The 1,093,932-nt window shown below is 38.3% G+C and overlaps 2 protein-coding genes, 4 long non-coding RNA genes, 1 other non-coding gene and 6 pseudogenes across 76 annotated transcripts, besides 60 other annotated features; 7 read left to right on the top strand and 6 right to left on the bottom strand.

Annotated features, from left to right (window-relative positions):
* Positions 1–18,505: 18,505 nt before the first annotated feature.
* LOC105376972 (uncharacterized) lies at positions 18,506–19,920 on the bottom strand. Of its 2 annotated transcripts, none has more exons than XR_002959616.2 (3): positions 19,423–19,920; positions 18,984–19,148; positions 18,506–18,842 (listed from the first exon to the last, which is right to left on the bottom strand). It is a non-coding gene; the product is annotated as an uncharacterized LOC105376972 (long non-coding RNA). The 2 variants fall into 2 exon arrangements; XR_002959615.2 differs by having other exon boundaries at positions 19,419–19,920.
* Positions 18,677–19,385: an enhancer, noted in NCBI's record as "H3K4me1 hESC enhancer chr3:16924592-16925300 (GRCh37/hg19 assembly coordinates)". NCBI's record gives its function as "activates a minimal SCP1, AML or CMV promoter by ChIP-STARR-seq in naive H9 embryonic stem cells {active_cell/tissue: H9 hESC(naive)}" and the evidence as "EXISTENCE:reporter gene assay evidence [ECO:0000049][PMID:30033119]".
* Positions 19,686–20,355: a silencer, noted in NCBI's record as "silent region_14120". NCBI's record gives its function as "represses an Ori minimal core promoter by ATAC-STARR-seq in GM12878 lymphoblastoid cells {active_cell/tissue: GM12878}" and the evidence as "EXISTENCE:reporter gene assay evidence [ECO:0000049][PMID:35858748]".
* Positions 20,388–20,883: an enhancer, noted in NCBI's record as "H3K4me1 hESC enhancer chr3:16926303-16926804 (GRCh37/hg19 assembly coordinates)". NCBI's record gives its function as "activates a minimal SCP1, AML or CMV promoter by ChIP-STARR-seq in primed H9 embryonic stem cells {active_cell/tissue: H9 hESC(primed)}" and the evidence as "EXISTENCE:reporter gene assay evidence [ECO:0000049][PMID:30033119]".
* Positions 20,388–20,895: a biological region, named in NCBI's record as "H3K4me1 hESC enhancer GRCh37_chr3:16926303-16926804".
* Positions 20,533–226,184, top strand: PLCL2 (phospholipase C like 2). 5 transcript variants are annotated; one of them, XM_047447799.1, is made up of 7 exons: positions 34,566–72,454; positions 73,133–73,236; positions 145,252–147,738; positions 150,286–150,489; positions 178,452–178,527; positions 203,534–203,643; positions 225,311–226,184. In XM_047447799.1, the coding sequence occupies exons 1-7, from the start codon at positions 72,442–72,444 to the stop codon at positions 225,488–225,490; spliced, it is 3,174 nt and encodes a 1,057-aa protein (XP_047303755.1). In that variant the 5' UTR covers positions 34,566–72,441; the 3' UTR covers positions 225,491–226,184. The 5 variants fall into 5 exon arrangements, with proteins under 5 accessions (NP_001137854.1, XP_047303755.1, XP_016861514.1 ...); XM_017006025.2 differs by having other exon boundaries at positions 34,566–35,262; NM_001144382.2 differs by lacking the exons at positions 34,566–72,454; positions 73,133–73,236 and adding an exon at positions 20,533–20,944 and having other exon boundaries at positions 225,311–226,182.
* Positions 20,566–20,895: a silencer, noted in NCBI's record as "silent region_14121". NCBI's record gives its function as "represses an Ori minimal core promoter by ATAC-STARR-seq in GM12878 lymphoblastoid cells {active_cell/tissue: GM12878}" and the evidence as "EXISTENCE:reporter gene assay evidence [ECO:0000049][PMID:35858748]".
* Positions 20,884–21,383: an enhancer, noted in NCBI's record as "H3K4me1 hESC enhancer chr3:16926805-16927304 (GRCh37/hg19 assembly coordinates)". NCBI's record gives its function as "activates a minimal SCP1, AML or CMV promoter by ChIP-STARR-seq in primed H9 embryonic stem cells {active_cell/tissue: H9 hESC(primed)}" and the evidence as "EXISTENCE:reporter gene assay evidence [ECO:0000049][PMID:30033119]".
* Positions 24,882–24,981: an enhancer, noted in NCBI's record as "active region_19556". NCBI's record gives its function as "activates an Ori minimal core promoter by ATAC-STARR-seq in GM12878 lymphoblastoid cells {active_cell/tissue: GM12878}" and the evidence as "EXISTENCE:reporter gene assay evidence [ECO:0000049][PMID:35858748]".
* Positions 48,202–48,431: an enhancer, noted in NCBI's record as "active region_19557". NCBI's record gives its function as "activates an Ori minimal core promoter by ATAC-STARR-seq in GM12878 lymphoblastoid cells {active_cell/tissue: GM12878}" and the evidence as "EXISTENCE:reporter gene assay evidence [ECO:0000049][PMID:35858748]".
* Positions 53,018–53,117: a silencer, noted in NCBI's record as "silent region_14122". NCBI's record gives its function as "represses an Ori minimal core promoter by ATAC-STARR-seq in GM12878 lymphoblastoid cells {active_cell/tissue: GM12878}" and the evidence as "EXISTENCE:reporter gene assay evidence [ECO:0000049][PMID:35858748]".
* Positions 63,758–64,007: an enhancer, noted in NCBI's record as "active region_19558". NCBI's record gives its function as "activates an Ori minimal core promoter by ATAC-STARR-seq in GM12878 lymphoblastoid cells {active_cell/tissue: GM12878}" and the evidence as "EXISTENCE:reporter gene assay evidence [ECO:0000049][PMID:35858748]".
* Positions 64,068–64,227: an enhancer, noted in NCBI's record as "active region_19559". NCBI's record gives its function as "activates an Ori minimal core promoter by ATAC-STARR-seq in GM12878 lymphoblastoid cells {active_cell/tissue: GM12878}" and the evidence as "EXISTENCE:reporter gene assay evidence [ECO:0000049][PMID:35858748]".
* Positions 68,774–68,838, top strand: MIR3714 (microRNA 3714). The gene has a single exon (NR_037465.1). It is a non-coding gene; the product is annotated as a microRNA 3714 (primary transcript).
* Positions 135,469–135,994: an enhancer, noted in NCBI's record as "OCT4-NANOG hESC enhancer chr3:17041383-17041908 (GRCh37/hg19 assembly coordinates)". NCBI's record gives its function as "activates a minimal SCP1, AML or CMV promoter by ChIP-STARR-seq in naive H9 embryonic stem cells {active_cell/tissue: H9 hESC(naive)}" and the evidence as "EXISTENCE:reporter gene assay evidence [ECO:0000049][PMID:30033119]".
* Positions 148,695–148,989: a silencer, noted in NCBI's record as "tiled region #1410; HepG2 Repressive non-DNase unmatched - State 24:Quies, and K562 Repressive non-DNase unmatched - State 21:Repr". NCBI's record gives its function as "represses a minimal TATA promoter and a strong SV40 promoter by Sharpr-MPRA in HepG2 and K562 cells {active_cell/tissue: HepG2 | K562}" and the evidence as "EXISTENCE:reporter gene assay evidence [ECO:0000049][PMID:27701403]".
* Positions 158,608–158,827: an enhancer, noted in NCBI's record as "active region_19560". NCBI's record gives its function as "activates an Ori minimal core promoter by ATAC-STARR-seq in GM12878 lymphoblastoid cells {active_cell/tissue: GM12878}" and the evidence as "EXISTENCE:reporter gene assay evidence [ECO:0000049][PMID:35858748]".
* Positions 158,898–158,977: an enhancer, noted in NCBI's record as "active region_19561". NCBI's record gives its function as "activates an Ori minimal core promoter by ATAC-STARR-seq in GM12878 lymphoblastoid cells {active_cell/tissue: GM12878}" and the evidence as "EXISTENCE:reporter gene assay evidence [ECO:0000049][PMID:35858748]".
* Positions 174,591–175,790: an enhancer, noted in NCBI's record as "P300/CBP strongly-dependent group 1 enhancer chr3:17080505-17081704 (GRCh37/hg19 assembly coordinates)". NCBI's record gives its function as "activates an origin of replication core promoter dependent on BRD2, BRD4, P300/CBP, MED14 and CDK7 cofactors, with strong dependence on P300/CBP, by STARR-seq in HCT116 cells {active_cell/tissue: HCT116}" and the evidence as "EXISTENCE:reporter gene assay evidence [ECO:0000049][PMID:35650434]".
* On the bottom strand, positions 178,330–190,162 carry PLCL2-AS1 (PLCL2 antisense RNA 1). The gene is made up of 3 exons (NR_046640.1): positions 190,104–190,162; positions 179,632–179,766; positions 178,330–178,491 (listed from the first exon to the last, which is right to left on the bottom strand). It is a non-coding gene; the product is annotated as a PLCL2 antisense RNA 1 (long non-coding RNA).
* Positions 189,998–190,187: an enhancer, noted in NCBI's record as "active region_19562". NCBI's record gives its function as "activates an Ori minimal core promoter by ATAC-STARR-seq in GM12878 lymphoblastoid cells {active_cell/tissue: GM12878}" and the evidence as "EXISTENCE:reporter gene assay evidence [ECO:0000049][PMID:35858748]".
* Positions 246,279–246,348: an enhancer, noted in NCBI's record as "active region_19563". NCBI's record gives its function as "activates an Ori minimal core promoter by ATAC-STARR-seq in GM12878 lymphoblastoid cells {active_cell/tissue: GM12878}" and the evidence as "EXISTENCE:reporter gene assay evidence [ECO:0000049][PMID:35858748]".
* Positions 279,735–280,029: a silencer, noted in NCBI's record as "tiled region #1226; HepG2 Repressive non-DNase unmatched - State 23:Low, and K562 Repressive non-DNase unmatched - State 22:ReprW". NCBI's record gives its function as "represses a minimal TATA promoter and a strong SV40 promoter by Sharpr-MPRA in HepG2 and K562 cells {active_cell/tissue: HepG2 | K562}" and the evidence as "EXISTENCE:reporter gene assay evidence [ECO:0000049][PMID:27701403]".
* Positions 284,493–284,662: an enhancer, noted in NCBI's record as "experimental_66731 CRE fragment used in MPRA reporter constructs". NCBI's record gives its function as "activates a minimal promoter by MPRAs in K562 erythroleukemia cells, with activity observed for the introgressed 3:17190492 or rs4685436 variant allele {active_cell/tissue: K562}" and the evidence as "EXISTENCE:reporter gene assay evidence [ECO:0000049][PMID:34662402]".
* Position 284,578: a transcriptional cis regulatory region, noted in NCBI's record as "Neanderthal adaptively introgressed variant 3:17190492 (GRCh37/hg19 assembly coordinates) or rs4685436 in the experimental_66731 CRE". NCBI's record gives its function as "modulates activity of the experimental_66731 enhancer by MPRAs in K562 erythroleukemia cells {active_cell/tissue: K562}" and the evidence as "EXISTENCE:reporter gene assay evidence [ECO:0000049][PMID:34662402]".
* Positions 287,003–287,082: an enhancer, noted in NCBI's record as "active region_19564". NCBI's record gives its function as "activates an Ori minimal core promoter by ATAC-STARR-seq in GM12878 lymphoblastoid cells {active_cell/tissue: GM12878}" and the evidence as "EXISTENCE:reporter gene assay evidence [ECO:0000049][PMID:35858748]".
* Positions 287,083–287,584: an enhancer, noted in NCBI's record as "H3K4me1 hESC enhancer chr3:17192997-17193498 (GRCh37/hg19 assembly coordinates)". NCBI's record gives its function as "activates a minimal SCP1, AML or CMV promoter by ChIP-STARR-seq in naive H9 embryonic stem cells {active_cell/tissue: H9 hESC(naive)}" and the evidence as "EXISTENCE:reporter gene assay evidence [ECO:0000049][PMID:30033119]".
* Positions 287,123–287,182: an enhancer, noted in NCBI's record as "active region_19565". NCBI's record gives its function as "activates an Ori minimal core promoter by ATAC-STARR-seq in GM12878 lymphoblastoid cells {active_cell/tissue: GM12878}" and the evidence as "EXISTENCE:reporter gene assay evidence [ECO:0000049][PMID:35858748]".
* Positions 287,383–287,552: an enhancer, noted in NCBI's record as "active region_19566". NCBI's record gives its function as "activates an Ori minimal core promoter by ATAC-STARR-seq in GM12878 lymphoblastoid cells {active_cell/tissue: GM12878}" and the evidence as "EXISTENCE:reporter gene assay evidence [ECO:0000049][PMID:35858748]".
* Positions 288,939–289,110: a silencer, noted in NCBI's record as "fragment chr3:17194853-17195024 (GRCh37/hg19 assembly coordinates)". NCBI's record gives its function as "represses an EF-1alpha promoter that drives an FKBP-Casp9 reporter gene in an ReSE screen in HepG2 liver carcinoma cells {active_cell/tissue: HepG2}" and the evidence as "EXISTENCE:reporter gene assay evidence [ECO:0000049][PMID:32094911]".
* TBC1D5 (TBC1 domain family member 5) lies at positions 292,740–878,209 on the bottom strand. Of its 65 annotated transcripts, none has more exons than XM_047449287.1 (26): positions 878,059–878,209; positions 759,427–759,491; positions 758,226–758,343; positions 721,931–722,044; positions 654,480–654,573; positions 644,052–644,183; positions 564,028–564,097; positions 541,996–542,104; positions 540,450–540,539; positions 540,272–540,346; positions 538,759–538,826; positions 519,491–519,593; positions 512,103–512,191; positions 510,207–510,257; positions 510,049–510,118; positions 507,653–507,825; positions 443,570–443,712; positions 427,473–427,579; positions 394,084–394,169; positions 373,741–373,997; positions 369,263–369,328; positions 349,785–349,948; positions 320,687–320,786; positions 303,327–303,406; positions 302,345–302,506; positions 292,740–296,834 (listed from the first exon to the last, which is right to left on the bottom strand). In XM_047449287.1, the coding sequence occupies exons 6-26, from the start codon at positions 644,146–644,148 to the stop codon at positions 296,541–296,543; spliced, it is 2,454 nt and encodes an 817-aa protein (XP_047305243.1). In that variant the 5' UTR covers positions 644,149–644,183; positions 654,480–654,573; positions 721,931–722,044; positions 758,226–758,343; positions 759,427–759,491; positions 878,059–878,209; the 3' UTR covers positions 292,740–296,540. The 65 variants fall into 65 exon arrangements, with proteins under 65 accessions (XP_047305243.1, XP_016863042.1, XP_047305272.1 ...); XM_017007553.3 differs by lacking the exon at positions 654,480–654,573 and adding an exon at positions 697,597–697,720 and having other exon boundaries at positions 721,931–722,135; XM_047449316.1 differs by lacking the exons at positions 369,263–369,328; positions 654,480–654,573 and adding exons at positions 697,597–697,720; positions 798,568–798,688 and having other exon boundaries at positions 721,931–722,135.
* Positions 293,996–294,496: an enhancer, noted in NCBI's record as "H3K27ac hESC enhancer chr3:17199910-17200410 (GRCh37/hg19 assembly coordinates)". NCBI's record gives its function as "activates a minimal SCP1, AML or CMV promoter by ChIP-STARR-seq in primed H9 embryonic stem cells {active_cell/tissue: H9 hESC(primed)}" and the evidence as "EXISTENCE:reporter gene assay evidence [ECO:0000049][PMID:30033119]".
* Positions 294,497–294,997: an enhancer, noted in NCBI's record as "H3K27ac hESC enhancer chr3:17200411-17200911 (GRCh37/hg19 assembly coordinates)". NCBI's record gives its function as "activates a minimal SCP1, AML or CMV promoter by ChIP-STARR-seq in primed H9 embryonic stem cells {active_cell/tissue: H9 hESC(primed)}" and the evidence as "EXISTENCE:reporter gene assay evidence [ECO:0000049][PMID:30033119]".
* Positions 305,202–305,702: an enhancer, noted in NCBI's record as "H3K4me1 hESC enhancer chr3:17211116-17211616 (GRCh37/hg19 assembly coordinates)". NCBI's record gives its function as "activates a minimal SCP1, AML or CMV promoter by ChIP-STARR-seq in naive H9 embryonic stem cells {active_cell/tissue: H9 hESC(naive)}" and the evidence as "EXISTENCE:reporter gene assay evidence [ECO:0000049][PMID:30033119]".
* Positions 311,649–312,150: an enhancer, noted in NCBI's record as "NANOG hESC enhancer chr3:17217563-17218064 (GRCh37/hg19 assembly coordinates)". NCBI's record gives its function as "activates a minimal SCP1, AML or CMV promoter by ChIP-STARR-seq in naive H9 embryonic stem cells {active_cell/tissue: H9 hESC(naive)}" and the evidence as "EXISTENCE:reporter gene assay evidence [ECO:0000049][PMID:30033119]".
* Positions 315,451–315,500: an enhancer, noted in NCBI's record as "active region_19567". NCBI's record gives its function as "activates an Ori minimal core promoter by ATAC-STARR-seq in GM12878 lymphoblastoid cells {active_cell/tissue: GM12878}" and the evidence as "EXISTENCE:reporter gene assay evidence [ECO:0000049][PMID:35858748]".
* Positions 317,943–318,042: a silencer, noted in NCBI's record as "silent region_14123". NCBI's record gives its function as "represses an Ori minimal core promoter by ATAC-STARR-seq in GM12878 lymphoblastoid cells {active_cell/tissue: GM12878}" and the evidence as "EXISTENCE:reporter gene assay evidence [ECO:0000049][PMID:35858748]".
* Positions 331,836–331,945: an enhancer, noted in NCBI's record as "active region_19568". NCBI's record gives its function as "activates an Ori minimal core promoter by ATAC-STARR-seq in GM12878 lymphoblastoid cells {active_cell/tissue: GM12878}" and the evidence as "EXISTENCE:reporter gene assay evidence [ECO:0000049][PMID:35858748]".
* Positions 332,126–332,175: a silencer, noted in NCBI's record as "silent region_14124". NCBI's record gives its function as "represses an Ori minimal core promoter by ATAC-STARR-seq in GM12878 lymphoblastoid cells {active_cell/tissue: GM12878}" and the evidence as "EXISTENCE:reporter gene assay evidence [ECO:0000049][PMID:35858748]".
* Positions 367,515–367,809: an enhancer, noted in NCBI's record as "tiled region #10783; HepG2 Activating DNase matched - State 8:EnhW". NCBI's record gives its function as "activates a minimal TATA promoter and a strong SV40 promoter by Sharpr-MPRA in HepG2 cells {active_cell/tissue: HepG2}" and the evidence as "EXISTENCE:reporter gene assay evidence [ECO:0000049][PMID:27701403]".
* Positions 368,184–368,253: an enhancer, noted in NCBI's record as "active region_19569". NCBI's record gives its function as "activates an Ori minimal core promoter by ATAC-STARR-seq in GM12878 lymphoblastoid cells {active_cell/tissue: GM12878}" and the evidence as "EXISTENCE:reporter gene assay evidence [ECO:0000049][PMID:35858748]".
* Positions 369,253–369,322: an enhancer, noted in NCBI's record as "active region_19570". NCBI's record gives its function as "activates an Ori minimal core promoter by ATAC-STARR-seq in GM12878 lymphoblastoid cells {active_cell/tissue: GM12878}" and the evidence as "EXISTENCE:reporter gene assay evidence [ECO:0000049][PMID:35858748]".
* On the top strand, positions 468,704–469,009 carry RBISP6 (RBIS pseudogene 6; annotated as a pseudogene).
* Positions 522,041–522,241: a silencer, noted in NCBI's record as "peak4551 fragment used in MPRA reporter construct". NCBI's record gives its function as "represses an SCP1 promoter by STARR-seq MPRAs in K562 erythroleukemia cells {active_cell/tissue: K562}" and the evidence as "EXISTENCE:reporter gene assay evidence [ECO:0000049][PMID:32103011]".
* Positions 585,335–585,629: a silencer, noted in NCBI's record as "tiled region #9690; K562 Repressive non-DNase unmatched - State 23:Low". NCBI's record gives its function as "represses a minimal TATA promoter and a strong SV40 promoter by Sharpr-MPRA in K562 cells {active_cell/tissue: K562}" and the evidence as "EXISTENCE:reporter gene assay evidence [ECO:0000049][PMID:27701403]".
* RPL31P19 (ribosomal protein L31 pseudogene 19) lies at positions 600,709–601,058 on the top strand (annotated as a pseudogene).
* Positions 629,806–630,382: an enhancer, noted in NCBI's record as "H3K27ac-H3K4me1 hESC enhancer chr3:17535720-17536296 (GRCh37/hg19 assembly coordinates)". NCBI's record gives its function as "activates a minimal SCP1, AML or CMV promoter by ChIP-STARR-seq in naive H9 embryonic stem cells {active_cell/tissue: H9 hESC(naive)}" and the evidence as "EXISTENCE:reporter gene assay evidence [ECO:0000049][PMID:30033119]".
* Positions 682,343–683,206: an enhancer, noted in NCBI's record as "OCT4-NANOG hESC enhancer chr3:17588257-17589120 (GRCh37/hg19 assembly coordinates)". NCBI's record gives its function as "activates a minimal SCP1, AML or CMV promoter by ChIP-STARR-seq in naive H9 embryonic stem cells {active_cell/tissue: H9 hESC(naive)}" and the evidence as "EXISTENCE:reporter gene assay evidence [ECO:0000049][PMID:30033119]".
* Positions 709,423–709,512: an enhancer, noted in NCBI's record as "active region_19571". NCBI's record gives its function as "activates an Ori minimal core promoter by ATAC-STARR-seq in GM12878 lymphoblastoid cells {active_cell/tissue: GM12878}" and the evidence as "EXISTENCE:reporter gene assay evidence [ECO:0000049][PMID:35858748]".
* Positions 734,381–734,581: a silencer, noted in NCBI's record as "peak4555 fragment used in MPRA reporter construct". NCBI's record gives its function as "represses an SCP1 promoter by STARR-seq MPRAs in K562 erythroleukemia cells {active_cell/tissue: K562}" and the evidence as "EXISTENCE:reporter gene assay evidence [ECO:0000049][PMID:32103011]".
* RNU7-10P (RNA, U7 small nuclear 10 pseudogene) lies at positions 800,545–800,602 on the top strand (annotated as a pseudogene).
* Positions 818,221–818,421: a silencer, noted in NCBI's record as "peak4556 fragment used in MPRA reporter construct". NCBI's record gives its function as "represses an SCP1 promoter by STARR-seq MPRAs in K562 erythroleukemia cells {active_cell/tissue: K562}" and the evidence as "EXISTENCE:reporter gene assay evidence [ECO:0000049][PMID:32103011]".
* Positions 828,599–829,100: an enhancer, noted in NCBI's record as "H3K4me1 hESC enhancer chr3:17734513-17735014 (GRCh37/hg19 assembly coordinates)". NCBI's record gives its function as "activates a minimal SCP1, AML or CMV promoter by ChIP-STARR-seq in primed H9 embryonic stem cells {active_cell/tissue: H9 hESC(primed)}" and the evidence as "EXISTENCE:reporter gene assay evidence [ECO:0000049][PMID:30033119]".
* Positions 829,101–829,600: an enhancer, noted in NCBI's record as "H3K4me1 hESC enhancer chr3:17735015-17735514 (GRCh37/hg19 assembly coordinates)". NCBI's record gives its function as "activates a minimal SCP1, AML or CMV promoter by ChIP-STARR-seq in primed H9 embryonic stem cells {active_cell/tissue: H9 hESC(primed)}" and the evidence as "EXISTENCE:reporter gene assay evidence [ECO:0000049][PMID:30033119]".
* TRC-GCA25-1 (tRNA-Cys (anticodon GCA) 25-1) lies at positions 835,478–835,550 on the bottom strand (annotated as a pseudogene).
* Positions 877,696–877,895: a silencer, noted in NCBI's record as "silent region_14125". NCBI's record gives its function as "represses an Ori minimal core promoter by ATAC-STARR-seq in GM12878 lymphoblastoid cells {active_cell/tissue: GM12878}" and the evidence as "EXISTENCE:reporter gene assay evidence [ECO:0000049][PMID:35858748]".
* Positions 877,895–878,598: an enhancer, noted in NCBI's record as "H3K27ac hESC enhancer chr3:17783809-17784512 (GRCh37/hg19 assembly coordinates)". NCBI's record gives its function as "activates a minimal SCP1, AML or CMV promoter by ChIP-STARR-seq in naive H9 embryonic stem cells {active_cell/tissue: H9 hESC(naive)}" and the evidence as "EXISTENCE:reporter gene assay evidence [ECO:0000049][PMID:30033119]".
* Positions 877,895–878,625: a biological region, named in NCBI's record as "H3K27ac hESC enhancer GRCh37_chr3:17783809-17784512".
* Positions 878,126–878,435: a silencer, noted in NCBI's record as "silent region_14126". NCBI's record gives its function as "represses an Ori minimal core promoter by ATAC-STARR-seq in GM12878 lymphoblastoid cells {active_cell/tissue: GM12878}" and the evidence as "EXISTENCE:reporter gene assay evidence [ECO:0000049][PMID:35858748]".
* LOC105376975 (uncharacterized) lies at positions 878,522–881,240 on the top strand. Its single transcript, NR_135536.1, has 2 exons — positions 878,522–878,696; positions 880,946–881,240. It is a non-coding gene; the product is annotated as an uncharacterized LOC105376975 (long non-coding RNA).
* Positions 878,556–878,625: an enhancer, noted in NCBI's record as "active region_19572". NCBI's record gives its function as "activates an Ori minimal core promoter by ATAC-STARR-seq in GM12878 lymphoblastoid cells {active_cell/tissue: GM12878}" and the evidence as "EXISTENCE:reporter gene assay evidence [ECO:0000049][PMID:35858748]".
* Positions 882,765–882,934: an enhancer, noted in NCBI's record as "active region_19573". NCBI's record gives its function as "activates an Ori minimal core promoter by ATAC-STARR-seq in GM12878 lymphoblastoid cells {active_cell/tissue: GM12878}" and the evidence as "EXISTENCE:reporter gene assay evidence [ECO:0000049][PMID:35858748]".
* Positions 883,305–883,424: a silencer, noted in NCBI's record as "silent region_14127". NCBI's record gives its function as "represses an Ori minimal core promoter by ATAC-STARR-seq in GM12878 lymphoblastoid cells {active_cell/tissue: GM12878}" and the evidence as "EXISTENCE:reporter gene assay evidence [ECO:0000049][PMID:35858748]".
* Positions 909,947–910,036: a silencer, noted in NCBI's record as "silent region_14128". NCBI's record gives its function as "represses an Ori minimal core promoter by ATAC-STARR-seq in GM12878 lymphoblastoid cells {active_cell/tissue: GM12878}" and the evidence as "EXISTENCE:reporter gene assay evidence [ECO:0000049][PMID:35858748]".
* Positions 910,123–917,633, top strand: LOC124909350 (uncharacterized). The gene is made up of 2 exons (XR_007095841.1): positions 910,123–910,559; positions 916,990–917,633. It is a non-coding gene; the product is annotated as an uncharacterized LOC124909350 (long non-coding RNA).
* Positions 995,884–996,614: an enhancer, noted in NCBI's record as "OCT4-NANOG-H3K27ac-H3K4me1 hESC enhancer chr3:17901798-17902528 (GRCh37/hg19 assembly coordinates)". NCBI's record gives its function as "activates a minimal SCP1, AML or CMV promoter by ChIP-STARR-seq in primed H9 embryonic stem cells {active_cell/tissue: H9 hESC(primed)}" and the evidence as "EXISTENCE:reporter gene assay evidence [ECO:0000049][PMID:30033119]".
* Positions 995,884–997,344: a biological region, named in NCBI's record as "OCT4-NANOG-H3K27ac-H3K4me1 hESC enhancers GRCh37_chr3:17901798-17902528 and GRCh37_chr3:17902529-17903258".
* Positions 996,495–996,789: an enhancer, noted in NCBI's record as "tiled region #9685; HepG2 Activating non-DNase unmatched - State 24:Quies, and K562 Activating DNase unmatched - State 18:Pol2". NCBI's record gives its function as "activates a minimal TATA promoter and a strong SV40 promoter by Sharpr-MPRA in HepG2 and K562 cells {active_cell/tissue: HepG2 | K562}" and the evidence as "EXISTENCE:reporter gene assay evidence [ECO:0000049][PMID:27701403]".
* Positions 996,615–997,344: an enhancer, noted in NCBI's record as "OCT4-NANOG-H3K27ac-H3K4me1 hESC enhancer chr3:17902529-17903258 (GRCh37/hg19 assembly coordinates)". NCBI's record gives its function as "activates a minimal SCP1, AML or CMV promoter by ChIP-STARR-seq in primed H9 embryonic stem cells {active_cell/tissue: H9 hESC(primed)}" and the evidence as "EXISTENCE:reporter gene assay evidence [ECO:0000049][PMID:30033119]".
* Positions 996,949–996,998: an enhancer, noted in NCBI's record as "active region_19574". NCBI's record gives its function as "activates an Ori minimal core promoter by ATAC-STARR-seq in GM12878 lymphoblastoid cells {active_cell/tissue: GM12878}" and the evidence as "EXISTENCE:reporter gene assay evidence [ECO:0000049][PMID:35858748]".
* Positions 1,006,995–1,008,279, bottom strand: PP1P (pyrophosphatase (inorganic) 1 pseudogene; annotated as a pseudogene).
* On the bottom strand, positions 1,012,844–1,013,774 carry PDCL3P3 (PDCL3 pseudogene 3; annotated as a pseudogene).
* Positions 1,012,955–1,013,249: a silencer, noted in NCBI's record as "tiled region #5433; HepG2 Repressive non-DNase unmatched - State 13:Ctcf, and K562 Repressive DNase matched - State 12:CtcfO". NCBI's record gives its function as "represses a minimal TATA promoter and a strong SV40 promoter by Sharpr-MPRA in HepG2 and K562 cells {active_cell/tissue: HepG2 | K562}" and the evidence as "EXISTENCE:reporter gene assay evidence [ECO:0000049][PMID:27701403]".

Consider the following 1,093,932-nt stretch of genomic DNA (forward strand, 5'->3'; position numbering starts at 1 on the left):
CCTTACGTATAACTGCCATTACATGCTCTCAAATCAAAGGGTATTACAATACATATTATATGAAATTTACGTTACTCTGATGACATTAACTATTTTCCTGGGGAAAGGTAATAGATCACTTTAAAACGTTTTCTTTGAATAGCTGTATAGAGACTTTTTAAATCATAGGAGCTGCCATAGCAGGTCTCTTTCTAATGTATATAGTAATGTTATGTGTGCAAATATATCATCTGGAATGCACAATATCGTAAGTGCGAAACTAAACATGGTTCATAACTCAATAAAACAAAAGTGAGGCTGTGCCAAAACAACTTTGCTCTTCACATTTCCCATTGCAGCAACATTTAAAGAAGGATTATTTCTGAAAATGTGCATGAGTCAGAAGTGGGGAATGAGTAATTCTGTGCTTTGGACTTTATTAATGTTTTACTGCTGAAGAGACATCATCCAGTTTTTTCAGTAAAGCGCTGAGTGACTGCTTCATCCTCAGATTCCTCTGGATTCTTTGAAAAAACCTGAAGATAATTTGAACAACTAAGTTACTGTTATCCTCTGAATTTAGCACTGAGTTTTCTTGATATGTTCTAATTAAGTGAACAATTATTTGATCTAATTTTTTTCTGGGCAGAGAAATGACTACTAGGGGCCGAGAGTTACAATAACCTTAGAATACAATAGGTCAACAATATTCTTTAGCAAGTAGGAAACAAGGTTAGGCTGACTCATTCAAAGTCAGAATATGCATAAAAATATATTAGTTTGTTGACATTTCAACTTTTTTGGTGGATTTTAAAAAATCCATCATCATGAAAAGGTCAAGGAAAACTATTCATGAGGCCCATGATAGGAACGAATTTTGTGTCTTATAATTTGTACATGCTAATGGGTTTTAAAAGTCTCTAAATCCATTCCTCTGTATATTATTTATCCTCATCCTCATATTTCCCCCATAAAATATAGCATTTTTGGCTCTTCTTATGAATGAGTCAAGGAATTTTTTCAAAGACCCACTTTGAGATTCCATATTTTAAGCCAGTAGGGCCATGCTATTTTAATTCCTAGTTAACCACTTATTACTGGGCATCAACTGTGGTTCCAGCATTGGAATTGGAAAAGAAAACAAATCATCTATTTTTTTCCCTTTTCACTCTTACAGCTTACAAATGGACTTCATTTTCCCATTTGACACAGCCAGGCTTTAGTACAGTGATCCTGGCTTGCAAACAGCAATGGCAAGAATGAACACAATCTTTTTAGGGAAACCTTACTTTTAAGGTGCTGAAACAGAACAAGGGTTTTCGTGTTAGAGTTAAGAGGCATATCCTAAATTGCATAGTGGGGACTAGATTTTAATCTATAACTTCATCATGCCATTTTGTTATTGGGAGGAGCTAAATAACACAAAGACCTATCCCTTTAGAGTTATGTTAAAAACAAAATGTTTTCCCTACAAATACATAGCCTGTGAAAGCTGAAGCGGGACAGGGCTGTCGTAGAACTGAAGGACCTATTCCTTCTGCTGTTGAGAGCACTATCAGCAGATGGCCCTCAGCCCTATTTAGAGTTGATCTTGGTTGGAAAGAGTCACCTCCCCCAGGTCAGGCTATCTTTCCAGGGCAAACCATATCTAATAATTGGCCAACGGAGGGGTATAAAACCTGGCACCATTGCCTGCTCCAACTTGGGACAACTCTGAAGGGCCATCCAGCTCCTGAACTCCCCAAGGAGAGCCCAACCTCTCCTTCTGCCCAATCCTGCTGGTTTTTCTTCCTTTTTACAGTTCTTTATCCAAGAACACTCCTAATAAACCTCCTACACATTAATCTCCATCTCAGAGTCAGTTTCCTGGGGAATCATTCTCAGAGAATGACTGTGTGAATGAGAATTCGTTCAATTTTTGACAGAATTTCGTAAAACACAAAATGAGGGATCTTTGGCTATCAACAGCTTTGATACATATTTCTTCATTCAACTTCTTCACAGTGGACATTTCCATTTTATTCGAGTTTGATGTGAATAAAACCCTTTTCATGATGTGGTACTGACAACCCCCCCACCTCCCCACCTCCAGTGTTCTTATGTTTTTCAAAATGCTGAATACTGTTTGATGTAAGATTCAAGGCTAAACTTTCAGAGTATGTGATGATTTGGGGCTTGATTTACTGCTCTTTGGCCTTGGTTTGTTTCCGTTTGATTTTGGAGGATCATTAATCTTCCAGGGAAAGCCTCCAGGGGTGGATGGTGCCCTGGCCGTTCATTGATGTAAGCAGAATTATTCAGATGCTCATGTGTCTTCCCCTCTTCTGACAATCTTTATCCTGTCTCCAAATGTGGCAATATTTAGAAGGAGAAAAATAACACTAGAGGGCAAAGGCATAATTGTTTGAGGTTTACCACAAGGATGTAACTGGGGCTACCGCTGGTTTGTTAGTGAGATGACAAAGGGCACTGAGCTCTGGCTCACTGGCAGCTGTTGATCCAAGGCTGGAGAGAGTCACTTCACAGTGCACTGGAATTGCTTATCATCCAGGGAATCCCTTACAGCCCATGGACCCACCAGTCTGCTGATATGCCGGCTCTAGAACCTTATAGGTGCCTCTGCCCTCTCCAGGTTTCTCCCCTGTGGATGCTCTTACACCTCGGCATGACCTCAGATCTGGAGTCACACTGGGAATCTGAACCAGATTAGTGGGACCCTATACACTAAGTTGTGGGGAACAGCATAGCACGATGGTGAAGTGGTCATGCACTAAAGCCTTGCTCCAGTCTTGGCTCTGCTCCTAATTGTGTGATCTTAGACAAGTTATGTAACCTCTCTGTGCCTCAATTTTCTCGTCTGCAAAATGAAGATGATAACAGTGTCTAATTTACAAGGTTGTTGTCAGGATTATGTAAGTTAATATATGTCTAGTACTTAGAAAAGCACGTAGTACATATTCAGCACTGAATGTGCTTTTTGAAATATAAGTAAAAATCTGTATAAGTGATAAAATAATGCAGCAAGAGGAACATTTGATGTGGAAATAGAATCATAGAACTAGCTCTATCAACAAGCCCAGAAGTCTCCACTGATAAATTCTGAACAGAAAATACAGACATAAAGTAGAATGTGGACCCCAGTAGTCTGAAGCTCCTCTAGTAATTGCATTTGTAACAAAATATAAATCAGAAAAATAATTCTAGAGGAATGGTGGATGCATGGAGTGTTCTAATGTTGGCAAAATGGCCAAATTTATGTAGTATTAAAGTTGGACTTTAAGAGCTAAGAAATATAATGACATCCAGAGAAAATACAGTTTTTCATAGCCACCAGAAACACAAATATAGAATGATTAATTTTGGTGTATCTCAAACTTGCTTAAATCAACATATCTTCTACTCTTGTTAATGGTGTGATTAAATGTCATGATGCAAACCACTTACCCATGAAGTAAACGAATCACAGCGGTAACAATGAGCTGGACAGTCATAAGAATTTGTTTAGTATACATACACCCATTATGTTTTCAGACAAAGGGAGGTAAATGAAGCACAAATTTTTCTTCTTAGCAAGGCATCATTTAAGCATAAACTAGAATATCCAAGATGTTCAGGCTTAGAAAACATAAGTATGGCGAGAAGTGTCAGATAATAATCATTTCCAAAAAACTAGTCTCAAGAAAAATGGACTTCTTGTTTTTATCTTCCCTTGCTTAGTGAAAGAGCTGCAGTTTAAATTATTTTAAAAATAGCAGGTGTGATGAATACTCCTCCCGAATGTGTTAATCTTTGAAGAGATGCAGGTGCTGGCTACTGGTAGAATTAAAAATATGCTCAGAATAGTTTTGACATCCGTATTTATAAAACAAATGGTGGAAGGGAGTTGGGTTTCTGATAAAAGCAGCTCTTTTGTGTTATAAGTTGCACATATATTAAATATTTGTTTACAGTCTTTGTTTTTCATGCATTCAAGTTTAAGTAAAACCAATACAAAAAAAAATAGATGAATGAACATATGAATTTAAGGTTAAAGTTAGTATTAAAATGTAAATAAAATGTGGACAGTGTTCTAAAAGGAATAACAACAAGCTTGGAGGCCCCTTATGGCCTTTGAAACCTTCAAATGCCCTAGACACTAATGGTGGGAACTCACCCATCATCATATTAACTATATTAACCACACTCCCAGTCAGTGATTATAACTTCACTTCTATTGAAAAGTAAGTGGGTTTCTAACAAATCTGCAATAAAAATTTTCATTGATTTTGTTTTTCCCTTTTTATATTTTTGAACCAATATTTTATTTATTTATTTATTTATTTATTTATTTATTTATTTGTTTAAGGTCTGAAACATTTTCTATAGTCTTTGCGGAACCCCCAGGGTTTGGACATTGCATCTGTGGTGTCTAAGGAATAAAACAGCCCAGTTATTAAGGTTTCTGGATCATAGTTTCCCCATCTGTGAAGGGAGTGTTTCTCAAACTGAAATATAAAGCAGCTGTTAGTGTGTAGACTCTCCATCGTGGGCTCTTGATGAGGGATTAGTGAAGGTGGGAATGAGTTGAGCTGGAATTATGGCTTCTGAGGAAGTGTAAGGTAGAGAATTTGACTTTGGTGAAGTCAGTGTCTCTAGGACTCCAGTTAGCCAATGTTTTCCTGAAAAAATTTCTAGGAGGTCAACTCACACCCCTTGATGAGTCTCCTTAGGTGCGACCCTAAAATTCTCTGTGGCTGCACTATCTGATATGCTAGCCACTAGCCACATGTGGCTAGTTAAATTTAATTAAAATTAAATAAAATAAATTCAGCTCCTCAGTTACAGTAGCTAGGCAGATTTCACAGGGTGATAAGCCACACCAACCAGTGTCTACAATATTAAAGAATGCAGATACAGATCATTTCCAACACTGCAGAAAGTTCTGTTGGACAACACTGTTCTACAGTCTTGGTGTCTGGTTTTCTTTCAGAGGAAACCACTTGCTCTTTTAATAGCTAAATAATTTTTTTTAAAAGCAACTTCATTGAGGTATAATTTATACAACCTAAAATTCACCCATTCTATGTGCATGAGTCAATTTTTAGCAAATTTACTAGGAATCTTCTTCTGAACCACAGAACACAGAAAATGATTGTGGTGACTGTTTTCTCAATTCTCCCAACATTGAGAAAAAAAAAATGTGATAGCTAACACAATCCTAGATCTCAAGGAAATAAGTTAATATTAATACATTACATACTAGGAATGGATGTCTTAGTGAATTCGGACTTAATTTCTCCTGGACTCCTAGGTGAGAAAGACAAAACACAATTTGGCAGCATTTAAAATTACATCAAATAGAGATGAGAGTAAGTACAGCTGAATTTTCCTAAGTGAAACCTGTGGTGCAATTGCACTGTATAACCAAAATTTGGTAACTGTTGTGGTCATGTTGCAATATAGCATAGCATTTCCTTTTCTTTCTTCATAAACAGAAGCATCTTTATAAAAAATGAGACTTTAAATCCATTCAAACATGGTTAATGTAAAACTACTTTGAAACATTTAATTTATGTAACAGTATTTGGCGTAATAGTACATTACTGTTAGTATGTACATACTGTAATAGTACAGGATACTATCACTTAATATATAGTATGTAACAGTATCCCACACTATACCATTATAGCAATATCAGTATTGCATTCTTTAAAATTCAGGTGTTTTCTTTGTCATCTTTTCTAATTTTAGGCTTTCCAAATGCCTGATTTCTGCTTATTTATTATATATTCCTTCATTTTTTCATCTGGGTTTTACATATTTTTTTTAGTCAATCTATTCTGAATTGATTTCGTTAACTTTTTTCATAGTTTTAATGAAAACTCTGTATTTTCTACTGGTATGTCATTAGTATAAAGAAATACCATTGAGGTTGGGTGTGGTGGCTCCCACTTGCAATCCAGCAATTTGGGAGGCCAAGGCAAGTGGATCACTTGAGACCAGGAGTTCAAGACTAGCCTGGGCAGCATAGCAAGACTCTATCTCTACAAAAATGTGTTTTTTTTTTTAAATTAGCCAGTCATGGTGGTATACACCTGTACTCCCAGCTACTTGGGAGGCTGAGGTGGGAGGATCGCTTGAGCCCAGGTGTTTGAAGCAGCAGTGAGCTATGATCACACCGCTGCACTCCAGCCTGGGCAACAGAGTGAGATCCTGTCACTAAAAATTAAAAAAAAAAATGGCATTGAATTTTGTGACTCTGTTAAACCGTCTGATTTTTTTCTGAATTCCTTAATACTTTTGTGGCTTGTTGTTTATTTCTAGTTTTTAGATATAGCTGCATTAACTTGCTAAAACATAATTTATAATAAAATTTTATTCATTGTATTTACATATCATTGTTTCCTTTTTAAGTACATTATGCTAGTATTTATAGTTGACTTTTACATTTAACGCATTTATGCTCTATTAAGGCAGTAATCCTTATTTATTTTGCTGTATTTATTTTGCTTATTTTTTGTGATTAATTTTATTAAATATTTTACTCTAATATACTTGGAGTAAATCCTGCTTTTTCCACACTGGACAATTTTTTAACCTATTACATTTCATTTGCTGAAATCTTGCTTAAGGTTTTGCACCTTTGTTTCATTAATGAGATTGCCTAGCCCTGACAAGCTTGAGGCTCAACAAATTTATTTTAGAAATATTGTTCCCTAAGGAAATATAACACCTTAAAAATGTTTTTGGAGAGCAATTTAAGCAGCATAAAACACTATTTATTCTTTAAAAGCTTAGAAAAATTCTCCAGTTACTGCATCAGGGTCATAATATCTAACCTTTCCTATCTATGTATCAGGAATTGATCATGTTTTTTAATTGCATATGTTTTCATTACATGTTTGTGAGAAATCATATGAACATGATTGCTCAACTAGCTATACACTTACAGCTAAGAACAATGCTCTTTAACACTTAATAAAATCTACGCTGTTTTAATTGTCTTTTCCCTGATTTCACGAACTTGTAATTTCTTTTTCATTGGGTCAATAGTTTATCAATTTTGTCCATTTTGTCAACATGCAAACTCTTGTTTTGTTGGCTTATTCCTACTGTTCCTCCTTTATATTTAAAATGTCTGTTGTATTTTTATATTCCTACTCTGTTTTGATTCATTACATTATTCCATTTTAGAATTATTTAATACAGAATTAATTAAAGATGTTTTTATTCTTTCTTATTAATGTATATCTAAGAGATAAATTTCCTTTTTAGTACATTTCTGCTAGCATCTCAGGCTATTTAAATTTGTTGTTACTATAGCTTTACATAAATTAATGTGAAATATTTAATTTTTATTTCCGTGTAGATTTGTTTCTGTGGAATTCCATTTTTCCTATTTAAGTATAATTATCCTGTTATGTTGTCATATGAGAATATGGTTTCATAGGTTTCATGCTATTGTTTTTTGCATTAGCTCTAGTGCATTTTTTCTCTCCCAGTATATGATTAATTTGTATAAGTAGAAAGAAGCTTTACAATCCCTTGCCCTATGATTCCATAGTTTCCATAAGTCTATTTTTCTACTTTATTCCTAATATTTGTCTGCTATAGTTTCTCTCTTATTTGAGCACAGATTCTGCCATTAAAGCTTTAGTACTGAGAGCTGTAATTATAATTCTATGAGTTTCTTTTTATACTTGGCCAGCTTCTCCTAGACATGCCTTGAACAAGGACTGGCTTCAAGGGTGACCCTTGTGGTCACACAGGGTCCTGCTCTCAGAACTCGGTTTAATGCTCTATTGTTACCTTCTTGAAATTCTTAATAATTTCTGAACAAGAGGCCCTGAATTTTCATTTTTCAAAGGGCTCCTGCAAACTACGTAGCTGGTATGTTCTGTGACTATGCTGAACTCATTTTTACCACAGGCTGATTGGGGAGGATTTGTTGGGTTTTCTAGATAAGTCATTGTATCATCTAAAACGCAATCCTCTTCTAGCCAGGCAGCTTTGAGAAAGTTCCCTGGTGAGCTCTTCACATTTCCTCATCCCCAGGGTGAAATCGCTGCTAAAAGTTCTCTTCTTGTGTCTCCTTCGCTTCATGTCAAGTGTTCCTTTGTTACAGTAGTCCCCCCTTATCTGAAGTTTTGCTTTCCTCAGTTTCAGTTATCCATGGTCAACTGCCATCCAAAAATATCAAACTGAAAATTTCAGAAAGAAACAATTCATAGGTTTTAAATTGCACAACATTCTGAATAGCTTGATTAAATCTCTCAACATCCCCCTCCATCCATCCCACCGGAGACATGAATCATCCCTTTGTCAAGCATATTCACACTGTATATGCTACCTTCCCATTAGTCACTTAGTAGCCTTCTCAGTTATAAGATAGAAAAAAAAATGTGTTATATATAGGTTTCAGTACTATCTGCAGCTAAGGCATCCACTGGGGACTTAGAACATATCCCCTGAAAATAAGGGAGTACTACTGTTCTTCCAGGGGAGCCTGAGGTCAGGTGTTAAGCCGATGAGACTCACCTCAGGCTCCACTAAGGCTTTTGCCTGGAGCAGCAGCAGGAACAAAAGTCAGCTCTGCCCCAACCTCTCTCCCACAGCCAAGAATCCTCATCCCCCTCAGCCTCGTAACACAGAGGACTGGGTTTGCTCCTGTGCACTGCATTTAAGGCTTACGACCTTTTCTCCCATACTCCTCTCTGCCTTAGCTTGTCTTCACTGTGGTTAGATCTTGGGCAAGTCACTTCACCTTTCTGTGCCTCCTTAGCCTGCCTATCTGTAAAATGGAGAAAATAAAATTAGCTGTTTATCAGAGTTTCTGTCAGGGCTAAGTGAGGTAAAGCATGAGAAGCTCTTGAAATCGTGCCTGGTGCATATTGAATGTTCACTGATTCTCCACTGTGGTACATGGTCAACCCTCAAGGCTTCCCCAAGATGGTGGTACTACTTGAACACTCTGATGTGTTTTTTTGTCTTTTTGTACAGTGACCTCAGGAAGGGAAGCAGAAAGCAAGGGATTCATGGAGTGGAATTCTCCAAGCCCAGGTGCCCCTAGCAAAGGAATAGCTAACCAGGACGACTGAACTGGGTCCCAATCTGCTGAAGATAATAGAGATGTAGAGGTGTTCACATAGCTACCATTCCTTTTGGGCTGCACTTTCCAGGAGGGTGTCCTGGCATTTTTTTCTCCTCAGTATTCCACAGTGGTAAAGTTAATGGACTTCGGAGCCATACTTGGCCCTGAGCAAGTGATATAACTTTAATTGTGCCTCAGTGCCTCATCTGTACAATGGGAATAAATATGTTCAACCTGCTCCTCTTTCTCTTCTCAGCACGGCATTCCTCCTTCCCTCTCGCTCACTGAGGGAGACAATCTGGCTCAGAAGAAGATGAGCGTTCTTTGTTATCACTGATAGACCCGATATCTGTTGCTTCACTTTTCTATCTTCAAACTGACCTTCTCTTTTTTAGTATAGCTGCTGCTGAAGGCTTAAATTATACTCACAGGAATCCCACCTCCAAATCCTGGAAAGAGAATCTTGATGAAATAAGTCTGTGAAACCTAAATCTCAAAGCAGGCCCACCCCAGAGTCCCTGTGTACTCCCTCTGAAGGGCCTGCGTTCAGGGATGTGAAGCTACATCTCTGATACTCTGCTTAGCTCATGATGCCCGCGTGTCCCATCCTGAGGGCTGGAATTACTGTAAATTGACTCACACAGGGAAACAAAATAAGTTTTTGTTATTTCGTCTCTGCTCCCTATTCCACACATGCCAGAAACAAGTAGGGCTCCCAAGCCAGCCACACAAGGAAAGCCCTAATTCTCCTGACACTTTCTTTAATTTTGATACTTATGAATAATCTTATTCCCAACCCATGAGACCTATTACTTGCCCACCTTTCTGGATTCAGAAATGGTTTTCCCCATTACAGTCTCTGGTTGCTGTGCTACCCTGGCTCTTTGTTGATGAGATTATGATTTAGGTTTTGTATTCTCGATGTTTTACGTTTCTTTCTCTTCAGAATTATCAGCTTGTATTTAAAAGTAAGACGTTTTTATAACATGCTGTGTGCTGAGGGGTGAGTGGGTATATAAACAATCCCCAAGTCAACATAATACATAGGAATCAGTTGCCAATAGCACTGCAAAGAGAATGTAGTTTGTATGTTCCAACAAATATCCATATTCTGTTATTGAACAGACATTTTATTATATTCAAAATGGAAATAAGGGGGTCACTGGCTGGGGTTCTGGAAAGTGGGTGCATGGACATTTTTATCATGAACTATTTATTGCACCCCAAACTCTTCTTTAATGGGACCAGGGAGAAGGGAATTACATTAAATATAGATGAGGCCGATACTTCCTCTGTATGCCAGAGATATCTTGTGGGTCTAATTGACCTTTGGGGAAATTATTTGTGAGCTCCAATTGCTCTCTTTCCAATCAGCATTCATATTGTCCGTTAAGGTTTGCAAATGTTGGTCTGCATCCACCCTGGCAGGCAGATCAGGAGGCAGGTCAGGAAACAGGTCACCATTTTTATCCCTGCGTGACCAAGAAGGAAAATGAAATGGCTAAGGTTTAAAGGATTTGTCTTATGCCAAGCAATGACCAACTGGCAAGGGTTCTGATCCATACTCTCAGCTAGAGTATCTTGGGTCTGGGGGCTAAGTTACACAGCCAGGCTGCTTCCTAATACCCAAAATTAGACAGAAGGTTTGAATTTCCCTACAAGTAAGAATGAGAACAGTAGACTGCTGGAATGAAATGTTTACTCACCACTGCAGAGAAGAGAGCTTATGAAAGACTTAAGATTTAAGCTGAGTGTTTAAAAGGAAAAGAGAGACAGAACAGAGATGGTTGAACTCATTTTTATGGCTGAAATGTCACTGTAGATTAACAAGGTCTTCTTAGAGGAACAGATGAATAAAATAACATAGAGATGGTTCAATGTACAAAGTATTTGTGGAAGCAATAATGCTGAGTTTGACACTGGAGAATATGACGATTAAAAAAAAAAAACCAAACACTATTTTGAATACAACATAGAGTTAAAACCCCAAGGAATCCATCATCAGAAATAGAGATTGAGGGAGATTTAAAATTTCTCCATGTACTCTAATAGCATTAATATTGTACTCTACCAGACACTTTAATTTCCCCTAACTGTTACAAACACAGCAAGTGTACAGCATCAAAGAAGTTACCATGTTAGGAAGAGGGTCATTTTATAATTCTTCAAGTGGAAAATCTACCCCAAGCAGAGAACATCCTGAGATCTTTGGCTCAATGATAAAAATAAACTAGTGAACCTAATTTAAAAGGCAGAAAAATGGACCAGCTAGATGAAACATGTGAACTCAAACTGCGGGAATATATGATTACAAAGGTATTCCATTTCAAAACAGTAAATAGGCAATTGAACCCCCCCGTGAGAAATACGTGTTTGGAAGAGGGCTGAAACATTTCATTACACCACACCAAATAGTAATTCCATGAAAATGAAGACAAAGAAAACTGAGAAAAAAATTCTAACATCTAATTTGACTTCAAAAAAGTTTTTAAAAATCTGTGATTAAATACCCAGAATCAGCAGGTCAAAGGGAGTCATTCATTATGACCTTTGCCTTCAGGCTGGAACTGCTCATACCATCCCTGTAGATAACTGTCTACCTTCTTAAGGTTCTTGTGAAAAGGAAATTCCAAGGCCTTGCTGGTAATGCATATCAGTGCCTAATGTCAGAGCAGGGACAATTTCCTTTCTGTGGCACCCAAAATCCCTGTGGCTACAGCTTATCCACTTCCTCTAGTTCTTGTCCTTGTCCCAGTTGAGTTCAAGATCCTCTATTTACATGGTCATATGATTTTAAAAGAACATTTAAGGCCTCTTCTTCATCGTGTCTTAACTAAAGTTTAATAGTGCAAGAAGCATTTGCATAGGGACTAGTGAGTAGAAGAGGAACTTGGATGTGTCTTCGCTTGGGCTGCCCATCTTCCCTGGAATGACCTTCTGACCCCTGTCCAGCAAGCCAGCTCCATCACTTCCTCCAAGGCCTAGGTTCTCTCAAGTCTCATTGCCCTCCCAACCCTTCTCTTAGGTGTTTCTCTGTCTCAGGGCAGACATCGAGCCAGATTATAAAACCACAATGTGGCTCACAACCTCTCCTCACTTGCCCAAGCCGCCCTCTAAGGTTTTTTGGAGTAGGGGATGGGAGGGAGCCCCCCCCGAAACTTGTCCTGCCACCTTCTGGGTAACAAGATTAATCTGTCTTTTCTCTCTCATGTGAATGCCATATGTCTCTGCCAAAAAGAACAGGGTGACATTTAGCTCATTTTTTGCTAATGAGCGTAAGTGGGAGCTGTCTAGGGAAGCTTCCTTTTTCCAGGTAATTTGTACATTTTAACAGCAACATTCTGGAGATTGTGTCCTCTCTTGTGTTGTGTATTGTTGATGGTTAGAATTTCCAACTAATTAAGAAAGGAGTCAGGCAGTGTGCCAAGCTGAAGGGGTGATGTTTTTGGTCTGGTAAGGTTTTGTTAATCTTACGTCTCAGAGATAGGTCACAATTTTTATTAACCATAGCAGGGCTGGGACTGCTCCCTTTATTATTTTTAACTACTTTAAAAATTGGAACTGTAATGCATACATAATGAAAAATAAGCCTCCATTTTCCTACCCCAAACTCCCAGTCACCTTCCCCCCACAGCATCAAATACAGTCCTTTTCACACAATACATATATAATTTATAAATGCTAGCAACATGATGAACTTATTTGTATTAGTTACTAAGGAAAAATAGGAAGAAAAGTTGGAAGGCACAGAATAAAACATATTCAGTCGAACCAAGGAAAGAGGCCTTATGAAATAATGAAATAAGAAAGGGTTTTATAAGCATATGAAGGGCAAAGATGGATTTTAAAACAGCCTTATTAATTAAAATCAACAAATGTATGGAAGATATATGATATGTCAGGTCCTGGGCTGGTGCAGACAGTTTGAGGATTAATCCTATGTAGTGTCAAACTCTGATGAGCTCATTTAGTATGGAGAAAAGATTTGTAAGTTATGCTCTGTTGATCTCAAGCTCATGTGGGGAAAAAGACTCATACATAAATAATTGCAATATATTATAATGAGGGCCATTGTCGAGGTATGTACTAAGTGCTTTAAGAGCCTAGAGGAGCAATTAATTTTCCGGAGTCAGAAACATCTTATCAAAGGAGGAAGCATTTGTGTTTTCTTGAAGAATGCCTCTAAGTTCTTCCAATGCAGAGAGGGAAACAGGAATTCTAAACCTAGCAAACACCATAAGCAAACACACTGAGGGTGAGACTGCATGGCCTTTTCAGGGAAGTAGATTGACATGACTAGCATTTATGGAACATATCTAGGTAGGAGACAATGCTAGAAAGGAAGATTGGGCCAGGTTATGATGGAACTTGTGCATCTCCCAAAGGGAATCAAATTTGTTTTAAAGTGAACTGTTGGAGACTTTGGGATTGAGTAGTGATCCTCCAGGACAATGCTTTGATGGTTTGAGAAATAGATTGAAGTTGGGAGGGAGTAGAGGCAGGCAGGGTTGGGAGGCTATTGCAGAAGTCCAATAGACAATAGTGCAATGAGACAGTAAAGCAGGCCATTCTGGTGGGAATGGGTTTGAAAGGTACTTCTCAGTTGATTTACAATGCCTCGACAGTTAACTGGAACAGGAGGCCTTGGGAGTGGAAGTTGATGCTGAGTTCTTCATTCAGTTAGTCTACAGCATGGATAGCAAAACAAAACAGATGTATAAAGGACAGATTCAAGGAATTAAAATGAAGGTATGTTGAGTTTAAGATTCCTGGGGCACAGTCAGGCCAAGAATCTCATCAGGGAAAGTGAGAGTTTCAACAATAAAAGGAGAGTTAGCAATACTAAATGTTCCACAAACGCCAAGACAGGTAAAGACTAAAAAGTAGCCATTGAGTTTGTTGATACAGGATTTTAACCATGATCTTTGGGAGGACAGTTTCCATAGAAGGGGATGGAAGCCAGTTACAATAGGCTGGTAACAAAAAGAACAATGAACATCAGAGAGAAAAGAATTTTTTTTTTTTTTTTTTTTTTTACACAGAAATTTCAGTGTGAGGAGCAAGGAGAGTGAGAAGGTGTAGCTTGAGAAGGAAAGAGAGTTGAGGAAAAATTTTTAGGAAGGGATGTCTAGAATGTATTTATATGTGGAAGAAAGCAAAATGCATAGAGAATGGACCAAGAGATGTGACAAAGCAAGGTAGAAGAACTGGAAGAACTGCCTCAGTGCTTCAAGGTTTACAAAGGAAAGAGAAGCTCCCTGAGGGGTTGGTCTACTCCGATTACCGCTTGCCTCTTTAACTCAGGGACTTACTTTCCCCTGGAATCTCACTCATGGCTGCCACAGCCATCACACTGGCTGTGGGGGTGAGAGAAGGAGTAGCTCTGTCTTTCAGAGGCCATCACTTTATCCATGATGGTACAGCTGAGAGGAGTTATTAATACTAACCCCTCTTTATTAACAACTTTGGGGAATTAGACCATAAAAAGCACATTTAAACACAAAGTCCCTATCCTCGGAGCCCACAGGCTCAGCCTCATGGGGTTTCTGATGAAGGCAACTTCTTCCCCTTCTGGCTCCTGGAGGCCCTAGTCTTCTCCTCACTCCCTTGGAGCACCCATGAAGACTCAAGGCACCAGACCCAAGAGAAAGTGGTCTAAGGCTGTCTTCCAAATCCCTGACTCCTTCCTGCCCTTGTATGATTGAAGTTGGGATTGGCCACTCACTCAGGGAAGACCCCATTCCAGCTTCTGCCAACTAGAGGGTAACAAAACACCTTGGTATCAAAAGATCAATCACATCACAGCAGAAGAGTCCAATAAGCATAGAAAATATACATAGATGGTTTCTGATTCAGGGTTACCCTTAGACAGCAGGGGTGGTAGGTGAAGTAACAATAAGTGGAATGGAAAAAAAGTTAAAGCAGTTTATTTTTTGGTGCATTTTGTGAAGTAGAATCCTAGGACAACTGCTGATATTGAGAACTAGTGGGTTAGTTGGGATTTGAAGAGTAACAGTTTGGAGAATAAAGATTTATGGCAATTAGCAAACGGTAAAATATTGCTCAATATACCAGAGGCTCTGCTGAAGACGGAAATCATACACATGTAACACAGCCTAGCTATATGATTTTTTTCCCACAGCAGAGTGGCACCTGGGGGCATGCACGGAGAAAGCCATAGTTAGATTTATGAAAAGCTGTATATTGTCAAGGTGGGCACAGCAGAAGGACAAGAATGTGAGGGATCTAGGATGCTAGTGAGAATGTGGTTTAATTGAAGGTCTTGGTCATGAGGCCCAGGCTAGGTCGGGGGAAAAAGGATAAAAAGGGTGCTGATAGACTAAGGGATTGGGAAGGGGTGGAGAAAGTACAGGTCTTGCTAAGACTGGCAGGTGGGTTTGGGGGAAGTAAGAGAATGGGACTGATGAAAGGGCAGAGTTTCTGGCTAGACAATGAGTCTCTGAGTTTCAGATTTCAGAGATGAAATATTCCTGGGGTTGGGATTTGGGAGTGGGTAGATGAAGGGAAATAGGTTGGTAGCAACCCATCACATATTGGGATGTGTAAAATGATGTGGTCATCAGATATTCTGACTTCTTAAAACTCATGAAAATAAACCTGTCAATAAAAAACAGATTGACAAGACCCAAAGAAATGCAGACTTTGGAAGGCATTTGCTAAACTTTGCTTATCATGCGGTTTGGAGGTGGGATAGGAAAAAAATAGGTCTCTCTGTAGACTTCATAAAAAACAATACGTGAAGACCTCAATTTGTGGATGTCCTTCCCTTAAGAGAATGAACTAACTAACTAAATAACAAGTTTTATGTTCCAGATTTTTGGCTTCTCTAGAAAAACAAGATGGTCTTGGCAGCACTGAGCCAAGATTCCCTCAAGGTAGCCAAAAGATTTCTCACCAGAGTACCTGAGTCTAACATTCTGTGTTGCCATACTACACCTGGCTGGGTGTCAGTTGCTATTTATCAGTATGCTCACACATCTTTTTTAGAGTTAAGAGGAAAGTGAAATATTTCTTGTATCAAGGCCCTATCAAAATTAGAAAGCCAGAAGTGAATCAGGAAGAGTATTACTCTGATATGCAAAGTATATCGTTGTTGGAAAAACAAGAATTATGATGCTATTATGAAACAAATCCCTCCAACTTCACTCATTACATTACCTACCTGGCCCCCAGACACATCTGAGTTTGCAATGACTCCTGTAATAAAATGGTGGTAGACATACAATCATATACATGAGACAGCATTTATAAAACCAGTGTAATAAGTAACAGTTATTACACTAATTGAGGGACTCATATTAGTCTATCATATTGTATCCTTTTGCTGATAGAATGATCTTATCAAATTCCCATTGATTAATAGATTCCCTCAAAGTGCTACCAATAGCCACTGAAAAAACTTAATGAACTCGCAAAGTAGCTCCTCAGTGGCTGAAAAGCATAGCTGTAATTCCCTGAGTGCCTAACTTCTTGGCAGCCATATACACTTGTGGAAGATGGATCCAAGGAAAATGGGTGAAGGATCTTTTGTGTCAGAAGAGAGGAAAATATGGAAATGAAAGCTTTTGGCAGGTCTAACTTGCCACATTACTGCTCAGGAAAAAAGGCAATCAATCGCTACATATTTCTTGTTGTTGAGGATCATGATAAAATAAATATAATTTAAGCTGTAGGAGCATAATAGATTAAAATCAACCCCTTGGATTGACTCAGGAAGCAAATGAGTTGCCAGTGTGGACTAGTACATTGATATAATCTACTATTTCCTTAAAGCATTTTGGTCATCTACTTTCTGCTCTAGTTAGCATTTATGTTAAGCATATGAACAGCAGTTGACTATGAAGGCTCAGAGGTTGAACTGCATCTTTGGAGAAATAGAGGAAATAACATGTGATTGAGGTTTGGGAAATGAAAATTGTCATAATACATTAAGGAAGAAAATAATCTGAAGGCCAAGTACTCACTGAATCAGAAAAAAAGTTGGAGAGTCCTAATATTGGAGCCTGTGAACTGGAAACTAGATATGAATTCATAACCTACGAGGGTATAAATGATGGCAAGAAGTCAGTAAACTGAGTCAGTGTTATTTTTGAGACTGAAGGAAGGTTCTTATGGAACAGGGAGTCTGAATAGTTCAAGTTCTGGGCATTAAATTGATGATGCAAATAGAAGACAGTTTGATGAAGAGTGACAATGATTAAAATCTGAGATGGATTGAAATACGAAGAAAATTTAAAAGAGATAAAGCCTTGTATTGCTGGCATGATAGAATGAGATTTTAAAGGTATCTACTTTAAATATGAGCAGGTTACTCACCAGAATCCAACCGTTTGCATACAGACAAAATAAATTGGCATAAGCATCATGGAGCTATTTAGAATGGGCATTTTATTAATGTCTTGCCTATCTTTTATTGCCCTGCTCTGAAATGTAATCTGAGGGAACCATTAGACAATATTCGCTGAGGAATGACTATGATATTTTGGCTCTTTTTCTAACTCCAACTACTACGAATTTCACAATGCCATGAAAACACTTCAGCAAGAATTTTGGCAAAATATTTACAATTTCTTCAATAATATTGCTTGTGGAATATGAGGAATGGACAGCAACCACTTAGTGACTGCAGAGAGACAAGCAGGAATGAGGAAAAACAATTACTTACTACGCTATTTGTGATGAAAAAATCTGAGTTTAGCTTATTATAAAAAGCCTGTTGGGAGCCAAGCATCGCACATGTCAGAGGAACATGCTGCTTCCCTTCACCATGTCTGAGATAGGGTACCTACAGTTGGGCTGTTTGTGGGATGAAGAAGTGCTTCTATAACATCAGCAGGCGTGTGACCAGTGGCTTGTGGGAGACAAGCACTTATGGGAATAAAAGGGAACCTGGCACAGGCCTTGGGCCTCTGGCATCATTAGTTACAGGTCTGCCAAGATGCTTTGGGAAACATTTTAATTTAAATGCCAAGTCTATTTCAACGAAGCTCCCTGGTATGACCTGTTGGGAGTCCAGAGTGAGATGGATAGGTGCTCACTTTGGAGGGCACTGGTGAATCAGCTGGTGCTTCTATAAAAAGCATACTGGGGGTTAAACATCACTAAGTCCCTACTCAGCCCAGGAAAATCACAGTGAGAGCCATGGGATCTATGGCTTTCATAGCATTTTACTAGTGACTCGTAAATGCAGGAAAGATTAGATACTAACACACAAAAGGCAGAGACACCTCTGGGTGTTTATTCAAAATATCAAACTTAGAGAACTTGAAGAATAAAGACCCCAGCATTCTTTTTTCCTCCCCCGAAGCATACTCACAGGCTACTATGACTATAAATTTAATAAAGCAGAGTTAAGAGCCTGATTTGAATTATTTCAATATTTTTCCTCCAAAACTATCACAAGACAGAAAAAATAAACATTTTGAAACACAACGAGAAAAAAGAAAGAAAAGAGCTGAGACTGAATAAAACACTAAGCATTGTCCTTCGATGTAAAAAACTATTTCTGTTAGTGTGTAGGCCCAGGTTGGAAAGAGATGTACAAAAACACGAATTCAGAGGATCGGAAGAATTAAAACGCCCCCAAGAATAACATGAAAGTATTTGATGTTGCTTCAGGGGCAAGGGCGAGTATGTATATGTACGTAAATCCATTTCCTCAGAGGCTCCTTGGCAGTCTGTTACAACACCACGCTAATGAAAGCCAGGTCTTTAAGTTCACCCCGCCTCTGGACTATTAGTTTCTCCTTTGCGCCCTGCGGGGACTGCATTCCTGGAAATGAAAGCACACGAGTTGGGGAAGGGCTGGGGTGCCAGAGAGGGTAGGAAGCTGGAGCCCACGGAGCCTGGGATGGAGAGGTGGGTGGGCCCAGGCCTGGGGCGTGGGGTGGCGGTGGAAGGTCTGGGGTCTCACCCTTCGGAGTTTTGAGTCTTGTCTGGCTCCAGGGAGGGAGATCCAGGGGAGATATTTACGAACGGAAGCCACACGATCAGCTTGGACTTTTAGGCCAGTCACTCCGCCTTAAGTGGGTGCGTGAGAACCAGAAGAGGGACTGGCTGTAGCGCTGCAAGTGAGATCCTGTCCCAAAAGATGAGCCTGACTTAGGCTGGGCCCCGCAGGCCGGCAGGGCCAGCCGGCATCCCTGGTAGGGGAATCGGGAAGGTCTCAATGATAAATCTGTGTGTGGAGACTCAGAGGGCACGAAATAGGCTCTGCTGATGTCCTCTGCCCCTCATAGCCTGCCAGCCACCCCAGCCTTCACCCCTGCCTCAGCATCCTTCCAACTAGTTGAATCAATCAGGAGCCCAAGGGAAAGGAATTGGTCCCAGTGTATGAAATGAGTCTGACCTACTGGGGAAGTCAGAGAGGAGTGTCCCGAACTGGGTGGGAAGGAAACGAGTTCCGTGCGCGGGGCTGGGGCAGGAGTGAGGCGCAGCGGCCGAGATCCTGAGCCCCGGGACCCTTGTTCCGGGCCCCGAGGCCTACTTGGTAGTTGCCCCTCGGGGTTCCGGGTGGGTGACTGACAGTTGCAGCAGCTCTGGGGAGGCGAAGGATAGGCAATGACTTGGGGCTCCCGTCCACTCGGCTTTGAGGTCCCCGCGGCCCGATGACCCGGCCTCGGTGACAGCAGCCGCGACGGCGGCAATCTCGACAGGGAGCTAGGCGGCTCATGGTGGGTCAGGGGGCGACCGAGGAGGGACCACGCGGCCTGTAGGGGGCAGCGCCGAGCTCGGGAGGAGACAGCAGCCGGCGGGTGGGGTGGGTCTGGGCTGCCCCCTCCGGGAGCTGCCCCGGGGCCGCACGGCGATTGTCATACCCGGCCGCCCCTGCCCGCCGTGGGCTTCCTCTCGGCGCCGCGGGCCTTAACGGGGCTCTGAGGGGACGTGACAGAGCTCGGCACGCGGCAGCCTCTGGGGAGTTAGGGTCCGGAGAGACCCACGCGTCGCCCCCCGCCCGCCCGGGGCCGGGAGATCCTCGGGAGCCGCCTCCGCGTGTCCAGAGAGTGTCGGGGCGGCCGCCACTTCCCCTCGCCCTTCGCCGGAGGTGGGCGCCTTTTCCTGCGTGGCGGGTGCTCCGACCCCAGTTGCTCTGAGCCCCGGGGAAGCGCGCCCCGAGCCCCTGACGTGGGCGCCCCGTTACCTCGGGGTGGGTGCCTGGGGCCCCTGAGGTGGGCGCGGGTTGCCCCGGGGTGGGCGCCCGGCCCGCGCGGGTTATTTTTGGCGCCCGCAGAGGCGCGTGTGTTGGGGCGTGTTTTCCTTCCCCAGGTGCCGAGAGCCGGGGCTCCGCCGGCGCCGGAGCTGACTCGTCTCTCTCTTCTTTCCCCTGCAGGAATCTTCCGATAATTCTGCCGCCGCGACTTTAACCGTGCGCAAGGCGAGAGCTCGAAACAAACATCACATCTAAATTAAAAAAAAAAAAAAGCGGAAGAAGCGGCCGAGGCGGCGGCGGGAGGAGAGGAGGAGGGGCCGCGCGCGGCGGCCCGAGGCGGCGGCGGGGACGCGGGGACGCGAGGACGCGGCTTTGTGCAGGCGGGTCGCGGGGCGCCCATGGCGGAGTGCGGCCGGGGGGGCGCCGCCGGCGGGGCCCTGCCCACCTCCCCGGGCCCGGCCCTCGGCGCCAAGGGCGCCCTGAAAGCCGGAGTGGGGGAAGGCGGTGGCGGGGGAGGTCGCCTCGGCCACGGGCGGGCGCGCTATGACAGCGGCGGGGTTTCCAACGGAGACTGCAGCCTCGGCGTGTCCGGGGACGAAGCCCGGGCTAGCCCTACCAGGGGACCCCGCGGCGTTGCGCTCGCCCCGACCCCCAGCGCGGTCGTCTGTACCCTCCCCCGGGAGAGCAAGCCGGGCGGCCTGCCCCGCCGGAGCAGCATCATCAAGGTAGGTGGGAGAAGGGCGCTCATCGCCCACCCTCAGCCGTCCTTGGATTCTATTTTCTCCCTGGGGGAGTGGTGGTGGAAGGAGGAAGCCCACTGCTAACAGGAACCACTGGAGCATGGGTGCTTGGGGTGGTTGAGCGGGGATTGGATGCAAATGGCATGTGGAAAGAATGGAGAGGTGATCCCTAATGTGCAGGGGGAGCTGTGCTCAGACATCCTCAGTTGAACTTGGGGCTGTCACCTCTTCCAGGATTGGTCTGGCATTAGGGCCTTGTACCTGCCGGGGTAGGGCATACTCTTATGTGTAGCCTAGTCTGGTTAACAGACTCCCTGTAAGATTTCTATTGTATCTTAAACACAGATAGGGATTATGTGAAATGTGAGAACATTTTCTTAAAAATCCCAGGCGGCGAACAGAGGGTGAACAGAGATTATTTAATAGGGTTCTTCTGATCCGTATACAGTTAGTTGGCTCTTACAAATGTTTACACTTCGAGGGTGCAAAATCTCCTAATATCCGGTCACTCAGTCACAAAGAAAAATAGAGTAGATTTCTGAACATAAATGCAGATTTCCGCTTTCTTAGGCTCAAAAGCTCAGAGATTACAGTTCCACACGATTTAATCTTTTTCCTTGCTGCAGTAGGCAGGCCTCGAGTACTGTGGAAGTTCTTTTGGGCAGTTTGCTTGGTTTTGCTTGCACAGTGTTAGCGGAAGAAAGCCAGCGATTGTTTTGAGCATTTTAAACTCAAGAAGTAATATTAGGAACTCCCGAGTTTGTGTTAGTTTCATTCTAATGTTACATTTTGGTTCGCAATGTAAAAATATTTTTCATGACATGAAGTGCAAAAAAAAATAGTTGATGAGCTAAGAAGAGCAGAGCCTTAGGCAAGACCAGCTCATTCGGCTCGCTCAAGTTTGGAGCAAATGAAAACATTGCTTTCTGAAAATCAAGGAGTTATCAGGACAGGGAGCAGCAAAGCAAATTGACAGGCTGCACCCACCCTTCCTGTGGCTGATAACTGGTGGGAGGGCAGAACGTGCCACAGTAAAGAGAGTTGGCAGTGGTGGTATCTGAAATTTTATTGGACCTACAGAAATCTTCCAAGTACTGTGAAAATGTCTGATGGTGTTATCAACTTATGCAGTAATCTAGTGAAATATACCATCTTGCTACTCTATGTAAGAGGCAATTGTGAAACTGCATTTCCCTTTGTCATCTGTTTGCGCAGTTTATGTCTGGGCAAGGACACAATTTGAAGGGTTTGGAGATGAAGTGTATTAACTACCTGCAGCACACACGTAGAGATAAACTAAGGAAAGTAAAGTGTCTTTTTGCTGCATACATAGCTTTTAGTGACTTACGTTTTCTTTTACTCTGTAGCTTATGTTTCCATGGAAGTTGCTTTCAACTGTGCATGATAATCAATCCTATTGACAGAGTTAGGTGACATTTCTGTTTTTATTTGTCATAAAATATTTGTGGTGATTTTGCATTGTGGTGTTAATAAAATTTGAGGTGAAAATTCCAAAGAAGATACCAGCCTACCTAATTTTAACCCCTTTCTTTTAATTGTTTTGAATACTTGTTTTTGCATTAAAAAATCAAACTTTATTAGTGTCCATAGTGAGATTCATAGTGTAACTTACTGAATTACAAAAACATTTGTTTTAATTTTACATTACTGGGCGATAAGCAAGAAGGATGATTTGTTAGTATTTCTGATATATGGAATTGGGAACTTGTCAATAGATACCATTTCTTAATTGAAGGCTCTAGAAGCACATGGGGGAAATGATTAATGTTCAAAAATCACTGATTTTAGAAATGATATTGATACTTATGTTGAATTCTGAAACTTTTAAGGATATTTTGTCATTTTTCTTCTTTGTAAAGAAAGCATTTGGCTTCTTGTTCACCAGTGTAACCCTAGATATAAAGTGCCAGGAATGTAGTAGCAGCTCAATAAATTGCTTATTGAATGAATGGAGAAAGTACATGTTTTCTCTGAGTTCTGTTAATTTATAAAACAATTGGTTTTGGATTTACCAGTCCCATATTTTGTTCATTGTATTGTACCTCCAAAGAAGGCTTGACATACTCCTTTTTCTTGCCTCTGTTTTCACTTTGCATTTTCTTAAAACTTTCGAAAATTATGGAAGTAGTGTTGAAAGTTGATCAATACTGGGTTATAGGAAAGAGAGGATGCTATATTTAAATAGGTAACTACTTGGTATATTTCCCTTTGAATTGGTGCCTTGAAGCATCAAGATTTTTGGAATGTATTGTGGTATTTTCTAAAGATAACTTCCAGCATCAGGACAATATCCTAATAGAAAACAAAGTCTTTAACATCAAATTTCATAAAGCAACAAATACTGCACAGATAGTTTTGTCATGTGAATGGCAGAAATTATGTTTCACTTTTGTTTAAAAAAAAAAAGAATAAAAAGCTAAAGCAGAAGCCCATGTGAAAAAGCAATAGTGACATCTTTCCTTGGTTTCCTTATTTTTTTTAATATAAGGGATGAATGCAGTCAGGTGGTCTCTGAGTAGAGGCAGGAGTAGATTAGTAAGCAAGGTGATAATTGGGGACTTGAGGGAATAGCAGGGAGTGAATGCTACCTGGGGAACTGAGGCCGGTATTTATGGGGTTGTATTAGTTGAAATGCTGGGCTTCTGAACTGTGCCTCTCTCCTAGCTTTCATCTTCATTACAGTCTTGACAGCCCTCTTTGTTGGAGATCCTTAAATCAGAGGGAGAATAATGGCCTAAATGTGCTATAAGGTGGGCAAAGAAAGGGGGACTATTGCTAAAGTGCAGGGCATATGCAGAAATACACTGTAGGCTGACCCGAATCTTATTCCTCATTTAAAATAATTTATTTGGTACTCCATCTGTTTTGTAAATGTGGTGTTGAGTAAGAAATTGTTGTAAAACAATATTTTCTGCCAAAATAGATGCACAGATCTATACTAAAAGAACTCTTTGGTTATGTTAACAGTGTTGATTAAAATTCAGAGTGAGCAGCTTTGTAGAACCTTTTACAAATACCTTGAGATGATAAATAAATCATGGAAATCATCACCAGACTTTTCTACTTTTCCTTAGCTTATTGAAAATAACGGTCGACTTTTGAGATTATTTACAAAGGCTCATTACTGGATTTTAGAGAAGAAGCCGTTATGTTTGTCATCTTAAGTAATCTAGTAAATGAAAACATCACTTTCATTTTCTCTTTCCATAATTCATTTCATCACTCTATTCAATATAATCTATGCTTTATTTTGAAACAGTTAATTTGGTTAATTGTTCAGATGGCATCCCTTATTTGCAAATAGCTCAATCTTTTAATTCAAGAGCCTGGTCTAAAAATATGAAGTAGCATTTTAGGCCTTAGATTTCTGTTTAAGTTTAGAAAGAAATGAAGTTAAAATGTCTATTGCTGTGGATGATTTAGTCAGAACTAGTTAAATACTTTGGTTGATACTTTAAAAAATGAGGTATGATTTACATACAGTAAAATTCACACTGGTTTGTGTCGAGTTCTGTGAACTTTGACCAATACATTCAGTCATTTAATCACCACCATCATGAAGATATAGGGCACTAACATCACCTCAAAAAACTCCCAGGTCTCTGTGATCTTTCGCTCCCCTCATCCCCAGACAATGGCAATCTTCGGTTCTTTTTTAATCAGTAGGAAATTCGGCCATTACCTTATCTTGGTATTTAGAAGTAATAACGGTAGCCAACACTTATTAAACACTCACTGCATGCAAAACACGTGAAAAGTGCTTACCGTAATTCTCTGACTTGGTCCTGTGCTAACCACAGAGACAGGAGGAAATCAGAGTTCAGAGAGGTTAACCCTGTGCCCCAGGTGCTGGAGCTACTTGTATCCCGCTTGGGTATATGGCTGCACTCCATTGCTTCCCCACATTACAGTGGCAGTTTGAATTTTTTGTGGTTAAGGCAGCATCAGTGGTTTCAGACATTGGATTTGATTGCCCTCTTTAAATGTAGGAGATATTGGAAGAAGGAAAAGAATCTCTGTTTCTGCTGGTGGAAGAAGTTGGCAGATAACATAGCCAGGAGGCTTTTAGTCACCCGTTGTGGCTGCTTGACCAGGGCTTGCAGCTTCACAGGGACCAATGATCTGACCTTGCCCAAGGTGGCAGCCCTTATTTTTCTTAGTATCATTATTGCCATTGTCATAGTGTCATGTGGTGTAGGAGAAACACTTTTACTGTCTTTATACTACTATGTTCACCTATGTCTTGACACTGAGCTCTCCAACATGGACAACAAGCAGCCTTTTCACATCTATTATACACATTTAAATGAAATAAAACTTTTATGTGTGTCTTGGCCCATGGTTTAAATAAACTAGGCTCCTTGCAGGCAGAAGTTGGACTGTATTTACCAGTTCTGCACAGGTAACAAACACTCAGTAACCATTTTTTAATTGGATCTTAAAAATAATATCTGCGTTTGACTTTAGACATTTTTTTTTGAATGGGGGAAACAAAGATACCGCATGCCCAGCAAACCTGTGGGCACATCATAAATAATTAAACAGACAGTAGCTGGATAACAAAGTGAATTTGTCTGGATAGATAGGAAACCTGGATCATTAAGGTCAGAAAAATCTAATGGCCAATCAGCAACTCCCCACTTTACTTTGTGCTAATACATTTTAGACCACACAAGTTAACTGTTGAAAGGCCAAAGCATGGTTGCTTGTTTTAGCCTGCTCAAAGAGCTTTTGTCACAATTCAGTTTAGGTTTTCAAAAGCAGAGTATATTAATTTTCATGCCCTAAAATCTACTTGCTCCCTTTTGCTTTCCTCCTCCTCCATTTTCCAGCCTCCCCCAAATGGTTGTATTTGATTTGCATTGTTTTTCATCAAATCCAAATAGGCAACTGACAGGAAATTGTTTATTTTATTAATTGCTGATATTGGCCACAAGTTATTTTCTTAGAATGTTCTATCCCAGAATCTGTTCACTTCCTTTTATAGTTCTTTGTGCTCTGCAAGGAGCCTAAACTAGAATGTTATTTACTTTATTTTTTTATGCTTAAGTTACCCAGGCTTCAATATTCAACAAAATAGGGCAACATTATTTACAGCCTAAATGCAGATATAAATGAAGTATGAACATTTATAGTTTTTCTTCAGACTTTATACTTATGTGTTCAAGAATAGATGCTTTCTTCCTTCTTAATACTAAGTTTTGGATGCCAGTTATTTACTTATCTACCAGACTTCTGGATTACTTTAACTTCTTTTCTGTTCTATATTGGTGGGATTCAAATACTTTTACCAGTGGACCACAGGATCTGCGACTGTTATGTTTGTAAGCTGCCTGCTGAGCTTTTTTCTACTGATAAGATTGGTAAATTGAGAGGGTTGTGCTTAGCATGAGTGTCGTTTGTGACTCAAACTGAAGTCAGAGCCGCTAGAGCCAGCCACTATTCTTTGTATCAGAGTAATTCCATAGCTTTAGGGTGCCCAAAGTATATAACTCATTGCATTGAGCTTCAGCAACAATTATGTGAATGGTCCAGCCTTCTGGCAGGACACTTGGCACCCACCCATTCCAGAATGGCAAACCAGGGCAGGTTGTTAGGCCCTCTTACCACTAGCACTTGGTCCCATGGCAGGGGTAATTAGGTGAACCATATTTTAGCTAGTAATCTCAGCTGGGCTGCATCCTGTGGTCGAGGGCTGCCCCCAGGCCACATGTTGCGTATCTGGATTATTCAGGAGGCAGAATTGTGGTGGGAACAATAGAAAGTCTGTAGTTAGGGGCTTGGATTAGATCCTGGCTTCCCTGGTTCCTTTCTTTATGGCCTTGGGCAAGATACTGAAGTCTGTATGTCCAGTTACTCCATCTCTAAAACAGGTAGAATAAAACCTCCTCTCATAGCATTGTTGTAAAGATTAAAGGAGATGATTGATGTGTGAGCAGTGTGTGGCACCTAATAAGCATTAGTGTGTTTTTCTGATTTTTAGTTGAGCAGACTCCTTTAGAGAGGTGAGCAGACTAACATGGCCATGCTCGTTTTGAAAGTTTTGTCTTTTGAAATATGCAGAATGTGCCTAGGGAAATTTCTCAGGCATGTTCCATAAATGCTTTCAATAATTGTTTTGGTGTCTTTCTAAATCTGATACCTCAGTACAACTGCACACACATGTAAATAGCCCCAACTATGGGATCAAAGGGTATTGAACATACAATTTCATTGTGCCAAGCACCCACATGTCTTGCTTTGCCCAGGACAATCCAGGTTTACATCTTTTGCTGTGACAAGATTATTAATAGTGCCTCCTTTAACTCTCAAAGGCATCTCAGCTTGGACGATAAATAATATGGTCATCTTACTTGTAATCTTCTTTTCACAAACTGCCTTACAACCTATGCTGGAGCCCCATGAGATTCCCCTCTGTGCCTAAACTTAGCCTTTATGGTGACACCTCTGTTTCCTCAGGTTTCCTTCTCTCTTAGTAATCTTTAAGGTTTTCCTCAGTTAACCACTTCCCAGTTAGAATGAATTATTTCTCTGTCTTCCAGCCACCACTCTCCCTGTATCTCCATACAGTCCTTCTGCCTCTTAGGCAACTACATCTTTTTCATCCTGAATTTATGAAAACACCTAGTTTAATGTCTTGTGAAAAGTATTTGTTTAAGTATGTATTTGTTGAATAAATGTGTGAATGGATAAATAAGGGGACAAGAATGAGTCTTAGGAGTTGGATGAAGATGTTATTTAGACTTAACTCCAACTGGTTTTGATTGGAATATAAAACTCAGTGGGATGTGTGCTTCAAAGAAGAAATTTATTCATGTACATAATTTTGAAAACAAAGGAAATACCTTCATTTAAAGATGGATCTAGGAATTTGGTTAATTCTATAACTGTTCTGGAAGATGTTAATATAAATGATTGCTCCCTTTTGTGCCCTGAAATAAGAATAGGCCTTTGAAATTTTCTTTTGATTTATATTCTGCTGTCAAAGTTTAAAAAGGATGGCAAGAGAACATTATTGTTTGCTAAGGGATTTAATCTGTTTTTTGGTATTTGGTTTCTTTAAGTGATATCTGTAGTTTTTGCTCAGTTGTTGTTTATTTTTGAGGAACTGAATTACTTAAACTCCTATTGTCATTAATATTTGCTAGTCACATGGTATTCATTGGAAGTGCTATAAAATTAATAATTAAAAATAAAATACATAAGGAATCTGGAGTACTGATAAGAGTTGTAGGAGTGCGATCTCTAATTCCTCAGCATGTTTTGTCATGTAATGGTAGAAATTCTGCCCTTTGTTGCAGTGCAAGGATTGGGTGAAGAAGAGATACTAGGAGATGCTTTGTATGCATCGTCTCATGCAAGTCTCACCAGAACCTGTAAGGAGACATTATCATTCCCCTTACAGACAAGGGAACCCATTCTACAAGGTTTGGGAATTTCCAAGCAAGGTTAGAGAGGCTGTAAGAGGCAAAGCCAGCATTCTGACCAGGTTTGACTGTCCATGTTTTGAACTGCTCCATCACCCTCTCCCACTCCATCCTCTGGATGACTTTGATTTTTTCTTTCTTCTCCTACTTGCCCAAGCCATTCTGACTTCTTGATCTTAGCAGTTTCTACCAGTACTAAAATAGACAACTAATTTTTAATGAGAAAAGTTTGGCTTTTTGTGGCTGAATCTTATGATGAAACCAATGTGTACCTAACCAACATGAAGCCATAACCATAGTCCTGCCCATCGTGCCTCAAGTTTCTGTCTGATCTGCAAACCAGGACCTTGTCCTTTTCCTCTCTGCTCTCCTTTGATGGATTAGAAATTCTTTTAGGGGGGTTAGTTTCCATTTTTATTTCTTTTTTAACAAAAAGTTGATTTATAGTTCTATGCATTTTTAGGGTCCTGGAAGGTAAAGCAGGTAACAACTAGTAATGGTTTGTTTTTTTAGGTGGGCTTCTTCTATTATTGTTTCGGAATTGTCAACTAATTATAGAATTTTAGAATACAATAATACAACACATTACTGTGTAGTCAATATTCAGTATATTTTTGGAGTGTGCTAAATGTACTGATTTGGATATTGCAGATATTAACATCCCAGAAACCAAGCAGCTGGGTTTAAAAGTGATTAATCATGGAGATTCATGAGATTTTCACAGCGGAAAGAGATCATGTAAAATTCTTTTGTAGTTAGAGATACACAAGGCCATACTGATTAGTACATTTAGCTCCTAGCTATGGTTGAATTCATTTATTTGCATATTAGCATAACAGAATTGGAAAAATTTGTTATGTAATACTGCAGTATGTGAGTATTAATAGAACAAGATGTGGTCTTCTAGATTAAAAAAATAGCTATTTTTTGTGAATTTGTTTTTTGCTATAGATAGCTGCATGTGTACACATGCTATACTTGTGTATGCATATACCCTGAAGACTGTTTATAAATCGTAAAGATTAAGAGCAAACCAAATAATGTAGTGCTAGGTTGACACAAATCCTGTGTCTCTCTCTCAGAGACTGATGGACTGATGGGTAGCAGGTGTATGCTCTTTAAATTGAAAATGCCCAGGAAGGGATAGGCTGTTCCCTATGAGCATTGCTGATGAAGCCTCTGTTGCTTTTGACCAATTAGTGTGGTCACAGAGGGTTAAGTGACCTCATTTGCAGCTACCATCAGAATTACAAGCCATATGACTCTCTCCATATGGTTTCCTGCTACCTTTTATTTTTTATTCTAAACTCTGATATTCTGTAGTCATAGTAAATGTATTTTTTCAAGTTATTTATATGATTTAATGTTTATTATTGAATAAAGGATATTGCTTAGATTTTTATTTCTATCAATCCATGCTAATATATTAAATGCCAATATAATTATTCAGATGTTTTCATATTGAAGCTAATAAAATTCCTATTGAAATACTGGTTTTGAGAATGTCTTCATCTGTGGAGTATTTGATGATTTGTTGAAAGAGATCTGTATGCTCTTCCAAAGCTTTCCCTGGTTTATGTATATTTCCAGAAATAATTTTCTATACATTAAAAATAATATTAGCAGTAGAATTACTATATCATAGGACAGACATGTGTACATTCAGCTTTAGTAGATACTATTAGGTGATTTTCCTAACTGGTCCAGCCAATTTACACACCTACCAGGTTATATGAATGCTAGGTGCTCTAAATGCACACATTTGGTATTATCAGTGTTTCTTTGTCTTTTTGCTTTTTGATTGTAACTATTGTGACGGTTATGTAATGGTACTTCACTGTGGCTTTTTGGCTGAATTTCTCTCATGGCTAATGATGTTGAACATCTTTTCATATGTTTCTTGGCCATTTGGATATTCTCTTTTGTGAAAATGCTTGTTCAAGTCTTTTGCCCATTTAAAAAGTCAGGTTGTTTTTATTTTWAAAAAAATGGTATGTAGGACTTAATTTACATTTTCTGAATATGTCTTTTGTGATATATATATATATTCAAGTTGTTTATATGGTTTAATGTTTATTATTGAAGAAAATAAAGGATATCGCTTAGATTTTTATTTCTATCAATCCGTGCTAATAGCTTATATTAAATGCCAATGTAATTATTCAGATGATATATATGTTTTGTGATATATCACAAAAGACATTTTCAACATATATAGATATGTTGAAACACGTATCTATATAGATATAGATATATGTTGAAACATGTATCTATATCGATATAGATATATGTTGAAACATGTATCTATATCGATATAGATATATGTTGAAAATGTCTTCTAGTATGTGACTTGCTTTTTCACTGTCTTAAAGGGTATATTTTAATGAAAATTCTTAATTTTAGAGAAGTTCAGTGTATCAGTATTTTTCTTTATGGTTATTATTTTTGAGTCCTGTTTCAGAAATGTTTACTTAGCCTAATTCTATGAAGATAGTCATTTATTTAACCACTGGAGTCTTATTGTTCTATTTTTCATGTTTAGATCTGGATTTCATTTTGTGTGTGTGGTGTGAGGTAGGGTTAAAGATTTTCTTTCCATATAAATATCCAATTAATTCAGCACCATTTATTTGAAAATAGAATCTCTTTCCCACTGCACTGCATTGGTCTTCGATCCTAGATCAAGTGGCCATTTATGTATGGGTCTGTTTTTGGAGTCTATTTTGTTACATACACATAAAGTCCTTATATACTTACCACACTGTCTTTCTGGCTAGGTATATACCTAACAGGAGTTACTCCATATGTATATTGAAAGACATTTCCAAGAGTCCTTAAAGCAGCATTAATTCTAACAGTCCCAAATTGAAAGCAACAACTCAAATGCCTATCTTATAAAATAGCGTATCATACAGTGGAATCCTATGAGGAAAAGGAAGAAAGAACAGAAACAGCAGATGACTGCCCTATGCACTGCTTGAGTCTCCCAAGCATAATGCTAAGGGAAATAAACCAGCCACAAAAGAATACATATTTTTGATTATAATTATATAAAGTTCAAAAGCAGCTAAACTAATTTGGAGTGGTAGAAGTTATAATAGTGGTTACACTTGGGGATAATAATTGAGGGAGGAAGCAAGGGTCCTACTGGGTGCCAGTGATGTTTGGTTTCTGCATCTGGTTGGTGATTCCAAATGTGGGTTTACTTTGTAAAAATCCATTAGGTTTTACACTTAGGATTTTTTTTCTGGAAGTCTATCATACTGCAACAAATTAAGTTTATTCAAACAATTAAATTGTGAACATTAATCAAACTCAGATACCAATTGGTTACTTCCTCCTGCACTATTTAGGGCCGTGCCTTTTACAGTTTTTTGCTGTCTGTGGATCAGCATGTGAAACATTTCTGCTGCTGTGGACACTTGTACGTGGTGAGACCTGCTAAAGCCCTGCACTAGTTGATGGCCTGGAGAGGGGGTGGGTGGAGAGAGGGGCAGCTTGCTGGAAGAGCCTGAGGACTGGATCTTCCTTGGAATATACTGAAAGCACAAAAGGAGCTGGGCCTGGGTGGAAAGTTGACACATTAGTGAAGAGTGTGTTGGTCACTGCAGTCATCTTACACTGCAGTCGTGATTGCTTGGAGTTTTTATGATTTGTTTAGTGTAGTTTTGAGCTTCAGGTGCACTCGAAAGTTTTAATATTTGAAAATGTGCTGCTCATAATAAAACTTTGAGAACCACTCGTTTGTGGAGCACCTGCTCTTCACATAACAGTTTTCTAGATAGAGCTTTTTGGTCTCAAAAGCAGTTAACAGAGCAAAACCAGTTATCCAGATATACGGACAAAATGGAGAGTTGTTTGATCACTGCTAAGTAATAGCATACCTAGGATCTCAGGTGGTCGGTCAACAGAGAGTTTTAGCTCTACTGAACACTTATTCTGCCTAATCTAAATATTCTTTTGGGTAGGAAAGGACGAAGGGGAAATAATCTTCAGATGGGTCATTTTAAGACACATTGGAATTACCTGGATTCTAAAACATACTAATGTGAAGACCCCACCTGGCTGCAATTGAATCAGAACCTCTGGGGGTTTCCTAAAGTGCCCTGGGAGATTTTAAAGTATAGCCAGGGTTAACAACAGCTGTGAAACCTTTCTTATATGTTGGGTTCTCGACTTCCCTGTGTAGCTCTGTTAGATATGAGAGAACAAACAGCTCCCGGAATCCTGCAGATGATAGTTGGTGAGCATGTGGCTGGTGGGGTGTAGGGGGCAGGATTAAACCTTAACTTGCCGCGGTGGAGTTTTTCTTTAAGGGAGTCGAGCTGCCCTTTTTTGGAGGGGATATAAAATGTCAATGAAGGGGAATAATTCCTTAGTAAAATTTGGAGAAATAGATTTTATATGTGAAAATGACAGTCTGCCCTATGTGTCTTTTTTTGATCTAGGTAAAGGTAAAAATTATGTCAATTAAAAAAAAAAAAGGCCCTGGGTTGGTTATTTGGAGCCTTAATCCCCCTTGATTAATCATTACTGTGCAGCTCCTAGTCCCTGTAGTTCCTGGCGAGTCCCTGGGCTCTTGTCCATCCCTCACAAGAGAAACTATATAGGTGTACCCATGGCATTCTGCAGCATGAAGGAGGAGCCTCCCTAGGAAAAATTGTCTTTAGAAAGAATTAGTTTGGCAGAGGCACTAGCACTATTTCTAGAGAGAGGTGATTGGATGTTTCACTTTGCTAAATGAGTGTAGTAAAAACGCTGTTTACTCACAGAAGATTATAAATCGGCACTTGCCAGACAGGTGTCTGTTTGTAAGGGTGATTTATGCGGGGAGGATGTGAACCATCTGGTGATGCTCCAGTGCTCCGCCCGAGGGTGGGCTGACATCTGGGTTGGCACGTCATGACCTTTGCGTGAATGTGTACTTTCTGAATGCTAGAGCATTTTCCTCTTGCCATGCTGACCTTCGCGGTAAAGAGGAATGAACATTGAACTCCTGAGGCATCTATAAAACATATTTTATTGGCTGCAAAGCAGTAACATGAAGATTTCAGTCGTTACTTGTTTGTAACCTTAGTTATGCAGTGTGTACTCATTTTCTCCTCAACTGGACTGCACAAATTATTAGAGGTTGTCATTCCCATTTATTTTTTTAGGTCATTTTTTTTTTCTCTTCCACATTGACAAGGATGAGTCTTCTAGCCAAGAAGCTTGTGCCCCTCACTTGTCTTGAGTAGGCACCAAGGAAGAGTAGTGACCTGAGGGGAAGGCCAAGTCCTTGGAGACCCCTGTTTAGAGGCCGGAGAGGCACCAACAGTTTGGCAGCAGCAAAGTTTTCTCAAGCTGTCCCTATCTTGATTGTGACACAATTGTTAACACATATACCTTTGACAGGCAGTTTTATTTACGTATTCTAAATGGGAGGTGTAGTAGAAATGAACTTTAATATTCTTTGGGGAGAGAAAATCTACAGCCTTTTTTTTTTGGAACATTCAGTACTCAGTAATATTTACCAAGTGAAGAATAAGAGAGGTTTCCTTTCCTACAGCATAATTAGCCAGATCTTACCCATCTTCATTGTTAGGAAAAAAAGTATTGTTGAAAAAGATTTTAAAATAGTTAAATAGCCCTTTTGTCCTAAGGAATAGCTGCCGGGTATGAATGCTACCCGGAGGGGTCTGGAAGCAAGAGAGTGAAATAGTGCGAGAGAAACAGGCACATAGCCACATAGCAAGCGTTCTACTGGGCTCCTTACTGGGAAGTTGGTGAGATGTGTGGCCTCTGTGGCAGTGGCCCTGACCTGTCCTCATCATTACTGGTTGCCAGACAGTAAAGTAAGACAAGGTGGAGGATGGCTTAGAAGATACCACCAAAATAACAGGGCTTGATAAAGCTGTCCCCAGATACAGTTTGGCAACTCTCAGGGCCGTCATTCCTGGGAACAACAGGGACCACGGGATCTATTAGTTATGTTCCAAAATGGCACTTAAAACCTTTCCACACCAGGTCACACATGGAAAATGATATAATTGTCTAGATAACATGAGGAGATTGCTTGGGGCCAGAGGCCCCAGCCAGCTGTGGCAGGGGTTGGAGGGTGGAGGGGGAGGGGGTTGCGGGGACCCACGCCTTGGCAGGCCATTTGGCAGTAATACTTGGCAGTAACCATTAGTGCTGTGCTGGGGCGTGTTTGTCAGGAGGTTGTGCTTCAAAAGGTGGTAGAGAGAAGAATGGAGGAACAAGGAAAGGTACAGTAAGCTGCAGAGTGCTGTGTATCTGTCACTATCGAGGGGATGCCCTTTGCACCATGATTCTCACTTTAGTGGTGAGTTGAATCTTGGCCTCAAGGCATGTCATGGAGCTGTGGCCACTGTGGAAACAACACCAGCAGACAGCTTAGCCTGTATATGGATGGAGCGTCTCAGCAGGGAGAGGAACAGTTGAGCATCTACCTTCACAAGAGGGCTGCTTTTCTACATAGAGAGGACTGTTAGTCCAGCCTTAGGCTTTTCTGCTGTATCTAAACAGAGCAGCCCATTGGGGTCATGTTTGAAAACAGCAACAACAGAGTATCAAGTAGGTACAGAGGCTGAATTCCCTGAATTTCTGTGCAGAAGTTCACACCAGAGACCTGGACACTAGTTGGGGAGCTGGCCTGTGGAGACCAAGAGCTGCAACTTGAGAGTCATGAGTTCTGATTCGGGTCTGCACCTCTGCTTGGTTGAAGTGTTAAATGTGTCCAGAAGACTGTGTTTTCTCCTCTTTTTTCTGTAAAAAGTGCGTGAAATCTTGTCTGCTTGATTTCTTGTATGTCTTTTCGGGACCAGGGCAAGTACTTTTCGCATGACTGACATGGTAAGTAAAACCTGTATGGATCTTGGGAAGAGCTCTTGGTCTGAATGATTCAGTTTTTGCTATTTTGCTGTTGATTTGATTATTTATGTGAGAAAGATCTGTGCTGTTCCTGAAAATTTGCTAATAAATCCATTAAAATATCCCCCCCGCCGCCCCCCGTCAAAACACCCTAACAAGAAACTATCCTATTTTAGAGGGCACGTTTACTTTTTCCCATCTCTTATTTGAAATGTTCTTTTCAACATTCCCTGCTTTGCTTTTTTGAATATCATGTTTTAGTTTTTTATTTTTATTTTGGTTCACTGTGGCTTTGGTTTAATTACCCTTTTAAATGGAAACATGTAACTGCAGGCCCAGTCCATCATTTGTATTAGTTTTCAGCACTCTGAACTTGGGTGGGTTGGGCACGATTGTTTTAGTTGCTACCTGGATAAGACTGTTGAGATCTTAATCTCAGAGTCTTGAAGAATTCTGTTACTGAGGTAGCAGTGACTGTTTACTAAAGAAAATAACCTTCATTTTTTCTTCTTGACAGAGGTAAAAATTCAGAGAAGAATTTAAGAAGTCAGGGCAATAAGATTAATTTAAACAGTTATTTCTGTGTGTTTAGTATTGTCACTAGACTTAAAAAGACAATAAAAATTTTAACTGATAAAATTACAAATCATCCTTGTTTTCCTCATAGAGCATATCAAATTCAGAAGAAAGAAGCTATAAACTTTATATCTAGCATGCATTTTGACTTTTAAGAAAATCAGTTAAACTCTGTATCTCACCGTATTCTCTCTACAGTATATTGAAATAAAGCTATATGTTGATTTGCTCATTTCATTAGGATTATTATCCTGATGTTTTAAAAGGTTTTTAAAGCTCCTGAAGCAAGATGTTATAAAAATGCAAAAAACTTCATAACCAAAAAAGTCTGGGAAAGTTAGTTTGTATGCTAATAACACCTCATATTTGCATAGCTCTTTCATCCCTGCAAGACCACCTTTAACATCAGCTTAGTGGGCTCTCACAATGCTCCCGTTCGGTGGACATCATCAGTGGCCTCCATTTTGCAGGTGAAAAAGTTGAGGCCCATGTAAAATACACGTGGTCACACTAGACTTTGGCAAGGTTGGGCTTTGGACTCAGATCTGCTGGTTACTCTCCATGCCACTTGGGTACCTTCTCACATTTTATACGTGTAAATTGGGAAGGTAGCAATTCATTTCTCTCTCACTTCAAAAATGGAAACTCAGTATCATCAAAAGATAATCTTGGAGTGGCACTGTTTGAGGTGGTGAATTGTTTGCTAGTTGAGAAACCAAAGAGTTGTTTTTCTTCTGTGAAAGGAACTGAAGTTTAACGCCTTGATTGTGTGTTGCTGGCCCACTGTTACTTAGAAAAATTAACTGCTCCACTGCTTATTTTGATAAGGCAGAGCAGCTGTTTGTCCTTGAAGTTTCAAAAAATTATATTTATGCACTAAATTTATTTGGCAAGTCAGACCTGTTTGTTCCAATAAAGCAACAGTATCTCCCCTGGCCATTCTGGAAGCCACCTGTTGCTTTCAAGAGTTACATGGAAGGGGCTGCTCCTGAGATATTAAAGACTCTTCAGAATGTGGGGGCCACATACTGGAGCCATGTGACCCAGTGGGGAGCTGGTGCTGATGAGGTCAAGGTCTCAGGCTGTCCTCCTTTGTGTAGGGAGCTTTGCAGAGAGCAGGACTCCACTCCATAGTCCAAGTCTGCATCCTCGACTTGGGCAGTGCCCACACAAATGGGCAACTGTTGGCAAGGGCATCTATGTATGTCCATCCTGTCACCACCCCCTCACCGTCCTTAGCATATAGTCTTACCACTTGTGTCTTAGAGAAACCCTTTAGCCTTTGTCTTGAGACCTGTACACTGGTCCTCCTCTGTTAATTAACAGGCAGGGAGCTGCCTCTCCTCCAGTTGTCCCTGTACTCTGGATCGCATCCTCTCCCTCCTGTGTCTTTAACTTCTCTGTCTGTGCCGTGTTTCCCCCATCAGCCTGTAAGCATTCTCACGTTCTAAAAAACAAGAAAGGTAGCAGTAGCCTCTCTCTAGCCTTCTCAGCTCTCTCTTCAGCTACCTCCTAAACTCTCTTCTCCCTGTTTTCAGCTGTATCTAAAGAGTGTCTGTGATCTCTTTCTGCATTTGCTTTCCTTCCATTCACCCCTCCACCCTGCCCCGCTTGTGAAGATCATCAGGGCTGTCTGTGCCACACAGTGAATAGGTCTCCTTCTCTCATTCCATGCCTCATTCTGGACAACTTGTTCCATAGCCATAGCTGCAGTTACCCATGGATTCACTGGTGACTCTCACATTGATGTTTCCAGCTCAGATTTGCCCTCTGAGCCCAGACACTGCTGTCTGCTCTGCATCCCCTCTAGCATGCCCCCAGCCATCTCACTACAATGTATTCACATCCAACCTTCCCTGTCTTATCCTGCCCCCTCCTCCTATCTGGTCCTTTTCTGAAGTTATTTAGTTTGGCAGATGACACCACTATCCATTCTCCTTTATGGCCATTGAATCGGACTGGATGAAAGAGAGAGTATTTTTTTTAAGGAGTTGGCAAGGTTAAGAAATTACAGCAAGGTCTTCTTTCATAAGAGAGTGCATTTACCTTTTTGAAGAGAAATGATCAGTTCTGATAGGGGCTGCTATTAAAATTAAACAATTGCGTGATTTCCATGCATTTACCTTTTTCTAAGAGAAATGATCAGTTCTGATACATGCTGCTATTAAAATTAAACAAGTGCATGATTTCTATAGCAAGAACATGGGCTGAACTGAATTAAAGTGATTTAACTCTTAAGTGTAACTTTCTCTCTAAAATGCTTTGGGGCCAGGCACGGTGGCTCATGCCTGTAATCCCAGCACTTTAGGATGCCAAGGCAGGTAGATCACTGAAGGTCAGGGGTTTGAGACCAGCCTGGCCAACATGGTGAAACCCTGTCTCTATTAGAAATACAAAAGTTAGCTGGGCATGGTGATGCGTGCCTGTAATCCCAGCTACTCAGGAGGCTGAGGCAGGAGAATCGCTTGAACCCAGGAGGCAGAGGTTATAGTGAGCTGAGATCATGCCACTGCACTCCAGCCTGGTAAACAGAGCTACACTCCATCTCAAAAAAAAAAAAAAAAAAATGCAGTGCGTGTGTGTGTGTGTGTGTGTGTGTGTGTGBGCGCATGTGCATGCTTTGGAAGGAATCATACAAGTATGTAGGTGTTAGTCTGCCTCTACCCTCAACCTTCATTAATCTTTGAGTCTCTTACCATCATTTGCCATGCACTGGTTCATTTGAAATACAAAGCAAATGTAATTGGGATCTGGCTCAGAAGCATTTGTTTTTCGTAGGAAAGGTCTTATAAGTTAGGAATTGGGCATATTTGCATGCCAGAGAGGGACGATTTTTAAGTATTTTGAAAAGGAGTATTCAGGTGAAGCAATTATTTTCTTTTAAGGTTTAATTTCAACTGTGATCATCTTTAGACTGGGATATCAGTTCTTATCCTGGTATCCATGATTAATAATTTTTTCCCATTGACTTTTCTTGTTATTTTGAAGTTTATTTGAAAAAAATTATTTTTTATGCCAAAGATGTTACTAAGGTATTTTGCTGCAGGCGAATATTGGGTAGGATGCATTGATACTATGCGTGGTCTGTAAGTTGCTATGGGGGTGACTTTCATGTTATGGAACTGATTTAGTTCCTGTTCGACAGGCACTGAAACAGGCCTGTCCTGCCATGTGGTCACAGATATCTGTCTCTTATATTGGAAAAATACTAAGAAAGCAAAGTACACTGGAGCTCCTGCCCTTAAATTTTACTTTCATTGCTCAATATGATAAGGCACAAAAGCCCCTGTGCTGGTTTTACAGCAAGGTTCTTGCCAGTGAAAGTGTGGAATCGGTAGGAGTTCTGATGTGCCCAGCAGTGGGTGCTCAGATGTATGACAGGACAGAGCCCCAACGGTTCAGCAAAGTCATGTGTTATATGGTCAAGTGGGAGAAGTCACACCTAACTGGAGAAACCCTGTGAAGCTTTATTTTTGGGAAATGATCAGGTTGGTTTTGTGGCTGAGTGTAGAAGGAAAGGTTTGAAGCAGTTTCTGGAACATGGTATCATACACACTCAAGGTTGCTGACATTTCTTCTAATATTCTTAAGCAGGTTTTGGCAGACAGGTCCCTTCAGCCTGCACCTGGGTGAGCCCACTGGCATTCTTCATTACAATCACATGTTAGTTTTCGTTGATTATGTGCATGTGGAGACTATCAAAAAAATTCAGCTTTTGTGATCTTTTTTCAGAAGTACAGTGGCAATGGATATCTTTGAACTCTAACATTGTGATGGTAAGAAAACTTTAGTCCTGTGAAGGAGGAGCACCTAGATGTTGGGTAGCTAATCTGGCTTTGCTGTTTTGGTGAAAAAAGTCCCATGTGTTGTGGGAACTTGGAGCTTTCTACATCCCTGCTTAGTTTTGTCAAGTCTGCTGGCCAGTAATCCTGAAAAACATTTGATGCGTTGACTGCCCGCACAGTTGTCAATTTGGCCAGAGTCAGAAACATGAATTTCACTCCTTAACCTTTTCAAGAGATCTTGACAAAAAAAAAAAGCAAACTTTGGAGTTCATTTTGTTAACACTTACGTTTACTGGTTTTCTAGAGAACCGGTTTGGGGTATGTGTGTGTGGCGGGGGTGTGGAGAGAATGCTTGTGTTTTAAAAAAGGGAAAACTGTTTTCACAGGGAGGAGTTTACTGGTGGGTTGGCTTATTTGGTGGCTCTCAGCCCTTTGAATGAGGCCTGTCTTTCAATTCAAGGCTTTGCCATCAACATGATGTGTATGCTGCTGAAAAAGTAGGAATGCTTTTACCCAGCTGCCATCCTGGAAGCACAGCCTGGAAGCAGACAACCAAGTGCATCTGCTGGCCAGTCAGGAATTGATATGGTTTGGCTGTGTCCCCACCCAAATTTCATCTTGAATTGTAGTTCCCGTAATCCCTACATGTCATGGGAGGGACCTGGTGGGAGGTAATTGAATCATGGGGGCGGTTACCTCCATGCTGTTCTCATGATAGTGAGTGAGTTCTCATGAGATCTGATGGTTTTATAAGGGGCTTTCCCTCACCTTAGCTCTGTACTTCTCCTTGCTGCTGCCATGTAAAGAAGAATGTGTTTGCTTCCCCTTCTGCCATGATTGTAAGTTTCCTGAGGCCTTCCCAGCCCTGCAGAACTGTGAGTCAATTAAACCTCTTTCTTTTATGAATTATCTAGTCTCAGGTATTTCTTCATAGCAGCGTGGGAAAAGACTAATACAGGAATGGTACAGCTCTGGCAGTCTTTTTGCAAGCAGAAGCCTGTATACTCCAGGAGAAACTAGAGAATGCTTTTGAGGATTATTTTTGTTGTGACAGTCCCATTAAAATGTGGACTGAATCCTCTCCTTCATGACACAGACAGCATCAGTGGTGCTGTCCTTGCCACAGAAGGCCCCAGGGTGTGTGGGCACAGCGAGTGATGCAAGTGATGTAACCAGAAGAGGTTTTGGGGGATTTTCACACTTCTTTACACATGCTATCCTAGCCTGGCAGAGTGGTCTGTGATTCCCCACTCAGTACTACCTCTCTGTCTTTTATCCTTAAAAGAAAAACTGGAAGTCAAAGCTGATTGGCTGTCAAACACCAGGCTCCAGTTTCAACCTCTGTATCAAACCAAAATAGCAGCCTTCTAATGGAAATTTTCTTTTAGTATAAAATGTACTTTCTTTTTTATCTGTGCAATTTACATTCATTTTAATTTTTTGGAAAGCAGCCAGTTGATTTTTGCATTTAAATGAGAGTGAGAAGTATAATTATTTACACAAATTTAAAATTTTCTATGTAAAGGAAATAAATTTCCAATGATGAAATTGTATACCAAAAAATTAATTGCAAAATTTTGTAGGCATGTGCATATGTTTCTGAGAGGTTTTCATCAAATTTTCAAAGGGATCTGAAATTAAACAAACAGCCAAACAACTGATTCAGAGCAAGCTTCTGCTGTTGCAGCAGCTCTAGCTCACTGTTTAGACCTCCTCAGAATAGCGACAGCATACAGGGAGCCTATTAGTTGTGTACCCCAATCTTTGGTGAGCCTGGAGGGAGGTAATTGAGAGGGAGGCAGGGGCCCTGAAAATGGAGTAGGTGTTGATGAGTGCCCATAACTCTCCAGGCCCAGCCAGGGCACCATTAACCATCTTCTGCTTTGGCAAGAATAATCCAGATCCACCTGGAGAGGCTTTTGGGCTAGGGAGGACTTTATATGCAGCAGGACTGCATTAATGACTTTCAGGCCCTTTTCCTTTGTAGGCTCCTTCCTCCATAAAAAAAAAAAATTGAAAATTATATTTTATGACTGTGTTGGTCAGATCTGTTAATATTATATATTAAAACGTTTTATCTGAGCTAAAGGTCCTTTTTTCCCTTCTGATTTTAAAAGAAATTAAAACATTTGTGTGAGCCCCTAAAAATATTGTGGGGCTGTAAGCATTGTGCCTGTTGTACCCAGTGAATAAGTTGGCCCTGAGGTGTGCAGATCATCTCTTGATTTTTTTTCTAAAATGTATAAGGAAGATGTGGAATATACAAGCGAATATGTTCTTTTTACTCTCAATCTATTATTTTTGAATAAAGTTGAGAGAAGGCATTAAGCATATTATTAATTTACATTTCAAAGAAACAATTTTGAATTCGTTAATGTGGAACTTATATTTTTGATATAGATTTCTTGTATTGTTAATTTTTGCAAAGATAATAATTTTCAAAATTTTAATCAAATTTCAGTTTTTAAAACTAAAATTTTACTGTATTAATATCAGTAATGAATATTCTACAGAGTTTGAAAAGATTTACTCTTCTGAGTGTATTTGCAATGAAAAATATTTTAAGCATTCTTTCCAGTTTATTTTGTGAATATATGTAATACTTTTTACATAATAAATTATTTTCTAAAATAAAGCTTCATAAATTAGTTTTATGTAATAACTTGTATGTCTTTTCCTGATTCTGAGAAGTTTTCTATGAATTCTTTGAGTAAAAATCTATTTTAAAAGATAACAGGCAATAATTTGTGACTAGGAAATTTCAGAGTGGCCAGGAAAAACATGCTAAAAATAGAAACTGTTTGTTTACTCTGTGCTCCACCCAGTCTAAAACACAGCCATGTGGTTGCAGACTTGGGGAAGGCCCTGTGGTAACTTGGAAGGTGTTTTTTCCCCGCTGAGTTGCAGAGTTTAAGAGATCATTCTTATAACTTCTGAATCCTGTTTCCTTTCTTTAGCAACTCAGATAAATTATTTTTGCAAGCTGTTATCTGAAAATGAGTTTGACCATGTTCGTTTAGTTTTTAGTGTCTTATCATCCTCCTTTCTACTTATATATTTAATTTAAGCCCTGTTTCATGAAAGGAAATTTTGAGATTGGAGGTTTTACTAATAACTTATACCTCAAAATTTGTCAGTTTATAGTTTAAACTTTCCGGTGTTTTTCATGATAGTCTAAAAAAATAGCCACTTATTTGTTCATTTTGTTACAAAAGGGGCTAGATTATGAATTTAGTTCTTGGGTAGGCTTATCACCTAGGAACAACACAACTTTATAGGACTGAATGTTAACCAGACAAGCCTGTGATTTGTGTGCACAGATAACAGAAACCATAACCACCAGAAAGGCAGCCCAGTGATACCAGTGTTGGGTCAGCCACACATTTTATTAGTCAGATGCTTGGAGCACCTACCACTATTCAGGACTCCTTGCCCAAATGCTGTTGCTTTGTTAACTCTGTGCTAAGGTGTTAGGGCATTATGATGCCCAGTTCCCCAGAGCACTCCATTAGGGGCTTAGGCTTTGGAGTAAGCTGGCTGGTGTGAGTCAGACTGGGGGGTCACCTATTGGCCTTAGTTTCCTTATCTCTAAAATGTATATAATGATGAGATTAGTTTCATTGGGTTTTTGAGAGAATTAATTGAAGTCATGCAAGTAAAGCACAGCTTTCAATAATTATTAGCAATTTTTTTTTTGGTATTAACGTACAGCATAACAAAAGTCTAGATTTACTTCAGGAGTTGTGCCCTTGAAGTAGAATTTGGTTGTTTGCTTTACCTGCCTTCATAATGACTGCACGAAAGAAATAAATATCAATTCATTTCATTGTATTCAATTTGTTTTATTTCAAAACAAGTTAAATGAATCTTTAATTTTTTTTTATTCCAATGATATGTATTCATGTCAATATTTTATTCCAGATGATGTTTAAGCAAATATAAGTGAAAATACTGTGTGGGCTGATTTGATACTGTTTGTCATTCCTATTGTATGTTTGACTCCCTACCTCCCTTTCGTGGGTTTTCTGTCTCTCTATTTAAACTTTTTATTATGGGAAATGGACACAAATAGAGAGAATAGTATGATAAACTCTTATATACCCATCTCCCACCTTCAGCAGTTATCAGCTCATGGCTAATATTGTTTCCTCTGCATTCCTATCCACTTATCCCCATCCTGTGTTATTTTAAAGCAAATTCCAGACACCGTATTATCCATAAACATATTTTTACCATCCACAATATTATTATATCTGTAAAATAATAATAATTCCTCAATATCATCAACTATCAACAGTGTTCCAATTATTTTTAAGAGGCATAGCTTTAAAAAAATTAGTTTGTTTAATTTAGGGTCCAGTTAAGATCCCATACGTTTCAATGGTTGACGTGTCTCTTTTTTCTTTTAATGTACCCTAGTCAGTTCCTCATTGTCTGTGGGCAGGAGGATATAACATCCCTGGATTAGCTGAGAGCTATTAGTAGCTAACACTAAGGGCAGTTGCAGGGATTTGGACAGGGCACCCACCACATCCACTGCTTGGGGGAGGTGGTGGATAATCTTCAGGCACAGGGAACAGCATAAGCCGGGACCCGTGAATGCACAGCACAGCATGTTTGGTGGAGTGACAAAGGTTGGCAGTCTGGGAGGTGGGCAGCTCAGGTTGGGGTGTTGGGGATTGAGGCTGTGTTCCAGGTGGTTTATTATACATTTTTGGTGCTGGGCTTAAAAATAGCTTGTTTATTCAGATGAAGATGAAATTAATAAAAGTGTGATATGAGTAGAGACTATTGGAAATATATAATGTATCAACATACATTTATTTTCTGAAGATGTGTAATTTGGAAAATTATGGTAGTATGTGAGAAGCATCGTGACATCTTAAGTTAACTAGATATCTGGAACAAAGTATGCTTCAGCCTTCTTTCTATTTTTTCCCGTATTATAAAAGTAGTGTTAGTATATGATGACATCCCAGAGGGCAGACCATGGTTATCAGTGTGTCTCAGGAGTAATATAGAAGAGCTTATGTTATCTGCCTGCTGCACATATGTAAAAGAAATATTTTGCTTATTCAAGAGAGCAGTGTTTTAATGTTTTTTCTAGTACATTTAAAATATTTGAAATTGTTATCCTTGTTTTGAGTTTCAGTTCTTGGTGTGGTAACTTAAAATGTACACTCTCAATATACAGGTTTTTGCTGTTACTTAATAGCAAGGACCTGTGTTCAAATTTTAGCTCTGCCACTTACTGTTTGTTGAGCAGATTGCATATCTTCTTGTAGCTTCCTCATCTAGGAAAAGGAAATAATAATAGTGTTCCTACAGAGGACTGCTGTGCTGATTAAATGAGAGTGAATCTATTACATTTAGCACAGGGTTTGGCACACCAAAGCACCCAATGGTTTTAGATATCGCTATTTTTACTATTAGTGTTTTCTTATTAAATATATTTCAGGATCATTGATTTAAGGTACACTAAGCAGATAATGACTAAGGTATCAAGAGGATTGGGAACAAGAATATTAACTTGTATGTGTCCTGGGATTGAAATTTGCACACTGCAACCCAGATATTCTTTTATTAATATATTCTGTAACTTCCTTTCTATTCTATAACTGATATAATATTTCTCTGGAGTCCTATTTCTGTTCAGCAAAAGCCAGAGAGATATCAAAAATAATTCTGTCTTTTTTGGTTTAAAACAACCTCCATTAGCTTAAACGCCATCTTTTTTGAATAATTCAGAAATTTAAAGATCGGGATGGTTTCTTCCTACGTTAAAGGCTCTTCCCTTCCCATTCCTAGGAAACAATATTGGTCTGACTGATTACCATTATTGTTATTTGGCTATGGCCCACTATGATCACATCACACACACAGATTCTGCCTTCTGTCACCTTACCAAGATGAACTCGCCTGGATCCTGCCCAAAGCTGATCTCTCCATCCACACAAAAGATCTCAATCCTTCTTCCCTCCTCAGCTAATTCATAAGCAGCTCTCCCCACCTCTCCTGTAGCACCAGTTTTCACTCTCTACTGGATTATTCCCATCAGCATCAAACATTCTGAGATTTCTTTCATATTTTCTTGTTGCAACTTCTCCTGCTGGCTACTGCACAATTTCTTTGCCCCCTTTGCAGCAAAAACAATTTGAAGAGTTGTCAGTGCTCACTGTCTTCAATTCCTTGCTCCTGTTTTTTTTTAAAGCTGCTCCCTTCAGGTCCTCACTGTCACTTTTCTCCAAAGCCACTCTTGTCAAGGTCACCAATACCCTCCAAGTTCCTAAATCCCTCAAGTCAGTTTGCAGTCCTCCCCTTACTTCACCCGTCAGTAGTGTTTGGCATGGCTGATCATTCCCCTTCTTGGCACACTTACTTCGCTTGGCTTCCAGGGCTCCCTACTCTCCCAGTTCTCCTCCTGTCTCACGCATCAGTCTTTTCAGTCCCCTTTTCTGTTTGCTTCTCTTCTGTTTGCTTGCAGCATTGGAGTGATCCCAGCCTTCTTTCTATCTGTTCACACTATCCTGATATTCTCATCCCGTCTTGTGGCTTTAAGTGTCATTTATATGCCAACCACTCCCAAATATACATCTCTACCCCGACTCTCTTCTATGATCCAAGCATATATGTCCTACTAGATTTTTCCACTATATCCTACTAGATCTTTCACTTTTCATATCTGAAACACAACCCCCCCTTTTCCCCACCCAGCCTGCTCCATCTGTAGCCTTCTTTCTTAGTTTGATAATATCCTTTCAGTTGCTCAGGCCTTGGAGTCATCCTTGACTCCTTTCTTATCTCATGTACTACATCAAGTCTATCAACAAACACTTTGGTTTTATCTTCGAGATATAACTAGTGATAGTGTGCTGTAAGTATTATTCCCAATGTAGAATTTGTAATGGGGCCAGGCACGGTGGCTCACCCTGTAATCCCAGCACTTTGGGAGGCGAAGGTGGGTGGATCACTTGAGGCCAGGAGTTCGAGACCAACCTGGCCAACATGGTGAAACCCCATCTCAACCCAAAATACAAAAATTAGCTGGGCGTGGTGGCATGTGCCTATAATCCCAGCTACTCCGGAGGCTGAGGCAGGAGAATCACTTGAACCCGGGGGGCGGAGGTTGTAGTGAGCCGAGATAGCGCCACTGTATTCCAGCCTGGGCCACAGAGCAAGACTCTGTCTCAAAAAAAAAAAAAAAAAAAAAGTAATGAGCACAGCTCTGATTTGAATACAGGTCTGTCAGGCTCCAAAGTTTTCTCCATAGTTTTGCATTAATATATTCTTAATTTTATATTTGCAAAGTTATTTTTATTTTAATATCATAGCTTAGTGGGAGAGTAGGGACACTATTTAAAACTAAGGAGCAGACAAAGAATACTCCAGAGTATCTTTAGAATTTACTTAGTTTGTCTCCCTAGTTCTAGGAAATCTGAATCTAACTCATATATTAGATTATATTTTCTTTGGAACAAACCCAGATCTTTAAGAAAGAGGAGTTCAGTGCCTCCTTTCCCAATTAGCTAATCATCTATAAGCTTCACTTTTGTCATACAAAGGTGCTGGACTCCCAGAGTTCATGCAGTCACAACTCAAATGGTGAAGAGGAAACCTGAACTGTCTCTAGTTATTTTTAGGTGTTCCTGATAATCAATTTTCATGCAAAATACAAATGATCATTTATTTGTCCCTTTGTTTTCATGAATACAGGCTGAGCATCTGTAATTCAAATATCCAAAATGTTCCAAAATCTGAAACTTTTTGGGTACCAACATGATACCACAAGTGGAAAATTCCATACCCTAACAGCACCTTTGCTTTCAGTGTACATAAACTTTGTTTCGTACACAAAATTATTAACAATATTGTATAAAATTACCTTCAGGCTATATGTATAAGATGTATATGAAACATAAATGAATTTCTTGTATAGACTTGGATTCTATCCCTAAGATGTCTCATTAGGTATATGCAAATATTCCAAAATCCCAAAAAAATCTGAAACGCTTCTGGTTCCAAGCATTCCAGAGAAGGGATACTTAATATGTAGTAGTATATGGATGCCTTGCCTCATAGTCACCCTCCCCAGTGGTTTAATGCAACCATTAAATTATTTTTGTTTTAAAATATTTGATCTGGGTTTGAATTTATGGAAATACTTCACGTCAGTTTTTTTTTTTAAATAGCCAAATAGTGTTTCAAAATTTTATCAAGATTGTGATTGGTCTTTAACCTTAGAAGCAAAACTGACATGGAAGGATGAAACAAGTAGGTAGAATGGTGAATTTTGGTATTCATGTGTTTGGACATCTGTGTCCTTATCAAAAGAAAGAATGTATATAGTTGGACAAAATTGAAGGTCCATGTGGTATATTTAGAAAATATTACTTGTTAGTGGTTTAACATGTGTATAGTGGTTTTACTTCAAGCACTTTCAAAGATTTGAGTTTGTTTCTGCCCTTGTAACACTTCAACAGTCATATTAGTTTGCTTTACCATTTTTCTTTGAAGGGAACTGAGACTGATTCAGTTGTGCAAGGTGATGAGCAACATTGCTCAAAAAGCCAGAAATAGATTTGTGGGCTTCTGACTGTGAGACCAGGTGCTCTCTCCACTGAATTATTCTGCTTTCTTTGACTGTTTTCTTTGCTTTAAAAAATATTAATGCACAATTCTGAATTGCTGTTGACTGTGAGATAAATTCATGTTAGATCTATAAATAATGCACTTTCCAACCAAACCAGCCAATGGAACAAAACGCTTTTTGAGACATTGGTGTTGGAAGATGGCCTCCTCCCACCAGCTGACTGTATTCTCATCATCCCCCACATCTGTCCCATTGTTTCTGATGCTGGTACCAGGCTCCTGTCTCCAACACATGCTTAGATAATTACAAGAATTAACCTCCCTTCCTTCTGTTCTTCTCCCTTTCCCCCAAATCCTTTTTCACAGTTTCCAGATTAGTTCTCCTACAGCACTACTTTGTGAAATTCTCTCAACATGTTCTATGATACCCTTTGCTCTGAGGCTGAAGCCCTAACCTTCCTCTTGGTTTCCAGGACCTCCCATGTATCATCAGTACTACTCTAGCATCTTCTTCTGCTTCTCACCAACCTCCGTCTTGGCCAGACTGGGCCTCGCAAACTGACATTACTTCACCTCTCTTGTAGTCTTGTAATCTGTACCCTATTCCAGAATTACTCTCCCTCTCCTTTTGGTTAGCAAGCCCAGCTTTCCTCTAGGGACTTTTCTTACCCATTCGCTGGAAATTTGGTTGTAGGTGTGCCCTGTATCTTTTATCTAGTAAGACTCTTCTGTGGGTTTACTAATTTTCATTTAGAAAGAGGATCACTACCTAATGATGTAAGGTGTGGTGTAAAATTTTTCTCAATTATATTTTCAGATTATTGCTGGGATTCTGTTATGATTAGTAAGCAAACGAATTAATATTTTAATGGTTGACTGCCTTCTGATATGTTTACCTCAAATTATATCATTTTAAATTATAGATTTAAATTTTAAGAAAAACAAATATTTACATTTAGTCAAAGATTTTGTGAAATGACCTTGTTTTGAGAAAGAGAAATGAAGTCCAATTACTGAATAGAATATGAATATATAAATATATTTATGTATGTGTATATATGTAAAAAATAGCTGTCATGTAGTCATTATTTTTGTGACAGTGTATTGCTAAAAAGATCTTCATAATAATTTTGAATAGAACACTGGGGGTGCTAGATTTAGAAATTAATGATTTTATGGAAGAAAGATCTGCCTGTAAATTTTGCTCCTATTATGAATAAAAGGGAGACCCTTATTTCAGATTATCGAAATACAGGGACTGTAGCATTAATGTAACACCCACTATAATGTGTTTCTTTTAAAAATGTTTTCTTCAACACCCTGTGATATATGACTTGCCAGATTCTCTGATCCTGGGGCCCTTTAGCAGCCATGCTATGTGTTGTCATAATGTTTTAAATTTGTGGCTCTAAAATGCAATTCAGTTGTGTTTAGCCAGTGTTGATCTTTTTCTTTCTTCTTAATTTGGGACTTTCAGTGTATGCCATTACTTATGAGAAGTGCTTTAGTTATGAGTTGTGGAGAGAGAAAGTAGTTGGAGAGAAAATTAAGGTAACTCTAACATAGATCTTAATATAGTCTATAAAGTTTTCATGAGGATAATACAGTGAGTTTTATATGTGGAGAAATATATAGAACAGTGAGTGGAGGAATTAGGGAGCAACATATTCAATTTAATTGTCTTAAACACTAATATGATCTAAGAGAAAGATCATAAGAAAGTTGTCAAGTTTTCTAAAAGAAAGAAAGTTTTCAAAAGATGTATTTCTCAAATTCATCTGTCATTAAAATTAGTATGTTGAATTGGATTCTCAGCTTATAAATTAAAATATAAGTGTTCTTACATGATAAACTGAATTTAAATTTCCAGGTTTTTTTTTTTCTCTTGGTGGTCCAATTTCATTGTATTAAAATATGTAGGTATCTATCTTTTTGCGTAGATTTGGTAAACTTTGGTTTTCATGAAGTTAAAATGAATGATTAAAAATTTGTATAGAATTTGTTAGCGTCTTCTTGTTACAGGATTTAGGGGGTATGTGTGATTTAAAGATTAATTCATAAAATATTTCTTTATTTATTTTATGTATTTTTTATTGTTTTTAGAGACAGGGTCTCACTCTGTCACCCAGGCTGGAGTGCAGTGGCATGAACATAGCAGCCTCAGCCTCCTAGACTCAAGTGACCCTCCCTCCTCAGCCTCCTGAGTTGCTGAGACATACAGTCAAATGCCACAATGTCCAGCTAATTTTTAAATTTTTCTGTAGACAAGAGATCTTGCAGTGTTGCCCAGGCTGGTCTTGAACACCTATCCTCAAGTGATCCTTCCACCTCAGCTACCCAAAGTGCTGGGATTATAGGCATGAGCCACTGCCTCTGGCCTAAAATATTTGTATAAATTGAAAGACAATACTTTTGAGTTTAAGGAAATGAAGATTTGATCTGCTTTAAAGCTGTCTTAGTAGACGGATGTTGGAACAAATCAATTAAAACATATCTTTTATAATGTGGTAAAACAAAATTAACATAAGCTGAGCAATGCATAACATTAGTGAACATTCTTCTCGCTATGAGGTTCATGCTTTTGATAAAGGTCTAGAAGTTGCTTCAGACGTCATTGAAATTTTTATATTTATTCTCACCTTGCCTATTTATTTATTTACCTTGCAGTCTTTTTTATTTTTAAGGTGAGAGATTCTGGGTACTAATATACACACATTCACTGTACACTGATATTTAGCCAAACCATGAAATAGAAAAAGCTGGCATATATTTACTGTTAGAATCTTTGAAATTTTTCAGTGTATATTTCCTGTTATAGTTATTCATGCTCCATAATTCATGGGTTTTCTTGGCACTGGCAACAGTTACTTCCCTGTGGTTTAGATATATTTTTTTGTAGTATAGGTAGGTTTCTTTGCTGCTCTCATATTTTTCCTTTTAATTTTATTATTTTTTTCCTCTTCTTATTCAGATAGTGTTTCATCTCTGTCATTAGGAAACTACTTCTCATTGATTTATTCTGTTTATGCAGTTTTTCCTTCCAAATTCATCAACTGAACTATGGGAAACTTTGTTTCTTAAAAGGTTATTTTGACATTATTTGGGTCAGGCCAGGTTTCACATAGGGAAAAGGACAATGCTTCTGCTTTGCCTTCCCATCCACCACTAACAGCTTTGTGAAAGGAGAGAGAAGTAGAAGGAAAGGATAGAGAGAGAAGGAGGGACGCCTCATTCAGCTTACATTTCAGAAGCAGGGAATGCAATAAATAACATGAAGAAAGTCCAGGCTCAACTCGCTCACACCTCAGGAGGTGATTCACGAGCATGTAACACAGCCTGCTAAGGTTTCCATTATTCATAATTAATTAAATCAAAGCATGCTTAGTAAGGGCCCATAATCTTAAAAAGCATTCTGTGTTTTCATCTGACTAAAAGTTTTTCCTTCGCTTGTTGCAGACGACAGCCGACTTTAATATTATAGCACCAGCACGGTACAGTTGACTCAGTAAACCTGCCACACTGTGGAACAGAGGTTTGGGGAAGAATGTGGAATGTGAAATATAAGACTATTCAGCCCCTTAAAACAATGACTATCCAAATATGTTGCTTTTGAGCTGGTAGTTTCTCACTTATTTTGTTTAAAAAAATATAACATCCTTTGTTGGGTTATAGGTTTCACTGAGGCAGATGGGTTTCTGTAGTGAATTAGTCCCTGCATCTACTGAGAGTATCCTCCCTCCAGCATTAAAGAAGGAAAATAAGAAAATGGCCCATAGCATAGAGGAATGGTCAGGTGGGAAGTAGCTTCTCCTTAAATTATTTCTGATGGAAAAAATATATTCTGGAGCTTGGCATTTGAGTTCAATATTGCCAAAACTCCAGGAATAACTTTCTGCCAAGAGCACCCAGTATGTCAAAGAAAATATTCTAAAAGAAGTAAATTAATACCATCCATGTAAAGAATCAGTGGCATTGTGGCATCAAATGAGTGTGCTTCATATAATGCTATGATCTTTTTAATTAAGAGGAAAAGTCCAAATAATTGATGATGAACATTTACAATTACTTTGATATCAATTACTTAAAGAGACCTAAACCATAAATATATTACAGAATTTTGAAAGATAAAAGATAAAGATAGTTAAAATCCTTGATTTTTCCTCTTTGGTATTCAAGGCTGTATGGTTACTTATATCTTTGGCTTCCTTCTCTCTTTTGTGATCGTACATTATCCATGTGTCATCCTGTACCTCAAAGGGTGGAGGAACAACTTATGTGTTCTTTATCTCCCCACCTCCCCTTGCCTGTGTTCTTTGTCGTACGAGCCCCTGGGAGACTCATAGTTTCCTCAGTAGGTTGCCTGGCAGTAACTGGAGAATGAGATAGCTATGCTATAAAAGGCTCTTCCTTCCCTGGCCCAGCCTTTTCCTGGTACTTAGCCCCTTTCTGTCCTTCACATCCGGATGTACATAGGACACGGTCCCATTTTGTTAAGGACACACATCCTCTGTGTAACAGTGTATTCCTCTTCCTTTCAATTAGAGTCATGTCTGAAGGATCTTTTTAGCTTTCTGGGCTATCTGGTTACCTAACCAATAAATTAGAATAATTAGTCCTATTACTAGGTTCAGCAGTAATGTAGAGTCTTAACAGCTTTTGTTTTAGGTCAAAACATGCTCATTTGGTTACCTACAAACTATATAACAAACCACCTCAAACTTAGTGGCATAGAACAGTGACCATTTTATTATGATCATGAATTCTGTGGGTTGACAGTTTGAACAGGACACATCAGAAATGTCTTGTCTCTGCTCTCTGATGTCTGGGGCTTCAACTAGCTGTGGGGATTCTGATGACTAGAAGCTGGAGGGTTCACTTCCAGGATGGCTTCCATACTCACATGTTGGGTACCTTTGCAGGGATAGCAGGACTGTTGGGCTCAGCTGAGAGTGTCAGCCAGAGTGTCTATGTGTAGCCTCTCCACTCATGATAGTTCCAGATAGTTGGATGTTCCCCAGAGTAAGCCTCCCAGGAGAACTAGATAAAAGCTGCATGGCCTCTTCTGACCTAAGCTTAGAAGTTACACTGAGTCACTTTGACTGCATTCTTTTAGTTACAAGTGATTCATAGACCAGCACTGATTCAGAGAGATGGAAATGAGACCCCACTCCTTGGTGGGGGAGTGGCAGGTGCACACTGAAGAGGATCATGTAGGATGCAATATTGTGGTGGTCATCTTGGGAACTTATGCAAAAGGGAAACTCAGTCATCTTGATGTTTTGATTCCATAATGCCAGACTTCTATTTTCTTATGTGAATCATTCAAATGTCTCATTATTTGAAAATTTGATATTATGTAGAAAAAATTTGGATGAGTACGTGAATATCCCCCTTTTTACCTATGTATATTACCATCTGACAGATAACTTTTGCATGACTGAATCAAAGGAGCACTGTTCAACACAGTCTTGGTTCATACCCTTAATCTGAGAAACTAAAGTAAGGCTGTAAGATTGTGCCAGGTTATTATAAGGAAGAACAGATTATCACTGTGAACTTTACAGTCAGCAAGGCATTTAAACCAGGAAGACAAAAGGAGAGAGATGTTAAAACAATAGATAGTTTTTGTGCTTTATATGAAAATCTCATTTTTTAAGTAGCTGGTTATTGAAAAATTATATATTTATGACAGAGAAGACTTTAACTATTAATCACAAAATTCAATTTGTGTCTCAGTGATAAAGCGATTTCCTCCTTTTCTCCTATTTATGATAGATTTTTATGTATGAAAATGCAATTAATTTCAAAGAATAATAGGTGAGTCTGGGAACCAAATAGGAAAATAGTCTCTTTATGCAATGTATGGAAAGTCCCCTAATGTTAATGGCTATACTGGCTCTAAATAGTATGCCACAGAGAGATGCATTTTGGGGTTTGAACAATAGCTTCATATTACCGTAATAGTTAAGGTGATGGGAAAGAATTATGTTCCACAGGATGTAGAATTACCATAACTTTATGTGTTGAAGGAAAAAGGCTAAGCCAGTATAATGACCTGGGCAAGGACTTGACTTTGCTGGGTCTCAGTTTCTTCATCTATAAAGGGCTGAAACCTCACCTAGTTATATAATTCTTTGATTTTGTTGCTCTTTGTGCTCACATAGCACTGGAATAAAGCAGTCAAAGTTAATGTTAAATATAGGAGTACAAAGGTCATTCAGCTAAGTTTCAGAAAGTTAATAAATCCTAATCACTTTACACTTGACAGCATGTATAAACTTGTATCCACTAATCCCAAAAGTTAAATAGAAGTACTTCAGGAAAACTCTGGATTAAATAAATTATTTAAAAATATATGGACATCATTCTTAAACTTAGAGCAGTTGTTAACCATAATACTTCGTTGTGAAATAGTTTAATTAAAATTTTTAGTTTTATTTGTTTGAACCAAAAAACTGAATTCACTCATTTGGAGCCAAAATTTAAATTACTAAATAATAATTTAATAGGAAATAGTACAGTTGAATTTCTGAAACTTGTTCTTCTGAGTTTAATAGTGCCTTTATATACTAGCTAGTTTGAAGTCTAGGCACTGCATTATTTTTGTACTATTTAGTTATAAGGTATTAGGAATTTGTCCATTTCGCCTACATTTTCAAATTTATTAGCATAATGTTCATCAAATTATCTCGCCTTTTTACAACCCACTGCATATGTAGTTTTGTTCCTCTTTTCCTTACTAGAATTGTTTGTCCTTTTTTACTGATCAGGTATGCCAGAGATTTATCAGTTTCATAATCTTTTTAAGCATTAATTTGTGGCTTTGTTGATTTTATGTATTGTTCTATTGTATCCCTTTTCGGTTTCATTAATTTCTGATGTTATCTTTATTATTTCCATTATCCTTATTTCTTTACTTTTTCTTTCTTTGGGTTTATTCTTTTTGCTATTTTTCTGACTTTTAAAGTTGTGTGCTTAGCTCTTTAATATTTAGCCTTCCACTAGCTTGTGAATTCTGCAGCCTATATAGTTGGCCTACAGAAAAAGTATACTCCTTATGACTGGCCTTTTTTGGAGTCTGGTTGAGGGGACACCTGTTTTCTTGGAGGTGCTTCCCTCAAAGTGAGGAAGAGTCACCTGAGGTATTGGCACATGCATAAGTGTTCTTCTTGGGAATCCTCATTGCAAAGATTCTGTGAACATGGACTTCTGAAATGGTATTTTCTGTAAGCTGTGGGGTCAGAATTAACAAAGCAATTGAAAATTCACTCAGGCAAATTATAGAATAATGAATATCCATATATATACCACATATATGGCATCTGTCTAAAACTTAATCACCAGAGTATAATCTTGTCAACCCCAATTTTATTTTCCTGACTGCCTCTGAGAGTAGAAATCAGTGAGGCAAATATCCTGTGTGTTTTTACACAAATTGAAATTATTTTTCCATAATATTTTGTTAATGGTACTGTTTGTGTTTGTAGTTGAGTTACTTTGACCTCTGAAGCATCTTCCACACTGTTGCATGTAAATGGAACAATAGGTACTTGAGTCACTTGATCATGGATTCCAGATTCTGGAACAGCCTCTTTAGAAGGCAACAGAGGATATTATTTACTGATTTGAGTGGCTTTAGAATATCATTTAACTTTTTAAAATTATATTTATTAGATATGATCTTAATCTTTATATATTTTTCTTTTATAGATGATATAATAAGGCATTATTAGTATTGTATAATTCTCAAGGGTATTCCACATAAATATTTAAAGTTAATTTATAAAAGTTAATTTTATTGCTTACTATGATTATATGATAAATTCTCACTTATTGAGAATCTGAACTGGAAAGGTCAACCAAAAATTTAAAAGCAGATATATAAATTAGGGCGAGAGATAACGAGAGCAAGTGCTTTGAGCCCTGTGAGTGGCTATTACACACTAGCATGGCTATTGATGAGGATGGAGAGGGCCTTTAGGGAGGGCATACTTAAAGAATGCAGGAGTGAAAATGCTTGTATGGTGTTTTAATTCATTTTAAAACTATATTTTCTTCTCATTTAACCATAGGCCACTCAGTTCCTCAAATACTGTGAATAAATAGGATTTTATTGGATTGATAACCACTGTATTACAACCACTACTACGTGAGAATACAAGAAAACAGTTTGAATACTAATTTCTCGCACCAAATCATAATCTATAAATGTGTTTTGGTAATTCCACATTTATAGCTTTCCTTTATTTTTGTCCTTTAAAGGAAGTTTGGTGTGGTAATGGCCATTAAAATTATTTCTCATTTCAATGAAAGTTTGAATTAGGAATTTTATGCAGATGAACAAAACAGATTAAGGCCATTTTTTGAAAAGGTGCTTAACATTTTGACTGAAAAGCATCTTTAAACATTACAAGTTTTATTTTATTTGTGGGCCTAGCTCATATGGTAAGTTTTCCTAAGGGCATGGAGCAAAGCTCTCAGCTTCTTAAGTGTGTTTATAGCAACAAATACATGCTACATGGTAGGGAGAGAGCTAGTCAGATATTTTAGTCATATATTTTTAAAATGGACTGTTCCAGAATAAGGTTGCCTTTGAAAAGAGTCTTTCAAATAATTAGTGTCAAGTAGATTATTTTAGTTTTAATTTAATCATCTGTTTCATCATATAAGAAAGCTTTCAATATCGTGACCAAGGGATTGGGGCGGTCTGATGTATTGGAAATGTGACTTACTTGCTCCAGACACTTTGAGAAAGTGTGAATTGGTGAATCTCACATCCATTCTTGGCAAGCTGATAGAGTATCTAGGAAAGGGTAAGATTATTGAACACATGAGCTGAGAATAATCTTTTGAGGAAAACAGTATCTGGATTTTCCTAAAAGGGGATCTTATTTCAACAGACCTTCAGCATTCTTCAAAAGCTAGGTGAGGATGTGAATGAGAAAAACAGGAGATGTACTGCTCCCTGTATATTGCAACAATGTGAAATAGAAGTATGGCAGACTTTGAGGGAACAAGATTCTAAATTCCCAGAATATCACTAATTTATTTTCATATACCAGTGCAGAATTTTTTTCTGAAGACAGGTGTAAATCATTTTAACATGATCTTTATAACCACCACCTTTCTATTAATCAGGCAATCATCAAGAAAGAATTTGATTGTGAAGGGTCCAGATTGAACTGTTCTTTAAGTAAGGACACAGGAAATATTAAGATAACTGTATGGAAAAATCTCATCCAAGAAACTGGAAGCTATGGGAAAAAGAAAATTAAAGATTCTTTGATTTTAGTAGGTTGGTTGAGTTATACATATTTTTAGCAGAGCAAAAAAAGAGAGAAAAAAGTTGCATGCAACTATTTAAAAAGAATGTGATACAACAAAAGCTATTTTTAATCTATGTCAGGGTAGGAGGAAAATTTATACTTTTTAATAGTTATGAACTTTTAAAATTCGTATGAAGCAGAATCTTTACTGCTAGAAGAATTTGGCTCTGCAGTTTTTGTTATGTTAAAACTTATTCAGGAAGAATTTCAGTATTCAGAATTCAGCACTCTGATTTAGAGTTTTAATAGGAATGCTAAGTCAAACCTATTTTAAGCATATTACCTCCCTCAAAGCTTTAAAACAATTCTGAAATTTTATAAAGGTCTAAAATTGGTAACTTTAAAGATTTAAAATCACTTCATGCTTTTCTAACTGGATGGAACTTTCTTTGATGCATTGTGTCTCAACTCTCATGAAAGATTACTTCCTTTCTCAAAAGAAATCATTCCTAAGATCTCGTAATTCCACCATATATAGCTATGGAGGAGGCCAAATTAGGGAAATATGTCTTCCTATGCATGTATGCATTTGTACTCTTCCTATGCATGTATGCATTTATACTCTTCCTATGCATGTATGCATTTTTAACAGAGGGCTTAGAAACAATATTAGGTGCTGTTGAAGATATCCTGTATGGGATATTTCTGTCAGTATTGTACCAAATATCATAATTGGGAATGAGCAAATGAAACTCTACCTGTGAATGGGCATAGAATACTTTCCTAGCCCATAGTAATAAAAATAAAAATATTATTAAGAAAAAATATATTAAGAAAAAAATAATGTTAGAGACAGCTAAATATACCACCTCAAAAGAGGGTAAAGTACAGGGTTTAATAAAAGACAACCCTTCCCTCACCCACCCTCCATCAAGGCATCCATTAATACCTTGGAGAAACAGAAAAGCTTCTGAAGGCAAAATAGTGCATATGAAACCTTGATTTCCCTATCAATACTTACTGTAAAGGTGAAAAAAAGGATTCATTTGAGAAAACAATAACCCCTCTATAATACATATTTAAAATATAGCAACCTCTTTCTAAGAATGAATTTAAAAGATCACTAAGTATAATAAAATATTTTTAAGTGTCAAAATAAGCTCGGCTCCCCCACAACCACCAACCAGCCATTAAAATGTGATTTGTGTTGGAATACCTGACCAGAGTGACTCAGACTCTACAACATCTAGGGTAGGGGTCTCAGTCTTTTGTCTCCTGTTGGAGGGATAAGGGAGAGCTCAGTCCATAACAGTGGCTGTTCACCACCCTGGTGATTTGAGAGTGGAGGTGGGGGCAGGCAGCTGGTTAGCTGGAGGGCAGGTATCACATCAGGTGATCTAGCAGTGAGGAGAGGGGAAGACGAGGGAGGTTGCAGCACAGCTGCAAAAGGAGCAAGAGAGCAATGACAGCAGAAGGCTGAAGACCAGTGAGAGTGGCCAGGGTTGCACAGGCAGAGGCTTGGATTTCTGCCTGCCATTTCCTCTTGCCCTCTTCAGGGTCTTTAGCACAGCGCCCACCTCTCAATGGACTTTTATTGATAAGGAATTCTATTCTTTCAGACTTTCACTCTTCTTGTGTCAGAAACACCTGGGGGCATGGGGCTTGGTTCATTTGACCTTCATACACTCACATAACCACTTCTGTTAGTACCACCCTTAATTAAACATTATTTTTCATTTGTCATCAGATTTGGGGAGTTTTCAGCCATTATTTCTTCAAATATTCTTTCTGTGCCTTCCTCTCCTTTCATTGTGGAACTCCTATTATGCATATATTGGCATAATTAATGGTGTCCTACCAGTTTCTTAGACTACTCATTTTCCTTCATTTCTTTTTCTTTCTGCTCCTCAGATTGGGTAATCTCAAGTGACCTATCTTCAAGTTTGCTGATTCCTTCTGCTGTTGAGCCCTTCTAGTGAAATTTTCTTTTAAGTTATTATACTTCTCAACTCCAGAATTTCTGTTTGGCTCCCTTTAAAAAGTCATTTTGATCTATTTGTTGATCTTCTCTGTTTGGTAAGACATCATTCTCATGATTTCCTTTAGTTCTTTGTGCACGATTCCCTTTAGCTCTTTGAGTGTATTTAACATGGTTGATTAAAAATCTTTGATTAGTACATCCAATGTGTGGGTTTCCTCAGGCAGTTTTTACTAGTTGCCTTTTTTCCTGTGTATGGGCAATACTTCATCCCTTTGCATACCATGTAGTTTTGTTGAAAACTGTAATTTTTAATATTATAATGTGGCAACTCTGGAAATGAGATTTCCCCCACTCCCCAGGGTTTGTTGCTGCTTATTGTAGTTGTTGTTTTTGATTTGGTTAGTGACATTTCTATACTAATTTTATAAAGTCTATATTCTTTATCATATATGTCCATTGAAGCTTCTGTTCCATTAGCTTAGCAGTCAGTTAGTGATTGACAGAAATTTCCTCAAACACCTGGGACAAAATACCAGAAACAACTCTAGTCTTTGTACTTGGCTTCTGTGTATATGTCGAAACATATTTTAATACTGAACCAGCAGTTTACAACTCTGTCTTAGCCTTCACTTCCTATTTGCACAGACCCTGGAGGTCAGCCAGAGGTGAGAGTTTAGGGGTATCTCAGGTCTTTCCTGAGCATGCACTCGGCCCTAGCAAGTTAACCTTTTCTATATCCTACAGTCACTCTCTGTTGGACTATACCAGTTAAAGGTCATTGGCAGAGAAAATGCAGAGTGATAGATTTCTCCTTTCACTCTATAAGGGCCACTGCCCTGTTTCCAGCAGCACCATGGAGGGTAGTTTACCAGCATTGTTCAGTATAAGTCAGTGATTGCAAATAACCACGATAGTCTTAAAGCAATGATTTTTACTAGGTATTAGAGTATACCTCTAGGTCAGGATTTTAGATTTTATTCAGCTTGATTCCATGTGTATGGAATTTAAATCTACAGAATACAAGTTTGTTTGTTTTTTTTTTGAGATGGAGTCTCGCTCTGTCACCCAGGCTGGAGTGCAGTGGCACAATCTCGGCTCACTGCAACCTCTGCCTCACGGGTTCACACCATTCTCCTGCCTCAGCCTCCCGTGTAGCTGGGACTACAGGTGCCTGCCATCATGCCCCGCTAATTTTTTGTATTTTTAGTAGAGACAGGGTTTCACCATGTTAGCCAGGATGGTCTCAATCTCCTGACCTCGTGATCCGCCCACCTCAGCCTCCCAAAGTGCTGGGATTACAGGCGTGAGCCACCGCGCCCGGCCAGGGTTTTTTTTTTTTTTAATGTAAAATGATTTAGGCCAGTATGGTTAACCAGCATGTACACTTAGAATTCCAAAATTCTGTTTGCACATATATTTATCTTAGCCAGTTCAAGTTATAAACATGAGCTCTATTGCTCATTTTCTTTATTGCTGCTATCTAATGTTTTTAATTTTTTGAGATGCAATTCTCATACCATACAATCTATTTTTTAAGGGCATACAATCCATTAGTTTTATTGTATTTATAGTTATGCAACCATTACCACTATCTAATTGCAGAACACTTTCATGTCTCTTTTCATACCTTGCCCAATCACAGTTACTCCCAGTCCCTGGCAACCACTAAATTACTGTCTCTCTGAATTTGCCTTCCCTAAACATTTTATATAAATGGAATCATACAATATATGGCCTTTTCCAACTGGCTTCTTTCACTTAGCATAATATTTTAAAGGTTCATCCATGTTGCAGCATGTATCAATACTTCATTCCTTTTTATGTCTGAAAAATATTCCATTGTATGGATATGCCACAGTTTATCCATTCATCAGTTAAAGAACATGTGAGTTATTTCTACCTTTTGGCTATTATGGACTATGCTGCTATGATCATTAGTATACAAGTTTTTGTGTGGATGTATATTTTAATTTCTCTTTGGGTATATATCTAGAAGTGGAATTGATGGGTTCTATGGTAACTCTATATTTAGTTTTTTGAAAAACTGTGAGATTGTTTTCTAAAGCAGCCCAATTTGCTTTTAGGTGACAAGTTCAAGTTCACAAAGAAAAGGAGTGGGCCATATTGACTTATACTTCTATAAATGAAATGTTTCAAATGCTGACAATTTGCAAGGAGAATGTCTGCATGAAAACAGTTAAAATTATTATTTTTTTTGATCAGCCTCACCAGAGCTTCTGAGTATTACTGCCATGCCCATCAGAATTAAGTCTTTTGCTGATTCTTCATGATAATTGACATTTCTATTTAATCAGCTTTAAGTTGCTCTCAAACAAACAAAAAAAGCCCATTATTCATAATCAAATGCTCCAGAATCAGACAGATGCAAGGGCTGGCTTTACTACTTCCTAGCAGTGTCACTTTGAGGAATAATGCCTTTTCTTGAAGAAAAACTTCATTTTCCTCCTCTGTAAAGTGGGATTAACAGTATCTACCTCTAGATGTTCCTGTATTAGAATGAGGTCATGTATGCAAAACAGTTGCCTGGCATTTCCTAAGTGCTAAATAAATGTTAACTATTGTTATTATTATTACTGTTATGTCATTATTTAAATGTAATTTTTTGAAAGATAAATAATGTCTTAAAATACTCTCTGAAACTACTTAGAGACAAAGCCTATTTTAATATAGTGATCAGATTTTTCATCTAGCAAACAAAATCATTTATAATCAAAACCTTTTTTTTTTTTGAGACAGAGTCTCCCTCTGTCTCCCACGCTGGAGTGCAGTGGTGCAATCTTGGCTCACTGCAGGCTCTGCCTCCTGGATTCACGCCATTCTCCTGCTTCAGCCTCCCGAGTAGCTGAGACTACAGGCACCCGCCACCATGGTTGGCTAATTTTTTGTATTTTTAGTAGAGACGGTTTCACTGTGTTAGCCAGGATGGTCTCGGTCTCCTGACCTTGTGATCCACCTGCCTTGGCCTCCCAAAGTGCTAGGATTACAGATGTAAGCCACCGCGCCCGGCCACATTTTTTTTTAAGGCTAAGGAAGAACGGGAAGTGGGTGGCTGAAAAAAATCAATTAAAAATATTTATTTGCTAGTTATTCATTTTGTCCTTGATATGTATTTAATTTAAAGCAATTTATTTTTCTTTTCTTTCTTCCCTGAAGCAAATGTAATTTGAACACAGACTAATTTTTTTTATAGCTAAAGTGAAATGTTAAACAAAATCGTCATCCCTTTTAGCACTACCTTTAAGTTATTCTTTACGGAAGAACTGGGTAAACCCTTCACAGAATGTTTGCAAAACACCTGATGCACAATATGGTGTAAACTGTCACATTTCTCTTTAATTTTTTAATAGTGACCAAAGTGAATATTTTTCCAGTGATTGCTCCATAATATTATGCTACAAATGTGTTGTAAATAAAAGATTGATAATAAAATACAAAAAAAAATGAAATAAACAATAGAAGACAAATATGACAATAGGCAAGAATGGTTAGCAAACATTCTGATCAAACCTTTTTTGTTAGTTTAAAAGGAATGCATCATTGCTTAGTCTTTGTTCTAAATGAGATGTCCCATTATCTGTATCTGGGGCATGAACAAGTTTTTATGGCTTGGTGGCATCAGAAGTTTAAGAGCTGGAAGGGACTTTGGTTGTAAAGGTTGGTCTAGCACAGGGTTTCTCAGCCTGGGCACCATTGACAATTTTGCATTGATAATTATTTGTTGTGGGGGCTGTTCTGTGCATTGTAGGATGTAGGCTCTACCCACTAGATGTCAGTAGTGCAGGGTTCCCCCTACCTGCCTGTTTCCCCCGCCCCCACCACACACAATGAGAACCACTGATCTGGGGTTTGCCAAAGTGTACACTCCATGGAGCACCACTCATGTTGGAGGGGCTGGGATACTCCAGGAAAATATTCTGTTGTCAAATAAGTTTGGGAAACCCTTATTTAGACAACAGCAAAAAATTGTCAGAGCTTTCAATGTGATATCTAAAGTGAATTGCCAAGAGGCGAACATGCAGCATGTTTCAGCTTATTTGACAGCAGCCCGTTTTTCAAAGGCAGCTTGCAGGATGGAACATACTCCCATTCCTGTGCTCCAACTCTCATTTTCCAGGTGAGGAAATTGAGGTCTAGGGAGGTTACATGACCAGCCAAAGGCTCTGCATTACCTAATTTCATAATTGCTGTGTGAGCATGTACTGCATGCTAGCTCCTATGTTAGGCACTGGGGAGGCAATGGTGATACACAGGATAGGCAGATGGACCCAGTAACTACAACACAATGTGGTTAGTGCTAGGAGGGAGGCCCTCCAAGAGGCTGAGAGAGCATCTCAGAATGGGCACTTCATTCACATTGAGTAGATGAGCTGAGTCCATGTTGTACATGTTTTAGCTGAGACATCTGTGGAGGTAGACCAGTTTGGGAGACCAGGCAGTAGAATGCCTACAGAGGCCGATTTTGCATTTCTGTGTATAATAATTGAGGCAAGGGACTGTATGAGAGTCCTCCAGGGATGAGAAGCTTAGGGTAGAACCTTGGGGAAATCCATGTTTAAGGGTGCACCGAGGAAGAGCAGCCCCAGATAGAGACCAAGAAGGACATAGGAGAAAGTACAGAGCCAGGCAAAGGGTGCAGTCTGATGCTGCAGAGAGGAAGCTGCAACCTGCAGGGTTGAGGGCCTGGGCTCTGGAGCTGAGCTAGAGTTTGAATCCTAACTGCCTAGCTTGCAGGTTGTGTGATATTTGTCACCTGTTGTATTACTTTGCAAAGGCTCAATTTATAAAAGCAGTATAATTGTAAAGCCTACTTCATCTACTTGTTGTGAAGCCTAGCTAAAGTATGAGAAGTATGGAGTACCATGCTTGGCATATAAGAAATGCTTAGTAAATATTCGGTGATGCTATCCTTATTATTATCAAATGACATGAGGACTCAGAAACATTCATGAATTTGCTTCTTGGAGGTTGTGGGTGACCTTGGCAAAAATCCATTTCAGCGGAGGGACAGATGGTTTGAGAGTGAGTGGGAAGTGAAACGTAGAGGCTGTGAGTTTAGAATTTTCTCAAGGTTAGTTGTGAATGGGATTGGGCAGGGGGGTGGTGGTGATTGCTGCACAAGAGACTTGGAATTTGAGTGCTGGCTTTGAACGTACACCACAGCCGCAGCATAGAGAAGAGTAATTCTGAGCGGTGAGGATACCTGCGCAGAAATGATGATGATGATACTAAGCACAGGAGTGAGAGACAACTAGGAAACCAAGGATCGTGGGAGAGAGGGGAGGAGGGAATGGGCTACAGGGAGGAGGAAAGAAACTGCTCTGCACTAGGACTTGTCTCAGAGCCTATAGAGGCTACCAGAGTTAAGATTTGTAGGTTCCTGAAAATGAGAGTTTAGTGGACCATTTTGACCTTCTCTCCATAATGACAACATATTTTTAAATCCTGAAAGGCAAGAAAAGAGGTTTCCCAAAAAGACTTCTGGGAAGGCGGGCAGGAATCAGAGCTTCCTGGTGAAGTTATCAGACACTCTGGGAGTTGGCTTGGAATGCATACTCAACTCACTTTGCAATCATTCTTAACTTTTAGAGAAAGCCTCCCAAATCTAACTTTATTGAACAGCAGCCATTGGCTCTCTTCCTGATTTCTCTGTGCACAGATAGAACTTCCAGCATCTCCTCCTTTTCTGCTGACCGTTGATGTGCTGTTTTTCTGACCAGGAATAGCAAACTTTCCTCTTTCCCAGTCTCCTGTACTGGGCAGGAGGATTTCTCACCATCTCCAAATCTTGGAGGCCTGGGGAAGTTGAGTCCTTCTGAAACTTGAAGAAAGGAGAATTCTCTCTGTATCCTGACATAGGAACTATTTGAGTATGAAGAAGGTGCTGCATGCATACATTCAAAGGAACTAGTGAATAGCTGGCATGCATTTTGATACTGTGCTAATTGGTAGCCCTGAGGTCTTTGGGCTTTGTTTATAGACTTCTCCCAAGACCCTCCAAGTAAGGCCTGCATGTTACTTCTCACAGGCTCTCAGAGAGTCTTGGGAAGACAGAGGCCTCTCTTTTAGACATGGAGAAGTATCGTGGGAGGTGAGTTGCCCAAGGACACACAAGACTCCTGTGACTTTCAAGTTAGAGTGGTATTGTGCAGCCAGAATTCGCCTGGCATGGCTTCTGTCTCAGAACCTAGAACAGTGCTCTTCTGCAGTAAAGATTCCTAGTTTATTCCCTTTTCTCTTAGTATAAAACATTTAATGTGGGTTAGAGTATGTTTTTTATTATTTCTCCATTTAACTTGAGAAAGCAACCTCATGGGTTCATATTTTTGTTTCCCTCATTTTAAAGACAGGCGAGATTTCACGAGTAGATGAAAGAACACCCAAATTTGAGGGAGCGTTCCAAGTTCATAAATACTTGTGGCTGAGAGAAAACAATGGCCCTCCCTCAAATACTGCAGGGAAGAACCAGTATTGGGAACAGCTGTGTTTGAAAGTCTCCTAATTGTTATTTATTCTATCTGTAGATCTATAGTCCAACCAATGTATGAATAGGACCTTTGCTGATTATATCTCTGTTTTGATCAGAACTGCTATAAATGAAAGAGTTGTAGTGTACTGTTTTCTTAAACTCCTAGGGTTTTACCACAAATCAGAGTTGTTTCTTGTGATACAGCCTTCTTCAGCCTCTGTTCGTCTCTAAGAAATTGAACCTAGAGTAGTAAACAAGTGATACTTCTGTAAACTCCCTAAGGGATGACTCCTCAGTTCTGTGAACCCCATCATCCCTCCTAATCTCAAGTCGCTTATTTTCTTATGCTTTGTGGAGCTCTCCTACAAGCACCTGAACTCCAGCATGTCCCAAATGTTATTCATGATTTTCTCCTTAAGTCTGCTGCTCCTGCATGAGTTCCTATGTCCATTAATGACATTCTTTATGACACAAGCAAGAAATCTTGGCACCATCTTTATCTCCCGTTTTGCTAACTCCCGTGTACATTTGACTACTCCATTTTCCAAGATGATATTCTAGGCATGTCAGTCTTCTATTTTTTCCTCTGTAAAGGCAGGTAGTAGGGTAGGATCCATATCTGTAACTCCAATGCCTTCTGCTTGGAAGATAATGCTTCCTGCTGGCCAGTTCCCATTCCTCAGCCCAAATACTACATCCTTGGCAAGCCATTCCTCTCTGAACCTCCTTCCCAGGAAGATGCATTCACTTCTTCCTCTGGATTGCCATTTATTTTTTTTTTTAACTCTAATGCTCATGAAACTTTGTGGTAAAATTTTATTTGAAGGTCTGGCTCTTCTGCTACATTCTGAGATCTTTGAGAGTAGGAACCCAGATTGTACTTAGATCCGTGTCTGGCACATATGTAAGCACAAAAGCTATTGACTATATTTAAGTGACTTGAATTAGAAAAAGATGTATGAAATAGAAGAGGAACAATTAAATGCTTATTTGTATTTGATCTCATTTTAGTCTTTTTCTCTTCCCATTTCATTCTCTCCTCTCCCTTAGAAAAAAAGCACGTAAATGTTCTGTTCCTATAAAAACAATTTAAATAGAGACTTTCTTTATCAGCAGACAGAATAACCTGGTTGCATTGTCAATGTTCTGTCTAAATGAAGTTTAACTAACAACTGTTGCCTTTAAGGGATAGAAAAGAAAACCTCACAAATATTATTTATAGAGAACATGCATTGGTCTTAGAGTCTGAGGGTCCAGGTTCCAGTTCGGTTGCTGCCATTTATTACGTGAATGACCCCAGGCAAGTCTCTTTTTTTAAGGTTCAGTTTTCTCCCTTGCAATGAGAATAACACCTCCCTGACAAGGTTATTTTAAGAACTTGATGAGATGTTGGATATGAAAGCATCTTGTATAGGTAAGACACTAAGTTCTGACATAGAATAAACTTATGATTGCATGTTTGTATCCCTGCAAAATTCATACATTGAGATACAATCCCCAGTGTGATGATTTGAGATAATTAGGTCATGAAGGAGGAGCCCTCATGAATGGGATTAGTGCCCTTATAAGAAGAGGCCAGAGAGCTAGCTCACTGTCTTTCTGCCATGTGAAGATATAAGGAAAAGGTGGCCATCTGCAGCCTGGAGAGGGCCCTCACCAGAACCCGACCACACTGGCACCCTGATCTCACACTTCCAGCCTTCAGAACTGTGAGAAACAAATTTATGTTGTTTTAAGCTACCAGTCTATGGTAATTCGTTATGGCTGCCAGAATTAGGATAGCTCTTAATTTTTAGTTGAATCTGAATTTATATGTATTTCTTAGGCCTGGATTTGAAAACCATTCTGCTATGTGGTTTAGGTAGTATCAGCTGTTAGCATACGCATTGTCTCAAGGACTAACTTTTCAATATCTATCTTTATTTCAGGTTAGTAACATCCTTTGTTTGGGAATAACATGCATATTATTTCATCTGATGTTTTCCTAAGACAATTAGATTGAATTTTTTTCTTCTCACTTAAGCATTTTGGAGTACCATTAGTCCTCTTCCATGTCTTAGATAATATTGAATTCAGGGTGTACTTTTAAAAATCTTGGTAGTTAAATTTAGCAGTTTTGTTTGGAGGTATTTATTTTCATCTTGGTAATAAGACAAGAAGTAAGATGTTTCATAATTACCATATTTTGTTTGGGATTTCTGCTGAATTTTCTCTCTCTCCATTGCAGTTCTCTTTTTGGAGAGGTCCTTCTCTCTACAGCCATATGCTGGTAGATAATGCACGGTAGCTGATCAGTGCTAGAAAATACAGGAGATCCAGAGCATATTACTCCCTTGAACGTATCTTTTAGCTGCAGGGAAAACAGATCTAAGGCATGAATTACAACTTATTAGTTGTAGATGGACTCTGTAGCCCAGTACTGATTAAGAAGAAACAGCCTCACTCTGTCTTGCCATGATGGCTGTTCCAAGTCAAAGGAAAAGGAGAAGTCTGTTGGAGAAGATTTTCTTTCTTTTTTCCTTCTTCTTCTTTTCTTTAGTTCATCCATTCATTTATTTTCTAATATTATGGGACACAAAAGCAGAATTTGTAGTTAGTACTCTTGGCTGTAGAAATTCGTAGTTTTGCTTTTCCTTTAAGGTTGATTCCAGCACCACTTTGTGAGAAGAAACTGTCATAGTTTCACATTGCCTCTAAGAAAATGAAACGTACCTAAGTATTATTGGACAGCCGGAGTATTTTACAGTGGTTGCTGCTCAGGAAATTTGAGTGAAGGACTGCAAAAGAGGAGCAAAGCAGACCCGAGAGAGAAGGCAGCAGTGCTCCCCTGTGACGTGCTCCATCACCGGGCAGGGAAGACACCGCTGCCACCTCTCCACAGCCTTGTTCAAGAGCACTGGAAATTGTAAGGTGTTTGTTTTGTTTCATTTTGGGAGTGGTGGAAGATTAGCCTTTGTGTTTCTCCTCTAAAGAGTTTTGTCTAAAACGCTTACGACTACTTAGTTAAACAAAAATCCAAAGTAAGCTATCATTGAAATATGAAATATACTAACAAAGCCAAACAGTAAAAGATTATACAGGGAAAGTCCTTTCTCCCCATTTTGACTTCACCCACTCAGTTTCCCTTCCCAGTGTCCTTCCAGAGAGATATTTGACTCATGAATCAGCACATATATTCATATGCCTGCTTTTTCATACACTGTAGCAGCATACTAGAATATTGTTCAGCATTTTTATTTCTTTTTTTTTTAACCTTACACTATTTCCTGATGTTTTCCAAGTAAATGTTTTATTTTTTTTCTTATGGTTGTGTAGTATACATCCATTGTGTAGATGGATGTGTAAAGTACACATCCATTGTATAGATGTGTAATTTATTTAGCCAGTTTCTTGAGGAATATTTAGGTGTGGTGGCTCATGTCTGTAATCCCAGCTCTCTTGGAGGCTGAGGGGGGCAGATCACCTGAGGTCAGGAGTTCGAGACCAGCTTGGCCAACATGGTGAAACCTGTCTCTACTAAAAATACAGAAATTAGCCGGGCATGATGGTGGGTGCCTGTAATCCCAGCTACTCAGGAGGCGGAGGCAGGAGAATCGCTTGAACCCAGGAGGCGGAGGTTGCAGTGAGCCCAGATTGCACCACTGCACTCCAGCCTGAACGACAGAGTGAGACTGTCTCAAAAACAAACGAACAAAAAAGTCTTGGTGTATGAATAAGGAAAGGAGCCCTAGATATTGGGCATGCAAAGGCTTTTGTGTTCTCTGAAAAGGTCATGCAATGATAGAAGTGACCCGAGACACCTGTAAACTGATGACCCACAGTTAAATCCACATAATGTGGCCAGTGCTGTGGTTTTGGGTAAGTGCAGGATGCTGTGGACAGTGGGTGCCTAAGAGCTACATTTCACTCAAGTGCTGGAGAAGCAGGAGAGATTGACCCTAAGGAAGTTCCTGCTAAGCTGAGCCCTGGAGAATGTGAGGAACATAGGTTAGGAAAGGGTAGAATAGTGTGAGGAACTGTGTTCTAGGAGAGGGAACACCAGCATGCCCAGAGATCATCATGGCCCGTTTGAGCTTCAGAAGTGTATCTGTTGGCAGTCTGGAGAGGAGACTGGCAAGGTAATCAGGCATTGGAATCACCGTAGCTCTCCATAAGTGTCAAGGAGGTTGGACATAAGGCTATGGGAGGCCAGTGAAGACCTTTATCAGGAGTGGGAGGTTATTTGATTTGTGTTTAAAAATCTCATCCTGCCTGCCAGGTGGAGAGTAAACCGGAAAGGGATGGGATGCTATGTAGGAAGCTGTTGCAGTAATCCAAGTGAAAGGTGATGGTGGCCTGAACTAGGAAATGGCAGTGCAACTAGGAAGAAGTAGACACAGAAGAGCTCTTCAGACAGTGGAATCAACAGGAGTTAGCAATTTTGAGACGTGGGCATGGAGGCAGAGACCCTCAGCCCTCTGGTTGTTCACTTTTAACAAAAAGATTATGTGCAATGCATTTAACATATTATTCTTGCATCTTTATGAAACCATCCTCATTATTTCTTTTGGACAAATCCTGGAAGTAGACTTGCTGAGTCAAAGGAAAGATCTTGAAATATTTCAATAATGTAGTCAAATTGCCTCCAGAAAGGCTAATACGCCAATTGTCCATTACCAATTAGGGCACTAGCTTCAGCCTCACTGAGTATTATCGCTTTGAATTGACACCAATCTGATAGGAAGAAAATACATACCTTTTCTTTATTTTAATTTGCATTTCTGTGAGTACTGGCAAAGTTGAAGTTTTTTTCATGCTTATCAACTAATTATATTTCCACAAATTACATATTCATATCTTTGCTTATTTTCCCCCTGAGGTGTTTATCTTTGTCTTTTTTATTTCTAAGAGCTCTATTACTCTTTAGTTGCTTAACCCTTTGTCTTTTCTATTTGTTGCAGGATTTCTCTCATTTATTTATGCTTTTGTTTATATTTTGTTGATCAGAAAGTTTTTTAATGTAATAAAATATTTTGTTCATGCTTTATGCCTGTAGTTCAGTGTGAAGAAAATTCTTCCTCAACCCCAGGTTGAGGTATAAATAGTGGGATTTTTATAAATATTCACATTTATTTTCATTTTTTACCTTCGGGTCTTTAATTCATCCGGAATTTTCGGATATGTGTTGTAGGAATCTATCTCTTTTTGATCGGAATAATAATTTTTTTTTCTGAACCAAAAATCGGGACAACCTAGTCTATGTAACAAATAATTTTTATGCATTTGTGTGGCAGAAGCAGTTTTAGAGAGTAATAATATTGGAATTTCTGGGACATTTGATGTTATATATGTTGATAGATTATAGAGAGATAAGATTTAAGGACTAATACTTATACCTGGGCAACATCAGGGAACCTGTGCCATTGCTAAAAAATAAAAAAAGAAAGAATGGCTCCCAACACCCATTCAGAATAGAATGTTTGAAATCCAGAGTGCATGAGAAAGTTCAGGATCCAGATTGTAAAATATTGCCAATGGTTTATGTAGTGCAACCTGCATTTCACTGATAGCTCATGTTATCCTTCCTATTTGAAACACTAGTTAACATCAAAATGACTTTTCAGGTCCGTGGTGGCTCTAATCTTTGTATGTTGGTAGGTTCCTTTCTAGGCAGAACATCCAAAGACAACCCATTCTCTTGAGGCCATCAGAACAAGATCAAAGGTTGTAGAGCCTTGACCACAGTATTAAAGCAAAGCCTCAAAATGACTTAAGGAATCTTAGGAAATAAAATGCCACAGTCCTGGACATTTATCATTTGGCAGCAAGCTAAACATTTCCTAAAACTTTTACAAGTAATTTAGGTACCTAATGGAAATTTTTTGTTTTTAAATTCTGGAGTTGCCTAAATTGTTTAGGAGAAATTTAGCTGGAATCTGGCGATAGGACTGTTTATATGTGCTTGGCTCAGGGTGGCTGTGTTGTCCACATTAGCATGACCATGGGCTCCTTATCGAAGCCCTGGTTCCCAGTAAGTGCTGTTTGCAAGAGTGAGGTGGAGTTTGGTGGCTTTCAGGCCACCCAGAGTGCCATGTGTATCTGTTTGATAAACTCTGTGGTTTGTCTGTTCTCTGTGTTTTTGCCAGATTGTTTAAAAAAAAAAGAAAGAAAGAAAAAGCAAACAAGCAGGCATCATATGTTAAAAGTTTATCTTTCTACATGAATTTTTGGAAAATCTAAGTGTAATTTTATTCCTGAAAGAACAAAAAGTTGTTTCCCTGGGGAGATAATTTTGGGGTGCATAGATATTTTTAAGGCTGTAGATATTAACTATGAAAATAATATATAACTTTGTCAATACTTTTTTTTCAGCAGGCTAAGCCATATTTTTTCAAAAAAACGAGGCTGGAATCAACTACTCTTGGCATATCAGAGATCAGGAAAAAATGGGTATTGGAAGCCATTCTTTTTTTTCTTCATGACAGCACAGGCTTTCTGATGTTGTCCAGGTGTACGTATTAACCCTTCAATCTTATCTTTATAGTCCAGGATTTTTCAGCCTCAGTACTATGAACATTTTGAACTGGATAATTTTTGGCGGGGTGAGCGGGGGCTCTCGTTTGTGTTATAGGATGTTTAGTAATATCCGTGGTTTCTACCCACTAGCTGATCTCTACCCACTAAATGCCAGTAACACCCCCATCAGCCATGACAATAAAAAAGTGTCCCCAGCATTGCCAAATGTCCCCTCAGGAGCAGATTATCCCTGGTTGAGAACCACTGGTATAGCCAATGCAGAGGAAGCAGGATTGGTCAGATCGGAGTTTGTATTTGACTTTTATATGGTCTATTTTCAAGTAATTTGTCTTCAGAGCAAGAATAGGCTACCGGGAGGAACCCTGTAACTAAACTTCATGAAAATATAATTAAATTTCATAGCATTCCAAGGCACTAACTAAATTTGTTATATTGAAATGAAATCAGTGAACTGAGACCTGAGGACAGGTTGAGAACCTGGGAGGTTATTTTCTAGAGAGACTGATCTCAGTTGAGTTCAGGCAAAGGGTAGGAATCATGGTATTTCTATGGTGAGTCAGTTATGGTTGTTAAATTTAGTTATTTGCTGTGCTAATAGCATAAATCAAAGAACAGGAAACTTCCTTCCTAAAATATCCGCCTGCCCTTCTAGGTTGTGCTGGCCGCATAAGATTTGCTGTTGCGGCTTTCTATGGATGGTTGACCAATTCAGATGAAGCACCCACCTGCTGTGGAAAATCTGGAAAATCAGCCAAAGTTTGTTTCAAAAACCTTACTTGACTACATATTTTAATGACTCCAAGTTATACACTTGACTAGAAATTAGTGGTGTGTGTTTTCCTCGCATATGGTTGAATTTCCCCCTCCCTGTTGCCGATTTTAAAAAGATGTTTCTTTTTTATGAACGCTGAGAGTATAAATCAAACAAAAGCCAAAGGAGCCACGTCATGTACTCAGTCTGTAGCAGCAAATGTTGTACTTGCATTAATTTTGGATAACAGGTTACAGTTTTAAATTGGATTTTTTTGTAATGCAACAGAAATTACCTTATGAAAAGTTGGTTTGAAAGGTGGCAATTCACGTGTAATTTGATGTTCCATATTAAAATATACATGTCTTACATAGTACTGCTTTCAAGCATGACTACCTGTATAATGCAATCGTGTTAAATCATTGTTACATGTATTTTTACTAATTACTGAACTGGAGTGAATTATAAATCTCTGCCAAAAACATTGACTTGCTTATACTGGGCAAGCAGTTAATCATGTTTGGTGGATCTGTTCTTTAAAATTTTTGATGATTTTATAAAGCTTTTGGATAATTAAATTAAGATGAACTACTTCCACAGTGTGTAAATACCTTGTAATGCAGTTTTAAAGGGCTATAAAATAATAATTAAAACTTAGAATTACCAGCTTCCAATGATCATTTCAATAATCATTGCTGACAGAGGAAGAAGTAGTATTATAGAAAACAAGAGTTCGGAAAGAAATACAAGAAGCCTCAGCCATCCTCATTTTCTTTCTGTCCATCCTTACCACGTTGTATCTGCGGTGGGAGTTGACTGGATGGTAGAAGGGGAAAGCCATAGGCTAAGGGAAGACAGTACACTTATGGAAGATTGTGTATTAACCATTTTCTTTCCCTAACAGATTTTGATTGTCCCTTATTTAAATACATTTCTATGTGAAACCAGGAAATAGTAATCTTTTTTGTTGCATGTATAGTGCAAAGGTAGCTTGAGAAGCAGTATGATAGGATGGACACCAGGATGTCATAGCTGGAAGCCTTCTTGGAAATGCAGGGAGCACAAAATGTCTTTTGAGCTTCTTTTCCCTGTACCTTTTCTCCTTTTGTTTATGCCCCACCCAGGCATGAGTTCTTTAAATCAAGGATTTCTATTCAGTTTACTGTTTTCATATTTGTACCTGAAACAGAGATAGCTAACACTGTTACTCCAAAACTAGAGCGAAAGAATTCAGAAATATGAAGAAAATTTATATAAGTGTTTGAGGGAGGATATTAGTTTCATTTCTGACTTTTATTCAACTTTAAAAACTTAACAGCTAGCTGTGTAGTTTCCTTGAATCATCTGATCTTGTCTCCATATAAATATAGAGATTCCTAGAAATATTACTGTGAATCCATGCTGTATGTTTTGGCTTCCTGAAAATCAACTAAGGCCCATCCATGCTGTGCAGATGTTGAAAGTACAATTCTCCCTGTAGATAGCAAAGGGTAAGCGGGTAATCACACACTCTTTCTTGTCATATTTTCTTTTAGGGTGAGAGTCTAGTAGCTGTTGGAATTTGGATTAGTAGTCCAAACTACTAGTGTTTAGTCTTCTAGAGTTTAATAGGTCTATTGATATAGAAACAAATATAAATCTTTAGTCTGTGCATTATTATCTTTAAATGCTTATTTTAGAAAAATCTGTTGGTTGAGTTTATTGGGACATGGAACTATGAAAGTCATGGGTATGAGCTCTGCTACTAGCACTTAGCTTTGCCAGATGGTATGATTATATAGACTGCCTTGAAAGAGGTGGTTTTCAAGGGAGCAGGTTTAAAGGGAGAATCTTTCATTCCACAGTTATTTGTGAATGTTGTGCTGGACAGACACCTGTAGACAAAGCAGACCACAAACACATAAATAAATGTGAAAACTATCAGATATGTGTGTGCAGTGTATTAAAATTGGGTGAAACAATAAAAAAGTAGTTATTTCTAGAATAAAATTTATAAAGATGGATTAAGCCTCAGTGGAACAAAAATGAGGATAGACTTATAGAGCCTCTGAATATACAAAAATCCAGGTCTCATTCTGTTTACACTGCACAAAATATTGGGGACAGCTTTTATTCGGGAGATCCTTTTCATGATTTCCACTCCGTGTTTTCCTACGAAGTAACATATTTAGAAAACCTCAGAAAAACGTTTGTTTCTAGGACAGCATAGAAGGGGAAGAAACAGTCTATTTTCCTTCCGGGCATTGGGGGAACAGAGGGAAGACCCAGGCACATGAGTGGTGGGTGGTACCTGAGGGCTTAGGGTCTAAAGAAGAAGAGTCATACTATTTTTAAAAATCCATATTTGAGACAGTGGCATTCAAAGCCCTAAATGAGTGGGGTTTGGAGGAGACCATGGAAAGTAAGAAAAGGACACATGAAATGACAGGAAGCCATGAGATGTCTGGATTACCATCTTGTGTGAAGTTCCTAGGCAGCACCCTCCCTCGTCCAGATGTCCCTCCCGGCGGGCCAGCACCTCCATTGAGTTCTGACTCGTGCCCTTTCCCATTGTCCTTCCTGCCTCTTCTTCAAAAAACTTTCACTAGAATGACTTTCCTTGCAGCCTCTGAACCTGTTCACTTCTCACATCCGAAACCAGCCCTTTCTTTCTCTTGTTTAGTTTCCCTCGTCCTTTTTAATCAAAAAAAGTTCAACTCTCTCTCTCCTTATGTCTCTTTTCCTGTGTTCCCACAACTGTGTAATCTTGCGTTTGCTTTTGCAAAGGCCACAACTAAGTTCCATGTTGTAAACTGAGCTATTTTAAAATAGACCTTGCAACAGTAGGTACTGGGGGCTAGAGGGTGGAAGAGGGGCGTGGGTTGAAAAACTACCTATCGGATACTGTGCTCACTACCTGGGTGACAGGCTCAATCGTGCACCAAACCTCAGCAACATGCAATTTACTCATGTCACAAAATATACTCCCTAAACCTAAAATAAGAGTTGGAAAAATTAAAATAAAATAAAATAAAATAAGTCTTGGCATCAGATAGGATAGAGGTTCAAATCTTGGCTCTGCTACAAACTGAGTGATATCAGGCAAGTTATTTAACCTGTCTAAACCTCATATTATAAGATATGATAATAGCTTCTTTTATTATAAAGATCAAATGTGATGAGTATGTGATATATCATAAATTGTCCAATGCATTTAGCGTGGTGCCAGCCCACAGGAAGTGCTTCATGAGGGATGGCTGCTGCTCCTACTTCTACTAAACAGTGCTGTTGCAGTTACTACTGCTGGACCTGCTGCTGCTTTTAATTTTGTAGGCCTGCAGTCCTCTTTATGCTACGAGCCCTTGGCTTCCACCTCTGTACTCTGTAGGCTTGCTTATTCTAACCCTGCCTGCAGCTTTCCTCTCCTTCTGACCTCTTTGGCCTTTTCCTACTACTAAGAGAAGGGGGCTCCCATGGATTCAGTCCTTTGTCCCCTGTTCTCACCACTTTGCCATCCATACTCACAGCTTTAACTCCCTGCTGTATGCTCATGACTGTCACATTTATCTCTATTGCCTGCTGACATCATTACTGGGATATCTCATGTCTCCTTCACTCATCACAAGTTAAAAACCCCCATCACCTCTCAATTCCACTGTTGCATTAGCCTCTTGACCATTCTTTTTTCTTCCATTTTTGGCTCTTTTTAAACTAAGTTGCCCCATAGCCAGAGTGATTTCTGGAAAAGGCCAATCAGATGATTCTCTTTTAAAAACCCTTCAGCCAAGCACCCAACTCCAGCCCCAGCCTCAGCAGCACCAGCTACAGAGTCTCTCCGTGACAGTCACGACGCCCCTGTCTACTTAGCACCCCATGCATCGCCTGTCACAGTATGTGCTGTGAAAATATCCATGCCAGTAAGACAAATGAGTATACTGCATGCTTTTTGCCTCGAAGCCTCATGATGTTGACTCTGCCTGGAATATCTTTCCTCCTCTCTGCTAAGCTCACTTTGATTCTTCTCAGCACAAACTTCATCTTCATAATCTTGGCTGGGCTGAGGGCCCCTCCTCTGTTCTTCCATAGCACCGCAACTATCTCTCACCCTGTAATTGTGACCCATTTTTTTTAAGTTAAATAAAACCGAACAGAATAGACTAGAAGAGAAAATGCTGTTTTGTATGTTTGTCTGTACTTGTATATAGGTGTGGTATAAGTTTTTTTCAAGGGCACAGTAAAAAAAAAAAGGCTTGGAAAACAGATTTGTGATGCTATACTGAGATTATCTGTTCATGTTACTCCATGAATTGTAAACTCCTTAAGAACCGGGACCATTCTTATCTTTTTAGCCCTAGTGTTAAGCAAAGCTTTAGTCAATAAAAACTTGTTAAATGGAATCTGCTAATTCTTGAAAAAGCAAAGGTGAGGAGAAACCGTGAAGTATGTGAATTCCTAGGATGAAATAAATGATTTGTGAAAAGTTACTTCTCTGAGTCTAAGTGAGTTAATAACTGTGGGCCCCCAGACTGAGCCTCCTTGTCCAGTGGACCAATAGAACCCTATGTAGGAAATCTGGAGTGAGAATCTGCTGAGGAGAGTGCCTTGTTCTCTTTTGTCAAATGTGTATGTGCAGATTCTGCAATTACATAGGCGAAAGTGAGCTCTTTTTTATTTGTTTAGGGAAACCGAGCTCCTACCACATTAGGCTAAGTGAATGGCTTTTCCTGCAACCAGGATGGTGGAGGAAGGAAAGAGTGGCAGGTGAAAGGTTTCCTATCAACTTCCCATTACCTTTTCCTGCTGGCAGGCTAGAAAACAAGCCCTGAAAGAGAAGGAGTGCGTCCTTCCCTCCCAGGTGCTCACTGATGGATTTTCAGCACCGAAGCACATGGCAGGAGATGCGGGATGCTCCTTTAAGGGGTCACCACATTTCTTCTGTCCTAGCAGGGAGCCAGACATGACTCTATCACGCTTGCCACTTTTCCATTCTTCTCATTGTCCTATTCTCTTTTTCAAATTTTTATTTGTTCTTAATACTTTTATTGCTTTCTCATGTTTTCACTGCTACTATGCCTTTTTCTTCCTCATTTCATCCCATTCCTCCCTTCCACCTCCTTAAAAGCAAAGAATAAAAGAAACAACTGTAAACAACACTTGTAAAAGAGAAATTAGTTATCAAATGACTTCCACTTAATTTGGGGACCTCCACTTAATACAGGAAACAAGTTTTAGTGTCATAGACCACGTATCTAAAAATGATAGTGTTCCTTAAGGGGGCATGCCTAACTTTTCTTTATCCCTGTAGGCATAGCATGGTGCTGTGCATAGAAAAATGAGCTCAATAATTGTTTGTTGTCCAGCTAGATTGAATTAATAAAGATTAAGTGTGATGCTACAACTACATTCTGTTTGACTTGCCCTGAAGCAGTTTCCTTGCTCTCTCTTTCATGTCCTTATCTGCCTCCTCCTTTTAAACATTATTATGAGTGCTTTATTTTATACTTCTGACACGTTGACATAAATGACAGTCTTGACAGATTTTATATTATTAAAAACACTACTGAATAATATCCTTGTGCTTCTTGAAGTCAGACACTTCATTTGTGAAAAGTTGATTCTCTGAGTCTAAATGAGTTATTAACTGTGAGAACAATTATCCTCTGTACTAGCTCTAAAACCCTTCCATTGACAAATGGCCTCCTGAGTGTTGCTTTAGGTATAGTCAAAGCCACCTAACAGGAATTACCCCAAGAAGACTTGAGTGCCAGCCTATCCTGAGAGCCCCAAGCTGGGAGGAGTTTGAGCAGCAAATTATGAAGGAAATAGTTTTCAAAGAACTTTCTCTATTGGCAATAACATTATTATTTTTCAGATTTTACAAACAATGCATATTTACTATAAAAATCAGACTGCAGAAAGGCTTATAAAAGAAAGTGAAAATTACCTACTTTCTTATGGTCTGTCCTTTTTAGTCTATAGTCATCTTTGTTTTTGCATGTATACATAACATATGTGTTTTTAAAAGATTGTTCTAAAATGTTATTATCTGCTTAAAAAATATAACAGATATCCATCCATGTAATCAGTGTAGCTCTGTATCATTGTTTTAAGGGTTGCATGGTGTTTTTTGTAAGGTTATTCCATAATCTTTAAGCTATGTTTAGGTTGTTTCTATTTTTTTAGCATTATAAAATAATTTTCTAATTAAGGTCTCTTCTAGGTAGCTTGATTTGTGCAAATAACTTAATCACCCTTTGGATCCTTGCTTACTTCTGTGAAAGGTGGAGTTGAGCTTGATGATCTCTTGGGTATTATGTTTAAGGTCACTTTTTATTACATATGGTTTCATGCCTTCAACTCATAGCTTTCCCTGGGAGAAGTGGAATAGGCAATGGTTAAGGGCATGACTGTTGTAATCACAGTGCAGGGATCCAAATTCTCTTTATTGCACTTACTAGCTGTGTGACCTTGGGAAAATTGTATAACCTTATTGAGCCTCAGCTGCCTGATCTGTATATGGAGATGATAATACTAACATTATAATGATGTTGTAAGGATTCAGTGAAGTGTAATGCACATAAAGTGCTTAGCATGATGCCTTACATACATACTAAACACTCAATACAGGTTAGTCAATCTTTTTATTATTAGGATTTCCACTTCTAACGTGCCAGAAGCCTACCCATTTTTCAATGGGGAGCCAGATGACTCTCCATCTTTCCAGGTGGTCAGGCCAAGAACATTGGAGTCATCGTTGACACCTGTTACTAGGCTGAACTGTGCCCCCTCAAAATTCATCTGTTGAAGTTTTAACCCTTAGTGCCTCAGACTGTAACTGTACTTAGAGATAGGGCCTTTAAAGAGGTAATTAACATTAAATGAGGTCATTGGGATGGGCTCTAATCTAATATGTGTCCTCATAAGGGAGATTAGCACAGGCACACAGAGATAAACAGACCATGTGAAGACACAGAGAGGAGATGGCCATTGGCAAGCCAAGGAGAGAGGCCTGGGAAGAAACCTGGAGCACCTTAATCTTGGACTTGCAGCACCAGAACTGTAAGAAAATAAAGTCATGTTTTTATTTTTTGAGGACTTTAGTTAATAAAAATGTATTGTACTCCGGGTTTTTTTTTTTTTTATTTGAGACAGAGTCTCCTTCTGTCGCCCAGGCTGGAGTGCAGTGGCGTGATCTTGGGTCACTGGAACCTCCACCTCCTGGGTTCAAGCAATTCTCCTACCTCAGCCTCCCGAGTAGCTGGGATTACAGTCGCCTGCCACCACACCCGGGTAATTTTTGTACTTTTAGTAGAGACGGGGTTTCACCATGTTGGCCAGGCTGGTCTCGAACTCCTGACCTCAGGTGATCCACCCACCTGGGCCTCCCAGAGTGCTGGGATTACAGGTGTGAGCCACTGTGCCCAGCCTATTCCAGATTTTTTTAAAGCACACATTGCTGTGTGCTTCCCAGTTCCCTCTGCCTGGAACACTCTTCCTGCAGATAGCTGTGGTGCTCAACCTCACGTATTTCAGATCTTTACTCAAAAATCATCTTCTCAGCAAGGCTTTACCCTATCACCTGTTTAAAATCACAGACACAAACACATACACACACACACACACACACACATACACACACATGCACACACAGCACTTGTCTTCTCTTTCTGGCTTTTCTCCGTAGTATTTATATTATATATCTTACATGCCATGTATTTTACTTGTATTTTGAAATATTGTGTTGGTTTTTTATTATAAGTGCCCTGAAGGGTGAAGTTTTTTTCTGCTTTGTTCCTTGTATATCCACAGCACCTAGAACATTGCCTGGTACATGTTCAGCACTCTATAAACATGTTTGGAATGAATGGATGTGTTTTTTGGCTTCCTTCCAGTCTCCTACTCTCAGTTTGTGCTCCTATAGCACCACCTCTCTTGTGACTTTTGATATATTCTGGATTTACTATAGTGTGTTGTCTGCCCCCACCCCAGACTGCAAAGTCCTTGATCAGAAACAATTCCTCATATTCCTTCTACTGTCCAGTGGCATACTCTATATAGGAAGTGCTCAATAAACAGTCTAATGAATATGTTAACATCAGCAGTCATCGGTCATATAGCCACTCTGTTTCCATTTCTTTCCCACACACAGCAAATTTGTAGACCCTGGGGTCATGGTTCCACTTTATGAATGAAGTAGAGACCTTTCTGACCCAAGCGCCATTTACCCATCGCTTCCTTTTATCTTCTGCAGGTTTATTCACATCCTCTCTACCTTTCCCTCTTTTCACTTTCTCTTAGAGTTATGTCATACGTTTCACTACTTTTCTCTTTTCCACCATCACATCGGATCCCTTTGTTAGCCAACAGATGCCTGTTACTAAAAAGAACAAGAACAGTGGCGGTCCATAAACATTAATCACCAGAGAAACAGTGTAAATTTGTGAGAGCAACAGGCTTTGAGTCTAAGTCAAGAATCTTCCAGACTGAGGTAGCCTTTGTGGAAATAGAAAGACTTAAATTGAATATTGGAAATGGGAAGGATTTGGATAGAAGAGAAGAAGGGGAAAGGTGGTTTAAATAGCGGGAAATGAGAAGCAAAAAGGAGGCAGCGGAGAGCGCACCTTGTTCACCAGCTTTCCCAGTGCTTCATTGGGCCTAGCGGACGCTTCGGAATTCCACAGAAGAGAGTTTCCAGTCTTCGTTCTCCTTCAGTTACTATTGTTTTTCTTCATATACTAGATGGAGTAGGAGGATCAAAATGAAAGCTTTAAAAAATATTTTTAATTGAATTTAAATTGTTTTCTGTTTGGTTTAACTACTAGTATTTCAACAGTAATTTTCCCTTATGTTTAAGTTGTCTGCCTACATTATTTCAGTTACATTGTGGATTAAATAGGCTTTTCTGGGTTGGTCTGAGATTATAAGGACTATTTATATTACAGTTTTTATGGGAGAATGAATTCAGGGTTGTAAACAACCGACCTATGTAGAAACTTTTGGAATGCAACTTAATGGTTGACTGTTTTCTTGTAACTGTTTTAAATTTTGTTTTGTTTTTTCATTTTGCTTTTCTAGTCTATAAATGGAATATGGTGTGTCTTCTTTCCTTTGATTCCATTGTTGCTCTGTGTAGCTAATTAGAAAGTTTATAGAAGTTATAAGTCCTGTCATAAGTCATTTTACTTCAAATTTCTTATAATATTTTAAAATTATTAATAGTTTCTTTCCACCTTTTAAAAAGATAATCAGGGAGAGCTTTTCTTTTATATTAGTTTTCCCATATAAGAGTAAATGAATGAATATAAAATTAAAGTTTCATTCTTTTTTTTTTTTTTTTTTTTGAGACAGAGTTTTGCTCTGTTGCCCAGGCTGGAGTGCAGTGGCACGGTCATGGCTCACTGCAGCCTCGACCCCCTGGGCTCAGGTGATCCTCCCACCTCAGCCTCCCAAGTAGCTTGGACCACAGGCACATGCCACCACAACTGGCTAATTTTATTTTTTTTTTTTTAGAGACAGGGTCTCACTCAGGCTGGCCTCAAACTCCTGGCTTCAAGCGATCCTCCTACCACAGCCTCCCAAAGTGCTGGGATTATAGGCGCGAGCCACCGCATCCAGCTAAAGTTTTATTCTTATGAGTCATCATTATTTTGTGTGGGAGTGCAACATAAACTGCTAAAAGAGCAGTAAATAAAGATTTTGTTAAACTCTTACAGTTGTGAGATTGGACAACAGGAGATTTGAACTCCTCAGGAGAAGCGATGGTGCAGTTGTTCCTAGAACCACACTCAGAAAATGGGGCTGGAGGAATAATGATTCCTACTGCGACTGTCAGAAAGAAAGGCCCATCTGCAAAGCCTTTGGGTTGACACTTCCTACCTGTTTGGTGTTTTGCACTTTTGGAGAGTATTTCATCACATCCATGGGGTGGAAGTGTTTTAGAAACGGAATATCCTCTGCCTGCTTTTCAACAGTTTTGTCTCCATTTATTTTAGTATTCCAAATAATTATAAAATTTACCCCAAGTCAGAAAAGAAACTACCTTTGCCACCAAAATGTTTATAATTACCTCAGTGACTGGCAATATTTTAATTCTCTACCCACACCACTTTCCAGAAAGCCCTTTCATTCTTTCTCTTGATAAATTCTAATAAAAAAATTAATTGCTGGTTGAGAGTATTTCTCCGGTTACAAAAACTCATTTCTTAAAATTTAGCATTTAAGAGAGGGTTAATTTGGAAGTTAATTATGGTTAATATTACATCAATAATTATTGTCTTTTCATTAGTTTTATAAAATAGCTCATTTGATTCATTAAGGATTATTTGGTAGGGATGAATAAAGAAAAACATGTTTTAATTGTCCTCCTTTCTAAATCATCCAGCAGATATTTACATTGAGTTGTTTTTCTTAAACAGCATTTGAATTATGCAGGAATGTTCATAGCAGCATAATTGTTAATATCTCAAAAGTAAAAGCAGCCCAAATATTCATCAACTTATTAATGGATAAATATAATGTGGTATATCCATACCATGGAATATTTGGCAATAAGAAGAAATGAAGTACTGATGCATGCTACACAGTGGTTAAACCTTGAAAACATTATGCTAAGTAAAAGAAGCCAGACACAAAAGGCCGTATATTTATAAATCCGTTTATATGAAATGTCTGCAATAGGGCAGATCTGTGTGGGGCAGAAGGTGGATTAGTGGTTGCCTAGGGCTGGGGTCGGGGGTTGGGGGGACAAGGGGAGTGACTGCTAATGGGTGTGGAGTTTATTTTTAGGGTGATAAAAATGTACTAAAATTGATTATGGTGATGATTGCAGAACTCTGTGAATATACTAAAAGTCATTGAATTGTACACTTTAAATAGATGTATTGTGTGGTGTGTGAATTATATCTCAATAAAACTATTGTTTTTAAAAAGCATTTCTTAGTATTCATTCACTACTTTCATTTAATGAAATGGAAGAGACTTTAGAGGTACAGAGCATGGTCAGTGACAGAGGTAAATACACAGTGAGTACTTGAATTTACTAATCTGAGGAAAGTTCTCAGCATCTCTTTGAAACTCTATTTAGATGGGAATGAATAGAGAACAGATTCCTTATTCCATTAATTTGAAAATATCATTGTACTTATCTACCAGAGAGAAAATCCCAGAGTTCAAATGTACTGAGAATTTTTATATAAAACCTGAATGAAATGTTTGAAAAAATCCAGTATGTTTAATGAAGGTACATAAACTATTTCTGCATTTGATTTAGAGATGACTTTGCTGTGCATTGTCTCGAGGTCAACTATAATATATCATAGTTTGCCATAAGCCATAAAAGGCAGTTCAGACAACGCAACTGTTGGGTGCATTTTGGACTGCTACATAGCATTTATTATATGCATGTATGACAAATAATATGTATATATCATAATTTTTTAACCATTCCCCTATTGATGGTCATTTAGATTTTTTCCTGATTTGGGCTATTATGAGTGGTTCAGCAGTAGAATCCTAGTACATGACTCCTTGTGAACATGTATGTGCAAAGCTCTTCTCTATAATAGAAAATGAAAGATAGAATTGCTGGGTAGAAGGTGTGTCCATTTCTACTTCGATACTGCCAGGTTATCCTCTCACAGGTGCCACTGCGCTCTCCCTCTGGCAGTTTCCCTACACACTTGCTAATGTTTGATATTGTCAAACTTTATCTGTGGTATAAAAAAATATTGTTTTGATTTGCAATTGCCTTTGCATGAGTATTCATGAGCTTGTTTAATGGCACTTTAATTTCCTCTTCTACAAATTATCCTTGATCCTATATCCATTTTTAAATATTTGTTTATCTTTTTCTTATTGATTAGTGGGCATTCTTCATGTATTTTGGATATTAGTCTTCTGTCTCATAGGAATTGTAAATGTTTCTTCCTCTGTGGCATGCCTTTTGACTTTGTTTATAGTATCTTTTATCAGGCAGAAGTTTTAAATTTAGATGTAGTCAAATTTATCTTTTCTTGTGCTCAGAATCCCCTCCATCCTCCTCCCACTTTGTTTAATTCTCTGCTGTTGCCGTCTTGAAAGTCGTGCATTTTCATTTCTCACTGGGGCACGCAAGTAATGTAGTCATTTCTGCTTATATGTTATTTTAGGCTTAGGTCTTTAATTATTCTGGAATATTTTGGGTGTGTGTGACTTGTGTGAAAAACAGGTATAATTATTTTGTATTTTTTGCAAATGGACAGCCAGTTATTTCAATACCATTTGTTTCATAGTTAATCCCTTTCCCATCATTTGGAATGCCACCTTTCTTATATTTTGAATTCCCTTGTATTCATTGGACTGTCTCTGGAATATGCATTTTGTTCTATTAATCTGGTCATCTATTCCTGTACCAGTATCATGATGTTTTAATTGCTGTATCTTCACAAGGTTTTTCGATATCTGGTAGGACAAGACCTTTGCTCTTCTTTTCTAAGATTACTTCAACTATCTTGTATTTGTTTGCTTTCCTTTTTTGGCATCAACCTCTCAATTCCTTGCAAATTCCATTTGGGATTTTGTTAGGGATTATATGAATTTTATAAATTAATTTTGGAGAAAATAACATCTTCATAGTATTGAGTCTTCCCATACAGGGACAAGATATGTCTCTTCTTTAATTACCTTATGTCCTTCACTAAAGTTTTATCTATTTTTTCTTAACAGGCTTGCATACCAAGCATTTTAAATTGTTATTTTGAATGGGATTTATTTCTAAGTTTTTTAAATTGGTGTATTTAAGAGCTAATAATTTCTGGTTTTGGTCTTGTATTTGATCTCCTTGCTGACATCCTTGTAGATCTACTGTTGATCTCTTAGCCTGTTGATTCTCTTAGCTCTTCATGTAGAGATTTTAAAATACTGACAGTGTTGTGTGTTTATTGCTAATATTTGTTTTATTTTGCTTTTTTTTTTTCGATGCTGCTTTAGCTAGAGTAAGTCTTATTCTTCTATTGGGAGGCTTCTACCATCTCATCATTAACTAAAAAGTTTACTATTGGCTTCTCGTAGATTCTCTTTTTCAGATTAAAGAAAACTTCTATTTCTAGCATGTTGGAGTCTTACCATGAATGTGTTTTGCATTTTATCAAATCCTTTTCTCTGCAATAATTAACACAATCATATGGTTTTTATCTTTTAATTTGTTAATGTAGTAATGACCTTCATAGATTTTTTTCTCTTCTAAAACCACCATTGTATTTCTGCTTGTTCTAGATATATTGATTAGCCAGGATTTTATTTAGGCCTTCTGAATCTTTGTTCATAAGTTTGGATGATCTATGGTTTTCTTTTTTTGTTTTGTCATTGTCTGGTTTGTGTATGAGGGCTATGATCAACCAGACAATACACATGACAGCCTCTCTTCCACCCCAAATAATGATTCTGTCTAAAATGTCAACAGTGCTGTTTGAGAAACCCTGTGCTAGACTCAAAATAAACTGAATGGCTTTCTGTTTTTTTTCCTGAGTAGTTTATGTAACATAGAATTTACCTATTCTTTCAGAATATGGTATAATTCACCTAAAATGACCTGAGCATTGTGCCGTTTTAAGAGGTAGATCTTTGAGCACCTTTTCTATTTTTGTTTGGATATCCATCTCAGTGGTTTTCTTTTTGAGTTAATTTTGGTAATTATATCTTCCTGGAAAATTGGTCATCTGTTTTATTTTTTAGTTCATTTATATTAAATTTTAACATACTATCTGAATTTTGAAAGTAATAATTCTATCCTTTTTCTTTTTGAAATTCATTTTGCCAAATATTTGACTGGCTTAGGTGTCTTTGAAATCACCAGGTTTTGGTTTTATTCATTAACTCTACTATTTTCTGTTTCTTGATTTCTCATTCATCTTTTTATTGCTATATTAATTTCTCTTTTCTATATGTTTATTTTCTTTCTCTTGTTTTTAACTTTTTGAATTGAAATTTTTGGCGACTTACTTTTTATTGTTCTCATTTTCTAAACCAGCATTTAAGGCTATAAATTTTCCTGAGTGCTACTTTTCCAGTAATACATAGGATTTAGTGTATAGTGCACACATATCATTCATTTTTAAACTGCTGGTGATTTTCATTTTCACTTTTTTACTTTGACCTAAAAGTTTCTGAAGTGTTTTTAAATTTCTGCATGTATAGAATTCTTTGAGTTGTTTAGATCTGTCAGGTAATTTGGCCTGTATGTTTTCTGTTTGGGAATGTTTTTGAGTGCTACTCTGTGGCCTAATACAAGATCTTTTTTTTGTGAATATACAAAAAATTAAAGCTTAGTAAATTATTATTCAGATTTTCTCATCATCTGATGAGACCCTGGTGCCTGCTATGGCCTGAGCGAGAAGCCATCTATGTAGATGGGGTTCTATGTAACAGATGATAGAAACCTGAGGACTTACAAATATATCATCCATTCATTTAAAGTAAAGAAACACTGCATGTTCTCACTCATAAGTGGGAGTTGAACAATGAGAACACATGGACACAGGGAGGGGAACATCACACACTGGGGCCTGTCGTGGGGTGGGAGACAAGGGGAGGGAGAGCATTAGGACAAATACCTAATGCATACATGGCTTAAAACCTAGATGACAGGTTGATAGGTGCAGCAAACCACCATGGCACATGGATACCTATGTAGCAAATGTATACCTATGTAGCAAACCTGCACGTTCTGCACATGTATCCCAGAACTTAAAGCAAAAAAAAAAAAAAAAAAAAAAAAAAAAAAAGAACCTGTTCTGTTCTAACTACTTTTAGGAACCTGTTTAACTCAAGGAAATAAAAATACAATCAAAGATGCTTTTATGCATTATTTGTAATAGTGAAAAATCAGAAGTAAATGTCTAGTGGTTAAATAAATGAATAAATATGTAGGCTTTAAAAAATCATATTTTAAAAAGAATATTTAAGATTATGGGGGAAATTATTCCTGGCATCTTTATTTAATAAAGCAGGATACAAATTTGTATATAGTATGATCACATGTTGAGAAAAACAATACATGTACATTAAGTATATGCATACAATAAAAGGTTATTTTTGAATTATTTCTTGAGTGATGATATAATTTAATTTTTTCTTTATATTTGTTTTTCTGAATGTTTACCATGATTATTTACCTTATAATAAAATATATGTAGTTGGAAGCATCTTTTGCGAAATAATTTCTTTTGTCTAGCTTGTATATAATGCAAAATTGCAACTTACCGAGGGCAGCTTAACAGGATGTGTTAAAATTTTGAGTATTTATATTCTTTGACCCAGAAAGTTCACTGCTATGAATTAATCAGAAGTTCCTATAAAAGTACAGAATGATTTTACTACCTTGTTTATAATACAGAAAAATTTAAAAAATGTAATTCTAATACTCAGTATAAACCTACTAAAATGAATTGCATTATATATAAAAAAGGAAACATTAAACAAGTCTTAAAAATAAATTGGAGCTTTATGGGTAATGACATGAAAAACTGACCAAGACATATTATGTGAATGAAGCAAGGTGCAAAACACTATGCATAGTATGATCCCATTTGTGTAAAAATGGGGTGGTTGTGCATACATCACATGTAATGCATTATAATTTTCTGGAGTAATACATAGGAAATAACAATACCTACCTGTGAGCAAAGGGCTGAATATGTGTGATTTCACTTCATGTATTTCTATCATTTTGAATTTGTACAGAAAACATGAATTACATTAAACAAATTTTAATAAAAATTAAATCTAAAAGGTAGAAGATTATATCACTGTAATACTGTTTATGTATTTCCTTTCTGTGTGTGGTAGTAGGCCCACCTGTGTAATAAGCATGTAAAATAGATAGGATCACTGCCCTTGAAGAGCTTGTTCTCTAAAAATCTCTTTTTCATGGATATAAGACATTAATGTTACTATTTTTGTGATGGTAAGATGATAATGTGCTAGAAGTCAAATGGTTGGAATTTAGTCATTTCTGACTTCAGTGAACTAATGCTGATTTCACTGAAATTCATTGTGTACAAGCTGGATAATCCCAAAGTGGGCGTTACCTGTCTGAGAAAGGAATTAGATGGGTTAAAATTAGTACCATTAGTCCAGACTTTAAAAACCTCCATAGTTTTTTTTTTAATCAAACATAATAGAACTTGTTTGCACCATTGTATCTTTTATAGTAGACATAGAAATACGTTTTAAGAGAATTTGTTATTTATGATGGGTCCCAAGTATCATATAAAGTTGAAAAGATCCAGTGTAAATATTTCAATTTTGAGTTGATTTGATGTAATGTAACTGATGAACTTTAAAATACCTGCTGTTTCACACAATATTAAGATATAATTTTTACTCAGTGACATATACATTTTTGTTTGTTTGTTTTTAATTTTATTATTATTATACTTTAAGTTTTAGGGTACATGTGCACAGTGTGCAGGTTTGTTACATGTGTATACATGTGCCATGTTGGTGTGCTGCACCCATTAACTCGCCATTTAACATTAGGTATATCTCCTAATGCTATCCCTCCCCGCTCCCCCCAGCCCACAACAGTCACTGGAGTGTGATGTTGCCCTTCCTGTGTCCATGTGTTCTCATTGTTCAATTCCCACCAATGAGTGAGCACATGCGGTGTTTGGTTTTTTGTCCTTGCGATAGTTTGCTGAGAATGATGGTTTCCAGTTTCATCCATGTCCCTGCAAAGGACATGCACTCATCATTTTTTATGGCTGCATAGTATTCCATGGTGTATATGTGCCACATTTTCTTAATCCAGTCTATCGTTGTTGGACATTTAGGTTGGTTCCAAGTCTTTGCTATTGTGAATAGTGCCGCAATAAACATACGTGTGCATGTGTCTTTATAGCAGCATGATTTATAATCCTTTGGGTATATACCCAGTAATGGGATGGCTGGGTCAAATGGTATTTCTAGTTCTAGATCCCTGAGGAATCCCCACACTGACTTCCACAATGGTTGAACTAGTTTACAGTCCCACCAACAGTGTAAAAGTGTTCCTATTTCTCCACATCCTCTCCAGCACCTGTTGTTTCCTGACTTTTTAATGATTGCCATTCTAACTGGTGTGAGATGGTATCTCATTGTGGTTTTAATTTGCATTTCTCTGATGGCCAGTGATGGTGAGCATTTTTTGGTGTGTTTTTTGGCTGCATAAATGTCTTCTTTTGAGAAGTGTCTGTTCAAGTCCTTTGCCCACTTTTTGATGGGGTTGTTTGTATTTTCTTGTAAATTTGTTTGAGTTCATTGTAGATTCTGGATATCAGCCCTTTGTCAGATGAGTAGGTTGTAAAAATGTTCTCCCATTCTGTAGGTTGCCTGTTCACTCTGATGGTAGTTTCTTTTGCTGTGCAGAAGCTCTTTAGTTTAATTAGATCCCATTTGTCAATTTTGGCTTTTGTTGCCATTGCTTTTGGTGTTTTAGACATGAAGTCCTTGCACATGACTACGTCCTGAATGGTAATGCCTAGGTTTTCTTCTAGGGTTTGTATGGTTTTAGGTCTAACATGTAAGTCTTTAATCCATCTTGAATTAATTTTTGTATAAGGTGTAAGGAAGGCATCCAGTTTCAGCTTTCTACATATGGCTAGCCAGTTTTCCCAGCACCATTTATTAAATAGGGAATCTTTCCTCCCATTTCTTGTTTTTCTCAGGTTTGTCAAAGATCAGATGGTTGTAGATGTGTGGTATTATTTCTGAGGGCTCTGTTCTGTTCCATTGATCTATATCTCTGTTTTGGTACCAGTACCATGCTGTTTTGGTTACTGTAGCCTTATAGTATAGTTTGAAGTCAGGTAGCGTGATGCCTCCAGCTTTGTTCTTTTGGCTTAGGATTGACTTGGCAATGCGGGCTCTTTTTTGGTTCCATATGAACTTTAAAGTAGTTTTTTCCAATTCTGTGAAGAAAGTCATTGGTAGCTTGATGGGGATGGCATTGAATCTATAAATTACCTTGGGCAGTATGGCCATTTTCACCATATTGGTTCTTCCTACCCATGAGCATGGAATGTTCTTCCATTTGTTTGTATCCTCTTTTATTTCGTTGAGCAGTGGTTTGTAGTTCTCCTTGAGGAGGTCCTTCCCATCCCTTGTAAGCTGGATTCCTAGGTATTTTATTCTCTTTGAAGCAATTGTGAATGGGAGTTCACTCATGATTTGGCTCTCTGTTTGTCTGTTATTGGTGTATAAGAATGCTTGTGATTTTTGCACATTGATTTTGTGTCCTGAGACTTTGCTGAAGTTGCTTATCAGCTTAAGGAGATTTTGGGCTGAGACAATGGGGTTTTCGAGATATACAATCATGTCATCTGCAAACAGGGACAATTTGACTTCCTCTTTTCCTAATTGAATACCCTTGATTTCCTTCTCCTGCCTAATTGCCCTGGCCAGAACTTCCAACACTATGTTGAATAGGAGTGGTGAGAGAGGGCATGCCTGTCTTGTGCCAGTTTTCAAAGGGAATGCTTCCAGTTTTTGCCCATTCAGTATGATATTGGCTGTGGGTTTGTCATAAATAGCTCTTATTATTTTGAGATACGTCCCATCAATACCTAATTTATTGAGAGTTTTTAGCATGAAGGGCTGTTGAATTTTGTCAAAGGCCTTTTCTGCATCTATTGAGATAATCATGTGGTTTTTGTTTTTGGTTCTGTTTATATGCTGGATTATGTTTATTGATTTGCATATGTTGAACCAGCCTTGCATCCCGGGGATGAAGCCCACTTGATCATGGTGGATAAGCTTTTTGATGTGCTGCTGGATTCGGTTTGCCAGTATTTTATTGAGGATTTTTGCATCAATGTTCATCAAGGATATTGGTCTAAAATTCTCTTTTTTTGTTGTGTCTCTGCCAGGCTTTGGTATCAGGATGATGCTGACCTCATAAAATGAGTTAGGCAGGATTCCCTCTTTTTCTATTGATTGGAATAGTTTCAGAAGGAATGGTACCAGCTCCTCCTTGTACCTCTGGTAGAATTCGGCTGTGAATCCATCTGGTCCTGGACTCTTTTTGGTTGGTAAGCTATTGATTATTGCCGCAATTTCAGAGCCTGTTATTGGTCTGTTCAGAGATTCAACTTCTTCCTGGTTTGGTCTTGGGAGGGTGTATGTGTCCAGGAATTTATCCATTTCTTCTAGATTTTCTAGTTTATTTGCGTAGAGGTGTTTGTAGTATTCTCTGATGGTAGTCTGTATTTCTGTGGGATCAGTGGTGATATCCCCTTTATCATTTTTTATTGCATCTATTTGATTCTTCTCTCTTTTCTTCTTTATTAGTCTTGCTAGCAGTCTATCAATTTTGTCCATCTTTTCAAAAAACCAGCTCCTGGATTCATTAATTTTTGAAGGGTTTTTTGTGTCTCTATTTCCTTCAGTTCTGCTCTGATTTTAGTTGTTTCTTGTCTTCTGCTAGCTTTTGCATGTGTTTGCTGTTGCTTTTCTAGTTCTTTTAATTGTGATGTTAGGGTGTCAATTTTGGATCTTTCCTGCTTTCTCTTGTGGGCATTTAGTGCTATAAATTTCCCTCTACACACTGCTTTGAATGTGTCCCAGAGATTCTGGTATGTTGTGTGTTTGTTCTCGTTGGTTTCAAAGAACATCTTTATTTCCGCCTTCATTTCGTTATGTACCCAGTAGTCACTCAGGAGCAGGTTGTTCAGTTTCCATGTAGTTGAGCGGTTTTGAGTGAGTTTCTTAATCCTAAGTTCTAGTTTGATTGCACTGTGGTCTGAGAGACAGTTTGTTATAATTTCTGTTCTTTTACATTTGCTGAGGAGTGCTTTACTTCCAAGTATGTGGTCAATTTTGGAATAGGTGTGGTGTGGTGCTGAAAAAAATGTATATTCTGTTGATTTGGGGTGGACAGTTCTGTAGATGTCTGTTAGGTCTGCTTGGTGCAGAGCTGAGTTCAATTCCTGGGTATCCTTGTTAACTTTCTGTCTCGTTGATCTGTCTAATGTTGACAGTGGGGTGTTAAAGTCTCCCATTATTATTGTGTGGGAGTCTCAGTCTGTTTGTAGGTCACTGAGGACTTGCTTTATGAATCTGGGTGCTCCTGTATTGGGGGCATATATATTTAGGATAGTTAGCTCTTCTTGTTGAATTGATCCCTTTACCATTATGTAATGGCCTTCTTTATCTCTTTTGATCTTTGTTGGTTTAAAGTCTGTTTTATCAGAGACTAGGATTGCAACCCCTGCCTTTTTTGTTTTCCATTTGCTTGGTAGGTCTTCCTCCATCCCTTTATTTTGAGCCTGTGTGTGTCTCTGCACGTGAGATGGGTTTCCTGAATACAGCACACTGATGGGTCTTGACTCTTTATCCAATTTGCCAGTCTGTGTCTTTTAATTGGAGCATGCAGTCCATTTACATTTAAAGTTAATATTGTTATATGTGGATTTGATCCTGTCATTATGATGTTAGCTGGTTATTGTGCTCGTTAGTTGATGCAGTTTCTTCCTAGCCTTGATGGTCTTTACATTTTGGCATCTTTTTGCAGAGGCTGGTACTGATAGTTCCTTTCCACATATACATTTTTTGAGCAGTACTGTTATCCTTTCTTTAATGTTTAGCTACGATAAAACTTTAAGTGAAAGCCAAGCTTAGAAAAGGATGAACAATGAACCATTAATTGTAGATAATTATGAAACTAGATTTTTAAAACAATGTTTGTAAAAATGTTGTATTGTTTCAGCTTATATACCCACCATTTGCATGTTTCCTCATTTTATTTCTGGTATCTGAAAATGCATTTGATGTACAGTAAATGTGGGTGGGTACAGCATTCAAAATAAGACTGTAATAAAAAAAGTGCAAGCAAAAAAATTCCATCTGCTATTTAACTTTGTAGATAGGTTAAAACCATTGTTTAGGATCATTGGCATGTAATTGAAATGAGTGACATTTTGGATGATGAAACAAATATTAGAAAGAAGAAAAAAACTAATGGACCAATTTAATGTGTCAAACTCTTATATATAAAAAATAAAGTCACTGTGGGTAACTGCAAACCTTCCACTTTTACTCCCTTTCAATTCATGCATTAGATTTTATCTGACTCTCTTTTCCACACCTGGAAGCTCTACATTGGTATTTGTTTTCTATAAGTATTTGTTTAATAAACTGTTGAGAATGCACATCTGTGTCAGGAGCAATGATGAAGGCTGGGTTTGCAGAACTGCCAGATCAGGCTGCTGGTTCCCTTTGGCTTTGCCCTCCATGGGGCTGGATCCTATGACTGTTGTAGACCTTTCCCCCTAACTCGAGTCCCTCTTTTGGGATTAGTTATCTTTGCACTCTGTTTTCCACTACCAAACCTCACCAACACCTCAGACCATCCTTGGATTTATATTATCCTTCCAGCTTCCCAACCAGTAGCAGAGCAAAGGATGCCCCAACTCTGCTCCAGTGCTAACCCCTTCACCTGTGTTTGACAGTGTCTCCCTTTTCCACTGCAGCTCCTGCTTCCACATTTATCCTCACCCTCAAAGATCTCTGGCTTGTTCCCTCTGAATTCTGCCATACACCCAGGCTTCCCTGTTGTAATATCATGTGCCTCTTGCCTCTTAGTCTCTTTTGCTCCCTTTTACTACAAAACATGTTGAACAGGTGGTCCACGCTCCTATCTCTGCGTCTCTCCAAACCAATTTTCATTTCCACCAATTTACTGAACAACTTTCTTTACTGTTACCCTTGATCTTTATTTTACGAAATTCAAAGGTCTCTTGTTCATTATTTCTTGCGTTGACCTTTCCACAGCAGTAATGTTGCTGACTCTGCCCTTTATGATAATTTTTATTCCTTGTGGCTTTTATCGCATTATCTGTCTCAATTCTCTTCCACCTTTCATAGTCTTCCTAGCCTTCCTTGCTGGTTGCTTTTCCTTCTCTCTGACTGCGTGCATCACCTTCCCTCAGGAAGAAAAGAGCATGGACCTTCCCTCCTGTCCATGCTCTTTTCTATCAATATGTTCCCCCTTGGAGAGTTCTCACAAGCAGCAGATATCACCTCTATGCTGATGGCTTCCTCATTGTGGTCCTATCCTTGAACACCTACTTGGTCGTCAATACCATATCCCATCTGTGTTTAGAACTTTTTCAACCAGATGTCCCACTACAGTGTCTCTTCCAGCTTGAGAACCTGTAATTCTTTAGGTGTAAGAAGGTCCACCGGGTGCTGTGGCTCATGCCTGTAATCCCAGCACTTTGGTAGGCCGAGGCAGGCGGATCACGAGGTCAGGGGATCAAGACCATCCTGGCTAACATAGTGAAACCCCGTCTCTGCTAAAAATACAAAAGATTAGCTGGGCGTGGTGGCAGGCACCTGTAGTCCCAGCTACTCAGGAGGCTGAGGCAGGAGAATGGCGTGAACCTGGGAGGCGGAGCTTGCAGTGAGCCGAGATTGCGCCACTGCACTCCAGCGTGGGCGACAGAGGAAGACTCCATCTCAAAAAAAAAAGTTCATCTTCTCCATAAAACTAGTTCATCAAAATTCCTTCCTTCAGCATATCACCACTATCATTCAGATCTCTGTAAAGAGGACAACCTTTATTAGTGATTTAGCTGAAAATCAAGAAGCCTCACATAAATCAGCCCACTCCATTGTCTTGTATGGAGTCACATGCTGATTTATGTCAGCTCCCCCAGCACAGTGCCGCCACACTGGTCCATCTTACCTCGCCTGGCCTTCTGCCTGTTAACTCCTTTCCCAGTCCCTCAGGGTCATCACTGCCTAGTGACAATTTCTAAACACTATAGGAAGCACTAATCATCTAGCTGTTCCTTATTTGCTTTGACATTTGCTTAGCTCCTGGACCTGACTCTCAGGGCCCTTGGGAGTTTGTCCCTCCCTCTGTCTCCCACCTACTCAGCACCACTTGACGTTTGGTAAGCTGCATTCTTTCTTTTGGTAATTTTAGTTACGTTAAGTCCTTCTTGTTTGTATTGCCTGCTTCACCCCATTCTTAGTCCTACCCACCTTTCAAGGACCACCAAAATATCTCTGAATCAACAACATCTGAAGTCAGTCCTGTAATTGAGTATTTTTCATTTATGTCTTGTATGTGGATAAATAAATGGTCCCATCACCTTCCCTCAGAAGCCTTTCCATATACTACCATTTCCTAAAAAATATTATAGGCTCCATTTTCCTAACTTACTTTAAGCTTAAGAGTGAGAATATATTTCATACCCTTCTCTGTCTCCTCTGGTGACCAATAATATACAAAGAATAATTTCAATAATGACTTCATGGTTATTAATTGTTATCAGTTTAAATACTTAGCAAGTTGAGAAAATATAAAGAAAATAAGATTTCAAACAATCCAATCATCTATATTCAGCAAAACACAAAAAGTTTCTGTTAGATATGACAGGGTCTAGTGTTTATGGAATTAAAGCAATGTTTTCTAAATGAAATATATGCTGTTGAGGTATATGTCCTCGTGTTTCAGTGGAGATGGAGACCCCACGCTTTCCTTAGGATAACCTTCTAACATTTAAAACATAAAACGATTTCATTGTATACTCGTGGTATTTAGTGTATACCACTAGCAAATGTTGAGACTGGGACTAGAAGTTGAAGTTCTTATATCAAATCCAAAGACCTTTCCACTGCACATTTCCATATATTCTATTCACTCATTTATTTATTTATTCAGCACATACTTAGTGAGCACCTACTGTGTGTCAGGCCATGCTAGGCAATGAGATAGAGCCTTCAAAGAGCTTAGTCTACCGATAGAGACTGACAAGTCAACATAAAGTTGAAATGCAGTGGGACATGAAGTGGAGGGAAACTTTATCTGAATGTTTTGTTTTCAGACAAGGGTTTAAGGAAGTTTAATCCTGAGGGAAAGTGCTAATGAGGGAGATGATAAAGATTCAGGTGAAGGGTAACTGGCAGAGTGGTGTCCCTTTGAAGACTGTGTGAAGGGAATGGGGTCCAGGGCACAGGTAGGGACATCAGCTTCCCACCAGACAGGAATAACATTTCCAACCAGAATGGGACGCAGAAAGCAGCACCAGAAGCAGAGGAAGCATTCTCATTTTGATGCCTTCTATTCTAGGTGAAGTAAGAGACAGGCTCATTGAATGAGAATGAGAGTTGTGGGATAGGGAGGAAGGTAGAGTATGTGAAACCCCCATGTAGGAATTAGAAGAATCTTGACCTTCCCAGGACCCAAGGGGGCAAAGGCGGTGAGGGGAAAGGGTCTGAGACAGCTCTAGTGGATACCCAACAGAGGAGCAACACCAGGTGGATAAGGGGTTTGTTTGGTAAGAGGTGAACCCTCTCATGTTCAGAGCACTGCAGGGTGCCCAGCATCTCAGCTCCTGCCGGGAGGAATCTGGGACTGATGAGCAAGCTGAATGGCAGTTGAAAGATCCAATATCCACAGGGATTATGGGGAAGCTCAGGGAGCATGGACGCCCAGGAGTAGGTCAGAATAGCACCAACTACAGGGATAAGTAGACATTTTCCTCTTATGGCAGTACATATGTAAGGAATAGACAGTTGAAAGAATAAAGAGAAAGGGATATTAGAGAACAGGTTATTTTAAAAAAGATTTATTTTGAAAGGGGATGATCAGTTGATTTAGTATGAAATGGAGAGCTGAGCTAGCAGAGATATACTGATAACTTCTGGTCAGTACAAGATGCCTCTCTCCTTGAGTGATGACCAACCTTTGCTGCTTAGCCTGCCCCACGACCCATCTGTTAGGTTCTCTGGATTCTCACTGCAATCAGGAGCCTCATCCAGGAGCTTTCTTTTTTTTTTTTCCCCAAGGACCTTTGATGTTTGATTCTTATGCTATTATAGTTCTCAATATTAATAATTCAGAGTCAATTGTTTTTAATAACCTAACTATAAATAATTAGTGAAGAGAATTAAAGGAATGGATATACTCATTGATATTTTCATAATCCTTATCCTGCCCTGTGGCATTGTCTGTTACTGATAAAACTTGATATTGTTAAAATTTTATATGATGAAATTCAAATCAGAGGGGAGCAAAAGGATTACAACTGCTTTGAAAAATAAAATGAAGAGCACAAAAAGGAATTACTAGGGCCTTTCTAAACCAAAAAGAAAAATTAACGAATAAAAGATTTGGAAAAAAATTCCTCAAAGTATTGAAATCTCCTTCTTATTCCTAAAGATAATTGGAGCTAGTAGTGAAAAGCAAAGAATACGTGTGTGTTTATACATACACATACATACATATGTACATACACACATATGAATACATAAACACACTTGCAAGTACTTGAACCAATATATCTTTTCAAACTTAAAAAAGGTAATGGGAAATTACAATCAAGATTAAATAAAAATAGCTTCTTTTGAATTAATAGTATATTGGGTAGATGTAGCTAAGATATTTTTTCAACCATGAAAAGCAGTAAGGAATAGTTTGGAAAATAATTGGTTGAGATTATTTTACATATTTATGTAAAGATTTTCATTATCACAAATTTTAAATACTATTAATTTGCAATATTAAAAAATTTTGATTATTTAGTGCTAATGAAAGGGTATAGTGACCTAATACATAGGTAATGCTAAAAGATTTCTACTTGTCTTCAGATTAATTACATGAATTTAAAATGGATCACACATCTACATATATATATACATACACACATATGTTAGTATTTTAAGCAATATATTTTAAACTTTGAAAAATGTAGCAAGCCATCATAATCATGAAGATGGAAAATTAGCTTGAGAAGCTATTGAAATATTTAATAGCTTATCATGAGAGAAAATGTATATTAGTAATTCATGAATTGTTAGCAATTCATGAATAGATATTATAAAATCAAATAATAAAATTGCATGTTCTGATCCTATGCCAGCAAATATACATACCTGAGCATAGCATTTATGACTTTAGATTAAAATTATGTTTATTAATCATTTTCTCATCCTTGTGACTGAATTCTTTGAAAGTAGAATAGAGAGCAATCTTATTTAACCCCCAGCATATACTCATAAAAGTACTCAAAAGGCCCTGTGATTATAATGCTTACACTTAGAATATCATCTCTCAGAATAACCTATGACCATACTTGAATTATTATCACCATTGTACAAATGAGTTAATTGAGGCTTGAGAAGGTTAAGCAATTTTTTTTTTTTTCTCAAGTCACCCTTCTCCTAAGTGGCTGGTCAGGAATTGGAACCTAAATGCTGGAACTCCAAAGCCCACACTGTTAACTACTGAGCACAGGCAGGAAATGTGTTGGTTTACTTTCTTATACCTGGCACTGTGCTCAGACATTGTAGTCAGTCAGTGAGAGTGTTTGAAATAAAGAATGTAAAAGTTATAATAATTAAAGTTACCCAGGATTAGCAAATTATTATTATTATTATTTTATTATACTTTAAGTTCTAGGGTACATGTGCACAACGTGCAGGTTTGTTACATATGTATGCATGTGCCATGTTGGTGTGCTGCACCCATTAACTCGTCATTTACATTAGGTATATCTCCTAATGCTATCCCTCTCCCCTCCCCCCTCCCCACGACAGGCCCCAGTGTCATGTTCCCCTTCCTGTGTCTAAGTGTTCTCATTGTTCAGTTGCCACCTGTGAGTGAGAACATGCGGTGTTTGGTTTTCTGTCCTTGCGATAGTTTCCTGAGAATGATGGTTTCCAGCTTCATCCATGTCCCTACAAAGTACATGAACTCATCCTTTTTAATGGCTGCATAGTATCCCATGGTGTATATGTGCCACATTTTCTTAATCCAGTCTATCATTGATGGGCATTTGGGTTGGTTCCAAGTCTTTGCTATTGTGAATAGTGCTGCAATAAAAATACGTGTGCATGTGTCTTTATAGCAGCATGATTATAATCCTTTGGGTATATACCCAGTAATGGGATGGCTGGGTCAAATGGTATTTCTAGTTCTAGATCCTTGAGGAATCCCCACACTGTCTTCCACAATGGTTGAACTAGTTTACAGTCCCACCAACAGTGTAAAAGTGTTCCTATTTCTCCACATCCTCTCCAGCACCTGTTGTTTCCTGACTTTTTAATGATTGCCATTCTAACTGGTGTGAGATGGTATCTCATTGTGGTTTTGATTTGCATTTCTCTGATGGCCAGTGATGATGAGCATTTTTTCATGTGTCTGTTGGCTGCATAAATGTCTTCTTTTGAGAAGTGTCTGTTCATGTCCTTTGCCCACTTTTTGATAGGGTTGTTTGTTTTTTTCTTGTAAATTTGTTTGAGTTCATTGTAGATGCTGGATATTAGCCCTTTGTCAGATAAGTAGATTGCAAAAATGTTCTCCCATTCTGTAGGTTGCCTGTTCACTCTGATGGTAGTTTCTTTTGCTGTGCAGAAGCTCTTTAGTTTAATTAGATCCCATTGGTCAATTTTGGCTTTTGTTGCCATTGCTTTTGGTGTTTTAGACATGAAGTCCTTGCCCATGCCTATGTCCTGAATGGTATTGCCCAGGTTTTCTTCTAGGATTTTTATGATTTTGGTCTAACATTTAAGTCTTTAATCCATCTTGAATTAATTTTTGTATAAGGTATAAGGAAGGGATCCAGTTTCAGCTTTCTCCATATGGCTAGCCAGTTTTCCCAGCACCGTTTATTAAATAGGGAATCCTTTCTCCCGTTTCTTGTTTTTGTCAGGTTTGTCAAAGATCAGATGGTTGTAGATGTGTGGTATTATTTCTGAGGGCTCTGTTCTGTTCCATTGGTCTATATGTCTGTTTTGGTACCAGTACCATGCTGTTTTGGTTACTGTAGCCTTGTAGTATAGTTTGAAGTCAGGTAGCGTGATGCCTCCAGCTTTGTTCTTTTGGCTTAGGATTCTCTTGGCAATGCGGGCTCTTTTTTGGTTCCATATGAACTTTAAAGTAGTTTTTTCCAATTCTGTGAAGAAAGTCATTGGTAGCTTGATGGGGATGGCATTGAATCTATAAATTACCTTGGGCAGTATGGCCATTTTCACGATATTGATTCTTCCTATCCATGAGCATGGAATGTTCTTCCATTTGTTTGTATCCTCTTTTATTTCGTTGAGCAGTGGTTTGTAGTTCTCCTTGAGGAGGTCCTTCCCATCCCTTGTAAGCTGGATTCCTAGGTATTTTATTCTCTTTGAAGCAATTGTGAATGGGAGTTCACTCATGATTTGGCTCTCTGTTTGTCTGTTATTGGTGTATAAGAATGCTTGTGATTTTTGCACATTGATTTTGTATCCTGAGACTTTGCTGAAGTTGCTTATCAGCTTAAGGAGATTTGGGGCTGAGACGATGGGATTTTCTAAATACACATGTCATCTGCAAACAGGGACAATTTGACTTCCTATTTTCCTAATTGAATACCCTTTATTTCTTTCTCCTGCCTAATTGCCCTGGCCAGAACTTCCAACACTATGTTGAATAGGAGTGGTGAGAGAGGGCATCCCTGTCTTGTGCCAGTTTTCAAAGGGAATGCTTCCAGTTTTTGCCCATTCAGTATGATATTGGCTGTGAGTTTGTCATAAATAGCTCTTATTATTTTGAGATACATCCCATCAATACTGAACTTATTGAGAGTTTTTAGCATGAAAGGCTGTTGAATTTTGTCAAAGGCCTTTTCTGCATCTATTGAGATAATCATGTGGTTTTTGTTTTTGGTTCTGTTTATATGCTGGATTATGTTTATTGATTTGCGTATGTTGAACCAGCCTTGCATCCCAGGGATGAAGCCCACTTGATCATGGTGGATAAGCTTTTTAATGTGTTGCTGGATTCGGTTTGCCAGTATTTTATTGAGGATTTTTGCATCAATGTTCATCAAGGATATTGGTCTAAAATTCTCTTTTTTTGTTGTGTCTCTGCCAGACTTTGGTATCAGGATGATGTTGGCCTCATAAAATGAGTTAGGGAGGATACCTTCTTTTTCTGTTGATTGTAGTCTCAGAAAGAATGGTACCAGCTCCTCCTTGTACCTCTGGTAGAATTCGGCCGTGAATCCTTCTGGTCCTGGACTTTTTTTTTGGTTAGTATGCTATTAATTATTGCCTCAATTTCAGAGCCTGTCATTGGTCTATTCAGAGATTTAACTTCTTCCTGGTTTAGTCTTGGGAGGGTGTATGTGTCCAGGAATTTATCCATTTCTTCTAGATTTTCTAGTTTGCAAATGATTTTTTTTACTTTTATTTTAAGTTCAGAGGTCACGGGAGTTTGATGTGCAAATTATTTCATTACTCAGGTAATAAGCATAGTACCTGTTAGGTAGTGTTTTGATCCTCACCCTCCTCCCACCCTCCACCCTGAATTAGGCCCTGGTGCCTGTTCTTCCCTTCTGTGTATCCCTCTGTACTCAATGTTTAGCTCCCACTTACAAGTGAGAACATGCAGTATTTGGTTTTCCTGCATTAGTTTGCTTAGGATAATGGCCTCTGGCTCCATTTATGTTGCTGCAAATGACATGATCTTGTTCTTTTTATGGCTGTGTAGTATTCCATGGTGTATATGTACCACATTTTCTTTACCCATTCTACTGTTGATGGGTATTTAGGTTTATTCTGCGTCTTTGCTATTGTGAGTAGTCCTGCAGTGAACAAACACATGCATGTGTCTCTATGGTAGAACAATTTGTATTCCTTTGGGTATGTATCCAATAATGGGATTGCTAGGGTGAATGTAATTCTGTTGAATTTCTTTGAGAAAACGCCAAACTGCTTTCCACAATGGTTGAACTAATTTACTTTTCCACTAGCAATGTATAAAGCATTCCCTTTTCTCTGTAACTTCAATAGCATCTGTTATTTTTTGGCTTTTTAATAGTCGCCATTCTGACTGGTATGAGATGGTATCTCATTGTGGTTTTGATTTGCATTTCTCTAATGATTATTGTTGAGCATTTCTTTCGTATGCTTGTTGGCCACCTATGTATGTCTTCTTTTGAAAAGTGTCTGTTGGTGTCCTTTGCCTACTTTTTAATGGGGTTTTTTTTGTTTGTTAATTTGCTTAAGTTCCTTATAGATTCTTGATACTAGACCTTTGTGGGATGCATAGTGTGCAAATATTTTCTCTCATTCTGTAAGTTGTGTGTTTATTCTTTTGATAGTTTCTTTTCCTGTGCAAAAGATCTTTAGTTTAATTAAGTCCCATTTGTCAATTTTATTTTTTGTTGCAATTGCTTTTGGTGTCTTCATCATGAAATTTTTGCCAAGACCTATGTCTCAAATAGCATTTCTTACGTTATCTTCCAGAATTTTTATAGTTTTAGGTTTTACATTTAAGTCTTTAGTCCATCTTGAGTTGATTTTTGCATATGGTATAAGGAAGGGATCCAGTTTCAATCTTCTGCATATGGCTAGCCAGTTATCCCAGAACCACTTATTGAATAGGGAGTCCTTTCCCTATTGCTTGTTTTTGTCTACTTTGTTGGAGATCAGATGGTTTTAGGTATGCAGCATTATTTCTGGGCTCCATCCCATTCCATTGATCCATGTGTCTCAAGACAGCCAGTACCATGCTGTTTTGGTTGCTGTAGCCTTCCAGTATAGTTTGAAGTTAGGTAATTTGGTGTCTCTAGCTTTATATTTTATTTGCTTAGGTTCAACAGTCACCTTGGCTATTCAGGATCTTTTTTGGTTCCATACCAATTTTAACATAGTTTTTTTCTAATTCTGAGAACATCATCATTGGTAGTTTGATAGGAATAGCATTGAATCTATAAATTCCTTTGGTCAGTAGGTCCATTTGAATGATATTGATTCTTCCTATCCATGAGCATGGAATGTTTTTCCATTTGTTTGTGTCATCTCTGATTTCTTTGAGCAGTGTTTTGGAATTCTCATTGTAGAGATCTTTCACCTCCCTGGTTAGCTGTATTTATAGATATTTTATTCTTTTTGTGGCTATTGTGAATAGGATTGTATTCTTGATTTGGCTCTTAGCTTGGTTGTTGTTGGTGTATATAAATGCTATTTATTTTTGTACGTTGATTTTGTATCCTGAAATTTTGCTCAAATTGTTTATCAGATCAAGGAGATTTGGGACAGAAACTATGGGGTGTTCCAGGTATAGAATCGTATGTCTGCAAACAGAGATAGTTTGACTTTCTCCCTTCCAGTTTGGATGCCTTTTATTTCTTTCTCTTGCCTGATTGCTCTGGCTAGGAGTGGTGGGAATGAGTGTCCTTGTCTTATTCCAGTTCTCAAGGAAGGAATGCTTCCAGCTTTTGCCCATTCAGTATGATGTTGGCCGTGGGTTTGTTATAGATGGCTGTTATTATTTTGAGGTATATTCTTTCAAAGCCTAGTTTATGGAGGGTTTTTAACACGAAGGATGTTGGATTTTATTGAAAGCCTTTTCTACATCTAATGAGATGTTCATGTGGTTTTTAAGTTCTGTTTATGTAATGAATTGCATTTACTGATTTGTGTATGTTGAACCAACCTTGCATCTCAGGGATAAAGCCTACTTGATCATGATGGATTAGCTTTTTGATGTGTTGCTGGATTAAGTTTGCTAGTATTTTGTTGAGAATTTTTGCATCTATGTTCATCAAGGATATTGGCCTGAAGTTTTCTTTTTTTGTTGTGTCTCTTCCAGGTTGTGGTATCAGGATGATGCTGGCCTCATAGAATGAGTTAGGAAGGAGTCACTCCTCCTCAGTTTTTTGTAATAGTTTCAGTAGAAATGATACCAGCTCTTCTTTTTGCATGTGGTAGAATTGAGCTGTGAATCTCTCTGGTCCTGGGCTTTTTCTAGTTCGTAGGCTTTTTATTACGAATTCAGTTTTGGAACTTCTTTGGTCTGTTCAGGGATTCAATTCCTTTCTGGTTCAATCTTGGGAGGTTGTATGTTTCCAGGAATTTATCCATTTCTTCTGAGTTTTCTAGTTTGTGTGCATAGAGGTTTTCATAGTAGTCTCTGAGGGGTTTTTTGTATTTCTGTGGGGTCAGTGATTATATCCCCTTTGTCATTTCTGATTGTATTTATTTGGGTCTTCTCTTTTTTCTTCTCTATTAGTCTAGCTAGCAGTCTATCCGTCTTATTTATTCCTACAAATAACCAACTCCTGGATTCATTGATCCTTTGTATGTTTTTCGTGTCTCATTTTCATCCAGTTCAGCTCTGATTTTGGTTCTTTTCTTCTGCTAGCTTTGGTATTGGTTTGCTCTTGTTTTTCTAGTTCCTCAAAGTGTGATGTTAGGTTGTTCATTTGAGATCCTTCTAACTTTTTAATGTGGGCGTTTATCTGTGTCCCAGAGATTCTGGTATGTTCTATCTTTGTTCTCATTACTTGCCAAGAATTTCTTGATTACTGCCTTAATTTCCTTGTTTACCCAAAAGCCATTCAGGAACAGTTGTTTAATTTCTATGTAATTGTATAGCTTTGAATGATTGTCTTGGCTTTGATTTATATATATATATATATATATTTTATTTTATTATTATTACACTTTAAGTTTTAGGGTACATGTGCACAATGTGCAGCTTAGTTACATATGTATACATGTGCCATGCTGGTATGCTGCACCCATTAACTCATCATTTAGCATTAGGTATATCGCCTAATGCTATCTCTCCCCCCTCCCCCCAGCCCACAACAGTCCCCAGAGTGTGATGTTCCCCTTCCTGTGTCCATGTGTTCTCATTGTTCAATTCCCACCAATAAGTGAGAACATGCGGTGTTTGGTTTTTTGTTCTTGTAATAGTTTACTGAGAATGATGATTTCCAATTTCATCCATGTCCCTACAAAGGACATGAACTCATCATTTTTTATGGCTGCATAGTATTCCATGGTGTATATGTGCCACATTTTCTTAATCCAGTCTATCATTGTTGGACATTTGGGTTGGTTCCAAGTCTTTGCTATTGTGAATAGTGCCGCAATAAACATACGTGTGCATGTGTCTTTATAGCAGCATGATTTATAGTCCTTTGGGTATATACCCAATAATGGGATGGCTGGGTCAAATGGTATTTCTAGTTCTAGATCCCTGAGGAATCGCCACACTGTCTTCCACAATGGTTGAACTAGTTTACAGTCCCACCAACAGTGTAAAAGTGTTCCTATTTCTCCACATCCTCTCCAGCACCTGTTGTTTCCTGACTTTTTAATGATTGCCATTCTAACTGGTGTGAGATGGTATCTCATTGTGGTTTTGATTTGCATTTCTCTGATGGCCAGTGATGGTGAGCATTTTTTCATGTGTCTTTTGGCTGCATAAATGTCTTCTTTTGAGAAGTGTCTGTTCATGTCCTTCGCCCACTTTTTGATGGGGTTGTTTGTTTTTTTCTTGTAAATTTGTTTGAGTTCATTGTAGATTCTGGATATTAGCCTTTTATCAGATAAGTAGGTTGCGAAAATTTTCTCCCATTCTGTAGGTTGCCTGTTCACTCTGATGGTAGTTTCTTTTGCTGTACAGAAGCTCTTTAGTTTAATTAGATCCCATTTGTCAATTTTGGCTTTTGTTGCCATTGCTTTTGGTGTTTTAGACATGAAGTCCTTGCCCATGCCTATGTCCTGAATGGTAATGCCTAGGTTTTCTTCTAGGGTTTTTATGGTTTTAGGTCTAATGTTTAAGTCTTTAATCCATCTTGAATTAATTTTTGTATAAGGTGTAAGGAAGGGATCCAGTTTCAGCTTTCTACATATGGCTAGCCAGTTTTCCCCGCACCATTTATTAAATAGGGAATCCTTTCCCCATTGCTTGTTTTTGTCAGGTTTGTCAAAGATCAGATATTTGTAGATATGCAGCGTTATTTCTGAGGGCTCTGTTCTGTTCCATTGATCTGTATCTCTGTTTTGGTACCAAGGTTACTGTAGCCTTGTAGTATAGTTTGAAGTCAGGTAGCGTGATGCCTCCAGCTTTGTTCTTTTGGCTTAGGATTGACTTGGCAATGCGGGCTCTTTTTTGGTTCCATATGAACTTTAAAGTAGTTTTTTCTAATTCTGTGAAGAAAGTCATTGGTAGCTTGAAGGGGATGGCACTGAATCTATAAATTACCTTGGGCGATATGGCCATTTTCACGATATTGATTCTTCCTACCCATGAGCATGGAATGTTCTTCCATTTGTTTGTATCCTCTTTTATTTCCTTGAGCAGTGGTTTGTAGTTCTCCTTGAAGAGGTCCTTCATGTCCCTTGTAAGCTGGATTCCTAGGTATTTTATTCTCTTTGAAGCAATTGTGAATGGGAGTTCACTCATGATTTGGCTCTCTGTTTGTCTGTTATTGGTGTATAAGAATGCTTGTGATTTTCGTACATTGATTCCAGCATATAAACAGAACCAAAGACAAAAACCACATGATTATCTCAATAGATGCAGAAAAGGCCTTTGACAAAATTCAACAGCCCTTCATGCTAAAAACTCTCAATAAATTAGGTATTGATGGGACGTATCTCAAAATAATAAGAGCTATCTATGACATACCCACAGCCAGTATCATACTGAATGGGCAAAAACTGGAAGCATTCCCTTTGAAAACTGGCACAAGACAGGGATGCCCCCTCTCACCACTCCTATTCAACATAGTGTTGGAAGTTCTGGCCAGGGCAATTAGGCAGGAGAAGGAAATAAAGGGTATTCAGTTAGGAAAAGAGGAAGTCAAATTGTCCCTGTTTGCAGATGACATGATTGTATATCTCGAAAACCCCATTGTCTCAGCCCAAAATCTCCTTAAGCTGATAAGCAACTTGATTTATATTTTTATTGTGCAGTGGTTTTGAGTGTGGTTGGTATGATTTTGGCTTTTCTGAATTTGCTGAAGTTTGTTTCATGGCTGATTTTTGTTGTGTGGTCAGTTTTAGAGTACGTGCCATGTGCAAATAAGAAGAATGTATATTCTGTTGTTTTGGGGTGGAGAGTTCTGTAGATGTCTGTTAAGTGTTAAGTTCAAGTTCCGAATATCTTTGTTAGTTCCCTGCCTTGATGATCTAACATTGTTGGTGGGGGTTGAAGTCTCAGTGTTGAAGTCTCCCACTATTATTGTGTGATTATCCAAGTCTTCATAGGTCTCTAAGAAATTGCTTTATGAATCTGGGCGCTCCTGTGTTGGGTGCATATATATTTAGGTCTCCTTGTTGAATTGTATCCTTTACCATTATGTATTGCCCTTCTTTGTCTTTTTTGATCATTATTGTTTTGAAATCTGTTTTGTCTGAAATTATAATAGTAACTCCTGTTTTTTTCTGTTTTCCATTTGCTTGGTAGATTTTTCTCCATCTGTTTACTTTGAGCCTATGGATGTCATTGCATATAAAATGGGTCTCTTAAAGACAGCATACAGTTGGTTCTTGCCTCTTTATCCTGCTTGCTACTCTGTGCCTTTTAATTGGGACACTTATCCCATTTACATCCAAGATTAATATTGATATGTGCAGATTTGATCCTGTCATCATGTTGTTAGCTGATTATTATGCAGACTCGGTTGCGTGATTGCTTTATAGTATCAATGGTCTATGTATTTAAGTGTGTTTTTGTGGTGACCAATAAGTCTTTCCTCTCCATCTTAAGCACTCCCTTAAGGACCTCTTGTAAGGCAGGTCAGGTGATAATAGATTTCCTTAACATTTGTCTGTCTGAAAATGATCTTATTTCTCCCTTGCTTATGAAGCTTAGTTTGGCTCTGCCACGAAATTATTGGTTGGAATTTCTTTTATTTAGGAATGCTGAATATAGGCCCACAATCTCTTCTGGCTTGTAGGGTTTCTGCTGACCTGCCTTTAACTTTTTTTTTTTTTTTTCATTTCTACCTTGGAGAATCTGATGACTGTGTCTTGGGGATGTCATCTTGTATAGTATTTCACAGGTATTCTCTGCATTTCCTGCATTTGAATTTTGGGCTCTCCAGTGAATGATCTCTTTAAACTACATAAATTGCTAGAAATCTCTGTATTCCTTAAATACTTTAAAATTATGCTTTAAGATAGTAAAGTGGAAAAAAATGAGTTTTAAAGAGTATTGCTCATGAAAACACTGAGAACCCTACAGTGTGATCAGGAAGAATCACCAGGGGAGTGAGAAGACTGCTAACTTAAATACCTCTGCTGCTGTTGTCAGTATTCTGTTGTGACCTTGGACCATTTACTTTCATATACTCATTCATTCAGCAAATTTTTATTTAGGTTTGTCAGTTTTCATTTAGGTCTATACTGGTAAATAGAAATAGTCATGATTTTGCTCTCAAGGAGCTTATAATCTAGTGGGAGGGACAGACATTCATTATATAATGAGAGAAATAGATATAAAATTACAATGATGGTAAGTATTACACAGAAGAGGTATATGGTATTGTGAGAACATATAGTAGGAGAGTTAGACCTTATTATGGAGATCCAGGTAGTGACAATTGTTCTGAAATCTGAAGACTGAGTAGGAGTTGAACTAAGCAAAGAGAAGAGAATAAGGAAAGGGCATTCTAGGCAACTAGAACAGAATAAGCAAAGGCTCAGTAGATGATGGGCCTTGGGAAGTATCAGGGAGAGTGGTGGGGAGAGTGAGGCAGGGCATGAGCCAGGACTTGGGAGGTAGGGGCCAGTCCTTGCAGGGACTTGTGGGCCATCTTAATGAGGGCTATCTCTATCATGAGAGGGGAGGGAAAACGTTAAAGAGTTTTAAGCAGGCAGGAATCAAAATCGGGTCTCACAGCTGCAGTGGAAAGTGGACTAGAGGGCAGGACTGGGTGACAGTAGCAAGCTAGGAGGCCATTGGATGACCTCAGAGACATAATGTGGTGGTGGAAAGGATAGAAGTGGATGGGTTTCAGCGGGGATTTAGGAGGTAGTGTCAATGGAAGGAACAGAAGGAAGAGTGGGTTGGTCAAAAATGTGCCTAGGCTTTAGAAAAATGGATAGTGGAACTCATGCTGAGATGGAGAACTCCACCAAAGACCAGCTATGTCTAGTTTGCTACATTCTGAAATTGAGGTGCCTTTGAGACTAACAAAAAGAAATGTCCAGGAGGCACCTTAACATACAAGTAAGATGCTCTTGAGAGCTCCAGACTTATGTTTCCCAAAGGGACATGATCTCTCCTGCCTGGGTCTTCACAGCACTTTGTATGTCTCTTGCTGCCACCATTAATGGTTTCTGTTTAGGATCATGATTATCTTTCTGTGCCATCTGTCATTTACCAAGTGAAGTCTAAGTCCAAAAGTGTTTTCTCAGTAGCACTAAGATTTAGTACCTTTGAAAATACAGTTATGTCTCACTTTACATAATAGATGAGTATTGGGTTGTCTTGAAATTGACCTTACAAAATTGAGTGTATGTAGAGGGGAAGGGCTTAAATCCATGGCCCAGACACTTGGAATTCCTCCGGAGTCTCCTGCTTCTGTTTAGTTTCGGTTCTGGTACTGGCCCTTTTTCCCAGTTACAGGCTTCTAAGGTGAGCTGGTCTGCTCAAGTAGAGGAAAGGGTGCTTACTTCAGGTCTGGCCTTTCTAGAAGAGGCAGTAAGGCATGGAGAATTCCAGTCTGGGCTCCAAGACTATTGCCTTCCTCTAAAATGTCTCAAAGAACCAAAAAAAGTTCTTCCCTTGAGCTTCAGATTACACTAAGGCAGAGATAGAAAGATGGACCCTTGACATACAGACTTGTCACGGGGTTTGTTTGGGGCCAGCTCCCCAGGGAAGTCTTGGTGACCTTTCCAAGTAATAAGGGAGAGTGAGTCTATGATTTGGTTCCTTATTCGCTTACTCATGGCATAGCTCAGTGAAGCCCAGAATCACTCAGATTTCAGGCCATTGCTCTTTTAGTTAGTAGGTTCAGCTGCTTTGAAATATCTAGTGTAGAGCATAATAGCAGCTTATTAGGCGCCTTTATTATAATAGTTTGGGACCCTTGTGAGGGATCAGAATTCCTAATTACAGAATCCAAAGGATGTAGCTTTCTTGACTGTTCAAACTGGCAGAAGGGTCTGAGAGGCCCAGATGGGATAAGACTTGTTGTTAGGGCTTCTAGGTCATGGTGATGCTCAGACACAGGCCCATACTGGAATTATACCATGGCGGTTCTTCCAAGTGGTTGGGACGTGGGGCGGCAGGAGTGTGTGTGTGAGGAGGTGTGCCCTTAGCTGAAAGGCTGGAAGACTAGTTGGACAGAAGTCCAGGATGATTGCATTGGGAAAAGGAAGTCGCTGGACTGAAATCCTCTGAGTGCATGGGGCATAATTCATCCTGAGTGCCATCATGACCTGCCTGAGACAACAGGACTCTTCTAGGCCCCATTTGCCAGCAGGGAGACTTCTGCCAATATCTGTGGAGGTGTAGCTCTCTTTGGCTCAGGTCTGGTGTGATGGGGCTGCTGGTGGTACTCTGTATTAGGTTGGCTGAAGCACAGTGCCTGCAGTGCCTTAATTCCCGTTTTAGAAAGAACTGGTAGGACAGGGAGGGAAGAGTTCAACCTTGCCCATCCAGGTGGTTGCTTCTGAGAAGAAGTGGGCAAGGAAACAAAATGGACATCTCAAACAGCTATTGAGAAAAGAGGGGATGGCTCTAAACGAAGCCACAGTGCAGATCACAATTGTATTAGTCAGAGTTCTACAGAAAAACAGAACCAATATGATATTTGTGCGTGTATATATGTGTGTGTGTCTGTGTATGTGTGTGTGGAGAGGGGTTGGGGAACATGGAAAAATTTTTAAGAAATTGGCTCATGCAGTTGTAGGGGCTGGCATCTCCAAAATCTGTAGGGAAAGTTGGCAACAGCCTAGAGATTCAGGTAAGAGTTGATGTTCAGTCTTAAATTCAAAGGCTGGAAACTCAGGAAGATTTTCTGTATTTCATCTGGAGGCAGAATTCTTTCTTCTTAGGAGAAACCTGTTTTTGCTCTTAAGGCCTTCAACTAATTTGATGAGGTCCCATCCACATTTATGGAGGCTAATCTGCTTTACTTAAAGTCAATTTATTTACTGTAAATATTAATCCCATCTAAAAGAATACCTTCACAGCAACACCTAGACTAATGTTTGACCAAAAAACTGCACAGCATAGCCTAGCCAAGGTGACACGTAAAATTAACCATCACAACAACGCCCATGGAACATTGTCATCTCTTAAAGGAAAAAGGGTCATTAGGTAATCATTTTACCCTTGAGAGAGTGGGGAGATGGAGGGAGGGACAGTGTTGTCCTTATTTGTGGGGCTTATTTATTTCAATCTTTAGCTACTTCTTGAACTTTGAGTCTTCCATTGGCCCACACTAGGGTGGCATTTGGGTGGCTGACCTGTCATAGATCACTCCCTTCTTAAAGGCTGCTATCATTTGTATTAGCCAGAGTCCCAAACTCCTGGTCCCTGGCTGGGGCCCATCTAAATACATGAAAACACCTTAAGGATAGAATCCACATCTGTTCATTTTGGTAGTCCATGTTGTCTAGTACCTTAGTACTGAGTCTTAAATATAATGGACATTATTCATTAAAAAAATCAAAGTCTTCCAAGTTCACACAAGGCATTGTGATAGGTGTTGGAGTAGCCATTGAATACGCACACACACACACACACAATACATATACGTATATATACACACATATATTTATTTATTGAGTGAATTATTTCACACCACTTTATGTTATGATTTGTATTTTCTTTTTCTCCTGAGTAGTGGGGAATGATTTCAAACTAGTATATCCTAGAACATAGTCCTGTAAGTACTTACTCCCTGGCTGGCATTCATAGTTCCTGTGATTTGCCTCAGGTTACTTTTCAGCCCTCATTGTTCCCCTCCCACAGCCTGAACTCAGACCACACCACACTAGCTTCCCTTCATAGTCACTCTGGAAGCATTTTCACTCTCATGACATTCCTTTTACTTGAAATGCCTTTTCTTGCCAGTTCCTTCCTCTTTTAATCCATTCAGATCTATTATTCCATGGAGGAGCTCAGGTCCCCCACTCTCTCTGAATTCTGAACATCACAGCCCTTTCAGAAACCTCTTTTACTTATGGTAGACCACTTAGGTATTTCTTATAGCCTCTATAAGGTTCTAGAAGACAAGGTGTGTGTCTCATTGCAGATTGTAGCCTTGCCCAGTATTTTGTACTGGTGTTAATGAAGTAATACTCATTGGAGCCTCCAGTAGTCCTTTTGTATTATGTTTGATACATGCTTAGTTTGCCCAGGCCACCATTACAAAATATCCTTGACTGGGTAGCTTATAAACAATGAAAATTTATTTCTCACAGTTCTCGAGGGTGGAAAGTCCAAGATCTAGGTGCCAATAGATTTAGCAGAGGTTAGGACTGCCCTCTGCTTCATAGATGGCACCTAATCTTGCTGCATCCTCACATGGTGGAAGGGACAAACAAAGTCCTTCATGCCTCTTTTATAAGGGCACTAATCCCATTTATTAGGGCTCTGCCCTCATGACCTAATCACCTCCTATAGGCCCCACCCCTTAATATTATCACATTGGGGATTAGGTTACAACATCTGAATTTTAGTGAGACATAGACATTCAGAACATAGCAATACGTAAGTTAGGAATCTGTTCAGCCAATACATATAATTTTGGGCTGATTACCCAGTTTCTGGACTGTCTTAAAGTTTGCTTTTCTTTGTGTATTTAAAATGTAGTAAAAGGACAGGAGAAGAAATAAATACCCTACCCTTTTTATTGTTGAGAGGTGGACAACTTACAAAAATTAATCGAAGATTTAAAACAAATGATGGCAAGACAGATTAAAAGATATTGTGACTTATGTATCTGTGGTCCTCAATTTCATCAACACTCACAAGCTGAGTAAGATGCTTTGCTCTGGAGGCTGGTAACAGCAATCCAAAACTTTATTTTTCTTATTACTCACAGTTCTGTTTCAGTTAGCTGCCACTTAGGAACTCCTTGTCTGGTGAGATGAGAGGAGAGAAAGAGAAAGGCATATAATGGGAAGTAGCAAAGGGGTGGACTGAAGCCTGCCTTCATTTCTTTTGCAGTTCAGTGGGTTTGGGTCAGACTAGATATCACCACTGAAAGGGAGATAACTGTTCTAACTGTGGAGAAGTTCTGTTGTCCACAGTGTTCTTGAGGATGTAACGATGTAAGGACATTCTTACAAGCTCATTAGTTTTCTTACCATAGAGGCACTGGCATGCTCAGTTGCCAGAGGACATCGTGTCAGTGCAACAAGCCCAGAATCCTGGCAACAATTTTATATGTTGGAACCTTATTGAAAATGACTTTTCACATTAGGAGGTTTCGTTGGCAGAGAATGAAGCAGACTTTGCCCTTTGCCAAAGCATAGGAAAACTTGTGCTTAATTTTCTTTTAGCCAGCCCTTGTTCTTCTTTTAGAATCTTTGGTGGATACGGAGATACTTGCCCAAAGAGAATAATTGTTAAGAAAAGGTAATTCTAAGGAATGATGCCTTCTTTTTGGAATATTTACTCATTCACAGCACCAGCAATTTGTTTTTATTACTGTTGTTGCCTTATTGACTTTTGGATGGTAAGCCGCTAGACCATTCTAAGCCCAAGTAGGGATCTCTAAATTTGATTAGTATTTCAAAATCACCTCATGATGTGACTTACGTATTATAGGCCACATGTATTTTGTGGTTAAAAGCCTCAATTAAATCTATGGCATGAACTGTCAGTTTCTTTTAATTCTCATGGCTATGTTCCCTTCATCCCCCAGGGTATTTTGCATATATGAACCCTATTTAAAATGTGGTTTAATTTGAACTACCACTTTGAAAAGTAAAGTTTATCAAATCACTTTCTTTTTTTTTTTTTTTAATCATTCTTGGGTGTTTCTCGCAGAGGGGGATTTGGCAGGGTCACAGGACAATAGTGGAGGGAAGGTCAGCAGATAAACAAGTGAACAAAGGTCTCTGGTTTTCCTAGGCAGAGGACCCTGTGGCCTTCCGCAGTGTTTGTGTCCCTGATTACTTGAGATTAGGGAGTGGTGATGACTCTTAACCAGCATGCTGCCTTCAAGCATCTGTCTAACAAAGCACATCTTGCACCGCCCTTAATCCATTCAACCCTGAGTGGATACAGCACATGTTTCAGAGAGCACAGGGTTGGGGGTAAGGTCACCGATCAACAGGATCCCAAGGCAGAAGAATTTTTCTTAGTACAGAACAAAATGAAAAGTCTCCCATGTCTACCTCTTTCTACACAGACACGGCAACCATCCGATTTCTCAATCTTTTCCCCACCTTTCCCCCCTTTCTATTCCACAAAACCGCCATTGTCATCATGGCCCGTTCTCAATGAGCTGTTGGGTACACCTCCCAGACGGGGTGGTGGCCGGGCAGAGGGGCTCCTCACTTCCCAGTAGGCACGGCCAGGCAGAGGCGACCCTCACCTCCCAGACAGGGCGGCTGGCCGGACGGGGGGCTGACCCCCCCAACCTCCCTCCTGGATGGGGCAGCTGGCCGGGCAGAGGGGCTCCTCACTTCCCAGTAGGGGCGGCCGGGCAGAGGTGCCCCTCACCTCCGGGACGGGGCGGCTGGCCAGGTAGGGGGCTGACCACCCCACCTCCCTCCCGGACGGGGCAGCTGGCCGGGTGGGGGGGCTGACCCCCTCACCTCCCTCCTGGACTGAGTGGCTGGCCGGGCAGAGGGGCTCCTCACTTCCCAGTAGGGGTGGCCGGGCAGAGGCACCCCTCACCTGCCGGATGGGGCGGCTGGCCGGGCGGGGGGCTGACCCCCCCCACCTCCCTCTTGGACGGGGCGGCTGGCCGGGCGGAGACGCTCCTCACTTCCCAGACGGGGTGGCTGCTGGGCGGAGGGGCTCCTCACTTCTCAGACAGGGCGGCTGCCGGCCGGAGGGGCTCCTCACTTCTCAGACGGGGCGGTTGCCAGGCAGAGGGTCTCCTCACTTCTCAGACGGGGCGGCCGGGCAGAGACGCTCCTCACATCCCGGACGGGGCGGCAGGGCAGAGGTGCTCCCCACATCTCAGACGATGGGCGGCCGGGCAGAGACGCTCCTCACTTCCCAGATGTGATGGCGGCCGGGAAGAGGCGCTCCTCACTTCCTAGATGGGATGGCAGCCGGGCAGAGACGCTCCTCACTTTCCAGACTGGGCAGCCAGGCAGAGGGGATCCTCACATCCCAGACGATGGGCGGCCAGGCGGAGACGCCCCTCGCTTCCCAGACGGGGTGGCGGCCGGGCAGAGGCTGCAATCTCGGCACTTTGGGAGGCCAAGGCAGGCTGCTGGGAGGTGGAGGTTGTAGCCAGCCAAGATCACGCCACTGCACTCCAGCCTGGGCACCATTGAGCACTGAGTGAACGAGACTCCGTCTGCAATCCCGGCACCTCGGGAGGCCGAGGCTGGCGGATCACTCACGGTTAGGAGCTGGAGACCAGCCCGGCCAACACAGCGAAACCTCGTCTCCACCAAAAAAATACGAAAACCAGTCAAGCGTGGTGGCGCGCGCCTGCAATCGCAGGCACTCGGCAAGCTGAGGCAAGAGAATCAGGCAGGGAGGTTGCAGTGAGCCGAGATGGCAGCAGTACCGTCCAGCTTCGGCTCGGCATCAGAGGGAGACCGTGGAAAGAGAGGGAGAGGGAGACTCGGGGGAGAGGGAGAGGGAGAGGCAAATCACTTTCAACCATGATTGTGATAATTTATATTTACTAGAAATATGCTCATTAATCAATAATATATTGATCAAGTAGCAAAAATGGAAGCAAGTACATTTTCCCCCAGGTTACTTTCCATTTTAATTTAAGTGAATTTTATATCAGTTAAGTTTTTTTGTTTCTCTTTTAAAATCACAACATACGTCAAAGGTTTATATTGATGGTCTAGAAAAAGAGTCAACAGTAATCTAATGACTAAAATTGCAAATCCATCTTCATTTTCACTGACTAGGAGAAATGTGTAATGTCAGTGTTAACGGGGCATCATATGGAGTTTAAAATAGTAATCAAGTTTTCTGTGAGTTTGGTTATTTGGTTCAATTGTAATTGTTCTATCTTTGTGTACATATCTATAGGGGTATCTTCTGAAAAATTCTTATTTCGTTTGCAGCATGGGCAAAAACTGTATTTGAAGATTAATTTAATTACTAACTTTCACATCTTAGGGTTCCCTTAGTACAAAAGTAGTTGTGGTCCACTTTATTTCACAGTGCTGTTTATACAAGAACCATGTGATGAATTGCATCTTGAATTTAGTTCCTGAAAGTCTGTGCAAGGACTGTTGCTTGTTTAATTTTGCTGGGTAGTAAAAGATGTGTAACCCTGTGTATTGCCATTTGTGACTTTTCTGTAACAAAAATTTAGTATCTGACTATTGCTGTTTATTCACCTCAGGAGTATGGTGATATCTTATCCCAAAGCTCCTTTTAGATGTTCTATTTCCTTCATCTTAAATTATCCTCTTTTATATTATGCTGTGACCATAGGCCTCTTCAGATTCTTTGTAAGTAGGCTGGGTACATATTTCTAAAAATACGTTTTCTGGTTAATAGTTTGATTTCTATGGAAGTGGTGCAAAGGAGGAATATCTGAAGCAGAGAATGCATTTGCTTTATATCCGAAAACCCAGAGTCCATTAGAAAAATGTATGGCACCTGGGAGACACTTTGTAAATATCTGTCCAGTTGAAGTGAATATACCACATAAATCTTTCTTCAAATTTTAAAATTAAGACCTGTCCTGTATTAGTGCCTCTTTGCTTCATATAGCCTCTGCCCTCTTTTTCATCGTATCAATTTTAAAGCAGGTTTTTAGGAACTGTTGTTTATGCCCCAGAGAATTCTGTGAGAGCTTCTGAGCCACAGTGTTCAAGTGACTTGCCATTTTTTTCTTTCCCTGTTTGGGGGGTGTATGTGTTTTCAGGTGGAGGAGATGGTATCTGTCATCATCAGTGCAGCACATTTATCAAATCCCGTTAATACAGCCCAAAGCCAAGACAGAAATGCACACTTCTGTGTAAAGTACTCTCCAAGATTTTTGAATTGAGAAGCAAGTGTCAGAAGTAAATAGAGCCTGGGATGGGGTGTTGCCTGGGCCTGCCTGATTTGATATAGTACGTAGTGTCTAGCGATTATGTCTCCTCTTTTTCCTCTTCCTTAAGAGCCCCTTAACACAGTGGGATATGACTTCCTTTTTAAACAGCATTGACCGCTCCTGCGTCATAGCCAAATTTTCTTCTCTTTCCTTTACTGAAAAGAGAAAAGCTGTTCTACAGCTACGTATTTTCTTATTTGAAAAATAAAGGAAAAAAAAAGCTATATTCTTAGTTGTTTCTAAAAATTAAATCCCTTCTTCCTTCTTTAATGGCAAAAATAAATTTACTTTAATTCATGAGTATATTTTTATTTCTGTATAACTGTGGCCTCACCCATATCTACATTTCTGTATTTTATGTAAATACTAATCTGTTATCTACCATTAGTGGGCTTTTGTTTTGAATTGTTTTTCCATGGCAATAGTATATTTTTGTCTTTAAGTTTTTATATTAATTTAAACATGATATAAAGTATATACTAAATAACATTTTGAAGAAAAAATCCCACTAGGTCTAATTTCTCCCACACTGCTAATTTCATTAGTGCGTATTACCTTGTACACATATTAAGCATAGTTGTTACTAAAGGATGTGTTTTGTTTTCTTTAGGGTTAGACTTGTCATGATTCAGCAGTCCCTAACTAATCCATTTTCCTTTGGATTTACAATGCCTAACCAAGTTTAAACGTCTATAATTTATGGCCATGGTTCAAAGCAGAGTAAGTGACTCTTGTGGGAATAAAGTCACCCATATGGGATATGAGCTTCAGTGTCTTTAGAACTCTGCTTGAACTTGGGCCGGGCATGGTGGCTCATGCTTGTAATCCCTACACTTTGGGAGGCCGAGGCGGGCGGATCACCTGAGGTCAGGAGTTCAAGGCCAGCCTGGCCAACATGGTGAAACCCCGTCTGTACCAAAAATACAAAAAATTAGTTGGGCGTGGTGGCCGGCACCTGTAATCCCAGCTACTCAGGAGGCTGAGGCAGGAGAATCACTTGAACCCGGGAAGCGGAGGTTGCAGTGAGTCGAGAAGAAAACTCTGTCTCAAAAAAACAAAAAAAGAACTCTGCTCTAACTCTAACCAAATGAGATGGTGAGAATTGTCCACTACTAAGTCAATTTATAATACTAATAATGACCAATTTAAAGTCAGAAGACTTTAATAGGGACAGAGAAATTCTCACTGTAAAGACCCTTTCTACTTTATCTAGAAAAGTATCCTGAAACATTTATAAGTTATCATTTGAGCACATTCTGATTGTTAATTAATGTGGAATATGCCTAATGCTTTCATTGCATTTTGCAGTCACATTTTCAAATGTAATGATTTTGTACGTCAAAGTGGGTCAGCAGCAAATTGTATTTTACTGTATATTATGAAGACAATCAAAATATGAAAGATATTTATTTTCAACCATTTAGGTAAATTGTTCTTTACACTCAAGACAGGAAATGGGATAATTCTATGGTTCTGCCAGAAGCTATGTTATTATGTCTTTTGGTTCATGAACGCGTGGAGGGTATTTCTTTACTAATATGCAAAGCTTAAATAACATAGCCCCAGTTGACAGGTGGTGTTACTTATTTTTAGTAGAAATGAGGAATAGCCTAAACAGAGCTAATTTGGTTTTTTAAATTCTGATATTTTTAGAGAAGAAATAAGGCTCTAACAATTCTAAGAATAAGAATAACTTGCCACTAGCTATTTTCACTGGTTCTTCCTTTCCACTTCATTTATTGATTCTGCTTAATAGACTTATAATTGGTTGTAAACTTCTGGAATTTCAGAGAAATAAGGTTTTATTAAGTAATAAATCATTTCTGTGTTTCTTTGATTAAAAGACTTTCAGTGTGGGCAGAATTGTTAGAGTTTGTTGTTTTTATATGGATCTTTTCAGGATTTATCTGTTTGTATTAATCTGCGTGGTTTCTAATCTCTGTAAATTAGAAAATGAGCTGATGATAAATCATAATTGACATGGAAAGTCAGAAAAAAGAGGATGTCACCAATAGCAAAAAAGGATTATGACTTAAGGGTTGTTATTTAAGAATCAGACCTGGCCAGGTGCGCTGGCTCACGCCTGTAATCCCAGCACTTTGGGAGGCCCAGGCAGGCAGATCACGAGGTCAGGAGATGGAGACCATCCTGGCTAACATGGTGAAACCCTGTCTCTACTAAAAATACAAAAAATTAGCCAGGTGTGGTGGCGGGCACCTGTAGTCCCAGCTACTCGGGACGCTGAGGCAGGATAATGATGTGAACCTGGAAGGCGGAGCTTGCAGTGAGCCAAGATCACACCACTGCACTCCAGCCTGGGCAACAGAGCGAGACTACGTCTTAAAAAAAAAAGTCCCTATTATCCCTAACACTAACAATTTCATGAATAAATAGATTACTTGAAAGAAGCTAAGATAACTGTTTTCATGAAGTATAAGCACAAGAAGTTTCATTCCCTGATTTCTGGGCATAGGATTGTTATCATTTTCAAAGAGAATTGTTTGTGGAATTCTTTACTTCTCTTCGTTCAAGTATGTAGTAGCTTGACCTGTATGTTTTAGTTATTTTAGGGCTCAAGAGGCCCTGGGAAGCATTCTCTGAATTTTAAGGCTGGGAATGGTAGCTCCACTCCGGGTGCCTATAGCTCCCTGGGCATACCTCTATATTAGCTTCTAATTACATTGTCTTGAAATTATTTATATCTTTCATCTCCACTACATGCTTTTCTAGTACTTCCATAGTACGTGGCCCACAACGCTTAATCATTTTTTATTGAATTGAAGTAAACTAAAGGCCAAAATAGAAAACATAAAATAGGCTGTCTTATCTCTGAAGTTAACAGTATACTTGATCAATGTGATATTCGATATTGCACACATAGAAACATCAAAGGGTAAAAGAGAGGGAAATTTTTAGCTTATTATTCTTATCTGGTATCATTTTTAGTTTATTTCCTTAGGGAGCTGAGAGGCCTGTATCTCTGTCTATGCTTAATTTGTGTACTCCCAATGCTTTTGTCTCCAAAAAGGGACTCTATGAGGAGGACATAGTGTTATTGCCTCTATATTACCTGTGCCCAGGCACTGCCAAGAGAAGTGAAAACTGTGCAGTTCCTAGGAGATCACCTTTCACTTTATATTAACTTATTCTTAGTAGAAGGCATAGGTGTACTATATTCACCTTTAGTAAGAGCACATGGGAATTAAGCATGGGATAGTGCACAGTTGTTTCCAGTGGCAGCTGCTGAGGGCTAGGCAAAAGAAACAGACTGGTCATCAACATTGAGGGAAATGGGACAGTTTTCAATATTCCCGGCAGCCCCTTGGAGATACCAGGAGGAAGAGAACAAAATAAAAAGCTAGTTAATGGAACCATGACATAAGAAGCCCATAAGTCTGAGCGGCTTTGGGCATGTTATTGGGAGTGGCTAGTGGAGCCAAGACATAGGGAACTCTAGTCTGGGTGGGAGACACCTTGTCCAACCAATATGAACAGGCACAAGGAGCTGTAGGGGGAAAGCAGCCAGCCATCAACCCAACTGAGGAAAAAAAATGACTAGAAATGATGTTGGACTACTTATAGCTTTGTCGTTGTGGACAACTTTCTTAGCCTCCCTGAGTATTGGGTTTCTTTGTAGAAGGTAGAAGATAGTATCAACATCTCAGAGGAGTTGGGTTCACACAAGGTAATGCATATGGTTCCCCTAGTGCTGGGCCTGGCACACCATAATTATTCACTATGTTAGTTCCTTCCGGACCCTACAGTTCTAGTGTGAACCACCCCAGAGATGAAAGGGCCGCATCCCTAGAGGTTCTTTTTTTCTTTCTTGAAAGACAAGATCTCACTCTGTCATCCAGGCTGGAATGCAGTGGCATGATATCGGCTCACTGCAACCCCCACCGCCTGAGTTCAAGCAATTCTCCTGCCTCAGCCTCCTGAGTAGCTGGGATTACAGATGCACACCACCACACCCAGCTAATTTTTTGTATTTTTAGTAGGGATGGGGTTTCACCGTGTTGGCCAGGCTGGTCTCTAACTCCTGACCTCAAGTGATCTGCCCACCTCAGCTTCCCAAAGTGCTGGGATTACAGGCATGAGCCATCTCACCTGGCCCCCTAGGGGTTCTTTAGCTCCTGCATTAGGGATGGTAGAACTGCTTTTAAAACTCTAATGGAGGAAAAGCAAATGAGAACCTAACAATTGACCAAAAAGAGAGACCTATTAGAGAAACGTAGGATGGGGATCAAGCTGACGATAGCCCGTCAAGTGTACCAGGAGTCCTTGTTACATACAGCTTCTAAATATTTGGTATACCTAATACATGTTTATGATTTACAGTTCATCTATCTCTTTGCTTTATAAATAGAGAAGCCATTTGATATAGAAAGCTATGTATTTTTAAGAGGAACTAGAGGAAGAAGTCTGACATTTATGGGGTCTGGGTGCCAGACCCCATAAATGTCAGACTTTTTTTTCCTGTACCTTCATTATTTTATTTGACTTTCACAGCAACCTTGTAGAATAAATTATTATCCTTGTGTAACGGAAGAGGAAATCGAGGCCAAGAGAGGACAACTGAGTAGCCTGAGGTCATCAGCTCCTAGCAGGCAGAGCCAGACGTGGACCCAGGTCTGTCAGGTGTTAATGACAGTGCTCTTTATTGGCCCACATTTGCTGAAATTCAGAAACGCTTCCTAGCAGGAGAGGTTTGAAGAGCAGGCACAGCAGCCCCTCTGCACTGTGAGTGCTTGGAAGGCCAGGGCTGAGTTCTGCTTGGTAACCCCAGAGCCCAGGAACATCTGGCATGTGGCAGTCTTTTCAGTAAATATTTACTGAATGAAAGTCACAAGTTAAGGTAGAAAACTATTTCAGACAGTGATAGATTGTCAGCAGTATGAAATTTATCATCTTTACAACATTGTTGAATTACTGAAAAATACGTGACATTTATTAATACAGGCTCTACTCAAGTGGCTCTCCAGCAGTTCAAAGATCTGTGTTTAGAATTGGACAATACATGAAAAACTGACACTAAATAAGATTCAAAATATGCCAGTAAGTTTTCTAATGACTAAAGAGACAAATGCTGCCTTTGGAGAAAAGTAAACTGATCACAAGCCTAAAAGTATATTTTAAAAAGTAATGTGATATAAATTTTGATTCACGTATTCTCTTCTTTTCTCTCAAAGTTTAAATGTTTGAAAGTTACCATTATGGAGATTATAAAAAGCACTATTTGTCTTTTACTAAATGTAAAGGACAGCACAAACAACTTTCAATAGATGGAAAATTAAAGTAAATGTAATAATTTAAAAAGTAAATATACTATGCCAGTTCTTGGCCAAATAAATGAAGCTATTAGCTGTGTGCTTTGTAAGGATTTTGATGGTAAAAATATAAATGAACGAGCAAGCTAAACATTGGTATTTCATTAGTAACCAGAGAACCATGGATTTGTCAAGCCTGGGATCCGATGGAAATTCTACTAGGCTAAAGAAACCAAGTTGTAGTCCAATGAAGATTTTTTGCTAAAAGTAAAAAGGTCGTGGAGTGTCTCCGCTCTGCACAACTGTATTGGAATTGGTTGAATAACTCAGTTCCTCCTTCCCCAGTAAACAGGGGCTTCAACACAAGAGCCAGATACATTTAAAAGCAAAAGACATCTTTTTCTTTTAATTTGGTCGGGGTATATTTAGAACCAACAGAAACCAGTTCTGTCATGGTGAAGGAAAGAGCGCTTTAAGCACCCTTTCATGTGAGTGCCTTTAGTGCTAGTTGACTTTTCCTTAGAAATTCATTTCACAGTCTTAGTGAAGATACACCAAGTATTTTGCAGTTTCATACAACTTTTGTTGAGATTGACCATTTCCTTTTCTTGAGGGAAATGGAATCCCTCTTGAGTTCTATGAAGCCATTGCTGACGGTGGCTGCGGTCTGGGTAGTCTTTTCAGTGGACAGTGGCATCGGTTGTCAAAAGGAACTTGACATTTATGATTACCACAGGTTGAAAGAAGCTACCATCTTTTTTTTGGCTGTGTCTGTACTGCAGTTCTATAAATGGTATAATGTTGTGGCCTTCAGGAACTACAAATTATTTTTAAGTGGTTATCCTGACTGAGCAAGCTGATTTGTATCAACTAGGTAGCTGAAAGTGAAATGTAATTTGCATCTATTAAGCCTTTAAACTTTCAAGCAAAATATGCTTTTCATAACATGGAGGAAAAAAAAGGTATTCATCATTTTCATAAATTAACCTGGTTGTAATATTAGTTTTTAATTCCATTTCAAGTTATATTTGTGTCCTAGCATACATTATAGCCTCTTAGATACTATCAGGCATATGAGGTCATTTAAATAGTATTTGATGATTTATTTGGTCAATTATTATAGAGATCTATAATAGATGTCTATAACAGAGCTGTTTTTGTTCTCTCTCTCTCACTTTTTTGAGAACAGTTGTAACATTGCTTTCTCTTTATGGCATTTGGGGTGATTTGAGGTGAGTGAACACTGGGATTTTTAGCAATTATGTTCATTTGTAATTTTTAAAGGTGTAAGACCTACAAAATGTTATTCTTCCAAAAAAATTTATATTGGCCTCATTTACATATATGAATGATAGTCCCTCTTTCCAGATACTCATTTCTGAGTTCAATGAATATTTGGTGAGTGCTTTCTTTGGGCAAAGCACCACATTAGAAAAGTCAGGGTGAATTTGGAATTAAAATATGACAAGTCCTTGCCCTTAAAAAGCTTATCATCTAGACCTGCACTGTCAGATACACTAGCTGCTAGCCCCGCTTTGATTATTGAGCACTAAAAAATGTGCGCAGTCCAAATTGAGATGTGCTGTAAATGTAAAATATGGTGGATTTCAAAGACTTGAAAAGAATCCAGGTATCTCCATAACTTTTATATTGACTACATGTGGAAATGATAGTATTTTGGATATTTTGAGTTAAATAAAATTATTGAAGTTTATTTTACCTGTTTCTTTTTAGATTTGTTAATGTGACTAGTAGAAAATTTTCAATTACATATGTGGCGCTCATACATTTTTGGACACCATTGATGTAGACATTGTCTCTGCTTCCTCCCAATACTGTCACTAAGGGAAAGTATTCATCTACCCAAAGATAATTAAGTGTCCACCCCATAAATACAAATGTTTATAACCACAAACAATAGCAATAGAAGCATAATGATTTCTTGTTAGCCCTTTAATTGGCCCATTATTATGTAAATATGTAGCTAGATAGCGTAGTTTTTTTTTCACTGTATGATAAAAAATAGTAGTAATGCTGAAACCAAGGTTTGTAGGTGCTCAGACAGGATAGGAATAATAAGAAAGGAAAGAGGGGAAAGGATGGCCATTCTCATCTAATAATGATTGCCTGAAGCATGTAAAGATGTCAAGGAAGCGTATCTGAGATTGTCACTCAACTGGGAATGATATAGGCAGAGGAGATAGCTCTGATCAAATCCTCACAAAATGCATTATATAGGAGAGAATGATGAGGATGACGATGACGATGATGGTGATGATGATAGCAGTAGTAATGTCAACCACATTAATTATACTTGACATTTATTGGGAGCATCAGAATCTTTAGTGGGCATTTCTACCTTATCTTGTTTAATAACAACAACCCTAGGATACAGTACTATTATTGTAGTCCCTGTTTTAGGGTTAGCTACACAGGAAGGGCTGGTGCAGAAGACAGACCAGAGCCTGACACCCAGTCTTTTTCACTTAGGTACTCTATAAAGGGCTGCCTGAGTTCATGCATTTTAACTCCCTTCTGCATTGGTGGTCAGAGGCCCTGCGGAAGCATTAGAGGCATCAGCCAACCAACTTTCCTTTTATGAGAGACCAAAGTGTTTGTAAGCTTGCAATGAGCTCTTAAAAGGCAGCTTTGTGTAGTTTTTACTATTTAGGTCCAAGAGATTAACTTGGAAGTTAATTTCAGTGAACTCCTTTTTGCCTTTCCAGTAATTCCAGTAAGTAAGACTCGAGGACTTGTAATGTAAAAATCTTAGTTAGGTCAGCCTCTACAGCGCTTTCATATTTATTATCTCCTTTGTGCCTTATCAAACCCTTTAAAGTAATTAAGAACAAGTAGTTATTTTCTTCATTTTATAAAATAGCAGCTGAGGTTTGGAGAGGTTTATTGACTTCCCAAGGCTGCACAGTTTGAGCATTGAGTCACTCGGGGTCCAACTGGAAAAAGAACATTTAAAATAGAGATAATTTAATATAAGGAATTATTACAGGTAGTGGAAGAACCAGGAGGCCAAATGAGATTGAGATTGGTGATGCCACCCAAAGGTTGTCAACAGCAGATAACTATCCCCACCCACAGGATAGAGAGACAGGGAGCAGGTGATGGGGCTTTGGGAACTCAGAGGGGATGCAGCGTTTGCTGGAGACACTCACCTTGCCCTGCAGAGAGAGGAGGAGGGAACCACCCATTCCCCGGCTTTGCCCTTCTTCTTACCCAGCCTTCAGTCTGCTGTCAGAGCCTCATGTGCATAACCCAGTGGGCATCCAGCTGAGTTGGGATCTGAAGAAGTCTTCCATGAGGGCTAGCCCTGTGGCTACCGAACAGAGCAGGGGAGGAGGAGGAGGAACTGACCTGCCTGGGTACTATTTAACCTCTGAAATGGGATGATAGGTCCTGCTTCACAGAGTTGAGGATTCATAATAGTAGCTCAGTAAAGGTTAGCTCACCTCCTTTCCATGGGCACAACTGCATTTAACGGCAGACAGTAGTTACCATGTGGCTTGAAAAGCTGAGGTATGTGGTGGTGAGAATTATTAGGATTCTGATCACCTCTCTGAGTGCTGTGAGCTACTGTGGATTTTTCTGGATCATGGGTTTTATTCTCCATACTTTATTCTCTTCATTCTTTTTGAAATGTTCTTTTTAATTCTTAAAGAAAAATTAATTGATAAAGAAAATCCATTATATCTTCTAACTCAAGGAACCTTCCAGTTTTGTCTGGAAGTATGGGGTAGTGGGTCACAAGATGAGACTGCCCCTGGAGAATGGATACAGGCCATGGAGAGGGTTGGTTTTCCCGTATTCCTGGTTGTATCTTATTTTTTATAGCCTGTGTTTTCAAGTTTTAGTCTTATTAAATTAATGCTTTCAAAGTAATGCTTTCAAAAGTACAACTAAATTACTTAAAAAATAAATTTATAATTGGAATAAAACATGGTTTAGCTAAAACTCCAGTTCTTTCCAGAGGACAAAATGTGATTTCTGTGTTGCCATTATAATTTTCAGTAAACCCAAGTGAATTTTACCATCATATTTAGATTGAGGGAGGAGGGGAGATGATTCAAATTACATTAAAAGATAATCTAATTTTTAGGTGCATTTCTTAAGTGCCATGAGCCACAGACTCAACTCAGCAGCCCTGCAAAGAATTTCTGAACTTGAAGAGTTGAATTTTCAGATGATGGAGGGATATTAGAGAGTCCAAGATTGTCAGTGGTGACATGTGATAGTAGTGATGTCATATGTGTGTAATATATTAGTGTTTTGACTTAAAATGAGAGATACAATACACATGCATATGAACAGGGCAGAGGGATTGGGTGGTGATCGGGGTGGAGTGGTGATGGCCCTGATTCAATCATCAGAAAAACTGACCAGTGATCTCTTAAGAAGGTCACCTGGAACAGCCCAGCCATCAGTGCCTTCACCCTTCCTGGCACCTCACCTCCTTTCTTCAGCTCTGAGAACTCACATTTAACTTCTAACATCCGCCTTCTACCACTGTGTTCCCTTTGTGAAGGGAACCACTAACTGCCCTCCACAGTGCTCACCACACCTCCGTTATCACATCCAGCAAATAACCCCCATTTGCATCTCTTCCCCATTTGTGGGCTATACAGGCATTGTGGTGAGATAGGTGAGAAGGCCAGAGTGTGGGAGAGGCAAGAGCTGAGATTGGAGAATCTGAATTACAGCATCCAAAGGTGTGTGGTGAGCACAGGCCAGTGCCTGCAGGGCTCCCCTTCCTGGTAGCCAAGCAAGAGCAGGATCCTGCATAGCGAAGCAGGTGGCCACATTGTCCTCCCCACAAGATCCATGCCCATCAGAAGGAAATTCCAGCCAAGGGCTGGGCAAGGACTCAGTTCTAGCCAGGCAGGCTAAGGATTGGATTAAGGATCCATGCCCATGAAGGGGCAGAGGGTAGGGAGAACTGTAGCCAGCCTCAGGAAATAAACAAAAAGCAGTCATAAGGATTCAGCCACCATGCCCAAAGATACACATGGCTGTTCATCTCCTGGGTTCAAGGCAGCAAGACTAAGCCAGACTTCACAAGCAGGTAGAAGTGGGTTCCTGGCCTGGGTAGCATGGACTCCCAGACTGGACAAGGTGAAGCCTACAGGTTGAAAGGTGAGGAGACCTTTGGTGAAGCCTACGAGTTGAAAGTGTCCAGACAGACTAGAACTGGCAACCTGCCTGACTGCCAGTCAGGATGAGAATACCCCTGTAGCTGAGATTATACTTTGATTGTACCTGCATTTCCAGTGCCTGGGACTTAGAACTTAACACATTATTAATAAGGTCACTTTCAGGTAGGATGATCATATGTTTCAGTTTGCCCAGGGCAGTCCCTGTTGATGTGGCATGTTTATTGATACCCACATTCACTCTTTTTAACTGTCCCACTTTAGATGTCATTCTACCTTGGGTAATATAGTTCACCAGTTGCTGGTGGTTCCAGCCATTCCTGTGGTTTGCAGGTGCTGGGGACCTCATGTGTTCCCTCCTGTCAGAACCTTCTGTTGGGACACCATTTCATTCCCAGTGCTCTCTCTCCAAAGGTCTCCTCTCTAAGTAGCTTGAACTTTAGTGAGTCAGTATAGAGTTGCGTAATGGACTGAAGGGTCAGCTTCAAAACTCTGGAATTAAAGCCTTGTTAGAATTGGTAATTGGTATGGCAGCCTGACTCTTGGAATAAGGATAGCATCCTGCTTTTTAATAAGGGGATTTGGTAATTAGCTTGCAGGTAGAATTTGTCCATGTTTTTATTTCTGGATAACTTTAATGAAATAAAATACAGTATAATTAGATGTGGCATTTTAAGCTTGCATTATAATACTTTTATGTAAAATCTAAGCATGACTTATAAATGCCTATATTTTATTCTCACATCAGCATCCATATTAATGCAAGGCCCTTCCAGTTCCAACTCTCAAAACTACTACGCAGTGTGTACTTTGTAGGATTGCCTGAGCTTCTTGGTTTTATAGTCTATATAAAATGGTATAGAGACCCTCTTAATCATATGTTCTGTGGCATATTATTTAAAACATGAGCTAGGTTCAGGAAGCTGTATTTAGAATGAATTTGGTGCCTGTGTGAAATTAATTGTACATTTACCCCTGGTAATTTTCTCTCAGTAGATGGGACTTAACAGCAGTGAGGCCTGGTAATGGTGACACAAGATTCATTGAAGCAGTTAAATTGCTTTAGTCACTGGCAGCATATGCCACTTAAAATACATTAATGATGAGATTTTGCTGGTTTTTAAAACTGCTTTTTATTTTAGTTTGATAAGCTAATTAATTTGGAAGGGACTTATGGTTTTAGAAAGGTATACAGTGATTCAGGAAAATGGCAGAACTGGACCTTCTGCAGTCCAAATTCACATTACTCTATTTTGCAAATGCTTTAGATTAATCACTTGAGTCTTCTGGATTCGGGCCATGCAGATATTGACGTTTTTATTGATTTCTTAACCCAAGCATGGCTTTTAATTAAAAAAAAATGGAGCTTACTATGGGTATGACATAAAGTGGATGTATATTGTTGCTCTCTGCCAAGTAGATACAAAGACTGTGAGCATGTCTGTGCCACTTCAGCAGATGTTTGTGTTAGGAAATCTTTCATTTGCATATAACACCTCTAAGTAGAAAAGCAGTGGATTTGAGATTTGCTGGAATTTTTAAATTACTCATTAATTTTGCAAAGTGGATTTACAGCAATGCATATTATAACATTTTGAGATAATTGTAATTATTTTAAAACTGTTTTTAAAATATATAGATTTCTACTTGGTGTTTGAAATGGTGATCCTACAAGTGGTGCTCTTTGAGTTCATTCATTCATTCATTCGGGGGCTCAAGAGACTTGATATTTAGCTTCTGACATCCCCCTTCTACCACCGTGTTCCCTTTGTGAAAGGAACCACTACCTGCTCTCCACAGTGCTCACCACAGCTCCGTTATTACATCCAGCAAATAATCCCCATTTGCATCTCTTCCCCATTTGTGGGCTATACAGGCATCGTGATGAGATAGGTGAGAAGGCCAGAGTATGGAAGAGGCAAGAGCTGAGATTGGAGAATCTGAATTAGAGTGTCCAAAGGTGTGTGGTGAGCACAGGCCAGTGCCTGCAGGGCTCCCCTTCTTGGAAGCCAAGCAACAGCAGGATCCTGCACAGCTAAGCAGGTGGTCACATTGTCCTCCCCACAAGATCCATGCCCATCAGAAGGAAATTCCAGCCAAGGGCTGGGCAAGGACTTAGTTCTTGGGAACTTGATCCCCTGCATGAATTTTTCCAGCCAGAGGCTATTTAAACATCATATGTCCTTTAGTGTAGTTTATTTAGGGTGTTAAGGCAGAAACAAAATAAATGCCTACATGTATAAGCTGGTGATTCTTAGTGTGGTAAAACAAAAGAGACTTCTTCCGTTTGTTGACCTTTTAAAACAGGTGGTGAGTTGTATTTGCACACAAAGGGGAAATGCAGATGATTATCAGTTTTGTACAAATTTGTATTTGTTCTGTCTGCAGCCCAGGAACGTGCACTCTCAGGCCGCAGGGCCTTCTCTAAGGAGGTGCTGGCTCCCCTCACAACAGAGGCAGGCTAGCTTTTTTCTGATCCTTCCCCCAGGCTTGTGAGCTTCTTCCAACATTGCAGTCTCTTTACTACCCCAAATCCATGTAATTGTTGTTCACTCTGATTGGCTTTCTCTTCTCCACATAATATATTAAAATCTAATATTTGAAGTTTTGTATTTTAAACCATTTTGATTTTAGCACTTTAGCTGTAGACTTTGGATTACATTACTAAAATTGGGCTTATTTTTTTTCCATTGACAAGTATAATCTGCTCTTTTTTGTGATGTATTAGACAACTCTATGTGTAATGTGGCCGTAGGCTCCGTGGAGGATTCAATAAGCCAAAAATAAATTTTTTCAGCCTGAATTCTGCTTCTTAAAAGTGTATACTCTGGTTGGGAAGGTTTACAGATTTTACAAACATGTGTTGTCTCTATGGTACTGACTTTAAGCACAAAAGGATTTAAGAGAAGAGAGGTTAGCCACACTCAAGTAAAGTAAACCCTTTCACCGAAGGCCTAGGGTTTCAGCCAGACCTCTAGGATGGGGCCACATTTGGAGATGAAAGGTTAGGACAGAGAATAATATGGGCAGGGAAATCAGCACTGGCCCCAGAAGTGGCTGAGGAACATAGATATCCTACTCTGGGAAGCTGCAATCTAACCTGGAACAATTAGGTGAGCACACCTACTGAGTTGTTTTGAGGAATAGAAAGAAGCAAAACACTGAGTCCCAGGCTTAGCACATGGAGAGCACTCAAGAACTGGCAGAAGTAGCCATTGTTGCAGGAATGGTTATAGTGAGAGGAGTGGGCTGCGACTCAGGGCATCAGGAGACTTAGGCCTTCCCGTAGGCGAGACTGACACCACATCCTGCCCTGGACTCAGGGCCTTCCTACCCAGGAAGGAAGAGAGTAGACCACCCTCTTCCCTTCCAGCCTCCAGCTGGACACCTGTAGGCAAGTTACCTTATCTCTCTGGAACTGAAGATCTTGATAATACTCGTGTTATAGGATTGTTGAATACATAGTAACTGTGTAATTAATAAATTTGAGCTATATATGATTCCAAATTCCTAGGCCAGAAGATTCAGACAGTGGGACCATAAGGGAAATGGGCCAGTGACATAAGGAAGCTGGTCAGGAAGCCAGGGTGAATTTGGTTTTACAGGAATTTGAGGAAAGAGCTGAAAAAGAGATATGGTAGAGACCCAATTTATAAGTCAGAACACAGAGGATGCTGTTATCAAAAAAAAAAAAGTTTTGTTAACAGATTTATCTCCATGTGGCCGTTTGGTAGGCAGTGAACATTTTGTTACAGAAATACTCATTTGAACATTGACTGGTATTGCTATAGAATTGTAATTATTTGATTTTTAAATAAATATTATAGATAAAACAGCCAAAGTTGAAAAATCTTAAAATTTAATTATTTACCTATCTGTCCTTGTACTATCAACTTTGTCTTCATACTATTTTACATCCAAAAGACCTCTTGTACTGAGATGTTTCGAAAAATTCTTTTGAAGATGCTTGATATAAAAGTTATATGATCTGTCACCCCTCAATTGAAGAAACAAAAAAATGACTTATGCTTCTTTTAAAAACACATATACCTTACATAAACAGTTATTTTGATAAGTTAAAGAATTAGCTTATTTTGTCTTTCTTTTAGTTCCAAGGCCATCATTGGCTTTATTAAGATGACCAGTTCATTGAAAAGATTTTCTATTCTGACTATCAAAATTGGTCCGGCCAGAGGCTATAGAAGATAAGGCCCATTCCCTTTAAAAGTTTACCTTCTACTTGAGGAGATAAGACTGACCCACATAAAACAATTAGATAACTGAATAAGACTGTAATTAATTATGCTAAATTACAGGGTAGACACTATAAATACCGTAAGAGTTTAGAGAAGAGAGAACACTGAGGGCTGAACTAGGGTGGCTCATGAATGGTTTGGAACTTATGAGTGTTTTGTAGAAAGCTGAGTTTCCCTTTTATGTAATTCATTATTTAGTTTCTTTTCTTATTTTTCCAATCTAATTGTCCCCCTCCACATACACATTAATTTCTTTTCTTTTTTTTTTTTTTTTGAGATGGAGTCTCACTCTGTTGTCCAGGCTGGAGTGCAGTGATGCAGTGGCGCAATCTCAGCTCACTGCAACCTCCACCTCCGGGGTTCAAGCAATTCCCCTGCCTCAGCCTCCCAAGTAGCTGGGATTACAGGCGCCTGCCACCAGACCTGGCTAATTTTTTGTATTTTTAGTAGAGATGGGGTTTCACAGTATTAGCCAGGATGGTCTTGATCTCCTGACCTCATGATCCACCTGCCTCGGCCTCCCAAAGTGCTGGGATTACAGGCATGAGCCACTGTGTCCAGCCACACACATTAATTTCATATGCAGATAAACCATTTGGTTAAAAAAGGCCCCAGGAAGAAGTTATTTTCCTACAAGACAAGATAGGAAATAATAAACAAAGTGATCACATAATAAATTGTCAGTGGGGCAATTCTCCTTAATTTTAAAATAATTATGGAATTATTAAAATTTCTGACTTGAAGAGTTACTATTCTTTGTTTGCTCTGGTGGATGTGATGTGTCCCAGGGCAATAGCTTTGCCCCTGCATGCTGATGGATCTCTAAGAAACTTTCCTTCTCACTCCTGCATCAACCCCTGGATTGCATTTTTTCCCTCAACCCCAAGCAGTGCCAGAGTTAAAGATTAAAAAATGAGGAAAATAATTTTTTTTTCAAAGTTATCCTGAAATAGTGAAGAACCAGCACAGTGTAGGGGAAAGAAAATTAATGATTGAGAAGTTACTCTTAGAATTGATCATATTTTTCGCATTATGTGATTCAACTTGCATACCTTTTAAAATTCAATGCAATTTACTAGACAGTTATTACCAATTAAAGTTATATAACTACATCTTTAAATAGCTCTGTAGTATAGGAAGTCAGCAGGCTCTGTAATGTGCTGAATATGAAACTACATATCCACAGTTGAGAAACACAGTTTTCACACCAAATTTTGCCAGCCACTTAAGTACCATTATAATAGATCATAAATTAAAATGTATTAACATCATTATTTTCACTAGAATCTAAAGGATCACTAGTGTAATTTATAGGAGCTCGGTGCTTACCGTTAAGTTTTTCACTACTGGAGAAAACTGTGAATTTTATTGCAGTTTGCACTGGACACAGATGTAGACTGTGGCTTTATATATTTACTTTCAGGAAACATTTTGGTAGTAGTGAAAATGCTTTGCCAAAAGAGTGTTGTTGTGAAAGCAGTATTGTATGTCATTATGGTCCTATGATTTCACAATTAGAGATACCCTTGTTTTAAAGGCAGATGTAACCCATTACATATTTGAATTATTTGGAACCTTTAACCTGACTTTGAAAGCTTCCTGTTACAGAAATTGGAAATTTGTTTTCTTCACATGTAGCTGTTTTGGGTGCTGTAGGTTTATCCACATTGCAAATAACAGGAGAGTGTGAAATGGAATCATCTGAATAATTCCAGTCACAAAGTGCTTTGAGTGAGGTCATTTGATCATTTTTTAGATAAAAATATTCTGGAGATTATGGGGATCATTGCTTCAAATTTGTACTCTTATGTGAATACTTATACAAGACTTAAATGATCATTTTAATTAAATTGATGGGCTTTAAAATTAACACAAGACTTTGAGAAATGGTTTTTTTTCCCTATGGGTGTGGGGATGCAGCCTTCTGAAGCTTTTTGAGAGGGCAGCTGGCTATCTTTGACAGTTTCCTAGTATATCTTGGGCATCACATACGTTTGGTTGTGCATCAGTTAAACAAGACTCAGAGAGGGTGACGTTCATTCTGTTTCTTCTGTGATAGGATTATCTTTCAACAAATCCTAAGTGTTTAGAGTATTGCAGTGACACATTTATGATGGTATTTGTCTTTGTTATTCTTCCATGAAGAAATAATTTCAGACTGAAATGTATTTATTGAACAGGATCTAATGTACAGTGTACCAAATTCCAGGCAGTGTTTAGAGCAGTTTTCAAATATGAACTCATCTTATCATTGTAACAACCCTGTGAGGTAGGTACCATAAATAACATTTGGGGAATAGGTATTATTTTGATGGCTATTTTACAGGTGAGGAAACCGAGGCACAGAGGACATGCAGTGCTAGCTCACATCTTGTGGCGCATAGTATTTCTGTGGGTGATTCCTAAACTAGAAAGTTGATAAACTATTGAATTATTTTGTTCTACTCTGGTATAAAGAAAACCATTTCACAGCTATCAATAAAAGTTTTTTGTGTGCTTGATTTTGCTGTTTTTATTAATAAAATTGTGTTACTTATATCTATAAATTATGTAGTTTTCATTTCTTCCCTGTTTCCCAGATTGTCATTTCTCTTTTGGATAGCCTTAAAATTTCCTTCACAACTCTGTAAAACATTTATTCTCTGCCTTTACTCTGGCATTTAAGGTTGACATTTTCTCTTAGGAAGTGATAATCTTCCTCTTTGTCTTCTAAAGTTTATGTTAATAAGGCCATGATTCTAAACTTCTTAGAGGAAGGGAGGTGAGTTTGCAGATCCCTTTGAGAATCTAATCACAGTCTTGTAGAGCCTCTGAAACTCCCCTGTGACCTTTCAAAGACTAACATCTAAGTTAGAGATGCCTTTGTCTTTGAAAGCACAGGTGAATTTAGGGACTACAGTCCTTTAAAAGAGAATAACTTTTCCCATAAAACTGTCCATTATATGTAGTACATTTGCAGGCTGGTGGCCAAGTAAACAACTTGTAGATATAAGTGGATCACCTGTAATCCATCTGAACTAGAATTATCTTGTATTTTTTTCAATTGATACATTATTATTATATATATTTGTGGGAGTACATGTGATATTTTGATACATGCATACAATGTAAAATGATCAAATCAGGGTAATTAGGACATCAGTCATGTCAAACATTTATAATTTCTTTGTGTTGAGAATATTCCAAATCTCCTCTTTTGAAATATACAATAAAGTATTAATGACTATAGTCAACCTACTGTGCTGTCAAACTCTAGAACTTATTTCTTCTGTCATTTTATACCCATTAACCATCTTCTCTTTATTCCCCCTCCTTCCTGCCCTTCCCAAGCCTCTGATAACCACCATTCTACTCTCTACCTCCATGAGTTTAAGTTTTTTAGCTCTCACCTATGAGTACATGTGACATTCGTCTTTCTGTGTCTGATTTATTTAATGATGTCCTCCAGTTCCATCCATGTTGCTGCAAATGACAGTATTTTGTTCTTTTTATGGGTGAATAATATTCCATTATGTATACTTACCATATTTTAAAAACCTATCCATCCATTAATGGACTCTTAGATTGAGTCCATATTTTGGCTATTGTGAATAGCACTGTGATAAACATGGATGTGCCGGTATTTCTTCAATGCACTGATTTCCTTTCTTTTGGATATATATCCAGCAGAGGGATTACTGGATTATATGGTAGTTCTATTTTTAGCTTTTTTGAGAAACTTTCATACTGTTTTCCAAAATGGCTATACTAATTTACATTTCCACTAACAGTATACCTTTCTTCACATCTACACCAGCTTTTTTTTTCTCTTTTTGATAATAGCCAATTTAACAGGGATGCGATGATATCCTCATTGTGGTTTTGATAAGCATTTCCCTGATGATTAGTGATGCTGAGCGTTTTTTCATATACTTGTTGGCCATTTGTATGTATTTTTTGAAAATGTCTATTTAGATAATTTGCCCATTTTTAATTGCTTTTTTTTGCTGCTGTTATTAATGCCTCATTGGACAGTTTGCACATATTTTCTCCCATTCTGTAGACTCTCTCTTTTCACTCTGTTGATTGTTTCTTTTGCTGTTTTTACAAATGTAATCCCATTTATTTATTTTTGTTTTTGTGACTTGTGCTTTTGAAATCTTATCCTAAAAAACATCTTGCCCAGCTGAATTGTTTCCCCAGTGTTTTCTTCTAGTAGTTTCATAGTTTCAGGTCTTACATTTAAGTCTTTAATCCATTTTGATTTGATTTTTGTATATGGTAAGAGATAGGGATCTAGTTTTATTCTTTGCATATGGATATCTGGTTTTCCTAGCACTGTTTATTGAAGAGACTGTCCTTTCCTTAATGTATGTTCTTGGTGCCTTTGTTGAAAATTAGTTGGCTGTAAATGCATTGATTTATTTCTGGGTTCTCTGTTCTGTTCCATTGGTCTATGTGTCTGTTTTGATGCCCGTACCATGCTGTTTTGGTTACTATAGCTTTGTAGTATATTTTGTAGTCAGGTAGTATGATGATGCCTCCAGCTTTGTTCTTTTTACTCAGTATTGCTTTGGCTATTTGGGGTCTTTTGGGGTTCCATATGAATGTTAGGATTTTTTTTTTTACTTCTGTGCAGAATGTCATTGATAAGTATTGCATTAAATTGATAGATCATTTTGGGTAGTATGGACATCTTAACAATATTAATTCTTGTAATGCATGAACACGGGATGGCTTTCCATTGTTTTGGTGTATCTTCTTCAGTTTCATTAGTGCTCTATCATTTTCATTGTAGAGATATTTCACTTCTTTGGTTACATTTATTCCTATTTATTTTTATAACTATCATAAATGTGATTGCTTTCTTGATTTCACTATTGGCATATAGTAATGATACTAATTTTGATTTCACTGTTGACATACAGTAATGATACTATTAGTAAAGATACTAATTTTTTATCTTGCAACTTTGCTGAATTTGTTTATCAGTTCTAAGAGTTTGTTGATGGAGTCTTTAGATTTTTTTAAATATAAGATCATGTCATCTACAAACAAGGACAGTTTGACTTATTTCTTTCCAATTTGGATCCCCTTTCTCTCTTTCTGTTGCCTAATTACTCTGGCTAGGACTACAAATACTATGTTGAATAAAAGTGGTAAAAAATGGACATCCTTGTCCTGTTCCAGATCTTAGAGGAAAGACTTTGAATTTTTCCCCATCATCTGAACTAGAATTCTTATTGATCTTTTTCTGTATGTGACTTTCTTTTTTCTTTGGCTGCCTCAAAGCTTTCTCTTTAATTGGTTTTCAGCAGTGTAACTATGACATATCCAGGTGTGTGTGTGTGTTTGATCCTGCTTGAGCTTCTTATTCTTGAGCTGCTTAACTTGGAAAATTCTAGGACATTATCTCTTCAAATATTTTGTTGCCCTATTATCTCTCCTGTTTTTCCTACAGGGACTTTGTTTTCACGTATGTTAGATAACAGCTCTTAGATGCTCTGTTTTGTTTTTCTAAAAAAAATATGTATATACTCTTCTGTTTCCTTGTATTTTCATTTGGATAATTTCTATTGACCTATCTGCAAGTTTACAGATTCTTTTCTTGACTGTATTTAGTCTGCTTATTACCCTATCAAGGAATTCATCATCTCTGATGTGGGTTTTTTTTTTAACAGTATTTCCTTTGGACCATATTTTATAATTCCCATCTTTCTGTGGAAATATACCATCTGATCATGCATATTGTCCACTTTTTCCACTAGATCTTTTAACATATTAATCATAGTTGTTTTAATCTTCCCATTTAATAGTTTCAGCATCTTCTGAGTCACTTCTAGAGTCTGGCTCTGTTGATTGCTTTATCTCTTGACAATGTTTTTTTGTTGTTTTTGTTTTGTTTTTCTTTTTACTTTTTTGGTATGACCTGCAATTTTTATTGGATACAAAAATCATGGTTAATAGAGACTGAAGTAAATGATGTGCTCAGAAATGGGCATATCTCTTCTTCCAGGTCATTAGTGTTGGGAAGATTGAGTCAGTAATTGAGCCAGGTTTGGGATTTGTGTTGCCATTGTTACCTTCAATGTACCACTGGCTTCAAATTTCTCCACTGGTGGGCTACTGTTACCTTGTGTTTTGTGTGAAGGAAGCAGGTAGCATACTAGAGGGTTTACTCAGAGTTCCTGCTCTGCCCTCAGCTCTCACCTGTGAATGCCTGTGTCAGAAAGGGGTCTCTTCCCATGTTCTTGTCCCTCCTGTAATGGTAGACTGCTTGCATTTTGGTGCTAGGCTTCTGGTAGGGTCAGGGAGAAGTTTTGGTCCTGCTGATCCAGTTTCAGTCTTAGGCAGCCCTATGCACCTGGGCCTCAGGAATGGGCCTTCTCACCTGTCCTAACCTGCCCTGCTCCCTGTGGCAGCCAAACTCTGCCTGTATCTGTTTAGAATTTGGGCAGGTGATAGTTTTCTGCCACTCTACTGGTCATAGCAGAGCTGTGCTTTTGTTGATGCAAGCTCCTGATTACAAGAGGTTCTGCTACCCCCTGGGGCAATGGATCTTTGCCTGGTTCCAGAGGTGGATGGGTTCTGCTTCTACCCTTTTCCCAGTGGCCCTGTTCTACCCCCAGTTTTTCTCAGGAGCACCCATGGAGAAGATTTACAAATGAGTGCAAACTCTTCCTGTGTCTGGCACTCCCGGTTACCCTAGATGGATACACTGGGTCACACTTGGCTTTTAAGAATTCCTTAAAATTTTATCTGATTTCCTCTTACCTGCTTCCATGGTGGCCACATCTTCTTCCCACGCTCTACCAAACCCAGAACAGTTTCTTGTGTCCTATTTCTCCTTGGAGGGGCGTGTCACTCTTTGAAATTCCGTTCCCTTGGTTTCTGTGTGACCGTGGCTCTCTGATGCATACAAGAACAGTTATGATTTTATAGATTATTGGGCTTTTTCTTGTTAGGGTAGAAGTGATATTCTGTTTTGGCTTTCTGTGTTGTAAACCGCCATCTAAACTTTACTTGCCCCCACTTCATGACTTTTTAAGTCACCCATAGGCTCCTAAGATCTGAGCCCTCATAGACTCTGCAAAGCTAGGGCAGGGGTGAGCTTTTGGAATACAGAATACTGTAGAGGACATGACAGAAGAGGAGCGCCCATGGAGGAGAGGCATCCACAGGCCAAGGAGTTTCTGTTACTTGCAATAAAGGGCCTTTCCACATGAGCAAGAAGCAGCATTTAACTGTACCTAGCTTTCCTTTATATTATTTTATTCTTTTTCATTTCATTTTATTTTATAAAATGACCTTCAGAGTGACTGTCTTGCTCCAAATTCCCCCTTTTCTTCTTTTTTCTCATCTTAAAGAGCACATCAAAGTTTTAAAGATGTGTGAAAAACTTTGCAGGGTAGCCCTTATGTGCCTGGCATGACTTATTCTTTCAATTCAGAGTTATTGTTATTGAGCTGAAGAAAGGTCAGGCCTTGCTGTGCTCATTTAATGGACTTCAAGTTCTTTCTTGGGTTTTTTTGTTTAGTTTTGTATTGTTGTGTAAAAGAGAAATTTTTCTAACCCCCAGTTTCTCAACTCTAATTCTAAATCCCCCTTGATAAACATGGTGATCCCCTACCTTTCTTTAATGTTATTTATATTTCAGATTAAATAACTTGATTCAAGCAAACCAGAGAGATAAATGGCTGCTTTGTTTTCATACTACACCCTCTCCCCATTCTGAGCCACCCCATGCCCACACCCTAGCCCCACACCAGAATGACTGCTTAGACTTGGTGACTGTTTTGCCAGGGTATTGAATCTGGATATTGAAACATCATTTTCTCATGATGTTTTTTGAGGAATAATCAAACAGAAAATGGGAACAAATGAGGCTTGAAAGACAGGAGTCTTTCAAGTGGAAGTCTTTCAAGTCTTTCAAATGGAATAGGAAACAGGAGGTAATTTTCTTCCAGCAGGGCATTAACTATCTGTGTGCCCTTAGACAAGACTGCAGCTCCACAACTTGGTTTCTTGTTCCTCTTCTCCAGAGCGAGCTAAATCGATTGAATCAGTGCCAGACACTTTGTTGCCAGCCGATGAAATGAGGTTCACCTATTCCTTATCCCGTTTCAGGATGAGAATTTATGAAATTACCCATGCCCATTTATGAAATTGCCACTACCTAAGTATCCCAGATGGTAATTTTAGTGGCCTCCTATTTTTAGTGACAGCCTTCTATTAAATAAAGTAGGCAGTTATGTTAGAAAGATGTATGTTTTTCCATAGGACTCAATATGGCTATTTATGTTTTTAATGCTAAATATGAGTCGTATAAACATTTCTATTTTTCCTGAATTTGCTGTGGTGCAGAATGTTTCCCTAGTCTCTTTCTAGTTCATTGCTTTATCTAAAATCATTCCCGGTATGAAATTGTTATTCTGTTGGCTAATGTACAAATGAACCTTTGTTTCTTTCTAGTTCTAAATTTTAAGATTGTCAAGAAATGCAAAATTTCAGGGTTGATATGGAGGTAGGTTCTTTGGAAGCCGGTTTTCTTGCAGTCCGGACATTGTTTGTGTATTCTTTCTCTTGAGGTTACTAAGTTCTAATAGAGTAGCAGAATTGCACCAAGTTTCCCTTCTGTTGTATTCACCACTCAGAAGCTTTGGGTGATGAGTACTCCTTCACAGTATAACAGCCAATTCTGAGAAATAGTTTATACTATTTTTTAAAAGTATTTTGAGGCACAAGTGTCTCAGCAGAAACCTGCATTTTTTCCTCTGGTTTTAGATGGTTAATGCATGTGAGTATTATGCATTTAATGTTCTTCCAGTTAAAAAGGTATATGTATAGCACATGTAGGTTGAATAATCTTCATTATTTAGTTTAAACTAACTTGCATTACAAGGCAGCATAAACAATAGATCCCAGCTCTCTGCTTCTGACCAGCTACTTAGCTTAGGCAAGTATTTGATCACTGCCAGGCTGAACAATGAAAGACAAGTTGAAATGAGTAAGAGTGGGATAAGGATTCCAGGAATTAGGCAATTTGGGGCTCAGTCTCCTGCCATTGAACACCAGTTCTCCTTCCCTCCCACACAAGTGCTTCTGTCCTCCCCTTCCTTTTCTGCTGACTGTGGAAGACCATTTCGCCAGCTTCTCCTGTATTCACATCCACTTGTTGCTCCCAGCCAGAGATTCTGGTCCACCCATTAAGGAGTGCAAGCTCACATCTGTTCTCTTCCTTATTGGTCTCTAAACAAGCATACTCCTCTATTGGTGTTTTCTGATCACTTTATCTGCTAGTGAGGAAGGAGAAGCAGATTCAGGCCTTGGTGTGCTATGGAGACAGTTCTAGGCAACAGCAGATGGAGGGAGAGGAAGAGACAGGAAGTCTCTGCTAAGGGGTGTCCTTGATGTCATTATATCTGCCCGTGGTTGGGTGGTCATCATGTTCATGTGTCTGCAATTGATAACCAGAAGTCTCCATTCAAAGCCTGGGCTGGTTTGTGAAAAGCATGGCAATGTTCTTAAAGCCACAGTGTGGTGTTTAAGCTGCTGCCTGTTCCACATACATGGGTATGTGAGCATGTGTGTATGTTATTAACTTACTTTGCTATTAGGCCTTTTCCCTCTTAATAAAAAAGAAACCTGTTTATCTGAAATGTATCATTTATAACAAATTAGAAAGTGTAACAGAATATTAATCAGCCTGTAAAAATGAAAGAATAAAAGATTACAATGTTGGGAAAATACTATATATTTCTTAATGGATCAGTGGATAAACCACATCCATATATTTTTGTAATTGTTCTACTAGTGTCATCTTTGAGACACGATATATAAAGATTATAAAATTCCCTAACTGAGTCAGTATGTTGTCTTTATCAAAGGTAAATGCGTCTTTTAAAAACTAAAGACATCGGTCAGGCGTGGTGGCTCACACCTGTAATCCTAGCACTTTGGGAGGCTGACGCAGACGGATCACGAGGTCAGGAGATCGAGACCATCCTGGCTAACATGGTGAAACCCCGTCTCTACTGGGAAAAAAAAACTAAAGACGTCATTCTGAAAAATAGAAAATTATACATTTGTTTCATGTCCTTATGCATGGCTGATTACAAAACTAATTTCATGCTAACTCACTCAAATTGATGTAATACAATCTATGCTTTAGGGATTTGAAATGGCTTTAATATAATGTATCTTACAGATACAATTACCACAGTTTTTATGTATTTTGCACTTTATTGTTCTGAGGATATAATTGTAAAGAAATATTCTACCTTGTGGCTTTTATGTTTTGTCTTGGCACCCAGATCACAAAAGCTTCTATGGTTCATTTTGAAACTTTGAGGAAAATGATACCCATATGATTTAAAGTTTAAGTTTAATTACCTTCTGCAAATTGCTTTTGGAAGTATAGGTAGTTAGAAAGTAAAAGTGGTTTTAAATTTCAGAGATAGAGTATAGCATAATAGCTTTTTAAAATACAGATATTTTCTATCCAGAGCAGGAAAATTAGAATTGCCTTTGGATAATATTCAACAATGTTCTTTTCTTTGTCATGAAAGTGATATAATTCCAACTCCCATCCCTATTTCTTATTTATAAATACAATGAATACTGAAAATTTGTCATAGATTTTATACACATACTGAAAGGCAGTATCATCTTTTAGGTTTAAAATTGTGAAAGATCTTTTGAGGTAATTTGAGCACTCTTTTCAAATAATAAAGGTCTCCATACAAGGAAGGACTTAAATACACACACAGATGTGGATGTCAGCCCCTTAAGATGAGAACATGTTACCTTAAGCAGGAAAGTTGAACAGTGCCTTACTGGTGATGCTAACTTCTTTAGAAATAAGTGCTGCCTGAAGTTTTAAACTTAGTCCTTTTAATAATCTATTAATATTAAGGTACAAGGTGACATTGTTCTGAGCATTGGGGCATAGTAATAGGTTTTAATAAATCCAACTCTACGATTTTAGGAGCTCCAACAGCTATAATCTAGCCCTTCATCTCAGACTTACATGTCTATCTGATGTATACTGATGACTGATCTAGTATGAGACTTTGGAGAGAGGAATTTCTGCTGGAATTCCCATTTAACAGTTACTTAATTGGTTTCTACTTAGCTGTTTCTCATCATTTGGTGCAAATAGTTTCCAGAAATAGTCTAGACGTCTTAGCCCAAGTAGTCAGGAAATGGTTTTTAAACTTTAGTGTACATCCTCCGTCACATGGAGTGCTACCTTGATGTAAATTCCTGGGCACCAGCCCCAGGGAGCTGGTTCCATGGGCCTAGCAATCTGCATTGTAACCAGGTAACCCAGATGATTCTGAGGCAGGTGGTCTGGTGACAAGCCTTTGAGAAGTATTGGTGTAGGAGGCGTACGTAGAAACAGGGCCTGTTTCATGGTGTATGACCTGTACAGTTGCACAGGCTTCACACTGACTCAGAAGAGCCCTGGGCTTCACTTAGCTCCTCTGTCACCTTGAAATTCTTAATAATTTTTAATCAGGGAATCCTGCATTTTCACTTTTCTCTGGGCTCTGAAAATTGTTTCTTTCTTTCTATTTTTTGAGACAGGATCTTGTTCTGTTGTCCACATTGGAGTGCTGTGGCAAGATCATAGCTCATTGCAGCCTCAATCTCCTGGGCTCAAGCAATCTTCCCATCTCAGCCCCCTGAATAGCTAGGACTACAGGCATGAGCCACCATATCTGGCTAATTAATTTTTTTTTTTTTTGAGACGGATTCTCACTCTGTTGCCCAGGCTGGAGTGCAGTGACACAATCTCAGCTCACTGCAACCTTTGCCTCACGGATTCAAACGATTCTCCTGCCTCAGCCTCCCGAGTAGGTGGGATTACAGGCACCCGCCACCATGCCCGGCTAATTTTTGTATTTTTAGTAGAGACAGGGTTTCAGCACGTTGGCCAGGCTGGTCTCAAACTTCTGACCTTGGGTGATCTGCCCCTTCTTGGCCTCCCAAAGTGCTGGGATTACAGGCATGAGCCACCATGCCCGGCCAAAAAAAATTTTTTTTTGTAGAGATGGGATCTCACTGTATTACCCAGGTTGGTCTCAAACTCCTCACCTCAAGCAATCCTCCTGCCTTAGCCTCCCAAAGTGCTGAGTTTATAGGTGTGAACCTCCGTCCCTGGCCTGAAATTGTTCTTCTTGATAAATATGAATTGCAATTATTCAATAATGATTTCATACCTGTTGGTATTAGGCTGTCAACTGCAAGGCCAATTCTGAGCTTTAGAGATGAATGAGTATCATTCATCACAGGAATCTAGAATAGGAAATCTTAATAGTATGATTTTTTTCTAGGAAATTAAATTTCTATTCATAATCTTGAACATAGAAACCTATATTTATGTTATTCTAATATACGGTCTTTTTTTCCTCTCAGGATGGTACAAAACAGAAGAGGGAACGGAAAAAGACAGTCTCATTCAGCAGCATGCCAACAGAGAAGAAGATCAGCAGTGCAAGTGATTGTATTAATTCAATGGTTGAGGGTTCAGAACTCAAAAAGGTTCGCTCCAACTCTAGAATTTATCATAGGTACTTTTTACTGGATGCTGACATGCAGAGCCTAAGGTGGGAGCCATCTAAGAAGGATTCTGAGAAAGCCAAGATTGACATTAAATCCATCAAGGAAGTGAGAACAGGAAAAAACACAGACATATTCCGCAGCAATGGCATTTCTGACCAGATATCTGAAGATTGTGCGTTTTCCGTCATATATGGAGAGAATTATGAGTCACTGGATTTGGTTGCCAACTCCGCAGATGTTGCAAACATCTGGGTTACAGGACTGCGGTACCTAATTTCTTATGGAAAACATACACTTGATATGTTAGAAAGTAGCCAAGATAACATGAGGACTTCTTGGGTTTCACAAATGTTTAGTGAAATTGATGTAGATAACCTTGGACATATAACTCTGTGTAATGCTGTGCAATGTATCAGAAACCTCAATCCTGGTTTAAAAACGAGCAAAATTGAGCTTAAGTTCAAAGAATTGCATAAATCAAAGGACAAAGCTGGTACCGAGGTCACAAAGGAAGAATTTATTGAGGTTTTTCATGAGCTTTGTACTAGACCTGAAATTTATTTCCTTTTAGTTCAGTTTTCAAGCAATAAAGAATTCCTTGATACCAAGGACCTTATGATGTTTCTTGAGGCAGAACAGGGTGTGGCACATATAAATGAGGAAATAAGCCTTGAAATTATTCACAAATATGAACCATCCAAAGAGGGTCAGGAAAAGGGCTGGCTCTCCATAGACGGGTTCACTAATTACCTTATGTCACCTGACTGTTATATATTCGATCCAGAACATAAGAAGGTCTGTCAGGATATGAAGCAACCTCTGTCTCATTACTTTATAAACTCATCTCATAATACATACTTAATAGAGGATCAGTTCCGAGGTCCCTCCGACATCACAGGATATATTCGAGCTCTTAAAATGGGTTGCCGGAGTGTTGAATTAGATGTATGGGATGGGCCGGACAATGAACCTGTAATTTACACAGGCCACACCATGACCTCTCAGATAGTTTTCCGCAGTGTCATTGATATTATTAACAAGTATGCATTCTTTGCTTCAGAGTATCCTCTTATCTTGTGTTTAGAAAACCACTGTTCCATTAAACAACAGAAGGTAATGGTTCAGCACATGAAGAAACTTTTAGGAGACAAGCTCTATACAACATCACCCAATGTTGAGGAATCTTATCTACCATCCCCAGATGTCCTGAAAGGGAAAATACTAATTAAAGCAAAGAAGCTGTCCTCAAATTGCTCTGGGGTAGAAGGAGATGTTACTGACGAAGATGAAGGAGCAGAAATGTCTCAGAGGATGGGAAAAGAGAACATGGAGCAACCCAATAATGTGCCTGTGAAGCGATTTCAGCTTTGTAAAGAACTGTCTGAACTGGTCAGCATCTGCAAATCAGTTCAGTTCAAAGAATTTCAGGTGTCGTTTCAGGTTCAGAAGTACTGGGAAGTCTGTTCCTTTAATGAAGTGCTTGCCAGCAAGTACGCCAATGAAAATCCAGGGGACTTTGTAAATTACAACAAACGTTTTCTTGCTAGGGTTTTTCCCAGTCCAATGAGAATTGATTCCAGTAACATGAATCCTCAAGATTTTTGGAAATGTGGTTGCCAAATTGTAGCCATGAACTTTCAGACACCAGGACTGATGATGGACCTGAATATTGGCTGGTTTAGGCAGAACGGAAACTGTGGCTATGTCCTCCGGCCAGCCATCATGAGGGAGGAGGTCTCCTTCTTCAGCGCCAATACAAAAGACTCTGTCCCAGGGGTCTCACCTCAACTTCTTCACATTAAAATCATCAGTGGGCAGAACTTTCCCAAGCCCAAAGGATCAGGTGCCAAAGGTGATGTGGTAGATCCTTATGTCTATGTTGAAATCCATGGAATCCCTGCTGATTGTGCAGAACAAAGGACAAAAACAGTGCACCAGAATGGAGACGCTCCCATTTTTGATGAAAGCTTTGAATTTCAAATCAACCTGCCTGAACTGGCCATGGTGCGCTTTGTAGTGCTGGATGATGACTACATTGGGGATGAATTCATCGGCCAGTACACAATTCCCTTTGAATGTTTACAGACGGGCTACCGCCATGTCCCCCTGCAGTCCTTAACTGGAGAGGTCCTTGCACATGCTTCTTTATTTGTCCACGTGGCTATTACTAACCGAAGAGGAGGAGGAAAGCCTCATAAAAGGGGCCTTTCTGTGAGAAAAGGGAAGAAATCCAGGGAATATGCATCTTTGAGAACACTGTGGATTAAAACCGTGGATGAGGTATTCAAGAATGCCCAGCCCCCTATACGGGATGCCACAGATCTGAGAGAAAACATGCAGGTGCGTGCTTGTGTTTAATCATTTACTCAATGGTTTTCCTACTTTGTACATGTCCATAGTTTATAAATATATTGGTTTTTTAATAATAGTATATTTAAGTAGTTTTTAAATTCTGATTAGTTCTTAGAATGTTTGCCACTAGTCTGTTTTTTATCATTTAACTTCCTAAAGGTACAGTTGATGTTGAAAATATTGATTACATATTGGGATAAGTGAGTCTCGTTGCTGTGTTACACACCTTCATCCCAGTCCCTGTTAATGACTGCTGAACAGTTCCTTGTTTTTTTCTAATAGTATACATGGGAATCTCTGGGATTTCTGAATATTCCTTACCTGGAACACAAATTGATGATCTATCAAAATAAAAAGGATATAGGTCAAAGTAAAATGGATGTGATCCAGTCCTTTCTTACGAAGCTGTAATGCTGAGGAGATGGGAAACCTTTAAATGAGCCATAAATATATGTGTATGCATAGTGAGCCTCCTTTTGATTTGAGAGGATAGCTAATTCTGTAAGTAAAAGAGATGTCTGTATTTATTAGAAGTTTAAGATAATAATTACCTCTGAAATATATAATGGCTAAAAGCAGTCAGTTAGGAATTACATATTTAATTAAGGATCGCCCACACATCTAGCCATACGCTAGGACCCCTGAGTGACACAGAGCTAGACAGCAAGGGCCTGCCTCATGCAGACAGCAGCCCTAACCTGTCATAGTGTGTGAGAAGTGGTGTGTGTGTGATAAGTGCTCCATGTCTGTTTATTTTGTATTTTAAAAATTATATTTTAAAATGACCAATGAGAATGATGCCAACAAATAAAATCTGACTGAGAAAATTCAACGTTTTTTCCCTATCAACTAATTCTATGTGTACTTCGTGAATAAAAGACCTTCCCACAATAAGGAAATTTGTTTTCTTTCTCTTAAAGTAAAAGCATAACAGACATATGAAGGGCTTTTCCCTGTTTTTGAGGGTGAAAGTGGTTTGGTAAACCCTCAGCTCTGAGCAAGCGCATTGTCCACTGCCCAGTGGCTGCTGTGGTGTGTGTGACACAGAATTCCTTTGAGGATTTGTCAGAGCTCAAGCATTGTCTTTTCCAAAGCCTCATCTGCACTGAACCTGACAAAGCAGTCGGTAGTGATACTGAATGAGCACCTGCCATGCACAAGCAATCTAGGCCATGAAGATGCAGTGGTGAACAAACAGATTGACTGCCTGCCTTTAAGGGGCTTGCATGCTAGTTGGGGGCAGGCAGTGGGAAGGGGAAACAGACAGGAGGCAGGCAGATAAACAAATAGAACAACTGCAGGTATGAGTAAGTGGTGTAATAAGAGTGACTGGGGAACTGCACTTTAAATATCACAGTCATGATTGATTTCTGTAACTGTCAATATCAAAGTGATTTGAGCCAATGATCTATAGTTTGATGTCCATATTTAAAGCAATATTAATAAAAATGAAATGTTTAAATTTAAAACTAAAGTGTTCATTCCCAAGAACCTGCATTATTTGAGAGCAGAAGGCACAGGCCTGCAGGGCCTAGGTCCACCCCCTCTGCCCGCATGCCCGGCCTAGACCAGGACCCAAGTGTGCCTGAAATAGCCCACCTGACTCTTATTATGATTATAATTGGCCTGTTATTACTCACGGTGACTCAAAGCATGGGCCTTAACATCAGCAGCTTTCAGGTAAAATCTTGACTCCTTCACTTACTAGCTGTGTGACGCTAGACAAACAGAGAAGGATTATAGCTAAGGCTCAGTCTTCTCATCCATAACATGGCTTGCTGTGTGGATTAAATGGAAGTAATGTGTAATAAATATGCCTAGTATGGCTTAGCACTTAGTAAGTGTTCATAGAAGGCCAGCTCATGGCATTTTATAGTGTTGAAGGTTTTTCTTTAATGGGTATTTAAATGGCATATCTCTGGTGATTAGAAAAAAGAGAGAGAGAGGCATTGGGATCAGCAGTGACACTAATAGGGGAAGGTCACAGGTAACCAAGGTCCCTGCTGGGCAGACTCAACAGAGAACAGTAGCATCCTCAAAGGTTCTTTAGATTTTGAGCCAGCAGGCATAAATAGATGAGAGATTCAGGTTTCTACCTTGCAAATATTTCTTTCCCTTTTGTATGGCTGGCATATTTGATACTTATTTTAAATCTGATTTGATTTTTTTTTCTCCTAAATCTTTACCCTCTTTGAATGCAGAAGCTATTCGCTCTGTTTGCTCATAGTTGCATATCCGCATCAGCACTACTATGAACTTTGGGCTGAAAAGAAGCCTTGCCCTTCAGAAGAATTTGACTTATTTGCATTTTCAGTACTTTTGATAAATTGGTGTTACAAATGTCCATAACAGCATTTACTTTGGATGACAGCCATTTTTCCCAGGATAAAACAATCATTAGCCAATTCTGTTATAACACTGTTAATAACTTTTGTACCAGGTGGTTCAAGCATAATCAGATATATCAAATATAATATCCATGAGAAAGTAAAACCCCCAGTTAATTACAAATGCTCCTTTCATTCCATTTAACAGAATGCGGTGGTGTCATTCAAGGAGCTGTGTGGCCTCTCCTCTGTGGCCAATCTCATGCAGTGCATGTTGGCGGTGTCTCCCCGCTTTCTGGGGCCCGATAACACACCCCTAGTGGTCCTAAATCTCAGCGAGCAGTACCCCACAATGGAGCTGCAGGGAATTGTGCCGGAGGTTCTGAAGAAGATCGTAACAACTTATGACATGGTGAGTTGTCCTTTGTCCGTTTACATAGCCTGGGTGAGAGAGATATCCTAAGACAACACAGCAGACATACTTTGGAGCTTTTGCTGAAGTGCACTTTCCTATTTCATGCTTCATTCACCTATGCTGGAGAAGTAATTCCCCTGACCTTGCTGTATTTGAAAGAGATTAGTGTTTTGTTGTTTTTGAAAGCAGAATTCAGAGACACTCACCTCAGTTGGATTAAACATTAGTTAGCTTCTCAGCTATATCTGAATTGATTTTTAAAGGATGCACTATTTTCCACACAGATGTAGGAACGAGTTTTTAAAAATCTTCTCCTGCAGCCAGTCATTGATTATTTGTTTTCATTTTATTTTCATTTTTTCAACTGGTAAAGGCAAGAAATTTAACTTAAAAATGTAATGCCATGAGGGACAGGTGCCTGTATCACATGACTCTGCACTAGGCTATGGTTTCCCTTCTTACAGGAGCTGCTCTGTGATACTTGTATTTGTAATGAGCTTAACACTAATGGGGTATCCTCAGGACACCTAGAATATTACATTTTTCTACTTAAGATTTACCTTGCATTTTCTTAATCACATCCTGCTCTTACTGTAATTTTTTTATTTATCATAACTCTAAGAGAGAATTTATTGGGTGAAGGACACCCATTTCAAGTGTATGATGTAGTTGAAGCTGTCATTGACTCTTCAACCTATCAGGGTTAAGGGTTGGTGTTGGACACTCCCCTCCCAGATGGGCCAGTCTGTCTTCAGTACTATTTAGAGTACTTGGGGGTGAGTACCTCATCTGCTACCTCCTCCACTCCAAAAGCACAAGCTAAGACCACGAAACTCTAGGTTTCTTCTGATGTAGCTTGCTGTGCTCAAGGACAAAACAGGATCGGCATCATAAACCTAAACAGAAATATTTTTGACTGTTTCATAAGTTGTCTGAAAGCTGTAATTTAGAGGGATTTATGCAATTCAAGGGAAAGAAAAAAGACGTTGGGCCAGCACTTCTCAATTGTGACTACTTCGTAGGTTTCTTAGGATGTTAGTAAATATCACATAGGGGAAGGGTTTCATAGGATGTTAGTAAATATCACATGGGGGGAAAGTTCCTTGACTAAATAATTTTGGGAAATACTAGTTTGAACAAAAGTAATCAGATATCTTTACTGCAGGATTTCTTAGAACCTTTTATTTGCTATCACCATGAGTTCCAAGATAGTGATAGAGTATTTCCAGTTTCACAAATTGACTTGACCATTGGAATACTATTTCTAAAAACAAAGATTCTAGAGAATATATTTTGGAAAATCCTTCTTCAGTCTTTGGATGAATAAGTCTAGAAGTACAAGTCAGAAGAATGCAGTGTTTTAAACAGCTTATGAGTTCATTACCTTAAAAAAAGTGATATTTGTGCATTTTGTAGATTCCTATGAAGTAGTCACACATTGTAGTGGGGGCTGTTTCCTTCTTAGCATTCATGGTAACCTTAAGAGACACCAGGAACTGAATATTGGACACTGCAAGCAAACTACATAGAGTGGCACCCTCCTGCAGAGAGGAGGGAGGCCAGGGTCAGGTGTCTGATGAGCCTCAGGTGCTGAGTGCCACTGTGCTGAGTGCCAAAGGGGTCCACAAAGACTCATATGAACAGCCCCATCCTCGGGGAGCCATCAAGTCCACCAGGAGAGAAAGTGAGGCTGGGGACCAACATCAACACAGGAAGCATGCTGAGATTCCTTTGGTGGGGAAATAGAAGAAGGGGTAAAAATGGAAAAGTCTGAAGATCTTTTACATGCTATGAACCAGACTGCCTAAATAGTTCTTGACTTAAGTTTTATGAGATGAAGCCAAAAAAGTATCTGATATTTATAAACGCTTTTTAAGCATAAGCCACAAATAAAATCACATACCTGTTTCATTGACCAAAATCTAATATGATTTACCCCCTAAGACATTTGCTTGATTTCTATGACAGTCATACAGTGACATTTCTTCATGGCGAGCTTTTTAACAGGGACTTCTTGAGGGTGGGGTGGTAGTACCCCGTGGAGGTGATAACAGCATAACAGGGCAGGCCAAGTTCAGGGGCTGATTTCTGCTCTATCAAGAGTGTGTGATCATAGCTGGTTTCTCATGGTCTATGTTAAAAATCCTCATGGCCACCAGCAACCTTTATGGCACTCATAGCAATATTCGGCTCAGGAATGGCTCATTGCTCCTTGGTTCCCTGCCTCTTCCTCTTGGATTGGTAGATGCTAGCTCTTAATATGTAACTCTTATTTGCGTCTAACTGTATCATTATGTTGTTATAGATTTGGCAAGACAGAATATGCTAGCTTGCTTAAAATTTTTAAATTATAAAATTACTCTTTTATAATGTATAATTGAAATAGCTGTGCAGCCTTATACTGCCTAATTTATCGATATGTTCTGTTAATTCCATCTGATAAAATAAGCTAATAAAATATTTAAAATTAAATTTAAATTATGGCTGCAGCAATATTATAACTCTTGTAATATTTTGCAGTTCTTTTTAGTGACTTAATGGTTTCTTACCTTGTGACAATTTATTAAAGCTAGCCAGAATAGATTAAATATTGATGGGAAATGTACTAAAGGTCTCGGACAGCCCGTAACTCTAAATATAGCTCTTTATTTTTGTAATGTTATGTTGAGCTTGCCCCAAAATTAACCTTAGAAATAAGATCTTATTTCATTCTGTTGACTTCCCATGTATAATGTATGGAGGCGAATGAGAAGTAAAGGCAAGTTGAGAAACTCCTCCAGAACTCCTGTGTCATGGCCAGTCTACATGCCTAAAGTGTGTCTTCCTGTGAGGACAGTGCCATGGTACCTCCTAAAATGTACAGATGTGTATTTATGCTATCAAGATTGTGATTACTTTTCAATATCTAGACTGTATTAATAAAATAGTATTTCAGAAGTGTGCTAGTTTCTTTGTGAAAACGGAGAATGCAGATCGTTGTCCTAATGGCTGCCGTGATTACTACCAACAAACAGGCCTTGAAAACTGCCAGAATTGTGCTTTTACAGGACTTGTGGTGCTCTCGTGGCTCCTGTGGTGGGGTGAGCCTGGGACCTAGCTCAAGAAGACAGGTATCAGAGCCATTCAGGAGTGGAGAAGAAGAGAAATTCACACACCTCCTTAGACTAGGCAGATTAAGGGAGTTTTAGTAGGAACTGGACTGGGATGGAAAGTGGGAATGACCCTATTAGCAGTGCTGGAGTCAGAGACATGAGTGTGGGATAGAAGGCACCTGCTGAACTTGTGCCTGGAGGCCTGGGGCACACAGATGACCCTTCTTCCTCCCAATGGTGAGCAAGGGCCCTAGAGTCCTCTCCTGCTAGAACCTAGAGCACAAAAGCTGCACATAGCAACCCTAGGTAGGGAAATTGTAGCAGGGCTGGAAGGGGGCCTCATGCAAATGGAGGCTTACAGGGCATTTAAATGAGGCGTCTTTGTCCCCTTAAGCTCAGTGTCCTTAAGTACTTCATCCCATGATTTTGGGGCTCAACCTGTGAGGGCTCATCTTCCTCCAGTCAGCTTGTCCTCTCTGCCTCTCTTAATGGAAGTGACCCTTGAGTCCCTTTTTTCATACCTATCTACTTTTTTTCAACAGATGGGGCCTGGGCTCCATTATTAAGCCATGTGGTTGGGCTTTTGCCCACAACCCCTTATTTATTGCATTGGACAGCATACATGATTATATCATACATCATGACCATAAAGTCAGAGGGTCAAACTTTTGAACCAAATAATTGATTTGCTTTAAAGATGTCACGTTTGGTTGTTTTGAAGTGGCATATAATAGAAATTTAATTGGTTTATTTCAATAAAACAGATACAAAATAAGTTACTGTATTTTTGGTGATGAATTCAACACCCATTTATAAGCTCTTAGCACGTGCACTGCTCACTCATCAACAGCAAGTATTTATTGAGTGCCTACTGTGTACCAGTGACTATTGTAGGCAACATGAGGTAATATAAAGATGAAAAAGACTTTTTTTTTCCTTTGAGGAGCTTATAATTTAGTTGAAGAGATGCTGCAGTATGTTTATAGATAACTGATAAGATGATAGACAATAGATAGTAAATAGATATTTTAAAATATATAAATGAATTATTTGAATCTTCAAAGGAGAGAATGGTTAGTTTCAGGTTCAGAGATTAGGAAGACTTCAGTGAAACATCGGCCTTGAACTAGACCTGTAAGAATGAGTTGGAATTCAACTGGTAAAGAGGAGGCTATTGCAAGATGAGTTCGTAGGGTGAAACATGCTCACAGGTGAAATATGCTCAAGCACATATTCTGGGAAATCCAGGCTTGGACTGTAACAAATAGTAGGGAGTCCTTGCACATTTTTGAGCAAAGGGCTATGCTCAGAATTAGGCATTATGGACTCTGGGAGGCTTGGAGTGAAATAGAACTCAGAGACCACCTATTGAGCACCTTTATTTTGCACGTGAGAAAATGGAAACCCTGTAGCACAACAAATTAATGGCAGAACCGGGGTTGGCACCCAAGTGGTATCTCTGTCCAATTTTTTTCTGCAATCCAGATCAGAAAAATTAACTGTATAGAATGTGTAGATGAATGATCAATGTAGCAATAAAGCCCAAGTAACTGTAATAATAATAATATACAGTTATTCATGTGGGGCTCTTGAAGTCACAGGCACCTTATTTTTTGTTCTTGTGCCCCATAAAGATAGAAAATTCTTCATTTTGCATTTTCACATATATTAAAAGGCAGATTTAATGCACTTAAAATAAAGAAAACTGTAATCAGTAGATCAAATCCCACTCAAAGAAATGCAATCATAAATGTCTGAACACATTGTTTATAATTTCAGAAAACAAAAGTTTATTTTACTTAAAATATATATAAATGAGCTTGAATACACCCACTATTGACAATCAAGATCAAGATTGAGCTTGTTCGCTCATGTAATTAAGGGCTGGTAAGAGAAAATAAGGAATATGTAACCTGAGTTTAAGAGATTCTAGGGAATATCTGGATACTCTTCATAGTACACAGTGTTTTTAAGAATGGATTTGCACTGGCATTTCGGTGCATCTCCTCTCCCCCATCAATGTAAGTGATCTAATTCATCATCTTTTTAAACTGAAGTGACTTTTACTATTCTTTTTATGTTGAGAGTGATAATTCCATTCTCTAGCTATCTTTATTAGATGCAGATTTACCACCTGTTTTAAACTTGAATGTTTAAAATTGTTATGAGACCTGTACTAACATATAGAGACCAAGGAGTCAACATTCTTCCTCTATAGAGAGAAAACATTGAAAATTTAAATATTTTGTGACGTATTACATAAAAAGTAAGTTCTTTTCTAAAGTTTTTTGTTAATTTTGCTGCAGTTTTTCTGTCATGGACTATGCTTTAGTCATTGTAATTAAATTGAAGTTGTAGAGAGGAAAAAGGAGAGAAGAGGAAAAAAATAAAGAAAATGAAGCCCATCTCTCTCTTACAGGCAGTACGGTGGTTCACATACACAGCAAATGGGCAGCCCCACCTGTTCAGAGATTATACGTGAATTCATTCTTGTCATTGCAGTTCCATTCTCTGTACTTTCCCTTTGAAATTAATTTTTTCAGTCATTTTTTTTTGCAACTTCACAAAAGTCTTGATTTTAATTGCCTTCAGGTTTAATTAAGAAAGCATACTCTGAGGAATCCATTTCCCCAGTAGAAAATAGTACTTTTTAAAGGGAAGAACAAGATGCTTTGTCTGGGAGGATATTATTTGCTCTCTCTGAGTGTTTTTATTTAAGTTGCTGAGTAGTCTCTTCTAACACATGACTTTAAATATTTCTTAAATAAAACAAGGTTATTTAAATAAAATATGTGAAATGAAGGTTTTTTTCCTTACACAGAAATGTTGGCAGTTGACATGCAGCATCATGAACATTCTGGGTTAAGTTGTTGGTATGGTGTCATATACTTTTTCTTGTTACTTCTTAATTCAGTGAAGAGATAAATCACACTTCATAATTAATGGAGTCTGCTGGTTTGGACCAAGCCAGAGATGATCTGTAATAAGGTTACTATTGATCCCCATCTCCTTTGTGGCTTCTTTTATCACTCTCCTGCCTCAGTCATTAAAAGCTTCTTTTAATTAGAGTTGTCGACACTACCAACTTTTATAACTGTAGAAAAAAGACCAGATGGAATATTGTGCTTTGGGATAAGAATAAGCTAAAAATGAATGAAAGAAGGAAGGGAGGGTGGAAGGGAGTTTTGGGAAAGGTAGATGCATCCTACAGAGTGATGATTTGAAACCCAAAGGCTGTTGTTTAATCTGATGACTGGAGAGGTCCAGCCAATGTTTCCAAAATCAGTTTCTCTGAAATCATCAAAACCATTGATGAGCCATTTTGTAATGGTTCAAGTTACCAAGCCAGTGGAAGTGAAAATAAATGTTTAAACGATACAGTGTGCTGGTAACATCACATGTATTATCAGATGAGAAGTACCAGGCCACCACACAGTGATCGGGAGCTGGGAGATTGAGAAACCTTTGGGAGATTGTGCTTCAAGCATGTAAGTGGTGGTAATTGTAAGATTTTCCTTCTGATCCAGTTTTCTAGCTTAACATGTCTCCACAGAAACCACTGAGGAACACATATTCTTAAAGTATTCTTACACACACACACACACACACACACACACACACACACCCCAGATACTAAGCAAGGAACAGTTGAGGAAAGAGTAGCACTTTAGGGGATGGCAGTCTGCTTGAAAGAGACTTAATCACATAGCATCACAGAGCAGCTTTTATCCATTAAGTTGGATATCCATCTCTAAACTCTCTGGGAGGATGACTTTAATAGATTTCAACATGTTGTCAGATGATGTCCTCAGACAAGAAATGATAAATGCTATTAAGCAAGCTACTATGTCATCTGACATACTAACAGTCTGATTTAAAATTGCAAAGTAAGCAAGGAAACAAGAGCTGGGGTGCCATCCAGCCCTATTGGTGAATGAGAAATGGGACCCGGCTGTTAGCATCACTTCAGTTCCTGGGTAGATTTCATTTGAGCCATCACCACCTAGAGAACTGTTAGGGGGCAGTGGTTTAGGGCCATGTATTTGATAGGGTCTCCATGGTTTTACTTTTCTGTTTAGAGCATTTTTATTGTTTTTTAAAGGGGCAAAGGCAGATTGCTAATTTTTCAAACACTTTAGTTCCCTGAATCTGGTAGAAAATATGAATATATCTGAAACCCAAAGCTCAAGAAAAGTTAGGGAACTTCTTTGTAAACCTATGCTTTACGCAAAAGAATACTACTACATTTTTTATAAAACTAAGATATTCGAAGTACTGTAGTCTTTTTTCTTCCTATGCAAAAGTAGAGGAGTTACTTCCTATGTTCCCATCAAATTCCACATCGAATATTGGATTTTGCTCCTGTATAATTTCTTCAAGGCTTATTTTTGATACTTTTTCGATAGTTTCTCTGTGTTTCTGCAGTGGCTGAAGGTGCCTCCTAAGTTCTTTGCTAAGTTCTTCTCTCTGTCAAGGACCCTTACAGGAAATTTAAAAAAAAGAAAGAAAGAAAGAAAAGGATTTTATGTATCTTTAAAATTCTGTTAGTGCTCTGGAGATAATATACACAGTTCTTTTGGTCAACTGGCAGTTTCCAAAGCTGCGAGGAAGCACTTAGCTTCCTTATCCCCATTTATTCAGTAAACTTTTTGTCATTACTAGACTTTGAATAAATAAACTTTAATTGAGTGGAGGAGGCAATGCTGGCTGACTTCTCATTTCTGTGGCCCTAATTCTAGTTGAGCCTTTAATCACCTTATGCTGTATGGCAGAGTTTGAGTTCAAGCTTCATACTCATCCCAGGTGAAAAAGAAAATGTAACTTTCTTACCTCTCTTATGAGGGAGGTAGATGTCCCTGGATTTTAATTCTGTTGGTAAACTTCATCTATTGCATTCATTACGTTATTCGTTTTGGACTGTAAATGCTAAGCTCTTTAGGTAAAATGCTCAGTCTCTCTGACTTTCTCTCTTTCCCCCTCTTCCTTCACAAAGTGGCCAGTGGTTGCTTGGAGAGGGTGTGGTTGCAAACCCTTCTTTTTGTGTTCTTGGCAAAGAATGTCTAAACATCTAAAGCCACCATCCTCTCCTCCACTTTCTATTCACCTCGAGGTGGGTACATAGTGGGGGGATTTCCCAGCTCCAACATGAGTCACTCAATACTGCAAGAGGCGTTATTTCCTCCTCTCTGTTCTCTCGTCAAGAAAGCTGCAAGAGCCAGCTCCTTTCCTCCTGCCTCAGAGCTGCAATTCCCTTGGCTCAACCTTTGTATTTGGAAGGAAGTCTCCTCCACCTTAGGGGATAACACTCTGTGATCTACGGGTTGTTTCCCCATGATATGGTTTGGCTGTGTCCCCACCCAAATCTCAACTTGAATTGTATCTCCCAGAATTCCCCCGTGTTGTGGGAGGGACCCAGGGGGAGGTAGTTGAATCATGGGGGCCAGTCTTTCCTGTGCTATTCTTGTGATAGTGAATAAGTCTCATGAAACCTGATGGGTTTATCAGGGATTTCCACTTTGCTTCTTTCTTATTCTCTCTTGCCACCACCATGTAAGAAATGCCTTTCACCTTCTGCCATGATTGTGAGACCTCCCCAGCCATGTGGAACTGTAAGTCATATTAATCCTCCTTTTATTCCCAGTCTCGGGTATGTCTTTATCAGCAGCATGAAAACAGACTAATACACTCGATATGTTGAAATAATTTAGAACATAGTTTGATAAATCCTGATTTTCAAGTCTATCATTTTGGTGGGAACCTGAGCAAAAATCTAATTTGACCTTTAAAACTGACAAATGTCTCTGTGTTCATAAGATAGTTGCTCCTCATCCAAGCTCTGAAACTTGTCCTTTGAATAGGTGGAAAGCTCCAGGGAAAACATGATTCATTAACTATGGCAGCATCTGTGAAAAGAAATAACTTATTGACACCATCCCCATCACACTTGTGAGACTGTTGAAGCCACCCAGCCTGCAGCCTTTCCCTCTCTGCTGCAGTTCATCCTCTGGTTTGCCTTAAAGACATTCTTCCTGAAATATCTCCCAGAGAAAGGCCTAGGTATTTCTGGGAGGGTCCAAGAGGTAGAGTTAGAAGTATGATGTGATAACTTTAAGAACTAAGCCAGCTGGAAGGATTATATTGTGATCATCAAGAACAGTGGAGCCAAATTGCTCTGTTACCTTGACTATTTTTGTTAGGTGAATAACATTTTTTCGTAGAGCATCCTGGAAAAGTGGCATCCCTTTGGTGTGTTGAGATTGATGAAGAATTTGAGTTAAGCCTAATAATTGCCAAGAGAGAGAAAAAGGAGGGTGAAGTGTGAGAGGAATATCTTTAAGAACATACACTTCATGTCTATTTTCTTCTAGCAATTGAATCTTTCCAGCATCAAGATTTTTTATTTACTGTTGAAACGTGCATCAAACACTACTGGCAATAGTATAAAGCCCTTTTTAAAAAAAGTTTTTATAGCATCTAGGATCTGTGCAGTATCTTAAATTGTGTAATTATTTTTGTAGTATGCACAGAATAGTATTGTCTCTACATTCAGTTTTGTGGATTGTGATTGTCCTCTTTGTGGAAATTCAAACAGAAAAGCAATGATCAAAGAAACAAAGAGCTTAATTGGCTTTCCATGTGTGGTAATTTGTATGTCTTTATGCAGTTTGTGAGTTCCAAATCTTTTCAGATTGACGAAAATGAAGACTAGCTGACCTAGAACATGTGACTCATAGCTCATTAATGCATTCAGCCTCCTTCTCCCTTTGAGCTGGGAGCCTCCTGCTCCCTATTACTTGGGACCCAGAGGAGACCCATGTTGCTCCTTGATCCTTCAATCTGTGCTGTGGGCACAGAGGCGGCTGTGCCAGCTTGTGCTGGCTACTTTGAAAGAAAAACAGATGTGTTCATCTTCATCCATATGTTTATGGAGACTAGTGATAGAAACCTGGGCGCTTCATGAGTGTGGGCCCCGTTTGAAACCCCAAGTACTCCTTGAGCCACACCCTATTGGAGGGCACGGGATATACACCTTTACTGTTGAATTTAATTAGTTGTCCTAATGGTGGCAACTTCTGACCAGGTAGGATGATGTGAAGCCTGTCGTGGTTGTTCACTGCACCTGTGAATGAAGATGGAACATATTCAGGTTAGAGTTTAGAAAGTGTGTAAAGTTGCAGTGATAATATAATTTTATTGTTTAGAATCCTTATGTTCTTGATATCCTTCCTTGGCTCTATAAATGCAAGATCCATTCTTCAGGAATTAATTCAATCTATTGCCACCCATTCTTATGTAGTTTAGAGAGGTATATACTTTTTTATGGAGAAATTTGTCAGTGTTACATGTCCAGTGGAGTTGAGTTGGGAAGACTGAAGTTATATCAGTCACTTCAATCAAATTGTTAGTGGTGAGACATGGGTTTGTTTGTAAGTGCCATGATGAGCTGCTCTATATTTGTGGACATGAGCTTTTGGGATGTACAATCACATTTTATAAGAAAAAATGGAATAATTTGGATGGAATATACTTTATAAAATGAAGCTATTGAAATAACCAGTTTATATGAGAAATCAGATATTTCAGAATTGTTTTGTAAATGTGATTGTTGACACCTACTTGGGCCACCTTCTGGCAGTAAGGTGTGCTAATTTCTGACCCTTTTTTCTGTCTGTTATGTCCCTGGTCATGAGCTGGAAAAAAATTCTAAGGTGTTTCTTCACAACCTTCTGAATAATGAGGTAATGATTTTTCTCCACAGCTGATGTATTTCTATAAATAAAGTTTGACATTTCATAAGCTTTGAAGCTCATATTTTGTTGTTACGTTACATTTGACCTCATGTTCATAAGAGATACAATTCAGCATTGCCTCTCATTTTCACATGAGTGGGAAGACTCACCGTCACCCTCACCAAACCTCTCAGAGCAGCGCACGTGTCTGGAGGGTGAGTCCCTTCTGCACAGTAACTGCTCTGTCAGTGGGGACTGTGGGAACTGTCACTCGTTAGTTTATTTAACAGCTCCTGTTTTTCATTCTCTTCACTTCTATTCCCCCAGATTGCTGTGAAATAATTAATGCCACTCACCCCACCAAAATAACCACTTTTAATACCAGTAAGCTGATTTTACTACCAGACGAATTTATCAGGAATAAAAATAGCATTTAATAATGGTTTTAAGCCTTTTCTAACTTAATTAGGGCATTTAAAATTCTGAGCCATAAGAAAATTACTCTCACACAGTGGGTAGACAACATGATGTGTTAAGAGTCAAGTTTAACTCTACAAGCTTAATTACCAATTAGCTGAAAACTAACATGTTAAGGAGTTTAAAACATTTGTTTCCCTACCACATTAGTATTAGTCAGATGTTTAGGGCTAAATGTTAGGGATTTTTATATGGAGATTTTATGTGAGATTATTCATCTACCTACAGAAATATTTAATTCAGATATTTTCTTTGAAATCAATGTTGATCATTCTAGTTTTCTTTGTAGTTATATTCTGACACTGGACAGACATCAGATGGGGCCATACCATCATTTATGTAATTCTGCGGCATGAAATAACTTTAGCTTTTAAATCACTTATCTGGGACAGATTACTCATGCTGTAATCCCAGCACTTTGGGAGGCCGAGGCAGACTTAATCTAGGAGTTTGAGACCAGCCTGGCCGACATGGTGAAACCCCATCTCTACTAAAATTCACAAATTAGCCAGGCATGATGGTGCATGCCTTTAGTCCCAGCTGCTCAGGAGGCTGAGGTGGGAGGATCACTTGAACCCAGGAGGCAGAGGTTGCAGTGAGCTGAGATCACACCACTACACTCCAGTCTGGGTGACAGACTGAGACCCTGTCTCAAAAAATAAATAAATAAATAGATCGTTTATCTTGTATTAGAAAAAAAAACAAAACAAAATAAATTCTATCTTTGTGAATAGAAACAGCTATTTCATTATTTAGCTAAATATAACTGGGATGGTACGAATTTTAAGCTGTTTTCCTAAAACTAAGCCCTGTCTTTATTGTTAAACGTTAGAATTCTCCATAGCCAAAATTTTTTGTCCAACATATATCGTAATATGTGTTTATTCTTTTAAAATACCAACTACACTTGATTTTTCATGTTCTTTCCTAAAAAGTGCATGTCGCATATCAAACTATATTATCTCAAGTACTTTGAGTCCAGTTTTACCAAGTGATGCATCATGTAACATTTTAGAGGAGGAGCTGAGAAACACATGTTTCTGTATAGTCTGAAAGCTGAGAATGGTTTTTACATTTTTAATTTATTGGAAAAATAAAAAATAATATCTTGTGATATGAAAGTCATATGAACTTCAAATTTTGCTCTCCATAAATGAAGTGTTTTTGGAGAACAACCACCTCCATTAAATACTATCAATGACTGCTTTCTCACTACAGTGGCAAAGTTGAGTAGGGTAGTTGCGACAGAAACTAAGCCTAAGCCTAGCAGCCTACAATGTTTACTGTCTGGCTCTGTACAGAACAAATTTGCCAACACTTCCAAAAGTGGATTGGGTAAAAGTCCTTAGGGTATTTTGATACAGTGATTTTCAAAGTCACCTTTGCCAACCTAAATTATGACTTTCTCTTTCTTTCTTTTCTCTTTTTCCTTTCTTTCTTTTCTTCCTTCCTTTCCTTTAAAATGTACTCACTGCATTTTGAGTTTTGATACATAAGAATGGGATTCTAATCGTTAACCTGGAGGAAGGAGGAGACTGTTATCGTTGCCTGAGCACTCCTCTGCTGGAAAAAGCAATGAGCCTGAATATGGTTCTACTAATTGTTACGGTCAGAAACCTAAAGAAACAAGAGGTGGAAACTAAAAGAGGAAAAAGCCAGTGGAAATTAACGTTTGCTCTGATTTTAATAGCGCCCGTGAGGCAAGCATGCTACGTCAGTGGGAAGTGGTGACAATCCACCTGAGCTGTGTGCTATAACTCAATAACATTTGTAACTAATTTAACCTCACATATATTTAGTGTTTATGTATAACCATGGTTGTGCTGCTTGGTAATGAGGCATTAAAAATGAGCCAGTCCAAGAATTGAGTTTAAATAGTACTCCTTCTCTCAGCCAAATCAAGCATTTCTTGCTGAGGGGCTGAAGGGCTGGGTGGAGAGAAGGGAATTGGGTAGAGTTAGTGAGCAGCTCTGCATCGTCTCTGAAAACCCCTCATTTCCTCTCACCCTTTCCTAAGGCGAGGAGGAGGACTTTCTCTCAAACTGTAAAATCCAGGCTGTGCTAACCACACTCAGTTTAAAGGAAGGGATTATAAAAGTGCTTGAGGTGGAGACTAATCCCATGAAACCCTCTCCCACCTGAGGAATGGGAAAGATGCTCTGAAGCCTCTGGATTCCCACACCTTACTGTTGTTTATGCTATTCACCTCCTTCTTATACTCGTCACAACTTATAATTATACATTCATTAGCTTGATCCTTTTTTTTTTCTTTTTTTTTTTGAGACAGGGTTTCACTCCTGTCACCCAGGCTGGATTGCAGTGACGAACTGTTGACTCACTGCAGCCTCTGCCTCCTGGGCTCAAACAATTCTCCTGCCTCAGCCTCCTGAGTAGTTGGGACTACAGGCACGCACCAGCATGCCCGGCTCATTTTGTTGTTTTGTTTTTTTGCAGAGGTGGGGTTTTGCCATGTTGCTCAGGCTGGTCTTGAACTTCTGAGCTCAAACAATCCACTCACCTCAGCCTCCCAAAGTGCTGGGAATTCCTTTTTTAAAAGTACCTCTCTTCCTCTCCCTGAAATCTGAGCTCCAGGATAACAGGGCCCATGTGTCCTATGCAACATTGCGTTCTCAGCACCGACAGCAGAACCTGGCACACAGCAGGTACTCAAAATCCATTTTTGGTGAATGAATGAAAATAACCTTGATCTCCAGGACACAGATATCAGGTGCCCTTCTTACCCTACATGTCTTTCCCATATGTCCCTGTATTCCCCGAACTTGATTTTTATTTCCATGCACACAAAATGCCTCGGGGAAGGGGGCGCAGAGGGTAGAGTGGCTGCTCTTCCAGTCTTAGGTCTGTATGGAAGCACTTATGTTCTAAGGCAGTGAGGGCTGGCTTTGCTGGTCCAAGAAGAGGAGGATGCCTGAGGTGCTTGGACAACTCCAGATGCTTGTAGGGAGAGAGGGACCAGAGGCAGGAGAGACTGGTCCTGAGAAGGAAGATCTCAGCATCCCAGCTCCTGGATCTTTCACCTCTTGTTCAGACCCTAGATGTCTCCCCAGCTTTTATCAGAGGATCCTTTATCCTATCTGCAATTCCCTCCTTAAAGATTCGTATGCCCTTAAAAAAAAGAAAGAAAGAAAGAAAAAAAAAAACAACTGTATAGAAGAGCTTAGTGCAGAAGAGAGGAGGAGGAAAATGTGAGGGCCCCTAGTTATTCACCTGGCTATGATAGGAGAGAAACCTGGTTCAGTTAAGCTGCCTGAGGTGGGAACATCCCTCATATGTGTACAGTGTTTTATGATTTTTTTCCCAAGCATGCTCATAAATCAATTGTTACATGAGCTAATAGTCAGAGGCTGTGGTGTACAATGATGTTAGCACATGGACTGGGGTCACACCAGAAAAGGGAAGCCTTGGGTAGGGATAGGGTCCGTTTGAGCTGAGCAGAGAAATTCTTGAAAGCCAGAGAGCCACTTTCCCCCAACTGCTACAGGCCCCCACTCTCCAACACCTACTGACCCTGGTGAGTGAGCCAAAACACATCTCCCAGGGAAGAAAGCCTTGGCTCCCCTTCCCCTCAACCACACACAGCATCCACCAGCTCTAGCTCCACCTTGGGAAATCCTTGTCTTCATCCTTATCTCACCTGCCACCATGAGCTGGCTCCCAGGGCAACAGAAGATATTCCCTGGCATGTTTTGCAAAGGACACATCTTAATAAGAACAGTGGTATATTCACAGACCACCCAGGTATGTATGCATGGAGTGTGAACACCTATGCACAAGACTGCACCCTAGGAAGCAGATGAGCCCCTGCTAATGAGCTAGCTCCTGCACTAGTGCTTGCTTGTGTGACTGGGGGCAAGGCTGTTTCTCTCATTTTTTTAAGAAATGGGGTCTCGCTATGTTACCCAGGCTGGTCTTGAACTCCTGGCCTTAAGCGATCCTCCAACCTCAACCTCCTAAAGTGCTGGGATTACAGGTGTGAGCCACTGTGCCCAGCCCAAACCTATTTTTTAAACTCTACAATGGGCATTAGATCACAACCTCAAAGGATTATAAGACTATGTACCTGTAAATAGCCTAGAACATAATAAATACTCAATAAATCATTGTCATTATGATTGTCATTATTAGTTTTCAAAGGCTGGTTGCATATAGCTCCTGAAGCTTGAAGACCTTTGTGTGAGTTTATTTTAACATCACTCCATATTCCAGAGCAGCATTTGTCATGCCCCACTTTGTTATTTATACAGAGCATGATTACTCCATTTCATAAAGTCAGGTTTAAAGTTCAAAATGAAAAGCAAAAGGTAAGTTCTCCCATCATCTTGCTAAGCAAGTTGTCTCTCTGCTCTGAAAGGGGAAGATACCAGAACATGTGAGTTATGTGGTCAACATCAGGAAGAACGCCACACCTGGGTTTATACAGTAAATACTCTAGTAGCTGCTCAGATGCATTCTTCCAGCTCTGTTATTCCTGGAGAACTGTGGACACTCTGCTGTGTTTAAAAAAAGTATTGCTTTTCATTACAGAGAAGTCTTCAATTGCTTTCCTCTTTCAACGAACGTCTATACTTAGTTATCACAGACTTGAGAGAAACTAATGATACTTTACAGTAAGACTATGATTAAATTACCTTCTGTTAATTAGGAGTTTCTAAATCACCTTCATCCCCTTGGAGAAAAGACTTGATGTAAATAGGCAGTAATAAAAGTGGTACTATGTTTAATTCAAATTGTATCCTTTTAAATTTAATTAATTTAGTAATAGTTTTAAATGAGCATGTCAGAACTAAAGGGTCCTTAGTGACTTGAAAGAGTTAACGTAGCATCCAGAAGTTCCTAATGTACTCTTCAGAAGTAGCTTGCTCACTGAATAATTGGGTTTAACCAGCTCAAGTTCCCCTGTCCTCCCACGGGAATGATTCAGAGCAGGTTTTGAACCATTCTCATCAGTTTTTTGGAGACACTACCCTCCATTCAGGATGTAGCGTCTGAACTCACTATCTTTAATGTTTCCAAGACCAAGGGAGAGACAGTGAGGCCATAGGCCCTCTTTCCAGGCACTTACTAGAGAGTAAGCCAGCAAAGTGGCTGTGGACTACATCCTCACTGGACTGCACCTGGCTGCTCACAGTACCTGTTGAAAGTTCCTTCTAAGTTGCTAAATCCCTTCACCTACCCACATCCCTTCCTCCTTTCATGTCTGCAGAGAATACTTGAGCACAAGGCACACATAAATTTCATGCTGTCTGGGATGGGATAAGGATGTCGTGTAAACATATCATTAATGTAGCTTAGAAAAGCTGAAAAGTGGCTGGGAGAGGATGGGGTTTGTGTATGTGTACATCCTTGAGGTGACCATGGTGCAAAGCAATTTATCATGTGCTGTAAAGTAGATTGTTTAATGTGAGACTATTGTATAAGGTTTCCCACAGTAATCATGTACAAAATGATGTATAGCATACCAAGTTCTCCCCTAACAAGACTTCTGGTCATGTAAGGTTGATAATAAACTAGAGAAGTAAAAGGATTATTATCATTTAAATGCATGTGCATGCTCTTCATATAGAAAAGCATAGCATAATAAATTACCACATAAACTGGCAGAAATTATTATATAGCTTTTCTGGATAGTTTTATAATTGCAGCAGAGTTCCTTTGCAGGGTAGTTTAGGTTCTGTTTTGTTGCTCAATTTTCACCTTTTTTTTTTTTTTTTTTTTGCTTTTCCTATGAATATCAAATTGTTCAGGACCAGAAACTACAAGATCAAATTCAAAACTCCTTCCATTTTTTGAAATTCTGTTTATTTCGTGAAATAAGATTAAATAACTTATATTTCTTAACTTAAAGTTTTGGTTAAAAACTAAAATTTGAGGTTTAGAAATTTTAAATATTTTCCAAAAATTTAGAGTAGGATAAGTATTTAACGTATATTCATTGACTTCATAACCAATCTTTTGGTACAACTGGAACCCCTCCAGCGACCTTTTCAAACTATTGCCTCTGGTCTATTTAAATGTATTGGGGACCACATGGAGACTTCTGGAAATGCTAAATCTCAATCTAGAAATAGTAGTGAATGCCTTTTAAATCTAAGTTTGGTTGTGACTTTATGGCTCACTCACTTGTCTGCATAAAAATAAAAATTTCTTACCTGGTTTAAAAGCACAGTTTTTGGTGACATAAACCACCCTAGTGCATTCATTGTTTTGATTCCCCTAAGCTCTGCCTCTGTGATTTTGTCGATTTTTTTTCTTTTAATCCTGTAGATGTGCTTTTTTATTTTTTGCCCACTATCCTCTTTGTGCTGTTTTTCCTTATCTTTGCTCCTTTTTCCTCTCCTCCCAGCCTAACAAATGTGTATTACTAAGGACTTCTAGTGGCTAATGTGGGAAGTGCCTCTCAGAAATACCCACAACTGTAAACAGTAGGTCCATGCAGTGCGCATTGGACACACAGCACCTGTGGAAAGTAGGAACCAAAGGCAATAAACTGGTTCTTTTGACTACATGATACTATTTATTTCATGAATGTTATGCTGTATCCAAATGGTTATTGAGTGAATGCAGGAGACACCCATATTACACTTGTATATGATAAGCATATGCCTGTATCTTATGTTTGTATGGTGATTACATTCAGAAACTGCACTTAAAGTTTAACCTGTGAAATATGGCCCGCTTCTAAGTGTGTGAATATGATTATATATTAATTTAGGCTGAGAAGTGATAGAGACATTGATTGTGTTAGAGGAGGCTTTTTATAATTTGAAAATTCAACTAGCTACCTACAGATAAGATGGGATGTTATTTTATAGGATTTTATCTGAAATGTAGTACATAAGAGGTTCAGACCGTATCAGGGTTTAGATAAAAGTTATGTAACAGGAAAGACACATTGATCCCTTAGGTACTACCCTAGCTCTGAAGTGAGCTTTATGAAAAGTTAGAGTATATTGGAAAAAGTTGAGAATAGCTAGCTTCCTACATGTGGACCCTGGGTCACTCTTAATTCATAATTCATTCCAGATTTATATAGCATTTGGCATCTGTTCTCTGGCAAGAAATGATCATTAAAATAGTTGAATACAGTGTTCAGGCAGACTTATATGACGCCAAAACCATGCTTTGAACGTGGCAGAAACTGAGAATTTAACTTAGACTTCAAATAAAATTCCATAGAAGAATTTTGTAAACAAATTTTTTGGAAATATTTTGAAGTATTCTCCCTTCTATAGTAAGTTCTACTACAAATACTTGTTTTGAAAATTCAAACTTGCTTGAATGCAGTTTATATGTTAGGTAACAATTTGAGCATACCAAAAATTTTGCATTTGCGTGTGCACAAGTTTGTGTGAACTGAAATTACACACACACCCCTCAAACATCCACCATATTCTTCAATTCACAAAATGTGTTATGAGCTACACCCTCTACATCTTGTGTTACAATTTTCCGTTAGATTTCAGATCACCCTCCTTCCACCACTTCACAGTGACTCACAAGCTGCAACTCCTCCAACACCCACTTCCACCAGCAACCTTCAGGTCTTTTTCAAGGTTAAGTGCCATGTTTATTGTAGTATTTTTTCATTCTTTAACCATTTAACATATGCAGAACTGTGATATTGTTTTTATTTGATGTCTTTTTTTATGTGTCACTGCAAAATTTTTTAGTGTTGTGCCCCTAACCCACTTTCCTTATAAGCCCTGTGGTTTTTATTGCACAATTTTGTATAGTGAGGTGAGTTTTAGGATTGCAGAACTGTCATACTGCAGTTACAGCCGATCCTTGAATAATGTCATTTTGTTCAGCATCATTTCATTATAACACTGAAGAGGAAAAAATAATTGATTCCCAGCTGGGGCCACTTGTATGGAGTTTGCAGGTTCTCCCCACATCTGTGTAGGTTTCCTCCAGGTACACCAGGTACACCAGTTTCCTCCCACATAGCAAAGATGTGAGCTTCAGATGAGTTGGACAATCTTCAGGGTTTCAGTGTGAGTGAGTGTGGATGTGTGTGTGAGTGTGCCCTGCGATGGGATGGCATCCTGTCCAGGGTGGGTTCCCCCTTTTACCCTGACCTGCTGGGATAGGCTCTGGCCACCTTTGATAAGTGGATTGGAATAAGTGGGTTGGAAAATGAATAAATAAATGAATGAATGAATATAAGTTATTGGGAAATAAAAAAAATTATCAGGTATTTGACATTCATCCAAATGCACGGCAATATTTGTTAACTGTTTTTGAGCTGTGTGGTAGTAGGAGGTTCCTCTGAAAATTTTCATTTTGCAAACATTTGTTGATTTAATACACCACCACTATGACTACTGTCACGAATTCACCACAAATTGAGTAAATAATGATCTTACTTGTTTTCATTAATCTTTCTTAAATGTATGTATAGTTCACATTTATTTCAGCATTTAAAATTAGAAGTGTTTTGATCTTTATTGAGAAGTTTGATGACGTTTTTGTGACCAGAAATACGCTGTGGAAACTTAACCCTTGTTTATATCAGTTAGCCTAGGGTAAAATTGGTTTCATTGTACCTTGTTCACTGAAAGTCGCAGTTTCCAAGAAGCTGTCCATGTTAAGAGAAGACTTACTGTATATTCTCCACAGTTACTCAAGATCACCAAATGACCAGATCCGCAGCTTCCAATACTGTGGACTCACTCTCCCAGCACCTCTCTCTGTACACGCCTGTAAATGTTTAGCATCCTTGTTCTTTTCCTGCCCTCGGACCACTCTTGCACCTGTCATACTAGTTATTATTCTCTCTGCTTATTCCAGTGATTCTGGAGCATCATGCAACATTCATTCATCTTTAAAATTTCTCCCTCAGAAATGTAGACATTCTTTCATCTCAGCCACTACCTCTGTGGAGAAAATTTTCAATTATCCAGTGCCAGAAGCAAGCTGTCACATAATTTCCGGTTGTACTCGAGGTTCTTAGACTTCCCTATTGTAACCACCAGTTCAATTCAACTAAGCTGGAAGTTCACATCCTAAATACGTTAACATACTTAAAGGAACCGTAAAGCACTCTATAACTGTGGGGTGTGTAACATGTTTACTTGTAAACTGTAAAGCACTCTGTAACTGTGGGGTGTGTAACATGTTTAGTTGTAAACCGTAAAGCACTCTATAATTGTAAGGTGTGTTACAATTTTTCTTATCCTGACCAGTTTTCTCTCTTATCTTGGCTCTTCCTTCTGTGCCCACAGCAAATCAGCCTTGGAGTCCTCCTCCATGTAATGTGTTCATGTCATCCTTTCTTTCCCAGCCCCTCTGCTGCCTCTCATGTCTCTCATATAGCAGTGGCCCCCACCTGCTTCCTGTTCCCACTTTTGTGCCATCTCCCATTTCTTCCTTCACACTGATGCTTGTTCATGGTTCTGAAATTTTACTTTGTTCATAACACCTCTGCTTAAAATTGTCAAGGGTTTGTGATTAAATTCAAACTCTGCAGTGTAGAAGTTTATATCTTATCCAATCTGGCCCTCACTCCTCTTCTATCCATGTTTCCTTACATTCTCTAATACGAGTTGAGGTGCCTAGAAAGCTTAACAATATTTTACATGATTTCAAGTCCTGGCCTTCCACATCATGCCTGCAGCGGGGTCCTGTGTGTGGCAGCACCCAAATATGCTCCTCTGTATGTTTGTTAACAGTTGAGTAGTGCTTTTTATCAAGCGCATGTCAAGTTCTTTCTACAACTTTCTTTTATATAGGGTTTTTTCCCCCCTATAATTTGCGTAGTGGAAGATGTGGTAGTGGAAATGAAGTTTCATAAGAAACCTAGGACAAGTTACTCTGGAAACGGTTTGTTATTTAGAAAGTGTTTTCATAGTGACCTTGCTGGAAGGGAGGACGACCACAGCTCTTAATGATATGGCAGACCTCGGCCCCTGGATAGGCACCAGCTCTCTGTCCTCCCCACAGTGGACTGCAGCCACAATGCTCTCCCCATGTGAGATGGAAAGGGGAGCTGGGTTTAATTGTAGCGCACAGCTGGCCAAAGACCTCTACAGCAATAATCTTTCAGTATTTCAGTGTAAATTTGTGACTTATATTATGTTCAAGTATTTAAAAGTACGTTGTATTTTCCAACAATAACTTTATAAATGGTGCCTCTTCCATTAGTTCAACTTTGTAACATTTTTCTGTACTTGGAAGCTTTAGTAAAGGAAAAACTTACCTCTGGATTTCAGTTGAGAAGTCTCAAATCCCGATGTTTTAGAATCAAACTAAAATTCTTCACCCGCACAGTAATAATTATTTTAAAGTGTTAAAAAGAGAGATTATATTGTTAACTCAGAGAGGTGTTTCTCTCAAGAGTGCAGAAAAAAGCACCAAAGCTTACAAATTCCCAAGGGCATCTTGATCTTACTTTCTGTCCCATTCATGGCATTAGTGAACTAACTGGCTTTGCAGGGCCAAACAGCACAAGGCTGACCACCCACCAGGGACGTTGAGCTTTAAGAGGCTGTTTTAGTCCATTTTGTGTTGTTGAAACAGAATATCACAGCCTGTGCAATTTATAAAAACTGAAATTTATTTTCTCACAGTTCTGGAGGCTGAGAAGTCCAAAATCAAGGCTCAGTATCTGGTGAAGGTCTTCTGAGTGGCTCCTCACGTGGTGGGAGACAGAAGGGCATGCTAGCTGAATGCTGTGTGAAACCTCTTTTATAAGGACCTTAATCCCATTGACTAGGAAGGAGCCATCATGGCTTCATCACCTTTTAAAGGCCCTGCCTGTTAATATGATCACATTGACAATACTTGAATTTTGAAGGGGACACATTTAAACCATAACAGAGGCTGCCATTCAGAAAATTCTGACTAGATGGGAAAAAATTACTTTGGATTGAATTAGTTCCTATTTTCTGAAAACCTTATCCATGATCACATTTACTGTTCTGTATTCATCCCTGGAGTCCAGAGAAGCAAGTCCTGCTTTGGTCCAGTCCTCCCAAGGTCATCCTGAGCCTGGTGGTGCCTGAAGCCACATCTTGCCACCTGGGCGTTTACTGGTCCACTGAGGCCTATCATGGATCTCCAAGGTGGTCATGGCAGTTTGGGGGGCATTCAGTGGTTAGGGCCAGGTGTATACTGCACCATTTTTGTAAGTCCATTGGCATGTTTGAGAATGATAATCTTTTCATTTTTTGAGTTTGGAAAGATACTTCCCTGTTATGTGTCAAGTAATCATAGAATCCATGTGAAAGAACAAAGTTTTTTTACTGTCTAGCCTTTTTCTTTTATAGCAACTTAAGGACTTCTCAGACTTTGTAACTTCATTAGAAACAGCTACAACAGAAGATGCAGTAGCCACATCTGTGTTGAGCAGGACAGGCAAAGAAAGCAGTTTAGAGGTTGGGATTTTCTATCTGAAACTGAGATTCAAAACAAGATAAAGGGGAAAAAAATCTAGAATTCAGATGTTATTACTAAAATTTCTTTCACCCAAGTATATAAAATTATTGACAAACTACTTTTATAATTATTAGCAAAATCTGTGTTCTTAAGATGAAGGGCAATTCAGTGAATTGTCTGAAATCAGACATAGGGTCCTTATATAAAACCACAGACTTGCTTATTCTGAAAATGGAATTTTCCTAGTTGATAAGCAAGTTTCAAAACAGAATATGAAGGAGCAGTCTATAGAAATCTAGTAATATATAATATATTTATGTAATAATAACCCTTCTCATAGCTGTATCTATAAACAGAGAAGTTTACTTTACACTAACATGGGAGTTACTTTCAAAACATAGCACTCCGATAAAAGGCATATCTGGTTTCTTTCCAGCTTAATAAAATATAAATTTTAATTTTTACTTTGCCTTTAGTTAAAATTTCCTGCTTTTCATCTGCTCAAATTCTACATTAAAATCTTATATTAGAGGTGATCAAATTTATGAAATAGATTTCTAGGCTATGTTACATCCATAGATTTTCCAAACACTTTAGTTCCAGAAATGTAGGAGGTACTGGTAACAGGCCAGTGATATAAAATCCATTAGCAACAACTATATAAAATCATCTTGCCCTAGAAAAAACAATATAAGCATCCATGTGGCGAGTTACTCAGGCTGGCAGCAGGGTGTCTGATTGCTGTGCCAAGACTTACACCTGTGTGTTTATAGGGGCTTGATGAAATTCATGCATTTGCATTAATGCAAATAATGCTTATATAATTAACCATTCTACTTGGCCTTGCATTCTAGTGACGTATCAGTGTAATATACACAGAGAAAACAAGATAAAGTAGTTTTTTCCTTTGGCTCATGCATCGATATTACTACCTGCACATCTGTTTTTGTCTAATCTGAGATGCTTATTCTAGTAGTTTCACATTAAATATAAATTATTTATTATTTATAATAATGAATTGTAAAATAGAGCCAAGTAATTTATTGCTGTCATTTTAAAATGTTTTCTCAAAGTGCTTTATAGAAACATTGTTCTAAAAAACAACTTTGGGTCAATGTTAGTAGCTGAGATGATATTACTATTGTAATTGTGTGTAGCACCTTTTAGGAGTTACAAAATTTCCTCTGCTTTTGTGCTTTCTTCGGATTGAAACGGCCTTTCCTCTTCACTTGTGCAGTTGCCACTCATGTGTCAAGACCTATAATGGTTTTGTGGGAAAAGCAGAGGCTTCAAGACCAAACAGAATACCAGTTTCATGACTTACTAATTACAGTTATTTTGCCTATAATACCAGATTACCTTGAAAGGTTGCTTATGTTTCAGGTAGGTCTTCAGTGTTCACATGTGTAAAACTAACCTCATAATTACTCACCTCACATGGATAATGTGATCAGTAAATAAAATAGAAAGCACCAAGTACATACTGATGCAGAGATGTTGAATCACTTTCATCTTGATGCATTCAACCAACACTTGTACTATTTATAATCACAGCTTGTTATAAAGTAGCAGATCCAGACAGAAAGTGGCCCCTGCTAGATCAGCTGGTGGCCCCATGTTGCCTCTGCTGCATCCTCAGTGCCATGTGCACTACATTCAATCATAATTGATGGCAGAATGAAAGGGAAACATCAGCCTGCTGAGTAGGGGCCTGAAGGCCCATCGCCTAACCTGTCCTCTAAGCCTGCTGGACTCTTCACCTGGTGTTGCTATAGGAGCCCACAGTCCTGAGAGCTTCCTTAAGAGTACCTAGAGGAGCTCTTAGACTCAAGGAGAATTTATGCAATAGTGCAAAAGTTGAAGATTAATATATGCCTGTTAAGAACAAGAACTATGAACTGTTAACCATACATTAATTTAATTATAAATATGTACCCCAAAATGATAAAAAGATACTTCCTTCTGAAGCAAGTAGTACAAATATTTTATAACAGGTGTGACAACATGAATCATCTCTGCTGAGGTCTGGATAAGTTTTCTGCCTGCCTTGTCTAAGCTTTGCTCATTGTTTACTATGGGCCTACCTTCTCCTAGGCTGGTTCCTTCTGGAATTCCCCTCTAATACAGTCTGCAAATGCCTCCTGCTGTTTACTTGCAAACCTAGGAGGAATGGCTTCTCACTATTGTGTTCTCCACCCTGAAGTATTAGTCATCTTCATATTTTATATACTACTCATGAATCGGGGGACGATATTCACTGTCATTATCAGCAGAGGAACTTCCTGTATTGAAATCTAAGCCACAAGTGGATCCTTCTGTGGCTGTCAACATGGATACCATTACACTACAAGTGCTTCACCATTAAATATCCTGCCAAAGGGCTGTAGCTTCAGAATATTGAATTTTATCACATCCAATAGCTCACAGGTTACAATAGCAATCCCACCTTTTTAGTTATTCTTTGTGCATCTGTTTTATTTCTGTACCATAGTCCCAGTGCAGCAATTGTTCTTTTTTTTATATATATACTTTAAGTTCTAGGGTACATGTGCTTCATTCTCAGCCCTTAGCTCAGGGTCTCACACATAGAGGGCCTCAGTAAACGATTGTCCCAAGAATAAACAAATGATCCTCCAAGTGTTACAGAGTTTAGGAGGCAGATGAGCTTCTATATCTGGACTCTTGAGATGGATGTGCATTTATTCAGCCTTAACGTATATTTTATAGCTGGAAGGTGCATAATTATTTATCCTTTGGTGATACTTAAACTGGAAGATGATTCTAAGAATAATAATGCAACTTGTTTCTCTGAGCTTCATCACACCCAGCTTTTCAAGTGGAACTAAAATTAGTAATGAGTATTGGAAACATTGCCAGTGAACATATGAAAGGAGGGCATTCAGCTAATTTGGGGCTACCAGAAAATGCTCTGCCAGGCCTCCTGGATAAATGGGGAGTCAGCCGTGACAGCTGCCGCTTGCAAGTGTCTTCATTGTGCCAGTCGCTCCTCACACATCCTTTCATTTAATCCTCACATTATGAGGTGTAATGTCTTTAATAAGCTTATTTTATGGGTAGGAAATTAGGGTTATGAGGTTAAATATCTTGTCCTAGATGACAAAGCTAATGAGTAATAGAACCAGGATTAGAACCCATGTAAATCTTTGCTGTTTCTGCCGCTACACCACTCCCAAGATGAGTTTCTCATCTGCATGTGTGAGCCTCTGCTTAATGCTGCTGTTTTGTTCTCCTCCACTCCTGCTTTTGCTCCTGTCCTCATTTGTTTAATGACTGGGTTCATTTCCTTGATCATATTTTTTTTTCCTTCTCCTATTTGAATGATGGGGGCACAGTTGGCCAGTTCTTTGATACTGAGCTGTAACAATCACCATCCTTGCTTGAAGAAGTCCTTGCTTCTTTGTATCTCTCATTTGGCTTGACATCAAAGCTGAAAAAGGTTACTGATGACGGTATGGACCTTTTCAATATGCAAATTATGTAATGGTACAAACGACTTTATATCAGTATAATAAAGTTCTTAACGATTCATTTTTATTGCTGCCTGTTCAATACGTCAAGCTGTAAAATAGAATATTTTAATTTATGGGAATGACTCAGATCTTGAAGAATGAATGTGAAAATACTGAATTCCAAAGTGCAAACTCTGCCATAGGCTGTGGACTTCTTGAGGACAGGGGTTGTATCCTGTAGGTCAGGTATCCCTGGTTTCCACACAGGGGCTGCCTGCAGTAGACCCCAGCGATGATTAAAGATACATTATGAAGGCGTAAATAAATGCCTGCCTTGGCCTTTAAACTTTTGATGTTTACCATTTTTTTAGAACTGTGCAAGTTGATAAATACTATCTGACTAAGCTTAAGAAGCTAGTACACTTTTTAAGAGACATGTTGGTTATATTTTAAATAAGTGTAACTTACCAAAAATATGGTGGTTTTTGAATTATGCAAATAATCCAACCTGCATATATTTAGTTACTATAAGATAATTACTATGGCAATTAGTGATAAATGCTATAAAGAAAAATAAGGCAGGCCAGGTGCGGTGGCTTATGCCTGTAATGCCAGCACTTGGGAGGCCGAGGTGGGAAGATCACTTGAGCCTAGGAGTGTAAGACCAGCCTGGGCAACATAGCAAGATCCCATCTCTACAGAAAATTTTAAAAATTAGCCAAGCATGGTGGCACACACCTGTAGTCCCAGCTACCTGGGAGATGGAGGCTGGAGGATTACTTGTGCCTAGGAGTTGGAGAGTGCACTGAGCTATGATTGCACCACTGCACTCCAGCCTGGCTGACAGAACAGACCGTGTCTCTTAAAAAAATAAAAAGAAAAAAAATGAGGCAGAAATGAAAGGAATGGTTGGGTGTTTATTACTTAAAATATGATGGTCATGTAAAATAGATGAGTAATATTATAATGCAAAATATTTGGATATTTAAATACAAATATGTAAAATTTATACTAAGGTAGATATCATAATTGTACCCATTTGAGCCATGAGACTTGTTTCTGGCTATCCCATTTCCTTTTCATAGTGATTTTAGAGCCAACAAGATTACTTCAGAGGGATCTTTTCCTAGCTTTTTGGTGAGTAAAATAATGGATCAGCTGTTCACTGATTCTTTCCCTTCTTCAAGCTTGGGCTCTTAAAACAAGCACATGCAATTTGGAACAAGAATTCAAATTTGAACATTTTAAAAACCATTAATAGGAACATAAAAATACTAGTTTTAGAGGTACTATTAGTGATGAATGGTATCAAATAAATAAATGCTATTTTTTAATTCTCATTGTATGTTTTAAACTGAATTTCAGATGAAGACATTTTGGCTGAAATGAGTGAAGTGTGTAGGTGTTGAAGTTTTCTATAAGATGAAGTTGAAAATTTTGTTAAAATGGATAACCAAATTTTAAAACTCAGATCAGATTTGCACGCATATTTGTAGCTTTTCACGCTGAAATGAACTCAGTTCAGTATATTAGCTCAGGGTTCAAGTGCAGTGTTGTACTAGCCTCACTGCACTTGGAAAGTAATACTATTCACATCTTGTTTTAACCATTATGTGGGGATGTGTGATGTTATCATTTTCACATGCACATTTGAAGTTGAGTAGTGGAAAGTCAGATAAAAAAGCGTTTAATATCATCACATCAGCCTGTTTTAGGAGAAGAGCCTTGTGCATGAATGCAGGAGGGGATCTAGTTGTCAGGTGTAATCTCATGTCTGGATGTTCCCTTTGCAGATGATTCAGTCCCTCAAGGCGTTGATTGAAAATGCAGATGCTGTATATGAAAAGATCGTACATTGTCAGAAGGCAGGTAAGTGAAAGTTTGTTTCCTCTCTTTAAATGAAATTAATAGCATCATATACTTTGCCCCAAAACTATTTCATTTTTTGGATGCTATATCAAGAAAATCAAATAAGAAAATTATTTTTCTATGGCTAAAGAAAATACCAATTCAGTGGTTCTCAGCCTTGGGTAACAAACTCACCTGAGGGGACCATTCAAAATACATTAACATTGGTCTGAGGTATGGGGCTGGGAATTAATAACTATTTTAAATTCCCAGGTGTTTCTAATGTACAGCCAAAATTGAGAAACTCTGCACTAATCTCTTCTTCAGTGTTAACTGTGTTGCCAAAGCTCCTGCTGGTCACCCGTGACTCTGGTACACAGTAGGATAGGTAAGGCTTGAGTAGAGGGAGAATGGCTTCTTGTAAAGGAGATGGATTCCAGTTACAACCTCCTGACACTTTTTAGTACACTGGCATTTTCGCGTGCTGATAAATTCATTAATTTAACATCCAAATGTTATACCAGACTATAAAATTCTTCTTATATAAACAATCATCCCATTAATTTTAGCTGTGGTAAAACCAAAAAATTCAGTATTCTGCATTGTAATAAAAATACACAAAATGGAGTTCTTTTAATTTTCTGATTTTTTGAGTGTTGATTTGGGAGATTCTATTATGGAGAATATTTTCAAGTCATAAAAAAAAAAAATTGTCCTGACTTTCTAAGGTTTTTTTCGTTGCTGTTCTTTAAAACCAAGAAACTATATTGCCTACCCTGAAAAAAAAAATCCCTTATCTCAGAAATGAACTTGTTTAAAATAGATTGAAGATAAGGATATGTGTGACATTTTTTTTCTAATATCTATTGAAAGAGTATTCATATTAGTGACTAATCAACAAACTCCACAATCCCCATCTTGTTTTACTCATCTTGTCAGCAAATATTGTTAGCAAAGTGGTCTTTCTACTTCTAGTCCTTTGCAGGCTAACTCTCCCTACAATCTACATTTAATTATTCAAACACAATTTTTATCTACAACACAATCTACAAATTATTAACACAATCTGCAAATTATTGAACAGGAGATATGGAAGTAAACACAGTAAATATATTGAATACTTACCGTGTGTTACTCAGGAGTCTCAAGTTGGTGTGTGAGGCACTGGGGAGACATTGGTGTTTGTGTAGAACAGGAGAGGGACTGAGCTTTCAGGTACTGACCATAATAGCTGTGTGCAGAGAATGTCCATGGGCAGACCTGATGGGAGGCAGTTGGCAATAGATAAGGAAGGTGCTTCTGGAGAGTGAGGGAGGAAGGGAAGGGATGGTGAGCCATCTACCCTCTGCTTTGGGCTGCCTGTCCCCATTCCCTGTGTTTCTACTTAATCAGATTTGCACACATCACTCATCTGCTGAGACTTCTTTCTCTGCCCTCTCTGCCAATCTGTACTTTCTTCTTTTTCAATTATCTCAACAGTCTTCTGGGAGACCTTTCAAGATTCCAGGATTTATGTTACCTAAAGCATTCTATTCAGCCCTTTAAACCTTTAATTTGCTTCAGTTGGTAGGGCTTCTTCAGTTATTGTGTATTTTATTAATGCATTCCATCTTGTAAACAGGATAATAACCTCCTAAAGCACTAAGATTATATATCAAGCTGCTCTCTGTATCTTACCCATGACATCTGTTCTAACATTCTGCACAGAGTAGTTGCCCAAATATTAACTAAATATGATTTTATTTTAATTATTTGATTCCATTCAATGCATGTATTGCTATGAAAATTGTGGACTTTGTGGAATTTGAAAAAAACTGTTTATCAGAAAAAAAACTATTCAACAATTTGAGTTATTGTCAATTCACTGGTTTATGAGATTTGATAATTTTCAGTATAATGTGGCTTTCTGTTTATGTTTGATTTCAGTAAGGGATACATGTGCTTGTACTTAAAAAGCTGAAGAATCTTATCTATTAGGGATTTTGATTAGGATGGGGGGAGAATAACCACTGTGTAATGGTTCAAGTTGCTCTGGGTTTAAAGATCTTTAGAAGCGTGTAAAGATTATCTTTTGGTTTCACAGTTACTGATGAACGCCTACACAGCCCTTCTGTTATCCCAAGTACTTATTTTAGAGTCCCTTGATCTTTTGTTTCTCATGTTTACAATTATGGTAAGGACATATAGTCATTAGTCATATGAAGAATTGCTAATTTGTTTTGGGCTCAAAGACAGTTGCATAAGATCTTACTTTTGATAAGTAATTGTTATTCTGCTTGCCAACAGATATAGGTCACCAAAGTGCTGCAAGAGAGGATTATTTTAGATGTATTTCGAATTTTAAAGCACAAACATATATTTTTATTAGTTAAAACCTTGTTTAAATAACTGAGTGGAAATAAAGAGTCAGACATCCACCCCCAAACACATGTTAAAAAATGTCCCCAGTTCAGAAGGGTTCAGGCTCTTGGCTGTGTAATCTATTTTTTACATAGGAACATGCTATGCTGATGTTAGTACTGGGAAGAGGAAGCGTGGCAGGAGAGGAATGCTGAGAAGTGAAGACCTCCAACCAAGGTAGGCTAGGAACCTATGCATCCCAGCAGTGGAGGACCCAAAGGGACCATGGAAAGAGCAGTGGAAACAACTCGGAGATGCGCAGTTGGAGGCAGCCTGCCTGCATAGTCCTCTCTGTTAAGAAGAGAATGCAGTGACACAGAGAGTTGGGGTAAAAGAGAAATTTTAATAATAAAACCATGTTGCTAGGAGTATATAAACGACCCAGTGAAGAGGAAGACATTAATAGATGAGACAGAGATTCAGGATGAAGGATGTGAGGTCAGGAATGAAGTACAGTCATGAAACACTTGACCTCAGAAAGGGAGAAAGGCTCCTCGTCTGAGATAATACAGAAAGCCGTGACATTTAGAAAAATTCTGAAAAAGAGAGGAGTGTTTTCCATTGACGAGGTAAACAGGGAAGTAGTGTCATAGGAGAACACCAACTTTGGGGGTGAGGAAGTGAAAGCGGGGATTCAAGACAGGGGCAAGAGTATGGGGACTTTGCTCAGAGTCAGAGATCAGCAGTGCCAGTCAAAGGGACTGATTAAATATCAGATCCTGCAGGGGTGATATGGGATGCGTGAGTCTGGGCCGCCATGGGAGTGAGAAGTGATGTGGCCATGCAAGAATGGGTCTCTATAATTCATAAGCCCAGGCGAACACATGCATACATGTTCTCAAGTAGGAGATTGGTAAGGAACACCAGCAGGAGAGCTGAACAGGAGTCTGCAGAGGGAGAAACATCATAAAAGTTCATTTGTTAGAAATGTATAAAAGTTGGGAAAAGATTTGTCAAATTCTTTCAGGGCCAAAGTCTTTTCCACTTTCTAATATCAGGGCCAAAGTCTTTTCCGCTTTCTAATATCTATGTTTTTGTCTCTTTAAATGCCAAAACTGCAGCCCATTTTTGGATTATAATTTCCTTTCTAGTCACTGAATTGGTATGCTTAATAAAGGATAGGAAGACGATCAAGAAGGAAACCCAAATGCTTTCCCTCAGTGAGCTAGGTGTTTCTATCAGGTAATTTTAAATGGAAAATAAATTGTTCTCTGGAGGAGGAAAAAAACAAATCAATGACATCCTGTTAAAGATGGTGAATTAACAAATGCTTTTAATCTCTACTCTAAAACCTCATTAAAATGACAGTAGAGGGTTTTTCTTTAAGCCACAAATCCATAAGGACAAAGAAATCGGGAGCAACAAAATTCTAGAAACTGAGTAACAGCTGAACAAGTGATAATTGGCTTAGCTGCCCACTCAGGAACCTCAATCTGAAGCTGGTCTTGGGGGGCCTGACACAGCCTGACTCACAGGCCAACCACCAGCTCAGATCTAACCTGGTGACCAGGTACCTCTGGGAACTGGGTTAAAGCTAGTTATAAAAGACAGGAACTGTGTAGAAGCTGGATTAATTAACGCTTAGATCTCTGTGTCCTGACAGTGGGGAGGTTAAAAATAGCAAAATTCTCATTCTCCATATGGGGAATTTAATAGGTGATGCTTGAAAAACAGTTCTAAGTAAACAATATAAGCATGTTACTTGGAAATATGAACATAAATACTAAGGAAGGGAAACAATCAGCTAAAGGCATTGAATGTGACTGCTTCTGGGGAGGGAGAATTGTGGACAATTATTTGGTTCTTTACGTACATGCATAATTCTAGCAAAAATAAAAACTAAATTCGAAGAAAAAAGAAGGAAGGAATCAAGGGGCAAAAGCTGCCACAGGAACTGAGGATGTTCCCAAAGATGTGATCCCACACCCACAAGGCCTGGGAGAGTGTTAGGTTGCAGAGGCGCAAAGAGCCCGCATAGGACACCTGCTGGCTTCCCTGCTTTCATGGGCATGCCTCAGGCAGAGGTGATGCCTGCATGCCTGGGAGGATGAGAGCAGGAGAATCTGTTCTGTGCACTTTCAGAATGACTGTTAGGAGGGAGGATCAAACTAAATGAAAGATGACCCAGCCCTCTCCACACCTCTTTAAATGGAAGGTTCTTTGCTAAAAGCTCCAGCGTATTTTCATGCATGGCCAGGGTTGCATCTTCACTGAGTAAAGTGGGATCAAAGAAAATAACTTTCCAAATAATAAAAGCTTTAATTACCCTTCATTTTAATCAATTTAATGGGAAATTTTCAGTGGATCTTATCCATCCCTGCTTTCTTAAATTTGATTTGCCAAAAATAATTTGAACATTTGTTTTAAAGACCCAGGGTCATCTTGAGATGCTGCAGTTTAATGCAGTGATTTCTTGGAGGCTTTAAGTTTGGAGGCCCCTTAACCTGCACACACAGCAGCCTGCCTGCTGTGACTGTTCAGATCTGGACATGGTGTTAATAGTTAAATTCCATCTCCTTTCATTAAACTCTCACTTCCTACTGCTTTGTACTGTATTTCCAACTGTCTGTTTGTATACTGCTCTTTTTTTCTCTTACATTTGCTGCTTCCAGTCTGCTGAGCAGTTGATGTCTCCCCTGTGACCAAGCGATTTATCTTACATAAAAGAGGATGAGGCCCCGACACACTCCTGCATGGGGAAAACCAGCAGAATGTCAGGCCAGACCTACATGACCTGGATTTAATTGCTCAGAGACTTTTTTTTTTTTTTCAAACTCCTCAGATCTCAGTGTGCTCCTAGGAGCTGAGGTTATCAGATAAGTAAGCCATCACCACCTGTCACTTGGTTCATGCACATCATCTTGCCCAACATAGTAAAGAAAATCATCTGCGAGATTCATTCTGAAAGCACTTAACAAGTGTTCTGTTTGAAAATACAGTTGACCCTTGGACAACACAAGTTTGAACAGCATGGGTCCACATATATGTGAGTTTTTTCAATAAATATACTGAAACATTTTTTGGAGGTTGGCAACAATTTGAAAAAAGACAGATGAACCATGTAGCATGGAAATATCAAAAAATTTAAGAAAAAGGCCACAAATGCATAAAATATATGTAGGTACTAGTCTATTTTATCATTTACTGCCATAAAATATGCACAAATCTGTTATAAAAGGTTAAAATTTATCAAAACTTATGCACACACTTAAAGCCCATACATGACGTCTTTCACAGTTAAGAAAAATGTAAACAATGTAAGATGCACTATTAACTCATAACTGCTAAAATTAACTCCAAAACATACTTTGCTACTGTAATAATTTCATAGCCACCTCCTGTTGCTGTTGTGCTGAGCTCAAGTGTTGGGAGTATCTGCTTAAAACGCTGTGTGATGCTAATCATCTCTGACTGAGCAGTTTATCATTCCAGTAAGTTGCATTCACAGTAAAAAGTGATCTCTCACAGTTACGGCATATTATTCATCATGTTTAGTGCAATACCATAAACCTTAAGTAACACCATGGGACCTATATGAAGTGCCACTGGTGATACTGTAAGTGCTCCCAAGAAGCAGAGAAGAGTCATGACATTACAAGAAAGAGTTGAATTGCTTAGTATATACCATAGATTGAGGTCTGCAGTTGACTGCTATTTCAGGATAAAGAAATCCAGCATAAGGACTGTTCTAAAAAAAAAGAAAAGAAAATTCATGAAGCTATTTTTGCAGCCATACCAGCAGGTACGAAAACCTTGCACTTCTTGTGCAAAGTTTTTTTTTATCTCACATTGAAAATACAGCTTTTAGGTGGGTACAGGATTGCTATACAAAAGGCACACCTATAGACTAATATGATTTAAAAAAAAGTGAAGTCATTATATGACAATTTAAAGTAAAGGATCCAAAGCTAGAGAATTTAATGCCAGCAAAGGATGGTTTGATAATTTTAGAAAGAGGTTTGGCTTAAAAAATGTCAAGGTAATAGGCGAAGCAGCTTCTGTCAACCAGCAGGCAGCAGACAAGTTCCCAGATGCCATTAAGAAAATCATTGAGTCAAATTATCCTTGTTTGCAGATAATATGATCTTATGTTTGGAAAAGCCTAAAGACTCCACCAAAAATCTGTTAGAACTGATAAACAAATGCAGTAAAGCTGTAGGATACAAAATCAGCATGCAAAAATCAGTAGCATTTCTATATGCCAACAGTGAACAATTTGAAAAGGAAATTTAAAAAGTAATCCCACTTAAAATAGCCCCAAATAAAATTAAATACCTAGGAATTAACTTAAAGAAGTGAAACATCTCTATTAATGAAAACTATAAAACACTAATGAAAGAAATTAAAGAGGGCACACATAAAAAAATGGAAAGATATTTCATGTTCATGGATTGGAAGAATCAATATTGTTAAAATGTCCATACTACCCAAAGCAATATACAGATTCAATACAATCGCTATCAAAATTCCAGTGACATTCTTCATGGAAATTGAAAAAAAAAATCCTAACATTTATATGGAACCCCTAAAGACCCAGAATATTCAAAGCTATCTGGAGCAAAAAGAACAATACTGGAGGAATCATATTACCTGCCTTCAAATAATACTGCAGAATTATAGTAATCAAAATCGCATGATAATGGTATAAAAGCAGACACATAGACCAATGGAACAGAATAGAGAACCCAGAAAGAAATCCACACACCTACAATGAACTCATTTTGACAAGGGTGTCAAGATTATACAGTGGGGAAAACACAGTGTCTTCAGTAAATCGTGCAGGGAAAACGGGATATCCATATGCAGAAGAATGAAACTGGACCCCTATCTCTCTCCTTATACAGAAATCAAATCAAAATTTAAATCTGTGACATCAAACTGTGAAACTACTGCAAGAAAACATTGGGGAAACTTTCCAGGCATTGGATTAGGCAACGATTTCTTGAGTAATACCCTACAAGCACAGGCAACCAAAGCAAAAATGAACAAATGGGATCACATCAAGTTAAAAGGCTTCCACACAGTAAAGGAAACAAACAACAAAATGGAGAAATAACACACTGAATGGGACAAGGAATTAATAACCCGAGTATATAAGGAGCTCAAACAACTCTGTAGGAAAAAAAGTCTAATAATCCAATTTTAAAATGGGCAAAATGTTTAATAGGAATTTCTCAAAAGAAGACATACAAATGAAAAACAGGCATATGAAAAGGTGCTCAATATCATTGATCCTCAGACAAATGCAAATCAAAACTAAATGAGATATCATCTCACTGCAGTTAAAATGGCTTTTATCCAAAAGTCAGTCAATAACAAATTCTGGCGAGGCTGTGGAGAAAAGGGAACCCTCATACATTGTTGGTGGGAATGTAAATTAGTACAACCATTATGGAGAGCAGTTTGAAGGTTCCTCAAAAAAACTAAAAATAGAGCTACCATATGATCGAGCAATCCCACTGCTGCATGTATACCCAAAAGAAAGGAAATCAGTATATCAAAGAGATACCTGCACTCCCATGTTTTTTGCAGCATTGTTCACACTAGCCAAGATGTGGAAGCAACCTAAGCATCTACCAACAGTTGAATGGATATTGTGTGTGATACTTATACACAATGGAGTGCTATTCAGCCATGGAAAAGAATGAGATCCTATCATTTGCAACATGGATGGAACTGGAAGTCATTATGTTAAGTGGAATAAGCCAAGCACAGAAAGACAAACATCACATGTTCCCAATTATTTTTGGAATCTAAAAATCAAAACAATTGAACTTAATGGAGATAGAGAATGGAAAGATGGTTACCCGAGGCTGGGAAAGGCAATGGGAGGTCAGGGCGGGGGAGGTGGGGATGGTTAATGCGTACCAAAAAATAAAAGTTAGGAAGAACGAGTAAGACCTAGTATTTGATAGCGCAACAGGGGTGCTGTAGTCATTAATAATTTTATTGTACATTTTAAAACAATGAAGAGTATTATAGGATTGTTTGTAACACAAATGATAAATGCTTATTAAGTGGATAGATATTCCATTTTCCATTATTATGCATTACATGCCTGTATCAAAACATGTCACGTACCCCATAAGTATATATACCTGCTATGCACCTATAAAAATTTAAAATAAAAATAAAATTTAAAAAAACCATTGAGGAGAAAGGATATCTGCCTGAACAGGTGTTTAATGAAGCTGAAAGTACCCTGTTCTGGGGGGAAAAAAAAGTCACAGTGGAGAATTGTTAGTAAGGAAGAGAAGCAAACAGCAGGATTTAGGGCAGGAAAGGATAGGCTAACTCTACTGTTTTGTGCAGATGCAGTCAGGTTTATGGTCAGGACTGCCCCCATCTATAAAGCTGCTAATGCCCAAGCCTTAAAGGGGAAAGATAAACACCAGCTGCCAGTCTTTTGGTTGTACAACATGGAGGCCTGAACAACAAGAGCTTCTTCTATATTAGTTTCATGATGCTTTGTTCCTGAAGTCAGGAAGTACCTTGCCAGTAAGGGAATGCCTTTTAATTTTCTTTTGATATTGGACAATGCCCTTGGTCACCCAGAACCCCATGAGTTCAACACTGAAAGCCATGAAATGGTCTCTTTTCCCCCAAGCACAATGTCTCCAAGTCAGCATGTAGATTAAAGGGTCATAAGTACCTTTAAGGCTCATTACAGAGGATGCTATATGGAAAGGATTATTAATGCTGTGGAAGAGAACCCCCAATAGAGAGGACATCATACATGTTTAGAAGGATTCAAAATCCTGTTGAAGATACCATTGTTGCTACAGAAAAATCCATGAAAGTCATCGAGTCCAAAACAATAAATTCCTGCTGGAGAAAACCGTCCAGATGTTCACACGATTTATAACAGAGCTGCTGAAAGAAATCATGAAATAGATTGTGAATATGGCAAAAAAAAAAAAAAAAATTGGGGGGGGGTGAAGGTCTCAGGTTATGGATTTTGGAGAAAATCAAGAGCTCATGGACACCACACCAGAGGAATTAACAGAAGATAACTTGACGGAGATGAGTGCTTCCAAACCAGTGCCAGACAATGAAGAATATGTAGAAGAAGCAGTGCCCCCAAACAAATTGATATCAGACAATCTGGAAGAAGGGTTCCTATTATTCAAGACTGCTTATGACTTCTTTTATGACAAAGATCCTCCTGATGATACTGGCACTGAAACTAAAGCAAAAAGTGGAAGAAGTACTGGTACTGTATGGAAGCATTTTTAGAGAAGTGAAAAAGCAAAAAAGACAGAAATTGCAATGCATTGCTGTAAAGTTACACTGAGTGTGCCTGCCTCCCCTGCCTTTCCTTCTGCCTCCTCCACCTCTTCTGCCTCTGCCACCTCTGAGACAGCAAGACCAACCCCTTCTCTCCTTCCTTCTCCTTAGCCTACTCTGCTAGAAGATGATGAGGATGAAGACCTTTGTGATGATCCACTTCCACGTGATAAATAGTAAATACATTTTCTCTTCCTCGTGATTTTCTTAATGTTTTCTTTTCTTTATCTTACCTTATTGTAAGAATATAGTACATAATACATATCATATACAAAATATGTGTTAATCAACTGTTTATGTTACCAGTAAAGCATCCATCAGGTCCAAAGTAGGCTATTATTAGTAAACTTTTTGGGGAGTCAAAAGTTACATGCAGATTTTTGACTGCATGCAGAGTCAATGCCCCTAACACCCCTGTTGTTGAAGGGTCAATTATATTTGCAAATGGAAACCTGAGAGCCTTATAACTTTTTGTTTTGTATTAGTCTGTTCTCGTACTGCTATAAAGAAATAACTGAGACTGGGTAATTTAGAAAGAAATGGGCTCATGCTTAATTGGCTCATGGTTCCACAGGCTGTACAGGAAGCATGATGCTGGCATCTTCTCAGCTTCTGTGTAGGTCTCAGGAAACTTACAATCATGGCAGAAGGTGAAGGAGAAGCAGGCCCATCTTACATGGCTGGAGCAGGAGGGTTGGAGGAGGTGATGCGCTCTTTTAAACAACCAGATCTCATGAGAACTCAAAAGGGGGGATGGTGTTGAACCATTCATGAGAACTCTGCCCCATGATTCAGTCACCTCCCACCAGGCCCCACCTCTAGCACTGGGGGTTATGTTTCAACATTAGATTTGGGTGGAGACACAGATTCAAACCATTTATTCTGCCCTGGCCCCTCCCAGATCTCATGTCCTTCTCACATTTCAAAATACAATCATCCCTTCCCAATAATCCCCCAAAGTCTTAACTCATTCCAGCATTAACTCAAAAGTCCAAAGTTTGATCTGAACAAGGCAAGTCCCTTCCACCTATAAGCCTGTAAAATCAGAACAAGTTACTTACTTCCAAGTTACAATGGGGATATAGGGATTGAGTAAATAATCCCGTTTCGAAAGGGAGAAATCAGCCAAAAGAAAGGGACTACAGGGAGCAGTGTCCAGGGGCTGTACAGAGCAGCTGGGCCCTGGACCTGGTCCATGAAACCATTCTTCCTGCCTAGGCCTCAGGTCTGTGATAGGAGGGGCTGTCAGGAAGGTCTCTGAAATACTTTTCAGGCCTTTTCCCCATTGTCCTGACTATTAGTATTTGCCTTTTAGTTATAAAATTTCTGCAGCCTGCTTGAATTCCTCCTCTGAAAATGGGCTTTTCTTTTCTACCACATGGCCAGGCTGCAAATTTTTCCAACTTTTATGCTCTGTTTCCCTGTTAAATATAAATTCCAGTTTCAGGTCATTTCTCTTCCTGTGCATATGAGCATAGGTTGTTAGAAGCAGCCAGGCTACATCTTGAACACTTTGCTGCTTAGGAATTTCTTCTGCCAGATATCCTAAATCATCACTCTCAAGTTCAAGGTTCCACAGATCCCTAGAGCAGGGATACAGTGCAGCCAGGCTCTTTGCTAAAGCATAGCAAAAGTGACCTCTACTCCAGTTCCCAATAAGTTCCTCATTTCCATCTGAGACCTCCTGAGCCTGGACTTCATTGTCCATGTCACTATCAGTATTTTGGTCACAACAATTTAACAAGTCTCTAGGAAGTTCCAAACTTTCCCTCATCTTCCTGTCTTTTTCTGAGCTCTCCAAACTGTTCCAACTTTTGCCCATTACCAGTTCCAAAGCTGCTTTCACATCTTCAAGCAATGCCCTGCTTCTCAGTATCAGTTTCTGTTTTATGAGGCTTCAGGAAACTTACAGTCATGGTGGAAGGCAAAGCAGGAGCAGTCATCTTCACATGGCCCAAGCAGGAGAAAGAGAGTGGGGAGGTGCCATACATTTTTAAACAACCAGATCTCTTGAGAACTTACTATATACTACCAAGGGGGGATGGTGCTAAACCATTTATGAGAATGCTACCCCCATGATCCAATTACCTCCCACCAGGACCCACCTCCAGCACTGGGGATTATATTTCAACATGAGATTTGGATGGAGACACAGATCCAAATCGTATCAGTTCTCATTTATGTCAGAATGTTTCTCAGCTCTGTTTTACAGAAGTGAAAGGTTCTTTCCTGGGAATTGAGAGACCCATGTTCTGGTGCCCTCTGTACCATGTCCCTGCTGTGTGACTTTAGTTTAGTCACTTGACCCTCTCTGCCTCATTTTCCTTCTTCTAAGTGGCAGTGGATTATGTGATTCCCTGATGGCCCTATGCCTTCTAAATTACAGTGAACTAAGATCAGTTACATAAACAGCAATTTGGGAATGGCTGGATTACAGTTACTGAAAAAGATTAAAAGATTAAACAAGTCATCCCATACAATGTTACAGGACACATAAATTGTAGCCCATCATCATTACTTTCAAGGAGGAAAGTTAACACTTTGAAGATGAGACACAGGAAACCTGCATCAGACTCCCAGGCCCCATTTGAAATCCACAGCATCTTTTCTCTTAAAGACTGGATATTGAACCACCACATCTTCTTTTAGGCATTTACTAATTAATTAACTAATAATTAGTGAAGTCAAGGGAAGAAGAGAAGTAGCAAGGTCCTCAGTGGCCTCTTTCTCATTTTAATTCCCTCACTAAGGACCTTCATCACTGATAAGGGATGGCAGAGGAAATGACCACAAAGACAACAACTAGGCCAACTCATTCAGAGCAAAAACTTCAAAATAAGCAACTGGTCTCTAGAAACCGCTGTCTCACCACACCTCAACCGTCCCTGTAACCTTCACCCTAATTCTGCTCTAAGATTCCCACATCATATATTCACAGAGTCATGCAAAGAAAAGAAGGATTCCCACATCAACTTTCACACGAATGTTATTTTTCATACGTGTGATCAGAATCCCCTGGGAATGCTTGTTGAAAATGCAGTCTCTTTACATCATTCCCAAAATATTGACCATCTGGGAGTGAGACTCAGGAATTTGCATTGTGGTGAGCACATTCAGGTTTTGAGAACTTCTCTTTTGAGGGTAGAGCAGAGCAGGCCCTCTTCTGAGTTCATGCTCTTTCCCTAAGCCTCTCTCCTCTGTCTCTCACAGGGAGAGTGTGAGTGACTGCTCAGACTCAGGCATGCACCAGCTGTGTGATTGAATGACAGCAAAATTATCTTTCTAGAGCAGCATAGAACATAGCTTTCACCAGTGACATTTCCCCAGTGCCACAAATGAAGGGGAGGGAAGTTTTGGGGACACTTGCCCTTCCCGGGGTACCTGTTCTGTGATTAAATCCCAACACTGTGCTCTCTTGTCACATCTTCCTCCCTCCTTCCTTCGTAAACCCATGGAGTCTCTGAAAGCATCCCCTTGTATTTAAATAGCAACTCTCAGGGTCATCTCAGCAGATGTTCTGCTGAAGAGGGGTCACGAGTAACTCTCAGGCTGTTTTTAACTCTGGCACTTGCATAAATAAACCATTTGGTTATGAGAATTCCCATTATAATTTCTTATTAAAGCTGAGAAGAACTACAATTCAAGTAAAGTCCACAGACAAAATGAATCACCTTTCTCATACAAATACCAGAAGGTTATATATATACACACATGTATGTGTGTATATTAGGTATCCTTAGGTTTAATATAAAGTGATTTGGCCCAGATTATCTCTAAGGCTTTTCCAGCTCTCAAATTCTATGGTCTACAAATCCTATAGTATATTATAAATATATAAGGGATTGTAAAAGGGAATATACAAATAATTGAATAAAAGTGAACAAATGCATTCTAAGAATGTTTTAACAGTATTTGGAGATAAACTTTCTTATAATAATAAGGAATATAAAGCAACTTCAATTAACCCATGTTCTTTTAGTATAGGTCACTGTATTCTCATTATAGGTCAGTGCTGTGTCAATAACATATTAACATATTAAAGAAAAAACACAGTCATGCATTTGTGGAATTTGTTTCATGACAAGTTATTATACTAATTACTTATTGGAGATGCAAAAAAAGGATAATAATGTCTATACCATCATGGAAAGTTACAGTAAAACACAACCAAGTGAGTGGTATAGATAACAGGTATAAATGAAATTTGAAGAAAGGAGCAGTCTCAGAGGCTTTTGTTGTTAGGAAAGGAGGTGGAGCTTGAACTAGGGGCTTGAGGGAATGCAGGATTTGTATAAGTTAAGCAGAAGGAACAGGGCATTTTAGATGGGCCAAAGCTTAGCAGACTTTATCATCAAGGTGTACTTTCAGTGCACATGAAATATATTGTCCTGGGTGAAGGGAAATATTTGCTTCAGGAAACAGTAAAAATTAGGTTGGAAATACAGGCTGGGCCCAATTATGGAAGCCTTTTAACTCAAGTCTAAAACATTTGGGATTGATTTTTTTTAAGCCAACATTTACTAAAGCCTAATTCATGCAACACTAGTCATGTTCCTCGGGCAAAGGACTTCATCATCAAATTTTTATAATGCAACTTATCCCCTTTGGAGATTCTCAGTACACATTAGCATGCTAAATATCCTTCATTTTTAACTCAGCATTTCTCAAACTTATTTGGTGATAAAGCCCTTGTCTCAAGTTCTATCTGTCAGTGTCTTAAAGACTTCGGGAAACTGTTACAAGCAGTGAGGTCACTAGATAGTTTAGGACTCACTCGGGGACTCAGTGATTGGTTCTGTCTCCTCTGCCCTCCGTGTTCATATATTACTCCCAGAAAAAGAATGTGAATGCCTGAAGTATTAGTTTAGGAAGAAGTTGGTTGTGAAGGTCTGTTTCAGGTTTGACACATATGAGATCACAGTAGGATGCTCAAATGGAAATAGCTAGTAAGTTGTCAAAACAATTATAGTGAAGCTTCAGATAGAGATGAGGCCTACAGATAGAATTGGCTGTCATCCAAATAGAAGGGCCGCTTGAGTGGATGAGTTCTCTGTAATAATTGTTTCCTTGTAACACCCCATATAATTTACTTATGCCCATCACTTGTTGTCTGTGTTTCTCCTACTAGAGTGGAAACTCCTTGAGGGCAAGGGACCTTTGTTTGTTCATAACGTTTCCCAAATGCCAAGAACAGTGTTTGGTACAAAGCCAGCACTCAATAAATATCTGTTGAGCTGAATTGAATACAGAATGCCGCATATTTATTTGTTCAACAAACGAGCTCTTACTCTCCGTCTGACCAGGAGCTGGAGATTCCACAGAAAAACGGGATATGGACCCTCCCCTAAGAGGGCTCCAGGTCAAGTATTGGAGACAGGCATCTAAGCCACTCATAAGTGTAAGTGCAGCCTAGGTTGTAAGTGCAGGAGTGAGTGCGCACTGCCGTAGAGCCCTGATCACACAGAGGAGGAGTGGGGAGGTCTGTCTGTGGGGATAGTTGAACCAGACTTTAGGGCAGGAGTTAAGTCAAGAAGGTGGTTTGTCTAAGAGCCAAGGCAAGTGGACACAGACAGAAGAGTGTATGCAGGGCAATACAGCCCCGGCCAGCAGCAGCAGTGAGCAACATGGAATATCACATGGGAAAAACAGGAACAGCAAATGAGGTGGAGATGCAGGCCAGGAACTAATATAATCCCAGAAGCTTTAACATAATATTAAGCAAACAAATTTGGTGTTAGACTGCATGTAAAAGAATTTCGTATGGCAAAAACAAACATTCTGAAGGTTGTGCTAACTACTTATTGATGGATTGAATGTGGCATAGGAGGAGAGAAAGAGATGGTTTTTGGCTTCATCTTGGAAGGATGGAGCTGCTATTTACCAAGATGCTGAAGACTGGGGCAGGCCTGGTCTTGAAAGGGAAGATCAGGGGTTTGTTTTTGGACAAGTTAAGTTTGATACGCCTAGTTCACCTCCAAGTCTAAAGTTTGGAGGAGAGATCAATACTGGAATTATTAAATTTGGGAGCTATCATTGCAAAGGTGATCTTTCAAGCTGGGAGACTGAGCTCATATAAGAGATGACCATAGACATAGAAGAGGGATCGCTGGCCCCTAATGTTTATATGTCAGCAAGATGCAGAAGAACAAACAGAAGGTTAAGGTATGGCAGCCAGAGAGGTGGGAGGAGAACACTGATCTTCTGGAAGTCTAGTGAATGAGGTATTTCAAGGAGATACCATTTTTCAGATGTTTGTATTAAAGACCCCAGAATTCCATCACATATAAATGACAATGGATTGGTAAGGATATCGGGGAAGCTGATAACTCAGATTTGGGGGAGGGAGGGCATGTAAATTGGGTCCATATATAGGGAAGCCCGTATGGCAGTAAATTTCAGAATTTCAAATTCTATATACTTCCAACCAATAATTCCATTGTTTCAGAGATTATTCTATAAATATGATCAAATACTTAGGGAAAGTCATATGTGCAAAGGTTTTTGTTGTAATATTGAGGACAACTTAAATGCTTACCAGGAGGGCCCTGGGACATACATTATGATACATCCTTATAATGGAACATTATGCCACTGTATAAAGAATAAAGAATTCAAAAATCAACTGTGACAGCACGTGCCTGTAGTCCAAGCTACTAGGGAGGCTGAGGCATGAGAATCACTCAAACCTGGGAGGCAGAGGTTGCAGTGAGCCGAGATTGCACCACTGCACTCCAGCCTAGGTGACAGAGCGAGAATCTGTCTCAAAAAAAAAAAAAAAAAGAATAAAGAGGTATGTATGTGTGTATGTGTGTGTGTATATATATATGTGTGTGTGTGTATATATATGTGTATATGTATTTCTGTATATATGAGTGTATATGTGTGTATATATACACACATATACATATATATACTTGCCTCCAGACATATATATACATATATAAGAAAGATCTTACATGCATATATAGATATATAGATATAGATAGTTGTAAAAGCAAGAGAAACCATGTGTGTTATTTGCTAACATTTGCTTTAAAGAGGCAGGGAGAATATGCCGTTTGTGCTGTGTGTGCATCTCTCTGGAAGGATACCTAAGAAGGAATAACAGTGGTTGCCTGAGAAGGGGAGGGAAACAAGGAGGCTGGGAGATGGGGAAAGGAAAGACAGTTCCCTGTATTTCAGTTTATACTTTTAAAATTGTGGAACCATATGACTACATTATCTGTTGAAAATTAAAATCGGAAGAGGTGTCAAAAAGAAGGAGAAACATGGACAGGCTGCAGTCTGCAGTCACGAGGGCCTTGTATGTTATGGTAATCATGCCAAACTGTGGGAGAGCAGGAAAGTATCGATGTGAAAGTGGCGATCCAAACAAAAATGTTCTGGGTCTAACAGAACTCCTCTGTGCATGACTGTGGTGAAGAAGACCTCTTTATTTCTCGGTGAAATGAAGTGAGGAGGGTCTTGCTAAGCGCATTATTCTTCGTATTATCCCACCCAGGTGAGTCACGTGGTTGTGTGTTTAGAATGGTGGCATGGTAATTAGATTCCACAAAGGGCTGAAAGTTATGCAACTTCATCTCACCTAGATCTACCCAGATGGAAAGTGCTGGCAGAAGAAGAAAACCTCCCTCATATAATTCATTCACAAATTGTACTGCTGTGGATTTGGCATTGCAAGGATCTTGTCATCCATCTGGGTTTCAGGCATATATTTAAGAAACCTGGTTTATCTTTTCCATCTCATGTGGAATGGGATTTAACAGTTCAAAATCCATCTTAAAATAATTTGGCTTTTGTTAATGCCCAGATTGTTTGGGATGAAGGCCAAGAAAAGGAGGCTACCAACTGGAACTATCTGAAAAGCAATTAGGCATTTCCACATCTCCACAAGGATTAGGATGTAAACACCCACAGGTAGGCCGCACACCCAAACTTCAGACCTCCGGAGTTTTGAGGCAGAGCATATAGTTTACAAAGGCTGTACATTTAAACAGGTACTATATATAAATTATACATATTCTTATAAAATTATCAGCTATCCATATTTTGTTCTCTAAGTAGTGTGATATCATACCATAAGTCATGTACAGACCATGTTATGTTAAGGTACTTTTAATACTGTTGATATAGCTACCTCTTGAATGAGGTCCCAAACGCACCTGTGTTATATGGTATTCCATCTTTCAGGAAATATATCACTACACCTAATTTGGGGAATTGGAAATAAATTAAAAATATAAATATATATTTTGTCACCATTTAAAAGATTTTAGCTTTTGCTTTTAATTTGTTTTTTAATCTATACACAAAAATTTTTATACTGGTTGTGTTTGTGAGAAAAGAGCTTTTTGGGACAGCAAAGTAAATTTTCAGTTGAAAAACTAATCTTTAAGTGTATCCATTTAAGATCAATATGTCTCCTTATGAAGAATTTTTAAAACTATATTTGCTTCTAAAATTTTAGCCATGTGCTACATGCTATATTTTATTTTCATATCATTTAGATTGGTAGAGAAAATCCCAACCAGAATGTTTGAAAGGTCGTCTGCTTTACGTTTGGCAAGAATAAATGGCATTCATTTCATCGAAAAAGGAGATGATGCCATGTTTCTGACTTGGCCCTCACTTCCTTTCAAAGCAAAAGCCTCTTTTTGATATCTTTTTATTGTATATATCCTATTTTTATTTTTAGGGCTGTTTGGTTTTCATCTAAGTTTGTTATCTCTGATGGGAAGCAGAAAACTTGATAGAAGTGGAAATTTCTCTTCACTATATCCCAGTATAGTTGTATGCAGTTGTACTAAATGTTCTGAGTTAATTTAATTATGCCATCTTGAAATTTTTGCACCCATTTATTAATTTTTATAAAACCTGACATTTTATCAACATTATAATTCATTTTTTGTCATTAAGCTTTTAAGCCCTTCAGGAAAAAACTATTTAAAATATTTAAATTATAAAGTATTTTGAAATAATAATTGGAAAATTATGTGTAATCAACACCTACACATATAAAAAATCCTAGCTGTTTAGATTTTAGAGATAACATGAAAGAAGCAATAAATTTCTAAAATATGTTTCTTTATATAAAAATTCAATAATGTAATTTTGTATGGCCATACCAATTTTTAAAATTTAACATTATAGCTATAAAGCAAAAGTTACATGATTTGGGCAGTCCTCACCATGAACTGATGGCTTCATTCTGTTCTTTGTTCACACAGCCTATATCTTCCATTCCCTTTCGACCAGAACTGAATTAAACTCTCATTGACATCACCTAAGGATTTTCCATGTGTCCTTTCTCTGCTGCTTGATGACCTACTATTTATACCCTTAGTTCTCAAGTTCATTATCACAAAGAAATTGCGGCAGGTTTCCTCATGGTTAACATTCCAGAAGAAAAATAACCCACTGCTTTTCCCTAGGAACAGAAACTTGGGGTCATGGAGTCAAAGGAACCTAATGGTTGGTTCTTTGGAACAGAGCAACTGAGGCTCAAAGACAATCATTTTGTTGAAAGAGCAGCCACACCAGGCCAGCCAGGTCTTTTGCTGATCTCTGAACATAATCTCTGATCAGGTCATTTGCTGATCTCTGAACATAATTTACCCCTAAGCATTAATTGGTATTCCTGCATGTTTTATTGGATTCATGTAATATGCTCACAGCCTTCAAACTTTGATGTCTTTAAACACACTGTATATTCTGACTGCGAAATATATAGCACATAGCAATTGTGTCACACTTCCAAAGGACTGTTTACCTACTTAGTTTTGGTTTTCAAATGAAGTTTTTTCCATTTCTTTGGCTAGAATTAACTGTTACCTCTTGTCTTACTTGGGTGGCAACATGGTTGTAGAATCAAGGAATCCTAGTTCCTCCCCCTCTGTCTTTAATAGCTGCCCCAAAGTGTTACGTTTCACCTTTAAAGAAAAGATGGATGAAGCCATACTTTATTTGAGACTTTTATAGTGCCATTTAGTTTAAATTAGACTGGTATATGGGACATTGGCTAATAGAAAAAATACAATTATTTTGTTAAACAATTAACTTCAAGATAATGTGAACAACTATACTTGGCTCTAAAATATACAAATTTAGGATACAAATGTGTTGGTATAGTGTTTGGAAGATATTGGAAACATGCAGGGAATGGAACTTGTTTTTGAAAGAAAAAAAATCCCAGTTCTTATTCCCTCATTATTATTGGCCTGGTTTCTATTTCTGAACCTGAAGATTGTTTTCACAGTGGGAATTCTTGTCACTATCCCTAAGCAGCGGCGGCAGCAGCAACCTTGACACCGTCCTGAATCTGCCTTCCTGTTTATTCTCCCCAGTGTCTGCCTGGTGGCTTTCCATAGGTCCAGCAGGCAATGCTCTGGCCACATAAGCTAAGAGCCACACTCTGTAAGAATATTAGGACTCTTTTGGCTTAAATCCACAATTTAAAAATTTCTAAATATGACCTTCTAAATATGCAGATGATCATCACAAGAGAAACTTTCTCAGGATCAATAAAATTCCAATTATTTTTATTAAATATGTAGGTTTTTCTTACCTATAATTCATCAACAAAAAACACTTGTGTCTCTTTCTCTTCCTTCCTCCCTCCCTCCCTCCCTGCCTTCCTCCCTTCCTCCCTTCCTCCCTTCCTCCCTTCATTCCTTTCTTCTTCTTCATTCCCTCCTTCCTTCTTTTTTTTTAGGATAGACAGTCTTACAGTTCTTAGATTTTCTGATATACCCCTCTAATAATGACCCTCTAATGCCTACTGAACATGGACTTCGCATCTCTCAGTCCCATCTCCCCATCTTCCTAATCGGATTTTCTTCAAAATGATCCCAAGTCCTCTTGCATGCAAATCTGAAAATGTCTGTGGCTGGGCCCACCACAGACCTCCTAAATCAGAACCTCCAGGGAGACACAGGAGCCTGCACTTTAAACACACACCTCCAGTGATTCTGTTACTCGTTGAGGTTTGAGATGCACTATCTAGTCTCCACGTGACTTCTCTGTGCTGCCTGTCCCCACCATTCTCTGACAAGTTCCCCCAGACCCTCCTCACATGCTCTTTAAATTATCTGGATTACTGTAACAGTCTCCACTTTTGCCTGTTCAACTGCAGTCACAGGTTCACACAGCTGCTTGCCCACCCACAGCTCTTCCCAACACTGGGTCATGCTCCTTTCGCATCCCCATAGTGGGAGTCTCACATCTCTTCTCTTCCTGTAATTAAAGTGCAAGGAGTTTTAAAACAAAACCAACTTGACTTCTTGAGGGAGTGGAGAGGGAGTGTGACTTAGTCTTAAGCTTTTTACTTCTTACCTGATTTTCGCCAGCTACTTTAAAATTCACTCTATCTAGTCTTTAGACAGAATAGTATGACTTACAGAAGGAGAAGAGATGCTACTCTTCAGCTTTTTAGTAAGAGAAGGACTTTTTCGTTGGGCTAATGTTTCTTTGCTGAAAATAATTTGAAAAATGAGGTGGTTACTTAACTTCTCACCCAGAAAAGTTCTTTATACACCACTGTTGTTGTAAAGAACTGTGAAGACCTCCTGTGACATGCTAGGAGTAGATTTCCTAGTAATTTAGTTCCAAGAGAACAATGCAATTTGCATCTTAGATATCTTAATGGATTTATTTTGTTTTATATAGACAGACTGATCCAGTTCAAATGTATAATCTCATTCTCTCTCTCTCTCTTGCTTCCCTTATAACTGGTACCTATGCAATAGCCCTTACAATGTTCTGCCCACAGAATAATTATTTTACACATATGATTATATCAGACAAACCAAGATTAAAATCCTTCTTCACCACTTCCTTAGGAAAGTGCTGTAGCCTCTGTCTGCATTTCTTATATAGCGTATGTGAAGTGCCTGGTAAGTTGCCTTGTGATTCCCTTGGTTGCGTATCTTTCGTCCTTGCCCTGGCGCTCGCATGTCACAGGGAGACAGTGAAAAGTCAAGGTGAGAACCCTTTTCTTAAAAAAATACAATCAATATATGCTTCAAATTAGTTGATTAGCAAAATCCACTGTGGTGGATTTTGTCATTTCTGTTGGATCAGTCATTTCTAAGTTAATAACACAGAAATGTTTAAATGACCAGCCTGACCAACATGGTGAAACCCCATCTGTACTAAAAATACAAAAATTAGCCACGTGTGGTGGCACGTGCCTGTAATCCCAGCTACTTGGGAGGCTGAGGCAGGAGAATTGCTTGAACCCAGGAGGCAGAGGTTGCAGTGAGCCGAGATCACACCACTGCACCCTCACCTGGGCAGCAGAGTGAGACTCTGTCTCAAAAAAAAAAAAAAAAAAAGACATGTTTAAAAGAAACAGATGTGTTATGCAGCAAATCAAATAATTAAATAAATGACAATGGGATTGATAGTCTCAGTCACTTTTTTGGATTCTGAGTTTTTTATTTTTAACTTAGTATTTCCAGTGTTCAATTTGTCACCTTTTTGCCTGTTTTTAAAAAGAGCTTCACTAATAAAACATTTTGCATGTCCCTGTGAACTTTTATTGGGCTAGAGGTATTTTAAGAGGAGTAAGATAAGGGGGAGTGGTCTTGTCTCATTTTTTTAATAGACTTGTAAAATATGAGCTTTTTAGATAGCAGCCATGTATGCAGCTACACTTGTTTCTTTAAATGTTTCCCCATTTCTTCCTTATCTATATCATTTTTTATCCTTTCAACTCTGTTGCATCTTCAAGTCCCCAATCCTTCTCAAGGCAGCCTGTTCTGTAACAGCCTCTGGCCCTAGACTCATACTTTCTGAAGTTTCTGAAAGCTGTTTTCTTAAGACCTAGAGTAGCTGTTTGTCTAAGCTCAGCATTCCCTTCTTCTGCTGTTCCATACTTACATTATGTGAGTTGGAATTAAGCCCAGTATACCAGTTCCTGTCATTGCCTCATTACCTTACAGGTGATCAAGTGTTCAGCAAGGCACCATAAACAGTCTGCCCCTAGCAGAATGAGGCTTCCATGCGGATACCTTGATGTTAGAAAAATCCCCCACTATTATTGTTCCACCTTGTGCCAGTTTTGAAATGCCATAAAAAATCATTGCGAAGAGCCCACATCCAGTCAAGCAGTTGTAATATGTGGTCCTGCGTTAGTTAACATCACTTGCATTTTTCCTCCCAGTTTCTTTTCCTGTTCATCTTGCAGTCCATGGAGTCATATTTCTTGTTTGTAGAGAGCTACCCCCTCCCTCCCACTCTTGTGTCTCTTCCCTTTCCTACAATTCCAGTCATGGATTCCATTCTGCAAGCCTCAGTGATACTTATGAGAATATGGTACCTCCTGACTGCCAGAAACATAATGAGTATTAATTATTCCTGTTTGGAAATCCAGAACTCTTGCTGAAGTCCAGTATTAAAACTTAGAAAAGCCAAGCACATCAGTCTTATCATTAGGAACCCAACGGGTGGATCTGAGTCATGCAGCACACTCCAGGGAGTCTCCCGGATGTGAAGAGTGGGGAAAGTGTGTGTGTGGCATTGGGGTGGAAGGGGCTTATTCGGTTAACCAAGTTGGGATGTTCTCAGGTACCATCATCAGTAAAAGAAAAGTTGGAGAAAAGGGGAGTGGTCCATGCGTTAGTTCCCTGGAGAGTGGAATGAATCTTACTAGTTACTGTTCTTTCCCAAAACCAGTGAGGTTCCCATACCTTATTAGCATAACAGGAAGTAGGACCATGGCTCCTGGTTAGGTAGGAAAAAGAAACACAGAAGTAAAAAGCCTAAATTGGCCATTTATTGTGTTTATCATATGTGTGTCAGCTTTTGCTTGATATTTAAAGACACTAAGGAATAAAGTTGTTGTCAATCACCATGTAAAGAGTTGCTTCGAAATGGTGTTGCATAGAAAGGGAATTAGAAGTTGGAATGCCCAACTGAAGAGTAAAAGTGTGCAAAAGAATGTACAAAATGTCTTGTAAAATTTACAACAGTTCTAAATTATATGTAATAGCAAAAGTTTTTAAACAATGCAACGTCCTTCAGTAGGGGACTGGTTAAATAAATGCTAGTTCATCTACACATTGGAGTCTCTGTAGCTGTCACAGAAAAGAGTGAGGAAGAGCTCTATACACTGACATGGAGTGAACTCCACTATGCAATTGTGTGAGAAAAAGAAAGAAAACAACCAACATGCAGGACACTGTACATAGTATGCTACTTTCATGTAAGAAAGGAAGATTATTAATAATATGTACACATTTGATTATATTTGCAAAGAGAAACAATACAATAAAAAACTAATAACATATAAGGGGAAGAAGGATCAAGGTAGAGAAGACCATAAAGGAGGCAAGACTTATCTGAATTCACCTTGATATGTAGTTTAATTTTGGAATTATGTAACGTTTTGATATAATCCATAAAACAAATTACATCCAAAAAAAGCACTTCCCTCCACCACATACATGTAAAATGAGAAAAAAGAAACACATGACCTAATTGTACATTGTGAGTAGCATAACCACAGAGAGAAAAGAATTATTCCAGCTGACCCTAGAACATCATATTTTTCACTGAACATTCTCAATTACATATACTCTTAAGGACAAAAAAATGCTAAGAATGTTTAAATTGGATTCAGCGGTCTTACTATTAGAGTTATATTGGTGTGATTAGGAATTAAGATTTTCCACCTAATGGAAAAAAAAGCATAAAATTTTTAAATTTATGTGAAAACCCTGTAAACTAAATTTGAATTAGAGGATCTACAGATCTTGCAGAAATTGTTTTGAACAGCAGTAGGGATTATTTATTTATTATATAAATTCTGGTGTAGAATAAATGCAGAGTTAGAGTTCAGGGTCTTTCTCCACTCCCATCCTTGTACTGTGGGCTTGGTCTCTGACCTCAGATTGACCCTTTCTGTGACAGAAAATACATTACTTTGCGTTCTTTCTATCCCTCGTCTCCACTGTGTCCTCAGTGGAGCTTAAATCTGCCTTCTGAGAGTCCAAGTCCAGATGCTGGTCCCAGCCCTTCTTTCTGCTCCCTTGGCAGCTTCCCATCTCTGAAGCTTGCTGAGCTTCCCTTCTCTAAAATAAGAATAACAATGATCATAGGTGCCCTGTTTCCCTTCAGAACAATGAGGAACAATTGCTGACTTCGAAGATGCCTTCTGCCTTGTTGCTGCCATAATTTTTCAGTGTTTTGTCCCCATTATTACATTCTTAAATGGACACATTTATGAAATTCCACTGGAGGTTGGAATCATTTTAGCTGTACCTAGAAAAAGAAATATTTCCAGTTCATTACCACAGATTGGATGGGAGTTAATATACTTTGTCTTTTTTATTTCTTTCAGCCATGGAATTCCATGAACACTTGCACAGCATAGGCACCAAGGAAGGTTTGAAGGAAAGAAAACTACAAAAAGCAGTGGAGAGCTTTACCTGGAATATTACCATCTTAAAGGTATCTATAGAGTTGTTTCTGATGCTGGTGATTTTGCAGCCTCTTTCAGCATGCTTCCCTCTCTTAGTATAACATTTCCTGCATTGTACATGGTCAGCCACTGAGATTGTAGAATGGATGCAGAAATCACATGAAGAACTCTGCCCTTCTAGAGTCTGTAGGCACAACAGTTTGACATTGTAGATCAGTTGAAGAACAGGGGAACTTCTATGATTGGCACATTGTAAGTCCTGATAGACAAAGGACTTTTGTCATTTTATCCTTGAGACATTTTAAAGTTCATAAATGCCAGTTGCTATATGTAAAATAGAAAATATTGATTACAGAGGAATGATTGGGAATTTAAAGATTCTAGTTACTCAAATTTCATTTAACACTTTAAAGTGTAATTATGGCTATAATGTTCATATGATCCCAGAAATAAATAGAAAAGAATTGTATGGAGCATAATCAAAGGAAATACATAAAAGAATTGCTATTGAAAGAAATATTTCTTGAAGGGAAATGCTATCTGCTATCTCTATGCATATCTATTTTGGCATAACAGTTGTTAAAAATTAACTTTTTATTTTTTATTATAAAAATAATATATTTTCATTGTCAAAAATGTCAAAAGAGCAATAATCAAAGGTAAACACAATCCCATCATCGAGAGACAATTACTGTTGGCCTTTTGCTGTGCATTCTCTCAGGCTGATTTTCTATTTTATATGTAATGTGACATAATTTTTAAAATAATGCTGTGTATGTACCTCGAAACTTTTTTGAGCTTTACCTCAATAGTTCTTCTCAGTGTTACTCACAGAGCATAAATAATAATAACACAGAGGTTATTTCATTCCAGGTCTTGGACAATTAATAAATGTAAAATTACTCTCTGGTGTTTGCCTTCCAAACTTTATGCTCAGCTGAATTTGTAGGGAAGAAAGGAAGGCTTCCCTTTCACCCGCTGAAGCTGCCTTGAAAACGACCTGACAATTGACAGATTAGCAGGCATAAAAAGGCCTACATATTATATTTATTTAAGGTGCAGAAGCATGGGGAATGGCAGGAGGATGATTACCTAACAACCCAGTGTGGTCTTGATGCATACAAACCCTTCTTCATAGTGGAGGGACATGGGGGAAATGTGGCCATTTTTGAGGGGTAGTAAATGAATTTTAGGGGAAATGAATGGGCCCAGTGCTCAGAAATGGGATAGTAAATGATTCTCTTTGGGAACTGAATGGTCTGAGAAGGAAAACTAGTTTGGGAGGAAGTTCTTCTGTGCTGTAGTTGTGGTGTTTAATTTTCAGTCTCTTCTTCTGTAAATTTTAGTCTTCTCTGGTTAATGAAATTTCAGAGAGGAGATCAGAGGCATTTGTGCTTCTCTTTGGTGGGTCCAGTTTCTAGTTAGATCAGGGTACTTGAACAGCCTCATCTTTGGGAGAGAGAGGACTGAGAGATATGTGGTGGGGGTGGTCAGAGAAACCGTGAGCCTGCTTCTTTAGTTCAGCATGTCAAAGTGTCATCTTTTGGGGTATTGTTTTCTGAGCCCCAACAGATTCAAGACCATAAAGACATTATCACAGCTGCCTTTTTAAATTTCCTCATTCCCCCTGAAGTTAAAAGCTCCATCCTTGGAGCTGACAATAATTTTCAGATTTGATGTAATAAAAGGTATCTTCCAAAGCTAGTCGCCATTTGCATTTTTCTCACGTTAAACGTCTACTTATTTTTATAATTAAGATCATTTTCTTGACTTCTTCAGACATTTCCCTTTTCACATATGTACTTTTCTTATATACCTATTTTGCTTATACTTTAACCCTGATTGTTTGCAGATCAGTAAACAGCAAACATAAGAATTTACAACGAAAAAGGATTTGGCTTTACAATTTGCTGACTCACTCCTGGTCAGAGGTGGGGGGTACACTATAAATTTCCTGTAAACTCAAGAAAATATATCACAGCAGATTAAGCCCTGTGGTAGGAACAAATGCTCACTTTGCTTTAATTTTATTAGAGGCAAATATAGACATAGGGACCAAACTTTGGCTTGTCAAGTACCCTTCCTACTCATGTGTGGTCCGGGAACCAGCAACCTGGGCCTCAGAGGGGAACTTGTTAGAAATTCAGAATCTCAAGTCCCACCCTAGTCCTGCTGATTCAGAACCTGCATTTTTACAAGATCCCCAGGTGATTCTTAGGCACATTAAAGTTTGAGAAGCACTGGGCTGAGAGCCACCAAAAATGGGAGCCTGATGCACATATTAATGAAAAACAGCTGACATAAAGCAGTGTGCCATATTTTAGAAGTAATTGGACCAAATAGATACACTGAAGAAACCTACTTTCTTTTGAATTGTGTCCAGGAGAGAGAATTAACACCTCAGACTTATGTTCATATGGAAGTAAATGTATAGGATGGGGTAATAGGTCTTTTTTTAATTTCCAGGATAATATTTGCTACAGATGGTGTTTAAGGATGGTAGAATGTAAGTGAGGCATGAGGAAGAATTGGAAAGATCTGTGTGTCATTTCTGTAGAATGGGGTTTTTTTTTCATTCCTGTATGTCACTGGTTTAAACTTTCTTTAGAATGAGTGCTGACAGGGAATCTTGAACGTGAATTTAGGTCTAAGTTGAGCTACCAGTATTTTCCTGGCGGGAGGGCATGGGATCTGTCGAGTTCCTCCCATTACTTTTTGTTTGCAGTGAGCTAGGAGAGGTGGCAGCGCTCCAGGCAGATGGCCAGCAGTAAACACACAGCAGGAGGCTCCCAGTAGCACAAATGCTTAGGGAGGGTTTCAGATGACCCCGGAAATGCAGAGAAGAGGAAATGAAGGAGGAAGCCAGGAAGACTGCTGAAGGAGCTCTGAAACAGTCCAAGGCTTGAGAATTACCTGGGATGCTTAAACATGCCCTCTCCTAAGCCTCATCCCAGACTTCCCAGACCAGAATCTCCAGGCTTGGAACCCAGGAATCTGCTTATTTAACAAGTTTCTTGGGGGATTCTGAGGCACACACAAAAAAACCTTATTATTGTTGTCCTAGAATCAAAAGCTTTCCTGATGCATCACCATAGTCATTTGAACCATAAGGAGGTAGGGTGGCCAGCCATCCTAGAAGCAAGACATTCAGTGCTAAAACCAGGACAATCTGGGCAAACTGGGACCATTGATCACCCTGAGAGGAGTTCCTGCCACTAAAAGTGTCGTTTCATTGAAGGATGTCTGTCCCAGTTTTTATGAATCTTTACTTGCCTAGTTTAGTTTTTTTTTATTTTGAAGGTTCTTTTAAAATTCAGAAATGAACAAAGAAGAAATAAAGTCATCTATAACTGCCACACCCAGAATTATCTACTATTAACATCTTGGCATACTTACTTCCAGTCATTTTTTTTCTTGAATAAAAAAGCATTCATTTGTTGTTATAAATCTATCTTTTTTAAAATAGAAAAATGTTTTTAAGTGACCCAAGATTCTCCCTCTGAGAAATAACCATTATTAGACGTAGGTGACTTTATTCCAGGAACCTTTCTATATGAATATGTCTGGATGGATCAGTATATATTTTAATGATTCTAAGTCATACTTTTTTTCACACTTTCGGTATGTTTGAAATTAGCATATATCTTATAGTCCATGGCATCTTTGCATTATATCCTGGTTAAATTGGCAATGATTTTTATTTCTTAGTGCTACATAAAATACTGGCACATCTCACAAGCACTAATGTCTCAGATATTATAAAATAAGTTATGTCAGCAGACATAATTCTTTTTTTTTTTTCTTTTTTGAGATGGAGTCTCACTCTGTCACCCAGGCTGGAGTCCAGTGGCACAATCTCGGCTCACTGCAACCTCTGCCTCCTGGGTTCAAGTGATTCTCCTGCCTCAGCCTCCCAAATAGCTGGGACTATATGCATGTGCCACCATGCCCAGCTAATTTTTGTATGTTTAGTAGAGACAGGGTTTCACTATCTTGGCCAGGCTAGTTTCGAACTCCTGACCTCAGGTAATCTGCCCACCTCAGCCTTCCAAAGTGCTGGGATTACAGGTGTGAGCCATCACGCCTGACTGATAGAATTCTAATATAATTGTTCTTTAAAAATTTTTAAGTACTAAATTTCATTTTATTTAACCATAAAGATGCTAAATGAATTGGTGAGCAATTTCTACCATAACAAAGATTTATTTCCATTTCCCAAAAGATCCCTTTGAGGTTAAGAAAAGGGATTATGAGAAATGTTAATAGAAGTCATTTTGCTGGGTATTTTTAAAGCTACATGTTTTAGTTATAAGTATTGTTGGTTGTCCTGCTATGAAAGATGACAATATGGGCCGGGCATGGTAGCTCACACCTGTAATCCCAGCACTTTGGGAGGCCGAGCTGCATGGATCACCTGAGGTCAGGAGTTCAAGACCAGCCTGGCCAACATGACGAAACCCCGTCTCTACTGAAAATACAAAAATTAGTTGGGCATGGTGGCGGGTGCTTGTAATCCCAGCTACTTGGGAGGCTGAGGCAGGAGAATCGCTTGAACCCAGGAGGCGGAGGTTGCAGTGAGCCAAGATCATGCCACTGCACTCCAGCCTGGGTGACAGAGCGAGACTGTCTCAAAGAAAAAAAAAAAAAAAAAGACAATATGAGCATTCTCTAATATTACTAGATAGATCATATTGTTATTTTTTTATTGTCCATGTTAAAAGTATTCATATTTGGTCTTGAAACTATAATTGCCATGTCACTTGAAGTTCAGTATTTAAATTGGTTCACTGTCACCATCAGTCTGGGAAGTCACCCATGCTTTCCTGCAACCTACAGGAATAGCAGGGAAAAGAGATAAAGCCAGCGGGTGTCTTTGCCAGGCTTCTTAAGATATTGGACCCAGCCTTCTCTTCTCAGAGTTTGTAAAATGTCCTGTTCTAGGGTTTCTGCTGCAAACTAGGGAGAGGGTGTAATCCATTCCCACAGGCCTCCCATTGCTTCTTTGATTTAGAAGCCAACTTTGAAACCTCCCTCCATTAGATAGTCAGCATCATTTTTTGTGTGTCAACTTTGAGACATAATGTTTGTAAAATAAAATTCACCAATTTTGAGCACAAAATCCTATGAGTTTTGACAAGTGTATGTACAGGCGTACCTTGGAGACTGCTTGATCAGTTCCAGACCATGGCAATAAAGCAAATATCACAATAAAGTGAGTCACATGATTTTTTTGGTTTCCCAGTATATATAAAAGTTATATTTACACTATAATGTAGTCTATTAAGTGTGCAGTAGCTTTTATGTCTAAAAATCAATGTACATAGCTTAATTTAAAAATGCTTTATTGCTAAAAAATGCTAATAATCATCTAAGCCCTCAGTTAGTTGTAATCCTTTTGCTGGTGGAGGGTCTCACCTCCATGTTAATGGGTGATGACTGATGAGGGTGGTGGTTGCTGAAGGCTGGGGTGGCTTGTGGCAATTTCTTAAAATAAGACAGTGGAGCTTGCTACACTGATGGACTCTTTGTTTCACCACAGATTTCTCTGTAGCGTGCAATGCTGTTCAGTAGCATTTTACCCACAGTAGAACTTCTTTGAAAATCAGTCTTCTCAAACCCCGCCATTCCTTTATCAATTAAGTGTATGTAATATTCTAACTCCTTTGCTGTAATTACAGCAATGTTCACAGCATCTTCACCAGGAGGAGATTCCATCTCAAGAAACCACTTTCTTTGCTCATTCATAAGAAGCAACTCCTCATGCATTACAGTTTTATGATGAGATTGCAGCAATTTAGTCACCTCTTCAGGCTCTATTTCTAATTCTAGTTCTCTAGTTATTTTCATTCCATCTGCATTTACTTTCCCCACTGTCGTCATGAACCCATCCAAGTCAACCATGAGGGCTGGGATCAACTTCCTCCAAAATCAGCTTCTTCCAGACTCCTGTTAATGTTGACATTCTGACCTCTCCCATGAATCATGAATGTTATTAATGGCGTCTTAGAATGGTGAATCCTTTCCAGAAGGTCTTCAATTTACTTTACCCCGATTCATCAGAGGAATCACTATCTATGGCAGCTATAGCCTTATGAAATGTATTTCTTAAATAATAAAACTTGAAAGTCAAAATTACTCTTTGATCCATGGGCTGCAGAATGGATATTGTATTAGCAGGCATGAAAGCAATATTAATCTCCTTGTGCATCCCTATCAGAGTGCTTGGATGACCAGGTACATTGTTGATATGCAGTAATATTGTGAAAGGAATCTTTTTTACTGAGCAGTAGGTCCCAGCTGTGGGCTTAAAATATTCAGGAAACCATGCTGTAAACACGTATGTTCTCATCTAGGCTTTATTGATCCATTTATAGAGCACGGGCAGAGTAAATTTAGCATAATACTTAAGGGCCCTAGGATTTTCAGAATGGCCAATTAGCATCGGCTGCTACTTACAGCCACCAGCTGCATTATTCCCTAACAAGAATATCAAACTGTCCTTTGAACCCTTGAAGCCAAGCATTGACTTCTCCTTTTGAGCCATGAAAGCCCTAGATGGCATCTTCTTTCAATAGAAGGCTGTTTCATCTACATTGAAAATCTGTTGTTTAGTATAGCCACCTTCATCAATGATCTTGGCTAAATCTTCTGGGTAACTCACTGCACCTTCTACATCAGCACTTGCTGCTTCGCATTGCACTTTGATGTGGTGGAGATGGCTTATTTCCTTAAACCTATGACCCAACCACTGCTAGCCTCCAGCTTGTCTTCTGCAACTTTCTTACCTCTCTTAGACTTCATAGAATTGAAGAGAGTTAGGGCCTTGCTCTGGATTAGGCTTTGGCTTAAGAGAACATTGTGGCTGGTTTGATCTCCTATTGAGACCACTCAAACTTTCTCCATATCAGCAATAAGGCAGTTTTGCTTTCTTATCATTCATGAGTTCAGTAGAATAGCACTTTAAATTTCCTTCACAAACTTTTCCTTTGCATTAACAACTTGGATAAATGTTTGGTGCAAGAGACCTAGCTTTTGGCTCATGTTGGCTTTTGACTTGAACTTGGCCTTCCTCAGTAAGCTTCATTATTTCTAGTTTTTTATTTCAAGTGCAACTCTTCTTTTCACTTGAACACTTGGAGGCCTTTGTAAGGTTATTTTTTGGCCTAATTTTCATATTGTTATGTCTCAGGAACTTTGCATGTCATTAGGGAGGCCTGAAGAGACAGAGATGGAGAGTGACCAGTGGAACAGTCAGAACACACACAACATTTACCAATTAAGTTTGCTGTCTTATAAGGAAGGGCACACTTTATGGTGCCCCAAAATAATTAGTAACATCAAAGACCACCAATCACAAATCACAATAACTAATATAATAATAGTGAAAAAGTTTGAAATATTGCAAGAATTACCAAAGAGTGACACAGAAACACAAAGTGAACACATGCTGTTGGAAAAATGACACTGTAGACTTGCTTGACGCAAGGTTGCCACAAACCTTCAATGTGTAAAAAAAAAAAAAAAAAAATGCAGTATCTGTGAAGTGTGATAAAATAAAGTATGTCTGGAGTCATGCAACCCCCAGCACAATGATGGTAGGGCATTGTTGTCACCCTGCTCCCCCAAATTGCATTGTGCCCCTTTGTAGTAAAATCCTTTATGTTGGCAACCACTTATCTCATTTCTATCTCTATAGTTTGACCTGTGCCAGAATGTCATATAAATGGAATTACATGGCATACAGTCTTTTCTGCCTGGCTTATTTCATGTAGCATTGTGCTTTTGAGTCATACAAGTTAATGTAGGTTTCAGTACTCCATTCCTTTTTATTGCTAAATAGTATTCTGTTTTATGGATATAACACATTTTGTTTATACCTGCACCAATTTATGGACATTTGTGTTGTTTCCAATTTTTAGCTATTACAAATAAACCTGCAATGAACATTCACATATCAGTCTTTGTATGGACATGCTTTTATTCTTCTTGGGTAAATATGAGTGGGATTGCTGGGTCACATGGCAAATGTGTGTGAGACTGATAAGAAACTGCCACAGTGCTTTAAAAACAACTGATGTTCCATTTTGCCTTTCCCCAGCAGTGTTGCAAGGGTTTTAGTTGCACCACATCCTTGTCAACACTTGGAATTATCAGTTTTGTCATTCCAGTAAGTGGATGGGGGTTGAGCATCTTTGTGTGTACGTGAGTTTTAAAAAATATCTGACTGACTCTAATGTGGTTTTCTTTATGTTTCTTCTGCTTGGGGTTGGTTGAGATTTTTAGATATGTGAATTTGTAGTTTTTAACAAATTTGGAAACTTTTTGGTGATTATTTCCTGAAATTTGTTTCTGTCTTACCCTTTCTACCATCTCCTTCTGTAACTCCAATTATATGTATAAATATACTGCTTGATATTATCCCACAATCACAGATGCTTATTCATTAGTTTTTAAGTACTTTCTGTGGTTTAAAAAAAAATTTTTTTGAGACAGGATCTCACTCTTGCCCAGGCTGGAGTGCAGTGGCGTGAACACTACTCATTGCAGCCTCAACCTTCTGGGCCGAAATGATCCTCTCATCTCAGCCTCCTGAGTAGCTGGGACCACAGGCACGTGCTACCATGCCTGGATAATTTGTACGTTTTTTGTAGAGACTAGGTTTTGCCATGTTCCCCAGGTTGGTTTCAAACTCCTGGCCTCAAACAATCCTCCCACTTCAGCCTCCCAAGGTGTAAGAATTACCGCACTCAGCCGTTTCCTTTTTGTTTTCTTTTTTAATTCTTGATATTTTTATTGCCATGTCCTTGAGCAATATTGCTATATTTTCAAGCAACACTTCTGTTTTCTGTAATATCTAATCTGCCATTAATCCTATTCAGTTTTTTAATTTCAAATTTGTCATGTTTCTGTTCATGCTAGTCATATCCTCTACCTTCTTGAAGACATGTCATATATTCACAATAGCCGTTTTCCAGCCTCTTCCTCTCCACTCTTGGCCCCTCATGTTCTAGCCACTGTCGGCTCCCTGAACTCCACACTCTGTCTTCTCACCCCAGTGGGACTGCTGGGCTCTGTTTGAGTTCCCCTTTCCTGCACTGCATCTGGAAACTGCAAGCAGTAAGCTGGACACGGTTGTTTGTATTTCTTCTCTCAGGATCACTGTGTTGTACTATCTGAAAATCATTGTTTTCTGCATTCTGTCTGGTTTTCTAATTGTATGCCAGCCACACTTCCAACTTTTCCTGTGTCATTTCTTTCTTCCCACCCTCTGCCCCATCTGCTACTCCATGAAACAGAATGCTCACTCCGTTTGCATCTCTCTGGTTTGGTTGTGTTTGAGATAGAACTTTCAGGACTTTTATGACTTGCCAACATGACTTCTGTGAGTTTTAGTTCATAGAATGATTATACCCTTTTTTTAGTTTTGCTGCTGTTTGTGGCTTTTTGCTTGGCTTTGTTTTTGCTCATTTCATCAGGAATGTAGAATGGAAATTCTGTAATGCATTTTCAATCCACCAGCTTAATCAAGACTTCCTCTACCTTTATTTTCCAGTTACCAAAATATTCACTGTACTGGTGGTAATTTTCACTGTGTCAATTGATTGCCATTCCTAAAATGGTAGAATCTCATACTAGAAGAGTCCTGTTTTCATTGGTCTGTTTTGGTTACCAAGAGTAGAAACTCACTCTGGCCAGCTCACAGAGGAGTCGCCACAGATGCTGGCTCACACAAGGGATCATGAGAGGGACAGGGACCTCAGGGAACTTGGAGACCGGAAACTGCAGTCCAGCCTCATGACAATAGCAAGCTGTTCGGAAACCTGGCAGCCCCCGAGGTAGCTGCTCCTCTCTGTGGAACAGGGGTCTTTCTGCTTATCTTTCTGCCTCTTCTCCATTCTGCTTCCTCTGCTGGCTGGCTCGTTCTGTTCACTCAGAGTTTCTACTGCTTTATAACTTGTTCTGGCCTTGGTCTGTTCTTTACCATATCCTCTAAGCATTTATTTCAAGTACTCAATCTATTTGTATTTCCTGCCTCAGCCTAGCCTTTTAGCTGCAGACCAGTGGTCCCGATAAACCTCCTCTTGTATTAAGTGTCCTTGGATCAGGTTCTCCCCCTGCTTTAATCCACTTTGTCCAGGAAGGTATTGTCAGCACAAAATATGGCTCCCTTTAGTGGCTGTTTCGGTTATCTATTGCTGTATAACAAACCACTGCAAAACTAGTGGCTTGAAACAATGACTTCTCATTTCTCGTGATTCTTGGGTTAGCTGGGCTCAGCCAGATGGTTTTGCTGCTCCATGTGATATTAGCTGGGATCACTTAAGAGATTTGTTCTGCTGGGAACTCAGCTTGGCCTGGAACATCGAAGAAGGTACTCACATGGCTGGATCTCATCTGGGGTGGCTGGGATGGCTGGGCTTTTTTTTTTTATAGCATCTATATCGTATCTTGGACTTGAATTAAGCTTGTTACAACCGAAGATGTTTTCCAGATGAATGGCTGCCAGGCTAGCTCTCCTGACCTGTGCCCCTCTACCATCAGAAACAAGGCTATCAATAAACCCTAAAAGTAATTAGAGATTCATTCTCTTTAGGAACCTAAAACTTCTGCCAAAACATAAATCAATAAACCAGATGGTTTTTGCACCTGGTAGACATTTGTCTTGATTTTCTTCATTTTTACCTGAGGTACAGTGCTTATCTTGAAGACTTAAAGACTGGCATTTGTTTCCTTTTTGAAATTACCATGATGGTTGATGTATGACTCCTTTTATTGAGGCTCATATCTTTTAGTTATTTTTATTTATTATAGGTAGTATAGTATGTTGTCTCTTTTCCTGAAAAGCTATAATTGACTGAAAGCCATTTCTCTATTTAGTGTGTGAAAATTTCTCAGAATGGCTCAGAAAATCAAACTATAGTAGCGTTTGTCATTAGGCAGGCTGTTCTTTCTGGTCCATTTGAAATACAGTAAAACCTCAAACATTGGGACCCCACTCATGTGGAGTTTGTGATTACTCAGCTAATGTTTGACTGTGTAAATGGTGTGCTTGAAAGATTAATAGCGCGAAGGAGGTGCTTACGTGCATGCTATTTTCCCTGGTGTTTCCAAGGGCTCTCACGCCCATGGCCCAGCCCCACTTGCCTCTCAGTGTCCCCTCGCTCTCTGCATCCTCTCTCTACACAGCTGGGCCACCCTCCCCTCCCCTCTGGCCCTGGTCCCTGCCTGGAACCCTCTCCTGACACCCCACCTTCTGTGCTTAGGTCATGGCTCACCTCCACTGTCTGGAGACTCCAAAGGCTGCTCCTGAATGCTAACCCTACCTCTGCCACCAGAGTGGCCAGCTCTGTGCCAGACGAGGCCACTGTCCTACTGCATGGTGGAATTTAGCCCTTCCCATGGCCAGGTCTGTAGCAGAGGGAGATGTAGTCAGTCAGAACCTAGAAAGCTTTGTAGCATAGAAATCATGCTGCTAAATGGTTGGGCTCCAGAGGTGCCATATGTTGGAGTCACGGTCACTCCTCTGTGGCAGGCAGCATCAGCCCCTGGGCCTGCCGCCGTCCTTTCCTGCCCTGAGTTTCCCCAATTCAGACACCGCCTCCTCCGTGGTGCTGCCGAGGAGCCCCCAACCCTCCGTCTTTGGTGAAGGAAAAGTAAAATTGTTTCTAAGGATGAAGGCATTCATTCTGAATTTAAAAAATTGAATCATATTTAAAATTATTAACTTTTGTACAAACCTCTGAGCACAACCATGGGAAAATTGGAGACTAACTGTGAATGTGATGACAGCCCAAATATAGGCAAAAAGTGTGGCAGGCAAAGGGAGCCACATGGAAAGTCAGATCCATGCAGCCCACTATCCCTTCATCATCAAGACACTGCCTCGAACCACAGAAACATCTCTTTGGATCCAGCAAAAACCAAGGGCAGGAGCTGTGCTTAGAGGGCTCTCCTTTCCGCTCCTGCACAGAACCCTTCATCCCCCTCTGGCAGCTTCTTTGCACCCTTTGGGGTGGAGGTCAGGGTGGAGGGAAGGCGGTCTTCCTGCTGTGGGGAGACAAGCTGATTTGCAGCTCATGTTCCATGCCCATCAAACGTGTGAGTGCACATACAGGAAGCCAAAAGGACAGAAAACATCACGCACTCTTAAAATGAGCCTAACGTCCTGTACAAAAGCCTGTGTCCTGTTGCTGTAGGTTTAGGTGACTGATGATTAGGGAGTCTTTTTTCAACCGTAAGGTTTACTGAGACTTCAGTGGGAAGTGGACCTGACCAAGCTAGGAGGCCTTCCTTAATTCTGATGAATGTGCCACGATCTCAGCCAGCCTCAAAAGAACTCTTGAAAGGGGAACTATCAATGTATAATAATGAGAGGCGATTTAGAATCCGTAGCCAAGACTCCTACAATCCATTCATTCTTCTTTTTTTTTCCAGACGGAGTCTTTCTCTGTCCCCCAGGCTGGAGTGCAGTGGTGTGATCTTGGCTCACTGCAACCTCCACCTCCCGGGTTCAAGTGATTCTCCTGCCTCAGCCTCCCGAGTAGCTGGGATTACAGTCGCCCGCCACCATGCCTGGCTAATTTTTGTATTTTTAGTAGAGACAGGATTTCACCATGTTGGCCAGGCTGGTCTTGAACTCCTGACCTCAGGTGATCCGCCCACCTCGGCCTCCCAAAGTGCTGGGATTACAGGTGTGAGCCACCACACCCGTTTCATTCTTTTGTTCACTCATTCCTCATTCAACAAACACACAGTGGAAATCCATATTTCTGTTTCTGCTTTTAATCACAGGAAGAGTGAATTGTCTACACAGTTGTTGATGTGCTGGATACATGAAAAATGTAGTGTGTGTTTCAACCTGCTTGCTTTAAAATATTGCATGCAGTCTGTGGGGTTCAACTCTCTATAGTTGTGGCCTCACAGTTTAGTTTATCCAACAGGAAAATAAAACAAACATACCAGAGAGAAAGGTGTGTGTGTTTCAGTGTGATTTGCTGTTCAGACTCTACCCGTAATCTCTCTAAACTCAGTGTCCTTTTTATGAAACGAGAATGGTAATAGCACTTCCCTTGCATCCCCTCTTTGTGGAGCAGGTGGTATCAGTGAAGGTATCTAAATTCTGCTGTGTTCCTCTCTGCATTCCCAAATAGATAAGAAAGACAGGAAGGAGGAGTATTTTTGTGCCTCAGACTCCCATAATGGTATGAGTACCCTCCTCCTTCTCCTCCCTCACACTGCATGTGATTTGGAAGAAAAGTGTCTGCTGGCCCCCAGGGAATGGAAGGTGCTAATCTTTGCTGTCTTCAACATCCAAGCATGTGGCCATTACACAGGTGGCAGAGGGCAGGGGAAGTCTTAGCTGCCGCACTGGATCCCTCACCTCAGAAGTAAGACAACTGTTTTTCTCTAATAGATAGTTGGACAAAAGGACTTTGAAAAAATTAGCCAGATGTAGAATCCCTGTTGTTTTGCCCCTACGTCTGAATAAAAGCAATGACTTGTGATTGTTAAATGGCTCCTAAAATGTAGCACTAACAGATGTGTCTTGAAATATTTTTAATATATTAAAAACTAGAACATCTTTTGTGGTCATACAGAAAGTATGGTGATTAGCCGAGGGTTGAGCACAGCTGGGGTGCGGTTCTGGCATTTGGAGCTGCCATCATTCTTTTCCTGGCTGCTCTGGCCTCTGATCCAATCCCAGGTAAGCCACAGGCTCAGCCAGAAAAAGCACAGTCACGCCAGACTCGCAGCAAGAGCTGCTGGGATCCAGCCACTGCCCTTAGTTACATCTTTTAAAGATTACTTTCTGGGCCTAAGTAAGAACCTTAAATATTTTGACCTAAGGTTGTTATAACTCTTTCAAGATGAAAACAAAATAGAATAAGTTAAAAAAATTCAAACCAGAATGTGCGAAATCAAATGACATTTGAGTTGTTCAACTGAAAACATTGCAAAGCCAGCTTTGTGGAAGGAGTCTTCAAAACCAGACACCCTGTGTCAGTGGGTGGCAGTGTTTTAAGTAACCTTTGCTCTTTTCAAGTCTTTTGAAGCAATGAAATATGAACACTGCTACAACAAACACCCCCACCTCTTTCAGAGTTTTTTTTTTTTTTTTTTTTTGAGACAGAGTTTTGTTCTTGTTGCCCCGGCTGGAGTGCAATGGTGTGGTCTCAGCTCACTGCAACCTTTGCCTCCTGGGTTCAAGCAATTCTTGTGCCTCAGCCTCCCAAGTAGCTGGGTTTACAGGCACCCGCCACCATGCCAGCTAATTTTTTTTTTTTGTATTTTTAGTAGAGACGAGGTTTCACCGTGTACTCCTGACCTGAGGTGATCCGCCCGCCTCGGCCTCCCAAAGTGCTGGGATTACAGGCATGAGCCACCGCGCCTGGCCAGAATTGTTCTTCACTCATGCTACATGCCTTACCTCCAAGACATCTTAAACATGTAGTCTTAGACACATAGAACAAAATGAAAGTGATGTGGACAAAGTTCAGCAGCTCCTCAAGCCCAGATTTATTGCCTTTGGGAGTCCTTTGTGTCTCGCCTTGGTAATGTCCAAAGGCCTATTCTGTTTAAGATACCATGATTACTTCTCTGAAGTTGAGAAACATAAGATTCAACCAGATGAAGAATTCTGTTATTACCACATTAATTATCATATGCCATCTGGGGATTTTTGTTTTTAAATACCCTGTCATCATGTGGTAGATCTATATATGCTGACACGGAAAGATCACTAAGACATAACTTTTCGTGAAGAAAAAAGGAAACCAAAGAACAATATAGATTGCTTGATTGTATTTACATTAAAAGTAAAATAAAATACCTATTTGTAATATATATATAATGCCAAGAAAAAGACAAAACTCATTGTTTAGGGGGCAGCTGTGAGATTAAAGGGGAGACTTTCACATTTTACTTTAATTACAATACTTTAATTGCATTCAACAGATGGTTATGGAGCCCTTACTCTGTACCTGGCACTGTTCTAGGCTCTGAGGATACAGCAGTGATCAGAAGACAAAAATTCCTGCCCTCGTGAAGTTTACATTTAGTGGAAGAGACAGACAATAAACCAAGCAGTAGAGTATGGCAATAGGTGTTATGGAAAAAGCAAGGCAGGGAAGCAGTAAGGAGAATTATGGACAGGAAGTGGGAGTTCTAATTAGACAAGATGGGGCTGTCAGGGAAGGCGCTGCTGTGAAGAGGGCATCAGAGTCAAGATGGCATCAAGGGGAGGGGAAGGAGCTAGCTACGTGCATTTCTGGGGCAAGGGCATTCCCTGCAGAGGGAACAATGAGTGCATAGACATTGAGGTTGGACTAGAGAGGACCTGATGGGTTTGAGGAACATTTAGGAGCGTAGCATATCAGAGGCTGAGTGAACAATACAGGGTGGGTAGGTGAGTGAAGGAAGTCAGATGAGGCTGTGGGCAAGGACTTTGACTCTCACTCTAAGTTATTTGGGGAGCTGCTGAAGGGTTTTGAACAGAGGGAAAGGGATGTCCTGTGTTTTAATTTGAGCTCTCTGGCTGTCACGTTGAACATGGAGAAAGAAGACCAGTCAGAATAAACTCCAAGAAAGATTATGGTGGCTTAAACCACAATGTTGGCAGTGAAGATGGTAAAAAGTGGTGAGAAACTTTATATATATGTTTTGAAGATTGTGACACTAGGACCTACTGACAGATGGGATGATAGATGGAAGAAAAAGGGAAGAATGAATAATGACACCAGGGTCCTTGGTCCAGGTCACTGCAAGAATGGAGTTGCTTTGACTGAAGAGTAGCTGGTAGTAGGAGTAGTAGCAGGATATCAGAAACTCAACTGGACATGTGATGTCCAAAAGAATGATGCCTAGATAGGCATTTTGGTAGGTACTAATTTTTATTAATAAAAATAAGAGCATACATCAATGACATTAAAAACAGAAAATACATAGAGAAAAATCAGTAAAACCAAAAGCTAGTCCTTTGAAAACCTTATTAAAATCAGTAAGTCTTTAGTCAAGCTAACTAAGAAAGAGATGATACAAATTACTAATGTCAGAAATGAAATAAAGGATATCACCACAGATTTTATGGACACTAAAAGGATAATGAAGGAATATTATGAACAATTCTATGCCCACAAACTTGAAAACCTAGATGAAATAGGCCAATTCCTTGAAAGGTACCATCTGCCAAAACTCATATGAGAAGAAATATACAATCTGAATAATTCTATATCTATTAAGGAAATCAAATCAATAATTAATAAGCCTCCAAAACAAAAAGCACCAGCACAGATAGGTTCACTGGTTTCTGCTAAACATTTAAGAAAGAAATGATACCAATTCTCTACAATATCTTCCAGAAAATAGAAGCAGAGTGAATACTTCCTAACTCATTCTACCAACCCAGTTTTACCTTAATACCAAACCAAAGACATTACAAGAAAAGAAAACAATAGACCAGTATCTCTCATCAACACAGATGCAAAAATCCTTAACAAAATATTAACAATTAAAATCCAAAAATGAATAAAAAGAATTATTCACCATGATCAAATGGGATTTATACTGGGTATACAAGGTTGATTTAACTTTTGAAAATCAACTAATGTCATTCATCATATCAACAGGCTAAAGAAGACAAAGCTCGTGGTTGTATCAGTAGATGCAAAAAAAGTTTGACAAAATTCAACTCCCATTCATGACAAAAATTCTCAGTGAACTAGGAATAGAGAGGACCTTACTCAACTTGATAAGGAACATCTACAAAAATCATACTGCTTACATCATATTTAAAGGTGAGAAACTGAAAGCATTCCCGATAAGATTAGGGACAAAGCAAAGATGTTCTCTGACACCACTGCTTTCAACATTGACCTGGAAGTCCAGTCCTAGCTAATGAAGAAAGACAAGAAAATAAAATAAAAGGTATATATCTTGAGAAGGAAGAAATAAAACTGTCTCTGTTCACAGATGATATAATCATCTATGTAGAAAATCCAAAAGAATTGACAAAAAAATCTCCTCGAACAATATAATGAGCAATTATGGCAGGGTTGCAGGAAACAAGGTTAGTATACAAAAATCAATTGATTTCTTTTTTTAAGAAAAAAAAAATTTTGAGACAGGGTCTCACTCTGTCACCCAGGCTGGAGTGTACTGGCATGATCATGGCTCACTGCAGCCTTGACTTCCCTGGGCTCAGGTGATCCTCCCACCTCAGCCTCACAAGTAGCTGGTACTTCAGGTGCACACCAACATACCCAGCTAATTTTTGTATTTTTATATAGAGATGGGGTTTCGCCAGGTTGCCCAGGCCAGTATTGAACTCCTGAGGCTCAAGCCTTAGCCTCCCAAAGTGCTGGGATTACAGGCATGAGCCACCACACCCAGCCAATTTATTTCTTTTTTTTTTTAAGGCGGAGTCTCACTTTGTGAGACAGAGTGTCGCTCTTGTTGCCCAGGCTGGAGTGCAGTGGTGTGATCTCGGCTCACTGCAAGCTCCACCTCCTGGGTTCACGCCATTCTCTGCCTCAGCCTCCCAAGTAGCTGGGACTACAGGCGCCCGCCACCACGCCCGGCTAATTTTTTGTATTTTTAGTAGAGACGGGGTTTCACCATGTTAGCCAGGATGGTCTCGATCTCCTGACCTCATGATCCGCCCGCCTCGGCCTCCCAAAGTGCTGGGATTACAGGCGTGAGCCACCATGCCCGGCCCAATTTATTTCTTATATACCAGCAAAGAACAAGTGGAATTCGAAATTAAAAACACATGACCATTTACATTAGAACCCCCAGAAATAAAATATTCAGGTATAAATCTAACAACATATATATGACTTATATGAGGAAAACTATAAAACTCTGGTGAAAGGTATCAAAGAATTAAGTAAATGGAGAGATATTCCATATTCATGGATGGGAAGACTTAATATTGTCAAGATATCAGTTCTTCCCAACTTGATATATAGATTCAACATAATCTCAAACTTCCAGCAAGCATAAAAATAGATAAATAAATAAATCCACCAAGTTATTTTGTGGAAATTGACAAACCGATTCCAAAGTTTAAAGAGAGAAACAAAAGACCCAGAATAGCCAACACAATATTAAAGGAGAAGAATAAAATCAGAGGACAGACTTTATCTGACTTTAAAACTTACTGCAAAGCTACAGGAAATAAAACAGTGTGAAAAGAATAGACAAATAGATCAGCAGAACAGGATAGAAGAGCCCAGAAATAGACCCACACAAAGCAGTTACTCAATCTTTGGCAAAGAGGCAAAGGCAATACAGTGGAATAGAGACTTCATCTTTTCAACAATTCATGCTGGAAAAACTGGACATCCACATGAAAAATTCAGTCTAGGCACAAATCTTACACCCTTCACAAGAATTAACTCAAAATAGATCATAGACCTAAAGATAAAACACAAAGCTATAGAATTCCTAGAAGATAACACAGGATAAAATCTAGGCGACCTTGGATATGGCAGTGCTTTTTCAGATACACCACCATAGACAATCCATTAAAGGAAGAATGGGTAAGTTGGACTTCCTTAAAATTTAAAACTTCTGCTCTATAAAGACAATGTCAAGAGAATGAGAAGAGAAGCCACAGTCTGGGAGAAAATACTTGCAAAGGACACACCTGATAAAGTACTGTTTTCCAAAATATGCAAAGAACTCTTAAAACTCAACAGTAAGGAAACAACCTGATTAAAAACTGGGCAAAAGTCTGAGCAGTCAAAGAGCTCTTAAAAAATGCAAAGAACCCTTAAAACTCAACAGTAAGGAAACAACCTGATTAAAAACTGGGCAAAAGTCTGAACAGTCACCTCGCCAAAGAAGATATACAAATGGAAAGTATATTAGCATCACATGTCACTAGGAAATTATATATTAAAACAACAATGAGATACCAATACACATCTATTACAGTAGCCAAAATACAAAACTAACATCACCAAATGCTGGCGAGGATGTGAAACAACAGGAACTTTCATTTATGCTGGTGGAAATGCAAAATGGTGCAGACAATTTGGAAGAAACTGTCAAACTATCTGTAGTTCTTACAGAACTAAACATACTCTTACCATATGATCCAGCGATCATACCCCTTGGAATGTACCTAAATGAATTGGAAACTTATGTCAACACAAAAATCTGCATACAGATGCTTATAGCAGAGTTATTTTTAATTGCCAAAATTTGGAAGCAACATAGATGTCCTGAAGTAAATGAATGGATAAATAAACTGCAGTGCATCCAGACAATGGAATATTATTCAGCACTAAAAAGATATGAGCTATCAAGCCATGAGACGACATGGAGGAAATTTAAATGCATATTACTAAGCGAAAGAAGCCAATCCAAAAAGGCTACACACTGTGTTTCCAACTAGACGACATTGTTGAAAAGGCAGAACTGTGGAGACAATAAAAAGATCAATGGTTGCCAGGGGTTGGGAGTGGGGAAGGATGACTAGCAAAGCACAGAGGAATTTTAGGGTGGTGGAACTATTCTGCATGATCGTGTAAGGGTAGATAGATGTTGTTATACATTTTTCAAAACCCATGGAATACACAAAACCAAGGGTGAGCCCTAATTTAGGCAATAGACTTGAGGGGATGTGGCAACATAGGTTCATTGATTGTAACAAGTATACCACTGTGGTGCGGGATGTGGCTACTAGAGAAGGTTTGCGTAGGGAGGGAGCGTAAGGGAACTCTCTGTGGTTTCTGCTCTGTTTTGCTGTGAACCTAAAACTGTCCTAAAAATTAAAGTTTATTAATTTTAAAAAATAATATTTGGAGTTTTAAAACACAAAGACTAGTTAGTCTATTAAAACTGTGAATGTGTGTAGCAATTCTGCTTGTGAAGGGAAATACACTATTTAACATGAAATTATACTCCTGACACAATATGCTATATATACAAAGACCTCATAACTAGTAAATTTTCAACATGTGAGTTCAGTGACTAGTAAGAATGAATAAAAATGAAGCTCCTTTAGTTAATCTACGCAAGGGAACATCTATTTATAGTTACTAATTAAAGGACTCTGTAAAGCAGGAAAACCATGCATGGTAAGTGGTAGGCAGCAAACTGTTCTGTGGATTTGGGCCTCATGACGGTTTAAAATTGCCTTGCAATTTGATCTCACCAGTGGCTGACATTTGACTATAGTCCATTTGCCAGCCAAGGTAAGTCCCTACCCATTGCTCTCTGCAGCTGGCCCCAAGCTCCTGCTGGACAGGAATGCCTTAAAGGGGACCCACACTGGGAGGCAGTTCAGAAAGAGGGAAAGGCGGAGGAGGTGTAAGTAGGACAAAGAAAAGTCAAACTACAGAGGAATCATAAAGAAAATAATAGAATAAATTGAGAACCCAAGGGGATGGGAAAAAATAGCAAGCAAGGAGAGTGAGAAAGAAGAAAAGGTAATAGTGTAAGTAGAAAAAACTGTTAGTGGAAGGCAGGTTAAATTTGGAAGGAAAAATAGAACAAAAAAGCAAAGTAGGAGTGTTGGAATTTACAGCAATAGAGCACCACATCATCTCTTCTGCTCGATAATTTTGGAATTGTTGGCTGATGCATTAGCCCAGTGGTTTTCAACTGGGGGTAGCTCACCCTCCCACTCAAGAGACAGTTAGCAATGTCTGCAAACATTAGGGTATGCTAGGGGTGCTGCTAAATATCTGAAAATACACAAGACAGCTCCCCACCTCCAAAGAATTCTCTGGTCCAAAATGTCAAGAGCAAAGAGGGTGACAAACTTCATTGGCCCATTGTCAGCACCGATTCCAGACTCCCAGTGACTGTGCTTCAATTCGCCCACTGTTTTCTGACCTATATCATGTTATACTGCATATAGATCAAGTTGATGGTCAGACCTCAGAAAAGAAATTAAAATTTGGCTGAGAAAGTATATCCAAAGTAGAAAATCCTTTGCTTCACTCTTTCTTTCAGCAAATGCTCAGTGAGGACCTGCTGCGTGCCCACGGCTGCCAGCACTTACCAAAGGCTGTGTGGGCTTCAGAGATGGAGAACAGATTAGTGGTTGCCAGGGTTTAGGGATGGTGGAGAGGAGGGGTGGGTGTGACTTCCTGGTGGTGCTGGTGCAGTGCTGTGCCTTGGTTGCCACGGTGGTTACGTGAACCCACACATGTGATGAAGTCACACAGAAGCATAGGCACACTTTGTACCCCCATCAGTGTCTTGGTTTTGATATTGTGCTATAGTTATGTGAGACATAACCATTGGGGGAAATTTGGGAAAGGGTATACAAGACCTCTCTGTACTATATTTGTATCCTTCTGTGAGTTTATACTTATTTCAAAATAAAAAGTTTTTTTTTTAATCAAACCTTAAAAGGGAAAAAACAAGATTGGCCAAACAACTAATGAAAGATGTAATTTTAACCAGGATAGACAGGAATAGTTCATGCACACAGAACCCCATGCAGATCTATAAATAGAAAGGGCCAGAAAGGCAGCATACTCTTGGAGTGTGGTGTTGAAACTGGGAAAACAAACTCACTTTTTATTAAAATTGACCTATTCAGATGCAGTGCCAATAAGAAATAATTATGCCTTCTTGTGGAATCAGAATACTTCTATTTCAGTGAAAGATAGATATTGTTGAAGTATAACACTAAGTTATGTCATATCTAATACTGTTTAATTGCATGTTTTGTTATAGGGACAAGCAGATCTTTTGAAATATGCTAAGAATGAGACATTGGAGAACCTGAAACAAATCCATTTTGCTGCTGTTTCATGTGGACTGAATAAACCAGGCACCGAAAATGCTGATGTCCAGAAGCCACGCCGGAGCTTGGAAGTCATACCCGAAAAAGCAAACGATGAAACTGGAGAATGAGGAAACTTACAATAAACCATTATGGAGTTTATAACTCTAGGACCAATTGTAGTCAGATGGGACATTTGCTTTGCACTCACTAATGAGAATAATATTCGGGATTTTAAAGCACAACTGGAATAGCTAATTACAGTCTATTAAAACTGTGAATGTATGTAGCAATCCTGCGTGTGAAGGCAAATAAACTCTTTAACAGGCAATTATATTGCTGGCCAAAATATGCTATATTTGTATACAAAGACATTCTAACTCAGTTCCAGTATGAAGAAAGATTATTCACTCTAGCTCCACTGAGAAACATTTTCCTAAGTGAAAACAATTTCTTAAGATGGAAATGGATTGGATTGTCAAATTATTATTTATTGGAGAAAAAAACCTGATCTACACATTTTTACTTATATGGGGTTGCCAGAGTCTCTGGGTTCTAGATGATTTTGGTGGCATGCTTGCTGAGCCATAATTACTAAAGAGAATGTAAGTGGACGGGTTCCCTGAATCCCCGGGGTCCTTGGAGAGCCATCGAGGAGAATGTGCAATTGGACTGAAGCTCCCTGGCTGAAGATACATGCCGAGTCAGCACATGGGTAGAGATGATGTAAAAGCAGCCAATCTGGAAACAATACATTGTAAATAGTTTTTCATTGTATGAAGTAGTGTTCACATTAAAAAGATGTTTTATGATATTTCTCCAATAGCAGTACATGTGTTTAATGAAGCCTTAACTTTTAAGATTTCTAGCTCAAAATATTCTACTCTTAAGTGTAGCCACTTACTTGAACAGCTTTGTCAAAAATAAGTTGCTTGTCGGGGCTGACCTTATTTTGCTTTTGGTAAGGTTTCAACAGCTTTAAGCAACAGCAGCTGACTGTAAAGTGAACCGAGATACCCACAGCTGCCCTCTTGATGCTTCTGAATTAGGTCTGTAGTAATGTGCACCTCAGAATCTGGCAAAGAGTAAGTCAAAAGTAGTTAGAGGGGCAGGAGAAGGTGTAGCTTTCCTCCAGTTCTACTGGCAACAAATTCCTTCAATTTATGTTTGTCTGAGAAAGTCTCTGTTTCTCCTTCACTTTTGAAAGATAATTTTCTGCCAGCTGAGTTTTTAATCCAAGCTTTTATTTTGCAAATCAGTGAGACTTCGTGCTTTCAAGATACTGAACACTGCAGCCTAATTACTGCTTCTCCCAAACCAAAACTGCTTTCAAATTTTGGAAGGGTAAATATTTACTCTAAATCTTCAACAATCCCTTCTTTTCTATTCATTGACTCAGGTATGTGAGCCAGATAAGTATATGTAATCTTCAGCTGAGTATCTTATTAGTGATTTCCTCACAGTTCAAGAGATGCTCAGGCGCTGTTGTTCATTTGTTTCTGTCCAGTCTCCTCAATATCCTCTTAAAAAAACAATTCTTTGCTCAGTTCTTGTCATTTGCATTCTAATAGTGTGCTTAAGTTAAGGTACGCCATCTCCACTGCCCTTCTCTGGATATAATTCGTTGGAAAATAAGCCTGTTCCTTGGATAATGTTGCTGTTCCCTGCACACCCAACTAACCACCAGCCAGTAGCTTAGGCCCTTAGCTCAGAAATGAACTCTACACGGGGTAAAAATGAATAGAAAATAGAGAACTAAAAGTAAACTTACAGAATGAGAAATGAAATAATGTATAACTTAGATTGTTAAAAATACTTAAACTTAGCTGGAAGTAAATAGCAATATTCAATTTAAAGTGAAAAATCCAGAAATCATGAAAAATTTCTATCTTTTAAAGTATAATGAAATTGAAAAAAATTCTACATTTCTAGTAATGACAGGCATTATCTAATATGTGATTTGAATAACTGATAGTAAGACACATGTAATTTATTGTAGTTTATACAGGCTTAGAGTCAACAATTTTATAATTGAAGGAGTCTGAGAGATCATTCAGTCCTACACTTTCTTTTTCAGATGCCAAAGTTGCAGATGAAAATAAAAAATGCATTGCCTGGTGTCAAAAAGTCTGTTAGAGGTAGTGTTGGTGCTGAACCCAGCCCGGGGTTTGCTCCACCTTTCCATGATAAAATGTCAACCTTCTTTTGACCCATCTCATCAGAGGAATAAGCCAAGTGATGGGAATAGCAGGCATGCCTGTCGGGAGTTGTTCCCAAAGCCTCAGCGTTTCTCCTGTTTATCTAGATCTTCCCCCAGTAAATGCACCATCCTCCCTCGAGGATGATGACTCGTATCAGCAGAGCACAAATTCACAGCCAATTGAGCTATTCTATTCTTTTTTTCCCATTCATATGGAAACAGAAAACATTCATTAAACTGGTAAGGGCCAAGGTTATGATTTATGGACCTTTATAAACAGCTTTTTCTTATAAAGGACTGACTGATCCACTCTGGATTGAATCTGTGGAGGCCTTATTATAACCCCCGCAGATCAAATAAAAGTGAGATCCCTGCTCCTGGGTTGCATAAGTTGTAGTGACAGCAGGGGTAACATGCTTGCTTCCTCCCATTATCTGCATTCCATAAATGGGTGGGGGGGCACCCATTTAAGTTACTCATTGTAAATACCAATAATTCCTTGTGAATTTGACTAATGCATACATAGGGCACACTATAGACACACACACAAACTGCATTATTCCCAATTAGGAGGAATATATACAATCAGAGGTAGCATGAAAACAACTGGTAAGTCTCTGCTGAGGACACAGGAAAATTCAGATTTGGACAAAAATGCACAGAAATCATGGAAAACACCTGGTCAATTCAGTAGGAAATGAAACGTCACACTGCAATCAAGCCCAGTGTCACATTTCCAGCAGTTATGTTGATGTCAGTCCCACAGAGTAAATCCTGAGGCCTCTAGGAACACACTAAGTACATTCTGCTTCCTCTTTCCACATACATATTCAGTGTATCCTCTCAGCTACTTAAAATCTTGCAGGCATTGGTCTATTTTCTGTCTTTAGCAGGCATGGCTTCTAAACAATGGGAAAGAAGCCATCTAAACACAAATGCTTACCATCTCCGGGCAGGTGTGACCCAGGGACCAGGGCATGGAGCAGAGTTCTTAGGGTGGTGGGCAGCCCCTAGGGAGGCTGCTCTTCCTCACCCACATGGAGTTGGGCTGTGAAGCACTGAATGGGGAAAGCCATCCAGCTTGCAAATGTTTCCACATGTGGTCTTTGCCATGCGGCCTCATTTAGTATGTTGAGGTACTTTGAATGTGTTGAATCTTCAATCAAGCGTTTTAAAAAGTTATAAATGCAAATTTAGTGCAGTTACAGCATAGTTCTGATTTACCCATCCAATGAGGAAGAATGCTGAAGCTGGATATATCTGTCTTCAGGTTCAGTGGTTGCTCATGTCTCGGCCAATATTTGCTGTGAACAGACCTAACATTTGCTGTCAGTTGTAAGAATTTTCTATTTCTAATATTTGACAGTGGGACTCTTTGTTGGGGCTGTGAGCCAAGGACTGTGTCCAAGACACTTTGCACATATCATTTCATCTTCTCAACCGGCAAAGTACTTGTCTGATGTTACAGATGAAGAAATGAAGACTTTAGACAGGTTAGTTAACGTAACTAAGGCCATGGAGTGCTCAAGTCAGGATTTAAACTCAGCTTTGCCTGCTCCAAAGCCTATATTCCCAACCATTCTTCTGAATTCCAGATATATATATATATATATATAACCTCTAAACTACAAGATGGGTACTATCTTGTAAAGTATAATGAGGCAGTTGGCATTTTCCTCTTCTTTTTTTTTTTGAAACAGAATCTCGCTCAGTTGCATAGGCTAGAGTGCAGTGGTGCAATCTCGGCTCACTGCAACTCTTGCCTCAGGTTCAAGTGATTCTCCTGCCTCAGCCTCCCGAGTAGCCAGAACTACAGGTGTGCGCCACCACTCCCTGCTGATTTTTGTATTTTTAGTAGAGACGGGGTTTCACCATGTTGGCCAGGCTGGTCTCGAACTCCTGAACTCAAGTGATCCCAATCCTTGGCCTCCCAAAGTGCTGGGATTACAGGCGTGAGCCACCGCGCCCAGCTTTATTCTTCTTAAATGCGATACATGAACTCTCTAGAAGCCACTGAGACTCTGATTTTATTTAGCACATTTGAGACACCAGGGATTCACTCTGGATGAAAACAGGCATGGTCCCAGCCCCCATGGAACTCACAGTGTAATTGGGAAGAGAGATACATTTATTCAAATAATTCCAAAGGTATAGGTGCAATTAAAACTATGGGAAGTGCTATGAAGAGGCCCCACTGAGAGGCTGCCTGGGTTCCATCCCATCACTTCCTAGCTGAGTGCTGAGGGAAGGTGTGCTTAACCTACCTTACCTCTGTAATTGTGGAAGTATTTTGTTTAGTGCTGTCTTATGAGTTGTTTGTAAAGCACTTAGACCAGCACCCAGCTCGCAGTGGACTTGTTGTAATGTTGCCATTCGTTATTGATAGGTGGGACCATGAGGGTGTTTAACGGGGCCTCACCACTCTTGAGAAGATGGAGAGAGTATTTACTGCTCTGTAACCCAACCCCTAAAACCTGAAACAGTCATTTGTTCTCATGTCTGGGGCTTTTGTGTGTTGACTGGGCTCACCTCAGTTTTCTTACTTAGGGTCTCTTGTGCAGGCGCTGGCAGATGTTAGCAGGGGCTTTAGTTATGTGACTGGGCTGAACTGCCGGCTGGCTCACTAGCTGGCACAGCCACTGCAGGGAGCTCAGCTGGGGCTGTGGACCAGAGCATCGGCATAGGTCTCTCCATGTGGCTTGGAGCCCTCACTGCAGGACACTGCATTCCGAGAGGGATTGTCCCAAGGGCAAGCATTCCAAAGACACACATGGAAGCAGCTTTTCTTCCTGAGGCTCCTGGAGGCCTATCCTCAGAAGCCTCGGCATGTCCCTGTTGCTACATCCTATTGTTTAGGCAAGTCGCTAGGTCCTGCCCAGGTCCAAGAGGGTGAACTCGACCAGAGGGTGGCAAGGTCACATTGTGGAAGATGATATGGGATAGGAGATGTTAAGACTATTTTTGGAAAATACAGTCTACTGTGGAAGCTTCCCTGAGAAAGCGGTATTTGAGTTGAGACCTGAAGGCAAAGATGCTCTCCCTACTTGCCCCACCCCAAAGAAAAGGGTCAGCAGCAGGGGATAGAGGAGTGGAAAGCAATTCAGGCAATTTAGACCAAGAGCCCAGCATTCTGCAAAGGCTGGTGGCAGGAGGGAGTGCAGCCTTGCTTGAGGACCTGAAAGGACAGTGAGACTGGGGTGCAGAGAAGGAAAAGGAGAGGGTGTCGAGGGAGTTGCAAGGGCACGGGGACCTCTCAGGGAGGGCTTGGCAGTCCTTGTTAGGGAGTTTGTTCTTGTTTTCCTAAAAGATTAGTGCCAACCATTTAGTTGTATTATATTTAACCCACTTTGCATTCGTTTTACTTAATTACAAAAGAAGTACATGCTCATTGTTACCAAAAAAAGTCAAATGCTGACAAATGTAAATTTAAAAAGTGCATGTGCCCCCTCACACTGCCCTTCTCCCACTCCCCATGGGAAACAGCATGGCCAATGCCTCCTTACATGGCAATGTTCAGATGCCACCAACAAATGCCCTCCTCCTCTCCCTGAGAAGTTCTGACTTTTACTGTCAAGGAAACGCTTAGCTCTTTTTAAGGATCAGAGAAATCAAAGCATTGAGTACATAAGTGAAGGCAATGAGCAATTCAGTTTTATCAACTAGAATATTTATGTATTTATTCAAAGCCACAGATGTTAGATGTTAGGTAGAAAGTAGGGATCAACAGTTTAACAACTTATGTTTAGATGTAACTATTCAAATGTATAAGAACAAGTGTCTCCCCTCTAAAAATATTTTTAAAATCTCACACAAGACTCTAAACCAAAAACCATTGTAAAAAATCCTTTGGAAATGGATCATTGTAGCCATTGAGATGACAGGTCAAGGTGAGCATTCTGAACATATAACAAAATATAAGATAGGTGATAAATATTCAAAGCATGAAGGAGGTATAATATGAAGAGTAAAGTCCTCCCCTCATCTCCCCAAGCCTCAGTGCTAAGAACTTATCATGTGTAATTTCTGGTTTTGATTCTTCTGACAATTATCTCACAAACTCTGGACCAGTGCTGTAAAATAGAACTTTCTATGATGATAGAAACATCTAAATCTGTGCTGTCTAATATGATAGGCATGAGCTACATGTTGCTATAAATTTAAATTTTAATTAATAAAAATGTAATACAATAAAATATGTAGTTTCACAGCTGCACTTGCCGTATTTCAGTAAGTCAGTAGCCCCATGTGGCTAGTGGCTACCATAATGGACAGTGCAGTGATTGACAATATGTTTATACCTCTGCTTTCTGCTTTATCAACTTTAAAAAGACATGCTGACATCACACGAAGGGAGATGAAAAATGTGGCTCATTTCACTACCTCTTCTCTTTGCTCTCCTTCCATTCCCAATCCCTATTAAGAACATTTTCATTTTAGTTCTACTGGATTACCTTAATAACTTTTAATAATATAATTAAAATTGCTTATTGATGCATCAATTGTTGACTTTCATACTTTGATCCACCACATGTTAAATCAGAAAATTCATGTTCTCTATTGTTTCCCTCCAAAACTTCTGCACTTTTATTTTTTTATTTTTATTTTTTAATTATACTTTAAGTTTTAGGGTACATGTGCACATTGTGCAGGTTAGTTACATATGTATACATGTGCCATGCTGGTGCACTGCACCCACTAACTCGTCATCTAGCATTAGGTATATCTCCCAATGCTATCCCTCCCCCCTCCCCCCACCCCACAACAGTCCCCAGCGTGATATTCCCCTTCCTGTGTCCATGTGTTCTCATTGTTCAATTCCCACCTATGAGTGAGAATATGTGGTGTTTGGTTTTTTGTTCTTGTGATAGTTTACTGAGAATGATGTTTTCCAATTTCATCCATGTCCCTACAACGGACATGAACTCATCATTTTTTATGGCTGCATCGTATTCCATGGTGTATATGTGCCACATTTTCTTAATCCAGTCTATCATTGTTGGACGTTTGGGTTGGTTCCAAGTCTTTGCTATTGTGAATAGTGCCGCAATAAACATACGTGTGCATGTGTCTTTATAGCAGCATGATTTATAGTCCTTTGGGTATATACCCAGTAATGGGATGGCTGGGTCAAATGGTATTTCCAGTTCTAGATCCCTGAGGAATCGCCACACTGACTTCCACAATGGTTGAACTAGTTTACAGTCCCACCAACAGTGTAAAAGTGTTCCTATTTCTCCACATCCTCTCCAGCACCTGTTGTTTCCTGACTTTTTAATGATTGCCATTCTAACTGGTGTGAGATGGTATCTCATTGTGGTTTTGATTTGCATTTCTCTGATGGCCAGTGATGATGAGCATTTTTTCATGTGTTTTTTGGCTGCATAAATGTCTTCTTTTGAGAAGTGTCTGTTCATGTCCTTTGCCCACTTTTTGATGGGGTTCTTTGTTTTTTTCTTGTAAATTTATTTGAGTTCATTGTAGATTCTGGATATTAGCCCTTTGTCAGATGAGTAGGTTGCAAAAATTTTCTCCCATTTTGTAGGTTGCCTGTTCACTCTGATGGTAGTTTCTTTTGCTGTGCAGAAGCTCTTTATTTTATTTAGATCTCATTTGTCAATTTTGGCTTTTGTTGCCATTGCTTTTGGTGTTTTAGACATGAAGTCCTTGCCCATGCCTATGTCCTGAATGGTAATGCCTAGGTTTCCTTCTAGGGTTTTTATGGTTTTAGGTCTAACGTTTAAGTCTTTAATCCATCTTGAATTGATTTTTGTATAAGGTGTAAGGAAGGGATCCAGTTTCAGCTTTCTACATATGGCTAGCCAGTTTTCCCAGCACCATTTATTAAATAGGGAATCCTTTCCCCATTGCTTGTTTTTGTCAGGTTTGTCAAAGATCAGATAGTTGTAGATATGCGGCGTTATTTCTGAGGGCTCCGTTCTGTTCCATTGATCTATATCTCTGTTTTGGTACCAGTACCATGCTGTTTTGGTTACTGTAGCCTTGTGGTATAGTTTGAAGTCAGGTAGTGTAATGCCTCCAGCTTTGTTCTTTTGGCTTAGGATTGACTTGGCGATGCGGGCTCTTTTTTGGTTCCATATGAACTTTAAAGTAGTTTTTTCCAATTCTGTGAAGAAAGTCATTGGTAGCTTGATGGGGATGGCATTGAATCTGTAAATTACCTTGGGCAGTATGGCCATTTTCACGATATTGATTCTTCCTACCCATGAGCATGGAATGTTCTTCCGTTTGTTTGTATCCTCTTTTATTTCCTTGAGCAGTGGTTTGTAGTTCTCCTTGAAGAGGTCCTTCACATCCCTTGTAAGTTAGATTCCTAGGTATTTTATTCTCTTTGAAGCAATTGTGAATGGGAGTTCACTCATGATTTGGCTCTCTGTTTGTCTGTTGTTGGTGTATAAGAATGCTTGTGATTTTTGTACATTGATTTTGTATCCTGAGACTTTGCTGAAGTTGCTTATCAGCTTAAGGAGATTTTGGGCTGAGACAATGGGGTTTTCTAGATATACAATCATGTCATCTGCAAACAGGGACAATTTGACTTCCTCTTTTCCTAATTGAATACACTTTATTTCCTTCTCCTGCCTAATTGCCCTGGCCAGAACTTCCAACACTATGTTGAATAAGAGTGGTGAGAGAGGGCATCCCTGTCTTGTGCCAGTTTTCAAAGGGAATGCTTCCAGTTTTTGCCCATTCAGTATGATATTGGCTGTGGGTTTGTCCTAGATAGCTCTTATAATTTTGAAATACGTCCCATCAATACCTAATTTATTGAGAGCTTTTAGCATGAAGAGTTGTTGAATTTTGTCAAAGGCTTTTTCTGCATCTATTGAGATAATCATGTGGTTTTTGTCTTTGGCTCTGTTTATATGCTGGATTACATTTATTGATTTGCGTATATTGAACCAGCCTTGCATCCCAGGGATGAAGCCCACTTGATCATGGTGGATAAGCTTTTTGATGTGCTGCTGGATTCGGTTTGCCAGTATTTTATTGAGGATTTTTGCATCAATGTTCATCGAGGATATTGGTCTAAAATTCTCTTTTTTTGTTGTGTCTCTGCCTGGCTTTGGTATCAGAATGATGCTGGCCTCATAAAATGAGTTAGGGAGGATTCCCTCTTTTTCTATTGATTGGAATAGTTTCAGAAGGAATGGTACCAGTTCCTCATTGTACCTCTGGTAGAATTCAGCTGTGAATCCATCTGGTCCTCGACTCTTTTTGGTTGGTAAGCTATTGATTATTGCCACAATTTCAGATCCTGTTATTGGTCTATTCAGAGATTCAACTTCTTCCTGGTTTAGTCTTGGGAGAGTGTATGTGTCGAGGAATTTATCCATTTCTTCTAGATTTTCTAGTTTATTTGTGTAGAGGTGTTTGTAGTATTCTCTGATGGTAGTTTGTATTTCTGTGGGATCGATGGTGATATCCCCTTTATCATTTTTTATTGCGTCTATTTGATTCTTCTCTCTTTTTTTCTTTATTAGTCTTGCTAGTGGTCTATCAATTTTGTTGATCCTTTCAAAAAACCAGCTCCTGGATTCATTAATTTTTTGAAGGGTTTTTTGTGTCTCTATTTCCTTTGGTTCTGCTCTGATCTTAGTTATTTCTTGCCTTCTGCTAGCTTTTGAATGTGTTTGCTCTTGCTTTTCTAGTTCTTTTAATTGTGATGTTAGGGTGTCAATTTTGGATCTTTCCTGCTTTCTCTTGTGGGCATTTAGTGCTATAAATTTGCCTCTACACACTGCTTTGAATGTGTCCCAGAGATTCTGGTATGTTGTGTCTTTGTTCTCATTGGTTTCAAAGAACATCTTTATTTCTGCCTTCATTTCGTTATGTACCCAGTAGTCATTCAGGAGCAGGTTGTTCAGTTTCCATGCAGTTGAGCGGTTTTGAGTGAGATTCTTCATCCTGAGTTCTAGTTTGATTGCACTGTGGTCTGAGAGATAGTTTGTTATAATTTCTGTTCTTTTACATTTGCTGAGGAGAGCTTTACTTCCAAGTATGTGGTCAATTTTGGAAAAGGTGTGGTGTGGCGCTGAAAAAAATGTATATTCTGTTGATTTGGGGTGGAGAGTTCTGTAGATGTCTATTAGGTCCGCTTGGTGCAGAGCTGAGTTCAATTCCTGGGTAACTTCTGCACTTTTAACTCCCAACCACCTGCTACTCTACTTGCCACATCAGCAGTCTCTAGATAGCATTAATATTCTCTTCTGTGACTATAAACTCTCCGTGCTTCTGTAAGATTGGTTCTAAAATTGGAAAGTAATAACCAGCCTTTATAATATTATAATTGCATAAGAATTAATTTATTACACAAATAGTGTGGCCAAACCTGCAAAAAAGGAGACATTTGTGATCCTATGCCACCAAACTTGTGCCATTCAAAAGTGAATATGTTAACTTCCACCTTCAGCCAAGGTAGAGAACAGATTTTCCACATAAAACAACCCAAAGCAGAAAATATATATATGAAACAATAGTTGTCATAACCCCGGACCCTTAGCATAGAAAGACAGTGATGACTTAGAAAAGGGAAACAAATGGGATGAGCTCTATGATTGCTCCAGCTTGTAACTTTGAGTTTCCAGGCCATGATGCAAGAAGGAGAAAGCCAGGCAGAGCCTAGAAGACCCCCTGAATTGAAGCAATGGAGGTGAGATACCTGGGAGACCAAGGTGGCTAGAGTTTTCAGGACAGAGCAACCAAGAGGAGAGAGCCACACAAAGAGCAGGCATCTGTAGAGTGCCCCTCTGGCATCCAGCAGAGTACTGGTCACCACACCTGTGAGAACACTACCTGAGGCAAAGCACAGAACCACTCAAAATAACTGGAGCAACAACCAACCTTTTAACAATTATCAACCCTCATGGAAGTCATTTTATACATTTTCATAATCATTCTCCCCCATGAAATTTTTATGCCACAGATATTAATGTATATGTGATACATTATGTATATGATATATATATGATACAAATATTATGTATAACTTTGCTTTATGCATACACAGTTAAATTTTTTCCCTAAAAACTAAATTTTGTCCCTTTGGGAGCAATATTGCCATCTTTGAAAATGTATGGATTAGAGAGAACAGTACACAGTACATAGGGCTAGGATAGTGTCAATCAGAGATCCTCATACTTCAGAAGGGTCTTGTCTCAAGTAGGTAATAATTGGCCCCAAAATATACACTGCTCTGGTCCCACCTAAAACATTTTAAAGCAAGACCTGAAAAGATCAAACTGTTTTCAAGTAACTGAACTGCTTGCCTGATCAGGACCCAAAATGGTAAAATTCACAAATGTTTCCAAAAGAGAATTACTAAGCATGCAAAGAAGCAGAAAAATATCACCTATAATGAGGAGAAAATTAAAACCAAGCCAAAACTGGCATAGATGTCAGAATTAGTAGACAGGAGTATTAAACCCTTACTATAGCTGTATTTCTTATGTTCAAAAAGTTAAGTAGTGACATGGATAATATTTCTTAAAAGGCCCAAATCAAACCTCTAGGGATAAAAATTTCAATATGTGAGATAAAAAATACAATGGATGGGATTAATGGTGGAGTAGATTTTGCAAAAGAAAAGATTAAACCTGAAGACATAGCAGTAATACAAAGTATCCAAAATAAAGCACAGACATAAAAGAAAACATAAAACAAAAAATGAACAACCATCACCAAAAGGAAGACAAGAAGGAAGGAAAGAAGGAAGAGAAGACCAGAAAACAAATAACACAATGGCAGGCATAAATTGCTACTTATCAATAATTACATTTAATGCAAAATGTACTAAACTTTCCAATCAAAAGACATAGAGTGGCTGAATGGATGAAAAAATAAGACACAATGATCTGTTGCCTACCAGAAACATGCTTCACCTATAAAAATACATACAGACTGAAAATAAAGAGATGGAAAATGATATTTCATGCCAATGAAAACCAAAAAAAAGAGCAGGAGAAGCTATACTTACATCAAAAAAGTAGATTTCACGACAAAAACTGTAAGACGAGGAAAAGAAGGTCATTATACAATGACAAAAGGGTCACTTCAACAAAAGGATATAGATAGTGTAAATATATACACACCCAACACTGGAGCAGCAAGCTGTATAAAGCAAATATTATTAGAGCTAAAGACAGAGATAGACCCCAATATGATAGCTGGAGACTTTAACACCCCATTGTCAGCATTGGCCAGATCTCCCAGACAAAAAATCAACAAAGAAACATCAGACTTACTCTATACGATAGAACAAATGGACCTAATAGATATTTACAGAACATTTCATCAAATAGCTGCAAAATTTTTCTCCCCAGACCATGGATCATTCTCAAGGATAGACCATATGTTGGGTCACAAAACAAATTTAAAATATTCAAAAACATTTAAAGAATATCAAGCATTCTTCTCTGACTACAAGGGACTAAAACTACAAATCAATAGCAAGAGGAATTTTGGAAACTACACAAACATATGGAAATTAAATAATAGGCTCCTGAATGACCAGTGGGTCAATTAAGAAATTAAGAAGGAAATTGAAAAATTTCTTAAAACAAATGATAATGGAAACACAACATACCAAAACCTATGGGATACAGTAAAAGTAATACTAAAAGGGAAAGTTATAGCTGTAAATGCCTACATCAAAAAGGAAGAAAAACTTCAAATAAATGACCTAATGATTCATCTTAAAGAACTAGAAAAGCAAGGGCAAACCAAATCCAGAATTAGAAGAAAAAAAGAGGTTTTAGTAAGAGCAGAAATAAATGAAATTGAAATAAAGAAAAAAACACAAAAGATCAATGAAACAAAAAGCTGGCTTTTGAAAAGATAACAAAATTGCCAACCTTTAGCCAGACTAAGAAAAAAGAAAGCAGGCCAAAATAAATAAAATCAAAGATGAAAAAGGAGACATTGCAACTGCTACTACAGAACCTCAAAGGGTCATTAGTGGCTACAATGAACAACTATATGCCCATAAATTGGAAAATCTAGAAGAAATGGATACATTCCTAGACACGTACAACCTACCAAGATTTAACCAAGAAGAAATCCAAAACCTGAACAGAACAATAACAAGTAACAAGGTTGAAGCTATAATAAAAAGTGTCCTACTAAAAAAAGTCTGGGACACGGTGACTTCACTTTTGAATTCTACCAAACATTTAAAGAAGAATTAATACCAACCCTACTCAAACTATTCCGAAAAATAGAAGAGGAGGGAATACTTCAAAACACATTCTATAAGGCCAGTATTAACCTGATACTAAAACCAGACAAAGAGAGTTCAAAAAAAGAAAACTACAGGCCAATATCTGTGATAAATATTGATGCAATAATTCTCAACAAAATACTAGCAAACCAAATTCAGCAACACATTAGAAAGATCATTCATCATAACCAAGTGGAATTTATCCATGTGTACAGGAATGGCTCAACATATGCAAATTAATCAATGTGATACAGCCTATCAACCGAATGAAGGACAAAAACCAAATGATCATTTCAGCTGATGCTGAAAAAGCATTTGATAAAGCTTAATATTCCATCATGATAAAAAAAAAATCCCTCAAAAAACTGGGTATAGAAGGAATATCCCTGAACATAATAAAAGCCATATATTACAGAGCCATGTATTACAGTATGGCACTATCTGTTAGTGCCAAAAAATGGAAAAGTATTCCTTATTCATGGATTGGAAGAATCAATATTGTTAAAATTTCCATATGGCCCAGAGCAATCTATAGATATGATGCAATCCCTATCAAAATACTACTGACATTCTTCACAGAAATTGAAAAAGAAAATTGTAACACTTATATGAAACCACAAAAGACCACCCAGAATAGCTAAAGCTATTCTGAGCAAAAAGAACAAAACTGGAGGAATCACATTACCTGACTTCAAATTATACTATGGAGTTATAGTAACCAAAGCAGCATGGTACTGGCATAAAAGCAGACACATAGACGAACAGAACAGAATACAGAACACAGAAACAAATCCACACACCTACAGTGAACTCATTTTCGACAAAGGTGGTAAAAAAAACATACACTGGGGAAAACACTGTCTCTTTAATAAATGGTGCTGGAAAAACTGGATATCCACATGCAGAAGAATAAAACTAGATCCTTATCTCTTGCCATATACAAAAATAAAATCAAAATGGATTAAAGACTTAAATCTAAGGCCTCAAACTATGAAACTACTACAAGAAAACATTAGGGAAACTCTTCAGGATATTGGTCTGGGCAAAAATTTCTTGAGTAATACCCACTAGCACAGGCAACCAAAGCAAAAATAGACAAATGGGATCACATCAAGTTAAAAAGCTTCTGCACAGCAAACAATCAACAAAATAAAGAGAAAACCCACAGAATGGGAGAAAATGTTTGCAAACTATCCACCTGACAAGGGACTAATAACCAGAATATATAAGCAGCTTAAACAGGTCTGTAGAAAAAAATCTAATAATCTAATTTTAAAATGGGCAAAAGATTTGAATAGACATTTCTCAAAAGAAGACATACAAATGGCAAACAGGTATATGATAAATTTCTCAGCATCATTGATCATCAGAGAAATGCAAATCAAAACTACAATTAGATACCATCTCACCCCAGTTAAAGGTGTGAGGATAAAGGACTTCATCCAATATCAGGCAATAACAAATGTTGACAAGGATGTGGAGAAAAAGGAACCCTCATACACTGTTGGTGGGAATGTAAATTAGTACAACCACTCTGGAGAACAGTTTGGAGGTCCCTCAAAGAACTAAAAGCTGAGCTACCATATGATCCAGCAATTCTACTGCTAAGTATATACCCAAAAGAAAGGAAATCAGTATAACAAAGAGATTTCTGCACTCCCATGTTTATTGCAGCACTGTTCACAAAAGCCAAGATTTGGAAGCAACCTAACTGTCCATCAACAGATGTATGGATAAAGAAAATGTGGTACTTATACACAACGGTATACTATTCAGCCACAAAAAAAATGAAACTCTGTCATCTGCAATAACATGGGTGGAACTGGAGGTCATTATGTTAAGTGAAACAAGCAAGGCACAGAAAGACAAACATCACATGTTCTCACTTATTTGTGGGATATAAAAAAATCAAAATAATTGAACTCTTGGACATAGAGTGTAGAAAGATGGTTACCAGAGGCTGGGAAGGGTAGTGAGTGGGTGTTGGGGAAGGTGGGGATGGTTAATAGTACCAAAACTAGACAAAAGGAATAACATCTAGTATTTGATAGCACAGCAGGGGACAATAATAATAATTTAAATGTACATTTCAAAGTAACTAAAAGAGTATAATTAGATTGTTTGTAACACAAAGGATAAATGCTTGAGGGGATGGATACCCTATTTTTCATGATATGATTATTATGCATTGCATACCTGTACTAAAATATCTCATGTACTCCATAAATTTCACCTACTAGGTGCCCACAAAAATTTAAAATAATTTTTTTTAATGAACAGAGTATCAGTGAGCTGTGGGACAACTTCAAGTGGCCTCATGTAAATATAATTGGAGTATCTGAAGGACAGGAGTGAGCAGGACAGAAAAAAAAAGTTGAAAAAATAATATCCAAACATTTTTCACATTTGGTGTGCATTGTAAACCCACAGATTCAGGAAGCTCAACAAACCCCAGGAATAAGATGCATGAAGAAAACTACACCATGGCACATACCATAGTTAAATTGTTTAAAACCCACAGTGATAAAGAAAAAAATTGTACAGAAAGCTAGAGAAAAAAAGACATTTTATATAGAAGAGCAAAAATAAGGATGGTAGCAGTTTGTCTTCAGAAACAATGTAAGTGAGAAGGTAGTGAAGCAATATCTTCAATGTACTGACTCTAAGAAAAAAATTCTTCCTAGATTTCTATACCAGCAAAAAATGTCTTTTAAGAGTAGAAAAAAATTATTTTGTATGTACAGAAGCTGAAGCAATTCATTACCAACAGACTCACATTAAAAGAACAGTTTTTTAAAGTTCTTAGGAAGTAGAAAATGAAACCAGATAGAAATATTGATCTGCTCACACAAAAAAGAAGAGTACTTGAAATGGTAACTACATATATATTAAATAAATGCATTTTAATTTTTTTCTTATTGTTTAAATCTCTTTAAAAGATAAGTGACAATGTGGGCTTTATATGCATACATAGTATGACAACAATTGTACGAAGTCCTAGAGGGGAGAAATGAAAGTATATTATTGCAGGGTTTTTATGCTATGTATGAAATGGTATAATTGCACTTAATGTAGGCTACTATATGTTAATGATGTAGACTATAAGCCCTGGGAAACTACTAAAATAACAAAATAAAGAGTTATAGCTAATAAGCCAACAAAGAAGTAAAATAGAATAAAAAAGTACTTAAAGCAGAAAAAGAGGGCAAAAAAGGAGCAAAGAGTACATGGGACAAATAGAAAAATAGAAAACAACTGGCATTATTAAATACAAAAACTTCATAAATTTGATTTTAAAATAAACTTCTGCCCTTCAAATGACACTATTAAGACAAAACTCAAGCCACAGACTGGGAGAAAGTATTTGCAACACTATATTTGATAAAGGACTTGTTTCCAGAATATTTAAAGAACTCCTACAACTCAACAGTCAGAAAGCAAACCGATATGATAAAAATCATAGATAAACAACAATTGACATAAAATATAACAATAGCCAAAAAGCACTTGAAAAGATACTCAACTGTGTAAGTCATTAGGGAAATGGAAATTAAAACCACAACATATGTCACTCCACACTCACTAATATGGATAAAATTTTAAAGACTGATGATATGGTTTGGCTGTGTCCCCACCCAAATCTCATCTTGAATTTCCACGTGTTGTGGGAGGGACCTGGCGGGAGGTAATTGAATCATGGGGGCAGGTCTTTCCCATGCTGTTCTCATGATAGCAAATAAGTCTCACAAGATCTGATGGTTTTATAAGGTGGAATTTTCCTGCACAAGCTCTCTGCCCGCTGCCATCCATGTAAGACGTGATTTGTTCCTCCTTGCCTTTGCCATGATTGCAAGGCCTCGTCAGCCACTTGGAACTGTGAGTCTGTTAAACTTCTTTCCTTTGTAAATTGCCCAGTCTCCAGTATGTCTTTATCAGCAGTGTGAAAATGGACTAATAAAACTGACAATACTAAATGTTGGTGAAAATATAATTCTTATACATCACTGTTGGAAAGAAAATGGTACAACCACTTGGAAAATAGTTGGACATTCTTAAATATTGTTAAACATACACCTGACCTATGAACTAACAATTATAATTCCAACTTATATCTACTGTAAGACTCACACAAGAATATTTATAGTAGCTTTATTCATATTCATACTATTCAAAAACCTTAAACTACCCAAATGACCATCAATATGAAAATGGAAAAACGAATTGCGCTATATTCAGGAAATAGATGTATGTTCAACTATAAGAATAAGGTGGTACCTGCAACAAACATGAGTGACTCTATAAAACCTCTTGCTGAGTGAATAACTCCGGACACTACAGACTACATACTGCATAGTTCCATTAGTTCTAGAATAGGCAAAACTAAGAGATAGTAATAGAAATCATGTGAGTGGTTTCCTAGAGTGGGGTGGGTTGTAGTGGGAGTTGACCCCAAAGGGAACTTTCCTGAGTGATTTACATGTAATATAGGTGTAATAAGTCAAAATCATGATTGGTGTAGTATACCTGGTTGCAACTAGTATACAACTAGTACAAATAGTACAACTAGTGTACCTAGTTATAGTTACAACGTACATGACATCTGTCAAAACTCATTAAATTGTACATTTGATATCTTTACATTTTATTGTATGTAAATTATACCTTAATAAAGCTGATTTTATATCTTAAAAAGAAAAATATACCAGAAAAATTAGGAGAAAAACAATTGGAAGTAGGAGTGGAGTGGGGAATATACTATATTATTATTACTATTATTTCATGCTTTTCCCTTATCAGTAAAATTTTCCTTGTTTCTTAATCATATAATGTGTTACAACTTATTATTATTATTATTTGAGACAGAGTGTCTCTCTGTCACCCAGGCTGGAGCGCAGTGGTGTGATCTCTGCTCACTGCAACCTCTGCCTCCCAGGTTCACGATTCTTGTGCCTCAGACTCTGGAACAGCTGAAATTACAGGCAGCCACCACCATGCCCAGCTAATTTTTGTACTTCTTGTAGAGACAAGGTTTTGCCATGTTGCCCAGGCTGGTCTCGAACACGTGAGCTCAAGAAATCCACCCACCTCGGTGTCCCAAAGTGCTGGGATTTCAGGCGTGAGCCACCACACCTAGCCTACAGCTTATTTTCTTTTGAAGATGTTTTCTTCTCGGAACCTTCTGATTTCTTGTTTTAATTTGGACAAATTACTTGTTAGGCATGCTGCACAGGTTTAATTCTGGGATTCACTTTTAGTTATTTCCATGCTGACTTAATTTGAGTATATATTGCTCTTTCTTGCATTCTATTTTCTTCTTTCTTTTTTTTTTCTGAGTATACTTGTGAGTCATTCTTTCATAAAGTGTCTATAGAAGGCAGATTTTCTGAGTCTTTCCACATTCAAAACTTATTTACTGTTCTCATATATGATTGAAAGTTTGGCTGGGTATCTAATTCTAGGCTCAAAACCATTTACTCTGGGAACCTTGAAGTATCACTACCTTTTTTTTTCTAGAACTAATATTGCTTATAAGAAAACAGGTAAGTTTCTGATCTTGTTCCTTTGTAAGCTGTTTCATTTTCCTGGGAACTTTTTAGATTTATTCTTGCTTTTTTGCTGTTCTAAAATGTTGTGATGATACATATAAGTTTATTCATTCATTCAACAAATAGTTATTATAGATATTGATTGCTAGGAACCCTAGAGGCTGGGAATGAAGCAATAAGATTCCTGTTCTTATGGAGGTTACATTCTAATGGGGGAAATAGACAATAAAATATGAACAAATAAGCAGATGAGAAACCTTCAGATATCGGTAAGTACCAAGAAAATACAACAGGAGAATGGAATAGGTCATAGTAAACTGGTGCAGGATGAGAGGGTGCTTTGGATGAGGTGATTAGGGGTGGGGACCCTCTCTAAAGTGACACTGAAGCAGAGCTCTGAATAACGAGAAGGAGCCATGTAGCAATCTGGGAAGGAGCACTAGTAGAAAGGGAACATGACCCCAAAGGACCAAGGCAGGAACGGACTGGATGTCTGGAAACAGAAAATCCCTGGGTGACTGGATAATTTGTCATCAATTCTTGAAAGGGGTAGGAGATGAGGTCTGAGAGCCAAAAAGGAGATAGACCCTGCAGAACCTGCAAGGAACTCGGATCTTATTCTGGATAAACTAGGGGGGAATATGATCTGATTTCCACTTTAAAGATCACTCTCACTGTTGTATGGAAAATGGGATTATAAAGGGTCTAGAGGAGGAACAGGAAGATCTGTTAGGAAGCTATTGCTGTCAACCAGGCAAGCAATGATGGTGGTTTGGAATAGAGTGTGGCCGTAGAGATGGGGAGATGTTATCAGATGTGGATCTTAATTGGATGCAGGAGGAAAGGAAATGAAATCAAGGATGGCTCCTTGGTTTTCACCTGAGCAACTAGGTGAACAGCATGCCATTCAATGAAAGCAGCAAGACCTGGGGGAAAGCAGGTTTGGAGAAAAACATTAAAAGTGTTAGGACCTATCTAAATTGATGTGCCAGATAGACTGATGGAGCCAGTGTATATGTCAAATGGTCTAGGCAGCGAGACGTCAGGGACACAGGTTTGAGAGTCTTCAGTGTGTCAGTGATATTTAATGTCCTGCTTGATCACTGATAGGCCCTTTTATTATGAAATCTTGTGTGTCAACTCTGGAAATATTTTTCTACTGTTTATTTAATTATAATCTCTCTATTCTGCCTATTCTTTCTCTCCAGAATTCCTATTACAGCCAGCCTTTTGTATCTATGGAATCCACATTTGTAGGTTCTACTAACAGCGGATAGAAAATATTTTTGTAAAAAAGATGTACCTCTAATTAATGGTGTCCAGCAAAAAAAAAATTTAAAAATAAAAATAAATAAAAAATAAATGAACAAAGGATGGTTGTGTCTGCACTGAAAGCATACAGACCTTTTTTTCTTGTCATTATTTCCTAAACAATAGAGTATAACAACTATTTACATAGCTTTTACATTGTATTAGGTATTATAAGTAATCTAGTGATTAAAGGATACTAGAAGATGTGCATAGATTGTATGCAAATATGACACCATTTTATATACAGAACTTGAGCATTCATGGATTTTTGATGTCTGCGGGGGTCCTGGAACCAATCCCCAACAGACACCAGGGGACGATTGTAGATGGATGTTAAACCTCCTAGATCAATCCACAGGGTCCCTTAACTGTCCTTCATTTTATTCATCTCTTGTGCTTTTGCTCCATGTCTTAGGAGACTTTCTTGATGCTTTCTTGTTCAGTTCTTAGATTGATTCATATGATGCTGGCTTTAATATTTCCTGTTTTTAAGACCTTTTTTCTGGTGATTACTTCTTTTTATGGGAACTATTCCTGTTTTGTGACTGTAATTAGGACCCATTTAGATCCTTCTAAATTTTTTTCTCTCCATTATTACCTCTGTGGACAGTTGTTCTGTGTGTTTGTCTTGGTCCTCCTCTCTTTTACGCTAATATTTTTCATAGTGTGTCAGGACGTCCATAGAACTCTGTTCCTTTTTATGAATGCAGAACTGCTTGCTCGATGCTCATGGCTGGGAAGGTTTTCGTGCAAGTGTGTTGTCCTCTGGGTCTTTCCCCTGAATTGGGGAACTGGTGTAGAGGATAGAATTTGTCTACTCTCAGGCCTCATCATAGGGGCACAAGCAGGAAATGGCAGTCAAGCTGACATCTCGAGTGCTTTTAAATTTAGTGGAGTATGAATTCTTCTGAGAAATCACATCATTATTATTTAAATAAGGAATAATGAGTAACAGTTACCCCTCCCTGAAAACTCATGCCCAGGTAAATATCACTAGCTGATAAAGTCCTTCACAAGGCATTGACCCATCAGTGATGTCTGCCATGGGTGTGGGAGGGAAGGCTCATAGCCAGAGGCTTTCACACATCCTTCCTTCTTCAGCCCACACACCTGTCCAAGTCACAGTTCACACCCAGCCTGGAGGAGGCGGATTGGGCTGGGGCCTATATGACAGTCATTTCAACCAGTGGTAACTCATAGCTAAATTTATGTAAACTTACCTTACGTCTGCTGCTGGAATGCTGACAAGAGGGCGGCCCTGAGAGAGAATTAGTTTGAGCATGAAGTAGCCACATGCATTATCCTTAAAATGCATGTGTATGGTTAACTGAGTGATTATATTCCAAGGTTGATGCAAGTTATTTGGGGAATATCTATACCTCTGTTACCTCCACAGGCATGGTTCGTCAGAGTTCACTGCATGTAACCCTATTTTAATCGCGGATAAGACAGACAAATATATTGGCCCTGCAAAGAAAACCAAACAGGATGTTATCGTTAGTAACTTGGAAGGACAGATTTAAATATTTTAAGACTTTAGTAAAAGGGGACATGTATCAACAGATTTTACATCCACAAGGATAAATTACAGCTATAAACACAGGAAGGACAAACAGTCCAAACACAAGATGGGCCAGGGCTGATTCACCCAGGGTTAGCAGAGCACCCACTGCAGAAGACGTCAGTGCATCACAATCGTCATGAGTCAGTGAGGCTAAATGTCAATCAGAACTATTCAAAGAGAAGTGTAATGGGGGATAAATGATGATTATCATCATTGGGAAAGGGAAATGGGCAAGAGTTGTACACAGAAATGCTTCCAGGAGCCAGGCTGGTGATGTAAATGTGTGAAACTGATGAGAGTACAATCAGGAGCGGTGAGGACTGTGGCCAACTGAAGAATAAATGTCACTCTGAAGACATTCTCATTAAGATTACACACACACACACACACACACACACACACACACACACACACACACTGGCCAGGCAGAAAGAAAGAAATATCTCAGAGCCCACAGTATCTTTGGCATTGTGAGCGATGAGCAGCCCCTAGCTCCATAACTGTTGCATTAATGATTGTGGCAGTTGTCCACTATTGGGGTACTTGTGAACCGTAATATCACTTAGAGTTACCACACCACTGTTGTGTTGCGGGGCTGTGTTTTTACTTTCTCACAAAGGAGAAAGGGGCAGTCCTTAAAATTTCTGTTCATGGAGAAACATACCCGATCATATAAATATATTGAATGTAAATATATTCTACCAAGTGATTGCAGAAGAAAACATTGAGAATGCTCTTCTGTGGATGTGAGTCTTCATCTCTGTTTACTGTGGAGATTCTTTCACCTAAAGCATAAGAGGAAACTGAGGAAGAGCCCACCCAAAGTAAGCAGACGGGAAGGAGCTTTGGACACAGCTCCTTGGGCTGTGTTAGCCAAGTGAAAATAACTAATAGGTTAGCAGCTGAGTAATGTCAGGCTTCATGTCAATGATGAAGCTGCTCTCTGTTCTCCTCAAAAACAGGGAACATGGTGGTTCAGAGCCAGAAACTTCCTGACCCCAGGAAAGCTGCATGACAATGGGTTATCAAGAGACAGTGGAAGCCTCATGTCCATGCAAGCTGAAATCAAGGTAGACAGTGACTTCCTGGGACAACCGTGAAAGCAGCCTGTTTTCAGGGAAGAGTATAATATAATAACCTTCCATCTCCTCTTAGAATTCATACATATATATATATATATATATATATATATATATATATAAAATCAAAAATCCATTTTCTGAATTTTAATTGTGTAGCCTATATTATATAGGTTATAATACATTATATATAGCATTATATACAATATAGGTTACATAATGGAAAATTCAGAAAATGGACTTTTGACAATTGTGGAAACTAGTTAAGATATGGAAAACGCTCCTAATAACTGGAGCTTAGTAGAAGTAGAATTTGGAGCGCCTTCTTTTCTTTTCCAGCAAGGGAAAGTCATATAGATTGATTCAGAGAAAGAGAAAGGGATAAAAATTTGCCTTCAATATAAAGAGCATGGGTCTCCATTTAATTGGCAGGGACATATAGGAGAAGGAAAAGAATTTCCCTGGTTGAAGTACAGGTCTTTTTCCTCTTTTCTTCCCACATCTGCTGTTGGATCATGCATTTTCTATATCTCAGAAATTTTGAAAATCAATATGGATGATAATTAAGTGAAAAAGACAAATCCAAGTCATATTCACAGATTTAGGTGGTCTTGATGAGGCTTGAGCCTTGGAATTTTGCAGTCTCTGTAGGAATATATCAGGAGTTAAAATGTGTCTCCTTTGGGTTTAGGTAAATGAAATGGTTGGCATAATAGCATTTCAGACCTAGCAATGTCCATTGGGTTGATCTAATTCAGTATTTGTTTTAAATATTTAAAATGCAGAAACTGAGGCAAGAGAGGTTAAGGTAAGAAAAAGTTGTGCTTAAGGCAGAGAACTAGCCAGGATTTAAGTGTAAAACCAGACTCCAGGACTTCTGATTCCAATTTCAGTACTCTTGCAACTCTCTTCTTACCATTTTATTTAATGTTAGAGATTATGCCTAATAGTAATTGTATGTCCTATGAAAATGATGCCATAGTATGTATAGGTTGGCAATCTGAAATGTACTGGTCAAAGGAATATCACATGTCAGGTGAAGGCTTACATATTTTTCATTCTGGTTGTTCTGAACCCAGCAGCTGAGCAGCAGGGGTAGAGATGGTGTATTGTGTGGTGTATTAGTCTGTTCTCATGCTACTATAAAGGACTGTCCAAGACTGGGTAATTTATAAAGGAAATAAGTTTAATTGACTCACAGTTCTGCATGGCTGGGGAGGCCTCAGGAAACTTACAATCATGGCAAAAGGGGAAGCAAACATGTCCTTCTTCACACGGTGGCAGCAAGGAGAAGTGCTGAGCAAAAGGGGGAAAGCCACATATAAAACCATCAGATCTCATGAGAACTAACTTGCTTTCACAAAAACAGCAGGGAGGTAACTGCCCCCATTATCTCCACCTGGTCCCTCCCACAAAATGTGAGAATTATGGGAATTGCAATTCAAGATGAGATTTGGGTGGAGACACAGCCAAACCATATCATTCTGCCCAGGCCCCTCCAAAATATCAAATGTAAATATGACACAGGGCTCAGATTCGGCATTTACAAGCTCCCAGAGCTGCCTGTTGCCTGCTTGAGATCCACACTTTGAATAACAAGAGTCTAGATAATATTCTGTTCTACTAAAAGAGTTACAAAAATGAATTCTACCAATAATCTATACAAAGCATTTAGATTTGTCTCATCATTTTCACAGGAAAAATGGAAAATTTCAGAAAAATTGAGTGGATTTGTAAGTGCAAGTATGTGACATTTATAATCATTTACTATTGATTTAAGATAATTTTTTGTGATATATCATACACACCATAATTTATAATAAATCAGGATTGGATGCTCATTTGTACCCTAGATCTTTCCTGGTCAGAAAAATCTTAGCATTGGCTCACAGGAGTAAGAGAAGACTCCTCTCATTGTACCCATACCTGCAGCCAGAGAAGGTTTCCCCTTTTTGAGAGGGGCCCTCAGGCAGATCAGACTGACCACACAGAAGGGTTGGCTGGAGCCACCAACCGCAGGACCCCTTGGGTCCCAGAGAGGTGACTTGGGTTACCATGGGTGTAAGGGCATAGCTCCAGGAACCCACCCTTCTTTCACTGTAATCCTCCTAACACATTAGGGTTCTGCGTCTAACAAAGTTTGTACTCCTAGGAATTCACCAAAGAAAAATGAAAACATATGCCTATACAAAGATTTGTACATGACAACCTTATTCATAGTAGCTCCAAACTGGAAACAACCCAAATCCAAAAGTCCACCAAGAGGTGAAAGGGTATACAAATTGCGATGTATTTAAACAGTGGGTGTTATGGACTGTATGTTTGTGTGTTGAGATCCTAAACCCCAAGATGATGGTATTAGGAGGTGGGGCCTTTGGTAGATGATTAGGTCAGGAGGGTGGCGCCTTCATGAATAGGATTAGTGCCCTTATGAAAGTCTCCCCAGAGGGCTCTCTTGCCTCTTTCCGCCATGTGAGGACACACTAGGAGTCAGCAGTTTGCAACCTGGAAGAGAGCTCTCCCCAGAACCTGACCATGCTGGCACCGTGATCTCAGGCTTCCAGCCTCCAAAACTGTGAGAGAGAAATATCTTGTTTATAAGTCACTGAGTCTATGGCACTGTTATAGCAGCCTGAGCTGACTGGAACAATGGGCTTCTACTCAGCAGTGAAAAAGAGCAAGCTACTGATGCACGCAGCACCGTGAGTCATCTCAACCAGTGTTGAGCAAAAGAGGACTGATTGGATGGGGACACAGAATGTGTGGGAATTATGGAAATGTGCCATACCTTGAGTAGGGTGGTCATTACATAGGTGTACACACTTATCAAAGCCTTGAACTGTCTACTTAAAATGAATTAAACCTCAGGAATTTTTTGGTTTTTGTTTTTTGAGACTCGCTCTGTCACCCAGGCTGCTCTGTCACCCAGGCTGGAGTGCAGTGGCACAATCACGGCTCACTGCAGCCTCAACCTCCTGGGCTCAACCAATTCTCCTGCCTCAGCTTCTTGAGTAACTGGGACTATGGATATGCACCACTATGTCCAGCTAATTTTATTTATTTATTATTTTATTTTATTTATTTATTTGTTTTGAGACAGAGTCTTACTATGTCACCCAGGCTGGAGTGTAGTGGCCCAATCTCGGTTCACTATAACCTCCGCCTCCAGGGTTCAAGCAATTTCCTGCCTCAGCCTCCCCAGTAGCTGGGATTACAGGCAAGTGCCACTACGCGGGCTATGATCCGCCCGCCTCGGCCTCCCAAAGTGCTGGGATTACAGGCATAAGCCAGCACTTCCGGCCTAATTTTTAAATTATTATTTATACAGACAAGGTCTCACTATGTTGCCCAGGCTAGAAAACCTGTTTTTAAAGCACATATAAAGGAAGTTTGGGAACCGTGGCTTTCAGATTAAGAAATTTAGGCCTAAAGAAGTCAAGTGACTTCCCCGGAGTGATAGATAAGGATTAAGCCCCATTCCTGCCAACACTCTGTGTAACTGTCCTCACAGCACCTCCTTCCTTAAAGCCAGCACCCCATGGTTTCTTTTCATCATTACCCTTTTCTTTCTGAAAAACAGATGCTCTCCTTGTGGTGGGTCCTGCCCCTCACCGCCAAGTGTGAATTTGGACCTCAGTCCAGAAGAAACGGGTTTTGTATCCTGGAAACAAGACCAGGGCTCTGCCAGGAAAGGTTCTTCGCTGCCACAGGCCCTAGGTAATTTAGCTTATCTGAATTGCGTAACTGAGCAGGGCTGAGCACTATAATCACACAACAGACCTTTGTAGATGGACCCAGTATATCCAGCCCAGCAAGGCCCTCATACACAGCCGCCTCCCTGAGGGTCTCTGGTCCAGAGTTTTTGTCTTTGTCAGCTAAGCAGTTCTTTAGAGCTCTATCACTTTTGATATTTTTTTGACCTAAATGTGATGCATCACATAGGAAATATATGTCAGCAAAAAAGTCCCATAAATAAATTATGCCTCACATATGTATGCTTTTGACAGGATTTTTGTTCTTTCTAATCAGCAAACAAATGAAGGCATTATACCATCTGCATTCATTCTACACTTAATTTATCAAGCACTTGTATGTGCCAGGCGCTGTTCTACATGCTGGGGAAAGAGAACTCCAGCTAACTCCATTAAGGTGTCACAGGCAACAAACAAACAGACCTGTAAATGAAATTACACAAGTTGTAATATGAGTTTTACAGAGACAAGTGGAGTTCCAGCAAAGAACAGCAGGAGGGATTCTACCTCAGATACTTATGTTAAGGCCACTCTGAAAACATGACACTGAAAAGGTGGGATTCACTTATATGAAGAGGGTGGAAATAGCATTCCAGGCAGAGAGAGGAGCATGTGCAGAGGCTCTAAGGCAGGAAGCAGCTCAGTTAGGTGGAGACTGGGAAGAGATAGGCAAAGGGAAGAGTGGCACTAGATGAACCTGGAGAAATGGGCAGGAATGGATAATTTGGAACCCTGTAAACCAGTCAGGGTGCTGACCCAATCATCCATGGCGAGGGGCTATGACAGTCTAAGCGACAAAGGTAGCAAGAGACATGGCGAGACAAGGGTGATCCAAGCTATGTTGGATGCACCATCAAGTAAGATGGTACATCTTAGTCCCACCCTTCAGGCCACCTGATCATCTTCTACTTGATGCAACATCCAGCTGTGGATTGGTGCACCTTCGTCTCTCAACAAGCTATCACTACGTTGGGGATAAAGACTTTCCAAGCAACCAGATGGGTAGGATGAGGAAAAGAACGAACCTGAGATAACATCTGAGATTCTGGCTTGAGAAATGAAGCAGGGAAGTTTAGGGAAACAGCACATTCCAGGGAGATCAAGAGTTCTTGTTTGGACACGCTGAGGTTGAGACCCTATTAACCATCTACATGGAGATGTCAAGTAGGCAGTTCGATATATGAGTTTGGAGCTTAGAGGAGCAGTCAAGACTGGCAAGACACATTTGGGGGGTCATTAGCACACAGGCATGGAATTTACAACCAAGGGAGCTGATGAGAATGTCTGGCTGGGGAGAGGGTGTTGATGAAGTAGGGACCCAGGACAGCAATTAGAGCTGACAAGCAGCTTGTTCTAAATTCTCACCGTTGGCTTCATTGTGTTCTTTCTTATGGTATTGTGTGACATTGCTGTGAGTAAGGTTTCACACATACCTTTAAACAGCGTGGGAGAGAGTCATATGAAGAACCATATGCAACATGTTGGCGGCTGGCAGGAGATGGGAAAGAACAGAGGGGCTCACATCAATGGATCATTGCTGACACCACTTGTATTTTCAGCCACTGTCCTCATCACTGTTGCTGTATGAGAGGAAATGAGGTGGAGCAAGATGTGTAGATCAATAAATCACCAGAAAATAGCGTGCAGTGTATGTCTCCTCCAGAATAAGGCCCAAACACCTCCGCAGGCAGCATCCCCACAAGTGCTCGCCCTACCCGGCCTCCCACCACACGCTCTCGCACCCCTCCCTCCACAGCACTGGCAGAGATACTGATCCACCTTCTGGCATGTCCCTCTCCCTGCCTGTCTCCCACCCTTCAGGCCACCTTGCTACCCTCTACTTGTCTTTTATGTTTCTGTGACAGATTCTCGCTCTGTCACCCAGGCTGGAGTGCAGTGGTGCAATCTCAGCTCACTGCAACCTCCATCTCCCAGGTTCAAGCAATTCTCCTGCCTCACCCTCCTGAGTAGCTGGGACTCCAGGTGTGCACCACCACGCCGGACTAATTTTTGTATTTTTAGTAGAGACAGGGTTTCACCATATTGGCCAGGCTGGTCTTGAACTCTTGACCTCAAGTGATCTGCCCACCTTGGCCTCCCAAAGTGCTGGGATTACGGGCATGAGCCACCGCACCCAGACTACTTACCCTTTCTTTATAACCCTCCTGTGTACCCACCTCAGAGTGAGGTTATGAGGATTAGAACTGTGCCTGGAATGTGGTAAGAGCTGAGGAACACTACCTCTAGTTAGCCTTATCATCATCTCTATTATGGTTATTATTACTTTTGTTCTCTGTAGCCTTGCTATCAAGGATCAAGCCTAGCCATCCAAGTAGCTCTCGCTCCAACTGTCTGAGGGAGGCAGATGTGGTATTCTCAGTGCCTAACAACTGGCACACTGCAGTGTGGACAATACAGTAACGTGGGTGGCCCCAGCCTCAGGGGGCTTCTGGGTGGCACGTGTCTGCCAGCCAGGGTGCGAGCACCAGGACAAGGTGCCTCTCCCTCCCGCCAGGTGGAGGCCTGCTTTGGCCAGAGGGGTAGGCTGGGGCATAGAAGCTGTGGTAGCCTGGCAGGGCTTAGTGGATACCCAGGGAAGTCCCAGGCAGGGCCTGGGGGGTAGGAAGAGGGGAGAGAGTACAGGGGGAGTTCCCATCAGTGGCTATTTTCCGAATCTTATGAAACCTCTTCAACATTCCAGGACAGGTGTGGTTGCCTCAGCACGTGTCTGCTGACCAAGAGTGGGGATGAATGAACAAAATCAAGAGTAGAAAGCCCCCCTCCCACCACCCCATCCCCACCTCCACTGTCCACCTGCCAGCCTCAGATCTGGGTTGTTGATGCTCTTTATCTGAAATAAACCAGAAGCTTGGAAGGGTGGAGGGCTGGGCCAGGGCTTGTCAGGGATTCACACTCGCAAGCCTGTTCCTCCCTGTCTATCAGGACGCACGGAAGCCACTGTGGGGCCCTAGATCCCCCAGAATCCCAGCACCAGATGCTGACTCAGGGCCTGCCTGGCTGTGGGACCAAGTCTGTGTCACAGCATCTGAATTCAGCCTTTGAGGCCTCCTAGGCACCCATGTACTCCTTGGGATGTAACTAACAGAAGAATGCAGAAACAAGTTGTGATGCAGCCACACAATGGCCTACCTTAGAACAATGATGATAAACCTAACACCACGACTCACAAAAGAGGTGTCTTGCAGGTATAATTTTAGAGAAAGAAGCCAAACCAAAAAGACTCCTTTTATTCAATACAAGGAATATGTCTCCTCCTCCCCCTCCTCCACCTTCTCCTCTTCTTCCTCCTTCTCCTCCTCTTTCTCCTTATCCCCTTTCTCCTTCTCCTCCTCCTCTTTTTTTCCTCCTCTTTCTCCTCCTCCTTCTTCTCCTCTTCTTCCTTTTCTCCTTCCTCCTCTTCTCCTCCTCCTTCTCCTCCTCCTCCTCCTTCTCTTTCTTCTTCTTTTTCTTCTTCCCATCGCCTTCTCCTTCTCTGTCTTTTCATTCTTCCTCTTGTTCTTCTGTTCCTCCTCTTGCTCCTCCTCCTCCTTCCTCTTCTTTTAATTCTCTTCCTGGCCAGCCCTGCATAGCATGAGGACACTCCTGAATTCTGTTCAGAACATCTGGGGGCCCTGCTTTAATTCAGCTTGTTATTGATGCAAAGCCCCAGATCAAAGTCATAAACATGGACCTAATAGGGACATATCCCTGCTTAAAGTGGCAATCCATTGTGCCTGGAATCAACTTGAAACTCTCTGCCATGACTTAAAACAAAAGCAACCTATGGGCCAAATCCTGCTTGTCGTCTGTTTTGTCAATAAAGTTTTGTTGGAACACAGCCATGCCCAATCTTTGCATGTTGTCTATGGCTGCTATCAGCTACAAGGGCAGAATTGAGTGGTTGTGACTGAGACCCATAAAGGGCCATAATGCCTACAACCTTTACAGAAAACATTTGCAATCCCCGATTAGAAGTCCCATGCAATCTGGCCCATGCCCACCTGTCTAGCCACATTCCACGCTGAGTCCCCGGAGGCCTGTGCACTTGGTCTTTCTCCTTCATCTCACAAGGTTGGCTCCTTCTCATCAGACCAGTCTCAGCCCTAAGGCCTGAGGTCTCCCTGGCCTCCTCACTCTCTAGCTCATGGACCTGCTCCATTTTTTCCAAAGATTATTTGTTTACTTGTGTACTGTCTCCCCTAGTGAGAATGTCAACACCATCATGGCTGGGACCCAGTTGATCTTGTTCACTGGTGCATACCCACAGCACCCGTGCCGTGACCCAGTTTAAGTGTTCAGTAAATACTGTTTGTTGAACAAATGAATGAAGTGATGAACATTTTCTAAAAGACAACACTTACATTGAGGACCTGGTGTGACATGTGACAGGGTACATCGTCTGTGATTTTTTTTTTGTTTTTTTGAGACAAAGTCTCACTTTGTCACCCAGGCTGGAGTGCAGGGCGTGATCTGGGCTCACTGCAGCCTCTGTCTCCCGGGTTCAAGCGATTCCTGTGCCTCAGCCTCCCCAGTAGCTGGGATTAAAGGCTTGTGCCACCATGCCTGGCTAATTTTTGTATTTTTAGTAGAGACGAGGTCTCACCATGTTGGCCAGGCTGGTCTTGAACTCCTGACCTCAGGTGATCTGCCCACCTAGGCCTCCCAAAGTGCTGGGATTATAGGCATGAGGCACCGTGCCCGGCCCTGTGATGTTCTTACCATCATCAGTGATCACCTACTCTGCAATTTGATTCCCTTCGGCAGCCTGTGCAGTGGGGAACATCATGCCCATTTTACAGATGAGAAAACTGAAGCCCAGAATGGCGAATCCGCAGTTAGTAAGTGACACCGAGATCAGACCTGTCTGAATTCAGTACCCAGACTTTCCCCAGGTGCCCTGCTCTCAAACTCAGCCAAGATGGCTTTGACTTTTGCTAATATTTGGAAGACACTGTCCTCCCAGAAACTTCTCTCTGTAGGATGAAAGAAGGATGCAGAACCCAGCTGGCAGATAACGTTTTAGAATTTGAGGCCAGACTGCACATATGTTATTGATCTGCTACCCTCATTCATTTTTTAAAAATCCAAATAAAAATGAAGCCCAGCAGTCAATCTGAATTAATTAGCTTTTCTGGCAGCTGCCATCTGAGAATTAGGAATTATCCTGAGCCAGTAAATTCTAACTGATTCTTTTTTTGTGGTGTCAGATTGGATTAAAGGAAATGTTGAGGGTAAAATTAAATACTACGCTTTTCTTATTGCTTCAGTTGCCCAAAGATAAACGCTTTTCATGATGATAAATATACTATAAATTCTCATAACAATAACCGAAATTCAAATAAATAGGCTGTATAACCCCATGCGACTGTAATTTTCCTTTTATAGTCAGCTTGTTTACTGTTTATTGAAGAGAATGTCTGGTCCTTGCCTTTGAGGGATTTTAAATGCAGCGTTAGTCCAGATTTTTTAAGGAAAGCCCCAAGCCAAGCACCTGTCTGTATCTTTGATTGTTTTCTCTTTATTAAGAGACTACAAGGCCACAAAGTCCTTGATCCATATGATTGGGATGGGCACAGGGGTGAAATGCAAGGGAACAAGAAACATGTCAGCTAGAAGTCAGGAACCCTGGGCTCTGGCCCTGCACTTTGACGTTAACCAAGTCAATTCATCTGTTCATCTGATTTTCATCTCTTAAATGAGGGGATTTGTAACTGCCCTACATACATCAGAAAGTGTTTGACCCATACCTGAGATATCAGGGGTGACTAATTTAAGAAGGACAGAACTTGCTTCTTAGGTTGACTCTTGGCATCACAATAGATGAGTAACTTTGCCCAGTGACTGAAGGCCACCGGTGACACCAGATTCACAAATTAAAGTGACAGTAATGAGAAGAAACACCAGGCATTGGCAGCCATAAGTTAAATTATTCATAAGTCACCTGCATTAAGTGAAAGATAAAGTTTAACCAGCAATCACATGTCTAGATATGTAACAGCGTGCTAAGTTGGAAGTTTAATATATATAATAACTGAATTTCCAAAATGAGAAAGTTCAAATTAGGTGACACAGAATGAATTAAACTTCTCAAAAATCACTGAAAAGATCTGAAGTGATTGAAAGAGTTAGAAGGGAGAGAGGGTTTATGAAGAAATATTTTTGGGGAGAGCCGCTGCAGAGTTGGGAGTCTCACCCCACTTTCTCCCAAGCAGGTGAGATTAAAAGCCTCAAGCCAAGGGAGCAAAGATGTATCAGTTAGCTACTGCTGCATAACAAATCACTCCAAAAACCAGGGGCTTTAAATAACAAGAGTTTATTTAGCTCACTGGCTGGGGGCTAGCTGATCTAGGATGATCTCACTTATGCATGTGGAGTTGACTGCTAGGCCAGCAAATCAGTTCTGCTGATCTTGTCTGGGCTCGCTCATGTGTCTGAGATGAATCCACTGACCCAGTTTTGCTCCACGTTGTCTCTCATCCCCCAGCAGGCTAGCCTGGGTTTGTTCATACACAGTGGCAGAGGTCCAAGGAAGTGAGCAGAAGCATACAAGGACTCTTCAGGTCTAAGCTGGAAAAGGTACATCATTATTTCCACTGCTCTCTATTGGCCAAAACAAGTCGTTAGATCAGCCCAGATTCAAGAAAGATTTTAACCCACCTCCAATGGGAGGATCATCAAAGACACATTGAAAAGGGGTGTGGCTACAGGAAGAATGGAGAATTGTGGCCAATTTTACAAGAGAGTCTTCAGGGAGTTTGAAATGGCGCAATTATGGGGGTCATTAGATTTAATTTCTTACATGTGACGAGGAAATTTAAGGTGAGAGACTACAGCTTCCAAACTGAGTCATGGGGCAGAGAAAGGGAGGGAATCGAAGGCTGAGTTTGAGAAACAGCAGCGTTGCCACCAGGCATATGTTTTTCATGAGCTAGAAGTGGGCCACCTAAGAGAGAGGACAGCTGGGGAGGGGCAAATGGACTCCACCTAGAGGTCTGTGCTGCAGGATCCACTCAAGATCCAGGAGTGGGGAAGGGAGTAGGGTCTGGAGAAGGATTTCCCTTCCCTTCTGGAGCCATAGTTAGGACCCAACAGAAGAGCTCTATAAATCCATGACTTTACTCATCAAAGAGTTAGCTCTAAAGGCTTGACAGACTCCCAGAGTATGAAAAACCATCTTATGACAGTATCAAACCAGTAAGAGCTCTTTTTCTTTCTTGAGACAGTGTCTTACTCTGTCACCCAGGCTGGAATGCAGGGGCATGATCACGGCTCACCGCAGCCTCAACCTTCTGGGCTCAAATGGTGTTCCCACCTCAGCCTCCTAAGTAGCTAGGACCACTGGCTTGAGCCAACATGCCCAGTTAGTTTTTGTATTTTTTTTAGAGATAGGGTTTCGCCATGTTGCCCAGGATGGTCTCCAACTCCCGGGCTCAAGCGATCCTCCCGCATAGGCATCCCGAAGTGCTGGCATTGCAGGCATGAGCCACTGTGCCCAGCCAAGAACTTTCTATATCCCTTGTCCTGTATCCCTGTCAGAAAAGGCCAGGGCCACTTCCTTAGCAAGTCAAGAGGAAAGATGAGGAAGAAGGAGTGGTGACCATGTCCCCTCCCAAGTTCACCTGGAGCTGTGCTACTCCACCTGGGGCTGAGAGAGGGAGGAGACTTAATTCTAAATCTAAATTCTAAAGTTTGGAGTTTGGCTGAATGTGGTGGCTCACAGCACTTTGGGAGGCTGAGGCGGATCACTTGAGGCCAGTCCAAAACCAATCTCAGCAACATAGTGAGACCTCACCTCTACAGCAAAATTTAAAAATTAGCTTGGCATGGTGGCATGCTCCTGTACTCCCAGCTACTGTGAAGGCTGAGGTGGGAGCATCACTTGAACCCAGGAGTTCAAGATTAGGTGAGCCGTGATTGTGCCCCAGCACACCAGCCTGGGTGACAGAGTGAGACCTTGTCTCAAAATAAATAAAGTTTAGAGTTTTGACTATTCCATGATTCTAGACAACCTAACTAGCAAATTAAGCCTATTTGTATAAATAAGACTGTCTAGTACCTAAGTATGAGCAGGAAAGTCACACCAGAGTTTTTATCCCAGGCAGGGTTAAAGCTTCTACCACAGTGAATACATTTTAAAGAGATGGGGAGAAAAAAGATAAAGTTGGACTTGTATCGTAGCCTATTACCAATGTGTTCACAGTATCAGTTACAGGTATTCATATATTATGCTTCTCTGCTGTGGCAGAAATTATTGTAGAGTGCTTGGTAGCACTGTATACAGTGGAATGTGCACTATACATATTTCCTGTTACTAATATTTCTGCTTGTTTAGTGTAAACTTCAGTCTCTCCAACTCTGCTCTTTCAGAATAGTGACTTCCAAATTTTCTATAGAATAATAAAATATCAGAAAAATATATTTAGCATCACTACTAATCAAGGAGCGGTAAGTAAAAACAAAATACCATTTTTCATCTATGAAATAGGCAAAGGTTAAAAAACAACAATGCTCAGAGTTAGAGCAAGTGCTATGGAAGGAAAGTGCCATATACTCCAGAAGGGAATGTGAGTTAACACTATATTTTGGAAAAGCAAGTTACAATATGCATCAGGAACCTTGAAAATGTTTCTGACTCTTTGATGTAGCCATCCCACATGTAAAATGCATTCCAGGAAATTATCAGAGAGATATGCAAAGGTGTATGTGTAGCAGAAACCTGGAAACAACTTCAATACCTATCAATAAGAGTGACTGATTAAATAATTACTTCATGTGCTAGAATAATTTACAGCTGTTAAAAATATGTCATAGCAAATTATCGCATTAGATGGAAAAATACAATGCTTTTAAAGCAAGAAGCTATAGTGCATTTACAAACATGAAAGAAAATCTATGAAAATGTTAACAATGTTTATCTCTGGGTAATAGAAATAATGGCAACTTTTTTTTCCTTTTCATTTAATTTTCTAAATTGTCCACAAAGAATATATACTGCATTTGTTAACAGGAAAAGGCATTGTGTCTGTGAGCCTCATCCACATTGTCGGGCAGATACCTGGAATTGGAATTGCTGGGTGTATGTACGTTAAGCTTCAGCAGATACTGCTAGTTTCCAAAAAAATATACAGTAAATATGGCGTATTTTTCTTAATTACTGTTTTTTTAGAAGTTTAACACAAAATTTACACTCCCACCAGCAGGGTATGTGGATGGCTATTGCTCCACACCCATGTCAGCACTTGGTATTATCGTGTTGTTCATTTCATTTTCATTTCATTTCCATTCTGGTGGGTACATGGAAGTGGAGGTGTCACATAGCAGCACCAAGCAAACCTGGGCAAGAAGGGCTCCCCTGCTCTGTGCCTCACACTCACTCCAGAGAGCCTCACATTTCTTCCTAACACTGCCAAGGCCTCAGGAAACCATTTCTCCATATTTCTGGCCCTCTGTCCTCAACAAAATGTAACTCTGGCCAATTATCATGAAGGTGTGTGGGTTGTGCCACAGCCAACATCAGAGGCTGGCACTGCTTTGAGAGCTGACAAGGACTAGAGTGGAGGAAGCACTTAGCAAGGGAAAACACAAATTAATTAACTTGTTAAATCCACTCTCTCCTGTGGCATGGATGCAATAGATTCTTGCATATTGGAGTTCCATTTCCCAATCATAGCAAGCACCATTTTCTTGCTTTTCTTCATGTTCTAATTCATGGTTCTGGAGGTAGTCACGAATCACAGCTGAAGAACACTTAGTCATGTTAGCCAACCAATGACCTTTTTCAATTTGCATCTATGCAAGTCCACACCAGGGCTTTGCAATCTTCACATTATTGACGTTTGGGGCCAGATAAATCTTGCATGTGTCTGTCCTGTGTATTGTAGAATGTTTAGCAGAATCCCTGGCTTCTATGCACTTAGATGTCAACAGGACCACCATCCTTAATGTGACAATCAAAAATGTCTCCAAATGTTGCCAAATGTTTCTTGTGGGACAAACTTGCCCCCAGTTGAGAATGACTGATCTAGACATTAAAAAACATGATCTGGGATACTGGTCCTTCCCAGAAACAACTAGGTGGACACTGAATGCTGAAACTGTAGACATTTAATTTATAAAAAATTTAATAAGATTTAATTATTTAAAAAAATTAAAATTTCTTGACTTTAATTAAATAATTCTTATTTAGAATTTTGATAGTCAATACTTACAATTTTTAGCTTGACTTTTAATTTTAATACTTTTAAAACTTTTGAGAGAAATAAATTTTTGAAAACATACCAAAAAGTTATTTTTTTATTTTTACATTTGTTTTCATTTAAATTTTTGATAAAAATAATAAAATTGCATATATCTTGAAGATATATTTTAATCCTTTCGATTATTATTAATTAAATTAAAATTATGTGAAAGTATTGATTACAACATAGCAATTTTGCTAAAATGAGGCAAGAAGAATAACTTATGGAATAAGTACATATCACTTATTATTATTTATTTACTATTCACCCAAATACCACAGGCCCATTAACAGAACACACGGATGTGCAAATATTAATTCAATTCAGTCTTCTTTGATAATTTAACGACTTTGTCATATAAAAACTGTAGCTTTATGTTTGCAATGTTGTCATTATTAAGGTATATTTGTTAAAGCAAGAGGATAAAACTTTTAAATCAGTTTTTCTAGGTTGATGGATAGCATTTAAATACTTAGCTGTAATATTTAGCATTAGATTTAATTAAAATCTAATTTTAAAATCTAATCTAAAAATCTAATACTAAACAGATTAATAAATTAGATTTCAGATTTTGCATTAGAATAGTGTGTGGCCTACAATTCTCACTCCCACCCCAAGCCACATGATGGCTGATGGCGGGGACAGGCTCTTCTTGTGGTCTTAATTTGCATCTTTCTGATTACAAGTGAATTTGAACGTCTTTTTTGTTTACTGGTCACTTGGATTTCCTCTCTTGTGGCATGGCGGATGAAGACATTCACATATTTTCCCATTATGTTTTCTGCCCTTTTAAAATGGATTTGTTGACTTTATGTATTCTGAATATGAGCCCTGATATGGTTTGGCTCTGAGTCCCCACCCAAATCTCAAATTGAACTGTACTCCCATAATTCCCACGTGTTGTGGGAGGACCCAGTGGGAGGTAATTGAATCATGGGGACGGTTTCCCCCATACTGTTCTCGTGGTAGTGAGTAAGTCTCATGAGATCTGATGGTTCTATCAGGGGTTTCCGCTTTTGCATCTTCCTCATTTTCTCTTGCTACCACCATGTAAGAAGTGCCTTTCCCCTGCTGCCATGATTCTGAGGCCTCCCCAGACATGTGGAACTGTAAGTCCAATTGAACCTCTTTTTCTTCCCCGTCTCAGGTATGTCTTTATCAGCAGTGTGAAAACAGACTAATACAGTTAATTGTACCAGTAGAGTGGGGCATTGCTGAAAAGATACCTGAAAATGTGGAAGCGACTTTGGAACTGGGTAACAGGCAGAGATTGGAACAGTTTGGAGGGCCCAGAAGAAGACAGAAAAATGTGGGAAATTGGGGAACTTCTAGAGACTTGTTGAATGGCTTTGCCCAAAATGCTGATAGTGATATGGACAATAAGGCCCAGGCTGAGGTGGTCTCAGATGGCGATGCGGAACTTGTTGGGAACTGGAGTAAAGATGACTCTTGTTTTGTTTTGGCAAAGAGACTGGTGGCATTTTGCCCCTGCCCTAGAGATTTGTGGAACTTTGAACTTGAGAGAGATGATTCAGGATATCTGGTGGAAGAAATTTCTAAGAAGCAAAGCATTCAAGATGTGACTTGGGTGTTGTTAAAGGCATTCAGTTTTATAAGGGAAGCAGAGAATAAAAGTGTGAAAAATGTGCAGCCTGACAATGTGATAGAAAAGAAAAACCTATTTTCTGAGGAGAAGTTCAAGCTGGGCTATAAAAATTTGTATATGTAATAAGGAGCCAAATGTTAATCCACAAGACAATGGGGGAAATGTCTCCAGGGCATGTCAGAGGTCTTCACCGCAGCCCCTCCAATCACAGGCATGGAGGCCTAGGAGAATATGGTTTCGTGGGCTGGGCCCAGTGTCGGCGTGCTGTGTGCAGTCTAGGGACTTGGTGTCCTGCATCCCAGCCACTCCAGCTATGACTAAAAGGGGCCAAGGTACACCTCAGGCTATTGCTTCAGAGGGTGGAAGCCTCAAGCCTTGGCAGCTTCCATGTGGTGTGGAGCCTGTGAGTGCACAGAAGTCAAGAATTGAGGTTTGGGAACTTCCACCTAGCTTTCAGAAGAGGTGTGGAAACGCCTGGATGCCCAGGCAAAAGTTTGCTGCAGGGTCGGGGCCCTCACGGAGAACCTCTGCTAGGGCAGTGCAGAAGGGAATTGTGTTGTTGGAGTTCCCACACAGAGTCCCTACTGGGACACTGCCTAGTGGAGCTGTGAGAAGAGGGCCACTGTCCTCCAGAGCCCAGAATGGTAGATCCACTGACAGCCTGCACCATGAGCCTGCAAAAGACATCAGGGCCAGTCCATGAAGGCATCCAGGAGTGGGGCTATACCCTGAAAAGCCACAGGGGCAGAGCTGCCCAAGACCATAGGAACCCACCTCTTGCATCAGCGTAACCTGAATGTGAGACCTGGAGTCAAAGGGGATCACTTTGCAACTTTAAAATTTGACTGCACCCTTGGATTTTGGACTTGCATGGGCCCTGTAAACCCTTTGTTTTGACCAATTTCTTGCATTTGGAATGACTGTATTTACCCAATACCTGTATCCCCATTGTATCTAGCAAGTAACTAGCTTGCTTTGGATTTTTCAGGCTCATAGGCAGAAGGGACTTGCCTTGTCTCAAATGAGACTTTGGACTGTGGACTTTTGGGTTAAGGCTGAAATGAGTTAAGACTTTGGGGGATAGTTGGGAAGGCATGATTGGTTTTGAAATGTGAGAACATGAGATTTGGAGGGGCCGGGGCAGAATGATATGGTTTGGTTCTGTGTCCCCACTCAAATCTCATCTTGAATTGTACTCCCATAATTCCCACCTGTTGTGGGATGGACCCAGTGGGAGATAATTGAATCATGGGGGCGATTCCCCCATACTGTTCTTGTGGTAGTGAGTAAGTCTCATGAGGTCTGATGGTTTTATCAGGCGTTTCTGCTTTTGCATCCCTCTCATTTTCTCTTGCCACTGCGGTGTAAGAAGTGCCTTTTGCTTCCTGCCATGATTCTGGCCTCCCCAAGCCACTTGGGTATGTCTTCATCAGCAGTATGAAAATGGACTAATACAAGCCCTTTCTTGATTTATGACTCACACACACACCCCACCCCACTCTGTGACCTGAATTTTCTTCTCTTTACAGTGTCTTTTGAAGAACCAATGCTCTCAATTTTAATGTAGTCCTGTGTATTAATCCTTCCCTTCATTTTTAGTGTTTTTTTTGGGGGTTCTGCCTAAGAAATATTTTCCTCACTTCAAGGTCAGAAAGATATTCTCCTGTGTTATCTTTTATAAGTTTCATTGCTTTCCTTTCTCTCATGATTCTGTGATCCACCTGGAATAGATTTTGGGGTACAGTGTGCAGTAAGGCATAGAGCTTCATTTTTTTACATAAAGCAACCCAAAATAATTTACAGATAAATTGTTAGAATCAATAGGGGAATACGGTGAAGTTGCCAAGAGCAATATACAAAGGAACATATTTGTATGTTCCAACATTAGAAAAAATTTTTTATAGATACCATTAATAATATCAAAAACATCAAATATCTAGGAGTAAATCTAATGAAAGTTAAGAAGGACTCTTACATAGAAAACTATGTAACATGACTGAGAGAAATGAAAGAAGCCTACATAGATGGGAGGGGGGGGGCTGTACCACAGTTATGGAGGCTGACTGAGGGTCTCCTTGCTTCTTCCTTCCAAACCGCCTCTCCACTGTGGTACAGATTTCATTTCCCAGAGACCTCAGCTGGGGCTGTTCCCCTTCCCTGGTCTTCCCTCTCTAAGATTCCCCTCCAATCTACCCTGTTTTCTTTTCTATTCCCTTCAGCCCTTCCCATTGTGAGATAGTAATGTTGGTCAAAAGGAGTGCTGGTCACCAAGGCTACTTTGGAAAAGGGTCATAAGTGCTTTTAGGAAGCAGGGGGTGTGCAGGACCAACGAAGCAGTCAGGGGTAAGACAACAGGAAATAAATAGCAGAGCTGATGGTAAACTCCTCAAGAGCATATGCCTACTCTAAATTTGAAAAAAAAAAATTTAAAAAGCCATTTTGATCAAACAAATATTTGTAGACTAGACTGAGCCCACAAGCTACTGGGTCTTAAAAATCTCTCCAGGTGAGTCTAATGAGCTAATGCTGAGAACCACACAAGACCAGTAGAAGGGCTGTGTATCAGTCAGGGTCCCCAAAGAAATAGAACCAATAAGGTGCATGTGTGTGCACACGTGTGTGTGTGCCTACACAGGCATGTATGTAAAATAAGGAACTGATTTTACATGATTATGGAGGCTGCCAAGCCCCAAGATCTGCAGAGCAAGTCAGCAAGCCAGAGTCCCAGGACAGCTGATGGTGTAGTTCCAGTCCAAATGCCAGCAGGTTCAAAAACACAGAAGAGCCAAGGTTTCTATTTGAGTCCAGTCAAGAAAAAACTGAAGTCCCGGTTTAAAGGCAGCCAGGCAAGGGGGATTGTCTCTTCCACGGGAGAAGGGTCAGCTTGTTTCTTCTGTGCAGGCCTTCAACTGATCAGATGAGGCTCACCCACATTAGTGAGGGCAGTCTGCTTGACTCAGTTTACTGATTTAAATGCTCATCTCATCCAAAAACACCCTCGCAAAAACATCCAAAATAATGTTTGACCAAATGTCTGGGCACCCTGTGGCCCAGCCAAGTTGACACATAAAATTAACTACCACAAGCTGTTCTTAACCAGCCTTACCCATCAGACTCTCCTTAAGAACATTCTCAAAATGGAGTTTCTGTTCCAACACTGGAGTATCTGACCGGTCAGGAATGGGGTGGGGCCTACAGAAGTGTGTTTTGCTTTCAAGTTAAAGGCTCAGCATAAACTGGGATGGGAAGCAGGAGTCAAATCTATATTTATAAATGGGCTGATGTCTGCACAGCACTTCCTAAAGCTGAGGAGCAGAAGCCAGGGGACTCTCCACTAACAGCTTACCCCTGGAATGAACTGGGAATGGGAAACCCAAAGACAGATGATCGTAGCCACAGTTTACAGAACTGAGGACAGAACAGAGTTGGGAAGTGGGCCACAGAGTGACTGCTTCTGGGAGGGCAGAACTGTGGGCCAAGAAGGTGGACCCTAACCAGACAGGACATGGCCATGCTTGGGATGGGGAAGGCCCAAGACAGAAAAACAGAAAAGGAAGGAGATGAGCTAATTCAAGACACAGGGACACTGATAGCAAAGTAGGAGGCTTCAAATGAGAGACTGCCAGGCCCTGAAGAGACTGACTTTTTAACTAGCCAATGGGGCTGGTTTATGAGGAGAGATAGGAGCCAGTTAAGGCTTATTTGGGCACCTCATTGTTTGGTTTGACTTTCGTTTGTTTAGACCAGAGGCAGCTCACATGTTGGTGAGCCCACTGGCTATTTCTCATTGCTGTGTCCTGACCTGGGACTCTTAGAAACCCCTTTGATGAAGCATTGCTCCTACAGGTGCCTGGGCACCCAGGGGCTCCTGCTGAGAAGATGCCCTCCGCTTCCTGCTGACACTGACGCTTCCAGAAGTGAGTTAGTTCTACCCCATTTTCCTCTGCAGAAAACTCTCACTGACTTCTCAGCCCCTCGGCAGCTTTTCCCAGATAGGTGTTGTCTTAGTCAACTCACCCTGCCAGGACAAATTACCACAGACTGCGGCTTAAACAACAGAGATTTACTTCTCACAGTTCTGCAGGCTGGGAATTCCAACAGCAAGGTGCTGGAAGGGTAAGTTTCATTTCCAGGCATCTTCTCTTGGCTTGCAGCTGGCCACCCTCTTGTGTGCAGTGGAGAGAGAGATCTCGATCTCCTCCTCTTCTTGTAAGACACTAATTCCACCATGAGAGCCCACCCTCATGACCTTACGTAACCTAATTACCCCACTGCTGTGGTCTGCTTGTGTCCCACAACGTTTGCATGTTGAAACTTGATCACATATGTGATAGTTCTAAGAGGCAGGGCCTTCAGGACGTGATGAAGTTACGAGAGTGAAGCCCTCACAGGGGATTAGGCCCCTGATAGAAACACTGGAGGCAGTGAGTTCATCCCATTCCATCTCTTCTGCCACATGAGGACACAGTGTTCATCCCTTCCTGAGGATGCAGCAACAAAGTGTCACCTTAGAAGCAGAGAGCAGCCCTTACCAGGTGTTGAACTGGCCGGCACTTTGATCTTGGGCTTCCCAGCCTCCAGACTGTGAGAAATACATTTCTATTCTGTATCAATTATCCAATCAGGGCCAGGCACGGTGGCTCATGCCTGTAATTCCAGCACTTTGGGAGGCCAGGCGGGTGGGTCACTTGAGGTCAGGAATACAAGACCAGCCTGGCCATCATGGTGAAACCCTGTCTCTACTGAAAATACAAAAATTAAAATTAGCCCAGCATGGTGGTGGGTGCCTGTAATCCCAGTACTCAGGAGGCTGAGACAGGAGAATCACTTGAACTCAGGAGGCTGAGGTTGAAGTGAGCGGAGATCATGCCACTGCACTCCAGCCTGGGCGACAAAGCAAGACTCTGTCTCAAAAAAAAAAAAAAAAAAAAAAAATTACCCAACCAGGTATTTCATCATAAGAATGCAAGTGGACTGAGATGCTCCTAAGGGACTCATCTCCAAATACCGTCACCTTGGAGATTAGGGCTTCAGCTATGAATTTTGAGTGGACACAACTCAGTCCATAGCTGGCATCCTACTGGCTTCAGGATTTTTGCCACCTTTCCTCTCTCCAAACCATTACTAATGTACTTTTAAATTTTAAGTGGGTCACCTTAGCTCACCTTTTAACTCAACTTTATTTTAAAGGAAGATTTAATCACTGTAATACAGAGAAAACCCCAGCTCATTTGTGTGTATAGTTGGGAAAGGCAAAATTTATTCTACCACCTTCTCTGAGAGGATTGGATCCCAAGAATCAGAGTAATTAATACTAGCTACAATAACAGTAAGTACAAAATCTGAGTGGCTTCAGGCTCTAAAGCAGGGGTCAGCAAACTGCAGCCCACACGCCAGATCCGGCCCGTTGCCTGGTTTTTGTGAAGGATCTTTCTCTGGGGCATAGCCACACCCACTCATTTATGTGCTGTTTCTGGCTGCTTTTGCGCTGACAGCAGAGTTCACTGGTTGGAAGACCAATGACCGCCAAGTGACTGCGGACCGCCAAGCCTCAAGTGTTAACTCTTGGGTCCTTTTCAGGAAAAGCTTGCTGAGCATGCTCAAAGGTTTACTTCTCACTCCTGTCACAGTCCTGTTGCGTTCAGTAGACAGCTTTTCACGACATGTGAAGAGACTTGTGCTGGGACTTGGATTGCATCTGCCCAGGAGCAGATCCTGAGTGACCCCAGGAAGCCCCATTAGGAGAGTGGGAAAGTGAAACAGGGAAAAGAAGCAGATGGAGGAAGTGTTCATGAGCTGTCATCGCTGTGGGCACTTGGAGCTCCTTCCTGCTGGGGACCTGGGCCGCTGTGTAGGACACATGTCAGAGTCATCCCACTCGAGGGCAGTGGGAGTGGGGGTATTTATTCACCACTGGCTGAGGGGCTTGCACTCCCCAGCACTCTGGCCCATGCCACAGGCAGCTGGAGCCCGACCCTGCTGCCGATGAAAGCTCCCAGGCTGGAGGTTACGTTTCTTGGAGTAAGAAGCGGTGAGTCCAGGAAAGGGATCCCAAAGGCACACCAGCGGGCACCCACAGGGCATGCTGCCTGGTGCCATGGACCCTCAGGGCCTCCGTGGAGTACTCCCCTTCCTCCTCTCCATTTGTCAGCTGAAAAGCCAAGAGCAAGAGAACAGCCTTCACGCCCAGGGCCAGAAGGGGCTCACTTTCCTCCACTCCCTTTCCATCCATGGCAACCGTCACCTGCAAGGGGGCCAGGGAATGCAGTCAGCTTGCCCAGGAAGAGGAAGTAGACTCATGAACTTCTAGCCAGTCTCTGCCTTCGTAACTTTCACTTAAAATTTAGTTTCAAGAAGCTATGTGGGTGATCCCCAAAGCCTGTATTTCTGGATTTGTCAAGTAACTTAGCGGTAGAAAAGCATTCCTTACTTGGCGGCCATATCACACCTTCCAAATGCCCCTGCACAGGCTTTGAGATATTTTCAACTCATGCTCTATACAAGTGCAGATGGTTTAAAGATGCCTGGTTATGGCTGAGGGAGGTAGAGAACTCACTTACAGGAATCTGGCTTCCCTGGCTCTGGCACACTCCTGGACGAGGTCCTTGGCACCTAACTCTCCAGGCATTTCAAACCCAGGAGGTCTTTAGGCCTGCCTTTGTGGTAATACCGAGACAAGAGGACATCAATGGGGTGTCTGCTTTGTGCCAGGCACATTGCTACATCATCTTGAGGTATCCATAACACTACAAACAGGCTCAGGGATGAAAAGTATCAACTAGTGGTTATCATGTGCGTATACATTAACTCATTTACTCCTCAGTCAAAATTCTTAGGCTCCTTGTCCTTCAGTTTTCTCATGTGTAAGATGGAGGTGAGAATACCTGTCACTAATATCCATTCTTCCTGTCCTCCTTTGTATTATAATAGCCCATCCACTACCATCACCAATTTTTAGCTGCATACATAATTGTCTGGGATAATGCAAACATTTCCCAGGCTTCCTTGAGATATGTGACTAAGTTCTAGACAATGAGATATAAATAGAAATGTCATACGCAACTTCTAAGGAGTGTTCCAAAGGAGCAAGCCTGAATTTCTTCAACTATTCCTTCTTCCTACTGGCTAAAATATGGATGTGATGGCTGGTTCTTGGGCAGCCATCTTGTACTATGAGGAAGACAATAGATATTGAGAAAGGATGAGGAAAAGGACACAATCAAACCACATACCAGCCTATGGCTCTCCCCTTTGGATATCATTCGCCTGTCAGGGAAATTGATCACTATCTAATTTAAGCCTCTGATGCTTGATCAGCCACATTGGTATGATCTGGGAATTTGTTAGAAATGCAGAATATTGACCCCCACCCCAGACCTGCTGAATCAGAATCTGCATTTTAACAAGATCTGCAAGTGACTTGTGTACAAAATAAAATCTGAGAGGCACTGGTTCCAGCAGCTACTGTTATCTGAGAGAGGCCTGTCACTTAACAGCTGAACTCAGTCCTAACTAATGTCCCACTGCACAACACTGCTGGGAGGATTAAATGAGTCATGAAGTCAAAGCACCTAGCACAAGGCTCTGCCCAGCATGGGGAGTGAGAGTTCATGGGTTAAATTGCCTTGGGGGTGGGTTCTGTGATGGAGCACAGATTTATGGCAACATTGCCATCTGCCCTGTGGGCTCAAAGACATCCCCTAACTGTGTGAAACTTTGGAGACAGAGCAGAAGGGGTGCAGTATTTGTTGAATACCAACTTGAGAGGTTTTGTAGAAGCCATTAATTAGGGACCAGGGGAGGGAGAGGTCCTGGGATGTGCCTTCCAGAGCCTGCTGCACAGCTTTGACCCCAAATGGTGTAGACCTAGGGAGCAGGAGGGGAGGGAGGTCTTAGATCATTGAGCACGGGTGGCATGTGAGGGACACAAAGCACCCTCTTCATAATGCCTGCGAGCATGAGAACAGCCACATACTGGTCTCTCATTCCCGCACCCAGGCTGTGGAGGGAGAAACCTTCTGGCTGAGGAATGGCTCTGCTGCTGTACTTATCCCAATTTTCCAGCTGGCCAGGCTTTATCTCTCCTGTGATGTGATTGATGGAGCTCTCCGCAGGGCCTCCCATTATGGTCTGAAGGACACGGTGGCCTAGTTTTCGTGCAGGGATGCAGGGAGGCCAGTCATGCGGGACTGTGGCCCACTGTGTGGGGTATTTTGGAGACAGATGGGACTTTTCTGACCAGGAGGTCATGGGGTGGTTCTGAGGCAAGGGCTCCTGTAAAAATGCCTGTGCTCAGCTGAAGCAGAAGGTTCCTAGAATGGAAGGAGCAAGAACTGACGTGGGCTCCACGTCCGTCGCATGCTGTGGCAGGCCTGCCCTGCTCCTGCCCTACTCTGTGCTGTCCACCAATTGTCTGGTGGCTGGAGCATGCCACACCCTGACAGCCCAGGAGGGCTTGGTGGGTATCCCTGCCAGGAGAGTCCACTTGAGTGGCTACAACAGTGCTGTGCTCTGTGTGTGTGTGAGGCTGTGTGTTTGTCTATTTCTCTGTGTCTCCACCATCTCTATTTTCCCCAATACCTGGAAGCAGAATCACAGCATGTTGAGAGGTCTCTGGGACTACATTGCCCCGGTTGTTGGAATCCTGGCTCTAGCTGTTGGACCATGGACAAATTACTTTGCTGTGTCACAGATTTTCTATTTGTGATGGAGATCATTGGATTGTTGTGAGAATTAAATGAGTTGACCCATATAGAGTCCTCACAGTAAGCCCTCAGTCAATGGTAGGTGATGCCTTCCCTCCCCAACCCAAGGTCCTACATACTACTGCCCAGCAGCCTGAGAGCGAAGGGCCTGCACCTGTCAGGAGTCTGGGAGGATATGCTGGGGAAGGTTGATGGGGCAGAGGTGAGGACAAGCCCAAAGGAGGTACTTCCTCACCTCTCTCCCCTTCCTCCTCGGTAACTCACTAGATGATCCTGCCCTCCTGCAAAGTGACATCTCAAGTCACAGCCACCTGGCAAAGCCTTCCCTTTAGCTGTCACAGCAAAACAGAAAAGGCCAGGGTTGAGTGAGAAGACCTGGCACCAACACTCACTGTACAATCTTAGGAAAATGACTCATCCCCCTTGAGCCTTAGTTTCCCCAGGTGTAAAGTGGAGATGACATCGTCTTTGCCCTCCACACGCCCCTAGGGCTGGCTAGAACTCGGAGACAACTCTGCCTCCTCCAGTCTGTGTTCTCCCTCCCATTCATGGGACTCTTCAGATGCCACCTGTGTGCTGAGGCATTTACGTTAGTCAGGTTAGGTCAGGCTTGCCACAGTAACAAATTATCCTTGAAATCAGAGCTGGCTTCTTTCTTGCTAACACAGACTCTAGTGAGGGTCTGGGGACTCCCAGGGCAGCCTCCTGCCCCATGGTGACTCAGCAATCCAGGTGCTTGAATCCAGGCTGCCTCCTTCTCAACCCAGGGCTTTAGTCACCACAGCTGGGAAGGAGAGAGCGGGAGGGCTGCACGCTGACCCATAGATGCTTTATCCAGGAGTCCCAGGCAGCACTTCTGCTCACAGCCCATTGGCTAGAACCTTCCCGTGGCTTTGCCTTTCTGCAGGGAGGCAGGGCAACGTGGAGAGCATACCGTTACCCAGTAAGCAGCAAACATCTTGCCAAAGAATCTCTTTCCATCTTAACCTCTGCCTTTGTGTTCTCAGTGTCATGGGCCACTGAAAAACCTGCAGAGGAGCTCCAGGCAAAAATGGCACCATCCTGGGGCCACGTCCAGCTCAGGGGAAGAGTTGGCTGTGTCAGTACAAGTCGGACCTCTTCAAGTGTGGGAGAATTTAATCACAAATCCAAAGGTCCCACCAGGCCAGTGACCAAGTTCAGAGCCCAGGCCCACAAGCCCTAGACTTTGAAACAGAGTAGGGAGGGGCCAGCCATCCAGAGGACAGACCTGCTGCCTGTAGTCGCCAGGTTTGGAGTAAGTCCCCAAGAGTCCCTCTTTTGTGAAATCCCCTTAATTCTATCCAGTTACAAACAAAAGGAGATTCTGTTTCTCCAGAGCTACCAATCCCTTAAGTGGCTTTCCCTGTTACTTGGGTTCTTATTAAGGTTACTTGGGACTGAGTCACCCGTCCTTGAGTGACAGTTCAACTTGAAGGCAATGTCTTGCAGAGCTGCTGCCCCAGGTGCCATCACCAAGTGCCCTGCTTGTAGTAATCTCTTTTTAAATGACTATTTTCTGCTTAAGCCCATCGTTGCCATGTAGGTGACTCTGACATTTTAGCTAAATGTCTTCTTGGGAGACGTCATCCTCTCTTTTAAAGCAGTAATTCTTTCAGAGGGATTTTACCCAGGGGCAGAGATGGTGAGGTGAGGGGGACTGCAGAGGCTTGGGCTGGAGCCTTTCCCAGGCAAGCAGTGCCAGCAGCCCAAGCCATTCCCTGGCCCTGAGGGGGCCCCTTGTGCCTGAGGAGGAGAAGACAGAGCAGGGGACCAAGATCCATTCTTTCCTCTCCTAAGAGTCCTAGACACTCAGGGGACTTGTCTTGTCGGGGTTCCCCGGAAGCAGACTCTGAGACAAGGACTCAAATACAAGTAGCTAATCTAGAAGGTGATGCCCAAAAACTCTACCAGGTGTGGGGAGACAGGGAAGGGCAGGGCACTGTTTTCAAGCCCATCCGGGCTGCCAGCACCTGGAGTTTCTTCCTCCTCCCTGGGGAGCTCCTGGAGGTGGAGTAAAACCCTCTCATCAGTTACCCCAGCCAAGAGATGTGGTGGTAAGGATTTATCCACACTTCTCTCCTGCTTCTCCTCTCCTGTCAACTGGCTCTGTGCATTTTGGGCAGGGAGAAGCACTCCTGGGCAGCGGGTCCCAGTGTTTGCGGCACAGTCTTCTGAGTGCAGAGGTGGATGTCCATGAGCTCTGAGCCAAATTTGATCCATCAACAGATTCCACGGCCCTGGCCACGTGGTGGGTTCCTGTGCAGCCAAGTGACCTGAAGAGGGTCACTGGGTAAGGCTGAAAATGCAGCTAGTTTGGGTGCGTAGGGGACAGCCCACTTGTGGACTGACTTGCTGAGCTGGAGGGGCTGCTTTTCAATGAAGTCACATTGTTATGCAGCGATTTTGTCTTTGAATATTTCTTCCTGGGCAGAGGGCACAACAACTGTGGTATATTTTTTCAGGGCTGCAGGTGCAGGTGTTTGCATGGTTGGGCAGCAAACCAAAAGGAAGTCTCCCCTGGCCAAGGAGTTGGAAACAGACATGCAACCACATCGTTACGGACTGTGTGGTGCTGCCATGACCTGCAACATGGGTGCCCGTCCACCCAGCCCACGGCAGCACAGCCCACCTTGGCCTGTGTCTGTGACACAGCAGAAAACACTTAATCCCAGGCTCGGGGCAGCACTTGGTGCTGCTGGTGGACCTGCTCTTGCACAGCGAACCAGCCTTTGTTCCAACCCTGAAATCATTCTGCTGTCTCCTGGTCTGGACCTTCTGTGGCTCCAGGTTTCTTTATGCCGATTGTATTTGGAAGCATCCCTTTTCCTGGCCTCTTCGGGGTGACAGCTGTGTTGAGACAGACAGACACACACCACACACACACACACACACACACACACACACACACACACACACACACACACAGCACAGCCATTCCCCGATCAGGCAATGATGCACCGCGCATCCCTTTCCCTGTTTGCACTGCCTTTGCTGTGGAGCCCGGGGTCCTCTGTTGGGCCCTGAGAGGTGGACAAGGGGTCTTGGCGTTTCCCTGGAGACTCACCACGTGGTGGTGGGCAGCATTTGGTTGGCTCCTCACAGGGCCTCTGCTGCGCTGCAGAAGGTGAGGATGCTGGGGGCCCTGGTGTGGCCTTATTCTGGGGCATGCTTCTGGGGTGCAGTAGGGTGGGTGGGGCTTGCATTCCTGGCCATGACTCTAAAGCCTTTAACTTAATTTCTCAAAGCCCCTTCGGAGAAAGCCTTCTGGGGTTGGGATGTGGGGCTGGGTGAAAAGGGTCTTAGACTCATGAAGAGCTGTGTGCGTTTGATCTTTCCAGCAGTTCAAGAAGTTTGCCAGACATGAAAGGCTGGACGAGCCTGGTGATTAGATCCCTGTTCAGCCGCCAATGAGAGACTTTTGTTTTGTTTTGTTTTTTGTTTCAGATTTTGTCTTCCCCCACCGCCACCCCACTTTTTAGCTCTGTTTCTTTCTCTCTCGTCTCTGTGCGTCCGCATGTCTCTCTTTGTATGTCTCTGTATCTCTGTGTGTCTCTACTTATCTCTTTGTCTCTGTCTTTAAATGTCTCTGTCTCAGTATCTCTAAGGCTTTGTCTCTATTTCTCTCCTCCTCTCTCTGATGCTATCTCTCTGTGTCTATCACTGTCTCTCTCTGTCTCTCCCTTTCTGTCTCCCTCTCTAGCGCTCTGTTTCCTCTGTCTCTGCCTCTTTCTGGCCCAGTCCAGAGCCCTTGGCATGAGGACACGGGTGAGTCAGGGCTGGCTGCAATTGGACACCTCAGGGATACCAGCCAGTCCTGGTCCCTCTAAAGGGGAGCGATATGTGTACTTTCGGGGTGGTAGGGGGTGCGGGTAGTAATCTGGCGGTACATTCTGTCCCGGCCCCTTATAGGGAATTTACTCTCAGTTGGACCCACCTCCACCCTTACCCCCACCAGAGGGCTGTTCCTGGCAAAGCAGAGCAGCTTCACCATCAGGCACAGGACATGCCAGTTTCGAGAGACGTTTAGGATTTATGTGCAACCAATGAATAAGGCAAGTATTACATGGGACATTTGACTAGTTTATCTTGATCACTAAATGTCTAGGTGGTCACAAGACAACCTGACAGACGTTACTGGGAGAACTTGATATTTGGAGGTCACTTATATTTGAGCAAGGGTAGCATTCATGTTCACCTGCGCATTTGAGGGGCATGGGGACTGGTGTGCCCAGAGCCTGGAGGGCCCCCACGTGGCAGCCAAGGGAGGCTGAGGAGCCAGGTCAGTTTCCACAGCACTGGCTCCTCCTGGTCAGGGCAGACCTCTGCTGTCATAGCCTGAGCACCAAGGTGTGGCCCAGGAGAGGATCCATGGCTCTCTTGCCATCTGGCCCTGCTCCTAGGTGCTCACAAAAGTAATGACAGCAGAGGGGATGGGGCACATCCTGGGCACAGCGTGGGGGCTGATCCTCCCAGCCCAAGGCTCAGCAACCACAAAGGGCTGGGTCAGAACAAGCATGCGGTGTGTCGTCGGGTGTGAGGTGGAGGAAATGGCCATCTGTGGCCTGTGGAACTCAGATGGGCAAAGAGAACCCATGAAAGGCACCTGAGTGGTGGGTGACATGAGCAAATAATGTCTCTGTAGAAAGGCAAACCCGGCAGCTCTGCACTGGGTGCATAGAATTAGAGGCATGACAGGCCCTGGAAAAGAGACTGATCTATGAAATGCAGCCTCCAAGCGCAGATCTGATCTGAGAGGATCCGCAACTCCATGACCCTGCAGCTTGGTAGTGTGTGCACCTGTGTGTGTGTGCATGTGCATGTGTGTGCATGCGTGTGTATGCATGTTTGTGTGTGTGCATGCATGTGTTTGTGTGTGTGCATGCATGTGCGCATGTGTGTTCTGACTTGTGTCTTCCACTAAACTTCCATCTTTGACCACTCCCCTTCCCTCCCTGCTCCTTCCTGCAAATCCACTCCTGGGAGACCCTGAAGAAAGGGTGGGCAAATAACATGGAGCTAAATCTTTCAAAGCTGGGGGAGGGAATGGGGTCAGAAGACTGGTGCCAATCAACCTTCTTTCCCCCACCCATGAAAGTGACCAATTAAGAGATTCAGCAAATCCCACAGGTGCTTGTTCATGCATCAGCCGTGTTCACAACAGCCCATAAACTCCTCAATTGTTCAGACCAGCTATGGTACATCCACACACCGGCATGCCACTAGTGATGAAAAGGAGCTGTTTTCATAGCAGTTGAGGACCCTGCGGGACTCTATTCCTGAGCAGTTCTGCAACCGGCTAAAGGCTCCTGGCAATAGAACACACATCAGTGGTTGCCTTGGGGGAGGCCAGGACTTGGGGGGACCTGAGAGAGTTTTCTGGGATGATGGAATATTCTGTATCTTGACGGTGTGGTGTTTACACAGGTGACAACATCTGTCAGAAATCAATGGGTTGAGCCTTTAATATCTACCTTATTGTATGTAAATTCTAATTCAAGAAAATAAAATAGGCTGCCAATTCAGAAAAAGAAAGAAAAAAGAGGGAGCAGGAGGCATAGGATGTGGCCTGACTTCTCGAGGGTCCCTTGGGGTAAATACAGACACCCACCAGACCCACATCAGGCCTAGCGAACGCGGAGCCGCTGCCTGAAGGGGTGGGCTCCTTACCTTGAGCCCCTGCGTGCCTCACTGGCTCACCCCGTCCAGCCCTGCTGTGGGCTCCACGGACAGAGCTTCCCAGGCGTTAAGAGAGGCATGCATCCCGATTTTCATGTGCAATCTCTGTTTTTTAATATTGGCTGCAAACACCTAAATTTCAAAACATGAAGTGGTCCTCAAAGACCACATCAGGCCCTCTTGCCACTTTACCCCCTTATCCTTAAAAGTTTTGTCCTCGAGAGTGTTTCAGATGGCCTCAGAGCTGCTGGAGGTTCCCTTGTGTTTTGAGCACACCACAAATTCCTGATGTTCTTTGATTCAACTGACCAAGTGAGCAGGCTGGGGCCAGGTCAGGAAGAGGCCATCTTGGGCCAAGCTGAGAGGAATGGGTGCAGTGGGGGTAGGAAGGGGTCCTGTGGGAGAGAATCCAAGAAGGAACGTCCTCCCTGAGATGAAATGTTTACTGGTGTGATTCTTGTGCCGCAGGTTGGGAGAAGGGACCAAGGCTCAGGTTCGACTGGATGCCAGTCTCCCAGTGGGTCACCCTGGGTTTGGATCTGTGTCCCCGCTCAAATCTCATGTCCAGTTGTAATCGCCAGTGTTGGAGGTGGGGCCTGGTGGGAGGTGATTGGATCATGGGGGTGGATCCTTCATGAACGGGTTTGCCCCATCCCCTGTGGTGCTGTTCTCCTGATAGAGTTCTCAGGAGACCTTGTTGAGTGTGTAGCACCTCCTCCTTCTCTCTGTCTGCTGATCCCACCATGGGAAGAAGTGCCTGCTTCCCCTTCGCCTTTCACCATGATTGTAAGTTTCCTGAGGCCTCCCCAGAAGTCGAGCAAATGCCAGCATCATGTTTCCTGTACAGCCTGTGGAACTGTGAGCCAATTAAACCTCTTTTCTTTATAAATTACCCATACTCAGGCCAGGCACAGTGGCTTGTGCTAGTAATCCCAGCACTTTGGGAGGCTGAGGTGGGTGGGTCACTTGAGCCCAGGAGTTTGAGACCGATCTGGCCAAGATGGTGAAACCCCATCTCTACTAAAAATACAAAAATTAGCTAGGCATGGTGGCATGTGCCTGTAATCCCAGCTACTGGGAAGGCTGAGGCATGAGAATTACTTGAACTGGGGAGGCAGACGTTGCAGTGAGCCAAGATCACACCACTGCATTCCAGCCTGAGTGACAGAGTGAGACTCTGTCTTGAAAACAATAAAAAATAAATTAAAAATTACCCATACTCAGGTGTTTCTTTACAGCAGTGTGAGAACAGACTAATCCATACCCCATGAGGAAAGCTGGGGTGTGTGAGGAAAGCTGGCCCCATTTTGGTGCTGTCTGCAGAGACGTGGCCTCCTGCCTTTCTCTCCGGGATACCCCAACGTCTTTCCACAGCCTCAGGGCCCAGGGTCCCCATCTACCTGAGCCAGGGCTACAGGTCTCCCTTCTTCCCTCCTCAGCCCCTGGGACTCCACTCCCAGCTGCATCAGGAGCTCACAGTGATGACTCCCTCCCACAGGCTTTTGTCTTTAAAATGAATATCACAGCAGCTGTAGGGACTAAAGGAGGCGATGTCTGCAAAAGCAGTGATGGTTGTCAGCAGTGGAGTCTTCTGGAATCTCTAAGCCATCTGGGGATGGAAATGTCACTGTGGGTGGGAGAGAGGAGGGGCTTTCCCCGTGGCCTGGGCGCTGCCAGAGTCTTTCACATTGCCATGGTCCCAGGGTCTCTGATGGGTAAGCACGGTGGCGAGAGTGCAGGTTCTGGAGAGGAGAGAGAGCCAGCCTGGGTTCAGATCCCATCTCTGGGAACTTACGCACTATGAGACCCTACGGAAATTATTTAATCCCTCTGAGCCTCAACTTTCTCTTCTCTAAAATGGGAAAACAACAGTACCTGCCTCATAGGGCTGTTGTGAGGATTAAATGAGTTAATACATGAAAAACACTCACAGCCCTAGCCAATAAATGCTTGCAAAATAGGCCTTTCCTGGCTGGGAAAACAACTTAAGGCAAATTATAGATGGATGTTGATGAAAGACTCTCTTTCCTGTAAGTAAAAAGGTTGAGACTCATTCTCAATTTGAGTCACCACAGGGTAATTATGTGGAGGTGAAACAGTGTGGGCCGTGTCCTCCAAGAGAATGCAGGTTGCAAATCCCAGCCTAACTATACACCATCCTTGGCCAATGAGGGTGCGTTTCTAGCTCTTCACTCCCTCCCTAGTCGTAGGATCGGAGTTTGCGGTTGCCGCTCTGTGGGCTGGTGTGCCTCCCGCTCCACCCCTGTCTCTGGGCTCAACCATAGGACTTGCTTTGGCCAACAGGAGTTAACAGATGTGATGCATGCAGAGGCCTGGGATGTGTGCACAGATGGGATCGATCTCTTGCACAGCTGCCCTCACCATGAGAAGAATGTGTCCCGCATTCCCTTGCTGCTGGCCCCGGTATGATGACCCTATACAGAGCCCTTACATCAACCATCTTTGTTATTTCCCACCACAGTCCTAGGAGAGGGTCTTGTCATCCTATTGCAGATGAAGAAACTGAGGCCCCACTGGGGTCACAGGACTTTTACCCTGATCACACCAGTGGTTGGTGGCGAGACCAGAAGCCTGTGTCCCTCTGACCTCACCACCTTTGGTCTGAGCCGAGCTTCTCCCACAGCAGGACTCTCTTACAAACCCATATCCCCTCCAGTAGGCAGGAGAGGTTCCTGGTCAGCATTAAGAAACAGCACATGGGGTGCCACATTTTCCTGCTCAGGTAGACTGAGGAACTGAGCCAGACTCACAAAGAAGACATTTGCCCCCTGAATCTAGTTAAGTGGTTTCTGTCTGGAGTGCAGTGAGCAGCTCCTGATTGCCAAGGGGAGGTTTAAAGTTGCCACCTGAAGGAAGATAATTTCATCAGAAAAGGCTGCAGCCTTTATAGATGATGCCCCGGGAGCCCTCGAATCTCTAGAGAGGACTGATGGTTGCTTGTTTGCTGGCGGATACGGAGAGAGGGAGGTGCGAATAGGAAAATGGAGCCGGGGTGGTCTCCAGAGGCCCGGAGTCAAATTCCTTACCAGCCAGCCAGCTTGTCCCAAGTGCCTAGGAGCCGACCAAGTCACAGCCTCTGGGATTGACAATGGCCGGGAATGGCGGATGTGATTCAGATAGGAGTAGGGACAGTGGGGAAGCTGAGGCAGAAGGTGGCTGAGAACTGGCCCCATACATACCGTCGTCGAGGAGGGTAGAAGGGTTGCAACGGCCTCGAGGGAAAAGTTCTCGCGTGAAAGTTGTTTTTCACATAAACATTCCCTAAGACCCGCATGTGCCACAAGCCTTCATCCTATTCCCCTCTCTTTATGACCCTAGCAGGAGGAACTGCAACTCCTATTTTACTGATGGAGAAACAGGGGCTCAGTGAGATGAAGGCCTTGAGCAAGGTCACCCCACTGAGAATCGTGTCTGGGCACGTGTGACTTCAGAGCCATGCTCTTTGGGTAAAAAGTTTGACCCCAAGCAGTGTGATATGGTTAGGCTTTGTGTCCCCACCCACATCTCATCTTGAATTGTAATCCCCATAATCCCCACGTGCCAAGGGAGAGACCAGGTGGAGGTAATTGAATCATGGGGGTGGTTTCCTCCAGGCTGTTCTCGTGACAGTGAGTTCTCACGAGATCTGATGGTTTCATAAGGGGCTCTTCCCCCTTCACTCAGCACTTCTTCCTGATGCCTTGTGAGGAAGGAGCCTTGCTTCCCATTCACCTTCTGCCATGATTGTAAGTTTCCTGAGGCCTCCCCAGTCTTGCTGAACTGTGGCTCAATTAAACCTCTTCCTTTATAAATTACTCAGTCTCAGGCAGTTCTTTATAGAAGTATGAAAACAGACTAATACACTGCGTCTACCCTGTGTATAGGCATGGAACATAGGTAGGCCTGGTATGCCTTTGGTTGGAATGTGTTCATTAAAAGGAATCATTAATACAATGATACCTAATTTACTTGGCCTCAGAGTATGTGGTATTCTTCAAGTCAATTTGCTAGAGCTTACTACTTGAAGCATTTTGATTTCTGTAACTCTCAATAGTTTGGGGTGAAATCACTCTTGACAATCAGTTGTTGCCTTGCTGAGAAGCATACTAATCATAATTCAGTCTTCTCTAGAGAACTCTGGTAACCACTATGAACAAAGGTGGCTCTGCTGCAGTAAAAGAGGTGCCCCTTGAGCCACTGAAGTGAATTGGATTATTCACCCTACACTGAATGGGCCCGAGTTTCTAGCATTATAGGGCTGTTTTTAAGTCTCACCTCCACTGTCATATTATCAGTTGTAACGTCAGCTGCTGTCTAAGGCCATCTCCACCCCATGTGAATGGCTGTGGACAAGGAGACGCTATGGCCAAACCTTTTAAGTGTGTGTTAAATATATGTAAATAACAGAGCAATGGCTGATGGGCCTCCTGCAGTGACTTGGTGACATTTACACACCTGTCATTGCTACTCAAGTTCTTCTCTGCTTTCTTCCCGACTCTCAGTGGTGTTATAGGCATTTGCGTTGCCCCACCTATTACATCCAGATAAGTAACGACTCACACATGAGGTTGGAGCAATATAAGGAAAATCTGTTTGCTGAGAGTGGGCATAAAAAATAGATTCCGGGCTGGGCGTGGTGGCTTATGCCTGTAATCCCAGCACTTTGGGAGCCTGAGGCGGGTGGATCATTTGAAGTCAGGAGTTCGAGACCAGCCTGGCCAACATGGGGAAACCCCATCTCTACTAAAAATACAAAAAAAATTAGCCGGGTGTGGTGTTGTGCCCTTGTAATCCCAACTACTCAGGAGGCGGAGGCAGGAGACTTGCTTGAACCCGGGAGGCGGAGGTTGTAGTGAGCTGAGATTATGCCACTACACTCCAGCCTGGGCGACAGAGCGAGAAACTGTCTCAAAAAAAAATAGTAATAGATTCCGTGCATCAAAGGCCATGTAAAAATCTGCACACAGATGTTCTTAGCAGCTTTATTGGTAACAGCTAAAAACTACAAACAACCCAAATGTTCTTCAGTGGGGTGAGCATCGACTGCGGTGCCTCCATATAGTAGAATGCTGTGAAGCCATGAAAGGGAAAGAATTTTGATACACACAACTTGGATGGATCTCAAGAGCATTAGATGAAGTGAAAAAAGCCAATCCTTAAAGTTTCCATGCTGCATAATTCCACTTGTATAACATTCTCAAAGCGACAAAATAACAGTGATGGAGAACCGTTCACTGGTTACCAGGGGCTAGGCATGCAGGGAGGCTGTGACTATAAGGAGGGAACATGAGGGAGTTTCTTTGTGGTGATGGAACTTTCTGTATCTTGATTGTGGTGGTGGCTATACAAATCTATACGTGGGATAAAATTTCATAGAACACCAGAAAAAAAACAAAGAGTGCATGTAAAAATCAGCACAATCTCAGTAAGGCCTTCAGTTTGGTTAACAGTAACTAGTAATGCAGCAATTTCCTGGTCTTGAAAATGGTACTATGGCTAAGTAAGATGTTATCATTGGCGGAGGCTGGGTGAAGGGTACAAGATAATTCTCTGTACACTATCTTTGCAACTTCTATGTGCATGTAAAATTATTTCAAATTAAAAAGTTGAATCATTTTTTAAAGCCTAAGACAGCCAATAGAAATAATTTTGGGATTATCTGGTGTTCTGAATTATATCTACCATGGTTCCCTTCCAATTGTGAGTCTTCCATTTATGCGTAATGTTACAATATAATTATATATCTTTGTGGCCTATAAAATAATTTTTCCCAGTTCTCTTTTCATTATTATAATGCTAATTAGTATTCATCATGGCTCTGTCTGAACTCTTTTATTTACCTGAACCAATGACCCAGATTCGAAGCAGCTGTGAGAGGAGAGGAGCTGGGTAGGGAGGTGACAGGCAGGAATGGCGACACTAGACTGTCAGCTCCATAAGGACGTATCTGGGTTTTCTTTCTTTCTTTCTTTCTTTCTCTCTCTATCTCTCTCTCTCTCTCTCCTTCCTTCCTTCCTTCCTTCCTTCCTTCCTTCCTTCCTTCCTTCTTTCTTTCTTTCTTTCTTTCTTTCTTTCTTTCTTTCTTTCTTTTCTTTCTTTCTTTCTTTCTTTCTTTCTTTCTTTCTTTTTCTTTCTTTCTTTCTTTCTTTTCTTTCTTTTTTTTAAACTGCTGCTTCTCCAGTGCCTAGAACAGGGTCTGAAATGCTCAATAAATATTTATTGAGTGCGTGTATGTGGACCCAGGGGTGTGTGTCCATATGACCAGTGTACACTAAGCCATAGGACGTACCCGTGCCGCCTCCTTGGCTATCACTAACTATAAATACTTGGAGACAGACTACAGTTTTATGGCCTTTCTGCATGGGGATGGGACACACCAGCGTCTATCGGGCACTCACCACTAGCCAGGCTGTACACTCATCCACTTCTCACTCGTGTCCAGAGAGGCACGAGTGATTGTCCTGAGAGGCACGAGATTGCCTAATGCATCCCCAATTGCAGGTAAGAGGACGGAGGTTCAGAGACGTTGTGCAAGTTGCTTAAGGGCACGTAGCTTGTGTAAGGCAGAGGTCCTTCTTGCACCCAGATCCACTGGCTGCCCAAGCCTGCATTCCTCCCATTGCACGTCTTTTCCATGCAGACTCCTTGCTCTGGGTTTGTAATAGGGACAGCTGTATAAATTGTGATGCATGGGCCAAAATTAGTTGGAGTTTATTTTTTGAGATGGGATCTCTGTCACCCAGGCTGGAGTGCAGTGGTGCAATCATGACTCACTGCAGCCTCAACCTCCCTGAGTTCAAGTGATCCTTCCACCTCAGCCTCCTGAGTAGCTGGGACTACACGCACTTGCCACCACACCTAGCTAATTTTTAAATTTTTTATAGAGATGGCATCTCACTATGTTGCCAGGCTGGTCTTGAACTCCTGGGCTCAAGCGATCCTCCTATCCCAAAGTGCTGGGATTATAGGCCTGAGCCACTGCACCTGGCCTAGTTGGATATTTGAAATTAGATTTATGCAGGAGTGTCTGGGTTATTATTGAGGTCTGATTCATCTCTTCAAAGAAAGGGGTCAGTGTCCCCAATGTCACTTTGGGCCATACATCATGAACGGAGTCACAAGTTATGGGGCTATTTCCCAGGTGTTTCTGAGAGAAGAGTACCAGGCCCAGAAGTGTTTTGCAGACCTGTCAGGGATCAGAGGACATCAGCAACAAGAATGCGGCCGAGTGGACCTTTCCGGGGGAGGCAAGGTGGGAGAGGAAGGGAGACCCGGGGACATAGAGGATCTTTCACAGCAGGTGCCAAGACTCTAGGTCCTCCTCCTACATTCTGGTGAATGATCATTGCCACCTGGCTGGAATTTGTGCAAAATTGGCTGCATTCTGGGAAAAGCACTTGTCAAATCCTCCCAGAAAAGAGCCTGGAGCCAACATGTCCCTCAGAAACTGTCCTTCTGCTGCCCCCCACCCCCCAACCCCAAATGCCTTCTGCCCCTGGACACCTGAGCAGTTCTTATGTCTTTGCATAGATTAGGAGGATATTCCAATTTATTCTGCATTAAAAGCCACTTTTCTTACATGCTTCTTCCTCTGAGTGACAGCTATGGCTTCAAGCAGTTCTCTTTTTAGCTAAAAAAGCTTATCAACTATGTGGCCACTGAACTCCATACACTCTTCAGAGTTGGTTAGTATTATGGACACTTCTTTAAGGAATCATCTGAATCTTTAAGCTGTAGGAATTGACCCATTAGTGGATCATGAGATTAATTTAGTGGGTCACATCCAGCACTTATGAAAGTAAAATAGAATCAAATAAAATAGGGGAGGAGGTATCAGAATGAGAAAGGTATTGCATGCGGTATGAGGATGTTTGTTTCACGAGCCTTCTGTTTCAGGGTGTGTATGGTGTGTGTATTCAGGGGTTAGGGTATGGGGGTAGAGGCAGCTGACTGGCTAGCAAAGCTGTACTCCTCTCCATAGTATCAGTGTGTCCCTAGGAAGGGGCTGCCCTTGTGTCTAGGTGGGCCGCTGGGTGACTTGCTTTCCCAGTGGAATGTGATTAAAAGTGACACTTTACTTCTTAGTCAAAGTGTCTCTGACATTGGTGGGAAAGTCCTAAAGGATGGAGCCTCAATGTGGCTGGGTCCCTGAATCACTGCATGGAGGAGAGTCACACACAAACCAGGAAGCCTCACTTTGATACTTATGTCTGTGAGAAATGGACTTCTCTTGTTTTAAGCAACTGACATTTTGGAACCTGTGTGTTATATAGCAGCAGACACAATCCTATTTAATATATCATGGAATATATTTTTAAGCCAGTCAAATTTCATCATAAAATGTATTTATTACTGTGGGGTCTGGTCAAAAAAGTTTGAAAAAAGTGCCTGCTCGGCTGGGCGTGGTGGCTCATGCCTATAATCCCAGCGCTTTGGGAGGCCAAGGTGGGTGGATCATGAGGTCAGGAGTTCAAGACCAGCCTGGCCAAGATGGTGAAACCCCATCTCTACTGAAAATACAGAAAAATTAGCCGGGTGTGGTGGTGGGCACCTGTAATCTCAGCTACTCGGGAAGCTGAGGTGGGAGAATTGCTTGAAACCCAGGAGGTGGAGGTTGCAGTGAGTTGAGATCGTGCCACTGCACTCCAGCCTGGGCAACAGAGCGAGAATCGTCTCAAAAAAAAAAAAAAAAAAAAAAAAGCCAGCTCTACCCCAGCCTCCTTATTTTTCAGATGGAGTGTCAGAGAGAGTGGGGCCTACCCACTGTCTCCTGGACGAGCTGGGACCAAACCCAGCCTACGCAGGAGGGGTCATAACATGAGGCCTGTATCTGCTTTGTTCCCATGGAATCCGGTAAAGTGGATCCCCAGTTCGACTCCAGCAGGCCCATCTCTCACCTGTCTGCCACGTCCACACTGCCACCAGGGACAGAGCTAACATCTGGCTCTGCTTCATGAGGCCTCCAGCCCCAGAGCAGCTCAGGGACAGGAAGGATGAACTCTGCCTGGCCTTGCTGAGCTAGTTCTCGGGGCTCCCACTGCAAGCTCTGTGGTTAACGCCTCTGCTGACAGCGGACAGGACAGACTTTCTCTGAAAGTCTGAGTTTCTCTGAATCTCTGAGGTGCAGGATTCTCAGAAACCCAGCGGCAGCCTTGCCACGCACCACCGCTGCGACACTGGGTGAGTCACACACATGCCCAGGAACATGCCTCCATATCTTGTGACAGGGTGAGTTTGGTCCCTGGTGCTGGTGCTGCACGGTAGATGGAAGCACAGCGGCTGCTGCGATCATGCAGAGCTTGTCACCTCCAGGAGTTAGAAGCCACCCAAATCCTGCCATTCAGGTGCTGGGGGAGGGAAAGTCCTGAGGGGCAGAGCTTCTGGGCTGTCTGCACACATGTGGCCACATCAGCCCAAGGCTTTGCCTTCCCCATCACCGGCCCCCATGGGGAGACTGGGAGGAGTTAATGCAGGTGACAGCCAGACCCAGGGCCTGGAGTTTGACAGGCTTAATACCCTTGCAACACCCCTGCGAGGTGGCCAAGCTAGGCATTTGCCCCAGCCCCACCCCCCAATATTAACGACGGGGAAATGGAGGCTCCTGGAGCTTGCTTGTCTTGCTCATAGTCCCCTCTTGATTGGCTGACAGCGGGATAGATGGACCCCTGGCACCTTGAGGGAGGAGTCAGGCAGGCAGGGCTCACGGCACTGGTGTCTGATGGACACTAACATCTCTGAATGAACTGGGGTTGGTTGACACTGGCTTCTATCTTTCCCCAACCTGTAAGCAGCCTGGGATTTGATCAGAGTTGATTATGACTCTTTCCCCAGGGGTGATGTTTGTGGGAGGGGCAACGTTTATGGGAATGAAAGCAAAGAATGACAAAGAGGTTTAGGAAAAACCTGGGACTGGCTGGTCCTCAAGATCTGGGGAGGAGGTGGTTTCTGCGCTCTCCCCCACCCCACCGTTCTGGGCTCCCAGAGTCATCTACTCATCTCCTCCTCCTCTACATATTCATATTCACCCCTCACACTCCAGTGGCCCAAGCTCAGTCCCTTCAAGGGAGGCTGGTCTAGTTGTGTCCCTCCCCAGGGGGAAAGGGAACTGGGGCTTCCTGAAGGGTCTCTGCCACATCCTTCCCATCTGAAATTATCTCATTCATTCACTGGGCATTGCCTTTCTCTCCCACTGGACTGCAAGCTCCCTGAGGACAGGCATCTTATCCATCTTGTTCACTGCATGTCTCCAGCCCCCAGCACAGTGTTTGGCACATGGTAGGCTCATAAATATGGGTAAATAAATAGCTAAGGCTCAGAGTCCCTCTTTTCAAGATAAGAAATGCAGAATCTGGACTTGGACATGAATATATTCAGCAGAATGCAGGGAGGTGTAGGACAAAGGCCTGGAGAACGTGTACAGTCCTAAGATGGGAGAGTTTACAAGAGATGGATCCTGCTAGTCAGAGTTATCAGGAAATAGCCACTGCTGCATAACGACCTTCCCCAAAACTCAGTAGCTTAAAACAATCATTTAGTTTGCTCACAATTTTGTACTTTGGGAAGGGTTTGGTGGGTATACCTTGTCTCTGCTCTGCACAGTGTCATTGAGGCCAAAGGATCCACTTCCGAGATGGTATTGTAAGCTGTTATTGACTGTTGGCTGCTCTCCACATTGCTGCTTGGGCTTCCTTGCAGCATGGTGGCCAGGTTCCAAGTGTGAATGTACCAAGAGACAAGAAGTAGTCCCATCTGATGCCGCATCATGTCCTCCATAGTCTACTGGTTGAGAAGTCACAGAGCCAAGATTCAAGGGCCTCTTCATGGGACCGGTGTCAAAGAGTTTTGGGGTGTGCTTAAAAAACATATCTAAGGTTTCCTGGGGGAGAGGAGTGAGCAGCTACACATACTGCAGGGTTTGGATGGGGCCTGTAAGCTCCCCAGAATGGCTGGAGTGCCTTAGTCTACCACCGGATGACTGAGGTCTCACTCCTGCTACCCTGCAGAAGCCTGCAATGAGCATGGCAGATTATAGTCTCCAAAAGTGGCCGCAGCACTTCCAGTCCCACATGTGCTTCTGGAACATTACCCTCCCCATCAATAAGTGCTATCGATTTTCACTCCCCTTGAATCTGCGTGGGCTTGTGACTACCTTGATGAATAGAATGTGGCAGAATTGATGCTGTGTGCCTTCTGAGGCCAGTCATAAAAGGTGAAATGGCTTCCACCTACCTGCCTTCCCCTCAGACACTCGTTCTTGGATCCCAGCCACCATGCTGCAAAAAAGCACAGGCTGCATGTAGGTGCTCTGGCTGACAGCCCAAGCTAAGGTCCCAGCATCAACCACTGGACATCACAAAGACCAGCCTTCGAGTCTTCCAAAGACCCAGATGTGACAGGGGTACCAGTGACAAATCATCCCCACTGTGCCCTACCTGAATCCCTGCCCCACACAACCCACAAACATAATAAATTGTTGCTGTGTGACACAAAGCGGAATATAACAACGGGACTTCAGGAGCAGTTCAATGTGCAGGATTCTGGTGGAGCCTCACCAAAGAGCAGGTTGGCCACTGAAGCTGGCATTCACCCCTGTAACCTGGAGGGCAGGGAGAGGTGTTGTGGGCAGAGGAAAGGGCAGGTGTGCAGCCTTGGGCAGGAGGGACGCCAGTGGGGCTGCGGTGGTCAAGGAACCACCTGTCATCCTGAGGGCTCGGAGGGACTCTTGGTGGTATCTGCTTCCAGGTGAGGGGGTGACGAGGTGAGCTGGAGTCGAAGGAACAAGGCCACTGGCCAGACCTGAAAGTGGGAATGAGGCCTTCTCTGTGGTGGGATAAGGCAGGGTCTGACCAAGCTGTGGGATGGTCCAAGGGCCAGGAAGCTGTGCATGGACCACTGGGCCCTGGCATTGACAGCTGGGTAGCTCAGGACCAGGGGCAGAGCTGAGGGCAGGAGGTAGGGATGTTGAGGGCCAAGCATGTTGTCAGAAAGGCAGTGAATGACGATCTCTTTACAACATGGCCTTTGTTGGTTGTCCTGCCCTTCACAGCACACTGTGGGGGACTGGGGGTGACATCTGCTGCAGCCCCATGACCCTTTCAGTTATACTTACACCTTGTTAAATATCCCTTAACTTTTCTGGGTCTGACACATGGGAGGGGCTCCTGCTGCCAGGCAGCTGCTGGAGCTACATCCCAGATGATGGGTCGGTGGCATGCCCTCGGGACCCTTCCGGGGCTCCCCAGCTGGCACAGCCTATGCAGTCTCTGTTAGCTATCACTGAATGGCTGGGCAGCATCAAGTCCTTCCTGAGGGGCCATCCCCATTACTGCAAGTGCCCGTGGGAAAATGCAACTGCCTGGCTGCTGTAAGTCCACCCCTCAGCTCGGTTTCTACCATTTGCTGAGCAGGAAGTGGGAGTGCTCCACCGCTCACCGCAGAGGGCTGGACGGCAGGCTCACGCTGGGCCCCGCTCACCCCACTCACCTCTGTGGTCTCCTGGCACCCCTCCCAGGCTGCATAGAGGATTTCTTCTGGGCTACCTTAGTATTTAATTTTGTCGTTGTTGTTGTTGTTTGTTCCTAATATAGAAACATGTCTCTTCCAGCCACTCCCGGCAATCTGAGGGGCATTTTGTGTGTCCCCAGCACCTGTACAGCCTCACACTTTGAAGGTGTCCAATCACATCTGCTGGAGGAACAAGTGGCCCAATGTTGCATGGATCCTCTGGGTCGGTGTCATCTCTCTGGGTCGGTGTCATCTGTCCCCTCTCACCAACAGGTACGCTGCTCAGAGCACAGAAGTTACTGGTGACATACACATGTCCTTAAAAGGCTAAGAATGCTGGCTGTGGCAGAGGCAAACTACTAAATGAAATGGCGCGTCAGTAGCTCCTCCAGCAGGGCCTGATTAGCCGTGGGTAATGTTCACTTGTGAGAGGGGGCAACTCGGCAGGCCTGGGAGCAAGAACTCACACAGAGGGCCTGCCCTGGCCCTCGAAGAACCATAGACGCCGGGGCAGCAGCCTCTCAGCACCACCCTCATCTGTGAGGACTCTGGGCCCACCTAACAACCTGCACTCTCTTCCCACTCACCCCTGGCCTTGGTAGGGGGTGAGCCAGGGACAACCCTTCTGCCTGGAGAAGGGGCTCAGGAAGAAGGGTGTCTAGGGTGTCTTAGCTTGAATTCCCCCAAGAAGCTGACCCTGAGAAAAGATTCAAGAGCAACTGGAGCTTAACCCTGCAGGGAAGCCACCAGCACTCACATCAGGGTGCCTCCACCCAGGAGCTAGGGGCCTGGGTTGTTATGCACTGACTCCTCAGCCTTTGACTGAGAGCTGCTCCCAGGAGATGTCATTCCCTCACACTTGCTAGCAACTTTCTAGGGCCAGGAGCTCAGCCTCAGGTGGAGAGGTGCAGGGAGGGCAGGAGGAGGTTTCAGAAGCACTGAAGCAGTCACGCCCAAGGGACATGGGTGAGACTCCTGGAGGCCAGAGGGGGATGCCAGTGCATGTGTGGCTGTCACTGGTCTGAGGAAGCTGGGGTCACCCTCACTAGCAAGATCCATTTGAGGAGTGTACCAGGCCCTCCAACCTTTTGATGGTAGAACCTGTGGGGAGGGGCTGTGCCCCACAAGAGGAAAAGCTACTTGCTAGCTGGGTTGGGGACAGAGGCCCAGGCTAGAGATGGGCCCAGGTGCAAATTCTAAGCTGCCATTGGCATGATGGCTCTGCCTAAGCTATAGAGATCCCCCTCCCCATCCCTCCTAGTTTGTCACTTAAGACTATACTCACCTTTCCCCCAACCTCACCTGTGGCCTTTTCACCAATCCCACATTGGATTGGTGGAAGTGCAGCTACCAGGGCAAACCTGGCGCTGATGGATAGCAAGCCACTGGGGCTGCCCCCAAAATGGTCTCTTGGACCAGTGGGCTGAGCAGGGCTGCCTCAGGGTGCGACCCGGGCCTCCCAGCAGCCTCTGAGGTCCTGGCTGTCAATGGTCGGGGTAGGACTACATGACCTCCAGGGGCTCTTCCAGAATTAAGCATCGTCTTTGAAACTGTCGGGCATTTCATGGTATGTCAGGCTCTGTGCTAAGTCCTTTCAATTGTTATCCTCTTCAATCCCCACCACACCCTATGAACTAGGTGACTACTCTCTTCAGTTTGCAGATAAGGAAACTGAGGCCCCAGAAGTTAAGAAACTAGCCCAAGTTAGAGAGGAAGGGAATGTCAGAGTTGGGTGTGAGCCCTGGGCGAGGCCTAGGACCTGCCCAGTGGTGATGTGAGGCTGGACCACAGTGCTGGGGCTGGACCAACCTCTGCGTCCGGGCTGGGACATGGTTCCATCGTCCACGCCCCACCTGGCTATGCACTCCGAGGGACTCCTCTGGGCCGGGCCTGGTCAGCACCTTGTGCCCCAACGCGTGGCCTGGAATAAGTCAAGCTATAGTCTCAGTTTGACATTAGTCTTTTATTATAACCATATTGAATGGGGTCGCTTTGCCAAAAGGAGAAATCATTTCTTAAATCAGTATGAGTTATAGCATAAAGATGGATGAGAAAAAAGCGATAGGGCATACATGGCGTCACTGAATATTCCATCAATCAAATGAATTGTGCCACTGTGAGAAAAACTACTATGACAGCTTTTACATCAAAGTGGTCTCAAGCCTGTTTATACGAACTTTATATATCTTTTTAACAGTATAAAAAGAGAGCTTTAGTAAGTAACACTGAGAAAGCAGTCTGGCCTTTGAGAAGGAAGCCTGGCTTGCCAGGTGCCATCCTCAATGTATCCGGCCTCTTCTCTCTGCTCCACAGCCTCCCCAGTGCCCCTCCTCCAGACACACAGGGCAGGGGCCAGGGGCCAGGTGTGTGTCCGCAGGAAAGGAGGGATGGAATTGGTTGGAGCCGCCACAGAACGGCCACTCTATGTGGGGACCTAAGTCCTCCGTACACACTCCTGTTCTATAATGAACCCTTGGAGCAGTTCCTTAAAAAAATAAAATAAAAACAAAAATAATGTGCATCAACTCTGACTCACAGGTTATTCTTAGGAGGCCAGCATGACTGCCACAGAGTTTGATATTTGTTCAGCATCTCTGACAAAGTAGAGGAGGCATTCCTGTTGAGAGCGGGCAACTAACCCCCAACTCCCTGAAGCAGCTTCCTTAGCAACCCCAGGGCTGACAGCACAAGAGTCAACTGGTCATCTGCAGGCAAGGCAAATCACAGGGAGGTCCTGGTTTATTTTTAGAGTCACATTCTTTCTGCAGTGATATTATTTCTTTCCGGATTGCAGTTACCTCTGAACATTAGCAGGAGGTCAGCTTTGGAAGAGTAATCCAGTGTAACTAAATGTTTAATGTGTTATCTGACCCTGTGGCATACACTCAAGGTAAGGCAAAGTAATTAGACTTGCTAGTCTGTAACTCTCACACGTAATGTACAAAGCTAAATTTTAACTCAAATTCCAATCTGATCAAAGAGGAATGCATGAAACACATAGGGACACATATAAAAACAGGAGATGATGATGATGGGAATTAATCTAAGCTTCATGTATACAAAATGTATTTAACTGCTAATAATCAAAACGTAAGAAGGGTTCCACTGATTACATTTGTTAACAAAACACAATATATTCAGGATTTAAAAAATGTACAATTAAACATAAGTATCTGATAATATAATAAAAAGGAGCACATATTCTTTAATAGCACTGTAACTAATAAAATTGCAAATAATACTCAACTATGAAGAATTTAAAAAAACACTTAAAAAACATAAGGCAGTAATACAATTGTCTGAGTATGAGCCTGTGGGAATTTGAGGCTGGTACTACCCATGACCCACTGTCCTTGTATGTCTCTCTCCTCCAAGGAGGTGGTGAGCTTGCTGGGGGCCACAGAAGCACAGGATGGAGAGGACCGAGAGGACCTGCCTCTAGTGTGCAGCAGGGCTGGGAGTTTTCAGTGACTATTAAACACCCAGCCAACTGCAGGGAGCCAGCGGAGAGCCTTATTGGCATGGTGGGTGCCTAGTGACTCTTGCAGGGCGAGTGACCCTCAGCTATCATGACTCTAGCTCTAGGGCAAAGGAAATACTAGAGGTCAGCAGGTGACACTGGCCCTGCTGCCCAGGGATGGCCAGGTCTGTGGTCCTTTCCAGTCTGTCCCAGAGCCCTGGTGGGAACAGCTCTACACCTCTTACCTTAGAACTGAAAACACTGACACCTTCCCAAGGTGAGAAAGTGACCAATGGCAACCCTGCACAGTTGCAAGGTCACTCGCTGTATGGGGGCCCCGCGGCTTTTACAAAGTGTTGTCATAGGGATATGTGCTTGGCAGCAGCTTACTCAGAGGTGCTGAGAGGAACACTCAGAGCCAGAAGCCAGGGAGCTACTGTGTGCATCTGCCAGGCAATTGCCCAGTGGTTGAAGGTCAGACAACCTGCTGTCTGGCAAAACCAGTTATTATTCACCTTACATGCTGATGTGGTAAGAGGAGAGTTCCCTGCTAGAGTTTAAGAGCAAATTGCAGAACCAATTAGAACCCTCTCTACAGTAGCTGACTTGAGAGTGAGTCACCATTTTCTTGGAGGGCAGGTGGGAAATCATGTCATTATCACATTTGTCTATAGAGATATATAAGGTTAGCAGTGGGAGGGACGTAAACAGTGTCTGTTCCTCTATACTGAGCTTTCATTTGTTACCATGAAGGCCTCCACTGCCCGGCTGCCTCGCCATCCTCTGAGGACAGGCTCAAAGAGCTAGTCATCCCTGGCATGGCTGCTCTCCCTGATGGAGGCGAGACAGGCACTGTGTCCCTCTGCCATCCTCACCCACTCCTGTTAGAATTCCTGCGCAGGCAAAGGAGAGGAAAAGCATCCTTTCCAGGGATCTTCTTTAAGGAGAGAAACAGCTCATGTGATGCTCTGTGCCCATCATGGTTTCCTAAGGTGCTGACTGACAAGGGGGAGAGTCTCTAATCTGTGCTCAGCCCAGGAAGGCACTGGCATGTCAGACCCGGTCCCGGCAGTGGGGCCCAGGATACGGGGTTCACAGCTGAGCACAGGCCCTGCAGTACCTACACTTGACTTCCAAGAAGGGAAGGGGTTGTGTAGAAATCCTGCATCCTCTTGGCATGTGGAATGTTCTCTAGGTATCCTTATTCCCCACAGAAGGGACTCTAGGTCCAATTCTCTGTCTTATGACTGCTACCTTAAGGCCAATGAGGGATTCTGACTTTGGGTGGGAATGAACTTGGGTTTTTCCCTTTATTCCTCAGTTGACAGGTATATACAGCTCTGAAACCAGAGAAACCTGACTAGAAAACTGACTGTCTGAAAGATGTTTATCCCATAAAGTCAAGGTCGCATTTTCCATTTGAAGGATAGTAATATTCTTATATCTTTTGAAATCAGTGCAGCTAAAACTGGCTTACAGTAATCTTGTTTTCTGGCTATGAAAGATTCTAAAAGGTGAAATATAATTGTTTAAGGAGAGATATTGATGGCCAAAGTTGATATGGCCTAAGGATTGGAGATGCATTCTTTAATACATCAAAAAAATCTAACACTATATCACACCTAAATATTATTCCTAAGCTTAGATCCTGTTTGCAGAGATCCTTATAACTTTGAGAGGTCAGTAATGAGGTTTTTTCTTTTTTTTTTTCCCCCAGCCCTGGAATCCACTAGTTCTGGTTCATTCTATTGCATTTAGCTCTGCGATATGGCTTCCCAATGCAGGAATAAAGTAGGCTGAGACAGATTTCCACAGAGGAAGCTTTCTTGGTATAAACCAATTTTCCCATGTCTGATGCTTTGAGGGATAGAAGATACGAAAATAACTATTTCTGCTCCTTCTAAGTATAACTGATGGAGGTGCCACACATTCTTAGCTGGGGAGAAGGGGACAGAGGAAAAGTGATTCTAAATTGTGATTCGGTCTTTTCTAACTGTGAGTGTGATACTGGGTACGTAACTCAGCTCTAACTCAGAGCAAGAGTCGGGTGGGGATTAGGTAAGGGCCCAGAAAGCCCTGTCTGCATGTGGCAAACCTAAGCCTCTGTGCTTTGTGGCCATATATGCTTCTCTCTAAGGGGTTTCAAAGGGCTGGACCAATGCAAAATGCATGCCGGGAAGGAAGCAGTGGTTTAAGAAGGTTCTCCACTGGATGAGCCTCAGTCTGGCCTTGGGGCCACTGAAGGGTGGCTAGATCCCTGTGGGGCAGGACTGGGCACTGTGGTCAGATGTCCAGGGGACTCACAATGGTGAAGCCAGAGTCCTTGCTGCTGTCGTCATCAGGACTGGAGCTGGGGTTGCTGGAGGAAGCTGAGGCTGGGCCCATCAGTGGATCTGAGAACACCAGTGGGGAGCAGACTGGGGCCTGGCTTTTCCCAGAGGTGCTTCTGAGGGTGCGAAGAGGCTGGGCCTGGCCGGAGAAGGAGCCCCTGGCACTGCTCCCATCATCATCTTTGGAAATCAGGATGAAGTCATCGGAATTCCCTCTATCAGTGCACCCTGGCGTTTCTGAAGAGGCCTGTGAAGTACAGTCAGAAGTACAGGTGGATGAAAGAAGAAACTGGCAAAGAACTGAGTGGAAGGCCCTGTGAACTGGGGGACTCGTGGTGGAAAGCTAGGCCACCTCACCCTACATTCGACCTTGAAAGACGCAGTGTTTGGCCTGCTGCCCTGAAGCCCACACGTTTACCAGTGGTGCAGTGCCAGCAGCATCTTGTGAGCCCCTCTGAAGCCAAATGCTGGCTTCCCTGGGGGAACAAAGTAAAGCTCCTGTTTGACAAGCTTCAGACAGAGGCAGTGTCTGTGCTGCCAGGGAGAGCCCAGGCTCAGGAGATGGCCAATAGGTTGCAGGCAGAATCCCTACCAGCGTCATGTGGGACCCTGCCATGCAAATCACCCATCCTCCTTGAACTTTAACTTTCATCTGTGAAACAGGGATAAAGACAGTGTCTTCCTCCTAATGTGTTGTCATGATATAGTGAGATGATATGTGCAGCTGCTGGCTCCCTAATGTGAGCTGCCAGATCTGGAGTGATTCTATTACTGGCTAGAAGGATAGCTTTCAGAAGGCCTAATGTATTTCATCTCATGTAGATCTCATTGCTAGCTCATCTTGGGTATGCACACAGGGGTCTCCTGGAGCAATGGTGGTAACCGGTAGGTTCTACAAATGTGAAAACCAAGAACGGCAATTGCAAAGTATAATGGCAAAAAGTATAGAGATAGAATTGGTTTACTCAAAAATTATTTTCTTTCTAAGCAATTATGAGTGGCTTTTTATTTTTTAACTTACTTAATAAAGTTAACATTCACGAACACAGGTAAAGGTTTTCGGTTAGCAAAGCCAAAGTTCGACCAAGGACATCCAGTGCCAGCCTGGCAGAAAGAACACCTCACCCAGTGGTGCTGTAAGGTGATGTAGTGCCCACAGCTGCCTCCCTCACCCTGTCTGCCTACCCTCCCCACAGCATGGGTGGAGTCTCGTGCTGGGGTCTCAAGTCTAATGAGATATATGGAGACCGCTGACTGGAAGTGTCTCCTGAGTCCTTGGGCCTCCAGACTGGCATGGCCTAGGCCATCTGTGCACTGTGTGCAGAGCCAAGAAGGGGAATGAGTAACAGCTCTCAGGGAAATCTGGCCTTGAGCCCTGTCTGATAGGCCCCTCTCTAAATCTCATGTCCTCCTCAGTGATGTAGGGGGCAAGTGGCTAAATAATGGCTCAGGAACCTTCCATCTCTGATGATTCACCAACCTTTAGGATATTCAGTCAGAGAACATAAACGTAATTGGCCTTTAGGATCACAGAGCTGCAACAGGCCTTGAGGTTCTTCATCTCAGGTTCTAAAGCTGTTGTTAACATTCTATTAACACATTAACTCCTACACAAGCAAAGAAAAACATAGCACACGGTAGTCTGATAGCAGGGGATGTGATCACAAATGGCACCAGAGCTGTTTGGTAGAGAAGGACTGTCTTTTTTCTGAGTTGGAGGAAAAGAACTCAAATCTCTTCCCCATGACTGTCCCTATATAAGGTGCACCTGGTCAGAGCCATGCTGCCTTTGGGGAGTGCATTGAAAGCTGCTGGGGAATCAACAGAGGCCCTCAGGTTTGACTTCTTCCAGAATTGTAGACACTTTGTTCATAGGACAGTTGTCCTGCACTGTAAACTGTGAAAATCTTGACCTCTCACCACAACACAGGGCTGGAATGCTACTTGGTGGAGCTTATCCTAGGTTGAAAATAAAAGAGCATGTTTAGCAGGGCCTAGTTTTTAGAGTGGTGCCTCTACTTCAGAGATACTGAGATCACTTATTCTCCTTTAGCTTACAGTGAAGACGTCAGTGAGATTCTGAAGTGGAGAAATACTTTTCAAACCCCTGACTAAATAAAAGTAGTTTCTACCATTACTGTAGTTATCTGGCATGCTTCCCCCAATTCCCAGATGAAGGTCACAGACTGCCGTAGACAAAGCAAGTTAGAGCTGACAGGGCCTTAGCAGCCATTTTCTTTTATTGACCCCCCCCCCTTCCTTGCCCCTTTGCATTACAGATCAAGAAAACGAGCCCAAATAGGAGACCTGGTAGCTTGGCCAATGTCACAAGGCACAACAAAAGACCCCACTCTTCTGGACTCCCACCTAGAATTTTTTTCAAGAGGCAGAGTTGACTTCTTTATGGATTTCCCTAGCAGCCTTAACTGCTATCTGGTGCCATTTATAACATTTACAGAAGTTTTGTAAATCCCTAGGTCAATCCTCTCTTTTTACCCAATACAGGTAAGTCTTACACAATTAGAAAAGTTTTCAACCTGTCAGTCCTGCCTAAAACTAGCCATGATCATCACAACACATATCCCTCTTACCCGCTTCCTGCCACCTTCCCAGACCTACCTCATTTCATAGCTTGAGTTTAGGATGGTTGTAGAAGCAGGTGAGCCCAACTATAGACCAGCAGTGTTCAACAGACATTTTCCATGATGATGGAAACGTTCTCTGTCTGTGCTACTCAATACAGCAGCCCCTAGCCACAGGTGGATACCAAACACTTGAAAAGTGGCTAGTGTGACTGAGGAACTGAATTTTTAATTCTATTGAATTTTAGTGCATTTAATTTTAAATAGATAGATACGTGGCTAGTGGCTGTAATAGTAGACAATATGCGGATTAAAACAGGGGACCCAAGTACCAAAAGGGCAAGTGATGCGTTGGCTGACTAATAATGGATCCAGGGTCCCACAAAGTCCTGCCTTCTACTGCAGCTGATTTGAGTTAGTTCATCAAATACTTCCCAAAGGAATGTGTGAGGATAGATGCTGAGAAGGGAGGGACAGCGTGTGGCTCTTCTCACTCTATAGAATACAATTTCACAAGACTGCTGTTTTCAGAGCTGGAGGTAAGATTTGTAAACCAAACAGAAAGAACACTATGAGCCATGTCACATCAACCTCACAGTGAGGAGCAGGGCATGTGAATTCCCACAAAGGAAGAACACTTTCACAGTTGCTTTTGAGGAAGGGCATCGGCAGGAGGACCATGAGCCATGTGTCACTAGGCAGGGGAGCCTGGCCCTTCTGCACTATCTTTTAGACATTATTTACTGATTAACCAAGAAAGCACCGAAAACCCATCCCTAAGTTAGGAATGTGCCATGGCACAACCCATCACAAACCCAACATGTGGTGCTTACATCTCCAATGTGTCAAGAACCTGCCTAACACTGCTCCCCTAGGCCCTGGCCCTCCATAACTGGGAGCTCATGAGAGCAGGGGATATATCCCATAGCCTTGGACACCCAGTTCCTGGCACAGCAGGCTGTGGAAGCCTTCGGAACTTCCACTTGGCTCTCTTGGCGCATGTTCCTGGGGGTAGCCTGTCCACGGCCCTCTGTACCTCCTCCCACAAGGAGTGAGGAGGAAAACTTAGCCAGCTCCAAGCACTGATGAGTTAGCTCCTGCAGGAAGAAGGTGGGTACCTGGCAGCTATCTCATGCCTGGTAGACCCCCTGGGCCCTTATCAGCCTAGCCCAGATCCTTGGGCTTTGCAGTGGAAGGCCCCATGCACTTGGCTTCTTTCTGACTTGCTTGCTTGAATTCAGGAATTCTCTCAAGAAATCTCAAGATTTCCCTGAAGGAGAGAGGAAAGCACTGCTTCTCTGTTTCTCTCTTCTTCAGTAAAACTCTTTTCAGGAGTACTAGCTTTGTATAAACTGCTAACAGCTATGGGGAAGGGCCATGGCAGAGAAGAGGTAGAGAAGAGAAGCCATTTTATTTTCACTTGTGGGGTCTTCAGCCCCAGGAAGGGCTGACTGTGTCTCAGAAGCACACGCAGAGGTGCAGTATCTCTTGGATACTGCACGTGATGAGGCCGTGCCAGAACAAGGGTGCAGTTTCATTCACTGCAGACACATCTCATGGCTAGCTTATCTTGGGTATGCACAGTGGGGTCCACCGGGGCAGCAGTGGTCATTGGTAGGTTCTTATAAATACAGAAACCAGGGATGACAACTGCAAAGTATAATCATTAAGTTCTAAATTTAACAAATTCATTAGTGATTTTAAAATATCTTTTTTTCTGTAGTAAACTGACACACTCAACTAAAAAATTATGCTAAAGTTTTAAATAAAATTGTCAATTAGAAATGCATTGTGGTTGGGCCTACGCTCAGTAATATTTGAATAAATAAATGATTGAAAAATAAAACATCTGTGCAAGGAAGGAGAATTTGTGAAGAAACGAATGAAATTAAACTGGCAGTATCACTGTTGCATTCATGTGGCTACAAATGCAGAGTCAAAGCACTCCATGAACATTTCATATGGCTTCAAGAGGAAGTTAACCATGGAGTCTCTCTTCTGGAAGAGCACCCTTAAAACTGAAAAACATTCCCACTCAAATGTCATTTTGCTGTTTTAAAATCACACAAAAAATAATTTACAAGTGTCTGAATGCTGGTTTTTGAGAAAGTGACTTAGATAATATTTTGCTAATGTTCATTTTCCAAGATGAAACTTTGTAAGCTGATTTTAAAAATATTATTAATAATTTAAAATACAGGTGGGAAATGAACAATCTTTTCGTCTTATCGGATAATGGACAGCAGGGCAACATGGTGGGACTGAAGCTTACTGGGTTGGGGCAGGGCTTCTGAAAACATAATGCCTGGCAGGCTAAGTGCCTCTGGCTTCGGAGCCTGTATGTGTCCTCTGGCCTTCATTTTCTCACTGGTCAAATGAGCAGACAGGACTAGGCACATAAGGAAGCTGTAGGAAGATCCTTTCTAGCTAGGAAATTCTGTGGTTTTGTGTTAAAATAAATTATATACAATGTTGACATCTGAGAGTAGGGGTCAGCAAACTATGGCCAAATCCAGCCTGTGGCCTGTTTTTGCATGGCCCCCAAGCTGAGAATGGTTTATATATTTTTAAAGGGTTGTGATAAAAACAAAAAGAAGATACAAAGAAAAAAAAAAGCAGTATGTGACACAGATGACCATATGTTGCCTGCAAATCCTGAAATACTTACGCTGTAGCCCTCTATGGACCCCTGCCACAGATGGCAGACATTAATGAGAAGTCCCTCCCCATGAAGGCAAGAAAGTAATTTTGGCAAAAAAGGTTCTAGCGAAGTGAAATCCACTCGAGACAGCATTAGGAAAGCCTAGACAGTACTTCCTAAAGGGGAAAAGAGGCATCAGCTGGAGGCAACTGACTGATAACTAAGACAGAGATCCAGCTTTCCCATCGCACAGAATGGGCATGGCAGGAGGCTCAGGCAGCACTGCTGCACACGGGTTTGTAGGGCACGCACCGCACGGCTCTAGGAGACACTTGTCTTACCAGTATCATTGTGAATGGCACCCCCTGCAGCACAGAGTGCACAGCCTGCACAGCTGTACACAGCACCTCCGCAGTTGAACTTCATACATGGTAATTTGAAGTAACTTTGGTAGGGTGTATTCTTAACTTTGAGGAACTTATGTGAATGTGCTCCCTTTGAGTTAATGTAACATGTTCCTCAGAGTTTCTGTACCTGTTTAATGGCCCCTGACATTTGAACGCTCTGGCCTTGGCCTCGGCCCTGGCCCTGGCCGCTGGAGCAGTAGTGGTTGTCCGCAATGGTGATCTGTTCGTTCTCTTCGGCCTCTAGCTGGCTCTGGTTAAAACGCAGGGAACCTTTTAGAATGTCTTTGATCTATTTTCAAAGAAGAAGAAAATAAATGAAAAAAATGGATGAGTTTGTTTTCAGATGCTAGCTAAATCTCTCAGACATTTGAACTAGCCTTGTCATCAATCATTTTTTATAGTATGAATATTAATATTTTACTATAAGAAACAAATAATGAGAAAAAAATCTAATTTTATCACAGCTGCTGGCTTAGCAGTGAGCAAGAAAAACGTCAGGACATTTAATAGCCAGGTTCTCACAGGGTCACATATGGGAGTCACATACTTAACACTATCTTAAAACAGGAAGCACAATTTGCCTGTACACCCACCCCCACTGCACACCTTGGTCACTAAAGTGGCTCCACCTGAGCTGGACTGTTCACAGCATAGGTAGGCATTTGGAAACAGCATACTCTTTTTCACTGACATTTATGTCTCATTTAGATCTTCAAGGCTTGGGTCAATGTGGTCCTTGAGGGTCTGAGGCCTGCTGTAGGTACTAATTATGACTTGTGCCCCAAAAATATTCATGAATTCATGGATGAATGACTGAACATGATGCTGGTCTACCCACACTAGCTTTGGGTAAGGAACAAACAGAATGGGTTTGGTAAGAGGAAGGAGTGGTGTGGGAAATGGAAAACCAGCGTGGGTCGCAAGCTAGTCAGATATAATTGTTAGAAGCAGCGGGGGCACAAAGAGGTGGTGATGCAGAAGGGGCTCTGTCTGGGAGGAAATGAGGGTTAGGGGGATGCTGGCTCTAACATCATGGTGCTCCATGCCCTGGGGGGCCCTCCCCGCGGCAGGCGGGACACAAAGAAATAGTGTCAGAGCAATGCACATACCTGTTTTAATCCTGCCAGGGAAACCAGAATTTGATCTTCTTTTTCCAAATTTTCTTGTAATATCACATCTTGAATATTTACTGAAAATAGAAGAATGACATTTTATAACCAATGCTCTGAGCATAACCTACCTGCTGCCACATCATAACTTCAGACGGGCTTGGGAAGTTTTCTGCCAAATCTCACAGCAACTACTCCCACAAAAGATGCTCTGCAAACTGCGGATGGGGAAGCTGCAGGGTTGAGTGGAGAGGGCAGCACTGGGCCTGGTACACACAGCCTCCCCTCCAACATTCCATGAATGTACTCTCATCATGACAGATGTGTCTTCACTTCCAACAAGAGATCTGGGTACCTCTTGCTGACATGATGTGGCTGACAGCCTGGGCCATTCATCTAATCTCTAGGAGGAAGCTTTTCAGCCTGGGCTTCCTGTATAGCCTCATGGGTCAATGATGTTACCTTACCTCTCTCTAAAGACCGATTCCTTCCAGGTGACTGAAATTAATAAAGAAACTGTCTTTAAGGATTCATAACAGTAAAACATGTTGCCATTTCAACATAATAGTAAAAATGAGAGTCCAAACTCATGGCACTACAGATTGTCATTAGATGACAATGTCTATGGAGTCTCCTCTAGGAGACTTAGCCGCCACATGAGAAGTCTTTCCTCCAGGCCTGATCTGAGGGACCCACCAAGCCAGCTTCTGACCATCAGGCGCAGCATCACACTAAGTTGCTTGCCTGTTGGTATGTTAAACACTCAGTGGTCCTTAGCTTTCCCTGCTTTCATGTGCCTGCAGGATGCACACAGCTCTATCAGGAACTGTGGCGTTCTGAGGCAGGATTCTCGCAAGGGGCCGGGGTTGGGAGGAAAGCCTAGTCTCCCGGGGAAGTACAAGAGGATGTGCTGGTGGAGGAAGGGAGGAGGGCACAATTAAAACACATTTTAAAAAACATGCTGATAGATACACCGATTTGAGAATCACTACAGTGAGTATGTTCACCCTCCATTAACATCTGCTTTCTTATTCTTGGTGGCGTAAAAAAATGCCCACTTACAATGTCTTCCATGCTACATTCTTAGTCACTCACTTAAGACTGTTCCAGTTGCTACGGGACTCCTAGATTCCATGCTTGGCCCCGTACAGCTACTAGGGCTAATATACCACTCCTCACTTGCTCAATGCCCCGCATCGGCAGAGGCAGAACCAGTGCGCTGTGCCCTTGGCCTGGAGGCTCTTGCTCCAAATCTATGCACAGGCTTCTCTTTATTGTTCAACTTTCTGCTCCAGTGTTGTTTCCTCAGAGCAGCCTTCCTGCCCACCCAGACTAAAGAAGCCCCCAAATGACTCTCCAGTCTCTACCATACCATCATTTCACTGTATTTATAAGCACTTATCATTGTTTGATGCATGTATTTGCTGGTTTATTCACTGTCAATCTCCCCCTAACAGGATATAAACTCCAAGGTGTTCTTGCTCAGAGCTTTATTTCTAGCCCTCAGAATAATGCCTGGTGCATTACAGGTACACAATAAGTATTTACTGACTGATGGAATGAATTAATAAATGAACATGAAAAAACACACTTGGAGCTTGCATATCAAAACACTACTATTCTAAATATTTCCAAAAAGTATTTCCAGTAAGGGGCAGGGCAATGACTGATACCATCAACATGTTTCCAGCCTGACAATTTATTAGAATCTTCAATAAGAATAAATTCATAAACCAGGGTGATAAGTCTTCTTACATACTGTAGCAGAAAAGCAACAGCGTTTATTTATTGAGAAAACTTGACTGTAGTTTTGGCTATTAGAATGGCCTGCTCCAAAACAAGAAAGCAAGTTGAATGGGAATGGAATGACAGATATAATTAGAGAGCAAATGTTTTTCGTTTCCTTAAAAGCCTGTAACAATTTCTTCTCTCTCAATAAAAAAAACAAAAAACAAAATAGAATTCATTCAACAAGACATTAACAGTAAGCAACTGCAGAAAATTCACAAGAACCAGTTCTGTAGGTCTTTTAGAGCAGCAGTCCCCAACCTTTTTGGTACCAGAGACTGGTTTCATGGAAGACAATTTTTCCACAAACGGTGGGGGAAATGGTTTCGCGATGAAACTGTTCTACCTCAGATTATCAGGCACTGGAGTCTCACACAAGGAGCGCACAACCTTGATCCCTCGCATGCACAGTTCACAATAGGGTTTGCGATCCTACCAGAATCCAATGCTGCCTCTGATCTGACAGGAGGTGGAGCTCAGGTGGTAACGCTGGCTCACGTGCCCCTCACCTCCTGCTGTGCAGCCCGGTTCCTAACAGGCCACGGGCCAGTACTGGTGCATGACCCAGGAGTGGGAACCCCTGTTTTAGAGGATTGAGAAAGATGACCTTGTTTACAAGACTGCTATGGCTTTTCAGGTTGAGCTGTGAGAGGCAGCATGGCACACAGCACCGGATGCTTGGACAGGGAAATGGATTTTGCCTCTGCTGAGCTGAGAGGTGGGCTCAGGTTTCCCAGCTCCCACTGGGTAGGTGGGGGCAGCAAGGGAACTGCTCCCAGGCCCCCAAAGGAAGCTCAGCAAGTGGAGTCAGGAGCATCAGGACATTTGGAGGAAGAACAGGGGGCTTTTTGGGTTCAAGGAACTAAAGAAAGTCCCCCTGGAGGTCATATCCATAGGGCAGAGGCCAGCACAAAGGGGGAATCTGCAGAAACCGATGTAAGCTCTTTTGCTCTCCTAACTAGACCTTTGTCTCCTGCTTGCCTCTTTGATAGTCTGCTGTGGAACACATCCTAAAACGAAAAGATGTGGCCACATTGCCTGGCTTCTGCCCCCAAGGTAATGGCGGGGCCCATGGCCAGGAGGAACAAGGACCAACGGCCTTTAGGTCACAGTCTATGGGCACACAGGGCAGTCAGTGGCTCTAGTGGAAAATGAAACCCAGAAATGTACAGGAACACAAAGCTCTCTTTAGAGGCAAGGACCTAGAAGGCACTCAGAAACTCTTCCTCAAACACCAAAGAGAGATGTGAGCCCATCCCAGAACCCTGGCATCATCTTGGCAGGGAGAAGAGACAGAGTAGAGAAACTAAGTGTGGGCATTTGCTCAGAAAAAAATGGTTAGTCTATAAGAGACTGAATTGCCTTTAACTGGCAAGTTCAAGCCCTTTGATTATCATTGGTGGAGATGAAGTTTTAGAGCACAATTTCGGCACACGTGAGTTTAGGGACATAGACTTATCATCCCAATACAGTGTCTATACAAGATCTTCCCAAATCATTTTGGCCACATTGCCCGAAAAACCTGTGAACCAGGAAGTCCTAGTCATGCCCTGTTTTGCTGTGAGCCTCTCACAAATCCATCTGTTCAAGAGTGGAAGTGGTGGTGCTTGCAGGGGTAAGTTGAGAAGGAGTGGTGGTGAAGACAAAAGCTGTGACAGGGATCACAGTTTAAGGAGGCACCTAGAGCACGCCATGGAGCCACTGTCCCTGTTTAGACTGTCTACCTATGGGCTTCTTTCAGTTGTGAAAAAAAAAAGTAACCTCTTGATTTGTCTACTTTTTGGAGGGGGATGGAGTTTATGTTATTAGCAGCTGTATTCATTTTCTAGAGCTGCTGTAACAGAGTACTACAAACTGGGTGGCCTAAAACAACAGAAATGTATTTTCTGTCAGTTCTGGAGGCTAAGTCTGAAATCAAGCTGTTGGCAGGGCTATGCTTCCTCCAAAGGTTCTAGAGAATTCCTCCTTGACTCTGCTTAGCTTCTGGTGGTTGTCAACAATCCTTGGCATTCCTTGGCTTGTAGATGCATCGCTCCAGTCTTCGCATCCATTATCACACGGCATTCTCCCTGTATGTCTGTTATCGAAATTCCCCTCTTCTTATAAGGACACCAGCCACTAGATTAGGGTAAGCCCTAATCTAGTATGATCTTATCTTCACTGAACTACATCTATAAAGACCCCATTTCCAAATAAGGTCACGTTCACAGGTTCCAGGTGTCTCACCATAAGTTTGGATGAGACAATATTGGACCTAGTACAGCAGCCAGACTGCCTAATTGTTATACAGGATGAAAAGCATCCAGTTCCTTCAATAAAAGACAATGCAACCTACTAATCTTGTCCTGCATGCAGAATACAATGCTCTGGCCTGATGTGCAACACAGCTACAGAAAGCAGTGCAGAGTGGGTGCACCCAAGAAGAGGGAAGAACTCAGAGCTGTAGTATCACCACCAGCATACCCTCATCTAGCAATTCTTTCGTCTTAATTTATGGACTGAGTCAAGGACCACCTTCTAGGATCTGATGAAAACCATGACTGCCTCCCCTGAAAACCCATGTACATATGAACTGTTCACTTAATTTCAGGGATAAACCTTTTTTTAATCAACTAAGCTGACTAGGCTCACTTTAAGAAATCTAGGGTAAATCCAAATTAAAACAAAAGGGCACCTTCAGAGGCTGTTAGATGTTTTGAGTACAAGAATATACATTTTACTAAGAGTACTGACCATGTAAATCATTTCCCTAACAGTTCCCCTATATAAGGTGGCATTTACAAACATTCTACTTACATATAACCTCCTAGTAACAAATCTACTGTTTTAAGTAAGTTACATCTGCATGTAAAAGTAGACAAACGTAATGATGTCTTTCCATGGCTTAAGATAAAATGTTTACATTTCCAACGTAATACACAATTCTCCTCATAGCCAAAGGCAGAATAAATTTTGCCATAAAGGCTCTTTCTCTTTGTTTCTGTGTAAAAGGAAGATTACACTCTTTATAATCTCCTCACATTTAAGTATTACATATTATAAATGTTGGAGCACTGAAACTAAAGGGGAAACTGTCACATAACTAACCACTTCTGTGGAAATTACACACAAAAATCTCATTCACCTAACAATCCCATGGTGATGCCACTATTTTTAATGAAATGTAGTGCCACAAAAATAGATCTCGAACTCTCAGGGTAATGAAAATGGTAAACAAACCACTTTTTCAATTTCTTAAAAACTTGATTTTTTTCAATGCTAGAATACAAGTGTTTTCAATTAAATGTTTTAAATGGCTGGTGCAAAAGGTAACATAAGCCTTATTTGGTGGTGGTGAGGGTGTTAGTGAGTAGAAAGGGGACAAAAGCAGAACATCTGGCTTTAACAGAGGTGGAACTGGGCAAGGCATTTAACCTTCTTATGCCTGAGGGGTAATAACAGCACCCTCCTCATAGGATGGCTGTGAAGAAACAGGGAGACAGCACAGATCAAGTGCTGAGCACCACACCTAAGCCCACTATGGAAGCTCCGCACCCAGTCGTTTCATTTGTACGTGCCATGTTACCTCAGTGACTATCTCAGCAACCCTTCTAGATGAGAACTGTCAACATATTACAGAAAAAGAAGCCAAGCCCAGAAATGCCAGGTCTGTTATTTGAGGTCTCATGACTTGAAGGTGGTGGAACTGGGATTAGATTTCAGATCTTTCAGACTCCTGAGCTTCATGATTATTTGTATGGCACTGATGAAGGCACCAGAGATATGCAGAGGCACAGGATGGGATATTGGCACTGACTTGATTGCCTTGAGATGTACTGCCTTTTATTCCATGGTGGAACTGATCGAAGTGAGGTCAGCCAGAAACAGGCAGTTACCTATACGCACAACAGATTGTACAATCATTTCTATCAGAGAGCATTTTGGAGCACTGGCAATGGTACCAAAGGGCTTGGGTTTTGATGACCCTGAGATATGATCTTCTGTATGTCACTAAACCCATCAGTGAGATGGGGGTAATACCCATCTCAGAAGGTTGCTGAGAGGATTAGATGAGATAATCAAAGCTTTCTATTTCTGCATACTGTCTTGCAATTACTATTATTGCCTACTATGTTTCCTCCTCCCTTGGTACCTTAAATATTCAGATATCTGGATTCTGTTTTTTGAGGCTTTCTCATCTCTGATAGGAATTTAGATACCCTGATCTTTAACAATCTCATATAAGGGACTGTAGTAGACTCTAAAGAGGAACTATGCATGCTGTTATAAAATAGAGAGGTGGGATTAAGGGAGGCAGGCCCAGTGTGACAGTGGCTTAAGAGGTGGCCATTAGTCAGAGAGAGGGGCAGACCTGTCATTTGTCACTACTGGCTTTTGTTGAACATTGACAAAGGGATGTCTGTGCACAGGGTGTGTGCCATAGTTGTCCAAACCCTAGGAGAAGACATCAAATTCATCATGCAACCTCCAGTACATGGTGTGTATCTCTGTGTGTCCTTGCAAATCCATTCCCCCTTCTAGAAGTCCCTCCCATCTTCCCTATAATGACATGTCCTGCCTTTTCTTCAAAGTCCACCTCAAACTTACCACGTCTAAGCATCAGCTTCCCATTAGCAGTCTTCCCTCCAGTAGCACCTAGTTGTTGGGTCCCTCTTGCTTTATCTCTCACTCTTGGACAATAATTCAATGATGAGGCTCAGAGACTGAATGTTTCCTGAAACTGCACTGTTCTACCTGGCACCAAAGGTGCCAGGTTCTAAATATGGTGCTCAAGGTGTTTGGGTTCTAAATATGGTGCTCTATTCAAAGTATTCTTATCACTTTGAAACCCCACTGCTCCTTGCTAATGTTTCTGAAATCACTAGTACTCTGGGGGAGACCCTGGTTTTCTTCAAGTGAAGCTATGTATCACTTTAGGTATTCCTGAAGAGGTCTGTTCTCTCCTGCTCTCTCTCCCTACCTTGAAATTTTACTTAACTTTTACATATACATTGAACTCAATTTCAGATTACCACTCCACACCTCACCATTCCCCTAGAACCTGTTTTGTCTTTGTTGTTGTTGTTGTTGTTTTTGAGACAGAGTCTTGCTCTGTTGCCCAGGCTGGAGTGCAGTGGCACAATCTCGACTCGCTGCAACCTCCGCCTCCTGGATTCAAGCAATTCTCCTGTCTCAGCTTCCTGAGTAGCTGGGATTATAGGCGTGTGCTACCATGCCTGGCTAATTTTTGTATTTTTAGTAGAGACAGGGTTTCACCATGTTGGTCAGGCTGGTCTCGAACTCCTGACCTTGTGATCCGCCCGCCTCGGCCTCCTAAAGTGCTGGGATTACAGACATGAGCCACCATGCCCAGCCAGAACTGTTTTTACATGAGAGAGCAGGTAACTGGCTAAGTGACCAATGTGAGGCAAGGGCTTTCCTGCTACCACTAGGGCTGATTTTTATCCCCTAAGGAATAAATGTAGGTGAGATATTTCCCAGATGAAGATTTAAGAGATACTAATATGATTAACCGGATCTTAGATTGAGAAGTGGTAGGGGCAGGTGAAGAGAAATTAACATTCATTGATGGTCTATTAAGAGCCAAGTTAATTTTCTTAAAAAGCAAAATGAAGATTGCACAGAAATATAATCAAGGATCCTCTTTGGCATCCAGCTGCCAGAATGGCTGAAGACCCAAAACTCAGCACTGGGAGAGGAACATTACTTAGGAAAATCTAAGGGTAAGACTAGGCAAATTTGCATATTACACTAAAGACAATTCTTGAGGCCAATAGTTCTCTTAAGTGAACTGAGTAAGCGTGGCACAGAGTTCTGAATCTTTACTGATCTCTACTCTTTGGCATATTATTCTCCTAGCACTTATCACCCTGTGCGCCAGAGAGTAACATGGAAGCATGACACCTCCCAGTAAAATCTGTCATAATCATGATATGGCTATAACATTAGGGTCAACCAAAAAAGGAGACTTTACACATATTTTTAAACTTGAAAGGTCTCTAAGTTCCAGTAATGGTTAGATGCCTTTGCCAGAATATGTACTTCTAAAAATAAAAACAGAAACATAGCTGATGCCTTAGTCATATGAAATAATCTGGGGTTTTGCCATCATGCCCTTACTTGGGAGCTAAGAGATAGGACAGCAGTTTGGGTGTGACTGCCTTAAAATTACATCATTTAGTCAAGTAAGACTCTTTGAACTGGGCTTAAGATAAATATATATGTTGTGCATTTCAGGCCATAAAGGTTTTGCTGACATGAGGAGTGAGTAAAAGTTAAGTGCCATTCTGCAGCTAGAATGTAAACATGGTCCAAGGCAATGAACATCAGCCTTTAAATCCTGGTCTGCACCTCCCCTGGCTCATATGCTCTTGTCCTCAGCATGAGATGCTTGTGGTGGCTCCAAAGCCCTTGAGCTACCTGTAGTAAGCCTGTTTCCACAGACGATGAGGTAGATGGGTTTTGTGGCTATTGGATCATTAGCTAAAGAGAGTTGGGACTGGAGAACATGGAGAGGCAGCCTGGTGTGAAAGGATGAAAACAGGCTGTAGAATCAGACAGAGCTGGGACTGAATCCTGCCTGGTTCTGCTATTACCTAGCTGTGTAACCTCCCACCAAGTATGCAGAGCATGCTAAGTCACAATTTCCTCCACTGTACACTAGGGATACTCTCTCTCAACTTGCAGACTTAGTGGGAGATTAGAGATACTGTTTGTGAAGTACCTGGCACTCAATCTGGCACATAGGAACTAATGGCAGTTGCTATTGTATGTGACAAGTATATAAGCTTCATCCTACTGTTGTGTTAAATGCTCTACCAGGAATGAAATGACACAAAGGACATTTGCCCCTTTCAAACTGGGAAGGCTGGTAAGTTGGTATTTTGGTCTTCTATAATAGAGTCTTGCCTGCATAGCAAAGCTGCCAAGTATGACTATAATTGTTAGAAATGATCAGACTTTTATTTAGATATTAAGTTGGAAACCATCATTCTCAGCAAACTAACACAGGAACAGAAAACCAAACACTGCATGTTCTCACTCATAAGAGGGAGCTGAACAACGAGAGCACATGGACACAGGGAGGGGAACATCATACACTGGGGCCTGTTGGAGGGTGAGGGGCTAGGGAAGGGAGAGTATTAGGAAAAATACCTAATGTAGATGATGGGTTGATGGGTGCAGCAAACCACCATGGCATGTGTATACCTATGTAACAAACCTGCATGTTCTGCACATGCACCCCAGAACTTAAAAGTATGATTGAAAAAAAAAAAAAGAAAAGAAATCCAACAGAACTATTACTAACCAGAAAAGTCTCTTCCTTACTGAATTAGAAGAATAAAGACATCATTGAAAAGCTTGGAGCCTAAGTGAGGATATCCTTAGTGGGAATGCTACCCCCTGTGGGAGTGCTACAACGCCAAGGCAGCCACTGGGGGCCACTGTGGTCACCCTTCAATACAGCTTGCAATATCTACATCCAGCAGTTAAAAGAGACAGAGAAACCAAAATGCTAATACACTTTGAAGTCAGAGTAAGTTTACCAAAGATGATGGACTTGGTATTAAATTTTTTTAAAAAAAGAAAGAAAATAATTCAATTTGGGTTCCTCCTGTGGAAAAGCACATAAGAAAAAGGGAAAGAACCAGAAAATGGAAAGCAAAATGATGAAAGTTGGACAGTCTGTACTGAGGCCCTATTATTGGAGTGGTGGCATCCTGGCCTGAAGAGGGATAAGCTAGTGTGTAGTTTGCTAAGTTTTTCTAAATAGGTATAGGGTTGGTATAAGGAAGATGCTGACCAATTGTTGCAAGTCTTCCAATAATAAAACCAGGGGGAAACAACTTCAACTAGAACAAGGTGATGGAGGCTGAAAAAGAACTTCTGAATTTCAGAGGATTGCAGGCTACATCAGGATGCTAGGGGAGGCAGTGGGCTCTCTGCCCAGAGTTTAGGTGCATGCATGTTTGAAGCATGGGGTTATGAATATGTTAACAGGGTTATGAATATGTTAACATGTTTATGAATATATTAGCTGAATCATGTCTAAATAATTTAAGTTCTCTTACTCCTTACTGCTCAGAATCTGTCAAGGGCCAGTAACACCAAGTCATTCAAAGTCTGCTAGAAATGGAGAAGTTCAGGTCCCACCATCAGACCTACTGCATCGGAATCCTATTGAGATGGCATCTTAAATTTTTTTTTTTATTTTTAAATTTTTGCAAGTACTTAGTAGGTGTATATATTTTTGGGTTACATCAGATATTTTGATACGGGCATGTAATGCATAATAATCACACCAGGGTGAATGAGGTATCTCCATCACCTCAAGCATTTATTCTTTGTGTTACCATCATTCTACTCTTTATCTCCATGAGTTCAATTGTTTTTATTTTTAGATCCCTCAAATAAGAGAGAACATGAAAAGTTTGTCTTTCTGTGCCTGGCTTATTTAATATAATGACCTCCAGTTCTATGTTGTTGCAAATGACAGGATCTCATTCTTTTTATGGCTGAATAGTGCTCCTTTTTTTTTTTTTTTTTGAGATGGAGTCTCGCTCTGTCGCCCAGGCTGGAGTGCAGTGGCGCGATCTCGGCTCACTGCAAGCTCTGCCTCCTGGGTTCACGCCATTCTCCTGCCTCAGCCTCCTGAGTAGCTGGGACTACATGCGCCCACCACCACGCCTGGCTAATTTTTTGTATTTTTAGTAGAGACGGGGTTTCACCATGTTAGCCAGGATGGTCTCGATCTCCTGACCTCGTGATCCACCCACCTCGGCCTCCCAAAGTGCTGGGATTACAGGCGTGAGCCACTGTGCCTGGCCTAGTGCTCCATTCTTTATATATACCACATTTTCTTTATCCATTCATCTGTTGATGGACACTTAGGTTGCTTCCAAATGTTAGCAATTGTGAACAGTGCTAAAAAAACATGGGAGTGCAGATATCTCTTCGATATACTGATTTCCTTTCCTTTTGAGTATATACCCTGGAATGGAATTGCAGGATCATATTTTTAGCTCAATTTTTAGTTTTTAGGAACCTCCAAACTGTTCTCTATAGTAGCTGTACCAATTTATGTTCCCACCAACAATGAACAAAAGTTCTCTTTTATTTATTTTATTTTTTTAGAGATAGGGTCTTGCTCTCTCACCTAGACTGGAGTGCAGTGGCATGAGCATCCGCCACCTCCTGGCACAAGTGATCCTCCCAGCTCAGCTTCCTGAGTAGATGGGACTACAGACATATGCCACCATGCCCAACTAATTTTTAATTTTTTTTTTTTAATAGAAACTAGGTCTCCTCTGTTATCTAGACTGGTCTTGAACTCCTGAGCTTAAGCAATCCTCCTGCTTCGGCCTCCCAAAGTGCCAGGATTATAGGCATGGCCATGCTGGTCAGGGTTCCCTTTTTGGAGACGTCATCTTGATATGTTGCACAGGCTGGAGGGCAGTCGCTATTCACAGGCCGGATCACAGCACACTGCACCCTCGAACTCCTGGCCTCAAGTGATCCTCCCACCTCAGCATTCCCAGTAGCTGAGACTATAGGCACGTGCCTCCAACATCAGACTCCAGAATCTTCATTTTTAACAAGATCTTCAGGTGAATTGTATCTTTTCCTCCTATAGAGGACTCTGCTACCCGCAATAAAAAGCGTATTTAAAATTCTTAAAAATAATCACGAAACTCTTTTTTCATAGTGTAGTTGACAGAGAGAAAGCTGTCTGGTGATCACATTTTCTTCCTCACTTTTTCAAATGTCATTTGTTAATTGCCCTATTGAACATTTCCAAAGATATTCATTGAAAGTTGTTTTTATAAACATCAGAAAATTAAGTTTATAAAGTTCTTATGGAGGCAAATAAACTGATGTTCAAAACTGGCCTCCTTTTTCAGCTAATTCATGCATAAATATTATGACAAGTACAAAATCAGTTACGATGGGTGCAATAAAATAACAAGATTTGAAATCCTACTGCTGATTCAAGTGTGGCCTCAGTAGACTAATCAGTGAAAGAGAAGCCAAGGACTAGATTCAGGTCTGGACTCTCGTTGCCAGCTAGCTGGAAGCGTCACTCACCCTTCCTGGGCCTTGGCTTCCTCATCTGCAAATAAAGAACAGCTAGGTTGACTTCTAGGGCTTTTACATCTTTAATATTCTACGATCCTATGAGCTACAGTACTCTCAACAGAAGCATGGGAAATCAAATTTTCCTTCATTAATTGCATTTAACCATCTAATTATCTGTATGACTCATCAATGAAAGGGCAAGCTGCTGGAAACCAAGGTGTCCAAATACCAAACAGATGAATGGAAACACTTCCATTGGGAGCAGGAGGGTATGGGCATTAGAGCCCAGAAGGATGAGCAGCTCATGTATTCCCTGTAAACAGCTGGCAGCTCAGCCCAGCTGCTCACAGATCAGACTAGCGTAGGTTGCTCACCCACGTGCAATTATGTGTGAAGTACGGCATATCTAAAAATAGCCTAAGCTCAGCCACAGAGATTAATACTGTCAATGGCTTTCAACTCACTGTCAGGATGACAAGGAGAGTAACCATAGCAACAGAAAAATCAACATGTAAAAAACCTCTTCTAAAGCTGACAGGAAAAGTTTAGGTTTAATAAAACATATTTTCAATTCCTGTCTCTAAACCTTTGAATTCAAATAATTCCATCACTTGGAGGTAATAAAATTAGAATTTTGGTAGTTTTGGCAACACAAATGGCCTTCTAGTTTTGGGTTCCAAAACTGTGAGGAAATACTGTTAACCTGTCAATTTTATTATCTCTATAATTAAAGGGCCATTTGACCAAATGTCATTAAATAATTTTTAACTGAAAGGATTTTCTCTACATTTGTTCTGCTATCAGTTATAAAAACAGCCTTAAATAGTACTTGACATTTTAAGATACTTATTGCATGTGTGACAAAAACATAGGGCGATATAGTAATAGCAAAGATAGAGAAGCAACCTAAGTGTCCGGCATTGGATGGATGACTGGATAAAGAAAATGTGCTACATATATAAAATGGAATACTATTCAGCCATAAAAAGAATGAAATCATGTCTTCTGCAGCAACATGGATGGAACTGGAGGCCATTATGCTAAGTGAAACCACTCAGAAATAGTCAAATTCTGCATGTTCTCACTTACAAGTGGGAGCTAAATAATGTGTATATATGGACATAGAGCATGGAATAATAGACACTGGAGACTCAGAAAGGTGGGAGGGTGGTGAGGGATGAGAAATCACTTAATGGGTACAATGTACACTATTTGGGTGATGGTTCCACTAAAAGCCCAGACTTCACCACTGTGCAGTATATCCATGTATCAAAAGCGCATTTGTACCCCTTACATTTACACCAAAAAAAAAAAAAAAAAAGAAAAGAAAACATAAGGTGTGATGGAGTTCTCTCGATATGAATGGAACTTTGCGAAAATAATTAACATTAGGAAAGGATCTGGAGAAGTAACTCCTAGAGTAAGTTTCTGAGACAGCTCTCACAGCCACCTCAGTAGCCTGTACCCCAGTGCATAATGGAGGCTCAGTGGCCCTCATGTCACTAAGTGCCCCAGAGGCATCATTAAGTTCTGACATAGCTATTCTTGCTCAAGGAGCTCACACACCTCATCTTAGAACTAGCACATCCCAAATTCCAGCATCGTTTTGCATCATTTGATAGAGGAATATTCAGTTGGGTACTGGGAAATGTGGTACTAGTCCAGCTTTTCAACTAACCAGTTGTAGACTCTGGACAAGTTATTACTCAGCTCTACGGCCATGGGCTGGAAGAGTCTCTCAGATTCTTCCCTGAGAAGAGACAGTTAAAGAGTTAAAAGGAAAGATGAGATGACTTGTGTTTAATACCCACTTTGGGCCATTCCTGATACTAGGGTTTAAAAATATTTTTTGGCAAGGAACTGGCAAGATAGATGGAAATGTCAAGTACATATGTGTCGACATATGAGGACACATTCATAAGCAGGCTGAGTTAAGGGACAGGGCCTGGGTTCAACCCTAGATCTGTTTGATGCCTCATGAGGTTGTCTGTTTCTCAGACACCACTTCACCACCCTTACAACTGGCTCTGCCTGCTACGTATACAGGTTGACCCCCCAGTGCTAGTTACATGCACTGAAGCCATCCACAGATTTTCAGGGCATGTCTTCTATTTTCTAAGCATAGAAGATTAGGTCCCTTGGAAAGTCCCTCTATAACCTTCCTTTTACCTAGGCAACCACTGTTAACAGTATTTTCAGGCCAAATATATACCATTTTGCCATCTGTTTTTATCACCTAATAATCTATCACTAATATCTACTTATATTAACATTTTAATCTTTATAAAGATTGAATTATATTATACTATATTATATTCAATCCCTTACTAATGAACACCTTAGTCCTTCCAATTTTGTTCTCCTTTAATAATGAGAAAGAGAAACACATCTATGGAAAAAATAAGGGTATTAAAATAATTTCTTAAGAAGCCATAATATGTTAAAAAACAAATCAAGAGCATCAAGTCAACTTAATCTTCGTGTTTTCCTTGAATCTTTGCTTAGAATCAAAGTTGCCTACAATCTAGGAGCATCTTTTAATTAACCATTGTTGTATTGTGCATTTGAAGTGAAATGCATCTGTGGGCCGTGGAGCCAGGAATTCTTGGTAGCATCCCTTAATCCCACTTTAAAAACGCAGTCATGCTATTTATATGAGGGAAAAAAAAGTCAACAGCTATGTGAACGAGTTCTGGCTGAAAGTGAAACGTACACACAAAAACAAATCTAGTTTTGTGGTTAGCTGAAAATTCACAGCTGGTATAGGCTTTTCTTTCCATTTTAATTAAAGTGTTTCCCCCTCCCATGCAATGAGAAAATGCTCTTTCAGTGCTGATTGAAAGACCAAAGTCAGAGCAAAAGCTGTTTGAAAATTCCGAGGCTTAAGTAAAGCTGCTTTAAAAGTTGCTGTGTGTACCAAACAACTTGGGAATTTCCTAGCAGGATTCTGTGGAGTTCCAGTAAATCTTTCTCCCCATCACTTCTTTGCTCTCTTACTTTGGTGAAAACTAAAGTCAAGTAATGCAAAGGTCATCCAAGTAGCCAGAAAAGCAAAAACTATACATTCATTTTAAAATTAAAATTATATTTAAACAAGTAACCATAATTAGTCATATACAACTATATAAGCTATCTGTTTATTAGTTCTTTTTGGTGTATTTTAAAGTGCAATGATATTAGATAATATAAGATTCATGTAAAATTAGGTCTGTAACTTATTACCCCCATTTTTCTAAGAGAAAGAGAATGAGTTGTGTTTTTTTTTAAATTATTATTTTCTTCTTTTCTCTTTCCTCCCTTTGCCTTGTTCTCCATTTCCTACCTAGCTCTTTAAACGCAATCTTTACCTGCCCTTTACCAGACACTCCCTACAGGGCAAGCTTACCTAACTATGTGCTTGCTTAGAAGCTCCAGGACTGGAAATCTCTCCCACCCAGAGATTTCTCTGAGACAACAGTCACTTTGCAACCTCCAGTATGCCTGAGATGAAACTCTCCCCCCAACTGGAGAGTATCTCAGACAACAGTCACTTTACAACCTAGCTCTGCCTGTGCTGGCGCCAGCTTAACCACCTGGAAGATAAGGCAATGAAGCCACGGACACAGACCTTTAACTGCTCGTTCCTTCCCTGTTTGCTGTTCATGCCAAGTCCCCCTTTAAAAGCCTTTGTTTTCTGTCCCCAAAGTGAGGTGGTATCTTTAAGGGCAGAAGTCTGTACTTCTTCCCCTAAGCTAAGCTATGGAATAAAAAGTCTCCTTATACCAGCCAGAACTCACTCTTGTTAATTGGACTCTGCAAGTGGTAAGCGACCGAACTGGCGACTTGGTTATAGGTCTATATGAATTTTTAAAAATGATCATCAAGCAGCTTATTAAGAGAGTCTGTAAGAGGTGGATCAAATGTGACAGGGGTAATGTTTCTTGCTGTGATGAGAGATACTACCCTATCAATCATCTACCAGGGTTTCTCCTGCTGTTTTTCCCTCTTGAGCCCTTTCCCTGCAGGAGTGGTTGAGATGGTAGGAATATGGCTGAGGGTAGAACAGGACCCAGCCAGCTGCTAATAAGACACTGTCAGGCAGCCAGCCACTTAGATCAGCATCTCTCCAAATCTTTTAAGAGAACATTTATTATTTTACTGAGGCCAGTACGGTTTAGGCTATATCCAAATGACAGCCGTTGTTACTTGTAATGGCTTAGAGCTTGCTGGGGTTTGAAGGCAGAGAGTTTACCTCCAACGAAGGCCCCAGATGCCTTGGTGGATTCTCTTTGGTTTCTCCTCACAGGTGGGATGCATCCTGATTTCTTATAATACCTGGTATTGCCATTTCTCAACACTACAGAGCAGCACATTGGCCATTTCCATGAGTACATGTCTTAATTTCCTAATTTATTCATAAGTTACCAATCTTAGACACTGGACAGTGAAGAAACAAAGGCTGTCCATAAATGGGCTAAAAAATGGTAAAATGGTGCATGACAAAAGCTTTTGTAAGCAGCATGGAGTTACTGAAGTGATTCATACATGAGTCAGCATAAAGTATCTCTAATGTGAGATATAGCACCTTTACAAATGCAGAGCAGTGCCTGAAGACTTTCCAATGTGACATGCATGACCCACATGCAAAATGAACTTCAAACTGGGACATTTCTTAGAATATAAGCACAGTCAGAAGTAAGAAAAGGTCATGCATTTCAGGCAGGTGGTTAAAAAACACATTTTTATAAAAAAACAAAGAATTGTCAAAATAATAATCACATTAGTGATTACTGACAGGTTGGCACAGCAATATAGCTGATTATTTGATCTTGAAAACTCAATATTTCATTTTGGTCTGAGGTAAGTAGACATTTACAAAGGGCAATATACTAGGAGTTGAGATTTGTAGTCAGATTGCTTTTAAAGAATTTTTTATTTTATTATTTTTGTTTAGAGAAAGAGTCTCACTCTGTCACCCAGGCTGGAATATAGTGGCACAATCACAACTTGCTGCAACCTCAAACCCCTGGGTTTAAGCAATATTTCCATCTCAGCCTCTTGGGCAGCTGGGACTACAGGCACGTGCCACCATGCCCAGCTAATTAAAAAAAAAAAAATTTGTTGTTTTGTGTTGGTAGAGACAGGGTCTCAGTATGTTGCTCAGGCTGGTCTCAAATTCCTGGCCTCAAATCTTCCCACCTTGGCTTTCCACAGTGCTGGGATTACAGCTGTGAGCCACGGCATCCAGCTTATAATCGGATTGCTTGATTTTGAATTTCCACTCGATTTACTAATGATATAATCTTGGGGCATTTTCTTAATCCCTCTATGCCTTGGTTTCTTCATCTATATAATGTAGAGAGTGAGAGTAAGAGTACTTCTATTATATAGCTGTTGTAAGGATTAAATAAGGTAATTCATGTAAACAGCTTAGCACAAGGCCTAGAACAAAGTATTGCTAGTGGCTATTATTGTGATGAGTCTCATCGTTCCCAGGGCCAAAGTAATTCACTTACCAAGATGAGTGTCCATCACCTTTGCACAGTATTTGCACATGGCATCCAGGTCATTCAACTGCCCTTGAAGGAAGGAAATTTGGGCTTCTAATTCTTCTTCCTAAAATAAAGGGATAAACATATGGAAATTTTTTAGAGATTGTCAAATAAAATCTCCAAAGTTTTCTAAATGATCTAGACTAGTTTAAAGAAGCATGATACCTTTTTAAACCTAGACAAATCTAAATAGCAAACAAAAACAAAATCACAACTGCCACCACCAACAAAATAAAAAAAGGGTAAAATGGAAAATTTTAAACGTCTGGATTTTTCTAATTGAATTCTAGCTTTAGGCCATGTGTAAAGTTACAGTTAGATTGCATATACAATCTTGCATTGCAAATATTTGCATATACAACCTTGTATTTAAAAAGTGCACAATATATCTTCAACATTGAGCAACACAAATTAAGAGGGCAATCTGGATTTCAGTGAACTACACTTCCTAAGCAGCTGGTACAAAAACATTGCGTTTTTTTCACACATTTGAGAAACCAAAGATTTCCCTTTTTATAAGACAAATCTCTAAGCCTGGAACCTAGACTTTGTAAAAATAAAAAAAAAATAAAAAAAAAGACATAGCTCATCATTTTCTAGACAATGATAATCTCTTAAAATGTGAGATTTCCTAAAGCGCTTGGAAAAGTTTTGCCTCAGCAGCCCATAAATTGTTGCTCCTCTCTCTTGATATGACACTAAAATACTTCATTTATTTGTTTGTTTCTAGGAAAAAGTACTCTGGGTTGAATAATTATCTAAGTTAAATTATCTAAAAACAATCGAACTGTAACAAAAGGATGAAGCCTTTTTTTCTTTTCTTTTTTTTTTTTAAGGAAAAGATAATATAAGCAAAAAGTTTCCCAAGGAAATTTGGAAGATTATCGGAGTTTTTTTTTTTTTTAAGAGAAAAAGAATAATCCTCATCATTTAGCATACTCTAAACAAAGCTAGCTAGGATACCAAGAAAGGATACTGCCAGGGCTGGAATAGGCTAGAAAACTGATTTTCCAGTCTTAGATCTACTTGTCCTTTTGCATAAGAATCCTCTGTATCACTAAAAAAGAAGGAAAAAAAAACCTACTAAGGTATCCTTTCTCTTTGAGAATGAGTATAATTTGACTTGTGCATGGAAATTAATAGTTGAAAAGGTTACTTGTAGATGTATCCCATTTTAACAATATGTACATGCAGCACTGCAAATTATTGTTTTTAACTGCTGCCTGAAGAACTAGCCCGTAGGAATAGGCATTGAAACACTGGACACAGAAAACAGAAGTAGTGCTGGGTGCAGTGGCTCATGCCTGTAATCCCAGCACTTTGAGAGGCAGAGGCAGGCAGATCACTTGAGGTCAGGAGTTCGAGACCAGCCTTGTCAACATGGTGAAACCCCATCTCTACTAAAAATGCAACAAATTAGCTGGGAGTGGTGGTGAGTGCCTGTAATCCTAGCTACTCAGGAGGCTGAGGCAGGAGAATTGCTTGAATCCGGGAGGTGAAGGTTGAAGTGAGCCGAGATCATGCCACTGCACTCCAGCCTGGGCGACAGAGCAAAACTCTATCTCCAAAAAAAAAAAAAAAAAAAAAAAAAAAAAAAAAATTAAAAAAAGAAAAGAAAAGAAAATAGACATAATAGTAGCAGCTCTAAAAACAAATTACTGTGAAATGTCGACTGTAGGATTTACAAGCACTAACCATGTTCTTTACATATCCTGCAAGTGTAGCAGCCTCTCCTCCAATACTCAAATAAGAACAAATACTACAAGAAGCTTAGCCAAAGGATAATTAGAAGTAATTTTGGAGAGGTGGGGTTGTCTTCCTAACTCTGCAGCTGAGCATTAAGGTAGACAAGGATGGGGCATTTCAGGGCTTTTTTTCTACTCTTTTTCTCACTTGTTTCTGAACAGGCTTGAATTTCCCTCGTTATCACAGGAAACTGTAGGAATTAGAGAAAGAAGGCTACATCTGCTGCTTAATAATGATTGAGGTTAGTCTCCAAAGATGGCCACCATCAATTTCTTCCCTCCCTGACTCTGCATGTTGCTTCATTCATTACGAGGTAGTATGTATTCCCCCTGTCCTTGAATCTGGACTGGCCTATGACTTGCATTGATCCAGAGCATTTAGCCGAAATCAAACTTCTAATTTTGAGCTAGTTTAAGGGGACTGCCAGCTTCTGCTTTCATTAGAAGCTAGCTACCATGCTGTAAAGAAGTTTAGGCTACAATATTGAAAGAAAGGAGAGAACACATAGAGAAAAAGAGGGCACATGAGAAGCTCAAAAGTTCTAGACACGTGAATAAAGTTTTTCTGGACTTTTCAGCCCAAGCCAGCTGAAGCCAGCCCAGTAAGTGACCCAGTCAATACCATGTGGAGCAGAAGAAGAGCCTGAGCCCTGCCCAAATTCCTGATCCACAGATCTATGATGGGAGTACTAGATTTTGGAGTAGTTTGTTATGCAGCAATAGACAACAGAAATAGTGGCAGAATGAAAACAACACTAACTTAGCATATGGCATGAGGAAACATAAGTTCTATTCCTGGTCCTGCCTGGTCCTCCCCAATGAGCGGAGTCTAGAACTGTACCGAAGCCAGAGTTTGATAGTCTTGTAAAAAGAGAGGGCCAACCTATGGCCTGTGTTTCGCCTTACAAGTGGCTACCAACTGGGGTGCTGACAGCCCAGAGTGGACCAAGGGCACAAGGAATGCAGTGCTTCTTGGCTTAAAAACTTCTCCTCTATTTACTCCATGCATTAGTTTAAATTGGATTAGCCACCACTTATTTTAAAATACAAAAGCCGTTGGGAGCTTTGATACTCAGCAGTCATTCCTACCTGAATGGATTCATTTTCTTTTGCAAAGGAACTCAAACTGGGTAGGAAGAACTTAGAAGACACGCTTTAGAGGATATAGGCACAGCCTGTTGGCAGTGAGGTGTTGAACAGCTGGTGGAAAGTATGAGCTTAAAGAGGGCCTCTTTCTCAAAACATTTTATTCCTCTAGCAGGAACATTACTGTAATAAAGACTGCGATGAGACTGGGGCCCTCTAACTTGTATAGTTAATGGGGAAGTCCTAAGAGTGTAGCAGTCCAGGGCACTTGCTGGGAAAATATGCAGGGATATAAAAACACAAATTTCCAAGTTTTCAATTTTTGCTTAGGGCTCTGGTGGCAGCCACTGAAGTGCATCTTGAATACCTAAAACCCAAGTAGATCTTGATACAAACAGAATCTGTTTGTCTCAATATAAACACATGGAAAAAGGCAACTTTGAATCAGATAAACCTTCTTTTTCAAAGGGATGGTTATACAAAAGCCAAATATGTGAGATAAAAGAGGACTACTCTGGCTGAAGCAGGCTGAGGTACCAAGAACCTCGTCCATAGTCTGAAATCCAGTGTATTATCCTTCTAGAGTTTGCTTAATCTTAAAACATTTCTAAACCCTTCAACTATCACTCAGACTTTATAAATAGAAATGGAATCACTTGGAGGCAAAAGGGTGGCTTGTCATTTATTCTTCACTATATTATATAATTACACATAAAAGAAAGAGCCAAGAATCAAGCTTCCAAAACTGTGGGAACTGACTTTACATTTTTATCTTTTCTCATCCTCCACACTCCTCCCAACTAACAATGCTTTAGACATTGATAGCTTTAGTTATTTGTTTTCATTAAACTGGTCCTCTGTAATAAAAATGCTTGGCTAATTGCCTTGAGGTTTTATGAAACCAACCAGCTAGTGTTAATTGTTATGTGTAACTAAGACACTGAAGATAAATGTTCATTATATTTACTTTTATGTGTATGTCCTGCCTTCCATTATAGGAGGGCATAGGGTGGGGAACAAAGGAATGCTGAAATAGACACAGCTGGGTTCACATCCTATTTTTCTCAGTTATTAGCTGTATAATCTTGGACAAGTTCCTTAATTCCTTGGTCTACTCAACCCCACCTGGCAGGATCGGGGGAGAACAAAATGAGAACATATGGAGAACACAGCATCTGGCACAGAGCAGACACTCAATAAAGGTAATTATTCTTTCTTTAAAAAAATTTTTTTATAATCAAGTTAAGACAGTGAAATGGATTTAAATACAAAGTTTTATGATTCACTGTTGGAAAACATTAGTTTCTGGCTTTAAAACCTTTATGTAGCTTAGCCCAGAAAGATTAATTAAAGCTTAAGAGCCCATCACCGTCTTAAGCATGGGATAGCAAACTAATGTACAAGGCAAGAAATTGATAGAGGAGGATAAAGTTGGGCCACCTGTAGACTACAATGTGCAACATCACCAATTGTAATTGGTGCCCTATAGCAAAGGACCAGAAGATGAGGGCCACTCTATAAGAAGAGAAAAATAACTAGCATCAAATCCCTTCATATTGATTGTAATACGCCAGACACTGAGCTTTGCTGTATTAACATGTTTACTCTTCACACAAACTTCTGAGGTATATTCTCTCATTATCTCCGACATAAAATATGGCCTACTCCTCTGTAAGCCACAGTCTCTGGAAGTGTATGCTAAGGTTTAGATAGCTCTTTGAGAACCCAAGTCACTTGGCCTGCTACTCTCATTTCTTCCCTGTGTACACATCCCTTCCTATGCTCCATTACCATGGTCCTTCCCATGAATAATCCCATATTTCAGTTTCCTTTACCTGAGATTCACCAGCTGTAATGCTGAGCCCTAATGCCAAATTGCTTATTAAATTGTTTTCCTTCAAAAACATTCAGATATGATTGGCTGTATTGTTTTGTTGTTTGTTGAATGATTTTCTTTTTGACTAAATAATCTGAAGAAATTGTTTTTTGAATTTGCTTTTTAATAAGTGGTGTTTCTATCATTCTGCCCCAAATAGTTGATGCATCATTAGACTTCTATTGAAATGTTAGGTATCTCAGCTGTTTAAATTTAATATGTCAATTTTATTAATTAATTCAATGTAGTCCTGCTATTTCTTTGTTAAAAAGAGGATAAACTTTCATAGTTTATTATTCATTCATATATTAATTTTTTCAAAAGTGATGTTTGTTTGCATTGTGTTAGGCCTTGTGAGAAATACAATAATGACTAAAACATGGCCACTGAAAAAGTTTAGAGGATGGTCAAACCTGTACAGAAAGCCAAGAGAGGTACAAGATAAGTTCTGTAGAAGAGACGTGAGAGAGGACTCCTTACAATTCTGGAAAGGGAAGATGATTTCAATTTGTGTATGTGGAAAGGAAAGGAGGTTTTCTAGTGTTTTTGAGGGGTCCTGAAGAAGGAGAGTCTTGGCTTAGACAAAATAATAAGGAAAGATGTTTTAGGAGGCAGGAAAGTATGGCACCTAGGCAACCAGGCAGTCACTGAGCTGAGCCAGAACATGGGGATAGTACGAGCTGAGGTTCAGCAGAAAGGCTTCCCTTCCTCTTCTGTTCATCCCTGTTGCATTTTCACTTCACATAATTATGTTTTCGGGGTTGGGGTTTGACATGCAGACTACTGTGGCCACTGCCCCCAACACACACCATGCTGACAGATTATTATACAGGCTGCAGTGGTGTTTCTGTCCATGGACTAATTCAAACTCCAGGGGAATAGTGAGGCAGGAATGGCACTGAGGTGGAGTTCTGCTTAGCTTCTAAGTGGGTGTCCTCAGATCACAAGAGAAGCAGACAAGGGAACCAACACTAACTGTAGGCAGCAGGAACAGGCTAAATATAGCAACCAGAAGACAGGAAAGACGCCCAGTCTTTCTTGAGCAGATGGGTGAACAAGAAGTGGGAAGTAAAGGAAACGGAAAGTCTCAAGGAGAAAAAGTGGAAAGGCCACGGATGTTCGGAGGAAGCTGTGGTGTACACAAGGGCAAAACACATACACGGTGTGAATGAAATCCAAGTCAGAAGCATATGGTATCAGCAGAGGAAGATACCACCAGAAAAAATAGAAGAAGAGCACAAAGAAGACTTTTTAAGAGTATTAAAATAAGTGGTATGAGGTGTGAAGCTGTGCAGCCATACTGGTGAACAAGCTGGAATATAAATCACAAGCCTTAAAATCAGTATATACTAGGCTTGACACTTACCTTCTCTGTGATTCTGACCAGATAGCAAAGTTCTTTGAGCCTCAGTTTCCTGTTTACAAAATGGTGATAATAATAGTTTCTACCTCATGTGCTTGTTGGAGGACTGGATTTGAATTACATTAGGTTTTCCAGATTAAATACTTTGCACAGTGCTTAGGACATGGTAAACACTCAATAAATGTGAATTTTATTGTCTCTGAATTTTAATACAATCCTAGAAAGTTATTTCAAAGGATTATGAATGCATGCAAGAATAACTCCCAGGATATTCATCACACATTCAATGGCAACATGCACACATATGGGCATAGGCACCTCACAGAAATCCTAAATGTCTAATGATGGGTGATTTGGGTAACTTGTGGAACATTTATAAACAGTATGCTATGCAAACCTTATTTTTTATTTATTTTTTTTGAGACAGAGTCTCGCTCTGTTGCCCAGGCTGGAGTGCAGTGGTGTGATCTTGGCTCACTGCAACCTCTGCCTCCCACGTTCAGGCGATTCTCCTGCCTCAGCCTCCCAAGTAGCTGGGATTACAGGCACCTGCTACCACACCCGGCTTTTTTTTTTTAAATATATTTTTAGTAGAGATGGGGTTTCACTATGTTGGTCAGGCTGGTCACAAACTCCTGCCCTCAAGTGATCCGCCTGCTTCAGCCTCTCAAAGTGCTGGGATTATAGGCATGAGTCATCGCACCCAACTTATGCAACCTTTAAAATGTATTTATAGGAGAACATTTAAGAACGACATATCACATACTAATTGGGAAAACAGGTTACAAAGTAGTAGGTAAACAATGATTCTGATTTCAAAAAATATATATATATGCATAGAAAAAAATAATGGATAGTCCCCAAATAGTTTATATTGGTTTCTTTCAAATGGTGGAATTATGGGTGATTTTTTCTCTCCTTTTTGCTAATTTTCGGTGGATTTTCTACAATGAAATTGGATCATATTTTTGTAATAAGAAAATCAAATAATGCAAATAACATAATAGAGAAGAAAAAAGTGAAAGGTGATTGCCAAGGAGAAAAAAGACATAACTGATTCCAAATCAAACTCCAAGTAATATTCTATACTCTAAACAAATCTGTATTCTAAACGACACTAAATAGAGAAACTTCTATGAAATAAATTGTAAAAAAAAAAAAAGGTAAATAATTAGCATATTTTGTCCCATGTGCAAACCTGGAGTAGTATAGCATTCTTATGGTAAAGGGCTTCCTTCTATATGATTAAAATGAGAACGTTAGTGGATGCTGCTCTTTATGGGTTGCCTAGAAATAACGTGATTCTTAAAGATATTTTAAAAATAAAGATGCTTACAAAATCCCCCAGTAAATAGCAGTTCCCATTTTTGGACAGGATGTAAACAAACAAGTTAAATGTAAATGGAAATGGCCTTTAGAAATTTTGAACTGAAATTCAAAGCTCAAGATGTCACATTTATGCTATCCAATTATATCATTTCAGAACTGGAAATGTCTTTAGAGATCATTTATTTCAACCCCTTCTTGTTTACAAATAAAGCAGCTTTTGTATGGCCAGGTAGCTGGGCAAGTAGCAGAAATCCCACTGGTAGGCTTCCTTGTTTTTCAGCCACTGAAGCACTGCGGTGTCCCACCGCTGACGTCCTCACTACCAGGGAACACTGGATTTGTCCCGACAGGATGGGTTTTCATAACAATCACTGAGCCCTTTTCCTTCTACCCCACATCCTCCTGTACTAGCAGTGCTCCTTCCTGACTATTGAAGGCTACAGCAAAGTCACTAAAACCTAAACTCCACAGGATTTTGTATCACTTTTCACTCCTTTAGTTTCCCCCAGAAACTTGGATAAAACCTCTACATTAAACAATACTGACTCCTTATAATTTATAAAGTTAAAAATTGCCTGTGATAAAATTGGGGTGGCCCGGTGAGGCATGAGTCAGGCTTTCTCCAGCCCAGAGCTCCTCGCTGATTGTGCTGCTTCAGCTGGCTCTAATAGATAGTGATCATTCAAACCCCTTCTCTTCAGGAGCCCAACAGGGGCTGCAGGGCAAGACCACAAGGTCAAGTATAGGGAGAAACCTTTATTTTTCCCTGCAAAAATTTTCTCTACCAAATTGCTACTTGACTTATAGCATATCCCTAGAATTGACAAATTACATATCAACTTCACATTCTCTTCATTGGTTTACATGCGAAGAGTTTCAAATCTCTTTTTGAAGTCAGGTGTTGGCAGGTTAAAATAATTAATTCAGATCACATGCTTGCCGTGGGTGCGACATATGGGGTATGGATTACAAATATTTTAAAAATAGTGCATGTAAGGTTCACAAAATTAAGGGAAAGAAATTTCCCTTTATATTCAGCTGTTGCTTATAAGTTTTATTGAGGGACTAAAAAAGATCTTCATTTCTTACCCCTTTTTATTCTTCGGGTCTACCTGATAAGGCAGAAATTCTTCATTGCCCAGTTATGACTAATAACTTCTTTTGTAGATAGCGCTAACCACAGACTCTATTTCCCTCAGTTTTCTAATTTGTAAAATAGGAAGCAATTCTAGCAGTGACCTTATAGCGTTGCTTGAGGATTAAAATAGCTAATACATGTAAAATGCTTAGAACAGAGGACACACTTACAGAAGGTGTTCTATAACTATTAGCACTTAGCCACCATTTACAAGGAGAACATGCTCACACTAGGATATATTTGAAGCTTGCTTTATATGTAGAAAATCTCATTCCTTATTTGGTATTCAATTAATGTTATTAATATCAATTTTTTCGATCTTTAATATGAATAAAAATCAGCTGGGGATCTTGTTAAAATGCAGAGTCTGATTTAGTAGGTCTGGGTTGGGGCCTAAGATTCTGCATTTCTAACAATCTCCCAGGGGATGGGATGCAGCTGGTCCATGGACCACAATTTGGATGGCAAGGATTTAAATAACTCATCTCACGCTAACCTTCTATTAATATTTACTTCTGAATATCTCTTCCCGTCATTCTAGGAAGGCTGTGAAGTACTTTACTATCTATCTGATCTAAGGCAATTTTAACAGATGGCTGCATGGTTAGAAGCGTATTTGGTGACAGTCCGAAAGACCTCTTCTCAACATGGAGTAGGATGCAGCGGGGAGAGAAGCAGGGTGACAAGCTTCCAGGAGAGCCTTCCAATCTCCCTGAGTTAGTTTTGTACTGAGTAGCTCTATTATTCTATTTAGAGCTAATTCTTAGACCATTAGATATCAGTTTATTCTATTGTAAACACAAACATTTATACAATTTCTCATTAAAAACAAGTGAAATATGAATTAATTTTATTGGATTATGCATGCTCTCTTCTGTAACTTTTGACAAAGGCTGTGTATTAAGTATCAGAGAATAAAAGATGCTTTTCAAACATAAAATGCAATGAAAAGGAAATGGCAAAAATACTTCCATAATTCATGGTATTTAAATTCATCCCTGATTTTCAGAAGATATCTTTCTGAATATATGATTTCTGAAAAAATCATAAGTAATATTTATTAAGAACTTTTAGCCTTTAGAAACATGCTTTTATACCTACTGCCATTTTAACATTGTGAGCCATTTTAATCTAATTTTGCTTTCCTAGAAGTTGCCTACAAAAAATAATAAAGTAAACAGAAAAGACAAGAACGGTGCCAGAAAACAGGATCATGTGCTACAAATATCTAAAGTAAAGTAAATAAGCTTACAATCTGGAATAAATATACTGGAAATTGAAATAAAACCTTTAATTAGGACCAACTTCACATAGGTGTAACCAGAGGAAGAATAAAACCTCACTTGCAGAGTTACAAACCTCATTATTTGCAAAAGTCCTATAACTGCAGTTTAAAATAATTATATGCATATGGTATGTCTTCTTAGCCCTGTAAAAATTCAAAAGGTATAAAAGGTGTCTCCTAGAAGTGCTTATGTATGGGAGTCTAATTAAATGGCATTTGTGGAGAAATGCTCCCATCTTTTGGGCTTTTATGCTGTCATTTCTGTGTTGTGTTTTTATAATTAGGCAACCTGACCAATCATTTGGAAACCCATGTAGTTCTCTCCTCCACCAGGACAATAAACACAGATGTTACTCTACTTAACAAGGGTTTTCCCCCTCCCCACTTACACGTGATAAGACCAACTGATGAAACCAGCCAGCCAGCACCAGGGCCTCCAGCTGAGTTTCTCATAGCAATGCTGGCTGGGCAAAACCATCTGCGTGCTCTCCCTTGCTGTTCCTGGCACCAAGGGTAGGCATCTGCACAATGGCTGGCCCAGATAGAAGGGCCTGAGCCAAGACTGTTTTTCTTATGACAAAGCTAATTGATCCGTGTGAAGATGAAATGTACACACTTGCACAACTTATTCTCTGGGCTAACTGACCTCTATAATGTCCCAATAGAGACAGACAAAAAACCGTACCCTGCAGCAAATCCAAGCTGAGGATCAAGTACAGTTTAAGAACTACTTTAAGTAACAACTGGTAAAAGCAAGTAAGTTTTGGAACAGCCTTGATATTTCTTTCTTTTTTTTTTTTTTTTAACATAAACATTACCACTTCTGAGACTTCTGGAAAGAAAAAAAGGTGAGAAGGAAATAATTCTCTAAATTGCCTGGTTTATTCATATGCCTATCATACTTTTGTTAGTTCATCCCTTAAGTTATACCCCATCTCTCACTAAATACCAACAATTCCTATTAGCTTTTTAAATAAGTGGTTGGTAAATGCTGCTGAGAAATGAAGCAACTTTTCAGGCTCTAGAGGACGCCAGAGCAAAGCCTAAGACATCTCAATACTTGCACAACACACAAAACCCTCAACAGCATTCATTTATTCCTAAACGTTTACTGAGTGCCAGACACAATATCTGGCACAGAAGATACAGTGACAAGCGCCTGCAAGAGCCTTATAAGTAAACACAAGTAGTTCTCTGACATTCAAAACGGGAAACATTTGCAGATTACGTAGGACACCCTCCATCTCAAGATGCTGCTGCTTTAGGTTTGGGGAGGGGCTCTGAAATCTGCAGCTTAACTAGGGCCCCAGCTACTTATTACAAGTGCTGAAAGCTCCTAGCAGAGAAGGCTCCATGGGACACAAGGTGCTTGGGCTGAGACTGGAAGGGACTCTATTTTGTGGCTACATCAATCACTCTGGTCAGAAGAGACAGTGAAGGGAAACAACACAGAAGTATGAGAAAGCATGCTTGGTTTAAGGGAAGTGAAACAGCTATGCATTCCTGAGGGGCTGGGGAGGAGTAAGAGGGAGGACTAATGATAAGGCTGAACAGGGTGAGACTGTAAAGGGCCCTACAGGGCATACCTTAAAATTGAGGGATTTATCCTAGGGAGAAGGGCTCCTGCAGAATTCTGATGAGGAGTCAAAGCATATGAGTCAGACATACACGATGCACACGTTGGTGTCGTGAAATACTTTGGGTATATGTTGACCATTAATAAAATGGATTAACTCTAAAATTTCTAATTAACATGGGTTTGTTACTTGAGAACAAGAAAATTATGTAGAGTGTAACCTTTCTATATTCTCATTCCTCCAACTCGCCAAATCCAGAAGCTGCATGTCATGAACTGTATAGAGTCAGTTCCGTTATAATGCTTGTTTTGAAAATGTGAACTTGTTTCAATGAGATCAATGTATTAGGGAATAATTGAGCATAACCCGAAGTTCACATTTGCTTACACACAACATCATCCTCAAGAAATAATGGGTGAATGCAGAAAACTCCACATAGATGAACGCAGCTACACGTAGGAATGCAGGAATACACAAAATGCCTACATGCATGCAACACAGATATCTGCCAGCTACCTCCATTCCGTGTGTGTTATGGGCTACTTCCATAACCAAATCCATCAGATTCCATCCAGATAACTCTCCTCCACCACTTCACAGTGACTCACAAGCTGCAACCCTTCCAATGTCCACTTCCGCAACTGAGCTTCAGGTATTTTTCAAGGTAAAGTATCATATTTATTGCACTATTTATTTCTTAATCACTTAACGTGTAAAACCACTCTACCACTTTTATTAGGTTCCTACTTTGTTTCATGTGGCACTGATGACCTTTTTTTTTAGTGTTGTACCTCGATCCAATTTTCCCCACAAGCCCTGGGGTTTTTATCTTATTATTTTTATTACTATTTTAGAGACAAAGTCTCGCTGTTACCCAGGCTGGAGTACAGTGGTGTGATCATGGCTCATCGCAGCCCTGAACTCCTAGGTTTAAGCGATCTTTTCACCTCAACCTCCCAAATAGCTAGAATTACAGGTGTGTGCCACCAAGCCCAGCTAATTTTTTTTGGTAGAAATGGGGTCTTGCTATGTTGTCCCAGCTGGTCTTGAACTCCTGGCCTCAAGCAATCCTCCCACCTCAGCCTCTCAAAGCACTGGGATTACAGGCATGAGTTACTGTGCCTAGACTCCCTGTGGTTTTTAATGCATGTCTTTGCATAGCATAGTGATTTTGGGGAACATTTGTCACCTCAGAACTGACAATTCCGCTGGATGGGGTGCAGTAGCTCATGACTGTAATTCCAGCATTTTGGGTGGTTGAGGCAGGCAGGTCACTTGAGCTCAGGAGTTCAAGACCAGCCTGGGCAACATGGTGAAACCCCATGTCTACAAAAAATACAAAAATTAGCTGGACATGGTGGCTCGCGCCTGTAGTCCCAGCTACTTGGGAGGCAGAAGGGGTTGGATTGCTTGAGCCCAGGAGGTGGAGGTTGCAGGGAGCCGAGATTGTGCCACTGCACTCCAGCCTGGGTGACAGCATGAGTCCCTGTCTCAAGAAAAAAAGAACAGTTCTGAAGACGACTGTTCAATGAAGATAAATACATTCATGAAAATCAAATTTATATTTTTTTCCAGAAAGGTAATTGCAGAAAAGTTTTAGTCTAGACATCATGGTATCACTCAGTGTTTATGAAACAGAAGTGTTACCTGTACTATTGTTCTTTATAGGGGCTAGGGCTGGTGTTCCCTGTGTCTCCTTCCCAAGAGGGCCCTGCAGCCATGAGCCCCCTCCAACCCAATCTACAGTTGTGGGCAGTGGCTGGGCCTGATGGATTTAAGGGTAATCTAGGAATTTTGGCCAATAAGACATAAAGGAAGTCTTGGTGAGTAGCTGTTGAAAACGCCTTTAAGATAGGGTTGCCATATTTAGAAATAAAAACATAGAACATAGGATTAAATTTGAATTTCATATAAACATCAAATAAAGTTTTTAGTATAAATATGTCCCATGTAATATAAGATACTTATACTAAAAAATTTACTCATTATTTATCTGAAATTCAAATGTAACTGGGCATTTTGTGTTTTATCTGGCAAACCTACCTTTAAAAAATGCCCTAGAAGACATGGTCATTCTCCTCTCGATGTTGGTGAATGGATATGGTGTCTAGAACTATTACAACTGTCTTGCTTTCAACCTGGGGAAGAGTTCGTTCTGGGAAGGGCAGGGCAGGTCAGGGCAGAGAGATGGCAAGAAACTGCATCCTTGAAGACACAGGTGAGCTTCTAAATTAGTGGTTCTAAACCTTGACTACATATTTGAATACTCCAGAAAGTTTTTAATAATTACCAATGCCCATGCTCCACTGGAAAGATTCTGACTCAGTTCTTCTGTGACCAGTATTGATTAAAACATTCTCCCAGGCCATTCTAACGTATGGTCGGGAATGGGAAGTCCTTGGAACTTGAGCTAAATAACTTTCCTTGTTACCGGAATCAGTGTGAATTGCATTTTCCGCTACATGTAGCTGAAAGCATACTAAATAAAGACAGTCTCTAGAGTGAAACGCAAGGTTCCGCATTTAAACGTTTTATAGTTAGTCCATCTTGGAAATTTAAATCACAATTTCTGGCAAAAAAATTAGGACTGCTCATTTATTTGAGAAAAAGCTCATGTCTCAGCCCAACCTTCAAATCTAAATCCGAAATCAAGGGTGTCAAAAAAGAAGTCTGGTCATAACAGAGGACTGAGGATGTATGACTGATTATAGACATTAAGAAAACAATCAATACCTCATTTATCCTGTGCAATAAACAGATATTCATGTTTTCATCACTGTCCAGCTAAAATGATATTATAGTTTGACAGTTGTCTAGAGATGAATTTAAGATTTCCATAAATGTTACCATCATCACATATTGGTATCATGCTGATTTCATTCTTATTTTCAAAAACATTATTCTTGATATTTTATGGAATATTTTCACATCATGATACATGAATAACAGTTGCATGTAGAGTGTACAAATATGCTTCAAACCCAAATGGTTGCTTAGAATCCAACTGAGAACATCCCAAAGTTAAGCAATTTGGCAGCACTTCTCACTGTTTTAAGTTGATTGGGACATTGTATTGAGGCCTCCTTCAAATTTTGGACCATGTGGTAGTATATATATGTACTGAAGGGACCTATGGAAGGACTCAGGTAAAATGTTGCAAACTGTCCCACCTTTGGGATAGCCACCAGGAATAAAAAGGTGATGATGATCAAGAGGCCAGAGCGATTACCTGGAGGTAATCCTTGATGTTGATCTGAAAGGCCCTTTTTGTAGCACGGACAAGGTATGGTTGAATTTGGTTTATTTAATGAGATCAGGCCATCTTTCAGAGTTCCTCACAGAGGCAAAAATAAGAAAGATATCAAATGTTAAAGCAGAACAGTAAGAACATTAAAGGTGAGAAAAGTAGAGAAATGTGACCATGAAAGCCAGAAGTCTGAGTCTAGTCTTGGGTCTATGAACAACTGATGAGCTAGAGAGGGGAAAGGAGGGAGCTTCCCTTTTCACAATTGTTTTTCAAGTAGAAATAATTTTCTTATTCTTTTCTCTCTTTTCAAATATAGCCTATAACTTTTTAGGATTTAACATAAGGCCAATTTGTTCTTGGCTTATTATAAACACTATATTTTGCTGTTAAAGTTCCTGTCTACTGACCAAAGTAACTTTGGAAAGCAACATATTGACTGGAAATGATAAGGCCATAGATAGAACTGTACATAAACACTGTACTATAGTTCAGGGGTCCCCAAACCCCGGGCTACAGACCAGTAGTTGTTCGCGGCCTGTTAGGAACCATGCTGCACAGTAGGAGGTGAGCAGCAGGCAAGCAAGCATTACCACCTGAGTCCCACCTCCTGTCAGATCAGCAGCAGCATTAGATTCTCATAGGAGTGTGAAGCCTATTGTGAACTGCACATGCAAGGGATCTAGGTTGTGTGCTCCTTATGAGAATCTAATGTCTGATGATCTGAGGTGGAACAGGGAACCTGTTTGATCCTGAAACCATGCCCCTGCAACCGCATCTGTGGAAAAACTGTTTTCCGTGAAACGGTCCCTGGTGACAAAGAGGTTGGGGACTGCTGCTATAGTTGGTAACAATTCTAAGGGAAATTGTCATCTTAAATAAAAAGGAAGTTTGGAAATTTGATTATATTACCTTCTGGTGATCCATACATTCAATGCTTTTTAAATCCTTTGGCTACACTGTAACATCACGGCTGAATAGGGTTTTAGTTGTTTTTTCAGATGTTTTAAAAAATTTCTCCTGAGCAACAAGCAGTACAAACATTCCATACCAAGGTCAATCTTATTCAAGCCAAGTACAATAGTTTAGTCAAATGCAACTTAAAGTCAATCTGATAAATTTGTAATGATAAACATGTGTATTAAGAGGATTAATAATTAGGCATGAATGGGGAACTCTGTGTAAATGACTTGGTGTGCTTGGTATTAATATTCTTATGGTCAAAAGAATTATTTGTTTTTTTCTCTTCTTATTAGTTCTTCATGTTACTGCTAACATGTTTTCCTGGTAAAATCCAAATTTTTTTTTATCATCACTGCCACAAATTAGAAAGGTCCTGATTTTTTCCAACAGTTGCAGTTCCCTCTTCATTAACTTAGGGCCTTCAAGAACTTAAAGCATGCCTTTAATTTAATTTACTCCCCAACTTCACCCTCTTTCAGTGCAGAATTTGGAGAGTGAAAAAAAACACGGCCCCTTCTCTAGGCAAATATGAACCCCAGACCAGGGTGTGCTGCTTAGTGAACACAGCGTGAGCTCGGTTTTAAGACCCTGGGTTGTCTCTTTCTCCCATGCTTCAGGCATGAGATTCCGGGTGCTTACTGCCAGCAATACTTCCAGGTGTATTAATTTCTGACACATGGACAACTTGGGGCAGAAAGCTGGGAGGGTAAATAGCAGAGATCAGGAAAAGAGAGGAAGCTTGGGTAAAGGTGCCTGATATGGTTTGGATTTGTGTCCCTGCCCAAATCTCATTTGGATTTTCATCCCTGCCCAAATCTCATCTTGAACTGTAATCCCCAGTGTTACAGCAGAGGCAGGATGGGAGGTGATTGGATCATTTGGATTACAGGGGTGGATTTCGCCCTTGCTGTTATTGTGATGGGTTCTCATGAAATTTGGTTTTTAAAAGTGTGTAGCACCTCCCCCTCACTTCCTCCTTCTCTGGCTGTGTAAGATGTGAATCCTTCCTCTTCACCTTCTGCCATGATTGAAGTTTCCTGAGGCCTCCCCAGCCACGCTTCCTGTACAGCATCTGGAACTTTGAGCCAATTAAATCTTTTCTTTATACTTTACCCAGTCTCAGGTAGTTATTTATAGTAATATGAGAATGGACTAATACAGAAAATTGGTACTAGGAGTGTGGCAGCATTGCTACAAAGATACTTGAAAATGTAGAAGTGACTTTGGAACTTGGTAACAGGCAGAGGTTGGAACAGTTTGGAGAGCTCAGAAGAAGACAGGAAGATGAGGGAAAGTTTGGAACTTCCTGGAAACTTGTTAAACTGTTGTGACCAAAATGCTGATAGTGATATAGGCAATGAAGTCCAGGCTGAGATAGTCTCAGATAAAGATGAGAAACTTATTGGGAATTAGAGTAAAGGTCACTTTTGTTATGCATTAGTAAAGAGACTGGTGGCATTGTGCCCCTGCTCTAGGGATCTGTGAAACTTTGAAATTGAGAATGACAATTTAGGGTATCTGGTGGAAGAAATTTCTAAGAAGCAAAGTGTTCAAATGCAGCCTGGCTGCTTCTAACAGCATATGGTCATAGGCATGAGCAAAGAGATGATCTGAAACTGGAACTTATACAACAGGGAAGCAGAGCATAAAAGTTTGGAAAATTTGCAGCCTGTCCCTGTGGTAGAAAAGAAAAATCCATGTTCCTGGGAGGGATTCAAGCTGGCTGCAGAAATTTGCAAAGTAAAGAGGGGTGAATGTTAATAGCCGAGACAATGTGAAAAATGTCTCAAAGGCATCTCAGAGACCTTTGTGGCAGCTGCTTCCATCACAGGCCTAGAGGCCTAGGAGGGAAGAATGGTTTTGTGGGCTGGGCCCAGGGCCCTGCTACCCTGCACAAACCTGGGACACTGCTCCTTGTATCCCAGTTGCTTCTGTTCCATCCATGGCTAAAAGGGCCTAAGATATCGCAGGCTGTTGCTCCAGAGGGTGCAACCCATAAACCTTGGCAGCTTTCACATAGTGTTAAGCCTGTGGGTGTTGAGAGGACAAGAGTTGAGGCTTGGGAACCTCCACCTAGATTTCAGAGGATGTATGGAAACTGCTGGATGGTGGAAGTTGGCTATAGGGCTGAGCCCTCATGGAGAACCTCTACTAGGGCAGTGCAGAGGGGAAATGTGGGATTGGAGCCTCCACACAGAGTCTCCGCTGGGGCACTGCCTAGTGGAGTTGTGACAAGAGGGCCACTGTCCTCCAGACCCCAGAATGGTAGATCTATTGACAGCTTGTACTGTGTGCCTGGAAATGCCACAGTCACTAAATGCCAGCTTGTGAAAGCAGCTGAGGGGGCTGTACCCTGCAGAGCCCCAAGCAGGGAGATCCCCAAGGCCTTGGAAGCCCACCCCTTGCATGAGTGTTGTCTGGATGTCAGACATGGAGTCAAAGGAGATCATTTTGGAGCTTTAAGATTTAATGACTGCCCTGCTGGGTTTCAGACTTACATGGGGCCTGTAGCCCCTTTGTTTTGGCTGATTTCTCCCTTTCAGAATGGGCATATTTACCCAGTGTCAGTACCCCACTGTATCTTGGAAGTAACTAGTTTTTAATTTTACAGGCTCATAGGTGGAAGGGACTTGCCTTGTTTCAGATGAGACTCTGGACTGTGGACTTTCGAGTTAATGATGAAATGAGTTAAGACAGGACTGTTGAGAAGGGAGGATTATCTTTTGCAATATGAGAAGGACATGAGATTTGGGAGGAGCCAGGTACAGGATAATATGGTTTGGATTTCTGTCTCCACCCAAATCTCATCTTGAATTGTAATCCTCTGAGTTGGAGGAGGGCCTGGTGGGAGGTGACTGGATCATGAGGTGGATTTCCCCCTTGCTATTCTCGTTATAGTGAGTTCTCACAAGATTTGGTTGTTTAAAAGTGTGTACCACCTCCCCCTTCAATCTCTCTTTCTCCTTCTCCAGCCTCTTCTTTGCCTTCCGCCAAGATTGTAAATTTCCTGAGGCCTCCCCAGCCATGCTTCCTGTACAGCCTGAAGAACTGTGAGTCAATTAAGCCTCTTTTCTTTATAAATTACCCAGTCTCAGGTAGTTCCTGATAGCAATAAGAGAATGGACTAATACAGTGCCCTAGCCTTCAACTGACTGTCTGGGTATAGAAGCTCTAGCTATGAGGAACAACCAAAAGGGAGTTCCTTAGCCCTAAGTTTTCAGGGGCAAAGTGAAGGCCACCTGCCTGATACAGATCCCCCCTTTATCAACAGGCCTAGAATTTCTATGACAGAACTAAAGCCATTCTTTCTGCAATGAAAGCCCAGTGGATTAAAAATATAACTTCCTGGAAAAGTTTACACAGGTGTTCAAAGGATAAATGATGAGATGCCAGGGACAAGAGGTTTAAGAGCAGGGAGACACTGTGTAGGAGAGGGTGGTGATGCCACTGAGGGGGAAAGAAGAGGACAACCATGCAGACTCCGCAATCTGGTCTCTGGCCTTGGCTGACCTCCAATTGCCCAGACAAGTCAAAGCCCTCTTTTCCTTCCCTGTCATGCACATCTGCACTTTAGGGTACAAATAACTGTCCCCAAGGCAATGTGGCACTGAAAGAATATACAAATGTCAAGTTTCAAGAAAGGTCACTAGAAAGAAGCAAACGCTATCAATGACACATTTAATTTAGCATGATTCAAACCCACAAAATATTTCTGGCCTGGGATTGTAAATATTTCTAATTGCTTTACTTGAGCTTTCCCCAAACCATTGTCTATGCCTCCCGGGCAGTATTCAGCATGGGTACAATCTGGCATCTTTGCATTTTATATAGAGGATGAAGATAAAGATAAGTGATGGAGGAAGAAGACCCAGCATGAGGTGAATGAGTGTTTCACTCAACCCAAAGGGCACTGTTCTGCAAAGGACATTGCAGCACTCTATTTCCTGTGATTCTGCTTTCACAGCCTTCTCAGATTTTTTTTTTAATTTAAAATAAATGTATTGCACCATAAGGATTTTAAAAAGTTGGTTGTAAAACCTGTTTACAAAAGCTAAATTAAAATGTCATGCTAAAACTGTTGAAAATAGAGGGCTTTTAATGATGCTCCCTTTGATGTTCACATTTCTTTGCAATAGAGTTACATGATTTGGGTGATGCAAAAAGATGGAGAAAGAAGGAAAGAACTCTCTCACAAAGATATATAGTCTACTCTTCCTGACCTTGAGTACGTTTACTGGCAGACAGATTGTAAACAAGGTTTACAAAACATCGAATGACTAAATGTATGTTTCAAATATCCAGGTTAATTTGGCCTTAGATTAAAATTACTATCATGAGACTTAAACTGCTGATGTTTAAATTCATTTTATATCTATTCATTTCAATAAACTATACTAAATGGGAATATATTTTAAATGAGACTGTATTTTATTCCAGTTATCATTAACACTACTGATTAAACAAGAAGAGATTACATATATGTATTTTTCACTTGAAAATCCTATAATTAGATGAACTCTAGATTCCAGTTTTCAATTCCATCCCTAAGCTCATAAAGAAATCCACTGAAGTCAATGCTTTCCACATAACATGTTTTCCTAGGAAGTATACATCACTGACTGAAAAGAAAATCAGATAACTAGGAAAATTCTAGTCTTCTGGGAAGGCTGCTCTGCTCAATTTCTCCCTTTCAACCACCAATTTAACTCCAGTTGCCTGAAAATCTACCAGTAAAATATGACTGATGACAGCAGAACTGGCTCTTTTCAAATGCAAATCCTTCAGGAAAGGATTAAATAAACCATTTTGGCAATTAATACTTCAAGCGTAATTTACCTATCAAATTGTTGGCTGCCTCATCACATCCCCCCAACTACTGGTCCTCTGTCATGAGCCTCTCGTGACCCTTCTCCTTACCAGAGATTGGTAAGGAGTGGGCATGGAATTTAATTCTGGTCAGTGATATGGGAAGGAAAGCCTGCTGGGGAATTCCCAAGTAGACTTCTCTAGAAGGGCTGTGCATGCACGTGTGTGTGATATAATTGGCTGTGTCAGCCCGCTTGAGAGAACACGATGAGAGCAAGTTGAAGATAAAGCTACCACACTAAGGATGGCAGAGTGGAAAGATGGTGATGCTACTCAACAGCTGAATAATCCAACCGTAGACCTATTTCAGGACTCTTGTTATGTGAAATAATAAACAACAAATTTCCTCATTTGATATAATACTTTCTCTTATTTTTACCCAAAGCAACTTGATACAATTCTAACTACTTTAGATGTGTCAGGGGATGTGAGGGAGAAGAGAACTCCTATAGAAGGTATTGTTGACTACCTGCTCAATATCCGCCACTACTACCTGTCCTAGGAAGCTATTTTCCTAAGGGAAAATAACGTTTGTATTTAATGGGAGAAGAAATACATCAGTGGTTCAGATCTATCTCTCACCAACACAGCCCATGGTGGTCTGTCATCTAACACCATTTTTTTACTGTCTTTACTGTTCATATGGCATTTAATCATATTATGCATCTCATGTGGATGAGATATTTTAATTTAGTTTAATTACTTAACTTTTCCCCCTTCCAATTTCACTCTAAGCATCTTCATTAGGATTGCTCTCTTATATTTCTTAAACAGATATAATGTCTTAAATTATAATTTCTAGATCATGGCCTGAAATAGGTTAGGCAATTCTCCAGTTTTCTAGAAGTAAGAGTCTGCTTTCAAATTCGTTTTCATTTATCTGACACTTTTTGGTATTTTGTCACGATAAAGAATAGATGAATATTACAAAAACAAATTATATTTGTATGACCATAGTATACGTTCAAACTACCAAAGGGCAATGACGAATGCACACAGGGGTCACAGGGGTCATAAAGACACAGGATGGTCACCCCCCTGTAGTGCTGTGAGCCTTCAGGTAAGGGAGTATCTCATTATGCATCCTGTTTTATGCAGAGACTTTCAGCTCAGACCTTTTTTGATTTCCTGTGGTTTAGAGAGGATTCTGAACCATGGATACTTTCAGATCTTTGAAGGTTGGTATGTATTATAATTATTACAAATCATACCAAAATATCACGCAGTTTATCAGGAAATTTACAAAAATACTTCTAGTTGGCTGGTGTGCTTAAATATTATAACTTATTCACATAGACAAGTCAGTTTTTGAGTTTTTCTTTTTATTTGTTTATTGAGGCAGGGGCTTGGCTCTGCTGCCCAAGCTGGAGGTCAGTGGCACAATCACAGCTCACTGTAGACTTGAACTCCTGGGCTCAAGTGATCCTCATACCTCAGCCTCCCAAGTAGCTGGGACTACAGGTGCATGCCACTATGCCCAGCTAATTTTTTTGTTAAATTTTTTGTAGACATGGAGTCTCACTATGTTGCCTAGGCTGAGAATTTTTCTTATACTCTATTTTTTGTATACTTTAACCTTAGCAAAGATATTCTTAGAAAATGATTTGGCAACAATCATAGAACATGACTAACAGTGCTAAAAAAAGTAAAAATTTATTTAACAGAAGAATGGCCACCTAAAAATAGACTTCTAGAAAGCTAAGTATTGGAAGTCATTTATATTATCATGTAAAATAAAGCATAAAATTAAAAGTATCAAAATGTTTTACTTTCTCTTCAAGACAAACCAATACCAATCCTCAAAATAATAGTACTAACAATAATGAAGTGAGGTCAATTTTAAAACTTTCTACTAGTTTTCACATTTCAGTAAAGAAGTATAATGATGTCTTTTATAAAAATCTGGCACAAGGCTTAATTGTTACCTCTTTAAAGACTAAGCTGAATCTTGCCCTCTTTCATTATATGGCCAAATCATGGGCATTAACAGGAATAAATGTGATACTTCCTTTTTATCTAAAGAAGATAGGCTGTGGATTATAGAAAGGGTATGTGTGATACATAAAAAGGCAATATTAAGAGAAAACAAGTTCTACAACACACTATATGATGCTTGTCCAGGATATGTCATACCTATATAGATTTTGACAATAATTTCTCAAAACCGTTACAAGCAGATTTTACTGTACTTAGACTGATAGCTACTACTATATTATTTTAGGTTTTATGTCTCTTTCTACCACTATTTTGGCAATTAACATAAACAGTTTCTTGACCCTGAACCACTTTAAAAGATAAACTGAGTCTTCAAATCTGAAAGGTATCATCATATAGTTTAAGGGACAAGAGACCCAAACGAAGAGATGTCTTTGCTTTCATTTCTGGCCACTGGTTTGTGTAAGAAATTTAACTGAAAAGCTATCTTGAACTTTTTTGAGGATATGGAATATCGCTGTATCACATCACACTGGCCTGGAAACGAAAGCAAATTGGATCCATGTATGGTAGGTACCCAGTCATAGGTTCTGGTGTCCTGGGACCACTCTAGTGGCAGCAGGCGGCTCCCATGGGAGAATGAGTCCCGGCTATGGGCCTAAGCATTTTCCAACTGTGCACTGTTGGAAGCTTAGAAGCTTAGATCAGCAAAAGCTGATTTCTCACTCATACTTCATGTCTATCATGAGTTAGCAGGGAGGTTCTGTTCATGGTGTCACAGGAAAAGAGAGCTGTGGATGGTCTTGCATTGACAATACATATATATCACTTTCAGTCACAACACAGTAGAGAGAACTAGTCATATGATTCTGACAGATCATAGGGACAAGGAGGCGCAATCCGATTAAGTGCCCAGAATGGGCGAGAACTGGCAAAGTGTACTGACTTAACACACTATTTAATAAAATAATAAGATAAAACTATTACTTGGAAAACCATGAGCTTATTTATCTTAAAAATTTCTGCCTACTTCCTTCCCCAAAGTTAGCAAATATACTAAATTTTGAATGATTACTTGCATTCTGTCTCTTGGTTCACAGCAGGTCTATGTAGAGAGTTAGACTTACTTTATTTCTATTTTTACTCAACTTCTCAGTTTTAAGTTAAAGTACCATCATAAAGAAAAGTAATTAATTGGTGTTGGAGACTAATCCATATGCCACCAAAATATGATAGAATGCAAATGAAACCTGTCTCCATATGCCTTTCTCATTTGTTATTCTCTTACTCTGGTTCTTCATAGACACGTTCTTTGTACAGGCAGATCATCTCCTCTTCTAATTTATTATGCCAATACATTCTACTTTGCTGTAATTTTTAGTTGTTATTTTTAATCTAAGTTATATATGTAACACTTACATAAGTGTTAATAGAGTGAAATGGTCAATACAATGAAATGGTGCTTTATACAACTGTTCCTGTTATGAAGAACAGTTCCCACAACCCGACCCTCCACTTCTTTCTCCCCAGAAACAACCATTTTAAATTCTTTTACCCATTTTGTTTTTTCACCTCTATATCATCTATGTATCTATGTATCTATCTAGTCTATCTAAGACAAGCTCTTGCTCTGCATCCCATGCTGGAGTGCAGTGGCACAGTCACTGCTCACGCAGACTTGATCTCCCAGACTCAGGTGATCCTTTTACCTCAGTCTCCCAAGTGGCTGGGACTACAGTTGCATGCCACCATACCTGGCTAATTAAAAACAAATTTTTTTTGTAAAGACAGGTCTCACTATGTTGCTCAGGCTGGTCTCGAACTCCTGGACTCAAGCAATGCTCCCAACTCAGCCTCCCTAAGTGTTGGGATTACAGGCGTGAGCCACCACAGCTGGCCTTTCTCTCTAACTTATCTAGCCACTTCTTGATTTCTCTCGAGAGTATTATCCCCTGATTTCCCACTATGGAAGACAACCTGCTCCCTCTGCTCTTCATGCAAGCACATAGTTCCCACGCTCCATCTTCTCAACAGGTATAGTGTGATTCTGATTAGATTCATATTCAACAGGCTTACATTATAATGTCTATGTAAATTCTAATCCCAGCTCAGTTATAAGGTTTATCATAACCTTTCTTTCTTTTCCTACACATACTTTGTTTTCCTTTGGTGTTACCAATTGTCCTTTTTTGGGGTTAGTTTAGCTTTTACAAAGTTATCACCCAAACTCATGCCTAGTTGTATAAATCTCTTAATTTGTTAAAATATAGTAGTCATTCTTTCAATTTTATCTTTTTGAATAAATCTTTCTGGAACCTTCCAACTTGCTCCAATCTGGGCTTGCTACTACTTTCTGGGTCTGCTATTTAGCAGTGCTATAGTCTTCGGATCTACAAACATTATCATTCTGGGGATCTTTTTGTTTTGCTTTGGATCCTCTATTTTCTAGTTCTCAGGCTCCTCCTCCTTAGTTTATGTCCTCATTTTTGTACAGCATATCCTCCAGTGGATTCCCAGGGTACATGAGAATCATTTTTTTGAATCTTTAATGTCTAAACATGGCTTTATTTTATGCTCAAAATTAACTACTAGTTTAGACAGATGTTGAATCTAGGTTAGAAGTAATTTTTTTTCAGAACTTTTTTTTTTTTTTTGAGACGGATTCTTGCTCTGTCGCCCAGGCCTGAGTGCAGTGGCGCGATCTCGGCTCAATGCAACCTCCACCTCCTGGGTTCAAGTGATTCTCCTGCCTCAGCCTCCCGTATAGCTGGGACTACAGGCACCCGCCACCATGCCTGGCTAATTTCTGTATTTTTAGTAGCGATGGGGTTTCACCATGTTGGTCAGGCTGGTCTCGAACTCCTGACCTCAGGTGATCCACCTGCCTCAGCCTCCCAAAGTGCTGGAATTACAGGCATGAGTCACCACGCCCAGCCATTTCTCAGAACTTTCAAAGTATCGCTCCATTGTCTTGCTTTTGGTGTTGCTACTGAGAAGTCTGTAGCTATTTTAATTCCTCATTCGTTGTTAGAATCCTTCTTTTCCAACTCTACAAGTCAGTAAAATTCTTTTGTTTGCAGATTTCTGAACTTTTTCAGTAATACATCTGAGTGTAGGTTTGTTTTTTCTTGTGTGGGTCAGTCTATGGACTTTTTCCTACCTTAAAACTCAGTTATTTTATTAATGGAAAAATTTCTCGAATTGTATTTTTCATATTTGCTTTCTTTTATTTTCTCTGTTCACTCTGAAACTCCTATTTTAAAAAATTTCTGGGCCAGTTCTCTAATTTTCTTATGTTTTTTCTCTCTTCTATTTATTTGTTTTATATTCTATTTTCAGGGGAGATTTCCTCCACTTTCTCTTCCAACTCTTCCACTGAGTTTTACATTTTAGAAAAATGTATACATTCGAAAAGGTATCACATTAGAAAAAATATAACATTTAGAGAACAAAAAAATCTATTAAAATATGATTTTTGTTTTCTTGTTCTGCATAGCCTGTTTCCTTCCCAGTTGCTTTTTTCTGTTTTTGTCTTTCATTATCAAATCCTCTCTTCAAGTGTCTGGTGATCTTTGGCTGTCTTGTTCATATAAAATAGTATGAACTAAAAAGCTAAGAGGAAGTTCTGTGTTTGGATGGAGCTCATTAATGGTGGGATCCACTAAGAAGTAACTGGCTGTTTCCTTGGAGCACTCCTAGGGTGAGTATATTTATAGCTGTGTATACGTGTCTTTTGCCTAGAGAAAACCCTTCCAAATCTCCTGCCTGAAGGGCTATACATACTGGTGCTCTGGAAAGCAAGTGGCGGAGGCCTGGGGTCTCAAATCTAGCATTTAAGTATATTCATTACCCCTTTTCCAGTAGGGTGGTTCACATTGGAATGTGCCTGATCTCTCAGACCACAGACATTTTGTACGCTTTTCAGAGAATTAAATTTTCAGTCTTTTGCTGACATAGGGAAGGGAATCTAATTCCTCTTTCAGAAGCTTCTGACCAGTTGTCATGTCTTCAGTTCTACCTTCATCTTCACTTGCAGCTCCTGAGCTTCTGGAGAATTTTACAATGTAAGTCAAGCTGCTTCTTTGTTTTTTGCCTACCACTGACTTAAGGTTCAGCTTTCTTAGGCTGCTTAGTTGTCACTTGTCATCTGTTTTCCAAGTAACAATATTTTTATTGCTACTGTTTTTTCTTGTTTTCTTATTCTTTGAGGGTTTATCTAACTGCCCTTGTTGTCCTTGCAGTGGAATTTTAGGAGGGAACAGAGCTAAATGCTTGCACTAAAGGTGCCAGGTTTAAACTAAAGTTCCTCTCTGCTCTTTTATATACTACAGAATCACAGTTCCTACATGTTGAAGGGATCCCTAAGAGGGCAGGTAGTAAACTCTTCAGAGAGCAAAAATGTTTAATTTGCAGATAAGGTGGTTAAAACGCCAGAAGCTGAGTGTCTTGCCCCAAGACATACAAAGTCACACAGATAGAGAACATGATATTCTATGTACCTTAAATAATTATCTCTCAAAGGTTAATAGTTTGTTTGTTTTTCTAATTTAGGATAATTTCAGCTATAGCTAGATCCTTTTCTGTATTACCTTGGCATCCTCTTCCACTGGGCAGATGAGATCTTATTAAGATATTAGGTGTTAAACTACAGTCATGTGCCACATAATGATGTTTTGATCAATGACAGACCACATACATGATGGTGGTCCCATAAGACTATAATGGAGCTAAAAAATTCTATTGGCTAGTGACATCATAGCTGTCATAATGTCATAGTGCAATGGATTAAGTGTTTGCGGTAATGCCAGCCTACTGTGCGGCCAGTCATATGTAAGTATGGCACATACAATTATGTACAGTGAATAATAATAATCGACTGTGTTACTGGTTTATGTATTTACTACATTATACTTTTTATCATTATTTTATAATGTACTTCTAGTTATATATATATATAAAAAAAGAGTTAACTTTAAAACAATGTCAGGCAGGTCCTTCAGGAAGTATTCCAGAAGAAGGCATTGTTACCACAGGAGTGATAGCTCTATGAGTGTCACTGCCCCCAAAGACCCTCCAGGGGGACAAAACGTGGAGGTGGAAACAATGATACTGATGATCCTGACCCTGGTTAGGCCTAGCCTAATGTGCGTGTCCGTTTTTAACAAAAAAGCTTAAAAAGTAAAATAAAAAAATTTAAAAATAGAAAAAAGCTATAGAATAAAGATAATAAAAAGCATTTTTGTACATCTATCAAATGCGTTTGTTTTGAGCTAAGTGTTATTACAAAAGAATCAAAAATTAAAAAAATAAAAGTTTATAAAGTAAAAGTTATAATAAGGTAAGATTAATTTATTTTGAAGAAAGAACTATTGTTTAAATAAATTTAGTGTAGCCTAAGTGTACAGTGTTTATAAAGTCTACAGTAGTGCACAATAATCCTAGACCTTCACATTCACTCACTGCTCACTCACTCACTCGCCCAGAGCCACTTCCAGGCTCCATTCATAAGTGCCCTAGACAGGTGTACCATTTTTTTTCCTGTATACCTTACCTTATATTTTTCTGTACCTTTTATATGTTTAGATACAAAAATACTTAACATTGTGTTATAATTGCCTGCAGTATTCAGTACAGCACCATGCTATACAGGTTTGTAGCCTAGGAGTAACAGACTATACCATACAGCTTAGATGTGTAGTAGGCGGTACCATGTAGTTTGTATAAGTACACTCTATGATGTTTGCACTATGATGAAATTGCGTAACAACACATTCCTCTGAATGTATCATTGTTGTTAAGCTATGCATGGCTGTTATAAAATGTGGTTAAACGTGAAGTTGGCTTATAATAATTTCAGACACAACCAAGTTTTTAAAGCAGTGGATATGCCTTAGCTATATCCTTTTGAGAAATGTATATAAAGAATTTTACAGGCTGGAGGCAGTGGCTCATGTCTGTAATCCCAGCATTTTGGAAGGCCAAGGCGGGCAGATCACTTGAGCCCAAGAGTTCCAGAGCAGCCTGGCCAATATGGCAAAACCCCATCTCTAATAAAAATTCACAAATTAGCCAGGCATGGTGGCACACACCTGTAATCCCAGCTTCTCAGGAGGCTGAGGCATGAGAATCGCTTAAACCCAGGAGGTGGAGGCTGCAGTGAGCCAAGATTAAGACTCTGTCTCAAAAAAAAAAAAAAAAAAAAAAAAAAGAATTTTACAGCGTATCAAAATAGAATTTAAATGTAGTTTGTATAGCTTTTTAAATGGTAAATCAATTATTTTTAATTTTCAAGAAATATTTAAAATGGAAAAAACACCTTGGTTTGTTTCAAGTTCCATCATTTATCTGTTAAATTTTATAAGAAAACACAGGCTTTGACAAAAAGGCATTTGTAGAGAAAAAAAGGACTGGGATTTGGGAAAGATTCAACTTATTTTAAAATGATGCTACTTTTTTTTTTTTCCAGTGTAATATAGGCTACAGCCTTAAAATATTACTAAAGTAAAATAATAAAATACTTTTGATAAAATAATTCCTTTTAGTCCATAAAAGTTTTAAGAGCTTTATAAAACTGGGCACTAACAGAGCTTTCATAAATGCAGCACTCTAGAGAAGAAAATGAAGAACGAAGAGAAAACTGTCCTTAAATACTTACAGATTCTTTTCTGCCCATAGTTTTGCTGTGTGAGCGAGAACGTGAGATGTTGCTAAAAAAGGAATCTTTTTTAGTAGCAGATGAAGGTGGAGAGCCAGTGAATTCTCTTCCTCCAGGCAAACTCTCAACGCTTGGAGATGAACTGATGTTTTTAGAACTTAGCCCTGTAAGAAAAATTAAGTAGCAATAATGAAACACCAGACTCTTTCACTAAGCTATTCGATCTACTGTTTTTAATAAATGATGATCAATTATGATGCCACTAGGTTGATACTATCAACATAATGACACTATGGAGTATTAAAATGCATGCATTTTTATGTATCAGAATAGCCACTGGTTTTCAAAAAAACAGTGAAGGTATCTACCACTATAGTTTTCTATGTTTTTTATACTATGATTATCCAAGCATTGCACACATATAAAAAGAACTAAAAAAAAAAAAAAATCAAAGTTTCAGTAAACAATGGTTAAATGACTGGGTGTTTCTTCACTAATGGAATAATCCCTTAATTACAGAAACCAGAATCTATTATACTGCACTTTACATTAGCAAGATTAAAAAATCCAAATCTTTGGCCAAAGTTTTTCAAAAAAGCATCTCTCCTCTTCCCTCTGGTAAGGGAAAGTGTCACTGAAAATTCAGGAACATTAACATTTTAGCAAAAACCTGAAGAAGGTGAAGTACCCGCTTTGCAGCAAATATGCAAGAACAGCAAGTGCTAAGGCCCTAATGCAGGATCTTCGGTGTTCAAGGAGATCACAAAGTGACCGGTATGGTTAGAGCTAAGAGCAAGGAGGAGAAGGGTGAGAGATGAGGTTTGAGAGCAAGCAGGGGGATCAGAACAGGTAGGGATTTGTAGATGATTTTGATTAGTTTTACTCTGAGAAGGGAAGCTATGGGATGTCACTAGAGGGTTTGAGGAGAGGAGTGACATGATTTGACTTACATTTTAAAAGGATTGCTCTGGCTGTTGTATTGAGAACAGAATCAGAGATGGTCAAGTGGGGGTGAGTCAGGGGGAACAAAGGCAAAAGCAGAGGAACCAATTTTTGCTAACGCAAAAATGTAAGTACTCAGAATGATCATGACTTGGTGGTGAGAGGTGGTCACATTTTGGACAAAACTGACTGGATTTACGGATGAACCCATTATGAGTATGAGAGAAAGAGAAGAGTCAAGCTCAACTTCCAATTTTTGGCCTAAGCAAGAAGAATGATGGAGCGGCTATTTACTGAGGTGGGGAAGAGTGAAGGGAAGCAGGTTTTAGGAATAAATCAGCAGTTTAGTTTTAGACCTGCTGAGTCTATGGTGCCTAGTCAGATATCCAAATAGAGATGCCACATAAGCAGTGGGAAATGAGTCTGGATTTTAGGGGAGAGATGTGAGCTAGAGATATACATTTGGAAGTCAGTACCATAGAGACTGTATTTAAACATGAGGTTATCAATGGAGAAGGGATAGAGAGAAAAAGGATTTAGGACCACAGATTGGCCCCTTGGAAACGTTACAATTTAAAAGTCAGAGATATCACAAGAAAGCAGCAAAGCTGACTGAGAAGCAGCAGCCAGAAGTAGGAAGAAAATCAAGTAGATAATAAGAGATACTTTATAGACTAACATTCTCCAATCTTGGGTCAAAGTTGTTACAATATAGTTAGAATAGTAATTATCTACTCCCAGTACCTGGGAGTCCCTGATTGTCCCTGATCTCAAGACAATTTTATTACACTGACGCTTCCTCTGCATTAAATATCAGGGATTCAGATTAAGTTTCTGTCCTCCCAGAGTGCAGAACCTAGGGGTAAGGAGGTAAATGATAAACCAAGAATGCTAACCAGAATGTTATATTTCTTAGGAGAGAGCTATTACCTCTCCCTTGGATAGAAGGAGAGAGTCAAGCCACATTTCAGAAGAAGTGTGGCAGATTTGGAGGGCTGATACATCCCTCTTTAAGGAAATATTTGTGACTTCAAGGAAGATGGTTAGCTGATAGCCTTTAGCTATTAGATTGTTCAGGATCTGCCTCAGGTTTTGAACTAACATCATGCTCTTCTCAGGGTGGTTCCCAGCTCGTGATTGGGAATAAATGGTCTACCCATTTCCAGTCAATACAGGACTCCTTTAATAGGAAATCTTGCCTGCAGAGTTCCCCTTTGAACTGGCAGAGACTTGTTAGATCTGTATCATGGTCTGCCCCCATCCCTCTGCCCAACTCTGATTCCTCCTCTTTTCCTTTCACCTGTGTTATTCCCCCAATAAACTTTCTGTACTTCTATCAGGGTCTGCTTCCTGAAGAATCCAACCTGTAATGCATGATATTGGAGCTGAGCCTTGAAGGACCCCTGAGGTTAGGAAAGAGTAGAGAACAGGCCCCAAGGCCTAGAAGTATCCTATGCTTATAAGGGCCTAGACTATGAAAATTCCACCTAGGCCTTTATTTCTTCCCTTCTCTCCCTCCATGTTTCCCACCCACCACCAGGACTCTAGGCCTTAACTTCCCAGGGATACTTTTTCACGGTAATAATCTCAATAACACGGGGTCCTAGAATATTAGAACCGAAAAAGATCTCAGGAACCACCTATTATTTTCTTTTTTTAAAATTACCCCACTTATATGTGAATACACTTTCATTATAAACAGATTAACTGTGAAAACAACACTTTGAGATATAATTCATGTCATAACTTTCACCTTTTAAAAGAATATAATTCAGTGTTTTTTACAGTACACTTACAGAGATGCATGACCATCAAAACTATCTATTTTAGAACAACTTAATCACTGAGAAAAGAAAACTCATGGCCATTAGCAGTTATTTCCAGTATACCCCCTCTTCCCATAGTCCCTGCAATCACAATCTACTTCTGGCTCTATGAATTTGCCTTTTCTAGACATGTCATGTAGATGGAGTGATACTATATGTGGTCTTCTGTGACTGGCTTCTTTCTCTTGGGACAGTGCTTAAAAGTTCATCTATGTTATAGCATGTATTAGCACTTCATTCCTTTTAGTTGCCAAATAATATTCCATTGTATGGGTACCACATTTAGTTTATATACTCATCAGCTGATGAACATTTAGCTTATACACATTTTTGGCTATTATGAATAATGCTGCTATGAACATTCCTGTTTAAGTTTTTATGTGGACATATTGTTTCCCTTTGTCTCACGTAGATATCTAGAAGTGGAACTGGTGGGTCAATATGGCAACTCTGCATTTAACATTTCGAGAAACTGCCAGTTTTCAAAAGTGACTACACCATTTTACATTTCCATCAGTATTGTATAACGGTTCCAATTTCTCCACATGCTTGTCAACACTTACTATGAGCTATCTTTTTATTTCAGCCATCCTAGTGGGTGTGAGATGGTATTTCATTGTGATTTTGATTTGCAATTTTCCAATGGCTCATGATGCTTAGCATCTTTTCAGGTGCTTATTAGACACTCATCTTCTTCAGAGAAATGTTTATTCAAATCTTTTGCCCATTTAAAAAGTTGGGGTATTTTCCTTTTTGAGTTGTAAGTGCTCTTCATATGTTCTGGGTGCAAGTTCCTTATCAAACATGACTTGCAAAAAATTCTTCTGTTCTGTGTATATCTTTTCACTTTCTTAATGGTGTCCTTGGAAGCCCAAAACTGCTTAATTGGATGAAGTCTCATCTACCTATTTTTTCTTTTGTTGCTTGTGCTCATAGTGTCATATCTAAGAAACTACTGCCTAACCTGAGGTCATGAAGATTTACTCAAGTTTTCTTCTAAGGGTGTTATAACTCCTGCATTTAATTCTATGACTTATTTTGAGTTAATTTTTGTATACAGCGTGAAGAAGTAGCTCAAGTTCATTCTTTTGCATGTGGATATCTAGTTTTCCCAGAACTATTTGTAAAAAAGACTACTCTTTCCACATAAATAATCTTGGCACCCGTGCTGAATATCAACTTACCATACTCTCAACTCTATTCCATTTATATATGATGATCTTTATGTCAGTATCACATTGTTTTGATTAAAATAACTATATAACAAGTTTTGAAATCAAGACATGTGAGTTCTCCAGCTTTGTTCTCTTTCAAGATTGTTTTGGCTACTAGGGGTGCTTTGCATTTCCATATGAATTTTAGGATCACTTTGCCATTTTCTCCAAAAAAGACATCTGGGATTTAGATAGGGATTACAGTGAATATGTAGATCAATTTGGTAGTACTGCCATATTAACAATACAAGATTTATGAAAAATAAATTTATATTATCTTTTATATTTGCCTACACAGCTACCTTTATCAGAACTCTTTTTCTTTGTGTGGATTTGAACTGATGTCTAGTGTCCTTTCATTTCAGCCTGAAGGACTTTCTTTATTATGTCTTATAGGGAAGGTTTACTAGTATTGAATACTCTCAGTTTCTATTTATCTGTAATTGTCTGAATTTCTCTTTCCTTTTTGAAGGATAGTTTTATTGGATATATAATAGAATTCTAGACCGACTGGCTTTTCATCACTTTGAATATGTCATCCTACTGCCTTCTTAACTCTCTGGTTTTTGATGAGAAGTCAGCTGTCAATCTTACTGAGGAACTCTTGTATATCATGAGCTGTTCTTCTATTGCTGCTTTCAATACTCTCTTTGTTGTCAGCTTTTGACAGTCTGACTATGATATATCTAGGTGTAGATCTGAGTTTATCCTGCTTGGAGTTAATTGGACTTCTTTGAGGTATGTACTAATGCTTTTCATAAAAATTGTGAAATATTTCAGCCAGCATTTCTTCAACTATTCCATCTGCCCCTCTCTTTTCCTTCTCTCCTTCTGAGGCTCTCACTATCTGTATGTTATTATGCTTCATGGTGTTCTGCAGGTCCTTGAGGCTCTTTTTGTTTTTTTTTTTTATTCTTTGTCTTTCTGTTGCTCTAACTGGATAATTTCAGTTGACATATATTCCAAGTTCTGATTCTTTGGCAGCTCAAATCTGCTGTTGAGCCCCTGTAATAACTTTTAAAATTTCAGTTGCTGTATTTTTCAACTTCAGAATATCTATTTAATTCTCTTTTTATAAAGCCCCTATTTTTTTTACTGATCTTCTCTATTTGATGAGACACTATTCTCTTTCATTCCTTTAGTTCTTTAGACAGGGTTTCTTGCAGTTCTTTGACATATTTACAGTAGCTGACTTAAAGTCTTTATCCAGTAAGTTTAATGTCCAGGCTTCCTCTGACACAGTCTGTATTGCCTGCTTTTTCCCCTTTGTGTGGGCCATACTTTCCTGTGGTTTTTTTTTTTTCCTCATACCTTATACTTTTATTGAAAACTGGACATTTTAATAATATGTGGCAATTCTGGGAATCAGATCCTATTCCACCATCTGAACTTGTTTTTCCTGTTATTTGTTGCTGTTTTAGTAACTTTATTAAATTAATGTCAAATGGTGACAATTCACTGGGCATAGAAGTTTTAGGGTACTCCAGATACATTGTGCATCCTCCTGTGGTTGTAAGGTTACTTACTAGTTTTCAAAGCTACTGTAGAGCTCGAAAGAGGGTGACAGGAATAGGGTAAGCTAATATGCCATAAAACTCGCTCTTCTTACTAAGATTCAGCCAGTTTTCCTTGATGTCATCCTTTGGTTAACTTCCAGAGTTCTGAAAAAGTTTATTTTGATCATTTTTTGTCACTGTTCTTATGACTTTATGGAGGAACAGATTTTCAGGGGCCCCTGCCATGCTACTCCAAAAGTGCTTCTCTCTGCTGACTTGCTTTCTGAACCTACCTTGATCTTGGAAATTTGTCTATGTCATATGTCCTCTTTTTAAGAGCTGTGAGGAAAAAATTTCTGTTAACACTCTTGAGTAGTCATTTAGGTTTCTTCTAATGTTTAGCTGTTCCAAACAAAAACATCAATTAACATTTTAGAAAGGTACACCTTTAGGCACAAACAGTTGGCTATTTCTCTACAAGGTAGAATTATATAAGTGGAACTGCTATGTATAACTATATGCACATTTTAAATTTAGATAAATAATTCCAAATTGCCTTAAGATTTTAACAATTTATAAATCTGTTGCAATTTCTGAAGGCCTACCATCTTTGTGGAGACTGGATATGACATGATATTTTATATATGTGAACGTGTATGTGGTTAATCAGATAGAGGAGGACTTCACTATGTTAGCTTAAAGTTTCCTGATAACTAGAGAGGCTGAGTATCTTTTAACATATTTTTACAGCCCGCTTTAAGGTCCTTTGTGAACTCTCTGCTCATTTTACTTTCCAAAACTGATTCAGGAAAGTTTTTTCTAAATTCTGGAAATTAATCCTTTCTGTGTATGTCTACTTTTTCTTTTATGTCTTTTATTTTTAGGGTCCTGCTTAGGAAGCATTTCTTACCCTAAGATAATATAGTGGAATATAATTTAGGTATTATAAATCTAGGTTTTTCATTTGTTCTTTTCATAAATTTCTCCTTTTTTCCATGAATTTTTCCTTTCATGAATTTTCTCCTTGCTCCTTGGAACTCCTTAAGCCAGTGGCTTTTATTGCCTTGGAGGTGGTGGAAAATGGTAGCTAAACCAAAAGGATGGCTTAGTTTTGAATTTCAAATTACTTTTAAAAGGCCATAGAACAAAAGACAAATCAAGAAGCCATGGCATTTTGATTCACAAGGCTTTTTGACAAAATGAAAAAAATTCCATCTTTTTAAAAGCTTATATAACTGAATTTATTCATCTCTTCAAAGTTTGGATTATTGACTTATACCCCTCCAGTGTTAGTGATTTTTTAAAGGAATTGCTGTAATGACTTTTGGGATTTTCTTTTGTTGTTGTTGTTCCCTTATTAAGGATTTCTACTTCTTCTTGGGTCAATTTTCTTCTTCTTGGGATAATTCATATCTTCCTTTAAAAAACCATACGGGAGGCAGAATAATGCCTAAGCCTTTAATTCCCAGAGTCTATGAATTTGTTACCTTACATAGCAGAAGAGACTTTGCAGGTGTGATAAGGTTAAGGATGTTGAGATGGAGAGAGTATCTTGGGTTATCATGGTTGGCCAACCTAATCCTGTGAGTTCTTTTTTTTTTAATTTTATTATTATTATATTTTAAGTTTTAGGGTACATGTGCACAACGTGCAGGTTTGTTACATATGTATACATGTGCCATGTTGGTGTGCTGCACCCATTAACTCGTCATTTAGCATTAGATATATCTCCTAATGCTATCCCTCCCCTCTCCCACGACCCCACAACAGTCCCCAGTGTGTGATGTTCCCCTTCCTGTGAGTTCTTAAAGTAGAAGAGGAAGGCAGAAGAATGAGCTAGAGAGAACGAACTCAAGAAGAAAGAGGAGAGAGTTCAAACATGAGAAGGGCTTGACCTGGTGTTGCTGGCCTTAAGGATGGAGAAATGGGGCCATAAACCAAGGAAGATGTCATCTTCCAGAAGCTGGGAATGGGCCTCAGTTAACAGACAGTAGGGGAATGAGGACCTTGGTCCTATAGGTAAAAGGAACTGAATTCTGCCAACATAGCAAATAAACAAGGAAACAGATTCTTCCTCAGAGCCTCCTGAAACCTTGACTTTAGCCTAGAGAAACCTGTGTCAGACTTTTGACCTAGAGAAATGTTAAATAAATTTGTATTGTTTACATCACTAAGTTTGTGATAATTTTTAAGTCAGCAAGAGAAAACTTCTCTACATTTTCAACTTATAAAGTTGTATACAGTAGTCTCTTACAGCAACTTATCCTTCTTCTGTATCTTCAGTTCTTTCATAATTCTTATTTTGAATGTGTTAGTATTTTTCTCTCATTTATTCTTGATCGGACTTACTGAATGTTGGATTACTTCACTGTTTTTAAAGAACTACCTTTTGGTTTCACTCATGTAATCTGTTTTATTATGTGCTGTTCATCTTTTCTTTTATCTTTATTCATACCTTTACTTACTTTAGTTGTATTCTGATGTTCACTTTCTATCTTCCTGAGTTGTATGTTTAGATATTTTACAGTCTTTCTTGTTTTCTAATAATTTCTTTTCTTCTGAGTGGCCTTTTATCTCTGTCTTTCAGGGTTTTGGTAATTGGCACTATCATTATCATGAACTTCTACACTGGTAATTTTTAAACATTTCCTTATTAGTTCAACAGTTCTTTAGAAGAATGATTTTACCTTTACAAGTGATGGGATATGTGTGTGTATAAAATAAATAAGTATTTGGGAGCGGGGAGGGTAGCAGGTCTGTTGATAGACCTAAATTCTTACATGTCCCCAAATGTCCATTTTTTTTCTTCCCATTTGAATGTTAGCTTGGCTGAGAATAAGATACTAGTTCAAAACAACTTTTCCTCAGAACTTTGAAAACAAACTTAAATGTCTTCCGGCCTTCGGTTTTACCAATGAGAAATCTGATGTCTATCTGATGATTATCTTATAAACAAACTTTCTGTTTGTTCTCTCTGGAAGTTTCCTTGAAGTTTTGTAAATCTTTTATGGGGTTCCTAGGGTGTGTCATTTTTACTTTCATCCTGCTTATGGGATTTTTTTTTTTCTATCTCTAGGCCAGTATCTTTCTTCAGCTCTGGGAAATTCTCTTTATTACTCCTGTGATATTATACTCTACTTATGATCTCTAGACTCTCAACATTTGACATTACAGTTCAATTTCAGAGTTAATCTAAAATTTCAGGTAGAAGCATTAAATTTTTTTATACTCCTAGAAAAAGTTAGCATTTTGGGGACCATTATAACTTTTTTTCATTTTCTTCCAAAATGAAAAAAACCATCGTAAGCAGTTATAGCTATTAAATCTTACAACATTTAGTTGTCTTGAATATTTTCTGAAGGGGGGAAGGCATTATATATCAAATCTAATTATATGAAATTTGCCTGTAAAATTCTATCAAAATCTGTTGAAAAGTTTTTCCATTCAAAAGAAATTACAATATAATAAAACAAAAATCTTCAGAAGCTTTCCAGGTTTGTATAAATCAATTGCTTTCATGTTGAAATTATATTAAGACCCAAAAATCTTTTCTTTGATTCTAGATTTTATATATATCGTAGCTGGGTACTATTAATTTTTGTTTCCAACCATCTCTACATACATATTTCCCTAGTTTGCCTATTCCCCCCGCAAAAAAGTCAGAAAATTAGAATACACTTCAGCAATGTGATATTTGCAAAATGCTTGTCCATGTATATATCTGGACCTTTACATATATTATTTCATTTAATCCTAATGACATTGTGAGATGGTTATGTATGAGAAAATGGAGGCTTGGATGCTTTAATTCACTTGCTCAAGAACACAGTTATAAATACCACTAGAAGCATCGTAAGTTAAACCCAGATTTGTCCAAACTTAAAAGACTACGCTGGCGGGGTGCGGTGGCTCACACCTGTAATCCCAACACTTTGGGAGGCCAAGGCTGGTGGATCACCTGAGGTCAGAAGTTCATGACCAGCTTGGCTGACATGGCGAAACCCCATCTCTACAAAAAATATATAAATTAGCTGGGCATGGTGGTGCGTGCCTGTAGTCCCAGCTACTCGAGCAGAGTCAGGAGAATCACTTGAACCCTGTAGTCCCAGCTACTTGGGAAGAAGCAGGAGAACCCTGGAGGCAGAGGTTGCAGTGAGCTGAGATCGCACCACTGCCTTCCAGCCTGGGTAACAACAGAGCAAGACTCTGTCTCAAAAAAACAAAACAAAACAAAACAAAACAAAACAAACAAACAAAGAAAAAAAGACTATGCCAATATATATAATTAAATTTAAATTTCTGAATCCTGCAGAATGACTCCAAGGAATTATTATTTCAAAATGACAAAAAAAGTTTTGGAAATAGGCCTTTCTATCCAATTTTTAGGATACATATATTTTGTGAATGGCTTTTCCTAGGAACAGAAAATATCTGATGGTCAGGCTTCTTGTATTCAATTACTAGTGTTCCTGCTTATATTACAATGGACAAATTTCACTAAGGGCAGGAAGTGTGGTCATTACCAGTTTCACCTGCTGGGAAAAAAGCTAGCACAGTGCCTGCACATTGTGGAGCTACCATAAATGTTTGCTGATGTTCAATCTGGAATATCTGAAAATAATTATAAACACCAATGCTGATCAACAGAAATATAATGTGAGCCACACATGCAATTTCTAATATTTTAGTATTCACACTTAAAAAGTAAAGAAAGATAAAATTAATTTTAATAATCTATTATCAGCCTGACATGAAGACAAAATAAAAAATTATTGACAAATTTTACATTCATTTTTTCATACTAAGTCTTCAAAATGCAGTGCATATTTTTTACTCACAGCATACATTTCAAGAGCTCAGTGGCTACATGTGGCTAGGGGATACCATGTTAGACAGCAAGGGTATAAACTAACGAACAGTCAAATTTTTCATACATGAAGGTTATTATATTTTGTGACTATTGTAACAAAATAGGGTAATGATATGTCTGGGAGAAATCTTTAGAATACCTGCTTTAATAAGTTAGCTTATCAATTCTTTACTGTATGAGAATAATTAAACATCCAGAAAGAATTTGAAAGCATTTGTTCCCTTGAGGGGCAACAACACCCAGAGGTTTCTTTTGCAGCTATTACCCTGCTTAGTAAACTTCCTTTTTCAGTGGTAATACTAAGATCAGCTCTTATCAAAACTTATCTGTGAACTATGAAATTTCAAATTGGTGGTAGTATTAATAAGGAACCTGGCCCACATCTCACATTAAAAACATATGTTTCTCCTCAATTATAAAAATTAGCTTACTAACATATTTTTGTGCCCTCTGGGAACACAAACATTCAGACCCTTAAGAAAATGGAGTCACTAGAACATGTTCCCAAAGGGATGATGGAGAGCACAGTCTACCGTCCATGTTCCACACCTGGATATTTAACCAACAGATCAAAAATACAAAAATATACATATAAAATAACAGGCCGGACGCGGTGGCTCACGCCTGTAATCCCAGCACTTTGGGAGGCCGAGGCAGGCAGATCACTTGAGGTCAGGAGTTAGAGACCAGCCTGGCCAACATGGTGAAACCCCGTCTCTATTAAAAATACAAAAATTAGCTGGGCATGGTGGCGCATGCCTGTAATCCCAGCTATTCAGGAGGCTGAGGCACGAGAATCACTTGAACCTGGGAGGTGGAGGTTGCAGTGAGCTGGGAGTGCATCACTGCACTCCAGTCTGGGCGATAAGAGTGAGACTCGGTCTCAAAAAAAAAAAAAAAAACAAAAAACAAACACCAACCAAACAGTACAACACAAATAGTACAAATAAAAATACAGTATAACAGGCTGGGTGCAGTGTCTCCCACCTGTAATTTCAGCACTCTGGGAGGCCGAGACTGGAGGATTGCCTGAGCCCAGGAGTTTGAGACCAACCTGGGCAACATAGTGAGAACCAAACTGTGAGACAGAGTAGTGGTGCGTGCCTGTAGTCCACTCATTTCTACAATAAAAATGAAAAAGTAGCCAGGTGTGATGGCACACACCTGTGGTCCCACCTACTCAGGAAGCTGAAGAGGGACAATTACTTGAGCCCAGGAGGTAGAGGCTGCAGTGTGCCATGATTGCACCACTGTACTCCAGTCTGGGCAACAGAGTGGGACCCTGTCTCAACAACAACAACAACAAACCCAGTATAACATAGCATTTACATCGTATTTGGTATTATAGGTAATCTAGAGATGAAGTATAGAGGAAAATGTGCATAGGTTATATGAAAACCCTATACCATTTTATATAAGAGACTTGAGCATATGTGGATTTTGGTATCCGCAGGGGTCCTGGAACCAATCCCCCACAGATACTGAGGGACAACTGTATTTCCTCTGGAGATACATAGGAAAAGCCCAGGTACCTGGAGTAGTCTTGTCTCAAGACAAAAGGATGCACTCTCAGACTTCTCTGCCTTTTTCGTATCTGGTATGCACAGAATCTGATCACATTTGTATAGCACACTGGGGTAAATGGATGTGGGCTCATCCAGGCTTCCCCTGGACAGCTCCTGAGCTGAGGGGTCAGTATTCTCAGCAAGCTTGTAACCCATAAGCTACATACTGGTTCCAAAGTTCTCTACATACCTTTTTTTTTTTTTTTTGACAGAGAGGAACAGCATGAAACATTTTTGTTGCACGAAAATTTAAAGCCTATTCTTAGGGGCACATTCTAAAATACGCTGCTGTAGGGCCCTGCCCAATTCCCTCTTCAGGTCCAAGGCACTTATTTCCCCCAGCTGCTGGAAATGCTGGCTGTTGATGGCTCCCCTGAGTTCTTCTCTGGAAACTGCCCGCAACTGAAGAGAGCTTCCTTGCCCAAGGTCATGCCCCTTACCTGGGAATTAACTCCAATCCAGTGACTGGTTTGAGTTGACAAGTAAAAGCTGGCCCCCTTGCCTCAAGGTGGACAACTCTAGAGGACTACCCCAGCCCCAGAGGGTTCCAGCAGCAACTGCAAAGCGGTCGGTTTAGCTCTCTCCCTGCCAGTGTTGCTTCTTTCACTCCCCAGGTACTGATCTCAAGGATGCTGCCCAATAAATGTCTTAACCATGAATCTGTCTCACAGTTTGGTCTTCAGAATTTCTGACCCATGACATTTATTTAAAATTATTTTAGATTGTAAGACATTCTTAAATACATTAAATATAGGCTCATTCTTAAGCCATCTAGGGTGTACATGTATTAATGCATGTATGTAGTCTTTCATTCGTGACCAAACATCAGGGAATGAGCCCTATGCAGAGTGATCTTTTGAAATGCCTAAAGAAATTTCTGTTTAGCACTGGGGAGGGAAGTATGAACATAACAGAAGCTCTTAAGAAACTCCCAAAATAGCCATACAGGGAATACAGACTTGTATACACACTAACCTACAACCCTAGGTAGCAAAAGCGAACACTGAAGTACAAACAACAGCACTTTGTGTGCGCAAAAGGGGGAGTGTCCAATCTTGTCTCAGACAATTAAGAGTGTGAGCTAGATCTTAAAACTCAAGAGGAAATGGTCGTGGTGGGTCAGGGAGGGTCCTCTCTAGTGGAGAACACAGTATTTTCAAAGGCATTGTACTAGGAACATCTAGCTTAATCAGGGCCTGATTAAAACCTTTGGTGCTCCCTGCCATCAATATGTAATTGAAAATGATATCAATATCAAAGTAAAAGGAAAGATTAAGTTCAACAGAGTGCTTTCTAAAAAATTTGATGATTATTTCAATGTTTTTTTGGGGGAGGATCAATTATCAAATTTTTTCTAAAGTTGAAGGTGCCCCATTATACACCATGGAATTCTATACAACCATACAAAAGAACATCATGTTCTTTGTAGGAACATAGATGGAGCTGGGGGCCATTATCTTTAGCAAACTAACACAGGAACAGAAAACTAAATACCACATGTTCTCACTTATAAGTGAGAGCTAATGATGAGAACACGTGGACACAAAGAGGAGAACAACAGACACTGGGGCTTACTTGAATGTGGAGGGTGGGAGGAGGGAGAGAATAAAAAAAAACTATTAGGTACTAGGCTTAGTACCTGGGTGATGAAATAATCTGTTTAGCAAACCCCCATGCCACACGTTTACCTATATAACAAGCCTGCACATGTACCACTGAACCTAAAATAAAAGTTTTTTTTTTTTTTTTTAAGAAAAAAACTAAGTTGCTGGTACCCTAAACATGAGCTTAGTTTCCCTCTTGATCATCCAGTCTTGGGGAGTGGAGGATAGTGGGAAGATGAGGCCAGATCAAGGGTCTGACAGATCAAGAAGAGCTCCTTATTCTCATGTTAAGGGGTCTGGCCTTTATTTCATTGGTGGTTGATGGCAGTTACTACAGATTTTAGGCCAGAAAATTGAGTGAGGATTATAAGGGCTTGGTTGAGTGGACCATCTGTTGCGTTGGTCCAGGCAAGAGATTATGGCCTTCAACTGAGGCTGTGGTGGTAGATTTGAGAGATGTTTACAGGGTAGAATTCCCCAAGCCACTATCTGGTGGGTCAGACACAGCTAGGATTGAGTCTGAACTGGGTTGATACCTAGTTGTACGGCCTTGAACAAGTCACTGACCCTCCACTGGCCATAGTTCTCATCTACAAGTGGCTGTGTGTCCTAAATGATAATGTAAAGGGTTTAGTGTGGTGTCTAGCATATGCTCTCCGTAGACATAAACCATGTCTAGTGGAAGGCATAGAGATGGCTCCCAAATCTAGAGCACATAGTTTAAAATGCAGTACTCTGGATTGTGGATTCACAGGTTCTCTCTTGATAGGATCATTGAAACCCCTCCTGGTAGGACACTGGCTGCACTTCTCAATGATTTCCCACAGACTTCAACTAACTGGCACTAAGTATAGAACCATCATATATGCATCACATAAGACTGCCTGGCAGAGCAACTGAAATCCAGGCCATGGTCTGCTTATTAAGTCATGTGCCCTGGTGTGAGCTACATCTGCAGAGAAGTTATCTTTTTTTTTTTTTTTGTAAGTTGCACAAAGTTACTGTTCGGATGAGACACAGCTGTGTCTAGCTATCTTATGTCCTTCCTTCATTCTCTTTCCCTCTCTGAAACACTCAATAAAAGTACTGTGCCCTGTGTGCTCTATGTCATTGGAGGCAACTTGTCAAGAGCCTAAAATGACTGAATGAGCTTCATAGGCATCAGTGGAGATTCCTGACTGCAAAATGGCTGAGAGAGAAGGAAAGAGGAAGGAAAAATGCTTATTAAGCTCCTACCATGTCCCATGAATAATATTTTCATGGATTTTCTATTACCAAATTCGATAGGAAATAAGAAAAGGGGGTGGGCATTTTACTAAATAGACAGGCAGAACCCCAGTACACCTGAGGTCATCTGAGGAAGGTGGACACTGGACACCCAAAGGCAAAATGTTCAGGAGGTCTACGGGGGGACTTGCTGGGAACGTATAACCTAGATAAGCAGAAAGGGAAAAACCTGGGAACCCCTGTTCTGTGGCCACAGAAAGGGGATAACCTTGACTTTATATAGTGACCAAGACAATGAGGCATCTGGTCCCTATATAGTAACAGTTTGTTTCCTGCAGACTTGAGTGACAGATAGCAAAAAGGCTAATGTCTACTAATGAAAGACATGCATCTTGCTGTCACAAGAGTGAACAGACACAGGTTGTACTTGAAGCCCCTGGAATAGACATTCTCTAGCTTGACCACAAAAGTCAAACGCTGTTGGATTGGGTACCTGCATGCAAACATGTGTCTTTAGAATATCAGAAATAATAATTAAGAAAAGATAGATGTGTGGAATGAGCTCCTTCATTATTTGATTCTGAGATTCAGAGAGGTATTTGAGGAAAGCACATAATGGTGCTATCATCACCACTACCTGAGCAGGTAGCACCCTAGAGCCCTCACTATGCAACAGGTGCTGTGATGATGTCCAGCAACAACCCTTGAAGTAGCTGCTCTTATTCTCTCTTTACAAATAAGAGGTTAAGTAACTTCCCCAGGTCATCCAGCAAGGCAGTGATGGAGCCTGAATTCAAACCCAGGCTTGACTCCAGAGCCCGTGCTAGACAAAACTGTACCACCCTCCCCATCTCATAAGGGTTGTGCCAAGTGGGCTGATGTAAATGTGACCTAAAATTAGATTAAAGCAAAATGGAATGAGGCCTTTTGAACGTAAAGGGCAAATTCTGATCTTGTTTTCAGTCCAAAAACAACTCATTTATTCAATGTCTTTTGGAATAGATGTTCCACAAAAATGCATTTTCTAGCTAACTGATGTTTCCCAAAATTCATTTTACATATATTTCTCTGCCTTAAAATGATTATACTGAACATAATGGAACTACTTGTTGTGCTTCAGGTCTATCACATCTCAACAATAACCAGAGCAGCCAATCAATATAGTGCCATCTATGAGGACCATTTTTTGTTTTTTTTGGTATCTTCCCTCACTCTTGTGAGTGGAAGCTGTCTCTTTTTCTTGTCATTATTCTGTCCTACTCTGGTTGACTTGACATCCCTCTCCTTGTTCTACCAACTTGTTGCTTTTCATTTACACTGGGACATTTTTGTCAGTGCTTTCTTCTTGATGGTCCAGAGAGAAAGTCACCTCCAAACAAATGAGCTCTTACCACATTAATGTGACTCCCACATTATGCCTCAATTTAATATATATTTTTTTCTCCTGGAAGAAATCATAAGAAACTTAACAATGGTTACCCTTGGGGAAATGGGCTGGCAGAAAGGTGGGAGGAGAAAATGGAGATTCTCCCCTACTCCCATTTTTCATGTAGTACCTTTAATTAATTGGAATCATCTAATGTCACATATTTTAGTTTTACCTTAAGAATATCAACAGTGGTTACCTGGACAGGAAGTTTTTTTTTAACCTTTTTATATTTAAAATAATCTGATGTTATAGATATCTGTGCGTATGTATATGCATATTTACATCCATAACACAAATGTATATATACAAGTATAAATTTTAAAGATGCCTATGGAAATTATTTTAAAAAATCTAAAATTCTTTCCTAATGGTCCATTTTATGTTAATACCTAAATCTAGTCATCTCTCAGTATCCATGGGAGATTGGTTTCAGGACCGCTGTGGATACCAAAATCCAAGGATGCTATAGTCTCTTATATAAAATGGTAGTACTATTTTTAAATAACCTACGCATATCCTCCTTTATACTTTAAGTCATCTCTGAATTATTTATAATACCTAATACAATGTAAATGCTACGTAAATGGTGGTTATACCATATTGTCTAGGGAGTTATAAGAAAAATGTCTGTACATGTTCAGTAGAGACTCATTTTTTTTCTGAATATTTTTGACCTGTAGTTGGCTGAATCCAGAGATGTGAAACCCATGGATACAGGGGGCTGACTGTACTTCTGTTGTTACAAATTCCAGATTCTCTTTAAAAATAACATATGTCTTGTGTGTGTACCTGTGTTTAAAGCTTTTTGATTTGTGAATAAATTCATAAATATCTCTTGACAAAGGTTTCCGGGGGTAAGTATGCAATTTCTAAAACTAATTTTGAAGAACCTCACTGAGTTAAGTCTTTGATAAACAAAGTCTGCTGTGGCTTTTTTTTGGTGTGTGATTGCAACCTACACTGCAAGATATAAAATGAAATTTTTGAATAATTCTCTAAAAATTACTTATTGATCTAAATTATGGAATCTCACCTTATATTCAGGTTTTTTCTTAAAAATAAAAGCCCATATAACTGCTGTGTTAAAAGTCAAAGATACAGACATAAAATTTCATTAAAAAAAGACTATCTATAATCAAGGAATCATCAAAAGTATTGATACTTACTTTATTTCTTGAAATTTACTTCATTGCTTTGAAAAAAGACACTTGGGAAAATCTAAGTAGTTTAATTCCTTGACACTGATTATATTAAGCATAGATAGAATTTTTTTTTCTGCTACCACTATTTTGGTTTACTTCTACTTCCCCTTGCTTCTTGGTACTCTTCAGGGAATATGTTGAGGAAGACAAAAAGTGACTTCCCCAAATCAGGTAGGTGTACTCTCATTGTCTATCATTGTCAAAATCATCACCACAGACTAAAAGCTGTTTATTTGTGATTCACATCTATTAAAGTAGCTGGAACTTTCCTTATCAGACTGATACAATCTCTGCTAGGGTATGGGAGGCAGAGGTGATTCTGAATAGGGTATCTAGTAAAAGAGCTGGTTCCCGACTATGTAGGCTTAACTGGGTCACCTAAAGCAAAGGTAATGCCCAACCAACCAGGTAAAGCTGTAAGGAAAGCCAAGGGACCAGTGAAAACAGAGCTTGACACAGCAGCAGGCACTCAATAAATACTTGTTGAATAAACAAATGAGATAATTCTACTTATATAACACGAGGTATTTGAACAAAACAATATAACCTCCCTCTTTGAAGTTCTAGTTAAACAGTTACGTTACTCCTGTGGCTCTGGTTTGTAGGAAAAAAACTGGATTTATTAATAGCATAGAAGCAGAAGTCAGAATAAGCAAGCCAACTCTTAGCTTTTCTTTCCATAGGTATAAATTGGGCTCCATATCCTATGTCTTGCAGAGAAGCCAAAGATCTACTCTGTAGCAATTAATGTTGGGACAACAACACACATGTTAAAAAGTTGTCTGTGGGGCTCAGAATTTAATTTTAGAAAACAAATTTAAGTCTTGTAAATTCTCTCCATATCAGATGATCACATTAACATTCATCTCAGTGCAAAGCTAAAGAGAAATCATGTAGACATTATCTGCCTTTCCTCTTGTCCATGCTATTATACCCTTCTATTATGTAGATCATTTAACAGACAGCAAGAGTGAACAGCTCTTCATGGAATCCCTGAGCTAGAAAAGCCCTTGAAGTTCATCTGGTTCAATTACCAGAATACCTCCAGAAACTATACCTGTGAGACACAGAACTATATATAGAAGTGAAAGCTTACTCCTCTATTGCCACAATGTGGTGGGTTTTTGTTTTTTAAGTTAACCCAATACATCAATCTCTTAATCACAACCCATTCTTTTCTGTTCCACCCCCCCTAAAAAAATGGATAATATGAGGACATATCATTATTAAAACAGTATTTTAATACTACTAGCATCACTATATTATGTGGTATTTTAAATTAAGAAAAACATGGTATGGATTTTAATTAATACTGCTATCATTTTAGTCTGAATTTGAATAGAAGATTCTTAAAGTTACTCTAGGCTTCCATTTAACACAGAAATCCTCTCTATCGCATATTTCATCTAAAAGACTGCATAATAAAAGATTAATGCAGCCACTTTAAGTATTTATATGTTTTAAAATTGCATAGGAGGTAGATGATCACTTTTTGTATTTATTTAAAAACTATATTTTCTATATTTTGAACAAATGGATATGATATTTAAACATTCTTTTTTTAAAACCATTGCCAGTTACCATAAATGAAGATTTGCTACACTGTACTTTAATTGTGTTAACATAATGCGTAATTCAAAGGCAATACTTAAAAACATTTCAAAATCAGGTTGTAATTATTTCAGGCAAAATGTAAGTATTTCTGGCTAATCGTAGCACATAAGATGTCTATTTTCAGAACTAATTGGTCAAATACTGTCACAGAGCACCAGTGTAACAAAAAGAACACCTCAGTGTGAGCTGGCACACAAAGTATACTATGTTATAATAACCACAAAATACAGGGTGAATCATATTTTGCAAAGAGGCTTGTGCACACCTAATAGAAAACCCACATCACAGCCATATTCGGCATCACCAAGGTATGACATGAGAGGGGACTTTTGTTCTTAACAATAGTGCCACTCAGTGGCTGAACAATGGTAGTGAATTGAAAACAGTATGAATGGAGGGTGGGCAAAAAGAAAAATGGAGTTTTGGAGTAGGCAATGATAATACTGTAGGCAAAGAAAAAGAAACACTATGTTGTTATGGTAACTGTACCTTGGAGGTCAGTTAGAGTCTGGACAGGAACAGAAACCTGAGCATCGCTTCCTGTAACTACATCGCCTGGATTTCATAAGAAAAAATAATTAGATTTCATAAAAAGGAAATAATCAACTTCACTTTTCTTTTATACTGAATGTTCTAATACTTTAATCAAATTACTAAAAATATAGTACAAAAGAAAATAATGCACAAGCTTAGAAAAATATAAAATATTTTCAAAGAAAATAATCTTTAAGAGCATGTTTTCTAGAAATGTTTTGTGTTTGTTTTTCTTAAAGAAAACACAAACAAGTTTCAACTAGAGTATAGGAAACTTCAGCAATCAAAAGATTTTGCTGAGCATATTTCATGATGCTACAAATATTAGTGTGATTTTATATTTTCCCTTTCATCCAAAAGTAAGTTATATGTCATTTATTTAAAAATAGGCATTCTTTTGAAATTGATTTCCTCCTATATCAGACAAAATTTATTTTTAACTAACTTGAAACCAACTTCTTCAGTGATAAGATAAAGTCCTCAATAAGTTCTAATTTCACATTAAGTAATGAAAAGATTTAAGTTACCACATGTACTTATAAATGTCAACATGTAAAAATAAACCTGTGAACTGCATACCCTTCACTTGATATACTTATTGTAGGCAAGATTTCATTTACAAATTGGACTTATAGTAAGTGCTTAAAATAATGACATGTTCAAATTAAAAAAGCAATTTAAAATATAGACAAAGGAAACAGGAAAAAAAAAAAACCAAGTGCATTTTAAGAACATAAGAAAGGAAAAGGAGCATAACAGGAAATCTCATGAAGAACCTGAGGTGCACTAACATTTGGAAGGAAGACTTTTTGGTTCTTTGATTTCCTTCCTGGATGACAAAGTTCAACACTAAGCACAGTCACTGTCAACAGAATCATTCTCTGGATATATCACCATCTGAAGGCCTATGCTATTTTCAGACTAACAGGCTAAAGAAAAAAGCATTTTAAAAAAGCATCATATTTTCTATGCATGATCATTTATGATTAATTGACTTGTTTCCCCTTGAGCTTTTATATAATATATACAGTAGTAAAAAAAATCAACTTTTGAGTTAAATGACATATCCTCAGTGTTCTGACCACTATGACTTACAGCATGGCCAGCTAATCCGGAAACTGTTAAGTTGTAATTATACCATCATCATCAATTAACAGTACACACATTTAGTCTCCTATAATTGAAATAAAATCTATAAATAGGAACATACCACAAACAAGTGATAAACAGCTTTTAGTGGAAATGGGCCCCAGATTTTCATAGTATATGTACTCTAAATTCACTGATAATGGCGTGCCTACTTTCTGTATCTTTGAAGGAGATTTTCAATTCTGTGCCTGCTACCTGTTTTACTCTGCTGCTTCTAGATCACTTATTAATGTATAGAGACTGACAACTCATTTTAACATTAAATATCACCAAAACAATTACAGGGAACATCTGGGCTGCTCCTTCACTATCCTACCCCAACACAAAGACAAACTACAGAATGTACTTCAAGCAACACATGTGAGTTTGGATTACAAACACAACTGTCCCCCTATCTAAGCATACAAGCACAAGTAATTGAAAGTTAACTGATTATGAAAACCATAAACAGTTTCATCTTTATAAACAACCATTTTTCAACATAACTTTCAAATTTTCCAGCAGAGTACACTAAAAAGACTATTACATTATCTTTCCTCAAAGGCACTAAGTAGATGACTCTGTTCTGAGAGAGAAATCACTTCACAACACAAGCCTCCTGACAGGCTGAATATTGTGTTCACTGATCTATGGGACCAGGTGATATGCTTGCAGCTTTCAGTGTGACAGCACAGCAGGATACATGTGGGAAATACCAGCATAAAGAACCAATGTTGGAGAAGTATTTTTCACTGTAGAGTTAATACATATTCTACCAAAACAACCATAGATTTTTAGAGGTGGGAGACTCTCCAGGGATTAGCCCAAATCTCTTATTTCAGGGTGAGGAAAGAAGAGGGTCAGAGAGCTTCAGGGTGTTGCTTAGGGCTCATCAATGGATGAATAGAGAAGAGCAGCAAACTACACTATCTTCTATCGTCTACTTCCACAAACCGTTCTCTTTGCCTTTTGTTTTATCCATACCTTTGTGAGGGAAGGAGCATTAGCAGGAACATTTATCATTAATCTGAAGGTAAACAAATTTTTGTTTTTTTTTTTTGGTAGATTGACATGAGAAGAACAAAACACAAGTACAAATATAGAAGGGTTGCCAAACAAGGCTACTTCCTTTCAGCACAGGGATCAGTTAAAATGCCCTAGTGATAATCATGTTCCAAATACTTTGCTTAAGTGCTCTGTTGTCTCCTTATAACTGGGGACTTGGTTTTCATCAATTGTTCCATCTCCATGCACTTCCTTTCTCACTTACTGTGATATTAATACTTGACATTTCCTTGGAGACAAAACTTTATATTTCTAGTCATTTGGCTTAGTTCCTCAGAAAATTTAAGCTACAACATTAAGAGATTCTCTGACTCATTTGCCTGCCATCAGTTAGAATTACAACTGACTACAGCTTGTTATCAAAGCAATATTGAAATCGTATTTGTTTAGAACAATAAAACAGTACAATTAAGAAATATGTAAAATAACATTCATTTCCATTCTGGAAATGGGTATATCTCCTGGCATTAAAATACATTTACAATATGCTAATGCTTTGGTCTCTTTTTTTAAAAAAATGTGTGACAGCTCTACGTTAAAAAGAAAATAATGTAATTTTCAACGAGATTTTTTTTTTTTTTTGAGATGGAGTCTGGCTCTGTTGCCAGGCTGGAGTGCAGTGGCACGATCTTGGCTCACTGCAACCTCCGCCTCCTAGGTTCAAATGATTCTCCTGCCTCAGTCTCCTGAGTAGCTGGGACTACCGGCATGCACCACCATGCCCAGCTAATTTTTGTATTTTTAGTAGACACGGGGTTTCACCATGTTGGCCAGGATGGTCTCCATCTCTTGACCTCGTGATCTACCTCGGCCTCCCAAAGTGCTGGGATTACATGCGTGAACCACCATGCCCGATATATTCTTATGCATGGTAATTTGAATATTCTCACAAAAATTTAAATATGAATTATATAAAATCTAGTATTTTACATAGGCAAATAAAAATTAAATAGAAGAATAACATGATGTAACCAATAGAGGAATACAGACACGCATGGGTGTGTGCATGTGTGTGTACACACACTCATTGAATAATACTCAACATTTGTATCATTGGGAAAGAAAGTCCATTTAACTTAAGTTTACCGATTTAAATGGCACTATGTAAAATCAGAAACTAATTTTGAATGTAATTTCCTTAAACAGAGTATATGGAACATACTTTTAAAATCTTCTTACTGACAATATTACTCATGTTACTGTCAACACTAATTATTGAAAACTGATATAACAGAGGGATCCCTTTAAGACATGAATGACACTTGGGTCAGGATGTTTGCTCTGACACTAAGTGGCCCCAAACTGCTTGTGAGGTCTTAGGATTGCTTTTTAAGTATTTTTTGCCATCAAGATACAACTTCTTGCTTCTAGAGTACAGTTAGCAGAGTCCTAGTACTAAAAATAAATGTAGCTGTTTCCAATTTCTTTTGAAAAGGGGGACCTAATACATTATGACTCTTCAAAAATAGGTGAAAAATAAAAATGCAAAGGTTCAGAGTAAGAACCTGAAGTGCTCTCTTATGAATACAAAACATGAGGGAGGTGAAGCTCTGGAAAGGCCCTAACACAGAAATTAGCTTACCTGAGTCCCAGTAGAAAATGTGCTACCAACAGCAGTGCCCTCACTTACCCATTGAGAGATATGGATTGGATGATCTCCCAGGTTTCCTCTGCTGTAACATTCTGTGGTTCTAACTTTTATTTTATGGACTCATACACTTACTTTGGCTGCTTTTAGTTTCTCCCTCCCCACTGCTTAAGATTCTAGTTTGTATTCCTTAGAAGTGAAGCAGCTGGGTGAGAGACTGCAAGCCTAGTGGCCCACTTTCTCAAAACAACTGTAATGCACCAACGAATGCTGTGACTAGTGAAGCCCATGGTACCGGAACTTCTCATTTTGGATTCCTTTCTAGTGAGAAGCATTACTATACAAAGTTAGCAGAGAACACAGTCAACTGATCTCAATTTCTGTGTTGTGTTAATTCATGCCATCATACTGTATGGGCATCTACAGGACAAAGTTGCAAGTATACTAGGATATAAATGTTAAAAAAAAAATTACCTCATAAAATATTCTTAAGACCAACACGGTATCTAGTATTCCAACTTTATATAACATATTTAAAAAGTAAGTTTTGCATTAATTTCTATTCTAGGAGATTGGTTCCTCACAGGCAGGTGAAGAAATCCCAGGCTACACCATGAATGTTTTCTTTAGATTTACTAGTATTTTTTCCTACCTTTGTTCAATTGCACAGGCATGCTTTCTGATTTCATCAGCCTCTGCTGCTGCTGTTGCTGTTGCAAGTGATGGCTTGGGGCCTCTGCTGAGGTCCTGGTAGGAATTACAACAGAGGAGGAGCTACTGCTGTTGCCTCCAGGTACAGGGCCACCTGCACTGCCTGGAGCCATTGCTGGGGAAATCAACTTTCTTCCAAAATTAATCAGGCTATTAGAGACCTTATTTATATTCAGGGGAGCACCTTTGGCATTGGTCCTGTTAAAAAAAGAAATGGAGAAGCATTATTTACATTAGAGGATGATTCTATTTCACATAATTAATTGGTATAAAAGCACACCTTGTCTGCTTTGAAAAAGGTCATTTACTAGACCAGCTATATAAAGTGAGAAGTGAAAAATTTAAAGTTACTACAGAATAAATAATGAGTTTCTTAAAAACATAGCTTATGGAAAACAGTCTTATTTACATTTCATTCATTCATTCAACAAATAGAGCTAACCCTGCTGGGTTATGAGGACATAACTGCCCCAAAATAGACACAGTTCCCTTCCTGGAACTTCTAGTCTAGTAGAGAAGAAGTATATTAATCAAATAATCACATAAATAAATATATGCTTAAAACCTGCGACTGGACTATGAAGGACAGGCTAGGCAAGTCATGGGGTCCTCACAGAAGGGGGCATCTATGAAATGAAGCTAAGAATAGATTTCTTACCAGCCCTGGCACATGGGTACTAGGTCAAATTTAATATGATTTTGAAAATATATATGTCTGACAGTCATGAAGTAAATTCCTAAAAGTTATGTCCTTATTCTCTACCCCAGTGCTCCATATCCTCCTTCTCCACTTCCCTGGTTTATTTTTCTCGATAGCACTTTTCATCATCTGACATACTATATATTTCATTTATTTATTTGGTTATCATTTGTTCACTTCTTCCAATCCCCATTCAAATACAAGTTTCATGAGGGCAAGGATTTTTGTCTCTTTTGTTAACTACTATATTGCCATTGTCTGGTACATCATAGGTACTTTATTAATAATATTTGTTAAATGGTAGCAGCATCTACCCATAGTCCGTCTTTTCACCTGCCACAATGGAAGACCAGCCTCTCCATTTGTGCTTTGAATCCCATTTCCTCTGACTTTCAGAGGTTGTTATTCCTGCATCCTCCTCTCCTGCATCATCATTTTCTCCTTCTTTACTGTATCATTTCCATTAGCATACAACCATGGTGAGTATATGTATATGTACACTAAATTCTCTACTGAACTCTTGTTCCTTTCAAGTTACCATCCCATTTCTTCCTCTACTTATAACATGTTTTTTCAAGGTATATTAAGGTGCCACTTCTGCTTCCTCAGTCTTTGGTCCACCAAGCTCCAGCTGTGGCCTATTTGCCATTGCCCTAAAGCTATTCCTCAAGGTCACCAATGACTTCACATTGCAGTTCCAAAGGTCTATTCTTATTTGACTCTACCTCTCAGCAGCTATCAACTCTCTTAACCACTACTTTCTCTCTCATATTTTGTCTCTTGGCCAGCACCTGTATTATAACTGTGCCTGGCAAATAGAGGGCACCAAGTTAACATTTGTTAGATGAACAATTCCCAAATGACTCAGAATCTTGCAGTATCTCAGGGCTATTATCTTGAAGACCAGTTATGATTACAGATTATTTTAGTTGTAAAGGGGAGTCCAGCTCCATGACAATATTGAAGTTTGTGTTTTTATTGCCCAAATCATTAATAGAAATGAAATAGCTCACATTTTGCTTTTTTCATAAAAATGGAAAATTGAAAATCAACTTTAAGAGATCTACTTATTTGATTTTAATTAACTTGATTTTTACTATAATTTCCTTCTCTCAGATCTAGCTGTCAGCACTTAAATGGTAATTCTACCTTTTATATGACAGCTATATCCTTTCATTACTACATGTTGCTGTAAAACAGAACAGATCCATAGTTCTATAATAAAAAGGAAAGAACACTAGACTTCTACCTTCCATAAAGTTTTCTCTAATGCTACTAGCTAATGTTATGGGCTAGGTATTAGAGACTTACATTGCTTTGGAGGTAGGACAAATCAAATTTAAAATATGAAATTCAGCTTTATAAAAGAAAGATCGATTCATTATAACTCAATGAAGTGTGAAAAAAATTTCAAATGGTTCCTTTGGCATCAAGTTTCATCTTTAAAGAACTGAGCTATGTAAATGTCCTTCCAAAAATTATTAAAAATAACGTTTCCTACTGGAGATAAGGATATAAAGTGATTATGCACCACTTACTTTCATTTTTTAGGTGCTTCCTAGTGAAGTAGAGCATTCTTAATTTACATTTACTATAGGCTGGCAACAGAGAAGGCACTCAATATATGTTTATTGAGAAAAAAGAATGAATGAAATGAAAAAACTCATAAATTCTGGATTAACTAGGCATTCACCTCTGGCATTATATTCCACTCAGCAGCCTGCATACATTCCCATTTCCTGTGAGTGATAGTATAAAGAAAAGCTATCATGGACTGAAGTTCTGTTGCATTTTAGTTTTGCTTGTTTGCAAGTCAGGATTCATAATTCCCAGATATGAAGAAGTTATAATGTTGTTACCCTTTTTTATACAAAAAAAGTACTAGTCAAATTCCCACATTGCCGGTTGTAAAATTTATATGTTGATAAAAGTACTAAGAAACTGCTAGAGCATTATCAAGAGAATACGGTTAATGCATCTTCATTACTACTAATAACCATGAAAAACATATAGATCAAGTTTATGCAGAGCAATTTTTCATCTGAATAGCTCTTAAAAGGGGATGAGCACTGTTTTCCTTTGTTGAACATTTTTTTGTGTGTTTTTAACCATGTTCTCCCTCATCTGGTACCCACAGTTTCTAGAAGAATTTTTTTTTCAAAACAACAATTGAAGGTGATTATGTGTCTTCCGGATATAAGCAATTGTAAGCCATACAGAGAAAGCAATCTGTCCAGAGCTTGTCTGTTTTTCTAGGCATAACAGTTTTTATACCAAAGTTATCTAATTTAGAACTGAAATATGAGCAGCAGAATTCTTCCTGTGAAATATTAAACAACTTCCAACAATTATTAATGGCTGTGATGTGTATGATTAAGTCATGCGTGCTAAATTAATGAAAATTAAAGTAGTTGTCAGAGAGCTGATGGACAGCAGGGATTAGACTGGATTAAAGATGGAGTGCAATGTGTTAACAGTGTTGAAATAAACAGCAAGAGGAATTTGGAGTTAACAAGACATTGAATATCAAATCTAATGAGTAACCAATTTTGTGTTAATTGAAGTCTTTCATTACTATTGTCTATCTACTGTTACTAAAAATAGTACTGTTTAGGAGAGATCATTTTAAAATTCTGCCAGGAACTTAACTTTTGGCACAACCTCATTTAACAAGTTAAGTCAGTACCAAGAGGTGAACTTTCTGAAGATCCAAGAATATCCTCAAAATACCTGTACCAGAACCCAATTCTGACCTGAATTCACTGTTGAGCTTATGTTCAGTTTCTTAACACTGGATTCTCTTCTAGTGAGAAGCATTACTATACAAAGTTAGCAGAGAACACAGTCAACTGATCTCAATTTCTGTGTTGTGTTAATTCATGCCATCATACTGCATGGGCATCTACAGGACAAAGTTGCAAGTATACTAGGATATAAATGTTTAAAAAAAACCCAAAAAAACCCCAAATTATCTCATAAAATGTTCTTAAGACCAACACAGTATCTGATATTCCAACCTTAAAAGAATCAAATATAACATATTTAAAAAGTAAGTTTTGCATTAATTTCTATTCTGGGAGGTTGGTTCCTCACAGACAGGTGAAGAAATTCCAGGCTACGCTGTGAATGAAAATAGGTGATTTTAGCTATCTCTTCCTAGATTTTTATTGCCCACTTGATGTCTTGCAGCCTGGCTTTCTGACCCGCACTCTACTGAAAGAGCTTCTAGGGCCTCCAATGCCTTCGTAGTTTCCAGTCATGGCCTGTTCTTATTACATTTCTATAAACTTTCTGAAGCTTTTAAAAAACCATTATCACATTATCACCTCTATAAAAATTCTCCACAACCTTTTCTCTCCTGGATCTAAATATTTACAAAATTCTAGTTTATCTCCTTTCTTCCTCTATGTTTATTTTTTAGATTTGATATTAAATATGTAATATTTATTTCACTTTTTCTGCAATAAAATCTTGTTAGATGCTTAGCTATACTTTTGTCAAAGAATCACTTCAATTCATTTCAAATTATTTTTCTCTATATTCTAATTTATATATATTTTTGTTATTTCTTTTCCTTGTGTTTTCCAAGGTTGAATACTTCCGTTCATTCATTCACTTATTCATCCTTTATTCTCCCTCTTTTCCGATAAAAGCATTTAAAGCTACACATATGCTTGGTTTTAACAATAGCATGAAAGTTTTCTCTCATTTTCTAAATAGCCTTGTTGGCTCATTTGTTATTTAGGTACAATTAAAAATTTCAGATGGCTGGGTTTGTTTGAGTTTAAATATATTACTTATTTAGATTTATTGAATAAAACAGAAATATTGGAGGAATGGAAGTGGGAAAATGTTCTGATTTTTCAAAACGACTATGGAAAGCACAATTTAGAAAATAAACCGATATATATATATAAATATTTTTACTAATTACTTTGAAATGAATATCTTTTATTACAAGTAGACAGTATGGTTCACTAAAAAGTCATTCCAAGGCAACTTTACTTCTCATCTGATAGTGTGAAAGGTCTGTTAGATTTTGTTAATGTATGTCAGTACCTGTGGAAATAATAATGGAAATAATGCGTGTTCAGATATAGTGGAACAACTGTACCCCAAGCATACTGTTCAATATTCTAGCACCCACCAAGTGTTACTGGTGATTATATGTGTCTCAGACTTGGGTCACAGACTTGTTACCAATCCATCTTTTAGGACGGTCATAATCTTCTGTTAATGAGTTGTGTAACCATGAGAGAGTTATTTATCCTGTCTGGACCCAAGTTTCCTTATCCTAAAATAAGGGAGCTGAATTTTATGATATTTTAGGTACTTTTTAGATTGAAAATTATACTATTTTGTGACCTGAAGAATGAAAATATGTGCTTATTGAATTTCGATCAAAGGCTAAAGAGATACCCAATATATCAAATAGAAGAATCAAATTTTTTAATGTTTTCAACATAAAGTAAATGACAAATGTTTGAGGTGACAGATACGCTAATTATTCTGATTTGATCATTGCATATTGTATACATGTATGATATAGCACACTCTACCTCCAAAATGTGTACAATTATTGTGTACAAATTAAAAACAGTAGTAAGAGCAAAAATGAAAAAAAGACTAAAAAATTTGCAATTTAAAATAATCTCAACAGGCTAGCATGAAAGATTAAACAAAATTTAACAAAGATAAATAAAAGCTCATGTAACTATTTTAAAACTTTTTATAATTGCACATTACATACAGAACAAGAAGGCATGGATAACATGAGTTTAAATTAAAAAAAAAATTCAGAACTCCCAAACATTAATGTTTTGATTGGGTTTGGTTTGGCTGACAAGACTAATATGAGCTCACAGTGATGACACTGAAGAAAATTATGATTCTTGGACTGCATTAATACTAGATGAGTCCTCACACTGCAGAAGATGCTGTATAACTTTGGCAATCAGCTTTGGTAATGCATTAATTTCTGAAAGATTTGAGTTGTGTTTATAAATGGAGTGGAATGGTAGAGAAGCTGAAAACTATGCTGGAAGAGGAATGACTGCAAAACCCGAGGAGTAAGTCCTACATACAATATAGTGAGGGATGCCATGAAGGAAAGCAGCCCTTTTTTGGTGTGGCTTAGAAATGAGATGAGTTACAAAAGTTAAAAAAGTGAGTTACAAAAGCTATGACATAGGAAATCTTATCTAGTGATAAAACAGGCTTCATTTACAAAAGTAAGGGCTCCAATCCTGGAACTGTACAAGTAGAGATTGAAAAATAATCTTTAGATACACAGCCTAGTTCTAGTCCTGGCATGCCTGAGAGACAGTATTAAATGAAAGCCCCTTTCCAACTCTAAGAGTTTATGATCTGCAGTGCCAAATGGCATCTATCGTCACATTTATCACATCACTCAGACAAAAGGACCAAATAAGAGGCTTGTATACTAGTATAGGACCTTGAGAAATGCCAGTCAAACCCCATCTCCAAATGAAGGTGCCTATTTTCCCTGTGTCCTTAGTTTCACCTTCAGTTTCCATTCCATTCCTTCTGCCCTTCCTTCCTCCTATCTTCCTTCCAAAATCTTTCTTTTCTATTCTTTTCCCTTCTCTTTCTTTCATAGTCTCATTTTCTTTCTATCATTTTCTCAAATTGTTCTATCTATACTTTTTACTACCATAAAAACATTTAATGCAGTGGGATACTTGGAAAAAATAAATTGATGCCACTAAACATATATCTATGTATCTCTGGTTTGGAGACAGAAACAATATTCTCTTTGCACCCCTGTATACTCCTAACTCTGTCATTATTGATCTGCTGAGTGGATTATGGTTTATATTTATTTCTTCCATGCTTATAGATATCAATCTATTTGGAAACTTAAAACATTCATCAGAGTTGCAACATAATACTTTCAAGATGATTCTAACATCTAAGGTAATAATCAGGATATACTTCTATTTAAAAATTCTGTAAGTTAGAGGCCAGGTGTGGTGGCTCAGTCCTGTAATCCCAGTACTTTGGAAGGCCGAGGAAGGACAACTGTTTAAGCCCAGGAGTTCAAGACCAGCCTGGGCGATATAGTGAGACCCTGTCTCTACAAAAAAAAAAAAAAAAAAAAAAAAGCCAGCCATGGTGGTGTGCACCTGTAGTCCCAGCTACTTGAGGGGCTAAGGTGGGAGAACTGCTTGAGCCTGGGAGGTCGAGGCTGCAGTGAGCTGTGATCACACCAGTGCGTTCCTGTCTAGGCAACAGAGCAAGACCTGATCTCAAAAAATCTGTAAGCTAAAGGTTTTGAATTCTGTAAAAGGAATGTTTCTAAAGTTCTTAATTCTGTAACTTTGAAGTTCAGTGTTTCAAATTTACTTCAATGAAAGACTTCTATATCTAATTTTAATTTGCTTGCCATACTGTAAGGTTTGTTATTTTAGGAAGTGAACTCACTGCTCATCTCAAGGAACTCTAGATTCTTAAAGATCTTTATTAAAACTAAATGATGAAGGTTAGCTTGTTAGTACTTACTCCTTTAGAGTTGAATTTCAAGGGAAACATGTTTCCTTTCAGCTATAAAGATTAATTCTTTTATGTGCAGCAGGCAAACTTTCGTCTATATGATGAGCAGCAAAAGGAGTAGTGTTTGTTAGGAATAAAAAGGTTGGCACTGGTGACAAGAGTAGACGTAAGCTAGACTATGGGGCTTACGTAATTGGGGCAACATACAGTTTATAATGTTGATTAAACTAACATAACAAATAATAACCTATTATGTATTAATCATGATGCATCAAATCATTAAACTTCTCAAGATATACATATAGGAAAAGAAACTGAGATTTCTATTTTGAGAGTGGTAGTTTTGAACTATTTGAATTATTATTTGAATTATTTATTTGAACTATTTGAATTATTATTTGAATTATTTTCTCACCTGTATCTGAGGGATATGAAATCATTCCCATAAATAACCATGGTTCACACGAGCAGCATCTCTAGAGCATTAGGGATTTTCTGGCCTAGACTAACACATGAGAAAGGGAAGAGAGTATAATCCTGAAATGTTCACACTTTGGGAAGTTTTTGCCCTCTTCACCTCTCTTTTCCCACTTTGAGAATCACTATATGTCTTCATAATTGAAAAAAAATACAGCTGCAGTAAACATATACTAAGAATTAACTGTTATGGTTTGAAGGTAGGGGTACAGAAGCCAATAAAATATAAAGATATTTGAGTCTGCAAAATGAAACAGTCACATTTTAAAATGCAGGCATAGAAAGGAACAGATTATATGTAGAAAAACAAAGGAATATATTTTTTCTTAATTAAAAAAACTATAAAACACTGCTGAGAAGTTAAAGATGACCTAACTAAAGGATGAGATAGCCCATGTTCATGGATTAGATAATTCAATAATGTTGAAGTTATCAGTTCTTTCTAAATTGATATACATATTAAATGTAACTCCAATCAAAATCCCAACAATTTTTATAGAAATTGGAAAGTTGATTGTAAAATTTATATGAAAATGCAAAGGAACTAGAATAGTGAAAGTAATAAAAAAGAACAAAGTTGGAGGACTCAGCCTACTTAAAATCAAGACTTGCTATAAAGTTATATGATTAAGCCACTGTGTTACCAGAGAAAAAACAGAGTGTGGAAATGGATCACACATATATGGCCAGTTGATTTTCAACCAATGATCCAATTTAATTCAGTAGAGAAAGAAAAGACTTTTTAACAAATATTGCTACACAGCTGGGTATCTATCTTGAAAAAGATGAACCTCAACCTTTACCTCATTTTACACACAAAAATTACTTTGAGGTGGATCATAAATTTAAATACAAATGGTAGAACCACACAACTTTTAGATGAAAACAAGAGACTATCTTTGACTGTACAGTAAAGGGTTAACTCAGCATACCTGTGCTGCCCAAAGCCTGTACCTTTCAAAGGACTGGCCCTTGACTGATTCCTGGGAGATAACCTATAAGCCTTTGGAATATCCTGCCTGATAAAAGCGTCTTTATATATCTGGGCCTTGGGTCACACCAAATTGTTTACACTAACAATGGGATGTATGGTAAACACCTGTTTTTTTTCACCTGGGTCCTGGGTCACACTGTATCAGTCTGACCTCTCTGGGCAGGAATTGGAGACTGGGTAGGTAAGGTTAGTCACATGGGCATTCCATGCCTACATGACTGACTCCCAGTAAAAAATCCTGGGGGACACCAAGGCTTAGGTGAGCAGCTCTACTTGGCAACACTTTGCATGTGTTGTCATTTATCTTGCTGGGAGAATTAAGCACTCCACTGGGAGAGAACAACTGAAAGTTTGTACAGGCATACCTCAGAGTTATTATTATGAGTTCTGTTCTAGACCACTGTAATAAAGCAAGTATCACAATAGTGAATTACACAATTTTTTTGGTTTCCCAGTAAATATAAAAGTTCTGTTTACATTATACTGCAGTCTATTCAGTGTGCAATAACACTATGTCTAAAAAAAGGAAAAATACTAATTAAAAAAATACTTTATTGCCAAAAGATGCTAATGATCATCTGAGCCTTTAGTGAGTCTTAAGCTTTTTGCTGATGGAGGGTCTTGTCTCAATGTTGATGGCTTGTGACTAATCAGGGTGGTAGTTCCTGAATGTTGGGGTGGTTGTGGCAATTTCTTAAAATAAGACAACAATGAAGTTGGCCACACTGATTGACTCTTCTTTTAAAGAAAGGTTTCTCAATAGCACATGATGCTATTTGATAGCATTTTACCCACAGCAGAACTTCTTTAAAATTGGAGTCAATCCCTTCAAACCCTACTGCTGGTTTATCAACCAAGCTTATGTAATATTTTAAATGCTTTGCTGTCATTTCAATAATGTTCATAGCATATTTACCAGGAGTAGATTCCATCTTAAGAAACCACTTTACCCATCCGTAGGAACTCTCTTCTTCTATTACAGTTTTATCATGAGACTGCAGCAATTTGGCCACAATTTTAGGCTCCACTTATAATTCTAGTTCTCTTGCTATTTTCACCCCATGTGGTTACTTCCTCCACTAATTTTTTTTTTTTTTTTTCTTCTAAACAGAGTCTCGCTCTGTCACCCAGGCTGGAGTGTGGTGGTGCAATCTCTGCTCACTGCAACCTCTGCCTCCCGGGTTCAAGCGATTCTCCTGCCTCAGCCTTGCGAGCAACTGGGACTAAAGGCACCCGCCACCACACCCAGCTAATTTTTGTATTTTTGGTAGAGACAGGGTTTCACCATGTTGGCCAGGCTGGTCTCGAACTCCTGACCTCAGGTGATCTGCTCGCCTTGGCCTCCCAAAGTGCTGGCATTACAGGCGTGAGCCACTGCGCCCGGCCTGATGTCTTGAATCCCTCTGAGTCATTGATGAGTGTTGAAATCAACTTCTTCTAAAATCAACTTCTTTCAAACTCTTGTTAATGTTGATATTTTGACATCCTCCCATGAATCATGAATGTTCTTAATGGCATCCAGAATGGTAAATCCTTTCCAGATGGTTTTCAATTTACCTTGTCCAGAACCATCAGAGGAATCACTATCTATGGCAGCTATAGCCTTATGAAATGTATTTCTTAAATAATAAGGCCTGTGAGTCAAAATTCCTTCTTGACCTATGAGCTGCAGAACAGATATTGTATTAGCAGGCATGGAAACAACATTAATCTCCTTGATTAATGCTTGGGTGCAAGCTCTTGGGTGACCAGGTGCATTGTTAGTCAGAAGTAGTATTTTGAAAGGAATATTTTTTTTCTGAACAGTAGGTCTCAACAGTGACACAGAGAGACAGGCTGCCCTTTGAAATTTTGATGCCAGGCACTGATCCTCCTCTCTGGCTACGGAAGTCCTTTGCAGCATCTTCCAGTAGAAGCCTGTTTCATCTATACCGAAAATCTGTTGTTCAGTGTAGCGAGCCCCCTTTATCAATTATCATAGATACATCTTCTGGATAACTCGCTGCAGCTTCTATATCAGTACTTGCTGCTTCACCTTGCACTTTAATGTTACAGAGACAACTTCTTCCCTTAAATCTCCTTAATCAATCTCCACTAGCTTCCAACTTTTCTTCTGCAGCTTCCTCACCCCTCTCTGCCTTTACAGAATTGAAGAGTTAGGGCCTTGCTTCTAGATTAGGTTTTGGCATAAGGGAATGTTGTGACTGGTCTGATTGTCTACCCAGACCACTCAAACTTTCTCCATATCAGCAATAAGGCTGTTTATTTTCTTATCATTCATGTGTCCACTGGAGTAGCACTTTTAATTTCCTTCAAAAACTTTTCCTTTGCTTTCATGATTTGGTTGTTTGCTGCGAGAGATCTAGCTTGCGACCCATTTCAGCTTCTGACGTGCCTTCCTAACTAAGCTTCAACATTTCCAGTTTTTGATATAAAGTGAGAGATGTGTAACTCTTCCTTTCACTTGAACACTTAGAAGCTATTATAGGGTTATTAATTGGCCTATCATATGGTTTGAATATGTTTTCCCTCCAAATCTCATGTTGAAATGTGGTCTCCAGTGTTGATGGTGGGGCCTAGTGAGAGGTGTCTGGATCATGGGGGTGTACCCCTCATGAATGGCTTGGTGCCATCCCCTTGGTGATAAGTGAGCTCTTGCTCTGAGTTCACACGAGTAAAACTCCCTGAGCCCTCCCTAGAAGTCCAGCAGATGGTGGCACCAGGCTTGTACAGCCTGAAGAACTGTGAGCCAATTAAACATCTTTTCTTTATAAATTACCCAGCCTCAGGTATTTCTTTATAGCAACACAAAAATGGCCTAATACAGCCTAATTTCAATATTACCAAGTCTCAAGGAATAGGGAGGCCCAAGGAAAGGGAGAAAGATGAGGAAAGAACCAGTTGGTGGAGCAGTCAGAACACACACAGTATTTATTGATTAAATTTGCTGTCTTATATGGGTGCAGTTCATGGTGCCCCAAAACGATAACAAGATTAACATCAAAGCTCACTAATTACAGATCATCTTAACAGGTATAATACTGAATACATATGAAATAGTGCTAGAATTACCAAAATATGACAGAGACAAAGTGAGCACATGCTATTGAAAAAACAGTGCTGATGGACTTGCTCAGTGCAGGGTTGCTACAAACCTTCAATATGTAAAAAATGCAATAAAATGAGGTGTGCTTGTAATAATACACAGTTACCCAGTGCTTGTAATAATCCCCAGTTAGAATTGCCCTTGACTCCTATTTTTCTCTTACATTACACATTGAGTCCATCAGCAAATGCTAGTCAAAATATATACTCAAACAAATCACTTTTCTCTCTCTGCACTGCCAATACCATGTTACCATATCATTGCTAATCTTGCTGCTCATCTCCTAACTAGTCTCTGTTTCCTCTCCTCCTTATAGACTATTTTCCACACAGCACCCAGATTAATTTAAGTCAGATCATATCATTCCACCATTCAGAGCCCTTTGGTGAATTCCCAAAAATCTTAGGATAAAACCCTAAGCATTTTCAATGGCCTGTAAGGCAAGCCCTACATGATCTAGCCTCCTACTATCTCTCCAACCTCATTTACTACCAATGTCATTTGCTACCACCCTTGCGTGTTGTTCACTGGGCTCCAGCCATACCGGCCTGCTTACTATTTCTCAAGCGCAGAATCATTTTTCCACTTCAGAAGCTTTGTACTTGCATTTTCCTATAACGGGAAATGTTCTTCCCCAAGAATCCACGTGGCACCCTCACTATTCAGTCTGTTCAAATAGCATCTTTTCAGAGACACTCACTTTGACTACTCTATTTAAAATAATGAACTCCTTTAACTCTGTCTCTTTGCTTTGTTATTGGTTTTGTGTTTCTTATAGAAATTCTCACTTCCTGATGTTATTTTTAGCTTTAAAAATTATTGTGGTATATTTTGATTGTTTCTTGCATTAAAATATAAACTCAATGTTTGTCTTGTTGGCACTAAATGCAAGAATTGCAAACAGCACAAATAAACATTTACAAAGCAATTCAAATCCACAACTAGTAAAAGAAATGAAAATTGAAGCAACAAAAAGTTTCAGCTTTCTTATTAGCACCTTTCCTATTAGCAAATTAATAATTAATGAGCAAGCACTGGTAAAAGTGCCTGTATTTCCTTAGTCACCAATGAGGGAGTACGAATGGAAACAAGCTTGATAATCTTACCAAAGAGTTCTTCCACTTCTATATGGAGCCCTGATAACCCATATTATTCCCTGGCGATTTGTTCATCATGGTCCACTCTTTTATCTGTGGTAAAAAAAAAACCACTGTAGCTGTGGAACCTTTGATAAAGTTCCTGTTAAGCTACTTAAGGCCTAGGATGCTTTCACCAGGCTTGGCTCTTTAGCCATAATTGGCCTTGCTACTATTTCCTTGGCTGTTTGGAGGCTATTAAAGAGTTGGTGCATTGGGGCTGTCATGCAAGAGGGGAAGTAATGATGATCCAGAGGGAATATATATACTCACGGGAACCCCCCCCCCCCCAGTAGAAGCGATTAGAAGTGGAGGTTAGACAAGAGACAGGCACACATATGGAAAGCAGGCGGCTAATACCTGCTACATCTATGGCAATGGGCTTTTATTTGTGTTGCATATCCAAATAAGGAAAGAGGATGCAAAGATGACATGTGATTTCATGGATAAGAATATCTCTAAAAATCAAGAAGCCTGATTTCTCTTCTCTGCTTCACCATGGATTGCTATAATTAAGTCTTTAAAAGCAACTGCCTAGGTATTTTAGTGATAGATTTTCCATTACGTGTATGGATAATATTCACTTTGCTCTGATTTAACTTACTTGCACATTTCTTTTTAAAAATGGGAATTGACATTTTCCTACTCATTCAGAAAGCTTGGAATGACAATTTAACACTAAAATCTTATTCCAATTTTGTCCTTAAATAACCAGAAATTGCTGCTATTAAAAAAGTACATTTAAATTGTGACCAGTCTTCAGAAAGATCCATCTAACTTATTTAAGAATCTGTGACTACTGAAATGCTCAATTGAATAGTCACAGAACAGAACTTCATATTTTTTAAAGTCTGCAATCTCCTACACTAAGAGTAGAATCTCATATTTTCTTTATTCCAGAACATTCATGGATTTTCTGTTTTGAAAATGACACAATTTTTCAAAATGTAAAATTCTTTCTCCTGTGAAGAGGTGATAAAATAAATGGTAGCTGAGCTGTCAGTACTGCCTCAAGAGTATGTCACTTTATCTAGTGACGGCTTTTTACAGACTCCACAGCTATAGGTCTTTTAACTTGCTTAAGCAATTTTACACAACCAAAATCAGGTATTTCATTTGATAAAATTGAAATTTAACAGAGATGGAAGAAACCAAGATTAGTTCTTTGATCTCTCACTCCAGCAGATCAGAAATAACATTCTCTGTGCTAACTATCCCAGTTTTCCTCTGCCCCGACAGAGCCTAAATAACTTCACTGATATTGATGATGAAAGATTCCAGAATTTTAATTCTGGCATGTAGGTCCTCTGTAGAAGGCTGCTAGTCAGGACCCCTGCCTGACATATAAGAGGAAGCCAGGATCTAGGAAAAGAAGATTCTTACTAGGAGGGTTTCCTGGGCATTTAAGATGTATCCACATTCCTCAGCAGGATTCTATGTGTCTGTGGAGTAATGGTAACTATTCTTACCCCAAGAAAGCCTAGCGGCCAATAATTCCCCATCTCTACCAGGGATCAGGATCTGCCTCAGCTTAGGAGTGCTCCTCTCAAGGGCTGGCCTAAGCAGAATGTCCTGGAAAAGTGCAGTTTTCCCAGGGTACACAAAGATTCTTCCAATGACTATAATCTTATACTAGAATCTGAGCTCTGTGAGAACAGGCACCACATCTATCTTTTTCACTGATGTTCTCTCAATACCTGGCACAGAGAAGAAATTAAAGCATTTGTGAAATGAATGAATACTTGTTCACTTCAATTGTGGAGTAACCCATATGCCTAAGAGTGGTATCTCACATAAACCTAAACATCCTTGATATCAGGGTGTGGGTCTTAGAATCATCATATTCCCAGGGCCTAGCACAGCGTCTGGCACTGTGTATAGTATTCAATAAATATTTAGTTTAACGATTGAATAAATACATACTGTTTTGAAACCTAAAAAGCATTATAAGATTCTCCTGAACAACTTCCATTTTATATGGTAAGATTTTTTAAATGCTTAATTCTATTTACTTCTATAATGACTGTATTTTTTTCAGATGTTTTATTGCTAAATTACATTAAAGAAATAATATGCTAATAATGTTCTCCAAGCCATGAAGCCAAGGAGTCCATGGTTATCAGTATTAGTAATTTGTTGATCAGAATTTCAAAGGACACTGATGGCTATAGAAATACAACTTTATGATTTTTTGTGTTCAAATAACTAAGCATTTGTGGTACAACTAAAGTGCTCTTTCTGAAGAGAGTTGTTAATTCTTAACCAATTTAGGTAAAACAGTAACATTGTCTCCTATCTAGTCCAGAGCAAATACATCTTTTTCTTTTTATAAAACAAAACTTAGGTATAATTTATATATAATATACAGATCTTAAATGTTCAATCTGATGAGTTTTGACACTTGTGTACACCTGTATAACCACCATCCCAAATAATATACCTAGAATGAACATTTCTATTACTCCCAAATTCGCTCATGTCTCTTTAGAGTCAATTCCAAACCCTTATCCTGAGGTAGCTACTTTCTGATTTCTATCACCACATGCTAGCTGCCCGTTCTCGAGCTTCATATACATGGAACAATACAACATGCTCTCTTCTCTGACTAGCGTTTTTTGTTCAGCATAATGTTTATGAGATGCATGTATGTTATTGCATATATCAGTATGCTTAACCCTTGAACAACACAGGTTTGAACTACACGGGTGCACTTACGTGCGGATTTTTTTCAACCAAATGCAGAGAGAGGAATGTGAAATTCATGTATATAGAAGGCTGACTTTTCATATATGCAGGTTCCTATATGAGAGAGCCGACTATGGGACTTAAGTACACGTGGATTTGGCTATATGCAGGTGGTCCTGGAACCAATTCCCCCAGGAACAACTCTAGTTCATTCCTTTATAGCTGAGTAGTATTCCATTATTTGAATGTACCACAAATTGTTTACCTGGTCTCTTGTTGATGGAGATTGGGTTATTTCCAGATTTGGGGTATTATGAATAAGGCTGCTGTGAATATTCTGTTTCAATGTTGTTTGTTGTGGCTTTTGGATATGTGTTTTTATTTCCCTCGGATAAACACTTAGAAATTAAACTGCTATATTACAGGATATATGTTTAACTTCATAAGAAATTACCAAACTATTTTACAAAGTAGTTATACCTTTTCTGCTCACATCAGGAATACATGAGGGTTCTAATTGCTCCACATCCTTGCCAACATTTGCTACTGTCAATTTTTTATTTTATTTTATCCATTATAGTTGGTATGAAATGTTATCTCATTGTGGTTTAATTTGCATTTTCCTGATGACTAATGTTGAACATCTTTTCATAGCACATTGATGATTTTTATATCTTCTTTTGTGAAGAGGCTGTTGAGTATTTTGCCTATGTTATATTTTTCCTGACATACAAAAATTCTTTATATATTCGGGATATATGTATTAAAAATATTACTCCCAAGTATGTGACTTGCCTGTTCTTTTTCTTAATGGCATATTCTGATGAACAAAAAAACCTTTAATTTTAAGTTCATTTTATCTATCTTTTCTAGTGCTTTTTGTTTCCCGTATAAGAAATCTTTGCCTACCCTTTGTCTTTACCGTGGCGGGGGTGGGGGGGGGGTCCCAAGACTACCAATTAGGTTTGATGATATACTAGAAGAAAAAGCTGTTACACTCATTCCAGATTAAGGCCAAGAAAGGAAAAAGGTTGGAGTCAAAGAGAAACAAAGTTTGGTATCTATTGTGAGAAACATTGTGGGCATAACAGGCATGTGAGTGTGGGAGTAGAATCAACAGTTCTGTTTGAAAAATACTAAATTTAAGCTACATGTGGGACATCCAAGAGAAAATATTAGTAAGTAGCAAGGGATGGGTAAAACTGAAGACATAAATTAAGGACCCATCTGTAGGCCATGAACTGAGTTGAAATCCTCAAAGGAATGAGTATAGAGAAGAAAAGAAGTGTGGGGTTGGGGCTGTTCCAATATTTGGAGTAAGAAGAGGATTTAGCAGACCATGGCAAGAGACAGAATGGCCACTTAGGATCTTGTGTTTCTTTTTTTGAGATGAAGTCTCTCTCTGTCGCCCAGGCTGGAATGCAGTGGCACGATCTCGGCTCACTGCAACCTCCACCTCCTGGGTTCCAGCGTTTCTACTGCCTCAGCCTCCCGAGTAGCTGGGACTACAGGCTAGTGCCACCACTCCCGTCTAATTTTTTGTATTTTTAATAGAGACAGGGTTTCACCACGTTGGCCAGGATGGTCTCGATCTCCTGACTTCGTGATCTGCCCTCCTGGGCCTCCCAAAGTGCTGGGATTACAGGTGTGAGCCACCGCACCCGGCCAGATCCTGTGTTTCTTACTGAACTGCCTAAATTCTTCATACATTAATGATATTATATTTTGCCAGTTACATCCACTACAAATATTTTCCTAATTTTTGGTTTGTCTTTTGATTCAGTTTATTTTTTACATATCTACTTTAAAATATGTGTTGTATAGTAAAATCCATTAGTTGTTCCTTTGTGATTTTCTCCATTAAAGGTTAAAACATCTTCACACTATTATTATTTGTCAATTAAAAATTTTAAAATAAGATTTAGGCCGGGCGCAGTGGCTCACGCCTGCAATCCCAGCACTTCGGGAGGCTGAGGTGGGCAGATCACGAGGTCAGGAGATTGAGACCATCTTGGCTAACACGGTGAAACCCCGTCTACTAAAAATACAAAAAATTAGCCAGGCGTGGCAGCGTGCGCCTGTAGTCCCAGCTACTTGGGAGGCTGAGGCAGGAGAATGGCGGGAACCCGGGAGGCGGAGCTTGCAGTAAGCCGAGATTGCGCCACTGCACTCCAGCCTGGGCGACAAAGCGAGACTCGGTCTCAAAAAATAAAAACAACAAAAAAAATTTGAAATAAGATTAAAAAGTCTTCAAGTAACTATTGGTCAGATTATTGGTCAGATAGGCACTTGCATTTTTATTTTTATGTTTGCTTGTTTCAGTGCACTTTGGAATTTACTTTTGTGTGTGGTTGATACTTTTTCAAAGATTTGCCAATTTTCCCAGCACCGTCTATTAACTATTTCCTTGCTTACTGAGTTGTGACGTCTTCTGCTTCAATTACTACATTTTATTTAGTTGAATTTCAATGTTAAGCTTTGCAATTGCAAAAGACGACAAAAAGTGTTCCTTCCAATCTTCAAGATACTTTGCACAAGAATCTCAATGTGTTTATATATATATAATATATATATAAACTCATTGTGTTATATATATAATATATATATAAACTCATTGTGTTATATATATATAAACTCAATGTGTTATATATATATAACAAAACCAACATTTTGTGGAAGAAAAATGCAGGGAGAGAAGGCTAAAGAGAAGAAAATCATGAAGGGGAGAAAATAATGGGTACAATACATTTCCTGTGGTGGAGAAAAAGGTGTTGAAAATATTTCAAAAAATTCATATAACAAATATGTGTTGAGTGCCTTCCCTATACCAGTCATCATTGTCCTAGGTGCCATGAAGTGGTGAATAAGACAAAAGCCTGCCCTCAGGGGCTTAGATTTTAGTGGAGACGTTGGGGAGACAGATTATAAATACACAAATGAATTATATAACTTCAGTTCATGATGATGGGATAGAGTGAATAGGGGAGGTGAAGACAGGCAGGAGGTTAAGAGTGGCCTCTCTGAGATGACATTTAGGCTGAGCTTTAAATCATGAAGAGGCATGGGAAGATGGGGGTGGCAGAAGTGCTCTAGCAGGAGGGAGGAGTTAGGTGCACAGGCCCTAAGCAAGGGCAAATAACAGAGAAGGCTGATGTGGCTGTAGCATGAGAATGAAGAGAAGGAGAGAGTGGAAGGAGATAAGGTCAAAGAGATAGGAAAGGGCTTCAGGAAGAAGACTGGATAGCCAGTGGCAATAGGAAGCCTTTGGAGATGTTTACATGGAGGTATGATATAACCTGTTATAAATTGACATTTAGTTGGCTGTTGTGTAAAAAATAATCTTGTGGGGGTTGGGAGGGAGGGGAAGACAAAGGATTCCAGCTAAAAAGGTCTTGTATAAAGAAAAAGACTAACATACTTTGTTCTTTTAAACATAACAAAACTAAATATCTGACATAATGGGAAGAAATATAAGTGACTAGGGTGTAAGACTACTGAAGGCAGGGATTTTGGTCTGGGTTTTTACTGGGCATCTCCTGTGTTTAAAATAATCAATCTGGCAGTCATTAAAACTCTGTTGAATGATCAAGTGACTATAGCAAATAAATTTTTATTTGTGTAACAAGACTCAGATGAAATGAACAAACAGAAAAGAGCTTCAGATAAGTCTCATGAGCTACAGAACTGGTCTCATAATTGCATGGTACATCAATATATGGAGCAAACAGATTTCAATCAGAGATGGGGAGTTTTATAACAACATTACACTAAGACAAGGTTCAAATTTCAAGTTTAAATTTAGCCATTTTGTTGTAAACTTCTTCTCATCCCTTAGACTATGAGTTCCTATGCAGCAGGAATTATAACTTATTTTTAACTCTCCAGTAACAGCAGAACACATTGTGTATATGTATTCCATAAATGTATATTTAGGCTCTTGGAATTCTACTGAAGAAAAGCTAACACATAGGCAAAATGCTTGAGGAAGAAAATTCGGACAACTTGGCAGCATTTATCATTACTAACATTTTAGTCTTCCAGAGTAAACTTTGAAATTACATTCTAATTTGAAATGATTCTGGTTTGACAAGTTAACTCTTGAGACATCTCAATATGATATTATGAAAGAACAAAACCATTCATCAACCCTTTCTGCCAATGTTAACTTCTTTAAAAAGTAGGATTTTAATGTTTTTTATTCCTACAGTGACCCTTAAAATTTCTATGTATGCAATCACAAATGTACACACAAGATGCATTTATAAGCTTATTGTGTAGTTCTAAAGACAGTTGGGAAACACATTTTTAATTTTGTTACTGAAATAATTTAAAAATATATTATAAAACTGTCTCTTTTCAATCAACAGCAAAAATCTAGAAAGAGATTATACAAGTAGGCACAATTTATGCAAGTTTATTCATGTTAGAAAAATGAAGTTGCCTAACTTCAAATTGTAACAAGTACTCTTATATTTATTTTTCGTCTTACCATTGACATCAATATATAGCATTTTTTATGCCTTTAAAATAACTTGGGTAATTTATTTAACAAAGATTCCTTATGTACATATGCTAAAATCTGGAAAATTGTTTTCAGCAATATGTAAAATTTCCTGATGATCTCTGAGACTACCTTTGTGATTTATAACTATCATCAGAAAAAGGGGACTTACCGGCTTTTATTCATGAGGTCTGCTCCTCGTGCTTTGTAATAATCTAAATTTGGATGGAATTGATAAGTCACTGGTCTTGGATTTCTCTAAAAAAAAATACATTTTTAAAAAGCTAGTTAAATGATTTAATCCATTAACATATAAGAGGACAGCAATGATCATTTTAATATCCCTTCAGAAAAGAATATGTATAATATAAAGTTTAATAATTAGTGTGATTGGGTTTTGCTTTTATTAAATTATTCCTTACTTCTGATTAAACACAAAAATTATTTATTTTTTCCTCTCTCATAGTTAATATTTATTCATCATTAGATTTCTGATGACTTCAAAATAAAATTTTCAAATATAACTTTCCTAAAATATGATGAATAAAATTATAATAACATCTAAAAACTATATGAGATGTAACACAACCACAAACTATGCCAAGGGATGGAGAGACATAAGGTGTCAAGGTAACTGCATTTCGGGGGAAGAGAAAGTCATTAGTTTTTTATGACCAGAATGCTAAATGTGTCCACTAGATGGCACACTGAGACTTTCTTGTTCCAAAATGAGTTATTTTCAGAATTCAGCAATTCTTTTAAAGTTAGCAATTTCTATGTCATCTATCCTTATTTATGAGTTTAATAAATGGTCAAAATATGCCAGGTAGTAGAAATATTACCAGGATAACCATTACTATACAAAAGCAAATTGACCAATGCACATTTTCACAAAAGTAGCAAAAACACTGCCCTTTCTAGAATGCAACATTATTTATAAACATTGCAGAAATGTCCTTGAATCATTAGGTCCACGGTGTCTGTTTATATGTGTTGCTATTATTTAAACATATCTATTATTTAAATGTTCAAATCCCTCACAGGCGAGTAAAAATTAAACAAATATACTTCTGCTTTACAAAAACCAATCATGTTTACAGCATAATTTAAATGAATACCATAATCTCTAAAATGTTAAATTACATATATTTACCATAAAAAGTTTTTAAAACCTTATAAATAAATGTGTTCTAATGTTTACCTGGGCAGATAATTCAAGTTAATAATTAGGTTTTTGAACCAAGGCATGCACTTCCTTTGAGATACATATCTGGACACGGAAAAGCTGCATATTATCTTAATAGAAAATTACCAATATGCGCAGAAATCAATCCTTGGAGACATAATTCCAAGGCACTGATACACTTGCATGCAGGCACGGGGGGGGTTGCGGGGGGATATAATTGCTAAGGTTAAACAGTTTGAAATTCATCAAGCGAACAAGCCGCATTTAATGGCCATGATGGACCTTTTCTTTTTCTGCTGAAAGGAGAATATTTATACAGCTCAACCCTTTCATATCTCTTCCAAGCCAGCCCTAATCATCTGACAAAAATGACAATCCCTTGATTTAGCTCCAGCTACTACTCCACTGGTTTGGTATTCAACACAGTTCTACAATAATCAAATCTGAATTGCCTTGATGAAGATAACTGATGCTTCCATGACGACCATACTATTAAGTCTAACAGTGCAACTTTTCTCTCTCTAGGAATTACATAGGTTTTCTCATGGTAGCTGATGACAACCTGGACCCAAGTATAATGGGAAAATAAAATAGAGGTTAAGGCCACTGGCAGATTGACAGTGCATTCATGATGTATTTTAAAAATTAACTTTCGCAGGACTATCGCTCATGACTAATTTTGCCCTTTATTCTCAGTACCTGGAAATACATTTTGTTTCTGCTAATAAAAAAAGACCCCTTTTCTCTGACTTCCAACAAACTACTAAAGGATTATGTTACTTTTTGCCATAAAATAATGAAAGAAGGGATCACATGGAGCAATTACTTGAAACATCTTTATAAAGAAATGACAAGCAATTCAAGACACAGAGTGCTGATCTATCTAAGCACTTAAAGCCATTATTAGGAATAATGATCTAACTTGAACATATAAATGAGGCTCAAGTATTGCTTTCACTGAGGCCTATTTAAATTCCTAAGAGACTTACTGGTATCAAAGGGAGAGGTAGTTTAAAGTACCACTGTACTGGAAACAAAAAAAAGAATCAAAAGATGATGTTGAAAAACAGCATTTGAAATGTGAAGAAAATAAAATCAGAGGTTATGGTTGAAAGTTATTCTTTTCTGTTGGGAAGACAGTGATGTTTCTAAAACATAAATATACAGACATATAGATGGATCTAGACCAGCACTGTCCAACAGTGGGTCACAAATATAAATTTCACCTATAATTTAAAATTTTCTAGTAGCCACATTTAAAAAAGAAAATAAAAAGGAAACAAGTGAAACTAAATGTGATATTTTATTTAATTCAGTATATCTAAAATATTATGATTTTAACATGTAATCAACATATACAGTTATTAATGAGATACTTCACATTGTTCCTTTTGTACAAAGTCTTTGAAATCCAGTGTGTATTTTATACTTATGGCACATCTCAATTTGGACTAGCCACACTTCAAGTGCTAAACAGCCACATGTGGCAAGTGGCTACTGTACTGGACAGCATAAAATGAAACATCTGAAACACCCGTACACCACTACATGGCTATAAAAATCAACATCTAGACATGAACAATAAAAAGGATACCAATATTTTTATACATTAAGATTCAGTAAGTACAGTTCTTCCAATTTACCTATAATTCTTCTCTTTCAATTAAGTTAATTTTATCTCTATTAAATAAGGTTTTAAAAAGTTAAGGAATTTTGGAATACCATCTCACACAAACAACAACCAAAACAAAACCAAATTGAAACTAGGTAACAGGTTCAAATCATTGTTAAAAATACATATATAAATGTACACATAAAGGTCAATGGATAGATAACTGGGACGTACCAAAATGATATCAATGGTTTTCCTAGGGGGACAAGATTAAATGAGCGGAATTCTCACTTTATGCAATCGAAATATTTTAGAAGAGATACTTGCTCCTTTTTTGGGGGGTGGGGTGGGGTGGGGGGGGAGACAGGGTCTCATTCTGTCGCCCAGGCTGGAGTGTAGTACTGCTATCTTGGCTCATTGAACCCTTGACATCCCAGGCTCAAGTGATCCTCCCACCTCTGCCTCATTGCAGCCTTGACATCCCAGGCTCAAGTGATCCTCCCACCTCAGCCTCCTGGTAGTTGGGACTACACGCATGCACCAACATGCCTAGATAATTCTTTTATTGTTTTGTACAGATGGGGTTTTGCCATGCTGCCCAGGCTGGTCTTGAACTCCTGGAATCAAGTGAACCACCCACCTCAGCCTTCCAAAGTGCTGTTATTACATGTGTGAGACACCACGCTTGGCTAATATTTGCTTTTCTTAAAGGAGTTTTTTTTTTTTTTTCAAATAAAACTTTATAAAAATATAATGATTTCTAACCTTTAAAGTTCTGGAATCTCCTCTAAAATATAAGAGCTACTAGAATTCTATATATGTAAAACTCTATATGTAAGAAAAATCAGACCCCATGAAAACTGTGATTTCTCATTGGGCAGAACATGTTATGTCAACACTTTAACATTATGTCTTCATCTGTATTGGAACAATTGGCAATTACAGTCATGTGTTGCTTAATGATGGGGATACGTCCTGAGAAATGTGTCATTAGGTGATTTCATCATTGTGTGAGCATCACAGAATATATTTTACAAAAATCTAGATGGTATAGCTTATTACACACCTAGGTTATATGATACAGCTCATTGACCCCAGGCTACAAACCTGTACAGCATGTTACTGTATTGAATACAGTAGACAGGTACAACACAGTGGTATTTGTGTACTTAAACATATTAAAACAGAAAAGGTACAGTAAAAACATGGTATTATAATCTTATGGGACCACTATCATATGTGTGGTCTGTTGTTGACCCAAATGTCATTATGCAGTACATGACTGTATTTTAAACTCATTTTGACACAGTCGGGACTTCAACTATCATGAGCATTTCCAAAACAATGTTTTTTTTTTTTTTTTTTTTTGAGACAGGGTCTTGCTCTGTCGCCCAGGTTGGAGTGCAGTGGCGCGATCTCGGCTCACTGCAAGCTCCACCTCCCAGGTTCACGCCACTCTCCTGCCTCAGCCTCCCGAGTAGCTGGGACTACAAGCGCCCGCCACTACGCCCAGCTAATTTTTTGTATTTTTAGTAGAGATGAGGTTTCACCATGATAGCCAGGATGGTCTCAATCTCCTGACCTCATGATCCACCCATCTCGGCCTCCCAAAGTGCTGGGATTACAGGCGTGAGCCACCACACCCGGCCGACAATGTATTTTTTTTTTAAATGCGTTTGTTTTGGTGAATTTTCCTTTCGAAGAAAGATAGCAAAATGGTAATCATATCTTAACTGATATTAGTCTGTGTGCAGAGGAATACCAATTATGTTCCATGTCCTGGGAAGTTTATATAACTATACATAAAGATGTAGGCTGGGTGCAGTGGTTCATGCCTGTAATCCCAGAACTTTGGGAGGCTGAGGTAGGAGGATCGCTTGAGGCCAGGAGTTTGAGACCAGACTGGGCAAAATAGCAAGACCACAGTCTCAACAAAAAATAAAAAAAATTAGCTGGGCATGGTGGTACATGCTGCTGAGGCAGGAGGATCACTTGAATGCAGTTTGAGGCTGCAGTGAACTATGATCATGCCACTGCATTCCAATCTCGGTGACTGCGAGATCCTATCTCTTAAAAGGTAAGACAGCCGAGTATGGTGGCACATGCCTGTAGTCCCAGCTACTTGGGAGGCTGAGGCTGAGGTAGAACAGCTTGAGTCTGGGAGGAGGAAGTTGCAGTGAGCTAAGATTGTGTCACTGCACTCCAACCTGGGTGACAGAATGAGACCCTGTCTCCAAAAAAAAAAAAAAAAAAAAGAGAAAGAAAAAAAAGAAATGAAGAAAGAAAAAAGAAAAGTACAGAAATCACAAATTCAAATTCAGTTCATCCTGAGTTTACCATGCCTTTCCTAGGCCAACCAGGATGGGCCTGAAATAAGTCTTTCACAAGATTTCAGTTCATTAACTGCCCAAGTATCACTCAACTCTTTTCTGTTAATGTTGTTGAAACTCTATTTACAGCTTTTTCTTCAGCATTTTATTTTATAGCAATATAAGAAGAATGCTGAACATCAAACCCATGGCAGGGACAGGCTGAATTTTGGGCAGGTATCTTAAAGTCTTGTGGACAAAGTGACTTACAGAAGCAGAACTGACAGTGGTAGATGCAAGTTTTCTAGAAGAAACAATATGCAAATAACAAATCAAAACTAAATAAAGCCCATGCTACGCTTCTGACTTTGCAAAATGCTTCTGTTAATTTAGCATCATCACAAAATCGACTTACAATAATGCTTAAATAACAGCAATCAAAATAGATAAAAACTGAAATCGATCTAAGTTATAGTTAACTCTGTCCACTTCTGAGGTATATATTATATGAGAGTAGACTGCTCTTTAATGTAATTTTAGGTAAAACAAACATTCTGTCCAAGAATGAGTTTGACTTTGGATGGTGAACAACTCCCCTTGGCCATACTCTGCACTCTGTAATGGAAGTCTGTAGATCAGCTGACCTACCTCCTCTCTGCCACTCTTACCCCTATGGCAACATTTCAATATTTTAAGTCCAAACTCATTTTGTTATGATAGTATAAAAATATTTAAATGCTAATTCACACTAAGCCTAACTAAATACTAGATGCTACAAGAAGTACACATAACTATAAGGTGGTACATATTTTCCTTCTACTGAGTCTAGAGAAATCAAACTCATCCAACAAAGGTAATTACAAACAGTACTTTCTGGACTGATCCCCTAACTCCTGTTCTTTACTCCAAGGTGGTATCTCCATTTGAATCATCAAATAGAGATTACAGAAGGAGAAGTCTCATCTTGCTTTGAACAGCAGAGTATATTTCAAAGGACTGGCTATTTATAAATATTGGCAGAACTGAAAAGAGCAAAAGAATATCAATTCCAGAGATGCCTGTTCTAATTTATTAAAGTACCAGCAGGAGTTAATGTAGAGGTGAAGTTATACGTTGAAAACAAAAGCACTAGGGTAAATATATTGGCACTCATGTGCTCTAGCATCAGGCGCAGGGTGCCTGATAGGTGAGGCAAGGGATCAGGAGTCAGTGAGGGTCGTACTCAGATTCCTGCTCCATCCATTACTAGTGGAGCAACTGTAATGAGTTAGTTACATTCTAAGCTCTAGTTCACTCAACTGCAAAACTGCAGTAAGGATTAATTGACACAATGAGAACTAAGTTCCCAGCACAATACCAGGCACTTGATAAGAACTCAATGAAATGGAAGCTATGGTTACGTTTTGATACCACTGAGCACTGACAGACATGAATCAGAGGGCAGGTCTGACAGTTTGACGACCTAAAATTCATGATAACAAATAGGTGGAAAAAGTGATGTTTCATACTTCAAATAGTTATACATGAATTTAGGATAGATTTTGACAGGCATTATATTTTTTAAAGCAAAAACACATAGAAAAAATATGAATGCTGGATCTCATGTGAGGAGAGAGGCTGTCTTATTTCTCAGAATAGGAGCACATAGGTTTATTAATATGAAAAAGGTGTAAAATCATACTATTAATGCAGCATTTGTTTGCTAGCATATGAGAATATAATAATCAAAGTGATTTCCTGCAGTATGTCCAAATTATCATTTTTATAAAACTATAAAACTATAAAAATGATAGTCACAATTTTTACATTAAACTGACAAATTCTATAGCACTTGTTTAACAGGAAAAAATATTTACAGTATAATGTATGTTTGGCATGAAGAATAGAAAATATTTGACAAATGAAGAATTACTTAGCTTTCTTTCCCCTAATATCTTGCTACCAACCCTTAATTTTTATAGCATGCTAGATTACAAAAGGGGAAAAATAAAGCTCTGAAGGAGAAACAGCACTGTAAAAATATGTCGAACGTTCCTCTTTGATGAAAAATGAGACCCTTATTTTAGTGAATATGTTATTGCCTCAATGCTGGGGGGAAAGCAACCGTCATTAGAAAAATGAATTGCTCAGCTGTTTATAAGCAAAAAGCTCTGGGGGAATTTCTCAGGACCCCAAAGGCAAAGCATTACAGGGTTATGCAAACATATGTTGCAGGTGTTTTAGGGGAGACAGGTGGGCAAACCTCAGCCATGGAAGAAGAGTTAGTTTAATACGCTGTAACTGAAATGAGATAACCTAAATACATCCAAGTGCAGAGATGCCATGGCACGCGTGAACTAGAGCTGCAGAGCAAAAACTCTCCCTAAAATAATTATCTCGTTAGTGCCAAGCAAACAGAATTTTTCTCTTCTTATAGTTTTATAGAAAACAAACACTGCCAATTGCTTTTTTTTTTTTTAACTGAAGGTATTTTAAACCTGGAACAAAGAACAGCCTGAAATAGTGGTAATTATCTAAAAAAGATAAGGATTAAGTATTGTTGCCTTTATTTAAACAAATATTCCTAAGGAGACAGTTTGTTGTAATGTTCCCTCTCTGGTTCACTAGGCAACATTAGATTTATCATAATTCTCCTAAAGCCTAAGATATTTCTATATTAAAATGCTAATTTTGTCTTTTCTTTTGCCTGTAATTAAAGCTGGAAAAATTTGTGGTCTGATATTCACTGATTGCTAGAGGGTTCACAAAGGTCTCACCATTTCTGTCTCTTATTGCCACTTACTGCCCTTTTCATTAAATACAGATACAGTAACACAAGGAATCAAAAAGGCAGACGTTATAATCCCACATGCTCTCAAAATTATTCCCTTTAAAATACATATGCACACTGTATCAATAAGGGATATTGCCTGAATATTATCTAAATATTATCAAACCTAGACTTTGTATCTTATTTCTTATTCTTCATTTATCCAAGAGTTGATTTTCTTCTTATATTACTTGTGACTAAGGACAATATTCATTTTACTATACATATTTATGCATAATAGTATATTGAGCTGTACCTTCCTGATCTAAATCACTTTTCTTTAACAGCCTTACCATGAGTTAATTTCATATACTTAGTATAAAATAAATTCACAAAACCTCAGATTTGGAAAATAAAACCTAGTTTTTGTTTTAAATAATACACAAAATTCAAAATGTGTGAATACAATGCATCCATCAAATTAATACAGATTTTCATTAAAAAAGAATATAAATATTTGTAACTTGGTTGTGACTAAAATATTATTTCAGCATCAGGATCAAAATGACTTCTGGTTTATTTACTAATAATTCCTATGTATTTTGATGGGAAAACATATATTGTGAAAACTAGGTATTAAGAATCTTAGGGCAATTGATAGAAAAATCTAGGTAATTCTCATTTATGCATCTATAGAGTAAACCAAAAAAAGAAAATTTAGAAGAGAAAAAGTTTAAAAAAAAAGGAAGCAAAAACACCGTTAATTGGGTAAAGACACAGACAAAACCTCTGAAGCCATGCCAGCCTCATTTTACATACTGAATAAACCCAATTCCCTAAAGTGACATCCCCATCTATACCCTGGCAAGCCGAGATCTCAGATGGCAGAGAAGCATTTTAAACCACCTGTGCGTTATGCTCGACTTTAGCTTCACACAATAAATAGACACCAGAAGAGAAATAAATTTTTTTCTTTTACTAATGTATTTACATTTTTGAATTTAGCGTGCAGAAAGATGCCAGAGTAACATACCCCCTACCCTCAGTTTGTTATTTATATATATGGAAAGTAGGAGTTTAGGTCTACAAATTTTCTTTGTTGCTAATACTGGGCCTCAAAATATGTCTTTTAGATAACTGGTTGGCTCTTTTCAGTAGTACTGAACTCTTCACCTTTTTCCTTCTTCAATGTCAGTAATGGTGGGGGTGGGAGAGATTTACTTCAACGCTTTAAGAAATATGGAAATCCATTTGTCTGTTCCTAAGAGCGGTTCCCAATCTTTGTTAAAGAAAAAAAGGAAAAAAGTGATCTCAAAAAAATATTCCTAAAGATTCCAATTTGGGAAACAGAGGTAAAGTCTGATATAAAAGTTATCATTGCAAATTTTTATTTTTAGAAATGTTAGAACAGTTTAATCAAGTAACCATCGAAATAGAGGCAATTTAAAAATACTGTTAGAATTTTTGAACCCCCAAGAATAAGTCCTTGGACTGAGAACTCTGATTTGGAAAATTTTTCTCCCATCTTCTTTTTCCTGTCTTCTTCTCTTTCAACACCTGCTTTTGGAATTGCCAAGGCAACAAAAACCAAGGTCCTGCACATGAAGCCTGGTAGAAGGAAGCTTTGCACAGCCACACTTTTAATGCAACTGGGGCAGTAATTTCAATGAAAAAACATCTTGGAATTAAAAATTCATTTATTGTAAAAACCCATTCTTACCAAGGTCATTTGCTTCCACTGTATTTTTTGTGAATCTTATTAGTAAAAAGTGAAATATGAACTTTGAAATTTCTAAGTGAAGGAAGAAATCACGATGCAAACACAAATAACACCTAGATTTGAGTTGTATTTTCCTGAGTGAGCCTGTTATCTATATAGGGGAAAGTATGTCAAGTTAGACCACAGAGAAGACCATGGAGAAGAGTCCATGTAGATGGACTTTTGCCTTTGGATTATCTTATTCTAGACTCCATGTGTCATTTTAAAAAAGAACACTAATCTTAGATGTGAATTTCTCTAAATAGCAGATAGTGTTGTAAAATATTTTTAATCAATAATCTTTGATACAGCTCTGCCTTAAAACCAACTACTTTAATAATAATGATTGGAAAACCAATTACATGCTGCTTACATAATATCTATGCTATGTGTTCTTAATATTTTTTATGCCACAGAATCCTCTGCTTTCTGGTAAAGATTTTGGTCTCCTTTCTAGAATAATGTTTTAAAAAATGCATAAAATAAAGTATATCGGGTAATAAAGAAAATAAAAAAATAGTAACAGAATACTGAACAAAGTTGTAATATACTCACATGTGCTTTTATATTAATAATTATATGACAAGATATAGTGGCTGGTATGATCATTAGTATAATTTTAAAGTAGTAATGAATGTAAATAGTATTTCAAGATATCTTCATGAACTGTAATCGGATAGGAAAACTCTGTGAGTGTTATTAGTGACAATGTTTCAGATACTGCTAATAATATTGTAGTTTGTTGCCTATACCCATATTTGAAGAAAATATAAATTTCAGTAAGGGCTTAATGAAAATAAAGATGTAAATTTTTCCCATCCAACTTCCCAGACCCCTTAAATTCCATCAAGAGACCATTCGGGGGCTTGATGCCTTTTTCCAGAAAACTGAAAGGTGATTTTGGCTAACAGCTTTCCTCTTGGGAAGGTTTAGTCTTATGGATACTACTATACTAGTTTCTTAACTCTTTTACTACTGAATGAATATGTTCGGGGTAGTAGTCAAAACATAAAACAAGTGGTTTAGTATAGGCAGCTACCATCAGGACCTATAGGGATCCAGGAAGAAATGCCTGGAAAGCCCCTGCCATGCCAGGATTTAACCCCTCTGATACTGAATTTCTTTAGCTACTTACACATAAGTACTTCAACATTTTAGTAACTGTTATAAGCTGCAACACCAGATGAATGGCAGCCAGCCCTGGATAGGAGTAACATTTAGGATTGGGGCATATTTAGATGCACAAGTTTTGGCCCAGATAACATCCAGTACCTCACCTGAATAAGAAGTCTAGGAGGGGTCAGTGGGGAGAATGAAGGGAGAATGCTCACGAACAGTGAAGTAAGTTGTCTACTTCTGAAGAGCCTACTCTTTCTGTGCTAACTCCTCTGAGAGGGTTTCTGTTGCTGTGGGACTGCCGATAGCAGAGAGATTTGTAGTGGTCTGTTCCCTAAGTAGAGCTGTCCACAGATTACTTGATTGTTTTAAGAGGTAGCTGAACTTTCTTAGTCTGCAGCCAGAAATTGACTATTTCTTCTTTAACTTCAATTTTTATTTTAGATTCATGGGGTACATGTACAGGTTTGTTTCAAGGGTATATTGCATGATACAAAGGTTTGGGCTTCTATTAATCCCATTACCCAGATGGTGAACACAGTACCCAATAGGAAGTTTTATGGGTCTTGTCTCCCTCCCTCCCTCCCTCCCTCCTTCTGGAGTCTCTAGTGTCTCCTGTTTCTGGGTTTAGGTCAGTTGAACCCAAGATATAGCTCCCATTTGTAAGTGAGAACATGTGATAATTTGGTTTTGTTTCTGTGTTAAGTCACTTAGGACTATGGCCTCCAGCTACATCTATGTTGCTGTAAAGGACACAGTTTCATTCCTTTTTATGGCTGTGTAGTGTTCCATGGTGTATATGTACCACATTTTCTTTATCCAATCCACCACTGATGGGCTCCTAGGTTTATTCCATGTATTTGCTGTTGTGAATAGGGCTGCAATTAACATAAGCATGTATGTATCTTTTACTTAGAATGATATATTTTCCTTTGGGCATATACCCAGTAATGCGATTGCTGGGTTGAATGGTAGTTCTATTTTTAGTTCTTTGAGAAATGTCCAAACTGCTTTCCATAGCGGCTGAACTAATTTACATTCCCATCAACAATGTGTAAGAGTTCCCTTTTCTCCGCAGTCTCACCAACATCTGTTATTTTTCAACTTTTTAATAATAGTCATCCTGACTGGTGTGAGATGGTATCTCACTACAGATTTGATTTGCATCTCTGATGATCAGTGATGTTGAGCATTTTTTCATATGCTTGTTGGACACTTGTATGTTTTCTTTTGAGAACTGTCTGTTCATGTCCTCTGTCTACTTTTTAATGGATTTTTTTCCCTTGATTTGTTTAAGTTCCTTATACATTTTGGATATCAAATCTCTCTGCTATCAGTCCCGCAGCAATGGAAACCCTCTCACAGGAGTTAGCACAGAAAGATTGAGCTCTTCAGAAGTAGACAAGAAGTAGACTTACAGTGAAGTAAGTAGAAGGCTCATTTACTTCACTGTAAGTGAGCATTCTCCCATTATGCAAAGTTTGCAAATATTTTCTCCCATTCTGTAGGTTGTCTACTCTGTTGATAGTTTCTTTTGCTGTGCAGAGCCCTTTAGTTTAATGAGTTCTCACTTGTCAGTTTTTGTTACAGTTGCTTTTGAGGACTTAGCCATAAATTATCTGCCAAGGCTGATGTCCAGAAGAGGATTTCCCAGTTTTTTTCCCTAGGATTTTTATAGGCTGAGGTCTCACTTTTAAGGCTCTGATTTATCTTGAGGTAATTGTTGTATATGGTGAAGGTAGGAGTCCAGTTTCATTCTTCTGCATATAGTTAGCCAGTTTTCCCAGCACCACTTATTGAATAGAGAGTCTTTTCCCCATTGCTTATTTTTGTCAGCTTTGTCAAGTATCAGTTGGCTGCAGGTGTGTTGTCTTATTTCTGAGTTCTCTATTCTGTTCCATTGGCTTATGTGTTTGTTTTTGTAGCAGTACCATGCTGTTATGCTTACTGTGGCCTTGTAGTATAGTTTGAAGTCAGGTAATGTGACATCTCCAGCTTTGTCCCTTTTGCTTAGGATTGCTTTGGCTATTCAGGCTCTTTTTCAGTTTCATATTAATTTTAGAATAGTTTTTTCTAACTCTGAAAAATGGAATTGGGAATTTGATAGAAATAGCAGTTTTGAATCTGTAGATTGCTTTGGGCAGTAGGACATTTTAATGGTATTAATTCTTCCAATCCATAGCCTGGAATGTTTTTCCATTTGTTTTTGTCACCTATGATTTCTTTCGGCAGTGTTTTGCAGTTCTCCTTGTAGAGACCTTTCATGTCCTTGGGAAGATGTACTCCTAGATACTTTTCTGTGGCAATGGTGAAGGAGATTACATTCTTGATTTCGTTCTCAGCTTACATTGGTGTACAGATATACTACTGATTTTTCTACATTGATTTTGTATCCTGAAACTTTACTGAAGTTGTTTATCAGGTCTAGGAGACTTTTGGTGGAGTCTTTAAGGGTTTTCTAGGTATAGCATCATATTGCCAGAGAAGAGAGATACTCTGACTACCTTTTTTCCTACTTGGAAGCCATTTATTCCATTCTCTTGCCTGACTGCTTTGGCTAGGACTTCCAGTACTATGTTGAATAGGAGTGGCAAGAGTGGGCAACCTTATCTTCTTCCAGTTCTTAAGGGGAATGCTTCTAGCTTTTGCCTGTTCAGTATGATGTTGGCTGTGGGTTTGTCATAGATGACTCATTATTTTGAGGTATGTTCCTTCAATGCCTAGTTTCTCGAGGGTTTTTTATCATGAAAGGATATTGGATTTTACCAAAAGATTTTTCTGCATTTATTGAGATGATCATATGGTTTTGTTTTTAATTCAGTTTATGTGGTTACTATACAAGACGACCATCTGCAACCCAGTCATTAGACTTTCCAAGGCCAATGTGAAAGGAAAAATCTTAAAGGCAGCTAGAGAAAAGGGAAATATCACCTACACAGGGAACCTCATCAGAAGAAGTCACAATGGAACAGTAATCTGAAGGATGAATAGGCATTTACAACATTTGTGTTGTTGGGAGAGAGTTATGGAAAGGAGAGGTGCAGCTTAGTGAAGAAAGAATGAACTTATTGCTGTTGCGATTCTTAGAGATCTCATCAGCTGTTACACTGTGACTTATTTTTCTAGACTGTACTACTTAATGATTATTGATATCTAGAATCTTCAAACTTTATGTGTTATACAAGTATATAAAAAGCAATAGACAATTTTTTTAAAAATCAACAAATGATACACTGTACTATTAAATTATTTAGGAGTTGTTCTATATAACTGGAAACTTAGACAAGGTTTAAGAAAGAATTAGCTCATTTATGAGGCATCAATTAAGCAGAAAATTTAATGAAATAAACCACAGCTTAAATATGCCACAAATGAAGTCAAGCCCATGTAGTCTTCTTCCTCTTATGGAAGAAACATATAACATCAGTTATTATTTACTGGTACCAAGTAGGTGCCAGACCACATTAGTTCTTTTACAAATATTATCTCAGTCTTAAATTTTTCACAAAAAAACTCATTACCATTTTATAGGTAAAGAAAGAGGTTCGGAATAATTAGTAGTTTGGCCAAAGTTATATGAGATGGTAAGGGAACAGCCAGGAACTGAACCCAGTTCTATCTTCAAACTTCTTCTGGCTAAACATACCATAAGGGTTCATGAAAATATGAAGAACATTGTTAATTCTCAGTTTTCCTTTGGGAATAAATAATACAAGTTCCAAGTATATGGCATTGATAATACTTCGTAATTTTCCACATCTCCCAAAATTAAGAATGAAAAACTGAACATATTACTTTAACAAATAACTGATTGGGAAATGCTAAAGTATATGTGTTTGAAAATAGTCATTCCTTTGTAATCAACAGCACTATGTTGCTCATTTATTTTCATCCCAACAGTCCTCACTATTTTCACTTCTCCCTTCCTTTTTCTCAACCCTCTACAATCTTATTGCTTGACTTTTATTTTTTTATGTCACTGTTTCATTCTGAAAGAGCACTTTAATTTCCCCTTCAATGCGTACCCTAAATATGTAAACAACTTTCAACAGGCTCATTTATTTTAAATCTCAGTTGATTTCTCTGTAACATTTGCCACTCATCATTTTCCATGTTGCTAGAATTATCTACCCTCAGGCAATTATAATTCTGTCTTCTTACAGTTTTCCCACATTCTGAATCTTCTCCATACACTCCTTCTTCTTGACCCTACCATCTCTTTGATACCATTTCCTATGATTCCCTTCCTAGCTCACATCTCATTTCCCCAAAATATCATTCCTGGACCACTTACATTCTCTCAACTACCATTAATACTTATACTCGAAGACTCCTAAGTCTGTAATTCTGGTCCAGATCCCTTCTTAGAGCTCTAGGCATACATTCCCAATTACCCTCTGGATATTTCTACCTGGATATCCCATAACCTCCTCAGAATTGACTCATTATCCAACCTTATTCTTACACGCAGCCACCCTCTGCAAATTTGCTAATCTGCTTGGGAGGCCAAGATGAGTGGATCACCTGAGGTCAGGTGTTCGAGACCAGCCTGGCCAACATGGCGAAACCCTGTCTCTACTAAAAACACAAAAATTAGCCAGGTGTAATGGCAGGCGCCTGTAATCCCAGCTACTTGGGAGGCTGAGGCAGGAGCATCGCTTGAACCCGGGAGGTGGAGGTTGCAGTGAGCTGAGATCGCGCCACTGCACTCTAGCCTGGATGACAAGAGCAAAACTCTGTATCTCAAAAAAAAAAAAAAAAAAATTGCTAATCTGCATATTTTCCCAGTAACTCAATCAATAGTTGAAGACTTGGGAAATGCAACAAATTGTTCATGGCTTACAGCTAATTACCCACCAAGCCTTGTTGATACTCTTTCTTAAAAGTTCCTTGAAGTTATCTACTGTTTTCTGTTTTCAAGAAGCTCAAAGTTTAACTGTATTTAATTAAAAAAAAAAAAAAAAGAAGGAAGAAAGGAAACAAAAAGGCAAAGAAGGAAACAGAATGCTCATATTACCTTTATTCCACTGTTTGTTTTCCCACATCAAAAGGAATAGTTGGTAAAAAATAATACGAACTTTAATTTAAAAAACATATACATAGGTAAAAACACATTAAATCCTCTGATGAAATCCTTTAGGGCATCAACTGTGTTACCTCTAAGATACTGAAATCTCTCCTCCTTGTTTAATCAGAGGTCAATTCCTTTTGAATGAATATGTCCTAAATATATGCTGAAATTTTTTAGTTTTTGTTCATTGCTATTCCAAATACTGTTTCCTATGTGGTTGGTTAGTCTCTGGAACTCAAATACAAGAAAGTTCAAATAAGAGAGCTCAAATAAGATGTTATTAATTAAGCAAATTAAGTAGATGATCTCAAACTAATAGCTGACATTCTCATCAGTGGATTATCTTGTAAGTGGAATACATAATAGAAATGTTCAATTAGAACCTTTATGAGAAAATCTGGCTGGATTTCTCCAGATAATGGCTGGAAAGATGAGGGTTTACCTCTTTCTTGGGTTTACGAAAATCACTGCAACTATTCCTGTCACTTTTCTGCCTTCTACAAATTTTCCCACCTGGTGCTGTTCCTCAAAGGCAGCTCAAACCATGCAGGCACCATACAATACCCACTTTAAGTAGAATAAATCTGAAATACTCTCTATTTTTATTGCTGTTGTTGTAGAAAAAAAGAGACAATTGATGAATAAGGCACTTATATTGCAATAAGAACCTCAAGAAAAGTCCAGAAAGAATCAAGTCACTAAACAACTCCAACTTTTAACAGGATGATGGACAGACTTTGGGCTGACGATTTAGTGAAACAGAGCTTTCAGCTTTATCAATTCATATATCTTCAACACATTTTCAGTAAACACTACTGAAGATAAACTTGAAGGGGCTGTCAAAAAAGTGAAAAATAATAGTGTGCAGAGAAAACCTGAAAACTGAACTCTTAATTTACTGAAGCAACCATGGAGTAAAAAGATGTTAAAGTGTCAGTATCCCTAACAAGGTGAGTGAGGGGAGGAAACAATTATTTCCAATTTGCCTCTTCAGAAACCAATTTTAATAACAATGAGAAGTAAATCTGAGGTGCACCTAAGAATTGTGAATCAGTCAAATTCCAAAATTAACACTATTTGCCTCTGAGAAAAGGTATACAAAGCCTTCCTCAAAAATCTGGGTGGGCTGGGTATGGTGGTTTATGCCTGTAATCTCAACACTTTGGGAGGCTGAGGCAGAAAGATCTCTTGAGGTCAGTTTGAGACCTGCCTAAGAAACAAAGCAAGAAACCGTCTCTACGAAAGAGTGAAAAAAAATTAGCCAGGTGTAGTGGTGCACACCTGTAGTCCCAGCTACTCGGGAGGTTATGGGGAGGACCACTTGAGCCCAGGAATTCAAGGTTGCCCTGAACTATGATTGTGCCACTGCTCTCCAGCATGGGCCACAGAGTAAGACTCTGTCTCTTTAAACAAACCAACCAACCAACCAACCCCCCGTAACTAGGTGGTTTCCAGGTTAGCAAGACTTGATTATATCCCTTGTATGATTAATATATATCTAACAAAAGAAGATGTCATATCCCTTATATGTTTAATATATATCTAATGAAATAAGATGTCAATCAAAAGGGGTCTGCCAAGGAGGCAGAGAAGAGTCAAAGAGGCACATATGGGCAAAGCCAGTGGGAAAGACGGCCTGAGTTAGTAGGTAATGGACTGTGTAATTTCCAGGACCCCAGTAAGACTACCCTTACTGTGAAGTAGGTATCTTAAGAGTCTCAGAGTCCGGTTTCACTAAACATGCCTTCCCATCTGCTTCTACCTGATACCAGGTACTCCATGGAGATCTATGATTCTGATTGGGTTTTCCACATAGGTGTATAGTATGTTGGTATATGGAGTTAAGTAAGTTGTTTTTTTTCCTCATTGTAAGTGATCTGATAATGATGTGGCCTCCCATGTCTGTGTCTTAGTCTGTTTGGATGTTATAACAAAATACCATAAACTAAGTGGCTTATAAACAGAACAAATTTATTTCTCACAATTCCAGGATAAAGGTGGCAGCAGAGCTGGTGTCTGGTAAGGGCTCATTCCTCGGTTCATAGATAGTGCCTTCTCACTGTTTCCTTACGTGGTGGAAGGGGTGAGCTAGCTTTGTGGGGTTTCTTTTACAAAGGTACTAATCCCAACTATGAGGGGAGAGCCCTCACGACCTAATCACTTCACAAAGGCCCCACCTCCTAGTATCATCATCTTGGGTGGTTAAGATTTCAACATCTGAATTTTGGGAAACACAAACACCTAGACCCTAACAGCCTGCCACCAAAAGTGAATGGGATCAACATGGGGGCATGAGGATGGATGTCAGTCTTGTAGCTGCTCTAGGCCCCACTGCAGACTGAGAAAGAGACAAGAGACATGCCGGCTTTACATATCAGCCTTGCAAGCTCAGTTTGGATCTGTGTCAGAGAGATGACTTGGCTTTTCTGACAGCACTAGCAAAATCAGATTTCTCAGGATGTAAGATTGAGGGTCACAAGCTTCCCACAGTAACTTTTAGTTTTTCCCTTAGAGAGAGCCATCTCAATGAGCCCAGGAGGTAAAAGAACCAGAACATTTCCATTTTGGAGACAGAGACTGGCTGCTCACCAAATGTGCTTCTTCTTCTTTCTGTGCACATGGCTCTACTATGTTTTCTAAAGGCTCGCGTGATTAGGTGGAGCCACGGGACTGAGTTCTAGCCAATGGTATGTGAATGAAAGTGATACATGCCACCTGCATCCCTGATCATAAAACCTCCCATGCATGAATTGCCATGCTAATTTTTCATCCTGCTGGCAATGTCAATGTACAGGGCAACAATGGAAGGTAAAAGCTGAAGTTAACAGAGCTGGCAGAAGCCTGAAGAACTGTGTGAGCCTGAGACACCCCAGTCTGAATTACAATGGATTATTGCTCATGTGAAAACTAAACACCTACTGCCTTCAGCCACGGAAACACTGGGTTTCATTTGTTATAGCAGTTGGTCAACCTCACTAATATCCTATTAACAATTAAAGGAAACGATCATTATAGTAGACATACATATTTTATTCTCAAGAAGAAAAGTTGCTCAAGGTGAGAATATGTGAGTCTCAGATATTCATATTCTCAAAAGAAAATATGAAATTCTTCATATTTTCTCTCATGCTCTTTTCTTCTCACCTCCCCTCCAGTTCACACTATCACTCTAATCCTTTGAACTGGCTCTTTTGACAGGTTTCCTCTCATTTTCTATTTTATTACTTTTTTCTTACTGTCTTTCACATGGGTGGCACATAGTTCAAGAAAAAAGTCAAAGGTCAACTTCATTATAGAATAGTAATTATTATTATTATTGTTTCCCCCATCAATCTCGTTGGGCTTTACTCTTTGGAAACCCGTAGGCAAGACTTGGCAAACTAATTAACAGTATATCAATTTTCAAACTCGGTATTCCAACCATGAATGAGTGAGAAGTCAGAAGTAAACACTATTGTTGGAAGGGTAATCGAGCTGAAATGCATTATTGTGTGTTCCTTACAGAAGACCAAAGAGCTCCTGTTAACTTTCTTGTTAATAGGAATGTGGTCGTTCAGAACTGGGAAGAAATAGTGTGTGGGAGTAATAAGAACATTTTGCATTAGGAATCTGCAAGAAAGGCAAGGGCAAGAAGAAGGAAGAAGACAGATAGCTCCAAAGTGGGAACAGGAGCCAGGGGGCTAGGTCTTGGCTCTGCCACTGAATTCTGGATGACTCTGGGTATCTCACTGCACCCTCATCAGGCCTCAGGAGGAAATGAGAGTATTATCAAACGATCTCTAGAGTTTTAACCAGCTGTAATGAAATTACAAAATACAGAATAGTCCTATAACTGAATGTTTAAAATGACTTATTTTTAAACATCAGAACCATCTAGAAAAAGTGTACAATGAGCCCATGTTACCAGAACACAGTTTGACAACTAGGATGTGATAGGTATATTTCTCAGTGAAACTCAAGACCTTAGGAAATATAAAAAGCATCAAGTTTACCAGAGGAATGTGGGAGAACTCTGTCATCATAAGGATAAATTTAGACCCTGTGTCTTCTCAACTTGCCCCTGCTAACGGGTGTGTCTGTGGGACTACAGAACTATGTGTGTGCTGGGAGCCAGCCTCAAGATTCTCATCCTAGCTGAGCATCAGAATCACCCATGTCAGTTTTCAGTGGCCAGTGGTATACAGCAGGGGTCCTTCAACCTCTTTGATTATTCCTTTGCTCTAAAAAATTGAGGGGACTGGCACCTCGATATGTGTATATTTATTTATTTACAAATCATATGCATCCACTACTTGTACTAACCTATTTTGTATATTAGAAAATATATGCACAACAGAGTATTTAAATGAGATAGAAATGAATTAAGCTATATTTAATTTTCATAATAGTTTATTTACAGTGGTATTTTTTAAACAGTAGTGATATGATTCAATATGCTTCTGTACTTTTTGAAAACCTCTGTTACATGCTTTGTGAAGGTGAGTTTTTGAGACTGATACTCTGGAAAAAGCTACCTCATAAAGAGACATAGATCTGAATGAAAAAAAGAGATTGTTGGCTGCCCTTGGTAAAGTATGGTATTCATTTTGTAACCCACCAATTATGCCAAGGTTTTTGTTAAAATCTGGCTAATAAAATTTCTATATTCCTTAATGTTAATTAGCTCTTCTAAAAATCTAAGTGAAAGGTGTTGTGTTTCTGTGTTTAAAACAATTTCTAACTTGACTTATCTCTTAATCTGGAAGATTATTAACCATGTGAGAAATTATGATTCTGTAACTTTTAGGTGTTCTTTGAGAATTTTTAATAAGTGACACACTTAAATTATCTTTGTTAAGAACATCACAAATAGATAAAACATTTCCAAATTATCCACATCATGAATTTCTTTGAAAAAGCTCTTACTTTCATTATTAAAATGTTACCATTACCTTGAAGAGATAAATTGCTTATGTTTTCAAAATATTTTGCATGATACCATAGTACTGACAGCTATTTGTCACCACCACAAAGGTAAGCAAACTTGAAGCACACATTTTTTTACAAAAGAAATTATATTTGGCAATTCTTTTAAGTTCGTTAGCTGGAGATATCTAGTGAATCCACAATAGTTGTTCATGGGTCCTGACATCTCTCAGGTATTGTAAATATGCCCATCATTTAAGATAATGCAACCCACTTAACTGGGGACATGGCGACACCAACAAGACACAGGCATAAAATCAAATGGAGAAGTAAGGGGGCACTTTCAATCCCTTTGTATGCTGCAGTCCCCTTTCCCTTAAGAGACCTCAGAGGTGATCGCTCATGACTGGCTGACAAACATGGCATGTGAAGGAACCACTGTTTCTGTACACTAAATAGTAAAACTTAGTAAGCTTTACTCCTTTTGGAAAAAATGAATATAAACAGAAGTTTCATTATTTTCTTCTTGCACCCCTTTGGATTATCTTTGTATAGTCACTGTGCATGTACATACTCCACTTACTGGTTTAGAGTCTAGGCTTCTGGTTTTTTTAGGTGTTTGGCTTTCAATCTGTGTAGTAACTTTGTTCTCAGTCTAGTATCTGTTTCTTCAAGTGTTGTCCATGGCCACCAGTTTTGGAATAGAACAAATACAGAGTTCTGGGTCCTATCACAGATCTATTTACATTAGAATATCTGGGAATCTGTATTTTTAACAAGCTTCCTAAGGTGCTTCTTTTGCACACCACGGTTTAAGATCCAATGCATTACACTGAAAGCTTTTGAACAGATTATGTGTCCCTATTTCATTACATCACCAGCACCCAGGAGAATGGAGGCAATAAACACTTGGTAACTGAACTGCAATGAACATCGACTTCTCCTCCGGAAGAGAAATTTGAGGGCTTAGTTGGAGGTAATTAGTCACTATTCATCCCATCCATTCACTCATTATTGCAGGTACCCTGGAAATATCAGGGAATCAAACAGACAAAAAACATTGTCTTCACGGAGTTGATATAATGTCACGGAAAGACAGACAATAGAAAATAATATAACAAATCAGTAAACTACCTACTATAGAGATGGGGGCAGGGAGGTCTGCAGGGTGATTAGGGTAAACTTCACTGAGAAGCCTGGATCTGAAGACTTAAAGGAGGATGAGCAATCAGCCAAGTGGATATTCCTTTTGATAGGGACTGGAGGCTGGGAAATTCTGGACAGAAGAGGGCAGGTCCCTGGTGAGGGACCCACCCTTGAGCCTGGAGCTGTGGCCCAAACATCCCTGTTTTCCCGCTGGAAAGTTGCCTTTTCCAAAACCACCCACGGCCTGCCCCACTCCTCATCCCATGCCAATAAAAAACCCTATACCCATAAAAACCCCAGGTTCTGCCAGCAGAGAGGGGAGAGGAAGAGAAGAGGAGAAGCAGCTAGACATTGGAGACTATGGTTTGACGTCAAAGAGAAGCAGCTTGACTTCAGAGGGATGGTTTGATGGTGTCGCTTTGGAAAGCCGGACTCCAGGGGAAGATCATCTTCCTGCTCCATCCCCTTCTCAGCTCCCCTTCCCACTGAGAGCCACTTTCATCAGCAATAAAATCTTCTGCATTCATCACCTTTCAATTCAGCCGTGCGACCTGATTTTTCCAGATGCCAAAAAAGAGCTTGGACACCAAGCGTGTGGATGCAAAAGGCTGTCACACTGACCCTCCACTGAGCTATTAACACTTAAGCTGTCCACAGTCTGCAAAGCTAAAAGAGCATTGACTGTAACACTCCTTCTGGGGCTTCAGGGTGGGGGAGTGGGGGTACTCCCTGCTAGATGCTGCAGTGGGGCCCGCATGGAGTTTTGCTCCTTCAGGTGCCCAAAAGCACTCACCCCGGCTCCTGCAAGTGCTCCCTCCCGCAAGGGGTTGAGTGCAACAGGTTCAAGTGAGTGGAGTTTGCCTCTGCCGGTGCCAAAGCAGCCAGCTAGCTCCAGAGAGGGCACACCAGTTCCCACCCGTGAAGGGGTCAGGGAAAATTTCCTGCTTCATTCTCACTTGCCACAAATCCCATTCATACATCTTTACGTGTTTCAACCAAGACTTCTGAAAGATGGTTCCACGATGCTACTGATACATAGTAGGAGCTTAGTATATTTTGGCTAAATGAATAAAAATAGTATTTTAGAGAAAGACACAGTGTAGGGGAATCAAACTACAAAGTTCCTCTTTAAAACCAGAAAAAAACAACTAAGTAAATAAAGATCTTTTCCAAATCATATTAAGACACTTGGAAAAATGTGTAACTATCAGCATATGAGGACCATACTCATGTATCAAATGTCAGAGAAAAACCTCCTTCATAGTGCCACACTGGCCTCTGTCTGGAGGAGCTTGGAGGCTCACCCACGCGTACGAAGTGGTCACTCCAGGTTCGTGTGAATGGTCCAGTCACTACTGAGGTATAGAGAAAATCTTGCAGTATGATAAACTAACTTACATTTCCCAATATGGTAATCATATGTGTGCTTGAACTGGATGAAATATACTTTAAAATTCTCCATGATAAAATGTTTTGCTTTTTTGGAGAGAGGGGACAGATAAAATGTCAAAGCATATATTTAAATAAAGTAGCTGATTATTATAGTTATACAGTTTACTACTTGAATATATTGGCATTTCTTCCTATAAAATCAATATACTTAACATTTTAAATTAGCAATAATATATTTACTGAGTTAATATACTTAAGAGGCAAATAAAATATTTATGTGGCCATAACCACTATATTAAAAAAAGTGATGGTTTTTTTGTTCTGTCAGTTTTAAGTTTATAATCTTTTTTTCATAACTTATGATTTGTAATCTTCAATTTCGTTAAATCATAACTTTAAGATGACACAGAAATACTAAGAAGTCCCTTTCTGAACAAACTATTTCATATATAATAAGAAAAATAAGTGATTAGCTAGGTAGTCACAGCACTTAAAGCTGGAAATGACTGTTAGAGATTATAGGCTAATTAAGGCCTTATCAGCCACACATCACCCTTTAAAAAACAATTAATGAACCTGAATTTAAGGCAGCAAAAGGTTGAATGATTTCCCTGGGGGTAAAATAGCAAGTCGGCGGTAAAGGAGGGCAGCCACTTGATTCCTTGACCTCAGGGATATAACACATTCATTTCGCTGTAATGCATTTTAATACTTTTCCATTTGGGGCTTCATAGACTTTCTGAACACACATGCATAGGACTGATAGCTTTAAAGTGTTAAGTAGTCTATTTAAAATAAATATCTCTCCCCAATAACCTAGATTTTCCTTACTTGTAAGACATCAAATAAAATGGAGGAGATTGGTTTGTAGATTATTCTTTGCTTACTGGGAAAAGTTTGCTTAATGAGAACAAGTTAACCCATGGATTTTAGTCTCCTCTTTAGGTATTTAAGGAAAAATAAATCACAATTCTAATGAGTTAAGTTGTGTCTCACTAAAGGAACCTTGTCTTCTAAAACATGCCGAGCAATCATTTCCACAAAGTTTCATTGCTCTCTCAAGCTGCCCCAAATAAAAATCACTAAACATCTCCAAACTGACTTTAAAGATCTAAATAGACATGCTTATTTTCAGCAAATATTGTTGCCATGAACAACTATTACACACAATAAAGCTAAATAAAGATCACTGGATGAGATCCTTTTCACACTGACTTTTCACTAACAAAGAAAATATTTATGTTGAATAATAACATGAAACATTATATAAATTAATGCCAAATAAAAATTTATTAGAGACTCCTTACACATTTCATGGACTTCTAATAATTAGCGTTTGCAAATGTACAAGGTATTAAGGGCGATATAGTCATTCTTTGGGTCTCTGAGGCGGTCACTGAGTGACTCTGGATAAAGAACGGCCAGGCCCTGCCTGGTTGCTTACTTCAGAAACTTCTAGGAATTCTACTTCCTCTGTTTTCTCAAGCTGGGATAATATCTCCCTGCAAATTCTTCAAAGCCCAGTTGGAATGTTTCTTTCCTCTAAGAAACTTTCTGACCATTTAAGTCTGAATTGATTATTCTTTCTGCAGTGGTGTCTGTTGAACCAAACTGAATCTTGCTAAAATAGACCCCAAAGGGTCCATTGAGATTATGTGGTCCAGTTTCCTCATTCTACAGTTCAAGAAATGAAGTGACTTGTCCAATAAACGCAGCAGGGTGAACTTCTCTCATAGAGCAGACACTGGGTTAGTGCTGTTGGAGATCTAGTACCTGATGCAGTGAAGCTCTCAGTTTGGTAGATGAGAAAACTGAATGGTCTGGTTCCCTTGGGTTCAACTACACAGAGGAGCATGTTGACATAAATGAAAGCAAAACTGACTGAGACTGGTGGTATACAGAAGGCAGCTAAGATTATTTCTTAAAAGATCAAAGTAAAAGAATTCAGAGTCGTGGCCACAGTATTCTTAAACAATAACTTATTGGCCTGACCATGTGACGGCCAAGAGGTGTGAGTGAGTGTGCTTACCAAGGGAGAAATTCATTTAAGACTACTTGGAACTTCCGGCTAAGAGCAAAAGTAGTTTATAATAAGAAAATGTCTTAATCATTGCCAAGAATCACCGAGAATCCCGTAATCTTTCTGAAATTTCAAACTGTGATCTTAAAAATGAGTTTACTTTTTATCCATCAGGTAAGACTGCATAGGAAGAACAAACTAATAGCAAGCCCTCCCTAGCTCATCAACCACTCTCAGGCACGTTCCCCTGGTCCTGGCTCCAATGATACTGGTCTTTCAATTTCACCAATAGCCTAAGCTCTTTTCTGCTTTCGAGCTTTTGCATTTGCTATTCCCCTTCCTGGAGGTTCTCGTCTCTATTCTTTGCCTGGCTGGTTCCTTTTCCTCCATTAGCTGCCACCTGAAATGGCACCTCCTCAGAAGGGCTTTTTGACCAACCTACCTAAATTAGGTCTTCTCTCAGCCCAGATTCTACCCTCACTCATTATTTTACACACACACACACACACACACACACACACACACGTATTTTTAATTTAGACAGAGTCTTGGTCTGTCACCCAGGCTGGAGTGCAGTGGTGCAATCTTGGCTCACTGCAACCTCCACCTTCCAAGTTCAAGCGATTCTCATGCCTCAGCCTCCCAAGTAGCTGAGATTACAGGCCCCTGCCACCATGTCTGGCTAATTTTTGTATTTTTAATAGAGATGGGGTTTTGCCACGTTGGCCAGGCTTGTCTCGAACTCCTGACTTCGAGTGATCCGCCTGCCTCTGCCTTCCAAAATGCTGGATTACAGGCGTGAGCCACCACGCCTGGCCATATTATTACCCTATTTGCGCCCTTTATAACACATCATAATCTGTATTTTCTTGCTTAATTGTTTATTATGGTAAGAGCCATATGTATTTTTTTTATATACCATTATATCACCATGATTTAACCAGTACCTGGTGCACAGAAGATACACAATAAGGACTGGTTAAATTAATGAATTCAAAATACTATAAAACTAACTCAAAATTATTTAAGGCCCCTAGGAAAACCTTAAAGTATTTTGAGAAACACATGATTCTTATTATGAAATGTCTGAAACCAATAAATAATAAATTTCAAATACTGGTTTAATAAAGATTTTCATATTATTCCTTACAAATCTTTGTTTTAGAGCCAGCATTTACTCAGAAGTAAAACTTAACTTTTTAGAAAATGCTAATCTATGTCAAAAAGTCTTTATTTCTGATTGGATGTGAAAATACACCTAATTAGTCACTAAATACCTAAATATCAACTATAATAAACATCCAATTGGTTGTGATCTAGTGATAGAAAAGAAAAAGGAAATATTAGTCACACAGCTCAGAAACAAAGAAAAAACAGCTTTTGTTATGTCACAAACAGAATAAACACAAAAAAATAATTTGAAGAATGGCAGTTTTCTAAGAAATGCCCAGTTTTGGGAGTAAAAAAAAAAAAAGATGAAAATAGGAGTAATGGAAACAATCTTGCTGTAACATAACATCATCACAAAAAATTGGATTAGTAACATACTAGAAAATCTGAATAGACCGTCTGCTGGAAGCATTATGAAAAGTAAATAAATGGATATAGTGCATCATCCTCAAAGAGTCACTATACGTGGATTTTAGATTCTTTTTTTTTTTTTTTTTTTTTTTTTTTTTTGAGACGGAGTCTCGCTCTGTCGCCCAGGCTGGAGTGCAGTGGCGCGATCTCGGCTCACTGCAAGCTCCGCCTCCCGGGTTCACGGCATTCTCCTGCCTCAGCCTCCCGAGTAGCTGGGACTACAGGCGCCCGCTACCACGCCCGGCTAATTTTTTGTATTTTTAGTAGAGACGGGGTTTCACCGTGTTAGCCAGGATGGTCTCGATCTCCTGACCTCGTGATCCGCCCGCCTCGGCCTCCCAAAGTGCTGGGATTACAGGCGTGAGCCACCGCGCCCGGCCGGATTTTAGATTCTTTATTGCTCAGAAAGAAAAAGATTACAATGGCATTAAGGAAAGGAACATTTTCTAAAATTGTCACCTGACTGGCAGCAGGCTTAGATCCATCCACTACTTTTCAAGTTTGATGTGACATTTTACCAAAGTTATTTATTTGATATTGACAAAAATGTTGTATGTATAGTGAGATTTCTTGGAATTAAATGAGTAAAAATTAAAGTACCTATATACAATTTGAAATTTGAAATTCAGACTTTTTGTAATTTAAAAAGACAAAATTTAATATAACCTCAAGCAAGAACCAAATCAGAACTGGCCAAGCATTGTACATTGTACATTATATTTTTATAGTGTGTTTCTGTGTACAAGAATGACTATGAAATTAAATTCTTATTTCTAGAAATTTTCTTCCATAAACAATAACAGTCAATGCTAAAAGGACTGCTTGCCAAGTTACTAGAAATATTTTTTCCCAAATATTCTAGTCTTCAAAACAAATGGTAGCCGTCAAATTCTTACTGCATAATCTAAAATGGTAATACATGTACTGTATTTCATTTATAATAAGTCTTTATGATAAGGTTAACACTTCAACACACAACACAAATAAGAGAACACCAAAAAATGAAAATTACTTTGCTTATGTTTCTGTATTAGAATTTTATTTGCTAAAGGGTAAAAACAGATTTGCAAAATTCACCGTTAACTTAAAACAATAGTTTTAAACCTTTTTTCCTAGCCCTTACTGCCTTCAGGAAGGAAAGAACATCTGGTTATTTAAGGAACACAATATGCTCACATTTTCTATGACTTTTGTTTCTAATTGGGTTTTAACATTTTTTTTGAATGTGAGCAACTAGCTAGAACAATGTTTTTTAATCACTTCATATTTTTCAGATTGTCCTCCTTCTATCCCTCTAACTTCATCTCATGGATTGTTTTTGGAAATCTGCTTAGTAGTTCTAATATGATAAAGACAAGAAAATGAAAATTAGGGCTGTGGTCTGAAGAGCTAAGTACAGAAGTTGTATTTACCATGTGCAGACTATAGGATGCTAAAAACAGATATTTGATATCCAGTCTTCATAAGGCATACATTTTCAAAAATTTCAACTAGTTCCTGGGCCACTTACATATATGGCAGTTTCATTTATTACAGATGAAGAATTTCTATGAGAAATATGTAAGTAGAGGTCCACTATTTTTAAAACTAATAAAGCCACAGCTCCTGCATGGAAAGGTGGTCTGAGGATGGGGGTTCAATTGCTGGTCTGCCACTAAAAAGCTCTGTGACCTTGAATAAGTCTCTAAGCTTTATCTTTGTTCTCACTTTTTCATCTATGAAAGGAGAAGCTGGATAAGACTGTCTAGGTTCTTTGCAGTTCTAAAACTCTGACAGCCTAAGGGAAGTAAATTAACTAGATTCTTTGCTATGTCTTCTGTATTCCATAATATATGACAGTAGTAACAGGATTTTAAATAATTCTGATATATAGCAAATTAAGGAACTAGATGCTCTTTAAGTTCAAGTTGTATAATTAATTAACTATCTTGATAAAAATGGCAGCTGAAAAATAAACCACTGGCTGTGGCTTTTGTGGAATGTGAACATGGGTTCCAGAAATATTCTCGATTAGTGATGTTCAACTAGATTAGAGTCAGTGTGGTGAACTGGAATGAGGCATGGCACTTGAATCAGAAATCAATTCTATCATTATTTCCTTTATACCAAGATATGCAGGACACAAAGCTGAGTGCTAAAAAATGAGCAGGATCCAGTCCTAAGGCGTAATAACTTACAAAACACACATGCATATATACAAGGTGCCGTGGGAACTCAAAGGAGGACATGTCCTATCTGAACCTGAAAATTGTTTCATGGGGAATGCAGAACAGACGCCAGGAATCCGAGGAGGGAATGAATAGATAGAACAGTCATGATGCCACTCTAGCTAGCTTGGGAGCTTATAAGCTTTTTGACCTTGGGAAAGCCACATAAACTTAACCTCCTCCCTACTGAAAAAAGTGAGGAAAGATAACCTGCTCTGCCTACCTCATAGGGTTGTTGATTAATGTCAGAGTGCTTGGAAAACTATGAAGGAGTATGATCCTATTATTATAGTTTTTAGGCCTACTTTTTTCTATCTATTCAAATAAGAAATCTTTCCACAGTAAAGGCTATCTCTGATATAAAATAATTAGAACCTTGTGTCTCAAGCTATACTTGCAGAATGTATTCTCCACTGAGCAATTTAGGGATGATGGTAGGATAAAGCGCTTTTCTGAAGGTTTACAATGAACCTACTAAGGCTCAGAGCTCCTTGTTTGATTTTATTGAACCTGTTAGCAGCATTCAACACTACTATCATATGAAACTAGGAAATGGGAAAGAATGCTTTCATGTCTCAAATCTCATCTTTCTACTAGTTAATTTCATTGAGAATTGTATGTTTATATACTTACTCTGATCTATGTGATTCAGGAATGATTACAGTATTTTTAGTGTTTCACTGTTGCTATTAATAGAAAACATTTAAAGCACTATGATGTCTGAATTTTTAGAGGCTATAGGCAGGTGTACTAGTACCATCTTTCCCTCTTTTTTTCCCCCTTAGCATAAATAGCCTCTTTTATGACTTTATAATTGACATTAACAACACTGAAAACCCCGTCCACTTGTGGATTTCTATAGAATAGATAAACTTGCTGTTTTTCTCACTTTACTTTTGCAGCACTGGGTTGGACCTCGTTAGTTCATTGTAATGGTGGCAGAAAGCAGATGAATCCTAAGTAGACAGGGATGGGTCCCTGATGAAACCTGACCTTCCAGCCAAAGACAGTTTAAAGCCTAGCTACAAGTCCCGGGGTAAATCCATGGACTGGTTTGAAAACCCGTCTTCCTGTTTGCCATGCTTTTCTGATTGATCCCCACCCTTCACCTATTTTACATACACCTAACCTTTCCTAATTGGTTTTTTACACTGTTGTGCCCACCTCTAAGTGGTGCCTTTGTTTTAGCCATTTTTTGCATACTCACAAACCAGTCAGCACACACTCCCCATTCTGAGCCCATAAAAGCTCCGGACCTAGCCACATGGAGAGAAACCACCCAACTTCGGGTAGAGGACCACCCTTGCATCCCCTCTCCAGTGAGAGCTATTTCATCACTCAATAAGATATTTCTCCACCCTCCTCACCCTTCAATTGTCAGCATGATCTTGTTCTTGGATGCAGGACCAGAAGTAGGGATCCACTGAACATGGGTACACCAAAGGCTGTAACAACTGTGGTCCTCTACCCTCCGCTGGCAGAGGGTTGCGACCCCTTGTGATGGGAAGCAGCAGCAAGGCCGAACCAGCCCCGGAGCCATGAGCCAGAGTGAGGCAAGGGACTGACAGAGCTGTTAACACGCTGCAGTCCACTGGGTTGCGGACAACAGGACTAAATGAGCTCATCAGCATGCTGTAACATCCCCTCTGGGGCTTCGGGGTTGTGGGCACCCCTGCCTGGGCACCACTGTGTTCCCCTTATCTGGATGCCAGAGTCTACCATGGGAGTGGCTTGCAACACACCTGGTCCAGCTGCAAGCCCCGCATGGAGTCTGCGTCTGTGCTGGCACTCAGAACAGCTGGCCAGACCCTGCACTCGCTTGCCCATGCACCCCCTCCCATTGGCAGCTGAGCACACAGTCACAGCAGCCACAGGATCCGGGCTGGTGTGCAAACCAGGCATGGTATGGCGGGCCGAGTGGATGTAGTGCCTCCTGCGGCAGGCCCAGGGCTGAGTGAGGCCCTGGGTGGGAATGTTGCCTTCTGTGGAGGTCCCCAGCTGGCAGAGTGACTGAGAGAGATCCTGCGTCAATTCAAAGTCAGTTCTTGACCATCCTGGCCAACATAGTGAAACCCCATATCTACTAAAAATACAAAAATTAGCCGGGTGTGATGGTGGACACCTGTAGTCCCAGCTACTCAGGAGGGTGAGGCAGGAGAATCGCTTGAACCTGGGAGGCGGAGGTTGCAGTGAGCCGAGACCACACCTCTGCACTCCAGCCTGGTGACAGTGCGAGACTCCATCTCAAAAAAAAAAAAAAAGTCAGTTCTTCAAAGACAAAGGATGTTCTGCTTACACAGGTCATCAGAGACAATTTAATTCAACCTCCAAATATTACAAAAGAGAAGCCCAAGGCTCAGCAAGCATGATTTTTCCAAAATAATGAAGATGTTGGTGGCAGAGCCAAGGTTTGACCCAAGGTCCCAATTCCTAACTCAGGTTCCTTACGGAACACTACACTGCCACAGGCCCATATTAACACACGTGTCAAGTGACTTTAGTTACTACTTAAAATCTGTAAAATGATGTTAATGAGTCAGCCACATATACACTTAACTATATCTACCATTTTGCAGGGTTAGCCATCTGAAAGCCCCTTTTCAAAGGCTACACAGCTTTCTTTACTTTTCCTATAGATATCATCATTCCATGAACTTATTCTACTGAGCCTTTTAAATATGACTCCCTCATCATGCCCAATTTATTATGTCCCAGGAATATCAGTTTAAGGTCATTGTACTGATCATGTTTTTACTTGGTAAGACTCTGAATGTGAAGGTGGGGAATTCCCTTTTTTGGATACACTATTATTTTTTTCTCTTAAACCTTAAAGAATCTATATTTTAATGCTTATAGAATTTGCTTCATTATATGTACACGACTTTATTGAGATAAAAAGTACTCCATTAAAATCATACTAACATGAAAGGGCATTTAGGTTCCACTAATAAACACTGATGAACTTAGAATAAAGAATTCTGAAGCTGGATGAGTGAGTGATTCACAGAAACATCAACCATATTTAGCTAGGGAAAAATTACCAAGATCGATAGGTTTTGATAACATATTCATTTCTTTCTTCAATTAAAACAAATCATGCAAGTAGAAATTTCAAATTGCTATTTTAGCAATGTTTTTCACTCTGTATGATTCTAAAAATTCCTAATGCTAAGCTGATAGAATTTGCCCTAAGTCTGTAGATCAAAACTCATACCTCATTGACCAGTAACCTCATTCGTTAGTCTTATTTGACAGATATTTTGTCATCTTGTGGGGTTTTTTTGGGGGTGTAGGGAGTATATAGTCATACAACTTACAAATACATATGTACATAAAATATAAATATGGAACTTTCAATTTTCATAGTCATATTCATAAGCCTTACCAGAAAAAAGTATGCTTCCTTATACATCGGAGAAATAATGGATTATATTTCTGATGCTTAATGAAACTGCTTTGTGTAAGAGAAATGATATGAAAGTTCATAAATTTACAGAACAGATATAGGCATAAGGAAGTGAATTCTTTTAAATCAATCAAAGAATAAAGGATATACTAAAAGGTTGAAGTCAACAACCAAGGAAAGGACAGAAATCCTTTAGAATCTAAATTTACATTAAACTTGGAGGCCCAAGTTGATCAGACAGAGCTTTGGCAATGGAACCCACAGACAGACTGACTGACTCAGAGACAGTTCGACAACTGCCAACATGACTGTTGGGAGGGTTGCCAAAGAGCCAAAGGCTGGGATTACCATCCAATGCCTGGCATTCTGATATTCGTGTTTGAAGCTTTCTCTCTCATACTTCTTCCAATATTTTTGTTTGGCTCAAAAGTAGCAAGGATTCACAGATTTTTTTAGATCATTAAATGTTCTTATTTTCAAGAAATATAACATTAGTTGTAAAAGAGCACACTTTTTCTCTGAAGTGTAAAGAAAATTTTGGTGAATTGCTTTACGCTCAAATAGAGAAATCAGTGTTAAAGTCTGTTTAAATCTTTATTTTATTAGATTACTCTTAACCGCCCAAATAAGAAATATTAATACATATCATAATATGAAATAATTTAGTGTTTCATTGTATCCAGTCTTATAGAACTGGTCCTTTGTATAAAGCTACTTTCTTGATCTTCATATGGCCCCCAAGGTTCTACTTGGATAAATCAACCCCTGTGTGGGGTACCAATGACAATACAGTTTGGCTGTAAGGAGAGGTAGTTCCTCAACTATTTCCTTGACTTGTGAGGAAGGGAAAAGCATAGAATAACCTTCTGTGGGAAAAGAGACATGTGTTCCAGTTTCTCATGGCAAGGTCTACCTAATTTGCCTGTTGAGTTGCTGGCCAATGAGGTATATGGGTTTTGGCCTACAACTTTAGGCAAATGCTACCATTAGGCAATTCATCTACCATTAGGCAAATTCCACATTTGGAATTCTTAGACTCTACACAGAGAAGCCTATTTTTCACCCAACTTAAAATTATGCATACCCTACTGGGGAAGCTTACCTTTGGATCTCTAAGGAACAGAGCCTTAAGAATCAGTGAGTGTACATCCCCGATGAATGGGTAATGCATCAGAAGGCCGAGACAGGTCTGGTAGTTACTAGAGATCACTAAATAAGAAGAAAAAATAATTCAGATGCAATACTATTTAAGATATTCTGCATTGCTGAGAATATAAAATCTAACAACTTAAGAGTCAATGAAAGCAAACCAATAACTCAACTGATTTGATAAAAGGGAGTAGGAAGAAGGGATCTTTACCAAATTGCCTTTGAAGGAACACATTGTATTGTTAACTGCTATCTAATGTATTAGCACTTAACCTCAGGGGGTGCTGGAAAGAAGAACTTCACATACAGATATTTGTACATCTGCAACATAAATTCTCAGAACCGTGCATATTTATTGCCATTTATATGGCTATGTTTAAATGTCTCCTGTTTTTCTACTTAGAAATTAGTAATAAAAGCCATATGAATGGAAAAGAACCAGTTTAAGATTTTCATGAAATAATATTTACCTTATTATGCATTACAACTTGTTACATTTTCTTTTGTATAGGTAAACATTACGTAACTCAAAATTTAAAAAAGTAGAATTTCTTCTAATTATTTGTTTTTCTAAAGGTAACAAGAGATTTAGGGAGAGAATACCTAAGCAGCATTTCTTGGAGGAAAAGTGTCATAATTGTCATAGGTTAAGTCTAAATGTGTTCTGTAGCCTGTCATTTAATTTTTTTTTTCAAATCAACCTAATTATGGGTGTAATTATTAAACACATCTTTTCAGGCAGGTCTATGTAGACTACTTTACTTCTTGACAATCTTATCTGCCACTGCTGTCAGAGTCAGGCCCATTAACAATGCTTGCTTTATGAACCACACTGACTGCCTCCACAGCACTGACTGTGAAGAAACTTTACAGTTTTAACTTCTGTGGTTGCAAGTGAAGTTTTTTCACTAATCAGTTACTTGAAAAATGTTCCATAAGAAAACAACTGTGATTCAATAGAAACAACACAAATCAAAAACCAAACATTTATAATTAGAAATATCTTTGATTTTTAGATTATTTTTTCTTCTGCTGTTGGAATACCATTTCTTGCTATAACTTCCTACTTCTCCCCCTCCTATAAGCACTATGGGGAAAGGAGACAGGACTGGGCAAAATGAATAATTATAATCTATGTAAGGAATCACTTTATCATCTTCATTTTCATTGCTGCTATGACAGCTTGTAATTTCATACATCTGCTTTCATTTGTAAAGCACTCACTTATCCTACCCTTTCTGTGTCTGTTCAGACTCTCATTTGTTCATGTTTTCATATTTACCTTCAGTTACCTGCTGTCCTTTTTTTCTCCAGAAATTCAAAAAGCTAAGATACTGAGAACAGTATAATGGTTTTATGTACAGATTTCTTTGAGATCTAGCAAGTAATTAAGACTTAATCAATTCACCTTATAACTCAAAAAGTAATTATCTATTAGTAATTGACCAAGAAAGAATTCTTATATATTTTGTAAAGAGGCAGGAAAATTTTGTGGAAAAGTTTTGATCTCATGACTCACAGATGTAGGTTTGAATCCTGGGGCTTTATTTGAACCTTTCATCAAGTTGCCTAAAGATTAAATGATATAATCTATGAGACTGATTAATAGCAGCTGTTTAAAACCAGTTCAGGTAACCTCTGTGAGCTTAAGTTTAGTCACTGGGAAAACAACTTTTTGATTGAAAAAATTTATTTGACTGCTTTATTCAATCCAATAATTATTCAGAGTACCTCATTCATGACAGGCCCTATGCTAGGGGAGCACGTAGAGATAAACAAAACTGAGTCCTTACTCTGGAGAAAATTACAGCCCAGAAGGGCAGATGTGTAATATCAAGCAGCTATTACTACTAATATAACTAAGATAACAGTGAATTATTAAAGCTTTCTGTAGCCAGGCCACATGCTAAGAACTTTACCTACATTATCTCAATTAATTTCTATGACATTCTTATAAAGGTACAATTATTATCTTTGTTTTACAGATGCAATAATTGATACTTGGAGAAGTTAAGTCACTTGTACAAGTTACCAGTGATTCCCTAGAGGGGCAAGATTGGAAACCCAAAAGTCTAGCTGCAGAGTCTGTACTCTATTACAAGACATTTGTTTTGAAAGGCCATTGTTTTGAAAATCAAGAGACATAATGGATGCATATTGTAAAGTATTACTACTACTCTAGTGAAGCAGTTTTAAGTATACTAGAAGATCAGCATAAACCAATCTCCAGAAAAGCTTGATTGATTGACTAATCATTTATTTATTTATTTATTTATTTATTTACTATGTGTTTTCAGAGACAGGGTCTTGCTCTGTCACCCAGGCTAGAGTGCAGTGGCATGATCACAGCTCACTGCAGTCTGAAACTCCTGGGCTCATGCAATCCTCCTGCCCCAGCCTCTGGAGTAGCTATTACGGACTAGAGAAGCATACTGCCATGCCTGGCTAATTTTTAAGTTTTTTGAAGAGACAAGCTCTTGCTATGTTGCCAGGCTGGTCTTGAACTCCTGTAGAACAGACTGATTTAGATATAAACATATAGATAGATAGAGACCAGAACAATAATCCTGTTTTCATAACTTGTTAAAACTATTGAAGCTATCAGAAGCTATAAAATATATAAGGGAAGCCAAATAATGTATTAATATTCTACTTGCAAAACAAATGAGGAAGCTAACATTCTTTCATCTTTCTATCCATCCATCCAGTCACTGCATGCAATGAGCATTTCCTGAGCATCTACTAAATGCCAGATATCCAGAGACTATGCTAGGCACCTGCACTAGGAATATAACAGCAAATAAGTTCACTGCTTTCAGATAATGGTATCTCTAATTTGCTAATGAAAATCCACACTTTTAGAAATACCCTTAATTTGCAATTAGATATGCTAAGTATTAAATCTCCTTTTGAATAACTACAGCCAGTTTAAAGTAGGTAGAAAAGAATTACACAAGCTGATTTAAAAACAAACTAGTAAGGATCTGACACAATAAGAATTTAGTTTTGAACTTCACAGTAAACTTTTTTTGAACATGAAAAACTAATCTGTAATAGTGTTCTTTTCCCAATATTTATTCTATCAAAGCAGGGCAGAGACATGAAGTAAGAAGTGAAAGATTAAGAAAAATTATTGAGTTTTGTTATCTACCTACATGTAAAATGAAGTATGTTTATGCTTTAAAAACAAAATAGTGAAGGCACATTCTAAAGAGTTGATTTAGGGAAGGTAAAAGCAAAGGTAAGTAGTACCTAAGAAAAGATAATGGATTTGGAATGAGAACTAGATTAGATCACTGGCCTAGTCACTTATAATATGGTGAATTTAGGCAAGCTGCCCAACTTCACTGAAACTTTATTCCTCCCATTTATAAAATAGAGACAATCCTGCTTACTCTATCTACAGGGTTTCTGTAAGAGTGGGCCAGCTGCTATATGGTACATTTCCCCATCTTGCTCAATTCATCCTTGATGAATAGCATTACCTCCATATGAGGCAGAGCTGACTTCTCTGTCTGAACCTTTATGTGCCCCACAACTATTCTGGAGTGGTCTGAAGAGATGGTTTACTTTCTCCAGCAGGTACAAACAAACCAAAAGTGAAATCAGTAATGATATGCAGAAAAAGTAACTGTTTTGAGAAAGTTTAAAGCAATGTGGATCAATAACTTACACATAATTCAAAACTAACCACACTTACAATTGTAATGTTTGTAAATACATGCAATACTTTTTCAAATTATTTAAGTTCATATTGAGATATACTTTCTTTCTCAGCATAATAAAACAGAATGAAAACTACCACAAAACACGAAACTCTATACAGACTTTCTTTAATTTCTTGCCCGACTCCCCAAAAATATCACTTATCAAGTACCTATAATATGCCTGAAAACTAGTCATACATTTTATAAAGGTCTCATGAGTCCTCCTAATTCCCCCTAAGGAAAGCATTATCATTGACTCTCTATTATAGCTGAGATAGTGCAGAGTAGGTAACAGCACAGCCAAGGCCACAGAGATCCTGAAGGGCAAAGACAGGGCTGAACCTGGGTCTGTGTAGACTGAAAGCCTCACACACCACTGTGTCTTATACTTTCCTACATTCTTAGCAAGTTCATGACAGGGGTATCGGTACAAACTGAAAAAAGTCCTCAGTGTCAAAGGCCAAGAATAGCAAATATTTAGAAATAGGCATAAATTCTTGTTTCTAAAAAGCTATAAAAAGGCATATAAAAACAAATAATCATGGATTAAGTATAAAATAAAATGAGCTAACAAAAAAGAAAACCTTCTTTCTTTTAAAAAAGGAAAAAGTTTTTCTCATAGTTAATTGTACTTGACTGAAAACAAAGCCAATGTGCAATGAAAGTGCCTTGCCAGACACCTGGCATAGAGAAAACATTCAATAAATGTAATGCTCTCTGAAAAAAATATTTGTTGAGAGCCTACTACATGCAGGAAAAAACACATAATTACTGCCTGCAGCATCTTCACCTTTATTTAAAGGCCCTTACTATTTTGACTTTCCTAAGTACAAATGGCAAGAAACAAAATGTGATTGCCAATGGACCAGAAAACAAGTGGTCAGTGGGAGGCTGGGGTACAAAACATAAATAGAAACAACAAAATTTTACTCTCTTCAGTTTTGGAGAAAGCCAAAAATAAAACACAGTCATATCCCCCACAAAAAGTGGTTTAAGTCTAGTGTTTAAAACCCTTGTAAGATTTTGTCTTTCTGGGTTTTCTTCCTCAGTTGGCTTTGTGACAACTGCCTCTTTGAGCACCATTCAATCACTACAACAACCATCCTTGAAACCTAAGACCAACACATACTCTTATGTAAACACTTGGATACTCTTTGGTAAGTCCTTATTATTCTAGCAGATTTTGTGCAGAATAATATAAGACTTTTAATTTCACTTTTAGGAAAGAGGACAATCTCAAATTCAGAGTAGTTCACTGTTTGGGCTTGGAAAAAGATTTAAACAATTGTTACTTTTCCCACTTAATACACTTTAAACAGAATCTCATTTAATAAGAGATCAAGCAATAACATAAGAGATCTTTACTCAGTAATTTCTATGTTTAAATAAATAGTGCTGCCAACTGGAAGGCAGTAAGTAAGCAAGTATAAAAGTGCAGAATTGCCAGTGGCTAGTGTGTGAGCAGAGAAAGATCACTGTATCAGAAAAGTCAGAATGACGGCATGTTAGCTCCAGGAATGCCGTTTGTACTATGAACTTTGAAGGATATCAATTAAGTGCACAGGCTTCTGTTTTCTCCACCTTCTCTAACTCCTTATCGACTGAGGAAATCAAATGAGATGATATAGCGTAAAAACAATTTTCTTGGCTAGGCGTGGTGGCTCACGCCTGTAATCCCAGAACTTTGGAAGGCCAAGGTGGGCGGATCATGAGGTCAGGAGATTGAGACCATCCTGGCTAACACGGTAAAATCCTGTCTCTACTAAAAATACAAAAAAAGAGCTGGGCATGGTGGTGGGCGCCTGTAATCCCAGCTACTCGGGAGGCTGACGCAGGAGAATCACTTGGACCCGGGAAGTGGAGGTTGCAGTGAGCCCAGATCACACCACCGCACTCCAGCCTGGGTGACAGAGCGAGACTCCTAAAAAAAAAAAAAAAAATTTCTTTTTTGGAGACACATCTCATTCTTGTCAACCCAGGCTATAGTCCAGTAGCATGATCACAACTCAATGAAGCCTTGACCTCCTGGGCTTAAGTGATCCTCCCACCTCAGCCTTCCTAGTGGCTGGGACTATAGGCGTGTGCCATCATGCCTGGCTAATTCTTTTTTTTTTTTTTTTAATTGAGACGGGGGTCCCACTACGTTGCCCAGGCTGGTCTTGAACTCCTGGGCTCCAGTGATCCTGCTGCCTTGGCCTCCCAAAGTGCTGGGATTACAGGCATGATGAGCCACTACACCTCGCCAAAACAAAGTCTTTTAATGCAAACTGTGAACACTATTGTAGTAATTAAAGGTAAGTACTCAGAATCAAAGCCCAAGTTCTACCTCCGCATCTGTAAAATGTCATGGAAATGAAGCCTGAAAAAATTGGTGGGGATTAAGATTTAGAAAATAATCAGTAAGCCTGATTCATACATTTGACTCTCTTAATTTTAAATTGAAATGAAGGAAAACCATAGGTTGGGAATTAGTTATATCTGAAAATAGACATACATACACTTTATTTCATTGTGTTTTGTGATTTTTAGTGCCTTAATCAGAAATATACATTGTCAGTAAAAATGGCTGAAGTACACAAGGTATTTAAGAAGTGCTGACAATATCTTTTTTTTGTGTTGGACTGTATTCATTCATTTAATATTTATACTAAACACCTGTTTTATTTAAAATGCTGAGTTAAGTTCTAAAGACATGAAAAGAATTTTTAAAATCTCAACTTTCTCTCACATTCCAGTGGAAGAGAAACATAAAATTAACTGCAACCTAGGGTAGGGCTGATAATAATGATACATACTAAGGGCTGTGATAATTGCTAAAATGGAAGACTTTAGGGTCAGTGAGGTGTCGGCCAACAATATGTGGAAGCAAACAAAGGCAGACACTGAGTGGCTCCTATGGCAGGGGTGATAAGGAGAAATGGGATGTATGGAAGGAGAAAGTGGGTGGAGGTCTTACTTGTATATGAGGGAGTCACCAAGATGTCCTTCAGTAGGTGAATTAATAAACAATCTGTATTGTATCTAGAAAATGGAATATTAGTCAGCATTAAAAATAAATGTGCCATCAAGCCATGAAAAGACTCAAGAGGAAACTTAACTGCATATTGCTAAGGAAAAAAAGCCAATCTGAAAAGGATACAGACTTCATTCATCTGACTATATGACATTGTGACAGTAAAAAGATCAGTAGTTTCCAGGAATTAGAGGGAGACAGGGGATGAATAGGCAGAACACAGAGGATTTTTAGGATGTGTTCTGAGACCCCCAGTGGATACCTGAAACCTCAAATAGTATTCAGCCCTATACGTACTATGCTTTTTTCTATACATACATACCTATGATAAAAGTTTAATTTATAAGTTAGGCAATTTATAAATTATGGTAAAAGATTAGCAACAATACCTAATAATAAAATAGAACAATCATAAAAATATGCCAGCATCGCTACTCTTGAGCTTTAGGGCTTTAAGTAAAACAAGGGTTACTTGAACACAAGCACTGTGATACCAACAACAGTTGCTTTGATAATCAAGATTGCTATTAAGTGGCTAAATGGGCAGGCAGCTTATGTGGTGTGGATATGCTGGACAAGGGAAGATTCATGTCCAGGGCAGAACAGAGTGGGGTGGCTACAGATTTCATCATGCTACTCAGAATGGGATACAATTTAAAACTTAGGAGGTTTTTTTATTTTTGGAATTTTCCATTTAATATTTTTGAATCTTGGTTGGTATCAGATAACTGAAATTGTGGAAACTTAAACTGCAGATAAGGAGGGACTGCTGTATGTATGATACTATAATGATGGATACATGTCATTATACATTGGTCCAAACACACAAGAGTGAACCCTAATGTAAAACTATGAACTTTGGGCAATAATGCTGTATCAATGCAGGTTTATCAAGTGTAAAAAATGTGTCATTCTGGCCGGGTGCGGTGGCTCACGCCTGTAATCCCAGCACTTTGAGAGGGCGAGATGGGCGGATCACAAGGTCAGGAGATGGAGACCATCCTGGCTAACATGGTGAAACCCCGTCTCTACTAAAAATACAAAAAAATTAGCTGGATGTGGTGGCGGGCGCCTGTAGTCCCAGCTATTCAGGAGGCTGAGGCAGGAGAATGGCGTGAACCCGGGAGGCGGAGCTTGCAGTGAGCCGAGATTGTGCCACTGCACTCCAGCCTGGACGACAGAGCGAGACTCCGTCTCAAAAAAAAAAAAAAAAAAAAAAAAAAAGTATCATTCTGATGTGGGATGGTGATAGTGGGGGAGAATATGGGTATCTGGGGGAGTGGGTATATGCAAACTGTATTTTCCACTTAGTTTTGTGCTGAACCTAGAACCTTTCTTAAAATCCAATTCAATAATTCAATTTTTTTAAAAAAGGAAACATTAAAAAAGAAACCCAAAATAACAGACAATGTGCTACTATGGTATATCAGCCTTTGTTAGTGAAACATGAGGAGACTGTTAAACTAAGATATAAAGTAGTATAAACGGTGTTTGTAACAGGGTACATTAATATAAATATCTGATATAATCATAAAAACAACTGACACCATTTTATGTCTCAGAAGGAAGAGACCTAGTAGTCAGGAAGTGCTTAAACATTCCTTCAAAAATAAGACTATCAATTTGTGCTTTGATAAAACTTTGTGACATTACCATATTTAAAATTTGTAATCACTGTTAAGCAATGCTTTTCCAGAAAAGACAAATAAATACAATTTGTAGTTGAAATAAATGCATTTTGACATCAATATGACATTGAACATGCTGTTAACTAGAAAATAGAGAAATAGAAATTCTGGGTTAGGACAGAGGGAAATACTGGCAGACAGACAGTGGCTGAAGAATAAGTAGAGATCTAAAATGAAATCAAAAGGAGTAATATTTGAAATCACAAAGAGGCCACAACTGCCATGCCATGCCAGGCCAGGAAAGGCTAAAGAAATCCCTATCAAAAACAGAGGAAAATTATAGTAGAGTATTGTAACATGCTTACGCTGGCTGAAAAAACAAGGCAGGAAGTGGGTAGAAGTGCCAAGAAGGAAACTTTTCCATTTATGGTGTTCAAAGAGAAAGTACATTTAAAAAGGCAATAAATATTTGAGAAATACTTTCTTTTTAAGAAAATCTAGGCCCGGCGTGGTGGCTCATGCCTGTAATCCCAGCACTTCGGGAGGCTGAGGTGGGCAGATGACCTGAGGTCAGGAGTTCGAGACAAGCCTAGCCAACATGGTGAAACCCCGTCTCTACTAAACATACAAAAATTAGCTGGGCGTGGTGGCATGCTCCTGTAATCCAGCTACTTGGGAGGCTGAGGCAGGAGAATCACTTGAACCCGGGAGGTGGAATTGCAGTGAGCCAGATGGCACCACTGCACTCAGTCTGTGTAACAAGAGTAAAACTCCGTCTCAGAAAAAAAAAAAAAAAGGAAAATCTATAAATAAATTTATAGTGTTTTAGCTATTAATGCAATTTACAAGACAAATAAAAGGTATGTTATGTTTAAAATAGAGACAATTTTTTATAGTGTTTTAGCTATTAATGCAATTTACAAGACAAATAAAAGGTATGTTATGTTTAAAATAGAGACCATGTTTTTTGATACTAGTCAAAAACAAAATAAAATGAACAAAAAATAGATGTGAAAATTTCAGCTAGTTTTAAAAGTAGGCCATGCTTTCTTTGAAGAAGCTATGCTGAAAGTATATTTTCAAAGAATCATTATTTATTTGTGTTGTTCTAAGAATGAGACTAGCACTTGTCTTCTTAGTAATCACAGCACACAAATCCACCCCTCCAAGGTCTCTATGGTACGTTCTGGCCTGGCATTACCCCAAGTACTATATTAACTGAGCACATGAAGAGCTTCAGATGCTTTTAGAGATATGAAAGAATTGTAATGTGGTTCTGGTACCAAGGAAGCTCACAATCTAGTTGAGGAGATAGGACCAACACCCACAATAACTACGGAAAAATGTAAAATAGAGTATGACTAATGTAGCACTTAGTTAGTGGTATTGATGATGATCTTATAGGATTGCAAAGTGTGAAATCAATGAGAGCTAGAATAATAGGAAAAGATTTGGGAAAAAGGCTACCTTGCCCTAGGCCTGAAAATAGGAGTAAGATTTAGGTAGGTGGAGCCAGGGGAAGCAAGGAATCACAAGAGTGACTTACAATATGAAATAAGTCAGTTAAAAAATAGTGTGGTGGGGGTATCACCATTCATAAACTATTACAGGAGTAATGGTTTACGATTACTCTCACATTATTTCTTTATTGCTCAATGTTTCTTTCTGTATATAATTTTAATCCATATAATTCAGCAAAGTAACAAACACTGGGTGGCTTAAAATAACAGAAATTTACTGTTTCACAATTCTGAAAGCTAGAAGTCCAAAATCAAAGTTTTGGTAGGACCATGTTCCCTCTGAAACTTGTAGGGGAGAATCCTCCTTGCCTCTCCTGCTTCTGGTGTTAGCAGCATGTTTCTTCTGAAGAGGAAAAATTTGTTTCCTATTTCTCTCCTAGCTTCTGGTAATGGCTGAAAATCCTTGTCATTCCTTGCCTTGTAGATAATATCACTCCAACCTCTGCTTCTGGCTGTCTTCACACGGCTTTCTTCTCCCTGTATATACCTTCACATTGTCTTCCCTCTGTGCATGTCTCTTGCCAAATTTCCTTCTTCTTATGAGGACACCAGTCATATTGGATTAGTATGACCTCATCTTAACTAATTACATTTGCAACAATCTATTCCCAAATTAGGTCACGTTCTCAGGTACTAGAAGTTAGGACTTCAATATATCTTTTGTTGAGGGGGGGGATACAATTCAGCCCATAATGGGCCTTATTATCTGTACCTACAAAATCAGAATTTTGGACTAGATGCAGTGAATCTTATCTATTTTTGGGGGATGTGTTCCTTTGAGAAACTGATGAAAACTATAGACATTTGACCCAGAGAAAGGCATACCTACACAATATTTTGCACACTATCAGGATGATCATAGACCCTTTGATCCCCATCCACTGAATCCCTAGAAGACATGCACCCCAAGGAAGGCATGTCATCACGGAAGGAAGGCTCTTTTAGTTTCCCTCAGATGAAACATCCTCTGAGCATCCTACAAAAGTAGCTCCAAAAGAACATATGTAATGCTCAGAGCCTGGTACAGTGGTGTTCACTTAAGATTTATTGAATGAATGAGATTTAAACTACTAAGTGTAACTGAACATCCCCACTTTGGAAGCCCTAGCAAGACATTATGAGTCAGAATCCACTGGCATGAAATAAAAACTTGACACCAGTGATTTATTTGGAAAGCTGGGGCTGGCAAATTGCCCACCTTCCTCTCAGTTCTTGACCATGGCCAAAAATATAAGCTCATCTAATTAGTCCTGACCTCCCATGCAACTCTGTCCAATCTGGTTCTCTATCCCTTTTCTTTCTGCTGCTCCCCTCTATCTCAATCCTTTTCTCTAGGGAACAATGTCTTTCCCTCTAAGCCTCACCCTCTCAGAGTCACTGCTGCCTCTGCAACCTCCAGATGTGAGGTGGAGGACCACCTTGCTCTTTGATTCTTCCAAACTATTGCTTCCTATCATTTCATAAAACTTCTTCCTTTGAAGTTAATGCCATGCCTCTATGCATCAATCATGTCCCTGCATCACTATCATCTATGTACCATATACTGGTAAACACTGGTTGAATGGTTGACTCTGAATAATTGACTGGTTCAATAAAAGCTGTTTTCTTGGTCACTCTTTTTCATTTATTTGAGGCTATGGTGCCAGGCTCATTACATTTCCTTCTACGCCTTTTCCTATTAGGATCCTTGGTGAAGTGTCCATGGAGAACTAAAGTAAAACCCCAGTTTCCTCACAATCCCTTGGTCTTCAAGAGACTTAAATTCCCCTTCACGTACTCCAACCATACCAAGCAGATCTAGAACTGCTTTATGTCGGACCACAACTTTGTATGCATTTAGCTTTCTCATGCTCTACCTCACCCAATTCTTTGATATATTCAATTTTCCCTAATCTTTTCCTGGCTGTGCTTCCCTCTTTATACATCTTAAACCACTATTTTAAAAAACACTCAACACCCTCTACCCTCCTATCTCCCTTTAGTCCTGCCTAATTCATTTGGAAGCCTGGATCACAATCTACCTCTTTTTTTTTTTTTTTTTTTTTTTTTTTTGAGGCCAGGTACCACTTCCCAGTGTTTGTCTCTGTAGGATCTTCAACAGCTACACATGGTTTTTTCTTGGCTCTTAATTAGCTATCTTTATCACATCTCCAAGTCATTTCCCACAAACCACTAACCCTACTCTGCCTCACTCACAGTGGATAACCTTGTTTCCTCCTTTATCAGATATGGAATTCCTCCATTCTCTGTCTTCTCCACTTATGAACTGGATTACTTGTGAAAGCAGCCTAGTGCTTTCTTCCTGCATCAGCACCAGCTTTTCATTCCTGTTCCACAGCCAGTCTTCCACAGGACTCCAGACCCAGTTCTTTTCTATTGCCTCTGGGCCCTTATTTCCTCAATCATTTTACTCAAAAAATATTTTTCTGGAGGTTTACTATGCCCTGGGCCCAATTCTAGATGCTGGTATATGGGAGGGAAACCAAGACAGACAAAATCCTGTCTCTCACTGGGGAACAGGGATTAGGGGTGGGGTGTGAAGAACAGACAATAAACAAGTGAAAGCTTCAAAACAAAGAAGATATTTTCTCTTTTCATAGATCTTTTTTTTGTTTAGACAGGGTCTTGCTCTGTCACCCACACTCTGGAGTGCAGAGGCGCAATCACGGCTCACTGCAGCCTTGACCTCCTGGACTAAAATGATTCTCCCACCTCAGCCTCGTGAGTAGCTAGGACTACAGGCACAAGCCACTATACCCGGCCAAATTTTATTTTTTGTAGAGATGGGGTTTCACCACGTGTCTCAGACTGGTCTCAAACTCCTAGGCTCAAGCAATTCTCCTGCCTTGCCTTCCCAAAATGCTGGGATTACAGTTTCGAGCCACCATGCTTGGCTTTTTCATAGATCTAATTCATGGAACAGGGTGGGGAAAACTAGTGCTGATTCTTGAAGTAGGAACTCAGACTGGTTTGAGAAGTAAACCTCTCTATCAGTTCTGCCCTGCCTCCAATGTCTAACGACAGCCATCCAATCTTCCTTGCCCCTGCACTGTCCTCTAGCTACATCGTTCTTCTTCCTTAACTCAAAGATCACTCTATATCTGCTATCTCCATATTCTTTGTTTTTATTTAGTTATCTTTTCAGTTGAAAAAGTAATGCATATATTAAAAACAAACAAACAAAGAAAACCAACAACAAAAAGCTGAAGAAAAGACTACTGTACTTCTTAACTGTCTATTCACTCTTCAACCCACCATAATCCAGCTTCTGCTCAACCAGTCCATTGAATCCACCCTGGCAAAGGTATCCAATGACTGTCCCTCCACAGTTCCCAAAGTGAGTGGACTTTTCTCGCCTTGTGTTACTATTCCTGGGCACTCTTGACCTTCTTTTCTCTGCTTGGCTCAGACAGTTCTCTGGGGTTACAACACAAACTAAGCTCTTCCTTGGCTTCTTCTCCTCTGGTGCCTCTGAAATGCTTATGTTAAACCCAGTTTCACCTTTGCCCATGTTCTCTTTCCATATGTACCCACCTTAGGTAATAGGACCATATAATTTTTATGATCCTAATGTGATGTCTTCAAGAGTGAAAAAGGACAAATAATTACTATTCTGGGATAGCAGGTGTAAACCAAGACTATCCCAAACAAACTTTGATATATAGTCACCCTATTCTTTGCAGGTGGCATCTGTGGTGATGGTTTTAACAAACACCTGTCAATCATTTGCAAAATTAAATCTGTAGCCTTGACACTGACATTTAACTTTATTTTTCAAATCTTTAGGTTACAATTTCTTATAAATATCTCAAAACTCAGCAAAGTCAAGCCCAGTTAATTATTAACATTCCTAAAACTTCTTAATCCTTGTATTTTCTATCAAGTTATAAATATTTCCCAGTCACTCATACCTCCAAGCTGGAGATTCTTCTAGATTTCCCATTCTCCCTCTCCTATCATATTTAATCACTAAATCTTGCTACCTTTACCTCTGAATAGTTCTCTGATCCACTGTTTTTCTCCTGAACTACCATCACAACTGTTAACTGATGTCCTTGCTCTTCTCTCCTTCGATTTCATCTTCCCCATTGCTGCTAAAGTGATCTACAAGTGATCACATTTCTGCTTTGGACATTTCAATAGCTCCCTATCACTTACCATAGGAAGACTGTCATCATGACCCTCCTGTTTCTTTCTTTAGTCTCATAACCTGCGGCTAGTCTCTCTCCCTTTGTACTCTAATAATACCAAACAGCTTATAGAAACACATTAATATATACATCCCTAATAAGCTGCTTTTCACTTCCAGGCCTTTGTTCATGCTGTTCCTTCTGTCTTGTATGCAGATCCTCTTATTTGGCTTGCCAACACCTGCACAATTTTCTCTATTGACTCACAGCAGCCCAGAGGGGAGCTAGGTGCCTCTCCTTAAGTTTCCACACTACCTGTCCACATCCCAACTATAGTACCAAATATGTTCATTTGAAATCATTTATGTCAGTCTTCCCTACTAGTTGGTAAACTTCTTGAGGACAGGAGCAGTGATCTGTAAATACCTGACAAATATTCATTCTATTTTTAGGAGATCTCATCCACTGTTACAGACTTAAATAACAAAATTAAAATAAGTTGGGTTAAATATTGAAATAAATAAATCACTTCATTACTTCTGTATTTTTCTACATTTTATAAAGTCATCAGTGAAAAGATGAAAAATGTGTAAGGACTTCAGGTGCCAAAAAATTTGCCATGTTTTATAAAATGATAAAAGTAGGTCTTAGAATAGGAGACAGGATGATTAAATTAAAAATATATAGTGGTAATGTGCCAAAGTCAAAAAAGAGCAAATTGTAAACTGTTTACAATTACAGAAAATCATAATACTTTTCAGCAGTTGTTTGATTTGGAAAATTTTGCATAAATATTATCCAAAGCATTCTTTTTTCTAGAAGAGGTTTCTCATTCCTTTTATTATTATTTATATTAAAAAATACAACTTAGAGGTTAGTATTGAATATCATAAAATCCAGTATCCATCAAATCTACTCAAATATCTTTCTCTACTTTCCTGATGTTTCCTCTTACGACTTCCATGTTCTTAAATGATTAGATCTGGCTCAGAAGGAAGAAACTTTCACTTTGAGAAAACCTAAACTATTTGACCTTCGAGGCACAGAACAAAATCTACATTTTTTGGATAAAATGTGGTGCTCCTGTCACTTATTTAAGTAATTTTGGGAAATTAAAAAAGTATAATCTAAAATTTTAAAGAAAATTAGTGTTACTAGAGGCATAACAAGAGCATCTGGCACAACTGGTATTCAATGAACAAATAAAGAGAACAACATAACAATTTAACAGTCGCAATTATAAATGATTCTAAAAAGTGTATGTTCTTCTGACAAAGTCTTACTTTATGTTAGCTACCTATTTCCTAATTCAATCACATAATTTTGTGCACTTTTTCCTAATTATATTTTGGCTAACAAGTTCTATTGTGTGAACTTTTGATTACTTCTCTGAGACAGAAAACAATTTTGAAGTATTTTGAAATTTAAAATACACACCGATATTTTCTTCAAGCTAAGAACTATCAGACTATTCGAAAGGGCTAGACACTGGCTTTCCGGTTATTACAGACACCATAACATACATCTGAGGAGATGGGAACACGTCTACCATTCAGCACTGTACTGAGAAATGTATTTTTCTAAAATATAACTGGAAGAAAGTTAAAATACCTTTAAATGTATTTGTTTTTTTAATTAGCAAGGTGTTGATATTATAAAAATAATTCCAATCTCCTGATAAACATCCTTGAATATTCCCTACCTGTCAGAAGGTGGAGCTCTAAACATATCTCAAATACTTGCTTTTATATATGCATTTCACAACTGTGTGTAATGAGGAGATTAAAGCAGGAGTAAAGTCTTTAGAAAAATGGTTCTGAAGAATATTCTAATTCTCTCAGGATAAAATGACTCACATCTCCCAATGTGTACACAGTTAACCAACAAAAGGGATGTTTAGTATATTCCTTTGAAATTTCAGTATATTACCCTACTACAAAAATTGAGGTACATGCAAATCAAATAATAAAACACAAAGTCTATTTAAAAGGCAAAACATTTTTGAAAATCAGGAGTACCTAGTCAAATGTAGGAAAGGTCATTAATACTTACAAGCATCTCGGATGTAAAGTAACATGGCTACGAAGATATAATCTACTAAACCCAGGCTGAGGCCGTCTGCAAACAAGGCATCCCAGACCACCAGAAGGTCCTGCAGGGGGAACTCTCGTCCAAATAGCAGCCGCACCCACCTTCTGGAAAGAAACAAAACAAAAATTCAGAAGACAGTACTTTTGAGAATAAAGAGTGATCATTTTCTCAAGTAACTGTGAAAAACTATTAACTGAACACAGTGAGCAAATATTATATATCAAAAATATAATATAGTAAAATCTATATTTTAAGCTTTCAAATGAATTTTATAATTGTATAACTAGGCCATCATCATTAAATACTATTATATACACACGTATTATACATATATATGAAAAAAGTCAAAATCTTTCATATTTAATAGAAATCACAAATTCCCAAAAGGTGAAGAAAAAATGAATGTTTAGTAGTCTGGTAGTTGCTTCCATAGGTAAGGTTGTAAGTTAAAAATAAAATTTTCCAAAATTTCATGATCTCTACTGATTTTCTGTTGTTGTTAATTGCCCTTCTGCAAATATTTGTATGACAAATCCAATAGAAACTTAGAAAACTGCGTTCTCACATCTCACTTCTATTTAAAATAATTCATTTTAAAATTAAGTGTGGGAAAAAGCCAGTAGATAACCATTTTTTTGGTCAAGCATAGACAGTTATTTTAAATGAAGGATATAGTCATACTTATTTTTTTTAGCTTTGCAACAGATATACCTGATCAGTAAGGCTACCTTTCGAGGAGTGTTTTTCAAACTTACTTCTATTATCTAGAAAATGAGTATCTATGCCACAGAGTAAACATAAGCAGCTAATGTGAATACTAAGCAACATCTATATATAATTGTACATAATAGTGACACTTTAGACTTTCAATAAATGTTAAACTATTTATATCTAATTCTTATAAGAAAAAAATTTGGTTTGATGTTTTTATTCATTTACCTCTAATTTTACATGACATGGCTACAATTTCCTTACATAAGTCTTTTTCTAAGGACTTCAGCTAGAATTCTATGTGATTCTAGCAAATAGCAAAGAATTAAAAATTCCAAATTTTTAGCACCATCAAATAGTATAGAATAACCTTTAAAAATTAGTTAAGAGATGTTAATTTTATGTAAATTTGAAACCAAATATAACCATTTGTGGGGTTAAAGCAAGGCAAAAAAAATTCAAATATTTTCCTTAGAGAGCAATATATTTAAGGAGAAATCAAAGATGTGACAAAATACTGTATACTCACAAATATGTATCATAGTTTATTAGGAACCATGTGATTAAACACAAGTTTTTTTATTCACATTCTCATATTAATCAATAGAATAATTAGATTATATTTTCAACTACATCAATTACTCAATTTTTCAGTATAAAAAATTTAAATGCCGAAGTATTGTTTATCTTCTTAAAAATGTTACAGCATCTTTTATAATTTTCCACTTTAAAATATTTAAAATGTTTTAAATGTTCAATTTTTAAAAATGTTACAATGTCTTTTATAATTTTTATCTTTTATAATTTTCAATTTTTACTCCACTACTATTAATAAAATGAGGGGTGATTAACACAATTTTTTTTTGTCTAATATGGCTGTGTTTACATGGCTTAGGAAAAAAAATACTTCTCCACACATTTCTAATTCTTTCAAATTACAAATGCTAATATTTACTATTCCAAGAAGTACAAAAACATCTCTAAATTAAATAGGCTGCTATTCTTAATTACAAAGAATTAACTGATCTTGCAAAGAGTACCAGGGGAACCAGAGATGGGCACAGCAAAAAAGTACATGAACTAAACCATTTTGGGCCCTTGTTCAAAGGATTTTTAACCGATACAAATGTTTGCACTCTTAAACGATGAAAACATGTAGAATGTGGTTACAGTTATTCGGCTGACACAACTTTCCTCCATCAATGAGGAAAGTAGATGAAGGTTAATACACAACTACAGTTAGGAATACAATCTTCCCCCTCTTTCCTTACAGCTCAAATCCTTGCCATTTTCTTATCAGCAATCACATCTTAGATTTCATCACAGATAGTGCTTTAAGCACAACAACAAAAAAACCAAAGTAGCCCATTTCCTAGAAATAATTTCTATACCCATTATTTCTACAACAAACTGCCCAGTTATTCCTCAAACTTCTCTTGCACCCTTCTTGACTCTGAAGATACACATATGCAGCAATCTTCACTGCAGCAGTCAGGAAGGTTAACTGCAAACATCTAGTAATCTACACTGAATAAAATACATCTTTATTTTCTGTGTCAAATTGTTCACATATTTAATATCTCCAAAACTACACACAATGCATGTCTTTAGCACTTTTTAATGTATTATCTACAATGTGCTGCTTTATAAATCTTTCATATTGCTTCACTCTTTAAGTACCTTGCCAAGTACACTGCTATATAATTCCAGGGCAAGGACCAAATCCTGTGTGTGTGAGTGCATGTAAAAGACAGAAACAGAGAGAGAGAGAGAGATCCAGAAAGTTCTTTGTAAAGACCTCTATACACTTTGCTAAGTGCTTTATGTATTTACAGAACTCTTGTTAACCCCACTGTAAAGCCACCTTTACTGAGAAGCAATGGGATAGCTAATTTGGAAGTACAGGCATTGATCTTGTTAGTGGTGGCACAAAAATAATCCAGGAGGTAGAAAAAAATACCAAAACCACATAAGAAAAAAATTTATCATTAGATGCCTAGCATGTTTCTTTTATATAAAGACTGTTAATAAGTTGTACATGAGAGGATATTAAAGTAAAATGCCGTCTCTTCTATTTTATATATAATTATAAGAAAATCCAGGCCAAATTCTCAAAATATTTAAGAAGAAGCATATAACTAATGGAATGCTTTGGGACCAACGATGACCTTATCAATAACTTAATCATTTTATCCCAATTGGATTTAGTTCTTATATATATTCACAACACACAAATTTCCTGTGCTATTTTGGGCTTTCTTCATTGAGCTTAAAAGCCAAGGAAAAAGCTCTTTACAGAATGAGTTAGTAATAGAAATTATTTCAGTAAGCTTTTATATTCTTGGAAAGAAAAACTTACCCTAAGAAATGAGGTCTTGTAAAGAAGTCACTCCTACAATTAACATGCTTTTATTGCAGTTAAAAATATTTAGTGAGAGTTTAAGTTACACTTAAGGGTAGCATTAAACCTTTTCCCCTTAAAGATAACTTCAGTTTAATTGCTTTATACTATCAATCTTGCTTTATGTATGTTACACCTGCAGACTGCCATGCTCATAACCACATATATTTTATCACTTGTGATAATATAATAATTCATATTTTACCATATCTACTTAGTAATTAAGATCTGCAGAAACAGAAAAGAGTATCTGAGGTACTAAATTTAATAATAAACACCCAAAGACAGGACAAGTCTCTATGTTTGCATTTATACCACTATTCTCGATTTTAAATTTCTGTGTAATTAAGCTGCTATTCCCAGGGGAACAGTAACTACTGTTGGTGTTATTGCTTGGTGACTGACCCACGGAAACACCAAGAGAAATTCATTTTTGCCAATGAGTTTATGAAAAGGACCAATTTGACTGAGCTTTAAATAAACATAGCCTTAATCCAACTTGGCTGTAGTGGGTTATATACAGAGAAACAAAATTAAATCCTAGGTCTTCATTTCCGTATTCTTTTCCATTAATGGCTCTTTAGTGAGATATGGGCATAGTAACCTTACAAGAACAAGTAACGTAGAAACGTTACATTCAATTTAACACACATTATAAGGGCATCTTGAGTAACCTGTGATCACGAAATGATACCACTAGGTGAGCATGCTTACACAAAAAAGCAATGTTAGATTTTTGCTCAATGATATCAATTTTGTGTTTTGCTTTCTGTTCACTTGTATTTTTAAAAGCTAACAATTTTTAAATAATCTATGCCTGTTATGGGATAAACACAGAATCCAAGTTGTGTATTAGTATTCAAGAAAAAGCAAGGTAAAAATGTTTATCTCTGTGCTTGGGTACTTCTTTGACTGATTTTAGGCTCTTATATTGGGTTTCTTTGTATTCAGTTCTTTTGAAATTAATACACCCTGAGTTTTCCTTTATATCAACTCTGTGTAGACAGTCTTAAAATTGCAAGTAAACACTGAATTCATTATACTTAGGGTCACAAGCCATTCTCATATTTAATTTGAACTTCTTTAGAAAACAGTCACAAAAAATGGGAGGCCAAAATAAATAATTTTATTCCAGTTTTACACTTACTAGTCTTCTAAGGGCTCTGCAGAATACATTACTGAAGGATGCTTACCTGTTTGGTAAATTTTTTATCTAATCAACTATTTCAATTAGGTCTTTAAAAACTATTTGGTATCTGAATGCCTTGAAGATATATTTGAATCCTTTAAGCCATCAAACTCTTTTTCAAAAAGAGAAAAAACAGAAACTTTGAATTACTGTGTCTAAAGAATTCCAATTTGCTTTCTAAGTGTTCTTTGTAATCCATGGATTGAACCCAGCTTGAATTTGCCTTTTTGGGAACACATGTTAACCTAATTTAACCCCCAAAGGATATGTACATGAACTGTTAAAAGTCTATTTTTGACTTTGGGAAAATTCTCTCTTCCTTTCAGAGGGCAGTACACAGCCCTTTATTAAGGAAGGTTTCTTATTCCAAAAATAAGTTCCTAATAATTACCACCCATTCCTACTGTAATTTATTCTCCTTGGCAAGTGTTTGAAGCTGTTTTGTCAGAACAACTGTAACATGCCTTTGCAAAAATAGTCTGAATGGAAAGTAGATCCTTGTATATCTATGTTTTTCCAGGGATTTAAGATGATCATGAACATGTTGGGTACAGAAGATGACCATAATATGACATGCTTTTGATGCTTGAACATTTTCTCTCTCCTTCTCTCTCTCATACACACATACCTCTTTCAGATGTATGCCTGCTATTTGGCTTACAAGTATGGTACTTCAAGGACTGAGTAACTTTAGCATATATAATTTACCAGGAAATTCCAATAAAGCTAATGCATGATGGTAATAGTCTAATACAGCTATAGTTGTATGAACACGATGCACTCTCTGTGAGAATCCTCTTGTCCATTCCAACTAGGGAGCAGTTGGAATCTTAGCCCTGACAGGAGGGGACTATGGGGATGAAAGCTGCTGAGAAGTAACCTCTCTACCCTATCACTTACTTGGGTTCCATCAAAAGTAAGCTACTGGGTATCTCCTTGAGAAAATTACTTAGAAGCCACTGCTGTGTATGAATTAAATATACAAAGAGTTAACGTGCAGTTGTTGGACACGTTGGGAAAACGAATTTTAGGCTCCATGAAAACTGTTTTTTATTCATACCAGAGACAGTTTTTACTTCTAGAAAGTCTGTAAATAGGCTTTGCTCTACCATTTTACCTTCAGGAAAGGAAATTATGATCAAATAAATTTTCTAAAATTGCATATAGAGATTTGCTAAAAATAATTACTCCTATCCTCCGTAATCTGAAACTCATTTAAAAAAATAAAACATGTCTGACTTTATTTTTTGAAACCATCATAGACATTTCAAATACCAATGGGATCTTAACTACAGTGAATAGCACTTTTCGACTTCCTCTGCATAAATCTCCTAATACATTTATACACACTGTTGGAAGAACTGACATGAGGTGTAACACTAAGCTGAGAAATATCAGGATCTATTCAGGGATGAAAGTAAGACCACAGTCATTATGCTTCCATAAGCAGTCAATCTCACCAACAACAATTACGTTGGAAATAGAATTCCTGTTATTCAAAGGGACATGGCCAAAATCCACAGATGGGTACCTATTAAGAGAGTCAGAAAAATTCCATTCCTAAACAGCAGCAGGGTATCTTATTGCCTTTGACCTCTTATCTCTAACCCACAGCTTTAAGTACCCTCCGGGGTTATCACTGGCCCTCTCTTCTTTCTCTTCTTTCCTGTTCCAGAAAGTGCCCTGACCCTGTCTTGCAGCTCAGGGTTTAGGACACTGCTTTGCCCAGGCCTGATATTTGAAGGTTTCACACCTATTAGTGTTACTGCTCCCACTTACATTTTCCAGAGAAACGCACTGATAAACAAATCTCAGCTAAATAGTTAAGTTACGGATGTTGTTTTGGTTTCTCTCTCTTCTCCAGCAGGATCCTAGGGGTTATTTGGTATGAGGCATAGAGTAGGGGGTTAAAAATGTTTATTTAATTAATATCAATCTTTTTCCTCAAGTTAGCTCTTCTTGACCACAGATGATCTTGATCTTGGGCCTACAGGCTGGACCTTTCACAGGATGCCTAGCTGCTTATCAGTCTTCTCCCTGGGCTTCCCCTATCTCTCTGTGGAGATCCCTGAACATACATTCTAAGCAGTAAGTGATCAGATTTATGCAGGAATTTATAAAAGCCTCCTAACCTCTCAGGAACCTTCCCCTTTCATTTCCTGAACTCTAGTTCCCTGCATGCCCATACCTCCAATGTTCCTCAGCTTGAGTGTATGGTCTCCTAGGACCCTGCTATTCAAAGTGTAATCCTAGGACCAGTACCACCACCTGGCAGCTTGTTAGATATGCATCTTTCAGCCCCCCAGTATAGTGCTCCTGGGTCAGAGCTTCACTTCAACAAAACCTCCAGGTGATCTGCATGTACAAGTTTGAGAGGCACTGGACAAGGTGACAGATTCCTGTTTCCTGTCGATATTTTGGCTTCAGGCTGTCAGAGCTCCTAAAATCTACCATGCATTCATGTAAAATGTTACTCCATGAGGAGAGAAAAAGCAAAAGTTATTGGATGGCTCTTCTAATTACAGTAGTGGCCTGAAACTTTTGCATGCAGCAGAGGTATCTGGAGGGATGGTAAAAACACAGATTGCTAGAACCCATCCCCAAAGTTTTCTGATACAGAAGATTTAATGAGAGCCTGATCATTTTTTAAGGTGGGGTCAATACAGGCATCTGCCACTGTGCCCAGAGATAATGTGTATTTTGAACTAGTTCCCAGGAGATACTGATGCTGCTCGTGTGGGAACCAAACTATAAGACCCATACATAGGAAGTTCTGGTTTCTCTCCGCATCTTCTCAGCCTACTCTTGAGTGTGTATCTTCAAACTGGCTCACTCTACATGTCTAACCATTCAGCCAATGGCCATCAGGCACACATTTAATGACTGGGACACAAAGTATCCATAGCCAAATTTCTCTTAGAATTCTATCTGTATTAATTTATATATATTTTATTTTCAAGGAAAACACTATTATAAAAACATGACCCAATAAAAAGTAGGGATACAAATGTGAGGGTGACAGAAGTGAGATAATACCAAAACTGCCAGGCCCAAAAGGGCATTTGCCCACTCCCCATGTAGAAGCCCCATGATACTGGGAGCGCAGCTGAATGGTCATCTATTTTGTGTTCCTCTATTCTGTGTTACCAGTGAACCATTCTACGTCTAAGGTTTAACACTATCAACTATGTGGGTCTAAATATCCCTAAAATAAAACATGCATTTAAAATGCTATTCCTGGAGAAATAAAGGGCTAAACTCCAAGAAACATTTCTCCAGTGATATTACTATCAGCTCTGTGATGTAGTGGTGGAAGAGAGATTTCAGGTTAAGGGAGTTCACCTGGAAACTCTCAAATCTCAATGCAAAGTGGAAATAAATGAAGACCCCCCAAATGAGAATAAGCAAAGGTTATTCATTCAGAGTTTGTAATAGCAAGAGAGTTCAGCTACCATTACCTGTGTTTGGAAGATAATCCAAAGTAGCCAGGGGAAAGATAAAGCTTTACGGTGTGGGGGACGGGCGGGGGGAGGCTTCAGGTATGCCCCACTGAAGGCTGTAGGCATGGCAGAGGGCTAACTAGACGTGGGGTACCATATATGATTGATTTGGGGAACATATTTGGCTTTCTCTAGGTTGGTCCTGTGGTGGAAGCAGAAAGTAGGGCAAAAATAGGGAAGTTAGCAGCGACTGACCAAGGCCTAACTGTTCTGGACTGATTTTGCTGGAAAGGTTGTAGTTTGGCTTCTGGGGCATCTTATCTGGGTCAGAGTTCTGTTGTCACATATAGTGTTGCCATTGCCCATTTGCATGTTCAGTCTTTCAACATACACCCTTGGCTTCTCAGCCTATGCCTGTCCCCAGCTTGGAATGAACTATAGTTAGAGAAATTTACAAAATTACTTTCCCTGATCGTTCTGAAGTCCACATGGAGACAAGTTTGTGAGGCAGTGGCCATGGGAGTTTTGTTTCTCACTTTCAAACATTTCATGAGAAGTATAAAACAGTGAAACTGAGATTCCATTCATCAGTAGAGAGAAGTTGCAGACCCCTTTGAGAATGTAATCAAGCGTATGAGCCCTCTCTTCTGAAAAATACACACACCCATCCCCATATCATATCTACTCAAGTGAAAGCCATTTTAGGAGTTAGGCTAATTCAGGGACCTTAGGTTAAGAACTGCTCTATATTTATGTTTATGTTATTGCGGATGCTTGTATTATCATGGAAAGTTATATTCTACTAAAAGGAATTCGCAGCTTCCTTGTGCCCATTTCAAAGTATCGTTCTTGCATTTTAAAAGAACAGCATATTTCCCTTCTTGAAGGCTCACTGTGTTAAGGCACTGCTAGTGAGGAGCTATTCTGTGTGGCTCAGCTGGTCAAACAGTCTGTAAATCGGCACTATCTTGGGAAAATGTCCATGACTTGGCAATACTCATCTTCACTGACCTGAGGGTGGAAAGGTTGAGGTTGGGGGAGATGAACTTTCTTCACTGACTTCTTTTCCTGGCTCATGCCAGCCCTGATTTGATCATAAGACTGGTATGAAAAACTGAGAATCTTCATTTAACAAGTATTTCCTAAACTTCAACAGTGTGGCAGGTACTGTGCTAGGCCATAGACTGAATGCCATGCTGACAACTCTTAATCATTAATGGAAAAAATTACTCAAAATAAAATTTTAACTCAATAATAATCCCATCAATCTGGTTTACCACAGTTACTCTGCATTTTTCTGTGCCCCCTCCACGCTAAATCCCCCAAGCAACTAGGATGTACTCAGGGGATGCAAACTAATGGCAACATTAGCAACATATAATTAGAATAGCAACATATAATTAGAAAGGCAAAAACAATTTAAAACATTACTAAATACATTTCAAAGCCAAGTATTAACGGTTTTTGGATTATCCACCATCTGGGATTATGTATGTCTCAGTTACTATCCATTAACACAGATAATCAAGAGCTGAATGTATCTGCATGGGGCCCAGGTAACTCACAAGAAGGCAGGGAGAGACAGGGAGGGAAACAGGAAACTATGAAGGAGCCATGAAGGGAAAGGGCAGTCAACTCCACCACATTCATTACTTTGAGAATATGGGTTTGGTTGGAAATCTAGAAGTCCAGCTCAAAATGACATAAATTACCTTTTCTACTAGTGAAAGCTAAATGGAAACAAAAGAGTTAAGGAGGGGATTGGCTCCTCCATTTTATCCCTGTCTGACAGCTAAATTTAATGCCCATACAACTTTACAATCAATTATATCTATGTGTATATAATATTTTTTTAAGGACAAATATATAATAACCAAGGAAAATGTATTTTTTAATGCACAGAAGATCACAACTCAATGTTTTAAAATAATCACACGCAATTTCTGATAATGGCAAATACCATGCATTTATATCAATTTTTTGATTTTTAAAAGTACTACCACATTTGGACTGTAAACTAGTTCAACCATTGTGGAAGTCGGTGTGGCGATTCCTCAGGGATCTAGAACTAGAAATTCCATTTGACCCAGCCATCCCATTACTGGGTATATACCCAAAGGATTATAAATCATGCTGCTATAAAGACACATGCACACGTATGTTTATTGCGGCACTATTCACAATAGCAAAGACTTGGAACCAACCCAAATGTCCAACAATGATAGACTGGATTAAGAAAATGTGGCACACATACACCATGGAATACTATGCAGCCATAAAAAATGATGAGTTCATGTCCTTCGTAGGGACAGGGATGAAACTGGAAATCATCATTCTCAGTAAACTATCGCAAGGACAAAAAACCAAACACCCCATATTCTCACTCATAGATGGGAACTGAACAATGAGAACACATGTACACAGGAAGGGGAACATCACACTCTGGGGACTGTTGTGGGGTGGGGGGAGGGGGGAGGGATAGCTTTAGGAGATATACCTAATACTAAATGACGAGTTAATGGGTGCAGCACACCAACATGGCACATGTATACATATGTAACAAACCTGCACATTGTGCACATGTACCCTAAAACTTAAAGTATAATAACAATAAAATTTAAAAAAAAAGTACTACCACATTTGATCTTGAAACAAGCCTGAACTCTTTAAAAGCAAATGGTCTGTGGAATACATGCATTAGAACCACTTGGGGGAAAAATTCTTGCATGTTTCAGAGATACAAAGGTGATTTCTTTGCTCAGCCCCCAGTCTGTAATCATTGACCCAAAGAAGCTGGGCAGGAACAGGCATTTTACTGATATATCAACAAAGGAACATGGCGCAACCTGAGGTCACATTTCATCCAAAGACAGATTATACAATATTATAACAACTAGCCCAGTGTTTTTTCTATTCTTTTATATTTTCTCTAATTTCCAAAGGATAGTTAATTCAGTTATGTATTTTTAAAATCGCCTCTCCACATTAACATGGAGAATCACAGGATTCGGAATGCATAGTATCTACTATTGCTATGTCATCTGTGTGGTAGCTGGGTTTTTCTGGGTAGAAGAAATGGTGCTTTCTGAAAGACTTATTTTGATGAATCGCAATCTGCTAGTTCATGAGTACCCCAGTTAAAATACAATGGTAATTACAGCTATAGGACCCTACAAGATTTACAGGGCTTCTTTTCAGGGAAACTCATTAAGGAAACTATAAAGAACTAAGAACTTACAAAGAAAAATTAATTGCCACTTTTGGTCAGCCAATTTTAGAAAGACTTATGAGGTCTAGAATTGTATTTCGGGCTAATGGAGAGAACAGAAACTCAGTGAAGTTTAGTTGACTGAGGGCATCATGGTTTATAATATGTTCATAAATTAATCTGCTCGTAAACCAACTCAAATATGAAGCAGCAGAACCATCACATAAAACACTTTAAATTTATTTTTGTCAACATACTCATTTCCTTTCCACATCAGCTACCAGTTACTGTGGCTGAGTTCTAGTGCTGAGATGCTCCAAATCCGTGATCTCTTCTGAAGCACTGCTCTCTGACCATAGCCTCGTATCTCACTATCTTTCTCACTTTCTTAATTCTTTTACTGTCTGTGAATTAAAATGGAAACTATGTGGAGTTATTGTTTTGCTAATTTATAGGTTTTTTTTTTTTTTTTGCAAATGGCGAAAAAGAACTTAAAAGTTTAACAAGACGTACAATAAGAAGCAATTTTCCTTCCCAACCCAAATCCCTTCCCCAACAGCAAACCTACCTTCCCAAGGGTAGCCAATGTTCTTATACAACATACAGACATTTTTATGCAGGTATTTACCTGGTAAAAGCATAAACAGCTGGGAGGCAGAGGCGGGCGGATCACAAGGTCAGGAGATCAAGACCATCCTGGCTAACATGGTGAAACCCCGTCTCTACTAAAAATACAAAAAATTAGCCGGGTGGGGTGGCGGGCACCTGTAGCTCCAGCTACTCAGGAGGCTGAGGCAGGAGAATGGTGTGAACCCGGGAGGCGGAGCTTGCAGTGGGCCAAGATTGCACCACTGCACTCCAGCCTGGGCGACACAGCGAGACTCTGTCTCAAAAGAAAAAGAAGAAAAAAAGCATAAACAGGAGCACATATTTTTAAATTTAACAATGATTGCTAAAATGAAGATCGTTCCAAATAAACATATATACAAATAAATAACTTGCTCTTTATTATGGTTGTGTAGTATTCCATAAGTGGATGTATAGTAACTTAAATAGTCCTTTTATTTTGGGGACATTTAGGTTCCTTTGTTATTATATGTGATGCTGCATTGATTATCTTTGTACAGGTCTTTGTTCGTGTAAATATATCTTGGAAGCAAATTGCTTACTTCATGTTACCTCAGCACTTTAGTTTAATTTAGGATCTTTGATTACAAAGAATGGCACTGAGTTATTTCACACACAAAAAGGGGAATTTGGGAAAACTGTAAAGCAGTGGTTTTCAAAGTGTGGTCTCTAAACCAGCAGCATCAGCATCACATGAAAATTTGTTCAAACTGCAAATTCTTGAACCCCACTCACTCATACCTACTAAATCAGAAGCTCTAGGCAAAGTTCAGCAATCTGTATTTTAAAAAGCCCTTTGGGTGATTCTGATGCAAGCTCAAGTTTGAGAACCACTACTTTAAGAGTGTATAAGAGGATATAGTGTTGGGATGCTGCCAAGAACCAAGGAAGTTTTAGTGATTCCTAACTTTTCTCTCTTTGGCTACAGGGAGGACTCCTTTCCCAGAAAGAAATTTTATTGTAATGTCATATTTACCAAAACTTTTCTTCATAGTTTATGGGCTTGTGAACTCCCCACCTAATAACATAACACTCATCATTTTATTCCAGTTTTATTTATATTATTGATTCATCTGGTATTCATTTTGGTGCAAAACAGAGATATACATTCATGATTTACCAAAAAGCTAGTTAGTTCTCAAAACTGTATTACTGAATAATCCATTGTTCCCCTAATGAATTGAAATTCTATCTTTACCATAGTATTACATTTCTATATGTATTGAGGGTCTGTTTCAGAATCTCTATTTTCTTTTACCTGTGAATCTGTCTAATTATGCAACAAATCCAAACTGTTATTATGATGGTATCTTTATAATACATTTACCAGTGGGTTCATTCCAGAACATAAATTAATCTGCTCACAAACCAACTAAGATAGGAAGCACTCCTGGCTATACTTAAATGTATATGTTTGAAAAATTATTTTTGAAATTTATTTTAATTTATGCTTTCATAGTTTTCTATAATTTATTTTTAGAGACAAGGTCTCACTCTGTTGTCCAGGCTGGAGTGCAGTGGCCCAATCATAGCTCACTACAGCCTTGAACTCCTAGGCTCAAGCAATCCTCTGGCCTCAGGCTCCTGAGTAGCTGGGAGTACAGGCATGTGTCACCATGCTCAGTTACTTTAAAAAAACATTTTTTGTAGAGACACTATGTTGCCCAGGTTGGTCTCAAACTCCTGGCCTCAAGCCTCCCAAAGTGCTGAGATTACAGGTGTATGCCACTAGGCTCAGTCCTGTGTATTATTTTAAACTATGTAAATGAACTACGTAAAATTTTTACTATTTATTTTCTCCAAAAGGAAACACTTATCAATGCATTTTTTCTGTCATTTATGTTTTGCTATTAAAGCACAACTGCTTTTAGTTTTAACTGCTTCCTTTATTTATTTTGCTGTTATTTTTATTACTTGAGATGAATATTTAATTCACACATTTTTATTTCTTTTTGTTTAGTAGCTTAAGAGTATAAAGCTGAGAATTTCTAAGAGCACTGTTTTAGTCAAAACCAATAGGTTCTAATCAATATACTTTACCGTTATTTTCTAGGAATTTTGTAATTTCAGTTTTGATTTCCTTTTAGTACAAGAGTAAAGAGAGTTTTATGATTTTCTGTGCTAGTTCTTTCTTGAGGGTTGTTTTCTACTTTTGTGATTAATTTCAAGTTTTGTAAAAAATGTGAACTATACTATTTCTACTGTGTTAAAATTTACTGAATATTTTTGTATAGCTACTTTAAACATTCTATGGATACAGTAATTTCACTCTGTTTACAGTACAGAGAGTTGGATATATACCAATTATATCTAACTGATTAAAGGTGAATAACTAGTTTCTCTGTACTCTTACTTTACAGTGAGTCTGCCTGATTTACCATGAATTACGAGAGGTACAAGTAGCTTACTACTATTGCATTCCTATGTATTTCTCCTTATATTTCTCATAGCTGTTATGTTATACAAATTCTGCTGTGATTTGGGGGAGGGGGAGGTACAATGATTAAAGAAAGATCTTCATTGTGAATTGTAAACTTCTTAACTATGAATTGTTCTAATTTATCTCATTCAATGTGATTTGCTTTAAAATTCACTTTGTCTGATATGAACATCATTACACATACCTTCATTTCTGTTTGCTTTTCCTGCTATGCCTCTGCAAATTGTTTTGTTTTCAATGTTTCTGTTTCTGTTTCCTTTGCATTAGGAGTGATTTTCTTGTAATAGAATAGGGTTGACTTTATTTTATTTTTAAAAATAGACCTGACTTCCCCTTCAGACCATGATGGAATAACTGGGTATATCTCTACTGCTCTCATACGATAAACAGCTACAAAACTGGACAAAATAAAGATAAGCAGCGCAGCACTGTGATTTCTGACATAAGGGGGAAAAACCCCAGATGAATCCTGTGATCACTGGCTTTTTACCTGGATGTGCTTTTGAAACCACAGAGCAGGAAGGAGAAACCCAAAGCAGAATGCATTGCTCTTACTAAGTTTAAAAGACGCAGACTCAAGGCCGAGGAAAGTGTGCACGACATTGTTACCTTTAAAGGAGGAAGCTATGCAGAGAATAATCTCCAGAAATCTGCACAAGGGGTGTCCTTAAGTGTTTGCTAAATAGTAAGTTGTGCATATGAAGGGTAAACTTCTAGAAGGCCAAGCAAAGAAGAAATAACAGAAAACGAACTACTACACAGCAGTGGAAAAAATCTTCAAGGTTTTATAATGTTGGGAAATATTCATGTTCTGAACAGTCAAACTGAAGAGAGGTTAGTATACCCATGAAAAATTCAGTAGAAACCCGACAGGTGCCATCGTGCCTTAGCAGCAGGGTTAAATTGGCCCTTGGGTAGAACATACATTAGAACTGCACTTTTAAAAAGTTTAAAAACAAGTATCAAAAATATCAAATAAAAAATCTCAAAGTAGTTTAACAGTCTGCCAAAAGTAAACTCAACATTTCTTTAAAGAAAGACTACAGATTCAGAGAAGTTGAATCATATAACATTCAAAATTTACAGCACTGAATTTTAAAAATCACAAATTATGTGAAGAAACGGGAAAAACAGACCAACCCACAACTGAAAAGGAAGGAAATAACGCCAGTTTATCACAAACTCTTTTTGAAGATATGAGATGCAGACTCATATCGTGAGGCCAGCATTACTGGCATTCCAAAACCTCACAAAGACACTATGAGAAAACTGTAGACACATATTCACCATGAATATAAGCACAAATATTCTTCACAAAATATTAGCGAATAAATTCAAACCATATATAATAGGCATAGAGACTGGAAAGGAAGAAATAAAACTGTAAGTGCAGATGACATAATTGTCTACAAAATCCCAAACAACTGTACAAAAACAAAACACTATTTAAACTAGTGAGTGAGTTTAGAAAAGATACAGGATGTAAGGTCATTATATACTAGAAACAAATAACTAGAAATTGAAAAGAAAAGTAACAGCATCTTTATAATAAACCCCATAAAATATTTAGGGATGAATATAAAAAATAAATGTAATAGCTGTGTGCTGAAAACTATAAAAAAAAAGATAATCACAAAGCCCTAAATAGAAAGTTACACCATGTTTATTGACTAGAATAATCAATATTGTTAAGATTTCTATTTTCCTAAAACTGATTTTATAGATTCAATGCAATCTTAATTAAAATCCCTTGATTTCTGGAAAAATGAACAGGCTGACCCTAAAATGTGAATTGAAGAGCAAAGGACTAAAAATACTCGAAACAATTTTAAAAAGAAAAACAAAGTTGGAGGACTCATATTATGTGATATACAGAATTACTATAAAAGTCTTTACTTTAATTCAAGACAACATAGTATTGGTATTATAAAAGATGCCTAGATTGACAGAACAAAGTTTGGAGGTAGACAAACATTTATGGTCAATTGATTCTTGCTAAACATGTCAAGGAAATTCAATGGCAAATGGATGGTCTTTTTCACAAATGATGTTGGAATAACTGCACATCCACTACAAAACAATGAACCTCGTACTTATATTTTACATGACATACAAAAATTAACTCAAAATGGATAACAGGCCTAAGGGCAACGATTGTACAACGCCTTGAAAATAGGTAGAAGAAAATCTTGTGACACTGATAGGTAAAGATTTCTTAGGACATAGAAAACTCTAATAATAAAAACTAATAAATTGAATTTTATTAAAAATTAAAAACTTATCTTTGAAAGGTACCATTAAGAAAATGAAAATAGGCCCGGTGTGGTGGCTCACACCTGTATCCTAGCACTTTGGGAGGCCGCGGCAGGCGGATCACTTGAGGTCAGGAGTTCAAAACCAGCCTGGCCAACATGGTGAAGCCTTGTGTCTACTAAAAATACAAAAAAATTAGCCGGGTGTAGTGGTGGGCATCTGTAATCCCAGCTACTGGGGAGGCTTAGGCAGAAGAATTGCTTGAACCCAGGAGGCAGAGGTTGCAGTAAGCCTAGATTGCACCACTGCACTCTATCCTCGACAACAGAGTGAGACTCTGTCTCAAAAAAAAATGAAAATGAAAATACAAGCAACACATTAGGAGAAAATATTTACAAAATACATACATGCAAAAAGACATTTCTTGAATATACAAAGATCTCTAATAACTTGATCATAATAATGCCCCCATTTTAAAAAATGGACAAGATATAAGAACAGACACCTCATCAAAGAAGTGGTATGAAAAGCAAATAAACATACAAAAAGATGTTCAATGTGATTATCAGGAAAATGCAAAAAACGGCAATGAGATATTACTGCAGATCCATTAGAATGGCTTTTTAAGAAATGACAAAACCAAATCCTAGTGGTGACCAAGGATACAAAGTAATTGAAACTCTCATAAATTGCTGATGGTAATACAAAATAGCATAGCCATTTTGGAGAGCAGTTTGAAAATAATTTTGCTGTTTCTTATAAAGTTGAACATATATTTTATCAAACAACCCAGTGATCTGTCTCCTTGCTATTTATCCAAGACAAATATGTTTACACAAACACCTGCATATGTAGATTTGTAATGGTTTTATTCATAATTGCTCAAAACTGAAAAAACCCACAGGTCCTCCAACTGGTAAAAGAATAAACAAATTGTGGTATATCCAGAAACTGGAATAGTACTCAGTTAAAAAAAAAAAAAAAAGAAATGAACTATTGATAGAGGCAATAATATGGATGAATCTTTTTTTTTTTTTTTTTGAGACGAAGTCTTGCCCTGTCGCCCAGGCTGGAGTGCAATGGTGTGATCTTGGCTCATTGCAACCTTCACCTCCTGGGTTGAAGCGATTCACCTGCCTCAGCCTGCCGAGTAGCTGGGATTTACAGGCATGCGCCTCCATGCCCAGCTAAGTTTTGTATTTTTAGTAGAGACAGGGTTTCACCATGTTGGCCAGGCTGGTCTTGAACTCCCAACCTTATGATCCACCTGCCTTGGCCTCCCAAAGTGCTGGGATTACAGGCATGAGCCACCGCGCCTGGCCCAATATGGATGAATCTTAAATGTATTATGCTAAGTGGAATAAACAGGAATTAAAAGGCTACATACATTTATATGATATTCTGGAAATGGTAAAACTATACAAGAGGCTGAACAGATCAATGATTACCAGGGATTGAGGGAATGACTACAAAGGAGCATAATAAAAATTCTGAAGTGCAGGAACAGCTTTTACGTATTGACTATAGACACGTACAAATGTATGTGTCTGCCAAACTATATTTCGATAAGCTTGACTTAAAAAAAATGACCTATACAGGAAAATTAAGTGACAAAACCTTGAATGCTAAGTAATCACAAACAAAAATGGTAAATAGAGAATTTTTCGAAAAACCTATATTAATATAGTATTAAAGTCAAGTGAGAGGAAAAAATGGTGAAGTAGATAAATTCTCTATGACTGTACTCATCTCATAGAGCACTAAGAACGTAGTATGTAAGGAAGAAAAGAATATTAAATATCTAATAGAAATATAAACAGGCACCCTCACACACAAAAATACTGTATAGAATCCAGCATAAAATTTGTTCTCATATTCAAAATACAGATAAAGAGAGAACCTGAAATAACTAATCAAAGAGAGCAAAACTGTGTTCCATCCAGAATAGGAACATTGAAGAGGGAAGAAACAGTAAACTTCCTGCCAATTTGGTGGTACTTCCATTCTGGTCTTCTTCAATGTACATGCTATTAGTTACTATTCACAGTCCTCAGATGGCTGTTCCATTCATTCTGATAAGCTTTTTAGTTGCATTTAGTCAGATGAAAAGAGTAAAATGTGCTTGCTCCATCTTACTTGGAACCAGAACCTCTGTACTTGAATATTTTTTATTATTTTATTTATTTATTTTGAGACCAGGTCTCACTCTGTTGCCCAGGCTGGAGTATAGCTGTACAATCATGGCTTACTGCAGCCTCAACCTTTCAAGATGAAGCAATTCTCCTGCCTTAGCCTCCTGAGTAGCTGAGACCACAGGTATTCACCACGCCCTGCTAATTTTAAAATTTATTTTTTGTAGAGATGGAGTCTCACTATTTTGCCCAGGTTGGGCTTGAACTCCTGGGCTCAAGTAACCCAACCACCTTGGCCTCCTAAAGTCCTGAGATTGCTGGCATGAGCCAGGGCAGCCAGCCTATACTTAGATATTAAAGAGTCATCTGAAACTGAAAATGTCCAACGCCAAACTCTTGCTCCTCTCACTATCTTTCTTAACTTAGGAGACAGCAATCAACCCTCTAGTTGCTCAGGAGCCAAAAACCTTGGAGTCTTCATTGATTTCCCTTTCTCTCATACCCTACGTTTAATTCATCAGCAAATCCTTTTGTACCTTCAAAATACATTCAGAATCTAACCACCTTTCACCAACTATACTGATACCATCCTGATCTTTCATCTTGATACCAACATTATTAACACCATTATCTTTCACCTTGATTAACCAATCATTCATTTAAATTTAAAAATTTACCTTTTATTTAACTGAATAAATTTGATGGCCTAATACCACTACTGTTATATTATGGCAGTAACAAAAACAGACAAAAATCTCTGTCCTCATGAAGTTTATTTGCTAGTGGAAATTTACTTCTAGTGAAAAAAAAGATTGTTATTTAGCCTCTTAACTAATTTCCTTTCTGCTCTTGTCTTCCTATAGTCCATTCTAGTCACTGATTCCAGAGAGATCGTTTCAAAAGATAAGTCAGGCGACATCATGTCTGTCCTCAAAGTTCTCTAATGGCTTATCATCTCAGAATAAAAATCTATGTCCTTAAAATGGCTTTCAAGATCTTACTCAACCTAGTTGTACCCTTTGACCTCATTTCCTACAGTCCTGCTCACTTTGCTTCAGCCTCGCTGGTTTGAGCATGTCAGTCATAGTTCTACTTCAGGACCTTTGTACTTGCAATGCCATCTGCTTGGAGGTTTTCTCCCCACAAAAATACATGGCTTGCTCCCATAGCTATTTCAGGTCTTTACTCAAATGTTACCAGCTCAGTGAGGCCTTCTCTGACCTCCATATTAAAAACTGTACTCCTTAGATCCCTTCCCTATTTATTTTTTTCCATGGTACTTATTACCGCCTAACATTACCTATATTTCATGTTCTCGTATTTACTATGTCCCCCACTATAACAGCAAGTTCGATAGGGCATGAATTTTTCTGTGTGTTGCTGTATGTGGTTTTTTTTCCCCATTACTGTAAAATCAGTGCCTAGAACAGTACCTGGTATACAATGGATGTTCAATATATATGTGTTGAATAATTGTTCTTAGCTTTCTTTATAAAATCTAGTAGAAATTATGATATGCTAGAGTTGGATGTGACTTTAAAAACCCTCTATTTCTTGCCAGGCATGGTGGCTAACACCTGTAATTCCAGCACTTTTGAGAGGCCAAGATGGGGGGATAGCTTAAGGCCCAGAGTTTGAGACCAGCCTGGATAACACAGTGAGACACTGTATCTACAAAAATTTTAAAAATTAGCCAGGTGTGGTGGTACACACCTATAGTCCCAGCTACTTGGGAGGCTGAAGTGGGAGGATCGCTTGAGCATGGGAGGTTGAGGCCACAGTGAGCCATGAACAGGCCACTGCACTCCAGCCTGAGTGACAGAGGAGACCCTGTCTCTTTATTTAAAAAAAAAAAAAAGTCCTTTAAAACTGTCTTTGTCAGCACACACTACAGATTTCTGGGTGAGATGAGATAGCTGTTTTTACAACCATCACCAAGAATTCCTCTCCATCCATTTCCATGATCATTGGTCAGTGTGTTGTGCTGTCTTCCTACTGACCTAACCTGCCATAGATTGTCCACCTTGAATCATCTAGCAGGCCACTGACAAATGGGCAAATGAGGAAAAGTGATTTGTCCGGTCATCACTGAGACAGTGGCAGAACTGGGACTCACTTCTAATCACCTAACTTACAATACAGTATTCCTCCTTCCTTATGTCACGATGCCACTCAAAAATTTGCAGTGCTGAGTTGCTAGCTTCTATTATTTTTAATGAAGTGGGTTATTTCCTTTGACATGAGATGAAGTCTTCAGAAATAGTGGAGACCTAGAAAGAAAGTTATACTCACAAAGCTTCCTCAACTCAAAAACCCAAAATACTACATATAATCCATAAAATTCCTTATGAATTGTGAAATTCTTTATGGATTTTGGATTTATGAATTCTTCATGGATAATGGATCCATCAATGTGGATCCACAAATACTAGAATTATATCTATCGGTCATTTGGTACAAATGCTTTGGCATAAATTGTTTATAACATTATTAAGCTAAGGGATGAGGAAATAGTTTTAAAAAGGAAATGTTTGGTGGGTAACACTGAGGAAAGAGGAAAAAAGGAGTTGGAGGAAGGTGCTACAGAGATACTTCCTGACTCTACAAGTTTGCCTCATACTGGAATGGAGAAACATTTCTGCAAGCACCACCTCATGTCACTGAAAGGCATCTCTCCTGTAGAGCCACAGGATGGCACAGACTTCTGATGCTAGAATGAAAGTTTATTAATTATGGGAGACAACTCACTTAGGTCCTTTGTAATATCCGTGGTGATAACTTGATTACTTCAGAATTATTGTTCTAAGTCTTCATTATGTCATCCACCAACATGAATGGGTTTATATAACAAACATGTTTACATAGTATGACTGTGAGTATAAATAAAAGGTGATATTCAGCTCTGATGTTCAGGTACAAATAAATAAGCTATGTATGTATATGTTTTACCTTAAGGTGCCAAGTGACCTACAACTGATAATTTTTAAAAAGGCAATTCTCAGTCACCTTAATTTTATGGGAACTTGGTGGTTTTATTTTTCATCAGTAACTATTGGTGGAAACACAAAAAAATAAAATAATACCCTTGATTTTATGGAGGATAAAAAATAAAAATTATAACAACTTTCAAAACATCAGAAAAGTGATTGTAAACTCAATTTTGCAAAGTGAGTTACGAAGTATATTTAGACTTATTAACATAAAAAGAGATAGTTAAAGTAACTGAAGTGGCTCCAGAAAGCAGGTCTCTTGACCCTAGTCCAATGCTTTTCCCACATTAACTCCCTCCTGAACATTTCCTTGGTCTCACAGTCCCCAGCTCCTTGGTTTTACTTCCTAAAGATGCCATCTAAGATCTAACAATAACCATTTCAAAGATAAGAACTAGTACTTTGGATTCTATCACCCCTCATCCTCCTACCTTGCCAATATCCAATCTTTGATAAAACATAGCATTAATTTCTCTATTCTTCATCATGGGCTACAACTAAAAAGCATTTTAGGAGAAACTTAAGAATATTAGCAGGCTATTTCCACTACATATTGCTGCTCCTCAAACTCCATAAGACTCTTCATTTACAGACAACAACCCAGCAGCACTGGGAACAGAGATATGAACAAAACATGGCAGCCCTCACAGTTCTCAGCCACCTCCCTTGCAGTTGCCCCATCACATTTTATTACAAGCTCTAGTTCCTCAATCTCCTCAACTTCCTCCCCATCTACCAGGCCCTTCCTCCTGTCTCCATTTTCTTCCCTGACCAGTTAAAAGTCTATAGTCTATTACTTGAAACACTCAATTCCCTTTCCCTACAATCCAGCTGTTAACATCTATGAGGCGAAACTCCAAACCTGCAGGAGGCTAACTGTCCTTGGCACCCACATGAAGTTAACTCAGGTGCTCAGGGTAATCTCTCAAATATGAGTGCTCCTAGTATAAACTCTGCTAGTTCTCAATCTCAGTGGTTGCCCTCAATCATCTCTCTCAAAGCATTCTCTCTAGCTATCCTTAGCTCACTCTGCTTCTTTAGTGCCTATTTCAATTTTTCTCTGATAGCCTCAAACCTCCCAACCTGCCATTTCCCACCATCATTCTCAACACGTGGCCACGGTTCTTACTCAGCAGTCTTCAGACAGAACTCTCCCATTTTCCAATCATCTCACCTAGAAAATTACCAGCACCCAAGCCCATCTTTTCCACCTTCTGTCTTGAAAGTTGGAGATGAGTTCCCCTTGCTTAACCATTTATCTGCTAAATCTCCTCTTCAAATTAGATATATTCCCTGTGATTTTCAGACTAATATGTGTAGCTGCCTGGACACTGGACTTCATAACCTGGATGCCCTACAAGCAGTTGACACTCAAAATATCCAATGGTGAAATCATTTTATCCTCCAAATCTGCTCCTCTTGTACTTACAGCTGACAAAGCAAAAATCTGAATCTACTGCTCAACTCCTCTGTCTCCTCAGTCTCAACTGATGTCCTTGTCCCCATCCAATAATTGTCAGTCCATGGTTTTAAGCTTTCTGATCCCTCCTTTTCCTCCCCATTCTCATTCTAGTCCAGGTCCCTGTCATTTGGCCTATTTGACTGCATTGCCCTTCTGTCTCTAGTCTGGCCTCTCTTCAGTCTCCTCTTCATACTACACCCTTAATGTGTCCCTGCAATTAGAATGTGATCCTGGGACAACCTTGTTTACAACCCTTTAGTGACTTGCTACAGCCCTGAGGACAGAGTTTAAACTCTTAACCGAGATGGTAAGGCTCTTCCTGGCTTTACCTGCATCTCCTTACCAACTTTCCAACTCCCAACTCCAGCCCCTCTAATCACTGTTTAGGTCGAAGTGTCAACTCGTTCTTAATCTCCATTTTCTCTCCAATAATCAAGTCTTTAATCTTTTGCACTCCTTACATTCAATAACATTTGTCTTGGTTGATAATACACAATATATGACAACTCTCTTCTTCCCTGGTCCCTGTGATAATGTACATTTGTCCAGGTCTTCTTCTACCTATGTTCTTCCTCTTAATAGAAATACACTATACAATGACGTATTACTAAATACCCAATGACTGTTTGCATGAGATAACTTTTAAAAAGAAAAATACAATGTGTTCATTCCCAAATGTTTATTAAGAATGTATCTATGCCAGGTGCTGTTCAGGGTGCTGGGGACACAGCAATGAACAAAATAAAGTCTCTGCCTTCCTGGAGCTTATATTGTAGTGGAGGAGCCAGAATGTTAATAAAGAAGTACTTAATAAATCATAAATGCTATTAAGAAAAATAAAATAGGTAAGGGGATAGTGAATCATAAACAAAGTGAGGGAACAAGCCATGGGAACATCTTGGCATGGGTGGATAGAGATGTTAAAGAAGGAGACAGCATGTACAAAGGCTCCATGGCAGGAACAGCTTGACGTGTTTGAGGAACATCAAAGACCAGTGTGACTAGGCACGGGTTTGGAAAATGAGGTTGGAGAGGTGGCCAGGGCCCATGTAGGGCCTTATAGGCCATAGCAAAGAAGGATTTTTGGATACTGTTACAAGTGCTATGGGATGCTCTTGGAGGGTTTGAGCAAGAAACTGTTATAATTCTATTTCTATTTTAAATGGGCCAATTTTGCTGCTGTGTGGAGAACAGACTGTAAGGAGACTAGGATGAAAACAGGAAGACCAGTCGGGGGCATCTGTAATAGTTCCGATAAGAGATAGGCCTACAGAAGAGTGAAGTGGCCTGGTGGAACTGGTAACAAGTGGGGGTATTCTGGATATATTTTGAAGATACGGCCAATGTGATTTGTTAATTTACAGGAGATGAAAGGGAAATAAAGGAATCCAGATGATTCCTAAGTTTCAGGTGGGCAAGTAAGTGGATGCTGGTGTCATTTTATTTACAGATGGGAGAAGACGGGAAACAGCAGTTTTTAGGAGAAAATCAATAATGCAGTTTTGGCCATTTTAAGTCAGCACAATCTTGCGGATCTGCAAGTCATAATTAGGCAGTTGGATATGTGACTTTAGATCTCAGAGAAGCACAGGTAGAGATATACCTTTGAGACTCATGGACTTGGAGATTATACTAAAAAGCCACAGGCCTATGTAAGATCACTTAGGGAAACAGAGAAAAGAAAAGGTCTGAGAACTGAGTCCTGGGACATGCCAACATTTAGGAGCCAGGAAGAGAAAAATGAATTAATAAAGGAGATTGAGAAGAAACAGCCAGTGGAAGTAGGGGGAAAATTAGAAGGGGGGTAATTCAGGAAATGAAGTAGAAAGAATATATCACAAAAGAGGAAGAAATCAATGGTTTCAAAGATAAAAGGCTGAGTAATGAAATAAAAATTGATAACTGCATATAGTAACATGGAATGAATGTGGTTAGGTGGAGTGGGGCAAGGTGCTGGGGGATGACAGGCCGAGAGTGGTGGATTTAAGAGAGAGTGGAAGTTGAAGAATTGGAAATTTTGCTGTCCCTCTACTCTTCTTGTAGAGAGTTTTGCTCTAAAGGGTGGTAAGAAATGGAAAATAGCTGGAGGGGGATGTGTGGTCAAGTTGGGGTGTTTTAACATGTGTTTCTTATTCCTTCAGATGAGATAAATCATAGCATGTTCATATGCTACAAATAATACAGTACAGGGGTGGGTGGTGTCACATAGTGCTGGAGCTGCTGCGTAAGGGTATCGAAGTCAATGGCCAAGTCAATGGTATCGAAGAGGGAAGAAGTCCAGCAATGTATTTCATATATCCAGTTAAAAAAACTTTAGGGTTCAAAACAAAGCAAAACCAATTACCACTAATCTTGTAAACAATTTAAACACTGAAAAAGTTAGCAGAGTGAATAAAGTTTTTATACATATACAGAAAAAAACTTGCTCATTTCTCAAAAGGCCTTTCCCTTGAACCTCTGCAGAAACAGCTGATTCCTCAGCAGCATCATGAGAACAAACCAGTTAATGATGGTTAATAAAACTATAAGATTAGTGGCTCAGCTGTAATACAGTGTTGATGCATCCAATTCCCCAAAATAACCAATAAATTAAATGTTTAATACAATTAAAAATACAATAGAGATGAGAAAATTATGTAATAAGAAACGGATATAACTGCAGGAACAAATTCTTTTGAGTAGGAAATAGCAAGATCCAATGCTTAAGCAGAGGGATAAGGGTCAGTCTTGGAAGGGAGCAGAGAGATGCAGGAAGCTGTAAGGTCTGCTTGTGGGAATACTGAGGAAGTTCTATTCTCAGTGAAACAAGCAGCAAGGGCATAGCATGATGGAAGGGGACCAAGTGAGGAAGGGCATTGTTTGGAGAGAAGTGTTAGATGTTTAAGAAGTCAGGAAATATAGTAGGGTTGCTAGACAGTGCTAAGGTCCATTAGAAGCTAGAGAAAGTGAGTTCAGTAAGCATGGTTATATTTTTCTCCTGTTACTTTTGGCTGTTCACTTACAAGCATGAGTAGGGTTTGGGTTTTTCTAAGCAAGTAACAGGGAGAATGGGCAAGGGTTTTGAGGGGATAAATTCAAAGGAGTAATTAAAATGATAAAGCATGGAACAAGTTGGGGAAATGAGGACATTAGTGGAGTAAATGATAATGAAAAAGCAGTGGGGTAAATGAATTGGAAGTCAAGCAGGGGTTGGAGATAAGACTGAAAGGATTAAGGTGACAAGTCAGAGAGTAGCATGCTTAAAATGAAGGCTCTTGAGGTGGTGTGGTCGCTGGAAATATGACCGTGAGAGTGAGTAGCTTGAGGTAAGGATGTCAAGGAATAACTGCAGAGTAGAGACAGATACTACCTGTTTCATAAAGAATACTGACTTTATGAGCCACCTGAAGGATAGAGGAATCTTTTCTACCTATCATCTAAATCATCTTTAGAAATTCAAATTGATGTTAATTATCAGACTATGTATATACAGACTCTGCTGATTCCTAAGGTAACTACATTAAATGAACATACTTGCTGTGGATATTTTATGTAAGACATTTTCTTTTACACTTATAAATTCTGGGAGTTAATTATTATGTCCCCATTTTATAGACGAAGCAGTTGCAGTGCAAAGATGGCTAAGTAACTTGACCAACATTACAGAGCTATGAAAATGGTGGGGTCAGGATTAAAACCTAGGTAGGACTACCTGACCAGAAAACTGAAGACTTTTTCTGCTTCTTAATGATGCCTTCAAAGAAAGCCTAACTCTTCTTAAATATAATCTCATTGTTAAGGGCAAATACACCTTTCTCATTCTAAGGATTGTGGGATCTAGTCTTTCACTTCAAGACCTAGTTAAATCTAAATATTAAAATACTGGTAAGTCAACTTTAGATATAATTTCTGGATAAGCCGTTTTCATATTTCCACAGAATTGTATCAAAAGGATTCAGCAAGGTAATTGCAGTTGAGAACTTTTTAATTCTTTCCAAAGTAATCTGACTTTCTGACTCTGCATATTAAACATTATACTCAATTTTGGGGGGAAAATCTACAGATAAGGCACAGATAAGCCAATCAGCTTAGAAATAATACTAAAATCTGTATAAAATAAATTGTCCATGTACCCTTTTAATCAAAATAAGATGACAGAGATTTAAATTTGGCCTAAGCCTTAAAATCTGGTTATATTATACCCAAAGGTAAGAAAAGCAATTACTTCTTATAAGAGCTTCTTGAAAATGGCAAATATTAATTTGATTATTTTAATGGATTGGTATTACTAAACATATCTTAACAAGTTATGGTCTTATCTGACCCTAACTAACAGGGGAAGTCTTAAGATGGAGCACTTGGTAAGTTTTTCTCTGTCAAAAAATAAAAGGTAAGAATCAAGTGGCTGTTACTTTGGAGTACAGATAATTATTATTAACAGGATACATAAATGTGCAGATCACAATATGTATATTTTATAGGTGACACCTTTGCATTGCTACTTCCATAATGCTGGGAGCTTTTGCCCTAAATCATCTCCTATCTTTCTAGATCTTTCTGGTGGTCAAAGCAGCAGTGCAATCAGTGACTCCACACCATAAGGAGAAAGACCCATCTCTGACTCCACTCAGCAGAACCACAACATCCAGACTAAAAAACATTTAAAAAATTTCCTTGGTGATAATTGCTTTACTTTTTATCCACAAAAAGTATCATTAATACCGACTTGTACACTTAATCTGCTTTAAAGATTGTAGAACACAAACTAAATAGGCATGGTTCCTCCCTTCTAAAGTTAAGAATCGAAACAATGATCTACGTTTTAAGGAGTCTATATAGAATCCAACTTGAATTTTACAGAATATCAAATTACTCAGGGGGGGTTTCAGCTATTATGCTTGAGAATTCAAGTGATGAATTCCCTTAAAGTTGAGGTGTCATCTAGACAGAAGAGACAAAGTATATATTCATAATTACTGGAGGTCTTATGTTGGCACAGTGAGCTGCTATGAGTTTTATAGTGCCCAAATAAGTATTGCAACAAAATAAAGCTCATGCTGGCTTCTTTCCTTGTTTTCTATGACTTTCTTCCTATGCTGCTGACCACTATTAGATCACTTTCATTCTCACTGAATTTCAATGCATATAGCCACCATTTCTCAGGGTTTACAATGTATAAGGAATGGGGCTAACAGTGTACGTCTAGTGACATATTTAATCCCCTAGTATATTATTATTAAAACAATAACATTAAAATTTTATTAATTTTAGATTTGAGAAAACTGTGGGCCAGAGAAGCCAAAGATAGCTAGTAAGATATGGAAAAGAGGATGCAAGCCTACAGCATGTGAGCTAAACACTATGCCATATACCTTGTAATATTTTAGACTAGCAAAAAATATGGCCTAGAAAACAAAGGGAAGAATGTAGAAACTGGAAAGCTGCATGTTTCTCCATTTATGAAAACAATTACTCCATGTTATTTAACTGGGATTGCATTTGGCTGCAAATAAGAAAACAACTAAACGGTATCTTACATATAAAGTTTATTTTGTTTCCTGTAATCAAGCAGAAGTCTGAAGTATGTGACTGCTGGCTTTTGGTTCTGCAGCTAAAATAGGTCACGGCTGAGGTCTCTGCAACTCTCTTTGGCATTCATTCAAAGTTGTAAAATGGCTGCTACATCTCCAGCCATCATAAGAAAGAAAGAGAAAATGATAAAGAGGAAAGGGTGGCACCCACGTCAAGAAAGTAAATGTTTGACATAAATCCCCAGCAACCTGGAATTAAATATAATTGGCCCTAATTGTGTCACAGTGTAATCCTGAAGCTAAATGTAGCATCACTGAAAAAAAAAAAGATAAAAATCCAAAACAAAAACACAACCCAAAAAACTCCAAATCTATTTTAGTAAAGAAGAAAGCGTCGATGATATTAGGTGAATAAATAGTACTGTCTTCCACATTTGACTTCACAAGAAAGAAATTTGGTATGTTTGAGTTTCATGACAAATGATGTGCAATGCATCATATAAAAACAACTTTGCACAAGAGAAGATATAGTTAATCATTTTAATTTTAAAGTATAGAGAGGGTGATTGCCTACTAAGAATCCATTCTGGCTTTATTATTCCTTCCTAAACTAACTACATGTAGTTAATCTATGTATATGTCCCCAGCATTATTCGAAAAAAGTCAATGGCATTCTGCTCTGGAGGTCAGTGGTTCTCAAACATAGCTTGCACCAAAATTATCTGAGAGGTTTTTTTTTTTTTTTTTTTTTTAAGATAACTGGGCCCTACCCACAGAGTTTCTGATTTAGTGAGTCTGGGGTGGTGCCTGATAATTTATATTTCTAATGAGCTCCCAAGGGATTCTAAAATTGCTGGTCCAGGGACCACATCTTAAGAATTACTGCTCTAAAGGTAGACACCAATTAGTTTAAGGCAAACAGTAGAAACTATCTAGGTCTGGGGTAGGCACGTGATGTCATTTGGCCCAATTGGACTAAAAGAAACTCTGTTACGTTGTACTTGGTGAACGGTTTTATTCTGTCTCACCAGTTTGGCTAGAACAAGAAAGCCTATAGCTCCAAAATCATTGTCAATCACTTTGTGATTACAAGAGAGTATGTCTTAAGAAACTGATGATGAAGTTAACACAGCGGAAATATGGCGAAAATCTTGGATCCTTAATTGAGCCTCTTGTGTCACAGTACCTCCAGACTTCAGCTAGTTTGAGGCAAGATATTCTGAAGCTTGTAATCAAAAGCATCCTAATTAAGACAAAAGATAAACCTGAAGTTTAAATAAAGAACACAATTTTATTTTCTTTAAAGCAGAACATGAATAAATAACATCTCTATATAATCCAAAGCTCATGTGAGTTATTGGTTTAAAATATTCCTCTACGCCATATTTTTACAATAACTGTTAACGAGTACCAAAATGGATAGTTTGATTTTTTCCCACTGTCTGGCCTCTACCTAATGAATAGTAAAAAGAAAGTGGAGAAAGTAGAAAGCCTAAATCATTTTATCCTGAGTGAATAAATAATTATCAATTAATTAAGCTGACTAAATGAAATAATTGAATTTTCTTGCTTTCTTATTGCCAATTTTGAATTTTCCCAATATAATCTCTACTCTCTGCCTCTCACTGCTATCCACAGAGAGGCCAAAGAAGAGAGGAAACAAAGAAGACTCAATTAAATAAAACAAACTGAATAACACGGTGATTTTAAATTTTGCAGAGTTCAGGGGTCACTGAAGCAATAATTTGTTGTTTAGGGAATCCTAAAGTTTTAATAAAATAGTATTTGTAATTAGTTATTTTTATTCTGAGAATTTTGGGGATGCTTTTTAACTGAAGATGCCAATGAATTTAAAACTTTAGAACCATGTAAGATGACCCGTCTTTAGTTAAGGAATGCAATAGGACAGAAAAGCGCAGAGAAAACAAGAATTGAGATGGCATGGAATTCAAAACTATGACTACTTATATACTGAAAAATAATTATAGAAGCTGTTTAACAACGGACACCTCCAGCAGCTACTTCCCTTCATCTGTTTGCCTGAGTACTCCGTACCTCCAAGGTGCTGGCTATCATCAATCTTCTCTTTCCTCACTGGCCACCTCCTCACAAAACAAAGCAGCCCAAGAAACCCTCTTCATTAGAACACTGTGCCAAGCACAAATAAATTCTCATTTCACTACTAAGGTGAAAGAATAGATATGGAGATGAGTATATTTTATCATTAGCAACACGAAAATAAGTTTCAACTGTGATATTAAAGTGGTAATATTTACTTCATTCATAATTGAAAGACATGTTCAAAATAATTCATTTTGGGAACACTAGTATGTAGTACCAGCCTGAAACAAATTATGCACATACTTACGTCTTGTAATTTATTTAATTGCTTTCTAATTCCTCATTTTCTTAACTAAATTAGCTAAAAGGGGAAGTATATGACCAAAAAATGAATGTCCATCATCTAAATTAGTATACAATGAATTCATCTTTCAAACTATAAGATCCAAGATGGGCAGATTTCTATCCCTGCCTTAAAGGAATACTGCCTATTTAAACAGATTCACAGAGGGTTTGATGGTCTCATTTAGATATTCCTGCTTCTACAGAAGTTAGCACAAAATACACTGGTGGCAAGCAGTTAATTCATTAATCAGCCAAATTATTTTTGAAGAAAAGATAGCATTAAACAACACAGTACTGAAAGTGCAATTGTGGTTGTCTGAGGTCCCTGTCTGCAAAACGTGTGGTAAAGACAAGCAATGCCTATGCTGTTTCTAATTATTCCAATTATCATGGCACACTATGAAAACTTGATTAATAACACTGAAGATATTGTTGTGGCAATTAGCCATATGGTTGTGGGACTTTATTCTGTCACGATTTAGCCATTAGCATCTACTTATGTTTGTCAGAACAGTGCATCCGTGACAAGTTGAAGTTCCGCTCACCTTGCCAAGTCCCCTGTGAGCAACACTAGAGAACTGTTTATTCCTAGGAGCCTTTTGCCTGAGTAAATTTTTCACGTGGCATCCGGTCTGACTGGGGACAAATGTCAAATAACTTATCTGATGACCCATCAAGCTAATCTTTCTCTGAAAAACCACTCAGTGACATGTGTGTTTAAACAAACTAACTGAAGAAATTTTACTTGACCAGTAATAGCTGGTTATCTATATTTCCCCACATATTCCCATGGTCAGTAATTAAGAGAAACTAATTTTCGTATACTGATATATAGAAATCTATAAATACAGCATTAGAAAGGATATATGTGTACATATGTACACACACATGCCATATAGCAAAAAATTTACTGCCTACAGTATTTTTGCATGACATTTGCAGTGAATTTACTCAGGAAAGTTGAGAAGATAATCCTTTTAATTATTAGTGAGGAGTTCATTTTAAGGAAAAAGAGAAGTAAAGACATTGGTCAGTTTCTAAAATTAATGCTAGGGCAAACACATACCTTGCAGTAGAAGATTAAAAAGCTCAATTAAGAAAAACAAAGTTTACATTTTGAAATGGAATTAATGTTAATGTGAGAAATATAGCAGTATATGTTTGCTTAATTAATTAGCTAATTAATTAATTTTTATAAGATAAAGCTTTGATATAGTTGCTAGCAGTAGGCAAATTTGCCAGTTTTTCTTAGAAGCTAGAAGAATGGTAAACAGTTCCCACTGTGTTTACAAACCCTTAAGGCAGCTCAGAGCTCCCCAGATGGAAGTGACGGGTACTGGGGGGTAAAGTAACACAAGAGGGAGATAGCAAGAGTTCTGTGTTTCCATTTCATGTTTGGGTCCCCTCTATACTGGGAATGGGTCACAACATGAAGGGATAAGCAGTTACCCAGGTCTTGCCTGCAAATGTTCAGTTTGAGAAGTTCACAAGGAGAGACAATAAAAAAGTGGTCTATGTTCCTGAGGTATAACCACATTGGGCCAGTGGGGTCGGCCTTCAGACAATCAGGAGTTTGAAATCCCCAATGAAGTAGGCTCACATATAATTCCAGCTACTACCACAGGCAGGGAGGTGGCAACAGCAGTGCTGGGGTGCAGCCATGGCTGAGGGGCTGGGCACATACAGGGCCTCTGAGTGAGATGTAAGATTTCACTGGCCTCTGTACTATATCAATACCTGATTTAGAGTAGCCTTATGAAGGAAGTACATGTCTGACAAATAGAAAATATAGCCATGGGTTGTCACTGTAACTTAACAAAAGTATTTATTGTTTCATGTTAGGAAACTGACTTACAAGTGTTGTCCCTTGGAGTTTCCAAATTCTTCCAAGGGCAGCTGAAAGAGCAGAGGGATTATTAAGAGGGACATGTCACCATAATGAAGTCTAGAGTCAATGATGGGGTGGGGAGGACTAGCTTCCTTGCAGGGATCTAAAGAATTTTATCTATTCACATACATTTATAAAATAAGTACAGCTGTGTGTATAGTAGCGGTATCTAGAAATCTTCTATCAGTAACCCATGTCTCTGGTACTTTCTTAGTCACCACTGGGTCATCTCACTGTAGATAAACTTCTGAACAACAGGCACTGGCTTCTGCAACTTACAACGTTCTGAAAATGTCACATTAATATTTACAGAAGTCCCTCAATTTTGCATAATGACTCTACTGTGATAATTTTATTTTTAGAAAAATATGCAAGTAAATATTTTCTGCATATTATAAAACTATATTTTCCTATAAAACAATCTGTCTTGCTATACTAAATAACAATGGCTAATACTTATTTGAGTGATTACTATGTTGAGCACTTTACATGTAGCTCTTTATTAAATTCTGAATTCTTTTTTTTTTGAGATGGAGTCTCGCTCTGTCGCCCAGGCTGGAGTGCAGTGGCATGATCTCCGCTCACTGCAAGCTCTGCCTCCTGGGTTCACGCCATTCTCCGGCCTCAGCCTCCCGAGTAGCTGGGACTACAGGCGGCCGCCACCACGCCCGGCTAATTTTTTGTATTTTTAGTAGAGACGGGGTTTCACTGTGTTAGCCAGGATGGTCTCGATCTCCTGACCTCATGATCCACCCACCTCGGCCTCCCAAAGTCCTGGGATTACAGGCGTGAGGTACCGCGCCTGGCCTAAAATCTGAATTCTTAAAAGGTATTTCCCTCATCTTGTAGATGAGAAACTGCAGCCTGGAGATGCCAGTTACTTTTATCAGGTCACACAGAGTAAGGAGTAGAGTTGGGATTCAATTCTTGGGAGGCTGACTCATATTCTTAATCACCGTTCTATATTACCTTCTAATAAATGACATTTAAATATAGTAACACTTTTAGACTACTACATTTAAATGATGAGAAGTAGCTGGGAATACATTAATAGAACATTAAAAATAACTGCAAAACAAATATTCAAGCTAAAAATTGCAGTATGAATTAACAATACACTCAAACTTAATTCTTCTGACACAGAACTCATCATTTTACCTCTCTCCCACCCCAACTTTTATCTTCTTCCATAGTAGTAATTACTCCTAGTCCTTAAGGCCTCCCTCTTCCCATCCCCAATACAGCATTCGCTGCCTACTTGTAGTTATCTTCCCCACTCCAACTCCACTGCTATTGACCTTATCATTTCTTAATAGATGCTCCATCAGCTTTCTAACTAGTCTCCCTGCTGCCATCTTATTTAGGGCCATTCTGCTGCCACAGATATCTTTCTAAGATATAAATATGACCAATTCTGTCCCACACTGCTCACCTAATGAATGCCTTTGTGTGGCATCTAAAATCCTGACTATCTGCTGAGACTTATCTTTGTCACTTCCTCATATGCAGGTCACATTTTAGTCTATCCTAATTGTAGACTACAGAGTCATTTAATACTTGTCAGGAATGCTCTGCCTTCTTACATACATTTGGAGAACTTTTTCAAAACCTTGCTCAATAATCTCTTCTTGCTTGAACCACTTCCTGATTATCAAGAAGCACAGATGACCATTCTTATTCTGACATATGTCCACTCCATTGCTACACATGCCTCTTATTTCAGAATCACATGCCTCTTATTTACAGGGCTAATTTCTTCTACACACCAAGATGAACTCCTTGAGCTGTATTTCTAGTTAGTACAGTATGTAATAGGTACCAAATTAAAGGAAAATATTTAATCTACAACTTAAATTGGTTACACATACTCTTTTACATATTAGCTAATGTCAAGGCTGACTATTAAAATAAATTTTTCCTTATTCCAAAAGCAATCTGTATATGTCTCAGGAAAGCTAGCAAACAAAAGCATAAGCAAAAGGAAGAAAAAAAGATACCCCTAATCTCATTGCCCAGAAATTATTTTGGATTATGCTTTTCCAATTTTATTTTTATGCACATATAATATATAAACAAATTTACTTTATAATAAAAATATGACCATAACACGCATATTATAATCTTTTTTCTATGTCAACAAATATTAACCACTGAAGAGTCATTTAAAGTGAATGTATACTTTTCCCTTATATGTATATACTATTACCTATTAAATTATTCCTCTATTTTTAGGCATTTAAATTTATAGAATTTTTCAGTGTATCCTCTATTTCCTTCTCCTGCCTAATTGCCCTGGCCAGAACTTCCAACACTATGTTGAATAGGAGTGGTGAGAGAGGGCATCCCTGTCTTGTGCCAGTTTTCAAAGGGAATGCTTCCAGTTTTTGCCCATTCAGTATGATATTGGCTGTGGGTTTGTCATAGATAGCTCTTATTATTTGGAGATACGTCCCATCAATACCTAATTTATTGAGAGTTTTTAGCATGAAGCGTTGTTGAATTTTGTCAAAGGCCTTTTCTGCATCTATTGAGATAATCATGTGGTTTTTGTCTTTGGTTCTGTTTATATGCTGTATTACATTTATTGATTTGCGTATATTGAACCAGCCTTGCATCCCAGGGATGAAGCCCACTTGATCATGGTGGATAAGCTTTTTGATGTGCTGCTGGATTCGGTTTGCCAGTATTTTATTGAGGATTTTCGCATCAATGTTCATCAAAGATATTGGTCTAAAATTCTCTTTTTTGGTTGTGTCTCTGCCCGGCTTTGGTATCAGGATGATGCTGGCCTCATAAAATAAGTTAGGGAGGATTCCCTCATTTTCTATTGATTGGAATAGTTTCAGAAGGAATGGTACCAGTTCCTCCTTGTACCTCTGGTAGAATTCGGCTGTGAATCCATCTGGTCCTGGACTCTTTTTGGTTGGTAAGCTATTGATTATTGCCACAATTTCAGATCCTGTTACTGGTCTATTCAGAGATTCAACTTCTTCCTGGTTTAGTCTTGGGAGAGTGTATGTGTTGAGGAATTTATCCATTTCTTCTAGATTTTCTAGTTTATTTGCGTAGAGGTGTTGGTAGTATTCTCTGATGGTAGGTTGTATTTCTGTGGGATCGGTGGTGATATCCCCTTTATCATTTTTTATTGTGTCTATTTGATTCTTCTCTCTTTTCTTCTTTATTAGTCTTGCTAGCGGTCTATCAATTTTGTTGATCCTTTCAAAAAACCAGCTCCTGGATTCATTAATTTTTTGAAGGGTTTTTTTTGTCTCTATTTCCTTCAGTTCTGCTCTGATTTTAGTTATTTCTTGCCTTCTGCTAGCTTTTGAATGTTTGCTCTTGCTTTTCTAGTTCTTTTAATTGTGATGTTAGGGTGTCAATTTTGGATCTTTCCTGCTTTCTCTTGTGGGCATTTAGTGCTATAAATTTCCCAAATTGTCCCTGTTTGCAGACGACATGATTGTATTATCTAGAAAACCCGATTGTCTCAGCCCAAAATCTCCTTAAGCTGATAAGCAACTTCAGCAAAGTCTCAGGATACAAAATCAATGTACAAAAATCACAAGCATTCTTATACACCAACAACAGACAAACAGAGAGCCAAATCATGAGTGAACTCCCATTCACAATTGCTTCAAAGAGAATAAAATACTGAGGAATCCCACTTACAAGGGATGTGAAGGATCTCTTCAAGGAGAACTACAAACCACTGCTCAATGAAATAAAAGAGGATACAAACAAATGGAAGAACATTCCATGCTCATGGGTAGGAAGAATCAATATTGTGAAAATGGCCATACTGCCCAAGGTAATTTATAGATTCAATGCCATCCCCATCAAGCTACCAATGACTTTCTTCACAGAATTGGAAAAAACTACTTTAAAGTTCATATGGTACCAAAAAAGAGCCCGCATCGCCAAGTCAATCCTAAGCCAAAAGAACGAAGCTGGAGGCATCATGCTACCTGACTTCAAACTATACTACAAGGCTACAGTAACCAAAGCAGCATGGTACTGGTACCAAAACAGAGATATAGATCAATGGAACAGAACAGAGCCCTCAGAAATAACGCCACATATCTACAACTATCTGATCTTTGACAAACCTGAGAAAAACAAGCAATGGAGAAAGGATTCTCTATTTAATAAATGGTGCTGGGAAAACTGGCTAGCCATATGTAGAAAGCTGAAACTGGATCCCTTCCTTACACCTTATACAAAAATTAATTCAAGATGGATTAAAGACTTAAACGTTAGACCTAAAACCATAAAAACCCTAGAAGAAAACCTAGGCATTACCATTCACAGGACATAGGCATGGGCAAGGACTTCATGTCTAAAACACCAAAAGCAATGGCAACAAAAGCCAAAATTGACAAATGGGATCTATTTAAACTAAAGAGCTTCTGCACAGCAAAAGAAACTACCATCAGAGTGAACAGGCAACCTACAAAATGGGAGAAAATTTTTGCAACCTACTCATCTGACAAAGGGCTAATATCCAGAATCTACAATGAACTCAAACAAATTTACAAGAAAAAAACAAACAACCCCATCAATAAGTGGGCAAAGGATATGAACAGACACTTTCCAAAAGAAGACATTTATGCAGCCAAAAGACACATGAAAAAATGCTCATCATCACTGGCCATCAGAGAAATGCAAATTAAAACCACAATGAGATACCATCTCACACCAGTTAGAATGGCAATCATTAAAAAGTCAGGAAACAACAGGTGCTGGAGAGTATGTGGAGAAATAGGAACACTTTTACACTGTTGGTGGGACGGTAAACTAGTTCAACCATTGTGGAAGTCAGTGTGGCGATTCCTCAGGGATCTAGAACTAGAAATACTATTTGACCCAGCCATCCCATTACTGAGTATATACCCAAAGGACTATAAATCATGCTGCTATAAAGACACATGCACACGTATGTTTATTGCGGCACTATTCACAATAGCAAAGACTTGGAACCAACCCAAATGTCCAACAATGATAGACTGGATTAAGAAAATGTGGCACATATACACCATGGAATACTATGCAGCCATAAAAAATGATGAGTTCATGTCCTTCGTAGGGACGGGGATGAAATTGGAAATCATCATTCTCAGCAAACTATCGCAAGGACAAAATACCAAACACCCCATATTCTCACTCATAGATGGAATTGAACAATGAGAACACATGGACACAGGAAGGGGAACATCACACTCTGGGGACTGTTGTGGGGTGGGGAGAGGGGGGAGGGATAGCATTAGGAGATATACCTAATGCTAAATGACGAGTTAATGGGTGCAGCACACCAGCATGGCACATGTATACATATGTAACTAACCTGCACATTGTGCACATGTACCCTAAAACTTAAAGTATAATAATAATAATAAAAGAATTTTTCAGTATAATACTATTGCCAAAAAATCTTTAAAGCAAAAACTCTGTAGATCATTAATTATATGGTTTTAATAAATCCCAATAATACAATTGGATGGTAAAGTTTATACATAGCTTTATGAATTTTGAAACAAACTGTGAAATTGATCCTTTCCATGAAACCTTCCAAATATGGGGTACACTGAATTATTTTGGCTTCACCTTTGCTAACCTAATAAGCAAATATGACATACCCTTGCTTTAATTAGCATGGTTTTGATTACAAAGTTAATTTTTTTTCAAATGCTTATGGGCATATACATACACATACATCTAAAACTGTCTGTACCACCTGCCCATTTTTCTATTCAGTTACTAATCCTTTTCCTATTTATTTGTAAGAAATTTTAATATATTAAGGATATTAATGCTTTGCCATATACTTGTAAACATTTTTCCTAATGTACTGTCCTTCAATTGATAATGGTTTCCCATGATATATTGAACATTTTTATTCAGTAAAACCCATCAACATCTCCTTAATGGGTTTCTTGCATTGAAATCATACATAGAAAGGTCCAGCCATACCCAAGAATACATTAATATATAGCTACATTTTTCCTAGCTTTTTAAAGCAGTTTCCTTTCACGTTTAATTCTTACATTATATGGAATTAATTTCAGCATATGGAGTGGGGTATGCATAACAGATTTATTATCCATTGTCCCAAATAGATAATAAATTATGTCAACACTATTTACTGAATATTCTATCCTTCTATACAAATTTGAAGTCACCTTTATAATATTAACACACATAAGCATGGAGACCAGATTCAATAGGTGTTCACTATTAGTATAAGCTAATTTGTATAATATACTTGAATATATGGACTTTCTATTGTGTTCTACAGAATGGCTTGCCAATTACTGTGTTAGCTGACATTGTATGTAATTCAACACCAATTAAAATTTACCTTTATTTAAATTATATACTTTTACATGTATGTTTTACAACCTAAAGTTTTGTTTCTTTGGTTTACACAGATTGCTTTTCAAGAGGGTGGTACTTGGCCCAGGAGTCAGAGATAAGGTTTTGGATGTAGATCCTTCAAGTACCAACTATGTGAATTGGATATGTTACTCAGCTTCTTGATGTCTCAGGGAACAGTATTCGTTTTTGTCTAACTCATAGTGATGCTATGAGGGCATCTGATATCAAGCACCTGAAACCACTTGTTTAATGACTATATATATTTAAGTAAATTTGGTTTAGTCTGTCTTAATTCAAAATAATCTAGTCTTTTGAAATGCTCCTCATGACACAGTCACTTATTTCAGTAGTCACCTTTAAAACTGTTCTTGTTTCCTCTCAATATAGATAATTGAGAACTAACTATAGCAATTTTTCTCAGGTACAAATTAAATTAAAAAAAATTATTGACAAGTTACCTAAAATCATAAGCCTAAATTTTTTTTCTGACATAGCAGGAGGGAAGAGTAATAATAAACATGCCTCACTTTCTTAATTTCCTGAGATGAAGCAACTGAGTTGTAAAAATATAAAAATCCCTACACTTTCTATCACTTAAAAAAAAAAATCAAAGAAAGTCTGAGCTCGGAATTTTTTGAGTTTAGATTTAAATCTAAATTATCCCTTGGGACAAGAGTAGAGGCTCATGTCTGTAATCCTAACACTTAGGTGGGAGAATCACTTGAGCCCAAGGGCTTGAGATCAGCCTGGGCAACACAGCAAGACCTCATCTCTAAAAAACAACAACAAAAAAATTAGTCAGGTGTGGAGACACATCCCTGTAATTCTTGCTACTTGGGAAGCTGACGTGGGAGGATCCCTTGAGTCCAGGAGCTGGAGGCTGCAGTGAGCTACGATCACATCACTGCACTCCAGCCTGGGTGACAGAGCGAGACCCTGTCTCTACAACATAAAAAGTCGTCCATTAGATGGAGCCCCCCCACCTCATACTTACAATATCATCTTGGACTTTAAATTCTTGGGAAGAGACAAGTAAAATTTAAAGATCATTCATCACATTTAATAGTTCCATAATTAATTTATTCCAAAATAAGTTAAATTGGACAAATAATTTCTCCTATAATTGCAATAGCATTGTGTATTTGCTGAAAATCACCTTGGAACTATCACAGCCCCATGGAATTCTTCATGTAAAAGTACAACATTGCTTTAATAAATGCCTTCACTATCAATCTTTGACCAAATCCACTGCCTGCTAATATATTAAGCAAGCGATTCTCCATTTTTAGTGTATATGCAAATCTCCTGGGCATCTTGGTAAAATGCGAATTGTCAGTGGGCTACCCTGATATGGGACCTGGGGTTCTGCATTTCCACCAAGTTTGCAGGTGACGCAGTGTTGCTGGTCCTCGCACTACACTCTGAGTAGTAAGGGATGAAGAAATGCCTTTTAAACAAAACTGGCTATAATTATCACTGGCTTTAATTTACCTCTCATACAATTCTTCTTGGCTGTCTTTTTTTCTGATTTCTCTTGCCACTTTCCACTTTAGACTCAATTTCATTCATGGGGTCAATCTACTGGCCACAGTAGTTAATCATAAAGGCTGCAGGCAAAACGCACTAAATTCTAATAATCCTTTATTAGCCGTTGTGGAGTATATGACCCATTCCTACCAGAGATACCTGCCTACTTCATCAAAGATTCACCTGGATGGCACCAGAAGAAACCTGTTCTCTTCATTCTAAGTGTATTTTTTATGAATAGCTTTGAAATAAATTTGAAATTGAAACTGAAACAAAATACCACCAAACACTAGAATCTCTAAATTCTAGACTGAGATATTTGGTTATTAGGAATAGACAATCACAGGCTGAGTAACATGGAATTTAACTACAAATTCTATCATTACCTTGCAAAACGGGTAGAGAAAAAGGTGTATTAAAACTGAGAAAAAGAAATGGGGAAAAGTAGCAGAAACTCAAATAGGTGGAGTTGAAAATGAGATTAATGGCATCTGATGGAAATTATCCAAAACTGAAAGAAATCCACTTGCTTTCTTTGGGATTCTATACATACATGAGGAATTAATAAATGTCCCACAATGTTTTATTTTTGCTTCAATTAGTCTATCAGTATATATCAGTGGTTCACAAACTTTACTGTACATCAGAATCACTTTCAGGGCATGTTAAAACATAGATTCTTAGTCGCCTCTAACACTTTCTGGTTAAGTAGGTGGGTGGGACTGAAGAGTCTGAATTTCTGACAAGCTCTCAGGTGATGGCTGGTGCTGCTGGTTCTGGGATGACACTTGAGAATCACTGGTATACATTATTCTGAAAACCAGTTGTGTGTATGATTTTTCTGTTTAAAATAACTAATTACTACTTTTTAAATATCTGGGCTTTCATTTGAGTGATACTTCTCATTTCCCATGCATTTTAAATCAGTATGGTGATTGTAACTTTCTACCTAGTACGAAATACAAGTACAAGAAGCTTACAACATTGTTCTGTTTGACTGATGTATAGCAATGCTTAAAAACTTTTTAGAGGTTGGGGTTCCTAAAAATAAATAAGGGCAGGAAGATAATCAGCAGAGAGCTGAGAGGTTCCCAAATGAAAATTATTGTTTTGTCCTTTCCATTAAATTCTTAATGTCTTCAGCTGCAGAAGAGCTCATTTCTGAGGTTCTTCTTAGCCTTATGAGTTAATCGCACCAAGAGAAGTCACTTTAACTCACATGCCTTTAGGAGTAATGATACATTTAAACGATTAAACAATTAGGAAAAAAATGCATATCTCCCTAATGAAAGCAGTTAACACACAGATCCATGGTTTATATGAGTATCACAAGTCATTTGTAAATAACATGTTCATTTTAGATATGTAAAGAGTTCTGTCATGCCCTATGAAATAAATTATATTTTATTGTTGCCCGGGTGTTTCATAACTTTTATTTATTTACTGCAAGAGTGGAGAATTAAGATAGAGTAGTTTATTTCACCAAAAGACTGACAAATGGCTCATTAGACACTTATGGAGCTGAAGCTAATCGTACAACTTTTGTTGTTGTTGTATTAATTGTCATTGCTTGCTTAGCATGCTCACACTGGTGGTCATCAGCACCCATTTTTTACCACTATCCCACAAACTACTCCCCAAAAGAAAGAAATAATGAAAAGAAAAAAATAGATAAGAAAAAAAAGGAAAACAGAACTTAAAATATGATGTGGGTTAGAGAAACGCATGGGAGGAATGACAAAGAATAAAAGTGATAGCCTTTCCCCACTGGGCCACCAATAAACATCAATCCCAAACAGCAGTCACCTCACCTAACAGCTTGAGCCAGAGTCAAAGAGCTGCTTTTTTGTTATTCAGATTAAATATCATTTACATTATATACTTTTTTATTTCACCAGAGACATAAGCTCAGAATTGATTGAATGTGTACTACCTGCATGTAATGATTTCTCCTTTTTTACAATCATGTGCTAACGTTGCTCAGTAATGGCCTATGGATGAAGAGACAGATGTACTACCAGTCATTCGCGACACATTTGCATTAACAAATCATCATTTAATTAAAGCCCATCCAACAAGTTTATGCTACTTAAATAAAGTTCCTTTCAATAAAAGATGCCACAGTGGCACACAGTTAACTATGAGGAAATTTTTTTAACTATATTTATTTTTGTGTCAAAGGCTTAGGTGTGCATTAGACAACCATTTATTAATTTTAATTTTGCTTGGAATAAACACCCTGACAAACAGCATTTCAATTCAGGCTGCTATACAACAGAATCATTTACTTTCAGATACAATCATGCAGTAACACCACAAGCTCCTGCTTCACAAATTGCTCAATCCCCAATCCCCAAATACTATAGAAGATGGCTTATATATAAGTTATACAAGACATGCATTCTAATATTCAAGCCAAAGCTCTAATATTCACATAAACCTAAAATCCTGCTATAATTAGGAAGGAATATTATTTTAAAATATCACACTAAGTTTCATGGGTAAATATTTATTCAATAGAGTCAAAATTTCTATGCTTCTTTAAATAAAAGTAGGGAGACTTGTAGTACAAATACTGATTTCAACCTTGGTTTCACAAACTGGTTGCTGTTCATGCATTTGACTCAGCAATCCCATTACTGGGTATATACCCAAAGGATTATAAATCATTCTACTATAAAGACACATGCACATGTGTGTTTACTGCAGCACTGTTCACAATAGCAAAGACTTGGAACCAACCCAAATGCCCTTCAATGTTAGACTGGATAAGGAAATGTGGCACATATACACCACGGAATACTATGCAGCCATAAAAAAGAATGAGTTCATGTCCTTTTCAGCGACATGGATGAGGCTGGAAACCATCATTCTCAGCAAACTAACACAGGAACAGAAAACCAAACACCGCATGTTCTCACTCATAAGTGGGAGTTGAACAATGAGAATATATGGGCACAGGGAGGGGAACATCATACACCAAGGCCTTTCAGCGGGTGGGGAGCAAGGGGAGGGATAGCATTAGGAGAAATACCTAATATAGATGATGGTTGATGGGTGCAGCAAACCACCATGGCACATGTATACCTATGTAACAAACCTGCACGTTCTGCACATTTATCCCACAACTTAAAGTATAATTTAAAAAAAAGAATATTCTGATTACATTTTATTACATTACCTACTTCTTTTCTTTAGTAGGGAGAAAAAACAAGAGAAAAGAAAGGAAAAAAAAAAAAGAGATTCCCTAGCACTACCTCCTACCTACAAAATTTCTCATCATCTTAAAACAAAGTTGGCTAAATATGGTAAGGGCATTTTCTCCTACCCTTTTCTGAATCCGTTTTTTTTTCCCCCCAAAAAAACCCTCAAACAACGTTTCATCTAACGTTTCATCTAACCTAAAGAGAAACATGTCAAAAAAAAAAACCACACACACACAAAAAACCCTAAGACATACAGAGAAGCAGCCACCCCATGAACCCAGATAATCTAAAAGAAAAAATTCTTTCTTGATGCTAAATGTAAGGACACACATTTAAAGCCAATTCCTACTGATTAATGCAGAGCATTATGCACTTTGTATAAATATGTATACATACATCTATTTCACGTAGGTCTATGTATTACAATAAAAGATGTTATCGGGGCATTATTCTGACAGTTTCTAAGCTGAGAGAAACTTAGTCTTTAAATGCATTTTTTATTTTCTGCAAATAAAAAATACCTTTTATTTTTCCTAGGTTGCATACATTAATGATATGTCAAATGTTTTACTTTAAAAGGCAACAGAAATCTCTAAGTGTTAAAATAAACCTTCTAATTGCCTTCTACATTATTTTTTAAAATAAAAGAAGAGAAATAAATTTTTTAAAAATGTTCTTTACTCTATCCCACACTAGATTTGTTTTGGGTTCCTTTTATAGAGTTGACTGTAGAGACTGGTGAAATTTTACCTTGGTACAGGATTCAAACTAAATAATGGGATGCAGAAATGTGTCATAAATCAACTTCAAATATTGAACAGAAGACAAATAACAGAAGATTTATATTCTGACATAAAGAACCATCTCTAACTACAATACAAAGCAAAAGGCAAAAAAAAAAAAAAAACAAAAAAACCTACTGTGCACTCCAACAGGTTCTCCTTGCCCTTTTATATGCTAACTCAGAATAGTAATTATGGATCTTGCAAGTTGACTCCTGTTTTCCAGAAATATGAGTTGTACGTAAAACATGCCTTTTCATCGAAACAATTACCATTAATCAAAACACTGAGAGCTAATACCACTCAAGTCCAACCTACCGCTGTGCCCAGCAATATATCAAACTGTCTGTTGTCAAACACACTAAACAAACTTAAACACACTGTTTTCACTACAAACAGTAAAAGAAAAAAAAGAAATGCTTGCTAAGTAATTTTTGAATTGAAATTGCTATCTCAGTAATCCATTCTGTCACTGTGTTTTAATTTTGAGTATTCAATCACAGTCCAACACAGACATATCATTATTTGGCTCTGGGAAAAGAAAATCCATGGCACTGATAAATGAAGTTACCTGCAAGAGACTTGGTATTACAATGAATTTGGTTAACTTGAGATAATTTGATTTAGAAGTACACTTAAACAATAACACATTTTACTCTTTTAGGGGTTTGTAATGCTTCATTTCCCAGCGAAAACTATTAACATAAGAAAGGTTATGATTGCTCTACAAGAGTCAGAAATAGTAAACCTATTTCTACAGCAAGAGTATAAGGTCCATAAGTCCATTGGTTTACTTTTTAGTAATTTACTGCTTTATAATACACTTTTTATATTTAATTTTGAAATCTGTATTAGGGAAAATGACACAAGAAATTATCTACTGAAATTGTAAATTACCTAACTTCAGTTTGCATAAATATCAGACAATTACATCACTATTATATTTCAATGCATAACTATGTGAATGCGAAGCCATCATCTATAAATATAGACTAAGTAACTATCTTGAAAAACCTTGCTTTTCTTATTATCTTTTCCTTCTTTACTCTAATTTTTGTTTTTCTTATTAAGCCAAAAGGTTAAGATTCTCATCCAAAGAGAAAAAACATTTTACAAATCAGAAAGTCAGCTCTGCTTAATAATTTCTAATCAGTGGAGATGTCAGAGTACTTCATATAAGAAGATGAGAAGAGGAATGGAAACAGTGGAGTTTAACAAACAGATCAGGCATTTATTAGCAGCAAGCTCCATTATGGATTTCTGAGCTTTGTAAGCCAAGCTCCCCCAAGAGTAATTAAATTTTTATTTATAATGGGTTTGTGACTGTTAACTTCATGTTGCCTATGCTTGTTTCCCTCACATATGCTCATATACACCAATGCAAAATAGCATTCCACGTTTTCTATCAGACAGTACATACTGATGATTTTTCATCTAAAATAACAAAATTGAACATTAACAAAATATGTACATAAAAAAAGACACGGTATGTAGTGGTTAAGACAGACTACATACACATGGGCACATTACTCTTTCACAGACTCAAATATTTTTCACAGCCTTATGTAGTAAAGGATACTACAAATCTAATACAAAAGGATATAAGAAAGCTACACAGCCAACTACATGTTTACTGCTAGGGATATCAAAGATTAGTGTAAATGTAACTGGAAAAAAGGTCTGATGTTCACCCAAGGCCAATGCATTCTTACCCATTTGAGGAGTTTCTTCATTTACAAACCTCTCCTTCTGATAGACTTTATCACTTTTGTCTTATCATTAATCCCTTTCCTCTTCTCATCTAGGTATAAACCCCTGTATACTTTACACCTTCTTTTAAATGCTTAATATAAGTAACCACAGGAGAATCTCTTCTCCCCTTGAAAAACTGCAAATAAAGATGTCAGCTATTGAGTATATTTGTGGCGTCTCCAGCAGCTGCTGTTAAATACCAGCTGGTCTAGCTGTTTAAAATTACCTCCGAGTTGGTATTATAAAGATGCCTGGGCAGTGTTGCTGTATTAATGGATTATTGAGTGAGCGATGAAAACCTTGGCCAGCTGATGTGTTTTATTACAGATAGGCTTTATGATGTGCAATCACTGTAATTTTTACAACTAGAGGAAATATGAAAAAAGGAGTAAAAAAAAAAACCCCAGAGAAACTGATTTAACTAGATTATTCCTATCATTTTGTTTCCTAGAAGAAGTCAAAGTGCATAATTACCGTGTATAAATATACAGGTATGAACTTATACACACAATTTATCCATCCATATGGATGTGTTTTCATCAATATAGGCAAGCAGAGAATGCACACGGACAAATTCAGTATGCATACAATTTGTGAGAATAGAAATTTGTTGTTGTCTGCCAAACCACCCAATTGGCTACAATGGGATCACATGACCTAAAATAGTTTTGAACTATTCACCAGCTGGGCAATAGCTGAAAATCCAAATCTGGCCAACTGGACTGTAGTTTGCAATCCAAAGGATGGGATCATTTCACTCCCTTTATCATTTCCCTTTCGTTGTTTTCTTATAATAAGCCAAGGTTTTTATAGAACTCTAGCAAATTGTCTCCCAGATCCTCTAACTTCCAACTTATGTTCAAAAAAAGGTATGGCAGTTTATTGGCTTAGCTATTTTTATGCCTGCTATAGTAGCCCAGGGTGCTACCCTATCAGTTTCCAAGGTCCTTCAAATGTATTGTTCTATTTATGGCACTCTCAAGACTCCTGTATGTTCCCAATTGTTTTTAAGAATGAACACCAACTCTCAGGAGGCTGTGGCCAATTAAAATAGTTCCAAGTAGAAAACAAAACTCAGAAAATTCATTCAAGTATGTCACTGGGTGAATTAGTATCTTGTAGGAAAGGACAGCCATCTCAGCCTGGATTTCCTCTTTAGGTAATCTACAAGTTTTACTCTAAAGTAATATTGAAGAACACAATCATCATCATCAAGAAATATCAAGTATATTGTTTTGGTTTTGCTGTATGACATTTAACATCAATTTTCATCACAGCCATTTTCATAAAATATATAGAATGTGTGACAAGAAAGTAATAAATTTTTTTAAATATACCAAAATTTATACATGAAATGAATCATTCACATCCCATGGTAGCGTTTTTTTTTGGTTTTTATTTCCCATAGAGGCTGAGTACTGTGTTTTGAGGGTTTTACTCATGCAAGTAACTAACAATTCTAATTAGAGCCAAATGTGGTGAATGAACAATGTGAGAAATAAGGTTATGCAATACTTTCTGAGGTCAAAATGTTCTTTGTTTGATTTTATAGCTATAAAACAGGTTTCTAATGTGGCTCCTATTCTAGTAATGAAGCCAATTCCAGAGAGAAAATTCCAGAAGTATTTTGAGGAATAATGGTAAATTAAAATAAATGTGTAACTTGTTACAATGACCATGCTTTAGAAAAACCATAATCATTTTTAATATTAAAAGCACCAATATGCTGGTTTTAAAAAAAGTGATCATTGTTGGTTAAAATTTTTGGTTTGGTTTTTTAATGGGAATAAAGCTAGTCATTGTGTTATTTTCAAAGGTGTGTAACTTTAAAATTGCAAGGGACTTTTAAGTGCCATCTAATCCAATCTCCCATTCATAATAAAAACACCCATTCATAAAATTTCTGATGGCTGGGGACTATTGAGCTTTTGCTGAAATAGCAGGGTGAAAGCATGCTCACCTAATCCTAAACCATCTATTTTGCAAACTCCTTTCGATAGAGAATCTTTCAGGCTTGCTGCTTCAAAACATGCCCCCCAAGTTCTTTCTACTGGGTCTTATCTGGCCTTCTAAGAAGAATGTTCCCTGCTCTAATTTATACTTTCTAAATACCCAAGTGATACTAAAACAAAGCATAATGCTTGATATTAGTAGCTGCTTACTAAATATCTGCTTACTCAATAATGACCTGAACAGTTCTATTTTTAAAGAACCATTAAACTGGAAAAAATTATAATAAAATTAATGAATTCGGATAAAAAGCATAAACTGAAGAAATTTTTAAAAGATACAGCAGCTTAAATTTCTATTATTGTGAAAACTTAGAAATCTAAGAACATCTAGGTGAAGAGCCAAACTTCTGACCAACTAGAACAGAGTGAGCAGCAATCAGAGGCAAAGAGGCCAATCATATGTGGGTCAGAAAATGGCTGGGATCAGTCAGGTAGCTATGGAAACACACCCTGGGGTTCTGAAATGCAGATCCTGGGTGTGGTGAGCTAGTCTCCCATTCTCTTGGGACTTTCTTCTAGAAGGCAGACCTTGGGAGGCAAAATGACCTATGACTATAGATTTGGTACAGGAGAATCAGTCAAACCTTCTTTCTTCAGAGATCTTTAAATAGTTTTTAAAAGTGGGGGTTGTGGGGAGATAATCACTGTTTTGTGATAAAAAAAAAAAATAGTGACACTATATACATTCCTAATAAATGATTTAAATGCATGGCTACCAAACTTAAAAAAACTCTTCCCATGTTTTATTTTGCCTGCCTTCCTGCATTATGTCTTACCACCAGCAGAAAGCACTGGTCAGAGGTGCGGATGCAGTAAGGGCCAAGTGAAGAGAAGGATACAAGAAGGAAGGGTGAAAAAGAATAAAAGACTGCACAGGCAGAAAGCCAAGGTGGTGGAGGGGAGTCAGGACAAAGCCTGTCTGACCAATCTGGGCAGCAATGCAAAGAAAGGAGGTGCTTCCTTTCTGCCATCAGCAATACAATCCACTGAAAAGGATAATTAGATAACTAATCACCTTCACTACTGTTTTAAAACTGCATTTTCCACAAAAGAGTGGGAGTGAAAAGTCAAAAGAGTGGGAGTGAAAAGTCAAAAATGAAAAAAATAATGATAGGATTTGGCACTGTTGTCATAAATACCAACCGGCAGAGGCCTTCCTGCCTAGAGGTGATCGACGTAGAGAAAAGGGAGTTACTTATAGATGGCTGAAGCCAGAGCAAGAGGCATTTGTTATATGGGGACTGACATCACTACAAAAAAAAATCTCTTCTCAATTTTCAGTTTGAGAAAGTGACATTATTTATCATATTATTACTTAGACGTACTTAATAAATATGTAAGAAATATTTCCTATGCAACAGGCACTGTTTTAAGTGCTTTGCAAATAAGAACTCCACATGGAAACCCTATAAACTCAGTACTCTTGATCTGACTTTAGCTTTTCTGTTGCGTTCCATTGAATAGGAGACAAGATCAGATTTTGGTTGCAATGAATGAAGAGTTCAGCAACTGAAAGAACAGGTATAGAAAAGATACTTTATAAATATTACATTTCTCTGCATATTTCTTGTTTTACAGAAAATAAAATCCTATTAATTATAAACTGGTAGTTCAAATAAACTAAACTTGTAATATATACCAAGCAACAACAGGATAAAATTCTATCCATTAAAATATATATGTAGTTCTGTACCTCCCCCCACAACTCACTCCAGTTGGGGAAATTTATCATCTTCATGCTTGGAAACTGGTGAGCTAGAGAAACTAGATCTCTGGTTCTCTCCAGTGTCACTGCCTTGGCTAAATTCTGATACTGTCCACAATGTTCACTTTTTTTTTGTTTGTTTGTTTTTGTTTTTGTTTTTGAGAAGGAGTTTCACCTGTTGCCCAGGTTGGAGTGCAATGGCATGATCTCGGCTCACCACAACCTCTGCCTCCTGGGTTCAAGTGATTCTCCTGCCTCAGCCTCCTGAGTAGCTGGTATTACAGGCATGTGCCACCAGGCCTGGGTAATTTTTTGTATTTTTAGTGGAGACAGGGTTCCTCCACGTTGGTCAGGCTGGTCTTGAACTCCCGACCTCAGGTGATCCTCCCACCTCGGCCTCCCAAAGTGCTGGGATTACAGGCGTGAGCCATTGTGCCTGGCCCACTGTCCTTAATAGCACTATTTTTAATTGTTTAGGTCCCTCCCATTGACATAATTAGGTCAGAGGTTCTCTTTAATAAAACCTGAATCTACTGAGCATAGGTGCAATCTCTCAGCTTACAACTCATTCTTTTTTATCTCAGTCCCACTCATTTTGTTATTGTTTCTGATGCCTCTTAGAGCTTAGATCTATTAAAATGATTACAAATTCTAAATTAAAATGTTTTAAAAGGTATATTTTCTCTAACAAATTCCATGTAGTACAATCTTTAATTTTAATTAAAAAATTCGAGTATTTTTAAACTTGAGATATTTTAAACCCTACATACCATTTACAATTTAAGGCATAATAAGAACCTTTGGAGATGGTACACTGGTATAAAAAATCTATAAAAAATCATTGAAAAATATCTAACAATAATTCGTGTAAAATGACAATAAAAGCATTAGAGAAAGCAAATTTTAATAAAAGAAATTTTTAGAAATAAAATACATATACATGCCTAACTTACTATATTATTATAACAAATAATATTTCTTTTTCTGCATTTAAATTCTGTTACAAATCTATTTAAAACTATAAAAATAAGAAATTTGAGGGGATAAAGAAACACATAAAGAACCAAAAGTAGTCAAAAGCAAAAATAAGAAGCAAAAAGCAACACGTTCCACCAGCATTTCATCTGTATCTCCAATTAGTGTAGAAAGCTTTTCTTAGGGTTTGTTGGTTGAAGAATTTTTATCTTTTATCCTTTATAATAGAGTGTAATAAATGACAATTTTTCTTAATTGATTCAGCAGCCTTTGTCAAAGCATCTTATGACATTATGAAAGGTTCTCTTCACTAAGCAAGCTCCATCATTTTTCTTATATTTAGGTCAGAAAAGAAGTAATAGTGAGAAGACAGGATTCCATCTTGGTATTATGGGTCAGATAAAATTATACCGGTAAAACTCTGTCCTTAAAGTAACTTTACAAAAGCCAGAAAAATATCTTAGAATTGTCATACAAGATGCATACTGGTGATCTCAAATATCTTAAAAGCTAGTCAGGAGACACTTATCTAGAAAACTTGCTTTTACAGGCACATTTGAAGCCCTCTTTGTTCCCATAAAAGGTTTTACACATATTAAGCAGTCTCTCAAGGTCAAAAAATAAGGGTAGAAACTTAAGTCTGGTCACAACCTATCAAAGACACACAATGTAATCACTAGTATAAGTGATACAGGTTAGCTTAATTACCAAGTATACTTAATAATGGAATATGATACCATACATAAATTACCATATGGCAATAGAAAAGAGCTTATTAGAGCAATTAGCTCTAGATATTCAATTTGCCTCTAGGTTACTTGGTTATTCAAAGAGTTGGAGAATGGAAAAACGGAGACCCATGAAATAAAAAATCCAAGGATAAGAAAGGAAGGAGAGAAATCTGAATATTAAAGATTAACTTAATTCTAGGATGTTTTACCCACATTTAACTATTATTTCTTAGTAAGTCCTGAAAAATTCTCCTTCAAGCTTTAGAACCTATAGTTTTGATTGGAGGGTAGAAATTACTTTCCTTCCAATCTAAATGTATTCTGCCAACAGACTGGAAGGCAATGTCAGTTTTAAAGTATTATCACTGTTACTAAACCACATAGTTTAAAGAAGGCATTCCTTTGTTTTACTGTGATTTAAAAACAACTCTGACTAAATATATTTCTGGGAAAGTTTTATTTTTCCTGACCCTTGTTAGATGGTATTTTGTAATTATAAAGTTTTGGGGTAATATTAAATATTCGTTTTTCCTGTATACTTATGTTCAAAGAACCACAACCACTGTAAAGTCACAGTTTTATCAGGCTTTCCTTAGAGAATGTTCATATAACCTGAAGTTGATCAAGTCTGGTTAGTGACTTTAAGACCGGGATTGGCAAAGGGTTGTGTTGTTTAAGATATACAACCAAAAGAAAGGATATTTACTACCTTTTTATATATATATACCTAGAATGGCAAATATAGCTGAGGTGAAGGTATGTTCTATCATGAACTATTTTGGCCTATCAGTTTTCAGCGCATCAGTATTTCTCAGGTATCTAGCATATTTTGTTTCAATCGCCTCAATTCTTATTTAGAAATATACATTTTTAAAACTATGAATTTAGTGACATATTTACAAAAATTTAGAAATATGCATAGCAATCTTTAATAAACTGTTCTAATAAATACAAATTTAAAAATAAAGTCTTAGTTGCAGAGTTAAAATTATGATTAAAATTTCTTCTATGTTATATATTTTGGAAGTATTTAAAAACTCATTGTAAATACTTCTCATTAGAAGGTAAATACTTTGGAAGTATTAAAACTACTCAAATATGTTGAATAAATATGACATCATTTGTTTTTTGGTTGTTTTCATTAGTCCCATATATTTACTAGGTTCCAAAACACCAGTGAAAGAAGCCATCTAATTGAAAGAAATTTCAAACTGTGGCCAGGATTTTTGGAAGGAACAAAAAGAGACATCCTGGTCTATGTTTAAAATTACATTTCCAAATATATATGTAATAGTCCTTTAGCTACAGTATATCAAGACCATATTGGAAATCATTGGTTTCTCAAACCTCATATGTCCATTATATTTAAAAGTTTCACAATCAAGTCTCTATGTAACTATTTACGTGACTGGAACGCTATTTCCTGTGTGTGAAAAGTACCAGTAAACAAAAACACGAAAGCAAAAGCTGAGTTGCCTAATTTTTTTTTTCAACTGTGCCATTTGCATTGGGTAAGAATACTGGATGTTTCATTATTAATCCCACATGTCTGGTCATTTTAAAGTAGATTTAGATTCAGAAATTTAAAAATTTATAATTATAGCTGGAGACAGAACAAGCAGACAGAAAAACAGCAAAAATATGGAAGACCTAACCGACATAATCAACCAATTTGACCTGACATTTATAGAACATTCCATTCAACAATAGTAGAATAAACAATCATTTCACGTGCACAAGAAATATTCACCAAGCTCTACTATATTTAGGGCTAAAAACAGGCTTAAAAATCATACAAAATCATGTTTTTAGATCATAATGGAATTTAATAAATTTTTAAAAGATATCAGAATAATTCCCCAATATTTGGAAATTAAGCAATACAAATAACCCATGGTACAAAAAGGAAGCCTTAAAGAAAAATTTAAAATATCTTGAGCTGAAGAAAAATAAAAATATAGCAACCCAAATTTTAGGAATACAACTAAACCAGTGCTTAGGAAGTAACTTATAGCAATAAAAACATACTTAAAAAGAAGAAAGGTCTGAAGTCAATAATCTGACCTCCTACCTTCAACAACTTGAAAGAGAAGAGGAAAATAAACCCAACGTAAGTAAAAGGATAAGAGCTGCAACTAATGACACTAAAAACAGAAAGAAAGAAAAAGAGAAAGGGAGATAAAATTAATCAAACCTAAAACTGGTTCTTTGAAAAGATCAATTTTATTGATAAACTTGTAGCCAGACAAAACTAACTGATCTTCAACAAAAGTGTAAAGGCAATTCAATGGAGAAAGGGTAGTCTTTCCACAAATGGTTCTGAAATAATTGGATATTCATATTTAAAAAAGAAAAAAAGTTGACCAATACCTTTTACCTTACATAAAAATTAAGCCAAAATAAATCATAGACCTAAATATAATATATAAAGCTATGAAACACAAAACATAATGTGTATGACTTGGATTGGGCAGAGTTCTTATATGTGACACAAAAAACAATCTCCATAAAAGAAAAAGTTGATAAATTAGGTTTCAACAAAATTAAGTGTTTGCTCTATGAAAGACATGAGAAATGAAATGACAAGTTTCAGATTGGGGGACAATTTGCAAATGCAAATCTCAAATGTGACAATGGACTTGTATCCAGAATAAAGAACTGTCAAAACTTAATACTAAGAACATAACCCCAATTTATTCAAAAAGGGCAAAAGATGTAAGACACGTAGACTGACTTTTTTTTTTTTGAGTCTCACTCTGTCGTCCAGGCTGGAGTACAGTGGCACCATCTTGGCACACTTCAACCTCCACCTCCTGGGTTTAAGAGGTTCTCGTGCCTCAGCCTCCCAAGTAGTTGAGATTACAGGCATGTGCCACCTCACATGACTAAGTTTTGTATGTTTAGTAGAGATGGGGTTTCAGCATGTTGGCCAGACTTGTCTTGAACTCTTGGCCTCAAGTGATCTGCCCGCCTCGGCCTGCCAAAGTGCTGGAATTACAGGCATGAGCCACTGCGCAAGGCTCTGACATTATTTTAATTAAACTATTTATTTTGAGATAATTGTACCTTCACATACAGTTGTAAGAAATAATACAAAGAGCTCCTCAGTACCCAGCAGTTTTCCCCAATGGTAACATCCTGCAAAACTACAGTCCAATGTCACTACCATGATATGTTCCATTACCATAAAGATCCTTTCCATGCCCTTTTATAGCCATATTCATTTCCTTTCTCCCTTTTCTTGTTAGTCTTGCTAGTGTCTGTCAATTTAATTGACCTTTTCAAAGAAACAACTCATTTCATTTATTTTCTGTTATTGTTTTCAATTATATTAGTTTTAACTCATATTTATTATTTCCTGCCTTCTACTTTTATTTTACTTTTCTTTTTCCATGTTCTTGGCATAACATTTCCCCTATTTTTATTTACCTTATTATTGGAAATGTATTATTTCTCATTTCATGTCATAAAAAACACTGTGATAAACATATCTATACATGGACTTTTATTCTACTGATGCACTTAGTATGTTTATATGCTTAAAAGTAAAATTATGAGTCAAATAATCCAATTGGTCAGATTTCTGACTTACCCTCCCTATTGCCTCCTAAATGATTATATCAACATTGAGCAAAATTTTCTCTAATCTTTATCAATCTAAATGAAAATTATATTATGCTACTTAATTTGTATATTTCTTTCCTTTTTTTTTATTTTTTTATTTTTTAGAGACAGGGTCTACTCCCAGGTCTCTGGGACTACAGGTGTGCACCACCATACCTGGCTAATTTTTTCTTTTTTTTCTTTCCTTTTTCTTTCTTTTTTTATTTTTATTTTTTGGGTAGAGACAAGGGTCTCACTACCTTGCCCCCAGCCTGATCTCAAACTCCTGGCCTCAAGATATCTTCCCGCCACGACCTCTCAAAGCGCTGCGATTATAAGCATGAGCCACCTAATTTCTGTTTCTTTAAATGTTTGAATAGCTGAAAGTTTTCACTATATGTACTGGCCATTGTTAATTTTTCCTTATGATTTGTTGTTTCATTTTACTGTTCTACTTAATGGATTAGTGATTTCTTACCAAATTTAGGACTCTATATATAAAAAATAAAAATTAGTATTTTATTCTTCATATTATTTCTTTATGTATGTTAAATTTTTTAAACCAATTTAAAAATCATAAGGAAAAATTTACATTGAATTTTATTGGACTAATTTTTTTTTTTAATTTAACAGAGTTTAATCGAGCAAAGAACAACACAAGAATCAGGCAGCACCACCACCCCCTCCCCGGACTGAAATTTTGAAGTAGTCAAATTTCCAGCTTACCATCTAGAATGTCTTCACTGATATTCTTACAAAATCTATCGTCATTGGAAGATAGGCTATTCATGTATGTTTTCTACTAATTATTTAGAGTTGTAATTGTTTCATTCTTATTACTTGATGTTCCTTAAAATAGCAACAAAATTTTCACCATATCATATTTTGAATAATCAGATCCTTGTATTACTGGTTTGTGATCTTTCCTTCTTTTGTTTTTCTTTCCTTCCCATTCATCCATCTTCTCATGTACTCAAAAATTATTTGCTGAGTGTTTACCACATGCCAGGTTCAGTTTAGGGAGGCATTTGAGATATATTAATGAATAAGACAGACAAACTCCTTGCTGTCACAGATTTTACATGCCAAAATTCAAGGCTATTGTATGTCTATGAAAAACTGAATGTTTTATGACTATACAAGGCTATTCTCTGTTTCTTTCAATGCTTTTCTTTGAAGTATATTATCTTGATATTACAGTTGCTGTCCCTGTAATCCTTTTACCAAGCTACATCATTTATTTTAGCTGCCTCTTCTAAGAAGCATATAGTTGGATATTGTCTATAAAGCCAGTCAATAATTTTTGCCTTTTACTAGGTAAGTTTAAAGCATTTATGTATAGTACCATAACTAACGTTTGATAGCTTTGTCATCATCTATTATGCTTCCTTTGTAAATAATCTTGTTACTTTCTTTTGTTATTCTTCTCATTGCTGCTTCTTATTATGAGTCTTATTAATAGCCAGGAATTTTGCACTGAGCACATAAAAATTAGTAACAATGAACACTGATTGAGTGCTTACAACGTGCCAGGTATTGTACTCTATATGATTTTTTTCATTTAATCGTCACAATGCTATTGCATAAACATCTTTTATGAGCATTTTTTAAAACATTTACTTAGTGATTAGAAACATCAATAATATATTTATTTCATGTGTACTGATGAATTATGTAAACTTCCATACTTCCTTCCCTCTTTAAATTATTCACTAGAATTAAGTAGACTTAAGATACAAATAATGATTTAAATTATTTTCACTGCTATTGGCATGATTATTTTTGACAATTGCTTTCAGTTATTTAGACTTAATCATATCTTACTGGTTACATTGCTTTCCAGTAGTCCTCTTACACTTGTTTTCCTCTTGCTTGAATTATTGATTTTTGTTCGCCTCTCAGTGGGAAAAGCATATTTTTATCTAGAAAGGCATGTGGATGGTACCCTTCCTAAGCTAGTGCATGCGTAACTCAGCACTTTTCCTTCTTGGCCTTTGACTATGCTAAAATACATGGTCACTTTGTCAGTAAAGGTTGTTTCTCCCACTTCATCAATTAACCCTTTGTAGGTCAAGTTTAAGATTAAAGTAGCAGATCCCCATCCCCAAGCTTCCTTAATTTTTTATCCAGTAGTCTGACTTAAATAAGGCCAGAATTGGACTCCGACAAGGAAATTTAAGCCTTCAGGCTATGGCTTATTGTTTTAGCTATACATTTGCTGGGGGCACATCCTGTGTGAAAGATCTGGAGCTCATTTATTCCTGATTTGGGGCATGGCTGTGGACCTTAGGCTCTCCAGGGGCCTTGATTTTCTATTCCTTCCTTTTAAGGCTGGTTTCTAATCAGTACTAACAAGACTCCTGATTCTGGGCCTTGTACCTAGCCTGGGTCTTTGATATCTGGTGAAACTGAATTTGGCTCATGGTCCAATGTGACACATAAAACCTTCAGATGCCTCAGCTTTCTACCACACTTATAGTCCTAGTCAAATTAAACTGTGAATATTAGCTCAAGAGTTCAAAGCCTGGCTCAGCTTCTTGGTAACTATTTAATCTAAATAAGGCTTTATAATCCTTCATTTCCTCATCAACAAAATGGGGATAATAACAGTACCTATTTCTATGTGTTATTAGGTTAAATAAGATAAAGCCTTTTGGCCAGGTGTGCTGGCTCACACCTGTAATCTCAGCACTTTGGGAGGCCAAGGCAGGCAGATCACCTGAGCTTATGAGTTTGAGATCAACCTGGGCAACATAGTGAAACCTTGTCTTTACCAAAAATACAAAAAATTAGCTGGGCATGGTGACAGGTGCCTGTGGTCCCAGCTACTTGGAAGGCTAAGGTGGGAGGATCCCTTGAGCCTGGGAGGTTGGAGGCTGCAGTGAGCTGAGATCACACCGCTGCGCTCCAGCCTGAGTGACAGAGCGAGACCCCCTCTCAAACAAACAAACAAAAAAAAACAAAAAAACAAAAAACAAACAAAAAAAAGGATAAAGCCTTTAGCACAATGCCTAGCCCTCAGGAAATAATAAATATAATAAATTATGAGTCATTATTTCAAATATTTAATTATTCTTCCCCATAATTCTTAATCAGTGATCATTCTTCATGTATAAGGGGAAAAACTCCTACTTTCTGAAAAATAATAATTCTGGGAAAACATTCAGTAGTGTATGAAAGCAAGCTATCATTGGATCGTCACTTTCTAATCCTTCATATTTCATGTATTATGTTTAATGTATAATATAAAGCTCATTGAAAAGAAAGGAATATCTCAATTGTTAACTGTGTTTAGGAAGTTCTTAAACTGTTGAGAGATATAATCTTTTAGGTGGATAATTACACTGACTTCTGATGACTGAGAGTTACTTTTTTACCAATATGTTTATACTTCAAATATAGGTTAAAAAAAAACTTGGCATTCAACATAATTATACTATGATATGTTAGAAACAATATACTATGACATATTTTAAAATTATATCAATAATTTGGCAGATTAGTAATCAATAACCAAGAATCTCCCCAATTAAATTACAATAAACTGCACGGTAAAACAACTGCTAATCCAGATAATAGAAAACAGACATGGAAGATATATAATAAGCATTTGGGGGATATGGAATTTATCCCATGAGTGTTGTAAAGAGCTCATAATTTAACAGTGACGAAGCCCAAGCGTGTTATGAGGGTCTTTCCTCAAAAGTGACATTAATTGCATATCCCACAGATGCCTATTATGTACTCTATTGATATCAAAGTATAAAATACAGTAAAAAGTTTACAGATTCAATACATTTAAAAGTGATAATAAAACAGTTATTCTGGCCTACTAAAACTGTTAAACTTCAAATTTTAGTCTCTTTATAATAAAAGAATGCTGTAGTAGCATTGAATCTCTATATAAATCTGCTCTAAGTTAGAGTTTTTTGAACTCACAACATGATGTGTGATCAGTGATAGAATTGTAACGCAAATATTTTAGATGCTTTTGCACAAAAATAATCCCCAAGTGATGAAATCTCAGGACATTCTTATGCTTATACTAAAAAATACCACAAAAATGACTCTTAAAAAATTACCTTGGAAAGCTGGAAATGATGCAGTCAATATTTTACTTTGCAAATTGGTCAGTATGTATTGACAGGTTTATAGAACCTAATTTTTTTAAGTGCAATACCAATCAATAATTGGCAAACAAAAGACAACTCAATATGTTAATTAGGCTGGGCGCAGTGGCTCACACGTGTAACCCCAGCACTTTGGGAAGCCCGGGCGGGCAGATCACTCAAGGTCAGGAGTTTGAGACCTGCCTATCCAATGTGGTGAAACCCCATCTCTACTGAAAATACAAAAATTAGCCAGGTGTGGTGGTGGGCGTCTATAATCCTAGCTACTCAGGAGGCTGAGGCAGGATAATTGCTTGAACCCGGGAGGCAGAAGCTGCAGTGAGCCAAGATTGCACCACTGCACACCAGCCTAGGCAACAGAGCAAGACACCCTCTCAAAAAAAAAAGAAAAAAGATGTTAATTATTTATTCGAATTATAGTAAGAGAAACTTCATTCTATGTGCAACAGAAGGAACTTTCATAAAATTAATGAAAAACATAATATAAATTACCTTTAGGATATATTATTTTATAAAATCACTTATGTTGAACATTTAATTGCGGATTTAATTTTATTTAACCTAAAATACAGGTAGTAAATTGATTTAAAACTTGCTAACAAAAAATTTTTAATCATCCAGAAGATAATACAGTTAAATATATAAGTAACAGCATTAAATAAGCAAACTGTTATATAATATTCAAGATTTCATGTGGACTTATTCACATGTCAAGATAAATGTCATCAATTTATATAAAACTAGGATCATGTAATTTAGAATGAGATTATCAAATTTTAGTGCAAGTAATAGTTTTGTACTATTTGTTAATTCTAATTTTGTTAAGTACATCTATTAGCAAAATGCAGCAAGTGTACATACTTAGGGCACATCTCCCACCTCAGGAGATATTAACATATATTCTCTTGGAAAAACTGGTTTTAAAAATAATTGCAAAATTTAGTGACAAATATAACCATAATACAGACTAGATTTAAGTAATTTGATGTTCCATGCAACTGTTAAAAATTTTGACTAAAAGTAGAAATTGGACTCTACATGGGGCTTAATTTAATCTTGCTAACACTTTTCCCCCATGTAAATATATATTTATGATTTACTCCTCTTTCCATACAAGCTGTTGGTAATGATAACATTTTGCCATTGGCTCATTCATTATTGACATTTTTATTATAATTTCTAATATTTTACTTTTATTTTTTATTTTCTTTTTAAATTTTTCATTTTTACTATAATTTATAATTTTCTTGAAACATTTTACTTTACAAAAAAATTTGTTTTGTTTGAAAATTAAAATTCTATAAAATATCTGGCATGCAAAAGCACACTTTAGATGACACCATTATGAATTATTATGTAATCTGAGAAAGCAGTTTCATTAACTAAAAAGAGATTATTTTACATCTGCCCCTTGGTGATATTTACTCAAACCACTGTCTATATTTTCAAGTATTAATTCTGAATGTAAAACTAAATTAACAACTTTCTTCTAAAAGGAATAAACAGTAGCACAGCAATTACTTAGATTAAGATATTTGTGTGATACAGAATAAGATATTTTAATTCATTTCCATGAGATACAAAACTATAATATTAAATTCTAGAACATAAAATTATTCTGCCAAACTATATGATCATTTCTAAAAGTTTACTCCCAACTTCTATAGCATCACTTTAGAAAGCAGTGGTCTAAAACACGGCTATTATAAGTTTGCAGGTAAGAGAAGCACATAGGCTCTAGTGAAAAGAAAAAAAAAGTCAAAGACAGAGTTGGAAGGGCTAACTAATGATTCACACAGGACATCATATTCACATAGCCATGACATTCTAATTAAGTAATGGTAATGACAAATAATGATAATAAAGGCATGTCAAAACATACATTAAATGTATACTACATACTGAGTACTACTTTTTTTTGTATATTATGATTTAATTCTCACAGGCACCCTATGAAGTAGGTACCATTATTTTTAATTTCCATTTCACAGATGAAAAAACAAAGGCTGTTTCATTTCAGAGCCTATGCTTCTATCTACCGTTATTATTAGAGATGGGGGTCTTGCTATGTTGCCCAGGATGGACTCGAACTCCTGGGTCAAGCGATCCTCCTGCCTCAGACTCCCGAGCAGGGTGGGATTACAGGCATGTGCCACCATGCCTGGCTTACACTGTTTTTTGACCCAAAGTTTCTAATAGTCATTAATAGAAAATACATAGATGGGTAGTACAGATGGTAGTACAGCTTAGGGATATAAGAAAATTCAAGCACTCTGGCCTTTCATGTGCTCCATAAATAGTAATAACAAAACCAAATTAATATGTGAAATAGGTAAATAAAATCCTTGCATTATAAAATGTAATAGAGGCCAGTTGAGATGAGTAATCTATTCTTCAAAGATTAAAAAATACATATTTTAAAAAATAATACAGATGAGATTCTATTAAAATATAATGAGCTAAATGAGGTAGCTATGATTATTGCAAGACCTGGTATTTTCAGTATTGCTGATAATGTTGGAGAGATTAAGAATAATTATGTCATGGATCATGGAATTTTAATGGGAAGGTACTGGTCAAAATGCCAAAGAAATTCTATAAATTATTCTGATAAAGATGAAACTAACCCCTGAAACTAACTGAAGGAAACTAACATCTGAAAAGGAAACAGAAACACTCTGGTTATAAATTATTGCACCCAAGCCCACGCCATCACCACTGCAACATCAAGCACCGGTTTGGGCAAGAAGGCAAAAAATTATAAAGCATTTCAAAGAAATGATAAACATGTTCAACATCAACTTCTTTCCCCAATATTTAAAACCAATTTCTGGATCTTAGCAAGCAATTTTTGAGGGTGTAAAATGTGCTTTTGTATTTGGATATACCAATTATTTGCACAGTGGAGAGGAATATAAAAATTTAACTCCTGACCTTGTTACTAGCTCTTTCAAATAAATTTTTATGTCTATAATCATAAATGTATTAGTTAGACTTTCAAATGTACATAGCAATTCATTAATAACCTGCATTGCTGCCCAATACCACATGTCACACACAATTTTCTCATTTCCAGTGGAAATAATGAAGCTGCTCTCAATGATGAGGTTAAGCTAAAGTAAGAAAAAGGAAAACATGCAGCGTTAAAACAGAAAAGCAGACTTCTTCAGTCACAGTTCAGGGCTTCCAGAGAAGAAAAACAGCTGAGAGTTATTATTCATGGAAGACTCTGTATAAAATGAGAATATAAACAAAACACTATTCTCTTTTCTGGGTTAAATAAACAGACCCTGCTCTGGGTGACTTGTTTGAGATTCTCTGCAATTGAAATAATGAATTCACATTTATTGAGCATCTACTAAGTACACCTCAATAAAAAAATTGCCTCAATTTTGCATGTTCTACCTAATGGAGAGTCAAGCTTTACATAAAGTATCTACCAAGAAACTGCCTAGCACTACATATAAATGTTCTACTATTTCAATATAGAGAACCCTTTTGTCTGTAGCAGTGCATAGATAATTCACATTTACTAAAATCACTATTTTTTAATTTGCATACACACCTTATAAGCCACTGAAAAAATACACACACACACACACACACACACACATGCACACCCACCCCTAAGGAGTGAGCATCTCCCTGTTCTGCTATGACATGTTACAGAAGTTATGTGGCTGAAGAAAATTAATACATTATGGTCATTATGGTCTCTGAGAGGCATCTATCTTACTTACAGGAATCTACGTCTGAGGGTAGAACAAAAGATGATCATATGATATAATGGAAAGAACATGAATATTTTATTGTATTGTTAGGATTTGGGGCTGGCTCCATGCATGTACGACTCATACAACTTCTTGGAATGCTTGGTTCAATGATCTGCTGTTACCAGCTTGAAATTCTTACTAATTTTTTCAAAGGGGCCTTGCATCTTTCTTTTGCACTGAGCTCTGCAAATTATGTAGCCAATCCTAAATAATTATGGCTCTGAGTTATGATTTCACTGTGAAATATGTGTAAACTAAACCTGAGCCTTAACTTCTTCATCTCTAATAAAGGAATAATACCCAATTTACAGGGTTGGTATTACAAAGAGTATTAGATGAGATACCATACACAGGTGAAAGTGATAAGCACTGAGCATGCACATAGACACACAAAAGAGATGTGAAATAAAATGGAGAAGGAACAGTTGTTATTTTTAAGGATCCGAGCACATAGAAATTTACATATCATTAGAAACTACTATATAATTAGATGTAGTTGAAATTGAAACTTTAGGCTGGGTGCAATGGCTCATATCTGTAATCCCAGCACTTTGGGAAGCAGAGGCAAGCTCAGGAATTCAAGGGGAGCCTGGCCAACATGGTGAAACCCTGTCTACCAAAACTACAAAAACTTAGCTGGGCTTGGTGGCACGCGTCTGTGGTACCAGCTACTTGGGAAGCTGAGATGGGAGGATCGCTTGAGCCCAGGGGGCAGAGTTTGCAGTAAGCCAAGATCATGCCACTGCACTCTAGCATGGGTGAAAGATGGAGACTCTGTCTCAAAAAACAAACAAACAAACAAAGAACTTTAATACTTACAACCCATATATCTGTGGTGCAATTTCTAGTCTGTTCAAGTGCATGTAAAGCTCAATATCATGCTTCTTCAGTAGATGATCCTGGATCTGGTTGACTTTAGTAACAATAGCAATTGTTGGCCCTAAATCTTGTGGTCTAGCAAAGGGAATGGGAGTCATCAGTGTTTCTTTCCCCTAAAAACAGAAAAATTGAACATGTATTATTTAAATATGAAATTAATAAATATATGGATGTCATTCTTTATCAATGACAGTTTAAACAAGAAGTCTTATTATCTGCCTACTACTCATTCTTAAAAAAAGGTGAGAGCACCATGAAATAATTAAAATAGGAAGATGAAAAAGGGATTCACTAGAAATACTTTTTAGGAATATATTATTCATTCATATATAAGGGTAATTAAGACGAATGTTCAAAAGTCACATCTATTATGTTCCTTGATAAAAATGAATGTCTTTCTTTGTGTTGTCTAAGCCACTTTTATAAAGCTGACTCAGTAATATCAATACAATTAGGTAAAATCAAGAACTGATAACCCTCACAGTTTAGTCACTGAGTTTCTCACCTAGCGTGACTCAGTTATAAAATACAAAATGACCACTATTAAGAAATGATCAGTGTTTAAATGTGTTCAAATACTCTGCTCAAAATGTTGATGTTCATATAAGTCTATGACTTCATCACATAACTTGCCAAGAACAAAAGGTTATTATTCCAAAAATATAAAGTAGTTTGCCAAATACGCTTACAGTAGCTTTTACCTTCTACAACCCTTTTAGAATATAACATATTGGTATATGAAGAAATACTTTATCACCTAGTGTAGGGGTCAGCAAACCTTCCCTGTAAACAGCCAGAGAGTAAATATTTTAGGCTTTACGAGTCATACAGTCTGTGCTGCAACTCTGCCACTGTAATGATCATGCAGCCACAGACAATAAGTAAACAAATAGGAATGACTGTGTTCCAAAACATTTTATTTAAGGGCATGGAAACTTAAATTTCATATTCTTTTCACATGTTACAAAATACTATTCTTCTTTTGACAGTTTTCTAACCATTTAAAAATGTTAAAAACCACTCTTAACTCATAAGATGTATAAAAACAGATGGTAGGCCAAATTTGACCTACAGGCAGTAGGATGCCAACCTCTGAGCTGGCCAAAGGCATGAAAAACATCGATTAACTATTTCATTTTTTAAGAGATGGAATGAAGTGACTGAGTAATAATGGTTTCTAACCAGAAAGCAATTAATTATACCAATATAAAGGAAATAAGCCATACTGGAAACAATATACCAAATTCTTTAACAGTATCCATTGCCAGAAGAATTTGTGATTTTTCCAATATTGTGTAATATAATGAGACAACCATAATGATCACTAAGATAGCATGAAGGTTAGTTTGAAAATATAGTTAACTCAGCAATTCCACTTCTAGGTATATAACAAGAGAAATGAACACATGTTCATACAAAGCTTGTATATAAATGCTCAAAGTTATTCACAATAGCCAAAAGTGAAAATAACCCAAATGTCCATCGACTGATGTATGGATAAACAAAATGTGGTATATCTATATAATGCAATATTTTTCAGGCATAAAAAGAAATACTGGTACATGCCACAATATGAACACTGAAAACACTATGCTAAGTGAAAGGAGTCAGTCACAAATGGCAGTGTATTATATGATTCCACTTATATGAAATATCCAGAATCAGCAAGTCCATAGAGACAGAAAGTATATTAGTGATGCCAGGGCCTGTAGGAACAGGGAAATGGAGAGTGACTGTTAATGGACATGCAGTTTTCTTTTTGGGTGATTAAAAAAATGTTTTGGAATTAGATAGCAGGGATGTTTGCCTGCTAACCCTATAAATATACTAAAAACCATTAAAAGTTTAATAGGTACAAGTTATGCTATGTGAATTATATAAAAATTTAAAATATAGTTAAAAATATGAATAAGAGGAAGAGTAAGAGTAAGGGATATTGATGCTAAATGTATGAATTCAATAGCAACGCACTGGTAAAAGCAAAACAACCTATTTGACACAGATTCTACCTATGCACTTCAGTAATAATGTGTATACCAACTAACTAGGGTAGCAAGAGAAATATAATAATTTTGTAACGAAGCACTTATGCTGCTTGATTAATATACACACATATAAAATGTATTTATATGAAATTTTTACAATTGCCTTTGTGTATCTGCCAATATGATTAGAAATATACTTAGATCCCCAGGCTCAATCTTATTCCATAGGTAATTTCATTTTGGTTACAGCAATAATAAAGGCTATATACTATTCTTTGGTTACATGTTGTTATTTATTGAAAGCATTTGCTCCATAGCATATACTGAAAAGATCTGTACTATAAGATTTACCTTCTGACCATCATGCTCAAAAGTTGAAAACCAAGGTTCAGCAGTTTCCATAAGTTGTGAGAACACTGCACTAAAAATAAAATAACACAATGCTATGTAACTTTCATTAAAATAATGATGGTATAAAAAAATAAAACAAAGAAAGTTTTTGTACTTACTAGGCATCATGTTCCAGATACTCAGGGTTCAAGACAGTTTTCATTTCCTCACTTAAAAAAGCAATACAAGCAATCAAAATGTGTAATTTTTGAATAATTAAAGAGGCAGAGTTTGCCTTATTCTATATAAGACAACTTTCATATAATATGCAAACGAAAAAAATTAGTCTTTTTTAATGAAAAGAGCAATGCCATTAACAAATGATATGCTTTCTTTCTATAAAGATCAAAAACAAATTAGCTGCCTTGTCTATGCCTCTATGCGACATGAACTATCTAATTATTCCAAATAAATACAGAATTTGACAATATATTCCTTGACTATGATTCATCTAGAATAATCAATTAATCCACAATCTATCACTTGTTGTCCAAAAGAACAAAAAGGTAGTTACTGGTCAAATATGCAATATCAAAACATTGATTTATTTTCTTTAACTGGATTTATTTTCATTTTATCAGTCAACTTATCAGTGACAACACCTCTTAAGCATTTATTTTACTTTTTAACAGATTGAATCAGCTGAAGAAGCAGGTCCAACACATTTAAAAGCTATTTTCAATCACCTATATTTTTTTGTAAATTATATTCTACATGCACATTTTTTAAAGAGCTGCTGTCTGAAGAATACACTCACATGTTAAAAAAAAAATGGCAGGCCGAGCATGGTGGCTCACACCTGTAATCCCAACACTTTGGGAGGCTGAGGTGGGTAGATCACGAGGTCAAGAGATCAAGACCATCCTGGCCAACATGGTGAAACCCCATCTCTACTAAAAATACAAAAATTAGCTGGGCGAGGTGGTGCCCGCCTGTAGTCTCAGCTACTCGGGAGTCTGAGGCAGGAGAATCACTTGAACCCGTAAGGCAGAGGTTGCAGTGAGCCGAGATAGCACTGCTGCATAGAGCAAGACTCTGTCTCAAAACATAAAATTTAAAAAAAAAAAAGGCATTACAACAGGATCCTAATACTAACTTCATGTTTAAATTTTAGAATAACTGAAGTGAAAGCAAGTTATATATGGTTATACTATTGTCAAGATTAAAAAAAAAACTCAGTAAAATTAGCAAAGCTTCAAGGAAACTTGAAAATACTAATCTATAAACTAATAGACAAAAGTTAATTTAACAAAGGCCTGAATATATGCTCAGCAAAGTGGATGGCTATATTTGATTAATAAAGATCTTATAATCAGATATGTGAAATGTTATCTGCAAGTTTTCTGTTTACTGCATATAGATGCGCTGGCCTGATGAATACTCCTGGACACAACCTGACAGTCCCAGAGCCCTCCATTTCCAAAATGATTTTCTGAAGGCCCCAAAGTTAGGGTATCTTAAGTTAGAAAAATGAATTCTAACAATTAGCCTAAGTTGAATCCAATTACAAAAGTTATTTGCAGGAAAGAATAAATGAATATATCTAAAAAATTTGAGAAGCAATTTTGTTTATTTACAGACTGAGGTTCTTTGTGGCTCCTTATGAATTAAGCTGAGTCAAACCTGATGAGGAGAGATAATCTCATATATAAAGTCTTATTCAACTTGGAGTAAAAAATGGATCATTGAGCATGATATATATGGATAATATCAATCATTAGCACTTTTGTGATTACAACAAAAATTTTCCATTCTTGATCCATTACTTACATGTCTTCCTTTGATACAGAATCAAGAATTCCAAAGACATTTATGATTCTAAATTTGCCCCATAGCTAAACTGGCCTAACAACAATTAAGTAGAATTAACAATTAACCACATGAAACACAATCAAATGTTTACAACTTGTACAGCTTGTAAGTACCTTCCATTTAGAAGATTTTGAGGTTTCAAAAACAAAGGTTACCGTGGGGGCTAAAAAACAAATGGAGCTCATATTAAAAAAAAAACTTGCCTGGGCTGTGCAGACTCACTGGCATGTAGAAAAGCTTGGTGGTCACAGTGAAGGACAAAGACTATAGGTGCTAACAGTTCGTGCATGCCCTGAAATAAAAGAGCCAGAAAAATGAAAGAGATGGATACTCAGAGTCCATTAGTGGACAGTATAAACTCAGTTAAATACTTCTTCAAACCAATTCCCACTAGCAAAATTTCCACATTACATAGAAACACATAAAAACGGAAAGCTACAAGATGAGATTTTTATCTACGTTCAGAATTTGATTCTAATTCAACCACAGCAGGTATTCTTCTTTAAAATATGGAGAGCAGTTCTCTTTTAAATGACATGACAAACAATAAATTGGCATGGTAGATAACCTTGCACCTGTCAGTTGCTTCAAGATCTGTACTCATAAATATGAATTTCATTTATGCAAATTATAATCATGAGCTACAGTGTTAAGATCTGCAGTAAGAAGGGCAACTAAGAACTGTAGACCTAAGGAAATTACATCCAATGTTTTCATTATATAATGGCTCAAAATTAGGATGTCTGTAGATTTAGGAAGTGCTGAAGTCAGCTAGCTAAAATGTTGGATAATAAAAGAAACAACCTTAAGAAGGTATGACAGAAAATAAACTTGTTAAAATAGGATTTAACATGTTTAATCAGAAAACTACCGTAATTTTTTCCTGTCTACTTAAATTCTAGGATTAATTTCAATTTATTTAATGATTTCACCAATACGATTTTCCTCTTTATATTGGTTTTCACCAAAAACAGGAATAGAAACAAAAAGGTATAATATTAGTTACTAAGCTGTCCTTAAAAGGGTACTAAAAAAAATCCATTACTGATCCATTATTGTGGTGACATACAGTATTCCACATTATGGCTACCTTTGCTAATTGAGATTTCTTTCCCCCTTAAGCATCGAAAAACATTTCAGCAAGTTAAAACAGATTATAATCTTTCCTGTCTCTTAAAGTGAGCAAATTACTACTTTCCTTTTGCTTAGTAACTAGGGATGCTCTTTTATAAAAAGACAAGACAAAACACCACTTTTAGAGGAAATAAAAATAAAATACGAAAGCAGAGAGGAGATAAATATTTTGCTGGTAGAATTAGAGAAGACTTCCTATAATGGATGAACAGAGTCACATAGTCCTCTGCACAGTCTAGTAGTACTGTACTATTCTTAGAAAGCCAATTGTTATCATAAAGATAATATGCAAGTTAACTTTTTCAGACTTCATGTATAAGTTATCACTAGCTTTGAATTAAAAAGATTTAGTTATATTTTTACAAAACAATTTATGATTCATTGACAATTTACTTGTGATTTAGGACAAATGACCACATATCATTTCAATCTTTATAGGTAACCATCTCCTTATTAAACAAACCTTGAAAAAAATCTTTCAGATAACATGTTAGACACCTAGAAAAATGACATTAAGCATTACTAACTCTGCTTTAAAAATCATGAAGGGTTTACTCTCTTGGAATAGTCTCAAGTTACTCCAAAAAGAAAGTGCCATAATTTTAATCATTAAAATAATAAATAAGTATTGTATTAATAGAAAAGTATGGAAAAGCAAAAACCAAAATAAGAAAATGATAAAGGGGGAGAAGGAGGCCAGACAAAAACCAAAAGTTAAGAAATAAATTTAAAACTCCAATAGATATCCTTGTGATCTTTTTTTGCCTATTTCTGAGGATTTCTCCAGTATTGAAGTCCTTGGAAGTAGAATTTCAGGGTAAAGGGGTAAAAATATGTGTTAAAGTCTGGTAGGATGTATACCATTAAGCTGTCTCCAGAAAGAATTCCCTCAGTGAAGAATATAAAAATCACTCTCTCACACATCCTCACCTATATTCAGAGTGTTTTAAAAAAATTTTGTCAAGTTTCACAGTTAAATTGTTATAGTTTATTTAAATGCTAGCAAGATTGAACCCCAAAATTTTATTGACCGTTTTTACTTAATAAATTGCCCTTTTTCTCCTCATGAAATGTTTCGTTTCCTTGGTGATGTCTAATAGTTCTATACCAATGAAAGGTATTAACCCTTTGTAATTTTTGTTACAAACATTTTACCATGCTTATCATTAGTCTTACTTTTGATTTCTATGATATATCATACTGACATTATACACTTTAGTCAATACAATAAATCATTCTTCATGGTTTCTATTTTGCTTTCATGCCTATAAAGACCTTCCTTATATTGAGATTAGGAAAGAATACAGTTTCCTTTTTTTTTTTTCAGTTAATTCTTCACTTAACTGATATAAGTTTAATTTTTGCCATGAAAATAAGTATGTTTTTCTCCAAAAGAATTACACCAATTTACTGATTAATCATTCCATCTTCAATAAATTCAATCTATTCAATAAGCTGAATAACCCATCTTCTCCCCAGAGTTCTGAAATGCCATCTTTAGTAAAAAATAAATATTTAGCTTACATTTTTTCCAGGCTTTCACTGTGAAATACATTGGTTTGTATACTATTAACAATAACTGTACCATTATAAAGATTCGACCTTTAAAATATTCTAATATTTCCTATTTTCTGCTCCTTTTTTTTTTCAAATTTATCTTGATGATTCTATTTTTTTATTCCAGGCTATGTCATTATCATGTAGGTTACATAAAATGGTAAACAAAACATTACAATTGTTATTGGCATTGCATTTAAATTAACTTGAGGAGAGTATTTTTAAGAACATCAGATTTTCCAATCCAAAAATTTGCAGAACTGCATAGTTCTTACTAGGTTTATCATGAAGTTTTCTTTCTTTGCTGTCAGTGGGATGCCCTTTTGAAAGAAATAGTGCTTTTTCCCCAAAATATATTTTATAACAAGTTATGGCTAGTTTAATAAGAGTTCTTGTCTAAATGGATCTTTCCAACTTTAAATGTTCTCTTCCTTCTAGTTTCTGTTACACCACTCTGTCTAGATTCTCCATTAATCATTCACGTATTGCAAAAACTATTAAATGCCTATATTTGCTGTGGACACAAAAGTGAATGAAGTGGGCAAGTTCCTAACTTCGATGGAGCTTGTGGTCTAGAAAGAAAGGAACAAAATAATAAAATGAGCACAGAAATGACTATACAATAGTCCCTCATTATGTGCAGGAGATATATTCTAAGACCTCCCAGTAGATGCCTAAAACTGTAAATAGTACTGAAAACTACACATACCATGCTGTTTTTATACATACACCTGTATGACAAAGGTATTAAAATTATGATTTAAATTAAAGATTATAAATTAGGCACACTAAGATTAACAACAATTAATAAGAATAGAACAATTATAACAATATAGTGTAACAATATTATGTGATTGTGGTTTCTCTCTCTCTCTCTCTCAAAATATCTTATTGTACCATACTCAACTGTTTTTGAATGATGGTTGACTGCAGGTAACTGAAACCACAGAAAGTGAAACTGCAGGTAAGGGCGAACTACTGTACTGTACTGTACTGCAGGTAAGAATGGACACTGTACAGCTGTGACTGTGTATGTGTGTGTGTGTGTGTGTGTGTGTGTGTGTGTGTGTGTGTGTGTATACACATCCAGATCCTACCACAGGCCCAGCACAAATAAGGTACTCACTACATATTGACTGAATGAATGCAATATCTACCACTTAGTATATCCACATAGTGAAAAAAGCTAAGCTACAATATGAAAAAAGAATAGCATTAAATCATATTTCAAATTAATAAATAAAGGTGTTCTTGGCAGAATGGAAATTAAGTCTTTTGAATACCATTAAAACTATTTTACAAGCTCAGTTTTGACTTTCATCTAAACTAGGGATTTTTTTTCAAATACCTAAAATTTTGAGATTTTTGGTTTTGCTATCAATTCTAGACTAGTAAAACCTGTTTAATAATTACAAATGGCAATTACATAGACGTCTTTAAAAGAAAAGAGAAATACCAGAAATAATAATCATGAATTCAATATGCTACAAATTTGACAAAACGTAATAGAAAATAATGTATTGATAGTACGCTTCTGGTTCCCAAAATGTATATTTTGCTTCCACCTATATTGTCAGCATTTCTGCCTGCTTAAAAGCCTTTATCCCTGCTAGATTGTTAGTAGTCACTGCACTCCAAACTCATGCCAGTTGAAAATAAAGGTAACAAAAGTTTTCTTCAACAGCCTGTAGGTTCACAAAATTGAACCTGTTCTTTTATCTGCCTGTGTTCATTTAGCCCACCAAGCAGTCTTTATTAAAGCTAAGGCATCAGGCAGTCAAAGTTCATTAATACCATTTATATAATCTCTGCAATTTCAATTAACTCAGCAAGACATTCTACTACATGATAACAGTCTCATTAATTCAATAAAATCCCATAACTATTAACAATATGGTCGATGTTTAACAGGGTGTCACCTAGTACAAAATAATAGCTTTAACAGCTTGTGATGAAACTTAAGGTTTTTTCTTAAATTTGATCTGGCTAAATATTCAGTCCTTCTACAGCAAGGTATTATTTTTCTGTAAAAAATCTATAGGATTTTAAACATGTACAGGGAGTAATTAAATATTTTAAAATGACACCCAGGAGTAAGTTAATAATAGTTTCTAATTTAGTAATTGATAGATTTTTGTCTAAATGGATCAAGAACCTGATCTTCCATATTCCTGAGTAGTCTTCTATACAAATGCAGTGGGCCACATACATCACAAATGGTAGATGGAGTGCACAGTTATTATGTTTTTGTTCCTTGTCCATAGAACTTGTTTCCATTATTATAAGACTTCCTTAATCTATTTTTTCTTTCTCTAAAAAAAATTGGAAAACAGATGTGTAATTTGGGATAACTTTATCCTGATTTGATTCACTATCATCAAGTCTTTTACTACGGGGTATTTTCAAGTAGTTAAAGGAAAAGAGGAAATAACAAAGAGATAAGGTTCACAATGAAAGCCAACATAATGAAAAGAAAGCAGAAAAACAAAATCCTGGAATCTGTGATAAAGATTTTAAGCTAATGAACTAATGCAGCAGAACTATTTACTCCCAGACTTCATGTGAAGTGTGTTAACAATCTCTTTACAGTTTAAGCCATTTTAAACGGGGTCTTCTGCTATTTGCTCCCAAAAGAATTCTACACTAATAGATTTTTTCCCCCAGTCTCCTTTTTGGTTTGTTTTTAGTCTTTCGACTTTTTATCCGACTTGTAGATGAGTCTACCTTGCTTGCGAGGGCCTTTCCTAGTCTGAGATTACAAAAAAATTTCTCCTAAATCTTCTAGTATTTTTATATACTTTAAGTTTTTATATTTATATTTTTACACCATCTGGAATTTATTCTCCAATAAATGTGTAATTTAATGGTTTTTCCAGACGGAAATCCACATATAGCACGTCAATATCCTTTTCTTTATTTTACCATATTCAGATCCCATATATAACTGAACCTGTTTCTAGACTGTTTCACTGAACAATGGTCAATTCACATAATACTGTCACATTAGTTTGATCACAGAACCTTTATAGAAGTTTTAATATCTATATTTCCCATTATCCCTTTCCCACAAATTCTATGGTAATTCCAACACATTTAATAATTATTATAATGATGATGATAATAAAAACAACCACAACTACCAACATGAACCTTTGCTTGGCACCAAATGTTAACTCTAGAAAGTAATTACTATTATTACCCTCATCTTACAGATGCAAAACTAAAGATTAAAAAGGTTAAGTAAATTGTCTAAGATTGTGAAGTTAGTAAATGACAGAGGTGAGATTCGAACAAAGGAATTTGTGTCTACACTCAGTGCTTTTAATCCCTAAATTATATTATCTCCGTTAAAATAAGTGTAACATTTTTAGGCACTAAATTTAAAATAACTGTATCCAGTTTTTTAAAAAAAACACGTATCTTACTCAGGTTATCACTGGAATGATAATTCATTTAAACATAAAGAAGTAATATTTTTACTTAAAGTCTTCTCATCCAAAAACATGCTATTTTTCTATTTATTCGATTCTTGCTTTATATCCTTGAATAACTTTTTTTTTTTTTTTGAGACAGGATCTCACTCTTTCGCTCAGGCTAGAGTGCAGTGAATCAATCACAGCTCACTGCAGCCTCAAACTCCTGGTCTCAAGAGATCCTCCCACTTCAGTCTCCCAAGTAGCTGAGACTATACGTGTGCACCACCATGCCCAGCTAATTTTGTGGTACTTTTGTAGAGATGGGGTTTCACCATGTTGCCCAGCCTGGTCTCAAACTCCTGGGCTCAGCCAATCACCCTGCCTCAGCCTTACAAAGTGCTGGGATTATAGGTGTAAGCCACTGCACCTGGCCTATAGTTTCCTTCATATAGCTTTTGTATCTTTATTGTTAATTTTTTTCTAGACATGTTATAGCTTTTGGTTGCCCTTATAAATGCAATATATTTTTCATTTCCAATTCTAATAAGCTATTGTCAGCAGTTAATTAATACAGAAAAATATTACTATTAAAAATAAGATAAAATTAGTTCCCTTGGGTATTCTATGTATATACAATAATTAAAAATGTACGATTTGGTATATTTGTAGTCTGAAATGTTTTACTATCCTTAAATCTAGTTTATTTCAAATTAAATACACTGCTTTTACCATTAAGTGTTTTCTATTATATTAAATTTAAGTTCAGTGGTCCTGAATTAGGTATACATTATAACTTTTGATTATTAGAGAATTTAAGAATTTAGCTTGAATTCTCACTTAATTTGCATTTGGAGAAATACATAAAAATACCCAAGTGTGTGTATTTTTATTAGAACACCATAAACTTAAATAAAAAATGTAAATATATCTGTATATATTAAATAATTTACATTTCAATAAAATAAAACAACCCAATAATCTTCTTTGCTTTAGTAATGAGACGAGTCAAATAACAGGATCACAAAGGAACTAAATACACATTTCAAAAAATTTAAAGAAACTTTCTGAAGTTCTATTACTGATAAGTTTTAAAAGGTAATAGGATACTTGATTATTTTTTACATGACATGTCATATATTTATAAATGCTATACTTAAAAATAATATTTGTACATACAACTCTGAAATTTTATTACTAGATTGCCTTCAAAGATGCTGTTTATAAACAAACTCCCAGAAGTTGAAAGAAAAGATTGAACACCTTCTAGAAGACAATTTGGTGGAATGTCTTATAATGAGGAAGAAGCATATGTGCTTCAATGAGCTTACCTTTCTCACCATGCAGCTGACAAGCAACTCTCTGATTGCTTTAGCATTATGATACAACTTTGGATACAATAAAGGCTACATTATTGCTCTATCATTTGTCAAGCTGTATAGAAAATTTTGAGTCAATGGATGCCACCTGTAAGATATTTTCATTACCTGTTTATAAAGCAACTGCTCGTTTTCTCTGGCATAACAGAAAAGAACATCTGTAAGAATTTTTCTCACATTTTCTTGCTGGAAAAACTGCATTTCAGGAAACCTGGAAAAAGAAAATACAAGATTGAAACTGACTAACACAGTTTCAAGAATCACTCTCAAATTCTCATCTCGAAGACGTGCCAAGGGCTGCTTCAGGTTTTAGAACAAGCCTGTGTTTGCCATGTAACTTATGCCTTTAGTGGGGACTGAAAAAGGAGTGAGGCAAGGGGAAATAATTACATCCCAGAGGTAAATTACATCCTTCAACATATTCACATTTCAAATTTTTTCACATGCTTCATATACTTCACACATATGTGAATATGATAGCTTTTGAATCATATTCTACGTGTCTGCAGATGGGGAGTTGCTTTGTTTTAGCCCACTGGTTTTTAGGATAAGAATGTGATTTTGTAAAAGTACTAATTTTTTTCAAAAAAAGATTGTCATTCTTTTTCCTTGATGTAAAATAGCGACACTTCAGTTATTACATATAACCACCTTATCAGCCTTTCATCTGATTACAATATAGACTTCTAAATATTTATTTATAATGCAGTAAAACACCACAACTGCAAGAACCCAAAGAGAAAACCCACAGCAACACAATACACAATGAATGTATAAGGGCCGAGGGAATGTCATCTAGTAGTAGTAGTCAACTGGGTTTAATCACAGAGAGTTTGAACAATAATTTTTAGGAGAGGAGGAACATGGAACATCAGTGGAAAAGGTAATCAAAACAGAAAGAAAGATATGAAGGCACAGAAGGCAATGGGTATTTCAAGAATGCAGCATAACATGGTAATTATTAATCAGAAGGAAAAGACAATTCCATGAAATACTGCCTGCTGGGAGCAGGACAGTGGGATAGAAGAAAAGGTGGAGTAAGGCTGGAAAGAACTTTGAATGCTGAATTTCCAACTATGGAAACACAGCATAGTAAATGTATATTTTTGAATAAGGAAGTGATAAAGAAAACAGTATTTTAATTTAACTCTATGGAGGAATAAACCTGAAAGAGTAGCATAGGAAGGACTTAAGAGTGCATTATAATAAAGTGAAATTTAAAAGTCCCAAACCCAAGTAGAAAAGCCTGTGTTCAAATTCATGTTGCATAATTTCTAGTTATGCAACCCTGAGTGAATGATTGCTTAACTGCCTCATCTATTAAGCAGGGATAACAATACTGATCTTGTGATCAAGATAAAATCATGTAAGAGCACCAAGAACGGTGCCTAACAAGTAGCAGATATTCAGGAATAAGACGCCATTATTATAATAGTATTTGAGTAATGATACTTTAGGTAATGAGATTGCAAATCAGGTGGCTTTGGAACTAAAAAATGGGAGAAAATGTGAGAGAGTAGAGAGGAAGATGACCTAGAGCATGAAGGCATAGAGCATTATTGAAACAGAGAAACATTCCTTAATGAGTCTTTTAAGAGCAGTAGTGGCTGTTTTATGTTTTACATCATATTATAATGGTTTACTGCCTCCCATTTCTGAAGACCTCAGCTATTTTATGCTTCACTCTGCTACTTTGTTGGTGCCTTGGACAGTTATAACTTTCTAGTCCAAGCTAGGTTTTTGGTGAATTGTGCTAGAGATCTGTGAAGCATCTTTTTTTCTGGTCCTAATTTTTTAAATAAATTAAGGTCCATTTTACATTCATCTGTTCATTTGACTTTTGCTTACAACTCTCTTTTGCAACTGCCCAGACAGGTTTGGTTTTTTGTTTTTTTTTTCCTACCTTTTCTGTGGCAGCAAGGAAGCCTCTTTTTGGGGGGCCAGTAAACAAACTAAGGATCTGAGCAAGGTCGCTTCACATATTTGCATAAAGCTTAATGTGATGATCTCCCAGGCAGTCCCTATCCAGGAATCAGAGTTCAAATAGGGGTGGCACAATTAACTTCTAAAGAAGAGAAAAAGTAACCTGAAGAGTAAGCATATGTCAGAGAAGCCAAAGAAACTGCAGAATGATGTCAAATGCACTGAAGTAGGCAAGAAACACAAAAACTTTTAAAATGTCATTTTGAAACAAAAGAAAGTTGCTAAAGCCCTTAAAAATCAAATATCCCAAATTAATCAGGATAAAAGATAGGTAAGTAGTTAATAAAATAACTTGGTATAGAGAAATATCTTGGGAAACTTAGCCATTAAGCTACGAATAGAATAATACTTTTGAGAGGTGAAATTTTCTCTCCTTCTCATTATATAACATAAATTTAACTCTGTCTTCAAGTAGGCTTCATTCCCAAAAATCTGGATCACCTGACTTAATAATTTTGCACGTCCCCTTCCTCATCTATTCTTTGGAAATTTTCTACACACATTGGCACAACCAAATTCTGTGTAGCTGTTATAATCTAAAATTGATTATGAAAGAAAGTACTAAAAACTACTACATTAACTTTGCAAAGAGTATCCATAAACTATAAATAATTTAATACCTAAAAACTAAAAATGTAAAGTATACCTGTTAAGTCAACTTTAGGCTGAAGCTGCCTCCTTACATATTTTAAGTTCAGCCTAAAGGTTTCTTTGCACATCGTGAACTATAACAAGTGGAGGTGTAAACAGACCACAGCTTACACGTCTGCCAATCATTGAGTTTTGGCCAATCAAATGTAGCCAACTGTTCAACCCATGTTCAAATAAGGCAAACACCAACCTGTAACCAATCCAGCTGTTTCTGTACCTCACTTCTGTTATCTGTATGTCACTTTCCTTCTTCTGTCTATAAATCTTCCACTACGTGGCTGTGCTGGCGTCTCTGAGCCTACTCTGACTCGGAAGGCTGCCCAATTCACGAATCGTTCATTGCTCAATTAAACTCCATTAAATTTAATTCGGCTGAAGTTTTTCTTTTAACACACTGTATATCAATTCCTGGTTTCATTTAAATGCATACCAACCACTTTCAAGATTAAAAACTACAGATCTAAAAGAATTCAATTGCAAGTAGTAATTTAAATTGTCTACTTTTAGCAAATACCAAATCAACTGAAAATATGTATTATGCAGACATAGCATATCTATGAAACAGCACACCAACTATGATTCTGCTCTACAATGCTGAAGTGCTAATTTGTGAAGTTTCATGGCACTCTCTTTGTTAGAAAACTATAACTTGTTCTTTAAATGATGAAGAATCCATTGCATCGAATAAGTAAGGTAGAAAGATAGAGAAAAGCTCTGAAAAAGAAGTAAAGTTTTCAAAACTATTTCAAAAGTTGGAAAAAGAACTGAAAATCAGAGTTTTGTGCTGAGTCTTTGGAGATTATCCAGTCCAACTCAGAGATTAACAGGCAAGTAAACAGAAGCACAGAGAAATAATACCTGTGCCAAGGTATCTGGGTAGTTAACAGAACAGCAGCACTTTCCAACTGCTTCCCTAATCAGTTATAAATTAATCTGAGAAATGCATTTAGGTAAAATTCCATTGACTTTAGAGTTACACATAAGAACCTAGCTCTGAAGGTTGATGAATATACCTAGACAATAACATAGTTCCTACAAAAAATACTTGATGGTCACAGTATCAGGATTCAATCCAGAAGATGTTACATTTATAGGTATAAGAAATGTGGGAGAAAAAGTACAGTGAGTAGCATTTCTAGGAATAGTAATAATCTGTTTTTGATGATATGTTGTAAGTTTCAAAATAGCTTCCCTACCACTCATTACACTTCTAGGTTTTATTTACCCCTTGCTAGATGGTGTGGATTCAGGCTAGGTAAAGTAATTTGAACATCAGTCTAACCCAAATATCATTGGAAAGGCAAATCTGTTTTTGAAACATAATTAAAAGCACAGAATACTAACCACACTAGATGCAACAATCATTCAGGTTTTGAAAAATCAACAATGATGTTACAGTTTCATGAAAATAAAGAGAGAAATTTAGAATTAAAACTGTAGAGGTTCATAATTTATTCAAACCAAAATATCTGGTAGGAAAATAAAACAGAAAGGAAAAAAATCACATTAAGTAGGAACTGGAAACAAATTTTATTATTAACAGAAGGTCTTTCTTTCTACATTTGTCCATAAAATAAAAATTGAGATGTAAAATAGGTGAGGGCGAAACTCTAAAAATAGAGATGAACAGCAAAGATTAAGTAGTCCATAATGGAATTTAGACTAAAATAGTCTTAAATCCTTACTTTAGGGTAAAAGTCATATTTCAGTTTAGACTCAACTGATCAGTATTGATAATATAGAAGTTTCTCTCTCAGATGTGTGAAGAAACCATATTTAAACAAATTTTACATAGTACACAATAATAACAAGAGCCATCACAAACATGTGGTGTGTAAGTTTTGTTTTCTATCTTGAAATAAACCAAAATTGGTAGGCAATATAGGTTTAATTATAAATTTTAAAAATCTTTCATTATGGAAAATTCAAACATTTAATAAAGACAAGACAACAGTAAACTGAACCCCAATCTACCCATCAGCTAGCTTCAGCACTAATAATTTCTTGTTTTACATATATTCCTCTCCAATATTGCATTATTTTGAAGCTAATCCCAGACGTCATTATATCTGTAAATACTGCAATGTGTATCTCTAAAAGATAAGCACTCTTTAAAAACATAACCATAGGCCAGGTGAAGAGGCTCACACCTATAATCCCAGCACTTTGAAAGGTCAAGGCAGGAGGATCCCTTGAGCCCAGGGGTTTGAGACCAGCTTGGGCAACATAGCGAGACCCTGCCTTTACAAAAAAAAAAAAAAAAAGTAAAAGTAAATTAGCTGGGTATGATGGCACAAACCTGTAGTCCCAGCTAATTGGGAAGCTGAGGTGGGAGGATCACTTGAGCCTCGGAGGTAGAGGCTGCAGTGGGCTGTGTTTGTGCCGCTGCACTTTGGCCTAGGCAAGAGAGACACACCCTGTCTCGAACAAAACAAACAAACAAAGAAACAAAAAAAATACCATAGTGCCATTGTAACACTACTAATAATAAAAATAATAATCTATTAATCAAATAACCAGTAAATGTTCAAATTTCTGTGACTGTCTAAAAATTCTTAACACTTTGTTCAAGAACCAAGAAATATTTGTCAGTACATTGCAATTTGTTGATATTATCTCTTAAGATTCCTTTAATCTATAGACTTGTCCTTCTTCTCTTTTTTATCTTGTAATGTATTTGTTAAAGAAACCAGATTTTTTATCCTGTAGAAGCTTCCCACATTCAGAATTTTACGTATTGTGCCTCCATTTTCTTATTTAACGATTCTCCTGTCCCCTGTATTTCCTACAAACTGGCAGTTAGATCTAGAGACTTTATCAGATTCAGGTTCAAGTTTTCAACAAGATTCTTCTTGTCTCATCTATAGATGACATAATTTGAGAACATGTTTGCAAATTCTTTGATACTCCTCCCATAGAAAGATGAAAGAGTCTGACTCTCTTCCCTTTGAGTATGTGCTGCCCTTAGTGACCAGTTTCTCAAAAAATAAACGTGTCAAAAGTGGTGGTGGAACACAGCTTCTGTCTGGCTCTCTCTGGACACATTCTCAGAACCAGACCACCATGCTGTAAGGAAGCCAAACAGCCATATGAAAAGGCCATCGCGGGTGTTCTCACCACAGCTCCAGAGGAGGTCTCACCTGAGAGCCAGCTTCAATAACCAGACAGGTGAATGAGCAAACCTTCAGATGATTCCAGACCCTGGACTTCAAGCTACCCCAGCCAACACCATGTGCAACAGAGATGAGCCATCCTACTGAGCCCTGCTCAAGTTGTAGATTCAACAACAAAATAAATTCTGTTGTTTTAAACTTGGGGTGATTTCAATGCAGTGGTAAGTTGGTGTTGTGTACTTCCATCAGGAGGCACCTAACATTAATGTATCCCACTTTCTGTGATGCTACCAACTGTTAATGATCACTGCCTAAATCTATTAACTCATTAGAAGTCATAAAATGGTAAAACTATAATTCTATAATATTTTTTCTTCCTTTATTATCTAAGACATAATGAAAAAAATCCTTCATCAATTTTTAGCTATCCTGAAGTACAATTCATATAATTTTTAAAAATCTTATTGATTTCTATTACATTTGGCTCATGGATACTTACTGCAGACATTTGATTATACAAAGACCTATACATGATAGAATGGCTACTAATTCTGTAACAGAAGTAGTTTATGACAACTAGAGTATCCTATTTGCCATTTGGATATGGTCTCATATGACTGCAGTGTGTGGAAGTGAACTGAAAAGTGAGGGATGGAGAACAACTAAACACCAACTTTGGAGCCCCAATAACCAGGAACCCAGGTGCCTGATAGTTGGAAAGACATTCAACAGGACAATGGTCTGTCATAATACAGACAATAAAGGGAAGCCAGACAAATATCGGGGCTATCTGTAATGCAGGCAACAAAGAGACAAAAAGAATCTTTCCTAAGCAAGAAAAGGGTTAAGAAAAGAGTAAAATGATAAAGGGTTTTGTCACCACATTATAGTACATAATTAGGTAATTAGAAGTATTAAAACAGACAAAGCATTGGGCTCAGATGAAATACTGAAGATGCAAGTATTCAATAAGATGCCCCAGGGGAAAAAGGAAAGCCCTTGGTGAGGGTTTATAATCATGCAATAGGACAAAGAAGCACAGAAGGACTTGAAGGAACAATAACTGTTGTTATGCCCATATTTCAAAAACGGAAAATCAAAACAAGCACTCATCCAAAATTTTTAAATGAGCTGATGAAAACTCCCTAGAATACTATTAACCACCAAAATAACTATAATATCTTACTGTGGTTTATTGTTTTATTAAAGAAAAACTGAACAATCAAGCCAAGACCACAACAAGGAACAATTTGATATGGAATAAAAACAGACATACTGAAAGACACAATTCTTTTTCTTCCTGTGTTCCCTATTTTGGTTGGTAATTTCCATTCTCCCTATTCAACCAAACCTGTTTTCTCTTCTTTGCAGGCACATAGCTGGATTTAATTTCCCAGCTTCCTTTTCAGTTAGCTGTGGTCATGTGACTTGAGTGCTAGCCAATGGAATGAGAGAGGAAATTATGTGGGACCAGGAAATACACTCCCCTAACTTCCCCACCGGCAGGCCTCTGTACACATTTCCCCGTCTAGTAGACGGAATGAAAAAGAACATGGGGAAGACCTTGAAAACTCCACTGGGATTGTGCTGCTCTTAAAACTATATCTGCAAATTTTTTAATTCTCACATTTCCCTTCTGAGGTAATGGCATAAAAACGACATAGCTTCTACATGGCTCTTCTTCTTTCTTGGATCGCTTGATCTGAAGAAAGTATCTTCTGAAGGAGGACCGTAAAGCAGCACATTAGAGAGATCCACATGGAGAGGAACCAAAGTGGATACTCCAGCCATAGTCAAGCCATCAAACGTTTGCAGCTCCAGTAACCACGTGACTGCAATCTCATGAAACACTCCTAAGCCAGAATCTCCCAGCTATACTGCTCCCAAACTCCTGATCCACAGCAACCATGACATAATAATTAATTGTTGTTCTAAGCCACCAATTTTGGTTGATTAATTACGTAGCAAAATATAATAGAGGTTTTGATATCTGAAACTGGGGTGCTGTTTCAAAAAAAAAAAATACCTAAAATATGTGGTAGAAGTGCCTATGGGACTGGATAGAAGACAGAAGGACCTTCAGGAGAGCATCAGTGAGAAATTAAGGCTGTGGGAAAAAGACTATTAGCAAAAGACAATCTGCAAAGAGGCGCCAGTGAGGGCTTAAATGAAAGTGAAGAAAACATTACAGAAAAAAAAATGGAGGAAAGGGGTTCCTTATTACGCAGTGACAGAAAGTCTGGCAATGTGATAGCCTCTAGTTATATGCAACATAGAAAATGAATCTAATAAACTGAGTGATCTAGCTAAGGAGATATCCAGGCAGAGTACTGAAAGTATTGTCTGGTTTATTTATGTTACTTATAGTAGAATGAAAGAAGAGAAAAAACAAAAGGAATAACTGGTAAACATAAAGGTGCTAGAACTTTCTTGGTTTGAAAATAAAGCTTTTTCTCATTCCCAGCTTCTCAAGTCAGCAAATGATACCAACATTAACACACTGCTTCTGGGCAAAGATCAAATCTAGGACAAAGACAGGCAAGAACTAAAGATGAAATCAAAGGTGTGACTGTAAAAGCCTTTGTTAAGATCTCAGAAAGCTCTAAGATGATGCCACAGAGAACCCTTCAGTCAGACAAAAGGCCCTTAGATTTTTTATTTTTTATTATTTATTTTTTTAGTGATGGCATAAAATTGAATTTACTAAGTAATCAATGATAGTTACTGGTTGTAATATTGGTGCAGAAAATAGGGTCCAGTCTTATGCTAACATCTTCTTTCTACATGATCCACTTGCTGTGTCATGTGACCCTTTTTTTAAAAAAAAATTATACTTTTAAGTTCCGGGAAACGTGTAGAATGTGCAGGTTTGTTACATTAGGTATACACATGCCATGGTGGTTTGCTGCACACTTCAACCCATCATCTACATTAGGTTTCTCCTAACGCTATCCTTCCCCTAAACCCCCGACCCCGCAACAGGCCCCAGTGTGTGATGTTCCCCTCCCTGTGTCCATGTGTTCTCATTGTTTAACTCCCACTTACGGGTGAGAACATGCGGTGTTTGGTTTTCTGTTCCTGTGTTAGTCTGCTGAGAATGATGGTTTCCAGCTTCATCCATGTCCCTGCAAAGGACATGAACTCATCCTTTTTTATGGCTGCATAGTATTCCATGGTGTATATGTGCCACATTTTCTTTATCTAGTCTATCTTTGATGGGCATTTGGGTTGGTTCCAAGTCTTTGCTATTGTGAACAGTGCTGCAATAAACATACGTATGCATGTGTCTTTATAGTAGAATGACTTATAATCCTTTGGGTATGTACCCAGTAATGGGATTGCTGTGTCAAATGGTATTTCTGTTTCTAGATCCTTGAGGAATTGCCACACTGTCTTCCACAGTGGTTGAACTAATTTACACTCCCACCAAAAGCATTCCCGTTTCTCCACATCCTCTCCAGCATCTATTGTTTCCTGACTTTTTAATGATCACCATTCTAACTGGTGTGTGATGGTATCTCACTGTGGTTTTGATTTGCATTTCTCTAATGACCAGTGATGATGAGGTTTTTTTTTTTCCATGTTTGTTGGCCGCATAAATGTCTTCCTTTGAGAAATGTCTGTTCATATCCTTCACCCCATTTTTGATGGGGTTGTTTTTTTCTTGTAAATTTGTTTAAGTTCTTTGTAAATACCTGGGAGTACAACTTACAAGGGATGTGAAGGACCTCTTCAAGGAGAACTACAAACCACTGCTCAAGGAAATAAGAGAGGACACAAACAAATGGAAAAACATTCTATACTCATGGATAGAAAGAATCAATATCATGAAAATGGCCATACTGCCCAAAGTAATTTACAGATTCAATGCTATTTCCATCAACCTACCATTGACTGTCTTCAGAGAATTAGAAAAAAATACTTTAAATTTCATATGGAACCAAGAAAGAGCCCATATATTCATGACAATCCTAAGGAAAAAGAACAAAGCTGGAGGCATCATGCTACCTGACTTCAAACTATACTACAAGGCTACAGTAACCAAAACAGCATGGTACTGGTACCAAAACAGATATACAGAACGATGGAACAGAACAGAGGCCTGAGAAATAATACCACACATCTACAACCACCTGATCTTTGACAAACCTGACAAAAGCAAGCAATGGGGAAAGGACTCCCTATTTAGTAAATGGTGTTGGGGAAACTGGCTAGCTATATGCAGAAAACTGAGCCTGGACCCCTTCCTTACACCTTATACAAAAATTAACTCAAAATGGATTAAAGACTTAAACGTAAGACCTAAAACCATAAAAACCCTAGAAGAAAACCTAGGCAATACCATTCAGGACACAGGCATGGACAAAGACTTCATGACTAATACACCAAAAGCAATGGCAACAAAAGCCAAAACTGACAAATGGGATCTAATTAAACTAAAGAGCTTCTGCACAGCAAAAGAAACTATCATCAGAGTGAACAGGCCTCACAGCTCTAGCAAGTAGAGATCAGGGATCTGCTAAACATCCTACAGTGCGCAAAACAACCTCTCAAAACAAAGAATTGGTCCAAAATGTTAATACTCCCAAGGTTGAGAAACACTGCATTACAATATATAAACCCAGAAGGCAGAAACAGTATCTACTTATTTAGTCTCCATCACTTTTTGAATAAGATTTGAGATACTGATTCATTTATGTTTCTGTCCTGTTTTGCTTCACAAAGTGCTTGCACACTGAAGGTATTTAATAAACATTTCTTGAAGAAGCATTGAATCTAGACAAACAAGATTAACATAAATTATAGAGTAATGGAAAAACAGAAGTCCCAGGTACCATTTCCATTTTGGCCTTAACAAGTTATATTTGTTTATTCATGTCATAGTCTTTCTGAGCTTCAACTTTTCACCTTTGCAAAATAAAAGGATTTTACTAGATGACTATTAATGACATAAATGCTTACAATGGGTGCCAAGTACTGGGAAATATGAAGCTACAAAACATATAAACTCAAGAAAATCTAGGAGAATAAAAACAGACATCTTACAGATAATTTTAAAAGAAGATAATTACAATAAAATATGCATTATATATTAAAGAACAGAAGAGGCAGTCTTTTCTTTATTTGAATCTTGAACTTCTAAAACAGTGGCTGACAAGTGATCTCTCAAGTAGTATTTGCTGAATGGACAAATATACCTACAAACCTTACAAACAACCAAACCTTTGAGGAAAATTAAGACGACGCAATCGGGCGCTAGGGATATGAAGGCAAAGCAAAAGCAAAGCCTGAACAAGGTTCTGCTTTCTTTAATTTATGTTTTCAGTGAAGAAAAGAATGACATATAGCTTTCATAGTTCATAAACAGGAGGTGAATACAGAATTTTTTAAAGTGAAAAAAAAAAGGAAGTAGTAATTTATTGTGATGACAATGAGTAGGACTCAGCCCAAGAGGGCAGCAGAAAAATCTCCAAGAGGCTAATAAGGAAGGTGGAGTAAGAAATCACCATACAGTTGAGAAGATTAAGCAAAAACAAAAAGGAGGGGCGGTTTGGGATGACAGGATATAAGGTTGGGAGAAGGCAGGTGTGGCTGCAGTTCAGGAGATGGGATCTGTCACCATCTAAGTAGAGGTCTTCATCTAAGGTTCTTTCTAGTTCTACAATGCCTGAGTCACTTAACAAGCCCTTTACCCCACTCCTCCACGCCTCCAAAAACATCTTTCTGTTCCTACCATAATGGTAAAAAATTAGGAAAAAATATAAACGTAGGTAGATACACTGTATATGTACTTTCAGTGCCAGACGAGACTGTGTCGCAAATGGAAATACAGACTTTATTTTGAAGTTTTTCAATAATTAAGAAAAAAATTAAAAAAATAAATACAAAGCATTACCCCTGAAGTACCAAAGCTGCTTCAATTCTAAATCTGCTGAAATGTTCTAAAAAGACTGTGTTACACTACCAAACAGGCTGTGCCCACTGGGAATATTATTTTACTACTCACCAAACTTTACTTTTTAACCTTCTCATAATCATATAAATCTACAACTATAAATAGTCCTTAAAAATCTGGGCTCATTTAAAACAAAGAAAATCTGAAAAGCAAAAACTCTATTGGTCAGCATTTCAGAGGGTACCCCTATAACTGTGCTGCCGCTATGTACTACTGCTCCTAAATTCCGAAGATTAGGAGCACCAGGGTGCTAATGAAAGCACTGCAACTATATTTTCATTAAAATACTGAAAAAAATTTAAGTTTTTAAAAATCTCACAAATTAGAATAAATGTATGCTAAGAATTTGCATGCTCAAATGAAACAGAAATAGGAAAAATATACTTTAAAACAGTACAGGAGCAGTACAGGAAAGATACTAAATATACATATGCAATAGTAATTATTTTGCTTTTATCTTAAGTGTCAAATGAGGAAGGACTACAGGCCATTTGACAGAAGCATTATTTTTCATATTCCTGAAAATCTGTTTTCCCCCCTCTTTAATATTTAAGAAACACACACAGGTTGCCGACAACTCTTAGAGAGCGGCTTGTGTTGTAGTTTTCACTTTCTCGGCTGTGAACAAGTGCATATGTGAGGGCTGGTCGTGCATGCACAAGCATGTACTTTGCCTGCATTAAATAAAATCACAACACAACACCAAGTACATCCACTCATTCATGTGTGCCTGCAGTCCACCTCGAGGAGACTGAAAATATAAATACAAGCTGCTATTTTGGTGTGATCACAGGAATATGGCAGCTTGTATTTTTTTTTTCTCTTTAACATTTTAACACTGGGCAGATTGTCGGCATTAACACACACCAAAATCAATTCTGCTCTGAAATTGCTTGTAAAATCCTTCTTCCCAGAGGAATTTGTTTTTTATTTCAATAAAAAATGGGCTTGGAGGAAACTGTGTAGGAGATACCGACATTTAGGACATCTTAACTTTGTAAAGTGTGACATCAATGGACCAAATTACTGGGAGTATTTCTTTTTCAAAATAGGAACTGAGAAAGAGGATCTTTAAATTAAAAAAAAAAATCAATAAATTACTCAGTAAAATAACTTTCGAATATGCTTAACATAGAAAAAAATTCAAAACTAATCTAGTTTCCATCCACATACTACAATGTAACATAATAACTACATTTGACCAAAAATTCAGGAAAGATTTACTGTAAAAATTCATGTCATTTTCTAAAGGTGAGAGAAAAGAAATAAAAGTAAATGTTTCACAGAGGCCATATCTAAAAGTTCAACATGAATAAAAAGCAAAATGTAGACATTTACATTACATATTACACAAAAATAAAACAATAATGAATTATCATTCCAATTTTAATATTTGTGCTGCTGGGGCGAGCATAATAATGAATTATCTATACAGCACTGTCCAAAGAACTTTCTGTAAGAATGGAAGTATCCTCTGTAAGAGTTGTCCAGTACAGTATATACAGTAGCCATTATCAGCTATAGCTACTGTGATGACTAAAATTTTTAATTTTATTTAAATTTATATTTAAACAGCCACATATGCCTGGTATCTACCAAACAGTACAGCACATATCTATAATTTTTAAAAAAGAATTTAAAGAATTTTTTTTTACTTCCCTACCTGCTCCTTTTCTCTTGCAAGCAATTATTAATGAATCCAGAAAATATCAAATAAGGTGTGTTTTAATTGAGGAGACAAAGTTTGCTTGCAAAATATCAAATTATAAGACTTAAAAAACTGAGAAGACAAAATTTGCTTAAATAGATTATGTTTGAAGCATGGCATACATATACACTATAAACAAAAGGAAACATTAAGATGAGAAAGTTACTTTTTTTTAAGACAGGATCTCACTCTTTTACCCAGGCTGGAGTGCACTGGCATGACCACAGCTTACTGCAGTCTCAACCTCCTGGGATCAAGAGATCCCCCAACTGCAGCCTGCCAAGTAGATGGGACTACAGGTGTGTGCCACCATGTCTGGCTAATGGCTAATTTCTGTGTTTTCTGTGGAGACGGTTTTGCCATGTTGCCCAGGCTGGTCTCAAATTCCTGGGCTCAAGTGATCCTCCTGCCTTGGCCTCCCAGAGTGCTGGGATTGAAGGCATGAGCCAACACACCTGGCCCAAGAAAGCTGCATCTTTAAAAACTCACCATGGAGATACAAGTAAGAAAAAGAATAATTAAATTATGAATGAGCTACCTAAAATGTTAACTACAATAACTAGAAATACAAAAGATCAAATATTGAAGATGATAACAGCATATCAATAGGCAATCAGATAAACTTTTAAATATGGTCAAAGTTACAATTATAAAAGTCAGTTAAAGAAATTTAATCATTTAATTCAAGAGAGGGAAAACACATTTGAAGAAAAGATGAGACTATTTGGCAATAGCTTATAAATATGTTAATCTGCAAATGATGTTATAGATGCTGCATATATATTTTTAGAATAGACCTTGATAGACCAAATAACATACTTCTTTGGCATCTAATATGGAAATGATATTTTATCGTGAACTCACTATTTCCACCATTTTAAATAATACTGAATTTCTTTTAATGTTACAGCTTTTGAAACATGGCAACATTTGTTCAGAATAGACAATTCAAGTTCTAAATTAGAATGCTGTAAATGGAAATTCCTTGATTTACCTTTTGATTATCAGTTTTTTCAGTAATAAAAATGGGAATAGTAACAACCTCATTAGGTTAAGATAAAGAACAATTAATTGAAATGATTGCAAAACGCTTTGAGGCAAAAAAGGGTGACATAAAGGAATATTAAAATTGGCTGAAGAGGAAGATAATATTTAATACAGTGACGTATCCAGATCAAATAAATTAAATAATGATGGCAGAATCACAGCTCATGAAATCAAATTATCTTGTTTAAACTCATACTAGAAAGTTGATAATATTATTTTTTGAAGTGTGCTTATGTCTGTGAAAATTTAAAGATGTTTGAGATAATTACTAAAATTGAACAACACTGATCATCAGTGATAAGATTCACAATCAATGATCATTTATTAAGCATCAACTTGGTGATAACCAGTGAGACAAAAACAAGACTAGGTCCATGCCTTCAAAGGGTTTACTACTAGGTTTGAAAGGTAAGATCTGGGCTAACACAAGAGCTCTTGTACATACTGCTTCTCTTAATGACACCAATAATCCTGCATTGTAATTTTTTTTTCCTGTTTTCTCTGTAAGCTTCTTAAGGGTCCATATCACATTTATCTTGGCATCTCTAGTGCCTGGTACACTAAGGAGATCAATATAAATGTATTGAATACACTGACAGATGGACCTAAATAAATAAAAGACCAAACAAAATTAAATAATATTAAAAAGTTATTAAGAAAATTCTATAGAACACAGACTAGGCACAAATGATTTCCAATTGCCAAGACTGGAAAATGTTTCATAAACTTGGGTGATGAACTCAGGCCTTGAATGGTTAGCTGTTAGGAATCTAACAGGAAGCAGAGGGAAGCAGCATTCCAGCAGAGGAGAGCATGAAAGATTCCAAAACATTGAAAATGGAAAGCACAAAACCTGTTCATTGAATAATGCCAGAAGCACTTGTCTAAAAGGGAACTGGGTATGTATTAGAGAAACTGAGTAAGTCCATTCTTCTTCAGGGCACAGGGAGTCATAGAAAGTTCTGGATTAGGCAAATAGAGTGATTATAAATCTGCTTTGAGTAGAGTGATTAGGCTGTTAACACATGGAATGGACTGGAAGTGGAAAAACACTAGATCCCAAGAAAACAATTAAACAAGTAAGTGACTGTGGGCAGGAGGTAAAAAGGATCTGAAACAGAGCAGTAAAAACGGAACAGAAACTTATGAATGTGAGAAAACTACACATAATGATCCCCTAATTTGTATTTTGAAACATAAAATACATATCCCCAACCCATCTACCTACTCCTGTCTTTATTACTACATTTTTAGTCTAATAAATCGCTAACATTACCTAACTTGAAATACTCCAATAGACTCCTAGTTGCTTTTCCAGCTTCCATTCTTACATCCACCTTTGCCCCACTGCACAGCAGCCATAATTATCTTTGTAGGTATCATGCCACTGCTCAATGTCCTCCAAAAGCTTCCTATTGCAATCAGAATAAATCTTTACTTTTTACTGTGGTCTACAAGACTGTCCTGGCCTTTGCTCTCCTCTCAGATTTCCTTCTCTAAAGCACTTGCTCTAGCCGAACTGACTTCTTTTTGCTCCTCTAAACACTGAGCTCATTTTCATTGAGAAACTAACCTTGCCCTAGCTACTCCCTCTGTCTACATGTTCTTGCCCTAGTTCTTCAGATGTCTGGCCTTTAAATTTTTTCACATCTCAGCTCAAATGTCATCTTCTCAAAGATGTCTTCTCCAATCACTATTCCTAAAGTAGCCATCCCACTGGCTACTCTCCTTCTAGCTATCTAGTTACTCTGCCTTATTTCTTCAGAAAAATGATCACCCTCTGTAATTATTCTCTTTATCTATACATGCTTACTGTCTCACCACTCTCCCCGACACCACACTAAAATATACAACCTGTGATGGCAGCATCCTATCTGTGTTATTCACCACTCCACTCTGTCCCCCACAGTGCAAAGGGCAATTATGGAACATAGCGATGCTCCATAAATATACATTTTTTCAAAAATTCTTATCACAAAGCTAGAAAACAAGTAACACTTTATAACCTTATCTGGGCTGTACTTCTTTTATATTATTAGGAAATTCCTCATAGACTGAAATGAAAATCATATATTTTAGATCATATAGTACCTTATAAAGATGTAAACTAAATTTATACAAGCTATTCAGCTTTTACAATTAAATAATTTGGTGGACTTAAAATAAGACTAACCGCCTTACCTCACAAGCTAAGTATTTGCCAGAAAATTTATATAGAAATGACAAGGAGACTTAATCTAAATGTGGAGAGAGCCATGGGAGAGTCTTCAAGAGAATAAGATATGGAACCCTCCTGTGATGGTTAATATTGAGTGTCAACTTGATTGGACTGAGGGATGCAAAGTATTGTTCCTGGGTGTGTCTGTGAGGGTGTTGCCAAAGGAGATTAAAATTTGAGTCAGTGGACTCAGAGAGGCAGCCCCATCCTCACTCTGGATGGGCACCATCTAATCAGCTGCCAGTGTGGCTAGAATAAAGCAGGCAGAAGAAGGTGGAAAGAGCAGGCTTGCTGAATCTTCCAGCCTTCATCTTTCTCCCACGGTGGATGCTTCCTGCCCTCGAACATCAGACTCCAAGTTCTTCAGGTTTTGGACTCTTGGACTTACACCAGCAGTTTGCCAGGGGCTCTTGGGGCCTTCAGCCATAGACTGAAGGCTGCACTGTCGGCTTCCCTACTTTTAAGGTGTTGGGACTCGGACTGGCTTCCTTGCTTGTCAGCTTGCAGATGGCCTATTGTGGGACTTCACCATGATCATGTGAGTCAATACTCCTTAATAAACTCCCCTTTATATATACATCTTTCCTAACAGTTCTGTCCCTCTAGAGAACGCTAATACATTTCCCTACTATTCTATCAACTATAGGGCCTCCTAGCTACCTTCTTTGGGTCACTGGTTTGCCATTTTAATTAAAATCAACTAGTAGAGATACATTTTAAGAAAAACACTGTATGTGTGTGTACATACACACACACACATGTATGTGTATAATATACATATATATGTATGTGTATAATACACATATATATGTATGTGTATAATACACATATATATGTATGTGTATAATATACATATATGTATAATATACATATATATGTATGTGTATAATATACATATGTATATGTATATGTATATGTATATATGTATCTGTGTATATATCTTGCATTTTTGTAAGAAAAAAACAGAAAATATAGAAGTTTTCAAGAACTAACACTTTCTTACATAACAAAGCAGAAATGTTCGAACTACGTAACTAAAATGATGAAAAAATTCCCAGTATCACTGCCTGTTTGGTGTGGCTATCAGAGGTTTATTTTCCCCCTTTCTTGTTTGCTATTTCTTTAAGTCAATCTGGCCCCCATGGCCTCTGACTCTGTGACTCGGCACCAGCGCTGTGGCCCCTTCATTTACATTTGATAACTGTAGAGAGATTAATTATAATCCTGCTCATTAGACAGATCAATCTGAAGTTGGCAAGTTTTTAAATATAACTACCTAGCATTTTTAAAAAGGGATGCCTTTACAGTTTAGTTAACAATATATACTGCACATTTTGTTTTTAAAAGGCCTGTTTACTACCACTGATTAACTATATACTTACTGAGGCAACTCCTTCTTTTGTTTTATTCAAATATTTACTGAGTACCAGGACTCCTGTGTGCTAATACAATGGTGCTCTACTTTCTGCACCTATATACTAGGGAGACCAAGCACTATCACCCATACCTCTGAGAGTAGCTTCCCTAACTGGGTTACTCCTGAGTTAACTGGATAACTCAAGCTAACCAAAATCATCCCAAACTTCCCACCCCATACCCTATTACCACTGCCAATTACCTGTGGTTTCATTTACTCTAAACCTGTGATTCCTCTGAATTATTTTCATTTTAAAGAAATTGTATTTGTTAAATATGTACTACAAACTTAGTAGTAGTTCATGTCATCTTATTATTCAGTATTTATAACTTGCAAAGAAATGAATATCAGAGAGCGAGAGGCCTTGACATTATAATAGATTTAGCAGGAATTGAACTAGGAGTGGAGCACACAGGCAAAGCTGCAGAAGTACTTGGAAGAAGCCACCAGAGATACTCACGATTCTGCACATACCTGGCTAATCCCAGATCCTAAGGATTACATTAAGTTTACTAACATTTATATAATGATTTATAGTTTAAAGTATAAACTTATCTAATTTACTATTCTGACAGATATTAATTAATCCTCAAATATCATAAGAGATGATTACTATTATCCCCATTTAACACAAGAGGAAACTGAGAGGGAAAGATGTTGAAGTAATTTTCCCACAATTACAGCATCCGTTAGTTACGACTCTATGATCTTCTGACACAAATTCCATTTACTCCTCACCCTATGACTCAGTCGAATATATCAAAGTTATGGACATTATGCTAAGTAACAAATTACCCTTTTATATAGTAAATACTGAGTAGATTGAGAGAAGAAATTGTTTGCAAACCTGAATAGCTTCAAGAAGAAGAGAAGTGAGGATAAGAATAACAGTTGTCATTTAACAAGTTTTAACAAGTAACTTGGTTAGAAAGGGATTCAAATGCATAAAGCAAGGGATAAATTTTTCTGGCAACAAGACTATACAATATAACCTTAAATATGACTTCAAATAATTGTTGGAACTTGATAAAACTAATTAAATATTATTGAAGATTATCAATATTATAAATGTAATTTACTTTTAAAAAGGGAACATAGAAATGTGTATCATTAGAGTAGAAAACAATCCTTATTATCACAATTTGTCAAAACAAGTTTGTTATTAACACAAGTAGAATACTGCATTCAATTAAGTTGACTGCAGATTTTGTGTTTTGTTAAAATTAGAAAGAGATAACAACAATTTGAATTATTGAAAGTAACATGTAAATAGTTCTACATACGTTCTTTTGACATCTTGTTCAATCATTGATCGAAGTTCTTTATCTTGGAAGAATTTGTTCCAAAGACTCTGAAATAAGGAAAACAATCTATTATATAGTCTCACACCTTTGTTTTACTTTTAGTGATTTCAATTTAATAATGTAAATGGTTAAAATTTATTCTTCTCTGAGATCATTTCACATTGCAGATAGAAAACCTGAGACTGGGGTAATTTTTATTAAAATCTAATTTAATCTCAGAAACACATCTTTATTCTAACATCAATTTTTCCAGTTTGATATTATCATATAAAGTCAGCCTTCCTCATCTGCAGGTTCCACAACAAAAATCCAACCAACTGTGGATCAAAAATATTGGGAAAAAATTAAAAATAGCAATACAACAATAAAAAAATACAAATCAGAAAAACAGCACAGTATAACAACTTTATTTAGCATTTACAATCTATTAGGTATTATAAGTAATCTAGAGATTATTTAAAGTATACAAGAGGATGTACACAGGTTATATGGAAATACTTATGCCATTTTATATAAGAAACTTCATCATCTGCAGATTGTAGTGCCCATGAGGGGCCTGGAACCAATCCCCTGTGAATAATGAGAAACTAGTATATATTCTCAAAATTTTTATTATCTATATAAAGTGAACAATACTTTTCACTGCCATATGCTACTGCTACTACCCCTGTAACAACAGAAAGGTGCTTGGATTACAGCAGGACTCATAGGCCAACTGTCCGCAGCTTGAACCTGACCTGAATTCCCAATGCACTAAGAAAGACGGGTTAAGTTTTTCTACAGAACTTGGTTTTATAATCCAGTAGGTTTTTATGTACATTTTAAAATGTGAATTTAAGGGAAAGTTTTTAAAAATTACTTAATATTTTATGTTCTTATACCGAAGAGTCTATAAATACTTACGTATTGGGAAAGAGGAATGCTAACACTATGGATTAAATGGAAAAAATGTGCTTTTAGGTAAATAGGCAAAAATTAGAGCACTCATACTTTTAAAGTTACATAATATCTTTAAAGTAGTAATCCTTGTCTTCACTGGAATATGAATAGAAGTAGACCTGATTTTTTAAAAACTTCTTCATAGACTCACTACAAAGGGTTACTTCTTTCTTCCTGCGAGTTAGCCCTACTAAGTGAGCCCTTCTTTATTTTCACGACGAAGGGAGGCTTTCCTTAGCTACCCAATTCCCCACTGCAACCCTGATAAAAGTTTTATTCTCATCTTTATGGTCTTATATTTTACCCTTAGTTCTTACAGAATCCCGAGATTTCTTGGTACTGCCATTCCACAGAAATAGATCATAAATTTTCTACAACACAGTATATATATGTAATGTAAAATCATTTCTACCAGGTTTTAGGTGGTACTGTATGTGGAATAAAGAAAACAGTTAGCATGAAATATATTGCTTTCATGGTGACTGGCAACCAGTCATATAAACATATTCTTAGCAGCAAAAGAGGTTAAGACATGAACAAAGACGAACTTTACCCCTTCATCCTGTGAAAGAGGATTATTGATCATCAAATCTTGTTGGCCAACAACCTTCCTCGGGTTGGTAATATGCTAGTAAAGAAAGAGAAAACACACACACAAGGATCAGAGGCTACTGGACTTTAAAGTGTACATAAGAAAACAATTACATTAATTAAATATACTATTTACTTACTATTTCTTTAATGTTGCTATACCATGCTCTTAATTCTTCAATTCTACTTATCCATTGACTTTTGTCTTGAGGAAGAACACAAAGAAATAGCTGTCAAGAAAAACAGAAGAAACTTTTGTAAAAATCTTAAGATATAAAATGTGAAACTATGCCAAACTGAACCACCTGAACATTGAAAGACATAATAGTCATGATATTTCATATTCATATCATCATTTCAATTCCTACCAATTTCTGTTTGGAGATATTTAAGAAATATATAATCAGAAAATTCAAAAAGTGAACAAAGGCCAAAAAGCAAGATAACAAAAGCTATACCACAAAATAGAATCAAGCTCCCCTTCAGATTTACATTAAAAAGGAAGAAAAATTCATTGAGGTTCAAATATAATTCACATTTTACATTCTAGTCTTAATGGGAGTGGTAAGGGGGTTATTAAGGAGCACAAAGTCTGATTAGTAATTGCTACATTTAAGGTTTTGTTTTAAAACAAGCTGGTAAAAGTTAGTGAACAACAGTCTCACTGAGGGCATAGCCTGAAACATGAAAGCATTCCTTTTACAGAAAAAAAATGTAATTTAAAGCTGGCAGTCAGCTTATGAAAATAACAAACAATCTTAAAATGACAAATTTGATTTAATTTAGTTTAATACAATATTAAAATAAATTTGGATTTAGATTTATTTTTAACAAATGAAAGATAGTAAAAGTTAACAGGGAATGGGGGTGGCGCACAAATACTTGTATACAAATACTCTAGCAGCAGGTCTCCTGCCTTTAATGCCTGCATCTAAAAGAAGAAAAGTGTATTTTAATTATTAAATCTAAATTATTGAACCTAAAACTGTCTAATACACTATGTGTTTTTGTCTTTACTTGCACAGACTCAGTATGCTTAATTTATGCAGATAACCCTAAAAACTTATGATAGAATTCATTCTAGAAATGAGTCTAAACCTAAATAAATTCATGTTTAGAAAACAAAAACAAATAATATTTCAAAGCAATTAAAAAGACAACTATAGATTATTATTACTAGTTTTGGTAATCAGTGGTCCTTTTCCTCTAAAGGAGAGTGATCCAATTTCCTTCCACTTCTTGCCACCCCTCACTACTAAAAGAAATGTGAAAAATATTTTCCAGCTGCCATTTATGAAGAAAAAAGGGAAGATAACTAAATGATGGTTTGATATAATAGGAACCTAAAAGTTAACCCCCGACCACTGCCTTTTCTTGCAAATCTTCAAGAATTTCTGCAAGAGCCTCTGGGGAGTGTAAAAGTGTTGCTCTGAATTTGGCACCATCAAAACAGTTGAAAAGATAGTTTTTTTATATGACTCTTTTACCGTTATCACTTACTCAGGACTAAGGTAGTTCAACCTTATTAGTAAATGTCCTATGAAAGATAAACATAGATGGTCAAAATAATGGGAGTGAAGTCTCTTGGAAAATTCAGTGATCCCCTGCATGGCTAATCTTCCAGGGCATCAGGTAATGTGTTGATATATTGCAACCAGAAACTGTAAATAAATATTTTCTTCTTACCTTCCAGCAAATGCTGCGGAACCTGCTGCTTCTCAGCTGCCCATTAATCCCCTTCTGCCTTATTGTTGCCAAGTAATTGTTGTTTACAAATAGTTCTTCCCATTCTTTCCTATATGAAAGAAACCAAAGCATGAGAATCCTTTTGTTAAAATTCCTCTGCTTGGAGAGAAGTTCTACGGGAAATTAATTTTAAGTAAGTCTAAAAAATGCAACTTTTAAAACATATATATTTAGTTGTGTACTGTTTCTGAACGCATGGCTGTCTTTTTGGACACAGTTCTTCCGTAGATTTAATGAATATGTAGATAGCTATAATTACGCCAGCTACTGAAATTCATAATGTCTATGGAGGCTATTCCATTTCCTCTAAAATGCTGATAGTACAGTTCAGTGAGTAAACAAGAAAAAAATGAATAATATATGACTCTTTTAGCCAATGACAAAAACATACCTGCTCCAAAAATATGCAACAAAGAAGTGTAATGTTGATTATATTAGCTTCTCATGTGAAATACCTCTTTAAATGATCCGATTTCTCTTTAATGTCAGGCTGGACAGTAAAGTATAATAAAAGACTACTTTAACTGTTAGTGCTGCTTACTACTGAAATTGCAACTTCTTTCTACATGATCAGTTTTAAAATTTTAACAGGTGTGGGCAAATTTGAAAAAAACATCAAAAAATTAAAAAGCCTCACTGTAAAAACTGTTAAAGGCAAGCTTGAGTACCTTGCAGTACCTATGGCTGAGTAGATAAACAACTGAAATATGCCTCCCAGGCATGCAGACACCAGGGGCCTAACACCTGTGCCTCATTAATATACAAGTAAATCTGCTCTACTGGGAAACAATTGGAAATTAATTGTCCCAAACCATTTACTGAGTTTGAATAAAGCAATTAGACCTATATTCCCTGCATCTTGCACCAAACTAAACATTAAGAATCACTTGAGTAGAGGCTACTGAGATTAGCTTTATGAAATTTCTCCCAAATTCCATCATATCACAATAAAATTTACATATAACTTAACATTTATTATCAAAGCTGAAACCCTGACGGCAATATCTTAAGAGAGATTTCTGAAAAAGAAAGCCACTAAAACCCTCAATCATTCTTCCGTTACACACATGTGCAGTTGTCACTGGCCAGACCCTACTTATTTTGAGAAAGGATAATCTTGCATACTATGCTTAGAGTAATGAACTGTACACAAAAATTTCAAAACTTGATCATGGGACAAAATGCATCTTCTCCAGAAAAGAAGTTCCAGAAGAGTGACCAAAGACAATGACACATTCCGTACTGCCACCAGCAGAACTTCCAGCTTTAACCCAGTAGCGTTGTGATCCTCAAACACAACAAGCCTTCTGCCAATAGTGGTTTCTGGCTAAGATTGCTAAATGAGACACACATTCCAGCCCATGCTGGAAGAAATGCATTTCTATCACCACTCCACAAAAATTTCTTATTCTCATCACTCTATTAGTTTAAAAAATCTGGCTTTACTTTAATTTGTACTATTAGTGAACTAAAAATTGTTCATGCTTTTGGGTCATTTTACTGCTTCCTTTGTAAAACCTGCTTTTTGCCCTTTGCCCGTTTTAAGCAGTACAGGATAGTGGTTAAGAGAATGGACATGAGAGGCACATGCTTGGGATCAGAAAGACAGCTGTGCAGTAAGGAAAGCTACACAGCTCACTAGTTACTTACTAGATGTGCAAGCATGGGCAAATTTCTTAACCTCTCTGTGCCTCAGTTTCCTCATCTGTAAAATGGAGTAATAACAATCTACTTAAAGGAATTATTATGAGAATTTCAAAAATACATGAAAAGCCCTCAGAAGACTATCCAACACACACACACACACACACACACACACACACACACACACACACACACTTTTTAAAAAAGAGACAAGGTCTCACTTGGTCATCAGGATGGAGTACAGTGATGCAACCACAGCTCACTTTAGCCTTGAACTCCTTGGGCTCAATCAATCCTCCCACCTCAGCCTCCACTGTAGCTGAGGCTACTCAGGAGGGACCACAGGCACACACCATCACACCTGGCTACTTTTGTAACTTTTTGTAGAGACTGGGTATTCCTATGTTGCCCAGATTGGTCTACAAAGGGCCTCAGTTGATTCTCCCTCCTCAGCCTCCCAAAGTGCTGGAATTAAAGGTATGAGACAGTGTGCCCAAGTCCTATACTTTTAAAAATTAATATTTTTGTTAATAATACTGCTTTTTAGTGTGCCTTATTGATTAAAGAGAAAAGTTTTTCATACATTAAAGACATCATGCCTTCATCAGCCAATTTTTTAACCCAATTGTCTTAATTTTCAATACATTGAAGCTTTTTAAATTTGTGTATAATTAAGATCTAACATTATTTTCTCTTATTGATCCTTTCATTGTTTTCTCTTGCTTAAGTAATTCTTAGCCACTCCAACATCAAACAAATATTCACTGAAATCTTGTGGGGCTTTTTTCCCCATTTTAATCCATTTTTATTACCTAAAATATTCTAAATATGTCCTATTTCCAAGTAGTTACGCATATATACTGATATCTCATAATGTTCAAATTTATTGTCTAGTTTTTAGCAATATTCAAAGATGAGATTAGCAATCAGTACATTACAGGAGTAGAGGCATACCTCATTTTATGTCACTTCATTTTACTGCACTTCACAGGTACTGCATTTTAATAAACTGAAGGTTTGTGGCAACCTTGCATTGAGCAAGTCTATCAGCATGTGCTCACTTCATGACTCTTGTGACATATTTTGATAATCTTCACAATATTTCCAACTCTTTCATTATATCTGTTATGGGGATATGTGATCAGTGATCTCTGATGTTACTATTGTAACTGTTATGAAGCAAAATGAACCACAACCATATAAGACAGTGAACTTACTGATAAATGTTGTATGTGTTCTGGCCATACCACTAAACAGTCCCTTGTCTCTCTCCCTCTCCTTGGACCTCCCTAATTAATAATGCTACAATGGCCTCGTACTGTTCGAGTGAAAAGAAGAGTCATAGGTCTCTTAATTTAAATCAAAACCTACAAATGATTAAGCTTAGTGAGGAAGGTACATCTAAAGCCAAGTTAGACCAAAAGCTTGGTCTCTTGCGCTAAACAGGTAGCCCAGTGGTGAATGCAGAAAAAAAAAAGTTCTTGAAGGAACTCAAAAGTGCTACTCCAGTGAACTCATGAATGATGAGAAAGCAAAACAGTCTTACCGCTGATACAGAGAAAGTTTGAATGGTCTGGATAGAAAATCAAACCAGCCACAACATTCCCTTAAGCCAAAACCTAATCCAGAGCAAAGCCCTAACTCTCTTCAATTCTGTGAAAGCTGAGAAAGGTGAGGAAGCTGCCAAAGAAAAGTTGGAAGGTAGCAGAGGTTGGTTCACGAAGTTTAAGAAAAGAAGCCATCTCCATAACATAAAATTGCAAAGTGAAGCAGAAAGTGCTGATTGAGAAGCTGCAGTAAGTTACACAGAAGATCAAGCCAAGATAACTGCTGAAGGTAGCTACAATAAACAATAGATATTCAATGTAGACATAACAACCTTCTATTGAAGGAGGATGCCATCTAGGACTTTCATAGCTAGGGACGAGAAGGCAAGGCCTGGTTTCAGAGCTTCAAAGGACAGGCTGTTCTCTTGTTACAGGATAATGCAGCTGGTGACTAAACTGAAGCCAATCTTTAACCATTCTGAAAGTCCTAGAGACCTTAAGAATTATGCCAAATCTACTCTCCTTGTGCCGTATAAATGGAATAACAAAGCCTGGATGATAGCATATCTGTTTGCAACATGGTTTACAGAATATTTTAAGCCCATTTTTGGAAACTATTGCTCAGGAAAAAAGATTCCTTTCAAAATATTATTGTTCACTGACAATACACCTCATCACCCAAGAGCTCTGATGGATATGTACAAAGAGATTAATGTTGTGTCCATGTCTGCTAACACAACATCCATTCTGCGGCCCATGAAGTGGGGAGTCATTTCTAATTTCAAGTTTTATTATTTAAGAAATACATTTCATAGGCTACAGCTGCCATATGATAGTGATTTCTCTGACAGATCTGGGCAAAGTGAATTCAAAATCTTCTGGTAAGGATTCACCATTCTAGATGTCGTTAAGAACATTAGAGATTCGTGGTGGAAAGTCAGAATAGCAACATGAACAAGAGTTTTTAAAAGGTGATTCCAATCCTCATGGATGACTTGGAGGGGTTTCAAGACTTCAGTGGAAGAAGTAACTAGATGGGGAAAAATAACAAGAAAACTAGAAGTAGAAGTGGAACCTGAAGATGTGACTTAACTGCTATAATCTCATATATATAAAACTTAAATTAGAAGTTGCTTCTTATGAATCAACAAAGAAAGTAGTTTCTTGAGATGGAATCTACTGCTGGTGAAGGTGCTGTGAATATTGTTAAAATGATATCAAAGAATTTAGAATATTTAATAAACTAAGTGAGAAAGCAGCTGCAGGGTTTGAGAAGACTGAGTCCAATTTTGAAACAAGTTCTACTCTGGGTAAGATGCTGCCAAACAGAATCTCATGCTACAGAGAAATCTTTATTGAAAAGAAGAGTCAATCTATGTGGCATACTTCACTGTTGTGTTTTTTAAAGGAATTGCCACAGTTACCCCCAACCTTCAGCAACCACCACCCTAACTAGTGGGAAGCCACAACAACAAGGCAAGACCCTCTACCAGCAAAAAGATTAAGAACTGCTGAAGGCTCAGATGATCCTTGGCATTTTTTTTTTTTGCAATAAGGTATTTTTAATTAAGGTTTATATATTTTTTAGATATATGCTATTGCATACTTAATAGATGACAGTATAGTGTAATCATAACTTTTAAATGTACTAGAAAACAAAAAATATCACGTGACTCACTTTATTCCAATAGTTGCTTTACTGCAGTTGTTTGGAACTGAATCCGCAATATCTGTGGGGTATGTATACACATCTCAAAAACCATACATATATTTAAATAGCTTGTAGTCTGTGAACAACAAGCACAGATCTCAAATGTGCAATGTTTTGAACCCAAAAGGAATCACAATTTGTGAGACACCATGCAGTTCTGTGGACTGAAAACACAAAGTATTCCAGATAAGAGAGGGAAGTATGAAGCAATGACTCCTCCAGTCTTTTCCAAAATCAGCTCCTATTCACAAGTACTAAGAAATTGTAAAAGTACAGGCACAGCTGGTGGCTAGATTCATTGCCATCTTGTCAAGTTAAGCAGGCTTTTAAGGTCAAGTTACATACTACTTATGTAATGAAGGATAATTATTTGTTAGCTTAAATAAGACCCTGTACCTTGATTACGGTGTTGGTATAGGGAAAAGAAGACTGAGGCATGTGAATTGGAAACATTATCTCTGAAATTTACAATCATTTAAATTTATTCATGGGTACTTACAGTTCTAATTAAGGCATAACATCTCAAACTGATGAACGGCTCTAACAACAGAGGAGCATAAAGGCCACATAATAATATATTAATTGTCTTTCATTTCTATTGAATAGTGTTTCATCAATAAACTGTAACACAGAGTAAATATAAACATTTATTAAGCGCCTACTATGTGCTTAGCACTCACAGGCATATTTTTTAAAACATACAAAGTTAAAGAGTGGACAGATGGATGTGTAAACCAATAATAAAATGATTACTGCAAAGCACTCTGGTAGTACAGAGGGGAAAGAAATGGTTTGATACTTCAAAATTAAAACTTAGGATATAAAATAACAGTAGCACCATAGCCACTGAAATACTACTGCAAAGAATTGAGTAGAAATGATTACTGCAAAGCCCTCTGGTAGTACAGAGGGGAAAGAAATGGTTTGATACTTCAAAATTAAAACTTAGGATATAAAATAACAGTAGCACCATAGCCACTGAAATACTACTGCAAAGAACTGAGAATCAAACATTAAACAGATTCCAGAGGGTAAACTGCTGAAAGGTTTAGCCCTTCTAGGGGAGAAGGATCAAAATGAAGGTTTTTTTACAATCACAAATATGAATGGTAGGCCTGCTCCTGAAGTTGGAGGAAGACATGATTAACAATAGAAAATATTGAGGTGTCAGTGGTGAAATATTTCAGTTTAATTTAAAAAAAAGTAGTTGCTAAACTTATTCTTACATAAAAAAATATACTTACAATGTGCCTGAAAAGCAAAAATCTGACAATAATGCCATCGAAATGCTTTTAAAAGACCCACTTATGATATAATATTTTAGGTAAATCACTTAGGGTATATATTTTTAACCCCTCTTTATGAATGAGGAAAGTAAGGTTCAGAAAAATTGAATAACTTGTCAAGAGAATAAAGAAATGAGAAATAGGAAAGACATCTTTCTGGAATAACATGGAAGTAACCACTAAAGGGAAACATGATTCTCCAGACACCAAGAGCAAAAATGACCTCTGGCAACAAGGCAATATAGAAATATACCCTTGTTTTCTTCCTCAGATTTTTAGTTTTTGAATATCAAGCCCATGGACATGCAGATAACTTTTTACTAGTTGGACTGAGAAGATAAGTTAACAACAGTCCCTGTGAGTAGTTAAGAACCTGGGTGTTTAGGTGTGCAAAACCTTAAATGGAATGGATTAGCCACCTGGACCTTGAAGATTTCCTTAACAAAGCATTAGTGCCACCTAGTGGCAATTACTCTATCTTGCAGATACTTGGTCCCTGAAAACAATCAGCATCTAAGCAGGGAAAGGTGAAGATGAGTAGGTTTCATTTCTCAGGCCAATGTTAATAGATCAGTACTGGCTGCCTTGGAAGCACCATGCTGAGAAGGACTCTGAGCTTACTGGTGTGCTCCTCAGGAAACAACACTGTAACTTATTAAATATGTAGGCCATGATTGATGCAATTATTTCTCAAAAAATAAAGTCAACTTCTGCAGCAGGAATTGATACCTTCCCTCTAAGACCTATTTGGGTAGTTAAGCTTCCTGCAATGGCTATTTTGACATGGAAAGCAATCAGAATATGTAGTGGATAAATACAGCTGATGATTATAATGAGATTATCTATTTGTAATTATATATTTTAACATATAATTAAATAGTAGTTTCCCAAGATATGCTCATAACATTGGTGTGAAACTAGTACCTTCTAAATTTGTTAATATCTTCTAAATTTAATAGTTGAAATACCTTTATAACCTACATGATGACTAATAAATTACTAAATTATGTGCTAATTTATGACTAGAAGGCTTCTGAATCATTGTCCCAAATGGTGATACACTATGGAAAACACTAATTTTACACTGTATAGGTTTATATGATGGTTTCTATCCCATTTTTAAGCTTAACATGGAAAGGAAACAATGTGTTTGTGGGCTAACTTAAGAAATCCAAATGACTACAATAATAGCAAAGAGTTCAGGGCCTACATACAGTTTAAGACTGAAGATCTCTAATCATTGGTTAAGAGGAGCTACTTAGGCTTCTACTGACAATGAAATTGCTGAGTGGTTAAGAGAAGGGATTCTCACCTTGGGGAAAGCCAAAAGTCACAGACAGTGGAAGAAAAAAGAGATAAGGTAGAAAGTTGCTTTTAGCTCTCTGGGAGGTATAGTGATAGGGAAGTGCAGCAGACAGCTCTCAGAGATGATCATGGAGTTTACAAGGTCAGCCAGTCAACCAGATCATTTCATTGCAATTCTAAGTAGTAAGATAATAGAACAAAGTGGCTACAGCAGGATGAAGCAGGATTTAAGTAGGATTAGATCAGGGTTAGATGGGTAGAATATCTGAAGCTGAGGTAGTAAAAGGTAAGAAAGCTGAACTTGATTCAAAAAGATTTATACAATTTCATAATCCTAAAGTACATGCCAATATTTTTAAAAATTGCCATATTTAGTATGATCCATTTATTTTATCAAAAAGGAGCCAGTAAATTTTTGAATCTGTTTCTAATCTATATCAAAATACATTAGTGAAAGATTTCAATCAATGCCAAGCACTGTACCATAATTCCAGTATTACATTTAAGAGTATATACTTTTAGGCCATTTTAAAGGTATGATTTTGAAAATACTATTCAAATAGAACAAGTAACATCTAACTTAAAATCAATGGAAATATGAAAAGTGTAAATTAGGTATGTCAGCATAAGACTGTAAAGTGTGGCACCAGATATGGGTAAGCTACAACATTAGGACTGCAGGTGCCAAGATCAACCAGATAAACACTGATGTTATCTATAATTACCTCATTTTTAGCTTAAATCACAGGTAATGAGGGAACTCACGAGTCTCTAAAAGGCAATTACAAACTGTACTGGCTTTTTTGCTTCCTGTACCACGAATTTTCTAAAACTTACTTTTATTTAAAGCTTTTTTCTCCTCCATAATGAAACATCAGGGCATATCTCTTATACATAAATATATATAAAAAAACAGAATGCACAATTACACACAAGCTTAAAATGTATTTTTTCATATGTCTAGGTGAAACATGTTATCATATGATAAGGCTCCACTGAAATACAGGTAAAGAATAGTTCATTGCCTAGAGGTTTGTTAAAATTACGGTCATGTTTTGATTCAGGTTTGAACTGAACTTTAAATTGAGAAACCTTGAGCCTTCACCTTAGTTTTCACAGGAACACAAAGAACTGAGTTAAAACAGTTAGTTAGGGACTGTCAAATATAATACTCTCCTTTTTATTATTTATTTATATATTTTTTGAGACAGAGTCTCACTCTATCGCCCTGGCTGGAGTGCAGTGGCGCTATCTCTGCTCACTGCAAGCTCCGCCTCTGGGGTTCAAACCATTCTCCTGCCTCAGCCTCCCCAGGTAGCTGGGACTACAGGCACCCACCACCACGCCCGGCGAAATTTTTTGTACTTTTTTAGTAGAGACGGGGTTTCACTGTGTTAGCCAGGATGGTCTCGATCTCCTGACCTCATGATCTGCCTGCCTCAGCCTCCCAAAGGGCTGGAATACTCTCTTCTTTAAAGGAAAAAACAAAACAAAAACAAACAAACAAAAAAACACAGGCATTATTTTCTTAAAAATACAGTGTGTAAGAGCTTCCAAATCCAGGGTCATATTAAAGTAGGTAAACTCAATAATCATACTTTAAAAAAGGAAACCAAGAAAAGCAGTATCACAAACTTTTTGATTTTATAACAAGCTTTTCACTTTTAATTGTATTAATAATTTAAATATATGATAAACATAATTAGATTAATAATAAAGGACTGGCATTTAGAAATGAAGTGAGAAAAGGATCCTATACCAGCAATCTCTGTGAAGTTGTCTGGAGTAAGTATATTTTATATTCCATGGTTTACTCATGCTTCCTCTATAATTAATAAGGAAAAAATCCTCTCCCTGCAGACCTTTCCTACCTTCTTCCCACCCTCACCTCACCTCATTTACTTTGATATTTGCAATAACTGGCAAGGGCTTGATATCTAACATTCTATAACATGATAAAGAATTTGCCTCACAGTCTGCAAATATAAGCCAATACTGTAAAGGAAAGGCTGGTAGAATAGAGAATAAATTACTTTCCAGTTATTTATAAATAGACATTTATTTAGCGAAACCTGATGTCCTAATTAAAAGTCAATCCTATGACTTAAAGCATGTTTTCCAATAGTGTGTTGACTAACAGGGTATTACCAAACAGAAATACATGTGTGCTTAAATACTTTCTCTAAGAAATATTAAAATCAATTATATTTTAACTGAATCCATCGTTCACTTTACAACCTCTAGATGAGCACTAAGCAAGTAAACTTTCCGAGATGACAGAAATGTTCTACATCTGACTCCCCAATATGGTAAGCACTGACCATACATAGTTACTAAGCAGTTAAAACATGGCTAGTTGCAGCTGAAGAACTACATATTGTATTTTAATTAATTGAAATCCAAATTTAAATAGCTTCATATTGCCAGTAGTTCCCATATTGGACAGGGAAGCTTAAAATGTTAAGGATGGCAACAATTCACTCATAATACACATTCAATTTTTAAAGTAACAACTATAACGTTTCAAGGGCTATAAATATACAAGTGATGCATACTCATATATAACTGGGGAAAGCAAACAAACATTAAAAGTTAAATAATACATGTGGTTAAATAAGTCAACTTAATTCCATAAGAGAGGTAACATGGCATATAATTATTCTAAATAAATGGTGCTACCAATAAGACTATTAGATATGGATATAATCTTTTCTTTTTCTTTCCCGTGTCTATCTCATTGACTCTCCCTGTGGTTTCTGTTTCTATCACTCCCTTCCCCTGCCTCCACCCACATTCCTTTTTTCACACACATACCTGAAAGTTAGAAAGGCAAATCTTTAGTGATGACAGGGTCATTTCTATTGGTTACCCCAAAATGGTCAATGCTGGAAAGAACTAGACCCAAGATTTGGATCACGAACGTAATATAATCATATTCAGTAACAGGCTGGCTAAACAAACCTGGAAGGGACAATTTAAAATGAAGATAAATGGGCCATGGGATAAACTTTTGTTTAAAGTCAATTAAGTATTTTAAGTACTGCTTCCCTGTGGTAAGGTGGGGGGAAGGGTAAGAAGGCAATAGTAGTTATTTTGGAGATTGTAAGTTTATTACTGTGAACTGAACAAAATACATGAGAAGTTTGTGTCTAGATCTACGAAAGTTGAGCTATGCTGTTCAAGAGACCTTTAAGATTTTTTTGACATTTATTTTTTATTATTTTTTAATTATTATTATACTTTAAGTTTTAGGGTTCATGTGCACAATGTGCAGGTTAGTTACATATATATACATGTGCCATGCTGGTGTGCTGCACCCATTAACTCGTCATTTAGCATTAGGTATATCTCCTAATGCTATCCCTCCCCCCTCCCCCTACCCCACAACAGTAACCAGAGTGTGATGTTCCCCTTCCTGTGTCCATGTGTTCTCATTGTTCAATTCCCACCCATGAGTGAGAATATGCGGTGTTTGGCTTTTTGTTCTTGCGAATAGTTTACTGAGAATGATGATTGCCAATTTCATCCATGTCCCTACAAAGGACATGAACTCATCATTTTTATGGCTGCATAGTATTCCATGGTGTATATGTGCCACATTTTCTTAATCCAGTCTATCACTGTTGGACACTTGGGTTGGTTCCAAGTCTTTGCCATTGTGAATAGTGCCGCAATAAACATACGTGTGCATGTGTCTTTATAGCAGCATGATTTATAGTCCCTTGGGTATATACCCAGTAATGGGATGGCTGGGTCAAATGGTATTTCTAGTTCTAGATCCCTGAGGAATCGCCACACTGACTTCCACAATGGTTGAACTAGTTTACAGTCCCACCAACAGTGTAAAAGTGTTCCTATTTCTCCACATCCTCTCCAGCACCTGTTGTTTGAGAACTTTAAGATTTAGAAGTATTTTTTTTTAATTGGAATGAGGTTTAAGATACAGTGTTCAACTACCCTGTTTTGGTTCTAATGGGTTGAGACACTTGGGCACGTCATCTGCATTAGTTTCCTAATCTGAAAAGGTAGCCTGGAAGAGTCTTTGAAACGCCTTGAGATTATGTCAACCAAACTACTTCTATGTCTCTCTCAGAACATAACATCTATAATCATGGAATGAAAATTGTATCCGTATGTTCAGATACAAGGACATCTTTTACATTTCAAATATTCTGTCATTTGCAGGTTATTTTTTATTCCATAGCAGCTTTATTGATTTTCTTCATATTTCTAGGTACATAATACTCATTCTCAATTGTATCATTGTCAACTATTTCATGATTAATTTTGTGTGATTTAAAGATTTTTAACCCTCAGTTAAAATTTTTGATCATCGATTCAAATATATCAAACATCGCTGGGTGCAGTGGCTCATGCCCGTAATCCCAACACTTTGGGAGGCTGAGGTGGGTGGATCACCTGAGGTCAGGAGTTCAAGACCAGCCTGGCCAACATGGTGAAACCCCCACTCTACTAAAAATACAAAAATTAGATGAGCACAGTGGTGCACACCTGTAATCCCAGCTACACAGGAAGATGAGGCATGAGAATCACTTGAACCCAGGAAGTGAAGGTTGCAGTGGGCTGAGATGGCCCTCTAGCCTAAGCAACAGAGTAAGACCCCATCTAATAAAAAAAAAAAAACTATGATATACTGAATTTTTAAACTTTAGTACTATCAAATAGCAAGTACTATAAAATAGCAGTTCATGTAAAGTAACACTGTCACCACAATGAAATAGATACATATGTAAATACTGATGTTGTATGGGTCACATTAGCTGTCTTCATAGGTAAGGGCATAATTTTGTCACTGATGACTAAGTTCAAATGGGAAAGTTGTCAAAATCAAAATGAAGTCACTTGTGTCAAACCCTAACAAAAGTACAGTTGGCCCTCCATACATGAGATTCCGCATTCATGGTTTATACCAACCACGGACTGAGACTACAGTATTCTAAGGATGTCAAACTCATGGATACAGAGGGGCTGATTTTTCCTATCCTTTCCAATTCCCTAGAGCTGACTGCTGGACTTTGGTATCCATGGGGGTCCTGAAATCCATCCCCAAGAATACTGACAGATAACCATAAATAAAGACAGGTTTAGAAAGAAGAGCCCTCATGCACATACGCTGAAGAAATATTACAAAGACTCTCTGAAGGGCTCTTATACACATACGTCTGTAACAAAAACTTTTGCCAATAACTTTCTAAACTGCAGTTTGCTACATAAGTACAAGGATAGCTAGCTGATGTACAAGAACACTTGCCAGACAAACTGTCTCCATTAATGAACTGGTGTTAGCTCCTGCAATAAGCCCCTGTAACCAAAGTTCTCTGTTACAAAATAAATTGTGTGTACTTTCCTCTCTTGTCTTTAAAAGCTTCCCCTTCCCTCAACCTCTTTGGATATGCCTATGGTTCCCAAGGCCTGCATATCCCAGATGTGCAAATCCCCTAATAAACTCAATATCTTTGGAGAATCTCTGTGTTTTTGACAAACTGAAACTTACCCATTCTAATATACTGCAAAAGAAATCTAAAAGAATGCATTGCTGAAGAGTGGAAAATGAAGACCATCTTTGTACATGTTGCTCGCCTCCCTGAAGCTCCTGCCCCAGCTAGAACACCTAGCAAACAGATTTTCCTCCTAACACCCACCATCCCAACCATTTGGTCTTCCCCTCGTTCTGTTTTTTGTTTTGTTTTTATTTTTGTCTTGAGACAGGGTCTTGCTCTGTCACCAAGGCTGGAGTGCAGTGGCATGATCACAGCTCACTGCAGCCTCAACCTCCCAGGCTCAAGTGATTGTCCCACCTGAGCCTCCTGAATAGGTGGGACTAGAGGCATGTGCCACCATGCCTGACTAATTTTTTTAAAAATATTTATTTATTTATTTGTCTGTTTGTAGAGATGAGGTCTTGCTTTTTGCCCAGGCTGGTCTTCAACTCCTTAACTCAAGTGATCCTCCCGCCTCAGCCTGTTGGGATTACTGGTCTAAGTCCCTGCACCTGGCCTTCCCCTAGTTCTTGATAAATGCCTCCATTATAATACCAGTCATCATCTATGTTAGTTGCTTCCATGTTTTTCTCCCTGCTAGATCATGAGTGCCCCAAGGGCAGGGTCTGTGTTTAACTCCTCTTTGGGTCTTGAGGGTTTAGCACACTGGTTTGTCTATAATGGAAGTATAACAAAGATATACATAATGATGGAAGATAAGTTAGCTCCCTTGAACAAAAAAAAAAAATAAAGATATAGACAAACGTTGAAAAAGCACTTGTGAAAAAGCTCTGGATTAAAAATAAAATGGGGAAATATAATTATTAACCACTACAACTTTGTGCCAAAAGACAACACAATCTGATATAAAAAAATAGGCAAATGTTAAATATTGACTCCTACTTAAATATCCTGTAGAAATTTCTCCCTTAAATCATTTGAGTCAAATTGTTTATGAAATAGACAATCAGAAATTAAGTATTATATAGAGCTACTATATAATACTTAATTATTGGGACTATAAAGGAGACCAATGTGTAAATAAATAAGCAAGATATTGGTGAATTTTTTTAAAAAAATTAACTATCCACTTATGAACCTTAATTCTATGCATTATTTTCTCAAATTTTTAAGTCTATTTTTGAACCCTAATTCTATGCATTATTTTCTGATACTTCAGTATTACTGAGCAAATATTTAATTGACTTTGTATATTTCACCACTATATCCTAACTATATATTACAAACAGTGATCCATAGGACTGACAGCAAGGCATTTCAACTGGGAACACCAGCAGGAAACAGAAGTGTGTCCAGGGGAAAGGACTCTCAGTGTTGATTGACTCAGAGTAGCTTATCCTCACATTTCAAATGTATGCCTGTCTTTTCAAAGATAAACATTTACACAGCCTTGGATGATCAGGCTTTCAGCTGACTATGTAAATAAACAAACATGAAAAAAAATTTCCCCTAAAGCCTGGCAACAGATAACTAAAAGGGCTTGAAGGGGTTTCTAAAGGAAAATAACTCAAACTGTAACACGTATGCTCAAGCCAGTGTGGGTTGATAATTAGGGCTGTGAATGCAAACAAATCAGTTGACTTTTCAAAATAGAGGGTAACATTTTTTCAAAGCCTTAAGTAATCAATAAATTAGTTCAGAGAGATTGTATATTATAAAGAAGCACAGATACTATCATAAAAATAATACGTTACTTCGAGAAGATGTATTCATCATTCAAATGTGATTTTTCTTTACTCAAAAGAGCCTCCACTATGGAGATAAGAACAAAAGGTAATATTAAGACTCTGATTTCTAAAAAACAAAAAGGCTATACATTTTGTGCTCTCTGAAGTGATCATTTAACTGTAAAGGTCGTGATGCTTCTTGAACAAATCTAAGAACAAACAAGATGCAAGAAAATTTGATGAGATTAAATATAAGAAGCGATTATATAAAAGTTCCTCTTATATAATCTATAGGTAACCATAGATACATCTGATTCTTTACTCATTTATTGCCACTTTAGAACTAGAAAAAAAAATTAACTTTCCTGAGGCAACGGCCAACTTTGTCAGCTGGCAGAGTTAATTACAACTTAAAAGAAATTTTAGAAAAGAGAGAGGGAAAGAAAAGGTGAAAAAAGTTAACAGTAGTTACCTACTATGTTTTCATGACAAGGGCCAAGTACTTTACACATTTTACAGTTATGCTCTCTACAACTCAATAATACAGATGTTAACATTTCATTTTTATAGATGAGGTAATTAAGAATCAGAGAGGTTAATTACTTTGCCTAAGGTTACAGTGGTAGAGCTAAGATCTAGACTTTAGTTTGTCTTATTTCTGTGCATTTTTTCCAAATTGATTCCCTAAATCATGTATTTATTCTTAAGAACATCTTAACATTATATAGATCCTCAACAACATACAGGCAATATAACAAAATCAGAAAAGCAAGGCTCATGGAATCAGGAAAGGAGCACTAATTCTAGGCCTTCCTCCCTCCTCTTCTACTTATTAAGCTATGAAACCCTGGAAAAATAATTAAAATGGCAAGGCCTTAGAAACTTAAGAGGACTGAGTGGTGAGGAAGAGGGATGGTAGATTCAGGTTGGTCTCTATCATCTTTCATATAACTTCTAGCAAATAAATTGATTGAGCCAATATTCTGTTTTTGTTTTTTGGTTTTTGGGATTTTTTTGTTTTGTTGTTTTGAGACAGTTTTTTTTTATCACCCAGGCAGCAGCACAGTGGTGCGATCTTGGCTCACTGCAACCTCCGCCTCCCAGGTTCAAGTGATTCTTGTGCCTCAGACTTCCGAGTAGCTGGGATTACAGGTGTGTACCACCACACTGGCTAATTTTGTTTTTTGTTTTTTTGTTTTTTTTTTTCAGTAGAGACGGGGTTTTGCCATGTTGGCCAGGCTGGTCTTGAACAACTGACTTCAAGTGATCCACCCACCTCAGCCTCCAAAAGCGCTGAGATTACTGGGGTAAGCCACTGAGCCTGCTCTCGTCCAATGAGCCAATATTCTTAAAAATAACATGATTAACAAAATTATATCACTTTAAGAGTGTGACTAGAACCCAGATTTCTGAATTTTAAATCTTGCTGCCAAAGTAGGCTTTTGCCCTACTATCTCCTTTCTAATATACTAAATCACTGTTTCATTGTTATTTCTATAAGATATATAATTCTCTTACATACAAATGTAAAAGGTACTATACTAAAAATAAATGTAAATGATGAAAAGATATTTCCCGCATCCTCCAAAATTATTGATTATATGCAAATAAGATACATACGAATCTTTGTGCTAAAACTTGAAGGCTAATTTTTCAAATTTATTGATTATTGATTATATGCAACTAAGATACATACAAAATTATTGATTATATGCAAATAAGATACATACAAATCTTTGTGCCAAAGCTTGAAGCCTAATTTTTCAAATTTACTCAATGATTCAAGAAAATTCAAATTAATGTACTTTTTCTTAGGCAGGAAAAGACAACTTTTAGATTTAAAAGGCTATACCAACTTTAATTTTTTAAAAACTTTTTACCAACTTGAACAGCCTTTGACTTGGTGAGCTATATATAGCACATACTATACTGAGAAAGGGAGGCTACTTTGGAAGCTCTGATAAATATCAAGACATTAGAACACCATTGTTTTAAAGACAAGTGCCTTTTTTTGTCTCTCCTTAAAAGGAAAAAAACAAACAACAAAACTACATACATATATAAAGTTCCCTTTATTTCTTCAATAAAAGCTCTTTTCAAATATGAAATACAATATTTTGTTAGAGAAAAAAATAAGCCAAAAGTATGACTGTTTTATTTAAAAAAATACATAAGTTTATAAGTATTCCAGTCTATAAATTTTTTAAGTCTCAAGTCACTCCACTAGCCCAGGTGTAGGATTTATTAACTAAAAACATACACAGAAGTATCTGTGTATCTTTTTAGCATTCAAGTAACTTTTGTTTTTTAATTCAACACCAAAGCTCCTAACTAAATTATTATAATCTTCAGCTTATTGGCTATGACTTCTAACTGAGCATCTTTGGTGTTTATAATTTTGAACTGTGTCTCTGGAAGTCAGCATTGCATTTACAAATGATTATTTTTAAAGTATCTAACTGTCAAGATGAAAAAGAGTGTACATTTTTCTTAAGAGTACAGCTCTGGAAAATATAAATAATGTCATGTGAAATTAAGTTGGAAAAAATACTGAGTAAACTAGATGATTTACTACAGTTTATATAGAATCTCAAAAATTAGGGTTAAATATAATGTACACATTTAATTTAAAATAATCTACAATGATTTATATTCTATCCTCCGCCATTTACACAAAACTAAGATGAGGTACAAAAATTAAGCAATATTTTGAGTTTCCCTGAGAATGCCAAATAACTGGTCTGAGCTTTCTCTAACTAAATTGACTATTAAGCCAAGTTTACCACAAATTTTTGGCTATAGAGACACAAAAAGCTTATGAATAAATGAGCCAACAAATAAGTTATTTTCTATATTGGGAATTATGACATTATACTTTAAAAATCTGAAAAAAAAAGCATTACATTGGCTCAAAAATGATACAGATTTCCTGTCAACTTTTGAGGAAAGTTATAATTTGATCAAAAAGATATTTAGAAACATAGGGTAATAAAACAAAAGTTTTTAAATGTTCGCCTTCAATTTATTTCATAGGTCACTGTTATACCATCTAGTAAGATAATTAAAAACATGCAAGCAGCTGGTACTACAGCTAAACAGATTAATGTAATAGTCTGTAGTCATATGTGCTGGCAAGGGGCTTGCCTCTTTTGGCGAGGAGAAGGTCAGCTGCCCTTGGGAAGAGGAGGAGAGGAGTGGCCTGTGCTACAGTCACTAAGTTAAACATCTTCAGCAAACTGATAATCAGGAAATGACTTTCCTTCTTTCACACCCATTCATGTTCTTCTCTCAGTTTTAATGGTTAAATAAGGAACAGAGAAAGCTCATATAATTTGGCAGACAACATTAACGTTGGTCTTTAAAAAGTACAAGATATATTTCACAAAACCAACAATGTCTTCTCAAGTCTTATAAACTTTCCATTTTAACGCATCATCTGCAAATTAGTTCAGAGATATACAATCAAATTTTAACCAAATTTTCCAAAACAATATCTGGACTATTACTCAAGCATCAAATAATAATTATACTGGTGCCTTAGGAGTTAAATGCAGCTGTACTCTATCTGAATCCATGAAGCAAGATCAAAAGAAGATATAAATCCAAAGTAAACATCCCAGGTTATTAAGAAAAAAAAAAGTCTATGAGTATTAGGCACATAAAGCTATAGTTAGGGTCGATTCACTTTAAATTTTAAAATTTATTTGTCAAAGTTCCAGCCATCATCTCTGAATTTATAGTAAAACATCTTCCTTTCATCTACTAGGTTTTCAAATTTGTTATTCCAAGGTAACCTGAAATATATGTCAGATATTGAGAATGTCAAATCTCAGGTTAAGCTTGTTCTTAAGCACTCTTTCTGCTAACAGACAAAACATTTATTTTCTTGTAAAACATATTTTTTCCTTTTGGTATATTAGATCACTGTAACAATTTCTGCAATACCAAAAGGTTAGTGATGATGACAATGATGATGATGACACTGTCTGGAACAAAAAAGTAACTAATATTTATTCAGCATTTACCATATGTCATTATCTGATTAAACTCCTCATATCAACTGTATTTTATCATCTCCACTTCAAAAGTGAAGAACTGAGGCTAAGACTTGTCAAAAGTATTCAAAGTATTTGGAATCAGGATCTGAACCAGTACACTATGTTTAAACATTGTTTTTAAAAAACAGACCAGGTGAAGTGGCTCACGCCTGTAATCCCAACACTTTGGGAGGCTAAGGCTGGCAGATTTCTTGAGCCCAGGAGTTTGAGACCATCCCGGGCAACATGGTGAAACCCCATCTCTACAAAAAACACAAGAATTACCCAGGTGTGGTGGCATATGCCTGTCGTCCCAGCTACTCAGGAGGCTGAGAGGTGGGAGGATTGCTTGAGGCCAGGTGGTTGAGGCTGCAGTGAGCCGAGATAGTGCCACTGTACGCCAGCCTGGGTGACAGAGTGAGACCCTGTCTCAAAAAACAAACAAACAAAACCCCCAGAGACTATGCCCTCTTGAAACTGACAATCTAATATCATAATAATACAAACAGTGGAAAGAATATACATTTCAGTGTCCAATTCAAGACTGAATTCAAAAGTTAATAAAATCTCAACATATGTTAGAGAAGGGTACATGTGTCTGATGGTGAATACAGAAAACAAAGTTACCCATTTAATGAAGTGATCACAAAAGAATTAATACTATGACTTCCCATTTAGATTTTCAAAGGCCTTTATTTTACATGTTTTAACCTGAGTCTTTAAAACAGTTGTGGGAAGGAAACAAGTTAGGCATTATAATGCCCATTTGATAGATAAGAAACTAAAGTAAATCTTAACCCTAGACACAAGTATATATAAAGTATGAGTATGTTGGTGTAGGTTTCAGGCCTGCGTTGTCGAATTGTGAGAAAAGCTAGGATTTCAGAGGCGGTTTAAATAATACAAAGGTAGAATTGTCATGCAAAAGGACATCTGAGGGTTGCAACATTTACATTTCTCTAATAACCTATGTCTAGTTAGTTTAAAGAGATATAATGGCAACAAAAAATAATTTGCATTTTCAAAAGTAAATTTTACTGAAAATTCGACTGCCATTTTAATGTGATTCTGCAACAATCCCTAGATTTTGTCAGTTAACCTTAATATGAAGCTATACCACAGAGCTGTGCTTCTATGAATTCTACACTTAACCCAAGTGTCAAATCCACAAGTAAGCTCATTATAAGAGCTACTGCCTACTGAGTAGAAAAATATTCATTTCACACCTTAAATACTATAATAGTATTTAACAACAGCACTGGCCTGCCAACTATTAAAAGTACATTTTTACATACTGTATTACTTGAGCTTTTTATCTTCTCTTTTTAATTACAACAATAAATTAATATTCTAACATTACAACATTGATTTTTAATCAATGCCTGCCATTTTTAAACAATGACAGGCATTGATTAAAAATATTTAGTTAACAACGTAAGTATTTATTGTGCAAAGCTACACTAGGAGTTACTTTTCAAAATACAATTATCATTTAATACTAAGATACTTTATTCAAGAACAAAAAAACCCACAAGATAATACTATACCTTCACATGAAAACATTTCTTTTAACTTTATATTATACCCACTATTTACTATAATTAGCTAAAATACAAATGTAATTGTAAAATACAATTCACCAACAAAATTTATACATATAATGGGATTTTCCTTCCTTTGAAATACATTTTTTTGTCTTGTTTATGTTTAATCGTGTTTATACCTAATAAATTACTATCATAGATTTCATATATTACCATATTAAGATTCCTCTGTTACATGTCAACTCCTAATATTTATTTAACTATCTTTCATATTTACTTTTTTGGTTATTGTTACAATCAGCTATGACACACTCGAATAGGGGATTCTACCTATAGTTTAGTATGCCAAATACAAGCTTTATATTATACTTCAGGACTCAGAAAGCATTTGGACAATTCCAATATTTATAAGGTAGGATGGATATAGTGAAAATTTAACAACAACATATGAGCTTTACTGCTGTGATAACACCCTTCTAGAACACCATGGAACATAAGCCTTTTGTAGTATCTGTGACACTTGAACAACTGATTATGTATACAGACCCCAAATGGTATAAAATAAAGATATCAAGTGTTTCAATTACCATCTCATTTCTGAAATTCATAAACAAATTGTAAAAACTGTTTCATTTACTACATTTTTGTCAAGTGCCTCCTGTATAAAAGGCCCAACTCTAGATGTTAAAAGCCCGCCTGAAATCTGAAGAAATAAATGACACAGTTCCAATTAAGAATATATAATATGTATACAAATAAAAATATAAACTAAGCATAAATTCCATATTTATTATAGAAAAGAAGACAGTTTAATATTAAAATTAGTTCTCAAGTACACAGTGGTTCTTGCATATATTTTATAGTGTTGTTACACAAGTATCAGAAGTAATTAACCACAAGGACAATGTTGACCAATTAAATTGTTTCTTCAAGAATCTGCATTGCCATCTATAATGTTAAAATGTATTATTATTGAATTTGCACTTTTTTCCTAAAGAAAATAACCAATTTCTTACACCACTTTGGTTCTGTATACAGATTTTCAAGTATTACTGAAAATACTTTAATCTTTCTTACTCCTGAGTTTCCCAGATACAAGGTACAAATTTCATAAATATTTACTGAAGCAAAATTCAAGTTATGAGGAGAATATTAAGAAAGTACTAGGTAAAATACATATTTTCTTAATTAGTATATCCTTTTAAAAATTACTAATTGAGAAGTAATAGCCCTGTTTGCTGAAGAACTTAAAACAGGATATTAGCAAAGAGCACTTAATTCAACCATGAACTACATTTTAAGCTCTCTTAGGCGCTCATGAGCGGTACTATATTTTAGCAGGAAAATTAAAAGGAAGCTTTAGTACCGTAACAGATATACTGGAAAAACAAAAATAGATTATAATGAAGCTGAATACTACATGTGCATTCATTCCAATTACCCTACTATTGGCTAACAACAGATACTGCAGTAAGTGCATTTACTCAAAAATTTAGAATATTATATTTTTCTGTATCTTATTAATTACAGAAAATAACATAACACAATATTGTTTACATTGGTCACCTTGTTAAAACACAAGTAGTGGTTCCTTACTATTCTAGATCAAAACCCTATATAATTATATATCTTATACATTATCTTATAATATTATATGTGTGTGTGTGTGTGTATATATATATATATATATATATGTATTCATCACCTACCTATAGGAATTAAAAGTCCCTTCAGAGTCTAAAGTAGAACTTGTTCTTCTTCCATTTTTATTTGAATCTCCTGGAGAAAAAAATTACGACACTGAAATAATGGAGATAAACTGAATATTTCAGTTGAAAAACTGTGTGAAAGCTCTACGCAATATATTAGCCAAAAAGCATACATCCTCTCCCCCTTCCCCAAATTATCTTTTGTACTCAAAGCTTTTTAGGTAGAAAACTCATTTTGATACCAAAATATAAACCAATGCCAATCCTAGACTGGACAGTAACAGTACCAAAGTAATTGCTATCAGGAACAAATGAGGCACAGTACAAACATTTTCTTCTTATGAATTACAGACAAAACTAAAATTATAAACCAGTGTTTATAAAGAAAGGAAATTTTCTGTTAATGACTAAGTCACCCATCCTGATCAGTGGCACTGTCAAAAGAGAACAGGCAGAGAGCCGACCTGGATGATTTTCCAGGTCCTAGTTTGATGCTCTCTAGGAATTTAGTAAACAGAGGTAAAATAAAAAGCCAACTTGAGAGGTAGTGATTAATTAATGAGATTTTAATATGCCTTACTTAATATTCTTTACAAAACTTTATCTGTTAACTTTAGGTTTCAACTGTCAAAAGTTCGGCAATTTAAAACATGAAAAAGGAACAACATCAAAAGGTATTTGTCTTCTATAATAATATCAAACATTTAGAAAAAAAATTTTTACTCAAAAATCTATCATATTCATAAAATCACATTTAGAACAAATTATACATATCAATTTAAAGACTACAGAATAAAAGTAAATGTACTAAAGTTGGAAAAAATGCTTACCAATGCCCCGTTGTTATATATTCTTATTGATTGAAATTTCATAGTTCAATTTTTTTAAATATATACTTCAAAGTACAGCTTTTATGAAACCATAGTATACCACTATTAAAAATGTCATTTGTTCTTCAAAACAAATTAAAAGTTTAGAATCTGATTATATTTTATACTCCTAATTTATATAATGTAACTTTCAAACATCAGGTTGTATTTGATTTTTATAATATTTACAGCTTAATATAACAATGATTTAATCCAATTTTATACTTTTAATATACTTTGAACAACCGAAGGTGCAATAGGAAATCATCACAGTGGTCGTGGATAAGTCAAACAGTAATTACAGAGCTTTCACTTTAAAGATGAGATTATTTTTAATTATTGAGTATAGTATCTAAGGTACTATACTTATATAATTATGCTACTCATTAAATGGTGACTGAATGCTGAAATGTAATTTTAATGACAGCTACCTATCTTTCTTTACACATTTTATAGCTGACAGATAGTAAAGAACACTGGTTCTTTTTTGAGAATTTGGTGAGATATGTGCAGCTGTGCCAGTGTTCAGGAGAAGTGGACTGAGCCTGCTTATTAAACTTTCAACTCTACTCTTTTTTCAAAATATTGTTCCAGTTTATTTTGTTTTTTGAAAAAACAAAAAATCCTAAAATGGATTACAACACTTAAAAATGGTGACAATTTATAGAAGAAAATAATCCAAAAACATATAAATGTTTAAAATTAACCTAGCTAGGTATAAGTTGCTAATTCTTTGAAAACATGGGTATGGTATTACTCATACAGCACCCTTCATTTTCTTTTAAAAATTAATAATATTATAATAAACTAAAAAGATGTAAGGAAAATTAGTCTCTGTCTTGCTAAATGAAAATTTCCTACAACACATGTTATTTAACAGCTTGCAGACATTTCCTGTGAAACGTTCCATAATCAGCATAGAATAAGTACTATATTATACATTTAAAATATGAGCTTCTTTCTCGTTAAAACTAAAGATTATGATTAAACATGAAAAATAACACCAATAGAATAGTTCTTCCTTTAAGGTGATATTTATCAGATCAAATATAAAATCCTTCAAATAATTAAGAGAATTTGGCTTTATAAACAACCAGGTTTTATCATATTATAAAGGTTTTATTTAATTTAAAACTGTTTCCAAATGAAACTATCACATTAAATGTAACTTTCAAGGTGCAAAAAAATGGTAATAGGGAAAAAAAAAGCAGTTTTTCTTTCTCAAAAACATAGCAAATAAGGAGTACAATTGTTTCACTAACAATATTAGAGAAAAGATTTCAGAGTTGGCTATATGGGGAAAAGGCAATAAAGTTTTGAAGCGGGAAAAACGCTTTGTTCCCTCAATCCTCTAGTTGAAATTAATTATGGCAAATGTTTATGAAAACATCTGTTCCTTACAGTTATAAACTCTTAATTTTAGTATGGACGATCCCAGACTCTTATTTTGGAAGGAAACTGTCTGACTATGGAAAGGTTTACAAAAGAACAGACAGAATCTGTAATTCTGTAAAATTGTGTATACAATGTGCTACATCCTGTAGAGATTTTCCTTGGTGTGAAACATTTGGAGAGGCTTAATACCAGTAACTAGGAGAAATCAAAGACAAACAGAAAGGCTCATTTTTCATTTAAGCTATAATATGATAAAAAACATATCTGTAACACCAGAAAACAACTTCCGCCAGTTTGGGAAATAAACAAGTGTTACTTTACTACTGAATCTAATTTGGAGGTAAGTATAATAAAATAAGTATTAATTTTATAAGGGATTAAAGTAAATGAAATGACAATACAATCATGGGAACGTATATGTAGTGTTTCCCAAAAATAACAACAGAGGGTGCAAGAGAGTTTACTATGATGTTTTTACTTGCTATTCTGATCCTTGAACTAAGTTGTCAGGTAGCCGTAACTGTAACAAAGATGCATCATACACACACATACAAATACAGTATTAATGTAATCTTACACAAAGACTATTAAATGGTCAAACAGCACAAATATCTAAAATGTGGTTTAAGATAATAGGCTTCCTCTTACCTGAAAATAATTTAACTAATCTGCAATTTTTAGAATACAGTTGTAACTTTAAAGGTATTTCAATATCTAATGTAAAGTAACCAGTAAAAGAATCTAGATGTCTTTATTGAGTATATTTTGAATACATGCATGAATTATATAAAATAAATAACATATGTGTAACTATATATTTATAACATTGTACAACATATATCTATAAGAACAATTCATCAATTACTTGTGACCGTAAGTTTGAAATTTATATAACATTCATTTCTCATTAATTGGTATGCAACTTTCCTAATGGGTTCATAATATTCAATGAAAATAAATTGCTGATTTGCAAAAATATGCTGATAGTTACATTGGCTTAAATTATAAGAAAATGCATAATATTGCTTAATAGTAATTTCTAACATGTGTATCTAACTTACTAAGCCAGAAAGGATAACTGTGACTTAAATTTCAAAACAGAATGAATGGAATTTCAGACTCCCTTTTAGCTTTAACTGAAGTCATGTTTAACAAAGGGCATTTTTGGTTCCATCTGTGCACTGTTGAAATCTTTCTAAAGGGAGGTTTACAATAGATTTCTGTAGTATTTTTTTATACACAAACATCTAGTTCATGAAGAGAGAACCAGAGATTTTTAAACTAGGTTAAGTTAAAAACAGCCAGAATAACACTATAAATAATCACGCCTACTCAAATGTGTCTTCAGTTTACATGTGAAAACATCAAGTTTTAGACTATCACATCACACTAGGTATGAATTCTGAAAAGTATTACATAATAAAGAAAAGGTTTTATCTTTGAATCATTAGAGAACTGTCAACATACACAGTCTGGGTGGGGTATTTAATAGTAAGATGGGGAAAAATGACTTGGTTCAAACTAAGATGAAAACAAAGCTATGAGTTTAGTGTAAAGACCTGAAAGCCTTTGTGTCTTTTAAAGGAATTAGTATATACCAATGAAATGTTTTAGTTAACTTTAAAATCCTTTAAAAAAATGATTTTTAAAAATCTATGAATAAAGTATATTCATGTGTTGACACACAGTGAAGGCAAAGCATAATGACTCAGCATTATCCATAAAGTAGCCACATCATTTGTGAAATCAGGCTAACCATTAGCCACCCCAAGCTAATTACTTATGCTAAAAATCCAGGACCACTCATTAGATCTAAGAGCCAGTGCTGAAGTCAACACAGAAAAAAATGTGTCAATTTTATAATTTTCAATTTTCTTTATTATTGTTAATGTACTTACATTCCAGTGATTTAATAGTCATATTTAGTTCTCTAAATAATGTCTTAAAAAATCTGTATTGTAGATAATGAAAACTCAAACGTAAAATAGAAATTCATAAGAAGTCTTAAATAAAAAACATTTTCAAGTGGACATTTTAATTTGAGAAAAGGATGCTTTGTTATCAAAGGTTCCTATTAAACCTTTCATAGAATTCTTAAAAACAAAAGACAGAAAGCAGCATGACATCAGCAAGATGGCAGAGTTTGAAACTCCAAGTAGTACATGTCCTCCCACAGAAACACTGAAAAACAAAAAGTAACTTTTAGGACTTTGTAAAAGCTGTAATAAACAGTCAAAAATGTTCCAAAGCAAAATGAACACTGAATCAAGAAAAAAGGCAACTTAAAAATTTCGTGGTGTTTACACTTGCCCTTGCCCCACCCACCCCATCCCTGGCACTGTAGCAGTCTGGAAGAGGGTAGCTACTTTCCCAGGGTGGGAGTCTGGTACTTAGTTCTCGAAGGGAAGAGGGTACCATGTTAGCAAATTGTTGTGCATATATGTTCTACCCTGTGTAAGGGCCACCTGAAAGATGACACAAGGTGCCTTTCTCTGTTCCGGCTACTTTAGAAGAAGCAGCGGACATGAATAGAACATACAACAAGCCAAACTAAACACCCGATATACAGTCCATTCTCACGCTGCTATAAAGCACTGCCTGAGACTGGGTAATTTAAAAAGGAAAGAAGTTTAATTGACTCGCAGTTCCACATGCCTGGGAAGGCCTCAGGAAACTTACAATCATAGCAAAAGGGGAAACAAACATGCCCTACCTCATATGATGGCATGAAGGAGAAGTACAGGGCAAAACAGGGAAAAGCCCCTTATAAAACCATCAGATCTCATGAGAACTCACTATCACAAGAGCAGCATGGGGGTAACCGCCCTCATGATTCAATTACCTCCAACTGGGTCTCTCCTGTAACACCTGGGGATTATAAACCTATATTTCAATATGAGATTTGGGTGGGGGCACGGCCCAACCATATCACTGTACCCCCTCCCAAATCTCATGTCTTTATAATTCAAAACACAGTCATGCCTTCCCAACAGTCCTGCAAAGTCTTAACTCATTCCAGCATTAACCCAAAAGTCCAAGTCCAAGGTCTTATCTGAGAAAGGCAAGTCCCTTCCTCTATGAGCCTGCAAAATCAAAAGCAAGTTAGCTACTTCATAGATACAATGGGGGTACAGGCATTGAGCAATACACCCGCTCCAAATGAGAGAAACTGACCAAAACGAATGGGTACAAGCCCCATGCAAGTCCAAAATCCAAGAGGCAGTAATTAAACTGTAAAGTACCAAAATGATCTACTTTGACTCCATGTCTCACATCTATGTCACACTGATACAAGAGGTAGGCTCCCACGGCCTTGGGTAGCTCTGCCCCTGTGGCTTTGCAGGGTACAGCTCCCCTCCCGGCTGCCTTCACAGCTGGCGTTGAGTGTCTGCAGCTTTACCAGGTGCACAATGCAAGCTGTCACTGAATTTACCATTCTAGGGTCTGGAGAACAGTGGCCCTCTTCTCACAGCTCCACTAGGCAATGCCCCAGTGGGGACTTTGTATGGGGACTCCAACCCCACATTTCCCTTCCACACTGCCATAGCAGAGGTTCTCCATGAAGGCCCTGTCCCTACAGCAGACTTCTGCCTGGACATCCAGGTGTTTCCATATATCATCTGAAATCTAGGCAGAGATTCCCAAACATCAATTCTTGTCTTCTGCACACCCACAGGCCCAACACAATGTGAAAGCTGCCAAGGCTTGGGGCTTGCACCTTCTGAAGCAATAGCCCAAGCTGTACACTGGATTCTTTTAGTTACAGCTGGAGCTGAAGCAGCTGGGATCCAGGGCACGGCCCAACCATATCACTGTACCCCCTCCCAAATCTCATGTCTTTATAATACCTGAGGTCTTTATAATTCCTGAGGTCTTTATAATTCCTTTATAATGTCCTGAGGTTGCATAGAACAGGGGGGCCCTGGGCCCAGCCCACAAAACCACTTTTCCCTCCTAGGCCACCCGACCTGTGATGGAAGGGGCTGTGGTGAAGGTCTCTGACATGCCCTGGAGACATTTTCCCCATTGTCTTGGTAATTAACATTCCACTCCCCGTTACTTCTGCAAATTTCTGCAGTGGGCTTGTAATTCTCCCCAGAATTTTTTTCCCCCTACTACATTGTCATCCTGCAAATTTTCCAAACTTTTATACTCTGCTTCCTTTTGAATGCTTTGTTGCTTAGAAATTTCTTCCACCAGATACCCTACATCATCTCTCTCAAGTGCAAAGTTTCACCGATCACTAGGGCAGGGGCAAAATGCCACCAGTCTGTTTGCATAGCAAGAGTTAACTTTATTCCAGTTCCCAAAAAGTTCCTCATTTCCATCTGAGACAACCTCAGCCTGGACTTTATTGTCCATATCACTATCAGCATTTTGGTCAAAGCCATTCAACAAATCTCAAGTTCCAAACTTTCCCACATCTTCCTACCTTCTGAGCCCCCCAAGTCTCTAGGAAATTCCAAACTTTCCCACATTTTCCTGTCTTCTTCTGAGCCCTCAAAACTATTCCAACCTGTGGCTATCAACCAGTTCCAAAGTCTCTTCCACATTTTTGGGTATCCTTATAGCAGCACGCCAATCTCTGTGGTACCAATTTACTGTATTAGTACCTTATCACATTGCTATAAAGGACTACCCAAGACTGGGTAATTTATAAAGGAAAGAGGTTTAATCAACTCACAGTTTCGCATGGCTGGGGAGGCCTCAGGAAACTTACAATCATGATGGAAGGGGAAGCAAATATGTCCTTCTTCATATGGCAGCAGGATGGAGAAATGCCAATTAAAAGGGGGAAAAGCCCCTTAGAAACCATCAGATTTTGTGAGAACTCACATAATATCACAAGAACAGCAGCATGGGGGTAACTGCCCCCATTATTCAATTACCTCCCACCAGGTCCCTCCCATGACACATGGGGATTATGGGAACTACAATTCAAGGTGAGATTTGGGTGGGGCCACAGCAAAATCATATCACTCACAGATGCCTGCGGCAAAAGACTGCAATTGAAACATAAGATAGACCACCTAAGGCCTGGGAGCAAAAGCTGGTGAGGATTTCTTTGGGAAATTAGGACATTCAAAAGCATCCATGTGTATTGGAGAGATGTAGAAGGCCGTGTGTGTGCCTAGAGCAATATGCATGATCAGAAAGTAACTGAGAAGACCCTAAGCTTCCACCAAAAGCTGATCACTATATGAGGACTGCAAGCGTGGCTAAATGTTAAAGAACTACTGTGGCACAGAGCCAGTCTGCAAAGACAGGAAGAGGTTTCGAATTTTTAGGGTGGGGGTCTATATAAATACAAAGTGCTTTTAGCTTTTAAGAGAACAAATACACTGTCCATGATCTCTGTTTGAAGTATTTCCAGGAGTAAGCCTTACTGAATTGGTAAAATTAAACTGACAGATTCAGTTTAATGAAATCAGGAACTAGAGGCATTAAAGTATCATAATTAAAAGCTAAGACTCTACCATTTGTTTGTTATCTCACTTAACCTTTCAATATCTCAGATTCCTCATCTGTAAAATGGAGAAAACAATAGGTTCTACTGCAAAACGTGGTAAGAAAGATTAAATGAGATAAATGTATGTAAAGTGCTTATAGTACAATGTAAGTCCTCAAAAAAAGTTAGCTATCATTTTTATTAACATTTTAATCAATGTATTTATAATACTGGTTCTAGTAGAGGTATAAAAGTAAAAGGCTACTAGTTCTACACAAGGAGAAATACACTTACTCATAACTTAAATAATTGAATATTGTGGCTTTTTTCTTCTTATCAATTAAAGGAGCATTATTTCTGAAAAACTTTATCAAAAACTTTATGAATTATATGAGGATGGTGTATAAGTCTTGTGCAGCCCTTATAATATCCTTCCTGACAACGATCTTATCAAACATAAAATATTTAAAGAGAATGCAGGATATAGTAAATTTAAATAAAATTACAGCCTTGAAATATAAAGCCATATAATTTCATGAACTTAAGATATATAAATGTTTCTTGAAACTGATAAAAGATAAAAAACTAAAACCATGGTCAGTCTATCAATAAACTAAAACTAACATGTATGATAGTACATAGTATTACACATATAGCAATAACAGATAAAACAAGCTATAAGAGGAATTAATTAATGATTCTGCAACTAAATGGGAAACAGGGACTAATTTCAAAGATAATCACAAGTAGAACTACCCAATTTAAGTTAACATGTGCTATGGTTGAATGTGTCCATCAAAAAGCATGTGTTGGAAACTTAATACACAATGCAACAGTGTTGGGAGATGGGGCCTAGTGGGAGGTGTTTAGGTCAGGAGAGCTCTACACTTATGAATTAATTAATGTTGGTTATAAAATAGCTTAATACTGTGAATTCAATCTCTTGCTGTCTCTCACATGTGCTCTCTTGCCCTCTTGCCCTTCTGCTTTCCATCATGGGATAATGCAACAAGAAGGCCCTCACCAGATGCTGGCACCTTGAGATTAGATTTCCCAGGCTCCATAACTGTGAGAAATAAAATTATTTTATTTATGAATTACCCAGTCAGTGATATTCTGCTATGATAACACAAAACAGACTAAGATAACACATAATAACACACAAATCCAAGTATTTCTATTTAGTATGATTGTCATTTTTCCAGGTACTCTATGGATATAAAGCTACCTGATGTCGTAGAAATATAACAGAGTAGGCCAGAATCAATCAAGAAAACAGAATTCTAAGGCAAAATTAATATTTCTGGGTTCTACCACCCACATCTATTACAAGAGGGGGTGGTACCAGATCATATCTGATAATCCAAATCACCTGGGAACAGGTATATAGGTAGTATGCATGTGTGTGTGTGTGTGTGTGTGGTGGGATGGAAAGAGGGGAGAGAGACAGAGACAGAGGTAGAGAGAGAGAGAGAGAGAGAGGAAGGGAGGGAGGGAGAGATTTGGGAGAGAGGGGGCAGAGGAAGGAAGGGGGAAAGAAAGTAGCGGGGGAAGTGAAGGCAGAGAGAGAAAAGAGATTGAGATATTTGTGGGTGAGGCCTAGAACTCCACTTTAAAGGGTTCCCTAGATTATTCTGATGATACACAGGCCTTTCCTATTCTAAAATTATTAGCTTCTACTGTACTAAAAGTGACTATCTTATTATAGAAGGCAATTTAATTTGCCCAAATTGAGGAAATTATTGGGTATCTTATATGCCCTCATTTACTAATGACTAACAATAAAGCACAAACTATGATCTCATTTTCCAGCAATAGTAATAGACTGCATTGAGCTATGCCAACTTCACACATTATCCTAATATGACCAGTACTATGTGCTCTTTATTAGGGGAGGGTGCAGGCTCCAGATGTTAAGCACAATGCTACTAATGGCCTCTGAGGTTCTACCACAGACCACCTGGATCTCAAAAGCACCTTTTCGAGAAAGAGTTGCATTGCTAATGCTGCATTTTAGACAATTACAAAACACATTTCCACTTAGCACATAAACAACAAAGCAGACTTTCAGAAGAGCTTGCTAAGAAGTAAATATGTTGATAAAGAGTATTTGAAAATATTTCTTTAAACTTGGAGAAATAGTATTAAGGCCATAAAAGATTTGATATGGTTTGGCTGTTTCCCTACTCAAGTCTCATCTTGAATTGTAGTTCCCATAATCCCCACATATCAATGGGAAGGACCAGGTGGAGATTACTGAATCATGGGGGTGGTTTTCCCCATCCTCTTCTCATGATAGTGAGTTAGTTCTCACGAGATCTGATGGTTTTATAAGGGGATTCCCCCTTCGCTGGGCACTCACTTTCTCTCCTGCTGCCATGTGAAGAAGGACATGTTTGCTTTGCCTTCCACCATAATTGTAAGTTTCCTGAGGCCTCCCAAGCCATGCAGAACAGAGTCAATTAAACCTCTTTCCTTTACAAATTACCAGTCTTGGGTATTTCTTCATAGCAGTGTGAGCACAGACTAATACATGATTATTATATAATTTGTCCTTCACTCCAATTTTATCTTAACAAAATACAGATAACAATTTAGTTTAACTTTGGCTGAGATTTTTAGCCTTACTACAGTCCAACAAAAGCTTAAATAAAACATACCCTCCTCAAAACAACAAAACAAAAAATCATTGTATTTTCAAAAATAATCTAATTGATATTTAGGGAATTCTAACCCTAACATTAAATTATCTATTAAGTGCCTGAATATATATAACAAAAATAAAATACATATTATTTACTATATAAAATAGAGTATATGTGGCAGTAAGGTCCTATTTCACTGTCTTTCAAATAATACCTATAGAATATTTATATTTATCAAAATTATTCTTTTTCTTCAGTGCAATAAAAAGGAAACATCTTTTTCTAGAGAAAAGAATCCTTGGGGCACTACTCATTTCAACTGGTGATTACAATCAGTGCTAGATCCCTCAAGGTTGAACATCTAGTGGACAAGACTTCATAAAATGTAAAGGCATCTGTTAACCCGAAGTACATAACTTTCAATGTTAATATTAGATATGTCCCATTTTAGAGCCTGAAAAATTCACTGGGACTCTATGCAGGATATAAATTATCATTGTGAACCAGGGTAGCTGATCCTATCTGTGTCTTTTAAATAACAGCTATCTGAACAAGTTCATATAACAAACATCTACTTAAAAAGCATAAATGGCATTTTTACTAAGACATTCCAAAGCCTAAATAAAGAAGTGAAGGCATATATTCTCAAAAATATCTTTAGTCTTATAAAAGATTTACTAACACAAATCACAATAAAACGTTACTGATTAGTATTTAAATATAAAATCTTCAAATATCAATTTTTTTTAATGTTTACCAATTCCTTCAAATAAAAAAATTCCAAAAATATTTTGATTCCTACAAAAATGTCTTATTTTACAAATTTTTGCTATGACATTAAGGAATTACTGTACTGTTCTTTCCTTTTTCAAAGAAAAGAATTCTAAATCCACGAATTGATATGTATCATTTTATGATAATGCATCTTTATTTACTAAAAAGGTGATTTTTAAAATCTGATAACTAGAAATATGTCAATATAATAGCTATTCCTTTAAATATGCTAGGAAATGTACAATATTGTACAAAATCCTTGTAGATTATTAAAAATATCATTCAAAGTAGTTATCACTTATTGAGCATTTTATTCAAATTATTCATTACCTAGACAAACTGTAAATGGGCCCTAATTAATAAATGCATTTTGTAATTCAAACTTTGTCATAAATTTAGATGTAATAGTTCTTCCAGCATTTTTCAGTTCTTTCAGCAGTCACATGTTGAACACTTACAGTATTCAAGTGCTGACGTTATAGCGGTAAGCCAAAGCTCAAAACCCATCCCTGACATACTTCAGTTTGATGAATGTCCAACAGAGCAGAGGGACAGCCAAAGCAATGCACAATGACAACTTTGAAAAATGTTATACAAGATTACTATAATAACATATGAATGAGGGGGTGGATAAGTCACAGACCAAACAGGGCAAAAAGAGCATCCCACTAGAGATCAGCATATGCCAAGATTCTGTGGAGTTCACGTTAAGGATTTTGGTCTTTATCCCCCAAAAAAAAACTCAGTAAAAGAAGGGCTATAGGCCAGGCACAGTGGCTCACACCTGTAATTCTAGCACTTTGGGAGGCAGAGGTGGGCAGATCACTTGAGCTCAGGAGTTTGAGACCAGCCTGGGCTACATGGCAAAACTCATATTTACAAAAAATTAGCCGGGCATGGTGGCGTGCACCTGTGGTCCCAGCTACCTAGGGGACTGGGGCAGGAGGATCACTTGAGCCCATGAGATCTAGGCTGCAGTGAGCTGAGATGGAGCCACTGCACTGCAGCTTGGGTGACAAAGTAAGACTTTGTCTCTTAAAAACATATACATTTTTTGTTTTGTTTTGTTTTGTTTTTTGAGGCAGAGTCTCACTCTGTCACCCAGGCTGGAGTGCAGTGGCATGTTCTCGGCTTACTGCAACCTCTGCCTCCTGGGTTCAAGCAATTCTTCTACCTCAACCTCCCAAGTAGCTGGGATTACAGGTGTGAGCCACCATGCCCAGCAAATTTTTATATTTTTAGCAGAAACAGGATTTCTCCATGTTGGCCAAGCGGGTCTCGGACTCCTAGCCTCAAGTAATCCACCCGCCTTTGCCTCCCAAAGTGCTGGGATTATGGTCATGAGCCACCGTGTCCCACCAAAAAGATTCGTTTTTAAGTGGTCACTTGAAGTTCAGGGTGAAGTGATTTGTGGGTGGGTGTAGGAAAAAGGAGAGTGGATGAAGGGAGACTGGATAAGAAGCTGTGTGGTACCCTAAGGCAAAAATAAATGATAGAATAGTTATCAACATTGATGATACCATTAACAGACCATCTTAAGTGTGGAAATTTACCATTCTGTCAGGACTGTTGCTATTTAAATCTCATTTGAATCATTCATTCATTCAATGAACATCTACTGTCTACTATGTGCCAGACACATAATTCCAGTCCTAGGAACTAGAAGTATTATAGTGAACTATAGTATTACAGAATGAAGTGGAGGAGCAGGCGGAGAAAACACAAGAGAATAAATTTGTAAGTTCGGATAATTATAAGAGCTGTAAATAAAATACAAAACAGAATAATGTGACAGTGACTGTGGGAGGTTGCTCTTTGAAGATGAAGGTAATATCTGATTTTGGATTCTAACGACAAGAAAAAAGTCAGCCATTTGAATATCTATGGCAAAGGGTACAATATGCAAAGCACAAAGGCACTACTACAGAAGCCAGCTTTTAGATAAGAAAATAAGGCCAAGGTGGCTGGAGGACTGGGGGCAGAGTACTATGAGATGAGGATAAGAATACAGGATAAGAAGTGACCATAGAACTTATGGTTTTAATGGGAGGAAGTCTGGATTTTGAAACTACAATGAGAAGCTACTGGAAAGTTATAAAATCACAAAATTAATTCTTTCTAAGATATTCTAAACAGGTATGCTTTGAAATCATTTCAATGGTGGTAAAAGTATTTTATTTCATGCATAGTAAACAATTATTTATTTATTTTACTGAATTGCTTTCTACCTAGATTAGTAATTAACTTGATTTCTCAATAAGACTTAAAACAGATCACAATAAAACAAACCAGAAGAAAAGTACATCATAGGTTACTAGTAGGATTTCCAGTTCCACCCATAATGGAGTACCACTGCAGCATATTTCTCCCACTGACAACAATTTAGTACTCTGGGCAAAATACAAAAAAACAAAAACAAAAACCACTTGAGTGCTCTGAAAAGTAAATAACAGGAGGCATATTGGAGAAGAAAATCAGTGGTGTTGAGTTTTCTGTTCTTTCTTCTCCTTTATTTACCACAACAGGATGAATCTGAGAATTAAACAGCAGGCATCGGGAGCAAAAACCCCAAAAGAATCCCATTTTTCAGAAACTAGAAAAAGGAGGTCCTGTGATCTCGAGAGTGTGGAAAGAAATCTCTTTCTTTTTCCCTTCTTTTTTCATTTCTAACCATGTGACAAGACCAGGTCTAGTTGTAGAACTATGCTGCCACAGTAGGTTGGTGGTAGCTGTGGTGTGGGCACCTAAAACTCTTAATAAGGCTACCCTTTTGATAAGAAAACTGCAGAAAAGGTTCCCTGTTGTGCAGACAGTGAGTGGAGAACCCCAATTATTTTTTTCTTTGCTATTTCTCTCATCACTTTGCCAAAAAAGTGCATCCATTCATGTGGAACTGTGCAATAGCACAGGAGGCAAATGTTATGATAAAACCAGACACAGTGTGTGGGGTAACCCTGTAGAAGAAGGCCTGGACATGGGGATTCTCTAATTCTGTGTATGAAAAGACACAAATCCTGAGCTCACTCCTCACCTGTACATGCTCAAAATATACCCAAAGGAGCACAACAAAAGCTTTGAGAACGGAACCATAATATTAATATCAACTACCACCAAAGTCCCAGACTAACCTCTGAGGGTCACACGCAAGGAGCAGACTAAAAAAGCATGGAAAGGACTTTGAAACTGCTGACACTGGAACCTCCACCCACAGAAAGTGAGTCAGAAACTGTGGTCTGAACTTAACTGGAACAGCAGGAGAGTTGGTAATGGGAAGGAAGGGAGAAGAGAAGGGGAGAGGAGAGGGAGAAGAAGCGAGGGACAAGGGAAGTGGGAGGGGAGGAAGAGGAAGAGGGAAATAGAAGGAAGGGAAGGGGAGGAAAGGGAAGAGAGGAAGGAGAAAAATTCTCCAGAGGATTTAACAGGATCCAGAGTTTCATAACAAATTATTCAAAATGTTCAAGACACAGTCTAAAATTACTTGCTATATCAAGAACCAGAAAAATATGATCAATTATCAAAATGTAATACAATAAACAGATACCAACCCAGAGATGCTCCAGGCATTAGAATCAACAAAGACTTAAAGAAGCTATCATAACTTGAGAAGTTTATTTTATTTTTTATCTGTGGAATATGAGCCTCTTTAAATTATCAGGCCAGAGAGGCACTGAAATGTGACAGCGGTCAGGTCTCACTTGCACTCCGAGCTAAGTAATTATCTCTTGAAGCCATGTACTATGTGGGCTCTAGATTGACACCAAGTAGCCATAAAATTAACCGAACAATACCACGTGCTGGATACCATAACTCATACCCTATAGTTCAACAATGTATAGCCAATCACTAATCAATGTTATTTCTATCAACCAATGAGAATTCCTATCAAACAACTTTATCAGCCCACTTTTGGTTTCCTTTTTCCTTTAAAATCCTGCTTGTAACAAAGGCTGAGTGGAGTACTTCCCAAGGCAACTTGGAAATGTTTCTTAGGCAGCTGTCCTCACTTTGGCTTACGTAAACTCTAAAGTTTTATTTTGTGCCTCAGCTTCTTCAAGTCAACAAACTTTTCTCTATGAGGTAATGGTGTATAATCTTGAACAGAAAAATAGAAGTTCACTGTAAAATAATAGAAACTATTAAAAAGAACCAAATGGAAATCTTAGAACTGTAAAGAACAATACCTGAAATTTTAAAAATTCATAGATGGGCTCTGTAATGAAATGGATAAGACAGCGGAATGGGACAGTGAACTGAAAGATCAACAAAAGTTATATACAATCTGAAGAACAAAGAAAAACAACATTTTAAAAAATGAAATGAACGGAGTGTCAAGGATCCATGGGGACAATACAGCCTCCCAGTAAATCTTCAAAATTCAAAGTATTTTCAAAAACATTATCAAAATCACATAAGTCTTCAATGTAATCTAATTATCTTCTCATGAGCTACATTGAAATACAGTTACAGCTTAAAGAATAAATGTAAAAATTACCTAAATAAAAATGAGATTATAACAGAATGTAAAAACTAATTTAACCCACTCTAATATTAACTTATATTCCATTTCTTGGATATACTTTATTTTTCCAGATGTAAAAGCAATGCAAACTACATTAAAAACTTGTACACTTGAGAGAAATTATTAAAACAAAAACTACCAACAAAAAAGAAAAAAGAAAGAAAAAGAAAAGTAGACAGCAAAACCCACCCATAATGTGATGCAATTACATGAGGATACTTTTCCTTTGACTATTTTCTATAAAATTGAATTTACATACTACATAAACAATTTTATATTATATTATTTCATTGTATTATATGAGCATTTCTCCCATGTTATTTAAAAAACTTTTTACAAAGAAATTTTAACTGGCTACATAATAATCAATGTATGTCCTATAATTTATTTAACCATTCTTCAATTGGCAGATATTTCTTTTATTTAAAAGATTTAGCTGTTCTAAATAACACTATGATAAATACCTTTGTGCACAAATCCTTCCATGGCTGCCTTTAGAGAAATAAATTGGTTGATCAAAAAGTATTAACAAAACCACAAAACAAATAGAAATTGATAAAAATTACAAAACTAATACATAATTATTGTACAAAATTTTCAAATGCAGATCTATATTCAGAAAATATAAAGCCACACATAATTCTTCCATTGTTAGTATTTTAACATTTGCTCAAATTTTTAACAATATGCATTATATATATTCTATAATTTGAATACAATATATAGTTTAATACTATCCTAATATAACTTTCAATGGCTACAAAGGGTGTTACACAATAGCATTACAGAGAAAAAGAATTACCCATCATCAGTAAGTAAATGTATTCCTACAGCTACTAACCATACAGCATACTATACAGAACTGTCCATGTGAGAAATAACTTCATTGAAAGTCAGTTTTTGAAATGTGAGCATCTGCATTTTGTAACCCTTGACTTAGGTATTTCATAATACTGACACTTGCCCTGAATCTGTTTTCCCCTTATCAGTGGACATATGGCAACCCAGCTACAGACCATATTTCACATCTAGTTTATGCCTAGATATAGCCCTGTATGTTCAAGTGCTAAGGGCATATTCTGTTTTAATGATGTCTTATATGAGCTTTCTTTTCCATGGATTAAAACAGTAGTCAATTACAATGGCTAAATCAGGCCAATAATGGCCTCTTTTCATATGACCTGTGGACAAAAAAGGTTTATACATTTTTAAAGGCTTTTTTTCTTAAAGAGGACGGTCTTTAGTGAAGAACCATAAAAAAAAAAGTCCCGTCTGCCATAGACAATACTTTTGTGAAATAATAAAAATATTCGTATAAAAGTGAAATAAAAAGATATATAATATATAAGCCTCAATATTTTATTATTACATTCAAAAGATGGAAAAATTACTCTGTTCTATATATTAACCTTCAGTTTCCATACAGCAGTCTTTTCTTATTTGTGGTCTTGCTTTCCGTAGTTTCAGTTACCTGCAGTGAACCATGGTCCAACAATAGGTGAGAATAGTACAATAAGATATTTTTGAAAGAGACTACATTCACTTAACTTTTATTATGTGATAAAAGGATATTGTTATAACTGTTCTATTTTATTAGTAGCATGGTTGTTAATCTCTTAATATGTCAAATTTATAAATTAAACTTTATCATAGGTATGTACGTATAGCAAAAAACACAGTATATATAGGGTTCAGTACTATCTGTGATTTCAGGGATCCACTTCAAGTCTTGGACCATATTCGCCACAGATAAGAGTGTAATACTATACTTATACAGTTGAGAACTAGTTACGAACAGTTCTCACCCATGGACTAGACTGAGTAGCACAGCTCTAGGAAATGGAAGAAGAACAACAGGGAAGGATCCTGGAGTCAGGGCTGTTAGGTTAAGAGTAATGCACTTCTGCCTTTTTAAAGTCATTGTATTTTGGGTCTTAGTCATTGCTTAAAATAATACAGAGTTCAAAATGAAATGGCTGATGTTCTCCTCTGTGGCATAAAAATATGTACGGCAGAAGGATGACTGCCCATCTCTCTTAGATATCCTTTCTTTAGGTTATTTCTCCCAACCCCATTCCTCCTGAAGAGACATACTTTTTATTTTAAGTAATTTACCCCAAATATAACTCCAAATTTGGTCAAACTCCCTTTAGGTCTCTGAATGTGATAAGAAACAAATCCTATTGATGAGAAGAATTATAGTAGCTTTAAGGTTGCAATGGTTTAGATCAAAAAAAGTAAAACAGATTCTTGAGATATTAAGGTGACAAATCTATTGCATTGGTGGCTAAGAGATGTCAATAATGATTCCTAAATTTCTGGCTTACACAACTACATACATATTGACACCATTCACTGAGATTAAAAAAAAAAATAGGAGAGGAGTTTGGAAGAAAATATCACAAATTCAATTTTGGACAAGCTGAGTCAGAACTTTTAAAATCTAAGAGGAAATGTAATCTGGAATGTCAGATATATGAATCTGGAGCTACCTGAACTAGAAACACTTGAAAGTATTAAGGTATCGATAACTAAAGCTTAGGATAAAAACAGAGACAAGTAAAAGCCCAAATTTTAAAGACCACATTGGGCCGGGCGCGGTGGCTCGCGCCTGTAATCCCAGCACTTTGGGAGGCCGAGGCGGGTGGATCACGACGTCAGGAGATTGAGACCATCCTGGCGAACACGGTGAAACCCCGTCTCTAGTGAAAATACAAAAAAATTAGCCAGGTTGGTGGCAGGCGCCTGTAGTCCCACCTACTTGGGAGGTTGAGGCAGGAGAATGGCGTGAACCTGGGAGGCGGAGCTTGCAGTGAGCCGAGATCACACCACTGCACTCCAGCCTGGGCGACAGAGCAAGACTCCAACTCAAAAAAAAAAAAGACCACATTGAAAAGCATAAGAAACAAGGAATACCAAGAGAAAATTGTATCACTGAAGCTAAAAGAGGATTTTGAGAAGGAGGAAGTCAAGAATTTAGGATGTTACTGTCAAGGCCAGATAAAATCTTAAAATAGATTTAATTACAGAAAGACCATTAGGATCTCAAAAGATATTCATTCAAGTAGAATGAGTGACAGTCACCAGAGTAAAATGTAAAATAATAAAAAATGAAGATAACCATTTATGGAGTATTGCTCAGAAAACGAGAATAAAGCTACTGCTGTAGCTGAAAGAAGTGGTGGGATCAGCACGGGACTTTTCATCCTAGCTTAAGTTACTAAGATAAGAAGGACTATCAACAAAACAAGAAAGATCCAGTAGAAACACAGGGGTTGAATATATAAGAGTTGAGAGATAACTGATAGAATACAAGATTCCTGAGAAGATACAAGAGGATGGGATCTAGGCCACAGGTAGAAGAACTGATCTGAAACGGAAGAGACATCACTAGGGAAAAAAACAGAAAGATACAGATGTAGTTGCAGGTAACTCTGTTACAGAAAGCTAAAGCTCCCACCTAATAATTTCTATTTTCTTTATGGAATGAGCAGAGTCAATCTTCAGGAAATCATAAGTTTAAATTACAAAGGTTTTGAAATACCTGAGAAGAGAGGGAAAGTACAACTTAATTCTTATGGTGATCATGAACTTAGGCTGAAAAGATAAATCATACAGTAGAATAAACATGTCAGTCATTGATATATACATCCTAAACTGGCTGGCATTAAGCTTTTACCAATTAATCATCAAAGTAGATAATAACGTTTCAAAACTATTTTTCCCATCTAACAGGATCTTGTGTACATTTGTATTTCTTGGAATATCAGGAAAACTAAACTTCTAAAATATGTTTATTGGAAATTTGCATCTCGCCATTTTTAAATAGCTGGTTAAACTTGTTTTCACTGCTAAATTATCATTTTCTTATTGATTTGTAAAAGCTCTTTAATTTTTAGGGTAATTAACTTTGTAGCCAGGAGTGTTAGTGTGCACCTGTAGTCTCAGTAGCACTTAGGAGGCTCAGACAGGCAGATCACCGGAGCCCTCGGGTTCAAGGCTGATTCCATCTCAAGAAACTACTTTCTCTGCTTATCCAAAAGAAGCAACTCCTCATTCATTACAGTTTTATCATGAGATTGCAGGAATATATTAACATCTTCAGTGCCCGCTTCTAATTCCAGTTCTCTTGCTATTTCCTGTCCATCGGCAGTTACTTCCTCCACTGAGGAGGTCTTGAACTTAAAACTTGAACATCTCCAAGTCAGCGATGAGGGCTGGAATCAACTCCTTTAAAACCCCTGTTCAGGCTGATATTTTGACCTCCTCCCATGAATCATGAATATTCTTAATAGATCTATTATGATGACTCCTTTCCAGAAGGTTCCAATGTATTTTGCTCTGACACATCAGAGGAATCACTATCTATGGCAGCTATGAATTATGAAATGTATTTCTTAAATAATAAGATGTGAAAGTAGAAATGACTACTTGATCCAGGGGCTGCAGAATGGATGCCGTGTTGGCAGGCATGAAAACAACATTAATCTTGTACATCTCTACCAGAGCTTTTGTGTGACCAGGTGCCTTATCAAAGAGAAGTCATTTTTGAAAGGCATCTTCTTTTTCTGATCAGTAGGTCACAAGAATAGGCTTAAAATATTCAGTCAACCATGCTATAAGCAAATGTACTAACATCCAGCCTTTACTGTTCTATTTACAGAGCACAGTGAGAGGAGATTTAATTAACTCTTAAGGGCCCTAGGATCCTCAAAATTGTTAATGAACATCAGCTTTAACTAAATATCACCAACTACATTAGCCTCTAACAAGAGAGTCAGCCTGTCCTTTGAAGCTCTCAAGCCAGGTACTGACTTCTCCTCTTTAGCTATAAAAGTCCTTATTCATGGGATCTGGCAAGATGGCCAAAAAGGAACAGCTCCCAGAGAGACCAATGCAGAAGGCAGGTGATTTCTGCATTTTCAACTGCGGTACCCTTCTCATCTCATTGGGACTGGTTAGAAAGTGGGTGCAGCCCACCGAGGGTGAGCAGAAGCAGCATGGGGCACCACCTCACCTGGGAAGCCCAAGGAGTTGGGGAACTCCCTCCCCTAGCTAAGGGAAGCCATGAGGGACTGTGCCATGAGAGACGGTGTTATCCAGCCCAGATACTATGCTTTTCTCACGGTTTTTGCAACCTGCAGACCAGAAGATTCCTGCAGGTGTCTACACCACCAGGGCCCCGGGTTTCAAGCACAAAACTGGGCAGCCATTTGGGGCAGACACCAAGCTAGTAGGAGTTTTTTTCATACCCTAGTGGCACCTGGAATGCCAGAGAGAGAGAATTGTTCACTCCCGTGGAATGGGTGCTGAAGCCAGGGAGCCAACTGGTTTTGCTCAGTGGATCCCACCCCCACAAAGCCCAGCAACCTAAGATCCACTGGCTTGAAATTCTCGCTGCCAGCACAGCAATCTGAAGTCGACCTGGGATACTCAAGCTTGGTAGGGGAAGGGGCGTCCACCATTACTGAGGCTTGAGTAGGCAGTTTTCCCCTCAGAGTATAAAGAAAGCCATCAGTAAGTTCGAACTGGGAACCCACTGCAGTGCAGCAAAGCTGCTGTAGCCAGGCTGCTTCTCTAGATTCCTCCTCTCTGGGCAGGACATCTCTGAAAGAAAGGCAGGAGCCCCAGTTAGGGGCTTATAGATAAAACTCCCATCTCCCCAGGACGGAGCACCTGGGGGAAGGGGCGGCTGTGGGAGCAGCTTCAGCAGACTTAAACATTCCTGCCTGCAGAATCTGAAGAGAGCAGCAAATCTCCCAGCGAATGCTCAAGCTCTGCTAAGGGACAGACTGCCTCCTCAAGTGGGTCCCTGATCCCCGTGCCTCCTGACTGGGAGACATCTCCCAGCAGGGATCGGCAGACACCTCATATAGGAGAGCTCCGGCTGGCATCTGGCAGATGCCCCTCTGGGATGAAGTTTCCAGAGGAAGGGGCAGGCCGCAATCTTTGCTGTTCTGGAGCCTCCGCTGGTGATACCAAGGCAAACAGGGTCTGGAGAGGACCCCCAGCAAACTCCAGCAGAATTGCAGAAGAGGGGCCTGACTGTTAGAAAGTAAACTAACAAACAGAAAGCTATAACATCAACATCAACAAAAAGGACACCCACGCAAAAACCCCATCCAAAAGTCATCAACATCAAAGATAAAAGGTAGATAAATCCACGAAGATAAGGAAAAAACAGCGCAAAAATGCTGAAAATTCCAAAGACCAGAATACCTCTTCTCCTCCAAAGGATCACAACTCCTTACCAGCAAGGGAACAAAACTGGACAGAGAATGAGTTTGATGAATTACAGAAGTAGGCTTCAGAAGGTGGGTAACAACAAACTCCTCCGAGTTAAAGGAGCATGTTCTAACTCAATGCAAAGAAGCTAAGAACCTTGATAAAAGGTCACAGGAACTGCTAACTAGAATAACCAGTGTAGAGAAGAACATAAATGACCCGATAGAGCTAAAAAACACAGCACAAGAACTTCGTGAAGCATACACAAGTATCAACAGCAGAATCGATCAAGTGGAAGAAAGGATATCAGAGATTGAAGATCAACTTAATGAAATAAAGCATGAAGACAAGATTAGAGAAAAAAGAATGAAAAGGAATGAACAAAGCCTCCAAGAAATATGCGCCTATGTGAAAAGACCAAACCTACGTTTGATTGGTATACCTGAAAGTGATGGAGAGAATGGAACCAAGTTGGAAAATACACTTCAGGATATTATCCAAAAGAACTTCCCCAACCTAGCAAGACAGGCCAACATTCAAATTCAGGAAATACAGAATATACCACTAAGATACTCTACCAGAAGAACAACCCCAAGACACATAATCGTCAGATTCACCAAGGTTGAAATGAAGGAAAAAATGTTAAGGCCAGCCAGAGAGAAAGGTCAGATTGCTCACAAAGCCCATCAGACTAACAGCGGATCTCTCAGCAGAAGCCCTACAAGCCAGAATAGAGTGGGGTCCAATATTCAACATCCTTAAAGAAAAGAATTTTCAACCCAAAATTTCATCTCAAGCCAAACTAAGCTTTGTAAGTGGAGGAGAAATAAAATCCCTTACAAACAAGCAAATGCTGAGAGATTTTGTCACCACCAGGCCTGCCTTACAAGAGTTCTGAAGGAAGAACTAAATATGGAAAGGAAAAAGCAGTACCACCCACTGCAAAAACATACCAAAATGTAAAGACCATCAACACTATGAAGAAACTGCATCAACTAATGGGCAAAATAACCAGGATATGAACAGACACTTCACAAAAGAAAACATTTATGTGGCCAACAAACATGAAGAAAAGCTCATCATCACTGGTCATTAGAAAAATGCAAATCAAAACCACAACGAGATACCATCTCATGTCAGTTAGAATGGTGATCATCAAAAAAAAGTCAGGAAACAACAGATGCTGGAGAGGATGTGGAGAAATAGGAACATTTTTACACTGCTGGTGGGAGTATAAATTAGTTCAACTATTGTGGAAGACAGTGTGGCAATTCCTCAAGGATCTAGAACTAGAAATAACACTGGAGGGGAAGGGGAGGGATAGCATTAGGAGAAATACCTAATGTGGATGACGGGTTAATGGGTGCAGCAAACCACCATGGCACGTGTATACCTATGTAACAAACCTGCATATTCTGCACATGTATACCAGAACTTAAAGTAAAATATTAGCCGGGCGTGGTGGTGGGCGCCTGTAATCCCTGCTCGGAGGGCTGAGGCAGGAGAATCGCTGGAATCTGGGAGGTGGAGGTTGCAGTGAGCTCAGAGAGGACCACCATCGCACTCCAGCCTGGGCAACAAAGCGAGACTCCGTCAAAAAAGAAAAAAAATTACAAGAAGGTTATAGAACACCAAGCAGATTTAACCCAAAGGTGATTACCTCAAGGCATTTAACAATCAAACTCCAAAGGGTCAGAAATAAAGAGTTTTTATTGCTTTTTTTTAATTGCGTGTTTGTTTACACAATCAGTGTTAAGTTGCTATCAGTTTAAAGTAATGAGTTATAAGATAGTATTTATAAGCCCCATGGTAAGCTCAAATTGAAAAACATACAATGGATACACAAAAAAATAAAAAGCAAGAACTGAAATCATACCACCAGAGAAAATCAACTTCGCTAGAAGGAAGACAGGAAGGAAGGAAGGGAAGATTACAAAACAACCAGAAAACAACAAAATGGCAGGGGTAAGTCCCTACTTATCAATAATAACATTAAATGTACATAGACTAAACTGTCAAATTAAAGGGCATAAAGACAGAAGGTCTGAATGGATGAAAAACCAAGACATGATGAAAACCCAAGACACAGTGATCTATTGCCTACAAGAAACACACTTTACCTATAAGGATACATAGAGACTGAAAATAAATGGATGGAAAAAGATATTCCATGCCAGTGGATACCAAAAAAGAAGAAAAGTAGTTATACTTACATCAGACAAAATAGATATCCAGACAAAGAATGTCATTATATAATGAAAAAAGGGTCAATTCACAGGAAGAGGATAAAACAATTATAAATATATATGCATCCAGTACTGAGCATCCAACATATAAAGCAAATATTATTAAAGCTAAAGAGACACATAGACACTAACACAATAATAGCTAGAGAATTCAGCACCCCACTTTCAGCAATGGAAATATCTCCCAGACAAAGAAATCAAAAAAGAAACATCAGATTTAATCAGCAAAATAGAACAAATGGACTCAACAGATATTTACAGAACATTTCATCCAACAGGTTCAGAATACACATTCTTTGCCTCAGCAAATGGATCATTCTCCAGGATAGACCATATGTTAGTTTACAAAACAAGTCTTAAAACATTAAAAAAAAATACTATCAAGCATCTTCTCTAACCACAATGGAATAAAACTACAAATCAATAACAAGAGGAATTTTCAAAACTATGCAAACACATGGAAATTAAACAATATGCTCCAGAAAGACCAGCAGGTCAATGAAGAAATAAAAAAAAAAAAAAAAAGAAAAGTGTCTTGAAACAAATGATAATGGAAACACAACACACCAAAACCTATGGGATACAGCAAAAGCAGTAGTAAGAGGGAAATTTATAGCTGTAAGTGCCTACATCAAAAAAGAAGAAAAATTCCAAATAGTTAACTAATGATGCATTTTACAGAACTAGAAAAGCAAAAGCAAACCAAACCCAAAATTAGGAGAAGAAAAGAAATAATGAAGATCAGATCAGAAATAGATGAATTTGAAATAAACAAAACAATAAAAAAAAAGAAATAAAAAGTTGGTTTTTTGAAACGATAAAATTGACAAACCTTTAGCCATACTAACAAAGAAAAATAATGGAGAAGACTCAAATAAATCATGGATGAAAAAGAAAACACTATAACAGATACCTCAGAAATTGAAAGAATCATTAGTGGCTACTATGAACAACTATAAGACAATAAATTGGACAATCTAGAGGAAATGTTTAAATTCCTAGACACATACAATCTACCAAGATCAAACCATGAAGAAATCCAAAACCTGAACAGACCAATAATGAGTAACAAGATCAAAGCCATAATGGCTTTACTGCTGAATTCTACCAAACATTTAAAGAAGAACTAACACCAATCCTACTAAACTCAAACTGTTCCAAAAACTAGAGGCCAAGGGGATACTTCCAAACTAATTCTACAATGCCAATATACCAAAACCTAGACAAAGACACATCAAACAAGAAAACTACAGGTCAATATTTCTGATGAATAATGATGCAAAAAGTCCTCAACAAAATACTAGCAAATCAAAATAAACAATACATTAAAAAGGTCATTCATCATGACCAAGTGGGATTTATCTCAGAGATGCAAGTATAAATCAACATATGCGAATCAATCAATGTGATACATCCTACCAATGGAATGAAGGATAAAAACCACATGATCATTTAAATTCATGCTGAAAAAGCATCTGATAAAGTTCAGCATTCCTTTTATCCTCCAGGATAAACGCCTTTAAAAAACTGGAGACAGAAGAACATATCTCAACATAATAAAAGCCATATATGACAGACCCACAGCCAGTATCATACTGAATGAAGAAAAATTGAAAGCCTTTTCTTTAAGATCTAGAAGACAACAAGAATGCCTGCTTTCACAACTGATATTCAACAGAGTACTGGATGTCCAAGCTTGGACAATCAGATGAGATAACGGTATAAATGGTATCCGAATTGGAAAATAAAACAGCAAATTATCCTTGTTTGCAAATGATATGATCTTATATTTGGAAAAACGTAAAGACTCTACAAAAAAAAACTAGTAGAACTGATAAATTCATTTAAGTTGCAGGATACAAAATCAACATATAAAAATCAATAGCATCTTTTTTCTTTTTTTTCTGAGATGGAGTCTCGCTCTGTCACCCAGGCTAGAGTGCAGTGGTACGATCTCGGCTCACTGCAAGCTCCGCCTCCCGGGTTCACGCCATTCTCCTGCCTCAGCCTCCTGAGTAGCTGGGACTACAGGTGCCCGCCACCATGCCTGGTTAATTTTTTTGTATTTTTAGTAGAGATGGGGTTTCACCATGTTAGCCAGGATGGTCTTGATCTCCTGACCTCGTGATCCGCCTGCCTCGGCATCCCAAAGTATTGGGATTACAGGCATGAGCCACCGTGGCCCAGTCAAAAATCAGTAGCATTTCTATATGCCAACAGTGAGGAATCTCAAATAGAATAAAAAAAGTAATCCCATTTACAATAGCCACAAATAAAATTAAATACTTATGAATTAACTTAAAGAAGTAAAAGATGTCTACAATTAAAACTATCAAAGATTGATGAAACAAACTGAAGAGGACAACAACAACAACAACAAAAAAAGGAAAGATATTCCATGTTCATGGATTGGAAACCTCAACATTGCTAAAATGTCCATACTACCCAAAGCAGTCTGCAGATTCAATGCATTCGCTATCAAAATACCAAATGACATTCCTCACACAAGTAGAAAAAACTGTCCTAAAATGTATATGGAACCACAGAAGACTCAAAATAACCAAAGCTATCCTAAGCCAAAAAAAAAAAAGTATACACACACACACACACACGTGTGTGTGTATATATATGTATATATGTATACATATATATTATATATTGTATACATATATTATTGTATATATGTATACATATATACATATATGTGTGTATATATGTATATATGTATGTATATATGTAAATATGTGTATATGTGTATATATGTATATGTATATATGTATATGTATATGTGTGTATATATATGTATAAGCCAAAAAAAGTATATACACACACGTGTGTGTATATATGTATATATGTGTGTATGTGTGTGTATATATATATGTGTGTGTATATATATGTGTATATATATGTATATATATGTGTATATATATATGTGTGTGTGTATATATATATATATATATGTGTGTGTGTGTGTATATATATATAGGTCTGGTGCAGTGGCTCATGCCTGTAATCCCAACACTTTGGGAGGCCAATGCAGTGGATTGCTTGAGCTCAGGAGTTCGAAACCAACCTGGGCAACATGAAGAAACCCCATGTCTATAAAAATTACAAAAAAATTAACCAGGTGTCATGGTGCACACTTGTAGTCCAGTTACTTGGGAGGCTGAGGTGGGAGAATTCCTTGAGGCTGGGAGGCAGAGTTGCAGGCAGCTGAGACTGCACTACTGCATTCCAGCCTGGGTGAAAGAATGAGACCCTGTCTCAAAAACAAAATAAAACAAAAAAGAACACAATAGGAGGAATCATATTATCTGATTTCAAATTATACTGCAGATCTATAGTAACCAAAACAGGATGGCACTAGCACAGAAACAAACACAGACAAATAGAACAGAATAGAGAACCCAGAAACAAACCCACCCTCCTACATGGAACTCATTTTTGACAAAGGTGCCACTAACATACATCAGGGAAAAGACAGTCTCTTCAATAAATGGTAGTGTGAAAACTGAATATCTATATGCAGAAGAATGAAACTAGAGCCCTATCTCCTGACATATGGAAAAATCAAATAAAAACATGATTAAAGACTTAAATCTAAGACCTCAAACTATTAAACTACCACAAAAAAAAATCTGGGAAACTCTCCAGGACATTGGTCTGGGCAAAGATTTCTTGAGTAATACCCCACAAGCACAGGCAATCAAACCAAAAATTGACAAATGGGATCACATCAAGTTAAAAATATTCTGTGTAGTAATAGAAAAAATGAACAAAGTGAAGACATAAGCCACATAATAGGAGAAAATATCTGCAAACTACCCATGTAACAAGGGATTAATCACAAGACTATATAAGGAGCTCACAAAACTCTATAAGAAAAAATTTAACAATCTGATTACAATATGGGTGAAAGATTTGAATAGACATTTCTCAAAAGAAGACACAGAAATGGCAAACAGGCATATGAAAAGGTGTTCAACATACCGATCATCAGAGAAATGCAAATCAAAACTACAATGAGATAGCATCTCACTCCAGTTAAAATGGCTTTTATCCAAAAGACAGCCAATAACAAATGCTGGTGAGGATGTAGAACTCTTATACACTGCTGGTGGCAATGTAAGTTAGTACAACCACTACAAAGAACAGTTTGGAGGTTCCTCAAAAATCTAAAATACAAAATGAGTGAGTAAAAAAATGTGGTATAACAATAAAATGGAATGCTATTCAGCAATAAAAAGGAACAAAGTACGGATACATGCTATAAAATGGTTGAACCACAAAAACATTTTGTTAAACAAAAGACAGGCACAGTCATAAATGCCATGTAGTTACATTTATATGATATGTCTGAAAAAGCAAATTTACAGTTATAAGACAAAAAGTTGAATAGTGGTTTTATGGGACTAACAGTGAGAATGTAGAGTGACTTTCAATAGCAAAAAAAAATATTTTGGGGGGTAGAATCTTTTGCATTTGTTTTCTATTTTTTGCTAGAACAATATATAGTATTTTTTTCTAATTGTCTTTAAGACATTCTTTGTCTTTTGTTTTTATTAGTGTGAATGATATACAATGTTGTTGGTTTTTAAATTTTTATTTTCTATATTCTGCTTTAAGTTCTCTGAATTTCTTGAATCTCTAGTTTGATGTCTGTCATTAATTTTGAAAAATTATTAGCCATTATTTCTTCAAATAATTCTTCTACTCTTTTCTCTTTTTTTCCAAGACTCCAATTACATGTACCATTTGATATTTCTCATGGTTCTTGGGTGTTCTGTTCTGAATGGTTCATTATTATTTCTCTTTGTGTTTCAGTCTGGGTGATTTCTATTGACCTATCTTTCAGCTCACTGCCTGCCAGTTCTACTGATGACCCTGACATAGCCATTCTCCATTTCTGTTACTATGTTTTACATTTCTAGGACTTCCTTTTAATTCAAATAAAATTTTTGTATCTCTGCTGAAATTAACCATCTGATGTTGAATGTTGCCCAGCTTTTCCACTAAAGCCTTCAACATATTCATCATAGTTATTTAAGAATACTTATGGGACAGTTCCACCATATATGTCATATCTGCATTTGTGTTTTGGTTCTAATTGCTTTATCTATTTTGAGTGTTTTTTTTTTCTTGCGCGTTCATATGCTTTTAACTTTTTGTTTAAATTCTCATGTATTATTGTCATCAGATGTATGACAGTAAAGACTAAAACAGTTTTCATTGCTTGGATATGGCCACATGTTTCCTTCTGCTAAAACTTTAGCACAGGGGTTTGCATCAACATAATTAGAAAGTGAGCTAGGTTTGAAGTTTGTTACTTCTACGCTACACTCAGTGCTCTACAGGCTACCATTCCTAAATGATACCTTATATTGGGGTGTGGGATTTAGTTTGTAAAAATATTTCTTTCTTCATTTTCAGAACCACTACCTACATACTAAGTCACGTCTTTCCTTTGTACTCAAAAAAGTTATTTACCAAGGTACTTATGATCCTAACAGCAGAGTAAGAAACGGAGGAAGGTCTTCTTTGGTCTTCTGACTCAGCCTCAGTCTTAGGTGAACACTGTGACCCTAAGTCTGAGGTGTACAGCCTTCTCCATGATCCTTCTCCTCCCCTAGTATAGTTTTTATCACTGTAGATATTCCTACCCCTTCCTCAGGGGCTGAGGGTTTTTTCCCTGTTTCCATACCCCAACTGCAAAAAGATTTCATCAGTACTTAAGGGGAATGGTAATTGTTGCAGCGCTTCTGACAAAATATAGCTTTGTTCCAGAGTCCACGTGGAGATTATTCCCCCTCAGGCTATGGCTGCTGTAATATTCCCCCTGTTCCTCACCACGGAGGGCATTTTCTTTTACTGATGGGTTCATAAACAAGCCTGCAAGAGGGTGTGGGTTCCCTCTGTATTTGTGGCTCCCAGGATATTCATCCTTTCTCATCAGTATACACTTGGCTTCTATCAATGTAACGATCATCTTAGTTGATCTCTTTCTAGAGGTGTACAGCTGTGTCTTATCCAGGTAAGTCAGTACTTGTAGGATGCCTCTCCCTGCAGGTATTTGTCTCTAGATTCTGGGTCTGTCCATGGGTCTGAAATTTCAGCACTCAGAGAAGTGGTCAAGGCAAGCTGTGAACTTGATTTTCAGCTTTTCATTGTTTTACATTTGGGAGTGATGTCTTTCCAGCTCACTACATCTCTGATCAGAAACCGTAAGTCATCCCAACTACTTATATTTAACTCTATGTATTGTGGTTTTCAAAGCTTACTAACTTTCCACTTAGGCTCACTCATTCAACAATTGTACAGCTAAAGTTACCACTTTGCATGCATTGGTACCTTCATTCTGCCAAAGTTAAGCAGTTAACTAACGCGTAGCCATACAAAACCCCCGACAAAGACAAGCTGACCAAATTTCTAACCATAAGAATGAGTACATGTGGATCAGAGAAAAATATTTCATGATTACATTTATTTTCCATTAAGTTTAAAGAAATATTTTAGTTTAACAACTTAAGTGTAAAAAGCACCTTGTGTGTGGACACCATAGAGGATATAAATATAAGTAAGATAAAGACTTTATACCTTATTTCAGTAATAGTTTCTTATAGAGCAGCGGTCCTCAATCTTTTTGGCCCCAAAAACTGGTTTCATGGAATACAATTTTTCCACAGGTAGGGGCACAGGGATGGCTTCAGGATGAAACTGTTCCACCTCAGATCATCAGGCATTAGATTCTCATAAGGAGTGTGCAACCCACATCCCTCGCATGCACAGGGTTCATGGTCCTATGACAATCTAAAGTCGCTACTGATCTGACAGGAGGCAGAGCTCTGGTAGTGATGCTCACTTGTCTGTCGCTCACCTCTGGCTGTGACCGGTTCCTAACAGGCCACAGCCTGGGGGTTGAGGACCTCTGTTATAGAGAATACTTCAAACATTCAAAAATGATACTGTAGAGCATACTTAATAAATATTGCACCATTACATATTTTTATGGAGAGTTTTAAGGCATAGGTTAATGGCTGGGTGAGGGGCTGGATGCAGCAGCGCTCACTTCCAGTCCCAGCTACTCAGGAGGCTGAAATGGGAGGACTGCCTGAGCCCAGGAGTTCAGGGCCAGCCTGGGCAACATTAGTGTAACCGATCTCTTAAAGGAAAAAAAAAAAAAAGATTTACAGCCTGAGTTAATGATTATTCACTGTTAACAGATAACTGAATTGCTCGTAACACATAGATGAATTGAAGGCACATGTCTTAGAAAAACATAGGGTTTTCCTTGCAAATTTGATCCTATGCTTTACAGCAAATAGCAGATAAGGACAGGATGAAAATAAAAATTCAGCAGGATATATCTGGTTACATTTAATGACAGGAGTATACTTACACAAAAATAGCCTTCATGGAACATGGTCTATCTAATATTTATACCTCTAGCACTCTGATGTTAAGTAGTTAGTCTTTGTATTCTAAAAGGTAAACTTTTCAGTACGCACTGTTTCACTGGAGTCAGGTACTTCAAGCCAATTCTGTTCATATAAAAATTAAAGTATATATGCCAATTAATGACATGTTATGGGAAGCCAGAAAATGTGGAGAATTAGATATTCATAAGAACCTAACCGATATGATCTTTACATGTAACAAAAACTACCTGGGAATTCACAGCTTCAGAAGAGAAATTGATAAGGAAAATGCCAAATTAGAGAGGGTCAGAAAAATCTCACTTTAATGGCTTCAAATTCCTCTAGCTTGATGCATTCATCCTTCCACATCTTTGGGGATGAATGATGAGAACGTTATGGCTTTCTAAAACAATTCCTATTTCTGTAGCTAATGCTCAAATGGTTATTACGAATATTTACTCTTTCCCAATTCTAGACACTCCTCCTTCACACAGGTTCAGTTTTCCTCTAAGTATGTTAGTACAATTGATTACACTATAGTGAAGTTCTTAATCTGGCCTCTCAGCCATTTTTCCCCTTTAACATGATCATTTCTATTATGTTATCTATTTTACACACATTTTATAATTTGACTCTTGAGAGTCAAATTTGACTATTTTCAAATATATTTTTCAAATTTTTCAGCTCTTAGCGCATAGGCCCACTCTTGCATATATACATATATGCCAAAAAAGGATGCAACACTTCAATGCCAAGCTCACAGGGTTATGACGGTTAAAAAAAAAAAGATACTACATAGAAATGTTGGAAATTATACAATAAAAAAAATTAACTTCAATATACTAGTGGGTCAGAAAGATTATTATACTAACACATGTAAGATTCAATCTTTTGATTAAAAAAGTACTATATTTGGAGTTATAAAAAGCTCAGAGAACTGGAAACAGAAATGCAGTCTACGATAGATTATTCAGACTAATATAGAAGTCTTGGCACGAATAATAAGATAACTGTGGTTGATCCACAGAACAGTTGGATTATGCACCACAATATGCAAATCAGGTAACTATTTATGATAATTATTAAAATGTTAACTTGCAAATAAAGCACAGAAAATAACATCCTACTGTAAGTTGATTCCAGCACAGTATATGACAAGTCAGTATAATTAGGTAGTTTATGGTACGTATTACTCTCAGGTATGTTAATATGAATGCAATAATGCAAGCACAGTTTAACATTTTCAGTTAATTGTTCATGTTTTCTTTACACACACATATATGAACGTGCAAACACACCTCTGGTTGGAAGTCTCCTTTCTGTACACTTCCAACAAGTTTTGTTAATGTGTTCTTATGTACATACTGTGGGCTTCTCTCAAATCCAAGACTGAGAAGATTTCCATCATTCACTAACTTCAGTATCTGATAGTTACTGAATGTTCTGCAATGCTTTAAGCTACTTATATTACTTTTCATTTGCAAAGCCATCACTCCATTCACTGGCTTCATAACCTAACCTACAGACTTTTACTTCTTAGAATTTAAAAAATAACCATCAGAATAATCTTCATATAAATAATCCTGTTTGCCAAGGAGGCAGAGATCAAGGGCTTGGAGTACTGTGTATAAATCTGTCTCTTTTTCTGTGTGTGTATGTGTGTGTGCATGTGTGAGTGTGTATGTGTGTTGTTTTACCTGATTACTAATTCAAATCTAAACTCCCTACCAAAGAATCAAATGTCCTTGTGAACTGGTCTCCCATCTTCTCTAACCCACTTCCTATAAGCTCAATATTCTAGAAGGGATGTTGGCTCTCACTGCACCCACCACCTTATTTTATATCATCCCTTTAATTTCTCCTCCCTATCTATGCTTTAAATTTCTGCTTTATTGATTCTGTCTTTTACTGCTTCTAAGAGACATTTCATTTCTGCTATCACATTTTAATGTCTTATCATTTTCTCTCTCCAATTCCCTCTGAATCTTTTCCAATATCTCAGGCAAATTTCAACCCAGTCTTTTTAACATCATTCCTACTTTGTTTCAAAAAAAATATGTTTTCTTATGGAAAATAAAAATTATATTTTAAAAAATTTACTTATTTTTCCTAGATTTAAATCTTTTCAAAAAATATGTCTTTCTTCTTTCCCCTCAGAAAAATGTTACACTTATTTTATACTCTGAGTCTTTTGGTTTTTGTTTGACTGTTTATTCATTGTTAAGGTCTGCTCTGTTCTTTCCTAATAAATCAGTGGAGAAGAGGACGTAGTGCCACATTAATTTCCTGGTTTCCTTCATTACCCACGTGCTATATTTAAATGTTTCGGACCTTAATTTTTTTTTTTTTTTTTTTGAGCCAGGGTCTCACTGTCACCAAGGCTGGAGTGCAATGGTGTGATCATAGCTCACCGCAGCCTCAAACTCCCAGGCTCAAGAGATCCTCTCCTATCTCAGCCTCCTGAATAGCTAGGACAGGTGCAGGTCACCACACTCAGCTAATTTTTATTTTTTTGTAGAGATGGAGGTCTCACTATGTTGCCCAGGCTGGTCTTGAACTCCTGGGCTCAAACAATCCTCCCGCCTCAGCCTCCCAAAATGCTGGGATTACAGGCATGAGCCACTGGGCCCAGCCCTCAAATTTCTAATATTAGTTGTAATTTACTTACTATGGCTCTAAAGGTAAAAGGAAAGTTCACCTGGGTTCCTTCTACTGCTTGCCTATCTATACAGAATAATAATAAAGACTGTATGAACTGAAGCAGATCTTCTCTTTTAAACTGTATCAATAAAAATGCAATGCCAGACAGCATAGATCCATCCTATGGATCTTCCTGGCATTGTTTCTTATTTCTGAATGAAATGTGCCATGACCTATCTTCTTTTACCTTGGTCATATTACATTATCAGGAACCTTACTTCTAAATAAAGCAAAGCACTAATGGGTGAATAGTTGGGGTAAGGGGTCTGTGTGGTCATGAAATAGTCCACTATGTCAGAAAGCAACTCCCTCAGAGCAGAAAACAGCTTTCTTTCCTGAAAGGTTTGGAATTTCAAAGGTACAGACATGCACTGGAATTAAAAGCAAAAACAAAAAATAATGTTAAAAAACCTCCTTCCATCATTATATCCTGCTGTACTACTATTCTGCTTCTAAGTTCCATTTGCATTTTAGTTTGTAGAGATTCTTCCTGGTGTCTGGCATATTACTGATAAATATTCTGGGTTATATCACTTCTTAATATCACATCTCTGTTTCTACAAGCATTCTGACAGTAGGATAGGAAAGCATGGACTAGGTGTCAAAAGCCAGCTCACTCTTTAACTTGCTGATATTTATTTGCCTACTTCTGGGTTCCATTGGATTGGATACTACAGTCGATCATCTCAAGCTCCAATTATCTAAGACCCTATGTTTCTGGCTTCTCTGGTCATTAGTTACAGTTTGCAAGTCAGTAGTCAACCTGGGGAGAACTCACTGTTCATTCAACAAATTAGGACTAGATTAGGGTGAAGTGAGTTAAGAAAATCTGGTGCTTAACCTTGGGCATACCATTTAAGGGGGTGCTCAAAACTAAGTAATTAACATAAAAATACTTAAATATAATATTTTAAAAAACTGAATGATTCCAAAAGATTCATGATTAACAAAATATCAAAATTTTAAATGAAGACAAAATTTAATATTGCCATATCAGGCCACATTGGAGCCCAAGGCTAAAGAAAAGTCAGTAATAATGATCCTGTCATTTGCCTCATCCCAGTTTCGGCCCTGAAACAAATATATAAACAACTGTACTTCCCAGCCACTGATCTCTGCCCTCTTCATTGCAGAAAGCAGAATGTGGCCTGCTAATTTCATGCAATCGTATCTCTTCTCACAGCTGTTGATTTGAGTATTAATTTTATTCACATAATATTTCTCACGTTCCCAATCAATACTAGCATTCCTTATTCCTTTTTTTTTTTTTTTTTTTTTTTTTGAGACGGTGTTTTGCTCTTCTTGCCCAGGCTGGAGTGCCACGGCGCGATCTTGGCTCTACACAACCTCCACCTCCCAGGTTCAAGTGATTCTCCTGCCTCAGCCTTCCAAGTAGCTGGGATTACAGGCATGCGCCAACACACCCCGTTAATTTTGTAGTTTTAGTAGAGACGGGGTTTCTCCATATTGGTCAGGCTGGTCTCGAACTCCAGGTCAGGAAGATCTCAGGTGATCTTCCCGTCTCGGCCTCCCAAAGTGCTGGGATTACAGGCATGAGCCACTGCGCCTGTCCATTCCTTATTCTTAATCAGATAAGAGTTGCTGGTTTTCACAACTAATTACTCCACCTCAAACCAAGATGCCACCACACGCTTAAAGCTCAAAATTTCTCTAAATATGCATCCATTTTATTGTGTTTTTCTACTATCTCAAAGGAAGAGAGATCTGATTTCCTATTTTATTCTCTCCTTTCTCCTTTATTGGGAGAAATACTATAACTATTTCTTTCATGTAAACTTCAAATCTTTCCCGGTTTCCTTCAAATCTTTCCTCATTGATTCCTTCGTGTTTCAACAGAAACTGGGTCATAGAGCCCTAGAAATTCTTCCTAAAACTAGAGCAGTCTCTAACCTTATTTAACTTACTTTACTACTGCTACCACCATGATATACTGAACATTGTTTCCATTTTCTCATTTGACACTTACGGTTTTCACCCCTACCATGTGATTAAAACCATACATGAATCATCTCTTTTTTTCATCTATATCCTTCTTCCATTAGCAATATTATGTGATTCTTTCTGAAGAAGTCCTGGTGAAGTATCTGAAAACTACAACTATTTTTGTGTGGCCCATGAGCTAAGAATAGTTTCTATATTTCAAAAAGTTTTTTTCAAGATAAAAAAAAACAGTATTCTGTGACACATGAAAATTATATAAAATTCATATTTGAGTGATCATAAAGTTCACCAGCAGAAGGTGATGTTGCCGCACTAGATAAAGAAAAGCCTCTGGTGGCCACAGCAATGACCACTTCTTCTCTACTGTCCAACAGGTAGCTTGCTCTGCAGAGAAAAGGCGTGAAAAAAATTATTCTACCAGTTGACAGAAAAAAACCAGCTGAGAAATAAAACCTGATTGTTCACTTTTAAAAATCACACCCCCAACGTGGGCCCACTAGAATGGCTCCCACAAAGAAGAAGGGTCATTCTCCCATCAATGAGGTGGTGACCTGAGCATACAATCAACATTCACAAGTGCATCCATGGAGTGGGCTTCAAGAAGCATGCCCATCAGGCACTCAAAGAGATCTGGAAATCTGTCATGAGGGAGAGGGGAACTCCAGAACTGTGCACTGATAGCAGGCTCAACAAAGCTGTCTGGGCCAAAGGAATAAGGAATGTGCCATACCATATCCATGTGTGGCTGTCGAGAAAACATAATAAGGATGAAGATCTACCAAATGAGTTCTACACTTTGGTTACCTATGCACCTGTTACCACTTTCAAAAATCTACAGACAGTCATTGTGGATGAGAACTAACTGCTGATCATCAAATACATCAAATAAAGTTATAAAATCACCAAAAATAAACATAAAAAAATAAGAAATCACACCTCATCCTCAGAAAGAAAACTGACTCCTTCAACTTCCACAAACACATACACACTTCTTTTCAACTTATTTATACACTTTATAAATGTGAATAAAGTGATACTTCCTGCTGTTGCAAACAGGGTATATGTGCTGTTCTCCAAATAGTTCAAATGGTTTTATTATCACAACCTGAGAAATATTTCAAGAAGCAATGGATCCTGTTGTCTAACTAGTAAGAGAAGGAAAAGCTCATCATCAAATATATCCAAATTCAAAATTTTTTGGCAGCTATTTTCTAGTTTACACAAGGTAAATACCAAACAAAGTCAGTTCAGCAGGGCAATTCCTGGAGGAACATATTTTTACCCAATTCCTTCTGCTAGGCCCAATAGGACATGATATTATTTCAACTCAACTATTGTGAAGAATTCAGTCACCTTAGAATTGATATGGACAACTGGTGGCACTTTCCACATTTTCCTGTTACAGGGATCCCTGCCATCTTGCGTGGCATGAAATTCTAGGGTATCAACAGAGTACTTACTCAGGAACGTAGACTGTTTCTTGAAAAATATTTTGCCTCTGCCTAGAGATACCGCTATAGTCACACCCATGGAAGAACACATCCCAGTAAGAATATAAGTCAGTATTTTGGTATGTCATGATGAAATGCTACTGCCTTGACATAACCGTTTTACTAGCTAAAATATGAATCAGCTCTATTAGTAAAAATTTAGTGAGCTTCTGCTATGTGCCTAGATGAAATGCACAGCCTCTGCTTTCAAAGAAAAAAATATTTAGATAGGAAAATAGATGAGTAACATAAAGGGTATCTATACAACAAGTTCCTCAACTGAGAGCTGTATAGCTTGTCTCAGGCAGTTAAGACAGCCAATGTGTAAGAAGACACATCTAAAGCAATGTTTAGGCACACTTACAATTATTTCATGTCTATTTCTCTTTTCTACTTACTTATTTCCTCTTTTCCCTCACTCCATGAAACTGATGGACTTTAGGCAATATATTAGTTCCCAGTATAATTTGGGTTGGGAGATACTTATCCAATAGATAGGCTGGCTGTAATTTCCTTTAAGGATTCTTTTTTTTTCTCTTCATGTCAAGTTAGACCACTAGACAAGACATTCCTATAAATATAAAGAGTCCTTGATTTTACTGGCTTAACACCTTATATGCAAAATTACTTTTTTTTTTAGTAATTATGTCTTTAGATTGTTTTATTTTTATCAAACGTGACTCAAGTAGTCCATCTTCAACAGGAATATTAAGTTACTAAAAAAATCAGGATTGGAAACTTTATCACAATTAAATTTAAAAGTTTATAATAAAAACAGGATGAAAATAATTTGGGAAGTGAAATTTGAAAGCCCCAATAAATATTTAGTATTTTCTAAAATAAAGGAATAATACTAAAAATGAAAACATACAAAGTATTCACCTTTAATTATTAATAGTGGGTATGACAACTGATTTCTACGTCTACTCTTATTTTTTCAGAAACCCGTCAAGAGTTCTCCTCCCCAATATTTTTCATAATTATAAATGTTTTGTTTTACTATAGATAAAATGTACACTAAACATGTTCTGTTGCTACCATTCTAGGTCTGATCCTTCATCCCATTTTTCAGTGCCTTTCTGATTTTATCAAGCAGAATGCTAACTATTAAGTCCACCTAATTAGGGCCCAGCTTCTGCCAGACCTTCTTTTTTTTTTTTTTTTTTGATCTTTTTTTTATTATTTTTACTATTATACTTTAAGTTTTAGGGTACATGTGCACAACGTGCAGGTTTGTTACATATGTTTCTTACCCATTTGCAACACCTAGGAAGCAGTTCCAAGGTCCAGGTTCAATCTAGACCTTAAAATACCCTGTATGCCTCCTGTTCTTCTTCCTCTTTTTGGCTACAAGTGTCCAAAGACACAGACAAAAAAAGTTACATTTACTCAAAACTACATAATATAGACACAAAAAAGTTACATTTACTCAACACTACAGAATGATGAATAATTAGACAATATTTTGGCCAGGCTCAGTGGCTCACGCATGTAAGGAGGCTAAGGCGGGCAGATCACATGAGGCCAGGAGTTTCAGACCAGCCTGGCCAACATGGCAAAACCCCATCTCTACTAAAAATACAAAAATAATAATAATAATAATAATAAAATAACCAGGCATGGTGGCATACATTTGTAATCCTAGCTACTCAAGAGACTGAGACATGAGAATTGCTCAAACCCGGGAGGCAGAGATTGCAATGAGCCGAGATCATGACACTGTACTGCAGTCTAGGAAACGGGAGTTCCCTAGTTACCATGACAACTCCCCTTCCCCCAAATATCTTCATGTGTTTCCAAATGCTTTTGGGGTCAAAAAAGATTCTAGTAGAATCTGACTCCAAGTGAAGTAAAGAGACTAAAGAAAGAATAACGTTAAAAGAAAGTATACATTTTGAATAAGCAGCATAAAATAATGAAGTGTCAAAATGTAAAAGGTTTAAAGGGAAGAATGACCAAAGGTCAGAGGAATCCAGTAGCAGGACCACTGCAGATGGCAATTCAGCCAACCAGGATCTAGTGTACAGACATTTAGGAACACTAAAAAGACTCTAACATCAATTGAAGATTAGAAAGGATAAAATGATTACATTAACTTACATCCCTCTTTATGCCTGCTTGACCTGCAGAACATGTTTGGCAGCTCTTACCCTAGGACCTTTACACTTGCTATTTCCTCAGTTTGGAATGTCCTTGCCCCAAAACTTACATGGTTCACTCCTTTATCTCCCTTAAATATTAGCTCAATTTTTTTTCAATAATAACTGCTCTGATATTTAATTCTGCAACTTATAATAACTTATAATACACTATCAATCCCCTTAAATTGCAATATTGCAATATTCGTTTCTTTTTTCCAAAGAAATTACTGCTTTCAAAGACTCTGTTTATTTTTGTTATTTATTATATTTATTATTTACTATTTCCCTCTGTTAGAATGCAAGCTCCATGAAGGCAGGGATCTTTGTTATGTTCAATGATATGTCCCAAGCACCTAGAACACAGCTGTAGAACTTAGAAGGCCTAATCCTCAATAATCAACAACCATGATCTGCAGAATGATGAATATAGGCTGTAGAGAATCCAGCCCTGTCTCACCAAATCAAAAACATGATTCCTTTGAAACTGCAGGCTGTTTCATAATATTAAACTAATGATGTTCCTTTGTATTTACTATTATCAATGGGAGACAGAAAAATATTTCCTACATAGAAGTGGGCACTAACTAATCCCATAATGCCTTCAGTTAGCAAATCTCTAGACCCTCCACAGAAATCAAGCTTCAGACTCTGCACCAGGATATCAAAAACCACATTTCTTCTTTCATTTACCTGAAGTGACTTTGAACCTGGAGAAGGGAATTAATATTTCCCGAAGTCATTTGATGGCTGAGAGGCATGAACACAGAACTGGAGTCTCCCTGGATATGTGATTAGCATTTGAACATGCACTTTCTAATACACTCCCACAATAGTTCCTGAATACTGATTTAGAAGGACTAGAATTAAGTACCAAGAACTGAAAAAAAAATTATTAAAAAGATACATGTTAATTATAGACTATCAAATCAATAGTAAGAAATCAGCAAATAAATAGAAACTGCATTGTTAGGAGCTAAAATGTAGAAAAAGATGGTATGAAGTATTACTGAGGGAGCCAGAATAATCTATCGAGTCACATCTTTATTTCCAAAAGAAATTTCTTATGACCATACATCATTTTACAATGTAAAAACAGAGATTTCCCAAAGATTCTTACTCTGTTTCTAGCAACGAATGTATAGCCACTCATTCACATGTTCCACCATTTACTTTATGAGGGCCGTCCAGCCTGTAGACAATTCAATTAATCTTACAAGTGACATGCACAAGAAAAAAAAAAAAACAGATGTGGCATTAAGATTTACAAAGTTATTGAAACTTTTTAACAAGTAAAACGCATCTTTACTTAGCTACACCAGAATGAGGAATAAAGGGGTTTACATATGTTCCAATTCTAAACCTATCAATCAAACCCATGTTATTCCTTTGGGAGCTTATTTACATGCATATTTATCAGCCTCACATGCTAATTCCCTGCTGTTTTATGCCTGCAAGGCATGTTTATGAGTCATAATTGTTGATCTCATTTGATGTATTTTGCTGAAGGAAGACATTATTCAGTTATGTGGCCTAATGTCAATGAATTACGATGACCCGATCTTCCAAACACAATTTGCTCTTTAATTTTTATTAGGATATATAACTTACTGTACAGGAAAAGCAGTACACACTAAAATAAAAGAATAAATGTTTTACATAAAGAATTTAGTTAATCATCTCATTTTGATCCACCTTACTCCTTCACATTTCTTCTAAGATGTGGCTATAAAATAAGCTGTGTCACTCAGTCACTTATTTCCCTACACTCCTACACTGCGCCCTTAGCTTCATAATCTGTCACCATAGTCTAACTTTGCAGACCTGCTTCCAAGTTCAAGAAAAAACATGTGTTCATTTTTGCTACTTGCATATTCCTTTACTAGTTTTTCCCCTTAGTCAAGACCAGTGACTATTTTTAGGCTGTCCTACAAAATCTGGCTAACAAAGCTATTTTCTTCAACTCACTTAAAACATTATTTCAGGCAGGAAATCTTCCTAAAATAGGTACATTGGGTAATGGTAACTATTTCTGCATTCACCCAATCCCTTAGAAAACATAAAGCACCATTGCTTATATCAAAGCATTACCAATTTTTTAAAAAATAAAAACACTATATGCAAAGTATAACAATACAATTAGTGGTGGTATCAGGAGAGAACACCCTAAGAATTTGTGTTATTGAGAAACAGAAATGGAAAATGATGCAGTATATCTATATTTCTATAAATCAATCTATATTGGTGTTATAAAGAGCTTTAGAATAATGGAGTGACTTAAATGATTGTAAAATGTATGTATTAATGGCACAAGGGTCTTCTGCACTACTGTGAGAAATCTGAATTAAAAATAAGTGATTTTTGGATGGGCACGGTGGCTCACACCTGTAATCCCAGCACTTTGGGAGGCCGGGGTGGGTGAATCATGAGGTCAAGACATCGAGACCATCCTGGCCAACGTGATGAAACCCTGTATCTATTAAAAATACAAAAAAATCAGCCAGGTGTGGTGGCGGGCACCTGTAGTCCCAGCTACTCGGGAGGCTGAGGCAGGAGAATCATTTGAACCTGGAGGCAGAAGTTGCAGTGAGCCAAGATCGCACCACTGTACTCCAGCCCGGACGACAGAGTGATAATCCATCTCAAAAAAAAAGTGATTTTTGTGACATGAACTTCTGCAAGGAAAACGGCTTATGATTTTCCCTCCCCAGCACATTTGGGATGTGAATGACGATACCATATCACTAAAAAATAGATGTCATTGCAAGGGGTTACCACACTGAGTTCAATAAGCACTATCACTCCAGTGAGAACATTAGAACATGAAGCCTAAAACCACTTTTCTGCTAGGTGATCACACCACCTAAGTGATAGCTAGATGGAATTGCAGCCCAGAAATTTAAGTATCAGGAGACAGGAAAACTGGGCATACAGATGAACAGATCACAGTAGTCATTCTCTCTTCTTTTGACCTATACGTAAAGAATTAAAACTACAAGGAGTCATTCTTAAAATGCATTTGAAAGTGTTTTTGTAGCAGGATTAAAATCTAAGAAGGTAATGAAATGGTATTAGTATTAATATTCTATTCTTATTATGCTTAAATAATTTTTAAAATGTTTGGATGAGCAATAAACTAAAAAACAGATTTTAGAAAACAATCATAAGTATAATTTTAAAAACCTGTGAAAGAAACCACTTTGCCTTCCTCTTGCCTGGTATTTGTAAAAGATGTAGGAAAAGGAAAAGGTAACAAATAATAATACTACATAAACAGCATTTTAAAAAATCAAAATAGGCAGGAGAATGGCGTGAACCCGGGAGGCGGAGCTTGCAGTGAGCCGAGATTGCGCCACTGCACTCCAGCCTGGGCGACAGAGCGAGACTCCGTCTCAAAAAAAAAAAAAAAAAAAAAAAAAATCAAAATAAGCAAGTTGATATCCAGTACATGTACACACAATACCATGTAATTTAAAATGTATTTTATTGCATTAGAAACTACATGTGTTTTTCAACCTGAGGAAAATGATTTCCAAAAATTAAAAACAAGAAAGAAACTACACGTATTAATAGAATTTAATTGATTTCCTTTCTACGACAGAGATAAAATGCACTGAATTACACATTTGCTGTGGGAGGCGGTCAGAACATGAGCAGAGTTACCACATGACGAAATCTACCCTTTAACATACTAAAATAGCAAACTATACTAACAGGACACACTAAGTAAACTATAACAGTTTCAGGAGATTATAAGTTTTTCAATGTTCATCTCATTGTTAAGTAATTTAGAAGAATAGTAAAATTCAACACTAATCTAGTATATTATTTGAAAACATTAAGGTTTTATGAAAGGAGTTTTTTTTTTCTTTTTTTTTTTTGAGATGGAGTCTCACTCTGTTGCCAGGCTGGAGTGCAGTGATGTGATCTCAGCTCACTACAACCTCCACCTCCTGAGTTCAAGTGATTCTCCTGCCTCAGCCTCCCGAGTAGCTGGGACTACAGGCACGCGCCACCACACCCAGCTAATTTTTGTATTTTTTGTAGAGATGGGGTTTCAACCTTGTTGGCCAGGATGGTCTCGATCTCTTGACCTCATGATCCGCCCACCTCAGCCTCCCAAAGTGCGCGAGTCACTGCGCCCAGCCCAAAGGGAGATTTTTTACTACACAAATGAGGGCTTTTCTACTTCATATCTTCTCAATGAGGCCTTTCTTTCTGTCCTAACTAAAATGGTAACACCCTCCTTAATTCATTTCCTACCCTTCTCCCAGGCTTTATATTTCTCCATAGCACTTATCCCTATAGAACCAGATATATTTTACATATTAATCTTGCTTACTGTCAGTCTTTCACTAGAATTGTAACCTTCAAAGCAAAGGCTATAGTTTTGTTTATACCCGTAATTCTCAGCATCTATAATATATCTTGGCAGAGAGTAGGCACTCAATAAACAGCTACTGAAAGAAGAAATCAATGAATATTAAATATTACAATAAACATCTGGGAGCACATAAGTTTAAAAACATATATTTCTACATTAACAACGAAACCAGGATACTTAAGACAGCTAGTACTGAATATCTGATAGACCTATTACATTCTAAATATTAACATTAATGCCATCAGAATATCTGTGGCTGAGTAATCACAGTACCATAATTCACACACTCAGTCATCTTAGTTGAACCATGCAATCCTTGAAATACAATGAAGAGAAAATATATCACAAAGTACTGATCTCCTCTATCATGAGCTACAAATTTTATCCAAAAAAATTATTTCAACTAAAATGTACAGAATATAAATCAACTAACACATTGGTTTTCATGAAGTGTAAATATCTCGGTCAAGTGCAGTGGCTAATACCTGTAATCTCAGCATTTTAGGAGGCCGAGACAGAAGGATCACAGGACTTGAGCCCAGGAGTTTGAGACCAGCCTGGGCAACATAGCGAGACTCTGTGTCTATTATAAGTTTTTTAAGTGTCGATACCTTGAAAGCATATCCGAATAATCACAGATTTAATAAAAGAATAATTATCTTGAGCAATTTCATGTCCCTAACATACCATTTTAAAATATGTGACTTTGATAGGAGATTAAAATAACTTAGCACATTAATGTAAACATGAATTCATATACAATGAACTTGCAATACTAAAGATTCCCCAAATGTTGCAACATTCATCCTTTATGTATTTTAACTGTATTTCTAAAACTTAAACCTAAATATAAACACGTAAAGTATAAAACACTAAGCTCTGAGAGAAAGAGGTTTTTCAACTTGTACTTCTACAAAGAATAAAATTTGAAGGTGGCTCTGTGGATCAACCTACTTAATAATCTTCTCTCTTCCAAAAAGCTAACCGCAGGTTCTGGCCACAAGTCAGTAAATCAAATTTGATGAGGATTTAACTAAGTATAAGGTGAAAATGTCTATGAATAAACAGATCATGTGGCTTTTTAATTTACTGAAGTGTTTTTTAAAAGTAAACAAAATAAAATTTTAGTAATAACATGAAATGAATGTGCTTAGCTGAATTTCTACTTATAATTACATTTACTTCATTCTTTTTACCTGTTCTGCTTTCCTCATTAGTTTTTACTTTACTTTTTTTTTTTGCTTTACTTGTTTAGTTTTGCTTTTTACCTGTTTATGATCCATAATGTTGGAAAAAACAGTACAGTAATATCCCACAAGGGGGAGGATGAGGACTTTTTAATCCTCACTTTTACAATGTAAGTAACTTTCACATAGGAAGTTTTCCTCTAAAATAATTTACTTAACAAGGAGTAAACTGACATAAAATTAAGAGAGATGCAGACAAAACTTTGAAACAGAAACTACCTTTTAATCTACAAAGTGTGCACTCATCCAAAGTCAGTTAATCACCTTGTAAAAACTGATACTTTTATATAATTTACAAAATTAGAAACACAAAATAGACAGTTACACTGGCAAATATTTTTCTAGAATATAAACTACTTACTCATCAAAACAGATTTCTGAGTTATAAACTTAACTGAGATAAACGAGCTTCATCATAAGCTGAGTTTATGTTTGTCCTAAAATGTCCATCATATCTTTGTTTTCCTTTGGGCAAAATGGGAAAATCATACCCTGTTTTCTATTTAATTCATTAAAAATTGAACATTATGTGATTTATTATAAGTTTTCTGTACTAGGTATGAACATTAGCAATATTTGAAAGAAGGAATCAATTCTCTATCCAAAAGGAAAAAAATAAAGCTGATATTCAAAAGTAAAAGAAATGAACAGCAACATAGAGAAAACATGAAAATAATAAAGAACGACTCCAATCTTCAGAAGATATATTTAGACAGTTTCACATAAATAAAAACTTTATGTTCAACCAACCAACAATTCACACTTAAATCTATTTTAATGCATCATTGACATCGAAAGTAAAAAACAGGCAAGGACAGGAGAAGCACAGGCTTTCAGAAAGAGAAAAATTAAACTGAATGTCAATGGGCAAGGACACGTTAAGACTTATGATATACATTGCCAAATGGAATGCCGGAAGGATAATACCAATCTATATTGCCACAAAACCTATGTGAAAATCTCCAATTCCCTAGACCTCAAGCAAAGCCCAGTTGCATTACTTTTTTTAACGTAACAATGTGGAAGAAAAAAAAGAAAAACAAGAAACAAACTTGCTTTAATGTCATTCCTTATATGGCAAATGAGGTCACTCTGCATTTAATTATTAAGCATCCAAAATATTGCCTAAGAATTGCTAGTTTATGTCCTTTGGTCATTTTTCAATTGTGTTCATATTCCTAACTTGTCTGAATTTTTGGATATTAAAGATATCAAACTCTCATTTACTAATCTCTACATGTTAAGAGTATCCGGTGGTTCTACCTTGCCCCGCCCCACCCGTTTATATATTCCCAAATCTAACACCATCTGCATGGTAACTTCTCCCCAACCTATATCTTAAGACTTTACATCTTCCCAGAATCTCAGACTCATATATCCATCTCCACAAGACAAAAAGTCTAACAGACATCTCAGACGTCACCATACAAGGCAAACAAAACTCTTTATTTCTCCTCCCCACTCACCCCCTCCAAATTTAATTTTCTATCAACTACCAACACTTTAGTAAATGATATCATCTAATTTTCCATCAATTTCCAACACTTTAGTAAATGTTATCACCTCTCTAGTCAGTTGCCCAATGCCAAAAATCTAGGAATCTTTCTAGATAAATCTTTTACCTCACTGCCCTGCAATCATCAACAAGTAGTTTTCTCTACCCTAAATCAAAAATATATCCGGTATCTGTTTAATTATCTTCATTTCCACTACTCCTCTTCCCAGTCTAACCCCACTATCAACTCTCTCCTGAGGATGGCATTCCCAGTCAGAAGCTGAAGAAATTATTTGCACTGCTGATACACATTTGGACTGTTTCCAGTTTTGTTATCATAAACAATGTTCTTACACACAATTCTTGATGCAGATATGCAATAGTTTCCCTGTGTTCCTAGGGTATGGTCATATTCAATTTTCTTGTAATGCCAAGTTATTTCCAAAATGTTTGAACCAACTTTAACTCCTATCAGCAACGTAACAGAGCTCACGTTTCTTCACACGGTGGCAAACTCACATTAATTGATTTTTGCCAATCTAGAGGTTATCATATGTTATCTGACAGGGATTTTATTTAAATTCTTCATACATATATGGCTATTGCATGGTTCCTTTACTACAAAATATAGGCCTTTTTCATGCCATTTTCATATTGATTCATAAGAATTCTTCATACCTCTTGGATGCTAAACTTTTTTTAGTTTTGTATATTATCATCTTTTCTTAGACTGTGGTTTGTATTTTCACTCTGTTTACAGTATCTTCTCATAATAGTTTTTGATTTTGCAATAATTTAATTCTATATATATATTTTTTCCTTTTTGATATTTGAAATTATATTTTCTTCTAAAAGTTTTATAGTTTTGCTTTACACATTTAAGTTTTTAATTTAGGAGAATTTGGTATTGTTAGTAAGATGTGAGAAAATAATTCATTTTTGTTTTCCACCCAAATGAAAAATCAGTTGTCCTCTGCACCACTTAATGAAGATGCCATTCTTTCACCACTGATCTATAATTTCAGCTCTGTCATGTATTTGGTTTTCATGTAAGTTTGAGTCTATCTGTCTATCTGTTCTTCCCACTAGTCTATTTATCAAGTCATGAGCCATTATCATATTACCTAGTTATATAAAATGTGCATGTTTTTTTTCAGAAATGTCTTGACTATTGTACCTTTTTTCTATTAAATACTTGAATGACCTGCCAAGTTACTAAAAATAACAAATCAATGTAAAAATTTTGACTGAAAAATACACTGAATCTATAGATCAATTTGGGGAAAACCTAATAACTCTGTGACAATAAGTCTTCTCATCCATGATCATGGTGTGTCCTCTATATTTATTCAGGTCTTCTTAAATGTCTTCCAATGAAGTTTCATAACGTTCTCCACAAAAACTACCACATAGTTTACTGATTTATTGAAGGTTTACTCATATTTTTGTACTGTTATAAATGCTGTATCTTTATTGCTGGTATATTTGTAAGTGCGACTGATTTTGCACACGTTATATAACAAGGAATATAGGTAAACTAAATTATTAAATTCTAATAATTTATGTGTAGATTTTTATTTCTAATTTTAAAGAGAAAACTTTTAACATTTTACATTGAGAAGGATTTTAGTGTAATTCTTTTATAAATGTCCTTCTTCATATTAAAGAAGGTCTCCTCAATCCACAGTTTGTTAACAGTTATTTTATCACAAACTTATGTGAATTTTTTTAATGTTTCCCCTACAACTACTGAAATGACTTTTCCACTTTGCTAATAAGCTAAATTACAAAAATAGATTTTCCCTAAGTACTAACCTTGCATTCCCAGGATAAACAAAATTTGGTAAAATATGTTTATCTTTTTACCCATGCTGGATTCTGTTTACTAATATTTTATTTTTATCCATATTCATGAGCAAGAATGGACTGTACTTTTTCATAATGCTCTTGACTGATATTGTTACAAAGGTTATACCAGTCACGTAATATAAATTTGAAAACATTCCCTATTTTTCAATTCTCTGAAAGAATTTTCTCTTTATGTTTTCTAGAAATCATCTGTCCCCAAATTGGGATTGGTGTTTTCTGTCTGGGATTATAATTATTTATTCCATTACATCAATGGTTATAGTATCACGCAGAAACTTATCTCTTCTTTTATATTTTAAAACTTGTGATACAACTGTATAAGTCATTGTATGTCCGTTATAAAAATCACTTAATCAAATAACCAACTTTTCTCATTTTTAAAATTTTCATACATACTTAATGGCTACATATCCATTTATGTAACCATAGTTTTTGATGTGTAAAATATAACCTAGAAAGCAATGTGTATACACATTACCCATAATAAATGTTTACTATATTGTTTAACAAGTTTAGAAGTATGTATACACATTGCTTTCTAGGTTATATTTTACTGAACTGAACTCTATTTCAATAATTCTTGTCTTTATAGAAATGTATCCACTACACCTTAGTTTTCCAATTCATAGTCATAAAAATGTTCACATAAGAGAATACTTGTATTGTCTTTTTAACCAGTTCATAATTCTGAATGGATTTTAGAAAGATATTTTAGAGGTTAAAAGACTCTCTCTAGAAATGTGATTGAAATTAAACTTGATTAAAGAATTTATTTTAAAGACCTCACTATACCTTTTCATATGCAATACATTTTTAATCTGGAAAATCCAGAAATTTAGGAAAACGTTTGTTTTTTTGCTTGTTTCCCATTAGCTGCTTTACTGTTGAGCTCTCATTGCTTCCATTATTTTTCAGTCAATTGTCTTAGGTTTTCAGTTAATTATTTTGTGTCTTTCGGTAATGCCATCTTTTTTTGGCTGATTAACATAAAATATTTACATATCATAAATGTTCATTTATTTTTGAATTAGTATCTGTGAAAAATTGATGGTATTAATGGCCCAATTACTCCCTTCCTAAACATATGACATTCAGGGTGTGACTTTCCAGCTTCTTCCATCAAAAGGTAGTGGCAACATAGTAATACTGAGTCTTCTAATCCATGAACATGAAATGTCTACTTATTTATAACTTTCCTTAATTTCTTCCAGTATTGTTTTATAGTTGTCAGTGTACTTCCTCTACTTTTGGTGTTAAATGTATTCCTAAATATTTAGTTCTTTTAATGCTATCATGAATAGAATTTTTGCTTAAAATTATTATAGGATTGTTCACTGCTAGTATACAAAAATACAATTTTTGCTACCTCTAACAATTTTGCTACCTCTAGCTGGCTTTGTTACTTGTCTTGGCCAAGAAAATGTGGCAGATCTGACAAGGTCACAGTACCAAGTCTAGATCTCATGAAATCCTGAAACCTGGCAGTTTGTTTACTTGGAAAGCTGACATCACCATGTAAACAAGTGATGGCTACCCTGCTGGAGGATGAGACATGTAGCTTACTGAATCTCCAGACACAAGTGACACAATCTTAGATCATCCATTGCTTAGACACGTAAGCAAGCTCAGCTCAGAGTAAGAGAATTACTCAACTTGCTCACTTTACCATTACCCATAATAAATGCTTACTATATTGTGTAACAAGTTTAGAAACAGTACGTCATACAAACCAAGTTAACTGATACACTATCTATGAATAACATGAAATATTAATGCTTGGTAAATAAATGGCTACACAGCTCATTTTAATCACTGAGCTAGATATATGTCATCTGAAAACATGCAAAGGCTGGACGTGGCGGCTCACATCCATAATCCTAGCTTTTGGGGTGGCAGAGGCAAGAGGATTGTTGAGCCCAGGAATTCAAGACCAGACTGGGCAAAGTACTGAGACCCTGTCTCTACAAAAATAAATTTAAAAATTAGCCAGGCATGGTAGCACATACCTGAAGTCCCAGCTACTCCAGAGACTGAGAAAAGAAGATCACTTGAGCCCAGAAGGTTGAGACTGCAGTGAACTGTGATCGCACCACTGTGCACAAGCCTGGGTGAGAGACACCCCATCTCAGAAAAAATAAAGAAAGGAAACACTTTCAAACAATATATCAAGGTGTAGTTCAAGAAATGATTCAAAACATAATATTAAAGTTGCAAAACTCTGTGATACATTTTTACTGAAAACTATCTGATAAATGGAATAAACATGTTTGAACTTTAAAAATCAGAAAAGAGGTCAGTCATGGTAGTTAACACCAGTAATCCCAGCACTTTAGTAGTCCGACATGGATGGAGCCCAGGAATTTGAGACCAGCCTGGGCAACAGAGTGAGACCCCATCTCTACAAAAAAATTAAAAAATTAGCCAGGTATGCTGTTATGTACCTGTAGTCCTAGCTACTCAGGAGACGGAGGCAGGAAGATCACACTGATTTCAGCAGTGGCCTGTTTGGTGGGGCCACTGTGAAGATGCTGGGTGCAGTGGGGGAGGCGCTAGCTGGGGCTGCATGCTCTATGAACCTGCGGGAGCGAGGGACAGGCAGGGAGCCCCTCTTCCTATCAAGTAGGCAGGGCTGGAGCCCCACGCTCTGGGGCACAGCTATAGCCACACAGCTCCAGACCAAGGAATCCCTGTGCTCTTGGGGTCCCAGGAAGCCCCTTGTCCCTGCAGCTTTGAAAGTGCCTGATCCTGTGGCCTGGCCTCTCCCTGCTCCTGGTGTCCGCTCTCTGGAGTGAAGCAAAGCTGTGGCTGAGTCCGGGCACTATTACGACCCAGCTGGGTGTGCACACACATAGGGCGGCACTGTCATGCCGGCCCCCTGCCACCTCAGTCCCTTCAGGACTTCGGGCACCAGCGAGCGCAGGAGAGAGGGTGATGAGCAGCTAAGGGTGGCTCAGCATGTGCCTGCAAGCACCCCTCAGCTCAAAAACCTGGGCGCCATGGATGACATGCTGATGGTGGCAGAAAGCAGACAGGCTCTCGGGCAGAAACAGGCAGCTCCCCAGTGAAGCCCCGCCTTAAAGCCAGGTATGGCCTGAAGCATGGGGGCCAGGCTGTCACTTCCAGGTGAAGCCCCTGCCAGGAGTGACAACTTATGGTGCTTTTTCCAGCCTGCCCTTGGACGAACCAGCATGTACTTCCTCCCTTCTGAGCCCATAAAAACCCTGGACCCAGCCAGGACTACCAGCTACGGGAAGGAGTTACCCACCTTGGGTCTCCTCAATTCATGGTGACAAACTGCCTGTGGAAAGGAGCTACCCACTCCAGGTCTCACCTCTGCTAAGCGCTGGACATTCATTAGGACAACCTGCTTGCAGAAAGGAGCTACCCACTGCAGCTCTCCTCTCCACTGAGAGCTGGAGACTCATTGGGACTACCTGCCTTCAGAAAGGAGCTACCCAGTGAGGGTCTCCTCTCTGCTGAGAGCTGGACACTAATCAGGATGACCTGCCTACGGAAAGGAGCTACCCACTCAGGTCTCCCGAGAGCTGCCGTTACTCACTGAAGCTCCTCTCTGCCTTGCTCACCATCCAGTTGTCCGTGTACCTCATTCTTCCTGGATGCAGGACAAGAACTTGGGACCTGCCAAATGGCAAGACTAAAAGAGCTATAACACAAATGGCTTGAAACATGCTCCCCCACTGCTCACCACATTGTGGGCAATCAAAAGGAGAGAAGAGCTAGGGCCCTTCAGGGACCCTAGAGTCAGGGGCTCCCTGAACCAGGGTTGTGACAACCTCTTTGGGGTTCTGTGGTTCCTGCTTTCTCCAAGCTTCCGGGTGCCATCATGTTCCCCTCGTCCAGATGTGGGTGCCCACAATGGAAGTCACGTGCAGTACATCTGATCAAGCCGCAGCTTTGCACAGAGCCAGCATCTGTACCGGCACCTAGGGCTGCCCGCCCCACCGAAGCAGCTGACGTGCCTGGCTGCGTGCAGTGGCCAGAACCCATACTTGCTCCACTCTGTGCCTGGCTCACCCTTGGAAGGCATGGGATTTGGGTGAGTAGCACGAGCCAAGCACAGCCTGCCAAGCCAAGTGGATGGAACAAGTCCAGCAGGCACAAGCAGTACTCAGGTAAAAGGCACCGCCTGCCACAGAGGTTTCCAGCTGGCAAAGCAACACCCCAAGTAGCCCATGACAACTTAAGCCTGTGAAGTAGAGGTTGCAGTGAGCCATGATCTGCCACTGCACTCCAGCCTGGGCCACAGAGCGAGACCTGTATAGCTTATCTTCACAGAGTATGTCCCAAATTATGCCTCTCACCTTTTTAAAACAAGATAGGAAACACTTATTTCAGAAAAATTAACAATGCCACTCTTCGTAAGAATAACTATGTAGAATAAATATGCTATAAGCCTTAAAAATGTATTGTATTAAAATACTTCAATGTTGCGTTTCTGGCAAATGACTTTATTTTTTTTTGAGACGGAGTCTCGCTCTTGTCGCCCAGGATGGAGTGGAGTGGAATGGCACGATCTTGGCTCACTGCAACCTCCACCTCCCAGGTTCAAGCGATTCTCCTGCCTCAGCCTCCCAAGTAGCTGGGATTACAGGCATGTGCCACCACGCCTGGCTAATTTTTATATTTTTAGTAGAGACGGGGTTTTACTATGTTCGCCAGGGTGGTCTCGAACTCCTGACCTCAGATGATCCACCAGCCTTGGCTTCCCAAAGTGCTGGGATTACAGGCATGGGCCACCGCGCCTGGCCGACTCATTTATTTAAATAAATTAAGATACAAAGAAAATGATCCTTAAATAAACGCCTTCAGAACACAATTGTCTGAGCATTGAAAGGTGTTTACTATGGAAAACAATGATCCAAAACTTAAACAAGAGTCATGTATTTTGATATCTGATAACATATACCAAAAGCTCTGTTCAAATGTTCCCTATAACGTGTACCTTAAGGCATAGTTTAAAAGACAAAAAACTTCTTAAAGTCATTTAAAAATAAATAATATTAAGTGATTAATAATAAGGTACTGGATATAGAAAGGTAAACACAGAGACACTTATTAGCAAAGAAATAGGGAGAAATTAAAATAACCCTGCAATACTTTTGTGTATGCAATTTATCAAGAAATGTTGAAAGAGAACAAAACAAATGTTGGCTCATTCTGGAGCTTCTTTGTCATCATTAATGTATTCAGGTTTTCACAGCTGAACTGCTATACTTTGAAAAGATTTTCATGAAAGGAAATTCATATTCAATGTTTAAACAAAGCTGTCAGGTTACCAAGATTAAAATTCGTTTGAGTGTCCAGAAAATATTTTCTTAAAAAATAAAAATAAAAACTAAGTTGGTCTTTATTTGCAAACAAAATAAAAGAAGGCTTTGTTTACCAGTGTGTATTTATTTTTGGAGCAAATATAGAGAAAGAATAATTTTAAAGCAAAAGACGAACTATTTTATATGGCTATTTTTTCATTACTAGTTCTGTTTCTCAAATTGATACAAATGATCTCCTTCTGTTTCTGTCTGTCTGCTTGCCTTGTCAGTACAACTAATTGTCAGGATTGGGGAGATCTCCTATATCTAAACAGAAGACGTGCAGTTTGTAACCTGCTTAATTCGCCTTATGTCCTACATGCCCTCAGTATGGTGTTCATTAAAGTCTCAGATGTTTTGTTTGTATCAGTGGCAGCCTAAGCACAGGCTTATTTTTCTTTGTTAAAAGGCCAGATTGTGCATAAATATACACCTAATCTATGTGAATGTGTGTATATGTGTGTTTAAATGGCAAAAAATTACCATGCATGTAAATACTTCTTAGTGTTTCCATCGCTTGCTCTCACACCCGAACTTCGACTATTGCCTAGATGTAAGAACAGCACCCCTCAGGCTTTACAGAGAACTTTAATATAACAGCCATCTCTAAAATTAGATAAACCATATAAGAACTGCAAGTTGTTATAAATGAATTCTATGGAATGCCATTAAAAACCATTCTTAAACCACCCCCCACCCCACCCCATACTTCCTCCCCTAAAAAAGTTCCTAGTAGACTAAATTTCTATTCCTAATTGCTTCCATAAATTTCTACAGAAGGTCTAAATGAAACCTATTTATATTTGCCTTGGCAATAGCAAATGGCTCAAATCAATTACTTTTTAGGGGTGGGCTTGAGAAGAAAACTCAAAACTTTGCATTTAAGTGGTCAATCCATAACCAAAATTTCTACTCAGCTTTGGTCCATGTTTAAGTAGACTATACTATTACACTAAGTTTTTTAATGTACCACATAAATAAATCTTATTGATATGTATGCAATAATTACAAAACTCACAATTGAACTGTATATTATTAAAAGTGTTCACATTTATCAAATTAATCAGAATCAAATCATTAAAAGAAGAAGGTATAGAAATGTGTTAGATATTTACTGCATTTTTGGGTGAAATTTAACAAGACAAAAGATTTGTTAATAAGTTACTTGTGATGTTAATTTTAACACACAATTAATTAAATGTACATAAAGGACTATTAAAGTAGTATGCCTGACAGCTGTAAAAAATAATTTAACCTTTGAAAGAGTAAAAAATAAATACTGTCTATTGAACAGTTTGGCCCATACCTTATTTAGTTCTTAAAATTGGCTATTAAATACAGCAGCCTGGACATGATAACTTTAGGAAAACAATCAAAATTTTATCTTCAAAGAATTCTCTCAAAACCATTAGACAACTGGAGAAAGTGGCCTCATTAGGTAAAGATACTACCTATACCACCACTCACTGGATATTAAGTATCAAAAGAACCAGACCCAAGGATCTCCTTTTCACTCCTAATGTTAATTTGTGAATCATTCAGTTTATCCTTAAAGACAGGAACAGAAACTGAAGTTCAATACTATTTCAACATAAAATGATGTGCAATAGAGTACTATTTTCGATATGAAACCTGTCACACTCCTGATGTCATAATTAAAACAAACTTAATCAAAAGGCCTATTAAGAGATAACAAAACAGTTTACTATGGTGTGCATAGAACTAAAACTTCAGAAACAAATTAATCAGAAACTCAAAAATTGATAAAAGGTCTCCCGCCCCAGGTTTGGGTAACAATCATAATTACTCAAAGCATCCTGAGGTGACTTTTAAAGATAATAAGGTAACACCAGGGTGTGTGTGTGTGTGTGTGTGTGTGTGTGTGTGTTTGGGTAACAATCATAATTACTCAAAGCATCCTGAGGTGACTTTTAAAGATAATAAGGTAACACCAGGGTGTGTGTGTGTGTGTGTATTCCTCCCACTCAGGCTCAAGTGAGCCTCCCAAGTAGGTGAGACCAAAGGTGTATGCCATTATGCTTGGCTAATTTTTTAAATTTTTCATAGAGATAGGGTCTTCCCTGTATTGCCCAGGGTGGTCTTCCACTCTGGGCTCAAGTGATCCTCCTGCCTCAGCTTCCCAAAATAGTAGGATTACAGGCATGAGCCACTAGGCCCGACCTTAAAACCAAGTATATATGCTACCATAGACTTCCTTTCCTTAAGATGAATTTACAGGGTACATGACAGAATCTCTGTACTTAACTGATGAGAGGCGAGAGTGGAAAATGAGGAACCCACATTCACTCTACTTGAACTGTCTTAATAAAATTAAAGAGAATAATATATTCAATGACTTACTTTTGCAAGGTAACACTGGACAACACTATTATTTAACAGAGATATGATAAACATAAGATGAAAATTATATTAGAGAATATAAAATCAGCACTGAGCAATTTTGAACTATGATACTATTATGCATACAACTGTCTAATAATGAAAAAAGAGAAAAATGACTATTTAGGATTTACCTAAATGTTTCTGGTACCGAAATAAGGAATGGGTTTATTTTTTTAAAGTAATTGTGAAGTTTGTGATTCCTCTGTTTATATGCCTGAAAACATTATTACTTTCTATGCTCTCTATATTCAATTACTTTTAAAGATAGAATTTTTTTAGTAAAATTTTATTTTATTTTATTTTTTTTACATTTACAAGCCAATATTCTTTATTATTATTATTATTATACTTTAAGTTTTAGGGTACATGTGCACAATGTGCAGGTTAGTTACATATGTATACATGTGCCATGCTGTTGTGCTGCACCCATTAACTCGTCATTTAGCATTAGGTGTATCTCCTAATGCTATCCCTCCCCCATCCCCCCTCCCCCCACCCCACAACAGTCCCCAGAGTGTGATGTTCCCCTTCCTGTGTCCATGTGTTCTCATTGTTCAATTCCCATCTATGAGTGAGAACATGCGGTGTTTGGTTTTTTGTCCTTGCAATAGTTTGCTGAGAATGATTATTTCCAATTTCATCCCTGTCCCTACAAAGGATATGAACTCATCATTTTTTATGGCTGCATAGTATTCCATGATGTATATGTGCCACATTTTCTTAATCCAGTCTATCATTGTTGGACATTTGGGTTGGTTCCAAGTCTTTGCTATTGTGAATAGTGCCGCAATAAACATACGTGTGCATGTGTCTTTATAGCAGCATGATTTATAGTCCTTTGGGTATATACCCAGTAATGGGATGGTTGGGTCAAATGGTATTTCTAGTTCTAGATCCCTGAGGAATCGCCACACTGACTTCCACAAGGGTTGAACTAGTTTACCGTCCCACCAACAGTGTAAAAGTGTTCCTATTTCTCCACATCCTCTCCAGCACCTGTTGTTTCCTGACTTTTTAATGGTCGCCATTCTAACTGGTGTGAGATGGTATCTCATTGTGGTTTTGATTTGCATTTCTCTGATGGCCAGTGATGATGAGCATTTTTTCATGTGTCTTTTGGCTGCATAAATGTCTTCTTTTGAGAAGTGTCGGTTCATATCCTTTGCCCACTTTTTGATGGGGTTGTTTTTTTCTTGTAAATTTGTTTGAGTTCATTGTAGATTCTGGATATTAGCCCTTTGTCAGATGAGTAGGTTGCGAAAATTTTCTCCCATTTTGTAGGTTGCCTGTTCACTCTGATGGTAGTTTCATTTGCTGTGCAGAAGCTCTTTAGTTTAATTAGATCCCATTTGTCAATTTTGGCTTTTGTTGCCATTGCTTTTGGTGTTTTAGACTTGAAGTCCTTGCCCATGCCTATGTCCTGAATGGTAATGCCTAGGTTTTCTTCTAGGGTTTTGATGGTTTTAGGTCTAACGTTTCAGTCTTTAATCCATCTTTTAAAAGTCTCTTCACAGTACATGAGTAGTAGTGACACCAATAATGTCAGAGCAGGGAACTCCCAGGTTCTGCCCATCCACAAAAACAACAAATAAGCTGGCAAAAACTTTAAGAATCAACTTTTGCAGATCTCTGAAATCTAGTCAAAACTTAAACAGAGGAAAGATTAATAAAGACGGGCTGCACTGAGATAACACTAACAGCACACTGTGGCATTTTAAGTAGCCCACCTAGCATCTTCACCCTCTAGATCTACTGCAGCAGTAAAGTGGCAGCTTATATTCCTAGTGCCAGAGGGAGCTATGCAAACTTTATAATGAAAGAACTGTGGGTTGAATGTTTCAATCTTTCTGGCAGCTCCCTAAAGGATGAGAGCAAGTGCTTGCCTTTGTTTTGCCCAACTCATGGGTGGCTTCTCTAGTGGTGGTTTTTTAGGATAGTCTATTTAAAGAAAATATTAGAAAACGGCATATCCTAGTACTCTGTCACATTCCCACTACAGATATTATTTCAGTAACATAGTGATAGTTAATTCTACAACGGTGGTCAACAAACTAAAGCCAATTGGACAAACTGGCTATAGCCTCTTGTTTAAGTAAATAATGTTTTCTTGGAACACATCTACACCAATCTGTTTATTTATTGTCTCAGGTTCCTTTCATGCTAAAGTGGTATGAACTAAAATTTTACTATTTGGCCATATAAGAAAAAGTTTGTTGACCGCTATTCTAGAGAATAATCTACTATAAAAACTGACCTCAGATTGACATTTGACAGGTATACTAAGATTTCTCTATCCTGTCCATTGTAAGTAACCAAGCTATCAAAATACAGAAAAATAACACTAACAGTTTATGTAAAAATATGAGTTAACATAAACAATATTTCCAATCCAAAATTAAGGATTGGTCATTTTTTGAAAAGCACTTTGCTCACTAATTAACAAGAGAATTCTTACAAGAACTGTTAAATGAAAAATTAGATGTTAGAAGGTCATGGGTTACAAAGACCACTTATGCAAAAGATTAAATCATAGAAGGATTTGGCCAATTCTAGGAGTGAGACTGAGAACTATAAACCAAAAAGGTTTGAGCTACATTAATTAAGAGATGTAAGCAGAGAACCTAACACATCTATTTCTAATAATTTGTAATTTCAAGAATCACTAGTTTTGAGTATTCAACATATTTCAAATAAACTAAGCATGTGTTTGTATTAAACTAGCATGAGGAATAAAGGGAAAAGTTATGGTACCATCTGAAAAAGTAAAAGTCAATGGAAGAAGAATCCTGGGATCTTGGATTCTTTTTAATTAATAGATTTTATTATTTTTAAAAGCAATTTTGAGCTTACAGAAAAACTGAACAAAAGTACAGTAAAGAGAGTTCATACCTACTCTACCACACAAACACAGTTTCCACTATTAACATCTTCCATTAGTATAGTGCATCTGTTACATGAATGTGCCAATGGTAACAAATTATTATTAAACTCCATAGTTTTACATTAAGCTTCACTCTTTGTGCTATACATTTTATATGCTTTGACAACTTATAATGACATGTGCCCACATTACAGTACCATACAGAATAGTTTCACTGCCCTAAAGATCTTCTGTGCTCCACCTATTCATTCTTTCCTGTTTCCTGGGCCCCTTGGCAACCATCGATGTTTTTACCGTCTCCTTAGTTTTTCCTTTTCCACAATGTCATATAGTTGGAATAATGTATGTAGTCTTTTCAGATTAGTGTCTTTTACTTAGCAGTATGTGCTTTTAAGGTTCCTCCATGTCTTTTTGTGCTTTGATAACTTATTCTTTTTATCACTGAATAATTCCATTGCATACATGTACCAGAGTTTGTTAATCCATTATCTGTTGAAGGATATCTTGGCTGCTTCCAAGTTTTGGCAATTATAAATAAAGCTGTTATAAACATTTGTGTGCAGAACTCTGTATAGACGTAAGTTTTCAACACACTTGGGTAAATACCAAGGAGCAAAACTGCTGGGTCATATGGTAAGAGTATGTACAATTTTGTAAGAAACTGTTAAAAGGTCTTCCAAAGTGGCTGTAATATTTTGCATTCCCACCAGCAATAAATAAGAGTTTCTGTTGCTCCACATTCTTATCTGCATTTTATGTTGTCATTGTTTAGGATCTTAATCCTGCAAATATGTATATAGTGGTATCTTGGTGTTATTTTAATTTGCAATTCCCTGATAACATATGATGTTGAGTATTTTTACCTATGCTTATCCTGCCATATGTATATCTGGTCTGTGGCCTGTTAGGAACCAGGCCACACAATAGGAAGTGAGTGGTGGGCGAGCATGCATTACCACCTGAGCTCTGCCTTCCGTCAGATCTGATGTGGCATTAGATTCTCATAGAAGCACAAACTCTATCGTGAACTGCACATATGAGGGATCTAGGATGCATGCTCTGTATGAAAATCTAATGCCTGATGATCTGATGTGGAACAGTTTCATTCCCAAACCATCCCCCACCGGACTCCGGTCCATGGAAAAATTGTCTTCCATAAAGCCAGTCCCTGGTGCCAAAAACGCTGGGGACTACTGGGTTAAGCAATCAACAAATGAATCATTTTAAAATTAACCATAAAATTTAGAGACTGAGTGCAATGAGTATCAAATAAGGGTCAAACAAGAATGTTTGCTGTAGTATATGTAGCAACTAAGCAAGTAGTAGTTTGCCTATGTAAAAGTCACAATGCTATTTTTAAAATACCTAATTTTCTACTACTGCTAAGTAGATTGTTCCTCAGTAAATCACTCTATCCTTGACTCATCTCATCTATGAATAATCTGGTAGCCTGACCTCAGAATTTAAAATAAACAATGCAATGCAGTGAGGGATTGTTCCATAAACACTTAGAAGGGTTGAAAAACTAAATACACTCCTATGAACCTCTTTCCTTGAAATCTGTATATTCTTCAATTTTCTTGTATTTTTGTTTTGCTGTCACTACCCCCAAGCCTCCACAAGTGTTTGTCATTCCCCTCCCTGTGTCCATGTGTTCTCATTGTTCAACTCCCACTGATAAGAACATCTACTGTTTGGTTTTCTGTTCCTGCATTAATTTGCTGAGGATAATGGCTCACCACAACCGCCATGTCCAGGGTTCAAGTATGTTCCATCTATGATACTGCAAAGGACATGATGGTGTTCCCTTTTTATGGCTACACAGTATTCCATGGTGAATATGTACCACATTTTCTTTATCAAGTCTATCACTAATGGGCATCTGGGTAGATTCCACTTCTTTGCTATTGTGAATAGTGCTGCAATGAACATATGTGTGCATGTATCGTTGTAATAGATTGATTTATATTCCTTCAGGTACATATACAGTAACGGGATAGCTGAATCAAATGGTATTTCTGCCTTTAGGTCTTTGAGGACACTGTCTTCCACAATGGTGGAATTTACATTCCCACCAACAGTGGAAAACCATTCCTACTTCTCCACAGCCTCATCAGCATCTGTTGTTTCTTGGCTTCTTAATAATCACCATTCTTACTGGCATGAGATGGTATCTCACTGTGGTTTTGATCTGCATTTCTCTAATGATCAATGATGTTGAGTTTTTTTAGTATATCTTTTTGGCCACATGTATGTCTTCTATTGAGAAGGGTCTGTTCATGTCCTTTCCCCACTGTTTAGTGGGGTTGTTTTTTTCTTGTAAATTTGTATAAGTTCCTTATAGACTCTAGATTTTAGACCTTTGTCAGATGGAGATATTGCAAAAATTTTCTCCCATACTGTAGGCTGCGCTGATGATAGTTTCTTCTGCTGTGCAGAAGCTCTTTATTTTAATTAGATCCCATTTGTCAATTTTTGCTTTTGTTGCAATTGCTTTTGGGGATTTCATCATAAAATCTTTGCCCATGCCTATGTTCTGAATGCTATTAGCTAGATTTTCTTCCAGAGTTTTCACAGTTTCATAGTTTAAGTCTTTAATCCATCTTGAGTTAATTTTTGTATAAGGTGTAAGGAAGGGGTCTAGTTTCAATTTTCTGCAAATGCCTAGCCAGTTCTCCCAGCACCATTTATTAAATAGGGAATCCTTTCCCCTTGTTTTTTTCAACAATAATGTTTGTAGTTGTGCAGTCTTATATCTGAGTTCTCTATTCTGTTCCATTGGTCTATGTATCTGGTTTTGTACCAGTACCATGCTGTGTTGGTTACTGTAGCTTTGTAGTATAGTTTGAAGTCGGGTAGCATGATGCCTCTAGCATTGTTCTTTTTGCTTAGGATTGTCTTGGATATTTGGGCTTTTTGGTTCCAAATGAATTTTAAAAGTTTTTTCTAATATTGTGAAGAATGTCAATGGTAATTTAATGGTAATAACATTAGATCTATAAATTACTTTCAGCAGTATGGCCATTTTCACAATATTGTTTCTTCCTATCCATGAGCATAAAATGTTTTTCCATTTATTTGTGTCCTCTCTGATTTCCTTGAGCAGTGGCTTGTAGTTCTCCTTGAAGAGGTCCTTCACTTCCCTTGTTAGCTTTATTCCTAGATATTTTATTATCTTGTTAGCAATTGTGAATGGGAGTTCATTCATGATTTGGCTCTCTGCTTGTCAGCTATTAGTATATAAAAATGCTTGTAATTTTTGCACACTGGTTTTGTATCCCGAGACTTTGCTGAAGTCAGTTATCAGCTTAAAAAGCTTTTGGGCTGAGATGATGGGGTTTTCTAGATATAGGATCATGTATATCTGCATACAAAGATAGTCTGACTTCCTCTCTTCTTATTTGAATACCCATTATTTCTTTCTGTTGCCTGAGTGCTCTGGCCAGAACTTTCAATACTATGTTAAATAGGAGTGGTGAGAGAGGGTGTTCTTATCTTGTGCCGGTTTTCAAAGGGAATGTTTCCAGCTTTTGCCCATTCAGTATGATATTGGCAGTGGGTGTGTCATAAATGGCTCTTATTATTTTGAAGTATGTTCCTTCAATGTCTAGTTGAGAGTTTTTAACATGAAGGGATGTTCAATTTTATTGAAGGCCTTTTCTGCCTCTATTGAGATAATCATGTGGTTTTGTCTTTAGTTCTGTTTATGTGATGGATTACATTTATTGACTTGCATATGCTGAACCAGCCTTGCATCCCGGGGATGAGGTCGACTTGATAATGGTGGATAAACTTTTTGAAGTGCCGGTGGTTTGCCAGTATTTTACTGAAGATTTCTGCATTGATGTTCATCAGGGATGTTGCCTTAAGTTTTCTGTTTTTGTTGTATCTCTGCCAGGTTTCGGTATCAGGATGATGTAAGCTTCATAAAATGAGTTAGGGAGGAGTCCCTCCTTTTCAACTGGAATAGTTTCAGAAGAAATGGTACCAGCTTCTTTCTGCACCTCTGATAGAATTTGGCTGGAAATCCACCTGGTCCTGGGCTTTTTTTGATTGGCAGACTGTTTACTACTGCCTCATTTTCTGAACTTATTATGGGTTTATTAAGGGATTCCACTTCTTTCTGGTTCAGTCATGGGAGGGTGTATGTGTACAGGAATTTATCCATTTCTTCTAAATTTTCTGGTTTATTTGCATAGAGTTGTTCACAGTATTCTCTGATGGTTGTCTGTATTTCTGTGGGGTCAGTGGTCATATCCCCTTTATCATTTTTTATTGTCTCTGTTTTCTTCTCTATTAGTCTAGCTAGCAGTCTATCTATTTTATTAATTTTTTCAAAAAACCAGCTCCTGGATTCACTGATTTTTTTTGAAGGGTTTTCTGTGTCTCTATCTCCTTCAGTCCCACTCTGATCTTGGTTATTTCTTGCATTCATTCTGGTAGCTTTGGGGTTTGTCTGCTATTGGTTCTCTAGTTCTTTTAGGTGTGATGTTAGGATGTTGACTTAAGATCTTCCTAGCTTTTTGTTAAGGGTATTAGTGCTATACATTTGCAACTTTTTTTTTTTTGAGACAGAGTCTCCTCTGTCACCCAGGCTGGAGTGGAGTGGCACAACCTTGGCTCACCACAACCTCCATGTCCGGGATTCAAGTGAATCTCCTGCCTCAGCCTAGCGAGTAGCTGGGACTACAGGAATGTGCCACCAGGTCTGGTTAATTTTTGTCTTTTTTAGTAGAGACAGGGTTTTACCATTTTGGCCAGGCTGGTCTTGATCTCCTGACCTCAAGTGATCTGTCAACTTTGGCCTCCCAAAGTACTGGGATTACAGGCGTGAGCCACCATACTCGGACATAAATTTCCATCTTAACACTGCTTCAGCTGCGTCCCAGAGATTCTGGTACATTGTCTCTTTTCTCATTAGTTTCAAAGAACTTCTTGATTTCTGAATTGCATTATTTACTCAAGAATCATTCAGAAGCACTGATGGGTCTTGACTCTTTATTCAGCTTGCCATTTTCTGTCTTTTAATTGGGCATTTAGCCCATTTACATTTAAGATTAATATTGTTATGTGTGGATTTGATCCTGTCATCATGATGCTTGCTGGTTATTTTGCAGACTTGATGTAGTTGTTTCATAGTGTCATTGGTCTGTGTGCTTCAGTGTGTTTTTGTAGTGGCTGGTAATGGTTTTTCCTTTCCATATTTAGTGCTTCCTTCAGGAGATCTTGCAAGGCAAGCCTAATGGTGATGAATTCCCTCAGTATTTGCTTGTCTGAAAAGGATTTAATTTCTCCTTTGCTTATGAAGCTCAGTTTGGCCAGATGTGAAATTGTGGGTTGGAAATTATTTTTTTTTTTTTTAAGAATGTTGAATATTGGCCTCCAATCTCTTCCGGCTTGTAGGATTTCCACTGAGAAATCCTCTCTTAGTCTGATGGGTTTCCCTTTGTAGGTGACCTGGCCTTTCTCTCTGGCTGCCCTTAACACTTTTTCCTTCATTTTGACCTTGGAGAATCTGATGATTATGTCTTGGGGTTGATCTTCTCAGGAAATATCTTCTATTTCCTGAATTTGAATGTTGGCATGTCTTGCTAGGTTGGGGAAGTTCTCCTGGATGATATCCTGAAGTATGTTTTCCAACTAGGTACCATTCTCTCCATCTCTTTCAGGTACCCCAGTCAGTTGTAGATTTGGTCTTTTTACATAACCCCATAGTTCTCAGAGGTTTTGTTCGTTCCTTACCATTCTCTTTTCTCTAATCTTGTCTGCATGCCTTCTTTCAGCAAGATAGTCTTCAAAGTCTGATATCCTTTCTTCCACTTGGTGGATATGGCTACTGATATTTGTGTATGCTTCCCAAAGTTCTCGCCCTGCATTTTTCAGCTCCATCAGATCATTTATGTCCCTCTCTAAACTGGCTATTTTGGTTAACAACTCCTGTAATATTTTATCATAGTTCTTAGCTTCTTTGCATTGGGTTAGAACATACTCCTTTGGCTCAGCGAAGTTCACTGTTACCCATCTTCTGAAGCCTATTTCTGTCAGTTCATCCATCTCAGCCTCAGCCCAGTTCTGTGTCCTTGCTGCAGAGGTGCTACAATCACTTGGAAAAGAGGCACTCTGACTAGTTTTCAGCGTTTTTGCGCTTATTTTTTCTCATCTTTGTGGGTTTATCTACCTTCAATCTTTGAGGCTGTTGATCTTTGGATGAGGTTTTTTGTTGATGTTGTCGTTGATGCTATTTGTTTTTCTTTTAACAGTCAGGCCCTTCTTCCATAGTGGCTGCTGTGGTTTGCTTGGGGTCCACCTGAGACCCTATTCGCCTGGGTCACCCCCCAACCCGGCACCTGTAGGCATCACCACTGGAGACTGCAGAACAGCAAAGATGGGCTGCTCCTTCCTCTGGGAGCTCCGTCCCAGAGGCACACTGACCTGATGCCAGCTGAAACATTTCTGTATACAGTGTCTGGTGACTCCTGTTGGAAGGTGTCACCCAGTCAGGAGGCACGGAATCAGGAACCTGCTTAAAGCAACAGTCTGGCTGCCCCTTGGTGGAGTGGGTGCACTGTGCTGGGGGGAATCCTCCTCGTCTGGACTGCCCAGACTCCTCAGAGCCAGCAGGCAGGAAATACTAAGTCTGCTGATGGGCAGAGACCACAGCTGCCCCTCCCACCAGGGGCTCCCCAGGGAGATCAGAGTTCTGTCTGTAAGCCCCTGGCTGGAGTTGCTGAAATTCCCACAGGGTAGCTCCGCAGGGAAAGCAGTCTGGCCATGATCTACTACAGCCGCTGTGCTGTGCTGTGCTGGGCTGTGAGGAATTCCTCCTAGCCCGAACCCAGTCTCCCTGGCACCATCGGGGAAAACCGCTGACTGGAGCTGCAGTGATGGCAAGCTGCCCCTCCCTCGGGAACTCAATCATCTTAGGCAGTCTCCAGCCTGCTGCTAGCTGGCTGCAACCCAAGCAGCCACCAAGAGTCTGCACAGCTCCGTGCTTGGGACCCAAGACTCTGGTGGCATGGGCTCATGAGGGGATACCCTGATCCCTGGGTTGCACAGATCCATGAAAAATACACGATTTCCCAGGCAGGGTAGTACAATTACTCACTGCCTCCCCTGGCTGGGGATGGGAGCTCCCCTTGCCCCGTGCGGCTCCCGGGTGGCCCCTTGCTCCACTATGCTTTTCCTCACTCTCCGTGGGTCATGCCAACTGCCTAGTCAGTTCCAATGAGAGAACCTGGATACCTCTGTTGAAGATTCAGGATTTAGCCGCCACTTTTGTTTTCCTCCACAGGAGCCACAGATGGAAGCTGCTTCTAAGCAGCCATCTTGGCCCCACTCTGCAGCTTCCTGCATTTTATACTTAAATATTTATTGCCTAATTAAACTTCCTCCTGCTTCCTTTTTTATTTGTATTTTATGAACCTTTGTCATTAACCAAAAGACTAAAAAGGAAAAAAGATGAAAGTAACAGAAACTTAAATCAATCAAATTAGGTAAACAGATTATCAAGCTAATTTTTTAAATTAGAGTACTGAATTCTCTGGATTGCTTTTATCTCCTTTTCACATTAAGTTGCCACTTGATAACATGATAGTAAATCTTGCTTTTCTGTTTACAGAGAACAGCAGATCTTATTAATTATGACTTGGTTGACAGCACATCACCTTCTGCTTACTCTACATATAAAGAAATAGAAATATAACAACTTATTCTTCCTTGGGTCTTCTGACCTCAACAGAGTAGGCCAGATAGAAGAAGTAACCACAGGAGTGGAAAAGCTTGCTCACCATCTCCTTCTGCAGAGCTTTTTCATAGGCTATTAGTAAATTCTTAGGTCAGAAATACCTACATTAGAAAATAAAACAAAAGCCCATTTGAGAATTATAACTTTTTGTTTCCCACCTTTTAAAATTCTGCACCATTACATTCCTCTCCATAAGGGTGATAAGTTAGGAATGACCTACTTTATGATGTTCAGAAATTGAATTATTATTGCAGTATTACAACTAAACTCTATTAAAAATTTCCAGGATGTATGTTCCCCTTCTTAACTATCATTAAAAGTTCTCAATACTATTCAGGCAATAGTGTTTACCTTTCCATGTACTGGTAAGTACCAAGAATGTTTTAGTTACATTCTTGCAAACTTTGCTTTCTGACTTTCTACTTTCTCCTCCATCACTTTACAGCTAACAGCTCTACCACAAAATCACTCAGTCCGTTAAGTTTCCTTCTTTCTTTTTTAAGGAGCCAAGAATGCATTATTACATTTTTCTATGTGAAGTATGCTATTAAATAATAGCTTGTACACTAATTAAAGCAAATGTAATTGTGAGAACACATTGACATTGTTAAAGTAAATTACTCAATTTGTTAATAGTTTCATTCCAAGTGACCCTAATTGTATTAATTGTGATACCAGCAAATTAAATTGAAGAGCATTAAACACATTGTTCTAATATGTCCTAGAGGAACGAATTCTACATTACATCAGCAAGGGAAAATAATGATTACATGCTCTCCACACAAATAAAGCTCGTACATGTACATATATACATACATGCACACACACACACGCACACACACACACACAAATGGGTCAACAGAAAAGGTTTCAATAGGCTATATAAACTATTAGTATATACTGGTAGCATGGCATAAAATGGACCATATAGAAAGAACTGAGCTTTAGAGAAATAGAAAAATTTAGGGCATCCTGTTATCTCAGATTAAGCTGGAATTACTTCACCATTAAATTGTTAAAATGTTGAGAATGGGGAAACAAACCAACTGGTGTGGACTGCAACGTGAAAAAAATGTTAAAAATACAACAACTCTCAGTAAATCAGGCATTACTTGTTAAATGCCTACCACCAAGTCAAAAGGAAATATATTTTAAAATAGCTATCATTCCTATCCTTGAGAAGAAACTTGGGAGTTCAACAGAGATAACAACACAGGCTATTACATAATTCTGAGTCTTTAGATATAATCTGCACTCTTCAGCCTGATTTACAAAAACCTTCTACCTGGCCTCGGCCTACTAGTCCCATCCTGTGTCATTCCCCTGTCACCCATGGTAGCCCAGCCACAGTGATCTTCTTCAGTTCCCTATGTATGACAAGCCTATTCATATAGTACTGCTTTTATGAGCTCTGTTTAGACAGATGCCTCTCTCTCTCTTTCTTTCTCTCTCTCTCTGACACACACACACACACACACACACACACACACACACACACACACACACACCATCCTTGTATATCTGCATATCTGGCTCCTTCTTGTTTGTTATTAACATTTAGCCGAAATACCACCTTCTCAGAGAGATCTTCTCTGACAATCTAAAGTACTCACCTTGTCACTCACTATAATATCACCCTATTTTAATTCTTTGCATGGTATTTTTTCTCTGATTTTCTTATTTCTGTACTTACTTCTCAATGTTTGTCCATCTCATGCTGAAATATGAATTCCATAAGAGAAAGCAAGTGGTCTACTTTTTCAATATTCTATTCCCAGATACTGGATGATCAACAAATATGTTTGTATAAATGAATGAACATCAGGTCTTTGGGCGGCAGCCCTCACTCTGTATGATAAAATATATGTGCCCCTAAGATTCAGTTATTATTACTGAATTTTCATAATCATCATGTCAACATTTCTGATTAAAAATCTATCCCTTCAATAAAACAAATCTATTCACAAGTCTAATTAAGGATAAAAATTGATGTAGTGTTCTATGCTTGGCTAAAATCAGTCCTATTCCATTCAAATTTTCACTAAACACCAGTGGTAAGAACTCAATGGCTATTAAAGTTTTTCTACATTTGGAAGAAGAAAGAATAGGAGAAGGAAAGTAGGAGAATTATTTAAGTACACATGATGCCATGATATAAAAGATTATTTGGCTCACACATTGACTCATCTCTGACTTGAGTGAGTAAAGCTAAATTCTCATTATTTATCTGTAGATAAATCAAAGCTAGTTGAGCTTTTTTTTCCCGGACTAAAATTAAAGATATTTGTTAAGTTCAGGAAAAACAAAATAGTCACTGTAATTTATAGGAATACAAAAATTATCAAGTGGTAGAATATCAGATCTTTTCCAAGGAAGCAAGTAAATTATATTCTAAATACTGGAGATGTAAAAGAAAATGTCCACTTAAAATAAATAACTTTCATAATATTAATTTTTATGATTTATGATTTTCTTAATTTCTTCCATTTAAAACACTCAAACTTTCCTAAAATGTAAAACCAGCTTGAAGCTAGCATAATATTCCTGCCCTTGTGCTTTCCTATATACTTCATATGAGATTCCTTCTTAGGAAATTCAAGGAGCTACCCAAACTCCAGAATAAAATACTAGTATTGTATGAAAAAAAAATGATTGCAAGTTTCAAAACAACTATTTGATTAACAAGGAAGCCCTCATTCCAGCCAAAGTATACAGTAATGGTGAACTAATTTATTTTCAATTCTCATAGAATGCAAAGTTAAGAACAAAAAATATTTGAGCTTAGATTAATGACATATTGATAGGGCAAAGTGTATTATCAAAGCTTTCGGTGAGACGTCTTTTAAGAACAGAACAATGTCAAAGAATCATTGTGGAAACATTTACTTGGAAACACTAAAAACTCAAAGACAATTACTGAAGTAATAAAAATACCACAATAACACATCTCCTTTTACCAAAAATGAGACATACAATTTATAATCTGCTACAATGCACTAAAGTAGATGTGAACATCTACAAATGTAATGTAGACTCGGCACATTAAACTGACTACTGTGCTTGCTATTCAAAAAGACTGTAGTAACACATAATAATTTTTTAAACCTCCTAAAGACAAACACACACAATGGGCCTAACTTAGATCTACAAGAAAAGTTATAAATATCTACATGTAGTGTTAGTAAAATATTTTTTAAAAAAACTCAAGTACATGTAAGGAGAATTTTACCAAAATATATCAGCTATATTAAAAAAAATGCTCCTGGCTGTTTTATTATATTGATGACTGTTATATAGCAAAGTAAGGGGATAATTTTAAGACATGAACTTGAGATAAATAGGTCTTTGGGGACCTCTACTTTGGTTGGGGGGTGGCAGGGGAGGGCACTGATATAAAAGAGTGATTAAGGAAGTCCTTGAGTGATTTCCCAGAGTAAAGTTTAATTTTTTTCTTGCATTCCTCTTATCCTCCCTTGGATATTCAAGTCTTCCCTCTAATTGAGTGATATCAAAGAAAGCAAGCTTGTAATCTTAAAGACCAGTAGTTGCAGTATATAGTTTTTTTAAATGGCTAATGCTATGAAAGGAGTTAACAGAAGCGTTGGGGAGGTGGAGGATTATACTTGTAAGGGCCTAGTTATTCATTTCACTACCAAGCCATGAAGGAGAAATCTGTTTTAATGCATAAATCAATAAAATGGAGCTTTAACATGTGAGAAGCCAAGTGATAACTCTGATATACTTTCCTAAGCTATGCGGGCTGAAAGCTGGGTTATTTCATTATTTAAAAATTCTAGGTAGGGGACTGTGGCTCACACCTGTAATCTCAGCACTTTGGGAGGCCCATGTGGGCGGATCACTTGAGACCAGCCTGGGCAACATGGAAAGACCCTGTCTCTACTAAAAAATACAAAAATTTGCCGGGTGTGGTGACGCATTCCTATCGTCCCAGCTACTTGAAAGGCTGGGGTGGGAGGATCATCTGAACCCTGCCAGGTCAAGGCTGCAGTGAGCCATGATTGTACCACTGCCTGTGTGAAAAAGTGAAACACTGTCTCCAAAAAAAAAAAAAAATCTAAACCCTTACTCTACTGTAGTTTTTGGCCCCATTAATGAATCAACAAAAAGCAACCAACATAATTTTTTGATAAAAGCTCCATTATAGGCCATTTTACTTCAATGTTTGTTTCATATTTTAGGTTTTAAGATAATACTCTAAATCACCAGTGTCTCCTCTAGTTGTGCCAAGACCAATCAACCAAAACTACCACCACACAACCTCCCATGTCTGGGGGGTCCAGGAATACTAGAAAGGATGGTGGAGAATATATCTTAAGACATGGATATCCTTTTGCAGACCTAATTGCCTAAAGGGGTAGTGGATAAGGGCTATTGCAAGGCTACTGTTTCTCTGTCTGCTCAGCAGTGAGGTTTCATTGCTCCTAGGACACTGGTAAATGAATAATATCAAGGTATTTGCAACATGGTTCAATGACTGTTCACATAAATCCAACTCTAAAGTAACTGTAAAGTAGCCTATCTCCCTTCAAGCAAATAAAGAGAATTGCTACATCAATGGAAGATTTTGAATAAAACTGAAAAGCAGATCTAATTAATAAGATATGGACAACTCAATGAAAAAAACATCAGAAGTAAGACCAGAGGACTTTTTTTTTCAAATTTTAAGGATCTAGATTTTACCAGCAGTGAGGTTCTCAACACAATGTAAGAACATAAATACAAAAAACAATCACCTAAATCTAACATTAAAGCGTAAGAATATTCTTCGCCATCTAAATGTTCATCATTGATATTTAATCACTATCTTTTTAATGTGAATTTGGAATCAGATTTTTAGTTCACTTCCTGTGCCTCCATCCACTCAAATGAGTTAGTGGTTTCTTGAAAATGACTTAACCCCTAATAGATAATCAATAGTCTTCCAATCACCAAATCATGTATTTCCTCCTTTTATACTCTTTAACCTACACAATGCTTGAAAAACTGCTCGCTTTGAACCTTCTGGAAGCTCTCATATCTGTGGCTTCTATAATTTTGGTACTGTGACTTTCCCCTACTTTGATTATTCCTCCAGTAAGTACTATTAAAATACTTCCTCTATCCAAGTTCTAATCATGGGGACTTTCTACAAATCAATCCTTAGCTCTCTCCTTCCTCTTTCCTTTGATTTCTTATTTGTCTCATACCTTGAATTGGCATTTCTAGAGGATGACTCACAGATTTCTAACTCATGGTCTTTCAAACTGAAGTCTCTCATATCCAACTTTTTTTTGAACAGCTTAATTTAGAGGAACTAGGCTTGGCATGTTCTTTGCTCTCGGATGTCACTTTGTCCTACTGTCATACCAGTTGAAAAATCTGTTTTTAAAGAGATATTTTTAAAATCCACGTATTTTTTATCCTTGTTACTGCATTCAGAAACTTCCAGGTCACTCTCCTATTTATTTAACAATCTGTCTTGAATAAAGCCACCATTTTCCTTGACAACCTTACAGTCTAACTTACAGTTTTTTATCTATCTAAACTGCCATTTTCCTTGATATCTAGGGTGAATTTTTTATTAGTTACTTCAAACCAAGCCCTATCCAAATCATTATAGATCCAAATTATTACACAGAAATAATGGAGCATTGAGCTGCTTTATTGGCTAACACCACACAATGTTTCACCAAATTAATGCACTTATCAAACACATAAGAATTATTAAGAGATGTGATAAAAGACCATGTTACTATTTTCTTTGGAATTTAGAATATATATTAGATAGGTACATTTAATATAAAACACATAACATTTTAGATTATTAGGAATCACTGTGAAAAGTTTGCCGCCACCCTCACCATCCCTGTTACTCTTAGACATCAAGCAAAATTTTGGCCCTACTGCTCCCACATTCCCTTCAGGACTCCCATCACCACACTACTCTTCCTTCTCCCTTGACTCCATCCCTTCTAAAATTGTCTACCCTGCCCTCTGCAAACCACCTTCCATGATAGCAAATATCCTTATATTCTCAATCCATCAATGAATTCTTCAACCATCAACTTCCTTGCCTACTGTTTACCTGTTATACAGCCCTGACAAAAACCCTGGCTGTTCTTCTTTGTGGCTCAATCCTAGCTGCTGAATTCTGCTGGACATAATCACATACATTTACAAGCTGGAATCACCCATAAATATGATGTCCCATTTCAACTTGTCTCCAAGGTTATGTATGTCTTATCAACCCACTTTAACCTTTTTTACTCCCCACAGATCTTCACATGCTTCGCCTTGTTATTCACTGTCAGCAAATAATGTCACACTAACTTATCAAACAAGAGATTAAAACATCAGTGATATCTCATTCAACTCTGCCATCAAACCCATGAACTTGTTGCATCTAAACACCTCCTTTTCTTTTTCCCTTCTATGATTACAACAGACAATAAGGTCCCTCTTCCTGTCTTTGCTCTACACTGCCTCTCCTCTATACTTCCAAGACCGCAGAACTCTTCTTCCACTGATTTTTACTTTTCCTAATACTGTTGTGCCTTTTCTCTTCTATTCCTCATGTCAGTTTAGTATAGAATACATAATTCACTTATATGAAATATACAGAGTGCTGGCGTATGGATTCTTCAGATTACAAAAAGCACTGTGCTTATCACAACAATGACTTTGTCCACTGGACACTTCTATTTTCTTAACTTCAGTAATCTCTGGCAGTTTTGCTCATTCTCCTCTTGACATCTTAGCTTCTTTGGTATCACACCATCCTGGTTTTCCTTCTACTTCTCCAGCCTCTTTTTTTAAGTCTCCTCTGCGGGATCCTCTTCTGTTGCAAGGCCTTTAAATGACTTTCCTTAGATATTGGTCCTAAGTCCTCTTCTTGGCCTACATGCTATTATGAGGTAATCACAATCATTGCCATTGTTTTTGCTACCATACTTAAGCTGACAAATCTTTATCTTCCAGCCCAATTCTAAGTTTCAGACCCATACATCAAAATCATTAGGGTGTCTCATTTGAATGCCCTAAGGTACTTCTAACTCACATCTGAAACTGAACATCCAATGTCATGTCCTCTGCAGCCCTCTATCCCGTCTGTACCATACAAAATTCTTTCTCTAGATTTCCCTGTCTCAATACTGGCATTATCACAGACCTAACTAGTCAACTCAGAAAACTGTATGTCACTGCAAACTTCTCTCTCCTACCATTTCCCCATATCCAGTCAAGTAGTAGATCAAGTACTATCAATTCTACCTCCTAAATAACTCTCAAATGTTTCCACTTCTATTTCCATTGATACTTTCCAGTACAGGCCACTATCATCTCACCTAGAATATTTCGATGGCTTCCGAAATGATTGTTCAGCTTCTAGTTTTTCCCCCAACACTGTAGTTTATTCACCCTACTACAGCCAGAATAATCTTTGTAAAATGCAAATCTGACCACAAGATCCTTTCACTGAAATACCCACCGTTCTTCATATAAGGGAGCTTCATCCTAGTCTTCAGTCTTATTTGTAGTCATTCTACTTTTGAACTCTAATCTTAAATCACACTGAAATTCTTTATGTTTAGCAGAGGGCAAGCTCATAGCATAAACTCTTTACAATCATCTGGCTAACAGCTACTCATCCTTCAGGTTGTGGCTTAGATAGACATCACACCTTCCTTGATCCACCATTACCACAGTTGGATTCTCTACCAATATACTCACTGTGCAACTGTTAATTCCTCTAGGAAAGCACTTACTATTCTGTGTTTATTGATCATTTACTTCTCTCTGCTGAGCACCCCCAAATCTGGCTACTAGTCATAAACACCATGGTATCTTTTTCAATGTTTTATTTCCAGCACTTAGAACAATGCCTAGTACACGCAAGGCACTCAAATATTTACTGAATGACAAAAAATGAACTTTAAAAGCTTAAGAAAAGCTGCTACTCCGATAGTTACTGGTTCTATCATATTTCATACAAAAAACAAACAATATTTGCTATATACCACGTTAGTAAGTTTAAGAAACCAGGTATCAAGAATACTATCTACACAAAATGTTCACTAAGAATTATGTGCATTAAACATGTGTATTAAATGTAAGCATATTACATATAGTCTATGCTCCCAAATTATGGCCACAAATTTCTTAGAAAAGTAATAATTTATTTCCTTAGCTTTCCCTTTGCCAAGTGATTACTGCTGTGCATTAACTCAATAATTCTTAATCATCATAACTTGACATTTATTTGCCAGAAAACTCTCTGCCCATTTGGTTTTATGCAAATTCTGAGATGGGTCATATTTAAAAGAAAACATGGAATAAGTGAATTTTAGGAGAAACTTCAAAGGAAGAGAGGTCAAAGAGAACAGAGGATAAAACAGGAGAGTATATTAACTTTTGAAACCCTAAAAGGAGAAAAATTCAAGTGCTAGAATTATCAGGGACAATAAAACAGAGTTCATACATTACAACTTAAGATAGGAAAGAGAAAGACAGATGGAGGAAAGAGGCATTAAGCAATTATTAATTAACATAAGTGGAGGTACTCAAACTGTGTTGTTTTATCAGTTTGAGTACCTCCACTTATGAGAACACATGGACACAGGAAGGGGAACATCACACTCTGGGGACTGTTGTGGGGTGGGGGGAGGGGGGAGGGGGGAGAGATAGCATTGGGAGATATACCTAATGCTAGATGACGAGTTAGTGGGTGCAGCGCACCAGCATAGCACATGTATACATATGTAACTAACCTGCACATTGTGCACATGTACCCTAAAACTTAAAGTATAATAATAATAAATTAAAAACAAAATAAAAATTAAAAAAAAGGATTATATATTGTTGAATGCTCTGAATGAATCAAAAATAATGTCAGAAAAATGGCATGTGTGAAGGCCCAGAGTTTAGAACTGGCTTAGCATATCTGAGCAAGACCAGACAGACAAGAAGACAGCCATGCACATCACAGTCAACAATCTGGATTTTATTGTTAATATAATGGGAAGTCACTAAAGAGTTGTAAGCCAGGGAAGAAAGTAAAAAGACTTTTTCATCTCTAAGATGACTCCAGCTAGTTAGCCCAGAGTAGGGTTTATAGTACTTCAGACACCATTTTTATACTTTAGCCAGATATCTAGATATCTTCAGCAGAAGAAACCCATCTTTTAATCAAATTTAAATCCACCTCTACTATATGGAAAACAACACTAAAGATCATGATAGGACAGCATCATCTTATTATATCGACATCAGTCAACTATTTTAAATTACCAATTTCTTCATTAATAAAGCCAGGACATACCTTCCTAATTCTAAAACATGTCATTGTAATGGAAAGAAAGGAATACTTGGGAAAAAAACAAAATTATAGGAAGCAAAACGGAGTTGGCAGGATTCTGAACATCTTGGATTTTTTTTAAGTTGCCAAATATTTTATGAATGACAATAGAAAGCAAGCTTTGAAACAGATAGTATATTAAAAGGCAAAGAAAGGTTAGGCAATTATTTAAATATATAAAAGCTATTAAGTAAGAAGGTGAATACTGTGACATACAAAATTTAAGGAGGTGAATTGATCAGGGGCTGATCCTTCATGAATGGTTTTGCACCATCCCCTTGGTGACAAGTGAGTTCTCAGTTCACTTGAGATCTAGTTGCTTAAGAGTCTGGGGCATCCCACCATCTCTCTTACTCCTGAGATATACCTCCTCCCCCTTTGCCTTTTGCCATGATTGGAAGCTTCCTAAGGCCCTCACCAGGAGCAGATACCTGTGTCATGCTTCCTGTACAGCCTGCAGAAGCATAAGCCAATTAAAGCAATTTTCTTTATAAATTGCCAGCCTCAGGTATTTCTTCACAGTGATGTAAAAACAGACTAACAAAGGATCCCCTACAGAAAAATTTCTCTCATCACTGATGACATTCCAATCTCTTATAAGCTTGTGAAAACGAGTGATTCCAACAATATTATTTAATTAATAGGTTTGCTATACCTGAATTTTGATATTGTTATCTTAAATTTAAAATAAAGTGATTACTTCTTCATTTTATTGGTCATTAAAGGTTAAGAGCAAATAATCATAAATAGTCTAACAAATATTTTTGCTTTTTTGTTTTTAACTAAATTACTAGTAACTTGTCAGTTATTAAACTTTGATCATAGATCTTGGAATTTTATGTGGTAATTAATGTAAACTAAACTGAACAGGGCACACAGAAAATGTCATATTTTCTATGCTGTTCTCTATTTGAAAAAACAATTAAAGCAGTTAAAAGTTTAATTCACATGGAAAATATCTCCTAAGACTTTGCATATATATCTGTATATATTTTTACTAATAGAACCTATGACAAGAAATGTTTTTAAAAATTACACATAACTTCTACACAGGCAAAGCACTAAAGTGCAGTGTTTAAATACTTAGAAAATGAGTCATCCAGTAGTAACAAATTCCCTAAAGATTATGGCAGAAATGTGTAAAAAGCTTCAAAATACTTGAAGAAAGCCCAGGTAAGACATATATTAAAATAAGCAAACATAATAGAAAGGTGATGATTTTCTTCAAATAATATGACAACCTCATTAAAATGCAACACATTTTCCTGTAAAAAGAAAATCAAAGAAGATGAAATAGATGCTTTATATAAAATATTTACCTATACAATGCACAAAGCCCACTATGGTTAGTAACCTTTATGGCTTTGAAGAACAAGATATTTACATATCTTTCTTTCTGCATGTGCATGTGCGTATGTGTGTTTTGTATATATTTTTAACAGTTGACAGCTGTTTTAGAGCATACAGAGATGCCAAGCTGAATGAGGGTCTTGATTACTTCAAGATTAGCTATCGAAAGTTTCTATTCATTTTAAGTGTTGTTAGTTGGAAGAGTCATTAGTCACTTCCTTGTCTCATAGAACATCAGCATACATTTACATTGTTAATGAACATTTGGGGTAAATGAATTAATGGCACTTTTAAACATCAATTCAGTCCTAATAACTTAGTATGTCATAGAAATGTTAGGCTAGGATATAAACGAAAAGCCTTTTTAGTAAAGGTAACTACTCATTCCTGTAAACAATAAAGGATAAAATTAATTTAAAATGTTATTTTAACCAGGTTAAAAAAAAAAACCTCAGTATTTAATGAAATAGACCATATAAAAATACGTGCTTAAAAAACAAACAGCAACCCCGTCTCTACTAAAAACACAAAAAAATTAGCCAGGCGAAGTGGCAGCCGCCTGTAGTCCCAGCTACTTGGGAGGCTGAGGCAGGAGAATGGCGTGAACCCGGGAGGCACAGCTTGCAGTGAGCCGAGATTGCGCCATTGCACTCCAGCCTGGGCTATGGAACAAGACTCCGTCTCAAAAAACAAACAAACAAACAACAACAACAAAAACTATGTCCTCAAATAACCATAGTAATCAGAAATAGTATGAAATATTTTGGTGAAACTATTTTATACACTTGTAACACAAAGACATTCACTTTTAAAACATCCACTTACAGAAGTACTTGCAAAATAATTTGATTTATTTAACTACGAATGCTTCTTATGAGTATTACATTTAAGAGAAAATATCACTAGAAAAGGTGTCATGCCTAGCACTGAGATATTAAAATAACTGAAATTGAAATGAACACTATTTTCATATTATCAAAATATTAAACATAAGTCTTGAGTTCTTATTTAACAAAAAATATAAAAATTTAAAAATTAAATCACAAAAATAAGCTGGACAAATTCTCTCCCATTTTTATTAAAAATAACAATGGCATTTGTATGTAGGAGGTATTAAAGATGCACAAAAAGCATAAAAATTCTGCATAAAATTTGTGTTCTAAAGAAATAGCCACTTTAGGTGGGGGTCAATTCTTTTTTTAAATTCTCAAAACATGAGTTAAAAGCAGACTTTGGCATCAGTATAAACAGAAAAAATCATTTTGTTTGAAGAAAATAACACACATGATTTACTATGACTAATTTTCCTTTTTATAACAGTTTGTCTGTATACTTTGACTAATTTATGTTTTAAAATAGATGTCACAATCTTGATACCTGCATTCCACAAGTGAAAAATTACAAGCAGCCACTGAGTCAATTAACTTTATCAAATATTTAGTGAACTGCTTAAAAACTAAGGATAAGGCTTCAAAAATTCTCACAAACTCAATTGCTTCTGTCTAAGAAACTATGTTATTACTATCATTAAGTAAATACTGAGAAAATAGTAGAGTTCTGATACATAAACATTTGATACATTTTTATAGGGTAGAACCTGAATACGGTCTACATTTTAACTGTCTACCACTTAATAATTTCAGTGTATAGATCTTTTAAAATATAACACAAATTTCAATTACTTTAAAAAAAAAAAGAGGATGAACAAATTTCAATTACTTTAAAAAAAAAAGAGGATGAATCAAGTCTTTTATCCTGGAATAATCTCAATCTGCTGAAAGGGGAAAAAAATCCCTGCAAAATCAACACCAAAAATTTAAGAATCTTTAAAAGATGTTCGACCAAGGCCCTTTCGCATTTCAACATTCTTATGCTGAAGTCATTGTTCAGTTTATTATTTTATTTTAAAGAACGACAGTGCGTTAAACATTTGGCTAATGCTTCCATGAATAACTGTGGCTTGTTGAAGTATTCATTAGTGTCAAGAGTGCTCTGTACATATCCAGAATAACATACTTAACACTGGCCTGCTCACTTCATCAAAATGTGTTCACACACATAAGGTGGACACAGCTAACTGAGGGCCCTCTGCTAGGTTTCCCAGTACACTACCTACAAATAGTATTGGCATACAAAACTCACCTCCAGACTTGTTAGAGTAACTGGACAAGGGGTCAATGCCTACTTCTTGTTCTTCTGGCTGCAGAGGATGTCTAGTTTCAGATAAGGAATGATACATTGTGGGAACTGGACAGCGTCACCAAAAGTAACTACCTGGGAGGTGAAAAAATACAGAGAAAAATAATAAATTCTTTTTCTGCTATGACTGGGAATAAATATAAGACTGAAATGATTACATGAGCATTACAGACATTAACAAGTTTTTCCCAGGCTCCAGGGACTGTTATCTCACATTGGTAGGCTTATGCAAAGAAGGGAAAAAGGTAACAAAATTTCCATTTCAAAAATTTCTCAAAAATCTGAGCATCATTTATAATCTTTATCTTAATTTTGAATCATATTTATTTTCAATAAATAAGCTAAATTCTAAATTAAAGACAATATTCTCACATTTATAGCATCCTTTTGTTTTACAGCCAAAATAATAAACATTCACAATAGAACTTTCAAAATACAGAAAATATAGCAAATTAAAATTATTCATGATAGTATTAGCTAGAAATATTAGTGTTAACATTTCAGTGTATTACACATGTACTTCCTGTCTTTATTCTGGGCATTTAAAATACATATGGTTTTAATGTGACCCATAACATGGTAAACATACTGATTATGTAATCTATGAATACTTTAAATTCAGTATTTTCCTCCCCAGTTTAAAGAAAAAAACAATTGTGTGTCTATAATTTCTAATTATTCCTAGCATTCTATTATATAGTCAGCACAATTTATGTAACCAATTCCTTATTTAGTAAACAACATGTTTTCAGTTGTTCAATACTACAAACAGTCTCAAAAATAAATTATCTTTTAGCAGTATGTCTGTATGATATCCATGATTATTTCCTTAGGATAAATTCTTAAAGTACAATAGCTGGATTAAAATATATATTAAAAAAATAAGATTTTAGCAAACTGTACTCTATAAAGGTTTGTACCTAATAGAACAATTCATTTCTCCTTGATTCTCATTAACAATGGATGTTTCCTCTTTGATTTTCTGAACCAACCTGATAGTCAAATTTTGTATTGTATTTGCTTGGTAACTACTGAGATACTGTTTCTCTGACATTTGTTTATTGTCTTTTGTTAATAGAGTTAATTGTTATGACTGTCTTCATGATATCTAAACATGCTTTAAGTATTAAGAGTATTAAACCTTGTTTATATGATACACATATTTTTCTCAAAGTGTATCTGTCTTTCAGTTGTATGACATTTTTGTGACATAGGTAACTTTTTACATGCTCAAATGTATCTGTATCTCCAGTATAATATCCACCTCTGGTGTTATACTTACAAGTTTTTATAAATAACTACCTACATTTCCTTTGGTCGTTTTGAAAGTTTTCCCTCTCAATTCTCACTTATATAAATTATTCCATATTGAATAAATTTTGTTTTAAATTATTTTCAACTTCCAACCTACACTATTTGTAAATTTTATATGTCCCTAAGATGCAAATTATCTTCTCAAATCATAACTCTTTCAAAACATAAACCAAGTTCACCAATTGTCATGCAAAATAATGTAAGTAACATAATCTTTTAAATTTCAGGAGCAGCAAGGACATGAGAAAAAGAGGAAATAAGAGAAAAAAGAAGTGGTAAAAGCAAGTCCAAACAAAATGAGTATCTAATTTTATAGGATATGGTCTTCACCTATGGAGGAAAAGCTCCAGAGATGTTCATGAATACATAAATTCTGGATGACCTTTTACCAAAACAAAATGCTCCTCTATCCTATTTACTTTCTCTGTAAAACCATCACCTAGTAAAATATTCATATACATGTTCTAATTTTTATCAGAAGTCTCCAAAACCCCCTACATCCACACAATCACAGTCAGACGTTAATAAAACCTATCCCCCTGGAATTGTGGCTAAAACAATATAAGCAGAGGATTAGGGAAAACAAAGAATTTGGTAGCTAACATGCAGTAAGAATATCTAAAGCCATAAATCTTAAATACATAAACCTAGACGGTTGTCAGTTATTTGCTTATGTGTGCCAATCAGTAAGCATATACTGAGCACTGCTGTATAGAAGAAACTCTGGAGAATATAATCTAGTAGAGGACAGCGAAATGTAGATGATCGGTTATAGTATAACACAGAGTTTGACAAATTCTGTTGGACAAATAAATAAATTCAGAACCAACGTCCTCTACTATGGAGCAGTCACCAAATTCAAATGTCTAATGAGATCAGGCAAAAAGTATTATTATTTATGGTTAACATTTATGCACAATGAATATATGCCAAAAACTAGTCTAAATGTTTCATGTACACTCATTTCATCCTCCTTAAAACCCAACTGATTTATCTTTGTCAATTTTATTTTCATTTTACCATAGAGAAACTGAGGTAGAGAGAGAGTAATTAATTTGTCTAGAATCACACAAGGAGTAAGTATTAAAGCCAAAATTGAAGCCATCCTGTCTGGTTCTAGAGCTCACATTCTTTCTCCTACATTAATTTGGCTCTAAATAAGTCAGTGCGACAAAAAGACCAGGTATAAAAAAAGGGGGTATAAAAAGATGCAGCCTATGAATAATTAGAACACCCTTTACTCTGCTTCAGCTTTTTCAAGACAAGCTAGAAATCAAAAATTTTATGTGAAATCTGCTAATTTGTAAGTGTTAGCAAATAATTCAAATTAAAAGAAAAATACTGAGTAGAACAGATTAAACACTTTTCAAAATTTTATTTGGCCCATGGGCAACTATCTTAATGTAAGATTTATATTCTTCATATATTTTGTTATACTCTTAAAAATATACAAGTAAACATTTGAAAATGTCTATTTCAAGTTAACTGCTAGATTCCTTAAATTTTCTTTAATATCTTAAACCATGTTTTCATAATCTCAGTAGCTGAATTTCTTATTTTTACAGTACACTTTCACTGTTACAGGTTTCACATACCTAAAATACATAAATAAATGACTTTTGTGTATTTTAAACTATATAAAAAATAGACAAGTAACAAGCAAGTTGCCATCAAAGTTTATTTTTAAAAGGAGTATTTTTTAAACCCTCATCTTTATGTTGTCAGAAGAAAATACTCTACCACACAATGATATTCATACGTTCATTTAAGGTGCTAAAAATACTTAAGGTCTTTTTGACTCCTTAGAGAAAGTTCAAGAAGTCATTTAGTTAATTTAGCTTAAATTATAATTCTTTAGAACTTAACAAGTCTATGATAATATCCAATAGCCAGAATACAAAATCAACCACATACCCCAGTCTACAACCATTCTATATAATCAAGCATCCATTATATCCTGATTTATTATGCCTATAGATTGAAAATGAACCACTGAAATGTTTTTATAATTAAATAAAGGAAACCAGCTAACTAGTAATAATGAGTTATTTTCAAGCAATCTGTTGAAGAAAACGTGTGGATAATGTTCATAGTTTTCTTTTAATTATGGATTTAAATAACCTAATTCAAAAGTAACTGATTAAGAAGTTGCTGCTTTCATTTTTTTTATCGTTTTGTTTTAAATATAAAGAGCTATTTTAGCTCTCTTGAATCTAAAAAAGCAACTTAAGTTTGTCGGTTACTGCTATTGGGATTACCTTATGAAATCATAACATAATGTTGTTTTTAAATATGAAATCATTTTCCTACGAATTTCCCAATTTGTGTTTCATAAACATTCCAGTAAGAGAAAATGATTGATTACAAAGCAGAATATCAAAGGTTTTTAATAAATTTGTCTATTTTAATATTTATGAATAAATTTTTACCTGCAAATATCAAACTATAAAAAATTAAGAGATTTTATTTAGTCTAAAAATTTTTAAACAATCACTGTAAAAGTCCAGCATAAACATAACACTTACAATGGTTCATTAGACCTCTAAATTTGATTCCAAACTCCAACTTCTATCCTTGATTTTCTATCCTTAATTTTCTCTTATATAGAACCAAGATACATACAGAGAAAAGAATATAAAGGCCAAAAACATGCCTCTTAGTAGATGACTACTTAAATCCATAATTGATAGATTTTAGTTCTCTTCAATGGTATCTTCCTGTTCCTAGAATTTCTCTGGCTCATAAAAATGATGCCTGAAGAATTATTTTAAATAAAAGCAATCTCATTTTTCTGACTGAGAAAGCATAGTAATACACCTTCCACGATCTGGGAAAGGCCCTATCCTTCCTTTGTTACACTTACTGTAAATAACAATTTCTCCTATTCACATGAGTTTAAAATTCCAAAAAGTCGTAACTAATTTTACAATACGGTTTTAGTGCTATCCTGGGCACAGGAGTTCACAAATATGCTAAAATTCCCATTTAAAATGCAAGACTAATCTTTAAGATATTTGTACTGGTTTCACAAGTCTAGAGGCTGGAGTATTAAATCTTAAAAGTGATCTGTCTGAAAGAAAAGACTTCTTCTGCAAATAGTTAATTTTTAATAAAAGGGTAAGCGTTCAGCACTAAAGCTTAGAAGGCAGTTTTAAACTACACTTAAAAAATCAAAGCAATATTTTCCATGTAAAAAAAATCAATACAGGCCGGGCATGGTGGCTTATGTCTATAATCCCAGCACTTTGGGAGGCAGAGGCGGGCAGATCACGAGGTCAGGAGTTAGAGACCACCCCGGCCAATATGGTGAAACTCCATCTCAACTAAAAATACAAAAATTAGCTAGGCATGGTGATGCGTGCCTGTAGTCCCAGCTACTTGGGAGGCTGAGGCAGAAGAATTGTTGGAACCCGGGAGGCAGAGGTTGCAGTGAGCCAAGATCGTGCCACTGCACTCCAGCCTGGGCGACAGAGCAAGACTCCATCTCAAAAAAAAAAAAAATCAATCAATCAATATGAGCAGTATCTAAGTGAAAATCTCAAACTATGAGCATTGAACAGATAAAATAATAAGTTAGTTTAATAATATTTTCTCTTTTAAAATGGCACCACATGAGCAGAACCTCTAGAAATGAATTTATTCTGTCTGAATACAAAATTCTATATATTTCAGCTTATATTCTCTCCTTAACTGTTTCTAATACTTAGGCACAGAATCAGCATTCTGAACTGTGTCATTCTAAAAACATTCATATTCAGAAAAGCTCATATAAGCATACTTCATTCATTTAAATTCTTGACTGATGGTAAACCTAAAAGTCAAACACTGAAATGATATAGTATTACTTTACATAAAGATTTCTCCTATAAGAAAAGCACACCAAAGAGCTTAAATGGACTACTTTCAGAGTCGATTATAAAAGGAAGAAGGATGCAGCGTGAATAAGTATGTGTTCTAGGTAGCATGTATTTACCATGATAGGTATTTAACCAGAAATATGACATATGGGGTATAAAAGCAAGCTTCTCTGGTAGAAGCTACGTTTTCACAATTAAGAGATAGCGCAATTGAATATCTGGTTTAAAAAAACATTTTTTATTTAGAAATGTTGGTAGCTAAAGGTAAATTCAATGATTGGAAGTAACAATGTTCTAAAGTCTTAATTACAAGGGCAGAAAGGAGGAAAGAAGAAAGGAAAAAAGAAAAAAGAGGGAAAGAAAACAAAGAAAGACAAAGAGTAAAGTTTTATTTTTAAATTCTGTCGATCTTTAATGCAAGAGGGTTACATTGGACTTTAAGTTAATTAAGTATTAAAATCAATCATCTGAAAGTCTTAATATTTAATATTGTTAGATTGTATATCAAAGTAGTTTTATTATTTATTTACTCCAAACCTTTCCAGAATACTTCATTTGACAACAGGGGGTCTGTTTCTCACAAGATAAGTGCATTTACAGTGCCAAATAAATTATATATAAAAGCATTTGTCTTAATACATGTCATTCAATATTAAATATCACCCCTTGGTAAAACCCTGAAACTTTAATTCATTTTTAGCAACCACACAATTTTACTATCCAAGTGTTGTCTAACAAACAGGTATAAGACTACAATAAGGGTCAACATATAAGAACAATGATCAAAAGAAAATCAAAACAGACTGAATCCTTATAATTTTCATGCTATCAGAATAAGCTGTTTAGGGCAAACAATTCACTGTAAATTAAAATACTAGACTCATAAACAATATACCTACTGAGAAATATGCAGAATATGAGAGGTTCACAGGTGGACTTAAATATTTTATATTACAAACTAAGAATGTATTTTGCCTTTCAATATTAAAATGCTATAAAGTCATGAGAAAGTGACACTTGTGACCACATAAACCAAGAGAAAACTGAGCACTATAAAAGTCAAACTGCCAAACAGAAAGCTCTCCACAGTGTATTCTCATACAGTTTCAGAGGTCTCCTGAGCAGATGCTCAAGATGCAGAGACTGGGGAATTAGCTTGGCCTAGTGAGCAAAACCAAACCTTTTATTATGATGTAGCCATATAAAAATACTTTCAATTCTTGCTGTTCCTCTTTTATATATTTATATATTATTTATATATCCTATTTTATATAGATATTACCTCTAGCCATTAAATGATTCAACCTGGTTTTCATAAAATCAAGGTTAATACAACATACAATTAGGAATTTAGGAAAAATAAAATTTGAAAAGAGAAAACAGAAATCATAATTTGGCGAATTATATTAAACTGATGATAATTAAAAATAAGAAAAAGGAACAAATGGCTACTCTTCATACAAACATCAAATCAAATCATTTTGTCCAAAAAAACCAATGAACAAAAATCTCTCCTTGGTGCAAACATGGGGAGGCCAGGGGTATGTTCAGGAACACCTGACCAATTGTGGGGCAATCCTTCTAAAAGTCCATATGAATCTGTTATTTATCCCTTGGTTTTTATTAAGTAGTAGGGCTGGGAAACCTAAGGACGTTTTAGTACTTCCTTTAGTTGAAAGATAGCCTTTTCAATTAAATAATAACAACAGCAGCAAACACATAGCACTTATTGGGAAGCAAAGCTATTTAAACCACTATACATATTAACTTATTTAAACCTTACAACAATTCTATGAAGTAGATACTATAACACCTTTTACAGATAAGGAAACCACAAAGAAGTTATGTGACTTATGTAAGGTCACAGGGCAAAGCTACCTCAAATGACAACAATCACTTAATAAGTGGCCTAACAAAAATTAAGCCAAGAATTATAGGGTAGTTTCCTTTGTTATGTTAACTATAACGTAATACCAAAGAATTCAGTTTACTTTTCTCGCATGCAAGCTGTTTCGAAATCTGAGATATTGAGATAAACAGATCCTTAATAGTTATAAGGTGTACACATCTTGTACAGATCACCATCTCAGAGTAAATGCATTATCTAGTAAGGAAAGCAAGTAATAAGTAAGCTGTGGATACAGCATAATTCACATATTCCTCAGCAAAATTATAATTTATGAAAAAATCACACTTGATCTTTGGAATCGTTATCAAATAGCCAAAACTGTAGTTGGGGATTTTAAATCATTATTTAAGTCCCCAAATGCTACAGATTCACATTGCACCAGTCACTTCAGTACCTCACTGAGGGAAGGCCAGCAGCTAAGAAGCACCAGTCCTTGCTAGCCAAAGTAGCTTACATAAAAACATTTCCACATTCCTCCATTCAGTTTTATGCATCTCTTTTCCTCCTGAGGAGGCCTTTCCTCTTCACTTTTCTAAATCCTGTACATAATTCCAACATTCAACTTTTCCTTTAGGGACCAGCACCAGAAGTAATTTCTCCCTGCTCTTCCATAGCAGTATTTCCCTTGCTCTGATGTGCCTCTGGGCTTGGCAAAAACATACTTTTTTATTAGAATAAGTTTTTTTTAATGGTTCCCCTCTATTTATAGCAAGTGCTAATTTGTTTAGGATAATCTGTGGCCAAAAGATTTCCTATTTACATAAATTTATTTAAAGAAAGAAAGAATTCATGAAAGGAAAAATATTAAATAAATTATAATAAAGTAGTAGGCATAGTTAAAATCCTTAAGGTGTTATATAATAAATGATTAATGTTTTGAAAATAATGTTACAGCAGAAATTGTCATTCACCAACCTTATTAAGCAATCCTTGATACATCACTTCTATTGTTTATATAAACTATTATCCTTATCATAAGTAGTTATTAGCTTATCATACATTTTTGTAAATGCAAACTATGTATTCCTTGAGGGCAGAGAAAGTATTTTTCATTCCTTTGTACCCCCATAATATGCAGATATTATCCAATAGGAATAAAACCTATTCATTAATTCATCAAAAACAGACAACACAATTATAAATGTGGTTCATGCTACTGGTAAACTAAACATCGCTCTGGGAAATGCTTACTTATCTCCTCTTTAAGAGGTCCTAAATTCAGGCTAATGCCTAACGGAGTCCACTCTCCCTTCTCCCTCAACATGCTCTGGCTACCTAAGTCTTCTTTCTATTCCTTAAAAAAAAATACAGCTCATTGTCTCTTTAGGTCTTCGCACATCCCCATCTCCTCTTCTGGGAACACTCTGCTCTTCATATCATTCAGGTTATCTGCCCAAATTCAACCAGCACAGAAATGTTTTCCTGGAATATATCTAATCCACTGGCAAATCTTGTCTGTTCTACCCTCAAAATAAAATCCAGAATCAAAACCATTCTTTACAAACAACCACCTTGATCTAGGTCACACTCATTAGACCCAGAAAAAGGAAACAGTCATCTTTAACTTTGCCCTCTGCCTAGAAACCCTCACCTTTCTTGCTGTAGGCAACATGAAATCTGTGTATTTTACTCAACTTCTGAACTACGCTTTTTTAGCAAGACCATCCACTTATAGGAAAAAGAAGCCACTTGTTGTGTTGAGCTGGAACTAAAAGGTTAGTTCATAAACACACTCGTATGGTGGGTGAGAACTGTCATAAGTCCTTGTGTTTCATTTAAAAGTTTTAACTTCAGGAAATTTCTGAGAAGCAAGTAAACGTTATTGTTACACAATATGCAAGCTTTACAAAGTTAACCATCCATAAATAAATAATAAAAGAACCACATACAGGTCAATGATGAGAATGTGTCATAAGGCAATGATTATGATTAATCAAATTAATAATATTCATGAAAAAAGTTAACCACTGGAATTTCCAACTATCCTTCCATACATTACAAAAAAATAGTTTTTTGATTATAAAAGCAGAGTTTGAAAGTATTTCAGAATAACATCTGGTTTATATTTGACATAAAGTAGACACTATCTTGTGGCTAAACTTTTAAGTCAATTTTATTAAAAATACATACATACAAATACAAACATGATATACTATATAACTAACTGCATTTACTCCTATTTTGAAAGATGTTTTTACTTTTATTTCAGTTATCTATCTTCTCTTCAGAAGACATTAAATTTTAGATAAAAGATGACACTATGGAAAAAAAATTATATGTATTTCTAAATTTCATATAATACCTATCTCATGACTGTTACAAGGATGAAATAAAGTATATGGGGACATATATCGAAAGCTGCAGTGTACTATGGTTCACTGTTGTCACTCCTGGCAATAATAATAAACATTAAAAATTCTTCATAAGACAGCAGATGCATTACTTGTTACATATTTTTAAGGTTATACTGATCTCAGCTAAATAAAAACAGTAGAGTAGGAACAGACTAGAAGAGGGAAGAAGTGATAGGGACCGGGGGCAGAGAAATTCTAAGCAGAAAAGGGTGGGTCCCCGACAAAACCCCACCTTCAAGCCGAAATGCCTGAAACCCACAGCCCAAAGTTAGAACTTCTATCCCTGTTTTCCCACTCGAATGTTGCCTTTTCCTAAACTACCCATGGCCCACCCTGCCCCTTCATCCTGTGCCTATAATATAGGACACCCAGGACTCAGCCAGCACAGAGAAGGAAGTAGCTGATGCAGAGGACTACGACTGAACATGGGAGAGAAGTGGCTTGACTTGAAAGGGACAGCTTTACAGAGGGACAGCTTGCATAACTTTGGAGAATAATCCAGCTGGAGATGGCCAGATTTCAGGGGAAGAAGATTACCTACCCACCCCATCTCCTTTCCAGCTCCCCTTCCCACTGAGAGCCACTTTCATCAGCAATAAAATCCCCCGCATTTACCATCCTTCAATTCATTCTTGCAACCTCATTTTTCCTGGATGCTGGACAAGAGCTCGGGAGCCACAAGTGCAGATACAAAAGGCTGTCACACTGATTCTTTGCCCTTCCTGGCAGAGGGCAGCTGCCTCAGCAAAAAGGCAGAAAGCCCACTGAGCTGTTAACACTTAAGCCGTCTGCAAAGGGCAGAGCTAAAAGAACAATGTAACATGCCCTCTGGGGCTTTAGAGGTCACAGGAAGCCCCACCTAGACACTGCTATGGGGCCCGAAGTTTGCTCCTACTGGAGCCCAAAAGTGCTTGCTCTGGCTCCCGCACCTGCTCACCTGCGCGCTCCCTCCCGTGAGGGGTGGAAGGCAGACAGCCCATTCCAGCACTTGTGCACTCCAGTTTCCACCTCGTTTGCTCGCAGGCTCCCTCCTGCAAGGAGTTGAGAGCAGAGGGCTGTGTAAATGAGGCACTCCTGTCATGAGTCCCATGAAGAAGTCAAGCAAATATCCTGCTTCAGAAAGAGCATTCTTGGGGGAGAAAACATTGTATACCAGGGCTCAGGGAAGAGGCAGTGCATGCACATTTCATGTAAAGTGTGTAAGGAGTCAAGCTCAGCTGGGTTGATTTTCAGGCTTAAGAAGCAGAAAAGGACTGTAAAACACATGGCTTATAGACCTTCTCAAGATTCAGAGCTTTTTCCTAATGTCAATGGAAACTACTTTTAAGTAAAGGAGGGCACCATCTCCTACTAATTCTCCATATTTAAATTTTCTTCAACTATACCAAATTACACACCTCAGCACTTCCACACATGTGGCTCCTCTGCAAGGCACTACTGTTCTTACCTTCTTCGCCTTACCAACTGCTACTGGCCCTTAAGATACAGCTCAAAAGTCACTCTTCCCCAACATGCCTTCTCCTAATTTGATTCAGATGCCCACTTACCTTATGCATAACTCCACCCTAATATTAACCATTCTTTAGTATAATGGTTGGTTTTCGACTAACTTCTATTGTGAGGATAGGGGACCTGTTTTACTCATCTATACTCTAAGTTACTAGCACCCCAGAACTTGCAAAAATCATTTATTCAATGAATCAACAAAAACAAAGACATGCTTCAGTATAATTCCCAGATATGAGGACTAATTGAGCTATACTTGTTCTACACAGAAGCACACAAATTGAAATGATTTAAGAGAACCTGTAGTATGTCGTAGGAATAGATATGGATTATACTATTTGAGATAAAAGATCTGAGTTTTCCATCTTATTATTTTTTTAAACTATGCCATAAATAAGACCTAAAACAGTCACTTAACAAATATATACTGAGCACCTACTATAGCCAACACAGCACTGATCCTCATATCAAATGCAAACTCAATAGGCAGTGAGCTTAATATTATATACTACTTGGTGAAAATTACCACCATGATACTACATGTTACAATGACATTGAAATGTAGTATTTACTTTCAACCACAACTTTGGACATTCTCAAATCACGTAACAAACTACATTACTTAGAATGTTTTCTTTTCCACAAAACCAAAATCCTTTTTGAAATGTCAGCCTTGAACATCATAAAATTATACAGAATGATGAGGAAACAGGCTTATAGTGCATATAAATACGAAAGCCTATTAGCCTGCATTTAATTACCAGTTCAAACAACAACCTGATCTAACCTTTGACAAGTAAAATAAATGTTCTGAATAATTTAACTAAAGCAAACATTTGCTGTTAATGCTAGCTAATTATAGTAAGAGCTGGAAAGATAAGAGGAAGAGAAATGACGAAGAGAAAGGAAGAGAAAGGGAGATGAAATTTTTAAATTAAGGTTAAGATCTGCAATTATTCATTGAAACATGATTTTTTTCAATGAATTTATTCACAGAAAAGGGCAAACTCAGTAGAAGAAAGTTTCTTTATAAATACTCAGATAAAGAAACATTTCAGTTTATTAGCTTATTTTTTCAGTCAGTAAAAAATTATCCATCTACCATGGGAACAGGAAAACAAGTTATAGAATTAGGGTACAATCAATCTCCTTCTCTCAAGGGGCCCAAAATTTAGTTAAGAAAAAGTCCAGGAAATGGGTTGCCAAATAAATAAATATAAGTAAATAATGAAATAAAATACAGATGCCCAATTAAATTTAAATTTCAGAAAAACAACAAACATAATATTTAAGACACTTATACTAAAAAGTATTCATTATTTATTGAAAATCAAATTTAACAAGGAGTTCTGTATTTTATCTGACAACCCTACCAGTAGACAGACAAGGAGACACTGTAGGAGCTCCAGGATTAAAAGAGATCTCAAAGGACAAGACCCCAAAAGAACTCATCCAAAGGCAGGAAAGACATGTTTTTGCCAGAGCTGCCATCTGATTGTTACTGGAAAAAACTAAAATGTGTGATTCAAATGTACTGACCCAGCTCCACAGAATCTTGTTTTTCAATTACCCTGAAAAAAGGAGCTACAAAGAAATATAATAGACAAATGAACAAACTTCTTAGTGGAAACCATCAGCTACCATATGGCAGAAAAATCAAATATTCTGACAAGAATACAAGAGCTGCTGAGTAGAAACAGAGTATAAGACTATTCTTAAACAGTTCTGAGACTACAGCTGACCCTTGAACAACATGGGTTTGAACTGCACCGGTCCATGTGGATTTTCTTCTGCATGTACCTCTCCTGAGACAATAAGACCAAAACCTCTCCCCTTCCACCTCCTCCTCAGCCTACTCAATGTGAAGCCAACAAGGGTAACTTCCGCTAAATGAATAGTAAATATATTTTCTCTTCCTTAGGATATTCTTAATAACATTTCCTTTTCTCTAACTTTATTGTAAGAATACAGTATAGTACATATAACATACAAAATATGTGTTAATCAACTGTTTATGTCATTGGTAAGGCTTCTGGTCAACAGTAGGCTATCAGTAGTCAAAGCATTTGGGAAGTCAAAAGTTACATATGGATTTTTGACTGCATAGGGGTCAGTATCCCTAACTCCCATGTTGCTCAAGGATCAGCTGTATTATCTTTACCAGTGAAGAACGTAAGTGCATAATTTGGGGGGGGAAATCCAAAGAAAATGTGAACTTTGTTAATTTGTTGAGACTAATATAAAATATTATGTTAACTCTTTCATTCATGAATTAACATAGTATTTGAACTCTTGTATTAATGTTAATAATTATACATGATACAGCACAAGAATCTAAGGTATGATCATCAAAATTTATGGGACCATAAATTTTTAAAACATTAAATAATGCAAAATGTGAAAATATGTTGTAGTCCATATTAAAATGGCCAATTTAATTGATTAGTAGCTTCAAAAATGATGAGCTTACTTGCTGATGGAGTAGAAACTTCTATTAACTTGGATACATGAGCCAAAAAGTCTCAGTATAAATATGCAAATGTTCCAATTGTAGTAGAAGACTATCATCATTTACAGAGGCAAGAAAAATTCCAATTTCCCAAACATAACATATAAATATATATAGACTTTATAAAAGAGATAGTAAAAAATGATAGTCACTTAAAATATTAAAATATTATTAAATAATAAACTTGAGTATCATTGCAAAGTGATCTGACTTGGGGGTTTCTCTCAGAATCCACGTTGACTGTAATGGTTCCATTTTTTTCATAAAAGAGATTTGTACACATGTAAACTTCTGTCCATATGTGTTCTAACACCAAAACTGTTTAGGTTGCCCATGTAAGAAAACTGACATATATTAAAATGTCATTATAAGCCCTCAAAATGGGAATAAACTATTTCAATTTCATTTGCATAAGAGGGAAAGACTAAAGCACTGAGAAGGTGAAAAAAAGGATACAGGAGAGGAGCTAATTATAAAAGAACACAATACATAGTGCTCACATAATATCTTGAAGTCAGAAAACATAAAGGGTCTATGGTGATTGTCAAAGAATGTTTCAAGACTTCAATGAATACTAAAAAACAAAACAATTCTATAAACTCTACATAGAACAGATACAGGCCAGAAAGGGTACATGAAAAGAATTAACAAAACTGAATAAACTGGGACTACAGAGGAGCTACACAAACCCTATCCCAACTCCCAGGGAATTTTACTAGCAAAAATATACACCTCCTTTTCCAATGTATACAATTAGGTAAAAGAATGTAGCATACTATCTCCAAAATTTCATTGAGTACCGTAATAGAATGTCTAAAATCTAAGTACATTAGAGTTCTATAATTCTTGCTATCCTAATTTACATGAAATCATTGCATAAATAATTTTTAGAATTTTGAAATCTATGTGTAAACTTCAGTAAACAATCGAAAGTAAATGACAAAACTTCATACCATGCTTTGTCATCTGTGGAACGATGATGCAGTTCAATTATATTTATTGAACAAATTAGCATCATTTGTCTTTCTCTGTGCTAAGAACTGTTTGGAGTAGTGATGATTGCTAATATTTCACTTAATGCTTACTAAATGCTAGACACTGTGTTTTATGTGTATTATCCCATTTAATCTTCTCAGCAATCCTATCAGACAGGAATCATTATTACCCCCATTTTACATAGGTGGCAATTGAGTCTAGCAAGTTAACGATTTCATCTCAAGGTCGCACACTAAGTGGCTGGAAATTGAAGTGAACCTTCTTCAGAAACTCATTTTAAGATATCCTACTGCTTTCTCACTATGTACAATGGCATGGGGAAAGGAACATCAGGAAATAGAGATGAGAAGAGAAGAAACATCTCCTGGGAGGTAGAACACAAAGAAAATGCAGACCACATAATGAAAACTAGAATGTTACAGCAAAGAAGATGTATTAAAAGGAGCTCTAACTCTGAAAGGTCAAGGGGTAAATACAGGGGTCTCAAAAGACTTTATGGAGAAGGGAATATCTAGGACAGGCTTTGAAGAAATAGTATTTCAACAGGCAGAGATGGACAGAGAAAGTTGACCAGAGGTCAACTCAAAAAAGATTGTTCTGAAGCCAGCAAAATGGACAATAAAATAGTAAATACCTACGTTTGCAACAGAGAAAGCTGCACTGAGAAAAAGCAGCTGCAAAACAGACATATAAAATTATATCGTATGAAATGCAAATTATTAACAATAAAGCTTTACATTTAAATAGCAGTTTGCAGTTTACAAAAATTTTCACATATATCATGCATTCTCAATGGCAGTGATATTGTCTCCTAGTGGACAAGATTGGTGCACAGAGTGGGTGTAGGGAATCATAGATACTACAATAGTTTATGGTCCTCAAATGGAATATAGTACATAAAGAGAAACATAGTTTATCTGTGTATATTTGTGTTATTAAACTTTCACAGTGGAGGATGACTGGGAGAAGTTTTTCTTTAAAGACTTTTTAGGGGTGCAATGATTTTTTAAAAGGTTCAGAAACACTGACAAATACTACATTATTTGATCATCCCAACCATCTAATAAGTAAGCAGGTATCATTTCCTTTTGTAAAAAGCATGAAACAAATAATACAGGAAGATTTAAAGAGATGAACGAAGGAGAAAAACAAGCAGTGCACGGAACGGAATTTTATACATATACACAGCCAATAACATAAAATAATGTGCAGCCTCACTCACAGTTAAAGAAATATCAACTAAAACAATTAGATGTAATTTTTCACCTATCAGAATGCAAAATAAAAAAGGTAGATAATACCCAGTCTTGGTAAGAATTTGAAGAAATAGGCATTTTGATGCTAATGAACTTGATTTAAAAAGTGCAAGTTTAGGAAGGCAATAACTATCAAAATTACTAATGCATCTAACTTTTGAATCAACAATTCTACCACTAAAAATGTATCCTACTTATATATCCTCTAGCCAAATCTATGCAGAAAGAAGTTGATTGTAATAGTGAAAAACCATAAGCAATCTAAATGTTCTATAATCCTTGGGTTTATAAATTATGGTAATCAGGCAAGGCCCAGTGACTCACAGCTGTAATCCTTGTTCTATGTAACATACATGGACAGAAGTTTATATGTGCACAAATCCTTGGAAGGCCAAGCCTGGGAGATCACCTGAGGTAAGGAGTTCAAGACCAGCCTGGTCAACATGGTGAAGCCCCATCTCTACTAAAAATACAAAAAAAAAATTAGCCAGATATAGTGACAGGAGCCTGTAATCCCAGCTACTCAGGAGGCTGAGGCAGGAGAATCGCTTGAGCCTGGGAGGCAGAGGTTGCAGTGAGCCGAGATTGCTCCATCGCACTACAGCCTGAGTGACAAGACAAACTCCATCTCAATAAACAAATAAATACATACATACATAAAGGTAATCTAGAAATAGAATAATAGGTAGGAATTTAAAATGCTCTGATGTAAAAAAAAAAAAATATGTACACAGCATACTGAAATCAACAATGCTACCTGTATGACCCCATTATTTTATAAAAATATACAAATGTAATTTTGCTGTGTGTTAAAATTTCTGGACACACAAGAAACCAACAAAGCATGAGGAGGAATTCTCCAACTGTATACATAAATGTACACTTTAAAAAACAGGACATGAGGATTTTTTTTTTGAGACAGAGTTTCACTCTTGTTGCCCAGGCTGGAGTGCAATGACGCGATCTCGGCTCACTGCAACCTCCGACCCCAAGGTTCAAGCAATTCTCCTGCCTCAGCCTCCCAAGTAGCTGGGATTACAGGCACCCGCCACCATACCCAGCTAATTTTTTTTATTTTTAGTAGAGATGGGGTTTCCCCATGTTGGCCAGCCTGATCTTGAACTCCTGATGTCAGGTGATCTACCTGCCTCGGCCTCCCAAAGTGCTGGGATTACAGGTGTGAGCCACCACACCCGGCCAGGGATGTATCTTTTAAAAATATTTAATTATAAAAATGTTAAAATGACTTGCTCCAGTTCCTACAATTGTGAAGCAAAATTATGAATACAATTCCATTCTTTTGGCTCAAAATCCATTGTTTCTTATTACATTACTTTATAAAGCTTACTACTGTTCAGAAAAAATCCATATTGGTGATTAAATATGGTAATAATGTCTATGGTTCCATAATACTTACTGAAGCATAAATGCCCCTGTAGGTTCTCAAAATGTCTTTCACGATCTACCCACACCTGTGTTCCCAATCCTCCCTTCCACGTCTTTTTAGTTTCTAAAAAGCGTCTAGTGTTTTCCTACCTCTCTGTTTTCTTGAATAACAAGTCTTGGTCAAGAAATCCTCTCCCAACCAATTCCTCTTCCTAAAACACTTTACTTCTTTTTTAAATTGATCTATTCTCATGACCTGGCATATAATAATAAATATTGCTGAATGAGTGAAAATATATCCGTCGGAACAGATTCTACTAATCACTTTGTAAAGTTAATCTCAAATGCTTCATTCTCTCTGAAATGCTTCCTAACTTCTTTTCATTCAGTTTTAGAATGTTAAATTCAGAAATTAAGTCATATTTCTGCTTGTAATGGGGAAAAGTAAACAAAACAGGAGGTTTCTTTCTTCCAAGAGAATAAAAGGGGAGGAATACCCTTGAGAAGAGAAAAACCCTAGAATATACCAGCAACCATTAATTCTTTCCATCACCATGCTTATTTCTATAAAAGAAAACTTCCAGAATCAATTTATTCATTTATTTATTTATTTTTTAAGAGACAGGGAATCTCCCTGTTGCATACACTGGAATGCAGCGGTGCATTCATAGCTCACTGCACTCTCCAACTCCTAGACTCAAGTAATCCTCCAGCCTTAGTCTCCCAAGTAGCTGGGACTACAGATGAGTGCCACCAGGCTCGGTTAATTTCTTTTTATTTTATGTAGAGACCAGGTCTCCCTATTTTGCCCAGGCTGATCTCAAACTCCTGGCCTCAAACAATCCTCCCAACATGAGCCACAACGCTTGGCCCAGAATCTACTACTATTGACACTGGTGATTTAGTCAACATTATCTAGGCTTAAATTGAGGAACTGTCCTCACCATCTGAGATTAGACAAATTAGCTAAACTGTGTCTCAGTTTCCTCACACGTAAAATGGTGAATACTCAATTCACAGGTTTTGTGAAGATTATATGAATATCCCTGAAGTATTCAGAATATCTGACATATACATAGTAAGCATTCAATAAATATTAGCTTTAATTGTTATCACCATTACCAGCACACTGTCACTACTCTAGTGAATATATTTACACAGTAAGGTTAGAATAAAATCAATGACAGGATGGCACCTACAGTTGAAAATGATGGAACCTTTGAGTGATCTATAATATTTGTTCACAACCTTATACATTATAATTAGATATTCCATGCTGTTTTCTCAACATGTCTGTTGAGGAAGGAAAGAAGGTAGTAAGCAGAAATTGAGGAAATCCAGGGCTGCACAAATATAATATACATTCAACTTAGTACTTATTGAATCCTCCCATGTGCCAAAAGCTAGTGTAGAAGATAAGCATTTAGTGGTGAATAAGTAACTTACTGTCCCCAGAAAATATACGTTCTAGGAAAAGACAGTAAGACAAGGATAAAGAGTTCGCATATCAAGTAGCAACAACACATGATATGAAGAAAATGTAAAGAGGCCTAGGGATAGAGAAAGATGGGATATGACTGAAAGCTTATTTGGGAGCTGGGAGCTTATCTGAGAAAGTGTAGTCTTAGGAAGCACCTCTGAAGTGGTGATATTTGAATAAAGTGAGGGAACAAGCCACATGATAACCTGAAAGAAGAGCATGCTGCGAACAGCAAATGCAGAAGACCATAAAGTGGGAAATAGCTTGGAGGTCTGGAGATACTGGGGGAAAAAGAAGGGGAAACAGAAGAGAGGCTGGGTCACTTCCATCCTTTCAGGCCATGAAAGGACTTTCATACACAGTGGCATGGAAAGCCATTGGGAGCTTTTGAGCAAGGGTGTGACATGATATGATCTATTCTTTAGAAAGATCACAAATCTTTCAACTGATCAAAAGCACTGACTACTTGCCCATCCACTCAGCCCCTTCTTCAGAAAAGAGCCCTTCCTCAGAAAGGTTAAGAACAAAGGCAAGTCCTCAAAATTGTATTAGACTATGGTATATGAGAAAGTACAAAATAAGATAAAAAGCAACCACCACAGAAACCTGAAACAAGATCAGTAAAAAAAGAAACCAAAAAACTTAGTAAAAGAAGGTAAACCAAGTAACATAAATGGGCATCTAGCCAGATGACAATCTTCAAGATGTTTCTCATATTTTTGGAGAAATAAAAACATCTGCACAAAATAAGCACATAAGCAAAATGAGACAATCATATAATAATACACAATACTAAATTTAATTTGATTTTATATTTGTATATCCAAACCTTATATTCTGTTTTCTTTTTCATATATTCATTGTTATGTTCAGGCCCCTGCTATAGGTTTGAACGTTGGATCGCCTCCCAAATTCCTGTTGAAATTTAATCCCCAATGCAACAGTATTAGGTTTTTTAGGGGGGGCTGGGAGGGGTGGCTGAGACAAGGTCTCACCCTGTCGCCCAGGCCAGAGTGCAGTGGCATGATCATGGCTCACTGCAGCCTCCACGTACAGAGCTCAAGCGATCCGCCCACCTCAGCCTCCCAAAGTGCTGAGACTACAGGCGTGAGCCACCGTACCCAGCCCCCAGTGCAGCAGTATTAAGAGGTAGGGCCTTCAGGAGGTGATTTCGCCATCAGGACTTCACCCTAATGCATAAGGTTAATGCTTATTAAAAGGGCTGGAGGGAACTAGCTATGTCCTTTTTCGCCCTTCCATCCCTTTCACCATGTGAGGATACAACATTAATCCCTTAGGAGAATGCAGTAACAAGGTACCATCTTGGAAGCAGAGACCAGCCCTCACCAGACACTGAACCTGCTCTCATCTTGATCTTGCACTTCCTAGCCTCCAGAATTGTGAAAAATAAATCTCTGTTCCTTGTAAATTATCCAGTCTCTGGTATTTAGTCACAGCAGCACAAATGGAGTAAGACAACTCCTTATACAAAACTACATCATACTTTTTGTTCTACTCCTCTTTCACCCCCCCATTCTCTACTTGGGCAGATCTATAGGGAAAGGCAGATAAAAGGGACTCATTTATGCACGACCCTCTTAATATATACTCTAGTAAGCACCCAAAGCCAGAAAAAGAATTAAGCACTACAATATTTTGTGGAAAAGCCAGGTAGTTACTCAGTCCATTTTGATAACAAAACAAGTAGAAACAAATATTTGAAAATACATTAAATTTCAAGCAAGAAAATGCTAGCTCAAAACACTACAAAAAAAATTGTTCACTTCATCAGTCTATATGTCTTTTAGTCTCGAACTCTAAGACTTACTAGACATTTCCACTTATGTCTCTTCTGTCCTTCTCTGACTTCCCTAATTTAAGCTAGCATCATCTGGATTAGTCTTGAAGCCTCTGGACAAGAACTCCCAGAATCCCTCTCTTGCTCCCCTTAATCTCCTCAATAAAGATCACTGCAGTTAGATTGATTTTTAAAACAGTAAATCTAATCATATCACTCTCCCTATTGAAACCCCTTCGATGAGTGACTACTCACAGGCTGAAATTTCTAAGAGAATCTACAAGCCCCTGTGTGGCCCTTTAGCCACCAACCTGGCTCAGTCGCTACTGTCCCTGAGCTCTCTGGGCTCTAACCACACTATCTGTAAACTCTGCAAAACAGAAGTTCTTTCCAGCCGCAGAGCCTTTACAAAAGTTTCTTCTTCAGCTTGCAATATCTCTGTCCCGATTTGCCTGGGGAATAAAACATATATTTCACTTCCTTATGTGAGGTCTTGTTGGACACTGCCCACCACCACTAGATTAGTTCTCTTCCTTACTTGACTTCTGGGTGGCCCTATCTTTCCATCATTGTACTTATCACAATTATACATGTAAGAGAAAGGGTGGGGGGAAGAGGGTATGATGGAAGCAGGGGTGTTTACATATATACATATATGTGTATTTTAAAGGTTTAGTGCCAGCCCTGAATTCATGAGGACAAGGAAAATGCCTAACACGGTGCTGGTACAAAGAAGGCATTATTATTATTATTATTTTTATTTTTTTTTGAGACAGAGTCTTGTTCTGTCGGCCAGGCTGGAGTGCAGTGGCATAATCTCGGCTCACTGCAACCTCTGTCTGCCGGGCTCAAGCAATCCTCCTGCCTCAGCCTCTCGAGTAGCTGGGATTTGAGGCGTGTGCCATGGCATTATTAATACTTGTGGGAAAAACGTGAGATAAAATTGGACGGAGCACATCAGGATGCCACAATGACATGTCATAAATCAAGATGTCTCAGATAACGGGTTAACTATGCATTTTTATTTTTAATGAATCTGGTTTTATTTTTAAAATAGGTAAAAACAGCCTGGGCACGGTGCCTCACACCTGTAATCCCAGCATTTTGGGAGGCCAAGGCAGGTGGATCACCCGAGGTCAGGAGTTCAAGACCAGTCTGGCGAACATAGTGAAATCCCATCTCTACTAAAAATACAAAAATTAGCCAGACATGGTGGCACATGCCTGTAGTCCCAGCTACTTGGGAGGCTAAGGAAGGAGAATCACTTGATCCCAGAAGCCAGAAGTTGCAGTGAGCCAAGATCATGCCACTGCATTCCAGTCTGGGCGACAGAGCGAGACTTCGTCTCAAAAAAAAAAAAAAAAAAAGGGAAAAAACTGATCCAACCTAAAATGCGTAATTCAACAGCAACAAGTATACAAATACACCTAGATTGAAAATATCGATGGGGGGTTGGGGGGTGGTTACAACTAAATTCATCAGCAAAAAGAGGGTAATCAGAGCTCATTTCTCTCTGTTTAGAGGGAGTGACCATAATTTAGATTTAAGTGACAAGAAAGGAAATACAATATTTTTAAAGGAGTAAATACAGAAAGACTTAACCCTTTCTCTCACAGACTCTTTATTCTCTCACTCCACAAGGCATTCCTGCATATTACTGAGTTAGACATAAAATGCCACACACTAGCCAAAGCTTTTACTTGAATAGTTATATTTTCTTGAAAATTAAGTGGACAAACATGATCCAGTGGGCTTCATCCCTGGGATGCAAGGCTGGTTCAACACATGAAAATCAATAAACATAATCCAGCATATAAACAGAACCAAAGACAAAAACCACACGATTATCTCAATAGATGCAGAAAAGGCCTTTGACAAAATTCAACAACCCTTCATGCTAAAAACTCCCAATAAATTAGGTATTGATGGGACGTATCTCAAAATAATAAGAGCTATCTATGACAAACCCACAGCCAATATCATACCGAATGGACAAAAACTGGAAGCATTCCCTTTGAAAACTGGCTCAAGACAGGGATGCCCTCTCTCACCACTCTTATTCAACATAGTGTTGGAAGTTCTGGCCAGGGCAATTAGGCAGGAGAAGGAAATAAAGGGCATTCAATTAGGAAAACAGGAAGTCAAATTGTCCCTGTTTGCAGATGACATGATTGTATATCTAGAAAACCCCATCATCTCAGCCCAAAATCTCCTTAAGCTGATAAGCAACTTCAGGGAAGTCTCAGGATACAAAATCAATGTGCAAAAAGCACAAGCATTCTTATACAGCAATAACAGACAAACAGAGAGCCAAGTCATGAGTGAACTCCCATTCACAATTGCTTCAAAGAGAATAAAATACCTAGGAATCAAACTTACAAGGGATGTGAAGGACTTCTTCAAGGAGAACTACAAACCACTGCTCAAGGAAATAAAAAAGGATACAAACAAATGGAAGAACATTCCATGCTCATGGGTAGGAAGAATCAATATCATGAAAATGGCCATATTGCCCAAGGTAATTTACAGATTCAATGCCATCCCCATCAAGCTACCAACGACTTTCTTCACAGAATTGGAAAAAACTACTTTAAAGTTCATATGGAAGCAAAAAAGAGCCCGCATTGCCAAGTCAATCCTAAGCCAAAAGAACGAAGCTGGAGGCATCATGCTACCTGACTTCAAACTATACTACAAGGCTACAGTAACCAAAACAGCATGGTACTGGTACCAAAACAGAGATACAGACCAATGGAACAAAACAGAGCCCTCAGAAATAATGCCACATATCTACAACTATTTGATCTTTGACAAACCTGAGAAAAACAAGCAATGGGGAAAGGATTCCCTATTTAATAAATGGTGCTGGGAAAACTGGCTAGCCGTATGTAGAAAGCTGAAACTGGATCCCTTCCTTACACTTTATACAAAAATTAATTCAAGATGGATTAAAGATTTACATGTTAGACCTAAAACCATAAAAACCCTAGAAGAAAACCTAGGCATTACCATTCAGGACATAGGCATGGGCAAGGACTTCATGTCTAAAACACCAAAAGCAATGGCAACAAAAGCCAAAATTGACAAATGGGATCTAATTAAACTAAAGAGCTTCTGAACAGCAAAAGAAACTACCGTCAGAGTGAAAAGGGAACCTACAGAATGGGAGAACGTTTTTGCAATCTACTCATCTGACAGAGGGCTAATATCCAGAATCTACAATGAACTCAAACAAATTTACAAGAAAAAAACAAACAACCCCATCAAAAAGTGGGCAAAGGATATGAACAGACACTTCTCAAAAGAAGACATTTATGCACCCAAAACACACATGAAAAAATGCTCATCATCACTGGCCATCAGAGAAATGCAAATCAAAACCACAATGAGATACCATCTCACACCAGTTAGAATGGAGATCATTAAAAAGTCAGGAAACAACAGGTGCTGGAGAGGATGTAGAGAAACAGGAACACTTTTACACTGTTGGTGGGACTGTAAACTAGTTCAACCATTGTGGAAGTCAGTGTGGCGATTCCTCAGGGATCTAGAACTAGAAATACCATTTGACCCAGCCATCCCATTACTGGGTGTATACCCAAAGGATTATAAATCATGCTGCTATAAAGACACATGCACACGTATGTTTATTGTGGCACTATTCACAATAGCAAAGTCTTGGAACCAACCCAAATGTCCAACAATGATAGACTGGATTAAGAAAATGTGGCACATATATACCATGGAATACTATGCAGCCATAAAAAAGGATGAGTTCATTTCCTTTGTAGGGACATGGATGAAGCTGGAAACCATCATTCTCAGCAAACTATCGCAAGGACAAAAAACCAAACACCGCATGTTCTCACTTGTAGGTGGGAATTGAACAATGAGAACTCATGGACACAGGAAGGAGAACATCACACACCGGGGACTGTTATGGGGTGGAGGGAGGGGGGAGGGATAGCATTAGGAGATATAGCGAATACTAAATGAGGAGTTAATGGGTGCAGCCCACCAACATGGCACATGTATACATATGTAACAAACCTGCACGTTGTGCACATGTACCCTAAAACTTAAAGTATAATAAAATTAAAAAAAAAAAATTTGATCACACCACTGCACTCCAGCCTGAGCAACACAATGAGATCCTGTCACACACACACACATACACAGACACACACACACACACACACACACACACACACTTCCAATTAGTTACCTAAACTATTAAATATTCTCAGATATAACTTTCTTATTTGGGAGTAAATTCCTTTTCTACAATCCAATAATCCCTAAATCTATTTCCCCATACAATTAAAAGATAAACTATTTAAGATAGAGTTCTACTTCATTTGACCATTTAATGCCAATATATAAAGAAAATAAAAATACCCAAGCTGGTTACTCAACAAAACATATCAATTTCATTAATCACATTTAAAAATCTTAGTTTGTTTGCTTGAGGAACTGCCAACTACTGAAGTTCCTGAGCTCCTACACTAGTGTATGGCATATCAAATCCTAATATGGGGGGATGGAAGGAGAAGATGAACATGTGAATGAGCTGGGGAAAGAAAATCTTGGCACCAACTCAAACAAACTGCTTTATGAAGTAAAAAGACAAAGCAAACTCTAAGTCTCTGATTAAAAACACTGCCTTCCTAAAACCTGTTTTAGTCAGAAACTGCTGGTCATAAGATTGGATTGGATAAATTTATTAATAGAGTCAGTATATAATAGATTTTGTGAATTGTCAAAAGGTCTTTAGCACTTACCAGCCTGTTCAGCTACGAATGTGAATTACAAAAGACAACCTTTAGTTAGCTCTAACAATCGTTCTGGATTTGGGTTTCTTTTAGTATTATGTTATTCTACTTTTGCTTCTGAAATGATTTACTGATCAGACAAATCCGTAGCCCTAGGAAGTCAGTGTCTGTTTCTCTTTCTCCTTCATTCTCCACATACATACACAGACACACCTATCATTCAGATAGATAGATAGATAGATAGATTCATTTCATATTGAACCTTCAAAGAATAACCCTTGTGAAGTATGTGATTCTCTCTCTCTAACCTATATAACCAAGTCCAGCACTGTATTTTCTGAAACCTGTCGTGATGTTTTCTATAGCAATGACAAGGAGAAGCAGATGGAAGAGTTAGAGTATTGTCTTTCCTCCCCAAAGAAATAGATCAAGAAAGCAAAAGAATCACCCATTTTTATGGAAATGAGGGCCCCTGTTCCAGAATTAGTACAGTTATACAGAATAACATCACTTTCATTTAGGAATTTTCCATCTTTCAGGATGCAGAAGCATTGTTTCTAACATACTATGGGGAGAAATTTAATGACAGATCCAAAAATCTTAAACTATGCAAAATATGTCCATATTATCTTCATTAATGGTAAACCAATCAGATACATAAAAAGATACTTCTCAGGTTGGCAAGCATGTGTGCTACCTAAATCTTATTGAATGTATATGTATATAAGTCAATGGATAAGGAAATTTTAAATTAGAAAAGAAAATCTGAATCAGATTCAAATTAACATCTTCTTTTTACCTGTTCCTTTTGGCAGTACTTGCAAAATCTGTAGTAACAGACTATCACTTCATTATCTTCCCACAAGATACTGGTTTTCTCTAACACTTCACAATGCTTCTGAGATAGCATATCTAGCATAACACCTCCACTTCTCTCCAGCATTTAACAAGATAAAGAAAAGGCAGAAAGAGAGTAGATGATGTCGGTGTTACAAGTGTAAGAATCCAATTCTCATGAACATTCAAATTAACTATGTATCTCAAATCATTCTATTTCCCATGTAGGAATCAGATATGATCTAAGTTACTGTTTCCCTTTAAAGGAACTAATGTATTACAGGGTCATTCATTCAGTGTTAACTAATGGCAATCATTAATTAATGGTAGGGGGAGTAGTCCCACTTAAATTAAAATATAAGTAAAAGCATAGAAGTGTAAAGACCCAGGGTGGTTGTTTTAATGACTTTTCTTTAATCAAGTAAAGCTGAGTAATCAAATGTGTTTTTTGAAGAAGACTATTTCTATTTTTTATCCAAATGGAAGCCCTCAAAGAGAAAGTAAAATGGTAAGTTTTTAATTCACCTAACTACTCAATATCAATTTTCCTTGATTGTGTAACAATATAGTTTAAACTTTCTTCAGTGAAATTATTAAAATGAAGATGTAGATGACTAGCTTACCTCCTTTGTAATAATGCTTAGAACATGTGTATAGTGACCTACATGCAAAAACAGATACGATTTTCAGGGTTGTATCAGAAATTAAACACAGAGAGAAGAAACTTCATATATTTCATTCCAACTAAATCCATTCACAAAGCTATCTCCCAACAGGTTTATTCAAGTGTTTCTCCATGTTAGTGTAGTTGGTACAAACATTCAGAGGGCAGGAATCAGGCCCACATAATGTGCTTTTATGGCCCTGGCACAGCTTGATGCTTATTAAATCCTAGTTGAAAGACATTTGACAATACAATTGCTGAAAAATTCAATGTTCCCTTGCATGGGAAATCTTGTGCCTTGTACCTTATGATTTCAGCAGTGCCATGTGTGCTGCGATAGTTAAGGGCCTGTCAATGTTTCCATTATAAACTCTGGTTTTCAGAGGTTTCTATCTTGGCCTATAAAAATAGACTCCGGTCTGTAACTTGGCATAAAAAGTACTGGTATCAGCCCAAGAGAACATTTTTTGTTCCAAAGATTAAAATAAAAATCTGTTTAGTAGTTTTAAGTTAACAGAGTATAAAATAAAATAAAAAAAAGTTGCGGGATGGGGAGGAGGGAGAATGTTTTTAAAAACACACACATAAAAAATCCAGTGCTCTATCTCTCACTATTACTTCATTTTAAACTTTAAAATGATTAACACACAAAACAAACCAATGATACTGCATAAATGAAAAACCTAACAGGAATTTTAATTAAAAACATTATGGCAATTACCAAAAAAAAATCATAAATTTTTAAACTACGTAAGTAGGATCTCAATAATCCCCACATTTAAAGATTGTACAAGTACCCACTAACAGTAAACTAAAACTATGTCAAAGATGTATTTTCAGATATGTAAAAATTACCTTTTAATGAACCACTAAATGAAGATTTACTGCAGATTAGGAGACAATCTTCAATCCTATTTTCAATGCATGCATCAAGAAGTTTCTCAAACATATTTTAACGAATATAAGAAACACTGAAGTAGTCTTTACAAACTGTTGAAAGATACTAGTCAAAGTTTTGTGGGTTTTTTAAGCTTAATACAGATCTGTTTCTTTCAAAAATATAATGGTTATATAAAGCTGCTGCATAGTCACAAAAGCACATCTTTTACAACAACTTTTATCTGTTAAAGAGGATGTATGTTAGTATAATCTACAAAGAAGGTGATTTGAAAATAGCCATCAAAATTAGAAGTACATTTAAAAATTTTTTTATTGTGGTAAAATACACATATTTACCAACTTATCCATTTAAGTGTACAATTTAATGTTACCAAATACGTTCATAATGTTGCTCCACCATTTTCATCATCTATCTCCATAACTTCTCATCATGTAAAACCAAATCTCTTGTTAACAAAAAAACTAAAACTCTGTAAAAATTGTAAAGGGTTTATTCTGAGCCCTTTATAAGGGAGAGCCAAAATAAGGGACCATGACCTGGGGAACAGTCTCAAGAGGTCCTGAGAAAGTGCGCCTGCAGTGGCTGGGTTATGGTTTGGTTTTATGCATGTTAGGGAGATAGGAGTTACAGGCAAAGACATAAATCAATACTTGGAAGGTATACACTGATTTACCCCAAAAAGAGCATCTTGAAGGGAGGGAGGGGAGCTTTAAGTTACAGAATGGTTTTAGGGATTCTTTAGGTGGCAGCTGGTTGAGAGAGTTAAGCTGTCTGAAGACTTGAAGTCATAGAAAGAAATGTTTGAGTTAAGATAAGGCAGATTATGGCCAAAGTTTTGTTATACAGATGAGGTCTCAGAGTTAGCAGCCTTCTAAGAAAATATATGGTAAATGTCTACAGACCTTAAAGGTGTCAGACTGTTAGTTAATCTCTCCTAGATTTGGGAAAGGCCTAGAAATGGAAGGCCTGACTATAGTAATGGAGTTTCCCCTTAAAAAAGATGGCTTTGCAGTGCCATTTCAATCTGATGGCCTTATGGCAGCCTTTTCAAAATATGTCAATGAAATAAATTTTTAGGTAAAATATTTTTATTTCCCTCAGGGCCCACTATCTGTCATTTGATGCTATACCAGAGTCAGCTTGGAAAGTAAGCCACATTACACTGGGTTAATAAAAACCTAATGAGAGATGTTACTGTTTGTAGGATGTGGCTTAACCACTGCTTAGCATGGCCTCAGGTCTTGCTTATAATTTGTATCTTATTGCCATAAAGAGTCTGTTTTGACAGTCTTATGATCTTTACTTTAACCTAAACTCCATAAGGGAGGAGGTAACAAGGCACGTCCAGCCTCCCTTCCAATCATGATGGAGAATTCAGTTCTTCTGGTTCCCCTGAGGCCAGTTTTTCTTGGCCAAGAGGGGGTCTGTTCTGTCAGTTGGGGGGCTCAGGATTTTATTTTTGGTTTATGCTCTGTATGCATTAAATATACTTCCCATTCCTCCTCCCCCCACTCCTGGCAATCACCATTCTACTTTCTGTCTCTATGATCTTGACTACTCTAATAATCACATATAAGTGGAATAATATAGAATTTGTCTTTTTGTGACTGGCTTATTTCACTGAACATAATGTTATCAAGGTTCACATATGTTGTGGAGTATCTGGTTTCTTTCCTTTATAAGCCTGAATAATATTCCATTATATGTATATACCACATTTTGTCTATCCATCCAGCTATTGATAAACACTTGGTTTGCTTCTGTAAACCCAAAAGTATCTGAGACAAGTCTCGTTCAACTTAGAAGTTTATTTTGCCAAGGCTAAGGACGTGCCTGTGACAGCCTCAGGAGGTCCTGACGACATGTGTCCAAGGTGGTCAGGCTACAGCTCAGTTTTATACATTTTAGGAAGACATAACACATCAATCAATACATGTAAGATGTGTAATGATTCAGTCAGGAAGGGCAGAACAACTCAAAAACTCAAAGTGGAGGCTTCCAGCTCATAGGTATGTCAGAGTAGGTAGTTAGGCAGATATGGACAGGGCAGGAGAGCACCCAAACACGCACACCCCCACCCCCTGTTGCCCCCAGGACTGTCAGGCGACCATGAGGTGATAGTCAGGTGGTTGTTAAACTGTCTCTCTAAAATGATAAGTGGTCACAGCCAGCGCCAGGAAAAGATAGTCTCCTAACAGATAGAAAACACTCGGTGCTGGTGTTATCCACTTCTCAGGAAGATCTCAAACAGGCCCACTAAGAGGCAAAATGGCCTCTTATACGACCTTCCAATGGGAACGCTCGACAGGTAAGGGAAAAACTCCTCAAGTGAACACGTGCACAACTTCAGCAAACCCAAGAACCATAGCAATGTATAAAATCCCAAGTCAAGGGATGAACAGGGCACTTGGATCTTGCAAGTCACCTGCTTGGCCCTTCCAAGTGTACTGCTTCCTTTCACTCCTGCTTTAAAACTTTTTAACAAATTCTCACTCCTGTTCTAAAACTTGCCTCAGTCTCTCCCTCTGCCTTAAACCAACTACTGCCCTTCAGCAAAATTCTTTCCTCCAAGGAGGCAAGAATCAAGTTGTTGCAGACCCATAAAGATTCACCACTGCTAACAGGTGGATTCAAAGATTTTCCAATTGGCAACTTGTCAACAGAGTTTACCTAAAGACTAGAAACCCAGTCGGGCATGGTGGCTCATGCCTATAATCCCAGTATCTTGGGAGGCTAAGGCAGGCGGATCACTTGAGGCCAGGAGTTGAAGATCAGCCTGGCCAACAATGCAAAATCCTATCTCTACTGAAAATACAAAAAGCTGGAGTGAGGCCAATCATGGTGGATCACACTTAGAATCCCAGTACTCTGGAAGGCCAAGGCAGGTGGAACACTCGAGATCATAAGTTCAAGACCAGCCTGGCCAACATGGTGAAATCCCATCTCTACTAAAAATACAAAAAATTAGCCAGGCATGATGGTGCATGCCTGTAATTCCAGCTACTCAGGAGGCTGATGAGGCACAAGAATCGTGTGAACCTCAGAGGCAGAGGCTGCAATAAGCCAAGATCGCACCACTGCAATCCAGCCTGAGTGCTCAAAAAATAAAAAATACAAATAAATAAAAAATAAACACCTGAAATTCCATGTAAGGGAGTGTCTGGGTTAAGATAAGGGGTTGTAGAGACCATGGTTCTTATTATGCAGATGAAGCCTCCAGGTAGCAGGCTTCAGAAAGAATAGACTGTAAATGTTTCTTATGAGACTTAAAATGATGAAAGACTCAGATAATTCTCTCCAGCATCAGAGAAAAGACCTAGAAAGAGAAAGGCATTCTCTACAGAATGTAGATTTTGCCTATAAGAGACAGTTTTGCAGGGCCATTTTTAAATATGTCAAAGGAATATATTTTGGGGCAAAATACTACAATTTCTTCCAGGGCCTGCTATCTGTCATGTGATGCTTTCTTTAGTCAGGCTGGAATTTGGTGTCTTATCGCTACAAAAAGTCGTAAGATCTCTGTTTTAATGTTAATGCTGGTCAGTTGTGCCTGAATTCCAAAGACAGAGTATAATGGGGAATGCCTGATCACCCCCTCCCCATCATGTCCTGAACTGTGGAATGCCCTTGGCTGAGACGAAGGGTTCATTCAGACAATTAAGAAGCTTAAAGTTTCATTTTTAGTTTACAATTCCATATTTCAGCTATTGTGAATAATGCTGGTATGAACATGGGTGTATAAATTGTCTCTTTAAGACCCTGTTTTCAACCATTTTGGGGATACACCCAGAAGTGGCATCACTACATCATATGGAAATTCTATTTTCAATATTTATAAGGAGCCACCATACTGCTTCCCACTGTGACTGTACCATTTTACCTTCCCACCAACAGTGCACAAGGGTTCCAATTTTTTCCACGTCCTCACCAAAACATATTATTGTTTGATGTTGATAGTAGCCATCCTAATGGGTGTAAGGTGGTATTTCATTATAGTTTTGATTTGGATTTTCCTAAATATCAGTGATGCTGAGCATCTTGTGGTGTACCAATTGCCATTTGTATATTTTCTTTGGAGAAATGTTTTTCCAAGTCACCCATTTTCAAACCAAGCTGTTTGTTTTGTTGTTGAGTTGTAGGAATTCTCCATATATGCATTATATAACCCTTTTCAGATATATAATTTGCAAATACTTTCTCCATTCTGTGGTTGTCTTTTCACCCTATTTATTGACAGTGTCTTTTGATTAACAAAGTTTAAAAATTTTCATGTAGTCCTCTATGTTGTTGTGCCTTTGATGTCATACCCAATAAATAACTGCCGAATAAATCACTGTCATAAAGTTTTTTCCTTATTTTCTTCTAAGACTTTTATAGTTTTGGGTCTTACATTTATGTCTTTGGTCCATTTTGAGTTAATTTTTGTATACTGTGTTAGTTTCGGGTTCATCTTCATTTTTTACATGTGGCTATCCCGTTTTCCCAGCAGCATTTGTTGAAAAGACTATCTTTTCTCCACTGAATAGTCCTGGTACTCTTGTTAAAAATCATTTGACTGGCTGGGCACAGTGGCTCACACCTGTAATCCCAGCACCTTGGGAGGCCGAGGCGGGCAGATCACGAGGTCAAGAGATCGAGACCATCCTGGCCAACATGGTGAAACCCCGTCTCTACTAAAAATACAAAAATTAGCCGGGCATGATGGTGGGCGCCTGTAATCCCAACTGCTGGGGAAGCTGAGGCAGGAGAATCGCTTGAACCCAGGAGGCAGAGGCTGCAGTGAGCCGAGATCATGCCACTGCACACCAGCCTGGCGACAGAGCGAGGCTCCATCTCAAAAAAAAAAAAAAAAAAAAAAAAAAAGTAAGAAAAGAAAAAAGAAAAAAATCAGTTGACCATATACATGAGGTTTTATTTCTGGGCTCTCTCTTCTGTTTCATTGGTCTATATGTCTTCCTTATGCTAGTACAACACTGTTTTGATTACTGTAGCTTTGTAGTAAGTTTTAAAATCAGAAAATGTGAGTCTTCAAGCTTTGTTCTTCTGTTTCAAGACTGTATTGTATTGACTATTTGAGGTCCCTTCAGTTTCCATATGAATTTAAGGATATGCTTTTCTATTTCTTCCAAAAAAAAAAAAAAAAGTCATTGGGATTTTGACAGGGATGCACCAAATCTGTAGATTGCTTTGGGTAGTACTGACATCATAACAATAGTAAGTCTTCTAATCCATGAACATGCAATGTGTTTCCACTTATTTATGTCTTTAATTTATTTCAATAATTAAATTTATATGGTTTATTTCAATAATTATTTTTTATGGTTTTCATTTTATAAGGCTTTCACTTCCCTGGTTAATTCCTAAGTATTTTTTTTGATGCTATTGTAAATGAAATTCCTTTTGTAAGGTCCTTTTCAGACTACTTATTATTAGTGTATGAAAATGCAATTGCTTTTTGTGTGTTGGCATTGTATTCTGCTACTTTGCTGAATTCATTCACTAGGTTTAACACATTTTGGGGGAATCTTTAGGGTTTTTTAGATGTAAGACTACATATCATCTGTGAACAGAGATAATTTTACACTTCCTTTTTAATTTGGATGGCTTTCTTTTTCTTGTCTAACTGCTATGGTTAGAACATCCATTACTATGTTGAACAGAAATAGCAAAAACTGACATCCTTCCATTGTTCCTGGTCTTAAAGAAAAAGTTTTCAGTCTTTCACCATTGAGTATGTTGTTCACTCCAAGTCTTTCACATATAGTAGTCCTCTCACATTCCAGGACCACAGTGAATGACTGAAATCATGGATAAAACCAAACCCTACACACACTATGGTTTTTCCTATATGTACACACCTATTATAAAGTTTAATTTATAAATTAGGCAAGGTCAGAGATTACGAACAAAAATTAACAATAAAATACATCAATTATGACCAAGGGTGGTAGCTCATGCCTGTAATCCCAGCACTTTGGGAGGCCAAAGTGGCCAGACTGCTTGAGCCCAGGAGTTCAAGAGAAATCTGGGCAACAAGGTGAAACCCCATCTCTATAAGAATTTTTTTTAAATTAGCCTGGCATAGTGGCACACACTTGTAGTCTCAGCTACTTGGGAAGCTCAGGCAGGGAGGATCACTTGAGCCTGGGAGGCAGAGGTTGCAGTGAGCTGAGATTGCACCACTGCACTCCAGCCTGGGCAACAGAGCAAGACTTTGTCTCAAGTAACATAAAACAAAATACAAAAATTATAAAAACATATTAGAATAAGATATGTGAATGTGGTATCTTTCTCATTCTCTCTCTCAAAAAAAATTGTTTTAATGTTTTATAGAGCCAGGGTCTGGCTATGTTGTCCAGGCTGGTCTCAAACTTGTAGCCTCAAGTGATGCTCCCACCTTGGCCCCCAAAAGCACTGGGATTAAAAGTACCACACCCAGCCAAAATATCTTATCATATATAATATTTGCATATTGCAGTTAAACAAGGGTAACTTAAATTGTAGAGAGCAAAACCACAAATGAGAAACTACAATATAAATTTTATTAGGCTGAAGTAGTTTCCATCTATTCTTAGTTTATTGAGAGTTTTTATTAAGAAATATTGTTAAATTTTGTCAAGTGCTTTTTCTGCATCTATTGAGATGATCATGTGCTTTTTTCCCTTCATTCTGTTATTGTGGTACATTACTTTTATCAATTTCCATAAGATGAATCATCCTTGCATTCCAGGAACAAATCCCACTTGGTGATGGTGTATAATCCTATTAACATACAGCTGCATTTGGTTTGTTACTATTTTGTTGAGGATTTTTATATCAAGGTTCATACACATATACATTTAGAACTTAAACTGGTATTATTAGGAACGTTTTTCTTGAACATACTTGCTCATATGTGAAATTATATATGTGTACTAGAATATTACACATAGAATTTTTTAACACAGCAAAACACTGAACCTAACCTAATTTATATCAACTGGGGACTTGTGAAATAAATTACTGTAGATATATATGGCACAGTTACTATATAGCGGAAGGGAAAGGAATGGAAGGGAGGGGAGGGGAGAGGAGAAGAAAAGAAAGAATAGAGAGAGAGAAGTACTGATACAGAAAGACTTGGCTGTATGTGCCTCTACATGCATAAAACATTTCTAGAGAGACACAACAGGGATTAATGATTTCCCATAAATTCAATGTAAACATTATAATTTGGGGTGGCGTTCCTAATCAAAGTCTTAGGATCAAGTATTATAACCAAAACAATATTAGAAAGGAAAAGGCTGAGAGTCGTGGCTCACACCTGTAATCCCAGCACCGTGGGAGGCCAAGGTGGGAGGATTGCTTGAGGTCAGGAGTTCGAAACCAGCCTGGGTAACATGGTGAGATCCTGTCTCTACAAAAATAAAAAAATAAAAATTAGCCAGGTGTGGTGGTGTGCACCTGCAGTCCCAGCTACTTGGGAGACAAAGGTGGGAGGACTGATTGAGCCCAGGAGGTTGAGGCTGCAGTGAGTCATGCTTGTGCCACTGCTTTCCAGCCTGGGTGACAAAGCAAGACCCCATCTCAAAAAACAAAACAAAACAAAACAGAAAAGAAAGAAAAAATATATAAGTCTATATTTCTATAATTATTTAAAGCAATAAAATTAGGTATTATGCCTATATTCAGTCCCGTGGTTATCAAATGTTGGTATACAACAGAATCACCTGGAGTTCTTACAATAACAGATTCCTGAAGTCTACCCTCAGAATTTCTGATTCAATAGAGCTTAAATGGGGCCTGAAAAGTTGTTTGTTTTTTTTTTCTTTTTTTTTGAGACAGAGTCTTGCTCTGTCTCCAGGCTGGAGTGCAGTGGCGCGATCTCGGCTCACTGCAACCTCCACCTCCCAGGTGCAAGCGATTCGCCTGCCTCAGCCTCCCGAGTAGCTAAGACTATAGGCACGCACCACCATGCCCAGCTAATTTTTGTATTTTTTTAGTAAAGACAGGGTTTCACCATGTTGGCCAAGATGGTCTCAATCTCTTGACCTCCTGATCCGCCTACCTCAGCCTCCCAAAGTGTTCGGATTACAGATGTGGGCCACTGCACCTGGCCCAGAAAATCTGCTTTTCTTAAAATTCCCCAGGTAATGCTGAAGTGCTGAACCGGGGGCCACACTTTGAGAACGACTGTTGTAGACAAAAGACTATCTATTCAAAATTGTACATGAAAACCCACCTATCACTGTATTACAAGTATAATTTGATTATCAATAATATTTAGATAAGAATGCATGTTTACTGAAAACTTAAGAACTCGGCCGGGCGCACTGGCTCACGCTTGTAATCCCGGCACTCTGGGAGGCCAAAGCAGGCAGATCACGAGGTCAGGGGTTTGAGACCAGCCTGACCAACATGGTGAAACCCCATCTCTACTAAATATACAAAAATTGGCTGGGTGTGGTAGCACATGCCTGTTATCCCAGCTACTCAGGAGACTGAGACAGGAGAATCTCTTGAACCCGCGAGGCGGAGGTTGCAGTGAGCCGAGATCGCGCCACTGCACTACAACCTGGGCGACAAAGTGAGACTCCGTCTGAAAAAAAAAAAAAAAAAGCACCTTAAGAACTCTGCATGTCTGCATGGTGGATGTGGAAGATAATTTAGATTATTCCAAACATGGTGAAATAAAGGAGGAGGAAAGATAAGGAATATAATATTATTTTCTTTTCAAATGTAGCCTCCTATCTCCTATTTCTACCACTAGATGGAAACCAGTACAACAAATAGCTGCCAAACTGCTAATATGTTTAGATACAGTAAACTAATCTGAGGTGAAAACTACATCACGTGGCATTAATTACAAAGGGACAAATAGCTATGGGTCCCTATACTGACATTAACTGTAGAATGAGCATATTTATTTTACAATTAATTGTATATGTCATTAGCTCTTGGCCTATAAATAACATCAACTCCAATCAGAGCTGTTATGGATCAATTTTTAAAAATAATAAATAAATAAATAAAAGCTGTGATTTTTTTTTATTTTTTAAAAAAAGCACTATTATGACACCGAAAAAATCGTACATTGAAACCCTAACCCCCAGTAACCTCAGTGTGTGACTTTATTTAGAGATAGGGCCTTTACAGCAAAAACCAAGTTAAATTGTCATTAAGGTGGAACATAATCCAATACAACTTATTCCCTTATAAAATGGGGAGATTTGGACTTGCACAGAGGGATGACCATGTGAAGACACAGGGAGAAGACTGCCACTTACAAGCCAAACAGACCTCAAAAGCAATCAACCTTTGCTGACACCTGATCTCAGACTTACAGCTTCCAAAACTGTGAGAGCATAAACTCTGTTGTTTAAGCCACTAAGTTTGTGGTACCGTGTTACGACAGTCCTAGCAAACCAATACAGAACCTTTCTTATTTACTTTTCTTTTTCCATTTCAAAGGTGGAATGATGACTATAAGCAACATACTGCATCAAGTCCTGAGACAACAAAAATGAGTAACATTTGCCTTCAAGGTACTTACAGTCCAATGACTTATTATATAAGAAAACATGAATATTCATTAGCCACTAATAAGATTTTGGTGTTTTTTTCAATGTTCATTGACACAACATTCAATGGGTCACCAACAAAAATAAGAGACACAAACACTGAATCCTACTTTATTTCTATTGCCACTATGCCAATTACATCACTCATTATTTGCTTCCTAGTCCTTAGCACAAACCTTCAAACTGGTTTCTTTCTTTCTCCAAACCATCATGCACATTGCTGACAGCACCCTTCTTGTCACCCTTCCTTTTATGTAATTTACCTGATCAAAATATTTCAATAAATACCTTAAAGGAACTAGCTTTTTCCCAACTCAAGGTATAGATGTATATAACCTCAAACAAATTACTTAAAACCACTGATGCAGTTTGTACATAGCAAACTGAAATGTCTTTAAAAAAATTAGCAATTAAATATAATAATCAACAAAAAGAGTAACAATATCATAAATTATTAAATATACATGAGCATAACCATACCCTCTTATATAATTCCTTACAAAGTCCAGCACAGAAAGAATTATCTCAAATTTTAAAGCAGTGAGGGTACAAATTGATAGTTATTCTTGATCTGTAGCTGCCTCATAAAAAACCCATAGCTATCATGGAAACACTATCATAGAAATCCTATCTAAGATTCCAAAATTATATGTAAACTACTTACAGGGTGCTTATATTGTACACAACTTAATTTTATATTGCGCACTGGACTTACAAACATGGCCTCAATTACAAATGAAAAATTTTAACTTTGAATTTCTTACCATTTTGTTATCAAGTCTCTCAATTACTGAATTAACACTGTTACATATATAGTTATCCATTTGTTTTATCTTTATAAAAAGTAATAGCAGCCAGGCACGGTGGCTCACATCTGTAATGCTAGCACTTTGGGAGGCTGAGGCGGGTGGATTGCCTGAGCTCAGGAGTTTGAAACCAACCTGGGCAACACGGTGAGACCCCGTCTCTACTAAAATACAAAAAAAAAAAATAACCGGGCATGGCGGCATGAACCTGTACTCCCAGCTACTTAGGAGACTGAGACTCCTGAGTCTCCCGAGGGGAATCTCTTGAATCTGGGAGGCAGAGGTGGCAGTGAGCCAAGATGGCGCCACTGTACTACAGCCTGGCTGACAAGAGCGAGACTCCATCTCAAAAAAAAAAAAAAAGAAAGAAAGAAAGAAAGAAATCCAACGAGTCTGCTGATATTCCTCTATTACATTCCAAGTAAATAAATTTCACATCTTCAAACATTATTAATGTGCAAAATAATATTTCTTGGCTACTTTATACATAACATTCTAGAGTCACAATTTTGGTTAGGTCCCAGAGAGAACATCTCTTATTAGTCCTACAATTAAATGATTCAGCAACCAGCCACACTACCTTTGCCTTTTAACAGTTCCAATCAGTAGCAGATCTAGGTGTAATCAACAGCAGCAGGGGGCTTTAGAAAGCAAAACAAAACAAAAACAGTAGGAATCTTTACTAGAATACAGTAATTGATACAAGGGAACATTGTAGGCTATTGTAATACAAGTTAACGTAAGATATTAGAATCTGACTTTATAATGAGAAGTGAAATATGCAGGACAACTTTTAAATATCTAAAAACAATAAATATCAAATATTTAATAAGGTTACGATGAAAAGGGACTGTTTTAAAATGAATCTTCTCAGTCTCAGAAGGGTGATTACTTCTGTCTCGGTTATTTAGCACCCATTTAGAAGACAAATTAAAGCCCTCCTTACCTCCTACTGTTACCATACCTAACCAATTTCATCATCATATACTTATAAAAATTAAAGCATCTCAGAGAATAACTAGCAATGCTTTTACTTCTCTTAAGAAACATTTAAAATTTTACCAGCAACATCAGGACAGTCTTAAAATGTAATTTAGCAGAATGTTCCCATTTCTTTCTTTTTCCTATTTTTGATTTCCTAGCCTAGAGTGTATAGATGATAGTTAAGTACTATACATGGTGCCACTTAATAGCATGCAGGTAGCACAGTGATTTATTTAGATGAAAAATCAAAAGCCAATGGTAGCATGATGTGATGACTACAGATTCTAACTACACAAAAATTCACAAATGGAAATGTTACCATAGTAACATCCTGATCACACTGCACATGAGGATAGTTGATTTCATGATATAATTCTGTTTATTGCAGTATGTGCAATGAGACATCTATGAAATCTCAATTATACTTCCTCACTCTTCTCAGAATAAGATGTAAGGAATTTGACTGACAAGTTTACAATCTTGTCTGATTTTTCTTTTACTTCTTTTAAATTTTATAAAACAATGATTAAAATGTAAGTTGGCTAAGATCTAAAACATATAGTACTCTGTATAAGCCATATTCTAATCAAAGTTGTTAAAATTTCATATAGCAGGCCAGGCATGGTGGCTCATGCCTGTAATCCCAACATTTTGGGAGGCCAAGGTGGGTGGATCACAAGGTCAGGAGATCGAGACCATCCAAGGCTAACATGGTGAAACCCCATCTCTATTAAAAACGCAAAAAATCAGCCGGGCATGGTGGCACGTGCCTGTAGTCCCAGCTACTCTGGAGGCTGAGGCAGGAGAATAGCTTGAATCCAGGAGGCGGAGGTTGCAATGAGCCAAGATCACACTACTGCACTAAGGATGGGCAACAAAGCGAGACTCGGTCTCAAAAACAAACAAACAAACAAACAAAATTCATATATCAGTAGAAAACAAGCATACCTGATGGCAATCACTTCTCTATGAAAATACTTCCAAAGTTATTCAGCAACTATCCCACAGTGTTTTTATCTCAAGAAAGTTTTGTATTATAAAAGGAAAAATACAGGGCGGGGGAAAAAAAAACCTTTGTGCATCTTCTACCCAAAAGGAACAGTAAGACAAATGTTAATAAAAATACTATCATTATCTGCCAATCAACACTTGTCTTCAAAAGATGCTTTTGTAGAGTCTTTGTAGCTACTGTTGAGGGGAGAAAATGTACTAAACATAAACATGGTAGGGAAAAGAGTAGAGAATGTTGCTATTAATTTATTCCTCCGTGTAACAAAGAGTTGCTTTATGATTAAAGCTCTAAACAAGAAAATTATTATTATAACAATAAATAATAATAAAGCCATTCATTCATCTGGGCTAACATAATAAAGAATTATATGTGTTACTTAAGCTACAAAACATACAATTAAAATACTTACTTTTTGAAGCCCATTGAAGTATAAATTATAAGGTAAGGTACCCCTAAGGAGGTAGCACTCTCCAAATACCTTTAAATTTACCTATTGAAAATTATTTTAGACAGTAATAATTTGTTAAACCTTGGTTATTAATTTTAAACTACTTCCAACAATCTTTATTAAATTATCAAGTGGTGGCCAGGCAGGGTGGCTCATGCCTGCAATCCCAGCACTTTGGGAGGCGGAGGCAGGTGGATCACCTGAGGTCAGGAGTTAGAGACCAGCCTGACCAACATGGTGAAGACCTGTCTCTACTAAATACAAAAAAATATATAGCCGAGTGTGGTGGCGCATGCCTGTAATCCCAGTTACTTGGGAGGCTGAGGCAACAGAATCACTTGAACCTGGGAGGCAGAGGTCGCAGTGAGCCAAGATTGCGCCATTGCACTGCAGCCTGGGCAAGAGAGCGACACTCCATCTCAAAAAAATAAGATAAAATAAAATAAATTATCAATTGGCAATTTCTTTTCTATATCTTATTTGTACTATGGTGCAGAGAATTGGTATTTCTTCTGTTCAGTGATGTACACTACTACTAGTCATAAAACATTTAAAAGTAAAGATATCTAAAAACGAGTCCTTGTTCATTTTAATGAGTTTTCTCTATAATAAATATATGAATAAAAATGGAGACATTAACAATTAAGAAAACAAGCCTTTAGTATGATTTTTATTAAAAGTTGCAAAAGTCATACTATAAAATTCAACAAATATGTAACAAGTTGTAACTTCAGTCACCCATTCAATATAGTTGTTTTAATAATGAATGGCGCAGGCGCTGTGGCTCACGCCTGTAATCCCAGCACTTTGGGAGGCCAAGGCTGTTGGATCACTTGAGGTCAGGAGTTCAAGACCAGCCTGGCCAATATGGTGCAACCTCGTCTCTAGTAAAAATACAAAAATTAGCTGGGTGTGTAGTGCATGCCTGTATTCCCAGCTACTCGTGAGGCTGAGGCAGGAGAATGGCTTGAACCCAGGGGGCGGAGGTTGCACTGAGCCAAGATTGAGCCACTGTACTCCAACCTGGGCAACACAATGAGACTCTGTCTAAAATAATAATAATAATAATAATAGTAATAATAAGAATAATAATAATAATGAATGGCTTCCTACTATCCTTTTGCAAAGTGGATTGTCATGTGAAAGATACAATTAATCCATTTTACTTCACAATCTCTAATGGTTTTTCATAGGCTTCCTGTAAAACAATTTAATATGAAGGATGATGACCTCATGAGTATCAAAATTGACTAATATTCTGTTTACGTGGATAAATGATACATTGTTATCAAATCAAACCTCTTAAATCATTGAGTCTTTCCCCTTCTATGTGCTTTGGAATTATTACTAAAGTATTTGTTAGGAAAATATTTACTACTATGAATATGTGTTAAATGGGTAAGGTCAGGGTTAAAAGCGGGCCATTTAAGAATACTGATTTCCCCATTACCTTGCTGATTCCTATCTGCAGTAAAAGTTTACTTTAGGATACTGATTCCACTGCCTATAATTTCAGTCTTCTACATCACTCTGAAATACCACTACACTGTTAAAAATGGTCATGTTCATCTGAATTGAAACACACCTGTAAAAGTTAAACAAGACTCAATAAATATTTGAAATTTAAAACACAGGGTACACACACAAAGTTAAAAACAACAACAACAACAAAAAAAAAAAACACCACAGAAGGTCTTCTTCTACAGCTTTACCCACAGTCAAGGTAAGAAGCACTCTAATCTACAATGCTTACTGCATGGCCACAATTAAAATTATGGTAAAACAAAATGTCATAAAATAATTTCAAAATTTTTTAATCCAATATGTTATATGTTTAGTTCTTGGGGCAATCTAACTACTGTGAGTCACAAAATGTTATTTTGCCATAAAGATAAAGCACTTACATATCTGTGAACATCACCAAATACCACATAATATAAAGTGAAGATATCAATAAACTGTCATCACCCTGACTTTTACAATGTGCCTGCAATAAAATGTGACTATAAATTTATGTCATGTTCACATGAAACTAAAACCAAAAAAAATCCCAGTTCTCTTCCTCTTCCATCTATAATTTAAAAATTTATTTGAAAAAAATATTACAAAACTTTCAATATATAGCTTTAATTAAAAAACAAGTATTAAACACTAAGAAAACAGTAAATAGCTCTGTGTGTGTGTGTGTATGTGTGTGTATTTAAGTGCATAAACATGCACTCTCTCTAATATACACACATACAGCAAAAGATTTCCTCCCATGGCTACACCATTGCTTTGCAGACAACAAGCTAATTTGGGTTCCTATCATGCTGATCGGTCATACAGCAATACAAAACAGAAATAAGTAAAGACGACCATCTGCTTGTTAGCTGAAACTATAAAAGTATATCTTTTTAATAAACAATAAAATTAGTTTGACAGGGCAGAGACCACCTGAATAGAAAATCAAATATTTCATGTTATTTAAGGTGTATGTCTGCTGGCTATTAAAATACTCCTCTTTAATTTATTACAGCAACACACACAATACTCATGTCATCCTCATTTTCTAAATCAATAATCAGCACAGCATGCTTCATTAACAGTGACCAATCACGGATGAGCTGGGGATCTCATTTTACAACATGAGCATTCCTAAGACATAAACCATCTGCTACTTGTAGTAACAGAAAAATCAAATTAATCCATTCTTATCATGCATTCAGATTTTAAAGCAATTAAAGATGCTCTTAGTGTAATCGCAGCCACAGAAGTAGTTCTGTAATGAGGGAAGCAAACTCTTCACTGAACTTTCTGTCATTCTCAATACATTTGAAAACTTTACAAGCTTTCTGCACTCCAGTGGGCCATTGTTCTCTGAACACAGATGTTGAAAACAACAAGCAATTTTTATTAAACATTTAATCTTTGCACATTTGAAGGAGTTTAAATACTGAACAGTGATCAAAACATAAAACATATAAACACAAAAAACAACTGCGTATTAAAATAAGGCATAATGTCTACTTTAAACTTATAATAAGAAGAAATTCACAGATGAAGTTTTTCTGATTCCTTAAACTTCTGCCCTTACCCCTTTTATTTTCTAACACATATGGTATGTGTTGATACCATCTTCAACATCTGCAGCACCTGAGCAATGGCATGGGAAACCTTGTTTCTGAGCAGTATACATTTGTAGTTTTATGTAAATTTATTCCCTTAGGCTGTCTCTAATATGTGAAAACTGTTACTCAACAACTAAAATTTGAATATACAGAACATCAGTCCTTCCAGATGATTAACACAAGGACCTATGATCTTAAGAGAGAAAAAAAAAAAGGTAATAACAATCACCGAAGTATCAAAGAAGTAAGCTTTATAAAGCAAAGGAACTAACATGGCTGGACAAAGCTCCCTCCTGTTAGAGACCTTATGCTTCAAAATCATAATTCAAGTAGAGAATTTTGGAAAGATTTCAAAGGAAAATCAAAATAATTATTAGTTTCTGAATAAATTGTATAAATCATCTTCCTAAATCAAACAGCACACTAAGGATGTATAGGAGTTGACTAGACCAGGTTGAGGGGAAGAACATTCTGGAGGTTGAAGTAAGCAGAAAGGCAAATCATGAAAGAAGACATTCATTCCAAGAGCAATTACTAAAAATGGAACACATGCCTGGCACTATTCTAGGCCCTAGGACATAGTACTAAATAAGACACTAGTCTCTGACCAAATAGAGCTTAAATGCTACTGGTGGGAGACAGAAAATAAACAAATATAAAAACACCAGGTGGTGGTGCTAATAGCTATGATAAAAATTTCAAAAAGTTGATGAGATGGAGAGAGAATGGGGTCTATTTTAGACTGGGTATTCAGATATCTGAAGAGGTGACATTTAAACAGAGTTGAGTGACAAAAAAAGGAGTTTGTCATGGGAGTTTGGATGAAGGTTATTTATTCCAGTGAGAAAAAACAGGTAATACAGAGGCCCAAAGGCAGAACTGAGCTTTGGAATAAATCCAGAATTCCAGGGCTAGAGAAATAGTATATCCTAACGCATAACATGAAAATTTTGCATTTACCAGTGTTTTTGTTTACTATTAATGTTTTAGCCTGAAATCCTGCCTGGGAGACAGAAAATATACTGTTATTATACAAACTCAGTAAAAAATACAAAATTGACTACATGATAGGTGTTTACTCTTTATTAGATTAACAGACTAAGCACAAATATACTTGGGGCACCATATTTCAGACAAAAGAGAGATGGGTAAGAAAGAGAGGGAATGGTGTCATGTGTCCCTGCTGCTATTTAAAGAACTCTCCATAGTCACTGTAAAGAGGTCACCAGTCAATACACAAAGTCCTTAGCCAATGCCGTAAGAACTGCAATTCTTATCTTTTAAAATGTTCCTTGTAAAACTACAATGAGATTCTATTTTTTACTTGTTACACTGGCAAAAATCCAAAAGTCTGGCAACACACATTAGTAGTAACACTGGGAAAGACCAGCTTTCCCTCCACACATTGCTGAAAAAAGTAGGAAATGGTACAACACCAAGGGAGGGGGATTTGTACTATTTAACAAAACTACAAATGTATTTTCTCTTGATCCAGAAAATCCAAAATGGAAATTATTCCTGCAAGTCTAACAGCACACACATATATATGTACATGTCCCAAATCTCCAAAAACCACAAGCAATATCCTAACTTTGACACAAAGTCGTTTTTGCAACAAAATTTGACTTGAATTGATATAAAGCTATTTATGGTCTTTATTTAACCAACAGTGTGAATAATCACACATTTCCCATCAGAAATAGTAACTTATTTGTTTACTGAGTGCTGCCTCCACTGGAAGTATTCTGTAATTTTAGAACATGTATCATGTTAACAATTCTAAAATCCCGAAAATTATGAATACCAAAACATTTAGTCCCCTTGCGGGTTCAGATAAGAGACTTAGGACCTATATAATTCATTACAATATTGTTTACAGAAGGTAAATGTTGACAACAATCCAAGTATTTACCAATAGGGAACTTGTTGAATTTTCTATGGACAAGTGCTCCTTCCTTCCCTCTTTTAAATCCTGTCAACATCTATTCCCTAAACATTCAGCCTACTACGTCAGTTTAAGGATGTAGTATCTTCTGTTTCTATGGCACGTACTATTTTTAGTCAACTTTCACCTCATCTGTCTCCTAAATTAAGGAATACAAGGACATATAAGATAGAATCCCTATTCTACAGCACCATAACATATTTGGTGAGAAAAGACTGCATTGAATAACCTAAAATGTACATAACAGCTTGAGGTCATCAAGAAGAGGTTATCAGTCAATATAAAAAGCCATTAACGAAGCCCATTACTTACCATTTCACTAATCCATTCTTTTAAAGGAACTCACCCGAAACATCGTTTGGAAATAATCTTTCAAATAAATTATAACGCAACTCACAGAGGAGTAATGTGGGAGACCAGTCAGAGTTCTAATGGCTGCTCACAGCTAATGAAACCAGTGGGGAAGCTCTCCTGGGGTGAAGCTGGTACATGTCCTCAAAGGATAGTGAAATGGCAAAAGAAAACACTACTGTAGGCAGGAAGTTTTATCTAAGAGGCTTAGTTTGATCATACTCTGGTTGAGGTGAAGCACAGGGATACAACTTTACTTTCCTATTATTCTTATGTTATGCTCAGGAACATGTTCTAGAAAACCAACAAAGGTTACTGACGAATATATATACATTCTTTATTCTCCCCCATCATGGAGCACTTTTCTGCACTTGGGTACTGAGTAAAAACTTTACACAAATGGGATTTGGCCTGGATCCTAAAAGGCATGCAGAATTTGGATACTAAAAACCACATCTACTTTCTCCCTAAAATCTTTCCATGCTTGTGTCACTGACAGTTTCCTTGTAATTCATAAAGCCCTTCCATTATCTCTTCTTTTCATATATTTAATATCTGTGCTTTTTTTTTTTCTTTTTTTTTGGAGACAGAGTCTCACTCTGTCGCCAGGCTGGAGTGCAGTGGCGCGATCTTGGCTCACTGCCACCTCCGCCTCCCAGGTTCAAGCGATTCTCCTGCCTCAGCCTCCCAAGTAGCTGGGATTACAGGCACGTGCCACCACGTCCAGCTAATTTTTGTATTTTTAGAAGAGATGGGGGTTTCCCCATGTTGGCCAGGATGGTCTCGATCTCCTGACCTTGTGATCCACCCTCCTAGGCCTCCCAAAGTGCTGGGATTACAGGCATGAGCCATTGCGCCAGGCCTTGTGCTTTTTTTTTTCTAATGCAAGTTGACAATGAATTTATTAACTCTGTAATCCAAAATGTATCTGAGACAAGTCTCAATCAATTTAGAAGTTTATTTTGCCAAAGTTAAGGAATACGACACATGGCACAGCCTCAAGAGGTCCTAAGAACATGTTCCCAAGGTGGCTGGGTTATAGCTTGATTTTATACGTTTCAGGGATACATACGACATGAATCAATATATGTGAGGTATACACTGGTTCTGTCCAGAAAGGCGGGGCATCTCAAAGCAAAGGGGGCTTCCAGGTCATAGGTGGATTCAAAGATTTTCTGGTTGGCAATTAGCTGAAAGAGTTAAGTGGTCATCTTCAGAGGCAATAGATGGCAACTGTTTCTCCTATTAAATCTTTAAAAGGTATTGGACTCCCAGCTAATCTCTTCAGGATCAGAAAAACAGCTGGGAAAGGAATGGGACTGTGATTCTATTCAGAATGTAAACTTCTCCCACAAGAGATAACCCTGAAGGGCCATTTCAAAACATGTTAAATATGGGGTAAAATGCTTTGATTTCTTACAGGGCCTGCTATCTGTCATGTGATGCTATACTACAATCAGGGTGGTATTTGTTATCTTAGTGCTACAAAGAGTCTGTTTTGTCAGTCTTCTAATCTCTATTTTAATGTTAATGCTGCTCAGTTTTGTGCCTGAACTCCAAAGCAAGAAGAGTACAAACAAGCCATGACCGACCTTTCCATTCCTGTCATGGCCTGAGCAAGTTTTTCGGGGTTCTTTGGAATCCCCTTGGACAACAAGAGGATCCATTCAGTTGATTGGGGGCTTAGAATTTTATTTTTGGTTTACATCTCTAACCACTGAAATTGCTGATATTTAATAGTTTGGTTTTTTTTTTGAGACAGGGTCTCGCTCTGTCACCCAGGCAGTGGCGCAATCTCAGCTCCCTGCAACCTCTGCCTCCCAGGTTTAAGTGACTCTCCTGCCTCAGTGTCCCAAGTAGCTGGGACTACAGGTATGTACCACCACACCTGGCTAGTTTTTTTGTATTTTTAGTTAGAGACAGGGTTTCACCATGTTGGCCAAGCTGGTCGTGAACTCTTGACCTCAGGTGATCCACCCGCCTTGGCCTCCCAAAGTGCTGGGATTACAGGCATGAGCCACCGTGCTTAGCCTAGTTTGTTTTTAAGCCTACAAAAAAATAAGAAATTTCTATTGGTTTAAAATTCATTTCCATTTCCTGTATTTTCATCATCATCTTCACCTTTTCATGACTAGTCACTACTCAATCTAGGCTCTCCTCATTGCTTACCACAGACATTACAATAACTACTAAGCCTGCCTCTACACCTTTGGTTTCTCCTCTCGATGCCATCTTACAAGCTAATATCGGAATAATCTCCAAGAGCATAAGGTTTGATTTTGGCATGTCTTATTGCATACCTTTCTGTCTCATCCCTGAAAGCTTAATAGAATGCAACTGATCAAGAGTGACATTTTTAAAAGATAATCTTAAATTAGCTCTGATTTATCAAAAAGGTAACTCATTTTCAAATTTTGATAATATAATTATTTTTATTAACAATTTACTTAGGAAAACTTTCCATAAATGATTGTTATACACTACAGAACCATTAAGAGCATGAAGTTACCATTAGTAACTGCCTTAGAACAATAATTTACATACAGAAGTGAACTATACTCACTGACCACTTCTTTTGTTTTGACAAATACAAACAGAAATAAAAGGATAAAGAAGTAGAAGAAACCCATTTAAGACACTGGCAAACACACATGTAGGAAAAGTCAGAGTAGGAAAAGCCAACGCAAATTTACATTTTTATATTGCTACAAAATTCATGTCACACAACCTAAAGTACCTTCCTCCCTCAACACAAAATAAAAATAAAAAATAAAAACAACTGCTTAACATGAACGAAAAGCATATTAGTGCTGACAAATGTTTAACCGATTGGTCAAGGAGCTGGTATCAATTCTGACTATTTGTTGGTAAATAGAACCAGATATTTATACATCAATAATTGATCATAATAAAAATTAAGAAATTTTCCACGAACAATCTTAGAAACAAGATAGCTATGAAACCTTTGGCTTTATATGGCCTTTCTCCTATGGGAGAAAAAAAACCAAGAGGGATAGGCTCCCTTTTCTCAGAGCTATTTTGCCACACAATAGCTTACATAAAATAACATTCCATTTGGATGTATGTTTTTGAGGATAAGAAGTTTGTGTGCCAATACGTCACTCTTCCAAATAAAAATATAAAGTTTAACAATGCAATTGGCTGCTAACAAGCATTAAAATGGAAATATATTTTGCTTGCTTTCATTGCAACTTCCATTTATGGTCTACCTTCTGGCATTCTTTGTTTTGTTTGTTTTGTTGTTGTTGTTATTGTTGTTTTTGAGACAGGGTCTCACTCTGTCACCCAGGCTGGAGTGTAGTGGCATAGTCACTGCTCACTGCTGCCTCAACCTCCCATGCTCAAGTGATCCTCCCACCTCACCTTCCCTAGTGGCTGGGACAACAGACACATGCAACCATGCCCAATTAATTTTTGTTCTTTGTATCCGAACCAAGCAACAGCCATAGGTAAATTTTTTTTAAATGTTAAAAATTAACATTTTAAAATTTATCAGGACATAAATATCAGAAATTTTAGTAAAACAACCAGGATACAGACACAAAGAAAGACACAGCTACACACCAGAACAAAACAGGGGTATACTGAATTTCTGGGAATGAGTCAATCCTGGCTTTCTGATTACCCAGCACAATCATGTTATGAACACATTAGAAATTTTCATGATGCAAAACCTATCTCTTGTGGATTAGAGTAACCCATATGCATGGTTTACAACAACCAAGTTCTTCTCTCTACCCATATACATATTACCAGAGTACTTTTTCAAGAACCCTTGTTCTACTATAATTCTATTTTATAGCTCCCAAAAACAACAATAAACTATGACATTATAAGAAACGAAAGTCAACTCTAAAATTTAATCCTTAATAAAATCACAATCCTATCCCAAAACCTGAGAGGATTTGCTCTCTGAATGATTTCAACAATTTGTTTACTTAAGGTGCAATGTGACTTTATGTAAATAAGGAAATCTTTATGGAAAACACAAATGTAACCAACTATACAATATAAAATTATCACCTTAAATTACAATTTAATAGTAATAATTGCCAAGACTGTCTAAAAAGCATTTAGGAAAAGCCACTGATTTAATAACATAGTCAATATAAAATGGACATCTATTTTAAAAGTATCCAATAATAATAAATAATAAAATAATTTAAAAGGCCAAAAAAATAATGAATTTCAATGTGATCAAAAACTAATAGTCATGAACAGGTTGAATTCATACAGTTATATATGGGAATATTTTTCAAAAGGTTCTCCCACAAGAAATTATTTATTGTAAATAACAGATTAAATGGGAGTGAGAAAGGTGAGGAAAAACGGGTTGTTCTCAGCTAGGTATTGGCAACATTATTCTGAAAAAGAACTAGACATAGTAAATATCTTAGGCTCTGTGGGCCATACGGTACCTGTTGCAACTACTTAACTTTGCTGTAAACTAATAAGCATCGCTGTGTTACAATAAAACTTTATGGACACAACTGTGAATTTCATATAATGTTCATAAGTCAAGAAATAGCATTCCTACCTTGAATTTTTTAAACTGCTTAAAAACATAAAACCATTCTTGGTTTGTAGGTTGTACAAAAATGGATGCCAGGCCAGATTTGCCTCATAGGCCACATTTTATCAACCCCTGTTCTAAATCACATGTTTAACCACACTCTCAGCCTTCAATCACAAAATAGAAACTAGATCTTTCATTCCCCATATTTTCTGCATCAATTTCCTAAATATTTTACGGTCTATTTTCTATTCTCTTTCTCTTAAATAAATAAATAAATAAATAAATAAATAAATAAGACTTCATTTTTAATAGCTATATAAATGTAAAACTTTTTTTTTTAAGACAATGTCTCGCTCTGTTGCCCAGGCTGGAGTGCAGTGGCATCTCGGTTCCCTGCAACCTCTGCCTCCTAGGTTCAAGCGATTCTCCTGCCTCAGCCTCCCAAGTAGCTGGGATTACAGGCATGGCCACCACACCCAGCTAATTTTTTGCATTTTTGGTAGAGATCGGGTTTCACCATGTTGGCCAGGCTGGTCTCAAACTCCTGACCTCAAGTCATCTGCCCACCTCGGCCTCCCACCAAAATGCTGGTATTACAGGCATGAGCCACTAAGCCCGGCCTAAAACATTTAAATGACAAGGAAAATAAGATAATCTTTACAAATGCCACAGGATATTTGCAAATTTTCCTATGTAAGAGGAGATAAAGATCATGTTCATACATTGTGAGAATGTGGAATTCACATTCACTGACCACAATACAAATCTAGAATTTTTTTTTTTTTGAGGTGGAGTCTTGCACTGTTGCCCTGGCTGGAGTGCAACGGCGCGATCTCGGCTCACTGCAACCTCCACGTCCTGGGTTCAAGCGATTCTCCTGCCTCAGCCTCCCGAGTAGCTGGGATTACAGGCGCCCACGACCATGCCCGGCTAATTTTTTGTATTTTTAGTACAGACGGGGTTTCACTATATTGGCCAGGCTGGTCTCGAACTCCTGACTTCATGATCCGCCCATCTCAGCCTCTCAAAGTGCTGGGATTACAGGCGTGAGCCACCGCGCCCGGCCAAATCTAGAATTTTTTTAATGATAAAAAAGTCCTTATTAGATAATCAAATTGAAACATTTCATTTCTAGTTACTTTATATAACAAAAACACTATATAACATATGATGTGATGAGTTAATGGATGCAGGGTTTGAGAATCAATACCTGCCAACATTTAAAATTTTAAAAAGATACTATGTGCCTCCTGATGAGAAAATACAATGGCACCTATAGTCCTATCTAAGGGATTAAGTTTAAATGCAATCAAACTCTGACTGTACCTGCCAACTTAGAAAAAAATATAGAACAAAATGTTTAACTTCACCATGAAGACAAGATCGACAAAATCCAGACTACAAGGAACTCAGCAGGTCAAACAACTCAGGTACTTCAGTGAATAACATATAAAGAAAAGAAAGGGCTGGAGGGAAAACCTATTGTTTAAGAAAGTCTTCAAAGGCAAATATAGTCCAGACTCAGTGGCTCACCCCTGTAATCCTGTCACTTTGAAAGGACAAGTTGGGAGGATCACTTGAAGCCAGGAGTTCAAGACTAGCCTGGGCAACAAAGTGAGACACCCTGTCTCTAAAAAAATTGAAAAATTAGCCAGCCATGGTGGTATGAATCTGTAGTCCTAGTTAGTCAGGAGGCTTCAGCAGGAGGATCACTTGAGCCCAGGAGTTGAAGGCTGCAGTGAGCTATGATTATGCCACTGCACTCTGACCTGGGCAACAGAGTAAAACCTTGTCTTTAAAAAAAAAAGGGGGGGTGGGGGGCGGACACAGTGGCTCACACCTGTAATCCCAGCACTTTGGGAGGCTGAGGCAGGTGGATCATGAGGTCAGGAGTTCAAGACCAGCCTGACCAACATGGTGAAATCCCATCTCTACTAAAAATACAAAAATTAGCTGGGTGTGGTGGCCCGCGTCTGTAATCCCAGCTACTAGGGAGGCTGAGGCAGGAGAATCACTTGAACCCAGGAGGCAGAGGTTGCAGTGAGCAGAGATTACACCACTGCACTCCAGCCTGGGCGACAGAGCAAGACTCCATCTCAAAAAAAAAAAAGAAAAATAGTTTTTTTAAATGAACATGAACAATACTAAACTATAGTGTCTAGAGACGCACACCTAAGTCACAAAACCATAAAGAAACAGAAATAAATTATTATTCTGAAAGTCAGAAGTTACTTTTGGAGGGAAAAAGAGGGCTGTGATTGGCACAGAACACATGGAAGAGCTTCTGCAGTGGCTGGCAAAGTTCTATTTCTTGACCTAAGTAATAATTACAGGCATGTTTACCTTAAAATAATTCACGAAGACATATATTTGTTTTGAATGGTTTCCTGTATCTGTGATCTATGTTATAATGAAAAGGTTAAAAGCTAATTAAAGCAAATTAATTTCATACACATATCATACATATGATATACTTTTTTACATATATACATAAAAACTTAGAGGGTTCAATCAAAGCTCTAGTAAGAGCAAAAAAATCATAGATTAACACTCTGCTAAATGTAAAACAAAAGAAAATATAACAAATAAATGAGCCAGCACTTATCTTAAGAAGATTATAAAAACAAAATAAACCAAATAAATTAGCAGACAGAGAAGCAAACAAGCTAGTTATTTCCTTCTTTGCAAGCTCAATAAAATAGACTAAATTTTGATAAGTTGACCAAGTGGAAGGCGAAAAAACATAAAGTATTGTTAGTAACAGCAAGAAAAATAATATAATACCAGGCCTCAATAAGATTATTTAAACACTGGAGTGGGAGGGTGAGGAGTATTATGTACAGCTTTAGGCCAACGAATTTGAAGACCTAAATAAAATAAAAAATAAGAAAGGACAAATCTGTTCTAAGAAAGGACAAATTTCCAAAAAGAAAGAAACTGTCCCAGTTCATTTTATGTTGGCATGATCCTAACCCCAAAACATGACAAAGAGAGCACAAGAGGAACGATCTCACAAAACATCACGAACAAGAAGTAATCTTTCCAAAAATGCAAGGGCAGTTAAAGATTAGAAAGTCTATTAACTGATTATGTAAGTCAACTACAGGAAAAAAGACCATACAATGTGTCACTGAATATGGCAAACCTTTGATTAAAAAAAACTTTGTTTCAATTAGCAGAGTATGATGGCACATACCTGTAATCCCAGCTACTTGGGAGGCCTAGAAGGGAGGATCCCCTGAGTCCTTGAGATGGAGGCTACAATGGGCTATGATTGTGCCACTATATTCCAGCCTGGATGACAGAGTGAGACCCCATCTCTAAAAAAAATTTAATTAATTAAATTAAAATAAAAATAAACTAAGCAAACAAAATATAAAACTTCCATTGGTCAATACAGCATTAGGGTGAAAAAAAACCCACAAATAGTATTTATAATGGCAAAACATAAATGGATTTTGACATTTAAAAACAGACACCTAAAGATATTAGCTATTAATGCCAATCCTATTAATTCAACATTGTTAGAGAGATTTTACCCAACCCAATAGGTCAAGTAAAAGAAATTAGAAGTATAAATTTTAAAAGGAAGACAAAATTATAATTTGCACCTAATAGTGTCTATAACTATTCAAGATAATGAAATTAAAAAATTTTTAAATCATAAAATGAGTAAGACTGCATGACTTAAAACAAAAAAAAAAAAGAAAGAAAGATTCCCTATACACTAAACACTGCTCAAAACTTAATATTTACTGTGAGTGATATGCCAGGGACTGTGCTAAACACCAGACAAACCAATACCAACCATAACTAAAATAACCCAGCACAAGGGCAACAACAGTCTTGGTGCATTGTGAAAACCTAGATATAAAAAAATGTGTGACTTGTTTGAAGGACCCAAATGGCAAATCAAGATGCACAACATATTCCTGGATGGGAATGCTCATTATTGGGGATATATAAATTTTCTATAATCAATACATCTAATGCAAATCTAATAAAAATTCCAAAGGGACTGTGAGACAGAAGATGGCAGGAAGATTCTGAAGTCTATGTAGATTGTCTGAGAATACCTACAATTTTTAAAAGAATAATGATATAAAGGGAATAGCCCTGTAATGCAGAAAAACAATAAATCCTCTTACTTAAAAGTGTAAGGTTTGTGTAAAGAGAGACATACAGATCAACGGATTAAAACTAAGTCCTAAACAAATCCGTAAGTATATCACAGTTATGTAAATGATGAGGGGATATTTGTTGATGGATTAGTTATAGTGAGTAAGAGAGAGTTTTCAGGTTGCACAACTGGATAGAAAGATATTCTTGACTAAAATTGGGAATACTAGACAGAGAAGGTCTGAACAAAGGAAGAATATAATAAATTTAATTCTAGACTCGTCAAATTTGAGGATCCATCATGGAATCCAAGAAAAGCGACATCAAATAGTTCGGTATGCGGGCCTGGAGGTCATAACAATAGCCTAGGCTGGATCTGTTAACTTGGGAGTCTTGCATACAAAGTGGTTAACTGAAGTCATAGACACAGACTAGATTACCAAGAAAAGGGTACAGTGAGAAGAGAAAAGCACTAGATCTTGAGGAATACAACACAATGAATCAGGAAAATCAGGAAGGTATAATATCATAGAAGCAAAGGCAAAAATATATTTCAAAACGGAGTAAAGTTAAATTTAAGGTCTGAAAATGTCACCTGGAATTATCAAAGTACATTCTGTATAATATAAGGTTATAGATTCACAATGTGAAGAGTAAAGAATTAAGATTTCAAAACAGTATCTTTAGAAAGGGCTTATAAAATTTTAAAAAGGAAATGAGAGAAGACAAACATATTTTTAAAAAGGAGTCTGGAAGGACATATCCAAGTAAGAAACAATGGTCATCACTGGGGAAAGAATTACTGGTGGTTTGTTGTTGTTGTTTTTGTTTTTTGTTTTTTGTTTTTTTGGTTTTTTTTGAGACGGAGTCTCCCTCTGTTGCCCAGGCTGGAGTGCAGTGGCTTGATCTCAGCTCTCTGCAAGCTCCGCCTCCTGGCTTCACGCCATTCTCCTGCCTCAGCCTCCCGAGTAGCTGGGACTACAAGCGCCCGCCACCATGCCTGGCTAATTTTTTGTATTTTTAGTAGAGACGGGGTTTCACCGTGTTAGCCAGGATGGTCTCGATCTCCTGACCTTGTGATCCGCCCGCCTTGGCCTCCCAAAGTGCTGGGATTACAGGCATGAGCCACCGTGCCCGGCCTTACAGGTGATTTTTAACTTCATACATTTCTGTATTGTTTGACTATTTTAGCAAAAACATGGAGTACTTATACATTAACAAAAAATAAAGATAGTTTAAACTGGAAAAGCAAATTGGAGGAAAAAAACGACCTCCCCAGACATTACTTTATAAAAATATTTTTATCATTACTTAAAAGTTGAAAAACTTTACAGGGCTCCTCACAGATCCACTGCATTCTCTTTCATGATAGCCATACCCTATAAAGTGAAATACTTTTATTCATTTTTTAACCAGCATTTATTATGCATCTACTATGAATCAAATCATTGGCTGAAAACATTGGAGGCAAAAATATAAATAAATTACTACCCCCCTTAAGCTTCATGGGCCTACAGTTTTATCAAAAAGACATGTAAACAATTATAATTCAACATGATTAGTGTACAAAGTGACAATGAATGTACAAGCTAAAATATTTTATGAAAGAAATAAATTTGAACTGATTCTTGAAGAAAGAAGGAGGTAGGAGTTCCAGGCAAGGAACTTCTAATATATTTAGAATCTGCATTCACCCATCCTACCCACCATGCTAGTTGATGCCCTATGTATGCCCCACCACTACTGCTGAGGATCTCATCAAATCCTCACCTCTCTCTTAAGTAGTCAGCATAGACAAATGGCTATCTTTTTTTCCTATATGTTAAAAACAAATCAGCATCCAGACATCAAATCATGATGACCTGAACATCCTGCTTACAGATTATTTTTAATTTTGAACCTGTCACAATGCACAGTAGTACCATGAGTGGGAAAAAAAGAAGAAAAAAATAAAATGAGCCCAAAAATCAACATCATATATTCATTTTTGTTGTGCTTTTGCTCAATTATATTAGAAAAAAATGAAAGTTGAGAACTCTAAACTTAGGTTTTTCTACTAGAAAACAAAAAACAAAAAACCTCTGTTCTTTAATGTTTGGAATAATTAGTATGTAGTTGTTATTGTCCCAGTACTTATTACTCCTAAAACCTGTTCTGGGGAAACTTATGTGTCTGAGGAACTGCATTTAATGGAACCTATTAACTTTTTTAAGACACTGTCTAAAAACATTGATTGTATATCACTAGGAGGTCAATCCTACAATCATCTTTTCCCAAATGGTCACTACTCCAAAGCACATTAGCTGTTCATTCAGTAACAGTTTTTGAGTACTATGTTTAAAGTCCTTAAGGAGTATCAGTTAATTATGTTCGTTGAAAGCAGTATTAAGTAGTAAGACTAATTCATCAATCATTACATTTTCCTAAATATTTTTCATATATTGCTATTTTAAGAAAAGAAAGACCATAACAATTACAGAAAAAGTAATCAGTACTACAATTTTCTTTGGAAAAGGTAAATATATACATGGCTGGCTATTGAAATAAAAGTCTTTCCAAAGGGCAAAGTGATATGCCAGGAGCTGAAAAGAATCAACTGCAAAGAAAACCTCATTTCTATTTTCAATTGCTGTTTCTGTTGACAACAACAAATAGTTTTTTATTTATTTACTGCCTCAGATACAACAGCACAACCAATGTATATGATATTTCGCATGCTTTAACAAAAAGAAATAATCTCCTCATTCCTTTATAAAGGATAACTTTTCGAATTAGAGTAATTTACATGCTTTTAGTGTTCTTCTTTTGAAAATTAGTGCATGTTACATTTGAAAAACTTTGCCAAAGGAAATATAGTCCCACATTTTCACAAAGGGAAGAAATGTTAAAAATTCAAACTTTGAAGCTAAGGTTACAGGTATTCTAAATGAAAAATAATTTTTTCCTCCACTAGTCTCTTTAATTACTATAACTATACTGCCGTATCCTTCCTATATTATAACATTATAGCACAATATTTGAGATTGCTTTTTAAGCACTCAGTATTCTACGGAGGAAAATCATGAAACTAAAGCCACATTAAAGTGACAATTTCCTCATTCAGTAGAGAAAAAAAATCACTTAGTTCTTTCCTGAACAAATCAAACAGTTTTAAAGACACTGTAATATATAGTGATAAAAATCTCAATTCTGTAACATAGATAAGCTTAAGTGCTTAATATATTCAGTTATGTGAGCATTTTGTACACACTAAGAGTTCATGGATTACACATCTAACAGTCTGCTGTGAACATGTGGAATTATGCACTTACGTTAAAATATCACCCCACCACAAAGAATTATTAATAGTTTTGACACCAAGAGGCAGATTTTATTTCTAAAAACTGATAAGTAGGGACAAACTAAAATACAAAAACAAGACAAGACAAAACACAACTAACAAAAACAAAGCTGCTTACTGAAGGTAACAGGTAACAGAAGGCCACAGTTTTGAAGATCTGATACACAGGAATCAGGGATCCCCGTCTGGAGCAAATCTTGAAATTAATAAAAGTAGGCCCTTCTGTTTACTTTTTGCTATAAAACACTGATCATCAATTTCAAAATAAGAATCTTAAGAGTTAATAAATAGTAACACAAACCAAAGCTAATGATATTAAGGATTCCAATAAATTTTAAATAAACTACCTGCAACTAAAAGCCTAAAATTTTAAGCCCTCCTTTTCTCCCTTTTCCTCTCCTCTGTTTTACTGTCTGTATCCCTTCACAAATATATGCATATATACATAAATAAAATTTATTCCTTTTAGAAAGCTGAGAAGGTAACCAGAAAAATTAATAAAATCTTGAATAAACAAACTTAGAAGGCCTTTCTATTTAGTTGACATTTACTTTTTGAATATGGAAATTCTGTTGTTCAACTTCACTAGACACTAGAGATTGCTCTTAGAATATTTTGGTAAACAAGAACCTAGTCCTTCTGTTAAATTCAAAAGTCAGGAAAGGAATGTCTTTGATATACATAACTAAATCACCATCTTATTATTTTCCTATCCTAAATCATAATTTTGTATACATACATAAAACATTCCCTATGCCTACATTTTTACCAATAAATGACATTTTGCTTCCCTAACATTGTCCTACCAAAATACACTAAACTTCATACCAATTATATGATTTGGTAATACATATTCCTTAAATATAAAGATGCCTCAAGTAAATCATTTTGTTTCTAAATAGACATCTCTCATCTCAGACTTTTTATGCTCAATATTTCTTAAGAGTCCACAAAAGAATAATTACCAAAATTAGTGAAATGTTTCACAGTCCTTATTTGGGAGAATAACCTGACTAAAGCAGACCACTCACTAATAAAGTGCAACTTAATAAATCATGTGGAATCTTATTTTGTTCAAACCCTTACTAACTCCTAGCACCATCTGTTACCATCAAAACTATATGACAAGATATGATATATAATTAATAGGTAAACAACAATCTAATTAAAATGGACAAATACTCCATGTTCCTGCCATTTGGGAGCTCTAATTACAGACTAAATTTTAAGCTTGAATTAAATATTTAAGCTGGAAAATTAACTTTCCTTCTCGATCCTTGAATACATTAATACAGATATGTGAAGCGACTTCCTGATGGGAACTTAAACATGTAATTTAGCTTCATCAAAGCAGTTACTAATTGTTAAGCAGCAGTACCTTACCATATGTACACAATAGCTATTTAGAGCTGAAAAGGTGGTTCTAAAGCACCCCTCTGCAACCCTTTCCTGACATAAATATAAAATGTATATACAGCGCAGCAGTTAATACTACACATTGAAAATAAATTACCTAGTCTTCAGTCTTTGATGCTTTCTGAAGACAATTAGAAATTGTTCTAAATAAACAAAATATACCTATATATGACAAGGTAAGAACCACACAAGTATAAAAGACCAAAAGATATTCAAGAATAAGCATCCAGGTATAAAATTCTCAGGCTACACAAAACTAATTAAAAACCCTGACCTACTAAATCAAAACAACAAGAGTATACTAATTCTGCTTTCCTTCCAAACTCTTCTCTTCAGAGAGCATCACAAGCTTTGATAATAATGTTCTAGCAAGCATTTAGAATGGCAACGTAAAAGGTGAACACCCTCCTACCTTTTTCATTTGTTTTTGAATGTAGGAGGAATAATATTTTAGAACAAATGACCCTAACAGGCAACTGTTTAGGAAAAATTCTCTAAGAATATAAAATATATATATATTTTCACTACCAATTTATATTTAGTAAATGAATGACAGAGAGGTTGCTAGAAAGGTATATATTACTCTTTAAAAATAGATTATTCTAATTCTTTATAACCATAAAGACTAACTGCAGGTCAACCACATTAACATAGTTTGGTTAAAAAAAGAGAACATTGTCAAAGAGGTGGTGGAAACTGCTTTTGTTTATATATTAAATATTATTTTGTTAAGCATTCAGTAGTATAACCATTAAATTTTACTAATAAAAGAACTAATTTTTATAATTTCACAGTAAAACTAGGATATTGCACTGGTTAAGATTCAAAGTCAATGACAAATATATAAGTTGATTATACTAAATCTCCCTTATTTGAAATTTTTACCAGAATTTAAGTAATTAAAATTTAAATCTTAAGAAGATCTTTTAAGAATAAAAAGGAACTTTTTGTTCTGTATTGGCAATAGGCAACATATTTAATATTTTATAATTCATTACTATTGTTCTAGGTTTTTGCTCAAGGATAACATATATAATATTAACATATAACATTATATATTGCCTATTTTCTTCTCCCAATATTTCCTTTTATCTCTTCTTTCGATCTTAAAATTGCCCAAGTTTTACTCATGTTTAAATGTTTACTCATGTAGCTATACAGCATTTGGTATTCCTAATAAACTACTGCTCCACAACTATCTGAATGTTGATGCATTTTAATTTCAAAAAAGTCACGGATCTGCCCTGCATACCACATAAGATGTGCTTTTACTCTTCATTAATTGACAAAATACACAGGTATATGGGTTTAAAGATGCCTTGTAATTACCCTAATGTTTCATAAAGATTTGTAGCCATACACTGGCAAATACCCACAAAAAGAGAACAAGGGCACTCTCTGAATAACCTCTTGAAGTAAATATTTATTTTCATGTTATCCTACATCATCTAAAAATCTGCAAACAGAGAATAATCAGCAAATATCACTGAAAGATAAAAACCCAATCCTAAAAGATTTGATAGACATACAAAATCTGGCTGGTTCACATTTAAGCATCATGGTTCTTTTCTAATATTAAATCAGTCGACTGGATGATAACAGAAGTTCCTCCATAATGTAGGCTAGAAAAGTCTATTCAATTTTATTTAAAATCTGTATGCTATAAAAGTACATGTCATGGAATTTACTAGGATGCAACTATATAGATATGAAATTCATGACATATTGATTCAACATATTGAACTGGTTTTTAAAACCAATTTATATAAATGATTATAATAGCCTATATTATGTTTAGCCCATGAGGCATATGGTAGTAAATTTGAATTTAATTTTAAATAAATTTACATAAATATAAAAAGTTAAGTAATTTTTATCCACCCTGCATATGAAACAGAGCAAATAAAAAAACAAGAGGACTGTATATTATAAATGCACTTGAGCCTGAAGCTCAAATCAGAAATCCAACTTTATTTCTTAAAAAGGAACCAAGGGATGACTGGTTTTTGTTAGGAAAAAAGAAAAACATCATTGACAGAGAAAGTACTACTGATTATTAGGCAATATATATTTATATATTTGTAAATATATAAATACATGTTATAAATGTTTATTTAGCAATAAATATCATTTTCATCTACTATATATTCTAAAAAACTTAATGCATCAAAAAAGCTAGCAGTGACATATGGTATACATATATTCACATCAAATTATCAATTAAGACATATATACAGTCTCTTCACTTTGGAGAACTTATAAGCAATTTACAAAATGAAAATATTTTAAAAGGTACATCAAAAGTGTTTTTTACAGGTACTAGAAAGTCAGAGGTTCCACCATTGGTATGAGAATGGTCTCAACTTTCCATCAGTAGAGCTCAAGCTGTGACTCTCAGAGACTTAGCCAGTATGAAACATACAGACTCTGTAAGTGGAGGCCTTGACCTTACCTTATCCCAAGTTCCATCCAGTAAGTTAACTGGCCCATACATCCAGAAATTTTAAAAATAGTAAGCAAGAACCAAGATACAATATATAAATTTGAAGTGTATGGTTTCAGTATTATCAGAAGCATTGTCAAATGCCTATCATTTCCCAGCAGCTTGACAGATTTTTTTTTCCCCTAACACTCAAAACAATTTACAAACTAGGCATCATTCCCACTTCACAGATGAGGAAACCATGGCTCACAGATTAAGTAACTTGCCTAACGTCACACAACTATAACTCAGATCTCTAACTAGAAAACCTGTTTATAACACTATTTTCTACATTTTATTCTGAAATTTTTCAAACTTTCAGAAAAGTTACAAGAATGTTACAGTGAATATTCACATACCCACTACCTAGATTCTACAATTGACATTTTACTGTATGTATTGTATCACTTACCTATCTACATCTACTAGACCATCCTATTTTTAATGCATTTCAAAGTTGCAGATGTTATTCTACCTTTTCAGTATTTTATTATATTTTCAAATATACAGAAAAGGTGAAAAAAATTACATTATACACTCATGTCTATCATCTAGAATCTTCAATTACATTTTATTGTACTGCAGTATCATAATGTCGATACAGTTGTTCATCCTTCCATCATTCCATCTTATTACATTATTGTAATTATTAAAGTTATTGTTGCAACCTCTAAGTCCCCTCTACAAAGAGAGAACTGCAAAAAAGTTGTTTACATGTATTTAATACTGCTACATTTCCTTAATCAGTTAAAGTTATGTTTGGATATACAGGTTTTCGAGGTGTTTCACCTCTCTAATGTTTCTATCAGGTGACTTTTAGAGACACAAACAGATCCTTCAGGAGAGGGCAACATGCTTGACTCAAAAGAGTTGAGAAATACAAAAGCATTAAAATATTTTCTTAGGCTATAAGAGAAATTGAGAAAAATAACACATAAAAAAACAAAATCCTAGGAAAAAAATTTGCATTCCCTTACAATGAATAGATTTAGTCAATCAAGAAACTTGATTATTACAAGTGACTCTGAAACTTAACTTTACAGAAAAGTTATACTACAAAAACTAAGCAACTACAATACCTTTGTACTTTGTCATGGTATTTATGGCTGTGATTCTATGATGCATACCTATAATTGTCATTTTGTGCTGCTAACATTTTATTCTCAATTCACACGATTGGATTTCAAAATACCACTATTTTGTGCAGCTCGGCTATTAATCTTAAACTAATATACCACTTTATCATCACAATTCTCTCTACCCTTAAGTTCTCGTATTCCTGAACTCTCAGTACAAATACTTTCAAGTGAATTGAAAAAATCGAGTTCTTTGACTTCATTTAAATCTCTTATTCTCCTTCTTGTTTCATTTCCTTTCTTATCAATCTTAGACTCTATGAGCTACTATTTCAACTAATATCTCACCAGTCCATTGCTCTCTCTTTCTCTGTGTTAATCAAGTCCTGAAAACCTTCCAACACTCACAATCTCACACACCTTCTCTTACTCTACACCTAATTTCCTGAAGGCAGAATATTGGACCAACAAGAATTCCTTCCATCTTTGATCCTTTCACCCAACTAAAACACATACATCCACTGTGACAGCCAAGGAGATGTACTACTCAAGAGACAAAATGCTGTGAGGAATTACAGTCAGCTGACAATATACAGCTTTCACACTTTCAGGATTCACTGTAGTGTTTAAGCCAAGGTCATACTCTCTCCATACATCTTACAAGGCCATGCAGCTCCCAGACAATGACAGGGATGCTGCAGGAAAAACCATTCCTGCCAACACAAGGCATCTCTAATAAGCAAAATTTGCTCTGCCTACTGCATTATGCCCTCACCATTGTCTCGGTTGGGACTTTTTGAAAACAGCATTGCAGTCTGAGGTTCCTCCTCTCCAATCTGTCTTCCTTACTTCTCTCTTATCACAGGTGTTGAACCTACATGAGTCTGAAGGCTTTCCCTGCTTATTCCTGCTCTCTCTCTCTCTCACCCTCCTAAGATTATCCCCCAAGAAATCTCTTAAGCTTCTAATTCCATATTGGCATCTGCCTCCTGGGAGATCTGAATTATCATGTCAAATCCACACTTTTCATATTTCTTGCATTCTCAGTTAAAAAAAAAAAAGAGCCCTCCTCCTGTACAAACTAATCCCTCCACTAGGAAGTCCAAACCTTTTCCATCTTTTCATATACATTGCTCCAAACTTAACCACTTTAACTTACTTTCTCTCCTATAACATCAACCTCTCTCTCTCTCCCTTCTGGGCCTTTTTCACCAATATATAAACACTTTGACGTCTCTCCTAAATCAAGAACAACAAACCTCTGCTGCTCTGTGTCTCCCTCTGACAGTCAGCTCTTCAGATAATAGTAACATAGTACCTTTCACTGATACTCTATAATGCTTCATGTCCCATTTATATATCAACTACCCTGTGGGCTGATTTTTGCTTCAAATCACTCCACTCCAATTGCTTACCAAGGCACATTACATAGAGATGTCAAATTCGACGACCACTTTTGGCACTTCACTTCTGACCCCTCTATTTATCACACTGTCGTGTTGTTGTCTCCAGCTCTGCATTCAGGCATATCATTATTCACTGTTTCCTTCCTTCATCTCTTGGACAAGTTTCTCTTTTCCCATCACTTGGCTTGATAGCAGTCAATTTATCCAAGGACTTCTCCTTATCTCTACCTATAATCCCTGGGCAACCTTAGATACCCATCAAATACACTTATTCATCTTTGTTCTATCAATGCCAAACACAATGCTTGGGAAATGCTTAGCAAATAATTTTTAAATAAGTTCATGCCAGCGTTTATGTTAGTGATTCCATGTACATATCTCTTACAGTAACTCATCTCCTGGCCTTGAGAGATCCATACATTCAACCATCTCCTATCTTTAATCAACAGGATGTCCAAACAGAAGTCATCCTCTACCCTTTCAAACCGCTCCTCTTGTATTCTCTTGTAGGGATGGCATTATCAACCAACCTCTCCCGCAGGTCAAATGCCAGTATTTCCTTTCCGGTCTTCTCAGATGCAACCAACTGCTAGATATGATCAATTTAGTCCCTTCTTCTCCCTTACCTCTGACTCTGACTTAATTTAGTGTGAAGTCTCCTTGTAAGTATCTGGGCTCTTGAATTTTGCCTCTCATCTTAATTGCTAAATTTCACATAAGTGTTCTTTCTAACAATCTGATCTCACCTCTCCTTGGCTTAAATTCCTGTAGTAGATCACAATGCCTAGCACTGCAATTTGAAACTATTTCTATTTTTCATTCTTCTTTCCTCTTACAGGAAAAAAGAAAAAAAAAGCCCAAATTTCTGGTATAACCCACAAGACTCTTCAAAAATCTATAGGCTTTCTATTTATAGCCTCAGGTCTCATTCTTACTCAATTTGCAAACTCAAACTACTTGCAGTTCCTCAATACACTTTAGGTTTGTAGCCATTTCTGGGCCACCCCAGGCAGTATTTCCCTCCACCTAGAGTGTCTTTTTTCAACATTCTTCATATACATTCGGCCTGCACACTCTCAGGGAAGTTTCCTTGAAACTATCCTCCATCCCAACCTCCAAGCTGGTTTAAGAACCCTTCTTCTGAGGTACACTGTTTCCCATGCATTAATCTATCACATAATTCATCACACTAGATGTTAATTTTTTAACTACCACTCTTTCCTCTATAAACTACAAGCTCCTATTGGAAAGAATCATATTTTAACTCTGTTGATCCAGTACCGAGAACACTGCCACAGTACGTAAAAAGTACTTCATGGAAAGAAGTTTAAAAAGGAAGGGGAAAAGAGAGCCCTTTAGTATCTCAATAAATTTGTAAATTACTTTACAAAATAAATGTAATTTCTGCTTGGTCGCTCTCACCTCTGTCTTTAATGCAGAATGAAAGGCCTCTCTAAGCTGTACTCCCAGAACTTTGCTGGGAATCATCCTGAAATACCTCACATGTTCCTGAAAAAGACCAATCAGCTAACACTCACCTACCATGGCACATCTATCCTTGTGCATCTCTGTGTGGTATTTAAAGTCTGCTCCTTCCATTGCCTCCAAATTAAGCTTGGGAGGGCCTCATCTGTTCCCCCGTTGAGGAATCTGTTGCCCTCTCTGCTTTGTACTGTTGATTATAATAGGTCACTACTGTCACCAACAGGGCACCATTGCAGCTTCTTCAATATATCCCCACTCCCACTGAACCCAACCTCCCCTCTGCTCTAAAGACTGCTTTACCAAGTAGCACTGCTATCAACCATGATGCCCCAACACCTTTCCAACACTGTTAGCACAGTGGAGTCTGCAAAATGACAGTTAATTCGTGGACTGTGGCAAAGAAGACAGAATCCCTTTGCCTTAGTCTCTCAGAGAGTGGAAGGGCCATGTTGCTTGTCTCTAAGCATCTTATAATACATCTCCTGATTCTCTTGTTCTTTCGGATTTATTTTCTCATAGTCCAGCCATCTATCTCCGCAAGTATAAGATTTCTGGACCAGAAAACAAAACAGACCTCAGGCTGAATTTAGAAATGCTGCTTTGCTAACAACTGAGACTGTGTCACCAGGTTTGCCACTTCATTCTTGATTTTTCATAGGAAAAACTCACTTCTGTTCCTATATATCAAAGACTACTGGCAGGCCAACCCTACTGGCTTCCATATCCCAGATAAGGCTGAATTGCTACAGGAACAACAAGTGAGGACCACACTGAAAACATGCTACCCAGAAAGAGCCTTAAACATTACCATAAAAGACAGAAATATTTAAACACAAAACACCCTAGGTTGTTCCATATTTCTCATATTTAATATACTCCATTAAAAATTTCCAATGTCCCAGGTGCAATAGCTCAGGCCTGTAATCTCAACACTTTGGGAGGCCAAGGCAGGAGGACTGCTTGAGCCCAGGAGATCTGAGACTAGCCTAGGCAATATTCTGAGACCCCATCTCTACAAAAAAATTTTTTTAATTAGATGGGCATAGTGATGTGTACCTGTAGTGGGGGCTGAGGTGGGAGGATGGTTTGAGACCTGGAGGTTGATGCTGCAGTGAGCCTTAATCACACCATGCACTCCAGTCTTGGCGACAGAGTGAATATTGCCTCAAAAAAAAAAAAATAAAATAAAAATTCTGAATTACATATGCCATTCAAAATACCTTTTCCATTTAGAAATTCAAGCCTCCCTTTCTTGGAAAAAGTTCACAAATAACATTTTTACCTGAATTTTGGTTTGATTAGGCCAACAGTGTCATACCACCTACCCCATAGTATTTCAGGGGCTAGAAGGCACTCTAGGTTCACCACTGGTAGGCACATCACCTCTACTGGCATTCCAAAAGCCACTTCCAGATAAACACAAGGAAAGGGATGGCTGAAAAGATGAACAGCAGGAAATAACCTGCCTGGCTGGGAATTATTAGTAAGGTTATCCCTATGATGGGGAGGATTCGTTCTTTATGTCATGAGAACATAAGAAAAGGACATTAACTTTTCTTGCAAGGTCTGTACTCAGTTCAGAATTTACTTTGGAGGGTAATATGTACCAACAAACTATGAATGTAAATAAGACAGAGAATGAACTAAAAGAAAATAATGCAAATTCTCTAAAAATATAAGCAACATTTAAACTAAATGTATGGTGAATATCAACATCACTGGTACTTCAATTTCATTCAAAAATTGATATACATTTAGAAATTAAATTCTTGGCTTTGTAAACATAATGAATATGCAAATATTTTAGGTTAATATATTTTTCCCATCAAGTGCTTTATGCAAGAAATTTTTCCTCAAAGTTCCATTACTGACAAATTCCAAAATGTTCAGTTACTAAGAATAGAACTCTTTATTTTTCCTCATTTATTTTGATACTCTTAGCCATCCCTTAAATTGCCTATTCTTGGATTTTAATATCCAATCCTCCTAGAATTTTTACATTTTGATGAAGAAAAAGGAAACACGTACACGTGTTTAAGATTGTATTGCTTTTAAATTGATCTCTACAAGAAATACACCTCAATCTTAAAAAAATGATGGGGGTTGAGAGGTGATGGAGGTTTTAAGAGCATGAAGGAAGTAAGAACAGCCAAGAAGTGAGGCAGTAAAGTACAGATTTCGGTCAATTCTAAGCACTGGATAATTTTAATCTAGAAAGAAGGTCTTAATTCAGTTATAACTATAATATTTAAAATAGCACAATGTACCTTAATAGAGAATCTGGATAGTAGCATTTTTGAAACAAGCAACAACAGAAAAAAAAAATCCTCTCCTTATGTTGCATTTATTCAATTTGTGGGCTCCTGCTGCAGGTGGTCCCTGAGACAATATCATAGAAGATTTCTAAAACAAAATGGATAAATATGGCCATTTATTTAAAATCCAGGTAGTTTTTCAACACTGTATTTCTATTCATAGGGCCCAATTATCTATAAGGTATACAAGGGTATAAGACAAGCTATTATGATTGATTGACTGATTTGTTTTTTAAGAAAAATAGTAGCACGTGTATACACAAAATGAATCTTGTCTCCCTTCAAAGTACCCATTTTGAGCAGTTAGACATCAATTCCACTACAGAAATTTCAAAAACAGGCATTCCAAAAGTACTTTGATTGATGGAATATGTGTACGTCTTCCCAAGGGGAACACTTAAAAAGAAATAACACAAATTTTGAGAAATAAGCTGTGATATATTTGTTAAAAATTTACCTCACTAATTTATAATCACATGTAATATAGGAAAAAAACTGTAAAAGACACAAATTTCTCTGAACAAATTTTCATTTGAAATTTACACATTTAAAGGGAATTTTTTCTTGCCACTGAATAATAAGAAAAATGAAAGTGGTAGGTAAGTATTATAAAGTCAAGAGTAAAAGGCTATTATATGTACAACCCATTGAAAGTGGGGGTGGGGAGGGGAACTACACCTACAGTAAGCCCTCTATCACAGACATTGAAGGCAGTCTTTAAAGTCTGCATATAAAAATTTCTTGAGTTTTACAAAGCTTTACTTTAAGCTGTAGTGTCTGCAAAAAGCGATTCCAACTAATAAACAGCAATTCACCAAAAATGCAAAAGCAAACTACTATCAATTTACATCTTAGTACTTTAAAGACAGTAACATTTACTCTGATCAGTGCAGTGTTTTGAAACAGATATAATTAAAAACTAACTTTTAACTTGGAATTACTGTATCAGTGCAGATCTAGGTAAACATCCACACAAGCATTTTTAAATATATACTGTCTTCAACTCATCTTAATCTCAACAACTCTTTCCACCTTTGTATTTAGAAATTTTTAAAAACTTATCTGAACAAATTAATTTTCATTTGAAATTTATACATTTAAAATGAATCTTTTCCTGCCATTCAATAATAAGAAAAATGAAAGTGGGAGGAATAGGTAGGTAAGTATCATAAAGCCAAGAATAAAAGGTTATTATATTCACTACCCTTTGAGAATTAAATTTTTAAAAATTTCTAAATACAAGGCATGTAATTTTACTTTTTGCTTATTTATTATGAAAGAGGTATAAAACAAATACTCTGACCATAAACCCTGAATGTTCAATGCCTTCAACCAAACTACTGCAATTAATATGAAATTCTAAATACAGAATAAAATGCCACATAAATAGTATAACAGCCAAGTACTGTCTAAGAAGCCATATGTTTTTTCCCATTGTTCAAAAAAAGGAGATGACTTCCCGTCACTTATGTTTCTGATTAGCAAGGTGATTTATGCCACAATCACTAAAAATGCCAGCAAGTGAATGAGAAAATGCATAGTGACTGCACCAGATGTGCACAATAAACAGGAAACCCATTGTAATCTCTGGTACTTAGTTTATATGAAGGTAATGTAGGAAACACTCTTGGATATGGCAAAGTCACTCTTTTTTTACATTTGACTATAAATGATATGAAATAAATTGTGTGTTTTATACTTTATGGCATGCATACATTGATAAATTAAGTACCGTTTTGTATCCCGACTTATCTACAAGACAAACCTGGCTAAGATCATGGGGATTAATTGCTTCAGAAGTGTGAAATGCAGCTTTTCCATTCTTTTCTGCACACTCAGTGAAGAAACAATGATTAATCACTGTTTAACTATTCTCTTGGGAATCTACAAGATTGCCAAAGCAGGACTTATCCTCATAAATCCAAAAAATACAGGTTTAGATTTGTTGCCAACAACTGAAAGAACATGAACTTAAACCCATTTGTTATCAGATTAAAATAATGTCAAGGTTTTAGAACCCTACTGGTACACAATTCCCTTTAATCGGTGACTTCAATGGGAAATTAGATTAACACATAAGACATAGTGAAAGCACATGTATTTTACAAAATAAACATTTTTTAAAACTTAGAAAATATCCTTGGCCTAATGTCAAACATCATACTCTTGAACTTGAGCTGACAATCTCCCCTAGCTATAGAAATACTTCATTTCCTCTGTTCTATTTTAAGAATTAAAATACATGCTCATCAGGTAAAAAACATTTTAAATGCATATTTCACATAGGAAATAATGACTTATTTCAGTAAGTTTTATTCCATGTTGCTAGAGCTGAATGGCAATTATGTGGGTAAAACTATTTGGTTCCAATAATGCTAACATATTTCTAAGTCTTTAGAAGACAGAAATTGTGAACTCCAAACTTCTAAGCCTAAATAATCCAAAACCCTGAAATATTTTGAACAGAAGTACATAAGAGCAGAGGTTTCAAATATATTCCAAATAATTTGGGTTTTCAAAGAATCTTCAGCCACTGTTTACTAGTATACTGAATAAAGTAAGTAATTCTTAAGTTGAGGCAAAATTATTGTTCATACCACTTATAAAATGTGGGGCACATACTTTTAAGAATTGAAATCTTATTCTGTCTCATTAATAAGTATAATGTTAGTGGCATAATTGTCAAATCATTACAAATTAAAAAGTTTTTTTTAATTCCCTTTAAATGGGTCAGTTGTTCACACTACAAACTAGTACAAACCCAAATACTCCTGAAGTGGGTGTAACCTGAAGTAAAAATTTCAAATTTCTTTGTAAAATAGAAATATTTGACAAATGTGTTTTACACAGGTGAATGTAAATTAGAAATACAGCCATCTTTCAATTATTATGGGTTAATTTTCTATTTGTCTGATCGTATGTTCATATAATCCTCCCTTCCAATTTGTCAATCTTCCTGCTGCTTCTTTCAGGTGTACTAAGTGCCACAAGAGACTACCAGAACTGCAAGGAAAAGGAGGTGAAACTGTTGGTCAATTTCACTGTTCATTAAGCCCTTGTAAAAATGAGTAAGAGGAAGAGAAGGTGAAACAAATTTTGTATTTCCTACACTTCACTATTTTTATCACTGTTTATCACAAAAGTGGCAGCTATGTCTACTGCACATATAGTGAAAACCTAAAAACATTCACAATTTGACCAAAAAAAAAGAATTTTCCTCACATCATCCAATTTAAAAAGCAAACCTTCTTATAAAGGATACATTATTTTAAAAGTAATTCTCCAGTTAGCTGAGTACCTGCCATAAGTAAAACCACAGAAAGCAAAACCACAGATAAGAGGGAACTACTGTTATCACTACAGAGAGCTGGGAACTTGAGCAAGAATGGGTAAGAAGGGCAACACTGTTGAGAGAGACAGCAGAGATCACATTATACCAATAGGAAAATGTGAGAATTCTTCTAATGCCATTATTGTATCCCATATTTATCAAGTGTGCTCCGGGGCTGATGTGACCAGGAGAAATATGAATCATAAAGAACAATAGACACTTGGCATCCGTAGATTTTTTACAATTACAATTTCACCCTTGTTCAAGCAATCCAGGCCATGAAGTACTTTATCATTTTCTGTTAAGTGAATTTGAACCATAAACTCCCCAACCTGGTATAAGAAAGGATTTTGATGGCCCTGTTTCTACTATTAACTGCAGCTTGATGGTTCTCCAGAGCATTTTACAGAAATATTTACAAACTTGAAACTTTAAAAAAAATCAACAGGCATATAATTCATAAATGCCTACTGTATGCCTTAATTCCATTAACAGAATTTTTTTTTAACCACAGAATTCCTAAACTAGGAAACACCATACATTTACATTGTTAAAGAAAAAAACCACAAAGGAGAACTACAGAAGAAGCCTAAAGAAGTGGGAAGCAAGTAATCATGATGCTTCTTGTATGTAATATATCCTGGAGATAGTACAAAGATCAACCAAATGCTTTTTAACAATGGATCTGTGCCGATATGCTCCGCCTTCCTTCTTATTAAGAATAAACCATCCATGCTGCTACTTAAGGTGATCTCTCTACTTGTACACACTGCTTTAACAATTTTCCACTCTTTCTTGCATCATCAGTTTATTCCTCTCTATTGGAGCACTCCCATTAGTATGCTATTTCTCTCCTATTTAAAAAAATCCTCTCTTCACTCCAACTTCCCCCTTAAGCTGCCACCTGTTTCTCCTCCCACTCTCCCTTGAATTGTCCATCTTTAACTTCACCTATAAATAAGATTTCCCCTCTTCCTTCAAACATTTACATCACTTTCAGATATTCTGAAAGACCAATGAGTTTTCCTCTTAACCTCACTGTGTTTTCTTCTCTAGCCACCTCTACTAATTCCTCTTTTTCTCCTAACCCCTTTACTAAAGGTGCCCCAAGGCTAGCATTTTAAGTCTTCTCTATCTATATTTACTGTACTGCATCAATGTTACATCTTGATATGGTTTGGCTGTGCCCCCACCTAAATCTCATCCTGAACTGTAACTCCCATAATCCCCACGTGTCGTGGGAGGGACCTGGTGGGAAGTAACTGAATCATGGGGGAGGGTTTTCCCCATGCTGTTCTCGTGATAGTGAGTAAGTCTCATGAGATCTCATGGTTTCATAAAGGACAGTTCCCCTGCACACACTCTCTTGCCTGTGCCATGTAACACAGGTCTTTGCTCCTCCTTTGCCTTCCGCCATGATTGTGAGACCTCCCTGGCCATGTGAACTGTGAGTCCATTAAACCACTTTTTCTTTATAAATTACCTAGTCTCAAGTATTTCTTCATAGCAGTATGAAAATGGACTAATATATACCTTTAAATACCATCTACAATTAACAACTTCCACAGTTTTTCCTTCATCTCAGACCTCTTTACTGAATTCTGGACCAATGTGTCTAACTGCCTCCTTGACCTCTCTACCAGATAGACATCTCCAACTTATATTCAAAACAAAACTCCTGATCTTCTCCCAGAAATGTACTCCTTTTATAATATAATTTTCCCCTTCTTCATTAAATGAAGCTCTCTATCTTTTCTGTTATTCAGGCCAAACACTCTTGGAGTCATTCTTGACTCATCTCTTTCTTGCATAACTCAAATCCAATCCATTAGCAAATACTGTTACTCAAACCAAAATTATGTCTCACCTGGAATCTTCTACATGATCTCTCTGCTTCTGCCCTCGCTCCCTTAAAATCTATTCTCAAGCTGGCAGCCAGTATTTCTTTTAAACTACAAAGCAGATGATGACACTCACTAATGGATCCCCATCTCATTCAAAATGAAATCTAAATATAAATCCTTAAAAGACCTAGATTCTCAGTTACATCTCTACTACTCTCTACTCACTTTGCTGCAGCCACACTGACCTTGAGGCTGTTCTGTGAATGCATCATAAATATTCCTGCCTCAGGACCTTCGTACTTCGTGATCCTTCACCTCACTCTCTCACCTCCTTCAGGTCTTTACTCACATGTTACCTTATCGGTGAGGCTTTCCTTGACCACTCTATCTAAAATTTCCATTCTTCTCCCTATACTCCAAACTCTCTATCTCCCACTGGCTGCTTTATTTTCCTTCACAGAATCACTATCTAAGGTAATACATATTTTATTTATTTATGCTGCTACTTATCAACCTCTCCACCCTGGAATGTAAGCTTAATCAAGTTAAGGATTTGTCTCCATTTTGTTTTCACTGTGATAGCTCCTAAAACAGTTCTCAATGAGTAAGACTGGCTTCAAATTTCTCAGGAGGAATAATGGATAGTAGAAAAAATTAAAGCAAAGCTTTCAAAGTTGAGAGGAAAATCACTTTAAACTATAAACATATACCTAGCTAAATCATCAATCAACTGTGAAAATAAAATAGAAAATTTTTCTAACATACACAACTCAGAAAATTCATCTCCCATTTAGCCTTTCTGAAGTTGTAGTTAAAGGAATCTATGGATGATGACAAAAACGGGATATAAAAAACAGTACAGCTAACTCAGTAGTATAGTGAAAAGAAATCTCCGAAAGACATGCCAGCAAAAGAACAGGGAAGCTCTGGCTTATATTTAAATAGGAGGTTGAGGTTGAGAAATGTCTTCAAAAAGAGTGTAAATAACTTTACCAAAATGTTATTTTATGATTTAGGAGCCCAAAAGTACAACTGTAGTATGCTATCAAAAAAAAAAAAAAAATACAGGCATAAATCCATTATGAGCATTAAACAAAAAGAATGGCAATTTAAACTCTGATTAAAAAAACTACACAGATACCAAAAAGCAAAAAAAAACAAAAACAAAAACAAAACAAAACATTAAACAAATGTGAAAGAAAATATTAGATTTTGAGCAAATGAAGAAAAGTAAGAAACCTTTTATTCTGGGAAAAATATGTTCACTGGTCAGGTAATTCTGGAGAGAAAACAGAACTGAATGATAGTCTGAAATGATATAATTACTATATAAAAAATATAACTGCTAAATAAGAAATAAAATACGGGCCAGGAATGGTGGCTTATGCCTATAATCCCAGCACTTTAAGAGACCAACGTAGGTGGATCACTTGAGCTCAAGAGTTCAAGACCAGCCTGGGCAACATGGCAAAACCCTGTCTCTACAAAAAATACAAAAATTAGCCAGGTATGGTGGCTCACGCTTGAGGTCCCAGCTATTTGAGACGCTGAGGTAAGAGGATTGCTCGTGCCTAGGAGGTAGAGGTTGCAGTGGGCTGAGATCATGCCACTGCACTCTGGCCTGGGAGACAGAGTGACACCCAATCTCAAAAAAATAAAAGAAATAAATTACTTAAATATGTAAGAAATATATAATCATTTTTCTACTTTGTTAAAAGTCATTTATCGGTATCATAAGATTTCCTGATAATCAAAAAAAAAAATGGAAAATAGTAAGTGTTAGCAAAATGTAGAGAAAGTGGAACCCGGCTGGGTGCGATGGCTCATGCCTGTAATCCTAACACTTTGGGAAGCCAAGGTGGGCAGACTGCCTGAGCTCAGGAGTTCAAAACCAGCCTTGGCAACATGGAAAAACCCCGTCTCTACTAAAAATACAAAGAATTAGCCGGGCATAGTGGCATGCATCTGTAGTCCCAGCTACTCAGGGGGCTGAGGCAAGAGAATCGCTTGAACCTGGGAGACGGAGGCTGCAGTGAGCCAAGATTGCGCCACTGCATTCCAGGCCACGCAACAGAGCAAGACTGTCTCAAAGAAAGTAGAACCCTCATACACTGCTGACAGGAATGTAAAATGATGCAACTGCCATGGAAAACAGTTTGATGGTTCCTCAAAAAGTTAAACATAGAATTACAATATCACCTACCAATTCCACTCCTAGGTACATACCCATATGAACAGAGAATAGGTACTCAAACAGGTTCATGTACACGCGTTTAGAGCAGCACTATTCAGAGTAACCAAAAAGTAGAAGCAAACAAAATGTGTATGAACGAATAAATGGATAAACACATGGACTAGCATTCAGCCAAGAAAAGTAATGAAGTAATAATAAGTGCTACAACTTGAATAAAAATTTGAAATATTATGTTAAACGAAAGAAGCCACCCACAAAACGTCACATATTTTATGATTACATTCATATTAAATATACAGAACACATTAAATCCATAGAGACAGAACGCAGATTGATCGATGTCAGAGCCTAGGGCTAAGGCAGAATTAAGACAAACTGCTAAATGGGTAAGGTACTTTACTTTGGCATGATGGAAATGTTCCAAACTCGACAGAGGTGGAAGGTTGCATAACACTGTCAGTGTACTCAACGCCACGGAACTGTTCACTTCAAAATGGTGAATTCTGTGTTACATAAATTTCACCTCAATAGATTATCTTAACATAAAAGATATTCTGCTTTCAGTTCACTCTTTCTATTTTCTTATTTCCAGAGTAAAGATTTCCAAAGATGTTCATAATGTTATTTAACTTCGGAAGGCTCTTAGAAACTCATATTTATGGTTTTAGGATGGGGGAACGTATATGAGGTTCAATAATTCTTTAAGCTTCATTTCAGGGTTTTTTTTTCCTCTGTGAAATTCAAGTAAAATTAAATGTAATAAACTTCATTTTTTAAATGGTGTATCAGTTCATCTCTGTATGACAGGATTCAAAATAATTTTTTTAATTTTTTAAGTTGACTTACGTATTTATTTATTTTGAGATGCAAGGCTGGAGTGCAGTGGCACGATCTCGGCTCACTGCAACCTCCACTTCCCGAGTTCAAGAGATTCTCCTGCCTCAGCCTCATGAGTAGCTGGGATTACAGGTGCCTGACATGACGCCCAGCTAGTTTTTTGTATTTTTAGTAGAGACAGGGTTTCGCCATGTTGGCCAGGCTGTTCTCGAACTCCTGACCTCGTATTTCACCCGCCTCAGACTCCCAAAGTGCTGGGATTACAGGCGTGAGCCACTGTGCCCAGCCAACATTTATTTTTTCGACAGAGATGGGGATTTGCTATGTTGCCTAGACTGGTCTCCAACTCTTGAGCTCAAGCAATCTGTTCACCTCAGCCTCCCAAAGTGCTGGGATTACAGGTGTGACCCACCATGCCCAACCAGGATTAGGGATAATTTTTATCCTCTTTATGTTTTTCTGTATTTACGAAACTTTCTAATAAAAAATATTATTTTTATACATCAGGAAAAAATGCCTTCAATTTATTAAAAAGATACAAATGTTAAATAAAATGGGAATGGGTACTAGAAGAGATCACTTTGGGCAAGGATCTGGGTTATTCTAACTTGATATTCAGGATGTAAAAAGTTAAACATGTTTCAAACCAAGAATGATTTGAGGGCATCAGGATGCACATACAATTTAGACAGACAAAACAAACAAGAAGAGAATAAAGAAATATACACCTTACTAAAAAGACATGATTATATCAAAAATTTATTCTCCTTTAAAATTCTGAGATCTCAGTACTTGTGCTTATGTTCTTACTACAAAAGAACCCAGGAAGGACTGTGGTGTTTCCCAGCAGTTACCCAGTTCTCTAAGTCATTTGACAGCTTATATTGAATGGGGAAAGAAATGAGAAGCACAGAAGAGACAAAAGAAAAGGCAGCTTCACTGAGGCAGAAAAGAAACTGTCTCATTTCTTTTACTCTCCCAACAAATCAGTGATGAACAAACATTCAAGTGATCTAAAGCTGGGTTTCTGAAACTGCATAAGTGACACATACCAGGAAGCATTAAATAAAATATACAAATAATATAATATAGCATACAGCACATCCCAGGCAGCTGGAGTAAGAATTAAATTTTTGTTTCGGTTTCATTTATACCTATAGGACTCGGCTCATAAATGTACATTTTATTCCTTATTATGGGTTGTAATAAGGAAAAAAATTGTGAATGTTATCTATCTGATATACCTCCAACTGTAAGTTCAATCATTCTAATTTCCTACTTCTTTAAGAAATGGTGGGGGAGTGGGGAGTGGAGAAAAGAAAATAAAAGGCCTATGGATACAAAAAGATTCCCTAAGGAAAATGCTAAAGTCTGCTGGTGGGAAACCATTTTTAAAAGACACCCTGAAGACTCAGCTAACTGTGAAGAAAAACAATGGACAAAGGGGAAAGAATGGAAACTGGTGACTAAAAGCAGGAGGTAGGACAGAAACAGATCAGGAAACTGAGTAACTGTGTTGGTTGGCCAACACTATTCCCTGAAGGAGTCTTCAATCTAAATTTGGCAGAAGTACACAAACACACATACCTTTTTTTTGTACAAAAATCTATGGAACACATTACTATGGTAAGGGTATTGAGAGTATTCTATCTTAAAATGTATATTTTGAATAAATATATGCTTACCTTGTGGGAGAACTTTACTGGTCCACAAATCCGGTTGACATGTGAAAATGCATGTTCTTGTTATAGATCAAAAATGACTTAGGCTCAGTACAATAGAGTTCTCCAAACACAAGTCTTGGTTTGCAAACAGAAATTGAAGAGGAATCAAGAAACAGAGACAAACTAAGTTCTCCCTTAACTGAGCTGCTGGAAAAACAGCATCTCCCTAGAAAAATAAATAAATAAAATAGCTGCAAATGCTCCTATCCCAGGAGAAACCCTAAATCATATCAAACAATACAAATCATATCATATCAAACAATACAAAAAGCAGGCTAAAAACAATTTCTATCAAAATATTTTAAGTTCTTAGAGGACAAACGTTAGCCTACTCATTAATCACTCTTTCCTTCACCTATTTTAACTCCTGGAAGAAAGGGAGGTATTTTGTAATACCAAAAATAAATGGCATTTTACATATATAATACAAAAACATCAGGCTTCACTATAAAACAATCACCTCTTACTTCATTTAACTTTGCACTGAAATGACATAAAAGTGTTGAAATGAGGAACATACTATTCTAACACATAGTAAAATAATATCACATTTTAAAATCACATAATATAAAAAATGGAAATTTGACATTTGAAAACAAATGTGAAAAAAATTCCATTGAAAATGGATTCTAAAGCATTAATAAAATGTAAAATTAGAATACAGATGCATCAGTGATGACAAGTGAATATTATATTTAGGTGTTAAAATTAATTTTCACAGCCTTTTTCTAAAGAAAAATTTTTTTTCATCTTTAGTAATACACCTCCATAAATAATCATACACACAGATATATTTACATAAAATCTGTAAGAATAACAACTAAATTTCTCAACTGGGCTATCTAATTTAAGTAAAGAACCTGTTAATAATAAAAAATTACTGAACATATTATCAACTTCCCCTAGATTTCATTCTCTATTAGTTCTTAAGCTTCAACAACCTGTTAAGAGCTTACTGGTGGCTTAGCACACATATAAAAAGATAGCAGCAGTTAGCTAATATAATGTAAAACATAATCAATAACATGAAACTGAAAAACATGACAACAGATTCCAACTGAAATTTACTGAGATTCAATATAAATTATTTCAAACACATTTTAGTATCACATGCTACTAAAATCGAGTAACAAAAGTCACTCTTCTGGAAACAGGATTTCCAGAAATGGTTTTTTGTCCTTTTAGATATACCCATTTTATTGAATACAATTCATGTTTTATTTGTATGTCGGTTTGGTGAAGAGAACTACGCATTACATTGTGATGCTGCATTTTCTTATTTTAACTTTCAATCTAATTTGAAAAGTAACAAACAATACTTTTCTGAATTATATTATACATATGGAAAATATCTAAATATCATCAGCTGCTCCTTGCAGAGTGCTATATTCACATTTTTTCGTGTATGGCTGAACTAAAAATTGCTATACCACTAAAACAAAGCATGACTATTTCTCATCTTTCTTTTGTAAAAATACAGACCATTTTTATTCTCTTTGGATGCCTGTTTAGAATAAAAGATATTCAAATAGCTTTCAACTATTCCAACATACGTGTATTTGATGAAATCTGTATTTAAGTACCAATATATATTATCATAGTACTATGTCACTACTATTCAGAGAATGATGGCTATTTCTTCAGAAAGTGTTAACGGTAACAAGAAAAAGTAACACTACAATCAGTGTACTGAGTAGTTGTAATGTGTTTTATTTCTAAATACATACTTTAGACCAATTTTTAATTTTAGGCCAATTTTCAATTTCTTACACTGCCAACATCCTTAATTAACCTTCTTGTTGTGACAGGATATAGCCAATAAAAGAACAAATTGACATACCATCAGAGAAACCAAGAAAGGAGAAAAAAAAAAAAAAAGAGAACACTATGGGCAGAATTAGGAAACACAAAAAAAATCTCTACAGTAAGACTATATGAAACAACTAAACTTTCTCAGAAATCCATATGCAGAAGGAATGTTTACCATAGTCTCACTGAAAGGATATACCAATTCTTTTTCTAGTTATTCTCTTAGGAATTACATAAATATTGAGAAATCTAGAAATAGATATACACATGCACATACAAAAATTATTGTCAGTGTATAAGTTACTGCTGCCCTGGGACTGCAATAATTTATGTAACATCTGTTTTCATATTTTCCTAATTTTTTTCCTAATTAACATGCATATTTAACGCACAAATGCTCAGACCACCTCTTTTTTCTGCTGACTGTGCCTCTTTTTTTGAAGTTGTGCACTCCTAGGGAGAATTTAGGATAGATGAAAACCAAAATCCCATTGAGAGCACTAATTTTAAAACATAAACAACAGCATGAAACCAATTTTCAATAAAATACTAAAGTCTTAGGAGTTTTCATAAATACACTTCAATCTGCCAACAATAGTCAGACTAGCAGTAAATAAAGGCCCAAATATAAAAAGTCAACATAAAAGCATAATCTCAATATTACTTAAACCTTCTTGATTTCTTTCTAACTTCCGTAAGAGCTAAGAAACCTACTAAAATATCCATGATTTCTTGTCTTAACAAGGTTGGTAAAATTTTAAAGGTTTTATGCCTTAGACAACTAAAATAAACAAACACATTCCACATAGTAAACATAAATTTGTATATAACCAGTGATAGCCTTTTGGATTATAAACTTCAAATACTGTGCAGATTCAACAAAAGGGGAAAGTTTTTATTGTGAAGTTCATTCAAGTACAATACAATGAAGTTCTGAGAAGATTTTAAGCTGTATTGGGTAATTCAAAATACTACTTATGCTTTTATTCTTTTTGTAAACATGGGGGTCTCACTTGGTTGCTCAAGCTGGTCTCAAGCTCTTGGCTTCAAGAGCTTATCAAACCAATGCTACAACAACTTAAGTATTCTCAAACAACAATGCTTAACATGCCAACACTGTGATCTCATATATACTAGCACACTTTATGGTATGGTTTGGCTGTGTCCCCACCCAAATCTCATCTTGAATTCCCATGTGCTGTGGGAGGGACCTAGTGTGAGGTAACTGAATCATGAGGGCAGGTCTTTCCCGTGCTGTTCTTGTGATAGTGATTAAGTCTCACAAGATCTGATGGTTTTAAAATGAGAATCTCCCTGCACAAGATCTTGACTCTTGTCTGCCGCCCTGTGAGACATGCTTTCACCTTCCACCATGATTGTGAGGCCTCCCCAGCCACATGGAACTGCAAGTACAATAAATCTCGCTTTTTGTAAATCGTCCAGTCTTGGGTATGTCTTTATCAGCAGTGTGAAAACAGACTAACACATTTTAGAATTAATCACTTCGTATTTTAATTGCCCCATCAGGCATTTCAGTCATTTAATATTTGTTGTCTACTGTCAGGTTTAGAATGTTGTCCATTCTAAACCTTTGTAAGCACTGAAATTGTCTCTGCCCTCATAGAACTTATATTTTACTTGGGGAGACAGCATCCAATAACCATGTGAATACCTACCTGCAAACCGATAAATGCTATTTTAAAATATGGGGAGAAGGAGCCATAAGATTTTATAAAAGGAGATGTGATATAGCCCAGAGATCAGTTTGAAATGGGATCTGAAAGGTATGGGAAGTATTCCAGTATGGGGCACAGCAAGTGCAAAGGTCCAAAAGCAGCTGTGAGATCAGCACCCACTCCCCCCTACAACATTCCTGTTTGTTTCTAGACCTATAACTAGACTAAAGTCCCAGCGGGCCCCAGAGGTGAGGTTGAGAGTGTGACCCATGAGGAAGTATGCTACACTCAAAAAGAACTGTTTGAGTTTTCCAGTTTATATAAACAGAAATCTGGAGAACAGGCATGGGAATGTACATTAAGGGTGTAGGATAATGGTGGAAGGAACACAGAGTTAGATCAGGCTGAATTTATTGATTTGGGCCCACTAAGTAGGGACTCTGCATTTAGTGTTGCAGCTAGAGGAGTTAAAACAGGTTCTAGTGGTTTATTTGCTTGGTTGGCTGAAATACGGATTAAAAGATGGCACACTATGAGCAAATTGGAAATACCTGATCTCCCTTGGTTTAATGTAGAGGAAGGAATCCAAAGGCTTAGGAAGATTGGGATGGTGGAATGGATTAGTCACTTTAGATCTACTCATCCCAACTGGGAGGGTCCAGAAGATACACCCTTGACCAATGCCTTGCAAACAGATTTGTGAGGGCAGCACCTGCATCTTTCAAGAGCCCTATAATTGCTCTTCTCTACAAGTCAGATCTAACAGTGGGAACCGCAGTCACTCAACTACAAATATTTAAATACGATGGGAACAGTTGGATCCCGAGGTGGCAGGGGCCAAGTGGCAACACAAAACTGTCAAAGGCAAGGTGGGCATAGCTACCATAATAGACAGCAGTGGCAAAGCAGCAATCAGAATAGTCTGATTCACGTAGAGCTTTGGCATTGACTAATTAATCATGGTGTTCCTAGAAGCGAAAGTGATAGGAAGCCTACTGCATTCCTACCTAATTTACACAAGCAGAAAACTTCTAGGTCAAATGGGCAAAAGACTAATTTGAATCATAAAAACAGAGAATCGGGCCAGGCACAGTGGCTCACACCTGTAATCCCATCACTTTGGAAGGCTGAGACAGGCAGATCACGAGGTCAGGAGACAGCCATCCTGGCTAACACGGTGAAACTCCGTCTCTACTAAAAATACAAAAAATTAGCCAGGTGTGGTGGCGGGCGCCTGTAGTCCCAGCTACTCAGGAGGCTGAGGCAGGAGAATGGCGTGAACCCAGGAGGCAGAGCTTGCAGTGAGCCGAGATTGCGCCACTGTACTCCAGACTGGGCTACAAAGAAAGGATCTGTCAAAAAAAAAAAAAAAAAAAAAAAAAAAAAAAAACAAAAACCCCAGAGAATCATGGCCCCTCAATTAATTTCCAGGCTTGAGATAGTTTACAGATCCAGAAACTCTTGAATGAAAGCAAGGCCAGGTCCCTTTGAGGAAGGACCCCACTATATTACCGACAATTTATGCAGTGAATCTTTCTCAAATCCTTCCCCAAGGAGACCTCCAGCCTTTTACCAGGGTAACTGTGCACTGGGGAAAGAGAAATGATCAGACATTTCGGGGGACTACTGGACACTGGCTCTGAGCTCACATTGATTCCAGGGACCCAAAACTTCATTGTGGTCCTCCAGTTAAAGTAGGGGCTTATGGAGGTCAAGTAATTATTGGAGTTTCAGCTCAAGTCCGACCTACAGTGGGTCCAGTGGGTCCCCTGACTCAGCCAATGGTCATTTCCCCAGTGCTGGAATGCATAATTGGCATAGGTAAACTTAGCAGCTGGCTGAACCCCCACATTGGCTGACTGGTATAGTGAGGGCTATTATGGTGGGAAAGGCCAAATGGAAGCCATTAGAGCTGCCTCTACCTAGAAAAATAGTAAACAAAAATAATATTGAATCCTTGGAGGGATTGCAGAGATTACTGCCATCATCAAGGACTTCAAAGACACAGGGGTGGTGATTCCCACTACATCCCCATTCAACTCTCCTATTTGGCCTATGCAGAAGACAAATAGATCTTGGAGAATGACAGTAGATTATCGTAAGCTTAACCAAGTAGTGGCTCCAAATGCAGCTGCTGTACCAGATGTGGTTTCATTGCTTGAGCAAATTAACACATCTCCTGGTACATGGTATGCAGCCATTGACCTGGCAAATGCCTTTTTCTCCATTCCTGTCCATAAGGCCCACCAGAAGCAATTTACCTTCAGCTGGCAAGGCCAGCAATATACCTTTATTGTCCTGATATACTCAGGGGTATATCAACTCTCCAGCTTTATGTCATAATCTTATTCGGAGAGATTTCGACAGCTTTTTGCTTCCGTAAGATATCATACTGGTCCATTACATTGATGACATTATGCTCACTGGATCCAGCGAGAAAGAAGTAGCAAACACACTGGACTTATTGGTGAGACATTTGCGTGTCAGAGGATGGGAAGTAAATGTGACTAAAATTCAGGGACTTTCTACTTCAGTAAAATTTCTAGGGGTCCAATGCTGTGGGGCCTGTGGAGATCCAAAGGCTTATCTTCTAAGGTGAAGGATAAGTTGCGGCATTTGGCACCTCCTACAAACAAGAAAGAGGCACAACACCTAGTGGATCTATTTGGATTTTGGAGGCAATACATTCCTCATCTGGGTTTGTTACTCCAGCTCATTTGTCAAGTGACCTGAAAGGCTGCCAGTTTTGAATGGGGTCCAGAACAGGAGAAGGCTCTGCAACAAGTCCGAGCTATTGTGCAAGCTGCTCTGCCACTTGGGCCATATGACCCAGCAGATCCAGTGGTCCTTGAGGTGTCAGTGGCAGATAGAGATGCTATTTGGAGCCTTTAGCAGGCTCCCACAGGTGAATCACAGTGGAGCCCTCTAGGATTTTGGAGCAAGGCCCTGCCATCTTCTGTAGATAACTACTCTCCTTTTGAGAGACAGCTTTTGGCCTGTTACTAGGCTTTTGTGGAAACTGAATGTTTGACTATGGGTCATCAAGTCACCATGCTACCTGAACTGCCTATTGTGAACTGGGTGCTTTCTGACTCATCTAGCCATAAAGTGGGTCGTGCACAGAAGCATTATATCATCAAATCCAAGTGGTATACACATGATCGGACTCAAGCAGGTCCTGAAGGCACAAGTAAGTTACATGAGGAAGTAGCTCAAATGCCCATGTTCTCCGATCCTGCCACCCTGCCTTCTCTCCCTCAGTTTGCACCGATGACCTCATGGGGAGTTCCCTATGATCAGTTGACAGAGGAATAGAAGATTAGGTGACCTCAGCAGAGGAGGATTTTAATAATCAAGTGGCTAAGATGACCCTTTCTGTGGACAACACTCAGCCTCTTTCCCCAGCTGCCCCTGTCATCACCCAATGGGCCCATGAACAAAGTGGTCATGGTGGCAGGGATGGAGGTTACACACGGGCTCAATAACATGGACTTCCACTCACCAAGGCTGACCTGGCTACGGCCACTGCTGAGTGCCCAATTTGCCAGCAGCAGAGACCAACACTGAGCCCTCGATATGGCACCATTTCTCAGGGTGATCAGCCAGCTACCTGGTGACAGGTTGATTATACTGGACCTGTTCCACGATGGAAAGGGCAGAGGTTTGTCCTCACTGGAACAGACACTTACTCCGCTTATGGGTTTGCCTATCCTGCACGCAATGCTTCTGCCAAGACTAGCACCCATGTACTCATGGAATGCCTTATCCACTGTCATGGTATTCCACACAGCACCCTCTGACCAAGGCACTCATTTTACAGCTAAAGAAGTGCAGCGGTGGGCTTATGCTCATGGAATTCACTGGTCTTCCTATGTTCCCCATCATCCTAAAGCAGCTAGATTGATAGAACAGTGGAATGGCCTTTTGAAGTCACAATTACAACGCCAACTAGGTGACAATACTTTGCAAGGCTTGGGCAAAGTTCTCCAGAAGGCTGTGTATGCTCTGAATCGGCGTCTAATATATGGTACTGTTTCTCCCATAGCCATGATTCACGGCTCTAGGAATCAAAGGGTGGAAGTGGAAGTGGCACCACTCACCAATCACCCCTAGTGATCCACTAGCAAAATTTTTGCTTCCTGTTCTCATGACATTAAGTTCTGCTGGCCTAGAAATCATAGTTCCAGAGGTAGGAACGATGGCACCAGGAGACACAACAATGATTCCATTAAATTGGAAGTTAAGATTGCCACCTGGACACTTTGGGCACCTCCTACCTTTAAGCCAACAGGCTAAGAAAGGAGTTATAGTGTTGGCTGGGGTGAATGACCTGGACTATCAAGATGAAATCAGTGTACTACTCCACAACAGAGGAAAGGAAGAGTGTGCATGGAATACAGGAAATCCATTAGGGCGTCTCTTAGTATTACCATGCCTTGTGATTAAGGTCAATGGGAAACAGCTCAATCCAGGCAGGACTACAAACGGTCCAGAACCCTTAGGAATGAAGGTCTGGGTCACTCCACCAGGAAAAAAACCACAACCTGTTGAGGTGCTTGCTGAAGGCAAAGGGAATACAGAATAGGTAGTAGTAAAAGGTAGTCATCAATACCAGCTACAGAATCAATACCAGCTACAGTGACCAGCTGTAGAAACATGGACTGTAATTGTCATGAATATTTCCTCCTTCTGTTAGAAACATGTTTGTGCATGTATACACTTGTACTAAGAAAATACCTTCATTTCCTTTCTCCTTTATCACATGACATAGATTTACCGACTTCATATCAGCATTTAAGTAATGTTAACTATATGTAATAGTATTTGGGTTGGGGATTGGTGCATTTCCAGTTGTACAAAGGATAGTTGTATTATGTTAGGTGTAATTATGACCTTATTATCATCTTTATTTAAGGATTATGTATGATCTCAGGAGATGCGAATGGGTTCCAATTGACAAGGGGTGGACGTGTGATGGTTAATACGGAGTGTCAACTTGATTAAAATGAAGGATACAAAGTATTGATCCTGGGTGTGTCTGCAAGGGTGCTGCCAAAGGAGATTACCATTTGAGGCAGTGGGCTGGGAAAGGCAGACCCACCCTTAATCTGGGTGGGCACAATCTAATCAGCTGCCAGCACAGCTAGAATATAAGCAGGCAGAAAAGTGTAAAAAGAGAGACTGGCCTAGCCTCCCAGCCTACATCTTTCTCTCGTGCTAGATGCTTCTTGCCCTTGAACATCGGACTCCAAGTTCTTGGTTTTAGAACTCAAACTAGCTCTTCTTGCTCCTCAGCCTGCAAGCAGCCTATTGTGGGACCTTGTGATCATTTCAGTTAACACTTAAAAACCTCCCCTTTATATATATATTTATTCCATTAGTTCTGTCCCTCTAGAGAACCCGAATACACTGGGTTAGAAATAAATTTAGAATTTGCCAGGATATGGGTAGTTTAATAAAAATGGAGGCCCACATTCTCTTCCCAAAGGAAAATCTCTTCACACATCCAATAACTTCCTAGTTTCTAGCTATCATACCACAACAAAAAAGCATATGATATTTTATAGTCTGGGAAACTCATTTAGCCTAAAATTGGTTAACTCCATGGGGCATATTTGCATTCTATGTCTTATCTTAAATGCTGAATAAGAGTTACCATTTATTGAAATGCCTACTCTGGGATAGAGCTATACTAAGCATTCTAAAAATATGCTTTAGGTCATCAATCTTCACAGTAATCTTAAAATGTAAGAATTATCAAGCCCATTTTTCAGATGAGGACACTGAAGTTATGGAAGTGTAAAGTCATTAGAAAAGCAAGTGATAAAAGTCATACTTCCAATTTAAGGCTCCCTGAACCCACACCCCAAGCCCTTTCCACTAAAAAGTAGGACGGCATGTGTAGTGTCAAGAGTCTGAGCTTTAAAATAAATCAATCTTAGTTACAATCCTGGCCAGTACTTCCTACTGGCAGTATTTCCTCACCAGTAATACCTACCTTGCTAGAAGTGTTAACATTTTTGAAAATGTTAAGTGAAGATTCTGACACGATACATAGGGTTGTGCATCACTATTAATGTCACATGTTCCTCTACCATAGGAGTGCCAGCTGAGGAAAGACTTAGAGCAGAAGGCTATTCACAGATCTCATTGTTCTAAGGCTGACCTGTAAGCTTTGAAAATTTCATGGTATAGAGAATGGCAGGTCATTAGGAACAGCTTACTTCCATCCTTTCCCCATGTGGAAAAAAAGGGGTTCCATCAGAAAAGTCAGAGGCCAATAGCCTAAAAACCATCAGTAGGGAATTCAGCAGTGGTCCTAAAACTTTAGTGTGCATATTAACAATCACTTGAGAAGCTTATTAAAATGGAGATTCACAATCAGATTCTCCCAAATATTCTGATGCGTTAGTGGAAGATAATATTTTTCCAGCTTTCCTTTTTTTTTTTTTTTTTTTTCCGGAGACACAGTCTCGCAGTCGCCCAGGCTGGAGTGCAGTCGCGCAATTTGGGCTCACTGCAACCTCTGCCTCCCGGGTTCAAGCAATTCTCCTGCCTCAGTCTCCCAAGTAGCTGGGATTACAGATGCCCACCACCACACCCAGGTAATTTTTTGTATTTTTAGTAGAGACAGGGTTTCACCATGTTGGCTAGGCTGGTCTTGAACTCCTGACCTCGTGATCCGCCCACCTTGGCCTCCCAAAGTGTTGGGATTACAAGCATGAGCCACCACACCAGGTGGATAATGGCTTGAACCCAGGAGGCGGAGGTTGCAGTGAGCAGATTTGCCCTCCAGACCAGGCAACAATGAGAGACTCCATCTCAAAAAAAAAAAAAAAAAAAAAGAATAAAAGCTTACATATAGCCCTGCTTGGTGACACCAATGGGCACTAACATACACTGGTACCAAAGCAGTATTCAGGACAGAAAATGTCTACCATACTCCCCAACACTGCCAATCACTCAAAATATTAAAAGGATGTCCACTTTCCCTTCTGCATGAACTACAACTGTCACTATGGAACACTGATGACCCGACAGCTCCCATTAACCTGATCTATTGGCACACTAAGTCAGGTCTGGCAATAATGTTCTGGTGACTTACAGATTCTAATAAATTATAAAACTCTAAACTTTCACCCAAGGTTAACAGAACTTATTTTTTAATTTTGAAATTTTAAGATGATATGATTCTTTCAAGGCTTATCTGTGAAGTTATATGTAGGCAGCTGTAGTTTTTAAATTATTGCGTAGTATTTCCTTGTATTCTTCTAAAAACAAAGATACCCACTCAAGTTTATTTGTTTGCTTTTACCCTATGACTTACATCATGACCGTGCTAGGGAATAAAAGGCCAAAGATAGTAAAAGTTCCTTGAAAATGGACTTTAGTAAAAAGAACATCTATTGAGTGCTTACTATGATATTGATATTTATATGGAGTATCTCATTTAATGCCTACCCTTCCTCCCTGTCTCCTCCCCCAGAAAAACAGATAAGAGAAACTCAGAAACACTAACTTGCCCAAGATCTTATAACTAACAAATGGTAAAGCTGGGATTTGAACCCAAGCAATCTGACCCCAGTATCCATTTAGTCTTAACCATTACACCATGCTATACTGATTTAAAAGGAATTGTAACTATGGGAAACTTGGTTTACATTATCATTACCCACTCTGTTCATGAAATTTCTTCAACTTTATAAACTTTTATACAGCCAAATATCCCCAAAGTAATGACATAAGTCTGTCCCTCTGGTTTTTATGTTAAATGAAATGCTTCCAAGGTGTTCTAATAATTAAAACATAACTTCCAAAATGACTCTTAATCTCATATTAGTATATAACATATTTTTGTCCCAAATACTCACAGTCATTTTCCACTAACCATAGTTGGTACTAAATTAGATCCCACACTACCCTAAGCTCCATGCAGAACAAAAACTAATGCATGTATAATGTAAAACGAGAATTTTTTTGAAATTCAAACATTGTATCTTCCCGTATTACTCCTGATGCCAACTAGGTAACCTCTCTTCTATATATCCTGGTTCCATATAGGCTCAAGCTCTGGATACCAAGTTCAATTTAGCTTAAAATAAGAAATAAGGTAGCCATTCCCTGCCCCCCCGCCCCCCAACCCCAGCCCATCACTCTATCTAAATGGGCCAAAAGAGGCTGGGTCAATTCTTAGAATTGCTTTGGGCACTTGAGGTTTATTCCTATCTTAAAGACCAGTCAAATTGTCTGAGAAGTGAGAAAATTTCAGGAACTACGGTTTCCCTAAAGAAGCTGCAGATTCAACTTGACTCCAAGAGATGAAAAATTCCCTTAAGCTTACATTAGTCTTTGTTCATTTCCTGTGGTAGGCATAAGGCATGGGAGTTTTCAAAACTGACTTCTTCACAACACAATAAAAAGACAAGTATATTTTATATTAAAGGATTCTCTTCTTGTAAGTATGTCCTTGGAACTAAGATAAAAACAAGATTTTTGAAGAAATTATTTTGGATTAAATGGGCTGGAAACTTTAAGCACTGTTCATAACTTTGTTTTATATTCTAAATTCTCAGTTCCAGACTTCTTATTCTGCATCTCATTAACTACTCCTTATATTATAACATTTGTTTCAGAGTTCTTTTTTTTAAATCTATTCCCTTTTTATAATATCACCTGTCTGTCACCTTTTATCCAATACACACTGTAATCCATTTTCTTCAAACTGCAAAAAGAAAAACTCAAACCAAACCAAAACTGTTTGTGCTGCAAGAAAACCAATGAAAAGTAGTCACTGTCCCAAATCATTCTGGAATTCTGAGGATGCTTTACTTCTTAGAAAATAAGAGGGCAACACTATTTAAAACCAGAGACAAAACAGGTAAGTTAGCTCTTCAAATGACTCAGTAATTTAGATATATCTTTTCTGCTTTTGGCTTATCACTTTCCATCACTTACTTTACTACCACACTTCCTTTATTGAGCTCACTGCCTATTAGCTCCCTCACACAAAAAATAAAGGAAATCTAAACTGGATTTCAAAATGGTTGGATAATTATCAGGAACTTAGTGAGAAACATAGCTTTAAGGGTCAGGTACAGTACCAATAACCAAACTAGAATTGTGGCTATGGAGGACTGAGAAACAAAAGAACAGAGAAATGGTAGTACATAGAGAAATAACAAAAGTAAGTTTAGTAAATTTCCAAGGTTTCTAATCTAGGCATTAGGAAGGTTATTTGTGCCATGAAAGTGATACAGACAGGAGGCAGGGAAGTACTAGGTAAAAGGGGGATGTTCCCCCACAAAGGCCCCACCCTCAAGCCTGGAAACCACAGCCCCAAATGAAAAGTTATCCCTGTTTCCCCGCCCAAATGTTGCTTTTTCCAAAACCACCCTGGCCCACCACACACCCATCATGTACCCATAAAACCCCCCAAACTCCACTGACACAAGAGCAGAGAGGCGCAGCAGAGGAGGAGAGAAGAGAATAAGCACCTGAAGGTCGAGAGGAGTTCGGTTGGGGATGATCAGAGTTTGGCTGGGGGCGGTTGAACTCCACGGGAAGATTATCTTCCCAACCCATCCCCTTTCCAGCTCCCCATTCCACTGAGAGCCACCTCCATCACTCAATAAAATCTCCGCATCCTTCAAGTCCATATGACTTGATTCTTCCTGGATGCCGAACAAGAACCCGGGTACAAAGAAGGCAGTGTATAAAATGCTGCCACCCTGACTTTCCATTGAGCTGGTTAACACTTAGCCATCTACGGATGGCAACTGCAAAGACAGTATTAATTGTAACACACCCCTAGACCTGTCATGGGTCAAGAGGAGCCCAAAAGTGCTCACTCCAGCTCTGGCTCTCGATCACCTGCATGCTCCCCCTCCTGCAAGGGGTCTGAGCAAGGTGGCGGCCAAGTAAGCAAGCCACACCCCTGTCTAAAGTCCTGCCTAGGGGTCAAGGGAACTTTCCCATCTCAAAAGGTATAAAAGGGAAATGAGGGGGATGGGGAAAAGGTTGATCAGGGAAAAAAAGCAGGATACTATATGTCCCCAAAACCTACCTCAGTATCTTGCACCCCAATTAAGGTATGTTAAAGATAAAGGAATGAGTGAATGATATCAATTCTAATTTTGCTAACTTTTATAACGGTAAATAATTTGAATTCTCTGACTAAACTGAAGCTGAGAAAATAGATCTTACCACTAATTCCACAGGTATTTTGAGATTTTGAGAAAGTCCCCTTGGTTCTAAACAGCATTTCAAACCTAGACATATCTCCAAATGAATACGCTCTCTTAGAAGTTGTCAAGTTGTGATCTCTATGATTCATATAATATGTTATGTTATGTTATGTTATGTTATGTTAATAACGGAGGTGATAGGTGTATATAAACCAACTGAATTGTCAGGTTTGCATTTTGATTACTTGTTTAGTAGGTTTCTAACAAACTAGTAAAATATATACATGAAGGTCACATGTATTTATTAATGCTAGTGTTTCAGTCTGTCTGCTAGCTCAATAAATCAGCAGTGAATTAATTCATATTGCTAATGTCATTTTTTGCTACTAAGGATAATTTTTAAAGGTATTCTTCAAAAACACCTTTAAAATATTTAAAGATTCCATGCAAGATTATTACTATGGTCTCATCGCAGTAAAATGTTTAAAAATAATAATATTCAAAATTCCATAAGAAAAATGTTCGATGAGGTTAAACTATTATAAAGCAGTAAAATGAAATGAGAGGGAAATTATAAAAATGATGTCATATGACAAGACTTTTGGTTTTCTAACCAAAAGGGGTCATAACTTTTTTTCTTTAAGTTTAATATTTTCTATTTTGGATTCTGGAAATTCAGTAAAAGCTCTAAGTCAGTTGGTTATTACTCTCCAAGAGCAGAAGCCAAAATAAGGCACCTAGCCCTTAGGACATTTGAAAGACCGGGCGGGGGAAAAAAACTGCCCAAAGTCAATCTTTTTTTAAAATAATCCTTGAAATATTTCGTGTTTGTCTTTACATTTTATTCTCTTATCCAAGTTAACAGAATAAGGAAGTGATAGTAAATTCATGGTTAACTACCATGCTTCTACAAGGATGAATTTCAAGAAGACTGATAATCCTACTTAGAATAATAGCCTTCCCAGTCCTCCCTACAGGACCACCCATAAGTGAATAAATTCTGGGCCATCTCCTAAACACATGCTGGAAGGAAAAATGCCTTGAAGATTGGTCACCTATTCTAAAACTGTTGCTGCTTTTAAACATGGTAGCCTATATAGTCATTGAAATAACAACTACCTTTCACTGAAACATTCAGAAATGCCCTCATCTAAAGACTACCAATATGGGCCGGGTGCAGTGGCTCATGCCTGTAATCCCAGCACTTTGGGAGGCCCAGGCGGGTGGATCACCTGAGGTCGGGAGTTCATGACCAGCCTGACCAACATGGGGAAACCCCGTCTCTACTAAAAAATACAAAATTAGCCGGGCGTGGTGGCACATGCCTGTAATCCCAGCTACTCCAGAGGCTGAGGCAGGAGAATCGCTTGAATCCGGGAGGCGGAGGTTGTGGTGAGCCGAGATTGCGCCATTGCACTCCAGCCTGGGCAACAAGAGCGAAACTCCGTCTCAAAATCAAACAAACAGAAGACTACCAATATTTAAAATGAACTTTTAAACTTATAACTGCCCTTGTGAGCAATGCCTAATGAGATTAATTCCTTAGCCCATGATACCTGGGGTTGGGATGAGTGAGGGTGGAGGAAGATATCCTAGACTCCACTTTTTGTTTTTAGAAACTTGTCATTTCATTTAATTCCCATACAACTCTCTGTAGGGGAAAACCCCACGTTATTATTAACATTATTCCCACTTATACAGATGAAGAAATGTAGGCATTGTTAAGTAAACTAACTTATTTAATATCACACAGTTAATAAGTGGGTTTTTTTTATTTTTTATTTTTTGAGACCGAGTCTCGCTCTGTTGCCCAGGCTGGAGTGCAGTGGCGCGATCTCGGCTCACTGCAAGCTCCGTCTCCCAGGTTCACGCCATTCTCCTGTCTCAGCCTCCTGAGTAGCTGGGACTATAGGCGCCTGCCACCACGCCTGGCTAATTTTTTTTGTATTTTTAGTAGAGATGGGGTTTCACCGTGTTAACCAGGATGGTCTCAATCCCCTGACCTCGTGATCCGCCCACCTCGGCCTCCCAAAGTACTGGTATTACAGGCGTAAGCCATTGCGCCCGGCCAATAAGTGGTATTAACTCAGGTTTGTGATATTCCACAACCCATAACCTTTATACAACACGACAATGCCTTTAAGTATACCTATCAGTAATGTGTATCAAAACCCATGTGGTGAATTAAAGTGACTCCCTTATCTGTCTCAATGGAATACCTTGGAAACCTGAAGTTCGTGTCTTCTATACCCATGCGCTCATAACATTGAAATGTGTGATTCATGGAGCTCAGACATTGATTTCCTCTGACTTATCTTCACTCCGAAATACACGATCCCTGGTGCTCAGTACTAAAAGAAAGCTCTCTCTGAAAATGTAGATAGCTAAGCTCTGTGCTTCAGTCAATGTGATGAGCATTAAGATTAAACATTCTAAATGACAACTCCTAGACTTTTTTCAAAATGTTACTCTTGATTATGCCATAATACGAGAGAATCAGATTTTTTTTTTTTTTTTTTTTTTTTTTTTTGAGACGGAGTCTCTTTCTGTTGCCCAGGCTGGAGTGCAGTGGCGCAATCTCGGCTCACTGCAAGCTCCACCTCCTGGGTTCGTGCCATTCTCCTGTCTCAGCCTCCCAAGTAGCCGAGACTACAGGCGCCCGCCACCACACCCAGCTAATTTTTTTGTATTTTTAGTAGGGACAGGGTTTCACCTTGTTAGCCACAGGATGGTCTCGATCTCCTGACCTCGTGATCCACCCACCTTGGCCTCCCAAAGTGCTGGGATTACAGGCATGAGCCACCGTGCCCGGCCGACAATCAGATTTTTTAATGGCATTCCTCACTTAAATCCTTAAAGCCAGTGTGCAGGTTGGCCAGACGGAACCAAAATACATCCTGAGCCTCACTAGTATAAATGTGGAATGAACACAGACAAATGCCTAAGTAAGTCTTCAAGTACCAAATTAGCATACTAACATTAAATAATAGCAAACTTCCCTAGAAAATTCAGATCTGTGGACTATCTCCATCCTCTCTCCAAAGAAAATAGGTGTAAACAGGAAGAGTTCCAAAAAGATTCTTTAAGTTTTTTGGTTTTTTTTTTTTTTTTTTGAGACAGGGTCTTGCTCTGTCACCCAGGCTGGAGTGTGGTGATATGATTACAGCTCACTGCAGCCTCAACCTCCTTGGCTCAACTGATTCTCTCATGATGAGACAGGAGTTTGGCAGGACTGGTTTTACAAGGTACAAATCACAAAGACCCCACTGGTAAAATGAGATGCGTAAAGCAGCCAGAAGAACGCACAAAAACCAAGATGGCAACGAAAGCAACCTCTGGTCATCCTTAAGGTTCTTATACATTAGCATGGTAAAAGACACTCTCACCAGTGCCATGACAGTTTACAAATGACATGGTAACATCTGGAATCTACCCTATATGATTAAAAGGGGGAGGAACTCTCAGTTCCGGAATTCCCCACCCCTTTCCCGGAAAACTCATGAATAGCCCACTGCTTGTTTAGCATATGATCGAGAAACAACCATAAAAATAGCCAACCAGCAGCCCCCAGAATCAAAGTCATTCTTTTATTCTGGCTTTTATTCTGCCGGCGGCGGGGTGGAGGGACCAAGTCTTGCTTTGTTGCCCAGGCTGGAGTGCAGTGGCGCAATCTCGGGTCACTACAACCTCTGGCTCTCTGCCTCAACCTCCCGAGTAGCTGGGATTACAGGCACGCACCACGCCTAGCTAATTTTTGTATTTTTAGTAGAGATGGGGTTTTACCATGTTGGCCAGGCTGGTCTCAAACTCCTGACCTTAAGCAATCCACCCGCCTCACCCTCTCAAAGTGCTGGGATTACAGGCGTGAGCCACCACGCCCGGCGCTATTCCTTTACTTTTCTTAATATACTTGCTTCTACTTTACTGTCAGCTTATTCTTGAATTCCTTCCTTCATGAAGCCAAGAACCCAAATGGCCTCCTGGACTGAACCCTAATTTTGGGGTTCAACCTGTGAAAACCTCAGCCTCCCAAGTAGCACCACCATACCTAGCTAATTTCTTTGTTTTGTTTTGTTTTTTGTAGAGACAGGGTTTCACCATGTTGCCCAGGCTAGTCTCAAACTCCTTGGTTCAAGTGATCTACCTGCCTCGGCCTCCCAAAGTTCTGGGATTACATGCAGGAGCCACTGTGCCTTTAAGTACTTCTTAAAGGCAATCCCAGAATTTCCTTATGAAGAACTCATCACTCTTAACAGAAGACTAGACATCCTTCACATTGAAAATAGAGCAGTAACATTCAGTTTAAACCAGTCCTTCTAGCTCTTATAACAAAAGAAAAATGTTATCAGAAAACAGAGCTCAGAGGGTAACAAGACTCTACCACATATATTACATATAAATTGAAAGAGATTGGTAAATCATTTTAATTCTCAAATATGAGACCTTTTTGAAAGCCTAACTTCCAAAATTATTGCGCATATTTTCTTTTGACTATGATTATACTCTATTTTGACCCTCAGTAGCTTAGTCTATTTTCAGCTGTACGTAATTAAGATTTGGTGCCTAGAAACAATGTAACTACATATAACTTTACTCACCATCAATTTGCTAAGAACCATGATTTTTTGGTTTGGTTTTGAGACAGAGTCTGGCTGTGTTGCCCAGTGCTCACTGCAACCTCAGTGCTCACTGCAACCTCCACTTCCAGGGTTCAAGCAATTCTCATGCCTCAGCCTCCTGAGTTCCTGGGACTACAGGTGCATACCACCACACCCAGGTAATTTTTGGTATTTTTAGTAGAGACAGGGTTTCACCATGTTGGCCAGGCTGGACTCCAACTCCGGGCCTCAAGCGATCCACCTGCCTCAGCCTCCCAAAGTGCTGGGATTGCACGTGTGAACCACCGCACCCAGCCAGATCCATGATATTTTGAATTCAACTTAGTCTCAGGCTTCCATATCCCCAAAATATCCATCTTTACATTGGTACAGTTCTCTTCTGGGATAATGTTCTTCAACAAAAAACAACTCTCTTTGGAGCAAAACCTCCTCTTCACAAAGCAGCTAGGCTGCATTTCCTAACAGACAAGCCTTCTCCAACTCATACAATCACCAATCTCAGGTTGTCTTTGCATGAATGAGTGACTCATCAACATGGTTTTTTTTTAAAGGAGTCAAGCTCCTAAGCCACAATAAGTATTAGTCACATAGTATTAACTACTTTTACTAAACCACACAATTAAAACAAACACAAGCAAATTTATAATACCCTAGAGACCATATACATCAGAAAACCCTACAATTTTTCAGGACCTCAAATCTTAGCTGAACTCAGTCATAAGTAATGTGTTGAATTACATGTAATAAAAATGTCTAGTTCAACCTGGCATTTTTAGCAACTAGAATGCTGCTCAGCAGCACCTGTGATTTTCAGAACTTAAAGTGCAAATTTAATCATCCCACAAACGTTAAATTGTGTTTGAAAGAGTTTGGGCAGTAGGAACAAATATTTAAAAAGAGGAAAAGGATAGTCTTTTTTAGTAACCAGAAAATTTGATCATGCAGGAAAACAAAGTTCACCTAAGCTTCATTTTATCTACTTCTATGATTAAAGATCAGGAAAGTATGCTTCATTTTTAGGAAGCATACCAGTAAATATTAACACATATATATTAACATGCTCAATTGTGACCGACAAATATTATGAGACTTCTAAGTTTAAGGGGGAAATAAAGACTTTGTTAATATCCAATAATGCAATACAGAAATTATATTTATGTTATGTGTAATAAATGTTTTCATAATATTGAATAGACTTTTTCATACAAAGATGAAGACCCATTCACCAAATTACTGACTTCTGTATTATACTCTGAAAAAAATCAATAAATCATTTAAGCTTGCTCTCTAGTTCTAGACACATTTATTTTGCAAGTTGGCCTGTCTAAATTGTGATAGACTAGAACGCAAATAAAGTAGGTCTCTCATTTCATGACTACTCTACTGCCCACACCTCCCCTTCTCCTGATAAAGTCAATCAGAAGCTCCTGAGAAGAGTCTAATTTTTACCAAAAATATTTTCACCACAAGTATTTTAGGGCTGCGTACAGTGGCTCATGCCTGTGATATCAGGCACGTTGGGAAGCCAAGGAGGGAGGATCGCTTGAGCCCAGGGAGTTCAAGGCTAGCCTGGGCAACATAGAGTGACACCAGCTCCACAAAAAAATTAAAAAATTAGCCATCCATGGTGGCATGCGCCTGGGGTTCCAGCTATTCAGGAGGCTGCTGGGAGGATTGGGAGGATTGCTTGAACCCAGGAATGCGAGGCTGCAGTGAGCGGTGATTGCACTGCACTCCAGTCTGGGCAACAGAGTGAAACCCCGTCCAAAAAAAGAAAGTATTTTTATTTTCTTTTACTCAAACCTTTGGCTATCTGTAATATATATAAAGCAAGAATAGTGTAATTAATGATAATGCAAAAGAAAAGTAATAATGATACTGGTGACTTTTTATAACAATTTTTAGAATATATAAATAAAAATTAGCAGCATAAGAAATGCTTAATTCAATATAATTAAATATGAGAGAATATCCTTCAGGAGAGAAAACTTAAATATAGCATTTTATAATATTAAACCTTTACAAGGTTCAGTTCATGGGTTTTTAAAATTGTTTTGTTAGGATCAAATTATACACTTTGACAAAGAGGTCATTTCTATACTGAAAAACAACAACAACAACAACAAATAACCAAAAGCCAGTAAATAATATCAAAACTCCCAAAAAACGATCCTGATGCACACCAACAGCTTCAGATAAGACAGAAAATCCCAGCTCAAGATAGGTCTTGCAACATAATGAGAGGAAAAAAATGATAAGAAATGGCTTAATCAAATTCCTTTACAATAATTAGTTCGATTTTACCAAAGAGAATAATTAGCCATGGTTTAAACTAACCAGATATATATATCTGCTGTAACTATTAGATTAAAATCAGTGATTTTCCAGAATATCTCCTTTGAAAGTAGTATGCAGATAACATCTCATAGAATAAAGATGATCTAAAAACTCAGATGACCATTTACCAAAAATAATTGTTAAACCTTCATTATGTACAAGAAATTAAAGGTAGTATTAGATGAACGTAATACAATCCATCAATACAAATTGCAGTTTAAAATATTTTCTCAATAATATCTAATGTGTACAGCAAAAAAAAATTAACAAAAATATCCTTATATAGCAGTGAATAAAATTGGAATAAAATCCTTTTTAGAGCTTTATATAATGACCTGTGGTAGCTTGCAGTCTCCCTCCAGCTTTTACTTCCAACTCAACATAAATTTGAATCCAAATTATCAATCTTTCTGTCCTCATTCTGGTAACTTAATACACCTGGATCTAACTATAAATGTTATTTTCTTTTTGTATTTGAAACCTGCAGTTCTCAGAGATTGCGAAGGAAACAAATCAAGGTTGAGCTTAAAGAAAAAAAAAAAAAAGCTTCAGTACAGTTGCAAATTCATAATGGGCCCTTTTAGTCCCCTATTCAGCATAATTCCTGCTGACTTCTGAAGAGATGCAATTCCTTGCCCCCGCCAATACCCCCCAAAAACACACAAACACACACCATAGGCCACAGTACCCAGAATAGAACCTATGGTAATCAAAAAGAAAAATAACTGCTCACTTGTTGAACAGGATTAACAGTCCTCCTTGTTTCTGAAGTTTACTAGAGGTTTTCTGTTATTAAAACACTGCATTTTAGGCAACCCATTAGGAGCAAAACTACAGCATCATTTCAATAGATTCAGAAAAACTATTCTGACATTCAACACCACTCATGATTTTTAAATTGAAAAAAAAACTTTTTACTAGAACTAGAAGAAAACCACCTTAATGTGATCAAGGGAAATAAATGTATCTTTCCAAAATTCTACAGGAAACATAATACACAATGGTGACACATTAGAAGCACTGCCCTTTAATCAGTTCAAAACCAGCCTGGCCAACATTGCGAAACCCCGTCTCTACTAAAAATACAAAAATTAACCAGGCATGGTGGCGCGTGCCTGTAATCCCAGATACTAGGGGGGCTGAGGCAGGAGGATCGCTTGAACCTGGGAGGTAGAGGTTGTGGTGAGCCGAGTTCTTGCCACTGCACTCCAGCCCAGACAACAGAGCGAGACTCTGTCTCAAAAACGAAAACAAAAAAGAGTAAGACACAGATGCCCATTATCATCACTTTTACTCAACTGTAATAAAACTTCAAGATAGCACAGTAAGATCAAAAAAAGAAACAAAATACATAATGAGTAAAAAGGGGGAAAAAATTGCCATATTTTCTGACATGATCGTCACTTTAGGATACCCAAGAGGATCTATAGGCACTTTAGTAAGATAATTCAGAAGCTTTGGTGAATATATACGTAAAAATTAGGTTCCTGATTTTCATTTAGTATGTCTGCTTTCCCTAATATCCATGATTATTCCTTTCCTTTTCATTTGTCTTCTTCAGTTGGGTTAACTCTTCATTAAGAGTCACAAAATTAGAATTACACAATATATTAAATGCTAACGTGTGACAAAAGTGGAAATAACATTTCTTTCTCCCTTCTCAGAAGATCTGTTGTATTTTCATCGCTTTCTACTCCTATACCAAATTGCTTCTGTAATTACAATAAACTTTTAGTTGCCATTTTGGCCAGATCATGGGGGGTTGAGGAGCAGGGGGATTCTAAAATATATCCAATATATCCTGTTTCTTTCCTGAATCAGCATAAACCAGTCACAAATCATTATTCTTAGCAAACCAGCCCAATTTACTTAAGAGTATCACTTTGTAGCTGCCAAAAGTGAGAGCAGTTTGCCAACTCCCCACCCAGCTCTGCAGCCTCCAGTGGTATTCCTACACTTATTCCTTACCATTTGTTTAACCACTATTTTGCTTCCTAGATCTCAGAATCATCTGGAAATCTGCAATGTTTTACAACATGCTTTCAGAAGATTCCCATGTTTATGCACACCATTCCATTCAAAAGGGCCTAATTACCATACTTTTTATTTCCTATCCCTAATTGCTTCCAATCCAAGATGGATTTTTTGAAATTATCATTTAGTTATTTCACATTTTATGAACTTTTTCAAAGTCTAGCAAAATATTAGTATTAGCTGCTTACTTAACTGGTCAAAAACTATCCTCACTTTCTGTATGGGACATCTGTTTTTAACATTATCTTAAGAGTACAAACTCCTTGTTATACAACTCCTGCCCTTTTAGAATTACAAAAAATGTTCTCTGAATGGTTCAAATGTGATGAATGTCCTTCCCCAAGCCTTTATACTCCTTGATTACACTGTAGCCCTAATAACCAGGACCTCTTTCCTAAAATTTTCTTCCTCTTGTTTCTATAATTTTTCTTTCCAACCACCGACCTGACCTGTCAGCTTCTGACTCTTTTTCTAATGTCACCACTTTATGAACACATAGGGGTTCTCCAAGCTCTATCTTTGGCTACCTGTTTTCTCACCTTATCTTTTTTGGGGGTTTGGGGAAGAAGTTTCATAGTCCCATTCAAATTTCATGCCTTCAACTATCATCCTCTGAGGAAGTTTCCCAAATTTTTATCTATAGTTCTGGCCTGGATCCCAAGACCCATACCACAGCTGGCAAGGACACAACACCCAAGAGACACGTTGCCAGTTGCCTATACACAGCCTAAAAGGACTTCTCAACACAGCCTTGGACAGTCAGTATATTATCAGAGGAAACTAGGACTGAAGAAGAAACCCACTCACCACTTCCAATCATTCCCTAAATGTCTCTACCTGACATTCCATACCACCAACTTATACTCAGTATCTCAAACAAACAACTCATTATCTTTCCCCAAAACCTTTACTCTACATATGTCATCTTGTGGGGAAATCTTGTGAGTCTTCAGTAATTCTCTCTTCTGTACATTCAGATTCAAGCTGTTGCCCATTTTTATCGAGTAACATTATAGTATCTCTCAAATGTGTCTTTCATTTTCCAATATCATATCCAAATATAAGCATTGAATATCTCTTGACTAAGCTGCTAAAGCTGCTAGCTTCCTAACTAGTCATCTCATCTGGCGTCTCTTCCCACTTTTTCTTTTTGAGGTAGAGTCTCATTCTTTGGCCCAGGCTGGAGAGCAGTGGCGTGATTATGGTTCACTGCAACCTCAACCTCCCAGACTCAAGTGATCCTCTCACCTCAGCCTCCCAAGTAGCTGGGACTACAGGCATGCTCCACCATGCATGACTAATTGTTTTGTATGCTTTGTAGAAACAGGGTTTCACCATGCTGACCAGGCTAGTCTCAAACTCCTGGCCTCAAGCAATCTGCCTGCCTCAGCCTCTCAAAGTGCTGGGATTACGGGCATGAGCCACTGCGCCCAGCCTCTTCCCACTTTTTCAATCTCATTAAGTGCTGCAAAAGTAATCTGATCTCTTACTAATAAGCACTCAGCGACCACCCAAATTCCTTATTCTTGCAATCAGTATCTTTAACAAGATAGTTTAAGGTTACTTCTAATCTTACTTGTATGTCTCTATGTAAAGATGGCTATAATTGGTAGAATAAATACAGACATATAAATCATGATGTTTCTTCTAGCAGAAAGTCGCTCCTTTAAACTAGAGAAAATTGGGCCGGACGTGGAGGCTAACACCTGTAATCGCAGCACTTTGGGAGGCCGAGGCAAGTGGATCACCTGAGGTTAGAAGTTCGAGACCAGCCTGGACAAAATGGTGAAACCCCATGTCTACTAAAAATACAAAAATTAGCTGGGCAAGCTGCGTGTAATCCCAGCTATTTAGGAGGCTGAGGCAGGAGAATGACTTGAACCTGGGAGGCAGAGGTTGCAGTGAGCCGAGACCATGCCATTGCACTCCAGCCTGGGCGACAAGAGCAAAACTCCATCTCAGTCTATAAGTCAATAAAACTAGAGAAAACTGGAGGGCATGGAGAGAGAAGTTCAACAGAACTTGATAATGAAGTGAATAATGATAATGATGATGAATGAAAAAAGAAAAATCAAAAATGAATCTTAAATTTCTAGCTCATGCAGTGGGTTATATGATGATACTAAAAAAGGGAGGTGTCTGGGGAGGGATTAGAACTTATATTGTAAAGTGACTTTGACATCTCAAAGTGAAAATGGATAGAATATGGGCAGACATAAATCCTGATCTCAGAAGACAAGTGTTGACTAGAGATGTCACTCTTAGAATAAATGTAATAGAGATGATACTTTAAGCCTCAAATGTGTTTAAAGATCTAGAACAAATAGAGTTTAAAAGAAGAGAGAATGGAATTTTAAAAGAAGAGGCCTAGAACATGCCGATGTTAGAAGTCAAGCAGAGAAGGGAGAACTAATGGAGAAGACTAAGAAGAAATAACCTGAAGAATGTGACGTTTACAGCAGCCAAGAAGGAAAAGTATACTTAGATGAAGGCATGATCAGCAATGCTGAATGATATTAAGAGGAAAAGCAAGATGAAGATGGGGGGACAAAAGACCCATTAGATTTAGCATTTTTAAGTCTCAATAGCAACTTTAGTTGGCACCTGTTTGGACAACTGAGAAACCAGAGTGGAGTGCTATCCTATAAGGAGTAACAATGGGAGATGAGAAAATAAAGATGAAAAGGTAGCAAAGTAGAGATAAGTCCTTCAAAAAAGTTGCCTGTAAAAAGAAAGTGAAATGATATGGAGGATTCTATGTTATAATGCCTATAAAATGCTAAGAATAATGCATTATCTCAAGTAGTTCTATCTTTTCTACCACTGATAGTTCTCACTAAACATTATTCATCCACACTAACTTCAGGAACAATGCAAGGATGCCCAATACTACTCTATTCTGAATATTATTTGTTGATGAAATTAGGCTAGAGAACACTGAAAATATTAAGAAATAAGAATTGAAAAGAAGGCAGGGCACAGTGGCTCACCCCTAATCCTAGCATACTGGGAGGCCAAGCGAGTAGACTGCTTGAGCCCAGGAGTAGGAGACCAGCCTGGGTAACATGGTGAAACGCCTTATCTACAAAAAATAAAAAAATTAGCTGGGTGTGGTGGTGTGTACCTGTAGTCCCAGTTACTTGGAAGGCTGAGGTGGGAGAATCACTTGAGCCCCAGGGGTCTAGGCTACAGTATGCCATGATTGTGCCACTGTACTCCAGCCTGGGTGACAGACTAAGACACCGTCTCAAAAAAAAAAAAAAAAAGAATTGAAAAGAAGAAATAAAATGAGTAGAGGCTAGGCGCGGTGGCTCATACCTGTAACCCCAGCATTTTGGAGGCCGAGGCAAGTGGATCACCGGAGGTCAGGAGTTCGAGACCAGCCTGGCCAACAAAGAGAAACCCCGTCTATACTAAAAAAATACGAAAATTAGTCGGGCATGGTGGCATGCGCCTGTAATCCCAGCTACTCGGGAGGCTGAGGCAGGAGAATACCTTGAACCCGGGAGGCAGAGGTAGCAGTGAGCCGAGATCGCACCACTTCACTCAAGCCTGGGTGACAAGAGTGATACTCTATCTCAAAAAAAATAAAAAATAAAATAAACAAACTAGTAGAGAAAATAATTATACATAGAAGAACTAGAAAAGAAGAAATAAAACTATTTTCAGATGACCTGAGGGAATACCTGGGAAATCCTAGAAAACTGAAAATAAAACTCAATAAACAAAAGAATTCAGCAAGGTAGCAGGATACAAAATGAACACGAAAAAAAAACAGTTACACTTCTATACACAAGTAACAATTAGAATACATAAGGGATGAGAAAGCCCCCTTTTCTTTTTTTTTTTTTTTTATTAAAGTTCTAGGGTACATGTGCACAACATGCAAATTTGTTACATATGTATACATGTGCCATGTTGGTTTGCTGCACCCCTCAACAAGTCATTTACATTACATATTTCTCCTAATGATATCCCTTCCCCAACCCCTCACCCCACAACAGACCCCGGTGTGTGATGTTCCCTTCCCTGTGTCCAAGTGTTCTCATTGTTCAATTCCCACCTATGAGTGAGAACATGCAGTGTTTGGTTTTCTGTCCTTGAGATAGTTTGCTGAGAATGATGGTTTCCAGCTTCATCCACGTCCCTGCAAAGGACATGAACTCATCATTGTTTATGGCTGCATAGTATTCCATGGTGTATATGGGCCACATTTTCTTAATACAGTCTATCATTGATGGACATTTGGGTTGGTTCCAAGTCTCTGCTATCGTGAATAGTGCCACAATAAACATACGTGTCTATGTTTCTTTATAGTAGCATGATTAACAATCCTTTGGGTATATACCCAGTAATGGGATTGCTAGGTCAAATAGTATTTCTAGTTTTAGATCCTTCAGGAATCGCCACACTGCCTTCCACAATGGTTGAACTAATTTACACTCCCATCAACAGTGTAAAAGTGTTCCTATTTCTCCACATCCTCTCCAGCATCTGTTGTTTCCTGACTTTTTAATGATCGCCATTCTAACTGGCATGAGATGGTATCTCACTGTGGTTTTGACTTGCATTTCTCTGATGACCAGTGATAGTGAGTATTTTTTCATGTTTCTGTTGGCTGCATAAATGTCTTCTTTTGAGAAGAGCCTTTTCATATCCTTTGCCCACTTTTTGATTTGGTTGTTTGGTTTTCTCTTGTAAATTTGCTTAAGTTCTTTGTAGATTCTGGATATTAGCTCTTTGTCAGATGGGTGGAGTGTAAAAATTTTCTCCCATTCTGTAGGTTGCCTGTTCACTCTGATGGTAGTTTCTTTTGCTATGCAGAAGCTTTTTAGTTTAATTAGATCCCATCTGTCAATTCTGGCTTTTGTTGCCATTGCTTTTGGTGTTTCAGTCATGAAGTCCTTGACCATACCTATGTCCTGAATGGTATTCCCTAGGTTTTTTCTAGAGTTTTTATGGTTTTCGGTCTAACATTCAACTGCTTAATCAATCTTCAATTAACTTTTGTGTAAGGGGTAAGGAAGGGATCCAGTTTCAGCTTTACACATATGGCTAGCCAGATTTCTCAGCACCATTTATTAAATAAAGAATCCTATCCCCATTTCTTGTTTTTGTCAGGTTTGTCAAAGATCAGATGGTTGTAGATGTGTGGTGTTATTTCTGAGGCCTCTGTTATGTTCCATTGCTCCATATATCTGTTTTGGTACCAAGTACCATGCTGTTTTGGTTACTGTAGCCTTGTAGTATAGTTTGAAGTCAGGTAGCTTGATGCCTCCAGCTTTGTTCTCTTCGCTTACGATTGTCTTCGCAATGCGGGCTCTTTTTTGGTTCCATATGAACTTTAAAGTAGTTTCTGCGAATTCTGTGAAGAAAGTCATTGGTAGCTTGATGGCGATGGTATTGAATCTATAAATTACCCTGGGCAGTATGACCATTTTCACAATGTTGATTCCTCCTATCCATGAGCATAGAATGTTCCTCCATTTGTTTCTGTCCTCTTTTATTTCGTTGAGCAGTGGTTTGTAGTTCTCCTTGAAGAGATCCTTCACATCCCTTGTAAGTTGGATTCCTAGGTATTTTATTCCCTTGGTAGCGATTGTGAATGGGAGTTCACTCATGATTTGGCTGTTTGTCTGTTACGGGTGTATAGGAATGCCTGTGATTTTTGCACATTGATTTTGTATCCTGAGACTTTGTTGAAGTTGCTTATCAGCTTAAGGAGATTTTGGGCTGAGATGATGGGGCATTCTAAATACACAATCATGTCATCTGCAAACTGGGACAATTTGACTTCCTCTTTTCCTAATTGAATATCCTTTATTTCTTTCTCTTGCCTGATTGCCCTGGCCAGAATTTCCAACACTATGTTGAATAGGAGTGGTGAGAGATGGCATCCTTGTCTTGTGCTGGTTTTCAAAGGGAATGCTTCCAGTTTTTGCCCATTCAATATGATATTGGCTGTGGGTCTGTCATAAATACCTCTTATTATTTTGAGATATGTTCCATCAATACCTAGTTTATTGAGAGTTTTTAGCATGAAGGGCTGTTGAATTCTGTTGAAGGCCTTTTCTGCATCTATTGAGATAATCATGTGGTTTTTGTTGTTAGTTCTGTTTATGTGATGAATTACTTTTATTGACTTGTGTATGTTGAACCAGCCTTGCAACCCAGGGATGAGGCTGACCTGATCGTGGTGGATAAACTTTTTGATATGCTGCTGGATTCAGTTTGTCAGTATTTTATTGAGGATTTTTGCATCGATGATCATCAGGGATATTGGTCTAAAATTCTATTTTTTTTGCTATGTCTCTGCCAGGTGTTGGTATCAGAATGATGCTGGCCTTGTAAAATGAGTTAGGGAGGATTCCCTCTTTTCTATTGATTGGAATACTTTCAGAAGGAATGGTACCAGCTCCTCTTTGTACCTCTGGTAGAATTCAGCTGTGAATCCGTCTGGTCCTGGACTTTTTTTTTGGTTGGTAGTCTATTCATTATTGCCTCAATTTCAGAGCCTGTTATTGTTCTATTCAGAGATTCAACTTCTTCCTCGTTTGGTCTTAGGAGGGTGTATGTGTCCAGGAATTCATCCATTTCTTCTAGATTTTCTAGTTGCTTTGCGTAGAGATATTTATAGTATTCTCTGATGGTAGTTTGTATTTCTGTGGGATCAGTGATAATATTCCCTTTATCACTTTTGACTGCATCTATTTGATTCTTCTCACTTTTCTTCTTTATTAGTCTTGCTAGCGGTCTATCAATTTTGTTGATCCTTTCAAAAAACCAGCTCCTGGATTCATTGCATTTTTTGAAGCATTTTTTGTGTCTCTATCTCCTTCAGTTCTTCTCTGATCTTAGTTATTTCTTGCCGTCTGCTAGCTTTTGAATTTGTTTGCTGTTGCTTCTCTAGTTCTTTTAATTGTGACGTTAGGGTGTCGATTTCAGATCTTTCCTGCTTTCTCTTGTGGGCATTTAGAGCTATAAATTTCCCTCTACACACTGCTTTAAATGTGTCCCAGAGATTCTGGTACGTTGTGTCTTTGTTCTCATTGGTTTCAAAGAACATCTTTATTTCTGCCTTCATTTCGTTATTTACCCAGTAGTCATTCAGGAGCAAATTGTTCAGTTTCCATGTAGTTGTGCGGTTTTGAGTGAGTTTCTTAATCCTGAGTTCTAATTTGATTGCACTGTGGTCTGAGAGGCAGCTTGTTGTGATTTATGTTCTTTTACATTTGCTGAGGAGTGCTTTACTTCCAATTATGTGGTCAATTTTAGAATAAGTACAATATGGTGCTTAGAAGAATGCATATTCTGTTGAGTTGGGGTGGAGACTTCTATTGATGTCTATTAGATCCAATTAGTGCAGAGCTGAGTTCTAGTCCTGGATATCTTTGTTAACCTTCTGTCTCGGTGATCTGTCTAATACTGACAGTGGAATGTTAAAGTCTCCCATTATTATTGTGTGGGAGTCTAAGTCTCTTTGTAGGTCTTTAAGGACTTGCTTTTTGAAACTGGGTGCTCCTGTATTGGGTGCATATATATTTAGGATAGTTAGCTCTTCTTGTTGAATTGATCCCTTTACCATTATGTAATGGCCTTCTTTGTCTCTTTGGATCTTTATTGGCTTATAGTCTGTTTTATCAGAGACTAGGATTGCAACCCCTGCCTTTTTTTGCTTTCCATTTGCTTGGTAGGTCTGCCTCCATCCCTTTATTTTTAGCCTATGTGTGTCTCTGCACCTGAGATGGGTCTCCTGAATACAGCACAGTGATGGGTCTTGACTCTTTATCCAATTTGCCAGTCCGTGTCTTTTAATTGGGGCATTTAGCCCATTTACATTTAAGGTTAATATTGTTATGTGTGAATTTGATCCTGTCATTATGATGTTCACTGGTTATTTTGCCCGTTAATTGATGCAGTTTCTTCATAGCATTGATGGTTTTTACAATTTGGCATGTTTTTGCAGTTGCTCATATCGTTGTTTCTTTCCATGTTTACTGCTTCCTTCAGGAGCTCGCTCTTGTAAGGGAGGCCTGGTGATGACAAAATCTCTCAGCATTTAGTTGTGAAGGATTTTATTTCTCCTTCACTTATGAAGCTTAGTTTGGTTGGATATGAAATTCTGGGTTGAAAATTCTTTAAGAATGTTGAATATTGGCTCCCACTCTCTTCTGGCTTATAGGGTTTCTGCCGAGAGATCCGCTGTTAGTCTGATGGGCTCCCCTTTGTGGGTAACTCGACCTTTCTGTCTGGCTGCCCTTAACATTTTTTCCTTCATTTCAACCTTGGTGAATCTGACAATTATATGTCTTGGGGTTGCTCTTCTCAAGAATTTTTCCAAGGAGTATCTTTGTGGTGTTCTCTGTATTTCCTGAATTTGAATGTTGGCCTGCCTTGCTAGGTTGGGGAAGTTCTCCTGGATAATATCCTGAAGACTGTTTTCCAACTTGGGTCCATTCTCCATGTCAGCTTCAGGTACACCAATCAAACGTAGATTTGGTCTTTGCACACAGTCCCATATTTCTTGTAGGCTTCGTTTGCTTCTTTTTACTCTTTTCTTCTCTAAACTTGTCTTCTCGCTTTATTTCATTAATTTGATCTTCAATCACTGATACCCTTTCTTCCACTTGATCAAATCTGCTATTGAAGCTTGTGCGTGCATCACGAAGTTCTCGTGCCATGGTTTTCAGCTCCATCAGGTCATTTAAGGTCTTCTCTATGCTGTTTATTCTAGTTAGCCATTCGTCTAACCTTTTTTCAAGGTTTTTAGCTTCCTTGCGATGTGTTAGAGCATGGCTCCTTTAGCTCAAAGAAGTTTGTTATTACTGACCTTCTGAAGCCTACTTCTGTCAACTCATCAAAGTCTTCCTCCATACAGCTTTATTCTGTTGCTGGCAAGGAGCTGCGATGTTTTGGAGGAGAACAGGCGCTCCAGTTTTTAGAACTTTCAGCTTTTCTGCTCTGGTTTCTCCCCATCTTTGTGGTTTTATCTACCTTTGGTCTTTGATGTTGGTGACCTGCAGATGGGGTTTTGGTGTAGATGTCCTTTTTGTTGGTGTTGATGCTATTCCTTTCTGTTTGTTAGTTTTCCTTCTAACAGGTCCCTCAGCTGCAGGTCTGTTGGAGTTTGCTGGAGGTCCACTCCAGACTCTGTTTGCCTGGGTATCACCAGTGGAGGCTGCAGAACAGCAATTATTGCTGCCTGATCCTTCCTCTGGAAGCTTCATCCCAGAGGGGCACCCGCCTGTATGAGGTGTCTGTCGGCCCATACTGGGAGATGTCTCCCAGTTAGGCTACATGGGGGTCAGGGACCAACTTGAGTAGGCAGTCTGTCCATTCTCAGAGCTTAAATGCTGTGCTGGGAGAACCACTGCTCTCTTCAGAGCTGTTAGACAGGGACGTTTAAGTCTACAGAAGTTTCTGCTGCCTTTTCTTCAGCTATGCCCTCCCCACAGAGGTGGAGTCTATAGAGGCAATAGAACTTGCTGAGCTGCACTGGGCTCTGCCCAGTTCGAGCTTCCCGGCTGCTTTGTTTTCCTACTTAAGCCTCAGCAATGGGGGACGCCCCTCCCCCAGCCAGGCTGCACCCTCGTTGTTAGATCTCAGACTGCTGTGCTAGCAGTGAGCAAAGCTCCATGGGCATGGGACCTGCTGAGCCAGGAATGGGAGAGAATCTCCTGGTCTGCTGGTTACTAAGGCCATGGGAAAATCACAGTATTTGGGTGGGAGTGTCCCGTTTTTCCAGGTATAGTCTGTCACGGCTTCCCTTGGCTAAGAAAGGGAAATCCTCGACCCCTTGCACTTTCCAGTTGAGGTGATGCCCCGCCTTGCTTCAGCTCACCCTCCATGGGCTGCACCCACTGTCCAACCAGTCCCAGTGAGATGAACCAGGTACCTCAGTTGGAAATGCAGATATCACCCGTCTTCTGCATTCATCACACTTGGAGCTGCAGACCGGAGCTGTTCCTATTCAGCCATCTTGGAATGGAATTTTTTCAGAAAGCCCCTTTTTAATAGTAATTTTAAAAAGTAAAATATTTAGGAATAAACAGAAATGTTCAAAACCTACATAAAGAAAAATAAACATTCTTAAAACATAGAAAAGTAGGACTGTACAACTGAAAAAGAAATACCCTGTCCTTGGTTAGAACATCTCAACATCAATAGGTCACAAACTTACAAATCATAAAGCTTTTTACGGAGTTAGACAAGTTGATACTGAAGTTCAAATGGAAAAAGTTCAAGAAAAACTGGGAAATACTGAAAATAAATAGATATGAGGGGACTATCTCATTAACACATACTACAAGCATTAAAACATACTACAAAGCTGCTATAATGAAAACAGTGTAGGACTGCTACATGAACAGGCAGAACAGTGCAAATGAACAGAAAATCCAGAAATAAATTCCACTACAGATAGAAATCTAATATCTGTAAAGGTGATATAATAAATCATTAGCACAGTTATAGTCATTTTAAACAATAGACGAGAAAAAAAGATAAAATTCAATGTTTCTCATATCATACATAAAAATAAACTGCAAATGGATCAGAGATCTAATCATAAGAAAACTACAAGTACTTTTTAAAAGTGCAGGGAGCAGGAGAGAGGGATTCTTCCTATAAACTAAGAATTCATAAAAGAAAACGCTTTCTCAATAGAACTAAAGTACAGATATAAAATTTCGCAGGACAAAAATACATGAGAAGCAACATCAAAAAACAGGTAACAAACTGGAAGGAAACATTTGCAACATATATCACAGATAAATGCCTAATATCCCTACAAAGAACTTCTAAAACTGGGGGGAAAGCCCAAATATCCTATGGAAAGTTGCTCTTATACATATGAAAAGACATTCAAATCCACACATAAAAGATGAATGCAAATTAAATGTACCCAAAATTCCATTTCTCACCTATCACTTGGCAAAAATGGAAGTTTCACCATGCACTCTGTTTGCAAGGCTGTAGGGAAACAAGCACTCTCATACACTGCAGCAGGGAAGGCAAAATGTTACAGCCCCCATGCAGGGAACTGGGCAATATTCTAATAAAACTAAGTAAGTATTTGCCCTTTGAACCTTTTTGCCGTTGTTGTTAGCAACAAAGTCTCACTCTGTCACCCAGATTGGAGTGTAATAGCTCACTGCAGCCTTGAACTCCTGGGCTCAGGGGATCCTCTCAAGTAGCTGGGATTACAGGGGCAAGCCACTACACCGGGCTTAGTATTTGCCCCTTCAACCAGCAATCCCATTTCCAGGAATTTGCCCTGAAGATACACCTGTAAAACTACGAAAGTAAGTATCATTGCAGCATATTTGTAATTGTAAAATAGTGGAAACTACTTAAATGCGCAAGCATAAGAGATTGGTTGAAGAAACTACGGCACACACAAAGTAGTAAGCACCTGCAAAAACGAATGAGGAAAATCTCTACAAACTTATATGAGGTAATTTCCAAGAGATACTGATACATGAAAAAAGTGAACTGCAAAAGAACATATATGCTACTTTTTAGGTAAAAACAAGAAAAATAAGACAACATAAATATCTCTGCGTTATCTTTATAAAAATAAGTAAAGCCCAGAAAACAATAAAATTGGTTTCCTACAAAGTATGGGGTGGAATGGGGAGGAAGGAGTGACAATTTTCTGAGTATACCTTTTTGTACAGTTTTACTTTTTGGAAAAGTAAATAATTTCCTATATATTCAAAAAATTAAATCAATAAGGATGTAAAGAAAGGGGGCACAAAAGCTGAAAGAAAACTAATACAAGTGAACTATATTTCAAATTAATATCATAAACACACTTAAGGAATAAGAAAGAAAGAACTAAGTAATTATGAGAACAGTATTTGGTTACATACCCACAGGAATGAGTACAAAAAGGAGGGAGAACTTCAAACAAATTTCAAACTTTTTTTGGTATGTTTGTTTCTTATATGATTAACCAATCTTGAAACTGTTTTAGATCTATTATTTAGTTGAACAAAAAAGTAAATGTGTTGATACTGTTGGAAGCCAAGGTTCTCACTGTGAAAGACGGGACATATAAATATGAGAAGCAAGCAAGCAAGAAACCTGTGTGGATGGATTAGAATTAGAGAAACTGGTATATCTCTAAATAAAAAAAAATGCAGATGTATGTGTCCATGTATGTTTTTCAATATGCATTTGTGTATATATGTATAAATACAGATGCATGTGTATACATAAAGCTTATATATTTCCTACCTCTGTCCTCTAAAAGGGCCTAAAAGCCAAGACCCAGTAGCAATCAACACACTAGTGCCAAGATCTTGTTCGCTAATATTATTCCCACTAAAAACAATCAGAGCTCCTCAGAGAAATGGCTGCTTCCAAAGCTGGGGCAAAACAGATAAAAGATAATCCTGCAACAACTTCTTTTGTCAGAAATTAAGGAAGCACTGAAATATGTGATGGAGGACTGTCATGCACTTCAACTAACCAAACCTGGGCAATTTGAGTACCAAAAGCTCTATGACTTCTAAAGCTGTTTGGTCTTCCCAATCTTACCTTTTGAAATTCTGTCCCATAATTGTCCTTTCCTCTGTTTCCCCTAACCAGAGACATCTATCACTACAGTTGTGTCCTGTCTCTAGCACTCCATGATATAGTATTCTCGCTAACTTTTTTTTTTTTTTAAACAAATCCACAAGGAAAATTCTATGTTCTGGATTCTAGCTCTTGTACATTTATCAGAATGTACTATGCTCACTCCAATAAGCAACTAGAGGGCAGACTGTATATTTTACACTATTGTTTGCCCAAGGCCAAGTACAGAGCCTATTCTTTATTAGCAATTTGGTAAACATTTATTCAACTGAAATGTTTAATTTATCCCATTGCTCATGGTTTTCCTCTTTCCAGCAAACACTAAGAACAGTCAGTTTTCTTCCTTTCATTCATCCATCAAATCTGATTGGGATAAGTTCTATGCTCACTTTCTAATTAAGCAGTCACCAACCTTTTTGGCACCAGGGACTGGCTTTGTGAAAGACAGTTTTTCCATGAATGGGAAGGGAGCTGGGGAGAGATGGTTTCGAAATCAAACTGTTACACCTCAGATCATCAGGCATCAGATTCTCATAAGGAATGAGCAATGTGGATCCCTCGCATACACAATTCGTAACAGGGTTTGCACACCCATGAGAATCTAATGCTGCTGCTGATCTACTCACCATTCACCTCTTGCTGTGTGGCCCCATTCCTAACAGGCTGTGGACCGGTCCCAGTCCATGACCAGGGGATTGGGGACCCCTGTTCTAAATGACTTCTCAGTTACTCCAATCCTCAAAAATGTCTGCATGTGTAGCCCCTTCAGTACACAAGAGTCTTATCAGTACCATTTATGCGTAGCAATATTGGAAAGTATGTTTTATGTGGTATAACATCACAATTTCAGAAGTTGTCCATATCTCTTATTTTGAGTAAGATAAATAAATGTGGAAAGAAGTCAGTTTGTGCACATGTTAAAGGAAAAAAATTAAGATTTTTTTTTTCTTAAAAAAAAAAAGGATGCTATAGTCTAGTAAATTTGGGAAATACTGAATTGAACTAAGTTACTTACACCAGGTTCTCAGGTCTTTTAATACATCAACATATAATGGGATTCTCTTATGGGAAACAAAGTATTCAGTGCTTTCCGGATTTATGTGACCATGGGATCTTTACACTCCAAGCATCTCCTGGAAAAAATATACCATAGAACACACTTTGGAAATGTTTACTACACTATGACTGGCAGAAAACATCTTAAGTACCTGTGAACATAAGAAGATACTGCCATGGCCAAAAGAAAACACCTGATTAATACTACCAGGGTGACATGAAGCTTTCTACATAATACACAAAGTAGCTACTGATTCAAATTGCAATTGCTTAAAGACCAAAAGCCTATGAGCTCTAAATTAACTGTCTGTCTACTCCTGGGCCCCCAATAAAATTCTGGTGTGAGTTTCCACTTCCTCTCCCAATTCTTGAACTACGGATAACCAACTCCACTATGAGCACCCCACAATTAAAACACACATACACACAGAGAAAATGAAAGGTCTGAATTATGGCAGTGCTTCTCAGAGTTTAATATTCATATGAATGACCTAGAAATTTTGATGAAACACAGATTCTGACTTAGTAGGTATGGGGTTAGGTCTCAGATTCTGCGTATCTAGGACGCTCTCAGGTAACACCAATACTGTCTATGTACAGACCATAGTTTGGATAGTAAGTGTATAATGCGTATCAGGACAAAATGTTGAGGCCCCTAACTCATATCCAATGGCTATGTCTTTCAAACTACTTTCTGAAGATTTGATTCTTCCATCGGAAAACAATTAACTTTCATTAACACAGAAACTGTACACAAAAACTGAAGATACACTTAAATCCCTATTATCTGCTGATGATTATGTTTTACTAGAAATGGCAGTTTCCTGCAGAGTGCCATAAAAGTACAATTATCTAAAATCATTTTTAGTCTAAATCTTCGTTCTACCTGTCTTTCCAAATGCCCATACCAACACAGAAGCACACTGACTTTCACGGCAGCCAGGAACTGTCTCCAATTGTACTGACTTACAAGGCTGCAATTGTAGGCCCTGCCCCCAACCAAAAAAGACATGTATGAAGCCAGCATCTTTCTCAATGATTTACTGAAAGCAGCAGCTCATTTTAATAAAACCATCCCAAAACATAAAATTGATTAAACCAACTGCTGTGTTGGGCATACATGACAGCTGATCAAAATCATTCAAGAATTTTATTCTTACAGATTTTCTTTCAGGCTTTGAGAATTTTTCTCCCATTCCAAACTTTTATCTTGATACTGATATCACTGAAATAAAGAAAAAAAAAAGGATCTTTAAATCTATGAAATAGTTTTTAAATACAAAGTAGATCAATTCAAGAAAATATTTTAATAAACTGATTCATATACAACTTAATGTACATACTAAAGCTAATAACCACTTTTCTAGAACGTATTTTGTGTAACAAAATTAAGGGTTTATACTGAGTAACCTCTTATGATGTCAAACACTGTGTGGCTTTTCCTAGGCACAGCACTGTCATTTAGCAAAGTATTACAAAATTACACACGACATATTACCCTCATTCCTTAACAAGGAAAACTTTGTAAAATTAGATAGTAATTCTCTTTATGTTTCTTGATATTAAACACTGAGATTTTATTTCACTAAAACACAAAGATACTTATTTCTTTGCATGTTACATGATGCCTTTATTTTTTTATAATTAAGCAATTTTAGAGTATTTTTGTCACAACGAAGGACAAAGATAAGCCAACTGTTTAGATTCCTCTCCTTTATGTTGTGTCTTTGATCACTAACAATGCTGCGTGAACAGCCAACAGAAGGCTGACATTTCATAAAATATGCAGTGATAAAAACTAATACTGTAGCATCTGGGAGTGATATATAAAATGCAGAAATACACCTAATAACTGTGATCTTAAATTACAAGTTACTAAAAGCTAAATAAAAGGCATACCTAAGAACAAAAAAAATAGCAAGATTACAAAAGGCTTTCTTTTACTTCTATTTCTAAAAACAAATTTTAAAATAATTTAAGTCCATTAGACTTTTCCTACTACTCTACAACTTAAAAGCTCATTACTTTCTAAGAACAGGGTATCTGTACTATATACACCTCTCAACAACTGAAGAACATGTTACAAAACCACCAATGAAAGACCCTGTTCAAAATGCAGAGGAAGTTTTTCTTCTCGGATACTTAAAAATGTTAAAACTGCTAATGAAGTAAAACAACACGTAACTTTTATGACAAGACGCCAGAGAGAACGTCTAAAATAAAATTTAAAGTCCATAATCATCTAAACAAATATACTCTTAATACCAGTATTAATACATCCTTTCACAATCTAAGCCTTAAAGTCCTTGGTAAACCACCGGAAGCAAGTAAAATGTGCTCAAATATGTTTAAATAATTTTACCTTTACTACTAAACATTTGTTTTTTAATATTAAGAAGCAGGGAAGTCACACAATAAAGACAATCCAAGAGCAAACATTTGAATTTATCTTCATAGCATTTGGTTAAATATTCCACCTATATCCATCAAAATCACAGTCCAGCAGAAGTGTCTTATTGTTTTTTTAATATGTATGCTAAAGGGAAATGAAAAAACAAAGGCCATATTCAGCACTTCAAGAACTCTGAATTACACTTTGACTAAAGAAAATATACATGTAAGTATGTAGGAGGCAAGTGTCCTTGTGCTTATAATTAGCATCTGAATTCAGGGATTTTACTACTTAGGGCATACCCACTGCCTGTTATTCTTACCACGGTTTTTTATGTCACTTAATGGAGATAAATATTCTCTTCCCTTCTCATATTTACATCAACGATATTTAATTTTTTTAAGGCTGTTAAAATAGGTTAAACACCCATCTCAACATCACTCTTCATCTCCAACTGGACAAAGAATGGCATTACAAGACTGAGAATACAGAAGGCATATTTACATTCATAATGTTCCTAACTATAACATTTATGTAAATTATGTTTTTATATTTGCAAATACAATAATTTTTAGTTTCACTGCATATTTTGCCATTCTTTCAGCATTAACTTTCTATGGTTATTACAACCTCAAAAAATCATGCCTATGAAATATATGACATTGTTCATGCCACTAGATAAAAACACCTGAAGCAAAAAAATAATGTATCTATGCATAACATATCTACTTTCAATCTAATCTTATTCTCCTACAGAAGATAGCTTTAGTATATTAACTAAAAATTCCTAGTTGTTTGAGTTTAGAAAATCTTCCTTTTAGAATTATTTTCATTATCTTTTAACTATTTCACATGAGTTTACGTATCACATAAATGACATAAAATTTACTAAAATTATTTTAATGTCGGGCACCAATTAATCATTCTTTCCATTATGTTGTCTACTGAATTTACCCAGATATATAGCATTATGTGTATTTAGAAGAAAAGAATTAAGTTGGACCATTTGAAGACCTACACTTTCAAGAATAATTTACCCTAATCAAAATTTATTAGTGAAGTAAGAAAAATTATAAATACCAATGACAGCAGAGGGGAAAAAAGAGGTCAATTTTCTAGGTTTTCTGATTGTCAAAAAAAATGACAAACCACATTCTTCAACTATAACTAAGTAGGTAATTAAGAAATTAGCTGTAGAGCATCTTTCTCTCTCTTCCAGAATATAAAGTCCATGAAAGCTGAGTCCATACCTTTCTTGTTTAACTTTTTAATCAATGGTGCTTGAGTGTAGGCAACCAATTAAGATTTACGGGAAAAAAATAAGTGGGCATTTGTAATGAACTGTACATGGCTAAGAGAGATCCAAAGAAATATAACATGGTCCCTGCTTTCTTAACACTTAAAATCCAGTCAGCAACATAGGACTTAGACCCAAGTGAAAAACAAAAGCAAGTAATAGTACAAAATACTAAACAGGAAGTGCTTTGTGAGTAGCAACAAAGCAAAACAGGAATTCAGAAGATGGTGAAATCACAGTAGAACCATTGCAGAAAGACTTCACAGAGGGGGCAAGACAAGAGCTGCAAGTTGGAAAAAAGTACGTTAAGCTTTAGGTGGACAAAACAAAAAAAGTAGAAAGGCCATCATAGAGTAAAATGCAGAAAAGACACAAAACACTGAGAAATGAAGAAGGATATGCCAATGTAAAAACATTCTCAGTATGTTGGGACCATCCTGACAAAAATGAAAGCATTTTTGTTACTGGCCAGTGGAGGAAAAAACTAGGACAAATTTATGAGAGAACCTCAAATACCAGGCTGGAAAGTCTAAATTTCAATCTCTAGGCAAAGTGGGGCCAATGAAGGTTCCTAAGCAGGAGATTGTCTGGGTAAAAGCAATGCTTTAGGAAGATTAATCTGATGGCAATGCATAGGACAGATTTGAGGACAGCAGGGTACAAATTAAGAGACTTCTAAAGTATTCCAGGAATAAGGCTGCAGAGGAGTCATCTAGGCTTTTGAGAATGGTATAGAACTGGCAGGAGCAAAAACTACTAAGACAATACATTGACTAATGAGATATAATGGGTAAGAGAGAACAAGACTAGGAATTCTTAGATCTAAGATAAAGAGTCTGAAGGATAACAGGAGGGAACAAAGAATGGCTGGATCTGACTGGAGCGGACAGACAGTGGCAAGACGATGCTTCCAGTTCCAGACATTCACTGTGAGGGGACAGAGGGATGGAAACATAAAAATGAGGTTAAAAGTAGAGCTATAGATTTTAGAGTTCTCTGTGAATACATAATAGTTTAAAATCTTGAAAAGGAAGGGAAGAACAAAGAGCAGAGACTGAAAATTATACTACACTAACAAAATCTATAAATACACCTGAGGAAATTAACTAAAGTCAAATAAAATGGAATGACTATATAAGAGAGTTCCAGTACAGAAGGAATAACTCAAAAAAGGAGAACACAGGCCCATAAAGAGAGTGCTTGCAAAAACTTTACCCAACATTGTTAAACAAGCGGGGTCTTAGAATGTACTGCAAGGAAGAACAATTTTTAAATATTCTGGGTTTTTTTTTTTGAGAGAGAGAGAGAGAGAGGGGCTATGTTAGGATATAAATGAGAGACGAAAACTAAATATCTGAGGAAACAAAAACTTTTAAACATATAATTTCTTACTGTTTTGTTTCACTAAAAGAAAAAGCTGGACATTTTCCTTTTAAAAAGTCCTGAGTCCATACAGCATGCAAAGTAAATGCCCATACAAGATTAAAAGAAAAACACTGTCACGTGCTTTTTATGCTTTATATATCAATTATATTCACTTTCGTATTTTTTCACATCTGCATTAGCTCTTATTACTACTCTCTCAGGTTTAGGTCAGTATCCATATAAATTATACACTATATTTTTATATTTCCTAAATGCTATAAAATATTACAATGAGAAAAAAAATCTAACAAGTATTGTACCTATTTTTAAAAATACACACACTCCGCCGGGTGTGGTGGCTCACACCTATAATCCCAGCACTTTGGAAGGCTGAGGAGGGTGGATTACCTGAGACCAGGAGTTTAAGACCAGCCTGGCCAACATGGCGAAACCCCTTCTCTACTAAAAATACAAAAAATTAGCCAGGCATGGAGGTGGATGCCTGTAATCCCAGCTACTTGTGAGGCCGGGCAGGGGAACTGCTAGAACCCAGGAGGTAGAGGCTGCAGTGAAGCCAAGATCACGCCACTGCACTCCAGCCTGGGCAACAAGAGTGAAACTCTGTCTTAGGAAAAAAAAAAAAAATACACACACCCAATTTGCATGGTAGAGCCCACAGAAGAACATAGAATTCACAGAAATCAGGAAAAGTCCCCACCCTCTCCCCCCACTTCACCATGGGCCTAAAACAGAAAATAACAACATAAACTACAAGAAGAGAGACCCAACATGAAACATAAATTTAAATGTAAAATAAGGCTTTAGAAAAACGTTTTCCAGAGTGTAACTATCTGAAGAACCCTGGGAACGGTTTAATTGTATCAAGATTTAGAATTCCAATGGAAAGGTTAAAGCTTTATAATATATAATCTTTACCATCATATGCAAAGAAGAGAGATGCTCATTCATCAGCACTAGGAATTGTTAGGATAACTTATATGAATGTACTCACTGTACGTGGGTGTCTAACTCTACTAAAAGATATTTAAGCTAACCAATAAGTCAGATATGTTCTTAAAAATGCTAAGTGGTTATGTGTGTTAGATTTTCTGTATGGCATATTAATATACTTTTCCTGTATGATATAGTGAACTCAGTGATAATAAATATGTGCTGTGTCTGCCGCCTACATTTTCACTGACAGCACACGGAGTGTAAAACTGGCATTGTAAACTGAAAAGAAAGAAATTAACTTTAGAGGTATGTAGCATTAGTTTTATCTTATGCATTACTAAATCTAAATGCAGATGGATTATTAAGGACACAAGTGTGTATAAATTAGCAAGTATCAAATATCTATTTAGCTTATTAAAATAAAATATAGAATAGAAAATCATAAATTGGTCTTTTTTTTAGGCTGTCCAAAGAACAAGTTAATCCATTTGAATACAAATTATATTCTGTGCTTTGGGGAAATTCCAGACTACAAATTTAAGTTGAAGAGTAGACATAAATGGTAATTTAGCCATTAGATACACATAAAATACATAATTGTTGTCTTTGATTAATGTAGTATAATCTAATAAAAAATTTCAAAAAAGTGAAATTAAAACATTCAAATACTTTATTAAAAGGCAGCTGTGCTAGTAAAATTATTTGTTTCTGTAACAGCTGTTTAAATAAATGTAATACCCAGTTAATTCTTTAGTATAAAATAAAGTCTAAAGGTAGAGGGAGGAAAAAAGTCTGTCTTAATTCCTCTTCTTCACATGTAACAGTGTAAGGACAGAGTCAAACACAAGTAGCAATACAAATTTAGATGCTACAAACTCAGGACTCACTAGTTACTTTGCTACTAAACACTGAGGAATGTGAGAAAAATAAGCTTTAGTGAGAAAGAAGTAAAACAGTGATGTAAGTAGTCATATTACAAAACATGTGGCACCTTTATACATAAATAATAGGCCCCCAAAAGAAGCTAGGAACAGCCTTGAGTTGACAGGCAACAAGAAAATGGGGGCCTGGGTCCTGCAATCACAAGGAACTGAATTTTGCCAAAAAACTGAATACACAGGAAACGGATTTTCTGACATTTGAACTTTAGCATGCTACATCTCATACTGGACTTCTGACCTACAGAACTATAGAATTAAAAACTTGTGTTGTTTTAAACCATTAAATTTGTGATAATTTGTACAGAAGTTACAAAAAACTAATACATGAGGGCTAAAAATAAGGCAGGATGACAGGCAAACAGAGGAACTGTACCAAGAAAACTGGGTTTATGATCACCCTATTCAGCACAATACCCACACACAGCTAACTAGCACATGTTTTTGACACGAAATCAGTTTCCCCAATACAGAATGCAAACTTTTACCTTAAGAGGAGGAAGTTCTCAACCAAGTCATTTTTCATTTCTGTTAACTAATTTCCTAAAAAGAATTAAACTCCACAAGCAAGCTGCAAATACTGACATACCTACTTTTATTGAGCTTTGTTTTATTGTGCTTTGCAGATGCTGCATTTTTTTTACAAATGTACGTTTGTGGTAACCCTGTGTTGAGCAAGTCTATCATATATATGTGCGATACAATATTTTTTCCAACAGTATGTGCTCACTTTATGTCTCTATGTCACATTACCATAATTCTCACAATATTTCAAATGTTTTCATTATTATCATATCTGCTATGGTGAACTGTGATCAGTGGCCTTTGATGTTACTATTATAATTATGTTGGGGCACCACAAACCACACCCAATAAAGCAGATAACTTAATCAATGAATGTGTTCTGACTGCTCCACAGATCAGCCATTCTGCCATCTCTCCCCTTCTCTCCTCAGGCCTCCCTATTCCCTGAGATATGACAATACTGAAATTAGGTCAATTAATGGCCTTACAACGGCCTCTTAGTGTTCAACTGAAAGAAAGAATCGTATGCCTCTCATTTGAAATAAAAAGCTATTTTTATTGAGAGCCAAGACAGGCCAAAAGTTAGGCCTCCCAGGCTGGGCACGGTGGCTCATGCCTGTAATCCCAGCACTTTGGGAGGCTGAGATGGGCCGATCACGAGGTCAGGAGATCGAGACCATCCTGGCTAACACGGTGAAACCCCGTCTCTACTAAAAATACAAAAAAAAAAAAAAAATAGCCGGGTGTGGTTGCGGGGGCCTGTAGTCCCAGCTACTCGGGAGGATGAAGCAGGAGAATGGTGTGAACCCGGGAGGCAGACGTTGCAGTGAGCCGAGATGGCACCACTGCACTCTAGCCTGGACGACTGAGTGAGACTCCGTCTCAAAAAAAAAAAAAAAAAAAGTTAGGCCTCCTGAACCAAAAAGCCAAGTTGCAAATGCAAAGGAAAAGTTCTAAAGAAAATTAAAAGTGCTATTCCAATGAACACATGAATGTTAAGAAAGTAAAATAGCCTTAGTGCCGATATGAAGAAAGCATGTGTGGTCTAAACAGAACATCAAAACAGCCACAACATCCCCTTAAACCAAAGTCTAATCCAGAGAAAAGCCCTAATTCTCTTCAATTCCATGAAGATGAGAGGCAGTAGTGAGAAACCTGCAGAAGAAAAGTTAGAAGCTAGCAGACATTGATTCCTACGGTTGAAAAAAAGAAGCCTTCTCTATAACATTAAAGTGCAAAGTGAAGCAAGTACTTATATAGTAACTGCAGCAAGTTGTCCAGAATAGTTAAGATAACTGATGAAGGTGGCTACACTGAATAACAGATATTCAATGTAGACGAAACAATATACAGTATCTTCTTTCAATGTATTAGAAGAAGATGCCATTTAGGACTTTCATAGCTAGACAGGAGAAATCAGTGCCTGGCTTCAAAGATTCAAAGGACAGGTTGACTACTCTGTTAAGGTCTAATGCAGCTGGTGACTTTAAAGCCAATGTTCATTGACCATTTGGTAAATCTTCAAGCCCTTAAGAGTTATGCTAATTCTACTCTGTGCTCTAGAAAAGGAACAACAAATGCCTGGATGACAGCACATCTGTTTGCAGTGTGATTTATTGAACATTTTAAGCCCACTGTGGACCTACTGCTCAGAAAAAAAGATCCCTTTCAAAATACTGCTGCTCATTGACAATGTGCCTGGCCACCCAAGAGCTCTGGTGAAGATGTACAAGGAGATTAACGTTGTTTTCATGCTTGCTAATATAATATCCATTCTGCAGCCCATGAGTCAAGAAGTAATTCTGACTTTCAAGTCTTATTATTTAAGAAATACACTTTTTAAAGCTATTGCTGCCATAAACAGTGATTATTCTAACGAATCTGGGCAAAGTCAATTGAAACCTTCTGGAAAGGATTCATCATTCTAAATCCCACAAAAAATATATCATGATTCATGGGAGGAAGTCAAAATATCAACATTAACAGGAGTTTGGAAAAAGATTATTTGAACCCTCACGGATGACTTGAAGGAGTTTTCAATATTTCCGTGGAGTAAAGAACTGCAGGCAGGGTGGAAACAGCCACAAAACAAGAATTAGAAGTGGAACCTGAAGATAAGACTTTAATTGCTGAAATTTTATGATAAAGTGTGACTGGATTAGAATTTGCTTCTTATGGATGAGCAAAAAAGTAGTCTCTTGAGATGGAACCTGCTCCTTGTAAAGATGCTGTGAACACTGTTGAAATGATAACAAAGGATTTAGAATATTCCATAAAATCAGTTGATAAAGCAGTAGCAGAGTTTGAGAGAACTAAACTCAATTTTGAAAGAAGTAGTTCTATTGTGGGTAAAATGCTATCAAACCTAATCACATGCTACAGAGAAACCTTTCATGAAAGGAAGAGTCAACTGATACGGCAAATTGCACTGCTGTCTTATTTTAAGAAATTGCTACAGACAAGCCAACCTTCAGCAACCACCACCCTGATGAGTCAGCAGACATCCACACTGACTGACCCACAACCAGCAAAAAGATTACAACTCACTAAAGGCTGAGATGATCGTTCACATTTTTTAGCATGAAGGCTTTTTTTTAAAATTAAGGTATGTACGTTGTTTTTTACACATAATGCTATTATACATTTATATACTATAATATAGTGTAAACATGATTTTTATATGCACTGAGAAACCAAAAAATTCATGTGACTCACTTTATTTTGATCTTTGCTTTACTGTGGTGGCCTGGAACTGAACCTGCAATCTCTCTGAGGTATGCCTATAGTGATAATACACCCTTTTTCCCCAACAATTATAACTTTATTCCAAGTATTAACATAATTAATTTCTTTTATTCTGTCTATATTCTTTCCTTCTTCCTAATGACATGTTTCACCATCTGCAATAACAATTCAAAAAGAAACAAAATAAGAAAAGGTTTAATACACCCTCCTGAAATATCCATTATCTAAGCATTTAAAAAACTACTCATCCGGCCGTGCACGGTGACCCATGCCTGTAATCCCAGCACTTCAGGAGGCCGAGGCGAGTGGATCACCTGAGGTCAGGAGTTCGAGACCAGCCTGGCCAACATGGTGAAGTCTCGTCTCTACTAAAAAATACAAAAATTAGCCAGGTGTGGTGGTGCACACCTATAAATCCCAGCTACCTGGGAGGCTGAGGGAGAATTGCTGGAACCTGGGAGGCAGAGGTTGCAGTAAGCCGAGATCACACCACTGCACTACAGCCCGCTCCAACAACAGCGAGACTCCATCTCAAAAAAAGAAAAAATAACTATTCACCCTAATTTAGGTCAGAGAATATGTTTCCATAGAACAGGTAAATGTTCTACTTAGGCTAAAACTTAAGACTCTAAGATGAAAAAAAAATAATAATGCTGTTAATCATTGAGAGAACAGAGCTAAGGATCTGGAAGTAAACAGCATTTTATCTTTCAATCCAAGTTACCCTTAAAGAGGTCGGCATTTTGTTATGCTTAAGAGAGTGTAGAATAATATACTTTGGATTAGAATCATTCCAACACTAAATATAAATGCTTTTTTAAAAATTAAGCATAGTTCTCAATACATTTAATTTAAAAATTAATTATAAAATTATAAATACTACAGGAATTGATATCAATCAACAACATATTATTAGATATGGCCCAACCCTTCTAGGAACTCCAAATTTCGTGTTTTACTATTCCTGGGAATAGTTAATATTATTTCACACAATTCAGGAGTCATTGAATCCTGATCCCAAAGCAGTTTAATATTTTAGTCAAAATATGAATATGAAAAGGTGCTCAACATAACTGATCATCAGGGAAATGCAAATCAAAACTACAATATGATATCATCTCACCACAGGTAAAATGGCTTATAGTTATAGCCAAAAGACAGGCAATAACAAATGCTTGTGAGGATGTGGAGAAAGGAAGCCTTTCTACACTGTTAGTGGGAATGTAAATTAGTACAACCATTATGGAGAACAGTTTAGAGATTCCTCAAAAAAACTAAAAATTGAGCTACTATATGAGCCAGCAATCCCACTGCTGGGTATATGCCCAAAAGAGAGGAAATCAGTATATCAAAGAGGTATCTGCACTCCCATGTTTGTTACAACACTGTTCATGATAGCCAAGATTTAGAAGTAACCTAAGTTTCCATCAACAGATGAATGAGTAAAGAAAATGTGCTACATATAAACAATGGAGTACTATTCAGCCACAAAAAAAGAATGAGATCCTATCATCTGGAACAACATGGGTGGAACTGGAGGTCACTATGTTAACTGAAATAAGTCGGGCAGAGAAAGACAAATATCACATGTTCTCACTTATTTGTGGGATCTAAAAACCAAAACAATTGAACCCATGGAGGTAGAAAGTAGAAAAATGGTTACCAGAGGCTGGGAAGCGTAGCAGGAAGGAATAGAGGGGACGTGGGGATGGCTAATAGGGTAAAAAAAAAAAAAAAAAAAGTGAATAAGACTAAGTATTTGATAGCACAACAGAGTGATTACAGTCAATAATAATTTAATTGTACTTTTAAAAACACTTAAAAGAATAGTTGGATTGTTAACACAAATGATAAATATCTGAGGGGATGGATACCCAATTTCCGTGATGTGATTATTACACATTCCATGCCTATATCAAAATATCCCATGTACCCTATACTATGTACCCCCAAAAATTAAACATTAAAACATTTTTAAAAAAGAAATGAATCTGCTATCGAATACAATTAAACACAAAAATTAAGTAACAGTTAAAATTAGGATGAAAGTAAAATGATACTTGTAGATTATATGCTTTTTATATGTGGATATAGAAACAAAAAAATTTACAAAAATAATGAGTTCAATACTATAAACTAAATCTACAACTTTCAGCAGCTTTCTTACTTTCAACAATGATCAAGTAGAAAATGTAAGTCAAGGATGACTCCACTGTTTCTGACTGTGCTACTAGAAGGATGGATCTGCTATCAACAGAGATGGGGAAGACTACAGGTGAAATATGTTTGGAAGAGAAAGAACAGGAGGTCAGTTTTTAGTATATTGAGTTTGAGATGACACTCAGATAGCTAAAAGTAGGTGTCAAACACATTAAATGGATCATAAGCCTGAAGTTCAGGTAAGAGAGGTAAGTTGATCACTTTGGTATTTAAAGACATAACATTGATGAAATCACCAAGGCAATAAATGTAGATAGAACAATTAAAAGGTCAAGGCTGGGTGTGGTGTCTCACGCCTGTAATCCCACCACTTTGGGAGGCCGAGGCAGGTGGATCACGTGAGGTCAGGGGTTTGAAACCGTCCTGACCAACATGGAGAAACCCCATCTCTACTAAAAATACAAAATTAGCCGGGCATGGTGGCACATGGCTGTAATCCCAGCCACTTGAGAGGGTGAGGCAGGAAAACTGCTTGAACCTGGAAGGTGGAGGTTGCAGTGAGCCGAAATCATGCCACTGCTCCAGCCTGGGCAACAAGAGAAAAAAAAAATTAAAAGGTCAAATGACTGAGTGTTGACACTATCCTAATGAAAAGGTAAAGAACAGAATGAATTCAGGGTACTGGTGCAGGCTTCTGTTCTAACTGTGATGAGTTTAAGATGGAATGGGAGGAGAGGAATTGGAAAGACCAAGTATAAACAATTCCTCAGAAGTTTTACTGCCAAAATGAACAAAGAAATGGAACAAAAGCTGGGAGGGCAAGTGACATTTTTAAAAGAATGTTTTGGCCGGACACGGTGACTCATGCCTGTAATCTCAGCACTTTGGGAGGCCAAGACAGGCAGATCACTTGAGGTCAGGAGTTCAAGATCAGCCTGGCCAACATGGTAAAACCCCACCTCTACTAAAAATACAAAAATTAGCTGGGTGTGGTGGTGGGCACCTGTAATCCCAGCTACTTGAGAGGCTGAGGCAGGAGAATCGCTGGGACCCGGGAGGCAGAGATTGCAGTGAATTTCGCTGCTGTACTCTAGCCTGGGTGATAGAGCGAAACTCCATATCAAGAAAAAAAAGAATGTTTTTCAGATGGGAAAAAAAACAGCATATAAGCATATTGATGGGAAAGATCCAGTAATGAGAGAAAAGTTAATAAAGCAGAAGATAATATTTCTGATCCTGTGACTCCCCTATCCCTATGAGATACTTTTATTATTCCTGTTAACTATGGGAGGGACCAAAAGGTTAAATAACTTGCCCATGGTCATGCAATGAACTAGTAAGTTGTAAAACTCTTTATATTATGCTGCCTTTCTGAGTAATAAGAGAAATTAGTCAACCAGTTATTAAAATATGTTATTTAAAGCTATAATAATTAAAAGAATATAGGCTGGGCACAGTGGCTCACGCCTGTAATCCCAGCACTTTGGGAGGCCGAGGCAGGCGGATCACAAGATCAGGAGACCGAGACCATCCTGGCTAACACGGTGAAACCCTGTCTCTACTAAAAATAAAAAATAAAAAAAAAAATTAGCCAGGCGTGGTGGCAGGCGCCTGTAGTCCCAGCTACTAGGGAGGCTGAGGCAGGAGAATGGCATGAACCCGGGAGGTGGAGCTTGCAGCAAGCCGAGATCATGCCACTGCACTCCAGCCTGGGAGACAGAGCGAGACTCCGTCTCAAAAAAAAAAAGAATATAGTAGTAGCATAAGAATAGATTTACCAACTGACAGACCTTACCAACAAACTCAAAAGTGACCTACTCAAGGATATGTGATAATTTAGCATTTGATAATGATAAAAATTTGTAAGACAGTAGGGTTAACTAGATCTCTCCTTAGCTTCTTATACTAAATGAATGCCAAATGGATAAAAAATTTAAACCTAAGAAATAAAATCATTTATTATTTTTTTTTTTTTGAGACGGAGTGTCACTCTGTCGCCCAGGCTGGAGTGCAGTGGCGTGATCTCAGCTCACTGCAACCTCCGCCTCCTGGGTTCAAGCAATTCTCCTGCCTCAGCCTCAGGAGTAGCTGGGACTACGGGTGTGTGCCACCATGCCCGACTAATTTTTTTTTTTTTTTTTTTTTTTTTTTTTTTATTTAGTAGAGACGGGGTTTCACCCTGTTAGCCAGGATGGTCTCAATCTCCTGACCTCGTGATCCGCCCACCTCAGCCTCCCAAAGTGCTGGGATTACAGGCGTGAGCCACCACACCTGGCCCCAAGATAAATTTAAAATATAAAATAATATTTTTATAACCTTGGAATGTAGCCGAGTTTCTATGGATGTTTTCAAGTAACAAATATGACTATGCAAAAATTTAAAACTTTTGTGCAATGGGAAAAAATCACCATAAATAAATATGAAATATACACAAACTGGAAAAATATTTTTATCTTATATAACAGACCCGAAGTAGATATTCTTAATATAAAAAGACTTTCTACACACTAATACAAAGATCATCACCTCAGTAGAAAAAAGGACAAAAAGTGAACAAAAAAAAAGTTTTTAAGGGACACATAACAAGTTGCACAAAGAAATGCAAATAAAAATAAGTTAATTTCTTCCCAGCTGATAAAGATAAAAAACACTGACAATATCCAGCAGTGGCAAGAGTATGGCCATTCATATGTTATCACGTACCACTGGGGAAAGGCAAACTGGAGCATCTTACTGAGCGGTAATTTAGAAATATGATTTAAAATGTTAAATGCACTTAATCTTTGACCCAACAATTTCACTTGTAAAATTTATCCTGAAAAGACAAGTGCACAAAAATATATATACAATGATCCCACTTACAACATTACTTATTGGAAACAATCTAAACAGTTACTATTAGGAAATTAATTAAGCAAATTATAGTACATCTACTCAATGAAATTTTATTAAGCAGTCACTTAAAATGATGCCATATTGCCACAATTATTGACAATAATTGTGAAGTACTTTTTACTTTATTCTTCTTCTTTTTTTTAATACTATTGACATGTTCTACAAAGGCTCATGCATCTTATTTTTTAACAGCTATACTGAAACATAATGAATATGCCATACAAGTCATCCATTTGAAGTGTATAATTCAATTGATTATAGTATATACAGAGTTGTGTAAGCATAACCACAGTCAATTTTAGAACATTTTTATTACTCAATTCCAAAAATTACCCCATACCCATTAAACAGTCACTCCTCATCTCCCTCCAATCCCCCTTACCCTAGCAACCCCAAAACTGCTTTTTGTCTCCATAAATTAGCCTACTGTAGACATCTCATATGAAAAGAATCATCTAGTATATGGTCTTTTGTGACTGGCTTCTGAGTCTGTAGTTTCACTGCCCATTTCTCTGATAAAGCTAAAATTCTTATTTTCTGTGGAAGCAAATGGAACTGACTTAGGAAAAAATTGCCCTGTGACTAATTCAGACTGTCTCAGCAGTAATATAAAGTATAAATTTCACCATCTTCACTTTTGTAACTTTTGCAACAGTACAGATGAATAAAAGTAGTACTGTTTTTCAATAACCACACAATAATGCAACTCTACATTTTATACAACTGAATTTGAAGAAGCCATTTTTCATATTATGGCTGGATTTTTACTACATATTCATACAATGAACATTTCATAGCAGTGAATAAGTAAGAGCTACATGTATCAACATGGATAAATCTTAAAAATAATATTGAGAGAAAATTTTAAGTTATAAAAGAATATATAATAAAAAATACAGACAATAATAAATACTGACAAGGATGTAAAAATGGGGATCCTCATACATTGTTAATGGGAGTGTGTAACAGTATAGCCACTTCAGAAAACAGCTGGGAAGTTTCTTAAAAGGTTAAACATAAATTTATCATATGACATACCAATCCCACTCTTAGGTATCTACCCAAGGGAAATGAAAAGAAATATTCACACAAAGACTTGAGCACAAATATTCTTAGCAGATTTATTAATAATAGCCAAAAACTGCAAACAACATAAATGTCCGTGGAATGGACTGACAGATGATGAATGTTTTGACAAGACATACTAGCAATGTAGTAATATTCACCAATAAAAACGAAGAAATTACGGATACCATGCTACAAAATAGACAAACTTCAAAAACATTATGCTCTGGACAAAGATAGGCACCACAGACCAAATATTATATTATTCCATTTATATCAACTATCCAGAAAAGGCAAAGCTATAAACACTAAAAAATAAATAAATAAATTGTTGCCTTTGGTTGGGGGAATGGGGATTAGGAGTTAATGTACATAAGAAATCACAGTGGAGGAATGAAAATGTTCTACAGCTGAGTCATGGTGACAGCCACACAATTTGGTTAAAAAAAAAAAAAACTATGAATTGTACACTTGAAAAGATGAATCATACCTTTTGCACGAGCACAAACTATTCCCCATCCCTCACCAAAGATAACTTTTTGCGTGTAAATTTATAGGAGAGTTGTCAAAAAATAAACTATGGTGGTATCTAAAGAAGGTTTCCACCATAAAAAAGGGGGTCTGAGGGGATCAATTTTGTCACAATAAATTCAAGTGTGTCTGAGTACGCTTTGAAGGTCACTAAACTGCTAGAACACATCAACCTAAGAAAGTAAGATCTCTTACTCTTAGACTACATCAAATCCTAGACGTGAAGGAAAAACAGGTACAGAACTTTTGGTAATCATCCCAACCTCTCTACTCCAGGAATAGCAAATAGGTTTCACTCACACTGAAACTTCTGGCTCCCTAAAGATGGGAAAATTATGAAACTGCCCTATGGCTAAGCAAGAAAGTATGCCATGACCTGATGTCGCAACAAGCATAGGAGAGGGAATGCACATGAGATCATGTATTTGCCATCCCTGCTCTAGCCCACTCTATACTTAGCTAAGAGCACAGTTATACAAACAGCCCCCTTCACCTCTACAGAGAAAAGACAAAGGTGAGATAACCACAGAGAAATATAATACAGAGGATGCAAGGTGTGGGGGTTGAGTCCACCAGTATAACAATAAATGCCAAACTCCACATTTCCTACAAAGGTATCTCCTGACTCCCTTTAACTTTATAGAGCTAGAACATTCTTATTAAATCAGGTGCCATTTGGTGTAGCTAAAGGAGATAATCTCTTTTTATTTAAAAAAAATCAACTTAAGAGAAAATAAGCCTGAATTAGCTTATCTGAATTAAAACTAATAAACTTTATTAAACTTTATTTAACTTTATTAAAACTAAATAAACTTTATTAAAACTAATAAAAACTGTTTCAAAGATTTATTTTAATTATGATAGGGAATCTCAGATTTGGCCAAATCCTTCCACCCAAAATATCAATTTCCTCTTAAAAGAAGAATTATTTTAGAACTTGAAAGTTAGGTTTTAGGGCTAAGGACAATGTTATAAAAAAGAACATTATAAAAGAAGACAAAGAAAAAGAAAACATAATGTCTAAGAATAAACTAATTTAGTCATTATACCTTTTTAAAGATTTCTGCAGTGGAAACAAATGAACAAGTGTTAGTCATCAAAGACTACTACTCATTTGATTCTGCCACAGTCCAAGCTAGAAAAAAATGAAACAAAACATCACAAGCCTCTCTTTAAAGCAAAAATGCAATGCCCTTTTGTCAAGCAGAAAAGAAATAACTTGAAATAAAATATTTTCATAAAGAACAAACTATGGAGTTTCATTATTTCTATACCTAGAATAATACTAATTCAATCAGCTAGATATTAGGCCCTACTATGTGAGAATCTATTAAAGAAATCAAATATTCCTACTAGCCACAGGATATTCTTCCAGGAAATACAAAAATTCTAAATCAATCTCAGCCTTAAAAAAAAAAAAAGTGAAGTAATTCCACACCCACACTTTACCATTTTTCTGCTTTCCTTTCATCTACTACTTGACAGTTATTAAAAGTTAGAACAATTAAGTGAAATTATCGTACGTAATATACTTTATGCAGATATGGAAAATTTTTAAAACAATCCATCTAGGAAGACAGTTAATGTGCTTACTGCTGAGGTATTCTTGAGTGGGTTTTGATTTATTAGGACACCAGGGGTCCTATGAATTAGTCCATTGCTTACTTAAATCATGCCCTTGATCCAGGAAAATCCCATGGTACCATTAACAAAATTATTCACACACAAAAAATACACAAACTACATTCTGTACATCAATAGATGGTGGCTATTGGTTTCATGGAGGGAGTGTGCATAGTGGTTACCAGCATGAGTTCTAGAGCCAAACATCCTGCCTTTGAATCTTGGCTGCAAGATTTTGGGAAAAAAAATTACTTAACCTCTCTGAGCCTCAGCTATGTCATATATAAAGTGGGGACCTAACTCATAAGGTATTGGGAGGATTAAATAATATGATTAATATGATTTGCATAAAGTGCTTAGAAAAGTAACTAACACTTAGAGCTTATTCACTATCATTTGCTACGCACCTTCCTCCTCCTATTCCTCCTCCTACTACTACTGCTACTAATCTTCTACATTCTTTTCTTTCCAATGTAATAAGGCCACCTATGTAACATTTCTCGGCATTTGCTTCCCAGAGCATTTTTTTTCTTACACAGTTTGCTGGAATATTTTATTTGTGGCTGGTTCTAACTTTATGTTAATTGTGCTTTTTGTTTCCTGCAAAAATGCAGTGCCTTACTATTGCTGTATTTAGAATTGTAAATTTCAAATTCTATAAATAAAAAGTTAAATAATTTTACAGGAAGCTAGTCCTGATTATAAATGCAGACTAATGACTTTTTTCCCCTACACAAAAAAGAATAAAATGCAATGTTTTAAAATAGCCCCCAATCTGTTGCTTACAAACAGTATTAGATAGTATTGCTCTTTTATTGATTCAAAAACAGGTACTATTAATTATTGAGTAAGACCTAAATTGGTTAGTTTGTATAGGTTTTGGGTTTATGCTATGAAAATCCTATAAAACTACATCAATTTGGTTAATAATCTTATAACATTTAAAATTTTTTATACTTTTATTTTTCTAGTATTTCAACTCACAACATCCTTCCAAAGGTATTTTCTCATTTAATCAGAGTCAATTAACTGAGGGTGACCATTGTGTTCTGGGCACAGTACTTGGCACACCTCCAGGAGGCACCATTCACAGTGGACTGAAGTGGAAGCAATCTGCAGTTAGGCAACGTGCTCTCTATATATAACCATATATATTATCATGTTTAGTTGATGTGATCTTTACAAACCATATAAGGTAGAGTTATTCCTATCATCGATATTTTATAGATGAAAAAGGAGATTGAGAAAGACAAATTGATTTGCTCAAGATCCCAGAGTCAGTATCCGTCAGAACTAGAATCCAAATACCCCCGATACCTACTATTCACTCACTTTTGATTTGAAGGTCATCTACCATATTTCTAATCTTCAAATTCTTCCACATACTCGTCAACTAACTACAGTGGAGGCCAATTAACATCTCTTTAGAAATTACACAACTCAGGTATCTCTACAATTGTTATCAAAGGATGATTAGGAGAAATGAGACAACAAATTGTGGTCAGCAACAAGTGCTGAGTCTATCCTGGAACTCTGCCCAAGATAAAACCCAAGACATTTCATTACTAAAACTAAGACATTTCATTATAATAGAAGAGCACTTTCACAGTCTCACAGGGTAAGTAAGAACGTACTACATCAAATTTCCAAAAGGGACTTTTTAACTTTTTATTTTGAAATAATTTTATACTTATAGAAAGGTTGCCCAAATAGCACCGAATTCCCACATAACCTTCAATTAGGTTTTTCTAATGAAAACACCATACATAGCTATATTACAGTTATTAAAATCATAAAATTAACATTGGTTCAAACTATTAACTAAACTGTGGGTCTTACTCAAATTTCGTCAGTTACGCCACTAATGACTTTTTTTGATTCCAGAATCCTATCCAGGATTCCACATTACCTTTAGTTGTCATGTGTCCTTAGCCTCCCCCAATCTGTGGGAATTCCTTCTCTTTCATGACTGTAATATTTTTTAAGAGTGCTAGTCCGTTATTTTGTAGAATGTGTCTCAATTTTGAGTTTGTCTAACGTCTTCTCATGATGAAACTGAGCTTATATATTTTTGGCAAGAATATCATATAAGTGATGTGCCCTCTTTGGTGTATCGTATTATATCAGATGTTAATATATCTTATTACTGTTGATGCTAACCTTCATCACTTAGTGTCTATCAGCTGTCTCCTCCATAAAGTTACTATTTTTCTCTTTGTAATTATTAAACATCTCATGAATATACTTTTTAGACCTATACAAATATTCTATTTCTCCTTAAATGTTCACCCTTACTTTTGCTATCCATTAATGAGTCTTGCCTGCAACAATTATTACGGTGGTGTTTGCCTCATGGTGATTTTCTATTTTCCTCATTCTTTATACATTTATTAATTGTAATTTAAAAGAATGGTTTTTAAACTGTATCAAATGTCAAGGTCTCCAAAAAATTATCAAAAAGTTAAATGCAAAAAGCCAACAATAAATGTAGTGGACAACAGTATTTCATATTCAGTCATAATGACCTTAACTCCCTGAATCCGATGTCTAGCAGTTCCTTTTGGAAGGATCTGTGTTTGAGTAAGTCGCTAATGACATCTGTCAGCAGCTGTACTGTTTTGTTTTATATAATTGTAGCCTCATTTTTTATTGCAAGTAATGCATCACGATGCATATTTAAGGTTTTCCAAATAAAGAGTCTTGAGCAATCTATTTTAAAGTAGCTAATACCACAGCACATTTGAGGCTAAGGGGTAAGCATTCCTCAGGAACCAAAACAACGAGGATAGCAAATATTCTGCCCCTGCAAATCTGATCTCATTCCTCAACCTGAAACCTTGCCACATAAGCATAAAATTATACCAGTAAGGAGATATCTCTCAGAATGGTGAATTCCAGAGCTCCAATTTTCAAGACTATTATTCCTATGACAGGATGAGGACCTGCAAACATGAATTATAAGCTTAAATTATTCACTTACTCTTTCACAAAAGGAAAGCCCATCAATCTAATGCCAAAAGACTTCAAGTTTATTTCTAAAGGTTTAAAGAAAGTGGTTTATTTATCAAAACTTTATCCTCTGTGTTTGTTGATTAAATACTTCAGTCTTACACTGAGGTCAAAGAATGTCAACCAATTACTATGTAAGAGAAGTCCTACTTCATAGCACTTAACGTCACCCAGAATACACGGAATTATTTTAATAGGCAATCTTGATACACTATTTATTCCCAAGTATATTTCAACTATTATAAGTAAAACCTACTTAATCTAATATCATTCTTCAAACTAAAATCACAGTAAACTAGCAACTAGCACAGTGCCTGGCACATAACAAATATTAATGAGTAAGTACTGACAACAATCCATAATTTCTTCTAGACTACTTCCACTGCAGGCTACAAAAGTTGAAGTTTCCTTCTGCACATTCAAAAAACTACACATTTTAATTACTTCTTAAGAAAGATATTAAAATGACTCAGAATCTAATCTAAGTGATGTGGAAATATATTCCTAAACTTTATCATCCGAAAACTACAATATTTTTGTAAAGGACATCAAGTCATTTTTAAAAGTGATTTATTTTCATAATGGATATTTGGGAGACAAAAATACACGAGAAAACAGGAAATCCCACTCATAATTCTGATCTTACAAATTACTGTCATGATTAGTCCTGGAAACTAGTGCAAGATTATGGTTGCAGGATTTATGATGACTTCATTTTTGGGTGAAAATTTTAATTTATTCAAAACAAAACAAAACAAAACAAAACACTCTTGGTCTAAAGCATGGCCATGAGCAAGATTTTATTTAAGAGTCTTAACTATTAAACGGGGTCACTGGGGAAGTTGTGGTAGTCATTTTCTGACAGTTGCTTAGAAAGCTTACAAGGTACCTAATTTGTATCTGCATATTCTCTGAAGATAAATATAAATATAATATAGAATACTGCTAGCCTATGCTTTAAAACATTGCTTATTACTGAAATGTCTATTGGAGTAGAGTGAGAAGAAAGAAATTGGTTATGCAATGCTTAGGAAAAACAGCTTCCTATTTTCTCAGATCCCAAATGACCAGAGGAAAAGTCTAACCAGCAGGGGGAGATACAGAGGAGAGTAGTAAGACAAAGAACAGGCTATAGGCAAGAAAAGCAGTTATAATTATAGCTGGGAACACGGAATTTGTTAAAGGAAGTCTACTGTATAATTATACTTGAAAATTTAGCAAGATGCCCAGAGGCTGACTCGCAGCTGTCAGGAACTGGTAACTCTACTTCTGTTCATGCAGCGACCACTTCGGCAACTAAATCCACTATCCAGACATTACTAGAATTGACATTTAGAGTAAAGGAATAGATGGGTGCATGAAACTGTTTTTCTACAATGGATGAAAGCATCCATTTCAACAAAGTAACACTCTCTCTTTAGTTTCCTTTCTAGGCTTAGGTTTCCTCTTTGTATCCTCTCCCTCACAGAACCTAAACATTCTCATAAAAGCTATAATCTAGGTACAAATCTCTTTCTTGAATTCTGACTAGACCATGAACCAATTCTACTACCAACTACAACTCCAAATTCAGCATGCTTACAATGAAACTTATTTCCCACCACCCTCACCTTGTCACAAAGCTCTTTCCCCTTCCCCCCTACTTTTCTATTTCTCTAGTAGCACCAGCATTCTCTCAGGAAAACATGACAACTCATGTCTCTCTTTCCCCTTCCCGATCTCCTACTCTATACTGATTCAAAGCATCAAATCCTATTCGTTTCTCCTTAAAATTCTGTCATCTATCAATGAAAGATGTATCAATGTTCTAATCCCTAGTGTCACACAGAGAATGGGACCTTATTCAGAAATAGGGTCTTTACAGAGGTAATCAAATTAAACTGAAGTGATGAGGATGGGCCCAAACCCAATATGACTGATGTCTTTATAAGAAGGGTAAATTTGGATGCAGACAGACACTCAGAGGGAAGATTAGGTGGAGACACACAGAAAGAAGATGGCCATGTGACTGAAGTAATATAATACATCCACAAGCCAAGGACTGCCAGCAAACAACAGTAGCTGGAAAAATCAGAAAGGATTCTCCCCTAGAACCTTTAGCCTACACTTTGATTTCTGGACTTCTAGTCTCTAGAACTGAAACAATAAATTTCTTTTGTTTTTAGCCACTCAGTTTTTGGTTCTTTGTTATGGCATCCCTAAAAAACTAAACAGCACCATAAACTGAATTTGGACTCAATTTTCTACCATCATCAAGCCCGCTACTTATCTCTGAATAGCATCCCATCCACCGATTTTGTCATGGCAGATTCCTATGCATCATTCTTGCTCCTCTTTCAATTACTGAGGCCTGCTCCCTAAATACTATATATCTCTTTAATCTGTCGATCTTTCCATTTTTACATCAATAATCTGGTTCAGGCAATCACCATCATGCCCCTGGACTAATGTTCACGAAATAATCCCCATGTCCTTGCTTCTCTCTTGTTCATTCACCCTTAGCAAGCGGACTGTTTCTAAAATGCTAATCTGACCACACTTTCAGTGGATTACAGTTGGTAGTATCCATGGTCTCTCAGGATAAAGTCTGATTTTTTTTTAAATTTTAGATTCATGGGTAAATGTGCAGGTTTGGGCTTCTAGTGCACCCATCACCCAAATAGTGAACACTGTATCCAACAGGTAATTTCTCAACCCTCCCCTGTTCCAACCCCTCCCACTTTTTGAGTCCCCAGTGTCCCTTATTTCCATCTTTATGTCCATGCATACATACCCACTGCTTAGCTCCCAATTTTAAGTAGAACATGCAGTATTTTGTCCAAATTGTTTATAATGGGTGAAAAAACTTTACATGTTCTGGACTCCAAAACTAAAGAGAAAAAAAGAGACCATCACTCACTGCTCCCACGTCAAATAAACAGGCAAATATTTTCAGGTTCTGAAACACACCAATGCTTTTCACATCTGCTTGTAACTCTCTTCCCCTTATTTAATCATTCATTCATTTAACACATAAACACAGTGAGTATCCATCATGTGCCAAGTATAGTTCCAGAAGCTAGATAAACCACAGAAAACAAAGCAAAGTTCCTACCCTCATGAAGCTTACAAGCTTACATTCTAAAGACAGTGGTTAAACAGCTGATAAACAAACAAAAATAAATATACACAAACTCAGAAATTATTAAGTGCTTCAGAGAAAAGTAAAGCAAGCTACAGGGAATAAGGGAAGTTGGCGTAGGGAAAGGAGCAAGGTTATGATTTTATATAAGGTGCTCAGAGAACACCTCCCTGACAAGGTGACACTTAAGAAAAGACTTAAAGATAGTGGGGGAAAAATTTCTGTGGATAACTGAGGGAAGGGTTTTCCAGACAAAGGGAAGAGCAAGTGCAAAGACCCTGATGTGGAGCAGACTTGCAGTACTGAAAGACTGTCACTGAGCCACTGTGACTGCAGTAGGGGGAAGGAGCAGAATTAGTGCAGATGAGGTTTTAGGGGAGTCGAATGATATACTGTCTTAAGCCCATCGTAAACTTTTAAAAAATAATGAGCAAAATAAGGACAACAGTTGAACTTCTTAGTAGCCTGATCTGATAATCATTACAAAAGAATGACTTTGATCCTAGGTAAAGAACAAATCTGTGGAGTAAGGAAGCTAGTCCAAAGGGAGATAGCTAAGAGGATTCTGCAAAGTCCAGGTGACAATGGTGTCTTGAAATGGAGTAGAATATACAGATTCAATGCTATTTCTATCACACTACCAACAACATTCTTCACAGAAATAGAAGAAAATATTTTAAAATTCGTATGAAACTAAAAAAGACACCGAATAGCCAAGGCAATCCTAGGCAAAAAGAACAATGCTGGAAGCATCTCATTACCCAACATCAAACTATACAAGGCAACAGTAACCAAAACAGCATGGTACGGGTACAAAAACAGGCACGCAGACCAATGGAACAGAATAGAGAGCCAAGAAATAGGGCCGCACATCTATGACCATCTGATCTTCAAAACAGCAGATAAAAACAAGCAATGGGTAAAAGACTCTCTATTCAATAAATGGTGCTGGGATGACTAGCCATATATAGATGATTGAAACTGGACCCCTTCCTTACTCCATACACAAAAATCAACTCAAGGTGGATTAAAGACTTAAAATGTAAAACCCCAAACTATAAAAATCTTAAAAGACAACCTAGGCAGTACCATTCAGGACATAGGCACAGGCAAAGATTTCATGACAAAGACACCAAAAGCAACTGTAACAAAAGCAAAAATTGACAAGTGGGATCTTATTAAACTTAAAAGCTTCTGCACAGCAAAAGAAACTATTAACAGAGTAAATAGACAACGTACAGAATGGAAGAAAATTTTTGCAAACTATGCATCTGACAAAGGTCTACCATCCAGCATCTATAAGGAACTTAAACAAATTTACAAGAGAGAAACAAACAACACCACTGAAAAGTCGCCAAAAAACACAAACAGACACTTCTCAAAAGAAGACATACATGCGGCCAACAAGCGTATGAAAAAAGCTCAGTATCACTGATCATTAGAGAAATGCAGATCAAAACCACAATGAGACACCACCTCACACCAGTCAAATGGCTAGTATTAGAAAGTCGAAACATAACAAATGCTGGCAAGTTTCCAGAGAAAATGGAACACTTATACACTGTTGGTGGGAATGTACATTAGTTCAACCATCATGGAAAGCAATATCGTGATTCCTCACAGAGGCAAAAGCAGAACTACCATTCAATCCAGCAATCCCATTACTGGGTATATACCCAGAGGAATATAAATCATTCTACCACAAAGACACAGACACATGAATGTTCACTGCAGCACTATTCACAATAGGAAACACATGGAATCAACCTAAATGCCCATCAGTGACAGATTGGATAAAGAAAATATGGTACATATACACAATGGAATACTATGCAGCCATAAAAAAAGAATGAGATCATGTCTTTTGTGGGAACATGGATGGAGGTGGAGGCTATTATCCTTAGCAAATTAACGCACAACAGAAAACCAAATACCCCATGTTCTTATAAGTGGGGCTAAATGATAACTTATGAACACAAAGAAGGAAATAACACACACTGGCGTCTACTTGAGGGTGGAGGCTGAGATGAGGGAGACGAGCAGAAAAGGTAATTATTGGGTACTGGGCTTAATACCTGGGTGATGAAAAAATATGTACAACAAACAACTGTGACACATGTTTACCTATGTAACAAATCTGCATGTACCTCCAAACCTAAAATAAAAGTTAAAAAATAAAAATAATGCACTCAAAATTAGAAGATATTTATGCGGCGAACAAACATATGAAAAAGTGCTCATTATCACTGGTCATTAGAGAAATGCAAATCAAAACCACAATGAGATACCATCTCATGCCAGTTAGAATGGTGATCATTAAAAAGTCAGGAAACAACAGATGCTGGAGAGGATGTGGAGAAATAGGAACGCTTTTACACTGTTGGTGGGAGTGTAAATTAGTTCAACCATTGTGGAAGACAGTGTGGCGATCCCTCAAGAATCTACAATTAGAAGTACCATTTGACCCAGCAATCCCATTACTGGATATATACCCAAAGGATTATAAATCATTCTACTATAAAGACACATGCACACGTATGTTTACTGCGGCACTATTCACAATAGCAAAGACTTGGAACCAACCCAAATGTCCATCAATGATAGACTGAATAAAGAAAATGTGGCCCATATACACCATGGAATACTATGCAGCCATAAAAAAGGATGAGTTCATGTCCTTTGCAGGGACATGGATGAAGCTGGAAACCATCATTCTCAGCAAACTAACACATGAACAGAAAACCAAATACCACATGTTCTCACTCATAAGTGGGAGTTAAACAATGAAAACACATGGACACAGGGAGGGAACATCACACACCGGGGCCTCTTGCGGGGTGGGGGGCTGGGGAAGGGATAGCATTAGGAGAAATACCTCATGTAGGTGACGGGTTGATGGGTGCAGCAAACCACGATGGCACATGTATACCTATGTAACAAACCTGCACATCCTGCACATGTACCCCAGAACTTAAAGTATAAAAATAAAATAAAATAAAAATAAAACTGGTATGTCAAAGAGAAAAAAGATGAAAAAGAAATAAAAGAAATGGGGTAGAGGTGGTCAGAAATGGCTGGATTCTAATAAGATGACCAAAAAATGCACATGTACATGGACAGGCCTCTGCCTAAATAAGACACCTTTTTATTACTTTAATAAATTTCAACAATAATATAACAAAGTAATAATTTCAAATGGGTAAAGATTTTTATTTCTCTTCTACTCATAAGAAAAAATTCATCAGACAGAAGAGAAACCAGAAGCCAAATTGATTTCTTAAAGACAAAAAAAAAGTCATACTTTTGAATTTGGTACGATTCTCCCAAGGCAGGGCTTTCACATAGTGGCTCTGTATTGATGAAAGTATTCCCCTTCCTACACCTGGTTTAAAGTTGCTGCAGGAATTTTATTCTTTTTCTGAGGGATCATCTTTAATATATTCTACCTAGTGATGTAATTCTAAAATCTTAGCTGGTAACTCAATGTGTAAAGTGGTGAATGTACTAAAACAGTGACTTTGGGTACAGTAGCTCTGATTATCACATCCCTTTTCAACTTCATTTATACAAGGCAATCCCTTTTGACTGAAGGAACATTCAGATTTTATACTGCATTGACATGTAAGAATTTCATTTTATTAATCTGGAGTACTCCCAGTGCTATCAGGTCAATTTAATCACTCACTAGCAATTAAAAATATGGCAACAATACTATTATTGGGATAGCTGCATATCATTTTCCTGGAAAAGAAAAATCAAGATTTTTTTTCCTTCCTTAAAACTTAGCTAAAGTTGTTATTCAATTGTTTTTCTTAAAAGTGAGTTCTCTCATTTATTTGAATCAAAAAAATTCTTAAATATCATTTAAGTCTCATATCTATAAAATACATAACGTTTTCATTTAAAAATTGAACACTCAAAAAATTAACACATTTCCAGCTTTATGGAAAAATAAGAAAAATCAGTTTCCAAGAAGAGAAAACAGAATGTTTATAATGTAAGAAAACAGCTTTACGATCAATAAGCATCCCAGAATATAATCATTCTTTCGATGTATCTAACATAAGTTACATCATCAGACCTATATTAATGTAGGTCCTCACAGTAATATTTGATTTTTCAGAATTGTTAAGAGATGGTTTCAGCATCTTCAAAATGTTCCATACTTTGTCCATTAATTTACTCCTTGTCCATATTCAAGACCAGTCTGGCCAACATGGTGAAACACCGTCTCTACTGAAAATACAAAAAACTTCGTCGGGCATGCGCCTGTGATCCCAGCTACTCAGGAGGCTGAGGCAGGGGAATTACTTGAACCAGGGAGGCAGAGGTTGCAGTGAGCCAAGATTGCGCTACTGCACTGCAGCCTGGGTGACAGAGACTCGTCTCAAAAAAAAAAAAATTTTTTTTTACATTTCCTCCCCCACTCCAGGAGAAACCACTGGGTTACAGTATTCATGTCAATATCATATATCCATTGTTAGGTGAGGAGAAGGTCAGGAGTTCTGTTCTAGAACTTAAAACCCAAGCCAGTGAATATGCATAAGAGTGAAAACTCTCACAAAAACCAGAGGTTCAAGGTCCCCTGATTCTGCCTGAAAACCCCAAAATGAGAACGAAATAATGCAGAGGACATCGGATCTTCCAGAGCTTCTGACCACATAAGGAAAAGATTTCCTAGGTTGAAAGGGTGTCAGCATAGAAGAAACTCATCTTTTTAAAACAAGATGACCTAGGACTAAAGACTTGATTTTAAACCATTAAAAAAGCCAACTCATATTCCTATTTGGTGGAAATATATTCAAGGGTTACAGACAAATTTGTAAGTCTCTCAAGATTAAGGAAAAATAAATTTAAGAACAGCCTTTATAGACCTGATCTAGTCCTAAGTAGAGGACTTTCTACTCTCATTTGCCATCTTATCATAAGTTTCTAGTAGAATAATCTTTCTTCCTTTCTCTACCCTACTATATAAAATATAAAGCATTTTTAAAAATCAATACTACATTATATTTATCATATGAAAATAAATTATTTATAAAGGAAGGCTCAAAACTACATCGAAAACTTCAAGTCTGAAATGAAGAAATATTTAAAAGTATAAAATGCTTCCTTAAACTGTTGTTCAGGTATTTATTATACATGTTTCCTTAAACCGGTAAATTTCCTCTACATTGGGAGAAAAAGTATTCTAAATAAGGACAAAATGCATATAACTTAAAATGATAATAAATATAACACAACAAATTCTTGGACTCTAGCACTATATCTTGTTATCATTATAGATGGAAAAATAGGTAGAGTCTGTCAACAATCAAGTCCAGAAAAAAGTAGTTTAATTAGAATGACAAATACCTTCAGGTTTTAAAACATAACTCACTGTGTGACATTTAAAATCTACAAAGAATATTTCTGCAGCACCCTGATTATTCTGTAACAGAATTAGACTTTTTAAATCAAATGAAAGCCAGAAGAATTAAAGACTACCTGCACTAGGAAGTTTGTTAGAATTACCATATGACCCAACAATTCAACAAGTAAATGTGCATACATGTTCACTGCAGCACTATTCACAATAGCCAAAAGATAGAAACAGCCCAACTGTCCATCAAGGGATGAATGGATAAACTGTGATATATACAACGACATATTGTTCAGCCATAAGAAGAAATGAGGTACTGACAAATGCTAAGATACGGACAAACCTTAAAAACACTGCTAAGTGAACGAAGATAGACACAAAAGTCACTATTATTCCACTTACATGAAATATCTATATTCTATTATTCCACTTACATGAAACATCCAGAATAGGTAAATCTACATAGTCAGAACACAGACTGGGAGGAGTATGGGGACAGGTGAAAAATGATTAATGGATACAGACTTCCTTTTGAGGTGATGAAAATGTTTTAGAACTAGATAGAGGTGGTAGATTGCACAATTTTAAACACTTGATTTTATGTTATATGAATTTTATGTTATGTGAATTTTATGTTACCTTAAAAAATAAAATAAATAATAATGCTGCCACATCACCAGTAATAAGACATCATTTACCACTGGTATGATACACTGAGTGTATCAGAGGACATCATCTCTACAGTATCCTTCTCAATAATGTATAACCTCAGTCTGATCATGAGAAAATACCAGACAAGGCCAAATTGAGGGATATTCTAAAATATAGCTGACCAGTGAGTACTATCCAAAAGTCTGAAGGTCATGAAAGACAAGGAATGACTAAAGAACTATCACACACTAGGGTAGACTAAGGAGACATAACAACTAAATGTAATGTAGATTTCTAGATTAGATCCTGAAACAGGAAATGGTGGAAAAACTGGTGAAATATGAACAAAATCTGTAATTTCATTAATAGTACTATACTAACGTTAACTTCTTAGTTTTGAAAATTAAACTATGGTTACATAAGATGTTAACATTAAGGGGAGCTGGGAGAAGGGTACTATTTCTGCAACTCTTAAATTATTTCAAAAGAAAAAGGAAAGTAAGAAGGAAAGAAGGGAAGGAAGGATGGGAGAATGAGGCCTAGCAACCAACCTTAACTTCCTCCATGAACATATATATTAAGAAAATGCTGACATAAATTAAGTGAATAAGGATTAGAGGGGTTATTCTAATGGCAAGAAATAATTCACAAAATTTGCATCTACTTAGGAGATATGCATTCTTTTTGGGGTGAGAGAGTAGATTCCTCAGTCAAGTCAGCTTAATTAAATTTTAAAAATCAGGTTATGCAGAATTTAAACTAGTATTGACATTTTCGACAGCAGACTTCAAAATTAAAACAAGCAAAGTCAAAGGGAAAAAATCAAAACAAAACACTTATAATTCCTATAGGTTCCTACTATATTTTAAATTTACTATTAAAATGAGAAAAGTATATTCATTTTAGCAATATCACTAGAATTACACTGACAAATTTGTTTGATAATTTAATCAGATTTAGTTTTACTTTAAATCTGTAACCTTCTTCTTAGACACATAATGAAATGATTGAAAAAAAATTTTGATATGTAATTAACAAATCAGTTTGTGTCTGGACATAAAGTTCTTAGTTGCCATGCCATTATGTAGGAGGTAACTAACAAAAACAATTATCTTGAAACTGTATACACCAATCATTTTAAAAATGAAACCCATACATTGAACCAGCCTTGCAACCCAGGGATGAAGCCCACTTGATCATGGTGGATAAGCTTTTTGATGTGCTGCTGGATTCGGTTTGCCAGTATTTTATTGAGGATTTTTGCATCAATGTTCATCAAGGATATTGATCTAAAATTGTCTTTTTTGGTTGTGTCTCTGCCTGGCTTTGGTATCAGGATGATGCTGGCCTCATAAAATGAGTTAGGGAGGATTCCCTCTTTTTCTATTGATTGGAATAGTTTCAGAAGGAATGGTACCAGTTCCTCCTTGTACCCCTGGTAGAATTTGGCTGTGAATCCATCTGGTCCTGGACTCTTTTTGGTTGGTAAGCTATTGATTATTGCCACAATTTCAGAGCCTGTTATTGGTCTATTCAGAGAGTCAACTTCTTCCTGGTTTAGTCTTGGGAGGGTGTATGTGTCGAGCAATTTATCCATTTCTTCTAGATTTTCTAGTTTATTTGCGTAGAGGTGTTTGTAGTATTCTCTGATGGTAGTTTGTATTTCTGTGGGATCAGTGGTGATATCCCCTTTATCATTTTTTATTGCGTCTATTTGATTCTTCTCTCTTTTCTTCTTTATTAGTCTTGCTAGCGGTCTATCAATTTTGTTGATCCTTTCAAAAAACCAGCTCCTGGATTCATTAATTTTTTGAAGGGTTTTTTGTGTCTCTATTTCCTTCAGTTCTGCTCTGATTTTAGTTATTTCAGTAAACTCTCACAAGAACAAAAAACCAAACACCGCATATTCTCACTCATAGGTGGGAATTGAACAGTGAGAACACATGGACACAGGAAGGGGAACATCACACTCTGGGGACTGTTGTGGGGTGGGGGGAGGGGGAAAGGATAGCTTTAGGAGATATACCTAATGCTAAATGAGGAGTTAATGGGTGCAGCACACCAGCATGGCACATGTATACATATGTAACTAACCTGCACATTGTGCACATGTACCCTAAAACTTAAAGTATAATAATAATTAAATTAAATTAAATTAAATTAAAAAATGAAACCCACCAATATAAATTCTATAAACTTCCACTTTCATTAACCATATTCACATCGTGGCATCCAAATACTATATATAACCATAATCCTAATAATGAGAAAACAATCATCTTCATTAAACCTGCAATAGGTTGAGGATCCCTAATCCGAAAATCTGAAATACTACAAAATCTGAAACTTTTTGAACGCTGATGTGATGCTCAAAAGAAATGCTCATTGGAACAAATATTCCAAAATCAGAAAAAAAATCCGAATTCCAAAATACTTCTCATCCCAAGCATTTTGGATAAGAAATACTCAACTTGCACTAAAAAGAGACATTTAAATACACTTGATCTTAGCCAAAAGGCCAAGAAGTGATACAGACATTTAAATAAAGAACCACGTATTCTCACTCTCAGAAGGAACCAACCCTGCTGACACTTTGATTTCATACTTTCAGCCCCCAGAAAAGAAAATACATTTCTGTTTTTAAGCCATACAGTCTGTAGTACTTTGTTACCGCAACCTTAGGACACTAATACAGCTATTATGCAGCAAATGAAGCAGTGTACTCCTGTATTCACTCAGTAGCCTTTGCCTAGAACATCTTTCAGATTAAAGGAGCAATTTTCTCAACTCCTATAGACCAGCATACTTTATTGAAACTAGCGATCACAATCACTCTCTCAAAGAAGCTGCCCTGAATCCAGTCTCTGAGCCATGGCTGCTAGCTGTATACCACACCAGCAACAATAAATCGGACATTGGGTTGGCACCAGGCTCAGGGTCATCAGTAAACCAGAACCTTCAGAACCTGGTTCATTTGAAAGGAAGGGCTGCTCAAATTTTCTGTGCCTCTCAAACAATTTGAATCATCTATGGAGAAACCTCCCTTCTGCCTTAGTTGCTGAGGTAGGAAAGTTAACAATGCAAGCCAAAATGATATGGAAACAGAAACTCCTGCTGGTAGCCAGACAGAAAAGACGGCATACAGAGTAACAGTAAGTTTATTTGATATGTTCCCTGAAAACCAAAATTACTTCCTATAATCTTAAAACCAGGCCCTGTTCTCAGATTCCCATGAAAGCCCCTACTTCCTATTCCTGCTACACACACATCTTTTAAACATGAACTAACTTCAGACACTCCTCTCACACACAATCCAAAGTAAAACAGAAATAGAGATGACCCAAACCCAGATCCTACTCTTCAGGAGTTCATTCCAGTGTATGTCAAATACTACTTTTTTTAATATGAGCTGAACTGTGTGCTGAATGCATTTCATACACTTTCATATGTTTTTTCGCTAGAAAATGATGAACTAGATATTTTATTTATCATCAAACATACAGATGAATATATATATATATAAAATGCGCATTCGAATGGAATAGTTCAAGCACCTAGGCCCACACTGCTGATGGAATGAGGTACAGATTTGTCAAGGAGCGACAGGATGGCTGGCTCTCCAAAGGTGTCATGGGAAAGTCATTATCCTATGAATTTAATAGGTTCCAGGTCTAGCCTTCAGCCACACTGACTAAAAACTGGAGATTGATAGAAACTTGCCCAAGGACACACAAGTAGCAAGTAAAAAAGGCCCGAATTTGAACCTTGTCTGCTGAAGTCTATCTTTTAATCACTATTCCACCACCAAAAAAAACAAAACAAACAAACAAAAAACCTGGAGCATCCACCTGCAACTCCCTGCGTATATCTCTATATACAGAGAGGTAGAAACCAGAATATTAAAAATCTCCCAACAAAAGCTGGGGTAAGTACTACCAACTTCAACCTTTGGGCCCTTCCTTGGATGGCAGCCAATCCACTCTCCACCCTCAATGGACAAATTCTTTCTTTTTTTTTTTTTTTTTTTTGCGGGGGGACAGAGTCTCACTCTGTCGCGAGGCTGGAGTGCAGTGGCGCAATCTCGGCTCACTGCAACCTCCACCTTCCAGGTTCAAGCAATTCCCCCTGCCTCAGTCTCCCGAGTAGCTGGGACTAGAGGCATGTGCCACCATGCCCGGCTAATTTTTTGTATTTTAGTAAAGACAGGGTTTCACCATGTTGGCCAGGATGGTCTCGATCTGCTGACCTCGTGATCTGCCCGCCTCGGCCTCCCAAAGTGCTGGGATTACAGGCGTGAGCCACCATGTCCGGCCGGACAAATTCTTTCTTTAGCTGCATCAATATAGTCAATCAGGAAAGTGGCCAAGGCTTCCAAGTCCATTAGTCATTCTGCCTCTTTAGAGACTTTACATCTCTGTATCTACTTTCCTTCCTGTAGATTTTAAACTCTCAACACCTATCTTATTTCCCTTATGACCAACTACTTGAGTAAAGCCTTTCTGCAACTCCAATTTATTAACAACATATTCAGTAAATTTCACTACTGAAAATTCAGCTATTTTATGCAAAAACATAAATACAGTCATGTGCTGTATAATGACATTTCAGTCAATGTCAGATCACGTATAGGATGGTGGTCCCTTAAGATTATAATACTGTAATTTTACTGTTCCTTTTCTATGTTTAGATAAACAGATACCATTGTGTTACAACTGCCTACAGTATTCAGTAGAGTAACATGCTGTACAGGTTTGTAGCCAAGAGCAATGGACTACATCATATAACCTAGGTATGTGGCAGTCTGTACATCATCTAGTTTTGTATAAGTACATTCTATGATGTTCACACAAAGATGAAATCACCTAACAACACATATCTCAAAACCTGTTCCCATCAAGTGGAGCATGATTGGATACTTAAATATCCATTAACTCCATTCATTCAATTAGCTATTTGATTTCCTGCTATATATACTACTATTACTGTCCACATGCTAAAAGTATAAAGATTATAGCATCACTCTGTCCTCAAGTTGTTCAAAAATCCAGTAGAAGGGAGTTAGAACTTCAGAAGAAATTACAGTTGCTCTTAGTTAACAGCTCAGCAGTCCGAAACAGGAAAAATCTCATGAGATGAAGCTTCAGGATTAATAGGGGAAGGGAAGGGTATTAAAAGCATAGTAAAAATATATGTCAATGCAGAAAAGTAAAGAGAAGAAAAAACAGAAGACTCCCAGCCAAGGAAAAGGCAATCTGTTCAGAATTATTAAATCACGTGGCAAGAAAGTAAGACCAGTAGGGTGTTTACAACCTTTTATCTACTCTGATATCTGAGACAGTTATAGCTTTTTTTTTAGACAGGGTTTCACTCTGTCACCCAGACTGGAGTGCAGTGGCACAATCTCAGCTCACTGCAACCTCAACCTCCGCCTTCCAGATTCAAGCGATTCTCGTGCCTCAGCCTCCCGAGTAGCTGGGATTGCAGGCATGCACCACTACACCCCACTAATTTTTGTATTTTTCAGTAGAGACAGGGTTTTGCCATGTTGGCCAGGCTGGTCTCCTGATCTCAGGTGATCCACCCGCCTCGGCCTCCCAAACTGCTGGGATTACAGGTGTGAGTCACTGCGCCCAGCCAGTTATGGTTCTTAATACAAGAGAAATCATCAAATAGGAAGGTATATCAGAATTTGGGAGACAGAGCAAGATTCAGATTCCCCATCCTTAGGAAGCAAATGTTCCCTCCCATGACTGAGGATCACCATTGTACAGAGGGGGAAGGGAACCTGCAACCAGAACAAAAACATAATGAGATCTACCATTGAGAAAAACTATTTTGAGATTATATACTACACATCCCTACTTGGGAATACTATGAAGCTTTAAAAATAGAACGAGTGGATTTGTGTGAGCACATGGATCTATGTGCTCACATGGAGCTAAATTCAAAAAGAAAAAGTCAAGGTGCTGAATAATATGTATCATATGAATATTCTGGCACAGGGATTAGGGAGTCCAAATGATAAATAAGATCTAACCAGAATAAGAAGAGCTGATTCCAGAGATAACCATCTAGGAAGAATCAACAACACCTGTTAGATGTTACAGATAAAGGAGAGGAAGGCATCTAGAATGCCTTGTTTTTTAATCCTAAAAAAGGCAAAGAGATCCCTTTTCTATTCTGCTAGTTGCGTATCAACCTATTTAATTTAAAACTACTTTGAATCAATTTATTACAAATTCCAAATTAGTGGTATTTGTAGTAGTGCACTTTGACATATGAACAGCTAAAGAAATTTATTAACAGTGGATGAATTGACAGGAAAACACAGCCTTTCATTCTTCAGGAAAACATGCAAACAAATACTACCAACCAGGGACAGACAATTCAAACCTCAAACTTACATTTGCTCCAATATTACCTGAGGAATTTTTTTCTTACATACCAGTATTTTTAGTCCTTCCTAACTTAAATCCAGGATAAGCTCTTTCTGCCATCAATTTAGAACTCTTCATTTCCAGTACTCTCATTCTCAGTCATTAAACCTTTCAATATATAAATTATACAATTATACTTTAATACTTGAAAAAAACCTAGTTACACATGGCAAGACAAACCACTGAGAATTTGGGCCCACAGAATTATACTGCCTTCCTTTGGCGGAGGGACAAATAGTGATGATATATGACAGTTTCCTGAGAAAATGTCACTAACATTTATTTAATAATGCAATCTCCTTACACTTTACCTGTGTCAGGCAATATTTACAATTTTTCCAATCTCCACATAACAAAGAAAGCCCAAGCAACTACAAAATACCTAACTAGTATTTCTTTCCCCAACATGATTTTCATTTCTGTGTTCTGTAAATAAGAAAATAATTAATTAAAAGCCATAGTACTAATAAAAATGCAAAAAGAGAAAGAAACTAAAATCTTGATCAAGGAGTGGATTAGAACTTTTATAATGCTTATAGAAGAGACTCCACTGGTTGCAAATCCAACATCCATTTTTACCTTTCCCCTCCCATAACTCAGGAGAAGCTGACCTACCCAGTCTCCCTCAAGTACCTGAGCTAGATCCTGAACCAAATGCTATAATACCATCCTTCCTGCAAGTAAGTGCTTCAGAAACTCAGACTTAATTAAACCAAACAGCACATGGTGATTGTTACTGGTCCAGAGATAACATATGATCTAAATGGGGCCAATAAAACTGAAGGAAACAACTTTTAGTCTCCAATAATGAGAAAAATTCTTGTTTCCCTACTGGAACTGAAGAATGTTTGTTGTTCTAGCTATGGACAGTAGCTATCCTATAAACATGAAGGAAACCAGCCTGAAGATAAATTTAAAAAGACAGGTAAGTCAGGCTGATAACCTTGCTCATATAGTGCTTGGAGATAAAGCCCTAGAAGCTCCCCTACCTATAGTTTCCATTGTAGGGAAAAAATAAACTTCATTCTGGAATAAGGCAGACTATTTGGGAGTTTCTGTTATTAAAAGGCAGAACCACCATAATTTTTAGTATTTTTAAATAGTCTCTCAAAAATAAGTACCTATATGAAAGCTATTTGAAACCTGGAAATAGCTTTAATAAACAACATTTTATAAACAAATTACAATCTTTAGAAGGCTAACGTAAGCTTTCTTAATCCACTAAAAGCTCAGTCACAAAAATCTACATGACCACTTAATAGACAAATAAATAACATGTATAAGCTAGTTTAATCTGATTGCATAAAAATATTTATAATACATTTCTGAATAAAGAAAAATTCAATTATAACCCAAGGGTGGGTTAATTTGTACAAATTTTGAATAATGTTGCATACATTTCCCAAACAGATGCTAAGAGACTCTACAAGGACACTCCGCTCAATCAGAAGCCAGATTAAAGTCCCATCTGGAGTCTAATGGCTCCATGGTTCCATTACAATTACCTAAGTCACCAAAAGTGAGACTTAATGGTTATACATCACAGAATCTTCGAAGTATATACAGTCTTATCCCCAAAACCAGAAAATCAAGTCAAAAAATAATTTTGTGTGTGTACACACAGACACAAGAGATTTGGTAGACATCCAAATGCTTCTGTATTGGTAGATATCCAAATGCTGCTGTATTTGTTCACGGACATTGAACTTTTTCTATATGATTTTTCCCTAGTTATTCATTAGCATCTTTTTTTTTTTTTTTTTGATGGAGTCTTGCTCTCTCACTAGACCGGAGTGCAGTGGTACGATCTCAGCTCACTGCAACCTCCGCTTCCCAGGTTCAAGCGATTCCCCTGCCTCAGCCTCCTGAGTAGCAGGGACTACAGGCGCCTGCCACCTCGTTGGCTAATTTTTTATATTTTAGTACAGATGGGGTTTCACCATGTTGGCCAGGATGGTCTCGATCTCCTGACCTTGTAATCTGCCCACCTCAGCCTCCCAAAGTGCCGGGATCACAGGCATGAGCCATCGCACCTGGCCAGCATCTTCTTAAAAGTGTTTTTGGACACAGTTGCTAGGATAGTGCATCACCTTCATTTGAAATGGAAAGGACAAAGTTCACCTATCTCCCTCAACTCCCCCTTTTTTTTTAAGACAGGGTCTTACTCTGTCGCCCAGGCTGCTGTGCAGTGGCACAATCATAGCTCACTGCATCCTCAAACTCCCGGGTTCAAGTAATCCTCCCATCTCAGCCTCCCAAGTAGCTAGGACTACAGCTATGCACCACATGTCCAGCTAATTTTTAAATTTTTTGTAGAGACAGGGTCTCGCTACGTTGCCCAGGTTGGTGGTCTCTAACTCCTGGCCCCAAGCAATCCTCTCACCTTGGCATCCCAAAGCACTGGGATTACAGGCATGAACCACCACACCCAGCCCACTTTCTCCTTTAACACCAGCCTTGAGAGTAACTCAGATACCTGGAATTATCTCTTTCATATTTATCTTCTCAGATCCTATCACAGACATTATTTCTCATTAAATCAGGAAAACTGAGTTAAGCCATTTTATCTCCTAATTTTCATGGCTAGAAGTTGTCACAGTGCCAAAGAAGTTTAGAGGAGGAGGTTACCTGGAAAGCCTTTGAATATCAGCAACCAGACCAATGCTATTAAAAGTATAGTCTGATTTCACTGCCTGACCATGAACTGTTTAAAATATTTTACAGCAATTTGACAGAGTAATGAGCCAATATTTTATGTATTTGATTTTTTTCTCTAGAGTAGGATAGGGTCCCGAATGTGAAGGCTGAATTCCACTTGAAAATGTCTGCTGACCTAAGAAAGTGCTTTGCTTTACTCTTTTAATTTGAATGCCTTTAGATAGAACCCAAGCCCTCTGATTAGCTAAAGTGCTAAGTTATTTGCAACTGTTATCTGGTCAGTCCCAGAAGGCATCTGAGTGTCCAATTAAAGATCCACTGGACAAGTGTTTCTCAAATTGTAACACCCCTTAATAGGTAAGGAAAGCAATTTAGTGAGTTTTTTTTTAAATAATATCTGGCACTGCATGGCATGATATGTATGGCATGACACACAAAAAGTAGAAACACAGTATGTGTATATACACACATACATATACTTGTATGTGTTTATGTACATGAGTGTCCGTGGTTGTGATTTAAATTTTCTTACTGGGGTTCATGGGCAAAAAAATGGAATGAACAGCACTGTACCAGACCAGTATCTTCATTTCACAGATGCAGAAGCTGAGACTCAAGGTCGCAGTCAGCTGCAAGCAGTTCCAGTGTGCTTTCCTTTACATTCATGATTGTAATTTTGTATGTACAATGAGGTCTGCAAAGCCAATACATAGAAAATACAGAATATAAGCCCCAAAACTGATAATTTTAAAATCCTAGATCAATTAAAACTTTATTAGGTATTTTTTAAGTTTTAAATACTAAAGATGAAAATTTTTATGTAGAACAATATATATTTGATTACATAAAAATTTATATGACCCAAAAATAAAACAAATCCAAACAAATAAAACCAAATTCCTCAACTCACTAGTTTAAAAAAAAATCAAACACAGAAAAAAAATACTGACGACATACTACAAAAGACTGATCTTAATATATAATATAGTAATTAAATATGAGAAAACTACCTGAGTAACAGGTAAATGGTATTAAGAAGTGAATTATAAAATAAATATAAATGGTCAATAGCATTAAAAACGGGTACATTACAACAAGAAACTACTTTTCTCTTATAAAATTAGCAGAGATGTTTTCTTTTTAAGTATTAATACGAGTATTGATGTAAAAAATCCAGGAATCAAAATTGCTGGTGGAAATGAAACTTGTAAAGTTTGGCAGTAAGTATCAAGAGACTTGTAATTACCCTTCTAACCAGTAAGTCCATTTCTGGAATTTAGCCTATGGAAATAATGAGGGATATACACAAACATTATTAAAAAGTAGTTTGACTGTAGTAGTATATGTAACAGTGGAAAATTCTAATAACCCAAATAGTCATCTATGGGAACTGGTTAAAAAATATATAGTACATCTATATAATAACAGAATGTTATGCAACTATTAAAAGAGATGATATAGGCTTATATTTTCTGCTCACAATATACTATTAAATGAAAAAGTAATAGATGCAAAAAAAATCCCATTTTTCATATAAAAAACTTATAAAACACAAGTAATCCATTCTTACAACAACCCAACATCTTTCGAATAAATGGAAAAATGCATTTTTACACTGAACTTTCTAACAATCATTTTCTGTTTTCTGTTTGTTTGTTTGTTTGTTTTCCTGAGATGGAGTCTCACTCTGTGGCCCAGGCTGGAGTGCCGTGGCATGATCTCAGCTTGCTGCAACCACCACCTCCCGGGTTCAAGCAATTCTCCTGCCTCAGCCTCCTCAGTAGCTGGGATTACAGGCACACACCACCAGGCCCAGCTAATCTTTTTGTATTTTTAATAGAGACGGGGTTTCATCATATTGGCCAGGATGGTCTCAATCTCATGACCTCGTAATCCACCCACCTCAGCCTCCCAAAGTGCTGGGATTACAGGTGTGAGCCACCGTGCCTGGCCAGAAAATGATTTTTAGAGATACCTAATATAATGTATTAAAAAATGCAAACATTCTTAAAACAGATCTCGATACCAAAGGCCATTTTTCAACAGTAACACTGAATATTCAATTGCATGGATAAAGTTAAATTTTACAAAAGAATTACAGATGCTGATGGTATGGATACAAATTCTTTTCACTTCTTTTGCATTCTGATGGGGAGGGAGAGAGGGACAGACAAAAAGAGAGGCAGAGCGAGACGAAGAGGACAATTTGCATTTCAGCTTTCTTCTCATCCCAAAAATGATTTAGTATAAGACACCACTCAAAACAAAGCAAACACATTATAGGACAAAAGAAAACAATTCAAGAAACAAGGCTAGAAGAACAGAACACTACCACTGTACCAGTTAAGGCTCCTGAATATAAACAACAGACATATATTCTAGTGAATCTAAGTCAAAAAGGAATTTATTGGCTAGGTACTAGATAGTTCACAACACTAAGACAAGGTTGGAAAATCCAGCTTGGACAGGAATCAAGGAAGGCAAATCACAGAAGAATGTTTGCCTCCACAGCCTTGAATGAAGACTGGAACTTATGTTACTGAATCAAAGGTTACAGGCTCTTTTAGAATTTGTCTACCAGGCTTTCTGGTTTTTACCGGAAAGCCCCGCTATTTAAAAAAAAAAAAAAAAAAAAGGAAGAAGAAAGGAAAAAAAAACGGTTAAGGCCAGGAGGAAGCATCTCAGTGGCAGGTCTTAGCCTCATGCCCATGGTCTTTCTAGCTGTCAAGGTGCAACTCTTAAACTACAGAAGGGCCTTGTGCTAGCCTTTAGGCTTCCTTAATCTTGAGAGGTGAGAAGCAGCCTCCTACTTAACCTAGAAAGGGGCCTAGTAAGGCCCCAGGCAATGAAAACCACATGTCCTCTTGGAAGACCAACTCTTTGTAGTAGAACTGAAGTGTCTTTACTTTGACTCAGTGTCTCGCTCATATCTTTATAAAAGTTTGCAAACTGAAAGTTGATAAAAATTACTGCAAATCTCTTTAACATCATTTTATTAGATTTGTTTGGTACCACTTCCAGTGTATTTCCAAGGCAAAAACGTACTCTTCCTAAAGTAATTCTATCAACCAACAGTAGACTGAGTAATTTGGATGGGGTCTAGCAAGTTTCTTAATACACTATAAGTATTGCCTCTTGCTTTATATTCTATCCGTCTGCTAATTTGGTTTCTTGCTTGCCTTTTTTGCTGCAGCTGTGCACCGGGTTAACTGTTTCAATGGTTTTCCTACAATAACTCACAAATTTTTTCCTGATCAGTGTGCTGTATGATTGGTTCTTTGTTCCTAAGATAATTATTTTACATTTGTCTACACTGAACTGCATTTGCCATCTGCTGGCCCAATCACCTAAACAATCCAAATCTTTTTGAATCTGATTGCATTGTTCCTCATTATTTCCCCTAGCTCCAATTTTAGGATCATCTGCAAACTCTTGAGATCTTTTCTTTAAAGCTTGGACACATTTTATTTTAATATAGAGGGTCTTTTGTGTGTGTGACCCTTTAGACACTCCAGCTGAAATCCTTTTCCAACTAGAAAAGTTTCCAAAAAGCTTATCCAAAGGTACCTTCCAATTATGCAGTCAAAGTGCTGCTAGAAACAAAGCTAAATAGAACACATTCTATTTCATCTTTCTATACATTGCCATGTTTTTAAAAGTATTATGTCTTCTAAGTTCATCTCTTCAAAGTATAAATATTTTTAGGGAAGGCAATAATTCTATTTTCTAATTTGAAAATTCATGGCAATTGTTTTTGCAGTAACTTTCCTAAACTACACATGACAAATTTTTCAGCAACTCCCTATACATAAAGTATTTCCTTTACTCATAAAAATACGTATTGAGCACACATTAGTAATTAGCATTAGATACACTGCAGTCTTATGACCTTGGTCCAATTATTTATCTCCCAAAACTTCTGTTTCCTACTGACAAAGAAGATTTTAGAAGATAACTTCTAAGCACCCATCCACCTCTAGCATTCTGAATTACCTTTTATCTATAAAGTAACATACTAGAATCACCATTTCTAAAATTTTTCTCCTTCAGATTTCCCAAGCATCATTTAATTATAAGCACTCAAATAATTCATTAATTTTTGCAACATTTTAGAACTGCAATATTGTATATTGATACTTATTTAGCAGTATTTACCCTTCAAGTTAGACTTGAAAAGTCTGAACATAGTAAATCTCCATTACTTATTAAGTAGGACACCGAGTACATGTTTAGATTTGGAAGAATTGTTGCTCCATAAACTTCAGTGATTTCTTAGTAAAATCAATTTTCACAAAAGCCCTACCTGTGTAACGATCTTATATAGGAGTTAAGATCTAATTTAAGAACCAACGGTTCTCTCAAAAGAAAGAAGTGCTGATTCTGGGTGGAATGACTTTCATTATAAGGTAGGATATTAAAATCCACCAAGAAAAATTATTTTTAATAATTCCAAAATAGTAACATTATAACAATTACTAGTATTAGATCTTTCGTGTTTTTGTGGAAGAACCCTCTAACAACTGATTAGTCTGAATTTTTTTTCATTTATTCACTCAACAGTTAGTGAATGTTAGAAAAATATAAAAATGAATACAAGACAGTGTGAGATGTACATATGTTGCTACAAAAAATCATTGTAGAAGTACAGTCAGCTACACAGAAGTTAGGAAGAGGAAGAATTTACTTCTAGCTGCTGGATGAAAAGCTTTGTAAATGAGATGCATTTGAACTCTCAAATATTATGATGTGTTTTAAAAACAAGCCTACTAAGCTATGAATATTACCACAAAAAGACAAATATAAAGCACTAAGCAGCAAAATACTTCGAGCAACTGAACTAACCAAATGAAATGCTATAGGTCAAAAGCCTCCAACTTATAAAAATGAAGTCAGTAACAAGTATTTAATTTCTAAAGAGCTAAAGGACTCACTTAAAAAAACATAATTTATTAAGCCCTTTATTTTAGAAAGAACCACTGATTTTCAACGCAATTACTTTTGTTATAAGGTAGGATTGAAGAATCCACTAAGAAAAAATTTTTTTTCTTTTTCTTTTTTCTTTTTTTAATGAGACGGGAGTCCAGACTGGAGAGCAGTGGCACAATCATGGCTGCAGCCTTGACCTCCCAGGCTCAAGTGATCCTCCAACCTCAGTCTTCCAAGTAGCTGGGACTACAAGCATGCACCACCGCACCTGGCTAATTTTTGTATTTTTTGTAGTGATGGAGTTTCGCCATGTTGCCCAGGCTGGTCTCAAACTCGTGGGCTCAAGCTATCTACCCGCCTCAACCTCCCATAGTGCTGGGATTACAAGCATGAGCCACGGTGCCCAGCCAGGAAAATTATTTTTAATAATTCCAAAATAGTAAGTTTATAACAAGTATTAAGTTTTTGTCTTTCAAAAGACAAAACCTTTTTGTGGAAGAACCCTCTAACAACTGATTAGTCTGATTTTTTTTTCAAACACTTATGAAATGATACATGTTGTCTCCAGGAATATTTAATTTGTATTTTAAGATTAACGCATTTAATAAAACCATAAACAACCACTGACTTTTATTTCAAACAGGTCCCCATTTACTAAAACCTTGACCTTTGACTGTGTTATATTCTATTAAAAGTAACAACATTCTACATATGATTTAATTCTCCCTGTAATCTAATAAAGGCATTCCACTAAATATATATATATTTTTAATTTCACTTAAAAATATATATAAAGGCATTTCACTTAAAAATATATATATATATTTAAGATATATATATATATCTTAAATCTCCCACATATTCAGAGCATAGGGAAAGAAATGTGTATGAGCTGAGAAAGGAGGAAATAAAAGCACTAGAGGAATGGGGGGGTGGCTACAGGGAGGGAAGAAAAGTGTTTCAATAAACATTTCCATAACTTAATACCCGCTTAGATTTTCAAAATTCTAGTTTGATTTTTTTACTGTTTGATTTTATACTCTGTGCTATAGCTTATATTTGAATTACTAGTATCCCATAACCTGAAATTAAACTCAACTAAATCTCTTGAGGTGTATAACAAGCTATACAGAATTACTAAAGTAATAAACAATTATGTTTCATTTAGTCTGTTAACTACCCTAAAGGATGGAATTTTACTAATATAATCTATTAATATTGTTTCATAGACTATCACTAGTTTTCAATTTGATAAAGCTAGAAGGGAGGCAATATGCAGGGGTTTCAAACTGGCATCCATAGGCCACTTCCAGTGAGCAAACAATTCATTCTGCGTAAACTGCCAAGATTTTTTAAACTGGACATTTCACATAAAAATTTAGATTTTTAACTTACCTCAAAAAAAAAATCACTAGATTCATAGTTCTGGTCCCACTGCTGTCAATGCTCCCCAGCTGCCCACTAGACAACTTTCCTCCCCACTTTCTGTGGCTTACGAAGTTCCACAGGAAGTAGGGTTTGTAATCCCTAAATAGAGTGTGGAGGCAGTCAGATCCTGACTCGAATCCCAGCTCCCCCATCTCCAAGTTGCACAACCCAGGGCAAGTAGTTTACCCTCTTTAAGTTTCAATTTCACCATCATGACTGATACTGTTTGGTTCTGTGTCCCCACCCAAATCTCACCTTGAATTGTAGTTCCCATAATCCCCATGTGTCATGGGAGGGACCCAGTGGGAGGTAATTTAATCATGGGGGTGGTTACCCTCATACTGTTCTCATGATAGTGAGTGAGTTCTCATCAGGTCTGATTATTTTTAAAAGGTAGTTTCCCCCTTTTGCTCAGCACTTCTCCTTCCCGCCACCATGTGAAGAAGGACGAGTTTGCTTCCCCTTCCACCATGATTGTAAGTTTCCTGAGGCCTTCCCAGCCCTGTGGAACTAGGAGTAAATTAAACCTCTTTCCCTTATAAATTACCCAGTCTCAGGCAGTTCTTTATAGCAGCATGAGAATGGACTAATACAACGACAAAGAAGATAATAATCATTTATAATTCAGGGGTTAAAAGTGAAATAATATATATAGTACAAAATACAAAATTAAATCTTCAATAAATGATAGTTATTATTATACTACTTGGATTAAAATTCCTAAACCTAATTAACTAAGATTTACCATGAATGTTTCCCACCTTCTGTAGACCCTAAAGAAAAAAACTAAATCACTATTGCCTTATCACTCCATAGGGCTCCTTGGTAAAATAAGGATAGGAATAATAAATATCTTATAGGGCTGTCATATTAAAATACGTTAATACATATAAAAATGCTAAAAATGGTACATGGCACATACTAACCTCTAAAAAGAGTTGTTATTACAGTAGTAATTGTTGTTTCAGGGGGCTGGCACATATAACCTTTAATAAATGTTTGATGAGGAGAAGCAAGTCAGTGAGTAAAAATGCAACTCAATGAATACAAGACCACGTATCAAGATTATTCAAGGTATATATCTTTAACCGTCCTCTCGACTGTCCCATGTTTTTTGTTTGTTTGTTTGTTTGAGATGGAGTTTCCCTCTTGTTGCCCAGGCTGGAGTGCAATGGCGCGATCTCGGCTCACTGCAACCTCCGCCTCCCGGGTTCAAGAGATTCTCCTGCCTCAGCCTCCCAAATAGCTGGGATTACAGGCGCACGCCGCCATGCCCAGCTATTTTTTTTGTATTTTTAGTAGAGATGGGTTTTCACTATGTTGGCCAGGCTGGTCTTGAACTCCTAACCTCAGGTGATCTGCTCACCTCGGCCTCCCAAAGTGCTGGGATTACAGGAGTGAGCCACCACGCCCGGCCAGACTGTCTTATGTTTTTACGTTAAAGCTGAAAAACTCAGTGAATACCAAATCACTCTGAACATGTAAAAACAAACCTAATGTTCTGGGCTCGAACACAAATTATTATTAAACTCTTGACAGAAACCAAAGAGCTGATTCCAAACATAAAGCATGCACATTATATGGTGTCCGTAATTTATTTTCCAACAAGTTTTAGAGTAGTCCTGTTTCAAGATTGCTAGAACCAGACCAGTCTAGGCTGTGCTTTCTTTCCAATTCTTCTCTGCCTCTTCAAGAACCTCAGCAGCAGACTTCAGGAACAGTGGAAAGGGGGATCTCACTACCTTTTAGGATAGTAGTTATAAAATCTCAGCCTTTAAAAACAAAGAATGAAGAAAAAAGTCTGGTCAAGCAGCAACAGTGGTTCTCTATCAATTGGTACCAAAATGATGATTTGATCTTTAGCATACTAATCATCTCAGTTGATGTAGTTTTTAATTAGTCTGGGAATAATAAAGAAGCTCAATTCTTCAAGTATTTAACAAAGGATAAAGACAGTCTTTCCTGGCTAAAGTAGTAGGCATATTCCAGATTCCTGGCCATGTCAGGGAAATCCTTTCATAGCATTCAAAACAATGAGGAAAAGCAACAGAATTGACTCAAAAAGAGTAATTTCCTTTCCAACCTAAATAAACTTTACACAAACTTGCCTTTGATAATCGACTAAACAAGCTGCACCACTAGCATCAAGGGAGGGTGTGCAGATATCTAGCAGGTGCTGCAGTTTATCACAAAACCGTCTAAAATAATTGGAAGTGACAACCAGCACTACCACAAATGATTTATTAGTCTTTCACTCAGCTTTTCAGCTTCCTTAGGGCCAGAATAAATAATTTACCAACTCCGTATCTTCCAATCATTAATTCTTCCCAATGCATCCAAACTACATTTAACTCTGCTAGGTTCAGTCAAATAAAACACACAATAAGAATATTTTTCCAAATATAAAATTATCTGACCACATGTAAAGGCAAACATGTCAATCAAAGATGTACAATACAGATGCAGAAGGACTCAAAGTCAGCAACTGCAGTCAAGTTTGAGGGTGCTCGTGGAATAAATTAAGTGAACAAGAAAGCAGAGCCTAGCAAAGTGCTTCTCTCGTAGATGAAAAAAGACTCCAGTGACTCTGGACAGCAAACCAAAAAGGCAACCTAAGCACACTGAGTGACAGAGATTTTAAACCTCAAGCATCATCATCTCACAATAGTGAATTCACTGATTGACGGCCTCCCCCAAAGTGTCCCACAAATTGTAGAAAATATTCAATATCCTTAATCAAAAAAAGGTGGAAAAGTTAAGACCTATATGAATTTCAAGCAAAGTAGACTTAATAAAGTACAAAACAAGGCATCTTCTTTAAGGCATTTTAATAGCTATTTTGAATGGGTTTACAGGACAATTACAAACTCCTGTGAATTCAAAAATAGATGTGAAAATCAAAGAAATAAACATTCTCCCCCAAATGTGATAATGATGTTAAAAGGTATGTCTATTAATTATATAGAAAAAACATACAAAAAGCAAAAATTACATCCTAAATCTATTTTTGATGTTAAGCTAGTCTTGTCTCATTAAATCAGCATCTATGATTAAAACAGAGATCATTTTTGGTACATAACGTATTGCACTATGAGAGCAGCATCTGTTTATTACACAGCATAAACATTTTTCAGCTTTCTGAAACTACTGACATTCAATAAATGATCCAGACCTAGCAATTCACTTAAGCTTCTTTTTTATTTCAAGAAGAAATACTTTAAGTGAAAGAGTTAATAAAACTGATAGTCTAACATTCGGCATTCTATAAGCCAGCTTCAAGCTGTTGGGCATACAAAGAATTTCATAAATTGACAGCTTTCTCTTTAATGGTTTGAGAGTGCACCACAACCCAAATCTTAAGTGTGTAATAGATGTTTAAATATACTTTTAAACATATGACTTCTACCAAATACATGATTTTTTGCAAAATATAAAACACCTTAAAATTAAATTAGCTGAACTGAAAATGATAATATAAATTTGAACCTAAAGAATGCAACTTACATTATACAATTTTTTAAAATGTCTAAAAACATTCCAAAATGTTTACAAAATAAGAATGTATTTTTTTCAATACTCAAGAGTTCACTGTTAACTGAAAGAATTATATACCTGGGCACAAAATCATATTGTTCATATTAAGCAAAACCATGTCTTATTTATGCACAGATCCAGCACACACGTTGCTGTGGCAAAATAAACTCCAAATAGCACAGGTCCTAGCCTCCCACAGGTTACAATAAAGCAAAAATATAAAAACTAGAAAACACCTACTTTTTAAAGGCATCTTTTTCAAACAGATGCAAAACATACAAAGATTTTTATGTTTTTTTGTACTAGGAGGTTGGGAGGAGTCAGAGGACATCTGTTGAAAAGAAAAGCATGACAGTGTTGTCTGCAGGCTTCTTTGCCAGGAATGGAAACAGTGGATCGGCCTGTAAAGACAGGAAATTCAATAAGAAAAAAGAAAGCAAAATACTGCTCTAGTGGCATCAAATTGCCTAAGGATGCTGCCTAGTGCCAGAACCTGGATACAATGCTATAAGAATTGATGGCAGCTTGTCCGTGTGCTGAAAACACCGAGCCCTACAGAGCTCCATGAATATCTGTGGAAGAAGTCTATGCAAAGTATCCTGACCCTTAATGTCTGTCAAAAGAGAAACAGGTATACAAATTGTGGTTTTGATGTTGTTCTATCATGAAATATTACACAACAGTTAAAATGAATCAACCAGGTGTAAAAAATCACAGCAAGTAACCGTTGAGGAATAACGATGGCTAAGAAGGAAAAAAATTGCAAATAATAGAATAACAACAAATAATGGAATATTTCAGTTAGGTAACCTTTAAGAACATTTAATGTTAATGGACACATAAATGTAGTAATAATACAAAAACAGGAAAGATATAAACCAATTTCGGTATGGCAGTTATCTCTGGGAAGGGAAAGACTTTAAAAATACATGTGGTGGCATACTAATTCCGCATGGTAAATACACGTTTGCCTGTTCTACTTATTTTCTGTACTTTCTTTTCTTTTCTTTTTTTTTTTTTTTTTGAGACAGGGTCTCACCTGTCACTCAGGCTGGAGTACGGTGGCATGATCTCGGCTCACTGCAGCCTCTACCTAACCAGGCTCAGTTGATCCTCCCACCTCAGCCTCCCGAGTACCTGAGACTACAGGCATGTGCCACCATGCCCAGATAATGTTTGTATTTTTTTTTTTGCAGAGTGAGGGTTTCGCCGTATTGCCCAGCCTGGTCTCGATCGCATGGCTCAAGCAATCTGCCTGCCTCAGCCTCCCAAAGTGCTTGGATTACAAGCATGAGTTACTGCACCCAGCCTATACTTTCTAAAATTTTTAAAATCTAAGCCACAAAATGAACAATTTTCTTCTTAAAAAATTTAAAAGGTTTTACAATATTCTTACCTGAAACGTGAAGGTCTATCTTCTTTAAAATCACTGGTTTGGCCAGTCTTCATATTCTAAAAACTTTTAATTTAAATCTAAGACACTAAAAATTCTACCCTCTTTTCACAAGTTACTTGATTTAGTAACAATTTCAAGTCAAGTTCTCAGGAGATCTCATGCTTTTATTTCAAAAATGAACTGAAGGACTCCACCATGCAGATCTCCTGAATGAAGTTAAAGATACTCTCATCAAGGGGCTTTTAAATAAATAGTTCTCTCATTTGCTATGAGAACAAACAGGCTTGAGAGCCTGACTCCCAATTCCTTGACTCTGACTTCCCTGGGGGAACCTGTCACTTCATTAGTGAGTTAAGTTCTTTTCCATTTTCTTTGTTATGTGAGGTGTTAAACTTCTACATATTTGAAAAAAAAAAATCCTAGTAAGACTTTGGACATATCAATTGAAACCGTAAAGAAATTCAGTACCACAAGTACAAGTTTTTCCATCTTGTGTTAACCTTTCCTGCAGCCAAATTTCTTTTAAGTCCAACTCCATTTCTTTATATGCCTTTGAAAATTTGACAGGTCATCTATTGCGAAATAGAAACAAGATGCCTCTCATTTACAATTAAATTTGTACATGAAAACAAAAGTTTAATATACTTTTTGTCACCATGAAGAAAATATGAGAGATATTAATTTCCATAAAAACTGATAAATATTCTCTCAAAGTAGCAACCATCTGATTTCAAAAAAATTACTACCTTGTTATCTTAAATGAGAAATGATATCCAACTTATATTGATGTTTTTCTATCTGAAGTATGTCATGCAATATTGTAATTTATCTCATAAATCTACTAGAGTGTGATCAAATCCTATCAACTCTGATTGGCATAAATTTGAAACTATGAAGCAATCACATCTGTTAAGCAGTTTTAGGTTCCTAGACAACATTTTTAAAGTTCATACAATAACATAATTATACTTTTTTTTCTAGGACCTTCCTGCACTGGGTTTGAGCTTTTCATAAACTTTGTTTGTGTATACAAGATTCAATATAACATAGAAAGTACAGTAAACAATAAAAGATGGAAGTTGGGGAGATGAAGTGATAGAGATGGTCTAAGTGGTACACTCAAGAAAATAAGGTCACAAGGTGGGGAAAATGAGTTCATTTGAGTGAAAAAATATAGCATATATTTAATTTTATCCTGAAACTACTCTTGAAAATGAATGTTGAATTTAAATGAAAATACGTGAACATAGAATAAAGAATCCCAACCATGTTTTATGAAGCAAAATACTAGTATACAGCAGAAACTTACTATCTATATGTTTTTGGTGTAAAAACTCTAATTTTTAAAATTTGAATGGTTTAATGAAAAGATTACATAGTATGTATAGGGATCAAAAAGTAAAAAATAAATATCCCCAAAGTAATTCTATGCAACTTTAAGAACGTTTCTAACAAGTAAGCAAACGCAAGCATAAAAATGAACAGTCTGAGTTACAGATAACTCAGACTATGGCTACCAAGACAGATTATTAAAAATAAAATTCAGAACACTGTTAAGTAACTTTATCAAGTATCAATCCTTTCTGTCTTTATACACATCATGCCTAAGATATGACTTAGGAATGTGTGAACGTTCTACTAAAGATAGCTGAACTAGTAGAAACTCCATTTGAGCCATTCATTGGTAACTGATCATATACAGTTTCGAGATATTTCCTATCCTCCTAATCCTTACACCTGTCACTCTTTACATGCATACAGCTTCTTAAGAAAAGATACGTTCCTAAAGTGAGTATCTCTTCAACTTCACTGCAAACCAACCAGGGTCTTGTATGTACTCAATACCTATTTGCTGATTCACTAATTTTAACTTATATGAAAGGAGGAGTCATGAGTTAAACAGTTTAAATTAAAGCAATTATATTTCCTACCTTTAAAGTTAAAATCGATAAAACTAAACAAAACATGATGATCAAAGGAAAACTTCCAAAAAGAGACAACAGGTAATTATGATGGTGAAATTTCATCAAGAGAGTGACAAAGATTTTTTTAACCAAATCTTGTGCTTCAGATGTTTTCCTTTTGTCTGTGGATATGACATGCTTTCACAGAACAAAAAGACGTTTCCTTAGAATTTATTATTTTACGATTTGGAATGATTGAAATGATATGCTAATGGAAGAAAATAAGACTTTTTCTGTATTATTTGCCCCTTACTATATGATATTGTTATACTCTCCTTAACACGTAAAACTATCCACTAGTCATTCTATTTTTTTCAATATCTTGTATCTTAATTCCTAATTAAATGCATCAAGAAAGATTCTCCATTACAATGAAACTCTCATGACTACTTTGTCATTTAGCTTTAATATAAAGACATTTCTCTGATTACCCCAGGATGACAACAGTATTAATATTTTACTAAAAGAAATAAATCTCCATTAAGTTTTTAAAACTCAATCAAACATTAATTGAAATAGGATTAAAATAAGAAATAATTTCAATCCTTCTGACTAAATTGTACTGTTGTTATCTATTATCTACCTCATTTCTGCATTTTGTTTATGTTTTCATTCATCTAAGAAATATGTCAGCAAAGTCTCAGGATACAAACTTAACGTGCAAAAATCACAAGCATTCCTATACACCAATAACAGACAAACAGAGGGCCAAATCACGAGTGAACTCCCATTCACAATTGCTACCAAGAGAATAAAATACCTAGGAATCCAACTTGCAAGGGATGTGAAGGACTTCTTCAAGGAGAACTACAAACCACTGCTCAACGAAATAAAAGAGGACACAAACAAATGGAAGAACATTCCATGCTCTTGGATAGGAAGAATCAATATCGTGAAAATGGCCATACTGCCCAAGGTAATTTATAGATTCAATGCCATCCCCATCAAGCTACCAATGACTTGCTTCACAGAATTGGAAAAAACTACTTTAAAGTTCATATGGAACCAAAAAAGAGCCCGCATTGCCAAGACAATCCTAAGCAAAAAGCACAAAGCTGGAGGCATCATGCTACCTGACTTCAAACTATACTACAAGGCTACAATAACCAAAACAGCATGGTACTGGTACCAAAACAGAGATATAGACCAATGGAACAGAACAGAGGCCTCAGAAATAATACCACACATCTACAACCATCTGATCTTTGACAAATCTGACACAAACAAGAAATGGGGAAACAATTCCCTATTTAATAAATGGTGCTGGGAAAACTGGCTAGCCATATGGAGAAAGCTGAAACTGGATCCCTTCCTTACACCTTATACAAAAATTAATTCAAGATGGATTAAAGACTTAAATGTTAGACCTAAATCCATAAAAACCCTAGAAGAAAACCTAGGCAATACCATTCAGGACATAGGCATGGGCAAGGACTTCAAGTCTAAAACACCAAAAGCAATGACAACAAAAGCCAAAACTGACAAATGGGATCTAATTAAACTAAAGAGCTTCTGCACAGCAAAAGAAACTACCATCAGAGTGAACAGGCAACCTATAGAATGGGAAAAAATTTTTGCAATCTACTCATCTGACAAAGGGCTAATATCCAGAATCTACAATGAACTCAAACAAATTTACAAGAAAAAAACAACCCCATCAAAAAGTGGGTGAAGGATGTGAAAAGACATTTCTCAAAAGAAGACATTTATGCAGCCAAAAGACACATGAAAAAATGCTCATCATCACTGGCCATCAGAGAAATGCAAAGCAAAACCACAATGAGATACCATCTCACACCAGTTAGAATGGTGATCATTAAAAAGTCAGGAAACAGGTGCTGGAGAGGATGTGGAGAAATAGGAACACTTTTACACTGTTGGTGGGACTGTAAACTAGTTCAGCCAAAGTGGAAGACAGTGTGGCAATTCCTCAAGGACCCAGAACTAGAAATGCCATTTGACCCAGCCATCCCATTACTGGGTATATACCCAAAGGATTATAAATCATGCTGCTATAAAGACACATGCACACGTATGTTTATTGCGGCACTATTCACAATAGCAAAGACTTGGAACCAACCCAAATGTCCAACAATGACAGACTGAATTAAGAAAATGTGGCACATATACACCATGGAATACAATGCAGCCATAAAAAATGATGAGTTCATGTCCTTTGTAGGGACATGGATGAAGCTGGAAACCATCATTCTCAGCAAACTATCACAAGGTCAAAAAAACCAAACACTGCATGTTCTCACTCATAGGTGGGAATTGAACAATGAGAACACTTGGACACAGGAAGGGGAACACCACACACCGGGGCCTGTTGTGGGGTAGGGGGAGGGATAGCATTAGGAGATATACCTAATGTAAATGACGAGTTAATGGGTGCAGCACACCAGCATGGCACATGTATACATATGTAACAAACCTGCACGTTGTGCACATGTACCCTAGAACTTAAAAGTATAATTTAAAAAAAAGAAATATGCTTTCCACAAAAACATTGATAAAAATAAGACAATTCCTGTTCTTATTATAAGCAATAAACTAGTAATTATAATGTGGCACAATAAGTGCTCTAATAAGGTATGTAGGAGGTGAAGTAAGATAACTAAAGAATCACAGAAAGTTTTCAAGAGCTGCATCTTGCAAAATGAGTACACAAAACAACTGGTTCACCAAACACAGATTAACCACATGAAATTGCTTCTTCTCCCTCCCAAAACCCTACTAAAATAGCAGTTAATAATTTTTTAAGGTGTATTTCACAAGGACAAAAAAGTGGAAGTGGAGAGAAAAACAGAAAGAAGATCACAAATTTTTGGAAAACAGATGAATAACTTATCAAAAGAAGTTACTCATAACAGAACACATCAGAAAAGACACTAAGAAGCAAATCATTCTGCCCACAATCAGGCAATGACTCAACCTCACACATCCCCCTTCTACACTGGTGCTGAATCTCCAACTAAGAGAACTGAGGGAAAAAGAGGGATAAAAAAAAAAAAAAAAAAAAACAGGAAAAGAAAATAATTCAAGATAACATCCCAAACTGAAAGACATTTGCTCTTAAAAGGGTCCTCTGAAGATTCATTTAAAAAAATGAATAAAACCCATTCTAAGACATATTATCATAGAATTTCAGAGATAAAGAAATGATCCTAAAGCCTTCTAGAATATTAAGAACAAGCCATATATAGCCAGGAAAAAAAAAGTGGTGGACAAAAAAAAGTGGCAATGGATTTCTCAGTAGTAACACTGAATGTTGTGAAATGAAGCCTTTAATATCTAAAATAAAATTATCTACAATCTAGAATTCTATATCCAAACCATTAATCAAGTCTGAGAGTAAAATAGAGTTATTTCAACCTTTCCTAGGGCCTATTTCCATATAATGAAAAAGTTACAGAAAAAAAAAAAAACAATGAGTTGGGATCCACGGATATGAACAAAGTAAAGGTATCCAATCTCTGAGGAGATTGCTAAAATGTGGGACAGTGTGACTACTATCTATCCCAGAATTCCTGCCACACTGTCAAGGCATACATACATGAAGTTTGTATAATGCAACAGAGACCACACCCTCCTAAAACAGAAGGTAAATGGAACAGGTAAAGAAATGTAATACAAGAAGTTACAGAGATGTTTTATAATAGATTATTGGAAACAAGACCAGAATAATACTGAACACTGGGCAACATAAAAGTAATTTTAATACACAATTTTAACGCATTTATTATTATTATTCTAAAAAATGAAACTTCAATATTCAAAATGACAATCATGAATTTTTTAAAAATCCTTGTTAATTGATAAAATTTAATGAGATGCACAAATCTTAAATTAACTTTGCTGTTAAAAGAAGTCTTAAAATCCTGCTGTGTATTTGCAATTGTTTAGCTCTCAGTAACTGTATTACTGAACTGAAAATTTTTCAACTAAATATCTACTTAGAAACACTATAAATTAGGAAGTGGAAAGAATATGTGAAGTACATTATACATTAATATTGAGACAATTTATTTTACTTAAGCTTCCCCTCCACACAAATTTCTCCTAAATTATCAGATTCTTCATTTTATAAAAACTTATCAATATTTTTATATAGTGAAGTATTACTGATTTATCTTTGAATAGAGTTTGGTCAAGTAGATATTCAAAAGTTTTGTGGTACTTGGGACAATCTGTAGTCTGAGACTAGCTGACCCTTGCATTGCAGAATACCTAGCATATCTGGTCCCCATCCATTAAATGCCAAAAACACTCTCACAATCGTGACAAGTGAAAACCCCAAACCAATATGTGAAACTTCCTTATGGAGCAGCACCAACCTTGTTTGAAAACTCTTAGTCTAAAAGTCTTACATTAAGAAAAAGCCTGCTAGGGTGTGGAAACAATAGAAAAAAGTCTGAAGGAAACACTTTTATCAGTTATACTAAAAGTTTTAATTTATCAATTTTATCCTCATCTAAATGTTCTTTCTTTAGATGCATTTTTTGGTACTCTGTACTGAGGATGACTTAAAGAGATCTGATATAATCACTCTAGAATATATGTATATTCGCTTTTTTTTTTTTTAAAGACAGGGTCTTGCTATGTCATCCAGGCTGGAGTGCACTGGGGTGATCACGGCTCATTGCAGCCTCAATCTCCTAGATTCAAGCAATCCTCCCTCCTCAGCATGGGACCACAGGTACACACCACCATATCTGGCTGATTTTTTTTATTTTTATATTTGTAGAGATAGGATCTCCCTATGTTCCTCAGGTTGATCTCAAACTCCTGGGCGCAAGTGATCCTCCTGCCTCAGCCTCCCAGAGTGCTGGGACTACAGACGTGAGCTACAGTGCCTGGCTATTCACTTTTTAATAAAAGGCTTTCCTATATATGATCTTTTTAATACTCATTTAGATAGCCAAACTAAAGTCAAATATAGGATCTAAGGCATGTCTTTTATATAATTTGTGTGATATTGTTTTTGTTGTTATTGCTATGTTGTTTGGTTTTTACTGTTTCTATGAACAATATCAGTACTAAGATGGTCAATACTGAGACACTGTATCAAGTCACTGTGGTATTTAGTATTATTAAAGGCTCCTATATATCACTATTATGTAACAGCCTAAGAAATCCCTGAAGTACAACAGGGTCCCCTTTTTTGTTTGCAAACTCTAAATTTAATAAGGATCTATTTAATTAGTCCAGAATTCAAATACATGCCAAATTTTGCAACCACATGGGAGGTAGGCAGAAAGAGATTTGAAACACTTCCATGAGAACAACCTTGATTGCTCTACTAAAACATCAGTGCAGGGACCCAAACTACTTCATATGCTGTCCACAAAATGGATGAGGCATGAAAGAAATCTTGTGTTTACCGTGACCTTTGGCTGTACTTTTACTTGTCATAATTATAAAGAAGCTACTCTGAGAGCCCACACATAAGACATAGTATTACTCTTAGAACTATAGTAAAGTATTTCAGGAAGGGCTTCATACCGTAACTAACTGGAGGCAGAATACATGGGTAGTTCTTTCCTTTTTTGTTAGGTATAATAGGCATTTCTGAACAAAGAAAAAGTTCTCATATTATACATATGAATAAGATTTATTGCACAAGAATTTTTCCAATTGTTTAATGCACATTCAAGTACAAATACGCCACTCTGGTTACCTGGTTCAACTTAACAAGTCATGTATGTTCTAAACACAAAAACTACAAATTAAAATTGTGCAATGTAACTATGACTTTAATAATGTAATTTGCCATGTCAGATAAATACATATCAGGAGGAAATTCAAAAGAAAACTATAGAAAAAAATTAACTTACTCTCATCTAGAGATTTCTATTTTCCCACACAGAATTTCACCAAGGAAAAATAGTTGTTTTCGGAAATGTTTTGGCAAAACTGCCAACTTTATCAACATATGTGACATGTAACACGCTTTTAAAGAAAGAAAAGACCACTGGATCATCCAACATGAAATTATAAATTCTAAAGGCATAACAAACAGGATTAGATTTCACGAAAATGTCAAACATACTACAAATTAGAACATGGGTCTCCAACCCCCAGGCCATGGATTGGTTCAGGTAGGTGGCCTGTTAGAAGCCAGGCCACACAGCAAGAAGTGAGTGGCAGACCAGCCAGCAAAGCTTCCTCTGTATTTACGGCCGCTCCTCATCAGTCGCATGACTTACCTGAGCTCTGCCTCCTGTAAGATCATCAGCAGCATTAGATTCTCATACGAATGCAAACCCTACCGTGAACTGCGCATGCAAGGGAGCTAGGTTGCCTGCACCTTATGAGAATCTAACTAATGCTTGATGATCTGAGGTGGAACAGTTTCTTCTGGAAACCATCCCTACCCTTCCCCCCACCGTCCATATAAAAATTGTCTTCCATGAAACCAATCCCTGGTGCCAAAAAGGTTGGGAACTGCTGAATTAGAAGATTTACAAGGCAAACGAAGCACAAAAATTTCTTTAACAGGGCAGGTGTGATGGCTCACTGCTGTAATCCCAGCATTTTGGGAGGCCAAGACAGGAGGACTGCTTGAGCCCAGGAGTTCAAGACCCCATCTCTAGAAAAATAAAATAAAATAAAATTTTTGAAAAAAACCTGTAATGCTTTATATGAAGAAAAACTTTAGAACTATCCATTAAAGTATGATCAACTTTGCCATACCTATCGTTCTGCTCCCAAAAGTAATCATCTTTTACTGTCACCTTGAAAATAGGTTCCAAAAGCCATAAAACATCAGAGTTATCATTTACTAAAGTCAATTACAAAATGCCTATGTTGGCTAACATAAATACTTGTCACAAGAGAACTTAGTTTAATCATAAAGAAAACATTCTTAAAGATATTACACATGAATTAAGACTCCTGTTAAACATACACTTTACAAGACTATTAGAAATTACTCAATGGAAGTTCAGGTACCACCACAGGTCCCCATTTGACCAGGAAGGTCCCAGTTCATACCTGTTGTCGTTACATATTACAGTATACTCTTTCATTCTCAAAACTCTCCTGGATTATAAGATAAATTATGTCATTAACCTAGTTATTAAAATATTTCCTATTAATAAATCGTGTTCCTAGGATTTTATGTTGTAACATTATTTACTTGAAAAGTCTTTCTAACTTAAAAACTTTTAGTGATTCATATAGTACCCTACCGGTCACATAGATGCAGTCAGTTACTTATGGCATTCATACCAATATCACCCAAACTCCGTTGCCGTCTAATTCATCTGTTCTCAGAGGTGCTCTGAATATTTAAGACCCAGGATGGAGGCTTCCCTCTGTCTTAAAGTAGAAAACAGGTTGGAAAGATCTTTTCCTCTTAGTCTCATACTAATTCAGAACATCTTTCCTTACTTTTTAAGGTTCCCCAGAATATTTTAAATAATTACATCTAAAAGTTTAGAATTATAATTGATTGCTTTCTTGTCCTTTTTATGCACATGTTAAAATGCTTAACTGTGTATTAAAGACTATATTTGGGATTAATAGTGTTTGTGGTCATTTCTATAAAAGCTCAGGCAACAAGCACTTAATCATTCTTTTAACAATATGTACATGTGTGACCCTGATAACATTATTTTTTTTAAGGAAATTAAATTTTACCTAATAGAGCCCTGGAAATGGCCTTGGGCTTAAGAGTCAAAAGACCTGATAGGAGTGTTGCACATCCACGAGGCAAACACTATCCCCAAAGCACAAATTCTTCTTTTGTATGTAATTTTTCCTCAACAATACAGTATTATAAGAAGAATTAAATCAGAAAATTCAAGAGGCTCAAGTACTTGTCTGCTGTTTAAGAAAGATGACTAAATGTTATACAAAACGAATATACTTTGCAAGTTAAATATTTAGAGGAAAATACCAGTACTCTCTAAAAAAAGTAAAACAACTTTGGTTAAAAACTACGGAGTACTATCTATGTGTACAAAACTGTAATGGGCTACACAGAAAGGCCTTTGAGTCAGAGTAAATGAGTCCTAATGCGAGCCCCACCACTTTCAGCTGTGTGGCAATCAGCAAGCTACTTAACATCTCTAAGTCTCTATTTCTTCAACTCGAAAATGAACAGTAGTTATATCACTGTGAAGATCAACGAATAATCCATGTAAAAGATATGAGCTCTGTATCTGCACATAAGAAATCAACAATGCTAAGTATTATTATAAAAGTCTACATTAATGTCTCTTTTCAAAAACAAGTCCTAAAAAGTTATTTTGATGTCATAAGAAAATTTCACATGTGCATGTGTGTCTGTGCACATATCTGTGTATCTTCCAAGGAAAGATCACTTAGATGACACAGCTAGCACTCCCCAAATATATGTTAATAATAGGGGCTGGGTAGATTATTCAATACTGGAGAAGGAAGCTTTTTTTTCTTTCTTTCTTTTTTTTTCAAAAGAAGACCACATTGGCATTACTGAAGCACATTTAAAAAGAAAATGCCATATCTAATAGTATCTGTGGTTGTTCATCTCCAGAAAAGACACAGATATGTATGACACACACATTTCTAAATCCATGTATATAAATCAAAGGAAAACACTTCCTTTAAGGCAAGCATATGAAGATACTAAAGGAACATTCCAATTAAATATTCATATATTCAATATTTCAAAATAAGAAATTTGGATATATGTATGCATAATTTACAATTTTATAGTGAAACCTGTCTACAGAGGCCATTTTCACTATATTTCAGTAGCATCTCAACTTGAAATGTACAATGCAGTTTCTCTCTGAAGTGTGAAAACTGTAAAGTACATACTAATTCACTGCAAGCAAACACAAAATAAAGACCATGTTGTGCATATGGCACTCACCCGAATGACTACTTTAACCTATTCATTAAACCCTTTCAATAAGAGAGCCCTAATAACTGCTCTATGTTACGAAATAGAATCAGAAATGATCTTAAATTTGATTAAAAATAGAAACTTCACACAAGAGAATTATTAACTAAGTCAAAGAAACTACAGCTTGCATTTATAAAGCTCTTTGTCCATTTTCATTCATTAAATATAAAAATTTCCATAAGAAATATGTCATTATGACTGACATACACAATTTATATAGAAAGATTTATATAAACAGCCTGATGTTTTCCCAATACAAATATAAGGTGGATTTAAAAAAACAAAGATTACAGCAGTCAAATTTATTCGTCAAGAATCCAAATCTGAGTTGGACTTCATTTCTCTGAACTGTCCTAAAAACATTCCAGTAGTAGAACAGATTTGCCATTAAAATAAAATAACCAAGACTTATTCATTTTAAAACAAGTAAAAAATGCAGATCTGTTCTTTAAAGACACAAAGGGTAATGCAGACTGAGGTTTACATGTTCAATCACTGTTTATAAATGATAGGCTATATCATTAATTTGTAAGTGACTCTAAAATGAGTATGCACATAATACACAAACATTCTACCACTGGTAACTCTAAATAGGTAAATTTAAAGCTAAAAAAAGCTGAAATTTTATCTCTGCCATAAATTTAAAAAAAATCCATGAGCATTGCAATGACTATACTTTTGCCTTAGAGCTGATACTTTAATTTTCAAGAACCACAAAGAAAAAAATCAAAACTAGTCAGTAACAATGCAGCGTCTAAAAGCAATAAACTCAAAATTAACTTATAAATAATTTAAAGGATGTCGTGAAGATGTATTAATAATTCATCAGATAAATAATTTACTAAATAATCAAATAAATAAATAATGAAATACATAAATAAAACAGCAAATAAATAATTCTGCAAAATAACCTAAATAATAAGTCACCCAAACATATCACAACCTACAAAGCTACAATGATTTTCCGGATTTTGATAATTTAAATAAGCAAATGTACATAAGTTAGATCAATCCTTGTTAGAATTAGAAATATTTTTCAATACTATTGGTAAAATCCTCATCTCAATACATATGAACACATTTTCAATGTTTAAAAGACTGCATAGGATTAGTTCTCATACATCATTAATATAATTATAATACAACTGCCTTGATATTATATATATCTTTCTCTAACATATTTTCCCTCAAACAACTGGACACTCAAGACATTCTTAACTTACACTTCTTTTTCAAAGAAATACCTACAATATAATAATGCTACAGCCTTTCTGACAGTTTTCCTATCTTCACCAAATCTTTAGAAATTTTCTGCAGGAGAATAATAAGAAGAGCCTTAATTATTACAGATGGCATTTCATTCACTAGTGGACAATGTTTTACAATTCTAAAAATAATGGGAAGTCGACATTATTAGTCATAAACTATGTCAAGATTTTTAGAAGTCTTCAGTGGACTAACTTCAACTTGACAGTATCCAACTTTCTCTATTGGGGCTGACACACAAGCTGTTACAATTGGCGGGATTTCAGACGTGAAAGACAAAAACTTCAAAGGACAAAGTGATTGGCTGACATCTAATGCTATCTTCAATCTGGGAAGCTCAAAGTCCTTGAAAGAACACGATGAGATCCCTTAACTGTTACAATCTGAATGTAGTCACAATCTAATTAGGGTACCATAAAGGGTCAAAACACAACTGACCTCATAAATCAGCCTTCATTTAACAAAGGTTTTATCTACCCATAGTATAGCATTCTTTATATCCTTAAATAGTAGATCCCAAGTTATGATAGCTGTTCCCATAGAAATAATAACTTTGTGATAGGTTTTTGACACACTGAAGGGACTACATTAAAACAATATAGTACGCTTGAAGAGAAGGAAATTAACCTAATTTACTAATTAATTAAAGTGTTTTATATAATTTATCTTAGTGAATTCTCACAACAATCTTTCAAGTTAGGTAACATTTTACCTATTTTTCAGTGAAGGAAACTGAGGCCCAGTAAAATTATGTATACTGCCTACAGTGCCCAAGTGGCAGGAAAGATCCACATTTTGCCTACACAATCTTCAGTGGGAAGATTCATTAAGCTATAGAGCCCTTAAATTTAGGCCAAACCTGAAAAATTTAGAAAATTCTAAAACACCTATATTGTTAAAGCATGGGTTCTCAACTAAGGGTGACTTTGTTTCTTAAGGGACATTTGGCAATGCGTGGAGGCATTTTGTGTGTCACAACTAGGGAGAATTACTGACATCTAGTGGGTAGAGGTCAGGGATGCTGCTAAACATCCTACAATGCACAGGATGGCTCCTACAACAAGGAATTATCTAGCCTAAAATGTTAGTAGTGATGAGGGTAGGAAACCCTGAATTAAAGTAACATGTATGGTTTTCCTATTACAAAATAATATATATTTGGTTAATAGATGTAGAGTCTTTTTTCTATGTATAATATGTATAGTGAAATATCCTGGATAAAAAAAGTGTATCCTTGGGAGACCGGGTATATGGGAACCCTTTGTACTTTCTGCTCCATTTTTCTCTAAAGCTAAAACTGCTCAAAAACTATCTTATTTTTTCAAATATGTATTCTTCACTTATATGACTAAAGTTATGATTACCTTTCTTAGAATCAATATTAAACAGTAAGTCTACAGTCATAAAAAATGTTTTCTAAAAATTTCATATATCAAAATGTTTTCAACAAGTTAATATGAGAGCATTAAAAGCTAAATTTAGCCAGACATGGTGGCTCACACCTGTAATCCCAACACTTTAAGAAACCAAGGAATGACAAAAATGTATGTTTCCTTATATTTGACCTGTTATATTATCATATAGAGGCTTTAAATAATAGTATACTTTGTCAGCTAGGATTAGGTCACATCCCTCCCAAATCAATAAAAATAATAATCAAATAATAACAAGGAGAGGGGGAAAAAAGGAGGGAGGAGACAAATTTATTTCTCCCATGTAAATGTCCAGAAGAAGAAAATCACAGGCTGATATGGCAGCTCCAACTATAAGGGGCCCAAGTTCCTTCCACCTTTTTGCTCTACCGTACAGTTTCTATTCAAAGTCACCTCATATTCCAAGAAGGCTATGAGAATTGCAGCTAATCTACCTACATTGCAGGCAGCAGGAAGAAGTCTGAAAGGAGAAGAAAAGCCCTCCCTATTCTCTTATCTCACACAATATTCCACCTTATATCTTATAAACCATAAACTTAGCCCTTTGGTCACACTTAACCACTTGGAAGGCCAGGCAATGTAGTCTGTAACACTGTCAATATACTCAGCTATAAAACTGGGATTCTTTTGTAACTAAGGAAGACAGAATAAATTTTGTGAGGTGAATTAAAATAGGCAGACTGCAGTAAAAGTTACAACTCTTCAAAGAAAATGAAAGAGGTACTGAAAGATTTTCATTAGAGAAGTTCACTGCAAATTAATGAAAATGAAGGAAAAGATATTTAACAATAGAAGAATGGTTAAATTTAGGGATAATCTTAGAATCGAATGCTATGATTTCACTAAATATCACTTTGAAGAATTTTACTGATATGGAGAACTGTTCACAGTATTAAATAAAAAAATATAAACTATTTCATATACAATAACCCATTTCATATCAATATACATATATACAAATACATATACTAGTATATATATACACATACATATAGGCCCATCATATAGCTATATCTAGAGAGACTGAGACCATATAAAACTTAAGAAAATAAAAACTAAACTGATACTAGTGGTTTAGCTCTCCTTTGAGGAATTGTAACTAAATTTTACTTTATCCATACATTTCATTAATTTCTAGTTTTTCTACAATGAATACATACTATGTGTATTGATTATTTTTCATAAAAATGTTGGCACAGATGAAGAAGCAATCAGCCACCTTAGAAAAGTGGTTAGGTTCAGGCTTCAATTTATTTTATTACCTAGAATTCACTGATTTAAACAATGGCATGGAGCATCTACATCTGAGCTGTATCTTTACCAACCGGGGCAAAACATAGATGTTTCTCTTTAGGCAGTACTAAGAAGCCAACTTCTCTGTGCCCAACTTGTATTCAACTTACTAGCATTCACATATCACGTTTGTCAGCTTTGCACAAGTCACTCCTAACCAGATGCTACATCCATCATTCCTAACAATGTACCCCGACATATTGATTACTTTGCTCATCTCATTCTGTGGAACTAATCATTTGTCCTTCATGCTTCTACAAATCCTTCCACTTTCTATATTTCTCAGCCTATTTTTAAAATTTCTACCCTACTGTACATTTTTCTGGTTACTTGTATAATGAACACATCTAACATAAATTATATCTTTCTTATATTTTTAAAACTATCTTGAATTGTCCCGAATTTTCCAGAGTTACTACTGGGTACACAGAGAATTGTTATATTGGCATTAATTCCATTGGCTGAAACTCCATAATTACCATTAATAGAGTCTCATAATTTAGAATGCTTCAAAATTTTCCATATTTTCTAGAGTGATTTACTTTCCAAAATCCCCATTATCACCATAAAAGAAATGGAAAAACAAAGGAAAAGACATTCAAAGCTACTAACAAGTGCATGGAGTTGGCCAAAATAGCAAACAAACAAAAAAGTGAAATAGATGGACCCAGTCCTCTAGAAAATGCGTTAGACACTCACAACAAAGTCCGGGCACAATGGCTCACGACTGTAATCCCAGCACTTTGGGAGGCCAAAGTGGGCAGATTGCTTCAGTCCAGGAATTTGAGATCAGTGGACAACATGGCGAAACCCCGTCTATTCTAAAAATACAAAAAATTAGCTAGGCATGGTGCTGTGTGCCTATGGCCCCAGCTAGCCAGGAGGCTGAAGCTGGAGGATCGCTTGAGTTGGGAAGGTCAAGGCTGCAGTGGGCCCTGCCTGGGCGACAGAGTGAGACCCTGTCTCAAAAAAAAAAAAAAAAAAGAAAAGAAAAAGAGAAAAAAGGGAGGGAGGGGAATTCATAACAAAATGTAATAAAAGATAAATGTATAATTCAGACAATGTATACTACAGAAAATCCAGCAGGTAAAAAGTCACATCAGGCAGGGATAATCAGAAATGCCTCTGTGTCTCAGATCAAAATCATACAGGAATACAATAGTAGTTGTCAACTATGGAAGACACTGCCCCCAGGGGACATTTGGCAATGTCTAGAAAAACTTTAGGTTGTTCCAAATGAGAAATATAACTTGCATCTGGTGAGTAGTGGCCAGGGATGCAGCTGAACATACCTAAACCTATCATCCCTAAACATACCTAAACATACAACAAACAGGATAGGACCCCTCCCCCCCAAAAAATCAGTTATTCAGCCCAAAACGTCAACAGTGCTAGAAGGACCAGTATGAGCGAAAAAGAAGAGATAGCATTTAATCAGTATAAAAGGATATGAATAAAAGAATTGTTGCTATAATACATGATGCTTTAATAAGTCATAACATGGCCAACAAAAAAACAGTGGGAAACAAGACTAGAAAACATAACAAGGAGTAGATTGTGATGGCCTATACAAGAATGACAAACCAAAGAAATATGGAAAAATAACCATTATAATAAGAATATAAGAGAACTGAAGCATAAAAATAGCCATATTTTTTTTTTTTTTTTTTTTTTTTTTTTTTGAGACGGAGTCTCGCTCTGTCGCCCAGGCTGGAGTGCAGTGGCGGGATCTCGGCTCACTGCAAGCTCTGCCTCCCGGGTTCACGCCATTCTCCCGCCTCAGCCTCCCAAGTAGCTGGGACTACAGGCGCCCGCCACTACGCCCGGCTAATTTTTTGTATTTTTAGTAGAGACGGGGTTTCACCGTTTTAGCCGGGATGGTCTCGATCTCCTGACCTCGTGATCCGCCCGCCTCGGCCTCCCAAAGTGCTGGGATTACAGGCGTGAGCCACCGCGCCCGGCCTAAAAATAGCCATATTTTATAACAGGGTTCTCCAACCCCTGGGGCCACAGACAAGCAAGCAAAGCTTCATCTGTATTTACAGCTGCTCCCCATTGCTCACATTACCACCTGAGCTCTGCCTCCTGTCAGAACAGCAGTGGCATTAGATTCTCATAAGACTGCTAACCCTTTTGTGAACTGTACATGTGAGCGATCTAGGTTGCGTGCTCCTTATGAGAATCTAATGCCTGGTGATCTAAGGTGGAACAGTTTCATCCGAAAACCATATCTCCACCCCCATCCATGGAAAAACTGTCTTCCACAAAACTGGTCCCTGGTGCCAAAAAGGGGGGACTGCTGCTTTATAAGACTAAATTGTAGATAGACAGGGACACTGCTTTCCAGCAGTACGTAAAGCTAGATATCTTGAGACTATTCAAATCTAACTTTAAAACAGAGGAAAAAAAATCTGTTTAAGGGTTTAGTTAGCAAGAAAGTACAGTATACATATAAGCTATAAATAAAGGAGAAACCTTACAAAACAGTAAGCCAACAGAAGAAACCAGCTCTCATTCTAACGTTGGTAAAACTGAGCTTACATTTTGATGGCTGCACAAGGCTTAGGAAACAAGATTTTAAGGAGTCTATCACAAGAAAACACCTATATAAAGTTGGTGCTCTCAAGGGGTACATCCTCATGTTAACAGCAATGAGGAACCACAAAGATCTCCCTCCTGTAACACCTTTATAGTCACACCGACCCCCGATCCCTGGCACTCCCACCATTCCTAATTCCTGGCAACCATTAATCTGTATTCCATCTCTATAATTTTGTCACTTCTAGAATGTTTTATCAATTCTCCTGCAACTGTAACCACAAAGTGGCCTTCACAAAGGTTCTCACACTAAATTCACACTACTTGTATGATCCAATAAATTTCATAGGAGATCCAATAAATTCCATATTTAAAGCATTCTTAATCTGCTAGGCAGGCAACTGGAGAAAGCACAGGCAAATGCTCCACGAAAGAAAATGACTTCAGGCCGGGCGCCGTGGCTCATACTTGTAATCCCAGCACTTTGGGAGGCCAAAGCGGGTGGATCATGAGGTCAAGAGATGGAGACCATCCTGGCCAACATGGTGAAACCTCGCCTCTACTAAAAATACAAAAATTAGTTGGGCATGGTGGCGCATGCCTGTAGTCCCAGCTATTCAGGAGCCTGAGGCAGGAGAATCACTTGAACCCGTGAGGCGGAGGTTGCAGTGAGCCGAGATCGAGCCACTGCACTCCAGCCAGGCAGCCTGGCAACAGAGTGAGACTCCGTCTCAACAAAAAAAAAAAAAAGAAAGAAAAAAAGAAAATGACTTCAACCCAAGCCTTAATCAATCCAACACCTTTCCAAGATATACTACCGAAGTAGAAACAAAAAAAAAAAATTCAAGGATTCCACACACAACAAAAGAGAGCCATCACAAAAAAGACATGGCAAAATTAACATACAGATTATTCCACTGTTGGAAAGAGCATACAGTAAGAATGTTTTAAGCAATAATATCTATATAAAACATAAAACTTCAAGAAATAAAAAACATAAGTACTTTTTTTCTTTTTTTTGAGATGAGGCCTCGTTCTGTCACGCAGGCTGAAGTGCAGTGGAGCAATCTCGGATCACTGCAGCCTCCACCTCTCAGGTTCAAATGGCCTCCTGCCTCAGCCTCCCAAGACGGTGGGTTTACAAGCATCTGCCACCATGCCCAGCTAATTTTTGTATTTTTAGTAGAGACGGGATTTCGCCATGTTGGCCAGGATGCTCCCAAACTCCTAATCTCAGGTGATCCACCCGCCTCAGCCTCCCAAAGTGCTGGGATTACAGGTATGAGTCACCACACCCAGCCTAAAATTTTTAATTCAGTGTAAAAGTGCAAGAGTTGAATAGAGAAAGAATTAGTGAATTAATTCTTAAAAATCCATCTAAAATGCAATTCAAAGACACAGAAAAAAACTATGTAAGAGCAGTCAAGAGATACAAAGAATAGAATAAAAGAGGTCTAAACAAAATACTTCTAAATCTACCTGTGATACAGGAGACCGTTTTTTAAATTGCCAATCCATTGGAGAGAAAAACTTTTGTAAAATGCAATGAAAATTAATTTTTTTAAAAATTATATGCTTATTAGGTAATGTCAATTAGATATAAAAGTTTCTAAATGCTTTCTCTGAATTTGTTTTTACTTCTTCACAGACCAGTAAAATCAGTTTGCAGACCAGCACTGATCTGAAGATCACAGGTTGAGTACCAATGGTCTAAAACACAAGTAGATCAGAATTATAAAAGGATATAAACGAATATAGGCCAGGCACGGTAGTTCACACTTGTAATCCCAGCACTTTGGGAAGCCAAGGCAGGCAGATCACTTGAACCCAAGAGTTCAAGACCAGCCTGGGCAACATGGCAAGAACCTGCCTCTACAAAAAATACAAACATTACATGGGCGGAGCCCCCTTGGCATATGAGGCTCTGCACTGCCCTGGGAGTGTAAAGTCCTCACCAGCAAAAAGGCTCTCATCAGATGTGAACCCTTGACCTTGGACTTCTCAGCCTTAAAGCCTAGATCCCTTCCAAGATGGCCAAATAGGAACAGCTTCAGTCTGCAGCTCCCAGAGTGACGGACGCAGAAGACGGGTGATATCTGCATTTCCAACTGAGGTACCTGGTTCATCTCATTGGGACTGGTTGGACATTGGGTGCAGCCCACGGAAGGCAAGCTGAAGCAGGGTGGGGCATTGACTCAACCGGGAAGTGCAAGGGGTCAGGGATTTCCCTTTCCTAGCCAAGGGAAGCCGTGACAGACTGTACCTGGAAAAACGTAACACTCCCACCCAAAAACTGCGCTTTGCTCAAGGTCTTAACAACCGGCAGACAAGGAGATTCTCTCCTGTGCCTGGCTCGGTGGTTCCCACACCCACGGAGCCTTGCTCACTGCTAGCGCAGCAGTCTGAGATTGAACCACGAGGCGGCAGCCTGGCTGGGGGAGGGGCGTCCCCCATCGCTGAGGCTTCAGTAGGTAAACAAAGCTGCCAGGAAGCTCGAACTGGGCGGAGCCCACTGCAGCTCAGCACACCCTGCAGCCGCTAGACTCCACCTCCGTACACAGGCCTTAGCTGGACAAAAGGCAGCAGACAACTTCTGCAGATTTAAACGTCCCTGTCTGACGGCTCTGAAGAGAGCAGTGGTTCTCCCAACACAGCGTTTGAGCTCTGAGAATGGATGGACTGCCTCCTCAATTGGGTCCCTGAACCCGTGTAGCCAAACTGGGAGACACCTACCAATAGGGGCCGACAGACACCTCATATAAGCGGGTGCCCCTCTGGGACGAAGCTTCCAGAGGAAGGATCAGGCAGGTTCTGCAATATTTGCTGTTCTGCAGCCTCCGCTGGTGATACCCAGGCAAACAGAGTCTGGAGTGGACCTCCAGCAAACTCCAACAGACCTGCAGCTGAGGGACCTGACTGTTAGAAGGAAAACTAACAAACAGAAAGGAATAGCATCAACACCAACAAAAAGGACATCTACACCAAAACCTCATCTGCAGGTCACCAACATCAAAGACCAAAGGTGGATAAAATCACAAAGATGGGGAGAAACCAGAGCAGAAAAGCTGAAAATTCCAAAAATCAGAGTGCCTCTTCTCCTCCAAAACATTGCAGCTCCTTGCCAGCAATGGAATAAAGCTGTACAGAGAACGACTTTGACAAGTTGACAGAAGTAGGCTTCAGAAGGTCAGTAATAACAAACTTTTCCGAGCTAAAGGAGCATGTTTGAACACATCGCAAGGAAGCTAAAAACCTTGAAAAAATGTTAGATGAATGGCTAACTAGAACAAACAGTGTAGAGAAGACCTTAAATGATGTCATGGAGATGAAAACCATGGCATGAGAACTACGCAACGCATGCACAAGCGTCAACAGCCGATTTGATCAACTAGAAGAAAGGGTATCAGTGATTGAAGATCAAATCAATGAAACAAAGCAAGGAGACAGGGTTAGAGAAAAAAGAGTAAAAAGAAACAAACAAAGCCTCCAAGAAATATGTGACTGTGTGAAAAGACCAAATCTACATTTGATTGGTGTACCTGAAAGTGATGGGGAGAATGGACCCAAGTTGGAAAACAGTCTTCAGGATATTATCCAGGAAAAATTCCCCAACCTAGCAAGGCAGGCCAACATTCAAATTCAGGAAATACAGAGAACACCATAAAGATACTCCTCAAGAAGAGCAACCCCAAGACACACAATTGTCAGATTCACTAAGGTTGAAATGAAGGAAAAAATGTTAAAGGCAGCCAGAGAGAAAGGTCGAGTTACCCACAAAAGGAAGCCCATCAGACTAACAGCGGACCTCTCGGCAGAAACCCTACAACCCAGAAGACAGTGGGGGCCAATATTCAACATTCTTAAAGAAAGAATTTTCAACCCAGAATTTCATATCCAGCCAAACTAAGCTTCATAAATAAAGGAGAAATAAAATCCTTTACACACAAGCAAATGCTGAGAGATTCTGTCACCACCAGGCCTGCCTTACAAGAGCTCCTGAAGGAAGCACTAAACACGGAAAGAAACAACCGGTACAAGCCACTGCAAAAACATGCCAAATTGTAAAGACCATCAATGCTATGAAGAAACTGCATCAATTAAAGGGCAAAATAACCAGGGAACATCATAATGACAGGATCAAATTCACACATAACAATATTAACCTTAAATGTAAATGGACTAAATGCCCCAATTAAAAGACGCGGACTGGCAAATTGGATAAAGAGTCAAGACCCATCACTGGGCTGTATTCAGGAGACCCATCTCACGTGCAATGACGCACATAGGCTAAAAATAAAGGGATGGAGGAAGATCTACCAAGCAAATGGAAAGCAAAAAAAAGCAGGGGTTGCAATCCTAGTCTCTGATAAAAACAGACTATAAACCAATAAAGATCCAAAGAGACAAAGAAGGCCATTACATAATGGTAAAGGGATCAATTCAACAAGAAAAGCTAACTATCCTAAATATATATACACCCAATACAGGAGCACCCAGATTCATAAAGCAAGTCCTTAGAGACCTACAAAGAGACTTAGACTCCCACACAATAATAATGGGAGACTTTAACACCCCACTGTCAATATTAGACAGATCAACAAGACAGAAGGTTAACAAAGATATCTAGGACTTGAACTCAGCTCTGCACCAAGCTGACCTAAGAGATATCTACAGAACTCTCCACCCCAAGTCAACAGAACATACATTCTTCTCAGCACCATATCGCACTTATTCTAAAACTGACCACATAATTGGAAGTAAAGCACTCCTCAGCAAATGTAAAAGAACATAAATCACAACAAACTGTCTCTCAGACCACAGTGCAATCAAATTACAACTCAGGATTAAGAGAGTCATCAAAACCACACACTACTACATGGAAAATGAACAACTTATTCCTGAATGACTACTGGGTAAATATCGAAATGAAGGCTGAAATAAAGATGTTCTTTGAAACCAATGAGAACAAAGACACAATGTACCAGAATCTCTGGGACATATTTAAAGCAGTGTGTAGAGGGAAATTTATAGCTCTAAATGCCCACAGAAGAAAGCAAGAAAGATCTAAAATCGACACCCTAACATCACAATTAAAAGAAATAGAGAAGGAAGAGCAAACAAAAAAAAAGCTAGCAGAAGGCAAGAAATAACTAAGATCAGAGCAGAACTGAAGGAAATAGAGACACAAAAATCCCTTCAAAAAAATCAATGAATCCAAGAGCTGGTTTTTTGAAAAGATCAACAAAACTGATAGACTGCTAGCAAGACTAATAAAGAAGAAAGGAGAGAAGAATCAAATAGATGCAATAAAAAATGATAAAGGGGATATCACCACCTATTACACAGAAATACAAACTACCATCAGAGGATACTATAAACACCTCTAGGCAAATAAACTAGAAAATCTAGAAGAAATAGATGAATTCCTGGATACATACAAGACTAAACCAAGACTAAACCAGCAAGAAGTTGAATCTCTGAATAGAACAATCACAGGCTCTGAAATTGAGGCAATAATTAACAGCCTACCAACCAAAAAAAAGTCCAGGACCAGACGGATTCACAGCTAAATTCTACCAGAGGTACAAAGAGGAGCTGGTACCATTCCTTCTGAAAGTATTCCAATCAATAGACAAAGAGGAAATCCTCCCTAACTCATTTTATGAGGCCAACATCTTCCCGATACCAAAGCCTGGCAGAGACACAACAGAAAAAAAGAATTTTAGACCAATATCTCTGAAGAACATTGATGTGAAAATTCTCAATAAAATACTGGCAAACCGAATCCAGCATCACATCAAAAAGCTTACCCACCATGATCAAGTCAGCTTCACCCCTGGGATGCAAGGCTGATTCAACATACGCAAATCAATAAACATAATCCATCACATAAACAGAACCAATGATAAAAACCACATGATTATCTTAATAGATGCAGAAAAGGCCTTCGACAAAATTCAACAGTATTTCATGCTAAAAACTCTCAATAAACTAGGTATTGATGGAACATATCACAAAATACTAAGAGCTATTTATGACAAACCCACAGCCAATATCATACCGAATGGGCAACAACCGGAAGCATTTCCTTGGAAAATCGGCACAAGACAAGGATGCCCTCTCTCACCACTCGTATTCAACATAGGGTTGGAAGTTCTGGCCAGGGCAATCAGGCAAGACAAAGAAATAAAAGGTATTTAATTAGGAAAAGAGGAAGTCAAATTGTCCCTGTTTGCAGATGACATGATTGTATATTTAGAAAACCCCATCGTCTCAGCCCAAAATCTCCTTAAGCTGATAAGCAACTTCAGCAAAGTCTCAGGATACAAAATCAATGTGAAAAAATCACAAGCATTCCTATATACAAATAACAGACAAACAGAGAGCCAAATCACAAGTGAATTCCCATTCACAATTGCTACCAAGAGAATAAAATGCCTAAGAATCCAACTTACAAGGGATGTGAAGGACTTCTTCAAGGAGAACTACAAACCACTGCTCAATGAAATAAAAGAGGATACAAACAAATGGAAGAACATCCCACGCTCACGGATAGGAAGAATCAATATTGTGAAAATGGCCATACTGCCCAAGGTAATTTATAGATTCAATGCCATCCCCATCAAGCTACCAATGACTTGCTTCACAGAATTGGAAAAAACTACTTTAAAGTTCATGTGGAACCAAAACAGAACCCGCGTTGCCAAGACAATCCTAAGCAAAAAGAACAAAGCTGTAGGCATCACACTACCTGACTTCAAAATACACTACAAGGCTACAGTAACCAAAACAGCATGGTACTGGTTCCAAAACAGAGATATAAACCAATGGAAAAGAACAGAGGCCTCAGAAAGAATACCACAATGGCCATACTGCCCAAGGTAATTTACAGATTCAATGCCATCCCCATCAAGCTACCAATGACTTTCTTCACAGAATTGGAAAAAACTACTTTCAAGTTCATATGGAACCAAAAAAGAGCCCACATTGCCAAGTCAATCCTAAGCCAAAAGAACAAAGCTGGAGGCATCATGCTACCTGACTTCAAACTATACTACAAGGCTACAGTAACCAAAGAAGCATGGTACTGGTCCCAAAACAGAGATATAGATCAATGGAACAGAACAGAGCCCTCAGAAATAACGCCGCATATCTACAACTATCTGATCTTTGACAAACCTGACAAAAACAAGCATTGGGGAAAGGATTCCCTATTTAATCAATGGTGCTGGGAAAACTGGCTAGCCATATGGAGAAAGCTGAAACTGGAACCCTTCCTTACACCTTATACAAAAATCAATTCAAGATGGATTAAAGACTTAAACGTTAGACCTAAAACCATAAAAACCCTAGAAGAAAACCTAGGCATTGCCATTCAGGATATAGGCATGGGCAAGGACTTCATGTCTAAAACACCAAAAGCAATGGCAACAAAAGCCAAAATTGACAAATGGGATCTAATTAAACTAAAGAGCTTCTGCACAGCAAAAGAAACTACCATCAGAGTGAACAGGCAACCTACAAAATGGGAGAAAATTTTCGCAACCTACTCATCTGACAAAGGGCTAATATCCAGAATCTACAATGAACTCAAACAAATTTACAAGAAAAAAACAAACAACCCCATCAAAAAGTGGGCAAAGGATATGAACCGACACTTCTCAAAAGAAGACATTTATGCAGCCAAAAGACACATGAAAAAATGCTCATCATCACTGGCCATCAGAGAAATGCAAATCAAAACCACATGAGATATCATCTCACACCAGTTAGAATGGCAATCATTAAAAAGTCAGGAAACAACAGGTGCTGGAGAGGATGTGGAGAAATAGGAACACTTTTACACTGTTGGTGGGACTGTAAACTAGTTCAACCATTGTGGAAGTCAGTGTGGCGATTCCTCAGGGATCTAGAACTCGAAATACCATTTGACCCAGCCATCCCATTACTGGGTATATGCCCAAAGGACTATAAATCATGCTGCTATAAAGACACATGCCCACGTATGTTTATTGCGGCATTATTCACAATAGCAAAGACTTGGAACCAACCCAAATGTCCAACAATGATAGACTGGATTAAGAAAATGTGGCACATATACACCATGGAATACTATGCAGCCATAAAAAATGATGAGTTCATGTCCTTTGTAGGGACATGGATGAAATTGGAAATCATCATTCTCAGTAAACTATCGCAAGAACAAAAAACCAAACACCACATATTCTCACTCATAGGTGGGAATTGAACAATGAGAACACATGGACACAGGAAGGGGAACATCACACTCTGGGGACTGTTGTGGGGTGGGGGGAGGGGGGAGGGATAGCATTGGGAGATATACCTAATGCTAGATGACGAGTTAGTGGGTGCAGCGCACCAGCATGGCACATGTATACATATGTAACTAACCTGCACATTGTGCACATGTACCCTAAAACTTAAAGTATAATAATAATAAATAGATTTTTAAAATTACCATAATAATTGACCTATTATCCTCTATGAGTCTCATCATCTGATACAGATTTATTCTCAATTATATAAAAATCATCAGTTATTGTTAAATAAGAAACTCAGTATATGTAGATCCTCCAGTCTCTTGGATTTACATATATAGTTTTAATTGTCCAATAATATTGTAAAAGTTAATATCCTTTCAATGTATCTGATTTAAAATTACCACAGAGTATTGTGGGATTAAAGGAGTACTGTGTCAAGGGAAAAAAAAAAAAAAGAAAGAAAGTTTTCTCATCTATTCTGGTGACACTGTGGCTGACAGTATCTACTTTAAAATGGAAGTGAGAAAATCCAGCACCCGGATTTCAACCGGGGACCTCTTGATCTGCAGTCAAATGCTCTGCCCCCTGAGATATACCCCCTTCACCTGTTAGAAGCTCCTTCCTTGTCCACTTATGGTGACTCAATACAATCAAGTTCCACCCACACTAGAGTTCTGGCAAGCTATGTGTTCTAAAGCCCCACCTTCTTAATTATCCATCATCTGCTTTGGCTTGTCCCTTGGCCACTAATAAACTGAAAGGGAACACTTGAAAAATGACAGACAAAAAAAAAAAAATACCACACAACTACAACCATCTGATCTTTGACAAACCTGACAAAAACAAGAAATGGGGAAACAATTCCCTATTTAATAAATGGTGCTGGGAAAACTGGCTAGCCATATGGAGAAAGCTGAAACTGGATCCCTTCCTTACACCTTATACAAAAATTAATTCAAGATGGATTAAAGACTTAAATGTTAGACCTAAAACCATAAAAACCCTAGAAGAAAACCTAGGCAATACCATTCAGGACATAGGCATGGGCAAGGACTTCATGTCCAAAACACCAAAAGCAATGACAACAAAAGCCAAAATTGACAAATGGGATCTAATTAAACTAAAGAGTTTCTGCACAGCAAAAGAAACTACCATCAGAGTGAACAGGCAACCTACAGAATAGGAGAAAATTTTTGCAATCTACTCATCTGACAAAGAGCTAATATCCAGAATCTACAAAGAACTCAAACAAATTTACAAGAAAAAAACAAACAACCCCATCAAAAAGTGGGCGAAGGATATGAAAAGACACTTCTCAAAAGAAGACATCTACGCGGCCAACAGACACGTGAAAAAATGCTCATCATCACTGGCCATCAGAGAAATGCAAAGCAAAACCACAATGAGATACCACCTCACACCAGTGAGAATGGCGATCATTAAAAAGTCAGGAAACAACAGGTGCTGGAGAGGATGTGGAGAAATAGGAACACTTTTACACTGTTGGTGGGACTGTAAACCAGTTCAACCATTGTGGAAGACAGTGTGGTAATCCCTCAAAGATCTAGAACTCGAAATACCATTTGACCCAGCCATCCCATTACTAGGTATATACCCAAAGGATTATAAATCATGCTACTATAAAGACACATGCATACGTATGTTTATTGTAGCACTATTCACAATAGCAAAGACTTGGAACCAACCCAAATGTCCATCAATGATGGACTGGATTAAGAAAATGTGGCACATATACACCATGGAATACTATGCAGCCATAAAAAGGATGAGTTCATGTCCTTTGCAGGGACATGGATGAAGCTGGAAACCATCATTCTCAGCAAACTATCACAAGGACAGAAAACCAAATACCACATGTTCTCACTCATAGGTGGGACCTGAACGAGATCACTTGGACATAAGGCGGGGAACATCACACACTGGGGCCTGTTAGGGGGTAGGGGGCTGGAGGAGAGATAGCATTAGGAGAAATACCTAATGTAAATGACGAGCTGATGGGTGCAGCAAACCAAAATAGCACATGTTTACCTATGTATCAAACCTGCACATTCTGCACATGTACCCTAGAACTTAAAGTATAATAATAATAAAAAAAAGTCTCCTGGGTGGCGCACAACTGTAGTTCCAGCTACTACAGAGGCGGAGTTGGGAAGATCGCTTGAGCCCAGGAAGCAGAGGTTGCAGTGAGCCAAGATAGCGCCACTGCACTCCAATCTGGGCAACAAAAAAGACTTTTTTTTTTAAACAAAGAATATAAAAGAGAGGATATGAACAGTATCCAAATAAATAATCGTTGAAATTTTTCCAGACTAACTGAAGTCACAGATGGAAGGTCTGAGATGCAAGAAAAAACTGAGAGTAAAGATGCAGGTATATATGTGGGTAATTCCTTAACAGTTTAAAGGCTAAATCCACCAAAATTACTAGAACACAATCCCTGACCAGACTAGCTTTTTCTTTTTTTTTTTTCCTAACTAAGAATAAGGGCTAGATGTACTATAAATAAACAAAATAAGGACAAGAGGACTTAGTAAAGAAAGTTATTGGAGACCAAATTTCAAGAGCTAAAGATTCCCTCTCCCAGTAGAAATATACTGTCCCTACTGCCAAAACTGTGTTTAGTTTATTAAATTAGGGTGAATTTTTAATGTGCAACTTTATGAAATAAAAAAATTACAGTCTTATATTAGCTAAGGCTGAATATATTTTCAATTATATTGAAACAAACAGGATTCCAATTTCCACTAACTGTCGTCTTCAATGTGAGGTGAGCTATATAATACTTTGGCATACTCTACCTGTCAAATCTTCCAAGCACAACAGATTCTTTTACTTTTAAATGCAGTTCATTTAAAAGACCCTGCTAAGACTTCCAGAAGAAATCAAATGTAAATTCAAACTTACTTAGTAAAACTATGAAATTATGGCATTACACCTCCTAAAACAGAATCATAACTAATAGTTATATAAATGGTGTTTTTTCAAATATTTAACAGATACCTAATTGAAGCATCACAATAACCTCATGGAATCCTGGCTTTATAGAACAGATATAATAATGGGTAAAAGCTTAGAATGTAAAAGAACATAGTGAACGGCATTAAAAAATACACAGAAAAGGATACATAAATTGAATGTAACAATGTAAAGAGAAAAAGATGTCCAAAATCTAATCAACAGCTGCTTCTTAGCAGCATTCCCCATCAAATGAAATTGAAAGGACAATCATTAGGCATACATAGTAGATAAACTAAACGAAATGATGCATTAACTTATTTGATTCATTGTCATCAATATGAACGAGATTGATGAACAAAATTTAGCAAGATTACTTTTTAAATTTAATTGCTTATTGAGCCTTAATAAGACTCATATGGTACTACCTCCAAGGGTAGAAAAAAAGCTGGCCTGAGTGATTAAAACTTCCATCAGGTATAAATAAGTAAAGGCAGAGTGTGGCAAAAATTGTCATCCATACTTAATCATGAACAATTAAAAGTATAAGCCATTCTGAAAAGCTGAGGGGTAAGGTCTTTAAATAAGAAAACTTCTCCAAACTAGACCATAGCTATATTGATTCAAAGTTAATGCCTCAGCAGATACAAAACACCAAACATCTTTACTGAGTGGTTTAGAAAAAAGTTGAATTTAAGCTGGAAATTTATGAAGTTAAAAAAAAGAAAATGCCTTATTTCAGCCAGACACAATGTTCAGGCTAGAAGAATATGTGGCCTTATCATTTCAAACTTTGGTTGCCCACACCAAATTTAACTATCAAACCATTCTGATATAAAGAAAAAGAAAAATATTCCATAGTGCCTTCTGAGTTTTTACTCAATTATAATTACATTTGTACATATGTTTTTTAGCTGCTTCAAGTCTTTTCTGTGGAGAAAAAAAAAAGGTAGGCTTTAAAAAAAAATCCCTACATATATAGATACATCCATGCATAGAAAATGTTCCCAAAACTAACCATTTCACTTGTACTTCCTGATCCCTACTTGAAACATAAATAAGTAGGCAAATTTTTAAGATATATTAAACATTAATATACTTTATAAGTAGATTTTTAAGTAAAAGCAAACTGCAAATTTTTTTTCAATAAAATCAAGCCACAAAGCCAAAATTCTTTATCATAAGATGTGCAAATGGCTTAAAATTTTAGGGAGTGGGTGGGAAAGACTAGTAGTTGAACTCTAAATCTGTCAAAAGAGGATGCAAGCTTACTACAGGAAGATTCTAATAACTGAAATCCCTGAATGTTTTAAGATTAAGATCATAGAACAGGGGATCACAAGCTTTCCCACCTAAACATCCCTAAATAAATGCCACAACAGACAATGACCTCATACATATGAGAGTCTGGGAATAGAACCCAAAATTGCTATAGTGTCAATTTTCTGCCACATTAAGTATATGATCTTAAAATAATTGTGCTAATTCCTTTTTGACTCTACAATATCTCACTAAAAATCATACTTAAAAAGAATGTACCACATTGATATTTGTGTTTTTTTTTTGTTTTTTTTTTTTTAATTTATTTTTTTATTGATAATTCTTGGGTGTTTCTCACAGAGGGGGATTTGGCAGGGTCATGGGACAATAGTGGAGGGAAGGTCAGCAGATAAACAAGTGAACAAAGGTCTCTGGTTTTCCTAGGCAGAGGACCCTGCGGCCTTCCGCAGTGTTTGTGTCCCTGATTACTTGAGATTAGGGATTGGTGATGACTCTTAACGAGCATGCTGCCTTCAAGCATCTGTTTAACAAAGCACATCTTGCACCGCCCTTAATCCATTTAACCCTGAGTGGACACAGCACATGTTTCAGAGAGCACAGGGTTGGGGGTAAGGTCACAGATCAACAGGATCCCAAGGCAGAGGAATTTTTCTTAGTGCAGAACAAAATGAAAAGTCTCCCATGTCTACTTCTTTCTACACAGACACGGCAACCATCCGATTTCTCAATCCCTTCCCCACCCTTCCCGCCTTTCTATTCCACAAAGCAGCCATTGTCATCCTGGCCCGTTCTCAATGAGCTGTTGGGCACACCTCCCAGACGGGGTGGTGGCCGGGCAGAGGGGCTCCTCACTTCCCAGTAGGGGCGGCCGGGCAGAGGCGCCCCTCACCTCCCGGACGGGGCGGCTGGCCGGGCGGGGGGCCGACCCCCCCCACCTCCCTCCCGGACGGGGCGGCTGGCCGGGCGGGGGGCCGACACCCCCACCAACCTCCCGGACGGGGCTGCTGGCCAGGCGGGGGGCCGACCCCCCCACCTCCCTCCCGGACGGGGCGGCTGGCCGGGCGGGGGGCCGACCCCCCCACCTCCCTCCCGGACGGGGCGGCTGGCCGGGCAGAGGGACTCCTCACTTCCCAGTAGGGGCGGCCGGGCAGAGGCGCCCCTCACCTCCCAGACGGGGCGGCTGGCCGGGCGGAGGGCTGACCCCCCCACCTCCCTCCCGGACAGGGCGGCTGGCCGGGCGGGGGGCTGACCCCCCAACCTCCCTCCCGGACGGGGCGGCTGGCCGGGCAGAGGGGCTCCTCACTTCCCAGTAGGGGCGGCTGGGCAGAGGCGCCCCTCACCTCCCAGACGGGGCGGCTGGCCGGGCGGAGGGCTGACCCCCCCACCTCCCTCCCGGACGGGGCGGCTGGCCAGGCGGGGGGCTGACCCCCCCACCTCCCTCCCGGACGGCACGGCTGGCCAGGCGGGGGGCTGACCCCCCACCTCCCTCCCGGACGGGGCGGCTGGCCAGGCGGGGGGCTGACCCCCCCACCTCCCTCCCGGACGGCACGGCTGGCCAGGCGGGGGGCTGACCCCCCCACCTCCCTCCCGGACGGCACGGCTGGCCAGGCGGGGGGCTGACCCCCCCACCTCCCTCCCGGACGGCACGGCTGGCCAGGCGGGGGGCTGACCCCCCCACCTCCCTCCCGGATGGGGCGGCTGGCCGGGCTGGGGGCTGACCCCCCCCCACCTCCCTCCCGGACGGGGTGGCTGCCGGGCGGAGATGCTCCTCACTTCCCAGATGGGGTGGCTGCCGGGCGGAGAGGCTCCTCACTTCTCAGACGGGGCAGCTGTCGGGCGGAGGGGCTCCTCACTTCTCAGACGGGGTGGTTGCCAGGCGGAGGGTCTCCTCACTTCTCAGACGGGGCGGCCGGGCAGAGACGCTCCTCACCTCCCAGACGGGGTCTCGGCCGGGCAGAGGCGCTCCTCACATCCCAGATGGGGCGGCGGGGCAGAGGCGCTCCCCACATCTCAGACGATGGGCGGCCGGGCAGAGACGCTCCTCACTTCCTAGATGTGATGGCGGCTGGGAAGAGGCGCTCCTCACTTCCTAGATGGGATGGCGGCCGGGCGGAGACGCTCCTCACTTTCCAGACTGGGCAGCCAGGCAGAGGGGCTCCTCACATCCCAGACGATGGGCGGCCAGGCAGAGACACTCCTCACTTCCCAGACGGGGTGGCGGCCGGGCAGAGGCTGCAATCTCGGCACTTTGGGAGGCCAAGGCAGGCGTCTGCTCCTTGCCCTCGGGCCCGCGGGGCCCGTCCGCTCCTCCAGCCGCTGCCTCCCGGGCGGCGCTCCTCAGCATTTCTTTACTCTTTTTTTTTTTTGAGACGGAGTCTTGCTGTCACCCAGCCTGGACTTACACCATGTTCTTTAAGGTGGGAGCCTACTGATTTCCCCCGACCCCAGACTGGGCGGCGGCCTCCAGCTTGCCCTCGAAGGTGAAGTCCAGCAAGTCGGGCTTGAGGCAAAGGCTGCAGTTGATGGGGGAGACATCGGCAGGCAGCCGCTCGAAGGGCCTCTTCTCCGGCATCGCGGCGAGGCCCAGGCTGTGGAGGCGGCGGCCACCACATTGATATTTGTACTTCTTCACATACTCAGCTCTAAAGAGTTGAACTAGAGGGTCTCACCTTTTCTGTTCAAACCAGAACTGTATACCTTTGTGAAAGAGCACATATTTTATATTTGAAGGAAAGCTAATCTAATAAATTCCTAGGTTTAATCAGTGATTGTCTCCTAGAATCAACTTTACTTACACACACACACACACACGCGCGCGCACACCCCACTAGTGAGATGTTTTACTTTTAAACATGTATTTCTTGAATGCTTGACCCTTACAATGTATCATGTACTGTATTATAGAAGTATAATCGATAACCATGTTATAGACAACTTTTTTCAACAATTAAGGATTAACTCTACTATTACATTGCAAATATTAGCAAGAAAATCAACCGGAGATAATGCATGCCTTGTTTTCACCTAATTATAAAAATTATCTTAAAAGGTTATGACTTATATAATTAGAAGTCATAATTATGCATAATTATATATTTGAGTTTAAATTATATTAAATTAAATATTCTGAATTTAAATTATCTTTGTTTTATAATTAAGCCATTCTCATAATTTGTATAAAAATCCTTTAACAAAAAAATTAGATCTAATCTAAAATTTTAAGAAAGACCTTTTTTTTTTAAAAAAAGTCATTAATTTTCAGTCATCTTTTGGACTGACATTTACATGTAAAGAGATATAGGTTATTATTTTTGCATTTAAATTATCTACAAGGGTAAATAAAAATCATTAACAAAAGATTGTTTTGAATTTTCAAATTTAAATTAGTGGACTTCCTAAACTTTGGGATAATTTCGGTAAATGTTTTTTGCTTCAAAATTACAAACTTCTATACAATTATAAATGTAATTTTCACCTAACTTATTTAATTTGAGATAAATTCAAAGATATCATGAATAGTTATTATAACTTTTAACTACACTATATTTGAGATACTTATTTTTATAACACTTTAAGAAAAAAATTACAGGTCATGCATTATTCCCACTTCTTTTTATTGTTAATTTATCTCATTTATAAAAAGTGATCTCTGTGTTCTGGGGGAAAAAAAGCTTTCACTATGACATTATATCCATTTTCTCTCTTCAATAAATTTATAAAATTTTCACAGTTAAGTGTAACTTATTCAAAAAATGTTAGTTAACAAGATTTTTAAGTACATTTTATTAGCAAAGTTCCTAGAATCACTTAGATCCCTAAATTTAATTTCCTAGTTAGTTACTGAAAGGATTACTTAACTACTATAATCAGATACCTTTACAACATCAACAAAATCAATGGAACAAAATGTCAAAATAGAAGAAATCTGTCATGTTTCTGCTGGGAGCCACTTATTCCTATATATTCTAATATAAAAAGATGATGTAAAACAAAATAAACAGTTACTGGATTTATCATGGTTTTCTCCTTTGTGAATTAAGCACAAACTTAATGGTCAATGCCAGTCAAAACAGCTTCTTCACAGTTATACACATAAACTAAACAATGAATATATAAAAATATATCCTTTTCTCCAGAGGAAGCCCAGTTAACTTCCTGAACAGGAAGAATTAAAAACAACCAAAGAAACAAACAAAAAAAATGCAACATGCTGTACCAAGTACCAGAAAAAATTCATCAATGAGTGTATTTTTGTTGTTGAGAAATTTTCAACTCTAAAAAAGGTAATATTACAAACATCTGTGTTCCCACCAACTAGAATTTATAACAAATGACATTCACGTTATGCAATCAAATTCACATAAATATGAAACCATATTTGGTTCACTTTATGTACACATAAAGGAATAACTAGAGATAAAGTTGACGCCCACTGTTCACCACCCCCAGTGGCATTCCCCTTCTTTACCTCCTTACTAGCAACCACTATCATGAAATTGGTATGTGGCCTCCTAATTCATTTTCCACATTGTCAGTTACATATTTAAATAACAGAATGTGTTTCATATATTTTTTCAGTTTTCATAAATGATACCATACTGAAAGTACTTGCTTCTTTTAATTCCACATTTTTGAGATCTACTACTGTATCTATCGATCTACTTTGTTCCTTTTAACTATGCTTTTATCAAGTAGCGAATCACATATGCATAGCACATTTTATTTATCCATTCCCCTGCTGATGGACATTTAGGTTATTTCTAATTTTTCACAATGTCAATGCTTTAACACATATCCTTTCTGTACAAGTTTCTTTGTTCACTTGTGTTTCTCTAAAAGACAGTTTCTCAACCTCAGAATTCTTGATATGTTGGGCCAGATAATTCTTTTATTATGGGGGGGTCTGTCCTATAAATTGCAGAATGTTTAACAGCAACCCTGGCTTCTACCCACTAGAAGCCAACATTACTCCTGAGGTGTGACAACAAAAAGTATCTCCAAGCATTGCCAAATGTCCCTTGAGGGGTAAAACCGCCCCTATTCAGAACCACTGTTCTAAAGTCTATACAAAAGTAAAATTCATGGGTTATATGTATTGATATATTTTCCATTCTACCGGATACTGTCCAACTGTTCTCCAATCACTCTATCAACTTAAACTCCCACCAGCATATAATACCTCTGGGTTCCAAACATCCTTGCCAAAATTTGATAATGTATGATGATTTCAGTTTTTCCAATAAAATACATCTTTCATTTTCCAAAGGGAGACCGTCACTGGAACCATTCAAGAATAACAGGTACATATGCACCACTTCTAAGCAATTATAAGATAAAAACTCTAAGCTTAAACGAGGTAAATTACCTACATTATATTTCCTTCTTCTTTGCCTTTGTTCTGTTAGGCCCTTTTTTCTTGGCATACATGCATATTAGTATTAATATAATGAATTAATTCTAACTTTATAAAATTTATTTTACCTGTAAGCTTCAAAATTATGATACTTGGTCCACATTTCTTAATAAAACTTTCAAGAGAATACAAAGAGTTTTAAATAACTCGCTTCAAATCTTTCGAAAGAGATCATGACTTATCAAAGATTCATCACTCTTACACTTTTAATTGCTGGCCTGTACATGTAAAGGCAGACTGGATATTCACAATGGAAATAACTATTTCTAAATTCTCTATCTATAAAACAATTTATTGAGCAAACTGACTCTAAAAATGGAGTCAGATTGAATCAAGATGATAGACTAAACATACATTCTGCCTTCCCCTCCCACCCTAAATCCACAGAAATTAGATACACAATTTCTAGTTCCTGATTTTCAGTTCCCTATAAAAATTAACTGCAATTCCTGCTTATCAGTTCTATGAGATAACTTTGTAGCTTTTTAATATAAACTCTCACTTGGATAAGCAATCTTATATGGGTTTCTGTTACTGGCATTCAAAGAACCTTGTCTAACGGCACATTGAAATAATAATGATTCCACTGATAATGATTCTAACATAACCAGACTAGAAAGCCAAGGCAGGCCAGAAACTAAGAGGAATACCAGAAAGACAGAAAAGACCTTATTGTAGCTTAAAAAAAATTTTTTTTAATTAAAAAGAATCCTGTACAAATTGCTGCAAAATATAGGAGTTGCTGTTGCTCTGAGGGTGACCCAAGTACAAAAAAGTCATGTACTTGAAGCTAAAGGAATTCTTAGAGCTATCAACAACATGCATAATAAGAATACCCAGGCAGGCTACTCCTTCCCCACCTCTCACCTGCGGCACTACACCCCACGGCCAAGCAACTAGTAGGAAAAGTATCTGTCCTCTCGGGAAGGAGCAATGAGCATGGGCCCTTGATTAAAACCAAATTATTTAGAAGCCTTGTGCTCAATCTAAAGAATACATACCTCAACATTTTGTAATAAGTAATCATTAAAGATTTCTGGACAACTATATACAATGATCAAAGCAGTGTTTTAGGAAGATTAATCCAGTATCAGTAAAAATGAACTAAGGGGAGAAAAAAAATACAGATAGCAAAGTCAGTCGAGAAACAGTACAGATATAGTGGGGCCTGAAATCCAGATAGAGACCTTATGGAACAGAAAGAAAGACACAGATTAATCTAAATATATTGATAAAAATAGGTCGGGTGTGGTGGCTCACACCTGTAATCCCATCATTTTGGTTGGCGGAGGTGGGTGGTTCACTTGAGGTCAGGAGTTCAAGACCAGCCTGACCAACATGGTGAAACCCCATGTCTACTAAAAATACAAAATAAGCAGGGTATGGTGCCGCATGATTGTAATCCCAGCTACTTGGGAGGCTGAAGCAGAAGAATCACTTGAACCCGGGAGGCGGAGGTTGCAGTGAGCTGAGATCGTGCCATTGGGCTCCAGCCTGGGCAACAAGAGCAAAACTCCATCTCAATAAATAAATAAATAAATAAATAAATAAAAATATATTGATAAAAATAGAATGAACTTGTTGAACGACTTGATACGATAAGAGGAAAAGACAGGGTGAAGATTGTTTTCATTTATTTTATTTATTTATTTACTTATTTATTTATTTATTTTGAGACAGAGCCTCGCTCTGTTGCCCAGGCTGGTGTGCAGTGGCGCAATCTCGGCTCACTGCAACTGCCATCTCCCAGGTTCAAGCAATTCTCCTGCCTCGGCCTCCTGAGTAGCTAGGATTACAGGCATGCGTCACCACGCCCAGCTAATTTTTGTATTTTTAGTAGAGACGGAGTTTCACCATGTTGAGTTAGGCTGGTCTCAAACTCCTGACCTCGTGATCTGCCCACCTCGGCCTCCCAAAGTGCTAGAATTACAGGCATGAGCCACCATACACGGTCTGTTTTCATTTATTTAATCCTTAAGAAAACAGTTATTAAAATCTTTATTATAATATCCCTAGCACTTAGCATTCATTATTAAATTAATCTTAGGATTATAAGGTCTAAAATGATACTAGAGTTTGGCGCCTGAGATGGTCGTATGAGGCAATAAAGACAGAAGTCTTGAGAGAACACTAGATTAAAAATACTAATGGTTATTTCCATTTTAGAAATGCTGAGTTTTTTCCTGTGAATTTCATTTTTGTTTTAAAAAGGTATTTTTATACTAAATTTATGTATAAAAGTTTTTAACTTTGCATTATGAAGTACTTGATACATGCAAAAGAATACATGTATTAGTTACAGATATGTTACAAAGCATAAAAATAATATGAACATGATAAACTTACCTATAAACCTAAGAAGTAGAACACTACCAATATCTTCAAGCTCCTGGTATATTCCTCCATAATTCTAATCTTCTGCCCCCCTCATACATAGATAATCATTATCCCAAATTTTATCTTAATCATACCCTTTTCCTTAATGTTTTACTCTATATTTATGAACAATTAAACAATATATTGCTTAGTTTTTAACTTGTTTTGAAGTTTCTCATTGAAAATAGTATCATACGTATTTTTCAGTGAAGAAACACTACATATTTTTTCATTAAATATTATGTTTCTAAGATAATCAATGTGTACACATGTGGCTTTAGGTCATTCATTTGCACTGCTATATAACATTGCAATGTATAAATATGCCATAACTTTTTCATCCTATCTCCTACTGATGTATTTACAGGTTTTCAGTGTTACAAGCAGTGCTTTTATGAAGTATTCTTGAACATATCTCCCAGTGCACACCTCCAAGAGTTTCTCTCACACAACCACAAGTGGAATTGTGTTGAAGGTAATGTGCATGTTCCATTTTACAAGATAATGCCAAACTGTCTTTACTTTATTACAAAGACAAGTTATTAAAATTTGAAAGCCAGTACCAAAGAACAACAATGTAAAACACATGCTTAATTAAATGTATGTCACAGACAAGCAAACAAATTCACAATAAAAATAATCATCACCATTCTGAATGTCACTGCCCAGCATCACAGGCTAAAATTATATAAGCACCTCATAGGAAACTGTCTCCTTACTCCCTTCTCTTCTCTCGGTGAAATCATTACCATTTCTATGTGTTACTCTCTTGGACAAGGTTTTCTGGGTACCAATAACAGAAACCCACACAAAGTTGCTTAGCCCAAAGTGACAACTTTTATTAAAAAGAAATAATGGTCTCCCACAGAACTGATGAACAAGAATTTTACCATAGATCTTTACAAGAGTCTGGAAATCAGAACCGCAAAGCTGCCAGGAATTAAGGCTATTGCATCTCTCAGGGACTTCAGACCTCCCTGGCAGTGGGCATCATTTTGTTTCCCACATGCCAGTCCCCTCTGTTTTTATAATGACCACAGGCTAGCTATGGCTGTCTCAGCCTCAGTTTTACATGTATTTCTAGAAGAAAAGCCTTACAGAATCAAACTTGCATCTCTGCCATCCATCATTTTTAAATTGTTGAAAACTACTTAGCCCAGTTTAACATACAGTCCTACTCATGGTCCTAACAGCTATGTATCGGGAATACGAGAGTCCCACTTACATAGCTGCAAAGGCCCACCATTGGAGCAGAAGTATCACTTCTCAGACAAGAAGGGCTCAAGCTGAGCAGGCAACCAAGAAAGCATCTAGAACAATAACCAGTGAAAAACAGTATAAAGCATAAAGGAGAGCCACTCTGAGACGCCTAACTGTAATTCCACACAACTCAGAGCCCTGGAATCAGCATTTTAAGGTGAAATAAATAAATTAAATAGTCAGTAATTCTGAGAGCAGATACCAGCTTATCACTGGCTATACATACCACTCTCCATCCCAGTGTCAAAAGCCATTTATGACCCTTTCTGACAGCCTACTTTTTATGTTTCTCCTATCCCTCCCATTCTTCATCAAACTCCCTGCAGCATATGATGCAATTAACTACCCCTGACTTAAACCTCTCTCTTTACTTGATTTATCTGACGAGGTCGTCTCCTGGTTCTTTTCTGACCTGTCAGTTTTCTTTACTCGCGTATTTTTCTCTGTTTAAGTTTTAAATATAGGTACTTCTTAGATATGACACCAAAAGTATAAATAACAACAGAAAAAATAGATAAACTGGGTATCATCAAAATTTTAAATTATTGTGTTTTTCTTTTCTTTTCTTTTTTTTTTTTTTTGAGATGGAGTCTCGCTCTGTCATCCAGGCTGGAGTGCAGTGGCGCGATCTCAGCTTACTGCAAGCTCCGCCTCCAGGGTTCACGCCATTCTCCTGCCTCAGCCTCCCAAGTAGCTGGGACTACAGGTGCCCGTCACCACGCCCGGCTAATTTTTTTGTATTTTTAGTACAGACAGGGTTTCACCATGTTAACCAGGATGGTCTCAAAGTCCTGACCTCATGATCCGCCCGCCTTGGCCTCCCAAAGTGCTGAGATTACAGGCATGAGCCACTGTGCCCAGCCAAATTATTGTGTTTTTCAAACGACAACTCAACAATTCACTTTAGTCATGTGAAAAGACAAGCCACAGAATGGGGGAAAAATGTTTCTAAATCATATATGAGACTTGTATCTAGAATATATAAAGAACTCTTAAAATTCAATGATAGAAGGACAATCGACCCAATTAAAAAATAGGAAAAGAATCTGAATACACATATCTCCAAAGAAGATATTCAAATGGCCAGAAAGCACATGAAAACATGCTCAACATCATTAGTCATCATGGAAATGCAAATCAAAACCACAATGGGAAAGTAGGGAGCAAAATGGCAAAGTAGGGAGCTCCAAGTTCTCTCTACCCATTGAAACATCAAAAAATAAGCAGTAACTATAAGAACCAGTTTTGTCAAAATCATGGAACAGTCGAAGTTGTATAATAGCCAAATAAATGTTGAATCAAGAGAAAGGCAACTTCAAAAGCTTTATAATATTTTTTCATGCCCTAGCCCCATCTCTTCCCTGGTACAAATGGCGGCCTTAGGCTGTCTTCCCTGTGTGTCTTCCCTCTCTGGTTCCAGAGAGAGCAGAATAGACTGTATTTGGAAATTATTGTGTATATCTGTTCTAACCTGTCTGGGAGCTACCTTAATGACTGATGCAAGATGCTCCACTCTATTTTACCTAAGAACTCAGGCTACAAAAGCAGCAATCATCTTGAAAACATGCCAAGTAGAACTAATAACCCATAGATGCCTGAGACAAAAGATTCCTGTCTAAACATACAATAGTCACCTAATGCCCAGAAGCTGGAGATAATTTATTTGATAAATTAGGAGCATAGAGGGGAATTTGGAAGACAGCACTATAACATGCATCATCAGAAAAAACTTGTGAGAACTCTAAGCTTCCACCTTGGACTGCTTCCTAGGCTCAGTGCAAGCCTGGCTAACTATTGAAGGAGTACTCCCAAAGAGAGCCAATCCACGAAGACTGGGAGAGACATTCTTCTTCTGTTTGCTGGGTTTGTTTTTTGTTTTATCTCTTGACATTCAAGGCAGTTTTGTCACGACTCTAGCTAAACACAAGGTAAAGAACAGAGAATTTACTGACCACACATAACAAGGAATAAAGTCTTTGCAAAAACACTTTGGGAAAACAACTAAACAAGTCAGGCATGGTGGCATGTGCCTGTAGTCCCAGCTACTTGTGAGGCTGATGCAGGAGGATCCCATGAGCCCAGGAGTTCCAGCCTGGGCAACATAGTGAGACCCCATCTCTTAAAAAATAAAAACAAAATGTACTGTTACAACCTGACTCAAGAAGAAACAGAACCTAACCTGACTCAAGACTTAATAGTGTTGATCCCCATTACATTACAGGATCCTTCAGGACAAAAATTCTGTCTTGACCAATCTATGCAAGACACAGTAGAAATCCCACTAGAGTTTAAGACACACTAGACTTAAATGTGCAAAGGAAGGAAGGAAGATAGCAGTAACAATAACACTTACCTCTTATGTATTATCAGAATTATCACAGAATATACATTAAAATGAATTTGTAAAGTAGATCTTATTCAGATGCAGGATGAGTATTTTAAAAGATATATTTACTAAATGTAAATGTCATACTGCAAATCTGTCACTCTTCAATATCAAAAGTTACACTAGGGAATACTGGGCATTGATCTCAAGTTCCTGTGAAATTACTTCCATAACACAGAACTTACCTGGGTCCAAGAGAGCAAAGCACTCTTCCAGTACTCTAGAGAATACTCGATCCTGATTAGTGGTTCCCATTTCTATTTTTAGAGAGCAAGGTCTGTGACTTACTCTCATTTCTAGCCCTATGACAATGATTTTTTCAAGGAGACCAAGTATCAGTATATACAGGGGGGCATATGCAATTTGGGAACAAAAAATCATTTTGTCCATTTTTGTCTTAGAGTTACTCTGAATTTTCAAATAACATAAAAGAAGGATCTATCAAAGTGGGACATGGAGGCCAGGCATGGTGGCTCACACCTGTCAAATGCCAGCACTTTGAGGGACTAAGGCAGGAAGATCACTTCAGGCCAGGAGTTCACAACGAGCCTGGGCAACAGAGCAACATTCCATCTACAAAAACAAAAAAATTAGCCAGGCCTGGTAGCACACCTGTAGTCCCAGCTACTCAGGAGGCTGAGGTGGAAAGATCGCTTGAGCCCACGAGTTTGAAATTACAGTGAGCTATGATGGTACCACTGCACTCTACCCTGGAAGAGAGAGCAAGACTATGTCTCTTAAAAAAAAGGGGGGGGAGGCCGAGGTGGGAGGATCACGAGGTCAAGAGTTTGAGACCAGCCTGGCCAACACAGTGAAACCCCATCTCTACTAAAAATATTTAGCCAGATGTGGTGGCACATGCCTGTAGTCCCAGTTACTCAAGAGGCTGAGGCTGAACGATCACTTGAATCCGGGAGGCGGAGGCTGCAGTGAGCTGAGACCATGCCGTTGGACTCCAGCCTGGGCGAAAAGAGTGAAATTCCATCTCAAAAAAAAGAAAAAAGAAAAATGAAAAAAGTTGGGCATGGGCTGAGACGCTTGGCACCATGAGGTCCTTAGATGAAATGAACAACTTAAGACATAAAAAGACAACACCATTGAGAGTTTATGTCCACCACTCCTCTATTGCTGGGACTACCATAATGTAATAACCTCTTAAGAGGTCTACTACCTCCACTACAGCAACCACCAGAACTCATCTTAGTCAGACCAAAGTGTTCCTTACTAAGATGAAGTCTTTACTCAGCTGCAATATTTGTCTGAATTCAGTCAATCACTTATAATAAAACTGTCATTTTTTTTTTGAAATTTACTTAGTGGAGGGGACAACTGGAAGGATTATGGGATTTGGAGTCACTGCAGGCCAAGACAGCTGTTCAGAGGGAAAAAAAAAATTAAAGACCTCCTGTCAGCGACTTATCATTCAAATCTACAAAATTCAGTCCTTTTTCAAGACAAATGCAACTAATCAGCTGAAAGATACACCTTTATCCATTAAACATATTTCATATAGTTTTTTTTAACAATGTAAAATATCAAAGTTGAAAAGAACCACCTTAAACATAAGGAATAATGGCACAATTTTTTAACTAGCTCAGTGTTAACAACTATTATAGTACTTCTCAACTCCTTTTTCATGTAATCATTATATGAAATTTCTTTAACAGAGTTAGCCTGATAAAATAATAATTCACTCACTGCCATAGAATATTTCAGGAAATGAAATATTTGTAGAGCAGAGAGAATATCTACCATTTGTTTTTATTTTATACATAAACAAGGTTTATTAATCTGAGTGTTTGTTCTTGATCAAAGAAAAATAATATTCCCAGCAATCCCCAAACTAAAGCAAAAAACTGACTTAAGATTACAGACTTTGGAAGAATTAGATTTGAGGAAAGAGGGACCTGACTTCAATAACATGGACTTGCTGAGCATAAAATTCTAGGCATTTTATGTAAATCACTTCATTTTATGTAAAACTCTCAGAGGAAATTTCAGAGTGAGAAAATAAAAATCAAAAAAGGTTACAAAATTTTTCCAAGCCACCTAGCCAGTAAACAGTACAAGTAAAATTTCAGATCAGTCTTCTCTGACTCTAGGGTGTAATTCTATTATTCTCCCTTGCTTTCTCTGAAAAAATATGCCATGAGGGTGATTTCAAGCTAAAAATAAAGCAGTAAAGGATTTTTCAAAAAAAAAAAAGGGGGGTGGCTAAAGCAACATGATAGTCTAGCTAATACTTTAAATAATCTTTATTTAATACTATCAAACTTTCACACATTAACATAAATAATATTTGCGTAACTATAATGAGAGCTTTACTCAGCATCTACTGTGTCATGTTCTGCAAATAAACAGATCACAAGGACCTACCTCAAAAAGTTCATTAGTAATTACCAATTAATACACATTTCTTACCAAAACAAAGGCCCTAAATGAGATGAGCATCTTCAAGCCACCATCCCATGTACTCCTCTAACTTTGTACATGGCTTGTTCATCATATACTGATAGAACAGTCTTGTTACACATGTTCCTGGCCTGTTGCTCCTCCTGGTTGTCTGATTAGTGTCTAAAAATAGGTTAAATGCTGAGTTATTTATAATCTAAGCCTCTTTGTACAAATTTTGATATATGCTTTCTAGTGACTAGGTGGCCACCAATATCCTCCATACTACTCCTTTACTCCTTTTCAAAACATGTACCACTCTAAGGAATATATTTTATATCACAAACCCATACACATACACATTTAACTGAAACAAAATTTTTATAATAACCACCTTTACACTTACTATGCACAGTACACTTGATATTTTTAATTTTTTTTTATGCTGACAGCAGCCCATGAAGTATGTCACAAACCACTAACCTACACTAGAATACTGCTCTAGAATTCAACCCTACTAAGAGAGTGCTGAAATGACAAGAGTGGTTTTTCCTTCCTCTTCTCCGTACTGAAGTACGAAGTCAATAAGACAAGATAGGAAGGGGAAAAGCGAAGGTGCCCTCCAACACATTTGGAGAGCTAGCCCCAAAGGTCTGACTACTCCCCTGGCCACTAGCTTAGCAACAGCCAGCACCCTATTTATCCTAATCCCTCCTTTTCTTTCTCTTCCCACCCACTGGCATATTCCCAAAGGTTTTTCCTAAAAGAAGATGGTTCTTGGGGATTATTGTTATGAATGGACCTGTTTTTATTGGTTTGTTATTACTGTGAAATACATGACATAAAATTTACCATTGTGGTCAGGCACGGTGGCTCACGCCTGTAATCCCAGCACTTTGGGAGTCCAAGGCGGGGGCAGATCATGAGGTCAGGAGATCGAGACCATCCTAGCTAACATGGTGAAACCCCGTCTCTACCAAAAATACAAAAAAATTAGCAGGCATGGTGGCGGGCACCTGTAGTCCCAGCTACTCGGGAGGCTGAGGCAGGAAAATGGCATGAACCCTGGAGGCAGAGCTTGCAGTAAGCCGAGATCGCGCCACTGCACTCCAGCCTGGGTGACAGAGGGAGACTCCAACTCAAAAAAATAAAATAAAATAATTTACCATTGTAACCATTTTTAACTGTACAAATCAATGTTAAGTATATTCACAATGCTGTACCATCATTACCACTGTCTATTTTCAGAACTTTCATCATTCCAAACAGAAACTCTGCACCAATTAAACAATCATTCCCCAATGCTCCTCCTCCAGCCCATGGTAATCTCTAATTGATTTTTATAATACCATTTAATAAATATATACAAAATAAGTAAAAATAGAATTAAAAAACCCTATAGACAGATGACCCAGACTCAAAAATAATCAAATTTTGCTATAGTTATTCAACTGTCCCAGACCTATTTCACCACTACATACCGAAAACACACAAAAAGTACAAATTCTTCTTACATAATCCCAATGTCATTATCTCAACAATATCAATAATTCCTTGGTATCATCAAGTATTGAAATTTTAAAAATAAAATCAACTAAATTACAAAAAAGATTTGCTTCCACCAAAGTTTTCATTGATCCTCTCAATACTGCAATAATTTATAGTTTCTTAAATAAACTTTTTTATAAAGGATAATGGCTATTTAAGACAAAAAAAACTACAATGTTTCAAATGAAAGCTTACCATCAACTAATAACACTGGTCACCATACACACTGACAAACCACTAAGGAGAAGCTGCAGTGTTATGTATTTTTCCACTACAAATCTAGAACGTTATTTAGTATCTGAAAAATGAAAGGTTTCTCAGCAGAGCACCACAAAAATCACCCAGTAAAACCTGTTAGCATATTATTTATTTCCCATAAGCAATCATAACTAGAAAAGCCCATTTTGTCCAGTATTATTTTTTTAAATGGACTATTAGATAAACTTAAAAATCTAGATTTCTTTTGTTTAACCTCAGTTTTCTTAACAGTATTACAGAATGTGAAGACATGATTATCCACAAAAATCCCTTTGGTTTTGCAGAAAGGTCAAACTACAGCACTGAAGAGATACATGAATAAACTCTACTTAACAAACAATAGTAGTAACTGCTATTCCTATGAGGACTGACTTTGATGCACAAAAGTTTAAGTTTGACATAATAAAATCAAAAAATATCATTTTCAAAATATAAAATTAGAGGACATAAAACAGAGGCTCACTCAAACTTAACCTATAATTTTTCACATAGTACATTCACTAGTTAATAAGAAATTACCAGTCTGTGTTATATAAACAACCAAAGCTCAAAATAGGAAATACAAAGCCAAATGTAAACAAGAAAATAATCTACATGTGTTTTATAGTGTCTTTTCTAATCCTATGTATTTTTACTAATGCAAAATATATCAACTTAGTATAATCCTAACACTCTTTAAAGTTTGTGATTATAGGGATTACCTCCAAGATCAAAACCAGCACTGCATGAATACTAATATCACATGATCTAAAACTACACAAAAATTTGCTCTGCTCAAGTTTTGCATCACGAGTGTCTAAAGTAAATCAAGAAAATTAAAACACTTAACATGTTTAATAGGAAGTATTTGTGTATGTGTGTATTTAGATAAAGCCGTGTCGCTCTTTTTACCCAAATCACTTTCAAGTATTTGACTGAAGATCCTGCAACTTTTTAAAAGATAAATCAAGAAATGGCTGCTTTGTTTTCAATGTCTCTGTAACCTGAAAAAAACTGAAAAGCTACAAATGTAACACATTTGTGTAGCCAACATTTTTAAAATGATATCAAGTTTCAAAGATAAAAACCTCTGCATTGTCTTTATAATATTCTTAAATTTCATTATAATAAAAAATATGGTTTAAAAATGCAATCAGCTAATACATTCTACTTAGTCATCACTACTCAATGAGAGAAAATAATGGCTAAATGTTGAGTAAAAATAAAAGAACTAGAAAATAATTTGCAAGGTGTACAAGTAATTCTACATCATAAAACACTGTAGGTTGGGCATGGTGGCTCACACCTATAATCCCAGTACTTTGGGAAGGCAAGGTAGGAGGATTGCTTGAGCCCAGGAAGTTTGAGACCAGCTTGGGCAACATAGGGAGACCCTGCCTCTAAAACAAATTTTTTTTAGGTAGCTGGGCATGGTAGCACATACCTGTGGTCCCAGCTATTTCAGAGGATCACTTGAGTGGGGAGGATCTCCTGAGCCTGGGAAATCAAGGCTGTATTTAGAAGTGATAGCGCCACTACCCTGTAGCCTGAGCAACAGAGTGAGACTTTCTTTTTTTTTTTGACTTTACTTTTTTTCTTTTTGTTTGTTTGTTTTTTGAGATGGAGTCTCACTCTGTCATCCAGGCTAGAGTGCAGTGGCACAATCTTGGTTCATTGTAACCTCTGCCTCTTGGGTTCAAGCGATTCTCCTGCCTCAGCCTTCCAAGTAGCTGGGATCACAGGTGTGCACTACAACGCCTGAGTAATTTTTGTATTTGTTAGTAGAGACAGGGTTTTGCTATGTTGGCCAGGCTGGTCTTGAATTCCTGACCTCAACTGATCCGCCTGCCTCAGCCTCCCAAAGTGCTGGGATTACAGGGATGAGAAACCACACCCCGCCGAGACTGTTTCAAAAACAACAACAACAAAAAATTATATTTGTGTCTCAACTATAAACTATAAAAAGAAAAATCTAGGTCTATCAAATATTTTATAGAAATAAGTATTCTTAAACAGTAATTAGAGTTCTCTGATGGCTGTTATCCTAAATTATTGTAGGTCAATAAATTTACCTTTGGAAAACAAAAGTGTAATGTCAAGTACATAGTTTATAACCATTTTTTTAACTGAATTAATATTAAAAAATTCAGGTTTACCGTAAGTTAACTGTCAACATGAACTTCAACATCAAGAGACAGAAAAGTAAGTGTGTGAGAGCATGTGTGTGTGTGTGTGTGTGTGTGTGTGTTGTGGCTGGCAATCTTTTTAACTTTTTAAATAAAGTCACTAATTTCATCTTGCCTTCATGCCACTGCCTCTTTCATAAGTGTCATGAAAAATGTGAAGCTATGAGCCTGGCTGGTGGAAGTTGCAGTGAACCGAGATTGTGCCACTACACTCTAGCCTGGGCGACAGAGTGAGACCCTGTCTCAAAAAATAGTAATAATAATAATAATGTGGCTGGGCATGGTGGCTCACGCCTGTAATCCTAGCACTTTGGGAAGCCGAGGCGGGCAGATTCCCTGAGCTCGGGAGTTCAAGACCAGCCTGGGCAACATGGCAAGACCCCATCTCTACTAAAAACACAAAAATTAGCCAAGCGGTAGTGGCACATGCCTGTAATCCCAGCTACTGGGGAGGCTGAGGTAAAACAATCATTTGAACCCAGGAGGCAGAGATTGCAGTGAGCCGAGATCACGCCATTGCACTCCAGCCTGGGCGACAGAGCAAGACACTGTCTCAAAAAATTAATTAATTAACTACTACTAATAATAATAATAATGTGAAGTTGCCTGACCTGTGAGCAACATACACAACCAACGTTATGGGAAACTAACCATCAAATCAACAGGTAAAGCCTTATTCTGATATTTTCTTGCCTTCAAAAAAAAGTATCATTACTATCAACGTCCTTAACTCTTCTATATTAAAAGTATCATCAATTCTTTTATATTATTTGTACAATTTCAACCTCCTTGCCAGATTTAATTAACGCTTCTATTTTACTCAGCACAAGTATCCCTTATACAAAATACTTGGGACCAGAAGTGTTTCAGATTTTTTTTCAAATTTTTGAATATATGCATATACATAATGACATATCCTGGAGATGGGACCCTAGTATAAACATAAAATTCATTTATCTTTCATTTATACCTTATGTACATAGCCTTAAGGTAATTTTACACAATATTTTGTGCATAAAACAAAGTTCTCACTGTGATGCATCACAGGTCAGGTTTGATATTTTCCACCTCTGGTGTCACATCTGCACTCAAAAAGTTTTGGATTTTGGATCATTTCAGATTTCAATTTTTCAAAAGCTCAACCTGTAGTAACAATTTTTAAGTTGCAATATCTTGGGAACCCACTCAGAGTCATACACTGTCCTCAGTGCCTTTTACAAACATAACTGCAATACACCCACAATACACCTGCAAGGTAGTCGTTATCCCCAGTTTACAAATGAGAAAACTAAGTCTCAGAACAGTTGTCACTTGAGCATGATTGCATTACTAAGTGGTGGAGCCAGATTTTAATCCAGATCCATTTAACTTTAAGGTCTGTTTGCTCTTCCCACTATCCTAGGATCTCCCTTACACAAACCTTGTTCATGGATGAAAAACACATCTCCCACTATTTTTTTCCCCAGAAATGTATTTGGGACTGGGGCAGTGAGAGTAAAGTAATTTCCAGGACTAATTTTTGCAAATAGCAGGACATGGTTTTCCCCAAATGTGGTTTGCATTTTACCATTTCAAATATGAATATTAAGAATTACATTATTGGGGTGAAATTGGTCATTCAGTACAAAAAATAGTTCTAAAGAATGAATAAAACCTACTATTATATAGTGCAACTATTATTAACTATATTATTGTCTAGGGTGACTAGACAATAATAATAATGGTACATTCTAAAGTAACTAAAAGTGTAATTTGATTGTTTGTAATACAAAGAATAAATGTTTCAGGGGATGGATACCCATTCTCTATGTGTGATTATTTCACACTGCATGCTTGAACCAAAACATCTCATGTACTTCATAAATATATACACCTATTACATACCCACAAAAATTAAAAAATTTAAGAAACCAAAAAAGTAAAAATAAAAAAATACATTATTAATAGAGCAAGACTTAAAAACATCCATTAATCACACCACAAAAGATTTCCTACAAAAATACTGATGATTTTGAACAGAGCAAAGATCCAAAAGTTGGAGTAATGTATTGGTAAAAGTACTGCCAAACAGTATCTGTGTTTACTAAGTATAAACAATAATTTTCTAAGAATAAAATAATTATGTGAAGCTCAGAATTGCTTATACAGTTTGCCCTTGAACAACATGGGTTTGAACTCTGCCAGTACACTCGTGGATTTTTTCAAAACATATATTTAAAAAATTTTTTGGAGATTCACAACAATTTGAAAAAATTCAGATGAACCACACAGCCTACAAATATCAAAATTAATGCATAAAATACATGTAGATACCAGTCTATTTATGTGTTAACCAACTGTTTATATTGTCGGTGGGGCTTGCAGTAAACAGTAAGCTATTAGTAGTTAAGTTTGAGGGAGTCAAAAGTTATCAATGGATTTTCAACTGCACAGGGAGTGGGTACCCTTAACTCCTACACTGTTCAAGGGTCAACTACATTAGAATACTTCATTATAATACTAGAACCAATCAGAAAATATATCTATCTATACATGTTCTCTTTAAAATCAGAGAATATTTTCCAATTCTATCTGAAAATGTCTATTTCACTATTTTACCCTTACTCCTGAAATATATTTTCATCAGGTATAGAAATCCCGATTGGCAACTTTTTTTTTTTTTTTTTTTTGAGACAAACTCTCACTCTGTGTTATCCAGGCTGGACCGCAGTAGCACAATCACAACTCACTGCAGCCTCACTGGGCTCAAGCAATCCTCTAGCCTCAGTCTCCCAAATGGCTGTGCCTATGGTCTCAGCAGGGACCACCAGCACACGCCACCATGCTCGTCTAATTTTTTTAAAGTATTTGTAGAGATGGGGTCTTACTATGCTGTCCAGGTTGGTCTCAAACTATTGGGCCCAAGCAATCCTCCCACCTCAGCCTCCCAAAGTGCTGGGGTTACAGGCATGAGCCACCACACCCAGCCTAGATTGGCAAATTTTTTTCCAGCACATTGAGATATCACTCCAGTGTTTCCTGGCTTCCATTTTTGCCCCTGTATAGTCAGCTATCATTGTAACTGCCTCAGCTCCTTTGAAGGTAATCTTTTATTCTCTGGCAACTTTTAAGAGATTTTCTTTGTTGTTGATGTTCTTCATTTTACTATGATGTCTCTAGAAGCATATTTTCTTTACGTTATTCTGCTTGCAGTTCTCTCAGCTTCTCAAATTTGTCATGGTGCTTTTTATCAGCTCTGAAACATTCTCAACTATTATCTCATCAAATATTGTCTATTCCTTTCCCATTATTTTTCCCTTCTGCTCTTGGAAAACTAATGAAAGACATGTCACTTTCTCATTTTATGTAATATGTGTATGTGTGTGTTTATAAATATATATCTTACCCTCTTTCTTTTTGCCCATTTCCTTCTCTGTGATACATTCTGGATAATTTCTTCACTCATATATCTAGGTCATTGTGTATCTCTTTCTTTAGTTGTATCCAATCTGCTGTTAACTACACCCAACTTTTTCATTATAATTATTACTGCATTTTTCACTTGTAGAGGCTTCATTGCTTAGGTCTTTTTCAAATGTGTTAAGTTTCTTGTTCCCAGCAGATATTTTTCCATCAATAAATACAGTTGTTTTATAATCTCTGTCTGATATTTCCAATATCCAAAGTTTTTAAGGGTCTATTTCTGTCGTTTTTGCTGCCTCTTACTCATGGTATCATGTTTCCTTGTGTGCTTGGTTATAATTTACTGTGAACTAATTCTATGGAAAATTATTTGTGACAATTCCCTGGAGCCTAAAATTAAAATGTATTCTGAAAGGATTTTCATTTCTTTCTGTGAGGCATCTAAAACCACTTTAAGTTACAGCTTGAGGGATTTTTTTGGTACCAGGCAAAGTAAAATATGAACTGCAAATCCAAGAGAGAGAAGGCCAGTTGTTATAACTACTTAGGAGCGAAGAAGTATTTTTTTTTTTTTTTAGGTCCAAGGCAACTTTTCTTGCAGCCTCCTGTGGGCAAGAGCATAGCAGGGTTTTAATTTTGGTTCGCTCATACTCTACAGGCATGGCTCTTTGGAGTCTCAGTTTTATAGGGAAGGAATTTCTTATTAGACTCCCCACCTTGGGCCATCCTGGGCTTCCATTTCTATATCCTGTGCCTTGTGAGGCCTTCAAAAGCAAAGTAAAAGCTCCTCAGAATGTGGCAAATGTCCTCAGAAGAAAAGCAGTCTTTAATACTCTGCTTCTCTCTCTGAATTCCTGCCTTCATATAGATTCAGTCCTGGTAATTTGTTTTTTAATTTTAGGTTCAGGGGTACATGTGCATGTTTGTCATATACGTAAACTGCATGTCACAGGGGTTTGGTGTGCAGATTATTTCATCACCTAGGCAATAAACACAGTACTCAATAGGTACTTTTATGATCATCTCCCTCCTCCTCCCACCCTCAACCCTCAAGTAGGCCCCAGTGTCTGTTGTTCCCTTCTTTGTGTCCATGTGTACTCAATGTTTAGCTCCCACTTACAAGTGAGAACATGCAGTATCTGGTTTTCTGTTCCTGCATTAGTTCACTTGGGATAATGGCTTCCAGCTTCACCCATGTTGTTACAACGGACATGATGTCATTCTTTTTTATGGCTGCATGGTATTCCATGGTGTGTATGTACCACATTTTCTTTATCCAGTCTACCACTGATGGACATGTAAGTTGATTCCATGTCTTTGCCGTCGCGAACAGTGCTGCAATGAACATACGTGTGCATGTGTTTTTATGATATAAAAATTTATATTTCTTTGGGCATGTACCCAATAATGGGGTTGTAGGTCAAATGATACTTCTATTTTAAGTTGAGAAATCACCACACTACTTTTCCACAATGGCTAAACTAATTTACATTCCCACCACCAGTTTTTAAGCATTCCTTATTCTATAAAACCTCACCAGCATGTTATTTTTTGACTTTTTAGTAATAGCCATTGCTGACTGGTATGAGATGGTATCTCATTGTGGGTTTGATTTGCATTTCCCTAATGATTAATGATGCTGAGCATTTATTCATATGCTTATGGCTGCATATGTATGTCTTCTTTTGAAAAGTGCCTGTTCATGTTCTTTGCTCAATTTTTAATGGGATTGTTTGTTTTTTGCTTGTTCAATTGCTTAAGTTCCTTATTGATTCTGGATATTATACCTCTGTTGGATGGATAGTTTAGAAATATTTCCCCCCATTCTGTAGGTTGTCTGTTTACTTTGCTGATGATTTCTTTTGCTGCTACGCATGTTAGCTCTGAAAGAATAAACCTTTTTAATATATTTTATCCTGCTCTTCTAGTTGTTTTCAGAAAATTACTTTGTCTATGTAAACAAGCTGACCATATTACCCTGTTTTCTATTTCAAAAGGTTTCATATTTTTATATCTTAATCACTAAAAGTTTCATTTTGTGGAACTACGTAACACTGACAGCAAAGAATAACCTCTTTACTCAACTTGATTCCACCAATACTGTCTAGAATAGAATCTTACCAAATCTAACAGATCAATCCTATTATACGGCTACTAATAGATAGTAAGATTCTGAAATTAAGTCTTCAAATAGAAATATGTATAACGGCTGTGGAATTTAGTGGTCTACTGATTGTCCCCCCACTAGCAATACTTAAAATGTACAAAAATTGGCCGGACACAGTGGCTCATGCCTGTAATCCTAGCACTTTGGGAGGCTGAGGCAGGTGGATAACGAGGTCAGGAGTTCGAGACCAGCCTGGCCAAAATGGTGAAACTCCATCTCTACTAAAAATACAAAAATTAGCTGGGCACGGTGGCGCATGCCTGTAATCCCAGCTACTCGAGAGGCTGAGACAGGAGAATCGCTTGATCCCGGGAGGCAGAGGTTGCAGTGAGCCAAGATCGTGCCATTGCACTCTAGCCTGGGTGACAGAGTGAGACTCGGTCTCAAAAAAAGTACAAAAATTAAGTATTTGAAACAACTGGAAGCTTAGCCAGTGTGGTGAAAAGATAATAAATAAAGGAGAACTGAGTTCAATCTTGTTTCTGCCAAGAAACAGAGTCATAAGAAACAATAACAAAAGCAGAAATCACCAAAAAGGGGAAATAACCCAAACGTTTATTAAATTGTTAATCGTCCACAAATCTACATGAAATAAATGATTTTGCTAGAAAAACACAAATTACCAAAATTGATCCAAGAAATGAGAGAAATTTAACACATAAATAACCAAGGAAGAAGCTAAGAGAATAAACAAAGGAATACTCCACAAAAAGCACCAGGCCTACACAAATAGGTGAGTTATTTCAATGACATGCTCTTTAAACTGTTCCAGAGCACAGAGAAAGGATATTATTTTGATGAAACCTGTAAAACAGTGATGTTAAACTTCACAAAGAGAACACATAAATAGAACTGCATGCCTGTTTCGCTTATGAATGACTATGGCTACAAACATCCAAAAGAGTATTAGCAAGTAGAAATCCACACTATATTACAAAGTAATATACAATAAATGTTCACTCTAAGAACATAACAATATTTTGATACTAGAAAAATCTGTTAATATAATTCACCATATTGGAAGGACAAAGGGTGGAAAATATAACTATGTCAAGAGAAACCCAAAAAGGCATTTGATAACAGTCAACATCCACACCTTACAGAAATTATGTTATATGTGATTTTAAAGAGCACACACACGCATACCCACACACCCTAACCAAAGTCAGCACAATGTTTAACGGAGCAATATTTGAAACATTGCCATTAACATCAGGCATCAAACAAGGAGCCTGGCTGCCATCACTATTAATTAAATTTATTCTGAAAGTGGTAGCCAAAGGAATTAGATAAGCCAACAAAATAAAAAGGCGTAAATATTAGAAAGGAAGATGGAACATTCACCAATGTTTGTAGGTATTTTCTACCTAGAAAACCAAAGAGAATCAACTGAAAAACTATCAAAAATCATGAAAGTAAACATGTGAGACCAACCAAAAAAAATTCATAAAGAGAATAATGAGGGAAGTCTGGTCCTATTCAGATATTATAATGTACTAAGAGCTACAGGAACTTGTTACTGATACATATAGAGACAAACGGCTCAATGGAATAAATCCAAGATTTCAGAGACAGATCCAAGAACATATGGGCATTTTGAATTTAATAAAGGTGGTGCTTCAAATCTGTGGAAAAAAGGTAACTTAATAAATTATGCTACAAAAGTTGTCGAGCCATTTGAAAAAAAAATAAATTTGGTTCCTTACTTTCTCTGTACACAGAAAAAATATTTTCAAATAGGTCAAAGACTTATACATAAAAATATGAAACCATAAAAATGTAGCATCAATTAAGTGTTAACAGTTTTATAATTTTGGAATAGGGAAAGTCTTTCTAACATTATCCCAAAACCAAAAATCGTAAACAAAAAGAGTAATATATGAGACTACATAAAAATGTAATAGTTCTTAATAAGAATTTTAAAAATATATAGCAAATTTAAAAACAATGTTGGGAATATTTCCAATATATGATAGGCATAGAGTTAAAGATACAATACTCAAGTGCACCTGAAAATCAGTAAAAAAAAAAAAAAAAAAAAAAAAGTGAATATCCCCAAAAATAAACAAAGGCTCAAACAGGCAATAAAGAAAGAAAAATAAAAGCAATCTATCAATTTTTGCCAACAGACTAACCAAAAACAATGATTTACAACACCCTCTGATAGCAATGTTCTAAACAAATTAGTTCTCTCCTGCACTAAAAGCTGAGGTATAAATTATCTTTCTATAAGGCAGTTTTGCAGTTAAGTACCAAAATTTCTATTACACATACCCTCTCATACAATAATCTCAACTCCAGAAATATGCTTAGGGTACTATCAGTGCATAAGGATTTGTGAAAGATGAAATTTGAGAGAAAAAAAAAAAAAACAGAACACAAAACTGATTAAGTTACATGCTCAATTAAAATGTAAAAATTAGGAAACCAGGCCGGGCGAGGTGGCTCACGCCTATAATCTCAGCACTTTGGGAGGCCAAGGCAGACAGATTACGAGGTCAGGAGATCGAGACCATCTTGGCTAACACGGTGAAACCCCATCTCAACTAAAGATACAAAAAATTAGCTGGGCGTTGTGGTACGCACCTGTAGTCCCAGCTCCTCAGGAGGCTGACGCAGGAGAATCGCTTGAACCTGGGAGGCAGAGGTTGCAGTTAGCCAAGATCACACCACTGCACTACAGCCAGGGAGACAGAGCGAGACTGTCTCAAAAACAACAAACAAACAAAATTAGGAAACCATCTGAATAATTACAGCAATAAAGAACATTAAGTAAAATTGTTCAAGAAGAGTGAGAACAAAGGTCACTTTTTAAAATTGTACTTAATGTTGGTCAGGCATGGTGGCTCACGCCTGTAATCCCAGCACTTTGGGAGGCCAAGGCGGGCGAATCACCTGAGGCCAGGAGTTCAAGACCAGCCTGAACAACATGGTGAAACCCTATCTCTACTAAAAATACAAAAAAATTAGTCGGGCGTGGTGGCAGGCACCTGTAATCCCAGCTACTCAGGAGGCCGAGGCAGGAGAATCGCTTGAACCAGAGAGGCGGAGGTTGCAGTGAGCCAAGAATGCACCACTGCACTCCAGCCTAGGGGACAAGAGTGAAACTCCATCTCAAAAAAAAAAAAATTATACTTAATGTTGTACTTTGATTCTTAAGAAGACGAAAGTATAGACAGGAATTAATTCATTCCACAATTTTTGTAGTTTCATTTTTTGTATTTTAAGTTTGTGTAGCAAATTAAGTAAAGTTGCAAATTCTTTGTCATTTTCTCCACCAATAGATGGAGTTTAATTCTCTTCCTCTTGAATCTGGGCTGACTCTGTCTTCTTAGCCAACAAAATACAGCAGAAGTAATGCTCTATCAGTTCCTAGCCTAGCCTTTAAGGGGACTAGGTTTTTCCACTTTTTGCCTCTTGAAATGCTTGTTCTTAGAGCACTCCTTCTTAGAAACTACCAGTCATGGCCAGGCCACAGGAAAAGGCCTCATTTAGTACCTCTAGTAAATAGCCCTAGCTGAGCTCCTGGACAGCAGCCAGCATAAACTGCCAGCTATGTAAGTGAGCCATTTGGAAGTAGATAATCTAACCCCCACTGAGCTGACACCAGATGAAACGAAGATAAACTACCCTCAATGAGTCCTACAAAAATCATAAAATCATGAGTAAATAAATATTACTGTTGTTTTAAGCTGCAAAGTTTTGAAGCCATTTGTCACACGGCAGTTAACAACCAGAACAGCCTCTTATTTACTGCTGTATTTTTAACACATAGAACAGTACCTGGTATTGGACATCTATTTTTAACAAGCACGCCACCAGAAGTATTAAAGTAAAGATGTTATACGTGGCCCTGGCACTCACAGAGCAGTCAAAAGCATGACATAGACTAATGAGTAAAAAGGTAATTATAATTCACAATAAATATTATAATTCATAATTCATAATATTTATGTATTATGAGTAATACATAAATATTATAGTATAGAGTATTTGGCCAAACAGGAAGAGCACAACACAGACTTGGTAGTATAAAGAAGCTTCCTGGAACAGAGTGGCATTTAAGCTAAGACCTTACAAAAGTGAGTAAGATGAAGAGACAGAAAAACTACTCTGTGCCCAAGGCAAGCAAAAACATGAACAGTTCCAAAATCAAAGAATTTCAGTATTTTTTACTTTTTTACAAAATCACATAATATAAGGGAGGCAGAAGAGGGGGTCATGAGGCTGGGTGCAGTGACTCACGCCTGTAATCCCAGCACTTTGGGAGGCCGAGGCGGGCGGATCACGAGGTCAAGAGATTGAGACCATCCTCGCCAACATGGTGAAACCCCATCTCTAATAAAAATACAAAAATTTGCTGGGCATGGTGGCACACGCCTATAGTCCCAGCTACTCTACTCAGGAGGCTGAGGCAGGAGAATTGCTTGAACCCGGGAGGCGGAGGTTGCAGTGAGCTGAGATCGTGCCACTGCACTCCAGCCCGGCGACAAAGCAAGACTCTGTCTCAAAAAAAAAAAAAAAAAAAAGAGGGTGTCATGAGACTGGAAATAGGCAATGGAGAATATCAGGTTTTAAGCCACAGAATAAGAGAATCGTGAGAGCTTAAAAAGATTACCTACCTGGCTGCGGGGACACCAGTCAGAAGACCTTACAGAAACAAAGGCAAGAGATGATGGGGACCTGAACTAGAGAAGACATAGTAGGGATGAAGACACAATGGGTTCAAATCCACAGGGTTGAGTTTGATGCCTGTACATGAGGATGTAGAGAATGGAGTAAAATGTGTCTGCCACGTTTCTGGCTTGAATAACTAGGGAGATGGTAGTGCTGAGATTAAAAAAAAAATTAATTTAATTAAAAAACACACACTTGTAAAGATTTTTTGTAAGAGAAGAAGGTAAATTCTGTTGCAGACTTACTAAACTGAGTTTCCTGTGAGCCATTAAGAAGTGGAGTTATCCAGTAGGCAATCAGATACACAGATCTGAAAGTTCAGGGAGGAAATCAGGTTGGAGGTCTAAGATAACAGACTCTTCGGGCCAGGCCTAGTGGTTCACACCTGTAATCCCAGCACTTTGGGAGGCCGAGGCAGGCAGATCACTTGAGGTCAGGAGTTAGAAACCAGCCTGGCCAATGTGGTGAAACCCCATCTCTACTAAAAATACAAAAATTAGCTGGGCATGGTGGTGGGCGCCTGTAATCCCAGCTACCCAGGAGGCTGAGGCAGGAGAAGCCCCTGAACCTATGAGGCAGAGATTGCAGTGAGTTAAGGTCACACCACTGCACTCCAGCCTGGGCAACAGAGCGAGACTCCATCTCAAAAAACAAAAAACAAACAAAAAAAGACTCTTCAGAAGCTTTTTCCATCTTGGTGACACTACTCCCACACTATCTACTTTGTAACATTCAACCACTCAGTTACTATTCTATAATTTTCTGGCTGGGCACGGTGGCTCACGCCTGTAATCTCAGCACTTTGGGAGGCCAAGGCGGATGGATCACCTGAGGTCGGGAGTTCAAGAACAGCCTGACCAATAGAGATGGCCACCAGAAGAGATGGCAAAACCCCAACTCTACTAAAAATACAAAAATTTGCCAGGCCTGGTAGCATTCGCCTGTAATCCCAGCTACCCAGGAGGCTGAGACAGAAGAATGGGAGGTTGCAGTAAGATTACACCACTGCACTCCAGCCTGGGTGACAGAGCGAGGCTCCGTCTCAAAAAAATAAATAAATAAATAAATAAATAAAATTTAAATATATATCTATAATTCTCTGACCGTTTGTCTTTATGAAGTATCTGTCTCTCCTTTCATTAATTCTTCCATATCAGTAGTTTCATGTTATAAGGACACTCAACTTTAATCAATACTTTGCCACACCCTTTGCAAAGTGGAATACATGATTGCCACTGATCATGAAATTTTGTAGTAGTTTTGTGACAAGATGGGGACATTAGGGAAACTGATCAGGACCACTTCCCATACTGGTAGAAAGCATATAGTACTCCTGATCAAAGTAGAAAGGAGGTAAGGAGCAATTTTCTGAAAGAAAGGAGACAAGGTATATCTAGAAAATAAACAGGAAGCCAGAAAATCAGTAAGAGGGCAGAATCAATGGAGTCCAGAGAGAGAATCATGAAGCAGAAAGGGGGCCAGAGAAAGAAGAGTTCATACTAGGTGCTTCCCCATTCCTACCTCTCCCGTTCTGTCCTATCTTCACTGCATCCAGGTCTATTTATCACTTCCCAATGACTTCTATTAACCTCAGTTCTGACAATTACAAAATGTGGCTTGGGGAACTTTAAGTAGTCCATGGCAGGAACATAGCTTGATGAGTAAACTCACCATAAGGATCTTACCGGAAGAAAATCATGAAATGTGATTTTGCACAGTCTGAGCTCTGTAGTCTGTCAGTTTTCTCTTTTAATTTACGCTAAACCACACAGAAAAAATCTTCAAGTTCTAAGGAAATAAAAGTGCAGAGTAATCACTTGGGGGGGGTGGAGCTAGACAGCAATAATTATAAAGGAAGAGAGCTACGTACATTACCAGGAATCTTTTGACATAAAAGTAGAATCACAAAATTTCTGAGCTAGAAGGGTCCTTAGAGATCATTTGGTAGAGTGATTTTCCAGATATTTTAAAACCCTTTTGAGAGCTGAGTAGATAAAACACAGGTACCATATCAAAACATTGTATTTCAAGTCAATGAAATTAAGAAAAATCATTCTAGCACAACTTCCGTAAGTCAAAATTAATCATGAAAAAACCCTTAAAAAAAATGGCTGGCTCCAGATGGTATGATTATGTACCTGGAAAATCTAAGAGAATTAACTGAAAAGCCATTATAATAAATAACAGATTCAAAAAGCGACTGGTTACACAATAAATACACAAAAGAAGTTAAAAACTCTTCTATTTACCAGCAATAGTCAGGTTAAGAAAATATATACAGCATTAAAGAAAGAAAATGGGTTCCAGCCTGGGCAACAGTGCAAGACCCTGCCTCAAAAAAAAATGAAAAGTAAAGATGGGCAGATCTTTTGACCCAGCAATTGTATTCACAATAATTTCTCCCAAATAATTAATGCATAGGCACGAAGGGATATTAGCTGTAATAATGTCTAGTGTAGCACTATTTGTCATAAAGATTGAAAGAAATCTAAGTATCTAAAGATGGAGGACTACTTATAGTACATTCATACAATGTATTTTCTAATACACTATATACAAACCTTTATAAATGTTTTATATACCTACATATATATGTGGAGGGCGGAGGGGGAGAGAAATCCCATTTATAAAAATAAAAAATAAAATACAGTGAGACAGAATAGAAGACCCAATAGTAAAGTTTCTGACATCCACAGAAGAAGAAATCATTCATTAAACAGTATTGAGGAAATTGGCTAATCAAAAGCTTAAAATTTTTTGGACCCTCTACTTCATACTGTACAACTAAACATGTTCTAGAATAACTGCAAAACCAAAAATTGAAAATGAAAGTACGAAAACAGTTGAAAAAATAAAATTAATCACTATATAAACATAAGGTAGGAAAAGCCTATCTACGTAAGATACCTAAAGGAAGAACAAGACTTAGCTACATAAAATGTTAAAACCTGTAAGAAGGCAAGAGAAGGGAAGTATAAAGTCAAACCTGAATAAAGCTGTTTAACAAAAATGATAATCCCAATAATGGCATGTAAAAGGCCTCTCAAATGGCTTTGTTGTAAAGGGTAAACTGGCATAATCTTTTTGGTAGGCAATTTGGCCATGTATAACACAACTGTTAAAGATGGGCAACCCAGGCGTGGTGGCTCACAAATATAATCCAAACACTTTGGGAGGCCGATGTGGGAGGATAGCTTGAGCCCCGACGTTTGAGACCAGCCTGGGCAACATAGAGAGACATGGTCTCTACGACAAAAAAAAAAAAATTTAATTAGCTGGGCATGGTGGCATGTGCCTGTGGTCTCAGCTACTCAGAAGGCCGAGGTGGAAGGATCACTTGAGCCTAGGAGCTCAAGGACGCAGTGAGCTGTGATCGTGCCACTGCATTCCAGCCTGGGCAACAGAGCAAGACCTTGTCTTAAAAAAAATAATAAAAATGAAAAATAAAGATGAGAAAATCTTTTGACCCAGCAATTCCACCCATAACAATTTCTCCTAAATAAATAATGCATAGGCACAGAGGGATATTAGCTATAATAGTGTTCAACGTAGCACTATTTATCATGAAGAATGAAAGAAATCTAGGTGTCTAAGAATGGAGGACTACTTATGGTACATTCATACAATGAAATAGTATGGGGCCACTAAAAGTTACGTAGAAAACTAATGACATGAGTAATATCGTATTAGGTGAAAAACAACTGCAAACAACAAAATAGCTGAATCCATTTCAGTTTTTTTAAAAAGGTATATGAGGCTGGAATGAGGTATAATTGTTATGAGTGGGTCTTTGTTCTTAGAACTCCCCCAAGATGGTGGCGGCCACTCCCAAGATGGCAGCAAGCCTTTTGTTCTCTGACCTGGGGTTCTTGGCCTCACAGATTCCAAGGAATGGAACCTTGGGCCTTACGGTGAGTGTTATAGCTCTATTAGAAGCCATGGGTCACAGAAGAGAACCATGGAACCCAGAGACTAGTGTTCAGCTCAATTAGGACGAACCCAGGCATTTAGCCATGCAAGAACAATGGCGAGTCTTTAGCCCGATCAGGAGCAGCAATGGGCACCTCGCTGGATCAGGAGCACAGCGGACACCCTGCTGGATCTGGAGGGGTGGAAGTCAGCAGCAGGTGTGCGACGACAGCAAACAGCAGTGGTGGATGGCGAGCGAAAGCTCAGCTCGAGAAGTAACAAACACGGACCAGAAGAGTGTGCAGTGGCAAGATTTAATAGAGTGAAAACAGGGCTCCCATACAAGGGAGGGGACCCAAAGGGGGTTGCCGCTCCCTGCTCTAATGCCTGGGTTTATATCCCAATCATTGTCCCTCCCACTGTGCTCTCAGGCAATATACGATTTGACTATTTCTTTACCTCCTGCTTTAGAATAATTTGTATTTTAGTGAGCCCTCTTTACTACCTGATTGGTTGGGTATGAGCTGAGTTACAAGCCCTGTGTTTAAAGGCAGATGCAGTCACCTTCCCCAGCTAGGCTTAAGAATTCTTAGTCGGCCTAGGAAATCCAGCTAGTCCTGCCTCTCATAATCATACCACTGCACTCCAGCCTGAGTAACAGAGTGAGACCTTGTCTCTAAAAAATAAAATTTAATAAAATTAAAATTAAAAAGGTAGATCTATAGGTACACACAAACTTGCACACACACATGCCACAGGATAAAGAGACTTAAATTAACCCCAATCTTAGAGAAATGAAGGTGGGTGAGGAGGCAATTTGACCCAAGTCTTCCTAAGTCACCCCATCTATTTATAAAAATGAGCACTCTTACCTTTAGACTCTTGTTCCTCATGGAAGTAAAAGGGGTCTAGTTTAATGAATATGCAGTAGACAAACATGGAAATAGTGGCACTACCTTTCCATCTCCTATCAACTCCACGTCTCCAACCTTGTTCCCCAAAGCTCCACCAGGGATCCAAGGCAATCAATCCACTATCCCATCCCAGGATGGCAAGAGATGTAACGTTAGGAACTCCTCTAGAACTTCTGCCAGGTAGCTGCTGGGACACCTCCAAAGTCTCAATATAAAGTCAAAACACTTCCTGGAGGCCTGGTGCAATGGCTCATGCCTGTAATTCCAGCACTCCAGGAAGCTGGGGCGGGTGGATCACCTGAGTCAGGAGTTTGAGACCAGCCTGAACAACATGGTGAAACCCCGTCTCTACTAAAAATACAAAAAAATTAGCTGGGCTTGGTGGCATGTACCTATAGTCCCAGCCACTCAGGAGGCTGAGGCAGGAGAATCACTTGAACCCAGGAGGCAGAGGTTGCAGTGAGTAGAGATCGCGCCACTGCACTCCAGCCTGGGTGACAGAGTGAGACTCTGTCTCAATTTAAAAAAAAGACAAAAAAAACACTTCCCACCTGTTGTGGGAAACTCTAAAGGGGTTCATTCTGATCCCCACTTATCAGCAAACAGAATGCATACCTCTGCAGCCGGTTCCTAAGATATGTGCTTATTCCAACTCCATCAGGTGGGAGCCGTTTTTCTCTGATGTATCTTCCCCATGGTGCTTATGTCAGAAGTGGGGGCTTACTTCTCACTGGTCTAGTTATTCTGAAGACTCACAATTAGAAGTGGGAATCTAAGTACTTTTGGTTCAACCTTTTTATCTTACTTAGGGACAAAAAGTTTAGTAACCCTAGAAGATAAAACACTCCTGCTTAACCAACATGTGTTACTCAGCTTTCTAAACTAATACTTGTGGTACAAAACTGACATTCATTTTGCAGTATCTCTCAAGGCAAGACAGCCCTGAAGAGAACCTTAAGAAATTCTCAACAGTGCAGATAATTATTTTTCATCATTTGTTTTTATAAAATTTCAACAATAGGCATTACTTTCTATAATGGGGGGAGGTGGCTCTTTTTTCTAATGGCAGGCTAACCTAACATACTGTGATTACTGGATCTAATACATGCACTCATAGCAGAATTTTCTTTAGACATACATACACACTACTCTTCCATAAAGTATCATAAAATTACATCATTCCATTTTAAAAAGTCAATCACTCTTCTTCATGTAGCCTTCATCACTAGCAAAAAAGTAAAGGTAAACACTCTTGTCTTAACAAAAAAACTATGATAACATGTAATCATCTGTAATGCCTATTTCAAAACTTTTAAGACTATTTTGTTTCAAAAAAAAAAAAACCCAGTTAACATCTTTTCTAGGCAACTGAATTAAGAAAAAGAGTAAATCTGCAATTACTGAATATTTTCCTGGAGTTAGCCACAGAAACCACATGCAACACTGGACAATGACTGAATGACATTATCTTTAGATGTTTTTCATCCAAACTAATGGACATTCAGAAAAAAAGGTGATCCTGTACTAGGCTTCGCAACACTACCCTTGAAAGATTTTAACCAATCCTTTCACACCATCACCAAAGACATGTTTTTTTCTACAGCCCTACTTTCTTGTTTTGAAAGATCTGAGCTGTCAAACTATATTTATTTGCATTTAATTCTCCAAAGGGATAAGAGCATTACTATACCAATTTTGTATTTTCATCCAAAAAGTACAAACTCTGCTTTCTTGGCCCATAGAGCCTTATCCCAAATAAACTGTACAATCTCCAAAAATATAGTCAGTCTTGATTATATAGATATGATCTACCACACTGTAGATTATCCACAGAATATCTATCACTTACGTGATAGCATTAAGGGCTTTAAACACACACTCACACATACACACACACACACACACACTCTCTCTCTCTCTCTAATTCTCAAAGTTACTATTATTTTCCCCATTTTAAAGATGAGAAAAGTGAGGCACTGTGAGACTAAGTAGCTGACCAGCATGGCATTATAACACATATCATAATCATACAGAATTTGTAAAAATATTAAAATTATTATTAATAGCTGAAAATACCAATTAGAAGGCTTCCATCATTCGGATGTGCAACAAATGCTTCCCTGGGATAACCGTAAGTAATGACTTGGCCATTCAGCTGTGAGGCCCAGAAAGCATGGCAGAGCTGGTATGTCCATGCAGCCCACAACACAGCATCAGGGTAAGAAATAAAAAAGCCAACAAGTGGGCATGCAGCAAGGGTTTCAACTCTATCCTAATATTCCAAAAGAACAAGAGAGAATTTGGGACAATCTTAACCTCTGATGATAATCTCTGAGCCTCTTTTTATCCCTCAATTTATATAATGTTTAATGTTACTAAATCATTGCACAGGAATTATTTTTAAATGTTTACCTAACATTTGTAGAATGATAAACATTTTCCTAAACACTTCACAGGTTTTTGAGAAAGCATTTACACTGAGATTTGTTGTTACACTGACATCCTTCCCAAATTCACCATTATTCTAGTAATAATTGATGCTACTAGAAGCAGCCCACAGGCCCTCTCCGTCAAATGATCTCCCTCCCCTCTCCCAGCTCTTCCACTGCTGACCATCCCACCACCCCGACCTCACATTTCTCAAGTTCTGGTACACACACTGTACACACTGCCATTCCAATGATCTACCCATGTTGAGAGAAATGTCTCAGGATCAGGTGGACTAGCACCACTTCTCAGACTGCTGCTGCTAACAGGACAAAGCTTTCAGTGGTCTGAGACAAAAAGGGGGTTAAGAGAAGGGATTATATATTCATTTTTAAATGAAACATAAATTATTCAACTTACTTTTATTCCGGGGTTGTCCTTCTTACTTTTTCAGCGTTAAAATGTGATAATGACCAATGCTTCATTTTCTGTATCGTCCTCATTGGCCAAATAAAAAGTCAGAAACCCAGTCAATCCCTAAACCTAAAGGTTAGGATAACAAACACTAAATCTACTACGCATACATGTAGGGTGGAGGACAAGCCCAGGCAGGAAATAAAGGAATAAAAAACTTTCAGAGGAAGTAGATACTTTTACATTTAACAGTGACTACTGGTCCAGTGAACAAGTGCAAGCAAAACGAAACTGCAAATTTCAGTATCTCACTCAGAAAAGATTACAAGCACTGAGGCGGATGACAAATTTGACTTTTAAAATGAAAGCAGGCCAGGCGCGGCCTGGTGTGATCCTGGTGGATCACGTCTGTAATCCCAGCACTTTGGGAGGCTGAGGCAGGCGGATTACTTGAGGTCAGCAGTTCGAGACCAGCCTGGCCAATATAGTGAAACCCCGTCTCTACTAAAAATACAAAAATTAGCCGGGCATGGCGGTGGGCGCCTGTAATCCCAGCTCCTGAGGAGGCTGAGGCAGGAGAATCGCTTGAATCTGGGAGGCGGAGATTGCGGTGAGCTGAGATCGCACCATTATACTCCAGCCTGGACAAGAGCGAAACTCCTTTTCAAAAAAACAAAAAACAAAAAAAAAAAGGTAGGCCGAGCACAGTGGCTCACACCTGTAATTCCAGCACCTTGGGAGGCCGAGATGGACACATCACTTGAGGTCAGGAGGTCGATACCAGCCTGGCCAACATGGTGAAACTCCTCCGTCTCTACTAAAAAAGAACATACAAAATAAAATTAGTCGGGAGTGGTGGCGGGCGGCTATAATCCTGGCTACCTGGGAGGCTGAGGCAGGAGAAGTGTTTGAAACCATGAGGGAGAGGTGGCAGTGAGCCGAGATCGAGCCACTGCACCACTGCACTCCAGCCTGGGCGACAGAGCGAGAGTCCGTCTCAAAAAAAAAAAAAAGTCAAGTTCCGTAAAGCACTTACAACAGTGTCCGGCACTCAGTAAGCGCTTCAGAAGTACTGTCATAAATATCAAAGGACTGGAATGAAAATTATAAAAATTATGGTACTAAAAACTTCCACAAAGTTATTTAGAAGTACAACCTCTGCTCAGTCAGTTGGAGTATAAATAAAAAGAAAAAAATTAAAAGTACAACCATTTCTCCATAAAGTGTTATGAAGTTATGTGTGACATTTCTAAACTTTTTAATTTACGTGTGAAAAAATTACATTAGAAAAAACCTGAATCCAGTTAGAACACCCACTGTACGACTCTCAATTGTTTGCAAATTTGCTTCCAAAACTCAGGAATGCACTACTCAACTGAGGCCGCATTTGAGAGCACACACTCAATACTTCCTCCAATAAAAGAAATTTTCATCTCAGCTGTACACTCAGAGACCAGGATTTTTTTCGCCTATATGTTGATAAAACCCAATGACGCATAGCTGAGCAAGTCTTTCACCTAACAGCACACCAAGCTTCTAATGGAAAATTCACAGACCAGGTGATGCAGTCACCATACAGCATACAGACACAATATTTGCACTCTTCCTATCCCCTCCCCTGGAATCCAGACTCAGCCTGCTCACTCTGAAAGCTTTCTCAGTTCATCCTGCCATTTGCCCCTTCTCCCAAGCCACCTCTACACCCGGGGGTGAGTTATTAAAAAGAACATGTTTATTGATAAATACAACACTTTATTTATTTGCACACAAGTTATCCACTTCCTTGCTACTCAAAGATAGTCCCTTGTCCAGCTGCACATGTTATCAGAAATGTACAATATCAAAATGCACCATAGGCCTACTGAACCAGAAAATGCATTTTTAATAAGAGCCCCAAGTGATTCCCACCCACATTAAGGTTTGAGTGTTCTGTGATACTGCAGATAGCTGTAAAAATTAAAAATGCTCAAGTTTACAAATGAATTCAGAGATATGGTATGAAAAGTACCAAGACACGGAATCAGAAAAGCCCAAAGAGAAAAACCAATATATAAATGAATTTCTTTGCCACCGATAGCAAAGGCTCATTTTTCAACAATACCTATTTATTGCTTCCTGCTTTAAGTATTTTGTGCAAGAGCACAACACTTATAAAGGTTTACAAAAGAATTACCGGGTCTAGAAATTCCAGGCAACCTGGTCCAAACGTGTGAAACCTGCATGTTAAAATCTTAGGATTTTGTCCAATTCAGAGTTGACAAATGAACTCTTTCCAGAAAGTTATTATTCGAAAAAAACCTACAGGATGTTAACTTTAAACACAGATTATAATTCCTGTAACTAAAACGAGTAACTGGTATCGAACAAATTCTAGGTCACTTGTAGAATCGAATCTTGTAGTGAAGGTCTGTGTGTTTTTCCAGGAAAAGTCGGGGTGGGGAGCGGGATTTGCCCTCCCTGCGAATTTTTTTTTTTTTTTTTTTTTTTTTTTTTTTGCTCTTATCCTGAAAGACCTCCGTTTCTTACGTGTGAATAAACTTAAGTCGTACTAAATCCAGGTCACGGTTCCCTTCCTCAAAAGTGAAGTCAAGGCTTCTCTCTTCTAAAGACTATTAAGGTTTGAGGATTCAGGGCCCGTTTCGCTTCCGGCTAGGGAAGGAAGCGTGCTTCCCGGGGCCCAAATGAACATGGAAATTTACTAAGTAGGAAGTTGAGCACTAGTCCAGCCGCCAGGCCCTGCCTTTACTGCAGTTGGCCTTCCAGTCTAGACCCCGACCTCCTGGGGCAGGGAAAGCAGGCAGACTGCAAGCAGCCACCCCGCCCAGCTCGCCCTGCCCGCCCTGCCCGCCAGGGAGCTGAAGGGTCCACCCCTCCCGCCATCCACCCCCGACGCCGACTCCGAGGCGCACAAACGGGGGGCGGTGCGGCAACCCGTCCGCCGTGGCGGCGGCACCCTCAGGCCCTCCCGTGAGAAGGCGGCGGCGGCTGCGGCTGCAGCAGCGGCGCGAAGGGGGGCGAAACCTGTCCTGAGGCTGAGTGGGAGGCCGGGGCGGGAACGACTGCATGTGGGGCTGCACTGGAGGAAGGCGGAGGCGTTCAGAGGGCTTGGGCTTTTTTACGATCATCATCATTATTTTATTTTACCTGTGGCGCAGAAGGGCTCCCCAGCTCCTATTCCCTGAATCCTCCTCCTCCTCCCCTCCTCTTTCTCTCTCTCTCCCTCAGTCTGCAGGGCGCTCGCGGAAGCGGCCGGGCCCGGCCCGACCTGAAAGAGAACAGGGCGGGAGGGGGTGGCGGCGGTGACCAGCGGCCACGTGACCACGCTCGCGCCGTAACGGCGGCCGCCTCCCGCCGCGCGCCCTCCCCGCGCTCCACCTCTAATAACCTCGCGGCCCGCGCGCCTGGGAAGCTCGTGCGCAGGCGCCCGCACGGGACCTGAAGTCTGCGCGCGAGCGCAACGCGCTCGCTCTCGGGTCCGGGTTTCTGGGGCCCGCGAGGCGCGAGAAGCGAGTAGGTGGGGAGTGAGCCGCGGGCAGAGCTCTCCTTGGCTGAGCCGGCAGGCTGCTGAGCGCATGCGCCTGAGGGCTTTTACCCCTCCCTTCTCTCCCTGCTTCCAACCGGCGCGCGGCTGGAGGCTGGGAACCAGCTCCTGGGTCTTAGTCAGAGGTTCACATCCACCAACTATCTTCCCAGGGTTGGACTGAGAAGGGGAGCAGAGGGTCCCAGGGACTCTCCTGAGATCCTGGCTCTCCTGCCAAGGAATTTACATTTCCTTGTCACAGGTAAATGGCCTTCCATGCCACATTTTTCTGTGGCTGAGTAGGCTTCTAACTCAGCTCATCTGTCACTTTCTCCGTGAAACTTACCCCTGCCTACTTTAGAGGAGTCACTAGCACTTTGTGCAGACCTACCTTGTAGTACAACCCATAGAAAGATAAAGGTTAGGAGTTATTTTTTCACAAGCCCACAATACTAGACTGTGGTTTCTATCTTTATCTCATAAACTTGGACAGGGTCTTCAGTGTTGTAGTATCTCCCTAAACGTCTGATGACTATCAGAACACAGGGAATGTCTAAAACTTTTATCGTTGCCCTTGGTCTCTGCATAATCATGATTTAAGATCCCCTTTAACCCAAGCACGTGGGAAGGTGGTGTTTGTTTCCCCAGTATGAAAGCCTTTAAATCATAATGTTAATTAGAGTGGTAAATGCTTCACTTAGTAAAAGAGATTTATGGTATTTTATTAGCTTATCTTCACAAAGAGCTCCAACGAAAATTGATACTGTTTAGTCCAGAAAAGGAAACCAAGTCAGAGAAAGGTCAGATTTCTGAAGGTTATCTAGCTTCAGAGGAAGATGCCTGTGTGGGAGACCTTTGTGGACAAACACCCCACTTCACACAGAGATCCCTCTTTTTCTGTTGCCCCTCTTTCTGTTGCAGAAACTGAACAGGTTAAGTTAGTGCCTGTGGCCAGATTTAATCCGGCCAGATTTATTTATTTATCAAATAAATAAAATGTAAAAACTCCCTAATTGGGAGTTCTGGCTAGACCAGTCATCATCACTGTTAGACTGGTGAATACTGAGATGATAGTCAAGAAATGGGGCTAGCAACAAAATGACAGAAAATCCTGGGATGAATGTATATGAAGAAATAGGATTAACAGAGGCTTCTGAGAAACTAGGAAAATGACAACCCTCAAGATTCCATTCTCAAATGTTTACAAAGCTGTTGGACTCTTTTCTGCATTTACCACTGTATACACCCACAGACTGATCCCACCTCATAGTTTCAGCTACCACACAGGTTATGCTAATGGCATCCCATTCTAAATATTCAGCCCAAGATTCAGACCTTGTGGTAGACTATTTTCTTATGGCACACAATTAACTGTGCCTCCCAGTATTCATGCCCATGTATAGTCCTCTGCCCTTGAGTCTGGGCCGGACCTGTCACCTGCCTTAAACAATCAAATATGGCAAAAATTACTCTCTGTCACTTCTAGGCCTAGGCCTTTAAAGACTTTGCAGGGCCAGGCGCGGTGGCTCACGCCTGTAATCCCAGCACTTTGGGAGGCCAAGGCGGGTGGATCACGAGGTCAGGAGATTGAGACCATCCTGGCTAACACAGTGAAACCCCGTCTCTACTAAAAATACAAAAAATTAGCCAGGCATGGTGGCACACGCCTGTAGTCCCAGCTACTCGGGAGGCTGAGGCAGGAGAATGGTGTGAACCCAGGAGGTGGAGGTTGCAGTGAGCCGAGATCGCGCCACTGCACTCCAGCCTGGGCGACAGAGTGAGACTCCGTCTCAAAAAAAAAAAAAAAAAAAAAAAAAAAAAGGCTTTGCAGTGACAACTTTGAACTTTACCAGAGACTCATGGGAAACAGAAATAGTTAAGAAATCCCACCACCTTTTTGTGTTCTGCGAAACAGTTTACCACAAAGACCAATCCTTCTCCATATTACTTAAATGAGACTCATTGTCCAGTTTCTCTGATAAAACTAGTAGATGACCTGTGACAAGACCAAACACATACCTTTCCTTTTTTCCCGAACCTGTGGGGAAGGTCAGTCACCTTTCAACTTCCTATTTGTCTCATGAATGATTAGCTAGGATTAGAACTACTTTTTCCCCCTTGAAATTAGGTAGCGATAAACATTTCATAGCTGATAATTCTCTGATTACAAAAATAATCCCAACTGTAATCATCTCATCTATAACCTGTCTATGCCTCCCTGTAAAAGTATAAGGCAGCCAGGCATAGTGGTGCACACCTGTACTCCCACCTACTCAGGAGATTGAGGTGGGAAAATTGTTTGAGCCCAGGAGTTTGAGAGCAGCCTAGACAACAGCAAAACCATGCTCTAAAATAATAATAAAAGTATAGGGCAAAACCACCCTGCTGAGACACTCTGATCTTCACATCTGGAGTACTCTCCCTAATGTAATTGCCTGAATGAAATCTATTTCCTCACCAGTTTAGTTTTTAACTTTGACAGTAGCTATCATTTTTGCCCTTTGTGGGAAGCACCATGTAAGATATCCAACTACTCTGAAACTACCACACTGTGAAGAGTCTAACCAAGCCACCTGGAGAGACCAAACGGAAGAAAACTAAGGCCCCTGGCCAACAGCCCTAGCTGTGCTCCTACTGGCCAGTCAGCACCAGCCTGCCAGGCATGTGACTGAGACAGTCTTGGAAGTGGATTTTCCAGCCCTACTCAAGCTGCCGCAGCTGACACCACATGGAACAGAGATGAGCTTTTCTCCCCAGTGCCCAAATAGCAGAATTGTGGAAAAATAAATAAAACAGTTGTATTAAGCCACTAAGTTTTGCTATAGTTTATTAGATATCATTAAATAACCAGAACAGACCTATGTATTCAGCTGCCTGCTAGAGATGTATCCCAGGTGGTCTCACAGGTACTTCAAACTCAATATACTTGAGTTGAGTTTTTCAAATAGCCTTCAAACCTGACCTGTGTCCTTTCCCCGACCGCTCCCCCTCCCCTGCCACCCGTTGGTTGTGCATTTATTCCCCTAGTTCCCGAAGCAGAAAACCTGGGCGTGTCCCTTTACTCCTTATCCTGCAATATTCAGTCACCAACTAATGAGCTTTCTTCTCCAGTCCCCACAACACTTCTCACCTCAGATCCTCATCATCTCTATCCTGAACTACTGAGGATTAATCAAGTTCTTCCACATTGCAAAGAAAAGTCACTCAGGCATCCAGACTACCTTAGGGGTTTATTATCAGGCAAGAAGTAAGGAGATGTTGGAAAACAGCCCAGTCATCTCCCATGACCTGCATTCTGATGGTTCCCAGACTGGGAAGCCCAGGTGGCATCATAAAGAGCCACAGCAATGACCCCATCCTTTAGGCTACAACAATAGCTGTAAGGATCCAGCTTCTCTCAGGCTTCTCACGTTCTTACTCCCCAAGAGACAATCTGAGGGACCCAATGGTCCTCAGTCAATACAGAGCACCCCGACAAGGCAGAGAGTGGCCTGCAATGTAATCTAGGAAAAAGAAACAAAAGTAATCAAGCTGATGATTAATAACTCCTTAAAATACAAACTTTGTATAAAAATTCATTTTCAGTTTTGTTAGTTATAATAGAATTTGAGTTTAAGGCAGAAAAATTAAATTTGAACTAACTTCAGCATTAAAAAAATAATTGTGGGGCTGGGCACGGTGGCTCACGCCTGTAATCCCGGCACTTTGGGAGGCCGAGGCGGGTGAATCATGAGGTCGGGAGATCGAGACCACCCTGGCTAACACGGTGAAACCCTGTCTCCACTAAAAATACAAAAAAATTAGCTGGGCATAGTGGCGGGCAGGCACCAAGTAGTCCCAGCTACTTGGGAGGCTGAGGCAGGAGAATGGCATGAACCCGAGAGGTGGAGCTTGCAGTGAGCTGAGATCGCGCCACTGCACTCCAGCCTGGGTGACAGAGCAAGACTCCATCTCAAAATAAATAAATAAATAAATAAATTAATTAATTAAAAATAAATTTTGACACTTGGTTTTGCAGCAGCTTGTGTGCTAGTTGATTCTCTGCTTCGACATCTATGTGCATTCTCTGTCTTGGGACATGGCGGAAAATGAAGCAGAAAATAACACGAATGTTCTTAAAGTCTCTTGGCAAGGATCAGCTCTCTCCCAGGCCTCTGGCGATATGGACACTCAGCCTGGGACTACTGTGATCAGGCCACCATCCACATCCCTTCTCCTGGCTCTTTTCTCCTCCACTCCATTCAACTCACCCAGGTAAACTGGCCATCATTAGATCCTGAAATTGCTATGGTGGCATAGACTGACATGATAATAAGATGTACAGCCTACAGTATGGGATTGTCCAGTGGGAAGTGAAAGGGTTGTGGTAAGCATGGGCTGTGCGTGGAGCTGGCGTGCTACCCTCTGCATCATCCATGGAAATGCCCGACTCAGATCTCCTGCTGCAAGAACATAGTTGACCTTCGGCCTCAGCAGCTGCCCCACTGGATCCACTACCAAGTTCATGCTGAGGCCACACTTCTCCTGGGCTACTCCCACTCGATGATTGATTGCGGCAGGGGTATTAGTGAAGGCCAAAGGAGGATTCCTCTAACAGGCAGCTTTGGCTCAAGGATTCCCCAGTGGCATGGCCAAAACTTTCTTAGAACTGTGCCACAGTCTAAAACTCTTCTTAACAACTCTTCTATCCTTTCCCCTTAGCTTTCCCAGGTTACAGACCTGCATTGTGGTCTGAAGTCTTCACCTCTGCCCACACACACAAAGTCCAGCTCCTGCTTTTTTCCCTTTATTGGTGTTCTCTCAATAAAGCTTTTGTACACCAAAAGCTTTGATGTAAATGAAAAGGAAGTCCCAGAATGGGGTTGTGTTTCAGTTCATTTTGTAAGTCCCATTGTGGTATTTGCTTCTCAGAGGACCTGAACTGAAACACAACCCCATTCTAGGACTTCCTTTTTCATCCTCAGACTATAGCTACAGGTCACAGTTATTAGTAATATCAAGACATCTAAATTCTTTTCATTCTTTTGGGTTTTGGGTTTTGAAGAACGTTTCATCTCCTAGAGCCATCTATTAAAATGCAGCTAACCCTAGGTAGAGATAACAACAAGCTAAAGCATTTCACTGTTAAGAAAATAAGAAAGGTCAGGCACAGTGGCTCACGCCTGTAATCCCAGCACTTTGGGAAGCTGAGGTGGGCGGGTTGCATGAGCTCAGGAGTCCAAGACCAGCCTGAGCAACATGGCGAAACCCTGTCTCTACAAAACACACACAAAAAACTAGCTGGGCATGGTGGCACACACCTGAAGTCCCAGCTACTTGGGAGACTGAGGTGGGAGGATCACTTGAGCCCAGCAGGTCCACGCTGCAGTGAGACCTCGTCTCAAAAAAAATTAATTAAAAAAAAAAGAAAGATTGTTTGAGTTATTTTGACTGTAAAAATGATTAATATTGTGATAAATATTGTGAGGCTAACAATAAAAGTTTTGTGGGGTAATATGGCCATTTTGATACCCCACACACCATTCTGTGTTTCTTTTTTTTTTTTGAGACGGAGTTTTGCTCTTTTTGCCCAGGCTGGAGTGCAATGGCACGATCTCGGCTCACTGCAACCTCCACCTCCCGGGTTCAAGCAGTTCTCCTGCGTCAGCCTCCCATGTAGCTGGGACCTACAGGTGCCTGCCACCACACCCAGCTAATTTTTGGTATTTTTAGTAGAGACGGGGTTTCACCATGTTGGCCAGGATGGTCTCAATCTCTTGACCTCATGATCCACCCACCTCAGCCTTCCAAACTGCTGGGATTACAGGCATGAGCCACCGCACCCGGCCATACCATTCTGTGTTTCTGGAGCAGATACTTTCAGAGTTATTTGTCTAGCTCATAACAAGAACCATCATCCCAGCACTTTGGGAAGCCGAGGCGGGCGGCTCACCTGAGGTCCGGAGTTCGAGACCAGCCTGACCAACATGGAGAAACCCCGTCTCTACTAAAAATACAAAATTAGCCAGGCCTGGTGGCGCATGCCATGCCTGTAATCCCAGCTACTCAGGAGGCTGAGGCAGGAGAATCGCTTGAACCCGAGAGGCGAAGGTTGCGGTGAGCCAAGATAGCACCATTGCACTCCAGCCTGGGCAACAAGAGTGAAACTCTGTCTCAAAAAAAAAACAAAAAACAAAAAAAAAAACCACTATCCCTCAATCAATTCTCTTCAATAACCTAAAACAAACTGAGACCAATCAGCTTCTCTTCTGAAATAATTGAGAATCGGGATTATAGGGGAACTAGTCAGTCTTTACGTGTGGCTGGACCTGTAACAACCCAACAGAGTAGACCATTTCATAAGTCAACCAGGAGAAGAGAAACCACTTCAACTATTTACAACAGTTGAAATCTAATACAGGGAATGAGTTAACAGGTGATGGAAGAGCCATTCCTGCTACCTGGAACACAGATAGAGTGGTGACTCAGTTTCCAATGTGCAGAGCAGCAAATATGCAATGGGGGAGATTTTCCAGAGATGAGCAACAGCGGGAGGGAACTCAACTACCCCTCAGCTGACAAGACACAGGAAGAGATCATGTTAATGGGGCCCCAGGGCTGAGGTCATCCTGTGGTACATACAGAGTGGTGTTATGCAGAGAGAACTACTTAGGGCATCTTTCTTCAGGACATGACTGTATGCATAGCAGAGACCTGCAAGGGGCACCTCCTCTGCTTACCCTCCCACCAACAACCACAAAGAGTAGGAGAGAGTCTGTTTCCTAAAGAAGGGTCATGGCTATTTGGCAGAGTAGGGAGAGATACTTGGCAGACAAAACAATATTTGTTCACTCCATTCCTTGTGTTAGTTACCCAGCACATATATATATCATTCTTCTCATCCATAATTTCAAAACTCTTTCACCTAATAAACTAACCTTGTAAGTAAAGAGTGTGAGGTGCTCAACCAATTGATCGGTGATATTAGGGAGTGGCTGTAAAGTCATTTTAAATCTCATCCTAGTCATAGAAAATGAAAGTGAAATTATTCTTCAGAAAGTCTGCCCTCAAAATGCTAAAACCAGAAATTGATTTGTATGTGGTGTCTGCATACCTGTGTATACCTCCTCCTCCTTTCCAAATCTATTTTTCTCTTCTTCCCTACACTTCCATACACAAGTTTCGTGCCCTACACTGCCTCTCCTTCTCTATTCTTGCTACCGGGAACACAGATATAGTAATGACTCAGGTTCCAATGTGCAGAGCCCAGCAGAGCAACCAGATTGCAGGAAACTGCAACCCTGTATTGCTTGGTAAAGTACTGCCTATCCAACCCAGACTGCCTCACTACACATTTAAATTAGAGAGAAATAAACTTCTACCTTATTTAAGCCACTGAATTTTTTCTGTCTTGCTTTAAAGCTGCATACTCTACCTAATACAATATATAAGGTATTATATACCTACACATATATATATATATATATATGTATGTATGTATGGTATTGTATTCTGTTAACTAAGTTGATAGGCAGAGAATCTCATGAAAGCCTATCTAGATCAATTTAAAAATCATAAATAAATTAATTCATTTGCCCTTAAAGGATATGATGTCAACATTTATGGATACCTGAGAAATGTCAAATGCGTTGATATTACAAGGCTCATGTTTGCACCATTATGCTTTTGATTAACACCAGTGCAACTGTGCTCAAAGTTGTAAAGATCATGGTGTAGTCAGAAACATTAGGAGGGAATATAAACTAAGAAGTTAAGTGCATAGACTCAGGAGTAGAATTGTCCAAGTTCATATCCTAGCTCCCTTACTTGTTAATGACGTAACCTAAAGTGAATTAATTAAGTTACTTAACCTCTGTGGCTCCAGTTTCATCTGTAAGATAGGGATAATAATAGTCCCTAACTTGTTAGGTTGTTGTGAGCATTAAGAGCATTAAATGAGATAATCTCCTGTTAGGTATTTAGCACAAAGTAACCATTCAATTTATATATCTATCAAAGTAACCATTCAATTTATGTATCTATATATAAAATAATTATGTATGTATAGTGCAATAATAATTATAATAAATTATTGATAAATTATTTGTTAATAATTCTTACTAATAACAATTAATAAGTATTATCTCTGAGTCTTCATCAGAAAAAGCAGTATGCAGGAAGAGCAGCTTATTCTACATATAACGATAATTATTGAAATTCAATGCTTGCACATACAAAATAGCAAACTCTGGACTTTACTTTGGATATTAAAAAGACAAAGGTATTTTTGCTATACTGCCCAAATGTCTCCAATGATATGCCCACTAGTATGCCTAAATAGCACAGCAGTAAAACTAATGTCTTAACTTTTGTTCTGAAAGCACCTTATTTCAAAACATTATCCTTCCTCATTGGTGGGAGATTATCAGTGTTGATTTTCAACAGTTTTGTGAAAGGATAATGGAGTCGTGATCACAATTAAGTAGGTAAATTCATTTCCTTGAATCATATGTTCTCTGTGATAGCATTTATTTCCATTGGATTACTTATTCTTGGTCTGGTATGCACAGGTGTTTCCCTAATAAACATTTTTCAACATGATTTTATAGTGTTTCTTATGCCAGATGAGACTCCTACATTTTTTCCAGGTACAGGCTTAAAATGTTGTGCCAAAAAACCTTAAGTAAGCAACATGGGCTGGGAGCGGTGGCTCACGCCTGTAATCCCAGCACTTTGGGAGGCCAAGACAGGCAGACCACAAGGTCAAGAAATCAAGACCATCCTGGCCAACATGGTGAAACCCCGTCTCTACTAAAAATACAAAAATTAACTGGGCATGGTGGTGCATACCTGTAATCCCAGCTATTGGGGAGGCTGAGGCAGGAGAATCGCTTGAACCTGGGAGGCGGAGGTTGCAGTGAGCTGAGATCACGCCACTGCACTCCAGCCTGGAGACAGAGCAAGACTCTATCTCAAAAAAAAAAAAAAAAAAAAAAGCAACTGGCTTACACCATTTAGTTCCATATCCCTGTTAGAGTGTTTGCCCCAATATGTTATGAGCAGCTGCTTAAATGCTTAAATGTCTGACATTCCATAGACTATGAGCCCCTCAAGGGCAAGCAGTATTTCTTGTCTCTGAATCCTCAGTGTTTTAAGAAGTGTGTTGCATTTGGTAGGTATTCAATAAATGTTTGAAATGAATAAGAGTAAATAGGCACAGTGGCTTATGCCCATAATCCCAGCACTTTGGGAGGTCGAGGCAGGCAGATCACCTGAGGTCAGGAGTTCAAGGCCAGCCTAGCTAACATGGTGAAACCCGTGTCTACTAAAAATACAAAAATTAGCCATGTGTGGTGGTGGGCGCCTGTAATTCCAGCTACTCGGGAAGCTGAGGCACAAGAATCACTTAAACCTGAGAGGCGGAGGTTGTAGTGAGCCGAGATCATGCCACTGCACTCCAGCCTGGGCAACACAGTGAGACACGTCTCAAAAAAAAAAAAAAAAGTAAATATGTATCATATTGTGGAAATACAGTTGCTTGTTCAAGTTGCTATAGTTGAACACATCATTTATATATTGTAGCTGCTTAAAACAACATGCATTTAAAAAACTCACAGTTTCTGTAGGTCAAGAGTCTGCACATGGCTTAACCAGGTTCTTTGCTTTAGGATCTCCCCATGTGTTTGCAATCAAGTTGCTGCTGAGGCTGCAGTCTATCTCATGTGTTCACTGGGGAAAATATCTGCTTCCAGGCTCACATGATTCTTGGCAGAATTCAGTTCCTTGCCAGTTGTAGGATTGAGGACCTCAGTTTCTTGCTGGCTGTCAGATGGAGGCTGCCCTCAGTTTCTTGCCATGTGGGCCTCACCACACAGCAGCTTGCTTAATCAAAACCAGCAAGAGAAAGCGAGTTTCCTAACAAGGCAGACGTTACATCTTACATACTATAATCACAGAAGTGACATCTCACTTACCATACAATATACTATTTGTTAGAAGGAAGACACAGGTCCCTTCCACCCTCAAGGGAGGGTATTATATGAGGATGTGTACCAGGAGGCAGAAATAATTAAAGGCTATCCTAAAGTCTGTCTACTGTAGACATGAGTACACATAAATAAGATATGAATATGTGGTCCACTCAAATGAAGAAACTTGGTTAGGGTCACATGCTAATTCATGAGAATGCTCAAATGCTTGCTCACATGTGTTAGGGCTTCACAACATGATATAAGAGGAAGAGAGTCTATTCATCAAAGTACTTACAATCTGAATGGCTAAGTCACAACTCATCCACAGAAATAGTTAAAACTCTGAATCTCCAGCCAGTTTTGTTAGGCTGAATGCCCACCTTGAAATCCTTTAAAAAGATGACTGAAATAAGAGCATTAAAGATATGTAACATCTCTCTGCTAACCTGGAGAATTTACAGCAAAAATGTCTCAATTGGTCCTTGGCATGTTCCACTTGATTCCGTCCATTTGAATAGATAGCCAAAAGCACTAAACATGCACACAGGAAGACAAATGCATGAGAACCAACAATGGGAAAGATATTAACTAGCTATTGTTGCAACAATGCTGCAAAACAACCCCAATATCTCAATGACTTGCAAAAACAAACATTTATCTTTCTTGCTTAAGGATTACAGGTTGGCTGTGTTTCATATGATCTCACTTGAGCCTGACTGGGCCAAAGTGGGCTAGGCTGGACTCCAGGCTTTGGGTTGGGTTCAGGTCTGTTCCACATGTATTCTTCATTCTGGGACTAGAAGCTACACAGGGCATGTTCATGTTCTGCTCATGGCAAATGAGTGAAGTACAAAGGGGCAAGCAGAAACATTCTAGGTCTCTTAAGGCTTTGGCTCAAAATTGACACACTATCACTTCTGCCCACATTCTGTTGTCTTAAGCAAGTCACATGGCCAAACCGAATATCAATATGATGTGGTAATATATCTGCTTACTTTAGAGGGAAGCAATGCAAAGTCCCATGACAGAGGACATGGTGAATAAAATTCCACTGTAGGGAGAGATTGAAGAATGTGGAAAAATGAACAAAGCCAAGCAAGCACATGTAGCCAGCTGTGCTAGTTGATCAAGCTTGTCAAGTTGCCTGTGTCACCACAATGAGATCCCTGACTGCCACTTTGAAAGAACAAGCCACAATATCATGTAACTGACAACTCAAGCCATACACTGGTACAGCTTCATGCTACCTTGGTATGCAATCCTCTATAAAATACAAAATCTACTTTATAGTAATATAAGTAAGGTAAAGATTTTATAAGCACAGGGCCTTAAATAGTATCATTCCCATGGCAAATATAACATAGCCTTTTGTGCCCATATACTGCAAAGACAGAAGTCCTAACTATAAACTGTAACGGGAAATCTTGCATACTCAGGTATGAGGGTGGTGAAAGGGTTACGAGTTCAGTTAGAAAAAAATTACTTTGGAAAAGTTATCTTGTGGACAAAGCCTCAAGTTTAACATATAGCATAATACAACTGAATATTAATTAGTAACTGGAAAAAGTAATTTTGTTTCATTTTAAAAGGCTACAGTGTTGTAATCCAAATAAAAAGAAACACATTTACGTATTTTCTTAGATATAATATGGACAATGCTAATATTTTATTCCTGTGTTTGTGTTTCAACTTTCAATAGTTTTCTTTAACTGATGGTTGTTTGTTGGGATCTATTTCCTCACAAATGAGTTTGCCTCATGAGCCTGACAAACTGATATTTTTTCTGTTTACTTGTTTTTTTTTGTTTTTGTTTTTTTTTTTTTTTTGAGATGGTGTCTCACTCTGTTGCTCAGGCTGGAGTGCAGTGGCACGATCTTGGCTCACTGCAACCTCTACCTCCTGGGTTCAGCCATTCTCCTGCCTCAGCCTCTTGAGTAGCTGGGATTACAGGTGTGCACTACCATGCCCGACTAATTTTTGTGTGTTTTTAGTAGATACGGGGTTTCACCGTGTTGGCCAGGCTGGTCTCGAACTCCCCACCTTAAATGATCTGCCTTCCTCAGCCTCCTAAAGTGCTGGGATTACAGGTGTTAGTCACCACACCTGGACTTTTCTGTTTACTTTTTAACTCATCAAACCCTCTTATGATCATCTGTTTTCAGCTTAATAATTGTTTACCTGTTCAATTAAAATGGATTAATGAGGAATAATTTGCAGCTTAACATTTAATATTGCTATTTGAAGGACATTAGCTATTAGGCTATCTTCAATTTATTAATTAAATCTATTTTACACATAAAAATACCAGAAGTTGAAACAGTGTTCTATCAAAAATATTTAAAGGACATAATGCTATTCCTTCAAATACAATGCCATTTTTTCCAAATACTGTAGTGTCATGATAAGTGTCGTATATTTAGCCAACTCTCCCTGATATCCAATTATCAATTCATTTATGTATGCCTTAAGACATGAACAGATGCATTTCTGAAAAATTAGAGTTTAATTCCATGTATCAGACTATTCATTTAACTTTCATATCTTATGTTAATATATTGGAGATATAGTCCTAGGGCAAAAGCCTCTAAAAGTATGTCTACAATCTGGGTTCACAAAGGGGCTGTCTAGAGATGTCTGATAGGCCACCTTCCAATGTCCCATTAAAATGCCACAAAGAGAGAGAAAATGAGAAAAATTGGCTTATGGTGCTGTGGACTTAAAATGAGAGAAAGCAAGTTGCTAAAGTCCAGGTGAAATTTCAACTAGCTGATTTATTGATGATGATGGATGGAAAACATATCCCTAAACTACCTTCTATGAGTTTCTCCCTCCCAAACAATACAATACAGAGGATGTCAACAACACAGGAAAATATTTGGCACAACTTCATTGTCTGCATTTAACTCCAGTGTGCGGGTACTTTACTGGCCATAAAACAAACATCAATAAGCCGGTAAGAACTACAGTTCTATAATTCACCTTCACTTTCTTGCATCCAATCTCATTAGCATCAATCTCCCTGTGCATTCAGAGGCAACTCCCAGCATGCAACACAGCAGAAAGAGGAGTAAGTGAACAGACAAGTTCAATCTTGGGATTCTTAGTAATCTAATGAAAAGTGCTATAAATAGGATAGAAACAAAAAGGGAATGAGGAAAACTGCCTGCTGGGTAAATAGATTTTGGTCATATGCTACACTCTTCATAAAAGAATTTCAAATTGCTTAGTAAGAGAAACCAGGGGAAAAATGCAACATCAGATCAGTAGACATATAATAATACCTTAGAGCACCATTTCTGAATGGAGAATCTGCGGTTTTAGAGGGGAAGTGGTTTTCTTTCTTGTTGGGACAGGTGACTTTACTGGCCCAGAGGCACTCAATTCAGGTAGTAGCTCTTGTGTTCCAGTTATTAATGTTGTATAACAAACCACCCCAAACTTAGTGGAGTGTAGAACAACAATCCTTTTGTCAGGAATTAGACAGGACACATTAAGGATGACTTGTCTCTTTACCTCATCTGGTCCTCAGCTAGGAAAACTCAAAGGCTGGAGAAGTCAACTATTAGGGGTTGGAATCATCCAAATGCACCTTCAGTCACATATCTGGCATATGGTCTGGAAGAACTCAAAGACTGGCACTACCTATTAGAGCACCTCCAGGAGGCCTCTTCACGTGGCTTCACTTGATCACAGCATGGTAGCCTTAGGGTGATCAGATTTATACATGGCAGCCCAGGGCTCTGAGTATGTGTGTTCCAAGGAAAAGGGTGAAAGCTTCATGGTCTTTTCTGGCCTTAACCTTGGAAATCATGCAACATTACTTCCACTGCATTCTATTGGTTACAAGTTAGTTTAAGCACACCCTGATTTGAGGTTGAGGCAGATACACTTTTCAATGGGAAGAATGTCAAGGGCAATATTGGGCCATCTTTAAAAATGAAAATCTGCCATAATCTGTCACTGAGACAATCTGTATTCATTTCCTATGGCTGCCATAATAATTTACTACAAAGTTAACCACTTCCACAATGTAAGTTATTATCTTATTATTAAGTGGTCAAACATTTAACACCCATTTCACCAGGCTAAAATCAGCACGTGGGCAGGCTGTGTTCCTTTCTGGAGGCTCTACGGGAGAATCTGTTTCCTTCTCATTTGGGTTATTGGCAGAATTCTGTTCCTTGAAGTTGTGAAACCAAGGTCTTCATTTTCTTGCTGGCTGTCAGGTGAAGGCAATTCCCCGTTTCTAGACCCTACCCTCCCTACCACCTTGACTTGTGGGGATCCTCCTCTCTCTCCAAAGTCAGCAACAGCAGTTCAAATGCTGCTCATGTAACATTCCTCTGACCCTTCTTCTATGATCACATCTTTCTCTGACCACAGCCTGGAAAGCTGGAAGGCTCTCTACTTTGAAGAATTTGTGATTAGATTGGGTCCTCCTGGATAATGCTGGATAGTCTCTCCATTTCAAGGTTCATAACCTTAATCATATCTGTAAAATTTCTTTTGCCATTGAAAGTAACATTCATATGCTCCAAGGATTCGAGAATGGTCATCTCTGTGGAGATAGGGGGCATTATTCTGCCTGCCAGTACCATACAACCTAAGCTACATACCCACATTTCAAAATCCTCCTTTTGGGAATGGTACCATCCCTGGTTAATATGCACTGTATTAGAGACTCTGCACACCAACTTGTACTTCAGGTTTAGGTCTGATCTGAGAATTGTCGACACTTAATGCACTCTGTGTACTGGCAAACACTGGGCTCAAACAATAGTACTCTCCAAATTCCAAAATGGATAGACAGAAAAAATTCTACTTAGGGGTCTAAGAAAAAATACTGTAGCATATGGGAACAGAAACACTACCTTTTAATATTCAAAAGAAGATTATGGCTCTGGAAAAAAATCATGTCTAATAAACACATTAGAATGTTACAATCTATCTGCTTGAAATCCCCAAAATATGCCCAAGGACATGGCTTCTTTGTGAAGAGAACAGAAATGACAAGGCTGACATAAAGATAGCTATGAAAAGAAACTGATTGAAATGAGAAAAAGAATGTAAGAAAGCCCCAAATACGAAGCCAAATTAAAATCTACATAGAAGGGAAGAAGAGAATAAAAGAGCAAAATTGATGCTGCAAAATAATAAACCAATTATGTGGAGGGCAAACTTGAGAAAGTCTCCTAGAATACATTGTAATGAATTTAAGAATTTTCTTTGTTTGTTTTTGGAGACAGAGTCTCACTCTGTCACCCCGGCTGGAGGGCAGTGGTGCCATCATAGCTCACTGTAACATTGAACTCCTGGGCTCATCTGATCCTCCTGCCTCAGCCTCTCAGGTAGCTAGGCCAACAGGCATGCCACCATGCCTGGCTAAACTTTATACTTTACTTTTTGTAGACAGTGTCTCATTATGTTGCCCTGGTTGGTCTCAAACTCCTAGCCTCAAGTGATCCTCTCACCTTGGCTTCCCAAAGCATTGAGATTACACGTGTGAGCCACCAGGCCCAGGCAAATTTAACAATGTTTTGATTGCAAGTTAACAGGAACACTATTCAGTCTATTCAGTGAATCTTCCTTGGGCCTAAGACTGTTCAAGTGGGGTCTGCCACTTGCAACCAAAAGAGTTCTGGTAGTTTGAATAATATAACAATTAAGGCTGATTTAATAAATATAACATTAGATTTTGTGCATCACAAATAAAAGTTGTGCATTTTCAAGTGTCCATGAAATAATGTTCCACTTAACATTTTTTCCTTTTTATAAGAGGCAGATGAAATTAACTGACTCTGATGATTTTCATTTGAGCTTTACATACATGCTTGTGCATTTTTATATAAATGTATTATACTTTAGTACCCCTAAAGCCCACAGAAAACAAAAAGGAAAACAATCCAACCAGAAAAACTGGCACAAGACAGAAGTATGGAATTGATAAAGATAAAAACAGAGGTAAATCAAAACAAATGAAAGAATTGATAGATTCATGAGGTACCTTGAACAGAGATTAAATATAATTAAATGAATCTTAGTTTTGAAAAAGTGGATGTAAGAGACATTAGATGGAAATGTTTTATATATCTGGAAACTTATCCAAATAACTTTATGAAGCTAATATAACTTTGATACAAAACTTTAAAAATGCAAAACACAAAATTACTTACGTAATAGGATCAAAATTCATGATGTTAATACAGTGAATTAATCAGTTACATAAAAATAACAATCTGTTATGATTTAGTTATATTTAGACTTGTAATGCAAAGGTGTTTTAATATTAGGAAATCATATATACACATCATCAGGACAAACCAAAAAATTCATTATCATCTCAGTATAGGCTGAAAAAGTTATTTAATAAAGTGAACATTTATTCCTGATACAAACTCAGTGAACCAAGAATAAAATTATATTTCCTTAATAACTATCTTAAACAATAGTCTAAATCTTTCTTTTTTCCTTTTTTTGTCAGACAGAGTTTCTCTCTGTTGCCCAGGCTGGAGTGCAGTGGCGAAATCTTGGCTCACTGCAACCTCCACCCCCCAGGTTCAAGCATTTCTCGTGCCTGACCCTCCTGAGTAGCTGGGATTACAGATGTGCACCACCACACCAGACTAATTTTTGTATTTTTTTTTTTTCAGTAGAGACAGGGTTTCACAGTGTTGGCCAGGCCTGTCTCAAACTCCTGGTCTCATGTGATCTGCCTGCCTTCGCCTCCCAAAGTGCAAGTATTACAAGCGGGAGCCACCACGCCCAGCCTAAATCATTCTTAATAATAAAATACTATAGTACTATTTCCCAAAATGTCATTGAACATTTTTGTTCATTTTAGGAATATTGGCTAAATTTGGTGGTGGTCAGTGCAAAGTCAGGGTGAGGAAGAGAGACTAAGTTAGGTTTTCGTCGCATAGAACACCAAGGTGTAATCCACCAAATACACCTTTAGGTGGATTAAAAAATTAAAGCAAAAATAGAAATGTTAAAAGATCAGAAGAATTAATCAATTAATTAATCTGTCCTGGGGAAGGACATTCTCAGCATAAAGACAGCTTAAGAAATCACATATTAATAGATTCAATTTCATTAAAATTTAAATCTTCTGTAAGTTATAAAGCATTTTTATAAAAATAAGGTTAAATGGAAATTCAGAAAAGTATTTCCAACAAAATAACAAAAGGTTTATTTACTTAATCAACAAAGAACTCTCACAAACGACTAAGAGAAATATGAATGCTCCAGTAGGAAAAACAAGAAAAAGGAATGCAATGACTCATAGAAGAAATACAAAAGGACATTAAGCTTATGAAAATGCAAATTAAAACAAAACAAAAATACCATTCTTTTGGTCTCACGAATATGCGAAGACTAATAAAAGATAATACTGGTAAACATGTGTTGGACAAGCACTCTAACTATAAATTAGTTGCAAATTCCCAGTAACTTGGGGATACATATATTGAGCGACTTACATAAATTCACACTATTGGACCCAATAATTCTACCCCCAGTTATCTATCCAAAAGAATTAATTGGTGACATTTTGGTATCCCTTATCTAACAATCCATATCATCCATATCAAATGTTCTCATTCAAAGATTATCCAGCATTGTAGTTTATGATTTTAAAAACTCTAGTCCTTATGCCTATGGCACTTTTGAGTTTTTTATGCCATGATATTGCAGCAGTTTTGAGAGATGATTTTATGGAAAATTGGGATAGTCTCCACAATCACAACTAAATAAAGAAGAAACAAGTAACCTGAAAAAAACAAAAAAGTTCTTTGGCAATACAGATAAAGATTTTGTAGAAAGGTGTTCATCAGAGGGTTATAAATAGATAAAGCATTGGAAATAATGTAAACATTAAAAAATAGGGAAATGATTAGTTAGTTATGACATATCCGTAAAATGGAATATCATATAGAAATTAAAAAGAATTTTAATAATTTGAGAACACACTAACAATATAATATGTTATTGTAAATGGTAACAGAATAAAAAATTATATGCAATATAATCCCAATTTGAAATATCATATACAGATAGATATACATGCATACTTACTGCACAACATATATATATATATATATTTTTTTTTTTTTTTTTTTGAGATGGAGTCTTGCTCTGTTGCCCAGGCTGGAGTGCAGTGGCATGATCTAGGCTCACTGCAACCTCCGCCTTCTGGTTCCAGCAATTTTCCTGCCTCAGCCTCCCAAGTAGCTGAAACTACAGGTGGGCGCCACCATGCCTGGCTAATTTTTTGTACTTTTAGTAGAGACAGGGTTTCCCCATGCTGGCTAGGCTGGTCTCAAACTCCTGACCTCTTGATCCACCTGCCTCGGCCTCCCAAAGTGCTGGGATTACAGGTGTGAGCCACCGCACCTGGTCACAACATTTTTATATTTATGTAAATTTATATAATGTAGCAGAAAAACTTGGAAAAAAGCACCAAAATCTTAACAGTGGGTAACTCTTGGTTGATGGCTTAGGGACAATTTTGTTGTTCTTCTTTATTCTTTTTTTATAGTTTCCAAATTTTCTACAGTGAATATATATGAATGTAGTTAACACTATTAAATTGCACATATAAAGAAGGTTAGGATGATAACTTTTATATTATATCTGTTTTACCAAACTTTAAAAAAAGATTACAACAGAAAGAGAGATAAACAGGACAGAAAGGAAGAATAGAAAGCTCTATTAAGCCCAGGCAAGGTGGTATTGCACCACTAGCAGAACCTTAGAACTGGGCCACTGGGAACTCACCTCTGATTACTGCGAGTCTTCATTTGCTAAATTTGTTCCCTGCTTTATTAATTCTGTGAGATGAAAACTCTGCATATCAAGTTGTCACCAATTAATGGATACTTGAATAACATGTAGCATACCCACAAAGAAATAAGCTTTCTTGAAGCCATATTCTTTTAGGGACTCTTAATTTGGAGATCAGCACTGTGAGGAAGTGGTTCGTGAATGGTTTTGGGAGGTTCTTCATTCTCCTGAAAAATTCTGTCTGTAACTAAACATGTGTATCTTTATAGGAATAACGCACTTTGCTATTAACAGATTTTCTTTTTTCTTTTTTTTTTCTGTTTTTTTGAGACCGAGTCTCGCTCTGTCACCAGGCTGGAGTGCAGTGGTGTGATCTCAGCTCACTGCAACCTCTGCTTCCCAGGTTCAGGTGATTCTCCTGCCTCAGCCTCCTGAGTAGCTGGGATTATAGGCTCCTGCCACTGCACCCGGCTAATTTTTGTATTTTTAGTAGAGACGGGGTTTCACCATGTTGGTCAGGCTGGTCTCGAACTCCTGACATTGTGATCCACCTGCCTCGGCCTCCCAAAGTGCTGGGATTACAGGCGTGAGCCCCACGGCCAGCCAACAGATTTTCAAAGGGGACCGGAGATTGAGAACCACTGTCAGGAAGAATGTTTTTCACATGGTTTAGTCTACTTAATTTCACTGAAATTTACAGCTGGTGCTCACAGAATTCAAATATCTCCCTTACAATATCTAAAAAGGTTCTCTACCTCAAGGTTTTATGGGCATAATAGATTATTTCAGAGGGATTGATCCTTCACTGTTGGAAGTTCAGAATATATATACATATTTATATATTATATATGTTATATATAAATAGTTTATATATATATAAAAAAATAACTATCTCTCTCTCTCTCCCCCAGGAGTTTGAGACCAGCCTGGCCAATATGGTGGTGTGCTCCTGCAATCTTGGCTACTTGGGAGGCTGAAACAGGAAAATTCCTTGAACCTGGGAAGCGGAGGTTGCAGTGAGCTGAGATCACACCATTGCCCTCTAGCCTGGGTGTTGCAGCGAGACTCTGTCTCAAAATGCACACATACACACACACACACACACACACACACACGCAAAAAAATGGAGGCTTGCATTTGGTGCTCCCATATCTTCTTATTTGGGTAAGGTCACTTGAAGCTCAATTGGGCTACACCAGTGCTTCTCAAACTTTAATCTCAAATTGTAATGTGGGTAAGAATTACCTGGGGTCCTTGTTATAATGAAGATCCTGGTTCATTGTGTCTGGCGCAAGGCTTGAGACAGCATTTCTAATGAGTTCCCAGGTAAAGCTGATGCTGCTGGTCCATAGAGCACACTTTGAGTAGCAAGGTACGAGACAACAATGCTTCAGTTCTTCTTTTTAATTGGATCCTTCTCTATTTGCCGGTCAGCTGCCTGTGTGTTATTTCCCTTTCTTTACAGTTTTGCACAAACCTTGATGAGGTGAATGGTATTTTATTTCCTTCCCATTGAAAGGGCAAGTGACTTCCTGACTGGGGCTCAAGCTGACAAGGAAGGTTTCCCTCCATCCCAAACAGGCAGATATGTGAACATTATGAACCTTAGGCATCAGACCAGTAAGCACCCACATTGACACCAGTAAACATACCATTTGCTATGGTAGTTTGAGTGGGTATCCCTGATTCTGTGTACCATATTATGCAGGCAACACGCATATGTCTATATATGCATACATACCCCTTGTAATGTAATACATTTTCACATTGTAGGGATTCTTTACAATTGTTGAAACTGAGTAATGTTTCACAGCATTACATCTGTGCTTATGTTTAGCACTACTTTCATTGATGTTATTTGTTTACAAGTCTTTTGTACTACTTTGTAAGCATGTTGAGGGAAAGGACTATTATGCCTAACTCAGGCTTGCATCATCTCAGAGCCTGCTAGGCACACGGTGAATGTTTTTGGAAATGGACAGTAGTAGTATGAATTGTTAGTTACCATGATAATGCTCAGTGGTGCCACCTCAAATCTCTGTGGCTTAAAATAATTAGCATTTATTTAGCTTATTAGTTTGTTGATTCACAATTTAGGTTGGGCTTGGTAGGGTAGTTCCTCTGGTCCAGATTGGACTCACTGACATGTCAGGTGGTTGGCTACTGCTGGCTAGGTGACCAGGGGGACTGAGCATGTGTCTCATCCACTAGCAGGCTAGCCCATTCATTTTCTCATGGTGGTGGCAGAAGTGCAGGAGTGCATAGAGACAAGTAAGTGCTTTCAAGCCTCTGCTTGCACCATATTTGATAATATCCTATTGGCTCAAGCAATTTACCTGGTCAAGCCAGATTCAAAGGGGAGGGCACTATAAAGTGATATGGCAAAGAAGGGGTAAAGAATTGGAGTCATTTTGTGCAGTCAATCTACCACAGTGGTTTTTCTTTTCTTCATTTTCACAATATCATCCCCCAAGTCTAAAATTCCTACAATGTGTGGAAATAGCATAATGACACTGAAGTCCTTCTTTATTTTAATTTTGAAACCCATAGTTAGTTCTGCCATAATAGATGCTTGATCTGAAGTGATTTAGTCAAAGACATGAAGATCCTGATTTTTACTGGAGTGCATCCTGGGTTTCATTATAGTCCATTCTCACGTCAGGTGTATCAGCCACAATCCTATCCACCTGCTGGTGCACAATCCTTCCAGGCATAGGGCCAACACGCAGGGAAGCAGACAGCCATGTGTTTTAATCAGCATCTGTATCTTGATTTTTTGGGTTGCTCTTTGAGCCATGTTAAACAAAAACATTAAAATTACCTTAAAAGCACCTTGATGAAAAGACATTGTTATCAACTTTCTCATCAGATGAGAGGAAAATTCTGAACATGGGGATAAGTGCAACAGCACTGACTTCACTGAACTCAAAATAAAAAATATAATACATGCCTAGTTTAACAAAATGATCATAAAGAAACCATTGATTGTAATAACAAGAAAAACTCAGTAACCGATGTCATTCTCAGTGTCCCCTTACCCGTCTACTACAAGGAGATATATTACATGAAACATATGCACATAATTGAGAGGCAACTAGAATTGCTTAAAAAGAGATACTCAACAAACAGCAATAAAATTTAGACCAAATATCAGAAAACTATTAAGCCTAAGCAGTAACATTGATTAGAGCACTATTTTCTTATTTGGTTAGTCCTAGGAGGACCATTGAGTTGCTATTTCGTTTAAGCTGGTGAAAAGGTAAACTAATCTTGTTTAACGGGCAGAAGATGCAGAAGCAGTGCTTTTTGTCTTCATTGCAAGGGATGGATCAGAAATAGTTCAAACTTCATTAAGATTATTGAGTTCAACACATTATTTATTTCCTGGAAATTTCGAGACTTGTAGAGATACACGCCTCAGCTCAGTGAAAAAACATTCTGCCAGCCCTATGTACAATTGGGAATTAGGCCAGTGGTATCTTCAGATCGCAGCTTCAGCCCTTTCTTCCAGGAGGTACTCTATTGCAAATCATCTTTCAAGATGACAAATAGAGGTCTCTGGTTTCTCCTCCTTATCGAAAAGACCTAAAGCCCATTTGGATGCCAGTGTTAATGATGGCTAACAAGTCTCCAAAGAGAAAAAAGTTTTCTGAGAAAGGTTTTATTGGTGAAGGTTTATATACCATTCTTACTCCTAAAATAACATCCAGACAGCTGTCTTTTTGCAAGGGAGGACCCTGAAGATTACAGCTCATCAGTATGTATGCAAATAAAAAAACACATAAGCACATCTGATAGAAAGTAAAAGTTTAGGCCCGACGCAGTGGCTCACGCCTGTAATCCCAGCACTTTGGGAGGCCGAGGCGGGCGGATCACGAGGTCAGGAGATCAAGACCATCCTGGCTAACACGGTGAAACCCCGTCTCTACTAAAATACAAAAAATTAGCCGGGCGTGGTGGCGGGCGCCTGTGGTCCCAGCTACTCGGGAGGCTGAGGCAGGAGACTGGCGTGAACTCGGGAGGCGGAGCTTGCAGTGAGCCGAGATCGCGCCACTGCACTCCAGCCTGGGCGACAGAGCGAGACTCTCTCTCAAAAAAAAAAAAAAAAAAAAAAGGAAAGAAAGTAAAAGTTTAGGCATTTCTGCTCAAATAAGACTGAAGACCTCTAACAATTTTCCCCTTCCAAAACTCTACTAGAAGTACAGCAAAGAATAAACCCAAATGGGAAAAGCAGCAAGAAAGAAGACAATGGCAGATAAACATTTATTAACTATATTCTAGAAGCCTGACAGCAGAAAGACATATGGTAACTGACTTGAATCAGTTTCTCTTCTCTGCCAATGGTGGTAATGGTCGTGGTGATAGGGTTATTAGTGGTGGTGATGGCATAAGTGGTGATGGTGGTGGTGATGGAGGGTGGTGGGAAAGCACCTCTTTCCTTTTACACAGTGAATTGCTTGAGAGCAGCGAGAATTCATCTTGTGTACACTGGACATGTCCACAAAGTCTGGGTAAGCAATCATTTCACAGCAAAGCGTCTGATGAATTGAATGGAAGGTTCTGTCAAAAACGGAAGGATCTGAGATGTACCCTACTTGCAAGCAAACAGGTCAGCCTGCCACTGATGTTGATAGAACCGGGGAACTTCTGGGTAAGAGACAAAGGACTTTATTAATCGTGACACAAAAATAGCACGAGCGTCATATCCACATAGGTTCCTTTTGCCCCACAAGTCCCATGGGAGTGATACTGAAGAAATCAGGTGGCTGCATATGCAAGAATTTGTATCTTAGCTGAAGAACCACAGCTTAATGAAACCCCAATGTTTTGTAATCTTTTTCTTTAGGCCTCACGCAAGCAAAATCTGTCTAACTTTTGCCCAGGAGGGAAACAGTGTATTTATTATATTGGACAGCAAACAAACCTCCCGTCTGTTCCAGAGGGAGGTATTATATCCATCTTCCAAGGCTGTTTGTTATACGAACATCCTTGAAAAATTTGTGGATAACAAAAGTTGCCAGTGCCCCTGCTCATAAGACATGTAGAAATACAAGAGACCCATGGAGAATTGTTTCCCAGCCTGTTTGCCACCAGGCTCATAAGACTCTTCTGACTATTCTGACAGCAAAATATACCTTGACAACTTAGCCTGTGAACCAGTCCTTGCAATCCCATATAATTTTAACTATAAATTGTGAAAACAAACACCTCCACTTTGCCAGTTCATTGTCTATTTTTCTCAGCTCTACACCTGTAAGACTGGGACTCCAACTGCATCTTCCAGCTCAGTTCCAGAGAGATTCTACCAAAAGGAGGCATTGATGGAATAGTGGAGGAGAGGAAGAGGGGATAATGGACCCTTTCCTGGCTTCCAGCTCAGGTTTGCCTCCTTCCAGTAGGAGAGGACAGCTATAACTATAGCTGCAGGCTTCTTGTGGCGCTTCCAAAGCCAGTCCTGCAACTGCCCCTCAGAGGTACATGCAGCAGCCATGCTGTTGGAGCAGCAGTCCCACCACAATCCCTCACCCACCCACCCACCCTTCATCAACTGTCCTAGCACCTTTCACACTATCTCCAGAATACCATTTCCATTGTCTTCCAGCCCCGTCTCCTTGGCCTTCCCGCGCCCACCTGGCTGCACTTCTTCCTCATAGATTTGAGTATCAGTTGTATGGAATTGTCCCTTCCAATCTTACAACCCCTTAGAACTTTCATATTCTAATGTTATCTGTTCCTGTTTGTTCTTCCAGCCCTAGAGGTGATAACTTTCCCTGGCATTTTTAATCTTCAAATTACTTTAGCCTCCCACCTCAATCTTTAAATGCCTGTATAACAATTCTCTCCATTAAATGCCTTCTGTTTGAAGTACTTAGCATGGTTTCTTTTTTCCCGACTGGACCCTGACTGATATACTATTCATAGTTTAAAATAATTTCATGTTCTAGGCCAGGCACGATGGCTCACACCTGTAATTCTAGCATTTTGGGAGGCCAAGGCAGGCGGATCACTTGAGGTCAGGAGTTTGAAGCCAGCCTGACCAACATGGTGAAACTCTGTCTCTACCAAAAATACAAAAACTAGCTGGGTGTAGTGGTGCATACCTGTAATCCCAGCTACTCAGGATACTGAGGCAAGAGAATCGCTTGAACCCTGAAGGCGGAGGAGGTAGTGAGCTGAGATCATACCGCTGCACTCCAGCCTAGGTGACAGAGCAAGACTCTGTCTCAAAAATAATAATAATAATAATAATAAAATTTTATGTTCTAATTCAGTATTTAAATATCTATCTATCTATCTATCTATCTATCTATCTATCTATCTATCTATCTATCCTTTTTGAGATGTAGTCTCACTCTGTTGCCCAGACTGGAGTACAGTGGCACGATTTTGGCTCACTGCAACCTCCACCTCCCAGGTTCAAGTGATTCTCCTGCCTCAGCCTTCTAAATAGCTGGGACTACAGGCATGCGCCACCACGCCAGGCTAATTTTTCGTATTTTTAGTAGAGATGGGGTTTCACCATGTTGCTAAGGCTGGTCTCGAACTCCTCCCCTCAGGTGATCTGCCCGGCTCGGCCTCCCAAAGTGCTGGGATTACAGTCATGAGCCATGGCACTCAGTCTTTTATATTTTTTAATTTAATTTTTGTCTTTACTAAAGGACATAGTTTAAAATATCAAATAGTATGGAAGGCCTTTGCCAGTGGTGTACTGGCCAATATTTAACAACCAAAAACAGAGTACTATTCAGTCATAGAAAAGAATGAGATGCTGTCATTTGCAACTAAATGGATGGAACTGAAGGTCATTATGTAAAGTGAAATAAATCAGTCACAGAAAGACAAACATTGCATGTTCTCACTTATTTGTGAGAGCTAAAAATCAAAACAATTGAACTCATGGAGATAGAGGATAGAATGATGGTTACCAGAGGCTGTGTACTATAGTGGGGGTTGGGGAGGTAGGGATGGTTAATGGGTATTTCACAGGGGACTACGGTCAATAATAATTGTACATTTAAAAGTAACTGAGAGTATAATTGGATTGTTTGTAACACAAAAAATAGATGCTTCAGGGGATGGATACCCCATTCTCCATGATGTGATTATTCTCATTGCATGTCTGTATCGAAACATCTAATGTACCTCATAAATATATACACCTACTATGTGCCCACAAAAATTGAAAATTAAAAAAAATTAACAACGAGCTCTCTGGAGAAAAAAAAAACCCTTCATTTGTAATGTATGTTGATTTCCATGTTGTAAATACTCCATCCAGGGCCAATTTCAATCTACCAATGTGACAGAAGAGATGTGCACCATCAGCTCTTGTGAGCTAGTGTGAACCAGCTGCAGAACATCACTGATCTTTCTTCATTCTTCTTCACCTTCAAGGTGACTGCTTTCATCTCTTTCAGCCATCATTTTTGGTATTGGCTTTCATATTTCCACTTAAAGATTAACTAAAGGGGCTATCATCCACAGTGCAGATGCAGAAAATAATTAGCATTTACTGGTCACACTCTTTGTTTACTCTTCAATTAGTTAATTCCTCTCCTTCATGCCTCAGTTTTAATGGTATTTCCTGAGAGATGCCTTCCCTGACCACCTCAATTTAAATTAGGTCCCTCCTGCCTCCGGTCATTCTCATGCCACTTTATTCTTTAATTTCATGGCACATATCCCAGTTTGTAATTATGTAATTATATTTATGTTCATTTATTTATTGTCTGCCTCCTCCACTAGTTTGCAAGCTCCATAATGCCAGAGACTTCACATATTTTATTCCTCACTGCATTCTTGAGTAGTATCTAAAAAGCACTTTGATTAGCACCTGGTACCTTGTAGATAAATAAATAAAGGAATGAAGGAATAATAAAAAGAGTGAATTAATAATATATGCTAGATACTATCCAAAATTATTTCATACATGTTATTTCATTTATTTTCAACAACACCCCTTACTAAGTAGTTATCACTGTCTTTATTTTACAGATGAGGAAATTGTCTTAAAGAGGTTAAGTAATGGATTTCAAAGTCATATAGGGAGTGTCGGACTTGAAATAAAACTTAGGCCTTTTGATTTAAAACACCATTTACTTATTTATTGCTCCATTTATTGCTGAATTACCATTCAGCTTCATAACTCTGCTAAGAGGCCTTGAATTGTACCTTATTCTAAGTTTTCATATTTTGATTGGCAGTCCTTGATCTAAACAAAAGATCAAATCTGACTCCTAATTATGTCTTTGACCTAATACTTAACCACTTCTTGTTCTTGATTTGTCCTGGTGATTTACAGGACATACCCTATCACTAAGTGGCTAAGGTCCCAATCCTATACAAGAGTGAAATTGGATAAGATAGTGGGGATTGGCTGTTGGTGGGCCAGACTAAAAACTTGAACTTCATTCTGTCAGCAACATCTATTGCCATTTTAGTGATCAAAGTGAAGAATTTTTAGGAGAATGAAGATGGTGTCAGAATGTGGAGCAAATTAAAGTGGAGAGATGCAGGGGGCAGGAAGATAATCTCAGGGTCTCTTGCTTGAATCCATGTTTGAGGTATTGAAGACTTGAACTAGGATAGTGGCACTATGAAGAGATGACAATAAGGGACCTAAAAAGAACAATCAACAGAGTTCAGTGACAGAGTTACATGTTTTATGGAGGGTGAATAGGATTGAGAAAGAGTGGTACTGGATTCTGCTCCCTACTCAGCCAATTACTAGACATCTGCCTCTTGGCCTCAGCTTCCTTATCTTTAAAGTAGAGGACAGGCCTAGATGACCTATGTCTCCTGCAATTTGGAAACTTTGTTATGAAAATAATAAAAATTAATGCAAAGATTTGGGACCCAAATGACAGTGAGTTTCACAGAAACAAGGAAGGTAGAACATACCTCACTGTGCTTGTGTGTTGCTTGTGTATGTATGCCTGTGTGTATGTGAATGTGCATGCACGCTAGAGGAGAAGGACAAGTGGGAACAGGAAATAACTGGGACAAATATAGACCTTCTCACATGGTAGTGAATAATTGTCATGGAAATGTATCAGCACGTGTATCAGCTTGTTCTGTGTCCATCCCTAAACTTAGGGTAACTTAGTGTCCTGCAGGGGCTGAAAAATCTAAAAACTAAAACTAGGGTTCAGGATACAAATTGGATTCTGTCAGTTAGATGCACATGGCTTAGCTTTGTAAGGCAGAAATAAAGTAAAGACCATATTATTCTCTCAAAGAGCAAAGTCATGGAGACATTCACCTAGGAGTTGAGGTGGCCAGATTTGGTGTTCCAGTATCTAATCACCAGATTTGTGGGTGCTGAGAGACAGTGCTGGTAAGGGCTTTCTGATTCCTAGATCAGACTTCTTGATGCCAGATACTCCAACTCATTCAATGATTTTGCAAACATCTGATTATCTATATGAAACATCTGTTTAAAATATCTAAAAAGGCTTGTATTTCCTTCAGGAATCTGCCTAATAAAGATATCAAATTCCACAAAACTTCCATTTAGTCTATTGATTTCACTACATTGTTGATTTTAGAGTCATCCCTTTTGCTTATTAATAGACTACAATTTTCTTTCATATTAAGGGAATAAAAGACTCTCCTTGCAGGAAATGCCATTAGAGTCTACTACAAAACATGATTTCTTATTCATAAAAAAGAGACAAATTTACCCCATTTCAGGGGACTGTCTAATCAGAGGCTAGATGACATCTGGTTTTCCCCATGGTCTTTGGTCAACTGCAGAGAGGAAGAGAGTGAGATAACAAGTACCCTACACTGAATTGTAAGTCCTTTAGGACATCAAAAATTGCTGTGTCATCCTGGCTGAGAAAAACATTAGGGCATAACTAAGAGAACAAGATACTCAGAGAAATCTTATTGTATTTGTGGATGAGAAGTCATCAAAAGTCAAGTCAATGGTACTGTCATTGCATATGTGTCCTAGAGATTTATGCATTTAGGCATATTATTTATATCAGTAGTTCTCCAAGTGTGGTCCTTAGACCGGTAGCATTAACATCACCCGGGACTTGTTAAAAATACAAATTCCTTTTGGCATGGAGTATAGCATTAAAAAAAAAAAGAAAAGAAAGAAGTACAAACTCTTAGGTCCTACCCCAAACATACTGGAATCAGAAACTCTAGTGGAAGATTATTGGTCATTAGTATACATTCACAAAGTCCTTCATGGTCAATGATAACTAACTTTTTTCTATGGGTGTGATGATCTATCAGTGGGTCTCTGGGTGGGACCTACCAGTGAATGACTGACAGCTATGGATAAGCATTCTTTGTGGGTGCTAGTCTAGGCTTTGAGGTTTGGTAACTTACCCAAGAGCAATGGTAGTAAATAGAGAACAACTTTAATATATTTTCCAAATGTTTATTAAAATAAGAAAAATAATATTATTCCACATAGGAAAAATTTCAGTGTTTTTTAACAAATATATATTCTATGAAAATTATATATGAATAACATTGACTGTTTCATAAGTGAACCAGTTTGAAAATAATTTTGGAGATCTGTTCTGTGACATTTTGTGTCTAATCATAAAATATTGAGACTCAAATATATGTCCATGGGATAGCTCTCAGAATCAAAGACATTATATACTGCTTATGTTTTTTTTTTAGATGGAAGAGAATTCAAAGTATTTTTTACTGGTAAATAATTTTTAGTGACAAGTAATTAGATGCTACCTGAGTTCATAATAGCTTAATATATTATTATTTCGCCTAAAACATGTATGAAGCAATTTAATATTAGGCAAATACAGTTATGGAGACAGTTGCTGTCCTGGATTACCCTACTCTTTAAATAAGAATTCAGGCTAATGCTGATTAATTTTAATAAATTCTTTCAAAGGTGTATATGAGGAGGCATACCGATTGAATATTATAAATAGTTTCTTAAGATCAAATCTTTTAAATCCTTCAAAAGCATATAGCCATTTTAATATTATCAAATGCTGGTTCAGTGTATTTCACTGTCATCAGAACTGGGAATGAAATATTTGGGGTGCAACTAATAACATTCAAACCTTGCTCATATTGTTTCATGAGCATCTACCTTTTATGAAGCGAGTCCTATCTCTGTGAATAATTTGTTCCATAACCCAATTCATTCTGTTGGTTAAAAATGTAGGTATTATTGCATAATCTTGTTGAGAAAAATAGAGTAACAACTTGAACAGCCAAGTAGCTCTTTTATTCATTTTCAATAATAATGTAAAAACGGGACCACAAATTGATGTACGCATGTGGAACTATTTGAAATAAAAATGAAGAAATCTTCTCTTTTACAGAGTTCAATTCTTCAAGGAATTGCAGCAACATTTTTCTCTCTGTATGTTCTGTTAATGTTTTGTCGAGTTTTAACCATTTCTCTCTTTTTGTAAAATTTCCAATGGGATTTGTCTGATTAAAAAAAAGGTTTATGCTTAATGTAGCTTGTATTTTACCCTGAAGGACAAGGGAAATACACCCATTAAATTGAATAATGGAGTTGTTTTAATGACCAGAATGAATCTTTCAGGGATGTAGCTGCACTTCTCCCCAAAATGCCTATTTCAACCATTCTGGCCTTTTTGAGAGTAGATTTTATTAGTCACACCTTCCCATCTCTCTTGCATCTTTAATCCTTACCTTGACTTCTGCTGGAAACATGCTCACTTCTGCTCTATTCTAAATTACAAACCTTCTCTCCACTCTGTACTCCCCTCAAGCTATTGTTCTATTGTTCTCTTCCACTTTACCACCAAATCACGAAAGGGCATTCCAGGGTCCCAGCCTCCATTCTCTGAATACCCGCTCACTTAACTATCCAAAATATGGCTTTAAGCACAACATTTGGAATAACATCTACTTCTTGCCGAGAAAAAAGGGAAATGTTATTAGAGGGAACTACACAGATGGTTTCAACCATATTAATATTGTTCTATTTCTTTAAATCATTTTATATGTATGAAATATTTTATATTTTTAAAGTAGCTTCCATCATCATTATTCTGCTAAAACTGTCACCAATGATCATCTGGTTGTCACAATCAATGATTTTTCTCCCCATTGTAACTTTCTAAAATATTGATGCTATTGCTCAAACTTTCTTTGTATAAAATTGTTTTCTGATTATAAAGTATTATATACTTATTATAAAAATACAGACAATGCAGTGAAAAATAAAGAAAAAAAAGCTATGATCTTCATTATTCTCATTACCCAGAGGTAGCCACTGTGAGCATTTTATTTTATTTTTTGAGACAGAGTCTCGCTCTGTCACTCAGGCTAGAGTGCAGCGGTGTGATCTCGGCTCACTGCAAGCTCCACCTCCCAGGTTTGCGCCATTCTCCTGCCCCAACCTCACAAATAGCTGGGACTGCAGGTGCCCGCCACAACGCCTGGCTAATTTTTTGTATTTTTAGTAGAGATGGGGTTTCACTTTGTTAGCCGGGATGGTCTCAATCTCCTGACCTTGTGATCTGCCCACCTTGGCCTCCCAAAGTGCTGGGATTACAGGTGTGAGCCACCATGCCTGTCCCACTGTGAGCATTTTTTTACTGCAAGTGTTTGTGTGTGTGTGCATATTTCTACATAGTAGAGTGGCCATTTTTTTTCTGATTTTCCCCTTAATATTAAATTAAAGGCATTTCCACAAGTCATTTTGAGAGATGAAGCCAGCTGGACTTCCTGGGCCAAGTGGAGACTTGGAGAACTTTTCTGTCTAGCTAAAGGATTGTAAATGCACCAATCAGCACTCTGTAAAAATGCACCAGTCAGCACTCTGTGTCTAGCTAAAGGATTGTAAACACACCAATTAGCACTCTGTAAAATGGACCAATCAGCATCTGTAAAATGGACCAATCAGTGCTCTGTAAAGTGGACCAATCAGCAGGACATGGGCGGGGCCAAACAAGGGAATAAAAGCTGGCCACTGCAGTCAGCAGTGGCAACCTGCTTGGGTCCGCTTCCACACTGTGGAAGCTTTGCTCTTTCGCTCTTCACAATAAATCTTGCGGCTGCTCACTCTTTGGGTCTGCACTACCTTTATGAGCTGTAACACTCACCATGAGGGTCTGTGTCTTCATTCCTTGAAGTCAGTGAGACCACGAACCCACTGGGAGGAACAAACAACTCCAGATGCGCCACCTTTAAGAGCTGTAACACTCACCGCAAAGGTCTGTGGCTTCACTTCTGAAGTCAGCGAGACCACGAACCCACTGGAAGGAAGAAACTCCAGACACACCATCTTTAAGAGCTGTAACACTCACCGCAAAGGTCTGTGGCTTCATTCTCAAAGTCAGTGACACCAAGAACCCACCAGAAGGAATAAATTCTGGACACATTTTGGTGACCACGAAGGGACTATCACCTATCGCCAAGTGGTGAGTACCATTGGACCCCTTTCACTTGCTATTCTGTCCTATTTTTCCTTAGAATTTGGGGGCTAAATACTGGGCACCTGTCAGCCAGTTAAAAGCGACTAGCATGGCCACCAGACTAAAGACACGGGTGTTAGGCTTTCTGGGAAAGGGCTCTCTAACAGCCCCTGACTCTTCAGAGTTGGGAGCATTGGATTGCCTGGAACCAGCTTCTACTTTTCCTGTACTTCTGGGCTGAGCCATGGGTCGACAGAGAGGAAAGCCATTCAGCTCCAGCGTCCCGACAACAAGTTGGTTAACCCTGCAGCCATGAGTGGAACTCTCAAAGTCACGTCGTCCATGTGAGACTCAGCCATCTATCCTATCTATCCTGCCCTTGCCTCCTGGGTCCTAACGCCTGTCAGACAAACTTCCTCTCACCTCTTTTCTCTGAGGCTAGTCCTGCTTCTAAAAACCACTCCCTGTCTCTGGTGCTTTTCTAGTTTCTCCTGTAAGAATGATTTCTAGTATAAACTTCAGGACTCTCTTACCTTCTTTAGGCACCCGGGCTCACCAATCAGAAAGACATAATTTTTTCCCAAAGCCCTGTCAGATGGGGACACCAACTAACCTTTTAGGATCCTTCCTCAGACAAGAAGGCCTAACAAGGGCTATTTCTGAAGCTAGGATATGGGGAGCCTCAGAAATTATATTCTTCCTATTCATATGAGTGAGGACAAAAAGCATCACTTCCAACCCTGGAGATCCCTTCCCTCCCTCGGGGTATGGCCCTCCACTTCATTTTTGGGGCATAACATCTTTATAGGATGGGCATAAGGTCCCAATACTAACAGGAGAAAACACTTAGGACTCTAACAGGTTTTTGAGAATGCATCAGTAAGGACCACTAAATCCGACCTTCCTCAGTCCTCCTTGTGGTCTAGGAGGAAAACTAGTGTTTCTGCTGCTGCGTCGGTGAGTGCAACTATTCCAATCAGCAGGGTCCAGGGACCATTGTGGGTTCTTGGGCAAGAGGTGTTTCTGCTGCTGTGTCGGTGAGCACAACTATTCCAATCAGCAGGGTCCAGGGACCGTTGCGGGTTCTTGGGCAAGAGGTGTTTCTGCTGCTGCATCAGTGAGCACAACTATTCTGATCAGCATGGTCCAGGGACCATTGCAGATTCTTGGGCAGGGGGGAAACAAACCAAAACCATGAGTGGTTTTGTCTTTCAGATGGGAAACAGAAATCAACAGGCTCACCCTTGAAATGCATCCTAAGCCATTGGTACAAATTTGACCTGCAAACCCTGAAAAAGAGGCAGCTCATTTTTTTCTGCCCCATGGCCTAGCCCCAATATTCTCTCTCTGATGCAGAAAAATGGCCACCTGAGGGAAGTATAAATTACAATACTATCCTGCAGCTTGACCTTTTCTGTAAAAGTGAAGGCAAATGGAGTGAAATACCTTATGTCCAAGCTTTCTTTTCATTGAAGAAGAATCCACAACTATGCAAAGCTTGCAATTTACATCCCACAGGAGGACATCTCAGCTTACCTCCATATCCTAGCCTCCCTATAGCTCTCCTTCCTATTAATGATAAGCCTCCTCTAATCTCCCCCACCCAGAAGGAAACAAGCAAAGAAATCTCCAAAGGACCACAGAAACCCCCAGGCTATTGGTTATGTCCCCTTCAAGCTGTAGGGGAAGGGGAATTTGGCCCAACTGGGGTACATGTCCCCTTCTCCCTCTCTGATTTAAAGCAGATCAAGGTAGACCTGGGGGAGTTTTCAGATGATCCTGATAGGCACATAGATGTCCTACAGGGACTAGGGCAAACCTTCAATCTCACTTGGAGAGATGTCATGCTATTGTTAGATCAAACCCTGGCCTTTAATGAAAAGAATGTGGCTTTAGCTGCAGCCTGAGAGTTTGGAGATACCTGGTATCTTAGTCAAGTAAATGACAGAATGACAGCCGAAGAAAGGGACAAATTCTTTACCTGTCAGCAAGCCATCCCCAATATGGATCCCCACTGGGACCTCAACTCAGATCATGGAGACTGGAGTCGCAAACATCTGTTGATCTGTATTCTAGAAGGACTAAGGAGAATTAGTAAAAAGCCCATGAGTTATTCAAAGATGTCCACCATAACTCAGGGAAAGGAAGAAAATCCTTCTGCCTTCCTCGAGTGGCTATGGAAGGCCTTAAGGAAATATACTGCCCTGTCACCCGACTCCCTCAAGAGTCAATTGATCCTAAAAGATAAGTTTATTACCCAATCAGCCACAGATATCAGGAGAAAGCTCCAAAAGTGAGCCCTGGGCCCTAACCTGGCAACCTTGGTGTTCTATAATAGGGACCAAGAGGAACAGGCCAAAAAGGAAAAAGCAAGATCAGAGAAAGGCCACAGCCTTAGTCATGGCCCTCAGACAAACAAACCTTGGTGGTTTAGAGAGGACAAAAAATGGAGCAGGCTAATCACCCAGTAGGGCTTGTTATCAGTGTGGTTTACAAGGACATTTTAAAAAAGATTGCCCAATGAGAAACAAGCTGTCCCCTCGCCCACGTCCGCTATGCTGAGGCAATCACTGGAAGGCACACTTCCCCAAAGGGCAAAGGTTCTCTGGGCCAGAAGCCCCCAACCAGATGATCCAACAACAGGACTGAGGGTGCCCAGCGCAAGCGCCAGCTCATTTCATCACCCTCACTGAGCCCCGGGTATGTTTAACCATTGAAGGCCAGGAAATTGACTTCCTCCTGGACACTGGCATGGCCTTCTCAGTGTTAATCTCCTGCCCTGGACGACTGTCCTCAAGGTCCGTTACCATCCGAGGAATCCTGGGACAGCCTGTAACCAGGTATTTCTCCCACCTCCTCAGTTGTAATTGGGAGACTTTGTCTTTTCACATGCCTTTCTTGTTATGCCTGAAAGTCCCACACCCTTATTAGGGAGGGATATATTAGCCAAAGCTGGAGCTATTATCTACATGAATATGGGGAACAAGTTACACATTTGTTGTCCCCTACTTGAGGAGGGAATCAACCCTGAAGTCCGGGCATTGGAAGGACAATTTGGAAGGGCAAAAAATCCCCACCCAGTCCAAATCAGGCTAAAAGACTCCATCACTTTTCCTTATCAAAGGCAATATCCCTTAAGGCCTGAAGCTCATAAAGGATTACAGGATATTGTTAAACATTTAAAAGCTCAAGGCTTGGTAAGGAAATGAAGCAGTCCCTGCAACATCGCAATTCTAGGAGTACAAAAATTGAACAGTCAGTGGAGACTAGTGCAAGATCTTAGACTCATCAATGAGGCAGTAATTCCTCTATATCCAGTTGTACCCAACCCCTATACCCTGCTCTCTCAAATACCAGAAGAAGCAGAATGGTTCACTGTTCTGGACCTCAAGGATGCCTTCTTCTGTATTCCCCTGCACTCTGACTCACAGTTTCTCTTTGCCTTTGAGGATCCTACAGACCACACGTCCCAACTTATGTGGATGGTCTCACCCCAAGGGTTTAGGGATAGCCCTTATCTATTTGGTCAGGCACTGGCCCAAGATCGAGGCCACTTCTCAAGTCCAGGCACTCTGGTCCTTCAGTATGTGGATGATTTACTTTTGGCTACCAGTTTGGAAGCCTCATGACAGCAGGCTACTGTAGATCTCTTGAACTTTCTAGCTAATCAAGGGTATAAGGCATCTAGGTCGAAGGCCCAGGTTTGCCTACAGCAAGTCAAATATCTAGGCCTAATCTTAGCCAGAGGGACCAGGGCCCTCAGCAAGGAATGAATACAGCCTCTACTGGCTCATCCTCACCCTAAGACATTAAAACAGTTGCAGGGGTTTCTTGGAATCACCAGCTTTTGCCGACTATGGATCCCCAGATACAATAAGATAGCCAGGCCCCTCTATACTCTAATCAAGGAGAACCAGAGGGCAAATACTCATCTAGTAGAATGGGAAGCAGAGGGAGAAACAGCCTTCAAAACCTTAAAGCAGGCCCTAGTACAAGCTCCAGCGTTAAGTCTTCCCACAGGACAAAACTTCTCTTTATACATCACAGAGAGAGCAGTAATAACTCTTGGGGTCCTTACTCAGACTCATGGGATAACCCCACAACCAGTGGCATACCTAAGTAAGGAAATTGATGTAGTAGCCAAAGTCTGGCCTCACTGTTTACGGGTAGTTGCAGCGGTGGCTGTCTTAGTGTCAGAGGCTATCAAAATAATACAAGGAAAGGATCTCACTGTCTGGACTACTCATGATATAAATGTCATACTAGGTGCCAAAAGAAGTTTATGGCTATCAGACAACTGCCTGGTTAGATACCAGGCACTACTCCTTGAAGGACAAGTGCTTCAAATATGCACGTGTGTGGCCCTCAACCCTGCCACTTTTCTCCCAGAGGATGGGGAACCAATCGAGCACGACTGCCAACAAATTATAGTCCAGACTTATGCTGCCTGAGAGGATCTCTTAGAAGTCCCCTTAGCTAATCCTGACCTTAACCTATACACCGATGGAAGTTCATTGTGGAGAATGGGATACGAAGGTCAGGTTATGCCATAGTTAGTGATGCAACAGTACTTGAAAGTAAGCCTCTTCCCCCAGGGACTAGTGCCCAGTTAGCAGAACTAGTGGCACTTCCCCAAGCCTTAGGACTGGGAAAGGGAAGAAGAATAAATGTGTATACAGGTAGCAAGTATGCTTATCTAATCCTACATGCCCATGCTGCAATATGGAAAGAAAAGGAGCTCCTAACCTCTGGGGGAATCCCCATTAAATACCACAAGGAGGTGCCAGTCTTACACTGCCAAAGACATCAAAAAGGGGAAGGAGAGGGGAGAACAGCAGCATAAGTGGCTGGCAGAGGCAGGGAAAGACCAGCAGAAAGGAAAGAGAGAAAGAGACAGAAAGTCAGAGAGAGAGAGAGAGGGAGAGAGGAAGAGACAGAGAGACAGAGAGAGAGAGAAAGAGAAAGACAGGAAGTCAAAAAGAAGGAGTCAGAGGAAGAGACAGAGACAAAGAAGGGCTCAAAGAGAGAGACAGAGAGAGGAAGAGACAGAGACAAAGAAAGAAGTCAAATAGAAGGAGACAGAGAGAGGAAGAGACCGAGACAAAGGAGTCAGAGAGAGGAAGAGACAGAGACAAAGAAGGAGTCAGAGAGAGAAGAAGAGACAGAGACAAAGAGGGAGTCAGAGAGAGAGAGAAAGAGAGACAGAAAGTCAAAGCGAGAGAGGAAGAGACAAAGAGGAAGTCAGAAATAGAGAAAGAGAGAGACAAAGAAGAAGTCAAAGAGAAAGAAAGAGAGATGGAAGTAGTAAAGAAAAAGCAGTGTACCCTATTCCTTTAAAAGCCAGGGTAAATTTAAAACCTATAACTGATAATTGAAGGTCTTCTCTGTAACTCTATAACACTCCAATACCACCTTGTTGTCAGTGTAAACAAGGGCGTAGCCCAAAAGCACTGAGGCCACTGACAACCCATAGCCTTCCTATCAAAAATCCTTAACCCAGCAGGCTTCCTAACAGGGGATCTAAATCTTAATTAATTACCATACAAAGGTCCGACCAGACCTAGGAGGAACTCCCTTCAGGACAGGATGATAGATGGTTCCTCCTGGGTGATTAAGGAAAAAAGACACAATGGGTATTCAGTAAGTGATAAGGAAACTCTTATAGAAGCAGAGTTAGGAAAATTGCCTAATAATTGGTCTGCTGTTAGCACTCAGCTAAACCTTAAAGTACTTAGAGAATCAGGAAGGAGCCATCTATACCAATTCTAAGTTAATATGGACTGAACAATGCCTTATTAATAGCAAAGAATAATTGAAATCCCAGACTTACAAGGTTTTCAACAAAAGTAAAGTTTGCTAAAAGTTAACAGTGTAACATGTATTATCCTAACTTCTAATCTTGTGGAAATCAGACCCTATCCATGCCCCTCAAAGCTCAAGTCCATCAGCACAGAGCCATACAACTAATACTCCTACTTATAGGGATAGGAATGGCTACTGCTACAGGATCCAGAATAGCCAGTTTATCTACTTCATTATCCTACTACCACACACTCTCAAAGGATTTCTCAGACAGTTTGCAAGAAATAACAAAATCTATCCTTACTCTACAATCCCAAATAGACCCTTTGGCAGCAGTGACTCTCAAAAACCGCTGAGACCTAGACCTCCTCACTACTGAGAAAGGAGGACTTTGCACCTTCTTAGGGGAAGAGTGTTGCTTTTACACTAACCAGTCAGGGATAGTACGAGATGCTGCCCAGCATTTACAGGAAAAGGCCTCTGAAATCAGACAACGCCTTTCAAACTCTTATACCAACCTCTGGAGTTGGGTGACATGACTTCTCCCCTTTCTAGGTCCCGTGACAGCCATCTTGCTATTACTCGCCTTCCAGCCCTGTATTTCTAACCTCCTTGTCAAATTTGTTTCCTCTAGGATCGAGGCCATCAAGCTACAGATGGTCTTACAAATGGAACCCCAAATGAGCTCAACTAACAACTTCTACTAAGGACCCCTGGGCCAACCCACTGGCCCTTTGACTGGCCTAAAGAGTTCCCCTCTGAAGGACACTACAATTGCAGGGACCCTTCTTTGCCCCTATCCAGCAGGAAGTAGCTAGAGCGGTCATTGTCCAATTCCCAACTGCAGTTGGGGTGTCCTGTTTAGAGGGGGGATTGAGAGGTGAAGCCAGCTGGACTTCCTGGGTCGAGTGGGGACTTGGAGAACATTTCTGTCTAGCTAAAGGATTGTAAATGCACCAATGAGCACTCTGTAAAAATGCACCAATCAGCGCTCTGTGTCTAGCTGAAAGATTGTAAATGCACCAATCAGCACTCTGTAAAAACATACCAATCAGCGCTCTGTGTCTAGCTAAAGGATTGTAAACGCACTGATCAGCACTCTGTAAAATGGACCAATCAGCGTTCTGTAAAATGGACCAATCAGCAGGACATGGGTGGGGCCAAACAAGGGAATAAAAGCTGGTCACCCCAGCCAGCAGTGGCAAGCCACTCGGGTCCCCTTCCACACTGTGGAAGCTTTGTTCTTTTGCTCTTCACAATAAATCTTGCTGTTGCTCACTTTTTGGGTCTGCACTACCTTTATGAGCTGTAACACTCACCACAAGGGTCTGCAGCTTCATTCCTTGAAGTCAGTGAGTCCACAAATCCACCAGGATGAACAAACAACTCCGGATGCACCACCTTTAAGAGCTGTAACACTCACTGCGAAAGTCTGCGGCTTCACTCCTGAAGTCAGCGAGACCATGATCCCACTGGAAGGAAGAAACTCCAGGCACATCTGAACATCTGAAGGAACAAACTCCAGACACACCATCTTTAAGAGCTGTAACACTCACCACGAAGGTCTGCAGCTTCATTCTTGAAGTCAGCGACATAAGAACCCACTGGAAGGAATAAATTCCGGACACATCAGCACTATTCAGAGAGGTAGATTCTAGTAGTGTGGATTTGTCTGATTAAAAAAAGTTTACAGACTTTTTGGGTTACAAGTGACAGAAACTCAGCTCAAAACAGCTTAAGCCAAAAGGGGACTTCATTTGAAGGATGTAGCAGTAGCCCACAGAACCAGAAAAAGAATCACTGTGGTTCAGGAACCACCATGATTCTGGAAATCTAAGAGCTTAAAACTAGGGACTCCCTTGCCATATAGACACTTTTTCACTGTTACTGAAATGCCAAGGGTTTGGTCTATACCAGACAGAAAGTCAACTGAGACAAGTGTTACCAGGGAAGAAGGCTTTATTTGGGTACTGCAGCTGAGGAGATGAGAGATCAGTCTTAAATCCATCTCCCTGACCAGCTAAAATTAGGAGTTTATGTAGCAGGGAAGAAATGTAACCATGTAGGAAAACGGGAATTAGGAAGGGGTAAGGAAGAGAAGTCAGTCAACAGGAAGAAGGTGATCAGTTAGGCAATCATGATAGGCAAGAGGTCTCATGTCTCATTGTCCAGATGTGGTGATCTGGTAAGTTTCAGTTCCTTGATTCTATCTGGGAGGCTTGATTTTTGGTTTCCTGAGACAGGAACTCAGATAAGAAAAATATAACCTTGTCAAGTTTCAACGCTGGGAGGGTCTATTTCTATGTTTATTCAAAGAAACCATAAACATAATTTTTTTTTGTTTGTTTTTGTTTTATTTTGTTTTGTTTGAGATGGATTTTCGCTCTTGTTGCCCAGGCTGGAGTGCAATGCATGATCTTGGCTCACTGCAACCTCTGCCTCCTGGGTTCAAGAGATTCTTCTGCCTCAGCCTCCCAAGTAACTGGGATTACAGGTGCCTGCCACCACACGCAGCTAATTTTTTGTATTTTTAGTAGAGATGGGGTTTCACTATGTTGGCCAGGCTGGTCTTGAACTCCTGACCTCAGATGATCCATCCTCCCAAAGTGCTGGGATTACAGGTGTGAGCCACCGTGCCTGGCCAAACATCAGTTCTATGGAACAATTGGGCCAGTTTCATCACTCTTGTTCTTTTTCTTGCTTCTTATTACTTTAACTCTGGCTTGTCTTAACTTCATTCCCTCCAACTGGAGATGGATGCAGACATTAGAGGCAAACAGAGACTGGAGACAAATGGAAAGGGAAAGCAAATCCAGGCAGTGGTGAGTCCAGATCATCAGTCCATATGCTGAGCACCTGCTGCTCTGAATGTTTTCCCAAGCCATGGCAATCAAACTAGGCTGCTAGTTTGCTTAAGCTGACTGAAGTTAGTTTTATGATTTGTCATTGAGAGTCTTGACTAATGCAGTTAATTGATTTGGGCGTAAGTTAATAGAATACATTGACTTCAAAATGGGGTGAACACTTCATAATATTGAAATGTGTCACCAGAAACTGTGGGTCTGATTTTAGATCTCTCCAAAATTTTGAGTGATACTATAGGTGCAATTTCACGGTAAGCAGACACTTTCATTTTTTTCTTATTATTTAAAAAGTTTTATTTTTTCCAGTTTTACTGTATTATAATTAACATACAAAAATTGTGTATATTTACAGTGTACAACATGATGTCTTGATATACGTACACATTGTGAAATGATTACCATAGTCAAGCTATCAACATATCCATTACCTCACAGAGTTACCATCTTTTTTTGTGGTGAGGGCACTTAAGAGCTATCTACTCTCCTGCAAATTTCAAGTATACAACACAATTAACTATAATCACTCTGCTGATCTCCAGAACTTATTTATCCTGCATCACTGAAACTTTATGCCCTTTGACCAACATCTCCCCATATCCCCAACCCTTTCAGCCCCTGGAAATTATCATTCGTTGCTCCTGTGAGGTCAACTTTTTAAGATTCCACACGTAAGTGAGATCATGCAGTATTTGTCTTTTGGTGCATGGCTTATTTCACTTAGCCTAATGTCCTCCAGTTTACCAGGTTGTCATGAATGACAGGATTTCCTTCTTATTTTAAGGCTGAATAATATGCCACTGTAAATATATACTGCATTTTCTTTTTCCACTTATTGGTCAATGGTAGATTCTATATCTCAGCTATTGTGAATAAGGCTACTATGAACATGAAAGTGCAGATATCTGCATCCTGGCTAAGACGGTGAAACCCTGTCTCTACTAAAAATACAAAAAAATTAGCCGGGCATGGTGGTGGGCCCCTGTAGTCCCAGCTACTCCAGAGGCTGAGGCAGGAAAATGGCGTGACCCCGGGAGGTGGAGCTTGCAGTGAGCCGAGATGGCACCACTGCATTCCAGCCTGGGCAACAGAGCAAGACTCCATCTCAAAAAAAAAAAAAAAAAAAGTGCAGATATCTATCTCTTTGAGATACTGATTTCATTTCCTTTGTATGTACAGCCAGAAGTAGGATTTCTAGATCATATGGTAGTTCTACTTTTAATTTTTTAGGATTCTCCAAACTGTTTTCCTTAATGACTGAATAAATTTACATTCTCAGCAACATTGTGGAAGGGTTCCCTTTTCTCCATATCCTCTCCAATATTTGTTATCTTTTGTTTTTTGATGATAGCCATTCTAACAGGTATGAGATGATATTTCATCCTGGTTTTGATTTGCATTTCACTGATGATTAGTGATACTGAACATATTTTCATATATCTCTTGACCATTCTTATGTCTTCTTTTGAGATGTATCTATTCAAAACCGTCGCCTGTTTAAAAAATCTGGTTATTTGTTTTCTTGCTATTGAGTTGAGTTCTTTATATATTTCAGATATTAACCCCATATCAGATATATGATTTGCAAATATTTTTCCCATTCTATAGGTGGTCTCTTTGCTATTGTTTGCTTTGCTATGCAGAAGGTTTTTAGTTGGATGCAATACCATTTGTTATTTTTGCTGTTGTTGCCTGTGCTTTTGGGGTCATAGCCAAAAGATTATTGCCCAGACCAATGTCAAGAAGCTTATTTCAAATGTATTTCTTTAGTAGATTTTCTGTTTCAGATTTTAAGTTTTTAATCCATATCAAGTTGAGTTTTTAATTTAGTGTAAAATAAGGGTTCAATTACATTATTCTATGTGTAGATATCTAGTTTTCCAAACATAATTTTAAAAATTATTTTTTATAGACAGTCTTGTTCTTTCACCCAGGCTGGAGTATAGGGGCATGCTCATGGCTCGCTGCAGCCCCAAACTCCTAGGTTTGAACAATCCTCCTGCCTCAACCTTCCAAAGTGCTGGGATAACCAGTGTCAGCCACCAGGCCTGACCCCAGAACCATTTATTAAAGAGATTGTCTTTTCCCCATTGTGTGTTCTTGACACCTTTGTCAAAGACCAATCTAAGTGTGTGGCTTTATTTCTGGGCTCTCTACTCTGTTCCATTGGTCTGTATGTCTGTTTATATGCCAGTAGCATGATGTTGGGTTACTATAGCTTTGTAACATATTTTGAAATCAGGTAGTGTGATGCCTCCAGCTTTGTTCTTGGTCAAGATTGCTTTGTCTATTCAGACTCTTTTGTAGTTCCATATACATTTTAAGATTAAAAAAAAATTTCTGTGAAAAATGCCATTGGAATTTTAATAGGGGTTGCATTTAATCTGTAGGTTGCTTTTGGTCATATAGACATTTTAACAATATTAAATTCTTCCAATTCATGAATGCAAGATATCTTCACATTTATTTGTGTCTTCAATTTCTTTAACAAATCTTTTATAGTTTTCAGTGTATACACTTTCACCTCCTTGGTTAATTTTATGCCTAAGTATTTTATTTATTTATTTTTTTGGGTGCTATTGTAAGTGGCATTGTTTTCTTAATTTCTTTCTTTTTTTTTTTTTTTTTTTTTTTTGGTTAGAGGCAAGGTCTGTTTATATTGCTCAGGCTGGTCTCAAACTCTTGGGTTCAAACAATCCTCCCGCATTGTCCTCTCAAAACACTGAGATTACAGGCATGAGCCACCATACCTGGCCTGTTAAAAGTTTTATGAAAAGATATTGAATTTACTAATGCTTTTTCTGCATCTGTTGTGATGATCGTATGATTTTGTCCTTCATTCTGTTAATGTGGTATATCACACTTATTCATGTGCGTATGTACTATGATCTAAATGTGTCCCTGAAAATGCGAATATTGGAAACTTAATCCCCAGTGCACCAGTGCTGGGAGGTGGGGCCTTTGGAGAGGAGTTTGGGTTAGGAGAATGGGGTTATAAAAGGACTTGACAGAGGGAATTCATCCCTTTTGTCCTTCTGCCTTCCTCCACATGAGGACTCAGCTTTCTTCCCCCCAGAGTATACGGTAAGAAGGCCCTTATCAGAAACCAGAGGCTGGCACTTTGAGCTTGGACTTTTCAGCCTCCAGAACTGTGAAAAATAAATTCACATTCTTTATAAATTACCTGATCTCAGGTATTCTGTTATAGAGGCACAGACAAAGACAGTATGTTGACTCATCCCTGCATCCCAAGGATAAATGCCATGTAATCAGTATATGAACTTTTTTAATGTGGTGTTGAATTGAGTTTGCTAGTCTTTTTTTGAGCATTTTTACGTCTATTTTCATCAGGAATATTGGTGTGTAATTTTTTTTTTTCTTGTAGTATCCTTGTCTGGCTTCGGTGTCAGGATAATGTTAGCTTCATAAAATGAACTTGGAAGTATTCCCTCATCTTAAATTTTTTGGCAGAGTTTGAGAAGTTTTAGCATTAACGTTTCCGTTTTAAAATATATTTTCAACTTTTATTTTAGATTCAGGAGGTACATGTGCAGGTTTTTTACATGGATATATTGGGTGACGCTGACATTTGGGGTATGAATGATCCCATCGGCCAGCTGGTGGGCATAGTACCCAAGAGATGTTTTTCAGCCCTTGTCCCACTTCCCTCTCTTCCTCCTCTGGTAGTCACCAGTGTCTATTGCTGCCATCTTTATGTCCATGTGTACCCAATGCTTAGCTCCCACTTACAAGTGAGAATATATGGTATTTGGTTTTCTATTGCTGCATTAATTCATTAATTTGCTTAGGATAATGGCCTCCAGCTGTATCTATGTTGCTGCAAAGGACAGGATTTCATTCTTTTTTATGGCTGCATAGTATTCTATGGTGTATATGTAGCACATTTTCTTTATCCAGTCCACCATTGATGATCTCCTAGGGTGATTCCATATCTTTGCTATTATGAATAATGCTGTGATGAACATATGAGTGCTTGTGTCTTTTTGGTAAAATAATTTATTTTCCTTTCATTATATACTCAGTAATGGGATTGCTGGGTGAAATGGTAGTTCTGTTTTGAGTTCTTTGAGAAATCATTAAACTGCTTTCCACAGTGGCTGAGCTAATTTACATCGCTACCAACAGTAAGTAAGTGTTCCCTTTTCTCCATAGCCTTGCCAGCATTTGTTATTTTTTTTACTTTTTAATAATAGCCATTCTGACTGATATGAGATGGTACATCTTATTCTGGTTTTAATTTGCACTTCTCTGATGATTAGTGACGTTGAACATTTCTTCGTATGTTTGTTGGCCACTTGTATGTCTTTTTTTTAGAAGCGTCTGTTCGTATGTTTTGCTGACTTTTTAATGGGGTTCATATGTTTTGCTCATTTTTTATTTGTTTTTTGCTTGTTCAATTGTTTAAGTTTCTTATAGATTCTGGATATCAGACCTTTGTTGGATGCAGAGTTTGCAAACATTTTCTCCCATTCTGAAGGTTGTCTGTTTACTCTGTTAAGTTTCTTTTGCCATACAGAAGCTCTTTAGTTTAATTAGGTCCCATTTGTCAATTTTAGTTTTTGTGGCAATGGCTTTTGAGGACTTAGTCTTAAATTCCTCCCCAAGGCTGATGTCCAGAATAATATTTCTTAGATTTTCTTCTAGAACTCTTATAGTTTGAGGTTTTATATTTAAATCTTTAATCTATCTTGAGTTAATTTTTGTATATGATAAAAAAGTAGAAGTCCAGTTTCATTCTTCAGCATATGGCTAATCAGTTATCCCTGCACTATTTATTGAATAGGGAGTCCTTTGCCCATAGCTTATTTTTGTCGACTTTGTCTAAGGTCAGATGGTGGTAAATGTGTGTCTGCTTTTGTGTCTATGTGTCTGTTTTTGTGTTGGTACCATACTGCTTTGATTACCCTAGTCTTATAGCATAGTTTGAAGTCGGGTAATAAGATGCATCTGGCTTTGTTTTTTTTGCTTAGGATTGCTTTTGCTATACAGCTCTTTTTTGGTTCCATATTAAATTTAAAATAGTTTTTTCTAATTCTATGAAAAATGACATTGGTACTTTGATAGGAAGAGCATTGAATCTGTAGATTGCTTTTGGCAGTATGCCCATTTTAATAATATTGATTCTTACAATCCATGAGCATGGAATATTTTTCCATTTGTGTCATCTTTGATTTCATTCAGCAGTGTTTTTTAGGCATTAACTCTTCTTTAAGTGTTTGGTAGAATTGGCCAATGAAACTTGCCAATTATCCCAGCACCATTAGATGAATAGGGTGTCCTTTCCCCACTTTATGTTTTTGTTTACTTTGTTGAAGATCAGTTGGCTGTGTTTGGCTTTATTTCTGGTTCTCTATTCTATGCCATTGGTCTACATGCCTACTTTTATAACAGTACCATGCTGTTTTGGTAACTATGGCCTTGTAGTATAGTTTGAAGTTGGGTGATGTGATGCCTTTAGATTTGTTCTTTTTGCTTAGTCTTGCATGGGCTATGTGGCTCATTTTTGGTTTGATATGAATTTTAGAAATTTTTAAATTTTTAAATTCATTATATTTTATTTTATTTTATTTGAGATGGAGTCTTGCTCTGCCACCCAGGCTGGAGTGCAGTGGTGCCATCTCAGCTCACTCCACCCCCTGGTTCAAGCCATACTCTTGCCTCAGCCTCCTGAGTAGCTGGGATTACAGGCGTGCACCACCACATCTGGGTAAATTTTGTATTTTCAGTAGAAATGGAGTTTCACCATGTTGGCCAGGCTGGTCTTGAACTCCTGACCTCAGGTGATCCACCCACCTTGGCCTCCCAAAGTGCTAGGATTACAGGCGTGAACCACTGTGCCTGGCCTAGGATTGTTTTTTATAGTTCTGTGAAGAATGATGATGGTATTTTGATGGGAATTGCATTGAATCTGTAGATTGCTTTTGGCAGTATGGTCATTTTCACAATATTGTTTCTATCCATCCATGAGGATGGGGTGTGTTTCCATTTGTTTGTGTCATTGATCATTTCTTTCGGCAGTATTTTGTAGTTTTCCTTGTAGAGATCTTTCACCACCTTGGTTAGGTATATTCCTAAGTATTTTATTTTATTTTATTTTTTCCAGCTGTTGTAAAAAGGATCGAGTTCTTGATTTGATTCTAAGCTTGGTTGTTGTTGGTGTACAGCAGTGCTACTGATTTGTGTACATTGGTTTTGTATTGCCCACACTTTCAGTGGCAGCTCCTGTACTCATATCTGCAGCAGTTCTCATTTGCCCTTTGGATTCTGCTCAAGAAAATTTGTGCCCAGTTGAAATTACTATGAATTTCAGTTGGAAGCTTCTTTCATCCTGTGACCCCACCTTAATTCTGCTGGCTGCCTTCCCAAGGGACCCTGTGTGATATTATTCAGGGTTGGCTTCCCTGGGCTCCAGCCGGAGGCTGCGAGTGCCTACAAGGCTCTTCTTGCTGCTGCCTCTACTTTCATATTTCATGTGGCTCCCTAAATCGGTTTCAGCTCTAGGTAAGGTTAAATTATTCTCCTGTGATGTGAATTTTCAGATTCCACAGTGGGAATGTGTGTTCAGAAGCAGATTTTTCCCCCTCTCACTCTTCGGGAACTCACAGTTTTTTGCCTGTCTCGTGGAATTTGCAGCAGCATTCAAATTCTTCTTTCAAAGGATCTGTGAATTTTTTTCAGTTTTCCTAGTATATTCCCATGGTGGTTCTTGTAGCAAAAGTTCATGGTGTGAGTCTCCACATGCTGTTCTGTCCATCTAAATGGGGGCTGCATGTTAGCCCTGTCTCCTATCTGCCATCTTCCTCAGACTAATCATGGCAGAAAGTGAAGAGGAAGGAGGCATGTCTTCTCATGGCTGGAGGAGGAGGAAGAGAGCAGATCTGTTGTTTTTTGTTTGTTTGTTTGTTTGTTTTCCATTCACCCACTGTATATCTTTTGATTGGAGAATTTATTTCATTTATTTTTTTTTCTTTTGAGGCAGAGTCTCACTCCGTCACCCAAGCTGGCATGCAGTGGTGCAATCTTGGCTCACTGCCACCTCTGCCTCCCAGGTTCAAGTGATTCTTGTGCCCCAGCCTCCCAGGTAACTGGAATTACAGGCATGTGCCACCACACCCAGCTAGTTTTTGTATTTTTAGTAGAGACAGGGCTTCACCATGTTAGCCAGGCTGCTCTCGAACTCCTGACCCCAAGTAATCCATCCACTTCAGCCCCACAAAGTGCTGGGATTACAGGCATGAGCCACCATGCCCAACGTAATTCATTTACATTTAAGGTAATTATTGATAGGTTAAGAACTTACTACTGATATTTTGCTCATTGTTTTCTGTTTTGTAGTTCCTTTGTGGTGTTTTTCCTATCTTGCTATCATCCTTTATGATTTGTTGATATTTTTTGGTTATATGGTTTGGTTTCTTTCTCTCAATCTTTCATGCACCTACCACAGGTTTTCTTCTATGTGTTTGCCATAAACAATTTATAGTTATAACAGACTATTTTAATCTGATAACAACTTAACTTTGACCAAATACAAAAAGTGTACACTTTAACTTCTCCTTCCTCCACATTTTAGGTTCTAAATGTCACAATGTACAATTTTTATATATTATGCATCCATTAACAAGTTATTGTAGCTATAGTTATTTTTAATACTTTTGTCTTTTAACCATTATCTTAGAGCTAAAAGTGATTTATGTACCCCCATTATAGTATTAAAATATGTTGAATTTGACTACATGCTTGCTTTTACAGTAAGCTTTATATTTTCTTTCTCCTTTCTTTCTTTTCTTTTCTTTTCTTTCTTTCTTTCTTTCTTTCTTTCTTTCTTTCTTTCTTTCCTTCCTTCCTTCCTTCCTTCCTTCCTTCCTTCCTTCCTTCCTTCTTTCTTTCTTTCTTTCTTTCTTTCTTTCTTTCTTTCTTTCTTTCTTTCTTTCTTTCTTTCCTCCCTCCCTCCCTCCCTCCCTCTCTCCCTCCCACTCTCCCTCCCTCTCTTCCTCCCTGCCTAGGCTGGAAGGTAGTGGTGCAATCACAGCTTACTGCAGCCTTTACCTCCTGGCTGAAGTGATCCTTCCACCTCAGCCTCCTGAGTAGCTGAGACTACAGGTGAGTACCTCTGTGCCCAGATAATTTTTTCTATTTTTTGTAGAGATGGGGTTTTGCTATGTTGCCCAGGCTGGTCTCAAACTCCTGGGCTCAAGTGATCCTGCTCCCCTGGCCTCCCAAAGTGCTGGGATTACAGGTGTGAGCCACAGTGCCTGGCTTAATAAGTTTTCATGATGTTAGTTCGTATCCTTTTATTTGAATGGAAAGAACTCCCAGTAGCATTTCCTATAAGGCAGGTATAGTGATGATGAATTCCCACAGCTTTTGTTTGTCTGGGAAAGTCTTTATCTATTCTTCATATTGGAAAAACAGTTTTGCCAGGTATATAGTATTCTTGGTTGGCAGTGTTTTCCTTTTTTCCTTTTAGCACTCTGAATATATCATTCCACACTCTCCTGGCCAGCAAAGTTTCTGTTGAAAAATCCACTGATAGTTTAATGGATGTTCTCTTGTATGTGGTCAGTCACTTTTCTCTTTCTGCTTTCAAAATTCTCTTGTTGTCTTTACTTTTCAGAATTTGATTATAATGTGTGCCAGTGAAGATCTCTTTATATTTAATGTTTGGGGTCCTTGGGCTTCATGGAAGTGGATGTTCATTTCTCTTTTCAAATTTGGGAAAATTTTGGTCATTATTTATTTAAATAAGCTTTCTCCCCTCTCTCTTCCTGTGCTACTTCTTATACTTCCACAATGCAAAAATTGGTTCACTTGATGTTGTCTCATAAGTCTCCCAGAATTTCTTCACTCTTTTTCTTTTTTTTCCCTCACTGACTGGGTAATTTCAAATGACCTGTCTTTGGGCTCACTGATTCTTTCTTTTGCTTGATTGAGTCTGCTGTGGAAGCTGGATATGGAGTTTTTCAGTTTAATCATTTTATTCTTCAAGTCCAGTATTTTCCTTTGGTTCTTTTTGTATGTTCTCTATATTTTGTGTTGAACTTCTAACTTTGTTCGTGCATTGTTTTTCTGATTTTGTTTAGCTGTCTATCTGTGTTCTCATATATTTCATTGAGCTACTTTAAGACAATTATTTTGAATTCTTTATCAGGCAGTTCATAAATCTTCTTTTTTTCTTTTTTTTGAGATAGGGTCTTGCTGTGTTGTCTAGGCTATACTATAGTGCAGTGGCACAATCATGGCTCACTGCAGCCTCAACCTCCTGGGCTCAAGCAATCCTCCCACCTCAGTGTTTTGAGTAGCTGGGGCCACAGATGCATGCCACCATGTCTGGCTAATTTTTGTATTTTTTGTAGAGACAAGGTTTTGCCATATTGCCCAGGATGGTATCAAACTCCTGAGCTCAAGCAATCTACCCACCTTGGCCCCCCAAAGTGCTGGGCTTACAGACATGAGCCACCATGCCCAGCCAGATCTTAATTTCTTTTCAGTTGGTTAATGGTGCTCTGTTTTGTTTCTTTGGTGACGCTGTGTTTTCCTGGTTATTCATGATCCTCGTGACTTTTCACTGGTGTCTGTGCATTTGAAAAAGTAAGTACCTCTTCCAGTCTATATAGACTGGCTTTAGCATGGAATACCCTTCATCAGTTAGCCCATGCAGAGATTCTGAAACGGTCCTCTGGTGGGGTCCGTAGGTGAACTTGCTGCTGTTTTTTTCAGTGGCATGGCCTAGTGACTAAGTTAGTGGGCAGATGTACTTGGCATTTGGGTTTGTGGAGGCCAGCCTGGTGCCTCCATTCATGGGTTGGGCCCATTGATTCTCCTAGGTCCATGGCAGCTGACCTCAGGCTGGTGTCCATTGGAGTGGACCTGATGACTGTGTTCCTGGACCATATGTCCACAGGGGCTGGACTGAAGCCCAGTTCCAAGGATGTTGACCTGGCACTGAGGTGGGTCTTCAGTCTGAGTTGCAGGGATGGACTGGGTTGTGTGACCACCAGGGTTAGCCTGGCACTAGGATCCACTGGGTGGGCCTGGCACCTGTGTTCATGGGGACCAGCTTGAAGCCTGAGACCACAGCTGTGGGCCTGAAGCCTGGGTTTCCTGGGGCTGGTCCAGTGCCAAGGTCTACTGGGGTAGGCCTCTAGCCTGCGTGTGGGCACTGGCTTGGAGCCTCAGTCCATTGTAGACAGGCTGGAATCTGGGGCTATGGGGTTTGGTCTGGCTCTAGGGAAGCCTAGGAGTCAGAGTCCAAGAGGTGGGCCTGCAGCCTGGACCATAAATACTGTCCTGGTGCTGGGGTAGGCCTGAAGCCTGAGACTGCAGGAGCTGGCCTATTGCCAAGGTTCACTGAAGAGGGTCTGGTGCTGGGGTTTGCAGCAAAGTCTGGTGCTCATTTCACTCTCCATTTGCCATGCAAAGGAGAGAGAAAGTAGCTTTCTCCAAACGGTGCTGTTCGGCCTTAGGAGACGGGTAGCATGTTTGCTCAATGTAAAACTGTCCTTTTCTTCCCTCTTCAGTGCATCTTTTTTTTTTTATTTCTGTGCTCCACGCAAGTGGTATATTCTGTTGCTTGGATTCCTTAGCTCTTGTGAAAGCATTTTACTGTGGGTAGTTGTTCAAATTGATGCTTCTGCCAGGGAATTATGTTGGGAACTCCTATTCAACCATCTTACTGATGTCATTGTTCATCTTTAAACAAATTTGCATTTAAGAAGAAAAAAAATTCCTTCTTCCAAACTTTCTAAAGCTAAACCACATTTACCAGGTTTTTAGATTTGTGTTCTCTTATAATATGCCTTAAAGATATTCCTTAACTTTTTTCATTATGTCCCCTTGTTTTGGATAAATTGCTCTTACGTTGAGCCTTCTCTTACCCTTTTATTAAGGTATTTATTCATTTACCAGTTTTATTTGAATTATCATAGGAAAATTCATTCTCCCTATGAAAATAATTGGCTTTCTTAACTGCAGTTTTATTCAGAAGTACCTAAGTTTATAACAGTTCTTCCTCAGGTTTTTATGACAGGGAATTTAACTTCTTTGTTTTTTTTTAATCTTTTTGAGGCAATAAAGTTTTCTGTATCTTTGGCATTTCCAAATTCTTAATAAGTGACCAGTAATCTATCTGTTTCTAGATTCCTTGGAAACCTCTCGTAAGCTATGATGTGATACAATGCTATGCTAAATTAAAATTTATATATTCTTTGATTTTCATTTTAATGGCTATTAGAAAACTTTATCTGAGTAGTGGATTATTAAATATCCAACATGATGTCTTTTATCTTTCTCTGTTCATATTATCTGTATTAGTCCATTTCTACATGATCAAATGAAAAGAATTTCTGTATCTGAATTTCTAATGGGCTGCTAAATACATTTTTTGCATGATCAAATATATATTCATCATCAAAAAAGACCAATGATTCAAAAAAATGTTACCTGTATTCCCATGTTTCAAAATTTTACTGGAATCTATTGGCAGTATCTAAATAATCTATATTATGATGACCTGGTTAATAATATAAAAACATGAGAGCGCCAGAACTTGCAGATTTTTCTGCTAAAATGATAATTATAAACAATAATAAATTAAATTGAATTTTTACTCAAAGGTCACATTTTCTTCTATGTTTATTTTCTTTTTGAAAACTAATCTCAGCTCTCATAAATCCACATATAAGATTGTCTAAAAGATAATTATAATTAAATCAGAAGGGAAATAGAAATCCATCTTTTTAGAATCAGAACATCTATGTTTCATAATACATTTTCTCCTAGATGGGTGGTCTGTAAAGCCTGATTCCAAATCAGAAGTGGTCTGCAAATTGTCTTGTGAATTAATGCCATATGGTGGTAATATTTATATTAGATAACATTTTTATTTGGCCTCTAACGTAAATTAATAATCCATTCCTTATGCACATCAACAGGAACTGCACATTTCCTATTAATTTCAGTGACATTTGTCTGACAATGGAAATTTTGAGAAGATAGTAAATGAAGTTGTTGGCTTCATGGATTTAAATATTTTGGGGTAGGAGACATAAAACCTGCCATTTTAACCAATTTTACATTATGTGGCATTAATTACATTCACAATGTTGTGCAACCATCACCACTATCTATTTCGAAAAAAAAGAAAAAGAAAAAATTTGAAAACCTAAACAGAAACTCTGTACCCAATAACTTTCAATTTTCCTCTCACTCCACTCCAGCTCCTGGCAACCTCTAATCCACTTTCTATCTCTGTGAATTTGCCTATTCTAGATTTCTCATACAAGTGAGTCACACAATAGTTGCTCTTTTGTGTCTGGCCCGTTTCACTTAGCATAATGTTTTAAAGTTCCATTTATGTTGTAGCATGTGTCATAATTTCATTCCTTTTTATGGATTAATAATTCCTATTGTATAGATATGGGATATATCCCATTTTTTGTTTATCCATTCGTCTGTCAGTGGACCCTTGGGTTGTTTTCACCTTTTTGCCTTTGTAAACAATACTGCAATGAACCTTGTCATACAAATGTCTGATTGAGTTCCTGTTTTCAACTCTTTTGTATATATATTTAGAAGTGGAATTGCTGGATCTTATAGTAATTCTGTTTATCTTTTGAGGAACTGCTAAACTGTTTTCCATAGTGGCTTTACTGTTTTACATTCCCACCAGTAATGTCTGATGGTCTAATTTCTTCACATGGTTGCCAACACTTGTTATTTTCTTGTTTGTTTGTTTGTTTGTTTACTGCCATCCTAATAAGTGTGAAGTGGTGTGTTGTTGTCATTTTTATTTGTATTTCCCTGATAACTAATTATATTAAGTATCTTTTGTGCTTATTGGCCATTTGTGTATCTTCTTTGGAGAAACGTCTGTTCAAGTTATTTGCCCATTTTCTAATTGGATTGTTTATCTTCATGTCGTTGAGTTGCAGGAGTTCTGTGTATATTCTTGGAATTAAGCCCAATATATTCATGACTGGATGACCTCCTCTCTCTCCCCTTCACTGCTTGCCCTAGGCCATAGTCCCAGGATATCACCTCACTGAACCTGCCTGGACTATTTCTGTTCTTAACACCTTGGCCCAAATTATTTTATTAGATATCTTGGTAAGGTATTTGCGTTTCTGCCCCATTAACAAGCAATGAAAAACCGCAGGACTGTCTCTGGAATGTAAGTGAATTTCTCTGCACCTATCAGGAAATAACTGGAAATAATTGGATTCATCTGATTTGACAAATAGAGGCTTCAAGGTGCCAATATAAGAGTGGTAAGATGGTATTATACACCAAGTTGGTGAATGTTGGGCGTGCTAACTATCCATGTTACACCTTTAGCCATTTGGGAGAAACGTAAACTGTATGAAACTCTGGTGTTGATGGTAGGGCACTGGAACAACTAGGGGGCACTGGGCATCACAGGAAGATAAAGGAAATAGGAATTTCCTGAAGGAGAAGTAGAAGCCAGCGTTTAACCTGGCCATTTTACTTCTGTTTCTAATTGAGGGTAGGGAACTCAGAGTGGTTGTGGGGTTGCAAAGGGAAATCTTGAGGATCATGTTTGCATTGAGATACAAACTCAACCGGGAAAAGGGAGTTGATTGCATTTTCTGTACTTTTGGTTAAACTCACTGTGAGGCCTTGGTTAAGGTCTTCTGTGCGACTCACAGGAGAAAAGTTAAGCAAATAACATATGTATATATATGTCATTAAATAAGGATTGCCTTAATAGATAAATAGTAAATGGGCATATATTTCCCAACCATAATACCTGTGACTTTCCAAAATGTCAATTCACTTAGACACACCTCTTTCTTTTGTAATGAAGAACATTCTTTAAAAAGATAGAGTAAACCCACACATTAAGGCTTTGTACTATCAGCACCTAAGAGGCTTTAAGATGCATGTTCTGTCAGGATCAATGGGAAAAACAGAACCACTGTGTGTGACTTAGTAAGGTGGTTACCCTTGCGTAGTTGTGGGAGCTGGTGGTCTAGAGAAGCTGATGCTCTAACTCTGAAGCTGGGCCTGAACTCTTTTTTTTTTTTTTTTTTTTTGAGATGGAGTCTCACTCTATTGCCCAGGCTAGAGTGCAGTGGTGCGATCTCAGCTCACTGCAAGCTCCGCCTCCCGGGTTCACACCATTCTCCTGCCTCAGCCTCCTGAGTAGCTGGGACTACAGGTGCCTGCCACACGCCCGGCTAATTTCTTGCATTTTTAGTAGATACGGGGTTTCACCATGTTAGCCAGGATGGTCTCGATCTCCTGACCTTGTGATCCGCCCTTCTTGGCCTCCCAAATTGCTGGAATTACAGGCGTGAGCCACTGCACCCGGCCAAGGGCCTGAACTCTTAATAGGTCAACCTGATCAGCTATCAGGAGAGAAAGATGGATGTGGACAAAAGAAAGGACAATCTGAAATATGTGAGGGTGAACTGGAACCCAAATCTATCTCTTACCAAGTCCAACCTTGGTGTTGCTGTGGGTGACCTGCAGGGGACCCTGGTGCCCTTTTACATGGAACTACACTGCACTGGGCCAGTACTCAGAGATGCTGAAGGATGACACTGGGGGGAGCTGGAGGAGCTGTGAGTCAGGTGCTGCCCCATGCAGATCAATGGCAAGGTGCATGAACTGCCAGTGTCCAGCACCCCACACTGACCTTTGGGGGTAAAAAGCATACTTGCTGTTTTGCTTCTGCCTTTTACACTTCACACAAAGAGAATGCTGGGAAATATAGTTCCAGTTTTACCAAGTCAAGAAAGTATCAAGACAGCACAATGCAGTTGCCTACAGAATTCAGAACATTTGCCATCCTTGACCCTTTCTCTTCCTTACCACTTGTATTGGATTATCTATTCATTCTGTTAATTCTTTCATAATAGCTCTTACTCCCTCATTTTTGCCACTACTCAACACCATGTCTGGACTATTTCCCTGGCTTTGGTCTCTCCTTTCTTTAATTTGTGTTCTGTGACTAAATGCACAACCTGTTTGCAAGTTTCAATGACTGTCCTATCTTGTTCCTCATTGCCTGAATCCCTGTTTTGGTAACTTGCTTTGCCACTCAAACCTCAAAGACAGGGGGACCCTGATTTTACCAGACTTCTCAGGGACTTGCACATTGTCTCTGAACCTCAGCCCCATAGCTGAAGCCTTCTCATTTGCTGACTGTGGTCCCTAGATGCAGCCTGGGACAGTTTTACCTTAACTCAAGATGGTTATTGCCAGGCTTAACTGGCCAGAGGAGAGATGCCCTGTGTTATCATCGTAATGGCTGCTTGGACCAGCCCAGCTGCCTTACACATACCTACCCAGGATTATTCTTTGCCTGCCTATCTTACCCTTTTCCCATTTCCTGCTGCTGGTCCACTGCCATTGTACTGGTTATGGGGAGTTTCCAGGCTCTCAGCTCTCCTCAGTATGGCTCATGAAAATGCTTATTCTGTTCTCCTGTCACATTTGCTTCCACAATTCTATGGCTTTTAGTTGAATTCAACATTGTTGATTACCAAACTCTTCTATCCTCTGCAATATCCGTGATCACAGTGCATTGCTCCAGCACCTATCCAGTTATGGAAGTCATCTTTGACACCTCACTCTACCTCACATCCAATCCATCAAGTTCTTCTACTTGTAGGGGTAGCTCTTGAATTTGCTCACTTCCCCATATCCATGGCTTAATTGACAAAAGCCACACTACATTTCCACAATGACGATTGCTCACACTGCATTTCAGTTTGTACGTCAGCTGTGCTCTGCTGCCTGTTTTTACTCTGTGACCCAGGCTGATGGAGCAGCCTCTCTCTAGAACATTGCTGGTGGTGTGGCAGAGACAACAAAGAACACAATTAGCCCTTTGTTGGATCTTGGATCTTCTGTTCAGAAATGTTCTTGTGAAATACCACTATCCTCCCTCCACCATTTTACCAGCCAATGCAAGTCACAAAGCCATGCCTGAGTGCATCGAGGCAGAGCTGTACAGTCTTCTCTCGTGGAAGGAAAATGGAGGTAGGAGCCAAATAAAATATACCGCATCTGCCATCATCACCCTATTCAAGATAGCATCATCTCTTATCTAGGCTACTGCAACAGTCCCTGTATTAGAGTTCTACCATAGAAGCAGAAACACAGTGATATACAAAAAAAGATTTAGGCCAGGCACAGTGGCTCATACCTGTAATCCCAGCACTTTGGGAGGCTGAGGCAGGCGGATCATGAGGTCAGGAGATCAAGATCATCCTGGCTAACATGGTAAAACCCCTTCTCTACTAAAAATACAAAAATTTAGCTGGGTGTGGTGGCAGGCGCCTGTAGTCCCAGCTACTCGGGAGGCTGAGGCAGGAGAATTGCTTGATCCGGGGAGGTGGAGGTTGCAGTGAGCCAATATCATGCCACTGCACGCCAGCCTGGCGACAGAATGAGTCTCCGTCTCAACAACAACAACAACAACAGATTTATTATAGGGGGTTAGACCATATGCAATTGTTGGTGCTGGTCCCAAGGCTTAGGTCATTCAGGCTGGCGGTTGGAAAGAGAAGCTAGATGTGGAGGAAAGTGAGGATAAACTGAGAACAAAATGGATCCTATGAGGACAAAATAGAACTTACGTCTCTCTATGTTTTACTTTCTCCATCCACAATGCTGTAGGGGGCCTACAGGAGAGGCCAGTACTCTTCTCTATTGAAGCTGCATGTACACTTGGCCCAGGACTCAGACCCAAAGGGAGGAGATCTCATGGGAGCTGGAGGAACTGTGGGTCCTGGCACTGCCGCATGCCAGTAAGGTGAGCTGGCAGATTAGCAACAATGAGTATGAGCTGCCACACTGCTGCTGACCCTCAGAGCTTAAAACATAAGGCTGCTGCTCCACTTTTGTCTTCTCATGCACAATGTCTCTTGTGGCCAACAGTACCAAGAATCACATGGGAAATATAGTTTCAGATTGGCTGACTTAACACACAGAGAGCTACCAAAGTGGCCTAACTGGTCTACATATATACACTCTTACACTATTCCTAGTTCTTCTCCATATGAACTTTGAGTGATGTTTCAGAGTAAAACAGATCCCATCACTCATCTGCTTAAAACACATAAAAGGATTATTTACTCTAAGCTTAAAGACAATCTCCCAACCTGGCTTGTTAAATCCTCCATGGTCTGGCCTTTGCCTTCCTCTCCATTCTCATCTTGTACCATGTTTCCCTCACCCTTTGAAATATAGCCACAGTAAAGCTTTTTTATTCCTATAGAGCCTCTACATGTAATATTCTGTCTCTCTGAGATGAGTTCTTATTTTTCTGCTTTATCTGGTCAGCTCCTACTTATCCTTTAGCTTTGACCTCAATTTTAAACTATGTAATCAATCTTCTGTTATTGCTCCTATTAGGTCAAATTCCTTTATTATGTGTGCTTCCATGGTACCACATAGCTCACATTCATGGCCCTTATCAATGCTGCATTTTTAATTTATTTATAGTTATTTAACTAATACCTGTCTCCCTATAAAGCTGTGTGCTCTAGGGTAAGAGTCAGCATTTTTTTCTGCAAAAGACCAAATAGTAAATATTTTAGACTCTGTTGCAGCTACTCAACCCTGCTGTTGTAGTGCAAAAGTAGTCACAGACAAAATGTAAACAAGTGAGTGTGGCTGTGTTTCAATAAAACTTGACAAAAAAATGTAGTGAGCTATATTTGGCCCATAGCCCTGAGGTTTTTCATACCCCAATTGAGGACATCAGGCATTGTTTATTTTGCTTACAATTATATCTTCAGTCCCTAGCACATTACTTTATTCACGGTGGGTAGGAATACAGTTGCTGAATGAATTAATGAATTCTATTCATTTTGATACAAACAGACTTTGGCTATTCTGTTTCCCCCATATTTATTCAAACCATTTATACTCTCAGGAATACCTTCTCCTAATCCAAATTGTATGTCACATCTCAAGACTCGTCTTGCTCACCACTCTTTTCATGAAGCTTCTATATATGATTACTCGAGTTTTCAGTATTGGGGTATTCCAAACTCTAATACAGTAATTTTCTGTACCCGTAACTTGACTAAATACACTTGTGATAGGATTTTACAGTTCAACAAGGCACCTTCCCAAAGTTTGACACTTTGGATGAAACTCTCCTGAGTCCTGCTTGTTCCTGGGGAGTCAGAGAGGAAAAAAATAGTGAGAACCAAACACAAAAAATAAGTTGACAAATTATTCTGCTGCATATGTCAACGAGAATGCCCTACACTGCGACAAGTACTAGTGCTTGGGTAAGATGTGGGCCCCCAAATTCAGAGGTCAGGACAGTCTTCACTGAGGAGATGACATTTGAGGTAACTTTTTGAAAATTCACATATTACTTATATTTGGTTTAGGATAACACCAGGTACTTACTTTGATTCCCTTCACCTCCCAACTTTTTATTATGAAAATTTTCAAGCATAAGGGAAAGTTGAAAAAAAAACCAATTCAGTGAACACCTCAATACTTATCACTAGATTCAAAAATTGTTTATATTTTTCTATATTTGCTTTATCTTCTCTGTGTACTTTTCTTATGACCCATTTAGAAGTAAGTTATAGACATCAACCATTCTATCTTAAACAATTTATGTGCATTTACTAAAAAGTAAGAACATTCTCCTACATAACCATAAAACTATTAGCAATTCTTTCCTTCATCTAATATCCAGGCCATATTCAAATTCCCCACTTATCACACAAACTGTCTTTTTAGCTGCATTTTAAAAAACCCAAGATCCAATCTACTTGACTATTAAGTGAGTCTAACTCTTAAAAAATATAGGAATTCTTAAATAAGAAGTAGATTAAAAGTTCACGCTAGAGAATAGCAGGTGCAAAAACATGGGAGCTCTCTTGATGGAGTAGCAGAGCAATATTCAATTACCTAACAGCCAACAGAATTGGTGGAAAATGCCTTTGAAGGAGAATGAAGAACCAGATCATGAATGATCTTCAGTATTAGGCAAAGGAACTTTGAATTCGTTCTTCTGTTGAGGTGGGTTTTATCATCCCGTAAATTTTGACAGTGTCAAGGCTGAATAGTAAACTGTGGGAACAAGCTCACTAGCATGATATTCATTAGCTTTAGTCTCTTTTTACCTAACCCCCTTCACTGCAGCATCTTAGATTATCAGATTTTTTAAAGCAGCCCTCTCCGACTGTTGGTTTAAGCTGAACACATTCATGTATTTTTCAAAGAATAGAGAGTTTCACTTATTGTTAAAGGGACGTCTAGGCATATTCTTCCAGCAAGGGACTGATTTGCCTCTCAAAGGTTACCCTGACAGTCTTAGATAGCATATGGCCACAGTGGAACTTGACCCCTTTCTCTGCTTTATGGAAGCCTGTCACAGGGGAGTTTATCACAGTCCTTCAAGGGCCAGAACCTACATTGTACTGGTTATAAATAAGAATAACCATTTGCCCCATCTGATGTGAAAGTGGAAGTTCTTTGAACCAGTTACAATTACATTGTCATTGATGTGAAAACCACAACTCATTCAGCATTTCCCTCCTTTATTTATATAGTTGGAGACTCAAAGGCCAGCGGAGGTTAAATTACTTATCTGGGGTCACAGCGCTAGGCAGTGGCGAATAACTGCACTTCAGTGGGCATGACTATGTGCCAGTCACTGAGCTCCATGCTGTATATAGAGTATCTCTCTGGAGGGGTTACGTGATGAACTCAGATGGCATCAGATATGCAGGGAACTGGCAGTAGCTTTTCTCATGGTCCCCCAACACCTAGAGTAGCTGTGACAATGTCCGCTTGCTGGTTGCTATTTCAATATTTTTCAGTTCTAGGCATATCCTTTGAGTTTAGTCACTGAGTCCATTCACATGACAACTTCTGATTATAATCTTTTAGGGTAAAGCTTAGCCTCTTGGATTTCCTTCTTCTCCTCTCTTAAATATGGCATTTGGAGGTTTGAGGGGAGGGAAGAGTAAAGGGATCCTGGAATCCATTCTGTCTTATGTTGGATTTCTTAGAAGCAGACCTTGAGGTTAGGATTCTTTAAAGAAATACTCTGGGCCGGGCACGGTGGCTCACGCCTGTAATTCCAGCACTTTGGGAGGCCGAGGTGGGCGGATCACGAGGTCAGGAGATCGAGACCATCCTGGCTAACACGGTGAAACCCTGTCGCTACTAAAAAATACAAAAAATTAGCCGGGCGTGGTGGCGGGCGCCTGTAGTCCCAGCTACTCGGGAGGCTGAGGCAGGAGAATGGCATGAACCCGGGAGGTGGAGGTTGCAGTGAGCCGAGATTGTGCCACTGCACTCCAGCCTGGGCGACAGAGCGAGACTCCGTCTCAAAAACAAACAAACAAAAAAGAAATACTCTGAACCAGGTCCTGGCAGAGAGTACTAGGGGACTTCTAGGCCACAGGTTACAGAAAAGTCCTGTATCTTAACCTAGTCATCATGTGAAAATTCAACAAGTTGTTCACAGCATTTCTGCACTTTTATGTATGTATGTTATATTTTTTAAAACTCTGTCCAAAAAATGTCAAAAAAATGCTATCTCTCCAGCTACACATTTTTTTCTGGCTACTTCTTTCTTTAGATTATATGAATATAGGAGCAACTAATTTTTAAAGTATTTGTGCTACAACAGTATTTTTTTTTGTTTTTACATAACAGGATTCTTGAAATATAATTTATGTCACATAAAATTAAGTTTACAATTCAGTGATTTTTAGTATATTCACAAAGTTGTATAACCATCCCTACTGTCTAATTTTATAATTTTCAACATCCCAAGAAAAAGCCCCATGCTCATTAGCGGCCACCCCCACATTCACTTCTTCCCCCAGCCCTGACAACCACTAAACTATTTTTTGTATTTATGGAATTGCCTATTCTTGACATTTTATATAAATGGAACCATAGAATATGTGGTCATTTGTAACAGGCATCTTTCACTTAGGAAAATGTTTTCAAGGTCCATTTATGTTGTAGCATGTATCAACACTTCATTCCTTTATTGCCAAATAATATTTCATTCTATCGATATGCCACATTTCGTTTTTATCTATTAATCAGTGATGGACATTTGGGTTGTTTCCACTTTTTGGCTATTATAAATAATGCTGCTACATTCAGATACAGGCTTTTATGGGGATATGTGTTTTCATATCTATTGATACTTAACCAAATAGAAACTTCAACACTTGAACATTATAAAATAGTCTTCCAGTTTACCTCTTAGGTCAAAGAGGAAATCAAGATGGTAATTATAGAATATGTAGAAACATAAGACTGTATGAATAGTATATTAAAACTCACAGCATTACATCATAACTGCACTCAGAGGAAATTTCATAGACTTAAATGTTATTACATTGAAAAGAATAAAAATAAATAAATTGGGCATTCATCTCCAGAAGCTCAAATAGAACAAGAGCAACAGTAACAAATAGAAGGATCCAAGAGAATAGAAGAAGCAGCTGGGCACGGTGGCTCACGCCTGTAATCCCAGCACTTTGGGAGGCCGAGGCAGGCGGATCACCTGAGGTCAGGAGTTCCAGACCAGCCTGGCCAACATTATGAAACTCCATCTCTACTAAAAATACAAAAATTAGCTGGGTGTGGTGGTGGGCGCCTGTAGTCCCAGCTACTTGGGAGGCTGAGGCAGGAGAATTTCTTGAACCTGGGAGGCAGAAGTTGCAGTGGGCCGAGATCTCACCACTGCATTCCAGCCTGGGCAACAGAGTGAGACTCCATCTCAAAAAAAAAAAAAAAAAAAAGAGAGAGAGAGAATAGAAGAAGCTGGACATGGACAGGGAGCCAGCCAAGCAATGGTGCAATGTCAGGAAAGTCAGGTGAATGGTAGCTTCAACCTAACCCTGAAGGAGAGTGCTATAATCTTGTTATTTCCCAAGGTAGTCCCAGCTTGAGAACTTGAAATGAAAAGACTGGGCTTTCCTGCTCCTTCCACACAGCTCACTCACTCTCCCATCAATCATTGCCTAAGAGCCCTCCCGTGACACTTCTAGCTCTAAGGCAGGTAAGTAAAGCTGCTCCAATAGCCTGAAGGCCCAGCTCCAAAGAATAGTCTCAGGTGTGGGCATTGGAGGCAAAAACAAACATAAATGGACACACAGAACTTATAAAAGTGATCCAAGGGGATCTGGGGAGAGCATTGAGAGTGTCTGCTCCCTGGTGTTTTCTGGCTTTCCTAGTCTTTACAGAATTGTCTTCTGTCTACATAGTCACCTCTTACCATGTAAGCCAAGAGAATAGACTGACTTATAGAAGGTGCTGAAGGTGACAGCTTGTGTACTGAGAGTCCTATCTTTTCTGGCTTGGTCAGGACCTAGGAAGTCTTCCATATGTGGCTGGGTGCAGTGGCTCACGCCTGTAATGCCAGCACTGTGGGAGGCCGAGGTGGGTGGATCACCTGAGGTCAGGAGTTCGAGACCAGCTTGGCCAACATGGTGAAACCCCATCTCTACTAAAAATACAAAAATTAGCTGGGTGTGGTGGCGTGTGCCTGTAATCCCAGCTACTCAGGAGGCTGAGGCAGGAGAATCACTTGAACCCAGGAGGCAGAGGTTGCAATGAGCCGAGATGGTACCACTGCTCTCCAGCCTGGATGACAAGAGCAAAACTCCGTCTCAAAAAAAAAAAAAAAGAAAGTCTTCCATATGTTGTATAGCCTGTGTACCCTACATGCCTACCTGTTTACTTGCCTTACCACGGTTCACGCTGGCACACTAAGTCTCTACCACATCCTGTACTGGTTATGGCTTTAGCAGTCTACCACATGGTCCCTGAGATGTGGTGATCATGTTCCTTGCCATGGTGGGTTCCAGAAATCTCTTTGGCTTTCATCACAGTTACCTTTTCTGTCTCCCCTTGGACTGGGGGTACTTTTACGTTCTCTCCACACCTTATTTGGACTCAGAAAAGCTGAACCCTGGCTCTCACTCTGCCTACCCATGTGCTTATTTGATTTTAATGGGACCGTCCCTGAAGTTAGAGCCAGCAAAACCTTTGAGGCAATGTCCTCCTGTGCCTTAGAATTGAATTTGGAAAATCCCCCTCTGGTCTTTCCATTTCCCCCCAAATCTGAAACTTGCCATTTTCAGAGAGGAGCTTATTTGTTTCCTTTTTTGTTTCCTCCCTAAATCTCTTTGTGTCAGAAGCAGCAAACGTTGGGCATTTCACTTTCTATGTATCATACCCTTCTTACTAGGGTATCAAGCCCCACATCCTTGGCCAGAGGTAGACAGGGTACTTATCTTCACTATGGAAAACGCTCTATTTAGTCAGTTATTTTCTGGATAAATTAAAGGAAGGAGATAAGGGAATTTAGAAATGCCTTTTCTTTTTCAAGTCTTGCTGCATATTTGAGAATCTTACTGTCCAAGTCAGAAGCCAAATTATAGTTTTCTTTCTCTTTGCATTCCTGTTTAACAATCCTAATTTACCCCAAGGCAGATGCCTTCTTTAGGCTGTCTAGAGAGAGCTGTCTCTAGCAGAAAAGTATAGAAAAAAAAATTCATTAATGTAATTGTTAGAGCAGTATAATTCTGACCCAATATTTAGATTTACAACTTTATGGTTGAGATCAGGTTTCAGATTTCATCTAAATCCTAATTGGTTAGGAGAGAAAGTGCATGAGGCCAATATCTGCTCCTATCAGCAAATCATCATAGACATGTAATCTACCTCCTCAATATTCTACTCAGGGTGTGGCACACAAAGTTGTAGAAAGAGGCAAGCAATGACAAAAATTATAATCTCTTGGAGTGGACCATTATTTTCTCACAGTAGAGTGTAATATCATTTTAAAAATGATATAACTTTCTAGTTATTAGGCTGTCTTCTAGTCACCAACGCAAATAACCTTTTACTGGTTTGTCCTTTTGCCTCAGGCTGTAATATGACTGCATGATACTGTTATCGATTGTCTTTTTTTAAAATTTTGACATTTTATTATGAATATTTTTGCATTACTTTTTATTTTTAAAATAATGCACCAAAATATGGCATATCTTGATTACTGGGTTTTTTGGTATTCCCTTAAATTTTGCAGTGGGGCAAGTGCCTCACTTGTTTCACCCTAGTTCCAGCCTGTTTGCCCTCAAGATCCAGCCTAACAAAACCTTCTCTACTGTCACTAGAGAAACTCAGTATTTTATTTATCACTTTGTCTTTACCATTCTTGTGATTCTTACCACTAGAATCATCTGTGTACATGTCTAATTATCCATCCTACCTCCTTCAATTGTAAGCCACTTGAGGTTGGAATACTGTTTTGATTCACCTTTCATCCTTTTAAATCTGTTAAAGCATGCTGTACAACAAAGATTTATTTATGGAAAGAAGAACAGTCTTTAATAAGAAAGGAAAATATAACTATAACATACATTTAGAAATATTTATACCAGAATTGTCATAGGTTTCTTTTTTTGTTTGTTTGTTTTTGTTTTTGTTTTTTTAGCAAAGGTGTTTGGATAACTTTTAGGCTAACTTTGAAATTTACTTATATCAAACACCTTATTCTTCTATGATACAGAGTAAGTGAATTACCATTGTGTTCACTAAATTTCTGTTCTTTTAGCATACTGTGACTGATAGTAGAAAGAAAGGTAGCAGAAAAATATAAGAGGAAAAAAAGGTGGAGAAAAAGAGCGATAAAAACCTGAAATTAAATGTTTGCCTTTGATAATCTACAAAAAAGGATAAGCCACATGCAGAGACTCAGGAGTTGATTATACAATTTATCTTTAAGCAATTTGATACAATGTTGCCACAGGACATGACATGGTAATTTATTTCTAAAATGTTAGATTCTGTTAGTATTTTCAGATCAAACTTTGTTTTCTTCTTGACATAATTGATTACTGCTTTCATTGGGATTTATTTTAAAGTAATTCTGTACTGAAAAACTGCAAGGAAAGTAGAAACTGCACATTTCTCTATTAGGGCAGCTGTGTCTAGAACAGCACAGCAAATTTCTTTATTTTGCTATTTGATTTCTCTATCTCTTTATTGCTCTATTCATTGTAGAAAGGACTTCAGGTCACACATCAGTCTTTCAAATGAAGATTACTCAGATACACAGATTGAAAACATTCTATAATCATCAGTAGTGATTTAGGATATGAAACACGGAAATTTGAGGGCGTGAATTAATTATACCTTTTAAGGATGCTTTACTTCCACTACACAAAGTCCTTCATTGCATTTTCCCACATACGTTAGTTAGCTTTTGCCGTGTAAAAAACCCCAATTTTTGTAGCCTAAAAGAGTTAACATTTATTACTTCTTATGAGTTTATGGGATGACAGGGAGATTCTGCTTATTGGGAACAGGATTTGCTGGTCTTGGCTAGGTTCACTCATGGGTCTGTGGTCAGCTGGTAGGTCAGCTAGGGGCTGGCTGGTCTAGGATTTGCCAAGATGTGACCTTGTCTTTGCTCCATACAGTATGTCACTCTGCAGCAGGCAAAACTGGGCTTGTTGCCATAGCTGTGGTATGGTTTCAAGATAAAGAATGCAGAAACATGCAAACCCTTGTCAGTCTTAGGCTTGGGACTCTCACACTGTCACCTCAGATGCATCCTATTGGCCAAAGCAAGACATAAAACCATCTCAGAATTCTGTGATGAGCTTCAAAGTCACACTGCATGAGGTATGGATATAGGGAAGATAATAATTAGGGTAGGCTATTTTTAGAATAAGTCTACCATACAATGCATTATATTTTCTTAATTTCTATGTAATTTGTTTCCCAAGATATTTGAGACAGATTTCAGAAAATAAAATTATGCAAAAACTTTACATAATAAAAACTTAATATTATGTGCAGTTGGCAGAATTCCAAGATGGCCTTTAAGATTCCTGCCCCTTCGTTTACATGCCCTGTTTAATTCCCTCCCTTTGAGTATGAGCAGGATCTGTGGATATAATGGTATACTTACTCTTTTGATTAGTTCACACTATATGGCAAAAGTGATAGGATAGTGATAGGATAATCATGTTATATTAAAAAAGTGCCTGTCTTTGCAGACTAGAGAGGCTCTCCTTCTGGCTTTGAAGAGGTAAGCTGTCATATGTGAGGGAGCATGTGACAAGGAACCATGCAGATCTCCACAAAGCTGAGAGAAGCCTCTGGTTGACAGCCAGCAAGGAAGAGGAGATCTCAGTCCTGCAACTACATAGAACCAAATTCTGTCAACGCCGACTTGACCTTGAGCTCCAGAAAGGAATGCTGTATGGATGACATCTAACTGGTTTGGCTCAGGGTCTCATTGCAGCTTTGTGAGAACTTCAGCAAAACCAGTTAGGTTGTACCCAGAATCCTTACCCATAGAAACAAAGATAATAAAGGTATGCTGTTTTAAGCTTCTAAGCTTGTGGTAAACTGGTTTGCAGCAATAGAGAACTAATACATCAGGGGGCAAATCCAGAAAATACATTATGAACAAGACATAAATGGAAAATAAGAACAAAATTTTATAGATACTACAGATAGGGACTTTAGACAGTTATTAAGTTGAAAAACAAATTTAATTCTGAGATTCCTCGTGGCCAAAATCAAAGGAAAAAGATAAACTTTCATTATTATTTTTGCACCTATGTTTGTGTGTAGCACATGATTCCTGCTTGCAGGCTTAAAAGACACAAACAGCGTAATGTTAAATATCAATCTTGGGGTAGTAGTGTCAGAAAGGTACAGCTGATATGCAGGGCTTAGGGCTTAGAGGGGAGTAAGATAGCAGGACAAAAGGATAATTCTGTTGCTGCTGCATTAGAAAGTCAGATAGGATTATTTAAAATGTTGTGGTATTCAATCTACCAAAACTGTGGTAGATTTCTCCAAGGAAGCAACTCCCCAGTGGAAATTTATCTCACATCTTCTATGCAGAGCTGAGTGAGGGAAGGGACCAGTTTTAGTACCTCTTATCTCTGCTACCAACCTTGTCATTCATCAGGCCCAACGAATAAGAATTCACTGATAGATTTTAAACTGGGCATTGACCTGACAGAGAATCAATTTGGGCAGGAGGGCGAAGTGGGCTAGAGAAGGCAGGTAGAAGAATCACTCAGTAAACTCAGTTTGAGATGGTGGCATTCTGGACTAGCATAGTAGCAATGGGGATAGAAGTGGGGCTTTGAAGAGAAATGTTTAGAGTTGTCTGATTAGTGGAAACACTGAATGGGGGTTTTCAGAGCTGTAGAGGGACAATTATAAGAGAAGAATGTCATAAAAACCAAGGAGGAAATAGTTTCAGAAGAGAGTCATTAACTACATCAAATGCTGCAAGGAAGTAAGTTCCTATGACAATTGGTAAATTTCCATTGCATGTGTCAGTTCAAGGGTGATTTGAGACCTCTAGTGGTACAGGGGGAGGAAATGGGATCCAGAATCCAGGTGAAAGATAGGTAGGAGAAGGGACAAATTTTCCTTGAAATGGATGAGAAAAGAGGTAAGAAAAAGGAGGCAAGAAAGGCTGTTCTGTTTCTTTTTTTTTTTTAATTTTCATTTTTTTCTAGGCAGGGGAAAAGCATAGGAAAATGAATTTAAAAGAGTTCCCACTGGCCTGTGAGGGGGGGCGTTCCTTGGCTGGAAAATGAGAAGCAGAGGACCATCACAAGTAGAAGAGTTTCTGATCAATGGTAAGAATCAACTGTGGTTGCAGAACATGGTATTTTCCATAACGTCTCATCCATTGTTGGCTGAGGGCTGCTTCCAGGGGCGTTAACTCCTTAATACTTCTGACTTGTCCTGCATGGTCTGGCTAAGCCTGCACCCATGGCCAGCTAAAAGATATCAGCAAGAGAGTTACAGGTATTTAGCGGTCTTTGGGGGATTGAGGCAAATGCTGAATAATATAAGTGGGGCACTCATAGGTGTGCTCCAGCTATATTGATGGGAAAATATCCAAGTCTGGGGACACAATGGAAGGGTAAGTGAGAGTATTGGCAGAAAGGCGGTTAATGTGATGAACTATGGGATCTGGCTTGAGTAAAGAAAGAAACAAGATCAGGAAGGGGTTAGTAGATTGGGGTAAAAAAAGGCTTTTTAGGCTTGAGTCTCTTAAGGACATTAGAGTAGGGAAATAACCAAGTGGGAAAACTAGTCACTGTGGTAAAAAAGTAATATATTTGAGTTGAAAATTTTATAGATGGCCCAGTTATGAGTCATGACAAGACCATAGCATGATCACAGGAATGAGCTGCTAAAACAGAAAAGACCCATATCATAGGAATTGAGGAGGTCAAGGAGCTGTGAGGCTGAAGTATTGAATAATCCCTCCCCATTGATTTTTTTTGGGCAATTTTTTGATGAGAAGTGGTAGACTGTGATAAGGTGAATGAGGGAATGACTAGAGCATAGGTTATCTATAAGCCTCATGAGGGCAGGGATATTACATCTCATCTTCACCACTATCACAGTGTCCTGCTGCATAGCAAACTACCTCAAAAGTTAATGGCTTAAAATGACAATAAAAATTTGTTAGCCGGCCACACGCGGTGGCTCATGCCTGTAATCCCAGTACTTTGGGAGGCCAAGGCGGGCAGATCACCTGAAGTTGGGAGTTTGAGATCAGCCTGACCAACATGGAGAAACCCCGTCTCTACTAAAAATTTAAAATTAGCCAGGTGTGGTAGTGCATGCCTGTAATCCCAGCTACTCGGGAGGCTGAGGCAGGAGAATCACTTGAACCCGGGAGGTGGAGGTTGCAGTGAGCTGAGATCATGCCATTGCACTCCAGCCTGGGCAACAAGAGCGAAACTCCATCTCAAAAAAAAAAAAAAAAATTGTTCGCTGACAGTTCCTGTGGCTTAGAGATGAGGAACAGCTTAGCCGCATGCTTCTGGCTCAGAGTCTCTCATGAAGTTGCAATCAAGATGCTGGCTGGTTGTGTGGTTTTCTGCAGTTTTGACTGGGGCTGGAGGATCTACTTCCAAGAAGGCTCATTCATTTGGCTGGCCAGTTGATGTTAGTTGTTAGTAGCAGGGCTCAGTTCTTTGCTATGTGGCCATGTATCGAAATAAAGAACATAAGAAGAAAAATAAGTTTACAACGATACTAATGGAGGTTTTGGTTTGGAAATTCATTTCAAGGTGCCTATGGGACAACCTCAGGGATTTCCAAAGACAGCTAGGAATACAACAAGTCTGGGGACTAGAAGAAAAGATAGGATGGAAATAAAGATGGAGTAGATATCAATATATAGATAGTAATGTAAACCATGGAATAAATGGCTGAATGGGAAAGCCTCAGAGGAGGAAGATAATCTACACATCAATTAGGGAAGGTTGTCAAGGAGATACTGCTCCTGGAGGAGGGTTACATTTCAGTTATGGCAAGGAGTTCCAGAGAACATAGAGCTATTGGTTACCAAGTCTACCGTTTATGAGAGTGATGGAGATGAAGGTCATGGATGGAAATATCCAAAGGGTTTAGAACTTGGGTTAACAGAAATTTCTGCATTGCCCCTTGCTATGGTTTTTGGCTGTGACCCCACCCAAATCTCACCTTGAATTGTAGTAACCACCACGTCAAGGGCAAGTCCAGGTGGAGATAATTGAATCATAGGGGCGGTTTCCCCTATACTGTTCTCATGGTAGTGAATGAGTCTCACGAGACCTGATGGTTTTATAAATAGAAGTTCCCCTGTCCAAGCTCTGTTGCCTGCTGCCATGTAAGATGTCCTTTTATTCTTCCTTTGTCTTTCACCATGATTGTGAGGCCTCCCCAGCCATGTGGAACTGTGTCAATTAAACCTCTTTCTTTTATAAATTACCCAGTCTTGGGTATGTCTTTATTAGCAGGATGAAAACGGACTAATCCACCCCTTATTAGGATGTCAACATTGGCCTACTGCAAGAGTTGGTCCTATGATCTGGTGTTTAAAATACGAAAGTGTGGATGTCCTAGATTCTTGGGATACAGGGCCTAGCAAGCTGAAAACAAGAAACTGAAGTCAGATATGGATTTTCAGTATGGTTGAGTGGCAGGTGATGACAATATCTGGCATTGTGAGCGTCTAAACTGACAGGAGTGGAGTCTATCCTCCTATCAGACTCTTTACCTGATCCAAGATGACCACACCTGAAGCCATGGATGCTGAATGAGAAGCCACAATAACACCTGAGCCTAGGCTCGGGGAACTCTTCCAATGCCCCTTTCCTCTATCATCTTTGTACTTCATCATGAGCTAACTCATGCCAGCTTGCCAAGCTCCACCTTTTGGTTCCCAGGCCTTGGAAATCATGACCAGAAGGTGGGGGCTAGGACACTCCCTTAAAGAGTCTCAGCCGCAGATAGAATTAGCAACCATGGTGGTTTGGTGTCCTGAATTAACTCCTGGTGAAACTATCAGCTAGATCCCTTGGAGCATGTACTGGGATAAAGAGTTATACATGAGATAACACAGCCTGAGCTGGGCACAGTGGCTCATGCCTATAATCCTAGCACTTTGGGAGGCCAAGACAGGCGGATCACTTAAAGTCAGGAGTTGGAAACCAGTGCAGCCAACATGGGGAAACCCCATCTCTACTAAAAATACAAAAAAAAAAATTAGCTAGGCATGGTGGAGGGTGCCTGTAATTACAGCTACTTGGGAGGCTGAGGCAGGATAATCGCTTGAACCTGGGAGGCAGAGGTTGTAGTGAGTCGAGGTAGCACCACTCCACTCCAGCCTGGGTGACTCCATCTCAAAAAACCAAACCAAACCAAAAAAAAGCAGCCTGGAGAGATTAAGCACAAAAGCCAAATCCAGAGAACGAGCAACAAGGTCCAGACTCACAAATTTGATTCTGCAGATATAAGATCACAGTTAGAACACACCAGGGACAAAAATAGCCACAATCAACATTTACCAAGAGCTTACCAGGTGCCAGATGTTGTGCTAAACTGCCCTACATATCTCATTTAGTTTTCACAGGAAATTGTCTTAGTCAATTCCTGCTGCTATGACAAAATACCAGAGACTGGTTAATCTATAAACAATAGAAATTTATCTCTCCCAGTTCTGGAGGCCTAGAAGTCCAAGTTCAGGGTCAGTGTCTGGTGAAGACTGCTGTCTGCTTCCAAAATGGCACCTTGCTGCTGCATCCACTGGAGGGGATGTGAATGCTGTGTCCTCACAGAGTGGAAGAGATGGAAGGGAAAAAATGGCAGAAGTGGCAAACGGCTCCTTTGCACTTCTTTTGTAAGAACACTAATATCATTCATAAGCTCTGCCCCTCCACTGTACACTTCCTAATGGCCCCACCTCTTAATGCTATCACATTGGTGATTTAAGTTTCACCATATGAGTTTTGGAGGGGACACAAACATTCAAACCACAGCAGATGTTACAAGGTAGATCGTATCATCATCCCTACCTTATAGATGAGGAAAATAAAGCTTGGAGAGTTTAAGTAATTGGCTCACAATTACACAGCTAGCAAGAAGTACAGCCAGGTTCAAACCAGTACATTCTCACCCAGAGCCGAACTCCCCATTCATTATGCTCTCCTCTGAGTTGTGGCTGGGAATACTGTTGGTATTTGTAGGATATCTTCACAAACTAGCCACTTTGATGCAGCTTTTGTCTGAGGCTCCAGGTGTCTGAGAGGCTTCGTGAGGCCTCCCCATCCATTCAATTTCCATTGCCTTGACTTATGGCTCCAAATAGAAATTCAAAGAAAAGCCATTTATTTGGGGCTTATTCTGTGAAGGTGTATCTGTTAAAAAGATTCTGGGTTAAATGGGGCAGAAAGTCACTTTTAACTCAAATTTTATTATAAAGATCCAGAGGATTTCATTTACTCCAAGGACGGGCATGGGGCTGGGATTCAGAAACCACTGGATGCAGCCCTTGAAAACTTCCAGGATAGTCTTTGTGAATCTCATCTTCGCATATAGGGCTCATTCTCCTCTCCCTCTCTTTGTAGCTATCTATCTCCATCTCTGTATCTCTCCAGACAGATTTGTGTGATGTGAATCATGTCCTTGAGCCCTGACAGTTCTGGAACTGTCAAATCTCATCGATCTCAAAGTGCAGCCCCCGGGGCAGCGCATTAACCTCACCTGGGAAATCAGTAGAAATGAAGAAACTCAGGCCCCGCCACGGATTGACTGAATCAAAAAACCTGGAGTGAGACCAGGAGTCTGTGTTTGTTTTTTTTTTTTTTTTTTGAGACGGAGTTTCACTCTTGTTGCCCAGGCTGGAGTGCAATGGCGCGACCTCGGCTCACTGCAACCTCTGCCTCCTGGGTTCAAGTGATTTGCCTGCCTCAGCCTCCCGAGTAGCTGGGATTACAGGCGCACACCACCATGCCCAGCTAATTTTGTATTTTTGGTAGAGACGGGGTTTCTCCGCGTTAGTCAGGCTGAGTCTTGAACTCCTGACATCAGGTGGTCTGCCCGCCTCAGCCTCCCAAAGTGCTGGGATTATAGGCGTGAGCCACTGTGCCTGGCCAGGAGTCTGTATTTTAACAAGCCCTCCAAGTGATTCTGATGCATGCCAAGTTGGAATAACTGGTTTCTAGCTTATATCTTCAGCCGCCTGGACGGAGACTGACCGGTTTGCAATCCCAAGCGTTTGGACACAGTTTGATCCTGGGGAACCACCTCTGCACTGATTAGCTACAGCTGAGTGCTGGCTCATGCTGTAACCCTACTCATCCCACTGAAAAACACCTGGACAGAGGTGGCGATGTGAGCACTTTCAGAAAATAGAGCAGTTTGGAAAATAAGTGGGGTAAGGGGAATGCTATGTGGACAAAACAATAAGAAAAATGAGGGCCAGGTTTCCATACTATAAACTCAAGAACTGTTCCTGACTCGATAATGCCTTGACACAAGTAGTCAGGGAGTTTAATGAGGCCCAGGTGCTAGCCTGCTCAGGGGCAGCCAGTGGAGCAAGTTTTCTGCCGTCCTAGTGTGTCCGGAATTGGTGGGTTCTTGGTCTCACTGACTTCAAGAAAGAAGCTGCGGACCCTCGTGGTGAGTGTTACAGTTCTTAAAGGCGGCGTGTTCGGAATTTCTTCCTTCTGGTGGGTTCATGGTCTCGCTGGCTCAAGAGTGAAGCTGCAGACCTTCTCGGTGAGTGTTACATCTCTTAAGGTGGCGCGTCTGGAGTTGTTTGTTCCTCCCAGTGGGTTCATGATCTCGCTAGCTTCAGGAGTGAAGCTGCAGACCTTCGTGGTGAATGTTACAGCTCATAAAGGCTGTGTGGAACCAGAGTGAGCAAGAGCAAGATTTATTGCAAAGAGTGAAAGAACAAACCTTCCACAGCGTGGAAGGGGACCCAAACAGGTTGCTACTGCTGGCTTGGGCAGCCTGTTTTTATTCTCTTATCTGGCCCCACCCACTTCCTGCTGATTGGTCCATTTTACAGAGAGCCAATTGGTCTGTTTTACAGAGAGCTGGTTGGTCCGTTTTGACAGGGTGATGATTGGTACGTTTACAATCCCTGAGCTAGACACAAAAGTTCTCCACATCCCCTCTAGATTAGCTAGATACAGAGTGCTGATTGGTGTATTTACAAACCCTGAGCTAGACACAGAGTGCTGATTGGTGCATTTACAAACCTTGAGCTAGACACAGAGTGCCAACTGGTATATTCACAATCCCTTAGCTAGACATAAAGATTCTCCAAGTCTCCACCAAATCAACTAAACACAGAGTGCTGATTGGTGCATTTATAAACCTTGAGCTAGATACAGAGTGCTGATTGGTGGTGCATCCACAATCCCTTAGCTAGAGGTAAACATTCTCCAAGTCCCCACCAGATTAGCTAGATACAGAGTGCGGATTGGTGCATCCACAAACCCTGAGCTAGACACAGGGTGCGGATTGGTGTGTTTACAAACCTTGAGCTAGATACAGAGTGCTGATTGGTGTATTTACAATCCCCTTGCTAGACATAAAGGTTCTCCAAGTCCCCACCAGACTCAGGAGCCCAGCTGGCTTCACCCAGTGGATCCTGCACAGGGGCCGCAGGTGGAGCTGCCTGCCAGTCCCACACCATTCCTGGGCACTCCTCAGCCCTTGGACGGTCAATGGGGCCTGGTGCTGTGGAGCAGGGGGCGGCGCTCTTAGGGGAGGCTCAGGCTGCGCAGGAGCCCACTGCAGGGCGGGGGGCATCTGGGAGACTCAGGCATGGCAGGCTGTAGGTCCCGAGCCCTGCCCGGTGGGGAGGCAGCTAAGGCCTGGTGAGAAATCGAGTGCTGGCCCACTGGTGGGCCAGCACTGCTGGGGGACCTGGCACACCCTCCACAGCTGCTGGCCCAGGTGCTAAGTCCCTCACTGCCCAGGGCCGGTGGGCTGGCGGGCCGCTCCGAGTGCAGGGCCCGCCAAGCCCATGTCCACCCGGAACTCTAGCTGGCCCGCAAGCACTGCACGCAGCCCCGGTTCCCACCCATGCCTCTCCCTCCACACCTCCCAGCAGGCTGAGGGAGCCAGCTCCGGCCTTGGCCATCCCAGGAAGGGGCTCCCACAGTGCAGTGGCAGGCTGAAGGGGTCCTCAAGCGTGGCCAGAGTGGGCGCCAAGGCCGAGGAGGTGCCAAGAGCGAGCGAGGGCTGCCAGGGCTGCCAGCATGCTGTCACCTCTCACTCACTGCCCAGGGCTGGCAGAGCCGGCCGGCTGCTCCGAGTGCGGGGCCGCCAAGCCCATGCCCACCCAGAACTCTAGCTGGCCCGCAAGCACTGCACGCAGCCCCGGTTCCTGCCCATGCCTCTCCCTCCACACCTCCCCGCAAGAGGAAGCCGGCTCCAGCCTCGGCCAGCCCAGAGAAGGGCTCCCACAGTGCAGCGGCCGGCTGAAGGGCTCCTCAAGCGAGGCCAGAGTGGGTGCCGAGGCCGAGGAGGCACCGGGAGCGAGCGAGGACTGCGAGGGCTGCCAGCACGCTGTCACCTGTCACTAGGGATTGGCCTGGTCTGGCCCTGAGGTCATGGTTTAGGGCATTAACAGTCACACTGACTCACTTGTCACTTTGTGGTCCTTTTCCTGAAGCAGTCCACATCCAGTTTCTCACCTGCTTTAGGCCCTGGGGGTTACATTAGTTAGAGCAGCAATTCTCAACGTGAGATCCCTGGGCCCTTATGAGTCTCTGAGACTCTTTCAGATGTTCCTCAGATCAAACTATCTTCACAATATCTAGATTTTATTTGTGTTTTTCAGTGTATTGACATTTGCAACAATGGTACAAGAACAATGACAGGTGAAATTGCTGGTTCCTCAGCACAAATCAAGGCAGTGGCACCAAAAGTACTAGTAGTGATTATATTCTTCACTGCCATGCACTTACAGACAATAATCATTTTATTTACAAATGTCTTTGATAAAGCAGTAGAAATTAATAATTGAATTGCGTACTTCTGGGCATACTTCTGCTGCATATCAAAGTATGATGGTTGTCTCAATATAAAGTAATTGGGCATTGTTTGACTTGTGAGTTGAATTAGTTGCTTTTTCATGGAAAACCATTTTTACTTGAAAGAACTACTGATAGACAACCTATGGTATTTGACAGACATTTCTACAAAAATCAAGTAAGCTTGTCACTTCCAGGAAAACAACTGACAGTGTTTGTTGCTAATGATAACATTTGAGCTTCCAAGTGAAAATTATAATTTTGAAAGACTTGTATCTACCATCCTGAGCTTGACAGTTGCCCAAATACTAAGAACTTTTTTGATGAGATCCATGGTGATATTAACCAATGTGAATTTTAAATATTATATAATGAAATGTGTTAATATCTGGAATATCTACATAACTCAGTGAACTAATATTTTTCAAATGACCAATTCATGATGTCACAAAATTGTGCATGGGTAAAAGATCCATTCAAAGTGCAAGATAAAATAATAGATTTTAATGTTAACAGAGTTTAAAAATTTCATTGGTATAGTTTTAGATTCCATATTACACTAACTTTTAAAAAACAACTACTTGTTGAGTTTTAGTATAATATAAAAAAGAAGATCCATAATGATCTGAAATGGCTGTTAAAATACTCCACCTTTTATCCTCTATCTATCTATCTATCTATCTATCTATCTATCTATCTATCTATCCATCTATCTATCTATCTCTATATATATGTGAGGCTGGATTTTCTTCATATACTTCATATACTTCATCAAAACAACATAGTAAAACATATTGAATGCAGAAGCAGATATGAGAATCCAGCTGTCGCCTATTAAACCAAACACTAAAGAGATTTTAACAAATGTAAAACAATGCCTATTCTTCTAATTTTTTTTTGTTTTGGGAAGTATAGCTATTTTTCATAAAAATGTTATTTGGGTTAACATGTAATAGTTTTATTATTGTCATTTTTAATGAATTAAAAAATAAAAAGTCAGATTTAACTTCTAATGTGGTAGATATTGATACATATAACCCATATACAAAGTTTTTTTGGGATCCTTAATTATTTTCAAGACTGTAAAAAGGGTCCTGAGACCAAAAAGTTTCAGAACCCTTGAGTTAGAGTACTACTCAGCTATTGTAACTAAGAGATATGCATAGAAAAAGAGATGTATGAAGTGGTTCAAACAATATAGAAATTCCCTCGTTTTAAGTAACAGTCCAGAGATCACTGGGGTGGGAGGTCAGGGCAGGCAGATAGTTCTGTTCCATGGGTCCTCCAGGGTCTCAGATTCCTTCTGTCATGCCCAGACATCCTCTAGGGCATGGATTCTTAATGTGGGTTTCTGTATTTGGAATGTCTATGAATTTAGGTAGGAAAACCTCTAATAGAAATGTAGCATTTCCTTCAATTATAGGCAACAAACCATAGTAGCATTAGCAGGACTAATGACTTTGTCAACAATAGACACCACAGGCATTTTTACAGCACATTACACTTATTGCAGAGATCTTAAGATACCATTTATACTCAGCACTCCTTTAAAACCATGTTAGTTGTTAGAACCCCTTACTAGATTTTGTTATGTAATTAATATATCAATGAAGAAATACATATAGTAGTATGTGGTACATTTATTTTAAACATATTTATATAATGGTATTCCATTATGTTTGGTTTCCTTTATAATCTGTTTTATCTTTAAGTGTATTTTAAACATCATTCTGTTAATGTCTCAGGGGACCATTCACTTGAATGCCAAATAGGTACAAAACTGATTTAAGAAGCACTGTTTTAGGGTCACGGTTGGAGAAGGGAATGTAGAGTAAGAAACTTCCTTTTAATGAAGTGCACCCAGTACTTCCTGCCTACATTCCATTGTTGAGAACTTAGTTACAAGGTTACATTGAGCTGGGAAATGTGGTTTCTAGCTGGAAGGCCACGTGCCTTGCTAAAACTTGAGGGTGAGTGGGGGTTAAATTACTAAAAAGAATAAGGGGGATATTGAACAATGCATGGGAGACAGCTCATAGTCTCTTTACTGGGTTCTGAAGGGCTTCATTTCTTCTCTGTTGAGCCTTTCTCACTTTGCTTCTCTGCTCCTCAGTCCTCTAGTGGCTGTTCTTTCTTCTCAACAATGAGTAGGTGCACTCTCTGATAGTCTATTCCAACCACCTCTTCTGAAAAGTTACATAAACAGTGACTCCGATGTCAGTGTCATAAATCATGAAATTAATAAGATGACATGTCAAAGTTAAAAGGCTGGCAGGATAATTGCCAAGCATCTCCCCTCAAATAAATATTTATTAAAATAAATATTATTATAAAGGAAACAGTAGTAACTTTACAGTGGAGAAAGCTGTCAGACAGTACCTTAATCAAACCATCAAGGTTAATATCACCAATAAGAAGACATATTATCAACCTATATTCCCTGACATGATGCACTGAGAAGGGCACATCACCTCTGTGGTATTCTTCCTTCAAATCGAAACAGGAGAAAACGTCCAGCAAACTGAAATTGAGAGACGTTTTATAATATAACTGACCAGTACCATTCAAACATGTCAAGATTATGAATGACAAAGACAGATTTAAAAACTACCACAGATTAGAGGAGCCTGAGGAGACATAAAAACTAAATGCAAATGTGGGCTCATGGATTGGATCCCGGAACAAGAAGAATGACACCAATGGGAAAGCTGACAAAATTCGAATAAGGTCTGTAGCTTAATTAATAGTATTGTAGCAATGTTAATTTCCTGGTTTTGATAATGGTACTATGATTACATAAGATGTTAACACATTCACAATAGCAAAGACTTGGAACCAACCCAAATGCCCATCAGTGGTCGACTGGATAAAGAAAGTATGGCACACATACACCATGAAATACTATGCAGCCGCAAATAAGAATGAGTTCATGTCCTTTGCAGGGACATGGACGAAGCTGGAAACCATCATTCTCAGCAAACTAACACAGGAGCAGAAAACCAAACACTGCCTGTTCTCACTTATAAGTGGGAGTTGAACAATGAGAACACATGGACACAGGGAGGGGAACATCACACACCGGGGCCTGTCAGGGGGTAGGGGGCAAGGGGAGGGAGAGCATTAGGACAAATACCTAATGCATGTGGGGCTTAAAACCTAGATGATGGGTTCATGGGTGCAGCAAACCACCATAGCACATGTATACCTGTGTAAGAAACCTGCAGATCCTGCACACGTATCCCAGAACTTAAAGTATAATAATAATAAAAAAGATGTTAACATTAGGGGAATTAACATTTCAGATAATTATGGATCTTCTTTTTGATATTATACTAAAACTAATACCCTAAAGGGTATATGGGAACTCTGTATTATTTTTGCAACTTTTCTATCAGTGTAAAATTATTTCAAGATAAAAAGTTTTTAAAAAGGCTGATAGGTACAGAGATAGAGCTGCCCTGGATGGTGGCACCTTGCTAGGGCTTTTATTACCCAGTGAGGATCAGGGACTAGCATATCTCCCTCCCATTCAAAGTTGAAAAACCAATCCCAGCCAAATACTCTCCAGCCTTTCGACAAAAGCTTGGCTGAAGCTGGTGATCCAGAAACGATATAGTAGAGCATGTGTTTACCTTCTTTGAATGTTAACTTTTCTCATCTTTCAAATGGGAGAATATAATACTTATACGGTTGTTGGGGATGTATTTAAAGAGGTAATGTCTCTGAAGTGGAACAAATGCTCAATAAATATAATTATTACACTGTAAAGAGAAACCTGGGAAGAATCTTATTATCATTGAAGCTTAAGTAAAGCATTCACATAAGCATTTATGAAGTGCTTCAAATATACCACATATGCTCCAAGTCAGGTTACCGTTAGTGATGATAGGGTCACTGTAGTGCTACTGGCTTTAACTAAAGTTACAACACTGTTACAGAATCTAATTTAATTGAGACACACTCTAATTTGGATGACATTTTTTCTAATTTAATTCCACATGCCTTATATTTTCACATAGTTGTTAGCCTATAAATTATTAATTTAGTCACTTTGTTTGATTATATTTTTTCTGGCATTGCTCATCAGTGCTAACATGTTTAACTATTGGTCTCAGTGGTTGCTGAAAGCAAAGTGATGTAGGAGAGAAACGCCTCAACGACCCAAATCTAATAAAAACGTTGCTTTGTTGTAAAACTTGTTTTGTGATATAAAGCTGGACTTTGACCACTTCTGTCTAATGCTTTTAGTACTAGCGTTGTTCAGTTTCTTCTTAGATAGGGAACTAGGGGAGTCCAGGGTGAGGTTATCAATTTTCCCAGGCTTCTATAGCTCTTGCTATGCCCATCTGGACCAGGGCTACCCACAGTATGATCTGTGGATTTGTCCCAGTCTGCAAACTCTTACTGGTCTGTGAAAAAAATTGAGAGAAAGCATCCAGAAACTTTGAGAGCAATTTGAATGGCTTGTTTTATATTTGTTGAATAAAATTAGAAAAAGGGTTTGTATTTTGTATTATTTGCTTTTCATTTTATTTTTCTAATAATTTATCATAATATTATTATTATATTTGACAAGTGTTTCAGTCTGTGACATATTGGAAAAAGAAAACATAAAACTTCATCCTTACCCATAGATAGAGAAGCGCTTATCTAAATCGTATTTAGTAAAAGACAATCCAGGTAATGTGTAATTTAAAGTAATCAATAAAAAGGAAGGCATCCTCATCGAGCTCTATACATTTTATAAATACAACCAGAACTGGCATTGTTGCCTAGAAGCATCTATGTACATATTAGGAACATTTGTCTGTGTAAAATTCCTTGTTGCCTGTGAACCTGCTGAAGGTTGTTGTGGGATGGGGGTGGGGGAGTGCAGTTTTCTGGCCAGAAACTTTGTCCTAATGTCTATGGGAACTGACATTGCACTAATTCTCACAGTTCTCTCCTGACTGGCTGCCTGTTTTCATTGTGGCCCATAATTTATCTTCCACATTGTTGCCAGAATAACAATCTTAGCAAAATACAAAGTGTTAGCATGTTGCTCTGATGACTAACATACTTCAGAGACTTTCCATCACCCACAGGATAAAGTTTAAACACTTTGGCCTTTTCTCTAGTGAGGTTTGGAAATGAAATTAAGCAAAAGCCAGGTATGTTGCTATTCAGTTCTTAAGTTGAGAGGCAGATATTGGATAATTCTTTTTGGGGCTATTTGCAAGGGAGACACAATGGACACTGAACTCTGATGAAGACACTGAAGAGGTGCCTAGTATAATGCTCCAACCGTGGCCCCTACTAAGTGGTGCTGGGGCAGGGGGTGAAGGTGGCACACTTTCCTGCTGTAGCTGCTCCCTGGCTTGGTCACAGCTTAAGGAAGACCCCAAATGGAAGTTACCATTTGGGTAACTACATAATGATTTAGTTTGCCAAACTAGGCATTCAGCTGTTTACCAAAAGGCATTCTAACTGGCCAGAAAAACACCCAGTGGGTAAAGACTAGTATTTACCTTTATCACACAGCAATTTCTTAATTAACCTAAAGTAGGTATTTGGTTAAATGAAGTTTGATATTTGGAAAGAATAGCCCCCATTCTACGTAATGTTTGGGTTTACCAAAACATTACTTGCTCAAAATTCAATGGATCCATTTATTATAATAACTTGTTTTAATCTCGATGTCACAACATAATCTACTAAGTTAAAAATGTGTTCAGGTTGGCCAGGCGTGGTGGTTTACGCCTGTAATCCCAGCACTTTGCGAGGCCAAGGTGGGAGGATCACGAGGTCAAGAGATTGACACTGTCCTGGCCAACATGGTGAAACCCCATCTCTATTGAAAATACAAAAATTGGCTGGGCGTGGTGTCATGTGCCTGTAATCCCAGCTACTTGGGAGGCTGAGGTAGGAGAATCACTTGAATCTGGGAGGCGGAGGTTGCAGTGAGCCAAGATCGTGCCACTACACTACAGCCTGGTGACACAGTGAGATTCCATATAAAAAAAAAAATGTGTTCAGGTTGAATTAGCTTTATATTACAACTCAGATTGCAGAGATTTTCTGTTGGATCTTAGTTGAATATAAGCAATCATCTGGTCCAATTCCTCGATTTTTTAAAAATGAAGAATCTGAGTGCTATCTAGAGGTAAACTGGGTTGCTTAATGCTACACAACTATTTGTTGGCTGAGCTAGACCCAGAACTCAGCTGATAACCATATTTCTTAAATAAACATCAGGATATATCGCTTAACACAGGCAACTTTCTGATTTGTAAATTTATTAAGAAGTCTTTCAGAGGTATCATATCTTGCAACACATTGAGCAAAGAGCCTTCACTGATGAAAAGAAAATGAGATTGAGTCTGTCCTGGAATCTCTAGTTTATTTGGTTTCTATGGACTCAGTGGCATAGAAGGCGAATGTTAGTTTATGATCTCAGGGCTGGTGTCTCCTTGACTCTTCAACCTTTGGTGTGACTTCCTGGCTCTGTTCAACTGCGTTTTACCAGCAGCTCTTCTCTGCCAGCAACCTAGTCTGACACGGACCAAGATATCCTGTCAAATTATCACTCCATGTTTGTTTGCCCCTGTAGGAGGATGGAGAGTTTAGAGTTGGTGGAAGGCATGAGTCTGTAGCAGGGAGGGCAAGCTGCCCACACCAATTTATGTGCCCCTTTCCATGATGACCTGTACAGAGTCGTTACTGGAAACTGGCCATCCAGCCATGCACTACATTTCCCAGTCTTGATTTCCTAACCTCCTCACCCCACATCTCTTGCTATGCATCTAGACCAGTCTTTGGTAACGGAGTGTGAGTGGGAGTGATCTATTATTTTCAGGCCAGTGCTGTTATGTTTTCTTTCCCTTTCTGCAAGCTGGAAGCCCTAGGAGATAGCGAATCCAAAGAAGAAAGCAACTCAGGTAGTGAAGCACCACATAGAGAAGCTCTGCCTGCCAACTAGGAAAGACTCCCTTAGACTCGCAGGTGAGCATAAAATAAACTTGAACTCTGTCTTTACACATTTTGGCTTTGTTCAGCAGCCAACATTCCCCTAAATAATATTAGGTTGATGCAAAAGTCATTGCGGTTTTTTTCCTTTACTTTTGTATCAACCTAATATGAAGGCTCTGGTTCTAACTTTGACTTCACTTTGAAGATAGATGCACACCTAAAAATTAGTAACATGTATTTCTACCAAATACTTAATTTAATTGAGCACTCTAAGTGTTCAGAGAGGTCTCAATTTCCCCAAGAGATTAATAAAGCAAAATGAATTGAGACACTCAAAGAAGCAGCTAATAAACAAATTACTTACTTGTCTAAATTTTGCTGATATCATGCTGTTCACTTCCAAATAAGTTCACTTTTAATTTTCATATCCTTGTATGGAGGTGAAGGATGTTGTGCTTTGGATATAGACTGTAATTTTTATATGTTATGCTCATTTTACAGTTGTATTTAGTTGTACTTCACCTCTTTCCAAAAGAATTTGCAATGACTTATAAAAAATGACTTAGCAACAAAATTAATAAAATAGAAAAGCATAATATAGACAAAGGAATGAGGAAAATATGCTAACTGTAATTATTCACATGGCGGCTGTGACTGAGTTTCAACCTTGGGTCTAAACTCCTTGGCATGTTGGGTAAGAGGGAAGGTGATAAATTGCAAATCAGCCCTTGGAACAGAGGAAGTGTGCTCTTGCCTCAGGAGAGACAAAGCTTTGCCTGGTTCCAATATCTCAAAGAAATGGTCCTCAGTGTTTTTATCTCAGGGGAGTAGGACCTACTAAGAGTGAAATCAGAATGGATTTTAATAAAATCTCCAGCTCAATTTTGTGAAATGGATTCTTGATTATATTGAAAAGGGAAGAAGCTGTTATGCTAAGTCATTACTGAAAGCCTTTTATTTTGATTTTTCACATACTTTAGCTCTTCGGAACTTAGGTATAGCTTGAGGATGAGGATCTTTGATATGTTCAGTTAAAAAAGTTTCTTTGGCTCATATTAGGTAAGCTCTGGACCAAACTGATGGTTTGCTTCTAGAGGCACTGTGAACAAAGTATGTCATTAGTTGAGGTAAACTAATATTTGAAGGTGATTGTTTTATCTTCCTTGGGAGAGAATGTGGTTTTCTCAATGTATGAGCTTGGAGTTCTCATAGATTGGGGGTTCTTAGGCTGGAATTTCTAAGGAAGAGCCCCTACATTGTAACACAAGCAACCCCATTTAGACATTTTCAGGGACAGGCCATTCTTAACAGGCTTTCATGTGCTCCAAGAAAATTGCAGCTAGAGATTTTCTCATTAGCTATCATTTTATAGACAAGAAGACTGAGGCCCAGACCGAGTATGTAACTGGCCAGTGGTTTCAGCAATAATGAAAACAACGTTGAGACAACAACCCCAGTCTTCTGATGCTTAGCTCATTTCTGCTACCTAATATATGCCTCTTTTTAAATACTAGTTCAATACTATTCAATTTAATGCAGCAAGCCTGTATTAAACATCAACAATAGAAAGTATCACCCTCAAGATATTTATGTGTCCCATATAATTCTTGGTTATCTCTGTATTTCCTAAAACCCTTAATTGTTTCCATCAAATACAGGTAGGCAATGCAAGAAAGTTCAAATTGCAAATATGACAATCAGTAGTTGTATATCAATCTCTAATAGAATCATGTTATGTTCCAGATTGGTGAAACAGTGTAACATCTTTTCTACTCTCTGAAGATTTCAAAGCACTTAACATTACCTTAAAACTCATTAAGCCAAGTGCTGAATCAGACATTGGATGCTATAACTTGATTATTTATTTAGTAGCATCAGGGAGTTGGTTCTCATTGGGAACTGATAGCTCTAAAAGGATGAAATTTTTCTTCAGTATTCTGCAAGGACAAACACCGTTCAGCCAACACTACTCTTTCAAAGATAATCAGTGATAATATAGGAAAATATTAGCAAGTGACCCAAAAAACTCTTCCCAGATACATAAATTAATCAAATATTTTCCAAAGTCTTTGTAAATATATGTTAATTTGATCTGGTATATGCTACCTTATAGGAATAAAAGAGTTTGTGGGATTTTATTAGTTAAGGAATAGAAGAAAGTGAAATTCACTTATTCTTTCTTACCAGTTAAGATTTAGAATATCTTTCTCTTAAAAGTTACCCACTGTATTGAAAATTCTTTCTTGCTTTTTAAATTTAGGAATACTCTATTTTTGAAAAGTGAATGGTGGTTTTTTGTTGACTATTGCCTTTCAAAACATGTTTTATTATTACTGTGCAAATTATATAGTTTTTTGACTTTTAAAAATATTGAAGTTAATATCAGCTTCTGTTTTTATATCAAAAAGTGGCTAGTTGTTTTCTTGGACTCTGTTTTTCTTGATAGAAATTTTGCCAGAATTTCACTAATTTAATTAAAAACATCAATCCATTAGAACATAGAGATATAAATGGATTGTCTATTTGTCCCTGGCTAACTTTCAATATGAGTGATTAACTGTTAATTATAGACCTGTGTATGTAGTCTACGAATTTTTCATATTCAAAATTAAACTTTGAATCATCTCTAAAATGACAGTGGCAAATGACACAGATACAGTTTTGAATAATGATAGACTACATTGGCAAAAGCTACTGCGAGTTTTTTGGGTGCGTAAGACAGGCTCATATTCAGGTAAGTTTTTGATCTCTTGTTTTAAATGTGAATATATCTACATTTTGGATATGCTGCCTAATGCTCTTCTAACTTAAAATCAGAACACTTATATTCATGAAAGTGGCTGTAGATCCCTGGACAGAGGATTTTAGACTCAATTCTTTATTATGCAAATTACAGAGGCTGTGCTAGGGGTAAGAGGGTTAATGACTATTAACTGGTGATAACAGGTTCCAGTCTCTACTATCATTTATTCACTTAGTGAGGGAGAAAGGAGAAAGACCGAGGGGTCGCTGAAGAGATAACTTAGGATTTCTAATTTAGGCTTATTTCATAGATAGTATTTTTAAAACAGGAATAAATAGATGAAAATAAAGAAAAAAAAATCATTCCAAATTGTATCATCTAAGGATAACGCTGGTAACAGTTTTCTCTATAGAACATTTTAACACTATTAGTGTATGTTCTGTGCATATATAGTTCAAACTTTTTTCTTTCAAAAATTGTATCATGTTATATGTGTCTTTGAATATGGCTTTTATTAATTTAACCTCAGGAATTTCCTCCTGTCAGTAAATACACTTCTAAAACATTAATGGCATCATATTCCTTCATTCACAGTGGCATCATAATTTATTTAACAAAACCTTCAGCGTGTGAACGTTTAGATTGTTTCACATTTTTTGAGTATAGTAAAAAATGCTGTGATGAGCATCTCTATATATACATCTTTGTCCAATTAGTTTTTAAGATAGATTGATACAAGCAAAGTTGCTATGTGAAAGGGCATACATGCTCTATGGTTTTTGGTATATATTAAAAACTTCCTTGGAGAATTTGTACCAATTTATACACGTAATGGATATATGAAATTCCCTCTCCCTCCAGATCTTGAAAATACCATAATTTTTCCAATCTTGGCTAACTATAAAGAAAATACAGAAAATACAGATTTCTTTCTTTCTTTCTTTCTTTTTTATTGTTGTTGAGACGAAGTCTTACTCTGTCATTCAGGCTGGAGTGCAGTGGCGCAATCTTGGCTCACTGCAACCTCTGCCTCCCAGGTTCATTCTCCTGGCTCAGCCTCCCGAGTAGGTGGGACTTCAGGTGCATGCCACCACACCCGGCTAATTTTTTTTTTTTTTTTGTATCATTAGTAAAAATAGCGTGTCACCATGTCGGCCAGGCTGATTTCAAACTCCTGACCTTAAGTTGATCCTTCTGCCTCGGCCGCCCAGCATGCTGGAATTACAGGGGTGAGCCACTGCTCCTGGCCGATTTCATTTTTAATTGCTGTTTTTTGATTACTAAAGATTGAATGAGTTGATTTTTTTTCACATGCTTATTGGTCTTTTCTATTTCTTCTTCTTTTTTTAGAGACAGGATCTCAGTCTGTCACCCAGGATGGAATGCAGTGGCATGATCATGGCTCACTGAAGCTTTGGCCTCCTGAGCTCAAGTGATCTTCCCACCTCAACCTCCCAAAGTGCTGGGGTTACAGGTCTGAGCCACCCTGTCCAGACCATTTCTTCTTCTTGTCTATGTATGCCAATTTCTTATTCAGTTAATGTAGTTATCTTTTTCTGAGTGATTTTTAAAGCACCCTAGTGATATTGAGGAGTGGGAACTCTTCATCTGTCATATATGTTGCAAATATTGTTTTAAAGTTTTCTGTTTGACTGTTAACTTTGCTGGTGATGATTTTTGATATGTAGACATTTTTATTTTTTAATATAGTTATATCTTCCAATTTTTTTTGGCTCCTACTTTTGATGTCATGCTTAGATAAACCTTATCCATACTAGCATTTAAAAATATTTGCCCATGATTCATTTAATGGTTTTAATTTTTATATTCAACCTTTAAAGTATTATGAAAGATTTCACATATAGAAATTGGTGTGAATAACGTAAGAGAGGCAGTACAGTCGTGTCACTTAACAATGGGGATAAGTTCTGAGAAATGCGTACTTAGGCAGTTTTGTTGTTGTGCAAACATAATAGAGTGTACTTACACAAACCTGGATGTTAGTGCCTACTGCATACCTAGGCTCTATGGAATAGCCTATTGCTGCTATGCTACAAACCTGTGCAGCATGTTACTTTATTGAATACTGCAGGCAACTGTAATACAATGGTAAATATTTCTGTATCTAAACATAAAAATAGTTGTGCTACATGTTATGATGGCTGTGAAAGGTATGATGTTACTAGGCAATAGGAATTTTTCAGCTCCATTATAATCTTATGCATTCCACCATTGACCAAAACACATGACTATATATGTCACGGTTAAGAGCACAGACTTCAAGCCAGATTTTGTGGGTGTGGTGGTTTTAAAATAAGTCCATAAATTCTTTACATTACTCCCTTCAAAAGATGGAGCATAATTCCCCTCCCCATGGATATGGGCTTAATGTGGCCACTCCCTTCTGATGAGTAGAATGTTATGAAAATAATGAAGTGTATATTTGGACACAATGTCATAAAAGACATTGAGGCTTCTCTCTCTGTTTCTTTCCCCTGTTCCCTTGGATTTCTCACTCTAGGGGAAGCTAGCTGCAGTGCCATGAGGACGTCAGTCAGCTCTGTGGAGAGGTCCAGTAATGAGGAGCTAAGGCCTCCCACCAGCATTTAGCAAGGAAGCTGATGGAGGCTTCAGACCAACAGCTACATAGGTAAGCTTGGAAGTGGATCCTCCAGCTTTATCAAGTCTTCAGGTTACTATAGTTCTGGTTGACATGTTAGTTGCAATATCATTAGATACACTGAGGCAGAACCATCCAACAAAGCCTCTCCTGAATCTCTGACTCTCAAAAACTGACTGTATGATAATAAATGTTTGTTGTTTAAGACTGTACTAAGTTTTGAGGTAATGTTTTATGTAGCAATAGATGACTAATATAATAGGCATGAATCATCAAGCTGTAAGATCTTATGCCTTAATTTCCTTATTTTACAATAGGGAAAATAATAGAACTGTCTTTATAAGATAATTCTGAAGTATAAATTAACATATATGTAGTAACAGTGCCAATGTGTGGTGAGCTAAAAGTTTTGCTATTATCAACAAATAGCCATGTACCCCCACCCAGCTTAAGAAGTAGAATGTTACTGATAGAACTGGAGATTCATTTATGTCCCTTCCCAAATGCATGTACTTAACTATTTAAATATCTAGAAATTATTTCAGTTATGGAGTGAGGTAAGGATCCAGTAAATAATTTTTACCCCAAATGGATAACCCATTTTCTCAGCATAATTTGATTAATCATTTATCATTTTCCCACTGATTTGGAGATCATTATTTTAGTGTACTAATTACCTATGTGTACTTTTATTTGTTTTGGGGTTTCTATTCTGCTCCATTGCATTATGTCCATTCTGCCATCAGGTACGTACTGTTTTAATTAGTCTCACTTCATGGTATGTTCTGATGCTTCCAGTACAAATTCCCCTATATTATTGGGTAGACACTCTCTCAGATGGCCTCATATGATCCCTGACTCTTGGTATTCATGTTCTTGGGTAATCTTCCCTTAAGTGTGGGCTGGATTTGGTGACTCTCTAGTGAATAAAGTGTGGTAAAGATGATGGTATGTCACTCCTGAGATTAAGTTACAAAAAAGACTACGGCTTCTATCTTGGTTATTCTTTCTTATTTTCTCACTTGCTTTGAGGGAATCCAGCTGCCTTGTGAGCTGCTTTGTAGAGAAGTCCATGTGGCAAGGAGCTAAGTAAGGGAGGCATCGTGACAACAGCCAGTGAGGAACTGAGGCACTCAGTCTAACAGCTTGGGAGGAATTGAATCCTTCCAACAACCTGCATGTGAGCTTGAGCTTGGAAATGGACCTTACCTCAGGTGAACTTTTAGGTGAGACAACAGTCCTAAGCCAATACTTTGATTGCAGCCTTGTGAGAGAACTTGAGCTAGAGGTACCAAGCTAAACCATGCTTGTATTTCTGATTCACGGAAACTGAAATAATAAAAGTTTGTTACTTGAAGCTGCTAAATCTTGTGGTAATTTATTACGCAGCAATAGAAAACTAACACAAGTTTTCTTTTCAGTTCTTTTTTGGGTGTTCTTCTCTACTTATCCTTTGATATGGCCATGATTTCGTCTTACTCCAAAAAATTTTAGAGAATTTTATTTGGCATTACGTAATATTTCTAAATCATTTTGGGGCCGCTTGATACCTCAATAATGAGTTTTCCGATACCACAATATTGTGTTCCATTCAAATCACACAAGACTTCTTTTATGTGCCTCATTGAGTTTTCTTTATACATATTTCTTATTAGGTTTATTCTTAGCCATTGTATACATTTCATTGGTATTATGAATGGAAATAATTTCTATTTGATTATTGTTTGTATGCAGGGAATTAATTGGTTTTTGTACATTTTCCCAGGAATCTACCACTTAATTGAATTCTATTATTAGTTCTCATTGTTTTCCATTGTGTCTCCTGGGTTTTCTATAGAGACAATGATCCAGTATTCTTTTTACAACAAACTTAAAGATACTGAGCAGAGAAACAAAAGTGTTTATATGTGTGTGCACATACTATGTGCAATGAGGGGATAATGTGAAGCCAAGAATTTGGAAAGAAATAAATAGTAAATAGCTCTGTTTTCTTCATTTCTGTCTTTGCATCATTTAGCACAGCCCTCAAAATATAGAAGATGCTGTGTGTATAGTAATTGAATTAATGAATGACCTACCTGCCTTCTAGTTTGGTTCCCTCGTCCTGCTTCAACATCTCTCTCTGAGCCAACTCTTCATGAGGTTCCACCATGTCCTGAGCTGAACCCATGTTGGGTATGACATCTGCTGAGTCCTCAGCGCTCCATGAACACAATCTAAATAAGTAAATTACTTACCCCAGAAGACCTAATGACCTGCTGGGGGAGACAATATGAGTTTGCATGTAATCTTTACAGAACAGATTAGTGCTAGAGATGGTGTATTACCTCCCTGGGCTCACATAGGGCTAGTATAAACTAGGCAAATGTACCTTCCATTTGAGCAGTGTTCCATGTATAGTATTCAGGCCTGTGCTGAGCCAGGCAGGGTATGTAATAAGGTAGTGCTTGAGGGGAAGTCAGGATCCTGCATAAAGAGAGAATCAGGTACTCAATCCAAAGGGCGAAGAGCGGCATACAACCAGACAGTAAATCTGAAAACAAGATGTACAGAAAATCTTGTCAAGAACATGGGCAAATGTCTTAACCAAAGTGGTGGTGATATGGGAATTCAGCATTTACCTGGTGCCTGGTGCATGACTCAGGGTGGAAGCAGCTGTAGAATGCTTGAAGGAACTTTGCAGGGCTGGGCTAATTTGATTGCAAGGAGGAGCGTTACTCAGAATAGAAGTTATGATTCTGTAGGCCAAGATACAGAGCTAAATTTTATTCAAGGTGCCAGGGAGACAATGGAAAGTTTTCAGCTTAGGAGTGACATGAACTGATTAACTGGTTTATTGGAATGCAGTGGTGCCATGATAGCTCACTGCTGCCTCCAATTCCTAGGCTCAAGGGATCCTCCCTCCTCAGCCTCCCAAGCAGCTACAAGCATGCACCACTATGCTCAGCTAATTTAAAAATTATTTTTGCAGAGATGGGATCTCACTACGTTGCCCAGGCTGATCTCAATCCTCCCGCCTTGGCCTCTCAAACTGCTGGGATCACAGGTGTGAGCCACAGTTCCTGGTCTCAATTTACATTTTTAACAAGCACTTTCTGTCCACAGATTGGAAACTGAGTTAGGCTGAGGGACAAGAGTGAAAGTTGAGAGAACTGGTAGGAGAAATTGCAGTGAGCAGGAGAGAGGTAATCCTGGGCTGGAGCAGGTTGGTGGTGATGGAGATGGGGACTGGTATTCATTGAGGTGTATTTGGAGGTGGACTAGACAAGAAATATTTTCTGGCCAGAACTTTGATATCTCTTATACTGAATCAACTAGATTTCTTTGTTGTTGAAGCCCTCAAAATGGAAGTGAGGACATTCCAGCAATCTGGGTGAATGGACTATCTATCTGCATGGAATTTTGTGGATGCATGAAAGGTACTTCTAGCATTGGGAAGGATGGTTTATTGCTCTGTGAATAAAGTTTTTAGTGCTAGTAAGTTTCTTTCTTTTTCTTTTCTTTTTTTTTTTTCTTTTTTTTCAGATAGAGTTTCGGTCTTGTTGCCCAGGCTGGAGTGCAATGACGTGATCTCAGCTCACTGCAACCTCCACCTCCCAGGTTTAAGCGATTTTCCTGCCTCGGCCTCCCGACTAGCTGGGATTACAGGTGCCTGCCACCACACCAGGCTAATGTTTGTATTTTTAGTAGAGATGGGGTTTCACCATGTTGGTCAGGCTGGTCTTAAACTCCTGACCTCAGGTAATCCACTTGCCTCAGTCTCCCAAAATGCTGGGATTACAGGTGTGAGCCACTGCGCCAAGCCACTAGTAAGTTTTTTTGAAGCTTTGCAGTATATTTTATTTATTGCAACATAAAATAAAATTTTCTTTTTAAAAGAGATAGGGTCTTGCTCTGTTGTTGCCCAGGCTGAAGTGCAGTGGTACAGTCATAGCTCACTACAACCTCCAAGTCCTGGGCTCAAGTGATCCACCTGCCTCAGGCTCCCAAGTAGCTGGGACTACAGCCATTCACCACCAGACATGGCTAATTGTTTAAGTTTTTTATAGAGTCTGAGTCTTTCTATATTGCCCAGGCTGGTCCTGGACTCTTGGCCTCAAGTGATCCTCTTGCTTTGGTCTCCCAAAGTGTTGGAATTACACGTGTGAGCCACTGCAGCTGGCCTAAGATAAATTTATTATGATAAAAACAACATCCTGGTATTTCTAAGATAACCCTATGCAAAAATTTAAGGTAGACTTTATTTTATTCATTGTGTATACTTAAGAAACATTATAGAAAAATGATTTTAAATAAATGCATAACCATACTTAGAAACTTAGAAGTTTTATTACCTGTTTTTAAAAAATTATTTTTCATCATAATTTCTTCCTTTTAATTATAATGTATTCTGTAAAAAACTATTACTGCTTTCCTGCCTGTAGTTTAGCCTACTATAAATTTGATTAAGTTAATGTGAAGTTAATGGCTATATTTTAGATTCACCTCTTGGAATTTAATACTTTTATTGGAACAAAACTATTTTTGCCAAAATTATGTGGAACTAATGAAAAATTAATTGCTTTATAAAATGCTGGCTTTTATCTAAAACTAATAATTCTTGTACATCTCTTAATCCTCCTGCAAACAGTTGGCAGGAAATAGAATCTAAGTTTACCAGTTCAAATTCCCTAAGATCCTCAGAGTCATTTTTATTTTTGTGTGATCCAACCTTTTAACTTTTTCACAACTTTAATCTTAAAAAAACAGATTTCTAATTAAATTCAGGCATATTATTCCCCCAAAGGGGGAGTTAGAAACCCCAAGCATAACTTAGACTTGGGACCTCTGAGCTAACACTTTTCCTTTCTTTACAGTTCATGTTGGCATTTTTATATGTCTCCCTCTAATAAAATGTAATGATTTTTATCTTTTAAGTTGATGCCTGGGACTTTGCCTTTTATCTGTTGTTTGCTGTGTTTCAGTCCATAAATAAATCATGCAACAAAATAAATTACTTAATCCTGTGTTTTATGTGGAAACATATTAAGGGATAGATACAGAAGGAAAAACCACTTTATGCCTCGGAATTGCTCGCACTTTTATGATTTTGTGTCGCATTCAAACACTATCAAGGTGTCATATCAATAATAATTGTACACAAGAGCCACATTTGGAGATTTTTAAAGTTTTTGCCACTTTTTGATTAGGATATGTTCAAATAAAACCCCCCAAACTGTTCTTTGTCATCAGCATTCTCCGAGATTCTACTGTTGTAATAATAATTCATTCTACTATACAACTATTTAGCAGTAAGATTATTAATCCCCGGGTACTTTTAAAAATGAGACCACATGTGATTATTTTATTCCTTGTTTTATGCTTAGCAGTCCTTCTTGTCTTCTTTTAGTAGAAGAGGCTCTCTTAACACTCTGAAAGAGAAAAATAAAACATTACCCAACTTAATTTGTTTATTAAGCTTTTTTAGCCTGAAAGGGAAATAGTCCAAATTTCAAAACAGGTTTGGAGAATGCGATACGTGCATTATCGAGAAGCATTCTCCGCCACAGATTTCTCCCCTCAAAAATGTTTTTTTCATACAGAGAATGGACCCTTGTTTCTTAGGTTAATTGCTGGAATATGATGAGGTTTGGTTGCATTTTTAGTAATTTCCGGATTCTATTCCAGGACATTTGGGATAGAGCCCAAGAGCTTAGCATGTTTTCCTTTTTTCATGGTAAAATTGTGCAAATATGCATTAGAGTGTGAAAACAAACAGTCTAATACATTTTTGCAAAGCTCTTTATGTTTACTGTTTATTGCAGATACCAGATCGTAATTAAAATGCGCTAACAAAAGCCAAGATACAAAGAACAAAGATATAACGAAACTTCATCTTTATAAAATATTTGTGATTAATCCTGGGGGATGTATGGCCTCACAACATTGCAGTGGAATTTTAAAAGCTTCTTCAGCCATGCCAGGAAGGCGATAAAATTCAGTACCGTCAGGTGGTTGGAGAAAGACGAACCATGCCGTGGTTGTTTTGGGGTGCTATCTGCTTCTTAGAGAGGTTCTAATAATTCTTTAAGATCTTGAGGTTTTTTTCACTCTACATTTGAAATGAATAACAATCAGCTTCCAAGGAAAAGTAAACAAAAAAAGAGACATTAAAAGCATATTGTTTGGGAGAGATGAATTTAGATCTGTGTTTTTCAGTTGACATTTTCTATATGAGTGTGGGAGAAATTGCTTTTTGTTATTTGCATGTTTAGCAGAACTAAAAAGGTAGATGAGAATATGAAGGGCAGTGTCAATTAATGGAAAAGATAAGGAATTTGGAGTCACATCAACTTAAATTTGAGCCGCAGCTCAGCCACTTTCTATCTTTTGGATGTTAGGAGGTTAGTGATTTAACTTTTTTCTTGGAGTCCCAGTTTTTTCATCTCTAACATGGGCATAATAATAGCGATCTTACAGACTTGTCGTGAGCATTAACCAAGATAAGCTAGGTAACACACCTGTGAGAGGCAAATACTTTTATCTCTTCAAAAGGAGGTGCATACCACAGCATGTGGGTAAAGAGGGCTGAAGGATAAAAAGAGGAGAGTCCAGTGGATGAGGAACCTGAAACATCACTTTAACCCTATTCAATTTTGTTTGCATTTTAAAATTTTCTCTTGAGCGCTTTCTCCTTTCTATTTAATTATTATAGAAGGGCAGATTTCAGGGGAAGTGTATTTTGTATTTTTAAAGATTGAAAAAACTTGTGGAAATCCTTTATCTATTTATTGCAGTGCTCCTCAAAGTGTGGTCTCTGGACTGACAGCATCAGCATCATTGGGTAGCCTGTTAGAAATAAAAATTATTGGGCTTCACCCCTCGCAGCTACTGAGTCTGGTGGTGGGGTCCCATAATGTGAGCTTTAATAATCTCTGTAGGTGATTGTGATGCACATTAAATTTTGAGAACCATTAATGTGTTGAGGTTTGGGTTTTTTTTTTTTTTTTTTGGTCTTCTTTTCTCTGTAACAGCAACCTTAATAATACACACAGCCCAACACCTACAGCTGTCTTCCTTGCACATACTAAAGAGATCTTGGAGATAGTATATCACAGTGTTTAAGGACACAGTAGGTAGATCAAACTATTTTGACTTATATCCCAGTTTATTACTTACTATCTCTGTCTGTGTCTTGGGCAAAATTTGTAAACTCTCTGTGCCTCAGTTTCCTCTACTGTAGAATGGGGATAATAATAATATCATACCTCACAGGATTTTTGTGATAATGTAATACACTTGAGACAGTGCAAGACAAATAGAAAGCATTAGAGAAATATTAGTTATGATGTTATTAACCAGTCTAAGAAATGTCAAATCTCAAATTATGGTATCTTTTTTCTTTCAATTGTTCTTCATTTTTTCAACAAAGATTCGTCATCAGCTACCTACAAGCCAGGCATTGTGAAACGTAGTGGAGATATGACAGAGAGTGGAGAATGAGGAGAAAGATCCAATCTTTTTTTTTTTGAGACAGGGTCTCACTCTGTTGCCCAGGCTGGAGTGAAGTGGCATGATCGTGGCTCACTGCAGCCCTGACTTCTGGGGCTCAGGTGAAGATCTGCTCTTTGCCTGTATGATGCTTAGAGGGGGAGAAAGACATAAAACAAATTTTCAAGTAATTAATTAGCCACAATTGTGATGAGCGTCAGAGGGTCAGTGAAATTTCCCCCAGAAAATCTGAAGCTGAGCCCTGAAGGATGGGTGAGGGTTGCCAAACAAGAAGGTGAGGGCAAACGTTATAGGAGAGAGAAGAGCATGTGTAAATACCCTGATGGCTGAGGGCTTGGTGCTTTGAAGGTGCTGAAAGAAGACCAGTGTGGGTGAGGGGGCAAGACAAGACTGAACTTTATCCCAGGGGTATTGGACAGCCACTGAGGGGTTTAAGCAAGAATGGGAAGTGAGTTGTTTTTTAAGGAAAGATTCCTCTAGCATAAGGAGGGAGGAATGGATTGGAGGGTGCCAGAGATGCTGCAAGGAGGCCGGTGGTTGTAGCCGCAGTCTGGGAGAGATGGAATGGTGGCTTGGGTTATGGTATGGGAAGACATGGAGAGAGGCTGGTGAAACTAAAGTATTGGGACTTGGTGAGATATGGGGCAGGAGACAGAGGGAAGTGTCAAGGATGTATCCTCTGAGGCAATTTGCTTCAATAAAGAGCAACTAGAAGCAGCAGTTTTGGGGGAAGATCTTAAGTTCAGTGGAGTATGAGGGACCTGTGGGATGTCAAAGAAAATACATAGATTGGGCGGTTGGTCATGTAAACATGGACAGCAGAGAGCAAGAGACAGACCTCTCCAATAAAGGGATTGCTTGGTAAGCGTATAGTAACTGAACTGAAGGAAATGGATACAGTTATCCAGGCTGACTTTAGACAAGAAGGTCTAGGATTGAGCCCCACAAACCACCAGCATTTATAAGTCCTAGGAGGACCAGGCCTTAAAGGAAGAATGGCCAGATGGACGAGGCTGGGATGTCACAGAAGGTAAGGAAAGAGGGAGCGTCCAGATGTAGGAGGGGGTCAACTACGTCAAACAGAATGGGAACTGAAAGGTGTCTATTTGACTTGGCTATAGAAGGGTGTTTGTTGACCCTTGTGAGAATAGTTTTTGAGGAAAAGTGGCTTGTGGAGAGAGTAGGAAATAAGAAAATGGAAATCATGAGGTTAAACATATTTGGCTGTGCAGTAGCAAAGTAGAAAAAAGAGGATAGTTACAGGGTGACATAGGGCCTAAGGGGGGTGGTTATTTATAGAAGAGAGAGTTGCACATGTTTTAAAAATGATGGAGAAAATCAGGGAAGAGAAAGAAGTAGAAGCTACCGTGAAGAGGGTGTGTTGATGGTGGGAGTTTTTGAGGAAGCAGGAGGAGGAAACCATAGCAGAGCTGGAGGGTTTGGCTTCAGACAGCCATAGAAAGTACAGGCAGCTCCTCTATTGTAACAGGAGGTCAGGGGGATGGGGTGGGTGCAGATGCTGGTGGGTTTGTAGGTTTGGTGCGGGAAGTTGAGAGGTTTCTGTCTGGTGGCTTCTATTTTCTCTGTGAAGGAGTAGGCAAGGCCATCTGTTGAGTGTGATAGAGTAGGCGTGAAGGTTAGAGATTTGAGGAAAATGAAGATGGTTTGAAATAGTCTTTGAGAGCGGAAGAGGGAGGCAAGCAGAGAAATGTAACATGGTTATTGTGCACAGTCAAGAATCCAGATGAGCCTAGCGACTGAATTTCCAAAGGTATAGATGTGTGTCAGCCCCTGCTCCCCAGGCTGATACTAGCTGGGACACAGACACACAAGGGTCATTTACAACACAGTGTGAGGTGAGAGGTACAGGGCATGATGAGAGTTCAGAGGAGGGAGGCTTCTTACTTGGGACCTAAAGATAAGTAATCATTGGCCAGATGAAGAGATGGAGGAAGAGTGTATCAGCAGAGAGAGCACATGTGAATAGGCCGAGAGGCGCAGGGAAACACAACTCCCTTGCGGGGCTGAAGGAAGTTCACAGGTGGAGCAGAGGGTGTGAGGGAGTGGGGGATGCCCGTGGGAGTGAGTGCCTAGAAGAGAAGCTGGAGAGGACGAGAGTGGGCAGCTTAAATATGACCTAAGCTAGTGGATTGCCAGGTGTGGTTTCTGGACCAGTGGGAACTGGCAGCATCACCAACACCCAGGAATGTCAGAAGTGCAAAGTCTCAGGACCACCCAAGACCTAATCTATCAGAAACTCCGGGAGTGAGCCCAATGAGCTGTGTTTTACCAAGCCCTCCAAGTAATGCTGATGCGCATCAAAGCTTGAAAAAGTGTTTCAAGCAATGGGGAGCCATTGATTAGCCTTTTTAGCAGGGGAATGACATATCGGGGAGCAGGTTTATAAAAGTTTCTGACCACGGTGTGGAAAATGGTAGGTTCTGTTTGTGGATTCCAGACAGACAGCTCAGCAGGGCTAATCCCTCAGCTGTGTTACTGACGCTGGAGCTGGGTCTTTCTGTCAATGTCTCCAAGTTGACCAGAAACACTCGCCCCCTAGGAAGCTGCCTGATGCGCACCTCTCCAACAGCTCTCTGCTGCCCCCGTCTGTCCACAGACCGCACTCACGGTTCCCCAGCCCACGCTTCCCAGTCCTTGATTGGTGCAGTTTCAGCATTATCCTGACTTTGGACCCTCAGCTTTGTCAGAGAGGTGGGCTTGGCTACTGTCAATATATACATGAGTTAGACACTATCATTGGACATTCTTTTAATGGATGTTCTAGAAAGCCCAAGAAGAGCACCAATTAAGCAGTTACCTTGAGATGGCTTTGAGGCAAGCTTTGCAAATTTTGAGATGAAGCTGTTCCTTATATTCTCTTGCATTTCCAGAAAACATGTTTTTTTTTTTTTTTTTTTGATATAGAATACTGAAATTTCTCCTGAAAATCTCTTTCAGGGTCTGAAGGCAACCTGTAAGAAAAAAGGAATCTATTTGAAGGCTTTTTCTTCAAGATAATGAAGAATGTGACATTAGAACACCTGGTATGGAATGATTCCATCAAATCCTACCACCCATACCTCCCTTTACAATTAAATTTTCTTGGTGGTTTGGCTAATCTGCACTTCATTTCATTTGGAGATGTATAGAAGGATGATTTTCCTACCAGCACAGATTGGATTGGCATAGCTGCTAAAAGATCATAGAATCATTTTAGGGAGAGTGACATAGGCTGCCTTACATCCAATGATAACAATTCAAAGTAGTATAATGTCTCCTAAACATGAGCAAGGCCATATCTCCCAGGTTGAATGCCCCAAAGATGGGGTTGCATCGGATTTGGAATCATCCAGGGCGGAGTTGTAATCTGGTTGTGTGACTTTTGGCAAATTACTTAACCTCCCTGGGCCTTCATCTTCTCTTTTGTAAAATGTGTTGTTGTGATGATTAGATAGAATAACATAATCTAAGGTACTTAGGAGATCAGTAATTATTAATTTTTGTTGTCTGTTAGTATGTGATCGAAACTTCAGCCTTTGAATATTTCTCTAATTACTTACCAATTCAATTTATCAAAAATATTCCCCCTTTTCTTGAGCTCTTATTTCATTCTTATATGACTCCTTGTGTAGTGTATATATATCACAGAGAATATGTAGGCCATCAGCAACTTTACCATGTGCCACAACTGTACACCCACACACATACCTGTATTCATGGCCATTCTTACATCTTTCTCTTGTGTCTCAGAGAAGCATGGTGGGATTAGAATCTCCCCTACCCCTCCCTATTTTTAAACTTCAAAAGGAGCTCTCTTTCCACTACATTCTACATTAAGCTAAGAAATAGTGTCTGAGAAGCCTAAGAATTCCATGCTTATAATGTACATTGTAGTACTTTCATTGCGCTAATAATGATGAGTCACTGAAGACAGGATAATAAGAAATGGAACCCTGGAAAGGTTAGTAGGACAGCTCTAGAATATACAATGACTATGGTCAAGATTTATGGTAGATTCTACTCTCCCCAAACTAGACATCTCAGTGTGGACCTTCACTCTAAACTTGCTTTATTCCTTCTCTCAATATGCATATATTGATGACATTATTTTTAAAATTAGTACTGCAAACTATGATGTGAGATGATATATGATAGTTTATGGTAAGTGTCATATCAGAGATTTGAGGAGTAGGGGGGTGGTTAAAGAATCAGTAGGGGCCGGGCACGGTGGCTCATGCCTGTAATCCTAGCACTTTGGGAGGCTGAGATGGGTGGCTCATGTGAGGTCAGGAGTTCAAGACCAGCCTGGCCAACATGGTGAAATCACGTCTCTGCTAAAAAAAAAAAAAAAGACAAAAATTAGCAGGGCATGGTGGCAGGCACCAGTAGTCCCAGCTACTCCGGAGGCTGAGGCAGGAGATTTGCTTGAACCCGGGAGGCAGAGGTTGCAGTGAGCTGAGATCGAGCCACTGCACTCCAGCCTGGGTCATAGAGCAAGACTCCGTCTCAAAAAAAAAAAAAAAAAAAAAAAAAGGATCAGTAGGAGGAAGAGGACATTTGGGCCCAGAGTAATCAAACAAAGCTATCAGCTATACCCAGGACCGCTATACCCAGGACACTGAATCATAAATTTTAGGAAGGAGACAGGACTTGTTAGGTCATAACAACTGGGGAGAATTCTGATAGGTGGAGTGACAGGGGAGAATATTCCAGGTAGAAACATCGTGAGCAAAGCCATGGAAAGGTGCATCAACTAGCTATGACTGAGGGACAGTGGGTATACCTGTTTGGCTGGAGGGGAGTGGTAAGATAAGTACTGTAGCAAAAGTACATTGAGTTTGATATGGTTTGGATGTTTTCCCCTCCAAATCTTATGTTGAAATGTGATTCCCAGTGTTGGAGGTGGGGTCTGGTGGGAGATGATAGGATCATAGGAGCAGATCCCTCATGAATGGTTAAGCACCATTCCCTTGGTGATAAATGAGTTTTTGGTCAGTTAGTTCATGTGAGATCTGGTTGTTTAAGAATCTGGGACTGCTCCCTTCTCTCTCTCTTGCTCTTGCTCTTGTCATGTGATGTACCTGCTCCCTCTTTGCCTTCTGCCATGAGTGGAAGCTTCTTGAGGTCCTCACCAGAAGCAGATGTTGGTGTCATGCTTGCATAGCCTGCAGAATCATGAACCAATTCTATTATTTCTTTTCTTTATAAATTACCCAGTCTTTAGGTTTTTCTTTTTCTTTCTTTCTTTCTTTTTTTTTTTTTTTTTGAGATGGATCCTTGCTCTGTTGCCCAGGCTGGAGTGCAGCAGCGCAATCTCAGCTCACTGCAAGCTCCGCCTCCCAAGTTCACGCCATTCTGCTGCCTCAGCCTCCAAAGTAGATGGAATTACAGACATGCGCCACCACGCCCAGCTACTTTTGTATTTGTAGCAGAGATAGGGTTTCACCACATTGGCCAGGCTGGTCTTGAACTCCCAACCTCAGGTGATCTGCCCGCCTCGGCCTCCCAAAATGCTGGGATTACAGGTGTGAGCCACCATGCCCGGCCTTTAGGTATTTCTTAATAGCAATGCAAAAATGACCTAACACCATTAGATTGAGAAATAGAAGAGGAACTTGGGAGCCAGTGGGCATTTTTGAATAGGAAAATGACATAATACAATGTGATTAGAAATATCAACCAGTTTTCTGGGTATCAGCTAGGAGAACAGAAAGAGGTAGGTAGGCTCATTAGGAGGCTTTGCTAGAGTTCAAGCATGAGTTACAAAGGCTGTGTACAGATAAGCACAGTGTACAGGGAGGAGGTGGAACCAAGAGAATCCTCAAGGCCTGGTGAGGCCCTGGAGAAGGATGGGTGAGGAGTCATAGAGATGGTGTGGTAGGCAGCTTCAAAGATGGCCTCCAATGATCCTTGCCTCTTGGTGTTCATGCCTTTGTATAATCCTCTCCCATTGTGTGGGCTGGACCTAGTTACTTGGCAAAAGTGATGGGATGTGATAATACTTTTGAGATTAGGTTACAAAAAGACCCTGGTTTCTGTGTTGCTCAACCTCTTTCGCACTCTCACTTGTTCACTGTCAAGGAAGATGAATTCCATGCTGTGGATTGTCCTACAGAGAGGCTCACGTGGTAAAAGGACTGAGGGTTCCCCCTGGCCAACAGTCAGCAAGAAACTGAGTTTTCAGTTCAATAACCTTTAAAGAGCTGAATTCTACCAATAACCTGGTGAATGAACTTAGAAGTGCTCAAGTTCCCCACTCAAGGAAGTGGAGCCTTGAGATGACTGCAGTCCTGGCTAATTCCTCGATTACAACCCTGTGATTATAGCCTTGTGCTGCATAATAAATTACCCTACAATGTCGTGACTGAACACATATTTTATTATTTCACAAGTTTCTGTGCGTGGGAAATCTGGGTGTGGCTTGGCTGGGTCTTCTGGCTCTGTGAGGAGGCAGCAGTCATATCAAGGCTTGACTGGGAAGGATCCACATCCTAGTCTCCTCATGTGGTTGTTGGCAGAATTTAATTCTCTGTGGGTGCTTGGACTGAGGCCCCCAGTGTCTCACAAGCCATTGGCCAGAGGCTCCCCTTGGTTCTTTGCTATGTGAGCCTCTCCATAGAGTCTGTCACACTGTGGCAGATTGATATATCAGAGCGAGCAAGTGAGAAGACAAGAGAGAAAAGTTCTACTGAGAGAGAGTACTAGCAAGATGGAATTACCCAGTTTTTTGTAACCTTATCACAGAAATGATGTCCCACTACCTTTGCTGTATTCTTCATTAGAATATGCTAGAATGTGTTAGTCACTAGGTCCAGTCCACACCCAAAGGGAGGAGATTTTACAATAGTGTCAATACCAGGGGGTGAGGATCAATGGGTACCATGTCAAAAGCTGCCTACCACATCGACAGATATTTATTGCAATTTTTGTTGTCTTCCCAAAGGGCTTTAACCTCTGAGAGGGGGCTAGTGATTTGTTCATAATAAAAGGGCTTAATGAACATTTGTTTAAAAAATGAGAGGATGTTTGCAAAGACTATTAGAGGTCTAAAGCATTATTTAGACTTAGATGTTAACACATCGATGGTCTGCTCAATTGGTCAGCAGTTTAATGGGGGAAATACCTAGCTGCTTTGACAAAATTCTGACCTTAAGTACAAAAGCCTAGTTCACTTCGTTGGATGTAAGAGCCAACTTGTGCAGCTGTGCCATGTATAAAAGTGCCTGGTATGAGTGGGTACTTAAATCCTGTCCATATTCCATTCCACTCACCAAGCTGTGTCCCCTGGCACAAGGCTATGTCAGTCTAGAGGAAGGGGTGTGTTTTTGAAATTATCTACCCAGAGGGGATACTTTTTTTATAAGCAGCACATCCCATCTGTGATCCTCTAGGGAAGTGTCAACCTTCATCTCCCTCCTCTTGTTTGCTTTCACCTGCTCTACCTGAACTATACCCTCCAAAATGGGCTTGAGGCAATGAGGGGGACAATGTCCCATGCCATACCTGACTTCCTCTCCAGCTGCTGCGAGGATTAACTTCTGTTTTGGGAGGCCTTTGAGAGCCCAGGAGGGAAGGTGCTGTACAAACGCAGACAAATTCCATCATCTTTATTAAATTGCCAAGAAAATTCTATGCACACAGTAATACCACCCTCTCCCTGAGTACTGGGTCTGACCTGACAATAGCAAACAAACAGCAAGCTGTGATCTGTTTTTAATTCCAAATGAAAATCCACCCCAAATAGAGGCGAGAAGGAGAAAAAGCAGCTCAGCAACAATGTGTGCTTTGGCTGAGGAGCCCAGGAAGCCTTGCTTCTGTTAACCTCAGCCCAGCTCCCTCCCCAAAAGCTCGACTCACACCACTGGAATGGTTGTGTATTGAGGATAAGGATGTTGACAATAGGGTTTAAGCTGCATAAATAACTGCAAATTGCTGTTCGGCCCAGCAACTGCCAGAAAAAAAAAAAATGAGAGAGAGAAAAGAGATGATAGAAGGAGCATAAGTTGTGGGGAGGGAGGGCCGGGAAGTAAGTAATGTGGAATCTGGCAACTGGCTCTGAGTGTAAAGGCACTCTGACAAGGTGATCACAGGCCACCCACAATTGTTACACAGCTATAAGAAGTTATTTTGACAGGACATGTGGCACACTTCAAATAGAGGACTCAAACCCCCAAATGATTAGTAATATGTTGCAGTAAAGTTCTGGTTTAAAGAACAAGCTATTATAACTGAGGGGGTAGAACATATATAATCTCCAAATATTCTTTTTATAATTTCCATTCAGTTCTGTCAGTGGTGATGTGAGAAGAAAGGAAAGACATACAAGTGGTTTATAAGAAAAAGGAAAAATACCAGTGAGGGCTGCCATTTTGTGCTCCCCAGTCCTCTTGCCTTCTCTTGGTACAATTTTCAATGGGTTCTCCAACATTCTTCCTTAAAGAACTCTTCCAGGGTATGCCACAGGATGCAGCAAAGGTGAAAAAGACTAGACCACAGCATGGGTGCTGCCTCAGGTCAGGTGTTTATGTATGACGTGTCACTCTACCCCAGTCTCTTGGCTTCCGGTCCTTTCCAACCTCCATCTCACCTCTTAGTTCCATTTCCCCACTCATAATAATTAACTCTTTGCTTGAAACCACGCAGTCTTTCTCCTCCTCGAAGTCTTCTTTGAATCTCAACAACTGCAGAAAAGCGCTTTGTCAAATTGTAGCAGGAGAATTTCAGGTGAGAAAAAAAATAAAGATCCACAGATGGCATGTATATTGAATACAAGGATAAAAACAGATGCAGGTCAGAAATTCTAGACTCTGCATCCCTGTTGATTTGTGTGCCCACTATCCTCCCTACTTCTGCCATGACCTTGTTCTAAGAACCATTTTCTTCTTTTTTTTAACACCAGATTTGTGCAGAAGGTGTAGTTTTTTTTCACGACCACATGCCTGGTCATAGATTATTGGTGGGGTGGTGGTCATTTAACAAAACTTGGCCTATCAGCTAGATCTTGCAGTCTAACAAAACTATAACAGAACTTGGTGGCTTAACATAATAATCAATTATTCTCACTCATGGGTCTGAGGGTCAGTTGGGCTGGCTTTACTTCATGCTGCAGGTCTGCAGATGGCTGAGGTGGCTCTGTTCAATTTATACTTATTCTGGGGTCCAGGCTGGAGAAGCAGCAGCTACCTGGGAAAAGCATCTCTCCAAGCAGTGGCAGAACTGTAAGAGGGCAAGTAGAAATACACGGTGATTCTTAAGGTTTAGGTTTGGCAATCATATACTGTCACATTCGCCCACATTTCATTGGCTATTGCAAATACATGACTGAGTACCCAACATCACTTGGGAGTAGGGGATGTTATGCTCTACCTCTGTGAGACCATGGCAACAAAAATGGAAGCCAACAATTTCAATCTATTACTGTGAATAATTCCCTGGTATTTTTCACACTGGGGCTGAGGACAAGAGCCAACCATTATGGAATGTCTTGGTGTTTAACTAGAAAGCACAGGAGCTTTTATTGCCACGTTACTTGCCGTACAGAGGGAGCCTTTTTACAGTGACAGTGATTGAAGGTGGCCCATGGAAAGTGGCAGAGACAAGAAAGAGAAAAAGAGATTCCAGGTGGCCTTTGAGTCTCTGGTTTATTTCTTCCTGCGGCTCAGCTGCTCCTACTCCCCTGCCCATCTGTGACTTGATTGGTCAACGCTTCCACGGATTACATGTCCAATGTCCATCCAAAACCAACTTTTTTGTTGTTGCCTAAATTAGTTTGATTAACTTCTGTTACTCAGAAACAAAACATATCCAGACTAATACATATACTCTGGGTCTCCATAGCAATTAGATATGAAAAGAGTTGTATTTAGACTATGTAGTGATTTCTATGACAAATATGCATCACTCCTGTATGTATATTTTTACAGTTGACCTTCCTCTTCTCTTTCCACTGCATGTTGTATAAATTATTAAGTCTTTTGGCTGAAAGCACATGCCTGCAGCCAGAAGAATTTGGAGTATCCCTTCAGAAGATGATTTGGGCTGGAAAAAGAAACCTGAAGGGAAACTGAAATGAAAGGCAGGATGGTAATGAAAAGAGATCAGGGCTGGGAATTAGAAGAGCTGGGCTGTCACTAAGTAGTTGAATAATCTTAGGCTGACCTTTTTGCCTCCCAGAGGCTCTGTTTGTTCTCTGCATATTAGGGAAGGTAATTCTGGACCATAGAGAGGCTGTGAGGATCAAAGAAAACTGTAGGTGGGAAGATGTTTTGTATACTTTAAGCATTATGTTAACAAATGAATCATTCATTTATCCATTCATACATTTAACAACTATGTATTAGGTGTATAAATATGTCAGGAATTATGTCAAGTGTTGGACATGGTTTCAAAAACAGACATGATTCCTGCCTTTATGGAGCTTACAGTCTAGAGAAGAGCAGACCATAAACAAATAAATAAGGTAAAGTGTATGAGTTTAGTATTAAAAACTACTGGTGTGTGTCGGCCGGGAGCTATGGCTCACACCTGCAATCCCAGCACTTTGGGAGGCCGAGGCAGGCGGATCACGAGGTCAGGAGATCGAGACCATCCTGGCTAACATGATGAAATCCCATCTCTACTAAAAATACAAAAAATTAGCCGGATGTTGTGGCGGACGCCTGTCCCAGCTACTCTGAAGGCTGAGGCAGGAGAATGGGGTGAACCCAGGAGGCGGAGCTTGCAGTGAGCCAAAATCGCGCCACTGCACTCCAGCCTGGGTGACAGAGCAAGACTCTGTCTCAAAAAACAAACAAACAAACGAAAAACCCCAAAAAACTTCTGGTGTGTGTCAATGGGATGTTCCTGAGTTATGTCAGTGGTTAAGTATTTTGAATATCTGCCTGGATGAGTGTCATGGCAGGGCCCACTCCATCTCTTTCCTCTTACTAAAGTCCCCTCCCTTGCCACTGGGGACTTGGGGAATTGGTGCTCTGGACTCAGGGATAGAGCTGGTTGGGAGAGGAAAGCACCTGGCCATTGCTTTTTAGGCTCACAGTCAAGGCTTTGGGACTTTGTATTAGTCTGTTTTCATGCTGCTGATAAAGACATACCTGAGACTGGGCAATTTACAAAAGAAAGAGGTTTAATTGGACTTACTGTTCCACATGTCTGGAGAGGACTCACAATCATGGCGGAAGGTAAAAGGCATGTCTTACCTCGCAGCAGGCAAGAGAGAGAAAGAAAGCCAAGTCAAACGAGTATCCCTTTATCAAACCATCAGATCTTGTGAGACTTATCCACGAGAACAGCATGGGAGAAACTGCTTCCATGGTTCAATTATCTTCCACCAGGTCCCTCCCACAACACGTGGGAATTATGGGAGTACAATTCAAGATGAGATTTGGGTGGGGACACAGAGCCAAACCATATCAGACTTTCTTTAGGGCTTATTAAAGTATTATAAAGTATCAACTGTAATGTTGCTAATAAACAATGTCAAATTGATCCAGAGAATTTGGAGTTATTTAATTAGACTTGTAAATGGCCTGTGGAAAAAATGCTCCCTCACTTGGGAAAAATCTTTACGTGGGCAGCATTGTTATAGCCTGAATGCCTACCTGACACTGGAGTATGACCCTTCAGAAAAATGACAGTGATTAGCCTACACAATACTTTGAGTGCAAAGTATTGTGAAGGGGCTGTTCAACTGGTATGTCATTTAAGAATCTTAGCTGCAAGCAATTAGAGGGTGACTTAACAAAAGATGATTGGATTGCCCAAGAATTGTTGGGATAGCTGGAGAGCCAGGACTGAGGCTAGGCCAGCATTGAGCAATGACAAAAAATATGCTGCAGGATATGCCTGATAAGGAAACTGCTTCCATTGCTGCTGCCTCATTTGCAAAAGAGGAACCTACATCTTCATCACTGCTGCCATTCCATAGAGGTTACTTCTGGGCCAGGCACTAAATCTTGCAAAACTTAGAAACTGCTGCTGCCACCACTGAAAACCAGATGCTTCCAGCACCACTGTACCAGCAAAAATTGAAGTTTTACACTGAGCCTCTTTCCTCATGAATGCTTCTGAGTTGAAATCTAAGGTTGTAGTGTCTGTTGAGTGGACCCTTGGGGGAGCCTGGGTTGTTTGCCTGCGTCTTAACTGCAGGGAGGCTTGGAATTTGAATTCTGACTCCATTGAGGAAGTGGGACTCATAATATGGGAATTCTTCCAAACACAGAAAGACTATTAAAAGATGAATATGAATATGTGAATATGATTGGTATTTATTACCTGTGGTTTGCCCCCTCTGACCACCAAAATCTTAGCTTGGGGAAGGACTACCAGGGACATACAACAGTAGATAATATTTCTTGGAAGGATTTTTAACTTTGAAGGCAACAAAAGGATTTGTTGAGAATTTTGTAATGAGAACTATAGATGTCTTTCTCATCATGTTTTATCCAATGCATGATAAAGTATATACTGTAGGTTCTGAGTCCAATTCCCAGTTTCCCTTCACTAAGAGAAATCAGTGTGATTAGAAGAGTCTCTGAACTGGGCCAGCCTAGATTGCCCTCTGAAGACTCCTGCCACTCTCTGCTCTTGCTTGGACCATCTCATTTCTCATTTCTCATAACTTTCTTCCTCTGTGTGGCTGGTAGGAAGAAATGGAAGTTAGAGATGGAAGGCTCTACTCACACATTGCCAAAGGAATGCTCAGAGATCAAGATATTTAGAAAACGAAAGAAAATTAACTTGCAAAGAGTGCAAGGGAGTCAGAGTTCAGAAGGACTGGCGGGCTAGTCAATTACAACAAAAACATAACTATTACTTAGAGGAAAAACTGCTAAATTATCAGTTACCAATAATTTATTAATCTATGACAAAAACAGCAATTTGCTCACATGATTATATCCACAAAGGTCATGATACATCTTTAGACACCAGCTTAGGCAAAGTTAGAGATAAAATTATTTTCGTTAGAGTTATGTGTTTACAGGAACCATTAACGACTTTATTATTTTAGGGACTAGAAGCATACAAGATGATCATGGTGGTTTTAAAATCTGTCTACAGGCCGGGCGTGGTGGCTCACTCCTATAATCCCAGCACTTTGGGAGACTGAGGTGGGCGGATCACTTGAGGTCAGGAGTTCGAGACCGGGCCTGGCCAACGTGGTGAAATCCCATCTCCACTAAGAAAATACAAAAATTAGCTGAACGTGGTGGTTCAAGTCTGTAATCCCAGCTGCTTGGGAGGCTGAGGCAGGAGAATCACTTGAACCTGGGAGGTGGAGGTTGCAGTGAACTGAGATTGCGCCACTGCACTCTAGCCTGGGTGACAGAGTGAGACCCTGTCTCAAAAAAAAAAAAAAAATCTGTCTACAAATTCTTTGAAAACATCCTTTCAAGCGGTGGAGCCTCATTTCTCTTCAACTGATTGTGGGCCAGACTTAATGAATTGCTTCTAAATAATAGAATGTGGCAGAGGAGATGGTGAATGACTTTTGATATTAGGTCATTACAAGCATTGTAGCTTCCACCTTGTTCGCTCTTGGATCATTACCTCTGGAGGAAGCCAGCTGTCAAGTCAAGGGGGCACTCAAGCAGCCCTATGGGAAGATCATGTGGTGAGAAACTGAAACCTCCTACAGACAACCAGCACTAACTCATCAAGCATGTGAGTGAGCCACCTTGAAAGTGGATCCTCCAGCCCCAGACAAAAATGTAAGTGCAACCTCATGAGAGACCCTGATCCAGAACCACCCACCTAAGCTACTCTTGGATTTCTGACCCAAAGAAACTGTGAGAAAATAAATGTTTTCTGTTAAGCTACTTAATTTCAGGTTAATTTATAATGTAGATAACTAATAATATGAGCCTGTTGTTTTTGGTTTATCATAGAGTGCAGAGTATTGTGGTAGTCCTTATTGTTTTTGATTGTGTTATGTACAATGCTTAGACATATTGGAAGCAGGGCAGAATCTCAGCATCTGGCCTAATATGAGCAGTCCAACCCACGTTTATAAGGCTGTGCATTGGGGCATTAGGCACCAGTAAGGTGCTAATAACAGACTACTTCTTCGTGTAGCTGATGCAGGCATATCACAGCATGGTAGGGGCACCCAGCAGGGAAAGAGTCAGGCTATTAGACTCCCACACTCTTAAGGGCAAGGATCATGCTTGTTTTGTTTACTCCCGTATGCTCTAATGCCAAACACAGTACCTGGCACATAATAGGAACTCAATAATGTTTGCCGAATAAATGAGTTCCTGAGTGCCAGATGATAATACCACCAAAATACTATCAAAATCCCACCTAGGCACTTATAGAGATACTTATGTACTATCTCTACAAACTGTATTCTTTGGTGGTTGTATTCTTTCTGCAATATAGCATTCTTACTGCAGGAACAGATCTCTTCTTACTGGAGTATAAACTGAATACAAATTCTTTCGATTTGGAAAGCATGTCACTTCTGTAACACCATCAAACATTCTGCAGGGAGTGGTAGACTGGGACATTCCATTTAATCACCTCCTGCCCAATATCAGTTGAATTTATACTAGGGCCATGAGCTGATAGAGCATCAGGAACTTAGCTTCCAAAAACCCACTATTGTCATGTCTTCCAAATATTATGATAATGGCATTGGATCACTTGGTAATTGAAATTGAAAACAAATGTAATTAATTACATAATTTTGAACTATTTAGATTGAATTCTTCTCAAGTTACATCATCACTCTCATGATAGAAATAAAGGATTGAATTAATTCTCTGCCTTTGCTTGACTTACATCTGAAATTTATGCCTAGTAGTTGTACACACCACAGATTTTCTTTAAAAATGTTTTTTTATTTTTAATTTTTATGGGTACATAATAGATATATATATTCATGGAGTACATGAGATATTTTGCTACGGGCATACAGTGTGTAATAATCACATCACTGGCAAATTGGGTATCCATCACCTTAAGCAATTACCCTTTCTTTGTGTGATAAACAATCCAATTATATTATTTTAGTTATCTTAAAATGTACAATTAAATTATTGACTATAGTCCTTCTGTTGTGCTATCAAATATCAGATCTTAGTCATTCTTTCTATCTTAGTACCCATTAACCATCTCTACTCCCCTCCCCCAACTATCTTTCCCAGCCTCTAGTAACAATCCTTCTATTTTCTGTCCACATTATTTTACTTGTCTTAATTTTTAGCTCCCACAAGTAAGTGAGAACATGTGGAGTTTGTCTTTCTGTGCCTGGCTTATTTCACTTAATGAGCTCCAGTTCATCCATGCTGTTGCAAATGACAGGATCTCATTCTTTTTTTTTATGGCTGCATAGTACTCTATTGTGTATATGTGCCACATTTTCCTCATCCATTCATCTGTTGATAGACAGCTAGGTTGCTTCTGAATCTTGGCTATTGTGAATAGTGCTGCAATAAACATGGGAGTGCCGATATCTCTTCAATATACTGATTTCCTTTATTTGGGGTATATACCTAGGAGTGGAATTGCTGGATCATATGGTAGCTCTATTTTTAGTTTTTTGAGGAACCTCCCGTCTGTTCTCCATAGTGGTTGGATGAATTTACATTCCCATGAATAGTGTACAAGGATTCCCTTTTCACCACTTCCTTGCCAGCATTTGTTATTGCCTGTCTTTTGGATATAAGCCATTTTAACTGAGGCAAGATGATATCTCATTGCAGTTTTGATTTGCATTTCTCTGATGATAAATGATGTTGAGCACCTTTTAATATACCTGTTTGCCATTTGTATGTCTTCTTTTGAGAAATGTCTATTTAGATCTTTTGCCCATTTTTTGATCAGATTATTAAATTTTTCTCTGATAGAATTGTTTGAACTCCTTATATATTCTGGCTATTAGTCCCTTGTCAGATGAATAGTTTGCAAATATTTTCTCCCATTCTGTGGGTTGTTTCTTCACTTTGTTGATTGTTTCTTTTGCTGTGCAGAAGCTTTTTAACTTGATGTAATCCCATTTGTCAATTTTTGCTTTGGTTTCCTGTGCTTGTGGAGTATCACTCACAAAATCTTTGCCCAGTGCAATGTCCTGGAGAGTTTTCTCAAATTTTTTTTGTAGTAGGAGTTTCATGGTTTGAGGTCTTATATTTATGTCTTTAGTTCACTTTGGCTTTATTTTTGTATATGATGAAAGAGAGGGGTCCAGTCTCATTCCTCAGCATATAGCTATACAGTTTTCCTAGCACCATTTATTGAAGAGACTGTCTTTTGCCCAATGTAAATTTTTGGCATCTTTGTAAAGAATGAATGCACTATGGATGTGTGGATTTGTTTCTGGGTTTTCTATTCTGTTCCACTGGTCTATATGTCTATTTTTATGCCAGTACCATGCTATTTTGGTTACTATACCTCTGTAGTATAACTTAAAGTCAGGTAATATGATTTCTCCAGTTTTGTTCTTTTTGCATAGGATAGCTTTGGCTATTCTGGGTCTTCAGTGGTTTCATACACATTTTAGGATTGTTTTTTCCATTTCTGTGAAGAATGTCATTTTTAAAATCGGGATTGGATTGAATCTGTTGATTGTTTGGGGTAATATGGACATTTTAGCAATATTGATTCTTCCAATCTATGAATATAGAATATCTTTTCATTTTTGGGGTGTTCTCTTCAATTTCTTTCATCAATGCTTTGTAGTTTTCATTGTAGAGATCTTTCACTTCTTTGGTTCAATTAATTCCTAGGTACTTAATTTTATTTTACTGGTATTACTTTCTTGATTTCTTTTTCAGATTGTTTCCCATTGGCATATAGACATGCTATTGGTTTTTGCACATTGATTCTGTATTCTGCAACTTTACTGAATTTGTTTATTAGTTCTAAGAGTTTTCCTGTAGATGCTTTAGGATTTTCCAAATATAAGGTCATGTCATCTGCAAACAATGATAATTTGACTTCTTCCTTTCCAATTTGGATGCCTTTATTTCTTTCTCTTGTCTGATTGCTGTAGCTAAGACTTCTAGTACTATGTTGAATAACAGTGGTGAAAAAAGGCATTCCTGTTGGCTCCAGATCTTACAGGAAAGGCTTTCAGTTTTTCCCCATTCAGCATGATACTAGGTGTGAGTCTGTCATATATGGCTTTTATTATGTTGAGATATGTTCTTTCTACATCCAGTTTTTTGACAGTTTTTTATCATGAACTTTATCAAATGCTTTTTCAGCATCAATTCAAATGATCACATGGTGGTTTTTGTCCTTCATTCTGCCGATATGATGCATCACATTGATTGATTTGCGTATGTTGAACCATCCTTGCATCCCTGGGATCAATCCCACTTGCCTGCAATGAATGATCATTTTAATATGTTGTTAAATTCAGTTTGCTGGTATTTTGTTGAGGATTTTTGCATCAATATTTGTCATGGATAATGGCCTTTCATTTTCTTTTTTCGATGTGTCTTTATCTGGTTTTTCTATCAGTATAATACTGGCCTCATAGAATGAGTTTGGAAGTATTCTCTCCTGCTCTATTTTTTGGAATAGTTGGAGTAGGATTGATTTTAGTTCTTCATTAAATGTTTGGTACAATTCAACAGTGAAGCTATCAGGTCCTGGGCTTTTCTTTACTGGGATATTTTTGTTTATTACAGCTTTGATTTCCTTACTTGTTATTAGTCTCTTCACATATTGGATTTGTTCATGGCCCAATCTTGGTAAGTTGTATGTGTCTAGGAATTTACCCATTTCTTTTAGGTTTTTCTTATTGGCATATAATTGCTCATAGTAGCCTCTAACAGTCTTTTGAATTTCTGCAATATCAACTGTAATGTCTCCTTTTTCATTTCTGATCTTAATTTATTTGGGTCTTCTCTCTTTTTTTCTTAGTTATTCTGGCTAAAGATTTGTCAATTTTATTTTTCTTTTCAAATAACCAACTTTTCATTTCATTGATCTTTTGTATTTTCTTCATTTCAATTTCATGTATTTCTGCTCTGATCTCTATTATTTATCTTCTTCTACTGATGTTTGATTTTTCTCTTGCTCTTCTAATTCTTTAAGATGCATTATTAGGTTGTTTATTTGAAGTTTTACACTTTTTTTGATGTAGACACTTAATAGTTATAAACTCTCCTCTTAGTAGTCCTTTTGCTATATCCCACAGGTTTCGATACATTGTATTTCCATTAATATTTGTTTCAAGAAATTTTTCAATTTTCTTTTTTAATTTCTTCATTGACCCACTGGTCATTCAGGAGCATATTATTTAATTTCTATGTATTTGTATAGTTTTCAAAATTCCTCCTATTATTGATTTCCATTTTTATTCCATGTGGTCAGAGAAGATACTTGATATTATTTCAAATTTTTGAGTGTTTTAAGACTTGCTTTGTGGCCTAACATATGGTCTATACTTGAGAACAATCCATTTGCTGAGGAGAAGAATGTGTATTCTGCAGCAGTTGGATGAAATATTCTGTAAATATCTATTAGGTCCATTTGGTCAATAGTGCAGATTAAGACTGATGTTTCTTTGTTGATTTTTCTGTCTGGGATGTCTGTCCAATGCTGAAAGTGGGGTGTTGAAGTCTCCAGCTATTACTGTATTTGGGCATATCTCTCTTTTTAACTCTAATAATATTTGCTTTATCTATCTGGGTGCTCCAGTGTTGGATGAATATATATTTACAATCATTATATCTTCTTGCTGAATTGACCAGTTTATCATTATTACCTTCTTTGCCTGTTTTTATAGTTTTTGTCTTGAAATCTATTTAGTATGATATAAGTATAGCTACTCTATAGCTACTCCTGCTCATTTTTGGTTTCCATTTGCATGAAATATTATTTTCCATCCCTTTATTTTCAGCCTATGTGTGTCTTTATAGGTGAAATGTATTTCTTGTCGGAAACAGATCACGCAGTGTTTTAAAAATTCATTTAGGTACTCTATGTCCTTTGGAGAGTTTAGTTCATTTATATTCAATGTTATTATTGATAAGTAAGGACTTACTCTTGCCCTTTTGTTATTTGTTTTCTGGTTGTTTTGTAGTCTCCTCTTCCTTCTTTCCCTCCTGTCTTCCTTTTGGGGAAGGTGATTGTCTCTGGTTGTATGTTTTAATTTCTTTAATTTTTATCAGTTCATCTTTTAGTCTTTCTATTCTACCTATATGTAGTTTTTACACCACAATTACAGTGTTATACTATTCTGTGTTTTTCTGTATACTTACTATTACCAGTGAGTTTTCTTTTTTTTTTTTTATTATACTTTAAGTTTTAGGGTACATGTGCACATTGTGCAGGTTAGTTACATATGTATACATGTGCCATGCTGGTGCGCACCCACTAACTTGTCATTTAGCATTAGGTATATCTCCCAGTGCTATCCCTCCCCCCCCTCCCCCAACCCCACCACAGTCCCCAGAGTGTGATATTCCCCTTCCTGTGTCCATGTGATCTCTACAAGACTGCAACAAACACAGCATTACTACGGTCTATCAATTTTGTTGATCCTTTCAAAAAACCAGCTCCTGGATTCATTAATTTTTTGAAGGGTTTTTTGTGTCTCTATTTCCTACAGTTCTGCTCTGATTTTAATTATTTCTTGCCTTCTGCTAGCTTTTGAATGTGTTTGCTCTTGCTTTTCTAGTTCTTTTAATTGTGATGTTAGGGTGTCAATTTTAGATCTTTCCTGCTTTCTCTTGTGGGCATTTAGTGCTATAAATTTCCCTCTACACACTGCTTTGAATGTGTCCCAGAGATTCTGGTATGTTGTGTCTTTGTTCTCGTTGGTTTCAAAGAACATCTTTATTTCTGTCTTCATTTCGTTATGTACCCAGTAGTCATTCAGGAGCAGGTTGTTCAGTTTCCATGTAGTTGAGTGGTTTTGAGTGAGATTCTTAATCCTGAGTTCTAGTTTGATTGCACTGTGGTCTGAGAGATAGTTTGTTATAATCTCTGTTCTTTTACATTTGCTGAGGAGAGCTTTACTTCCAAGTATGTGGTCAATTTTGGAATAGGTGTGGTGTGGTGCTGAAAAAAATGTATATTCTGTTGATTTGGGGTGGAGAGTTCTGTAGATGTCTATTAGGTCCGCTTGGTGCAGAGCTGAGTTCAATTCCTGGGTATCCTTGTTGACTTTCTGTCTCGTTGATCTGTCTAATGTTGACAGTGGGGTGTTAAAGTCTCCCATTATTAATGTGTGGGAGTCTAAGTCTCTTTGTAGGTCACTCAGGACTGGCTTTATGAATCTTGGTGCTCCTGTATTGGGTGCATATATATTTAGGATAGTTAGCTCTTCTTGTTGAATTGATCCCTTTACCATTATGTAATGGCCTTCTTTGTCTCTTTTGATCTTTGTTGGTTTAAAGTCTGTTTTATCAGAGACTAGGATTGCAACCCCTGCCTTTTTTTGTTTTCCATTTGCTTGGTAGATCTTCCTCCATCCTTTTATTTTGAGCCTATGTGTGTCTCTGCACGTGAGATGGGTTTCCTGAATATAGCACACTGATGGGTCTTGACTCTTTATCCAATTTGCCAGTCTGTGTCTTTTAATTGGAGCATTTAGTCCATTTACATTTAAAGTTAATATTGTTATGTGTGAATTTGAACCTGACATTATGATGTTAGCTGGTTATTTTGCTCGTTAGTTGATGCAGTTTCTTCCTAGTCTCGATGGTCTTTACATTTTGGCATGATTTTGCAGCGGCTGGTACCGGTTGTTCCTTTCCATGTTTAGCGCTTCCTTCAGGAGCTCTTTTAGGGCAGGCCTGGTGGTGACAAAATCTTTCAGCATTTGCTTGTCTGTAAAGTATTTTATTTCTCCTTCACTTATGAAGCTTAGTTTGGCTGGATATGAAATTCTGGGTTGAAAATTCTTTTCTTTAAGAATGTTGAATATTGGTCCCCACTCTCTTCTGGCTTGTAGAGTTTCTGCCGAGAGATCCGCTGTTAGTCTGATGGGCTTCACTTTGAGGGTAACCCGACCTTTCTCTCTGGCTGCCCTTAACATTTTTTCCTTCATTTCAACTTTGGTGAATCTGACAATTATGTGTCTTGGTGTTGATCTTCTCGAGGAGTATCTTTGTGGCGTTCTCTGTATTTCCCGAATCTGAACGTTGGCCTGCCTTGCTAGATTGGGGAAGTTCTCCTGGATAATATCCTGCAGAGTGTTTTCCAACTTGGTTCCATTCTCCCCATCACTTTCAGGTACACCAATCAGACGTAGATTTGGTCTTTTCACATAGTCCCATATTTCTTGGAGGCTTTGCTCATTTCTTTATATTCTTTTTTCTCTAAACTTCCCTTCTCGCTTCATTTCATTCATTTCATCTTCCGTTGCTGATACCCTTTCTTCCAGTTGATCGCATCGGCTCCTGAGGCTTCTGCATTCTTCACGTAGTTCTCGAGCCTTGGTTTTCAGCTCCATCTGCTCCTTTAAGCACTTCTCTGTATTGGTTATTCTAGTTATACATTCTTCTAAATTTTTTTCAAAGTTTTCAACTTCTTTGCCTTTGGTTTGAATGTCCTCCTGTAGCTCAGAGTAATTTGATCGTCTGAAGCCTCCTTCTCTCAGCTCGTCAAAGTCATTCTCCATCCAGCTTTGTTCCGTTGCTGGTGAGGAACTGCGTTCCTTTGGAGGAGGAGAGGCGCTCTGCGTTTTAGAGTTTCCCGTTTTTCTGTTCTGTTTTTTCCCCATCTTTGTGGTTTTATCTACTTTTGGTCTTTGATGATGGTGATGTACAGATGGGTTTTCGGTGTAGATGTCCTTTCTGGTTGTTAGTTTTCCTTCTAACAGACAGGACCCTCAGCTGCAGGTCTGTTGGAGTACCCTGCCGTGTGAGGTGTCAGTGTGCCCCTGCTGGGGGGTGCCTCCCAGTTAGGCTGCTCGGGGGTCAGGGGTCAGGGACCCACTTGAGGAGGCAGTCTGCCAGTTCTCAGATCTCCAGCTGCGTGCTGGGAGAACCACTGCTCTCTTCAAAGCTGTCAGACAGGGACATTTAAGTCTGCAGAGGTTACTGCTGTCTTTTTGTTTGTCTGTGCCCTGCCCCCAGAGGTGGAGCCTACAGAGGCAGGCAGGCCTCCTTGAGCTGTGGTGGGCTGGGCCCAGTTGGAGCTTCCCGGCTGCTTTGTTTACCTAATCAAGCCTGGGCAATGGCGGGCGCCCCTCCCCCAGCCTCGCTGCCGCCTTGCAGTTTGATCTCAGGCTGCTGTGCTAGCAATCAGCGAGACTCCGTGGGCGTAGGACTCTCCGAGCCAGGTGACGGATATAATCTCGTGGTGCGCCGTTTTTTAAGCCCGCCGGAAAAGCGCAGTATTCGGGTGGGAGTGACCCGATTTTCCAGGTGTGTCCGTCACCCTTTTCTTTGACTCGGAAAGGGAACTCCCTGACCCCTTGCGCTTCCCAAGTGAGGCAATGCCTTGCCCTGCTTCGGCTCGCGCACGGTGCGCGCACCCACTGACCTGCGCCCACTGTCTGGCACTCCCTAGTGAGATGAACCCGGTACCTCAGATGCAAATCCAGAAATCACCCGTCTTCTGCGTCGCTCACGCTGGGAGCTGTAGACCGGAGCTGTTCCTATTCGGCCATCTTGGCTCCTCCAAAAAATACCAGTGAGTTTTCTACCTTTAGATAATTTCTTATTGCTCAATAAAATCCTTTTTTTTTTTTTTTTTTTTTTTAGATTAAAGAACTCTCTTTAGTATTTCTTGTGGGACAGGTTTGGTGTTGTTGAAATCCCTCAGCCTTTGTTTGTCTGGGAAAGTCTGTATTTCCCTTTCATGTTTGAAGGATATTTTCACCCAATATACTATTGTAGGGTAAAATTATTTATCTTCAGCACTTTAAATATGTCATACCACTCTCTCCTGGCCTGTATGGTTTCTATTAAAAAGTCTGCTGCCAGACGTATTAAAGCTCCATTGTATGTTGTTTTTTTTTTCTCTGCCTGCTTTTAGGATCCTTTCTTTATCTTTGACCTTTGGGAGATCGATTATTAAATACCTTGAGGTGGTTTTCTTTGGGCTAAATCTGTTTGGTGTTCTATAACTTTCTTTTACTTGGCTATTGATATCTTTCTCTAGGTTTGGAAAGTTCTTTGTTTTTATCCCTTTGGATAAACTTTCTTCCCGTATCTCTCTCTCCCTCCTCTTTAAGGCCAGTATCTGTTAGATTTGCCCTTTTGAGGCTCTTTTCTAGAGTTTGTGGGCATGCTTCATTGTTTTTTTATTTTTTTTATTTTCTCTTCTCTCCTCTGTCTGTGTATTTTCAAATAGCTTGTATTCAAGCTCACTAATTTTTTTTCTGCTTGATCAATTCTGCTATTAAGAGACTGATGCATTCTTCAAGATGTCAATTGCATTTTTAACTCCAGAATTTCTGATTTATTCTTTTTAATTATTTCAATCTCTTTGTTAAATTTATCTGATAGAATTCTGCATTCCTTCTCCGGGTCATCTTGAATTTGTTTCCTCAAAACATCTTTTTTGAATTATCTGAAAGGTCACATGTCTCTGTCTCTATAGATTGTTCCCTGGTGACTTATTTAGTTCATTTTGTGAGGTTATATTTTCCTAGATGATCTTGATGCTTGTGGATGTTCATCTGTGTCTGGGCATTGAAGAGTTAGATATTTATGGTAGTCTTCACAGTCTGGGCTTGTTTGTACCCATCCTTGTTAGGAAGGCTTTCCAGGTATTTGAAGGGAGTTTGGTGTTGTGATCTTTTTGGTCACTGCAGCCATATCCTCATTAGGGGACTCCCCAAGTCCAGTAATGCTGTATTTGTTGCAGTCTTGTAGAGGCACCACCTTGGTGATCTTGGATAAGATCCAGAAGAATTCTCTGGATTACTAGGCAGAGACTCTTATTCTCTTCCCTAAGTTTTTCCCAAATAACCAGAGTCTCTCTTTCTGTGCTGAGCTTCTTGGAGCTAGGGGGAGGGGTGACACAAGCACCCCTGTGGCCACCACCACTGCAACTCTGCTAGGTCAGACCTGAAGCCAACATAGCACTGGATCTCACTAAAGGCCGTTGTAGCCACTATATGGCTACTGCTTATGTTTGCTCAAGGTCCTGGGTCTCTACAATCAGCAGGTGGCAAAGCCAGACAGTCTTGTGTCCTTCCCTTCAGGGTAGAAAGTTCCCCCTGGCCCCAGGTGGGCCCAGAAATGCTGTCTGGGACCTAGGGCCTGGAGTTGGAAACCTTAAGAATCTACCAGGTGCTCTATTCTAATGCAGCTGAGCTGGCACCCATGTCCTAAGATGAAGTCCTTCCCACTCTTGCCCTTGCTTTCCATTAGCAGTGGGGAGTCTTTCCTTATGGCCACCCCCACTACAAGTCTGTGGGGAGTATTGCCAGGCTACCACTGAATATCACTTAGGGCCCAAGGGCTCTTTGGTCAGCTTGTTGTAAATGCTTTCAGGCCTAACAGACTCACTCTTCAGGGTAGTGGGCTCCCCTCTGGCCCAAGGCAGGTGTAGAAATACAATCCAAGAGCCAAGGCATGGAATCAGGGACCCCAAGAGCCCACTTGACACTCTATCCCACTGTGGCTGAGCTGGCACCTAAGCTGCAAGACAAGGTCCCCTTTACTCTTCTCTTTGCTTTTCTCCAGCAGGTGTCTCTTTCTGTAGCCACCACACTGGGAATGTGCTGGGTCACACCTGAAGCCAGCACATCTCTGAGTCTCATCCAAGGCCCATGGTGAGTACCACCTGGCTACCACTGCTGACTCTTTAGTCAGCAGGTAATGGATCTTGCCAGGACTAGGTCCTTCCCTTCAAAGCAGCAGGTTCCCTTCTTGCCTAGGGTATGTCTAGAAATGTCATCTGGGAGCGAGGGCCTGGAATGGGTGCCTCAGGACTCTGCCTGATGTCCTATCCTACTGTGACTGAGCTTGTATCCAAGTTGAAAGACAAAATCTTCTCTACTCTTCCCTTTCCTTTCCTTGAGCAGAAGAAAAAATCTTTTGGAGCTGCCAGCTACACTACCTGAGGCTGGAGAAAAGGTGGCACAAGCACTCTCTTGGCTGCCTCACCTGGTGTTTCACTAGGTTATGTGCCCCCTAAGTCCACTGACTCCAAGCCTAGCACAGCACTAGGACCTCCCTAGGAGTTGCAGTCCTTGTGGCCTAGACTTCAAGTTTATTTAGAACCCCAGAGCCATTTAGCCTGTCGTGGCGAGGCTTGCCAAAACCTAAGTTTTGACCACTGGGATGGACGATTCTCTTCTGGCTAGGGCTAGCCTAAATGGTCCCTCTGTAGGTGTCTGCAGAGTTCTGCCTGGTGTTGCTTTCTGCTGTGACTGGGCAGAACTGAGTTCTATTGCAAAGTCCCACAGTCACTGTGCTCTCCCTCCCACAAGTACAAAGATTCTCTATGCCGTGCGGCTGCTACTGGGAGATGGGGGAGTGGTGTTGTTGGTAATACAGGATTATTTTTCCTACCATCTTCAGTGTCTCTTTCAGTGATGTCAAGTTAAAACCAGGTGCTGTGATTGCTCAACTGGTTTTTGATTCTTATGATGGTGCTGCACATCTTATGATGTGTAGATAGTTGTTAAATTTGGTGTTCTTGCGAGGGGGACAATCGGTAGAGGCTTCTATTTGGCCATCTTGCTCTGACTCTGCATGAATTTTCTAATTCATTTCTTACCAGTCAGTAATCCCTGTGGTCTGTAAATATATGCATATTGGATCTCTGACCTAAAAAATGCCTACTAGAGTACTTGGCACAGAGTAGGTGCTGTAAGTATTTGATAGATAATGAATGAATGCATTGAATGAATGAAAACAATGCAGATATTTATTTACTGGCAAGTTATTTTCTTTCCTTATATGCAGCAGAAAGTGACCTAGCAGTATAATAAGGCACTGTGGTAAAATGGAATGAAGATTGAGCTTATTGGCTCTGTTAGGGCCAATTTGATCGTTGTACATTGTAGGCCAGTGTCTATATACCATGAGCATTTCAAAGATCTAAAAACATTTGAGAACTGAAAAAAGTAATTTATTTAACCATTCCTTTATTGGATGTTAATTTTGCTTCATAGTCTCTTGTTATTAGATATGAGGCTGAAGAGATTAACTTTGTACATAGTCATTTTGTATGGGTACCAGTGTATCTCTAGGATAAATATCTAGATGAGAAAATGCCAGGTCAGTGGTCTTATGAATTTTTAATTTTGATAGCTATTACCAAATTGCTTTCCATAAGTTTATTAACTTACATTTCTACCAGCACTATATGAGATTGCCTATTTCCCCATAGCCTTACCAACAGAGGGTATTATTAAATTTTGAAGTTTTGCTAGCCTGATACATGGATGCTCTATATTTTAGGAATTCATGGCCTTGTTATGGGAAAAGCACTGTCTGTCTGTCTGTATTTATTTATTTATTTATTTATTTATTTATTTATGTTTTTGCTTTATGGTTACAAAATGAATCTGAGGAAGACGTTAGAAAAAGAAAAACATTTATTTTTCTTATTAATGAATTTATTTATATATATGCCTCATTGTTCCAAAAAAATCTGAATCTGAGGATACTTATAAAAGATTTATAATAATATAGGATAAAACATAAAAAGATAAAAAAAATTGGGTAAAGAGAAAAAGTGGGTGTGGAATTCTGATAAAGGTTTGGTCACTATACAAATGCTTACATCATTAGGTTCCATATAGTTGCTGAAGAAGTATTATAAATGTGACTGTGAGTTCCCTGGCAGCCAATGTAAAGGTGGAAATTTGGTTAGTTTTAAGAGTCACAGTGACTATAATACTAATAATAAATCAGCTGTTTAGGAGAAGTACAACTTTTTTCTTTTGCTAGAATGTTCTCCCCCCTTTTCTATGTGGCCAATTCCTATCAAATAGGAATCTAACTCTCAATGAATCCTTCCTTGATTAATCTATGTACTTTGCTGTTTCTTTGCTCCCACAGATCTTTGTACGAATCTCAGTTCTAACACTTGTTATGTTCACTTGGAGGTACAGCTTATTGGCTCAACAAACGGGCTTTGGAGTCATATGCTTGAGTTCACATTCCAATTACGTCTTTCATGGACTGCTGACTTTAGTCATTTTACATAACCCATGGGCATGTAACATGAGCAAGAAAATAAATGTCTATGTAACTTTTCTAAGTTCATGTTTCCTCAATTGTAAAGTGGGACTACTAGTAGTATCTGCCTTAAAAAGACTGATGTGAAGATTAAATGAGGTTATGTGGGTAGAACACTTAATACTTTGCTAATTAATGTGGTAAACGATCATAAGTAATAGCTGCAATGGTTTTATGTCTATCATCCTAACAAGCTACTTACACTATCTGCTCTCTAGGTTCTTGCAGGTGAATACAACCTTTAACAGCTACATGATATTCTTTGAATTGCTAATATTGGATTCATCTGGAAGAAATACTAAAATCTAAATTTAAGGAAATGAAAAAATTTCACAGGGCCTGAATTTCCATTCAGGACCTATCCCTTGAGGTTGGCATTTTCACAGCTGTGGCCAGATGGCAATCTTCTCTATTTCAGGGGAGGTGAATCAGAAGATTCTAAATGTCAGTTTGCTTTCAGATGCAGTCTTGGAAGGAAGACCTTTGCAATCAATGAACGTGTTTCTATAGTATAATATCAAGCCCACGTAGATTGGTTTGTCTTGCATACATAGTCATTAACACCTATGGTATCTCAGTTTAATCAGTTATGATTTCACAATAGCTAAGGGATGCATAAGCTTATCAGCCAGTTTTCATGTTTACTTTTAATGATATTAATTGACATTCCAAAACTCTAAGGTGAAGGAGCCTTCTAAAATTCCTTCTCTGACAGATGTCCCAGGGCCCTCATGTATTAGTCAAGATGAGCTAGGTTACACTGCAGTAACAAACAATCTTAGAATCTCAGTGACTTCTTGTTCATGTTACATATCTGTGAGTTTTCAGGTGGCCCTTCTCATCATATTTACTCAGGGATCCAGGCTGACAAGTGCTTCCATGATTACCATGGCAGGGGAAAGCAAAACAAAACAAAAACAAAAACAAACACAAAAACAGGGTGAATGGCATACCGACTATTAATCCTTCTGTCTAGAAACGATACTCGTCACTGCCATGAACATTTCATTGGCCAAAGAAAGTCAAATGGCTAACATTAAAAAGGGAATTGTACCTGAAACAAGGAGAAAGAGGAGCTTGTTAACCTGGCAATACCAATATTTAGCTATTATAGAACAGTCACTAAATGTCTCAGTTCTTCTAAGTGCATTATCTCATTTACTTCACAGCAACCTTATGAGGTAGGATGACAGACTCTCCTTGCCTATTAAAATCCATTTCTCCCTTTTCTCAAAACAATAGAGCTGGACACATGGCCTTCCAACTAGCCACTATATTTCCCAGCTTCCTTTGAAGCACATGAACATGTTAGGGCCAATATGTGAGTGTAAATGGTGAGTGCAACTATAGGTCACCTCCTTAAAAGAAAATCCCTTTGTCCTGGGCCAGTGTTCTATTTCCATTCCTTTGAGCTGGAATTCTATGACCCAACCTCCACAAAGAAGATGAGGACAATGACCTAGGGGAGGGTAGAGTAACAAGATGGAGGGCACATGGGTGTGTGAATGGATGAGTAGAGCAGAACCTCTCCACTACTGGATCCACTGGGGGCTGCCACATGAGAAAAAAACTTGTATCATCTTTAAGCCACTGTATTTTTGTGGCATTCTATTTTTCCCAATCAATTTGAGGTAGGCATATTATCCTCCCATTTTACAAATTAGAAACTGAGGCACAAACAGTTGAATAATTTACCCAATATCATAGAGTTTATTAATAAGAAACACCCAGTTTTGCATTTATGCAACTCAGTCCAAGAGCCCACACTTTTAATTATTACTCCCTGTTTAATGACCTCTCAACCAAACATGGGCCACTTGGGCAATAGTTGTGAAGTAAGCATTTTAAATTCTCAGGCGTTTATTATATGTTTCCATTCTGTGAACTACACATGTGTAGGAGGACATTGAATGGATGTGATATGACTTTGCTTAGTGACTGAGTTGCATTTACCACTTTAAATTATCTCTCCTTTTTGGGGAGAGGTTTAGGTTAACCCTTAGATCTAGAAATAGGTTTGCCTCTTTCTTTTTCTTTCTCCCTTTTATGTCACTTCTAGGCTTGTGAGAGGCTAAGATGATTGTCACTTTTCCCCTCTGATTTGCACATCCCCAATTATCCTGAAGAAGTTTTCCAGAATAAGCCATCAAGTTATATCCTAAAGGATATACCTATCCTTTAGATCTCATTTAGAAATACTGGAGTTTAAAGCACTGGTCTAAGGCGATCTTCCAATCTGGCAGTTAAAGAAAGTTTCTAAACGCTGTTTCTGGTTGACCACTGCTTTTGACTGCCCTAGGAAAAACATCAGAAAGACTTTTATGTCATTAGAGCTGCCAAAATTGGCATAAGAATATAAATTTTCTTATTAAATCTGTCCTAACTCAGTCAACAGAGATGTGGACAATGGAACGAACGGACATTTTATACAAAAGAAAGACTGCCAAACACATAGGCACAGTGAAGCCACAATTATTACCTCTTTGAAACTCCTACCATGACCACAATATGTCTTTTTATTAGCTTTATACACACTGGGTGATTTTCAGAATATTCTATAATCAACATTTTCTCCTTCAGCACCCTGAGAAAATAGAGATGTTCAAATGATGGCTCCATAAATATCTATGGAGAAAAATCACAATGCCTAGGATGTTTCTTGATGAAAAAGCATTCTCACATTTCTGTCGGAACAGAAATACTATGATATTTCTGGCAAGTAAGAGTTCATATACAAATATGGCTGCTGAGATGTCAACAGGTCAGCTCTTCACACCCAAGCTGTTAGGGAAGAACTATTCAAATCTGTCACCCAGAAGAAATAATAACCGTAGCACCTTTCCTTAAATGATACTTCACAGTGTTCAAAAAGCTTTTATAGGTGGTGGTGTAAGAAGCATGGGAGATGTAGGAACTGGATTATTTTTATTTTTCTCTTCTCTGACAGTCTGACTATGCGTTCCTCCTCCACACAGTAAAAATGAACTGCTCTGTGATAGTATTTAAGTTATTATCTCTAAGCTCCAAATCTGCCCCCTGCTTTGTGATGGTAGAATTGGGACTCTACAAACCACACTTCTGCTTTGCAAGCTGATCCCAGTTAAGCTTTGCTAACAGGAGGCACTTCAGGGTGACTCCAAGGTTGGAGGAGGAAAAAGGGATTTGTTTCTTACTGTTCTAGCTTTGCTGCTTGTTCCTTTGAATGTCACTCCAATGATGCTACTTCATCTCAGCAGGAGAAATTCCTTTCTATAGCAGAAACTAAATTTAGTTTATAGTTTCTCTAGCACTTGTAGGAGTGCTCCATTGCTCCATCTCCAGAGACATTCACCTCTAGGAAGAGGCTGGAGCTCCCTCAAGAGTCTGGTTTCAGCCCCTGAGACCCTCTGCTGAACTCAGGGACCCATTAATTAACAGAAAGCAAAACTCAGACTGGCTTAAGTAGAAAAGGAGACTTACTGGCTCAGAAGTCCAGGAGTTGGAAGAGTTTCACTATTGGTTGATCTAGTTCAGTGATATCACCAAGGACTGAGTTTTAGTATTTTTTTCTTCTTGCACTCTACTACCCAGGTCCAGCTTCATTCCATGACTGATTTTGTGGTACCTTTTCCCCCAACCAGTGAACAAAATCCTTGTTCATTGCATTGTTTGGACTAAACTGAACCAATCATGGTGAATAGGTACTATGTACTGATTGGTGTAGGATTGGGTTACTGACCATTCTTAAGCTAGTTGTCATGTCAAGGTCGATGTGAGGATAAGGTAAGATTATTCTGATTCGCATACTAATCAGGACTCATTCATTTCTTGGACTGGCCATGAGGTTCAGGTGCCCAAAGCCAATGAACCATCTGAGAAAGAGGTAGATATTTTTAGAAAGGGGGAATAGGTTGCTGGATAAATTACCAATTTACCAATGGGTACTGGCTGTCCAGTACCCATACAAATCCTTCTTCCTGTCCATACTCTCAGAAACATCTATGTTTTCCTACTAGAAACAACTCAAGATTTAGTATGTTAGCTCCAAGTTCCTTTTGATTCTCTGGGTGATGTGGGATCCTCTCCTTCATGTCTGGCTGAAACGTCTCATAGTCTAGGGACTTTCGTTAATAATATGTTATCCATCTATAACACAATCCATATAAACTGATGAAGAAAGAACAGGATAACTTTAATTAAAAAAAGAATCCCATTTGGAAAAGAGAAGAGTGGGAAACAACCCACAGTGGCCATTAGTCTATGACAGTATCATTCCTGCTGGACAGAAGTAATGGGGACTAGATTCCAGTAGTGAATTCTTTGGATGGTCATGCTGGCTGCTCAAGGTCTTCTATTTAGGAAGCTATACTTTGCCCACTCTTTTCCTTGGCTCCATCTGGGAGGCAGTATGCTATTAGGGTTAAGAGTAAAGGCTTTGCAGTCAGAATGCCTGGGTTCTAATGCTGGATTTGCTACCTTTTTTTTTTTTTTTTTTTTTTTGAGACGGAGTCTCACTCTGTCACCCAGGCTGGAGTGCACTGGCACACACTCGGTTCACTGTAGCCTCTGCCTCCCAGGTTCATGTGATTCCCCTGCCTCAGCCTCCGGAGCAGCTGAGATTACAGGCACGTGCCACTATGTCCAGCTGAGTTTTGTATTTTTAGTAGAGACGGGATTTCACCGTATTGGCCAGGCTGGTCTCAAACTCCTGACCTCAAGTGATCCACTCGCCTTGGCCTCCCAAAGTGCTGGGATTACAGGCGTAAGCCACCATGCCCGGCTGGATTTGCTACTTTTTAATTGTATACTTGGGTTCTAATACTGGATTTGCTACTTTTTAATTGTATGCCTGGGTTCTAATACTGGATTTGGGACTTTTTAATTGTATGACATTCAACAAGTTTCTTAAACTCTTTGTGCTTCAGTCTCCTCAGATGTAAAACAAAGACAATAATAGTACTTACCTCTTAAAATTAGTAAGCATGCAAAGAGGAAATGAATGCATGCAAAATTCTTAGAACATTATTTAACATATATTGAGTGCTCAGGAAATGTTAGTTATGATTATTTCAACTAGCCATTGAGGAGGATAATATGATACTTTCGGGGTGCCTTTGGCAGAAGAATGTCCCTCAATTATTTTTTGTTTTCAGAGATTCAGAGGGTACATGTGCATGTTTGTTGCATGGACGTATTGCATATGGTAGGGTTTGGGCTTCTAGTGTGGCCATTACCTGAACAGTGAACATTATATCAAATAGGTAATTTTTCAACCATCACCCTCCTCCCAGTCTCCCCTCTTTTGGATTCACCAGTGTCTATTATTTCCATCTTTGTGCCCATGTGTACCCTCTGTTTACAGAGGTACTTATAAGTGAGAACATGTGGTACTTGATTTTCTGTTTCTGAGTTATTTCACTTAGGATAATGGTCTCCAGCTCCATCCATGTTGCTGCAAAAGACATTATTTTATTCTTTTTTATGGATGCATAATATTCCATGATGTATATATGCCACTTTTTTTTTCCAGCAAAATAATTTTATTTCCTAACTTATGGTAACATATACATCCAATGTGTGCTCACCTTGCACATCTATTCACAAATGACTTCCAAAAGACAACTGCTTTGATATTTAAGCATGTGCTCAAAGTTATCTTAGTTGAGATTTGAAAAATGCTTTAAACAGATAACATTCTGAGTATATTGGATTGGTCACAGCAGAATTTACTTTAGTTAGATGAGTTCTACAAATTTAAAGCTTTGAAAAGCTACTACTTTTCCCATCCAGATGAATACGATGCAGCAATATCAGCTTGTATTCCAGAGAAATCTCATTAAGTTTTTCTGGTAATGGAACCACTTATCCACATCTGTTGGTACCGTGCAGGCAGATTCACAGGGTGGTGGTAAAGCATCCACAATGGCTCTGGCAGCATCAGGATCACACTTGAAGGGGCTCTTGGACACAGTTGTATTCATGCAACTGATTCCTTTTACATTCATTTTCTTAGTCACTAATGCTTTCCAATGGTCATGAGTGGTTTTAATAGTATCAATGGCAAAGTCCTTATCTTTAAATTCTGCATTAAAAGCAAACTCATTTCTAGTTTTCCATCAGGAACCTTATACCTTCTAACCCAGTCCACAGTAGCTTCTAAGTAGCCAGGTTTCAGCTGTTTGACATCATTGATATCATTACAATTGGCTGCATCAGGATCATCTACATTGATGGCAATGACTTTCCAGTTAGTTTCCCCTTTGTCAATCATAGCCAATATGCCTAGAACTTTCATGCCAATTATTTCACCTCTTGCACATACCTTGCTTCCAATTTCACACACATCAATTGGGTCACTGTCACCACAACAGCCAGTATGTTCATCATTGTGCCCTGGGTCTTTCCAAGTCTGAGGGATGGCACCATAGTTCCAGATATATCCTTTATACGGGAACAAATTCGCAACATAACGAAGTTTTTCTTTTTTCACATCTTGTTTAATGGGGTTTAAAGGGTCCTTTGTAGCAATCTCCATTTTTGCATTAGACAGCGTGGTACTTCCAACCACCACGTGGAACACATCCTTATCTGCATAAATTGGAATATTATGAAATGGAGATATATATTGTCCTTTCTCATTTTTGAGGAAGACTCGGTACTACAGGGAGAAGGGTGTGGTGTGCACTTCGGTGCTGAAGCCGCTCATTGCGCCAGAGTCCAGCCACCGCCGCTGTCACAGAGCCACTGGCCCCGCAGGCGTTGCCGACTGACAAAAGGAGAGAGCCCTGCGCCTGCGCGCTGCAAGCACTCTATAGCACCTTTTTTTTTTTTTTAAATCCAATCATCTGTTGATGGATACATAGGTTGATGCCATGACTTTGCTATTGTGAATAGTGCTACAATAAACATAAGAATGAAGGTTTTTTTTTTTGATATAACAATTTCTCTTCCTTTGGGTAGATGCCCAGTAGGGGGGTTGTTGAGGGGGGTTGTTAGTTATTTGAGAAAAGGGAATACTTCTACACTGTTGGTGGGAATGTAGATTAGTATAACCTCTATGGAAAATAGCTGGAGATTTCTCAAATAGAACTTCCTTCAGTATTTAATAGGCTTCTGACCTAATTGCTTCTGGTCAGTTCTGTAGTCAGATATTTGGTAATAGAGATCAGATTCATAATCCTTGAGTTTGGAAAGTAGATCTTTTGAGGATAGGTATTGGTTCATGTGCAACTGGCCATAATTTTCCACCCACTTTTGTTTTGAAACACAAATATCTTAGATCATCTCACTAATGCGTATGACTAGCTAGGTCTTGTTTCTTTGCCTTTTCTTGAACCAAAGCTTCCACTAGGAATACCCACTGTGATCTATATCCATAGTGCATGCTTGCCAAGCTGTAAAATCAACTGTCAGGCAAAGTTGGAAGGGTAAATCCCCAGCCACCAGTGCTCAACTACTCTGCCCTATTGAGGCTGGCGTCATCTTGGCTGACTGTATGATTGCGGGCCTTATATTACCTTTATCTTTCTTGCCCAGGTTGATGGGAGCAGTTTATAGACAGAAGAATGCCTCATGACAATATGTCGATCAACAAAATGGGCACCTGAACTATTTAAGGCATTATACCAGGCATCATCCCCTTTCATTGCCATTGCTCCAACACTAGCTGAAGTTTGAGCTGCTCTATAAGACTTTTGTAAAGGTCTATTGGGAGAAAATATGAAGACAGGCCCAGGCATTTATAGAAAGGCTTTATTTTGTATCCATTTTCACACATCACCCAGACAAATCATGAATTTTACTTTTCCAATTTTCATATAAAACTACATACACCGCACTGTACATGTAAAACAAATTTGGAAAGGAGCCTCAAGCTGGCCTCTGAAATTGTGTAAGCAATTATCACATTTTTGTGCGCAAATGCAGTAATTATATGTGTAATTTGGCAGCTGGGTTTGAAAATTTGGCCTTAAATGGAACATAGACAGGAAAAATAAATGTTGGAAAATGCCAATATTTTATAAAGATTTTGAATCAAATAATGGTGGAATTATTGCAAGCCATCTTAATTTTTAATTATAATGATCATTACACAATATACAATAATTTTTTGAGGAAGAAAAGAACTATAGATCAATTGCCCATAGTTTTTGTCAGAAAAAAATGCCTAATTTCTTTGGGAGGATAATTGTATTTTTCAGAGGTTATGGTACATATTTCAAAAGCTTTTTTTTCTTATAAAGAAAAGATAGTGATTGCCTAGTAGTTCAAGTTCTATGACATATTTTACTATGGGAAGAATAGAACTCTTTGTACTGATTAGAGGAAAAGTAGTATTAAGTCTGTACTTATATTTGAGCTAGTAATCTTAAATTAGATAAAGCTTTCTTATAAGCTTTAAGCTTTGGAATATAAGATTACAGCCTAAATGAAGAGTAATTTAGATTTCTTTGATCTAGATTTAAATTGAATTTACATAGTAAAATCATAGTTTTTATATTGTCATCAAGATTGACTCTAATGCATGTGCTTTTTCATGTGGTTAGGAGGGCTAGGGATTGGATTTAATATAAGGATGGCTGTGGAGTAGTATCTTCTATTCTTAGCAGGGTAATGGAGAGGTTGATTTTGCAGGTTCTGTAGTCAGCCAGCCTGGATTCCAATCCTGGCCTTACTACTCTAGTAGCCCTTTCTGCACCTCAGTTTCCTCATCTGGTAAAATGGGAGTGGTAATATGTCCATCAAATAGAGGTTTTGTCAGGACTGAATGAGATAATCATCTAAAGCACTTTGTACAGTATCTGGCTCTGGTAAGACCTCAAACATGGCAAGCTTTTTTTTTTTAAATCATCATTTGCTTTCAGTGTTTAAATTGCAATCATGACTAAGTGATCAGAAGAGATTGTGCAACTCAGAAATGCAATCTGAGGGGAAGAGAAAGCCAGTGAGTGACCCAAGTATGTGGAAAGTTCTCAAGAAATTCAGGTTCTTCATGATGAGGTAGTGTCCCCAATAGAATGATAAAGGAAGAAGACAGTGTGGGCTGAGCTCAGTTGTGGAATTTTATTTCAATTCTGTATCTAGCAATTACAGCCTTCCAGGCCCGTGCTAAGCTAGGGTATAAAGAAAGATTAAGCAAGTCTCTCTCTAGGAGCCTACAATCTTTAGAAGGAATTAGATAAGTACGCAAATGGTTATAATGCATGATGCAATACAGTCCAGGGAGAAATGAACAAAAAAGATGCCATGGGCATTATAAAAAAGAATGGGGGAAAAATACATAGGTTTTTTTTTTCACTAAGATTCTGCAAGTTTTCTTAGAATAGGTAACTTTTGAGGTAGGCATCAAATATTGTAAAGGTTTTGGTTAAGCAGACGTAATTGTACTGGGGAGAAATTCCAGGTGAAGAAGAGGAGAGAAGAGAAGGGTGCACCCAAGAATACCTGGGGCTTCCAACGTGGTGAGGAGTCATGGACACAGGCCATTAAGGGAGGCTTGGCTGTATTAAGGGAGGCTTGGCTGTATTTGGAAAGCCTTTAAATGATATGGTGAGAAGGCTGCTTCAATTTCATAAGCAGCAGGCAGCTTTTAAAGAGGAGTGTTTTGATTTGATCTGTATCATGCCTTAGATAATCACTTTGAGATCTTGTTAAAACCCATATTCCTGTCCCCCTCTCCCAGAGATTCTGATTCAGTAGGTTTAGGGTGAAGCCCCAGAATTTGCATTTCCAACAATGTCACATGTTACACTGATGCTGTGGGTTCACAAAATACATCACAAATAGCACTGCCTTCCAAAAGTTTTGTTTGCATGTCCCATTAGTAGAAGAATTTTGAGTGTGTATCCTCACTGTATTTTTACTCATTTGTAAGTTATAGACAAACTACCATGTCAATATCTATTATGTATATCATAAAACCTATACCAATTATAACCCTAAAGGCTGAGCTGGCTGGGTGTGGTGGTTCATGCCTATAATCCCAGCACTTTGGGAGGCCGAGGCGGGCCGATCATGAGATCAAGAGATCGAGACCATCCTGGCCACCACGGTGAAACCCTGTCTCTACTGAAAATACAAAAATTAGCTGGGTGTGGTGTCATGCACCTGTAATCTCAGCTACTCGAGAGGCTGAGGCAGGAGAATTGCTGGAACCTGGGAGGCGGAGGTTGCAGTGAGCCGAGATCGTGCCACTGCACTCCAGCCTGGTGACAGAGTGAGACTCAGTCTCAAAAAAAAAAAAAAAAAAAAAGCTACGCTAATGGTAATCATAGCTTTATTTTTATTTAAATTATTAATAGTACAGAAGTTTTTGCTCTCACTAAAATTATAATTATATTTGAGTATGCATCACTATTTTACAAACTTTTGTTAAAAAAATTCTTTGGCTTTTGTTAAAACATTCAAATGTGTTTCTCAATTCAGCTTTTCAGCACTTTGTTGTAATGGTTTTTGCAACTAAAAAACATGTCTCACAAAGACGCATAAATCCAAATGGAAGAATTTCCTTACTGGCTGTTTTAAGTAATTCCCATTCACCAAATTTGAAAATGCTTATGTTAAAATTTGGCTAGTAGATTTCCATCTTCTTTGATGTCAATCAGTAGTTCTTACAGACAATTAGGCAATATTACTGTTGTTTTATTGTTATCAAAATGCGTTCAAATTCCACTGAAATTTTTTGTTTAGAATAATTTTAAACTGGTTTAAAAATCTTGCTTCCAACTTTTTAGAATGTACTAATAGGAGATTTAAAAAAATTGATGATGATTGCATTTATCTTGTTTTTGCATCTAAATCACATCTGTATTCCCAGCTACTCGGGAGGCTGAGGCAGGAGAATGGCGTGAACCCGGGAGACGGAGTTTGCAGTGAGCCGAGATCGCGCCACTGCACTCCAGCCTGGGCGACAGAGCGAGACTCCGTCTCAAAAAAAAAAAAAAAAAAAAAAAAAAAAAATTTCTAGTTCATTATTGAAACATTAACTTTCACCTTGAAGGGATAAGTTTTTTTTATTTTTTATTCTTGCCATACCAATAGCTGTTTTTAATTTTTTAGAGGAAATACTATAATTAAAAGAGTTCCAGGCCGGGCGCGGTGGCTCACGCCTGTAATCCCAGCACTTTGGGAGGCCGAGGCGGGCGGATCACGAGGTCAGGAGATCGAGACCATCCCGGCTAAAACGGTGAAACCCCGTCTCTACTAAAAATACAAAAAATTAGCCGGGCGTAGTGGCGGGCGCCTGTAGTCCCAGCTACTTGGGAGGCTGAGGCAGGAGAATGGCGTGAACCCGGGAGGCGGAGCTTGCAGTGAGCCGAGATCCCGCCACTGCACTCCAGCCTGGGCGACAGAGCGAGACTCCGTCTCAAAAAAAAAAAAAAAAAGAGTTCCAAAAAATGTTAACAGTTCCAGCAATGATTATTTCTAAAATGTAAAGATTTGAAACATAATTTATACAAAGCTAAAAACCAGAAGGATTCATTCTTGCTTTTTCCTTTTTTTTAAAAATCCAGACAATTTGTTACAGGACAGTTCAGCATGTGATAGCAGCTGCAGCCTCAGTCACCCTCAGAATTGCAGTCCCTCCCCATGGGGACAGAGCGCCGCACTGAGGACAGCAACATGTGTTCAATCGGCTTCTTAGGGTTTTCCTCCAGGTCCATCTTAATTGCTCCAGATTCAGACAGTTTCCGCTCCAACTTATCTCTTGTCAGGTGCATGCCACCAGACACCAGAGGACCGATAAACTGAGCCTTGATATCTCCTTCCAAGAAAACAAATATTGTGGGCAGATTCCTATCAGGATAATTGGGTATGCAGGTTGTTGAAATGGCTTTGATAAATTTGACATCAGGAAACTTCCTGGCAAGTCTGCTGAGGTGCTAGTTTATCAGGGCACTGAGGGGAATTCCTTGTTGGTAAAGGTGCAAGATGACCCAGAAACCCTCACCGGCTTTGGTAGCTTCTTGAACATAATCCTTCCCTGAGATCTCCAAAACTTCTCCAAATGTATTCTTCAGTTTAGATGCTTTCCACTCAACTAGTCTCTGCCGTGTGTACATTTCAATAGCACGTTCGTCCTCCTCATTAAACTCATCTTCATGATCTTCCAGCTCTTTCAAAGCCCTATCTTTATATGTTGTCACCACTGACTGCTGGAGGATGCGCTTCTCCTCTTCCACCTCATTTTCCAATTCTTTCAGACTTTCCTTGGAGGGCAAGATACCCTTTTTGGTAAGATGTCATTCCACTCAGTGTCTGCGTTGGGGTCCTGCATCTTGTTTCCAATCGCTCAAGCCAGTTGCTCCACCATGTTTATTAATATTAAAAAAATACTTGAGAGGTAGCATGCATGCTATGGATAGCCCCCTTATCATCACAGACAAGGTTAGCATATTTGGAACACTTGTCTATTTTGTAAATATATGTTTTTAGTTCTAAGTTTTAATACTTTGCCACAAGCAAACCTCTGTGCTGTAGAAAATACATCCATAAGTAAATATAAATTGAGAGGTTAATTTATTCTCTCAATTTATTTTAAACAATTAAATTAACTATATTTTAAAGTTTTTTAAAACATAAAATTAACTAAACTGATGACATCTTGCAGTATTTTGTGCACTTCTGGCTTCAATTCCTTAGCTGCAAATGGTTGCCTGTATATAGCAGGATGTCACATGTGATCTGTTTCAGGAAACTTAGCCAAATCCTTTTAAAATTTTGGTCAAGGGAGTCGCTCTGTTACTTACACAGCTTTACTGTTAAAGAAGTTATTTACTCCTGGGAATACATCTTATCTGCATATTTTACCTTTGGCGGTTTGAAAAAAGTACAGTTCTTCATACATTTTATTATTGAAACACAACCTAGTGAAAATCATATGCTGAGACTTGGTAAAAAAGAAATATTTGGACCCATTCAAATTACATAACAAACTTTGTAAAACAGTAGAATTTGTCCAAATTCTTGATTAAAAATAAAATCTCAGGAATGGTTTCTATAAATCTTATGAAAATGGATTCCAATTCCACTGAACTTCCTTGTTTGAAAGATTTTAAACTGGTTAAAAAATCCTGTATTTGTTGACAAAGGTGTCCATTTTAGTTTGTACCAAATTATTTTGAATGTATTATTTTAACATTCACCAAAGCAAAAAATTAGAATTTCATAATAAAATGTAGCCTTTTGATTTTCACTGTTAAAAGGAAACTTTACGGTTGGGCGCAGTGGCTCATGCCTGTAATCCCAGCACTTTGGGAGGCTGAGGTGGGCAGATCACCTGAGGTCAGAAGTTTGAGACCAGCCTGGCCAACATGGTGAAACCCCGTCTCTACTTAAAAAAACACAAAAATTAGCCGGGCGTGGTGGCAGGTGCCTGTAATCCCAGCTACTCAGGAGGCTGAGGCAGAATTGCTTGAACCTGGGAGGCGGAGGTTGCAGTCAGCCGAGATCGCGCCATTGCACTCCAGCCTGGAGGACAAGAGCGAGATTTTGTCTGAAAAAAAAAAAAAAAAAAAAAAAAGGAAACTTTACATGTTTAGTGAAAGCTTTTAAAGTAAAGGGTTGAGTTTTACTTAATTTAAACATCTTTGAAAAATTGCACAGGCTTGTGTCTATGTTTTAGAGTATATTATTTCTCTTTTTTCTTATTTTTGAAGTAGTTTGTTAATTGTGATTGGTTCATGTTATCATTACCATTATTTTAAAGCACAGTTCTGTATATGCATACTATAATCATTAACCAATATGTCAAGATGCAATATACACATAGGATGAAACTGTTAATGAAAATATATCTAAATCCATATTTTAAATGGTCTTCTAGATAATTTTGAATTTTTAAGGCCAATTTCTTATTACTGATTTTATCTTATAGTGTGTTTGATCAAGAGTTTATACTAGGGGTAGTAAATAGATTGGGTAGTAAATAGATTCAATAAACAATACAGTTTTCCAGAAACAACCAAGAAATAAAATACATGTCTGATCTCAAGGAGCTTTAAATTACATAAAGAGACAGGATGTATTCTCATGAAGCCATTCCAGGAGAGTTACAAAGCCATGGATTACTGATTTGGGCAGGACTGTAAACTGAGGAGTATGAGGAAGAGGTAGGCTTGCTTTTCCCATGGAATCACTTGCTCCTTGATGAATAAAGTTGTGCCAGACTGATTCATTTCTGTTGACTAAGTCAGCTTCATCCAGTCTAATAACTCAGAGGAGAATATAGTAAGACCCAAACACTTTAATATGAGTGAGTTTTAAGGTATTTTATAATTTTCAGGGTTTTTGTGAGGATCAAATGCCTACCACATTGTCTGGCATATTGTATGTGCTCAGCAATTAGTACTTATTATTGACCGGATTAGGAAGAGGGGTTTGGATGTGGGATGGAACAGCCTTGTGTGTATCTCTGAGGAGGTGTGTGGTAGAGAAAGGGCTAAAACATTCTGAATCTATTTTAGGATATTATGCAGTTCTGTGAGAATGGGTAAAATGCATAAAGTATACTCTTAAGGGTGTATGTGCACTATCTAGGGGGATTGAAAAAAAATGACTGGTATGGAAGGAAATACTTACGTTACTAGGGAGCCTAATTAGGGAAAGTGGGTTTTAAGAGGAGTTGAACTTTGAGTTGAGAGATAACCAATGAAGTTAGGTGAAATTTAGGAGAGTGAGAAGATCAGGAAATATTCCATGTGGAAACATTGACATAAAAAAGTAGATCATGAATAAAAACCTGAACTCCTTAAGTTTCTTTTTTTTGAATGTAAAATGGTGCATAATTCCACACAGGCAAACAAAATTCTCATTTATTCATTGTCTAAACACACACACACACACACACACACACACACATATTTAGAGACAGGGTCTCCCTCTGTCACCAAGGCTAGAGTGCAGTCACATGATCATAGCTCACTACAACCTCGAACTCCCGGGCTCAAGTGATCCTCCCATCTCAGCCTCCTGAGTAACTAAGACTACAGGTGCATGCCACTCTGCCCAGCTAATTAAAAATATTTTTTTTGGTAGAGATGAGGTCTCGCTATGTTTCTCAGGCTGGTCTCAAACTTCTGGCCTCTAGCAAGCCCCCTGCCTCTGCTTCTCAAGGTGCTGGGATTACTGGTGTGAGCCACCGTGCCTGACCCTAAACCCATATTTATTAAATGCCCACTATGTGCAAGTCACCATTACAGGCATTGGAAAACAGCAGTGAGCAAAAGAAATAGTCTCTGCTGTCATGGAGTTTACATTCTACTGGTGGCAATAGACACAAAGATAAGTAATAAACAGAGAAGAGAAATAAAGCAGGATCAGGGTTTTGAGTATAGCCCGATTGTGTGTGTGCGGGTGTAAGCATATCTTAGATTCCCTAAAACACAGAGCCTGAGATACACCTTATGTCCTAAAAAATCTTAGGAGATGTGGTTCCAGGGCAGCAAAGGTAGGGGAAAAGGGAACATAAAGCAGTGAAATCAGAGAAGCAAATAAAAGGTGGCGCATTTGGTCACAGCCCCAGAAGGAATAGTTGGCTGCTTGGTCACTAAGGACATTTCCAGAGAGGCTATATGGAGCTTTATGCTTTAAAACTGTCTGCTGGAGGGAGGAAAGGAGAGAAGTTTATGTTGCTTTCTTCCCACCTTTTGTTTCTCACTGATCAAAGCTTCCCTAACACGATGTTCCACTTCTGGTTTTTGTTATCTGGTCTCTCTGGGAAGCTACTGGGGAGGCCGGAACCTTCATGGGCCAAGTTGGTTTGGACCTGGACTCAGGAGCTATAGAGGGCTGACTCTCTCTGCACGGGGAAAGCCGACTCAGCCAGCAGAGCTAAGAGATGAGCAGATGAAGGTGTCAACCAGGGGTTTGATCACAAGAATTGCAGAGCTTTAATTGCATTTGGTGGAGCTACTCCATCTAGGAAGTAGGGCAAATGGCTGATGTCTGGGAACAGGTAGGACAAATGAATCTGAGGAGGCACATAAATTGGATCTGTTATATGAACTCTTTTCTATGGTGGTCAGACCTCTCGGATAAGGTGCTACTTGAGCAGAGTTCTGAAGTAAGTGAGAAGGCCAACCAGATGGATATCTGGCAGAAATTTATTCTTGGCAGAGGGTATCTCAAGTGCAAAGAGCGTGAGGAAAGAATAGGAGGTGGTATCATAGAGTATTTGAGGAGCAGAAAGAAAGCTAGTGTGGCTAGATTGGAATCAGTTAGGGAAAGGGTGATAGAAGATGAGGTCAGAAAGGCAATGGGGTCCTAGCCCATGAAGGGCTTTCTGGGCCATGATAAGGTCTTTGGCTTTTTATTCATAGTGAGGTGGAAGCCACTGGAGATGTTGAAGCAGAAGAATGACATGGTATGACTTTTTTTTTTTTTTTTGATGGAGTCTCTCTCTTTTTGTCACTGAGGCTGGAGTGCAGTGGGGTGATCTCAGTTCACTGCAACCTCTGCCTCCCAGGTTCAAGCGATTCTCCTGCCTCAGCCTCCTGAATAACTGGGATTACAGGCACCTGCCACCCATGATGGGCTAATTTTTGTATTTTTACAAGAGATGGAGTTTTACCATGTTGATCAGGCTGGCCCGAAACTCCTGACCTTAAGCAGTCCACCCACCTCGGCCTCCCAGAGTGCCAGGATTACAGGCGTGAGCCACTGCATCCGGCTCTGACTTCTGTTTTTAAAGGAACATTCTGGCTTTTGGTAGAGGATAGTTTATGGAGGAGTAAAGGGGAAAGGTGGGAGACCAGCTTGAAGACTCTAGGATCAGATGGCGGCTGTTGAGATAGGGAGACAATGGATTCTGGTTACATTAAACTAGGGCTGTTGGTGTGAAAGAAAGAGAGAACTTATGGATGATTTCAAGAGTCTTGGCCTGATCAACTTGAAGTAAAGAAATGAGTCTCACTAAGGCCAAGTTCATTTCCTTTGATAGGAACTTATCTATTTTGCCAATAAGAAGCTGTCGCTGAGCAGGATCTTCCCTTGTAAAATATTCTGAGTTGAAGTCACACATAATGCATAATATGTTCAATTAATTTATGTTTTAGATCCACTGGGTATAAGTCAATTGAAATTTAAAATTTTCATTATGTGTTAAATCTAGTTATAGTATCTCTGTCAAAGAAAAAGGCAGAATTTAGCCCTAAAAGTAATAAATTGCCTAAGCGGTGGCAATTAGTGTGTGTGGTGGTTGTGTGTGTGTGTGTGTGTTGGTTGAGGGATGATGAAATGAATTTATTTTTAGTAGCCCTACAATGAAAGGGAGGCAGGAACTCCCATATAATATTTTAGATTGCTTAAGATGTTGTCATGCCAGTTTTCATTGTTATTGATGCTAAACACTCTAAGAATATCTCTGGCTCATACAAAAGGTCCTGAATATTTCAATGATATATGAAACAAAAAGGCTTCCTAGATGTCTGTGAAACAACACTGATGGCTTCAACGAATGCAGTGGTAAGCATTTATTACAGCACCTGGAATGCAGTTACCTGGTTGCTTTTTGTTCCATTAACAAGTTGTGAAAAAGTCTTGATGGAGCTTTTAGCTGTAAAACATCTTAGAGCGTAATCTGTTTTTAGAAGATTAATTCCATCTGAAATAGAGAAGCAAATGATAAACAGCTTAAAAGACACCAGAGAAATAGATCGTGTTACAGTTGAGGACAATAATATTATTCCACATTTAAGAAAATTTTTAGCAAGAGAAAAAAAAACCTGAAAAGAACCATGAGTTTAGCTGTGCTTATTGCAAGAAATTAGTTCGGATATTTTTGCAAAGACGTGTTAAAGGGGAACGAATAATTAGGACTTTTCTCAGCTAAAAAAAAAGAAAAGACGTAGAAAATGTTATTTTAAAAACATTTTTGGTTTATGTAATTATTCGAAAGCTCCCCTTAGACCCTAAAAACAAAAACAATCCTCCAAACTTTAAATTTATGATTTATTTATTTACTTATTTTTCAATCTGAACTTTCTGAAAAGAGTGACTGCAAACTCGAGTGAATCCTGATGTCTAGTCAAGAACAATACAGATGAGACTTCACTGACAGAAGTTCTGCTTGGGACAGACAAATACTTTATTGATAAGGAGATGAATAATTCGATGTGTTCTCTGAATCTGCAGGGAATATGGTTAGATTACAAAATTTTATTTGTTTTTTTTTTTAATAACAGAGGTCAATGCGCATTGTTGTCAGCAACATCAGTAAGAAGGAAGTACCACATCAGCTGTAACCCACTACAGCTGAACAGGAGAAACTGATCCAGGTTTTAGTGCAGCTCAGGGCATGCTGTGAATGATTAGCAAATGTGGATACCCAGTATGCCTTGTGGAAAGACACACTTGATGATAAATAACACTCTTTAGAGTTGTAGACAGACAGGCTCAGGGAGAGATACGCTGTTCACCCAAAGGGTAGTAGCATATGACATTTACCCCCGCAAGGAGATGTTGCAGATGGGAAATATTATCAATTCCAGAGGAATTTTTAGATACATTTATAGATGATACACATGGATGTCTGAGAGCTTCTGGGACATTCCAGCATCTTTGGACTTTCACTTAATTCACTAGTCATCCTTTGATAGTGAACCTGATGTGCCATTAGTGAGGCCTTAATGTAATATCTTTTATGTTCTAATTTTAGGAAAACCTGATATAATGAAGTAGTCATAAATTTATTTTTGCAGGGGATTAGGCTAGGCAATGATAAATAAGAAATGAAGGGCATTTTCTTATACAGATTGCTATTATCTGGTAAATAATAATAGTAATTATTATGTTTCCCTAGGCGACATAAGTCCTGGTTGAAATGGCATGACATTAACAGTAACAACACATATTTCTTTGGTTTTCCTCTCATCTGTAATTGCAAGACCTTTACTTCTGGAAAAGGTCCTGCATTTATTGTTGAGAGTCCCACATAGTTTCTGATGAGTACCACATATGGCCCCCATATTCTTACCATTTCTTCCATTGCCTCCTTCTGCTTAGGCCTCCACCCCTCTGACATTTCACTGGGCCCACAGCCAAGCTGCCCTTTATGGTTCCACCTTTGTTGCTGAGCATCACTACCATTGATGCATGGGAGTTCTTAGGTGGCAATGGGGCCTCATACTTTCTGGAGTCCTTAGGGTGCCAGAGCCACATGATATTCCTGGCAGAAGTAGATAGAATGTTTCTCTCCCAGTTTTGGGTTATACCATGAAGCAGGGCTGTTTGTGCCAATTGTCTTAAAGAGCTCTACTGCAATAGTTGTCCCTTTTCTCATCCATGGCTTTCCTTCCCTGATTCTTTCTCCTTTCCCTCCCTTTCTCCCCATCCCCCATCACCACAAACACAATGAATTTCATGGAGAATGGGGGTGGAGGAAAGTGAGGGTAGGGTAAGCAAATCCAGGTGACAACTCATAACTCAGAATCACTCCCTCCTCCAATAACCACTGTTATCAGACTGTCATGCATATCTGATTCCCTTTTCCCTTAGGATGATGTTCTCTTAGTTCTTATAAATAGACTCATAGTCAGCCTACTTTATCAGGCCTGAAACCATGCTCAAACATTATAGGCTGATGTCTGTTAATAATAATTTACATTTGAATCTCATCACAAAGCATTTTCATAGACACTATCTCATTTTTCTCACAAGAGCCGATGATTTTTTGGACATTTTACAGAGGAGGACACTGAGGTTCAGAGAGATTAACTAATCAGGGTCATACAGCTTAGGCTTTGCATGCAGATTCCATAGTGTGGTATTCATATTTCACCACTCACTGGCCTTCACTCACTGGTAAAAGGAAAGAATATATTTTCTTTTTGAAGATATTTTTCTTGGATCCTCCTGACCTCCGATTCTATTTTGGAACAACTACTCTCTATTCCTGTTGCATAGCTCTCCACCTGGGATACGTGTTCATTGAATTTTTGCTTCAAAAATAACATGTCTTTTAATTTCCTCTCTTTCTACCTCTCCACATGAATCCTTTGCCCAGTCATAGAGAATTGTGTGCAATCTTCCGAATGCGCATGCCCCTTCCACCTTTGTGACTTTACACATGTGTCTTAGATTGGGTTCCCTGAAAACAGACTCTGAGATGGAGAATTGCATGGGGAGTGCTCTTAGGAGATCACTCACAAAGAAGTGAGAAAGGAAAGATTGCAAGGAATTGAGGAAGGAGACATTGTAAGGAAGGCAGGATTGGGCAGAGGAAGGAGCTGATGTGCAAGGTGATTGCAACCGAGATCTTAGACAATCCTACAGGGAACAAAACCTTGGGGCTAGACAGTTCCCTGAGGCTGAGAGAAATTCCCAGTAAAGAACAAAGATGTGAGCAGTCAGCATCTGCTATTACCAGCAGCCGGGCGATAAGTGAGTCAGCCTTGAAAATATCAGTGAAAATATCCAATACAGTGAATATCCACTCAGTGAAAATATCCACTACATGTATTTTCTCTCCACTTTAATGTCCTTACCCAGCTTAATTGTTCAAACTCATGCCATATTTTACTTGTTTAATATTTGAATAATTTTTTTCTGATACTAGTCATTTTTCTTGGAGCTTCCATTGACATTCTTTCCCTCTCTTCACCATGAGAAAAACATATGTTTGAATTTAATTGCTAAGCTCAACCTGCTCCTTTATTTTAAAATGACTGCAATGAAATATACTTTCTTTTTGAAGACATTTTTCTTGGATCCTCCTGGCCTCCCATTCTACTTTGGAACAACCGTACTCTAGTCCTGTTGCATAGCTCTCCATCTGGGGTATGGGTTCACTGAATTTTTGCTTTAGAAATAACATTTCTTAGATTCCATGTCTTCTTGTTTCTTGTGTTTCTGTTTACAGCCTCAAGTTACTTTTTACAAAGGACTGATGGAGGTAAAGTTTTTGTCTAAAAATGTATTTGTTTTGCCTTTACTTGCTATTTTGGCATGAATAGAATTCTATGTTCAAAATAATTTCTACTCATAACTTTAAAGGGTTACTCCATTGTCTTTTAGCAGCTAATGTTGCTGATGAGAGGTCTGATGCCTTTGTGCTTCTCCTTCCTATATAGATAACCTGTTCTTTTTAGGTGACTATTTTTGGATCTTCGTATTGTCCTCAGTGATCCAAAATGTCAAATTATCCCTAGAGATGGCTCTTCTTAAAGTTATCCTGTTAGGCACTTTGTGGTTGCCTTTAATCTCATGGCTTCTGTCATTTTTCAGCTGTGGAAATTTGCCTCCAATGTTTTCTTTCCTTTATTTTCTTAGTTTCTTCTTGTATCTCATTCATGGATCTCCTCAACTGATTCTTTGTTTGTTACCCATTTCTTTTTTTTTTTTCTCAGTGTTTTGGGATATTTTCTCTTCTTCCACCCCCCCTATATTTTCTATCAATTTTTTATGGCAATTATATTTTTAATTGCCAAAATTTCTTATTTCTGATTATTCCTTTTTATGACGATCAATTCTTGTTTTACAACTGCAGCTTTTCCAAAACGTATGGCAAAAGAGCTGGACTTTCATACTCCTGAACGTCTCAGTCATTAGAATGCATAAAAGTGTGTTTCAGTAGTTCAAGAGCATTTCTTCAAAAACGATCCCAAGAGATATAGATGGAGCATTGAAGTAATAACTTACCGATACAATTTTGACTGTGATGTGATTTTTTTTTTTATTGAGCTCTATGAAAATGGTTCAAATGAGTTGCATCTCATTTTAAATTTGTTAGAACCCTACCTGGACATTTCTCGGGACTCATTATAACTTTTCAGGCAATATCTGGGTCTTACTTATTAGCAAAGTGGGATTAAACCAGATGGGGCAGAAAAGGGTTAAAATTAATTGGATTAATTCAAAGTGAGGAAATATTAAGGGTTGCCATTATGTACAGATTAGAGAGCCTATAGTGAGATGGTGAGTTATAGAGAGATGGAGAGTTATGGTGGGAAAGTTATGGTGGGAAGTGAGAAGTCCATAGAATATGGTCCGATGTTAGAGGCTTTTTGGCAAAGGATGATGAGAGATTCCAATTTAAGGTATGCATTTTCCCTTATTCACGATCTTCATTGCTGAAGTTATTGCAAACAAAGAAAAATTTACTGTAAAATAAAGGATAAAGGACTGAGAAATTATTTCAAGTGCCGTGAAAAACACTGCTGATGGGTCACTTTCCTCCTAAAAATTTTAGATAGTTGAGAATTCAGAAGAACTCAATTTTACGTAATATGTTACAGTTATTTTTGAATTACAAAATCTGATAATTGTGAGCATTGCCTAGGTTAGGATTGAGAATGAATTATTACTGAATGCTTTTTGGCATAATCTGTACCTGTATGTTTTTAGACATGGAAAAAGAGAAAGAGTAACCTCCCACCCTGGCTAAACTCCACACTTCTCTTTTACTCCTCCAATAAAAATATCTTTAATTTTTTTTGAAAAAGTGCTAGATTGAGAACTTTATAACCCTTGGGAAAAAAATCTGCAAAAGGGCCAGTCTTTGCCTCTGGGGGTTATAAAATATGATAATTAATATTATATGATGACATTGCTCAGAGCTATCCTGTTCATCAAATAACTTGTCCATTTTTACTAATATGATTGGATAAATGTTTTCATTCATATTGGGGTGCCAAGTCCACTCAACCTCATTAGATGGAAACCTTGCCTTTCATTTCTTTGGTGTCTCTCCAGATGAGATAGGGGAGGGTTCTGTGCACTGTTGGGATGGATACAATAAGGGACATTGACTTATTGATTTACTCTGAGAATTCATGGGCAACCCTTGGAAATATACAATGTTAGTGTAAATTTTAGAGTTTACTGAGAAATAAGCTCTAAGAGAATATTCAACTTTGAAATTTTGAGAAAGGGAAGTAGCAGACATATGGACACGAAGATGAAAACATTTATTAAATTTAAACATTAAATGTAAGGGCAAAATGAACATTACTCTTTAATCTTATAAACTGCAAAATAAGATAAATCAAGTCCAGTAACTTCAAGTTGACAAAAAAGGCAGGTTTCCCTTCCTCCCCTTTCCTAGGACTCATCACATTAATATATATATATGGACCCAGCATCATCATTATGCATGTTTTCTGTTTCACCACTATGCTTTCTTTAGCATTAGCTCCATGATTGGATTTTGAAATATAGAGGCATTGATCACAAATTTTAAATTAAAAAAAACAAACAGTAGGTATGATGACATTTCCCATGTTTAAAGAGCTCTTGAACTTGCCACTTACTAATTTCTCAGGCACATTTAAAAGGCTTTCGGGTTAACTATAGCAAAGCCAAACACTACAGTTCTGTCCCATCCATCTTCAGAATACAGGAAACAGATCAATATTTGAGCTGCTCGAATCTATAAGCAAACCTTTCAAAGGAGCCTAGTACAAGGAAGAACAATTCTTTAATTAGTCTCATAACATTTTTGAAACCGATTTTGATATAAGTATTCACTATATATAATTTTTTTGGTTTTTATTAATGGTTTGTGATAGGGTAAGTGTACAGATTTGTGCCTTACTAAGAAAAGTCCAATTGAACGTATTTTGTTTAAATTAATAAAGAACTGTAGGGAGAATTGGGGGTTGAAGGATTAGGTAATAAATAAGAGAAACAGATGCAGATGAAATACTATTTCCTTCGTGTTGTGTATTTCAGGGAATCTTTAATTCACCTGAATATGGCCATGAGTTATGCTTAGAGTATTGTATTAGAATTCCTAGTAGAAAGGGATTTAAATATACATGTAAAGTTAAATATGGTTAGACAGTAAAATATTGATTGCTTACCACAAACAATGCAGCAGAGTATCTAACACTTGTTTTCCTTGTGGAACATAATAAGGTAATTAATTTATCTCTAGCTGAGTTTTATTTGAGAAATTTTCTTGTATGTGAAACAGATTTAATGTATTTTGTGTGTGTCTCAAATAGCTATTTGTGCTATAATAACCATGTGCAGTTTGTGGCGGCACTTTAATAATCATCACCTTAAAAATCGTGATACTTTCTTCTTTTAAATAGTAAAATACAAGGCTCAGTAGTAAAATAGCACTCTGGATATAAAAGCTAATGACTAATAGGAGAGTTCTGACCCTCTGAATTGCGTTTACTGTTCACCAATGATTATGTCATTAGGAATGAATTAGATAGTCAATGAGGTGAATCTTCAAATCAAAGCTGCCACTTTGAAATTTTCAATAATCTGTTCACTTGTAGGATTAGAATAGTATTTAACGACCATTAGTGTTCTATTGCTGGGGTTATGTGGCCATGAAAAACAGTTTTCTTATGGTATCATTTTTTTTCTCTCTCTCTCACTTTTTTTCTTTTAGAGTAACCATACTTTTTAAACCTTGAGTTCTCTGATTATTTACTCTTGATGTGAACAGCCAGGCAGAACCGAAATAACATGCTATTTACTATATGGAAAAATCACAGGACAGCAAAGAGTGGTGGGTTCAAGCAGAGGTCAGAGGACTGTCCTAAAAAGTGAATGTTCCAGAATGTTGATGGCTGATGATTCTTGTTTCTGCCTCTCATTCGTTTGTTTCTGCACACTGTTTTTACTATCTCAATAACATAAAGAAACATTATGACTATCAATGTTTTTTGTCTACTGGGAAAATTCATTTATGATTTTTAGATCTAATTTTGTGTACTCTCTTTTTATTGCAAAAACATTACTTTAGGTCTTTTGTGGGTACTCAACCATTTGTACAGACTAGAATAATAGCTACAAGAGTGGCTGCCATTTATTGCACGTTTGCTATGTCCTAGATCAGCGGTCTCCAACATTTTTGGCACCAGGGACAAGTTCTGTGAAGACAATTTTTCCACAGACAGGGTGGGCTCAGGGTGAGAGTTTGGGGATGAAACTGTTCCACCTCAGATAATCAAGCATTAGTTAGATTCTCATCAGGAGCGGAGCGTGCAGCCTAGATCCCTCTCATGTGCAGTTCACAATAGGGTTCACTCTCCTATGAGAATCTAATGCCAATGCTGATCTGACAGGAGGCAGAGCTCAGGCAGTAATGCTCGCTTGCCCTCGGCTCACCTAGTGCTGTGCATCCAGGTTCCTAACAGGCCTAGGACTGGTTCTGGTCTGAGGTTCCAGGGCTGGGGACCCGTGTCCTAGATGACATGCTAGAGACATGTTCTGCATCATCCTATGTAGTTCTTACTTTTCATCTAAAAGCAAGGGATTATCATTTCCTCTTTACGGATGAAAAAATTCAAATTTATATGGTTAGTTGATGATCAAGTTGATTACCTGAAATTTGAATGCAAGTCCCACCAGTATGTAATCTACACAAGGGCAGGCATTTTTGTATTTTGTTTGCTGATGTATCTATCTATAGCACACAGAATAATATCTGGCACCTCTTAATTGCTCCGCAAATATGTGTTGAATGAATAGATGAAGATATATTTAGTTCCAAAGTCCATGTTCTTTTACTACACAGCATTACTTAGTTACCCTTCCCCCCAGTACTGGAACCTTATGATAAGAGAATATTTTACATTAAGATTAAACTTCAGAATCTCTAAAGCATTCAGCAGAACAGCAGATTATCCAAAAAATAACATCTGTCATTTTCTCTTTGGTTCATGGGATGATAGAAGTTCAGAATTCATTGTAAGGGTACAAAGGAATACACACACACACACGTCGTTAATGTATGTCAGCAGGTTACTTTTTTTGACAATAAAATCACTTACCCCTACAGAACATGCCTGAAGCATGGCTCAGACTACTTAAAAATCATGACTAAGCATCATGAGTGTCCTGATAAACACATCCAATTCTGGCCTCCTAGCCTGGAATAAGAGGCATAGCTATCTTTCATGTGGCCTTTAATCCTAGGCAAACCTGTGCTTCTCCTCTTGTGGAAGTCTGCACAGGCAGTCCTGGATGCAGGACAGCGTCATGAGGCAGAGAGACTTAGTAGATAATGTATTGTCTTATGGTCTCTATATACCAAGGAGATACACACAGGCAGGCCTTCTTTGATGGATATTCTGGATACCCAGGTTGTTTTGTTTACCCAGCATCTATTCCACTTTCTTCTGGTAACATCACCCTAAGATTCCTTTGGTGAACCATTTCTTGCCAGGCCCATCCTCCATCCCTTATTTCATCTCTTCTGGCTACACAAATTGTTTCGGGAATGGGTGGGTAATCCAAATTGGTTCAATTCAAGTCAGGTCTGGGACTTTTGCTAGACCTTTGGGAAGTTGGGCTCTTTCTTCTGGGGCTTCTGAACTGATAGACTGTTAGTTTGAAGCGGTCAGAGACTGCCATAGAAAAGGATCTTGACTGAGAATGAAGCTAACACAGAGGAAAATAAGAGGCCTGGTAATAATATTTACATTACAAAGCTTAATCTACCTTTGAATTTTTAAGATACATGAACTACTACATGTCCTTATTTGCTTAAGTCTCCGGGTAGGTTCCTATCCCTTGTAATGGCTTAGCATATAATAGCTGAGAGTCTTCATATTTTGATGTAGACTTCCTTTCTTGCTTGTCTTCCTTTTGTTTGTTAAATTTCCCTGAATCATCACCAAAACACATTGTAACTTTGAAAAACTCTTTCCCTTGGGAACCGTCATTTGATCCATATAGTGGCTATGTGATGGTGGTTCAAGTGATACTGGGCACCAAGTAATTGAACAAGAATTTCCTAAATGTGTTTGGTGGAATACTAAAGTGAGACTTCTTTTTCAAAATTTTGTTTTTATTTTCTATTTTTAACATTTTTGTGGGTACATAGTAGGTGTATACATTTATGGGGTACATGAAGTGTTTTGATACAGACCTGTAATGTGAAATAAGCACATTATAGGGAATGGAGTATCCCCTCAAGCATTTGCCCTTTGAGTTACAAACAATCCAACTACACTCTTTAAGTTATTTTAAAATTTATAATTATGTTATTATTGACTATAGTCACCCTATCCCTATCGTACTATAAAATAGTAGGTCTTCTTCATTCTTACCATGTTTTTATACTCACTAACCATCCCCATCTCCTCCCCAGCCGCAGCCGCCGGCCAACCCCACTATCATTCCCAGCCTCTGGTAACCATCCTTCTGCTCTCTATGTCCATGAATTCAATTGTTTTTATTTTTAGCTCCTATTTGTTTTCTGGTTTATCTTTCTTCCTTCTTTCCTTCCTGTTTTCCCCTAGTGAAGGTGATTTTTCTCTGGCGATATGATTCAGCTTCTTGGTTTTTATTTTTTGTGCATTCATTGTATGTTTTTTGGTTTGAGGTTACCATGAGGCTTGCAAATACTATCTTATAACCCATATTTTAACCTGATAACAACTTAACACTATTTGCATAAACAAAGAAATAAACAAGCAAAAGGAAAACTAACAAAAACTCTATGCTTTAACTTTACTCCCTCACTTTTCAACTTTTTATTGTTTCTACTTATATCTTTTTGTACTGGCTATGTCTGGAAAAGTTGTTGTAGTTATTATTTTTGATTGTTTCATCATTCAGTCTTTCTACTTAGGATAAGAGTAGTTTACACACCACAGTTATAGTGTTATAATATTCTGTATTTTTCTCTGTATTTACCATTACCCGTGAGTTTTGTACTTTCAGGTGATTACTTATTGCTTATTGATATCATTTTCTTTCTGATTAAAGTTCTCCCTTTAGCATATCTTGTAGGACAGGCTTGGCATTGATGAAATCCCTCAGCTTTTGTTTGTCTGGGGAAGTCTTTAATTCTCCTTCAAGTTTGAAGGATATTTTCACCTGATACACTATTCTAGGGTAAAAGTTATTTTCCTGCAGCACTTTAAATATGTCATGCCTCTCTCTCCTGGCCTGTAAGTTTTCCACTGAAAAGTCTGCTGCCAGATGTACTGGAGCTCCATTGTATGTTATTTATTTATTTTCTCTTTCTGCTTTTAGGTTCCTTTCTTTATTCTTGAACTTTGGGAATTGTATTATTAAGTGTCTTGAAGTAGTCTCCTTTGCATTAAATTTGCTTGCTGTTCTATAACTTTCTTGTACTTGGATATTGATCTCTTCCTCTTGGTTTGAGAAGTTCTCTGTTGTTATTCCTTTGAATAAACTTTCTATCCCTATCTTGTTCTCTACCTCCTCTTTAAGGCCAATAAATCTTAGATTTGCCCTCTTGAGTCTATTTTCTAGATCCTGTAGGCATGCTTCATTGTGTTTTATTCTTTTTTTGTCTCCTCTGACTGTGTATTTTAAAATAGCCTGTATTCAAGCTTACTAATTCTTTCTTCTGCGTGATTAATTCTGCTATTAAAGGATTCTGATGCATTCTTTACTATGCCAATTGCATTTTTCAGCTCTAGAATTTCTACTTGATTCTTTTTAATTATTTCCATTTCTTTGTTAAACGTATCTAATATGAATCTGAATTCTTTCTCTGTGTTACCTTGAATTTCATTGAGTTTCCTTATGACAGCTATTTGAATTTTCTGTCTGAAAGTTCACATATCCCTGTTTCTCCAGGATTGTTCCCTGGTGACTTATTTAGTGCATTTCATGAGGCCATGTTTTCCTAAATGGTGTTGATGCTAGTAGATGTTCTTTTGTGTTTGGGTATTGAAGAGTTTGGTATTTATTGTAGTCTTTACTGTCTGGGCTTATTTATAGCTGTCTTTCTTGTGAAGGCTGTCTAGATATTTGAAATGACTTGTGTGTTGTGGTCTAAGCTGTGCTTTAGGGGGCGCCCCAAGCCCAGTAACACTGTGGTTTTTGCAGACTTGAGGTACTGTCTTGTTAGTCTTGGACAAGATCTGAGAGATCTGCATTACCAGGCAGAGACTCTTGTTCTCTTTCCTTGCTTTCTTCCAAACATACAGGGTCTCTCTTTCTGTTCTGAGCTAGCTAAAGGTGGAGGTGAAGTGACACAAGCACCCCTGTGGCCACCAATACTATGACTACACTGGGTCAGACCTGAAGCCAGCACAGGACTAGGTCTCACCCAAGGCCTGCTGTAGCCACTCCATGACAACTGCCTATATTCACTTATGGCCCTGGGGCTCTACAGTCAGCAGGTGGCAAAGTCAACCAGGCCTGTGTCCTTCCTTTCATGGTGGCAATGACCCCCAGTCCCTGGGTGGGTCCAGAACTGCCTTCTGGGAGTCAGGGACAAGAGCTAAATTCCTTAGAAGTTTATCTGGTATTCTATTGTATTGTGGCTGAGCTGGCACGAAAACTACAAGATGCATTCCTTCCCACTCTTCCCTCCCCTTTCCATAGGCAAAGGAGCCTCACCCTGTAGCTACTGCCACCCCAAGCCATGAGGAGTAATGCCAGACTACTGCTGATGTTCCTTTAAGGCCCAAGGTCTCTTAAGTCAGCTTGTCATGAATGCTGTCTGGCTCATTACTCACCCTTTAGGGCAGTAGACTCCCCTCTGGCCAATGGGAGGTCAAGGAATGTCATCCAAGAGCCATGTCCTGGAATTGGGGACCCCAGGAGCCCACTTGTGTTCTACCCCACTGTGGCTGTGCTGTTACCTAAGGTGCAAGACAAAATCCCATTTACTTTTTCCTCTGCTTTTCTCAAGCAGATGAAGTTTTGCCCCACAGCCACCACATTTGGTATAGTGCTGAAGCCAGCAAGTCTCAGAGGCTCACCCAAGGCCCTCAATGTAGTACCTGGGTATTGTTGCTGGTTGTTCAGGGACCAAGGACTCTTCAGTTAGCAGGTGATGAATGCTGCCAGGATTGGGTCCTTTCCTTCAAGGCAATGGGTTCTCTTCTGGCCCAGAGTTTGTTTAGAAATGTCATCTGGGAGCTAGGGCCTGGAATGGGGGCCTCAGACTCTGACTGGTGCCTTGTCCTGCTGTGGCTGAGCTGGTATCTTAGATGCAAGACAAAGTCCTCCCTACTCTTCCCTCTCCTCTCCTCAAGTGGAAAGAAGAGGTCTCTTTTGGAGCCTTGAGCTGTACAGCTTGGGATTAGGGGAGGGGTGATACCGGCACTCCCTTGGCTGCCCTAGCTGGTGTCTCCGTATGTCATGTACCCCCTCAGTCCACTTCCTCTGGGCCTAGTTCAGCACTAGGACTAACCCAAGAGTTTCAGTCTTTATGGCCTAGAGAGCCTTTCAAATTTGCTTGGAGACACAGTGTTGCAGCCGTCTGTGGCGAGGTTTGCAGGCACTCAAGTTCGGACTGCTGGGATGGCAATTCCTTCTGGCTAGAGTTAATTTAAATGCTTTGTCTGTGGGTGGGTGTCAGCTGGGTTTGGTCCAGTTTTTCTTTCTGCTCTAACAGGACAAAACTGAGTTAAGTGCCTCACAATTGCTGTGTTCTCTCTTCCCCAGCACCCAGAGAAACTCTCCCCACTACTCCTCTGCTGCCAGGCTTGGGAAGGGATGGCACTGGCGATTCAGGACTGTTTTTTCTATCTCTTTAGTGGCTCTCTCTTTCAGTGATATGAAGTTAGAACCAGGTACTGCCAGTGCTCACCTGATTTTTGTTTTTAGTGAAGGTGCTTTTTCTGTGTAGGCAGTTGTTAACTTGGCGTTCTTGTGGGAGGAATGATCGGTTGAGGTTTCTAGTCTGCCATCTTGCTTTGCCTTCCTCTAAATTGGGATTTCTAAACAGCTACCATGAGAACAAAGTCAAATATGTTTGAGAAATACTAGGTTAAACAAATTTAAACAGATTTATTTTCTTCAAATATTTGTTCATTTAAACTAAGAAGAACTAAGAATTTCCATGAGGGGCATAAAAAAGTTTTAAAAATGTAGTTTTCCAAACAATTTAATCATTGAGCCTCTTTTTTTTTTTTTTCCTCTCTCTTAGTTTCCCTTTTGGGATTTAACTTTGGAGAACACATTTTGGGAAATATCATGAGTTATGTTTGCTGAGGAAATTTTAAATTAGGTTCTCCAGGAAGGGTCCTGGCATCCATGTTCCAGGGCAATGGATTGTTGTTGTTGATGGTTTCTTCCTCCAAGCCGGAAGCAACTTTAAACCAAAGAGAGTTTAAAAACAAACCTCTTTCACTGGCCCATAACTGAGCCTATTGACTTTACCTGCACAAGAAAACACAGATAGAATCAGACAGAGGAAGAGAGAGAGAGAAAGAGAGTTCAAGAATTGGAGGCTGATATCTGGTTTAGAATTTTGAGGTTATCACACAATGCTAATTTCAAGCATCCCCTTTTGTTTTGTTATACAGTATGTAGAAATCTAGAATGAATGAGCTTCTATAATCTGATAATGAGTCAAGATTTTAATGGCTAGTCTTCCAACACCCTGCTTATTTTAATGGAATTTTGGGTAATCAAGGCTTATTTTTGCTCAGTTGTGCTACATGTTAGAAAAGGGCAGTGATACTCTTACTTTTCAGATGAAGAAACTGATGCTTAGAAAGTTAGGGATTTGCTGAGGTTACACACAGAGTGAATGGTGGAGTGAGTACTTGAACTTTTCTCTATTGCCCATGGATGTTATCCTTGGCCATACTTCTCAAAAAGGGGTGTAGTTATTGTACAATGAGGCTATAAAATATTTCCAAAATCATTTCATGTGATGGGTTACTAGGAGTATCATGAATGTAATGTTACTGTGTAGTAGTTACTAATAAAATAGAATAATATTGTATGGAGATTTTCTTGCATAGGCAAGAATACCATTCTCTGCTAAGTTAGAAAACTTTTTTTTTATTATACTTTAAGTTTTAGGGTACATGTGCACAACGTGCAGGTTTGTTACATATGTATACATGTGCCATGTTGGTGTGTTGCACCCATTAACTCGTCATTTAACATTAGGTATATCTCCTCATGCTATCCCTCCCCACTCCCCCCACCCCACAACAGGCCCTGGTGTGTGTGATGTTCCCCTTCCTGTGTCCATGAGTTCTCATTGTTCAATTCCCACCTATGAGTGAGAACATGCAGTGTTTGGTTTTTTGTCCTTGCGATAGTTTGCTGAGAATGATGGTTTCCAGCTTCATCCACGTCCCTACAAAGAACATGAACTCATCATTTTTTATGGCTGCATAGTATTCCATGGTGTATATGTGCCACATTTTCTTAATCCAGTATATCACTGTTGGACATTTGGGTTGGTTCCAAGTCTTTGCTATTGTGAATAGTGCCGCAATAAACATACGTGTGCATGTGTCTTTATAGCAGCATGTTTTATAATCCTTTGGGTATATACCCAGTAATGGGATGGCTGGGTCAAATGGTATTTCTAGTCTAGATCCCTGAGGAATCACCACACTGACTTCCACAACGGTTGAGCTAGTTTACAGTCCTACCAACAGTACAAAAGTGTTCCTATTTTCCACATCCTCTCCAGCACCTGTTGTTTCCTGACTTTTTAATGATCTCCATTCTAACTGGTGTGAGATGGTATCTCATTGTGGTTTTGATTTGCATTTCTCTGATGGCCAGTGATGATGAGCATTTTTTCATGTGTCTTCTGGCTGCATAAATGTCTTCTTTTGAGACATGTCTGTTCATATCCTTTGCCCACTTTTTGATGGGGTTGTTTGTTTTCTTCTTGTAAATTTGTTTGAGTTCATTGTAGATTCTGGATATTAGCCCTTTGTCAGATGAGTAGATTGCAAAAATTTTCTCCCATTCTGTAGGTTGCCTGTTCACTCTGATGGTAGTTTCTTTTGCTGTGCAGAAGCTCTTTAGTTTAATTAGATCCCATTTGTCAACTTTGGCTTTTGTTGCCATTGCTTTTGGTGTTTTAGACATGAAATCCTTGCCCATGCCTATGTCCTGAATGGTATTGCCTAGGTTTTCTTCTAGGGTTTTTACAGTTTTAGGTCTAACATTTAAGTCTTTAATCCATCTTGAATTAATTTTTGTATAAGGTGTAAGGAAGGGATCCAGTTTCAGCTTTCTACATATGGCTAACCAATTTTCCCAGCACCATTTACTTTTATTCAGTCTATAACATTTGTAAATGAAAAAATGAATTAACAAGACATTTAAGATTGGTTCTCTATTGTTTTCAGAGCATGTGCTCAAATAACTTATTTCCTGAATATATGTTTTGAGAAAATGACCTGTCAAAACAAAGTCTGATTTTTTTTGTTATCTCCCTTCAAAACATACATTTTTACTAAAATAAAATACATCCAATTAATGTTATTTAGAGTAAAAGACATGCAATTAAGTTTACATTTCAAAGTTAACTTCTGTGAAGGGCAGAGAGTGCACATTAAAAATGTCCTTGATTCTAGTCTACATAGTTTATTCTTTGGTAATAAAAAATACTTGGTTTAAAATGAAATTGTGTGAGAATTCAAATTTTACTTGACTAAAACAGTTGATTGTACTTCTGTTGTTAAATGACATTCAAAATTGAACCAAGTAGATCCTAAATGCACAAAGACCATGCTATATTTTTTCCCTTTATAATTCATTGATTTTCAAAGTCATTGGAGCATATTTTTGTTTGTTTTTAAAAAATGTCTGCCATCTGACACAGCCTTTGCTGAGTATTGAGAAACATGCTTACTTGCTCTTTGTTTTGTTTTAGGAGGTGGATTCTTTCCTGTTAGCCTGGTTTATCTGCATCTGCAGTAATTAGTTGGATGGTGAATTAAATAAGTTACACCTGAGTTAGTTGAGAGCTTTAATCTGCCTGCATGAGTAGGAAAATTCTAAGCTTTTACTGAACTGAAAAGTCAATTCATTGGCAAGATAGAGGGTGACAATGGTAGCAGCTAATGAGCTTCTGTTGGAAGAGATTGAATAATTATTTAAAAATTCATTCATTGGCTGATTCAGCTGTCAGGACACGGCATCATCACACATATGGCCTGGCCGCCTGGGCCTCTGTATGCTGAGGTTACTATGACACTTTCAGGAGAGTTCGCTCTCCAAAGCATCAACAACCACATTTTGACAATAGGAGTAAATGTGTGATGGACCTGTGTTTCTTAACCAAACTGAAATTCTGTATTTGGCTAACAGTATCTTGTATTGAGAAAAAAAATGGCTGTTCCATCTTCTGTTTGTTTTTAAAAGCCAGCAACAAGCTCTTGGCATCAATATTCGTAGTGGGTTTTCAAACACTCGGCAAAAAACATCAATAGCATCTGCTCACACCCCATCACCCTATCCCACATTCATTTGGTGGATAGCTCTAACTAGCTGGATGGTTAAATTCTGCACCTTTCTGCATTTAAACTTAGCACTGTGGACTAACTCCAACATAGTTAGAAAGTTGCTTCAAAACAGTTGCATTTTGGCTTCCACCTTTCTCACTCATGAGGCCCAGGCCACTTGACTAAATAGCTGAGCCAGAAACTGTGGACTCCAGTCCTAGCCCCACTCTTCGATTGACCATAACAATCCTTGGATACAGAGGCAAAAGACCAAGATTTAAATCATGGTTGTATATTGGCTAGCTTTGAGCTTTTGGTCAAGTTCCCTAATTTTAGTCTTAATTTTCCTTATTTATAAAGATGGGGATCATATTTCTGTTCATCCCATCCCACAAGGTAACCAGCCCAATTTGGGAGGATCTTTCATTGTTACTTATAATATTATATTTAAATAAGTGTATACTTGCTACCTTCTGGTCACAGAATGTCTTCTGGAGAATGTCTATCTTCATACCATATGACAGATCTTTGCATATTTGTGGGCTACTATCATGTAACTGTCAAGCCAACTGTTAAGGCAATGGAGATAAGCCACTGCCATTCAGCCTTATTTGCTGTCGTCATGGCATAGTTTCCTAAACCTTTATCCTCCTGGTTTTCTCAATGTACCTGTTAAGATATGGCATTCAAAACTGAACACAGAACTCAAGTTGAGGGTCTTATATGTGTGCTTAATATGTCCTTATTCTGGAGATCTCAGAATGCAGTCCTAAGATTGCCTTAGCTATTTTTGGTAGCTAGATCTACTAATCTCATATTGAAATTTTAGTCCACAAAACCCATAGTTCTCTTTTACATCAACTTCACAGGCCTTCATATCTGCCTTCCTGTATTTAATAATAGTGATGTGACAGCTTTTATCAAGCACTTACAATATGCAAGGCATTATGCTGAATGATTTGCATACATTAACTGTTTATCTCTTAAAATTAAGTTTTAGTGCAAATTTTATTATTTTCTCTAATTTACAGATGAGAAAACTGAGGCTTACAGAAAAAGAAATATGATTTTCTTGTGTAGAGCTTGTATGGTGCAATCCTGCTAAGTTCACTTATTAATTATAGAAACTTTTTATTTTTTATTTTTTAAAAAAGTTTCTTGGAATTTTCTATATAGACAATTATGTTGTTGGTGAATGGGATACTTTTATCTCTTTCTTTCCAAACTGTATACCTTTAATTTCTTTTTCTTACCTTATTGCATTGGCTAGGACCTCCAGGACAATGTTGAGTAGGAGTGGTGAGAATTGACATCCTTGTCATGTTTCTTACCTTAGGTGGAAACCAGTCTTTCATTGTTGAGTATGATATTAGCTATAGATTTTCTTGTAGATGACCTTTATAATTTTGAGGAACCTCCCTTCCCTTGGAACTGCCCTTTCTGGCTTGATAAGACATTGTTTTTAAAATCATGAATGGGAACTGAATGCATTGGCATGCACCTTTAAGCCCCAGATACTTGGGAGGCTGAGGCAGGAGGATTGCTTGAGCCTAGGAATTCAAGACCAGCCTGGGCAACATAGCAATACCCTGTATGAATGTGCCAGGGATGGTGGCTCATGCCTGTAATCCCAGCACTTTGGTAGGCCGAGGAGGACAGATCTCTGGAGCTCAAGACTTCAAGACCAGCCTGGGCAACATAGCAATACTTCATCTTTAGAAAAGATGAGGGGAGAGGAGAGGAGGGAGACAAGGAGGAAGAAGAGCTATAGCATACAGGTTTGAAAATGACTTCCCACATGTTACCTCATTTTATTCCCACAATGGCCCTGCAAGGTAGAAAGTACATGTATAATTAACCTTTTTAAACAGATGAGTTAATTTTGGCTCAGTGAGATTAGATGACATGGCCAAGGTCACATAACTAGTAAGAGACTAGTATAATTTCCAAACCTTCTGCTCCAAAGATCAGTTTTTCTTAAAATAACACTTTGCTGCCTCTAGTAAAATTGAATTATCTGTAGTTCTTCTAGAGCTTGAGAGATAAAAGCCAGTGACTAATCTTTTAAAAAAAATTCATTCTTCCATCCTGCAAGTAAAGCAGGCACTCTAACAACACTAGACAATGCAGTAGTATTTCCTGCCTGCAAGGGATTTATTGTATAGAAAGAGAGAAGTGAAACAGATATAGCACTGTTATTCAAGACGCTAGGTCAAAAGAGACATGAGAGAGTCAAAGAAAGTGCAATTGAATTTAGTAAGCTGTTTTTCTGTGTGATTTCAGGTACTAACAACTGTGTCAATGCATTTTTTTCTTTTACATATAGTGAAAATAATATGATTTCTGGAGGTCAGGGTGAATGTTGGTAGATGTTACAAAAATAAAAACATACTCAAATGCAATCTTTTGGTTTGGCAAGAAGGCCAGGTCATGGGATTTAAAATTCTATTAGTTTCAAGAAGAGCGACCAGTGAGTTGGACAGCCAACAGATGCCTATAAACAGATAATCTATAGAGAACAGCATAGGCATTTATCAAAGCCACTGCCAGTAGATTAGTTGGGACTTTGGGCTATTTGCAGAAATCAGACATAGGTGAGTATTTGTTTCTTTGTCTCTAGTCAGAGACTGCAATGATTCCTTGTGACTTTTTCTGCCATCTTTGAGATCCTCCAAATCTATATTTCTATCTTTCCTCTGTTCACTACCAGATAAGAGGACATCTTCACTTGGATGTCTATTGTATTTTGACATTATCCAAACAAAATCCATCATTTTTTCCCCATCACCCCAAGTCCCCAACTCAGTTTCTCTGATAATTATATTCTCTTTCAAGATGAAAAGTCTGAAGAAAGAGTATCAGCTCAAATCAGAAGCATCTGAGATGTGAAAATTAGATGTGTTTACTGAGGTAGTGTTAGAATTTAGGAGAGCAGGCTTAGTGGTAGGTGTGGGGAATATGTTCAGGGGTTTGGATCTGTTATTCAGAGTATCTGATGTTACATAGTTTATTCATACATTAATTCATTTGTTTATTAGTATTTGGGTCCACCATGTGCCAAGTTCTGGGTTAGGGACTGAGAAATGGTGGTGAATAAGATAGTTATCACCACTGTTGATTAGAGCTCAGTCTTTGTCAGGAAGATGGCATCAGGGAGGCCCAGCAGGAGGTAAGGTGGATTTCTTGACACTGGTTGGGTTGTGATATTGAAGAGTCTGGGGGATCATGCATGGCCGTAACATACTGATGTCAACTGGAACTTTGGTCTAACTTTCTGGTTCCGTGGGAATGGTTCCTATTTAAACCAAGCAAGGGTCTTATGTCTAAAGTGCTGGTTCCAGGCGGGGAATGTGGCCCAGGAGAAGCAAGATAGGGTTCATATTATTAAAATCTGGTGAAGAGGAAGGGATGCAATATTTAATACAAGGCTGAACCCTGATCCTACTACAGAGGTACAAAGTTAGGGCAGGCTCTAGCAGCAAAGTTGACTCCATACAGAGTTACTTGAGTCACCCAAGTAAATACATCTTAAACTTCCCTAGGAATGAGGCTCAGGGGATGTGCAGGAGATACAAGACTGAAAAATGATCTTATCTAGGGACCTGAGAGGATGTGGGGATCATAGACAGCAGTTTCCATGATACCATTTCCTTGGTTGCCAATGTATGAAAAATATAAATGCAAATATTAAAAATTTTTATTTTTAAAATATTCCTTACACATATAAACAATTGGATAAATGAACTTATAGCAAGCACACTTCATTCCTTCCTCCCTCCCTCTCTCCTTTGTTTCCTTCCTTCCTCTTTGTCCTCCTCCTCTCCTATTCTCTTCTCCAAAACATAACCCACAATAACAACCTACCATGTATCCTTCCTTATTTTTTTCTGGGCTATCTTTACACAAATACATATAGCAATATACATGTATGAATACACACACTCATAATTTTCAGTCATTTATAAAATATTTGCATCTTGATTTCTTATTCAATATTAATTTGTGGAAATCTTTCTAAGTCAGTAGAAAACCCTGATTTATTTTTATTAATGGCAATATGATAGTCAATAATTTGGATGTATGGTCTTCTCTGTGGCTGTATCTGGCAGAAATTCCTATGTAATTGGCACCATGCAGGGGAATGCTTATCCCCAGTTTCAGTTTCTAGATGGAGGAGCTTTCGTTAGAGACTCTCCTGGCTTCCCTCTGCCTACTCATTCATTCCTCTCCAGGGAGAAGGGTGACCAGTGCAGTTGCTGATCTAGATAGAAGAGTCTCAGCCTTTTTTTTCTCTCTCTCTCTCTCTGGGAGCCTGTCTGCAGAGACCACCCATTCTATCCTGCTTCTCTGTTCCATACTGTGTAGGCCTGTCATTCTTCAATCTTGCCTGTTTGTGGCATGGGTGGGCAAGTGTATCTAATTCTGGAATGCATTATCAGTAGCTAAAGATTGAATAAGGCTAGGCGCGGTGGCTCATGCCTGTAATCTCAGCACTTTGGGAGGCCAAAGTGGGCGGATCACAAGGTCAAGAGATTGAGACCATCCTGGTCAACATGGTGAAACCCCGCCTCTACTAAAAATACAAAAATTAGCCAGGTGTGGTGGCGCATGTCTGTAGTCCCAGCTACTCCAGAGGCTGAGGCAGGAGAATTGCTTGAACCTGGGATGCAGAGATTGCAGTGAGCTGAGATCATGCCACTGCACTCCAGCCTGGCAACAGAGCGAGACTCCATCTCAAACAAACAAATAAACAAACAACAACCAGAAAAAACATTGAATGCTATGTATAAAGTATATGTATTAATAAAGTGGGCATTTTGATCTCCATCTACCTGATTTTTGTATCTATTTTTCAGTTGGTTCTGAATTTGGGCAGGGGACAGGAATTTAACCTATTGACATCCATGAACCTTGTTTTAGGTTTGGTGAAGGTTTTAAAATTTAATTAAAAAAAAAAATTTACTCCTTCTCCTTGGCCATTTCAGGCATTTTTTTCAAAGGAAAGTTTAGAAGCTTCCTCTAAAACTGAAATGTCGATCACACTTACGATTCAGTCTTCATATTGCTGCCTTACTTTTTTCTTTGAGTTCCTTCCCCGGTGATTTGTACCATGATAGGGGTGTCATGGGGCAGATGATGGGGTGAGACTAAGGGCCAAGGAAGGGGCATGGGACCCTTAAGGAAGGTGACATCCTTTGACTCCTTTCGGGGTCTCACCATCTGACCACTGTTGTTTCAATTGTTCTTTGGACATCTGGCTCTTGCTTTCATACTATACCCTCTAACACCTTTCAAAAGAAAGTCCCAGCCTTGGAGGATGTAGTAGGGGGAATTGTTCTCTCTGTTTCTCCTCTTCCCTACCCTTTTCACTCTTCAGGGTAAAAATCTTCAATCTTATATTGCAACAAGACCAAGCATTTTTATGTTCATTTTTCAAGACTGTCCTCAACCTCACTGCTCCTGATCTGGCTGATCTTGTTTCTGCCCCTGCCCACCACTCAGGATCTCCCTTTCCTCCATCCAGACATACAACTCACTGGTCCTTAAGTGAGTCACTCTCATGGCTTCTTCTCTGCCTTCAGGGTCGACAGTGTACAAAGTCTCTCGCACTAGCGAGCTCCTTCAAGGTCCAGCTGAAGTTGTACTTGCCTTGTGGAACCTCATGCCCTCTCTGGTCTCACTGTATTTGGAAACAGAGGCTCTCAGAATCACTTGAAGGGCTTGTAAAAACACAGATAGCTGGGCTCCACCCTCAGAGTTTCTGATTCGGGAGGTCTGATGTGGTGCCCAAGAACTAGCATTTTTAACAAATTCCCAGGGGATGCTGATGTGCTGGTCCACTTTCAGAATCACTGCAATGAAGCATCACAGCAATTTGCAGTAGCATCACAGAATTCCCTACTCAGTGATCTTGTCATTCTCTAATTATGTCACATGTCTTAGATACATCTCCCCAACCAAACAATGGTGGCCTTGAACTTCTCTTATCTCAGAGTGACTGGCACAGAGCTATTAACGACTTTATAGAGTTGATTGGATGTGAACACCAACAGTGAAGAAAACTCAAGAGGCATCTGTGTTCTTCCAGGAGGAGGGTGGCCATCTGTCCTTGTTGTTGGCTGAATTCTCTCCTTTGCCAGACCCCAGGCTGGTTTCTGCCATTTCTTGTGGTCTGCTGAACTTCCACTGGGATGTGGTTAGCCAGCAACGGTTGTATCTGGGTGCCTGCAGTTGTGGCTTATTGCAAATTAACCCCTGGCCACTGGATGCCACTCTTATGTCAGAATTTTGGTTTGCCCATCTCCTGTTGTTAAACTCCTACCAGCAAATGTTTATTTGGAAGGTTGGGATAGAAGAAAATGTGAGGCCTTGAAATCAGACTGTAGTGGATTATCTGAATAGCTCCAATTCTTCATCCCTTTGCCATAGGACTTTGCAGTTCTCCCACTAAGAGAGGTGGAATATATTCCCCTGCCCCTGAAGTTTGTCTGTGTAGCTTTCTTTGGCCAATTGAATGTTAGCATAAATGATGTGACCAAGAATTTCAAAGACGCTTGCACAATTGGAGTTGCTCTTCTGGGCCTCTGCCTTGGCCTTGAGGACAACATGCCTGAGATAGCCTGATGCTCCCAGAAAGAAGAGAGACAGCTGAAGCAGAGTCACCCTGAGTCAAGCCCAGCTTAGACCAAGTGTCCCTGGGCTGAGCTGCAGATCTCTGAAAATAAATGAATGTAGGTTTAATCCACTGACATTTCGGGTAGTTTCTTTGGTAGCATTTTTGTCGCAATACATAGGTAGACTGGGGTCAACATCTGATCTCTAAAACTCACCAGCTGTGTTTTTGAGCTATACCCACCCTTTTGGATGGTACTCTTACATTTAAATGGGGCAAGTAGTATTTATCTTTAGGGTCATCGTCAGGACAAGAAATTATACATGTAAAATGCTGAGCTTGGGGCCTCTATTTGTCCATTTGCATTGCTATAAAGGAATACCTGAGACTGGGTAATGTATAAAGAAAAGACGTTTATTTGGCTCACAGTTCTGTAGGCTGTATAAGAAGTATGGTGTCGGCCGGGCGCGGTGGCTCACGCCTGTAATCCCAGCACTTTGGGAGGCCGAGGCGGGCGGATCACGAGGTCAGGAGATCGAGACCATCCCGGCTAAAACGGTGAAACCCCGTCTCTACTAAAAATACAAAAAATTAGCCAGGCGTAGTGGCGGGCGCCTGTAGTCCCAGCTACTTGGGAGGCTGAGGCAGGAGAATGGCGTGAACCCGGGAGGCGGAGCTTGCAGTGAGCCGAGATCCCGCCACTGCACTCCAGCCTGGGCGACAGAGCGAGACTCCGTCTCAAAAAAAAAAAAAAAAAAAAAAAAAAGAAGTATGGTGTCAGCATCTGCTCCTGGTGAGGGCTTCAGGAAGCTTTCACTCATGGTAGAAGGGGAAGTGGAGCCAGTGTGGGCAGATCACAGGGGGAGAGAGGGAAGAAGAAAGAGAGGAGGGAGGAGTGTCAGACTCTTTTAAACAACCAGCTATTGCTGGAAAGAATAGAGCAAGAACTCACTCATTCATCATTTCGAGAATGGCAACAAGCCATTCATGTGGGATCCACCTTTCATGATCCAAGCACCTCCTACTAGGCCCCACCTCCAATATTGGGGGGTCAAATTTCAACATGAGATTTAGAGGGGACAAATATCTAAACCATCAGGCCCTTGAAGTTTCTGCTATAGCACCTGGCCCATGTGCCCAATGTGTGTTGGGTGCGTGAATAGAACCTTAAAGAGTGGTGGTGGTGAGAAATGTCACACTGTGGGATTCAAGGGTTTGTTTACAATACTGTGACTGTGGAATGGGCCTCTACACATTTTCAAGGAATGTTAACCTCTCTAAATTTCTGGGAAACTAGAAGATTCCACTAAGCCTAGAGCGCAGTATGAGAAAGTAGTTCTATGTTGTCTCTGAGGCCTCTTTTAACCCCTCTGTGACCCTATAGTTTGTTTATTCTAGGATCTTGGTTTTCTGAAAGTTTACTTCTTTCCACATGTCTTGTGCTATTTGTCCTGTTCCTTGGTGAATTATCTATGCCATGACTCCTCGCCTATCATAAAGCCTGGTGGTTACTTAGTACTTACTGTATGTTAGATACTCTCTATGTCAATCTCTCATTCAGTCCTCACAACCTCACTAAAAGACTTCATATTATAGATGAGAAAATTGAGAATTGAAGAGATGAAGTAGGTCACACAGCTAGTAAGTAACAGAGCTGATATTCTAGCCCATATCTGATTTCTAAACCTTTGCCTTTAACCTCCATGTCATACTATATTATGCATGGGTAACTTTATAATACTTGTTTACCAGAAACTCCAGAATTACCCTATAGGAATTATCAAGGGAGTTTGAGCAGGAAGATGTCTGCAGAAACAGGGGATACAACATTATCAAAACACTCTGACCACTGGTTTGCTGGTGGTCTTGTTGGCAACTCAGCTGCATTTTTATGTTGGAAAGTGGTTTGTGAATCATCCATTAGGTGTTGAGCCTCAATGTCATTTGTTACCAAGCCCCAGGAAAGATGCTAGGTGGCCTGTTTGTCCTCTGAGCTAATTGAGATGGGCGGATGTGATTCCAACCCTGCTATCGTCTCAAGAGTGTCATGGGTTTTTCCTAATTAATGTTTATAGCTCACCCTGGTCCCTTGAGATGGCAACAGAGGAAAAGATGTGCCAAATGGTTGCATGATAATTCTCATCCCACTGATTGATAATGGACTTTAGAATAATCTAAAGTCTGTCCTTGGGTTTAAGGCTGTTGCTGACCCTCATGTGTGGGCAGGTTAACCGAGGCACTGGAGTGCAAGGGATGCAACTGAAAGTCTGATAATTTCTTCACAGTTGCCTCTGAGGCCTGCCTAGGATTTGAATCTGCTCTCTTCCTCCCAGCATGAAGAGATTCGGTATGCAAAGTCAAACTGTCCTCTTCCTACCCATTGTTTATTGCTTTATTTACACTACACAGAACTAATCAGGAACACCATTGATGAGCCTGATGCCACTCAATTCCTGCTGCCCAGAAGGCGGGGCCTTTTCTGAGCAAGTAAAGCAGGAGAGAAGCAACACTACTGGTTACTCAAATAACATCTCCCTACCTTCTTGCTGACAGAATTTCAATTTTGTTCAGATAATTGCCTTTCAGGTGACCCTATCCGAAGCTTGTGAGTGAATCCTGTATAGTCTAAGCCATGTGAGGTCTTCTCATTGCCCTAGACTGTTATTATGGTTGGGTGGGCATGTGACCCAGTTCTGGCTACTGGGATCTGAGGAGAAGTCTGCTGGTGCAGAGGCATTTGGGAAAATACTTCCTCTCTGAGAAAAAGAGACACAAGCAAGAAATAACCCCTTCTCTTCTGGCTGGTTGTTATTTTGTCTGCAGGTAGAACCCTTAATTGTGGCTACTGCCTTGTGACCATGGTGGAAACTCATTGAGGACAAAGCTAACAAGTTAAGAATAGCAGAGAGGAAAAAAAATGTTCTTATGGTTTCTTTGAACCTCTGAATGAAACACCTTAGGAACCATTCTTCCTTGGAACTTGTGCTGTGTGAAATAATACAATATCCTCATTGCTTAAAGCATTTTAAGTTGAGTTTTCTGTTAGGTGCAGCTAAAAACCTCATGATATAATAAAAAGTTGTTTAAAAGAAACGGAAAATTCTATGTAGATTCTAGGGTTGCACTGGCTGCTTTATTTGTTCTATAGTTTGTCTCTTCCTCCCTGTTTTGCTGCTCCTTTACATTTGGTCACTCAGAGCCCAGATTAATTGTTGTCTGAATAAGCTTCCCTTGGCCTCCTCCATTCAGCACTGGTAGACTCTGCAGTCCAAGCCCCTGAGCATGATGCCTGTTGGTGTGAGGCAGAGGGACATGTGATCCACATGGAGGTGCAACTAGACAACTTCTAATGCTTTTTTTTTTTCTTTTTTTTTTGTCCACGCTGAGCATTTATGAGCAGTGGCACATACTGTTCTCTCTGTGAGGGATGCTCTTTCTTCACTCTGTCATCTCCACAACTTGGTGAACTCCTATTCATTCTTCGTGCTCTCAGCTCACGTGTCCCTTCCTTTCCTGAGTCTACTGTATCGATCAGCTTTCTTTGTTGCTTTTGTGGAATCATATTCTCTTCAGAGCATTTACCACAGGGCCTGATTATTTCCCTCTTACTATGATTTTTGATTAATGCCATTTTCCCCCTGTTGCCTGAAGTTCCAAGAAATCAGGAATCATGTCTCACGTTGATATCTGTTGCATCCCAGGTGGCTAGATCAGTGCCTTTCCTGTACTAATAGCAAATAAAATTTGCAGAATGAATGCATGAATATGCAAATTTCTGATATTTAGCAGGGGCTTAGTAAATTGTAACTGCCATTGTTATGGTGTTCTCTTATCAGACTTTCCAGCCATTTCATATTTCCTTATGTTCTCTTGAAAGGAATCCAGAGTCTTTCATCACTAAGTTGCCCTTTATGTATGCTACAAAGGAGCAGATGGTACAGAATACTCAGAAGTCCCAAGGGACTTTACCTCTCTGAGCCTCAGTTTCTTCATTTATGCTGAGTTAGAGCCTTGCTTCTCTGGCATTCATAACACTCTCAGGAGTAGAATCAATCACAGGATGATTATGGCACATCTTCCTGGTTCATTGATTTGACTTGAATACTTAGAAGAAAAGGAAACCCATATCATTAACAAAACTAAATGCTTTATTGAATCAAATTACAAAATGTGCACACATTTTTAGATAATAAGATCCCATCTCCAAGTTCCTTGGTGCTAAGCATTCATGTGTCAGAATCACCCACAAGGGACCTGACCCTGTCTCCAGAGCTTTGTTTTCAACTGGCTTTGACTGGACCATCTCCTATCTATCTATCTATCTATCTATCTATCTATCTATCTATCTATCTATCTATCTATCATCAGTCATCTTTTTAAAAGCTCCCCTTGGGATACTAACATGTAGGCAGGGCAGAAACCACTGTTCCAGGGGTACTTTGGTGGAAAAATGAGACTCGGTGCCATGGATGAATTCACAAGTTCTTTCTAGTTCTGGCCTTCTTCCTCTTGCTTCTTCCTCTTTCTTCAGGTCTTCTCAAATGATCTGGTAATTCTAAAGTCCTACATCTAGCTCTTTCAAGAGTTACTTTTAGCTCTTGCCTGTGGGAAGATGTTCACTAGCAACCCAGGTGATAAACTCATGAGAATTGTCAAGGGTGCTTGGAAACCATCCTGTGGCCCCTGTTGATAAGCCTGTCTCTATGTTTTCAGACAAGAAAAATGTGTGTACCTAAATTTCTTGATTTAAGATAGATATAGCCAGCTCTGCTCAGATTTGGAACCACAAGTTCTAAGGCAGCTCAGGCCTACAAATAAGAGAGCCTGCTGTAGCCCTGGCTTGGTTTCCCGACTGTCTTCCATCTAGCTCAAGCCTGGATTTTACTGAACAGGAGTCTGACCCTCTGCCTGAGCTTTTGTTACTATGCAGCCTGCAAGCAAAGGATGTGTCAATAAAGTGTCCCAGCTCACCTCGTTTCTGAGCAGGCACATCTAGCGATCTTAATGCTCAGCATACAGGGATGCTATGAAAATCAAATTGTTTTAGTTATAAGTCCCTGTGCTCCCTCTTCCACCCTCCCAAAGAAAAAAATGGCAAGCAACGAATGCAAATAATTTTTCAAATCGATTGTTTTATGAAAATGCCTGTTTTTATTGTATCTTTTTTAAGGACTAGAGAATCACATAAATGACAATTCCAGAAACCATAGATTTATGACTTTTTTACTTTCCAAATATGTTGGCACGGAGTTAAAAAATATAAAATTTTGTAATTTCGGGAAGAGAATAATGTACTTTTTTATTAAAATGGAAATGACACACTGCTGCATATCTAAGTTGATTTAGTGTTTTTATTAGTTATATAACTGTTTTAATACCTCACTAACTATTGCATTCTCCCTTAAGGTTTCCATTGTTCACATACCCTAGAAACAAATTGATAATTCTGAAAAAATAAAGTATTTCTTGGTTGTTTGCTAACAGCAGAATAGCAATCAGTCACCACAGGGTTACTACAATGGGCATCATTATATCTGGATCCTTATCAATTTCACTATACGGGTAAGTATTATTGCTGTATACCGGAACTCCTTTGGTGTTATTGCTTAATTTTAATTGTGATTGTAAAATGTGAACAATGTGGATCTTTAAACCACAATTAAACACCTGCTATACTTGTTGTCTGTTGGCATTTAAAGATATATTGAGTATTTAAAAACTGCTGATTCAGATATTACATTGAGCATAAAAATAGATTTAATTTGAGAGCAAATGTTTGCTTAAGGAGGAAGTTACAGGAAAGTTTTCGGAAGTCAGATAGGTGAGTCCAAATTAAAGTCTGATAGGAAGACAGACCCGACAGAAAGTGTAATCATTTCGCAGTCTGCTCTTCTGCCTCCTCCTGCCGGGTCTCATGCCAATTTCTTTCAGCAGTGGGAATCTGACTCTTTGTCCCACTGACAACTTGTTAATGAAGAACCTCCCTACAGGAAGCACCTGCCCGATGTTGATGAGATATTAATAGGAGAAATAACAGAGTTACAGAGGCGCAGGGGAGTGTAGTGGGGAGAAGGGGTAATGATATCTGATTTCAGCCCCAGGTCCCAACCCAAATCAAATGTGAAAAATAGATGTCCTGGACTTGGGGGCTTAAATCCTGCAGATGAAGGGTGATTTGAAGTTTCCTGAAATCCATATTCAGAGCGAGCATTAGTCCCTGAGCTGTGTCTGCAGTCTGTAAACAGAAGGCTTTCCTTCTTTGCTTTTTTTTCTGATGAGTAGGTGGGTTTCTCTGTCTTTTCCATCATCATAATTAACCATTCACACAGTGCCTGCAAAACATTCTACTAGGTTCTGAGTTTCCAATATCATTTAAAACAGCATCGTTTGCCTAAGCTCAGATATACTTTAGTTTTTTAGGAAAAAAGCATTTCTTGTTTTAATTTCCCAGCAGTGTTTTTATAAACAGTGAAGAAGGGAGTAGTATGGGTGGGACAATGGGGACAATAAAAGAATCTTTCCTTGGAGAAACGGGACCACAGGTTGGATGTGAGGAGCAGGAAAGAATAAAATATACTGGGTTATGTTCATCTAAGTTTAATTTTTTACTTATAAAAAATCAAATCAAAATAGGCTTGCAAATCCCAACTTTCCATTTCAAGTAAACAAATGTGATAGTATGCCAGGGAGCTGCCTCAGCTCGGGAAGAAGGTTTAAACAGTTAAACTTTCTGCAAAGACTGCAAAATATCCAGCTAGGAGGCAAATGCGTGATGAAACATGACAGAGGTGGAACAGGCCTCTTTGTGGGTTAAATCTTGAATAAGGTGCACATGTCAATTCTATATTTATTATGAGAACATATTCAGATGTATTATAAGAATCTGGGCCCCTTTGCTCCTCCCTTAAGGCCTGTCTCAGTGCTGAGATGCATGAATGAGAAACAAACCAGACTTCAAAGAACCTTAAAAAGTAATCCTGAGGTTTAGCGAGTGTCTCTTGAGGACCCAGAAGAGGGAGTTACATGGTGTATCACATTAAAAAGGAATCTAAATCTCTTAATTTTACAAAGACAAACCATTTCCATTCCTTGTGTTTCTGTTGTCATGAGCACAATGGAAATGGCTTCTTCCCTGATCAAAGTCCCTGTAAATTGTGAATCTGAATTGACAGTGAGCAAGACAACCTCCCAGGGAACTTTTTTTCTGTCTTCCAAATCATGCAGCCTGAAGCTGCATCTCCACTTTGGCACATAGGGATGTAAGGGTGGAGGCAGGTGGGGTAGTGAGGAGGAATGGGGCAGGCATTAGAGAGTCAACAGGTGTATTCTTTTTAATAATTATAGATATAACCTAGTTACCATAGAACCAAATTTGAAGAATTGTCCCTCTTGGGTCTCAGTTTAAGGGACCTTTAGATATCATACTTGTGCCCAGTGAAGACACATAGTAGGTGCTCAATTTATAATTTTTTAAATGAGCGAATAGATACAGAGCAGACCCATTGAGTGGATCATGACAAGAACTGATTTATAAAGGAGTTCCAAATAACTGGCCAACCTTGCACAATGATGGGGAAAATAACTACTACCCTTGATTATGAAGGCATATTAGTTAAGGTACCATCAGCTGCTATACCAGACAAAGGTAGCATTAACCACTATTACAGACAAACCCCCAAATCTCAATGGCCCAATCCCACGTGAATGTGGCCAAAACCCACAGATTCAGGGGTTTTGGGTTCTCTAGTTTGTGGTTCCTTCATCTTCAACACATGGCTTCTGAGGCTGCTGGAGGAGGAGAATGATATGAATGACTAGGCATAGAGAGGTTTATGGTGCCAGTCAGGAGGTGAAACATGTATCTCTCCTATTCACATTCCATTATTCAGATATCATAAATATAAACTAGCCCAGGACAATGAGAAAACAGCTTTGGTGAAAAGAGGAGAACTGTTCAAATGTGGGATAGAAGTAACCATTGCGTTAGGAGGCACACCCTGCCTCTTCCACCTGCTGAAGGAAAACATGCTGAATGGCTTGGATGACCTTTGGAATGGATGGGAACATAAGAACTTTTCTGCTCATGGCATAAAATTGAAAAGGGCCATGGTATCTCAGACTCAAAGCAGGAGGAGGCACCGGAGTTCTGTTTGGAATGGAGGGGTGCTTTCGTTTGGAAATTGCCTTGGACCTAAGTGGGTAATGCTTTTAAATAAGTTCACAATCTCTACGATGATCAGTAGAGTGGTAATCAGAATAAACTGTTAATATATTCCTAGAAACCAAATCACCTGTGTGCCGAGGACTGGCCTTTCTTTAATCATACATATACATATATATACATTAATAAATTTATTTATATATAAATATATATGACATATACTTATGGAATATATATTTATATCTATATTTATATATACTAATATGTAATATATATTATGGACTATATATTTTATATGTTTATGTAAATATATATAAATATATAGGAACTTATATATATTTATATATATAAACTCAATGAAACACATGATACACAAGCTGCCTTTATGTCACAATCCCATGTGATTTATTGATACAGTAGTCCCCCTGCATCCATAGAGGATACATTCCAAGACTCCCAGTGGATGCCTGAAACTGCAAATAGTACTGAATCCTATATGTACTATGTTGTTTCCTATACATACTTTGATAAAGTTTAATTTATACATTAGGCACAGTAAGAGATTAACAACAACTAGTAATAAAGTAGAAAAATTATAACAATATACTATAATAAATATTACGTGAATGTGGTCTATCTCAAATATATTATTGTACTATCCTTGCCTTCTTTTGTGATCTGTCAGTCTGATAACTGAGCCAGCTACTGAGTGACTCAGCTATGAAGGCGGGTGGCATATACAGTGTGGACACACTGGAGAAAGGGATGCTTCATGTCCAGGTTGGGGCAGAGTAGAATGGTGTAAGATTTCATCATGCTACTCAGAATGGCATGCAATTTAAAACGTATGAATTGCTTATTTCTGGAATTTTGCATATAATATATTTGGACTCATGGCACTTTATCATGAGTAGCTGAAACCTCAGTGAGTGAAACCACGGATAAGGGGGCACTGCTGTATATTCTTATACCCCTCTGAAAAAATAATTAGGCATTTTATGTTTCTTGTATGAATGGCTTGTCTCAGAATGCTGAGAGAGAAAGGTGAGAGAGAGAGAGAAAGAGAAAGAGAGGGAATTTGTCTAAGGGGCTTTCTAGTGCACTTCTTAGGCTAGTGTGGAAACAGAAAAATAAAGTGGTCCATCAGCAGGGACAGTTTGGGACACATTGCTTTAGATCAGTGTCTTAATGTCTACAAGGTGGGTTGTTGTGAGAATGAAGTGGTAATTATATCCGATACTATAAATTGCTCTACAAATGGCATTTTTGCCATTGGTGTGTTCATCGCACTGATACACTCCCAGGAAGACTCTGCCTTTTTTGCCTCTCCAGAATGTTTGAGAAAAAGGTAGAGCAGGAGGATGCACACCAGAGTGTGTTTTTCAGAACCGCGATTTCCTGTCCCAAAGGGTTTGGCCTGTGTTCTGATCCATCTGTGGTCCAGAAGTTTACTGGCTGTTTAGCCTTGCCATAGGCAGTAACGGTAGGTGGTCCCTGAAGGATGTCCTCCTCACTGCCCTCCTGTTTCCAACTCTCTTGTTTTATTTGTCTTTAATATCCCCATGTGGAATGTTTTTGACCAAAATGATCAAAGTGATATTTCAGAAACTCAGTCTGCATGCATGTACAAGATGAATTGGATTAGGGAAAGCACAAGGAACTCCCAGGATAGCTAGCTGTTTTGATTGTCCAACCAATCATTTTATGAACTCGGTGACTGACATCACCTGGACCTTGGTATTATCAGAGTTTCCTGAATAAGGATCCTAATGCTATAAGCCCTTGTTACCCATTCCACCAGTAAGGGTGCCAGAATACTGTAGGGACATCCATTGAACTCCCAGGTATAGTCAAAGAAAAAGTCCTTTCACTACTTACCAGAAGAATGGCAAAGGGTTTGTTGACAAGAACTAAGCTCCTAATAAGGAATAAACTATATGCAGGTTTTGAACAGTTAGCTTCCATATTTTGCTAAAATTATGGATAAAGGTATCATTTTATGAGTCTGAGCCAGAAGAGAAGTGTTAGATACACTAACACAGGCAGAGAAAAAGTGACACTCCTATCCAGATTAGAATAGGAGTCCTTTTCTTCAAGCCCACCTTTGCTGCTGCACAGCTTTCTAGCCACTCTCCATTACAAAGCGCTGTTTAACACTCACTAGTGCTGTTTGTCAAGTAGTTATTGGGCACCTATTATGTGTCAGTCACCATGTTGGACACAGAGAATGCATAGAGTACTGAGATATAAACACATCTCAGTCTTGAATTGGCCACCTTGGTCAAAGTGCAGATCAAGTAATTGATGTCTGAAGTGGATAAACCAAAAGATCTGCTAACTTGTCTGCAGAATCTCTAAGCTATCCCCTTATATCTGGTTAGGCCACCCAAATGCTACATATCAGGACATTGTGTTATATGATATAATATTATGGCCTTAGCTTTTAGTAAGCAATTAAAAATACAGAAATATAAAGAGCATAAATTCAAGTTTTGTAACACCCGTGTTAAAGGCTTTGACCTATCTAGTGTCCTTATATAAGGGTTTGTAAAATAAATTCTTCATATAATTCAGTGCTAGTGAAACATTTCTCTCTTCTGGTATGTTTCCTTATTAGAAAATAAGGTTTGGGTAAGTTGTAAAATTTTCCTTCTAGCTTTGGCTACCAGGATGCTTAGTGCTAGGTTTCCAGTACAGGACCACATCTTCTTCACTTTTTGACACCACTTATTTCTATTAAAAATACCTTTTTGGGGATTATCTTTTACTTTAATCCACCTCAAATTCTTAAATAAACCTTGAAATAGTATAACATACACACAGATTCTATTACAGTTTTTGTTCTTTATAGAGCAAATTCTTTTATGACAGAAAAACAAAAATAAAACCCCAGGAGAATCAGTTCTCCATTGCAGCTCTCTTTTAGGATCCTTCCCTAAGTGTGGTGGTTGGGATTTTACAGATCTCAGTTGTTTGAGGTAGCAGAAGAAAGTATCTTCTGGGCTAAATGCTGATTGTAGCAATCTTTGCCTTACCCTAAAGCCCATTCCTTATAGGCTGATTTGTCCTAAAAGAACCGTGTCCTCCTGCAGCTCTGGGGCTCAGCCAGGTTCAGCCAGCTGAACTGTAGCTTTCCTGTGTAACTGTTTCATGGCTGGACCTGTGTGTTAAACTGTTATATTACCTCATAACTGTTTCCTGATTAACAATAACATTTTTTCCTTTAGTTACATTCATTCCTTTATCTAGGTATCATTATTGTGTTCCCAGTATGTATCAAACATCTCTAGATGGTAGAAATTTGTAGCTGAGGAAGGAAATGTTGAAGTTTTTGAACTGACCTGGTCATATCCTTGAGAAGCCTGCAGTCCGGGGAAGGAGGGAAACACAAGTGCCATGATCCTTTTCTATCATGAGGGTGACATTCCTGGGAAATAACAAAACATGGACCAAAACAAACAAACAAACAAACAAAAAACCCACTTCTCCTCCATAATAGAATTTGGAGGAGCCAAAAACCATGACTTTATGGGCACTATAGAGTTGGGGATCAGGATTGAGAGAATCTATGAAAGCATCTGTAAATTACACAAATTAAAATGAGAATATTGTTAAGAAAAATTCTCCAAAGCTTGTAAATAAGGCATGTCCTTTCAATGTCTTACAAGGGCATTGTCTAACGAGGCCACCTAAGGGTAATTAATTATATTGGGGGATGTACCTTTGCTTGATTTTGCTATTTACTATTAATTATGGGCTCAAGCTCTGTGAAGTTATGTGTTAACTTGGAGATTTTGTATGGCAGAGATGCAAATAATTTCTGTCCAGTAGCAAAGATAACCCCAAAGGTTATGGCTTTTACTGCCCTGTGGAACATTAATCAGTTTTGTATCCAATCTAGCAATATAATTCTAACGTTTCTTTTTAAATGCCTATAAATACCCCATTCCTCAAAATGCTATCTGAAGTAGATTTTTCATACTGCCTCCCTCATTAATGAGTTAATAAATCTTTGACAGGTGTTCATTTTATGTTTGTATGAGAGTCATGTTTTCAACTATAAAAATTATACTTTGACCTTATGTATAGCATTTTACACACCTTACATTATTAGTGCAAAATCAATTTCCATTCACCATCCTTGCTTAATAGAAAACTTGCAGACTCTCCACTGCAGTTTTAATGAGACTGTGGAAACTTGTTTGCTTTGTTGCAGGTGTATTGAAGGAACAAGTCATCCCGCATATAGTCTCCTATTGGAGAGTTCAACAGTTTTGCCTTTTTATGTTTTTAACTTTTGATTCCATCTTGGGGGTCCCATCATGGTCCACAGCACAAAGATGCCTGATGAGGGGAAAGCTTTGAAGATTCCTTATTTAATCCACTCGGCTCGCTGTGGCAGATAATTTCTCCGACACTCTTTCTGATACCCCTGCCCAAATAACTCCATGTCAGAACCCATAAGGAGACAGCAGGACCCTTCCATTGAGGTGCTCTATCTTACACATTTGATTTAGCTCCGTCTTCTGTCCTTCCAACTGTTAATAGTTAATTAGCAAATACTTATTGTGTGCCTGACAGGAACTTTCCACTAGAGTGTTAGCAACAACAACTACAGAACAACAACAATAAATATTTATTGAGTGCCTATTATGTGCCAGGCATGATTCTAACCACTTTATGTTACTAACTTAGACAAAGAATTTCCCTGTGAGAACTGAAATCATATACAGTCACACGATTTACTAGGATTAAAAACTAAGACTGCATTAACAAGAATTTACTAGTCCAGAAAATTTTTGTCCAGAAGATAAACTTGCAAATAAATGGATTGTTTCCAGAACTTCTAAAAATTCATTATTTTTCCTGAATAATAAGCCAATAAACTAGGTCTCATCAGAATAATAATAGGCCTTCCCTGAACAATATTGAACTAGGTTATCAAATGACTGTTTACTCTTTAAGACCACTTTGAAACCTTTGTCCACTGTGTCCACTAATCCTAAACTATTATATCACAAATGACTAAATTTCAATCAGGATCCCTCCACTGAATACCTGTCTTGGCTGGGCATGGTGTCTCAAGCCTGTAATCCCAGCACTTTGGGAGGCCGGGTGGATCTCTTGAGTTCAGGAGTTCGAGATCAACCTGGGCAACATGGTGAAACCCCACTTATACAAAAAATACAAAAATTAGCCAGGCATGACAGGGTGTGCCTGTAGTCCCATCTACTCAAGAGGCTGAGGTGGAGGATGGCTTGAGCCTGGGAGGTGGAGGTTGCAGTGAGCTAAGATTGTGCCACTGCACTCTAGCCTGGGCAACAGAGCCAAACCCTGTCTCAAAAAAAAAAAAAAAAAAAAAAAAAAAAAGAAATACCTGTCTTACAGTGTGACAAGGATCTAGAACCAGAAATACCATTTGACTCAGCAATCCCATTACTCTGTATATACCCAAAGGATTATAAATCATTCTACTATAAAGACACATGCAGATGTATGTTTATTGCAGCACCGTTCACAATAGCAAAGACTTGGAACAAACCCAAATGCCCATCAATGATAGACTGGATAAAGAAAATGTGGCACATATACACCATGGAATACTATGCAGCCATAGAAAAGGATGAGTTCATGTCCTTTGCAGGGACATGGATGAAGCTGGAAACCATAATTCTCAGCAAATTAACACAGGAACAGAAAAAACAAACACCACATGTTCTTACTCATAAGTGGGAATTGAACAATGAGAACACACGGACACAGGGAGGGTAACATCACACACCAGGGCCTGTCAGTGGGTGGGGGGCTAGGGGAGGAATAGCATTAGGGGAAATACCTAATGTAGATGACGGGTTGATTGCACGTGTATACCTATGTACAAACCTGAATGTTCTGCACATGTATCCCAGAACTTAAAGTATAATAATAATAATAATTATATATATATTTGAAATACCTGTCTTAAATGGAATCACCAAGCCTTAAAATATCCTGCCCTTACTTCTCCCTTCTGAGATGCTACTAAGTTTTTGTTAAGGCACTGGTATGCAATACCCTCGGTTTTGCTTGATCAACAGCTAAATTTGATGGTTTCTTGAGGGATTCACAGCCAACACTTGCCTTCACAGAAGTTACATTCTAGTGAGAGAGACAGATGATGAACAAACAAACACATTGTATAATTGAAGGTAGTGATAAGTGCAATGAAGGATCCTAAAATGGGGAGAGGACAGAGAACTCTCAGTGGCAGGGGCTACTTTAGGTGAGGTGCTCAGGAGGGCTTCTTCCAGGACAGGAAATTTAAGCAGAGACCTGAGGGCAGTGAGATCTGGGGAAAGGGTGTCTTAGTTAAAAAGAATAGGAATTATAAAAGTCTGGAGGTAGGAATCACTGGTATATTCAAAGAAGAGCAAGATGGTTGAAGCATGATGAAGAGAACTGAGGAAATTGAGTTTGGAGACATAAGAGGGAGCCATGGGAAGATGGTTGAGTTCTGTTTTAAATGTGAAGGGGAAGACTTTGGAGGGTTTTAAGTGGAGAGTGACATGATCTAAGTTAGATTTTTGAAGGATTACTCTGGCAGCTCTGTAGAGACTAGATTGTGGGAGCATGGTGGTGATATGGTTTGGCTGTGTCCCCACCCAAATCTCATCTCGAATTGTAATCCCCATAATCCCCACGTGTTGAAGGAGGGACTGGTGAGAGGTGACTGGATCATGGGAGTGGTTTCCCCCATGCTGTTCTCATCATAGTGAGTGAGTTTTCATGAGATCTGGTGGTTTTATAAGGCAGTTTTCCCTGCTCTTGCTTGCTTTTCTCTGCCTTTCCTGCCACCCTGTGAAGAAGGTCTTTGCTTCCCCTTCACCTTCCACCATGATTGTGTTTCCTGAGGCCTCCTCAGCAATGCAAAACCATGAGTCAATTAAACCTCTTTCCTTTATAAATTACCAAGTCTCGGGCAGTTCTTTATAGCAGCATGAAAATGGACTAATGCAGGTGGATTGGGGGCGAGCATAGGAGGCTACTGTAGAAGTCAAAGTGAAAAAGGGTTATGGCCCCAATGTAGGCACTCTCAGTGGAAGTGCTGATGGGATTTTGGATATGTTTTGAAGGCAGAACTTTGGGGGAGGTGCCTTTTGGCTTGAATATTCTGCTCAATAGTGGTGCCACAGTGAGTTCAGAAGACAAGGGGAGAAGGAGGAGGAAAACCAAAAGCTCTGATTTGGATATGTTAAACTTATGATGTCTTTTCAGTACCTAAATGGAAAAGGATAGACATAGGAGGTGACTTCAGGCAAGGTTGGGATTGTATAAACTCCGTCCCTTTATCTCTCTGCTAACTTGATGGCAAAATCCTACTTTTAGGCTCTACTGCTTTTCCTCTTTCTCTTTCTATCCTCCAAATCTCTGTTTTTCTAATCGTTTCTAGTAGGATGACTTGGAATTTACATATGCTCAAACCAAATGAATACAGAAACAAATCCACATATTCTTGAATTTCACTTAAGGGAAACTTATAGTGGGGAGAAGTTTTATTTAATTAGCATTATATTGTGAAAAGGGATATAGTACAAATTTTTAAACAGTTACAATTTTGGACCCACTAGTGGGTTGTGAAATCAGTTTAGTGGGAGGTAAAATCAATTTAGTGGGTAACAAACAACATTTAAAAAAGGGAAATATAAAAGAAAATAAAAGAGTGCATCACACTTAATAAGGGCAACTATTACGTGAAATTTTTGTTTCATACACACACATATGTATATACTGGATTATAGCATAAAATGTATTTCTTACAGTGAATTGCAAACTCTCTGAAAGTCGCTGCTATAGGAGAGGTGTGTTGTAAGCCTTCGTTTTCAAATGGGTAGCAGCACTTTCAAAGTCTAACATTATTTTCACAGATAAGGCCAAGCCACATAACCTTTGGTGCCTTAGGTTTTATTTTTAATTTATAAAATGGAAATAATATTTTCTCCCTATATGTAAGTCTGGATTCTTCTAATTGCAAGGGAGAGAAATTCAGCTCAGACTAGTTTAAGTTAAAAAAAAAAAAAAAAAAGAAAGGGCTCCATTGGAAGGATGCAGGATCAGCTAACAGAGCCTGAATCCAGAGCTTGAGTAGGAACTGGGCAACTTTGGAGCCTGGGACTTGCCCAGGGGACCCGGTTCTGCCATGCACTCTCTTTCTCTGTCCAGGTTGCCTTTGCTTGGTTTCACTCTCTTCTATGGCAGATAGCTGTCTTTATATGGCAAAAATTATGATTATCATTAGCCTTGGGTTCATATCCTTCTAGCTCTGAGACCTAAGAGGCAAGAGGCCTCCCTCAGTAGTGTCAATTAGAATTACCCCAGGGAAAGGCTTTGATTGGTCCATCCCTAGTCACATGCCCATCCCTGAATAATCACCCTACCAGGGGGATAAAAGCTTAGATGGGTTAATATGAGTTTTGCATGTAACCATGTGGGGTGTGTGTGTGTGTGTGTCTGTGCGCATGCATGCTTTTAGAAGTCGAGGAAAATATGATAGGAAGATAATGAGAGCTACTGCATCTTCTATATGTCATGGGAATGTTCTAAGAATTAATAAAATATAGTTTATGAGAGGTTCTGAACTTGTAATTTACCTTGAGGAATCACTCAAATGTCTTCACAGTAAACCAGCATCTGTAGAACTAATTTGTGGGCTCATAAAAAGCAAGATGTGATTAATTCTATAGAAGGTGTCTTGTGGGCCACCCCACCCTCTGCTTGATGTGCAGAATGACTTCCCAAGTCCTCTGTGCATCAGTCCTAGTTCAGCTGGGTCTGCAGAGAGGTTGGTGATTTATTAAACACACTGGTTAGAGCAAGTCTACGGCCTTGTAGTGTTACTAGGTCTAAGTCCTAGAAACACTCTAAGACCCTAAAGTTACTCAAAAGATCATGAGGTCTAAACTCTGCTTTTTCTAAGATTTGAATACCTCATGTTTATCATCAGCCTCCTATTTAGAAAATGATGCTTTCTGGTAATGGTGAGGAAAAATATTTGCTAATGAAAATCTAAATGAGGGATGATGAAGCTAAACATCATTAGATTTAGTTACTTTCCCTACATGATTGGTTGAGGGATATTATTCACAGAAAAGTTTCTTTATGCCAGCCATTCTTTTCTTTGAAGTATCACCTCACTCCAAATCAGTCATTTAAATATCTTATGCTGCTCCAGAGAATGTCCTGGCTCCCCAAATATTTTCTTGTCAATCTTCTGTTATATGTTCTGTCACACTGGGTCCTCTTGGGAATGAAACCAGTTTACTTTAACATTTTATGAGATCAACTCCTCTATATCCAATGGCCGATCATAGAACGGGATTATTAATACAGAATAAGTAACTGGCAACTGAATTAGAGGACTATAATTCCATTGAGGAGCTCTAGATTTTTAAATTAATTTAATGCTTATGAAAGCTCTAAGACTGACAGCCTAGGAGGATAAAATGGGCTTTTTTTCCTGTGTTGAATAGGTACCGCTGTATCAGAGACTACAACCAAAACTTTTGGCAAGGCCTGTAGAGCTGATTTCTTCATTGGCGATCTTTGTGAGGATGGATGGGCCTGTGTTTGCGTGACTTTTTTTTTTTTTCAGAATGAGAGACTGTGGCAGGAATTTGGGGTCGTAGAAACGTGGGTGAGATTCTCAGCTCTGTCTCTTGCTTATAGTGTGATTTAAGTAGAGCTACAGATAAATTATAGGATTGGCAGGTTAAATTTAAATTTTAGATAAACAATGCATTTTTTTAGTGTAAGTTATGTCTAAAATATTGTATCGAACATACTTATACTAAAAATTTTTATTTATTGTTCATCTGATGTTCAAATTTAGTTGAGCATATTGTATTTTTATTTGCTAGGTCTGGCAACTCTAGATTTAGGGCGAGTTACTTAAATTCTCTTCATCTCAGTTTCCTCATCTCTAAAGTAGAACTAGTAACACTTATTTTTCAGGGATGCTGAGGGCTAGATGATATAATTTATTCATTCGACAAATGCTTATTGACTGCCTACTCTGCAGTGAACAAACTGGATAAGAATCTGTGCTTATGAAGTTTAAATGCTATTGTGCAGGAGATAGACAATAAAGTACATAAATAAGTATGTCAGATGGTAATAGATGCTATGGAGAAACAAACAGTAGGGAAAAGGTAGGGATTGGTGGTGGAGAGTTTGGATTTTAATTAACTAGGTTGGTTAGGGAAGTCTTCACAGAGAATGAGATATTTGACTAAAGACAGGAAGAAGGAAGGAAAGAAAGAAGAAGGAAGGGACCCAGCCATGCAGATACCTGCAGAAAGATCATCTCAAGCACAGAGGCTAGCAAGGGTAACAGCCCTGAGGCAGGAGGTGACTGCCATGTTGGAGGAACACCAGGGAAGTCAGTGTGGCTGGAGAGAAATGAGCTGGGGAAGGGGGGCATGGAGAAGGATAATATGTATAAAATGTCTGGCATATGCTTGGTGCTCCTCATTCTTGCTGTAGCGCTATATGGACCCAGATGAATGCCAGTTGATCACCCAAGGGCCCTCCGGAGGGTCTTAAGTCTTCCAAAGGTAGCCATGGGGCGTCAGTTTCCTCAGTCACAAAGTGGCGATGAAAATAGCAGCATGGCCTCCCCTACAAAATTGTTGAAGGAATCAACAGAGGTGAAATGCACGAGAGGTTTCGTGAAGCACGAACTGCCATACCCATGTATTGTTATTATTTAGAACTGCATGAAGCCTATAAGCAATTTCTACTGCCCCCCCTCCCCACAACAGGGAGGAGGCAAAATTTGGCCATTTCTATTATATTATCGAACATGCTTTCCTACTTTTAGCTGATTAACTTGGAGCTCTTAATTGATGAACCTAAGATTATGGGTTTGGGTTGCCATGATGGCCAATTAAACTTCACTGTGTTCCAAACTGCCAGGTGCAGACATAGGCCCACTTTCCAGAAAGGGCAGCTCAGATGATGTTAGCCCATATGGCAGGAAGAAGCCTTGCTGTGAGCCTGAGGCAAGACTAGGCACATGGAGGCTAGGCTGGCTGGAAGGTAAGCAGGTGAGAGGCATGCAGGATGCTCTAGGGGATTGTGGGCTTGGAAGAATCCAAGGTCAGCAGTACTGAGGGCAGAGGTTAGAGCTGGGATCAGTGTAGAATTCTTGGTCAAGTCTTGCAGAAGTGGTTTGGTACTGCAGCCAGTAAAATGGTTTGCTATGAGAAACTCAGGAGCTCAGGCAAGGAGGAGGAGTAATGGGGTGGGATGCCAAATGCCTGGACCCCAGATACAGATACAGGGCACTGATTGCTAAAGAAAAATGGCATGAAGTAAATTATTAAACTAGTTTTATTTTCTATGTATGATTGGAAACTACATCTATCAGCATCACCTGGAGAGTGTTTTTTTTTATTTTTTATTTTTTATTTTTATTTATTTATTTATTTATTTTTTTAGAGACAGGGGTCTCGCCATGTTGCCCAGGCTGGTCTTGAACTCCTGAGCTCAAGAGATCCACCCGCCTCAGCCTCCCAAAGTGCTGGGATTACAGGCATGAACCATGGTGCCTGACAGAGTATGTTAAAATGCAGATTTCTAGGCCTCACTGACTGAGACAATGGAATGGGGTTTGAGAATCTTAAAGAGAACCCTGGTGATTCTGATGCAGAGCACCTGCAGTCTAATTTGAGCCCTGTAGGTGGAAGCAAGTGTGTTCACCTCTTGTGATGAGGCGTGAGGAGCAGAGAGGTAAATCAAACTACCCTTGTTGTGTTATGTAATAAAGTATCTCCTTATTGTCTCTGCATAGTTCTTTACTTTCTTTGTGACTATTAATATTGACTTTTCTAACTAAATTACAGTACTACTATGATCAGAAACCATGTCTTTTACTTCTTTGTGTCTTGCATAGTCCCTAAGTTAGTTTTGGGCATGTGCAATTTCATTAGCTAACTTCTGACTTCAAGGATTAATTAATTACACAGCCATCCGTGCTTCTACCTTACCTGTAGTCAACATTTTTGCAAATGTGCTGATGGTCTTAGAGAGCCAGTGTGATAAAATGTGGATACATCTGTGTAAACTTTTCTCATTATTTGTACAATGCCTGTTGCAATGGTTCACCACCTTGGCTGCATAATAGTGTGTTTAAAAATCCTGATGCCCAGGCCATACCTAAGACCAAGGATCTCTGGGGATGAAACTCAGGCATTACTGGAGAGGGAAGAGGAAATGTTACCAGAAGTTGGAAGCTTGGAGGAGAAGCCTCTGCAGGGCAGGTGGTTAAGTCTTGAAAGGGAGATTTGAGAGCCTGGTGCTCAGATCTCTAGGGGAGGCATGGCTGGTTGGTGCTCTGAGCTTTAGGAGGGCACAGCCAACAGTGTAGGTGGGAAGGCTTGATTGGCACTCAGACAGCCAAAAGGGGAAGGCCAGCTGATACTAGAATCATGGGGGTGGAATGGAGCACTAGTATGGCTGCTACGAGTACTTCTGAGGGAGTGTGATAAGGCTGATAACATGAGTGCCAAAAGAATCAGGAATTTGGAACCATAGCTGTCCTTTACCGCTGGAGTGATGCAGACTGGAGCTGGAAGCCCGAGAGCTAAGTTTCTTCTTCCCTCCTTCTTTCTATCTGTAATCATAAGCCACCTGGCAAAGGAGTAGGGAAATGTAGTTTGCTCCACTGTCATGAACAAATTAGTGCCTTATAAAGGCTGGGGAGAACTAGTTTAGGCCCCTCTTGCCCTTCTGTCCCTTTGCCATGCGAGTACACAGTGTTTGTTCCCTCTGGAGGATGCAGCAACAAGGTGCCATCTTGGAAGCAGGGAGCAGCCCTTATCTATTGTTTATAAATTACCCAGTCTGAGGTATTTTGTTAAAGCAGCACAGATGGACGAAGACACTCATCTGTCCTCTCTGGTGGGCAGGTATTCACCTGGTCTATTTTTCAGAAGGTGAGAGAGAGAAAGGAACTAGCATCTTGTTCCTGGTCTGGGTACCAGCCAACCCACTGGAGCTGCTGATCTTCCCCCATACTAAGTGAAGGAAAAGCACAGGGGCAGAGTAGAGCAAGGAGATGGTATGATGGTGCTGAGGGAGGAAATGAATTGCCTTCTTGAGTTCCTAATTTCTCAGTGATACTGAAGATAGATCATCACAACTACAGATCTTAGAACTGGAAATACAGAGAATAGATCATATTAGAGGCTTCTTTTGGGGGATCTCTGCAGTGTGAGGCAAAGAGACTCATGCATTAGAGAGCAGCTGCTGGGTGTCAGTGGAAGATACAGTTGCATTTTTTTCAGGAACCACTAAGGAAGGGAGAATGGTAGGGATGGATTCCCCCAGTTCCTTAATGGGGCCAAAGGAGACCTCTGTCTGCCTCACTGAGCACGTGGACTATGTGGACCATGAGACAGATCAGGCATCTAATCCAGGAACAGCCCCAGTTGGGGGATGTTCATGTAAGGAAATAGTGCATTTGGCCAACAATGAAGAAGACAGCCAATTTGCCACAGCAGCCACAAAAGGAAATAACTCTTTTCTCTTCCTCCTTCCCATGGAGACAAAAGAAGAATAAGTGTAAGGAAGAAGGAGATATAGGAAAGACAGAGCAGATAATATTGTCTGCAGACTACTGCAGTGTATGGGGGCAGTGGGAAAATTCTGAATTGAACACAAGTTCTTAAGTAGTACAGACTATCTCTTAGTAACCCAAAGGGATTTCTTTTTTTTAAATGGAAAGTGATTGTAAAGTTATGGAATCAGGATGAAGTATCATTAAGGATGTCCACCAATATGTAGGAAAAATTGGGAGGTTTGGTGATCACAGTTGGTAGTAGTTACCGGAAAAATAAAAGAATTTCATGTTTATACCTTGATAAGTTCAAACTGCTCAGTCCAACTAGCTATAGTTTATAACCCTTATAAATCTGGGTTTCCACCTGGCTCAGTCTGGAAGCCACATCTTGTTCAAGGGTCATATTTTCAAAGCCAAAGTTATTAAAAAGGAATTCTCTTCTCTATTTGAATTTTGGAAATCTGCAGTAAGACCAAAATACAACAGTCCATAGCAGCTCTTTTCAATCAACCCTCTCATTTTACAATCATTCCGGTGCCTCTCACCTCAAATCACTTAGAAATTCCTCTACCTCCAACATCTTCCTCTCTCTCTCTCTCTCTCTCTCTCTCTCTCTCTCGCTTTCAGTACTTTGTTATTTAAATTGCCTTTAGTCATTTTTCTTTCTTTTTTTTTTCTTCTTCTTGCTTATCTTTTCTCTACTCCCCCCGCCCAGTTCTTCATCCAAAAAGCTCAGGGAACTAGTTGGGGGAAGATGAACTCTTCACAGAAGGTGTTTAAACAGATACTGGAGCAGGGCATGGGAAGGAGAACAACAGAAGGGGGAATTCTCCTTGTCAGGTAGGCGGTAGCATTGGCATGGGGGTAGGGATGGCTACACATACTCAAACAATATTACTTTTTAATCATAATGAAAAAAATTTAACATTTCCTGGTGTTTACAGTTCACTAACATTTATACATTCCTTATCTCAACTGATCTTCAGGGCCCTGAGAGTGAGTGTTATTATGCTCACTGTGCAGGTGAGGAATCTAGGCTCAGGTCGGAGAAATGACTTGAATAAATTAGTAGGATAGAATTTCAGAATTTGAACCCAGGACTCCTGACTTTGTCCAGTGCTTGGTGCTTGTTCTCCTCTGTTACCTCTTTCTCCAATATCTACTTTATTCTCTCTGCCTGCTGTTCTCTCAGAGGGTAATTTTTTTTTTCTCTTTATCGCACTCTTATCTGTCTCCCGTACTATTTTGATCCCATTGGCAATTTCCTTCCTGATTTGAAACCACATGGTTCTATTGACCAAAAAGCAACAAGGACTGAGAACTCTGTTTTTTGTTGTTGTTTGTTTTTTTATCTACAGGAGAAGACTTTTAAGGAGCCTTCTTCATCGAGTGCATTCTCCTGAGAATGGCATATAGATTTGGTCTGCATGTTAACATGACTCACACAAAGTGTGGCTGAGAATCAAGGATACAGACTTTTTAACAGACACTTAGCAAGAAAAGTGTTGAAGTCCTGGGGGTCCTGTGATTGTCTGGAATGTTCTGAATGTTTGTTTTGTAGTGTTTCTCAGAGCTAGTTTATAAGCCACATAAGATAATCTATCTAATTTTTTTTCTTACTTAAGCCCTTTTTGGACCAAGACAGGGTTACTTGGCTTACTTAGTCCATCACCTTGTTCATCAGGCTTTCGTCTGCTTTAAGGATGAAATTTACTATCAGAGGACAAATATTTTATATAATCGAAGATAAATGTCTGTCTGTATGTCTCTCTCTCTCTAATCTATCTACTTGTTATTATTTTTTGAGACAGTTTTGCTGTCCAGGCTGGAGTGCAGTGGCCTGATCATGGCTCGCTGTAGCCTCAACCTCTGGAGTTCAAGAAATCTTCCCACCTCAACCTCCCAAATAGTTGGGACTATAGGCATACCACCATGCCAGGCTAATTTTTTGTGTCTTTTGTAGAGATGAAGTTTTGCCATGTGGCCCAGTCTTGTCTCGAACTCATGAGCTCAGGTGAGCTGCCTGCCTTGGCCTCTCAAAGTGCTGCAATTACAGGAATGAGCCACTGCATCCAGCCTATCTACCTATCTATTAATCACCTATTTCTATTAAAATACCCAAAAGCCTCCTAGGGTAATTAGATGTGCAGGTGCAGAAACATTGCTCTGTAGTCATGTGACATTCCACATGACTAATATAGGCCTGAACTGAAGGATGTTCTGTGACATGGGGCAAGTGACTGGCTGCTGACTGTTGGGTGGGTGGGAGGTGAGGGTAGAGGGAGGAGCTCTTGTAGACCCCCAGGAGCTTCTAGCTTTAGCATGGGAAGTGAAGCAGCTCTGGATTCCGAAGGGTAGTACTCCCCTGGAGATGGTTACAGTTGTAACTGGCAACCTGGGACTGAAGAAGACAGAAGCTGGGGGGCAGGGACACAGACTCCATCAAAGGCATCTGAGGAGCCAAGCACCAACATGATCTGATTGGCCATGCATTTGATCACATTGTCATTAGGGCAGGTGACAAAACAGGTTTGACCATTTTCACTGAAAAGTCTTTACCTCAGCATACATGTCTGAAAGGAAATGTTCTTTTTTCTTTTTTTCTTTCTTTCTTTTTTTTTTTTTACCTTAGTTGAAGGACAGTTGAAGAGGATATTGAGGTGGCATTTCTGAGTACTGTTTGGGCAATGCCATTTTATAGGCAGTAAACATTCTTGGAGAGATTATTATTTAACCTACTTGCAATAGAGTGAAATTGAATTGCTTACACTTTTTTTTCTTCTTCTGAGCACCACTCTTAGTATTCTGAAACATTAAAATAGGCAGAAGAACAATTCCATCTGCAGGACTTAATCAGCATGTGCCTTTGTTGGGCCTTCCTTTCCTTAGCTTGCCACTTGAATTTGGTTGATGGATTCATCCCTGGGTCTGACTGACTGCTTGTTCCCCTCTTTGTTGTGAAACCAAGTGACTGACACACTTCATGTAAGTCTGTTGTCACTGAGGAAGAACAAGATAACAGGAACCAGGGGAGTGGAGAAGAGGGTGAGTTTCTGAAATGACCCCATACATTCTGTGTACTGTGTAAACTGTGGTGCAGCCCCAGGGAAAGGTAGACCTAAAAGTCAAGGAAACCTACAAGGTGAGCGAGGTCCCTTGGTTAACATTTTGCTAGTTTTGTTAAACATAAATCAAATATTTTATTATTTGTGAGATCCACTTAAAATAATCCCAATTTTGTACTGTGGTAGATTATGTGTGTATCAATAATGCATATAATTTCACGTAAGGCATAATGGATGTATTCGTTTCCTGTGGCTGCTATAACAAATTACCACAAACTTGGTGACTCAAAACAAAAGGATTTATTCTTTGACAGTACCGAAGGCCAGAAGTCCAAAATCAAGGTGTTGTCAGGCCCACACTTCCTCTGAAGATTCTAGGGAAGATTCCTTCTTTGCCTTTTCCAGCTTCTGGTGGCTCCTGGTGTTCCTTGGCTTGTGGCAGCATCACTTCAACCTTTGCCTCTATCTTCACATAGCCCTCTCCTCTTCTGCCATGTGCCTCTCCTCTGTGTGTCATATTATAAGGACAGTTACTAGATTTAGCACCTATCCAGATAATCCAAGATAATCTCATTTTAAGATCCTTAATTTAATTACATTCACAAAGACCATTTTTACAAATAAGGTTTGTAAAAACCTTATTTGTAAAAACAGGTTCTGGGAGTCACATGTGGATGTATTATTCGGTGGGGGGCACCATTCAACCCACTATGATAGATTTACTTATCTTTTTATACATTTTTAAATGTCTGATCTTTGGCATCTGAAATTTGTTGTAATTATGAACTAACCCTTACTGAGCCCTTTCTCTGTGCCATACACTTTGCAAAGCCCTTGAACTTATTGTTTTAAAACAATTCTATGATGTCACTCTTATTTTTATCTCCACTGCACAGATGAGAAAGATGAGGTTTGGAGAAATTAAGTAATTTGTGCAAAGTCACAGGGCTTGTGTGATTGTAAGGGGTGGGGCCAAGATTAAGTCCACATTCATCTGTTTTGAACCTGAACCCTTAATCAGCATGGTGCAGAAGAAATAAATGCACATTAAATGTCTTAAAAACTTCAATTAAAAAACAAATACTTTTTCCCCTTAACCTCTTAAACATTTCTGGTAAGCAAGTAATCTTAACACACATGCATTTCCTGATAATCCACGTGCTTATCTACATCCAAAATTTAATGTATATAGCAGAACTCGGTAAATGAATTTATTTTTAAAAAACATATTACATCTCTAGGAAATAATTAGTGGTGGGTAATCTTTCTAAAATAGTTCTAAAATTTGGAGAAGGGCAAAAAGCTAAGTTTTCCTAAGCAACATTGAATTCCCCAAATTTCCCTCAATGTAGGTAACTAATTGAGATAGTGTGGTAGTAACACAGAACACAACACACCTACAATCGAACATTTCCTTGAAATCCAAAATTCTCGTTTGTGATTTTTTTTTTGGCTTTTCTGTCTTACAATAAATCCAGGAATTTTAAATTCAGTTTGGCATGTGGATTACCTGTAGGCAAGAAGAAATAATAGGCAATTGTTTTAGTGGAAATTGCAGTGGATTATGAATCTAGACAAGACTTCTTAGTCTGATGTGAGTTACAAAGTAGTTGGTATGACTTTTCAGAAGGTCGCTTCATTTCTCTAAGCCTCAGTTTTCTTATTTATAATAGGCTGGATCAATGGTTCTTATGTTTCTTTGGTCTTTGATGATTTCATAATAGCTATGGATCGTCTTCTCACAAAAATTTCCATACACAATTTTATATACTATAGAAAATTCATGTGTTTGCTGCAGCCCTTTCATGAACGCCCTGGTTGTTTGTGGACCCTGGGCTAGACCGTCTCTAGAGTCCCATTTAGCTCCAATATCGTAGGATTCTTTCAGTACTGAGATTACTTTAATATATTTGATAGAGAAATATGTGTGACTCGTGAAACAAAAATCCTTCAACAAACAGAGAATGAGGTGAAGTCTGTGTGAGAGATGATGGAAAGGCATCTATTTTACTATAAGAGAAAAACGTAAACATTTTGAAAGTGCTCTTGGACTTTGAAGACCTTATAAAAGTCTTTCAAAAATTACTCTGGCACATATTGAAGGATCTTGACTTCTGAAAGGTTTCAACTTTCAATTTTTTGTAAAATTACATTTTCCATCTGATGCCAGAAAGTCAGTGCTGCTTTTGTCACAGCCAGAATCCAAGTGAAATGGCTGCTGGCAGTTCCAAGGAGTCAGAAAAAGTTCATGTGGCACAGGGAGGATGCCCCGTGCACAAAGAAGCTGTGCTGTTCTTCCAGGGTGGGTTTGTGTGCGAGCTGGCACTCTGAGGATGCTAACTTGTCACTAGGGGAGATGCCCAGGAGATAAGATTCTCCCTACCACCACACACTACGCAATTGTTAGAGCTTATATGTCAAAGGATTAACGCTTTTTTCCCCTGAACTGGTGTTCTCATTAAAGCCCTATTGTTTTGCAGTTTGCAGTCTCCACCTCCACATTCCCCATAAAATCCTTTAGTTTTGTAGCCTTTTGATTACCAAAAGTTTGGTTGTCCGTGCTACAGCACTCTTAAGATGCGTATACATCGAGAATGAGATTCTGGTGGTGTTTGTCCTCAGTCACTTGTTGGAGATGACTGACAGGCGGTGAGAGATCAGGTCAGCAGAGCTGGGCTTGTGGCTTGGTTTTTCCTTGGGGCTCATGCAGTTTATTATAATCACTATCTTCGTCAGCCTTGTTTGAGTATCAGGGTATGTAGGTGTGTGTCTACACACACAGGTGTGCTTGAGATTCAGGATCATGAAGGACAACCAAATGGCACAATTCCCCAAGGCTAGAAAAAAAGAGAACTAAGAATTGAACCCTTAATTCCAAATTAACGTCCAAATCTAATCTTCCCCCATTGCTCCAAAGCAACACTGTCCAGTAGAATTTTCTGCAGTGATGGAACTCTTCTTTATCTGTGCTATCCAATATGGTAGCCACTAGTCACACGTGGCTGTTAAGTACTTAAAATGTAGCTAACATGATAGAAAGTGGAATATTGCATTTTATTTAATTTTAATTAATAAAAATTTAAATATAAATTGCCACATATGACTAGTGGCTACTGTACTAGACAGAGAAGCTCTGGATGGTCCTTTCTGATTTTGGTTTTATAGAATAGTCTCCAAATATGAGACCTTGTGTCTTACATCACTGTCATCCTTTTGATGGGCAAACCTAATGATCAACTTAGAATTTAAAAAAGCCTTAGCTTGTCTGTATAAATGAAGATGTGCTCCATTACTGCCTGCTCAATAGCTTTGTTTCTCAGTAATATTTACACCCATCTTTAGGTATATGTGTCACACACACATCAAAGCAGTTTCCTAATGGGTGGCCCTTGTTTCTTACATGTCCCTGTAATTTCTGCCTTGGTGGTACCTGCCAAACACTCCTTTTTCTACCCTTAGAGTTTTTTGTTCTTATTCCATTCACTTCAAAATATCATTACCATTGCAAACAAGGAAAATGTGTTTATCAGAAACTGCAAACTCCTTTAGGGCCTCATAGGATTAATCACGGTTATAAAGTTTTATTAAACACAATTTTTGTTTAATGACAAGCTCCACCAGTCCTTCCCATTCCAAACCAATCCTGTCCTAAGGGTGAATTGCGCTTAGCAGATTGTTTTCAACAGATTCTTCAAGACAATCCCTATTACTTTGTCATGCACAGAGATATTTTTCTTCCTGGATAATTTGAACTTCCTTAAAAATCACATCTGTTTCATACTTTATTTATTTGTAATTTAAATCCTTAAATTGAATCTTTCATTACTAACATCTGGGCTTGAAATGCAGCCCACTTGAAAAAATACAAATTTTATTTTATTTGTAGTTACCCCCCTTCACTCGGTAGCACTGGTACAAACATTCTCTGGCCAGAGGCAAAACAGCCGGGTATCTTAAAGCTGTGATGCTGTACCACGTGTAATGTGGCTCACTTGATTGTCCCTGAAGTGACTGGCAATTTGCCCAGAATTAGACTGAATGCACGTAATAAGCTGTAGAATTTCCACAATATTGACAATTAGATATCTGTATACAGCAGCAGCTGTGTATTGTTCTCATGGTATGGTCCCCTCAAAGCACCTCCTAAAAAGAAAAAAAAAACCTGGCAGAAGGTTGCAGGCAGCAGAAAGGTAATATACATTGTATGAAATATCTCAAATTCAGATTAATAGGGATGTTTCTATTAGCACAGTTTTCTGCAATGGAAATCATGGCTGAAACAGAATGCTTTGGAATAGGAGTTTATAACACCACATCTGTATCGGGTAATTGCTATATTTTTAGCATGTTTCGGAGGAAGATACCTTTTCTCATTTCCATTCATTGTGAAAGGGAGAGAATTGTATCACCAGCGCTTCTGGTGCGTTTCAAGTCTTTAAGAGCGAGCAGTTCTGACCCTGTGGACATGTTGACATGCTCTTACCCTTCTGAAATGGCTTTGGTCGTTTAAAATAACTCTCACTATCCCTGAATGGAAATTAGCCCCAAGAAATCATCTTGTTTGTGGACAGTTTTGATGAAAAAGAGCCCAGCTTCTAATTTGCCATTTTTGCACTCTTAATACACAGAGAGCCATTCAGATAAACATGAAAACATCTCTCCGTGTTCCACCATTTTTCAAAATATTTCTTCACCAGCTCATTGTTCCATGACTGTAGAAAAGAAAAGAGAATATTAAGGAATTGAACTCATAGTTTCTTACTGTCTAGAAGCCACTGCCCACAGTCCTAAGATTTGAACATTATTTTAAACCACACGTTTGAAGTTTGCATTATGAATGGCTAATCTTTGATATTTTGCCCAGTGGATCTGGGGCAGACTGTTGTTGTCTGGAGCCAGACTCGGTAAACTTTGGGTTTTTTGCTGTTTGTCTCCTTGCAATAGAAATGAATGTTTTAAAAGAAAGCTGCTGTTTTTAGAAAAATACCATAAAACCTTGGGAACAATAAGATGTCATGTTTTCTATTGCAGATCTTAATTTATCAAGCTAATTACCAACAAAATGTAGCTAAATTGCTGATAATCTTGAGACTGATTAATTCAGCAACGAGACATTGTTGGGTTCTTTAAAGGTTAGCAGTAGTATTTGGGTAGTGTAGTAACATAGGATTCTTTCTCACCTCAAATTTTACTGACTCCTTCTTTTAGAAAACTCCACATTATTAAAAATGCATTCAATTTTGGTCCAACACATACATTGATTTCCCTATTAATACAAATTAGAGGAGAAAAAGAGAAACCAAATATTAGAAACTTGTATTTTCTTTCCCACAATCCAGTTTAAAATCCTATCTTTTAAAACTTATTTATATTTATACTTCTATTACTTTCCCTTCCCTGAGTTGAGTCTTTAGTAATTGCTTATTAATGATTGCTTTTCGTATTGAAAAAGCATCAGCAGATGGAGTGGGAGCTCCCTTCTAGGAATCAGGAACTCTGAATTCTCCAGTTTCAGTTCTGCTCCTAACAAGCTGAGCGACTTTTAGGCTAGTTGTTTTGCCTCTCTGAGCTTCAGTTCTCCCAAATGTAGGCAAAAGTTAGTAGAACTTGATCTAGAAGATCCAGCTTATCAGAGAGTCAGGGTGAAAATTACCATGGACCCTGAGGTCAGCTTTGGTGATGGCCGTTTCTTTTCCCAGGTGCAAGAAAGATACTTTCTTGGCACCCACTTCTACCAGTCTTGCCCTCTGTATTCACCTGCAGCTGAATCAGTGCCTAATGAGGTCAGATCATGATGTGTATGCCTGTGAACTGAAGACAGGGCTGAGACGGCATGAAATGTTATCGCTTGGGTGTTTCTATTGCCAGCAGCATAACATTGAGTCCCTTTGGTGCCTAATGTACTCTAATAAAGGAGGTTAAAGAGCCAGTACATTAATTGACTCCCGTCCTAAGTCCCTTTTATAACCTGTGCTATCAGCATAAGTACAAGTGTGGTGTAGTAAGGAATATCATTATGAAACAGATTTCCTGAGAGAGGAATTAGCTGGCTCTGGTGGGCATCCCTGCTGTAATGAACACACTTCTGTGTTTATGAATACAGTTATAGATGTATTCTTAACAATTCTGCTGGGGAACAAAAGCTTTCACTGGATAGCCTAACGGAGCATTTTCTTTGACTGGTTTTTGAAGGGTTAATTTGCAGTTTACTATTGAATAACATAAAATGAGCTGTAAATAATGTAATGATACGTATTGTTAAGCTACATATACTATACCAGGTGCTAGTACACCCACTCCTCACTTAGATATAATCTGGGGCAGTCAACAAACACAGATGTATTTTAACAAAGAAAGAGAGAAAGATAAAGACAGAAAGAACAAGAAAAAAAATTAAATCATATGTAAGATAATTTAACCAAGATAGAGATCCAGGTAAAACTTGGCCCATTTTTTTTTCCCTCAGAGTAGCTTCCCTGTACTGGGTGAAATACAACAGCATTTTGGCTTGTTTTTGGAACACACACGAGCCAAACACGTGGGAAACACCTTGACAGGCCTTTTGTATAACTACAAGGAAACTGATAATCCTAAATAAATTACATGGGAAAAATATGAATCTTTGAATACTAGTAATTATAATGGTTATTTTTCACTTTTGTAGCACCTGCAAATGATGTATATATAACAAAGCTTCAAAAAGCTCTAATTAACTTTTTATTTTTTTCCATTTACTGGCTTTAACCAGTTTGCATTAATTGGTAATTTATATCTATATATTTTTACCAAATATTTCTATTACTTTTGAGTGGCTGGAAATCACACATTATTGAATTTATTTTCACTGAATTTGTTTTTAATTTTTTTCAGCCATTTGCTCTAAACTTCTTTCTGCCTGCCCTGCTCTACCAAGGGGGTGGAGGGAAGTAGAAATTTCTGTGTTGAGCTTATGGGCAAGAGAGACCCACTCTTGCTTCTACGGTGCAGTGACATGACTTCTCACTAATAGTGCCAGTCAGAATTCCTAACTGCTTCTACCAAATGTGCGAGGGCTCTGTTTGGAAGACCTCCAGGCTCAGCTTTTCCACAGATTACTCTGGGCTATTCATGGCACAAGATTAGTCTGACCACCATGAAGACAATGCTTTGTTCTGCTTTAGGGCTTAGGAGAAGTCAGACCCAGATGAAGCAGACCTCTGAGGGGGTCTTAAAATGGACACCAAATTTAAAACCTTCCAATTTGCAATTCTGATTATTCTGAAATTAGCCGATTGCTGCCACTTTGGGTGGCAATGCCAGGGTAAAAGGGAGCCTAAGACTGTCTGGGGGCTAAACTTGTGACCGGGGAAGGAGAAAACAGGCACTACTTACCTCAGGAAATTTGGGGGAAGAAGGAAACAACCCATAGTTTTGCTTCCTCTCTTTCTCTTTGTGATTTTGTTTGGGTTTAAACGGACATCTGGGTGCCCCTGTCATCTACGCAGAAGTCTATGTGGTGAAAGGTTTTGACAAGCTTTCACTTACCAGGGAAGAAAAACAATTACCGTCTAGGGGTTGGACTAGTAGTAACTTGGGAGGGCATATTTACCTCCAGAAATCTGAGTCAGGAGGAATCAGACCAGGTGTGTGTGTGTGTGTGTGTGTGTGTGTGTGTGTGTGTGTGTGTGTGTGTGGTGTTTTTCTTTTTTCTTTCTTTTTTTTTTTCTTTTAAAGAAAGAACATTTTAGCTGCTATCCACGTAGAAGTAGAAGCTGGTGGAAGGTTCTGGCTAGCGGCAAGTGCCTCTTAGATCAGGGCCGCATCTCTCTGGCTGACCACCGGACTAGGCCAGAGTGAACGCTGCCTGAAAGTAAGACTTGGGCCTCTCAGGATGCAAAGGCAAGATGGCTGCCGCAGCCATCTGCAGGACATCAAAGTCTGCTGCCTGATGGTGCTTGGGCTGCCAAAGCTTCTAAAGGGTTTGGCGCCTGCCTGGAAATCGATGCAAACTGTCCATCTGCCGCATGGCACTGGCGACAGCTGATTCTTTTGCAGTCTGCAAGATGGACCCGACCTAAGCCAATCGGCCCCGGTCCCTGATTGCACAAGGTTTGTCCGACCCGTTTCATTAGCCAGACACACGAGATACAGTATGTGGTTTTTCATTTTGCTCGGTACGTGACACTATAAACACCAATGGTGGGGATGAACTGAGAAACCAAAGGGGACATACTGCTGCTTCTGCAGAGAAAGCATATTGGCAATGTTCAAAGCATATTGGGGCATAACAGTAGCCTAAAAACCCCAATATGGATTAGGACAGCTGACCAGATGTCTTGACTGACATTTTTAAACATGTTTCAAGGGTATCCCTACAGGACATAAAAGCTAACTATACATCTGTGGACTTCTTTTTTTGTCTCACCCCCACACAGCTTCAACTAAGTGTGTGGTGCATAGAAACTCGGAACGTAGCTAACAGCTCCAGGGACAAAGAAAAGCTTTGACATGCTCAGACTGTGGCCTACGTACCCAGGAAATGCTTGAGCTCCATTTGGAGTGAATGACTACTGGCAGCTGAGGGAATGAATGAACGCATGTCCCAAAAATGGATGTGTGCCGCTCTCCTGCAAGCTGCCCCTTTAAGAGAGTTTTTTTTTTTGTTTTTTTGTGGTTTTTTTTTTTTTTTTTTGGAATTGGAAGCTGTTCCTTCACTGCCCTATGCAACAAGCTTTTATGGACACTCCTGCAATTCAGTGTTCGGTGGTATATTCAGTTTTGCTCTTGGCTGACCTGGTTGGGGCTGTGGCAATCGGAAAGCCAGGAAATTGGCAGTGAAATGGAGAGTGGGTAGAAGGGGAGAGAGATTAGGATTTTAGGGAAGAGGGGCAAAATTATAATTTCCATTTACAAATTATAGGCTTGTCAGCATGAGAGATTAAGCTGGGTTTTAAAAGTTTGAAAATCACAAGGAAAAGCTGTACTTTTATAGCTTTTAACTTTTAATATTTGGGACCTCAAATGTTGGAGTTATATTCTGGGTTCTTTGTGGTAAAGCATATCTAACCAGAAATGATGCTTACTTAAGATTTCATATGTTTCAAAAGATTATGTTTTTCTTAATTTAAAATGAGCTAGAGGTTAATCCCAACCCCCATTTTGAACTGTAGGAGGCTGTAGTATGGATTAAACACAGCGTCTTCTTTTTCTTCTTTTCCTTGAGAGCGAATTTGGCATATAACTTGCCACTGGATGTCTTTGTCAGACTTTGTCTTCATACCTAGTTAGCTTTCTATCTGGATCTTTCTGAGCATGGCAGAATATTGGGCCTGCAGATTTACTGGTGCTGATGGTTAGAGGATGCAGGTTTTGTAGCTCAAAACCTTCTTTTCCTTAATAATTAGCATTTACATGAATCAGAAATAAACTTTTCACTTTCAACTAAAATGTGCATGATAGTAAAGCTAGGCTTATCTTAGAGAATCGTGGACTCATTTTTTAAGAGTTGGAATGGAAATTTGAGATGATCTCAGCCAAAATTCTTGTATTGAGGAGGATGTTGTGATGAAGAGGAAGATGAAGTGACATGTCCAAAGAAACACGGCAGCCAGGTCATGGCTGAGTTGGTCCTAGAGCCCTGGACTCCCAATCCTGTGTGTTTCCCTCTATCTGAATGAGGTCATCTTGACAACTGGACTTGCGCTCTTTAGGAGAGCAATACACTACATACCTGGATCATATTTTCTTTGACTAAAGAAAAAAAAAGGAAAGATAATGAAGTTAGAGATATTATAATTAAAAACTCCAAAATCTTGCCATGACCAGGAGGCGCTATGCAATAAATTAAAAGATTTCTTCAACTCAGCTTTTATCTATCTGCTGTTTACAAGGCTGTTTCAAAAAATATTTGCCCTGAGATGGGCAAGCACTGAGGTTTGTTAACTGAGTGGTGAGCTGGCACACACTGCAGAGGGCTCAGACCTGAGTGCCTAGTGACCATCCTTTACTTGGAGAAACTGGGAGGCAGCCCCACTCCCATATGTAATTCAAGCGTGCCTTCTCTCTGCTAGAGTCCTCCAGTAAAAATTGGCATAGCTGATGGGAGCTGTGGGTTCTTACATACATGATGAAAGTTTATGTGCTGGTTATAGAAACCAGCACATAAACATATTTTCTTGTCTATGTTGGCACAGGCAACTCCTTTCCACAGATAGTTAAAAAATAATGCCAGGTGCAGCATAAATAAAAGTTCTTCACAGACACTGTGCCATTAAACTTTCTTTTGTAAATGAAAGTCTTCCTTTGTTCCCTACTTCTTGCTGAAACAACTTTTATATTGGCCGATGAAAAGAGAAGGCTCCCAGACACAAACCTTCCAAAAGAACATGTTTATTACTGTAGAGTCTGGATTCCAGGGCCCAATTCTTTATATCCCTTCTTTCTAACTTGAAATCCATTTTTTTCAAAGATGAATGGATGTTGTAGAAAACCTTTTCCTTACCAGACAACACCAAAATATAGGGCAGTTTTGATTCCATCTCATGTGGTAGGCTCATAAAAATCATTCCATTAGGCATAGTCATAGCATTTATTTAGTCTGCTTGGGTGAGCTGGAGAAAAAATTACAAATGTGCTGAAGTTGTGATTTGAAAAAAAATCACAAATTAAAACTGGAGAATGTAAAAACTGAGGCAGAATGTTTCAGCACAATTTATGAGGTTTATTTAAATACTGCAATTCTTGCTAATAACTTGTGAACAAATCTCAACTTAAAAAAAGTCAGAATGAGCAAAAGATTATTTTAAACTCTTCCATTATCTTCTATTGCATCCCTCACTATTCTCACTTACCATGATAGCCTTTCCTGGGAGCCAAGACTTCCTGAGATGCTATACAAGTTAAGGCAGGATGGAGCATCAATCATTAATGTTTCTTTAGCAAAATTCTGTCTTGAAACCTGACTTTATTTGTCCAAGAGATCCAGGTGGAAACAACTGTTTCGTTGATGGTTTTTTTGGGGAAGAACTGGCTCCTACCTCTAGAATATTCGGGTTGTAGAAGCAGCCAATTAGTTGCCTTAGGAAAGAACATGAAGACAGATTGAGAAGTTACTGGGTTGGGGAGCAATGGTTTAAGTGTGGCTGTTACTTCTTTCTATGAGCACCTGTGCACTTCTCCCCACTAACATGCACTGGCCTGGCATTTGTCTATTTTCTGGATTTCTTTGGATCTACATGATGATAAATGGCTGGGTAGAAAGGCCAACCATCCAGGTGTTTTAACTAAATGTTCCAGGCATTTCATCAACATTTATTGAGTGGTTCTTACAAATAAGGGTGAGTGCTAAAGGCATTGGGAGATAACAAGGTGAATAGGATACATTTTCTATTCTTAAGAAGTTTGCAGCAGAGTCAGGCTTTGTGCAGAATCCAAAAGACCTTAACTGGATCCTGGGGATTTTTAACAAATTCAATGGGTACAAGTGGAGGAAAGCTATGGTTTGACAGACTGTATGTCTATAGGCCATATCCATGAATCAGACAGAGTAGACTCTTTAGCCTGTTTCTTCAAAAAACGATGTCCATTGCATAGGGTTGAAAGATCATAATTCCAGCAGGAATTTGCAACTTCGCTGACTGATGCATTTCTGGTGCTGAGTCAGGACTAGAATTTGCTCTAAAGCAGGGCTTGGGGTGTGAATCATAGATTGTGTTATGGATAAGGTGCTTGTGTAATTATCCTTAACCAGGGTCTTTTTAAAACTAAATGGATGCTATCAATAATTATGCTGAGATAACAGGAGTAAACTGTGGTGTCCTGAGCAAATGGTCACTCTGGCTATAGATGAGACTAACCCAGGTTAAGCTTCGTGAGTATACCTGTGGGAGGGGGAGTGTTTCTGAGATCACCTGGTGTGATAGCTCCAGACTCAAAGACACCAAATTGAAATGATGTGAAAATGCAACTTTAATGGCCATGCCGATAGCACTTGTTTTGACATTCCTTTCTTGGACCATGCTCTTTTTAGCTACCTTTCCATTACCTCATGACCAGTAGGGAATTAAGTGTGACAATGATTTAGATCATCTACCTTCAGATAATCTAGAGTTACCAGATTAGTTGCATCTTCACAGTTAAATGCACTGGAAAGCTAAGTTCTGTTCTGTTTACTACAGAAAAAAAAAATGCCTGGGATAAAATTCTGAAATATTTTCAGTGGCAGTATAAAAAATTGTTAAGGTAGTATCTCTTTAATTTTTCTTTGCTTTAAAACTCAGATTTAAAATATTTTATTAACAATATCTTATCCATTTTGCTTGTTTTGCAAATTTTATGATGAAAGCACCTTAGGAATCACTGTGATTTCTTCCTTGAGGATATTTTATTCTCTCATGAATTATATTGAACTTAGTGAAAACATGCTGTTTGGCACACAGTAAGAGTTCAATAAATGTTAAGTAAATAAATAATTTTGGATAAAACAAAGTAAAAATAAGTCATCTAATTTCCTTTCTAATTTAATTATGGACTTTCAAAATTCTTTAAGAAATTATTCCTTAGCAGAGAATATGAATGTGTGTTTGTGAGTAATTTTCAAGTCACTTACCTGTATTGCTGTGCTGAATGTACATTGGGGTGTGTATGTTGAGGTGTGCGTGTGTGTATAATTAACTGTTCACTGAAGCCTAAAGCTGTTACCAGAGCATAGCATTTAAAATTTACCACTTTCCTATATTCCTTATAGAAATTCTACCTGATGCTTATATTTCATAATCTGTATGTTCTGTGAGGATGAATTCATCTTACTGTCATCTTCTCATCTTTCATGGGGCAGCTATAATAACTATAAATGGCTCTACCTAGCGTGCCTAGCATCCTCTCAGACAGAATTCAACAACATGGTGCTTATTTTTAAATAATGATGACAATGAGGAAATAGAATCTTCATTTGGGTGTATTTTATAAATATAAGCTCAAAGAAAGGGACCCAGAATTTTTCACTATGTTTTCATCCAAATCATTAAAAGCAATATAAAATGCAGATTGCTTAGTCCATGAAAATTTTAATGTTAATTTGATATTTAGTAGGAATTGTGGCTTAATAAAACCATCTATTGTATTTAAGATAAAAAGCAGAGATGCTACACAAAATCTTAGTCTTAGGAGGAAAAAATGCATAGACTGTATTTAGAAGGAGTGTGAAGAGTAATTGGCAAATTGTGGATTCTGTACACTGTTAAAATTTTATGCTTTAACCCAAACAAAATTAATAGTCCACTTGGGTTTTGGAAAGATTGCTCCTGGACCAGTAGTGTATTTCTGAATGACATAAATATAAGAAAATTAGAAATTAACTTTAAATGGATTTAGGCTTCTTACAGAAATGAGAGCCACCCTTACACAAATTACTAAATCTATTCAGAGTAATTTATCAAGCAGTTATATGTTGTTTTGCTGTGTTGAAATTCCAGAAAATTTAATAACAACATACTTTCTGGAAATTGCATTAGCATAGACCATTAATAAGTTAGACCTATGGAACTTATGTGGGAGTATACTGTTGCTATTAGCAATGTATAGTAAAGTAGAAACTGGTTATCACTTAAGCATATCTATGGTAATGCCAAAAGATCAGGTTTTTCCAAAAGCTTTTGGTATCATCTGAAATAAGCACTTAGAAAATTGTTCTATGGTATTTAGCAGTTAATGTGAGCCAACAGTGGTGAGATAAGTGGTCCCACATGAAAAGGATATGGGAAGCCAATTATAGAATTTTACAGCCAGAAGCGTTCTTATCATCTAACTACTTCAAACCCCAGATAAACAGGTTCAGAGAGGTCAAGTGAGTTGCTCAAAGTCACACAGCTAGTTCATGGTAGAGCTAAAATGAACCCTGGGTCTCCAGGCTCTCGGCAGAGTGCTTTGTTTGTCATATCACATAAAAATTGTAAAATGCTGGGTTAACACTACTCACAAATAAGCAGGGATCTGGCAGCTGATGGATAAATTTGGCTGGTGCAAACAATTAAGCAAAATAACTCTAACATTGCAAAAAGTGTGGAAATTTATTTTATCTTTGATGTGGATTTTTAAAAGGGAGGCTTCTAGCTGGTCAAACTTAAATCATTGCTAACTTGTCATAAAGGGTTGCTTTACTTTTAGAGATCCACAAAATAATGATTCAGAAATGTGATTCATGCTTACAACTTGTTAACACCCAACAGTGATGGCAAAGTGTTGAAGCTTTCTAACTCAGACTTCCTTAAAATAATTAGGGAACAGAATAACTTACTTAAAGTGCAAGAAAAGAGGTCATTTGGGCCACAACCCAAGCCATTTTTATCTTACTTGGGGATTTTCCAGTTGTTTTAGACACATCAAACTTGGAAAACAAAGACAGCTGATCATTAAAAATTAAACCTAGTGCATTCCTAAGCCACCTCTTCAGTTGGTAAAGGGAAGGCGGTGTAAGTGGAGACTTGCAGCTGTGTTCCAAGTTAATTAGGGGTTTTCAGTTTGGCCAGTCACCCTATTTGCTCTTTGACCTTGCTGGTGCCTCTGCTGGTCTCCTTTGTGGCCCTGTCCTAGAAATGCGTTCTCCTTTTTACGTGGTTCAACTGTATTTGCAATTACAATGGTCTCCCAGAGCATTAAGAAGGCTAGGTCATCAGATAACCACAAGCTAAAGGTTTCAACTACAGCTATTCACAGTTTTCCTGAAAACCCAAGTATCATATCAGTGGTGGAGAGGACCTACAAAGTGGCAGCTATAGCAGCGAGAAATTTGAAAAAGATAAATGGCGTGGTTTGGAGTGCTCTGACAATAGCAGGTGTGAAAATAGATTATTTCTTCCCTCTCTGCAGCTACTCGTGTCACTTTCTACCCTTAGTCCTTTGTTATTATTGCATGTATTTTGGCATTATTACATCTGCCTCATTTCATGACACTGAAAAAACAAGGTTCAGAAAGGCTGAACTTTTAATTGTGGTGAGAAATAAGTTAGTTTAATTATTCTTGGGTAATAGAAAAGATGGGTTTTGTTTCTCTCCCTAAGTCCTTCCTTCCTAATCGCAATTCAACACTCTTTACCCAGTCTTGCTATGTATGAACTTCATGCTGCTAGACAAATAAATTCTTTGGAAAAATGCACATTTTTATTTGGAAATAATGCCATCTCTTTGTTAGATTTGCAGCAATCCTATTTTGCCTCTACTGTTTTTAAGTCGAAAATGAAAAATTATATAGAAGATGTTTGTGCATCATATTGTGCTGAATGGTATGTAGGTCAGCATGCTGCAGCACCGCAGATAAGGGACAGGGAACAAGTGTTCTATGTACTTACAAGCAAATATCAGTCATAATAGAGGAAGACAGATCTACAAGAGCGTTTTGGCTTCGGAAATGTTTCTTGTCATTAGCATTTAAAAAAAGCTATGAGATTCAGGCCTATCAGCACCGATTCACAGCAAACCCTGGCTTGCACAGGTTGTTATCTATTTCGCACAGAGGTACAGCTGGTTAGCAAATGGATTTGCAGATTTTTTTTTTTTTTTTGCAGGGATGAGTAAAAAGGCAAAGAATCAGGTACTTACAACCCATTCAGAATGTAACAATTTTGTTTGTGTTATAAACCAAACCTTCTGTTTTTGCAAACTGCATTATTTTTAGAAACAGAACCAAGAAAAAAACCCAGCTGATTTAAAAAAAATCTTTATTCATATTCCAGTATCCCTAAGGGTTCTAATATCCATGAAGTAATACCAGCAAAGAGAGCAATAAGAACAGCAGACTCCCATGATTCAGTTTACAATGCTGCTTTATTGTGTTAGCAGTCAAGTCAAAAGGCAATATCTAATATTTTTAATTTTTTATTCCTCTCTGTACTCCGAGATGCAAAGGGGGAGAAAGTGCTGGGTAAAGGTACAATGTGTGTGTGTGTGTGTGTGTGTGTATATGTGTGTGTGTCTGTGAGAGAGAGAGATTAGAGGGACATGCACAGAGAGAGAGAATATTATTGAGTCTTTATTTGGAAGGGTAAGGGTAATGCATTTTAATATTTATGTGAATTGATATCAATTATCAGAAAGGATATCATGACACAAGGAATATCATAATTTTGTCTGAAACTATACTATAATGGTAAATCTAGCTGATTTAAGTTCTTTGGGAAAAAAGGGCAATTACTGAGAAGAGAAAATAGACAACAAGGTGTTTCTGCCTCCCAGGTCTGGAGATATTTAAACCCTTCTCTTTTATTAAAGAGTTGTTTGGGGAGTTTCCCAAATCAAGAGATGGTACAGTGACCACCACATTTAATCACCTGGGTGTTTATAGACCTCTGTCAAATAGTTCTCTGTAAAGATGCTGAGTTGTACTGGGTGTAAGACTTGGCTTGCCAAAAAGCATTGCTCCCTACATCAAGCCTAGTGGATGAATTACCATGAATGATTAGACATGCACTCTACTAGGCTCCCAGTGCCACAGTTACTGTTCACATAGACAATACTTACACTAGATCTCTTTCTAGTACTATTTGCTTCATTAATAGGGAGGTGGCAGAAACTTGTGCAGCCAGGCAGGATAAGCTAAATTCTCTGTCAACATCTTAGACTTAGATCAAAGATTGGAATGAGGCAAGGGTGCATGGGGGGAGATGATGAAAGAGTAAACAGAAATTAAGAAATGGATTGGATATTCTGGAAACATTTGATAAATGAAACACTGTCAAAGTACAACACTGAGTATTTTTGATTACAGCACTATATTAGGAAATAGACAATCAGCCACTTCACTTGTAAATCAAGTTTTCCTGAGTTAGTTTATTCCTCTGTCTGGCAAGGCAAATACATTAGTCTTCAGTTAAATCACTATACCCTATCCAATTATCTTTTGTGGAAGCATTCTGAAGAACAGGTCTTGCTTTCCCCTTTTTTGTTTTATTATCTTAGTATGTCCTCTCTCAGGGAGGTAATGGATAGAACTGCATTTTAATTTAATTAGTGACTTTGTAATCATATATATTTTTATTTAATGCATTTAAAACATTATTCTAAAAAGGGGTCCATAAGCTTCATTAGTATTCCATGGCCCAAAAAAGGTTACAAGGTAGATCTGATAGAGAATAGACCCTTGGGGGAAAATAAAACAAATGGTGAGAGGTCCTTCTATAAAAACGTCCCCAGAGTCAAGTGGCAGGTACTAGGTCCTCCTTCGTTTCTCACTGCCTCTGAAAATCAGAATGTCTTAAATGCTGAGGACCCAACCAAGCTGAAGGACTAGGTAGAGAAAAGTGTGTAAAACAGGATGGGCTTCTGGCATAAAGAAGTACAATCCTTATTATTCATGTTCATGTGTTTCCTTCTGTTCTCAGGAAACTTGCCATCATTTTCTCCCTACTCTTTTCCTGCCTTCCTCTGCTCTTTCTTTTGAATAATCCTTATTTCTTTTACTAAAATTCCTATAAGCTGTAGGCTTCAAGAGAACAGCCTGCTCTGTGTTCTTCACAGGATCTGGTGTGGCATAGGAGGTCAATAAACATCAAATAAATAAATGAATGAATGAATCAAAGTTTGTGTAATGGGAAATGATAGTGTAGTCGGGAGAGTTCCCATGTGGACAAACGAGCTTAAAAAAGCTGTTGAATCAAGTTTGGCCTAAAACTGCCTTCTTATGTATTTTAAGTTCAGCCTAAATGTTTCTCTGTACGTAGTGAACTATAACCTAGATGGAAGTGTAAACAGACTGTAATCTACTCTTGTGCCAATCACCACTTGCCAATTAAAGGGGGCCAACTGTTCAAACTGTGTTCAAATAATGCAAACGTCAAGCTGTAACCAAAACGACTGTTTCTATACCTCACTTCCACTTTCTGTGCATCACTTTCCTGTTTCTGTTCATAAATCTTCCACCATGCGGCTGTGCTGGAGTTTCTCTGAACCTACTCTGGCTGAGGAGGCGGCTCGATTCACAAATTGTTCCTTGCTCAATTCAACTCTGTTAAATTTAATTTGTCTGAGATTATTCTTTTAACAGTGCCAATATAGTGTCAATCAAATGTGGAAATGAAGAAGTGTATAGAAAAAGTTTCAGTTCTACCAGATAACAAACTCTAAGCCTCAGATGTGAGAATCTCTAGCAAAGACTGATCTGAATGTATGGACCATGTCTCCTTTCTTCTTTGTCCCTCCCAACGTTGACTGCTTAGGCAGCAAGGTCAGTGTTCCCAGATATGAAGACTACATGACATCCCCAGGCACATCACCTGTATTATGATGAGGGCTCTCTAGGTCGGGTTGGTCTGGACCTTTATAGCTACTAACCTCCTCTTTAAAAACATTAAAAAAAATCCTAGGCGTAGAAATAACACAAAAGAGTAGTAAAATAAACATCCAAAATTCAGCAGGAGAATGTTGCAAATACTGTTGCAGCCCCCTTTCATCTGTTCTAAACCCATCCTTCACCTTCCCTAAGAGTAAAGCAATCACCGTTCTGATTTTGGTTTATCATTGCTTTGCCTTTTGTTAAAGTTCTATTACATAGCTGTTTATCAATGATCTATTTCTTCCTTTCTATTTTTTTTTTACAAAAGGTATATGTCTGTCTTACATACTTTTCATGCAACTTAATTCTTTCTTTAAAATTATGTATCTGAAATCTATCCATGTCGATATATGTAGCACTATTTCACTGATTTTTCAGTGTTGCATGGTCTTCTATTATGTGAGTAAACACAATTTATTTGTACAATTGCCTGTCGATAACATTTTGGATTGTTTCTGTCTCTTTGGTCTCCTGAGGCTGAACATAAAGAAAGAAATACATTTTAATTTATTAAAAATGTATTTTTGTTGCAGAGAAATATGACAAGGTGATCAACAAAATACTTTTAAACATATAAGGTATTAAATAAGGGTGAAGTCCAAGGAGTCTAATATGGTTTGGCTGTGTCCCCACCCAAATGTATTCTTGAATTGTAGTTCCCATAATCCCCATGTGTCATGGGAGGGACGGGGTGGGGGTAATTGAATTATGGAGGTGGTTACCTCCATGCTGTTCTCATCATAGTGAGTGAGTTCTCATGAGATCTGATGGTTTTATAAAGGGGTTTCACTTCCTTTGCTCTGTACTTCTTCCTGCTGCCATGTGAAGAAGGACATGTTTGCTTCCCCTTCTGCCATGATTGTAAGTTTTCTGAGGCCACCCCAGCCCTGTAGAACTGTGAACCAATTAAACCTCTTTCCTTCATAAATTACCTAGTCTCAGGTATGTCCTTATAGCAGCATGAGAATAGACTAATACAGTAAATTGGTGCCAGGAGTGTGGTGCTGCTGTGAATATACCCAAAAATGTGGAAGCAGTTTTGGAACTGGGTAACAGGCAGAGGTTGGAACAGTTTGGAGGGCTCAGAAGAAGATAGGAAAATGTGGGAAAGTTTGGAACTTCTTAGAGACTCGGAGGGCTCAGAAGACAGAAATCTGTGTGGAAGTTTGGAAGTTCCAAACTGCCTAGAGACTTTGGCTTTGCCCCAAATGCTGACAGTGATATGCACAATAAAGTCCAGGCTGACATGGCCTCAGATAGAGATGAGGAACTTGTTGGGAACTGGAGCAAAGGTGACCCTTGTTATGCTTTAGCAAAGAGACTGGTGGCATTTTGCCCCTGCCCTAGAGACCTGTGGAGTTTTGATCTTGAGAGAAATAAGTAGGGTATCTGGTGGCAGAAATTTCTAAGCAGCAAAGTGTTCAAGAGGTGACAGAGCATAAAAGTTTGGAAAAATTTGCAGCCTGACAATATGGTAGAAAAGAAAAACTCATTTTTGAAGAGAAATTCAAGCTGCTGTAGAAATTTGCATAAGTAATGAGGAGCCAAATGCTAGTCACCAAGACAATGGGGAAATGTCACCAGGGCATGTCAAGGACCTTCATGGCAGCCCCTCCCATCACAGGCCCAGAGGCCTAGGAGAAGAAAATTGTTTCGTGGGCCATGGCCAGGGTCCCCTTGCTGTGTGCAGCCTAGGGACTTTGTGCCTTGTGTCCCAGCTGCTCCAGGTGTGGCTAAATGGGGCCAAGGTACAGCTCGGGCCACAGCTTCAGTGTGCAAGCCCAAACCTTGGCAGCTTCCACATGGTGTTGGTCCTGAGGGTGCACAGAACACAAGAATTGAGGTTTGGGACCCTCTGCCTAGATTTCAGAGGACATATGGAAACACCTGGATGTCCAGACAGAGGTGTGCTGCAGGGGCAGAGCCCTCATGGAGAACTTCTTCTAGGGCAGTACAGAAGGGAAATGTGGGGTTAGAACCCCCACAGAGTCCCCACTTGGGCACTTCCTAGTAGAGCTATGAGAAGAGGGCCCCATCCTCCAGACCCCAAAATGGCAGATCCACTAACAGCTTGCACTGTGCATCTGGAAAAGCCACAGTCATTCAACACCAGCTATGAAAGCACCTAGGATGGGGACTGTACTCTGCAAAGCTATGGGATGGAGCTGCCCAAGGTCACGGGAGACTACCTCTTGCATCAGAGTGACTTGGATGTGAGACATGGAGTCAGAAGAGATTATTTCAGAGCTTTAAGATTTAATTACTGCCCTATTGGATTTCGGAGTTGCATAGGGGCTGTAGCCTTTTTGTTTTGGCTAATTTCTCACATTTGGAATGGGTGTATTTACCCAACGCCCATACCCTCACTGTATCTAGGAAGTAACTAGCTTGCTTTTGATTTTACAGACTCATAGGTGGAAGGGACTTGCCTTGTCTCAGATAAGACTTTGGACTTGGAATTTTGAGTTAATGCTGGAATGAGTTAAGACTTTGCGGGACTGTTGGGAAGGCATCACTGTGTTTTGAAATGTGAGGACATGAGATTTGGGAGGGCCAGGGGTGGAATGATATGGTTTGGCTGTGTGCTCACCCAAATCTCATCTTTAATTGTAGTTCCCATAATGCCCACATGTCATGGGAGGGACCCAGTGTGGGGTAATTGAATCATGGAGATGGTTACCTCTTGCCCTTTTCTCGTGATAGTGAGTGAGTTCTCATGAGATCTGATGGTTTTATAAGGGGCTTTACCTGCCTTTGCTCTGCACTTCTCCTTCCTGCTGCCATGTGTAGAAGGATGTGTTTGCTTCCCCTTCTGCCATGATTGTAAGTTTCCTAAGGCCTCCCCAGCCCTGCAGAACTGTGAGTCAATTAAACCTGTTTCCTTTAAAAATCACCCAGTCTCAGGTATCACCTTTATAGCAGCATGAGAATGGACTAATACAGAGTCAAAGGAACAATGCAAAATTTCTAACTTAAAAGATGAATTTAGACATGGCTCTTTTTTTTTTTTTTGCTTCTTTCCTTCCTTCTTTCTTTTTTCTTTCTTTCCTTTCCTTTTTTTTTTTTTTTTTCTTGACAGGGTCTTTCTCTGTCACCCAGGCTGGAGTGCAGTGGTGCAATCATAGCTTAATGCAGCCTTGAACTTCTGGGCTCAAGCCATCTTCCCACCTCAGCCTCCCAAGTAGCTAGGACTACAGGCACAAGCCACTGTGCCTGACTAATTTTTAATTTTTTTTTGTAGGGACAGAGTCTTAATACCCTTTCCTTGTCCTCCCAAAGCACTGGCATGAGCCACCATACCCATACCCATTCCCTGATTTGCACTTCTATCAGCATTACATGACAATTTGTTGCTTGGTACTCTTGTCAGCAACATGTGGTATCAAACTTTTCAATGTTAGCTAATTTGGAGGAATAGCTATTCCTCCAAATGATGATTTTTTTTTTCTTTGCTTCCCGTATTACATTTGAAAACTTTCCCACATCTTTCTTTGGCCATTTGTGTTCCCCCTTCCATGAAATTTCTGTCTATCCCAGAGGAATTTCTGCTCATCATTATCTATGTGATTCCTCAAACTTCCCAGACTCCCTACTATTAGGTGGGGTCATATGAATTTTTCTGATCAATGAGCTGTGAGAGGAGCTAGAGCATTTAAGAGTTGGTGTGTGACATCTTAACCCTCTTTTCTCCTGACACAGTGACCATGGAGGCTTATGTTGAGATGATGGAGCTATAAGATTGAAATAGCTTGAATTGCTGAATCCAATAAAGGACAGCTGCCCTGAAGAGTCACTTAACCTGCAGTAGACAATGAGTGAGCAAGAAATAAATTTTTGTAGGTTTTAATCCATTGAGATTTTTAGGTTCATTTGTTGTTCCAACATAGCCGAGACTATTCTGACTAATAATTTTGTTCAATTTTCTTTTTATTTTTGGTGATTAATAAGGATTCTTTATATATTCTGGATACTGATCTTTTTCTGTTTTATATATGAGACAAATATCTCCTTCCAATTTGTGAATTATATTTTATTCTCTTTATGGTGTCGTTTGATGAACAGAAGTTCGTCATTTTAATGGAGCCAAATTTATTAATCTTTTACTTTATGAATTGTGATTTTTATATATGTTTAAAGAAATCTTTCCCAAATTTAAGGTCATTTAGATAGCATATGTGTTTTTTCTAAATGCTTTAAAGTTCTGCCTTTACTTTTAAGTTTTGTTCATTTTAGAAATGATTTTTATTTTTATTTTTTATTTTATTTTATTTTTTTGAGACAAAGTCTCTCTCTGTCACCCAGGCTGGAGTGCAGTGGCGCAATCTCGGGTCACTGCAACCTTCTCCTGGGTTCAAGCAATTCTCCTGCCTCAGTCTCCCATTTTTATGGGAGGCCTTTTTATGTCTTTAAAGGCCTTTTTATGCCTTTAAAATTTTATAATTTTCTCCATCAAGGTCTTTTACATCTATTGTGAAATTTCTTTGTATGATTGTGTACATTTTCCTTGCCCTTGAATGTGGTATCTTAATGTTTTTAATATGCAATAATAATAATTATGCCAATCTTGTTTCATTTATCCTCTCTTTCTTTTTTTCCTGGAATATTTTAAAGCAAATCCCAGACATTATATTATTGTACATACAAATACTTCAGTATTCATGTCTAGATAATAAGGATTTCAAAAAATCCTAACAACCATGTAATTGTCATACCTAACACAATTAGCAGTTCCTTTATATCATCTAATAACAAGTCAATGTTGAAATTTCCTTGATTGTCTTCAACATGGCTAGTTTGTTTGAATGACGATTGAAACAAAGTCTGCATGTTGCCTTTGGTTGCTTGTCCTCAAAGTTTTATTCTTATACATCCTCCTATCATGTTTTAATTGATTTATTGAAGCATCCAGGTTATTTGTCCTGTATAGTATATACTACAGTTTGGATTTGACTGTTTGCTTCCTTGTCGCACCATCTAAGTTCTTCCTCTATGACCCATATTTCCTGTAAACTGGGAGTTAGATCCAGAAGCTCAATTGGATTGGATACAGATTCTTTATATGTATGTCTACCTCGGGGGCTGCTACTTTTACTAAGCCTGAAGAGGTAAAGGGAGAGAAGTTTGTTACCAAGTAAGAGCTGGAGTGTTGGGAGATGGGCCACCTGAAGGGAGCCGTGGTCAAAGGGAAAAGCAGCACAGCACTGAGCTTGCAATGGAGTGAAAGGAATAACACTAATCTCTCCTCCCACCCTCCATCCCCTGCCAGTACTTCCCTCTGGCTCAACCCAACTGGGTAGGGACCTATGTGAGGCAGCTGATTGAGGTCAGATGCCTGGGGCACAGAGGAGTCCATGAAAGGGCAGATAACAGAGCTGAGGGACTGAGGGAGAATCATCAGCACAGCATTCATTGATGATTATTGTCTTGTTCTATTATTTCATTAAGCAGTGCAAAAATAGTGATTATCTAATTCTGTCATTCCTTCTGTTTTCTTTATATAAGAAGTTCTCCTTTTATCCATTATTTGGTTACTCTGAAAATACAATTTATATGAAAGGGAAGAATAAATGATTAGTTATTAATTAATGTTCAGAGTAATTAGTAGGTGTCTTAGAACTTACAGTGGTGACTTATGAGTTTCTATTAATATCGTTATGAATTATGAATTTTTATATATTTGATATGTTTCAACTATTGTGGTTATTATTCTTTTTCATGCTCAAATTGTACCATCTTAGTCCAGTGGGGGCCCTTTCAAGTTGGCTACTGTGTCCTTTTGAGATGACTTCATTAGTCTTTTACAGCTAGCTTGCTTTCTTTTCTTTCTTTCTCTCTCTCTCTCTCTTTCTTTCTTTCTCTTCCTTTCCCTTCCTTCCTTCCTTCCCTTTCCCTTTCCCTTTCCCTTTCCCTTCCCTTCCCTTTCCTCCTTTTTGACACAAAAGATGTCCCAAGCTAATCTTGTATTATACTTTTCCTGCCCCAAGGTTTAAGGCAGTAATTTCTCTAAAATGCCCTGATTCCTTTTGTGGCAACTGGTATTTAGAAGCCTTAATTCTGGGTGCTAGGGGTGTTTGCTCATGGCTTTTGGGTTGTCATTGTTTCTAAGTCTTTAATGTGGACAGAACTAGAAAACAGATGTATTTTTGGAAGAGAAAAAAATTGAGATTTTTTTCTCACCTAAATTTCAGTTTATGGAGTTTAATTTAATTTTGATTGTATGCCTTTTTTCTTACATGAAAACATTGGTTCATAAGGGCACAATTATTTGCTTTATTCTACAATATAATATTAATAGTTTCAAAATAACAAAACCAGTATTACAATTTGCAGTGAGTCTACTGAATGCAACTTAAGATTTTTTTGTGATTCTTTTTGTTTTAAGAATATATCCTACTAGGGAGGAGCACTCAAAATAGAGTACTTTGACTTTAGAGTTAATTGAAGTAAAATTTTTCTGTGAGTAGTTATGTCAGCAAATTGATATTTAGTTGGATTCATTTCTTTCAGTTAGTTTTCGATTTTGAGGCTTTGTTTCTTTTTGATTTAATTTTGTTTTTTAATTTATATGGTTCCAAAGTCAAAAGTATATAACCAGATGTATTCACAGAATTCCAGCTTCTGTCCCTATCCCCTCCATGTCCTTCCTATCTCCATCATAGGTAATCATTTTTAAAAATTAATTTTAAATTTGCCCTTCGGTTGTTTCTTTTCAAAAATATAAAAGTTAGCAATATAAAAATTTTATTTACCTTTTTCTCTTTTGCACAATGATATGTTTAGAGTAAGAATAAAATAACAATAAAGTCTGAAAATAGCATATAATAAACCATAAATAATTTTTTGCATATTCCTTTTATTGTTTAGCTATATATATATGTGTATATATATATGGATATAATATATATGGATATATATGGATATAATATATATATGGATATAATCCCATATCAACATTTACAGATGATAGCTTATTCTTTTTTTACAACTTATTCCTTTTTAAGGGCTGCATTATACTGTGTTGTGTGGATTTATCATAGTTTATCCAACCAGCTTCCAATAATGGAATTTGGGTGGTTTCTACTCTTTTGCTATTGAAAATAACACCGCAATCAATAACTTTGTGCCCATGCTATTTACATTTTGTCATTGCATCTTGGGGCTAGAGTTCTAGAAGTGGCACTGCTGGATTAAATATGTATATGATATTTCGTTAATATTGCTAAATTTATCCCCATGGGAGCGTGTGTGTGTGTGTGTGTGTGTGTGTGTGTGTGTGTGTGTGTGTGTTTCCACCACTATTATAGGAGACTGCTCATTTTCCCATGGCATTGCCAACAGATCATGTCGTCATGATCTGGTTTTTTCCCAATCTGATGTGTGAGAAATGGATCGTCACAGTAGTTTTAATTTGCATTTCTCTTATTATAAGCAAGGTTGAACATCTTTTCATTTCTGTGACCTGCCTGTTTATGTTTTGTACTTATTTTTCTTCTGAATTATTAGTCTTCTCAACTTTTAGGAGGAGCTGTTTGTATGTTAGAGAATTTGCCCTTTGTCTGTGATTTGTTACAAATTCTTTTTGTCCAGTTTGATATTTATATTTTCACTGTACTTATGGTGTTTTCTGTTTTTTGTCCTTATTTTTGCTATGCAAGTTGTTTTTTGTTTTGTTTTATGTGGGCAAATGAAAAGTTTTTCCCACTTCAGATTATAAAGAATTTAACCCATGTTTTGTTCTAGTACTTGTATTATCTTTGAAAAACTTTTATTATGGAAAATTTCAAGTATATAAATATAGAGAGAATAGTGTAATGGACTTGGTTTATTCATCAACCAGCTTTAACAATTATCATTACATGGCCTATCGTGTTTCATCTATACCCCTAACCCTTTTCTTATCCCATATTATTTTGAAGAAAATCTAAGATATTGTATTATCTGTAAATATTTTAGTATATAAATGATCTTTTTAAAATTACATTTTATGTTTTTGCTGGTTTATAGAAACGTAATTAATTTTTGTATATTAAGATTTTATCTTGATTAAACCTAGCTTTAAAAATAATTTGCTTGTAGATTTGAATTTTCTATGTAAAAAATCCTATCATATGCTGATTACTATAGTTTCTCTTCTTGATTTCTAAACTTATATACTTTATTAAATTAAAATATTAATGTTTTCATACTTTGCTGACTAGAACCACCATAGAGGATTTTCTTTTTCTAATTTTAAAGACAATGATTCTAGATTGGGCATGGTGGCTCATGCCTGTAATCCCAGATACCAGTGCTTTGAAAGGCCAAGGCAGGAGTAGAGTATTGCTTGAGGCTATGAGTTCAAGACCAGCCTGGGTAATCTAGTGAGACTCCATCTCTAAATTAAAAAAAAAAAAAAAGCTGAGCATAGTAGCATACACCTGTGGTTCTAGCTACTTGGGAAGCTGAGGCAGGAGGATTGCTTGAGCCCAGGCATTGCAGGCTGAAGTGAGCTATGAGTGAGCCACTGTACTTCAGCCAGGCTGACAAAGTGAGACACTGTCTCAAAAACAAAAACAAAAAACAAAAACAATAAAACACAGACAGTGACTCTAATATTTTACATGTTATGTGTACTGTAGATTGTTGGTA

Source organism: Homo sapiens, chromosome 3 (assembly GCF_000001405.40).
Source record: "Homo sapiens chromosome 3, GRCh38.p14 Primary Assembly".
NCBI classification, from domain to species: Eukaryota; Metazoa; Chordata; class Mammalia; order Primates; family Hominidae; genus Homo; species Homo sapiens.

What these genes read in the sequence shown, in the direction of transcription:
- TBC1D5 (XM_011534283.4), bottom strand. Translation starts at nt 644,148, where the DNA reads ATGTATCATTCCTTATCTGAAACTAGACATCCTCTGCAGCCAGAAGAA. An exon ending in GGGACTTTTAATTCCTATAG is followed by an intron (nt 542,105 to 564,027) that starts GTAGGTGATGAA and finishes TCTTTCATATAG; the next exon opens with GAAAGAATGGGAAGAACTAT. An exon ending in GAACAAGATGTCAAAAGAAC is followed by an intron (nt 519,594 to 538,758) that starts GTATGTAGAACT and finishes TTCTTTTTCCAG; the next exon opens with GTTTCCTGAAATGCAGTTTT.
- PLCL2 (NM_001144382.2), top strand. Translation starts at nt 20,618, where the DNA reads ATGGCGGAGTGCGGCCGGGGGGGCGCCGCCGGCGGGGCCCTGCCCACC. An exon ending in ATCTGAGAGAAAACATGCAG is followed by an intron (nt 147,739 to 150,285) that starts GTGCGTGCTTGT and finishes TCCATTTAACAG; the next exon opens with AATGCGGTGGTGTCATTCAA. An exon ending in TCGTAACAACTTATGACATG is followed by an intron (nt 150,490 to 178,451) that starts GTGAGTTGTCCT and finishes TTCCCTTTGCAG; the next exon opens with ATGATTCAGTCCCTCAAGGC.